We start from the raw sequence: 1,153,433 nt of genomic DNA, 5'->3' as shown, positions 1-1,153,433 counted from the left end.
TGATAAGTGATCCGCAAAAATAGATTTAATATTGCAAGAGATATTAACTTCATTGGAGATAATAAACTCCTGCAACAAGGGACAACAATCATTGATATTATTATCATTAATTTTTCTCTTCCATACTTCTAATTTTTTTCTGAGAGCTGAAATCTTCCCCGCCAATTTTAAAATGTGCGTGTTGCGGCCTTGCAGGGAGAGATTCAACGCATTTAACTTTTCAAAGATATCACATAAGTATGCTAGTTGAATAAAAAAAATCCGTTTCTACAAAGTACTTGGCATACTGGTGTTTTTCTTCTTCAAGAAAAATGTACATTTCTTGCCGTAATTGGAACGTACGAGACAAAACATTACCACGAGAGAGCCATCGTGAGTGGCAGTAGTATAACAGAGACGTGTGTTCTGCACCCATATCATCACACATTTTTTTGAAAAACCTTGCTTTCACCGGCCTAGTTTTTATATAATTTACCACAGTTACCACACGTTCTAAGACCAAATTTAGTGAAGGACTCAGATTCTTTGATGCAAGCGCTTCTCTATGAATGCAATGGGTCCATACTGAATCCGGAGCTTTGTTTCGAACAAGCGCCTGTAATCCTCCATAACGGCCAGACATTGAACGACCACCATCAGTGCAAACACCAACGCACTTTGTCCACTCCAAACACCATCACTGCGACTGATGGTATTGTTAGATAAAGGCACCGCTGAAAGAAGTTTTCCCGCAGATTCTCCGATCATAATGTTTACCAAATCTACAGCAGCCGGTAGAATTAATTGTTCTGCGATTGTGTGGGGCATTTTACACTTTGCAACTTTATACGCAACCTTGTATGATGCCAGCAAAGCATTTTTAGGTATCGACAAATGCTTGGAAAAGTTACCTTTTTGTTGCTTCAAATCATTTAACTTCCTGGTAAAAAAGCTACGAGGTTTGTCAGCAAAGTTTGGATGATTGGCTTCCAAGTGGCGTTTTAACTTACTTGGAAGCATGCATTCTGGAGCCAAAAGTTTCAGGCACAATACACATTGTGGTCTCTCTTCATCATTGACGTTTGTTGATGTAAAGCCAAAATCCAAATAGCTGTCATCATATTTACGGTATTTTCGTTTCTTCACGACTCTACCACTAGTTTGTGGTGCATCCACTTTATTTTTAGAACCACCTTGTTTATTTAAATTCAAAAACTTTTCCATTTTTACAGCAACTTTTGTACATAAGTAGGCGAAACAACCCTGTTTATATTCACACTGATAAATGAAACGATGCGAACAGTATGAAACTACAAATTCAACTAACTAAAATTAAGATATGTAAAAATTCATAGTTTTAAAATGTGCACGTGCAAAGAGACGATTGTATTTGCCGACCGGCAGTGATTTATGGCCTGTCGGTCCGAAGTCAATTTACAGTAGTAAGAGAATTGTTTCGTGGAATTTAAAATATCGAGGATATATTGTCGGCATCAAATAAAAATAACTGAACTCGTTTATCATGGGAAACATTTTTATATAGGAATATTTTAAAAGTTAAAAAGTTGTCATAACAACTTTAGTTTAATGTTTAATACTTGAAGGTAATTATGTGATTATGTCTAATATTGGAAGAAAACTTTCGCGGCGCCCCTGTAGTCGAGCCACGGCGCCCCAGGGCGCCGCGGTGCACAGTTTGGGAAGCACTGATTTATAGCGTGTTATGAACCGAGCCTGAGAGAATGTATACATTGCTCACATTGGCTGGCTTGTTGAGATTTCGCTGAAAGAAGACATGTTTTAGGGGAGGTTTAAAAATGTATTATCTACATACTTAACACAAAAGCTGACAAGCAATTAAAAATATTTGGAAAAATCAATCAAGTATACTTTTTATTATCTTTTATTATTCAAGATTAAACGATGCTATAGAAAAATAAAAGCTTTAAGAAGTATAAGAAAAAATACTCTTACAAACTGAACCAGTTTGGGATGGTATTTATTTTGTTGTTATTCAGATCTTTGGAACATGGTAATGGAATCAATTTATAACGGCAAAAAATATGTTTTATTGTACTTACTTATATGTTACAATTCAAGTAGATTCTCAGTTAGAGTTGACTATTCCTAGTTCGAGTCAACTTAAACTAAAACGAGCAATAAGAGTTGATTTGAAAAATTTAACTCAACTTTTACTAAGTAGTTGAAATAGACTCTTCCTAACTCTTGTTAGTGAAAGTAGATCGCAAGAAAAAGATAATCAACTCTTATTATTGTTCTAAAGCTATTTTCTTGTGGCATTTTTGTAATTAACTATTTTGAATGGGAAATAAGCCACAATCTTACTAAAAAAATGATTTTATTAACGATTCTACGTCCAAATCGGATGCCGTTGTCAAAATACCAAAAATATTAATAAATTAAACAAAAATGTTGTTGCCTATTAAAAGATTCTTCTAATAATTTATTTAATCTGACTCATTTATATCGGAAATTCAGACATATTATACATTTTAAAGTAGAAGACTTTAAAATGATATTGTCAATATTTATGAGTTGCGTTCCTGGGACGACTTTACTCAAAGATAGTTCATTCGATTACATAAAATCAACCCCAACTCAAGAATATCCGCCACAAAAAATATCATAGCATGTGACCTGTCTTTAAAAAGAAAACCACCACATGCACCGGTGACAATGATAGTATCACGAGGTTTTTTCCTGGTTTTCCCTCGTGATTTACTATGGAATCTCTAACGCGAGAATTTTACTGTCAGCGTTGCGTGTGGTTGTCTTTTTAAAGATAGATCACATGCTATGATTTTTATTTGTGACGGATATTCTTAAGTTAGGGTTGATTTCATGTAATCGAATAAACTATCTTTCAGTAAAGTCGTCCCAGGAACGCAACTCATAAATATTGGCAATATTATTCTAAAGTACTTTACTTTAAAATGTATAATATATTTTGTCTAAATTGCCAATATAAATGAGTCAGATTAAATAAATTATTAGAAGAATTTTTTACTAAGCAACAACATTTTTGTTTAATTTATTAATATGTTTTGTATTTTGACAACGGCATCTGATTTGGACGTCGAAATGTTAATAAAATAATTTTTTTTACTAAAATTGTGGCTTATTTCCTATTAAAAATAGTTAATTACAACTCTTATTAGTTTGAGTTGGCTATCCCTGGATCCATTCAGGTTGAATCTCACTTGCTTTTTTGATGAGTGTGCATCTCTTTATTTTGACTGTTTCAACAACTTATCACGATTGGAACATACCCATACTCAGTAACATTTTATTTCTAGAATCGGTTGTTTGTGTTTATGTTGTGAAAGAATCAACTCTTACTATATGGCATTGGGAAGAGTATACTTTTCCAAGTTAAAGTCTACTTTGACCAGGAAATGTTGAATAAAACTCTCCATTTTATAAATCATACAGGACAAGTAAAAAGTTTATTGAAAAACTATTAAAAAGTTATCCAAAAAGATTTGCAAAACGTTTTCAATCTAGATCAGATCATCTTCAGTGACTAGAACGAAGTATTTCCACGTTAGAATGAATGCAAAAGGTTAAAATTACGACTAGTTAAAGAAAAAATGTGGATAATACTTACGTTTTGCTTAGTACACGAAACTAGCAACCTTATATAAACCGGGAGATATTAACAGAAGTTCAACCACGATTTTCTAAGTCCTGCCCTTTGCAATACTGGAAGGTTAGAGAAGGTACTTACGATTTGTAGAAAAATCCACTGGTTTCCTGTGATATTTTCCTGTGAAAATTAGATTTTCCATGAAAAAAAAATTGGGAGTTGCGATGAATTTTTAAGTCCTGCCATATCCATAAAATAACAGGATACTATCTATTTTATGAAGAAAATTTTTTGGGCAGGACGGTTGCAAAAGGACTAAGGGAGTATACAGATATACAAATATATAATGAAAATAATGAAATTTTCATAATTTTCTAAGTCCTGCCAACTTAATAAATTAATCATATTTATTTCAAAATGACCAAAAAAAAAAGTTGGCATGACGTCACCTAATGTTTAACTGCACTTGTTTCTTGGAAAATTCTGTATAAAATTTTCACTCTGGTTGCGTGATTTTCTAAGTCATAAAATAAATTTCGTTATAAAATAAATAATTTCAGTAGAGATTACTCAAAATGGAAGGATGTTTAGTTACACCTTTTTTACTATATATAGTTAAAAAATGTGTAAGAAAATTCGTGGAAAATTACACGATTTTCTAAGTCATGCCATTTCGCACATATCTCAAGAAGGTTAATATAAATCTATTTTCAAAGAGGCAGGATGGTTGTATAGTTATTTCGTATAAAAAAATTAAATTGTGTGTCTGTGAAATTATTTCAGGGTGTTATACAAACATATTCATATCACCACAATTTTCTGAGTCATGCCATGTCGAGTATGCTTAAAAAACACTAATCTAAAACCGTTTAAAACTTGGCATGATAACCGCAAAGATTAATAATACAAAAAATTAATTTGTATATCATTAAAACAATGGAATACTATTAAATATTATTTTCCTGAATAATGTCTCGGAATTTTTACACACTTTTCAAATCTAATAGCAAACTGTAACATCTTTATTTTAAGTGATTAGATCATATTTTTTTCTAAGTAAACGCAATAAAAGTAAATAAACAATTTTTACAATTTATTGGTTATAGTAGGGAATTTACCTACCCATTATATTATACAGGGTGTCCAGAAACTCTCATAACAAACGAAAACCGGAGATTCCTCAGATAATTTTAAGAACATTTAACTCAATTTACCTAGTTCAAAAATGCTTCCGTGGAAAGCTAGAGCTCTTTAAAGATGGCGTCTTGTAATTCATCATCGTCATAATTCAACCCGGATCTATCCACTGCTGGATATAGGTCTCCCTCAGTCTTCTGCATGCATTTCTGTCCTGTGCTGTCTGAATCAAGTTTCTGTCGATCCGTTTGATATCATCAGACCATCTGGTTGGCGGACGACCTCTACTTCGATATGCTTCGTCTAGAAGAAGCATATAAGTCTTGTAATTAGTTTCTTTAAAATAGCTCCAGAACGCTTTTATTTGGAAAAACTAAAACTGGTACACTTATTGTTCTTCCAGAGGTCAATTGTCAAATGTCAATTATCAATTGTCAATTTTTAGTACCGGTCATAGGGGTCCGTTTTGGTTACGGAAAAGGATATTTTATCGAATAACTTTTCTGTCTAACTTTTAAGCATTTCTGACACTGGATTATTAAATTCTGGGATAGTTTTGTACTAAAAGGTACTTTTGCTTTAACTCAGAAGAATACGCAGTTCTCTAGAAAACTCGATTTGAAAAATTTTTCGTTTTTTGGTTTTTTGAGTTTAAAAGGATTTAGAAAAATTCTATTGAGGAAAATGAAAACTGCTACGTTTATTTATCTTCCAGAGATGAATCGATTTTATCAATTGTGAATTTCTAGTACTGGTCATAGGCATCCGTCTTGGGTAGATCAACGGATATTTTTTATCTCATAACTTATTGGCACATCAAAGAAACATGAAACGTAAATCACGTTTCATGGAAATAAAACACTGCTAAACAAATAGACGTCCGGCCATTTATGCGACTCTCCGAAAATAAAAATGTTTTATGAGCATGGATCACACTCGTTTCATTGGTAGGTGGACTTTAAGATTTGTTTTGCCCGTTTTATATTCATGAAACGTTGTTTATTGTTATCAATATATTTTTGTTGCATAGCAATTTTATTCCGCCTTCTTACTTGTTCGAACGCAAAATACACACGCATGTACGAGTAACAGGCGCTAAGTTGCCGCACTCAACTGGTTTTCCTGATATTCTAGGATTGTAGATATTGTCCTGATATTGTTTCCTATATTTGATAGCAAAATGTCCTAACGCTAACAACACCAGAATAAATCGTTTTTTAAATACAGCACCTATCTACTTGCAACTGTTTGCATTGTGTTCAGGATAACATCAGGAAAAGGTGTACAATATAAAAATGGGTGGAAATTGCATTTCAGTGCATAACATGCATCCAAAAATGCATAAACCTGTAAAAATCAGTGTATTAAGGGCAAAATTTTGTTATTTGGGAGGTTTATGGAGTTACGAATACGCAAGCAGAACCGATCTCCGAATCACCTAGTTCCCAGAGTTGCTGCCAAGGCACGTCATCTGGAGTTTCGTGGGATATCGGCAATAAAAAAAAGCAAACAGATTATTCGAGGGTTTTTAGGATGGCGGAACACGAATATGACATTACAATCGACCCTCGGAGCACCTGGTGACAAAGCTAGAACAGCTCATGTACACTTAAAGTTTATTTTTTAACCAGGAGGAGTAAACTACAAAGACAGATTCACACCCAAGAAAGTCACTAGAAAAATAACCAAATACATCTTCTTTTTTGGTTGATCATGTCGGCCCTCAACGGTAATCCATAAATATTATATTATATTAATACGTCGCTGAACAGTTCTAAAAATAACTGCTTTTTATATAAAATCAGACTAAAAATCTAAAAATTAAAGAAATAACACAGAAAACACAAAAAATTGCCGATATAACTGAATTAACCTATGAAATGTCCAGTGGCGTAGCGTGAGTGTCGGCTGCCCGAGGCGGAAGGCAATTTTGCTGCCCTCTTATTTAGGTATTTTAATTTAATGTGTACTATACATTACATACATTAGTAGAGAACTTTTCGGCGAGAACAGTCACCATTATTTTGCACTATACGGGTTAGATTTTAAATAAAAAAGTTTATCTAAGTTTTACAATTACGTTTATTAATACAAAAATTCTTTTACTTTAACCAATTAGATACATTGATATAACTTAGATACCTATCACTTAAAATTAGGTACACCTTGACGATCGACAAGATTAAATAAAATCAATTTTTAATTAGAACTAGAACGATACTATAATGTTATATTTTTATTTTTATTCAAAAGTAATATGAGTATTTGTTAGAATTAAAAACAAAACTTCCGTCTTCAATTAAAAATGTATAAGTCTACTTTTTTTTTAAGAGTAAAGTCTTTTATTGCACCGTCAATGTCTATCTCATCACACACCTCTTTCTCAATAGACAAAATAGCCAAATTAGTTTGTCTTAGAGTACTCATTGTCGATCTTAAATAATTTTTAATCAATTTCAATTTTGAAAAACTTCTCTCACAGCTGGCATTGCTTATAGCAATTGTGAAAAATATTCGGAACATTATTAAAATATTGGGCATATCCAGCTTGGATTTAAAAATAAATTTAAATAATTCAAGTGAGTCTGCAGTAATCACTTTATTTTCACTACCTGTAACGAAAGTCCGCAGTCGAAGTCTTTCCAGCTTGAAATTCTGCTCGTCAATTTCGTCAGATGCGTAGTCTAGATTACATTCAGTGTTGTCTGGATCTAATAATATAGCCGGCATTAGATAAGCAAACGTATCCGTTAAATTCTGTAGCTGTTGAAAACGCTCACGAATTTCTACATTAACTCTATCTAACGAAGAAAACAGCTTTCGTCTCAATTTATTTTTACAAGACAAGTTAGCATCTCTCGTTTCGTCATCAAAAATATACTTTTTTGTTATGCGCCTTCGAGGTTTTATGGAAATTCCAAGTTCTTCACACATATTTTTTGCATATCCTGCAGCGCCATTTGCCAATTCCTCTCTTTTCTCTGTCGATATCAACTGCAAAGCATTTACTTTCTGAGCGCACAATTTTATGTCAAGTCCCGTTGTTTGTAAATATATTTGTGCATCATTCACTTCATGTAGCACCGGTTGCCACATGCCCAAAAAACAGAGAAAGGAAAATGATTGCATCGAAACTAGTAAAGCACTTGCATCTGTCCTAGTGTTTAAGCTTTCACCTGCCTCTGTCAGCTTTTCCAAAGTGACGAGAATGTCTTTGTAATGATGCCATGTCACATTTACGGCATCGCCTCTTGCACTCCACCGCGTGTCTTGAACTCTTTTTTGGACCCTTTTGCCTGTAGCTGCTATCAGAACCTTCTGTGTCGATGAGGAAAACGAAGAATAGCAACGTTCTAAAGTGTCGAAAAAACTTACTGAATCCACCTCAACTGAGGCAGCGTGTAAACAAACTAAGTTTAACGAATGATTTGAGCAAGGTATGAATTCAGCTTTAGGGTTTTTTTCTTGAATTCTTTGCTGGACTCCTGAATACTTTCCAGTCATAACAGACACATTATCATATGCTTGGCCTCTACAGTTGCTTATGTCTAGGCCATCAGCTTGAATCTTGTCCAAAATCATCTTTGAAATTCCTTTAGCAATTTTGTCTTAAGTTTCATGAAATCTATAAAAGATTCCATTACTTTTACTTCCTGATTTTCAATTACTACGTATCTTATTAATACTTGACTTGTTTGATATCTATGAGAAAGATCTGAAGTACTGTCGAATATAATTGAATAATACTTAGCCTTTTTTATTTGTCCGATGATATGTTGGCGAACATTATTTCCAAAAATGGCAATAAATTCGTTTTGTATTTGTGGTGACATATAAGTGATTGAAATTTTGCCACACATTTTAGAACTTACAAGATGTTCACGAAGTACAGGATCGTATTTTGCAATTAAATTAACTAATTCTAAAAAATTCCCTTTATTGATACTGGTGTCCTTTTCTATATGTCCACGTAAAGCCAAATTTTGTTTGGCAAGCAATCTTATAACGTCAAAAAATTGATAAGAATTTCCTGCCATTTCTTTATTTCTTTTGCCACTATGTATTGCTCTTTTTGTCAATAGTCTGTCCTTTTTTAAGCCTGCTCTCCAACTCCTTCTACTTGCAATAATTTTGGATGTATAGTGCACTTGGTTCGTGACTTGAAACCTTAGGATTTAATTTCCACGAAGTATTAAATCCATCGGATGAGCAAAATTTAGATCCATTCGTTGAATTTAAGTTCTCAAATAAACGATAACAAAAACCACTCACTACAAAATATCATTCAAATAAAAGGAATTCCCCGAATTGGTCACAAAATAAGTAATCAAAAATGCAGTGCACCTTTCAATCGGTCAGAATTTGTAGTTGCGATAAAAATATAAAATGATTCAAATATTTACAAAATATTTTTATTATTTATTGTTAAATTTTGCCGCCCCCTAAAAAGTGCCGCCCGGGGCGGGCCGCCCCTACCGCCCCCACTACGCTACGCCACTGGAAATGTCAAAAGTATCAAAACTTGATAAATGTCATTAGTGTCAAAATTTTATAACAGTGGAGTAAACTTGCCTGCGGTTGGACCAATTAGAAACAAGCATTACAGCGCGGTAAATTTAAATCACTCAATGTTGACGTTAAACTCAATGTTATCTGTGTGTGTAACTACACGAGCCGCTGAGAGCAAAGGTGGTGTAAGTCAAAAAATCAAAAGTTCTCAGCAAGCAAGTGCTTTAGTAGAAATTCTGTACACATGAAGATTTTTATGGAATTTGTTTTGTGTTTGGATAAAAGAATATACAGTGATGAGCGCACTAATAACCGGCAAAATACCGCAAAAGATGGAAAACATAATGAAGTTGTGAGATAAAAGAGATGAACCTAGAAGAGGTGTTAAATAGCTGTTAAATTTAGCGATAGTAACTTTAAACTGACATTATATTGATTGTTTCCCACCTTTAGACGTATCGGACGAGTTTGAGAAATGCCACTGTCATAGTGACAGTTTTAGTTGACATACTCCTCTGATACGTCTAAAGTTGGGAAACAATCAATATAATGTCAACTGATATGTTACTATCGCTAAATTTAACACCTCTACTAGTTTTATTTCTTTCTTTCTCACAAGTTAATACGTTTTCCATATTTTGCGCTATTTTGCCGGTTATTAGCACGCTCATCACTGTATTATATTTATTTGTCCAATCAAAAAACAAATTCCGTAAACACCTTCGTGTGTACAGAAAATTGCTTGCTGAGAACTTGATTTTTTGACTTACACCACTTTTGCTCTCAGCGGCTCATTAATGATACACAACAAATATATCATCATCATCATAATCACTGATTCGCCAGCCCTTTTTGGATTATGGACTGTTTCACACTGTTTCGTTAAATTTTTGAATATTATTGGACAATAGTTACTTCCGTAATCGCTTAAATTATTTAGTATTTTAATTAATAGGATTGTTTTTTACTAACTATATATTCAGTGATTACAATAATTTATATACTATGCAATAAAAAACTGATAATCGAGACAAGAGAACAATTGATAAAGTGATTTTATAACATACTGTTACTATCAGATTGAACATCTTTAACAATTAAAATACAATTATAGCATAAAGCATTGTTGCCGATTTTAGCGCTTTCTTCAGTGTCTTAAATATAATCAAAAATTAAACAGTACGTATATAATACAGAAGAATTGCCTACGGTAAAATTTGAGTATCGTTAAAAAATAGGTATTAACAACAACTGATAGAATGATTTGTCGTTTGAATCTTCCTACTCACATTTTCGAATGTAGGTGATTATTAATTTAAAAATAAACACAAATCAGTCATAAAATTTAACACAATGGTCTATCAAGAATTATTTATCTCAGTCATAAAATAATTATGATGTATAGGTACAGAAGAATAGCCTATGATGAAATTTGGGTATCGCCCATTAAAAAAATAGTTATTAACAACGACTGATAGAATGATTTGGCGTTTGAATCTTCCTACTCATATTTTATGGAATGTAGGTGATTATTAATTTAAAAATAATAGGCTAGCGGCACACGCCTAATTTGAGGCTTAGAAATCGAAAAAGCGGCAGATTTTGGTTATTGCTTATATTTTCAAATCCGAATATGAAGTTTATTTTTATCTAGAATCGGTAGAACATGTCCAAAGATCAAATTTTAAACAAAAAGGCGAAAAATCAATTTTCACGATTTTTCAAATTTAACTCACTGTATCTTTGGTCGCCGTGAATATTTCCTTTTGAAAATACTGTGTCATCACTTTACTATATCATCTCAGAAGTACACTTCTCAACAATTGAAGTGAATATTATGAAAATGTGTATTTTATTTTTGTTCATCAGGTCAAATAGAAAAATGAAGTGATATAAATAAATATTTATTTTTACTTCGTATTTTCATACAGATGAACCGAAAAAAAGAAATTCTTTAAGAAAAAAAAAAAAAAAATAGAAAATAAACAACCTAAAATTTCTATTCCTGCTCAATTTCTAATATTCCGTAAAGAAAAATTAATCGTGCGTGGGTCCACCTCTGTGTCGCCTTAGCGCTCTAACTCTATTTGGAAGACCTCATTAAATTATTGACGAACTGCTGCGGTATACGTTCCCAAATCGCGCGTAATGTATTGGCCAACTGATCTAAGGTTTGGGGCGGTTGAAGGAGCCTGTTTTGTTGCCTAAACATTTCGGCCCAAACATGTTCAATGCAATTCATATCAGGTGAACACGGTGGCTACTCCATTCTTGTAATGCCATGAGCTTCTATACACTCGTTTGACAATTCTCGCACGGTGAGGGCGAGCATTATCATCAATCAGAACAAATTGTTCGCCTATTGCACTAAAAAATGGAACACCTATTGGTACTATGACTCTGTCTACTCTGTCTCGATATCGTGTAGCAGTCATTGTCTCATTAATTAAGACGACTAAGTCCGTGCGACCGTCAAAACCTATGCCTCCCCACACGAAAACGGATCCACCTCCAAAAAGAGTGGTTTGGTCTCTCAGATTTTCATTGTAACGCTCTCCTCTTTCCCTCCACACCAATATTCGGCCATCATTCGTATACAAACGAAATCTGGACTCGTCAGTAAAGAGACAATTCCTCCAATTTTCGAAATTTCACTGATAGTGTTCCATCGCCCAGCGATATCTGCATGCACGCTGCTCCCTAGTTAGTCATGGATGGGTAGCGCGCCGTCTAGCCCTTAAATTGGATGCATGTAACCGTCTTCTGACAGTTTGACTGGAAATCGCTCGTCCAGTAACATGCCTGAAGATACTGTTAATTCTGGAAGCCGTGAATGTTGGGTTTCGTCTTGCCGTCAGAACTACAAAACGGTATTGCCGATGAGTTGTAGATTATTCTCTTCCTCCTCCATGCCTGTATGTTGCAGATCCAGTTGCTAGATACCGATTCCATGCACGACTTATCACACTTTGCGACACATTTAGCCTCATAGCAACCTCTTGTTGAGTTATGCCTTGTTGGATCCAACGAACTAATTGCTCGAGCTGCACTAGTTCCAAGCGGCATAATGTTTTTATGATAAATATATTTCTTGACTTATTGACAACTGGTAAAACCAATACAAGCACTTTTATACGAATGATATATCATGTTTGGAACAACATTTCTCTCTTTGTACGAGATAAGGGCCGATAAGAATAGGGAGAAAAACCACATGCAAAAAATATTGGCAATAAAGAAAGCATATAGAGTATAGTAGGAGCAATTATTTTAAAAATAGTTTTTTATGTTAATTTTAGGAATTTTAAAATTATCCACTTCAATTGTTGAGTAGTGTATTTAAATAACGAGATTTGTCCGAAATGTTTAATATAATTATAAGAGGGGTTATTAATAATTTTTAAACATTTTGTCGTCAGATTTCGTTAGTTTCATGTTTACTTAAAAAAGTTGAGCGACGAACTTTTTAGTTTATAATTTTAACCAACACAGCATTAAAGCATAAGTCATGAAGAAGTTTTCTAGAAAATTTCAAGTTAAAATATGCAATAGAAAAAAAGGTAAGAGCGGCATACCCCAAAAAACGCTTATTTCTTGAGATACTCACCACCGTGTGGTGAATGGCTAATTTTAGTCATAATTTATGTTTTTGATGGTGTTGAAAACGAAAATGAGGTTTATTTAAAATTTTTTGTGAGGGATGTTCTTTTTGCAGTTAACTTGCTATAACTCTGTTCCATTTTAAAATTTTTTTCTGAAACTTTTACACAATATATTTCTCACCCTTCAGAACACAATTAGAACACGCTGTTTTAATATGTCAGTCTTATTATAATAAAAGTTATAAATTTTTCGAAGTAAAAGATGAAGATTATTGAATTGCAAAGTTTAATCGTAAAAGTTGAGTGACAAAATTTGAAATTTAGCTTTTTAATCAAGTTTATGTTAAAATATAGAGTACAAAGAACAAAAAGTTTTATATAAAAAAACATGGTGCAACTTTTAATTTTAAGAAAGACGTGATTTAATTTTTTTTACATTTAGGGTAAAATTGAGATTTTGACAATCTTTCCCCACGTAAATATAAATAAACCTTATTTTTGTTTTCAGCACAATAAATCTCGAGAAATAAGCGTTTTTTGGGTGGAGTGCCACTTGTCTATAAAGTCACATAACTTTTTTTCTATTGCATATTTTGCCTTCACATTTTTCAGAAGACTTCTTCATGACTTCCGTTTTAATGTTGAGTTGGTTGAAATTATAAACTAAAAAGTTTGTCATCCAATTTTTTTAGATAAACATGAAATTAACTAAATCTGACTATAAAATCCTCCTAAACTCCTCCTTTCATTTGCTTAAACATCTCGAACAAATTTCATTGTTATCTAAATATTTCAAAGATAATACAGTAAAATTATCGAAAGGAACTACTTACGGCAACAAAAGATACAGTGACTTAAAGTTGAAAAATTATCTAAATTGATTTTTCGCATTTTTGCATAAAATTTGATTTTTGAACATGTTGCGCCAATTTTAGATAAAAATTAACATATTCGGATTCATTTGTCATTCGAAAATTTTTCATTCACCTAAAAGTTGATTTTTGTGATCGGTTAACATAATTTTAGGGCTGCCGCTCGCCTATAAACACAAACCAGTCATAGAATTTAACGCAATGGTATATCAAGAATTATTTATTTCAGTCATAAAATATTTTAATAGATAAGTATTCCCATATATTATAATATTATGTTGACAATACATCCACAAATTTAAAAGTTTTAGAACACCTGTTTGATTTAACAAAATAAATATGAAAATTTTCACGTTTATTAGTTTGTGCTTGTGTCTCTTGATTGTCATTTCCCAAACAGATCCTACATTTGGAATTGGTTGTGTGTGCAGCAAAAATTCATTTCCAGTTTGCGGATCAAATGGAAAAACTTACTACAATCTGTGTCTGTTAAGCTGCGACCGAAGATATTCTCCACATATAAGAATAGACCATTTCGGAAATTGTTAACAGGAAGAGTCTATAAATCTTAACTATAATTTCTGTTATATTGACTAATAAAAAATGCATTTGAGTGTAAATGTTTACATTCCTTACACAGTTTTTTTAACGTTTCTTTCTAACACGTGTGCTAGAGAGTGACAAAAGAATTGAGGCGTTCTTTGCAAAAACCCCAGTTGTCATTATTTACAACATTGGAGATATTTAAAAAAAAGTTATTTAATTGAACCGTATTAAGTTTACGGAAATTCTCAAATTAGTGATTTATTATTTTGATGATTACACACAGTTTACAATATAAATGACATTACTTTTTCCTTTTGTTTATTTATGAAGGACATTTGAGGCGTTGAGAACCAGAGCGTACAATCCCACGAAATTTTAAAAAATGCACCATTACGTGTTTTCAGTAGCACAAAACAGATTTATCAAAGCCAGAATGGACTAAATGAGCTACTACTATTCCAGAATAGATTCCGCTACTGAAAAGTTTGGTCCAGTCGGTTGATTTTAATAATTTGTCGATGGGATACTGGATTATGTGGCTTAGTCCACTCTGTCAGATAGTTCAATTATTGTTCACTGTGGGTTGGTTCGATATAAATTACACTTGTTTTTGTGTAGGTATTAATAGTTTGACTATTTAGTAGCATGACATAGTTGAATTTGAAAAGTTTGGCCCCTCCTAGTTGCTTGTATGTATCAGTAGAGTCCTGCAAAACATAAAGAATTAACTTTGAAACTAGAACTTCACCAGCGCAAAGCCCAACAACTACAATATGCTATGGATCAGGTTGCAAAAATTCCATCGAAAAAGATGCTACAGTTATGGCCTTTGATCTTATGAAAACCCTACCTACACCCGTCATCTCTACCGGTGTAACTTATTATAAGAGGCAATTATGGACATTCTGTCTAGGAGTTCATAACTTGTAGAACAATGAAGACAACATGTTTATATGGGATGCATCGATTGCGTCTTTTGGAGTCCAAGAGATGGGATCATACCTGATATACTATATGAAAAATAATGTAAAAACCAAAAAAGTTATAAAGTATTCTGATGGCTGCAGTGGCCAGAACAGGAGTATTAAAATGACTTTAATTTGCAACTATATTGTCCATTCTCAATAATTTGCGGTAGAAGAAATTCAACATGTCCATTCTCAATAATATGCGGTAGTCCTAATGGAAAAAGAAAACTTTTACTCTACCGTCGGTTTAGAAAAACTTATTACATACAAACAAAAAAATAAGTTTAGAATCCTCAAAAGTTGAATGGCTAAAAATGCGTTGTATTATAATAAAAGAAGAAGACCCATTTGTTGTATATTTTAAATATGGCATCAATGAGGTTTAGGCTGTACAAAAATTTAGTAATCAGAAAAGAAAAATGTGTTAGTGGAAGATTTCCAAAGACCATTACCTCCATTGTACCCAAATGGGAATTGTATAACCGACGCCAAAAAGAAAAATATTTTACAGTTAATTGAATCTATTTCACCTATCTATCATAACTTCTTTTAGTCTTTAAAATGTTCATTAGCAGCGCACGATGAAATTCCCATAGTTAATAAAAATTTTGAATAAAGTTTTCAATATTTAACAAATTATGATTTTTTAAGTTAATCTATGACGTAAAATGTTTATTTTATAATAAAATAATATTGAAATTAAAATATTTGTATTATTTGGTTTTGGTCCACTAGGGAAAAACAAAAACTTTTATTAAAGCCAGAGTGGATCAAGCCTCAAAAACTTCTTCTAGTTATATTTTTAATGTTGTAGCAAAATTTTACCTTTTCTTATGATTTTACCAAAAATTAAGCGTTCTTAAAATAATTTTACCAGCATTAAAAAAATTATGAAAAATCAAACATTTTTTTTTTTCATTTTATTAAGTGCAAATTTACAATCTACTCCAATTACAACACAGAGTATTTAGCAAATAGTAGCAAAGTCTTGAATCCTGGCATGCTTTGGGCACCATCCATCGATGGTTCTCCAATACACCTAATCAGTTAGGTCCTCTGGCCATGTCCTTTTCAGTCTTCTTCCCACAAGTGGCGGCTGGTAGAGTTGTTGAATAGTTTGACTTTCATGGGCGAAATTTCTTTCTTGGGCTTTGGTTGCCTGTAGTCTAATAACATCGTCGATGAATGGTATCCCAAGGTCATTATGGATAGTTATATTGGAGACGTACCATGGTGCATTCGCTATCATGCGCAGCGTCTTTGATTGAAAAGTTTGCAGTATTTTAGTGTTGCTCGGTTTGCTGCAGCCCCATAACTCTATACCATAACTCCATATCGGCTTTAGTATAATTTTGTATAATAATACTTTGTTTTCTAATGATAACTGGGATCTTTTACCTAGCAGCCAATACATTTGTCTGACTTTTAAATTTAGTTGAGCTTTCTTGGTTTTGATATGGTTCTTCCATGTCAGCTTTCGGTCCAAATGGAGTCCCAGGTACTTGACATCTGATTTTAAGGGGATAGGAATGTTGTTAATATGAACCTGTGGACAGTCGATCCTTCTTGTTGTGAACGTAATTTGTGAAGACTTTTCACCGTTTACTTTAATCTTCCATTTTGTTAACCATGTTTGAAGTGAACTTAAATAGTTTTGCAGTTTGTTAGAAGCTCTATCTGGGTTATCGTCTGATGTAAGGATTCCTGTATCGTCGGCAAATGTGGCCATAGTAATGTCATCATCAGCAGGTATATCAGCAGTGTAAAGGAGATAAAGGAAGGGACCGAGGACACTACCTTGAGGTACTCCGGATTGTATAGGATGATATTTGGAAAGTGAGGTATTTACTTTGATTTGGAAAAATCGCTCGTTCAGATATGATTTTAATATCAGGTATATTTATGCCACACCTTATCAAATGCTTTTTCCACATCAAGGAATACTGCCGCACACATTTTCTTTCCCTCTAAAGTTTCTTTTATATAATTTACAATCCTATGGCACTGCTGTATTGTTGAGTAGTTCTGTCGAAAGCCAAATTGATGGTCAGGTATTATGTTATTTATGTTTATTCTTTCGAGAATTCGGACTAAAAGAAGTCTTTCGAAAATTTTTGACATTATTGGTAGAAGGCTTATAGGACGATAGGAGGAGGGTTCTGTAGGCGGTTTTCCCGGTTTCGCAATCATAATTATTTGTGCGTATTTCCATTGAATAGGAAAGTGACACAGTCTTATCATGCTGTTATATACAATAGTTAGCAGGACTATCGATTTTCTAGGCAAATGCTTTAGTACATCACCATTAATTAAGTCATAACCTGGAGTCTTATGAGGGTTTATTTTATTTATCGCCTTCCAGATCTCTGTTGGTGTACATGGTTTCAGTGGTAGTGATAATTGACAAGGAGCGTCGAGAAATGTGTATACTTCTTCATCTTCAGCATTGACTTCTGTATGTAGACTAAATACCTGGGCGAGGTGTTGTGCTAATGTGTTTGATTTTTCTTCATCAGTTTTTGCCCAGCTTAGATCCGATTTTCTAATTGGTGGAATAGATGTTATTGGTCTCTTGAATTTTTTGGTCGCTTGCCATAATGAATGGTCATTAGATGTTAGGTTGGAGATGTAATATTTAAAAGTCTTATTACGGGCCTGGATTAAAGCTGTACGCAGTTGATGTGTTAACCGATTTAATTGTGTTTTATCCCGGGGATTCCTTGACCGCTGCCATTTGGCTCTAGCTCTTCTTTTTTCATTTAAAATTTCAATTTGTAAAGGAATGTTATGATCATGGGTGGTAATTTTTTTATCATCTGGAGTTGACTTCCATGCAGCATCTTGTATTACTTCTGTTAAATCTTGCACTGCTTTTTCCATTTCATGGGGTTCTTTAATTCAATGTTTTAAGTTTATATTTGTGTTAATAATAGCTTGAAATTGTTCCCAGTTGGTTCTTTTATTGCAGAGTTTTGCCACAGATTCCTTCCAAATTACAGTTGTACTTAGTGTTATGATTATTGCGGTGTGATTTGAACTTAAATCAAGACTGGGTTCTATTTTGTAATGTATATTTGAGATACCTTTGATAACGGCAAAGTCTAGCAAGTCAGGAATCCTGTTTTGATCGGTCGGCTAATACGTTGGCTGACCTGTCGAAAGGAAGTTTAAATTATTTCTCTGCGAGCACGCCAATAAATTTCTACCCTTTGGTGTTATAAGCCTCGATCCCCATACGGTGTGTTTGGCGTTCCAGTCTCCAGCTGCTATAAATCGGGGTCCTAGTTCTTGAAAAAAGGTCTCGTATTCTTCAATTGATATGGAGTGTCTAGGAGGACAGTAAATTGCTGCAATGGCAAGTGGCCATGTGAATGTTTCTATTTTTAGTATGGTTCCTTGTATTTTAGGTGTGGCGTAATTTTGTAGGAAATAGTGTTTAATAGAAGATTTAATAATAATTGCTGTTCCTGCGTGAGCAGTTCCATCAGGATGATGAGTAAGGTACGTTGTGTATAAAGGGATTTTTACTACTGTTCTTTCGGTTGAGTGTGATTCTGAGATGAGAAGAACATCTAATTTATTTACTTTTAAAAATGCTGTGATTTACTGCACATGGTTTGGTAGCCCGTTGGCGTTCCAGGCGGCTATCCTAATTGATGGAGCCATTAATTCGTTATTTTACTAATGACTGTTGTTAGCATGTTGAGGATCATGCTATTTTGGTTCAGAAGTTGATTAAATAGATTTTTGAATTCATTTAAGAAGCTTGACATCATGTGTGTCATATCTTCACCATTATTTGGTCTGTCGATGTTTCCTGAGGTTACTTGAGCATAATTCATTCCATTTTGCGCATATTGTTGAGTCATTTGGTGCAGTGCTGGATTGGGATTTATGTATCCTTGTGTGTTTCTAGGTCCAGTTGTGTAGTTATTCCTGTTCTTTGCTTTTAATAAGTCTCGATAAACAGTGCAGCCTTTATAGTTCGCTGGGTGGTTGCCCTTGCAAAGAGTACATGTTGCAGGTGTGTCTTTCGGCTTTGTGCAACTTTTGGTGTCGTGTGATCCTCCACATTTAACACATTTATAAGGTTTATAACAGTATGACTTAGAGTGTCCGTATGCCTGACATCGAGTGCATTGCACAATGGTGTTCTTGTGTTTCGGAGCTTCTACTCTAATTCTGGTCTTGTATATAAATTCCACATTAAAAACTTTATTATTGTTGTTTTTTGGTTCCAAATCGACGAAAAATAATGGTAGGGGCTCTTTTGTTACTCTGTGCCGGATATTTAAAACATTTCTGACTGTGTGGCCTTGCCTTAAGAGGAAACAGTAGCGATCAACAGGTAGAAAAAACGCGTTCAAAGATTACGGCTGTAATTTTGAATATTTTTTCGAGATATTTGGCACACGTATTCGTAATATAATAAAGAATGGCGGTACAGAGCCCAATTTGAAAAATATATTAATATGTGGAAATTACTCTGTAATTAAATACAATATTAAAAAAACGAGCCTGTACCGCCATTAAGAAGAACAAAAAAATACACTTTCTTCAAATAAACTTTTTTATCCGATGCCTAGATTTTGTGTCATTTTGGAACTACTAAATTTTTTTATTTCATTAGTAGTTCCAAAATGACACAAAATCTAGGCATCGGATAAAAAAGTTTATTTGAAGAAAGTGTATTTTTTTTGTTCTTCTTAATGGCGGTACAGGCTCGTTTTTTTAATATTGTATTTAATTACAGAGTAATTTCCACATATTATTATATTTTCCAAATTGGGCTCTGTACCGCCATTCTTTATTAAATTACGGATACCTGTGCCAAATATCTCGAAAAAATATTCAAAATTACAGCCGCAATCTTGGAACGCGTTTTCGCTACCTGTTGATCGCTACTGTTTCACCTTAATAATTCAGATTTTATTTGCTCTAAGGGTATAGAATAGTGTAAACCTCTTAGTACGACTCTATATGCTCTTTCTTGTTTGAGTTGATAGCTATGGTGTACTATTTTTTCTTCTCTCATGTAATTTATTATTTTTCTATAAGAATCAGGTGTTTTAGCATTTATTTTAACAACATTTTCAGGAACAGTGGTAGTATAATATGTTTCATCTTCAGTAACTTGCGCTATAGAGTCAGTCATTGCTTTGTAGTCTATTACTCCGTAAACATAAATAGGGGGCAGCTTGGGATCTTTCGTTTGGGTATTTGGGTTGTCATCGTTTCTTTTACTGGTATGGATTTGGTTTGTATCTGCGTTTTCTTCTGAGAGAGTTTGAAACCTATTAGATGTGCTTACTGAAGCACCTTGCTCAGTAGTTTCTGCTATTTTTCTACGTTTTCTTTTTGATCTCGACTCTTTTAGTTGTTGCCGCGGACAAGCATTTGCATCATTTTCCATGTTTTATCTATTCCTTCTTCGAAAGTTTTTGAGTGTATCTCTGGCTGCGGAGGAACTGAATTTTTGGCTCATTTGATGTAAGGATAAATTTTGGAAATTAGATGGATGAGTGTACATATTTGGAAGAGGTGGGAATTGATTTTGATAATAGTGCATCATGTCTGCTGATACAGAGTTGTGTTGTTGCATATATTGATGATTTGGTTGCATTGGTATCATTGTATTTGAGGGTTGATTCATTTGTGCATTATATATATATTGTTGACTGGAACGGATCCGTTCCCATTTCCAGCCAAAAACATTTTTATAAATAGATGATTAGTATTTCTTGTCTAGTGCAATTGAGTTGCACCCAAGAATAATAAAATAAAAACATTTGAAAATAAATCGCTGATAAAAAGTCTATATAGTCTTTGTGTAATTCTAATTCTAATTAATAGTTTATTTGGACACTTTGAATTTGGCAAACACTTACCCAGCTAGTGGATATTGTAATGTTCTTGCTGGACCAGTTTCACTATTTTTAAACGATGCTAATTCACTATTTTTGAGGTATTAGTACTCAACAAACAATGGCTGATGTTTACCATATAGTGGGTCAACTGCACAAACATTTTTTAAACGCATTTATCTTCAATGAAATTATTATGTGTATGTGGATGGTCCGCTCTGGTTCTCAACGCCTCATTTATTCATTTGACATATGGTGTTTTTGCAGGAATTTTCCATTAATTTATAGGAAAAACGATATTTACAGTAATAAAAAAAATTAAAAAATTAACGAAAAATGGTGTTTACTTATAAAATCACACAACACAACTATTCGAAGGGACTTTAACCTATAAAAACCTACTGACAGCCAAGCGATAAAGTTTCCCGCAAAAACACCAATAGTCATTAACATAACAACTATGGTTTTGAAGAGAATTGCGCTTGACATATGGGGTTTATACGGAATCGCCTATATTTTTGTCGCTTATATTTTGGACTACTGTTGTGATTTTAATGGAAGTTTCTTAGAACGTAGGTAATTAGTATTTCAATCCATAGATGGCATAAGTCCATTTAAAAAAAAAAAAACGACAACTGGGGTTTTTGCAAAGAATGCCTTAATTGCATGTCCGTGAATATTTTTCAAGGATATAAAGATCATGGATTATTATTTGAATTTAAAAGACGTGTCCTAGCGTTTTTTATAATTTTCTAAAATCAGGACACAGTAGTAACTTATTCAACGAGCATGTAATGATCTCTATTACTCCCGGTGATAAAGTTTCATCAGAATGAGTAGATAATAGCCATTATATGCGGGTTGAGTACTATAGTTTTTCTACGACCAATCTACGAATTAGTAGAAAAATATAATTACAACAACTAACATATTTAAAAATCGAAAGATTTTATTTTTCATAAGAAAACTGTGGTAAGACTGTCAGAATTACCCCTCTTAAGCATAATATGAAACAGTTGTCGTTAGTGTCATTTCTTATTCTCTCATGTTATACAGGGTGTCCAGAAACTCTACCGACAAACGAAGACAGGAGATCCCTCAGATAATTTTAAGACAATTTAACCCAATTCACCTAGTCCGAAAATGCTTCTTAAGGAAGCTAGAGCTCTTTGAAGATGGCGTCATGAAATTAGTTTTCCTTAAATACCTCCAGAACGCTTCTATTTAGAAAAACGAAAATTGGTATGCATATTACCTTTTGAGAGATGAATCGATTCCGTCCATTGCAAATTTCTAGTACCGGTCATAGGCGTCGGTTTTGGGTAGAGCAACGGGTATTTTATCGCATAACTTTTTTGTCCTTAACTTTTATGCATTTTTGTCACCGAATTATTAAATTGTGAGGTATTCTAGTACTAAAAGGTACTTTTTAGGCACCGTTTTCTAGGAAAATCGATTTGAAAGTTTTTCGTTCTTGGAATTTGAAAAAAAATTGAAAGAACTTTTCAACAAAAAACGAAGTATTTTACCAACATGAAGTAAGAGTAACTTTTAGTACTCGAATACCTCATAATTTAATAATCTAGTGTCAAAAATGCTCAAAAACTAAGACAAAAAAGTTATGCTATAAAATAACTGTTGACCTACCCAAAACGGACGCCTATGACCAGTACTCAAAATTCGCAATTAATGAAATCGATTTATCTCTGGAATATAAATAAATGAACCAGTTTTCGTCTTTCTAAACAGTTTTTTTTTGAAATTATTTTTTTAATTCAAAAAGCGAAAAGTTTTCAAATCGATTTTTCTAGAAAACGGTGTGTCCTACCGATTTAAAACAAGAGTACCTTTTAGTACTAGAATACTTTAAAATTTCATAATCCAGTGTCAGAAATGCATACAAGTTAAAGCTAACAAAGTTATGCGACAAAATAACTGTTGCCCTACCCAAAACGGACGCCTATGACTGGTACTAGAAATTGACACTAGATGGAATCGATTTATCTCTGGGAGTTAAATACGTGTACCAATTTTAGTTTTTATAACTAGAAGCGTTCTGCAGGTATTTAAGAAAAACTAATTACAAGACGCCATCTTCAAAGAGCTCTAGCTCCCTTAGGAAGCATTTTCGGACTAAGTGAATTAGGTTAAATTATCTTAAAATTATCTGAAGAATCTTTTGTCTTCGTTTGTCGGTAGAGTTTCTGGACACCCTGTATAATTGCGGTGGCTTTTAAAAACGAGACATATTTTAAATGGCAATTACATTGAAAAAAGAAAACGTCTGCCCCCAATAAAAATCTATTGTACAATCATCAGTAAGTGAAACAGAAATCTTTGATATAAATTTCATATCCGTAAACAGTCTACCTTAGTACCATTGTTTATGTCATAGACATAAATACTTAGACTACGCGCTGTCGTGTAAAACTATCGGATGGTTGCTACAGAGAATACTGAGGCTATTAGGTGGGAAGTCTCTTTCCAACTGAAGGAGTTCAACCAATCGACGACAGTGGGAAAGTGACGTGATCGATAAACCCAACGTCATTGGATAAATCCCGTCGATTAGAAAGATACTTTTTACCTAATAGCTTATTTTCTGTCGCAATCTTCACGTAGTTTTAGATGGCAGCGCGCAGTCTGGGTATTAGATTTATGTCTATGGTATATGTTTACCTTTTAATAACCCCAATTTTAAATATTTAAATGACGAAATTTAAACGTAAAAAATGAAGCGTTTTTCGGAAATTGGACTTTATGTATTCTTCTCATAGAATAATAGTTTATTTATCCACCTGACCCATTCAGTTGTGTAAAAATCTCAGATGTCCGGACCAAACTACATAGAACATTTGCATAGTATTAGAAAAACAACAGATGTCTGGGTTTTTCTTGATTTGCCAAAATTTTAATTTTTGGACAAGTGTTGTTTTTCACGCTTCAAATATACCTATTGACCCATTGTTACGTTTACTACCCTTCAGGAATGCTTCTAATAACATTCAACATGTCTTGGTTTGTTTATTAGAGTGCATCTTTATTGTGATTTTAGTGTAATGACTAATGTATTAAAAGTGGCGTGCACCACTTCAACCTAACTTCAACCCGTGAGTAATGAACTATTACTCACGGGTAAAGAAATGGGCGTTATTATCTATTAAAAAATACTAAAAAACATAATATTGTTTTCCAAAATAAGTGGTTTCCATAATGTATAATTTCAAAATTTCACTCTGTATTATTCATAATAAATATATGAAAAGAATGTACACACTTCTATACAGGCTGCGCCAAACCTCTGGTTTTCTTTGATAACGGCTAAACTATGAGATAAACAAAAAAATATTTAGAACAAAACTAATGTGTATCAAAAACGCCTATAATTTAAAATTATTTTCGATTATACAGGGCGAGTCAGAACGACGGTATGAAACAAAGTTTTGTTCTTTTAAATGGAACACCCTATACATTAAATCATTTTTAAATATATTTTTTAAAATTATCAAGAATTTATATAAGGCCTTATAGGCCTAAAGTTTATAAATTTCCAAATATTTAAATTTTTATTAAAAAAAATGGTAACATTTAGAGGCCTGTGGATTATGTTTCCAAGGTAATCAAAATTTAAGTGATACGTCAGATATTTTATAATATAGTGTCATTTTTAAATATATTAATATCTATTATTTATTGCCATAAAATATACAGTATTTTACCATAAAATAATATTTTACCATAATATTGAATGCCTAAATTAGTTACTAAATTAAATAAACAACCAAATTTGAAATAGAATAGAATAGAATAGAAATATGTTTTATTGTCATGAAAAATTTAACAATTTTATAGTTCTATGTGGTTCTAAAATCTACCCTAGTAATTTTTCTACCACAACAACTTTCCTGTACCAAATTAATTGTTAGTTATATTGTATATAGTCTGGGCTGATTATCGGAGAATAGGCCATTTTTGGGAAAAGTTATTTACCAGCAATTTTATTGCTGGAATCGAATTATAAGATCGTATATATTAATAATATAGGTATGCAAAGTCCTCAGATAGTGTGCTACTTTTTTTATAAACAAAATGGCGCACGAAAATCGTGTTTTTTTCAATTATTGCTCTATAACTCCGAAGATTTTAACTTTATAACAAAAACACTCAAATAAAAATTCACCGTGATTAAATTCTGCATAGAGACGTGTTTTTCCCGATCTGCTCCGATGAAAATTTTCCTCGGAAAATGCGGGTTTTCCCAACAAAATCTTTAATTTTCAAATAAAGTTTTAGATAAGTAATTATCTACCAATAATTAAATAATTTGGTGACTTAAAAGCGTTCTTGGTTTAGATTATAGTTCCAGAAGCTGGTGAAAATTAAACGAATATTTTAGCCACAATTTAATTGTTAATTAATAGGTAATTTATGATCGCAATAATAACCAAAATAATTATGATACACTGATTAAACTTTGAAATCTTATAAAGATGAGATGCCTATTTAACATTTTGTCGACAAAATATAATTTTTTAATTTTTTTGCATAATCTTTAAATGTTAAAAAAAATAGTTATAAACAAATTAACGTTTCTCAGAAAGTTTTTATTATATTATAATTTTAAAAAATAGCTAAAATGCGCATTTCAAATATCTTGAAATAAATGCCTTAAAACTTTTTTGCAAAAAAGTTATGAAACAGCAAAGTAAACATACGATTACTACGGTGTTTATAATTTTTTTCAATTCTTTCAAAGCGTAGAAGTGAGTTTAAAGTACAAGGTAATTATTTACAAAAAAATAGCGATTATAAGTTTAATGGTTATATTTTAATTAAATATTATAAATATATATTTTTTTTAATTTACACGCGCGAAACTAGAATAATACAGTACTGTAGCTAAAATTTTCACTCGGAGCGACGACCGGCGGCCGCGCGACGTACACTTTTAATAAATAATGTATGCTGCGTGTCAGTAGCTTCGAGTGAACATTTTAGCTCTGACTCTGTATCAGGCCTACTTTTGCGCTAAAAATTACAAAAAAAAGTGTTTTTAATCGTTGATTGAAATAGAACCATTGCACTAATTTTTGACATTCTTTATGAGTAATTAGATTGTACCATAGACTCACTGTTAAGCTTTGAAACAATTAAAACAAATTATAAACAACGGAGAAATCGTATATTTACTTTGCTCTTTTTGCAAATGGTTGGAAAAATTTTTTAAAGCATTCATTTTCAAAACCTACGAAATACGCATTTTAAGTATTTTTAAAATTAGAATATAATAGACAATTTCTGAGAAATGTTAATTTGTTTATAACAATTTTTTTTAAACATTTAAAGATTATGCAAAAAAAATTAAAAATTTTTATTTTGTCGACAAAATATTAAAAAGGCATCACACCTTTATAATCTTTCTAAGTTTGATCAATGCCTCATGATTATTTTGGTTGTTATTGCGACTGTAAATTGTTAATTAACAATTGAATTGTTGCTAAAGTATTCGTTTCATTTTCACCGGCTTCTGAATTTATAATCTATACCAAGAAAGCTTTTATTTCACCAAGCTATATAATTATTGATAAAAAATTACTCTCCAAAAAAATGATCTGAAAATTCGAGATTTTTTTGGGAAAACCCACATTTTCTGAAGAAAATTTTCGTCGGAGCAAATCGGGAAAAACAAGCCTCTATGTAGAATTAAATTGAGGTGAATTTTTATTTGAGTGTTTTTGGTGTAGAGTTAAAATCTTCGGAGTTATAGAGCAATAATTAAAAAAATACGATTTGTCGGCGCCATTTTGTTTATAAAAAAAGTAGCACACTATCTGCGGACTTTGCATACCTATATTAATAATATATAGGATTTTATAATTCGATTCCAGCAATGAAATTGCTGGTAAATAACCTTTCTTTGTACTTTACTAATTAGACCAGCGTATTATAACTATTTTTTTTTTCAAAATTTAAAGATTATGCAAAAAAAAGAAAAATTTATATTTTGTCGATAAAATATTAAATAAGCATCTCATCTTTATAATCTTTATAAGTTTGATCAATGTATCATGATTATTTTGGTTACTATTGCGATCATAAATTGTTAATTAACAATTGACTTGCTAAAGTATTCGTTTAATTTTCACCGACTTCTGGAATTACAATCTATACGAAGAAAGCTTTGATGTCACTTAGTTATTTAATTATTGATTAATAATTACTTACCTAAAACTTTATTTGAAAATTAGAGTTTTTGTTAGGAAAACCCGCATTTTCCGAGGAAAATGTTCGTCGGTACAAATCGTGAAAAACACATCTCTATGCAGAATTTAATTGCGGTGAATTTTTATTTGGGTGTTTTTTTGTAAAGTTAAAATCTTCGTAGTTATAGAGCAATAATTGAAAAAAATACGATTTGTCGGCGCCATTTTGTTTATAAAAAAACGTAGCACACTATCTGCGGACTTTGCATACCTATATTATTAATATATAGGATCTTATAATTCAAAATTGCTGGTAAATAACTTTTACATGAATTTTGCTAATTAGCCCAGAGTAATTTACGAGTAAGATCAGTTAAACTTTTAGTTTACCATTTATTTACTTACATCTTAAGAACATAATTATAAAGTATGCTTGGAAACAAATGAATGTAAAATGTATCGGCCAAATTATTTATTAATATAAATAGTATTTACTGGTGTCACAAAAGCTGGTAATACTTTTGTAGTTGAAATTTTTGCAACGATTTTTTATATTTGAAATTTTAATTTTTCAACCGAACAATTGTGGGCGACACCATTAGAAATTTTTATCACCTTTTGTGACATGACTACATAGATAGGGGAGGGAAGGGTAAAGTGAAATAGTGGGGTAAAGCGAAATACCTCGTTTTCAAATTCTTCCGCAAACGAAGTCATCACTGTTTACAATCCAATCGATGTTTAGAAGTAGTACGCGCTTATCGACCATTTTGTACCGGTCGTTTGTAGGGATGGGAAAAACCTACCGGTTTAAACCTAAAACCGGTTTTTTTACTAGGCAATAACCGGTTTTACCGGTTGTTTTTTTGTCCCGGTTATAACCGGTTTTTTCTTTTTAAAGTAAAAACCGGTTATTAGGTTTTCACGGTGATTAGGATTAGGTTAGGTATTATTTTGGATCCCAAACATAATTACCTCTTATTCTCAAGTAATTATTCCAAACAAAACCATAATTCAAATTTTAATTTATTTTATAAAAAATACAGAAACAAACTGAAAGTGCAATCTCACATCAGCCAGAAACAAGTTTTATTATAATATTTCCTTGAAAAGGTATTTGTAATCATAATATTTACATAAGAAGTGATCTGGTTGAAGACGCAAACATCATCTATTTTTCACACTTAACTCTTGACATTGAAAGTGGGTGAATTACTTTTTCTGATTACCAAAAATAATGCTCTGACTATGAATATCAAATTACTGATTACGAATACGAATCTCCAAGAATTTTCCTACGTTTTAAAAACGATACACCCATACAGGAAGTATTAAATGAGTTAAAATGTTACCTATTCTACAAATATACAAACGTGTTTTAAGTAATACATGATAAATTTTTTTTGATGGTAGTAAAAATAAAAGATAAATTGCATTATCCAATTTATTTTTAAGTAAAATATTTATGTTGATATTATTTTTTTTTAAATCCCATTTCAAAGAGTCTGGGAAATTTTTTATAAATTGAAATGGTTGGGGATTTTTTTGGGTTGGGAGGAGAGGAAAATTGGTGGGTATTTTAGAGGATTATATTTTTAAATGGTAAATTAAATTTGCATCATTAATTGAATACAATAATTGTATATTATATTCTACTCTCATAATATATTCCCTTATAATAGCAGTAGTATAATAATAATATAATAATAATAATCCATTCAGTAAATGTTGAATCTCACTTGCTTTTTTGATGAATGTGCATCTCTTTGTTTTGACTGTTTCAACGACTTATCACGATTGGCACATACCCATACCCAGTAACATTTTATTTCTAGAATCGGTTGTTTGTGTTTATGTTGTGAAAGAATCAACTCTTACTATATGGCATTGGGAAGAGTATACTTTTCCAAGTTAAAGTCTACTTTGACCAGGAAATGTTGAATAAAACTCTCCATTTTATAAATAATACAGAACAAGTAAAAACTTCGTTTGTATAATGGTATAAAAAGTTTATTGAAAAACTATTAAAAAGTTATCCAAAAAGATTTGCAAAACGTTTTCAATCTAGATCAGATCATCTTCAGTGACTAGAACGAAGTATTTCCACGTTAGAATGAATGCAGTTAAGCTGAATGGATGTTAATAACTGTATTAAAGTGGAATTTAAATTATGATAAATTTAAATTTCACTTTAATACAGTTATCGTTATTATAATACAGTATAATACAGTTATGTGTCCATCGAACTGGCAAGTACCACACGTTATCATCGAGCAATGAATCATGTTGCCCTTTGAGAACTCTTAAATTTATCGTTTAACATCAACTTAGAACCGCTACTAACATCAGTTTTTAAAAATGTAAATCATATTTCTCGATGTCACCTATTCTATAAGGTTGCTAGTTTCATGTACTAAGCAGAACGTAAGTATTATCCACATTTTTTCTTTAACATTCTAACGTGGAAATACTTCGTTCTAGTCACTGAAGATGATGTGATCTAGATTGAAAACGTTTTGCAAATCCTTTTGGATGACTTTTTAATAGTTTTTCAATAAATTTTGTATACCATTATACAAACGAAGTTTTTACTTGTTCTGTATGATTTTTAATTATGGTATACAGCCAGCTACTGGGATTTTACCATTGATTTTTTCTATTTTATATTTAAAATCAGGGTATATACCAAATATTTATATAACAAGGGAGCAAAGTGCTACTTTTCCTCCCGAGACTGAAGGCAGTAATTATTCAAGGGAGGAAAAGGCACTTTACTCCCATGGTATACATATGATTTTTTCACCTCCCTCAAACAACAAGTCATTTTTTCATTTTCAAATAATTTATTTATGTAACTATCAAAATTTACTCGAGAACTAAAACTAACAAGTAGGTACAGAGTGTCAAATATAAGTCAATAAACATTCTTAATCTAAATTAAAATAACAATTTACTATTTTTTACCATTCTACAAAATACAGGGTGTTCTATAAATAAACGTTAAAATGTATAGATACTTACGTAATAAAAAATAAAATATTGTATAGGGCGTCAATAAATTATTTCATCAATGACATACCATGACGTCACTTTAATCCCTAGGGAGGAAAAGTACTTTCCCTCCCTAGGGAGGAAAAGTACTTTCCCTCCCTAGGGTGTAAAAGTACGACTTTGCTCCCTACAATCAGGTCAGGAAATGTATATTTTGGGCAGAGATAGGTGGAAATTGTACAACAAGTGAGAAAAAAGACATATTTATTAAGAGCGCAGAAGTTTGTTAGCACGAGCCGAGACTCGAGGTGAGTGTCGCAAATCAAGCGAGGGAGAAATATACCATTTTCTCATGTGTTGTACACTGTACTTTTTCTATCGATGCGGTTTTGTCAAGAGTTCAAATTTCAAAACTAAATAATTTAGGTGCTTTTAGGTATATTATATGGATAAATTGAAATAAAATACATATACATGTAGGTATTTAATATTCTTAAAATTTATCTACATTTATTAAAATTCTAATCAACTATTTTCAATGGGAAATCAGCCACAATTTTACCAAAAAAATTATTTTATTAACGTTTCGGCGCTTAAGTCGCGTGTCGTTGTCAAAATACAAAATAAAACTAAATTAAACAAAAATGTTGTTGCTTAGTTACTAAGCAGCAACATTTTTACAGCAACCCGACTTAAGCGCCGAAACGTTAATAAAATATTTTTTTTTGGTCAAATTGTGGCTGATTTCCCATTGAAAATAGTTGATTATAAAAATGCCACAAGGAAATAGCTTCAGAACAATAGTAAAATTCTATTTATTTAAAATTCTATTTAACAGTTATTTTGGAACAGTTTTGAAAGATAATTCCTGGTAAGTTTTGCTTCAACACATTTTGTTTGACAACATTAATTGTGTTTGTATTGTGCATGCTACCATGGAAACCGCGATCATATTATGTATGGAAAACCGTAGGAGAACCCGTGAGAAAAACTATTTCTCACTACAATGGCCGTTTTTTCTGACTGCGTGAGAAATTGTTGGTTTTGAATGTATGTAAGTAGTGAGAGAAGTTGCACATTGTATAGCATTCATAGAAAAAATAATGTTCTCATTTGTTATCAATACAATATAATGGTGTAAATAAATAATTATTGATTGGCGTAAGGTTTATGTTATTTATGTCTCTTTACTATTAATAATATTGGCTATGAGCAGGGATGTTTGGTTGTGTAGTAATTTTCAGTCACGTCTAGCAACCTAATTTTCCAAAAAAGACATTACCAATGTCTCTAGACAGTTGTGTCTCGGCAAAGCGAATTAAGTATATAACTATATTTTTTGTGGCTTTTTTCCAAACGTACGGCCCTAGAAAAAATATTGTTCCTAATTCATGCGGAAAGTGTCTTTCCCGTACTCGACTGCTTGTCTGAAATCCGCTTTCGCGTCGTTCGAGTCAACGGCAGTTTCGTGCGGAAAAGTAACACTTTCCGCACTAGTTAGGAAAATAACTATTATCTCTAACGTTATGGATTTTTAAAAGCTTAATAATTATTAATTCATGAAAAAACCACTTCCTACTACGAAAATCAAAAAATGTTGCTTAGACAGTCATTTCTGAGGTATCGAAAAATTACGAAGTTATGATCTTTCTAGAACAGCTCATGTACACTTAAAAAAAGTTTATTTTTTAACCAGGAGGAGTAAACTACAAATACAGATTCACACCCAAGAAAGTCACTAGAAAAATAACCAAATATATCTTCTTTTTTGGTTGATCATATCGGCCCTCAACGGTAATCCATAAATATTATATTATATTAATACGTCGCTGAACAGTTCTAAAAACAACTGCTTTTTATATAAAATCAGACTAAAAATCTAAAAATTAAAGAAATAACACAGAAAACACAAAAAATCGCCGATATAACTGAATTAACTTATGAAATGTCAAAAGTATCAAAATTTGATAAATGTCATTAGTGTCAAAATTTTATAACAGTGGAGTAAACTTGCCTGCGGTTGGACCAATTACAAACAAGCATTACAGCGCGGTAAATTTAAATCACTCCTCTTGGTTAAAAAACAAACATTAGTCTTTCGGATTTGACGTTAAACTCTATGTGATCTGTGTGTGTAACTACACGAGCCGCTGAGAGCAAAGGTGGTGTAAGTCAAAAAATCAAAAGTTCTCAGTAAGCGAGTGCTTTAGTAGAAATTCTGTATACATGAAGGTTTTTATGGAATTTGTTTTTTGTTTGGATAAAAAAATATACAGTGATGAGCGCACTAATAACCGGCAAAATAACGCAAAAGATGGAAAACATATTAAGTTGTGAGATAAAAAGGGATGAACCTAGAAGAGGTGTTAAATAGCTGTTAAAGGGTAGATAGGCAAAATGCCCTCACTTCCAGAATTCAATTTTTTTAATTTTTTTACATTCTATGCAATTAAAAAATGAGATAACACGGATTTTTAGCCCTCCACCCCCCTTACCCCTCCCCCACAGCCAAAAAAGTAGATTTTAAGATTTAATTTTTTTTTAGTTGGGTTGCAATTGATTTAAAAATTTAAAAAAATTCACACATATATCTGAGATTCAATTTTTTTTACTGTTTTAAAGCTTATAACTTTTTGTTGGAGGGGGCTGCAGATCCAATTTTTTTTGCATTTTGTGTATTTTATTAACAGCTATGTACATGATTTTTTTTAGATTTTTCCATCACCTGCGCCATCTTGAAAAATCCGGAAAACTATTTATTTAGGGGGTTTTTATGGATTTTCTCTATTTTATAGACTGCAATATGGATCAACTCAAAATTTTGTTAATAGATAATGCATAATTTGAAATAACTGAGTATTTTAGGACCATCAAAAATGGGGCGAAACACTTTTAAACCCCCCAAAAACCATGTTATTTTAAGTTATATAAGGGTTTTTGCGGGCTTTATTAATGATTTTTTTGAGATCGATAAAACCTTAATATTTTTTTTCATTTTTTACGTTATATATGATTAAAAAATAAGACTTATCGCATTTTTAGCATACCACTTCCTCTCCCTGCTCCCACAAAAACTTCAATTCGTTTATTTTTTATTTAGTTAAAGTTTTGTAAGGGTTTTTGCGGGTGTAATCATACTTTTTGAGGTCGATATTTTTTTTTATTTTTCTACGTTCTATGTGATTAAAAAATTAGGACTCACTGCAATTTTAGCCCACTTCCCCTATTACCCCTCACCCACAGCCAAAAGCGTCAATTTTTCGATTTTATTTTTTTTTTAAGTTGGCTTTGCAATTAAATCGCTAATGTTGTTCTAAAGCTATTTCTTTGTGGCATTTTTATAATAAACTATTCCAAATGGGAAATAAGCTACAATTTAACTAAAAATGATTTTATTTTCCATCTGTAATGCGTTAAAGAGAATTCGATAATCTGTGACGCACTGAAAAAAATGTTTGGGCGATCTATATAAACAAGTCAGATTAAATTAAATTATTAGATATTTTTAAGATAAGATTTTTTTACCAAGCAACATTTTTGTTTAATTTATTAATATTTTGTATTTTGACAAAGACGTCCGTGGTGGACGTCGAAACGTTAATAAAATCATTTTTTAGTTAAATTGTGGCTTATTTCCCATTTAGAATAGTTAATAATTATTAAATTATAAATTACAAAATGTACATATTAATATATCATACTTCTTGTAGTTTTGTGAATTAAAACATTTTTTTCTTTGTTCATTAGTTTGTATTTAGTAGGTACCCTAATATTACCTTACATTATACATATTCTAATTATTCAAACATGTGCGTGTACCATCTACATAACCTATATGTATCTCTGCCTATAATGTCACTTTGCTTTACGTTTACTGCCACATAAAACACCATAAAAATAATGAGGAAGATATTACCAAAGAATATATAGCTCCGTATAGGTATATTCATAGAGTATTCGGAGAGTTATATTCGTTGGTATTACACTTAACAGTTCTAAAGTCTTCATCGCTGTCTTCGTCTATAATTACAGGTATAACATCTGTATTGTCAAAGAGTTTTGCAAGATATTCTGCTGGCTTGATGATTTTTGTAGAATATCTCCCATGCCATAAATATTATATTATGGCAGCTACATGCGAACAACAGAACACCCTATGGTTATGTTGCCGTTTGCGCAACTCGCATCGCATCTACAAGATATATACAAGACATAGATATCTATCGTTTAATGTTTTCCAAACCATCTACATTTGGCTCATAATGCAAATAGTCCACGATGTATGCTTGTCCCCGTTAGGTAAATTATTCCGATTCGTTTTTTTGCACAAACTTACTCAAAAACAGGTCCTTTAAACAAATTTACAAGGTGCCGCTGTACCGCGGTCGGAAAATCGTTTAGACAATTTTTTAAACGAATTCAAAAAATAAATTTTTTCACTTCGGACAAATCTGTTTTAGATTCTCTGGATCAACCTGATCAAAAAAGGTCTCTTGCCATCTTGCTCTAAAATTGACTGTTGTCGAGTTAAGCGCGATTTAAAATTTGAAAAACACGAAAATGGCCATTTTCAAGGCTTAATAACTCAATTAAAAATTATTATTAGGAAAGTCAGAAAGTAACCAAATCAAAGTTTAAAACCCCCTACAAGAGCCTGAAGAAATTTTTGTCATTATTTTATTACTAACTATTAATTTTAATAATTAAAAATGAGCGCTAAGCACGTATTGAGGCGGCCGTCCGCGAGAGAGATGTACAATTTATTGGAAGTTTTAAAAAAATATCGATAAAACAAGTATCGATCGAAGTCAAAAATACGTTTTAAAACAATAAAAAAGGAATTTTAAGGTATTATGTGTACACTTGACCTACGGGTCTATAAAAAATAGATATGTTTTGTAGAAGCCACATAAAATTTTTAAATTAATTGCAACTTAACTAAATAAAAAAAATAGAAGAATTGACGTTTTTGTGGAGGCAGGGGGAGAGGGTGGTGGGCTAAAAATGCGATGAGTCTTATTTTTTAATCACATATAAACTAAAAAAATGAAAAAAAAAAATATATAGGCTGTATTGATCTCAAAAAATATCATTAAGCCGGCTAAAACCCTTACATAACTTAAAAAAAAACATGGTTTTTGTGGGGTTTAATCGTGTTTTGCCCAATTTTTGATAGTCCTAAAATACTCAGTTATTTCAAATTATACATAATCTATTAACAAAGCCTTGAGTTGATCTAAGTTGCAGTCTATAAAATGGAGAAAATCCCCAAAAACCCCTAAAAACCGCTAAAAAAACAGTTTTCCGGATTTTTCAAGATGGCGCAGGTCACGGAAAAATCTAAAAAAAATCATAGAGATAGCTTTTGATAAAATACACGAAATGCAAAAAAATTGAACCTGCAGCCTCCTCCAAAAAAAGTTATAAGCTTTAAAAAAGTTAAATTGAGGCTATGTACACTCGACCTACGGGTCCATAAAAAATGGACATGTTTTGTAAAAGTCTTAGATACATGAATGAATTTTTTGAAATTTTTAAATCAATTGCAACCCAACTAAAAAAAATGAAATCTAAAAATCGACGTTTTTGGCTGTGGGGGGAGGGCTAAGGGGGTGGCGAGCTAAAAATCCGCGTTATCTCATTTTTTAATTGCATAGAACGTAAAAAAATTAAAAAAAATTGAATTCTGGGAGTGAGGGCATTTTGCCTATCTTAACGGGGGGTACCCAATTTAGCGATAGTAACTTTAAACTGCCATTATATTGATTGTTTTCCACCTTTAGACGTATCGGAGGAGTTTGAGAAATGCCACTGTCATAGTGACAGTTTTAGTTGACATACTCCTCTGATACGTCTAAAGTTGGGAAACAATCAATATAATGTCAACTGATATGTTACTATCGCTAGATTTAACACCTCTACTAGTTTTATTTCTTTCTTTCTCACAAGTTAATATGTTTTCCATCTTTTGCGCTATTTTGCCGGTTATCAACACGCTCATCACTGTATTATATTTATTTGTCCAATCAAAAAACAAATTCCGTAAACACCTTCGTGTGTACAGAAAATTGCTTGCTGAGAACTTGATTTTTGGACTTACACCAATTTTGCTCTCAGCTGCTCATTAATGATACACAACAAATATATCATCATCATCATCATCACCACTGATTCGCCAGCCCTGATCGTCACGGATTATGGACTGACCAGACTGTTTCGTTAAGTTGTTGAATATTCTTGGACCATAGTTACTTCCGTAATCGCTTAAATTATTTAGTATTTTAATTAATAGGACAGTTTTTTACTAACTATGTATTCAGTGATTACAATAATTTATATACTATTCAATAAAAAGTTGATAATCGAGACAAGAGAACAATTGATAAAGTGATTTTAATAACATACTGTTACTATCAGATTGAACATCTTTAACAATTAAAATACAATTATAGCATAAAGCATTGTTGCCGATTTTAGCGCTTTCTTCAGTGTCTCAAATAAAATCAAAAATTAAACAGTACGTATACAGAAGAATTGCCTACGGTGAAATTTGAGTATCGTTAAAAAATAGGTATTAACAACTGATAGAATGATTTGTCGTTGGTGATTATTAATTTAAAAATAAACACAAATCAGCCATAAAAGTTAACACAATGGTCTATCAAGAATTATTTTATTTCAGTAATAAAATAGTTATGATGTATAGGTACAGAAGAATAGCCTATGATGAAATTTGGGTATCACCCATTAAAAAAATAGTTATTAACAACAACTGATATAATGATTTGGCGTTTGAATCTTCCTACTCACATTTTCGGATGTAGGTGATTAATAATTATTTAAAAATAATAGGCTAGCGACACACCCTAATTTGAGGCTTAGAAATCGAAAAAGCGACAATGATAGGTGAATGGCAGATTTTGGTTTTTCCTTATGCTTTCGAGGTCGCTAAATCCGAATATGAAGTTTATTTTTATCTAGAATCGGTGGAACATGTCCAAAGATCAAATTTTAAACAACAATGCGAAAAATCAATTTTGAGGATTTTTCAAATTTAACTCATTGTATCTTTGGTCGCCGTGAATATTTCCTTTTGAAAATACTGTGTCATCACTTTATTGTATCATCTCAGAAGTATTTAGATAACAATGAGATTTGTCCGAAATATTTAACATACCTACATAATTATAAGAGGAGTTATTAGTTTTTAAACATTCTGTCGTCAGATTTCGTTAGTTTCATGTTTACTTAAAAAAGTTAAGCGACAAACATTTTAGTTTATAATTTTAACCAACACAGCATAAAAAAATAAGTCATGAAGAAGTTTTCTGGAAAATTTCAAGTTAAAATATGCAATAGGAAAAAAGTATGTGACTTTATAAACGAGCGGCATACCCCAAAAAATGCTTATTTCTCGAGATACTCACCACCGTGTGATGAATGGCTAATTTTAGTCATAATTTATGTTTTCGATGGTGTTGAAAACGAAAATGAGGTTTATTTAAAATTTGATGTGGGGGATGTTTTTTTGCAGTTAACTTGCTACAACTCTGTTCCATTTTAATATTTTTTTCTAAAACTTTTACAGAATATATGTGTCACCCTTCTGAACACAATGAGAATACGCTGTTTTAATCTTTTATTCTTAATATAGAAAAGTTATAAATTTTTCGAAGTAAAAGGTGAATATTCTTGAATTGCAAAGTTTAATCGTAAAAGTTGAGTGACAAAATTTGACATTTAGCTTTTTAATCAAGTTTATGTTAAAATATGAAGTACAAAGAACAAAATGTTTCATAGAAAAAAATTGCGCAAATTTTAATTTTAAGAAAGACGTGATTTTATTTTTTTATATTTATGGCAAAATTGAGATTTTGACAATCTTCCCCCACGTAAAATTCAAAATAAACCTCATTTTTGTTTTCAGCACAATCAATCTCAGGAAATAAGCGTATTTTGGGGGGAGTGCCACTTCTCTATAAAGTCATATAACTTTTTTTCTATTGCATATTTTCAGAAATCTTCAAATTTTTCAGAAGACTTCTACATGACTTACGTTTTAATGTTGAGTTGGTTAAAATTATAAACTAAAAAGTTTGTCATCCAATTTTTTTTATATAAACATGAAATTAACTAAATCTGACTCTAAAATGTTTAAAAATAAACAACTCCCCCTTTCATTTGTTTAAACATCTCGAACAAATCTCATTGTGATTCAGTGAATTTGTACTCTACGAGCCCTCTAGTGGGAAAGTTTTGGGGTAGTTCTGATTTCTTTCATGCTGCTGAATTCGAATATGAGGTTTGCGGACAAAATTTCTTGCCGGAACATTGAAAAAATCGCGAAAAAAGCGAAAAATTTCAGCTTTTTTCCGCTTTTTTGCTCAAATCTCGAAAACTATTAACTTTTAGTAAATGGTCTGTTAACAGAAATTAAAGTACTTAAAATTATCTAAAGATATCACTAATTACTTTTTTTTCAGACGAACCGTTCGGTCTAAAGTGCAAGTTGAAAATTGCCAATTTTTAACGGTCTCGGCAAAACCCACTTTTTACATTACAAAACTTTAGTTTTGATTAAAATATTGTCATTTGATAAATTTCTCCTAGTTTTCTGTACAAATAATAAATGTTAGTTCATAATATGAATATGGTATGTCTCTGCTCACAGCTTCCATGAATCCATTCCATTCTAAAATACCGAGAATATCTCTGCTTTTCCGTTACCTTAGAGCCCAGAAGATCAGGCAGAGATGGAGTCACAGTTTCAGTTGGTGTGGACACTCACTTCGGATCTTGATTTCTGATAGAGCTTGAGGTTTTGTCCTTTCAAAATGTATTAGTTGAACAGCTCTCTAACTTCCATAAATCTCAGGTGCGGGTTTAGTTTTTAGCCGAGGAATGGATTGGTTAGGAGCTATTGCATGTTTTGGTGCAATACAAGAAATGCCACCCATGACGTAAAAAGTGTGGTATCCGTCGATTGTATGTACGTTAACAATTTCTGTCCCAACGCTGCATATATGTTTTTCAAAAAGTGGGTCTGTATTCCCAGCCGCCGTGTATATACGTTCAAGGTGTTATGGTCTCAATTTACCAAAGCCGAAAATATCCGTTGCTTATAAAATTTTAGACTCATTGGTGTTCCAATGCGGTAGAAATATGTCCGAAAATGTTAGATTATTGTTCCCAAAGCCTCAAAATGTTGGTAGCTAAGACAGGTCATGCGGACCCATTGCCGCTTATATTTGTTCACATATTTTAGATATATGCTTTATTGTAGCACTGGTGGCAACGCTTACAGGTAGCTGCTATAAGGTGAAGCGTTTGTAGCCACAGTAAAGACCAAAAAAAAAGAAGTGAATCGAGATACATGTGTGCAAGATGCGGAGTCGGTCTTTGCGTAGTGTCATGTTTTGAGGAGTACCACACAAAAGATAACTTTTAATGTTAATTTACATTACATTATTTTTTTTAAGTTAGTTACATTTTTTCAAGTTGGTTTTGCTCTCTGATGAGTACTTTTGAAAAGAAAACGTTTAAGTTGGTTAAATAAACTCATTAAAAAACATGTTTTGGTCATTTATTTTTTGAAGTTATACTTCTTTACCGGCGATAGAGGGTGATTTTTTTATATGTTAAAACCTATCAGCCCGGCGCATGCGCATTATAACTTTGTTCTGATTGGATGTTCAAATGACATGTCAAAAATTATCCGATATGGCAGCTGTGGTTTGGAGGTAAAGGTAAAGGTAAACAAATGTATAATATATTAGTTTTATTGTTGTGAGGACAGAAACAAAAAAGTTTATAATATTGTAGTGACTTTTAAATAGTTTTTAAAAGCAACAGGTACGTAATAATTGTTAATGTATAATGGGTATAAACCTACCTATTTGATCTGCCAAAATACATAGTATGTAATACTTTTATTTATATAATTTGATTACCATCAAAATTTCTATCAATATTCACCTAATATATTGTTTTTTTACTCCTTGTTTTGTTGTATTTTTTCAATTCTAAATCATTTCAATTCAAAATTAAAATAATTTGATCAATTTTCAAAATATTAAAATATCACAAGTTTAATCCGTTTTGTTAGTCGATCTTCGTAAATAATGACACATAGTGTCCGTGGCTAAGCGGAGAAGGCCAATGAATTCCAATACCAACCGCTCTTATCAGCGCTGGTTCGAGTCCCAATAGAAACTTTCTTTTTTGTTTTTTTTAATACATTTTATGATTGTAAGTATATTTATTATATAATTGTATTTTCAGAAAATACGTATTTAGTTAAAAAAAATTTCGACAATTAATGTTCAGACATCATTTGTGGCTTGTTTAATGTGTTTGTGTGTGTTTTATTCTTTTATTATTTTAATTTTTGGCACTGTTCCAATAAAAATGTTTGAGAAGTAGTAAGTATAAATTAGTTTAATATTTAAACAAAATATAAATAAAAAGTATATTAATTTCGTTTAAATCATATAATAGAAGTATAACTTCTTACGTGCGTACAAAGTACACACATTCTTTTTTTTATTTATATGCGACGTATATATAAGACAATAGGACTCTAAGCATGAAAAAACCTTTGGGATTAAGGGACCAACTTGCAAGTTAAGGCCTGGCATAGAATGGGTCAAAATCAGCGTTTTCGTACACCTGTTGTGTAAAGCACGGCTGGTCAATTTTCTGCGGATCGCCTGCGATTGCTGACACTTCCAGATAAGCAACGCGCTTGCTCAAAGTCTTGTAGCGGCAGTAAGGCCCAGATAGTTGGTCACACCATTCCTTGCAGGGTTGACCGTTTTCTCTACAAAAAGTACGGCTCAAGAAAATAGGTTGATGTAGTTTCCTCTTTGGGGTTTTGTTCATCCTATACAGAAGCTGTTCGCCTGGAAGTGTCAGTATTCGAAGGCGATCCGCAGAAAATTGACCTGTCGTGCTTTACACAGCAGGTGTACGATAACGCTGATTTTAACGTACATACAATTGACGAATACCACACTGTTCACGTCATATGTGGCATTTCTTGTATTGCACCAAAACATGCAGTAGCTCCTAAGCAATCCATTCCTCGGATAAAAAAGAAACCCGCTCCTGAGGTTTATGGAAGTCAGGGAGCTGTTCAACTAATTCATTTTAAAAGGACAAAACCTCAAGGTTTATCAGAAATCAAGATAACAGATCCGAAGAAAATGTTTACACGAACTGAAACTGTGACACCATCTGTGCCTGATCTTCTGCGGTTCTAAGGGAAAAGCAGAGACATTCGCGGCCTCTTAGGACGGAATGGACTCATGGAAGCTTTCACAAGAGACATACCATACCTATAAACCAACATTTATTATTTGTACAGAAAACTAGGAGAAATTTATCAAATGACAGCATTCTAATAAAAAATAAAGTTTTGGAATATAAAAAGTGGGTTTTGCCGAGACCGTTAAAAATTGGCAAATTTCAACTTGTGCTTTAGACCGAACTGTTTACCTGAAAAAAAAAGTAACTAGTGATATTTGTAGATAATTTTAATTACTTTAATTTCTGTTAACATACCATTTACTAAAAGTTAATAGTTTTCGAGATTTGAGCAAAAAAGCGGAAAAAAGCTGAAATTTTTCGCTTTTTTCGCGATTTTTTCAATGTTCCGGCAAGAAATTTTGTCCGCAAACCTCATATTCGGATTCAGCAGCCCAAAATCCATATATAATGAAAGAAATCAGAACTGCCCCAAAACTTTCCCAGTCAAAACACAATTTTATTGAATCAGTGTTATCTAAATACTTTTACAGCAACAAAAGTTGACTTAAAGTGACTTAAAGTGACTTAAAGTTGGTTTTTTTTAATGGCATGGACTTTATGTCATTCATCCAGTCACAACATGAGTATTAGTGTCATATGTAGTGTGTATGTTGAGTAAGTGTCTTGTTACTTTGCAAAGTCGACGTCATTGTCTTTGCAAAGAAACGCTAATTGTATCCGAACGTCTTCGGTCCCTCCGGTGAGTACCGATCCCACAAGGACAGAAACTATATTCATTTATTAATTTATAATAAATGAAAAATTTCTGACCCTGGAGAGATTCGAACCTAGTGACTTAAATTTGAAAAATTATCTAAATTGATTTTTCGCATTTTTGCATAATTAATAATAAATTATCTAAATTGATTTTTCGCATTTTTGCATAAAATTTGATTTTTAAACATGTTCCAGCAATTTTAGATAAAAATAAACTTTATATTCGGATTCATTTGTCATTTGAAAATTTGTCATTCACCTGAAAGTGGACTTTTGTGATCGGTTAACATAATTTTAGGGATTGCTGCCGCTCGCCTATAAACACAAACCAGACATAAAATCTAACGCAATGGTATATCAAGAATTATTTATTTCAGTCATAAAATATTTTAAGAGTTAATTATTCCTATATATACTATGTTGATAATACATCAACAGATTCAAAAGTTTTAGAACACCTGTTAATTGATTTAACAAATTAAATATGAAAATTTTCTCGTTTATTAGTTTGTGCTTGTGTCTCTTGATTGTCATTTCCCAAACAGATCCTACATTTGGAATTGGCTGTGTGTGCAGCAAAAATTTATTTCCAGTTTGCGGAACCAATGGAAAGACTTACTACAATCCGTGTCTGTTAAATTGCGACCGAAGACATTCTCCACGTTTAAAAATACACCATGAAGGAAATTGTTAACAGGAAGAGTCTATAAATCTTAACTATAGTTTCTGTTACATATTATATTGAATAATAAAAAATATATTTGAGTATAAATGTTTCCATGTTTATTACACATATAGAAAAACGTTGATATTCCTTACACAGATTTTTTTAACGTTTTGTGCTAGACAGCGACAAATGAATTAGATGTCCGTGATTATTTTTCAAAGATATAAAAATCATGGATCATTATTTGAATTTAAAAGACGTGTCCTAGCGTTTGCTATAATTTTCTAAAATCAGGACACAACAGTAACTTATTCTACGAGTAATTTTTTATTTTGTTCAACGATTTTGATTTATAGTGGAGTCAATGAAGGTTTTCACCTCAGATTTCGTTGAACCTCCATCGATTTTCATGAAAATTGGTACGTATGTAGAGGATACCTCAATAACCAAAGGTGACATGGGCACCATGTCAACGCAAACTTGCGCTTTTACCCTGGGGGTGGATGCCACCCCTTCTCGGGGGTGGAAATTATTTTATTAAAAATAATACCACTAATCGATAGAGGGATAAATTATAAGTAAAATTTGTTATATAAAGTTATTCCAATAAATCAATAGTTTTTGAGTTATTAAAGATCAAAAGTTTTGATTTTTCCTGGAAAAAATCCATGTTTTAAAGCAGTTTTTCACAAATAACTCAAAAACCATAAGTTTCTTCAAAAAAGTTGTTGTTACCAAAATCGAAGATAATATAAAAATAAATAAGCTCCTTATTCGAAAAATCCTTTATTACATATACAAAGTGAGTTATATGCAATTGAATGTATATTTTTTTTCCGCGAGTACTCAAATCTTAGTATTCAAGCTTAAATAACAGGAAAACGATGCACTTTGTTAAATAGAGATACTAAACATTTTAATAAAGTACTTAAAGGTAACTATCAAAAGGCTATATAAGAAGTCGATAGCATCAAAATTAAGCAAGTTATGATGGAAATAAGAGGACCCTTTCAGATTTTTTAGGGAAGTCATTGGAAAATCAAACCTACGTCATTTCCACAAAAATTAAAATTTATAGTAACCCATTTAAAACTTTATTTATTTTAACATGAGTAATAACTTCAACAATTTTGACCGGTTTAAAATGCATATTTCTGAAAAAAAAAATACGATTAAAAAAATTAGAATTTTTCAAATTTTCGTGAATTTCATTTTCTTTTGATAATAACTCCAAAAATACTCGATATACTTAAAAAATGGCAGAGAACAAAATTTTAGTTTTAACTTTAGTTAAGCTTTTCCTTTTTTTTAATATTTTTTTACGACAAAAAATAACCGAGATAGAAACATTTAAAACATAAATTTTACTGCGAAAACCATGTAACCGTGGCCTTTTCACCTTGTATTTAAGAAAAAATAAAGGATTTACAAAATTATGTTTAATACAGTGTTATAGACCTTTTACTTAGCTTTGTAATGGTTTTTAGATAAAAATCCACTAGGAAGAATTTCCTGTAGCTGGCTGTATACCATTAATTACAAGTAAAATTTAATAAAAAATTTTGGTCTTGGTAAAAGGTATATTATTTTAAAAAGCCCTATAGGGCTACAAACATCGAACAGAACGTTTTCGCTCTAAAAAGAGCATCATGCTCTTTTTAGAGCGAAAACGTTCTGTTCGATGTTTGTAGCCCTATAGGGCTTTTTAAAATAATATACCTTTTACCAAGACCAAAATTTTTTATTAAATTTTACTTGTTTTTAGATAATTCTCATATTTCAAAAATTAACGGAGTTATTTAAAAAAAAACCAATAACATTTTCTTTGATAAAATTTTATAGCGGAGATTTTGTATGTATACAGGTTGTGGGAAGTCCAATTAGTCGTTTGTTGTAGGAGATATGAAAAAAATTTATTTAGGTGAGATTGGGGCATAGGTAATATCAGAATTTAAATACATTTCCTAATATACAGGGCCACCCATATTGACAGGGTGAAACAAAATTATCTTTTGTTTAATGGAACAGCCTGTATATTTTTACATATTTGGATTCTCCTCTATGTTTTATTTCTTAAAATATCAGGTTTTGTGATGCTACACGAAGTAGGTTAAAAGATAATTCCGTTTTTTTTTTAAATTTCATAGCAATATTCACCCCCTGTAAAATTGTATTGATTTGACATCAGAAAATCAATTTATGTTCAAGTGATTTTTAATATAGTCTATTATTGTTAAAAATTATTAATCTAGCAAAACGTTTAATTTTAGGTAATACAGGGTTGGTCGAAACTGAATGAGTGTTTTCTCAAAGTTTGAGAGTATGAGTTTTCTCAAACGGAGCAGCTTGTAATGCCTGTAATGAGCATTGTAATGAAATGCTATTGTATGGCACTTTATTATTTCCCACCCTGCCAGTGAGAACTGAATTTATTTTTGAAATTCCTAACTTCATATCTTTAATTATTTTAAATATTGTAAACGATTAAAAAACAATCAAATTAAATTGAAATGAATAACCAGTGTATATCTTCCACATTTACTTCATATTTAACGTAGCCTGTACCATAACATTGCACAGATTATTATCCCTGTATAGCAACGATATACCATGAATGTGAATTCATACTTGAGAAATATCCTATATCCAGTCTCACAAAAAAAGGGATTCCTCAAACATAATATATATGCAGACAAAATCAGCCAAAGTGATTTGCGATATCTAATGAAAGGTATGTTCCGTTTGTTTGTAGAATTATATTTAATTATATTTGCTTTAATTACTAAAATAAATAAATTTTCAATTATATTTTATGCGTTTGTGGAAAAGGAAACCTAGCATTAGTGGCCACATTTCTATAACGGCCAATTGTTTTCTATTTTTAGTGGCCGTTATTGACAGGTTTTACTGTACCAATAATATTTTATTAAATTATGAAACATTATTTAAATAAAAAATGTATAAACTTGATAAAAGAAAGTTTGCTTAGAATTTACTGCTCTATCTAATTCTGGGGTTATTTTTAATAAAATAGTGTTCACCCATGAGAAGAGGTAACATCCACCCCCAGCATAAAAGCGCAAGTTGGTACCACATCACTTTTGTTTCTTGAGGTATGCTCTAACTACTTACCAATTTTCATGAAAATTGATGGAGGTTCAACGAAATCAGGGGTGAAAAGCTTCAGTGACTGCCTTTTTGGAAATATAAAAGAATAATTTTTTTCGCGACTGTCAATTTGCTAATTTCCTAATTTTTGGTTGCTATAAAGTTTAAAAAATAATAAAAATTATAAATCATGCACATAAACGTAAAAAAATATTTATTTTACTTAATTAAACGAGATTGCTTGAGCCAGAATGCAGAAATCTGCATTTTTATCATAAAAAAAGGTGGATTTCACCCCTAAAATGCAGAAAGCGCAACTTGGGGTCATATCACTTTTGTTTTTTGAGGTATCCTCTAACTATTTAACAATCTTCATGAAAATCGATGAAGGTTCAAAGAAATCGTGGGTGAAAACATTCAGTGACTACACTTTCAGAAATATAGAAGAATAAGGTTTTCGTGATTTTCGACTTGTTAATTTTCGGATTTTTGGTTGCTATAAGGTTTGAAAAATAAAAATAAAATGTAGTTCATGCACATAAGTATAAAAAAATATATTTATTTTTCTTAATTAAACGAGATTACTTGCGCCATAATGCGGAAATCTGCATTTTTTACAATTTAAAAAGTAGGGGTGTATTGCACCCCTAAAAGGCAAAAGCGCAAGTTGATGCTATATAACTTTTATTTGTTGGGGTATCCTCTAACTACTTACCGATTTTCATGAAAATCGATGAAGGTTCAACGAAATAGGAAGTGAAAACTTACAGTGACTGCACTTTCAGAAATCTAAAAAATAATTTTTAAAAAAGGGGTGTATTTCACCCCTAAAATGGAAAAAGCGCAAGTTGGCACTATGTCACCTTTGTTCCTTGAGGCATCCTTTAACCACTCACCAATTTTTATGACAATCGATGTAGGTTCAACGAAATCTGAGGTAATAACTCATATCCACCTTCATTGACTCCACTATTATTGTAATTCATCAGAATGAGTAATAGCCATTATACAGGGTGAGTCATAACTATAGGGACATAGACTAAGGACAGGTTATTTGGACCAAAATATGGCTACTGGGCCAAATATGCCTTAATAAAATGTTGCTGAGAAAAAAGATACAGGGTGTTAAAATTAGTTTTTGTTTTTTGTTTTTTGCTAATAGTTTCCCTGTATATTTATAAATTTCTATCAAAATTGGCACAGAGGCATAATCTTAGACAAGAAATAGTATTTTATTTACAATTTTACGTTTTGTCATAGAGGGCGCCACGTGGATCATTCCTGGTGATCAAATTGAGTCTAAACTTTTTCTGATGAAACTTTTTAGTAATTTTTATTAGAAAATATGACGTAAACATCATTTTTACGTAAAATTGGTTCTCTTGTTTAAACATGATAATTTCAACCGTTTTCGATAAAAACGCAGTCGTACTGCTTAGAGTCATTTTTCATTAGCTGTTAGAAATCATCTTAATGACGTATTTCCTCAACGATGGATTGGCAGAGGCAGAGGCAGTGATTTTCAATGGCCACCAAGAAGTCCTGAGTATAACCCGCTAGATTTTTATTTTTGGGGACATATGAAGTCCTTAGTTTATGCCAATGAAATTAATACACCAGACGAACTTTGGAGATACATTCAAAATGCAGCTAATCTTATAAGGGGACAGAATAATATTTTTTTAACGTCCGAAAATCCTTTATAAAAATAATTAGAAAAGTCACAGAAATCGGAGGAGACCATGTAGAATATTTAGTTTGAGTTTTTGTGAGTTCTTTTAAGTTAAAGTGTGTTTAGTTTTGATTTATCGTCAAAACGGAAACCTTACGTTAGTTGCAACTTTGTTTATTAGTTTGGTATTTGATATCCCCTTCTGAGTTCCTGAAATCTTCAATTGCGTTTTTATCGAAAACGGTTGAAATTATCATGTTTAAGCAAGAGTACCAATTTTACGTAAAAATGATGTTTACGTCATATTTTCTAATAAAAATTACTAAAAAGTTTCATCAGAAAAAGTTTAGACTCAATTTGATCATCAGGAATGATCCACGTGGCGCTCTCTATGACAAAACGTAAAATTGTAAATAAAATACTATTTCTTGTCTAAGATTATGCCTCTGTGCTGATAGAAATTTATAAATATACAGGGAAACTATTAGCAAAAAACAAAAAACAAAAACTAATTTTAACACCCTGTATCTTTTTTCTCAGCAACATTTTATTAAGGCATATTTGGCCCAATAGCCATATTTTGGTCCAAATAACCTGTCCTTAGTCTATGTCCCTATAGTTATGACTCACCCTGTATAAGCGTAGAATACTATACTTTTTCTAAGACCAATCTACGAATTAGTAGAAAAATATAATTACCAACTACTAACATATTTAAAAATCAGAAGATTTTATTTTTCATAAGAAAACATATTTTATATAACTATGTGGTAACACTGCTCGAATTACCCTTCTGAAGCTTATGAAACAGTTGATATTAGTATCATTTCTTGTTGTCTCATGGTATATGATAGCGGTGGCTTTTAACCTTTGTCGGGCGGCATAGATACAATTGTAACTTTTGAGTTATTAAGTTTTGATAACTTTTTTTTGCTGAAGAGATAGAGACTTGAACTTTTATGACATCTCTAAATTTATCGAGTAGATTATGTGAGCCAAATATAACAAAGAAATCTTCGTTCAATTCCCAGCAGGGGACTTAAATTCTGCCTACCCCCTAAACGATGGCATAGGTACATTTGTACCTTGTATTTTTTTTTAATAAATGTTATAAAAAATCAACACATTTTGTATTTAAATGATCGTTTATTTGAACCAAAATTCAAAAATGAAAAATGGATGTTAGTGTGGATTTTCGCAACATACAAGGCCTTTTTGGACAGAGAATGTTCGTCACACACAGGTAGAAAACATACTACACAACTTTTTCTCGTTTTAGGCTGTTTTTTTCCGTTCGTTTTCACAAACATGGTAACTTCGTGTTACTGAAGTAGATCCACGAATGCTGTGAGATACTTGAGGAGAAGTATCTACAGCAAGACAAAGACCTTTTGAAAGATCCTTCAAAAAAACTTCTTGCGTTTGTCCTTTTTTTGTAATGGATTGTGGTCTCGATATAATGTAGGATACTAAGCCAGTGACGTCAATCATATTATAAAAAAAGGGCAAGTACCAACTTAATGTTCGACGCTTGAGCGTACATTCACCCAGAATTTTATCCATAGTATCAACCTCCCTTTAGTTTTACTCTAATACTTAATCATTTCAGGCTACTTGTCCTATCATATGCATGGACGAGAGTAACACTACTGTTTTATTTTTCCTTAGCAAATATGAGTAGCATCATGATTGTGTGCCATATTTGTGGAAAATCAGCTCTTTCCTTGCTTTCTTTCATACTAAATGAGCCCACTAACGTCGTGACACGAATTCTAGACTTTAGCGCGTTCAAAACTGGTAACAGAAACTATAGTTAAGATTTACAGACTCTTCCTGTTAACAATTTCCTTCATGGTGTATTTTTAAACGTGGAGAATATCTTCGGTCGCAATTTAACCGACACGGAGTGTAGTAAGTCTTTCCATTGGTTCCGCAAACTGGAAATGAATTTTTGCTGCACACACAGCCAATTCCAAATGTAGGATCTGTTTGGAAAATGACAATCAAGAGACACAAGCACAAACTAATAAACGGGAAAATTTTCATATTTAATTTGTTAAATCAATTAACAGGTGTTCTAAAACTTTTGAATCTGTTGATGTATTATCAACATAGTATTATATTGTATACGAATACTTATCTCTTAAAATATTTTATGACTGAAATAAATATTTCTTGATATACCATTGCGTTAGATTTTATGTCTGGTTTGTGTTTATAGGCGAGCGGCAGCAATCCCTAAAATTATGTTAATCGATCACAAAATTCAACTTTCAGGTGAATGACAAATTTTCAAATGACAAATGAATCCGAATATAAAGTTTATTTTTATCTAAAATTGCTGGAACATGTTCAAAAATCAAATTTTATGCAAAAATGCGAAAAATCAATTTAGATAATTTATTATTAATTCTGCAAAATTTCGAAAAATCAATTTAGATAATTTTTCAACTTTAAGTCACTGGGTTCGAAACTCTCCAGGGTCAGAAATTTTTCATTTATTATAAATTAATAAATGAATATAGTTTCTGTCCTTGTGGGATCGGTACTCACCGGAGGGACCGAAGACGTTCGGATACAATTAGCGTTTCTTTGCAAAGACAATGACGTCGACTTTGCAACGTAACAAGACACTTACTCAACATACACACTACATATGACACTATATAGGTAAATGAGGTTCAATCAACCTATTTTTGACCTCAGAATCTGTGGTATAATTTATGACCAATCTTTTCGGGACACCCTGTGTATTGCTAGCATAACTGGTAAAAAATTGTGTAATATTGCAATAAATGAATAATAATATTCGCTAATTTGTTCTTGTATGGATTTACAAATAAAAAGGTTGGAAGCCGCTTTTAAGTAATCTCTGTTATCTATCGTACATTATTGAAATTACTGCAACAATAAACTTTTGGAAATAGTGGTCGTAAACAAATTCTAGGAAGAGTAGCATTGTATTGTATTTCAACTGGAAACATAGATCTCATTAACATTTAGTTGTTTGGTGTTTGTCAATATGTGTATACCTGAAAATTATCATTAGTATTAATGATTCTACATCTACTTTACCAAAATGCCGATAAAAGAGGTATAAATAGAATCAACTAAGAAAACTTGTGTGAGATGGGGAATATGGAGTCTCTGCGACTTATACGTGCAGCTATGTTTCGTGATCATCTCAAGACTATGCTAATACTTGTAAGATTTGACATCAAAAATACCCGCCAATAACGCAAAAAAGCCGATAAGGTTGCACTCATACGAGATATGTAGACAATGCTGAATAAAAATGTTCAACAAGACTACAAACCATCCCAATGCATAACCATAGATGAACAGTTGTTTCCGTTTAGAGGCCATAACTACAAAATATACACAATATATATCTTCCAAACACACTAATCAAAGTAATTTGGGTTTGTAATGCATCACACACCTTATCCCAATAAAGCCTATAAACTATGCTAGGCTTGCGTGAATCACCATGTGCATTTAAAATTATGTTTAAAAAGTGCACATTTTTATACAGAGTGAGTCTGTAATTCGGAATAAATTCAATAGTTTAAATAGGTACCTACTAATTGTTTTTTTGAAAGATGATCAGACCTGTCAATTAGTATCTATTTCAATTCGAAACTTTTTAAATACAATAATAATATATACAGAGTGTGCCAATTTAGAGATATAACGTAATCGTTGATTTTCTTAAACCGCAACACTGTCATTTTGATAGCTACTTTGATAGGGTGTGTAAAGTTATGCACAACTGCAAAATATCAAATTTTTAATATTTATTTATTTCTTATTTTTAATATTATTTAACACAATATGATTTAAAAATAAACAAAATATTAGTTAATTCCCATTAACACAAACAAAATGAGCTAATAATATCACTGTCACTGAAATAAAATGTTAAACGTCAAAATTTTTAGTAAACAAAATATACCTAAACGTAAAAAATATACTGACATTGTTACAGCTAAATTTCCTTTAAAAATTTTTCGAAGTTAATTATTGATATAAATTACAATAATAATTATTGTATTAACCTTTAACTCGTGACGCGTCAAAATAGCCCGGTAAAAACTGCCCGGTCAAAAAAGCTCCGTCAAAATAGCCTGGACAAAAAATAGCCTCGACAAAATAGCCCGCAAACAAAATAGCCCCGACAAAATAGATCGCACACAAAATAGCCCCGGTCAAAACTGCCCCGGCTAAAAGAGCCTCTTATTATTTTAAATTACTAGGTATTCTAACTGGGAAATAAGCCACAATTTACTTAAAAAAATTATTTTATTAACGTTTCGACTTCCACTTCGGACGTCGTTGTCAAAATACAAAATATTAATAAATTAAACAAAAATGTTTAATATTTAGTAATATAAACAATTACATAATTATTTATACAAGGTGTCCAAAAACTTTTTTTAATTTAAATTATTTGACAAAAAGGAAGAATGTATTTAATTTATTTAATTTAAAATGCATTTTACTGTTGCCCGAAAACAGAAAAAAATGTTTATGTCATAAATAAACATTGCTTTTCGCTTAAATTAAATGTTCAAACTTCCAAGGCGCAGAGAAGACAGGACTCGGGTTCTCTGAAAAGACCATTTTTATTCATTGTGGTTAAGATAAACGTCTGAATAGAGGATAATTATCATTTCCGAAGAAATGTACTTTTAAGGAATTATTTCATGATGAATTCTGAAGGGAGCTTTTTTGTCGGGGCTATTTTGTCGGCGTGCTATTATTCCGCGGCTATTTTGTCTGCAGGCTATTTTGTCAGGGCTATTTTGTGTGCGGGATATTATGTCGGGGCTATTTTGTCGGAGCTTTTTCGACGGGGCTATTTTGACGGAGTACCCCTTTAACTACACGCGCTGGGGTATTTTGTACGCCAGATATAAGAATTCTAATGCAAATATATTTAAAAATTAAATTTTTGACCTTGTTTATCTCTTTAACCTATCACTGGAATGTGCTTTACAATTTGGTTTTAGTTTCGTTATAATCGGCGTTCTGGGAAGATCCTAATTTACAGTTTATTATTTGTTGTTTCCGGTGGTGGACAATATACGCCACGATTATTTTAATATAAGTAGTAATATAAGTACATATTTCAATTGTTTTTTAGTCATTATGGCACAAAATATATTTTTCTTTATAAACAATACTTTTTCTCCTGTAAAAAATCACATTTCAGAAAATTTTTATTCGTAATTTTATTTATCATGGAATCCAGTTATTCTATGATTCCAGTTATAAATCCCAATTGGCTTACTGAGAAGGAACTCCAAGTATTCACTGATGCCGAATAAGGTTTATAACAAACAACTTAAGCGCGTGATACACACGCAATCTTTAAGTACGCGGGTTTAAAGATCGCGGGTTTAAAGATCGCGGACTTACTCGGCTCGCCGTCGGTGATACACGGCAGACTTAAAGTACGCGGTTTTAAAGATCTCGGTCGCCGTCGGTAGCAAAAAATTTAGAAACTGTCCTCGTGGTTAAATTTTTTATTTTCTGTGTACCTAATTTTGCTGAAATTTTGTGTTTTTTAGTAGAGTTTGATTCATTTTTGATCAGATTTTGTTAAATAGAAGAATAATTTGATTTTTTATAAGTGTGTTAAGCTGTCAAAATCATGATGTGAAGTATAGCACTTGTTTTTGATCTATTTTAATTAATACAAGGTAGGCATAAACAAACAAAATATCATAGATAAGATGGTAATATTTTCATCAGAAGGATAAAACAGCCTATAAATAATTAGGTTTACTTAAAAACAAATAATCAAAATAATTTAGTATAGCTTAAAATAGTGTTTTACGGTTTTCTAAAAACTTATAAAATGTAACTTGTCTCCTTTCAATAATAAACGATTGAATTATTTCTCCTAGGCAATTTGCTTAATTAGTGAAAATATAAGTGTAACTTTAAACGCAATAACATGATGGCTCGAGGCTCGTGGCTCGTGGCAGTGATACACGTACGGGTTACGAGTAAGATTTCAAACTTGTTGGATCGACAGCGTACTTACTCGGCGGACTTAAAGTACGCGTACTTGCGGTGATACACGCGCGAAAAAGGCCGCGAGCTATAAGTTCGCGTACTTACTCGCGTGTGTATCACCCCTTTTAGTATATTTTTTAAAAAATAAAATAAACAAATCCGCTGTTTTAAGTGTATTTTCTTGTGGCGTATAAAGTACGCCACTCATGTAGTTATGTTATAACTTGATGCGCGGGTAGTTAAAGGTTAAATAAACAAGTTCAAGTAATTTTATTTGCAGTTTATATACGATTAATAATAAAAGTGGCATGACCCACTTGAATCTAACTTAAGCCCGTGAGTAATGACCCGTGAGTAACTTCAGCCCGTGAGTAATGAACTATTACTATTTACACGGGTAAAGCAATGGGTGCTATTATCTATTAAAAAATGGCGAATAATAAGCATGTTATTAAACGGTCGTAGAAAAAAGTTATTCTGCCACCTCCATGAATGGTTGGTGTGGATAAATGGGGAGGTTGTCACTGTCATGGAAATGAATCGAATTAATCGAATAAAACACAAATATTTTAGGATAGAATCAGAACAAAAAGAGAGTTGCCTATTCGCCGTGTGCAAGTACTTGTAGGGGATACGAGAAATGATCGTGCTCGAATAGGGCTTTTCATTCACAGTCATTTGCTTCGAGCTTCTGTCATATGTCGTATAATCCGTGTATATTAATATTATACACAGATTATACAACATAATATGTTATATTATGACAGAAGCTCGAAACAAATGACAATCGATGAAAAACCCTAGGGCGGAGAAATCTTGCCACTTTCTTAATAGGGCTTTTCATCGATTGTGATTTGTTTCGAGCTTCTGTCATATGTTGGTTAATCTGTGTATAATCCACAGAGAACGGCAGTTCTCACCAGTGGCGCACAACACCCCTACAAGCGACACTATATATACACGAAATTTTCGATTTTCTAAACCTGACTGAATTGAAAATTGGGCCAAATCCCATCTTAAAGTTTAGGAAAAGACTCGTCCATCTATATGTTACTTCTCCATTTTGGTCCAAGGGTGTGGATTTTACGGCCCTTCCCATTTAAAGCCTGTTTTTCGTTCTCGTCCCCAAAACTCCCAAAAATTTCAAAAATTTAAGCCCGACCTTTGCGGCTTCTGATAGCATAGATCATTACCTTTCCAACGCATGTTTAATTTTGAAAATCGGTTATAAAATTCAAAAGTTATCGAGCTCAGAAATATGACTCAATTTTTATTTAAAAAATGGAAAATGTTTGTGGATATGTATGTATGTATGTATGTATGTATGTGTGTGGAAAAGTTAAACCGATCTGAATTTTTTTTTCTGTGTTTCAAGAGGGTGTGAGGGCCGATTCAGAACCGGTCTAATTTTTGACTTCTGACTACCCGTAAGTTAGCTAAAGGACTAGGTAAATACAAAATAGCATATTTTTTGGGCGTATATATCTTAGGTTCAAGGAAAGACAGGAAAACTAAAAATACACCAAATTAATAGGGTTGAGTTAAGCTTTCAAATGGCGTTTAAACGATCAAGCTGAGACATACGCAGTGCTCACCATAGCCAAAAAACTGAAAAATTAAACTTTTAAAATTTTGGTTTTTCGACAATTACTCAAAATTTCAACCTACGAATTTCGCCAATAACTGAGCGTTTGTAGAAGAACTTAGGACGCGTCTAACGGTGTATACCTTATATCTGGGAAAATTCGAATTTTTAAGTTATAGGCTTCATAAATATGATCAAATCTATTTCTTATGGGAAAAAACGGTTTTTCAAGCTCAATAATTCCTGTAATACGTTCAGTTATCATACTCGATCTTGGATGCATCAGATACTACTTGTCAATACGTTTCAAATTCATGTTTAGTGATCAACATCAGGTAAGTCGTTCAGAAGTTATAGAGCTCCAAAAGTATAATTAGTCCAGGAACTGAAATTTTTCACTTCGCAATTTTTACAGAATGGATCGATTTGCTTAAAAATTTGACAATAAGTAATGGATAGTCCAAGGATCAAAATCTACATGATGCCGAAAGACGCTTTTACCATGGGGTGGTTGCCACCTCATCTCGAGGGTGGAATTTTTTTTTATATTTTGACCGCAAATGCTGGTAAAAATATTAATTATAAGCAAAAAATGTTCATTATACATTTTTTTGATAAAATTAATAGTTTTCGATTTATTAGTTATCGAATTTGTTAGTTTTATATCGGGAAGATTACCAGATAAGGGCAGTTCTCGCCAGTGGCGCAGAAATACACCCTCTACACGCGACACTATTATATATACGAAATTTTCAATTTTCTAAATCTGACTGAATTGAAAATTTTGCCGACTCCCATCTTCAAGTTCAGAAAAAGACTCACCCATTCATATGTCAACCATCCATTTTGGTCCAAGGGTGTCGATTTTACGGCCCTTCCTATTTAGGGTCTGTTTTTCGTTCTGGTCCCCAAAACTCCCAAAAACGTCGAAAATTTGTCCAACCTTTACGGCTTCTAATAGAACTGATCATTACCTTTCCAACGCATGTCTAATTTTGAAAATCGGTTATACCATTCAAAAGTTATAGAGCGTAGAAATGTGACTCAATTTTTATTTAAAAAAGGGAAAATGTTTGTGGACATGTATGTATGTGTGTTTGAAAGTTAAACCGATTTTATATTTTTCTCTGTGTTTAAAGAAGGGGTCAGGACCGATTTAGAACCGGTGTAGTTTGTTACTTTTGATCACCCATAAGCCAGCTATAGGACTTGGTAGGTACAAAACGGCATATTTTTTGGTGGTATATATATTCGGATCACGAAGAGGCAGGAGAACCGCAAATACATCAAATCAATAGTGTTGACTTAGCTTTCAAATAGTGTCTAAGCCGTCAGGATCAGACATATACACGGCTCAGTATAGCCGAAAAACTGAAAATCTAAACTTTGAAAATTTTGGTTTTTCGACAAATACTCAACATTTCAACGTACGACTTGCGCCAATAACTTAGCGTTTGTAGAAGGACTCAAGACGAATCTAACGATGTATACCTCATATCCGGGAAAATTCGAATTTTTAGGTTATAGGCTTCATAAATATGATAAAATCTATTTCCTGTGGGAAAAACGGTTTCGAAAGCTCAATAATTCCTGTAATAGCTTCAGTTATCATACTTGACCTTAGATCCATCAGATACTACTGGTTAATACGTTTCAAACTCATGTTTACTGATCAAAAGCGGTTAAGCCGTTTAGAAGTTATTAAGATACAAAACTATAATCCAATTAACGATTATTCCCCAAATGGTTTATGTAGTTGTAGTGGTTACGACGCTAAATTTGATCTGGCAACGGGCAATCCGACTTCATTTACCGGCCATCTCAATATATTTTTTTTCAATCTATTTCGAATAGAAAAAAATCTAGTGTACATTCGATGGACACTAGATCATTTGGGAGATAATGCAACAAAAGGGCCAATTTATAAAGCTTGACGTGTAATAGAGGAACATTGCATTCAACTTCATACATTTAATTTATAAATACCTTTGAAAAACTCCTGATACAAGAATAAAAAACCGCTAAACGCCGTAAAAATGAGTGGCGCATAAAATATTCCAGCTACAAAAGATCTGATATGAATGTTACGTGGCGCGAAAATGGATTTTCATTTGATGCAAAGCAAAATTTTAGTTTTATTTTAAAATATTTTTCCATAATATTTGCTAAATTTGAAGTAAACGCGCCACAAAAGAGTTTCAAAATTCAAACTGTATCAAAGTTACTCTTTTGTGGCGCGTTTACTTCAAATTTAGCAAATATTATTGAAAAATATTTTAAAATAAAACTAAAATTTTGTTTTGCATCAAATGAAAATCCATTTTCGCGCCACGTAACATTCATATCAGATCTTTTGTAGCTGGAATATTTTATGCGCCACTCATTTTTACGGCGTTTAGCGGTTTTTTATTCTTGTATTAATATACACGGATTATACGACATATGACAGAAGCTCGAAACAAATGACTGTGAATGAAAAGCCCTATTAAATCATATTGGTAATTGAAATTGTCAAATTGACGTATATTTCATAACTACTGTCATTGAAGAAGAAAAATTATATGTTGCTCCACAATATTGATATGATATGCAATTATTATATAAAAGTAAATTTAATTAATTGTATTTTGCTTGCAGTACTGCATTTTAATAATTAATTTTATTTACTACATACAATTACAATTGTTTACCTTTTAATAACATAACTTCAATATTACGTTTTCTTCTTATATTTTTTTGGGCTATGGCCTTGACAATTATCCAGCAACCAGGACTAATATAATTGGTCAATATAATTAAAAGTGCGAAAAATGTTGCTGAGCTATGCAACCAGGTGTCGCTTTTCCGAACTTGCACGGTCCCAATAAGAGGGCCCCAACTAATTTTTAACGGGAAACCAGTAAAACAATAAAAGAAGTTAGGAAATTAAGGGATTATTAAAGGAAATTGAATAAAATAATGATTGGTAAATAAAATAACAAAGATGTGACGTTTATAAAGTTACAAATTTTATTCCATAAGTGCGTTCGACCCTGTATGTATGAGTAATACCTCAATTGAATCCCGTTCTGCAACAATGGTGTAACCCACAATTTGTTTACAAACTTGATTTACATACCAACAAGTTTATTACGAGTGGTTTGACAAAAAACAAAAATGGTGTAAGCCGTATCTGGTACTTAAGCGACATCTATTAACCAAAGTTCTAACCCACATTCGTCAAACTACCGATAATGCATAAATTTACAACAAACAGGTAATCCACAGTGCGGGTTATATTGTTATTGAAAAATTTTCAATAGGTATATGTGTAAACATAAACTACAATAATTCTCTTTCAAAACAACACTGACAGAAAAAGTAAATCAATTCTTTTTTTGGAGAAAATTGGCTATAGATCTCAGTAATCTTTTGTTCTAGGTATATGATGTAGTTTACAATTTACATAAAAAAACTTGGTGGTTGATACTCTGGTGCTATAGAATGTGGTGGGTTACGCTGTTGTTGCTTATTGCTGCATTATACACCGGGGTAAAAACTAAAACAAATTGAGTTAATTGCACTATACATTACATGTCTTTCATGATGGCTACATGGCCATGGTATCGCAACTAATGATATTGTATCAGTTGAGGAGTTAGAGAGGTCGATTACAAATCGCAAGGTCGACCCAAGTAATAAACAGCGTATTAGTTGGATAAAAACCCAAGTTCTAAGAATGAATAAGCATGAACCTACTATTTTGTACTTGAAAAATCACTTTAGAGATCCTCCATTTTCAGCAGAAAACATCTAAAAGACAAGAAAGGGCAGAAAACCTTTACATGGAAACAGAACTACCACCACTGTGGCCAAATGGTAGACAGCTTTCTGCTGAAAAAATAAAAGACTTGAAAGATATCTTGGATTTAATACCAACAGATGCAAAAGGCTTTTATAATTTCTTAGACAAAGTCGGAAGTGAAAATTTCATAGACGATGTAGAAGGAAATGGAAAAATGACAGATTTTGCTATTGATGAGGAGCAATATGACATTGTAGATGAATAATTACAATTACTGTAACTACTTTTTCTCAATAAAAATGGTTTATGATTATCTTTTGTATCAAATTGTAGTATAAACTATTTTGACACAATTAACTAGGATCACTTACTCAGTTTTGCAACAATCATGTAACCCAGTTTTTATTGTTTTTTATACCAAAAATTAAAGGTTATTTTTTAAAAAAAAGACTAAGTTTTCACTCTAATGGCATATAACATATCCCACCAGAATGAAAACAATGGGAACCTTCTCTGGTTACACCTCCGAGGCTTCTACAATTTGCAAGCCATACGGATGCTGAGACTAAGGAAGATGAGGGAATTCTACAATTTACAATTCACGTCACATCTGCTCAGCGCGGTAAAGTTCCAACGAGACTGGTTCCCTTCATACTCCACACAGAGTAAATGTAAATCAAAAATGAATAACCATTTTCAATTTCGTTGCAAAACGAAAATACAGCCGAACCATATTCCAGTCCAATCAGAGAGTGCTGCAAGCACCTCTACCGGTTTCGAAACTTATTAGTCTCTCATCAGGAGGCACATATGCTGCTCTCCCTGATCCAACCAAAACAAACCCCAGCGTGCAGTCCCGAATTGCAACGAACGAAATGGCATAGATGCCCTAGCGGCAACTGCTAGCAAAAGACTAAGTTTTCACTCTAATGGCATATAACATATCCCACCAGAATGAAAACAATGGGAACCTTCTCTGGTTACACCTCCGAGGCTTCTACAATTTGCAAGCCATACGGATGCTGAGACTAAGGAAGATGAGGGAATTCTACAATTTACAATTCACGTCACATCTGCTCAGCGCGGTAAAGTTCCAACGAGACTGGTTCCCTTCATACTCCACACAGAGTAAACGTAAATCAAAAATGAATAACCATTTTCAATTTCGTTGCAAAACGAAAATACAGCCGAACCATATTCCAGTCCAATCAGAGAGTGCTGCAAGCGCCTCTACCGGTTTCGAAACTTATCAGTCTCTCATCAGGAGGCACATGAGAGACTAATAAGTTTCGAAACCGGTAGAGGTGCTTGCAGCACTCTCTGATTGGACTGGAATATGGTTCGGCTGTATTTTCGTTTTGCAACGAAATTGAAAATGGTTATTCATTTTTGATTTACATTTACTCTGTGTGGAGTATGAAGGGAACCAGTCTCGTTGGAACTTTACCGCGCTGAGCAGATGTGACGTGAATTGTAAATTGTAGAATTCCCTCATCTTCCTTAGTCTCAGCATCCGTATGGCTTGCAAATTGTAGAAGCCTCGGAGGTGTAACCAGAGAAGGTTCCCATTGTTTTCATTCTGGTGGGATATGTTATATGCCATTAGAGTGAAAACTTAGTCTTCTGCTAGCAGTTGCCGCTAGGGCATCTATGCCATTTCGTTCGTTGCAATTCGGGACTGCACGCCGGGGTTTGTTTTGGTTGGATCAGGGAGAGCAGCATATGTGCCTCCTGATGAGAGACTAATAAGTTTCGAAACCGGTAGAGGTGCTTGCAGCACTCTCTGATTGGACTGGAATATGGTTCGGCTGTATTTTCGTTTTGCAACGAAATTGAAAATGGTTATTCATTTTTTTTATTTTTTTATTTCGATATTTTCCGTTTATTTGTATTGTTGTAAAACAGTAAAACATATTTAAAGAAAGTGAATCTTCTATGATAACGAAATACAAAAACTAATTATCCCAGAACAGCATGCCGTTGGCTTACACCATTGTTGCAGAACAGGGTCCAATTATTCTTTTGATTTGTCTTTTCAATTTTCCTACAAACATTTTCGAATGTAGGTGTTTATTAATTTAAAAATAAACACAAACCAGTCATAAAAATAACACAATGTCTTCATATAGGTACAATGGTCTATCAGAAATTATTTATTTTAGCCATAAAATTATGATGTGATTAAAATTAAAATTAACTACTAGTACACAAAGGTACATAATACTTTTTAAGAGATAAGTATTCCTATATATAGTACATTATGTTGATAATACATCCACAAATTCAAAAGTTTTAGAACAGCTGTTTAGAAGTGATTTAACGAATTCAATATGAAAATTTTCCCGTTTATTAGTTTGTGCTTGTGTCTCTTGATTGTGATTTCCCAAGCAGATCCTACATTTGGTTGCGATTGCCAGCTCATTTATCATCCAGTTTGCGGAACAGATGGAAAGACTTACGACAATAAGTGCGGTTTAGAATGCGAGCAAAAGGATAATCCAGATTTAAAAATAAAACATGAAGGAGAATGTTAACAGGATAAGGGTATAAGTATATTATATTCACTATAGCTTCTGTTAAATTCACTAATAAAAAATTTTGATTGTAAATGTTTACATGTTTATTATACCTATAGAAATACATTGATACATAATTCATCGCAAAGATTTTTTAACATTTCTAACACGTGTGTTAGAGAGCGACAAACAATTTAATGTCGGAGATTATTTCTCAAAGATACAAATATACTCACGGATTTTGCTGCAAATTTTAAAGAATCGCTTGGAAAGAACTTTTCATTGATTGTCAATTGTTTCGAGATTCTGTCATATGTTGTATAATCTGTGTATAGTATTAATATACACGGATTATACGACATATGACAGAAGCTCGAAACAAACTACTGTGAATGAAAAGCCCCATTGACATGAAATTTGGCATAGGTGCACATAGTGTATTGTTACAAATAGTGTCTACACATTGTTGTTCTGTAGACAAAAATTGGTTAAAATATTGCTGTTCAAATTTGCATATACTCGTGATTAGTGACTGGTTCAAGCCCTTTAAACTACAGCCCAATCAGCAATATGAACCGATGAAATTTACAGATCACATAAAAAATACATACACGAGTAAAGCAAAAAGCGTCGTTTTTTACGCTACGTCTTATTGTATGTTTTGTGTGTCATGCAAAACGTACGACAAAACGTACGTTTTGTCCAGTGTATAACAAGAAATGAAATTAATCGAAATGAAATATAAGGTCAGATCGAAGATATGATGGGAAAAGCATAAGCGCCGGACTCCACTTGCGATTTGTAGTCGCGCGATTGTTTTGTTGCGAAGATTGAACATATTGTTTGAAAAACGTTAATATGTACCTATACACTTGACAAAACGTACGTTTTGTCGTACGTTTTGCATGAAACAAAAAACGTACAATAAGACGTAGCGTGAAAACGACCCTCTCGTAACTACATATTATTTTCATTTAGGATGTTAATTAGGGGGTGAGTATCACGATTTGTTTACCAAAAAAAAAGAACCAACTGTATTTTGAGCGTAACTTGCTTACTTATGATGCTAGAAACTTATTTAAAAAAACAAAAAGTGCTTCAAACGCTTTAAACAAGTTTTAACGAGTTTTCCCCAAGAATTGCAAATACCTTAATTTTTTGGTTATTTCACATTGAAATATTCGATTTGGAATTTGACGAATATAAACCTATTTTTCATTAGCTACAACTCTGCTTCTAGTGGGTCTAAAGAACTCAAACATGCACCGTTTTTGTTACTTTTTATAAGCTATACTTTTGCTAAGAATGTATTTTTCGCATAAAAAAGTACAAAAACGTGTTTTTTTATTGTTGAGAAATGAACAGACTCACTCGCAAATAACTCGAAAAGTATTGACTTAGAGAAGAAACGCAATAGAACAAAACTTGCTTAGAATTCGTCAGTTTATCCATTTTCGGACTTATTTTGAACGTATATTTTTTCACATCCGAGAAGGGATGAAACTCTCACCCAAAACAAAAGCACACATCGGTACAATATCACTTTTTTTCTTTTGACATGTTGGCTATGTGTATGCCAAATTTCATGTTAATCCAAGCGGTTTTTTAAAATAAAGAGGTTTTGCAATATTTTACCATGAGGGAATGGACTAAGACTTGCGTGGATCACCATGTATATTTAAATTTATGTTTATAAAGCGTCCATTTGAATTTAAAAGTAGACGTGTCCTACCGTTATTTATAATTTTCTAAAGTCAGGACACAAACCGTTTTATTCCATAAATGGTTTCTTATATATGATTTCAAAATTCACCCTGTATTATTCATAATAATATGCCCCATATAATATACATAGTTCGTTGAAATCAGGTTGTTAAGCAACTTTTGAACATATAAAAATATACAGGGTATTCTATTAAAAATAAAGCTTATGATTCTTATGAACTATGCTAGGCTTGCGTGAATCACCCTGTTCATTTCAATTTATGTTTATAAAGCGCGCATTTATATGTATATTGTATACAGCGTGTCTATTTAAGTTGGAAACATGGGAAACTTTTTTGTTATTCATTTTACGAAAAAAAGTTATTTTTTATAAAAAGTTCTGCATGCTCTAAAACCTAAGATTCAGTTATCAGATATAAAATTTTGTCAATATTATACGAGGTATGTAAAAAAATATGAACTTCGTTCAAGAGTGAAGTACAGCTGGTTCCAAAAAAAACTGATACGACTCTTAAAGCGTATTTTGTAGAAAATTGAGCAGTGTACTTTCTTCTTCTTCTTTTTGTTTTTGGTCTCGCTGCAAGGCAATTACCAGCACGATTTATAGGCGATCTTGATGTAGTCTGTCTCTAAACCATATCAAAATCGCTGACTATGTTCTTGTAAAAAGCTTTTGATGAGGTATGATATAATGAATATGAGTTTAATTATATTTAATTTATTATATTTTGAAGGATAAATACTTATTATTTACATACTGTCACTGTCACTGCCAAATCTTAAAATTTGTCAGATAACTTCAACCTCAAAAAATGGCTGTTTGTTTGTTTATTTTATTATTTGTCTGTCATAATAAATATAATACAATGTCAGACCAATCATACACTGCTCAAAATGATCAAATCTTAATAAGAGTCGTATCAGTTTTTTTAGGAACCAGCTGTACATTTATTTCTCTCAATATCGAAAATTCTTATTATGAAAAGTTTGGAAATAAAAACTAAGATCAAATATGCAATTACATGCTTCTAATTGGAAGAAAATATTTTCCAAATTTTTCTCAAATTTATTGATACTAACTTCGTTTTTATTTATTACACATACGATAACTCTTTTATTATTACTTTTACGAAAAAAAGGTATTCTTTATAAAAAGCTCTGTATGTCCTAAGACCGAAGATGCAACCATCAGATATTACATTTTATTAATTTTATACGAGGTATGTCAAAAAATTTGAATTTCACTCAAGAGTAAAGTACCTTTATTTTTTACAATATTGGAAACGGTTATTAAAAAAGTTGTTTAGAATTAAAAACTATGTTTCAATATGCAATTACATCCTTCTAATTGAAATATTGTGAAATATAAAGGTACTATAATCTTGAGCGAATTTCATATTTTTTGACACACCTCGTATAAAATTAATAAAAGTTGATATATCATGGTTGTTTCTTAGATTTTAGACCATGGAAAGAAAGCTTTTTATGAAGAATAAGTTTTTTCCGTAAAATGAATAATAAACGAGTTATCATATTTGTAATAATTAAAAACAATGTTGGGTATCCATAAATTTGAAAAATTTTGTTTTTCAATTAGAAGCATGTATTTGCATATTTGATCTTAGTTTTTAATTCCAAACAACTTTTTTTTATAAGAATTTTCGATATTGAGAGAAATAAAGGTACTTTACCCTTGACCGAAATTCATATTTTTTGACATACCTCGTATAATATTGAGAAAATTTAATATCTGATGATTTAATCTTAGGTTTTGAGGCATGCAGAACATTTTATAAAGAATAACTTTTTTTCGTAAAATTAATAATAAAAAAGTTTCCCATATGTTTCCAACTTAAGTAGACACCCTGTATAATCATCGACGTAGTATGATACTCGGGAACTTGCATAAAATTGAATGTAGGGAACTTGCATACAATTTTAAATTAGAAAAAAATGTTTTAAATCACAACAGAACATAATTTAAAACATGTGTCAAAGATAAAAAAAGTTGTTTTTGTGTACGTTTGGCTCATAAAGACAATTCTAAATTCAAATTAAAGCAACGCGTCGTGACGTCATATGGTTGTGTTTATATTCTGCACCAACAAAGTAAACAAAATTATATATGATTTTAAATTAGACATTAGATTTGTTCTAGCAAATAGTCAAACTAGTCAGAAACCGTCAGCAAACAGTTGGTCAATGAGAGAGCATAATACAGTCACCAGTGCTATCCCCTCTACTCGCGCTGGTCCACTATTCGCTGATGGTTTCAAACCGTTTGAAACTGATGCTAGAACAAACCTATTATAAACTTCAGTAGAAAATACAGCTACGTCACAAGTGTTTTTGATCGTTTGGACTATTTTAAATGCATAGAAAACTTGTACTTTTACAAAATACAAAATGGCAGTAAACAACACTTATACTGTGTTCTTTTAATTTTCATAGTAAATATTCTTTCCTTTCCTTCAAAAACTGTATCAAACTCCAACCTCAACAAACTGGTATATATTATTACATTCACATACGATACATATTATTAGAATATAAATATTTTTCCCTTATTCTGCGACGATCAGCTGGCCAAATACCCAAGTAGGTGGAGGCCAATAAACTAAAGAAGAAGAAGAAGAATATACCTAAATATAACCATAAATATAAACATAAATAAAGTTCAAATATGTAACGTCACGGGTTGTTTGAATATTTTAAATCACAGAAGATTTTAAATTTGTACTTCTAAATTATGAGTTTTTGAAGCGTGAAATTTTGGAAATCTCATTTTTAAACAAAGCTCAACATTATTATGTAACAAAAAAAATGTGCAAGTTAGTTCCCTAAAAAAGGCATATCCCAGAAATCCAAAGTGAAAATTTTCCTCAAACACCAAATTGTTCCATATGATCCACATATTATTCAGTCAAAAGTTACACCCTTTTGAGCATCGCATTTGGTGGGAGGGGGTGGGGCGGTGGGGGGAATGGAGGAGAAGCCGATAAATTAGTAGTTTTTTATACGTCTTTGTCAATATTTCTAAAACTCTGCGTTTTAGCGTTGGTTCTGTATAAAAATGTTCTACATTAAATTTTAAACAAAAATATCCCATGCATAATTGTTCTAAAATCAATGGTTCCGGAGATACGAAGGGTGTAAAGTGGAGGTTTTGCATATTTTTTTATATTTTTTGGGCAAATTATAATATTATTACTGAGGAAACTAATTTTTTTTAACAGGATTTGGTTTTCTAACTTTAATTTGCTATTTCAGTGGCTGATGGTATGTTACTGATAAGCCCCTGAAGGAACGTCAACCTCGCCACCTTCAAGAGGCTTCTACAGTCTACAGGCCTAGGCCATATAAATATGTGGTACGGAGAAACCCACTCTGAACTTTTTATGGACAATGTCGCATGAATATCTTTCCAACATTAAATTCCAACAAAATAATTTTAAATACTCAATATCTCTTGCATACAGTGGCGGCTGGTAAGAAGAGTCAAGGCAGGCTTAGCTTCCCAATAAATTTTTTACACACGCTACATTGTTTTGTTTACTTTGCTTCGCGTTAAAGATATCGCAAAAAGTTATTTGAACAAGTTGTTCCAAATAATATTCTAACCTCACATACCAAATTTCAGCACAAAATTCACACTTTTAGTTTTTTCATTATTTGTAGTCGGGATCCTAAAATCGCAGAGGAGGCTGCTGGCCGGAAAATCTCACTTGCTAATGCTCCACGTAGCCCAGCAGCGTTTAAGGATGGTTTAAGGAGACCCGGTCTCCTTAGAGCTGCACATCGTTTAAAGCACACGCTGCCCGGAGATCGGGCAAGTGAGATTTTTCGGCCAGCAGCCTCCTCTGCGGATTTTAGGATCCTGACTACAAATAATGAAAAAACTAAAAGTAAGAATTTTGTGATGAAATTTGGTATGTGGGATTAGAATAACATTTGGAACAACTTGTTTAAATAACTTTTTCCGATATCTGTAATGCAAAGCAAAATATCGGTAATTTACCGTGGTTTTGCATTCGCAGAGTAAGCCGCTTTTAGAATTAAAAAAATTCAGTTGAGTATCTTAAACAATGTAAATCTTCAACCTGTATGTACTGCAAAACTTCAAATCTGTATTTATTTTGATATGCATATCTACTTACAGAGATAGAATTGTTAACAAATAAACGACACAAACTTTGGTAATACACTTTTACAATTATACTAACTATTTTTAAAATGATATGATATTATGACATAATTATGAATTATGATGATATTATAAAATGTAAATAAGAAATGGTCAAAAAATGGGGCCTTAAATTAGATTTTTTTGGCGAAATTTTTTTTGCTAGTACAAATTTTTCTAGGTAATTTATAGTAAGGTATAGCCTCCCCTATTGAAAAAATCACGAGCCGCCACTGCTTGCATAATAATGATGACTATAATGCAATGAGTTTCAAGTAAACTTATTCATTAGTTTCAGTCCAATTAAAATACAACATTCTTGTCTTCTAGTTCTACAGCTTTGTCTATGATGGTTATGTCCCTATTATTAAATCCTAGGGATGTAGTGGAGTCACTGAAGGTTTTCACCTCCGATTTCGTTGAACCTCCATCGATTTTCGTGAAAATTGATGAGTAATTAGAGGATACCTCAAGGAACAAAGGTGACATAATGCCAACTTGCGCTTTTACCCTGGGGGCGGATGCCACCAATTCTCGGGGGTGAAAATTATTTTATTAAAAATATTACCATAAATCGATAGAGGGACAAATTATAAGCAAAATTTGTTGTATCAAGTTATTAAAATAAATCAAAACTTTTTGAGTTATTGAAGATCAAAGATTTTATTTTTTCGTAAAAAAATGCATGATTTAAATCGGTTTTTCAAGTATAACGTTTTTCAATTATAAGCTTTTACAAAATAGTTATTATTACTGAAATTGATGATAATAAAAAACTGAATACATTTCTTACTTAAAGAACTAAACTAATGTTAGTTCAAAGTGAGTTATTGGCAATTGAATGTGTATTTTTTTCGACGAGTACTCAAATCTAAGTATTCAAGCTTAAACAACAGGAAAAGATGCAATGTATAAAATATACCTGCTTATTATTTGTCAACGTACTTCAAAATACCTATTAAATGAGCTTCAGAAAAAGTTAATAGCGTCAAAATTAAGCAAGTTATGATGAAAATAAAAGAACCCTTTCGAATTTTTTAGGAAAAAGTGAAAAATAAAACATACGCCATGTCCACAAAAATTTAAATTTATAATAATCCTTACAATAACTTCCGGTTCAATAAGACCGGTTTAGAATGCATATTTTTGAAAAAAAAAGATATAATTTGAAAAAATCATAATTTTTAAAATTATTGTAATTTTCATATTCTTTTGATAACAACTCCAAAAATACTCAATATACTGTAGCGTGATTAGTGTAATTACTTCTAATTACAATAAAACTAGCGGTTCGTAATTTATATACGACTTTATTTTTTTATTTATACAAGTTTACTTTACAAACTTTAGCTTAAGACTAACTCTATTTACAAATATGTCCTATTTATATATGCGATACAGATATTCCAGAAATATCTATATATCTCCAGCTATGTCCATGTGACTCGACCGCTTGGACGTCATCGGCGCTGCATCGGCGTATCTCGAAACATCGATAGTGTTCTGTCTGTGCGGAGACGGGAGCTGGTATACGAGGGTAGGTCAATAATTATTTTGTTACACTGCTCCCCTCTTAAGATCTGAGCGTCCCGATCAGCAACCCTAGATGGCCCAGGATGGCGGAATCTACAGGATTCTCCAGCTCTGCATACACCCCTAGAAAAGAAGTAACAGTCTACTGTCTTTGAAGGGTATGACATCTTCGGGTTCATGCAACACACAGTAATCCGTACGCCAGTTTCTCTGAAGATCACTTCCAGCATGCTTCTCACAATCTTCCAATCCAGATTTTCTACTGCATGGCCAATTTTTGGTAAAGCCAAATCTTTGATGTCATAATTACAGACCATTTTCTTCAAATTAGTTAGAGCACGCCATATGTTCTCGTAGCTTGGCGTGTCCGTATAAGACTTCCTGGTCACTATATACAGCAAAGATCGAGGACCATCTTCCAATCGCAATACTCTTCCAATTTTAGGTTGTTGATTCCTTAACTCGTCCAGGCGGCCGAACTTTCTATTGAATACGGACGAGATTCCTTTAGTCATCTCGAGGTCTTGTGCAACACAGTGGGCTAGAGAGACGTTTTCTGGAACACCAAACAGATCTTGCTGAACTTCTGTGGTCACGCCGAATCTAGCACTCTTTCTTTCTGCGTAATTTGACATAAATTCCTTAAAACTTGGCTGTGGTGCATCTTTCATCTCCTGTTGGAGGACTCGGGCTTCCTCTGTTTCATTTGAGCCAGCATATGGTGCAAGACGATTTATGTGAATAACTTTTGGTTTACCGTTTGGTAACTTCTTAATTCTGTATATTACGTCATTTATTTTCTTCTTAACTTCATACGGACCTTCCCATTGTCTTTGCAGTTTAGGACACAGGCCTCGACGACGTTGTGGATTATAAAGCCAGACAAGATCACCTACTTCGAAGCTTTCATTCTTGCAGCGAGAATCATATTGATCTTTCATTCTGTCACTGGCTATCTGGATGTGTTGTCGGGCAAGTTCATGAATGTTGTTCATTCGTAACTTCAGGCGGTCTACGTATTCTTCGCCTGCAACATATTCCTCGGAAGGTCTGCAGCCAAACTCTAGGTCGCAGGGCAAACGAACTTCACGACCCAACATCAGGCAGGTTGGTGTTTGACCTGTAGTTTCATTCACGGCCGAGCGGTAGGCCATCAGGAATAAATGAATGTGTTGGTCCCAATCTCGCTGATGTTCAGATACAACTTTGGACAAGTGTTTACCCATCGTTCGGTTCATCCTCTCGACCATTCCATCTGATTGAGGATGCAGGGGTGTTGTTCTGGTCTTATTGGCACCAATCAATTTACAAACGTTTTGGAAAAGAGCTGACTCAAAGTTTCGCCCTTGATCGGAGTGGATCTCCAAGGGAACACCAAATCGGCTGAAGAATTCTTTAACAAGTACCTCTGCAACGGTAGCAGCTTCTTGATTCGGTAATGCATAGGCCTCGGTCCATTTCGTAAAATAGTCCATGGCTACCAGAATGTATTTATTTCCAGCATCGGTTTTTGGAAATGGACCTGCAATGTCGATTGCTACTCTTTCCATAGGACTTCCAACATTGTACTGTCTCATGGGTGCTCTCTTTTTACCAACTGGACCATTACCGGATGCACACAGTTCACATTTCCGGCACCATCTTCTTACATCATCTTTACAGTTCACCCAATAGAACCGTTCTCGAACCTTTTGCAGAGTCTTCGTAATACCAAAGTGTCCACCTGATGTACCGTCATGCAACTGACGCAATACTTCTGACACTTTACTTTTAGGTACAATCAACTGAAGCTTAGATTCTGTACCATCATCGTTCTCAAAGGTTCTGTACAGAAGATCATCTTTTAGTATCAGGCAATTCCATTGGCTCCAGTAGGCCTTGACTTCCGGACTACATGCACTAATGTTTTGCCAACTAGGTCTCTCACCTCGACGCATCCAATCCAATACTCTTTTTATACATGGATCGTCTTCTTGGGCTTCTTGTAACTGTTGTGGCTGCCATTGCTCATTAACGACAGTGGTTCGTCTCACGGGGCAAAATCGTTCCTCTAATTTGGCACAGTGATTACAATTTGCACTGCATGGTCGTCTCGAAAGGGCATCAGCATTTGAATGAACTCTTCCGGCCCTGTGTTCTATCTCATAATCATATTCTTGAAGTCGTTCTAACCATCTTGCCATCTGGCCCTCTGGATTACGGAATTGTATGAGCCATTTTAGAGCAGCGTGATCTGTTCGAAGAAGGAACTTTCTGCCGTACAAGTATTTATGGAAATGTTCGCAAGCCTTCACTACACCCAGCAGTTCTCTTCTGGTAACGCAATAGTTTCTTTCTGGTTTCGACAGGACTTTGCTGAAATAAGCGATGACTTTTTCCTGTCCATCCTGGATTTGTGAGAGAACAGCTCCTATGGCACTGTTGCTAGCATCGGTATCCAAAACAAATTTTCCTGCCTGTCCCGGGTAGCTTAATATCGGTGCACTGATCAGAGCCCTTTGTAGTTGTTCGAAAGCTTTTTGACACTCCTCACTCCATGTATATTCTTTGCCCTCCTCCGTCAACTTTGTTAGGGGCTTGGAGATATTGGCAAATCCTTTGACAAATCGTCGGTAATATGTACATAGGCCAAGGAAACTTCTAATTTCATGTTTATCTTTTGGTACTGGCCAATCTTTAATTGCATCAATCTTTTCAGGATCAGCTGTTACACCATTACTCGATACAATATGTCCTAAGTACTTAACTTCTCGTCGAAACATGTGACATTTCTTCGGACTTAACTTCAAGTTCGCTGCCCTCAATCGTTGAAAGACGTCTATTAGATTCTTGGCATGTTCATCAAAGGACCTTCCAACCACAATTACATCATCCAAGTAAATCAGGCATGTTTTCCATGTTAGACCTCTTAAAACTGCCTCCATTAATCTTTCAAATGTGGCAGGGGCATTACATAAACCAAACGGCATAGCCGTAAACTGCCAAAGCCCTGATCCTATCGAAAATGCGGTTTTCTCCCGATCGGCTGGCTCCATGTCTACTTGCCAATATCCACTTTTTAAATCGAGTGTGGAAAACCAACGAGAACCGGAGAGAGTATCCAATGTATCGTCTATTCTGGGCAAAGGATAACTATCTTTTTTTGTTACCGCATTGAGCTGGCGGTAGTCGATACAAAAACGCGTTGAACCATCTTTCTTCTTTACCAGAACTACTGGTGATGTCCATGGACTGTTCGATGGTTCAATTACCCCTTGTTTGTCCATATCCTTGATAATCTCTTCGGCTTCATCTCTTTTCGCAAATGGAAGTCGTCTAGGCCGTTGTCTGATTGGCTGAGCGTCTCCGGTATTTATTTTATGCGTTACTATGCTTGTTTTTCCCTTATCCTTCGTGTCAATAGCAAAAACATCTTGATACTTTATCAGCATAGATGTCACTTTTTCCGTTCGTTCATGATCAAGATCTTGGCATCTTTCAATGATCATCTCAACAAGCTCCTTTGGATACTTCGCCTTCGATGATTTCTCATTGGTATTCACAGAGCAAATTGAAGCCACGGGAACACACTGCCCGATCAAAGCTCCTCTACTTAACTTGATAGCAGTTTCCCTTAAATTCATAACTCTTACAGGGATCACATCTCGAACTTTTACCAAAGTTTTCGCCGTTAGGAACTCGACATTATCCACATCTTCGACCATCCTTAAACTTCCCTCTCGGCAGTGTCCATCAAGCATGGTCATCAGAATTTTCTCACTATTACCGGGTATGGTTGCGTCGCATGTAGTAAGTAAGCGGATGACATCTTCTTTGTCGTCGTGAAAGGGCAACTCTTCACCATTGATCTTGAGAACTCCATTTTGAACATCCAATATTGCCCCCACTTTCCTTAGTACGTCCATCCCCAATATGAATTCGTCGGAGATCTCGGCAATTAATACTTGATGTTCAACTGTGGTCTGGCCAATGGATACTGACATATTAGCCTCGCCATATGTATTAATTAGCTCACCAGTCGCTGTTCTAAGCTTTACTGTTGCAGGTGATAATTTATTATGGTCTCGTACTACATCTGGACGTGCGATAGTTCTCGTTGCACCTGTATCCACCAAAAATGATCTACATCTATTACTGATACGACCTTCGATGTATAAGTTGTGGATTCCACCGGAGGACGTAAGGTTGACAGTTACTATGGGGGCTCTAGTTCTCGAGGTCGGCAGTTGCCCCTTGGTGTCGACCCGCTCTAGTTTTCCGACGGCTGTACGATCTTCTTACAATTACGACGAATGTGGCCTACGTCTCCACAATTCCAACATCTAGGCTCGCGTCTCTTTGGCATCTGATTACTTAATACTCTCCGTATCATTTCCTCCAGACGTTCATCGTTGTGTTCCTCACTTTCTTCAATGTTTCTTACTCTATGGCCTCGTGAAGTTTGACTAGCCGTTTCGTGTTCCAATGCAATAGCAAGTGCTTCATCTAAAACTTTCGGTCTTGCTAGTCGTAAAGCTTTCTGTAGTTCATTATCTTTCAGCCCATTGACGAAGGTATCTACTTCAATTTCTTCTAAAACGCTGTCTGGCACCTCTGGATAAGCCAACCGCACCACACGAGCCACATCTGCTTCAAATTCTTGCAGATTCTCACTTGCTCGTTGACTTCTACTTCGCAGTTGTGCTTTGTATACTTGTTGTAGATGGGCATCTCCATAGCGTTTTTCTAGACGAGTGAACAAGGTCTGGTAACAATTTTCTTGACCCTTAGGAATTGATCTTAATATATCTGCAGCATCACCTCGCAAAGCAGCAGTCAAGGAAACAGCCTTTTCCTGTTCGGTCCAATGATTGGCGGTCGCAATAGCTTCAAATTGTCTAAGATATATGGACCAAGAGGACTTTCCATCGAATGGTGGTAATTTGAATCTCATATTATGCGACGTTTCGTCTCTCGGTAGTTCATCTTTCACTACCGGATCTAACGCTGCTGCATTAACTGATGGTTGTACTTTTGTATCGGTTATCATGCTCTCTAGTTGTTTGATCTTTTCTTCTACGGTCTCTACACTTTTCTGCATCTTATCGAATGTTCTAGAAACTTCTTCAAATTTCTCGTCATTCTGTCTACAAACGTCTTTAATTACTTGAGAAACACTTTCAAATTTCTCGTCGCTTTTTCTAGAAGTTTCATCGATCTTTTGAGAAACACTTTCAAATTTCTCGTTGTTCTGTCTACTAACTTCTTCAAGTTTCTCGTCGCTTCTTCTAGAAGTTTCATCGATCTTTTGAGAAACACTTTCAAATTTCTCGTTGTTCTGTCTACTAACTTCTTCAAGTTTCTCGTCGCTTCTTCTACTAACTTCTTCAAGTTTCTCGTCGCTTCTTCTAGAAGTTTCATCGATCGTTTCAGAAACAGTTTTTAATTTCGATAAGATTACTTGTTCTGCTGACTGGAAGTGGAACGTCTTTGGGTCTTCTCCGTTCTTCGTGAGGACATCCTCGAGTCGTGCTTGTAGGACTATCTTGAGCCCACTGCTGTCCAGATCCCGTTCCTCGAGCTGTTCACGGAGCTGTTTTACTGTAAGTTCTTGTAGCAACATCTTTGGTCGGCACACACGTACTTTCCAAAATGTCTTTTAACAGTCTTTCCGAATACCGAACAATCAACGCACTTTAACTATTCCCGACGAATAAAGTCCAAAAGTATTTTAAAGTCTTTCCGAATACCGAACAATTAACGCACTCCGGTTATTCCCGACGAATAAAGTTCAAAAGTCTTTTAAAGTCTCTCTGTAATTCACTTATTTATATCGCACTAAGTTAACCGAACACCGACACCAACTGTAGCGTGATTAGTGTAATTACTTCTAATTACAATAAAACTAGCGGTTCGTAATTTATATACGACTTTATTTTTTTATTTATACAAGTTTACTTTACAAACTTTAGCTTAAGACTAACTCTATTTACAAATATGTCCTATTTATATATGCGATACAGATATTCCAGAAATATCTATATATCTCCAGCTATGTCCATGTGACTCGACCGCTTGGACGTCATCGGCGCTGCATCGGCGTATCTCGAAACATCGATAGTGTTCTGTCTGTGCGGAGACGGGAGCTGGTATACGAGGGTAGGTCAATAATTATTTTGTTACAATACGTAAAAAATGATATATACCCAAATTTTAGTTTATTCTCTGTCAAATATTTTACCTGTTTTACTATTTCCATAGGGTAATAAATAACCGAGATAGAAACGTTTAAATCATAAATTTTGCTGTGAAAACCATGCAATCGGGGTCATTTACCCTTTATTTTTTAAAAAAGTGAGGGATCTAAAAGATTAAATTTAACGTGGTTAAATAGCCCTTGGAATTAACTTCCAAACGGTTTTGTGAAAAACCTGATACCTTAAAAAGAGTTTAAAAAAAAACAATAACATTTTTTGGAAAAATTTTAACAAAATAAATTTTGAAAAAGGTTTGGTGCATAAATTTTAATGCTATCAACATGTTAGGGGGATCATTTAATAGATATTTTTAAGTACTTTGACAAATTCTAAAAAAGTGTATGTTATAAAATTCATCATTTTCCCGTTATTTCAGCTTGAATACTTAGATTTTTTTACTCGCCGAAAAAAAAATATATTCAATTACCTAAAACTCACTTTTAGTTAACACTAAAAGGTTTTTCTAGTAAAGGATTTATTTAATTTTTTATTAGCTTCAATTTTGGTAATATTAACTTTTTTGCAAAAACTTATAGTTTTTGAGTTAAGGATGAAAAATCGGTTAAAAACATGCATTTTTCTCAAGAAAAAATAAAATCTTTGATCTTCAATAACTCAAAAAGTTTTGATTTATTTTAATAACTTTATATAACAAATTTTGCTTAGAATTTGTCCCTCTATCGAATTATGGGGTTATTTGCAATAAAATAATTTTCACCCCCGAGAAGGGGTGGCATCCACCCCCAGGGTAAAAGCGCAAGTTGGCACCATGTCACCTTTGTTCCTTGAGATATCCTCTAACCACTCACCAATTTTCATGCAAATCTATGGAGGTTCAACGAAATCGGAGTTAATAGCTCATATCCACCTCCATTGACTGCACTAATGAGAAATTGCTACAAATGCTTGAACAGTTTTATATAAATAGTCCAGAGAAATAAGGTTTTTCTCGTGACACATCCCCCTCCAGGCCGAAACCAAATTTTTTGAGTAGTATGGATATCTATATTATTAACCTATATGTTTCCTGCAGCCGATTTTGATGATACACATAGTTATAAACAAATGAAGATCGAAAAACGGTAAATTATCGCTTTTTTCGTCTATTACCAAAATGTTAAGCACTTTAAACAAATTTGAGAGTAAGAAACTCATAAATCGTATAAAAAACTTCAATATGGCATTCGCTGAATATGTCCAACCTTATTGGTTGCTTAGAAAATTGCAAAATAAATCATAAATATTGAGTTTTTATAAATATTCGTAACTTAGGTAAAAATTAACTTAGAATCTTCTTATTACGCGGAATGCCGAGACTTCTTGTACTTAAATTATATTTTAAATTTCAAAGCAATTGGTCAAATAGTTTAAAAGTTATTTAATTTATTTTTCCCAAATTCATTTTTTTTGCAACACTATAAGTCAGAAAATTATGAGGTTACAATAATACTTCGGACAATTTATGAAAGAAGAACATTTATACTATTACCTTAATTAAAAATAAATGACAAAAAATAATTTTAAACAGTGTAAAATTATTTTGCAAGAACATGTCAATTTTTTGCTTACTTATAAACAATTAGAATAACTTTTTAACCGTTACCCGTAGAAAAATTATTTTTTCATATTTAGAAATACTGAATTTTTATACACATTTAGAAAGAAAAACAACTGTTCTAGGACATTTAGGGACAAAGTTAGCCCCCCCATTTTTTTAATTCACATGTTTTTGCAAAATTATTTTGCAATATCTATAATTATTTTTTGTCATTTTTTTTTAAATTAAATTAATACTGTAAATTTTCTTCTTTCATAAAATATCCAAAATATTACTGTAACTATATCATTTTCTGACTTACAGTGTTGCAAAAAAAAATTAATTTTGGATAAACAAATTAAATAACTTTTAAACTATTTGACCAATTGCTTTGGAATTTAGGGTGTAATTTAAGCACCATAAGTCTCAGCATTCCGTGTAATAAGAAGGTTCTAAGTTAATTTTTACATAAGTTATGAATATTTATATAAACTCAAAATTTATGATTTATTTGGCAATTTTCTAAGTAACCAATAAGGACAGACATATTCAGCGAACGCCATATTGAAGTTTTTTATACGGTTTATGAGTTTATTACTCTCAAATTTGTTTAAAATGCCCAATTTTTTAGTAAGAGACGAAAAAAGCGAAAATTTACCGTTTTTTGATCTTCATTTGTTTATAACTATGTATATCATCAAAATCGGCTGCAGGAAACATATAGGTTATTATTATAGATGACCATATTACTCGATAAATTTGGTTTCAGCCTGGAGGGGGATGTGTCACCAACACGATATTTTTTTTCCTTATTTCTCTGAACTAAAAGCCCATTCTGATGTTAGCGTTAGGCCGCACCTACATTGGATCCGATTTTCTCCGATCAGATCAGATCCGACGTCGGCCGACGTCGGAATAGAAAATAAACCCATAGTATTAAATGGGGGTGCCTACATTGGATCCGTTTTTCTCCGATCCGATCAGATCAGATCAGATCCGACGTCGGCCGACGTCGGAATAAAAAATAAACCCATAGTATTAAATGGGAGTGCCTACATTGGATCCGTTTTTCTCCGATCCGATCAGATCAGATCAGATCCGATATCGGCCGACGTCGGGAGTAGCTTCTCCTATTCTCATCGAGAAGTGTTTGGTTTCATTCCGATTGGTTGCAAGTTGAGTTGCAATTTTAGTTGCAAGTTGGTTGCAAGTTGGTTGCAAGTTGGTTGCAAATTAGTTGCAAATGGGTTGCAAGTTGGTTGCAAAATGGTTGCAAACTGGTTGCAAACTGGTTGCAAACTGGTTGCAAACTGGTTGCAAACTGGTTTCAAACTGGTTGCAAGTTGAGGGTTGCAAGCTAACATGTTTAAATATATTAAATTCATCATCTCCTTAACACATCTTCATCGGAACTCATTGTCGGTGGTCGGTGGTCGGAAGATTACTGAACCAATGTAGGCACCCTCGCCGGAAAAACGGTCTGATCGGATCTGATCTGATCGGAGAAAGACGGATCCAATGTAGGCACCGCCTGTCGGATCGGATCGGATCTGATCTGATCTGATCTGATCGGAGAAAATCGGATCCAATGTAGGTGTGCACTTAGTTAAAAATTTACTTTGGTTTATATTTAACTGGAATGAGTTGTCAACTTTTATTTCAGTGCTAGAACCTTCCCCACATAGGTGTTTTTCATCTTTTGTATTTCCTATTTCCTTGCTGGTATCCATTAAAAAACAACAGTCGCAGTTCCGTAATGACTAATTACATAGTCTCTGTATTGCTCACAAATCTGTTTGAAGGTAACTGTTAGGCCGCACCTACATTGGATCCGATTTTCTCCGATCAGATCAGGTCCGACGTCGGCCGACGTCGGAATAGAAAATAAACCCATAGTATTAAATGGGGGTGCCTACATTGGATCCGTTTTTCTCCGATCCGATCAGATCAGATCAGATCCGACGTCGGCCGACGTCGGAATAAAAAATAAACTCATAGTATTAAATGGGAGTGCCTACATTGGATCCGTTTTTCTCCGATCCGATCAGATCAGATCAGATCCGATATCGGCCGACGTCGGGAGTAGCTTCTCCTATTCTCATCGAGAAGTGTTTGGTTTCATTCCGATTGGTTGCAAGTTGAGTTGCAATTTTAGTTGCAAGTTGGTTGCAAGTTGGTTGCAAATTGGTTGCAAGTTGGTTGCAAAATGGTTGCAAACTGGTTGCAAACTGGTTGCAAACTGGTTGCAAACCGGTTTCAAACTGGTTTCAAACTGGTTGCAAGTTGGGGGTTGCAAGCTAACATGTTTAAATATATTAAATTCATCATCTCCTTAACACATCTTCATCGGAACTCATTGTCGGTGGTCGGTGGTCGGAAGATTACTGAACCAATGTAGGCACCCTCGCCGGAAAACCGGTCTGATCGGATCTGATCTGATCGGAGAAAGACGGATCCAATGTAGGCACCGCCTGTCGGATCGGATCGGATCTGGTCTGATCTGATCTGATCGGAGAAAATCGGATCCAATGTAGGTGTGCACTTATATGCGTCGCCAGACAACACGATGAATGAGGTGACCTCCATCAATGATGTATGACTTTTTCGTGGAATCTAGAGCAGGTACATGATGATTCTTTGGCATGAAGATTTGCTTCCTTTTCTTATCAAGCCAGATTCGTCAAACAAAGTAGAAGGATATACAGGGTGTCCAGAAACTCTACCGACAAACGTAAATAGGAGATTCTTCAGGTAATTTTAAGACAATTTAACCAAATTCATCTAGTCCGAAAATGCTTCCTAAGGGAGCTAGAGCTCTTTGAAAATGGCGTCTTGTAATTAGTTTTTCTTAAATACCTCCAGAACGCTTCTAGTTAGAAAAACAAAAATTGGTACGCATATTTATCTTTTAGAGATAAATCTATTCTACCCATTGCGAATTTATAGTACCGGTCATAGGCATCCGTTTCGGGTAGGGTAACGGTTATTTTATCGCATAACTTATTTGTCTTTAAATTTTAAGCATTTTCACTTTGGATTATTAAATTGGGAGGTACACTTGTACTAAAAGGAACTCTTGATTTAAGTCGGAAGGACACACCGTTTTCTAGAAAAATCGATTTTAAAATTTTTAGTCTTGAAGTTGAAAAAAAGTTGAAACAAGTTTTCAAAAAAAAAAACGGTGTATTTTACTAACTTAAAGCAAGAGTAACTTTTACTACTAGAATACCTCATAATTTAATAATCTAGTGTCAATGCTTAAATGCAAATGCTTAAAAATTAAAGACGAAAAAGTTCTGCGATAAAATAACCGTTGACCTACCCAAAACCGACCCATGTGACCGATACTAGAAATTCGCAATTAATGAAATAGATTCATCTCTGGAATATAATTAAACGAACAAGTTTTCGTTATTCTAAATAGTTTTTTTTTTAATTTTTTTTTTCAAAGGACCAGGCAACACTACTTATGGAAAAGTGGTCCCGGTCAAATTTGATGAAAGTTTGGTCAATGATACTTCTTGATGTGTAGATTAAAAAAGTCCATGGCACCTGGGTCTGAATAACTACTATTCTCGAGTTACAGCCTTCTGAAGTTATTGGATTCGGGTGCTCGGTTTACGTTAAGTGCACTAATTTATGGTCAAGTGAACGAAAAGATTTATTATTAGAAGAAGAGAAACTCATGTTCTTCATACATACTTGCGTGTTGTATATGAATTTGTGGTCAAAAATAGTTGGATTGTATTTTAGTCTTCAGAAAACCTCCGAAAAGTCTTCAGAAAACTAAAGAAGTGCGGTATAAAATGTGCTGCTAGATCGATATAAGCATTATCATGTTTTCATGAATGCTCAGTTATGCAATACCAGCAAAACTGCAGTTCGGCTTTATCTTTAGAAAACTACTGAACAGTGGCGGATCTAGGGGGGGGGGTAGGGGTAATTTCACCGGTAACATGTTCCAGAATGAATGAAATAACTTTATTTAGCGAAAATGAACGAGATGGAGCCATCAAAACACATTTATAACCAAAGAGCGGATAGTGTGACGAAAAGACGTAAGCCCAGAGCACGGGCGCCTATATAAAAATTTTTAGGGGGGTGGCAAACGTGAAGATGTTGCACATTATATTTTGTATACTTTGAATAACCATATATAATTTAAAGCACCCGAAAAGCCAGGGGGTCATGGCCCCCTCTGCCCATGGGTATAGGCGCCCATGGCCCAGAGTACGGTTTAAGGACCTGGGCCTCGATTTTTGACCCTTCGCTTCGCTATGAAACGTATGCGCTTCGTTTCTGTTTAGTATATGAAGCGAATATGTTCGATAACGAAGCGAAGGGTCAAAAATCGAGGCCCAGAGAAGATGAGTTACGGGTGTACGAAATTGGAAAACCAAGGCGGAGGATAGAATGGAATGGAAACTGATTCTCGAACAAACCGAGGTCCACCAGGGGTTCTAGAGCCAATGATGATGAGTTTTTTAATACAAAATATTATGGAGAATAATTTTGTAGGATTATTTTTATAACAACTATAATATTCATACATAGGTATAATCATATAGAAGAAATGGTCAATGGAGAAGGCTTCATAATCATGATTTTGCTAACTTTCCTATTTTCCACTTAGACTACCTAAAAGACCTTACGATTGGGATATATCAAATTAAACTGGCACCATCTTACATACAAGATAAAATAATAAGAAAAAATGACGAAGAGTTTCAAATTGATGAGAATATGGATGAACCGGGATTCATAAGATTTCGAATATTTTCTCGGTTTCGGCAAGCTACAAAACACCAAGTATTCATTTCCTATACGGTTGATGAAGATAATGATGAAGATGAGCCTGTAGAAGAACCGATTAACGGGTACTACTGTACCTGTCAATCTGGTGCGAGAACTGTAGGTACTTGTGCTCATATCACCAGTGTGTTATGGTTTTTAGGCTTTGCATGACATCAACCCAATGTTAAGTATCCTGATAGGTCGTTAGTTAACACGACGTATGATGCATCTAACCGAAATCAGCAAAATGTTAACATACGAATAGTCGAAAATGATTTAAACCCGATTTTTCGGGTTACGAGTGGAATTACCCCCATCCCCCCTAGATCCGCCACTGTTCGGTAGTTTTCTAAAGATAAGGCGGAACTGTAGTTTTGCTGGTATTCCATAACTGAAAAGCATTCATGAAAACATGATAATGCTTATATCCATCCAGCAGCACCTTTTATACCGCACTTCTTTAGTTTTCTGAAGACTTTTCGGAGGTTTTCTGAAGACTAAAATACGATCCAACTATTTTTGACTACGAATTCATATACAACACGCAAGTATGTATGAAGAACATGAGATTCTCCTTTTCTAATAATAAATATTTTCGTTCACTTGACCGTAAATTAGTACACTTAACGTAAACCGAGTACTCGAATCCAATAACTTCAGAAGGCTGCAACTCGAGAATAGTAGTTATTCAGACCCAGGTGCCATGGACTTTTTTAATCTACATATCAAGAAGTATCATTGACCAAACTTTAATCAAATTTGACCGGGACCACTTTTCCATAAGGAGTGTTGCCTGGTCCTTTAAAAACGAAAAAAATTTTCAAATCGATTTTCCTAGAAAACGGTGTATCCGATCGACTTAAAACTAGAGTACCTTTTAGTACAAGAATACTTTACAATTTACTAATCCAAAGTCAAAAATGCTTAAAAGTTAAAGACAAAAAAGTTATGCGATAAAGTAACCGTTGTCTTACCCAAAACGGATGCCTATGACAGGTACACAGAAATTTGCAATTGATGTAATCGATTTATCTCTGGAAGATAGACACGCATACCACTTTTTGTTTTTCTATGTAGAAGCGTTCCGGAGTTACTTAAGAAAAACTAATTACCAGACGCCATCTTCAAATAGCTCTAGCTCCCTCAGGAAGCGTTTTCGGACTAAGTAAATTGGGTTAAATTTTCTTAAAATTATCTCAGGAATCTCCTGTATTCGTTTGTCGGTAGAGTATCTGGATACCCTGTAAATACACATAGTTCATATTAAAATATTTCTTCAAGTCTCTCATCACTCCTTACTATGCACACCATCGGATGTAAAAGAGTGTTTCGGTTTAAACATACCGTGGTGGTTGGTGGTGCCAATTGTGTTCGATTTAGTTGTAGAGGCTAGCTGTGGAGAGCAACCACAGCTTGTCTGACAGCAGCGCTGGTCCCAGTATTTTAAATACGCTGCTAACCATCTGTTGTGCATCTCATCCTATATTGGACAACAATATTATTACACAATATGGATGTTTAATAAAATCCATTAGCTATTTCTGTTGAGCTTTATTTTACTGAAAAATCTAAAGATTACAATAATGTCTACAGGTACACCCTTCGTAACTTTGGAACCGTTCGTTTTAGACGTATTAGTAGGCTATTGATTATACTCAAAATAAGATAGCTATAAGGAACTACAACGTTAACGGGGTCTTATTATTTCATATGGTCAACGAACATCTATATATGAAAAAACCGCGGAGTGCTACCATTTAAAGGGGTGCGTTTTTGAGAAATGGGTGAATTAGTCCCTGGGCACAGGGTACATTAGGGTGAGTTCTATGCACTTTTGGTACAAACATATCTACATAAAAATTGTTCCTGGTTAAATTTCCTATCTAAATATCAATTTTTAAAGTCAATGGTACTTTTTTTTACAAAAATATATTCAAAAGAAAAAGCACAAAGAAACCCAAAAGAAAGAAATTTTGTTTTTTGTCCCATAACTTTTGTCCACGAGGATATAGGTATAGACATTGCTTTACAGAAAAAAAATCTACATACTTCTTCTTTAAAATGTTGTTTAGTAGAGGTAATTAGGATTTATAGTTTTCGAAAAATGATTTTTCAAAGTTCGCCACTCACAGCAATTTTGGTCAATTTTCCTTGTTATTTCGCAAATATTGTTCTGTAACTTTTTTCTACGTAATTTTAGGTATATGCAATGGTACACGTAATAGGAATAGAAATCAATTACCTTTAAAATGGTCTACTGTATAACGTTGCACGACTTTTTCTAAAGAGATTATGGTTTTTTAAGATTTTATACTTTTAACGATTTATTATAATATAATATAAAAATAAAATAATATTATTATATAATATATTATATATTATATTATAGATAGTATATATAATATAATATTACATTTTTTTACATAAGCTACATTACATAAACTTTTTTTCTCTTGTACATGAATATACTATATATTGCTCAATAAAGAGGGCTTACTTTCTGTTCTTTAAAATGGTGTATCATCTATATTTAAATATGTAATGGAAACCGAGTGATTCTTTGATAGGTACTTTTTACATGCATTATTTAAAATAATTTCTTTTACAAAAATTACATAAACATTAAACTTAGAAAACATCACTTTAGTTAAAATTATTTAAATGTTGACATTTAAAAAATTTTCAAAATCAAAGTCCATCTCTTCGTTAGCATTAGCTTCAATATCTTCCTCTGACACCTCAGTTATCTTGGAATTCCCACAATTAGTACCCATGCACATTGCACATGCACTCTTTGCAGAATATTGAACAACTAATTCCTATCTTCCTACAACCGCAATTTTTTGTACGTCCTTTGGTACATTTGCATGCTATTTTTTCAAGCAAAGCTTGTGGTGCAGGAGCTGTGACAATAAATATTGGAATTAATCCATATTTTGAAGTTTGCCCGGCCGAGTCAAGTGGATCCAAAGTATTACCTACAAAAAATAAGATTCAATCATAACACACAATCACATAAAAAAGTTATAATGAGGAATTTAAAAAATAATCCTAAAATCAAAAATCGTTGCAAGTACTTATTACATTTTGAAAAATCATATCTTATTCAAAACTAATCCTAGAATTTTTTATAATACACAATTTTAAAATAAACAGAATAAGCTTTCTTTCTTATTATATATTTATATTAAAAAGTTATAATGGGAAATTTAAAAAATAATTGTAAAAAATACAAAAACTCGTTAAAAGTATAAAGTTTTGAAAAAGATAACCTCTTTAAAAGAAGTCGTACAACATTATACAGTAGAACATTTTAAAGGTAATTCATTTCTATTCCTCGTACATGTACTATTGAATATGCCTAAAGTTACGTAGAAAAAAGTTGCAGAACAATATTTGCGAAATAACAAGGAAAATTGCCCAACATTGCTGTGAGTGGCGAAATTTAAAGAATCATATTTCGAAAACTGTAAATCCTAATGACCTCTGCCATACACCATTTTAAAGGTAAAATATGTATATTTTTTTTTCTATGAAGCAATGTCTATACCTATATCCCCATGGACAAAAGTTATGGGACAAAAAACAAAATTTCTTTCTTTTGGGTTTGTTTGTGATTCTTCTTTTGAATATATTTTTGTAAAAAAATGTATATTTGACTTTAAAAAGTTATATTTAGATAGGAAATTTAACCAGGAAAAATTTTTATGTAGACGTGTTTGTACCAAAAGTGGATAGAACTCACCCTAATGTAACCTGCGCCCAGGGACTAATTCACCCATTTCTCAAAAACGCACCCCTTTAAATGGTAGCACTCCGCGGTTTTTTCATATATAGAGATTCATTGACCATATGAAATAATAAAACCCCGTTAACGTTGTAGTTCCTTTCTATAGTACATAATCAATAGCCTATAGGGAGAGAACCTTTTTGTTTCAAACTGAATATATAACATTTTTGTATTAAACATTGTTCACGCTAAACCACTTGGGTTTAGAAATATTGATGACAAACGCAAAAAACTACTTATTTACCGACTTCTCCCCTAAAGTGCGTTGTATCAATATTTCAATTTCCAATATTTTATATTTTACCTATTAATATGCACGTAGTGATCAAATAATTTAACTAGTAATCATCAGTACTAATTTAATTTTATTCCTTTGCCATTTTCTACCTTTTACGATTACTTGGCAAAGGTACATTTTAGTTTACTTTTTGATGTCAAACTGATACATATTTTGTCTTCTAATTTTTGAGAATAAAACCACTTTTCTCCCTTCGGGAGCCTCAAGCCTTCTACATCACCGGTGATGCCACTTCAAGGAAATAAGAACAGGATGCATCCAACAGACAGCAGCACCCAACATCTCTAGTTGCAGGGACCTGAGGCCATAACATCTGCCCAGGCCTACAAGTCAATAGCTGTACTATTCGACATCAAGGAGTTACCATCGAACCAATACCAAAAGCCATAAATATAATCCAGGAATTGTAAGTTTTTGGCAAGAATCTGAATATGTTTTTAAAGTTATACTTCTTTACGATCGAGAGTGAAATTTTATAATACCGGGCGCATGCGCACACAGACAGTATGTAGTTTGTTGCTAATCTTTCAATATATGTATGTATCAGCGCTGTCAGCGCAAGTAAGTCATTAAAAGGATATATTAGTATTGTTAGTAAATGTATTATTTATTATAATTTTTGTGTCTTTGGATTTGTCTTCCTCGGGAATAAGAAATTTTATATTAATAGTAAGTATATTTAAAGTATTTTTGTATACTTCACTTGGTCTATTAAATTTGTCAGTATGCATGAGAAATCTTGTAACTTGTCAAAGCAAAAGGAATATAGCTCAGTGGTGACCGGAGATCGAGAGGTCCCGGGTTCAAATCCCGGACGATTCATCCTTTTTTTGGTTTACTGTAAAGAGACCGAAATCATTAGACCTAAAGTAGTAGACCGAACTCATTAGAGCGAAAAGCACTTTACCGAAACCTCACTAGACCGAACAGCAGAAGACCGAAAAGCAGTTCTTTTTACTTGTCGCAGTAAAAGAGATAAGACTAATGTAATTACAACTAAATGTTATTTGGATGGTTATTATAAACAGTTAAAATGGTGTTACCGTCACTCTACCCTTAATATATTTTTACCGTCACTAATTTGTTTAACGGATGAAAATTATTTCATATCAGACTGTACTCTGTAGAGTCTATATATAAAATAATACAAAAAAAATACAAAAAACAAAAAGACAGATATACAAAATCTTAGCATACTTTACTGCAAATTTTTAAATTTATTTACCATTTCGGTCTAATGCTGTTCGGTCTAGTGAGGTTTCGGTAAAGTGCTTTTCGGTCTAATGAGTTCGGTCTACTGCTTTCGGTCTAATGATTTCGGTCTAATTGTCGTGTACCCTTTTTTTGGTATCGTTTTAATAACTTATTTTTAAAAGTGGTAGGTAAGAAAGTTAGTTTAATATTTAAATAAAATACAAATAACCTGTTAAGTATATTTATTTCTTTGAAATTATATAATAGAAGTATAACTTCTTATGTGCGTACAAAGTACATACACATTCTTTTGCATTTTATGTCATATTTTAATTATATCTTTATTGAAAAATAAATATGATTAGTTAAAATATAGTTTTGTTAATGGTTTTGTTTGCTTCCAATCCAGATCATTATTGCTCATATTTTTTATTAGGACAAGACGAACACAAACCTTGGAAATCTGAGCTAGGCTAGGGTGGACGATAGCTATCATGGAGTATTGGAGTTTTTGCTATTGCTATCTTTCGATAGTATTTCAGGTATCTGGGGTAGTTTAACGTATCACAAATTGGCTCTCTTTCCACACCCAACGCTAAAAATGGTGTAACATTTTACTGAATAATACGTGGACCATATACCGGGTGGTGAATTGGAAAACGGGCCATAGGAAATTCAAAGTAATATTTTAAACTGTTGAATTCCTGCTTCCCTAATTATTTTACATCAAAAGACATGAGAAACTATTTGTAGAGGATTGAAATCTGTATTGAAAACAACTGTTAAAATTGTTCTACGAATTAAACGTATTCCAAAATTTTGTAAAAATATAATAAATTTTTCACAGAATCACGCTAAAGTTAGGCCACACACAGTGCCATAATATGTATCTGTTGCGTTCTGTCACAATGAAGTTATTATAAATATTAACAATATTTGAACTGTCAAAATTTTTATTTTATCATTTCTTGTTTAAAAAATAATAAAATTGGTAAAATACTCTCAGTTGAGGAGAAATTATTGATAATAAAGACGTTTAATTCAGTCAATAGTGTGCGCACTGTCAATTAAATAATAATGTGGGCCTAACTTTTACACACATACCTACTGTGACAAATGTATCTATTTTCCAAAATTTTGGAATGTGTTTAAATTGTAGAACAATTTTAACAATTTTAATTTTTGTTTTTAATACAGATTTTAATCCTCTACAAATAGCTTCTCATAACTTTTCCTGTAAAATAATTAGGGAAGCAGGAATTTAACAGTTATACTTTTACATTAAGTTTCCTATGGCCCGTTTTACGATTCACCACACTGTAGATCAATTTGGTGTTTTTAGGAGAAAAACTTTAATTTTGGATGACTGGGTTAGGTCTTTTTTTGGACCAATAAAATTATACTGTACTACCTCCGTAACTTTGGAAGCATTTATTTTAGAAAGAATATGCATATAACCTTTTTTGTTTAAAATTTAATGTAGAACATTTTTGTATAAAACATTGTTCACGCTAAAACGCATACTTTAAGGTGATACAGTAGCGATCAACAGGTAGCCAAAACGCGTTCCAAGATTGCGGCTGTAATTTTGAATATTTTTTCGAGATATTTGGCACACGTATTCGTAATATAATAAAGAATGGCGGTACGGAGCCCAATTTAAAAAATATATTAATATGTGGAAATTACTCTGTAATTAAATACAATATTAAAAAAACGAGCCTGTATCGCCATTAAGAAGAACAAAAAAATACACTTTCTTCAAATAAACTTTTTTATGCGATGCGTAGATTTTGTGTCATTTTGCAACTACTAATGAAATAAAAAATTTTAGTATTTATTAGATTTTAAGGAAATAAAGAAACAGGTCGATTTTTATTTAAGGGGACATATTTTTACGGTACATACATCTGTAATTCACCCTTATGTTTAAATAGGGAATAGGTATCCTGTGCTACCTCCTTTGAAAGGCTATTCAATTCTCTATTCAGTAATATTAACATTAATATAATTATTTATGCAGGGTGTCCAAGAAAAATTGTTTCGAATTAAATTAATTGACACAAAAAGAAGAATGTATGCAATTTATTTAACTCAAAATACATTCTATTACTGACAGAATACGGAGAAAAATGTTTATTTGACAAATAAATATTGTTTTTCGCTTAAATTCAATATTCAACCTACCAAGAGGCAGATGGGTGGCAGCTTGAACATTGAAAGTAAGCGAAAATTAAGCGTTTATTTATCAAGAAACATTTTTCTCTGTTGTGTGACAGCAGTAGAATGTATTTTGAATGAAACAAATTACATACCTACATTCTTCTTTTTGTGTCAATTAATTTAATTAAATTTTTTTTCTTGTCCACCCTGTATAAATTATTATGTTAATATTTATATTATTTAATAGAGAATTGAATAACCTTTTAAATGAGCTAGCACAAGACCCCTATTCCCTATTTATAAATAAGGGGTGGGGGAAGTGGAAGGGAGGGGGTTGACAAATGACTAATGTATGTACCGTAAAAATATGTCCCCCTTAAATCAAAAATCGACCTGTGTCATCATTTTCTTAAAATCCAATAAATACTTCCAAATATCGAGGTGGACTCTTTTCTTTGGCCCACTCTGTATAATAGTAATGTTCTTAATACATCCACAAATTCAAAAGTTTTAAAAAAGCTGTTTAGAAGTGATTTAACAAACTAAATATGAAAATTTTCCTATTTATTAGTTTCTGCCTGTGTCTCTTGATTATGATTTCCCAAGCAGATCCTACATTTGTTTGTCTTTGCCACCTCATTTATCTTCCAGTTTGCGGAACTGATGGAAAGATTTACAACAACGAGTGCCACTTAGAATCCGACCGAAAGGATAATCCACATTTAAAAATAAAACATGTAGGAGAATGTTAACAGGATAAGTCTATATATATCTTCACTATAGTTTCTGTTATATTGAATAATAAAAAATATAAAAACAAAATCAATAGGAAAATCCCAGTAGCCATATACCAAAATTAAAAATCATACAGAACAAGTAAAAACTTCGTTTGTACAATGGTATAAAAATTTTATTGAAAAACTGTTAAAAAGTCATCCAAAAGGATTCGCAAAACGTTTTAGATCTAGATTAGATCATCTTCAGTGCGTTCTGCTTAGTAGATCAAAGTAGCTTGTTGAAACTTGATGAAACCATGAAGCTTGATGAAATCATGTGGTTGGTCTGTGTCCATTGAACTGGCAAGAACCACACGTTCTTATCGAGCAGTGAATCATGTTGCCCTTTGAGCACTCTTAACAAATTTATCTTTTAACATCGACTTAGAGTCGTTACTAACATCAGATTATTAACATGTCATCATCATCATCATCAACCCGTACGCGTCCACTGCTGGACATAGGTCTCCGTCAGCTCTTTCCATTCATCTCTATTTTGTGCGGCTTGCATCCAGTTACCGATAACATGTTTCAAATCATCGGCCCATCTGGTTAGTGGGCGTCCTCTGCTCCGTAGTGCTTCTTCTCGCGGCCTCCACTCGACAATACGTTTTGTCCATCGGTTGTCTGGCAATCTGGCGACGTGTCCTGCCCAATTCCACTCAAGCGCCGCGATTTTTTGGACAGCGTCTATTGTTTTTGTTCTACGGCGTATTTCTTCATTTGGGATTCGGTCTCTCAGGGAGACACCCAACATCTGGCGCTCCATAGCCCTCTGAGTTACGCGAATCTTGTTCACTACCTTTTTTGTTAGTGTTAATATTTCGGCTTCATAAGTGAGTACAGGCAACACACATTAATCAAAGATTTTTCTTTTGAGGCATATGGGCAAGTCCGATTTAAATACATAGTTAAGTTTACCAAACGCTGCCCAGGCTAATCCTATGCGACGTGGGAGTTCGCACGTCTGGTTATCTCGTCCCAACCGAATTTCATGTCCCAAGTACTTATAAGATGCAGTCTGCTCAATATCCATTCCATCAACAACAATATTGCGATTTAGCACCAGATTAGTCATTATTTGCGTCTTGTTGATGTTAATCTTTAGTCCGACCTCTAAGGAAGCGTAATATAATTTGTTCAACATTATTATTGCATCATCCATACGATCGGCTATAAGGACGATGTCATCTGCGAATCTCAAATGACTGAGCTTCTCTCCATTTATATTGATACCATATTCGTTTAGATCTGCCTTCTTAAATGTGTGTTCTAAAAGGGTTGTGAACAGCTTTGGTGAGATGGTGTCTCCCTGCCGTACTCCTCGCTGTATACAGAATGTATTTGTTTGTTGTTCAGACAGTCTTACGCTAGCCGTTGGTAGATATATTTGATCATGTTAATGTAGCGATGGTCTATTCGGCATTCTGTCAATGCTTTTAACATTTTCTGCTGGCTTATGGTATCGAATGCTTTCTCGTAGTCCACGAATATCAGTGCCAATGGTTTGTTGTATTCCGCAGACTTCTCTATTAGGTTTTTTATTACCAGTAAGTGGTCGTTAGAGCTATATCCAGATCTAAATCCAGCTTGTTCTCTAGGTTGATAGAAGTCTAACTTAGCCTCCAGTCTTTTTTTGATAATTTTTGTGAAAAGTTTATATATGTGTGATAGCAAACTGATAGGACGGTAGTTTTTCAGATCTGTTATGTCACCCTTTTTGTGTAATAAAACAATGACTGCATTATTCCATTGAGAAGGAGTTTTTCCTTGGTAAATGCATGGGGTGAAAAGTTTGGCCAAAGCCTGGATAATTTTATTTCCACCTTGTTTGATTGCCTCGATTACTATTCCGTCATCGCCAGGGGATTTATTATTTTTCATTTCTGAAAGTGCCTTTTTAACTTCATGTGGTGTTACTTCTGGCATTAATTCTGATCCCTGGTTTGTGATTTTGGGCAGGGGCTGATCTTGCCTTTCGTTGGTGCTCTCATACATTTCGCGATAAAACGATTCGACAACCTTGAGGATTTCGGCTTTATCCGTGGCAATGTTGCCATCTTTGTTTCTGATTTTGTACATATTTTTGTTACCGATGTTATTCGTATTAAGCCTCAAAACTTTTAAACCTTTGTTTTCTTGAATTATGTGAGTTATTTCTCTTGTGTTGTTTTCTCTTATGTCTTTTCGGATTGATCGGTGGATATCTTTATTTAATTTCTTCAGTGTTATGTAGTTGGAGTCGCATTTTTCCGTCAACTGTCTTCTTTTACTTATTAACTCTTTGGTATTTTGGCTTAATTTTTCTTTATAGGTCACGACAGTCGGGCAGCACTCCCTTTCTGTTTCTTTTAGTGCTTTCGTTATGACATTATTTGCTTGTTCAATGTCTTCTATGTCGTTTTCAAGGTCTTGTATACGTCTGGTTAGTACATCTTCATAGAGGTTGTTGTTTCCTGGGGGAATCCATTTCGTCTTTCGTGTTTTGAAGATCATCTTGGTTCTTTCGAAATTGACATTTAATCGTATCTTTGCTCGGATTAATCTGTGGTCGCTTCCTACCGAAAATTTGTTAAGTATTTCAATGTTTTTAATTATTTCTTTTCTGTTTGTTATGATAAAATCTATCTCATTTTTGACACTGCCATCTGGGTTTATCCATGTCCATTTACGCTGAGGCTTTTTATCGAAAAAAAAAGAGTTCATCATGGATAAATTTTCCTGGTGTAAGAAATTAAGCAGTCTTTGCCTCGTTCATTTCTGTCGCCATACCCATACTTGCCCATTGCTATTTCTGCATCATCTTGTTTGAAGCCAATTTTCTCATTAAAGTCGCCCATAATTATTGTATAATATGCTGGTGTAGTATGTAATGCTGTTTCTAGGTCATCATACAATTTTTCAATTTCTTCATCGGAGTGGCCAGTCGTTGGAGCATATGCCTGGATTATCTTAAGGTTATATCTTGCATTTAGTTTGAAGATGAGGTATACAATCCTGGGACTTATGCTGTTAATTTTAGTTATATTTTGAGTGTGTTTTCTATGTATAATGAATCCTACTCCACCGTGTGAAGTGTCTTCTTCTCCTCTAAAATGAAATAAATGTCCCGATTTAAGAGTAATTTGGGCTTCTCCTCTTCGTCTGATTTCGCTGAGGCCGATGATGTCCCATTTTATTGTTTTTAGCTCTTCCTCCAGTTCCATCATCTTCTGGTCCGATATAAGAGTTCTAACATTGAATGAGGTGATATGCATTTGTCGTTCTTTGTGGTACCCTGATCTTTTCCGGAGATTCTTAGCACCCTCTGCTCCAACCCTTTTCCATCCGCTACCTTGGTTGGGGGTATTGGAGCCGCCGGAGACTGAGGGCCGTTCAGTACTGTCGTCTTTCATGAAAATTTGCCTTTGGCGTTTTAAGCCATTAAAACGCCACGCTTGGCTAGTGCGTGTTGGCGAGTTGGACTGGATGTGGAGGGAGAAAAGGGTAGAGATGGGATTGCTTTGGGTTAGGACATGGTTTCCCCAGTGAACGGAAGCTGGGGAAATCCATGAGCTCGCGTGGGCAGGTGTGCTATTCCTGAAGTAGATCTATTCCCTGCCGGGATCGCAGAGAAGTATCTACCCGCTACCACTCTTAACCGCTATTAACATGTAAATCATATTATTTCTCGATGTCACCTATTTTATAAGGTTGCTAGGATCTACTAAGCAGAACGCACTGAAAATGATCTGATCTAGATCGAAAACGTTTTGCGAATCCTTTTGGATGACTTTTTACAGTTTCTGAATAAACTTTTTATACCATTGTACAAACGAAGTTTTTACCTGTTCTGTATGAATAAAAAATATATTTTAGTGTAAATTTTTACAAGTTTATTAGGTGGATTGAAGACCATTGATAAGTGTATGATTCCTTTTTCCCTATTTCTTCATAACACATGTATTAGAGAGCGACAAAAATTGTATGTCCATTATCTTTTCTCAAAGGTACAGATATTGCTCTCAAAGATACATTCGCACATCCAAAAGGGTATGTTATTCTCAACCTCAAATTTACATGCACATTGGAGGTGAGTATTAAAGCTATTAAAGACTGATAAGGTGCTCAAAATCTTATCAGGTGGTGTTGTATGTAGACGACTAGATTCTCGCAACACCACTTGATAAGATTTTGAGCACCTTATCAGTCTTCAAGAGATTTGATACTCACCTCTAATTTACATTTTTAAGCTTTTTAGGCTTTTAATATTTATATTTTAGCTTAGAAACTTTTAATGTATTTTTTATCTAAATAGTTTGTAAAATCTAAAACTATTGTATTGACATTGTTTTATATATCTTTATGTTAACTTCACAATCATTAGAACTGATGAAGTACAGGAATACTGCACGAAACGTATTCTGTTAAAAGATTGAAATAGTTTTTATTTCTACTTGACTGATAATCTCAATTACAGTGAGATTTTCTCTTCACTTACTTTATTTATTTGAATTTTAAACAGTCGTACTCCTTGCTATAAATATATTATTGTGTATCATTTTATCAATCAAAGATAGAATAAAAACTTTATTTTTTTAAAATAACGCGGGCACATAAATTTGATACACCCTGTATATTGATTTGTAACTATTTATTAGAAGTTAGCTTTTACGCAGTGGGTTTATCCTTAATGAGTTTTTCCCTGAAGAATTAAAGACATTTTTGTAAATACAGTGAAGTGAAAAGACAATTTATTTCAGATTATAATTTTAAAAAGATCGTTTTGTTACGGGAAAGGCAAAAGCCGCAGGTAATTAGTTTTTAGAAAAATAAGGCAGAGAAATTTGGAATTTTAAGTCCTTTTGTTTAAGCTCAAGAATATTTGTAGAATTCCCGAAAAGTAATTATGATGAGTAGAAGTATTTGTTGAAAGAATGCATGGGTTTTTTCGAATGAAAAAAGAGGAAGGTGGAGAGAGAAATGTTTCTGATTGGCTTGGCAATTTGGAATGGGGAGAGAGAAGTTTGAATGTTCAGAGAGTTTGGAAAAGGAGATATTATTGTGGGACCGGCATCCGAGAAGGGCAGTCAAAGTTTTCGCGGATAGTTCAGAAGCAAGTACTAGTGGTTGTTTGATAGTGGAGAGTAGCTGAAAAGTGGAACGAGAGACAAATCAAATTGAGAAGAAAAACCTCTTTGATTCTGTAAAGTCCAAGAGAGTAAGTTACAAGAACTATAGTTATTAAAATTATTTGTGACACCAAGTAAAAAGATACTTGGTCCCAGGAGATTATTATTGTGAGAAAGAGAGGAGAGAGTTTTGGAGTTTATTGAACGAGTACTGATCAAAAGAGGCCTGGCTTGTGTTTTGGAGAAATAGTTGCTGGTATGCTGCTGGATTGATGCTGAGAACGGAGAGGGCTTTCTAACATAATCAACAAGGAAGAGCTGTTTGGGTCAAGAGGAGACATCATTGTGTGTGAATCAAAAAGGTCAGTCAATAACTTATGTGATAGATTTTCTTTAAAATCAGAAGTTAATTTTTTGCGTAAAAGCATATGAATTAAGATTCCAACATTTCAAAAATTTAATAGGAAGTATAAGTAGTTTTGCGAATACCTAAATTTGTTTGTTTAGCTTGTTTTATTAACGGTATCAAGAATAGAGCGATAAATATTTGTTTGAATTAGATTAATTTATATGGTTAAAGTTTCATTAGGACAGTTATGCCCACAGGATTTAATTGATAAATTTTCAGAGCATTGCTTTTGATAATAAAGGTATTTGTATGTGCTTATTTATGGTATTTCTATTTATTTCCTTTTCCTATTTTATCCCGATAAGGATAAAACTAAGAGATACTGAAGCCACGAGAAAGGATAAGTATAACCTAAGATAATTTAGTTAATTTTTCTATGACAAAAAGGCACCTTGAGATTTTTTCTTAATTTTTATGTATGATTTGCTATGTAAATACTAATTAATATTAAAGTAAGAAAAACCAGATCATAGCAATATGTATATACACATATTCGTTTTGTCAATTAAAATCTCATGCTTGAATCCATCCCAATTCACTGGACCCTTTCCCGGAGGACGTCCCCGACCCAATCAAATTGCGACACAGTGTGTAAATCCTGAAATTCGACTTAAAACCTCATACGGACCATCAAATTATCCTTTTTTTCTTCGTCCTTAAAAAATAAGCGCTTTGATCGGCACCAGAGGCAAGTCCCGACGGGTCGACACGTTTTGCCACATCAGCATTATTCGCTACACCGAAGACTGCTCCATGTCGAGGCGGGACAAGATCGTGCCAGGGATAGGAGAACGAGAGGGTGAAAAGGATATAAGGTGAATGATTTAAATATTGTACTGTAACGAAATTCATATTTTTTCAGTGGTTGATATATTGGACATCTATTAAAGGGTTATCCGTTGAATACTTTAGTGGATGTAAAGCTACCAATGTATAACATTAAAGCTATCACCTAGATCAGTTGATGTCAATCGTTTATCAATAGAATGACATCTCAGTCGTGAAACTGTAAAGATACACTTAATATTGACATCCAATGATCTGAGCGATAACTTCACTGTTATACATACAATCAAAATGACACCCCAGCAATATACATATAAAAAGACACTAAAATTTCAAATTTTATTGTTAGGGCAGAGACCCACTCATCAAAACAGAATAAAACCGACTCTTGGCGTCCATTAGGCTAGAGGTTAACAGGCTGAAAAAAGGTCAGTAGATGCGTATACCCCTGGAATGGACTACCGGGACGGAAGTAAATTCTGGAATAAGTTGTTCAAAATCCTAACAAAAGAAAAATGTAAACCTCATTCACATCTCGTAGTCAATAACATCATACTTAATAATTGTTTAGAATAGGCTGAGGCTTTCAAACGCTCTCGTCAAGCAGCCTTTACCTCACCAAACAATCCCAACTTCAATGAGCGACACATACGCAACACCGAAATGAGAGTGGAAGAAATACTCCGTACCCCCTCCAGCATATGGAAGCTTACCTTCATCTTATGGTGGCTCCTGTGCAGGAGGAAACTGTCAGGCAGATGTAGAATATTGGAAAAAAACACATCTCCTGGCTCTGATAGCATCCACAGAAAATGCCTAAAAAAACTTCCAGAGAGTATTATCCCGCTGCTTACCAACACAATCAATGCTTGCCTTAAGTTGAGCTACTTTACAACTTCATGGAAGGTAGCCAGCACAGTCATGATTCTTAAGCCTAGGAATCACAAACCACATTCTCCGCAGTTTTAAATTTGGATTCAGAGCTGAACATTCCACAAATAATGCATCCACTGGATGAAAGCAGTCACTTTCATCTCCCAAGCTATCAATGAGCATAAAAATATGCAGTAGACATATTCCTAGACGTTCAAAAGGACTTCGATCAGATCTGATCGAAAAACTTCGCCGATTTGGACTGCATATAACTTTAATCAAACTCGTTCATTCCTAACTCCCAAATCCGACCATGTGCGTCAAAGTCGCAAATCAACTCTCCACACTATATACTCCACAAGCTGGAGTGCCTCAAGGTTCAATATTAGCTCCAGTACTATACATTTATATACTTTACAGTATACAATAGTGACACCCCCCGTCTCATTAATTGAACGCAGTCCATTCTACTTCACGCCGACGATACTGCTCTGCTGACTGCAGACACTGCATACGGTACGCTGAGACATCAGTCTTCGCTGGTGAGGCAAGTTCACGGCAACGATTCTTCTCCTTCAACATCCTAATAAACAGCTTCTGCGCTAAACAACAACACCACCTTCTAATGCCCCCACTTCACTAACAGTTTGCTTCTCCACTTACAATTATTTCAATGTAACACCTGTCTATACCATTGACCTACTCAAATATCATCCCTACACTCCCGAAAGGTAGTCTCCAGTACCCTGAAAAGGCTTAAGCCTAAACGGGGAATAAATAACTTGTTTCGTTCGTTCGACTCACCCTGTATTCGATATAAAGAAAATTAGCAATAGCAACCAGTTTTAAAAATTTTGACAATCAATAAAAAATATAGACAATCAATAAAAAGGTCAGTTGGTCGCCCAAGAAAGAGATGGAAGGACGCCGTAGCCAGTGATCTACATAGTGATCTCGTTGGATACATAGTATGGCGCATTGACTATGGCACGCAGCACCTTGTTTTGGAATCTCTGTAAGATGTTTGTATTGGAGACGCTAGAAGTGCTCCATAGCTGAATCCCATAAGTCCACATGGGCAGAGTACTTGATAAACCAACAAATTTGGACAGCAGGAAAAAGAGTACTGCGATATTTGAAAGAGACACAATTTTTCATTGACTTATAAATAGAAACCGTGGGAACTAGTTTGTTATTCAGATTCAGATTGGGCAGCTAATAAAATTGATAGAAAAACTAGTACAGGTTGTATTGCATTTTATTGTGGCAACCAGTTTCATGGTTGTCACAGAAACAAAACTGTTTTGCTCTTTCAACTGCAGAAGCTGAATACATAGTTGCAGCTACCTCAGCTCAAGAATTGATTTACTTAAAAGGTATTTCATCTGATTTTAATGTACAGGGTAAATCGAAACATTTAATTGATAAATGAAGTAAAAGTTAGACTTACTCTCAATCTTTATTATAACTTCCGACTTATAATAAAGAGTGAGAGTAAGTCTGACTTTTACTTCATTTAAAATGAACTCTCACATGCAACCCATTCAAGATTTAATTGATAATTTGAGTACAATAGAAATGTGTCAGTCTTTTGAAAATTATAAACGTACCAATCACATTGACATTAAAGAGCATTATATACTAGGGATGGGAAAAACCTACCGGTTTAAACCTAAAACCGGTTTTTTTACTTCGCAATAACCGGTTTTACCGGTTATTTTTTTGTCCCGGTTATAACCGGTTTTTTCTTTTTAAAGTAAAAACCGGTTATCAGGTTTTTACGGTGATTAGGATTAGGTTAGGTATTATTTGGGATCCCAATCATAATTATTATTATCAAGTAACTATTCCAAACAAAACCATAATTCAAATTTTATTTTATTTTATAGATACAAAAGCAAACTGAAAGTGCAATCTCACATCAGCCAGCAGAATCAGTTATTAAGTTTTATTTAATATTTCCTTGAAAAGGTTTTTGTAATCATAATATTTACATAAGAAGTGTCTGTTTGAATTAGACGCAAGCCAAACATCATCTATTTTTCACACTAAACTCTTAACTCTTGACATTGAAAGTCGGTGAATGATTTTATCTGATTACCAGAAATAATGCTCTGCCTATGCATATCGTATTACTGATTACGAATACGAACCTCCAAGAATTTCCCTACGTTTTCAAAACGATACACCCATACAGGAAGTATTAAATGAGTTAAAATGTACCTATTCTAGAAATATATATATACAAACGTGTTAAAAGTATGTAATACATGATACATTTTTTTTTTGATGGTAGTAAAAATAAAAGATATATTGCATTATCCAATTTATTTTTAAGTAAAATATTTATGTTGCTATTATTTTTTTAAATCCCATTTCAAAGAGTCTGGGAAATTTTTTATAAGTTGAAATGGTTCGGGAATTTTTTGATTTTGGGAGGAGAAGAAAATTGTAATTGTAAATGTAACTTTGTAACCTATTGGATTAAAAAAACCGAAAACCGGTTTTTCCAAAAACCGGTTTTTTTTGGCCGGTTATAACCGCCAGGTTAAACCGTAAGAAAAAAAACCGGTATAACCGAAAACCGGTTTTTTGTCAAAAACCGCCATCCCTATTATATACTCCGTCCGGCATTATAAGATTTGTGAAATAATGTCGCAAGTAGAAAAAGAAAAGTGGTGGAATATTTATATAGAAAGGGTGTCCGAAACGTTAAAAAATTAGTGCAATTGACTGAACTCGGAAAAAGTGCAGTGTATGAGACAATAAAGAGGATAAAAAATGGCACAGATATGAGACATAGACCAGTTTCAGGTAGACCGCGTAAGATTCGCGGAAACATTTTAAATGCTTTAGTGGCTTTAGGACGACAAAATCCGCACCTAGGGTTTCGAAAATTAGTGAACAGATTTGGAAATCAACAAAGAATAAAAGTGTGCCGAGAAACTGTCCGCATGTTACTGAAAAAGCAAGGCTACATATCAAGGAATCTAAAAAAATTCTTACAATGACACCTCTGCAAAGGCAACGAAGAATAGATTATTGTCAACGTTTTCGAGAAGATAATTTTAATAATGTCTTTATATCTGATGAAAGTTGTTTCCAGCTTGGTGCAAATCATGTAAAAGTCCTATCAAGAGAAAATGTTACCGTTCAAATTTCCAAATTTCCCACTAAAATAATGATTTGGGGAGCAATACCTCAACGTGGTGCTACACCTCTCTGTATAGTTATTGGTACTGCTGTAAGTCGAAATATTGTGACATCCTAAGTGGTTTTCTTCTTGACGGCTCATGTTTTATATCCAAAAAGGTGGCGTTTTCAACAAGATAATGCAAGATGCCATACTTCTGCTTATACTCAAGCTTGGATGCAAGAACACGAATTGGCAACAATTCCGTGGCCAGCAGCATCTCAAGATCTTAGCCCCATTGAAAACTTGATGAATATTGTAGTGGAACGAGCAGCGCCACGAGATAAAGAAGGTTTGATTCGGTCAGTTTTACAGGCCTGGAACACCATTACCGAAAATTATTGCCTTGACCTAGTTTCGGGTGTACCTGAACATTTAGTTAAGTGTTTAGATTTAACTGGAGGTTGCATAAGTAAATGAGATGAATTATTTGTTGAAATTTTATATTTCAAGTGATAGAAATAAATACCGTTTTTATAATTCTGCTTTCTTTTTTCCGGATACTTTCTAGACGGACTATAGAAAAGATTTTTTTCAAAACGATTGATATATATTGATTATATTTGCTCTGAAAATAATCTTGCAGATATATTGACAAAACCTTTTTTGCCATCTAAGGTCTTTGTCAAGCGTTTCAACTGATGTAAAATTATTATAGCAATATTTTTTTATTGTTTAGATTTAAGCGATTTTTCTTCCTATGTAATGTATTAGTTACAGTTCAAATCGAGGAGGAGTGTTAAGTATAGGTTGGTACAATAGTGTAGGTTGGCTACAGTGTACTTATGACTTACGTCAACGTCAAGATTTTGTAAGCAAGACAAGATGGTTGTATTATGTTGATTTAAATAATAAAGACGTAATCGATTAATACTATACTTGTTTTGTCATTTCTAAACTAAATTTTGAAAAATATTGTGTATATAAGATATGAAAAAAAGACCCCATTTAAGTGGTTCATGACCGCGCCTGACCAAACCTTTTCCTCAATCGTCGAGAGATTTACACATGCACCACAAATAATAATCCCTCAGTCGTAAAATTGTGCACTCTTAGGGGTAATTCGGCTCAATTACGTCGAACAGTATGGTGTTCTGTCCTTTTTAAGACGAAATAACATTCACACATTTGTCAAGATTAAAATTCTGAAGGGGTTTTCGAGAAACTTGCAAAATTGCATTGGCGAATCTACAGCTACAAAGCGACTTGTGGTTGTATTTAATCGTGACAGGTTGCGAAACAAAAATTTGATTTAGTTTTCGTTTCGTCTGCAAAAAGAACAAAGTTGGAAATGAAAAATGGTAAAAATATTATATTTTTGAAGTTATACTTCTTTTGGCACGATTGGGAAAAATGTTGAGAGTGAATTTTTACCATGCGCGCACATTGACATAAAAAAGCAACAGTCGAAGTTAGTTGCAACTTACGAATTAGTCCAAATAAACAGTGTGAATAAATAAAAAAATATATATTCGTGTTTTTGTTATCTTAATTATATACAGTCACGGGCAAAATATTGCATAATATGTTGAAATTAAATTATGAAATAAAATTTTTTTGCTGCCCCTAGTGTCATAGATTTCTTATACCTAGAATTTTTTTCCGAATGCAATGTTTTCATGTATCATATAAATATCATAATCGGATTAAAATCTATTATGGGCTATTAGCCCAGTAAATGAACGGGAAACTCGGCGATACTGTGTAATTTTCAGTGGCAACTCCGAATTGCATGAAAATTTGGATTTAGGTTCTACTTACCCTCCACTTCGAAGTTGAAATTGTGCCGTTGATTGCTTTTACTTGGGGGGGGGGGGACAGTCACCCCTTCTAAGGGGTGAAAAAACAACCGTTCAAGATAAGACCGGAAATGTATAAATTGCCTGATTTTAAGCAACTTTTGTTCTATAGAGTTTTTTACGTAAGTCAATACTTTTCGAGTTATTTGCCATTGAAAATTTTGATTTTTCGACAAAAAAACTACGTTTTTGGACGGTTTTTCGCAAATAACTCAAAAAGTAAATATTTTATCGAAAAAAATATTCCTAGCAAAAGTGTAGCTTATAAAAAACCCAAAAAAATGGTGTATTGTTAAAGTCTATCAATCAAATAAAAACAAAGTTGTAGCTCATGAAAGATACGTTCTTATTAGTCTAATTCCAAATCGAATATTTCAAGGTGAAATCGCCGAAAAATCAAGCACTTTTCGGGAAAACCCCAATTAAAATTTTTGAAAGTGTTTATAAAAAGCTTTGTTTTAACTACTAACAAAAGTTTTAGCATTAAAAATAAGCGAGTTACACTTAAAATAAAGTTGGCTCTTTTTTTTTAAATCATGAAAATCTCGCCGTGTTTAGCTCCCCAAATGAAATTAATCGCTACCGCTTTACAGACAATTTATTTACCTATCTATTTTTTATATGATATCTCAGTCTCACCGGTTTAAAGTGTTTATTTTTGAAAGGGCTATAATTGAGAAAGCTTGAATGGGTCACTAATCACGAGTGTTGCAAATTTTGAACAGCCATATCTTAACCAATTTTTGTCTTACGGAGAAACAAAATGATTTATAGCATATTTATAATAGCAAAACCTACATTTTTTACTCCTTAAGATTTTTCTGATCACTAATACTTTTTAAGTTATTTTGAAAAAATGAAATTTTTCAAAAATTTTTACTATAAATTATATATTTTTTTTTACTATAAAACCAAATGTTTTTAAAAATAAGCACTTCAAACCAATTAAACTTACAGATCATAATATAAACAATACACATACAGTTAGAATAGATGGTAAAGCCAAACGATTATTTCATTTAGGGTGCTAAATAGAGGGAGGTTTTCACGATTTTTTTTACCAAAAAAAAGGGCCAACTTTTTTTTTCAGTGTAACTCGTTTATGTTTGATGCTGTAAACTTTTGCAGAAAACAAATAATAAGCTTTTTTTCGATACTTTAAAAATTTTAATAAGGCTTTCCCGAAAAACGCTTCTTTCTTCGGTGATTTCGCGTTGAATTATTCGATTTGGAATTAGACGAATAAGAACGTATTTTTCATGAGCTACAACTTTGCTTTTACTCAATTTGTAGACTTTACTGGTACACCATTTTTTTCGTTTCTTTTTATAGCCTACACTTTTGCTAAAAATATTTTTTTCGATAAAATATTTACTTTTTGAGTTATTTGGGAAAACGGTCTGAAAACGTATTTCTTTTTGTCGAAAAATCAACATTTTAAATCGCGAATAACTCGAAAAGTGTTGGCTTACGTAAAAAACTTTATAGAACAAAAGGTGCTTAAAATAAGTCAATTTATCCATTTCCGGCCTTATTTCAAACACGCGTTTTTCACCCCCGAGAAGGGGTAAATGTCACCCCCAAGTAAAAGCAACCAACGGCACAAATTCAACTTGTGGGTAAGTAGAACCAAACTTGTGGGTAAGTAGAACTTGTGGGTAACACAAATCCAACAAAGTGGAGGGTAAGTAGAACCTAAATCCAAATTTTCATGCAATTCGGAGTTGCCCCTGGAAATTACACTCCAAAACGGTCATTTATTGGGCTATATACAGTATATACAGTATAGTATGTATATATATAGTATGTATGTATATAGTATGTATATATATAGAGAACAAACTTCGATGACTATCGACGAAATATTGGATCAATAAAGGAATAAAGAGTACACTTAGCCTATTCTTTCAGCTGTTTTACCCAAAGAATCTCAAAGTTTGTTCTCTAACTTAATCAGCTGTGATCAACACTATTATATATATATATATATATATATATATATATATATATAAAGCAGTTAGGTATATATATATATATATATATATATATATATATATATATATATATATATATATATATATATATATATATATATATATATTGTTATATTTCTATTTGATATGAAAATTAAAATTTGATAATTATAGACAAAATTCAATTTAATATAAAATATTTTCAATTTTCTCAACCACGGGCATATAAATTTAGAACAACCTGTATACAACAAATTGTTATATTTAATTTTAAGAAGTGATTAAAAGAAACTCGGGACAATGCGCTTAGAATGAACAAAGTGAATGGCGCGTACCATTGTCGTTGTTCGCGGAAGGTTCGATCATTAGCCTATGCTAAATAAGACTCAAGTGAAATCGATAATAGGTCATTATCGTTGTTCGCGGAAGGTTCGATCATTAGCCGATGCTAAATAAGACTTAGTAGAAATAGAGAATAGGTCATTAGATTTTGTAAATAGTAGAAAGTAATTTTAGAATGGGAATTAACTATTTTTTTTGGAAATCCATTAAGCATATTTAGAAAGTTTAAAAAATTGGTTTTGAGGAATACTGCGAATGAGAGTTGGTGGTGGAAGTTTGATTTGTGAATCTGGAAGGGATATTTAGAAAGTAGGGGAATGAATGACAAATAGAGATCAGAATGTTTTGAGCTGTCGAGAAGTGAAGTCCAGTAGTAGACGGTAGTGTACGGAGAGTGAGAAAACCGGTGTAGTTCCGTGAGTGTGGAGTATCTATCGTGGAACGAGAGGTAGGCCAGGTTGAGAGTAAAAGAACCTCCTTGAGCCAAGAGTTCCCGGTAGCTGATTGCAGTTGCGAAAAAGGTAGAACACAGCATCACGACAGAAGCAGGAAACGAGAGATATACGAGCTAGTTTCAGAGGAGAACATTACTGGAAGCCAGGACGAGGTTTTGATTGCAGCCAAGGATAGCAGGAAACGGGTCTTGTGTGAAGACATTCTCAGTTCACCAGAAAAAGGTCAGTCTCATTTGTTTGGACATGAATGTATGGGTTTTTCGTATTAAATACCACATTTAAAATTGAAGAAACATAATCAATAATATCAGAAAAGCTTCATCAAACTTAAATAGAATTGTTGCTAATAAATCATAATAGTTAAATGTTAATAAAAACTTTCAATTGGAAACCAAAAGGAAATAAGATTCCCATGTGTAAATGTTATGTTTAAGAATAATAAGATATAGCAAATATTAAGCAGTGATTGCCATTTAAATAAAATAAACAATATTTTGATTACAATTGTAACCCATATGTGTTATTATTTTACTCTTTTCTTTCCTATCCCGATTAGGAACCATTGAGAAATACTTAGAAGCCACGTAAGTAAGTAATTAATTAAAAAAAAAGCCCTGAGGTTGAAAACATATTGATATGTGATCTGGTAAATTAATTAGATTATTATTAATGCATTGATTAAATTAAATGACATATAAAAATATTATCTCATATCAATAATCAAGATCACATCAATATATATATATATATATATATATATATATATATATATATATATATATATATATATATATATATATATATATATATATATATATATATACATCTTCCAGATATTGATGCGTCCATACATTTATGTTTTTGCATGTAATGCTGCATCCACCGCATTGTTGCGTCAATATACGGACGCAGTATTACAATCGCTTATATTTCGGTAATGGTCGTTGCCAATTTCTCTTAGGTGATATAAGGGGGCACTAGTAATCCAAACAAGTAATGTGGCCAATTTTCATAGAGTTGTGATGCACAGCAAAAAACTTATTGAGGATTTTAAGTGACGCAACAATAATATTAGCATGAAATGTTTGTGTATACATTAGTTCAAGATATCTCTTTCAGGAGGCGCATGAACCAATCGAGTATAATTCATTGGTGAATATTATTTTCATTCTTTCGATTATTCTGCGTCTTCTTAATTTGGCAACATTGCTAACCATCTGAAATACCGTTATACAAGCATTTTAAATGTCGATATTGGATCAACGGAAGAAATGGATAACGAAAATGAAATATTTATTGTCATCACAGAACTCAGGTAGGCCTTTGCGAAAATAAGTTCAATAAGTACAAATTAAAATTGTTTTTATAAGGAAAAATACTTTAAAATATTTGCGTTTTTATAAGAAAAAGATGCGTTTAATTATATTTACTGATAAGTACATTTTTTTATTTTACTTTCCGTTTCAATTAATGACAGTTTTGTAACGAATAATGAAATAATATGCTTAAATGTAGTCAGCTTTACAGTTCAGACAGTATCCCTGATACATCGGATGTAGACTCTGATGAAGGCATGTTGGGAAAACCAATAAGAAAATATTTTACTTTAAATAGATATGTTTCACCCTTAATAAAGATTATATGTAATATAGGTATTATTGTGTCCAGAAAATTTAGAGAAGTCTAATAACACTGGATTAGTTTTCAAGAACAATATTACGTCTCACGCCATATACGCCACGAAAAAGCTAAAAAAAGAGAATGGAAAAAAATTTCTAAATGCTAAGCACATTCTAAGAAGTCATTCAGGACGTTCAGAAAATTATTTCCTTTATTTCATGTAATTCCTTGGATAGAAGAAACCTTTAGAGACTGACCGATTAATCGATTTCGGCCAGCTTCGGTCAGCATAAATCTTCAGCTAAAAACTTATTCTTCTTCTTCAGATGCAAATCCACTAATGGATGTTAGCGATCACATTTTCCAGTAACTCTCTGTTTCTTGCAATGCGTATCAGAGATTGTATGTCGTTAAGGCTATGGGTACATAATTCGCAAATATTTTACGTGTATCATCCCTACTTTTTCTGTCTTTACACGGCAAATTACGTGTAGTAAAATTCACACTGGTGTGGATATGTAAACTTCTTCTCTTCATTTGAATGGCCTTAGCTGCCAGGGCTATCCGGCCAGGATCCGTGAATATAGACTTGAATATTCAAGAGCCGTACCTGAGGTACATCTGGGCTTAAGCTCATAGCTCCTGAATCTGAAATATTAAGAGATAAAAAAAAAAACTTTGTAATTGTTTATAAGTTCCATAACTAAAGTTCTACTATTAATGGTCTAGTTCTAGTACTACCACGCAAAACCGCACTAAGCACAAAGCACATGCATTGCAAGCAAGCATAAAGTCATAAAGTTTTTAAGCAAGCTACACACGACTCATTGTTGATGTTAAAAACTTTTGCACTGCGATTAATGTCTTTGAGTTTAAATTTTTAAACAACACATCAGTTAATGTCGGATCACCTTCTAGTTCCCTTCTAAGCAACTGGGACTCTCTTTGGAACCTAGTACATTCCAATAAAACATGTTGTAAAGTTCCTACACTGCCACATAAACACTGGTTTGAATTCACTACCTTCAATCTAAATAAATGTACAGGAACACTACAATGTCCACTTCTCATACGACACATTTGTGTGATTATACCTCTCCCCAGGTTGGGAAATTTTGTAAACCATGCCTTTTTATATGGAACTGTAACTTGTGAGCAATAAGTAATTCCTTTTGCCTGTCCTATTTGTTGGAATCGATTTTCCCAACCGATCCATAGGTTTTCTTTATATTTAATTTGAAAATCTTTAAAGGAGGCCTTTGGTTCTTCACTAATGGGCAGCTTTATTCCAAGATTCGCAAGATGGTCAGCTCTATCATTCCCAATAATTCCAGTGTGACTTGGAATCCATGCAAATTTAATTTCTCTATGTTGTTCATCAAATTCACATAGTTTTTGTTTTAGTTGGAGAGTTTGTGAGTCTATTGCCGCCTTGTAGCTTGATCTTATTACTAGAATGTCATTCTACTTGAAAATGTCATAATTAATTTAAAGAGATGGCTTTTGAATGTTCTTGGATAACTGTTATTTTTATAATTGCAAATTATTAATTCAGTTAATAAATGTGATAATTTTTTCACTAACTATATTTTCAGTGATTGTAATAATTTATTTGTACAACAAAAACTAATAATCAATCGAGAAAAGAGGAAAAGTGTTAAAGTGATTTTTTAATAATATGTTGTTATTCTGGAACACTTACAAATTTGAACATCTCTAACAACAAAATACTTGGATCACAGGATATATCTGATGTATTCTCTGCTTGGATCTTCTACAAATAATACACAATAAATAACTTTTTATTAAGTTCACGTCTTAAATCAATTATTTATCAAATACACTATATATCAATAATATTTAATCAATTTCTCAAAATATTCCCGATGCAATGTCAAATATTTAAAATTGTCACTGATTGTCAGTGTCTGACTGACAATATATGCTGACAATATTATATTCGGTTGAGTGCGTTGTAAGACAAAGACAGATTTGGAAAATATTACCACGGCATTGTGTTCATTTTTTTCAAATCCTGAAAAAACCAATAAATATTTTTGAAAAATTTAAACGCAGAATGAAAGACTAAATTATTACCGAGGGCCGAAAGTCCCTTAGAATAAATAAAAAGTTTATTTTGAATGAGATATTTGAAATTAAAAATCACACTAAATTTTCTCTTAGTTTTTTCACCCCTGTAACTTATTAAAATAAACATTATAGAAGTTCTCAGGGACTTTCGGCCCTCGCTAATAACGTAATCTTTCATTCTGCGTTTAAATTTTTCAAAAATACTTATTAGTTTTCTCAGGATTCGAAAAAAATGAATCCCCATTTGAATAGCATTGCAGCCGAAAATACGTACCGATTCTCTTAATCCCTGTCCATTGCCTTATGTTTCGGAGCCAGGGCATTTTCTTGCGTCCTATTCCTTTCTTACCTTCAATTTGCCCTGGATTATAAGTTGAAGGAACTGGTATTTTTCGTTTCGCATGATGTGACCCAAATACGTTTTCCTTTCTTGATGTTTTCGAAAAGTTGGCGCTCTTGGTTGATTCTTTTAAGGACATCTACATTTGTGACTTTCTCTGTCCATGGTATCTTTAGGACACGGCGATAAAATCACATTTCGAAGGCTTCTAATCTGTTTATATCCCTCGTTTTTTATAAAATGCTTCGCATTGTATATAATCTAAGATGCAACCATGAGATATCAAATTTTATTGTTTTATACGAGGTATGTAAAAAAATATGAATTTCGCTCAACAGTAAAGCAGCTTTATATTTCACAATATCGAAAATATTTCACATATCACCAAGACTTCACCACAATCATATATAACAGAATCTACAAGAGTGAAGCGAAAATCAACGAGTCACAATTTGGTTTTAGGAACGCTTTGGGCACAAGGTAGGCAGTGTTTGATCTGCAAGTATTAGTACAGAGGTGTAGATATATGGACAAGGACGTCTACATGTGCTTTGTAGATTACTCGAAGGCCTTTGACAATGTAAGACATGACCAACTAATTTAAATTCTACAAAATATAGGAATTGATGATAAGGACATTCGAATTGTTACAAGTCTCTACTGGAATCAGACAGACAGGGTAAATGTCGGCAATGCGTCCACAGAGAGCATTGATATCAGAGAAGGTGTGCGACAGGAATATTTTCTCTCCCCTCTCCTTTTTAATATTTACTCCGAACTATTTTTTAAAAAAGCACTGGATGCAGCAAACGAAGACATAAAAATCAATGGAGAATTGACAAGTAACATCCGATATGCGGACGATACAGTCGTACTTGCCAGTAGTATCGATGAACTACAGTGTCTTATGGACAGGGTACAAAGAGCGAGTAAAGAAAGAGGACTTAACCTCAACATAAATAAAACAAAATGGATACTGGTCAGCAAAACTCAAAAACCTGCCAGACAATTGAAAATAAAAAACCAATCAATTGAACACGTTGACTCGTATATATACCTTGGAATAGTCGTCAACTCGAAATGGGATCAAACAACCGAAATACGATCTAGAATTGAAAAGGCCAGAGCAACATTTAAGAACATGAGAAATATAGACACCAATTCCGACATATGTATCTCTCCCACTAAAAATACGGCTGCTAAAATGCTATGTATTTCCAGTCTTGCTGTATGGCGCAGAGGCATGGATACTAACGGAGACATTAATAAGGAAGTAAGAGGCATTCGAAATGTGGGTGTATTGAGGTCTCCTCAAAATATCCTGGACGACTTACACCACCAACGTAAATGTATTGCGCCGAACAAAAAGAAATCTCTTTCACAATTAAGAAACGGAAACTTGAATACCTCGGTCATATTATGAGACATCATAAATATCATATACTCCAACTGGACCGAGTGGATCAACATGGATCGAGTTATTCAGAAACGCCGAAAACAAGATTAAAATTGCTATGATGATAGCCAACGTCCGCAACGGACAAGGCACATGAAGAAGAAGAAGAATATCGAAAATGGTTATTAAGAAAAGTTGTTTGGAATTAAAAACTATGGTTAAATATTCAATTATGGTGAACTATAAAAGTACTTAACTGTTAAGCGAAATTAATATTTATTTACATTCTTCTTGTTCCGTCTTCTAACGAAGATTGGCGGTCACTTTTTTAAACGCTTCTCTGTCCTTTGCAACGTGATATATCTGTTTAACACTGAGTTTAGTCCAATCTCTGATATTCCTCAGCAAAGATTTCTTCTTTCTCCCCAAGCCTTTTTTCCCCTCTACTCTTCCTTGCATGATGACGTGTAGCAGAGAGTATTTATCGTTACGAAGTATGTGGCCCGAATACGATGTTTTTCTTATTTTAATTCTTAACACTTCTTCGTTTGAGACTTTTGCAGTCCAAGGAATTTTCAGAATACACCTATATAGCCACATTTCGAATGCCTCCAATTTTTTACTTTTAGAGTCCAAACTTCACTACCTCATATAGTAGTTACGACCGAACATAACCTTTGACGAAATTTTTTTTACATATCTCGTATAAAATTGAAAAAGTCTGATATAATAATATTATGGTTTCATCTTAGATTTTAGACTAGATAGAGTAATTTATGAAGAATGACTTTTTTCGTAAAATTGGCAATAAAATAGTTATCTATCATAATTGAAATAAAATAATGTTGGGACTCCGTAATTAGACAAAAGTTTTCAATTTTTTTTTTCAATAAGATGGATGTAATTGCACATTAAAACATAGTTTTAATAACAAACTACTTTTCATAGTAACAATTTTTGATATTCTGAAATATCAAAACCTTTTATTATTTAAATATTTACCCTTTAACGAAATTCATATTTTTGACATACGTTGTATAAAATTAATAAAATTTTATATCTGATGGTTGAGTTTTAGATTTTAGACTATGCAGAGCATTTTATGAAGAATAACTTTTTTTCGTATGATTGGTAATAAAAAAGTTTCCCATATGGTTCCTACTTACGCAGACAGACTTTATAATAGCTAAAATTTTTTGAATTTTCAAAATGTAATGCCATATTCGGATTCAGCGTAATCAAAAACAAAAAAGAAACATATTTTATCAAAGACAACTGATGAATTCAACGATATTGTTTTCATCCATTTTAAAAAATGTGAAATCATATAATTATATACATCCTTCTGTCTGTCTGCGAACACAATTCCTCCGTCAATATACCAGGTAGAATGACAGATGATGTGTCAAATGATAGATTATAAGCGAAGGATCCGTCGAACTCCCAGGGTAATTACAGCTTAAGATAAAACAAATTCGTCTCAATTAATAAATTTTACAATATTGTATGACAATCCAAAATTTTACGTTTAGTTAAAATGTTAACAGAAATGTTAACAGAAAATAAATCACTTATGATGATTACTAAACATAAATTTTTCTTGTTTTTTTATTCATTTCTAGAATAGAAAATCGACTTAAAGATTTTGACCCTTCCTTAATTTTTTTATGGCGGCGGCCCTGGAAGGATGGTACTAAAGGTGAGAAATTTAACCTAGTCTGTCTGTCCGTCTATCCGTCCTACCGCGAATAAGACACCTCTTCACTATACCAGGTAGACTGACAAATGAGGTGTCAAATAAAAGCTTATAATCCAAGGCAAGGATGGTACTAAAGGTGAGAAATTTGACTTAGAACTTCCGGTTTTAAAAATGCGACCGGAAGTACTGTTTTAAAGTCACCGGAATAGTACAAGTGATAGATTATTCGACGCGCCTTCGCAAAACGAGAACAAATATATACTTTCGGTGTCATGACTGTCTGTCCGTTGGTCCGTCCCTCCGCGAATACAACTCCTCCATTATTAATACAGATAGAATGACAAATGAGGTGTCGAATGAAAGCTAATAAGCCAAGGATAATAGTAAAGATGAGAAATTTGACAAAGGACTTCGGTTTTAGAGTTAAGCAATCGTAAGTACTGCTTTAAAGTCACTGAAAATATGATATGAATGTAAATAAAGATGACTCAAAATTAGTAAAATCGTATATTAATCGACGCAAAGTTACATGAAGAGTTCAACTATCGACTTCTAGTTCTACTTTCGATTACTTTGGGTGAAAAGCTAGGACTTACGAAGTCCACTTACTTCTTTCTAAAATTATTTATACACAAAAATTGTTATTATTTAAACAATTAATAAACAATTAGCGGCTAAATCTTTGAAAAGAAGTTTTTACCATAACATGTATATAAAATAACAAAAAAAGTTTTAGAAAACTATAAGTTTGTTTGAGTTTTTCGGAAACAATGCATGCTTTGTATTGTACCTTGCAACCCAAGGTACAAGTTATTGTACCCATTATCTAGCAAACAACCTTGAGAAAATAAAATGATCTTTTCTACACGGACATATTCTAACAGAGCACAAATAGCATTTAGGATCACATTAAAATGAAATGATAAACTGGACCGAGGTATTTGATAGTGGCAACGTTGCGGACGCAGAAATAGCTTTCCTATGAACAAAGATACCCGTTGCGGACACAGAAATGCCGGCTTGCTGTAATATGGTATATTGGGACGTTCCAACGATAGCAAAATATGTGGATGCAAAATTGCTATCGTAGTGAAAGTAAAACTCATCTCCTTTATTCTTAGAGTATATAGAAAACTGAGTTGATGCCGAAGTAGCCATGGTTGCAGGATAGCCAACAATGTTCTAAAATATAGATATACATCAATTTTTCGAGTGGACGCACAAACATACCTATGGTAAAAGGATGCAGCAATGATGGTAGGATTTATATATATATATATATATATATATATATATATATATATATATATATATATATATATATATATATATATATAAGAAATACTGGATATTAGTGACTGTCGATATAAACAAACAACTAGTTTATTAGGGTTGCAGTCAGAAGGTTGGCCAGGATGTTAAAGAAACACTCTTTTGACTTTTTGTCTAGCTTTCGGAATGGTTTTATTCCTTTTTCAAGACTCTGTAATATAGATAAAAAAAAATATGTAAATTTTTATAAAATATCACAATTCGTCAGTTCAACTTACTAGTCGTTGAGATTATTTAAAAGCTTTATGACCCTCAACAATACTAACACAAACATAGAATACAGAAAATAATGGACAAAATACATTCTAAAATTTGGTAAGGATGGTAAATTTTTATATTTATTCTATGACATCTTTTGATGGTGTGTTTTAACTCTGACACATAGAGAACAGAAAGAAAAAACAGTCAGATTAAAATGTAATTAGGTGTTTTTAATATTGTATTTATTTTCAAAAAAACCAATAGGCCCAGACTGGGTAATTTTTATTTTTAAATCTGTCTTAATGGTATGCAACCTGTTATGCACACAGATGTATTGTGTAGTGCATATGTATAAGAAATATTTATTTTATTTTTGATGTTTTTCCAGTAAGTAACAATAAATATTGCTCAGTTTATCTATGTCAGACTTTTTATTTATGCAAGACTTACTGGATTTTATCAAACACATTTCCAAGAAAACACGTTTTGAATGGTTTGTTTCTTTGGCCAAAATACATGAATCTTCGAAATTAAACTCATGTTTCAAAGTTAATGCATGTTCTGTAAGTGCACATGCATTTATTTTATTGGTTTTTATATCACTACGATGTGAGATCACCCTACTGTGGAAATTGCGAGATGTTTCCCCGATGTATACGTTGTTACAATTGGAACACGGTATGGAATAAACAACATTCGAAGACTCTTGTCTTGTGAAGGGATCCTTTGTTTTTGAGTATAACTTAGATACCGTTTTCACGTTCCTAGTTGAAATTTTTAAGCCATTAACATTTCTGAAAATGTTAATTAGCTTAGGTGTCAGAACTGGAATGTAGGGCAAGGAACCAAAAGTTATTTTAGGTGGTATTACTGATGTGTTATATATATATATATATATATATATATATATATATATATATATATATAAACAAATGAAATAGAGAATGCGGAAAAATCCCCTTACGAACAATTCACACATCCACTACTTCCGGCTGGGAAAATTTTTTTGAATATAATTAAAGATTCAAACACCAGTTCTTAGAAATGTGTTTCGCCCTCTTCAACCTCTCTGGGCTCATCAGTGAAGATGAGAGGTTGAATATCTTCAGACACATTCCAATCAAAAAACAACATTCGAGACCTAGACATAGCAGGAACGTAAATCTACGTCCAACCTGACAATGCCATTCTCAAGTTTTAATTCCCTAATTACTACTTAAAGTAAAGTGTATGTTTTAAAAACAAAAGATGTAGATCTTTGAAACACACTCAGTGATCAAAAGATCTAAAGTTACTGGTTTGGACGACCACTCGTACGAAAACAAACAAATGAAATAGAGAATGCGGAAAAATCCCCTTACGAACAATTCACACATCCCCTATTTCGGGCTGGGAAAATTTTTTTGAATAGAATCAAAGATCCATATATGTATGTATATATATATAGTATGTATGTATATAGGCTATATACAGTATATAGTATGGTGCAAATGAAAGTAATACATTCGTTATTTCATAAGCTGGCGACTATAAGGAAAATCCTGAAACAGGTCAATTTTTATTTTTAAATTGTAATGTTTTAGCATATACATCATACTAATGACGTCATCCATCTGGGCGTGATGAAGTCATCGATGATTCTTTTAAATGAGATTATGGGCCGTGTGCTAGCTAATTTGAAAGTTTATTCAATTATCTATTCAGTAGTATAAACATTAATATAATTGTTAGTCCTGTCGCCAGGGGGGTAACAACGGCCTTCTTAATTCAGATGGACTTACGCAAGTTTTTTTTATGTATTTTGGTCCGTAGAACACGAATTTTTTGGGTAACAGTTGATCCGGATGTCGATAAGATTGTTATAAACAAAGAAGTTGAGGAATTACATAACAGCGATTTCTCGCAAAACAAAACATTTTTTTGTATTTTTTGGCTCATTCTAACCAAAAAATGTTACTACAAGTTTTTTCGTAGGATGCATAGTTTTCGAGATAAACGCGGTTGAACTTTCAAAAAATCGAAAAATTGCAATTTTTGAACCCGAATAACCCAAACGTCAAAAAAACTGTCAAAGTGTTTAGACAAATTTAAGAGTTCCTCCGGAAAATTTGTAGATTTAGTTAGTTCTAAAGTCTTTTTTCATTCAACGCAAATCGATTGTGAAGTATTAAAGTGTGTTTCAAGAGATTCTACAGAGTGTTTAGCCGATTTTGTTTGTTTTTCCGTATATTTTAAGTTTTGTTATTTGACAACTGTACTGTAAGTAGAAATTTTTTTATATACTTATATTTGAACGTCGCTCGTGCCCCGGGATGTCCGTGGGCAAAAATGGAAAGGATCCACCAGATCCTGGTGTAGAAAATATTGGGTTCACAGATGAGAGCGATATAATTATGCAGACAAATGATTTAAATCAGAATAATTCTCATAGTGAATGTTTAAATGATACTAGTAAAAGTACTAGTGATACCATAAACTTGACATCTACTTCAAATAAAACAAATACTATTCAAAAAAGTCAGGAATTTAATTCATCTAATCGATTTAGTTTAAATGATACTGGTCCGTTTTTTATATTTGTTCAACACATAAATTTGAGTATCGGTCGTTTGCATCCAATGAAACTTGGAGAAAAACTACTTTCGCTATCTAGTTATGATAAACATATTATTAAAATTGTTAGTGTAGGTAAAAATCGCAATAAAATTCAAGTCAATTCAGGTGCTGTTGCGAATAAATTAGTAGTTGAAGATTTTTTCGGAAAAAATAACCTAATTGCATATATTCCAAATTATTTAACGGAAAAAAAGGGTCTCGTTCGCGGAGTGGACACTACTCTAACTGAGAGTGCACTACTTAATACTATTAAATCTAATATTCCAATAAAAAAAAGTTCATAGAATGACTAGAATAGTTCAAAGTGACGGTGTATCAGAAAGAGTTCCTAGACAAATGGTTATTATTAGCTTTGAAGGTAAATTAATTCCCCAATGTATTTACATCAACAAAGTTAGGTGTCCAGTTGAAATATATGTTAGTCCTGTTATGCAATGTTTCAACTGTCTTCGTTATGGCCATTCAACGACTCAATGCAAGTCAAAAAAAAAGATGTAAGAAGTGCGGTAATGAAGGTAACACTGATTGTCCCGATAAATGTACTACATTTTGCGTTTATTGTAAAAATAGTAGCCACGAGTCAGTTTTTAAAGAATGTCCCGAATATTTAAAACAAAAAAAGACTAAAGAAGCTATGGCTAACTTAAATATTTCATTTAAAGAAGCCGAAAAAGCTCTTGAAAATCCATGTTATTCCAGTTTAGTCCAAAAAAATAAATTTGCACCTTTAATGACCTGTGACACAGACTTTCCTCCATTAAAAAGCTCCTTCCCTAAACCCTCGAATTCCACCACTACTTATAAAAATAATAATCATCTGAATATAGCCCACCCTAACGATAACCCCCCCAAAAAAAGGAAGACTACTGATACAACTCCTAATTTTCCTCCTGTGCGTAGGGAATATTCGACAAGTTTCTGTTCGGGATCTGTATTTCAATTTGGAAACCATGAGCCCCGTAATGAATTTGATATATTTATAGGCCAGCTCAGTGCTTCACTCAAAAATTTAATCAAACAGAGTATCCTTGACTATTGTAATTCTTCATCAAATGTAGAAACTAATTTTAAAAATTACGAAATTGAATTAGAAAATAAAATTAAAGATATTATAGGTAATATTTTTACATAATTTTAATGGCTGACAAAAGTATTAAAATTATTCAATGAAATATTCGTTCGCTAAATGCGAACCGATATTCTTTACAGCAATTACTGTTTGAAGAACGTTTTGACATAGGTCTTTTATCAGAAACTTGGTCAAAACCATCTGATACTGTTTGCTTCAATAATTTCAATGTAGTTAATAAAAGTAGAATTAGAGGATATGGAGGAGTTGCCATAATTTTAGCAAATAACATTATTTATAATCCCATTTCATTTGTTAACAATTTCAATCCTAATTTAGAAGTTTGTGGTGTAGATATTAAAATTGACCAAAAAATCTATACTATCCTGAGTGTGTACCGTCCATCAAATGTTAGAGTAACAGTGCAAGATTACGTTAGTCTTTTTTCTCAAATTAGCAATGATTGTATTATTACCGGAGATTTTAATGCACATCATGGATTATGGGGATCAAATTCATGTTGCGTCGATGGTAATATACTAGTAGAAGCATTAGATTTCTTTCCTAATTTAATTGTTGTTAATGACGGGTCGGCTACTAGAGCTACTCCTCCAGGGAACATGAAATCTGTTGTAGATCTTACTATTATATCCTCTAGTTTATGTCCATCCTTTGACTGGACTGTTCTTCCAGATACCTATGGATCAGATCATTTTCCAATTAGACTTTCTGTGCAGAATATGAAAATTGAAAATAGAACTTTTATATCTTCGGCTAAATGGTCGATGTCTAATGCAAACTGGGATAATTTTAGAAACAACGTAGAAAGTGCCTTCAGACACGAACCAAATAAAAACCAAACAAACGAAATGATTTTCTTTTTATTAGATTCTATTACTGATGCAGCCAACAAATCTTTCAAAATTATCAAACCGTCAGTCAAATCTTTCAAATCGCCGCCATGGTGGGATGATGAATGCCTCACTGCTTCTAACGCTAGAAAAAATTCCTTTAAAATTTATAAATCTAATCTCACCCTTTCAAACTTCATGGAATATAAGAAGAATGAAGCTATATGTAAACGAACTTTCCGCTCAAAAGCTAAATCTAGTTGGGCTCGGTTTTGTTCCTCACTTACTAGGCAAACTTCACCTTCAGAGCTTTGGAAAAGGGTAAACAAAATTCAAGGTAACAAAAAGTACACCGCTAATGATGAATGTATGGTAGAAAGGCTCTTTACAAAAATCTCTCCGGATTATGTCCATTTACCACTATTTATGCCGAGCATCTCTACTAATGACCACTTTTTACTAACCCCCATTTCAGCTGACGAACTTAAAGCAAATATCAAGAGTTCTAAAAATACAGCCCCTGGTATTGACGGCATTAACTATAGTATGCTATTAAACCTACCTGCAATTGCTATATATTATTTGTGCAAAATATACAACAATATTCTACTTAAAGGAGATCATTGTGACGCCCTCAAACAATGCCTGGTTATTCCTATACCCAAACTAAACCAGCGTACCGACTTAAGGCCTCTCTCTCTCATGTCCTGTTTGCTTAAAACATTTGAACGAGTTATGAAAAGCAGATTAGAATGGTGGTGTGAGAACAAAAATATATTTCCAGTGTCTCAGTATGGCTTTCGTAGGAACAAAGGAACTATTGATTGTGTTTCTCAATTAACAACTGATATTCAATTATCATATTCAAATAATAATTATCTATCTGCCATTTTTCTTGATATTTCTGGGGCTTATGACAACGTCAATTTAAATCTATTGTTCGAAAAACTGAAGCACATAGGTATTCCACCTTTGTGTGCTTATGTATTAGTAAACCTATTCCTTAATAGACAGGTATTTATTAGATGTAATGATAGATTGATTGGCCCAAGAGTAGTGCATCAAGGTTTACCACAAGGATCAGTCCTCAGTCCCTTGTTGTTTAATCTATACACTCTAGATCTCCACAGTATAGGAATTAGATGCAGTATATTACAATATGCAGATGATTTCTGCTTTTACAATGTGAATAAGTTGTACCAACAAAGTATTAATTCAACTAAGATGGTACTGGGTGATGCAAGAGAGTATTTTTTTAAACAAGGATTTGACCTTACTGCAAATAAATCAGCGGTGGTGTTTTTTACGCGACATCGCTTACCAGTTATGACCAGCATCATGAATAACAACCTAAGTATACCCGTTCATAAGCACTACACTTATCTTGGTATTACATTGGACACCAAGTTAACATGGGATGAACACATTAATAAGTGCTTAATAAAATGTGAGAAAAGTTTAAATATTCTTAAAGTAGTTAATCGCTATCGATGGGGTGCTGACCCTAAAATTAATTTAATGTTTTATCGTGCATATACCAGATCCATTCTCGACTATGGAAGCATTCTATATGGATCTGCCACAAACAGTCGCCTTAAAAAACTAGATCGCATTCAATATAAGGCTCTGCGGTTAGTTCTAGGTGCGCTCAAGTCTACGCCTATAGAGAATCTTTTAGCTGAATCCATGGAGCCTCCTTTACATTTAAGACGACTATTTTTGGCTGAAAAATTTATTCTTAAATGCCAATCTTACAACCAAACTGAACTACTACAAAAAATATGTGACATCTCTGTTTCTAATCTTGTCGACAAATGGTGGCACAACAGGAATTCTCCTATTTTAGCAGTAGCATACTCGAACGTTTCTCAGCACCTAAACAGTCCAGGTGAATTAACTTTCTTTAAATCGAGTTTTAATATATCTTATGCCAATGTTAATGTTTGGTTCCCAAATTTTGACAGTGATAATCCAGTTGACTTTCAGCAACATATAGCCAAGCTTGATAATCCATGCAGGATTTTCACGGATGGTTCAAAATCAAGATTGGGAGTTGGATGTGCTGTATATATTCCGGATCACCAAGAATCCTTGATGTTCAAGTTAGATAAACAATGTTCCATATACTCTGCAGAAATGTTCGCGATTTATCAAGCTCTAGAATGGGCTGTCAACAAAAAAATTTCTAACAAGCAAGTTGTAATTATGTCAGATTCAAGATCTTCGTTATTAGCTCTAGAAAACACACGTAAACATTGATATAAAAATAGCCTTGTCGTCAAAATTTTAGAAAACCAACTAAAGCTACTGGAAAAACAGACTTCTGTAACTTTCGTCTGGGTAAAAGGACATATTGGTATTTCCGGTAACATAAAAGCAGATTTTTTTGCTAAAGAGGCAATCTTAAAAGGATCGGAAATAACTTGGCTAGATAGAAGCGATCTAACAGCTACTCGCAAGAAAAGTTTGAAACAAAATTGGGATATTGAGTGGCACGCTTTCAGCAATCGAAGCAACAATCTCTACACCAAAATTCATCCTAGTTTACCTACTGAGCCTTTTGCTATCAGAAGTTATCCCAATAGAAATATATATGCCATGTTTATTAGATGTCTCTTTAATCATGCCACTGTCAAGTCATACCTCTATAGATTTAACCTATCCGAATCAGACCTTTGCGATTGCAATGGATATGTTGACGATATTAATCATTGGTTGTTTGGATGCAAACATAATGATGTTGCAATTAAGTTTTTGATGAACAATCTGGTTCAAGAAGAAATACCTTTCCCACAAAATAATGCTTCTCTTTTATATTTGTCTCGTAGAAATTCTAAAATTAAACAAATCATCTGGGAGTTTTTAAAAAGGACTAAGAGGAAAATTTAACTTGAGGCACTGAATGAGTCCGGTTGAATGTGTTTAGCAATAATTATTGTTTTTTATGTTTATCCTTATTATGTAATATTGTCTCCCTGTGAAAGTTCATTAAGTAGATTTTGCAGGGAGGTAATAAGAATAGAATTGTATAAAAGTTTATATTGAAAAAATAAAAAAAAAAAAACAAAAATTATACAAAAAAATATGTATACAAAAAAAATGTATAAAAAAATTAAATATTTAAAAAAAAAAAAATAAATAAATAAAAAAAAGTATAATAAATTATAAAAAAATAAAAAAGAGAAAAAAAATTAAAAACACAAAGAGGGTGTAAACCTCCGCGGGGTTGATCCGGGTTGAAGCCTTATCGCTGTGTAAAAAAAAACATATATTTATAAGCATTTAGTATTAGCATTTAGTATTAGCATGTAGTTTTTTTTGTCGATTTAATTATTTGTAAATTAATTTAAGTTGGTTAGGGCCACGAATGAGGAGTATACCTACTGGTCAATTAAATGTTTCCACTTCTACATATGTATGTATGTATGTGCGTGCATAAGTATTATATGTGCGCACATGTACCTAATGTATTATGTAATGCAATATATTATATTTGGAATATTGTAGCAAACAGTAATTTATTATCTATCGTGGCTGAATGGATCAAGTAATCCAAAGCCAATAAGGAAGAAAAAAAAACCCGAATAACCGTTGAATAAAAAATAAAATAGCAATTCTGCCTACCGCCATTAAAAGTTTGAGTCAAATTATATCTGTTTTGAATATTTACATTGCTAAAAATTTATTTTTTGATTGTTAAAAAAAGCTATAAACACATAGTGTTTCCCGTGCCTAATACATGCGTTTTAATGCATGCTACGTAGAAATAGCCCGGCTTGCACTTTCACCTCTTCTACCTACTCGTTCGATTTTAAATGAGAAATCATTGAAAACATCACTCAAGCACTAGGTGTTTATAGCTTTTTTTAACAATAAAATAATAAATTTTTAGCAATACAAATAATTAAAACCGATATAATTTGACTTGAACTTTCAAATGCGGTAAGCAGAATTGCTATTTTATTTTTTAATCAAAAGTTATTCGGGTTCAAAAATTGCAATTTTTCGATTTTTTGAAAGTTCAACCGTGTTTATCTCGAAAACTATGCATCCTACGAAAAAATTTGTAGGAACATTTTTTGGTTAGAATGGCCCAAAAATACAAAAAAATGTTTTGTTTAGCGAGAAATCGCTGTTATGTGATTCCTCAACCTCTTGGTTTATAACAAACTTATCGACATGCGGATCAACTGTTACCCAAAAAATTCGTGTTCTACAGGTCAAAATACATAAAAAAAACTTGGGTAAGTCCATCTGAATACAGGAGGCCGTTGTACCCCCCCTGGCGACAGGACTATGTGTACAGGGTGACCAAAAACATTTTTTAAATTAAATTAGTTCACAAAAAAGGTATGTAATTTATTTAATTTAAAATACATTTTCCTGTTGCCAGAAAACAGAAAAAAAAATGTTTATTTCGCAAATAAACACTGCTTTTCGCTTAAATTTAATGTTCAAACTTCCAAGAGACAGGTGGCCGGCAGAAGCAGGTTTGAACATTGAATTTAAGCGAAAAGCAATGTTTATTTGTGAAATAAACATTTTTTATGTTTTCTGGCAAAAGTAAAATGTATTTTGAATTAAATAAATTACATACATTCTTCCAATTTTGTGAATTAATTGAATTCAAAAAAATTGTTTTTAGCCACACTGTATAAATAATTATATTAATGTTTATATTACTGAACAGATAATTGAATAGCCTTTAAAATGAGCTAGTACACGACCCCTATTCTAAGAAAATCATATATGACGTCATCACGCCCAGAGAGATGACTTGACTCATATCGTATGTATGCCACAATATCATAATTTAAAAATAAAAATCGACCTATTTCGGGGGAGTCGCCGGTTTACGAAATAACGAAAATTTATTTCTTTCATTTGCATCATACTCTATGGTGGCCAATATAATTTTTAAATTGAATCTCATGAAGTATTCACTATTTTACCGACATGAAGACCTGCGTCATTTTACTTTAACACGAATTTGTTATCCAATATGGCGGGCAAATGGACAAAATTATCTTCTACAAAGTTTTTAATGTACATTCTTCTTCTTAAAGTCCGTCTCCTATCGGAGGTTGGAAATCATCACAGCTATTCTTATTTTACTGGCGGCCGCCCTAAATAGGTCGATGGAACTGCAGCCGAACCATTCCCTCAGATTTCTTAACCAAGATATTCTGCGCCTACTGATACTTCTCTTACCCCTGATTTTACCCTGGATGATCAGTCTCAGCAGCGAGTATTTGTCACCTCTCATAACATGGCCAAAGTATTCAAGCTTTCTTCTTTTAACAGTAAGTACAACTTCACATCCTTTTCCGATCCGACGTAAAATTTCGCCATTCGTCACGTGGTCCACCCAAGATACACGTAGCATTCTACGGTAACACCACATCTCAAAAGCTTCAATGTTTTTAATGCTGCCCATCTTCATGGTCCATGACTTAACTCCATATAATAAAGTGGAGAAGATATAACACCGCAGCATATGCACTCTCAGATCAAGATTGATGTCACGACTACGGAGAAATATTTTCATCTTGTTAAATGCCTATCTAGCTATTTCTATTCTTGCTTTTATTTCTTTTGTTTGATCGCCTTTATGAACCAGGTAAGCTCCAAGGTATTTATAGGAGGATACCCTTTCTATAACGGTGTTATTGACAACCAAATCATTCCTGGCGTGTGGATCTTTTGTTACTACCATCCATTTAGTTTTTCTGAGGTTTAATGTAAGTCCGTAGCTGTTGCAGTAGTGGTTAATGCGTTCCATCAGTCGTTGCAGATCTGCAAGAATGTCTGCTAATATCACTGTGTCGTCAGCGTATCTCACATTACTGATTGTATTTCCGTTGATCATTACACCACAACTAACCTCCGACAGAGCTTCTTTAAATATGACTTCGCTATAAAAAGTAAACAAAAGAGGAGACAGAATACACCCCTGTCTTACTCCTCTACATATTTTGATCTCCTCAGTCGTTTCATCATCTACCTTGACTTGTGCTGTTTGATTCCAATACAAATTAGTTATTATTCTAATATCTTTTTCATCAATGTTCTTTTCGATTAGAAATTGTCTCAGTATGTCGTGTCGGACTTTATCGAAGGCCTTCTCAAAGTCTATAAAGCAGGCGTATATATCCTGATTGATATCCAAACACCGCTGAAATAGTACGCCCACACCAAAGAGCGCTTCCCTCGTACCAAGGCCGTTACTGAAGCCCATTTGTGTTTCACTTATATCTTCTTCAAATTTGCGGAAAATTCTATTATGAATGATTTTTAAAAAACTTTAAGCATATGACTCATTAAGGCAATCATTCTGTAATCCGAGCACTCTTTTACATTTGATTTTTTAGGTATTAAAATGAATGTGGACCTTAACCAGTTTTGTGGTATTATTCCAGTATCATATATGTTGTTAAATAACTCGAGTATCATGTTCGTCACTTCTTCATCGATAAGTTTTAATACTTTAACCGGTATTTCATCAGGTCCTGGTGTCTTACCATCCTTGGTGTTTTTTTAAAGCATATTCTAGTTCTTATTTAAGTATCCTTAAACCCTTCATTTCTTCTCGTTTCACTGTTATTACTTCTCTTTCGTCGTCAAAATGTTCTTTTACGTATTCTTTCCATCTTGTGAGTTTTTGTTTGAAATCTATTATAATCTTGCCTTCTGAATCATTCACCATTCCACTATGAGGCTTCTTCTTTGTACCAGTCATTTCTCTGATCTTCTTTTGCATGCCGAAACTATCGTACCTTCTCTCACATTCCTCAATATCCTTGCATTGTTCTGACAGCCATTTTTCTTTTTCCTCTTTAATTATTCTCTTTATGGTTCGATTTATTGCATCATATTGTTGTTTGTTTTTGTTCTTATAGGCACGTCTCTCATCCATTAAATTAAGAATTTCTTCTGTCATCCATGCCTTTCTTTTAGTTCTCTCAGTTCGTTTAGGAGTCAACGTCTCTTTAACAGCTGTTATTAGTTCTGCCTTAATTTGTTTCCAATTATTTTCAACTTCTCGGACTTCACGCTATTAATTTGTTTCAAGTTTGTATTAATTTTTCTTTTATGTCTTCTCTTGTTCTTGTATCTTTTAGTCTATTGAAATCTATCCGAGTCCGGATTGTGGTCAGAGTAGATGTCCGCACCTGGGTAGATCTTTGTTGATAGTATAGAATTTCTAAATCTGTGGAATGTACATATTATGAGTTAATATTCGCCCAATCACCTTGACAAGTTCGTTATCTCCTTTCCAAAAAATACCACTCCACAGCACTACGCCGCCACCACCAAAATTAACACTTTGTATGAGGTTACATCTAGCATACCGTTCACCATATGGAAGCAAGATTTACAGAACTTCGTCTACAGAAGAGTTGGCGAACAGTATGTCAGTTGTAACCTCATACACAGCGTTAGTTTTGGAGGGGGCAACATAGTGCCACGGAGTGGTATTGCTTTGAAAGGACATACCAAACACGTGAATGTAATCAGGCGAATCCGAATGACATGTACATTGCAATCATTTCAGAAGATCATGTTTTGCCTTTTGAAAGTCATACAGGATATGACATATTAGTGCTAATACACGTCTTCATGCCGCTAGCATAGTAAATACTTACCTTGATGAGAATCAATTTAAAAATTATACTGGTCAGTATAATTTATAGCCCAGATCAGATTTAAATCCGATTATAGCGTTTACGGGATACTCTAAAACATCGCATTCGGAAAAGAAATCCTATCCCTATGATACAGGGGGGCTAACAATAGCAGCACAAACAATTTCATTCCACATGCATTTGCAATATTTTTGTCCGTGAATATATATATGCGACGGTGATAGAAATATGTATTAGTAGTAAAAAAGCCTTAGCTTTAGATCAGTATGTACTTTTTCCGGTTCTGACATATGGAACTCAAGCACCGACTTTTAAGAGTAACATAGTCCTAAACTCCAAGTGACTTAGAGAGCGATGGAACGGAAAATTCTCAATATTAAACTCAGCGATCGCAAATCCAATATAGGAATAAAAATACATAGGATCAAAAGCACCATACGGTACCATATTTATGTAATTCAAAAGGTTGCCATGTTGAAATGGAACTTGGCGAGACACATAGGAAAATATGAGAGTCCGAGAGTAAATAAGAGAAGTAGAGGCAGTCCAGGCGAGGAGGAAGAAATACAGAAACGGATAATGCTTGCTAACAAAGCATACTTCTTTTTGTTGCAGGTGTTTTGTTCCAAAGACATCCAGTCTAAGTTCCAGGCCAATAGCAACATATGGTGTAGAAACGTGGATCATGAAAAAAACGTGGATCATGATATTAATATTTTGAAAGAAAGATATTAAGGATGATACTGGGACCCATTTAGTCCTGTCGCCAGGGGGGGTACAACGGCCTCCTGTATTCAGATGGACTTACCCAAGTTTTTTTTATGTATTTTGACCTGTAGAACACGAATTTTTTGGGTAACAGTTGATCCGGATGTCGATAAGATTGTTATAAACCAAGAAGTTGAGGAATCACATAACAGCGATTTCTCGCAAAACAAAACATTTTTTTGTATTTTTTGGGCCATTTTAACCAAAAAATGTTCCTACAAATTTTTTCGTAGGATGCATAGTTTTTGTGATAAACGAGGTTAAACTTTCAAAAAATCGAAAAATTGGAATTTTTGAACCCGAAAAACTTTTGACTAAAAAATAAAATAGCAATTCTGCTTACCGCATTTGAAAGTTCAAGTCAAATTATATCGGTTTTAATTATTTGTATTGCCAAAAATGTATTATTTTATTGTTAAAACAAAGCTATAAACACCTAGTGCTTGAGTGATGTTTCAATGATTTCTCATTTAAAATCGAACGAGTACGTAGAGGAGGTAAAAGTGCAAGCGGGGCTATTTCTAAGTAGCATGCAATAAAACGCATGTATTAGGCACGGGAAACAGTATGTGTTTATAGCTTTTTTTAACAATCAAAAAATAAATTTGTAGCAATACAAATATTCAAAACAGATATAATTTGACTTAAACTTTTAAAGGCGGTAAGCAGAATTGCTATTTTATTTTTTATTCAAACGTTATTCGGGTTCAAAAATTGCAATTTTTCCATTTTTTGAAAGTTCAACCGCGTTTATCTCGAAAACTATGCATTCGACGAAAAAACTTGTAGGAACATTTTTTGGTTAGAATGACCCAAAAAATACAAAAAAATGTTTTGTTTTGCGAGAAATCGCTGTTATGTAATTCCTCAACTTCTTTGTTTATAACAATCTTATCGACATCCGGATCAACTGTTACCCAAAAAATTCGTGTTCTACGGGTCAAAATACATAAAAAAAACTTGGGTAAGTCCATCTGAATTAAGAAGGCCGTTGTACCCCCCCTGGCGACAGGACTAATTTGTGACAATCGTATATGGTGAATAAGGTCCAACCACCCACATAACAATGATGTTTGCATCATGTTTTAAGCATATGCTACCAACATTCGTCGAAGTATATCGTTTTTAGTATATGCGTAGTACAAGCATAGCATGTACCATAAAAAACATTCTAAATTTCATGTTCTTTGCATGTACTTCAAAGAATATTCTTGCACCGAATATACTGAGCACATTTGTGTACGTAGATCTCGGAATGTTCGTAAAAGTTTATTCTTAGAATATACCTTAATCGAATATTGTTAGTATATGCAAAAGTATATGCTTAACACATACTTGTATATACTTTTAAAATATCTAAAAAGAATATACTGTATGTACCTATAGGAAGAAGAATAATGTTAGCCTATTATAGATTAACAGCTTCGCGTTAAGAATAATTAATAAAATTTAGGTATTTTGGTAGGTACTTTTTTTTTTTTTTTTTTTTGGCTTTAAGGTAAAACCCACATAGCCAGATACAAATTTTGTAAAAGAGAGGGCAAGGATTTGACACAAGGATTACACTCTTCTCGCCCAGGGGCCGATCAGGGCATTTTATAAACGATCAAAGGTAGGCCTCGGATAGATAAGGTATATATACATTAAGGAAAGACATAAGGTAGCAGCAAAAGGTATTATTAAATTTGTATTTTTGTTATTCTGATGAAATATAACAGACAATCGTAAATTTCTTTTCTGTTTAAAGCAAGAAGATGCATTATGTTATATGGGTAGGTACTACTGAACTATCTTATTCATTTTTTTAAACCGTTTTAATTGTGTGGTAAAACAGTTTAAAACTTAATTCTATTGAAGAAAAATGAGAAATTCTAGTTTCGTTTTCAATTGAAATTGAGTTTTTACCATAAGTATTTTTACCTATTATTTTCGGGAATCTGGAAACGGCCATTCATTGTCATTCTGACCCTTGCATTGCATATTTTATACCTGCACAAGGGAAGGGGGTAGGTATAACAAAAGGGCAAAATATGAAAATAGTTTCCTACAGTTTAGGCATTTATGTCTACGCTGTTAGGACGAAGCGAAGACGAAGTATTTCTAGCTACAAGGACTAAAACATTTTTATGAACATAAAAAGCAGCTTGAAAATAATAAACTCATATTGATTACATACATATTATATTGTATATTTGGCTATTATATAATTATATAAGCAGCTCATATAATATTTATTATACATAGGTACCTATATAACTAACTAAAGTTCATGTATTTTATACTTACTTTTTACGTAATATTGTAGAATGTAATAACTACATTCTCATATGCAATTAGAATATGTTAATATAATATATTAGTAGAACCTAGGATGATATTGGGTGATGTTGAAAACATACTTCTAAGAAATACAGCACATCCTTGGAATATTCTTCCCATATACTAAAAATATGTGCGATAGTACATTCTAAGTATGTACTGATGTGATCTTGATTATTGATATGAGATAATATTCTTATATGTCATTTAATTTAATCAATGCATTAATAATAATCTAATTAATTTACCAGATCACATATCAATATGTTTTCAATCTCAGGGCTTTTTATAAAATTAATTACTTACTTACGTGGCTTCTAAGTATTTCTCAATGGTTCCTAATCGGGATAGGAAAGAAAAGAGTAAAATAATACACACATATGGGTTACAATTATAATCAAAATATTGTTTATTTTATTTAAATGGCAATCACTGCTTAATATTTGCTATATCTTATTATTCTTAAACCTAACATTTACACATGGGAATCTTATTTCCTTTTGGTTTCCAATTGAAAGTTTTTATTAACATTTAACTATTATGATTTATTAGCAACAATTCTATTTAAGTTTGATGAAGCTTTTCTGATATTATTGATTATGTTCTTCAATTTTAAATGTGGTATTTAATACGAAAAAACCCATACATTTATGTCCAAACAAATGAGACTGACCTTTTTCTGGTGAACTGAGAATGTCTTCACACAAAACCCGTTTCCTGCTATCCTTGGCTGCGATCAAAACCTCGTCCTGGCTTCCAGTAATGTTCTCCTTTGAAACTAGCTCGTATAGCTCTCTTTCCTGCTTCTGTCGTGATGCTGTGTTCTACCTTTTTCGAAACTGCAATCAGCTACCGGGAACTCTTGGCTCAAGGAGGTTCTTTACTCTCAACCTGGCCTACCTCTCGTTCCACGATAGATACTCCACACTCACGGAACTACACCGGCTTTCTCACTCTCCGTACACTACCGTCTACTACTGGACTTCACTTCTCGACAGCTCAAAACATTCTGATCTATGCTTGTCATTCATTCCCTTACTTTCTAAATATCCCTTCCAGATTCACAAATCAAACCTTCCACCACCAACTCTCATTCGCAGTCTTCCTCAAAACCAATTTTTAATCTTTCTAAATATGCTTAATGGATTTCAAAAAAAAAATAGTTAATTCCCATTCTAAAATTACTTTCTACTATTTACAAAATTTAATGACCTATTATCTACTTCAACTGAGTCTTATTTAGCATAGGCTAATGATCGAACCTTCCGCGAACAACGATAATGACCTATTATTTATTTCAATTGAGTCTTATTTAGCAGAGGCTAATGATCGAACCTTCCGCGAACAACGATAATGGTACGCGCCATTCACTTTGTTTATTCTCGGCGCATTGTCCCGAGTTTCGTAAGCTTCTTCTAATCACTTCTTAAAATTAAATATAACAATTTGTTGTATACAGGTTGTTCTAAATTTATATGCCCGTGGTTGAGAAAATTGAAAATATTTTATATTAAATTGAATTTTGTTTATAATTATCAAAATTTAATTTTCATATCAAATAGAAATATAACAAATCCCCGCCTTGTATTCGATAAAATTTATCTGCATTTTTAAATAAATTTTCTCGAGGCAAAACCAACTCCCTGTATATTTCCTTACTTTAATCTACGTCTTATATCCTAACTTACTATCTACTTCATGTAATTCTGTCTTTTATTCGTGATATTTGTATACATCGTGAATATTATAAATTCCTCGGATCTTTTCCGAGTTCCTGTGCCTCAACTCATAACTATTTATCCCATTTTCATTATTCACGATGTACGGGCCTTCGAAAACAGGCATCAACTTTGCGCAAATCCCCCCAGGAAGATTTGATACTCGTAATGCCCTCACGAGTACTTTTTCACCCTTTTGGAAAGTCACTGGTCTTCTTTTTCTATTTTGTTCCTGTCTTTGGATATATTTTTCGTTGCTTCGCCGTAATCTTCTCTGTACGGTTTCAATCACCTGTTGATATTCTTTTGGCTCTTGGTCTTCCCATGGCCTTATCGGCAGTACACCCTTCATGATGTATTCTGGGGTCTCTTTTGTTACTGTGCTCGGAATTGTATTTAGATACCTTTCTATTTCCGCCATTTTCCTGTCCCAGTGGCGATGTTGACCATCTGTTGCAATGCGAAGAAATTTCGTCACTTCCTGTATGAATCGTTCCGAAGGATTACTCTGTGGATGCCTGATGTTTTAAAACAAAGCTTAGCAATAACTCTGCTTCTACTGGGTCTACAGACCTGACACATATACCATTTTTTCACTTTTCTATAAGCTATATTTGCTATTTGCTATTTTTTTTTTCAATAAAGTAGGTACCTACTTTTTGAGTTATTTGCGAAAAACCGTCTAAAAACGTGTTTTTTTTTTGTTGAAAAATGAACATATTCACTTGCAAATATCTCTAAAAGTATTGACTTAGTGAAAAACTCTATAAAATAGAAGTTGCTTAGAATTAGTCAGTTTATCCAATTCCGGACTTATTTGAACGTATTTGTTTTCATCCCCGATAACGGACGAAACTCACCTCCAGATCAAAAGCACATATCGGCACAATATCACTTTTTTTCTTTAACATATTAGCTATGCGTGTCCCAAATTTTATGTCAAACCAAGCGTTTCTTCAAAATTCTGAACAAAAACCGTAAGTAAATTAAATGAAAATGTAAAAGGTACATTCCATGTCAAATCACTCAGGCAAAAAAATTTGGATCTCCGATTTGTCTGAAAATTGGTATATAGCTTCTGCGGGACGTAAAAAGAAGATATTTAAGGTCAAAAAATCTTTTTCTTCTTTTTTTCTCAAAATGTTATTTTATGCGATTTTACAGTGATTTGGTGTTTATTTAAACAAATTTGCATTTTTTGTCGTAAAGTATCAATGAAAAACATAATATTTTAATAGAAATGACTCAAAAATGTCATTATATGGCATTATAACAAGTTATTTTGAATCAAAACAAGATTTTGATCAAATTTTATAGTGTAAAAAACGCTAAAATACCGTTTTTTACATTTTCCTCCATTCCCAAAATACATCATCATCGATTTGGCTAAAAATTTGCCCGCAGATAGCTAAAAGATAGGACTTTAAGTGGTTAGAAGGATTTGAATTATATTACAATACCGAAAAAGTTACATGCAGTAATATCATACTCAAAAGTATATATTAGTCCAGTCGGGATAGCATTTGACCTTGAATGCCAAGCTGCACAAAAATTTATTTTTCTGATCTTTAGGGGAGTCAATAGTAGCCTAAATTTAAAATCGCGAATGAATTCCTCCGTTACGTTAGCGGCCATCTTGATTTTAAAGGAGAACCTGTTTTGCTCAATATCTCCGCCATTTTTAACTTTTCGACAAAAATGGAAGGAACTGAAATTGTTCCAAATAAATCGTATTTACAATTATTACAATTTCTTTTTAAAAATTTTTGTCGTGAGGTCGATATTTTCGAGTTAATTTTACTTACAGTAGACACCTATATTTTTGACTATAATATTGCATGTAACTTTTTGGGTATTGTAATATAATTCAAATCCTTATGACCACTTAAAGTCCTATGTTTTGTCTATCTGTGGGCAAATTTTCAGCCAAATCGATTATGATGCATTTTGGGAATGGAGAAAAATGTAAAAAAAACGGTATTTTAACGTTTTCTACACTATAAAATTTGATCAAAAGCTTGTTTTGAATCAAAGTAACTTGTTATAATGCCATATAATGACATTTTTGAGTCCCTTCTATTAAAATATTATGTTTTCCATTGATACTTTACGAGAGAAAATGGAAATTTGTATAAATAAACACCAAATCACTGTAAAATCGAATAAAATAACATTTTGAGAAAAAAAGAAGAAGAAGATTTTTTGACCTTAAATATCTTATTTTTACGTCCCGCAGAAGCTATATACTAATTTTCAGACAAATCGGAGGTCAAAATTTTTGTTTGCTCCAAAATTGAGTGATTTGAAATGGAATGACACAAAATTAATTTCTCAAACAAATATTTTAAGTCGTTATGAGAAAATTATAATTTAACAGATGAAATAAAATAAACACAATTCAACTCGTAAAATATTTGGACCCTTACCAGCCGAACAGGTAAAGAACCCACCTTTTATATAGTTTCTAATATACCTTTTCTACCTGGCCTCAAACGCTCGATATTTTTAACTCGTGGCAACATCGATTGACGGCAAATACACCGCAAATACACATTTTTATGTGGTGGAAGTCAAAATGGCTGTGAAGTGTAAAAATTTTTGTATATAATTTAAATTTTTAAAATCAAAATTTTAGAAAACTGAGAACGATACAGGGCATTAAAAAATGCGCTCAACAAACATACACGAATTAAAATTCGAAAATGATAGTATTTCTTAGTGATGCCAAATGACTGCAACATGAAAAGATGACATAATGATAGCGGGATGTATATATATATATATTGATGTGATCTTGATTATTGATATGAGATAATATTTTTATATGTCATTTAATTTAATCAATGCATTAATAATAATCTAATTAATTTACCAGATCACATATCAATATGTTTTCAATCTCAGGGCTTTTTTTTTTTAAATTAATTACTTACTTACGTGGCTTCTAAGTATTTCTCAATGGTTCCTAATCGGAATAGGAAAGAAAAGAGTAAAATAATAACACATATGGGTTACAATTGTAATCAAAATATTGTTCATTTTATTTAAATGGCAATCACTGCTTAATATTTGCTATATCTTATTATTCTTAAACATAACATTTACACATGGGAATCTTATTTCCTTTTGGTTTCCAATTGAAAGTTTTTATTAACATTTAACTATTATGATTTATTAGCAACAATTCTATTTAAGTTTGATGAAGCTTTTCTGATATTATTGATTATGTTTCTTCAATTTTAAATGTGGTATTTAATACGAAAAACCCATACATTCATGTCCAAACAAATGAGACTGACCTTTTTCTGGTGAACTGAGAATGTCTTCACACAAGACCCGTTTCCTGCTATCCTTGGCTGCAATCAAAACCTCGTCCTGGCTTCCAGTAATGTTCTCCTCTGAAACTAGCTCGTATATCTCTCGTTTCCTGCTTCTGTCGTGATGCTGTGTTCTACCTTTTTCGCAACTGCAATCAGCTACCGGGAACTCTTGGCTCAAGGAGGTTCTTTTACTCTCAACCTGGCCTACCTCCCGTTCCACGATAGATACTCCACACTCACGGAACTACACCGGCTTTCTCACTCTCCGTACACTACCGTCTACTACTGGACTTCACTTCTCGACAGCTCAAAACATTCTGATCTCTATTTGTCATTCATTCCCCTACTTTCTAAATATCCCTTCCAGATTCACAAATCAAACTTCCACCACCAACTCTCATTCGCAGTATTCCTCAAAACCAATTTTTTAAACTTTCTAAATATGCTTAATGGATTTCCAAAAAAAATAGTTAATTCCCATTCTAAAATTACTTTCTACTATTTACAAAATCTAATGACCTATTCTCTATTTCTACTAAGTCTTATTTAGCATCGGCTAATGATCGAACCTTCCGCGAACAACGATAATGACCTATTATCGATTTCACTTGAGTCTTATTTAGCATAGGCTAATGATCGAACCTTCCGCGAACAACGACAATGGTACGCACCATTCACTTTGTTCATTCTAAGCGCATTGTCCCGAGTTTCTTTTAATCACTTCTTAAAATTAAATATAACAATTTGTTGTATACAGGTTGTTCTAAATTTATATGCCCGTGGTTGAGAAAATTGAAAATATTTTATATTAAATTGAATTTTGTCTATAATTATCAAATTTTAATTTTCATATCAAATAGAAATATAACAAATCCCCGCCTTGTATTCGATAAAATTTATCTGCATTTTTAAATAAATTTTCTCGAGGCAAAACCAACTCCCTGTATATTTCCTTACTTTAATCTACGTCTTATATCCTAACTTACTATCTACTTCATGGAATTCTGTCTTTTATTCGTGATATTTGTATACATCGTGAATATTATAACTTCCTCGGATCTTTTCCGAGTTCCTGTGCCTCAACTCATAACTATTTATCCCATTTTCATTATTCACGATGTACGGGCCTTCGAAAACAGGCATCAACTTTGCGCAAATGCCCCCAGGAAGATTTGATACTCGTAATGCCCTCACGAGTACTTTTTCACCCTTTTGGAAAGTCACTGGTCTTCTTTTTCTATTTTGTTCCTGTCTTTGGATATATTTTTCGTTGCTTCGCCGTAATCTTCTCTGTACGGTTTCAATCACCTGTTGATATTCTTTTGGCTCTTGGTCTTCCCATGGCCTTATCGGCAGTACACCCTTCATGATGTATTCTGGGGTCTCTTTTGTTACTGTGCTCGGAATTGTATTTAGATACCTTTCTATTTCCGCCATTTTCCTGTCCCAGTGGCGATGTTGACCATCTGTTGCAATGCGAAGAAATTTCGTCACTTCCTGTATGAATCGTTCCGAAGGATTACTCTGTGGATGCCTGATGCTGACAAAATTTGTCTCTATTCCTCGTTCTCGAAGTTGTCCCTTGAAACGATCATTTCGGAAATACGTTGCATTGTCCAGTAGAATCTTTTTTGGTGTTCCTACTATGGCTATAAAATTGTCGATTTTTCTTAATATTTCTTCCCCCTTTGTGGTGCGGCAACTATATAATTTTACGTATTTTGAAAACACATCCACCATTACCAGAATATGTTTGTTCCTTTTAGTGGTCATAATTAGATCGCTTAACATATCTATTGCTACAATGTCTAGTTTGTTTCGGGCTTCAATATTTTTGGCAACATTTTCGTTTTTGAAATTCCGACTCTTATATTTTTGACATACATCGCACTTCTGGGTAATTTCCTTTGCAATGCGGTAATCCTGTCGGCTGATGTAATTTTCCCTAAAAACGAGCCAAACTTTTCTGCTACCGATATGCCCATTGTCCTCATGTAATTTCTTTATTATCTTTTCGGCCAATGTCTGTGTCACTAAATATAGTTCCTTTCCGTCTATTCTCTTAAAATATATGTTATTTTCTACTTCCGCTCTTCTTTTCTCTCTTTCCTCTAGGTCTTCCTGGTTTGTCCTTATCTCATTTAACGAATATATCCCTTCTTCTTGTATTAATCTATTTAGTCCCACCTGTAGAGTAATTGTTTCCTTTTTTCCGGTGTCCTCATCCCGTGTTAGAGCGTCGGCTATTATGTTGTCTTTTCCTTTTATATATCGGAACTCAAAATCATACTCCTGTAATAATAGAATGCCTCTATGTATTCTATTATTTACTAATCTATTCTTCATGATATGTACTAAAGCTGCATGGTCTGTTTCGATTGTGAATTTTGCTCCCAATAAGTAAAACCTCAATTTGTTTACGCAATATAGTACACTGGCAAACTCCAATTCTGTAACACTATATTTTCTCTCATGTGTTTTAGTCACTCGAGATATAAAACATATCGGCACTTCTTGGTCGTTTTGTATTTGAGACAGAACTCCTGCAAATTTTTGTATGGACGCATCAGTTCGGAGTATAAAAGGTAAATTGTAAATGGGGTGGTATATTTTCGTTCCTTTTGAGAATTCTCGTTTTAATGTTTCGAAAGCTTCCTCCTGTTCTTCTTTCCAATTCCATTTTATTCCTTTTTTAAGCAATTTTATCAGAGGGATTTCCTTTTGGCTCAAATCGGGAATCAGCTTTTTAAAATAATTAATCGTGCCAAGAAAACCTCTCAATGTTTTTAAATTCGTTGGTCTTGGGTATTCATCTATGAGCTTGACTCTGTCTTCGGCTAATCTTACTGTTTTGGTGTCCAATTGAAAACCCAAATAAATGACTTCTTTTTGAAAAAATTGACATTTTTCAATGTTTAATTTCAATCCCGGTGTGTCCAATTCTTCCAGAATTATTTCTATGTGTTTCAGATGACTCTGAGTATCTTGTGAAAAAATTAATAAATCATCGATATAATGAACTATGAAATCTTCATGGCGATTCAAAATGGTATGTAGAGCTCGGACGAGTGCAGCACAAGCACTCTGCAATCCAAATGGCACTACCTTAAACCGGTAGACAATACCATCAATAGAAAAAGCGGTGTAGTTTCTACACTTTTCTTCAGCTAACGGTATCAACCAAAAACTGTGTTTTAAGTCAATTTTCGAAAATATGTGTGACCCGGTGATTCTTCCAAAAATGGCCTCGATGTTTAGAGGTGATTCATATTGTGATACAGTGTGCTGATTGATATTCCTGGCATCTAAACATAATCTCAATTCTCCATTGCTTTTCTTTACTATCACAATCGGGTTAACATACGGTGAATCACATCTTTCGATGATTTGATCTTCCAACATTTTATTTATTTCTTCTTTCACCTCTTGTCGATACTTGTATGGAATCGGGTAAGTCTTTGATCGAAAGTTTCCCAAGTTTTTCACCTCAAATGAATGTTCGTACTTTTTAGCCACTCTGTTTTCCTCATTGATCAAATTTTCGTAGTTTCTTAACATCAACCGCAATTCTTTTTCTTTCCCTTCTCCACATATTAATTTTCTGTCTTCTTTCTCAGATTCTTCACACATGTTTACCGTGCATTCTGCATCCTCGTTTGCATATACCTCCTCATCAAATACCACTGTTTCAATCATATTCTTTTCACTTTCATTTTTTGGCTTTATTTCTTCTTCTCCTGAGCTCGTCTCTTCTTTTGAGGAATCCCAGGTTTCCTTTGTTTCTGATACTCTCAAAAATTTTCTTCTTCTGGGCTCAACTCTTCTTTTGAGGAGCCACAGGTTTCATTTTCTTTTATCTTTTTCTGACCTTTTCTCCTTTTTTTCTTTGTCCTTGCTTCGCTGCCAAATTCATTTCCACTGTTTGTTCTTTACCTGATTCGTCCGTATTTTGTTTCTCATGTTCCTTGTCCTGTTCTTTTTCTTTTTCTTCTGTTAGTTTCATCGTATTATTTTTAAAATCTATCACTACATGTTTTTCTGCCAATTCGTCAACTCCTACTATCATGTCATGTGACATATTTGGCATTATTACACATTGTAGTGCATACATATTCTTACCCAGTCGTACCATTACTCGTATGCCTTCATTTATAGTTGCCAATGTCCGTTTGTTTGCGCCCACTAAATTTACCCTAGGTATTTTGTAAATTAAATTTGTTAAGTTAACTTCTTCTATTAGTTTTCTGTTGACCAATGTTATTTCAGATCCAGTGTCTATCATAATTTTAATTGGTTTCTCGTTGATAAATCCATCCACAAATTTTAAATTAACTCCATTTTTCTTTTCGTTGTTTCCTGCCAATTTAATAAACTCCTTGGGTTGACAAAAGATTCCTGTTTGATTTTTGGTTTTTAGTGAGCGCCGTCGTGAAAAGACGCCGGTTGCTCCTCGTTGTTTATATTTTCGTCATAATGTCTCTCTCCGTCATATTCATCTGTCTGGGTATTATTTACTTCTCTTCTATTTTCTCTTGGTCTGTCGGATCTGTTTCGGTTTTCTCGATATCCCTGTTTATTTTGTCTACCATTATTTCTGTTTTCTTGATTTGCGAGTGTGGTGTTTCTATTCTGGTATTCTCGATTTCTGTCCTCATTCCATTGCCTATTTCTTTGTTCATAATTTCCTCTTCCGTTGTCTCTATTTTCGTTTTCCCTTCTGGGATTAAAATCTCGTCTTGTATAGTCCCTCCTATTTTGATTTCTATCTCTGTAATCCTGTGTTTCTCGGGGCCTGTAATCTTCTCGCGACCTTCTTGATTTTCTTTCTCTTAAACGTGATTCTCTTATTTGTAGGAATTGGCATAAACTATCTATGTCTTTGTAGTTTTGCAATGTGATATGGTCTTCCAGCGTTTCTTCGAAATGTCTTGCAATCAGTTCGACTAATTGTTCCGATGAGTAATTATATTGTAAATGTTTTGCGTTATAGTAAATTTGTAATGCATAATATGTCCTTTCTGATATACCCATCCTATCATTGTATTTCCCATTTTGCAATTCCTTGTTAATTTCCAATTGTTGGGCTTTTCCCCAGAAATAATTCAAAAATTTTTGTTCAAATTGTTGCCAACTGTCAAATTCTTCTTCTTTACAATCGAACCATAGGCTTGCTTCATATTTGAGATGGTTTCTGATAGTTTCTTTTGCTGTTTCGAAATTTCCGATGTGCTGTATTTTCTTTTTCAGGCTATTTATGAACGGCACTGGGTGTAATCTTCTTACATCCCCGCCAAACCTTATCTTCACGTCATCTGTGCTATGTATGACCATTTCTCTTCTTTCTCCGACATTTTGTTGAATATTGATTTCCGCAATCTTTCTTTCCACTTCTTCTATGTCTGCTTTAATAGCGTGTTCCAACTTGTTTTCCAAATTTTCTATTTCCTTTTGCTGGCAATTCGTTATCTCCTTTATTTTGATTTTGATTTATTTAATCTCTAACTCCTGTTTCTCGCTCTTTTCTGCAATCTCCTCTATTTTTTTAACCATTTCCTTCTTAATACTCTCTATATTTCTGTTGTTTTCTTCTATGGCTTGTTTTGTTTCCTGTTGATTGTCATCCATTTTTTTCTCCACTTTATCCATTTTCTTTGATGTTTCTTCCTGATTTTTATCCATTGTTTGTTTTGTTTCTCTTTGATTGTCATCCAGTTTTTGTTGTGTTTCATCCATTTTCTGTTCCATTCTTTGTGACTGGAGTTGCATCATTTGTAATAATTTATCTATTCCTGATAATTCTTGCTGTTCTAATGCCATGATTGTCTTGTCTAAAATATCTTCTTGGTCTGAATTATTCTCTTGATTTGAATGTTCTTTTTGTTTTTTGTTGTCTTTGCTTTGGCTTCTTGTCACAGACATTTGTTTTCAAGAAGTACTGTCCCCGCCAAATATGAAATTTTACTAGTATGTTACCAAGACGACTTTTTCTCACCCAAATATTATAAATTGTCAATAACTATATCAAATGTAAATATCGTAAAAATAAAATATTAAATCAGTTATGTAAAATTTGTACCTAAAGAGATCTAAAATTTTATGTTATCAAATGTAAGTATCTCACTTTTTACCACAGGCATATAAATTTTCAAATACCGGCTTTACTCTTTCTATCCTTCAAATTTGCCACTAGAAATACTTTTCAATGCTTTCCACGTTGGACGACAGTTGATGTGATCTTGATTATTGATATGAGATAATATTCTTATATGTCATTTAATTTAATCAATGCATTAATAATAATCTAATTAATTTACCAGATCACATATCAATATGTTTTCAATCTCAGGGCTTTTTATAAAATTAATTACTTACTTACGTGGCTTCTAAGTATTTCTCAATGGTTCCTAATCGGGATAGGAAAGAAAAGAGTAAAATAATACACACATATGGGTTACAATTATAATCAAAATATTGTTTATTTTATTTAAATGGCAATCACTGCTTAATATTTGCTATATCTTATTATTCTTAAACCTAACATTTACACATGGGAATCTTATTTCCTTTTGGTTTCCAATTGAAAGTTTTTATTAACATTTAACTATTATGATTTATTAGCAACAATTCTATTTAAGTTTGATGAAGCTTTTCTGATATTATTGATTATGTTCTTCAATTTTAAATGTGGTATTTACTACGAAAAAACCCATACATTTATGTCCAAACAAATGAGACTGACCTTTTTCTGGTGAACTGAGAATGTCTTCACACAAAACCCGTTTCCTGCTATCCTTGGCTGCGATCAAAACCTCGTCCTGGCTTCCAGTAATGTTCTCCTTTGAAACTAGCTCGTATAGCTCTCTTTCCTGCTTCTGTCGTGATGCTGTGTTCTACCTTTTTCGAAACTGCAATCAGCTACCGGGAACTCTTGGCTCAAGGAGGTTCTTTACTCTCAACCTGGCCTACCTCTCGTTCCACGATAGATACTCCACACTCACGGAACTACACCGGCTTTCTAACTCTCCGTACACTACCGTCTACTACTGGACTTCACTTCTCGACAGCTCAAAACATTCTGATCTATGCTTGTCATTCATTCCCTTACTTTCTAAATATCCCTTCCAGATTCACAAATCAAACCTTCCACCACCAACTCTCATTCGCAGTCTTCCTCAAAACCAATTTTTAATCTTTCTAAATATGCTTAATGGATTTCAAAAAAAAAATAGTTAATTCCCATTCTAAAATTACTTTCTACTATTTACAAAATTTAATGACCTATTATCTACTTCAACTGAGTCTTATTTAGCATAGGCTAATGATCGAACCTTCCGCGAACAACGATAATGACCTATTATTTATTTCAATTGAGTCTTATTTAGCATAGGCTAATGATCGAACCTTCCGCGAACAACGATAATGGTACGCGCCATTCACTTTGTTTATTCTCGGCGCATTGTCCCGAGTTTCGTAAGCTTCTTCTAATCACTTCTTAAAATTAAATATAACAATTTGTTGTATACAGGTTGTTCTAAATTTATATGCCCGTGGTTGAGAAAATTGAAAATATTTTATATTAAATTGAATTTTGTTTATAATTATCAAAATTTAATTTTTATATCAAATAGAAATATAACAGTACATAGAAGGTATATAACACTTCCTTGGAATATTCTTCCCATATATTAAAAATATTTGCGATGGTACATTCTAAGTATATAACTAGAAGGTATATAGCACTTCCTTGGAATATTCTTCACATATACTAAAAATATGCGCGATAGTATATAAATAGAAAAGTATATAAATAGAAAGTTTATAGCACCTCCTTAGAATCTCCTAAAACGTATATTCTTGGTATATACTGAAAAGAAGTGCGGTAGTACATTCTAAATATATACATAGAACGTTTAAGTACTGTAATGTAGTATATACTCAGTATATGCTCTGCACATTCGCAATGGTAATTACGCATATTCTAAGTATATACTTTTTCTAAAAAGTATGTTCTATGAATCTACTAAGAACATGAAATTGTTTTCTGGGCACGAGCTATACCAATATTTTAGAGAACCGTCTATAGCAAATTATGCAAAAATAGTGGGATTGCGCTGGGTAGGTCACCTTATAAGAATGGATAAAGACAGAACACCTAGCAGAACGCTTAGCGGAACTATGGTGGGACGATAATATGGCTGTTGATGATAATTAAAACATTATAGCCGAAAACAAAAATATTAAAGCAGTATTTAAATTTAGGTATTTAGATATAATATAATAATAGGCCAGTGATCACAAGAAAACATTTCAAAAAGTTCAAACATTTGATAAAATAAAAAATTAGCAGACTATACGTAATATAAAAATCGCTTTGGGTACTAAACAATACAAAAAATAATAATAATTATAAACATTAGCTATAAGGCTAATAATCATTAAAGGAAAATATTAATTATTTAATAAAAATACACAATTAAAATTACCAAAACTAGCAACATTTATTGTAAGAACCATAAAAATATTTTATACCAATACCAAAATATTATTCAAAAATCACAACACAGTTTCCGTGAAAATCTCGTTCATATCCGTTTTGGCAGTTGTCAGGAACATTGATATAATTCCTTAATATCTCACAACATCCTGGTGAATCTCTGGGGATATTTAATCCTTCACTATACGCCATATTATTTGTTATAACAACGAAATATATTAACAACAATATAATCGGCTTCATATTTTGTTAGCTATTACCATATGTCTGGTAACATTTACTTAAAAAACACGTTTAATGATGCCATAGAGCGATTACCGCTAAATGAGTCACTTTTTTAAAATAACTTTAGTGATAAAACCTATATTGGCGATATATTAAAATTAGTATTGCAAAAATCTAGTTTGTTATTACAATGTCAAGAATTTCTAATGCTTTTTCCACAATTTTTAAAATCCTCATCCGAAAATGTGAAATGAGAGAAATGTGAAATTTGAAAATCTTCATCATCATCATCATCATCATCATCATCATCATCATCATAATCATCATCATCATCATCATCATCATCATCATCATCATCATCCCTGATGGGTGGGCTTCCCTAATTGTATTGTTCCATAAGTTTCTATCTTGGGTCATATTAATATTAATCCTCTTTACCGACATTTCCTGCCTAAGCGTCTTTCCCCAGATCTTCTTTGGTCTTCCTCGCCTACTCCTTCCTGGAACCTGCAGTTTAGAAATACTTCGTATTGGATGACTGACGTCTGATGGTGAACATGACCAATCCATTTTAACCAATGCTCTCTCATTTTGGCATTAATTGGTGCCACCCCTAGATTTCCCTTAATATACTCATTCCAAATTTTATCCTTCCTTATCACTCCACTCATCCAGATAAGCATTTTCAGTTCCGCCACATGCATTCGTTGTCCATCTTTCTGTTTAACTGCTCAACATTCAGTTCCGTACATTCCGAATTTTTCTGTTACACACAACACACCACTCGCTCCCTTCCATTTCATCCATTTAACCTAATTCTACTGTTTGCATTCCCATCTATTTCCCCATTACTCTGTAATACCGATAGAATAGAATAGAATAGAAATATGCTTTATTGTCATGAAAAATTGTACAATTTTATCGACAAAGCTTATAAAACTCAAGAAAACAAAACAATAATAATCCAGTTTACTAAAATTACATAAATCGTCAAATATTTAAAATAATAATAACAATAATGAAGTTGACTACAAATGAAGGTGAATGAACACAAATAATCAATTGCAAAATTTAAAATAAATTGCAAATGCATAGTCTACCTATTAATAAAAAAAGTTTTAAAAGTTAAGCTGCTGCATATGACACCCAAATATAGATAAAAAAAAATAATAAAAATACTACTTGTGCAAAGCGTACTGTCATTTCTTAGTTATTGGTTAAGAAAATCTTCTACTGAATAATATGGTCTTTCAGATAGGTAGGCTTTTGTCAGTTTACGGAATTTGGGGAAAGATGTTGCAGATTTAAGTTGTAGAGGGAGATGGTTGTAAAATATAGATTTCTTACTAACTCCGAGGACGGGGTTGGCAAATAGACGTTAAACGTAGAATTTCTCGTGAAGTAGTCATGGTTAGATCTTGGTGGAAAAACATGTAGATGTTTACGAATTAAGCAAACAGTTTCTAAAATATACAAAGATGGAAGGGTTAAAATTCCGTGATCTTTGAAGTAATTTCTGCAATGTGTTGTTCTTCTGAGGCCAAACAGATATCTTATTGCTCTTTTTTGTAATTTGAAAATTACATCGAATTGGGCAGCTGTACCAGAACCCCAAAAAGGAAGACCATAACGAAGATGCGACTCGAACAAAGAAAAATATGTTATTTTGGAAGATTCTAGATTGAGTTCATTCGAAACAGATCTTATAGCATAGCTAGCTGAAGATAGTTTCTTTCTTAACAAATCGATATGGAGAGACCATTTAAGGTTGCTGTCTAAAAAAATACCAAGAAATTTTACAGAATCAACGGTACTGATCTGGCTGTTATTAAGAGGTAACGGTTGAAGAGCTCCTTTATAAGTCAATGCTACTGTTTTATCTACGTTAAATGAAAGTAAATTAGAGTCAGACCAGGTTTTTATTGTAAGTAGATCAGAAGTTATAGTAGCATGAAGAGTTGCAATGTTTGAGTTGCTCCAAGTGATACTGGTATCATCAGCAAAAAGAAAGATTTTTCCATCGACTTTTAAACTAGTGATGTCATTAATAAAGATAAGGAAAAGTAGAGGACCCAACACTGAAACTTGAGGTACCCCACATACAATGTTTTTGAGACTAGAGTCTGTATCATTTGCTCTAACCAGTTGTTTCCTATCATCTAAGTAAGATTGGAACCAATCTAAAGGAATACCTCGAATTCCGCAGAAATTTAGTTTTTTTATCAAAATGTTGTAATTTACACAATTAAAAGCTTTGGAGTAGTCACAAAAAACGGTGGCAGTGTGAAGATTATTGTGCAGTGCTTGATAAACCTCATGTAGCACAGAAAACATGGCATCAGTGGTGCATTTATTATTTAAAAAGCCGAACTGATTTTGTGATAAAATGTTGTTTTCAACTAGAAAGGACATATGTCGGGCTTTTATGAGTCTCTCAATAATTTTGGAGAGTACCGGTAGTAGTGCAATAGGTCTACAATTGCAGGTATTAGATATTTCACCGCCCTTATGAAGGGGAATACTGATGGCTGTCTTCAGGCACTCTGGAAATTTACCTTTCTCAAAAGAATCATTAATTAGTGAGATGAGGACTTCTAACACATTTTCTGAAAGATTAGAAAAAATTTTTATCGATAGATCATCAGTACTACAGGAAGATTTGCTTTTGATACTATTGATTGTTTGGATCAGTTCAGATTTATTGACTGGTTTTATAAAGAATGAATTCGAGACCTGTCTTGAATTAGGGAGATAGGAAATAGGAGCTTGTTGTGGCAAAATAGTTGATGTATTATTTTTACTCACATTAACAAAGTATTTATTTAGATTTTCAGGGTCTGGAAGGGAAACTGTTTGAGCAGTGTGGGTTTTATTTCGAAGATCGTTTATTATGGACCAAGTTTCTTTTGCAACACTTTTAGAGCTTCCCAGACGGTTTTGGTAGTAGACTTTTTTAGGTGATTTTATAAGTTTAAGGTAGGTTGCCCTGTACTTGATGATATATTCAGTAAAAATCCGATCCTAGGTAGGTACTTCAAACTATTACTTCTCACAATCATTTTACCATCCAAAGATATAATTTTCTTTGTAGTAATTCCCTCTTTAAATGAAAATTCCAACTACTATGTTTTTGTCCTACTAAGTTTAAACCTTTTTCCTCAAGAGCTGGTCTCCACTGTTCCAGTTTTTGTTCTAAGTCGCTTTCACTATTTCCAACTAACACTACGTCATCAGCATACATTAAGCACCAGGGAATGTTACCTGTAGCTTCGCTGTTATCTGATCCAAAACTAATGAGAATAAATAAGGACTAAGTACCGAGCCTTGTTGAAATTAATGAAATCCAAACACGTTTCCAGAAGACCAAAAATCAGAATTTACAAGACTTAAAGTAACATAATCATGCGAAACATGGGTGCTAAAAAAGTCACAAACAGACCTTTTAGAAAGATGGGAGAAGAAAATGTAAAGAGAAATATATGGAGGTGTTAAAATATAAGGTTAGTGAAGAAGAAGAACCAATAAAGAATTAGAAGAACTGTATAAAGGGCCCATGATACCAACGAAAATCAAAGCACAGATAATACGATATTTCGGGCACATCTAAAAAAATGGGAAATGAAAGAATGCCAAAAATAGTACTCTCACGAAGACCAATACACAAATGAATTTGATTATGTAAATCACGACATTTTAATTGAAAAATAAAATTCTATGGAATTTGAGGTATTTTTTTGAACTGGTTTCAATCTTACTCGGATAATAGGAAACATCTGGTTAGAGCAAATGATACTGACTCTAGTCTCAAAAACATTGTATGTGGAGTACCACAAGGTTCGGTATTGGGTCCTATACTTTTCCTTATCTTTATAAATGACATTACTAATTTATAAATCGATGGAAAAATTGTTCCTTTTGCTAATGATACCAGTATCACTTTCATTTTTCATTCTGTAAAATTTCTTGGTATTTTTTTATTTAGACAGCAACCTCAAATTAATGGTCCCTTCGTATCGATTTGTTAAGTAAGAAACTTGCCTCAGCCTGCTATGCTATAAGATCTGTTTCGAAGGAACTCAATTTAGCATCTTCTAAAACAACATATTTTTCTTTCTTCGAGTCTCATCTTTGATATGGTCTTCCTTTTTGGGGTTCGAGTATAGCAGCCAATTTGATGTTTTTTTTTAATTATAAACTCTTTGGCCCCAGAAGAACAACACATTGCAGAAGTTACTTCAAAGATCACGGAATTTTAACCCTTCCATCTTTATATTATATTTCAGAAACTGTTTGCTTAATTCGTAAACACCTGCATGTCTTTCCAGCAAGGCCTTATCGTGACTACTAGACCAGAAATTCAACTTTTGATGTCTATTTACCGATCCCGTTCTCTGGGTTAGTAAAGAAATCTATATTATTTTCCGCAAAAAAAATATACAACCATCTTCCTTTACAACTTAAATCTGCAACATCGTTCCCCAAGTTACGTAAAATGACAAAAAGCCCATCTATCTATAAGACCATATCGACACCCCCATCGAACAAGGTTGTAACTCAGTTTGAGGGATTTTACAGGAGAGGCAAAAAACGAAAACATGACTTTTCAAAAATTTTTAGCGAAATAATTAGACTCTTTTACACTGATGTGATATGATATTTATATCAGAATAAGGGATTACTGTGAGATGTATGTTTTGTAATTTTAATAACTATTGAAAATCTTGAGTTTGATTGAGATACAACCTTGAGATTAAACATGAGTATTCGTAGAAAAAGGTTGTAAGTCGCCTAACAACCATTTTACACTCTCTGTGTTAAATATTTTTCCCGTTTAACTATTAATAGGTTGTATGTTTTGAATTATTTGCAGTATAGCTAGTAGAAAATGAGTTTTTAAAGGATATTTAAAAAAAATATCAACTAACAGCTTTCACAATTTTAATTGGAAATTATAAATTTTACAATAACAATAATATTCTATCACTATGAAAAAATCATGGTATAAAATATCTCAAATTTTTCGCATTTTTATTGCGTATCTGTAAATATTTAATTCTAGACCATTTTACTTGATTACTTTAGTCTTTTACTATTAATATCTACGTCAAAATTAACATGTGTGTCCTTAAATATGTTAAAATTTAGAATTGGTTCTGATTTAATTCAGTTACGGATTTAGACTTGCCTGATGCTTTGGCATATCCTATCATGGTTATCCATTGGTCTGGAGCATATACGACTTAATGTTTTTTCCGTTTTTCTATAATGGCATGCATTGAATCACCCTCGTTTTGTGAACGTGCTATTTGGAAAAATACATGTGTAATGTTAATATTACACTGTTTCACTATATGTAACAAAAACTATTCTATATTTATTTTGTCCTCCGCAACTATAAAAATGGAAAAAAGTCTTTAAATAATTTTTTTATTTTCATTTCGATAAATTGACTTATGAGATATAGGTCTGGATCCCGCGTATGAAAAAAATTTGATTAATAGCAAGCTGAAAATTTGTTAATAGCTTAAGGGTGTCTAGTCGAACAAACTTTGATATATGGGAACACTGGAACAGAGGCAGTTTTAATTGTGGAACAGGTTAAAAATTTGGAACGGTCACAACACGAAAACGGCACATGTATTTTGTCCGACAGAACAGACTTAAACTCTTCGAACAGAGATTAAACTCTCCTGCAAAAATTAGACTGCTATTTATCACCAAATGGGCGTTTTAATGAGTGGAACATGTAGAATATGTCAAATGACAGTAATTATGACAGGTGATAAACAGCAGTCTGATTTTTGCATGAGAGTTTAATCTCTGTTCGGAGAGTTTAGGTCTGTTCTGTCGGACAAAATAAATGTGCCGTTTTCGTGGTGTGACCGTTCTAAATTTTTAACCTGTTTCACAATTAAAACTGCCCCTGTTCCAGTGTTCCCATATATCAAAGTTTATCCGACTAGACACCCTTAAGCTATTAACAAATTTTCAGCTTGCTATTAATCAACTTTTTTTTCATACGCGGGATCCAGACCTAATACACCATATGTTTAAATACTTAATAAATTAAACATACGTGCAACAAAGTTGTAACTCATTTAACAACCTTGTTAATCGTCAAGTATAAAGAAAGTAAATATTTAACATAGGGAGTATCCAGTGTTACTGCCTTTTTCACGCTAAAATGACACACGTAAGTTAAAATACAACTTTTTTCAATGGAGTATTAGCCAAACTATTGAGAATTAAACTATGTCGTTTATATTGACGTGTGCGCAATTTTTTGCTGAATTCACCTGTGTTGAAATCTGAAAATAGATGTAACTTCAGTTACAACCTTGTTCGATGGGGGTGTCGATATTATTCAGTAGAACAGTTTCTTAATGACCAACTAAGAAATTAAAGTAATGTACAAGTAACTAAAGTATATTATATTTGGGTGTCACATGCAGCAGCTTAAACTTATTAGTTCTATTCATTATAATAATAGTGTGCCTCCTGATGAGAGACTAATAAGTTTCGAAACCGGTAGAGGTGCTTGCTGCACACTCTGATTGGATTAGAATTAGTGGAGTCAATGAAGGTGGATATGAGTTATTACCTCAGATTTCGTTGAACCTCCATAGATTTTCATAAAAATTGGTGAGTCGTTAAAGGATACCTCAAGGAACAAAGGTGACGTAGTGCCAACTTGCGCTTTTTGCATTTTAGGGGTGGAATACACCCCTTTTTTAAAAACCATTTTTTAGATTTCTGAAATTGCAGTCACTGTAAGTTTTCACTTCCTATTTTGTTGAACCTTCATCGATTTCCATGAAAATCGGTAAGTAGTTAGAAGATACCTCAAGTAATAAAAAATATATAGCATCAACTTGCGCTTTTGTATTTTAGGGGTGTAATACACCCCTACTTTTTAAATTGTAAAAAATGCAGATTTCCGCATTATGGCGCAAGTAATATCGTTTAATTAAGAAAAATTAATATTTTTTTTATATTCATGTGCATGAATTACATTTTTTTAAATTTTTCAAACCTTATAGCAACCAAAAATCCGAAAATTAACAAGTCGAACATCACGAAAACCTTATTCTTCTATATTTCTGAAAGTGTAGTCACTGAATGTTTTCACCCACGATTTCTTTGAACCTTCATCGATTTTCATGAAAATTGTTGATTAGTTAGAGGATACTTAAAAAAACAAAAGTAATATGGCACCAAGATGCGCTCTCTGCATTTTAGGGGTGAAATCCACCTTTTTTTTTTTAATGATAAAAATGCAGATTTCAGCATTCTGGCTCAAGCAATCTCGTTTAATTAAGTAAAATAAATATTTTTTTACATTTATGTGCATGATTTATAATTTTTATTAATTTTTTAAACCTTATAGCAACCAAAAATCAGAAAATTAGCAAATCGACAATCACGAAAAAAATTAATCTTTTATATTTCCAAAAAGGCAGTCACTGAAGCTTTTCACCCCTGATTTCGTTGAACCTCCATCAATTTTCATGAAAATTGGTAAGTAGTTAGAGGATACGTCAGGAAACAAAAATGATGTGGTACCAACTTGCGTTTTTATCCTGGGGGTGGATGTTGCCCCTTCTCATGGATGAACACTATTTTATTAAAAATAACCCCATAATTAGATAGAGGAGTAAATTCTAAGCACACTTTCTGGTATCAAGTTTATAAATTTTTTATTTAAATAATATTTCATAATTTAATAAAATATTATTGGTACAGTAAAACCTGACAATAACGGCCACTAAAAATAGAAAACAATTGGCCGTTATAGAAATGTGGCCGCTAATGCTAGGTTTCCTTTTCCACAAATACATAAAATATAATTGAAAATTTATTTATTTTAGTAATTAAAGCAAATTTAATTAAATATAATTCTACAAGCAAACGGAACATACTAAAACTAAATTCAATTTACTACAATATAAAACAATATCTATACGAAAAAACAACTACAAGAAAAACAGAATTTTTGTTTGTTTTACATTTTTTTAGATAAACGAAACACACTAAAACTGATTTAATATAGATAATACATAATATAAAACAACATACTATAACTACTACGAAAAATACGCTTATCACTAAAGTATCGTCGTGCTTCCATTCAACAAAACCAACTTGGTAGGGCCTTTAATTAGATATCGCAAATCACTTTGGCTGATTTTGTCTGCATATATATTATGTTTGAGGAATCCCTTTTTTTGTGAGACTGGATATAGGACATTTCTCAAGTATGAATTCACATTCATGGTATATCGTTGCTATACAGGGATAATAATCTGTGCAATGTTATGGTACAGGCTACGTTAAATATGAATTAAATGTGGAAGATATACACTGGTTATTCATTTCAATTTAATTTGATTGTTTTTTAATCATTTACAATATTTAAAATAATTAAAGACATAAAGTTAGGGATTTCAAAAATAAATTCAGTTCCCACTGGCAGGGTGGGAAATAATAAAGTGCCATACAATAGCATTTCATTACAATGCTCATTACAGGCATTACAGGCTGCTCCGTTTGAGAAAACTCATACTCTCAAACTTTGGGAAAACACTCATTCAGTTTCGACCAACCCTGTATTAGCTAAAATTAAACGTTTTGCTAGATTAATAATTTTTAACAATAATAGATTATATTAAAAATTACTTGAACATAAATTGATTTTCTGATGTCAAATCACTACAATTATACAGGGGGTGAATATTGCTATGAAATTTGAAAATAAAAACGTAATTATCTTTTAAACTACTTCGTATAACATCACAAAACCTGATATTTTAAGAAATAAAACATAGAGCAGAATCCAAAAATGTAAAAATATACAGGGTGTTCCATTAAACAAAAGATAATTTTGTTTCACCCTGTCAATATGGGTGGCCCTGTATATTGGAAATGTATTTAAATTCTGATATTATCTATGCCCCAATCTCACCTAAATAAACTTTTTTCGTATCTTCTACAACAAACGACTAATTGGACTTCCCACAACCTGTATACATACACAATCTCCGCTATAAAATTTTTTCAAAGAAAATGTTATTGGTTTTTTTAAAATAACTCCGTTAAATTTTGAAATATGAGATTTATCAAAAAACCATTACAAAGCTAAGTAAAAGTTCCATAACACTGTATTAACCATAATTTTCTAAATCCTTTATTTTTTTTAAATACAAGGTGAAAGGGCCCCGGTTACATGGTTCTCGCAATAAAATTTAGGTTTTAAATGTTTCTATCTCGGTTATTTCTTGTCGTAAAAAAATATTAAAAAAAAGCTTAAATAAAGTTAAAACTAAAATTTTGTTCTTTACCATTTTTTAAGTATATCGAGTATTTTTGGAGTTATTATCAAAAGAAAATGAAATTCACGAAAATTTGAAAAATTCTAATTTTTTTTAATCGTATTTTTTTTTTAAATATGCATTCTAAACCGGTCAAAATTGTTAAAGTTATTGCTCATGTTAAAATAAATAAAGTTTTAAATGGGTTACTATACATTTTAAGTTTTGTGGAAATGACGTATGTTTCATTTTTCATTCTTCCCTAAAAAATCTGAAAGGGTCCTCTTATTTCCATCATAACTTGCTTAATTTTGATGCTATCGACTTCTTATGTAGCTTTTTGATAGTTACATTTAAGTACTTTATTAAAATGTTTAATATCTATATTTAACAAAGTGCATCGTTTTCCTGTTACTTAAGCTTGAATACTAAGATTTGAGTACTCGCGGAAAAAATATACATTTAATTGCATATAACTCACTTTGTATATGTAATAAAGAATTTTTCGAATAAGGAACTTATTTATTTTTATATTATCTTCGATTTTGGTAATAACAACTTTTTTGAAGAAACTTATGGTTTTTGAGTTACTTATGAAAAACTGCTTTAAAACATGGATTTTTTTCAGGAAAAATCAAAACCTTTGATCTTTAATAACTCAAAAACTGTTGATTTATTGAAATAACTTTATATAACAAATTTTACTTATAATTTGTCCCTTTATCGATTGGTGGTATTATTTTTATTAAAATAATTTCCACCCCCGAGAAGGGGTGGCATCCCCCCCAGGGTAAAAGCGCAAGTTGGCACCATGTCACTTTTGTTTCTTGAGGTATCCTCTACTTACTTACCAATTTTCATGAAAATCGATGGAGGTTCAACGAAATCGGAGGTGAAAACCTTCATTGACTCCACTAAATATGGTGCGGCTGTATTTTCGTTTTGCAACGAAATTGAAAATGGTTATTTATTTTTGATCTATTCATTATGTTGATGTTCAATTTGAAATTTTTATATTAATTTTGCAATATATTGGTATTTTTTGCTCTACTTTATTAAATTGTATTTTTTTATATTGAAGATATATATAATTAAAAAAAAATTGCATTCGTTATTGTTATTTTTTTTGACTCTATGTTAAGCTTTGTCCATAAAATTTTATAATTTTGAGTGACAATAAAGCATATTTCTATTCTATCAACACACAGGGAGGTCAAAGTACTGCATCTACAAAATAATATAATGTTCCTGTCTAATGCTCCTGTCTACCTGTTTCCTAATGAAACAGTTTCTACGAGGGAGAAACTGCAAGACCACTAAACGTCAGGATTAACGAACTTTAAACATACATCAAAAACAGGGATTTTGACAGATTACAGATATGCAAACATGCCTGGGGTCCGTCAGGGATGTATACTATCCCCACTGCTGTTTAACATCTACTCTGAGGAAATCTTTCAAGAAGCATTGGATGATGTTGAAGCCGGAATTAGAATTAACGGATAATGATGTATCAATAACATAAGATACGCAGACGACACTGTGGTATTCGCTGACAGTTCTGAAGCCCTACAGGAGTTAATGAGCAGAATCGCGGAAGTCAGTCAGAGATACGGACTTTCACTAAACACTAAGAAAACCAAATGTATGATGATCTCTAAGAATGAACAGCAATTTGGACGAATCAGTGTGAATGGTCAACAAATAGAAAGAGTAAAAACATACACCTACCTTGGTACGAACGTCAATGAAAATTGGGACCATTCTATAGAAATCAAATGTATGATAGAGAAAGCAAGATCTGCATTTCAAAAAATTGCAAAGTTGTTCAAATGTCATGATTTGTCGATACCCATAAAAGTCAGATTACTACGATGTTATATATTTCCTATACTGTTGTACGGAGTTGAGTCGTGGACTCTCACAGACGCCACCTGCAAGAAAATTGAGGCTTTTGAGATGTGGCTTTATCGTCGAATCCTGAAGATATCTTATACCGACCACATTACTAATGAGGGTGTTTTGCTGAGAATGAAAAAAGAAAAAGAGCTGTTAATCAAAATAAAAACAGCCAAAATCGAATAACTCGGTCACATCATGAGGAACAGTGAGAGATATGGACTGCTGCAACTGGTCTTGCAGGGAAAAGTAGAGGGAAAGCGAGGACCAGGAAGGCGAAGAATTTCCTGGCTGAGAAATCTACGAACGTGGTTCAACACAACCACTACAAATCTTTTCAGAGCAGCAGTGTGCAAAGTGCAGATTGCCATGATGGTCGCCAACATCCGAAACGGATAGGCACTACAAGAAGAAGAAACATGCCTGGGACAATGAACGCAGACCACAGTGGAAAGACGCATCAACAGTCAAGAAGGAGACACGAAAAAGAGAAAAATCAAAGAAGCAGCCCTCATCCTACTAAAAGAAAAATGTGCAGCAAATCTATCAGCAGAGTGCAGGAGACTTTGGACTTAAAGAAGAAGTGAACAAAAAGAACAAACCCATAATAGAGGATAGGAAAATATGAGCACATATATCAGACACTACACATATGCAACAAATAATATACAAAAATATTAACTAACTACATGTTTACCCAAAAAACTCATTATTACGAAAACTCCCAAATATTGAATCACATAACACACAGAATTATTGCACAAATACACAATATAATCAGAGTTTGATATATCACAGAGCATAGAACATCCAGCCTCATATATTTCCAGCCAAGGCTGGCTATTGCCTACAACCATCATAGGCAAAGTAAAATATTGTTGTCTGGGATGTCACATAACCTCAATAATAACAACAATTGGCGGTTGTACATATTTTTCCATTAAATTTCTCTCTTAGTTTTCTTTTGATACCTTTTGTTAAGTATTTTTAGGTAAAATAATAATCTGTAATTGTCATTACAATCTAACTATGTCTAATCCCATATAAACATTTGAGGAAAACTATATTTAAAAAATTGCTTTTATCCATTGATATATTTTGTATATTTATAAACTTACCGGCACGAAAAACGGGCACACTAAAAATGGGTCATTTTTGATGTCTCGGATCTCCTAAACCTAATGTCCGATTTAACTAATTCTTTCCATAATAAGTTATAGCCTTATTCTGTAACAATATCGCTGTAAGAATACTGTTGCTGGACAGCTAAATTTTCATTATATACCGGGTGTACCAATCAAACTGGTTTTTTTCTCAATTTTCACAACATCCTGTGGAATTCTAGCCTTTATAAAATATTATAATTAAATTCCAACTATAATAGCCCCAATTTTTCTTAACATTCTGTTTTTTTATTCATTCGCTTATGTTGGATAATAAAAAAGTTAAGGACTTTAACAACTAGCAAAGTTTTTTTTCAATACAGGGTGTTTTTAAATAAGTGCGACAAACTTTAAGGGGTAATTCTACATGAAAAATAATGAGCGTTTACTTTATAAACCTATGTCCGCAAATGCTTCGTTTCCGAGATACGGGATGTTGAATTTTTTCTTACAAACTGACGATTTATTTATTGCTCTAAAACCGGTTGAGATATGCAAATTAAATTTGGTAGGTTTTAAGAGGTAGTTATTCCGCATTTCTTTTACATACAACTAATAATTTATATTCGCCATTGGCGTGCATACAGGTCATATTACCCGGTCACATTACCCGCATGCACGCCAATGGTGGATATAAAACTTTTAATTGTATGTCAAAAAATGCGCAATAAGCACCTCTTAAAACCTACCAAATTTAATTTGCATATCTCCACCGGTTTTAGAGCAATAAATTAATCGTTAGTTTGTAAGAAAACATTCAACATCCCGTATCTGGGAAACAAAGCATTTGCGGACATAGGTTTCTCAAGCAAACGACCATTATTTTTTCGTGCAGAATTACTCCTTAAAGATTGTCGCTCTTATTTAGAAGCACCCTGTATTGGTAAAGAACATGGCTAGTTGCTAAAGTCACTAACTTTTTTATTATTTAACACAAGCGAATAAATAAAAAACAGAATCTTAATAAAACCTGGGGCTATAGTTGGGTTTTAATTTCAATATTTTATAAAGGTTAAAATATTCCAAAGGGTGTTGTAAAAAGTGAAAAAAAAACCCAGTTTGATTGGTACACCCGGTATAAAATGAAAATTTACCTGTCTATCAACAATATTAATATAGCGGTATTGTTAAAGAATAAGGCTATAAAATATTAAAAATATTACTTAAATTGGGCAACAGGTTTAGGACATTCGGGCTATCAAAAATTACCCATTTTTTGGGGTGCCCGTTTTTCGTGCCGGTGAGTGTATAATATTTATCAAGTATATAGGATATTTCAAGCCAATACAATAATTTCTTACTAATCCCATTTTAGACCTATCCCTATCTCCTCTATCGACTGAAGGATAGCCGTAGGTTTTTGGAGTGTATGTAGGTAATTAGTATTCCAGATATTAGGGTAATAAATATAACTTCTGTGTGGAAATCCTTATCGATAGGTACATACATTAGGATTAAGGATATAGTGGCAAGAAAATCTACCACAAGAAATATAATAGATTTAGTAACTTGATATCGGCAAAGAAGTATCACTAAGGACATTTCGTTTTAATTATGATGAAGAAGTACGTAAAGATAACGAAAGTGCTGTTTCTTTTTGTATGTATCTGAGAAGTCTCAGAATTTTAAATAAAAAATTTAACATTAAGTTAGGATTTAATACTTTGGATTTTTAATATATATATATATATATAGTCTTTTAAGTCCCTTTTACTTTTCAGTGTCGGGACTAATGTCTATTCACGTGTGCACAAACTTTGACCATTGTTTTCTATCCTGCGCCAGTCTGCTTGCTTCTGCTACGGTTTTCCCTTTCTTTTGGATAATCTTCGCAATGGTTGTATCCCAGTTTTCTGATGGTCTTCCTCTGTTTCTTTTTTTCTGAATTCTTGCTTCCCATACTTTCCTTACTGGTATGTTTCTTCTCATTCTTTTCATGTGGCCCCACCAACTCAGCTGTTTTTCTTCGATGTATTCTAGGAGTGGTTTAGTTTTGAGCTCCGCTCGTATATCTATATTTCTTAGTCTGTCTCTTTTTGATACTCCTTTTACTCGTCTTAGGTATTTCATTTCCAGTGCCTGGATCTTACTCTTCATACTTCTTGTTAATACCCAAGACTCGCACCCGTATGTAAGTACTGGTCTGTATATCGTGTTGAAGACAGTTATTTTGGTTTTTGTGGATATTTCTTTTTTGTTTAAAAATTTGTTGTTAATTGCGTGGAATATTTTAGACGTTTTGTTAATCCTTTCTTCTATATCTTTGTGTTGTTTTCCGTTGTTTTCCACTGTTACTCCCAGGTATTGAAAGTAGTTTACCTGTTCTATTGTTTCTCCATTGATTTGTATGTTTAATACGGGTTGTTCTTGTGCTACTACCATAATCTTTGTTTTGCGTGTGTTTATTTTCATCCCATGCCTATTTAATACCTCATTCCATGTTTGTAGATTATTTCTTAGATCTTCCTCTTTATCTGCCATGACAATTACATCATCAGCAAATGCACATTCTGATATTCCTATTCTTTCTAGGTTTCGGTAACCTACATGTAGCTTTTTTAATTGTGGTATACATTCTTTGATTATTTCGTCCATGAAGATGTTAAAGAGTGTAGGGCTCATGACTCCTCCTTGTCTTAAGCCTTCAGATGTTTTAAATTGTTGCGATTTCATATTTTTATGCATTATGTAATTCGTGTTTCTTTTATATAGACTTTTGATGACTTCTATTAGTTTTCTATCAACTCCTCTTCTAATTAGACTGTTCCATATTGTTTCTCTTTTCGCTCTGTCGAATGCTTTTTCTAGGTCGATGAAGGCCATGTACGCTTTGGTTTTAGTCAGTAGTGTTTTTTCTGTTATTTGCTTCACTGTGAATATGTGATCTTGCACCCCTCGGCCTTTCCGGAAACCACTCTGGGCTTCTTCTAGTGTCGTTTCTATTATATTCTTCAGCTTTTGTTCTAATACTGTTTCATATACTTTCAGTGCCGTACATAATAGTGTAATTCCTCTATAATTGTTACATTCTTTGATATCTCCTTTCTTATGTATGGGCAGTATTACTCCCATCTCCCAGTCCGACGGTATTTCTTCTTTCTTCCATGCCTCATTGCATATTTCTCTGAGCAATTTCCTACCTTCCAGTCCCATATACTTCAGCATTTCTGGTGTTATTCTATCATGTCCAGGAGATTTCCCATTTTTAAGTTTCTTTATTGCTGTTTCTATTTCTTCGTTTGTTATTTCATCTGTGTTTTCTTCCTGTTCTGTTCTTTCTTCATTTTCTTCGTTGTTCTCTTCTCTGTTTACTTCATTACTAGTTAGTAGTTCTTGAAAGTGTTGCTTCCATCGTTCCATTATTTCTTGATCGTCTGTTATTATTGTTCCATCTGTGTTTTTTATTCTTGTATCTCTTGTTGGTTTGTCTATTCTTATATTTTTCATTGTTCGATAGAAAAGTTTCTGATTTTCTTTACTGTTGTATTCCATCTGTTGTCCGAATTGTATCCAGGTCTTTTCTTTTTCTATTTTTATCATGTCTCTTACTTTCTTTCTTTCTTCTTTGTATCTATCGTAATTTTCCTCGGTTTTGTTCCCTAAGTACTTTTCCCACATTTTCTTCTTCATTTTTACATGGTTTTTGATTTCATCATTCCACCAGCTCGTTTGTTTAGTTTTGTTGTTTTTCCTGTACACCCCACACGCTTCTTTTGCCGTTTCAATTAATATATCTTTGAGTAGTTGCCATTTTTGTTCCAAATTGCTTACCTGTATTGATCTCATCAAGTTTGTTATTTTTAAGTTTGTCAGTTCTTCGTATTTTTGGGCTATTTGTTTGTCTCTAAGCTTATAGTTTTTAATTGTTTCGAACTCAATCTTTTTTCTATTTTCTGCTGGTGTAGTTTGGGGTTCTATCCTATGTTTTATTTTAGCTTCTAATAAGTAGTGGTCACTGCTTATTTCCGGTCCTCTTCTAACTCTTATGTCTTGGAGTGCCCTTCTATTATTGCGTTCTATCAGTATGTAGTCGATTATTGATTTTTCCGTTTCTCTTGGTCCTTGTCTTGTAAATTTATGAATATTTTTGTGCTCATAATGTGTGTTTGTTACTATTAGGCTATTTAATTCACAAAATTCTATTAATCTTCTTCCATTGTTATTTCTCACCTCCTCACCATATTTTCCAATTACATCAGATGTCGACATATCTTTGGTTCCTACTCTACCATTAAAATCTCCAATAATAAATATATTTCCTTTACTGTTTTCTACGGCTATGTTGAGGTCTTCCCAGAATTTGTCCTTTATTTCCTTTTTCTCATTTTCATCTGGGCCATACACCGTGATTATGGTTAGGTTTTCTTCCCCTTCATCCTTCATCTCTACTGTAAGTATTCTTTCTGTCCAACTTTCCCATGTTTGTATGTGCTTTATTCTGTCTTTATGTATTACACATCCCACTCCCGCTGCTGCTCTTTTTTCGTTTGGCACACCGCTGTATATGAGAATATGTCCACCTTCCAAATACATTTCTCCATTGCCTTTCTTTTTGGTTTCTGTTATTCCTAGTATTTCTATTCTGTTTCTATGAAACTCATAGCTTAATTCTGCCTCTTTTCCATTTAGTCCTCTCACATTCCACGTTGCTAGTCTCCAAATTGTTTGTTTATTACCATTACCATTTTCATTTCCTGTTCTTTGCCTCGTCGTTTCCGTTGATGTCTTGCCATCTCTTTTCCATGTGGTTATTGTAGCCAGTTTTTTGTTTGCGTGTTATTGCTTCTTTGTTCTTGTATCAATTCATTATTTTTTGTACTCCATATCCATTTTTCTCCATTGATTATTAATTTTTGATATCCTATTTTTACTTTCTTGTTTTCTTCTCTCTTTTTTTCTGCAATTATTTTGAGTTTATTTTGGATTGCTCTTTCTTTTACAGTCAGATCATTATTTATATAAACCTGTTTGTGTTCTCCTCTCATTAGTAGTGTTTTATTTTTCATTATTTCCAATTTTTTTGGGAAGTTATCTACTTTGACCAAGTATGTTTTGTTCTTGATTTTTCTTACTTTTGCATTATTTATTGCAACTTTTAATTCCTTATCGACGAAGTTTTTGACATGGTCTTCTATTTCTTTTTCGTTAATATTTGGTATATCCAATCCGTTTATGATTATATTGTTTTTCCTGTTTTCCCTATCATTCGTTTCTATTCTATTTTCTACTTCCTCTATGTAGTTCATTTTAGCTCGTATTTCCTTTATTTCGTTTTTCATCTGCAAATTTTCTTCTATTAGTCTTTTTATTTCATCCTTATACATCTGATTCATTTCTTTCACTTCTCTGATTAGATCTCTTGTTTCTTTCATCATTTCCTCTCCATTTTCGGCGATCAGTTCCTTTATGAATTCTTTAATTTCTATTATTTGTTCTTTTTGAAAACTCATATTTAATTGATAATGTTTTATTCAATAATTTACTATTGCTGAGTTTGTGTTGCATACGCTATCGGCGTACTTCACTCTTGTTTTGTAAGTATTATGTGTTGCCTACTCTATCGGCGTAATATATGTAACTATGTAATAATGTGTTCTGTGGTTACCGTTCAGTTTGTTTGCTTTATGCACACCAGGCGTAAGACATTTGACACACCTCAAAAGTGCGGATGTCAAAATATCTATTCCGTGTGCAAGTTTCAAGGTTATTTCTATTTTTATTATAAACGATTTTGGCTTACTAAATCTTGTTTTTGGCTTCGTATTTCACTCACATTCACTGCTAAGTGTTCCAATTTTCCAATGGTCACAATTTCGCAATTTTCTACTTGTAAGTTTCCGTTATTTCGAAGTTTTCTTACAGAGCGGATTTATCACGTGTTTACTATCACCAGTGGCGTAACTCTCTTGGATTTTTAATTTTATTATTATATTGACAATACTGCCGTACAACGGAAAAACACCGTATGTTAGAATTTTTATTTCTGGAGAAAATGGCGGTTAAAAATTTAATGGACAAAAACCCTGATATTTCTAGTGAAAGTATTTCTTTTCGCGAAATTTGAGCGTGAACCATTAGTGATATATGTTATAACTTAACTAATGCTGGATTTACACATCAATAAAAAGTAATTCTGCAAAAAATTTCCAATTTTTGGTACATACGTTAAATCTTATTAGTGACGATATGTTTTATTCCTAAGCATAAAGACCGTATGTACTAAATTATCACTTACGGTTAAGCCATTGAAAAGCACAGTTCCAAAATATTAGGCATGAACACCGCAAGTCATAAAACTTAAGAACATACGGTATTTTTGTTTAGGATAGCTATATAATTTATAATCGGTTAAAATAAAGAGTACGTTTTCTGCAAGAATTTTTATTATTTCCATTATTATTAATGAATAATGAAAAATTGGACAATAAAGTTACTAAAGGTAGTGGATACATTAACAAATACCTATTCAATAAGCTAGCTGACTGAACAAATAAACAAAATTTAAATTAAATTATACAGTCAATACTGTATAGTTAATATAGTTATTCAATCATCTTCGATGGTACTAATAAGATTTGATGCATTGCTTTCATGTAGGTTTTGCCAAAATAACAAGTTATGTTTTGGAATTATGGAGGACAGGTTAGTGAGAATTTTGTTTTTTCTCTCAGAAGATATACCGCGATCGCTTTTATGACTCTCAGGTTCTTTGAATACCATCTTCTTTTTTGAGAGTAAGTTTAATTCCTGATAGTCTTTCTCCTCGAAAGAAGTCTTATAAAATAAATTATTGTTAAAGCCTATCCTTGCTTCCAAAAGGACAATGTTCTTTAAAAATGGGCGATTTTTATTTAACTTTTGTACTTGAGAGTTTTTGGTAAGGCTGGGCCAATTCTTAAAATCTAAAAAATGCATTTCTTTTGTTATGTTGTTTTTTGTGCAACTATTTTGAACAACATGCGCAAAGTCTTGAAAATCATAAATTTTTGGATTTTCTTTCATACCCTTTTCGACCAAATGATGGAAACAATCAGCCGACATAAAGGTATGTCCCGTTTCGAAATATTTTATTGTATTTTTTTCTGCCGCAACATGATCAGAATTAATTACATAGATTAAGAATCTTAAAAGATACCAATTTTTGTTCTGGCCACTGCAATTATCAGCCCATAAGCATATGTTTTTTTATCCCATAGTAGGTACTAATTATGTCCTCCTTTTTTCGGCCCGATATGGCTTCATGCCATATAATAGCTACAGCCTTATTTTTTTGTGAAAAGGAACCCAAAGGTACAAATGATTGATTAAAAGCTATAATTCTAGGAAAACATTATTTTCATTAAGTATTATTAGAGACGAATCTTTTTCTATGCTGGTGTTCAAAATCCTTCTTGAGTCATTCTGGACGTCATTCAAAACCTGAAGAACCATGCGTTTACCCCTCGACTGCATCGCGATTCAAGAAAAAAACACTAGAAATCCAACTAATAAATGATATTAAACTCAAGAAAACAGAATACATAAAAACAAAGAATCTCACGTATTGTTGTTTCACGTTTCAAACGCCACGGATAACAAATGGAAGATTACTGAGCAAGAACACCTTATTACCTTATGTTGAGACATACGTCAGCGAAAATGCGCGGGATAGATTATTTCACACATTAGTTACTAGGTAGTCCATTGAAATGTTACATTTAGTGTGCATTTCTTAGAGGAGTCAATTTTATTTTTTTAATCGTAAAGTGACCAACAAAAAAGTTATAAACAAAAATAAGAGAAAATTTTGTAAGAAATTTCCTTTTGAAGTTTATAACTTTTTTTACGTTCATTTCACAATAAAATAACATCATAGCGATTTTGTAGAGGATTTTTCAATAAACAATTTTCACTATAAAGTTGTTTAATTCTATTTATTATCTAGGTTTTACAGCGCTCCAAACTTGACCAGATTCTCTAATTCTCGTAGAAAAATAATGCTTTTCTATCTATATATTAGACGAGCGGCATTAACCGTTATGCCAACCACGAAAATCAAATTTAAGGTAAATGATCAATTTTGGTCTATTTTTATGTTTTCGAGGTCGCTGAATCCGAATATGAAGTTTATTTTAATCTAGAGTTGCTGGAACATGTTAAAAAAATAAATTTTATACAAAAATGCCAAAAATCCATTTTGATGATTTTTCAAATTTACCACGCTGTATTTTTGGTCGCTGTGAATATTTCCTTTTAAAAATTTTACTGTGTCATCTTTGAAGTATGTAGATAACAATGAAATTTGTCCAAAATGTTTAAACACATTAAAAAAGGAGTTGTTAATTTATTAACATTTTGTCATCATATTTCGTTAGTTTCATGTTTACTTAAAAAAGTTGAGTGACAAACTTTTTAGTTTATAATTTTAACCAAAACAACAATAAAATATAGTTCATGAAGAAGTTTTTTGGAAAATTTTAAGTCAAAATCTATAATAGGAAAAAAGTTATGTTACTTCATATACAAGAGCCACACCCCAAAAAACGCTTATATATCGAGATCCTGACCACGGTGTGGTGAATGGCTAATTTTTATCATACTTTATGATTTTGATATCAAAAATCGCTTTCTGCTTAAGAATTTTGCACTTTGCGGTTGCGTCACTCTTCTTCTGAAGCGGCGAATTTGTCTTCAAACAACTTCTTGGGCCTTTTCTATATATGCTTAGAGTTATAAGTTTTATAGTGGGAAGAAAAGTCAAAAACAGATTAATAATAGCATAGGAATGTTAAAATCATAATAAATTGTATGAATAAAAAATATATATAGATTGGACAATCGACGTAGATCTCAGGATCGAATTGTTTTGTAATGCCCCTTTGTCCGCTTCTTCTCGATCGACGATGGTAAATAAATGTTTGAGTGTGGAGAAAAAATATGGTTTTATTGACAGCTATGTAATTACACTATAGATGATGTTCAGGTAACTTTCTATGATAGACTGCCTTTAATGACAGCTACTGATAATAATTACACTCGGCGTAACTTCTAATAACGACTTACGCACTTGTTAACGAGGTAACTATTTCAATTAGACTGCAACCCAAAATAATCCCTTTGGTTAATTTATAATCTCGTCAAAATATACAATTCATCAATAAGTTGCTTGACAACCGAACTACGGACTTTGCATGTTGAAAGATTGCAACTACAGTTTAAAGGAAGCTATTGCAAAACTTGTAGTTCAATTGGAAAATACATTATTTGGCAATTTACTAAGTTTGCAGGTTGAATGGACTCTAATTATTAAAATATTACTCGATGTTTCTCAATGTTTCAATTATACATGGTGAAACTATAAAAGTTTAGGAAGTTAAGAAAAAATGTGAGATTACAAATTAAGGGATTACTTTGAGATTGAACATATTGGCCACTTAAAAGAAAGAGACGACCAATAGAAAATGTTTAAACACATTATAATATAAAATAATAAGAATATAACAATAATCCTAACACTTATTCACTCGGTTTTTTAATTATTATCTCACCCGAGCAGTGCTACCTATAAATTAAATATTTAGAATTTATGATTCAGCTAAACTGTCTAATTCAAACCTAAGCTCATTAAGTGAAACTGATCTAGGTGAAGCGGTTTTAAAGTGTTAATTAAATTTGGTTGTGATGCTGTGTTTTTTTCAAACTCTCATCGAGGAACTCATCTCCCCGAATAGTTACATTATGATCGGATATGTTGATCGGCTTTTATGAAATCTGCTGCAAGCAGATTCCTTGGGACCAACAACGAGAAATCAACGCCATCTTTTACCCACAATGGAAGAGCTGTGGCAAATTTGAAAAATTTTCTGACTATATGCATACGTGCTGACTTTTTCCTCCTTTTCACGTCTGCATTTGACCGTTTCAAAATGTTAAAAATATTAAATATATTATACTTATTACGAATAATTTTTTCCCACCTAATACATGCTCTATTGTTTGTATTTTGTGCGTTTGGCTCTCTAACTATTTGTTTTAACTTGTATATCAGGCTTTTACTTATTTTTCCGTTTATATTTCGAAGTGTTTTTATGACTCCGCTAAACGATTCTATTACATTCAAAGTCTTAGAAAATATTCCTTCCTCAGCAAGTTCAACATCCATGGGTTTCATTTTTATAATTTTATTTTTAGATTCCGTAAAATCCTCAGCTGATTGTATATGAAACCTTTCTGATTTATGTAATGTAATGTATGACATAGGTAAAATATCATCGGTTTTCTTTCGAATATTAGCACATTTATTAAAAAATGCATTTGGAATTATTGTATTTATTTGTTGTTCTGCCAATTTAACCTTGTTAGTTTTATGTTTCTCGGTAAATTCCGTATCCTTAACTGTTACAATAGTTATTCTCTGAAAAGTTTCAGTGTGTAAGACATTTTGTTGTGCACTAAAAACTGTATTTAACTTTTCAAAATTTAAATTTTCCTCCATGCCATTACTGGACATGTGGACATTTACTTTTATCTCTTTCACATCACTTTCTTCGGTACTGTTTATATCAATTTTTCCATCTTCTATATTATTATTAACTTGTTCTAACTGTAATACATGATTCTTGGCATCTTTATTTTCAACAGCTCTCGCACACTCTGTATTTTCTATACTTTTATTAAGCTGTTCTATTTCTTTTGAGTCCATTTTAATACTTTCTGTCTCTTGTACAACCATTTTAGTTTTATTTTGGTCTGTACCCTCGATATCAGAAATTTTTTGAACATCTTTATGGGATTGAGTCATTAAATCATCAACCCTTTCATTTATTGTCTTGGGATTTTCTTCCTCAAGTATAAACGATTTAGAATCCTTTTCCTCGGGTGTCTTTCTTCCCGAATCGAAATTAGTTTCTTCTGCAGTTTGGGTTGGCTCTAATTCCATGAAATCAAGCTCGACTACAGAAGTTTCTGTTTTGCTATTAGCTGATTTTATTTCATTGGTATTTGTTTCAACCAATTTTAAATCCTTTTTAATATTTATAGTTTGCTCTATGGCTTTAGTTTTAGGTACTTCCGAATATCTAGGCATCTGTCGCCTACAGAACATACTGAGTACTTGTATCTGCGGGATGTGCTCTTGCTGTGCTACCCCTGACATTATCCAACCCAATTTAGTATTTTGGGCGAGCAAACCATTCTTCGTTCGATCTACTCCATCCAGTAATATCAAACTATATTCTTTGGCTCCTAATAGAATATCTATTGGACCTGTTTTATTAAAATTTGGATCAGCCAGGACTAAGTTCCTAGGGTTCCTTTCTTTTATGTGTATCTCCTTTTCCGGTAGATTCTTTGTTATTTTTTGTAGCACAAGTGCTTCGGTCTTCATCTCAAATTCATTTTTGAAATGTGCCTCTAAGTTTACTGTCACGCTCCATTTCGACCTCCTTTGGTCTTCATTGCCAATTCCAGATATCTGAGCGTGGACAGTCTCTCTTTTTATTCCGAGACTTGTAGCGGCCTGCTCCGTAATGAATGATGACTGCGAGCCTTGGTCAATCAATGCTCTCATCAATTGTGAGCTTCCTTTTGAGTCTCTTACTCGTACTAATGCCGCTGCTAGTAGCACTTCTTCATTCTGATGACTTAAACAGCTCACAGTATTTTCTTGTCTCCTTGACGAACCGTCGTAACTGTTGTCATCTCTGGTCCCACTAGAATTGGGTCTATTTTTTGGCCTTCTGTTTTCAGAATTCCTTCTGTTGTCATAATGACCTTCTGACATGTGTAATAATGAGCTATGCTGTCCATTACATTCTGCACATCTATAAGTGGAATAACATGGTACTTCCTTTTTATGTAGTAGGCATCTACTGCACCATTGTTTTTCCTTTACGATTTTGTTTCTTTCACGTACTTGTAGACTTAGAAACTTTGGACATTTGTACAGTTTATGTTCTTCATGACATACCACACAGGTTATCTTCTTCTTTGCCTGTTGTTTGTGATCTGTTTTTTTCCTTTCTTTTTCCAACATCTCCAATGTCTGGAATCTTCTTTGTAGGAATTCCTGTGTTGACTTATATGTAGGAATCTCCCTACTGTCTTGAATTGACGTTTCATATAATCTCCTGGTTTCTGTGTCCCACTTCAACATGCTTATCCTTGCTATAAGAGGACTCCAAGACTCTGTCATTATACCTAGTCCACTAATCGCTTCTAAGCATTCGTGGATAGTATCATCTAATTTTTTAAGCGCCTTTGCTGACGCTTCTTTTATCTCCGCAGCCTGAAGTATCTTGTCTATTAATATAAATAGATTCATCCTCGGATTATCGTACCGATCTTGCAACATTTTCCACGCAGCACTGTAGTTTGCTTCTGTTGTGTTTAAATGTTGTATTATTCTACTTGCTTCTCCTCGGAGGCTTGTCTTCAGATACTGCATTTTCTCCACATTTGATAGTTGATTATTCTCATGTATCAAATGTTTAAAAATATCAAAGAATGTTCCCCAAGCCTCGTATCTTCCTTCAAAAGAGGGCAACTTCGCCTGAGGTAGTATTATTTTTTCTTTCTTGCATCCTTCCGCCTCCAATCTCTTATTTACTTTGATAATCGACCGCACCCTTCTTTTCATTGTATAAAATCTTTCTATTTCAGCTTCTAGTGCATCCTGTTCATTTTCCACAGTTATTTCCATTATTAAAGCATCTATTTTTTGTACCTCTTCTTTTAAATCCACTTGTATATCTTCATTGTTTTCGTCGTCTTCCAATAAATTATGAAGTTTTCCCATTCTAATTTCTACTTCTCTAATTTTTATCGAAGACTTGTATGAATTTTTAATAAACTCCTCTAAAGCCTTTTTCGTTTCTTCATATTTTTTCTGTACCTGTTCATAATAGTTAGATGTAAAATATTTATCATCTTTTGAACCCTTTTCTACAATTTCATTATGTTGTTCCGCAAAGTCATTCCACAATTCTTCAACTGTCTGCCGCCTTATGTTTAAATATTCTGTAGTACGCTTTTCTTTGTTCAGTTTTTTAATATTAGTCAAGATTTTTGCAATTTCCTGTCCAAGTTTTTCTTGTTCTGCGTATAATGTCTTCATGTTTTAAATATAAACTTGACCTATATTCAAAATAATGTCTCAGCAAAAAAAAACCTTTCTCAATAATAAACCAATGACCTCAAAAAACGCTGATTTGTACAATGAAGTAATTCCACTTTTAAACCAGAGAAATAAAAATCTTTATATAATAAAATGCATAATATGCGACATAAATATGTGGAGTTGAATAAACGCAAGATTGTAGTATAAAAATAACTTGATTTATTAAATGTGTCAGTATGTCAGGATTTTATATATATATATGTTTAGAAAATCAAATGTTTTAAGAATTTCAAATTATAAGAATCAAAATTACCAAATATACTTAATATCCAAATAATCAACTGTTAGATTTGAATTAGACAAAATATTACCAGTAAATATTTTAAGTAAATAGATATACAGAATAAATATTTCAATAAAATTTAGTAAAATTCGATGCTTAAGTTTCTTTAATAAACTTTTTACTTTATATAAAAAAATGCACTGCCCTAAATGATAATAAATATTCAAAAACTTACAGTTTTATTCCGATGTTCACTTGTATGTCACCGGGTGGGCCTGGAATCTGCAGCGCTGCCTCTTTCTTAGAACTGCAACTGGAACTGGTTAGCTGGATCTCTGGATGCCGCTAGATTCTTCACCTCCAAACCGCTGGAACCGTAGACTTAAGGACTGCTACTCAGGTTCTCTGGTGCTCAAAGGTTCTCGAAGGCTTCTACTTCTAATGTCGGTGCCTTTATATTTTCTTTTCTCCACACATCGAATTCGATCGTCGATCTTGTACGGAACTGGGGAACAGCTATTTCAGGTCGCTAAGGGTCGTCTCCTTCGAAGCTCCAATCCAATTAACGCCCTTTTGATGTTGTTTTGTCGAAGGACCAATGGACAATCGACGTAGATCTCAGGATCGAATTGTTTTGTAATGCCCCTTTGTCCGCTTCTTCTCGATCGACGATGGTAAATAAATGTTTGAGTGTGGAGAAAAAATATGGTTTTATTGACAGCTATGTAATTACACTATAGATGATGTTCAGGTAACTTTCTATGATAGACTGCCTTTAATGACAGCTACTGATAATAATTACACTCGGCGTAACTTCTAATAACGACTTACGCACTTGTTAACGAGGTAACTATTTCAATTAGACTGCAACCCAAAATAATCCCTTTGGTTAATTTATAATCTCGTCAAAATATACAATTCATCAATAAGTTGCTTGACAACCGAACTACGGACTTTGCATGTTGAAAGATTGCAACTACAGTTTAAAGGAAGCTATTGCAAAACTTGTAGTTCAATTGGAAAATACATTATTTGGCAATTTACTAAGTTTGCAGGTTGAATGGACTCTAATTATTAAAATATTACTCGATGTTTCCCAATGTTTCAATTATACATGGTGAAACTATAAAAGTTTAGGAAGTTAAGAAAAAATGTGAGATTACAAATTAAGGGATTACTTTGGGATTGAACTTTTGAGAAAAGTAAGCCTAACTTTGCTCTCGGTAATAATGTAGTCTTTCATTCTGAGTTTAAATTTTTCAAAAATATTTATTAGTTTTCTCAGGAATCGAAAAAAATGAATTAGTCCATTAAAATGTTACATTTAGGTTGCATTTCTTAGAGGAGTCAATTTTATTTTTTTTAATGTGTAGGGGGGTTCAGTAAAAGCTTAAGTTCAAGTTTTTGGGGTCGCCACCCTTGTCACCCGGCCGCCATATTGGAAAAAGGGGTGCAAAGTGTTTTCGCGCTGGATCTTCTAAGCTAGCAATCTTACAGAAAATTTGATTAAACATAAAATATAGCAAAATAAATTTTCTACGATTTTATATCTATTACTTTTTATCGTCAAGTGACCAACAAAAAAGTTATGAATAAAAATATGAGAAAATTTTGTAAGAAGTTTCTTTTGAAGGTTATAACTTTTTTTCCGTTCATTTCACAATAAAATAACATCATAGCGATTTTGTAGAGGATTTTTCAATGAACAATTATCGCTATGAAGTTGTTTAATTTTATTTATTATCTAGGTTTTACAGCGCTCCAAGCTTGACCAGATTCTCGAATTCTCATAGGAATACTATAAAAAAAAAAATACTTTTCTATCTATATTAGTCGAGCGGCAGCAATCTTTAAGCCGACCACGAAAATCAAATTTAAGGTGAATGGCCAATTTTGATCTATTTTCATGTTTTTGAGGTCGCTGAATCCGAATATGAAGTTTATTTTTATCTAGATTTGTTGGAACATGTTCAAAAATCAAATTTTATACAAAAATGCCGAAAATCAATTTTGATGATTTTTCAAATTTACCTCGCTGTATCTTTGGTCGCTGTAAATATTTCCTTTTGACAATTTTACTGTTTAATTTCTGAAGTATGTAGATAACAATGGGATTTGTCCTAAATATTTAAACACGTTAGAAAAGGAGTTATTAGTTTTTAAACATTTTGTCATCATATTTCGTTAGTTTCATGTTTACTTAAAAAAGTTGAGTGACAAATTTTTTAGTTTATAATTTTAACCAACACAACAATAAAATATAATTCATGAAGAAGTTTTTTGGAAAATTTTAAGTCAAAATATACAATAGGAAAAAAGTTATGTTACTTCATAAACAAGCGCCACACCCCAAAAAACGCTCATATCTCGAGATCCTGACCACGGTGTGGGAAATGGCTAATTTAAATCATACTTTATGATTTTGATAACAAAAATTCGTTTTTTTGCTCTTCTTAAGAATTTTGCAATATGCGGTTGCGTCATTCTTCTTCTGAACCGGCAAATTTGTCCTCAAACAACTTCTTGGGCCGTTTCTATATGCTCCGGGTTATAAGTTTTATAGTGGGAAGAAAGGTCAAAAACAGATTAATAATAGCATAGGAATGTTAAAATCATAATATATTGTATGAATAAAAAATATATATAGATAGAAAAGTAAGCCTAACTTTTGTTTTTATTATATCCCTATGAGCATTCGAGAATCTGGTCAAGTTTGGAGCGCTCTAACACCTACATAAATAAATAAAATTAAACAACAAATTTATAGTGGAAATTGTTCGCTGAAAAACCCTCTACAAAATTGCTATAATGTTATTTTATTTTAAAATGAAGTGAAAAAAAGTTATAACCTCCAAAAGGAATCTTGTTAATTATTTTTTACATATTTTTGTTTATATCTTTTTTGTTGGTCGCTTGATGATAAAAAGTAATGGAAATAAAATTGTAGAAAATTTAATTTGCTACATTTTATGTTTCAGTAGATTTTCCGTAGGGTTGGTAGTTTACGAGATATAGCGCGAAACCCCTTTGCACACCATTTCCTAGATGGCGGCCGGGGGACAAGGATGGCGACCCCAAAAACTTGAACTTAAGCTTCTACTGATCCCCCCTACACATTAAAGAAATAAAATTGACTCCTCTAACAAATGCAAGGTACGGCTTAAAAAATGTAACATTTTAATGGAGTAAATACAATTAAAACACATTGAGAATTTTGACTTCCGTCAAAATTTTGCATTTTGGTACTTCCTTTTATGTCTTTGATGTATGGAAAATAGTCAAGATAGTTAAGAAACAAAGATGTTTAGTTAATTATAATACCTAATTATGGAAAACTGTTGATATTTATCCATGCAATATTTACGGAAATCCAGGACTTCAATCTCCATTCTACACTGAAAATTTGTCGATGATTTTCCATTAATACTGGATTAACTATTGAATACATACTATCCTTAGAGGTCAGCTAGGATTACGTGAATTAGAATTACTTGTACAATTTATTGTTAGAATTTAAATAATAGGTACCTAATAAATTTGGCCACACTACAGCCTGTACCTGGCATTCTAAAATGTCATCAACATTATTATTATGTTAATATTTAATGAACTTTTAACGTTTTAACCTACCTTATAAATATATATTCTTTTTTAAACTCCTACAATAGGTACGATCTACAACTTTCATGAATAATTCAAAATAAGTTTTTACGGGAAACAACACCAAAATTACAAATACAAAAATATAAAGTAAACTAGGAATAGGTACCGGGTTGTGAATTGGAAAACGGGACATAAGCAACCCAATGTAAAATTCTAAACTGTTGAATTCCAGCTTCCCTAATTATTTTACATCAAAAGACATTAGAAACTATTTGTAGAGGATTGAAATCTGCATTGAAAACAACTGTTAAAATTGGTCTACGAATTAAACATATTCCAAAATTTTGTAAAAATGTAATACATTTCAGTTTTTCAGCCCAAAATTAGGCCGCACACAGTGCAATAATCACATGCAAATGTCACAATGAAGTTATTATTTTCACATTTTTGAACTGTCAATATTTTTATTTTATAATTTATTGTTTAAAAACAATACAATTGATAAGATACCCTCAGTTGCGGAGAAAGTATTAATAATAAAATTTTTTTATTCAGTCAATGATGTGAGCACCAGGGCCCCCGCTACCATATGTGCAAAGTGTGCAATGCACACGGGCGCCATCCTTTAGGGGCGCCAAAACCGAGGGTCAAAAGTTGCAAAAATATTTACAAAAAAAATCAAAAAGCAAAGATTAATTTTAAAATAAAAATTGAGAAATTAAATAGTTCAGTTTTACTTTGTTTGGATGACATTATTAGTCTTTCTATAGATATAAAATAAAAAATCCCGCTATAAAAATATACGTAGACAAAACTGTAGATGAGAAATACCTCTGCCCTGATTTCGTGGAAAAATTCCAAACATGTAGCAATAGTGTGTGGGCGGTAATTCTATCTCATCGATAAGCGAACGATTGTGTGGCGCTCAAATGATGAATCGACAAGGTTTTAAAATCGCATACCTATTAAGTAACTAATTAGACCGGGCTGCATCGTCGCCCCCGTTAGCGAAATTATTCAGATTCGACACACAAACTTACTCAAAAAGAGGTCCTTATAACAAATCCAAAGGGTGCCAGGCGGTGCCGTTTTCGAAAAATTTTAAAACATTTTTTTAAAACAAATTCACAAAAATAATTTTTTCATTTTGAAGAAATTTTTTTTAGATCACTTGGGCCATTCTGAGTAAAAAGGTCTCTTGTCATTTTTCAACAAAATTGATTGTTGTCGAGTTATACGCGATTTAAGATTTAAAAAAATGCGAAAATGGCCATTTTCAAGTCTTCATAACTCGATTAAAAATTATTATTATAAAGTTAAAAAGTGACCAAATCAAAGTTTAAAAACCCTCCTTCAAGATCCTGAAGAAATTTTTGTCATTATTATATTACAAAGCTGTTGTTTTTAATTATTAATAATTAGCGCTATAGTCCAGACTGTATCGTTGCCCACGTTAGCGAAATTATTTCGATTAGATTTTTTTGCAAAAACTTATTCAAAAAGAGATTCTTATAACAAATTCGCAGGGTTCCAGGCGGTAGCTTGGTCGAAGAATTCTTTAAATAATTTTTTTTTAAACAAATTCACAAAAATAATTTTTTCAGTTCGAACAATTTTTTTTTAGATAATTTGGGTCATTCTGAGCAAAAAAATTCTCTAGTGAATTTTCTCTAAAATTTATTGTTGTCGAGTTATAAGTTATATGGTCATTTTCGCATTTTTCAAATCTTAAATCGCGTGTAACTTGACAACAATCAATTTTAGAGAAAAATGCCAAGCAATTTTTTTTACTCAGAATGACCCAAGTTATCTAAAAAAATTGTTCGAAATGAAAATTTTTTTTTGTGAATTTGTTTTAAAAAATTTTTAAACAATTCTTCGACCACGGCACCGCCTGGTACCCTGTGTATTTGTTATAAGGACCTCTTTTTGAGTAAGTTTGTGCAAAAAACAGAATCGGAATAATTTCGCTAACGGGGGCGACGATACAATCCCATCTAAATGGACAACATTTGAAAATCACGTTACTCTGGGTTCGTGATCCTCAAAAAGATGGGATGTTGTGAGAAAAAATGTTCTCGGGTTAAGTTTAAACCCTCTAAGTGTGACAAGATGGTCCAGCAGAATTGATTCATTAAAACCCCTTAAACTTTATTTAATTAAGGTTTGCTATGGTGTTGCAATGGTGTTATTTGTTCCTTTTTGCTTTATTTCAAACACCTACCTACCTTCCTTCAAAAACATAAATAAATAAGCATTATCAAAATGCCTAAAGGGGCGCCAAAATCCTTTTTTGCACACAGGCGCCAGTAGTTCTTACGGGGGCCCTGGTGAGCACTGTCAGTTAAATAGTAACGTGTTGCCTAACTTTTATACACATACCTACTGTGGCAAATGTATCATATTTTTCAAAATTTTGGTATGCATTTAAATCGTAGAACAATTTTAACTTTTGATTTTAATACAGATTTCAATTCTCTACAAGTATTCTCTCATGGCTTTTGATGTAAAATAATTAGGGAAGCAGGAATTCAACAATTTAGAATTTTACATTGAGTTTCCTATGGCCCGTTTTATGATTCACCACCCGGTATAAGATAAAATGTGTATTATTTGTCTTATTATTTAATAATAACACAAATAATACACATATGTACACAATAACACACATTCAATGATCGAAAATCATTTAAAAATATGGGATTGTGTACTCTTGTGACGTAAAGTCAAAAATATAAGTCTCCCCACCACCGTCGGTCAAGACAACCGTAATAAAGTCTAATAACCGTGCCCAACGCCAACTGATGCGTATATATGGGGAATGCTGAAGGAGGCAGACCGATCCATCGTCTGACATTCCGGAATTGCGGACTAGAATTAAAGATTTTTTCATACCAGAGGGCATCTTTACCATCTGTTTTATCGGGAACGTCGTCGTGGATAACGTTTGCAAGACTATATCATGTATAATAAACATATAAATAATCATAAACATTTGAATATTCACTAAAAGGGGGTAGTTCCCTGGGTTGGCTCTATACCATATAGTTGGCTGTATACCATTTCAGTCCTGTTTATTTTGCCGCATGCTGCGTTAAAATTTCAAAGGCTGCACGTCTATATTTAAGTTCTTCTTCTTGCTTTTCTTCTTCTTCTGCTACTTTTTATAAAAACACGACTTCTTCTGTTTTTTAATGCTCCAGTAACCGTCTCTCGCCGTTTTACGCCTATATTTAAGATACTCTACTTATATAGTTGTTCCATCCTACTCTTCTCTTTCTTACCCAATCCTTGAAGTAGTTACTCCACTTTGCATCTCCGTCGTATATTTGTAATTCTAGTTCTTACCATAGTATCTTACAATAAATTTTTCTAAGGGTTTTATCTCTGTTGTTTTTAGCATTATTTCTGTTCTCTCTGTGTCGGGTCGTATTTCGATAGTATATATGAGTCGCTCAGAGCAACAGTGGCCTAACCCCAAAAACGAAGTTTTGAGATAAATACAATCTTTGCACTCATAATTCCAGTATGCTTATGGGATGGCGCTACAAATTATGTAGCGCCATTTACAAATGGCGTACTGAATACAAATTGTACTCAGCTGATAATGATGTTGACTCATTCGCTTAACTGGACTTAATAATTATTAATTAATCATATCGTGTAATTTTTGTATATATCTAAACCGTGTTTATGTTTACTTATAATATTTTCATTATCAATGTCATAGTTTGTAAACACCTAATCAAAATATGCTTTACGCTGACTTTGTCACCTGAAATACCTGACCTAGGTCTCCTTACCTTGATGTGTATAATTAATATGTAATCAAAACAATATCGGTTAATATAAAACTACTAATCTTTTTTATTAAAAAAAATAAATTTATCTAGATATTATAATATACACAATCGAAGCCAAAAGACTCAACTGGTATGGACACCTTTAGAGAATGCCTGAAAGTAGATGGAAAAAAATAGAAAAATGGACTCTACCCACTAGAAGAAAACGAAGTAGAACAAGACGATCCTGGAGAGAAGATGTCGAAGATAAAATGACCGCCAGAGACCTAAAAAGTGAAGATTACTTCGACAGAAAACGCTGAAAATTAGGATGCGAGAAGCAGCAAGATGTCTCGACAGCTGTAGAAGACTCGCTTGTTATACAGGGTGTTTGATTAATAATTGTCCATATAGTAACTGGAGAAACTTTAGCATAAAATACGAAGATTTAACCTAAAACACTTAAATAAAATGTGGTTCTTTACTGAGTTACAGGGTGTTTTATCTAAAAATTTAAAAACTATTTTTGCTCAGCATTTTAAAACTATTTGACGTATCCTTTTCATACTTGGCATAAAGTGCAACTACCAGACACCCTACTAAATTATTATAAACAAACGTTTCCAGCTACTACCAGATCCGTAGGACAGGGGATGGTGAATGGTTGACCCTTCTCAAATTCTACGCCACTGGAGGAATCAGTATTTTAGTGTCATTTTTAGATTCTCCAATACTTTCTATGTAAATAATATACTCCTCATTGGTAACGATTAAGTCATTAGTTTTCGATATATTTGAAGTTAAATAACCGGCACGATTATTTTGATTAATTTATATGATTCATAATATGATTAAAATTTAAAAATTATTTGTACCCAGTACTTTAAAACTATTTGGCGTATCCTTATCATACTTGGCAGAAAGTGTAGGTACTGTACACCCTACTAAATTAAGATAAATAAACGTTGGTAGCTTCTACCAGAGGCGTACGACAGGGGATAGATGCTGGTTTACCCTTCCAAATTCTACGCCACTGACGAAATTGCTATTTTAGTGTAATTTTTTAATTTTGTAATACTTTTTGCGTAAATAATATACTCTTCATCCGTAACGATAAAATGATTAGTTTTCGAGATATTTGATTTTAAAAATGAAGCGACACAATAAATACATTAATCAAAATAACCGTGTCGTTTCATTTTTAACTTCAAAGATCTCGAAAACTAATTATTTTATCGTTACAAATGAAGAGTATATTATTTACATAAAAAGTATTGCAAAATAAAAAAATTACACTAAAATAGTAATTCCTCCAGTGGCGTAGAATTTAAGAACGCCAACCATTCACCATCCCCTGTCGTACGCCTCTGGTAGCAGCTAGAAACGTTTGTTTATCATAATTTAGTAGGATGTCTAGTAGTTGCAGTTTCTGCCGAATAGTTTCTAAATTTTTAGATAAAACACCATGTAACTCAGTAAGGAACCACATTTTATTTAAGTGTTTTAGGTTAAATCTTCGTATTTTGTGCTAAATTTTCTCCAGTTACTATATAGACAATTATTAATGAAACACGCTGTATACATTTATACATCAATATATATCTTTTTTAATTAATCTTTTTAAGTAAATAATTTTTAGAAGTTTCTGAATAATGAGTTAAATCCCATTACACACACCATCAAAGCCTTAAGAGATAAAAAATAAGGTTGGACCATTACAACCACCCGATATAAACTGCGCGTCATAGAAAACGGGCACCCTAAAAAATCGGTAATTTTTTAGGTTGCGTATCTCCTAACCTCTTGTCCGATTTAAGTGATTTTTTGAATATCTTATAGCCTTATTCTTTGTTAATATTTCTGTAATAATATTTTTGCTAAACAGTTAAATTTTCATTGTATACCGGGTATACGAATCAAACTGTGTTTCTTTCTCAAAGTTCGCAACACCCTGTGGAATATCCTAGCATTTATAAAATACTGAAATTAAAACCCAACTATAGCCTCAGGTTTTCTCAACATTTTGTTTTTTGATTCATTCGCTTATGTTGGATAATACAAAAAGTAGGTACTTTAACAAATTATAGCCATGTTCTTTTTCAGTACAGGGTGTTTCTAAACAAGTGCGACAAACTTTAAGGGGTAATTCTGCATTAAAAATAATGACAGTTTGCTTTATAATCGTATGTCCGCAAATGCTTCGTTTGCGAGATACGGGATGTTGAATTTTTTCGTACAAACTAACGATTTATTTATTGCTTTAAAACTGGTTGAGATATGCAAATGGAATTTGGTGGGTTTTAAGACGTAGTTATTGCACATTTTTTGATATACAATTAAGAATTTTGTATTCACCATTGGCGTGCATACGGGTAAAATGGTCGGTCATATTACCCGTATGCACGCCAATAGTGAATATAAAATTCTTGATTGCAAGTCAAAAAATTCACAATAACTATCTCTTAGAACCTACCAAATTTCATTTGCATATCTCAACCGGTTTTAGGGCAATAAAACAATTCGTCAGTTTGTAAAAAAAATTCAACATCCCGTATCTCGTAAACGAAGCATTTGCGGACATAAGTTTATAAAACAAACGGTCATTATTTTTTCATGCAGAATTGCCCCTTAAAGTTTGTCGCACTTATTTACAAACAACCTATATTGATGAAGAACATGACTAGTTGTTAAAGTACATAACTTTTGTATTATCCAACATAAGAGAATGAATCAAAAAACAAAATATTCAGAAAACCTGATGCTATAGTCGGAATTTAATTTCAGTATTTTATAAAGGCTAGAATATTCTACAGGGTGTTGCGAACTTTGAGAAAAAAACACAGTTTGATTCGTACAGCCGGTATACAATGAAAATTTACCTGTTTAGCAGAAATATTATTACAGGGATATTGACAAAGAATAAGGCTATAACATATTCAAAAAATCACTTAAATCGGACAACAGGTTAAGGAGATACGCTACATCAAAAATGACCCATTTTTTAGGGTGCCCGTTTTCTATGACGCGCAGTGTATAAAGTCCAAAGCAAATAATTATTTCCCATTTCGAATTGGACATACTCAGTTTTCTCATGAACATTTGTTTAAAAAAGAAGAACGCCCAACTTGTGATGAGTGCGGTTCACCCCTTACAGTAAAACAGGTGCTAGGGGAAAAGTGCGAAAAGTTCAATAGTCATAGAATTAAATACCATTTACCAAACAATCTTAAAGATATTTTAAACTTAAATAACAATATTGACAACCTACTTTTGTTTTTAAACGACTGTAATTTAGTAAAGTGTAATTTATTACCGTTCCGCTAATAACCTTATTAGGTTGAAGCGGGTTTTTGCAAATAAAAAAAATCTTCTCAATTTAAGGAAAGAGAGGAAAAGTTAAAATACCATCTTATCATTAGATTTGTTATTTATCGAATTTTGTGTACGCTACTGAAAGAAAGTTATGAGGCAGAAAATGATGGATAACTTCCTAAATCTCAGTAAGCCAGACATTAACTAATATTTCTGTAAAATCCAGAAACACGGCGTGTACCTCGCGTATAAATCTTCGCAAAATTACCTCTATACTTGAACATTGCTTCCGTGAAATCTTAAGTCGCACCTCTTTTCCTCGGGAGGCGTCAAGTACTTTAACAAATGGCTTAATTTAACGTGCTCAAGTCGAAATCCGAGAAATATATTATGGTCAGGATCACAAATTAAGCAGCGGTCGGCTAATTAGAGCCGAAAAAACACGCAACGCCATCTTTATTTTGCTCGTAAGCTTGGGAAGAGTCCGGAAGGTGTAATAAATATAGCAGAAACGTGTGATGGATCGGTTTTACAACCGGATTATCTCCCATTATGGATCTAAGTAGAATTTTCAAGCGGTATCAAAATACCAAAGAAAGTTATTAGAATATTGATATATATTATGTAAAAATATACAGTGAGGACGTTTAGGTTTAGGACGAAAGCAGGTCGATTTTTATTTTTAAATAATGATGTTTTGGCATATATACGTATCATACTAGCGACGTCATTTTTCTGGGCGTGATGACGTAATAGATGATTTTTTAAATGAGAGTAGGGGTCGTGTGATAGCTCATTTGAAAGGTTATTTAATTTTCTATTCAGTAATATAAACGTTAACATAACTATTTATACAGGGTGTCCAAAATTTTTTTTTAGTTAAATTAATTGAGACAAAAAAATGTGTGTGATTCATTTAACTCAAAATATATTTTATTGCTGTCAAAAAACAGAAAGAAATGTTTGAAAGAAATGTTTGACAAATTAATATTGTTTTTCGCTTAAATTAAATCTTAAAGCTGCCACCCGCCTGTCTCTTAGCAGTTTGAATGTTGAATTTTAGCGAAAAGCAATGTTTCCTTGTGAAATAAACATTTTTATCCGTTTTCTGACAGCAGTAAATTGTATTTTGAATTAAATAAATTGCTTACATTTTTCTTTTTGTGTCAATTACTTCAATCAAAAAAATTTTTTTTGGATATCCTGTATAAATAATTAGGTTAATGTTTATATTACTGAAATATAGAACTAAATACCCTTTCAAGTAAGCTAGCACACGACTCCTATTCTCATTTAAAAAAATCACCGATTACGTCATCACGCCCAAATTGATGACGTCACTAAGATGATATACATGTCAATAAATCATAATTCAACACTAAAAATCGACCTGTTTCGGAATTTATCTCAAAATTAGCCCATTCTCGAGAAAATGAATTTATTCTAAGCTAAACGTCCTCACTGTATATTTATTATGATTTCTGTGGTTTTCCTGGTTTGACTCTGCGTTGAATAATTTTGGATTTTAGAAAAACCATTACGTTGACGACGTTTCGGCAAGATCACACTTGCCATTGTCAAGTCAAGTAGTTCCGTTCTTTTTCCAAAGTCAGTTTGCCAAGTGTCGGCTTTTGAGATTCTTTGATGCCATTGCCGACCATTGGCGTGGAAATTAAGAAAAAGGATCAGTTCATCAAACGCATATTTCAAGAAAAATCATATAATTTTTATTAATTTTTGCATAATTATATTCAGGAGTATCTCTTAATTTTTGGGCAGAAATTGTTTAAACAATTTTTTAAACAAATTCAAAATATCACCTTTTGTGCTCCAAAAAATATTGTTTTCGAGTTATAGGCGATTTAATATCTGAAAAATGCGAAAATACGCATTTTGGAGGCTTAAAACTCATATATATATATATATATATATATATATATATATATATATATATATATATATATAATTTATAATTTAATTATTATCTTTGAAGTTCTCAAGCGCTTAAATTAAAGTTTAAATATTAATTTTGAATATTCTGAACAGTAATCGGGTTTAACTTCAATTTAGACCGTTGTTTTTTAATTGTTAATTATGCGCATCCATCACATATGTTAATGCCGTATACTATTTCAAAAATCCCTTATTTTGCTTTGTTCTGAAAAACATTTTTTTGTTTATTTTGTGTGTAATTCTAAACAAAAAAGGTTTCTTGTAATTTTCTGAGAAGTTAATAGTTTTCGAGTTCTAAGCGATTTAAAATCTGAAAACAGCAAAAATACGCATTTTCGAAGCTTGAAAACTCATATGTAAGTTATAATTTTTGAGGTTATCGTGTGCTTAAATTGAATTTTAAACATTGATTTTCAAGATTCTGAAGAGAAATAGGGTCTAACTTTAATTTAGACCGTTGTTTTTTAATTGTTAATTATGCGCGTCCATCCGATTTTTATGCCGTATACCATTTCAGAAATCTCTTATGAACTTCTCAGAAAAATAAAAAGAAATATTTTGTGTTTAGAATAGCCTACAAAATCTAAAAAAAAAAATGTTTTTCAGGGCAAAATAAGAGATTTTTGAAATAGTATACGGCATAAAATCGGATGGACGCGCATAATTAACAATTAAAGAACAACGGTATAAATTGAAGTTAGACCCGACTACTATTCAGAATCTTGAAAATGAATGTTTATACTTCAATTTAAGCTCTTGACAACTTCAAAAATAATAATATAAATATCAGTTTTTAAGCCTCTAAAATGCGTATATTCGCATTTTTCAGATCGCCTATAACTTGATTCGCCTATAACTCGAAAACTATCAACTTTTGAGAAAAATGACAGGGTACCTGTCTTGTTTAGAATGACCAAAAAATTTAAAAAAATATAATTTGGAGCAAAAAAGGTGATGTTTTAAATTTGTTTAAAAAATTGTTTTAACAAATTCTGCACAAAAAAAAAGAATGTGTGTGTAGATACTTTGTACGCACGTAAGAAGTTATATTTCTATTATATAATTTCAACGAAATAAATATACTTAACTGTTTATATTTGCATCTTATTTAAATATTAAACTAACTTTCTTACCTACCACTTTCAAAATTTTTTTATTAAAACTACCAAAAATTAAAAAAAAAACGTGAATCGTCCGGGATTTGAACCCGCGACCTCTCGATCTCTAGTCCAATGCTCTACCTTTTATCTGTTTCCTCTCCAGAGTTCGGAGCCGTTTTTTAATTCTGAACAATTCATTGCAACTAAGTACCTACATACTGTCTGTGTGCGCATGCGCGCAGAATTATGAAATTTTACTCTCAATCGCGCCTAAAGAAGTATAACTTCAAAAATAGCTCGGCGCCCTTCAGATTTGTTGGGATTTTTTTGAACAGGAATCTGCAAAGAAATCGAATTATAAATTTTTTCAGATTGGAACGTCCTCACAATATGAACTATCTACCTATTTTCTTTGAAATAAACTAATAAGTTATAAACTGTTTATTGATAAACGTCCTTTGCAGCAGTGTCAACCCTACCCAGTTTTTTATTTCGTCGCTTTCGTTTTAAGGAATGTTTATGTAACAGTTCCTAATTTAACAATTTTATAGATCGTCTTATACCCGATTTTTGTTACATCCTGAATTCTCGAAACAATTGCATTATCAGTCATTCCAGTATATATTTTTTAAACGAGTTCACATTGAACGTGCAAATCGTTATTTTTTAATTCGATTAATTGTTTAGTAGCAAAATATAACCTAACCTTTCAGTTACAACTCCGCCACTGTTGGATGAACAAATTTTGGTTGTAGAGACACAGATGTTCCGCGGTATTGTTGTTATCATGAAAAACGATGCCAAGTTAACGTTGAGCAGAGTAGGGAAGAACTAAGTAATAAACTAATAGTGTTCCTTTGTTGTTGAATTGAAACGAAATATATGAGTAATGGATGTGACCATCACAGTTTGGTTTTTTATTACTTAAAATTTGATACTTTCGATGTTTAAACTTAAAGCCTCGATATAAAGCCTCGGAACTCGACGGAACCTAAGATGACGAACCACGCAAAGAAAAGGAAAACGAGAAGGAAAAAGAAGCCAACAATCAGATTAGCAACATGGAACATAACTTCGTTCAACAACAAAGACCAAGAGATAATCGAAGAACTGATAAACAAAAACATAGACATTTGTGCAATCCAAGAAACCAAGAAGAAAGGTAAAGGTCAAAGAGACTATAACCAATATATTTTAGCATATAGTGGAGTGAAGAAAGAAGAACGAGCACGAGCAGGCGTAGGTATACTTGTCCATAAAAAATTTAAAGACAACATAAGTAACTGCCGTTACGTCTCCGAAAGAATAATACATATGAACATCACAATGGACTACCAAAAATTAAATGTTATATCTATCTATAGCCCCGAGGACTGCAAACCTAAGAAGGAACGAGAGGCATTCTACGAACAGTTGCAAACCATCCTGGACGATATACCTCATGAAGAACACTTAATTCTTATGGGGGATTTTAATGCACGAATCGGAAATGAAATAGTTCCAGGAGTAAAACAAAGATTCAATGAAAACCATGTCAACTCAAATGGAGAACTCATGGCTAATCTCTATGCTTTTAACGAACTGCGAATCGATAATACATTTTTCGACCATAAGCTTCAGTATAAATATACGTTTGAAAACTCCAGGGGGCACAAATCTATGATTGACTTTATAGTCACTAATAGAAAAATCCACCCAGAGCAGATTCTAGATATTCGAACTTTAAACTCGGCAGACGCAGGGAGTGAACACAAATTAGTCCTAGCAAAAATAAGAATGAAACTAACACCAAAACATTTTCCACAGGAAATCACCGAGGAAAAATTCAATGTAGAATCACTGTGGAACGATTCTACCAAAGAAATGTACCAAAGGAGGCTAGCACAGAAGATACAGCTGAAGCAGATAGACGACATCGAAGATATAAACGCGAGCTGGGAGAAAATTAAAAACAATATTGAAGAGGCAGCAACAGAAGCTCTAGGAAAACGCAAAGTCATACTGAACAAAAGAAACAACAACAATACACCATGGTTCAGAAAAGAAATAAAAGACAAATGTAAAGAGAAGAGAGACGCCTACATGAAGTATAAAACATCAAACACTCCAGAATCCAGAGACACCTATAGAAGAATGCGAAATGAAACAAAGCAATTGGTACGAAGAACAAAAAATGAACACTGGGAACAGTTTACAAAAAGGATGGAAAGCGACTTCTACGGAACACAAAAACAAATATGGAGATTCATAAGAAACCAACGGAAAGAAATGGCAGAATTGAAGGAATACAATAACATACCAGCAAACGAATGGGAAAGATACTTGACGGAACTGTTTAAAGGAAAGGAAAATCATAATCAAAATAATAACCTACCTGAATTAAGACACGAAATTGAAATCAGTTTTCAGGAAGTAGGGGTAGCCATAAATTCACTCAAAAATAGGAAGTCACCAGGACCAGACGGAATAACCAACGAGCTTCTAAAATACGGAGGAGAAAGTATAACCCTAGAGATGACAAAACTTATACAAAAACTAATATTGCACTGCAAGATACCAGACGCATGGAGAAACAGCATAATGATACCAATGTTCAAAAAAGGAGACAAAGAAGACCCCAACAATTATAGAGGTATAAATCTACTGAACACCGCACTTAAGCTAACCACAAAAGTCCTAACCAACAAAATCAATAAACTAACAACTTTATCAGATGAACAACAAGGATTCAGATCCGGAAGATCCTGCGTAGACGCCGTATTTGTACTGAGACAAATCACAGAAAAGGCCATTGAGTACAATAAACCAGCATATCTATGTTTTATAGACCTGACAAAGGCTTTCGATCGCATCCAAGTCGAAGACGTCTACATTTACTGTATGGAAGAAACATACCAATCAATATTATACAAACCATCGAAAACATCTACTTTCATAATCGAATACAGGCAAAGATAAATGGAAAACTAACGCAGTTTATACCAGTACAAAGTGGAGTCAGACAAGGTGACTCATTAAGCCCACTGCTCTTTAATATAATAATGGACGAAATAATAGAAGCAGTACGTAAAGGTCGTGGTTACAGAATGGGGAATAAAGAAATCAAAGTATTGTGTTATGCAGACGACGCCGCATTAATCGCCGAGACAGAAGACGATCTCCAAAGATTAACACACATCTTTAATACAACAGCCAAGAAATACAATATGATAATATCAGCAGAAAAAACCAAATGTATGACAACATCTAAATACCCACTACGATGTAAAATCGAAATTGATGGGAAAATAATAAAGCAGGAAGCAAGGTTTAGATATCTGGGAATTGATATAACCAGTTACGGAGATGTTGAAGAGGAAGTACGACAACAAAGCTTAAAAGCAAGTAAAGCGGCGGGATCTCTTAATGACACAATCTGGAAGAACAAACACTTAAGACAAGACACAAAAGCAAGAATCTATAAAGCAGCAATTAGACCTATATTAACATACACGGCGGAGACAAGGCCTGACACATCTAAAACGAGACGACTACTAGAAACAACAGAGATGAAAATACTCCGACGAATATCAGGGAAAAGTCTGTTGGATAGGGAGAGGAGCGAAAACATAAGAAGATCATGCAATATAGAAGACATAAATGGATGGGTGACAAAACGGAAACAGGAGTGGAACGAACACATTAGTAGAATGGCAGAGGATAGGATAGTACGAATAGCACGAGATAAGTCACCAAATGGACGAAGAAGTATTGGCAGACCAAGAAAAAGGTGGTGCGATAACCTAAACAATTTAGGAGGATAATATTGAAGAAGAAACAGGCTTTAAAGCCTACATACAAGAAGGAAGAAGAAGAAGAAGATGTTTAAACTTGTTTTACTAACATTACAGTAATATCTTGTCTCTTATCTAAAATTATCAACATGGCAACGTCAATGTAAAAGGAGCTTCTTAATTTTGTCCAGACTACAGTGTTGCCGATACTCCAAAATTTCTTTAAAGTATAATATATACAAAGTTGCTTCAATTTATTAGTGAAGGCCCATTGAAATTTTAAGTACCTACTTAACTAATTTATATATTTTTTAAGGAATTTTTTCATATTATCTTTCTAAAAGTGTCATTGACTAACAATTGAATACTAAAGTAGGGAAAACATTTTCAGAATATATAAACTTTGGAATTTTAGGAAATATATCTGACAACCTTGATTCGAAAGCCGGTCTCTTTGATATCAATATGACTGCTGATTATGTTGGAAAATTATTAGTGGTTGTACCTCCGAATTCTATCTTAGTGGATAAATTTTAAGGACATTTTGGGAATAGCCTCTACCTATTTATCTCCTAATTCAAAGTCTACCCTATGGCGATATGCACTTTTATCTTGGGGGTGTTTCCCACCCCTTCTCGGGGGTGAATTTTTTTTTCGCAAAATAACCACGGAAGTGGCTAGAGGACTTAATTCTCAGCAAAAACTCTTCAATACTTTTTTTTTTTAAACTCAATACTTTTTGAGTTATACTTGTCCACGAATGTGACAACTCACGTTCCGTGGATAAGATAAAAACGCAAAAAATAAATCTTTTAAAAAATATATATGGATTGTAACTATTTTAAAATAGAGCAAATTTACCAGGACAAAAAAATTGAAAGAAAAAGCAATTTGGTTGTGTGAAGTAGTTGTGACCTACTTTTATTCAATTTGATAAGAACGACCCATTTTTTGATATCAAGTCACTACAATTCTACAGGTTGTGAATGTTGCTACAGAACTATAATTCAGTCAATTTGTACTCTACGAGCACTCTAATGGGAAAGTTTTGGGGTAGTTCTGATTTCTTTCATTATATACTGATTTTGGGCTACTGAATCCGAATATGAGGTTTGCGGACAAAATTTATTGACGGACATTTCTGCCTTTTCCCGCTTTTTTTCTTGAATCTCAAAAACTATTAACTTTTAGTAAATGGTCAGTCAACAGAAATTAAAGTACTTAAAATTCTCTACAAGTATCACTATCTACTTTTTTTTTTCAGACGAACCCTTCGGTCTAAAGTGCAAGTTGAAAATTGCCAATTTTTAACGGTCTCTGCAAAATCCCCTTTTTACATTTCAAAACTTTATTTTTTATTAGAATGCTGTCATTTGATAAATTTCTCCTAGTTTACTGCACAAATAATTAAAGAGAAAAAAAGTTCGAAATTGTACCAATTAAGTATAAAAAAAGGTAGGACCCTAACAAAATAAAACTTAAAATATCGTGATTATTAATACATATTACAAATTAAAATACAATAGTTATTTATGATATAAGTGTTAAAAGTACACGTTTAAGGCACGCATGTGAAAGTTTTGAAAAATGTACTTTTTAACACGCATATCATACAATATTTTTTCTACAAACGTAATTACAGGACAATATCTACAAAAATTTTTACTTGAACTTGACTGACATTCCATTTTTATATTGCCTATACGGCTTACATCAAAATTGCCTATACGGTCAATACGAACTGCAGTGCCTTAAAAATTTTAAAGCACTAGTGCCTTAAAGTAGCATTTTTAACGCTCGCATGGAGTGCTAAAAATTTCTTTTTAAACACGGTTGTAGAAAAAATAAATTAAAATACAAAATGTTGTATAATATAAAATTATATGAGCCGTTTTCTTTTAGAAGGTTGGGCTGTGGTTCTCCGGTGGCGATGGGTCCCGATATATTCTGCTTGTTCTCGAAAATAAAAAATATGATCTTATTTCTAAAGGAAAGATGATGCAGAATAGATTGCGGGATTAAACATACCTTCCGCACTGTGCTGAAGCTCTTCGATGGCATCATCTTCTGGCTCGGGGTCTGATTGCTCCATCGTCAGCGTCAGGGGTCGTTCTTCTGAAAAATAAAAGAGGTATGGAGATACTGACTTGTGATCAACTGATCATATATATCAAGGAGAGATGAAGGATTACGAAATAACTTGTGAGATGCTACATACCTCTGTCTCTTTCTTCAGTCTCTTCTACGTCTATATCAGAGCTCTCTTCCTGAACTCAACGTTGTAACACACTCCTTCGCTTGATGTGTAAATTGATGTTGATGAAAAAGAAATATACCGTAGTAGCGAGTTTTGTGCAGAGTCCAAAGTGGTTGGCACTCGCACGAGACCATTAGTAGTTTTTTTTCCAATCCCACTCACTTGGACCTTTTTGTTGCTCGTCAGGTGTGACTTGATGTAAAGATAACCTGCACCTAATAGTAAATAGATAATTGCTGCACCTAATAGTAAACTCTAAGTGAATGTTTTCGTGCATCAGATTCGGTAGGAGGTAATGATGCAATGTTAGTCCTATTTTTGTATGATGAAGATACTGTTATGACAGTTCCGTAGATTGATCCTACATTGAAAAAGTCCCTTGACGTAAAAGAAGAAGTAGTCACGTACGAGAATGTTCTGGATGTCATGGAATAACCCAGAAATGTCTGGTGACGTCCAGAACGTCAGAAATCTATATAAACATACGTGTTTGACATTTTACAGTTCAGTTGTAATTGAGTATATTTAAAGTTGATAGTTGTCATTGAGTTTGTATTGTAATTGAAGTTAAATAAAGTATTGTAAAGAACTTGTAACATTGGTGACAGCGGTGGGATAAGAAGACATTAAGTAATTTGTATATGGTCAATACAAGATCTACTAAATTCGAGAAAGAAATGGATACATCCGGACCACCAGAATGGTTTTTAAAAATGGAAGAGTTGAAAGAGAAACGTAGGCAAGCAGAGAAAGAAAATGAAGAGAAACGTAGGCAAGCAGAGAAAGAAAATGAAGAGAAACGTAGGCAAGAAGAGAAAGAAAATGAAGAGAAACGTAGGCAAGCAGAGAAAGAAAATGAAGAGAAACGTAGGCAAGAAGAGGAGGAGAGGCGTAGACAAATAGAGGTAGAAATAATAAATAGTTTGTCACAAATTCAAGAAAATTTTACATTAGAGGTAAGTCAAATTAATAGTAGAATTGATACATTAGAAGAAAAACAAAACTATTTAGATAATAAACTAGAACAGCAACAAAATGATTTAAAGCAACAACAAGATAATTTAAAATCTAGTTTAGAAAGACAAATAGTTATGTTAGAACGAAAAATTGATACCCAAGCTTCTTTATCTCGTATTGTTTCAGTAACGAATGTCGAATCTGAAACAGCCCCTTCATCTTCACATCCCCTAAATCTTCTTGAATCAGGCACAATCAGAAATAGCAAAATTTTGAAACCACCCACCTTCGATGGCCAAACAGCATGGGAAACGTATCGTTTCCAATTTGAAGCTGCAGCAAGAGCAAATGGCTGGAATGAGAACGAAATGGCAGCTTCCTTGGTGGTGTCGCTTCGAGGTCAGGCAACGACCGTTTTGCAATTTCTTCCCCAGGATGCACCCAATTATACCTCTCTCGTACAAGCTTTAGAGACAAGGTATGGCCAGCAACATCTGAAGCAGGTTTTTCAAAGTCAGCTGAAAGTTCGATATCAAAAATATAATGAGAGCCTGCAAGAATTTGAAGCCGATATTAAAAGATTATTACATTTGGCATATCCTCAGGCACCAAGAGATTTTCTGGAACAAATCGGTATACAGGCTTTCATAGATGGACTGCATGATATCGAAATGCAACAGGTTCTGCGATTACAATACCACAAAACGCTAGATAAAGCACTAATCTCAGCTCAGGAGTACGAAGCGGCGAAAAATATTTCTAGATCTCTTCCACAATTAAAAGAAATAAGATTTACAGAAAATAAGCAAGTCACTACCACAGATAATGAACAACTAGTTTTATCCCAGATATTAAGCTTACTACAAAATATCCAACAAAAACCTCGAAATGAAAACAGAAGATGTTTTAACTGCGGAAGAATGGGACATCTAAAATCCAATTGCAGAAGCCGATCCCAAGCACGAAAAGAAGAATACAAGAATGAGATCAGAAGGTCGCCTAGTTCGACATCCAGAAGCCTGTCGCAAAGTCTCACTAGAAATGATGGTAGATGGTCACTAAGAAACAGATTTCCTACAACTGACCATAGAAAGGAAGAAAATACACTGGAATTTGAAGTTAGCCATTTAAAGGAACAACTAGCGATTAGTAAAAATAAAATAGAAAGATTAAGAGAACAGGTGACAATATTGCAAGAAGAGTGTAAGGTAATTCAAAATAATGCAAAAACTACACAGTCCAATCTGGAAAATGAATGTCAAAAACTGATGAAAGAGAAGAATGTGTTAAATAAACAATTTCAAGAATACCAAAATGCATTAAATGAATTACAAGTTCAAAGCCAACGTCAGCTAGCACAAAAAGAGAATGTAACCGAAGAAGTTAGTCTGCGGATGACCACAGTTGAACAGCAAGAAGATAATGACCAGATTTCTCTGGAAAACATTAAGAAGAGTCAAAAGAAAGATAACGACTTAAGAGTTATACGAGATTGGCTTAAAAATGGAGTAAGACCTCTTTGGCAGGAAATATCTAAATACAGTCGAACTATAAAGGCGTACTGGGCTCAATGGGAATCCTTGCATCTTTCGAATGGTTTGTTATATCGGAAGTGGGAAAGTTCCGATGGAGTACGTATAGTTCAACAGGTGGTACTGCCAAAATCACACATTAAAAGTGTGTTGGAAGACCTTCATAGCAGCCTGTCTGGAGGACATTTTGGAGTAAAAAGAACACTGGCCAGAGTTCGAGACAGATTTTATTGGATCAATTGTCGCCGAGATGTAGAAGAATGGTGTAAGAAATGCGATTTATGTAACGGAAGAAAAGGCCCTAGAACAAGAAGTCGTGGTAAAATGGCACAATATCTTTCCGGAGAGCCTTTTGAACGACTTGCAGTAGATATTCTCGGTCCACTCCCGCTGACAGAGAGAGGAAACAAGTACTTAATGGTTGCAATGGATTATTTTTCGAAATGGCCTGAAATTGCACCCCTTACTAATCAAGAAGCGACTACAGTAGCAGAAGCATTTATAACACACGTCGTATCAAGACATGGAGTCCCTTTAGAGTTGCATTCTGATCAAGGTCGAAATTTTGAATAAGAATTATGGCAAGAATTAATGAAAATCTTGGGTATTAAGAAAACTCGAACGACGCCTCTTCATCCACAATCAGACGGAATGATCGAAAGACATAATAGAACTATTTGTCAATATCTTTCAATGTTTGTTGCTGATAATCAAAAAGATTGGGATACCCTAATTCCTCTGTTCTTGTTAGCCTACAGAAGTTCCGAACATGAAGCAACTGGTTATTCTCCATCGATGATGATCGCCGGAAGAGAAATGAAGCTTCCTCAAGATCTTATTTTCGGAAGATTGCCTCCCTGCGAAGAAGAACCTTCATCCCTGACCTACGTTGAAAACTTAAAAGAAAGATTGGAAAAAGTCTACGAATTTGCTCGTAAAAGTTTGAAGCTCCAAAGTGATAGAGCCAAGTCCAGGCTCGATATGCATGCTACTGGGACAATTTTCGAAAGAGGCGACCCAGTATGGCTATACAATCCCACACGCAAGAAAGGACTTTGTCCGAAACTTCAACGAAACTGGGAAGGCCCGTACACCATTTTGAAGAAAATAAATGATCTAGTCTACCGCATCCAGTTTTCAGCTAGAAGTAAACCCAAGGTAGTTCATATCGAGAGATTAGCCCAATATCATGGAACTGATCCACCCTGTTGGCTTCAACCAGACCCTGAGAGACCAGTTATTCGAGGCGAATAACTATAAAGGAGGGAGCAGTGTTATGACAGTTCCGTAGATTGATCCTACATTGAAAAAGTCCCTTGACGTAAAAGAAGAAGTAGTCACGTACGAGAATGTTCTGGATGTCATGGAATAACCCAGAAATGTCTGGTGACGTCCAGAACGTCAGAAATCTATATAAACATACGTGTTTGACATTTTACAGTTCAGTTGTAATTGAGTATTTAAAGTTGATAGTTGTCATTGAGTTTGTATTGTAATTGAAGTTAAATAAAGTATTGTAAAGAACTTGTAACAATACGTATTGTCTGTATCTAAAATCGTTCAGACTAGTCTCTTTTTGTTTCTTTCATATACAGCCTTAAAAAATATGTTTTCTGCTGTGGCAACCTCATCCTGATGTGCATTAGTGTCTTTAAAAGCCTCAATGGTTGGTTGCCAGTCTGTGTTCTTCTGCAGGACCTTAAGAAATTTCAGTTTCTTCTTATTAAACAATGCATAAGTAGTATCACAACCACTCATCGCATGTAGGAATAAGATATGGTGCATTAGGATTTTTTCAGCAGCCAGATGAGGGTTGTAGATGCTTTGCAAAACCGTTCTTTTTCCTGGTTTCATAAAAAATATATTTTTTGTGTTAGGACTACACAAGCCAATTAAAATGACCAGAAGGTCAAAATGACCAGACGGTCGATATCTTCTTCCACCACTTTCACATGTTCATTGACGGTGCCATCTCAAGAGCTGTTGTGATAATTAGGATGTATCAGCATTCTAATAAAAAATAAAGTTTTGAAATATAAAAAGTGGGTTTTGCAGAGACCGTTAAATATTGGCAATTTTCAACTTGCACTTTAGACCGAAAGGTTCGTCTGAAAAAAAAAAATAAATAAATAGTGATATTTGTAGAGAATTTTAGGTACTTTAATTTCTATTGACAGACCATTTACTAAAAGTTAATAGTTTTGGAGATTTAAGCAAAAAAGTGGGAAAAAGCAGGCATTTTTCACTTTTTTCGCGATTTACTAAATGTTCCGTCACGAGCTTTTGTCCGCAAACCTCATATTCGGATTCAGCAGCCAAAAATTCATTTATAATAAAAGAAATCAGAACTACCCCAAAACTTTCCTAGTCAAAACAGAATTTGATTGAATTACTAATAGAACATGTAATAAACTGCCTTATAATATAACAAAAAATTAAGTTTTCAAAAGAGAACATAGAGGATAATCCCAAAATGTTAAAAAAGGAACAGGATGATCCATTAAAAAAACACATACGTTTGTATCAACCTGTCAATGAGGGTGGCCCTGTATATTTGAAAATATGTTTAACGTATGGTCGTGTCTATGCCCCAATTTTTATCTCAACAAGTGATTGGACTTCGTAAGTCCTAGGTTTTTACCCAAAGTGATCGAAAGTATAACCGAAACTCGATATTTGAACTCTTTGTGTAATTTTGCGTCGATTGATAGACAGGGTGAGTCACCACTAACGGGACGGAATATTACAGCGAAACGGTAAAAGATTTGAAAAAAATTTAAATTTAATAGTTTGTAAGTTGATAAAAGCTACATTTTAAAATTATTTTGAAATATACAGGGTGTCCCAATAAGTGGCGGCATATCAAAGTTATATTTTTTCTTATGGAACACCCTGTATTTTATTGCATTTTTAATTGTCCGCAAAAAATAAGGTATAGTTTCATAAGGCTTCCCTATACCTATGTACAGAGTGTTCTGAGTTACGTTGACTTTTCTTAAAATGTAAAGTTTTAAAAGAAGGCTTATTCTCAAGTTATTTAAGCAATTATAAAAACATTACTTTTACATCTAAATAGTTGGATATTGGTTGAATGGATTCCATGATTAATTATTACAGATTTGTCTACAGGGTGTTCAAAATTTATAGTTTCATTAGTGGGGTGTTCATTGTGTCATATGATGCGTATTTTAAATGGAACACCATGTATATTAATAAATAATTATACTTAAAAAATTTACCTCTTTCGAATGGTATATGGATATCCTATACCTAGGTCTCATAGTTTTTGCGTAATTTACAATTATTTAAATTCTTACTCTGTAAATCGATTTTAAAACTAAAGATGAAGTTAATTAATCTCATTGTATGACATTGTCATTTTATGACAATACCGTCTGGTAATTATCTTATAATTAATCTGAACTGATCCAAACAATCAATAGTATCAAAAGCAAATCTTCCTGTAGTACCGATGGACTATCCATAAAAATTTTCTCAAATCTCCCAGACAATGTGTTGGGAGTCCTCATCTCTCTAATAAATGATTCTTTTGAGAAAGGTAAATTTCCAGAGTGCCTAAAGACGGCCATCATTATTCCTCTTCATAAGGGTGGAGAAAAATCTATTGCCTGCAATTATAGACCTATTGCATTACTACCGGTACTCTCCAAAATTATTGAAAGACTCCTAAAAGCCCGACTTATGTCCTTTCTCGTTGATAACAAGATTTTATCACAAAATCAGTTTGGATTTTTAAATAATAAATGTACCACCGATGCCATGTTTTCTGTACTACATGAGGTTTATCAAGCATTAAACAATAATCTCCACACTGCCACTGTTTTTTGTGATTATGCCAAAGCTTTTGATTGTGTAAATCACGACATTTTGATAAAAAAACTAGATTTCTATGGAATTCGAGGTATTTCTTTGAACTGGTTTCAATCTTACTTGGAAAATAGGAAACAACTGGTTAGAGCAAATGATACAGACTCTAGTCTCAAAAATGTTGTATGTGGGGTACCGCAAGGTTCAGTATTGGGTCCTCTACTTTTCCTTATCTTTATTAATGACATCACTAGTTTAAAAATCGATGGAAAAGTTTTTCTTTTTGCTGACGATACCAGTATCACTTGGAGCAACTCAAATATCGCAACTCTTCATGCTACTATAACTTCTGATCTACTCACAATAAAATCCTGGTCAGATTCTAATTTACTCTCTTTTAACGTAGATAAAACAGTAGCATTACCCTATAAAGGAACTCTTCAACCCTTACCTCTTCATAACAGCCAGATCAGTATCGTTGATTCTGTAAAGTTTCTTGGAATTTTTTTAGATAGCAACCTTAAATGGTCCCTTCATATCGATGTATTAAGCAAGAAACTATCCTCAGCTTGCTTTGCAATAAGATCTGTCTCTAAGGAAATGGATTTAGCCTCTTCCAAAATAACATACTTTTCATTGTTCGAGTCCCATCTTCGATATGGTCTGCCTTTTTAGGGTTTTGGTACAGCTGCCCAATCCGATGTTATTTTTAAATTGCAAAAAAGAGCAATCAGATATCTGTTTGGCCTCAGAAGAACAACACATTGCAGAAGCTACTTCAAAGATCACAGAATTCTAACATTACCTTCTTTATATATTTTAGAAACTGTTTGCTTAATTCGTAAACATCTACATGTTTTTCCAGAAAGACCTAGACATGACTATTCCACCAGAAATTCTACTTTTGACATCTATTTACCGATCCCGTCCAGTGAGTTAATAAAGAAATCTATATTATATTCTGCAAAAAAACTATACAACCATCTCCCTCTACAACTTAAATCTGCAACATCTTTCCCCAAGTTCCGTAAAATGACTAAAGCCTATTTATCTGAAAGACCATATTATTCAATAGCAGAGTTTCTTAACCAATAACTAAGAAATTACAGTATTGTTATGTATAAGTAGAATCGTAATCTATATTTGAGTGTCATATGCAGCAGCATAACTTATTAAATTTCTTATTAAATTTCTTAAGGTAGATTACGCAATTTGCAATTTTTTTTTAATTTTGCAATAGATTGTTACTGATTTTTATTTGACTTTATTATGTTTTATTTACATTGACGATTTGTATAATTTTAGTAAATTGTATTTGTTATTGTTTTTATTTATGATTCTTGTAAGCTTTGTCTATAAAATTGTTAAATTTTTCATGACAATAAAGCATATTTCTATTCTATTCTAATGCATTCGATGATTGATTATTACACATTTATTTACAGGGTGTTCAAAATTTACAGTTTCATTATTAGATTATTCAATTTATGATGGGTATTTTATTAGAACACCATGTATATTAATAAAAGATTGTACTAAACACAGGTTTCTGGGTTAGGAAGTGCATCATTTACAATATTTTTCATATAACCTTATTTAAAAAAATTCATCTTGGTCAATCCTGGTGGCCTAGATGCCCGCATATGGACCGAATTAATCTATCCATTTATTTCTAAATTTTATGTTGAGGTTGTTCTTAACATCACGTCAAAAATAAGCAGGAGCTCCGTCCACTTGGAGCCACATGTTTGTTCGCACGCTAAGTGGAAGGTTTTAAGAAGGATTCAAAAAACTTGTTTTAAGAAATTTAAAAAAGTTGCTCCATTCAGATTTTCGTCAAAAAAATATGGGTCGATAACGTACTGGCTCAGAATACTGCCCCAAACTTTTCCTACCTATGCAAAATTACCAGCAGCACGGAATCTATCGAGAAATTTCTCAAAAACGTCCTTTTTTGGGTGTCCTCTATCAGGATACTTTTAAGCGTAAACTTTAGAAGCTAAGAGAAAATTTTAAAAATATTCCCCAATGCAAAGTAGCATGTCTACTCTTTCATAGATAGTGTGATTATTCATTTTTAGGAACAATTAAATTTGAATGTAATTGGCTCTTCCAAAGCCATTTTTAAGTAAAAAAAAAATTGAATATCATACACGGATGTTTATAGTTTTGATAATTACCAGACCGTACTGTCATAAATTGACAATGTCATACAATGACATTAATCTTTTGTTTTAAAATCGATTTACAGATTAAGAATTTAAATAATTGTAAATTACACCTAGGTATGACACTATAACTATGACACCTAGGTATAGGACATTCATATACCATTCGAAAGAGGTAAATTTGGTTAGTATAATTATTTATTAATATACATGGTGTTCCATTTAAAATAAGCATCATATGACACATTGAATACTCCAATAATGAAACTGTAAATTTTGAACACCCTGTAGACAAATGTATAATAATTAATCATGGAATACATTTAACCAATATCCAACTATTTAGATATAAAAGTAATGTTTTTATAATTTCTTAAATAACTTGAGAATAAGCCTTCTTTTAAAACTTTACATTTTAAGAAAAGTCAAGATAACTCAGAACACTCTGTACATAAGTATAGGGAAGCCTTACGAAACTATACCTTATTTTTTGCGGAAAATTAAAAAATCCAATAAAATACAGGGTGTTCCATAAGAAAAAATATAACTTTGATACGCCGCCACTTATTGGGGCACCCTGTATATTTCAAAATAATTTTAAAATGTAGCTTTTATCAACTTACAAACTATTCAATTTAAATTTTTTTCAAATCTTTTACCGTTTAGCTGTAATCTTCCGTCCCGTTAGTGGTGACTCACCCTGTATAGTCGAGGAAATGAAGCTGAAAAAATGGCAAAACCTCGCAATTTTTTCGTCCAGTATCGATTTGTACAAAAATTTGGAATTAGCCTCATTTCACCCTCTATTTTATTTTCTATATTGAGCCGTTTTACGCTTGTGGTTTTTTTAGAGGTGAAAACTACCCCTAATTGTAAAAAATTATAAAATAACATTTTAAACTTTAATATTTTCAACATTTGGTTCTCATTAGTTACATAATGATTGTTTTATCCTTTAAGATATACTATCATAATATTTCAACCCTTAAAACCACCCTTGTTGGAGCTATATATAAAAAATTTACTTATCCTAAAAGAATAATTTCGACTTGCATCGATTTACATAAAAAAAATTTGATTATGATCATCTCACCCTGTACTTCATATTCTATATCATGGTTAAGGGCGTTGATTTATTTTTAGGGGTGTAAACTACCCCTTATTTTCAAAAACTATATAAGACATTGTAAACTTTAATATGGGTAAAATTTGGTTTTGATTGGTTAAATAATGATTGTTTTATACTTTAGGATATATCATAATATTTCAACCCTTAAAAACCACCCTTAATAACATTACAGTTTTTACAAATAGATATTTTAATATATTATACAGAAAAAAAAGTAGAACTAAAGAATTACAAAATATGTACAAATACAAATACAAATAGTGTTTAAGTCATCTTCCAGTATAGGAACCTTTTCTGTGGTATTATACATACATTGACAATTATCCATAAGCGGACTATCCGAATTTTTCGAAAAAAAAAATTCGTTTTATAAACACAGCTCCTTCATTTTTGGCGATAAAACTTTTTTTTAAAAACAACTTTGTAGGAGTTTTGAAGAGTTATAAGACTGTGTAAACTAAATTCCGTAAGATCCCTTAGTTTTTAATTAGGGTGGGTTTAAAAGGCTCGAATGAGGGGGTGTTTGCTTGTAAATAGAGGTTTTAAATAGCTATATCTCGCTAAATGTTCACTGCAATGAAAATCTATGCACAAGAAAATTTTAGTTATTATAAAAGCTACAATTTAGTAGTCCATAATTTTTTTCGTATCTCCAGTATTTGCGGAGATATTTTGAAGTAAAAGGTAAAAAATGGGAAATTCCAAAAAATTAATTTTTCTTTAAACTCCAATTTTTCTAAAATTAGCCCTTTTAAATAAGTCAAACTTCTTAAGTGTGTTGATAATAAAAATATAAAATGAATTACAGAAAAGTAAAGACCAATTTTTAATTAGGAGGGTAGTTAGGAGGTTGTTTTCACTAATTTTTTCATAGAGAAAAGCAGGTAAGGACATTTTTTTGATCATAAGTTGCTTAATTTTCAGGCTAAAGACTTTTAATTATTATTTTTTATAAGGTCTAACTGTATACTTGAAAAAATATTATTTAGGTTTTCCTCGAAAAATGCAAAGTTTTTCCGTTATTTTACTTTGAATATTTTAAATTATGCATTTGACGAAAAAACTAACTTTCAACATGCCGTATCTCGGTTTGTATTGGTCTTAAAGATATTCCAGAAAAATAATTTGGTTTGTTTTACTAAAAGATACAATTTTGATATCCACAGTTTTTTTGATTAAATGCATATTTTTCGAGGTATTCTCAAAAATCCTCTAAAAAAGTCGATTTTTTCATCGAAAAACTGTTAGTTTCAAGCGCGAATAACTCGAAAAATATTAGTTTTACGAAGAAAATGTAAAAACATTTTTTTCTTAGAATTACTTTTTACATCGATTTCCATGGTTAAAAAGTAATACAAAATTCCCGCCACCGAGATGGGGTGGCAACCACCCCAAGGTTTTAGCGTACAGCGGCATGATATAGGAAACGATCCTTGGACAATTCCCTACCTTCTTTGAAAATTTCAAGTAAATCCATGCTGGACGAAAAAATTGCGAGCCAAAATGGTTCATTATCTCAATCGACTATTGGGGCCGACCGACCGGCTCTGTCCCGTTATACAGCTGACCGACTATAATAACTTTTATTTATATTTAATTTAGAATGTATGTACTGATTTTCAGCCTTAGTAAATGGATTTAATTACGTTCGTAGGAAAGCAACTTTAATACACTCTCAGTAACTTTTGTTCTACGTTTCGCTTGACCGACCGCAGTATGTTTCTCTACACACTCACAGTAATCAACTGGGAAAAATCTAGCCTTAGTAAATTCAAAGCTCTATTCAAAGCCTCTCCGTCTATTAGTATGTCGAGGCGCATCCACCACAGTTTCTTCTTCTTCAAGTGCCGTCTCCTAATCGGAGGTTGGATATCATCATCTCTATCTTTACTCTATCCACCGCTGCTCTAAAGAGTTCTATAGAACTGCATCTAAACCAGTCCCTTAAATTCTTTAACCATGACACTCTCCTTCTTCCTATACTCCTTCCGCCTCTTATTTTTCCCTGTATTATCAGTCTTAGCATTTCATATCGCGGTCCCCTCATTACGTGTCCCAGATATTGTAACTTTCTTATTTTTATTGTGTTTATCATTTTCTCGACTAATCCTTCACTTTCCTTCACTAATTCGGAATCATTTTTATTAAACTTTCGGTCATAATTGTTTAAACGCAAATGATTTCAAAACCGGAACTAAAGATTCACGCTCGACTTTTCAGTACACTTCGATTGATATGTGACATATACTATTTATGAGAATATAATGTGGCACTTCCGGTTAGAACTTTTTAACCAGAAATTATATTATAAAACCAAAATTATACACTTGTTCTCATCTGGCTAAGACACGTCGAGTAATATATCACTTATACTACTTCGGTGACTTTAAAACGGTACTTCCGGTTTCAATTCTAAAACCAGAAATCCGCGGTTAAATTCCTCATCTTTAATACCATCCATGGGTTATGAGCTTTCATTAGACACCTCATTTGTCATTTTATCTTCTATCTGTATTGATAATAGAGGAATTATATATAAAGGAAAGTTCTTTGATATTAATTTCATTAATGTGCACGCACCTACAGATGACAAAGAAGCAGAAGAAAAAGAAAATTTTTATGCTAGATTAGATCACGAAGTGTCAAATATAAACAATTATAGCGTTAAAATAATTTTAGGAGATTTAAACGCAAAAATAGGAAGAGAGGAATTATATCAGGGAACAATAGGTATACATAGCCTGCACGAAAAAAGTAACGATATCGGGCAAAGAATAATAGATTTTGCAACAGACAAAAAAATGGTAATAAGCAGTACAAAATTTCCACATAAAAATATCCATAAAGAAACATGGGTTTCTCCCGATATGAAAACAAGAAACCAGATCGACCACGTCTTAATAGAAGCAAGACATGCTTCAGACATTTCAGATGTGAGAAGTCATAGAGGGGCAAACAGCAGCTCTGGTCACCACCTTGTGCTAATTAAATATAAACAAAAAATTACCGCCGAGGAAACAGAGAAAGGTGAAAAAAAGATCAAATACGCTTCAGATATATTGGCCTCTAATGAAGAAAAGAGAGTAAGATATGAAATGAAAATAGAGAACATAATTGAACATTTTAATCAAGTAAATGAAAATCAGGTCAGCAATATCGAAGATAAATGGAGGGTTTTAAAAGAAGCAGTGATGACAGCTGCAAAAGAAATAGTGGGGGAAAGCAAAGAACCTAGCCAAAAAAGATGGTATGACAAATACTGTCAGATACTAATGGAACAAAAAAATCGAGCTAGGCTTAAAATGCCGAAAAACAGTACGGAAGAAACCAAAGAGGAATATACTACAAGAAGACGACAATTAAAAAACACTTCTATGATTTAAAAAGAGGAAACACAATAAAGAAAAGATTGAAAGGCTAGAAGAACATGAACAAAAACATGAAATAAAGCTATTCTATAAGCAAATAAATCTTGAAAAAAAATGTTTCCAACCAAGAACCAAATTATGCAAAGACAAAAATGCTGACCTAATAGCAGACGAAAAAGGAGTGCTTAAACGGTGGAGAGAACACTTTAAAGAACTGTTGAATAAACAAAATCAAAGTTACGAAATAGAAGAGCTAAGATTGGTAGGAGAGGCTGAAGTAGACCAATATCCACCAACAAAAGCAGAAATAAAAGACGTAATAAAAAAAATGAAAAATAACAAGGCCCCAGGATGCGATACAATAACTGTAGAAATGTTTAAATATGGAGGACGAAGAATACTGAGTGAAATATCAAAGTCAATACTAGAAATACGGACCACAGAAAGAATGCCGGAACAATGGAAAATTGCAGTGATATGCCTATACATAAGAAAGGAGATAAGTTAGATTGCAATAATCATCGGGGAATATCACTATTATACGTTGGATACAAAATATTTAGCAAAATATTGGAAGGAAGACTAAATAACATAATGGAACAAACAACAGGGGATTATCAAGGAGGATTCAGGAAAGGCAGGTCAACTATAGACCAAATATTTACAGTAAGGCAAACTCTGGAAAAATTCTACGAGCGGAATACCGAACTACATCATCTATTTGTAGATTTCAAACAAGCGTATGACTCAATAATTAGAAAGGAATTATATAGCGCAATGCAAGAATTAAATGTGCCAAAAAAACTAATCAGATTAGTAAAACTATGCCTAACCAACACCAAAGCAAAAGTAAGGATCCAAAATCAACTGTCGGATGAATTTAACATTAATGAAGGTCTAACACAAGGGAATGCACTGTCAACAACACTTTTTAACCTTGCGTTGGAACAAGTAATCAGGAAAACTCCTATAGATAGGGATGGTACAATATTTACAAAGCTCAATCGGGTCGTTGCCTACGCAGATGATATAGACATAATCAGCTGGACATTAAAAGACCTAGAAAAAATGTATACATATTGTAACAAAATAATTATTGACCTACCCTCGTATACCAGCTCCCGTCTCCGGACAGACAGAACACTATCGATGTTTCGAGATACGCCGATGCAGCGCCGATGACGTGCAAGCGGTCACATGGACATAGCTGGAGATATATAGATATTTCTGGAATATCTGTATCGCATATATAAATAGGACATATTTGTAAATAGAGTTAGTCTTAAGCTAAAGTTTGTAAAGTAAACTTGTATAAATAAAAAAATAAAGTCGTATATAAATTACGAACCGCTAGTTTTATTGTAATTAGAAGTAATTACACTAGTCACGCTACAGTGGTGTTAACGGTGTGGAGTGTAAATAAATGAAAAGTGAAAAAAAGACTTTTGAACTTTATTCGTCGGGAATAATCGGAGTGCGTTAATTGTTCTGTATTCGGAAAGACTTTTGAACTTTATTCGTCGGGAATAATTGAAGTGCGTTGATTGTTCGGTATTCGGAAAGACTTAGACATTTTGAAAAGTACGTGTGTGCCGACCAAAGATGTTGCTACAAGAACTGACCATAAAACAGCTCCGTGAACAATTAGAAGAGTACGAATTAGACAGCAGTGGGTGCAAGATAGTCCTACAAGCACGACTCAAGGATGTCCTCACGAAGAACGGAGATGACCCAGAGACGTTCCACTTCCAGTCAGCAGAGCAAGTAATCTTATCGAAATTAAAAACTGTTTCTGAAACGATCGATGAAACTTCTAGAAAAAACAACGAAAAACTTGAAGAAGTTAGTAGAAAAAGCGACGATAAATTCGAAAATGTTGCTAAAAGATTTGACGAGACTTCTCAAGTAATTAAAGAAGTTTGTAGACAGAGCAACGAGAAATTTGAAAGTGTTTCTCAAGTAATTAAAGACGTTTGTAGACAGAACGACGAGAAATTTGAAGAGGTTTCTAGAACATTCGATAAGATACAGAAAAGCGTAGACGACAGTAAAGAAATGTTAGAAGATAAGATCAAACAACTAGAGACTATGGTAACCAATACGAAAGTGCTACCTTCAGTTCATGCAGTAGCTTTAGATCCTGTAGTGAAAGATGAACTACCGAGAGACGAAACGTCGCATAATATGAGATTCAAATTACCACCATTTGATGGAAAGTCCTCTTGGTCCATATATCTTAGACAATTTGAAGCTATTGCGACCGCCAATCATTGGACCGAACAGGAAAAGGCTGTTTCCTTGACTGCTGCTTTGCGAGGTGATGCTGCAGATATATTAAGATCAATTCCTAAGGGTCAAGAAAATTGTTACCAGACCTTGTTCACTCGTCTAGAAAAACGCTATGGAGATGCCCATCTACAACAAGTATACAAAGCACAACTGCGAAGTAGAAGTCAACGAGCAAGTGAGAATCTGCAAGAATTTGAAGCAGATGTGGCTCGTGTGGTGCGGTTGGCTTATCCAGAGATGCCAGACAGCGTTTTAGAAGAAATTGCAGTAGATACCTTCGTCAATGGGCTGAAAGATAATGAACTACAGAAAGCTTTACGACTAGCAAGGCCGAAAGTTTTAGATGAAGCACTTGCTATTGCCTTGGAACACGAAGCAGCTAGCCAAGCTTCACGAAACAATCGAGTAATAACCGTGGAAAAAGGCGATAAGAGAAAAGATGAACGTTTGGTGGAAATGGTACGGAGGGTGATTCGTGACACGATGCCGAAGAGACGCATGAAGAGGGCTGGAAGAGTTGGTTCAAATACAGATGCTTCCTCGATACGGCCATGCAGTGAAAGTTGTAATCACCGGCTTAAAGTAGATGAACAGCTTTGCCCTGTGAGACGAACTACCGTCGTTAATGAGCAATGGCAGCCACAACAGTTACAAGAAGCCCAAGAAGACGATCCATGTATAAAAAGAGTATTGGATTGGATGCGTCGAGGTGAGAGACCTAGTTGGCAAAACATTAGTGTATGTAGTCCGGAAGTCAAGGCCTACTGGAGCCAATGGAATTGCCTGATACTAAAAGATGATCTTCTGTACAGAACCTTTGAGAACGATGATGGTACAGAATCTAAGCTTCAGTTGATTGTACCTAAAAGTAAAGTGTCAGAAGTATTGCGTCAGTTGCATGACGGTACATCAGGTGGACACTTTGGTATTACGAAGACTCTGCAAAAGGTTCGAGAACGGTTCTATTGGGTGAACTGTAAAGATGATGTAAGAAGATGGTGCCAGAAATGTGAACTGTGTGCATCCGGTAATGGTCCAGTTGGTAAAAAGAGAGCACCCATGAGACAGTACAATGTTGGCAGTCCTATGGAAAGAGTAGCAATCGACATTGCAGGTCCATTTCCAGAAACTGATGCTGGAAATAAATACATCCTGGTAGCCATGGATTATTTTACGAAATGGACCGAGGCCTATGCATTACCAAATCAAGAAGCTGCTACCGTTGCAGAGGTACTTGTTAAAGAATTCTTCAGCCGATTTGGTGTTCCCTTGGAGATCCACTCCGACCAAGGGCGAAATTTTGAGTCAGCTCTTTTCCAAAACGTTTGTAAATTGATTGGTGTCAATAAGACCAGAACAACACCCCTGCATCCTCAATCAGATGGGATGGTCGAGAGGATGAACCGAACGATGGGTAAACACTTGTCCAAAGTTGTATCTGAACATCAGCGAGATTGGGACCAACACATTCATTTATTCCTGATGGCCTACCGCTCGGCCGTGAATGAAACTACAGGTCAAACACCAACCTGCCTGATGTTGGGTCGTGAAGTTCGTTTGCCCTGCGACCTAGAGTTTGGCTGCAGACCTTCCGAGGAATATGTTGCAGGCGAAGAATACGTAGACCGCCTGAAGTTACGAATGAACAACATTCATGAACTTGCCCGACAACACATCCAGATAGCCAGTGACAGAATGAAAGATCAATATGATTCTCGCTGCAAGAATGAAAGCTTCGAAGTAGGTGATCTTGTCTGGCTTTATAATCCACAACGTCGTCGAGGCCTGTGTCCTAAACTGCAAAGACAATGGGAAGGTCCGTATGAAGTTAAGAAGAAAATAAATGACGTAATATACAGAATTAAGAAGTTGCCAAACGGTAAACCAAAAGTTATTCACATAAATCGTCTTGCACCATATGCTGGCTCCAATGAAACAGAAGAAGCCCGAGTCCTCCAACAGGAAATGAAAGATGCCGCACAGCCAAGTTTTAAGGAATTTATGTCAAATTACGCAGAAAGAAAGAGTGCTAGATTCGGCGTGACCACAGAAGTTCAGCAAGATCTGTTTGGTGTTCCAGAAAACGTCTCTCTAGCCCACTGTGTTGCCCAAGACCTCGAGATGACTAAAGGAATCTCGTCCGTATTCAATAGAAAGTTCGGCCGCCTGGACGAGGTACGAAATCAGCAGCCTAAAATTGGAAGAGTACTGCGATTGGAAGATGGTCCTCGATCTTTGCTGTATATGGTGACCAGGAAGTCTTATACGGACACGCCAAGCTATGAGAACATATGGCGTGCTCTATGTAATTTGAAGAAAATCGTGTGTAATTATGACATCAAAGATTTGGCTTTACCAAAAATAGGCCATGCAGTAGAAAATCTGGATTGGAAGATTGTGAGAAGCATGCTGGAAGTGATCTTCAGAGAAACTGGCGTACGGATTACTGTGTGTTGCATGAACCCGAAGATGTCATACCCTTCAAAGACAGTAGACTGTTACTTCTTTTCTAGGGGTGTATGCAGAGCTGGAGAATCCTGTAGATTCCGCCATCCTGGGCCATCTAGAGTTGCTGATCGGGACGCTCAGATCTTAAGAGGGGAGCAGTGTAACAAAATAATTATTGACCTACCCTCGTATACCAGCTCCCGTCTCCGGACAGACAGAACACTATCGATGTTTCGAGATACGCCGATGCAGCGCCGATGACGTGCAAGCGGTCACATGGACATAGCTGGAGATATATAGATATTTCTGGAATATCTGTATCGCATATATAAATAGGACATATTTGTAAATAGAGTTAGTCTTAAGCTAAAGTTTGTAAAGTAAACTTGTATAAATAAAAAAATAAAGTCGTATATAAATTACGAACCGCTAGTTTTATTGTAATTAGAAGTAATTACACTAGTCACGCTGCAATATTTTAAGGAAGACTATGGGTCTAGAAGTTAATGTCTCAAAGACGAAGTACATGATAACAACTCGGGAAAAAGTACAAACGAAAGGCAACCTATCTCTGAGCGGGCAAATATTTGAAAGAGTGGACCGTTTCAAATATTTAGGATCAACAATAACAGAAGGAAATAAAAACAGTGATGAGGTAACAGCAAGAATTGCACTTGGAAACAAATGCTTCTACAACCTACAAAATATCATAAAGTCAAAATCAGTATCCATTAATTCAAAAGTAAAAATATATACAACAGTAATGAGACCTGTAGTAATGTATGCATCAGAAACATGGACCTTGACTAGTGAACAAGAGGAACAACTTCTTAGATGGGAAAGGAAAATCTTAAGGAAAATATATGGACCTATACAGGAGAATGGAGAATGGCGTATAAGAATGAACCACGAAATAAATAGAGGGTTCAACAGGCCGAATATCATAAAAGAAATACGAAGTAAACGACTGAGTTGGTTAGGACACGTAGAAAGGATGGATGATAAGAGAAATACAAAAAAAGTTCTTAGAAAAGAATTAGATGGGAAGAGACCGAGAGGTAGGCCTAGAAAGAGATGGATTGATGGTATTAACCAGGATTTGAAAGACCTAGGAATACGGGAATGGGAAAAACAAGCAAAGAAAAGAAAAACATGGGCAACTATAGTCAAACAAGCAAAACACACATAACGCCGAAAAGACCTACTCAAAAAAGAAACAAGAAAGTAATATTCTAGATAAATATCGTTTAGAACTTTTGAGGAGTTATGCGTGTGGCTGGCCTCCACATCATGTAAAACTTTAGAGCCTAGAAACCCCAACTGGCGACCATGGCCCTCCATGGGCTGTCAGCGGTCACCGATGATGATGATGATGATACTACTTCGGTGACTTTAAAACGGTACTTCCGGTTTCAATTCTAAAACCGGAAATCCGCGGTTAAATTCCTCATCTTTAATGCCATCCATGGGTTATGAGCTTTCATTCGACACCTCATTTGTCATTTTATCTTCTATCTGTATTGATAATAGAGCAATTATATTCGCGGACGGACGGACAGACGTACAGACAATCATGAAACCGAAAGTATATATTTGTTCTCGTCTTGCTACGGCACGTCGAATAATATATCGCTTGTACTATTCCAGTGACTTTAAAACAGTACTTCTGGTTCTATTTCTAAAACCGGAAGTCCAAGATCAAATTTCTCATCTTTAATACCATTCTTGGGATATAAGCTTTCATTCGACACCTCATTTGTCATTTTATCTTTATTAATAACGGAGAAGTTATATTCGCGTACGGACGGACAGACAGTCATGAAACCGAAAGTATATACCTACTTGTCTTGTCTTGCTAAGGCTCGTCGAATAATATATCACTTGTACTATTCAATTGACTTTAAAACAGTACTTCTGGTTGTATTTCTTAGTACCATCCTTGGATTATAAGCTTTATTCGACGCCTCGTTTGATATTCTACCTGGTATAATGACGGAGGAGTTGTGTTTACGGACAGACAGACAGACATACAGACGGACGTGGACAATTCAAAGTTTTCACAATTTTTCAAAATTTGGCGAAAACAACATTTTTTTCGTACCTCTTACGACAAACAAGTACTGGAACTTCATCGCACTAATGACGTACCCTATTATGAAGGAAAATCGACATAGTTGACTAAAAATTTACTACCGATAAATTAATTATTCTTCTATTTCCATAACAGTTATCCATCAGTAAAAATATCTTTATCAATATTTTTCAGAAAACACATTTACTGTTCTTTTTTTAGTTTTAAAAAGTCCGTGGATTTTATCTCAATAAAACCACACAGAGAAATTGCTTTATATTTTTCTCGGAATAAATAAATAAAGATACGACAAGAGCTACAAACAGCATAAGGACTACTTCGTTTTATATTTTCTGAGGACTTGACTGATAACAATCACTACTTTTACTGCGGATAAACATTTATACACCACATCTGCTAAATATTCGAATAAAATAATATTCATCCCTTTTCTTTTTCAAATATTTACAGAGCGAAGAAGATCGTAAAGAGAAATAAAGCTTTGCTAGTGAATATTTTATCAAACGGAAATATAGAGGGAGAAACTGATAGACCAGTCAACAAAAATCTTTTGTCATGCGAGAATTGTACATAAAACGTGTGTAAAATATAATTATTGCAGTAAAGCATAATTAATAACCGTATATACTCCATCTAATTTACTTAACGTTGCACGTCATTAGCGTCATAGCCCGAGACGTCACATGATACTAACACGAAGTATTTAAGCGGTAAGTGTGTTCTTTTTTAGAATCACTTTGCCGAGTACACCAGCCACTAGGCATATTTTATTATGTACGCGTAGAAATAATATTTAAAGATTTCTATTAATGTTAACTTAAAGAAATACACAATAATATGTTTCATTTAATTTGTATAAATGGATAATAAAGCGTTTTTATGAAGCACATTTGTTCGGAATACACTGTAACTATAATCGAACGACGGTGATATTTTGGCATACATTGGTAACATTTATTTGACAGTTGCGGTGATGACACTTCATATTTGTTTATATTCTTTACTATAAGTATTTATTTCATTATATTTACTGTTTTTATTATGTACTTTAACGTAAGATTATAACTTAATTCTTGTTTTCTATTTCTAAAGTTTTCATTTATTTACATTGAATATTAATTTGTTTTGCTGTATAATCCACTTCCGCAAAAATTGTGTGATGTATTTGATTTAAAATGAATTCCAGAATTTTTTGTAATTGGGCATCAATGTCAACTTAGATCTTTAACGTAAATAATGACGTGCAACGGTAAGTAAATTAGACGGACTGTATGGTACTTTGCTGCTTTTAGATTAGACAAAAATAACAATATTCATTGACATGAATTTTATTACTTTAAAAATATCAATTTCTTTATATTTTTTTACAAATAAAATGCATATATCGAGAACAGGTATTGATAAATAAATGCCACTGATGATAAGGTAAGGTAACCAAATACCGCCCCTTAAGTAAAATTTTAAAAAATTATGAAATTTAATTTAGAGCTAAAATAATGGAAAAAACTTCTTTAAACGACTCAACTTTATACCTAAGAGTTTTGCTAGTACGATTCTACTAAAGAAATTTCCTTTAATAAAAAATAAATAAATAGGTAATTAAAATTAGGCAAATTTAGATTATTTAGAACTGGTATCCCAATTCCGTCCCCCACCCATTCCCAGAGAATGTCTATGATTTTTTTTGTAAAACATGATTTAAACAGTATTAATATTTATTTTATTAAACTTATTGAGATTAGAACATGTTTATACATTTTATACATAAGTTATATCTGTTTACACATCCAGACATAAATCATAAACAACATTTTTGACTTTGGTTGAAGATGAACAAATCTCATGATACCATTAATAGACAAGGCGGAAACGGCGGGTTCGTTGGGAAAAATATTCCTATGAGATATTTTTGCATAATCACATTCGTGAGACATCCCAGAATAAGGTTCAAGAAGTCGCCCACGTGAAAAGTGGGCCAATTTTTTTTTAACAATTTTTTTTTAATCAAATTGCAAAAATCAATATTTTGGCCCGAACTATTTTTTTTCGGATTTTTTGGACCATTATGGACAAAAAAGTTCTCTTATAATTTTTCTCTAAAGTTGATCTTTTTCGAGTTATAAGCAATTTAAAATTTGAAAAACGCGAAAATGGCCATTTTTAAGAGTTATAAGGTTTGTTCCAACTCGATACAAAACCGTTCTTGAACGGTTCGTGAACCGCGCAGTAACGAAAAATGTGTTACTGCGCATAATTATTCGTTATTGCGCATGCGCGTAACGATTCAAGAACGGTTTTGTATCGAGTTGGAACAAACCTAATAACTCGGTTAAAAATTATTATGAAAGTCAGAAAGTGACTAAATCAAAGTTTAAAGTCTCCGCTACATAATCCTGAAGAAATCTGCGTCATTAATTTACTACTAAGCTGTTATTTTTAATTAATAACAATGGGCGGTTAGATCGTATTGACGGTTGTAAATGTGAGTGCGAGTAAGATGCACAATTGGACTGCTGGAATGGCTTCTCTGTCGCACTCAGCATTTACAGATGCCGCACACGTGCATGGCGCTTATTATTATTACTTAAAAATAACAGCCTAGTAATAAAATAATGACAAAAATTTCTTCAGGATCTTGTAGGGGGGCTTTAAACTTTGATTTAGTCATATATTGACTTTCATAATAATAACTTTTAACCGAGTTATTAAGCCTTGAACATCGCCATTTTTATTTTTTTTCAATTTTAAATTGCTTATAAGTCGAAAACGATCAAATTTAGAGAAAAATGATAAGAGAACTTTTTTGTCCAGAATGGTCCAAAAAATTAAAGAAAAAATTGTTCGGGCCAAAAATATTGATTTTTGCAATTTTATTTAAAAAAAATTGTTAAAAAAATTGGCCCACTTTTCGCGTGGACGACTTCTTGAACCTTATTCTGGGATGTCTCACGAATGTGATTATGCAAAAAAATCTCATGGGAATATTTTTCCCTACGAACCCGCCGTTTTCGCCTTGTCTATTAAAGCATTCTGAACACGTTATCCATTTTTCTCTTCACTTGACTTGTCAAAAACGTTTTCCAAAAATGACACATGGTGCATCTTTAACACCAGAACTATCTTCATCATAGGTTGACACAAGTAGACGTCAAAGGGGATGGATTTAGGAATTTTGTTATATAAAACATGACTGCTGCTCGTGACGAAACAAGTAGAACTACACGGCTGTAACAACTCAAATATAATATTCAAAGGGCATTCTACTATTATCAATAGCTAAATATAAGTCTACAATCGCTAAATAAGCCGTATATTCCAGTCGCCAGGGGGTACAACGGCCTCCTTAATTCAGATGGACTTACCCAAGTTTTTTTTATGTATTTTGACCCGTAGAACACGAATTTTTTGGGTAACAGTTGATCCGCATGTCCATAAGATTGTTATAAACAAAGAACTTAAGGAATCACTTAACAGCGATTTTTCGCAAAACAAAACATGTTTTTATATTTTTTGGGTCATTCTGAGCACAAAATGTTTTTACTAGTTTTTTCGTAGGATGCATATGCATAGTTTTAGACATAAACGCGGTTAAACTTTCAAAAAATAAAAAATTGCAATTTTTGAACCAGAATAACTTTTGATTGAAAAATAAAATAGCAATTCTGCTTACCGCATTTGAAAGTTCAAGTCAAATTCTATCGGTTTTGATTATTTTCATAGCTTAAAATTAATTTTTTTATTGTTAAAAAAAGTTATAAACACATAGTGCTTAAATGATGTTTTCAATGCATTTCTCATTTGAAATCGAACGAGAAGGCGCGCATACAGACAATTTCTACGTAGATTACGTACAGCTGGTTCCAAAAAAAAACTGATACGACTCTTGAAGCGTATTTTGTAGAAAATTGAGCAGTGTATTTTGAAAGATAAAAACCTATTATTTACAACTGTCACTGTCACCGCCAAATCTTAAAATTTGTCAGATAACTTATTCTGTTCAACCTCAAAAAATTGCTCCACATGCTGGCAAAGAACTAAAATCAAGAATTGTAACGAAATTAGAACATGGTTGGTCACTATCTACCGTAGCGAACCATTTTAACGTAAGCAGAACAACCGTTTTTAATATTAATAAAAGATGGAGAGAACAAGAAACTCTCGAAAGAAAGCAAGATTTGGAAAGAGCTCTCTGAAGAAGACAATTTCATAGTTCCTTTCACGCAGACGGACCGAATACTACAAGCTGTTATCACTGCTGATGGAGATATTACAAAATAATAATTTTATTTTTACATACCTAAATTTAGTATAGTTTTAGTCTTCCAAACCCTCGCTTTATTTCGAGAGTTTCTTGTTCCCTCCATTTTTTATTAATGGAAAAACTGTGGTTCTGCGTATGTTAAAATGTTTTGCTGCCTCTGATAGTGTCCAGTTATCTTTTAATTTGGTTGCAATTCTTATATATATATATATATATATATATATATATATATATATATATATATATATATATATATATATATATATATATATATATATATATATATATATATATATATATATATATATATATATATTATTGAGTTAAGTCGTTTGTTTTACTCCTTAATAATAAAAATGATAACAACAACCCTATTTTATGTAAAAACTATCATTTATATACTCTTTATAAAATGCAGAAATTCAAACTAATATAAATATTTAGACCTTAATAATTATTACAATAATTTATGAATTAACATGTAATCAGTTGTTTGTTTATTTTAACTGACTTTGACAGTCTGTCATAATATATATATATATATAATATAATGTCAGACTAATCAAATACACTGCTCAATATAATCAAATCTTACTAAGATTCGTATCAGTTTTTTAGGAACCAGCTGTACATTAAAATGCATGCATTGGGCACGGGAAGCACTATGTGTTTTTAGCTTTGTTTAACAATAAAGAAATTAATTTTTAGCAATGCAAATAATCAAAATCGATAGAATTTGACTTGAAATTTCAAATGCAGTAAGCAGAAATGCCATTTTATTTTTTAATCAAAAGTTATTCGGGTTCAAAAATTGCACTTTTTCGATTTTTTGAAAGTTCAATCGGGTTTATCTCGAAAACTATGCATCCTACGAAAGATCTTATAAGAACATTCTTTGCTTAGAATCACCCAAAAAATAAAAAAAAATGTATTGTTTTGCGAAAAATCACTGTTATGTAATTCCTTAAGTTCTTTGTTTATCTTCTATTCCTTAACAATCTTATCGACATCCGGATCAACTGTTATCCAAAAAATTCGTGTTCTACGGGTCAAAATACATAAAAAAGTGACATTTAATAAAAAATTTTCTTCTTGGTAAAAGGTATATTAGTTTAAAAGGCCCTAAAGGGCTACAAACATATGAACAAAACGTTGTCGCTCTGTAACAAGAGCATCATCAGTGTTACCTAAAATAAGTATAACCACATTAATTACAGCAAATGTTAATCAAGTATATTCAAATGGGAAATAAGCCACAATTTTACCTAAAAATGATTTTATTAACGTTTCGACGCCCAAGTCGGGTGTCGTTGTCAAAATACAAAATAATACTAAATAAACAAAAATGTTGTTGCTTAGTAAAAAATTCTTCTAATAATTTATTTAATCTGACTCATTTATATCGGCAATTCAGACACGTATTATACATTTTAAAGTAGACGACTTTAAAATTATATTGCCAATATTGATGAGTTGCGTTCCTGGGACGACTTTACTAAAAGATATGGTGATGCATGCACCTTGATAAACAATATAGAAATAATTGAATTTTTACCAAGTTGTCAGAATAAACTTCAAATTTAAATATAGTTTTCTTAATGCAATATATCCATACCAGCGCAAATAATTACAGTCCATACCAGATTTAAAACCTAACAATTTGGTCATTAGAGCCGCATTTGTTCCTACATCGTCGAATTAAGGATATATTCACTAAGAAAAGTGCCAACAGCCACGTTTCCAAGTGGGTTTGAAGTTACAATATATTGGTATATTTTCAAGTTATCGTCCACCAAGCGACTTCCAAGACTAGAAGATATAAGTAATTCCAATAGATTCCTTTATTTTCAAGGTACCGTGCACCAAGCGACGTCCAAAACTTGAAGATAAGTCTGTCCTTTTTACTATTATATCATAAACCTATTTTTATTTCTGAATTAAGCAAAACAGTGCATTTTGAAGTTTTGATTTGATTTAATATAGAATAAACTTCAAATTTAAATATAGTTTTCTTAATGCAATATATCCATACCAGCGCAAATAATTACAGTCCATACCATAATTAAAAACTAACATTTTAAGTAAATAATTTATAAATATTTTATAAATACATTGAGTATTTTAGTATTATTTAAAATTTAAAATATCAAGTCAGAATTCGGTATTAGTTTTGAGAGTAAACTAAATGTAAACCCAAATACTTACGATGTCGGGATAGTATCACGAGGTTTTTCCTGGTTTTCCCTCGTGATTTACTATGGAATCTCTAACGCGAGAATTTCAGTGCCACCGTTGCATTTGGTTGTCTTTTTAAAGACAGATCACATGCTATGATTTTTTGTGGCAGATATTCTTGAGTTGGGATTGATTTCATGTAATCGAATGAACTATCTTTTAGTAAAGTCGTCCCAGGAACGCAACTCATCAATATTGGCAATATAATTTTAAAGTCGTCTACTTTAAAATGTATAATACGTGTCTGAATTGCCGATATAAATGAGTCAGATTAAATAAATTATTAGAAGAATTTTTTACTAAGCAACAACATTTTTGTTTATTTAGTATTATTTTGTATTTTGACAACGACACCCGACTTGGGCGTCGAAACGTTAATAAAATCATTTTTAGGTAAAATTGTGGCTTATTTCCCATTTGAATATACTTGATTATAAAAATGCCACAAGAAAATAGCTTCAGAACAACAGCAAATGTTAAAGTTAAAATGATGACCAAGCTAAAAGGAAAGTTTGGTTATACTTACAAGAACATGGTGAGCCAACCAAAAAATACAAAGGTCAAAGCCTTTCAAAAAAAAAGACAAAAGTCTTATATAAATGAAAATATCGAAAAATCTAAAGGATGGATAACATTCCTAAGGATAAGGCCCTAGGGCAACATATGACTCCCACACTTTGTAAGTGGGTCAAAGGTAACTAGGTCATTCTGTTATAAGAGGTGGCAGGCAACTAATAGATGAGACTTCAAAAGCGAATCTGTCAGGACGACAATTGTCAATGATTGAAGTTTTATGAAATTTTGGTTACGCAGCTACTAAATTTAAAGTTATCTATGGTACAAGCAAAACAAGCATTCTTTTATGTGGACATAAAAAAACTTGGGTAAGTCCATCTGAATTAAGGAGGCCGTTGTACCCCCGCTGGCGACAGGACTAGTACAACTTCTTGGCTTAAAAACCTACGCCAATGATTTGGGAAAACTAGCACTGAACTATTTCGTGCGGCTGTAAATAAGACAATGATTGTTAATATGCTGGGCAACATGAGAGCTAACGATCGACAAGCGGTCTCGGCACCTTAAGAAGAAGAAGAAGAAATAAGTCTAAACTTACCTTGAGGAGTCAAAATAATTATTTAAAATTTATTACACACTGTAGCAAGCTACTACAAAAACTATTCATGAAAAATTAAAGAGTAAATGAACAGATCAAAGAATCTACGCCACTGCCACTATAATATAGTTTTAGTAGTAGTAAACTGAATCGTTTTGAAGAGTTTCCTTACTCCCCCGCAAGCTTTCAGTACTGTCAATAGAAGTTATAGTGGGGACGAATTTAGGACAGGGGACTGATTTTGGGCACTTTACCTTATGCTCTGAGAGCGAAAGTACTTGGGCAAGATTTAATAAATAATTTTGCTCGATATTTATCTATAAAGTTTGTAACGATATGCCTTCAGCCTGGCGTTAGGCAGATCAACGTTCCAATAACAGCGCAACCCCACTGCGTGCCAACTCTCCGATGGAACAAAGAAGTGATGGTTACCGAGAGTGTACTTAAGAAGAGAATCGAGGATCATGAAATCAGTTCCACTCGGTGTACTGATCTGGGGAAGAACTCAAACGGCAGTTATACAATGGAGTGAGTAGGAACTCTGCCGTGGCAAAGGTACTTTGGACTGAACAGATGCTCTGCCGGAACTGTAACCGCAGTGAGCGGTAGTTGCCATCTCCGACCCGGAGCTGGCGGAGGGGTAGCTGTGTGTTGATGTTTATTGTGATTACACTGGATTGAAGTGCAATGGCCTACAAGTCTAAGTGTGTAATTCTGTAGATATTTTGAGTCCGTGTAGCGCGATTGCGATTATATACTGTGTTTTGTATTGTATTATTCTAATATTGTTATTACATTGTTGCTGATAGTAATAAATACAATTTTATTTTTCTTTTATTTATTTTGTTATTTATTTTTTATTTTTTTGAAGTTATACTTCTTTAGTCGCGTTTGGAAGTAAATGTATATGTGCGCAAATTCATCAAAATTCTTGGTTATACGTTTACTCTAATTGGGTATTACAATGACCTGGGTATTAGTTTTTATTGTAATGAGGACAGAGACAAAAGTAAGTTTGTAATTGTAGTGATTTTTTAAATAGTTTTTAAAAGCAACAGGTGCTTAATTGTAAATGTTTTAGTATTGTAATAAAAAAATACAAACCTATTTGGAAAATGTAAAATGTACTAGTAGGTAATGCTTAGATTTACATAATTTGATTACCAAAAAAATTTCTACCAATCTTCATCTAATAATCTAATATATTGTTTTCTCACTCTATGTTTTGTTGTATTTTAATTCCACAAAAATTAAACTAATTTGAAATTCAGGTAATAAGCAACTATCAAAAACTTTAGAACGTTCAGTTGGCGTGTTTTCCCACATCACTGGTGTGTCTAAGTGGCTCAATCTTAACGTGTTTGATTCACAACCTAAAGACTCTAATATACACGGGTTCGATCCCAAAGCAAATTTTTATTTTTTTTTATACATTTTATGATTTTAAGTATATTATTATCTATTATATAAACTTTTTTAGAAAATACGTATTTAGTTAAAATTTTTGCCAACAATTGTTAAGAAATCATTTCTTTGTGGCATATGTGTTTGTGTGTGTTTTATTCTTTTATTTTTTTAATTAATTTTTGGTATTGTTTTACTAAAATTTTTTGGAGAGAAGTAGGTATTAGAATTAGTTTAATATTTAAATAACATATAAAAAATAGACTCTTTAAAGTATATTGATTTCATTGAAATCATATTAGCCTTGGATCCAGCGTACCAAAATGTTGATTAATAGCATGCTGAAAATTTATAGCTTAATGGTGTCTAGTCGGACATACTGTGATGTACGAGACCACTAGAAGAGGGGAAGTTTTTTAATTGTGGAACATTTTAATTGTGGAAACTTCAGATTACGAAAACGTCCCATATATTTTGTCGAACAGAACATCCAATTGATTTGTTACCCTTTCATTAAACTATCATGCAAAAATCAGACTCCTATTACTAACCAACCTGATACCTATCATTTGATATGTTCTTCGTGTTCCACTCATTAAAATTCCCGGTTGGTGATAAACACCAGTCTGATTTTTGCATCAGAGTTTAATGAAATGGTAACAAGTCAATTGGAAGTTCTGAAGTTCTGTCTGACAAAATACATGAAACGTTTTCGTAGTCTGACGTTCCAAATTTTTTCGTTTCCGGTACCACAATTAAAACTTACCCTGTTCCAGTGTTCCCATACATCAAAGTTTGTCCGGCTAGACACCATTAAGCTATTAACACATTTTCAGCTTGCTATTAATCAACTTTTTTTGGTACGCGGGATCCAGGTCTATATAATAGAAGTATAATTTCTTACGTGCGTACAAAGCACACACACATTCTTTTTTTATTTTTTTTTACAATATATGGTAGGGGTACATTTACAGGGTACAAGGTTTCTCCCCATGTGATTTTCTGACGCGCTTGAGTAACTGCAAAAATCCCCGCTTGGACTCCCCTGCCATAATTATTTTAACTTCTTTCGCTGCGAGTCTTTGTCATCTGCGTATGGCAGGTTAGTGTTTTTTCTACCACTATAGTGATCACTGGTATACAACATAGAACAAATAGAAAATGATATAAAAACCTTAAAAATAAAAAACTGGAGAAAAAAAGCACGAAACAGATCAGAGTGGAGAAGAATCCTTGAACAGGCCAAGACCCAGAAAGGGCTGTCGAGCCAATGATGATGATGATGATGATGATAGTGATCACTGGTATACAACATAAAACGGTTGAGTTTTGGAAAAAATTTCTATATCATGCAAAAAGCTGTACCGGGAATCAATTTTTTATGTATCGTCACCGTGAAACCACGTCACCGAAAAATACAATATTATAAGTAGAGACTGGAAAATATGCACTAAAAAATGTCTAAAATATGCATGCAATATGCATTTTAAAACAAGCTGAATATGCACAATTAACATGCAAATATGCATTTATATATGCACTTATTTTTATATGAATAATTTTATGGTTTACGTTAAATACATAAATAAATAAAAAATAATAAAAATAAATAAATAGGTTTGAATTTAAACCAAATTGTATTATTATTTCTTAATATATTTTTTTAACTTCAGGTTTTGTGACAAATAAAACGGCAAAATATTTTATTTTGACCACAAGATAAATAAGAGTACAATAAAATAAATGTACATATTTTTATTGTTACAATATTGATTCATATTTTCTAAACTAATATTATAAAAAGAGTACAATAAAACAAATTTACATATTTTTATTGTTACAATAAATAATCATATATTGATTCATATTTTCTAAACTAATATTATGTCTTCTATCTGTTAATATTTGTTTATAGGCAGAAAAAGATCTCTCAACGTCACAAGATGTAATTGGGGCATATTTAAACTTTGCTATTAGAGACGGATCCATATTAATATTTTCATCGAAGTTTCCAAAATTGATTATATTATTTATTGAACGCAATAAAGTGAAACCCTCATTTTTGTTTAAAACGTCATCAAGTTTATCTTTAATTTTTACTCCAATTTCCCCATTCAGATTTGTTATTTTCTGTTTAACCGAATCAACAATAGACATACTATTGTGAAGACATAAATTTTGAGCCTCTAATTTTGTAATTGAACTTTCAATGATATCGAAATTCGATTTTATATACAACAATTGATTTTTAATAGACTTTTCTTTAAAAATATTTTGACAGTTATCAATAGCGGTACAAGTCGGATCAAAACTTGAAATAACGCTTTTGATGTCGTCGTAGTGTTCAGATAAAAATATAGCACTTTTAAGCCAAGTTCCCCATCTGGTTAATACTGGTTCTGGTGGTAAAGGAATATCGGGAAGCATCTCCCTATATACCTGTACACGTAGTGGTGCTTTCAGAAATACTTTTTTTACATTATTTATTAAGGTGTTTACATTGGGAAATTCAATTCTAACTTTCTCTGCAACTCTGTTTAGGCCGTGCGCCAAACATGTACAGTGAATTAAATTAGGGAAAAAGATTTTAAGATTGGATGCAGCTTTCATCATATATGAGGCGGCATCACTAAGCATTAATAATATTTTTTCAAATGGTACTTGATCAGGTAAAAAAAAATTTGTTAGGGATTCGTTAACAAATCTAGCTATTGTAGCATAGTTTGTTTTTTCCAAACATTTTACACTAATTAAGTATGAGTTTTTAAAATCGCCAGAGTCGTTAAGAACTCCAACAATTAGATTCGCAATTTGTCGACCCTTTGTATCCGTTGTTTCGTCGACGGAAATCCAAAGATATTCGGCTTTTAACTGATTTTTAATACTCGTCATCACATCTTTGTAACATGCACTGACATATTTTTTCCGAAGAGTTGAAGAACTTGGTATTTGAGCTGGTTTATCTTTAATCTTGCAATAAGTTTTTAAAAAGTTTTGACACGATTTATGTTCTAACTTGTGCAGAGGGATATTGCAGTTCAAAAAAAAATGGCATAAATCCTTTGCAAAGGTTTCTTGCCCAACTGACGTATTCTGAATCTGCAAACTGTTCTGTAGAATCTGCTGGCGAGGTTTATTATCATTTTTTGATAGCTTAGTTTGGTGAAGTGAAGTTTTTATGTGTTGAACTACTTGGAATTTCTTTTGACATGGAATCTGGAATATAATGATAATGATGTTTTAGATGTTTTCGTAAATAGATACCTACATTAAAATGATCAAACTTTTTAAACCTCCCCCAATTTTTTTTTATTTCTCAAAGTGAAATTGAAATCGTCAAACAATAAAGTACAGTCAGTGTACCGTAGTATACAGGGTGGGCCACTCTCAACACCTCGCTCTGTATAAGCCAAACCGTTGCGAACTTTAAAAAACAGTTTTTGAAGAAATGGGACGGTTTGTCATTTTAGAATAGACAGACACATAGATGTGCAAAGAAGTTTGATAAGTTTAAAAATCTATTGAAGTGGAGAACTTACCTTTTTATCACAAATGGTGCAAAACATACTTTCACTGTCGATAACTTTTAGATGATTGTTACTTCCAATCCAACTTCTGAGAAGACTTGATTTTTCCCTTGCTACTTTAGGCATTTTCACAATAATAATAAAATGATTTTTTTACACAGTATAGTCAATAACTTGCAATCACAAAAGTTGAATAATCGGCGATTGATTTAAGACTAACCATTCATAAAATAAAATAATCTATCCTACCCTTAAAATGCTTAAAATTTCGTTTTGGTTGGTTTTCCCAGAATAATTCATAGTTGGCCGACACCAGCAGAAAGTACAGGTAATATTTGTAATGTTATTCAAAATATAATCGGTATTTACTTAGGTAATTTGTAAATTCTGAGAAGTCTATAAATCTTAAATATCCGGATAATGATACCTGCAGCTATAAATAACGCCCATTATGTTTATGGGTACAACAACAAAGGAGCTTAACAGCAAAATATTTACTTTCACATTTTATTTTAATGGATGTTGATGTTACTAATATATACCTTATTTTTAAATGGGGTAGAGTAAATTCCCATCAAAATATGCATTTATATGCTCTTAAATCTCCAAATATGCAAGGCATATGCATTTATGAAAAACATGAGAAATATGCAGCATATATATGCATATGCATTTTGCATATAATCCAGTCTTTAATTATAAGAAACCTTACACAATAGAAAATTCCAACAGAGGGACCAATAACCTCCTTTGTATTTTTAAGTGACAAATCATTCATATTTTATTAGTATGACTAATGAACTAAAGTCTCCCATAAAATTGCCACATATTCTACAACCGACAAAAAAAAAAGAATAATGAAAAGTCTGAAAAATAAGGTTTTAATCCTTCGTTATAAAATATGAAGCCTGAATATGAGAGGAGAACTGGTATCAGAGACAGTGTAAACAGAAGCAACTTCTGTCAGGAAAGACGGAAAGGAAAGAAGAAAAATCAACTTATTTCATATAAATCGTTAATCGTTATACTTCTGTCTATATTTAGTTTTTACATTTTTGAAATATAAGATAAATATACTAAATTCGTTTTACCAAAAATTAATACGCTTGGTCTTTTATAAGCAGCAACATATTAGTGACTCCTCGGACTATATCTCAGTTTTTCCTTCTATAAAGATTTACCTAGCTGCTTGCATATATAAGCGAGCTTCTCATACTCACATACCTATAAACTTTACATCTCAGAAGTATGAACTTTTGTGAAAATCGTTTGCAGGGACGTAGCCAATACAGCAATACTTAATAGAGGGTACATGTATATATTATTTTGTGGGTCGATAAGCGAAAGAGAAGGTTCTGAGTTTAAAAAATAATGTTAATGAGCTTTAAAAATACACTAATAAAATTGCACAAGGATAATCCTAATATCATATTATGATATTTATGTTGTGCAAACATTTATATTATACAGGGTGTCCAGAAACTCTACCGACAAACGAAGACAGGAGATTCTTCAGATAATTTTAAGACAATTTAGCTCAATTTGCCTAGTCCGAAAATGCTTCCTTAAGGAGCTAGAGCTCTTTGAAGATGGCTTCTTGTAATTAGTTTTTCTTAAATACCTCCAGAACGCTTCAATTTAGAAAAACAAAAATCGGTACGTATATTTATCTTCCAGAGGTAAATCGATTCCATCTATTGCCAATTTCTAGTACCGATCATAGGCGTCCGTTTTGGGTAGGGCAACGGTTATTTTATCACATAACTTTTTTGTCTTTAACTTTTAAGCATTTTTGACACTGGATTATTAAATTGTGAGGTATTCTAGTACTAAAAGGTACTCTTGGTTTAAGTCCATAGGACACACGGTTTTCTAGAAAAATCGAATTGAAAATTTTTCGTTTTTTGAATTTGAATAAAAATTGAAAATTTTTTTCCAAAAGAACGGTGTATTTTATCAACTTAAAGCAACAGTAACTTTTAATACTAGAATACCTCATAACTTAATAATCTAGAGTCAAAAATGCTTTAAAATGAAAGACAAAAATGTTATGCGATAAAATAACCGTTGACCTACCCAAAACGGACGCATATGACCCGTACTAGAAATTTGCAGTTAATGAAATCGATTCATCTCTGAAATATAAATAAACGTACCAGTTTTCAGATTTCTAAATAGTTTTTTTTTTGAAATTTTTTTTGGAAATTCAAAAAAAGAAAAATTTTCAAATCGATTTTTCTAGAAAACGGTGTATCCTACCGACCTAAAACAAGAGTATCTTTTAGTTGTAGAATATCTCACAATTTAATAATCCAGAGTCAAAAATGCTTAAAAATTAAAGATAAAAAAGTTATGCGATAAAATAATTGTTGCCCTACCCAAAACGGACGCCTATGACCGGTACTAGAAATTCGCAATGCATGGAGTCGACTTATCTCTGGAAGATAAATATGTGTACCAATTTTCGTTTTTCTCAATAGAAGCGTTCTGGAGTTATTTAAGAAAAACTACTTACAAGACGCCATCTTCAAAGAGCTCTAGCTCCTTTAGGAAGCATTTTCGGACTAGGTGAATTGGGTTAAAATATCTTAAAATTATCTGAGGAATCTCCTGTCTTCGTTTGTCGGTAGAGTTTCTGGACACCCTGTATATACTAGCCAAACTAAAATTTCCTTCAGGTACATAGTTTGATATACATAGCTATCAGTAATACCTCTTATATATGAAAACAGTGCAAAACAGTAGCCAAACAGTATAATACAAACGCAGGGGAAATGAAAAAAGAGGGACATCTCATTGTTTTTCTCTTGCATTCCGAAGCTATGTGACGATCTTTGCCGCATCGGAAGCACCATGCTCCTGTCTTCTGCCCTTTACAGTGCCATTGCGTTTGTCTAAAGGCTAGGCATATCAGGAATCTCGATATTTCTACCCTTGTCTCTACAACTCGATAGGAGATATAATCTACCTTTATTCTTCTCATTCTCAGGATCTTTTGGGTTGCCTCTTCGTTATTCATCTATCACGGCACTTATAATCCCTCTTAATTCGCCTCGCGTCTCGGTCCAGATTGTGACGATGTCACATGCTTCTCTTTACCTGCTGCTTCTTCTGTGACCTTTTGGACCTCCCCCTCTGTTTTGTTGGGTGGGATTTTGGGGTGAGAGAGGAGTTTCTTCACTTTCTCCGCCTTTTCCATTCCTCCCACAGCTCCAGTGATATTCCTTGGTTTCTTATCTGTCTGATCCTTTTTATGTCGATACCCTGTCTTCCTGTGAGTTTATTTATTACTTCTGTCATAAGGTCCACAATTTATTATCCTTGCTTTTACTGATAATCAATATTCCATTCTGTTCTCTGAGCTTGGTGTTGATGTTTGCCCATCCACTTCTAGATTTTTTGAATAGAAGTGTGATCGTCACACCTCTTTCCCTTGCAGCCCACTCCACGCAGCCCACAATTTATTTTCCTTGCTTTTACTGATAATTAATATTCCATTTTTTTCTCTAGGCTTGGTGTTGGTGTTCGTTCATCCACTTCTTGCTTCTTTGACTAGAAGTGTAATCGTCACACCTTTTTACCTTGCAGCCCCACTCCATGATTTTGCTTCACTTCAGAAACATGCAGTTTCCTGCAACTTTTGAGAAATTTCACCGGTTCGTGTTCTTTCTTCTTGTTTAGAAGAAGTTTGAGTCCATATTTCTTTTTGTCAATCCACGTTCCATATATATGGGCAAACATCGTGATTGTGATAGTTCCCAGGCCAAAATCTACGTCCACCTCCGTTGGAGCGCCTGGTAGTTCAGTAAGTATACCTTTTATCGTTTCGATGGCTTAGCTGTCCTCTTTGTTCTCGGTAACAAAGACTTCCACGTCTGCTGTTATTTCAGAGATGTCCCCATCTTTCACTACAGTTCTTGCGAAGACCTCCTCCGGCAAGTCCTCATTTAGGAACTCTATTACCTCCTTGTACTTGCATATTCTTAACTTTTAATTATGCCTCGCACCTCTCGAGCTCGTGTAAATAGACTTCGTTGGAACCTCTTCTTTCTTTTTGTTTTCACTCACTTCGTCGGTACAATCATACAACCGATTTCTCAGGATGTCGATCTACCTCTTCATGACAAGCCTTGCGTGTATTTGGCACCTCGATCATGAGTTTTCAAGTGCCGCTACACTATCCTGGAGACGTTCCAACTTTGATCTTGCATTGTAGTTGAGTGTCTGTTCCCCTTCCTCTGAACTGCTCATTTCTTTCTGGTCGCTTCTCCTTTTTCTTCCCTTACGTCTCTTTTCCTTAGATCCTCCTTTATTTTATTTCTCCCGTCCTTCTCTCTGTTCTCTTCTCTCTCTCAAATAATAATTTGCATATTATTTTTGAAGCCTCGAAAATGCGTATTTATGCATGTTTCTTATTTAAATAACTTGAAAACTATCAACTTTTGAGAAAAATGACTTAAATTTTTTGTTTCAAATGACCCAGAAATGGGTCATGACATGGTTAAATGGTTAAATGACATGTAGCTAGAAGCGATCTAAACAAATGGCATAGAACAATTCTAACCTGGAGAACATATCAACACAAAAGACACAGATGCAGACCTCCTTATGAGATGAATAGATGGTCTGAAATGAACTGCCGGGAAAAATTGGCTACAAGTAACGTACAATAAAAAACAATGGAAAGGAAGCCTTGAAGAGGCTTATTATTATGTGAACGTGAATGGCTAGACCAAGAAGAAGACCCAGAAATCCTAAAAAAATATTTTCCGGGGAAAGAACTGTAATGTTTTATCAATTTTTACAACAAACGTTTTATCAAACAGTAGATTTTCCTTCATTAAAAGTTTAACCGAGACCAGGACATTTAACAAAAAATAAATCCATTTTTAAATACAGCACCTAGAGACGTTTGCAACTTTTTGAATTGTGTTCAGGATGATATCAGAAGTGAGGTATGTGAGTTCAAGCCCAGCCCAAGCCATCGGAAAAGCAAAAAGGCTAACGCGTCAGTATAAAATTCTAAATATGAATCTGGCGCTTGGACTGGAATATTTGGGCATCTGATCGACCTATGAGGGAGCAGTACGGCAAGGGATAAGGGCTTGCGGCTAGGTGATACTCCCCCATAGATCCCTACCGAAGGGCGTTGACGCCTAAGAACGGTGTATACATACATGATATCAGAAAAGTTTACTATAGAAAAATGGGGTGGGAATGCATAGTTGCATTTTAAAGTGTATAAAATGCATCCAAAATGTATAAGCATGTCAAAATAAGTGTAATAATGGACAGACTTTTTTATTCGGGGTTTTTGGGGTCGCTGAACAAGAATACGTCATTATTAGAACTGGCCCTCGGTGCAGATGGTGCCCAAAAACTCTCCAAGATCCAGAAGCTAAGGCAGTGCAAGCTAAGGGAGTGTCCAGCGACTCCAAAAAGCCCTGACTAACAAAATTTGGCTCTTAATATGCTTATTTTGACATTTTATGCCCTTTTGGATACATTTTATGCACTTTAAAATGCAATTATACGTTTCCAAATTTTAACAATTACATTTTTCTCTAGTATAGCCCAATAAATGATCGCTTTGGAGTGTAATTTTCAGGGGCAACTCCGAATTTCATGAAAATTTGGATTTAAGTGCTACTTACTCTCCACTTCAAAGTTGAATTTGTGACGTTGGTTGTTTTTACTTGGGGGGTGACAGTCACCCCTTCTCGGGGGGTGAAAAACGCGTGTTTAAAATAAGCCCGGAAATGGATAAATTGATAGATTATAAGCAACCTTCGTTCTATAGTAAGTTTTTTACTTAAGTCAATACTGTTCGAGTTATTCGCGATTGAAAATGTTGATTTTTCGACAAAAAAAAACTACGTTTTCAGACCGTTCTTCGCAAATAACTCAAAAATTAAATATTTTATCGAAAACAATATTCTTAGAAAAGGTGTAGACTATAAAAAAATTTAAAAAATGGTCTATTAGTAAAGTCAGTCTATAAATTGAGAAAAACAAAGTTGTAGCTCATGAAAAATACGTTCTTAATCGGTTAATTCCAAATCGAATAATTCAACGCGAAATCACCGAAAAATTAAGCACTTTCCGGGAAAAACTTATTAACTTTTTAAAATATCTAAAAAAGCTTTATATTTGCTTTTTACAAAAGTTTCTAGCATCAAAAATAAACGAGTTACACTGAAAAAAGTTGGTCCTCTTTTTTTGTAAAAAAATCGTGAAAACCTCCCTCCATTTAGCACCCTGAATAAAATTAATCGTTACCGCTTTACAATTTATTTTAATTGTATATGTATTGTTTATATGATCTGTAAGTTTGATGGGTTTGAAGTGCTTATTGAAAAAAAAAATTGGTTTAATAGTAAAAAGAATTTTTCTAAAATTTTTTGAAAAATTAACTTTTTTCAAAATAACTTAAAAAGTATTAGTGATAAGAAAAATCTTAAAGAGTAAAAAATGTAGGTTTGCTATTTTAAATATGCCAGTTTCATTTTGTTTTTCCGTAAGACAAAAATTGGTTAAGATATGGCTGTTCAAAATTTGCAGACACTCGTGATTAGTGACCCGTTCAAGCTTTTTCAACCCTTTCAAAAATAAGCACTTTAAACCGGTGAGACTGACAGATCATATAAAAAATATATAAGTAAGGAAATTGTTTGTAAAGCGGTATCGATTAATTTTATTTGAAAAACTAAACACGGGCAGTATTTCATGTTTTTTTACCAAAAAAAAGAGGGCCAACTTTATTTTGAGCGTAACTCGCTTATTTTTAATGCTAGAAGCTTTTATAAACAATTAAACTAAAGCCTTTTATAAACACTTTAAAAAAGTTTGAATGGGTTTTTCCCGAAAAGTGCTTAATTTTTCGGTGATTTCACCTTGAAATATTCGATTTGGAATTAGACGAATAAAAACGTATTTTTCATGAATTACAACTTTGTTTTTACTCGATTTGTAGACTTTACTGATACACCATTTTTTCGGTTTTTTATAAGCTACACTTTTGCTAAGAATATTTTTTTCGATAAAATTATTACTTTCTGAGTTATTTGCGAAAAACCGCCTGAAAACATAGTTTTTTGTCGTACATTTTCAATCGCAAATAACTCGAAAAGTATTGACTTACATAAAAAACTTTACAGAACAAAAGTTGCTTCAAATCAGTCAATTAATCCATTTCCGGTCTTATCTTGAACGTATGTTTTTTCACCTTCGAGAAGGGGTGACTGTCACCCCCAGGTGAAAGCAACCAACATCACAATTTCAACTGTGAAGGGGATGGTAAATAGAACCTAAATCCAAATTTTCATGCAATTTGGAGTTGCCCCTGAAAATTACACAGTATCGCCGTATTTCCCGTTCATTTACTGGGCTAGTAGGACTTTTTTCCTCAATCCTATCCTGAACAGAATGAAAACAGTTGCAAGTGTCATAGTTGCTGTCTTTAAAAATCGATTTATTTCGGTATTTTCAGTGCTAAATGATCTGGGTTAACCAGCTAAAATTAGATATTCTTAATTTCTTATTTTTAATTTGTAAACGCATTTCAATTTCGATGAAATACCTTCTTTACAAAAACAATTTTCAGCAAATACGTTCTTGCGCTATTTCTGTCTAGTGCTTTATATTCCATTTACGATAAGGTAAGCACAGCGGACACCGACTAAAAAATTAGGACGTTATTTGTATCGTACAAAAACGAAAGGTAAAATCCCCCATTCAACACCATTTATATCTTCTCCCTCGACACATCCTTGAGGTAATTTTTTGTATCGGGGCTACTATCAAACTTATAGCTCCTTAATCAAAAGATAACCATCTTGAGACATGTTTTGCTCTTACAACTTAACTTATGCAAATCGGATTTTTGACAGCTAGACGTAGTGACGTTGGGCAGCCATTTGTATGGGTGTTTATTATGGAATTGCGTGCTACGGGAGAATTCATTTATTTTAGAATATAACCATTGTGGGGAACATACAACGTGTATATCATGACTGCGTACGTTATTCATTGCTACATAAAGAACGTTTAATTGTACCTAATAAAAATCATAAAATCAAATAAAAAATTGTCAACAAATAAATATTTTTTTATACTTTATTTCTTATACTTTATTTGTTTGCAACTGGCAGCACATTACAGATGCAAATTTTCACTAAACAGCAGGTAAAGTGGTCAAATAGAAATCAATGAAAATACTATACATCTCCTGTTGAAATGTATTTTTTTTTCGATATTATTTTTCAAAGAATCCACCCTATTCACGCAGAAATAATAATACAAACCCATGGATTATATAGGTCAAAAATATGAAAATCACAGATCAGTTTTTGAGAATCAAAAAGGGTAGATTTATATGATAGATAAAATTAATGTTAAAGCAGTTACATCGTATTGATATCTAATATTTAAGCAGTATGCATACATTAAGGGCCAGTTGTTCGAACGCTAATCAACAATGATCATTATTAAATATTTAATTACTGTCACCAAAACTGTCAATGTCAACTTTGTTTGGGTTGCTGAAAACATAATTAATTACAATTATGAGATTTATTATTAATTATGTTAATAATTATTGTTATATTAATTGATCATAGTCTCAGAATTGTAATTAATTATGTTTTGACAACCCAAAAAAAGTTGACATTGACAGTAATTAATTATTTGATAATGATCATTGTTGATTAGCGTTCGAACAACCGGCCCTTAATCTTGCTGATTTATTCATAAATTATTGATTCTCATCTCCTCCTCTTCTTCTGTTTCAGATTCGTTGTCCGATCAGATTAAAATGATTAGATATATATTGACAAAGTTCTTTAATGTTGTTACTGTTGTTACCAACAATACATAATCTTTCTTCTTCTTTTTTTACGTGATTTATGGCATTGGTTCAGTTATCCATTGAGTTTTTTTATATATTTTATTAAAAGTTGTTTGACAATCTTCAATTTAAAAGTTGTATTTTGTCTGGCCACTTCCCCCTTTACTTGAGATCATATTAACTCTATTGGATTAGGTAAAAATGATAAGGTGGTAAACGTAATACCTTTATTTCTTTTGCTTTAGCTATTTCGTCACTGACATATTTTTCATAGTAGGTACCTACATAGTACAATTGAAGGGCCAAATGCATAAACCGGACAAGTCCACTTTTTGGGCAAAATGAGTTAAGCGTTTATTCATGTACTTACAGTATAAAATTCTACATCTTCCAGTGCATAATGCAGCTTGGTAGGATTAAAAATATCAATAATAGAGTGTATAATGTGTTGCCTGCATTTTGATACTTTCCATAAACCGGTGAAGTCCTGGCGTGGTATTACTGACCAGAGACATGTTAAGGATAGACCTGGCTAGTCATATGCCACTCAATGCATCGAGGTGTAACGCCGACATAAGATTGAGTGGTCTAGCCATCTTTGTCTGTCACATGCACGGGATCGCTTGGTTAAAAGAGATAGTTAGACCACCGATCGACTGTTTCCATGCTGTTTACACGTTACGCTTTTTTGGTGAGTATGCCTTATCTACGCTTAATATGTCAATGGTTCGTAACATGATACTATAAATAACAAGATAATATATTGCACATCCTGAAGTCGTGACGTAACTTTAGACCTTAAGTTTGTAATGGTTCGTAATCATTCGTAATATCCGATTAGTTTGAATATTTCGCGGTTGTAAGCTAAGTGTTTTTTATATTTTATCTTTGACAGTTATTTTGACAGGAATCTCGACAATAAATTTTTTTCGAATACATTGAAGTTTAATATTATTTTTCTAATTGAATAATTTCATCACAGAATGCATACAAATACCATTTTATTTTAACAAGAATTCAAATTCAACTTCCGGTCTCCAGTTACGTCATCATGCGCGAACTCGGACGTGTTTGAGTTATGGGAAGATACTATCTCGTTATTTCTAGTATTATGGTTCGTACTCCCTATGCTGGATTTGACTGGTTAATGCACAGTGCTCTCAGTTCTCAGACAAATAGGTTATGATTCGTTGTGTTGTTGTTGGTTTCAAGCTGTTGTTTTTTTGAGTAATTCAAGGTGTTTGTTAATAATTTTAAGTTAAAAATAATGTCTTTTTATCCAGAAAGTGTCAGTGATCCTTTTGATTGCACCCATTCATCCAGTGACGAAAATTATGTGCCAATTAAAAACAAACATAACGAAAAAATACAGTCCCTTACAAAATATACTGCTTCCGATGATCCCTTTAGCTCTGATGGAAAAAATTAAGAGCCTGAAGCCGTCCCTAGTATGTCATAAAATGTTCCTGAAATGTCTTTTTGTGTTGTTGCCTAATTTATGTTGCCTTGCAATTCGTAATAATTCCGTTTTATGCATAATCTGATCATACTTAGGATTTTTGACTGCTAGGCGTAGTTATGGTAAATTTTGGTCACTCTTTATATCTCCGAGGTCGCTGAATCCGAATATAAAATTTATTTTTATCTAAAATTGGTGGAACATGTTCAAAAATCAAATTGTATGCAAAAAATGCGAAAAATCAATTTTGATGATTTTTCATATATTTACCTCGCTGTATCTTTGGTCGCGGTAAATATTTCCTTTTGAAAAGTTTACTGTGTCATCTTTCAAGTATTTAGATAGCAAGAAGCTTTATACAAAATGTTGAAACAAATTAAAAGATTAAAAGAGGAGTTGTTAATTTTTAAACATTTTGTCGTCAGATTTCGTTAGTTTCATGTTTACTTAAAAAAGTTGAGTAACAAACTTTTTAGTTTATATTTTTAACCAACACAGCAATATAATATAATTCATGAAGAAGTTTTATGGAAAATTTCAAGTCAAAATATGCAATAAGAAAAAAGTTATGTGACTTTATAGACGTGTGGCACTCCCCTAAAAAAACGCTTATTTCTCGAGATACTGACCACGTTGTGGTGAACAGCTAATTTCAGTCTTATTTTATGTTTCTGATAGTGCTGATAATGAAACCGAGGTTTATTTTGAATTTTAGATGGGGCAACATGGTCAATATCTCAATTTTACCTTAAAAATAAAAAAAATGAAATTACGTTTTTCTTAAAGTTAAAAGTTGCGACATTTCTTTTTCTATAAAAAATTTTATTCTTTGTACCCTATATCTTAACATAAACTTAATTAAAAAGCTAAATTTCAAATTTTGTTACACATGTTTGCGATCAAACTTTGCAATTCAGGAATCTTCACCTTTAACTTTACACAATTCATAACTTTTATCACAATAATACAGAAATATTGAAAGAGAGTTGTAGCGAGTTAAACACAGAAAAATGTGATTTCAGTTTTTTTTATATTTTGGGCAAAATTGCGATTTTGTCAATGTTTTCCCACGTAAAATTCAAAATGAACCTAATTATCGTATTCAGCACCATCAAAAACATACAGTATGACCAAAATTACTCATTGACCACACCGTGGTCATCACACCACACAGTATCTCGAGAAATAAGCATTTTTTGGGGTGTGACGCTCGTCTATAAAGTCACATAACTTTTTTACTATTGCATATTTTGACTTCATTTTTCCAGAAAACTTCTTCATGAATTATGTTTTATTGCTGTGTTGTAAAATTATAAACTAAAAGTTTCTCATTCAACTTTTTTAAGTAGACGTAAAACTAACGAAATCTGACGACACAAAGGGTTTAAAAATTAACAACTCCTCTTTTAATTTGTTTAAATATTTTGGACAAAACTCTTTGTTATTTAAATAGGTACGTTAAAACACATTAATATTTTCAAAAGGAAATATTTACAGTGATATTTACAGCCAGGTAAATTTGAAAAGTCATCAAAATTGATTTTTCGTATTTTTGCATAAAATTTTATTTTTGAACATATTCCACCAACTTTAGATAAAAATAAGCTTCATATTCGGATTCAACCTCGTAAACGTAAAGAATGACCAAAACTGGTCATTCACCTTAAAGGTGATTTTCGTGGTCGGTATATCGTCATTTTAGGGGTTGCTGCCGCTTATCTATTATGGAATTGCGTGTACCTACGGGAGAATTCATTTGTTTAAAATATACCTAACCATTTTAGGGAACATATAACGAGCATATTATTATTATGACTGCGTACGTTATTTATTGCTACAAAATATTTTTTTATATTTTATTTGTATGCAACGGACAACTCATTAAAAATGCAAATCTTCACTAATCTGAAAACAGCAGATATTTTTAGATATAATTTTTCAGATTCCACCCCGTTCAAATAGAAATAACATTACGAACCCATGGATTATATACCTCACAGGTATGAAAAACATGCTTGTATTCAGTATTGGAAAATCAAAAAGGGACACATTTATGTGTTACATAGAATTAATAGCTAATGTTATAGAGGATACGTATTTATATCTATAGTTGAAAGACTGATAAGTTTGTACACACTTGAATGAATAAATGAAATGAAAATATAGTATGTCAAAGTGTGTAAATAATTTATTTCTTTAGCTGAGCACTTTTTTTATTTATATGTAATACATAAGCAATGTGCATAAATTAAAAACTTTCTGATTTATTTATACAGTGCTAGTCAAAAGTCCGTATCCCACCTCGTATCTTTTGAACGGTTATACCTATAATAGTGATGTTTGGAAGGAGGAAATAAACGGACTTAAGCTTCTTAACTAGTAATGACAGGTGACGTAATAGTGACAGATGACGTTACAGAGCCACTGTGAGCGATAATTTTAAATGGGACTTTATGGCAACTGATACCTCGTTTGAATAGTATTTAAAATACCTATTCAATCATACTAATTCTTTTGGGTTTTAGTTGATTTTGATTATGGTGAATCAATTAAATAAATATAATATTGTACATTCGCATTTAATTAATAAAAATTCAAATGTCCGCCTATGGTTTTTTTTTGTCAAAAAAGTTGACGTTTTTCAATTCTCTAGTAGTTTTTAGGTCAACGTCAACCGTTTTGACAAGTAATCATATGAGGATTTTTGAATTTTTATTAATTAAATGCGAAACTACAATTTTATATTTATTTCATTTATTGATCAAAATTAGCTTATACTCAAACAAAATTGGTATGACTAAATAGGTATTTTCAATACCTTTCAAACGAGGTATCACTAGCCATAAGATCCCATTTAAAATTATCTGTCACAGTGGCGCTTGTAGCGATCACGCTACTAATTAAATTACTTTAATTAAAATTGGATTAAAATATACCCCTCTACAAAATCCTTGGGTGACGCCCGCGAAGATCCAACTACGATTTTTCGGTGCACAGGCGCGCCAATAGAAAGAAAATCGATGATTGTCGATTTCTAGTTTAGTTGGTCACGAACTCACAAAGAGGCAACACATCGTCATTACTTAGGTGACGGAGTTTGGGCAAAATTGGGAAAATATATAACTAAAAGACCTCGAACATCAGCCAATAACCCAGACTAATAAAAATCAAGCAGTAGTTATATCTGGAGACTTATTTACAAGAAAGGAAAAAGGTTATAATACCGCCGATGTGTTGCTTTGCTCAAGTGAGTATATTGATATATTTCTCTTTATTTCTTCATTATAAAATCAAATTCACCATCCTAGATATCTCGTTCGTTATCTGTAGATATTAATTTCAGTTAAGAAATAATTTAAATGTCACATTATAAGTTATATTACGGTAAGGATATTCGTTTCCATTTGCAAAGGAACAGTCAAGGCCATATGTTTTAGTGCTAAAGTTAAATTCCAATTTCTCATTAGACTTTTTGCTCTAGGTTTTTTTGAGGTAATAATATAAAAAAGTTTTAACGAATATCAGACATGTCATGCGCATGTCCCTGCCATGTCTGATTTGATGATTTGAGTTAGTTTCAGTTTGACATGACATATGTATACCTAACCTGAGTTTTTTTTGTTTTGGTTTCCAGTGCAGTGACTCTGTGCTGTCTACACATAGTGTTATAAATAATGTAATTAAATTGATAAAATTTATTTTAGATTCCGTCCCGTAGCTACTTGTCACATAGACACTTAGCCTAGTCAATTTATATAGATTGTATCATCATTTAATGTGCCATCATATAAATATGTGCCAGTTACTGTAAGCAGCTAGGGTATGGGTTACCCCTAGAGTTACTTTTGATTGGATTGGATAGTACCTATTGCACAACATCCAGGATTGGATTTATCACCACAGCAGCCCACTAGTTTTTGCCGTGCCAAGAGGAAATTCATTCCTATCTGGACCTTTTTAAATAGGACTTGTGGTTAAGATAAGTTGTTTAATCTTATTATTTACATATTTTGGGTACTCTATAGTTGCTTGCACTGTAAACTTCTTGTATGCATACAATTGAGGTAAACTAGGTACATATTTCTTGATAGATAGGGTTTTAGGTCATTGGTTTTTTTTTTATTTAATATAAGTAGTAGTTTCCAATAAATAAAATTAGGTCTTGTTCAATAATCATTATAAATAATAATTGTAGCTTAAAAATTTGATCGGGAAGGGGTCGTTAAAGGTTTGTCGCGGATTTCAAATAGGGAATATGTCTTGTAGGTTTTTACATTGTATATAAAGAGTAACTGACCAACTCATTTATATAACTCATTTATATCACTCATTTATATAACTCATTTATATAACTCATTTATATAACTCATTATATATTTACTTATTAGTGTTTTTGCTAGGTGAGATCTTTATTATTTTTGGTAACCGTAGCGTTCTTGTTGTGGATCTCACTCTAGCGTAGTTCAATTTAGGAAATAATTACTAACTTTTTAGTTGTAAGGACTTAGTGCTATTCTGACGGACTTTTGATTTGGATTTTGATTTTAATACTTTTGCTTGGCCAGTGATAGTGGATAATTGCTTGTTGAGTGGCCTTTGCGGTCCTATTTTATCTTTTCCCCATCCACTATCACTGTTATTACGTTGCGTTATATGTAAAGTGTTAACATTTAATATTTATTATTAATATATTTGTATGTATTAAGGTTGGTGTTTTATTTCAGTCTGTATTACCAGTATATAACATAGCAAGACAAGATCAGTATTTAGTATTTTGTATTTCAGGTGGTTGTAACCAGTGTCATAGAGTTACCGTTGTTCGTTACTTCAAAATCTCGAACCTGTCCAACTTCTTGGTTCTGAGAGCCGAGTTGTTCGTTCGAGTTGGCGCCCTTTTTTCTTCTTCTTTCTTTGTTGTAACTCGATATTATTTTATCTCTAGCATTCTTATCTATTTTCCTTCCATTTTTGTATTAACAGTCTCATTTCCTTCCTAGTTACTATCATCTCATTACCAAATTTTCTTCTCATATCTCCAAAGCCAATATTCGGTGTATTGAAGCTAGCCCGAATACTCACTTGAGATTTAGTGTCTCTCTGCCCTTTTAATTTTTTCCTGAGCTAAGCCCCTCTTCTTGTCGTCTTAAATCTCTTATCATTTATTTTACCCATCTTTATTCAGTTCTTCTCTTCAAAAATCTCTATACCCAGAGTATAGAGGTTTCAATTGGCGCCCAACGTGGGGCTTCTTTTACATTTTTGGCTGTAAAAATATTTTCTTTAACTTTTGGTTTTATCTTGGTGGTTTCAGTGATTGTGTTTTTAGATTCTCACTTTAACGTTCAGTGTTGTACTTCAATTTGGTTTTTTTTGGAGATTATCTTATATCTATATCTTGTATAAACTTGTTTTGCTATAGTATACTGTGTTGACTGAATAAATCGCTTTGTTTTGATTGGTTAAAGAACTATTTTGGTATTAATAATAAATTAAATTAAAATTAAAAATTTAAATATCTTGAATTTAACAATCTCATCGATGTTTACAAGTCCGGAGTAGCATTAATAGTGAATCACTACCTTGAATTAAAAGTATTATTCAATTTTAGGTTTATCGGGAGTGTAGCAGTACATTTCATCGGATTTCACGACTGGACCAAACAAATAAACATTGCTGGTATAGGTATCGACTCAGAACATTAACTTGAGGACAGAGAGTAAGTTAAACTTTACCTACTTACATTTTATCTCATTCTCGTGTTTACTTCCCAGTGGTGTGTAATGGCATCTTTTAAGGCAGAACATCTGTCAACCCCTGAATTGGATTACGAGTTGAAAATTCGTCAGTTAGCTGATCCATCGCTAACTACTGATAGGGCTAAAGTGATCGTATTGACAGGTGCGTTAAAGCAAGCTTCAGCAAATCGGAGTCATGCTGTTCTGTCAGCTTTCCAACTAAATTTTAGTGATGAGGTCCGTGAAATAGAAGCTACCCTTGCAGATTTGAAGACCCAAATTAGCTCTTTTGTTGGCTCCCATAGTGATGTTTTATATGGTCGCTTGACTTCCCGTTTAGGTCATGTTTCAGGTAGGGTTCATTTGTTAGAGTCAGTAACCGAGGAAGAGGATGCCATCAAGAAGTCTCTTAACTTCAAGATACTTAATCTGGAAGGAGAACTTGAGTTTAAAGTAACTCCACAGGCTCACTCCACTCCTCATAACCCTAGTGTTTCGGTTAATTCATTTCCTTTCTTTAAGTCAGCTCCAATTCATAAATGGGGTGTACATTTTTCTGGTGGTTCGAATGAAAATGTTGTTAGTTTCTTAGAGAAAATAGAATGTCTGCGTCTAGCGCGTGGGAACAGTGAAGATGAGTGCTTTTCATCAGCAGGTGATCTTTTTAAGGATTCAGCCTTTACTTGGTACCTCAATAATCGAGGTAGTTTTACTTCATGGCAAGAGTTAGTTGCCAAACTTAAGTCTGATTTTCTTCCTTACAACTATGAAGACAACTTATTAGACGAAATTAAATCCCGGAAACAAGCTCCCCAGGAGAAAGTCACCATCTTCATCAATGAAGTTGTCAGTTTGTGTAAACGTTTGGAAGTCCCTCTTTCTGAGTCCCATATAGTGAGAATCATTAAGAAAAATTTGTTGCCGTCTTATCATCCTAGTCTGGCACTCACTGACATTCTCTCGATTGCTGACCTTACAGAAAAATGTAAGAGGTTAGAAGAAGTTTTGTCATGGTCTTCTGAACCTATATCTAGTGTCCCTAGTCGGTCAAACATTAGAAATAACGAATCTTCCTATTCTGGTAGGCCAAATTATTCCCGGTCGGGTAATGTCTCCACTTTTAACTCCAGAATTACCTGTTGGAATTGTCGTCAGCCAGGACATGGGTATTTTGACTGTTCTGAACCGAGAGGGTTGTTTTGCTATGGATGTGGACATCAAGGAGTCCGTAAGTTTGAGTGCGAATTCTGTTCGGGAAACGACAGAAGGAGTGGGTCGTCTCCCCTGGCTCCCACTCCTCATCAAAATACAGGGAATACCCTAGAAAATCCTCAAAACCCAGGAAGCAGTTTCTCGAGTCAGGAGGCCCAAGCCTCAACCACCCAAACATCCCAACCTCCACCGAAAGACAAAAGACCACGGAACGGCAGATACCAACCGAAAAGAGGACGTTAGTTGACCACGACCTTTGTGATTCTTCTGTAGTTTCTCCAAGTAATCCCTTATCTTCCCTCATTGATATTGACATTAATTCATTATTAGTTAGAAAAAACAAGGATAATCGTCCATACCTTGAAATATCTATCTTAGGACATTCTTGTTTAGCTTTACTGGACACAGGGTCCAATATCTCTATTTTAGGTTCTTTAGGTGTGGAATTTCTCCAGAATTCTAATGTTAAGATAGGAATGGATGAGAGTTTGCAAGTGACTACAGCTGATGGTCAGGTCCAACCAATTTTAGGTCAGTTCACAACTGAGATTTCTGTTAGTTCATGTAAAAGGATGATTACATTTTTTGTTATACCTTCTGTTAAGAATTCAGTTATCCTAGGGATGGATTTTCTGAAAACTTTTAATAGTGAATTGAATTTTTCTGAATTTTCTTTATCTGTCTCTTCTTTTAATATCTCTTGCGTTGATGCAGGTAAAGATATGAGTAGACTTAATGCTCAGGAGTTAGAGCAGGTGAATAATGTCATCAAATCCTTCTCTTCTATCTCTTCGAAGAATCAGTTAGGCAGAACTCATCTCATCGAACATCACATTGATGTGGGTTCGTCTAAGCCCTTCAGACAATACCAGTATCCATTGCCTCAAGCCTGGCATGAGAGCTTAGTTAAGGAGGTGGATGAAATGCTTAAGCTTGGTATTATCGAGCAGAGCTCGTCTAGCTTTTGTAGTCCCTTATGGATGACAAAGAAGAAGGATGGGACTTTTCGTGTCTGTTTTGACGGACGTAAACTTAACAGCATTACGATGAATAGGGATGCCTATCCTATACCTCGTATAGATATCATCCTCACCAAGCTACAAAATGCTAAATACATTTCATCCATCGACTTAAAGAAGGCATTTCTACAGATCCCATTAAGCGAAGAGAGTAAGAAGCTTACTGCCTTTGCAGTAAGTGGCAAAGGATTGTACCAGTTTACTACAATGCCTTTTGGTCTGGTGTCTGCTCCCCAGACTATGTGTAGATTAATGGATTTGGTAATAGGTCCTGCTTTAGATCCCTATTGTCAATATTATCTTGATGATATTCTAGTCATTACTCCTGATTTCGACACTCATATCTCTGTATTGCAACAGTTGTTTCAGCGTCTCAAAGATGCAAATTTGACTATTAACTTAGATAAAAGCAGCTTTTGTCGTGATTCTATTAAGTTTTTAGGATATGTTGTAGATTCTCATGGCTTACATACTGACCCTGACAAGGTGTCAGCTATTCGTGATTTTCCTGTGCCTAAAAATACCACCCAGGTCCGTCGATTGTTAGGAATGGTGGGCTATTATAAAAAGTTTGTTAAGTCTTATTCTACCTTGTTGTCCCCTATCACTGATTTGCTTCAAAATAGGAAAAAGGGACAAAACATTGTGTGGACTCCTGAAGCTAATGAAGCTTTCATTAAAATCAAGGAGGCTCTCACCAACTCCCCAGTTATGGTAGCCCCAGATTTCACTAAGCCTTTCTATTTAATGACTGATTGTTCAAACACAGCATCTGGTGGTGTACTCTATCAAATTGTAGATGGAGAAGAACACCCTATAGCCTACACCAGCAGGAAATTAAATAAAGCCCAGAAAAATTATACGACAACTGAAAAAGAGTTGTTAGCCATAATTACGGGTATTGAGCATTTCAGATATTTTCTGGAAGGTCGTTCGTTTACGGTCATAACTGACCATAGTAGTTTGGTGTGGTTACAGAGTATGAAGAACCCATCTCCTCGTTTGGCTAGGTGGATTTTAAAATTGGCACAATATGATTATAAAATTGTTCATCGTAAAGCTGCAGGTGTAGTAGTCGCTGATGCACTATCGAGAACTTTTGATATTAACTTGTTAGATTTATCTACTTTACAACCAGATGACTGGTATCAAAAAATGTTGTATGATGTCCAGAATGTTCCAGGTAAATTTCCTGATTTTAAAGTTGAGCATGGTGTGTTGTATAAACATGTGGTAAGTTCTATGGATGCCCTTACTGGAATATCGGAATGGAAGATAGTCGTTCCAACAGCAAATAGAGCAGAGGTTTTGGCCACTTTTCATGACCATCCTACTGCAGCTCATTTTGGCTTCTACAAAACTTACTGTCGTATATCTGAACTGTATTACTGGCCGAAGATGCGTCAGACTATTCGTAGTTATCTCGCCCGATGCAAAATTTGTGCTACGTGTAAGTCGACAAATCTTCCCCAACCAGGTTTAATGGGTAGTTATCGACGGATTGATTTTCCATTCCAACTTATATCTTTAGATCTTATTGGTCCTTATCCTAGGTCGTATAAAGGTGCTCAATATGCCTTAGTAGTTGTTGATTACTTTACAAAATTTCCTTTGGTGCATACTATGTCTAAAGCAACTACTTCAGCCATTATCAAGTATCTTGAGAATGAAGTTTTCCTAATTTATGGTGTTCCACAGATCGTGTCTTGCGATAATGGACCCCAGTTCACAGCCAAGGCTTTTCGTGATCTCATGTCTAAATATAATGTACAAAAGATCTGGTACAATGCGAACTATCATCCTCAAATTAATCATACTGAAAGAGTTAACAAATCAATCGTGACTGCTTTAAGATCATATTCTTTTCCTGATCAGAGAGCTTGGGATACTCATATCCACTCTGTAGTACAAGCTATCAGGACTTCTTCTCACGAAATAACCAAATGTCCTCCATCGTACTTAATGTTTGGTCGTCAGGTTCCTCTTTCTGGTGATTATTTTGGTAAAATCTCAGAAAATGCCACTAATTTTCCTGCAATATCAGATAAGTTACACCGCTTAGAAGATATTCAGCATCTTCCTGACATATATGTGGATGTTCGCAAACGTTTGAAAGCATCTTATGACAGAAATAAGTGCCGTTATGACCTGAGAAAGCGAGCCTTATCGTTCAGAGTCGGAGATTCCGTTTTGAAGAAAAATTTTGTCAAGTCAGATAAAGTGAATTTCCAATCTGCCAAGTTGTGTCAAAAATACATACCTTGCACTGTTATTAAGGTTATCTCCCCTTTGATTTATGAGTTGAAGGAAACTTCCACCGGCAGGAAACTAGGAAGGTTTCATGTCAAAGATTTACTTGAGGATAAGACTGTAGGTCCACATAACTTGTCTGACAATTCAGATGGTTCATCTTCAGATGAAGATTAAATTGTGAGGGCCAGTTTGTTATTTATGATCTATTTATCTATTCTGTTTACCTGGTTAACATCTGTTGTTATGCCTTTTATCTTATTTTATCTTATATTATCTTATCTTAATGTTGGTTAATATCTTAGTTTATGGACTTGTTCATTTTGCTGTTGGTTGTCTCTTAAAGTCCAAACTATATATCATAGGAGTGCAGGATGGATAATGGGAATTTTCCCCATCTTGAATTCTGGGTTAGATAGATATTTATAGGGATAGTTAGGAAACCGTTTCTATAATATTTTCTTTGATTGACGGTTGCGTGAGCTCGTGGACCATGGCCATAAAGCTTATGCATTCACTTACTTACTGTGTCAGGGTTTAGCGTGGGTTCAGGACTGATCACCCTGGACTTGGGCATTTCACTTGGCTCAAAAATATATTAATATCTATAAGTTGTTCCTAGAGTATCTCTTAGGTTGAAATTAGAATGTGTCATGTAGAATTGGATCGTTCTGATATTCAGCAGTAAGTCAGTCTGTTTAACTTGGTTGTCATCTCCTATGCTGTTATCTTTTAAATGATTGGAGTTTTAACATATCTTATTACCGTAAGTTTGGTTACCTGTCTCTACCACTTGCTTGGATTAGTGGCTGTGAGTATGTGAGTTACCTTATTTGTCTCCCTACTGAGCATTATGTTAGTAGATGTTCTTCTGCCTTAAATATGAAAAGGTAGATGTGAGTTTATCTTTACCTTTACCTGAAGTGAGTTTATCTTTACCTTTAGTTTGAGTTTATCTCGTACCTTTACCTTGATGAGTTTATCTCTTATCTATATCTTGATTGAATGTATATCTTATCTTTATCTTGATTATTATAAAGTCCTAAGAATCTGTCCTTCTCTGTGCTTGTCGTGAGTAAAGAATTGGACCACGTCAATAGTACAGTTTAGGTATTACACTTAGGATTTTTATTACCTTTTACCTTTTGTGCATACCCTCTACCACGAGTAGATGCGGGCTTGCCAGTATCTTTACCTTTTAGCATACCCTATACTATGCGTATAGTGCGCTTGCTAGTATCTTTACCTAGATTGTGTCTTCCTATCGCTACGAAAGCAAGTAGACGTTATGGATTATCTTTTACCTTGAGTTTTAGGTGTTGATATCCGGAACCATATCATATATGTTTAGGTTTGTAGTAATGTAGTTTTAACTGGTCCTAATGAATTAGTCCCTCATTGAATTCTGGGGTGATTAATAGAATTTGTTCGCTCTAGTGTCAATGTTGGGTAAAGTTAATAGGATGCGTTTAGGTTAATTGTTGTTTATGGTTCTTAGTTATATTGTGTTAAGGGTTGTTAATACACACCTGTAATTTAGTTTTAATCATGGGTTTACTAACACTTGAGAATGTAGATAGTAAGTAGTGTTAAGAGTTAACTTACTCTATAAGGTTGTATAATTATATTTAGAATGTTAGTGATTAACGCGTAATTATTTGTTTTTCTCTATCTTTGGTTTTACTAAATTAAAGTAAATTATCTTGTTGAATAACTTATGTCAGTCAGTTACGTATGTCGGTTAGTTACACATCCCTTCTATGTTCTATACTTTCTGCAAGTACCATTAAAGATATCTCGCGTGGCCTCTATACTGTCTGTATGACTTCGTCCTGATTTTTGTTCTGTCTCCTCAGCAAATAGTATGGCTGTTGAGCCTACCATAATTATGGTTTTATACCAAACATTAAATATGTAAATAACCACAACGTTTCTCCTTTACCGTGTCCATCCTCAGGTTCGCCTAGCGTCAGTTAGTTCTGGAAAAAAAAAAAAAGGAAACTTGTAGAGTTTTCCTTTTTTTGCTGGAGAAGAGGGAGAATGTAGCGATCACGCTACTAATTAAATTACTTTAATTAAAATTGGATTAAAATATACCCCTCTACAAAATCCTTGGGTGACGCCCGCGAAGATCCAACTACGATTTTTCGGTGCACAGGCGCGCCAATAGAAAGAAAATCGATGATTGTCGATTTCTAGTTTAGTTGGTCACGAACTCACAAAGAGGCAACACATCGTCATTACTTAGGTGACGGAGTTTGGGCAAAATTGGGAAAATATATAACTAAAAGACCTCGAACATCAGCCAATAACCCAGACTAATAAAAATCAAGCAGTAGTTATATCTGGAGACTTATTTACAAGAAAGGAAAAAGGTTATAATACCGCCGATGTGTTGCTTTGCTCAAGTGAGTATATTGATATATTTCTCTTTATTTCTTCATTATAAAATCAAATTCACCATCCTAGATATCTCGTTCGTTATCTGTAGATATTAATTTCAGTTAAGAAATAATTTAAATGTCACATTATAAGTTATATTACGGTAAGGATATTCGTTTCCATTTGCAAAGGAACAGTCAAGGCCATATGTTTTAGTGCTAAAGTTAAATTCCAATTTCTCATTAGACTTTTTGCTCTAGGTTTTTTTGAGGTAATAATATAAAAAAGTTTTAACGAATATCAGACATGTCATGCGCATGTCCCTGCCATGTCTGATTTGATGATTTGAGTTAGTTTCAGTTTGACATGACATATGTATACCTAACCTGAGTTTTTTTTGTTTTGGTTTCCAGTGCAGTGACTCTGTGCTGTCTACACATAGTGTTATAAATAATGTAATTAAATTGATAAAATTTATTTTAGATTCCGTCCCGTAGCTACTTGTCACATAGACACTTAGCCTAGTCAATTTATATAGATTGTATCATCATTTAATGTGCCATCATATAAATATGTGCCAGTTACTGTAAGCAGCTAGGGTATGGGTTACCCCTAGAGTTACTTTTGATTGGATTGGATAGTACCTATTGCACAACATCCAGGATTGGATTTATCACCACAGCAGCCCACTAGTTTTTGCCGTGCCAAGAGGAAATTCATTCCTATCTGGACCTTTTTAAATAGGACTTGTGGTTAAGATAAGTTGTTTAATCTTATTATTTACATATTTTGGGTACTCTATAGTTGCTTGCACTGTAAACTTCTTGTATGCATACAATTGAGGTAAACTAGGTACATATTTCTTGATAGATAGGGTTTTAGGTCATTGGTTTTTTTTTTATTTAATATAAGTAGTAGTTTCCAATAAATAAAATTAGGTCTTGTTCAATAATCATTATAAATAATAATTGTAGCTTAAAAATTTGATCGGGAAGGGGTCGTTAAAGGTTTGTCGCGGATTTCAAATAGGGAATATGTCTTGTAGGTTTTTACATTGTATATAAAGAGTAACTGACCAACTCATTTATATAACTCATTTATATCACTCATTTATATAACTCATTTATATAACTCATTTATATAACTCATTATATATTTACTTATTAGTGTTTTTGCTAGGTGAGATCTTTATTATTTTTGGTAACCGTAGCGTTCTTGTTGTGGATCTCACTCTAGCGTAGTTCAATTTAGGAAATAATTACTAACTTTTTAGTTGTAAGGACTTAGTGCTATTCTGACGGACTTTTGATTTGGATTTTGATTTTAATACTTTTGCTTGGCCAGTGATAGTGGATAATTGCTTGTTGAGTGGCCTTTGCGGTCCTATTTTATCTTTTCCCCATCCACTATCACTGTTATTACGTTGCGTTATATGTAAAGTGTTAACATTTAATATTTATTATTAATATATTTGTATGTATTAAGGTTGGTGTTTTATTTCAGTCTGTATTACCAGTATATAACATAGCAAGACAAGATCAGTATTTAGTATTTTGTATTTCAGGTGGTTGTAACCAGTGTCATAGAGTTACCGTTGTTCGTTACTTCAAAATCTCGAACCTGTCCAACTTCTTGGTTCTGAGAGCCGAGTTGTTCGTTCGAGTTGGCGCCCTTTTTTCTTCTTCTTTCTTTGTTGTAACTCGATATTATTTTATCTCTAGCATTCTTATCTATTTTCCTTCCATTTTTGTATTAACAGTCTCATTTCCTTCCTAGTTACTATCATCTCATTACCAAATTTTCTTCTCATATCTCCAAAGCCAATATTCGGTGTATTGAAGCTAGCCCGAATACTCACTTGAGATTTAGTGTCTCTCTGCCCTTTTAATTTTTTCCTGAGCTAAGCCCCTCTTCTTGTCGTCTTAAATCTCTTATCATTTATTTTACCCATCTTTATTCAGTTCTTCTCTTCAAAAATCTCTATACCCAGAGTATAGAGGTTTCACGCTGTAAAGTCATCTGTCATAATTACGTCACCTGTCATGACTTGTTAAGAAGCCTACGTCCGTTTAATTCCGTCTTCCAAATTTCACTATTATAGGTATAACCGTTCAAAAGATACAAAGGGGGGTACGGACTAGCACTGTATATTATGGATTTTCATGTCTTCCACTTCTCCTGTTTCGGATTCGTTGTCCGGTCTGATTGGAATAGAGAGTTATCAAGTAACTCTATGAGAATACGGTAACGTTATAAATAACATGTAAAGTATAGAGTAACATAGCGTTACCGTATTCTCCTAGGGTTACTTGATAACTCTCTAATGATTAGATATAGATTGACAAAGTTCTTTAATGTTGTTACCAAAAATCCACAATCTTTCTTCCTCTTTTTTTTTACATGGTTTACGGCATTGGTTCAGTTATCTTCCGTTACGTTTTGTATGTATTTTATTAAAAGTTGTTTGACATACTTCAATTTAAAAATTGTATTTTATCTGGTCACTTCCACGGTTATTAGACTTTATTACGGTTGTCTTGTCCGACGGTGGTGGGGAGACTTATATTTTTGACTTTACGTCACAAGAGTTTACATTCCCATATTTTTAAATGATTTTCGATCATTGAATGTATGTTTTTGTGTATTATTTGTGTTATTATGAAATAATTAGACAAATAGTACGGTACATTCCATGTCAAATCACTCAGACAAAAAATTTTGGATCTACGATTTGTCTGGAAATTGGTATATAGCTTCTGCGGGACGTCAAAATAAGATATTTAAGGTCAAAAAATCTTCTTCTTCTTTTTTTCTCAATATGTTATTTTATGCGATTTTACAGTGATTTGGTGTTTATTTAAACAAATTTGCATTTTCTGTCGTAAAGTATCGATAAAAAACATAATATTTTAATAGAAAGGACTCAAAAATGTCATTATATGGCATTATAACAAGTTATTTTGAATCAAAACAAGTTTTTGATCAAATTTTATAGTGTAAAAAACGTTAAAATACCGTTTTTTGCATTTTCCTCCATTCCCAAAATACATTATCATGGATTTGGTTGAAAATTTGCCCACAGATAGCCAAAAGATAGGACTTTAAGTGGTTAGAAGGATTTGAATCATATTACAATACCAAAAAAGTTACATGCAGTAATAGCAGACTCAAAAGTATATATTAGTCCAGTCGGGATAGCATTTGACCTTGAATGCCGAGCTGCCCAAAAATTTTATTTTTCTGATCTTTAGGGGAGTCAATAGTAGCCTAAATTTAAAATCACGAATGAATTCCTCCGTTACGTTAGCAGCCATCTTGATTTTAAAGGAGAACCTGTTTTGCTCAATATCTCCGCCATTTTTAAATTTTCGACAAAAATAGTAGGAACTGAAATTGTTCCAAATAAATCGTATTTACAATTATTACAATTTTTTTTTAACAATTTTTGTCGTGAGGTCGATATTTTCGAGTTAATTGTACTTAGAGTAGACGCCTATATTTTTGACTATAATATTTCATGTAACTTTTTTGGTATTGTAATATAATTAAAATCCTTCTCACCACTTAAAGTCCTATATATTGTCTATCTGTGGGCAAAATTTCAGCCAAATCGATTATGACGTATTTTGGGAATGGAGAAAAATGTAAAAAACGGTATTTTAACATTTTCTACACTATAAAATTTGATCAAAAGCTTGTTTTGAATCAAAGTAACTTGTTATAATGCCATATAATGACATTTTTGAGTCCCTCCTATTAAAATATTATGTTTTCCATTGACACTTTACGATAGAAAATGCAAATTTGTATAAATAAACACCAAATCACTGTAAAATCGCATAAAATAACATTTTGAGAAAAAAAGAAGAAGAACATTTTTTGACCTTAAATATCTTATTTTTACGTCCCGTAGAAGCTATATACCAATTTTCAGACAAATCGGAGGTCCAAAATTTTTTTTGCTCCAAAATTGAGTGATTTGAAATGGAATGGCCCGTACACATTTGATCTTATACCGGGTGGTGGTGGTGAATCGTAAAAAGGGCCATAGGAAACTCAATGTAAAATTCTGGATTGTTGAATTCCTGCTTCCCTAATTATTTTACATCAAAAGTCATGAGAGAATACTTGTAGAGAATTAAAATCTGTATTAAAATCAAAAGTTAAAATTGTTCTACGATTTAAATGCATTCCAAAATTTTGAAAAATATGATACATTTGCCACAATAGGCCGTTCCAAGATGCTGTCAAAATTAAATCAATATGGCTACCGGAAGGCAAACATTGAATATTATTCTATCAGGTTCTTATGGTTTTAGATCATTTTAGTTGTTGTACAAAGATTAATTTAACATTTTCTCTGGAAGTATTAATTTAGAAAGATAATATGCCTCATTGGTGTTGTGTTTTGAAGTGTGAAATGCAAAGTAATCGTGATAAAGTTAGCTTTTACCACTTACCATCAGTGCTACATTCTAAGCACAAAACTGAACCAATTTAACTAAATAAGTTATAGTGATCATCTGAGAGACAACAACAATGGTAAAATGCAATAAAATATTAAGATTTTACTAGCAAAATGGAAATTCCACTGTAATCATCTTATATCTGGTAAGTTACAACATTTGAACATTAACCATTTTTGAAGATGTTAACAGTCTAATCTTGTAGGAAAACCAGCCGACTTAACTGATAATAACAATCCAGATTGGGTTCCTTCAATAAATATGGGGTATATAAACACAATGAAATGAGTTCCCCAAAATCTAAAATGGGAATTAAGGTACCAAAGGAGAATTAAAAGAAAAGGGTACCTACAAGAAAAAATTGCTTTTTTATTCCTCTTGAAATGATTTATAAGACACTGGACTGTCTTATATTCTACAAATACTAGGTAGGTCTATGATTTTACACATTTTTCATTAATGATACATTACTGTTACTTTAGAAGACACTGGACTGTCTTATATTCTACAAATACTAGGTAGGTCTATGATTTTACACATTTTTCATTAATGATACATTACTGTTACTTTAGTAGATTTAGAAACAGTGGATAGTTAGTGGTAGATAGCAGTTATTTGGTATAAAAGCTAGTTTAGTAGAAGACAAGATTTTGCCAAATAGTCAAACATATATTACAATGGAAAAATTAACAAATACATTTTATGTCATTAACATTAACACAGGATTTTAAATATCAGCTTAAGAAATTAGCTTTATCTTGTGAAAGTATAGAAAATGATGATGCCAAAACTAAAAATTATAGGTACTGGTTTAGCAAATTACAATGTTTTTAAAATAGCTTTAAAGTATATTACACCATTTATCAAATACCATCAAAATACGGTTTTGTCACCAAGTGATCAAGTATTGCTTACTTTAGCTAAACTAAGCTTAAACTTAGATTATAAAGATTTGGGATATAGGTTTAGTATTTCACCCTACCCGGTATCAACTTATTTCAAAAATACTTTGTATATAATGTGTCTTAGGTTAAAAAAATTTGTGTTCTGACCTGATAGAGATATTTTAAAGAAAACTATGCAAAATTCACTTAAAGAATCTTTTCATGGAAATACTACAGGTATAATTGACTTTGGACGAATGTTGGTATGAAACGAATTATTTATTGTTCTGAAGCCAGTTATTTGAGGCATTTTTGTAATTAACTATTCTAATTGGGAAATAAGCCACAATTTAACTTAAAAAATAATTTTATTAATCTTTCGACTTCCAAATCAGACGTCATTGTCAAAATACAAAATATTATTATTTATGCATATTATTACCTGTAAATATTTCTTCTGATTGTTAATTGTAAAGGATAGAAAAATTACCATTTATTTTATTTTTTTTAGAATCAGCTGAGAGAAGTGGTCTACAAAAACCCAGGAAGGAAACGGAATATGTGGCTACGAAAGGCAAAAGAAAGGTTTACAAAGCAAATGTGACACATTTTTTTGAAATATTTAGGAATATCAGTAAATTGCATTAAAAAAATGTATGAAAAGATTTTGTTCAATAAAAATGTTTATATTTATCAAGGATGTATTAATTGGTATGGCCACATATTGTCAGTGATGTAATAATACATCCTATCTGTTTTTTCATGAGTTTGAAAACTCATGAAAAAACAGATAGGAGGTATTGTCACATCAGCAAGGATGTACAGTGATGAGTGCCCTAATAACCGGCAAAATAGCACAAAAGACGGGCAACATATTTAGTTGTGAGATAAAAAGAAATGAAACTAGTCGAGCTGGGAAATTTAGCGAAATTAACCTTTAAATTTTATTTTATATTGATTGTTTCCCACCTTTACACATATCAGAGGAGTATGTCAACTAAAACTGTCACTGTGACAGTGGTAGTTTCCAAACTCGTCTGAAGGTGGTACACAATCAATACAATCTAAATGTATAAGTTAATATCGCTAAATTTCCCAGCTCGACTAGTTTCATTTCTTTTTATCTCACTACTTAATACGTTTTCCATCTTTTGTGCTATTTTGCAGGTTATTAGAGCGCTCATCACTGTATTTCTGGTATATCCAGGGAATGTCTACAAAATATATTTTGAATGTCCAAAGAACATTCGTGGACATTCATGGAATGTTCCAATAAGACATTCAGGTAATGTTTAAAATGCTGACACAGGATTTTCCTGGCATGTTCAGGGAACGTGTTTTCGGGGATATTCCAGGAATTTTTCAATGTCTGTGTACCTTCTATGGACATATATGGAATATTTTGGTGTTATTAGCACCGCACTCCACTTGCGATTTGTAATCAGGAAGATTGAACACATTGTTTCAAATACAAGTCAATCCATTTGTAACTAAATAATCATGGATTGACTTCTATTTGAAAGAATGTGTTCAATCTTCACGACTACAAATCGCAAGTGGAGTCCGGCGCTTAGAGCTACTTCCTCTTCGGTATTATGTATTATACTACAGAAATTAGGAACTTTCCTTCTAAATATATGTATGCATCTTGGCCATCAAACATTTTTTTAAGGGGTTACATAGGTCTTATGGGTAAAAAAAGTGACTTTTTAAAAAAATTATATCTCGAAAACTAAAATTTATTTTTATTTATAATTGGAACATGTAAAAGTATAGTACTTAAGGTAGTCTCAAAAAGAGTTTCAGCCAAAAATATTCATTTTTGTAGAGTTTAAGTTTTTTTGCGGTGGGCAGCATAACTAAGTCCAGTCTCATTTGAAATCAAAAAGTTTCTTGTAGTTTATACCTCTGGCTAGTAAATGAACGAAGGAATTAAAAAAAATGAAATTTGAAGATTTTACATAAGTTTAAACACATTTTTGACCCCAATTTTTCTCATTTTTAAAGTAGTTTTTTTTTGATAAAACAAAAATGACCTCATCTAATAAAAAAATCTTTGTTCATTCACTAACCAGAGGTATAAACTACAAGAAATTTCAGATGAGACTGGACTTGTTATGCTGCTCACCGCAGAAAAGGGCTGTTGTCGAAAAATTGCAGTCAACTCTACAAAAATGAATATATTTGGCTGAAATTTTTTTGAGTGTACTATACTTTTACATGTTCCAATTATAAATAAAAATAATTTTTAGTTTCCAAGATATAATTTTTTTAAAAAGTCACTTTTTTTACCCGCAAGACCTATGTAACCCCTTAATAACTGCCTTTCCATGCTGTAGCAAACTTAACAAATTGTTGATTTCAAATTGTAACAGTTAAGTTTTGCAAAGTATGCTGCCCTCTTGTATCTTCTGTGTTATCTTCATCATACAATTACTTCATCTAAAAACTTTCTGCGATATATTCATTTTGTTGCTAAAATTATTTCCTGATCCATGGGTTGAATAAGCGATGTATTTTTTGGCAAAAACATACAACTAAAGTTGCCATGTTTTGATCATAGAATATTTTCAGAGGGATGAGCAGGAGCGTTGTCTAAAATCAAAAAACATTTCACCTCTTCCGGCAGATTCTCAGTTTCTTCTCTTGAAATTTTTTCACTGCAGGTACAGTCGGAGAAATGAAAGAGTACCCATGAACGATCACATATTATTAACATAATTAATCTATCTCTATCGTTTGTTATTTATAGAAAAAAACAGCAAATACAAAATATGTGATTGTACCTGTTTGACGTGACCGTTCATGGGTATTCTTTCATTTTTCCGACTGTACAAATTCTTTAAAAGGTCAATTTTTTAAGATATCTGGGGTGAACCACTATGATGAAATTATTTATTTTTATAGCTCCACAATTATATACAACTCCTACCTCAAAATATTTGTAAGAATTTAAACTCTTGAATGCCTTCATTTGTTGACCTGTGTAAAAACTATTACTAAGCTCCAAATACAAAAAAAACTATGTCCATGTAAGTAACTATATTTGTCCATGTTGTCACCCTTGAAAAACTTTTTCTACTGTAGGTTAACTCATACCCCTTGAGGGAAAATGGATCTATATACCAAAAGCTTTTGAAAATATTTACTTATGTTTATTTATTCACTGCTTACAACTAAATACAGTCGTTAAAGTACTTCTACAGCTAGAAGCTACAGAAGTCAACAGCAAAATGTTCGGAAAATACAACTATAAAAAACTATTATACAACGATTAAACTATTATATAAAAACAATTATATAAACCACTATTTTATAACAACAATAACTATTTTATAAAAAAACTATTAAACGTAAAAAACTTAAGAAACTCAATGCGGTACAAATATAAATAATTTCAATGTTTGCCTTCCAGCTTTCAATTAGTGTCATAAACGTCAAAGTCTTGAAATGGCCTATAGGTATGCGTGTAAAAGTAAGGCCACACGTTACTATTTAACTGACAGTGCTCACACCATTGACTGAATAAAAAAATCTTTATTATTAATCCTTTCTCCGCAACTGAGGGTATCTTATCAACTGTATTGTTTTTAAACAATAGATGATAAAATAAAAATATTGACAGTTCAAAAATGTGAACATTATTGCATTGTGTGTGGCCTAAGTTTGGGCTGAAAACTAAAATGTATTACATTTTTACAAAATTTTGGAATATGTTTAATTACGTAGACCAATTTTGACAGTTATTTCCAATACAGATTTCAATCCTCTACAAATAGTTTCTAATGTCGTTTGATGTACAATAATTATTAGGGAAGCTGGAATTCAACAGTTCAGAATTTTACATTGAGTTAATGCAAAATTTTGACGCATGTCAAAATTCTCAATGTGTTTTAATTGTATTCATTTTTTTCGAATCCTGAGAAAACTAATAGATATTTTTGAAAAATTTAAACTCAGAATGAAAGACTACATTATTACCGAGGGCTGAAAGTCCCTGAAAACTTCTATAATGTTTATTTTAATAAGTTACAGGGCTGAAAATAAAAGAGAAGTGTGATATTTAATTTTAAATATTTCATTCAATAGAATCTGCTTGTTTATTCTAAGGGGCTTTCCGCCCTCGGTAATAATGTATTCTTGCATCCTGCGTTTAAATTTTTCTAAAATACTTGGTTTTCTCAGGATTCGAAAAAAGTCATATTACGATTCAAATGACAGTAAACTCTCGTGACGTAATCTCACCCTTAATGTTCATTGGTTAGTCGATTTAGGCAACCGTAGTAATGTCTAAGAACCGTGGGTCACTTCCCCTTTTACTTGAGCTCAAATTAACTCTACTGGATTAGTTAATAATGATAAGGTGGCAAACGTAATATTGTTATTTCTTTTACTTTAGCCATTTCGTCAATGATATATTTTTCATAGTACGATGTATGCTGCCTTGTAATTCGTAATAATTCCGTTTTAAGCTAGTCTAAACCATACTTTTTGATTGGGATTTTTGACAGCTAGAAGAAGTGACGTTGGGCAGCCATTTGCATGGATGTTTATTATGCAATTTCGTGCTACAGGAGAATCCATTTGTTTTAGAATACAGTGATGATGTATAATAATAGTAGGGGAGCGAAGTATGCTAAATGTGCAGTCACTCGAGCGCTTTGGGGACCTATTGGGTTGTGAAGAGTATGTCCTAAAACTAAAAAAAGTTAAGTAAAGTTTTCCATTTTAGTGGGGACTTTCCATTTTTAATTTAATATTCCATTTCTAACAATGGTTTTTCCGATTATAGCGCGATCTGTCCATAATATGAAAAAATGTTTCGAATAAAAGTTGATTATTTTTACGTAAATAATCCAAATCTAGAATAAAAATTTGGGGCTGTTATTTAAGATTTTAAAGTAACCCCCACCCCACCATCGTGGGTGGTCATTTTTGGTACCACTCGATAGATTTTTCAAAAATAATGATTAAGTGTATTTTGCAGTTTTTCGATGTAATGTCTATTTTGCGAAATATCGCGGGATTTGTATTTAAAATTTTTACAATCCACTCCACTACGTGGGGGTCATGTTTGGTATCATTCGATAGATTTTCGAAAAATATTGAAGACGTATTTTTTAGTTTTTCGATCTAACGTTCATTTTGCGAATTATACGCTTTTTTTAGTGAACATTTTTAAATCGCCCATTTCCTTACGCTAAGCTCAAATCGTCAGAATTTTGAAATATACAGTCGGAAAAATGGAAGAATACCCATGAACGATCACATCAATCACATATTTGGTATTTGCTGTCTTTTTCTATAAATAACAAACGTTTGTTATAAAAAAGACAGCAAATGCAAAATAAGTGATTGATGTGATCGTTCATGGGTAATCTTTCATTTTTCCGACTGTACACTGTTTTGCATGCCCTTAGCTTACCTTATCTTATAATCTGACAATTTCGAGTATTTTTTTCGGGCTATAAGGATATATTTTTTTTCGGGCCCCCCTTAACGAACTCCCCTGTGTTAAGAGCTATTCAAATTTAACGCGCTGTAAGGCTTGGTTGTAATTGGTCCAATCTCAGACAAAGTTTACTCCACTGTTACAAAATTGTGACGCTATTGACATATGAAATTTTGACACTATTGGCATTTCATAGATTACTTAAATTGTATTAGCGATTTTTGTGTTTTCTGCGTTATTCCTTTAATTTTTAGATTTTTAGATTTTAGATTTGTGCTAGTTTCATGTACGTAACGGAATGAAAGCATTTGCCACATATTCTTTTTTTTTTAACTAACACTCACAATTTTAACCTTTTGCTTTCAATCTAACTTGGAAATTCTTCATTCTAGGCACTGTTGGTGATCAGAATCAGATCGAAAACATTATGCTTTAATCCAGTTGGACGACACTTTTAAAAAGTTATATAAATCACTCACATCAATAAATAAATCTCTTTACAGTTCAAGAATGAGTACATTATTTGACTAAGACCAAACGAGAATAATAATAATATAAAAAAACTCACTTCAAAATGTTTTATTTGCAATAGTTCTCATTTTCACAATTTTTACGATGTGTAAATTTAGTATTTATTTATTTACTAGCCTAACAGAAGTAAAACGTAAACTCGTGTCTTATGTTTTTTGTATTAACAATATAGTAAGAAATAAACTAGTACTATCTTGTAGTTATCTGTTAACAAGACTGCACAATAATAAGTTGTAGAATAAAAATGGTTCATTTAAGTGAAAAACATCGTATTAAAATATTAATAATGATCAGTTATAGTGATCGTGTTAGAACAACATTCAAAAAAGTTAAATGTTTGGAAGGCAGAGAACTTGAATAGTGGCTAAATACCTTGGACCCTTTCTGGATCTCTAAAGTAAGAGAAATTCTGATATAAGATTATTGTTGTATCTGGTGGGATAATTGTGAAAATCTACATGTGCATTTTATTGACTAATATTTTGTTTAATGTGCAACAAGCACTGCGTAATATTATATGCACAAGGTAAAGTTAAAATTTTAAAAACTCCAAATGAGTTTCTAAAATCTGCTCTATAACCGAGCCCAGAGGTACTACGAACACATTTTGTTGTCCAAAGACTTTATCAATATGACAAGAGTGGTGATCCCAGTAGAGAATAGCATATGTCACATGAGAATGGAAATTGCTACGATAGGCTGTTAAAATAGTTTCCCTGGAAGTCACTTGCACAAGGTTCCTGAAAAGAAAAATTTGTCGGGAAAACTTTTTTGATAGATTAACTATAAGTTGTTCCCAGGTTAATCCTGCATGCAAATGTACCCCCAGAAACTCCGCCTGATTGCACATTGTGGTAGAGCAATGTTTCTATAACTCAATTTCGGCCATGGATGGAGAAAGCGAGTTTTGATTCTATACCCTTCATATGACTGGATAATAATGCCGTAAATCACGTAAAAAGAAGAAAGATTGTGGATTGTTGATTATATCACTAAAGAAATTTTTCAATCTATAATCATTCCAATCAAGCTGAACAACGAATCTGACAGAAGAAGAACAATCGATGGAAATCCATAATTTGTAAATAAATTATGTTTTTCTATTCTCATACTTTACTATATCAATTATGATTTCACGACCTGATTTCAAAGGAATGCTCATGATGATGGTGATTTCATATTTACAGCAATGTACAAAAATTCGTTCATTTAACATTCAAAAATTAACAATACTCTGCCTGGTAATTTATTTTTATTTTGTATTAAGTACAACAAATGGCTTACTGCAAAATCATTAAAAATAGTCATATTGTTTAATGGAACAATATGCTATTCATATTGGCCTTTTGTTTGAATATTGTACGTACGTGCATAAACAGATTTCGTTTTTACTATCTATACCATCATCAAAAACTTTAGGAATCGATATACTATAAACATATTCAGTAGACCATGTTCGGCTTTTAATGCCCTTTATGTGAGGAGATATACATCAGTTTAATTAAATTCCAAAATCTATCGTGAGTCTTTTTGGTGATTATTATATGGGTAATAAAGTGAATCAGGCTAGAAGGTGCGACCGGCTAAATATTGAAAATTAATAAGGCAAATGGATTAATAGAATAACATTTTGTTTACTACTAATGTAGTGCCATAAGTTAAGCTCTATATTTACACAAAAATGAGTAATCAATAAGCATTAATGAATTAATATTTAACAAACTAACCAGAACTATTTTAGTATCCACCAAAATTTCAAAACGTTATTTAGATAAAATTTTGGCGAATATATATTACATTCAGATTATACAGGGTGTTAGTAAATAAGTATGAAAAACTTTAAGGGATAATTCAATACGAAAAAATAATGGCAGTGTGCTCTATAAACGTATGCCCGCAAATGCTTTATTTCCGAGATCCGGGGTGTTGAAATTTTTATTTCCAACTGCCAATTTTTTTATTGCTCTAACACCGGTTGAGATATGAAAATTACATTTGGTGGGTAAAAATGGTACGCCACTGAAATATTTCAAATTAAAAATTATTTTTCTAGTCCACGTTAAATTTATGAAAAAGAACTTTTCTTGTATTTTTTTCCTACGGTGCACCGTTTTTATGCGAAAAAATAAAACATTTTCAAGCGTATTTTTCATTTCTTAATACATTATCAAGAACTCTCCAATATAATAATACCGAAGTAGAACAATAACAGAAAATATTACTAAAAAGATTTTAACTAGGTGCAAAGCTACAACAAATGTTCAAAATTACCTCCTTTAAAGGCGACAGAATAATTTTATATTCACCATTGTTGCCCGTACAAGTAATGGCCTGAATTTTTTAAAGAAAAAAAAGAGTACACCACTGAGAAACGTCAAATTAAAAATCATTTTTGAATTCCTCGTTCAATTACGACCAAAAATAATTCTTGTCTTTTTTCACATGCGGCGCCGTTTTTATACAAAAAAATAAAACATCTTAACGCTTACAAATTATTCGAGGTAGATTCCATATGCATAGAAACTTATTTCAAATACTTTGTAAACGTTAAGATAATTTAATTTTTTGCATAAAGACGGCGCCTCATATGAAAAAAACACATAAACGATTTTTTGTCGTAAATTGAACGAGGAATTCAAAAATGATTTTTAATTTGACATATCTCAGTGGCGTACTATTTTTTTCTTTAAAAAATTCGGGCCGTTACCCATACGCGCGCCAATGGTGAATATAAAATTACTCTGTCACCTTTAAAGGAGGTAATTTTGAACATTTGTTGTAGCCTTGCACATAGTTAAAATCTTTTTAGAAATATTTTCTGTTATTGTTCTTGTTTGGCATTATTGTATTGGAGAGTTCTTGATAATGTATTACGAAATGAAAAATACGGGCGAAGATGTTTTATTTATTTGCATAAAAACGGTGCACCATATGAAAAAAGACAAGAAAGATTCTTTATCATAAATTAAACGTGGAATATAAAAATAATTTTTAATTTGAAACATCTCAGTGGTGTACAATTTTTTTCTTTAAAAAAATTCAGACCGTTACCCGTAGGCGCGCGAATGATGAATATAAAATTGTCGTTTGTTTTCCAAAAAATGCACAATACCTACCTTTTGAAAACCACCAAATTTAATTTTCATAGCTTAAAAGGTCTTAGAGCAATAAAAAAATTCGCAGTTTGAAAAAAAAAAAAAAAAATTCAACACTCCGTATCTTGGAAACGAAGCATTTGCGGACATACGTTTATAGAGCAAACTGTCATTATTTTTTCATGTAGAATTACCCCTTAAAGTTTTTCATACTTATTTACTAACACCCTGTATATTACATTCAGATACAATCTGTAATTATTATAGCTCAGATTACATATAGGCATTAATTTTAACAATTTAAGAAATATTACTGCTATTAGAAACATTGCTCTACCACAATGTGCAATCAGGCGAAGTTTCTGGGGGTACATTTGCATTCAGGATTAACCTGTGAACAAATTATAGTTAATCTATCGAAAAAGTTTTCCCGACAAATTTTTCTTTTCAGGAACCTTGTGCAAGTGACTTCCAGGGAAATTATTTTAACAGCCTATCATAGCAATTTCCATTCTCATGTGACATGCTATTCTCTACTGGGATCACCACTCTTATCATATTGATAAAGTCTTTGGACAACAAAATGTGTTCGTATTACCTCTGGGCTCGGTTATAGAGCAGATTTTAGAAACTCATTTGGAGTTTTTAAAATTTTAACTTTACCTTGTGCATATAATATTATGCAGTGCTTGTTGCACATTAAACAAAATATTAGTCAATACAATGCACATGTAGATTTTCACTAGTAATACCACTAGAGGTCAAATTATTTCCGGAAATTTTTTTGAGATCATGAATATTTTGAAAATTTCCCGAGTCGCAGACGAGGGAAATTTTCTAAAAATATTCATGATCAAAAAAAAATTTCCGGATATTAATTTGACTTCGCGTGGTATTCGGTAAGAAAATTCCACACCAAATTTGCATTTGAAAATCCAAAACTGCATGAACAGATTAATAGCGCGCCATAGCTTTGTCAGCAATTATTTAGGCTTTCAACTTGTAATTTCTACTCATTGTAGTTGCATGGGAATACCATTTCAAGATAGAAAATACTATATTCTTCAATTTTACATAAGTTTTGAGTAACTACAAGTGATAGAAAATGAATCAAAACTAAATTATGTAAACAAATAAAAACCAGTCTGTCAAAAATGTTCTGTTATTGTAAACGTCAAAAAATGTCCACTATAATTCGCTGTTGGGTACCCCACGAGCAAAAAATTTCCGATAAATTACCTCCGTTGCCATGGTGATCTGTCAAAATAATGTATTTTGATTGATTCAAAATTACAGGTGTGGAATTTTCACAATTATCCCACCAGATACAACAATAATCTTATTGAGAGATCCAGAGATGGTCCAAGGTATTTAGCCACTATTCAAGTTCTCTGCCTTCCAAACATTTAACTTTTTTGAATGTTGTTCTAACACGATCACTATAACTGATCATGATTAATATTTTAATACGATGTTTTTCACTTAAATGAACCATTTTTATTCTACAACTTATTATTGTGCATTGTCTTGTTAACAGATAACTACAAGATAGTACTAGTTTATTTCTTACTATATTGTTAATACAAAAAACATAAGACACGAGTTTACGTTTTACTTCTGTTAGGCTAGTAAATAAATAAATACTAAATTTACACATCGTAAAAATTGTGAAAATGAGAACTTTTGCAAACATTTGGAGTGAGTTTTTTTTTATATTATCATTATTCTCATTTGGTCTTAGTCAAATAATGTACCGATTCTTGAACTGTAAAGTGATTTATTTATTGATGTGAGTGATTTATATAATTTTTTAAAATTGTCGTCCAAATGGATTAAAGCATAACGTTTTCGATCTGATTCTGATCACCAACAGTGCTTAGAATGAAGAATTTCCACGTTAGATTGAAAGAAAAAGGTTAAAATTTTGAGTGTTAGTTAAAAAAAGAGAATATGTGGCAAATAGTTACATTCCGTTACGTACATGGAACTAGCACAAATCTAAAATCTAAAAATCTAAAAATTAAAGGAATAACGCAGAAAACACAAAAATCGCTAATACAATTTAAGTAATCTATGGAATGCCAATAGTGTCAAAATTTCATATATGTCAATAGTGTCAAAAATTCGTAACAGTGGAGTAAACTTTGTCTGAGATTGGACCAATTACAAACAAGCATTACAGATCGTTAAATTTGAATTACTCCTGGTTTAAAAACAGAGCATACTAAGCACTTATTTGTAGTATGCGGTTCAATAAAAGAGGGACACAAAAATGTGTGCTCGTGCAACGTTCTATTAAATGCATTATACATGTAGTTGCCCGTGCGAATAATAATTAATAATAATTAATAATAATAAAACTAAATATTGTCCAGGGAACCATTAAATTGTCATGTATTTTTAGTTTTATACGCGAACGATCTAAAATATATGACCCAATAAACGTTTGAAATACATATTTTATATCTACATTTTTAAATACGTGATGGATTCGACCCTTACTTGATGGAATATTAGGCCTGGATCCCGCGTACCAAAGAAGTTTGTGTCTAGTCGGACAAACTTTGATGTACGGGAACACTGGAACAGGGGAAGTTTTAATTGTGGAACAGGTTAGAAGTTTCGAACGTCAGACTACGAAAACGTCCCATGTATTTTGTCGGACAGAACTTCCAATTGATTTGTTACCCTTTCATTAAACTCTCATGCAAAAATCAGACTGCTATTTACCACCAATATCTATAATTCCTGTCATTTAACATGTTCTACGTGTCGAACTTATTAAAATGCCACAACATATTTGTCGGACAAACATTTTTTCATATATTATAATATTTTCATTATACAGAGTGTCCCGAAAAGATTGGTCATAAATTATACCACAGATTCTGGGGTCAACAATAGATTGCTTGAACCTCACTTACCTATATACAATAGTGCACACAAAAAAAGTTACGGCCCTTTGAAGTTACAAAATGAAAATCGATTTTTTTTTATATATCGAAAACTCTTTGAGATTTTTTTATTGAAAATGGGCATGTGGCATTCTTATGGTAGCAACATCTTAAAAAAAATAAAGTGAAATTTGTGCACCCTATAAAAAATAAAATTTATGGGGGTTTTTTTTCCTGAAACCCCCCCCCCCCAAACTTCTGTGTACGTTCCAATTAATCCAATTAAATTATTATTGTGGCACCATTACTTAAACACAATGTTTCTAAAACTTTTTTGCCTCTTAGTACTTTTTCGATAAGCCAGTGTTTATCGACATATTGTGAATATTTGTCGAATTCACCAGATATTTGTATATACAGAGTGAGTTTTATGTATGGAAACACTCAATTATCTCGGAAACGGCTTGCACAATTTTTATAGATTTTGGTGGGTAAGGGATTTCTGAGGCGGCCGATATTATAGTGGCAATTACATTGTTGTCAGATTTTCCGTTTTTCGTGAAATCTAATGAACTTTCTTATTTCGAATAGAACACCCTGTATATTTTTGCGTTTTGAAGTCCTAAAGAAATACTGACTATTTTCCATGTTATATTCCCTATACCTAAATGCCACAATTTCGGAGTTATTGCTACATTTATTTTAAAAAACAACTTTAAACAAATTATAAAAATCGATTTTTTCGGTTCGGATAAATATTACTTTAGGTTCTTTGGATCATTGGGAACAAAAAAGATCTTTTGTAATTCTTCTATAAAATCAATCGTTTCCGAGTTATAAACACTTTAAAACCGAAAAAAAAAAAATCGAATAAGGACGATTTTCAAGGTTCAAAAACACAAATAAAAATATAATTTTAAAAATTACGAAGTACCTAAATTCTAGCTCTATCATTTTTCTAGGAGCTGGCCATAAGAGTTTTTGGTACGTTTTATTCTAAAACATCGCTTTTTAATTTGTTAATAAAGCGCATATGAGAGGACGGGCGATCGGTCTGCATTAACAACTAAAAAAATATTTTAGTATAAAACAAGTTCAAATTACTTATCGATATCTGGTAAAATAAGGCTTGAACTTGAATTTGGGTACTACGCAGTTTCAAAACTAATAATTTTTATTTGTATTTTTGAACCTTGAAAATCGTCATTATTCAATTTTTTTCAGTTTTAAATTGTTTATAACTCGGAAACGATTAATTTTATAGAAAAATTACAAAATATATTTTTTGTTCACAATGATCCAAAGAATCTAAAATAATATTTACCTGAGCCAAAAAAATTTCATTTTTATATTTGTTTAAAATTTTTTTTTAACAAATGTACCAATAACTTCGAAATTATGGCATCTAGGTATAGGGAATATACCATCAAAAATAGTCAGTATTTCTTTATGACTTCAAAACACAAAAAATATACAGGGTGTTCTATTTGAAATAAGAAAGTTCATTAAATTTCCAGAAAAAGGAAAAATCTGACAACAATGTAATTGCCACTATAATATCGGCCACCTCAGAAAACCCTTACGCACCAAAATCTATAAAAATCGTGCAAGCCGTTTCCGAGCTAATTGAGTATTTCCATACATAAAACTCACTCTGTATGGTTAAGTACGATTATAGACCTGTTAATCATCTGAAAATTTATTTATAATTTACAATTTTAAGTATATTTTGAAAAAGAAGCCGCATCTCGATAAAAGGTGACTTATCAAAAAAAAGACTAAGAGGCAAAAAAGTTTTAAAAACACTGTGTTTAACTAATGGTACCAAAATAATCGTTTAATTGGAACGTATACAAATATTTGGGGGGTATAAAGAACAAAATTCCCATAAAATTTTATGTAAATATATTAAAAAAGAAGCCGGATCTCGATAAAAACTGGCTTATCGAAAAAATACTAAGAGGTAAAAAAAGTTTTAAAAACGTTGTGTTTAACTAATGGTACCACAATAATGAATTAATTGGAATCTACACAAATGTTTGGGGAGTTTAAGTGAACAAAACCCTCATAAAATTTTTATGTGGTGGACAATTTTCACTATAAGTTTTTTTTAAGATGTTCCTGTCATAAGAATGATACATGTCAATTTTCAATAAAAAATCTTTAATAGTTTTCGATATATTGAAAAAAAATCGATTTTCATTTTGTAACTTCAAAGGGCTGTAACTTTTTTATGAGCACATTTGTACTAAGGTAAGTTAGGTTCAATCGAACTATTTTTGACCCCAGAATGTGTGGCCTTGTCAAAATGACACGTTCCACAATTAAAACTTCCTATGTTCCAGTGTTCCCATGCATCAAAGTTTGTTCAATTAGACACCGTTAAGCTATTAACAAATTTTCAGCTTGCTATTAATAAACTTTTTCTTTGGTACGCGGGAACCAGGCCTACACTACATACACATAAACACTTCATCGAACGAGCTAAGCATATCAGTGCATTAGGTTTTGAAAATTGGCAATGACTTTTTATTTATGGCGTTGGGATTTTTATATCATTATATCCTATATACCTTCTTACTATTTAAAATAAAGTTTGCAGCCTAAATTATTATGTTAAAAAGGAATTCAATGTTTTGCGTTCTAATGGTGTTTGTACTCACAGGCTTAACCCGTCCAAACATGTAATCTCTATACGAGATGCGTGAAGGTGCTTGGGATTATCCCTCGATTATAATTTATGTCCTGTTTTTGTTAGTTTGTTATTATTTTTCAGAAGGTATTTCCTTGTGGCATCCTATCTTATTTTGTATACAAATACATCAGTGTAGACCGTGGTACCTATATACTGTGATTTCAGATGATTTAGTTTGTACTGAAAATATTTTTTTCGAATAAAATAATTACTTTTTGAGTTATTTGCGAAAAACCGTCTGAAATCATGGCTTTTTTTGAAAAATAAACACTTTCAGTGACAAATATCTCGAAAAGTATTCCTCCTCCTAAGTGCCTCCTCTATAGGGCTTTTCAGCGATTGTCATTCATTTGTTTCGAGCTTCTGTCATATGTAGTATAATCTGTGTATGATATTAATATACACGGATTATACGAAATATGACAGAAGCTCGAAACAAATGACTGTGAATGAAAAGCCCTATTGAGGTTGGCGATCAATATGGCAAATTTCTCTCTGTTCTGGGCTTGCTGTTGTGTGTCCATTAAAATTTATACATACATAATGGTAGGGGAGCCCAAGCGGGGATTTTTGCAGTTACTCGAGCGCGTAAGATTATCATATGGGGAGAAACGTGGTACCCTGCAGATGTACCTCTACTATACAGGGTGTCCAGAAACTCTACCGACAAACGAAGACAGGAGATTCCTCAAATAATTTTAAGACAATTTAACCCAATTCACCTAGTCCGAAAATGCTTCCTAAGGGAGCTAGAGCTCTTTGAAGATGGCGCCATGTAATTAGTTTTTCTTAAATACCTTCAGAACGCTTCCATTTAGAAAAACGAAAATTTGTATACATATTTACTTTCTAGAAATGAGTCGATTCCATCCATTGCAAATTTCTAGTACCGGTCATAGGCGCCCGTTTTGGGTAGGGCAACGGTTATTTTATCGCATAACTTTTTTGTCTTTAACTTTTAAGCATTTTTGATACTGGATTATTAAATTGTGAGGTATTCTAGTACTAAAAGGTACTCTTACTTTAAGTCGGTAGGACACACCGTTTTCTAGAAAAATCGATTTGAAAGTTTTTGGTTTTGGGAATTTGAAAAAAAAAAGTTGAAAAAAATTAAAAAAAAAACAATGTATTTTACCAACTTAAAGCAAGAGTAACTTTTAGTACTCGAATATCTCATAATTGAATAATCTAGTGTCAAAAATACTTAAAAATTAAAGATATGTAATAGTAATAAAGTTATGCTATAAAATGACTGTTGACCTACCCAAAACGGACGCCTATGACCGGAACTAGAAATTCGCCATTAATGAAATCGATTAATCTCTGGAATATAAATAAATGTACCAGTTTTCATCTTTCTAAATAATTTTTTTTGAATCCTCTTTTTTGAAATTCAAAGAACGAAAAATTTTCAAATCGATTTTTCTAGAAAACGGTGTATTCTATCGACTTAAAGTAAGAGTACCTTTTAGTACTAGAATACCTCACAATTTAATAATTCAGAGTCAAAAATGCTTAAAAATTAAAGACAAAAAAGTTAGGCGATAAAATAACCGTTGCCCTACCCAAAAAGAACGCCTATGACCGGTACTTGAAATTCGTAATGGATGGAATCGATTCATTTCTGGGAAGTAAATATGTACACCAATTTTCATTTTTCTAAATAGAAGCGTTCTGGAGGTATTTAAGAAAAACTAATTACATGACGCCATTTTCAAAGAGCTCTAGCTTCCTTAGGAAGCATTTTCGGACTAGGTGAATTGGGTTAAATTGTCCTAAAATTATCTGAGGAATCTCCTGTCTTTGTTTGTCGGTAGAGTTTCTGGACACCCTGTATATTGGCTCTTAACACAGGGGAGTTCGTTCAGGAGGACCCGAAAAAAAACCATCCTTAAAAATACTCGAAATTGTCAGATGATATGGTAAGTTAAGTACATGTAAAAGAGGGTATATTTAAAAAATCTGACGATTTGAGCGGGGCGTACGGAAATGAGTGAGTCAAAAAGTTTCACAAGAAAAAGACGAATACTTCGCGAAATGAACGTCAGATCAAAAAACTAAAATATACGTCTTCAATATTTTTCAAAAATCTATCGAATGCTACTAAACATCACCCCCACGGAGAGGGGTAGGGGGTAAATTTAAAATTTTAAATGTAAATCCCGCGATATTTCGCAAAATAAATATCAAATCGAAAAACGGCAAAAAACACTTGTTCAATATTTTGAAAAATCTATCGAATGGTATCAAACGCGACCCCCCACGGAGATGGGGTGGGGGGTTGCTTTAAAATATTAAATGGGAGCCCCCATTTTTTTATTGCAGTTTTGGATTCTTTGCGTGAAAATAAGCAACTTTTATTCGAAACATTTTTTCGAATTATGGATAGGTGCCGCTATAATCGGAAAAAACCATTGTTGGAAATGGAAAATTAATTTAAAAAATGGCAAGCGCCCAATAAAATGGAAAATTTTACTTAACTTTTTTTGGTTTTAGGACCTAATAATCACAACCCAATAGGTTCCCAAAGCGCTCGAGTGACTGCACATTTAGAATACTTTGCTCCCCTGCTATAAGATCCAAAATCGCTCTATTAGTGCGGCCGATAAGTGAAACAATTGCACATTTAATTATACAAGCGTATAATTTGGACCACATATTACATATACTACACATAATATAAAGGTTCAAATTTAGAGCCATCTCAGATTTTGCCTTTTACGAAAATGGAGTGCATTCAAAATGGCGGATGTACATATGTGTTTAATAGTACCATAACTTTTGAACATCCAAGTTCAACCAAATTTGGTATATAGGTTCTTTTTTTGATTTACAAGATGGATGTGGTGAACCAGATTATTCGGTTTACCAGAAGTTGTGTTTTTACTGGTTGTTTATGTAAAAATAAGTTTTTTTTCAATTTTTTCCCTCTGTATATATTAATTTTTTAAAAAGGTAACGGTAATGGTAAAGCGTAAAAATATTTTGTAGAAAATATTTTAAACTTTTTAGTTATGTTAATTGCCACTTTTTAAATGCATAACGTACCTATCTTCACATGTACCTATGTGTGGCAGATTCGTGCAAATATTATAAGAATTATTGTGCATTTAATGGTAGAGGCATATAATTTGGACCACATATACTATACACATCAAGGTTCAAATGTATATATAAGGCCAAATCAGATTTTACCTTTTACAAAAATGGAGGGCATTCAAAGTGGCGACTAATGTGACTAATAGCACGACAACTTTTAAAAGAAAGGTCCGATTTTAACCAAATTTGGTATATATGTTCTTTTTTTTATGTTTAAGACCAAGGTCTTGACTGGAAGAATAGATTCACCAGAAGTTGTATTTTTCCTGATTTTTATGTACAACATGTTGTTTTTTTATAAGTTCTTTCACCCTGTTTATGTTAATTTTTCAAAAAGTTAATACCGGCGTTGAAAAGACCGTAAAAATATTTCTTAGGAAATATTTTGAGCTCTTTAGTTATGTTAATTACCAATTAATAAATGCACAGGTCGACTCAGCCTGAATAAAATGAGTACCTTGGTTAAAACCAGGGGTAATAATAGGCGGTTGAAGCGTAGCACTGGCCCTGTTACTTTCCTTGTATACCCTGTATACCTTCCATACGCCCTAGATATAGCAGACTACCCTGCTATACTCCCAAAACCACGTGAGCGGTATAAAACGGGAGACTATTATTATTAATAAACGCATAACGTATTTTCACATGTACCTATGAACCTATGTGCGGCAGATTCATGCAAATAATATAAGAATTATTGTGCATTTAATGGTAAAAGCATATTATTTGGACTACACACAACACATACAAAGATTTAAATTTAGATATGAGGCCATCTCAGATTTTGTCTTTTACAAAAATGGAGGGCATTCAAAATTAATCTGCCGCACACAGATACATGTGAAGATACGTTATGCATTTATTAAATGGTAATTAACCTTACTAAAAAGTTCAAAATCTTTCCTAAAAAATATTTTTACACTCTTTTCAATAACGTATTACCTTTTTGAAAAATTAATATATACAGGGTGAAAGAATTGAAAAAAAAAAAACAACATATTTTAACATAAAAAACAGTAAAAACACAACTTCTGGTAAACCGATTCTTCCGATTCAAGACCTCAATCTTATTGATCGAAAAAAGAACCTTGATTCCAAATTTGGCTGAAATCGGATTTTTCGTTCAAAAGTTATCGTGCTATTAGTCACATAAAATGTATAGCCGTCATTTTGAATGCTCGCCATTTTTGTAAAAGGCAAAATCTAAGATGGTCTCATATTTAAATTTGAACTTTTGTATGTGTAGTATATGTGGTCCAAATTATATGCTTCTAGCATTAAACGCACAATAATTCTTATAATATTTGCACGAATCTGCAACACATAGGTACATGTGAAGATACGTTATGCATTTATTAAATGGTAATTAACATAACTAAAAAGTTCAAAATATTTCTTAAAATGTATTCTTACGCTCTTTTCAATGGTCGTATTACCATTTTGAAAAACTAATATATACAGGGTGAAAAAATTGAAAATAAATTATTTACATAATATAAAATAGTTTTACATAAAAAACCAGGAAAAACACAACTTCTGGTAAACTGATTCTTTCAGTTGACGAAATCGATCTTGTAAATCAGAAAAAGAATCTATGTACCAAATTTGGTTAAAACCGGACTTTTCTTTCAAAAGATATCGTGCTATTAGTCACATATGTATTGTCGCCCATTTTGAATGACCGCCATTTTTGTAAAAAGAAAAAATCTGAGATGGCCTCATATCTTAATTTGAACCTTTGTATATGCAGTGTCTTCTTCTTCTACGGCACTACAGCCCAAATTGAGCCTTGGCCTCCTTTATTTTTGCCTCCACCCTTGCCTGTCTGTGGCTGCTCTTCTCCATACACGGACTCCTAAAAGCGCTTGTGCGTCGCTGTTTACTGTGTCTTCCCAGCGCTTTCGTGGCTTCCCAACCGGTCTCTTTCCTTGCATTCTAGCATTCAGTGCTCGTTTTGGTAGCCTATCCTCTCCCATTCTTATCACATGTCCGGCCCATTGCAATCTTTGTAATCTAATGAAGTTTGACAGGGGCGTTTCCTTATAAAGTTGACAAAGCTCGTTGTTGTATCGACTTCTGAAGATTCCGTTTTCCCTCACAGGTCCTAGTATTCTCCTAAGTACTTTCCTTTCGAATGTGTCGAGTTTGTTTTTGGATGTTTCTTTCAGCACCCAGGCTTCACTGCCATAGCATGTTATTGGTCGAATTAAGGTTTTATAGATTCTCATCTTTGTATTTCGGTGGACACTTTTAGACCGAAATATATGGGAGAGGGCAAAATAAGCTCTGTTTGCCTGCGTTATTCTCTTCCGTATTTCTCCATCTTCTGATCCGTCGGCATATATTTCTACTCCCAGGTATGTAAACTTTTCAACCGTTTCAATGTCATCTTCATGTATAATGTTTTCTGGGACTATATTTCTTCTCGTCTGAGTCATTATTTTTGTTTTTTCTGTGTTAATTTCCAGACCTAGTATTTTTGTTTGTGTTTTTAACTCTGCATATGTTTCCTGTGCTCCTGTTGATGTTCGTTCTACTCATTATATTAATATCATCAGCATAAGCGGCCAGTTGAACCGTTCAGTTGGTCAGTAGATTTCCTCGTCCAGTTTGCATTTGCCTAACCGCATACTCCAGTGCCAGGTTAAACAATGTTGGGGCCAGCCCATCTCCCTGTTTTAGTCCCTGCGAAATGTTAAAAAAGTCTGTCCGGTGGTTTTGTATTCGTACATATGCCTGAGTTTCATCCATTGTGGCTTTAATGAGTCTTATTAACTTGTGTGGTATTGCCAATTCAGCCAATATATAGTATAGTTTGTTCCTTTTGACTGAGTCGTATGCCTGTTTAAAGTCTACAAACACGTTGTGAACATCAACATCGTGTTCCCATGCTTTGCTCAAGATCTGTTTCACTGTGAATATTTGATCCAGTGTCGATCTTCCCCATCGGAAGCCCGTCTGATACTCTCCAATAATATTTTCTGCTAGTGGTTGGAGCCGCTGGTTTATAATATACGTGAGGACTTTATATGCTGTACATAGTAGAGAGATTCCACGGTAGTTTTTGCACTGGAGTCTGTCTCCATTTTTATAGATCGGGCATACTATACTTTTCTTCCAGTCGTCGGGTATTTTGTCTTCTTGCCATACGTCTTTGATGAGCGCGTGGATGTGACTTGCTAGGTGGTCGCCACCGACCTTATATAGTTCTGCTGGTATTTCATCAACTCCCGGAGCTTTATTGTTTTTCTGGGCCTTAATGGCTTCGAAAACTTCCTCTATGGTTGGAGCTTCTACTCCATTCTCTTCTACGTAGATCATACCCATTTAATCTTCCATGTCTACTTGAGTTCCAAGTAGTGTATATGCAGTATATGTGGACCAAATTATATGTTTGTATCATTAAATATGCAATTCTTATAATATTTGAACGAATCTGCCGCACTATACCTATTTGTTAATTGTAAAAATCATCTAAATAGTGAAGGAAACAAATTCTAAAACATTTATTTTACTCCTACAAGCCTTCCATATTTGTCTCATTTATCCCTCAGCCATTTTAAAGCTTAATCACAACAAAACTTGGCCATTTGGGACCGTCTTCAATATGTTACAACTCCTTGGTGTACACGATGGCTGAATATTTCATTTCGAAATGTGTCCCCTTGCTGCGACTTTGTATCAACCTCGAAATTGTTTTAAACAGAAATGCGAATTTTACCGCAAATATTTACTTCGCAAATAAAGTCCTCGATTCTACATTTCTTGTGAAGTTTTAATCCAATAATTAAATATAAAGGTATGTATTTGTTAGTTGAATTAAAAATAATCTAATTGCCGAAATTTGTTCATGTACATTTTTTATTTTACAGTCAACTGGCAAAAACAAAACAAATTTAATGGCTACATATATGAATGAATTTAAAAATTAAATAAAATACAATTATGTACGAGTTATTTATTTATATTTTTAATTTTATTATGCGATTCTGTTTTGGGCCATTCTAGGTCTTGGAATACAAGATAGCTATAATATCCTCTAACATGTTATAGTTATCCAAGTCCAAATGTGGAAAAACTGCTGAGTGAAAATCAAAGAGATTTTGCATCAAGTAGGTAGATCTAATCTACGATGGACTAAATAATAGTCTACGACCTACGTTATAAATTGGAAAAACTTCACGAGTTCGACATTGTTCCTTTTCACCCCTTTTGTAGATTTGTAGATTTTAAATCAGCATATGCCAGCTTTCTATGATACGGTATGCGGCAAATTAAACAGTACTGAAATGGGTATGAGTCAAAGATGAATGTATCATGCGCCGAAACGCACTGAGTGGTTTCCGAACGTCGTTAAAACTTATGTGAATGCCGTGTTAATAGGGCTTTTCATCGATTTTCATTTGTTTCGAGCTTCTGTCATATGTTGTATAATCCGTCTATAATATTAATATGCACGGATTATACGACATATGACAGAAGCTCGAAACAAATGACTGTGAATGAAAAGCCCTATGGGCGCGTTCACCAGATCAAAGAATACATATCTCCCAAGAACCGACACAAACGGATTATCTATGAACTAAATTTTTATGCGCATGTGCCAGATCCGCCATTTCTCAATTTGCCTGAATAGCAAATAATTTTGGTGACATTTGTCTTGTACAGGATCGGCGTTTGTTGTTTGTTTGGCTTGACTTGGCTTGGCGTTAGTATTTTGTTTTTGTATCAGTTTGTAGCTCGTAATATTTTGTATAGACTTATGTTCTAGGTTTTAAGTTTAATTTTTATTTTATTTGTGTATAGTGTATTAGTTTATTAGTGTAGTATTTATTCGTGTGTACATAGTTAAGTTTGGTTAAGTGGTTTATTTACTGTTGGAATGGCTGCGAAACGACGAGGGTTTTCTTGTATATTTCGTGGCTACCAGACAAGAACAGGGGATGGGATGGTCTAAGCCTATTTTCAATCCCAAAAAATCAGGAAAGGTATGTAGCAATTTTGTTATACCTTATTCTTTATCGATAGAGAAGTTTGTTATGTATACATAATGGTAATAATACTGCAGTATAGCGACACGTGTTGTGTTGGAATCATATGAGAGTGAGTACAAAGACACACAAAATAATTTTACCTCGACAAACAAGTAATTGGTCCTAGGTTTTCACCCAAAGTAATCGAAAGTAGAACTGGAAGTCGATATTGGAACTCTTCGTGTAACTTTGCGTCGATTGATATACGATTTTACTAATTTTGAGTCATCTTGATTTACATTCATATCATATTTTGAGTGACTTTAAAACAGTACCTACGGTTGTAACTCTAAAACCGAAGTCCGATGTCAAATTTCTCATCTTTAATACCATCCATGGGTTATAAGCTTTCATTCGACACCTCATTTGTCATTCTATCTGTATTAGTAACTGAGGAGTTGTATTCGCGGTAGGACGGACAGACAGTCATGAAACCAGAAGTATATATTTGTTCTCGTCTTGCGAATGCGCGTCGAATAATATATTACTTGTGCTATTGCGGTGACTTTAAAAGAGTACTTCCGATCGCATTTCTAAAACCGGAATTCCTAGGTCAAATTTCTCACCTTTAGTACCATCCTTGGATTATGAGCTTTCATTCGACACCTCATTTGTGATTCTACCTGGTATAGTGACGGAGGAGTTACATTTGCGGTCGGACGGACAGACAGTCTAGGTCAAATTCCTCACCTTGAGTACCATCCATGGATTATAAGCTTTCATTTGACACCTCATTTGTCATTCTACCTGGTATAGTGACTGAAGGAGTTATATTCGCGGTCGGACAGACAGGAAGCCTATTAGGTCACATTAAGTCGTTCAAATTCTCACCAACTTGTTCACACTTTTTCAAAATTGATGGAAACAACAAATTATATTTTGTATCGTTGTATCAATATAAGCCAAAAAGAATAATTATTAGTGAATGTCACGCCACTTTTATTATTGGTCTTTCAATGCTAAAATCAGGATAAAATAAGGTATTTTCTCCATGGTTTTAATGAATATAATTCTCACCATTACTTTGTGTTGTTTTTTTTTCTGTGATTCTGGTCTTGGTTTAGAACTAGAACCTTTAGCCACGTAATTGTATAACTTATCAATAACTCATGTGTAGTGTGTGTGTTGAGTAAGTGTCTTGTTACTTTGCAAAGTCGACGTCATTGTCTTTACAAAGAGACGCTAATTGTATCCGAACGTGTGCAGTCCCTTCAGTGAGTACCGATCCCACAAGGACAGAAACTATTTTCATTTATTAATTTATAATAAATGAAAAAATTTCTGACCCTGGTGAGATTCGAACTCACTACGATTCGGAACTTTCGATCCAAAGGTTAGGCGCTCTTACCACTGAGCCACAGAGGGGGTACTTTTTGTTTTATTTGCAACCTTTTGTAAATCAAAAATAATTCCACCATATTAAGAATGTCAACAAAAGCCGGCCCTGCATGCAACCTTTTTCTCAGTGCAACTAAAATTTTATTGATGCACGCCAGAAATGTGCGAGACTTTTCTCAGTGTACTCGTGTGTGCTCTTGCCAACTCGATACTAAAATTAAGTACATGCTAACAACAAAAGAATCGCCGTCCGTGTCGGTTCTTGTGGGAGATATGTATTCTTTGACCAGGATGCAAACGTTGGCAATCAGTTTGCGCTTATGCTTCTGAACGACTTGCTAACGTCAAACATGTTTGGAAAGCGGTCGCCATTTTTGCAAGCATAAAATATTTATATTGAACTTTGCAAACGTGTTGACAATTGAAAAATATGGCGGGAATTTTAACTGTATATATTATAGGATATATTTATAATGGTTTTATATATATATATATATATATATATATATATATATATATATATATATATATATATATATATATATATATATATATATATATATATATTTGTACAAATATTTTCGACCGTACTGTGTTAAATAGTGATTTTTTGAATAACGGCAATTCGGTCAGATGAAATAAAACTCTATTTGTTCTAGGTCTCAATATTTCGTCACTATTTGGTGACTTCTTCAGGAGAAAACTGTAAATTTATTAAGATTAGATATGGACAAAAGACAAAACATTTCATTACTTACAACTATAAGAGTGATAATTTAAATTCGTTTAACATATTATATTGAACATTGACTTGAGAAATGACTGATGTTATTTTGACATATATTTCGGAGTTATCGTAACTGCAATATATTTTATGTTAATAGAATATTGTCTAATATTGAAAAAATATATATATATTTATATATATATATATATATATATATATATATATATATATATATATATATATATATATATATATATATAAATCCTACTATCAATTTGGCATCGATACATTATGCATTTACCATCAATTTGGCATCGTCTTGCAAAGTGGCATCTGTATATCGATGCCACTTTACACTACCTTAATCACTTTTTTCCTGTACTTGTTAGCAGAAGTCTAATCAACTCTGTAGTTAGAGATTTGATTCCTTGATGTTACTTTAATATATCAGCTTTCTTTGTTTATTCCTTACTGACTTATATAAGTTTATTCCATAAAATGTTTGAGTTCAAAATGATGGCACAGTGAAAATATTATATACATTTAGTTCAGTGTTTTACCGTTTTGTCGCTGCCGCTATATACATGAAAACGTATATCCCACTTTCATTATCAATCATTTTGGCATCAGAAATTTGGCATCACTGTTGAATACAATATTATCCACAACGAAAAATAGGCAATTTGAGAATGTATATATTATTTTCATCAACAAATCATTCTGGCATCAAGTTGTTTTCACCCAATTTTGAAAAAATGTGAAAGCTTATAATCCAAGGATGGTACTAAAGGTGAGAAATTTGACCTAAACTATCTGTCCGTCGGTCTGTCCGACCGCGAATATAACTCTTACGTCATTATACCAGGTAGAATGACAAATGAGGTGTCAAATGAAAGCGTATAATCCAAGGATGGTACTAAAGGTGAGATATTTGACTTAAACTTTCTGTCCTTCGGTCTGTCCGACCGCAAATATAACTCCTCCGTCATTATACCAGGTAGAATGACAAATGAGGTGTCAAATGAAAGCTTATAATCCAAGGATGGTACTAAAGGTGAGAAATTTGACTTAGGCTGTCTGTCCGTCGGTCCGACCGACCGCGAATATAGCTCCTCCGTCATTATACCAGGTAGAATGACAAATGAGGTGTCAAATAGAAGCTTATAATCCAAGGATGGTACTAAAGGTGAGACATTTGACTTAGGCTGTCGGTCCGTCCGACCGCGAATATAACTCCTCCGTCATTATACCAGGTAGAATGACAAATGAGGTGTCAAATGAAAGCTTATAACCAAAGATGGTACTAAAGGTGAGAAATTTGACTTAGGCTGTCTGTCCGTCGCGTCGGTCAGTCCGACCCCGAATATAGCTCCTCCGTCATTATACCAGGTAGAATGACAAATGAGATGTCAAATGAAAGCTTATAATCGAAGTATGGTACTAAAGGTGAGACGTCGGTCCGTCCGACCGCGAATATAACTCCTCCGTCATTATACCAGGTAGAATGAAAAATGAGGTGTCAAAAGAAAGCTTATAATCCAAGGATGGTACTAAAAGTGAGAAATTTGACTTAGGCTGTCTGTCCGTCTGTCCGTCCGACCGCGAATATAGCTCCTCCGTCATTATACCAGGTAGAATGACAAATGAGATGTCAAATGAAAGCTTATAATCCAAGGATGGTATTAAAGGTGAGAAATTTAACTTGGGCTGTCTGTCCGTCGGTCCGTCCGACCGCGAATATAACTCCTCTACTATACCAGGTAGAATGACAAAAGAGGTGTCAAATGAAAGCTTATAATCCAAGGATGGTACTAAAGGTGAGAAATTTGACTTACGCTGTCTGACCGTCGGTCCGTCCGACCGCGAATATAGCTCCTCCGTCAATATACCAGGTAGAATGACAAATGAGGTGTCAAATGAAAGCTTATAATCCAAAGATGGTACTAAAGGTGAGAAATTTGACTTAGGCTGTCTGTCCGTCGCGTTGGTCAGTCCGACCCCGAATATAGCTCCTCCGTCATTATACCAGGTAGAATGACAAATGAGATGTCAAATGAAAGCTTATAATCGAAGTATGGTACTAAAGGTGAGACGTCGGTCCGTCCGACCGCGAATATAACTCCTCCGTCATTATACCAGGTAGAATGAAAAATGAGGTGTCAAAAGAAAGCTTATAATCCAAGGATGGTACTAAAAGTGAGAAATTTGACTTAGGCTGTCTGTCCGTTTGTCCGTCCGACCGCGAATATAGCTCCTCCGTCATTATACCAGGTAGAATGACAAATGAGATGTCAAATGAAAGCTTATAATCCAAGGATGGTATTAAAGGTGAGAAATTTGACTTGGGCTGTCTGTCCGTCGGTCCGTCCGACCGCGAATATAACTCCTCTACTATACCAGGTAGAATGACAAAAGAGGTGTCAAATGAAAGCTTATAATCCAAGGATGGTACTAAAGGTGAGAAATTTGACTTACGCTGTCTGACCGTCGGTCCGTCCGACCGCGAATATAGCTCCTCCGTCAATATACCAGGTAGAATGACAAATGAGGTGTCAAATGAAAGCTTATAATCCAAGGATGATACTAAAGGTGAAAAATTTGACCTAGGCTGTCTGTCCGTCGATCCCTCCGACCGCGAGTATAAATCCTCCGTCATTATACCAGGTATAATGGCAAATGAGGTGCCAAATGATAGCTTATAGTTCAAGCATGGTATTAAAGATGAAAAATTTTACCTAGGCTGTCTGTCCGTATGTCTGTCCATCCGCGAATACAACTCCTCCGTTATTAATACAGATAGAATGACAAATCGGGTGTCGAATGAAAGCTTTTAACTTAAGGATGGTATTATTAAAGATGAGAAATTTGACGTCGGAGTTCCGGTTTTAGAGTTGCAACCGTAAGTATTTACTATTTTAAAGTTGCCGAAAGAGAATAAGTGATATATTATTCAACGTGGCTTAGCAAGATGAGAACAAATGTAAAATTTTGGTTTTTACGTAATTTCCGCTTAAAAAGTTATAACCGGAAATGCCATTATTCGCGGTGTGCAAGTACTTGGAACGGATACGAGAAACGATCGTGCGCGAATAGCGGAGAAATATTGCAACTTTCTTAAATAATTCATATTGTCCATTGAAATTGTCAAATTGACGTACATTTCATACCTACTGTCATTGAAGAAGAAAAATTATATGTTGCTCTGCAATATTGATATTATATGCAATTATTATATGAAGGCAAATTAAATTAATTGTATTTTGCTTGCAGTACTGCATTTTAATAACTAATTTTATTTACTACATACAATTGTTTACGTTTTAATAACATAACCTGAATCTTATTTTTTCTTCTTATTATTTTTTTGGATTATGGCCTTGACAATTATCCAGTAACCAGGACTAATATAATTGGCCAATATAATTAAAAGTGCGAATAAAGTTGCAGAGCGTAGAAACCAGGTGTCGTTTTGCCGAACTTGCACGGTCCCAATAGACTCAGAAATAGTATACGAACACATAAATCGAAGCGTATTGAAAGGTTTGAATCTTTAGAGTTATTTCTGTGTAAACAGTTTAGTAAAAATGACTCAAAATTAGTAAATTTGTATATCAATCCACGCAAAGTTACACGAAGAATTCAAATATCGACTTCCAATTCTACTTTCGATTACTTTGGGTGAAAACCTAGGACTTACGAAGTCCAATTACTTGTTTTCTTTAAAAATAAGACATGTCATAAATATGCCTTAGGCATCATAGAAGACAATGACACAGAAAAATCAAACAAGCAGCAGGTCAAAAGGGCCTTAGTTATGTATCTTCGGTCCTATTGGTTCAATCGTGACGTACAGCGCCTGAAACGATGGGATTTAACTGGCAGAATACGATGGTGTAGACAAATGAAAATGACGGCATGTAATAACACTTTAAAATTGTAGAAATAAAATGGATTAACGCACATGGTATGACATATTATGTGAGAGTATTTAACAAATAGAATACGATTACATACGTCCAGTTTTTGACAAGCGACTTCTCTACATATGATAAACGCGAAAGGGCCCCAACGTTCACTGTTCGACATAGGCCTCCCGTTCACTGCATATACCCACTGCTTTCTGACGCTGTGACTTAAGAGGATAGGATTTAACGAATAAAACGACAAAGAAGACTAAACAAGGCAGATCACGGGAAAAACACAACTGTCCGTTTTATACTCCACAGGGAAGCATCAAATATTCAACGTAAGGATATATTATAGTATAACGGTATGATAAATCTTTTTCTTTTTTTTTTTTCATTTAGTGCATTCCGTACGTTTTTTAAACATAATCAGGAGAAGTTGTTGAATTTCTGAAGTCTATAAAAGAATTTCTTAACAAACCTTTTTTTAATTGTGTTATGGATTATTTTTAAGAATGTGTTTAAAAGGTAGCTCACAGGCTTATTGTTCAATGGTCTTATCACTTTTAAACGCCTGTCTTTTTTGTAGGACTATTAATTGTGATTTCAAACATTCTAGCGGGACAATGCCTTTTGTGTAACTGAAATAAATATTGTTATCCATTTAATTTTTTTCCTCAATTAATTGAATGCCTCCTACTGGTGTTTGGTCTAAGCTTACCGCTTTTCCCCATTTAAGCTAAACTGCTCGTCAAAAGTTAGGGATATAGAAAATTATGCTCATTTTCATAGCTAATTTTTTCGAGAACAGATTAACGGATTCCACTAATTTTTTTTAATATTTTAGATTTTTCGTTAGTATTTACACAGTTGTGCAAAAGTTTACCCAAACTTTTTTTTGTACTTTTACCGAGTGGTATAAGTACAAAAAAGAAGTTTGAGTAAACCTCTTGTTAGGTATTAGTTACGTATCTTCACTCCCATTGGTCCAAACGTGTCGTACGGCGGCTCAAATGATAGGAATCAGTCAACAGAATACAATGACACAGAAAAATCAATTACAGTAAAATATTGAAAGGGCCTTAGTTACGTATATTCGCTGCTATTTTTCCAATCATGACGTACGGTGGCTAAAATGGTAGGAATTAACCAACAGAATACAATGACACCCAAATCCGGTGTCGGAAAGCTGGTCGAGAACACTTCGTCGACGGAAAATTGGTCGACAACAGTTGGTCGACAAACAGTTGGTCGAATGCACAATTCATCGAATGGACAATTCATCGACGAACATTTGATCGAATGGAATTTTCGTCGACAAACTGTTATTTATCTTTAGGATAAAGGGATTAATGGTGACAAACGACGGGTAACTGGAATATTGTATTATATATTTTTTTTTGGGTTTTGTTAATTTTGTACCTAAATCTTACCGGAGGTATTGCGCCTTTTATAAATGTGTAGTTGTGAATTAAGTTTTTGATAATAAAATCAAGAGGGTAAGAATCGCTTTACTTTTAAACTCTTCACTTTTGGCGCATCATGGACGGCTCGTTTTTAAAAGAATCGTTTTAATTTTTTTTTGTATAAACATGCTCTTTCATTCGTTTAAATGTTGCTTTTCAAATTTTCTAATATTTATAAACAAAGCCCCGGTGAATTTTTGAAAAAAGTGGCTAACTCGGGTTTTAAGGGTTGTAGGGCATTAAATTTTTGTTTCAGTTTCTATAAGAATACCAACATGTCGAATAAAAAAAATTAACTTCCTACGTGTTGTTGTTCTGAAGCTATTTTCTTGTGGCATTTTTGGAATTAACTAGTTTTGATGGGAAATAAGCCACAATTTTACTAAAAAAACTGATTTTATTAACGTTTCGACGCTCAAATCGGGTGTCGTTGTCAAAATAAAACCATTTTTTTTAGTAAAATTGTGGCTTATTTCCCATCAAAATTAGTTAATTCCCACATGTTAATGCGGTTGTTATTTTAATTGTTTATTCGCGAACTCAATCGACTATAGGTGGCAGTGCAGTTGCATGAAAATGGCCGATGTAATTGGGATAATGCATTTTGATATAATTAATATTTTTATTGATGTAATTAATTAATATAAATAAATCATTCATTAAATGAACACACCAGACAAGCATTCAATCGACATTGATATATAGGTTAACGGATGTTTTGTTTAAATCTTCATCCCAATTCCTCTAGTTCAAAATAAGCGGCAGCACCCTCGCTTGAGTTCGCGAATAAGCTTAAAATAACACTACTTTTTCAAAATTATTTTATAATTATTTATAATATTTATTATAAACTTTTTATTCAAGACTTGATCTAATTTGATAAATTGAACCTTTCTCTTTGGTTTGATGTCTTTAGAATTTATGTTGACCTAATAGTTTATGCATAATAACGCTGTAGATAGAAGCTTTTTGGGATAAACAATTTCAATTTTGCAATAACTATTAGGTAAAACTTCTTGAAATTTTAACGGCTGAATACTTCTAATATTGTTCCTTTACTTACGCGAAAATAAAGCTTTTAGTGTATTTTTAGAAAAGTTATTAATTATTTTCAAAAAATCGACTTTTGAAGCTATTTTCCCAATAACTAAGCAACAAATTAACAAAAAGAACTTTCCAAACACTCATTTTAAAGAATTTTCTATGCTCTTCAGTAAAATTGTATCACCTTTCCATACAGCATACCGGTCTCCACCTTTAATATTTACAATCAAATAGCGATCTTTAATTGTTTATATATTGTTTATAAGTTAAAAAGTACGTTTGATTTTTTGCATAATTTTTATATTGGATACTGTTGTAACTAAATTTACCCTAATGCCATAAGCAGTTCTTAGATACCTGTATCAACGGATGTCACGAAAGAGGCCATTTATTTGCTAATTTCTCTGGTCTATCACACCCTTTCTTATCTGTGTTTACAATCCAAATCATTAAGCCACATAAAGAGGTAGGGCAATAAACTCACTATAGCTATAGAAATGCTTTTACTACAAAATTTTAAAAGATAAGAGTTATAACGGAACAAGTATGCATACCTGCATTTTAAGACCCAGGTAGATTTTTGGGGATGACACAATGACACTAAAAGATGGCTTTGCCGATGATTGCATTCAATTGAGATGGTAAGTAGGTATGAATCACCTCTAGTTATATTTTAATGGCTTTGTAATTTAACTTCATGGGATACGAAAGAATTAAGAAACTTTTAAGAATTTGAAAAAACATAGTTTTTGGGGGGTTTAGGTGTTTTACACAATTTTTGAATATCCCTAAAAACTCAGTTATTTCAAATTATATATACGTAACCTATAAAAAACCTTGAGTTAGTCTATTTTGAAGTATATAAAATGGAGAAAATCCCAAAAAACTACCGAAAAAAACAGTTTTCCGGATTTTTGAAGATGGCGCACCTTACGAATAAATCTGAAAAAAGTCAGAAATACAGATTTTGATAAAATTCACAAAACGCAAAAAAATTAGACATGCAGCCATCGCCAAAAAAAGTTATACGTACCTATTAAAAAAACAAAAAACATTGAGGTTATGTACACTCGACCTTCGGGTCCATAAAAATATATGTTTTGTAAAAGCCTCAGCTGTGCGTGTGAATTTTTTGTAATTTATAATTTAATTGCAAACCAACTTAAAAAAAAATAAAATCGAAAAATTGACATTTTTTGATGTGGGGAAAGGGGAAGGGGGTGGTGGGCTAAAATTGCGGTGATTCTTAATTTTTTTAATCACATAGAACGTAAAAAAATAAAAAAAAATATTCAGGCTGTATCGACTTCAAAATAATACAGCATCATGCCAAAAGGGCCTTAGTTATGTATGTTCGGCCCTATTGATCCAATCGTGACGTACGTCGGCTGAAATGATAGGAACTAACCAATAGCATACAATGACATAGAGAAATCAAATACAGCCTCATGTCAAAAAGAATAGAATAAACAAAAATTTCTTTTGAATTAAATATTTGAAATAAAAAATCACACTAAATTTTCTTTTTTTTTTCACCCTTTCACTTATGAATATAAACATAAAAGTTTTTAGAGAGTTTCGCCCTCGGTTATAATGTAATCTTTCATTCTGCGTTTAAATTTTTCCAAAATTCTTATTAGTTTTCTCAGGATTCGAATAAACTGAATGCATTTAAATAGCATTGGTCATAATTTTGCGCCTACTCCCTCAAGGCTTAAAAATGTAACATTTCAAAGGAATGGAGATATTTCAAAGATTCGCTGAGACTATAATTTTTATCTAATATACATATATCTGTAGTCCATCCACTCACGGTAAATATTGCAAAACCTCCGAATTTTAAACAACCGCTTGGATTGACATGAAATTGGGTATGCACATAGCTGACAGGTCAAAGAAAAAGTGATATTGTGCCGACGTGTGCTTTTGCCTTGGGAGTTAGTACAACCACTTTTATAATGTGAAAAGACATACATTCAAAATAAGTCCTAAAGTGGATAAACTGAGTAATTCTAAGCTAGTTTTTGTTCTATAGATTTTTTCTTAACATACTGTTTGAGTTATTTGCAAGTGAATATATTATGTTCGTTTTTCAACAAAAAAGTCACGTTTTTAGACGGTTTTAGAAAAAAACTCAAAAAGTATTTTAACGAAAAATATTCTTAGCAAAAATATAGCGTATAAAAAAGTTAAAACAATGGTGTATGTATGAAGTCTGTAGACCCTGTAAAAGTAGAGTTGTAGTTAAGAGGAAACAGTAGCGATCAACAGGTAGCGAAAACGCGTTCCAAGATTGCGGCTGTAATTTTGAATATTTTTTCGAGATATTTGGCACACGTATTCGTAATATAATAAAGAATGGCGGTACAGAGCCCAATTTGAAAAATATATGAATATGTGGAAATTACTCTGTAATTAAATACAATATTTAAAAAACGAGCCTGTACCGCCATTAAGAAGAACAAAAAAATACACTTTCTTCAAATGAACTTTTTTATCCGATGCCTAGATTTTGTGTCATTTTGGAACTACTAAAATTTTGTATTTCATTAGTAGTTCCAAAATGACACAAAATCTAGGCATCGGATAAAAAGTTTATTTGAAGAAAGTGTATTTTTTTGTTCTTCTTAATGGCGGTACAGGCTCGTTTTTTTAATATTATATTTAATTACAGAGTAATTTCCACATATTAATATATTTTTCAAATTCGGCTCTGTACCGCCATTCTTTATTATATTACGAATACGTGTGCCAAATATCTCGAAAAAATATTCAAAATTACAGCCGCAATCTTGGAACGCGTTTTGGCTACCTGTTGATCGCTACTGTATCACCTTAATGAAAAGCAGGTTCTACTTCGTCAAAATACAAATCGAATATTTTAACATGAAATAACCATAAAACAAAGCACTTTTCGGGAAAAACTCATGACTTACAACTGTTATAAAATGTCTAAAAAGTTTTATTTGTATTTTTATAAACGTTTCTAGCATCAAAAGTTAGTTAGCATCAAAATGAAGTCTCTTTTTTGTTAAAAAAATGTAAAAATCACCGCCTAATTTACTTATGTATTGTTTATGTGATATGTACATTTTTTACTCTTTGAGATATTTAGTATCACTAATGTTTAAGTTATTTTAAACCAAGGCATTTTTTTGAAAATTAAAATTTTTTTATTTTAAAACCAATTTTTTTTAATAAGCATTTCTTGCCAATAAATCTTATAGATCATATAAACAGTATAATATAAGTAAATTAACTAGGGCGGTAACTATTAATTTCATATGGAATGCTAATTAGGTGGTGATTTTCACGATTTCTTTTAGCAAAAAAAGGGACATATTTTATTTAAAGCGTAACTTACTTTTGATGCTGATGGTGATAGAATAGATACTTTTTAAATAACAAAAATAAAACTTTTTTAAACACTTTAAAAAATTTGTGGCGAGTTTTCCCCGAAAAGTGCGTTATTTTTTGGATATTTTACGTTGAACTAGTCGATTTGGAATTCGACGAATAAGAACCAACTGTTGTTCAGCTCCAACTCTGTTTTTATTGTGTGTCCAGACTTCATACATACATAATTTTTTTTACTGTTTTATAAGCTTTATATTTGCTAAGAATAGTTTTTTCGATCAAATACTTACTTTTTGATTTATTTACGAAAAACCATCTAAAAACAAAAAATACAAGGAATTTAATTAGTTTATCCACTTACGGACATATTTTTACCTATATTTTTTCACACTCGAGAAGGGGGTGGTACTCATCCCCAGAAAAAAGCACACACTGGCACAATATCACTTTTTTCTTTGACATGTTAGCTATGCTTATGTCAAATTTCATGCCAATCCAAGCGATTTTGTAAAATCCAAAAATAGTCCTGTCGCCAGGGGGGGTACAACGGCCTCGTTAATTCAGATGGACTTACTCAAGTTTTTTTTATGTATTTTGACCCGTAGAACACGAATTTTTTGGGTAACAGTTGATCCGGATGTCGATAAGATTGTTATAGACCAAGAACTTGAGGAATCAAATAACAGCGATTTTTGGCAAAACAAAACAATATTTTGTATTTTTTGGGCCATTTTAAGTAAAAAATATTTCTACAAGTTTTTTCGTAGGATGCACAGTTTTCGAGATAAACGCGGTTGAACTTTAAAAAAATCGAAAAATTGCAATTTTTGAACCCGAATAACTTTTGATTAAAAAATAAAATAGCAAGTCTGCTTACCGCATTTGAAAGTTTAAGTCAAATTATATCGGTTTTGATTATTTGCATTGGTAAAAATTTATTTTTTTATTGTTTAACAAAGCTATAAACACGTAGGGTTTCCCGTGCTTTTACATGCGTTTTAACGCATGTAACGTAGAAATAGTCTTGATTGCACTAGTACCTATTCTACCTACTCGTTCGATTTTAAATGAGAAATCATAGAAACATCACTCACGCACTAGTTGTTTGTAGCTTTGTTTAGCAATAACACAATAAATTTTTACCAATGCAAATAATCAAAACCGATATAATTTGACTTAAACTTTCAAATGCGGTAAGCAGACTTGCTATTTTATTTTTTAATCAAAAGTTATTCGGGTTCAAAAATTGCAATTTTTCGATTTTTTTAAAGTTCAACCGCGTTTATCTCGAAAACTGTGCATCCTACGAAAAAACTTGTAGAAATATTTTTTACTTAAAATGACCCAAAAAATACAAAATATTGTTTTGTTTTGCCAAAAATCGCTGTTATTTGATTCCTCAAGTTCTTGGTCTATAACAATCTTATCGACATCCGGATCAACTGTTACCCAAAAAATTCGTGTTCTACGGGTCAAAATACATAAAAAAAATTTGGGTAAGTCCATCTGAATTAACGAGGCCGTTGTACCCCCCCTGGCGACAGGACTAAAACAGTGAGTAAATTGTCCAATGATATCTTTAAAAAAGACTAGTGCATTTTACAAAAACTTAGGTCAATAAATAATATGAAAACAGCGGAATATCAACCAATGTTGAATGTTTTTACAAAGTATTGTTTATTTTTCGCTACTCGAAGGGGACAACTATTAAACTGGTTTCTTCCACTTCCAGACAATTTTTTAACCGCATATGACATCAAAACCAGAATTAAAAAAATTCGGTTTCGACCTCTTAATACACGTAAATTGATCAAGTATATTTTTCTGTGACTATGTGTGTCACTTCCGGGTACACCATTTTAACCGGAAGTGGTGTAAAACTAAAAAAAGTATTTCTTTGTTCTCATTTTTCTAATGCGCGTCAAATTTCTAATCGCTAGTACCATCTATGGGTTATAATCTTTCATTCAACCTCTGTGATTATATCTGACAGACGGACGGACAGACAGGCATAAAACCGGACAGGCATAAATATTTGTTCTCGTCTTTCTAAGGCGCGTCGAGTAATACATAGTTTGTACTATTTCTGCGAATTTAGAACAATACTTCGGGTTGCAACTCTTTATCCTGAAGTCGGAGGCCAAATTTCTCACCTTTAGTACCATCTTTGGGTTATAAGCTTTCATTCCACATCTAATTTGTCATGTTTTAACCCGGCATCCGACAGGTGAACTTTTTTGCCACTAACAGACAGGTGGGATGTGACAAACCCCAGCATTGAAAGAGTTAAAGAATCTCAAAAAATATCTCTACGTTTAGATTAGTTAACAGAAACAGTAAAGATGCAGTAGAAATAAACAAACCAAGACACGTTAAATGATACTAGGAGCACTCCCGAATCATAATTTACAATGTGTAAACTTTGGAAATCATGACTTGGAATTTACAATGTATATACTGATGTGATCTTGATTATTGATATGAGATAATATTCTTATATGTCACTTAATTTAATCAATGTATTAATACTAATCTAATTAATTAACCAGATCACATATCAATATGTTTTCAATCTCAGGGCGAATTATAAATTAATTACTTACTTTCGTGGCTTCTGAATATTTCTTAATGGTTCCTAATCGGGATAGAAAAGAAAAGAGTAAAAAAAAATACAAATATGGGTTACAATTATAATCAAAATATTTTTTATTTTATTCAAAAGGCAATCAATGCTTAATATTTGCTATTTCTTATTATTCTTAAACATAACATTTACAACTGGGAATTTTATTTCCTTTTGGTTTTCTATTGAAAGTTTTTATTAACATTTAACTATTAGGAGTTATTAGGGACAACTCTATTTAAGTTTGATGAAGCTTTTCTGATATTATTGATTATGTTATTCAATTTTTTATGTGGAATTTAATACGAAAAACCCATACATTCATGTCCAAACAAATGAGACTGACCTTTTCCTGGTGAACTGAAAATGTCCTCACACAAAACCCTTTCCTGCTATCCTTGGCTGCGATCAAACCTCGTCCTGGCTTCCAGTGATGTTCTCCTTTGAAAAACTAGCTCGAATAGCTCTCGTTCCTGCTTTTGTCGTGATGCTGTGTTCTACCTTTTTCGAAACTGCTATCAGCTACCGGGACACTCTGGGCTCAAGGAGGTTCTTTTACTCTCGACCTGGCCTACTTCTCGTTCCACGATAGATACTCCACACTCACGGAACTACCGGCTTTCTCACTCCTCGAACACTACCGTCTACTACTCGACTTCACTTCTCGACAGCTCAAAACATTCTGATCCCACTTTGTCATTCATTCACCTACTTTCTCAATATCCCTTCCAGATTCACAAATCAACCTTCCACCACCAACTCTCATTCTCAGTATTCCTCAAAAACCAATTTTTAATCTTTCTAAATATGCTTAATGGATTTCAAAAGAAAATATTTAATTCCCATTCTAAAATCACTTTCTACTATTTACAAATTTTAATGACCTATTCTCTCTTTCAAATGAGTCTTATTTAGCATAGGCTAATGATCGAAACCTTCCGCGAAAAACGATAATGAACTATCATCTATTTCACTGAGTTTTATTTAGCATAGGCTAATGATCGACCTTCCGAGAAGAACGATAATGGTACGCGTCATTAACTTTGTTTATTTTAAGCGCACTGTCCCGAGTTCCGTCTAATCACTTCTTAAAATTAAATATAACAATTTGTTGTATACAGGGTGTTCTAAATTTATATGCCCGTGGTTGAGAAAATTGAAAATATTTTATATTAAATTGAATCCTGTTTACAACCATCAAAATTTAATTTTCATATCAAATAGAAATATAACAATACATTGTAAATAATTATGATTCGGGAGTGCTCCTAGTAGCATTTAACGTGTCTTGGTTTGTTTATTTCTACTGAATCTGGATTTTAAATTTAGTATAAATTTCTACGTATTATGACTGTTTCTTGTTGAGAATAAAGAAAAAACTTCACCAATTATGGTTTCATTTCGAAAACAACGCACACATCTTATGGAAAATATAATGTCACTCAAATTCAATAAAATTTATACGAATAGATCCGTTTTAATTTACCGATCAAATCTTATCATTGCGCCAACTCTCTATTTTCAAAAATAAGAGCAGAAATTGATACAAATAAATCTGAAATCAAATGGGTAGGTACATAAGTTAGAGAGAGAAAAAATATTTTAAACTACCCAGATTTTCGGTACTCCATAAATCAGCGGATTAGTTTCACTAATCCGCTTAGGCCCAGCGGGATTTAAGCTCTTATGAATAGCACTCGGAGCAATAATGATTGTAACTTTAACACTTTTAACACTTTATGGACTCCAAAAATGTGATTTCGATAAACTTTAATTGCAATTTGCGCCGTAATTAATCATAATTAAGAGTTGGCGCAATGATAAGATTTGATCGGTAAATTAAAACGGATCTATTCGTATAAATTTTATTGAATTTGAGTGACATTATATTTTCCATAAGATGTGTGCGTTGTCCGTATTATGACTGTTTCTTGTTGAGAATAAAGAAAAAACTTTACCAATTATGGTTTCATTTCGAAAACAACATAAGTCCACAAACTTTAAAACATAATATCAAAAAAATAAGCAACATTTAAACTTTTTTGGTCTTTCAGATATAGGTCTGGATCCCGCGTATGAAAAAAAAGTTGATTAATAGCAAGCTGAAAATTTGTTAATAGCTTAAGGGTGTCTAGTCGGATAAACTTTGATATATGGGAACACTGGAACAGGGGCAGTTTTAATTTTGGAACAGGTTAAAAATTTGAAACGGTCACACCACGAAAACGGCACATGTATTTTGTCCGACAGAACAGACTTAAACTCTTCGAACAGAGATTAAACTCTCATGCAAAAATTAGACTGCTATTTATCACCAAATGGGCCTTTTAATGAGTAGAGCATGTAGAATATGTCAAATGACAGGAATTATGACAGGTGATAAATAGCAGTCTAATTTTTGCATGAGAGTTTAATCTCTATTCGGAGAGTTTAAGTCTGTTATGTCGGACAAAATAAATGTGCCGTTTTCGTGGTGTGACCGTTCCAAATTTTCAACCTGTTTCACAATTAAAACTGCCCCTGTTCCAGTGTTCCCATATATAAAAGTTTATCCGACTAAACACCCTTAAGCTATTAACAAATTTTCAGCTTGCTATTAATCAACTTTTTTTTCATACGCGGGATCCAGACCTAATAGATGCATTTATAACCCATAATACTTATATAAAATATAGTATTACTATCAGAATCTCTAAATACTAATGGAAAGATTTTTACGTTTCCTGAAAAATTTACACATTGTAACATACAGTGCTTCCATAAAGTAACGCATAATTTCATTATTTCGTAAACCGGCGACTTTAAGGAAAATTTTCGAAACAGGTCGATTTTTATTTTTAAATTACAATTTTTTGGCATATTACATATCATACTAGTGATGTCATCCATCTGGGCTTGATAACGTAATCGATGAATTTTTTAAATGAGAATAGGGGTCATGTGATAGCTCATTTGAAAGGGTATTTAATTCTCTATTTACTAATACAAACAATAACATAATTATATATACAGGGTGTCCAAAAAGAATTCTTTAATTAAATTAATTGAGACAAAAAGAAAAATGTATGTAACTTATTTAATTCAAAATTCGTTTTACTTTTGTCAGAAAATTAAATGTTAGAGCTGCCATCCACCTGCCTCTTGGAAGTTTAAGATTACGCTTAAGCGAAAATCAATATTTAGGTTTTAAATAAAACATTTTTATGTTTGCTGGCACCAATAAAATATATTTATAGTTGATTTTTTAACCAAGAGGAGTAACCTAGAAAGACAGATTCACACCCAAGAAAGTTTCTAGAAAAGTCACCAAATGCATCTTCTTTTTTCGTTTATCATATCACCTTTCGATGATAATCCATACATATTATACTGCACTAACACATCGCTAAAGAGTTCTAAAAACAACTGTTTTTATATAAAAGTAGACTACAAATCTAAAAATTAAAGGAATAATGCAGAAAGCACAAAAAATTGCCGATATACTTAATTAACCTATAAAATGACAGAAGTGAAAACATTTGATAAATGTCATTAGTGTCAAAATTTTATAAAACTGGAGTAAACTTGCCTGCGGTTGGACCAATTACAAACAAGCATTACAGCGCGGTAAATTTGAATCACTCCTCTTGGTTAAAAAACAAACAATAGAATTAAACAAATTACATACATTCATCTTTTTATACCAATTAATTTAATTTAAATAACATTTTTTGGACACCCTGTATAAATAATTATATTAACAATTATATTATTGAATAGAGAATTACATACCCTTTCAAATGAGCTATTACATGCCCTTTATTCTTATTTAAAAAAATCAACGATTACGTCATCACGCCCAGATGGATGACGTCACTAGTATGATATGTATGCCAATAAATTGTAATTTAAAAATAAAAATCGACCTGTTTCGGTATTTTTCCTGAAAGTGTCCGGTTTGTGAAATAATGAATTTATGCGTTACTTTATGGACGCACTGTATATTGTTTCGCAATGACCCATTAAATTATTATAAATGCAATTAACCATTGACCATGTCATGAAAATGGCAATATAAAATTAATTTTTCAAATGTCAAACTTTAAAATTTGTTTTTGTTAACAAAAAAATAATTTAAATATCTATTATGAAATTCGTTACAAACAAAATCTGATATATCAGCTAAACGAAACAAAATACACAATAAAAGTGAATTATTAAACTCATTCAGGGACCCGTTCAGACAAAAGAGCCTACAACTGGTTTTTACCTGAGTGCGAGTGGAAGACTTGTAACGTGAAGCGATCGATATTATGTATCTAACTAGGTACTGTCTTTTCCGTAAAAATGTATATCTTGGCAACATCCTGTTGTTGCCAAAGTGATGTTTAAGCAATGTTTTTGACCTACGGGGGTCAAATTGTCGTTATAGTGTAAGGAATAAAATATATAAATAAATCGGATTACTGAAAATCCGACAACGGTGCCAAGCTTAAAGAAGTGTACTAAGCGAACATTCACGGATTATACCTAGAAAATGATAGCATTTCTAGGTGATGCCAAATGACTGCAACGTGAAAAGATGCCAATTTAATAGCGGGATGTATATATATATATATATATTTATAGCAAATACTTTCTCTTGTTTATTTTGACGTATTCACTAAAATTTTTTTTTTCAATATTAGACAATATTCTATTAACATAAAATATATTGCAGTTACCATAACTCCGAAATATATGTCAAAATAACATCAGTCATTTCTCAAGTCAATGTTCAATATAATATGTTAAACGAATTTAAATTATCACTCTTATAGTTGTAAGTAATGAAATGTTTTGTCTTTTGTCCATATCTAATCTTAATAAATTTACAGTTTTCTCCTGAAGAAGTCACCAAATAGTGACGAAATATTGAGACCTAGAACAAATAGAGTTTTATTTCATCTGACCGAATTGCCGTTATTCAAAAAATCACTATATATATATATATATATATATATATATATATATATATATAATAACGGCTACTAAAGACATTCAGCTACGTTATTGTCTATTAAATCCATTTTCTTCTTTCTCTTAATAAAAAGAATAATTTCAAAAACTTATTTATTGATAAAATGATTTTAGATTACGTTCAATCCAAACAAGCAAAATGTCAAATTTTACCCTAAACAATAAACCGTTCAGCTCACTGTCAACAAGTTTAAGAATCAAAACGCAAACTGTTGTGAACGTGTTTGCATCTGGTGAACGCAGTCAATGTCAATTACTTCAGGATCATCTTCAGTGTTACAGAAATAGTTATTTTCCTAACTAGTGTGGAAAGTGATACTTTCACGTACGAGACTGCCGTTGACCCGAACGACGCGATAGCGGAGTTCGGGCAAGCAATCGAGTGCGGGGAAGACACTTTCCGCATGAGTTAGGAACAATATTTTTTCTATGGCTGTACATTTGGAAAAAAGCCACAAAAAGTAGAGTTATATCAACTTTTATTTAGAAGTGAAAATACACAAATTAATTCTTTGACAAGGTTGTCAAAAACAATCTTTCAATATAATGTGTTACCACGACGACGATATTGGTTTCCATGACGACGATTCAAAACCATTGTAATTGTCTACTGATTTGACTTTTAAATATTATGTCAAAATAATTTTATTTCATCGAATTATCAGTAGTAATTGCACAAGAGCTCGGAAATTATTATTTTTCCCGAGTGACACTTTGACAGTTTTAATTTCACGAGCCTGCGGCTCGTGAAATTATGTCAAACTGTCACGAGAGCAAAAATTCTATATTAATTTCAGAGGTCGAGTGCAATTTGTTGCGATTATTTCATGAATAAAACTGTTCAAAACCAAAATTTTCTTGTAATTTATTTATGTAAGTACCATTAAACACACAGTTTTTATAAATATTTGACGATTGAAAGTCATCACTTTTATAATTTTTAAAACATTAATTGTCATTAATGTCACTGAATGTATTTTTTTCGTAGCAACGAAGGGCATCTGACGTAATATACTTGACGACGGGAAATTATCAGTAGTAATTGCACAAGAGCTCTAAAATTATTGAATTTTTCCCGAGTGTCACTTTGGCAGTTTTAATTTCACGAGCTGAAGGCGAGTGAAATTATGTCAAAGTGTCACGAGGGCAAAAATTCTATATTATTTTAGAGTTCGAGGGCAATTTGTTGCGATTATTTCATGAATAAAACTGTTCAAAACCAAAATTTTATTGTAATTTATATATGTAAGTACCAATTAGTGAAATTAAACACACAGTTGTTATAAATATGTATTTGACGGTTGAAAGTCATCACTTTTATAATTTTTAAAACATTTGTCATTAATGTTACTGAATGTATTTTTTCGTAGCAACGAAGGACATCTGACGTAATATGCTTAACGACGGGAGATTATCAAAAATTATCACCTTAATTTGCATGTCTGTAGCTTTCTATTGGTCAGAATCTGCTATGAATGAAATAATCAGTAGTAATTGCACAAGAGCTCTAAAATAATTGAATTTTTCCCGAGTGACACTTTGATAGTTTTAATTTCACGAGCCGAAGGCGAGTGAAATTATGTAAAAAGTATCACGAGGGAAAAATTCTATATTAATTTTAGAGATCGAGTGCAATTTGTTGCGATTATTTCATGAATAAAACTGTTCAAAACCAAAATTTTATTTTAATTTATTTATGTAAGTACAAATTAGTACAATTAAACACACAGTTGTTATAAATATTTTACGGTTGAAAGTTATCACTTTTATAATTTTTAAAACATTAATTGTCATTAATGTCACTGAATGTATTTTTTCGTAGCAACGAAGGGCATCTGACGTAATATACTTGACGACGGGAAATTATCAAAAATTATTAATTTAATTTAGATTTCTGTAGCTTTCTATTGTTCATAATCTCCTATGAATGAAATAATCGCGCTAATTTCATTAAAACCTGAACACAATAAGATAAATATGAGATAAATTAAATTAGTAAATAATATCTAAATATTAGTTTATGGCATGTTTATAATATATTATAATGCCATATTACAAGGTACTTTACTTTCCCGCACATAGTGCGGGAAAATATACTTTCACGCACGCCGTGCGGAAAAGTTCACCTTTCGGAAACGAAATGCGTGCGTGAAAGTGGCTCTTTTAACACGGCCGTAGAAAAAAGTTTTTATCATGTACAGTGGAACCCGGATAAGTCGGCATCCGATAACCTGGAAGTCCGGCTAACCCGGACAGATCTTCATCAGACAAAACAAACATTTTTTTCACTTTGACCAGGTTTTTTAGCAAGAAATAAACAATACTGTATACAACTGTACGTAATTTAGATGTAATGTGCATATGTATTTCATGTTTTTGCAATTAGTATAATGGAGTTAATCTGTAAGTATACCGTGTTTTATGAATTTTTACATATTTTCCGGCTAACCCGGATTTTCGATAACCCGGACCGGCCGCGGTCCCGACTAATCTGACTTATCGAGGTTCCACTGTAGTACTATAGTCGAGTACTGCGCACGTGTGTTGGCTCATATTGGGCCCGCATTTCAATAAAGCAAACGATGAAACACCGTTAACTGTTAATCAGGATCGCTACAGAGAACATATTATCACGCCATTTCTACATGATCTTCAGCGATTTTGTCACGGTTTCAAAAGGACCGGGTATGCTGTCACAAGGCCAGGGAGATTATTCGAAAGCTGCGCAATCATTTTGGGGATCGCCTTATTTGGCATGACAGTTATTTTCCATAACCATCGCACTTACCAGACCTAACAACACCTGATGCGTAAATGTAGGCAATGCTGAAGGAGGCTGTTTTTAGTACCGATCCACCATCTGACATTCCGAAATTGCGTACTAAAATTCAAGATTTTTTTCGTTTCCATTCAACAGTGTTCATTCACAGACACGATAGAGAACCTTCGTGAACACTATTAAAAATGCTTGAATTTGTACGCAAGTCCTCATACCATTATCATATTCTAGTCCAATCAGAGAGTGCCGCAAGCACGTTTACCGGTTTCAAAACTTATTAGTCTCTCATCAGGAGGCACATATGCTGCTCTCTCTGACCCAACTAAGACAAACCCCGGCGTGCAGTCACGAATTGCAACGAACGAAATGGTATGGATGCTCTAGCGGCAACTGCTAGCAAAAGACTAAATTTTCAATCTAGTAGCACATAAAACAACACCAAAAATGTTGCTCCGCATCCTACCAGATTGAAAACAATGGGAACATTCTCCGATTACACCTCCGAGGCTTCTAAAATTTGCAAGCCATAACGGATGCTGAGACTAAGGAAGATGAGGGAAGTCTACAATTAATAATTCACGTCCCATCTGCTCAGCGCGGTAAAGTTTCAACGAGAATGGTTCCCTTTGTATTCCATTCGTTCCCATTTCGTTCGTTGAAATTCGTGACTGCACGCCGGGGTTTGTCCTAGTTGGATCAGAAAGAGCAGCATATGTGCCTCCTGATGAGAGACTAATAAGTTTCTAAACCGGTAGAGGTGCTTGCGGCACTCTCTGATTGGACTAGAATATGATGCGGCTGTAGTTTCGTGTTGCAACGAAATTGAAAATGGTTATTTATTTTTTATTTACATGTTTACTCTGATTGGAGTACGAAGGGAACCATTCTCGTTGGAACTTTACCGCGCTGAGCAGATGGGACGTGAATTATTAATTGTAGACTTCCCTCATCTTCCTTAGTCTCAGCATCCGTTATGGCTTGCAAATTTTAGAAGCCTCGGAGGTGTAATCAGAGAAGGTTCCCATTGTTTTCAATCTGGTTGGATGTGGAGCAACATTTTTGGTGTTGTTTTATGTGCTATTAGATTGAAAACTTAGTCTTTTTTTTATAAAAATATAATAAAAATTATATTAAATGTTTATTATTAAATATAACAAACATTTCAACATTCATTTCAGTACTATTTATTTTGCCGCATACTGTATAAGGTAGACGAAGCCATAAATGAACTTAGTATAGAGCTACAAAAATAATATAAGAAGTGAGATAAGCCATGTAATCATACTATTTTGATAGTAGCTAGTCACAATGGTGAATGACCTAATGACGGGGTTTGACATCGTCAATGTAAAGTTTAGTTAGTCTTGACAAATGTTTTTGTAAAGGATAAGTAAAAATCAGCATTTAAAAGGGAAATTCCTGTAGTTGGCTGCATACCATAGTTAAACACTTACTGAAGAAATAAAAAACTTCCAGCGTAAATGGTATATAAATTTGATTAATTTTTTTTTAAATTATCCAAATTGGATTGTCAGTGTAAACCTATTAAACCTGGTACACCGTTTACTTATTTCAAGGTTTCCACTGATGATGGTTTGATACGACCGAAAACATTCTGTGATGTCCTTACTAATTAAATTTTGATAATTAAAAAAATTTAATATTTATATAGAAACGTTATTAAAATAATTTTTTTAGTTAAATTGTGGCTTATTTCCCATTTAGAATAGTTAAGATTTATATACATACATAATATTATTTATCATAATTGAAGTTATATATGATATTTATATAGCGCCTATTACTTCTACTCGTATAGAAATAACAGCAAAGGCTAATAAAAAAAAATGTGAATAATTTTTTACTAAATAGTGTAACAATTAGAAACAATGGATAAATTATGTTGTCAAAATGAAATGTTTGACAGTAATTTACATACAGTTGGTTTTATTAATTATAACTTGTATGATTGGTTTCGGCCTCTAAAATTTCCGCCCATCTTCAGGTCCACGTTGAAAGGTAAAAAACCACTAAAGAAGATAAAAGATGTTTTCTTCAAATAAAGAGTTTTTTCTTCTCCTTTAGATACTATAATCTCTCCAGCACTACATTGGCATCATTGAGCCGATAGTATACCTATCTATATACCGTAAGCTATTTTCTTTGTGGTGTTATGTAACTATACTTATATTACACTTCTTCTTGTCTTCTTATTAGGTAGATATTTTTGCAAAAATGTACAATTTTCCCTCTGGTACCTACCATTCTCTGAACCGGTACACGAAAATTAGACTGAACTCATTGGACCGAAAAGCACTTTACCAAAACCTGACTAGACCGAACAGCATTGGACCGAAATGGTACATAAATTAAAATAGATTGCAGTAAATTATGGTAAGATTTTGTATATTATATCTGTCTTTTTGTTTATTGTATCATTAAAAACAAAAAAATAAACAAAAAACAAAACAAAAAAAACAACCTCTAAATTCGCCAGTACTTTGTGCTGCCAGTCCTAAGCCAGGATAAAGGGTGTAGGGAGGCTGATGTTACCTTTGCTCAGATTACAATCCTTTTTGATCACCTTGTATTATGTACCTAATGCTTTTCGGTCTCCTACTGTTCGGTCTAGTGAGGTTTCGGTAAACTGCTTTTCGGTCTAATGAGTTCGGTCTACTGCTTTCGGTCTACTGCTTTCGGTCTAATGATTTCGGCCTCTTCACAATAAACACTCTGAACCATGGCGTTTTGTTGTGGAATTTCTTATTCCCATTTCCTATTATATTTCTATTTAGAATATTCGTTTTCATTTTTAACCAGCTCTCGTCTACTTACAATATCCAGTGACTCGATTGGTGCTTATTACTTCTGTCAATTTTCTTTTGTATAAATTCTTTCTTGAGTCGTCTTGTGGGTTTTCAACTACTTTTTGTAATGTTTTTCGGTTGTGAATTCTTGTTGAATATTTACTTGATTATTCGTATTTTCTCTAGTATTAATTTATGATTACTTTCGTTTTCTGCAGAGGTTAATGCAGAAGGAAATATCTAAGATTTTGGAGGAGCATATTTCTCTATTGGTTAGTACATAGTCAATAAGGGATTTATGTGTTTTTCTAGTTTCAAGGCTGTTCTTATATTACTCCTTATTCCACATTTCCAACATCATCATTTAATCGTTGTTTTAAGGTTGATTTATCTTACGACGGAACGTGGACGGCATGGGTCGTAGAACAATAGACGGTGCACGTCCCCGTTGTAGCCCCGTTCCGTTGTACTATAAACTAACCAATGCTTTTCATGCATCACGCGATTCTTCAATTTGCTCCCTAAGACACCCGTGGTGTTCACGTCCTTCCTAATATAAATCAACTTTTATTCTTGGGTAACAGAGTTACTAATTCAAGCATTGAGTTCGCACAAAATAATAATATACTCGTTTTATGAAGTGTCGTTTTTCATCGTCCCTCAGAAACAGTTTCAGAGCCATATTTTTATACAGATACCAGATCAAATAACTCTTGTAAGAATTGCTGAAAAATTATATTGCAAATTGAAGAAACGTAATTTATAACGTTTTTTTTCAACGATACCGAATTTTACACTTTAGAAGTAACAATGATAATTCCAAGACATGCCTTATTGATATACCTTCTTTTAATATTGTCTTACACCTTATTCCTATTGAAGATGTTTATTCGAATACACCGAATATGTATAAGCATAAGCGCTTTCAATTTAAGGCCCATAAATACGAGGCAAAACCATCAGAACCGGCATTTTAAAATTTTGTTTGTTTTCTTTGATCCTTGAAATATTATATGTTTCGTACTCTTTACCAGTTAGTGATGTAGCTCTTGATTTCGAAATACAATATGTGCTTCGGCTGCTAATGGTCATTGACATAGGTAAAATTTACATTTACATTTTTAATACTTTTACATTGGGTACCTACCATAATACTTACAATACACTTTGAGCAATATATTTTTTTTAATTAAATTGTATAAAAGAATAAAAAATAGAATTCGTTTTAAAACGAAATCAAGAGACGTCCTATATTTCAGTTCGTTCAGAGAGGGTCATAAACGTCCTTACTAGTTTCACTCTCATTAGAGTTCTTCAGAGGGTGTATATGTTACAGTTCAAGTTGATTATCCAGTTGGAGTTGACTATTCCTAGTTCGAGTCAACTCAAACGGCTGGTTTCAGTAAAAGTTGATTATAAATACACTCGCAATCATAAAAAGCGGGTCACTCAATGAGTTATTCAAGTTAGATGTCTCGAACTATCTAAACTTGTCCGATTTAAGTGATTTTTTTAATATGTTATAGATTTATTCTTTAACAATATCGCCATAATAATATTGTTGCTAGACAGGTAAATTGTCATTGTATACCGGGTGTAACAATCATACTGTGTTTATTCCTCAAAGTTCGAAACACCCCGAGGGAATGTTTTAGCATAGATAAAATATTGAAATTAAAACTCGATTGTAGCCTTAGGCTTTCTTAACACTTTCTTTATTGATTTATTTGTTTATGTTGGATCATAAAAAAGTTAGGCACCTTAACAACTAACCATGTTCTTCATCAATACAGGTTGTTTCTAAATAAGTGCGACAAACTTTAAGGGGCAATTCTACATGAAAAAATAATGACCGCTTGCTTTATAAAGTATGACAGCAAATTCTTCGCTTTCGAGATACGGGATGTTGAATTTTTTCTTACAAACTGACGATTTATTTATTGCTCTAAAACCGGTTGAGAATGCAAATGAAATTTGGTAGGTGTTAAGAGGTAGTTATGGCGCATTTTTTGACATTTGACAATTAAGAATGTTATATTCACCATTGGAGTGCATACGGGATGTATTTAAAATGTTTGTACCCGTATGCACGCCAATGGTGAATATAGAATTATTAATTGTATGTCAAAAAATCCACAATAACTGCCTCTTAAAACCTACCAAATTTAATTTGCATATCTCTATTGGTATTAGAGCAATAAATAAATCGTCAATTTGTAAGAAAAATTTCAACATCCCGTATCTCGAAAACGAAGCATTTGCGGACATATGTTTATAAAGCAAACTGTCATTATTTTTTAATACAGAATTACCCCTTAAAGTTTGTCGCACTTATTTAGAAACACCCTGTATTGATGAAGAACATGGCTAGTTATTAACGTGCTTAACTTTTTTATTATCCAACATAAACAAATAAATCAAAAAAGGAAATGTTAAGAGAGCCTAAGGCTACAATTGAGTTTTAATTTCAATATTTTATTTATGCTAAAACATTCCACAGGGTGTTCCGAACTTTTAGGAATAAACACATTATGATTGTTACACCCGGTATACAATGACAATTTACCGGTCTAGCAACAATATTATTACAGCGATATTGCTAAAGAATAATGCTATAACATATTAAAAAAATCACTCAAATCGGACAACAGGTTTAGAAAATTCGAGACACCTAACTTGAATAACTCATTGAGTGACCCGCTTTTTATGATCGCGAGTGTATAAAATGAAGATTTTTATTCAACATTTACTAATAAAACTCCAACTAGTTAAAGTATACTCTTTCCAATGCCATTTAGTAAGAGTTGATTCACACGAACAACCGATTCTAGAAATTAAATAATATTACTGGATATTAGGCCAGGAAGTGAAGCATTTTGGCTCGCAATTTTTTCGTCCAGCATGGATTTACTTGACGTCGGTCACGACAGCCCAGTTGGAAGAGGCGCAGTCGATCGACAAGTTTAGTGGATTTGCGATCCACTAGATGCAATAGACGGTTCGAGCCTCAGCCAGGTCATTTGAAGTTAATAAAAGGCCAACGTCGGTAGTCTCAAATTTAATAGAATATACAACTTGGTCTGGAATATACTGATGTCTGATCGGCCTCTGGAGGAGCGGTACGGCAAGGGATAAGGGCTTGCGGCTTGGTGATACTCCTCCATAGATCCCTACCGAAGGGCGTTGACGCCTAATAACGGTGTATATATATGGATTTATTTGAAATTTTCACAGAAGGCAGTGAATAGCATAAGGATTATATATCATGCCGCTGTAGGCTAACACCTTAGGGGTAATTGCCACCCCATCTCGGGGGCGGGAATTTTTCATTACATTTTAACCATAAGAAATCGATAGAAAATGTAATTCTAAGAAAAAAATGCTCTTTACGTTTTCTTCGTAAAACTAATATTTTTCGAGTTATTCGTGGTTGAAAGTATGTAACAGTTTTTCTACGAAAAAACGACTTTTTTAGAGGGTTTTTTTCAGAATAACTCAAAAATATACATTTAATAAAAAAACTGTAGCTTTAAAAATTGTATCTTTTAGAAACACAAACAAAATCATTTCTTTTATAATTTTTCTACAACCAATACAAACTGAGATACGGCATGTTAAAGGTTAGCTTTTTTCGTCAAATGAATAGTTTGAAATATTCAAAGCAAATAACGGAAACACTTTGCATTTTTTTGAGAAAAACTTACAGAATATTTTTTCAAGTATAGGTACAGGTTATTCACTATATTTTGACCCCCCTGTAAACTGCTTTATTTACAGCATTAGAAAAAAATGTAAAATACAAAAGTTATTCGATTTTTAAATTATGATTTTTTGATTTTTTGACATGTATATCGTACTAGTGACGTCATCCATTTGGGCGTGATGACGTAATCGACTATTTTTTTAATAGGAATAGGGGTCGAGTGCTAGCTCATTTGAAAGGTTATTTAATTCCCTATTCAATAATATAAATATTAACATGATTAATCATGCAGGGTGTCCAAAAATTTTTTTAATTAAATTAATTGACACAAAAAGAAGAATGTATGTAATTTATTTAATTCAAAATACATTCTACTGCTGTCAGAAAACAGAAATAAATGTTTATTGAACAAACAAACATTACTTTTCACTTAAATTCAATGTTCAATCTGCCACCCATCTGCCTCTTGGTAGTTTGAACATTGAATTTAAGCAAAAATCAGTGTTTATTTGTGCAATAAACTTTTATTTCTGTTTTCTAACAGCAGTAAAATGTATTTTAAATTAAATAAATTACATACATTCTTCTTTTTGTGTCAATTAATTTAATTAAAAAAACATTTTTGGACACCCTGTATAAATAATTATCTTAGTGTTTATATTACTGAATAGAGAATTGAATTACCTTTCAAATGAACTATCACACGACCCCTAATCTCATTTAAAAAATAGTCGATTACATCATCACGCCCAGATAGATGACGTCACTAGTATGTTATATATGTCAAAAAATCATATATTAAAAATCGAATAACTTTTGTATTTTACATTTTTTTCTAATTCTGTAAATAAAGGAGTTTACAGGGGGTCAAAATATAGTGAATAACCCTGTATAATTAGACCTTAAAAAAAAGTTTCTAGCATAAAAATTGGGCGACTCATGATCAAAATATGGTGGGTACTTACTTTTTTTCTACGAAAAGTGAAAGCAACCGCCTAACTACCCTCCTAATGAAAATTGATCTTCGGCCTTCTGTAATTCTTTTTATATATTATGTGTTATCAATACACACAAGAAGTTTGACCTATTTTAAATTTAGAAAAATTTTTGTTTAAGGATAAAATGATTTTTTTCGAAAGACAGAAAAGATAGAAACATCTGCTCATGTGTTTGCGTATGTGTGTATATTTCGTTGATTTTTGGCCAGTGTATTCTACACGAAGGAAATGACATGTGCTTTGACAATTTTCGTAGAATTTTTCAACTGTGTTTATTATAGTAAATAAATTGATTAGTTTCTTTGGAAATTGGGGTTATACTGCAATCCCACTATTTCTGGGTGCTCGGGGGATGATTGAGCCCACCAGTTATAGAAAAAGAAGAAGATGACATCGATCGAATGTAAATTCGTATTTTTGTGTCATTAAATGTTTTTGTACCTAATTCTACTTTTTTATGTATATATCTATTAAATTACTTATAAAAATTGCAATGTTATTAAGGGTGATTTTTAAGGGTTGAAATATTATGATATTATATCCTAATGCATAAAACACTTATTAATAATTTAACCAATCAAAACCAAATTTTACCCATATTAAGGTATACAATGATTTTATAGAATTTTTGACAATAAGGGGTAGTTTACTATCTAAAAATAATTAACGCCATTGAGCATGATATCGAATCCCAGATCCTAATCACAGATTTTTATGCAAATCGATGCAAGCCGAAATCATTCTTTTAGGATAAATAAATTTTTTAAATATAGTTCCAACAAAGATGGTTTTAAGAGTTGAAATATTATGATATTATATATCCCAACTAAGGCATAAAACAATCATTATTTAACTAATAAAGACAAAATGTTGACCATATTAAAGTTTCAAATGTTAATTTATATTTTTTTACAGTTAGGGGTAGTTTTCCCCCTTAAAATACCAAAAGCGTACAACGGCTCAATTATAGAAAATTAACTAGAGGGTAAAATGAATCTAATCCCAAATTTCTTGTACAAATCGATGCTGGACGAAAAAATTGCGAGGTTTTGCCATTTTTTTAGCTTCATATCCTGGCCTATAATATGTTTAAATCATGATAACTTGAAGTTGTAGTTGAAACGGTCAAAACAAAGAGACGCACAGTCATCAAAAAAGCATGTGAGATTATACTGGTATAATCAAAATTTCTACTGAATCGACCCAGGAATAGTCAACTCAAACTAGTAAAAGTTGAATTAAATTTTTTAAATCAACTTTTACTGCTCGTTTTATAGACCTGGATCCCGCGTAAGAAAAAAAAGTTGATTAATAGCAAGCTGAAAATTTGTTAATAGCTTAAGGGTGTCTAGTCGGACAAACATTGATGCACGGGAACACTGAAACAGGGGAAGTTTTAACGGTGGAGCATGATAAACGTGTCGTCCTGACAAGTTTATGATGGTGAAAAATAGCAAGTTGTTTTTAAGTTTATTCAATACCCAACGTTATATAATATATGAAAAAATGTTTGTCCGACAAAAAGGTTGGGCATTTTAACGAGTCCGACACGTAGAACATGTCACATCACAGGAACTATGTTGGTGATGAATAGCAGTCTGATTTTTGCATGAGAATTTAATGAAAGGTTAAAAAAGCAATTGGAAGTTCTGTCGGACAAAATGAATGGGAAATTTTCCTAGTCGGACATTCTAAACATGTAAGATATAGACAAAACTGTTGGTGATAAATAGCATGCTAATTTTGATTTATTTATGTACAAATTATATTTTGTAACGCAAAAAGTTATATGTCGGACAAAAAGTTTGGGCAAATCGAAGGAAATAAATAAAAAACATTTTTTCAGAATGACTTAGTCACATATTGATAAAGCTATTTTAGTTGTATATTATTATTTATATTCACATATTTGCATGTGCATATATATACATGCACACTCCAAAAACAGTGAGATAAGTATCAATGCATGTATATATTGCAAAACAATTATTTTTTTGGGTGAGTTTGTTCTAGATATTCTCAAAATGACAATAAAAAATGTCAAAGAACATATGAAAGCAATCTCTTAGATTGTGCTAAAATGTGAAGAGTCTAAAACTTCGGTGCTTATAAGAATAGACGTAAATATGAGACATTATGCTTAGAAGTATGTATTAGAAGGCTGCATTTGTCAGTGTGACACTTTGTGCTATACAAAGTAGTATTTGAAAGTACATGATCTCTGAGTTTCTGTTTGCCACGTGTGTTGGAAATTAAAATTTATATTAACTATGGAGTGTTTTTGTGTCTATTTTTGAGTGTCAACAGTTTAAATTTTAAGTCGCCAAATCAAAAGTGAAACCATTCAACGGAATATTTTTGAGTAATTTTCGAACATTTTACAAAGTTAGTAAAATACTTGGTCATCAATTCAATGAGGTTCAGTTGCCAGATAATTGTGAAAGTTCTATTGAATATCATTCTTCGTGCTATAATGCTTTGCTTGATTGAAAAAGGGTACCTAAATAAAATATTACTAAAATTGTATAACGTAATTTTTCTCAACTTTCTACAAATGAAATAATAATGTAATTAATATGTCACATGGCAAGAAATAATTTGCTGCCAAAATAAATCGATTAGTTTAAATTTGAAGTTACGATTGCAATTTATTATGAATTATTGTCAAAAGTGACAGTTTTTCTTAAATGGAAATGTATTCATAGACATAAGGGTAGACAGGGAATACAGTGCAAAAAGTCGATAGGTGGTCTATCTATCTCTTTTAACCAAACGATCCCGCGCATTTGGCAGACAAAGATAGCTAGACCACTCAATCCATAATATAATTTGCCTGATGTACTATAAATGTATTACAGTGAGGTATCTAAATGATGTTGACATAAATCGAAATATATCGATTGTAATTGATTGCAGGTACTTTTGACATAGAATAATCACCCCTTATTGAAATTTCAAAAATTATTTTTTTAAATTGTCCGACTACAAAACCTACCCCTTATTTTTTTCCGACAACAGTCATTCTTGGTAAGGAATAATTTACTTAATTAAATTTCGTCTTTGTCGGAAAGCTATTTATCACCAGCATTTTTGTCTATATCTTACCTGTTTAGAATGTCCGACTACGAAAACTTCCCATTAATTTTGTCGGACAGAACTTCCAATTGCTTTTTTAACCTTTCATTAAACTCTCATGCAAAAATTAGACTGCTATTCATCACCAATATAATTCCTGTGATGTGACATGTTCTACGTGTCGGACTCGTTAAAATGCCAAACATTTTTGTCGGACAAACATTTTCGCATATATTACATAACGTTGGCTATCAAATAAACTTAAAAACAATTTGCTATTTTTCACAATCATAAACTTGTCAGGACGACAGGTTTATCATGCTCCACAGTTATAACTTCCCCTGTTCCAGTGTTCCCGTGCATCAAAGTTTGTCCGACTAGACACCGTTAAGCTATTAACAAATTTTCAGCTTGCTATTAATCAACTTTTCTTTCTTACGCGGGATCCAGGTCTATTAGTTGGAGTTGACTCGAACTAGGAATAGTCAACTCTAACTGGGAATCAACTTGAACTGTAACATATATAATATGACTATCTCTGAACGAACTGAAACAAACCAAGCCTCATAGTACCGAATAACAACAAAATAACTCGATATGGATGCCGTAGCAACATCTGCTTAAAACAATTCGAAGTTTTATTTCGGGAGAAATCAAACCTCTAATGAGACCCAGTTTCTACAATATATTTACATCCCGCACTTTACATCTAAATCATGATACACGAAATTTAAATTTACTACTGAACTCGTTTAACCAAATTGTCTCTATTTATACTTGTTCTATGTTTTTGTTGCTAGAATTTCCTGGGTCAAACCTGGAACAAAAAGAATTATACCGAAGGAATGAAACTAGACGATCTGGCGTCTCGCGCCTATAAAGGGATTGGTACTTGTTTTCCCGTCATTCGTTCGTTTCTCGAAAATTCGGCCAGGTAAATTTTCTTGCTTTTCAGATCTTGCTTTTCTTCAGTAGTAAGACCATGTCTCGCTTTACCGGTACCACCATAGGCCCACATGAACTCCTCAAACGTGAGGTGAGGTACTTCTAGGAATTGGTTCACTTCCTTTTCTTCATCTACGTCGTGGTCTCCCTCGTACGGCGCCAACCGGTTATGGTGGACTATCATCGGCTTTCCGCTATGAATCTTGCCTTATTCGATAGATAACGTATTTAATTTTCTTGACAATGAGGTACGGGCATTTCCAGAACTGCTGCAACTTGGGAGAACAACCTGTTCGCTTCTTTGGATTATAAATCCAGACTTAGTCGTTCTTTTTAAAACATCCCTTTTCGGTTTGGGTGTCGTACCCTTTCTTCATTCGGTCGCTAGCGACCTGAAGATGAAAAAGAACCAACTCGTGTATATCGGTCATTCTTCTTAGCAATTCATTCACATAATCCTAACCAGCTACATCTTCTCCTGGTCGACATCTAAACTCTAGATCACTGGATAGTCGTATCTTGCGTCCAAATACTTTTGCTGGTGTTTGGCCTGTTGATATATTAGCGGAACGTACTGGTGCCAGTCTCGCTGGTGATTAGACACCAGCTTTGTCAAGTACTTGCCGATTGTCTTATTCATATGCTCTACCATTCCATCCGATTGCGGGTGATGAAATGGCTGTGGTTCTTGTCTTCTTCATGTCTAGTCTACCACAGATTCCTTGAAATATATCGCTCTCGAAGTTCCTTCCTTGGTCACTATGGATCTAAAGAGGCACTCTAAATCGGCTGATGTAGTCTTTAAATATTAGTCTCTTTAAATAACACATCTGCAATAGTGGCGGCCTTCTGGTCTGGAATTGCGTAGATCTCAACCCATTTCGTTAAGTAATTCATTACGACCAACATGTACTTCATTCTTTTTCACTTTGTGGAAATGGATCGACAATATCCAAAGCTATTGTTTCAAACGATCTTCCAACATTGTACTGTCTAATAAGAGCCTTTCTTTTCCGGTAAGGTCCGTTACTCGTAGGACAGGTAGTACAATTCTTACATCAATCCTTTACATCGTCGGAACTATTCATCCAATAAAACCGTTCGCGTATTCTCCGAAGATTCTTTACACATGCAGATTGGCATTTCTTTAGAATACTGCATATTGGCATGTGTACCGATATTGGTACCTGGGCTTTCTGCCACGAGCGACACGTACTTTACTTTATTTTCTTTATACCTTATACACTATGAAAAATTCCTGAAAATTAATAATTTTTGACATAAAAAATATCTACTAGTCCACACCTGTATCACAAATATTCACACACTCAGTAACAAGTATCATATATCACGCTTTCCGCCTGGAGTTCAGTCAATTTTGATATTTTCCATTTGTGGTCGTATTTTCTTTCGATATAAGCTGTTTGATGTCAATGTTGGGAACAGAAAACCAATTACGGGATTTTCTTCGAACACCAAGAGAGCGTTTCCCACTAAGTGCGGTCTATTTGGGATCAATCTTTTAAAAGCGCCAAAAGTTTAAATTCACTGATGGGTTTTCTTAACGCTGTTTCTAAATTATTGAGCGTAATTACCGATGTGTTAAACACATAGTGATGTATATAAAATGTTTAAGATCGTTTTTTGTGATTTATGAATTTGTAAATGAAAAAAAGTAAATACAGTAAACTGTGTTAACGGCCACCTGCCAACATCGGCCACCTGTCCTAACGGCCAGTTTAAAAATTTCCCAAACCAATTATATGTAGACTACAAAAACTGGCAATAGCGGCCACCTTTCTATATCGGCCAATAGTTCTTTCACTTTTAGTGGCCGTTACTGACAGGTTTTACTGTAACAACATTTACGGAAAAGTCAAACAAAAACAGTGTACATAATATAAAGAAAACAAACATCATCAGTTAAAATATAGATGATATGAGATGTGTTAATAAAAACGTCTGTGGATTCTTCTTCTAGTAACGCCAACTTTACAAGTTGACTCTCCGGTCAATATTTTAGAATGGAAGATGAAGTTTTCAGATCTTAAGTCAGTCTTCACGTTTTGGAAAATGTACATGATTTAGCAGAATAATCGAAATTTTCTCAAGTTGTAACAAAATACTACTTTGCAGTAGTATTTGTAGAACGAAAATGATAAGATGAAATGAGTGAAGGAAAGTGGAAAGATGTAGAAATGAAGAGAAGGGGATAACTGTATAGAAGAAGTATGGAGAGACAGATGCAAACTAAATAGAATTGGCTAGCAAGAGATGCAAGCAGTGGCGTAGCGTGAGTGTCGGCCGCCCGGGGCGGAAGACAATTTTGCTGCCCTCTTATTTAGGTATTTTAATTTATTGTATACTATACATTACATACATTAATTATAGAGAACTTTTCGGCGAGAACAGTCATCATTATTTTGCATTATACAGGTTGAATATAAATAAAGAAGTTTATCTAGGTTTTACAATCACGTTTATTAATACAAAAATTCTTTTACTTTAACCAATTAGATACATTGATATAACTTGAGTACCTATCACTTAAGATTAGGTACACCTTGACGATCGACAAAATTAAATAAAATCAATTTTTTAATTAGAACTAGAACGACATAGTCTTGTCGCCATGTGCGGTACAACGGCCTCCTTAATTCAGATGGACTAACCCAAGTTTCTTTGTGTATTTTGACCCGTAGAACACAAATTTTTTGGGTAACAGTTGATCCGGATATCGATAAGATTGTTATATGTAAACAAAGAACTTGAGAAATTACATAACAGCGATTTTTCGCAAAACAATACATTTTTTTGTATTTTTTGGGTGATTCTAAGCAAAAAATGTTGTTACAAGTTTTTTCGTAGGATGCGTAGTTTTCGAGATAAACGCGGTTGAACTTTCAAAAAATCGAAAAAGTCAAATTCTATCGGTTTTGATTATTTGCATTGCTAAAAATTAATTTTTTTATTGTTAAACAAAGCTATAAACACATAGTGTTTCCCGTGCCCAATGCATGCGTTTTAATGTAAGTAATCTACGTAGAAATTGTCTGTATGAGCGCCTACTCGTTCGATTTCAAATGAGAAATGCATTGAAAGCATCATTCAAGCACTATGTGTTTATAGCTTTGTTTAAGAATAAAAAAATTTATTTTTAGCAATGAAAATAATCAAAACCGATAGAATTTGACTTGAACTTTCAAATGCGGTAAGAAGAATTGCTATTTTATTTTTCAATCAAAAGTTATTCGGGTTCAAAAATTGCAATTTTTTGCTTTGATCGACCCAAAAAATACAAAAGCATGTTTTGTTTTGCGAAAAATTGCTGTTATGTGATTCCTCGAGTTCTTTGTTTATAACAATCTAATCGACATCCGGATCAACTGTTACCCAAAAAATTCGTGTTCTACGGCTTAAAATACATAAAAATAACTTGGGTAAGTCCATCTGAATTATGGAGGCTGTTGTACCCTCCTGGCGATAGGACTAATATTATAATGTTAGATTTTTATCTTTATTCAAAAGTAATATGAGTATTTGTTAGAATTAAAAACAAAACTTTCGTCTTCAATTAAAAATTTATACGTCTACTTTTTTTAAGAGCAAAGTCTTTTATTGCACCGTCAATGTATATCGCATCACACACCTCTTGCTCAATAGACAGAATAGCCAAATTAGTTAGTCTTAGAGTACTCATTGTCCATCTTAAATAATTTTTAATCAATTTCAATTTTGAAAAACTTCCCTCACAGCTGGCATTGCTTATAGCAACTGTGAAAAATATTCGGAATATTATTAAAATATTGGCAGAGTATCTTCCAGCTTGGATTTAACAATAAATTTAAATAATTCAAGTGAGTCTGCATTAATCAATTTTGTTGCATGTAGCACCAACGAAAGTCCGCAGTCGAAGTTTTTATAGCTTGAAACCCTGCTCGTCAATTTCGTCAGATGCGTAGTCTATATTTCTACATTCAGTATTTTCTGGATCTAATAATATAGCCGGCGTTAGATAAACAAACTTATCCGTTAAATTCTGTAGTTGTTGAAAACGTTCACGAATTTCTACAATAACTATCTAACGAAGAAAACAGTTTTCCTCTTAACTCATTTTCATAAGACAAGTTAGTATCTCTAGTTCCGTCATCAAAAATATGCTTTCTTGTTATACGCCTCCGAGGTTTTATGGAAATTCCAAGTTGTTCACACATATTTTTGCATAACCTACAGTGCCATTTGCCCATTCCTCTATTTTCTCTGACAATATCTTCTGCAAAACATTTACTTTCTGAGCGCACAATCTTATGTCAAGTCCCCTTGTTTGTAAATATTTTTGTGCATCATTCACTTCATGTAGCACCGGTTGCCACAGGCCCAAAAAATAAAGAAAGGAAAATTACTGCATCGAAACTAGTAAAGCACCTGCATCTGTCCTAGTGTTCAAGCTTTCACCTGCCTCTCTCAGTTTTTCTAAAGTGACGAGAATGTCTTTGTAATGATGCCATGTCACATTTTTTACGGCATCGCCTCTTGCACTCCACCGCGTGTCTTGAATCCTTCTTTTGCGTGTAACGGCTATCAGAACTTCCCAACGATGTGTCGATGAGGAAAAAAAATAGCAACGTTCTAAAATGCCGAAAAAGTTGTGCTGATTGTTAGTCATAAACAGAGAATTCCCACAAGTTAGTATAGAGGTTGTTGCCAGTCGCTACAAAATATTATTCAAAGAAAAGGAATTTCCCGAATTCGTCACAAAATAAGTAATGCAAAATTCTGTGCTCCTTTCAATCTGTCCGAATTTGTAGTTGCGATAAAAATATAAAATGGTTCAAATATTTACAAAATATTTTTATTATTTATTGTTAAATTTTGCCGCCCCCTAAAAAGTGCCGCCCGGGGCAGGCCGCCCCTGTCGCCCCCACTACGCTACGCCACTGGATGCAAGAGATCAACTTGACACTCAAGGATGGATACGGCTCGTTTGCATGCCTGTCGAAGAACAGTAGATCAAAGTAGATAGTGATGATAACTAAGAAGAATATATGCTCAGAAAATAGATTAAATAAATATAATAATATAATAAAAATCGAAGGATATAGGAGATAAATACAATAGACTGAATTATGGGCGCCAGAAGTTGGGATAGACCATACTCCCAGGTATCTTACACTGCTGTTAAATATTAAATATATTAAATTATTAAATTCAAAAATGGGAAAAAAATAATTGGTATACAAAAACAAATAAATATTTATTAAATATAATTACTTCGATTTTTGACAACCTCTGAGTTAGAAAAATACAAACTATGTAACTCTAAAATGACAATGGGAAATAATTACGTGTCTAAGTATAAATATAATTACCTATTAAATTAGTATTGGAGTAGCTTTTCTAGGAAGCATACCCCCAACTTACATATACTAGGTTAAATAACAACAGTACCGGCGCTAGGATATAAGGCGCCCGCCTGCAAAAGAAGCATAGGCGCCCTTCGGTTTCTTTTAAATTAGTAGTGAAATTTAATAAAAAATTTTCCTCTTGGTAAAGGGTATATTAGTTTAAAAAGCCCTAAAGGGCTACAAACATATAAACAAAACGTTTTCGCTCTGTAACAAGAACATCATCAGTGTTAACTAAAATAAGTATAACCATATTAATTAAAGCGAACTGTTAAGAAGTTAAAATGATGACCAAGGTAAAAGCAAAGTTTGGTTATATAGTCCTTTTCATGACCATTTTTCAGTTAGTAACAGTTTTTCGATTTCTCTCTAACGCATTAAATTGTATGTGACAGAAAAAAACGCTCGTCTCTGATTACAAACATTTATAACATTTATTCTAGTTATTCTAGCTGTCGATAGATGGCGCCATAATCAAAAAATAATTATTAAATAAAATAATAATATTATCAATATAATCTGTACAATTTATAAGACTATACAAATCAAAGAAAATACCATTTTATAAATGCAATAGACAGAATTAATTTGTTTTTATTCCAAATTGAAAATAAAATGTGACAACTGTCAGATTTAACTAAAATGTCAGTTAGAATAAATGACATAAATGTGTATTATCACGGACTTACCTTTTTTTCTATAATTTGTGACGCACTGAAAAATGGTCATGAAAAGGAGAATACTTACAAGAACATGGTGAGCCAACCAAAAAATACTAAGGTCAAAGCCTTTCAAAAAACAGACAATAGTCTTATATAAATGAACACATCGAAAAATTCAAAGGATGGATAAATTATATAAGACTATTGTCTGTTTTTTGAAAGGCTTTAACCTTAGTATTTTTTGGTTGGCTCACCATGTTCTTGTAAGTATAACCAAACTTTGCTTTTACCTTAGTCATCATTTTAACTTTAACTTTAACATTTTGCTTTAATTAATATGGTTATACTTATTTTAGGTAACACTGATGATGCTCTTGTTACAGAGCGAAAACGTTTTGTTTATATGTTTGTAGCCCTTTAGGGCTTTTTAAACTAATATACCTTTTACCAAGAGGAAATTTTTTTATTAAATTTCACTTGTAATTAATGGTATACAGCCAACTACAGGAAGTTCTTCCTTGTGAATTTTAAATTAGTATTTTGTATGGCACCAGCAGAAAAAAAAGCTCATTTTGGCGCCCCCCAAACATGGGCGCCCGCCTGCAATGCATCCCTTGCAGGCCCGTTATCGCCGGCCCTGAATAACAACCTTCACCAAATAATTGTACGATAAAAATACGTACAGCAACGCTAACATGAATTTAAGTAAAAAGTTAAGCAAATAAGTTAAATTAATTATAATGATTGACTAAAGTACGTTAAAGTTATATGAGTTAATAAATTAGCAAATAAAGAGTAAAAATATATAAATTTAAATTGATAAGTGGAGACTAGCAAGGTTAGTAACAAAAAAATATAAAAAGTTAATTAAGTAAATAAATGGTACAAGTTTTCAGGTAATATAATACAAAGGTAAAGAGAATCTCATATGGGGAAAAGATGATCTCAGCTCAAACCTCTTTGGCCAGAGAGTTTACTGGTTTGGGAAACACTATCAAATATTATAGATATAATAATATGGAAAAAAAATATACAATCTAAATCTTGAAACAAAAATATGTGTGAATAAACTATAAAACTTAATGTTTGAACTAAATGTCCCGATTATTACACAAAAATATTAACGTGTTGTGATGGTAGAAGTAATAATCACTTGCAAATACCAAGTGTTCCCAAAACAAACCCTACATTATGGTTCCCAAAAGTGTCTTTTTTATGGATTCCAAAATCCCTGTAGTAGAATTAGCACAGGGATGGTGCTAGCTTGTACCAATTATTAAAGGTGCCTTTCGGGGCAAAGTGCAGAATTCAACGCTACGTGGGAGGAAATTCTCCAGGCTGCTCTCCAAGTGACCTGGCTTGGCGTAGAACGGTTGCTCCTGGTTGTTAGGGGAGCTGATGGACTGGTTAGGTTATGATTTCACCCAAGTGGCAGATGGCATGACTTCAATTCCTACGGGATCTTCCAAAACTTTGTCTCCTAGCTCTTCCAAACAACAACACTATTAATTTTGCCACTAAATACTTATAGGAGCTTGAAACTTCGTATTAAAATTCCCGTTATTTTCGATCAACCATCTGCCGTACCGTTCTAGCTTACCAAGTGAAGTGTCAAATATTTTCCGTCGTTAGACGAGGAGCCTCACAGAACGAAACTTACATGACAGCGAATGGTGTCTAATACCAACTGAAGAACTCGTGCCAACTAATAGTTAAGTATGACGTCAGTCAAAGATTTATTTTAATTAGATCTTATTGTTTATAAGTATAACTTAATGGCAAACCGTTATTAAAATTTAAATAAAATAACTATAAAGATAATTAGAAATTAACGGAATGTTATAAAGTAGTGCGTCTTCCTGGTTTTGTAGTAAACGAAGTACTATTTCTAATTTGTCTCAACTAGTGACTCTAATTATAGATTATGAGGAGGAATTGTGGCATAAAATTAAATTCCGAAAATAAAAGAGCAATTACAGGTTTTGTATTATTTTAAGCACACATTCTAATGATAGCTAGAAGACTTTGCAACCCTCCTGTAGGTCAGACCCTTATTAAGTATTTTCGTTTAAACATTCTTCCAGACTAAATTTTCAATGATTGCCCTTGTCGATGCTAATATTTTATATGAAATTTCCAAAGTTTTGCGAAAATTAGAAAATAATATTCTGTCCACCATTATCATAAAGGAGGACCTGGTTTCTCGATGCATACGAAGAAAGTGATCTTTACGAATAATAATCCTAATGAATTCCCCACGTCTTATGTTAAAAGCTCCAATGTAGTTTGTTAGCACTGCAAGAAAAGTCACCAAAACTCTTCAACTCAGCTCCGGAACACATAATCAGAAGTGTAATATTCGAAAATCTGACTACTGTATTTCGTCGAGAAGAATTATTTTAGTGTTGGCATTTGCAGACGATATTGATCTCGAAGGAACAGGATAATCTAATAGGAAACACTATTAAAGATGAAGGAAACTATCGTCAGGTTTGAGAGAGAAGTAGAGAAAATGGGGCTTTTATCAATGAAAGTAAAACAAAATAAATAGGGGAGTGCAATTAGAACGAAAAGATACAATGTTTCGGAAAAAATCAAACAAAGTTATATTTTTCTAAAACTCTTTTTGTTAGTTTATAAATATGTTAAAGTAAAAAGTTCTACTCACAAATTTCGCCGCTAATTGTTTATTAATTGTTTAAACAATAACAATTATTTTGTATAAATAATGTTAAGAATATGGGTGAATTCAACATTTTATTTTGATAAAAAATATTTTTATTTTAGTTTTGATTATGCTGAACCCGAATCTGGCATTACAATTTGCAAATTCAAAATGGCGGATTCAAAATCCTAAAAATCCTTAAAAAGTAGTTGTAAAATCAGATTTTTTTTTTATAAAACGTGTTTGTTTACATATATGTGGATATTTTTAAGAGGTTGGTTTTGATATTTTATATTTTGATATTTTGATATTTTACCTGAATCAAATTTTGATAATTTAAATTATAAAATGGCAGATCCAAAATGGCGGATAAATAAACGTTAACAAATTGTTATCTTAATAATTTTTCAATTGATGAACAAAATATGTATTTTTTTGCTCTTAATATGAATCGTTTGAATTAAATTCGGCCTTACTCGTAATGATGTGAAAATTATGCTTCTACCTTTTCAAAAAATTGTTGCAATGGGATCATAAATAAAAAAAGTTATTCTTAGTAAAAAGCTCTGCCTATTCTAAAACTTTAAATGCAATCACAAAATATCAATTTTTATCAATTTTTTAGAAGATATGTCAATAAACAAAAATTTCAGTTAGGAGTAAAATACCTATATTTTTCATAATACTGAAAATTGTTATTATGGAAAGTTGTTCAGAATTAAAAACGATGTGTCAATATGCAATTACACTCTTTTAATCTAAATATTGTGAACTATAAAGGTACATATTTATTGCGCGAAATATAATTTTTTACATTCCTCGTATATTATTGATAAAATATAATATTTTATATTTGCATATTCAGTGTTAGACCATGCACAGCTATTTATGACGAATAACTTTAGTTATAAAATTAATAATAAAACAGTTATCATAAATACCTAATAAGTAAAAATTTATTGATGTTGGGTATAATTAATTTGAAACAATATTTAAAAAAAACAAATTTTCGATTAGAAGGATATGATTACATATTGGAACATAGTTTTTAATTCCAAACAACTTTCCTTTATAAAAATTTTCGATATTGTGAAATATAAAGGTACTTTACTCTTGAGTGAAATTCATTTTTTTTACATACCTCGTACAAAATTAGCAAAATTTGATATTTGATGGTTGAATCTTATGTTATATACGATGCAAAGTGTTTTATAAAGAATAACTTGTTTTCGTAAAACTGATATTAAAAAAGTTATCAATAGGTTCCAAGTTACGCAGACATAATGTATGAGCTAAAAAAATTTTTTTTTGTTGAACATTTGTTATTGTTGAAGCTTATTATTAAATGTGTTTTAGGTAAGTTTTACAGAAAAAGTTTTGATCACTCTGTATATACATTTTTTCAGCTGGTAATTTTCGGTTTTTGTATTACATTTTTGTTATCTTTCTTAGTTTTCTCAAAAAAAATTGATTATTTCATTTTTAAACTAAAATAATTCAGTGTTTTTTAAAGATTATATCTTAAGATTTAAAAAAAATATCAAAAAAATTGTATTAGATTTATTCAAACTTGAGTAGTACTGTCTTAAAGTGGTGGGAATTCTGTAAAACTACGAAGTTTTCAAAAATTACATTTTTTGAGACATCGTATTATTTGAATTAAATTTTTGAGATTTTTTTTGAATGAAACATCGTTTAGCAAGGTGATTGGTAGGTAAGTTGTGCAAATTTGAGAGTTTTATAAGTGAAATTGTATTAGTTGCACATTTTTAAATCATTTTTAAACAAAATTCATGTAAGGCTCACTTTCCGCCCACACCGTACTTATGTCCATAAATTTTTTGTCTTTTTATTACAACAATAAGATAGCTTATTTCATCTTCTTTCATGTCCAATTTGTAAAATTTCTTTTGATCCATTAGTTAAAGAATTACATTTAAAAAACTCAACCGTGCACTTCTTCCAACGCTAGTTTACAGTGCGCCAATGTGTGTGAGAAGGGTGACTTCAGCGTTATAAATAAAAAATTACAGAAGCTAGAGATTTAATTTTAGAAAAATCTTAATATAAGGTTTTTTTTGTAAAATTTTCTGAATTTTTCAATGGTTAAGTCAGTTTTTTTCTAAAAATTATATTTTCGGAGTTATTTAAAAAACATCTAACTTCGCTGTTCATTTGTTTAATAAAAAATGAAGCACCCACTTCTCGAGTAGAACTTTTTGATATGTTGTTTATTAAACATTTCTTAATGAAATTACAAAAAGTTTTATCTTGTTTGATTTTTTCCGAAGTGAAAATCTAAATGCACTCCCCTAAAATGTATATGAGCCGCAATAAACAAAACACAGATATAATCGGACAGAACATCACCGTCGATGACTTTAACTTTGAGCGCGTCAGCGAATATACAGTATGCGGCAAAATAAACAGTACTGAAATGAAAATTGAAATGTTTATAATTATTTATATATCTATAATACATGATATAGCCTTGCAAACATCATTCACGACGACGCACGTTCCCGATAAAACAGATGTTAAAGATGCCCTCTGGCCAGTGGCGGATATACGGGGCGGGAAAATGAGGAAATCCCGACCCTAACAAGGTCCAAATTTAAAGAACAAAAATTGTTTCAACATAAACATATATTAACCCACATGAAACCGAAACCAGAGAAAGACAAATTCAGCCCAATAAACACGCTGGTTAGGAAAATTAGGGGAACTTAATGCGCGTTTTTCGAAAGGTAATACCTATAGGAACAAATTAATAACTATTTCCTGCGTAGGATCTGGCGGCCGGCCCTTTTATTTATAAACAATTAACTGTTAAAAAATATCATTTCCCCTTTTTTTCAAATCAACCGAAAACAGTGAAACATATGATTTTTTTAGTACAAATATCTTCGCACAGATGCGATGGTCAGATGACCTGAAGAAACACACTGGGTCAAAATGGACGCAAATTGCCCAAGATAGAGAGGCATGGAAGAAGGAAAAGGAGGTCTATATCCAAGGATGGATGTTTAGGGCTGATTAGACCGATAGATCTTCAAGATTACGGAAAAAGCTTTAAAGTGACGTATTACAAAGTTTGATATACTCATTTATTAGTATAATTGCGAAAAAAGGTCGGAATTGCAAAAAAAATATTTTCTCTATAGCTGTTTTAAAAATTAGTGTAGAGCTTTGAAATTTTTTTCAAATGAGGGTTCTTTAGTGCTTAATAAGTGATAAAAATTTTAAACCGATTCATTCAATTGTTTAAATTTTATTCAAATTGTTTATCTCAGAGCGCATTTTTCTTTGCAATAACATAAGTCAGAAAAAAATGACCTTAGAAACATTCCACAGGTGTCAAATAAAAGAGCACGAGTTACATTTTCAACATGGTTTAAAAAAGTGAAGAAAAAATGCATTTATTAGTAATAAATAATTATGCAAAAGTATCGTCAATTTTTCTTTATAAACTTTTTGAACCATTTTTCCAAAAAAATTAACTTTTTTACCCAGTTTTAAGTGCACAACTACCAAGTAATGTTATCTATATCATAATTGATAAAAAATTGTAATAAATATGTATAATTTCTTATATAACAAAAAAAAAGTGTATAAGGAAAGATTTACGCTACTTTTGCATAATTATTTATTACTAATAAATGCATTTTTTTCACTTTTTTTAAACCAAGTTGAAAATATAGCTCATGCTCTTTCATTTGACACCTGTGAAATGCTTCTAACGTCATTTTCTTCTGACTTATGTTATTGCAAAAAAAAGCTCTCAATTTAAACAGTTGAATGAATCGCTTTGAAATTTTTATCACATATTAAGCACCAAAGAACCCTTATTTGACAAAAATTTCAAAGCTGTATACTAATTTTTACAACAGTTATTGCGAAAATAATTTTTTTGAAATTATACTTCTTTAGGCGCGATTGAGGGTGAAATTTTATTAATCTGTGCGCATGCGCACACAGACAGTATGGAGTTCGTTACTAAATGTTTTAATTTATGTATGTATCGGTCCACAAAACGCGTGGAAAGGATATATTAGTGTTTTTAAATATATTTTTCTATAAACGTGTTAAAAATGCAATTTATAGGACTCCATAGGAGCGTTAAAAATGCTACTTTAAAGCACCAGTGCTTTAAAAATTTTAAGGCACTGCAGTTAAAAGTGAATTTTCAAATTGTGAAACGTCAAAATATTTATATTTCATTTATTAACATTAATATTAATAATACAACTTGCGCAATTTGAAAAAGGTGATTTAAAAGGTTTTTTTGTAAATTTAATTTAAACTGTATTACTGCATTTTTAACACGTTGGTAGAAAAAAATTATTAAAATTTGTTAGAATATACAAAAATAAAAGTAGATGTTATTCTATAGTTGTTATGATTTACGTATTGGCAGTAGAGGCAGTTTTAGAGTGTAATGTCATGAAAAATATAAAAATGGAATGTCAGTCATGTTCAAGTAAAAGTTTTTGTAGGTATTGTCCTGTAATTGAGAAATAATAAATTATAATTGTGGATTTTAAAAGGAGTTAATATTAATTACAGATCTTATAAAAACGTACAAAAAATTTTTTAACAAACTTTCCAATATAAAAAATAAAAAAGTTAAGGTTAAAAAACCAATAAATTTTTTTGAAAACAAAAAATGGAAAAATCCAATTGAAAGCATAATAATGTAAGTTAGCGGTGTTTTCTTGTATGGTGTACGTTAAAAACTTATTACCAGAGAACGGAAGTTCTCGCCAGTGGCGCATAATATCCCTGCATGCGACACGATTTATAAAGCTTAACGTATATTCGATAAACATTGCCTTCATACATTTAATTTATAAATAACTTTGAAAAACTCCTGATAGAAGAGTAAAAAACCGCTATACGCCGTAAAAATGAGTGGCGCATACAATATTCCAGCAACAAAAGGGCTGATATGAATATTACGTGGTGCGATAATGTATTTTCATTTTGATGGAAAATAAAATTCTAGTTTTATTTTAAAAGATTTTTCAATAAATTTGCTAAATTTGAAATAAAACGAGTCACAAAAAACTTCAAATTCAAATTGTGTCAAAGTTACCCTTTTGTGGCGCGTTTTACTTCAAATTTAGCAAATATTATCGAAAAATCTTTTAAAATAAAACTAGAATTTTATTTTCCATCAAAATGAAAATACATTATCGCGCCACGTAATATTCATATCAGCTCTTTTGTAGCTGGAATATTGTGTGCGCCACTCAATTTACGGCGTATAGCGGTTTTTTACTATTGTAATTTTAAATACTAATAATAAAAAGATAATTGTCTTAAACAATTTTAGTCCTTTAGACAAAATTATCTTTTTACGTGAGTTTCTATAAAGCTACGAAAATCTATGTTTACGGCGTAATAATCTGTAAACAGAAAACATTTAAGCTCTAAGTTCTAAGATACTATTCCTGGACTCATAATTATTTAATTTCTAGCTAATTGATATGACAAGAATTCAAGCTGAACTTCCTCGTCTTGTATAATTTAACAAAGCAGAATCATAATTGCGGTTGTCATCTTACGGCCAAGACTGTAACGTTAGACGAGGCTTCAGAAGACATTTGAAATTATAATAGCGTAATAGACGTCCACCACCAGATGATGGTAAATGTATAAACAAAAGTAGGTACATAGCCGCAAAGAAGCTTTATTTAAAAGGAAAAACGTTTATGCAAAAAACAATTTTTTTATTTCTATTTCAGTAAGAAATAGAGAAAGCACAACATTGTTTTTAATTTACTAAACCATTTTTTTACATTCAAAACAAAGTAATAATGAAATAGTTCAGCCGATATGTGAAACAATTGTGCATTTAATGATAGAAATATATAATTTGGACCACATATACTACACATATAAAGGTTCAAATTTAGATAGATTTTACATTTTACAAAAATGGCGCGCATTCAAAATGGCGATTATACATATGTGACTAATAGCACGATAACTTTTGAACGAGACGTGAGATTTCAACTAAATTTGGTATATAGGTTCATTTTTTGATGTATAAGATCGAGGTCTTGAACCGGAAGAATCGGTTTACCATAAGTTGTGTTTTTCCTGGTTTTTATGTAAAAATATGTTGTTGTTTTTTCAATTCTTTCACCCTGTTTGTATGAATTTTTTAAAAAGTTAATACCGCCATTGAAAAGAGCGTAAAAATGTTTTTTAGGAAATATTTCGAACTATTTATTTATGTTAATTACCATTTAATAAATGCATAACGTATCTTCACATGTACCTATGTGCGGCATATTCGTGCAAATATTATAAAAATTATTGTGCATTTAACGGTAGAAGCATCTAATTTGAACAACACATACTAAACATTTAAAGGTTCAAATTTAGATATGAGGCCATCTCAGTTTTTGTTACTTTTACAAAAATTGCGGGCATTCAAAATGGCGACTATACATATGTGACTGATAGCACAATAAATTTTGAACGAGACGTCATATTTTAACCATATTTGGTATGTAGGTTCTTTCCGTGATGAATAAGATCGAGGTCTTGAACCGGAAGAAACGGATTTCCAGAAGTTGTGTTTTTACTGTTTTTTTTTTATTTAAAAATATGTTGTTTTTTTCAATTCTTTCACCCCCTATATATAAATGTTTCAAAAAGGTAATACCGCCATTGAAAATAATGTAAAAATATTTTTTAGGAAATATTTTGAACTTTTTAGTTATTTTAATTACCATTTAATAAATGCATAACGTATGTTTACATGTACCTATGGGCGGCAGATTCACTTTGAATGCCCGCCATTGTTGTAAAAAACAAAATCTGAGATGGCCTCATATCTAAATTTGAATCTTTGTATGTGTAGCATGTGTGGTCCAAATTATATGCTTCTACCATTAAATGCACAATAATTCTTATATTATTATTTGCACCAATCTGCCGCAGATAGGTATCTACATGTGAAGATACGTTATGCATTTATTAAATGGTAATTAATATAACTAAAGAGTTCAATATATCTCCTAAAAAATAAATTTATGCTGTTTTCATTGCCGGTATTACCTTTTTGAAAAATTAATATATACAGGGTGATAAAATTGAAAAAATAAACAACATATTTTGACAAAAAAATCAGGAAAAGTAGTACATGAGGTCCAAATTATACGCTTCTACGTTAAATGCACAATAATTCTTATCATATTTGCACGAATCTGCCGCACATAGGCACAGGTGAAGATTGGTTATGCATTTATTACATGGTAATTAGCATAACTAAAAAGTTCAAAATATCTCCTAGAAAATATTTTTTCGCTCTTTTTAATGCCGGTATTACCTTTTTGAAAAATTAATATATACAGGGTGAAAGAACTGAAAAAATAAACAACATATTTTTACATAAAAAATCAGGAAAAACACAACTTCTGGTAAATCGATTCTTTCGGTTCAGGAGCTCGATCTTGTACATCAAAAAAAGAGCCCATTTACCAAATTTGGTTGAAATCGGAGTTTTCGTTAAAAAGTTAAAAAGAGTTTTTCGCGCTATTAGTCACATATGAATAGTTCCAATTTGAATGCCCGCCATTTTTGTAAAAGGCAAAATCTGAGATGGCCTCTGAGATTGGTATCTAATTTTGAACCTTTATATGTGTAGTATATGTGGTCCAAATTATATGCTTCTATCATTAAATGCACAATTCTTATATTATTTGTACGAATCTGCCGCACTAAGGGACATAACGTTTTATTAAATAGTTTTATTTTTAGAGATTTGGTTCTGTCATTTTTTTTTCATTTTATTAATTTTTTTTACAACTTTAAACAAAGTCAAAATTATACAAGAGGATTTTTTATTATTTAAATTTATATACAGTATGTACAGTTACGGTCACTGAATAGTTTACACCTTAATTTTTATATTGTAATACTGTAAAATTGCAGTGTCGTACGGATCTGATAAATGCCAAAGCCAAAAAATTTCAAAAGTCAGTACTTGTCAAAAATTTCGCGTTTTGAAAAATAAAATAAAACGATATCAAACTCTTCCAAAAACTTCTTTGTATACACTTCTCAACAATTAAAGTGGATATTATGAAAATGTGTATTTTATTTTTTGTTCATCGAAAGAAAGAAATTCTTTAATAAAAAAAATAGAAAATAAACAAAAATTGTAAAATTAACAAATGTAAAGACTGAAAAAGTTTTGTACACACTTATGACAACAGGTAAAAGGGGGAGAAGTGTACTTTTGAAGTGTGTAAAATTAATAATTCTTAGCTGAGCGCTTTCGGCTTATAAAGCCATCTTCGGAGCTATGCTACAATAAAAGATCTCTAATGAATAATTGATCTTAGAATTCAAAGTTTAACTTACGTCAAAAAGGTCAAAATACCACTATGAAGAGAGATGGGTTCCATTTATGATATGAAATACTTCTGTTTCTTATGTAGATTTTTATTGGTTGGAAAAAACCTTGTCTGTCTGTTTAAAAAATTGTTCAATTTGCCGCTGGTTGTTTTTGTATCCAGAAAGGTTAAACATCAAGAACGAGCACAAAGGACTTTCACACGAAAATTACATTATATATAAAACGAATATTTGATCATGGTAAGGTCAAAAAGACCTTACCATTTGAATACTGCGGTGTCAGATAGCAGAATGGTCGCCTCACATGGAGGATTTTTAATGACAGTCGATGTAGACAGGGTGTGCTCGTTAAGGTGTCTTCTTAAAAATCACATTTCACAAAATTCATTGTTAATTTATTTCCCATCTTCCTAAAAAACTTCACCATCACGTTTCTTTACATCATGTATTAATTTTCAAAACCGATTCAAGTTTGGTTTGTGAAGGATAACTTGTCAATTGGTTTATCCTAGACCTTAAGTCTCTTTTCAATATGTATTTCATTATTTTTTAAAAAACCAGATTTATGTAACTACAGACTTTGTTGAAAAGTTGTTCAATCCAATTGCTAAAAATGTCATATGTCAACTGTCACTTTATATGAGAAAATGTGAAGACACCTTAACGAGCACACCCTGTCTACATCGACTGTCATTAAAAATCCTCCATGTGAGGCGACCATTCTGCTATCTGACACCGCAGTATTCAAATGGTAAGGTCTTTTTGACCTTACCATGATCAAATATTCGTTTTATATATAATGTAATTTTCGTGTGAAAGTCCTTTGTGCTCGTTCTTGATGTTTAACCTTTCTGGATACAAAAACAACCAGCGGCAAATTGAACAATTTTTTAAACAGACAGACAAGGTTTTTTCCAACCAATAAAAAACTACATAAGAAACAGAAGTATTTCATATCATAAATGGAACCCATCTCTCTTCATAGTGGTATTTTGACCTTTTTGACGTAAGTTAAACTTTGAATTCTAAGATCAATTATTCATTAGAGATCTTTTATTGTAGCATAGCTCCGAAGATGGCTTTATAAGCCGAAAGCGCTCAGCTAAGAATTATTAATTTTACACACTTCAAAAGTACACTTCTCCCCCTTTTACCTGTTGTAAAATTAACAACCTAAAATTTATATTTCTGCTCAATTTCTAATATCCCGAAAAGAAAAATTAATAGAGTGTAGGTCCACCTCTGTGTCGCCTTAGCGCTCTAACTCTATTTGGAAGACTTCTTATTAAATTATTGATGAACTGCTGCGATATACGTTCCCAAATCGCGCGTAATGTATTGGCCAACTGATCTATGGTTTGGGGCGGTTGAAGGAGCCTGTTTTGTTGCCTAGACATTTCGGTCCAAACATGTTCAATGCAATTCATATCAGGTGAACACGGTGGCCACTCCATTCTTGTAATGCCATGAGCTTCTATACACTCGTTGACAATTCTCGCACGGTGAGGGCGAGCATTATTATCACTCAGAACAAATTGTTCGCCTATTGCACCAAAAAATGGAACAACTATTGGTACTATGACTCTGTCTAGATATCGTGTAGCAGTCATTGTCCCATTATTTAAGACGACTAAGTCCGTACGACCGTCAAAACATATGCCTCCCCACACGCAAACGGATCCACCTCCAAAAAGAGGGGTTGGGACTCTCAGATTTTCATTGTAACGCTGTCCTCTTTCCCTCCACACCAATATTCTGCCGTCATTTGTATACAAACGAAATCTGGACTCGTCAGTAAAGAGACAATTCCTCCAATTTTCGAAATTCCAATGTTAGTGTTCCATCGCCCAGCGATATCTGCATGCACGCTGCTCCCTAGTTAGTCGTGGATGGGTAGCCCGCCGTCTAGCCCTTAAATTGGATGCATGTAACTGTCTTCTGACAGTTTGACTGGAAATCGCTCGTCCAGTAGCATGCCTGAAGATACTGTTAATTCTGGAAGCCGTGAATGTTGGGTTTATTCTTGCCGTCAGAACTACAAAACGGTCTTGCCGACGAGTTGTAGATCGTTCTCTTCCTCCTCCATGCCTGTATGTTGCAGATCCAGTTGCTACATACCGATTCCATACACTACTTATCACACTTTGCGACACATTTAGCCTCATAGCAACCTCTTGTTGAGTTATGCCTTGTTGGATCCAACGAACTAATTGCTCGAGCTGCACTAGTTCTAAACGTCTTTGCGGCATAATGTTTTTGTGATAAATAGATTTCTTGACTTATTGACAACTGGTAAAGCCAATACAAGCACTTTTATACGAATGATATATTCATGTTTGGAACAACATTTCTCTCTTTGTACGAGATAAGGGCCGATAAGAATAGGGAGAAAAAAACCACATGCAAAAAATATTGGCAACAAAGATAGCATATAGAGTATTATAGTACAGGCAATTATTTTAAAAATAGTTTTATATGTTAATTTTACGAATTTTAAAATTATCCACTTCAATTGTTAAGTAGTGTACTTCCCATTTTGTTATTTTTTTTTATTTAGCTTAATGCCTCGGCAACTAATGGCCAATGGCCCTTGGCATTTTTGTTAAATTTTGTAAAATATATTTATATTGTTTTGATTTTTTAATTTTAATCAACCTATTCTAGGTACACCACTGGTAACCTCACTTTGACGTTTAGGTGCGTTTAAACGAGGTAAAATTTAAAAAAATCGGCTCATAGATACGTAAGCCTGTAAACTATTCAATGATCGTAACTGTACCTCTAAGTTGGAACCATATGGAAATCTTTTATATTATTCATTTTACGAAAAAAAGTTATTCTTCATAAAAAGTTCTGCATTGTCTAAAACCCAAGATTCAGCCATCAGATATCAAATTTTATGAATATTTTCCGAGGTATGTCAAAAAATATGAATTTCGCTCAAGAGTAAATTAGCTTTATTTTTCACAATATTGAAAATTGTTATTATGAAAAGTTGTTTGGTATGAAGTTTGCTGCTGAAAAATAAAAACTATATTCTAATATGCAATTAAATTCTTCTAATTGAAAAAAAAATATTTTTAAAATATGGATAATAACCAACATTACTTTCAGTTGTATCAATTAGAATAACTCTTTTATTATTAATTTTACGAAAAAAGCGATTCTTTATAAAATATTTTGCATGGTCTAGAACCTAAAATACAACCATCTTATATCAAATTTTATCAATTTTATACGAGGTATGTCAAAAAATATGAATTTCGCTCAAGAATAAATACCTTTATTTTTCACAACATCCGAATTATCATTATGAAAATTGTTTAGAATTAAAAACTATGTTCCAATATGTAATTACATACATCCTTCTAATTGAAATTTTGTGAACTATAAAGCTACTTTACTCTTGAGCGAAATTAATCATTTTTGACATCCCTCGTATAATATTCATAAAATTTGATATCTAATGGTTGAATCTCAGGTTTTAGACCATGCAGAACTTTTTATGAAGAATAACACTATTTTTCGTAAAATCTATAATACAAAAGTTTTCCATATGGTTCCAACTTACAGGGACATACTATAAGTTACCTTTTTCTCTTATTTTTTCTTCAAATAGAATCACGTTGTTTCAAGAAGTGAATGAAGATATTCCTGATCATAGATTAGAGTTTTGTGAATTCAAGATGAATTTAAGAGCGTAGGGCAAAATTTCGGAACAATGTTTTAAATGCATTCATTTTTTCGAATCCTGAGAAAACCAATAAGTATCTTCAAAAAAATTAAACGCGGAATGGACGATTACATTATCACCGAGGGCCGAAAGTACATGAAAACTTCTAGAACGTTTATTTTAATAAGTTACAAGGATGAAATAAAAAGAAAATTGAGTAGGTATGATATTATATTTGAAATATATCATTCAAAAGAACCTTTTTATTTATTTCAAAGAGATTTCTGCCCTCGGTAATATGTAATCTTTCATTCTACGTTTAAATTTTCCAAAAATATTTAGTACTTTTTTCAGGATTCGAAAAAAAAAATAATGCATTTAAAAAGCATTGGCAAAATTTTGCGCCTACGCTCTTAAACAATAGCGATGCTATGTTTATAAATATTATAATATTTTTAGATGAAGCTACATATATTATCTTAATGACAATGTACATATTGTACATAGACACAATTGGTATTGGGTACCAAAAAATCGTCACTGGATCATACACCACGCTCAATATCCCCAAGAGGCAAATATCTTCGCAGGAATTGTTAAAGATATAATTTTAGGCTCATATCTTCTATCATAGTATAATATTGCCGATATATTTAGACTTTTTACAAAATGAACTTTGACTCGATCTTGTAATATTAATTTAGTAATATAGACAAATACCGTATTATTTATTATACAAAGTGGATTAACTTAACATTGTTAACAAAAATTGTTAAACTCCTTTATAAAAGGTATATAATTTATTAATAAAAGTTCCTTAGTAGTCCTGTCCAGTTAAGTATAATATGCTAACAAACTAAATAATTTGGAAGAGCTGAAGGGGCAATACAACAGCAGTATGCAGGACCGGATTTACCACTAGGCCGACAAGGCACTGGCCTAGAGCGCCAAATTTGTTAGGGCACGGAACGAGCGGATTTTGTTTGCATTGCCCAGCGCCGAGTACACGCTGCACAGTTTACCACACATTAAAAGTTACCACACATTACTTACTAATTCTGTTACTTTCTTTACGTTGTATCTGTAGACCGTGTCACAGCGCAGGTAAGATAAATCTCGCTGGCTTCGCTACTTTTCGCCTATTACCTGTCTCATTAGTCATCGCCCCCGCCAACCACTCTTCCAAGAATTTTCGTATAAACACTTTTTATGTTATGGTAGATTCACTCAGCACTGAGCTAGGGATTCGAGCAAAAAAGCACAAACACTTGCAAACTTTGTTTGGTTATTTTTTGAAGAACTGAAGCAGCTGACATCGTCCACGATTACCAAGAAGCCTACAAAACTATGGACAGTGTACGTGAACGATCTTGAAGACTAAGTGGTTCAAGAATGTTATATAAAAGACAAAAATAATAACTTACAATATGCATTAAGTTCCCTTAATTTTCTTAGCTTGTTTATTGGGTTGAATTTGTCTGTCTGTGGTTTAAGCTTCATGTCAGCTAATACATTTTTATGTTTCAACAGTTTTTTTCTTTAATTTTGGATCTTGTTAGGGGGGAAATTTGCCCTTTTTCCCTCCCCGTAGATCCGCCACTGTTTTCGGGCCCCCCTTAACGAACTCCCCTGTATTAAGATCCAATATATGGTAGGGATACATTTACAGGGTACAACGTTTATCCCCATGTCATAATCTGACACGCTCGAGTAACTACAAAAATCGCCTCCTGAGATCTGCCCTATCATAACAAGCATTTTAACGTAGCCATATTATTTATGTTTTTTAAGAAAACTGTAAGCACTCTCTGTGTATTATTTTGAGTTATATGATCGCTATTAACATTAATTACGTTAATTTTGTATTTATTATTTTCAATCTTTAGCACACTTCTCTTTTACAGGGTGTTTCATTGGGAAACGGAAATACTTTAATGGTGAATAGAGGTCACCGAGCCGGTTCTAGATATAGTACATTTTTTGCCCTACCGACTTTTATAACTGAGTTACAGGGTGTTTTATCGATTTTGCCCATTTCTTTCTTAATCCATAACTTTAGAACCACCCTGTATATTTTTTGATATTTGGTACACATATGTCTCATTCAAAACCCAAACGACTTACATACTAACCAGAAGAAAAATCCAGGTCCGGATTAACAAAAAATTATAAAGTAATTGTGACCTTAAAACAACACCCTGTATATTGAAATTTTGAAAATCTGTTTGCATATTTGAAAAGAGCACAAAAAAGTAAGTTTAATGGTTCGATTCAATTTTTCGGCCAGACAATTTTATGACTTTCATTTTGAAATTATATTCAATTTTTTAAGAACTTTGACATTAAAAAGCAGATATTATTAACTTTTAGTTATAAATTATTAAAGTTAATGAATAAATACTTATTTTAAAAATAATCAATACCTATTTACCACTTTGGAACGACCCAATTACTAATGACAAGAAAAATCCATTAAGAAAAAAATACAAAGTAATTGTGACCTTGAATCAACACCCTGTATATTGAAATTTTAGAAATTCGTCTGCGCATTTTAGAAGAGCATGAAAAACTGTAATTAAAGGCTTGTTTTAATTTTTTCGCCGTTGATTTAATTACATCAATTTTTAAATTATATTGAAATTTTAAAGAACTCTGAGATTAAAAACCAAGTATTGTTAACTTTTAATAATAATTTAATGTTAATGAATCAATACTTATTTTAAAAATCCTTAATACTTATTTACTACGCTGGCTTCATAGATTCTCTGGATTTGTAGCTATAAGCACACCATTAAAAATTAGAATTGCCAGAATTGGGATATTTTAATGATTTAGTAAAGAATTAAAAAAACTGCTATATCTAATAAAACAAAAATTCGTTACAATTCAACAATTTAACAAAAATTAAAAATATTTGAACCATAACAGTTGCTCAAAATGTCCGTTATTTTGTTCGATGCATCTTCTTGCTCGTTTTAAAATATGTACTTCGAATCGATTTTCTAAGTACATTGGGATTGTTCTTCATTTTTCTGGTAGCTTCTTGTCACCTTGACAGAATTAATCAATATGATTTCAAAATTGCCGTAATTAAATTATTTGCGCAAAAATTTGACATGCACCTTTTAACGCAGTTTTTATGCTCTTTTAAAATACACAAACAAATTTTCAAAATTTCAATATACAGGGTGTTGTTTCAAGGTCACAATTACTTTATATTTTTTTCTTAATCCGGACCTGGATTTTTCTTGTCATTAGTAACTGAGTCATTCCAAGGTGATAAATAAGTATTGATCATTTTTAAAATTAGTATTTATTCATTAACTTTAATAATTTATAACTAAAAGTTAATAATATCTGCTTTTTGATGTCAAAGTTCTTAAAAAAATTATTATATTTTCAAAATGAAAGTCATAAAATTGTCTGGCCGAAAAATTGAAGCGAACCATTAAAGTTACTTTTTTGTGCTCTTTTCAAATATGCAAAGAGATTTTCAAAATTTTGTACAAGAATTCATCTGTACTCAGTAGATATATCTTAAAAACACCCTGTAATTATCTACGATAATTACTTTCAGTTATTTATGTCATCATAACAATATTACAACCTTCATTCGATTATATAAATATTGTTATCCTAGATCACGATTCACTAATAATTGCAGAGTCAATTATAAACACTTTTCATGGTCGATGCTGAATAGGCATTTCTAAATATATAAACAGCAAAACTATAACAATGGAATTCTTATTATTATATTAGACATTCGTCATTCTATTTTGGTGATCAGACGTAATATTTCCACATTAAAGATAGTGTCCCTTTCTACACGAGACGTTCTTTGGGTGCGGTGCTACCAGCTTATGCTCATGCGAGTGTAAATAAAACAACTCAACAAGTAAAAGCGTATCAATTATTCCACCCCTCGGATAAGGGATAACCACCTTCACCGGGAGAAGATAGCCTTAATGCAAGGGCTGTCATATGGCGATCCAAGACCAGGGAAGAACTCAGGACTGGTAAACAGGACAGGTATGGAGAAACACGTCAATGTTCAGGCACCTAGACCACCTTAGACAACAGTGTGGTATGTAAAATGGATGGAGACATCAGGCCGACGCGGAGCTGAAAATGGAATAGTATGGAGATGGAACATCGTGGGACAATGGAAAATGGACAATGCTATGGAACGTGCAGCGAGGACTTGTGATGCGAACAAAGACGTGTAAAAGTGGTAAGTCCATATTAGCTATTTTTATGGTATTTCCTGATTAATATAAAGTATAAAGTATAAACATTATGTGCTACCTTAATTACATTAATATATGTTTCAAGTTTACCTATTTTTACTTAATTATTCTATTCTATTACTAATATTTATCAATATACAAAGATTTTTTTTACCCTCATATTAAGTTATTATAGGACGCAATGATACAATTTTATATGATTTTTTTTACATATTTATCAACGTATACTTTATCCTTGCTGACTTTTATTCATTTATTATTTGACTACTGATTTTTAGTACATTTTTGCAATTTTTTTATGATTTTAATATTTGCCAACGTAAATATACCTATCAAAATAAATATACGATATAACAAATATACGCTATATGCATAATACATTTAAATTATTAAAAAATCAATGGGAAAATCCCAATAGTTGGCTGTATACCATAGTTTAAAAAACCAATACAGAAGTAAAAACTTCGAGATGTATTCTGGTATAAAATCGTTTATTTAAAAACTATAAAATGTCATCGATTGCAGAACGTTTTCGTTCTAAACAGAACATCTTCAGTGCCTAGAATGAAGTATTTCCACGTTAGATTAAAGCAAAAGGTTAAAAATGTGACTGTTAAAATGAAAAAAGTGTGGGAATACTTACATCCTGCCGAGTATTTTGAAACTAGCACACCGTAAATAGTGTTAACATCATCATATATGGTTTACATAATGTAATATGTTAAAATGTTATGACTACAAGTCGATGTTAATGGATAAAGTGGAACACATGCTAAAAGGGTGCCATGGTTCCCTGCTCGAAGATACTAGGTACTTGCCAATTCAATGGGCACAGACCAACTGAGAAATTATGAAGTGGATTTACAATTTGACAAGGGTGACATGACATGACAAGATAAAGCCAATTTTTGGTTAAAGTTTCATTTGATTTTGGATTTTTTAATAAAATGCGGAGGTTTGTCTGCAAAAATAATTTAAATTATTTGAATAATAAAATCTACTGTAAAGTTTAAATTAGCAACTCTCTATTCCAGAATAACTTATAGATTCATTAAATTTAATGCAGATATATTACGTGGTTTAAGTTGTGACGTCATCGGATGTGAAATGACGAGTTGAAAGTTAAGTTTGTGGAAACAAGGAAATACACTACATAGTAAGATAATTAGACTTGCATGGAAAAACAAAGCTAAACAAGCCGAGAAAACCAGAATTTAAGAGTGTTTTTATGTGATGAAATGTTGGTTGCCTAACAAGGCAAGCAGACAACAGGTTGAAGGTAAATGGTAGAATATTGCGAGAAAACAGTATATATACAAAAGGTGGCTATATGTTGTGTTAAATTTATTATTATACTATTGTAATGAATAATTATGTCTGTTAAAAGTTGGAAAATAGTTGTTAACAAAATTAAATAACTAAAGATTACTGTTAGTGAGGTAGATATATGTGTGAAGGATATGATTGTATATAGTATTGTGAAATGAATGAGAGTATGTAATAAAATAATAAAATTAAACTATGTGACATAAAGTCTAATTCATCTTTATGTAGTTTTGAAAGGACTGAATGAATTGGAAGTAATGTATCTTGATAGTCTACCAACGTGGAATAGTGAATAAAATAATTAGAATGAGAGCTACCAATATAGGTCAAATTGTGGGTTGGTGTCAGTATGCAAAGAAGAATCTAAATTGAATGAGTATATGAAATAGAAAAGTATGAGATTGATTTCTATTGGTGATAGTGGAGTAAATAGACTGAACTAAATGATATATATTTAAGTGCACAAACTTTATGAACGTATGTGATTGTAACTGAATAGAAAGTATGTAACTCAGGATAGAAATAACAATAAAAAGTTTTCAGATTTTCAATTCCACCCTAGAATAAAGAACCTTACCGATATCAGCTTTTCAACAGATGAAATTAAATTATTAAACTATGGTCTCAAATACTCCGTCCCTAAAGATTTATCTTTACACGATCTTGAGAGTCTATCTATTGAGACAGATGTAGTAATCCAAAACCTTTCATTATCTCTTTCGCAAAGAACGTCAACTAGAAATTCCTGTTACCGTTACATAAATAAATATAAAAATAAGATTTCTTCATCTTCAAATTCTTCTTCTTCTCAGAACTCTTCTTTTATTGATAATCTATCATTTAAACAAGCTCAATCTCATCTCAAAACTCTTAAATCAATTAAACATAAAATTGCTAATCACAACCTAATTTTTTCTAAAGCTGATAAAGGTAATTGTTTGGTTATTCTAGACCGTGATACTTACAACAATAAAGTTTCATCTTTTCTAGATGACAACCACTTCATTATTTTACCAACTGATCCTTCCAAGAGATTCATAAGTAAATTGAAAGATAACATCAAAAAACACTCTGAATTTTTATCCAATTATGAGGCCCCTTACAACAAACTGCCTGGCAACCCTCTTATTCCGAGGTTGTACGGTTTACCCAAGATACATAAAGTTGGAATTCCTATACGTCCTGTCGTCAGTTTCATTAACACTCCAGTTTCTATTTTATCAAAATTCATACTCAACACCTTAAAAAATTTAATCAACTTCACACCCCGTTTTACTGTATCAAATTCATACCAATTAGTTGATAAACTTCAACTCATCAATCTCAATCCAGACATAACTATGCTTTCTTTTGATGTAAGCAACCTATTTACTTCAGTGCCCAAAATCGAAACTTTAAGTCTGGTAAAATCACTCTTAGTCAACAAGTCTTTTCAGCCCAATGTCATTTCACCGATACTAGATATCCTTGAATTATGTCTATCTCAAGATTTCTTTCAATTCAACAACAAATTCTATAAACAACCAGATGGTTTAGCAATGGGCAGTTGCTTATCCCCATTCCTAGCTGATGTCTTTATGGATCATTTAGAGTCCAATCACATTATGAAAAATCCAGAAATTTTACATTGGTTTCGTTACGTAGATGACTGTTTGGTCTTCATCGCTGGACATCATGACTCAGCTCAACAACTACTTCTTAAAATTAACTCAATTCACCCTAATATCAAATTTACCATGGAACTAGAATCTTCTCAGGCCATTAATTTCCTTGATTTATCTATTACCAGACTTAACAACCAATTCAACTTTGGTATCTTTCGTAAACCCACCCAAACTGACCATGTAATTCATTTTTCTTCTAATCATCCTCTATCACACAAACTAGCAGCTTTCAGAAGCTTCATACACAGACTTTTCTCTATACCTATGTCAACAGATTCTTTCAACAAAGAACTCAACATTATAAAACAAATAGCTGTCAACAATGGTTACGATCCCTCTATAATAGATAAACTCATCCGTAAAAGAGAATCTAAATTGCTTCAAAATTCTGCTTTCCATCAGTCATCTTCCTCTTCTGCTATTTACAGGTCACTACCATATCATAACCCACATCTATCTGAAAAGATTAAACGTATTGTATCTAACTCTTCTGAGAATATACATATTTCTTTCAAAGTTGGAAATACCCTTGGCCACTTTTTGACAAATACTAAGGATACAATACACTATATGAATCGTAGTGGTGTTTATAGACTGACTTGTTCTGATTGTGATGCCTCTTACATCGGCAGGACTTACAGATCACTCTCAACCAGATCTGCTGAACATTCTAAAAGAGACACTACATCAGCCTTTTCCCATCATTTGAAAGTTAATAATCATCATCTCGACATCCCTGATGGTGTTAAATTAATTCATAACATCCAAGACAGAAACAATCTACGCCTGGATTTGTACGAGGACCTTGAGATTTCCAGAGACATGAGGACCAGCCCCAATTGCGTTAATCGTCAAACAACTTTAAATCGTCCTTTCACTCCTATCCATCGACAACTATTCCCTTAATCCAACCCTAGTTTTCTCTCATTTTTCCTCTCACCCCCCTAACCCTATACTCCTATTCTCCATTTCCCCCTCCCCCTCTTTTTCCACTACCCCACTAGTTTATAACAGTCTTCTCTTTCCATACTAATCACCCATTAACACATATCTCAACTTGCATTTCTTTTCAACTTCATTGCTGCCTCCCCCACTATCCCATCCCTCACACAGTTTTGATTCTTCTATTTTCCTATCCTTCATATTTTTCTCCACTCCTAGTCATTTCTGGTTTGACCTTGTGTCTCTGTCTCTTTTTCAGGTCCTCTATATCTCATCTCACCATTTCTTTCATAATTTATTTAAATGCCTCTTATTATTATTAATCCTTAAATCGGTCTGGTTTATTGTCTCTTTGGAATGTTCTTCACACTCACTTATCCTGTTGCCTGTTATGTTACTTACTCATTTTCTCTCATCTCCGCTTACAATAATAAAAAACACCATACATCCAATCACTCTGGTCTGTCATATATATCACTTTCCTTACTTAGTAACATTCTGTCACTGCTTTCTTTTTAGATTCTTAGACTTTACTTAACAATAGGATACTGCACACCTATATCCATTACGACCCATTCAGTCAAACTTCTTTCATAAGTTTTATTGCATTCACTATTCTTCTTTTTTCATCTATCTTTTCATTTCCATTCATATCAGGCAACTTCCAATATCCATTTATCCCAATTTAAAATAAAAATTTTTTCACATTTTGCATTTGTTTGATTTCAGTTACAATCACATACGTTCATAAAGTTTGTGCACTTAAATATATATCATTTAGTTCAGTCTATTTACTCCACTATCACCAATAGAAATCAATCTCATACTTTTCTATTTCATATACTCATTCAATTTAGATTCTTCTTTGCATACTGACACCAACCCACAATTTGACCTATATTGGTAGCTCTCATTCTAATTATTTTATTCACTATTCCACGTTGGTAGACTATCAAGATACATTACTTCCAATTCATTCAGTCCTTTCAAAACTACATAAAGATGAATTAGACTTTATGTCACATAGTTTAATTTTATTATTTTATTACATACTCTCATTCATTTCACAATACTATATACAATCATATCCTTCACACATATATCTACCTCACTAACAGTAATCTTTAGTTATTTAATTTTGTTAACAACTATTTTCCAACTTTTAACAGACATAATTATTCATTACAATAGTATAATAATAAATTTAACACAACATATAGCCACCTTTTGTATATATACTGTTTTCTCGCAATATTCTACCATTTACCTTCAACCTGTTGTCTGCTTGCCTTGTTAGGCAACCAACATTTCATCACATAAAAACACTCTTAAATTCTGGTTTTCTCGGCTTGTTTAGCTTTGTTTTTCCATGCAAGTCTAATTATCTTACTATGTAGTGTATTTCCTTGTTTCCACAAACTTAACTTTCAACTCGTCATTTCACATCCGATGACGTCACAACTTAAACCACGTAATATATCTGCATTAAATTTAATGAATCTATAAGTTATTCTGGAATAGAGAGTTGCTAATTTAAACTTTACAGTAGATTTTATTATTCAAATAATTTAAATTATTTTTGCAGACAAACCTCCGCATTTTATTAAAAAATCCAAAATCAAATGAAACTTTAACCAAAAATTGGCTTTATCTTGTCATGTCATGTCACCCTTGTCAAATTGTAAATCCACTTCATAATTTCTCAGTTGGTCTGTGCCCATTGAATTGGCAAGTACCTAGTATCTTCGAGCAGGGAACCATGGCACCCTTTTAGCATGTGTTCCACTTTATCCATTAACATCGACTTGTAGTCATAACATTTTAACATATTACATTATGTAAACCATATATGATGATGTTAACACTATTTACGGTGTGCTAGTTTCAAAATACTCGGCAGGATGTAAGTATTCCCACACTTTTTTCATTTTAACAGTCACATTTTTAACCTTTTGCTTTAATCTAACGTGGAAATACTTCATTCTAGGCACTGAAGATGTTCTGTTTAGAACGAAAACGTTCTGCAATCGATGACATTTTATAGTTTTTAAATAAACGATTTTATACCAGAATACATCTCGAAGTTTTTACTTCTGTATTGGTTATTTAAATTATTATTCTAACTACTTATTTACAAGGGTTAATATAACGTTATTTATTTTTGAATTTTTTATTACCACTGCAATTTTTACATATTTTTACCATATATTGACGTATTATTTTATCTCCATATTTTTTTACTATATATCTATATACTACATATCTATATACACCGTAAGACTATCGAATTTATATTTTCGCTAAGAAGTGCAGAAGCTGGAAAAAAGGAAAAAAATTATGTATAAATGAGTAGCAACAAAGTTACTTGGGAAGATTTTGTCAAAATAGTTGAGGAAATTGCACAAGAAATAGACAGGCAAAGAAGAAGAGTCTTAAAGAAAAAAGTTCCGAAATCTAAGGACATAAAGGAAGAAGTGACGACACAGCTAATTAAAGCTTATAACAAGTTCACGCAATTGACTAGGAAAAACTGGGAAGCACTTTCGGACAAACAAAGGGAATCGTGCAACAAATATTTTGGAAAAATCAGAGACAAAGTTATACGATCATTTCAAGCAGTAAATGTGAGAACAGTGGTTCCAAGTTCAATACATCAACCAATCGACAAGGAAGTTGAAGAGGAACAAAGCGATGAGGAAATAGAAGAAGGAAAAAGCGACGAGGAAGGAGAAGAAGAAATAATTAACGACGGAATAAAAGAGGAAAAAGGTGACATAAAACAAGATATAACAATATTAAACATGGTTTTGACAATCAATGAATTTTTGAATATCGCAAGCAAGATATTGCCCAACGAGTTCGATGGAAGCGCAGGGAAATTACAACCATTTTTAGACGCATTAGAACTACTTGGAAAATTGGCAGAAGGTCATGAAGACACAGCTGTAACGCTAATAAAAACGCGACTCACCAATAAGGCTAGGAACCTAATAACCACAGAAGATACGATTCCACGGATAGCTGAAGCACTAAAGAAAGAATTAAAAGGTGATAATCCGAAGAATTTAATAGCCAAATTAGCCAAAAAAAGGCAAGGCCATAGAGATGCAGCAGTGTACACATCTGAAGTGGAAGAGTTAGCAGAACAATTAAAAGTAGCATACATAGCGGAAGGAATGCCACTTGACTTAGCAAAGAAATATACGACGGAAGCAGTAGTAACAACAATGAAACGAAACGCTAATGCAGAGAAAGCTAAGCTAATACTGGAAGCAGGTAACTTTACATCACCGCAGGAAGTAGTATCTAAATTTTTGTCGATCGATACGACTGAAGAAAATGCACAAGGAAGAGTCTTAAATTATAGGACAAACTACGAGAATAGGAGAGGACAGCAGCAATACAGAAGAGGATACCATAACAAATATGACAGAGGAAGAAGAAATAACTTCGGACAACGGAACGAAGGAGAAGCAACGGACAATCAACGAAATTATTCGAACAGAGGATACAGACAATTTAACAATCAAACATACAGAGGAAACCAGAGAGGCGGACGTAACAGGAACGTAAGGTTACTAGAAATAGAGGACAGTCAAGAAGAGCAAGAAAACCAGCAGTTGGGGTTTTGAATGAACAAGAAGTTGGAAGCACACAGGCAGAAATAAAATATAACATTTACAACTTCGACCTAAACCTAACGAACTTTGTACGAATGAAAACAGGAATTCTTGAAAACACAAGCACTTTTATCATAGACACAGGAGCTGACATTTCAATACTAAAATGTTCACAAGATTTTATGAAGGAACAGGTGAAACCAAACACAAAGGCGAAAATAAAAGGAGTCACTAAAGGAGAGTTGCAAACAATGGGAGAAGTTGAGACAACACTCGAAGTAAAAGGAACTCGATTCGAACACATCTTTCAATTGGTAGAACCTAACTTTCCAATTCCAACAGACGGAATCATTGGGAGAGACTTTATTTCTAACTTTCAATGTATACTAGATTACGCAAACCTTAAAATGCACATTAAAGAGGACAACGATTGTTACATTAGTACGAAAATTCTGGATAATATAGACAATGACACCATAATAATACCGCCTAGATGTGAAATTTACAGAATCGTAAAAATTTTTCAAACGTTAAAGAAAGACAGGATAGTGGAACAGCAAGAAATACAACCAGGAATATTCATAGCAAGAGCAATTATTTCAAGTAATAATCCATACATCAAAATTTTGAACACAACGTACGAAACAGTAAATGTAGACGCAAGCACAATCAGGACGTTGGATATTAAACTATTCAATATATATAGGCTAGTCAACGACAGCAAGGAGAGAAAAAAAGAATTACGAGAATCACTGAAATTAGACATACCAGAATACATACGAGACAACTTAGTATCGTTATGCGAGGAATATTCGGACATATTCGCCCTAAGGCATGATATGTTAACCTGCAACAATTTCTACGAACAAAAACTAAGAGTTAAAGACCAAACTCCGGTATATATCAAGAATTATAGGACACCTCATGCGCAAACAGAGGAATTAAATCGACAAGTACAAAACCTAAGAGACCAAGGAATCATAGAACCATCTACATCCGAGTACAACAGCCCAGTAGTACTGGTACCGAAAAAAGCTATAGATGGAGGAAAAGCATGGAGATTATGCATAGATTTTAGACAACTGAACAAGAAGATAGTTACAGACAAATTTCCATTACCAAGAATAGATTCGATATTAGATCAACTAGGAAGAGCAAAATGGTTTTCAGTTATAGACTTAATGTCAGGCTTTCACCAGATACCATTAGAAAAATCATCGAGAAAATACACATCGTTCAGCACAGAAAATGGAGCATTTCAATTTACCAGATTACCTTTTGGATTAAATGTAAGCCCAAATAGCTTTTCAAGAATGATGTCAATAGCATTTTCAGGATTAACACCAGACAAAGCATTTCTTTACATGGACGATATCGTAGTAATTGGAATATCCTAGAAACATCACTTAGACAACCTGAAAAAGACATTTGAAAGAAAATTCAATTTGAAACTTAACCCAGGAAAATGTCAATTCTTTAGAAGGGAAGTAACATATTTAGGACATGATCTTTCTCAAGAGGGAGTATCACCAGACAAAGCGAAGTATGCAGCAATTGAACAATATCCGACACCTAAGACAGCGGAAGAAACAAAGAGATTTGTAGCATTTTGCAACTATTACAGACGTTTTATTAAAAATTTTGCGGAAATATGCAGACCACTCAACAAATTAGCGAGGAAAGGAGTAGAATTTTCGTGGACCGAGGAGTGTGAAAAAGCATTCAAAAAGCTTAAAGCATCTCTGACGAAACCACCAATTTTAAAATATCCTGATTTCAACACACAGTTTATCTTAACAACAGACGCATCCAATGAGAGTTGTTCAGCAATCCTAAGTCAAGATTACAACGGAATTGACCTACCTATAGCATATGCATCAAGAAGTTTTAGTAAAGGAGAATGTAATAAACCTATAATCGTTAAGGAATTACTAGCGATTCATTGGGGAATTAATTATTTTAAATGTTATCTATATGGAGCACCAACATTCAAAGTAAAAACAGACCATAAACCTTTGACAAACCTATTTGCAATGAAAGAACCAACCTCAAAACTCACGAGGATCAGATTAGACCTAGAAGAATATGACTTCAAAATAGAGTATATAACAGGGAAAAGTAACTACGCAGACAGCCTTTCAAGAATAACATTGCATCAACTAAAAAACCTATACATAGACAACGCCCATATACTAGCTATAACAAGAGCTCAAGCAAAAGAAAAGGAGAAAGAAGCAAGACAAACAAAGGCTGAAAGTGAACTCGCACTACAGCCAGAAGCCACCAAACAGACAGTAAGGAAGGTACTAAATAATTTAGAGGCGCATAGACTACCAATTTTGTCCTTTGGAGCAGAACTAATCTCACCAAGACTGAGCATTAGGGCCAAAAACAAAATAAAATGCAGCAAAAGCATAGCCACAGGATTGAATCGTTTCGATTTAAACCAAGCGTTGGTACAGCTTGATAAGCTGGCGGTAGAGAATGCAGTACGTAAAGTAAAAATATACGTAAATGATATTATTTTTAAAATGTGCACAATTGATGAATTTATTAAAGAAGGAAATAAAAAATTGAAGAATATAGAAATATACATATGTGAAGTACCAGAAACAATAAAAGATGACAAAGAAAAACACAGATTAATAGGAGAATACCATAATCACCCGATGTTCGGAGGACACGTAGGGAATAACAGACTAATTAAGAAGCTAAAGGCAAGATTCCGATGGAAAAATTTGGAAAAAGACGTAAGAAAATACGTAAAACAATGCCACAAATGTCAAATTAACAAACCGAAAAGAACACATGTCGAAGAGTTCGTGATATCGGACACATCTTCCAAACCATGGGACATAGTATACATAGATACAATAGGTCCATTCAGGAGAAGTAATGAAGGTAATAAATACTGTATCACAATGTTGTGTGAACTGACAAAATACGCGGTCAGCATACCAGTGTGCAATAAAGAAGCAGAGACAATAGCAAGAGGATTCTTTCTGCAAACAATGATTTTTCTCTGATAACAAAATATGACTTTTTGTTGAATGAAGCCTTCTTTGAATTTTCCTTAGTTTTTAATAAAAATCTTAATCTTTACATTATTTGCATCTATAGATCACCTGACTCTTCCGTGGAACTATTTTTTCAGAACCTGCTAAATTTGTTAGATGACTTGCCTCACAAAAGCAGAAAAATTATATGCGGAGACTTCAACATAAATTATGCTGCTGCTTGTGCTACCCAAATGTTCTTGGTCAACATATTTGAATCATATGGTCTCTCCATGCACGTTAATTCTCCTACAAGGATTACAAAAACTACATCTACCATAATTGATTATATTGTCTCCGATTTCTCACCCCTTGATGTTTGCTCTACAGTTATTAATGCGGAACTATCGGATCATGAAGCAGTATATACGAAATTTAACATCTTCAGCAAACCCTCCTCGAAAACCCGACGTTTAGGTAGGATTTTTTCCGCTCGGAATTTTCATAAATTTCAAAATTTATGTTTAACTTCGACTGGCATTTTCCTTCTACGGACGTGGACTATAATTTCAGTGATTTTTTGGGAAGCTTGTCTGTATCTTCAATAAGGCATTTCCTTTAATTACGATTAAGCCAAAACGTCGCAAACCCTAGACTACCAAAGGTATCCGCATATCAGCAAAAAATATGCGTTCACTACTTTATATCAAGAAATTTACTACCAACGTCTCTGTCACTCAATATATCACCAATTACAGAGTCACATACTTAAAACTCATCAAATCAGCTAAAAAAGCCTACTATCAAAATCGTCTGGGAAGCTCCAAAAGTGTTGCAAAAGAAACTTGGTCCATAATAAACGATCTTCGAAACAAAACCCACGCAGCTCAAACATTTGCCCTTCCAAACCCTGAAAATCTAAACGAATACTTCATTAAAGTGAGTAAAAATATAACATCCACTATTCAGTCTCAACAAGATCCCATTTCCTATCTCCCTAATTCAGAAATTGTCTCGAATTCATTCTTTATAAGACCAATCTATAAATCTGAATTGATCCAAACGATCAATAGTATCAAAAGCAAATCATCTTGTAGTACTGATGGACTATCTATAAAAATCTTCTCAAATCTCACAGATAATGTGTTAGAACTCCTCGTGTCACTAATTAATGATTCCTTTGAAAACGGTAAATTTCCAGAGTGCCTAAAGACAGCCATTATTATTCCTCTTCATAAAGGTGGCGAAAAATCTAATGCCTGCAACTATAGACCTATTGCCCTACTACCGGTACTCTCCAAAATTATTGAGAGGCTCATAAAAACCCGACTTATGTCCTTTCTCTTTGATAACAATATTTTATCACAAAATCAGTTCGGCTTCTTAACTAATAAATGTACAACTGATGCCATGTTTTCTGTACTTCACGAGGTTTACCAAGCACTAAACAATAATCTTTATACTGCCACTGTTTTCTGTGACTATTCCAAAGCTTTTGATTGTGTAAATCACAACATTTTGATTAAAAAACTTAATTACTATGGAATTCGAGGTATTTCTTTGAATTGGTTTAAATCTTACTTAGATAATAGGAAACAATTGGTTAGAGCAAATGATACTGACTCTAGTCTCAAAAACATTATATGTGGAGTACCACAAGGTTCAGTATTGGGTCCTCTACTTTTCCTGATCTTTATAAATGACATCACTAATTTAAAAATCGATGGAAAAATTTTTCTTTTTGCTGATGATACCAGTATCACTTGGAGCAACTCAACTATTGCAACTCTTCATGCAACTATAACTTCTGATCTTCTTACGATAAAAACCTGGTCTGACTCTAATTTACTCTCCTTTAACGTGGATAAAACGGTAGCATTATCATATAAAGGTGCTCTTCAACCCCTGCTTGTGAATAGCAGCCAGATCTCTACCGTTGATTCTGTAAAATTTCTTGGTATTCTTTTAGACAGCAACCTCAAATGGTCCCTTCATATCGATTTGTTAAGTAAGAAACTCGCCTCGGCCTGCTATGCCATAAGATCTGTTTCGAAGGAACTCAATTTAGCATCTTCTAAAATAACATATTTTTCTTTATTCGAGTCTCATCTTCGATATGGTCTTCCTTTTTGGGGGTCTAGTACAGCTGCACAATTTGATGTTATTTTCAAATTACAAAAAAGAGCAATAAGATATCTGTTTGGCCTCAGAAGAACAACCCATTGCAGAAGTTACTTTAAAGATCACGAAATTTTAACCCTTCCATCTTTGTATATTTTAGAAACTGTTTGCTTAATTCGTAAACACATGCATGTCTTTCCAGCAAGGCCTCATCATGACTACTCCACCAGAAATTCAACTTTTGATGTCTATTTACCGATCCCGTCTTCTGAGTTAGTAAAGAAATCTATACTATATTCCGCAAAAAAACTATACAACCATCTCCCTTTACAACTTAAATCTGCAACATCCTTTCTCAAGTTCCGTAAAATGACAAAAGCTCATTTATCTAAAAGACCATATTATTCAGTAGAAGAGTTTCTTAATGACTAACTAAGAAATCACAGTAATGTACAAGTAACTAAAGTGTATTTATCTATATTTGGGTGTCACATACAGCAGCTTAAACTTATTAGTTCCTTTGTTTGTGTTTTATTATATTATGTTGTAGGTTCAATTTTGCAATTTATAGTAATTTTGCAATATATTGGTTTTTGTTTTTTTACTTCACTTTTTTTTTAACTTGTTTATATATTTTTTTTATTGACGATTTATCTAATTTTATAAAATTGTATTTGTTATTGTTATTGTTATGTATATCTTTTTCGTGAATCTATGTTAAGCTTTGTCCATAAAATTGTATAATTTTCAGTGACAATAAAGCATATTTCTATTCTATTCTAGGAATCTTTGATCATTTCATACCAACATACGGACTCATGAAGCAAATAAGAACAGACCAAGGCACAGAGTATAAGAACGAAGTAATGCAGGAATTAACAAAGCTATTAAAAATAGAACACAACTTTTCAACGGCATACCACCCACAGTCCATTGGAAGTTGCGAAAAACTACACAGAACGTTGAACGAGTACGTAAGAGCATTCATAGACGAAGACAGAGAAAATTGGGATGTGTGTTGCAGAATGTTCACATACTGCTACAATACAACCCCTAACGCGTATCATGGATACACACCGTTCGAACTGTTATATGGCAGGAAGGTTAACCTACCGGAAGACCTTACACATGAGATTCAACCATGTTACAATATAGATGCCTACTACAATGAGTTACGATACAAACTACAAAGCGCACACGAGAGAGCCAGAACCTTCTTATTAAAACACAAAAAAGAGCGGCAAGAAAAGAATAAGCTCAAAGCAACACCACAACACTTTAAAATAGGAGACCTAGTCCTTGTAAAAAGGGAAGAGAATGGTAAGTTTGATAGTCTTTATGTAGGTCCTTTCACGATAACAGAAGTAAATAACGTTAATTGTAAAATCAGAATAGAAAACAATAAAATCAAGGAAATACATAAGAATAGATTATATGCTTACAATCCGAAAACACAGTGAGTGACAAGTGTTACGAAACAATGTTGTTAAACGAACATTTTATATTATTTATGTATTTGCGTAGGCTTAGGAAGTTTGTATATAAAATAAATTTTTTGTATTGATTACAACACAGTATGGGTTGGTAGCACGACTTGCAAATTTCCCTCCCCGTAGTCGGAAAATTCCTAAAAAGGGAAGGTGTACAAGAATTCATCTGTACTCAGTAGATATATCTTAAAAACACCCTGTAATTATCTACGATAATTACTTTCAGTTATTTATGTCATCATAACAATATTACAACCTTCATTCGATTATATAAATATTGTTATCCTAGATCACGATTCACTAATAATTGCAGAGTCAATTATAAACACTTTTCATGGTCGATGCTGAATAGGCATTTCTAAATATATAAACAGCAAAACTATAACAAGGGAATTCTTATTATTATATTAGACATTCGTCATTCTATTTTGGTGATCAGACGTAATATTTCCACATTAAAGATAGTGTCTCTTTCTACACGAGACGTTCTTTGGGTGCGGTGCTACCAGCTTATGCTCATGCGAGTGTAAATAAAACAACTCAACAAGTAAAAGCGTATCAATTATTCCACCCCTCGGATAAGGGATAACCACCCTCACCGGGAGAAGATAGCCTTAATGCAAGGGCTGTCATAATTTCAATATACAGGGTGTTGTTTTAATGTCACAATTGCTTTATATTTTTTTGTTAATCCGGACCTGGATTTTTCTTATGGTTAGTATGTCGGTCCTTTGGGTTTTGAATGTGATATATGTGTACCAAATATCAAAAAAATATACAGGGTGGCTCTAAAGTTATGGCTTAGGATAAAACACCCTGTAACTCGGTTATAAAAGTCGGTAGGACAAAAAATGTACTATATCTAGAACCGGCTCGGTGACCTCTATTCACCATTAAAGTATTTCCGTTTCCCAATGAAACACCCTGTATAACTATAGCATATTGTTAACAGTGCAAAAGGACACTAGGGTATAAGTGTTTATTAAAATAATCAGCAGCGAAAGCCAAAAGTTGGTTGGTTATGAAGAGGTAGTGGGGGGGGGGAGGGGGGGAGGGGGAGATCAAGGCGTGGGGCGCTAGAAATATTAATGCCTAGACCAGATACAACTAGAAATATGTGACTATAAGGTAATCGTAAGCCAACAAGATAAGTCGCTTGTGCCGGAAAGCGAAGTAATTATTCAAGGCAAACAAACAGGAAAAACTAAGTTAAAAGATGAAAGGAAGGAAAGAAATACAATTTGGAAAACATGGCCAATAACATGGGCGTCTGCAGGATCAAAACTAGGGGAGGGCAGATTTGAGAAATAAAAAAAGTGGTTAGATAAGCAATAATAAATATAGACGTAAATTGACAGTCTTCAGAGAGGGTGAGGGTGAAGGGGTTTCCTACGAAAAGTTTTGAAAATAACGTTTTTGGAGCCAAAATTATAGCTCAATGATTTCATACAAAAGTGAAGCAAACTAAATATATATTAAATATTTAAAAAAAATTTAATGATTTTTACAAAAACGTGATGCAAATTTAACAAGTTTATTTCCTCCTGGATAAGCCTTCGATGTGTGAAGCAAGATAAATTGTCTGTTCCTAAACACTATTATTTAAACAACAATTTACGCGGATCAATTGTAAATTCTTGTAAAACTTTCTCTACAAACTCTTTCTTTTTTGGTAATATTTGTTTTCGATGAATTCTCATTAGAGCTAACCCATTAAGGTGATCTTCGACCATTGTACTCCGCAACCATATTTTTATTCTTTGAAGACTGCTGAACGACCTCTCAACTGTACACGTAGTGCAAGGCAATGTTACGAGAATTTCCAGCAATTTTTTTGTTAACGGATAAAAAGTAGTGGACGCTCGAACCAGTTCAAAAATTTCAAGGGTGTTGAAGATGTCTAACTCATTATTAAGGCGTTTTTTATTCCAATGTTCTACCCATACTTCTAGCTCTGCATCTATTCCATTTATTTCATAGTGTTTTAAGGGTTGTCTCAGTTGTTCTAATTTATGGCCATTTAAATCCATTTTTAAAATGCTTGGAATGCAGAAGACTCAGAGCGAAGGCTGGCGTATTTTCTTCGGAAACCGTGTCTCTAGAGACAATACGAAAGGATCATGGATCGCCTTCGGTATTTACTAGGCGTATCAGCTGGACGATTGCTTCTATGCTGTTGCTTGTCTACAGTTCTAGGGGTAGATAATTCAAAACCACATTCTTCGGCTACCTTATTGGCTTCGTTCAATAAAGTGTTTGTTACATTCTCTGCGTTCTGTCTGTTTTTAAAATATCCATGATTTGACGAATATATTCCGCTACCTTTAAAACATTAGTTTGCGCAGATTGTACACTGTTGACTATAGGCTCTAGGTATTCGGAATATTTTGCAATCACAATGACAGCGACGATAAATCCTGACTTGCATACCACATAATGCAACTGATAATATGTTTTTCTAGTGACCAAATTTCCTTCAACGGATAGCGTTTGCAAGGCCTTACAATTTCAATGAATTTTTTTCGAAAAACCCTAATTACCTTGTATTTCTCGAACCACCGTGTTTCGCAGAGGCTAGGGATATTTGCTATCATATTCCTTCTTAATGCTGATTCACGGAAGAAATTGGTTGTATCTTTAATAGTTGCAATAGTATTTCGCACTTCATTTAAACTATTCAAATCGTTCACAACTAAATTTAATCTGTGTGACGCACAGTGGAAAAAAAAATTCGAATAGAAAGAAAATACGAATTCAGGGGTGGTTGCTGTTGCTTGCAGATTTAAAAAATATTAGGTAAATAAAATAATAGCAGATTTCAAATTTGCGTTAAAGTTTTGTTAAGTTTATGTGGTTTTTTCATCCCAGCTAGAATGTAGATACAGAGTGGTTGCATTGAAAATCAAGATTAAGTTACACCTTTGTATTTTTCTATATTGCTTATTCACCAATTTTACACCCGCCTCGTCCTCTCTAGGGGGGGGCAGCTGCCCCCCTCTGCCCCTCCCTGTGGATGCCCATGGCCAATATTATTAGATATACTGCCATTAAAATACTTGGAATAACCTTATTGCCGGACACAAATCTTCGAAACTATTTCTCTCTCTCTCTCTTGCTCTTTCTCTCTTTCGCTCAAAGGAATTAATCCCTCTCATTGGCTGTATACCATAATAAAAATTACTAAAGAAGTAAAAATCTTTCCTTGTAGATGGTATATAATTCATTTAAAAAATTTGTTTCTAAAACAGATCCAAGTTGGACTCAAAGTAGGTACATCACAAGTACATAAAAAAACGTTTTCGGACTAATCAGTCCATCATCCGGTTAAACTCTAGATCCAAAGCAGTTAAAACTAGTTACTGAGGTACATAGGCGTAACCAGGATGATCCTAAGGGGGGGTTACAACTACCTGAAAGGGGGGTTACCACTACTGGAAGGTCTCTGAGGGCTATGGTGTTAAGCGTATAGAGCTCAAAGTACATCCCAATGGGGGGGTTACAACCCCCAAAACCCCCCCTGGTTACGTCTATGCTGAGGTAGGCCGAATGACCTTACCAATATAAAATATTAGCCATCTAGACTACATCGAAAGCGACAATCTTGTCACAATTGACAAGCGACATCGAAAGCGACAAGATCGTCGCTTTCGATGTAGCCTAGATGACTAATATTTTCATCTTAGACCTACCTCAGTAGCTAGTTTCAACTGCTATGGAACTAAAGTTTATCCTGATGATGGACTGATTAGTCCGAAAACGTTTGTTTGTGATGTACTTGTGATATACGTACTTTAAGTCCAACTTGGATCTGGTTTAGAAACAATTTTTAAATATATTATATACCATCTACAAGGGAAGATTTTTACTTCTTTTGTAAAATTTAATTTGGCATTAATTCCCTTAAAATAATAAAAAATATCAGATGGTTCCATATAAGTAGACTTAGACAAATATGCAAATTGCATATTTTGCATATTATGCATAAAAAATGCAAATATGTCAAATTTTGCATATTTTTATAAAAGTGTGCATAAAGTGCATATTTACAATAGCTTGGAAACCCGAATATTTAATTTTGTTATAATAATCCCTTGGTATTCAAATTTGTGGTATCGGAATGTAGTACTAAACTAATAAAAGATAGCGGTCTATAGTTTTGTCACGTTTTTTACTTGAATATGAGGGTTTCAAAATCTGCTGTTTATACAGAAGGTAAAAATTCAATTCAGTTTTGCTATTGTAAAATGACACGGCCTGAATATGTGTCTTTGTAATTTGTGAATAATTATTGTGCTTTGAAAATGGCGAAAGTAAACTGTGTTTTAACTTGGACAAAACCTTCTTTCAAAGAGCTATCTGTGGGTATGGATAAAGTTTGTTGCTCATTTTGTGGCAATATGTACTCAGATAGAAGCCATAAGTTTTTGTTAAAAAATTTTGAACAGCATTTGATAATTTATTGTTACCACAATTCGAAATAATATTATTTATTTGTTAAAATACTTAAATATTTAATTACATAAACTTAGTTTGTAAAATACATACATCCATGTTAATTAATATAACATGTGAAGATAACATAATATATCAATATTTTTGTAAATAAAAAAATATTGTAAATTCTTTTTATTATATGCATATTTTCTAGATAAACATGCATATTTTTACGTAAAATACTGCATATTTATGCTCATATTTTATGCCTTTTTATTTGCATATTTGCCTAAGTTTACATATAAGTTTGGTTGCATGTACTTAATAGACATGCCACAAGAAAACAATTTCAGAACGAACTACATTACCTTCCTACTATTCCTAATACTAAGATTTGTTGTATCATCTACGTCCAAACCTAATTAAGTTCTAAAACTTTCTAAAACCTATTCCAGTAATTTATTTTCAAACACTTTTTCATTGTACACTGTTAGTCGAAACACTTAATTTCCCCTTTCGTGCATAGTCTCCACGTTATATTTAAATTTATTCAGATGAGCATTTAGCTAGTTACTGCTGCTGACTGGCTGTTTGTTAGCAACTAACGTTAGAAGAAAAAGAAGTTTAAATTGATGGCATGTATCTAGGACACTGGGGAATCTCTAATGACACTGTTTTAATAAGTTGGATATTCATGAAAACGTAATGGACGCAAATGGAAAACAGCAAATGGCTAAAAAGATAAATAAATGTAGAATTTAGTTTCTTTGGCATAAAAAATTCAAAGGAAAAAATCTTTTATTAAAAATGTATGACAGAAAATAATAACTATATTTTCTGCATTTAGATACCTTGGTAGCAGATTAACGAGGATAAATCAAGGACAGGCAAATATGTTTTGTAAATGAATAGTAAACTACAGAAATTTTATTATATTTAATATCTACTAAATTACTTAATTGAAAATCCTTTTAATACTAATTTAAAGGGAGTCATAGGTAATTAAATGTATATTTTTTTGGTGAGTACTCAAATCGAAATATTCAAGGTTAAATAAGGGGGAAAATGGGGAAAATTTTACAATATACATATACTTACTAAAAACTTGTTAAAGTACTCAGAAATATCTATCAAATGTCTCCCGCAGAAGTTGATATCTAGCATTAAAATTTATGCTCAAAATTTTTTTCAAAATTTATGCTCCAGAATGTTTCCAAAAAATTTTATTGTTATTTTTTTAGAATGACTCCGGTAAATTTCCGGCTCCTAAATCCGGTAGCCCCACTGACTTTTCCCAGATTGTTCCCAAATCTGACCATATATTGTCTATTAATCGCATTCGTGGGCGTCCTAAGAGCCTTCTTCCAGTGAGAGCTTCCTCCCAGATAAACTTTGCAAGGTGTTTATTAGGGAGTCTATGGACATGATCCCCCCATTTTAGATGTTGAGGTTTAATTTTTTGGGCTGCTTGAACTTAAACTTTTAAATCCCTTATTTTTTAAAAGATATATGAGCTTAAGGACTCCCCGTTACATGGCTCTCGCAGTAAAATTTAGACTTTGAACGTTTCTATCTCGGTTGTTGTTTATCCTACAAAAATAATAAAAAGTAGAATATTAAAATTTGTAAAAAAAATTCATTCCTCATCATCTTTTGCGTATATCGAGTATTTTTGGAGTTATTATAAAATTACGAAAATTTTAAAAATTCAGATTTTTTTTATAATCGTATTTTTTCAAATACGCGTTCTAAACCGTTCTAAATTGTTATACACAAAGAACTTGAGGAATCACATAACAGCGATTTTTTGAAAAACAAAACATTTTTTTGTATTATTTGGGTCATTCTAAGCAAAAAATGTTTTTACAAGTTTTTTCGTAGGAAGGATAGTTTTCTACATAAACGCGGTTAAACTTTCAAAAAATCGAAAAATTGCAATTTTTGAACCCGAATAACTTTTGATTGAAAAATAAAATTGCAATTCTGCTTACCGCATTTGAAAGTTCAAATCCACTTCTATCGGTTTTGATTACTTTCATTGCCAAAAATTAATTTTTTATTGTTAAACAAAGCTATAAACACATAGTGATTGAATGATGTTTTCAATGCATTTCTCATTTGAAATCGAACGAGTAGGCGAGCATACAGACAATTTCTACGTAGATTACGTACATTAAAACGCATGCATTGGGCACGGGAAATACTGTGTGTTTATGGCTTTGTTTAACAAATAAAAACTTAATTTTTAGCAATGCAAATAATCAAAACCGATAGAATTTGACTTGAACTTTCAAATGCAGTAAGCAGAATTGCTATTTGGTATCTTAATCAAAAGTTATTCGGGTTAAAAAATTGCACTTTTTCGATTTTTTAAAAGTTCAACCGCGTTTATCTCGAAAACTATGCATCCTACGAAAATACTTGTAAGACCATTTTTTGCCGAGAATCACCCAAAATATACAAAAAAATGTTTTGTTTTGCAAAAAATCGCTGTTATGTAATTCCTCAAGTTCTTTGTTTATAACAATCTTATCGACATCCGGATCAACGTTACCCAAAAAATTCGTGTTCTACGGGTCAAAATACATAAAAAGAACTTGGGTAAGTCCATCTGAATTAAGGAGGCCGTTGTACCCCCCCATGTGACAGGACTAGTGGAAATGGTGTATGTTTTATTTTCACTTTACCTAAAAAATTTAAATAACTTGATTTTGGTGCTATTAACTTCTGTAGCTAATTTGATAGGTAGGTATTCCTGAGTACTTTGACAAGTGTTGAGTAATTATATTTTATAAATGCATCGGACTTAAATTTAAGTAATTGCCGAAAAAAATAGACATTCAATAACTTACTTTGAACTAATATTAAATGGTTTTTCAAGTAAGAAATTTATTTGATTTTTTATTATCTTCAATTTGGCAATGTTACCTTTTTTGTAAAAATCCATAGTTTTTAAGTTATTTATGAAAAAGCGCATTAAATAACCAATTTTGCTTAGAATTTGGCCCTCTATCGATTTAAGGTGTTATTTTTAATGCAATAATGTTCACCTTCGAGAAGGGGTGGCATCAACCCCCAGGGTAATTCAACACCAAGCGCAATATAGCACCAAGTTACTTTTGTTTCTTGAGGTATCTTCAAACTACTCGCCAATTTTCATGAAATTCCATGTAGGTTCAACGAAATAGGAGGTGAAAATCTTCAGTGACTGCACTATTAGTCCTTTTAAAAAAGTACTTTTACCTACTCTATGTCATATTTATTATGTATAAGTTTTTAGTTTGTGAAAGCTGTCATTATAGATAGCAGTGCGTGAAGGATTTAAAGTGTGCGTGAAGTAACAATGTATTTTAAATGGGATTTACTTTTTCGCAATGTTTTTGACACATTTTCATATAATCAAATAAACTTTCGCGTTGTCATGGTGATGACATAAAGAGCAATAAATTACGATAAAAGTTTTGACAGTTTTGTGGTTTGAAAGAAATTAAAATTTTAAATGCCAAAGTTCTGAAAATTGTACTCAATTCCAGTGACGAAAAGTTACAGTTTTTTTATTTGTTTATCGTAGATAAAATATTGTATGAAACTGTGCGTGAAGTACTTTTTGCGAACTTACGCGATGTATAGCACTCGCTCCGTTGTCGCTCGTACTCTAAACATCGCGTGCGTTCGCAAAAAGCATAATTCACGAACTGTTTCCTAAAATCTTGCATCCTAAAGAGATACTTCAGAGTCAAGCAAGGAGAGGCCTACTCTGGATTAAAAGAAATTAAAGCGGGTGTATCGCAAGGTAGAGTACTAGTACCTGTACCATTATATGCCAATGATATTTCAGGCCTTGAAGATGTGATGGGCACCTTTTGAAAGAAGCTATCCTTTTCGTTGGTGAAGACCATATAAAATCTTCAAGAAAACTCCTGATGTCAGTGAATAAAATCAATCATTGGACAAAAAAATGGAGAACTGAATGGTACAAAATCAGTGCATGCCAAGTTCATCTGTAAAGGAGAGTAATATAAGCCCATTAGAAACGAAAGCATCCAGGTCCCTGTTGCAGATTCGGCAAAAGATCTAGAGTTATATTTGGATAAGAGGCTACGTTGAAAAGTCCATATTAAAAAAAAGTGAGATAAACTCAACTAAACATTTAGAAAGATATACTGGATGCTTGGAAGAAAGTCACACCTATCCATTGATAAGAAATGATTGATTTATACGCAAATACTAAGACCAGTATGAACATACGACGCACAGCTCTGGGGATGCACTAGTAAAAACAACATCGAAGTAATACAAAGGTTTCAAAATAGGCTACTAAGAAGCATCGTTGATGCTTTATGGTAAGTAATAAATAGCTGAATCCACCGACATCTGAAGATGTAAACAGTAAAACAAATAATAAGCAAATGTGCCAGCAGACATGAACAACGTCTACTTCAACATGTGAATATCAAGGCCATCCAACTTCTCGATACCGCAGATATGGAAATAAGGCTCAAGAGGACAAAACCCTTCGAAATAGTGAAGTGAAAAAAAAAAAGAAAAAAAAAAGTTAATGTAAAAGCAGAGCATTGTGAGAGTCTAATGCATGGTTGCACCAACAAATCTTAAGCTCCAGCTTAGCCCAGCTCAGCTTATAGGTCCATAATTTTTGATTTTTATCCAAGGACCTCTTAACTGAGACGAAGTTTAAGACGCAATCTACGTAAAAATCCATTTTGGCAAGCTCAAAACTGATCTAAGACTCAATGGTGCAACGCGTAAATTTAGTACGCTGAGCTTAAGGCACGTCTTCGGTTACATTCACTACGGAGACCATCGCATGGTATTCTAGCCTAGAGCATAGTATCCTACTCATCCCACTCATCCATCTAAGCATTCTCATTTCCGCCACATGCATTCGTTGATCCTCTTTCTTTTTCACTGCCCAACATTCAGTTCCGTACATCATAGCCGGTCATATGGCTGTTTTATAGAATTTTCCCTTCAGCTCATTGGAATTTTTCTGTCACACAACACACCACTCGCTTCTTTCCACTTCATCAATCCAGCCCTAATTCTACTGCATGCATCTCCATCTATTTCTCCATTACTCTGTAATACCAATCCTAGGTACTTAAAACTATTGCTTTTCACAATCATTTCACCATCCAAAGATACCATTTTATTTGTAGTAAATCCACCTTTAAATGAACATTCCAAATACTCTGTTTTTGTCCTACTAAGTTTTAAACCTTTTTCCTCCAGAGCTTGTCTCCACTGTTCCAGTTTTTGTTCTAAGTCTCTTTTACTATTTCCTACTAACACAACATCATCAGTATACAGTAAGCACCATGGAATGTTACCCTGTAGTTTCGCTGTTATCTGGTCCAAAACTAATGAGAATAAATATGTACTAAGCACAGAGCCTTGGTGCAATCCTACTTTCACATGAAATTTATCAGTCTCTTCCACACCTGTCCTAACACTAGTCGTTACTCCCTCATACATATCCCTCACAATCTTTACATATTTACCAGGGACTCCTTTCTTATTGAGTGCCCACCACAGCATCTCTCGAGGAACTCTATCATATGCTTTCTCAAGATCAATGAATACCATATGAGCGTTTGTTTCTTTACTCCTGCATTTTTCCATCAACTGCCTTATAACGAAAATTGCATCTGTTGTTGATCTACCCTGCATAAAGCCAAATTGATTCTCGGATATTTCGGTCTCTTCACGTATTTGTTGGTTATTATTTGAATTTATTGTCTATTTGCGTTTTTAAATTATTTAAATAACTTTCAGTCTTTATATATGTTATTATTCTTAGAACGACTAACTAGTGTCCTCTCTTAATTTGATTACTTCCGGTAAGTACCCAGATAGCACAAGTACGTTTTATGGACATCCAATGGACGTACATCTGTGTACATTGGAACGTCCAATGGACGTCCCGCTAAGGTACAATGGACATCCGATGGACGTCCAACGAATGTCCAGAGTTCACAAAATTGGACGTCCATAGAACGTCCGCTACAAACGTACATTGTACGTTGTATTGGAGCTTTCAGTGTACACCTTATGTACATTCAATGTACGTCTTATGGACATTTGTAGGGCACTTTTCAGAAAGCAATCTAGTATCCATAATTTTGTGAATACATAGCAAAAAGCCTTTATAGGAAATAGTTCCTTATAATACTAAACTTATACTTAAAAATATTACACAAAAGACCTTTTTTATTTCTCTTTACTATAACTTCATTATAATATATACTTTATTATAGGAACTAGGAACTTCATTAATGCACGACTGCACTTGCACGATAAACAGAAAACACAAATATATCACAGGATGTATTTTCATAAAGACGAGATTCAGATAATGACGCCCTAGGAAGCATGCACATTAAAAGAGGTTTAATCTGTTCTGTTTCTGTTCCAAACTATTTTTAGAGTCAGTACCGTTGTTGTATATTACAAGCGCGTTTGCCATTCTGTGAATTATCATAAATAAACCATCCTTCAGTATTCCACAACAATTAACAGCGATAATCCCCTAAAAGTACCTGCCTAATACTACACCTTTCACGACCGATAGCGCGAAGAGCGACAACGTTGTCAAGAAGATTCTCATTTAGTTTGTATTGGGACTTAATATAATAGTCGCGTTTTGTGTAAAATATCCATGGACCACAAATGGATGTCCAATGTACGTTGAAATCAAACGTCCAATGGACGTCCCGTAATGTACGTACATAGTACGTCCAGTTTTGGTCCATGGACGTTTGGACTTTAAATGTACGTTATATGGACGTACATCGGACGTTGTGTGCTATATGGGTAGGTACCTACCTATTTACTTTTTTATCGCAAACATGACAAGTAATATTTATGAGTGTGGCAATAATAGTTCTGTCGAATGGAAACTTATTTGTTTATTTTCGAGATTACTGTTAAACGTTTGGTTTTTTCTAAATTTATTTATTACCGTTCTATATTTATCTTTATACTAGTACCTAATAGTCGGTATCATGTTCAAGCTGTTTAATGTTGAGTCTATCAATCTTCTCAAGAGTAAAAAAAGATTGACCACTTCAATAAAATAACTCTATAAAATACGTCGACGGAATAATAGCCATTTCCTAATTATTACCATTGACAGTACGTATCAATGATACTACACTACACATCGACGTACGTTTCACTTTATGCTTTGATTTAATTTGTTTGAAAATGAATCATGGGTAAAGATAAAATGGAAAAACCATATAATTAGAAAAAAAATTGAATTATACAATTTTATTAAAGAATTTATATATTGTAAAATGAATACATCATTTCATTATTATGGGTCTTATTTTTAGTCCATTTGGATTTTTTAACAAAATTTTAAATTGATCTCAATTTGCTTACGTTTAACCTTTCTAATAACAATAGAACTACATACAAACTATCTCGTCGTCGTTTTTCTCAAACGTATACCAGCGACCCTTAAAATCTACGGTTATGTCTGGTACTGTGGTTTAATGGGAAGGATTCTCGAAGTAGGAGATGCAGTTTTGAGACGTAATTATAGCTGTTGGTATCTTGCAACAGGGAGAAATTCTCGTTAAGCTGAAATTCAACACAAGAGACCAAATTGCTGTGACGGTCGACCAATGGACACAAATGATAGTTATTATCAAGAAATACACGAGTTGTTAATTAGCAGAATCTGTTAGCAGATTGGTGAAATTACTAGAAAAGATACTTTTATACTAAATGCACTATTTTAAAATGTCTTTTTAAACTACTACTAGTGTATTATTTTAAAAATGTCTTACAGTTAAAGCAATTACAGGAAGACACAGATGTCGTAAATACACACGGGTGGTGAACTGTCACAAAAATATAATACATTTGCGAGTGTTATTAGTCCGTTCGTCATATATTTGACCTCTAAAAATCATACGAATAAGCTAAATTTTGCTGGGATTTTTAATTTTGGCACCCCAAAAAAGATTCAAGAAAGTTTGTCACTCCTACCCCCGGGTTTCGATCGGTGATAAAAAATGAAATCCATTGATTTACCAACAATTTGTATGCCGCAGAAGAATGTTTGAAACAAGAAATGTAGATGAGATGATTTTGACCGTTTTGACCAAAAATGATTATTAGCACTTTTTGTTTAGAATGAATAGGCCTGGATTCTGTCTACCAAAAAAAAGTTTATAAATAGCAAGCTAAAAATTTGTTAATAACTTAACGGTGTCTACACGGACAAACTTTGATGTATGGGAACACTGGAACGGGGGAAGTTTTAATTGTGGAACGCGATATTAATTGTGGAACGTGTCATCCTGACAAGTTTATGATTGTGAAGACTAGCTGGTTGTATTTAAGTTTATTCAATAGCCAACTTTATATGTAGGGTGGGTAGACTAAAGCACGTAAGTCAAAAAGTATAGATTTTCAGAAATTAAATAAAACTCTATAAAAAAATAATTTAATATTTCTTAAAAACAATTGTTGTCTTTTATGAGAGTGTGACTAGTAGTTATTCACTAGTAGCTAAGTATGACTCTATAAAAAAGTATGAAAAATTGTTTTTCCTGACTTATGTTAAAAAGAACATAAGCATATATGACTTATGTCTAACAGCACAACTAGGTATTTTAGTTTGTTACAACACAATATTTCCTTCCATTAATCCAAATTACGTACATTTTCCTTACTAGACAAATTTATATAAAATTTATGGAAATAATTTATTTGGTATTGATGTTAGTAGAGAAACTAAGTCATTTTCTTTTTCTTTTGCTATAGGTAAAGGCAGTAGTGATACAACTGGAATGTTACTAGGTATACCTAAAAGATTGGTGCAGCCCAAAATATCAACTGTCATCAACACGCCTAACTTCACGCTCCCAACTTTGATGTACCCAAAAAGCATAGGCACTAAGTTAGATAAGACCTATCATATTCACAGCAACTCGGATACATAATATTAAGAAAAATAAATATTTAGAATATCAAAGTTGCGCGTGAAGCTAGGCGTGTTGATGACAGTTGAGATTTTGGGGGTTACCCATAAGAGGAGGCCATTAAGATGGCCTCCGTCTTAAATGTATCTTGTGAAATTCTGATTCCATTTGTAAGGTGTCTTTGTAGGACATCATTCCAAATACCGTATCATAGCGGAGCCACCTTTTGTCCAACCATTTAAACTGCTTTCCATCTATATCTTTATTTCTTAATACCAAAGTCAAAATCCAAAAAGCCAGTATTTCCACAACTTAGAATTTATTACTGTTAGCCTAATAGGTTGATTCCATTCATGAGGATAATAATATTTGGATTTCTGTTTTCTTTTTCTTCTTTTCTATTATCCCATGACTGTTCAACTTCTAAATGGCTATGTCGGGAACCATAAATTGATGGTCGATTCTCTCTAACTGTAAGTTAGTACAGCCCACGTAAAGATTGAACCCACGTGAGAATTTCTATTCTGACCTCCACAGGTATCAGAGTAAATTATTACACTTCTTGTGTTATTAGGTAGATTTGTTTGAAGATGCTTAAAGAGACAAGAAGCAATCTGATTCGCTCATCTAGCAGAAGTAGATTCATACTACACTTACCATACAGCTTTTCCGGTCTTATTGTCATGTATGGTCAAATTGAACGTCCACAACTGACGTTTATGAAGTGCTACATAAGAAGTCAATGATGGAGTCGGTAAACACTGTTGTAAATCACATGTATACACTTGTACGGTATTATGATTTTGATACACCTGTGTGTCGTTTTTTTTATATTCGTAAGCTTGATCTGCTTTCATTTTATGATTATCATGTTGCGAAGTTATTTCAGTTTTGGTTTGCTCATCTTGACAAAGTTGAATTTGTATTTTAAACTTATCACAAGTGTAGCATGTATCAACGCGGGGTTTTTGAAACACTATCCTAATTTGTTAAATTCTTGGCTGTAAGCTTTTATTGAAGGGGGTTTGATAGACAAATAGTTGATATATTTTGGTGATTGCTAGGAGGGAAGGTAAATACTTCTTTGATGTACTCTTTTTGATGTAGTGACTTTCTTACGACGGAAGAGACAAAATATGTTTTTTTTATTTCCTTCCTATTGTCATTGGATATTTTATTTTTAGGTACAGTAGGTTGTTCCACGCATATCATTAATGTTTGTACCGCCTACTAAAGACTGTTTCTTCATTGCCGCCCCCTTCAAATAGTTTAACGCAGTCCATCTATTAGAACAAAATATGTATAATATGTCTTCATACGAAATTTCTGTTTTTCAGGGTCTATTTCGTGTTGTCTTTGAGAAACTTTTTCTTCAATCTCTATTAATGATGACATGTAAGCAGCCCTTTTTTGGATGTACTCCTTAGCCAATATTCATTAAATATCGCTTCTCTCTTAGCCTTGTTTAAGAAGGTAGCTAAAGTTAAATATCTCTATATTCTTAAACAAGTAAGACGATATCGTCAAGTACTTGAGGTACCTAACAACGTAAGTCATACTTATAAATCAGCAAAACTGAATATATCAGTTGTACTTTTTCACATAAGTCAACTTATGTTCTTTATAACGTCTATAGATTTATAGGAATTGAAAGGTTGACAAAGTACGCTACTTAAAATCAATGTGAAATAAACGTGTATGACTTATGTGCTTGAGTCAGTCGGTGGAGAAAAAATATATGGACATGTGCATGTATAAACAGAAAAATCGTTTTTTTGACTTATGTGAAAAGGTGCTTTATCGAAAAAATACTAAAAGGGAAAAAATTTTAAAAACACTGTGTTTAACTAATGCTACCGCAATAATTGTTTAATTGGAACGTATACAAACATTTAGGATATTTAAAAGAACGAAACCCCCATAAAATTTTTATGTCAACATATTAAAAAAGAAGCCGCATCTCGATAAAAACTGGCTTAACGAAAAAATACTAGGAGGCTAAAAAGTTATAAAAACAGTGTGTTTAACTAATGGTGCCACACTTATAATTAAATTGGAACGTACACAAAAGTTTGGGGAGTTTAAGGGAACAAAACCCCCATAAAATTTTTATGGGATGTACAAATTTCATTGTTGTTTTTTTAAAGATGTTCCTGCCATAAGAATGCCACATGTCCATATTCAATAAAAAATCTCTAAGAGTTTTCGATATATGGAAAAACATCGATTTTCATTTTATAAATTAACTGTAACTTTTTGTATGTGCACATTTGTACTAAGGTACGTTAGGTTTAGTCAACCTATTTTTGACCCCAGAACCTGTGGTATAATTTATGACCAATCGTTTCGGGACACACTGTTTAATTAATCCCCCTCTACTTTTACTGTGCTTTCACGTCCCATATTCTTCATCCAACAAAAAACTCGTGTGATATTTTATGCGTATTTTAAAGGTGCAATCTCTTTCTCACATAGGTACCCACGCATTTCACGGACAATATCACAAAGATAATCTGTAAATTTCGATTTGTGGGCATTTCCTTGTTTTTGTTTCTTTATTTTTGTGCCTGCTGTACAAAAAGTTAATATTTATTACTGCCTTTTATATATCTGCATATTCAAATTATATTCATGCAAAAAACTACGTTATTTTTATTAAAAAAAAATCTGCTTCAATTGCTCGTTTATATTATTTGTTTTTCATAAAAACACGTTTTATGGCATCAAAAACACATTTAAACGAAAACAAGGGCACAATAACCAACATATTAATTTATGCAAACCGATGGTCCTTATAAAGCTCAATATTGCATTGTATGAAAACAATTAATATAAATTATTGACCGCACAAAATAAAATGACCAATACATGACCCTACTCTAAAATGAAGTGAAATTATTAATCATAGAAATATAGTTTATAACAGTTGTAGCTACAGATGCGTTGAGAGCTGTAAAACTACACAAAACGGCCTTTATACATGATTTTGAGACACTTTTTAATAGATAATCCATCCAAAGAACGAGTAGAAACGTAATAATATTTTTGTATCTCAAAGAAACATTAAATATAGACAAAGAAATCGGAAATAGAAAATTTGCCTAATGAAAGGGCAATGGAAAACCGATCATCGTATTCTTCATAGAATTCTGCACATATTTGATTTCACAAGTTTAAGCCAACCTTTGCAAATAAGAGGTGAGAGTGAGAGTAAGTGAGAGTGAGGTAAGAAATACACCCCAGGGAGATAATATATGTGTGCACTCTATCGTCCGCCAATGTAGGATCCGACCATGGCCTGGTACTAGGGAAAATAAATATAGAAATCAACACACAACGCAAACGAAATACAAAAGTCGAAAAAAAGTTAAACATAGAAAGCTTAGAAGACCAAGGGACACAAAACTTGTATAGAAACAGACTAACAGAAAAGCTAAACAGACATAACCTAGAGACTAAAAAGGATATAGAAGAAACCTGTAAAATTATTAGAAAAAGTATCCTACAAGCAGCAGAAGAAGCTTTAGGTAAAAGAAAAGTCAACAGAAATAAACGTGAATACAAAACTCCATGGTACGACGAAAGGGTGAAAGCACTAGCAAATCAAAAGAAACAAGCTTTCCTAACATACAAAAGAGTGAAGACACCGGAGGCACGAGACGACTACGTGACAATCAGGAATAGAGTAAACCAAGAAATAGATAACATCAAAAAGGAACACTGGGAGAAATTTACCAAAGATATGGAATACGACCTCTATGGATCCCAGAAAAAGGTGTGGAAGATGATAAGGAGACAAAAAACAGAAATGAATGAATTTATACGGATAGATAACATTACGGAGACACAATGGACTGAGCATTTCGCGAAATTATATGGAGAAGGAGAAGAAGAGAACAGAGAAATAAACATTAATGAAACCCACGATAGAGTACTAATATCAGAAGGAGAGCTACAAGAACGAATAAAAAAATTAAAAAATAGAAAAGCACCTGGTCCTGATAAGATAAATTATAATTATGAACTGCTAAAATATGGAGGAAGAACACTACTCAAATGGCTCCTAAAATTATTTGTCGATATAATAAATATCGGAGTAGTACCAGCGGAATGGAAGGAAAGTCTCCTGCTACCGATACTCAAAAAGGGAGACTCGAAAAATCCTGAAAATTATAGAGGCATTAGTCTGATGAACAGCACATTAAAATTGTTGACGGCAGTCATAAAAGATAAAATCGAGGAAAAAGCGAATATGGCAGATGAACAGCAAGGCTTCCGGAAGAACCGCAGCACAATAGATGCAATTTTTATTATCAAGCAAATAGTAGAAAATCTATTGAATATGGAAAATCAGCATACATGTGCTTTGTAGATTTAAAAAGTGCTTTTGACAGGGTGAGGCGAAATGATATCTTAAATTTATTACAAGCTGAACAAATAGACCACCAGATAATAAGGCTAATTAAGGAAATTAACAAGAACAACAAGACCAGAGTTATAATGTCAACAGGAGAAACAGATTGCATAGAACTAAAAGGAGGAATCCGCCAAGGAGACTCGCTCAGCCCATTGTTATTCAATATGATGATGAATCAAATAATTCACGAAGTCAGAAAACGACATGGATACCACATGGGGGCGCATAAAATCACGATACTATGCTATGCCGATGATGCAGTACTAATTGCTGATAACGAGGATGACCTACAAAGGCAGCTCTACACTTTCAATCTCACAGCAAATAAATTTAATATGAGAATATCGGTAGAAAAAACTAAGTGATAAGTTAAGAGCCGCGTAGATGCAAGTTAGAAATAGACGGCAAAATTGTAGAACAAGTAATGAAATTCAATTACCTAGGAGTAGAGATCACTAGTGACAGGAATATAAGAACAGAGACCACAACACAAGCGACAAAAGCGGCAAGAGTAAGTGGTTGCCTCCGAGAAACCATATGGGGAAACAAATATATGACCATGGAAAGCAAAATAAAAGTATACAAGACAACAGTAAGACCTATCCTAACATATGCAGTGGAGACACGGACCGATACAAGAAAGACGAAACAACAAATCAACAATATCGAAATGAAAGTATTAAGATCATTAGCGGGCATATCATTAAGAGACAGACAAAGCAACAGAAGTATACGAGAACGTTGCAAAATTCAAAATATTAACAGGTGGATAAAAACAAGAAAGAAAAACTGGAATGAACATGTAAATCGAATGGAACCAGATAGATTAGCGAACATCTGTAAAAACAACAAGCCGTATAGCAGAACACCCGTTGGAAGGCCGCCGAAAAGGTGGAAAGACAATGTACAGTCAACAACAACTGAAACAGAATAAAAGGCAGACAAACAGGAGTAATCCTAGTCGCGCGAAGAAGAAGAAGAAGTGAGAGTAAGTGGGGATCTTGTTATGAAAAAAATGGCTATAAGTCCGGTTCAGCTAAATTAAATGTTGCAAACTTGGTTTTGTTAAAAGCAACTTTTTTTCGTCAATGTAAGATTTATTATTTAGAAACAGCCTAATAAATAATATGCCAGCTTGCAGGCGTTATTAATTTTTTCAGAAATCTAGTTTTCCTTTTAAAATATTAAATAATAAAAGTGTGCATTTTTAATCCTGTATCACAAAATAAGACCAAATTAGCAACAGAATAGCAACAACCGCATGTCGATACCTTTTTTCTATCTCGAGATATCTTAACCCTGCAACCTCACACTTGGGTGCAGTGGGCTCACACCCATCGCGACACTTAACTGCATGTAGCTTGCGCAGCTGCATTTCAATGGTAATGCTGCTTTATGAAAATTCTCTCTAGTTTGCCAAGGATGGGTGTGTAGTTGCGGTCTCATTTGAATAATATTTCCAATCACGAAAATTTATTGAACCCATGCTAGGGTATGTAGTACCCATGTGTGAGGTTTGCGATCAAGTGTGCGTTCAAGTTAATGACTTAACAACACAACATCCCACAAATTTAGTAAAGCGAGCTAGGTGTTATTTCTGCAAAGGCAAAGATAGAAAAGCAAAGGCAAAGTGCATGCTCGATTTTCTATAAAGCATAATGCATGGAGCATAGAGCCACACTGTCTTATGAATGTAGTCACTAAAATGAGTGAAACTGAAATACCTGGCTAATAATGGATATGGGTTCTATAATCAAAAGGTGTTATATTTTAGTTAGAAAGACCATTTTGTTGGTAAATGAAATTAAAATATTTTGAATTATGTTTCCGTTTTTATAGAAAATGTTTTGTTAATTATTTTTAGGTATTTTTAATATTTTTTTCTTTGGTGTTACTACAATAATTAAGGGAGAGAAAATAAAATGATTTATTTAATTATTCTTATGTATTCAATAGTGATTAGAGAGTCTCTGGAAATCATAAAATATTTACTTTTTTTTATTTCTTCACAAAAAATCATTGGGTATCTGAAGCCCATGTGTGCGGTTTATTTAAAAAAAAGGTGTGATCTTCCAGGGTTAAGAAACGTGTGAATTTTAAACATGTTAGGTAAACTGTTACTGTCACCGTAAAAGAAGTTAAGGAAAAGTAGTGTGCTATTGAAAAAACAAAGAAACATTTTCCAGACATCAACGTATATAATTAAATAAAACAACAATAAGACATAAAACACTATAAAATATAACAAATAAATAAAAAGAACTATTTACTTAGTGACGGCCTAAATTTTCAAATTACTGCCCATAATTTTAGATGCAAGCATTTACTCTTTCGAGAGAAGATTAAACAACAGTCTCACTTTCTTCTTTGGAAATGCTTTGAATGGCGTTTCGAATTCTCTGGATCATGTTTTCTCGATTAGTCGACCTAGCAAAAACAAAGTTTTAATCTATTCAAAGCATTTCGAGGGCAAAAATTGAGATTACTGTTCAATCTACTCTTGAAAGAGTAAATGCTTGGCATAGAAAATGATGGGCAACAATTTGAAGAGTTAAGTCGTCACTAAGTAGTTGTTTTTATTTCTTTGTTATATTTGATAATGTTTTTTGTCTTTTTGTTGTTTTAATTAATTATATACGATGACATCTGGAAAATTTTTCTTTGTTTTTTCCACATAACACTTCTTTTCCTTGACTTCGTTTACCGGTGACAGTAACAGTTATGTTTAAAATTTACACTTTTCTTAAGATATCTCGAGATAGAAAAAATATATCGACATGCGGTTTTCGCTATTCTGTTGCTAATCTGGTCTAATTTTGTAATATAGGATTAAAAATGCATACTTGTATTTAACATTTCCAAAGAAAACTAGATTTCTGAAAAAAAATTAATTAACGAAATTATAACTCTGACATTGACGAAAAGAGCTGTTTTTAACAAGATCAAGTTCGATTTAGCAGGACCGGACTTACAACCTTTCTTTTATAACAACCCCACCTCTTATTTGCAATGGTAGATTTAACCCTGGAGCAGGCGCGTTCACTTCTGTCACGTAAGCAGTCGCGCGTACAGAAAAAAATCTAACAATACGAATTTAAATAAGAATTTAAAACAAATTTCTATTTTATAATATTTTTATTTACTTATGTTAACAACATATATTTCAATTTTAAAGCTAATTTGTTCCCACCAAAGCCATAAATTCCACAAAAAAAAAATAAAAGAAAATAAAAAAAAAATTAAAAAAATAAAAAAAAATTCCCACGCATTACTACAATCTTTTTCAAGGCACTTACGAGTGGAAAGTAATGTTGTAAAATTGTTCACCAAGTTATCACGGAAAAGAGTAAAATGTTAGATTTTTTCTAACGGCCCGACTGCTCCCGGGTTTAAATTGTGAAATTAAATATATGCACATAATTTTCTGAAGAATAGGATGATCGGATTTACAGTGCCCTTTCATTAGGTAAATTTTGTAAAATTTTGATTTTTTAATTTTTGATATTCAATTACGTCCTCTAGCGGTGGACTTACAATAATTATGAAAATAACTTCCACGCTTTTCCCGAGGCAACTTTTGTTGGAATTTTTTTTCTCAAACTGTACCTACTATAAACGGTTCCTGAGATATGACCAAGAGCCATTCTTATTGGGACACCCGGTACAGTAAAGTATTGGCACAGCATAATGCTAAAGAATCAGTAGTATCGGTACTCAAAAAGTCCTTTATTCTCTATGTTCAATTTTGGTGAAAATATTATCAAATTCATCAAAAATTTGAATCCTTCGCGCAGGTGAATGACAGTTAACGGCATCCTACGTTTGCTGTGATTGGTAATTATCGTTGCGCATTTGCCGTGATTGGTCGTTATCGTCACGCAGTCAAAATTTTGTCTTAGCAGTGAATTGCAAAATTGGAACCGTCAACATTCGAGAGTGAGCTAACTAATTTTTTAGCAATAAGCTGTGGGATTGGCAAGAAAAAAAACCAAGGTTTGACAGCTGAAAGTTAGGTGATACTAATTGTGACAATTGGTGATGTCAAATATCGTCGTCCAACAACAAGCAGCTCAAACGTGAAAAAGTATTCGTCCAAAGTAAGTCCGGAAATTGATAAACTGACTAAATTTATGTAACTTTTGTTCTATAGAGTTTTTGCACTAAGTCAATACTTTTTGAGTTATTTGACAGTGAATATGTATGTTAATTTTTTCAGCAGAATAACCACACTTTTAGACTGTTTTTTGCAAATAACTCAAATAGTACGTATTTTGTCCAAAAAACATTCGTAGCAAAAATATAACCTGTAAAAAATTTAAAAAAATGGTGTATATATTACGTTTCTATACCTAGTAGAAGCAGAGTTATAGCTAATTAAAAATAGGTTCATATTCGTCAAATTCCAAATGGAATATTTTAACGTGAAACAACCAAAAATGAAGCACATTTCGGGGAAAACTCATTACAACTTATTTAAAGTGTTTAAAAAAGCTTCATTCTTGTATTTTAAAAAAAATTTCTAGCATCAAAAGTAAACAAGTTACGCTCAAAATAAAGTTAGTCCCTTTTTTGGTAAAAAAATCGGGAAAATCACCCCCTAATTAATATCTCAAATGAACTTAATCGTTACGACTTCAAAAGTTTCTTGACCCGTGTATGTATTGTTTATATGATCTGTAAGTTTCATCGGTTCAAAGTCCTTATTTTTGAAACGGCTGTAGTTAAAAGGGGGTGAACGAGTCACTCATCACGAATGTATGCAAAATTTGAAACACCAAATCTCAATCAATTTTAGTCTAACAGAAAAACAAAAAAATACATGATATTCAAAAAAGCAATGCTGACTTTTTTTGTTATTCGAGATTTTTGGTGTCTCTAACAATTTTTAAGTTATTTTGAAAAAAAGCATATTTTTCAAGATTAAAATTTTTAAAAATTTTACTTTAAAACCAAATTTTTTACAAAATAAGCACTTTGAATCGATGAAACTTACAGATCATATAAACACAACATAAGTAAAATAATTTGTGGAGCGGTAACGATTAATTTCATTTAAGTTTCTAATTAGGGGGGTGGTCTTCCCGAGTTTTTTTGCCAAAACAAAAGCAACCAACTTTATTTTGAGCGTAACTTGCTTAAATTTAACGCTAGAATCTTTTTATAAGAACAGAAATAAAGCTTTTTTTAAACACTTTAAAAAAGTTATAATGGGTTTTCCCCAAAAAGTGCTTAATTCTTTGGATATTTCACTTCGAAATATTCTATTTGAAATTTGGTGAATATGAATCTATTTTTCATTGGCTATAACTCTGGTTTTACGAGGTTCAGAGACCTAACGCTTACACCATTTTTTTTTAATTTTTACAGGCTATATTTTTGCTAAGAACGTTTTTTTCGACAAAATACTTACTTTTTGAGTTATTTGCGAAAAACCGTTTAAAAATGTAGTTATTTTGTTGAAAAATGAACATATTCACTCGCAAATATATCGAAAAGTGTTGACTTGGCGAAAAAGCTCTATAGAACAAAGTTACTTAAAATAAGTCAGTTTATCCATTTCCGGACTTATTTTAGACTTATATTTTTTCACCCCCCAAGAGGGGGTGAAAGTCACCCCCAGGGCAAAAGTACACAGCGGCACAATATCACTTTTTTCTTTGACATGTAAGCTATGCGTATGCCAAATTTCATATCCATCCAAGCGGTTCTTTAAAATTTAGAGCAAAAACAGTGAAAGAATGGACTATAGTGCGTTCGAGTGTTGGTGAACGTCCAGGAACATCAATTAGTGGATAGTAATTGCAAATTTCAAAAAGCTCTCCATAGTATTACTGGAGATCAGTTGATCTGCATCTTCATGTTTACAAAATTCAATTGATACAAGAACTGAAGCCAAATTACCATGTACTGGGAAAGGAGTTCGTTGAATAGATTACTAAACATTAACAATTGGATGCCGATTTAAATAAATCAGTACATAACGGTACAATATACGAAATTTGTTAAGGGTACACTGAAAAAAATATTGTACATAGTACCAATGAACGCCAATCATTGACTTTTATTACATTGATTCAATGAAAATTTTTTTAATACAATAAACACGTAGTCATTAAGTAGTAATGACCATATTAATTATTACAATGTAATTCTATTCATTAAAAAATAATGAATAGAATCATTAATTCAATTAATCGTTTTATCGATCCAATGACTTTTTTCATAATACTAATAATTTGTTCATTGTATATATGAAATTATACATCAGGATTATGCGGTTAAATTAATGAATATAAAACTTTACACTAATGTACAGTGTTCATCAAATTATGACCTATTTTATTGAATCAATGAACGCATTTCTTGATTTAGTGTTTAAGATAAAATATAATTCTGTTAAAGTAAACCGAACTGATGTAAAAGTACATCAATTTAATGAAGCGAGATCATTGTTTTAATGTAATATACCTGAATCAGTGATCAATACATTGTAGCAATAATCTCGTACGTAAACCTGTACATTTCTTGAAATGTTGAAGTGTTTCTATTGGTGCAGAAATGTCACGTCACAACAGTGAATCAACTCTGCAGACTCCTAAGACTGGTTTGGCACTAGTAATTGGTTTTTTCAAGAGCATAAGTTTTTTAGAGCATAACAGTAAGTTGTATCTCTGTTTTGTGGACTTGGAAAAAGCATTTGATCGGGCGCCACGTAACAAGATCTGGGAAATATTAAACCGTAGAAATGTGAAACCGAAGTTAATCCAAGCAATAAAGAGTATATATAAATGTACACGTAATAATGTAAGAACGAACAATTGCTCATCTCTTGAATTCTACACAAGGACAGGTGTAAGACAAGGTGGTGTTCTGAGTCCTTTGTTATTTATCACGCTAATGGACGAAATTGCAAAAGAATGCAAGGGTAAGGTAAAAAGAACTAGGGTTGGGGTGTATAAACTTCAACAAGTTTGCGTGTCAGAGTTGATATATGCCGATGACCTGGTTATTGTGGCAAAATCAGAAAAAGACTTGCAAGTAAATGTGAATGTTTGGAATGAAGCCTTTAAGAAATTTGGGATGAGAATAAATATTGAAAAAACAGAAACTTTAGTAATATCGAAAACACAAGAAAATATAAATGTTTAGTTGAATAATGAGACCATTACACAAGTTGAGGACTTCAAGTATCTAGGATCAACAATGAATGGGCAAGGAAATATAGAACCAGAAATAAACAGCAGGGTAATGAGTGCAACAAAATTAAAATTATACTATGCACTAAATAAAAGTTTTATTAGGAAGAAAGAAGTAAGCCTGAAAACAAAAATGAAAGTATTTCAAACCGTATACGAGCCGGTGCTACTCTACGGTAGTGAAACGTGGACAGTGAACGACAACATCCGTAGTAAAATCCAAGCATGCGAAATGCGATATTTACGTGCGGTATCTTAGACAGACTTGAAACGAAACAGTTATCGTGGTTCGGACATATGGCGAGAATGAGTGAAGGTAGAACTGTAAAGAGGGTATGGAAAGCGGCATCTGACAACAAACGAAGAAGAGGCAGGCCAGCAAGAACGTGGAATGCAAATATTGGAAAGGCTTGCGGAAAAAGAAATATTGGGTGGAGAGAAGCAGAAAGACTAGCTACCAACCGAAAGGCATGGAGACGTCTCATTTCTCCACTTACCTCGACACCGTAAGGTACAAGAGGACGGCTTAAGTAAGTAAAAATGTTACTCAGTGTACCTGTTTATATTTATATTAAAACTTCTAAAACTTATTTTGAACATTATTTTCATCAACTCTATTTCCTACTTTCCGTTTCCTATTTATGGCTTGACAGTAACCACATGTGATCATATCGATGTCTTCACACATTGAATCAATGTAAACGTACATTATTTTAATGTACATATTTTATTATATCTACGTACTCATACGACGAAACAATGTAAAATAGTTTTTAATTCATTAATAGTCCTGTCGCCAGGGGGGTACAACGGCCTCCTTAATTCAGATGGACTTACCCAAGTTTTTTTTTTTATATATTTTGACCCGCAGAATACGAATTTTTTGGATAACAGTTGATCCGGATGTCGATAAGATTGTTATAGACAAAGAACTTGAGGAATTACATAACAGTTATTTCTCGCAAAACAAAACATATTTTTGTATTTTTTGGGTCATTCTAGGCAAAAAACCCTCCGACAAGTTTTTTCGTAGGATGCATAGTTTTCCAGATAACCGCGGTTGACTTTCAAAAAATCGAAAAATTGCAATTTTTGAACCCGAACAACTTTTGATTAGAAAATAAAGGAGCAATTCTTCTTACCGCATTTGAAAGTTTAAGTCAAATTATATCGGTTTTGACTATTTGCATTGCTAAAAATTTATTATTTTATAATATGTGAGTGAGTGATGTTTTCAATGATTTCTCATTTAAAATCGAACGAGTAGGTAGAGTTACTACAAGTGCAAGCGACGCAATTTCTACGTAGCATGCGTTAAAACGCATGTATTATGCACGGGAAACACTATGTGTTTATAGCTTTGTTTAACAAAAAAAAAATTAATTTTTAGCAATGCAAATAATCAAAACCGATATAATTTGACTTAAACTTTCAAATGCGGTAAGCAGAATTGCTACTTTATTTTTTAATCAAAAGTTATTCGGGTTCAAAAATTGCAATTTTTCGATTTTTTGAAAGTTCAACCGCGGTTATCTCGAAAACTGTGCATTATACGAAAAATCTTGTAAGAATATTTTTTGCTTAAAATGACCTAAAAAATACAAAAAGATGTTTTGTTTTGCGAGATATCGCTGTTATGTAATTCCTCAAGTTCTTTGTCTATAACAATCTTATCGACATCCGGATCAACTGTTACCCAAAAAATTCGTATTGTACGGGTCAAAATATATAAAAAAAACTTGGGTAAGTCCATCTGAATTAAGGAGGCCGTTGTACCCCCTCTGGCTACAGGACTAATAATTACATTCATTAATATAATGCATATCTATATTTCACTGTATCAATGTACCGATTCATTGATTTTTAACTAGAAAGTACATTGAATATACGTACTAATTCATCAAATTAAAAACTAATGTTCACAGAATTAATGAACTAATTCGTTAATTTAACGAACATCATTCTTTGTTAATAGAGAGATTTTGCACCTCTTAAAATAACCGCTGATATTGGCTCCGCTATGGTTAACTTTATTAAGAATAACGATTACGGCAACGTTAAAAAGTAGAGTTTTTGCAGCCTGTCAATAGTACGTTCTATGAAGGTAAAATATTGCAAAACCTCTAAATTTTAAAGAACTGCTTGGATTGACATGAAAATTGGCATACACATAGCTAATAAGTCAAAGAAAAAAGTGATATTGTGCCGATGTGTGCTTTTGCCCTAGGGGTGAGTTTCACCCCCTTTTGGGGGTGAAAAGAATTATGTTCGAAATAAGTCCGAAAATGGATAAAATGCCTAATTCTAAGCAACTTTTGTTCTATAAAGTTTTTTCACCAAGTTAATACTTTTCGAGTTATTTGCGAGTGAATATGTTAGGTAATTTTTCTACAAAATAGGGATTTCGCAGGGATTTCAAAGGGATTTCGCAGATAACTCAAAAAGTCAGTATTTGAAGGAAAACAATTCTTATAAAAAATATAGCACGTAAAAAAGTGAAAAACTTGGTGCATATATTAGGTCACTGTATCTAGTAGAAGCAGAGTTGTAGCTAATGAAAAATAGGTTCATATTTAGTCCATTCTTTCACGGTTTTTGCTCTAAATTTTAAAGAACCGCTTGGATTGACATGCAAGTTGGCATAAGTATAGCTTACATGTCAAAGAAAAAAAGTGATATTGGGCCGATGTGTGCTTTTGCCCTGGGGGTGACTTTCACCCCCTGTTGGAGTGAAAAAATGTATGTCCAAAATAAGTCTGGAAATGGGTGAACTGACTAATTTTAAGTAACTTTTGTTTTATAGAGTTTTTTCGCCAAGTCAACACTTTTCGAGTTATTTGCGAGTGAATATGGTCATTTTTCAACAAAATAACCACATTTTTAGACGGTTTTTCGCAAATAACTCAAAAAGTAAGTATTTTGTCGAAAAAAACGTTCTTAGCAAAAATATAGCCTATAATGTATGCGTTAGGTCTCTGACACTCGCAGAACCAGAGTTATAGCCAATGAAAAATAGATTCATATTCACCAAATTTCAAATAGAATAATTCGACGTGAAATAACAAAAAAATTAAGCACTTTTTGGGGAAAACCTATTATAACTTTTTTAAAGTGTTTAAAAAAAGCTTTATTTCTGTTGTTACAAAAAGTTTCTAGCATTAAATTTAAGCAAGTTACGCTAAAAATAAAATTGGTCCCTTTTGTTATTGCAAAAAAAAATCGGGAAGACCACCCCCTAATGAGCAACTTAAATGAAATTAATCATTACCGCTCCACAAAATATTTTACTTATGTTGTGTTTATATGACCTGAAAGTTTCATCGATTCAAATTGCGTATTTTTGAAAAATTTGGTTTCAAGGTTAAATTTTTAAAAATTAAAATTTTGAAAAGTATGGTTTTTTTCAAAATAACTTAAAAATTGTTAGAGATACCAAAAATCTCGAAAAACAAAAAAAAGTTAGATTTGCTTTTCTGAATATCATGTATTTTTTTGTTTTTCTGTTAGACAAAAATTGATTAAGATTTGGTGTTTCTAAATTTGCATACATTCATGATCATTGACTCGTTCAACCCCTTTTAACTACAGGCCTTTCAATAATAAGGACTTTGAACCGATGAAACTTACAGATCATATAAACAATATATATACGAATCAAGAAACTTGTGAAGTCGTAACGATTAAGTTCATTTCAGATACTAATTAGGGGGTGATTTTCTCGATTTTTTTACCAAAACCAAAAGGGACTAACTTTATTTTGAGCGTAACTTGTTTAATTTTGATGCTAGAAATTTTTTTTATAAAACAAAAATGAAGCTTTTTAAAACGCTTTAAATAAGTTGTAATGAGTTTTCCCCGAAATGTGCTTCATTTTTGGTTATTTCACGTTAAAGTGTTCCATTTGGAATTTGACGAATATGAACCTATTTTTCATTAGCTATAACTCTGCTTCTTCTAGGTGTAGACACGTGATATATACACCATTTTTTAAAATCTTTTACAAGCTATATTTTTGCTACGAATACTTTTCGACAAGATACTTACTATTTGAGTTATTTGCGAAAAACCGTCTAAAAGCGTGGTTATTTTGTTGAAAAAATGAACATATTCCCTGCCAAATAACTCGAAAAGTATTGACTTAGTGAAAAAACTCTATAGAATAAAAGTTACTTAAAATTAGCAAATTTATCCATTTCCTGACTTTTTTAGACGAATATTTTTTCACCCCCAGGGCAAAAGCACATATCGGCACAATATCACTTTTTTTGTTTGACTTGTTAGCTATGTGTATGCCAAATTTCATGTGAATCCAAGCGGTTCTTTAAAATTTAGAGGTTTTGCAATATTTTACCGTTAAAGAACGGACTAATTCATCAAATTCCAAATTGTATATTTTAACCTACCATAACCAAAAAACGAAGCACTTTTTTGGGGAAAACTCATTTTAACTTTTTTAAAGTGTTTAAAAATGCTTATTTTTGTTTTTTAAAAAAATTTTTAGCATCAAAGTAAACAAGTTACGCTCAAAATAAAGTTGGTCCCTTTTTTTGGTAAGAAATCGGGAAAATCACCCCCTAATTAGCATTTCAAATGAACTTAATTGTTATCACTTCACAAGTTTTTTACTCTCGTATGTATTGATCATACGGTCTGTAAGTTTCATCGGTTCAAAGTCCTTATTTTTGACAGAGCTGTAGTTAAAAGGGCTTGAACGAGTCACCTATCACGAGTCTATGCACATTTAGAAATACCGAATCTTGACCAATTTTTGTCTTACAGAAAAACAAAAAAATACAAAATATTCAGAAAAGTAAAGCCGGCTTTTTTTATTGTTTAAGACTTTTGTTATCTCTAACAATTTTTAAGTTATTTTGAGAGAAAACATATTTTTCAAAATTTTAATTTTTAAAAATTTTACCTTGAAACCAAATTTTTCAAAAATAAGCACTTTGAATCGATGAAACTTACAGATCATATAAACACAACATAAGTAAAGTAACTTGTGAAGCGGTAACGATTAATTTCATTTAAGTTGCTAATTGTTGGGTGATCTTCCTGATTTTTCTTGCCAAAACAAAAGGGACCAACTTTATTTTGAGCGTAACTTGCTTACATTTGATGCTAGAATTTTTTTTTATAAAAACAAAAATAAAGATTTTTTTAAACACTTTAAAATAGTTGTAATGTGTTTTCCCCAAAAATGCTTCATTATTTGGATATTTCACATTGAATTATTCTATTTGGAATTTTTCGAATATGAACCTATTTTTCATTAGCTATAACTCTGCTTTTACTAGGTATAGGGACCTAATATATTTTTCACTTTTTTATAGGCTATAACTTTGCTAAGAATATTTTTTTCGACAAAATGCGTACGTTTTGAGTTATTTGCGAAAAGCCGTCTAAAAACGTGGTTATTTTGTTGAAAAATGAACATATCCACTTGCAAATAACTCGAAAAGTATTGATTTGGTGAAAAAACTCTATAGAACAAAAGTTGCTTAAAATTAGTCAGTTTATCCATTTCGGAACTTATCTTAAACATATATTTTTTCACCCCCGAGAGTGAAACTCACCCCCAGGGCAAAAGCACACATCGGCACCATATCACTTTTTTTCTTTGACATGTTAGCTATGCGTATGCCAAGTTTCATGTCAATCCAAGCGGTTCTTTAAAATTTACAGCAAAAACCGTGAAATAATGGACTACAAGTAGGTTTTTCGTGTCATCGTTATCGTTATTTAAACATAACCTCACTTCACAACGTTATTGTAATTTTAAGCACATATTTGAACAGTTTTTGATATTTTAATTTATAGGTAATCAAAATTACAATCTATGTAAATGTAACTTTATTGATTTTTTTACATTCTGGCAACAAAGGAATTTAACCATTACTATTTATAAAGATAACGATAAGCACTACTTTAAACCTCCGTAAATTACGGAATCCCTTATGTTTAATAACGATAACGGATCATATATTCGCTACTGCGCAGACGTAGTATAACGATAACCATAACGGAATTGCAAAATAAGAGGTGCAAAATCTCTCTAATGTATCCAATTCCTAATATTAACGAACTTTTTATTGGTTAATGTTTTTGAGCATTAGTTAATGTATCTACTTACATTGGACCAATGATACTGATCTTTGGACGAAAATTAATGCACACAGTTTTTGAATCAATGTTTTTTTCATTATATTTACGTACTTTTTTGGTTCAGTGTATAATAAGCGAAATACGGGGAATTAAAATTTATAGCAGATGTTTAAGTCATTTAAGATTTGCCGATGCCATATTACTCATAATCAACAATACAGAAGAACTAGACTACATGATAATGGAGCTTAAACCAGAAACTGAGAAAATCGGATTAAAAATGAATTTAAATACCTAAACCGAAAGTGATGACAAATCAAATCATCACCATCGCCTTAGATGGAAGTGATATCAGGAATTTTTTTTATTTTATAATGGCTTTGGCTTAGTCAATTAGCCAGGCTATTTGTTTTTTTTGTATGGCATTACAATAATAATTTTTAGTTTAATATCTAACACTACTTATATTCTAAATTTACAGGGTGTTATAATGTATTAATGGTGTTTTAATTATAATTAATTTATTATTTCCATTTTGTGTTATATGTTTACAATTTTTAATTTTATAATATAAGCCTATTTAAATTTAAATTTACAGGACGTTACATATTCGTAAAGACATTTTAACGTCCGCTTATTTTTTGGAAAAATAATTTCGTTTAAATTGACAGGTAAAGGACCATTTAGATCAATTAATTTTTCATACATTACTTTAATATTTTGTAGGACAGGACTTGTATACCAACGAATACACCAATGCTTGGCATTCGCTGATGACATAGTACTGATAGCCAGAAGTAAACAAGAATTAAAAGAAATACTAAAAAGACTCGAGGCGATAGAAAGAAAGAAAGGGATATACATACACGAAGAAAAGACTAAATATATGGAATGGACAGAACGAGAATACACACAAGGACAATATCTGACAATAAACACAGAGGCAAAAATATATACATTCGAAGAAGTAAAGAGATTCCAATATCTAGGAGCGACATTCACTAGGAGACCAAATATAAAAGAAGAAATCCAAGCAAGAATTATGGCTGGTAATCGTTGTCTCTTTGCTCTAAACAACTTATTAAGAAATAAGAACATATCTAGAGGGGCTAAGATAAGAATATACAAGACAGTGATAAGACCTATAGTATTGTATGCCAGTGAAACATGGACGATGAACAAATCCGAGAAAGTCATGCTTAAAGTGTGGGAAAGAAAAGTCCTAAGAAAAATATTTGGCGGACCGATATGGAATGGAAAGTGAATAAGAAGACCATATGTAGAACTGAAGAGGATGTATGGTGAACCAAATATAGTAGGGACCATAAAATCACAAAGACTCAGATGGTTGGGACATATCCAAAAAGGATGCCAAACACGAGACTTCCCAAAAGAATACTAACGGGAGGAATAGGAGGAAACAAGAAGAAAGGTAGATCGAAAACCAGATGGAAGAAAGATGTGGAAAAAGACATAGAAGAACTGAAAATCACAAATTGGAAAAATTAAGCAGCAAATAGGAGAGATTGGAAAGGAATAGTAAACCAAGCCATGATCCTTCTAGGCCTGGAGAGCTAAACTATATTACTTGATATTCTCTCTTGTTTTATGGTGTTTCGACCATACGTTTTGATTCTTTTGAGACAAGAGAAATCCCGTTCATTTAAAGCAGAAGTTGGTGGTAACAAGAGAATTGATGATCAGTTTGTTGTAATGAATTGCAGTACTTACTATATAAAATTACACTTATTTTGTAACTTATCCAACTTTCTGAAAATATTTGGATCAGCGTAATTTTTAATAATTTGTAATAATTATATCTTGACAATTCTTTGGCGAAGGTAACTTTTAAATTTTGAATCGTCAAATCAAAAATTTGCAAATCTTCAAAATTAAAAAAACGAGTATTACTCTGGGCTAATTAGCAAAATACAAGGAAAAGTTATTTACCAGCAATTTTATTGCTGGAATCGAATCTTATTATTGTATGTATTAATAATATAGATATGCAAAGTCCTCAGATAGTGTGCTACTTTTTTTATAAACAAAATGGCGCCCGAAAATCGTGTTTTTTTCAATTTCTGCTCTATAACTCCAAAGATTTTAACTTTAGACCAAAAACACTCAAACAAAAATTCACCGCAATTAAATTCTACATAGAGACGTGTTTTTTCCGATTTACTTCGACAAAAACTTTCCCCGGAAAAAGCGGGTTTTTCCAACAAAATCTTTAATTTTCAACTAAACTTTTAGATAAGTAGTTGTTAATCAATAATTAAATAACTTGGTAACGTAAAAGCCCTTTCCGTATATATTATAATTCCAGAAGTCTATGGAAATTGAATGAACAGTTTAGCAACAATTAAAATGTTAATTAAAAATTTAGGGTCGCTATAATAACGACATTATACCTATCTAATGTACTTTACAGAATTGAAATTGGACTATTTAAGCGGCCTCAGGAATATTTTAAAATTATAAACAATTTTTTGGTTTATAAACAAATAGAATATCTCGGGAAATATTAAACTAAATTAAATTATGAAAACGGTATTCGAAAAAGAGCGGCAGGACGCTTCTTTTAAAAGAAAAAACGTTTAATTATGACGAGTGTTTCCTGAGACACAACCGGTCAAAGTTGACCGGAAATTACGGCAAAGATATAAACAATAGGATCATAAGTTTCAAACCACCACCTTTTTATTTTTGTCTTTTTTCTCCACACCAATTTTCATATCTTTAAAATCCTCATAACATATATTATTATAATAAAAACTATCGATAATACGTGTGAAAATTGCCAAAAATAGCAAAATTCCAATCAAAAATTAGGTTGGAGAAAATGTAACCCTCAAAGTTCAAAATCGGTATACGTTAATAAAATGCATTTTCTCGGCTTCCCATGGAGCAATTTCCTTCACTCTTTTTTTGTTCCCTAATGACTCGAGTAGAGCCATCGAACTAACGCATTATTAAATGTCAAACTTGCTTTTGTTTTGTTATAATAGATTAATTTATTTATAAGAACAGAAAATTACATATTTTTTCCAGTTGTAGGCTTTTTTTTAGATAAACTTACTACAAGTGTATCTTTTAAAGTTAAAAACATAAATATTCTCATTTGAAAGCTGTATAATTATTTAAACAATTTTTATTTAAACAAATTAAAATATTGTGTTATAATAAATAAATAAATTTATTATAACAAAAAAAAGCAAGTTTGACATTTAATAATGCGTTAGTTCGATGGCTCTACTCGAGTTACTTGGGAACAAAAAAATAATGAAGGAAATTGCTCCATAGGAAGCCGAGAAAATGCATTTTTTTAACTTATTTACCGATAATAAGTTAAAATAAGATAATATAAAATAAAATAATATAAAATAAGATAATAAGATAAATATACCGATTTTGAACTTTGAGGGTTACATTTTCTCCAAACTAATTTTTGATTGGAATTTTGCTATTTTTGGCAATTTTCACACGTATTATCGATAGTTTTTATTATAATAATATATGTTATGAGGATTTTAAAGATATGAAAATTGGTACGGAGAAAGAGGACAAAAATAAAAAGGTGATAATTTGAAAATTATGATCCTATTGTTTATATCTTTGCCGTAAATTTCGGTCAACTTTGACCGGTTGTGTCTCAGGAACCACTCGTCATAATTAAACGTTTTTTATTTTAGAGGAAGCATCCTGCCGCTGTCTTTCGAATACCGTTTTCACTATTTAATTTAGTTTAATATTTCCCGATATATTCTATTTGTTTATAAGCCAAAAAATTGTTTATAATTTTAAAATATTCCTGAGGCCGCTTAGATAGTCCAATTTCAATTCTGTAAAGTACATTAGATAGATATAGTGTCTTTTTATGAAAAAATCATAGTTATTCTTATGCGTTATAATTATTGTCGTTATTATAGCGACCGTAAATTTTTAATTAACATTTCAGTTTTTGCTAAACTGTTCATTAAATTTCCATCGGCTTCTGGAATTATAATATATTCGGAAAGTGCTTTTACGTTACCAAGTTATTTAATTATTGATGAACAACTACTTATCTAAAAGTTTAGTTGAAAATTAAAGATTTTGTTGGAAAAACCCGCTTTTTCCGGGGAAAGTTTTCGTCGAAGTAAATCGGAAAAAACACGTCTCTATGCAGAATTTAATTGTGGTGAATTTTTATTGGGTGTTATACCCCTTAAAAGGGGTGAAAAAATATATATTCAAAATAAGTTCGGAAATGGATAAAACGTTTAATTCTAAGCACCTTTTGTTCTATAGCATTTTTTCTCCAAGTTAATACCTTTCGAGTTATTTTCGAGCAAATACCTTCATTTTTCAACAACAAAAAAAAAACACGTTTTTAGGCGGTTTTTGACAAATAACTCTAAAAAAGTATTTTATTGAAAAAAAATATAGCAAATTAAAAATTGAAAAAGAAAAATGGTGTACGCGTGAAATCTCTAGACCCAGTAGAAACAAAGTTCTAGCTAATGAAAAAGAGGTTCAAATCCGGCAAATTTCAAAGTAAATTATTTCAACGTGAAGCAACCAAAAAATCATGCACTTTTTGGAGAAAAATCATTAAAACTTTTTTAAAGTGCTTAAAAAAATATGTATATCTGTTTTTAAAGTTTATAGCATCAAAAACAAGCAAGTTACGCTGAAAATAAAGTTGATCTCTCTTTTTTTTTGTCAAAAAACTCGGGAAAGTCACCCCCTAATTAGCATAAAAAATGGAATTAATCAATTTTACTTCAACGTTATTTTACTCGTGTATGTGTCGTTTACGTCTGTAAGTTTCATCGGTTCAAAGTGCATATTTTTGAAGGGGCAGTAGTTAAAAGACTTGAACTAGTCTATAATCACGAGTGTATGCAAATTTAGAACAGCCATATCTTAACAAATTTTTGGCTTCCAAAAAAAAGCAAAAAATCCAAAATATTCATAACAGCAAAAACTAATTTTTTTTACTCTTTGTGATTTTTGGTCACATTAATAAATTTAAAGTTATTAAAAAAAACATTTTTTTTTAATTAAAAATTAAAACAGATTTATTTTAAAACCATTTTTTTTAATAAGCCCTTTAAACCGATGCTACTTACAGATCATATAAATAAATACATGAGCAAAGTAACTTGTGAAGCGGTAATGCTTAATTTGATTTAAGATGCTAATTGGGGGTTTACTTTCGAGTTTTTTGACCAAAAAAAAAAGAGATCAACTTTATTTTCAGCGTAAATTGCTTACTTTTGATGCTATAAACATTTTTTAAAAACAGATATACGTATTTTTAAATACTTTAAAAAATGATTTTTCTCCAAAAAGTGCATGATTTTTTGATTATTTTACGTTGAAATAATTCACTTTGAAATTTGACGGATATGAACCTATTTTTCATAAGCTAGAACTTTGTTTATACTGGGTCTAGAGATTTCATGCATACATCATTTTTTTCAGTTTTTAATTTGCTATATTTTTGTTACCACCCATTTTTTCAATAAAAAACTCTTATTTTTTGAGTTATTTGTCAAAAACCGCCTATAAACGTGTTTTTTGTTGTTGTTGAAAAATTAAGATATTTACTCGAAAATAACTCGAGAGGTATTAACTTGGTGAAAAAATGCTATAGAACGAAAGGTGCTTAGAATTAGAGGTTTTATCCATTTCCGAACTTATTTTGAACATATATTTTTTCACCCCTCATAAGGGATGAAACTCACCCCCAGGACAAAAGCACACAGAGGCCCAATATCATTTTTATTCGTTAACATGTTATCTATGTGTTTGCCAAATTTAATATCAATCCAAGCGGTGCTTTAAAATTTAAAGCAAAAACCGTGATTCAATGTATTATAAGTTGCTAGCCGTTGCTAAGGCAACCGACACAATAAATCATAGTCGTAACGAAAAATAAATCTCCATTACATTTTAAAAATCATTTTTAATAATTAAATGTAATTCTCGGTTAAAATAATTTTTATTTTAAGATAATATGTCTTTCTTTAGTCAATGACTGTGAAATAATTTCTTAATTGTTACAAATAAAGTCACTACGATTTAAGAAAACAAAAACAATTATCTCGGCTTCAGTTGGTCGTATAAAAATTTTATTAAGTTCTGAATCTTTATTTTGTCTTCAGCAAGAATAACCTATAAGTTAAAAACTCATAGGATGTACAGGGGCGGCTTCAGTTCTAAATGTTTATAACGAAATTTGCCCCCCTATTTTCAAACCAGAAATAATAGGTTGAAAAACATAGGTTATTTACATCAGAATATGAAAACATAAGTCTTTAGAAGGAGAGTGGATCTTGGATTAACTCTGTACGATTTTTTTTTTCAAAAAGTTATAGCCTTGGACATTTGACCTCTTGGGATAAAAAAATTATAATATCTAAACAACAAGTACACCAATCGGGCACTACAAATTTTTTTATATTTAATATTGAAGGATCTTTATTTTAAAGCCTTAAAAATACATAAAAGCTTTTACAATAAATAAGGCAATTGCAAAAAACGGCCATTTTGGACATTTCGCAGGCTGTTCTGCAATAACGTATTAACGAAATTAAACTTGCCATAGCTCAAATTGTAGGTTCTTTAATGTACTACAATTTTCTATTTAAAAGTTTTTCTCTAAAATGAATAGCCTAAGCTGCAAAATTAAAAATCTTTAAAAATTGCAAATTTAACAAATGAAAATCGTCATAAATAAAAAACCGCACAAAATTTTTGGTTACATTTTAGTATAAGTTATTCCTGGCATCGTCCTTTACAACACCTGATAGGTTTCAAAAATTCCTGAATTATATCACGTTTTTTCACCCACAGTCTGGAGTAATTCAGTAAGACATGCATTGTAAAATACATAAACGTTAATTTAATTTAAAAGAAACTAGAGCATTACATGTTGGTACTGTAATTTCAATACCGCCTATGCTATTTTGCAAACAAAGATTCGCGTGACGTGAAGACCTTAAGTCTTTGTCGAACCAAACCTAGGCTTTTAATCTTTTTGCTAAAAATTAAACTAACATTTCCTTAGCTAGATCGATTTACGTAGTCCTCTAAAAATCTTTCTATGGAAATTCCTACGAAATAATAATATGGTTACTTAGTTGACATTTGGATACATGTATTCAATTTTAAAAAATGGTATTATGAAAAAATCTGAATATGAAGGTCATCATTTATTGCATTTTAAGCTTGTTTACACTTATCTTAGATACAATGACATAGAGAGTGTGTTTATTCTCATAAATTAAACAATGGATTAGAGTGCCTCCTGTAGGGCGGTAATTTTCTCAATATTATTATTACATGTGTGACATACATACAATGATTTGTTTGCCACATGCTGTTGATTTAAGCTGTGACAATTACACTGCGCGTCATAGAAAACGGGCACCCTAAAATATGGGTAATTTTTGATGTCGCGTATCTCCTAAGCCTGTTGTCTGATTTAAGTGATTTTTTGAATATGTTATAGCCTTATTCTTTGTCAATATCCCCGTAATAATATCTTTGCTAAGCAGGTAACTTTTCATTGTATACAGGGTGTACGAAAAAAACTGTGGTTTTTTGTCAAAGTTCGCAACACCCTGTGGAATATTCTAGCATTTATAAAATACTGAAATTTAAACCCAACTATAGCCTCAGGTTTTAATAATATTCTGTTTTTTGACTCATTCGCTTATGTTGGATAATACACTGCGGGTCAGAGAAAACGGGCCACACGCAAAATTTAAGAAACTTTTGTATTGTTATTTATGTATGTTTTTATTTTCTTTTAATTTCGTTATGTTCATTAAATTAATTAAATTATCACGTATATTTGGAAGCTGGAGAAAGCCTACAAGGAGAATAAACCAATTTGGGAACCCTATTAAAGCTTCAAATTCTCAGAACTTAATATTTACAAATCAACGAGGTTTTGCGGAATTACGTCAAAGTGAACTATCAATTATTTTTTGACAGTTCTGTGAATTATTAAAAATAAAAGACGTTTTCGTTTTGGTTTTAGTGTGAATTATTGTTGTGATCAAAAGGGATTTTACGATATTTTTGAGTTAGACTGGCCTCTTAATAACGACGGAAATATATAGAAAATCTGTTCAGATTATTACATAGCTAGAAAATGGAACAAACCAAAGTGATGTGTCAAGGCAAGTAAATGCTAGTCGTTCAACTGTGCAGAGATTTTTCCAACGATTTGTTTAGACCGGATCTCTACAACGGCGACCCGGTACTGTCCCAAAAGAAAGACAACAGTCAGAGAAGATCGAGTTCTCACTATTGCTGCATTGCGGAACCAGTCGCAAACTGCTAGAATGCTCCAAAGCCATATTCAACAAGCCCAAGGACCAGTTATCAGCATTTATACAGTTCGACGAAGGTTAAAAGAACAGGGTGTCAAACCCTGCAATCCTGCAAACCCCGCAAAGCCTGCAATCCCGCAACGAGTCGATTACTTACTGCAGCTCATAAAAGACGCAGACTTGCATTTGCCCGTGAGCACGTCAATTTGAGAGTAAACAATTGGAAAAAAGTATTGTTTACGGACGAGTGTATAATGTCATTTATGGTAATGATGGTCGAAATGAAGTCTACAGAAGGGCCGGAGAACGTTATGCTGCATGTACTCGGCTTCGGCGGGTTGCTTTTGGTGGTAGCTCAGTATAATATTTTGGAGAGGGATTTCTTTTGACGCACACATGGATCTCGTCTTGATTAAAAGGGGTGCTTTAACAGCACACAGGTACATAACGGATATCCTACAAGATCATGTGATGCCATATGCTGGGTTTATTGATAATGATTTTTTACTAATGCAAGATAATGCCAGACCACACACGGGTAGGATTGTATCACAGTATTTTGAAGAGGTTGGTATTGCAAAAACGGGCTGACCTGCCCAAATTCCTGACCTGATCCGATTGAGCATATATGGAGCCTTTTGAGAAGGCGTGTAAGATATCGTACACCTTCAAAAACAACACGTGAAGAGCTTCGAATGGCCCTCATTGAGGAATGGGCCAATTTTCCCCAAATGTACATCCAAAATGTAATCAATTCTATGCCACATCGAATGATAAGTATCATCCAGAATCGTGGTGGCAACAAGCACTATTATACTAGTGATACTTGCGTTTTTTTACTATTCAATTATTAATTGTAATAATTGTAACTGTAGTGGTAAATCAAAAATTTTCAATACATTTATTATTTTCTTAAAATTTTCCTTGTTTTCCCTTTATTACTAATGATATTGCTGGATTACGTGCTACACGAGTAAGTGAAACAATACCCACTAGATTTAATTTCATATAAATAGGAAAAAAATAGAAAAATTTCTTAAATTTTCGGGTGGCCCGTTTTTTCTGACCCGTTTTCTCTGACGCGCAGTGTATTATCCAACAGAAGCAAATGAAGCAAAAAACATAATGTTAAGAAAACCTGAGGCTACAGTTGGGTTTTAATTTCAGTATTTTATAAATTCTAGAATATTCCACAGGGTCACGCGAACTGTGTAGTCCGTTCTTTAACGGTAAAATATTGCAAAACCTCTAAATTTTAAAGAACCGCTTGAATTGACATGAAATTTGGCATACACATAGCTAACAAGTCAAAGAAAAAAAGTGATATTGTGCCGATATATGCTTTTACCCCGGGGGTGGTTTTCACCCCCTCTTGGGGGTGAAAAAATATTCGTCCAAAGTAAGTCCGGAAATGGATAAACTGACTAATTCTAAGTAACTTTTGTTCTATAGAGTTTTTTCACTAAGTCTATATTTTTCTAGTTATTTTCCAGTAAATATGTTCATTTTTTCAACAAAATAACCACGCTTTTAGACAGTTTTTTGCAAATAACTCAAATAGTAAGTATTTTGTCGAAAAAACATTCTTAACAAAAATATAGCATGTAAAAAATTAAAAAAAAATGGTGTATATATCACCTCTGTATACCTACCTAGTAGAAGCAGAGTTATAGCTAATTAAAAATAGGTTCATATTCGTAAAATTCCAAATGGAATATTTAACGTGAAATAACCAAAAATGAAGCACATTTCGGGAAGAACTTATTACAACTTATTTAAAGTATTTAATGAAGGCTTCATTTTTGTTTTATAAAAAAATTTCTAGCTTCAAAAGTAAACAAGTTATGCTCAAAATAAAGTTAGTCCCTTTTTTTTGGTAAAAAAATCTGGAAAATCACCCCCTAATTAGTATCTTAAATGAACTTAATCGTTATGACTTCACAAGTTTCTTGACTCGTGTATGTATTGTTTATATGATCTGTAAGTTTCATCGGTTCAAAGTCCTTATTTTTGAAAGGGCTGTAGTTAAAAGGGGCTGAACGAGTCACTGATCACGAATGTATGCAAATTTAGAAACACCAAATCTTAGTCAATTTTTGTCTAACAGAAAAACAAAAAAATACATCATATTTAGAAAAGCAATGCTGACTTTTTTTGTTTTTCGAGATTTTTGGTATCTCTAACAATTTTTAAGTTATTTTGAAAAAAATCATATTTTTCAAAATTAAAATTTTTAAAAATTTCACTTTAAAACCAAATTTTTTTCAAAAATAAGCACTTTGAATCGATAAAACTTACAGATCATATAAACGCTACATAAGTAAAATAATTTGTGGAGCGGTAACGATTTATTTCATTTAAGTTGCTAATTAGGGGGTGGTCTTCCCGATTTTTTTTTGGCCAAAACAAAAAGGACCAACTTTATTTTGAGCGTAACTTGCTTAAATTTAATGATAAAAACTTTTTATAAAAAAAGAAATAAAGATCTTTTTAAACACTTTAAAAAAGTTATAAGGGATTTTCCCCAAAAGGTGCTTATTTTTTTGGATATTTCACTTCGAATTATTCTATTTGAAATTTGGAGAATATAAATCTATTTTCATTGGCTATAACTTTGTTTTACGAGGTCCAGAGGCCTATCGCGTACACCATTTTTTTACTTTTTTACAGGCCATATTTTTGCTAAGAACGTTTTTTTCGACAGAGTACTTACTTTTTGAGTTATTTGCTTAAAACCGTCAAAAAATGTAGTTATTTTGTTAAAAAATGAACATAAGGTTTGTTCGTAGTACGATCCAAACGATCAGCAACCGTTGCCAACCATCAGACGCATGCGCAGTTAACCGTTGGCGCTGCGCAATTAACAGTTAGAGTTCGTAGATTACGAACGCGCATACCTCTGATGGTTGGCAACGGTTGCTGATCGTTCTACGAACAAACCTATATTCACTCGCAAATAACTCGAAAAGTGTTGACTTGGCGAAAAAGCTCTATAGAACAAAACTTACTTAAAATTAGTCAGTTCATCCATTTCGGGTCTTATTTTGGACTTATATTTTTTCACCCCCAAGAGGGGGTGAAAGTCACCCCCAGGGCAGAAGCACACATCGGCACAATATCAGTTTTTTTCTTTGACATATAAGCCATGCGTATGCCAAATTTCATGTCAATCCAAGCGGTTTTTTAAGATTTAGAGCAAAAACCGTGAAAGAATGTACTAGTGAGAAAAAAACACAGTTTGATTCGTACACGCGGTATACAATGAAAATTTACTTGTTTAGCAACAATACTCTTACAGAGATATTGACAAAGAATAAGGCTATATAATATTAAAAAAATCACTTAAATCGGACAACAGCCTTAGGAGATACGCGATATCCGAAATGACCCATTTTGTGGTTGTCCCTAGGGTTCGACAAGAAAAGAAATCTTGTCTTGATAACCACTTCTTGTCTTGTCTTGGGAAAAATTCAAGAAATTTTATAAAATCTTGTCTTGGCGCTTTCTTGACATCTTATATCTTGTCTTTGCTCCAGAAATTTCAAGATCTTGAAGTTTCTTGATTACCCGGCCCGGTGATTCTTCGGCGACCTTTTTATTGTGTTGCATGCTAACACGGCTTTCAGTGCCACTGGCTTCCGACCACGGGAGTCTCTGATCTGCATTAAATTTTGTTTCCTGGCGACCGCAAAATTGATGTGCAGTTGCATGCTTTATCTCGTTTATTAGTTAAGTAAGGTTAATATTACGAAGTGGTAGTATATCGGCTTCGTTATATTTTTGATGCGAGCTTGTGAATACTGGTGATAAATAGTACATTATATTAAAATTAGCTCTTATTTTACCGTAACTGACATCGACTCTTCAGGAAATAGTATGTCTGCTGAGTCATTTGGCTCTGATTCTCGCTCAGAATATTTACCAAAAAGCGATAGAAAGAAACGTAAGGGCTACGGTTTCAGTCAATATGAAAAAATCAATAAGACTAACGCGACTCCTAGTGCGAGTATGAATACTGAGAATGACAAAACTAGTGATCAGTGAGACTGTAGTGTCTGCGATAGTGGCGGCAAAAGGAAAAAGCAGCAGCATTTACCAATGCAGGATAGTAGTAGTAGTAGTAGTAGTAGTAGTACTCGAGGAAAAAAAATCTTTCTTCTGCCCGTTTTCAAGTTTTCAATTAGTCAAGATATTTCAAGATTTCTTGTTTTCTTGACAAGAAATCTTGGTATTGACATGTATTTTCTTGTCTTGTCTTGAAATCTAAAATTACTTCTTGTCTTGATCTTGTCTTGCAATCAAGAAAAAGATCAAGAAAAGATCTTGAAATTTTCAAGAACATGGCGACCCCTAGTTGTCCCGTTTTCTCTGACACGCAGATGACCCGTATGCGCGCCAATGGGGAATATAAAATTCTTAATTGATGTCAAAAAATTCGTAATAACTATCTCTTAAAAGCTACCAAATTTCATTTGCATATCTCAACATTTTTTATGGCAATAAATAAATCATCAGTTTGTAAGAAAAAATTCAACATCCTGTATGTCGGAAACGAAGCATTTGCGGACATATGTTTATAAAGCAAATGGTCATTATTTTTTCATGCAGAATTACTCCTTAAAGTTTGGCGTACTTCTATAGAAACACCCTGTACTGATAAAGAGCACGCCTAGTTGTTAAAGTACATAACTTTTGTATTATTCAAAATGAGCGAAAAAATAAAAAAAAATGTTAAGAAAACCTGTGGCTATAGCTGGATTTTAATTTCAGTATTTTAAAAATGCTAGAATATTCCACAGGGTTTTGCGAACTTTGAGAAAAGAACACAGTTTGATTCGTATACCCAGTATACAATGAAAATTTACCTGTTTAGCAAAATTATTATTACAGGTGTATTGACAAAGAATAAGGCTACACCATATTTAAAAAATAACTTAAATCGGATAACAGGTTTAGGAGATACTCGACATAAAATATAACCCATTTTTTAGGGTGCCCGTTTTCTATGACGCGCAGTATATTTGTTTAATCATGTTTGTAGTAAGACATGAAGCGTGGAGCTTGACCTCTTAATTTATTTATAAAAACATTCGACAGATCAGTGTAGAGAGATAATTTGTAAAAAATAGGCCAGAGGTCCTAACGCTTTAAGTCAATAAAATCCAAGTTCAGTAAAACCCAATAAAATGATCATTATTGGGACAGGTGGTTTTACTAATATTCAAAACTTCAAATTCATAATTTTAGTTCTTAATAACTTCTTCCTGGTCGGTCGTTCGATTCGGATACCATGCCACCTTGAATTTTCAATTATTTCTCTTAAACTGTCACCATATTTCTCTATCCTATGCAACTCTAAAGCAAAGGTTTAGTGGAGCTACGACCACTTTTATAAGGTGGTCTACACACTCTGTTGGTGATCCTCTCTGGGCTCTAGCTCCTTGCACAATCCTCTGCAACGTCAGCTTCTCCAGACCATCTTTAAGGCGCATTTAAATCAAAGCGAACACGAACGAACGAACGAAGGAACGAATTCGTAGGTGTTCGCTTGGTCATTCGTTCGCTACAAAGTAGGGCCATTTACATTGAAGCGAACGTTCGCATTCGCTGATGATCGGGAGTGCATATTGCCCGCAGATGTTTTTAAGATAAGCCAGTGCCAGTCACACATTGTGTTTAAGTTTATTTTCGTGTTTCTTGCTGGGTAAATTTTAATACAATAATAGCTTACAAAAATAGCAGGTAGCAGGTATTATACGCTGTTTGAGGGAGCTTAGAAAATAACATAATAAAGAACCAGCTTTCTTAAAATTCTTCCTCGAAAAAGTTACTTGCTCTTGATATTATGACTATATTATATTCAAATAATAAATTGTAAAATTGGTGTATCAAAATAAATTTGCTTTTAATTAATTTTAGCAATTAATTTGATTTGGTTAATTCATCAGTGTTTCTGGGTTGAAATTTATCCAATAAAAACATTAGGCTTTTAAAAGCAAACCGCTTCGAACCCTCTTTTTGTCTTTCTCGTCTAAATGATGCCAGAAGCTAATTCATTTTTTTAGTTCAGAGACATCACAACCCATTCCTATAGAAATGTTAAACAAGCATCAGTTTTTCTGTCTATTATTTTATATAGCTTCGATTTTGGGTTTCATAGGCATATTTCATATTGCAAAATTATGTTTTCACAACTACACAATAAACAACCCTCTCAAACTAATGTTTGTAAATAAATTAAATCAGTACTTCTAAACAAATTCGTTCGCTACCGTCTATCCACTGTCCACATTGAACAACGATTTCCTTTGATGATTCGCTCACTTACCAACATCGGTTGGAACATGTGCGAATGCGAACGAATTCGTTCGGTCGTGCTCGATTCGCTGTCCAAATACAATAAAGTTAACGAACGAATTCGTTCGTTCGTTCGTGTTCGCTTTGATTTAAATGCGCCTTTACGCACCACATGGCCGAAGTAAGCAGTGATTACAATAATTTTCGGTCACAATTTCTCGAAGCCTACTGGTAACGTGAAGATGTCTAAGAATAGACTCGTTCGTTCTTCTTGTGGTCCAGGGTATTCGCAATACTCCCAGCAAAACATTACAAACGCTATAAATGGTGCTTTTATCAACATACTTCAAAGACCAGCGTTCAGATCCATATTTATAGAAACATGAAAAAAATCATTGACTTTACAAGCCTTATCTTTGTATCCATGGTAATGTTGTGGCTTTTACTTACTTTGGTGAGCTTCTTCATTGCCTCCTTGGCCATGGCTGACCTCTTTTTATTTCTTTGGTGCATCCTCTGGAATTGGTTATGACGTTGGTACACAAATTGATTTACTACCTCCATAGCATTGATTATGATAATGTCTGGCTACATGCTACCAATATTAGGTAAGAGGAAAGGAACAAAATGCAAAATTTTGACGCCTGTCAAAATTTTCAATGTATTTTAAATTTAATAATTTTTTTCTAATTCTGAGAAAACTAATAAGCATTTTTAAAAAATTCAAACGTATAATAAAATATTACTTTATTACCGAGGGCCCAAAATCTCTTAAAATGAATAAAAAGTTTCTTTTGAATGAAATATTTGAGATTAAAAATCACACTACATTTTCTCTTAGATTTTCACCCCTGTAACTTATTTAAATATACATTATAGAAGTTTTCAGGGATTTTAGGCCCTCGGTAATATGGTAGTCTTTCATTCTGCGTTTAAATTTTTGAAAAATTATTGTTTGTCATAAATACTTATTGGTTTATATAATATTTCATAAATACTTATTGGTTTTCTCAGGATTCTAAAAAAATGAATCCTATTTAAATAGCATTGACGCCGAAAGTACGTACCCCTTAGATCCCTTAGTCCCCCTTAGTAGATCCCCTTCTATGAATAGTGATTTTGTCCGTCGCCATGCGACGGTGAATACAATCAATTGCCTTCTACAGTCACTGCACTCAATTTTTACTGACATCCTCCTCTTTTATCGTATCTCCTTCCAATTTTTTCTGACACCCGCCATTTTTCTCATTCCCTCAATTTTTTCTGGCATCCTCCAATTTTATCTGATACCCTCCATTTTTTTCTGACTCTTATTTTTTTTATATTCCTTATTTTATATCTCGATAAGGACTGGATTAATTTGGCTACTTTTGATTTTGAAATATTTGTAGAAGTCTAAGGAAGAAGATCTTTACAACATCCCATCAGATATCAAATTTTATTAGTTTTATAAGAAGCATGTAAAAAATGTGCTTCTTGCTCAAGAATATTTCTATTTTTGACAACATCGAAAATTAATAATACAGAGGGTATGTTCATAATTAATAGTTATTTATGAAACAGTTCGTGAAGTATGCTTTTTGCGAACGCACGCGATATTTAGAGGACTAGCGACAGCGGGGCGAGTGCTATACATCGCGAAAGTTCGCAAAAAGTACTTCAGGCACAGTTTCATACAATATTTTATCTACGATAAACAAATAAAAAAACTGTAAGTCTTCGTCACTGGAATTCATTTCTATTCTGCAATTTTTAGAACTTTGACATTTAAAAATTCTAACTTCTTTCAAACCAAAAAACTGTCAAAACTTTTATTGTAATTTATGGCTCACATGCCATCACCATGACAACGCAAAAGTTAAGGATATTTGATTATATGAAAGTGTGCCAAAAAGAGTGCGAAAAAGTAAATCCCATTTAAAATACATTGTTACTTCACGCACACTTTAAATCCTTCACGCACTACTATCTATAATGACTAGAGAGCGGAATATATGCAACAAAACATTACCAAAATATGCACATATATATGCATTACTTTTACTACAAATATGCAGGTATTTTTTCTAAATTTGTCTAAATATGCAAATGCATATTAAAAATACTCAAAAATAAAACAATATATTAAATATAAACATTTATGTTTAAAAAATTAAACCTACATTTATGTTTAATACATATTTATTTTTCACATAAAAACAAATGAAATGACACACAAAACCTGATATTATAATTAAATTAAGAATCTAAATTATAGTATGAATTTACATCTACTGATGTTATAGGACAATATTTTAATTTAGGCAGTAAACTAATTTGCCAAGTCGTAAGATCTTCAGAACAATTGCCTTCAACAAAAGCGGAATTGTCTACAATTTGATGGATTTTTGTATTTTGATGCTTCTCTCTATGTCCGTCTTTATAGAAGTAAAAGCGAATTTGTCGAATAAAAACACTCTTTCCAGAAAAATTTACGTAAAAATGAATGTAACTTACGATTTTGGAACATGCCTTGCAAAATACTTTGTCTCCAATTAGCTTTAACTCGGGAAAACACTTTATCCAAGCACTTTTTTGAAAGGTAGACATATTTAAATTTAATATATACCAATCACTTCAAAAACACTAAATACGATACAACGTTTACTTTAAACAAATGTTGGCCGGAAACTGACAAAATAAATATTAGACCCTTAAAAGCAGGTAGGTACCTACGACTTGCTACGCTAATAAAATAATATTTTTCTGGTAACACCCATAATTGTTAAATTCAGGTAGTAATGGGAAAGTCCAGATAGATAATAATGAGCGATATATAGATAAATAACGAGCTCGTTCATATCGAAGTTATAAAATTCCAACTAAGAGAGGAAAATTTTAAACTTTTATATAATTTATTTTTAAAATATGCAAAATAAATCGTGTTTAGCTTAAATATGCAATGTTGTGTTTGTTGTATGAAAATATGCAATATATGCATCTATATGCACTTTGCGTATATTCCGCTCTCTAATAATGACAGTTTTAACAAACTAAAAACTTATACATAATATGACATAGAGTAGATAAAAATAATTAAAACATTGTTTAGTTACAATAAAATAACTATTTTTTAACATTTTCTCTGCGATAAAGTTGAAAATTCAAGTTTTGACATTAATGCAATACATTTTAATAATGATAAATTTAATGAAACAATTCTAACTACCTAATTTAGATCACACAAAGTGCCAAAAGCATGGATTCATGGGAAACGTAAAAAAATAAATAGACGCAGAGTTAGCCGCAGTTTTAGTAACGTAAATCTAATAGTTATTCAGGTACCAAGGGTATTATAAGGTTAATAACGCTTGAGGTATAAACGTTGACCGAAAGCGTTATTGACTGCGTTCACCAGATGCAAACACATTCACAAATGCTTGCGCTTTGATTCTAAACTTGTTGACAGCGAACTGAACGGTTGGTTGTTTAGGTTAAAATTTGACATTTTGCTTGCTTGGTTTGAACCACAGTAAAGGTTTAACTTAAAATAAATTTTCTCAATAAATACGTTTTTAAATTTTTTTTTTATTAAAGGAAAAAAGAAAATTTATTTAATAGATAATAACCTAGCAGAATGTCTTCAGTAGCCTTTATTTTATATATAAAACCCTTATCAATATATTTTACAATATATACAATTTAAATTCCCGCCATATTTCAACACGTGTGCAAAGTTCAACTTAAATATCTTATGTTTGCAAAAATGGCGACCGCTTTCCAAACATGTTTGACGTTAGCAAGTCGTTCAGAACCATAAAGCGCAAACTGATTGCCAACGTTTGCATCTGGTGAACGCGCCCATTATCTATAATACCCGTGGTGCCTTCAACGTTTAATGTCCGACTAAATTCTTCTTTATATACAAAAAATTTGAATAAATTTTGAATTAATTCGTTTTCAAATAAGTACATTTAGCAGCAATAGTCGTAACGTAATTGTGGTAACCATAGTTTCACTTAGATTTTTATTTGTCAACTTGACAGCACATAACTAGTTATTTAAATTTAACGCCGAAGGGCGTTATTTTTCAAAAATATTTTTCAAAATAACGCCCTAGGGCATTATACCATATTTAACTGACTTCTAAATCATGTCATTATTTGTCAAATAATACATATACCAGTCGGACATTAAGGAGTATAACATAACAGTTTATATGACAATATATAAACAGTATGACACTATATAAACACAGTGTTTATATGACAATAAAATTGTTGTTTTAGTATTTTTTTTACAATTTCATCACATTTTCTCACTTTTTAAACTTTCCTGGTACTTCTAAAAATGTTTTAAAATTGAAATGAACTAGTTCGGTTCAGTCATTCTGGAGCTGTTATAAAAAGATATATCAAAATATAATAACGTTTATTAAACGTCATTCAATGTTTACATATCTAAACCATACCGGACACACCACGTGACTTGGCACACTAGGATTTTATAAGATTATATTACCAATTTTTGATAATTATTACTTCTTATTTTTAACGGGCTGAATTTTACTAACGCCGATTAATTACGGTATATTCTTCATCAGTCTAGCATTTATTAAAATTATATGCCAGGAATTATGTAAGTTCTTTTGTTCATAAAAATGGCACACCAGCCTCTACAAATATATGTGTCAAAAATATATAACAACCATAGTCGAGCAAACCTAAAGCTTTTATTATAAAAGAAATATTGGAAATTACCAAGCAGGATACACCTCACAAAATGGCAATATTGCTGTAATAAAATTTCAAAAAAAGCAATAAATTACAATTCAAATCCGGAAAGAGCCCCACAATACCGGGTAATGTAATTATTTACTCCAGCTATTAAATAACAATGCCATATGGGCTCGGTTTGTATGTGGAATCATAATTTTTCATTGTTTGAGCAAATCACTGATTTGATTTTGTTTGTTTTAAACGGTTTTCGGACAATGTCAAATGTCAAAACATTAACTGAAATTATTGGTAATTTTGTCAGGTCAATGTATGTAGGCATGCTTTTTATTTATTATTTGTGTTTACTGTATAGATATGTACTTAAGGCTATGGGTACATAATTCGCAAATATTTTACGTGTATCCCTACTTTTTCTGTCTTTACACGGCAAATTACGTGTAGTAAAATTCACACTGGTATGGATATGTAGACATTACTAGAATGTCACTCTACTTGAAAATGTCATCATTAATTTAAAGAGATGGGTTTTGAAGGATCTTGGATAACTGTTATTTTTATAATTGCAAATTATTAATTCAGTTAATAAATGTGATAATTTTTTCACTAACTATGTATTCAGTGATTGTAATAATTTATTTGTACTACAAAGACTAATACTCAATCGATAAAAGAGGAAAAGTGTTAAAGTGATTTTTTAATAATATATTGTTATGGAACGCTTACAATTTTGAACATCTTTAACAACAAAATACTTGGATCACAGAATATATTATCCTGATGTATTCTCTGCTTGGATCTTCCACAAATAATACACAATAAATAACTTTTTATTAAGTTCACGTCTTAAATCAATTATTTATCAAATACACTATATCAATATAATATTTAATCAATAACTCAACATATTCCCGATGCAATGTCGAATATTTAAAATTGTCACTGATTGTCAGTGTCTGACTGACACTGACAATATATGCTGACAATATTATATTAGGCTGAGTGCGTTGTAAGACAAAGATAGATTTGGAAAATATTACCACGGCATTGTGTTCATTTTTTTCGAATCCTGAAAAAACCAATAAATATTTTTGAAAAATTTAAACGCAGAATGAAAGACTAAATTATTACCGAGGGCCGAAAGTCCCTTAGAATAAATAAAAAGTTTATTTTGAGTGATATATTTGACATTAAAAATCACACTAAATTTTCTCTTAGTTTTTCACCCCTGTAACTTATTAAAATAAACATTATAGAAGTTCTAAGGGACTTTCGGCCCTCGCTAATAACGTAATCTTTCATTCTGCGGTTAAAGTTTTGAAAAATACTTATAAGTTTTCTCAGGTTTCGAAAAAAATGAATCCCCATTTGAATAGCATTGCAGCCGAAAATACGTACCGATCCTCTTAACGAGAATTATAAAGGTTAAAAAATTCGAAAAAGCTTGTTATAAATCAGTTTATATACAACGTTACTGTATATTCTACATAAAAGAGAAAATAAATAGATATTTACCTAACAATTAAACACCGAATAACTTTTGTTGTTTTCAATGCTTTCACAAAATTTATTAGATGCTAATAGACGAGCGGCACACCCCTAATTTGAGGCTTAGAAACTAAAAAAGCGACCATCATAGGTGAATGGCAAATTTTTGCCATTCTCTATGTTTTCGCCGTGGCTGAATCCGAATATGAACTTTGAACATGTTCAAAAATCAATTTTTATACAAAAATTCGAAAAATCAATATTTGACTGTGTCATATCTGAAGAATTTAGATAACAATGAGATTTGCTCAAAATGTTTAGACAAATTAAAAGAGAAGTTGTTAATTTTAAAACAATTTGTCGTCAGATGTCGTTAGTTTTATGCTTACTTAAAAAAGTTGGGTAACAAGCTTTATAGTTTATACTTTTAATCAACATAATGTCTACATCCGTAAATTATTGGTGCCCATTGTCGTCAGCTTCAATCCATTCTGTAATTGCACTTTCTTCTTCGTTTTCACATCCTGGAAGTTGTTGTGCAACTTCTAGGTCATTTTGTAATGGAGCTTGGAAAAATGGACCTTCTTTAAATTGTAAATATGGTCACAACTTCTTCCACGATTTTCTAATTAAAGTATCAGGGCAGTTGTCCCAGGCCTCATTCACCCAATAAATGACATCTTTTACAGTGATTTTTTTTCAGTGTTATCATCAATGAAACTTTTCATTACTGACAACATAGTCCGTACCAAATTTTTTGTATAGTACAATTCTATAAACTGCAGAACACCCTGGTCCATGGCTTGCCCTAACGGGGTCACATTTGCTGGTAGGAAAACAGCTTTAATTTCATCACATATAAGCTCCATTACCTCAGAGTGTGAAGTAGCATTGTCTAAGAAAAGTCCCTCTTTTGGGAAGCCCACTTTCTTATTGAATTTCGAAACGGATGGTTCAACTTATTTTTCAAATCATTCCTTAAAAAGTGCACTATTCATCCATACTTTCCTTTGGGCCCTATAATAATCACGCAAAGCATTCATGTTATTCTAGGCTGGTGGTTTTTTAGATTTGCCAGTGACCGTTAACAGTGAAATCAATCTGAGAAGGGTGGGAGAGGGAAAGAGTGAGAGAGGTGCGACTCAAAATCAACAAAAACGAAAGCTTTGAATTATAAGTTAACTTTCAGATAATCCGAACTTTTCGGAATCCGAACAGGCTGTCCCCCCAATTAGTTCGGATTGGCGGGGTTCTATTGCATTATTACTTTAGATTATTATTAGAGATTATTTGATTGTTAGAACATACAAATAGTCCCAAAATATATATTTAAAAAAAAACTAAAAGAAAAGAAAAGATGGTTCAGATTTGATTACAGTACAGAGCCTCTACTATGTGCTTATACGTATTTCGGAATAACCGTTTCCTCATCGGAGCATCTGGGTGAAGGCACTGAACTGAAATCAAAATCCTTTCATTTTTTCCGGGTAATTATCAGTAGTAATAACCCAAGGACATTGATAATTGTTCGAAAAAATTTTATAACAGATTTCGAAAGCTTGTTGCTTGGAAACAGACCGACGCCGTAGACGGAGGTCTGTTGCCTGTAAGCAACAAGCTTGAGAAAGTTGTTAAAAAATTTTTGAGCATTTATCAATGTTCGAGGGTTATTCGGATAGAAAATTTTTTAATGTAAACAGTATTCTTTGGTATATTTGATTCGATAATTTCATTAATATTCTCATCAGTATTACAACCAAATCGTGACATTTTGAAATATTGAATATTTGAAATGTCAAAATCGAAATGAAAAGAAATGTAGGTATTCATAGCTACAGGATTGAGTCAAAACAGCCCATGGGATCTGTTTTCAGTATAATGTTGGTTTTATTGGTTGTATTCAATCAGATGACCACAAATTAATTGATTTCATTGGATTTCTAATTGAGCAAAAAATTTTCAGTAGTAATAACCCAAGGACATTGATAATTGTTCGAAAAAATTTTATAACAGATTTCGAAAGCTTGTTGCTTGGAAACAGACCGACGCCGTAGGCGGAGGTCTGTTGCCTGTAAGCAACAAGCTTGAGAAAGTTGTTAAAAAATTTTTGAGCATTTATCAATGTTCGAGGGTTATTCGGATAGAAAAGTTTTGCTGGTTATGAAAAAAAATACAGAGCAGAAACAATTTTTTAAATGTGCAATTAACAAAGGAACAATTAGAAAAATTTAAATAATTTTTTTTTTAAAGTCAATAATAACTTTCATTTCCTTATAATACTTTTCTTGTAAAAGCTTGCTTGTTAGGTTCCACATGGTTTTGACAGTAGCTTCTTTAAACTCTGTACCATCTTTTCTTCTCATGTTCACAGCCCAATCCTTTAAAATCGACGCCAATTCTTCCACCGTCGGATTTCCATCTAATTCATATTTTCTATCATTGCAAACGTCCATAAACGCTTTCCATACAAATTTTTTACTGTAAACAGTATTCTTTGGTATATTTGATTCGATAATTTCATTAATATTCTCATCAGTATTAAAACCATATCGTGACATTTTGAAATATTGAATATTTGAAATGTCAAAATCGAAATGAAACGAAATGTAGGTATCCATAGCTACATGATTGAGTGAAAAGAGCCCATGGGATCTGTTTTCAGTATAATGTTGGTTTTATTGGTTGTATTCAGTCAGATGACCACAAATTAATTGATTTCATTGGATTTCTAATTGAGCAAAAAATTTTCACTAGTAATACCACTAGAGGTCAAATTATTTCCGGAAATTTTTTTGAGATCATGAATATTTTGTAAATTTCCCGAGTCGCAGACGAGGGAAATTTTCTAAAAATATTCATGATCAAAAAAAAATTTCCGGATATTAATTTGAGTTCGCGTGGTATTCGGTAAGAAAATTCCACACCAAATTTGCATTTGAAAATCCAAAGCTGCATGAACAGATTAATAGCGCGCCATAGCTTTGTCAGCAATTATTTAGGCTTTCAAATTCGTAATTTCTACTCATTGTAGTTGCATGGGAATACCATTTCAAGACAGAAAATAGTATATTCTTCAATTTTACATAAGTTTTGAGTAACTACAAGTGATAGAAAATGAATCAAAACTAAATTATGTAAACAAATAAAAACCAGTCTGTCAAAAATGTTCTGTTATTGTAAACGTCAAAAAATTTCCACTATAATTCGCTGTTGGGTACCCCACGAGCAAAAAATTTCCGATAAAATACCTCCGTTGCCATGGTGATCTGTCAAAATAACGTATTTTGATTGGTTCAAAATTACAGGTGTGGAATTTTCACTAGTAATACCACTAGAGGTCAAATTATTTCCGGAAATTTTTTTGAGATCATGAATATTTTGAAAATTTCCCTAGTCGCAGACGAGGGAAATTTTCTAAAAATATTCATGATCAAAAAAAATTTCCGGATATTAATTTGACTTCGCGTGGTATTCGGTAAGAAAATTCCACACCAAATTTGCATTTGAAAATCCAAAGCTGCATGAACAGATTAATAGCGCGCCATAGCTTTGTCAGCAATTATTTAGGCTTTCAAATTCGTAATTTCTACTCATTGTAGTTGCATGGGAATACCATTTCAAGATAGAAAATAGTATATTCTTCAATTTTAGATAAGTTTTGAGTAACTACAAGTGATAGAAAATGAAACAAAATTAAATTCTGTAAACAAATAAAAACCAGTCTGTCAAAAATGTTCTGTTATTGTAAACGTCAAAAAATTTCCACTATAATTCGCTGTTGGGTACCCCACGAGCAAAAAATTTCCGATAAAATACCTCCGTTGCCATGGTGATCTGTCAAAATAACGTATTTTGATTGGTTCAAAATTACAGGTGTGGAATTTTCACTAGTAATACCACTAGAGGTCAAATTATTTCCGGAAATTTTTTTGAGATCATGAATATTTTGAAAATTTCCCGAGTCGCAGACAAGGGAAATTTTCTAAAAATATTCATGATCAAAAAAAATTTCCGGATATTAATTTGACTTCGCGTGGTATTCGGTAAGAAAATTCCACACCAAATTTGCATTTGAAAATCCAAAGCTGCATGAACAGATTAATAGCGCGCCATAGCTTTGTCAGCAATTATTTAGGCTTTCAAATTCGTAATTTCTACTCATTGTAGTTGCATGGGAATACCATTTCAAGATAGAAAACAGTATATTCTTCAATTTTACATAAGTTTTGAGTAACTACAAGTGATAGAAAATAAATCAAAATTAAATTATATAAACAAATAAAAACCAGTCTGTCAAAAATGTTCTGTTATTGTAAACGTCAAAAAATTTCCACTATAATTCGCTGTTGGGTACCCCACGAGCAAAAAATTTCCGATAAAATACCTCCGTTGCCATGGTGATCTGTCAAAATAACGTATTTTGATTGGTTCAAAATTACAGGTGTGGAATTTTCAAAATAAATACCAAAGATGCTACTAGCATCATCTATGAAACAAAAGTTTAATAAGTCAGGAAATAAAATTCGAAATTACTCATCCTCTGAACTTTTTAAGTTGGAAAAATAAAGACTTATATTTCCTGACTTATCAGACTTTTGTTTCATAGATGGTGCTAGTAGCTTCTTTGGTAATTATTTTGATTATTTCATTCACAGGAGATTCTGACCAATAGAAAGCTACAGAAATAAAAATTAAACTGATTATTTTTTGATGATTTTAACTTCCAATCGTATAGTAAGATATTTGATCACGTGTTTAATTCTGCCCAATCAGATTAAAATTATACTGAGAATTATCTACTATAGAAAATTACCGATAGAATTTTTTTCAGTAGATTGTTCCTGTAACCAGTTTCCTAGTTTTGACAAATGTCTCATTTAGGAAAATATCCATAATATACGTATTAAAAAATAATCTTATGGATATCACACGACAGTAAGAATAAAATAAGAAAATAATGCTTCATTTTTACTCAAATTTGTTGTTACAGACAACATATTTTCGAAAAACTGTCGCATTATTTTCAATTTAATCTAACTCTTTTGTGATATTATACCCGATAATTTTTGATAACATCCCGTCGTCAAGTATATTACGTCAGATGCCCTTCGTTGCTACGAAAAATACATTCAGGGACATTAATGACAATTAATGTTTTAAAAATTATAAAAGTGATGACTTTCAACCGTCAAATATTTATAAAAACTGTGTGTTTAATTGTACTAATTTGTACTTACATAAATAAATTACAAAAAATTTTTGGTTTTGAACAGTTTTATTCATGAAATAATCGCAACAAATTGCACTCGATCTCTAAAATTATTATCGAATTTTTGCCCTCGTGACACTTTGACATAACTTCACTCCCCTTCGGGTCGTGAAATTAAAACTGTCAAAGTGTCACTCGAGAAAAATTCAATAATTTTAAAGCTCTTGTGCAATTACTACTGATAATTACCCGGAAAGGATAAAAGGATTTGATTTCAGTTCAGTGCCTCTACCCAGGTGCTCCGATGAGGAAACAGTTATTCCGAAATACGTATAAGCACATAGTAGAGGCTCTGTTCTGTAATCAAATCTGACCCATCTTTTCTTTTCTTTTAGTTTATACTTTATTCACCTTTGGTGGATATTAAAAGAATAGGTCTGGATCCCGCGTATGAAAAGAAAAGTTGATTAATAGCAAGCTGAAAATTTGTTAATAGCTTAAGAGTGTCTATTCGGACAAACTTTGATATATGGGAACACTGGAACAGGGGAAGTTTTAATTGTGGAACAGGTTAAAAATTTGGAACGGTCAGACCACGAAAACGGCACATGTATTTTATCCGACAGAACAGACTTAAACTCTCCGATCAGAGATTAAACTCTCATGCAAAAATCAGACTTCTATTTATCACCAAATGGGCGTTTTAATGAGTGGAACATGTAGAATATGTCAAATGACAGGAATTAGGACAGGTGATAAATAGCAGTCTGATTTTTGCATGAGAGTTTAATCTCTGTTCGGAGAGTTTAAGTCTGTTCTGTCGGATACAATAAATGTGCCGTTTTCGTGATATGACCGTTCCAAATTTTTAACCTGTTCCACAATTAAAACTGCCCCTGTTCCAGTGTTCCCATATATCAAAGTTTATCCGACTAGACACCCTTAAGCTATTAACAAATTTTTAGCTTGCTAATAATCAACTTTTTTTTCATACGCGGGATCCAGACCTAGAAATAGTTCGCTAAAATTATTATCATGGTGAATGAGAGGACGTGAAATGCAATTTAGATTTCACTTGTCGAGTAGGTGTTTCGCCACTCTGTTATGCTTTATTTTTCCAACTTGAAAAGCACAGAGGATAAATAATTTCGAATTTTATTTCCTGACTTATTAGACTTTTGTTTCATAGATGGTGCTAGTAGCATCTTTGGTAATTATTTTGATTATTTCATTCATAGGAGATTCTGACCAATAGAAAGCTACAGACATGCAAATTAAGGTGGTAATTTTTGATAATCTCCCGTCGTTAAGCATATTACGTCAGAAGCCCTTCGTTGCTACGAAAAAATACATTCAGGGCCGGTTGTTCGAACGCTAATCAACAATGATCATTATCAAATAAGTAATTACTGTCAATGTCAATTGTTAAAACATAATTAATTACAATTCTGAGACTATAATCAATTAATATAACAATGATTATTAACATAATTAATAATAAATCTCATAATTGTAATTAATTATGTTTTCAGCAACCCAAACAAAGTTGACATTGACAGTTTTGGTGACAGTAATTAAATATTTAATAATGATCATTGTTGATTAGCGTTCGAACAATCGGCCCTCAGTGACATTAATGACAAATGTTTTAAAAATTATAAAAGTGATGACTTTCAACCGTCAAATACATATTTATAACAACTGTGTGTTTAGTTTCACTAATTGGTACTTACATATATAAATTACAATAAAATTTTGGTTTTGAACAGTTTTATTCATGAAATAATCGCAACAAATTGCACTCGAACTCTAAAATTAATATAGAATTCTTGCCCTCGTGAGACTTTGACATAATTTCACTCGCCTTCGGCTCGTGACACTCGGGAAAAATTCAATAATTTTAGAGCTCTTGTGCAATTACTAGTGATAATTATACGGAAAGGATGAAAGAATTTGATTTCAATTCAGTGCCTCTACCCAGGTGCTTCGATATATTTTTTTGTTCTAAAAGTAAAATTTCACTTTTACTTGCATTTAATGCATCTGTATATACCTATATTTTTTAGTGTTACTACTTTTCATCCAACACTACTGTTTTTGTACCACGGCTTAGAATTTATAACATTACATAGATTTCATTATTTATCGATCAGATATCATAAACTCCATAAATTATTCAAGTCAGAATTAAGTTATTTCCTTGTTTATGGCTAGTAATATACTGCTAGTTATGAAATTTTGCGGCCATAAAACGACTAATGACAACTTAGAGCTAGCTTTAAAACCCTATGGTAATTTACAGTTTACGTATAGTCTGTTAATGGATGAATATCGTTTATTGTCGCATGAAATGTGTAAACTAAATGGAAAATAGATGGATATTAATAATCTTGTTTTATCTAGATTCGATAGCTATGAGTAAGGTATAATTTTAATTAAATATAATATACCTCTATCTTAGTGTTGCCAGGTCCGATTTGTTTTTAATCGGTACATAAGCAAAAACAAATCGGGATTTAGGGTTGTAGATCGGGACAAATAAACAACAATAGCCCAGTAAATGACCGTTTTGGAGTGTAATTTTCAGTCAACCCCGAATTGCATGAAAATCTGATTTTAGTTTCTACTTACTGTTTACTTCAAAGTTGAACTTGTACCGTTGGTTGCTTTTACTTGGGGGGTGACAGTTACAGTTACCCCTTCTCGGAGGCAAAAAAACGCGCGTTTAAAATAAGTCCCAAAATGGATCAACTGACTAACTCTAAAAAACTTTTGTTTTATATAATTTTTAATTAATAATAAATCAATACTTTTCGAGTAATTTTATCGAAAAAAATATTCTTAGCAAAAATGTAGCTTTCTTAAAAAAACAAAAAAAAATTGTATGTTCAGAAAGTCTATAAAACCAGTAAAAGCAAAGTTGTAGCTCATCAAAAATACGTTCTTCTTTTTCGCCAAATTTTAAATCGAATTTTTCAACTTGAAATAACCAAAAAATTAACCAATTTTCGAGCAAAATTTTTTTAAAACTTTTTAAAGAGTTTAAAAAATCTTTAATTTTGTTTTATATAAAAGTCTCTAGCATTAAAACTAAGTGAGTTACGCTTAAAATAAAGTTGGCTTCTTTTTTTTGTTAAAAAAGTTCATGAAAATATCTCCCTATTTAGCACCGTAAATAAAATTAATCGTTACTGCTTTACCATTTACTATGTGTATTGTTTATAAGATCTGTAAGGTTTGCCGGTTGGAAGTGTTTAGTTCTAAAAAAGTTGGTTTTATAGTAAAAAAAATTTCCTAAAATATTGGAAAATGCTTCTATAAATATGATTTTTTTTTTGGAGGTCGTCTGACATATGTCTCCGATGGCACTGCAGCCTCATGGGCTTATTGTGCCAACCATCCTACCTTTTATGTCACCCAATCCACAAGCTTGGTTCCACGTACCAAATTTTACATCCCTAGCATGGGTTGGGTGGCATATTCTGCTGGACTTAATTTTGGTTGTCCATAAATAGCCTGCCTTTTGTGATCCAAAGCATCACACTCGTACAGTACATGATATTCTGTTTCAGTTCCCCTATTGCACAGTCTGCAGTTAAGGTTCCCTTCGTACAGCCCAATTCTATTCAGGTGTCCTTTCAGGGCACAGTGACCCGTGAGAAGACCTGTAATTATGCGGAGCTCACTTCTATGTAATTTTATTAGTTCCTCAGCTTTCCGTTTTGAGGGTTCCCTTATTAAGGGCCTCCCGTGTCGCTGACCAGGTACGTTCCCCCAGTATTCTTTGTGTTTGTTTTTGACCCATTCCCTGACTTGTCCCCTAATTATTGTTTTAGGTACTCCTAGAGCAGGTTCTGGGCCAAAATATAAAGTTGATGAACCGTTCCTTGCCAGCTCATCTTCTTTCTCATTACCGTCTATCCCGGTGTGTCCTGGCACCCAGAATAGAGTTACACTATTTCTTTCGGCCAGTTCTTCCAGTTCTTGCCGGCATTCCCATACCAGCCTTGACGTCACTTTCGGGCTCATTAGTGCTTTCAGTGATGCTTGGCTGTCTGTGAGTATATTGATCCGTCTATTTTCATAGGCCCTCAAGTTGTTCATTGCGACACACTGCAGAATTGCCTACATTTCCGCTTGAAACACAGTTGTGTATGTTCCTAGTGAGAAACTGAGTCCTACATTCTCTGTTTCACTAAAAATACCGGCTCCAGTGCCTTCATCGGTTTTTGATCCGTCTGTATACCAGATCGTTCCCCTGATTTTGCTACTGATGCTGTTCCATTCCATTCGGTCATTGATTTCTATTCCGAAGTTCCTATTAAATGTGTATTTTGGTACCATGTGGTCAGTGTATGTATCAGATATACTTACCCCACCATGGTTCCAAATCTGATTATGCCCAAGGTTCTCGTATTTATCCCTTGGTTTTCCTTGCAGCCTGTATGCTCCCATCCTCGCTTCCCCTTTGATAAATATATCAAGAGGGGGTAGGTCTAACAGGGTTTCCAGTGCCGCCGTCGGTGTTGTTTTTATTGCTCCCGTTATTTCCAAGCATGCAAGTCTTTGTATCCTGCTTATCTTGTTTATAGCGGTTCTTTGCTGCATCTTTGTCCACCGTACCAAGGATGCATATGTTATCATGGGTCTTACTATCGTTGTATATGTCCAGTACGCCATTTTCGGACAGAGTCCCCATGTTTTTCCATGTGTTCGTCTGGTCAGCATTAATGTCGCCTCCGCTCTTTTAATTACTCTTTCAAGCTGTCGGTTCCAGGTAAGTTCTGGGTCCAGTATAACCCCTAGATACTTTACCTCTTTAGACAGCTCCAATTGTTCACCATTAAGGATCAGAGGCCCTAAGTCCTCCAGCTTCCTTCTTCTGGTGAACGCAATTGTGACTGTTTTGGAAGGACTGACTCTCAGCCCTTCTTCCTCAGTCCATTTGGTGACAATATTAAGGGCCTGCTGCATGCGTTCCCTTACTATGTTTTGGAATTTTCCCTGAACAAGGACTACCAAGTCGTCTGCATAGCCCAGGGTTTCATGGCCGTTCAATTCCAGGGACTCAAGCAAATCGTCCATGACAAGGTTCCATATTAGCGGGGACAGAACACCTCCCTGTGGACACCCTCGTCGGACTGGGCGATAATGCTCTCCCCTAGAATGGACGTATATACGAGTCTCTGTTGTAGCATGTGGTCTATCCACTTACAACAAATTTCATCGATCCCTTTTCTCCTCGATGCTCTTGAGATTGTTTCTAAGGATATGTTACTGAACGCTCCTTCTATGTCCAAAAAGGTCGCTAATGGTACCTCTTTGTGCTTGAGAGCATATTCAGCTTTTTCTACAAGCTGATGTAATGCTGTCTCTGTTGACATTCCTGCTCTATATGCATACTGGTTCTTATGTATCGGTCTGTTTTCCAATACGCCATCCCGTATATGCCTATCTAGCAGTTTTTCTAGCGTCTTAAGCAGAAAAGACATAAGACTTATTGGTCTCAGAGACTTTGCCCCATCCTGTCCAGTTTTTCCAGGTTTTGGTATAAAAGTTACTCTGATCATTCTCCATGCCTTTGGAATATATCCTAGAGCCAAACTGCTCCGAAGCACTGTACATATTCTATTTGCCAGAAGGTCGGATCCCTTCTGCAACAGTACTGGATAAATCCCATCTAATCCTGGCAATTTATAAGGTTCAAATGAGTATAATGCTCATTTTACTTTTTCCCCAGTTACTACTTTCTTTGCTGCCTGCCATTTCTCCTTGGATGCCCACAGAGGGGTATCTAGTTCTGATTTCTGGCAGTTCTCCAAAGTTAAGTCTGTAACTTGGGAACCGGGATATAAATATGATAGATTCATTTTGTTTTTCTGTTAGACAAAAATTATATATAGTCGTTACTTGCTCTAATACGATTGGTACGAGTAACTAAGTAATCAGAGTAATCAAAGTAATCAAAGTAACGATTTGCCTCTTTTTGTAGTAATCGTTACTTTCGGTATTCGTAAGTAACGAGTACTTTGTAACGAATAGTTACTTTATCAACATCACTAGTGCTAAGTAGGGGGAGATTTTCACGATTTTTTTACAAAAAAAAAGGAGTCAACTTGATTTTGAGCATAACCCTCTTAGTTTTGATGCTAGGATTTTCCCGAAAATGCTTCATTTCTTGGTTATTTCAGGTTGAAATATTTGATTTGGAATTTGACGAATAAGAACGTATTTTTCATGAGCTACAACTTTGCATTTGCTGGGTCTATAAACTTTATGAGTTCACAATTTTTTTAATTTTTTATATTATGCTACATTTTTCCTAAGAATATTTTTTTCGATCAAATACTTACTTTTTGAGTTATTTGTGAAAATCGCCTGAACACGTGATTTTTTTTGTGGAAAAATAAATATTTTCAATCGTAAATAACTCGAAAAGTATTAACTAAGTTAAAATTCTATAGAACTAAAATTGCTTAGAATTAGTCAATTTATCCATCCATGGACTTATTTTAAACGCGCGGTTTTCACCCCCAAGTAAAAGCAACCACCGGCACAAGCCGTCCAAATTTTTATGCAATTCGGGTTGATCCTGAAGATTACACAGTACTGCCGTATTTCCAGTTAATTTACTGGACTACAAGGTGTTTCTATAATCTGTATTTAATCCTACATGATAATAATAATTAGGCGAAATTACAAAAAAAAAATTGTAGGTTAAGTAAATTATTTGTTTTTTATTTAATTATATTTTTCATTCTATTTTGCCGCTTTAAGGAGTGCCTTGTTTTTATATCATAGTTATAAAATTCACTGCAAATTCTCCTGAAATTGGTTTTCGTGGGTGAAAATCGGGACATTTAGTGTCCCGATCAGGTAAAAATCGGTACGCGTCCCCAGACCCCTGAAAATCAGGACGTCCCGCCCAAATCGGGACACCTGGTAATGCTACTCTATCTATACAGGATGTCCAGAGACCCTACCGACAAACGAAGACAGGAGATTCCTCAGATAATTTTAAGATATTTTAACCCAATCCACCTAGTCCGAAAATGCTTCCTAAAGGAGCTAGAGCTCTTTGAAGATGGCGTCTTGTAAGTAGTTTTTCTTAAATGACTCCAGAACGCTTCTATTAAGAAAAACGAAAATTTGTACACATATTTATCATCCAGAGATAAATCGACTCCATGCATTGCGAATTTCTAGAACCGGTCATAGGCGTCCGTTTTGGGTAGGGCAACAATTATTTATCGCATAATTGTTTTTATCTTTAACTATTAAGCATTTTTGACTCTGGATTATTAAATTGTGAGATATTCTACAACTAAAAGGTACTCTTGTTTTAGGTCAATAGGATACACCGCTTTCTAGAAAAATCGATTTGAAAATTTTCCTTTTTTTTGAATTTCCAAAAAAAAAATTCAAAAAAAACTATTTAGAAATCTGAAAACTGGTACGTTTATTTATATTTCAGAGATGAATTGATTTTATTAACTGCGAATTTCTAGTACGGGTCATATGCGTCCGTTTTGGGTAGGTCAACGGTTATTTTAACGCATAACATTTATATCTTTCATTTTTAAGCATTTTTATTCAAATTTAAAAAACCAAAAATTTTCAATTCGATGTTTCTAGAAAACCGCGTGTCCTACGGACTTAAACCAAGAGTACCTTTTAGTACTAGAATACCTCACAATTTAATAATCCAGTGTCAAAAATGTTAAAAATTAAACAGAAAAAAGTTATGTGATAAAATAACCGTTGCCCTACCCAAAACGGACGCCTATGATCGGTACTAGAAATTGGCAATGGATGGAATCGATTTATCTCTGAAAGATAAATATACATACCGATTTTCGTTTTTCTAAATTGAAGCGTTCTGGAGGTATTTAAGAAAAACTAATTACAAGAAGCCATCTTCAAAGAGCTCTAGCTCCTTTAGGAAGCATTTTTGGACTAGGCGAATTGAGCTAAATTGTCTTAAAATTATCTGAAGAATCTCCTGTCTTCGTTTGTCGGTAGAGTTTCTGGACACCCTGTATATCGCCGGTCCGGAATAAGAATGACGTAACTGCAAAATGCCAAATTTCTCAGGAAAGCAAAAATCGATTTTTAAGTATTTAAAATAGAGATTAAATGAGATTGTCCAAGAGGATCGTTATGGTGTTTATTCTTACGATTATGGTTTTTTTTATCCGTGTTGGTTCGAATTTCATTATCATAATTTAATTTCCCCATTTTTAACCCTTTTTGCGTCTTTCTTCATCTAAAAATATTGAACTATTTAAAATGGTGATTAAATAAATAGTAACCGTCCGGAGCATCGGTATGACGTTTATCCTTACAATACAAAAAGAATAAACTTTTTGTTTCATCCCTATTGGTTCGAATTTCATTATCTTAATTTAATCCCCCATTTTCACCCTATCTACAGTTGCGTCAGTCTTGATCTTAAAATTTTTCTGTACAAAAAAACTATCTTTAAATATTTAGTATGCCGTTTATTCTTACAGCGATAGCTATTATTTTCATCCCTATTTTATTATCTTAATGTAGTCCCCCCATTTTCAACCCTATTTACAATTGCGTCATTATTCATCTGAAACAAGGTCTAAAATAGTAGCGACGCAACTTCCCTGTAGTGGATCAGCACATAGTTACAGTTCTGTCGCTTTTGTATCATCTTTATACAGTATTTTAAAAGTTAATTACACAATAAACAGGAATTGACAAAATTTGCAGTTACGTCATTCTTATTCCGGGCCGGCGATCCGGGCCGGTAAACTGACTAATTTTAAGTAACTTTTGTTCTATAGAGCTTTTTCACCAAGTCAACACTTTTTGAGTTATTTGCGAGTGAATATGTTCATTTTTCAAAAAAATAACCACATTTTTAGACGGTTTCTCGTAAATAACTCAAAAAGTTAGTATTTTGTCAAAAAAAAAAACGTTCTTAGCAAAAATATAGCCTATAAAAAATTTAAAAAAATGGTGTACGCGTTAGGTCTCTGGATCTCGCAGAACCAGAGTTATAGCCAATGAAAAATAGATTCATATTCACCAAATTTCAAATAGACTATTTCGACGTAAAATATCCAAAAAATTAAGCACTTTTTGGGAAAAATCCATTATAACTTTTTAAAGTTTTTAAAAAAGCTTTATTTCTGGTTTTACAAAAAGCTTCTAGCTTTAAATTTACGCTCAAAATAAAGTTGGTCCCTTTTGTTTTTGCAAAAACAAAATCGAGAAGACCACCCCCTAATTAGCAACTTAATGAAATTAATCGTTACCGCTCCACAAATTGTTTTACTTATGTTGTGTTTATGTGATCTGTAAGTTCCATCGATTTAAAGTGCTTATTTTTGAAAAAATTTGGTTTCAAAGTAAAATTTTTAAAAATTTAAATTTTGAAAAATATGCTTTTTTCAGAATAACTTAAAAATTGTTAGAGATACCAAAAATCTCGAAAAACAAAAAAGTCAGATTTGCTTTTCTGAATATCATGTATTTTTTTGTTTTTCTATTAGACAAAAATTGATTGAGATTTGGTGTTTCGAAATTTGCATACATTCGTGATCAGTGACTCGTTCAACCCCTTTTAACTACAAGCCCTTTCAATAATAAGGACTTTGAACCGATGAAACTTACAGATCATATAAACAATATATACACGAGTCAAGAAACTTGTGAAGTCGTAACGATTAAGTTCATTTAAGATACTAATTAGGGAATGATTTTTTGATTTTTTTACCAAAACCAAAAGGGACTAACTTTATTTTGAGAGTAACTTGTTTAATTTTGATGCTAGAATTTTTTTTAAACAAAAATGAAGCTTTTCTTAAACACTTTAAATAAGTTGTAATAAGTTTTCCCCGAAATGTGCTTCATTTTTGGTTATTTCACGTTAAAGTATTCCATTTGGAATTTGACGAATATGAACCTATTTTTCATTAGCTATAACTCTGCTTCTACTAGGTGGAGAGACGTGATATATGCACCAATTTTTTAAATTTTTCAGAGGATATATTTTTGCTAAGAATGTTTTTTCGACAAAATACTTACTATTTGAGTGATTTGCGATTAACCGTCTAAAAGCGTGGTTATTTTGTTGAAAAAATGAACATATTCACTGTCAAATAACTTGAAAATATTGACTTAGTGAAAAAACTCTATTGAACAAAAGTTACTTAAAATTAGCCAGTTTATCGATTTCCTGACTTTCTTTGGACGAATATTTTTTCACCCCCAACAGGGGGTGAAAACCACCCCAGGGCAAAAGCACATATCGGCACAATATAAATTTTTTTCTTTGACTTGTTAGCTATGTGTATGCCAAACTTCATGTCAATCCAAGCGGTTCTTTAAAATTTAGAGGTTTTGCAATATTTTACCGTTAAAGAACGGACTATTAAGAAACTAGGTCCATTTGATCGTCCATTCTCGTATGAGCGGAAATAATACTCAATAATAAATATTTTTCTTGTGTTGTAAGCACCATATCCAATCTTTTTCACAGTTTGTTAGAATACTCAATGTTTAAAAATACCATGACAACTATTGTCACTTGTTTCATATGACGCGATTATATTTCACAGGCTTCATGATTTCAGTGTCCTTTGTTTTGACGCATACCGTATTTTGAATAATATCTATTTTAGTTTAGATATAAAATATATTTCTGCGTCATATTCATCTTTACGTTTTTATCACCATGGTTTTATTTTTTCAATAATCTCAACCATTTTTTACAAAATATATCGAGGCATCTCTAATACCTACCAAGAGAAAAAAAGAAGCTTAAAAATGGTATAAATATAATACCATTTTTTTGTTAAATAAACATACAAAAGTAAAAACCAATTAATCACAGAGATGAATGAATCCTAAAAATTTTATTTTTATCTGTAGGTGTTTATCCCAAAAGCAAACACTTCATAAAACTTTTTTCGTTACCTAAATCCAATTCCAAATCCATTTATGCGTCTGTCTGACCATTAGAGTTAAAAAAGGCGCTGAAAGGTTAAAAGCGAATCGAAAAACGTATTTCGACGATTCACGTAGCTGACAATTGACCGAATTTTTGTAGAGAGCAAATCAATTCTTGACAGAACAAAAAATATTTTTATGAGAATACGCGATGCTTTATGACCTTTGATGGGGTCTATCTGATAATAAAATCATATTATTTTTAGTATTTCTTAATTCCAACTTCTAAAAATTCTTTCTTTAAAAGAATGTTAGAGAACTCAAGTTTGTTAAAGATGATGAGTGAGGTGTCTATTGTCTATTGAAGGAAGATGTTTAGCCCAAGGGCAGGGAGGAATAAAGGTATAGGAAATAGAGTAGTCCAGAGATGCTCAAACTTTTTTTCTCGTAGACCCATTGTCATGTTTTTCAATTTACTTTGGGGAAATTAGGAAAAAACAAGGGCGAATTATTTACCAGCAATCTTGTTACTGGAATCGAATCTTATGATTGTATGTTAATAATATAGGTATGCAAAGTCCGCAGGTTGTGTTTTGATCAATTATTGCTCTGTTACTCCTAAGATTTTAACTTTACACCAAAAACAACAAAAGTCACCTTAATTAAATTCTGCATAAAGATTTTTTTCCTGATTTGCTTCGATGAAAATGTTCCTCGGAAAATCCGTGTTTTCCCAGCAAAATCTTTGGATTGCAACTAATATTTTAGGTAAGTAATTATTTATGAATAATTAAATAACTTTATGACATAAAAGTTTTTTGGTATAAATTATTTTTCCAGAAATCGGTGGAAATGGAACAAATAGTTTAGCACCAATTAAATTATTAATTAACAATTTACGGTTTCATTAATAACTATAATAAGTATGATACACTCACTAGAATAACTATGATTTTCGTATAAAAAGATACCTATCTAAGGTATTTTAGAGAATTAAAGTACTTGAACTTCCACGGGAATGCTTTACAGTTATAAACAAGTTTTTGGCTTATAAACAATCTCGGCAACTATTAGATTAAACTAAATTAGGAAAACGGGATTGGAAAGGACTTGGCAGGACGCTTCTTTTAAAAGAAAAATGGTTAATAATTGCGATGGGTGGTTCCTGAGATACAACCGATCAAAGTTGACCGGCAGGTGCGACGAAGTTATAAACAACATATTGGTAATTTTCATATTATTACCTTTTTATTTATCATTACCTTTTTATTTCGGTCTTTTTCTACCTACACATTTTTATATCTAAAAGAGACTCATAACATTTATTATAAACCATAAAGACCAAAATTAGGTTGAAGAAGATATAATCTCAAAGTTCAAAATTGGTATACGTTATAAAAATGTAAATCTTTGTTTAAACAAATTAAAAATTTTTTTGTTATACTCAAATGTTTGCTATAATAAAATTTTTGTTATAATAAAATTTGTGTTATAATAAAAGAGAATACTTTTGTTTCTATAGCAAATTGTTAAAAAATTATTATTTTTTTGGAAAAAATTTAAAATACTCTCTTCAGATTTTCGGTTAGGTATCTGACGAACTTATGATTTGATTTAAAAATAGTTTCACTTTACTAATTGATAATAGAAAAAAATATGTTTTACTTACTTTAAAATTAATGTTTTTCATGTTTTATTTGCTTTCCAGCTTCGCCCACATTTAGCCTTGCTTCTGGCAAGAATGTATTACTTTTCCGTCTTAATAATATAAATCACTATTTAGTATATATACAGTATGTAACAAAAAGGTAGGTCATAAATTAAATCACATATTGTGGGGCCAAAAATAGTTGTATGAAACCTAACTTGCCTTAGCACAAATGTGCACAGAAACAATATAGGCAATATTGGCTTCCTTATAACAGGAACATCTTAAAAAAATAGTAAAATTTGTGTTCCACATAAAAATTTTATGGATGTTTTGTTCCCTTAAATCCCCCCAAATGTTTGCGTACGTTCTAATTAAATTATTATTGTGGTATCACTATTTAAACACATTGATTTTAATAGTTATTTATGATATAAGTTTTAAAAGTACAATTTTAAGGCACGCATGTGAAAGTTTTTATGAGTGCCTTAAAAATTTACTTTTTAACACGTCTTATATATCTCTATATCAACAATTATAATTTATTCATTCTCAATTACAGGACAATACCTACAAAAACTTTTACTTGAACTTGACTGACATTCCATTTTTATATTTTTCTTGAAATTACATCAAAACTGCCTATATTCTCAATATGTAAATCATAATAACTATAGAATAGGATCTATTTTTATTGTTGTATATTCTTACAAATTTTAATAGTTTATTTCTACAAACGTGTTAAAAATGCAATAATACAGTTTAAATTAAATTTAAAAAAACCTTTTAAACCACCTTTTTCACATTGCGCAAGTTGTACTATTAATAGTAATGTTAATATTAAATGAAATATAAATATTTTGACATTTCACAATTTGACAATTCACTTTTAATTGCAGTGCCTTAAAAATTTTAAAGTAATAGTGCCTTAAAGTACAGTGGAACCCCGATAAGTCGGCCTCCGATAACCCGGAAGTCCGGCTAACCCGGATCGATTTTCATCAGATAGAATAAAATGTTTTCACTTTGACTGAGTTTTTTTACCAAGAAATAAACAATAATGTATACAACTGGACGTAATTTAGATGTACTGGACATAAGTATTTCATTTTTTTGACAATTATAGTTAAGTTTATCTGTAAGAGTACCCTATTTTATTAATTTTTACCATATTCTCCGGCTAACTCGGATTTTAGATAAACCGAATTGGCTGCGGTCCCGATTAATCCGACTTATTGAGGTTCCACTGTGGCATTTTTAACGCTCCTATGGAGTGCTAAAAATTGCATTTTTAACACGGTTGTAGAAAAAACATTTTTTTAAATTTTTTAAATTTTTTTTGTTAATTTTTATTTCAGCTATTATTGATATATTTTGAACGTTTGTAAAATCTACCACATTTTTGTAAATTGTCAAGTAATAGTATACAATAGACACCTGGTAATAATATGAAAATTTATTTGTAATTTACATTTTGTTAGGTACTTGGAAATTTTGAAACATATTCAAAAATAAGCCGTATCTCTATAAAAACCGCCTTATCAAAAAAGTACTAAGAGGCAAAAAAGTTTTAAAAACATTGTGTTTAACTAATGGTACCACAATAATAATTGAATTGGAACGTACACAAAAATTTGGGGGTGGGGGTTTAACGAAACAAAAACCCCATAAAATTCTTATGGGGTGCAAAAAATTCACTGCATTTTTTAAGATGTTCCTGCCATAAGAAAGCCACATGTTCCATTTAAATATAAATTCTCTAACAGTTTTCGATATATTGGAAAAAATCGATTTTCAATTTTTCATTTTGTTGTATGAAATCGATTTTCAAATGTGTTTTTTAATGTGTAACTTTTTTTATCTGCACATTTGTGTAAGTTAGGTTCCATTGAACTATTTTTGGTTCCAGAATACATTTATGAACTACATTTTTGTTACACCCTGTAGATAATAGAAACAACATTTGTGAGATTTTATAATTTATTTTTCCAAAAAATTTTTAAGTATAAAGAAAAACACATATGTCTTCACAAATTTAGTAAAATCTCTAACTGCACATTAGACTAAATATATACAATGACAAAATATGCATACCGTTCGCGAATTCGCGATTTGTCCAATGAAAGTCAAGTTGTTATCACAGCACGAAAGATCGGTTCACTCCCGAAAGTCTTTGAGCAACACTGTTTATTTCAAGCAGATCTACGTTGCCAGATGAGTAGCAGCTAATGCCAGAAGTAAGGTAGCCATACACGAAACTCGCAGGGTAGCTGAGCTTTTAACTGAAACAAAAAAAGACGATATAGTATATTACAGATTATAAAATTACATAGGGTGTGTCAAAATAAGCAGAATGGTCGATCATTTCGCGAAATGAACTCAAAAAACTGAAAAATACGATATTTTTCAAAAATCTATGGAATGACACCAAACACGCCTCGCCACTTTACCCTCTGGAGGTAGGTTGGGGGAAACTTTAAAATCTTAAATAGGAACCCCCCTTTTTATTACAAATTTGGATTCCTTATTAGACAACGCGAAAACGGCGGGTCCGTTAGGAAAAAAAATCCCATTAGATTTTTTTGCATAATCACATTCGTGAGACATCCCAGAATAAGGTTCAAGAAGTCACCCACGTGAAAAGTAGTTCAATTTTTTTAACAATTATTTTTTAATCAAATTGCAAAAATCAATATTTTTGGCTAAAACAATTTTTTTTAGATTTTTTGGACCATTCTGGACAAAAAAAATCTCTTATAATTTTTCTCTAAAATTGATCTTTTTCGAGTTATAAGCAATTTAAAATTTGAAAAACGCGAAAATGACCCTTTTTAAGACTTAATAATTCAGTTAAAAATTATTATTATGAAAGTTAGAAAGTCACTAAATCAAAATTTAAAGCCTCCGCTACATGATCTTGAAGAAATCTGTGTTATAAACTTATTACTAAGCTGTTATTTTTAATTAATAACAATGCGCGGTTAGATCGTATTGACGCGGCTGTAAATGTGAGTGCAAGTAAGATGCCGGAATGGTATCTCTCTCGCACTCAGCATTTACGGCCGCCTAACACGTGCATGGCGCTCATTATTTTTACTTAAAAAAACAGCTTAGTAATAAAATAATGACAAAAATTTCTTCAGGGCCTTGTAGGGGAGGGGGTCTAGCTTACGTAGATTGGTTTATTTGCCGTTCCATAAAGTGTACATCCATAGTCAATTATTGATCTTATGTAAGCTCTATGGAAAATTAGTGTTGTTTGAGGTTCTGCCAAGTCCGCATGATGGATTTTAGGAGGTTTAGTCCTTTATTATATTTTATCTCTATTTGTTCAATATGTGGTTTTCAGGTCAGTTTTCTGTCTAATATAACTCCTAAGTATTTGGCATTGGTATCCAGTAGAAAATCTATTTTATTTATTTTGATTTTCTGCATTGGTTTCACATTATGACTGGCGAAGATTACGACTTTGGATTTTTCAGCGGAGATTTGTACTCCTAAATCATTTATGGATCTTAAAAAGAGTTCTGTGCTGGAGTTTAGACGATTGATGTATTCATCCAGGTGTTTGCTACGTGTTTAAACAACAAAATCATCGGCATATTGTATCATAGTTGCTGTAGATATGGAGGAGTGTAGATTCGTGGTATATATGTTGAAGAGGTGGTGCAAGAACAGATCCTTGTGGCAAACCTAAATTTGCAGTTTGGTATTTCACTGGACAGCCGTCACATCCTCTGAGTCCTACTTGCCTGTTTATATACAATTTGCATATTATGGTGTTAGCAACTTCTTGAGGATTTGTAGTTGTATCATTTTTTCCCGTAGAATGAACCAGTTCACATTATCATATGCACCTTTAACATCTAGAAACATCGTGCCATTTTAATCATTTTCAGTTAAACATATTTGTATGTCTGTAACTAAGTGTGTCACCGCATCAATGGTGCCAAACACTTTTTTAAAACCGTATTGTGTGGTTGGCAGAGAGCCAGTTGTATTTAACCACCATTCCAGTCGGTTTTTAATTATTCTTTCAAAAATCTTGAGTGTACATGGCATAAGTGCAATAGATCTATATGGGTTTTTGTTTGATTTGTGTATTGGTATTGTAATAGTCTTTTTCCATTCTTCTTTACACTCCCCATTAATCCAGATATCATTTAGGATTTTTTGATGAAAACATTCTTAAGGTGGTGTTTCAGTAGATACCATAAAAATTTGTTTAAACACTTTGGATATATATTTTATGTTTTTCTATGATTACAGTGCCATCTATCACGAATCGAAAAGAAGTTCAGATAAAATTTGTCTCCTTTTTGACGTAGAATCCTAATCTGAAATGAAAACTGTGGTTTCCTATTTCCTAAGATATCAAAGTTGTCCCCCGCCCCATCCTCAGGGGCGTGAATGAAGAGTGGTGTTTTGTGCCATTCGATAGATTTTTAGATAATATAAAACGTGTGTATTTTTGTTTTTCATTTGGAAGTGTATTTCTCGAGCTATTAAACCGTTTCTATAATTTACCTGTTGTATGAAGATAACTCGTTTTTTAGATTATACCGCCAGCTATAAAAACAATGAGAAATAGTATATTGCACCTAAATTATTTAATTTTGAAGTTAGAACTCTTGACAAAACCGCATCCATAGAAATAGTACAGTGTACAACACATGAGAAAATGCCATATTTCTCCCTCGCGTGATTTGCGGCACTCGTCTCGTGCCTCGGCTCGTGCCAACAAACTTCTCTGCGTTCGTGAGAAATATGTCTTTTTTCTTACTTGTTGTACACTGTACTTTTTCTATGGATGCGGTTTTGTCAAGAGTTCAAACTTCAAAATTAAATAATTTAGGTGCTTTTAGGTATATTATATGCATAAATTGAAATAAAATACGTGTACGTGTAGGTATTTAATATTCTTAAAATTTATATATGTACATTATTTATTTAAAATTATAATTAACAGTTATATTTGAACAGTTTTAAAAGGTAATTTCTTGTAAGTTTTGCTTCAACACATTTTGTTTGACAAAAATAATTGTGTTTGTATTGTGCATATTACCATGGAAACGGCGATCATATATGTATGGAGGACCCGTGAGAAAAAATATTTCTCACTGCACTGGCCGACTTTTCTCACTAAGTGATAAATTGTTCGTTTTGACTGTAAGTAAGTAGTGAGAGAAATAGCATATTGTATAGCATCCGTAGAAAAAATATTTCTTATAACCCTTACTTATTTTTTTTATAATGAGTGCAAACCTGCAATAAAAAATGGGAATTTCTCCTTAAGATTTCAAAGTTGCCCCCCTCCCTACTCTAGAGGGTGGGGCTGCTCGGCTGTCATTTGCGGTTTTATTCGGTAGATTTTTAAAAATGTTGAACACGTGTTTTTTAATTTTTCGATCCGATGTTCATTTCGCGAAATAGTCGACCGTCCCGCTTCTCTTGGCACACCCTGTATAATGGATAATAATAATCTGCAAGAAGTAAAAAGTAACTTATAAGCTGATTTTTTTTTAATAATAGATCTTAAACTAAGTAATGTTTCAATGAAAAGAACAAATATTTTCTGGAAATATTTGCATTATTTAAGGGTCAATTAAGTGGTCCAATATAAATTAAGTTGGTTGCTCGACCATTTTTAATATTTTTTATTTTTCTACCTTTTAAACTTCAGTCTATAGAGAGTACAGAATTTCATTCATTTTATTTTTAAAAAAATTATTTTGCCGATGACGGCCATTTTTGTTAAAGCGTATCGATCATTTTCACGGAAAACATGGCTTCACTCTTTAGCCAATATTTTCACTGAGGTTTGTCCTAGAACAATAAGTCAAAAAACAAACTTTTAAGAAAAGTATGTTCTAAAAAACGGCCTAAAGCAATATCTAATTTGAAACTACCCTTAATTCCTTAAATAAACTTCAAAATTTGAAAAGATAAACTGATAAAATTCCATTTTTAGCATTTTTTAACAGCAAAACTTAAGCCGATAATGGTTTGTAATTTTTTTCTCGAAAAGACATACGTACTTACATACTTTAAATAAAAATAGTTTGAGCTTTGTCTCTTTCATATTTTAATTTTTTCATATAAAATCGCAAAAATGTAAATTTTTTCATTAAAAATCGCAAAAATGTAAATTTTTGAAAAATCTCAAAGTTTGACCCCTTATATCCCTGATCGACACGGGTGAAAAAATTTGAAATTTGGTTGAGTGTTAGCACCCAGCAAGTAGAATAAAGAGTAAAAATTTAGAGTTGCAGACTTACGTCATGTAGGAGTTACAGGCCTGAAAATATTGTTCAAAAATTAAAATGGTCAAAATTTGAGCGTTTGCGGGAAGGGTAATTAAAATTCAAATAAACTGTCTAATGAAATAAAAATTAATCTATTTTCACCAGATTTCACAATGAATACAAATTTATACAGGGTGGGCCAAAGAAAAGAGTTCACTTTGATATTTGCCAGTTATTAGATTTTAAGGGAAACTCGAAACAGGTCGATTTTTATAATTAAATTACATTTTTTATATGTATGTCATACTAGTGACGTCATCCATCTGGGCGTGACGACGTAATCGATGATTTTTTAAAATGGGAATAAGGGTCGTATGTTATCTCATTTGAAAGAGTATTTATTCAATTCTCTGTATGAATGTATGTAATTTATTTAACACAAGATATATTTTATTGCTGTCATAATATAAAAAAATTAATATTTTGTCAAATAAACATTGTTTTTCGCTTAAATTAAAAATGTTCAAACTGTCAACAGCTCGGTGAGAGGTTGCTTGTGATTTAATTTAAGCGAAAAGAAATGTTTATTTGTGAAATAAACTTGTATGTATAATCATAAACTGAATAGAGAATTGAACACGCTTTCAAATGACATACCACACGACCCCTATTCGCATTTAAAAAAAAAGTGAAAAATAACGATCAACCTGTTTCGGGATTTTTTCTTAAAGTTGGCGGCTTACGAAGTAACGAATTTATTCCATATATTTGCACCATACTGTATAGCTGCTATATTATAGCAATTGATGCCATTTAAAAATTAAAATTGATATGTTTTAATATTTTTTAAAACTCGTCTGTTTCTGAAATAATGAATTTTATTCCATACATTTGCATCATACTGTATGTGTATATTAAAAAATGTATAATTATAATTACAAAGCCTAAACACGTGTAAATTAATATTCTTATTAATGGGAGGAAACATAGGTAATAAGAAACCCATATTAAAAACGGAGTAATGAGTGTATACTATTATTTTTTACGTATTCTCTATTGTAATACTAAATAAATGCAAAAATTGTACATAAATTTTATAATATTATAATTATATACATCGAAAAAAGCCTAGGGACATTTTTGTAACAAAATAAAATGAACACAACGACAATGTACACAACAACGAATTTATACAGTTGCTCATCGTGTAGATTTTTGTGAGGAAAACAAAACGGCAAAAATGATAATTAATATATTTAACCAAAGTTTTTAACAGTTAAAAGTTTAAAGCTATAGTTTTTATACTGCAGTAAAGATATTCTGGTAGTTTTGATTTTGTTCGTGCTCTAAAGTTCTTGTTTAGTTAGTGCATTGAAAATATTGTTTTTTTATAATCTAACGAGTCATTTAAGTTTTAATGAAATAAATATTGCTATAGGCCTTCTTCAAGGTAGCATGCAACAAACTAATGTAGCTGAGCGCATGGCAGTATCCCATAGTGTCATAAGTCGATTGTGGTGGCATTTGTGTAACACTGTAAGTCAAGCCGAATATCATCGAGGACGTGAACGTGCTGCAACGGCAGTTTAAAACCGATTTTAAGTGTAAGATGCTAAAAGAGAGCCATCAACAATTACAGCACCTGAATTGGTTAGCGACCACACAGGTAGTGGGCACACCAGGTAACCATAGGCCGTGATTCTGTAAGAAATCGTCTCCATAAAGCCAATCTCCACCGTTGAAGGCCATTGAGATGTCCATCTATCTCCAGAGGCAATTGTGCTTCTAGATTATAGTGGTGTCAAGAATATAAAATCTGGGATGCAAATTATTGGGCTACAGTTTTATTCTCCGAGGAATCTAGATTTGAAAATCATCCAGTTTCTCGTCAAGTAAGAGTGTGGAGTAGAGCTGGAAGTATAGAAGACTTAAAACATGTCCAGAAAGTTTACACATACAGGTGGTACAGTAATGGAAGGGGGTGGAATAATAATCGGTAACAGGATGGATGGTGTTTTTCAGAGCGCTTTTTTAGAGCATAGCAGTACCTCGACACTATTCTTGAACTATACTTCATGAGTTTGCTGGTGGTCATGGTCAAAACTTACACCTCATGCATGATAATGCTCATCCACATGTCGCACGTCTAGTGACAGACTGACTTGCCAACGAAGGAACTCATGTGTTGCCTTTTCAACACAATCCCCTGACCTGAATGACATCGAGCACGTATGAGACATATTTCAACTAAATTACTCTACATATTATGGGTAACATATTATGCAGTTTCGTTTCCGAGAGCTTTTGAAGAATGAGCAAACCTACCTCGGACAAGATATAGAGAATCTTATTTTGTCTATAAAGACAGATGTAGAACCGTAATAAACCAGAGTGAACGCCATACTTCGTATTAATTTTATTTTTTTATTACGACCATAATATTTTGTGATGACCTAATTTTTTAAATGTAGTCCAAGTAATGAAGCTTAAATAGGACAAAACTTCGCAATTTTTACAGAATGGATCGATGTGCTTGAAAATTTGAGAATAAGTAGTGGATAGTCCAAGGATCAAAATCTATATGATGCCGAAAGGCGCTTTTAGCATGGGGGTGGTTGCCACCCCATCTGGGGGGTGAAAATTTTTTATTATGTTTTGACCACAAAAGTTGGTAAAAACATTCATTCTAAGCAACAAACGATCTATATATTTTTGTGATGAAATTAATAGTTTTCGATTTATTCGCTATCGAAAGTGTTAGTTTTATATCGAAAAAAGGAATGTTTTTAATTTAAGTTTTCTGCTAGTAACTCCAAAGGTTTTCGTTTTATCAGAACTACTTTACTTAACAAAAATGTACCTTTTGAAAAAATAAACAAAATCGTTTTTTTTTTTAATTTTCTTTAAGACCAATTGTAATCGATCTATACTTTATTATATGTTAGCCCTTCTTCGTCAAATGCTAAATATTGTAGTTTCAAAGTCAAAAGACGGGAAAACTATGCATTCTTCGAGGATAACTTGTTCAAACTAATTTAAAATATTTAAAAATATCTATCTCCAGAAATAGAAAAAAAGAATGTGTGTGTACTTTGTACGCGCGTAAGAAGTTATACTTCTATTATAATATAATTTCAACGAAATAGATATACCTATTTAACAGTTACAATACAAAAATTTAACAATAATTACCAAAATTTAACCAAAACTTGACAATGCCAAATATTAAAAAAAAAACGAAAAAAGTATGAATCGTCCGGGAATTGAACCCGCAACCTCACGAATTCTCAATCTCTGGTCCAATGCTCTACCAATAAGACTATCAAGGCACATACTATTAACGTGTCAGATATACATATTAACACATCACGGTGACAAGTGAAATATAAAAATAGATGTTTTATTATTTTACGCCCAAGGAAGACAAATCCAAAGACACAAAATTATAATAAAAAACCTTTTAAACCACATTTTTCAAATTGCGCAAGTTGTATTATTAATATTAATGTTAATAAATGAAATATAAATATTTTGACGTTTCACAATTTGACAATATCATAACAGAATTTGATCTACTATTTTTAAAACACTTACCAGTGTAAGATCCTTTAGCTTTGAATAAGCGAAATCGTAGATCGTCCCGGTTGATTGTTGTTATCCACAGTTCTCTACGCCTTCAAGCTAATAGGTTTTTTATCAGTAATTTTGCGGCACTCATACTAGTCACAGTTTGATGGGCTTTCACACTGACATGCAACAATCATCTCTTCTATGTTAATATGTCCAAAAATATAATATGAAAACTATTTAAAAAGGCAGTATAACCATTAACTAACTTTTCGTTTGTTGTTTCTCTTCCTACAAATTTTAAAACGCAACAACCATACACCATACATAACCAAACCACAGTCCCACAGCTGTGATACAGCTGCCATATTGGATAATTTTTGTCGTCATTTGAACATCCAATCAGAAAAAAGTTGTAATGCGACTGCGCCGAGATCAAAGGTTTTAATCCTATTAAAATTCACCCTCATATGCGCGTAAAGAAGTATAACTTCAAAAAAGTCTCTAGCTCAAAAATTAAGTGACTTATATTGAAAAGAATGTCAGTCCCTATTTTCTTCTGCGTAAAAGTGATCGGAAGCAACCGCCCTAATCACCACCCTAATTCAAATTAGTCATTGACCTTATTTGGTCTTCTTTATTTATGTATTATGAATAGGTTCTAGCAGTTTGACCGGCCTAGAAGGATTGGTTTTTAAAAAAATGGAGTTAAAAGCGAATAACGAATTTTCGTAGTTTGAGCATAGAAAGATTAGCATCAGAGATACGAAAAACTGTTTAATGATAAAATTGTAGCTTATTTATTTCCAAAGATCCTGGTTTCCAAAAATTTTTTCTAAGGCATAAATTCAGTGAATTATTGACAATTAAACTTGTAATAACATGTACAAACCATCTTTACCAACCCTTTTAAAGTCACCTCTTTTTGCGACTGAGGACTTTTAAAAGATTTAATAATAATACGCTTATAGATCTTGTAAAACCTAAAAAAAATCTTTTATCACATTTTCTAAGATAAAAAATGAAAAAGTTACGGTTACAAAATCAATATATTTTTATGAAAAAGAAGGAAAAATCCAATTGGAAGTATAATAATGCAAGTTAGCGGTGTTTTTAGTCATTGGTCTTATTCATTCTTCTTTATTTATGTATTATTAATAGGTTCTAGAAGTTTGAGTGGCTTAAAGTGATTAGTTTTTAAAAAACTAGAGTTAAAAGCGAATAACGAATTTTTGTAGTTTGGTAAAGTTTTTTGTATCTTCTTCAGAATAGAAAGATTAGCATCAGAGATACGAAAAAATGTTTAAATATAAAATTGTAGGTTATTTAATTTCCAAGAACTTGGTTTGAAAAAAGTTTTTCTACGGCAAAAATTGAGTGAATCGTTAATGAATACAATTGGTAAAACGTTGATTTTTTCGATATAAAACTAACATTTTCGATAGCGAATAAATCCAAAACTATTAATTTTATCAAAATAATGTATTGAACATTTTTTGCTTAGAATGAAAGTTTTTATCAATTGTTGTAGCCAAAATTTAATAAAAAATTTTCCACCCCGAGATGGGGTGGCAACCATCCCCATGGTAAAAGCGCATTTCGGCATCATATAGATTTTGATCCTTGGACTATACACTACTTTTTCTCAAATTTTCAAGCCAATCGATTCATTCTGTAAAAATGGCGAGGTGAAACGCTTCGGTGCCTGGGCTAATATACTAAAACGCATTCTCGTTGTTTTTGAAATTTCAACAAATTTTGTTGTGTCTTCTCTCTCTTTCTCATAATCCTTAATGCCCTTCAGGGCGTCGGATGTCGGGTTCCGCCTTTTATTTATTTCTTCCAATTGCTTCTATTGGTGGCCAGGTTCTTCATATTCCTCATACTGATGTGTCTCCTTTCACTATCCTGGATCTGGTCCATCCATGTCTTCCTTGGCCTTTCCTTTTTTCTTTCGTTTCCCATTTTGGCTTCATGTACCTTCTTTGTAAGTCTTTCTTGCTCCATTCGTTGTATGTGTCCAAACTATCTTAATTGTTTGTTTTCGATCTTCCTCATTTTCGGTTCTTGTTCCAGCTCTCTTCTTATATCTTCCTTTCTGAATCTATCAAACTTCGTAACACCGGCTATTCTTCTCATGTATTTCATATCGGTCGCGTTTATCATTGATCCATGTTTCTTTTGGACAATCCATGTTTCGCCCCATATGCCATTATCGGATTTATTATGCTGTTATTTTTGTATCTTAAAAACTGCTAATTACTACACATCGATTATTATTTATCAAAAACAATTAAGGAATTTTTTATTTATTTATTTAGCTAATGCCTCGACAACTAATGGCCATTGGCATGGTAGGTACAGTAATTTTGAACAGTTAGGTACCTAGGTGTCATAAGGAACCTAGTCTTTTTCTAAAAATATCCCTAGACTTTTCCGATGTGTGTAATTATACAGGGTGTTTCATTGGGAAACGGAAATACTTTAATTGTAAATAGAGGTCACCGAGGAGGTTCTAGATATTTTTTGCCCTACCGACTTTTATAACCGAGTTACAGGGTGTTTTATCGATTTTGCCAATTTCTTTCCTAAGCCATAACTTTAGAACCACCCTGTGTATTTTTTTGATATTTGGTACACATGTGTCCCATCCAAAACCCAAACGACCAACATACTAATCACAAGAAAAATATAGGTCCGGATTAACAAAAAATTATAAAGTAATTGTGACCTTAAAACAACACCCTGTATATTGAAATTCTGAAAATCTGTTTGCATATTTGAAAAGAGCACAAAAAACTAAGTCTAATCGTTCGCTTCAATTTTTCGGCCAGACAATTTTATGACTTTAACTTTAAAATTATATTGAATTTTTTAAGAACTCGACATTAAAAAGAAGGTATTATTAACTTTTAATTATAAATTATTAAAGCTATTGAATAAATACTTATTTTAAAATTAATCAATACTTATTTACCACATTGGAACAACCCAATTATTAATCACAAGAAAAATCCAGGTCCGGATTAACAAAAAAATTAAAGTAATTGTGATCTTGAAACAACACCCTGTATATTGAAATTTTCAAAATTTGTTTGCACATTTGAAAAGACCACAAACATCTGAGTTTATCGGTTTGCTTTAATTTTTCGTGAAGGAAATTTAATGATTTTAATTTTGAAATTAAATATATTGATAATTTTAAGAACACTGAAATTAAAAAGCAGATTTTTAAAGCACTTTTAACAATAAATTATTAAAGTTATTAAATAAATACCCATTTTAAAAATAATCAATACTTATTTACGACATTCGAATGACCCACTTACAAATCACAACAAAAATCCAGGTCCGGATTAACAAAACAATATAAAGTAATTGTAACCTTGAAACAACACCCTGTATATTGAAATTTTCAAAATCCGTTTGCACATAGGTATGAAAAGAGCACAAAAACTAAGGTTAATCGTTAGCTTAAATTTTTTGGCCAGACAATTTAATGAATTTAATTTTGAAATTATGTCGAAATTTTTAAGAACTGTGGGAACTCATAATAAAAATTTCGATATAATTTCCAAAGTAATGTCATTAAATTGTCTGCATAAAAAATTAAAGCGGGATATTAAACTTAGTTTTTCGTGCTCTCTTCAGGTGTGCAAACGTATTTTAAAAATTTCAATATACAGGGTGTTTTTTCAAGGTCAGAATTACTTTGTACTTTGTTGTTAATACGGACCTGGATTTTTATTGTGAGTAGTAAGTAAGTCCTTCTAATGCTGTAAATAATAACTGATTATTTTTAAAATTAGTATTTATTCATTAACTTGAATGATTTATTAATAAAAGTGCTTTGAAAACTTGCTTATTAATTTCAGGATCCTTAAAAATTTGAATATATTTAATTTCAAAATTAAAGTTAATAAATTTTTGCACAAAAAATCAAAGTGAATCTATAAACTCAGATTTTTGTGGTCCTCTCAAATGTGCAAACAATTTTTGAAAATGTCAATATACAGGGTGTTGTTTCAAGGTCACATTTACTTTATGTTTTTTTGGTAATCCGGACCTGAATTTTTCTTGTGATTAATAATTGGGTCTTTCCAATGTGGTAAATTTATTAATTTTTATTTAAAAGTTAATAATACCTGCTTTTTAATGTCGAGTTCTTAAAAAATTCAATATAATTTCAAAATTAAAGTCAAAAAATTGTCTGGCCGAAAAATCGAAGCAAACTATTAGACTTAGTTTTTTGTGCTCTTTTCAAATATGCAAATAGATTTTCAAAATTTCAGTATACAGGGTGTTGTTTTAAGGTCACAATTATTTTATAATTTTTTGTTAATACGGACCTGGATTTTTCTTATGATTAGTATGTCGGTCGTTTGGGTTTTGAATGAGAGATATGTGTACCAAATATTAAAAAAATATACAGGGTGGTTCTAAAGTTATGGCTTAGGAAAGAAATGAGCAAAATCGATAAAACACCCTGTAACTCGGATATAAAAGTCGGTAAGGGCAAAAAATTTGGACATCTTGGATATTAAAGCACCCTAATATATCTGTGTAGATATTGACAATGAATCCGACCCGGTCCGACCGTCACATGTAACACCGTTGCCGTATCCTCTATTTTTTCATACTATCACGTTACAATTTTTTGTGATATTATATTTGTGTGTGAAATGTATCATTTTTGCGTATTTTAGGTATGTTCTAATATGTTATGTATATCTAGGTTTTTACTTGATTATTTTAAATCATTGTGACGTTTAACTTGCTAGAAACCTTGTAATATTTGTACCTAATGTGTTAAAAGTAAGTAGTTTTGAAACACCAATTAAGTAAAGTTTATTATGTTGTTGTTTTCACCAATTTTGAAAAAATGTGAAAACATTGAATTGTCCACGTCCGTCTGTCCGTCCGTCCGTCTTGTCTGTCTGTTTGCAAACTCAACTCCTCCGTCATTATACCATGTAGAATGACAAATGAGGTGTCAAATGAAAGCTTATCCAAGGATGGTACTAAAGGTGAGAAATTTAACCTAGGCTGTCTGTCCGTCTGTCTGACCGACCGCGTATATTATTCCTTCGTACCTGTACCAGGTAGAATGACAAGTGAGGTGTCAAATGAAAGCTTATAATCCAATGATGGTACTAAAGATGAGAAGATTGACACAGGCTGTCTGTCCGCCGGTCCGTCCGACCTGGTATAGTGACGGAGGAGTTATATTCGCGGACAGGCAGACAGACAACCTAGGTCTAATTTCTCACCTTTACTACTATCCTTGGATTATAAACTTTCAGTTGACACCTCATTTGCCATTCTACCTGGTATAGTGACGGAGGAGTTATATTCGCGGTCAGACAGACAGACGGACAGACAACCTAGGTCTAATTTCTTACCTTTAGTAATATCCTTGGATTATAAGCTTTAATTTAAGTAAATAAGTAAATGTTATTATTCTATTATTCTTGTAGGTACATTTAACATTGATTGAAATTATGAAAGAAATATATAGAAAACAGCATGGCAACACTGTGATGCACAAACATAAAAATTCAGCCACATTCAGCTGTGCCGGCTGTGCGTTACATAGGGTGCTTTAAAATCCAAGATGTCCAAAAATTTAGTATACCTAGAACCGCCTTGGTCACCTCTATTCACCATTAAAGTATTTCCGTTTCCCAATGAAACACCCTGTATAAGAAAAAGAATAAAAAATATTTATCAAAATGCATATTTAAATCAGTAACGCAATAAAATAAAAACTCAATCATCTTCTTTTCCCTTTCAAATTGAAATATAACAATGAACATAAGTAATTATTTAGCAATCGTACCGAAGACGCATCCTAAGGACAATCTTCAAATCCCAATGCAGATAAGATGGAGATTTCTTTTATTAGTAAATCCGTTCGTAGAATCTCCTTAATTCTAACAATGATCGGATGAACGTGAGTAGAATTATCACAAAATTTCAGATTGTTTCAATTCAAATCCAATTTTGGCATTAAAATGAGAGAAAGCATAATGGTGGCCTCGCAAACAAAAGGTCCGAAAATTCCGGTGCAGCTGTGATCAATAGATTGTGTTTAAATACGACAACCGTATTTATATGAATTGACTGAAATTTTTATAAGATTACTGGACAATGACATGTATATTTATGAGGTGAAGGATAAGTAAAATATTCCAGAGAAATAAGGATTTTCTCAGGACCCTGAAATATTCAGGTAGCTGATTACTTTTTTAGTTATTGTAAACATATAGGAAAAAACCTACCTGTGTCCTGCCTAGAGTTCGCGTTCGTTTTTAATTATTAACAATTTAGTCCAAAAAACGCGATTTTTTCAATTTTTTGCACCTCATTAAAAACCTAAATAGTTAGCATAAAAATTACAAAATTTGGTTTTTTAGAACATTGAAAAAGCTTCAAAATGCTGGTTTTTAAATGTTAAAAAGTCAATCTGTTGCTTTACAAATTGCAAAATAAATAAAAATCGATATTTATTAATAACTTTTACTACATTTAACTTAGAACTTTAGAGTTTCACCCAAAGTTGGGTATTGGGGTACTTAACAAAAAAACGAAAGTAGTTTGAAAGTTATTCTATTTGTTTATCCCAGAGATCTTTCGTTTGCAATAACATAAGAAAGAAAATAGTAAAGATAGGGCAATTTTGGGTAAGTCAAAAATGAAAGTAGAAGAGTGATGCTGTCGAAATATATTAAAAAAAATATTTAATAGATATATTTAAAGATCCTTATGCCAATTTTTTAAAATTTTGTAGTTTCTAAACATTTAGAATAACTTTAAAAATATTGTACGCAGAAAAAATCTTTTTATAAATTTCAAAAACTAGTATTTTAACACGAATTTCCAAATAAAATAATTTAGCCCAAGTTTATTTGGGCCAAAGTAGGCCATGTGTTTTTTTTAATTCACATTAATTTGTTTATAATAATTAAGGGCTCTCATTGATGCCATTTTAAAGAATGGGCTTTTTATTTTTTGTTAAAAAATTTGCACAACCATTGTACATTCACAGGAGGATATTTCATAAATGTAGTTCAAATGGTTATTGGGGGGAACCTACAAATCCGAAAAAGCAATTTCAAACTAATACAATTTTCTGTATCTCCGGATATACTCAATGAATTTTGATCTTTCTTTTTTTAATTTGTATATAATTTCTACGCACATTACATATATGCAATTTGTTTATACATTTATTAATTATTAATAAACATTCTAATTTGTTTAAACAATTCTTGAAAAAATAATTTTTTTACAAAAATCTTTTTTTTTTAATTATATTATCATTAACGATCATAAAAAAAGTTAAAGTACACTTTGATAAATCAATTGGTTTTATTAAATAATTATTTATTGAAGATAATTTATTTATTAAAGTATACCTTAACTTTTTCTATGATTAATAATGATAGTATTAAATTAGTAAATGAGTAAAATGATAGTATATGATTAAAAAATGGATTTTTAGGAAAAAATTATATTTTAAAAATTGTTTAAACAAATTAGACTGTTTATTGATTAATACATGTCTAAACAAATTGCATATTTGTAATGTACACAAAAAGTCTACAAAAGTATACAAAAATCAAAACAAGAGAGATCAAAATCCATGGAGTAGATCCCGAGATATAGAAAATGATAGTAGTTTTAAGTTGCTTTTTTAGTTTTTGAACTGGTGAATTTTGTCGGCTCCCAGCTCGTCCTTCACTTACCACGACTAGTCACTATTTGAACTATCTACATTTTTTTAAACTACAAAATTTCAAAAATTTGGCATTGGTACTTTTTCTAATACATTTTGATAGTATCACTCTTCTACTTTCATTTGGCATACGCAGAATTGCCTTATCTTCATTATTTTCTGTTTTATGTTATTGCAAAACAAAGGTCTTTGGGATAAAGACTAACTTTTAAACTAATTAATGGATTGGTCTTAAATGAGGGTTTCCAACTTTGGGTGAAACACTAAATTTCTAAGTTAGTTTTAGTAGAAGTTATTAACAAATAACGATTTTCACTTATAACAAATTAACTTTTTAAATTTAAAAAATCCATTTATTTTAAAAAAATCCAGTAATTTTATGTCAACCATTTAGCTTTTTAATAAAGTGCAAAAAATCTAAAAATTGCGTTTTTGCACTAAATTGTTGATAATTAAAAAACGGAACCGAACTTTAGGCAGGAAACAGGTAGGTTTTGTTCATATAGGTCTACAATAACTAAAAAAGTAATCAGCTATCTATACATATATTTCGTCAAAAAGTATACTATATGGACCAAATGCAGTTAAATGACAGCCTCGCAAAATCATAGGCATGACAAGATTCAAACATTAAAAGTTCACGACAGTCTTTTAACAAAAGATTTTTAACCGGCTTAAGAAAACTTTTGGATAAAGAAAGACGTCTCATTATTACGTACATAGGGAGTACTAGTTTTTAAATGTATTTTCAGCTTCTTATTTTATAATGGTTTTTCACTCTTCCCACTTCTCATTTATTATGTTTATTATATAATCATATTTTAGTTCATTTTTTGTTCATATCTTTGATTCTTTCTACATTGTCTCGTCCACGTATAAAACCTTTTTTCTTTTTTGTGTTTGAAATTCTGGCCCTTACCCTACTTTCGAACAGATAGTGATAAAATGCGCATTTGTTCCTCTCCTGGACCTCAATTTTTGACCCTTCGCTTCGTTATCTAACGTATTCGCTTCGTATCTGTTTAGTGTACAGATAGCGAATGATCGATAACGAAGCGAAGGATCAAAAATCGAGGTCCAGGTGCAGACGATTATTATATTCGATTGGTGTCTTGAATACAATAACATGATCTATCCTATTAACTGTACGGCTGGTAATTTCTAGGTTCCTGTGTGTAGATTTTTTCAAGCGAAATATGTGCTGACAATAAATTACCATTTTAAGTGACCTTGTTAGGTTTATTAACCTATTGCCATTGTTAATTATTTGCTCGTGATGAGACTTGTTCTGTTCCAACTTTTGCATTTTGGACTCCATGTAGTGTACTATTTTTTGGGCATCACTGGTATGCGGAGTATAATTTACCATAAAACTCCTCTTTAATTTAACTATACCTTCTTTTCCTCTATTGAAATATGTGCATTAGTGAGATTAAAATTGAAGAAACGTTTTTATAGAGTTATTTTTAATAAAATCATTTTCACCCCCGAGAAGGAATGGAATCCACCCCCAGGGTAAAAGCGCAAGTTGGCACACTCTTACTTTTGTTTCTTGAGGTATCCTCAAACAATTCACCAATTTTCGCTAAAATCGTTTGCTAGTAGTTGATTTTCAGACTGAAATTGAAGAAATGTTTTTAACTCTTAAAAGTTACATTCTGAGGCTATGGGCTCTGAAATCTTCTTTTATATTCCAAAAATTGGAACCAAAATGTATTCATCCCAGCCAAATATTCCTCATTAAAAATTTCATTTAAATTCGTTTAATTCTTTCCTACGATACTTATACAGGGTGTCCCGAAAAGATTAGTCATAAATTATACCACAGATTCTGGGGTCAAAAATAGGTTGATTGAACCTCACTTACCTATATACAATAGTGCACACAAAAAAAGTTACAGCCCTTTGAAGTTACAAAATGAAAATCGATTTTTTTTCATATATCGAAAACTCTTAGAGATTTTTTATTGAAAATGGACATGTGGAATTTTTATAGCAGCAACATCTTAAAAAAAATTAAAGTGAAATTTGTACACCCCATAAAAAAATTTTATAGGGGTTTTGTTCCCTTAAACCCCGCCAAACTTTTGTGTACGTTCCAAATAAATTATTATTGTAGCACCATTAGTTAAACACATTATTTTTAAAACTTTTTTGCCTCTTGGTACTTTTTTGATAAGCCAGTGTTTATCGAGATATTTTGAATATTTGTCGAATCCACCACATATTTGTATATGGTTAAGTATGTTTATAGAAACTTGTTAATAATCTGAAAATTTATTTATAACTTACATTTTTAGGTATATTTTGAAAAAGAAGCCACATCTCGATAAAAGGTGACTTCAGAAAAAGACTAAGACGCAAAAAAGTTTTAAAAACACTGTGTTTAACTAATGGTACCACAATAATAGTTTAATTGGAACGTACACAAACATCTGAGGGGTTTAAAGGAACAAAATCCCCATAAAATTTTTATGTAAATATATTAAAAAAGAAGTCGCATCTCGATAAAAACTGGCTTATCGAAAAAATACTAAGAGGCAAAAAAGTTTTAAAAACGTTGTGTTTAACTAATAGCACCACAATAATGAATTAATTGGAAGGTACACAAAAGTTTGGGGGGGGGGGGTTTAAGGGAACAAAACCCCCATAAAATTTTATGGGGTGGACAAATTTTACTATAATTTTGTTTTAAGATGTTCCTTCCATCAGAATGATACATGTCCATTTTCAATAAAAAATCTCTAATAGTTTTCGATATATTGAAAAAAATCGATTTTCATTTTGTAACTTCAAAGGGCTGTAACTTTTTTTATGAGCACATTTGTACTAAGGTAAGTTAGGTTCAACCGAACTATTTTTGACCCCAGAATGTGTGGTATAATTTATGACCAATCTTTTCGGGACACCCCGTATATCCGCCAGAAAATAGCTCATCATTAAATAAATCATAAACTAATGGTAAAAGATAATTAAAATAAATGATAAACTAAAGGATTGTGAGTAGACGACTTATTTCGCTAACATACATGAATATGTGCTCACACCAGCAACCTTTTTATCTTTTAATTTATTATGCTTGACAAAATAATTAACATTACACCCGAATCTCCCTTGCCTCCTGATTCCTGAATTAAGTAAGGATTTGAGTCATTGCAATACGTCAAAATGTCAGTGAAAGATTTCGGCAGAGGATATGAGAGCTTCAATGCTAAAATATCACCTTTAAATAAAAATACAGAGTTGAGCGTGCTAATAACCGGCAAAATAACGTGTGTATGTATTTGTGTTTTATTGGCACTGGTTTTAGCAACCGACTGGCCAGTCAATGTTAGACCTGGATTCCGCGTACCAAAAAAAGTTGATTAATAGCAAGCTGAAAATTTGTTAATAGCTTAACGGTGTTTAGTCGGACAAACTTTGATGTATGGGAACCCTGGAACAGGGGAAGTTCTAATTGTGGAAGAGGTTAAAAATTTGGTACGTTAGACTACGAAAAATTCCATGTATTTTGTCGGACAGAAATTCCAATTGATTTGTTACCATTTCATTAAACGCTCATGCAAAAATCAGACTGGTGTTTATAACCAACTGGGCATTTTAATGAGTGGAACACGAAGAATATATCAAATGACAGGAATCATGTTGGTTAGTAATAGTAGTCTGATATTTGCATGAGAATTTAATGAAAGTGTAAGAAATCAATTGGATGTTCTGTCCAACAAAATACATGGGACGTTTTCGTAATCTGACGTTCCGAATTTTTAAACTGTTCCACAATTAAAACTTCCCCTGTTCCAGTGTTCTCGTACATCAAAGTTTGTCCGTCTAGACAAGGTTAAGCTTTTAACAAATTTTCAGCTTGCTCTTAATCAACTTTTTTTTGGTACGCGAGATCCAGGCCTATGTGTTTTGAGTTCTCTCTTTTAGAAAATGTGTGCTTAGTATCTACATTTAAAACTATTACTACTACCAAGTTTTTAACTCTGTTTTTTTTATTATTTTTTCTTATTATATTTTTTTACAATTATTTTTTTATCATATTTTTTATTTTTTTTTTAGTTATTTTGTTTTGTTTATTTTTATGTATTTTTTTGTATATTTTTTACTACGCTAAGACCTAAACCCGATTCAACACCTCGTGACAGAAGAGCGCAAAAGATGAAAAACATAATTAAGTTGTGAGATAAAAAAAAATGAAACGTGTAGAGATGCTAAATTTGGACGTAAAAACCTATAAATTTACATTCTATCTATTGTCTCCCACCTTTAGACGTATCGGATGAGTTTGGCAACTGCCACTGCAACAGTGACAGCTTCACCTAGTTGACATACTCCTCTGATACGCAGTGGCGAAGCGTCCATGTAACCACTGTTACCATTGGTAACATTTACAAATCTTGCAAATAAATATTTTATGACTACTACGAAATAATTCCGTTTATATTTTTTACCAACAGAAATACTTGTTATAGTACCTAATTCAGTAAATACACAACTAGACGCACGAAAATATTGGCGAGATATGTGAATAAACGACACGCTATCATATGCCGTTACCGATACTGGCACTGGTAACTGTAACGCAGGAGAAACCTCGCCATCGCTCGGGACTAGCTCTGAAAATTTTGAAGGACCGACGGGTCTAGAGACGGCGCGCGGGCACGCGGTGCATATCAGTATTGTTACCATTTTGAAGATTGGTAAAACGTTGGTTTAGTATGTTTAGTACCTATTACAGATTACAGTGTGCGTGCATTTAAACATGGAAGAGTGTTGCTACGTATTGCGTAATTGATCAACTACTTGAAAAGTCATTCTACTTGTATATTTTTTTATATATTATTTTAAAGAAAAAAAATGATATTATTGAAAATGGAAGAATTAAAATATAAACAATAGTTTTCAACATCTGTTCTTTTCCTACTTGTTCATTTTTTTATGTTAATTTTATGGTAGAATAATATGTTTAGTTTGTTTATTATTTATTGTTATACTTGTTACATACCTATACATAAATACATATAATTTGGGAATAGTGATTTGTTTAATTTTATCCCACAGGATTCAAAACAAAAACTTATACTTGGGAGGTTCAAAATATTTTTTAGATAGGATTTTTTTACATCTGGTTTTAGTAACACTTTAGAAAAAGTCACGCGTCGCCACTGCTGATACGTCTTAGTAGAAAACAACAAATAAAATGTAAGTTTACTGGTTTCTTGTCGCTAAATTTACCACCTATAACACCTTCATTTCTTTTTATCTCACAATTTAATATATTTTCCATCTTTTGCGCTATTTTGCCGGTTATTAGCGCGCTCATCACTGTAGATTTTCAATACATTTTCGTATTTACCATTCTGAAAATTTTATCCCTCTCAAATAATTGTTTGGGTATAATTTTTGTTGGGAAGATGTAAGATAAGGCTTTAATTTATTTTTTCTTAAAATTTTTTTAACATTTCTCTTTGCAATAATTACCTATTTCCTTCTCAATTTGGCGTATTCACTTTAAACCAAAAATAAGCAATTACGTGTTTACTGTGCTTTCAAGTTAGGTAGATACTGATTTTTTTGTTGGTAAATAAAACTCTCAAGAGATTATTATCCTGTTGCTGAGTGTTTTGTTTTTATGTACCTTTAATATATTATGACGTCAAGTATAAAGCTTTTATTGCCTTAAGGTGATACAGTAGCGATCAACAGGTAGCCAAAACGCGTTCCAAGATTGCGGCTGTAATTTTGAATATTTTTTCGAGATATTTGGCACACGTATTCGTACTATAATAAAGAATGGCGGTACAGAGCCGAATTTGAAAAATATATTAATATGTGGAAATTACTCTGTAATTAAATACAATATTAAAAAAACGAGCCTGTACCGCCATTAAGAAGAACAAAAAAATACACTTTCTTCAAATAAACTTTTTTATCCGATGCCTAGATTTTGTGTCATTTTGGAACTACTAATAAAATAAAAAATATTAGTAGTTCCAAAATGACACAAAATCTAGGCATCGGATAAAAAAGTTTATTTGAAGAAAGTGTATTTTTTTGTTCTTCTTAATGGCGATACCGGCTCGTTTTTTTAATATTGTATTTAATTACAGAGTAATTTCCACATATTAATATATTTTTCAAATTGGGCCCTGTACCGCCATTCTTTATTATATTACGAATTTCAGGCACTCCTAGGTGTGACTAGGCAATCCTCATGTCTGACTGACGGTCTTAGTCAAAGCCCGAAATAAATTACAGTTTCGGCCTTTGACTAGTCAAACCTAGGAGAGACTAAGTTGTTCAGGCAAAGGTCGAAATTCAATTTTATGAAATCGGGGTTTGACTAGTCAAACCCCGATCTAGCTTAAAATGTCGTAATTTATTAGATTAGGTTTAATAAAACGTCATTTTTTTATTTTAATGTTTATTATTGTTATAAATGGTCGAAATTAAAATAAAAAATATAGTGTTTATTCCCACATGTTGAGGCATTTAGATTTGCACAATACGTTAGCGTTAGACCTTTTACACTTATATAATTTTAAAGAGCATTTCTTATTGCAGTAGCATTTTATAAAGCCTTGTCCTCCAAATTTAGAATCTTTTGTTTTAATTTCTCTTAGAGACAGCTTAACGTCTAGAACATCTTCGAAATTAAGTAAATTCTCTTTGAATTATATTATTTAATTTCTTGAAAAAAGTGTGTTTATTTTTCCTTATGTCGTACCAACTCTATATAAACCGTCAATTGATTTATCGTCAACTGTGAAAGAAGATATTTCAATCGGAGTAAAAATTAAGTATCACCATAATACTAACGAAGCCCCTGGACCGTCGTCACTAGGAGAGGAAGAAAATTGTCAAACAATGTAAACGGATCGAAACCGTATGAATTTGACTGAGTTAACGCGATAAATAACTTCGATAAGATGCTGGTTAATTGATTAAAACGTGTGAAAAGATATTTACTTTATTATCTTTAAGGCACTAACATTAAACAGTAAAAAATATAAGATAAGTCCGTTATACTTGAACTGTCCAAAATGTTGATAAAACACGACACTTTGAATAGATTTGCACGATAAGATGGGATTGTTTCGCCCAAGCCGTGGTGTTTTGACGCTTATGCCTCTACGAACCTTTTCTTGAGTAAAAGGGCTATTACATCGTCCTAAATTTAGTGTCCGATATTTAGAACGTTCTGAATTCAGGATAGTGTAATCGCATTTAGTCAGTTAGCATCCTAATTAGGATGGTTTTTCGACTTCCTAAATGGCTAAATCGTAGAGATGGAACACAATAGTATTTTTCGGTAATATTTTTTTGTTATTGGCATACACATTAGTGATTCAGCCAGTTACAAGTTAATATTTTAGCCCTATGCATCACATTCAAACGATCAACCTAGTTGGTAGGTACCAATAATTTTGTATTTTTAATCTAGAGCAGAGGTTCTCAACCAGTTGTACGCGTACCACTGGTGGTACGTGGGACGATTTCAGGTGGTACGCGTCGCGTGGGTGAAACAAGCTGTTACGCTGGGCCTCTGTCTGCGGATGTGGCAGAATACAGTATTCCTCGAAATATCTCAAATACCAGATGTAGTGGTTGACATAATTCATAATTCTTCACTTGGAATCTCTTCAAGAAAGTTTTAATAAATATTTCTCTGAAGATTATTCCAAACTTGACTGGATCAGAAATCCTTTTGCAGGAATCTCACCAAATGAGTTGTAACTGCAGGAAACATTCATCGATCTAATAGAAAATAGTTCTGTGAAACACAGCTTTAAAGAGAAATCCTTAGTTGACTTCTGGATTGAGTTAAAATCCGAGTATCCAATGCTCTTCTGACAAACTATGCTGTTTTTGATGCCATTTGTCACTAATTGCTCGTGTAAGACTGGTTTTAAGTACTGGACTATGGTATATATTTTAAAATTAAAATTAGACACCACACTTGTGTCTATAAAACAAGCCAATGGACATGTTTCTGATAGTAAACATGTTTCTAAAAACAATATGATCGGGGGGCATTCTTCCATTCCATGACCCCCTACCCCCAAATGTTTGGTGGTACGCCAAAATCTTCAAAATATTTCAGGTGGTACGCAGTTACTAAAAGGTTGGGAACCCGTGATCTAGAGGATGACATGTATTTAATTTGGTTTTTAAATATATTTATATTTATATTTCTTACCATGTTTTTCCTCCAATTCGCAAATCTATATCACAACTAAACAAATTTTTCTTACATGTAATTATTATGGGTTTTTAAATTACCTAAAGTCGAGACAAATGGAAAATGAAGACACTAAGTTATTATAGAAGATAGGATCGATTAGATAATAGTCATATAAATAAAACAAAATGCGAAAAGGCAAAATTTTAACAGTTTTAAATGACAACTATATCTGCCATAAATTAGAAATCTGTTACAGCCGTATCGACCTGAAATTCCTTTGAACCCATCACATTAAACAGATGTGATCGAAACAGACGCCGCCGATGCGTTTCTCTATGGTACCTATTCCGTACCTATTTCATTTCAAATCTCTTGCCCGGTCGTTCCGAAAAGTGTACGATCGGCGCTGGAATCGAAACCGATGCCGTCAAAGTTTTGTCACGTGTAATACGTGGAATAGTCGATTGAAACATATTCCGACGTACCCGCTCCAGTTCCAGCGTGCCATCCCTAATCGAAACGAACGTCGCCGATGTGTTCCCTACTAACCCTATGGTGGCTCTTTCGATGTGGCTGTGCTAAAACCTATTCCGAGCGAGAATCCAGTTCCGAGTTTATTATAAATTGCGGATTGCGGTCGATGCGGCGCCGTTGAAATCGAAACCGATACCGTCGACTTTTTGGTCACTGGTGCGTGGAATAGACGATTGGGACCTATTCCGAGGTACCTGCTCCAGTTCCATCATGCCATCTCTAGACCGTTTCATTCTTCTTTAGGGCACTCAAAGTTTGGTTGTTGTGGTCTGGGTTACCGATAATGTTTTGGCGCCGTAAGTCATGTTTGGAAGCGCACATTAGTCGCGACGTCTTCTTTTTCAGATAATTTGGCATGTTCCTCTTGAAGATGTCTGATAGAGCTCCGTATGCGACCCATGCTGAGGTGATCCTTCTTTGTAGCTCGGCAGTTTGGTTGTCTGGCAATTTGGAGTTCATGCCCTAAATATTTATATTTATGGACCAAATGCTATTTCATTGAAGTCGGCTTTTGGATTTTCGTTTGGTATTACCAGGTTTGTCATGTTTTGTGTCTTTCCAAAATTTATGTTTAAACAAACTTTCTTACAGGCGGCATCTAACGCAGTAAGCATACATAGTTCTAATCTCTCCAAAGTTGTGTGTTATAAGAGGTACCTGCTCCAGTTCCACCATGCCATCTCTAGTAAATCGGATGGATGTACATGTGTACAATCCTGTACCATTTTCTATGCACCCAAAATAATAAAAATGTCACTGGATGTACCCAAAACGATAAACATGTCACGATGCTGACTGAAAGGTAATCATCTTCGAAGAGCGTACCTGTTTTACCTGCTTTTAAAAGTTTAACCTGCTTAAATTAGGGCAGTCAATGAGGGTATGTGACTCCGAATTCTATCCTACTATATCTATTTATTTGATATTTTCACAATAAGTAGGGAACAGCTCAAGAAACAAAGTCTACCCTATGCCGATGTGTGCTTTTGTCTTGGGGGCGGTTCCCACCCCTTCTCGGGGGTGGAAAATTGGTTAAATAACTACGGAAATTGCTAGAGAACCTAATTCTAAGCAAAAACTGTTCTATATTTTTTTTTCGAAAACTCAATAGTTTTTGAGTTATTCGTGGTTGAAAATTGATTTTCATTGAAACATAACACCTTTTCAAACGGTTTTTTGCGAATACCTTAAAAACTATGCATCTAACTAAAATATATAAAATATTTTTGTAGCTTATAAAATAACAGAGATTATTCCTTTATGAATCTTCTAGTTATAACACAAAAAGATATATAGTAAGTGAAAAGAGTTTGTTTTTTTAGTGCATGCTCAAATCAGTGTATTCAACTTGAAATAACAGAGAAACGGTCGATTTTAGGTGTATAATGCTACCAATAATTTTTGTTGTGCTTGAAAAGACCTTTAAAATAAGCAATATTAAATGTCGATTACATTCAAACTAAGCGAGATAAACTGCAAAAAATTTGATGACTAACGTATTTTAAGAAAAAAAAAGAGGAGAATATTTAACCCCTCATCCACAACAAGTCAAATGCATCGTTTTCCTTTTACAATACATTTTACTATAGTGTTATTTTTATATTCAAATAGTTGGGCGGGTTTAACATGAGTGGTTTTTGAAAAAAATAAGATCAAATTATTGAGCGCATTTTTAAATTTTCTTAAAAATCTTCCTGTTCTTCCACGTAACATGTAACTTAAATTCCATACAAAAATGTAGGTTTCTTTTAGATAAACATTTTAATTTTATTTTTTATAACCGTATCTCTTACACTCAACGAAAAAGGTAGGTAATATCAATAAAAATGTTAATTCAGACAACAAACGCAATAGTTAAAATTTGTCCAATTCTTGGTTTTATTGGGACAACAAAACGATGTTCATCAATTCATTATTTTCGTTCGTTGAGCCAATGTATTACGTTTATTGAATGGGTGAACATTCATTATGTATACCAAAATATCACTTTATTGGTATTACGAACTCTGTTCACTGAGTCAACGAACAATATTTATTGATATTACGAACTCTGTTCACTGAGTCAACGAACACTATTTATTGAAACAACAACGTCGTTAATTGACCGACGAAGACTATTCGTTGTGTCAATAACAGTGTTATTTCTCCTAACGTATTTCGTTTATTTCTACAATTATTTCCGTTTATTGTTACAATTAATTCCGTTCATTGCCACAATAAATACCGTTTTCCTTACAAGAAATTCTATTCATTCTTACAATCAGTTTCGTTCATTCCTACTATGAACGTATTTTATATTAATAATTACTGAATGCAATAGCCCAATGTATGATATTAATTGATTAATAATATTTTTTTAAATCCTCCTTTTTGCCCTTAACCTAAAGGACTTTACACTGTGTGATTTTTCATATGATTTCACTTATACAGTGTACTGGAATAAGTGTTACACTCCCCCACCCCCTTATTAACTTATTTATTTTTAGCACATAAGCAAAACGCTCGGACAGGTCGATTTTTAAAATAATCAAAGTATATTATAACATCAATGTTTCGAACTTTACACGATCCCCCTTCAGGTGACAGGCGCGGCGTAACTTGGTTTTTTTTTAATGGGAAAGTACGTCATGTGACAGATTATTTAAAAGCGTTTGAAATAGTGATTCCAAAAATGTATAACACCTTAATCCTTTTTGAGAGCGTGGGTGCAAAATTTCAATCGAATTCTTTTTAAACGCATTCATTTTTTTTGGAATTCTGAGACAACTAATAAGTATTTTTGAAAAATTTAAACGCAGAATAAAATATTACATTATTGCCGAGGGCAGAAAGTCCCTTAGAATAAACAAAAAGTTTCTGTTGAATGGTATGCCTATTTGAAATTAAAAATCATACTAAATTTTCTCTTTTTCACCCCTGTGACTCATTAAAATAATCATTATAGAAGTGCTCAGGGACTTCAGACCCTCGATAATACTGTAATATTTTATTTTGCATTTAAATTTTCAAAAATAATAATTAGTTTTCTCAGGATTCGAAAAAAATGAATACATCTAAAAAGAATTTGACCGAAATTTCACGATAATAGACACACAAAAACTTCCTTCTACTACGGACTATACTTGAAAACGAAATGCAATTATTATTCGGCACTTTGGTAACACAGAGAATCTAGGGAGGGGTATCACGATAAGGAAAAGCCGTTAACTTTCAAATGGTCAAGCAAAACATTTATTCTCTCAACAACTACGATTATTGTCACAATGAACGCATTGGTTGTGGGTATTAAATTCAGTAGTAGATTGATTAATGCATTCGTTGTCACAACAATCGATTTACATCTATTCAATAATCATATATTACTCTATATTACCAATATTTGTATATTGTTTTAATGAAATCTGTACGTTGTCACGATAAACCAAGGTAATTGTTGGCCATCTACGAAATCAAGAACGTGAGTTGCTGCCAGAATTAACAGTATTTATTAAATATACGAAACTAAGTTATTGGCTGAATAAATTGAGTGTTATTGATTAATGTACTCTAGTTATTCTCACAATTATTATTCAATCATTGTGACAATAACCAACTACATTCGTCAATGTCTAAAAGTTCGTTGAAACAACAAATTAAATTGTTGTGACAACGAAATACTATTCAGTAATCACTGTTAATCAACATTACGAACTAAATTTTTTTGAGTGTATCATTTTCAAGTTACATGGAGAAAAAGGAAGATTTTTAAGGAAATTTAAATATGCGCTCTATAATTTGATTTTATTTTTTTCAAAAACCATTCATTTTAAAGCCGCTCAACTTTTTGAATACATAAATAATACTATAATTAAATGTATTGTAGAAGGAAAACGATGCATTTAAATTCTTGTGGATAAGGGGTTAAATATACTTCTCATTTTTTTCTTAAAATTCGTTAGTCATAAATTTTTTGCAGCATATCTCGCTTAGTTTGAATGTAATCGACATTTAATATTGCTTATTTGAAAGAACGTTCCAGTCACAACAAAAGGTATTGGTAGCACTATACACCTAAAATCGACCGTTTCTTTGTTATTTCAAGTTGAATACACTGATTTGAGATTGCACCAAAAAACAAATTCTCTTACGTATCATATCTCTTTTTGTGTTATAACCAGAAGAATTATGAAGAAACGAATCTCCTTGTTTTTTTATAGGCTACAAAAAAGTTTTATATAGTTTTTTTAGTTAGATGCATTGTTTTTAAGGTATTCGCAAAAAACCGTTCGAAAGGGTGTTATGTTTCAATGAAAATGGCCAATTTTAAACTACGAATAACTCAAAAAGTATCGATTTTTCGAAAAAAAATTACAGAGCAGTTTTTGCTTAGAATTAGGTTCTCTAGCAACTTCCGTAGTTATTTAAGCAAAAAATTTCCCACCCCCGAGAAGGGGTGGGAACCGCCCCCAAGACAAAAGCACACATCGGCATAGGGTAGACTTTGAAAAAGGAGATAAGTTGAGCCTATTCCTAAAATTTAATTAAAATCCATGCAGTAGGATAGAATTCGGAGGTAATAACATAGTCTTGCTCTCAATGACTGCCCTAAATCGAATCCCTGTGGTTTTAACACTTGGTTGTCAAACCCTGTGGTTTATAATTTACGATCCTAAATTTAGGATAGTGTAATAGCGAGCTTCAGTGACTGAATTTAGTGTCCTAAATCGTATCCTGAATATCGGTCCTGAATTTAGGAAAATGTAATAGCCCTTTAACTGCTTTGCCGACTGCCTGTAGGCGACTCTCTCATCGTAAGATGATATTATGTGGATATATTGGTATAAAACTACCACGTTGCCATGTCATAAAAAAGGCAAAAATAAAGGAATTAAGAGGGCATAATCAAACAATTTAGATTACTTCTTCAGATGTGGTTTGTTGTATTTGCCAAAAGGAGAGCTCTGACGCACATACGTGCATAATTTGTAGTCTGGTGGTACATGTTGTATACGCTGACAGCACACTTGGTGCATACTATGAAGGTTTTGAAAGAAAAGTTACATGCATGCTTTGTGTACACACAGAAAAGATTAAACTAAATAAAGAAAACGCGATTGAAGGTCTTTATGCCCAGGCTAATGCTATGGGACAATTAAGTGAAAAAGAAATCCTCCAATTTCGATCGGAAAAGCTGTAACAATACCGAGATGAGCCAAAGAAGAACAATATAGAACAATAATTGACGGTTTATATAGAGTTGGTACAAAATACGGAACAATAAACACACTTTTTTCAAGAAATAAAATAAAAGAATTTTCTTAATTTTGAAGATGTTTCAGACGCTAAGCTGTCTCTAAGAGAAATTAGTACAAAATATTCTAAATTTGGATTACAAAGCTTTATAAAATTCCACTGCAATAAGAAATGCTCTTCAAAATTATGCAAGTGTAAAGACCTAACGTATTGTGCAACTCTAAATGCCATAATGTCTCACATGTGAGAATAAACACTAATTTTTTTTTTAGAAAATGGTCCAAAATGGTCCAAATACCATTCATGGTCCAAAAAGTTTTTCAATGGTCCAAACACCAACACCGTTCACAAAAATTTTGAAAACGGTTCAAAAAGTTTTTCAATTAAATATCTTTTAAAAATATTTTATAAATATTTTTATTAGGTTGAAAAAGTTGGACTTTTATTAATTTTTTTATTTTAACTACGACAATATAAAAATAATATACATTAAAATTAAAAAATGATGTTTTATTAAACCTAATCTAATAAATTACGACATTTTAAGCTAGATCGGGGTTTGACTAGTCAAACCCCGAATTCATAAAATTAAAATTCGACCTTTTCCTGACCAACTTAGTCTCTCCTAGGTTTGACTAGCCAAAGGCCGAAACTGTAATTTATTTCGGGCTTTGACTAAGACCGTCAGTCAGACCTGAGGATTGCCTAGTCAAACCTAGGAGTGCCTGAAATTCGGGCTTTGACTATAACATATATATCAAAAGCTCCACAAGATTTTAAAAATTTTCATAATAAAAATCACCTTGTACATTGCTAATTTAAGGTGCTACTGATGATTTTATTCGGCAGTTGACGAAAAACGCATTTATTTTAACGAAAAATGAAGTTATGACATATTAACTACTTTTTGCTTATCCCCTATATCACACGTTGTTAGTACAAAATCAATACAACAAAGTTTCTTTGGTGTGCGTGATCAGTACGCTTTATTTCGTGACTCAATTGACTAAATACAATATTGAGAAGTTCTCAAGATGTTTAGTTTTTAATAATATCAAATTAATCTTTCGGAACTCCAAACAATGCTTTCATGAAATACTTATAAGTTTGATTAAAAGCCGGTTGTTATAGGACTATTAAAATGTAATATTATTAATAAATCCAATAAAAGCATAAAGTGCTTAAACATCGTTAGACCTATGAGACTTTTAAATAATTATTATGAGAGATTTTAGGAAAATTGGAAATATACCTCTAGTAAATTGTATTTTGCAAAATTACAGCAAAATCATAACAAAGCCTCTTATAGCAAAATTCCAACTTCGCTTATAGTAGGGGAGGAAAGCATGCTTGCAGTTACTTGAGCGTTATGGCGACCTATTAAGTTGTGAAGAGTTGGTCCTAAAACCAAAAAAAGTTAAGTTAAATTTTCCATACCGGGGGGACTTTCCATTTTTTAATTTAATTTTCATTTCCAACAATTGTTTTTTAATTCGAAAAATGTCCCAAATAAAATTTGCTTATTTTTACGTAAAGAATCAAAACCTGCAATAAAAATTGGGGGCTCCTATTTAAGATTTTAAAGCAACCTCCCACCCCATCTCTGTAGGAGTCGTGTTTGGTGCCATTCGATAGATTTTCCAAAAATATTGAACATGTATTTTTTAATTTTTCGATCTGACGTTCATTTCACGAAATATTCGCTTTTTTGTGAAACTTTGTGACTCAATTCCATGACCCATTTCCTTACGCCCTGCTCAAATAGTCAGATTTTTGAAATATACACTCTTTTGCACCTCCATTAACGAACTCTCGTGTAATAAGAGCCAATATATGGTAGAGGTACATTTACAGGGTACAAAGTTTCTCCCCATGTGATAATATGACCCGCTCGAGTCTCCTCTTAGTCTCCCCTTAGTCTCCCCTACCATTAAAAAAGATACAAAAAAGCCACAACAGTGATAAACTAAACATTTAAAAATTAAAATTAGAAAACGTCAAAGAAAAACTGAAATAACAAATTAATGCAAACCTAGAATAAATACCGGAAACAAATGATGGTGGTGTAGGTCTACAGCAAGAGTAGCACTTCTTTAAAAATGCACTATGTTATGTAACCCAGTAGCAGAGAACTCACAGCAACCAGATGCAAGAAAGGACATTGGATCTGGATGACAGAAGATATCTTGGAAGTTATGGAGAACAGAAGAAGGCAAAAGAATAAAAACATAACTCATCAAAAACAGTATCGATAGCCCATAATCAAATAAGAAGGAAAATAAGAGAAGCTAAGAGACTTTCTTTGTTGGAGAATACGAACAAATAGAAGACTTACGAAAAATATACGATAACTTCAATCTCCAAAAGAAAGTTAAATAATTAGCTGACGTAGCAAAACAAAAAACCACCAGCATATTATTGGACAAAAAAGGAAAGATTTTAATGGAGACGGAACAGAAATTAAGAAGATGAAAATAATATATATAAACGAATTGTTCCATGACCAGAGACAGGAAAATATATATGAAGATAACCAGAGTAAATACGAGGGGCCCGAAATAATACAGTCAGTCAGAAGTTATGCATGCAGCAAAGTCCATGAACAATAATAAAGCTGTTGGTCCAGATGAAATACCAAGTGAACTGCTCAATGAAAAAAATATAGGTCTTTTAGTCCAACTATTTCACACAATCTATTCCACAGGCATCATTACACGTGAAACGCTGACATTAAAATTTATTTGCTACCATATATTTGCTATCACTTGCTACCATAAAGTCATGATGTGAACAAGTCAAATACGAGCTCAATGGTACCTAGAGCATGAAACATTGGATATTTTAAACATCCATGTTTAAATTCACATCTTATTTCTATGTTCCTATGAGAGATTAATTGTAAAGGGTTTTTACCCAAATATTTTTTACTTTGGTGGTTAGCATGTTAGATTCAAGCAAACACTGATGATGATTGGTCAACCGATTGCAAACTAGTTCTGTTCTGTGATGTAGCCCTATATAGGGATTTTAACAAATATAAAGTTTAGATGTGAAAAGAAGAATTCAAGCAGGAAACAAAGCATTCTACAGAAATAAAAAAAATTTCAAAGATAAGAAGATAAGCCGAAGTATAAAAATGAAAATCTACAAAACGACCATAAGACCAATAGTACTATATGCTTTGGAGATATTAACATTAACAGCAAGAGAAGAAGAGCAGCTGAAAGTTTTTGAGAGAAAAATTATAAGAAAAATTCTGGGACCAAAGAGGGAAAACGAAGAGGATGCAAGGCAATGGATGAACCACGAAATACAAGAATGGATGGGTCAAGAGGACATAGTTAGAGCAATAAAAGCACAGAGAATTAGATGGTCTGGACACATAATGAGAAGAGAGAAGAACAATCCGTTAAGAGTTATAACCGAATGGATACCACCAGGTACAAGAACCAGAGGCAGGCCTAAACTCAGATGGAGACAACAAGTGAAAGAAGACTTAAGAAGTATGGAAATTATAAATATAGGAAGGAAAATCAGAGAGAGAGAGAGAGAGAGAGAGAAGAATGGAGGAAGGTAGTGGAAACAGCGAGGTCACACCAGAAACTGTAAAACTAAACTCACAATGGAATGATCCCCCACAAAAAGGATCTTCAAGTGAAAACAGCTTCAGCTTCCTCGGGAGCGTATAGCTTGTATTATATAACTTTTATGAAGGATTTTATGGCTTTTTGTAATAAATGGTATACAGCCAACTACAGGAAAATAATTTTTTTCCTCGTGAATTTTTAACATTTATTTGTTTACCAAAGAGAGCAAATGCCAAAGAATGTGGTGATTATCGAACGATCAGTCTAATGTCACATGCCTTAAAACCCTGCTATATAAAAATTATCCATAGTAGAATACACGCTAAGCTGGAGATGGATATTAATGATTCCCAGTTTGGATTTCGGAATCAAGTGGACACAAGAGAGGCACTATTTCCTTTTACCGTGCTGACCCAAAGATGCTTGGATGTTAACCGAGATCTTTATGTTTGCTTTATAGACTACAACAAAGTATTCGGTAAGGTAAAAATATGACCGACTTAAAGAAGTACTCAAAAACAAAAATCTGGATATAAGGGATGTAACATTGTTATCAAATTTATACTCAGCCAACAATCAAATGTGAAAATTGGAAGAGATGTGTCAGAAGAAATGGAGATAAGGAGAGAGGTCAGGCAAGGTTGCATACTGTCGCCGGTATTGTTTAATGCTTATTCTGAAGAAATCATACAAGAAGCTTTGGTAAACGAGACAGTCGGCATAAAAGTGAATGGAAGTTTAATTAATAACATTAGGTATACCGACGATGCAGTCATAATAGCCGACAACTTGGAAGACTTAGAAATAATACTGAACAAAATATTAAGGTATAGTAGAGAATTTTCTCTTAAAATAAAAAATAATCAAAGTACCCCGCGCAAACCTTTTAAAAATTAGGTCCTAGTGGATATATTTCATACTTTGGGAAAATACTCTTTGAAGCATTATGATGAAAAGTTCTCATTGGCACAACTCGATCGTATGGAGGATTTTCAAGATATAGAGGCACAAACTCGGAAAATTATAAGATTTACTGGGTATTCCAATTCCCTTAGTTTTCAGCAATTTTACAGCATGATTGTTTCCGTGTTTGTTATACAGAGTGGGCCAAAGAAAACAGTCCACCTCGATATTTGGCAGTATTTATTAGATTTTAAGGAAATGAAGGAACAGGTCGATTTTTCATCTAAGGGGGACATATTTCTACGGTACATATATTTGTCATTTATCAACCCCCTCCCTTTCACTTTCCCCACCCCTTATTTTTAAATAGGGAATAGTGGTCGCGTGCTAGTTCGTTTAAAAAATTATTCAATTCTCTATTTAGTAATATAAACATTAACATAATTATTTATACAGGGACAAGAACAAATATTTTAATTAAATTAATTGACACAAAAAGAAGATAGTATGTAATTTATTTAATTCAAAATATATTCTACTGCTCTCACAAAACAGAAAAAGATATTTATTGATAAATAAACATTGTTTTTCGCTTAATTTCAATATTCAAGCTGCCACCCATCTGCCTCTTGGTAGGTTGAATATTGAATTTAAGCGAAAAACAATATTTATTTGTCAAATAAACATTTTTCTCTGTTTTCTGTCAGTAGTAGAATGTATTTTGAATTAAAAAATAAATTGCATACATTATCCTTTTGGCTAAATTAATTTAATTCAAAATAATTTTTTCCTGACACCCTGTATAACTAATTATGTCAATGTTAATATTACTGAATAGTGAATTGAATAACTCATCAAATGAGGTAGCATAAGACCCCTATTCTCTATTTAAAAATAAAGGGTTGGGGAAATGGAAGGGAGGGGGTTGACAAATGACAGATGTATGTACCGTAAAAATGTATCACCCTTAGATCAAAAATTGACCTGTTTCTTTATTTTCTTAAAATCTAATAAATACTGCCAAATATCGAGGTGGACTGTTTTCTTTGGCCCACTCTGTATACAAATAATAATCTACGATGATGTGGTGTTTGCTGAACATAATAACAAATATTTCCTGTATAAAGATATATTATTTTCTCCAATGACGACAAAGTTTCCTTATTTCTATATTAGTTTTAGAAATGGAAATTTTAATTAGGTACTAACAGGATTATAGGTCTGGATCCCGCGTATGAAAATAAAGTTGATTAATAGCAAGCTGAACATTTATTAATAGCTTAATAGCTTAAGGGTGTCTAGTCGGATAAACTTTGATATATGGGAACACTTGTAACAGGGGCAGTTTTAATTGTGGAACAGGTTAAAAATTTGGAACGGTCAGACCACGAAAACGGCACATTTATTTTGTCCGACAGAACAGACTTAAACTCTCCGAACAGAGATTAAACTCTCATGCAAAATCGGACTGCTATTTATCACCTGTCATAATTCCTGTCATTTCACATATTCTATATGTTCCACTCATTAAAACGCCCATTTGGTGATAAATAGCAGTGTGATTTTTGCATGAGAGTTTATTCTCTGTTCGGAGAGTTTAAGTCTGTTTTGTCGGACAAAATACATGTGCCGTTTTCGTGGTCTGACCGTTACAAATTTTTAACCTGTTCAACAATTAAAACTTCCCCTGTTCCAGTGTTCCCATATATCAAAGTTTGTCCGACTAGACACCCTTAAGCTATTAACAAATTTTCAGCTTGCTATTAATCAAGTTTTTTTTCATATGCGGGATCCAGACCTATCATCTTATTTTCTATATTATTTAAACTCACTTTACAAAACTCTTCACTACGACCAAAACAATAATCAATGCAATATAAAATATGCATAAAAATTAATCTAAGGAAGAGAAAATAATTAATCAAGGAAAAAACCTTTTATATCAAACAATGCAAAACCAACAAGCATACGATGATTAAAAGACATGAAGAAATAAAATACATGCACTTGCAAGATGAATTAAAAACAACAATTACAAAAGAATTTAAATTTTATGATCAAAAAATAAATATGGTGTTTACTAAGAGGTCAAGGAGGTAAAGGAACTAATAGACCCGAAACGCATAGAAGAGGGTGATGGATTGACTATCTAAAGAAATTAAAAGGAACAACAAATGACGTTGGAATCACAAACACAATCCATTACGATAAAAGAAGAACTTGACATAAACAACCAGGAAATACAAAAAATACTTTTAAAACTAAATATTACAATAAAGAAAAACTTGAGACATAAAATCAAGAATCTCCAAAAGACCAATAATGACGTACTAATTAAAATCAAGATCCAATACAGCCAAAACGCAGAGAATGTGGTAAAAAGAGTAGAAATAGAATAATCAGGAAGGATTACAGAAACCACTGATAGACCGAATGAAAAATTACAAAATCAGAACAAAATGTAATGTACAGGGTATAAACGACTAGACACTAAAGAGAAAACATTGATGGAACAACAACATCAGTAGATTGGCAGACAAAAGAGCTGTTAAAATATCAAAGCATAAATCACTAAGTGATAGAAGAATAAAATTATCGCCTGACCGCGCAAGAGACGGAGCGACAATCTTCCATAGAGGTATCAATCCGCCAAGGAACAAAAAACATTGCTTATACAGAGTGAGTCTGTAATTTGGAATAAATTCAATATCTAAAATACTAATCGTTTTTTTTAATGCTCAGACCCGTCGATTAGTATTTCAAATTGTCCTTTTTGACATACAATAATAATGTATACAGGGTGTCCCAACTTAGAGATATGACGTCATCGTTGATTTTCTTAAAAGGCAACACTGTCATTTTGATAGCTATTTTGATAGGGTGTGTAAAGTTTACATAAATGCAAAATTTCAAATTTTTATTCCCTATCATTTACAAGATAATAAAAAATAACAAAATTATGAAAAACAAAGAATCAAATAATAATTGAATTTAATGATTTTAATTGAGCAAATCCTCATAATGTTGCCCTCAATTATTGTCAAATAGTCAGTGGACAACATTATGAGCATTTGCTTAAGTGAAATAATTAAATTCAATTATTATTCGGTTACTTGTTTTTCATAACTTTTTTATTTTTTATTATCTTGTAAAGGGTAGGGAATAAAAATTTGAAATTTTGCAGTTATGTATAACTTTACACACCCTATTAAAATAGCTATCCAAATGACAGTGTTGCCATTTAAGGAAATAAACGATGACGTCATCTCTCTAAATTGGGACAACTTGTATACATTATTATTGTATGTAAAAAGGACAATTTGAAATACTAATCGACTGGTCTGAGCAATTTTCAAAAAAACAATTAGTATTTGAGATATTGAATTTATGTATTCCAAATTACAGACTCACTCTGTATAAAGGAAGAAGAAAAATAATATATATACATATATAAAAAAAGTCAAAAAAAAATAGACTCCATTATCAAAACTAAACTCTGCTTTTAAACCGGGAGGAGTAATTCAAATTTACCACGCCGTTATGCTTGTTTGTAGTTAGTCTAACCTCAGGCAAGTACTCCACTGTTATAAAATTTTGACGCTATTGACATTTATGAAATTTTGACACTATGTATTGGCATTTCATAGGTTAATTAAGTAATATCCGCGATTTTTGTGTTTTCTGCGTTATTCCTTTAATGTTTAGACTTTTAGTCTGCTTTTATACAAAAAGAAGTTATTCTTAGAACTTCTCTTTAGCGATGTACTCGTATTAGTACAATATAATATACAGTGCGTCCATAAAGTAACGCATACATTCATTATTTTGTAAACCGGCGAATTTAAGGAAAAATCCCGAAAGAGGTAGATTTTAGTTTTATATTAGGATTTTTTGGCATATATCTCATACTAGTGACGTCATCCATCCGGGCGTGATGACGTAATCGATGATTTTTTTAAATAAAAATAGGGGTAATTTGAAAGGATATTTAATTCTCTATTCACAAATATAAATATTAACATAATATAAACATAATATAAGTAATTATTTTTATAAGGTGTTCAATTTTTTTTCAATTAAATTAATTGACACAAAAAAATGAATTTATGTAATTTGTTTAATTCTAAATACGTTTTACTGCTATTAAAAAACATAAAAATATTTTATTGAAAAAATATTCATTGGTTTTCGCTTAAACGAAATGTTCAAATTATCAAGAGTCAAATGTGTGGCAGCTTTAATATTAACATTGAATTTAAGTGAAAAGCAATTTTTATTTGTTAAATAAACTTGTTTTTCCACTTTTTCTGACTACAGTAAAACGTATTTACAATTAAATAAATTACTATATTCTTCTTTTTATCTCAATTAATTTAATTTAAAAACAATTTTGAACACCCTGTAAAAATAATTATGTTAATGTTTATATTAGTAAATAGAAAATTAAATACCCTTTCAAATGAGCTATCACCCTATTCTCATTTACTTATGGACGCACTGTATATGGATTACCGTCGAATGCCGATATGATCAACCAAAAAAGAGGATGTATTTGGTGATTTTTCTAGTGACTTTCTTGGGTGTGAATCTGTCTTTGTAGTTTACTCCTCCTGATTTAAATACCAACCAGAGTACATTATAAACTAAGTAAGTTAAAAGCATGCAAATAACGTTAAACATACTTTACTTAACGTCGATAAAAACACAAAACACTAATAAAGATCAAAAACTGCCTACCATCGTACTTTTCTACGTAGATGGACCACTCACCAAGTAGGAGGGCCTCTCTCAGGGGCACGTTTTCGCTCTGGACCACGCTTTCCCTATCGCTTCTGTATAATATCGGCGCGATGGAGGCCACGCATTTGACTCTCATCGAGCCGCCTCTGAAGTGCTGTTCCGATAGAGTAAAGCTCAGGCCTAATGTGGAAGACATCAGCCCTTTCGGATGGTGCGATGGGGGATAGTAGATGAGAGCCTCTGAATTTTGGATCTGGAAATTTAAAATTATTATGACGTTTTTGATCTCAGAGCAAAAGGTTTGTCAGCGAATTAAATAACAAAATAAACATTTTTATAAGACTTGAATTGATAAAAGTATTACTTGGCTTTTAACAAGGTTCTGAAACTGTTAACTTGTGGCAGGTCTAAGTTAAACGTAATAGACGGAGAGGCAGCGCTGAAAAATCTCTTTGAATTTACTAAAGCTAGATTTTTTACAGTTGATTACTGTGAGTGTGTAGAGAAACATACTGCGGTCGGTCAAGCGAAACGTAGAACAGGGGTTACTGAGAGGGTATCAAAGTTGCTTTCCTACGAAGGTAATTAAATTCATTTACTAAGGCTGAAAAATAGTACACACATTCTAAATTAAATATAAATAAAAGTTATTATAGTCGGTCAGCTGTATGACGGGACAGACCCGGTCGGTCAGCCCCAATAGTCGATTGAGGAAATAAAGCATTTTGGCTCGCAATTTTTTTTGTCCAGCATGGATTTACTTGAAATTTTCAAAGAAGGTAGGGAATAGTCCAAGGATCATTTTCTATATCATGCTGCTATCATACGCTAAAACCTTGGGGGCGGTTGCCACCCCATCTCGGGGGTGGGAATTTTTTATTATATTTTAACCATGTAATTCGATGGAAAAATGATTCTAAGAAAAAAATGTGTTTTACATTTTCGACAAAAAAATCGACTATTTTAGAGGGTATATTCTATATATTTTTGGGGATAAAAAGTTTCTTCAAAAATGATTTTGTAGGATTTTTAAAAAGCTATAAGACTGTGTAAATTAAATTCTTAGTTTTTAACTGGGGCGGGTTTAAAGGGCTCGAATAAGGGGGTTTTTGCTGGTAAATTGAGGTTTTAAACAGCTATATCTGGCTAACTATTCGCTGTAATGAAAATCAATGCACAGGGTAATTTTAGTCATTAAAAAAGCTACAATTCAGTAGTTAATGTAGTTCAGTAGTTTTGTATCTATATTATTTTCGGAGATATTTTGAAGTAAAAGGTAAAAAATACCAAATTGCAAAAAATCAATTTTTTTAAACTCCAATTTATATTGAAATTAGGCATTTAAAATAGGTTAAACTCCTTGAGTGTATTGATAATATAAACATGAAAGGAACTACAGAAAGGTAAAGACCAATTTTGAATAAGGAAGGTAGTTAGGGGGTTGTGTTCACTGATTTTTTCGTAGAGAAAAGCAGCTAGTGACATTTTTTTGATTATAAGTCGCTTAATTTTCATGCTAGAAACGTTTTATTATTTTTTTTTGAAATGTTTAATTGTATACCTGAAAAAATAATATATAAGTTGTCCTCCAAAAATGCAAATTTTTCCCATTATTTGGCTGTGAATATTTCAAAATATGCATTTTACGAAAAAAGCTAACTTAACATGCCGTATCTCGGTTTGTATTGGTCTTAAAGATATTATTGGAAAACAATTTGGTTTGTGTTAGTAAAAGATACAATTTTGACATTTACAGTTTTTTTGATTAAATGCATATTTTTCGAGGTATTTTCAAAAAATCCTCTAAAAATTCGATTTTTTCGTCGAAAAACTAATTTTCAAGCGCGAATAACTCGAAAAATATTAGTTTTACGAAGAAAATGTAAAAAAACATTTTCTTCTTAGAATCACTTTTTCCATCGAAGTGCATGGTTAAAATGTAATAAAAAATTTCCACCCCCGAGATGGGGTTGCAACCACCCCCAAGGTTTTAGCGTATGATAGCGGCATGATATAGAAAATGATCCTTGGACTATTCCCTACCCTCTGTGAAAATTTCAAGTACATCCATGCTGGACGAAAAAATTACGAGCCAAAATGCTTCATTTCCTCAATTGACTATTGGGGCCAACCGACCGGCTCTGTCCCGTGATACAGCTGACCGACTATAATAACTTTTATTTATATTTAATTTATAATGTGTGTACTTATTTTCAGCCTTAGTAAATGGATTTAATTACCTTCTTAGGAAAGCAACTTTGATACCCTCTCAGCAACCCCTGTTCTACGTTTCGCTTGACCGACCGCAGTGTGTTTCTCTACACACTCACAGCAATCAACTGTGAACAATCTAGCTTTAGTAAATTCAAAGAGATTTTTCAGCGCTGCCTCTTGGTCTATAAGTTTATATGGGATTAGCCACAGTTGGGTTATAATGACAATTACATTTTTAACTCAAAAATATTTGAAGTTTCGATTTCCACTCCGGAAGTCGTTTTCAGAACATACCATAAGAAAATGTGTTGGAAAAGGTGTGTATATAATCGCCGGTTGTTGTCGAGGTTATGTAAATCAACATTAACAAATTGAGGTTTTAGTATATATGCTCTATAGGTACCAGCCAAATTTGGCTGAAAATATATGAGAATGGATGTTTTATTCCCTATGATACGTCAAGCTCTGATTATTCTGTGTGTTTATGCAATAATTATACGTGTTATGTGGCTCTCTGTTTATAAGTGTTTGTAAGTTATAGTTTTTCCACTCAACTTTTCCCATGCGTAACGATACATTTTCAAACAAGTTAAATCAAAAAATATAGTGAAACGTACGTCGATGTGTAGTATCGATACGTACTGTCAGAGTGTCAGTGCTCATAATTAGGAAATGGATATTATCCCGTGAACGTATTTTATAAAGTTATTTTATTGAAGTGTTTAATATTTTTTCACTATTGAGGAGATTGATGTGTAATAATTGTATTTATTAAAAGTGGTTATATTAATATGTAAATATTGATGTGATAATAAGTGGTAATCACCAGAAAATTGCTATTAGTGAAGAATGGGGTAATGAGAGCCACCCAGTTTTATTTAAATTACGCGCTTTTAAATACTTGCTGACACTGGCGACACGTTACCGACAATGCAGAGAAGCAGCGACGTCGTTGCAGATGTTTATTCAGGGTTGTTTGATCCTTGTGTGAACATAGTAGACTTTTTGCAGTAATCGTAATACACGTGGTTTACAAAATTCACGGTAAGTTGGTCCCAATATGTTTTTCTTAAAAACTATTTTATTCAAACTAAACTTAACTACCTAAAGAATAACTGCATGTGATTTGTTTTTTCTAATCACCTGATTTTGGTAGTTTTTTTCATAGGTTAAAATTTTCTAAACAAAACGGGTAATGGGAACCATTAGGCGTTTAGTGGCTTCCACTACCCCATTAGTGACTCCGATTACCCGATAACCTTCAAAATATATTTTTTTTATTGCAGATGCCGAGAAATCGAGAAAGGCAGACTGTAAAGGGTTCTTGGAGTTTAGAAGATTTACAAAGATATTCTTAACAAATCTTCACCGTTACCAGAAACACATGTGCCTGCAAAGAAAAGGGCGATAGCGAAACAACATTCTGAAATTCTTACAGTAACACTAGTATTGGAAGAAAAAGAAAAAAAGAAGCAGGATAAAAAAGAAAAACAAGAAAAGACTTAAAAAACAAAATAAAAAACACAAACGAACAAAACAAATGTAAAAATACAAACCAGAAAGCCAAAAAAACCCACAAATAAAACCGATAAACGATCAAGGGTAAAACGTCAAGTTTTTGAAGACTCAACGGATGAAGAAAATGTCAGTGATAACATAGGCGTAACCAGGATGATTCTAAGGGGGGGTTACAACTACTGGAAAGGGCGGGTTACAACTACTGGAAGGTCTCTGAGGGGTATGGTGTTATGCGTATAAAGCTCAAAGTACATCCCAATGGGGGGGTTATAACCCCAAAACCCCCTGGTTACGCCTATGAGTGATAAAGACCTTTGTGATGATAACTCGGATAATGAAGATGAAACAAATTTATGTTTTATCCGCTATGATTCTGGGAAAAGTGGCAGAACTGTGGTATCGCTGTACAACTTGTGGTCGATGGGTACATCGGCAAATTGTTCGGGGGTTGACACAGCTATAGATTATCTCTGTGACTTTTGTTTAAACAAAATGAGTTGAAAATAGTTTATTACTATTTTGTTGTGAAAATTAAAAATTTAATACCGATAAAACTTAAAATAAATTGTGGTTCTTTTTACACGACCTATTGGGGCAATTGGAGCCATTCAGTATTTTTAGTAATTTCATAAAAACTTTAACGTAACTAAATAAATTGACGCAATAATAATAGCGAAGGATATATCTTAACCTGGACCGATTTTTTATATAACCTAAAATTTGTTTTTTATTAAAGATTAAGTGGTTCCCATTCCCCCATTCTCCCCTATCGCCCTATCCTGTAAACTATTTTATGTATAAAGTTATTTTATTGAAGTGTTTAGTCCATTTCCACTATTAGGGAGATTGATGGACTCAACACTAAACATAAATATATGACCTATACTAAATATAGAACGTTATAAATAAATTAAAACCAGTCACCACAGAAAAATTAAGTTTTGTTTGTTTGTTAAAAAGATTTAATATTATGTAAGGTTGAGAAATACAAAACTATTGAGTGAATTGCATAAATGAATTATCAATATTTTTAATATATCGTAACTTTGGGGAAACAGTGACACAAGTGCAAATTTTTCACAAACCGAGTTATCAACCCTACGATATTATTAATTAATACTCATCTTTGCCTGGGGACCCAAAAGTTAGTATTGCAACTCTTCCTTTATCTAACTGAAATATAATATTTATTTTTTATAAATATAAAACCAAATATTCTTTATTGATAAATAATTAAAAGTTTATTTTTCTATAAAACCTTCTTCTTCTTCTTCCTTCTTGTATGTAGGCTTTAAAGCCTGTTTCTTCTTCAATATTATCCTCCTAAATTGTTTAGGTTATCGCACCACCTTTTTCTTGGTCTGCCAATACTTCGTCGTCCATTTGGTGACTTATCTCGTGCTATTCGTACTATCCTATCCTCTGCCATTCTACTAATGTGTTCGTTCCTGTGTAACGAACCTGTTTCCTGCTCCTGTTTCCGTTTTGTCACCCATCCATTTATGTCTTCTATATTGCATGATCTTCTTATGTTTTCGCTCCTCTCCCTATCCAACAGACTTTTCCCTGATATTCGTCGGAGTATTTTCATCTCTGTTGTTTCTAGTAGTCGTCTCGTTTTAGATGTGTCAGGCCTTGTCTCCGCTGTGTATGTTAATATAGGTCTAATTGCTGCTTTATAGATTCTTGCTTTTGTGTCTTGTCTTAAGTGTTTGTTCTTCCAGATTGTGTCATTAAGAGATCCCGCCGCTTTACTTGCTTTTAAGCTTTGTTGTCGTACTTCCTCTTCAACATCTCCGTAACTGGTTATATCAATTCCCAGATATCTAAACCTTGCTTCCTGCTTTATTATTTTCCCATCAATTTCGATTTTACATCGTAGTGGGTATTTAGATGTTGTCATACATTTGGTTTTTTCTGCTGATATTATCATATTGTATTTCTTGGCTGTTGTATTAAAGATGTGTGTTAATCTTTGGAGATCGTCTTCTGTCTCGGCGATTAATGCGGCGTCGTCTGCATAACACAATACTTTGATTTCTTTATTCCCCATTCTGTAACCACGACCTTTACGTACTGCTTCTATTATTTCGTCCATTATTATATTAAAGAGCAGTGGGCTTAATGAGTCACCTTGTCTGACTCCACTTTGTACTGGTATAAACTGCGTTAGTTTTCCATTTATCTTTGCCTGTATTCGATTATGAAAGTAGATGTTTTCGATGGTTTGTATAATATTGATTGGTATGTTTCTTCCATACAGTAAATGTAAGACGTCTTCGACTTGGATGCGATCGAAAGCCTTTGTCAGGTCTATAAAACATAGATATGCTGGTTTATTGTACTCAATGGCCTTTTCTGTGATTTGTCTCAGTACAAATTCGGCGTCTACGCAGGATCTTCCGGATCTGAATCCTTGTTGTTCATCTGATAAAGTTGTTGGTTTATTGATTTTGTTGGTTAGGACTTTTGTGGTTAGCTTAAGTGCGGTGTTTAGTAGATTTATACCTCTATAATTGTTGGGGTCTTCTTTGTCTCCTTTTTTGAACATTGGTATCATTATGCTGTTTCTCCATGCGTCTGGTATCTTGCAGTGCAATATTAGTTTTTGTATAAGTTTTGTCATCTCTAGGGTTATACTTTCTCCTCCGTATTTTAGAAGCTCGTTGGTTATTCCGTCTGGTCCTGGTGACTTCCTATTTTTGAGTGAATTTATGGCTACCCCTACTTCCTGAAAACTGATTTCAATTTCGTGTCTTAATTCAGGTAGGTTATTATTTTGATTATGATTTTCCTTTCCTTTAAACAGTTCCGTCAAGTATCTTTCCCATTCGTTTGCTGGTATGTTATTGTATACCTTCAATTCTGCCATTTCTTTCCGTTGGTTTCTTATGAATCTCCATATTTGTTTTTGTGTTCCGTAGAAGTCGCTTTCCATCCTTTTTGTAAACTGTTCCCAGTGTTCATTTTTTGTTCTTCTTACCAATTGCTTTGTTTCATTTCGTATTCTTCTATAGGTGTCTCTGGATTCTGGAGTGATTGATGTTTTATACTTCATATAGGCGTCTCTCTTCTCTTTACATTTGTCTTTTATTTCTTTTCTGAACCATGGTGTATTGTTGTTGTTTCTTTTGTTCAGTATGACTTTGCGTTTTCCTAGAGCTTCTGTTGCTGCCTCTTCAATATTGTTTTTAATTTTCTCCCAGCTCGCGTTTATATCTTCGATGTCGTCTATCTGCTTCAGCTGTATCTTCTGTGCTAGCCTCCTTTGGTACATTTCTTTGGTAGAATCGTTCCACAGTGATTCTACATTGAATTTTTCCTCGGTGATTTCCTGTGGAAAATGTTTTGGTGTTAGTTTCATTCTTATTTTTGCTAGGACTAATTTGTGTTCACTCCCTGCGTCTGCTGAGTTTAAAGTTCGAATATCTATAAAACCAAATAATTGAATAAAACCGTAAACATTGAAAATTATAGCGTCAAAATTCATAAGCTATCAAAGACATTCCCTATTGTTTATCCTTGTTGAACTTATAGTGATTTCTCTGGACAAGCGGCTTAATTTTGCGATACTATTTTCTGCGAGGTAAAAAGAGACCTAGCTTCTTCTTAAAGTTCCATCTTCTAGCGGAGGTTGGATATCATAAAGGCTATGGCGACTTTGTTGGCTGCTGCTCTGAACAGTTGTAATGAACTACAGTTAAACCATTCTCTAAGGTTCCTCAGCCAGGAGATGCGTCTTCTATGCTTCTTCTTCCTTAGATCCTTCCTTGCATAATAACTCTCAGCAGCTCATATTTCTCTCCTCTGGTAATGTGACCCAAATATTCTAGTTTTCTTGTTTTTATACTGTTCAAAATTTCTAACTCCTTATTTAAACGTCGTAGCACTTCAACATTGGTAATCCTTTGAACCCACTGAATTTTCAACATTCTTCTGTAACACCACATTTCTAACGCTTCTATTTTTCTTATGTGTTGCCTTTTCAATGTCCAAGCTTTCATTCCGTATAGTAATATAGAAAATGTGTAGCATCTTAGAGCCCTCAATCTGAGAGGCAACTGAAGGTCTTTGTTTGTAAGCAGTGTCTTCATTTTTATAAATGCTTGCCTTGCAGTTTCAATTCGGACTTTAATTTCTTTGCTTTGGTCATTTTTGTCATCAACCCAGGTTCCCAGATATTTGTATGTCTTTACTTTTTCTATTTGAGTTTGCTCTAGTATTAACCTTTCATTTCCATGTTGTGTTTTTGAGACAATCATAAATTTAGTTTTTTTCTTGTTTATTTTGAGTCCATCCATATCGAATGTAATAATCGTTAATTCTATTTAACAATTCTTGTAGCGACTCCAGGGTGTCTGCATTATAACGGTGTCATCAGCGAATCTTATGTTATTTACTATTCTTCCGTTTATAGAGATTCCATCACTTAGTTCCGCTATCGCTTCCTGAAATATGGATTCACTGTACACGTTAAACAGTAGTGGCGACAGTACATAACCCTGTCTTACCCCTCTCTTTATATCAATATTCTCGGACTCTTGTTCGTCTATCTTTATATTGGCCTTTTGATTCCAATACAGATTGATGATAATTCGTAAGTCTCGTCTGTCTATATCTCTGTTTTTCAATAATTCTATTAGTTGTTTATGTCGGACTCTGTCGAACGCTTTTTCGAAGTCGATGAAACAGGATTAAATATCCAGGTTCATATCTAAGCATCTTTGAGAGAGGATGCAAACAATGCCTCTCTTGTTCCAAGTCCTTTGCGGAACCCAAATTGGGTATCATCCACATCATTTTCTAGCTTTCTGAATAATCCTCCATGAATCACCTTTAAAAATATTTTGAGATCTAGCATAAAATGTTATTCGTGGGTAATTTCATGCATGGGAAAGGATAGCGTGGAAAAACTATATCAGTTATTCAGGTATAAATTGTAAGAACAATTTTTGTGGAGATCAAGAATGACGCAACTGTAGATAGGGTTGAAAATGGGGGAATTAAATTAAGATAATGAAATTAGAACCAATAGGGATGAAACTAAAAGCCATCATTGATAAAGGCCATACCGATGCTCCTGGACGGTTACTCCGCGTTTAATCCCTATTTTAAATATTTAAAAATCGTTTTTTTGCTCTCCTGAAAAAGTTGGCTTTTTGCAGTTACGTCATTCTTATTCCGGACCGGCAATATTTCCTTCTGAATATATCTCAATTTATTAGTCCGTTTACTTTATTTCATCATCATCAGTAGCTCGACAACCCTTTTTGGGTCCTGGCTTGTTCTAGGATTTTCCGCCATTCTGTTCTGTTCCTTGCTTTTTTCTTCCAGTGGGTAATCTGAAGTGTTTTCAGATCTTGTTCCACTTGTTCCATGTATCTAAGTTTGGGTCTTCCCTTTGACCTTCTCCCTACTGGTGTTTGCTTCATTATGTGTTTTGGTGTTTCGGTCTCCAACATTCGTTCAACATGGCCCATCCAGCGCAGACGTCCGATCTTTATATATGTTATGACGTCGGGTTCGTTGTATGCTGCGTATAGTTCAAAATTATATCTTCTGCGCCATACGCCATTTTCTTTCAGCCCCTTATATATGTGTCTAAGGATTTTTCGTTCAAACCTACCTAATAAGTTCTCATCGCTTTTCGTCAGTGTCCATGTCTCTGATCCATATATAAGGACCGGTTTTATCAGGGTTTTGTATATTTTGCACCTCTTTTTTGTCCTGTGATTATTTTCCATATTTCTATTTATGTTCCGTAGAAATTGTTCCATCTGTTTTGAGAAGTTCTCCCAGTGGTGCCCTAAAAAGTCTTTCTCCACATTTTGTCCTCATTTCCTCTCTAAACCCTGTTTTTTTTATCTGTCTGATTTGTTACTTTTCTCTTTCCAATTGATTCTGTTGCTGTGTTGACAACATTATTTCTTAATTTATCCCAGCTTTCCTCGATGCTGTGGCTTTCTTAGATTTTATTTAATGTCTATCTGCCCTTAAATATTCTGATAGAAAATATTCCTATGCATCCCGTGGTAAATTTTGCATATAAGAAAAGATAGTACCTATGTATTGTTATGATCTGCTTTCTATTACTTTTATATTAATTAGTATTTATTTGATTAATTATTTAATTGTCGCAAATCATACATAAAAGTATTAAGAAAAAATCTCAGGGTGCCTTTTGTCATAAAAAATTTAATTAAATTCTCTTAGGCTATACTTATCCTCTCTCGTGGCTTCAGTATCTCTTAGTTGATCCTTATCGGGCTAAACTAGGAAAAGGAAATAAATAGAAATATCACAAATAAACACATACAAATACCTTTATTATCAAAAGCAATGTTCTGTAAATTTATCAATTAAATCCTGTGGACATAACTGTCCAAAAGAAACTTTTACCATATAAATTAAACTAATTCAAACAAATATTTATCGCTTTGTTCTTGATACCACTAATAAAAAAAGCTAAACAAACAAATTTGGTATTCGCAAAATTACTTATACTTCCTATTAAGTTTTTGAAATGTTGGAATCTTAAATTCATATGCTTTTACATAAAAAAAAATTAACTTCTGATTATAAAGAAAATCTATCACATAGGTTATTGACTGACCTTTTTGATTCACACACAATGATGTCTCCTCTTGACCCAAACAGCTCCTCCTTGTTGATTATGTTAGGCTACCAATCAAAGCCCTCTCCGTTCTCAGCAAACAATCCAGCAGGATACCAGCAACTATTTCTCCAAAACACAAGCCAGGCCTCTTTTTGCCAGTACTCGTTCAATAAACTCCAAAACTCTCTCCTCTCTTTCTCTCAACAATAATCTCCTGAGACCCAAATATCTTTTTTACTTGGTGTCACAAATAATTTTAATAACGATAATTCTTGTAACTTACTCTCTTGGACTTTACAGAATCAAAGAAGTATTTTTTCTCGATTTGATTTATCTCTCGTTCCACTTTTCAGCTACTCTCACTATCAAAACAACCACTAGTACTTGCTTCTGAACTACTCACGAAAACTTTTGACTGCTCTTCTCGGATGCCGATAACACAATAATCTTTCTTTTCCAAACTGTCTCAACATTCCAACCTCTCTTTCCCCCTTCCAAATTGCCAAGCCAATCAGAAACATTTCTCTTTTTCATTCGAAATCCCAGCCATTCTTTCAAATAATCCTTAAAATTAAAATTCCAAATCTCTCTACCTTTTTTTCTAAAAACTAATAATTACAGTTACCTGTGGTTTTACCTTTCTCGTAATAACAAAACAATCTTTTTAAATTATAATCCTAAATAAATGTTCCTTTCACTTTACTTATTTACAAATATCTTTAATTCTTCATGGAAAAACTCATTAAGGAGAAACCTACTACGTGAAAGCTAACTTCTAATAAATATTTACAAATCAATATACAGGGTGTATCAAATTTATGTGCCCGCGTTATATTAAAAAAATTAAATTTTTTTCCATCTTTGATTGCCAAAATAATACACAATAGTATACCACAACTATACTAACAAATATACTCCAAAAACTCCAAAATAAGGGGGAAATATTTCCAAAATAGTTTATAACTGAATTATTTAAATTTCCTTTCCAAGACTTTAATAAAAATCGCAGTATTATCATGATTGATACGGCATTATATATAGTCAATTTTTTCTGCACGTTCCTTACAATAAAAGCAAACAAGTCAAAAGGAGCTAAAATGTAAATAAAACTCAATGTTTACAATGCACTACACTTGTTTTCAGTACATTCGTTACTGACATACGAGTATGTATATTTAAATATGCGTACATTATTTGTTTAGAAACGAAGCAATCTGCTTGCCTGAAGATAGAAACCGGAAACAATGCAGAGTAGCTGTATTATGAGTGTCTCTAACAAAGAAATTACGCAAAAGCAAATAATGAACACAGATAATAATTGTTCTTGGGGTAATTTACAACATGTGCGATATTTTCGAATAACAAATTTTGCAATATGTATGCTCTTATAAAATATGTAAATAAAAATATTCAACTTTTATAAAAATTAAATGAAGTGACAAAAGATATTAAAGAATTAATTATTATAACAACTATGTCTATGCACAAAAAGGGAAATAGAACTGATTATTTCATTCATAGGAGATTCTGACCAATAGAAAGATACAGAAATACAAATTAAAGTGATAATTTTTAATAATATCCCGTCGTCAAATATATTACGTCAGATGCCCTTCGTTGCTACGAAAAATACATTCAGTGACATTAATGACAATTACTGTTTTAAAAGTTATAAAAGTGATGACTTTCAACCGTCAAATGTTTATAACAAATCTGTGTTTAACTGTAGTAACTGTAGTACTTACATAAATAAATTACAATAAAATTTTGGTTTTGAACAGTTTTATTCATGAAATAATCGCAGCAAATTGCACTCGATCTCCAAAATGATTATCGAATTGTTTCCCTCGTGCCACTTTGACATAATTTCACTCCCATTCGGGTCGTGAAATTAAAACTGTCAAAGTGTCACTCGGAAAAAATTCGATAATTTTAGAGCCCTTCTGCAATTACTACTGATAATTCAGTCAATTTGTACTCTACGAGCCCTTTAGTGAGAGAGTTTTGGGGTAGTTCTGGCATTTTGGGCTGCTGAAGCCGAATATGAGGTTTGCCGACAAAATTTTCGCGACGGAACATTGAGTAAATTGCGAAAAAAGCGAAAAATTTCTGCTTTTCACGCTTTTTTACTTAAATCTCGAAAACTATTAACTTTTAGGAAATGGTCTGTTAACAGAAATTAAAGTACAAAATTCTCTACAAATATCATTATCTACTTTTTTTTCAGACCAACCGTTCGGTCTAAAGTGCAAGTTGAAAATTGACAATTTTTAACGGTCTCTGCAAAACCCACTTTTTACATTTCAAAACTTTATTTTTTATTAGAATGCTGTCATTTGATAAATTTCTCCTAGTTTTCTGCACAAATAATTAAAAAGAAAAAAAGGTCTAAATTGTACAAATTCAGTATAACAAAACTTCACAATCACTTCGATGGCATCGTGTCCTGGCTCAGAGTCTGATTGCTCCATCGTCAGCTTCAGGGGTCGTTCTCCTGGAAAATGAAAGAGGTAGTGAGATACTGACTTCTGATCATAATATATCAAGGAAAAATGAATGATTAAGAAATAACTTATGAGATTCTACATACCTCTGTCCCTTTCTTCAGTCTCTTCTACGTCTATATCAAAGCTATTTTCCCGGAGCTCAATGTTGTCACACAGGCCTTCGCATGATGTGAAAATCGGAGAACAATGGAGACCCGCTTTCCTGCATCCACAATTGCGTTGGCAGCCCTTTTTACATTTACAAAAAATATACCGTAGTAGTGAGTTTGGTGTCGGGTTCAAAGTGCTTGGCACTGGATCTTTTTGTTGCTCGTCAAGTGTGGCTTGATATAAAGATAAACATTGCCGCACCTGATAGTAAACTCTACGTGGACGTTCTCCTGCAGCAGATTCGGTAGGGGGTAATGAGGCAATGTTGGCCTTATTTTTGTATGATGAAGATACGTATTGCCTGTATCTCAAATCGTTCAGACTGGTCTCTTTTGTCTTCAATATAGAGCTATGCCATACGAGAAACATGTTTTCTGCTATAGCAACCGCATCCTGATGTGCATTAGGGTCTTTAAAAGCCTCCATGGTTAGGTGCAAGTCTGTGTTCTTCTGCAGGACTTTAAGGAAGTTCAGTTTCCCCTGATGAAACAACGCGGAAATAGAATGACAACCACTCATCGCATGACATGCGATCCTATATTGTAGGAATAAAATACGGTCCATTAGGATTTTTTCAGCAGCCAGATGAGGGTTGTAGAAGCTTTGCGAAACCTTTTCTTTTCTTTGTTTCAGAAAAAATATATTTTTTGTGTTAGGACTACACAGACCAATCAACATGACTAGAAGGTTGATATATATTCCCCCACCAGTGTCACATGTTCACTGGACGGTGCCATCTCAAGAGCTGTCGTAATAATTAGAATATCAGCATCCTCCACAGAATGGAGGATATAAATTTATCAAATGACAGCATTCTAATAAAAAATTAAGTTTTGGAATGTAAAAAGTGGGTTTTGCAGAGACCGTTAAAAATTGGCAATTTTCAACTTGCACTTTAGACCGAACGGTTCGTCTGAAAAAAGTAAATAGTGATATTTTTAGAGAATTTTAAGTACTCCAATTTCTGTAAACAGACCATTTACTAAAAGTTAATAGTTTTCGAGATTTAAGCAAAAAAGCCGGAAAAAGCAGACATTTTTCGCTTTTTTTGCGATTTACTCAATGTTCCGTCACGAAATTTTGTCCACAAACCTCATATTCGGATTCAGCAGCCCAAAATACATACATAACGAAAGAAATCAGAACTACCCCAAAACTTTCCTAGTCAAAACACAATTTGATTGAATTATGAATGCGCAATATAAAAGAATACCCTTGGTAACGGTAATACACAAGGTGCTTGCGATATTAATCAAAAAGAAGAGTCTAGAAAAATACCACTTAAGATTTCGTAAGGGAAGATCAACAACGAATCAAATTTGTATGTTTAAGAAAATCTTGATCAATTGCTATGCATACAACATTCCAGCACATATATACTGTTTATTGATTACAAGGATGCTTAGGATACAATAGACAGAAATAAAGTAATAGAAACGCTAAAAGAGTTCCAAGTACCAAAAAATAATAAGATTAGTAAAAATGACATTTAGAAAAACCATTTGTGCTGTAAAATACAATGGTACAGTCTCAGAAGTATTCGAAATGAAAAAAGGGTTTTGTTAAGGAGATCCATTGTCGACTTTGTTATTCAGTATAGCTCTGGAAAAAATTGTGGTTGATAGTGGGATAAATAAGTCCGAAAGTCTTTTTTACAAGGAACACCAATGCCTGGCGTATGCCGATGATGAGGTTCTCATTGCAAACAGTGGAGAAGAACTGGAAAGTGGCAAGCAAGTACGGCAAAATACTGTTTCGGGATAAAGCTAATGGCTTGATTACACGTAACGAATACAGTGGCGAGACAGTAAACTGTTACTAGGCCGAGACAGTGGTGAAGGTAAGAGATGGTTTATACGTATTTGGCAATTTTTGAATTTGGAGGCGAGTCAGTTCAGTTTCGATTCACAAAGACAAGGGGTAGTGTACTTATGGATCGTAAAGCTAACATTAAAAATATATCAAAGGGCTTATACCACTACTTATACACGAATTGACGGATAAATTATGAGAAGGAGATAAGCGTCTTTGGACTATAGACAATGGATTTTAAGAAGACCAAATCTCCTGCTACCGATTTCTTCGATTCATTAATTTTTTTATTTCTTGTCTATATGTCAAATTTAAATTTTTTATTTTATTTGACCTCTTGAGTTTTAAAACCAACAATATTTATTTCTTCTACCATCGATAAATATGCTGCATCGCGTTTTTGTTTCCAAAGAATTAAAATTTCATAAGCACTGTGTGTGTGTGACTTATCTATAGAATTGAACTAAACTTTATTGTCCTTTCTGAGTTCCATTTGTTAGCTATTTTTGAGAATCACACATCACATTGATTAACACAAGTCGTCTCCACTAATGAAGTGGTATTATGCACAGTTACATAGCGAGTGTTGTTTACACATACCGAGTGGATTGGCAAGTACAGTCGAACCCGCTTATTAGAATCCCTGTTATAGGAATATCCCGGTTTATGGAATATAAATTCAAGTTCCCGAAACATTTCCATTTACTCCTTAATAAATTTATCTGTTTATTGGAACAGGATCTAACTAGATAATACCGCTTATTAGCATATTTTGCAGGTCAAAGAATATTTTTTTTTACAATTTACTAAAAATTTAAATTATGTTTGGTATTATGGTTTGTCGTCAACGGCCGGTAGTGCTGGATTAGATATTATTAGGGTAATAAATATTTATTACTTTGTTAGGAATACCAATTCGATCTTTAGCATAGCCGACAAAAGCATGGGTCATAAAATAATTTTTATTTGTCTACACAAAGGCACTGTTGCCTGTTATAAAATTGTTAGAAGCAGTTTAGTTAGAATTCACTCAGAGAGTACCTACTTGTTTGTAAGATGGAATTATGGCTTTGTTAAATTCGAAAAGAAGAGAAAAGAACAAGAATGTAACAATCCATTTCTTGACGCCAATAAAACTTCTATTCAACCAATGGATTAAGGATGACCACACGGATTAACAACGAAAAAGCTATAATTACCAATAATTTCTCAAGAAAAAAAAGTAATTTTGTTATATAGGTATGCATTTTAATAAGAAAATATTTACATATCTACATGTTGCATACATTTCATATTAATTATATAATGTATTCATTCACATACATGTAATGTAATTTGGTATTTAACACATACATAGATAAGTACTAGTTACACTACTGTATTATTGACGTAAAAAGACCTAAAACCATTTACATACACTGAATATGTAGGTACATATAATATGATATACATATTGGCATAGTATGTAATAAAACTACATATTGGCATAGTATGTAAAACTACACATTGGCACAGTATGTAAATAATATTATTACGTATATTCGGTAACACTTATTTCGACTAGCCACCAATGATCGGTTATTAGAATATCCCGGTTATAAGAATATTTTTGCCTTGCACAAAGGCTATTCCAATAAGCGAATTCGACTGTATACGATTGAAGGGTGGGAGGTCGAAGACCCGGCCTAGCAAATAGAACAAGATCCGAGTGACTGTCTCGCCATATGACTGGGTCGAGTGCTCGGCCAAGTACTCGTTAATATGTTTATACCAAACGAGCACTCGCCCGAGAATACTGTCTCGCCACTGTACTCGTTACGTGTAATCAAGCCATTAGATTGGACTGAGAGTGAATATAAATAAATAAAAGTACATAGAAATTGTCAGCAAAAAATAAAGAAAGAGCATGGGACACTTTAAAGCAGAGGTGGAGGAGGGATTAGAGGTATAATTTGAGAGGGTGGACGAATATATGTATTTAAGTACACTTAAGAAGATGAGTACACTTATGAATAATGAGAAGAATAGGTAGATATACTTTAGAAGGTGTCATATTTCATATTTTTCTAAAAACTAAAATAAGCAGTTCTGATTTTAAAAGCTAGCTGTTAATTAAAAAAAGTATTGGTATTTTTGAGATAATTATTAAACTAAATAAGCACTTAACATTTTTCTTATCTTAGCATATGGCTGAATTAATTTTTTAATAAAAAAACGCCAGTTGAGTTTACATGAATAAGTGCCCCTTAAAATATATTTGGTAGCAACAAAAACGAGATCTGGTGAACATGACATGGTCTTATCAGCAGAATCATAGATTACTTAATCTCAAAATTAATATAAACATCAAATATCAATGTTTGTTGTTATAAATATATTTAAATATTACTCAAGAAAATTATAAATCGCCACAGGAGAACTGTGAACAAGGACAAGAGATTCAGGAATCCAATCGTCTCAGTGAGAACATGTCTGGAGTTGATATAATTAAACCAGATTAAAATCTCCTTTGCAGAAAAGTATAACTTAAGTTTGAAAAAGTTCTGTAAACAAATTTAAAAAATACGACATGGAATATATAGGTCTGGATCCGCGTGTCAAACAAAGTTTACAGCAAGCTGAAAATTTTTTAATATATTAATGGTGTCTAGCCGGACAAACTTTGATGTACGGGAACACTGGAACAGGGGAGTTTTAATTGTGGAACAGGTTACTGGTTTTGAACGTCAGACTACAAAAATGTCCGATGTATTTTGTCGTACAAAACTTCCAATTGATTTGTTACCCTTTCATTAAACTCTCATGCAAAAATCAGATTGCTATTTACCACCAATATAATTTCTGTCATTTGACATATTCTACGTGTCGGACTTACTAAAATGCCCAACATATTTGTCGGACAAACATTTTTTCATATATTGTATAAAATTTGCTATTGAAAAAAACTTAAAAACAACCTGCTAGTTTTCACAATCATAAACTTTTCCAGACGACACCTTCTAAAATTGAAATCACGTTCACAATTAAAACTTCCCCTGTTCCAGTGTTTCCATACATCAAAGTTTGTCCGACTAGACACCGTTAAGCTATTAACAAATTTTCAGCTTGCTTCATCAACTCTTTTTTGGTACGCGGGATCCAGGCCTAATATTTAAAGCATAAAATACAAAATCATATATAGTGCAGAAAGCCACTGCGCATCCCTAGGAAAAATATTCTAATTCTAGGAAAAACTCTACGGGATTTCATCAATCGATGTTTAAAGAATATCCACCTACCTTGGCAACATTCAAATTTTCAGTTTTTTACATAGTTTTTGAGGGTTAAAAATGGCCGATTTCGCAATTTTTCAATTTTTAATCGCTTATATGTCAAAAACTATCAACTTTATAGAAAAGTCACTAAAGACCTTTTCTGTTTGGAATGGTCCAAAAAATCTAAAAAAATTTTGTTCCATGCAAAAAAAATAATTTTAGGAAAAAAACAAAAAAAAAACCTTTAAAAAATTTTTGACCAACCTTTGGTCCTGGCAACATGCAAATTTGTTAAAAGGGGTCCTTTTTGAGTAAGATTGCGCAAAAAATCCGAATTAGAATATTTTTCCTAGCGGATGCGCAGTGGCTTTCTGGACTAATACTGGAGAGTCTAATGCAACACAAAAAAATCAGATAATACATAAGAAGAAATTGACTAGAGCAATGTCTACGACCAGAAAGAATAAAAAAGAATTTATGGAAGAGAGGCGAAATTCGAGTTGTGGTTAAAGAGGGAAGCAACGATAAAGACACTAAAAATTAGAACATAGTTGATAATCAAAGAAAAACATCAAAAACAAAAACAATGGCTAAGAAAGCTGTGAATAAATATAAAGACTGGAGGAAAACGCGACAGGTTCAGTTTTAATACAGGTAAAATTAAAGCTGCAGCTGGTCCTACAGGCCCAAGATGCCTAACAAGAAATCAAGAGTAGCCAATAATAACTAAACAATGAAAATGGAAGCGTGGAGGAGATAGGTAGAAAATCCGTTAAAGATGTTTATCCATGATTTTAATTTATCGTAAATTAACAACCTGATAGTATCCTGTTCTTTGGCAGACCTTTGAAATGTTAGCTTGGTGACTCGCTGGTAAAAACTGTCTTATATTTAATTTAAAAACAACGTGGCCAAAATAATGCTACCTAAAGTTAAGTATAAAACTTATTAATGTTTAAATAAATAAAAGAATATCAGTGCCTTTGAAATTTTGTTTATCCTGTATGTTAGATTTGACATTTGTTCGTTTACAACTTTTCGTATACTTCTGTTCTTGAAAGATTTTACAAAAAAACTGACTTAGTTCTGTGATTTCTTATAAAAAACTGCTAAATTTCATGGTTCAGACATTAACCTTTTGTTTCAGTTTTATCTTTTTAGAGTTGAATATCTTTGTAATATGAACTGATGATGTCTGGATTCATATATGAAACATCTTCTTTAATCTCACAATAAAACACTGAAAACTTTTTGTTTTCTTTAATGAAGGATGCAGTACCCAGTATTCTTTCTTTTACTTGGTATTTGACAAGTTTAGTCAAATTTTCGTCTTAAAGGAATATTTCTACTTTTTTTGTTGTTCTTAGATGTTGTAATAAAATTGTGTTAATGAGTCTCAATACACTATCGGAATGTACTAGAAATTTAAATATTTTATTTACCTGTTGTTCATTTATATACCAGTGAAGAATTGACACGGGGTGACTTTTTCCCGATGTGCAGTTTAAGTTTATAATATCTCCAATTTGGTACTGAATTTCCACTCCTGTGATTATGGGATCCTCTTCAGGCAAGGCTGAAACAAATAATAAGCAATAAATAAATCAATTTAGACAAGGCGAAAACGGCGGGTTCGTTGAAAAAATATTCCCATGAGAATTTTTTATATAATCACATTCGTGAGACATCCCAGAATAAGGTTCAAGAAGTCGCCCATGTGAAAAGTGGTCCATTTAAAAAAAAATTTGTAATCAAATTGCAAAAATCAATTTTTTCGGCCCGACCAAATTTTTTTAGTTTTTTTGGATCATTCTGGACAAAAATATTTCTTATAATTTTTCTATAAAGTTGATCGTTTTCAAGTTATGAGCAATTTAAAATTGAAAAAAACGAAAAATGGTTATTTTCAAGGCTTAATAACTCGGTTAAAATTATTACATATTATGAAAGTCAGAAAGTAACTAAATCAAATACTAAAACCACCCCTATAAGATCCTGAAAAAATTTTTGTCATTATTGTATTACTAAGCTGTTATTTATAAGTAATAAAAATGAGCGCCATGCACGTATTAGGCTGCCGTCAATGGTGAGTGCGAGAGAGATGCCATTCCGGCAGTCAATGGTGCATCTTACTCGCACTCACATTTACAACCGCGTCAATACGATCTTACCGCTCATTGTTAATAAGTAAAAATAACAGCTTAGTAATAAGACTCAAAAATGGCCATATTCGCGTTTTTCAAATTTTAAATTGCTTATAACTCGAAAACTATCAACTTTAGAGGAACATTATTACAAGGGACCTTTTTTCCAGAATGGTCCAAAAAACATAAAAAAAAATTTAAAACAATTTATTTTTGCAATTTGATTAAAAAAATTGTTAAAAAAAATTTGGACCACTTTTCGCGAGGGCAACTTCTTGAACCTTATTCTGGGGTGTCTCACGAATGTGATTATGCAAAAAAATCTCATGGGAATATATTTTCCAACGAACCCGCCGTTTTCGGCTTGTCTAATTATTGTAAATTATTATATTAAAATCGACAAAAATACGACATTTTATACACAAATAATTTTTACAAACTGAAACCTCAGGTTTAGTGCATTCACTGAAGGTTTTCACCACCGATTTCGTTGAACCTCCATAGATTCTCATGAAAATTGGTGAGTAGTTAGAAGTTACCTCAAGAAATAAAAGTGGCATGATGCCAACTGCCGCTTTTACCCTGGGGGTGGATGCCACCCCTTCCTAAACACTTATCAAAGTACTCAGTATATGAGCTCCAAAAATGTTAATAGCATCAAAATTAAACAAGTTATGATGAAAATTAGAGAACATTTTCGAATTTTTTACGAAAAAGAGAAAAATAAAACATACGCTATTTCCACAAAAATTAAAATTTATAGTAATCTCTCTAAAAGTTCCTTTACTTTAGCATAAGTAAGGACCTCAAAAATCTTGACCGGTTTAGGAGGCATATTTTTGAAAAAATTGATTTTAAAAACTCAGAATTTTTCAAATTTTCGTAAATCTCATTTTCTTTTGGTAATAATTCAAAAAATATTCGATATACGTAAACAATGTTATAAAACCAACTTTTTGTTTTCTCAAATATTCTACTTTTTCTATTATTTTTGCAGAATAAAAATAACCGAGATAGAAGCGTTTAAATTCTAAATCTTACTGAGAGAATCATGTAAACGGGGCCTTTTAGCCTTTTATATATATTTAAAAAATAAGGAATTTAAAAAACTAAAATTAAAAATTTAATTTATGATTTTATGAAATTATACTTTAAATACTTTTGGATTAACATGATTTAAAAATTAACGGAGTTAAATATTATAAACAAAAGAGTAACATTTTTTTTTGAAACAATTTCTGGAGCATAAATTTTGAAAAAGTTTTGGAGCATAAATTTTGATTTTATTAACTTTTTCTGGGGTTCATTTGATATGTATTTCTGATTAAAAATCTTTAGTAAATATATTTTATAAAATGCATCGTTTTCCTGTTATTTAAGCTTTAATAATTAGATTTGACTACTCGCTAAAAAAAACTATTTATTAAATTATTACCTACTTATAACTTTTTTCAAAAGTAATATTAAAACGTTTTTTAAGTAAGGAATTTACAGTTTATCTCAAACTCTTTTTTCAGTGCTTCATTAATTTTGACGTCATAATATAAGGTTTTAATCATGTCGCGAATAACTGCATGACATTTTAGTTAAATCTGATAATTGTCAAAATATTTATATTTATGTTGACATAAATATCAATATTTATAAAAATATTTGCTAGAATATTAATATTTAAAATATTTTAAGGAAAACATAAATAAATATAGAATACAATTTCACTATACAATGTCCGAATATACCTACCAATTATATTTACGTCGTTGACAAATTTCAAACTTAGAATTAAAATTGTCATTTTATCCGTTAATATTGTGAGGGCACTGTCACTGATATGATTACTTTGGTTTCAAATTATCTTTATTCGCATCACGGATTGGTTATCTATTTAGAGTATTGTAATTTTTAACCAAGTATAAGTCGCTTTAATATGGAAATACCCTACAACGAATACATAATTTTCAAAGTTCTATGTATAAAAATCACGGACGTACGTTTTTTGTGCCACTTCGACCTTAATGCGTTAGAGTGAATTCGACAAACTATGACGCACTGAAAAAAAGGTTTGGGATAAACTGTATTCGGTTTTTTATTAGATTCAATTTTAGTAATAATAACTTTTTTGTACAACTAAAAACTCAAAAATTAGAGTTTTTGATCTTTAATAGGTAACTCAGAATGTATTGATTTATTTTAACAACTTTGTTTAACAAATTTTGCTTAGAATTTGTACCACTATTGATTTGTGCATTTTAATAAAATAATTTTCATCCTCGAGAAGGGGTGGCATCCACCCTCAGGGTAAAATCGCAAGTTGACACCATGTCACTTTTGTTTCTTGAGTTATCCTCTAATTACTCAGTAATTTTCACGCAAATCGATGTAGGTTCAACGAAATCGAAGGTAATTAGTCCAGGGTAATAAGGTTTTTTCCATGACAATTGAACAACCAGGGTACTGAAGCGTTTTTTCGACAGGTAATACCTATAAGAGCAAATTGTAACTATTTCCTGCGTAGGACCTGGCGGCCATTTTTATTTATAAACAAATAAGTGTCAAAAAATGGCATTCTTCAGTTTTTTTTTGTTTAGTGCAAATATCTTCGAGATTAGGAAAAAAGCTCTAGAATGACGTATTACAAAATTTGATATACTCATTTATTGCTAATATTATTGCGAAAAAAGGTCGGATTTACAAAAAAAATTATTTTCTTCATAACTGTTGTAAAAATTAGTGTACAGTTTTGAAACCACCTTTGTCAAATAAGGGTTATTTGGTGCTTAATATGTGATAAAAATTTCAAAGCGATTCATTCAATTGTTTAAATTTTATTCAAATTGTTTATCGCAGAGAGCACTTTTTTTGCAATAACATAAGTCAGAAGAAAATGACGTTAGAACCATTCCACAGGTGTCAAATGAAAGAGCAGGAGCTATATTTTATAATTGGTTTAAAAAAAGTGAATATAAATGCATTTATTAGTAATAAATAATTATGCAAAAGTATCGTAAATCTTTCCTTATAAACTTTTTATTTTGTTATATAACAAATTATACATATTTATTACAATTTTTTATCAATAATGATATAGATAATATTACTTGGTAGTTGTGCACTTAAAACAGGGTAAAAAAGTTATTTTTTTTGAAAAAAGTTATTCAAGAAGTTTATAAAGAAAGATTGACGATACATTTGCATAATTATTTATTACTAATAAATGCATTTTTTATTCACTTTTTTAAACCACGTTGAAAATATGGCTCATGCTCTTTCATTTGACACATGTGGAATGGTTCTAAGGTCATTTTTTTCTGACTTATGTTATTGCAAAAAAATGCCCTCTGGGATAAACAATTTGAATAAAATTTAAACAATTGAATGAATCGCTTTTAAATTTTTATCACATATTAAGCACCAAAGAATTCTCATTTGACAAAAATTTCAAAGCTGTACAGTAATTTTTACAACAGTTATTAAGAAAATATTTTTTTTTGTAATTCCGAATTTTTTCGCAATTATATTAACAATAAATGAGTATATCAAACTTTGTAATACGTCTTTTTAAACTTTTTCCATAATCTCGAATATATTTGTACTAAAAAAATCGTAAGTTTCACTGTTTTCCATTGATATAAAAAAAATGAAAAATGCCATTTTTGACAGTTAATTGTTAATAAATAAAAATGGCCGCCAGCTCCTACGCAGGAAATAGTTATAATTTGTTCCTATATGTATTGATTGTCGAAAAAACGCTTCAGTACCCTGGCTGCTGAAGTGTCACGAACAGGGTATATTTTTGTCTTATTATCCTGGCCTAAATAGCTCATAACTCATAATCCATCTTCAGTGACTGCACTATAATAGTTGTTATGGAACAGATTCTACGTCTGATCGAATCGTTTTATTTTTTTTAATTTTTTTTGTTGAATTTTGTTTTAACTTGATCGTTTGATCGAATTAAAAAAATAACTTCATAAAAAATAGCAAACATATTTTGACAAGATTAAGCTCTTAAAAATTAAGCTGAAACTTTTTATCAGTAAAATTTTAGCTAATATTAAATATTTTGTCGAGAATAAACCACGATTATAAAGTAAAACTTTTTATTTGCCCTTTCATCTGTAAAAATTTAAAATAATTTTAATATTACACAGACATTTTTGTTTTGATACTTTGGAAATATACAAATTTTAATGTTTCCCTTTTATGTTTTATCTCTTTTGAGGACCATCTTGGAAAACTCATCTCACTTTTTTGGGTTGTACGTATGAGGTTTTTTATTTATATATATTTACATTCTTTTATATTGCTCAGACAATTTGGATATAAACTTGATTTCGCATATAATATTGTTATTTAACTGTCAGCTTTAGTTATGCGTATTTATTTTATCTGTGTTGTTTATTTCATTAATTTTATTTTTATGTAAACCACGTATTTGGATTGGCTTTCTAATGGAGGAATATGAGCAACGATACATACACTGACAGGCCAATTCTTACAGTAGAGCTCCAAGTCTTTACAAAAAAGTATGTAAGTGGCAAGCGCAGGGTAATAGTACTTTTTGGTCACTTTTACTTGACATGCTGCTGATAAAATAGTTATTGAAGCAATAAAAAGTGTCCAATAATAATTTTGGGACAGAATAACAAAAAGATCTCTAATCTAAAATTATACTGAAATGGTGGCATATCCTGATGTAAAATCTTCGAATTTTGGGGCAAGAACTATCTCAGGAAAAATGAATATGTCTATGAGTTAGAAAAATTAGGTTAAGGTTATCTTGGAATTTGTATAGGTAATATGTATATATGGAAGACATAAGGATGATCCAATAGCTGTACTCGAATCAAAAGGTAAAATTAAGGATCTGGGTCTAAGCACAGGGCTGCATCCTCCCCTTCTGCTGTTTACTACTTTCGTATGTAGGAAAGATCTTTCAATTTGCACAGCAGACTGAAAAAAGTAACAAAATGAATGGAATTCTCATAAATAATAATTGCGATATCCCATGGCATGGCATTTGTGATATATCACAGTAGACAACATAGATGAATTACATGAAATACTAAATAATATTAATACAGTGGTGGAGGAATATGGTCTTAGCATTAACATCACAAAAACGAAATTAATGGTAATCAGCAGACAATCCCATATTATGCACGCACAGTTGAAAATAAACAACCAACTTATAGAGAGAGATGAGAAATCTAAATCTCATGGAGTTACCTTAAACAATAACTTGCAATCTAATAAATATTTTAGACCACAAGAAATAATTCTTCAGAAATGCCCTCTGTAGTAACTGTGGTTATAAAGTAAAAACTTTATGATTAATGCCGAAATGCTACTTGCAAAAAGATTTTCTTCCACAAAAGAATTGCGCAGTAACAATTATTCACTATATTTGTGATTTAATCTCAGTGTTTGGCAAGATAAGATGGCGTGCATGGCATTAGTTCATTTTCATAGATGGATTTTGGATTCATAGTTATTTGTTTGTTTTTTTTTTAAATCTAAGGGATAGTTTGAAGGTACGTACATAAGTATATAAAAGTAAATTGATTACCTAATTTAAGATGTAATAATAATATTGTTGCATATCCGAATATGTAGTTCTAAAAGAAACATAATATTATCTTTATATGCATTTTAGATATCTATAATGATGGACAACTCTGAAAGAAAAAATCTTATTCTAACTGGGAAATAAACCACAATAATTTAACTGAAAAAATGGCTTCATTGACGTTTCGACTTCCACCTCGGAGAGAATAATAAAATATCTATAATATAAAGCTTCAGAACAATATTGAAAGGAGCTATTAACCAAATAGTGGCTTCCATAAATGGTAGAAATGTATACAGGTAAGTTCCTTTATAAAAATATGTATACTTATGTATAAACTATAATATGTTTCTTGATGTATCATCTTCTATATACAATCCTACAATTCAAGGTTATATCAAACATGGCGTGTGCTATATTTGTCATAAAGGAATATTAGTTAGTCTAAAGGAAACATCTTAACGGTTAAGAACTCTTATTGCCGAAAACCGTGAATTAGTTAATATGTATTAAATGACTTAAGATGTAACCTAATAATACTTTCCCGTAATAAAATTTCTTAATGATTAGGTTTGCTGTACCTTTTGGATTATATAAATAAATAAAATTACAATATATGTCTGTTTCAATGTTTTACATTGGTTGTATTTATCTTCTTGTTTTAGCTAAACAATGCCTATTGTGTGACTTAATATTATACAGATAAATAATTAATATTTCATATACAAAAAAAAAAATTTAACAAAGATGGTAGGATAAATAAAGCCATGTTTAAACTAAATATGATTGATTATTATTTGTTGAAATGCCAAGAAATGTTTTTGGATTGTAGACTGTTTTACTGATACCTACCGTTCTTATACCAAAAAATTAATAGTTTTTATGTGGACCCGTGTACTTGTTCTTTTATGTATTTCCTTTTGTCAAAATAAGTATGTACTTATATCCTTATAACTTTTTTTAAATAAGTTTACTCTTTCTACATAACGGTTTTGTTTTAGGTAATTGCTGATATACAAAGTTCTATTAACAAAAATAAAGAAAAATTAAGGAAGTTGAATTTGCCTCTCCATCCTTTAATTATTGTATAGAAGCCAGTGGTTTAAGAGTGGAGAAATTATTTGTATGTATTAATATCTAACGTTTTATATCCTGTTTTTATTATCTAATAAAGAATAATTTTACCTTAACATAATGATTTATTTCGCCGTATGTAGTATCACTTTATTTTTAAGAAATGTAACTTAATTCTAAATATATAATTATTTCTGCGAAATATATTTCTTAACATTAAATACATTAATTAATAATGGTAAGATAACAATATCCCTTATTAAGAAATATTATTTCTCAGAAAGAAGAGTTTTGTAATGCCAAGAAAATATATTCTTATGGCAAGTATAATTTCTTTCTGACAAATGGGTTTGCAGTTTGCAAGAAAGTGATAGTTCAATCATGTTTAAGATATATTTCTTTGGGTTAATTAAAATTTATTTGAAATATTTCAGAAAATTATATCTTACGTACAAAGATATATTTCTTAGGCAATATGCCAAGTCGATCTTTCTTGAATATTAATAAAGTTTCTGTATGTCAAAAATTTTTCTCTCGGTGTAGGAGACCAGAAAATAGACTAAAATAAAATAATCTCCTTTTATTCATTACAAACCAGTAGCTTTATTTTGACAATATAATAATGATCAACATTAAGTAATTAAACATAAATATCTGATATTAATGAAAATGTAACTGATGAATAAATTTCTACATTATATTTAACACATTTTAAAAATGACTGAAATCATTACACAATATTTAAAAAAGATTAAGATTTTTAAGAACATAAATATGTGACGATATTATAAAAAATATTAACAATTCAGTAATAAGCAGATATAAAATTGCAATAACCCCCATATAGTAATAACGTTTTATAAGAAGTAGTCACTTCTGCTGGCACTCCCCAAGTGCCAGGCACCGTTATTTATCGTCTTTCGTTTTTGAAATCTATGTATTATTGTGTTTTCAATTTTATCAATCAAAAGCAAAATAAAAATTAAATTAATTTTTTTTTAATAACGCGGGCACATAAATTTGATACACCCTGTATATTGAGCTGTAGATATTTCTTAGAATGTAGTTTGGATGTAAGTAGATTTCTCTTTTAATGAGCTTTCCGATGAACCATTAAAGACTTTTGTGAATAATTAAAGTGAAAGTAACGATGTATTTAGATTTAAAATGGAAAAAGATTGTTTAGGGTATAGGTAATTATAAATTTCTCGAAATTGATAATTGAAAATAAAGTTGGAATTTTAATATCTTTATTTCAACACGAGTATATGTTGGAGAGTTTCTCCGAAAGTAATTAGGATTGTCGGAATAATTTTGAAAATGACTGTTTTGTTTGTCGAATGGAAAAATCGAGGTTTCTGATGCTTGGCAATGTGGAAGGGGAAAAGTAGTTAGAATGATTGAGAGAGTTTGAAAAGGAAGGCATTATGTTTTTGGCATCGCTAAGGAGCGGTTCGACGTTTTCGTGGATAGATAGTTAGCAGATACCAGTGGCTGTTTGATAGTGGAGAATAGTGTTGAAAAGTGGAACGAGAGACAGATCAAATTGAGACGAAATACCTCTTTGATTCTGTATTATTGTGAGAAGGAGAGCAGAGAATTTTTGGAGTTTTGTTGGAATCGAGTACGTGTCAAAAGAGGCCCGGCTTGTTGGAGAATTGGTGCTGGTATGCTGATAGTTTTGAAGCTGGAGAACGGAGAGGGCTTTTATAAGTAGCCTTTAACATAGTCAATGAGGGAGAGCTGTTTTTGGGTCACGAGAAGACATCAGAGTGAGTGAAGCAAAAGGTCAGTCAATTTATGTGAAAGAGATTTTTATGTTCGGAAACTAAATTTTTGAGTAAAAAGCATATGAATTAGAATTCCAATATTTCAAAAAGTAAATAGTAAATATAGGTAATCTTGCGAATACATAAATTTGTTTTGTTTAGTTTGTTTTACCAAAGTCATCGGGAACAAACCGATAAATTGTTTTTTTTAACTATAATAAATTTAAGTGGTAAAAATTTCATTCGGACATCTGTGTCCACAGGTTTTTAGATTCGATAGATTTCAGAGTATTGATTTTGATAAATAAAAGACAATTCTGTATTTTTATTTTAATATTTTGCTTTATTTCTTTTCCCTATTTTATCCCCATTAGGATCAACTCATAGATACTGAACCCACGAGAGAAGATAAGTATAACGTGACATAATTTGGATTTTTTTAATAGTATAAAAAAGACACCCTGAGATTTTTTATTCAATTTTTATGTACGATTTGCGACAAATAAATAATTAATCAAATAAATAATAATTAATATAAAATTAATAAGAAGCAGATCATAACAACATGGCGAGCCAACGTTAGGGTATTAAAGTATCTCTGGTTGTGAATTTGAACGGAATAGGAAACGGAAAAACAGGTGAAGGAAAATTTATTTAACCGTCGGAAAAAGTTGATATATTTTAAATTTTTTGAAATATTTGTTTGACTTAATTTTTTTTATCTAGGTACAATTTTACATATTTATTTTATTTTTGATTTATTTGAATTTTGAAATATTTAAAAATTTGTGGGATAAATTGATTATATTTGGGGAGAGAAAAATTTTCGTCTCGACAGCATACAAGGTATTTTCGAATTTCATATTAGGCGGGGATAAAAATTTAACTACATGTCGATAACAACCAGAAGCAAAAGCAAAGAAAACAAAAAACAAGAAGGACATTTCGAACAAGAAGAACATATAGAACAAGAAGACATTTTCGAAACAACAATCATGGCATCAGAATATCAAGAATTGTCAGGAATAGATAAATTATTACAACTGATGCAACTCCAGTCACAAAAAATGGATGACAATCAAAGAGAAACAAAACAAGCAATTGATGAAGCAAAAAGGACAATGGATAAAAATCAGGAAGAAACATCAAAGAAAATGGATAAAGTGGATCAAAAAATGGATGAAACACAACAAAAAATGGATGAATCACAACAAAAAATGGATCAAAAAATGGATGAAACACAACAAAAAATGGATGACAATCAACAGGAAATGCAACAAGCAATAGAAGAGAACAACAAGAAAATGGAGGAACGCATAGAAAAGTATGAAATGAAAATTAAAGATCACATAGAAGAACAAGAGATGAGAATGAAGGATCACATGAAAGAACAAGAAATTAAAATTCAAAATAGAATGGAGGAGTTAACAAAGTACCAGAAAAAGGAACTAGAAAATTTGGAAAATAAGTGGGCAAACGCATTACAAGAGGACATACGAGAAATAGAGAGACAAATGGAGGAAATCAAGAATCAACAAAATTCCGGAGCAAGAAGGGAAACGATTATCCATAGTACAGAGGAAATGAAAATAAGATTTGGCGGGGATGTAAAAAAATTACACCCAGTAATTTTCATAAACAATTTGAAAAAGAAAATACGACACATCGGTAACTTCGAGACAGCCAAAGAAACGATAAGGAACCATCTTAAAGATGAGGCAAGTTTATGGTTCGATAGCAAAGAAGAAGAATTGGACAATTGGCATAAATTCGAACAAAAGTTCCTGAGTTATTTCTGGGGAAAAATACAACAGCTGGAAATAAACAAGGAATTGCAAAATGGGAGGTACCATGATAGAATGGGTATTTCAGAGAAAACATATGCACTACAATTATATAATAATGCAAAACATCTACAGTACAATTATTCGTCCGAACAGCTAGTAGAACTGATAGCCAGACATTTTGAAGATACCTTAGAAGATCACATAACTTTACAAAACTACAAAGATATCGACAGTTTGTGCCAATTCTTACAAATACGAGAAGCAAAATTGAGAGAAAGAGAAATAAGAAGATCGCAAGATAATTATAGACAACGCGAAAATCGAGACTATAGAGATAGAAGGCAGAACTTTAGGAGAGATTATACAAGAAGAGAAAACGAAAATAGAGACAACGGAAGAGGAAACTATGAACAATGAAATCGGCAATGGAACGAAGACAGATATCGAGAAAACCAGAATAGAAATAACACCCGCACAAATCAAGAGGACAGAAATGATAATAGAAGGAATCAACAGGAAAATCGTGGAAACCGATACGGGTCCGACAGACAAAGAGAAAACAGAAGAGCGGTAAACAACACGCAAATATATGAATATGAGGATGAGAGACAAAGCGACGGAAGAAGAAGCGAAGAAGAACAGCAAGCGTCTTTTCACGAAAGCGCTCACTAAAAACAAAAGAGCAAACAGGAATTTTTTGTCACCCGAAGGAATTTATTAAATTAGCAGGAAATAATGATAAAGGAAGTGGATCTAATTTAAAATTGGTAGATGGTTTTATAAATGAGAAACCGATTAAAATTATGATTGATACTGGTTCAGAAATTACTTTAATTAACAGGAAAGTAATAGAAGAGGTTGATTTGACGAATTTGATTTACAAAATTCCCAGGGTAAATTTAGTGGGCGCAAATAAACGGACTTTGGCAACAATAAATGAAGGAATACGAATAAAGGTTCGATTGGGGAAGAAATTTTATGCACTACAATGTGTTATAATGCCAAACATGATTCATGATATGATCGTAGGAGTGGATGAATTGTCAGAAAAACATGTGGTGATAGATTTCAAAAATAACACGATGAAAATCACAGAAGGAAAAGAAGAAGAACCGAACATTCTGGAAATGGAAAAGGAACAGGAGAAACGAAAAAAGGATAATGCAGACAAAAAACAAACGGTGGAAATGAATTTGGCAATGAAGCAAGGACAGAGAAGAAAGACGAGAAAGCAACAGAAGATAAATAAAAACAATGAAGCCTGGGTTTCCTCGAAAAAGGAGATGAGCCCAGAAGAAGAAAAAGAAGAAAAAAGAGTGACAAAGGAAATTGACGATTGGAATTCCTCGAAAAAAGAGATGAGTCCAGAAGAAGAAAAAGAAGAAAGAAGATGGATAAAAGAAAATGAAGATTGGGATTCCTCGAAAAAAGAGATGAGCCCAGAAAAAGAAAAGGAAGAAAGAAGATTGACACAGGAAAATGAAGCTTGGGATTCCTCAAAAGATGAGATGAGCCCAGAAGAAGAAGAGATCAGAATAGAAAAAGAAAGCGGAAAAGATACAATTGAGACTGCGGTATTTAGAGAAAACATATGCAAAATGGAGAAGACAGAATAGACAATAAACATGTGTAGAGAATCGAAGGAGAAAGAAAGAGAATTGATATGTGGAGAAGAAAAGGAGAAGGAACTGCGTGTAATATTGAGGGAATGTGAAAATTTAATAAATGAAGAAAACAGAGTAGCCAGAAAGTATGAAAATTCATTTGAGACTAAAGACTTAGGAAATTTTCGATCGAAAACTTACCCTATCCCATCTAAGTACAGACTCTGGGAAAGAGAAAGCAATAGTTTTTCAGGTGGGACTCAATATTTTGACACAATAGAAAAGTGTTGTTGTGGAGAGAAAATCATATTTTGGTTGCACTTATTAATACTGAATTTATCTCAAAACAAGGCGGGGATGTTATTGTGTTTTCAATTTTATCAATCAAAAGCAAAATAAAAATTAAATTAATTTTTTTTTAAATAACGCGGGCACATAAATTTGATACACCCTGTATATTGAGCTGTAGATATTTCTTAGAATGTAGTTTGGATGTAAGTAGATTTCTCTTTTAATGAGCTTTCCGATGAACCATTAAAGACTTTTGTGAATAATTAAAGTGAAAGTAACGATGTATTTAGATTTAAATTGGAAAAAGATTGTTTAGGGTATAGGTAATTATAAATTTCTCGAAATTGATAATTGAAAAGAAAGTTGGAATTTTAATATCTTTATTTCAACACGAGTATATGTTGGAGAGTTTCTCCGAAAATAATTAGGATTGTCGGAATAATTATGAAAATGACTGTTTTGTTTGTCGAATGGAAAAGTCGAGGTTTCTGATGCTTGGCAATGTGGAAGGGGAAAAGTAGTTAGAATGATTGAGAGAGTTTGAAAAGGAAGGCATTATGTTTTTGGCATCGCTAAGGAGCGGTTCGACGTTTTCGTGTTGAAAAGTGGAACGAGAGACAGATCAAATTTAGACGAAATACCTCTTTGATTCTGTATTATTGTGAGAAGGAGAGCAGAGAATTTTTGGAGTTTTGTTGGAAGCGAGTACGTGTCAAAAGAGGCCCGGCTTGTTGGAGAATTGGTGTTGGTATGCTGATAGTTTTGAAGCTGGAGAACGGAGAGGGCTTTGATGAGTAGCCTTTAACATAGTCAATGAGGGAGAGCTGTTTTTGGGTCACGAGAAGATATCAGAGTGAGTGAAGCAAAAGGTCAGTCAATTTATGTGAAAGATATTTTTATGTTCGGAAACTAAATTTTTGAGTAAAAAGCATATGAATTAAAATTCCAATATTTCAGAAAGTAAATAGTAAATATAGGTAATCTTGCGAATACATAAATTTGTTTTGTTTAGTTTGTTTTACCAAAGTCATCGGGAACAAACCGATAAATTGTTTTTTTTAAACTATAATAAATTTAAGTGGTAAAAATTTCATTCGGACATCTGTGTCCACAGGTTTTTAGATTCGATAGATTTCAGAGTACTGATTTTGATAAATAAAAGACAATTCTGTATTTTTATTTTAATATTTTGCTTTATTTCTTTTCCCTATTTTATCCCGATTAGGATCAACTCAGAGATACTGAACCCATGAGAGAAGATAAGTATAACGTGAGATAATTTGGATTTTTTTTAATAGTATAAAAAAGGCACCCTGAGATTTTTTATTCAATTTTTATGTATGATTTGCGACAATTAAATAATTAATCAAATAAATAATAATTAATATAAAATTAATAAGAAGCAGATCATAACAGTATATAATAATAAAAATAAATTTGAGTCAGTAAAAATTAGAGGGCGCCAGGAAAAATTGAAGGGTGTCAGAAAAAATTAGGGAGTCACAAAAAATGGAGGGTGTCAGAAAAATAGGAGCAAATCGTAAAACAATTAGTGCAGTGACTGTAAAGGGAATTTTGAATCCGCTTGACGACGGGCAAAATCACAAATGTTATAATAACCACAGTGATTTTTTTAATCTACGAAAATGCAGAGATCTTAATGAAACCCCCCCTCCCCCCTATTAACTAAGTATAACCACATCTGACGTGGTAATCCCTATTTAAACCATTACACTTTTAGTATCCCCATAAAAGTTTTATACTCGAACTCCATAGCGAGACATAAAAGTTTCCTTAATAATATAATCTTATAATTTATCCTCTGAAACAAATTTGTCAAGTCGTTTCTGACATACATAAGAAACATAATAAAATAAGTACTAATATCGCCAAGAACCTGACATGCTTCTTTAAATAACGCAATGAATATATTATTTGAAGGAAATAGATCTCAACTTATTACTTTTCAGCAAACGTAGTAAGCTGAAACTTTTTGATGTATTTACTGCATATTATATTACCTTACATACATCAGAGAAGCGAGATATATGGACTTCAGTATATTCTGAAATTATTGCAGGAAGGAGAATATTTCCTACAGGTTTACATAGAACTCATTATACATATATGAGTTTTAGAATAGATAAGTATAATACTAAAAGCTACTTCTTTATATATTTGAGAATATTTATGCAAATGGCAGATTTGAATCTAACTTACTTCAGGTAAAGGATGGTTATACGTTGAAGGTTCATTTTCATTTACTACTTAAAATTTTTATATCAATTCAAAAATCATTAACTATATTGCTCTACCATATCGGTGGCTATTAGTTCTGTTGTTCTGAAGAAGTAGCAATCAACTATCAACTTTAAAGTACTTCATTCTTAAATCCTTTGGTTCCGTCTGTGTAAGTGGCAGTGGCGGCTCGTGGCTTTAGGGACAGGGTCGGCAAGGTTTTTGTCTCCTTAGATAGGTATACCATCTAATTGAAAGGCTTCAATCATCTTAGAAGATTTTTGATTTTTGGTTTTTGTTTTTTTTATTTATTTTTTTTTGTTTTTTTTTTGTTTTTTCACATTAGGTTTAGATTTAGATCCTAAACATGTTTATAAATTAACTTTAGTCTATGTTGTTTGGACGTAGCAAAATGGGTTATAAAATCATCGTAAAATTTATTAATGTGTTGCGAGATATTTTAATAGTTTTTTTCTATTGACATTTGAGAAAAACTTGACATACTCTTTTGTTTCATGGTGTTTCGACAATACGTTTTGACACTTTTGAGACAAGAGAAATCCCGTTCATTTAAGAGGAAACAGTAGCGATCAACAGGTAGCAACAAACGCGTGCCAAGATTGCGGCTGTAATTTTGAATATTTTGTGTAGATATTTGGCACACTTATTCGTAATATAATAAAGAATGACGATAGAGAGCCCAATTTCAGCAATATGTTAGTATGTGGAAATTACTCTATAACTAAATAAAATATTGCAAAAAGGAGCCTGTACCGCCATTAAGAAAGACAAAAAATACACTTTCTTCAAATAAACTTTTTTATCCCGTGCCTAGACTTTGTGTCACATTGAAACTACCAAAAATCGATTTTTTTTAACAAGAAATCGAACGTCACTGACTTGGCAACATTTCGTCCCTATCTGTATAAAAATTATTGTTTTTGATAGTATAAACGTCACTGTCAGTGTCGAATCACCGACGCACTGTTGCCTCACTTTTGAAAGTTCGTAGAACTTTCGGAATCTTGGGCCGCATTTGTTGCTACCTGTTGATCGCTACTGTCTCACCTTAATGCAAAAGTTGGTAGCGATGAGAGAATTCATGATAATAATTTATTAATTTCGGGAACAGTTTGTTGCAATGACTTTCAGTATATAAAATTATACATATTTTGTAACTTATCCCATCTTCCGAAAATATTTGGATCAGCATATAAAACTTTTAATTCATTTCTTTAGTTGTCTATTTGATTAAAGAATGATGCATAGTTTTAATACACTTGTCTAATAGATATTTTGAAAATTCTTTGGCGTAACTTTTAAATTTTTGCAAAGCTCCAAAAATTTCCAAATCTTCAAAATTTGAAAAAAGGAGTATCTATTTGAACAAATAATAATAGTATCAAAAATTTCAAAATATACTTGTTTTTCGAGATCTGTGTCATACTTTTGTATTTTTTGGGAGTGTTCGGAAATATCAAGCGAATCCAAAACGTCACTGCGTATATTATATTGAAAATTACTATCTCTGAGATTTTTTACCAGCTTTGTTATTCTATTTTTGGAATAAGTAATGTCAGTTGACTGATTTTCAACAACATTGAATATCACATCAGTTTGGGTAAACACTTTCTTAAAAATATGTAAAAAAAATATTAAAAGAATAATCATTTAGTAAAATTTTCAAATTTAGTAAATTTCACGAATCGAGATAATATCATCACTTGCAAAATTGTCGCCTTTTTTAATAAAATAAAATTAAAAACTTCCAAAAGCTGTTTACGAAAATCTGCTACAGTGCAAACTAACCGAGATTTAAAATTCCAAAAGCTACTTTATTTCATAATTAATTTAATCCCGAGCGCACTTTAGCAGGGTACGTGGCTTGCCTGCTGCTGTGTCTACCTATCACAGATCGGCAGATTGTTTATGTGCCGGACCCTGCCATTCAAATACGGGTGAAATTATGGTGAAATGTATAATTGGTTGTCTAATATTCCACAGCGCAGCGCTTCAAATCGTAGATCTAGGGACGGCTTGCCGTCGAAGCGAAGCTGATCTTATAAAAAAGAATTCATACAATCGCAATCGGATGCACGGCTGGGATTATTAATTTGAAAGTTTCTTACGCGTAGGGATCACGTAACGTATCGGATTGATCGAATTCTTTTAAAAACAATGAATTAAATTTAGTGTGTATTATCTCACAGATTTTTTTTATTTTACGGAAACAAATATCATCAACTCTGGATTAAATTAAATATTTAGAAAATCTACAATGTGTCCATAATGTGAGGGTCGGCACTGCCGACCCTGCCGACCCTGACCGGCCGCCACTGGTAAGTGGTTGTTAAGTCATATTAGGGGCCCTTACATATTAACACCAGATTTTAGTTAGAAGATTACATGAACATTACTTAGTTACTTTATCGAAACAACAACTTTTTTCAAGTATCTAATTAGTTCGTAAACTATATTATATCGAAAAAATAAGAAAACTAAAAGTTTCTAAAATAGTTTAAAGTTAAAAAATACCAGGTTTTTGTAAAAGGTATATTTGAAAATACCCTAAATAAGGGTCACAATACAAAACGTTTTCGAATTAATAAATCCATCGTCAGTGTTTAAACGCCAAAAACTGCATGACTGAGCCACCCAAATGTATTGGGTAAAAACCCTTTAAATGTAAACGATTTAGTTGTTTTACATATTTATATAAAATTCATGTGATGTCAAAGATATGTCTGGTGTTACCCAGGGCAACACAGGACTCTTCCCACGTGGTTGGATTTTTTTTGGAGAAAACCTCACATTTTGGATTTCAATGGCCAAGTGGCTCAGGCATGCAATTTTTGGCTTTTAAACACTGATGATGGATTTTTTAATACGAAAACGTTTTGTATTGTGACCCTTATTTAGGGTATTTTAATATTACCAGAGAACGGCAGTTCTCGCTAGTGGCGCACATCCACACTCCCCTACACGCGACACTATATATACACGAAATTTTCGATTTTCTAAATCTATCTGAACTGAAAATTGGGTTAACTCCCATCTTAATGTCCAGGAAAAGACTCACCCATTTATATGTCAACCATCCATTTTGGTCCACGGGTGTGGATTTTACGGCCCTTCCTATTTAGAGTCTGTTTTTCGTTTTCGTCCCCAAAACTCCCAAAAACTTCGAAAATTTAACTTCGACGTTTGCGGCTTTTGATAGTAACTGATCATTACCTTTCTAACCCATGTCTAATTTTTAAAACCGGTTATACCATTCAAAAGTTACCGAGCTCAGAAATATAACTGAATTTTTATTTAAAAAATGGAAAATGTTTGTCGATATGTATGTATGTATGTGGAAAAGTTAAACCGATTTGAAATTTTTTTTTCTGTGTTTGAACAGGGGGTCAGGGCCGATTTAGAACCGATGTAGTTTGTGACTTTTGACCACCCATAAGCCAGCTATAGGACTTGGTAGGTACAAAACGGCATATTTTTGGCGAGTATATATCTTCGGTTCAAGAAGAGACAGGAGAAGAAGATACACCAAATCAATAGTATTGAGTTAAGCTTTTAAATGGTGTCTAAGCCGCCAGGATGAGACATACATACGGCTCAGTATAGCCGAAAAACTGAAAAACTAAACTTTGAAAATTTTGGTTTTTCGACAATTACTCAAAATTTTAACCTACGAATTGCGCCAATAACTGAGCGTTTGTAGAAGGACCCTAGACGAATCTAACGGTGTATACCTCATATCCGGGAAAATTCGAATTATTAAGTTATAGGCTTCATAAATATGATCAAATCTATTTCTTATGGAAAAAACGGTTTTTCAAGCTCAATAATTCCTGTAATAGCTTCAGTAATCATACTTGACCTTAGATTTATCAGGTACTATTTGTCAGTAGGTTTCAAACTCATGTTTAGTGATCAAAATCGGTTAAGCCGTTTAAAAGTTATTAAGCTACAAAAGTATAATCCAATTAACGATTATTCCCTAAATGGTTTATGTAGTTGTAGTGGTTACGACGCTTAATTTGATCTGGCAACCGGCAATTCGAGTTCATTTACCGGCCATTTCAATATTTTTTTTAATCTATTTCGAATAGAAAAAAAACCTAGTGTACATTCGATGAACACTAGATCATTTGGGAGATAATGCGACAAAGGCGACTATTTATAAAGCTTAACGTGTAATCGAGAAACATTGCATTTATCTTCATACATTTAATTTATAAATAACTTTGAAAAACTCCTGATACAAGAATAAAAAAGCGCTAAACGCCGTAAGAATGTGTGGCGTATACAATATTCCAGCTACAAAAGATCTGATATGAATTTTAACTATCTAGAATGGGAAATAAGCCACAATATTATTAAAAAATGATTTTTATTAACGTTTTGACGCCCAAATCGGGTGCCGTTGTCAAAATACAAAATACTATTAATATAAACAAAAATGTTGTTGCTTAGTAAAAAAATTCTTCTAATAATTTATTTAATTTGACTCATTTATATCGGCAATTCAGATACATATGATACATTTTAAAGTAGAAGACTTTAAAATGATATTGCCAATATTTATGAGTTGCGTTCCTCGTGATTTACTATGAGATCTCTAACGCGAGAATTTTAATGTCACCGTTGCATGTGGTTGTCTTTTTAAAGACAGATCACATGCTATGATTTTTTTTTGTGACGGATATTCTTGAGTTGGGGTTGATTTCATGTAATCGAATGAACTATCTTTCAGTAAAGTCGTCCCAGGAACGCAACTCATAAATATTGGCAATATCATTTTAAAGTCTTCTACTTTAAAATGTATCATATGTATCTGAATTGCCGATATAAATGAGTCAAATTAAATAAATTATTAGAAGAATTTTTTTACTAAGCAACAACATTTTTGTTTATATTAATAGTATTTTGTATTTTGACAACGGCACCCGATTTGGGCGTCGAAACGTTAATAAAAATCATTTTTTAATAATATTGTGGCTTATTTCCCATTCTAAATAGTTAAAATTGTAAAAATGCCACAAGAAAATAGCTTCAGAACAACATCTGATATGAATATTACGTGGCGCGGAAATGTAATTTCATTTTGATGCAAAATAAAATTCTAGTTTTATTTTAAAAGATTTTGGTACAGTTTGAATTTTGAAACTGTTTTGTGGCGCGCTTACTTCAAATTTAGCAAATATTATGGAATAATCTTTTAAAATTAATCTAGAATTTTGTTTTGCAACAAAATGAAAATACATTTGGGCGCCACGTAATATTCATATCAGATCTTTTGTAGCTGGAATATTGTATGCGCCACACATGTTTACGCCGTTTAGCGGTTTTTTATTCTTGTATACCTTTTACAAAAACCTGGTATTTTTGTGATTTATGGTATACAGCCAGCTACAGGAAGTTTATTTTCCTCGTGGAGTTTAAAGTTACGCAGTATCCTTAATCTTATGCATAACAGTGTATATTCTCCTTGATTTCTATTCTCCCTAATAATTATTTTTTAGTTTAAAAACAAGTTTTAAATAGCAAATTTTTTGGAAACTGTTTCCTTGTGGAATGTTTAATTTAGTGTTATGTTTATCTGGGATTGAGCCACAATTGTTGGTGCAATGAAAATTACATTTCTTAATTAACTACTGTTTCACGTTTCGATTTTCACTCCGGAAATCGTCCTCAGGAAAATTAACCCGCGAGTAGTCGCGCGGTGAGATAGAATCTCAATTTTTACCCTTTTTCGCGATAACTTGATGAAAAATTTTGCAATTTTGAAAAAACTTCGTAAGTGCCTCGAGGAAGGGTGTAGTAATGCGTAGGAATTTTTTTTTTCTTCTTCTTCTTTTTGTGGAATTTATGGCTTTGGGGAGAGCCAATTAGCTTTAACCCGCGAGTAGTCGCGCCGTTAGATAGAATCTCACATTTCATCCTTTTTCGTAATACACTAAAACCTGTCAGTAACGGCCACTAAAAATGAAAGAACTATTGGCGGATATAGAAAGGTGGCCGCTATTGCCAGTTTTTGTAGTCTACATATAATTGGTTTGGGAAATTTTTAAACTGGCCGTTAGGACATGTGGCCGATGTTGGCAGGTGGCCGTTAACACAGGTTTTTTTAATAAAATTGTTATAAATATATATTTTCAATATAAAAAGTAGATAAAAATAGTACAAAATAAAAATTTGTTTTAAATTGTTATTTTGAGATAGAATCTCACACGCGACTATCGACGTTACAGAAGTGAGCGCGACTACTCCCGGGTTCAAAAGAAAATTAGGAAAAATTAAAAAGAAAATTATTGAGTACTCCCAGAATTTTCAAACCTAATTTTCTTTTTAATTTTTCTGGGTGGAAATCGAAACGCCAAATAGTTAATAAAGAAATGTAATTTTCATTACACCAAAAAATATTATTGTGGCTGATTCCCATAGAGAAATAGAATTTATTTTTATTGATGCCTTTACTGATTTCATATAAAGTACCCACAATATATTCAAACGGTATAATACGAAAATTATTGTTTTCTCTGGAGAATGGCACAACATACAGGCAGAAAACTAGGGTAAACATAATATATCTATTCTCTTTAAAACTCTCTAGTGTTTCCAAAGACAAAAAGAAAATGCAAATAATGTACGGATCATCTGAGTTTTCGTTGTACGTATATTTTTATTTGGATTTCAATTGAAATCTAATCTAACTATCGTACTTTTGCTCAAACTCAGGGGATTATATATATAAAAGAGACCAGGAGGGGAGTCTTTGCTGACAATGTTAGAAAACAAGGTTGTGTAATTGGAAAAGTATATATTATTATATATATAATCGTAATAAAGAGTACACTGAGTCTTCCATTTCAGCTGTTACCCCAATAATTTGCAAATTGATATACAGTTATGAGCGTGCTAATAACCAACAAAATAGCGCAAAAGATGGAAAACGCATTAAGTTGTGAGATAAAAAGAAATGAAACAAGTCGAGCTGGGAAATTTAGCGATATTAACCTAAAAATTTACATTATATTGATTGTTTCCCACCTTTAGACGTATCGGACGAGTTTAGAAACTGCCACTGTCACAGTGACAGTTTTAGTTGATATACTCCTCTGAAACAATCAATGTAAAGGTGGGAAACAATCAATATAATGTGAATTTATATGTTAATATCGCTAAATTTCCCAGATTGACTAGTTTCATTTCTTTCTATCTCACAACTTAATACGTTTTCCATCTTTTGTGCTATTTTGCCATAATACATCGCGAAACAAAAAAGATGAAACTAGTGAAGGTGGAAATGATCGTTATAAAAGTATAAATTAACATTAGATTACATAGTTTTCCACCTTTAGACGTCTGTGACAGGAGCATTTTATAAAATTCTACTGTCACAGTGACACTTGTGATACTCCTTTGATAAGTATAAAGGTGGGAAACTATGTAATGTAATGTTAATTTATACTATACTATGTAATGTCAATTTATTATTTATATTAAGCCGTACTTAGTTCGCTGAATTACTTTTTTCTTCTTGGCTTTTTCCCATTATGAGTTTGCCGTTTTCGTTTTCCATAGCACTCTATTCTCCCAGCGGCATTCTCTGAGGTCTCTATCTATCATAGCATTTCCTATGTGAGTTTTCCATCTCACAGCAGGTCTTTCTCTCCGTCTTACTCCCCGCGGGTACCAGTCCAGTAACCTTTTCGGCCACCTGTGCTCCGGCATTCTTTGTACATGCATGTACCATTTCAGGGCTCTACTTTTACTATCACAATTTTTTTGTAATTGAGCATTCTACTTCTATTCTGTTTCATATATCCTCTGTTCTTATTCTATCCTACCTGGAAATTTGTAGACACCTTCTCATAAACTCCAATTCAACTGTTCGTATTTTATTTCGTAATATTGTTGCCACTGGCCATTCTTCCGCTCTTGTAGGGTAATATTCAGCGCTATGCACTGAAAAATCCTTTTTCGTTTTCTTTAGTTAGAGTGTTCTTTCATATCACTCCATGGAGTGCTTTCGCGGCTTGTTTTCTCCGAACTATTTTCATTTCTATATCTTTCATACAAGTGCCATCTCGGTTTATCATTTACCCTAAATATTTAAAAGTCTTACAACTCTTAATAGTGTCTTCTAACCTTACGTTTAAATCAGCAACCAATCTGTAGTCAATTACTTTCCTTTGGTCAATTACTTTTTTAGTTTGGCCTGAAGTGTGCGTCTTTATATCAGGATAAACTAGTTGGACCTAGGACAAACTAGTTTGGCCTACGCGCGATAGGACAAACTAGTTTGGCCTAGGCCGTACTAGTTTATCCTAACGCGCTTAGGACAAACTAGTTTGGCCTAGGCCAAACTAGTTTGTCCTGAAATCGGGTTTGGCCGGTAACATATACAGGGTGTCCAGAAACTCTACCGACAAACGAAGACAGGAGATTCCTTAGATAATTTTAAGAAAATTTAACCAAATTCACCTATCAATCCGAAAATGCTTCCTAAGGGAGCTAGAGCTCTGTTAAGATGGCGTCTTGTAATCAGTTTTTCTTAAATATCTCCAGAACGCTTCTAATTATAAAAACGAAAATTGGTACGCATATTTATCTTTCAGAGATAAACCGATTTTATGCATTGCGAATTTCTAGTACCGGTCATAGGCGTACGTTTTGTGTAGGGCAACGGTTATTTTAGAGCATAACTTTTTTGTCTTTAAATTATAAGCATTTTTACTCTAGAATATTAAATTCTGAGGTATACTAGTACTAAAAGATACTGTTGCTTTAAGTCAGTAGGACACACCGTTTTCTAGAAAAATCGATTTAAAAATTTTTCGTCGATTGAATTTGAAAAAAAAAAAAATTCAAAAAACCGGTGTATTTTACCAACTTAAAGCAAGAGTTACTTTTTGTACTAGAATACCTCCTAATTAATAATCTAGTGACAAAAATGCTTTAAAATTCAAGACAAAAAGTTATGCGATAAAATAACCGTTGACCTACCCAAAATCAACGCATATGACCGGTACTAGAAATTTGCAATTAATGAAATCGATTCGTCTTTGGAATATAATTAAACGTACAGTTTTCGTTTTCCTAAATAGTTTTTTTTGAAAATTTTTTTTTGAAATTCAAAAAACGAAAAATTTTCGAATCGATTTTTATAGAAAACGGTGTATCCTATCGACTTAAAGGAAGAGCACCATTTAGTACTAGAATACCTCACAATTTAATAATCCAGAATCAAAAGTGCTTAAAAATTAAATACAAAAAAGTTATGCCATAAAGTAACAGTTGCCTGCCCAAAACGGACGCCTATGACCGGTACTAGAAATTCGCAATGGATGGAATCGATTTATCTCTAAAATATAAATAGGCATACCAATTTTAAGAAAAACTAATTACCAGACGCCATCTTCAAATAGCTCTAGCTCCCTTAGGAAGCATTTTCGGACTAGGTGAATTGGGTTAAATTGTCTTAAAATTATCTAAGGAATCTCCTGTCTTCGATTGTCGGTAGAGTTTCTGGACACCCTGTATATAACAAAAAGAGGTTAGTGTGAGCAAAATACTATTGACTGTAATACAGACCATTCTTGACATTGCCCATTAATTTTGAGGAAGCAAAAAAATAGCGCCATCTAGCGGTATGAGTAGGATATCCAAAGCAATCTAACCTTATATTTATTTAAGGTTAGATTACCTTACATTTATAAAATTACTTTATTCTTGTTTTTGTATAAGTGTTTGAACTATTTTTATTTTAATTTAATTTAGCAAAATTAGCTCGGTATTCAAAAATTTATAAAATTAAATTTGAATGTGTACGTCAAATTTTACGTTGTCAAAACGTACTTCAACTCAAGCCGACAGTAGCGCTAGTGGCAACTAGGGATGCGGTTTTTGACAAAACACCGGTTTTCGGTTATACCGGTTTTTTGCTTACGGTTTAACCTGGCAGTTATAACTGGCCAAAAAAAACCGGGTTTTTGGAAAAACCGGTTTTCGGTTTTTTTAATCCAATAGGTTACAAAGTTACATTTACAATACACTTTAGTTTGCGATACTCCATTCGACTCGATACCAATATGATCAAAATTAGTACTATCGAAAGAACATGTATTACTTTTAACACGTTTGTATATTTGTAGAATAGGTACATTTTAACTCATTTAATACTTCCTATATGAGTGTATCGTTTTGAAAACGTAGCGAAATTCTTGGAGATTCGTATTCGTAATCAGTAATTCGATATTCATAGTCAGATCATTATTTTTGGTAATCAGAATAAGTCATTCACCCACTTTCAATGTCAAGAGTTGAGTGTGAAAAATAGATGATGTTTGCGTCTAATTCAACCAGATCACTTCTTATGTAAATATTATGATTACAAATACCTTTTCAAGGAAATATTATAATAAAACTTAATAATTGTTTTTGGCTGATGTGAGAGTGCACTTTCAGTTTGCTTCTGTATTTTATAAAATAAAATAAAATTTGAATTATGGTTTTGTTTGGAATAATTACTTGAGAATAATAACTATGATTGGGATTCAAAATAATACCTAACCTAATCCTAATCACCGTAAAAACCTAATAACCGGTTTTTACTTTAAAAAGAAAAAACCGGTTATAAACGGGACAAAAAAAAACAACCGGTAAAACCGGTTATTGCGAAGTAAAAAAACCGGTTTTACGTTTAAACCGGTAGGTTTTTCCAATCCCTAGTGGCAACGTGCTTCCAGATTTCTGTGGGAGTTGGATGTATCACAGTCAATAGTATTTGGTGCGAGTTAATAGTAGAATTAAGGAAGAAGTACATATCGGCATGTCTCGCAACAAGAATGAAAAAAAAAAAAACAAAATATCCATAAGATGGAATGCAACCATAGACACGTGTTTCTGACTCATTAGTCGTCATCAGTATGGTATAGCCAAGTTATTGTATCTGCAGTTTGAATTATTTGGCTTGAATTAATTTGAGGATTCCCTGCCACACTTAAAGAATATGTATAAATTTATGCCTGACATATATGACGTCACTTCATTTTTCATTTTGCGTTTGGTAAAATTTCGTTAAATTAATATATTGCCAATTTTGTAAATTAGTAGTCTGAATGACTATCCATATATACCTTTGCATAATATTGGGACCGTGCAAGTTCGGCAAAGCGACACCTATTTCTACGCTCAGCAACTTTATTCGCACTTTTAATTATATTGGCTAATTATGTTAGTCCTGGTTACTGGATAATTGTCAAGGCCATAGCCCAAAAAAATATTAAGAAGAAAAAATAAGATGCAGGTTATGCTATGCAAACGTAAACAATTGTATGTAGTAAATAAAATTAGTTATTAAAATGCAGTACTGCAAGCAAAATACAATTAATTAAATTTACCTTTATACATATAATAATTGCATATTATATCAATATTGTGGAGCAACATATAACTTTTCTTCTTCAATGACAGTAGATATTAAATGTACGTCAATTTGACAATATGAATTATTTAAGAAAGTTGCAATATTTCTCTGCTATTCACGCACGATCGTTTCACGTATCCGTTCCAAGTACTTGCACACCGCGAATAGCATTTATTGACTTTCACAAGGCTTTCGATAGTATTGAAACTTGGTCCTTTTTGTCAGCCTTGAAGGATTCTTGAATAGACTCACGGTATACTACACTCATTAAAAATATTTATGAAGGGGCAAAATTCCACATCAAAATCAACGAAGACGAAAAAATTGAAAAAAGGCGCCTTGGTAAAGGTATTAGACAAGGTGATACTATTTCACCAAAATTTTTGACCTTAACATTGGAAAATGTATTCAAACAGCTCGACTGCAATGAAAAAGGTCTAAACATTGAGGGTGTGCGTTTGAGTCAGTTGAGGTTTGCGGACGACATAGTATTATTTAGTACAAGTATCAAGGAACTGGAGCAAATGCTGAAGGAATTAAACTAGCAGTCAAATAAAATAGGTCTCAAAATGAACCTTCAGAAAAAAAAATTATGAGTAATTTACAAACTAATCTTGTTATTGACAGCGTTAGTCTTGAAAATGTAGACCACTATATATATACATACCATAGTGGACATACCACTAAAATCGACAAAGAAAACCTAAAATAGCCGAAACAAAAACACGCATATAATTGTCTTGGGCGGATTTCGGCAAGTTAAGCTTTATCTTGAAGAATAAAGATATACCAATGTGTATAAAACGTAGAGTTTATCACAAATGTATCTTGCTTGTAACTACGTATGGACTGGGGACCATGGCCTTTACAAAGAAAACCTTAGAGCAGTTCAGTACAACCCAAACGGCGATGGAGAGGGTCATGCTAGGGATTGGTTTGAGAGACAGGATTCGAAATATCGACATTTTGTGAAAGGACAAATATTACTGATGTCGCAGAACGTATAGCAACGCTCAAGTGGTAATGGATACGTCTTGCCCAAAATAATCCCGAAAAATGGACACAGAGATTAACAAGAGAGAACAGGCGAGGCGTAGGCAGGTAGAAATCGATGGAAGCAAATGGAAGAGGCCTATTTCCAGCAGTGGAACGAACACAGGCTAAAGAAGAAAAAGAAGAAGAAGAAGAAGAAGAAGAAGAAGAAGAAGAAGAAGAAGAAGAGGAAGAAAAATTACTATCTAGCTATTTGTTCTATATTAATATTACAGACTGGTTATATAGTCATATAATGGTTATTTTTGAGGTTAATTTTTAAGGCTAGGTTGACCCTGAGTTTGCTGTAGTTTACAACTCTTGGACCTTTTGAGCTGAATAATATTAGATATAGAGACGATATCTCCTTGCGGACAGCAAATTTTGGTTGATCGGTTGATCGCACTACGCAGTACTGCGAGAGCTATATCTAAAATCATGATTGTCACTAAGAACAAAATTGAAGACGAAAAAATCTGCCATGGAAAACTGGGAATAGAAATTAGAAGTAGAGTATTGAGATGGTTTCTATTCTACCCTTTTTTGTAAATTTGAAGCCTGGATAGTTACGGACGCAAGTGAAAAAATATTTGCTAGCTTTGAGGTGTAGTGTTATCAAAGAATGTGGAAAACATCATGGACACAGCACGTAACAAACACGAAAACATTAAGAAACATGAAAAAAAAATAGAAAAATAAATATTCAACACTATGAACGAAAGGAAAATAAGCTACTTGGGTAACATAAAAAGAAATAAATACTATGAATTGCTGCGATTAAAGTCCTGGTTGAAAAATTTAAAGCATTGGAGTGAAAGAACAACGAAAGATCTCTTCAGGACTGCTGCATGCAATTAGAGTAAATAGCCTACATAAAAAGGACAAGCCACGAAGAAGAAGAAGACTGATATAATGACTGTTTTTAGGGGTATCTGTGTAGACATAAAAATAATTGTGACATATCTCCGTAATCTCAAGAAATTTTTGGCATAAAATGAATATGCTACTGAAATTATATTATAAGAAGATTGTTAAACCTTTAAGCTTAGATTATATCGGGAGGCTTGAATGACCGACCATATATCAAGGGAATAAATCTGAATCACTAAGAAACAACTACCTAAACGTATATGTAAAGAACAACTTAACGGAGAACAAACAGGAGAAATTGACTATAACAAAAAATATAGGAAAACATTTTTAGTCTGCATTGGGAACTTATCCCACTCGAAGCTGGAAAAGTTAAAGATGTGGAAATGTAAAAACTCTTTTCGTAATGTTTTGTATAGTAAGTAATTTCCATTAAAATTTAAGTTACTATTCCACCCAGCCACTTCATCAAAATAAACTAGAGAAATATGTCTGAAATCCAAAATAATTCATATTTTTTATTATCATAAATTAGCATAACTGCAGAGCCCTCAAAATACGTAAAATTATTATCGCTGCCAGAAATCTAAAAGTGCCATAAAAATAAACATTCTGACACGACAACATTGCCGTCTTGAAGCTGCTTTCGTGTATACTCGTAACTGAGGCATAAAAACGTGATGGCGGAGAGTTTTTTCGTTCTTAAGATGCAAATGAGCTTGCACAATTATTGCTCGAAATCTTTACTTACTTACATTTTGTTTTTATTTTAAACTCTTTTTTGATGTATGCATTTAGTATATGAATGATAACGAAAATGGTGACAATAATAGGGAGTCTAGGAAGGAGGTATTATTCCATTTTATTGTGAATGGTATAAATTTATATAAATTATGATATGTTAAAGATATGTAATATGGTAACATTTAATTAAATTTAACGTAACTTTAACCCGGCATCAGACAGGTGAACTTTTTTGCCACCAACAGACAGGTGGGGTAAGACAAACCCCAGTAATTGAAAGAGTTAAAGAATCTCAAAAAATGTCTTTATGTTTAGTTTTCTGTGATATGTGGAACGTCAACATCTTGAAACTGGTCAGGATAGTCACTATTTACACTAACATTGTTTATTTCTTTACTTACTTCCGAATCACTCTTGTCAATACATTCGTCACTGTCTGCTTCATCCCATAAATCATGAAGACGTGCTTATTCTCGTTCGTAATTCATTTTAGCTTAGACTAATAAAAGAATATGTTAAAATCTGTAATAAGTATTATTCACTTACCTACACTTACTTATTTATAGGAGTAAAACAAAATAAAGACAACTCTGCAGAAAGAACAAACTCCGACTCGTGGGGTGTGTTTGTTTTAGGCGCTTCAGCATTGTTGGGGTGTTCACCTGTTGGATACCGGGTTAAATAAATATAACTTTAAAATAAAAAGGAAAGAATTCCTCTCATTGGCTGTATACCATAATAAAAAATTACTAAGGAAGTAAAAATCTTCTCTTGTAGGTAGACGGTATATAATTTAATAAAATTTTCTAAAAAGATCCAAGTTGGACTTCAACTTGGATATTTCATAATTTAATAAAATTTTATTGGTACAGTAAAACCTGACAATAACGGCCACTAAAAATAGAAAACAATTGGCCGTTATAGAAATGTGGCCGCTAATGCTAGGTTTCGTTTTCCACAAATACATAAAATATAATTGAAAATTTATTTATTTTAGTAATTAAAGCAAATCTAATTAAATATAATTCTACAAACAAACGAAACATACTAAAACTAAATTCAATTTACTACAATATAAAACAATATCTATACGAAAAAACAACTACAAGAAAAACAGAATTTTTGTTTATTTTACATTTTTTTAGATAAAGGAAACATACTAAAACTACAGGTATAGGTAATACATAATATAAAACAACATACTATAGCTACTACGAAAAATACGCTTATCACTAAAGTATCGTCGTGCTTTCATGCTATATTCAACAAAACCAACTTGGTACGGCCTTTAATTAGATATCGCAAATCACTTTGGCTGATTTTGTCTGCATATATATTATGTTTGAGGAATCCCTTTTTTTGTGAGACTGGATATAAGACATTTCTCAAGTATGAAGTCACATTCATGGTATATCGTTGCTATACAGGGATAATAATCTGTGCAATGTTATGGTACAGGCTACGTTAAATATGAAGTAAATGTGGAAGATATACACTGGTTATTCATTTCAATTTAATTTGGTTGTTTTTTAATCGTTTAAATATTTAAAATAATTAAAGACATCAAGTTAGGGATTTCAAAAATAAATTCAGTTCTCACTGGCAGGGTGGGAAATAATAAAGTGCCATACAATAGCATTTCATTACAATGCTCGTTACAGACATTACAGGCTGCTCCGTTTGAGAAAACTCATACTCTCAAACTTTGAGGAAACACTCATTCAGTTTCGACCAACCCTGTATTAGCTAAAATTAAACGTTTTGCTAGATTAATAATTTTTAACAATAATAGACTATATTAAAAATCACTTGAACATAAATTGATTTTCTGATGTCAAATCACTACAATTATACAGGGGGTGAATATTGCTATGAAATTTGAAAAAAAACGTAATTATCTTTTAAACTACTTCGTATAACATCACAAAACCTGATATTTTAGGAAATAAAACATAGAGGAGAATCCAAAAATGTAAAAATATACAGGGTGTTCCATTAAACAAAAGATCATTTTGTTTCACCCTGTCAATATGGGTGGCCCTGTATATTTGTAAATGTATTTAAATTCTGATATTATTTATGCCCCAATCTCACCTAAATAAACTTTTTTCGTATCTCCTACAACAAACGACTAATTGGACTTCCCACAACCTGTATACATACAAAATCTCCGCTATAAAATTTTTTCAAAGAAAATGGTTTTTTTTTAAATAACTCCGTTAATTTTTGAAATATGAGATTTATCCAAAAACCATTACAAAGCTAAGTGAAAGGTCTATAACACTATATTAAACATAATTTTCTAAATCCTTAATTTTTTTTTTAAATACGAGGTGAAAGGGCCCCGCTTACATGGTTCTCGCAGTAAAATTTAGGTTTTAAATGTTTCTATCTCGGTTATTTTTTGTCGTAAAAAAATATTAAAAAAAGAAAAAGCTTAAATAAAGTTAACACTAAAATTTTGTTCTGTACCCTTTTTTAAGTATATCGAGTATTTTTGGAGTTATTATCAAAAGAAAATGAAATTCACGAAAATTTGAAAAGTTCTATTTTTTTTAATCGTATCTTTTTACAAAAATATGCATTCTAAACCGGTCAAAATTGTTATTACTCATGTTAAAATAAATAAAGTTTTTAATGGGTTACTATAAATTTTAATTTTTGTAGAAGTGACGTATGTTTAATTTTTCATTCTTCCCTAAAAAATCTGAAAGGGTCCTCTTATTTCCATCATAACTTGCTTAATTTTGATGCTATCGACTTCTTATATAGCTTTTTGATAGTTACCTTTAAGTACGTTATTATAGTCTATATTTAACAAAGTGCATCGTTTTCCTGTTATTTAAGCTTGAATACTAAGATTTGAGTACTCGCGGAAAAAAATATACATTCAATTGCATATCACTCAATTTGTATATGTAATAAAGGATTTTTCGAATAAGGAGCTCATTTATTTTTATATTATCTTCGATTTTGGTAAAAACAACTTTTTTGAAGAAACTTATGGTTTTTGAGTTATTTATGAAAAACTGCTTTAAAACATGGATTTTTTCAGGAAAAATCAAAACTTTTGGTCTTTAATAACTCAAAAACTATTGATTTATTGGAATAACTTTATATAAAAATTTTAATTATAATTTGTCCCTCTATCGATTAGTGGTATTATTTTTAATAAAATAATTTCCACTCCCGAGAAGGGGTGGCATCCCCCCAGGGTAAAGGCGCAAGTTGGAACCATGTCACCTTTGTTTCTTGAGGTATCCTCTACATACTTGCCAATTTTCATGAAAATCGATGGAGGTTTAACGAAATCGGAGGTGAAAACCTTCATTGACTCCACTAAATACTTTAATGAAAATTTAAACATTTCTTTTTGCTATCAGAGGATGGACACTTGCTCCTCTTGTGATCAATTTTTGCGCAAAAGTTAAATGACAAAATTTGAAATTTATCTTTTTAATCACATTTATGTTCAAATATAGAGTCCAAGAAAGTTTTTTGGGGAGTTTTAGACCAAAGAGTTTTGTAAAAAAAATGGTGATCCTTTAAATAATTTTAAGAAAAACGTGATTTAATTTTTTTTATTTTTATAGTAAAATTACGATCTTGGCAATGTTCTACCACATAAAATTCAAAATAAACTTCATTTTCGTTTTCAGCACTATCCAAGACATAAAGTAAGATCAAAATTAGCCATTCTCCACCCATAGTCAGTATCTTCAAAAATAAGCATTATTTTGGGTTAATAAGCTCGTCTATAATAGAAACATCCAGAACCCCAAATAATTGAAATATTAACATTTTATTAAATATTTAATGAAAACAAATTGGTACAATTCAATTAACTGACAGAATAAAATATCAGTCTAGTTTATAATTTAAACTGTCTTAAAACTACTACATTGTGTTGAAAGACGGTGCGCTTTCCTCTGAAGTTTATCGCCTGAAGTGGACTTTACATACAGTTAGGTTTACAACCATTTATGAGCACTCCATATGTAGTAGTTGAGCAGTAAATACAACTTTTTATTTTATGTGTCCTAACTTTGGCTATTCGTACTCTCTTTTACTCTGTTAAGACACATTTTTATGGTAAACTTTAATTACATACTCGAACATGTGAAGAATTACAATGACCAGTGAAGGCATGAGCCAGTGGCGTTTTAAAGTTTTGTTGATACATAATATCGACTTAAAGGTAAAAAATAAAATGTTAATTTAAATTTACTTAACTGGATTTATCGCAAAATAATCCCTTTTATATTATGTCATATATTCAGTTATTTTACAGTATGAGTATAAGTTTCAAATACTTTATAAAAATACCCCTAATCCACAGTATTCATCAGTATTTTTTCTTTAACCTAGTTTTTCCAAAACTGTTTGTAATCTAGATGTCACCTGGTCAATCCTAGCTTTTTTTGACATGAAATACTCACTTCTTTGTTGTAGCTACACTGCACTGACTCTCCTTTTCACTAACTGCTCACATCCTTGTTGTTGCTAGAATGCATAACACTAACTAAGCCTTTAGTACGAACGCCTCGAATGGTTTAGTACTCTTCAGTCTTCGCATCTAGTGTTGGTTGAAAAGAAGCTGAAGTAATTCATAGATGGAATGTTTATGGAGCCTCTCTTCATGTCTCCTGACGACTTTCTTAATATCATTTGGAATAGATTCGACTTTACGGTCTCTATGTAAATTGTAATTCCGATCATACCAACAAGCACCTACAATATTCCTTAGTATTCGGCTCTTGAGCGTTTCTAAATTTCTGTAATAGCCTTTTTTTGATACAGTCCCATAATAATTTTCGGCCGTAGATCCATACCGGTTTTAATATCTGTTTGTAAATCAGTACTTTGTTCTGGATGGAAAGTTAAGAGTATGCAAATAAAGTAGGTACTTACTTACTTACTTACTTAAGCCGTCCTCTTGTACCTTACGGTGTCGAGGTAAGTGGAGAAAGGAGACGTCTCCATGCCTTTCTGTCGGTAGCTAGTCTTTCTGCTTCTCTCCACCCAATATTCCTTTTTTCGCAAGCCTTTCCAATATTTGCATTCCACGTTCTTGCTGGCCTGCCTCTTCGTCGTTTGTTGTCAGATGCCGCTTTCCATACCCTCTTTACAGTTCTACCTTCACTCATTCTCGCCGTATGTCCGAACCACGATAATTGTTTCGTTTCAAGTCTGTCTAAGGTCCTTCCAACACCGCACCTTTCACGTATGTCTTCATTTCTTATACGATCACGTCTGGTCACCCCGGATACCGCACGTAAATATCGCATTTCGCATGCTTGAATTTTACTACAGATGTTGTCGTTCACTGTCCACGTTTCACTACCGTAGAGTAGCACCGGCTCGTATACGGTTTGAAATACTTTCATTTTTGTTTTCAGGCTTACTTCTTTCTTCCTAATAAAATTTTTATTTAGTGCATAGTATAAATTTGTTGCACTCATTACCCTGCTGTTTATTTCTGGTTCTATATTTCCTTGCCCATTCATTGTTGATCCTAGATACTTGAAGTCCTCAACTTGTGTAATGGTCTCATTATTCAACTTAACATTTATATTTTCTTGTGTTTTCGATATTACTAAAGCTTCTGTTTTTTCAATATTTATTTTCATCCCAAATTTCTTAAAGGCTTCATTCCAAACATTCACATTCAATTGTAAGTATTTTTCTGATTTTGCCACAATTACCAGGTCATCGGCATATATCAACTCTGACACGTAAACTTGTTGAAGTTTATACACTCCAACCCTAGTTCTTTTTACCTTACCCCTGCATTCTTTTGCAATTTCGTCCATTAAAGTGATGAATAACAAAGGACTCAGAACACCACCTTGTCTTACACCTGTCCTTGTGTAGAATTCTAGAGATGAGCAATTGTTCGTTCTCACATTATTACGTGTACATTTATATATACTCTTTATTGCTTGGATTAACTTCGGTTTCACATTTCTACGGTTTAATATTTCCCAGATCTTGTTACGTGGCGCCCGATCAAATGCTTTTTCCAAGTCCACAAAACAGAGAAACAACTTACTGTTATGCTCTAGGGCTTTTTCTGATAACTGTCTCACCGTAAATATGAGATCGGTTGTACCTCGTCCTGGCCTAAAGCCGCATTGGCTGCCATCCAGTGTGGCCTCGATATTTTCTCGCAGCTTTTTCTCTAGTATTATTTCGTAGATTTTACTAGCAACGACCAACAGTCATATTCCTCTATAGTTAGAACACTTATGTTTATCGCCTTTTTTGTGCAATGGTAGAATAGTTGCAAGCGTCCAATCTCTAGGTATGCATCCGGTATGCCAAAAGCTCCTTATGATCTTCCATAGTAATTGTAATCCTTCTCCTTCCATATATTTAATTAGCTCAGCCTTAATATTATCGTGTCCTGCAGCCTTGCCATTTTTTAATTTTAAAATTGCTTCCCTGTATTCTTCGTATGTTATGTTATCATCATCTTGTTGTTCATTTAAATTGTACTCCTCCCTATCATTCTCTATTTCGTTGTTGTCTCCCATTAATATCTCCATAAAATGTTCTCTCTATCTTTCGGTAATTTCTTCATTTTTTAATAATATGTTACCATCTTTGTCCTCTAAACCTGTTACTCCGTTTGATTTCTTTTGTCTTAGATTTTTTAAAGTCCTATAAAGCAACTTCGCATTACCCTTACTATCACTTTCCATTTTATTTCCAAATTCTTCCCATTGATGATTCTTAGCTTCTTTAATTTTATTTTTAACCAGTATTCTCTGTTCCTTATATTCTTGATAATTACTTTCACTTTTATTGCTTATATAATTTTTCCACAATTTTTTCTTCTTCGAAACTTCCAATTTTATGTCATTATTCCACCAAGCTGTACCTTTCAGATATCTTCCTTTCGTTACACCACATACTTTACTCCCGGTTGCATACACCAGCTCCTTAAAAATATTCCATAATATTTCTATATCCTCCTCATTTTTCCAATTTGTTTTTCGTATTTCTTGATTTAATTTACGACAGTATTCTTTCCTAATATTTTTAGACTGCAGTTTGTATACTTTAATACTTGGTTGTTCGTAGCGATTTTCTTCATTTTTAATATTAAATGTCTGTTCTCTCCTTGTCTTTACTTTAGTTTCAACGAGAAAATGATCCGAGCTGATCTCATAGCCTCTTTTAACACGAACGTCCGCTATTTCATTATTATATCTGTTCTGTACTAATACTAGGTCAATAACGGATTTTTCGTTCCGCGAATCCATCACTCGTGTGTATTTATGAATCTCCTTGTGTTGAAAAAATGTGTTACTAACTTGCATATCATTCATGATGCAAAACTCGATGACTCTTTGTCCATTATTATGCCTGACCATTTCTCCATATGGTCCTATAGGGTAGTCATATTCATTGCTTGACCCTACTCGCCTATTAAAATCGCCTACTATTATGACCTTATGATTTATTTGGTCCATTTCGTCCTGCAATTGTTCCCAGAAGCTATCTTTGAGTTCCTTGGCTTCATTTTCCGATGGTCCATACCCAACAATAATTGTTGTCTTCTCGTTTTTACTGATATCTATTCTAAGGAGTCTTTCCGAAATATTTTTCCATCTAATGATATTTTTATTCTCATTTCTGTGAACCATTAGGGCAACTCCTGCCCTCGCACGTTCTGACTCATTAACACCTCCAAAAATCATGTAGTGCTCATTTCTCATTTTAATACATCCGCTACCTTTTCTATTTGTTTCTGTTAATGCTAAAAAATCCATTCTTGTGTTTTTAAAGTAGGTATAACACAAAAAATATTCTCTCGAAATTTCATCGATTTAAGTCTTACTCTTCTGTTTATAAGAGATGTGTTCATACAAAAAAATAGATATATCCCAAAACAACTATTTTTTGTCTATTTTTATGTTATCTTTACGATGACTTTAATGCACCAATATAAAGTATTGGTGCATATAATGGTGAACTCTGACTTATCTCTCTTTTAACGAACAGCGAATCAATAATAAATTTCTTTACCAAAAATTTTGATTTTATTGTCACTATGTCACTAACAGGAAAATTCATCCAATGCAGATTTTGGATATTCAAACTATAAACTTAGCAGACGGAGCTAGTGAAAACAAATGTTTTTTAAAAGTTGTCGCTCATACTCACCCTAGCTCCTGTTATTTCACTCTAGGCTAGTGTGGACTTAAGGTTAGCAAAACCTGACCTTACCACCTAAATACCTCTTTCTTCTACGGCATTACCGGGACTAATTTTATCTAGTGCAACTTCGAGTATGTCTCTTTAGTCTCTGCCCTTTTATTATTTTAGTTTTGCATATTTTTAACATCCTCTTATATTCTACATTGACTGCAAGCAAAGACGCAATGTTCTGCACCATCCCTACCTTGTGTGTTACACACCGATTGTTTTTTCATTTATAAAGTATATGTCCTAAAGTACATACGGTCCGCCAAAAGTCTCTGAATTAAAAATTTGTGTGCTAATATTGATCCACGGTTCTATGTTAGACGTCCGCTACTTTATGAGCTTCCGCGTCCAATTTGCAGTTCTTTCTTCAAACCACTCGGTCAGCTAATATTTTTTCTGCTTTCCTCCTTAATCTTTTGTATATCCCCCTTTCTCTTATTGTACATAGTCACCCTCTCCTTTACCATTAACAGGATTGATACAACTCTTGCTATCACTTATACAGCAATTGTTGAGGTTGTCATATATGCTATTACCATCATTAGTAGCGGTTTCCTTTGCACCCTTATCATCATCTCCATGTATTTGTTTCTTTAATACTTCCTCCCAGACTGGGACCTTATACATAACTGTAGAGTGTCCTATTCCTAAATACATCTTCCTTCTATATGAAATATCCCCTTATATTTGACATTATTTTTGTTAGAGCGGCGGTCTTCTCCAGCATCGATCCCAACACCCAACCCTGAGGGACTCCTGACGTTTTGTCCAACCATTTTTTACTGGTTTGGTAGATAGTCACACGTGAGGTTTATTAAATATGTAGGAATATATGAAGACTGATAAGAAATCAACAGAAAGAGAGGGCAAAAGAAAATAAGAACGTACCAATAAAAGAATGGGAAATGCACAGAACGGCACTGTTTAAAAGAAATACTCAATACAACAACATGTCTGAATTAAAACAATTACAGACGATTAGTTTAAATTTAATACGGTATGAGCCAAAACAAAGGACACTGAAATCAGGAAGCCTGTGAAGTATAATCGCGTCATATGAAACAAGTGACAATAGTTGTCATGGTATTTATAAACATTGTTTATTCTAACAAACTGTCAAAAAGATTCGAAATGGTGCTTACAACGCAAGAAAAAATTTTATTTTTGAGTATTATTTCCGCTCATACGGGAATGGACGATCAAATGGACCTAGTTTGTTAATGGTTGCCAATCAATTTCGGGAATAGTTTCAGAAGCCTTCACACACTAATAAGGACTTGTTAAGAGTCGTTGCAAAATTTCGACTAACAGGAAGCGTTTTAACTTAACGCAAAAGCTGTACTGGTCGTCCAGTTACCGTGACAACAAATTCGAATCAAGGAAGGCTATTTCAACAGGTGTTAGAATTACCAAAAAGAAGTCTCCGCAGAACATCTCTAAAATGAATTTGAGCGAAACGTCTACCCGAAGAATGTTTAAGAAGATTGGTGGTTTTCCCTATAAAATACAGAGTTGTTTATTGTGGTTTAGTCTTGGCAAGGGTTTATGAACAACCCCAATTTTTTTCTAATGTGTGGTTTACAGACGAATGTCACATCCATCTGAATGGATTTATCAATCGACAGACAATTCGTTTTCTTGCTTTTGAATGACCAGACATCATCGTAGAGAAACCTTTTCATAGTGACCGTATAACGACTTGGTGCGCAATGTCAGGTAAAGGATTATTGGGCCCTTACTTCGTGGAAGACGAGCGTAGAAGACCCGTTACACTAAATCAAGTGCGATATAGAAAACAAATTTTGACACCATTTTTTATTGATCTCAGACAATTTTGTCGTGCCAGAAACATACAGTTGAATACCCAATGGTTTTAACAGGATGGGGCTACTTGTCATACCACGAGAGCATTCTTAGATCTGATTCGAGAAAATTTTGAAGACCGCGTAATTTCCCGTAACACCAATTTTCCTTACCCTTCTCATTCACCTGATCTAACAACTCTTGATGCTTACGTATGGGGTATGCTGAAACAAGCCGTTTTTATATAAAACCCACCGGCAACTATTGATGAACCCCGTGAAAAATTTTTGACCTTTTTCAGAAGGATGCAGTAGCCTATTTTTAATAACATGCTAAGCAATCTTGTTAAGCGTTATGAGTACTGCTTGGAACGCAATGGCGAGCACTTTGAACACATTTTGTATAAAAGCAAAATTTAAAATTCGCATTATTTGAAATGTTGTTATTTAATTTTTCATATTTTATAAAGCGTTAGTTTTCAGTGTCGTTTGTTTTGGCGCATGCTGTATTATTAATAATAAAAAATGACAATTTGTCCGTCGGTGGGTATCAAAAACGGATATTTCTGATAGCTTTTTGTCTGTATAAATTAGTGTCTGACAATACATATTGCTGCATAATGCCGTGGTTAAACAACTCTACGAATTTGAATTTTAGCGGAATTCATTGTTTAATGTAGTCGCATTCAGTTTAACAAATGAAGCGAGCAGACCAGGAACGGTAGTTGGATCGCCCCCGGGGAGATGTTAGAACGACAATGACTAGTTTTTGTTTCTGTTCAGTTCGACTACAATGCTGTGCTTTTGGCAAAATCACCATATACAGAACGAGAAACTTGGTAAATTAGAAAAATTAATTATTGGTGGGTAATAAAAGTGACAAACCAATGAAATTTGAGATTTAGTTGATACTTAAAAATGATATGTAGGAAATATTTATATTTATATATAGGGTTCTCTACAGCTAATACCGTTTGCCTTCCGTCAGACATGACTTCAATTTTTCACGATCTTCTCAGTCTTCGTCTTCCAAGCCTTTCTTGGATATGACTTCGTCGACTTCATTTTTCCATGATCTCGGTCGTCCTCTGCTTCTTGTTCCTCTTGAGCTCCATTCTGCAACTTTGTATCTCCACGTATTTTCTGCTGTAAGTACCATAAATTCATCTATATACTGCATGGCATCATTTTTCACGTTCATTATCCTTCTTATCTAGTTTAAAGAGTGATAAATTTTGTACAAACTCGACTAATAAAGGAAATGAAAAAAAAAATGTATATTAAAGTGTGTAAAAGTATTTTATTTCCTTGGCTAAGCGCTTTGGATAAAATTGTCATCATCGGAGCTAATTGTCAATATAAAAAGAAGAAGTACAGCTACTTCGAATCGTATGCGTGAGCATCTTGTTCAACACTAAAATTCTAAGTGTATTACAATATGTAACAACCTGGGAACAAAAACCCAACCATTACGGCTGACGAGGAATAGCTGACTAGCCGTAATGGTTGGGTGAAAAACCCACGCCAGGAACAGTTTTAATGTGTTTGTAACGTTTCAGTGGCTGGTTTTTATGTTTAATTTTTTTCTTGTTCCGGGGTTGCATAAGAGACAACTGAAGCATTTTGCATATTGTAATACACTTCTAATGTTCTAACGTTCAATAAGATGCTTACGCATACGACCCTAATGTCCAGTTTCACCAACAAATAAACGATTGATTTGGATTGCCCGTTTATTTTAAAATATTATTGTCAAAAAACTGTCAAATTAAAAACAGAAATTTAATATTTTTCAGGAGAATCGTTAAAATTTCTATTTTTAATTGACAGTTTTTTTACAATTATTTTATTTTAAAATAAACGGGCAATCCAAATCAAAAAATCAATCAACTATTTGTTGGTGCAACTGGATATAAGTAGTGGTACTTCTTCTTTTTATATTGACCATTACCTCCTATGTTCACAATTTTGTCGAAAGCGTTTAGTTTTTCATTATATTTTAATACTAATAATAATTATTATCATTAGACTTAGACAAATATGCAAATTGCATATTTTGCATATTATGCATAAAAAATGCAAAAATCTCGTATTTTGCATATTTTAATAAAAGTCTGCATAAAGTGCATATAATTTAAATTTTGATCACTTTTGTTGTACAATTGAAACCGTGAACACGTGTTATTTTATTTTGAACATTTACAGGGTGGTACAAATAAAAATTTTAGCAATTGTAATATTTTTAATAGGTGCGAATATTATAAGGCTATTTTGCAATAAATCGATGTATTTTTTCATTTCACAAGTATTTTTTAAATTTTTTGTGATGAAAAATAGGTTCTGAAAAATTCTAATCATCCAATAGTTTACTGAAAGATCGCTTTACATTTTTTCTCAAATAACATCGCCAGTTTGCATTTATTTTAATAAAAATAAAAAAAAATGTATTAGACTTCTTAATTAAGTGTTTTTAATTTATGCTCATAGTATTTTTTCTTTATCGGAAAAGACCAAGGAAGAGCCTTCTCTATGTAAATATTTGGGGCTTCTTCCTTGTATCACACTCATATCTTGATATTTTCAAGATTCCAAAGCATTTCAATCATTGTATTAAAACGTTAAAGGTAATATGGAAAGGAAGCTTTATAAAAATTTAAAACAACCATGGAAAAACAGTGGTTACCAGATTGTTCCTGAAGTAGTTTAAGTACTAGGTGAAACATTTTCCAAATCATTAATTTAGAACAAAAAATTATTATAAATTAGAAAAATGCCTCAGATATATTAATTGATCTCGAAAGAATGCTACTCAGAAGAAGTCATAACTTTTTGTTAGAAAATTTTGAACAGCATCCAACGCCCTGAAGTGCATTAAGAATCATGAGAAAAAAGAAGAAGTTACCACAATTAGAAGTAATATAGGTTATTAATTCAAATACTTAAATATTTAATAACATAAACTTAGTTTGTAAAATAAATAAATGTCAGTTGCTATAAAATATGAAAATATTGTAAATAAAACGGATACTACCCACATAACAATTTCATGTTCTTAGTAGATTCAGAGAACATACTTTTCAGAAAAAGTATATACTGAGAATATGCGTAATAACATAAAATTAGTTTGTAAAATAAATAAATGTCAGTTGCTATAAAATATGAAAATATTGTAAATAAAACGGATACTACCCACATAACAATTTCATGTTCTTAGTAGATTCAGAGAACATACTTTTCAGAAAAAGTATATACTGAGAATATGCGTAATTACCATTGCGAATGTGCAGATCAGATACTGAGTATATACTATATTACAGTACTTAAACGTTCTATGTATATACTTAGAATGTACTACCGCACTTCTTTTCAGTATATACCAAGAACATACTTTTTAGAAAATTCCAAGGACGTACTATAAACCTTCTATTTATATACTTAAAACGTACTACCGCACATCTTTTTAGTTTATACCAACAACGTACTTTTTAGAATATTCCAAGGAAGTGATATAAACCTTCTATTTATATACTTAGAACGTACTACCGCACGTCTTTGTATGGGAAGAATATATATTTTTAAGAAAATTCTAAGAAATTTCCCTTCCAGTCCAAATTGTAAAATATTAAGAAAAAATCAAAATATTTGAAAATAATTGAACATATTATCTTCTCAGATTTTGTAAACATTAGGGAAGTTTTTTTTATAAAAGTGGGAATTTTTAAGGTAAGTTAACGGAAAAAGCTTACTCGACGGTTGGCAACACCAAAGCCTTTGGTTGTGTGGTTTGGCACGTTTTGGTTCTGCGGAATGGCCCATATTGAATTGAATGTACCTAAATTTAAATTCCAACTATGTAAAAATACTCATGATTCATGATAAACTCGAAATGGTAAAGTCGTTTCAATTATGAAAACGAATTTTTAATAGTGTGTAAACGTTAATACAATTAATGTTTAAACTTTTTTACCATACAACAATTTTGAAATGAAATTCGTCCAATACTACCTACATACATAAATTTTATTAGTTATTCTAAAAAATAACGAAGTTGATAATCTATAAAGCTAATATTAAACTACTTCCTACACACACATATTATTTTTAAGATATTTTAACAGTATCTACTTATAAGTATGTGTTAAGAATATTCGAAAAGGTATATTCTAAGAATAAACTTTTACGAACATTCCGAGATTCTACGTACACGAATGTACTCAGTATATTCGGTACGAGAATATACTTTGAGGTATATGCAAAGAACATGAAATTTAGAATGTGTTTTAAGGTATATGCTATGCTTGTACTACGCGTATACTAAAAAGAATATACTCCGACGAATGTTGGTAATATATGCTTTGAACATGATGCGCACATCATTGTTATGTGGGTAATCTCTGAGTTGTTTATAATTTTTTATTACATGCATATTTTCCAGATAAACATGCATATTTTTGCGTAAAAGACTGCATAAGTATTTATGCGCATATTTCATACGTTTTTATTTGCATATTTGCCGAAGTCTATTTATCATATTCACAACAAAGACAAATCCAAAGACACAAAAATTATAATAAAATATATTAACTTCTTAACGTCGATATTCGCGTACCTACTTTATACTGGCATTTTTGTAAAAAATCACTCTTAACATCTTTCCCAATTAAAGAAATATAACTTCAATAAAATATTTATGTTATGACAAGAATGAATGTTTTTCGTTTTTATCTGATGTTGCTAAAGTGTTGAATGGAACACTTTGAGATCAGTTACAAATTGAGCCAGATTTATTATCTGCCCTAAAATATTCTTCAATTACATCCGTTTATGTAGAACGTTCATTTTCAATGTACAAATTAAAAGTAATCGAAGACATAGTTGTAAGAGCGAAAATTAACATTAAAAATATAAATTAAATTAATAATTTAATTTAATTAGAAATTAAAAAATCAGTGAGTAATATTTTTTATTCGAGACATTTTTTAGATTTGTTGATAGATGACGCTAATAATTAATCGTGTTTTTTCAATTACACCGCCATCTATCAACAATTCTAAAAAATGTCTCGAATAATAGAAAAGGAAGGATCTGTTTTTAGGTGGATGTGAGAGGCGGCATTCGGATTTTTGCTGCTAAAGTTAGGTGATAACTTCGTTAATAATAATTGACTTATGCTCCTTCTCAAATATGCGCGAAACATTAATAAAAAAAAAATAAAATATTTAAAAACTAAAAAAAATCGTTATTTTTTCTATTTTCTTTGCTTATAACTTTAAAACGATTCATTTTGGAACAATGTCGTATAGGAATAAAACAAAAGATAGGTAAATTTTTTATCAGATACGATTGGTTAAAAATGTCATTATTTAACACCCTTGCTGCAAAATAGCAATCAATATAAAATAAGGGGGCAAAATAAGCCTGTCTTTATTCAATGTTTTTCTATCACTTAGGTTACGCTTGGAACCTTACTAATTCGCTTAGAAATTTTTTGTAATGTGCTAAAACTGTCCACCAAATTTCATTAAAATTGACTTACTAGATTTTGCATAATAATTTTGCAATCTAAACTTTTTTTGAAAAATTAAAAATTTTTAATATCTTGCACAACAAAAACTAGAACATACAAAGATTTGTCAATTTTTTTTGCATAATATAAAGAAGCACCCCACCTATCTAATGCACTTTGCAGAATTAAACTGGGATTATTTAAGCAGCCTCAGCAATGTTTTAAAATTATAAACAATTTTTTTGGCTTATAAACAAATTCGTGTTGTGTCCAGGAGGGGGTGCTACGGGCTCTGTAACAAAAAGAAGAAAACTTCTGTTGGAGTGAAAGTAAAAAGAAAGATATACTCCAACAGAAGTAAGGAAAAAAAAACTAAGTAACTAAATAGTTGTGGCTGAAAAGAAGAGACTAGGTAGCTAAATGTAAGCTACATAAAATGAATAAAGAAAAGAACTGGTATAAAAATGAAGAGAGAGTGGGGTGTGTAAAGAAAAGGGTGAAGTGACTTCTACGTTGAGAAGCCGCAATAGGAAAAATAAAAAAAAACTACTAAAGTGCAGTAGTACTGAAGAAAGGGGGATTAGAAGGGATAGAAGTAGAAGTGGGAAGAGACAGAGGCAAACTGAATAGAGTTGGCTAGCAAGAGATGCAAGAAAACCACTTGACACTCAAGGATGGATACGGCTCGTTTGCATGCCTGTCGAAGAACAGTAGCTCTATATAGATAGTAATGATGACTAAAAGATGAAATAATAAAATAAGAATAATATACTGAAACTGAATGAAGATGGATAATTGCTAACGACGAACAAGATAAATAAATCTAACAAATCATGGGCGCCATGAAAATGATTTTCGATCATTCTCCCAGGTATCTTATACTGCTGTCAAATATTAAATATATCAAACCTGTAATAACAAACATAAAGGAATAATAAAATTCATGATATACAAAATAAATAAATATTTATTAAAATAACTACTAGATTTTTAACAATCTCTGAGTTAGACAAGCATATATCATGTAACTCTAAAATGACATAAGTTATACAAGAAGCTATATATATTTTAAAGATAACAACAATAATGTTATCTGTTATAAACTTAAATACCTCTTACATATATATAGGGTACAAAATTACATAAGTCTTCTACCAAATGGTTATAGTACGCCTGCTACGTACAACTAAATGAAACTGACAAAGATGAAAATACTACAAATAAATAGGCCCAAGCCTCACTAAGGGAAAATACAATAATGAATAAATAAAGTTAAATATACAATTGACTAAAGTAGAAATGAATTTGAGATAAATACCGACGATGACCTAAATTAACCGAACAAAATGGAATAAAGCGAATAACAGTAAAATATTTGGGAAACAAGCTAGTAATATTAAAAAATAAATTTACCCGAATTACATAAACCAATATCAAAGCAATAGTAAAGTATTAAAAACCTAATTTTCTCTAGGCTTATTCCTGTGCACAAGAAGTTACCGTAGATACAAAGTTTGGGAACCAAATAATCTAATATACAAATATGTCAAAAAAAAAACAGAGGTAACCTAAATCTGGAAAAAAAAACAGTGTATTTAACAGATAGTCTGAAATATAAAAAAAACCAATAGTTACTACAACACCTCACTAAATGTTCCCAAACGAGGTTGCAGTTGCATCCTAGAAAATGATGCACCAGGATGGTGCGACCCCATGACTCCTGTAGGCCCAGGTGCCAAGACGAAAATTGAGCTGGAACGCTCCCATAGCTTGTTCCCAAAAAGACGTATTCCCTGGCGACTTATGGTTGGAGATTGGCCTCACGGTGTTTCGAGGTGTTTTAAGTTCTCACATGGGTGGCTACAAAAAACATAACTCCCGTTTATTTCAATTTCCCAAGTATACAATAAATCAAAGAAAAGGAAGAAAAACTAGGAAAGTGTTTTTTTTGAATAGATAGTAATAAAAAACACACCAAAAAGAGACCTCTTAATTACTGAAGTACTTGACCTTGACAAAGTTTATGTGAGTTCTCATTACAGACATGTGGATTTGGAATAAATATGATTTCTTTAAAGTAATTATTATAGGGTACTTATAAATGATATTAGAAGTTACTTTAGTATAACCAAAAAAAATTAAAACTATTAGAATTTTCTCTGGATGAATATTATCTATAGATATGGGACTAATTAAAAGATATTACTTATAGATAATAGAATAATTAAAAGAACAATTCACTGATTAAATTTACACATCGCACACATCAGAAAGAATATATATTTTGTCACCTGGAACAAGAGTGACAACAGGTGGTTATAAAAACTATTTATAAAAAACAGATATTGCTATTTACCGTGTGATACGATGATGTTGTGCAGAAATCCCATTGGATTAATTACTTATTCCTTCCACAAATAAGTTTTTGGTAATCCAAACTCCAAAATTCACATATTGGAGGTCTAACCTCTAAATTTAACCTACTATTTGCACACGCCACCCATCCATGCTCGTTGAACCTCCAACCACAAGTGCCACGTGCCACGGAACTTCTCCCTCACCTTCCAAGAGGAGCATCTCAAACGACCACAGAACATGAATTAAATGTCACGGAACGATTCTACAATTGTTCCGCAGACGTCGACGTGTGACGTCACATAAGTGGTCCTTTACGAGAAAGTTACAGAAATTAATTGGGAGGTCAAGAGAAAATAATTATAAAAAATAATTAAAGAGCTAAAATTATATTATAACGGGTGGACCGTTACAGCTCCGGGTTACAAGTTTTTTCGTAGGATGCATAGTTTTCGAGATAAACGCGGTAAAACGTTAAAAAAATCGAAAAATTGCAATTTTTGAACAAGAATAACTCTTTTGATTAAAAAATAAAATAGAAATTCTGCTGACAGCATTTGGAAGTTTTAAGTCAAATTATACCGGTTTTAATTATTCGCATTGCTAAAAATTAATTTTTTTATTATTAAACAAAGCTATTTGTTTATAAGCCAAAAAAATGTTTATAATTTTAAAACATTGCTGAGGCCCCTTAAATAATCCGATTTTAATTCTGTAATGTGTATTAGGTAGGTAGAACATCTCTTTATATGTAAAAAAATTAGTCAAGTTCTAAATGGTCTACTTTTTGTTCAGAAAGATTTTAAAAAATTTAGATGGACTTACCCAAGTTTTTTTATGTATTTTGACCCGTAGAATACGAATTTTTTAGGGAACAGTTGATCCGGATGTCGATAAGATTGTTATAAACAAATAACTTGAGGAATTACATAACATCGATTTTTCGCAAAATAAAACATTTTTCTGTATTTCTTGGGTAATTCTAAGCAAAAAATGTTTTTACATGTTTTTTCGTACGATGCATAGTTTTCGAGATAAACACGGTGGAACATTCAAAAAATCGAAAAATCGCAATTTTTGAACGAGAATAACTTTTGACTAAAAAATAATTCTGCCGACAGCATTTGAAAGTTTAAGTCAAATTATACCGGTTTCAGTTATTTGCATTGCTAATAATTAATTTTTTTATTATTAAAAAAAAGCTAGTTATTTATAAGCCAAAAAATTGTTTGTAATTTTAAAACATTGCTGAGGCCCCTTAAATAATCCGATTTTAATTCTGTAATGTGTATTAGATAGGTAGAGCATCTTTTTATATGTAAAAAAATTAGCCAACTTCTTAATGGTCTACTTTTTGTTCAGAAAGATTTTAAAAAATTTGAACTTTTTTAAAAACATTTATATTGCAAATTTATTATGCAATATCTATTAGGTCGATTTTAATTAAATTTGGTAGACCATTTAAGTAAGTTATAAGAATTTTTAAAAGCGAATTACTAAGGTTATAAGTGCCACCAAAATGGTTAAGGAACATTGAATAACAACAGGCGTATTTTGTCCCCTTATTTTGTATTTATTGCTATATTGCAGAAAAGGTAATCCTTTAAGACATTTTTGACCAGTCGTATATAATATAAAATTCAATTATATTTATTTTATTTCTCTACGACTTTGTTCCAAAACGAACCGTTTTAAAGTTATAAGCAAAAACAACAGAAAAGCATCGATGTTTTTCGAAATTTTTAAATATTTTTATATTTTTATTAATGTTCCGGGCATATCTGAGAAGGAGCATAAGTCAATTATTATTACTGAAGGTGTCACCTAACTTTATCTGCAAAAATCCGAATGCCACCTCTCACATCCAAAAACACACGTTTTTTTACAAATTAGTACTGTTCTATAAATATTCCTTATTTTTTGATGGGGAATCCCAATCTGCAATAAAACATGGAGTTCCTATTTAAGATTTTAACCCCCATCCACCTCCATGTGATGGAGTGGGGGGTCGTGTTTAATGTTATTCGGTAGGTTTTTGAAAGATATTAAAGATGTGTTTTTTGGTTTTTTATTTGAAAGTGTGTTTCTTGAGATATTAGACCGATTCTATAACTTACTTAGTGTATCAGGATAATGTCTTTAACCGATTATAGCGCCATCTATCCACAATTCTAAAAAATGTTTCAAATAAAAGTTACTTATTTTTACGTAAGGAATCCAAATCCGCAATAGAAAATGGAAATTCCTATTTCAGATTTTAAAGTTACCCCCACCTCACTTCCAGATGGTTGAGTGGGGGGCCGTGTTTGATATCATTCGGTAGATTTTGGAAAAATATTGAATACATATTTTTCAGTTTTTCGATCGGAGGTTAATTTCGCGAAATATTCAACCGTCCCGCTATTTTTGGGACAGCCTATGTAACTATGTAACTTTGGGACCTATAGTAACACATAACGTTCCCCTCTATTATAGTCCCCAAAAGACAAAAATATTTTATGTCAAATTTTTGTTGGAATTTTAAACACATTTAATTAATATTATTTCCATTAAGTTTTTTCTACGAAGAATAAAAATTTACAACCATGACTTTACTTTTATCATACAGTTGAAGCTCTGAAAATTAATTCTAGTTTCTTAGCTTTTATTTTATTAACAAACTCTAAAATCTAAAGGAAAGTTAGTTTCTTGAGTATCGCTATCTCAAGGTATCTTGATATAATTAAGTAGTGTTGAGAGGGTAGTGTTTATATTTTATGTGAGTTGAGATATAGTTTATTAACGTGGATCCTTAGAGATTTTAAATTAATGTTTAAGTTTTCAAAGAAATATACTTAAAATGCATATATTATATGCGTTATATGCATTTTAAATTTTATATTTGACTAAGGGATATATCTATAGAGGGTGTTTCGTTAGGAAACGGAAATACTTGATTGTTTAACACTAGAATGTCGGAGGGGCCAATTTGGCCCCTGTTGCAATTTGAAGTTATTGTAGTTTTTTAATTTGAGGCAATAATAATTTTATATTTTATGACTTTTAATATTTTGATACAAATACTTATTTAGCACAAAAAAATATTGTTTACTAGATTTATTAAATGGTTTTTCTAACAAATCTACCATAGAAGTCGAAAGGGGCCAAACTGGCCCTGTGTAAATTATTGTCATTTTCTGGGAAATTCGACGAGCCTTTCTTTCAAATTCCTGTCGGCTGGGTAAAATTGTATTTATGTATGTTTATTGTAAACGGTTACCCTTATACTGGTACTGATCATCTACGTAATAAAGATAAAATTGTTGGTGAACACAAGTGAACACAAAGATACAATTGTGGGTGTAGAGGACCAAATGATGCGTCTTTATACTACAAAAGTAACTTGAAGACGATGGCCTATGTACGGGTTTTATAATACTCTTGACTTGGAAGCAATAAATGCATAGATTTTTTATAAAGAAATAACTGGAAGTAGACTCAGTCTTTGTAAGTTTATTCTTCGGCTGTGTGAAGAATTATGGGCCCCATACCTGGCCTCCCGAAATCTGGAACTACGCCTAGCAACACCAGGTCTACCAACAACTATCACTGTTACTGTCCAAAAACGACAAAAATATCAGTTGAAAATATTTTGTAAAGGAAATCATACTTCCAATCATTGCCGCGGCTGTAACAAGGCAATGTGTGGCAAATATCAAAAACTGCAAACTGTATGGTGTTCCGAATGTTTTTGATAGGCAGCGAATGTGTAAACAATGAAAGTAAAGAATAAAATCAGATTATATCGTCTAGAGCAGATTTAATTTCTTTAAACTGAATTTTAATTGATTAAAGAACGTGGGGCCAAAATGATCCCTTCCGGCTTTCTAGGTAGGTAAGCTAAGCTCGACTTTCTAGTGTTAATAGAAGTAACTGAGGCGGTTCTACGAATAATTACATTTAGTGCAGTCACTGAAGGTGAATATGAGCTATTACCTCCGATTTCGTTGAACCTCCATCGATTTGCATGAAAATTGGTAAGTGGTTAGAGGATATCTCAAGGAACAAAGGTGACATGGTATCAACTTGCGCTTTTACTCTGGGGGTGAATGCCACCCCTCCTCTGTGGTGAAAATTATTTTATTAAAAATAACCCCACAATTCGATAGAGGGACAAATTATAAGCAAAATTTGTTATATAAAGTAATTAAAATAAATCAAAACTTTTTGAGTTATTAAAGATCAAAGATTTTAATTTTTCGTGAGAAAAATGTATGTGTTTAACCGATTTTTCATAAATAACTCAAAAACTATAAGTTTTTACAAAAAAGTTATTATTATCAAAATTGAGGCTAATAAAAAATGAAATAAACTCCTTACTAGAAAAACCTTTTTATGTTAACTAAAAGTAAGTTACAGGTAATTGAATGTATATTTCTTTCGTCGAGTACCCAAATCTAAGTATTCAAACTTAAATACCGGCAAAACTATGCATTTTATAACATAAACTTGTTAAACATTTGTCAAAGTTTATAGAAATATCTATCAAATAAGCCCTCGAACAAGTTGATAGCGTTAAAATTTATGCACCAAAAATGTTTCAAAATGCATCTTTTAAAAATTTTCCAAAAAATGTTATTGTTTTTTTTGTAAATAACTCCGTTAATTCTTAATATATCAGGTTCAGCTAAAATCTAGTTAAAAGTTGATTCCAAGAGCTATTAAAAGGGTTGAAATTAGTCTTTTAAACCTCTAAGTTTTTTAATAATAAAAGGTTAAATGGACCCGGTTACATGGTTCTCGAAGCAAAATTGAAATTTTAAACGTTTCTATCTCGGTTATTTTTTACTCCACGGAAATGGTATAATAGGTAAAGTATTTGAAACAGAAAAAACTAAAATTTAGGTGTATATAATTTTCTACGTACATTGAGTATTTTTGCAGTTATTATCAAAAGAAAATGAAAAGTACGATAATTTTAAAAATTTTGATTTTTTAAAATTGTATCCTTTTTTCAAAAATATGCATTCTCAACCGGTAAAAATTGTTGAAATCATTAACTATGTTAACCTAAAGAAATTCTTGTGAGGATTACTACAAATTTTAATTTTTGTGGAAATGGCGTATGTTTAATTTTTCACTGTTTCCTATAAAAATCGAAAAGGTTCTCTTATTTTCATCATAACTTGCTTAATTTTGATGCAATTAACTTCTACTGGAGCTCATTTGATAGGTACTTCCAAGTAATTTGACAACTGTTTAACAAGTATATTCTATAAAATGCATCGTTTTCCCGTTATGTAAGCTTGAATAATTAGATTTGAGTACTCGTCGAAAACAATATACATTCAATTACCCATAACTCACTTTGAAATAACAAAAGTTTAGTTCTTTAAGTGGGGAGTGTATTAAATTGTTTATTATCTTTAATTTTGCTAATAATAGTTTTTTTACAAAAGCTTATAGTTTTTGAGTAATACGCGAAAAACCGGTTTAAAACATGCATTTTTTTAAGAAAAAATAAAAATTTTGATATTTAATAACTTAAAAAGTATTGATTTATGTTAATAACTTTATATAACAAATTTTGCTTAGAAGTTGCCACTCAATCGATTTCTGGTATTTTTTTTTATTAAAAAAAATCACCCACGAGACGGGGTAGCATCCACCCCCAGGTTAAAAGCGCAAGTTAGCATCATGTCACCTTTGTTCCTTGAAGTATCTTCTAACTACTCACCAATTTCCATGAAAATCGATGAAGGTTCAACGAAATCGGAGGTGAAAACCTTCAGTGACTACACTAATTACATGTATTGCCCCACCGATTTTTAACGTATGTCCTAAAAGTTTTGGCACAAAATAATATTAACTTGCGTTTTGAACGAAAGCTTGTTAACATTGTATAGTGTCAGTTAAGATTTATTTATTTTGAAGTTTTCTCTTTAAGATGTAGTATAAATAACAAATAAGAAAAAGTATCTACAAGTTTGTTGGGCGGACACTTAAAGCTGAAATCTGTCAAATATTTCTGATAAAATGTATTCACTCAAAACCATTTATAGAATAATTTTCTTCTTTAAGTGTCATCTCCACTACGGAGGCCGGCAATCATAGATATTCGGACTTTAGAGACGGCTGCTCTAAAAAGTGCATTTGATGTGCATCCTTATAGTCCAGAGAAATAAGATTTTTCTCGTGACACATCCCCTTCCAGGCCGAAACCAAATTTTTTGAGTAGTATGGACATCTATTTATATTAAAAACCTTTATGTTTCCTGCAGCTGATTTTGATGATACACATAGTTATAAACAATGATTCAATAAAATTGTGTTTTGACTAGGAAAGTTTTGGGGTAGTTCTGATTTCGTTCATTATATATGGATTTTGAGCTGCTGAATCCGAATATGAGGTTTTCGGACAAAATTTCTTGCCGGAGCATTGAAAAAATCGCGAAAAAAGCCAAAAATTTCAGCTTTCTTCCGCTTTTTTGCTCAAATCTCGAAAACTATTAACTTTTAGTAAATGGTCTGTTAACAGAAATTAAAGTACTTAAAATTATCTACAAATATAACTATTTACTTTTTTTTTTCAGACAAACCGTTCGGTCTAAATTACAAGTTGAAAATTGCCAATTTTGAACGGTCTCGGCAAAACCCACTTTTTATATTCCAAAACATTATTTTTTAATAGAATACTGTCATTTGATAAATTTCTCCTAGTTTTCTGTACAAATAATAAACGTTAGTTCATAGGTATGGCATGTCTCTTGTGAGAGATTTAATGAGTCCATTCCGTCCTAAGAGGCCGGGAATATCTCTGCTTTTCCCTTAGAACCACAGAAGATCAAGCTCAGATGAAGTCACAGTTTCAGTTGGTGTGGACATTTCCTTCGGATCTGTTATCTCGATTTCTGATAAAACTTGAGGTTTTGTCCCTTTTAAAATTAATTATTTGGACAGCTCCCTGATTTCCATAAACCTCAGGCGCGGTTTTCTTCTTTATCCGAGGAATGGATTGCTTAGGCGCTACTGCATGTTTTGGTGCAATAAAATAAAAGCCACATATGACGTGAAAAGTGTGGTATTCGTCGATTTTATGTACGTTAAAATCAGCGTTATCGTACACCTGCTGTGTAAAGCACGGCAGGTCAATTTTCTGCGGATCACCTGCGAATGCTGACACTTCCAGGCGAACAGCTTCTGTATAGGATTAACAAAACCCCAAAGAGGAAACTACATCAACCTATTTTCTTGAGCGGTACTTTTTGTAGAAAAAACGGCCAACCCTGCAAGGAATGGTGAGACCAACTACCTGGGCCTTACTGCTTCTACAAGACTTTGAGCAAGCGCGTTGCTTATCTGGAAGTGTCAGTAATCGCAGGCGATCCGCAGAAAATTGACCAACCGTGCTTTACACAACAGGTGTACGAAAACGCTGATTTTAACCCTTTCTATGCCAGGCCTTAAGTTGCATGTTTGGCCCTCAATCCCAAAGGTTTTTTCATGCTTAGAGTCCCATTGCCTTATATATACGTCGCATATAAATAAACAAATAAATGACCAAAACATATTTTTAATGAGTTTTTTTTTAACCAACTTAAACGTTTTCTTTTGAAATGTACTCATCAGAGAGCAAAACCAACTTGAAAAATGTAACTATCTTAAAAAAATAATGTAATGTAAATTAACATTAAAAGTTTTCTTTTATGTGGTACTTCCCAAAACATGACACTACGCAAAGGCCGATTCGCTTCTCGAACTACCTCGATTCGCTTCTTTTTTTTCTTGCCTTTTCTGTCGCTGCAAACGCTTCACCTTCTATCAGCTACCTATAAGCGTTTCCACCAGTGCTACAATATAGCATATATCTAAAATATGTGAACAAATATATACGGCAATGGGTCAGCATGACCTGTCTTAAGTGCCAACATTTTGAGTCTTTGGGAACATTAATCTAACATTTTCGAACATATTTCTACGGCATTGTGACACCAATGAGTCTAAAATTTTATAAGCAACGCTTATTTTTGGCTTTGGTAAATTGAGACCATAACACCTTGAACGTATATATACGGCGGCTGGGAATAAAGACCCACTTTTTCAAAAACATATATATGCAGCGTTGGGACTTCTTCTTCTTTAAGTACCGTGCCCAAATTTTTAGGCGTGGGTAGCTTCCATAACAATTTGCCGATATCGTTCTCGATCTTGTGCGGCATGTAACAATTGATCTGCTGATAAGCCAGTCCATTGACGAAGGTTTCGGAGCCATGAATATTTCTTTCGATCAATTCCCCTTTTTCCGTCGATCTTTCCATTGAGTATTAACTGCAGCATCCTGTATCTGCTACCTCTCATTATATGCCCCAGATATTCAAGTTTTCTCTTTTTTATCATCTTCATTAAGTCACCTTCGCCTTGACCTACTCTGTTTAAGACTTCTCTGTTTGAAATGCGTTGAACCCAAGATATTCTGAGCATTCTACGATACGACCACATCTCAAAGGCTTCTAATTTGTTCATCATGTTAACCTTCATGATCCAGGTTTCACATCCATATAGTAATACAGGATACACATAACATTTTAGGAACTTGATTCTTAGTTTTAATTTCAGCTGAGAGTTGCTCAGAATAGATCTAAGTTTCATAAATGCTCCTCTTGCAATTTCTATACGAGTTTTAATTTCTTCATCCGGATTTAGTGTCTCGTTTATCCAACATCCTAGGTATTTAAAATGGTTAACTTTTGTTATTGATTCATCATTGACAATTAGTTGCATAGGGCCGACGTCTTGTTTACTAACCACAAGTAACTTTGTCTTTGTTGCATTTATGTTAAGTCCGTTATTGGAGCATTCTCTAGTGACTCGATCTATAAGGAATTGAAGATCTTCGATATTTTCAGCCATGATCGCGGTGTCGTTGGGACAGAAAGCGTTGGGACAGAAAGGGTTAACGTACATACAATCGACGGATACCACACTTTTTGCGTCATGGGTGGCATTTATTGTATTGCGCCAAAACATGCAATAGCTCCTAACCTATCCATTCCTCGGCTAAAATCTAAACCCGCACCTGAGGTTTATGGAAGTCAGAGAGCTGTTCAACTAATACATTTTGAAAGGACAAAACCTCAAGGTTTATCAGAAATTAAGATCTGAAGGGAATGTTCACACCAACTGAAACTGGGACTCCAAGAGTCATACCATATTCATATTATGAACTAACATTTATTACCTGTACAGAAAACTAGGAGAAAAATAACAGCATTCTAATAAAAACTAAAGTTTTGGAATGTAAAAGTGGGTTTTGCCGAGACCGGTAAAAATTGGCAATTTTCAACTTGCACTTTAGACCGAACGGTTCGTCTGAAAAAAAAAAGTAAATAGTGATAGTGTAGATAGTTTTAAGTACGTTAATTTCTGTTAACAGACCATTTACTTAAAGTTAATAGTTTTCGAGACTTGAGCAAAAAATCGGAAAAAAGCTGAAATTTTTCGATTTTCTCGCGATTTTTTCAGTGTTCCGGCAAGAAATTTTGTCCGCAAACCTCATATTCGGATTCAGCAGCCCAAAATCCATATATAATGAAAGAAATCAGAACTACCCCAAAACTTTTCCACTAGGGAGTTCGTAGAGTACAAATTCACTGAATCACAAATGAAGATCAAAAAACGGTAAAGTTTCGCTTTTTTCGTCTATAACCAAAAAGTTAAGCATTTTAAACAAATTTGAGAATAAGAAACTCATAAATGGTCTAAAAAATTTCAATATGGCGTCCGCTGAATATGTCTCTCCTTATTAGTTGCTTAGATATTGCAAAATATATCATAAATTTTGAGTTTATATCAATATTCATAACTTATGTGAAAATTAACTTAGAACCTTCTTATTACACGAATTGCTGAGACTTCTGGTGCTTAAATTAAATTTTAAATTACAAAGCAATTGGTCAAATAGTTTAAAAGTTATTTAATTTTTTTTATCTCAAATTCAGTTTTTTTGCAAAACTATAAGTCACAAAACTATGAGCTTACAATAAGACTTCTGTCATTTTATGGAAGAAGAACATTTATACTATTGACTTGAATAAAAAAATGACAGTAATTACAAAATCACAATTACAAAAGTAATTTTAAACAGTGTAAAATTATTTTGCAAAAACACGTCGATTTTTTGCTTACTTATAAACAATTAGAATAACTTTTTAACCGTTACCCGTAGAAAAATTATTTTTTCATATTTGGAAAGACTGAATTTTTATACACATTTAGAGAGAAAAACAATTGTCCTAAGTTGGCTCCCCTTTTTTTTAATTCACATGTTTTGCAAAATAATTTTGCAGTACAGTAGAACCTCGATAAGTCGGATTAATCGGGACCGCGGCCGATCCGGGTTATCGAAAATCCGGGTTAGCCGGAGAATATGGTGAAAATTAATAAAATACGGTACTCTTACAGATAAACTTAATTATAATTGCCAAAAAAATGAAATATAATACTTATGTCCCGTACATCTAAATTACGTACAGTTGTCTACATTATTGTTTATTTCTTGGTAAAAAAACTCAGTCAAAGTGAAAACATTTTTATTTTATCTGATGAAAATCGATACGGGTTAGCCGGACTTCCGGGTTATCGGAGGCCGACTTATCGAGGTTCCACTGTATTTAGAATTATTTTTTGTCATTTTTTTTCAATTAAATTAATAGTATAAATCTTCTTCTTTCATAAACAATCCAAAGTATTAGTGTAACTTTATCATTTTCTGACTTGTAGTGTTGCAAAAAAAAATTAATTTGGGATAAACAAATTAAATACCTTTTAAACTATTTGGCCAATTGTTTTGAAATTTAGGGTATGATTTAAGCACCAGAAGTCCCAGCATTACGTGTAATAAGAACGTTTTAAGGCCATCGGTACATAATTCGCAAATATTTTACGGCTATCCCTACTTTTTCTGTCTTTACACGGCAAATTACGTGTAGTAAAATTCACACTGGTATGGATATCGTTGATTGGGAAGAATAGTATGATAAGTCAAAAATGGTTCATTTTTAGTTTATATCAACAAACTACTCAGAATGAATGGATCTATTATGGAGAAAAGTATTGTAAGTGCAGTTTAAACGACAAGCACTAGAGAGCTCTGTGACCAACTATGGCATCTGCCACTTCCACACAACCGCTGTGGAGAAGACTCGGATAACTCAGTTATCTACAGTTCGTGCTAAGTTTAGGTCATTTTTATTTAATCAATACTATTATAAGTCAAAATATTAACACTGCTTGCATCTTATTAGTGAATATTTTTGGAGCAAGAGAATAATATTTCAAAATATCATACTCTTCTTTAACAGGTAAGCATTTATTTTTATTATAATTTTGGTCAGTATGATGATTACAAATAATATGATACTTTTGAATAAAATAAGTACACCTGTGGGCATTTTATCTTTATTTCATTTTGAGTTAACATAGTTTTGAATATAATTTTGCCCTAAGTATAACATGATATTTTTAGTTAACATTGTCTTCAACATAATTTAACTCAAATCCAAGAAATTATTTCGTTTTATCATTCTATTCCTTAAAATATTTTTTTCTTACTAGATACTTAATAACGCATTTTTTTCACATACGCAGGAGAAAAAGTTCGTGCTTGCAAATCCTTATTTATGGCAACTCTTTGCATTAACTCTCAAGTAATTGAGACCATTTTACGCAAACAAAATAATGAAGTAAATGGAATAATACAGGCAGATAATCGAGTTAGACATGAAAAACATAACAGTGTTCCTGAGGAGTTGAAAGAAGAAGTGCGTAGTCATATTCGATCTATTCTTTGAATGGAGAGCCACTACTGCCGTTCTCAATCAAAGAAAGAATACATTGAAGGAGGAAAAACTATTGCCGACCTGCACAGAGATTATGAGCAGCGTTGTACAGACCTCGGGAAACCTAACGTAAACTACTTGATGTACTCCAATATATTCAAAAGAGAGTTTAATTTATCTTTTTTTATTCCAAAAAAAAGATAAGTGCGATTTTTGCCAGGGTTTTACTAATGCCTCCCAGGTAGAAAAACAAGAACTTCAGGAACAGTACAATAACCATATTGAAGACAAAGAACTGGCAAGAAAAGAGAAGGACATGGATAAAAATTCTCCGGATAAAATTGACGCTGTTTATGATATGCAGGCAGAATTTCCATTTCCACAAGGGGACTGGTCTTCTTTTTATTATTTATCAAAACTAAGTGTGTATAATTTAAAATTGTACGAGCTTAAAAGTACGGAAGCAATGTGCTTTATGTGGCACGAAGGTCTTGCGCACAGAGGTGCAAATGAAGTGGGTTCGTGCGTTTGTAACTATTTGCAGTCTGTGAACGCCAAAAATACTGAAATGGTAGATGTTGTATTTTATACTGACAACTATTTCGGACAAAATAAGAACCGCTTCGTATTTGCTTTATACATCCATGCAGTTTCTATTCTGGAAAATATTAGGTCCATCACCCATAAATTTTTAATTAGTGGTGATACTCAGAACGAGGGAGACCACGTTCATTCTATTATAATAGAACGTTAAATTTATAGAACATATTAAAGTGTTATAGAACTTTTACGTACCAGATCAATATGTAACATTGGTTAGACAAGCAAAGAAGAATGGAAATCCATTCAACGTACATGAAATGGGTCATGAGAATTTTTTTGATCTAAAACAACTATCAAGTGATATGGGCATGAAGGATTCTTTCAAGACTGAAGAAGGTGGGTCAGTCCCTCTCTCAGGAATATGCGTTTTAAAAGTTATCAAAGAAAATCCTAGTCACCTGCAATATAAAATGTCGTAAAAAGAACAGGAATTTAAAACCATAAACGTTCTTCAAAGCAAACGACGACTTCCATCAGCACGTGACGTTACTCTAAAATAAGCTTACAAGAAAAAGTGGGAATAAGTGAAAAAAAGAAAGCTGGCCTGCTCTCTCTTTTTGAAAAGAAAAAAAAATGTAGCGGTTATGGCACAATTCTATAGGGATTTTTACGCTAACTTGTAGAAAGCATTTTTTTTTAATGGGAGCCCAAATTTTTTGTTTTTTTATATTGGTATTGTACTATGACTGCGATTTTTTTCATTCATTGTTGTTTAAACTTTAATAAAACATTAAAACTGTTCCGTTTTATTGTCCCTAATAACCTTATAATTGTGAAATAGTACAAAATTTTTATAAAGAAAAGTATTATAACTCAAAATGGGGATGAAAAATATGAGTTGGGGGTGGTATATCGACTGGATGTAAACCCCATATTGTCAGTTAATATTGTAAGTTTTAATTATTCTAATGAAAAGGATATTTAATATTATATTGCTTAAGTAATCCGATCTCGTAACCCATCTCAATCTTTAATTGTCTTTTCTGTAAACTTAATGTTTTTGAAATATCATATTATTCTTCCCAATCAACGATATGTAAACATTACTAGAAATTCATTCTACTTGACAATGTCATCATTTACTTTAAATATATGGCTTTTCAATGTTCTTGGATAACTGTTATTTGTATAATTGGAAATTATTAGTTCAGTTAATAAATGTGATAATTTTTTCACTAACTATGTATTCAGTGATTGTAATAATGTATATGTACAGAAAAAAACTAATACTCAACAGAGAAAAGAGGAAAAGTGTTAAAGTGATTTTTTAATAATATATTGTTATTATATTATGGAACGCTTACAATTTGAACATCTTTAACAACAAAATACTTGGATTTGGATCACAGAATATAATATTATCCTGATGTATTCTCTGCTTGGATCTGCCACAAATAATACACAATTAATAACTTTTTCTCTAATTTTTTTGCATCGGACAAATTTTTTTGAGTTTTTTGGATCATTCCAAATAGAAAAGACCTTAAGTGACTTTTCTGCAAATGTGATAGTTTTCGAGATATAAGCGATTGAAATTTTAAAAATTGCAAAATCGGCCATTTTCGTTACTCAAAATCTATGTGAAACTCCAAAAATTTCAATGATTCCAAGGTACGTAGATATTCTAAGAATACCCCTTTGTTTTTTAATTGCTAATCAAGCAGTAGCGACACTATTTTCAACCGTTACATGTGTAGGTATATTATATAATCGGAGAAAATTTTAAGTTTAGAAAATTATTTAAAATTTCTTTTGACACATTTTTGACCCCGGCAACATGCAAATTTGTTAATAGGGAACCTTTTTAAGCAAGATGGTGAAAAAAAAATTGAATCAGAATATTTTTCCGCACATATATTTACGCATATTACTACAATGTTCCTTGCAATATCCAACAAAGGCAGTTCACTGATCTGGAGCCTGCCTTGGATTTTTACCAATCCGATTTGGTCCACACAAACCGGGACATCTTGAATGCGGAGTGGGAGTTATGGAAAAGTCACTGGAAGATTGCCCAGGTTACGCCTAAAACTGCTACTTCAGTGCTAAAGGCTTTGAAGGACGAAGATGATGCATTTCTTAACACGAAGATTCTGCTTGGTATATTGGCAGTCCTCCCTGTCACAACAGCATCAGTTGAAAGGTAAATTATTATACAATATTTCCTATAAACTTTGATGAGTTTACTTTGAACTATAAATAGTTAATATCGTTCTTTTTAGTTTTTCTAGTAATATGTTCTCTTCATTGTAATTTATTGAAGTTGTAACAATTTTTAATAATACTAGACAGCTTGTCAGTAATATTACTCATTACCTCACTTTAAAGTTCAAAAGATTCCAGCTTTTTTTAATTTTCCAGATCATTTTCAACACTGAAAAGACTGAAGACCTCTTTTAGAAATTCAATAGGTGAAGAAAGGCTCACTTCCTTTGCACTCTTATCCATACATCGAGATTTGCAAGTGAAGACAGAAGAAATCGTCTGCCAATACACAAGAACTCCAAGAAGGTTGCAGTTCCATTAGTAGGACACATCTTCATATGTATTACCAATTCAGGATTGTATTGAAAGTAAACTTGCTAATTTTGTGCACATAATAAATATTATGAACGGATAAAAAATTGTATTGAGTTTTGAAACCTTTCTATGAACATTACTTGTAATATTTATGGGTTTTGAACTGTTAAAATATGAGTATTTTTCAATAAGAAAGTGGTAGAGTATACAGTATGACAGAGCATCAATCAAATTATGACTCAAGGATCATTAACATACAACTTTACATCTTTCCTAAACTTTTAATCAACAAAATAAAATGTCGTTGATTTTTCCTTTTCGAGAGGAATTAAAAACTATAATAAAGTTATTTGTAACCTAAGATTTTGATGCTTAAATGAGTCCCAGACGCCTATTTCAAGGTCTAATTTTCAAAAATTTTCCGGGGGTGGACCCACCTTTTTCCGGGGGTGGACCTACGCCACTGGTTTGAAATGATCCAAAAAACCTAAAAAAGCTTTGGTCGATGAAAAAACATAATTTAAGGAAAAATATTAAAAAAAAAAACGTAAAATTTTACTCACTTTTGGACCTGGCAACATGCAAATTTGTTAAAAGGAGTCCTTTTTGAGTATGATTGTAAAAAAAATCCGAATCGGAATATTTTTCCTAGCGGATACGTAGTGGCTTTCTGTACTAAATTAAGAAATTTATATTGTCCAAAGGGAAGCATACGGGTCATATTACGGTCAAAAAACAGACTGTTAAGAAAACCTGAGGCTATAGTAGTTTAGTTTTAATTTCAGTATTTTAAAAAGGCTAAATTATTCCACAGAGTGTTGAAAACTTTGGGAAAAAATACAGTTTGATTGGTTCACCCGGTATTGAATGAAAATTTTCCTGTTTAGCAACAATATTATTATAGCTGTAATATTAAGGAACAAGGCTATAACTTATAACATATTAAAAGAATCACATAAATCAGTAAACAGGTTTAGGATATTCGAGACATCAAAATGACCAATTCTGAGGGCCGCCGGTTTTCCCTGACTCGCAGTGTATTTAATAAATTACTTTTTATATTTTCCAAAAACTAAAGCCGCCCCATTAAAATAACTATCGAGAAAAAACTCATTTTGGAAAGTAGTTGCGGCAACTGCTTGAAAAAGAACTATCTTTCTATTTTACAAAGGCGACTTTGACTTTGAGCGCAAGAAAAGCCATCAGCGTAAAATTTTCCCTACCGCTTTTTCTTCACGTCCTGTATTTCAATGCAAGGCCTCCTTGATAAATGAGCTATAAGTTTTCTGGGCTGAAGTAGTAGTAGTAGGCTATGAATAATAAATCGCTACATATTCGGAATATGGTTTTTGCACGTGTTTGGAATACAATGGCCACCTGTATTACTACAGTGCAGCAAAAATCAGTTATTGATTTATGAACTCCCAAGTTTTTTATTTCGACCGAAAGGGAAGTCGATATTTTCACACGCACGTGAGACGCATGTGGAGGGTTGCTTAACCTTAACTTCAAGGTGTCTGCTAATTTGACGCTCATAAATATATTATTTATGTTAGTTTTTACGGAACAATTTTTCACCAGGAAGCTATAAGGTGATATAAGTCATATTTTGTGTGGCGACATTTTCGGGTCACATTGATTTTAACCAAATCAAATGACTTGTTTGGTTTTCACTCCGTTTTTATTTGCATTACAACAGCAATTTAGTTAATTGTATTGTTTATTTATTTTAACGCCTATTACGCCAGTCAATGGGAGCAAGAATAGGATATTACCTCCGAATTCTATCCTACTGCATGGATTTTAATGAAATTTTAGGCCTAGCCTCTACTTATCTCCTAATTAAAAGTCTACCCTATGCCGATGAGTGCTTTTATCTTGGGGGTGGTTTCCACCCCTTCTTAGGGGTGGAAAATTTTTTGGTTAAAATTACCACGGAATTCGCTAGAGAACCTAATTCTAAGCAAAAACTGTTCTATAATTTTTTTTTGAAACCTCAATACTTTTTGAGATATTCGTGGTTGAAAATTGGCCATTTTCATTGAAACATAATACCTTTTCGAACGGTTTTTTGCGAATATCTTAAGAGGATGGCTACGTATTTTCGACTGCAATGCTATTCAAATGGGGATTAATTTTTTTCGAATTCTGAGAAAACTAATAAGTATTTTTTTTTAATTTAAACGCAGAATGAAAGACTACGTTATTGACGAGGGCCAAGAGTCCCTGAGAACTTCTATAATGTTTATTTTAAGTTACATGTGTGAAAAACGAAGAGAAAATTTAGTGTGATTTTTAATTTAAAATATCTCATTCAAAGTAAACTTTTTATTTATTCTAAGGGAATTTCGGCCCTCGGTAATAATATAGTCTTTCATTCTGTGTTTAAATTTTTCAAAAGTATTCATTGGTTTTTTCAGGATTCGAAAAAAATGAACGGTACATTCCATGTCTAATCACTCAGGCAAAAAATTTTGGATCTCCGATTTGTCTGAAAATTGGTATATAGCTTCTGCGGGACGTAAAAATAAGATATTTAAAGTCAAAAAATCTTCTTCCTCTTTTTTTCTCAAAATGTTATTTTATGCAATTTTACAGTGATTTGGTGTTTATTTAAACAAATTTGCATTTTCTCTCGTAAAGTATCAATGAAAAACATAATAATTTAATAGAAAGAACTCAAAAATGTCATTATATGGCATAATAATAAGTTATTTTGAATGAAAACAAGTTTTTGATCAAATTTTATAGTGTAAAAATGCCTTGTAGTTGACCTTGAATGCCCAGCTGCCCAAAATTTTATTTTTCTGATCTTTAGGGGAGTCAATAGTAGCCTAAATTTAAAATCACGAATGAATTCCTCCGTTACGTTAGCCGCCATCTTGATTTTAAAGGAGAACTTTTTTGCTCAATATGTCCGCCATTTTTAACTTTTCGACAAAAATTGTAGGAACTGAAATTGTTCCAAATAAATCGTATTTACAATTATTACAATTTCCTTTTAACAATTTTTGTCGTGAGGTCGATATTTTCGAGTTAATTATACTTACAGTAGACGCCTATATTTTTGACTATAATATTGCATGTAACTTTTTTGGTATTGTAATATAATTCAAATCCTTCTCACCACTTAAAGTCCTATGTTTTGCCTATCTGTGGGAAAATTTTCAGCCAAATCGATTATGATATATTTTGGGAATGGAGAAAAATGTTGAAAAAACCGTATTTTAACGTTTTCTACACTATAAAATTTAATCAAAAGCTTGTTTTGAATAAAAGTAACTTGTTATAATGCCATATAATGACATTTTTGAGCCCCTTCTATTAAAATATTATGTTTTCCATTGATACTTTACGATAGAAAATGCAAATTTGTATAAATAAACACCAAATCACTGCAAAATCGCATAAAATAACATTTTGAGAAAAAAAGAAGAAGAAGATTTTTTGACCTTAAATATCTTATTTTTACGTCCCGCAGAAGCTATATACCAATTTTCAGACAAATCGGAGGTCCAAAATTTTTTTTGCTCCAAAATTGAGTGATTTGAAATGGAATGACCCGAACACAATGTCCGTGGTAATATTTCCAAATCTATCTTTGTCATACAACGCACTCAGTTGAATAGGATATTGTCAGCATACTGTCAGTCAGACAGTAACTATCAGTGACAATTTTAAATATTTGACATGACATCGGGAATATTTTGAGTTGTTGATTAAATAATATTGATACATAGTGTATTTGATAAATAATTAATTTAAGACGTGAACTTAATAAAAAGTTATTTATGGTGTATTATTTGTGGAAGATCCAAGCAGAGAATACATCAGGATAATATATTATTCTGTGATCCAAGCATTTTGTTGTTAAAGATGTTCAAAATTGTAAGCGTTCCATAGTAACAATATATTATTAAAAAATCACTTTAATACTTTCCCTTTTTTTCTTGATTGAGTATTAGTTTTTGTTGTACATATAAATTATTACAATCACTGAATACATAGTTAGTGAAAAAATTATCACATTTATTAACTGAATTAATAATAATTTGCAATTATAAAAATAACAGTTATCCAAGAACATTCAAAAGCCGTCTCTTTAAATTAATGATGACATTTTCAAGTAGAATGACATTCTAGTAATGTTTATATATCCATACCAATGTGAATTTTACTACACGTAATTTGCCGCGTAAAGACAGAAAAAGTAGGGATACCCGTAAAATATTTGCGAATTATGTACCGATGGCCTTAAAAACTATGCATCTAACTAAAAAAACTATAACAAATATTTTTGTAGGTTATCAAAAAACAAAGGAACACTTGCCTTTATAAATCTTTTAGTTATAATACAAAAAATCCAGGTAGGTAATCCAGGTAGGTAAAACAATACAGGTAGGTGAAAATAGTTTGTTTTTTGGTACATTCTCAAATTGGTGTATTCAACTTGAAATAACAGAGAAACGGTCGATTTTAGGTGTATAATGCTACTAATACCTTTTGTAGTGCTTGAAATTACCTTTAAAATGAGCTGTATTAAAGGTCTATTACATTAAAACTAAGTGAGATAAAGAGGCGAGATTATACTAAGAAGAATTTTAAGCAAAAATGAGAAGTAATTTTAACCCCCATCCACCAAAATGTAAAAGCATCGTTTTCCTTTTACAATACATTTTATTATAGTATTATTTCTATGTTCAAAAAGTTAGACGGGTTTAAAATGAATGGTTTTAGAAAAAAAAAGATCAAATTATAGAGCGCATTTTTAAAATTTCTTAAAAATCTTCATTTTTCTCTGTCACTTGAAAACGATAAGAGATACAGTAATGAAAAATAAAAAGGAAATTTTTATCTGAAAAAGCCCTAGATTTTTGTGTGGTATCTTTTTTTCGTACCTCTTATCTTTTTCGAGTTACATGGAGGAAAAAGAAGATTTTTAAGAAAAATTAAAAATGCGCTCTATAATTTGATCCTATTTTTTTTAAAACCATTCGTTTTAATCCAGTCTAACTTTTTGAACATAGAAACAACACTATAATAAAAAGTATAGTAAAAGGAAAACGATGTATTTAAGTTCTGATGGATGAGGGATTAAAAACACTTCTCATTTCTTCTTAAAATAAATTAGTCATCAACTTTTTTGCAGAATATGTCGCTTAGTTTGAATGTAATCGACATTTAGTATTGGTCATAGAATAAACAACATATAAACAACATCAACGTATATATTTTCTTGCGATTGTTTTTATCAAAATTTAGTGGTAAAACCTTCAATTTAATTGTTGAAAGTCATACCTACATGGTGAGAAAGGTCTGCAGTTTCTGCCTAAAGTTGTGTTTTTGAAGTTGAAGTGTTCTAATCTAAGAAATCTGTGAAAATTAGTGCAGTTTTGCAGTTCTCTTTTTGGTTTTTTTGGCTCAAAAGCAATTACCATTAAAAATCAATTAAGGATAAGCTCCCTCTGTTTTGGAATAATTACCAGTGGCGTGCCTACTACTTTCCTAATTCTTTAATTTTTAATTTGACGATTATTATGGAGTGTGTTGTTTGTAAAATTATAAATAGCAGACCATATATAACATGTGACAGCTGCCAGAGGGCTACACACAGGGATTGTTCGAATCTTACTGCTAGTGAATTAAAAGTTATTGATCTTAAGGGAACCAGATTATTGAAGTATTACTGTGAAGAATGTGAAGCCGGAGTTAAATTAATTCCTACATTACTACAAAAAATTGGTGATTTACAAAACGAGTTGCAAGAAGTAAAAAAATGTGTTGAAGGTTACAAGAGAAGTGGGGAAATGTCATTGAGTGTTAAGGAAGATTTAATCAGTGAAATTATGGATAGAGAGAGGAGAGCTTCTAATATTGTAGTGTTTAATGTAAATGAGTCCAAAATGAAGACCCAACAGGACAGAAATGATGAAGACTTGACTACGGTAAACAAGATATTGGAAAATTTTGATATAGACAGAAAGAGTATTAAAGTTTTTAGACTTGGTAAGTTTACACCAATGAAAACTAGACCAATTAAAGTTATACTACCATCTAAAGAAAAGGTTATGTCTGTGCTGAAGAATAAACAACTGATTAAGGAAGCAGGTATCAAGATCTTTGCAGATCAAACCAACCAGCAACGTGAGTATTATAAAAAGTACAAAATGAACTAAAGAATCTGATCGATTCGGGTGACCATAGTAAAACTATTAAATACATTAATAATAGACCCACGATTGTCAACAAAAATAATATAAATAATCAAAAAAAAACTAAAAATTGCACCTGATATACAACTTAATACAGATGTTATATATATATATATATAAATGCTCAAAGTGTTATGCAAAATTTAGATCTAATTAGGGAAAGTCTGTTATGTTTTAATCCGAAGGTTATTTTATTAAGCGAGACCAGGACCACCAAGGACATAGAAGGTAATGAAATAAGAATTGAAAACTATATGTGTGTTCGTTGTGATTCATCAAGTAGGTATACTGGTGGAGTGTTAGTATATGTTAAAAGTGACTATAGATGTTCTGTTGTAAGAAAGTATGTCCTTGACAAAAATTATTGGTGTGTAATTTTAAAAGTTAATTTTTTAACATCAACTTGGTACATAGGTTGCATATATCATTCGCCTTCATCATCAGATGCTAGGTTTATGGAAGAACTGGATAATATTTTTGATTTTATTGTTTCAACGAACCACTCTTTCATTTTAGTGGGCGATTTCAATTTGGATCAATTGTCAAGAACTTTTTATGTCAAAAAAATAAATAATCAAATGTTGAGCTACGGTATTTGCCAATTAGTTACAGAACCTACTAGAGTGACAAATGTATCTAAAACACTGGTAGATTATGTCCTGTCAAATACTAATAATATCATAGTAAATCTTCATGAAACTCCAAAATTAACTGACCACTCCATTATTTCTGTTAATCTAAGAAATACTAAAAGTACAGAGCATTATAATGTTAAGAAATTTAGAAATTTAAGTCAGAGTAATATTTTGACAATTCAAACTAATTTAATGTATTATAACTGGAATTTGAATTCTGTTGATGTTGACTCGATTTTTAATGAGTTATTTTTAAATTGTGAGATTGAAATCAATAAAACAGCACCTATTCAAATCTGCCGGTTTAACTTAAAGCTACCTTGGTTTGATAACGAAGTTTACTCTCTTATAAAATTACGTGATAATGCTTATAGAACTTTTAAAACAGCACTTGAACCGTTTAAACAGGAGTTGTGGAGTAATTTTAAAAAATATCGTAATGAAGTTGTTAATTTGTTAAAAACTAAAAAAAATCTTTATTATTTTAATAAAATAGATAGATTTAGACACAACCCCAAAGAAATGTGGAGAACATTAAAAAATTTAGTGAACATTAAATCCAAGGGTTCACCTCAATATGTTCAATTTTAAACAGGTATATATTCAACATGTCAAGATAGCAAAGAAATTGCTAACCAGTTCAACAGTTACTTTGTTTCAAGTATCAACAATATTGTTGGAGCTTTGGATTTGAGGCAAACCTGGTGTAATAAAAATAGTAACTTATACCTACCAATAAATAAATTTAAATTAGTATCTTTAAACGAATTATGTATGTATGTTAATAAATTAGACAGTAAATGCTCAGTTCATGATATATTAAACGCTAAAATTCTCAAAGACATTTTTGAAACAATTGGGCATATTATACTAAATTTAATCAATACTTGTCTGTCTACTGGTAAAATTCCGAATCAACTTAAAGTTAGTACAATTGTACCAATTCAAAAAATCAATAATACAGTGAAAGCTGAAGAATTCAGACCCATCAATACACTACCCCCAATTGAAAAATTGATTGAGCTTGTTGTGTATGATCAAATTATTGAACATGTTAAAACAAATGCTATTTTGATAAGTAATCAATCTGGTTTCAGAAAGCAACACTCTTGTGATTCGGCACTTCAATTGACAATTAGTAAATTTAAAACTGAATTGGATCAAAACAAATATGTAGTATCTGTATTCTTAGACCTTAAGAGGGCGTTTGAGACCATAGACCGTAATGTTTTACTGGCAAAATTGTGGCAGTATGGCATTAGGGGTGGAGTTTTTGACTGGCTGAATAATTATCTATCAAATCGCAAGCAGAAGGTTAAATTCAATAATTGTATGTCAGATGAACTTAACATTGATCTAGGTGTACCTCAGGGCAGTGTCCTGGGGCCATTACTTTTTATTCTCTACTTAAATGATATAGATCTGTTTGTTGATTGTGAGTTTGTCAATCTTTTTGCTGACTATACGTTAATAGCTTGTAGTGATGTGTGCTTGGAAAATGCAGTGGCAAAAATGAATTTAATTCCAGAGGCTGTTTATAATTATTTAACATTAAACAAGTTAAAATTAAATGTATCAAAGACAAAAGCTCTAATTGTAACCAGTAGATATAAGTATAACAAAATCAATATAAATAGCATTAATTTATTCATAAATGGTGAAAAGATTGAAATAACAACAACTATTAAATACTTAGGATTTCAACTTGATAACACTCTTTCATTGGAAGATCATTTTGTTTATATACACAAAAAAATCAGCAAGAAATTATTCTTTTTTACAAGAATAGCAAAAAATTTATCTTTAGAAACTAGACTTACTGTATATAATTCAATAATCCAACCACATTTTGATTATTGTGCATCAGTCTTATATTTGTTCAACCTAAATAAAATGGGGCAACTTTAAAAATTACAAAATCGTGGCATGCGTATAATATTAAGAATGGGTCGATGGACACCAATAAATTTAATGCTGAATACATTGAACTGGTTTTCGGTATATCAAAGGTGTCAATATTTTGCATTGATTTTTGTTTATAAAATTAAAAACAATATAGCTCCCGATTATTTTCAGCAATTTATTAATTTTCCTAATACACACATACACGATACTCGAAATAAAAATAACATATACTTTTCTAAAATGAATTATAGCAGCTCAATGAATTCATTAATATTTAGAGGTTTCAGAGAATTTAATGAATTGCCTAATGAATTAAAAGACTGTAGGACAGTTAAAAGTTTTAAAGATAAATTAAAGGTTTTCCTTAAAAATTTAAAGTAGTATGTATTTGAATTGGCGGTGAACGTGCACAATATTTTTGTTTATTTTTATTGACTTTTATTGGTTGGGGAACTTGTTAATTTGATTATAGTTCGTTATTAATTTTGATTATAATTTGTTATTATTTTTTAATTTATTATTACATTTATTATTTTTTTTATTGAATTTTTTATTGTGAATCATTGTATTGTATTTTAATTCGTTTTATATGTAAAAAAATGTATTTAAGTTAAATTTGTATATTAGGTTACCTATTTTGAAATCAAGATATCTATCTATCTATCTATCTATCTATCTATCATTTTAAAGGCCTTTTCAAGCACTACAAAAGTTATTAGTATCATTATACACCTAAAATCGACAGTTTCTTTGTTATCTCAAGTTGAATATATCGATTTGAGCATGCAACAAAAAAACAAACTCTTCTTACTTACCATATCACTCTTTGTATTTTAACTAGAAGATTTATGAAGAAACGATCTCTTTGTTTTTTATAACCTACAGAAATATTTTATATAGTTTTTTTGTTAGATGCATAGTTTTTAAGTTATTCGCAAAAATCCGTCCGAAAAGGTGTCATTCTTCAATCAATTAAAATGACCAATTTTCAACAACGAATGACTCAAAAAGTATTGAGTTTTCAAAAAATAATTATAGAACAGATTTTGCTTAAAATTAGGTTATCTAGCCTTTTCCGTGGCTATTTTAATCAAAACATTTTTCACCCCCGAGAAGGGGTTGGAACCACCCCCAGGATAAAAGCGCACATCGGCATAGGGTAGACTTTGTTTCTTGAGCTATTCCCTACTTACTGTAAAAATATCAAGTAAATTGATGTAGTAGGATGGAATTCGGAACCAAATACCCTGATTGACTGCACTATATCTAAATACATAAAAATTTTTCTTTTTGGTGTCTGTTTCTTCCATTACTGTTCCTGCATCTTTCTACAGGGTGATTGATTAGTAGGGTAAAGCTCAATAGCTCCGCTATTGTAATAGATAGCAATAAAAGTTAATAACAAAATGTTTAGCCACCTTTGAGCTTCACATTACAAAATTAGTTACAATGTTACAGGGTGTTCGATAACACAGTGGCAGACCTAACTTTTGTTTTTTTAAATGGAACACCCTATATTTTATTTTATATTCGAAATCCTGTTAACTTCTCCATCACAAAAATATAAAGGTTTGTAATGTTATACAGGGTATTTACAAAGTTATAACCAATTTTTTATGAAAATCGTAACAAGTTCAACACCCTGTATAACCAAAAATAAGCGCAACAGCAATGGTTTATTAATGCCATATTTTTTTAATTATTGTCCGAATTTTAGCAATTATTGATATTGCTTATTTTCTTTATATCAAATACAGAGTCAAAACGCAAGTACATTATTTTCTCAGTAATGTTAAATGGAACACCTTGTATTTTATATCATTATTGAAAAGTAACATTAACGTACTTTAATTTTTATATAACATTCCCTATGCCCAAATTTATTAGTTTTCGAGATATTTTCATTTTTCAGAGCAAATTATTTTAGGTGTTTAAATTTACCTAAATTTTAAGTAAGGCATGACTGAATTTACAATTGAAAATTACCGATTATCAATCCGGTAATCAATGTAACACTGTAGCAAATAAAGAAATAAAAATAATTTATTAGTAATACATTTTAAAAACAAAAACACAACCACTACATGCAACATTTTTGAAACAATTAAAAACTATCTTTTTATGTAAATGCAACAAATAAACAAAGAAAATTGGTAATAAATTTTACAAAAAAAAACACACAAACACAAAATACAATATTTTGTGAAGACAATTAAACACTACTTTTGTATGTAAATGTAACAATGTAACAAATAAAGAACGAAACATAATTTATCAGTAATACATTTTGCAACAAAACATGTTTGAAAAAACTAGAAGCTACTTTTAATAAAATATTTTTAATATTTAATTACATAAGGTGTTCAAAATTATCTCCTAACACATTTATGTACGCCTAAAAACGATCATTGAATGGGCTACTTACTCTACGGAGCATTTGTAAATTAACACATAGAAATACACTTTGTATCCTATTTTTCATCTCATCCCTTGTTATTGGAGGTATTTTATAAACTTCATTATTAACGTAACCCCAAAAAAGTCAGCCAAGTTTATTAAATTCTGGTGATTTGGGTGGCCACGCTACTGGTCCATTGAAAAATGAAAATATCTCGAAAACTAATAAATTTAGACATAGGGAATATTATATAAAAATTAAAGTACGGTAATGGTACTTTTCAATAGTGATATAAAATATAGGGTGTTCCATTTAAAATTACTGAGAAAATAATGTACTTGCGTTTTGACTCACCCTGTATTTGATATAAAGAAAATTAACAATATCGACCATTTTTGAAAATTTTGACAATACGTTAAAAAATATGGCATTAATAAACCATTGTTGTTTTGCTTATTTTTATTTATACAGGGTTAGGATTTTCATATAAAATTGGTTATAATTTTGTAAATACCCTGTATAATATAACAAACCTTTATATTTTTGTAATGGAGAGAAGTTAACAGGATTTCGAATTTAAAATAAAATATAGGGTGTTCCATTTAAAAAAACATAAGTTTGGTCTACCACTGTGTTATCGAACATTCTAACAAATTTTGTAATGTGAAGCTCAAAGGTGGCTAAAATTTTTGTTATTAACTTTTATTGCTATCTATTACTATAGCGGAGATATTTAGCTTTACCCTACTAATCAATCACCCTGTATTGTACTTTGTGTTCATTTTCCCAGGTATGTTTGCACGTTTAGAATCTGCGGATATCTCTGTTTTGGATGTATAATTTTCTGTTTTAGTCCATTAAAATGTTACATTTTTTAGGCCGTACCTTGCATTTCTTAGAGGAGTCAATTTTATTCCTTTAATGTGTAGGGGGGATCAGTAGAAGCTTAAGTTTAAGTTTTTGGGGTCGCCAACCTTGTCCCCCGGTCGCCATCTTGGAAACGGGGTGCAAAAAGGGGTGCAACCCTACGAAAAATCTATTAAAACATAAAATGTAGCAAATTAAATTTTCCACCATTTTGTTTCTATTACTTTTTACCAACAAAAAGATATAACCAAAAATATGTAAATTTTTTTTAACAAGGTTCCTTTTGGATGTTATAACTTTTTTTTAGTTCATTTTAAAATAAAATAACATTATAGCAATATTGTAGAGGGTTGTTCAGCGAACAATTTTCACTATAAATTTGTTTAATTCTATTTATTTATATAGGTTTTACAGCGCTCCAAACTTGACCAGATTCTCGAATGCTCATAGGGATACAATAAAAACAAAAGTTAGGCTTACTTTTCTATCTATATATATTTTTTATTCATACAATTTATTATGATTTTAACATTCCTATGCTATTATTAATCTGTTTTTGACCTTTATTCCCACTATAAAACTTATAACTCTAAGCATATATAGAAAAGGCCCAAGAAGTTGTTTGAGGACAATTTCGCCGCTTCAGAAGAAGAATGACGCAACCGCAAAATGCAAAATTCTTAAGCAGAGCAAAAAAACGATTTTTGATATCGAAATCATAAAGTATGATAAAAATTAGCCATTCACCACACCGTGGTCAGGATCTCGAGATATAAGCGTTTTTTGGGGTGTGCCGCTTGTATATGAAGTAACATAACTTTTTTCCTATTATATATTTTGACTTAAAGTTCTCCAAAAAACTTCTTCATGAACTATATTTTATTGTTGTGTTGGTTAAAATTATAAACTAAAAAGTTTGTCACTCAACTTTTTTAATTAAACATGAAACTAACGAAATATGATGACAAAATGTTAATAAATTATATATATATAGTGGCTAAACACCCCTTTAGGGGTTACGCCGCTTACGCTCTCTAGATCTATGTTTTGAGGTAGATCAGTCCTCATGTTCGTTATTTAATTTTCTCTGTTATTTTTCTCCACTCTTTCCTGTCTCTGGTTTTCCCTTTCCAATGTCGTATGCCCGCATTGTTGAGATCACTTACTACTTCTTGTAACCATGTAGATCTTGGTCTTCCACGTCTTCTTTTGCCAGCTGGTGTCCATTCCAATATTGAGTATATCGTCGTAGTTGATCCGGATCTCCATATGTGTCCTAGCCATTTTGCTCTTTGCTGTTTTATTTTACATACTATATCCTCCTCAATTTCTTCCAGTAACTCAAGGTTCGTTCTTTGTCTAAATTCATTGTCATTTATTTTTATTGGTCCTAATATTGCTCTTAGTATTTTTCTTTCTTGTATTCTAAGGTTTTCCTCTTGTTTTTTTGTCATGCTAAGAGTTTCGGCTGCATACATCATCGTCGGTCGAATTATTGTTTTGTATACTTTCATTTTTGATTTCTTACTCAATAACTTATTTTTAAGTAATTTTTTATTTGCATGGAAGCTCTTATTTGCTGTAATAATCCTTTCTTTGATTTCGGTTTCTCTTTCTCCATTGTTTGTTATTAATATTCCTAAATATTTAAATTTTTCGACTTCTTCAAAAGTGTATTCTCCTACTCTAACCTTTCTGTTTTCAAAGTTTTTGTCAAATCTCATTATTTTGGTTTTCTCTTGGTTTATTTTTAATCCCATTACTTTTCCTTCTGTTACCATTTCGTTTAACATTCGTTCCATTGTTTTTCTATTTTTTGTTATTAGCACAATATCATCAGCGTATGCTATTATTTGTCCTTCTCTCGTTCGGAGGGTGCCTTTGTTGATCTTCCTGACGACGTATTCTAGGGCAAGATTAAACAGAGTTGCTGATAATGAATCTCCTTGTCTCACCCCTTTATTGATGACAAATTCTTCTGTGTCGCCTACTTGAGTTTTTATACTAACTACAGTTCTACTCATTGTCATTTGTATTAATCTTCTTAATTTATGTTGTATTCCCATTTCTTTCAGAGCTACCATTAGTTTTGATCTATTTATTGTATCAAATGCTTGTCGAAAATCTATAAAAAGCAGTTCAATTTCTATTTTATATCCATGAGCTTTTTCCATAATTTGTTTAACTGTATGTATGGCATCTGTTGTAGACTTTCCCTTAACAAATCCGCATTGATAGTGTCCTATGATATTCGTGGTAGCTTCGGTCAGTCTTCGTTGTATTAAGGCGGACATGATTTTATATGCTGTGTTTAATAGCGTCAGTCCTCTGTAGTTTTTACACATCTGTTGATCTCCTTTTTTATGAATCGTGATAATTTGTCCTTTGTACCATTCTTCCGGCATTTTTTCTTCGTCCCATATGTCTTTTATTAAATTGTATAATCTATCTTTTAATTCTTCACCACCATATTTTATAAGCTCCATATTGATACAGTCCGATCCTGAGGCTTTACCATTACGGCTGCTATTAATAATTTCCTCAACTTCCTCTTTTGTTGGTATTTGTAGCTGGTTTCCTAACATCATTGTCTCTTCTCCTCTGTTTTCATTTAGGTCTTGATCTTGTTGTTCTGTTAATAATTCTTTAAAATAGTTAGTCCAAATTTCTTTATACTCTTCATCGTTTTCTGATACTTTTCCATTTTTATCTTTTATGCTTTTTATCTTTCCTTTAAACGTTTTGTTCTGCTCACTAATTTTCTTATAGAATTCTTTTGTGTTTCTGTTCTTACTCTCTTTTTCTATTTCTTTTATCTTATCATCCAACCACTCACGTCTAATTTTCCTTATTTTTTTCTTACATGCATGCCTTATTATATTGTATTCTTCCCTATAATCCTGTCTATTTGTTCTTATCCACATTTGTCTCATTTCTACCTTCTTTTTTAACATTTTATGGCATTCTTCATTATACCATTCTTGTCTTTTTTTGTTTCTTTTTATCCCTACGTGTACTTCCGCTGTTTCATTTATACATTTTTTTATATTTCTCCATTCTGTTTCTATATCCTTTGTAGGTTTAGATTGTTCCTTCAGTTTTTTGTTCATATCATCAGCATATTTAATCCTTATGTCTGGAGTATTCAGTTTTTCTACGTGCCATTTATTTTTTGTTGTCGTGTTTTTTAGTGTTCTTTTGACTTTTTGTCTTACTTTTGCAGTCACCATAAAATGGTCTGTGTCTGCATGTGCACCTCTGTAGGACCTCACGTCTGTTACCGATGTTTGCTTCCTTCTTGTAATCAGAATATGGTCTATTTGTGACCATGTTTTTTGGTCTGGGGAAATCCACGTCACTTTATGGTATTTGGGATGTTCGAATTTTGTACTAACGATAATCATATTGGTACTAGATGCTAGATTACATAATCGTTGGCCATTGTCGTTAGTTTTTTCGTGTATTGTGTGCTTACCTGCTACTTGGTTAATGTAGTCTTCCTTACCTATTTGGGCATTAAAATCTCCCATTACCAGTATTGTGTCTTCTCTAGGTAACTTCTCCATTTCTCGTTCGAGTTCCTCATACAATTTGTCTTTTTCCTCCGCAGTAGCACTTTCAGTTGGGGCATATACGTTTATGATTGATATATTAAATGGTTTGGCGTTAATTCTCAGGTAAGCCATACGTTCATTTATTGGTTTAAATTGCATAATGTTATTTTTTATTTTTCCCATAATTATGAAAGCAACTCCATATTGACCTTGTTTTTCATGTCCCGAGTACTGTAGTGTGTAGTTTTTTCTATTTATTTCTCCTTGACCTGCCCATCTGATTTCTTGAATCACTGCAATATCAATTTGGTATCTTTCTAGTTCTGAGACGATATCCTGCATTTTTCCTGGTTCAAGCATTGTTCTGATGTTCCACGTACTTATTTTTAGTTGATCACATTTTTTCGGTTTTTTATTATATTTTTTTGTGTTCGTATGTTTTATTTTATCTAATCTGTTCAGGTCCTTTTCCTTTGCCATTTTCGTGTCCGTTTTTTGTGTTGTATCCAATATTTGTTTTTTTATCAGTTTTTTGGCGTGTCCTGCTTTGCCCTTTCCAGTTCATTCTTCTCTTTGTTCCATTTCCATTCAGTCCCGTCAATAATTAATTTTTGATAACCTACTCTAGTGTTCTTACCGTTTTCTTTTTGAAATTTTGCAATTCTCCGTATTTCTTGTTGTATTTTCATCTCTTCTTGCGTTAGATCGTTATTGATATATATTTCCGGCTTTGAATTCCTTAGTTTGTTTTTGTTCTTCATAATTTTTATTTTTTCATTTTTGTTTTTTAGTTTTACAAGACATGTTTTGTCCCCTATTTTATAAGCTTCTTCTATTTCTACTTTAATACCTAATTCTCTTTCCACGAAATCTGCCATAACCTCATTGACTACATTTGGGTTATTTGTATCCATCGGTAGACCCTGGACAATAACATTGTTAGCTTTTCTCTCTTTCTCGAACTTTTCTACCTTCATTTTCACTATCTTTAGTTCCTGTTTCATTTCATCATTTTCTTTTTGTAGTTGTTGGTTACTTTGTTTGAATTCATTTATTTCTTTTCTTAATTCTCGGAGGTCATTTCTATATTCTCGTTGTTCTTCTTTTATTCCTTTTACCTCCGATGTTAAACTTTGTGTTTGATCTGTTAAATTTTGCATCATTTTTAAAAGCTGATCAATTTTGTTTTCATCTTTCTGTTGTTTGGTTGGTGTTCTGGATAGTTTCTTGCTCTTGTTAAAAATATTGTCTGCATCTATCTCTAGACTTCTCTTTTTACTGTCTTCTGAGGTGTAATCATTATCACTATCCACCATTTTTTATGTATTTGTACTCTATATTAAAGCAAGCGATAAGCTCTAGTTCCCCAGTCGACCCGGCGAAGGCTCTAGAACTTCTCAAGCAATAATTGAGTATGACTTTAAATATAATAAAATTCTTTTTACTTCGAAATCTTGTTTACTTAGTTTATTATTAATTGATTGATTTCCTTTCTTGGATTTTTAAAACTTTTTGGAAAACCGGCAACGTCGCTTTTAATTTGATCAAGACTTGTTCTCTTATCTGTTGTCAAAAGAACTGGAATTTATAAAATGTCGTTTGTTTTGATTAACATAAAATGTTCTATAAGTTACTTATAGGCCGATTTTTGCCACTATTTTTTGCACTTTAGATAGTTTATGACCTTATACAAATGTTCGCATATAGTTAATATTTTATTTCGCACTATTACCTCAAAAATCGGAATAAACTCTGGTGAAAATGTTTAACACTTTTTTTTTTTTTTTTTTTTTTTTCTTAATAAATTAACAACTCTTTTTTAATATGTTTAAACATTTTGGACAAATTTCATTGTTATTTACATACTTCAAAGATGACACCGTAAAATTGTTAAAAGGAAATATTTACAGCGACCGAAGATACAGCGAGGTAAATTTGAAAAATCATCAAAATTGTTTTTTTTTCATTTTTGTATAAAAATTTATTTTTTTAACATGTTCCACCAACTCTAGATAAAAATAAACTTTATATTCGGATTCAGCGACCTTGAAAACATAAAAATAGACCAAAATTGATCATTCACCTTAAATTTGATTTTCGTGGTTGGCATAACGGTTAATGCCGCTCGTCTAATTTATAGATAGAAAAGCATTATTTTTCTACGAGAATTCGAGAATCTGGTCACATTTGGACCGCTGTAAAACCTAGATAATAAATAAAATTGAACAACTTTATAGTGAAAATTGTTTATTGAAAAATCCTCTACAAAATCGCTATGATGTTATTTTATTGTGAAATGAACGTAAAAAAAGTTATAACCTCCAAAAAGAAATTTCTTACACAATTTTCTCTTATTTTTGTTTATAACTTTTTTGTTGGTCACTTTACGATAAAAAGTAATAAATATAAAATTGTAGAAAATTTAATTTGCTTCATTTTATGTGAAATTAAATTTTCTGTAGGGTAGCTAGTTTACGAGATACAGCGCGAGAGCCCTTTGCACCTCTTTTTCCAAGATGGCGGCCGGGGGACAAGGGCCTCAACCCCAAAAACTTGAACTTAAGCTTCTACTGAACCCCCCTACACATTAAAAAAATAAAATTGACTCGTCTAAGAAATGCACACTAAATGTAACATTTCAATGGACTATTTTTAATATTTTAATATTAATAATTTTTCTCTGTTATTGTCCTTTTCATGAGCATTTTTCAGTGCATAACATATGATAGGAAAAAGGGTAAGTCCGTAATAATACACATTTATGACATTTATTCTAACATGACATTTTAGTTAAATCTGACATTTGTCATATTTTATTTTCAATTTGGAATAAAAACAAATCAAATGTGTTTCTTGCATTTATAAAATGCTATTTTCTTTGATTTGTACAGTCTTATAAATTATACAGATTATATTTGTAATATTATTATCTAATAAAAAAAAATTATTTTTTTGATTATGGCGCCATCTCTCGACAACTAGAATAACTAGAATTAATGTTGTAAATGTCTGTAATCACGGACGTGCCTTTTTTTCTGTCACATACAATTTAATGCGTTAGAAAGAAATCGAAAAACTGTTACGCACTGAAAGGTGATCATGAGAAAAAGAATATTACTATTTAAAACTGGTGAATGTCTAGACAAATTTAAAGAAACCGTAGTAATTCCTATACACAAGAAGGGAGATAAACTAAGTTTGTCAAACTACAGACCAATTTCATTAATTACTGCTTTAACAAAAATCTTTGAAAAATCTCTTAAAATCAGATTAACATCTTTTCTCGATAAACACAACATATTATCGTCTTCTCAGTTTGGATTCCGTGAAGGTTTTTCGACAAATGACACAATTATAGAACTCACCAATGAAATATACAGGGTGTCCAGAAACTCCCTACGACAAACGAAGACAGGAGATTCGTCGTATAATTTTAAGACATTTTAACCCAATTCATCTAGTCCGAAAATGCTTCCTAAGGGAGCTAGAGCTCTTTGACGATGGCGTCTTGTAATTAGTTTTTCTTAAATACCTCCAAAACGCGTCTATTTAGAAAAACAAAAATTGGTGCACAGATTTATCTTTCTGAGATAAATCGATTAAATTCATTGTGAATTTCTAGTACCGGTCATAGGCGTCCGTTTTGGGTAGGACAACGGTTATTTTAGCGCATAACTTTTTTGTTTTTAACTTTTAAGCAGTTTTTATACTGGATTATTATATTATGAGATATTATAGTACTAAAAGGTACTCTTAATTTAAGTCAGTAGGACACACCGTTTTCTGAGAAAAATCGATTTGAAAATTCTTCGTTTTTTAAATTTCAAAAAAAAGTTAATTTTTTTCAAAAAAATTGTGTATGTTACCAACCTATAGCAGGAGTAACTTTTAGTACAGTATTTCTCATGATCATCTTTCAGTGCGTCAGTTTTTCGATTTCTTTCTAACGCATTAAATTGTATGTGACAGAAAAAAAACACGTCGGTGATTACATTTCGTCGGTGACATTTTATTAACATTTATTCTAGTTGTCGATAGATGGCGCCATAATAAAAAAATAATTTTTTTAATTAGATAATAATATTACAAATATAATCTGTATAATTTATAAGACTATACAAATCAAAGAAAATACCATTTTATAAATGCAAGAAACACATTTGATTTGTTTTTATTCCAAATTGAAAATAAAATGTGACAACTATCAGATTTAACTAAAATGTCATGTTAGAGTAAATGTCATAAATGTGTATTATCACGGACTTACCCTTTTTCCTATCATTTGTTACGCACTGAAAAATGATCATGAAAAGGACAATACTAGAATACCTCACAATTTAATAATCTAAAGTCGAAAATTCTTAAAAATTAAATACAAAAAAGCCATGCGATAAAATAACCGTTGACCTGCCCAAAACGGACGCATATGACCGGTACTAGAAATTCGCAATTAACGAAATCGATTCGTTTTTGAAATATAAATAAACGTACCAGTTTTCGTTTTTCTAAATGGTTTTTTTTGAAATTTTTTTTGAAAATTCAAGAAATGAAATTTTTCAAATTGATTTTTCTAGAAAACGGTGTGTTTTACCGACTTAAAGCAAGAGTAGCTTTTAGTACTAACATGCCTCATAATTTAATAATTCGGTGTTAAAGATGCTTAAAAGTTAAAGACTTAAAAGTTATGCGATAAAATAACTGTTGCTCTACCCAAAACGGACGCCTATGAAAGGCACGGGCGTAGCCAGGGAGGGTTTTGGGGATCAAACCCTCCCCGAAAAGTTAAGATATTAACATATTTCAAATTTTTATTATGAATAAAAAGGTTATTTTATGTAGTTTTAGTCGTTTTACTTTTTTGAACCCCCTCCGAAACTAAAACCTGGCTACGCCTGTGATGAAAGGTACTAGAAAATTCACAATAAATGTAGTCGATTTATCTCTGGAAGATAAATATGCGTACCAATTTTCATTTTTCTAAATAAAAGCGTTCTGAAGTTATTTAAGAAAAACTAATTACAAGACGCCATCTTCAAATAGTTCTAGCTCCCTTAGGAAGCATTTTCGGACTAGAAGAATTGGGTTAAAATGTCTTAAATTTATCTGAGAAATCTCCTGTCTTCGTTTGTCGGTAGAGTTTTTGGACACCCTGTATAATCGAATTGAAAATAGCCAACTTACTGCTTGTGTCTAGGGATGGGAAAAACCTACCGGTTTAAACCTAAAACCGTTTTTTTTACTTCGCAATACCCGTTTATTATTAGTTTTACAACAAATATGTGGTTGATATTTTCCGAGTTACATGGGAAAATAGTAAAAAGTTGTGGGGGGAGCTTAATAATTGAATTGAATTTTGTTTCCGAGCTGCCCCAAATTTTATAATTATATCCTTTAGGAGAGATCAATAGTAGTGTAAATTAAAAATCTCGACTGAATTCCGCGGTTGCATTAGCCGCCATATTGATTTTAAATGAGAACTGTTGTTGCTTAATATCTCCGCCATTTTCAACTTTTCGACATAAATGGTGGGAAAGAAAGGTTCAGTTTTTTTATACGATCAATATTCTCCGAGTTAAGGGGGAAAATAATGGAAGCGGAGGGGAAGAATAATTATTGAATTGTCTCATTTATTATTAACTTTACGACATAATTGTACATAAACAAAAATAAAGAGAATTATATTTTATACAATGTTTGAAACTTCGTCTGACATATGACGTACTGAAAACATCGTCAGACATATAAAAGCTAATCAGATAAGATGGGCAGGTCATGTAGTAAGATCAGAGGAAGACAGAGTGCTAAAGACAGTGTTCTTCTAGAGACCAGACGGTAGAAGATCAGTGGGCCGTCCCAGAAAAAGATGGAAGGATGATGTTGAAACCGATCTATCTAGGATTGGGGTACAACAATGGCAAATCGAAGCCCAAGATCGCAGATGATGGAGGGCCATAGTGGATGCGGCGAAGACTCACCCCGAGTTGTAAAGCCAGTCAAGAAGAAGAAGAAGTTTGAAACTTCCAGTGAAATATCAACCAAACTAAGCATATAAAAGACATAAAAAGACATTATATGCATTAAGTTCACTTAATTTTATTAACTAGCGGGTTTTATTGGTTGAATTTGTCGGTCGATATTTTAAGTTTTATGTCAGCTAATATATCGTGATGTTTCAACAATTTTTTTTTTAATTTTGGACCCTGTTGGGGGGAATTTTCCCATTTCCCCCTTGTAGACCCGCCACTGGTTCTCTCGAAAAATGGTAGTAAATCGTAATTGCAACAATTTCAGTTCTTACACTTTTAGTCGAAAAGTTGAAAATAACGGAGATATTGAACAAAAACAATTGCTACAAAATCAATCAGATCTTACGCTCGCACCTTTACCACATACGCACTACCTTAAATATTGATTTTATCAAAAAAATGAATTGCATCAAAATTGTGTAGCATTTAATTCTCTTCATTTTTGTATAGGTACATATTTGTTGTAAAACTAATAATAACGAGATAATTCAATAATTCAATAATTATGCTCCAACTGTCACTATTTTCCCCTCATAACTCGGAAAATATCGACCGCACAAAAAAAATTATAATAAATAAAATTATAGTAAATCATATTTTCAACAATTTCAGTTTGTACACTTTTTGTCAAAAAATTGAAAATGGCGGAGATATTGAGCAAAACCGTTCTCGTTTAAAATCAAGATGGCGGCTAACGCAACGGTGGAATTCAGTCGAGATTTTAAATTTATACTAAAATTGACCCTCCCTAAAGATTAGAAAAATTAAATTTGGGGCAGCTCCTAATGCAAGGTCAAATGCTATCCCGACTGGGCTAATATTTGAGGGGTCTAGGACATTTCGGCGTCGCCGTTTCGGCGTGGCCATTTTTTATTATTATTATTATTATTAAAGAAGGAAAAGGAGCCGAGGTCTAGGACCTATATAGCTCCATTTTACTAAAAAGAACTATGCAAAAAGAAACCTAAACTTAAGACTACATACGACTTATAAATTAATTTAATTTAAGAAAAGAAAAATTATTGTTCCCGTGGTACAGAACTAAAAGAGTCATATTTATTTTTGAAGCAATTTACAGATACAGCCCCGACGACGTCGTGTGGAAGTGAGTTCCAGGTATAAAATATTCTATTGGATATAGAGTTCTCACGACATTTACTGTGAAACTGTTGTCTGGCTAATTTGTATGGATGACCCCGCAATCTAAGGTCGTTACTCAAAGGGAAGAGATGTGATAGATCTATCCCAAACCTTCCCTGTAACGCTCTATAAGCAATTATTAAATCCCCACGAAGTCGTCGGTCCATAAATGTAGGATAATTTAAGTAGGTTAACCGTTCTTCGTAGGAAGGACGACGACGGCCATAAGGAATTCTTGTTGCCCATCTTTGCACAGATTCAAGTCGATCAGAATCCCTTTGCCAGTCGACATTCCACACGGGTCCGGCAAACTCTAAAATAGGTCTTACATATACACTAAAGAGAGCAACAAAATTTTTTGGCGATATCTTAGAGAAAGTCTTAGATAATAAGTAAACTGATGTTCTAGCTTTATTGCATACCGACTGGATATGTTCAGACCAAGATAATGTTTCCGTCACAAGTACACCCAAGTCTTTTTGCTGCGAAACAGTTTTTGGAGAAACATTTGAAAGTACATACCGATTCCTTGGATTGTTTTTACCTAAATGTAGAACTGCACACTTGGATGTGTTTAATTGCAAGCACCAATCGTCTACCCACTTAGCAACCTCTTGAAGGTCGGTCTGTAATTGATTGTAACCAGAAAAGGGATTTGCATATAACTTTGTGTCATCAGCGAAAAGCGACATGTTACTTTTAAGGTGAATTGGCAGATCAGCAACGTACACTAGGAACAAAATCGGCCCCAACACTGAACCCTGCGGAACGCCACTGTATACACTAAACATTGAGGAATAACAGTCACCAACGCGTACACAAAATTTACGGTTTATTAAAAATCCTTTAATCCACTCAAGTAAGTTTCCTCTAATACCGTTATGTTCAAGCTTAAATAGTAGTCTCTTATGAGGAACTCGATCAAAAGCCTTAGCAAAGTCTAAATATATAATATCGACAGGTTGATTACTGTCCAAACAAAGAGACCAGTCATTAACACATGTTAACATATTAGTAACTACCGATCTTCCAGGTACAAAACCGTGCTGGGAAATAGGAATTCTATTATTGTTTAAGAGAAAGTTCATAACCGATTCGCGAATAACTGATTCCATCAATTTAGCCGCAATGGATGTTAGACTAATTGGTCTATAATTGTCAGGATCTAACTTGTCACCTTTTTTATAAATTGGAGTAACACTAGAGATTTTCCAACCATCAGGTAAAGTGTGTGACAAAAATGAGGTTTTCATTATAAAACTTAACGGATGGATAATCGAGTTTGCACACTTCTTAAATAAAATTGCGGCGAAACCGTCTAATCCGGGAGCGGAAAAGGATTTTAAACACAAAATTTTTTGTTTAAGAATCTCTGGATCAAAGTCTATGTCACTAATATCGTAGTTACTTCTTGTAGAAACAACACGTAAAGTATTCGGAAGAGCCTCCTCGATTGTAAACACTTCTTGAAATTTTTTGGCAAAAATAGTAGCCACTTCCATTTTCACTGAGGTTGGTTCGCCTGTTTCGGTTTTTAAAATAGGTAACGAAACTTTAGATAAAATAGAATTTCTGACATATTTATAAAGAGGTTTTTTGTTCTTATTTGAGGACAGTTGGTTTTCAAAATTTTGTTTAGATTTAAAAATAGTTGATGTTAAGTTATTAGAAAAAGTTCGATGATTGAGGTAGTCAGCATTTGTTTTACTTCGTAAATACTTTTTCCATAATGACTTTTTAAATTTTATCATTTCAAATATTTCTGCACTTATCCATGGCTTATTAGGATTACATCTACGTTGCACATAATGAGAGTTCGTGCGCATGGATTCATTCAGAAAATTTTCAAAAATTTCCCACTGTTTGTTAACATCCTTACCATTCAACATATCTGCCCAATCTGCAGTAGATACATCTAAGTTTACATGATGATAGTTTATTCTTTTATATGTCATTAGCATATTATTTTGTAATATTTCCGACTTGAGGATCTGTATGGAAGTTGAAATAACTGCGTGGTCCGACTTTCCAATTGGAGATGTAACCGAAATATTAGTTAAAAGATTAACATCAGAGGTTAAAGTAAGATCTGGCTGAGAAGGTTGTTGATTCAGACGAAAACGAGTCGGTTCATTGATTATTTGTTCTAATCCAGAATTTTCTAAGAAATTAATAAAAAGCTGAGATTGAGTATCATGAGGGTGATTGATCAGCGGCCAAGAAATGTTGCTTAGATTGAAATCACCAAAAACAATTAAGGTTTTATGTTTGGCTATGAGCGTTTCCAATTGACTGTATAATTCTTGATCACTTTGAACTGAACTGTAACCAGGTCTATATATATACAAGCTATAGCAAAATTTATTTTTAACTTTTTAGAAGAAAAATTAAGCGTCAACCCTTCATAATGGTGATCAGAGAAGTTTTCACAAACAATGTTAAATTGGCAGAAGTCAGATTCCTTTGCATATATGCAACATCCGCCTCCTATTCTCCCTATGCGGTCTGCTCTAAAAATTTTGTACCCAGGTATATTTACCATAGAGTCCAAAATATTTTTGTGCAACCAAGATTCGGATACTAAGAACAGTGAAGGTTTTTCGCATTGCATAAAAGTAATGGTATCTAAAAATTTCGCTTGCAGAGAACAAAGATTAGTATACATAATACGCCATTGATGAAAGCTCGAACTCAGTTTTTTGGTGAAAGATCAATTATACAGGGAATACCTTTCTGATACTTGATTGTGACGTTTTTTTCTCCATTCTCGATGCGTTGATTTAATTTAAGACGCAGGTCTTTTAAGTATTGTTCTTGCATTGGAGTTTTATCGTCATCAATCTTTATGTTTTTGTATTGCGTGTTCAGTAGTTTCCTTTTGTTTTTTAAAATAATTTTAGCGACGTGTGCATTCGGAAAAATAACTTTTAATGGACGTGGAAATTTACGATTACTGTCTGGTTTGGGCGTGGCCTGGCCGTTTGGGCGTAGAGCCGTTTCGGCGTAGGCCGTTTCGGCGTCGGCCATTTCGGCGTCAGAGATTTTATTTTAGTTGACTAAATACCTACATTGGAGTCTATTAGTAAGACATTATTTTGAAAAAAATCTTTTAATATAGTTATTTAAATAGATACATTGGAGTCCATTGATCACAAAATTTTAATATTAATGGTAGATTTGTATATGTCAATTTTATACTTATGTGTGTGTGCTTGTTATTTAGCTCATAGTTAATGTAATATCTGTAATTGGCTTCTAGCTGTAGATATTATATATAAATAAATGAATAAACAAGATTTTGGAAAAATGAATATTTTATTTTAGTTATTATTTACATGTTATAATTAGATATGTGCTAGTCCAATTAAAAATCCTGAAACATTTATATTTACATACAAAACATTTATATTTAACCTACAAAACTTATTCACGAAATATTAATTAAAATAAAGTATTTACATGTTATAATTAGATATGTGCTAGTCCAATTAAAAATTCTGAAACATTTATACTTACATACAAGACATTTATATTTAACCTACAAAACTTATTCACGAAATATTAATTAAAATAAAGTACCTACTTACATATTATAATTATGTGCTAGTCCTCTTAAAAATTCTAAAACATCCCCGTTTGCATCAAAATTTCCCACAAGCCGTGAAATGCGATCATCTGCGTCTCTGTATTTTCTTAATTTCAATGGTGGGAGATTACCTGCCACAAGTTGCTCGAAATAGACATCTCGACCTTTCTGCACCTGACGCAGGCCATCTATAAATTTCCATATGGTTGGATGATCTGCTCCCAATTCCATCTTGAGTCTTCTATGGGCGGCCTCAGCGTGATTATTTGTCCGGTCTTCTCCATCCAGAGTTCTCTGGTAGAGGTTCCACATCCTTTGGGGAAATAAACTTGGTCTTCTGCCATTTCCTCTTCTGTTCATACGTCCAATATAGTAGTCTTCAAACCAGTCTACAAGTGGTTGGTGTTCAGCAGGTAGAGCTTCCGCTAGAACGGCAAAGGCATCATCTAAATGTTCGATAGGAACAAATGCTAATGCTGTCAACATTCTGCAATTTAAAGCGAATTGTGGATCAGCATTATACTCTCTCGTATATCCCATAGCAGCCACTTGTTTCTTCATATTTTGTGCCAAATGGAAAAAACATCCATTGATGTCGACGCCTGGAAAACAATCTTCCATTGCCTTAAATGCCGCCTGTTCGAAATCGCAATGGATTGCTCTGGGTTGCAAATTTGGTACAATTTGTCTGATCAATTCAAACATACGGGTATATGTGGATCTTGTTTTATTCGGCAGCATGGCATAAAATATTGGATGGACTCCATTATATTTTGTGGCCATAACTGTGTATACTTGTAAAAATAGAGATGGTGCTATAGCAAATGTACCGTCACCATACCACACATCTGAGGTCTGTAGATGTTGCAGCCACGATTCTCTCCCGAAAATCAAAATTCTTTGCAATCCTTCTCCATCATCTGCTAATAAAAAATTTTCTTCTACACCATCTTGTAACGTGTAAACACGATAAGACTCGGGAATTACTAACTCTTCAACAGTTGTCGGATTTGATGGGGCTGCATGAACTTCGTTACGTTTTCGTCTGATGAATTTTCTCATCGCGCCAGTGTTTGGGAGCCGACCATGACAAGCTTGACTTGTATTTCTCAGGCACTCATTGATTACCACTATTGTCCCTTCGTTTGTTTCTGTAGCACGCTTTTTCATTTTTGTAACAACTTGTGCTACTTCCACGTCCATCGCCGAGGAGTCGTGAGTGTGAACATTTACTTTCTTGATGACTTCACCATCTCTTGTATGTATTCTTGCTTTGCACGTTTGTTTCCTCTCACACCTCCAAAATTTTAGGGATTCATCGCTTTTACTAACAGCGTCAAAAACATACATGAAACCATCAGTGGTAAATTTCTCTCTTCCTCTGGTCGATAAAATTTTTCGTTCCATAGCTTAAAAATTCTTCGTCTGTATATCGTATAAATACTACTATGAAATATTATAAGACACTACATAAACTCTTAAACTGATCTCTGTTTATATAGCTGTACCCTCAATAATCCAACCAATCAAATCAATAATAGGTAGGTACCTACTTAAAATTTCCCTTAAGATTAAAAATCAACAAATTACTTGCATCTCTCGTTAATGACATTATAATGTAATTTTTTAAATCAACAACTAATTTAGTTTTCGAATATTTAAAATCAACAAATAACTTGCATCTCTCGTTAATGACATTATAATGTAATTTTTGAAATCAACAACTAATTGATACATGATAATGTCATTTGGAATTAACAGGTAATTTAGTTTTCGAGGAAATGTTAATAACATTATTATGTGATTTATAGAATTTTGTATTTAAATTTTCGAAGAAACTGCAATAAATATAGGGATAACTATTATTATACTAACTAATGGTAAATATTTTAAAAGCAGATTCCTTTCAAGAAAATATTGTATAATTTAATTTTTTTTAAAAATATACATTCTGCAAATATTTTTGCTTAAAAAAGATATTTTAACAATATTAAAATTCTCCGTCTATATACCATATAATGTATGTCTAATTAAAGTTGAAAAATGTCAGTTATCATCTAATTAGCTCTGGGACAATTAAGAGAACAGCAATTATTATTAATATGCATTAATAAAAAATCCAATATAGGTATTTGCAGAATAAAATATAACAAAATGTTTATAAAAGAAATATATTTAGTTTATTTTTCTACTTGACCATTAATGTTAAAATTGTGTGACCAATGAACTCCAATGTATTTAAATAACTATATTAAAAGATTTTTTTCCAAAAAATTGCCTGACCAATAAACCTCAATGTAGGTATTTAGTCAACTAAAATAAAATTTCTGACGCCGAAATGGCCGACGCCGAAACGGCCTACGCCGAAACGGCCTACGCCGAAACGGCTCTACGCCCAAACGGCCACGCCGAAATGGCCACGCCGAAACGGCGACGCCGAAACGTCCCATTCCGATATTTGAGTACTAAAGATGCAGAATTCTGTTGGATTTTTACCTAGATAAGCGGATAAGTGATGAATTCGAATTGTAAATTCTCCCATTTCCACTATCTATCGACCTGCTTGCTTTATAAATTATAAATAGCTCAGGCAATAGACTGTTAGCAAGGATTCTGCATTACGATCTAAAAGAGAAATTTCCCTTTTCTCTTTTCTTTGAATGCTTAGGCAGGCCGCACATCAAAGAAACTTGAAACGTGAAATATGAAACAAATAAATTGTAAAAAAAATACCGTTTCATATGATATGCTAATCGATGAAACAAAAATAAAATTTGTACAGTCGGCAATGGATAGTGATGTGATAGTTACTGTCGGCGCCGACCTTTAATTGCTTTTTTTAGGCAAGCCGCACACCAAAGAAACATGAAACGAAAAACATGAAACATGACACGTGAAACATGTTTCATGAAAATAAAACACTGCTAAACAAATCTCAAAGTCCGCCTACCAATGAAACGAGTGTGATTCATGCTCATGACACATTTTTATTTTCGGACAGTTTCATAAATGGGCGGACGTATATTTGTTTAGCAGTGTTTTATTTCCATGAAACGTAATTTACGTTTCATGTTTCTTTGATGTGCGGCCTAGCCTTAATATTAAAGAAACGTGAAACATAAAACAAAGAAATTGTGAAGAACGAAACCGTTTTATGTTATATAGTGTAGGAAACAGAGTTTGAACTTCGGAAAACTCGGCACAAGTCCGGTTTTATTTTTTTTTGTCTAGTATATCAAGGGGTACTTTTAGTGAGACTAATTTTTCTTAAAAGATTTCGCCCCGGAACACCCATTGTCATCCCTTTAAAAGGGGTAGTTTGTGGTTTTTGCGAAATGTAGCCCTTCCTGTACGTTATTGTTTATTAAAAAATATTGTTTGTTAAAAATTTCTTAATAGAAACATGAAGAGGACTATATTTCCTACAATTTATTTCGCGACAGCATATATCTATCACACACCGTTTAGAGGAGGTGGCGCCCCAAAGTTCTTAAAAAAGATGTTCTAAAAAAATTATTTTTCCCTAACCGTAATGGGAATCAAGAAGCAACCCAGCGGCAATTAATCAGATTGTTTGGTGTAGGTTTCATTTAAGGGCATTGTAATTTTTTAATTACAGGGTGTTAAATTTTAAAAAGTCTCTTTTTATATCATCTGAACCGCTTATCCCCGCAACCACCAAAAAAAAGGAAAATATCAAAAAATTGAATCTGGGCCACCACTGTGGCTTTGGGGTGCAACGAAAGTAAAATATGTATAGGTAATAATATGTAGCAGACAGTGTGTTCTTTTATTTGTCATAAGTATTTTATTAATAAAATGAATAGGCGACGAAAAAAAAAAAACAAAAACTGGAGCCCGCCAAAGTATTTCTGGTGTTTGCGGCGCCACTCTGCCGTAACGGTTGCTTATACGAAAAAAATGCATAGGCCCTTATTTGTAGAGCAAATAGCGTTCTTTAATTCTGTATACCTAAGCGTTGTTTAAAAAAAATATATAAGTAATGAAAAATCGTAAAAATATGCTCGCAAAACTCATTTTCAGGGATAAGGGTAGTTTCCGCAGGGATGTTGCAATAACCATAATATATATTTATAAAAAACCCTACTGATGGAGTAGGATTTTCCCTACCCCATTTAAAGAAATGAAAATGGGTGTTCCGGGGCAAATCTTTTAAGAAAATATTAGTCTCATAATAAGCACCCCTTGATATACCAGAAAAAAAAGTAAAACCAGACTTGTGTCGAGTTTGTGAAGTTTAACCTCTGTTGCCTACACTATTATACTAATCAAAGAAACAAAAATAACATTTGTAAAGTAAATAATAGAAAGTGATGATGACGAGCTCGTTGCTGTTGTGGAAACTCTTTTATTACTGTCCAAAAATCATAACCATAGTACATAATCATTTGGTGGCAAACGAATTAAATAATCATCTTGTCAAATTTCAATAATTTTATAGAATGAGTATTTTCAAAAATTCACATTGTTTTGTCTATTCGAGTACCACTCCAGGTTATAATTGTACAACTCTTCGTTCTTCTCCACCATAGAAACCAGTGCAATATTAATTTCTTGATCGGCATTTATTTTACGCACGTAATTAATTATTTAAAACAATGAAACCGATATCGAAAAATAGAGCACATCCTATTTCATGAAACACGTTTCAAGAAGATAAAAATGTTTCATGGGCATGAATCACACTCGTTTCATAAATATGCGGACGTCTATTTGTTTAGCAGTGTTTTATTTCCATGAAACGTGTTTCACGTTTCATGTTTCTTTGGTGTGCGCCTTCGGAAGATAAAAATGTTTCACACGGATGAATCACACTCGTTTCATTGGTATGCGGACTTCTATTAGTTTAGCATTGTTTTATTTTCATGAAACGTGTTTCACGTTTTATGTTTCATGTTTTACCCACATCTGGAAGAAACGTCTTCAACTCGGCCTAATCCACAGGAAAATGTATTGGTACATGAGTAGGAAATCAAATCTTAGCCTGGATAACAAAATTATGATTTATAAATGTATTTTAAAACCGGTGTGGCTATATGCAGCACAAATATGGGGAACAGCAAGTAATACCAACATTCAAAAACTTCAAAGGTTCCAATCAAAAGTGTTGCGCCAGATCTGCAATGCCCCTTGGTATGTTACGAACCAGAGATTGCACCACGACCTACAGCTACCAACAGTTAGAGAAGCAATATCTGCTATAAATTCTAGATATAAGACCAGACTATCCTGCCATCCAAATCCACTCGCCACGGACCTGCTCAACATTTCTCATGAAAGACGATTAAAAAGACCTGACCCTTTGGACCTCTAGTACATCTGGACATCAGAGCAACAACAGAGTGCAGTGTCATAGTGTAGTGAAATAATCATGTTTTAGTTTTAGTGATTTTTTTAAACTTCTTTCGTATTTTTATTCATGTTCCTTAGACTTTTAATAATCATATTTTTATTGTCTGAACTGTCCACTATACTAAATTTTATCTATGTATTATGTTCCAAGTAATTGTTGTCTTATTTTAAAATTATAATGTTATATGTCTTACTGGGTGCTCGCCACTGGGCGGCTTCCATCTGTTTTATTTTTCAATAATTATATGTGTTATAGTCAAAGCCCGAATTTCAGGCACTCCTAGGTTTGACTAGGCAATCCTCAGGTCTGACTGACGGTCTTAGTCAAAGCCCGAAATAAATTACAGTTTCGGCCTTTGACTAGTCGAACCTAGGAGAGACTACGTTGGTCAGGCAAAGGTCGAAATTTAATTTTATGAAATCGGGGTTTGACTAGTCAAACCCCGATCAGCTATTAAAATATCTTAATTTGTTAGATTAGGTTTAATAGAACGTCATTTTTTAATTGTAATGTTTATCATTTTTATATTCTCGTAATTAAAATAAAGAAATTAGTGTTTATTCTCGCATGTTGAGGCATTATGGCATTTAGAGTTGCACAATACGTTAAACCTTTTACACTTACATGGTTTTGAAGAGCACTTCTTATTGCGGTGGTATTTTATAAATCCTTGTCCTCAAAATTTAGAATATTTTTTACTAATTTCTCTTAGCCAAGCCGCACACCAAAGAAACATGAAGCGAAAAACATGAAACATGAAACGAAAAACATGTTTCATGAAAAGAAAACACTGCTAAACAAATCTCAAAGTCCGCCTACCAATGAAACGAGTGTGATTCATGCTCATGACACATTTTTATTTTCGGAGAGTTTAATAAATGGCCGGACATATATTTGTTTAGCATTGGTTTATTTCCATGAAACGTAATTTACGTTTTATGTTTCTTTGATGTGCGGCTTGCATTAGAGACAGCTTAACGTCTAGAACATCTTCGAAATTAGGAAAATTCTCTTCATTATCTTCATTATCTCTGCATAATCTTATTTGATTTCTTGAAAAAAGTGTGTTTATTGTTCCGTATTTCGTACCAACTCTATATAAACCGTTAATTATTGTTTTATCCTGTATGGTATCCAAAATATTTCGAGCATCTCCTTGGCACGCGTTCGAGCATGCGTTGTTCACAGACAGAAAAGATTAAAATAAATAAAGGAAATGCGATTGAAGGTCTTCACGCCCAGGCTAATGCTATGAAACAATTAAGTGAAAAAATTATCCTCCAATTTCGATCGGAAAAACTGTAACAATACCTATCCCCAGCTTTGATAGAGCCAAAGAGGATGCTCAAAATATTTTGAGTAGCATAAAAGATAAAACAATTGACGGTTTGTATAGAGTTAATACGAAATACGGAACAATAAACACACTTTTTTCAAAAAATCAAATAAGAGGATGCAATGAGAAATTTCCTAATTTCGAAGATGTTCCAGACGTTAAGCTGTCTCTGTCTCTAAGAGAAATTAGTACAAGGGATTCTAAATTCGGAGGACAAGAATTTATAAAATGCTACTGTAATAAGAAATGCTCTTTCAAATTAGTGTAAAAGGTCTAAAGTATTTTGCAATTCTAAATGCCATAATGCCTCAACATGTTAGAATAAACACTAATGTTTTTATTTTAATTACGATAATTTAAAAATAATAAACATTAAAATTAAAAAATGACGTTTTATTAAACCTAATGTAACAAATTACGACAATTTAAATACCTGATCGGGGTTTGACTAGTCAAACCCCGATTTCATAAAATTAAATTTCGACCTTTGCCTGACCAACTTAGTCTCTCCTAGGTTTGACTAGTCAAAGGCCGAAACTCTAATTTATTTCGGGCTTTGACTAAGACCGTCAGTCAGACCTGAGGATTGCCTAGTCAAACCTAGGAGTGCCTGAAATTCGGGCTTTGACTATAACATATGTATTGCTTATTGTTTGTGATTAGACAGATTGCAATAAACGTTGGATGTTAAAAAAAAATGTTTTACGTTTCATGTTTCTTTGATGGCTTTGATTTGAGTATTTATTAAAAGGTATTTCAAGTAAGAAGTTTATCTCGATTCTCTATTTGCTTCAAAAACGTATATTATTTGCGTTATTTAGGAAAAACAACTTTAAAACATATATTATTTTCACGAAAAATTGAAATATTTGACCTTTAATAATTCAAAAATATTGATTTATTTTTTACATCAAATTTTCCTTTGAATTTGTCCCCTATCGATTTATGGTGTTATTTTTAATAATATAATTTTCACCTCCGAGAATATGAGGCATTCCTGCGTAAGCTGGCACCATATCACTTTTGTTTCTGGATGTATCCTCTAACAACTCACCAATTTTCATGATATTCGGGGGTCGTTGAACGAAATCGAAGATAAGAAATTTTAGTTACTGTACTATAAAGAAATAATTCATCTTAACTGGATGCTCCTAACACATAAATTGTATTGTTTCCTTCTACGTTTAATTCAAAACTGGAATCCCCAAAAGCGACTTAAAACGTACAGTCACCAAAGTGAATAAATTTCTCCAATTCCTGCTCGGCCTTAGTTCTCACAAGAAATAAAATAAAACCTCGTGCTTTATGGTGGTCATTTGATAAAAGCGATAACTATGACAGGCACGCGACAATTTAAAATACACATCGTTTTGTCTCTTTCTCTCGCACTGTACTTGGAGTACAAGCACCACAGAGCCGGTGCGGAGTTGTAGGCCTATTATTTATTAGTGCTGTTCATTACAGTAGGTAACTGTTTGAGTTTGCAGTGTAGCAGGAGAGTGTAATTAGTTATTGCGCTGTTGTTTGTTATTGCACCGCAAGTTGCATATAATTTTATAAATACTTAAAACCAAAATTAAAATTTACTGATCTACGCGAATACTAATACAGCACCCTTTCTGTTGTTTTGTTGTTTCCCAAAACACACAACACTTTATCTACCAATTAATTGGATGAATAAATATCAGAACAGAAATGAAACAGGCGAAATGGGAGGAATATATGGAGGAAGAGATTTATGATCATCAAGAACTATGAGAAAACGTACTGGAAATAATAGGACCCGAATGACGCAATAAAAGGATTTAAAAATTATAAATACGGAAATATATGAATTATACAAAGAACTGCTTAAACAACTAAAACACTACTACTGTTAAGACTTTGTCCTAACTTTATTCATTTATTTCTTTTTACATACTGGGTAGGCCACGGAATTCTAAACCCGTCTCTGGACTTTTAACCCTTATCCGGGCAACACATTTTACTTACGTAACCGGGCAACTCGGGTCCGTTGGGCCCACCACTGTTCTTTAATGTACTATTCATATTAACCCATATATTATGTCTAATATTCATTTTTAATTTTTTATTAAAGTTAAATTTAAATTCTCTAGATTAAAAAAAGGTGCTACTGTAGTACTTATGCGGTCTACCTCGAGGGTGCGACCTACCTTAATGAAATGCAAAAAAACTTTTGTAGAAAAAATATTTATTTACAAGTAATAAAGATATGGAGCCAAAGAAGACTTAATTAATAAATAAATAAAATCTTTTTTAAATCTAATAGGCCATTTTATTTGAAAAGAGCGATTGGTATTTACGCATACCATGAAAAAAGATTACGGTGTTGTTGCCTTTCATTATTGTGTGAACACCCTTCTGAGAAAAGTCTATAAAAGAGAAAATATAGTAGAACCATAAAACTTACTCCGAAGTATATCTACATTATGATTGTTGACACTCAGGTGCCCTGCAGTTAGTAGGAGTCCAATAAAGGCATATATCTCTGTAGGGTCGCAACATGTCCAGTTCTCTATCGTCGTTCACAATTTTTTCGTCCACAAACAAACAAAAGGAATCAACAGGATAATCCACACTTTGACCAAGGGCTGACATTACTTTGTGCAATTTGCTTTTTATTATGTCGCTGGATCGCATACGTCCTGTCGGTTGTGGTTGACTTTTCCAGTTAGTTCCATCCTTAGTTTCAAAAATTACACACTCTGAAATCTGGGAACTGGTAGCTACACATTCTTGTTCATTATTACTCAATACTACTTGCTGATGATCCTCTTCACTTGCTTCCGAAAGATGATCTTCAATTTCAGAGTCACTCTCAATGCCAACTACTTCAGGAGATTTTTCATCATCGGAATCCCATAAATTATTAGCAATATCTTGCAGTTCTGCAGCTGATAATGGTTTTCAGGACATTTTATTCGCACTATCTACTTTCACTGTAATTCAATATAATTTTACTGGCTTAGTAGTTGTCGACACTAACATCGGTATCAAACGACTGATAGCAGATGCATTATTTATTTCAAAATATGTATAGCTACCTACCTAAAAATACTATGACATTCCAAAAATCATTATTCTTACAATTCATTTAGAATAGATATAGCACCTATTGTAAGCATCTCTTTGATGTTCAAATCAAAAAAATGTTTAAATTGTTTGCACACGTTTAGTCTTTTACATAATCCACAAAAACATTACCTGACTGTCAGGGTAACTTCTGTAACAAATATTTAGCCTTTAGGTATAAATACAAGTAGGGCCCGACAGGCCCGTATTGTCCCTTTACGTGACAAAATTCTTTCGACGCAATAGTTTCAAAAATGATAATAAATATTTTGAATAGCTGATGACAATGTTGCAAGGAATCACACTTCTAAACAAATTCAGTGATGCATAAAATTCAATAAAATTTTTTTTATCAGTTTATGATAAAAGAATTGGCGTCTTGGGGCCATCGGGCCCACCTTGGCCGGATAAGGGTTAAACGACAGGTGTACAAGATGTTCGCGGGCGAGAGAAGAAGAAATACACGGTAGACAAGCGCGACGCAAGTGGGCAGGTGTGTTGAATATCATCCACCGACGAACACACATCAATGTATTTCAGACAGTAATTTTACACTTTAACAGTGTAAATTTTGTTAGTTTGTGCATTTTTTAGGCATTTTATTGAATAAACACGTTTTACATAATTGTATTTAAAAATACAGGGAAACATCCCCAAACAACTACCCATTTTTAAATTACGAAAATTGATAAAATACAACAAAAAAAAAATGGAAAAATATCGCATTAACAAAACTAAGCGTAAAAACACCAAATAATTCTATTAACCCTTAACCACTCACATGCGGTATGCCATGCCTCGCCAAAGATATATTTTATTGTAAAACTTGTTTTATAAAAGATTCCTTTGAACACCATCCTTGTACCTTCAAGTGGTGTGAAATTGTACTTGATGTACCTCCTCCCAACTGCTGCAGTTTTAGTATGGTTTAGTATTTGAGCTACGTTAACGTAAAGTTTTCTGGCGGTATCACGTACCGCCTGTCGATGTTTACGCTTCTATAGTTAGCTTCATAGAAAGGCAGCAAGCGCATCCAGTTGTTCTCCTTTTAAGTACTTTCAATATTGTTTTACTATTTTTCCGTTAACAATACTCGTTTTTTTGTAGTTTATTTTAAAATTATTTTTTAAGAACCTTCACCATTTTTTTTAATATCATGCACGCGTTCATAATTTCCTTGAAAAAATAAAGTTTATTTTATCTGGAGCAGTATTTTATTTTACAGCAGTATGAAGACTCATTCCGTAGTTAATGTAAAAAACAAATTCAGTGATATAAGACACACTAGAGTGATATTAAAAACAAAGGCGAATAAGCAATGGTAAGACATACCGCATGTCAGTGTCTACATCCTGAAACATCCACTGCACTAGTTAAGGGTTATACTAACTAGTATATAAAGGTTCTTACTATCAAATGATAAATCGGTTGCACATGTGACGATAACATAATTTTTTCGTCTAGAGTACGCCATTGAATTAATTAAAACGTATTTTTGTACCCTCTTGGACGATATAAAAGTCGGATCGAAAAGCCTAGTTGATTAATATTTTTGGAACGTTGATCGAAGAATAATAAACAACAGCGAGGTATAAGAGGTGAGGTGAGTGTAGGTAATATTTCCCGACCATTTCCGCTGTCGTTTTGGCGAGCTGAGCGAATCCGACAGTTTTCCTCTTACCTATCCTTTTATCTATCCTTATACGAGCGGTGATCCTATATCCCTAATATGTCTTTTCATCTGGCGAGCTTGGCGAGATTCCCTTTCTTCCCATTCCTTATACATTCATGTCGTATTAATAAAAGCAATTCCTATTTCACGCGATTGTCAAAATCATTCATTCATGTACAAAATATCCTCACATCGGCCCGAACAGAAAGCTCGATGCGTAGATTATTAATATATTTTATGAACGAAATTAACGAGTAATTAAGGCTAATTATCTTGTGTTTTGTACCGTCTTGGACGATATAAAAGTCGGATCGAAAAGCCTAGTTGATTATTATTCTTGGAGCGTTGATCGAAGAATAATAAACAACAGCTAGGTATAAGAGGTGAGTTTATGTAGGTAGTAGTTCCCGACCATTTTCCGCTGTCGTTTTGGCGAGCTGAGTGAATCCGACAGTTTTCCTCTTACCTATCCTTATACGAGCGGTGATCGTATATTCCTAATATCTCTTTTCATCTGGCCAGCTGAGCAAGATTCCCTTTCTTCCCTTTCCTTATACATTCATGTCGTATTAATAAAAGCATTCCTATTTCAGCGATCGTCAAAATCATTGATTCATGTACAAAATATCGTCACATCGGCCCGAACAGAAAGCTCGATGCGCAGATTATAAATATATTTTATTAACAAAATTAACGAGTAAATAAGGCTAATTATTTTATGTTTTGTATGTTTGGATTCCAAATAAAAATGTCTTAAAAAGCGAACTCTTTTCTTCGACTGATTTAGTTACCTGGAGCAACAACGCTGCAAACAAATGGATAAGAGAGAAAACAAAAGTAAAAAATGTAACTGAACATATAACAGGGTTAAAATGGAGATTTGCGGGCCACAATGCGAGACAGGAAGATAAAAGATGGAATGCTGAAATACAAAACTGGAGACCGTGGACAGGAAGAAGAGAAAGAGGAAGACCTCAGATGCGATGGAAGGACGATATTGTAAAAGCTGCAGGAACTAACTTGAAAAACGCAGCCAAGGACAGATGGAAATGGAAAGATTTGGGGAAGGCCTATGTCCAAAGTTGAATAGAAATGGGCTAAAAGAAGAAGAAAAAGAAGAAGCAACAACGCAACGACCTCGTTACACACATGCGAGTCCACGTGAACTAGGTTAAAGAAATAATTAAAATACTTATTCACAATTAATTTATTGTGCCTTGGATGACCGGTTTCAATTAACTTAAATCACATATTATGTGATATATACAGCATGTTATACTGCCAGTTACGTTACAAAAAGTTTTACAATGTAGCGTTTTTTCCAAACTATTTTGTTATGTTTAGGTGTGTGAGCAGTTTGTTTGTCTTGGCCTGTTTCTTTTTTATCCAGTGATCCAGAGTGTTGGTTACTATCCACCAAAAGGTAAATTTTGGAGGAGCTGCTTATTTTTTCATTCAAAACCACCTTGGACAATAGATATATCCGGAGTAGTTCGACTCAGCCAGCCAGATTACATTACTTCTATTGAACAAAAAATATTTTCCGATAAATAGATAAATAACACATAATTTTAAAAAATTGAAAATTTGATGTTTATTGCTAGAAAAATAACAATAAAACAATTGCAAAGGATGCAGTTTCTCCTTTTAAAATTTTCGACTCCTTTAAGATGGGTCATACTTCAGACATGCTACGAATGGCGTATCGAACCTCGTCGCGAACATCGAAACGATCACCAGAGGTTCGCGACGTTGTTGCACGGGGTCTTGAAATGAGAAATGAAACCGAACCTCGTTCCATACTTGGTAGCGAACATCTTGACGTTCCATCAGTAATTGCCATAAAACTGTATAGCCATATACCCAGCTCTTATGCACTATTCAGTTAATAAAACAAAAACAAATACTCGTGAAAAGAGATGGTGGCAACCACAAATTTATAAGAATAAACGAAAAATATCGTCCATCCATTTCATCTTATTCCACTCAATTTCAAAATAACAATGACTAGAACGCCGAAAAGTTCGCAAACTAGTCCAGATGTGAATTCATGGCGAACCTCGTTCTGAACCTTTCGACAACATTTCCTTTGATGCGGACAGATTTACCGACAACTAGTGGAACGCTTCGATGTTGCACCCTGATCGCGACGAGGTTCAATACGGCATTCGGAGAATGTCTGGACGCACCTTTAAACATAACTTACCTGCACCATTCATATTTCATGTACAAAAACTACATAGTACTTTATAGCATAATATGTTTAAAAACTTTTACATAATAATTTTGTAATCTAGGGTACGCAAAAAAATTGCAAATTATGCTGGACCCAAAATAAGCAAAAGTAAATTTTTGAAGTGAAAACTGCTTTACGGACGTTGTGCGATTTTTGGATAGGGGAAAAAGCATTGAATTCGCGACTGTCATCGCGACCCTCATCGCGACCGTCATTGCGACCGTCATCGCTTATGCTATATATGAATTATGTGTATTGTCCTTTTCATGATCATTTTTCAGTGCGTAACAAATGATAGGAAAAGGGTAAGTCCGTGATAATACACATTTATGACATTTATTCTAACATGACATTTTAGTTAAATCTGACAGTTGTCACATTTTATTTTCAATTTGGAATAAAAACAAATCAAATGTGTTTCTTGCATTTATAAAATGGTATTTTCTTTGATTTGTATAGTCTTATAAATTATATAGATTATATTTGTAATATTATTATCTAATTAAAAAAAAAATATTTTTTTATTATGGCGCCATCTATCGGCAACTAGAATAACTAGAACAAATGTTATAAAAATGTCACCGACGAAATGTAATCACCGACTACTCTGTTTAAGTGTGTATAGGTCTGGATCCCGCGTAGGAAAAACAAGTTGATTAATAGCAAGCTGAAAATTTGTTAATAGCTTAAGGGTGTCTAGTCAGATAAACTTTGATATATGGGAACACTGGAACAGGGGCAGTTTTCATTGTGAAATAGGTTAAAAATCTGGAACGGTCAGACCACGAAAACGGCACATTTATTTTTTCCGACAGAACAGACTTAAACTCTACGAACATAGATTAAACTCTGTTCGCAAAAATCAGACTGCTATTTATCACCAACTGGGCGTTTTAATGATTGGAACATGTAGAATATGTCAAATGACAGGAATTATGACAGGTGATAAATCGCAGTCTGATTTTTGCATGAGAGTTTAATCTCTGTTCGAAGAATTTAAGTCTGTTCTGTCGGACAAAATAAATGTGCCGTTTTCGTGGTCTGACCGTTCCAAATTTTTAACCTGTTCCACAATTAAAACTGCCCCTGTTCCAGTGTTCCCATATATCAAAGTTTATCCGATGGGACACCCTTAAGCTATTAACAAATTTTCAGCTTGCTATTAATCAACTTTTTGAAGTTATTCTTCTTTAGGCGCGATTGAGAGTAAAATTTCTTAAATCTGCGCGCATGCGCATACAGACAGTAATAGTTCGTTGCTAATCTTTCAAGATAGGTGTGTATGTATCTGTATCAGCGCAAATAAGTCATTAAAAGAATATATTAGTGTTTTTAGTAAATGTATTATTTATTATAATTTTTGGATTTGTCTTTTTCTGTAGTAAGATAATAAAATATTATGTATGTAGGTATAGTACATGTGGTGAGACCGCTCCCGTCTGGAAAAATTTCTGATTCGGTTTCTTTGTGGATTCCTATTCAAAAATGTCCCCTTTAAACAAATCTGAAGGGTACCGGGGGCGGAATTTTTGGGCAGAAATTGTTTAAACAATTTTTTTAAACAAATACAAAAGATCACGTGGTTTTTCTCCGGAACATATATTTTTAAGAAAAAGAAAATAATCGCTTTCGTTTTGATTCAATTCGAGTCTCTTGCCATCCTCTGACACAGTGTTTCTGGGTCTCTACCCTTTATCAAAGAGGCTATTGCAAGTAGACTGAATTGAATCAACTCGAGACGAAGAAGAACTGCATCTATTAAAATATCTGCAATTTAGTTTATTTATATATTTTTAAGTTTTGTGGGTAATTCTAAACAAGAAAGGTATCTTGTAAATTTTCTCAAAAATTGATAGTTTTCGAGTTATAGGCGATTCAAAATCTGAAAAATGCGAAAATACGCATTTTCGAAGGCTAAAAACTCATATTTAAATTAGTATTTTTGAGGTTGCCAGATACTTAAATTGAAGTTTAGACATTCAGCTTCAAGATTCTGAAGAGTGATTGGGTCTAACATTAATTTATATCGTCGTTTTTTAATTGTTAAACTTGCGTGTTCATCCGATTTTTTGCCGGTGCGGCGAGCTCTATTTCAAAAATATCCTATTTTCCTCCGAAAAATATTGTTTCTAGATTCTTTGGAATATTCTAAATAAAACAAGTTTCTTGGCATTTTTCTCAAAAGTTATTAGTTTTAAAGTTATAAGCGATTTAAAATCCGAAAAATGCTAAAAAAACGCATTTTTGGATTTTAAATAGCTTATAACTTTAAAACTGTTAACTATTGAGAAAAATCTCAAGAAACTTATTTCATTTAGAATATTCCAAAGAAACTAGAAAAAATATTTTTCGGAAGAAAATAGGAGATTTTTGAAATAGAGCTCGCCCACCGGCAAAAAAATCGGATAAACACGCATATTAACAATTAAAAAACAACGATATAAATTAAGGTTAGACGAAATCACTCTTAACAATCCTGAAGCTGAATGTCTAAACTTCAATTTAAGTATCTGGCAACCTCAAAAATACTAATTTCAATATGAGTTTTTAGGCCTCGAAAATGCGTATTTTCGCATTTTTCAGATTTTGAATCGCCTATAACTCGAAAACTATCAATTTTTGAGAAAATTTACAACATACCTTTCTTGTTAACAATTACCCACAAAACTTTAAAATATATATTGCGGAGCAAAAAAACGTGATCTTTTGTATTTGTTTAAAAAAATTGTTTAAACAATTTCTGCCCAAAAATTCCGCCCGGCACCCTTCAGATTTGTTTAAAGGGGATATTTTTGAATAGGAATCCACAAAGAAACCGAATCAGAAATTTTTCCAGACGGGAGCGGTCTCACCACATGGACTAGTATAACATTTTTATATGTCTATTTGTCACCGTGTTGTGTAATTATATCCGAAACTTACGTGTCACTTAAAGAAGCTCGGTGGCGTAGTTGGTAGAGCGTTGGGCCAATGATTGGAAGGTTGCGGGTTCCAATCCTGGACGATTCATTTTTTTTTAATTTTTGGTTGTTTTAATAAAATTTTTTTGAAAGTGGTAGATAAGAAAGTTTAATATTTAAATAAAATACAAATAACCTGTTAAGTACATTTACTTAAAATTATATAATAGAAGAATAACTTCTTACGTGCGTGCACACACATTCTTTTTTCTTTTCATACGCGGGATCCAGACCTAATCTTTTTTAAACTCTCTAATTATTAACTAAACGGAATATGCAGGTAAATTACGGATTTTAGTGAAATGTGGACCTGACCTAAAACAGTTTAAAAAAAAACCAAAAGTTCACAATCGTGAATTACCTAGTCCGGTCTTGTCCCAGCAATAAATACCATTCATGTCGTGTGTTTTGTTGGGAGCGACAATCATTAATCTTGAGAATGACCGATCATTTTATTTTGTGTCTTACGTTGTTGAACACGCGACCTCGCGAGACTTTCCTATACTTACATATTTTAATGAATTGTACATTAATTGAGGTACTTTTTACTAGTTACTTTATTGATGGCATTTTTAATATTAGATTACCACTTAGCTCAAGTCATTATATGAAAGGTTCACAAAATACTTATAAATAATAAATGACTCTATTTGCCTCAGTTATACAAAGGGGCAAGATTACGCTTCATATGATTTACTATGGAATTACTAACACGAGAATTTTACTGTCACCATTGCATGTGGTTGTATTTTTAAAGACAACCACACTTATGTCTGGTGTCTGGTGTCTGGTGCCTTTGTGACGGATATTCTTAAGTCAAACTATCCTTGAGTAAAGTCGTTCCAGGAGCAAAACTCATAAAAATATTGGCAATATCATTTTAAATTCGTTTACTTTAAAATGTATATTATATGTCTGAATTGCCGATATGAATGAGTCGGATTAAAGTAAATTATTAGAAGATTTTTTTTACTAAGCAGCATAAACAAAATGTATTTAATTTATTAATATTTTGTGTTTAGATAACGACTGCCGAGGTGGAAGTCGAAACGTCAATCAATTTCATTTTTAACTTTTATTGTGGCTTATTTTCCAACAAAACAGTAAATTTAAATGTTTTTATTTCGTTACTATTGGGTCTTCTTGGCTTTTTTGTGAGTTAATCGAAATAATGCACTCAGTGCCTTGTTGTCAGAAGCTATTCCAGCCCCTGGATATGTCTTGGTCGATCTCATAAGTCCCAAAATGTACGAAAAATTTGAATTTTACTCCATTTGTGCAGTAAAGTTAATTACAAGACAATAGCACTTTGACAGCTGACAGTTTAAGAGTTAGTAAAAATAGTCCTTTACACGAAACAACAACGAGTTTTCAATGTTGTACAGTATTTTAATAAAAAAATATGAAAAAAGCGTGGCTCCTCTTCATCGAATAAATGGTTTTCGCACCACGCTTTTCTTTAACGAACGTGTTAGATTTTTTCAATTTTTTTTTTGCTTTTTAGTTGATTTTTTTATATGTTTAATTTTAGTCACCCGTAACTAAAGAAAAGCGTTTCTTAAAAATATTTTTTCATATTTTTTTATTTTTTACTTTTTAGTCTTACACTTTTCAAACATTAAAATATATCGTCATGTTTATTAAAATATGTATAATAAATACATAATATGATGTACAAACATGAAAAGTAGTCGGAATCGGCAAAAAATTTGAAACTTTATTGTTTATTTATGAAGCATAACGGAAACAATTAACGTAAAAAGTGAAATTATGTATAGTTCATATAATTAGCTACAATCTGTAAAAGTTTCAGGTTTCTTCATTGTAAAAAACAAGAGAATTTAAGCGTTTTTAGTTAAAATCCTTTTTTATTTAAACAACTAATAAACAAACAAAAAATTTCATGATTATTCGTGTATTGTTCCCGCGATTGCATATGTCTGCAAATTTTCATTCATTTGCATTGAAGAAAAGTCAGTCAAATTAACGTCTAAAGAGTTGATTAAAACTATTGAATTAAAGGAAAGCGTTTAAAAATAAGGAAAAATTGGCGGTCACATTTCGAAAATATCGCACAAAATATGGTCGTAATATTGATTTAACTTTGTCAAATATGAAGAGAGTGATTGAAAAATTCAGGGAGACTGGATCAATTGGTGGCGCAAAATAGACAAAAACAAGCCGCTGAAATGCCAATAACGAAGCAGTGCGTGAGAGTGTTGGTGAAAGTTCAGGAAAATCAATTTGACGTCATGCACAAGAATTACAAATTTCAAGAAGCTATCTATACAGTACGCTCTTCGAAGATCTGCATCTCCATGGTTAAAAAGTTCAATTGTCACAAGAACTGAAACCTAATGACTATGCTCAGCGAAGGATGTCGTTGAATGGATTATTGAATATCAACAAGTGGATGCTAATTTTTCGAGCAAAATCATTATAAACGATGAATCAAACACATTGTCATGCAAAAAGCATGTATATCGTATTCCTGTTTGGTGCAGATTTTGGGCTGAAGGCATCATTGGGCCATACTTCCTTGAAAATGGTTGGTCAAACTGACTGATATTGGTGCTCGATATCGCAACATGATAAGAGAGGTACTGCTGCCGAAATTTGATGATATAGAGAATGACGGATCATTTTATTTTGTGTCTTACGTTGTTGAACATGCTACCTCGCGAGACTTTCCTTTTTCTTCTTCACGTGCCATATCAGAATTATCCGACGTTGGCGATCACCATTGCGAAGGCTTCTCAGTCTTCTGCAATATGGAATAATTGTCCAGCAATTGGTATCTGAGTCCATTCTCGAATGTTTTTTAACCAAGAAACTTGTTTTCTTCCTACACCTCTACGGCCCTCTATTTTGCCTTTAAGGATCAGCTGTAATATGTTGTATCGACTTCCGCTCACTATATCTCCCAGATAAGACATTTTTCGATGTTTAGTAGTCTTTAGTAGTTCTCTGTCTTTGTTGACCCTTCTTAGTATTTCTTCATTAGTTTTCCTTGCTGTCCAAGGTTTCTTCAGCATTCTTCGTCTATGAATCCACATTTCCAATGCTTCAATTTTGTTCATGATCGATACTTTTAGCGTCCACACTTCTGCAATATACAAAAGTACGGACCAAACATAGCACTTAACCATTCTTTGTCTTAGTTCTAAACTAAGATGATTATTGTAAAGAAATGGCTTCATTTTCATAAATGTAGTTTTAGTCATTGCTATTCAACGTTTTATTTCTATGTCTGGATCTAGTTGGTCCGTTATCACAGTTCCCAAATATGTCATTTTGTGAACTTTCTCAACTTGGACTCCGTTTAATTGAAGCTTTGCATCGGGATGTGAGTCACGACTAAACACTAAAAATTTGGTTTTGTTTGAGTTTATTTTAATGCCCATTTCTTCTCCTACCTCGTGAATAAGATCAAGCAGAATTTGGAGACCTTCAATATTATCTGACAGAATTACTGTATCGTGTCCATATCTAATCACATTAAGTAGTTCCCCGTTGAGTTTTATTCCATATGGCTGTCTCTCAAGTGCCTTTTTAAATAGAGACTTTCCTATACTTATACAGGGTGTCCCGAAAAGATTGGTCATAAATTATACCACAGATTCTGGGGTCAAAAATAGGTTGATTGAACCTCACTTACCTATATACAATAGTGCACTCAAAAAAAGTCACAGCCCTTTGAAGTTACAAAATGAAAATCGATTTTTTTTTCATATATCGAAAACTCTCAGAGATTTTTTATTGAAAATGGACATGCGGCATTTTTATGGAAGCAACATCTTTAAACAAAAATTAAAGTGAAATTTGTGCACCCCATAAAAATGTTATGGGGGTTTTGTTCCTTTAAACCCCCCCCCAAACTTTTGTGTACGTTCCAATTAAATTATTATTGTGGCACCATTACTTAAACACAATGCTTTTAAAACTTTTTTGCCTCTTAGTACTTTTTCGATAAGCCAGTGTTTATCGAGATATTTTGAATATTTGTCGAATCCACCACATATTTGTATATTATGGTTAAGTACGATTATAGAGACCTGTTAATAATCTGAAAATTTATTTTTATAACTTACATTTTTAGGTATATTTTGAAAAAGAAGCTACATCTCGATAAAAGGTGACTTATGGAAAAAATACTAAGTGGCAAAAGTTTTAAAAACACTGTGTTTAACTAATGGTACCACAATAATAGTTTAATTGGAACGTACACAAACATTTGGGGGGTTTAAAGGAACAAAACCCCCATACAATTTTTACGTAAATATACTGAGAAAGAAGCCGCATCTCGATAAAAACTGACTTATCGAAAAAATACTAAGAGGTAAAAAAAGTTTTGAAAACATTGTGTTTGACTAATGGTACCACAATAATAAAGTAATTGGAACGTACACAAAAGTTTGGGGGGGGGGGTTTAAGGGAACAAAATCGCCATAAATTTTTTATGGGGTGGACAAATTTCACTATAATTTTGTTTTAAGATGTTCCAGCCATAATAATGTTACATGTCCATTTTCAATAAATTAATCTCTAACAGTTTTCGATATATTGAAATAAATCGATTTTCATTTTGTAACTTCAAAGGGCTGTAACTTTTTTTATGAGCACATTTGTACTAAGGTAAGTTAGGTTCAATCGACCTATTTTTGACCCCAGAATGTGTGGTATAATTTATGACCAATCTTTTCGGGACACCTTGTATATTTTAATGAAATGTACCGGATGTCCCAATAACAATGGCTCTCGGCCATCTCTCAGGAACCGTTTATACTACAGCTTTGGGAAAAAAAAATTTATAACAAAAGTTGCCCCGGGAAAAGCCTGGAAATTATTTTCATAATTGTAAGTCCACCGCTAGAGGGCGTAACTAAATACCAAAAATTTAAAAATCAAAATTTTACAAAATTTGCCTGATGAAATGGCACTTCAAATTAGATCATCGTATTCTTCATAAAATTCTGCGCATATTTGATTTCACAAGTTTAAGTCTGCCTTTGCAAATAAGAGGTGTGGGTGAGTGGGAACCTTGTTATGAAAAAATGGCTGCAAGTCCGGTTCTGCTAAATCAATTTTTGCAAACTTGGTCTCGTTGAAAACAGTACTTTTTCGTCCATGTAAAAGTTATAATTTTGAAACAGCCTAATAAGTAACATACCAGCTAGGAGGCGCTATTTTATTTTTTTCAGAAATCTAGTTTTCTTTGGAAAATATTAAATACAAGTATGCATTTTTAATCCTGTATTACAAAATTAAACCAAATTAGCAACAGGATACCGAAAACCGCATGTCGATATCTTTTTTCTATCACGAGATATCTTAACAAACTTGTAAATTTTAAGAATAACTGTATATTTTAGGTATTTTAGGTAATTTTAAGTATAAATTCGAAACATAACTGATGCTGTTACCAGTAAACGAAGTTCAGAAAATCAAAATGGAGGCAAGTAGTGTGATATGGAAAAGAAATTAGATCGTAGCACTTGCGGAGTGCCGACAGAAGTGAATATTTACTGTAGATTCGATTATCTTCGGTTCGATTCAATTCCATTCCATTCTATTAGATTTAATTTTATTTAAGAATAGGTATACCAATTATGCCTATAATTTAATTTATAATATATACCCAAATTAATACGCAATATATATGATTTGTCAAATGTAGCAAAGAGTTTGAAAATCTTACAATCACCATGAGGTTTTATGGCGATTGTGAAATTTTTAAACTGTTTGCTACGGTTGACAAACTGTACTAGTGATATTACCCGTACATTTTAGGATTAACAAACTTTTTTTAACAAAAAAATTTTATTTCAAATTTTATAGGAAATTTAATTATTATTATATAAAATAAATAAAATGTTTAAAAATACAATTTGAGGATACCTTAAAAGGAATAATGTATTAACAACCTTAAAAAGGTCACTTTTGTATAAGGGCCTCCCCTTTAACGGGAGTACCTATCTAATAATAAATGAACTCTTCCATGCATTTATACGATTCAAATTTACACGAAGTATTTATTATACTTCATCAGTAATTAAATTTTGAATTTGAAAAATTAAAAAAAATATTGGTTACTTTATTAAGAAAAATAATTTAAAGCTTTATGTAACTTTATATTTATTAATCCTAAAATTAACGGGTAAAATCACTAGTATATATTATGTAGTAAATTGGGTATATATTATGTATATGTATTAAATTATAGGCATAAGATATAAATAAAATTAAATCTAATCGAATGTAATCGAATTTAATCGAACCGAATCTATAAGAAGTGTTCACTTCTGTCGGCACTCCGCAAGTGCTACGCTCTATTTTTTCCACAGCACACTACTTGCTTCCACTTTAATTTCCGGAACTTCGTTTACAGGTGACCGCATCAGTTATTCTTAAAATTTACACGTGTCTTAAAATATCTCTAGATAGAAAAAAGATATCGACGTGCGGTTTTCGCTATTCTGTTGCTAATTTGGTCTAATTTTGTAATACATGATTAAAAATGCATACTTGTATTTAATATTTTCCAAATAAAACTAAATTTCCGAAAAAAATAAAATAGCACCTCCTAGATGGCATATTACTTATTAGGCTGTTTCTAAAAAAGAGCTGTTTTCAACGAGATCAAGTTTGCAAAAATCTATTTAGCAGAACCGGACAGCAATCTTTTCATAACAAGGTTCCCACTCACCCCCACCTCTTATTTGCAAAGGTATTTTAAACTGTCAAATCAAATATGCGCAGAATTTTATGAAGAATACGATGATCTAATTTCCAGTGCCCTTGCATAAGGCAAATTTTGTAAAAATTTTATTTTTAAAATTTTTATATTCGGTTACGCCCTCTAGCGGTGGACTTACAATTATGAAAATAATTTCCAGGCTTTTCCCGAGGCAACTTTTGTTACAACATTTTTTTCCCAAAGCTGTACTATAAACGGTTCCTGAGATATGGCCGAGAGCCATTCTTATTGGGACACCCGGTACATTAATTGAGGTAATTTTTACCAAATGCGTTATTGATGGCATTTTTAATATTAGAGTACCACTAAGCTCAAGTTATTATATGAAAGGTGAAGTTTAGAAAAAAAAACGTAAATAATAAATGACTCTATTTTCCTTATCTAGGCTTTTTGAGAGTTCACCTAAGTGATTAACTACTGATTTGCGATCAAAATGTATGTCAGCGCCTAGATATTTCTTGGCGGAATTTATACAATATCTAAATTTTCTTTTATCAAAATATACTATATTTGCATCTATACATAATTATTTTTACAAGCTTTAATATACCTTTATGTCAAAACAATGTATACAATTTAATACTTTTTGCTTATATAAAGGTTTTTCTAAAATTATATTATGTCATAATAGGGGAGCAGAGTATGCTAAATTTGCAGTTACTAAAGCGTCATGTGGACCTATTGAATTATGAAGATTAGGTCCTAAATCCAAATAAAGTTAAGTTAAGTTATTCATTTTAGTTGGGATTTTCCATTTTTTAATTTAATTTTTCATTTCCACAAATTGCTTTTTCCGATTATGGCGGCTACTATCTAGAATTCGAAAAAATGTCTCGAGTAAAATTACTTATTTTTACGCATAGAATCCAAATCTGCAATAAACGATGGGGATTCCTATTTAAGCTTTTAAAATAACCCCTCACACTACCTTCCTAGGGGATCGTGTTTGGTGTCATTCGATAGATTTTTGAAAAATAATAAATAAATATTTTCGATCTGATGTTCATTTCGCAAAATATCGCGCGATTCATATCTAAACTTTTAAAGTTAAATTTATCCCCCTCTGTGTTAGATCGTGTTTAGGATCATACGCAAAATTTTTGAAAAATATTGAAATCGTTTTTTTTTCAGTTTTTCAATCTGATTTTCATTTTCGCGAAATATCTTTTTTTTATGAAACTTTGTGACTCACCCGTTTCCTTACATCCCGTTCAAATCGTCAGATTTTTGAAATATAATAATACGTCCCCTATACAATGAATTGGTTTTTTCGAACTTGAGTGTACATGTATTAAAAATTAGTATTTTTGAAGTATATCACTAGCAGTCTATAATTCCGGATAGAAATTAATAGTTCTTAACAAAAAATACAAAAAGGCGTTGGTTGGTATACTGGTAGTAATTGTATGTACTTCATTTAATATTATTTATGTACCAAGTCAGTCAAGTGATTCTTTATCGAACGAGTCTGATATGACGAGCAGAGGGAGCGAAGCGAGCGAGGCGAGTAACAGACGAGTTCGATAAGGAGTCTTTACTGACGTGTTGCATACAAAATTTTATCGCCAATCATAAAAATCATTAACACTTAGATACTTATTACTTACCTACTTAATTACATCCTTATAATGAAAAAGAGTGTGTGTACTTTGTACGGACGTAAGAAGTTATACTTCTCTTATTATTATTTCAACGAAATAAATGTATTTCAAAACAGTTTATTTGTATTTGTATTTAAATATTAAAGTAATTTTAATACTTAAAATAATACCCAAATTTCAAAATTAACGTTAATAGTTACGTCATTGTTTATAAACTCTATAGCCTTACGCAGTTGCATTTCTCTTGATGAATCGTGGAAAATCTAAGTTAATATAATTTACTAACAAATTATCAGTAAATATCTATCACCGTCCTATAATATAATCGAAATAACAAAAACACAATTTCACACATTACTTGCATTAATACCTAACTTAAAAGATTAAAGAATTTTTCTAATTTTGGACGTAATAAGAATTTCGTATGACAGTAATGACAGAACGCTTTTGCATGATGGGCGGATGCGATGTTTAATCTATAGTTGTTATCAATATTGAATACCTAGTTACTAAATTTGCAAAGTTTTGATTTATTTTGTATGAATATAATTGCAAATACTACAGCATTTCACCTTTTGACATAAAATTAAAGTTAATAAAAATAAAAATGTATACCATTTTTATTCAGTTGCAATGCGAAGGCAAAACAATCTTTTTTTTTAATTTTTAACTTAGAATACGGAGCGCAGTCCAGCACTTTGAATCGACGATTTTCGACTCTTATTGGAGTCTCATCGGAGAGACGTAGGCCTGCTGCTCCATATTTTAAGTGACCAACATCGAGAGTTTATCCCCCACACCGCAACTGACGTGAATGGATTAGGTGACTAGCGTCATCTGGCAATTGAAAGGCAAATGGCAACTTTGCCTTTTAAAGTAAATAAAGGACCCCGCACAAACCTTATGGAAAATAGGTCTCAGTAGATTTCGTTTATACTTTGGGAAAATACTCTTTTAAGCATCCTGATAAAAAGTTCTTATGGGCCAACTCAATCGTATGAAGGATGTTCAAGATATAGAGGCCCAAACTCGGAAAATTATAATATTTACGGGGTATTCCAATTCCGTCAGTTACTGGTTATGTAGAAGTTTGGATCAAGGAAAAGTACTAGTAGTCTAGGATTTTTTCCTGGCTATCCAATGGCGACCTTTACATTGACCTTGACCTTCAATGGACGTCATCTTCTAGACTTTCGAGGGTTTTCGGCATTAAATTAATATAAACAGATTACTTATGGGTTTTTGGGATCGCAAAACACGAATATGCCATCAAAATTGACCTCCGGATGATGTGATGGACAGGGCCACTGCAATGGACGTCATCTTCTAGAGTTTCGATGGTTTTCGGCATTTAATTGATGCAAATGATTTACTGGAGGATTTTTTGAGGTCGCTAAACACGAATATGCCACCAGAACCGACTCCCGGAGCACCTGGTTTTCAAGGTCAATGAAAGGGGCTCCTGGAGTTTCGAGGGTCTTTGGTACTACATTGATGCAAATGGATTACTCATAGGTTTTTGGAGTTGCTGAACAAGAATACCCCATCAGAACAGACATCGGAGTACCTGGTGCCAAAGGCTCGTCATGCTTTGGAGATTCGAGAGCTTTCGGTACTAAATTAATGTAAACTGATTACTCACAGGTTTTTGGGGCTGCTGAACGTGAATTCGATATCATATCCCATTCATGGAGCACCTGGTGCCTAAGGCAGGTCTTCTGGAGTTTCGACAGGTTTCGGCATTAAATTGATGCAGATGGGTATTACTCATTAGTTTTGGGGCTGCTAAACACAAATACGCCATCAGAACGGACACCGGGGTACCTGCCGCATAAGGCACGTCATCTTCTGCGGTTTCGAGAGTTTTCGGTACTAAATTGATGCAAGCGGATTAGGTACTCTTGTGTTTTTGGGGTTGCTGAACACGAATATGACTTAGATAAGAGACTCTGGAGTATCTAGTGGGAATACCACTGTCAAAATAGAATGTAGTAAATGATATTAAAATAAATCAAGGAAAAACCTTGTCAGATATAAATTGAGTTTATATTTTTTACAAATAACTAAAAAAAATTGAAGAGCACAATAGAGTTATTTTATTAATATTTTTGACCTTGAAAACGGTATAAAGGACCTCGAAAATCCAAAAGATGACGTTCCATAGTGTATGTTCGGTAGTATGCATGTATGTATGTTCGGCAACCCCAAAAACCTAAGAGTAATCCATTTAATTCCTCCGAAACTATAGACGATAACCTGTCTTAGGCACCAGGTGCTCCTGTGTCTGTGCTGATCACGTATTCGTGTTCAGCAATCCCAAAAACCTATAACTAATCCGTTTGCATTAATGTAGTACCAAAGACCCTCTAAACTCCAGGAGCCCCTTTGATTGACCTTGGAAACCAGGTGCTCCGGGAATCGGTTCTGGTGGCATATTCGTGTTTAGCGACCTCAAAAAACCCTCCAGTAATTCATTTGCATCAATTAAATGCTGAAAACCATCGAAACTCTAAAATATGACGTCCCTTGCAGAGGCCCTGACCACCACGTCACCTGGAGGGCAATTCTGATGGCATATTCGTGTTTAGCGATCCCAAAAACCCTTGAGTAATCTGTCTATATCAATTGAATGCCGAAAACCTTCGAATCTCTAGAAGATGACGTCCGTTGAAGGTCAAGGTCAAAGTAAAGGTCGCCATTGGATAGCCAGGAAAAAATTCTAGACTACTAGTACTTTTCCTTGATCCAAACTTCTACATGTTGCCAAATACCCAGTAACTCACGGAATTGGAATATACCGTAAATCTTATAATTTTCCGAGTTTGGGACTCTATATCTTGAAAATCCTTCATACGATTGAGTTGTGCCAATGAGAACTTTTTATCAGGATGCTTCAAAGTGTATTTTCCCAAAGTATGAACGAAATCCACTGGGACCTATTTTCCCTAAGGTTTGTGCGGTGTCATTTTAAATTCACTCAAATAAATAATCGATTACTGTCATCGACCACTTACATTCAATATCGGTTAATTTGATTAATCGCGGTAGGTAAAGTAAAATTCTTCTTTCAGTACAATAAAGTGTTACTTTACTGCCGTAAATGAGGGCAAATGAGTACAATAATGAATGATTTTAGTGACAGCTGGCGATAAAAATATTTATTATATAGAAACACATTTTATTTATTTCATACTTTTCTGTTAGACCACTATGTTGTTACCCTTGAAAAATAATTTCCTGTACTCCTTTAACTTTGTGTGTGCATGGAATTGAGTTCAACAAACAACGGCGCCGTTTGAGGATTTTTGTTTGAATAGTGTTTCTTTGGTTTGTGTCTATAGGACTGGTTTCACCGTTACCAAGCGAGTTCAGTAAATAATCTCTTTTACACGTTTTTATTTCACAGTAGGCAGGATCCTTTTTCAACTTTTAAAATTGCTTTATACAACAACGGAAAGAAAGAGGGCGTTAGAAGGGTTTTAAAACAAGTCAATGAACGAATAGAAGATTTGGACGTTATTTCAACTCGTTTTAGTTTAAAGTTCTTGCTTTCTGCTTTACAAACAAATTGGATCAGTGTACTGAGATTTTTTATTTGCTATATACAGGTTGATTCATTAAGAATGTCCAAACTCTGAGTTGTCAATTCTATACCTTAAAATATTAAGATTTAACCCAAATCACAAATAAAATGTGACTCCTTATTGAATTACAGGGTGTTTTATTTAAATATTTAAGAACGATTTGTACCCAGAACTTAAAAATAATTTGACAGGGTAGGTACTGTAAATTCTACTAAATTATGATCCTGAATGGCCAGTAATGAACCTTCCGTTTCGGGGAACATCTTTTCTGATGTCAACCAATAGTTCGACGCTGTATTGTCGACATAGTCTTGGCTGACTTCATTGTATCTAGATCGAGTTTATTCCATGGATAATTATAGGAGGAAGAGGACTTATGGATATAGGTGAGCCATTAGACAAACAAATTGCTAAATTAAGAACTGATTTTCAGATGGCGGCTGAGACATTTACTCTACATCGCGCTATCTGCGCAGTAGATGACACAACACCGATCAAACTGAGGAAACCAGAAATGCGCATAAACCACCTCACTAAAGATGAAAAAATGCGCACCTGGATAGGTAAACCTCTACACGGGCGACATCCCAATGAGGTCAGCCAAGACCATGTCGACAATGCAGCGTCAAACTATTGGTTGACATCATGAAGGATGTTCCCTGAAACGGAAGGATCATTACTGGGCCTTTCAGGATCAGATTATACCAACCAGAAATTACCTGAAATATATTGTCAAAGACCCTCAAGTTCAAAACGACAGATGCTAATATGGATGTCAAGCCCAAGAAACCAACCAACATATTACCGAGGACTGCCAGGCATTTGCTGCAACTGAATACAAGGAACGGCATGACTCAGTTGGAAAGATCCTTCTTCAAGTGATAGCTATCAAACTGGGACTTCTACAAACGGACCATCTCCCATATTATCAATATTTTTCTGAGGGTTTGCTTGAGGATGGCAACTACAAGTTATACTGGGACTGCACTGTGCTCACAGTCCAAACAGTGGCACATAATAAACCAGCTCTCGTACTAGTTAATAAATTAACAAGACAAACAACACTAATTGATGTGGCGATACCTAACAACAATAATCTACGTAGTAAATTTACTGAAAAGATCGCCAATTACAGATATCTGGAAAGTCAAATACGAAGACAGTGGAGAATGCAAAGTACCCAGAGAATACCGATTATTATGTCTACTACTGGAGTCATTCCGAAGACCCTCCTCGAAAGCATAAAAAAGCTGGGTCTAAATGAACATCTTTATAAGACCATGCAGAAAGCTGTACTACTCGCGACGGCCAGAAGTGTACGAACATTTTTGGGAGATACACCTGCATACCAAGTGACCTAGGGCTCGATAACATGGAAAGAGTCATACCAGAGCTCAATCCTATTGATACCGTATATATCTGAGATGAGTCAATTTTACGCTTAGGGGGAGTGTGAGCCGTATGGCTAAATATGGAGTTTATTTGTAGCAAATAAATTGTGCATAACAAAATAAACTCAGTTTCTCACTGAAATTGTAGGTACAACTTGTGCATGAGAGTTAGATTTTGATTGTATTAAACACTAATTAATTTTAAAATTTACAAAAAGGCATCAAATAAATAAAGTCTTTTTTCTTCATTGGCCTCCAAATTTGGGGTCGTCTCCTTACTAATTTAGTTACTTTTAGATGTTGTTTATCGGACCTACGATAATATCTCATAAAATTCAGGAATGTATGGTAAAACATTTCCTATAGGACTCTTCTGGTGGGATTTCCTTTTCTAAGAGAATTATCATTACTTTTTGAATGTTTTTATTCACTTTTACAATAATTTTTAAAATTTAAATACTTGTATGTGACATTTCAAATAAGTCATTTTTGTGTATTGTGCCGCTTAATTTTTAATTTCGAATATCTTGAAAACTAGTACTTTTATCGTTACGAATAAAGAGTATACTCTTCATTTATAATGTTAAAATCTCACTAGTTTTCGAGATATTGGAAGTTAAAAATTAAGCGGCACAATACATTAATCAAAATAACTGTGCCAGTACATGCTTAACTTCAAATATCTCGAAAACTAATAACTTGACCGTTACGAGTGAAGAGTATAACGTTAACGGAGTTTTATTGTTTCATTTGGTCAATGGACCTCTAAATATAAATAACCGCGGAGTGCTACTATGTAAAGGGGTGCGTTTTTGAGAAAGGGGCGAATAAGTCCCTAGGCACAGGGGGCATTAGGGTGAGTTCTATGCATCTTTGGTACAAACACGTCTACATAAAAATTGTTCCAGATTAAATTTACTATTGAAATATTACCTTTTGAAGTCGAAAATATTTTTTGTTTCAAAGATATATTAAAAAAATAAAAAAAAAACACAAAACAAAGCAATTTTGTTTTTTGACCCATAACTTTTTTCCACGAGGATGCAGGTATAGGCATTACTTCACAGAAAAAAATTCCGTCTTTCCTTTTTAAAACGATGTTTAGTAGAAGTCACTAAGATTTATATTTTCCAAAATATGATTTTTCAAAGTTTGCCATTCACAGTGATTTTGGGCCATTTTCCTTGTTATTTCCCAAACATTGTTCAGTAACTTTTTTCAACGCACCTTTAGGTATATTTAGTGATATATTTATTAGAAATAAAAGTCAATTACCTTTGAAAAATACAGGAGTAAAGAAACAAACGCCCATATGGTATTCATTAATCTTGAGAAAGCATATGATAGAGTTCCTCGGGCGATTCTGTGGTGGGAACTCAATAAGAAAGGAGTCCCTGGTGAATATGTAAATATTGTGAGGGATATGTATGAGGGAGTAACGACTAGTGTTAGGACAGGTGTGGGAGAGACTGATAAATTTCATGTGAAAGTAGGATTGCACTAAGGCTCGGTGCTTAGTCCGTATTTATTCTCATTAATTTTGGACCAGATAACAGCGAAACTACAGGGTAGCATTCCGTGGTGCTTAATGTATGCTGATGATGTCGTGTTAGTAGAAAATAGTGAAAGAGACTTAGAACAAAAACTGGAACAGTGGAGACAAGCTCTGGAGGAAAAAGGTTTAAAACTTAGTAGGACAAAGACAGAGTATTTGCAATGTTCATTTAAAGATGGAGTTACTACAAATAAAATGGTATCTTTGGATGGTGAACTAATTGTAAAAAGCAATAGTTTTAATTACCTGGGATCGGTATTACAAATTAATGGAAAAATAGATGGAGATGCATGCAGTAGAATTAGGGCTGGATGGATGAAGTGGAAGGAAGCGAGTGGTGTGCTGTGTGACAGGAAAATTCCAATGAAGTTTAAGGGAAAATTCTACAAAACGCCCATAAGACCGACTATGATGTACGGAACTGAATGTTGGGCAGTGAAAAAGAAAGAGGAACAACAAATGCATGTGGCGGAAATAAGAATGCTTAGATGGATGATTGGAGTGACAAAAAAGGATAAAATTAAAAATGAGTATATTAGGGGAAGTCTAGGTGTGGCACTAATTGATGCCAAAATGAGAGAGCATAGGTTGAGATGGTTTGGTCATGTTCAACGTCGAGACGCTAATCACCCAATATGAAGAATTGCTAAAGTTCAGATTCCTGGAAGGAGTAGGAGAGGAAGACCAAAGAAGACGTGGGGGAGACGATTAGGCAGGACAAATTGGTAAAGGGGATAAATATTGCTATGACCCAAGATGGAATTGTATGGAGAAATGCAATTAGGGCAGCCGACCCCGCACAGGGATAAGGCAAAGAGAATGATGAAAACTCAATTACCTTTAAAACAGTCTAATGTAGAAGGCTACATGACTATTTTTAAGCAAAATATGGTTTTTTAAAACTTTATAATTTTAATGATTTTTGATATTTTTACATTTCTCATTATAACTTTTTTCTTGTACATTTAGACATATATATTGTGTAATAAAAAAGAAAGCTTATTTTCTTAACTTTAAAATGGTGTATTGGAAAAATATCTAGGACTATTTTAAACGAGATATGCTTTTTCAAAGTGTGACATATACACATGTAATATGTCCCACTAAGTTAGAACCATATGGAAAACTTTTTTATTATTGACTTTATAAAAAAAATTATTCTCTATAAAATGCTCTGCATACGCTAAAGCCAAGATGCAATCATCAGATATAAAATTTTATCAATAGTATACGAGGTATATTAAAAAATATGAATATCGCTCAAGAGTAAAGTACTTTAATATTTCACAATATCGAAAAGTGGTATTAAGAAAAGTCATTTGAAATTATGTTAATAATATGCAATTATATTCTTCTAATTGAAAAATATAAAGTTTCAAAGTTTTTCTCAAACTACGGTTACCCATGGATATACTACGAATAATCTGGTTTAAAAACTGTCCTAGAATTTTTACAATACACCATTTTAAAGTGAAGAAAATAAGCTTTCTTTTTTATTGCACTATGTATATACCTAATGTACAAGAAAAAAGTTATAATGAGAAATTTAAAAAATATTCGTAAAAAAAATAAAAAATCATTAAAAGTATAAAATTTTGAAAAACCATAACTTGCTTAAAAATAGTCGTACAACCTTATACAATAGATCATTTTAAAGTTAACTTATCTTCCTACTAAATGTACCATTACGTATACCTAGAAATGCGTAGAAAAAAATTACAGAAAAATATTTGCGAAATAATGGGGAAAATGGCCCAAAGATGCTGTGAGCGTCGAAGTTTGAAAAATCATATGTTGGAAACTACAGTGGCACCCCGATAAGTCGGGCCCCTATAACCCGGGAGTCCGGCTAACCCGGGCCGATTTTTATCAGACAAACATTTCATCAATAAAAATGTATGTAATATAATATTTGAGAGAAAATGGGTGCCCATTTGTGTAATTTGAACTACATAATATGCGATAGTAAAAATGACTCATGCTACACGAGGTTTATTATCGTGTTATCGGAAACAACACAGGGACCTGTAGTAGTCTAGGCGCCAAATAGTGGTCACCGTGTCATTTTCAATTCTGATGGACAAACTCAACGGTTTCTTATGGATTTTTGGCTGCTGATTGCGAATTTCGAGGGGGGATTTCGATACGAGTGGTTAAAAAATTGTTATAAACAATTTAATTGTTTATAAATTGTTTATAAGGCTCTGGCTCATAAACTAAAAAAGATACAAAAAAATGTTTCAAATAAAATTTGTTCCTTAATAAAAAACGAAGAAAAAACCGTTTACTAAACTTAAATCTAACAATTAGAACTCAAGATATTGTAAAATTAGTGCACAATGCAAATTGCAAATTGCAAAATAAGTATTTTTCGAAGCTTTATCGAACGTAACTCGGCTTCTGCGCATGTAAATGAGCCTTATAAGGCATTATTTTAAATCTTAATTAAGAGGCTTCCAAACAAAGTTTGTTAAATTATTTGATCTTCATTTGTTTTAAAGTTATACCCGTTTGAAGTTATAATTTTCTTAAAAATATTGTACATTCATTTGTTTATAAGGGTTTCAAGCAAATTTGAGCTATAAACATTTATACTTTAATTAACAATAATGATAGAAAAACTCAAAAGGAACAATTTGAGCTTATGAAACTGTTCGTAAGTTTATTTTTGGCTAAGATGTCGATATTTTAATGGCGTGCTATGAGGCGCAAAATTGGCTCACAGCGTAAAGGTTCACGCGCTATGATCTTGATGCAAATTATAATTTCTATGTATATATACGTTATCTTCATTTTTCATTTTTGAAGATCCTAATAAAATTTTAACATATACTCCTTATAATTAACTCATCATACTGTATCTCGTATCACCTTTCATTCTATTTAATTTGTCTTCTATTTTTTGTACTAAATGAGAAAAAAAAAAACACATTAAAAACTAATATTTCAGAAATGTAACTAAAAAGTCAGTTGATAATATTTATTATTACTATTTTTACAAACATTTTCTTTCATACATCTGCATCGAGATATACAGGGAATCTCAGCTTTTTTACATCTGCATAAATTCTTCGAGCAATTTTTACAGACACATGGTGGTACTAAATCTGATTTTGAAGGCATTGAAATTAAAACTTTTTGGGGCTTCAGAGTTTCATTATCTATAAAATATCCATATACAAGTGGATCAAGTTCTTTTGCAGAATCTTCGAGGCACGTTAATTGTGTGTACACCACATAAAATGCTCGTTTTATATGTAAGTGGATTGAGTTTGATGTTGGTGGCATGTCTTTAACAAGAGAAATGCCTCCTTCAACAAGAGAAAACAAGAGAAAAATCTTTACGAATATTTGCTGTTTCAATTACGTGCACAACCGTTCTCAGTAGAAGACAATTTGATGTTGATATTTTTTGACATATAATACGTAATTTATTATTAACTAAATTATTCATTATTGCAACGAATCAATATCACATTACACTATTAAGAGACAATGACTTTGTTGTAACAAATAGACAGAATTGACAGTAGTATATTATATTATTGTAGACATTGATAGACATATTAAGAATAGTCAAGGCTTCCTGAGCAAAATAGTGTAACACGAGAGCAGTCGATCGGTATATTTACCATGATATTTATTACTTGACTGTGAGTTGATCTTGGATCTTGAGCCTCAGAGCGTGCTATTATATTATCAATATCTTGGCCAAAAATAAACCTACGAATACTTTCCTAAACTCAAAATACACCTTCTTAGTTTTTCTATTATAAGTTTTAATTAAAGTATAAATGTTTATTGCTCAAATTTACTAAAAATCCTTATACAAAAATTAATGTACAAATTATTTAAGAAAATTATAACTTCAAACGAGTACAACTTTAGAAGAAATGAAGATAAAGTAATTTGACAACTTTGTTTGGAAGTCTATTAATTAAGATTTAAAAATGAGACCATAAAAAGCTCATTTTACTGCGCAGAAGCCGAGTTACGATCGATAAAGCGTCGAAAAATACTTAATTGACTGTAAGCCGATCTTCCGCCTCATAGCGCTCCATTAAAATATCGACATCTTGGCCAAAAATAAACTTATGAACATTTTCGTAACCTCAAAGTGTTCCTTTGAGTTTTTCTATCATTATTGTTCATTAAAGTATAAATGTTTATAGCTCAAATTTGCTTGAAACCCTTATAAACAAATGAGTGTACAATATTTTTAAGAAAATTGTAACTTCAAACGGGTATAACTTTAAAACAAATGAAGATCAAGTAATTTAACAAACTTTGTTTGGAAGCCTGTTACTTAAGCTTTAAAACTACACCTTCTAAGGCTCATTTGCATGCGTATAAGCCGAGTTACGATCGATAAAGCTTCGAAAAATACTTATTTTGCAATTTGCAATTTGCATTGTGCACTAATTTTACAATATCTTGAGTTCTAATTGTTAGATTTAAGTTTAGTAAACGGTTGTTTCTTCGTTTTTTATTAAGGAACGAATTTTATTTGAAACATTTTTTTATCTCTTTTAGTTTATGAGCCAGAGCCTTATAAACAATTTATAAACAATTAAATTGTTTATAACAATTTTTTGACCACTCGTATCGAAATCCCCCCTCGAAATTCGTAATCAGCAGCCAAAAATCCATAAGAAACCGTTGAGTTTGTCCATCAGAATTGAATATGACACGGTGACCCCTCTGGCGCCTAGACTGGTAGTATCCTTTATTTATTTCAAACTGTCTTAGCATTGTTTAAAAAAGACTAAAAGACTGTTAAAACATTCTTTTTTAAACAATGGTCTTAGTTTTCACTGTTATTAAATAACATAACATCGTTGCGATTGAGACTGTATTGTATGTAGTACAGTCGTATTGTTCGCTTCCGTTCTGTAATCGTTCGTAAATCTATTCAGATTTTGGGTTTGCGTGTTTTTTGTCTACGTAATGGCAACAAAACGTAAAAATTTTGTAGTGACAATGGAAAAGAAACTAGAAGCATTAGGTAAAATTGATAAAGGCGTAATTGATACGTAATTTAGATGTGTACTGTGCATGTATACTTCACGTTATTTCAATTATAACGGAGTTTATCTGTAAGTATACCGTATTTTATTAATTTTTACCATATTCTCCGGCTAACCCGGATTTTCGATAACCCGGATCGGCCGCGGTCCCGATTAATCCGAGTTAACGAGGTTCAACTGTTTAAACTTTAGATACTTTTACCAAACGCAATTTTAAAGAGGAAGGATGGAAGTTTGTTTTCTATGAAGCAATGCCTATACCTATATTCCCGTGGAAAAAAAGTTACGGGGCAAAACACAAAATTGTCTTCTTTCATTATTTTTTTTGGCTTTTTTTTAAATTTATTTTTTAAAAACAAAATTTTTTTTGGCTTTAAAAGGTGATATTTCGATAGCAAATATAACCTGGAACAATTTTTCTGTAAACGTGTTTGTACCAGCAGTGCATAAAACTCACCCTTATTCATCTTGTGCCTAGGGACTAATTCACCCCTTTCTCAAAAACGCACCCCTTTAAATGGTAGTACTCCGCGGTTTTTTTGGTATTTAGAGGTCCATTGATCATATGAAGCAATAAAACCCCGTTAACGTTGTAGTTCCTTTTAGCTCTCTTATTTTAAATATAATCAATAACCTATTGACCCTTAGACCAGTATTTTTTGCCTCTACCTCTAATTTATAGAAAGTCTCCATCACGTTGTTGACTATTTTTTTTTTCACAATAAATGTCAGTAGTTTTTTTGTGCTGCTCTTACTACTTTCTCCAGTAAAAACCATTTCTGCCCAAAAATATTGCGCGATACCCTTCTGATTTGTTTATAGAGGATATTTTTGAACAGGCGTCGTCCGCAAAGAAACCAAAAATTTTTCCCTACGGGAGGGGCCTCACGACATGGACTAATTGCACTTTTCAATTATTAGGGTGTAAGTCATCTATACTTATATTTTTCGTGGCTATCTATTTAAGGACTTCTACAGTATTAAACGTCTTAAGAAAACACATAATATATTTATTATTATTAACGGTAAAATATTGCAAAACCTTTAAATTTTAAAGAACCGCTTGGATTGGCATGAAATTTGGCATACACACAGCTAACAAGTCAAAGAAAAAAAGTGATATTGTGCCGATATGTGCTTTTGCCCTGGGGGTGGTTTTCACCCCCTCTTGGGGGTTAAAAAATATTCGTCCAAACAAAGTCAGGAAATGGGTAAACTGGCTAATTTAAAGTAACTTTTGTTCTATAGAGTTTTTTCGCTAAGTCAATACTTTTCGAGTTATTTGGCAGTGAGTATGTTCATTTTTTCAACAAAATAACCACGCTTTTAGACGGTTTTTCGCAAATAACTCAAATTGTAAGTATTTTGTCGAAAAAGCATTCTTAGCAAAAATATAGCCTACAAAAAATTTAAAAAATAGTGAATATATCACGTTTTTTTATTTAGTAGAAGCAGAGTTATAGCTAATGAAATATAGGTTCATATTCGTCAAATTCCAAGTGGAATATTTTAACGTGAAATAACCAAAAATGAAGCACATTTCGGGGAAAACTCATTTGAACTTATTTTAAGTGTTTAAAAAAAGCTTCATTTTTGTTTTATAAAAAAAATTTCTAGCATCAAAATTAAACAAGTTACGCTCAAAAAAAAGTTAGTCCCTTTGGTTTTGGTAAAAAAATCGAGAAAATCACCCCCTAATTAGTATCTTAAATGAACTTAATCGTAACGACTTCACAAGTTTCTTGACTCGTGTATATATTGTTTATATGATCTGTAAGTTTCATCGGTTCAAAGTCCTTATTATTGAAACGGCTGTAGTTAAAAGGGGTTGAATGAGTCACTGATCACGAATGTATGCAAATTTAGAAACACCAAATCTTGATCAATTTTTGTCTAACAGAAAAACAAAAAAATACATGATATTCAGAAAAGCAAATATGACTTTTTTTGTATTTCGAGACTTTTGGTATCTCTAACAATTTTTAAGGTATTTTGAAAAAAAACATATTTTTCAAAATTTAAATTTTTAAAAATTTTATTTTGAAACCAAATTTTTTCAAAAATAAACACTTTGAATCGATGAAACTTACAGATCATATAATCACAATATAAGTAAAATAATTTATGGAGCGGCAATGATTAATTTCATTTAAGTTGCTAATTAGGGGGTGGTCTTCCCGATTTTTTTTTGCAAAAACAAAAGGGACCAACTTTATTTTGAGCGTAACTTGCTTAAATTTACCGCTAGAAACTTTTCGTAAAAACAGAAATAAAGATTTTTTTAAACACTCTAAAAAAGTTATAATGGGTTTTCCCCAAAAAGTGCTTAATTTTTTGGATATTTCATGTCGAAATATTCTATTTGAAATTTGGTGAATATGAATCTATATTTCATTGGATATAACTCTGGTTCTACGAGATCCAGACACCTAGCGCGTACACCATTTTTTTACTTTTTTATAGGCTATATTTTTGCTAAGCACGGTTTTTTCGACAAAATACTTACTTTTTGAGTTATTTGCGAAAAACCGTCTAAAAATGTGGTTATTTTGTTGAAAAATGAACATATTCACTCGCAAATAACTCGAAAAGTGTTGACTTGGCGAAAAAGCTCTATGGAACAAAAGTTACTTAAAATTAGTCAGTTTACCCATTTCCGGAGTTGTTTTGGACATATATTTTTTCACCCCCAAGAGGGGGTGAAAGTCACCCCCAGGGCAAAAGCACACGTCGGCACAATATCACTTTTTTTCTTTGACATGTAAGCTATGCGTAAGCCAAATTTCATGTCAATCCAAGCGGTTCTTTAAAATTTAGAGCAAAAACCGTGAAAGGATGAACTAATTGTTCGTTGCGGCAACACTAAACAACTTTTAATGGTATTCGTTAACAGCCTTTTAAAAAATTCTCGTTTTTTGTATACGTTACGTCACTGCCTACGCGCTATGCGAGTTGCCTCAAAAGGACCTCAAATAACTCCAAAAGATTAAGTTCAAATAGAGGTTGGTTGGTTTTTATTTCGCTTATTTGACGCAAAGCTTCGCACCATCAGATATTTTAACTGGTTCACGCTAAATAAAAGAACGAAATGTATTTTTAAAAGTGTATTTGCTACCTTTGGCCAGAGAAGTCTACAATAGTTGCTGAGGTTTTATGTTTTGGGATTACTTGTAAGCATATATTTGGAAAACGCTTTGCGGTAAATATAAAAATAGTTACATACAGATAAGTGTACTGTTGAATATAAATAATATTTACCACTGTGGTTTTAATACTATAACAAATAAGAAACTTCTGTTGGAGTGAAAGTAAAGAGAATGATAAACTCCAACAGAAGTAGAAGAAGAAAGATAACTTAATATAGCAAAAATGTGACAAAAATTAAGGGTGGGCTATTAATACTACTATTGCAGTAGTATCTGTATACGGAAATGAAAAGATAAAGAAAGTAAGGATGAAAGTAAGGATGATTGAAAATCTCTGAGTTAAACAAAGTGAATATTTAGTGACTCTAAAATGACAAGGGTGATACTTTACAATAATATATAATATAACAACAGTCATGTTGATTAATTTTTTAATGTGTACGTAATAACTATAAAATTATATTAAGTAGTATAACTCACGCCATTTACTTGGTGTCTGTTTCTGTTTTTGTTTTGTTTGTAGTTTTTTATTATTTTTTGTTTTTTATTGTATTTTTTTATTTTTGTATAAGCTTTGTCCACAAATTGGTAAAATTTTTTGTCAAGAAAGCATACCTTACTTACTTACTAGTAACAGAAGTATGGATGGACAGATGCAAACTGAATGGAATTAGGCTAGCAAGATATATGCAAGAGAACGACAACTTGACACCCAAGGATGGATACGGCCAATTTGCATGCCTGTCAGAGACAGTAGATCAAAATAGATAGTGAGTATGACTAGAAAAGCAAATAATAAAATAGGAGCAATATACTGAAAATAGATAGAATAAATATAATAATATAATATAAGTAGCAGAATATAGCAGATAATAAAAATATAATAAATTACGGGCGCCAGAAGATGGTATCGACCACTCTTCCAGTTGTCTTAGATTGCTGTATATATATATATATATATATATATATATATATATATATATATATATATATATATATATATATATATATATATATATATATATGAGCTTGGCTGATGAGCTGCAGACAGCGAAAACGTTCCCAAGATGGCAGCACAGACGAAGGTAGAATATTTATTTCCCGTATAATATTTTACATATTATTTTCATACTTTTTAAAAAGTAGAAAGTTGCGATTATTTCCTGCTTGTTTGACGCCGTAGGTATTTTTCAATAAATACCAGGTGACATCTCGTGGCCTCAAAGTAGAGGCACAGATCGGTTTCGTACCGAAACGAGCAAGGTAGGTTGCTTCTAACTAACTCAGATTGCGCTAGTCCCATAAGGACTGCATGGCTGTCTTACGGCCTCGGGTATACGGAGGAAATATTCTGCATCTTCGTCTGTTCTGAGAGCTTGGCTGATGAGCTGTAGACAGCGAAAACGTTCCCAATATGGCAGCACAGACGAAGGTAGCATATTTATTTCCCGTATAATATTTTACATATTATTTTCATACTTTTTAAAAAGTAGAAAGTTGCGATTATTTCCTGCTTGTTTGACGCCGTAGGTATTTTTCAATAAATACCAGGTGACATCTCGTGGCCTCAAAATAGAGGCACAGATCGGTTTCGTACCGAAACGAGCAAGGTAGGTTGCTTCTAACTAACTCAGATTGCGCTAGTCCCATAAGGACTGCATGGCTGTCTTACGGCCTCGGGTATACGGAGGAAATATTCTGCATCTTCGTCTGTTCTGAGAGCTTGGCTAATGAGCTGTAGACAGCGAAAACGTTCCCAAGATGGCAGCACAGACGAAGGTAGAATATTTATTTCCCGTATAATATTTTACATATTATTTTCATACTTTTTAAAAAGTAGAAAGTTGCGATTATTTCCTTCTTGTTTGACGCCGTAGGTATTTTTCAATAAATACCAGGTGACATCTCGTGGCCTCAAAGTAGAGGCACAGATCGGTTTCGTACCGAAACGAGCAAGGTAGGTTGCTTCTAACTAACTCAGATTGCGCTAGTCCCATAAGGACTGCATGGCTGTCTTACGGCCTCGGGTATACGGAGGAAATATTCTGCATCTTCGTCTGTTCTGAGAGCTTGGCTGATGAGCTGTAGACAGCGAAAACGTTCCCAAGATGGCAGCACAGACGAAGGTAGAATATTTATTTCCCGTATAATATTTTACATATTATTTTCATACTTTTTAAAAAGTAGAAAGTTGCGATTATTTCCTGCTTGTTTGACGCCGTAGGTATTTTTCAATAAATACCAGGTGACATCTCGTGGCCTCAAAATAGAGGCACAGATCGGTTTCGTACCGAAACGAGCAAGGTAGGTTGCTTCTAACTAACTCAGATTGCGCTAGTCCCATAAGGACTGCATGGCTGTCTTACGGCCTCGGGTATACGGAGGAAATATTCTGCATCTTCGTCTGTTCTGAGAGCTTGGCTGATGAGCTGTAGACAGCGAAAACGTTCCCAAGATGGCAGGACAGACGAAGGTAGAATATTTATTTCCCGTATAATATTTTACATATTATTTTCATACTTTTTAAAAAGTAGAAAGTTGCGATTATTTCCTGCTTGTTTGACGCCGTAGGTATTTTTCAATAAATAATACCAGGTGACATCTCGTGGCCTCAAAGTAGAGGCACAGATCGGTTTCGTACCGAAACGAGCAAGGTAGGTTGCTTCTAACTAACTCAGATTGCGCTAGTCCCATAAGGACTGCATGGCTGTCTTACGGCCTCGGGTATACGGAGGAAATATTCTGCATCTTCGTCTGTTCTGAGAGCTTGGCTGATGAGCTGTAGACAGCGAAAACGTTCCCAAGATGGCAGCACAGACGAAGGTAGAATATTTATTTCCCGTATAATATTTTACATATTATTTTCATACTTTTTAAAAAGTAGGAAGTTGCGATTATTTCCTGCTTGTTTGACGCCGTAGGTATTTTTCAATAAATACCAGGTGACATCTCGTGGCCTCAAAGTAGAGGCACAGATCGGTTTCGTACCGAAACGAGCAAGGTAGGTTGCTTCTAACTAACTCAGACTGCGCTAGTCCCATAAGGACTGCATGGCTGTCTTACGGCCTCGGGTATACGGAGGAAATATTCTGCATCTTCGTCTGTTCTGAGAGCTTGGCTGATGAGCTGTAGACAGCGAAAACGTTCCCAAGATGGCAGCACAGACGAAGGTAGAATATTTATTTCCCGTATAATATTTTACATATTATTTTCATACTTTTTAAAAAGTAGAAATTTGCGATTATTTCCTGCTTGTTTGACGCCGTAGGTATTTTTCAATAAATACCAGGTGACATCTCGTGGCCTCAAAGTAGAGGCACAGATCGGTTTCGTACCGAAACGAGCAAGGTAGGTTGCTTCTAACTAACTCAGATTGCGCTAGTCCCATAAGGACTGCATGGTTGTCTTACGGCCTCGGGTATACGGAGGAAATATTCTGCATCTTCGTCTGTTCTGAGAGCTTGGCTGATGAGCTGTAGACAGCGAAAACGTTCCCAAGATGGCAGCACAGACGAAGGTAGAATATTTATTTCCCGTATAATATTTTACATATTATTTTCATACTTTTTAAAAAGTAGAAAGTTGCGATAATTTTCTGCTTGTTTGACGCCGTAGGTATTTTTCAATAAATACCAGGTGACATCTCGTGGCCTCAAAGTAGAGGCACAGATCGGTTTCGTACCGAAACGAGCAAGGTAGGTTGCTTCTAACTAACTCAGATTGCGCTAGTCCCATAAGGACTGCATGGCTGTCTTACGGCCTCGGGTATACGGAGGAAATATTCTGCATCTTCGTCTGTTCTGAGAGCTTGGCTGATGAGCTGTAGACAGCGAAAACGTTCCCAAGATGGCAGCACAGACGAAGGTAGAACATTTATTTCCCGTATAATATTTTACATATTATTCTCATACTTTTTAAAAAGTAGAAAGTTGCGATTATTTCCTGCTTGTTTGACGCCGTAGGTATTTTTCAATAAATACCAGGTGACATCTCGTGGCCTCAAAGTAGAGGCACAGATCGGTTTCGTACCGAAACGAGCAAGGTAGGTTGCTTCTAACTAACTCAGATTGCGCTGGTCCCATAAGGACTGCATGGCTGTCTTACGGCCTCGGGTATACGGAGGAAATATTCTGCATCTTCGTCTGTTCTGTGAGCTTGGCTGATGAGCTGTAGACAGCGAAAACGTTCCCAAGATGGCAGCACAGACGAAGGTAGAATATTTATTTCCCGTATAATATTTTACATATATATATATATATATATATATACAATCAAAGGTCTTACAATTACACAAGATGGAACGTTGGACAAGAATATCCAAGAAAGGTGCACACAAGGAAGGAAAGCTATCGCATTATTGAACAAAATCCTATGGGACCAAAGTATCTCCAAAGAAAATAAACGTAACATCTATAACAGCATTGTTAAGAGCATTATAACATACAGCAGCGAAGTTTGGCCACTTAAAGAAAAATCCGAAAATATGCTCAGAACAACTGAAATGGACTTCTGGAGAAGATCTGCTGGTATATCAAGAATACAAAAAATCAGAAATACAAGAATATTGGAGATAATGGATGTAAAGCATACAATAATGGACGATATAAAAACAAAGCAACTAAGATGGTTTGGCCACGTACAACGTATGGAAGAAGACAGATTACCCAAGCAAGTGCTACGATGGGCACCAAAAGGACGGCGGAAGAGAGGAAGACCTAGGAAAAGCTGGATAGAAGGAATCCATAGGGAAATCGGAGAAAGAGGCTTGAACGAAGACATGTGCTACGATCGAGAGCAATGGCGATTGGGGATCGGAAGACGTCGTAGAACGTTATAAACCGATTATATATATATATATATATATATATATATATATATATATATATATATATATATATATATATATATATATATATATATATATATATATATATATATATATATATATATATATATATATATATATCGGTTTTAAAACGTTCTCCTACGTCTTCCGATGCCTAGTCGCCATTCACTTCGGTCCATCCAAAGGTCTTCATCCAATTCTCTTTCTCTCATTTCTCGATTTATGCCTTCTCTCCAACTCAGGCGGGGTCTTCCTCTTTTTCGTCTACCATGAGGGGTCCACGTTAGGATTTGTTTCGGGAGTCGTTCTTCGGACATTCTTTGTACGTGTCCATACCATCTAAGCTGTTTGGTACTAATGTCATCTACTATTGTGTGTTTCACATTCATTATTTCCCTAATTCTGTTGTTGGTTACCCTTTCTAATCTTGATTTTCCTGCTGAGCGCCTCCAGAAATCCATTTCTGTTGCTTCAAGTTTTCTCTTGTATCTTTCTTTTATTTGCCATACTTCACTGCTGTAAGTGATTATACTCTTAATAATTGTATTGTATATTCTATGTTTGTTGTTGTTTGATATTGACTGGTCCCACAGGATGCTATTGAGAAGGGTAATTGCTTTTCTTCCCTGGTTGTTTCTTTCTTCTATCGTCCGGTCTACGCTTCCTTCTTGTGTGATGGTCGTACCAAGGTATTTATATGCGTCGCAATGTTTAATAATTTCGCCATTCCCCAGTGTAAGGTCCTGCTGTGTCCCACCGATACACATATATTCGGTCTTCTTTATGTTTATTTCCAAACCACCTTTTTTATACTCCTCTATTAATTTCCTTGTCATATATTCTATATCATCGTAGTCTTGCGCTAGTACAAGTTGGTCGTCTGCAAATGACAAAGTGTATATTGTATTGTTGCTGATCGGTAATCCCATGTTTTTGCATTTGCGTTTCCAAAGTTTTAGAGTTTGTTCGAGGTAGATCTTAAATAATGTCGGTGAAAGGCAGCACCCTTGTTTTAGGCCTTTGCTAATTTGGAATCCTCTCGATAGCCTGCTTCCAACTTTCACCCTTGATGCAGTTTTGGTATACAATTGTTTCGTCGCTGTTATTAAATTTGCGCTTATATTGGTTTTCTCTAATGCTTCCCATAGTTTGTTTTGTGGGATGCTATCATACGCTTTTCTTAAGTCCACATATAACAGATGCACCTCCTGGTTGACGGCCAGTTTCTTCTCAATAATCTGTGTAATACAAAACAGATGGTCAACCGTTGATCTCCCTGCCCTGAATCCTGCCTGTTCTTCAGCTTCTATATCTTTATATTCGTTTTCGATTTTATTTTTAATCAGTTTTCCGTATATTCGGCTGATCGAGTTCGTTACAGCGATGCCTCTGTAGTTGTCACATTGATCCCGTCTGCCTTTTTTATGTATGGTGGATATCCATGATGTCTTCCATTCTTCTGGGATTTCCGCTCCGTTGATGCATCTTTGAAAGAGTTTAGCCAGGTTTTCATATAATTTTGTTGTGCCATATTTTATTGGTTCAGCTGGTATGTTCCCTGGTTCTGGTGCTTTGTTATTTTTTAAAAACTTACATACTTCTTCTACTTCTTTTTTTGTTACCCGTAATGGTGAGGCTAAGATATTTACATTGCTGGTATCACTGTTATTTAAAAATTCCGCTCTGTCCTCATTTAGGAGTTTTTCAAAATATTCGTCCCATTGATCCGGTGTGATGGCTGATATTATATCTCTTTTCTTTTCCTGTCGTAGCGATTTTAATACTTTCCAACTTTCTGTACTTCTCCGTCCTCCTAAACGTGTGTTAATCATGTTACACTTTTGCTCCCAAGCCTCATTCTTCTTTTGCCATATCATTTTTCGCACTTTAGCTTGGACCCTCTTGTATTCTACCTTATGGGCGTCGGTCCTTGTGTTCAGAAATTTTTTATACTTCTCTCTTTTATTTTTAATCTCTTGTTCTATTTCTTCGTCCCACCAATACGGAGTTTTTCTGTGGTTTTTTATTTGGAGTCCGAGGGCCTCTGTTGCTGCTTCCTAAAGACATGTTTTTATATAATGATAATGCTCTTCATTGCTGGTAAATTGCATGATTTCTAACTTTTTATCTAATCTACTCCTGTATAAATCCCTCACGCTTTCTTGTTCTAAGCTGTTTAGGTTGTATTTCTTTTCTGTTAATTTTTCTATTTCCGCTGCAGCTTCTTTTAAATCTCTTGCTCTATCTATTCCTATTGTGAGCTTTGTTTTTAATAGATGGTGGTCACTGCCGCAAGTGGCTCCTCTATATACCCGCACATCCTGTACAATCAATTTAGTCTTTTGTCTTATGATTGTATAGTCTATGATTGATTTCAGCCCTCGGGTAATTTGTGTCCATGTATATTTATGGATATCTCGCTGTTGGATGAATCCGTTTGTGATTTTCATATCATTTTGTTCGCATAAGGCTATTAGCCTAGTACCATTGTCATTTATTGCTGTAAAATATATTAAATCAGTAAATGTAAATAAGAAGGAATAATAATAATAAATAATATACAAAATAAATAAATATTTATTAAATAAAACTACTAGATTTTTGACAATCTCTGAGTTAAACAAAGTGAATATTTAGTGAGTCTAAAATGACAAGGGTGATACTTTACAATAATATATAATATAACAACAGTCATGTTATAATATGTTACAAAACTTAAATATCCCTTATCTATATGTATATAGGGTACAACTCACATGAGAATAAACCTTTAATAAATAATTTATTATAGTACGATTGCTACGTACAACGACGTTAAATATCGAGAGATATGACTAATAATACCAAGATACAATGAACTCTAAATTAGTTAATCAGGCACAGCCTGACTAAGTAAAATATAACCAAAATGAGTTAAGCAAAGTTAATGAACGAAGGTTAAATAAATTGAAGTTAAGATAAATCTGTATCAAAAATGAATATCCATTTTCAGTTTCGTTGCAACACGAAACTACAGCCGCATCATTATTCCAGTTCAGTCAGAGAGTACAGCAAGCACCTCTACTGGTTTCGAAACTTATTAGTCTCTCATCAGGAGGCACATATGCTGCTCTCTCTGACCCAATTAGGACAAACCTTGGCGTGCAGTCACGGATTGCAACGAACGAAATGGCAGGGATGCCCTAGCGGCAACTGTTATCAAAAAACTAAGTTTTCAATCTAATAGCACATAAAACAACATCCAAAAATGTTATTCTACATCCTACCAGACTAAAAACAATGGGAACCTTCTCTGGTAACACCTCCGAGGCTTCTACAATTTGCAAGCCATAACGGATGCTGAGACTAAGAAAGATGAGGGAATTTTACAATTTATAATTCACGTATCATCTGCTCAGCTCGGTAAAGTTCCAACGAGAATGGTTCCCTTCGTACTCCAATCGGAGTAAACATGTAAATCAAAAATGAACATCTATTTTCAATTCAGCCCGGTTTTCGTCAAACCCACGGCACAACTGAACAAGTCCATAGGGTGGTGGAAAATATACAATCAGCCTTCTAGGAAAAGAGCCTTTGCAATGCCATTTTCCTGGATGTTAGTCAAGCATTTGACAAGGTCTAGCATCCAGGATTGCTAATCATACTGAAGAGAGCAATCTCTCAGCCGTTATACACGATACTAAAATCACACCTCGATGAAAGACTATTAAAAGCAGGATACGAAGAAAGTGTGTCTAACATCCACAACATATATACTGGAGTCCCGCAAGGCAGCGTCTTGGGACCAATTTTCTACACAATCTTTACTGCTGCTTTCCCACCGGGAGAAGAAACATTGGCAGATGACACTGCAATTCTGGTAAATAATCCAGATCCCACACAGACAGCTAAAATATTGCAACAAAACATACATTTAAAGCAAAATCAGTTAACGAAACATTTACTAAATGTCAAAAAGAAACACGAATAATGTTAATGCATAACAAGAGCATTCCTAAAAATGATACTGTAAAATATCTTTGATTACACCTTGACAAGCGGCTAACATGGAGAAAACACATCTGGACGAAGAGGAAGTACCTTAACTTTATCTAACAAATTATTAATGTATAAAGCAATCATTCGACAATCTGGATTTACGGGATTGAACTGTGCGAAACTGCAGCAGATAGCAACCTAACAGTACTAAAGCGACTTCAATCTAAGGTTCTTCGTGCCTCACAAATGCTCCGTGGTTCATTTTAACTGCAGCCATTTGCAGGGACTTGAAGATTGAGACATTAAAGCAAATTATCGTCAAATGCAGTGATAAGTATTAATAAACAACTGGAAAAGCACCAAAACGAGTTGTCCACTCATTTTACAGGTTCCCAACTGTAAACAATGCCGATCAGTGGACGCACCCCACGGAATTTCGCTTGGGCCAGTGGGAGCTAATATACGGCTATTTGCATTTTGACGATCGTCTTGTCCGTAATGAAACAAGTAAACTCAGTTTTAACTGTTATTATATATATAGATATATTCAGAAAAAAATATTACAGGCCGTGATAAGTTGATTATGAGGATTAAAATATCATAAATTACTCACTTTTCATGTTTACTAGTCTTTTTCAAGATATCTTGAGTATCTAACTATGAAAATTATTCTCGTTAAAAAGAAACAAACACATTTTTCTATCACAGCAATGAACTTTTTAAAAAATATTAGACTTGCTAATGATGTTTCTGAGAGAAGTGTAAAATTGATGCGAGACATTTTATTATCCCTCACAAAAGATGAAAAAACAACCAAGTACAAACAAGTGTGTTACAAGTAATTGAAAACCAAAAAAAGTATTTAAGAGTACACAGTAGCGATCAACAGGTAGCAACAAACGCGGTCCAAGATTGCGAAATTTCTGCGAACTTTCAAAAATGAGGCAATAGTGCGTAGGTAATTCGACACTGACAGTGACGTTTATACTATCAAAAACAATAATTTTTTTACACAGGCGCGAAATGTCGCCAAGTTAGTGACGTTCGATTTCTTGTTATAAAAAATTTATTTTTAGTAGTTCCAATGTGACCCAAAATCTAGGCACGGGATAAAAAAGTTTATTTGAAGAAAGTGTATTTTTGTCTTTCTTAATGGCGGTACAGGCTCCTTTTTTTAATATTCTATTTAGTTATAGAGTAATTTCCAGTGGCGGCTCGTGATTTTTACAAAAGGAGAGGCTATACCTAACTGTAAAATATCTAGACAAATTTACACTAGCAAAAAAATGCGCCAAAAAATGTAATTTAAGGCCCCATTTTTTGACCATTTTTTATTTACATTTCATAATATCATTCTAATTCATAATTTCATTTTAAAAATAGTTAGTCTAATTGTAAAAGTTTAATACCAAAGTTTGTGTCGTTTATTTGTTAACAATTCCATATATTTGTAAATAGATACCTCGCTTATCAAAATAAATACAGATTTGAAGTTTTGCAGTCCATACATAATGAGCTTCAAATTTTTTAAGATACTCAACTGAATTTTTTAATTCTAAACGCGGCCCACTGCGAATTCAAAAACACCATAAATTACCGATATTTTGCTTTGAGTTAGAGATATATCGGAAAAAGTTATTTGAGCAAGTTGTTCCAAATATTATTATAACCCCACATACCAAATTTTCATAACAAAATTCACACTTTTAGATTTTTCATTATTTTTAGTCAGGACCCTAAAATTCGTTGTCCTGAGACGCACGCAACCACGCAACGGAGCCGAGAAGCTATTCTGCCTCCCTTGGTATATCTCCGGGCAGCGTGTGATGGCACCGTAGATGCCACTGTTAGGAGACCGGGTCTCCTTAAAGGCCTGCTGCGCTGCACGGAGCATTAGCAACGGAGACTGCTGGGCTTCTCGGCTCCGTGCTCCGTTCATGCATCTCGGGATAACTCAGGGTCCTGCCTACAATAATATATGTAATAAAACTGAGACGCGATCATGCATTCTAATGCTAATGCTCCGTACGTATGGATAATTAGTGATAATATGGAATTTACACGTTGTATAATAGTGAGAGTGCTTGTTATTTTCGCGATTCATGATAAACAAAACAGTGTAGAGTAAGTAAAAAATTTATGTGGAGGCTGATCCTCCCTTGCCTCCTCTGACGAGCCGCCACTGGTAATTTCCACATAGGTACTAACATATTTCTGAAATTGGGCTCTGTACCGCCATTCTTTATTATATTACCAATATGTGTGCCAAATATCTCGACAAAATATTCAAAATTAGAGCCGCAATCCTGGAACGCGTTTTGTTGCTACCTGTTGATCGCTACTGTTTGCTCTTAACCGATTTCAGAAAGGCATTTAATTAATCTTTAAAGAAACTTTTACTGATATAGTTACTATTTTCCATTTAAATCAAATTGTAACAGCTTTGTGTATTCCTTTATATTCAAATGTATAATTACTTAGAAAAATGGGTGCTATTATGCGGTCTACCATCGTGTTTCTGCTATAGCTTGCGGTCTACCGAGAGAATTGGTGTGTAAGCTGTAATATTACTATGCCGATAAAAAAATGTTTACAAATAATTTTTGAATCTATTTTTTAAAAACATGTAGAGTTTGTGTAAGGTTTTATAGGTCCAAAGTTAATAATTTTCGAAATATTTAAAATGACATATGAGAGTTTTATCAGCATAGTGTCATTTTTAAATAATTTAATATCTTTGACATAGGTATATGGTATATCAATATAAAATACAATGTGATCACTATTTGCAAATACATTTTTTTTTCATTTTTTTTAGTGGTACACCCTGTATATTGTATATTAGTATTGCATTTTGTAGTAAATATTACAGGCTTTCTTTTAATATCAGGTTATATGTACCTAGCAAGTTTGGTTTTGTAGATATTTTAAAAAGAACTATACATTTTACGTTCTTGTGGATTTTTTATTACTAAACAGATACAATTAAATATCATACTAATAAATGTAGTTAATATGCATAAATTAATTATTAAATTAAATAAACAACCAATTAATAAACAACCAATTTTAAAGTCTACCTTAGTAATTTTTCTACCCTAGCAGGTAGTGGCATCGGCAATCCGATCGCTGCCGATACAGTGGACGCAGTATGAAAAATTAATCCGATGCGTACGATGAGTCCGATGCGTACGATGCGGACCTGTGGACGCTTGCCTTTAATAGCCTCTTGGCGAATGAGGGGGCGAATAGTAACACGTGCGTTTGTTTATAGTTGGGAATTTGCTATTTTAATTTTAGCAGTGAACTTATTGGACAACTCCACACAACTAATTAGACTAAACGTTAGAACTCTTCTTGACTTACCATTTAGAAAATAAGTGTCTATACTTAGTTTATACTTACTTGAGTAGTCCTATTAATTGTAACTTACGGTGGTGAGGACTTAGTATATTTATTAGTAATAAACCCACTATGAGTTGATAGTTATTGGACTAAACTCTTCTTCGATTTGTTCGTTTAACAGAAATGCTTAGTGTTATTTGCTATGATGTAACAGATTGTATTTTAAAACACATAAAAAGGGGGAATGTCAATTCCATTGCAATAAATCTGAATATTTGAAAATCCGTAATAGCGTAATTTGCGGTCAATTCTAAATCTTTCGGCAGCTGAAACATATTTCAACCGGACTTTCTTAACCCGAATCCGAAATCCCCGATCGTTACTAAACCATTCAAGAGACTTACAATTTCCAATATTTTTACAATGAGTTGCTGGCGTTGCACTAAATCTATCCAGTAAGAAAAGGGTAAGAAAGAAATGCTGATAGCGGAAGTTTTATTTGGTTTCTAAAATATTGGTTTAATCCGGGGGTTAAATATAAATATAATAAAACAGATTTCTAAATGTAATAATAGTACAAAAGCTTGGATAGATGGTTCATAAAAGATATTAAAAAATGGATGTTGGGTATCTTCGAATTTTCTTTTAACAAAAATTCATTTCTGGGTAAGATATACGAATAATCGAATTTTATAATACATCCAAGTTTAGAAACTGCATTTATTCTGTGTCAGAATATAAGATTCATTTTCGCACAGAATATTCACAAATTAATGTTATTCTGAAGCTATTTTCTTGTGGCATTTTTGCAACTAACTATTTTTAATGGGAAATAAGCCACAATTTTAAGCTCTGTTCCTTTTTAGAATCGTTTAGCAGAGTACACTTGAATTACAGCCACTAAGACATCTTTTATTATATACGCGTAGAAATAATATTGGAAGATTGGTATTAATGTAAATTTAAAGAAACATACCCTAACTTATTTCATTTAATTTGTATAAGTGGAATACAAAGCGTTTTTATAAAGCACGCTTGTTCGGATTACATTCTAACTGCAATCGAACAAACGTGATATTTTGACATATTGACATAAATCGGTATCATTTAGTTGACAGTTGCGGTGATGACACTTCAGATTGATTTTTATAACTTAATTCTCGTTTTCTATTTCTAATGTTTTTATTTATTTACATTGCATATTGATTTGTTTTGTCGTATAATTCACTTCCGCAATAATTATGTGATATATTTGATTTAAAATGAATTCAAGAATTTTTTGTAATTGGGTAACAATGGTAACTTAGATTAGGTAGGTGTTATTCAACGAGAATTAATTTATTGATGATTATTATGATTAGAGTGTGACGGATACGACAGGAGCCGCGTGACGATAAATATCGTATAGAATACGATCAACATAATGACAATTAAATGCGAGAGAAATACATATTTTTTTATGTTCATTCTCAACAACAAAACTTTATTTAAATTTATTAATTTTGTAACTCAAACAAATTAAGTAGGTAGTTATGTGTAGTAGTTAAATTAATTATTTTGTCGATACATTTACATTTTTGGAGTTTCAATAAAATTATTAAGTAGTGAAGGTGTATCCACTGAAGGTGGATATGAGCTATTACCTCCGATTTCGTTGAACCTCCATCGATTTGCATGAAAATTGGTGAGTAGTTAGAGGATATCTCAAGGAACAAAGGTGACATGGTGCCAACTTGCGCTTTTACCCTGGAGGGGATGCTCCCCTCCTCGGGGGTGAAAATTATTTTATTAAAAATATCTTCAAAATTCGATAGAGTTACAAATTATAAGCAAAATTTGTTATATAAATTTATTAAAATAAATCAAAATTTTTTGAGTTATTAAAGATCAAAAATTTTAACTTTTCGTGAGAAAAATGTATGTTTTTAACCGATTTTTCATAAATAACTCAAAAACTATAAGTTTTTGCAAAAAGTTATTATTATCAAAATTGAGACTAATAAAAAATTAAACAAACTTCTTACTAGAAAAACCTTTCCATTTTATTTGTCAAAGTTCATAAAAAGATCTATCAAATAAGCCCTCGAACAAGTTGATAGCATTAAAATTTATGCAACAAAAATGTTTCAAAATGTATCTTTTAAAAATTTTTCCAAAAAATGTTATTGTTTTTTGTAAATATAACTCCGTTAATTTTTAAGATATAAGGTTCATCTAAAAACTAGTTAAAAGTTGATTTCAAGTGCTATTAAAAACGTCAAAATTAGTCTTTTAAACCTCTTACTTTTTTATAAATAAAAGGTTAAATGGCCCCGGTTACATGGTTCTCGCAGCAAAATTGAAATAATAAACGTTTCTATTTCGGTTATTTTTTACTCTACGGAAATACTAAAATTGGAACAGAAAAAACTAAAACTTAGTTATTTGTCATTTTTTACGTATATTGAGTATTTTTGGAGTTATTATCAAAAAAAAATGAAAAGTACGATAATTTTAAAAATTCTGATTTTTTTTAATTATATCTTTTTTCAAAAATATGCATTCTAAACCGGTCAAAATTGTTGAAATCGTTAAATATGTTAATCTAAAGGAATTCTTGTGAGGATTACTACAAATTTTAATTTTTGTGGAAATGGCGTCTGTTTTATTTTTCACTTTTTCCTAAAAAATTCGAAAGGGTTCTCTTATTTTCATTATAACTTGCTTAATTTTGATGCTATTAACTTCTACTGGAGCTCATTTAATAGGTATTCCGAAGTACTTTGACAAGTGCTTAACAAGTATATTATATAAAATGCATCGTTTTCCCGTTATGTAATCTTGGATACTTAGATTTGAGTACTCGTCGAAAAAAATATACATTCAATTACCCATAACTCACTTTGAAACAACGTTAGTTTAATTCTTTAAGTGTATTAAATTTTTAATTATCTTTAATTTTGGTAATAATAGCTTTTTACAAAAGGTTGTAGTTATAAGTATTACGTAAAAAACAGCTTTTAAGCATGCATTAAAAAAAATAAAATCTTTTGATATTTAATAACTCAAAATATTGATTTATGTTAATAATTTTATATAACAAATTTTGCTTAGAAGTTGCCCCTCTATCGATTTCTGGTATTATTTTTAATAAAAAAAAATCACCCCCTACTATTGGTTAAAAAATCTCTATGAAGCCCATTATGATACAGGTATTGAAATTTTAATTGTTATATTAAAGTATGAGAGCGAAAAAATTATTTTTATAAACATTCTAACATGATGTAACAAAACCATATAAATATTTATAAAAATAATAAAGTTTATCTGATTAAAACTGGGCGACTTTAATAGCATTTTTATTCGCAAACAGGACTTCAATGCATAGGCCATCGGGCGTTATGGGTTATAGATGTAGGATGGTCTCTGGTTCTCGGCATTCGCATAAGCTGGGCAGATCACCGGTGTAATCTAACTAGGTCATCTTACCTAACCAGATTATCTTTGGTATTGCCCATTCCTTTTGAGTCTATTTCAGCTCTTTCATACCTTCAAATGTTGTAATTGGTCTTAGACATAAAATCCTGCGGCCTCATTTAATACTCGTTTAATCTACTTGTTTGGTGTGTGCAAATTTTTCGAGACCAATCAACCATATTCTGCTACAGAGTAACAAAGGGTCAGGGCTGAGAGTAAGATCCAAAGAGACTCCAAAGTATTTGATGAAGAAAGTGCATTGTACTGTATTGAATATAGTGTGTTCCAGTAGAAAGAGTACTACATGGAATCTTTGGTTCTGCAAAAGGGTGTGAACGATGTCTGTAAATATGGGGTTCTTTGTAATCTGATTTTATTATTTGTAAGAGGATATTCTTACTGTTAGATTAACAATTTGTGCGCTACAGTTTTCATTGGGTTTCAAACCTGCTTGTTGTAGGATCAACATCAGTTAGCTATGTTACTTAGGCTGTTGAGTAATAATCTATAATAAACAAAGCTATGGATGAAAGAGGTCTGCAAGTAGATTAATGTGCGAACAGAGAGGAATGACGAACGAGTATCGGAAGACGGAGAACGCTGTAAACTGATAGTGTATAATTATATAAACTAAGCAGTTGAAATTGATTTCAAAGTGCTTTATATGTTGATGCTGCCATTCCATTACATAGGAAAATTACGAGAAATTCTTATATGTTATCAGTTATCATCAGTTTCTTATTTTAAAAGTCTCCAATAAATCAAACTCACTGGTAGGTCACAATTCAATTGGTTTAAAAAAAATATGTTAAATGGTGCTTTTCACCAGAACATTCCAAAAGATAATGTTTCGCTTTCAAAATATTTGTTGAATAAATTTTTCAGGTAGATTGTACCAACATAAAAAATTCACTCCAATATTCCAGTATTAAAATTATAGCAAATTCCCAACTGAAACCCAACAATTTCATTACAGAAAAAGAAAAAACTTTTCCTATTAGACACGTCTCGAAATATTTCCAGTTTGCGGTGGAAATTCAGAAATAAGTTACCTACCTATCTTTCAGTATTTCCCTCTGAAAAAGTTCAATATTGTTTCGATATCGTTTCATGTTCCGCATGAATAATTGAAAGGAGGTTGTATTTCCCTTGAGGTAATCATGAGATGCTGATACGATATGTGAATAACAATTTGCATGGCTCATATTACGAGGTATATATGACACTTTATTATTTACTGAGAGTCCACGTGAGTTTTAAATTACGTAGGAAACCATTTGAATCAGAGCCGAGCAGATTTTCTGAAAATAAAGTTATTCTACTTTATAAATTTATGTATAGTAATAGTAAAAACCGATAATACAGTATGCGGTAAAATAAAGAGTGTTGAATCAATATTGAAATGTTTATGATTTTATTTATATACGATCTAGTATATGTACATAATAATATAGCCTTGCAAACATTATTCACGACGACGTTTCCGGTAAAACAGATGTTAGAGGTGCCCCTGGCATCCAAAAATCTTTAATTCTAGTCCGCAATTCCGGATCGGTCTGCTTCGTTCAGCATTCCGAGGTGACGTTAGGTCTGGTGAGTGCGATAGGTATGGAAAATCACCGCCACACGAAATAAGGTGACCACCAAAAAGATCGCGAAAAAATTCTAAGAGACCTGGCCGTGTAAAGCGGAAAACACATCTAAGCGACCACGATCGCGATCGCGTCCACTTTTAATATGGTATAGCTTTATTGTTCAAGAATATCGATGTAATAATATTGTTGCTAAACAGATAAGTGTCATTGTATACCGGGTGTAACAATGATAGTGTGTTTTTCCTCAAAGTTTGGAACACCCTGTGGAATATTCTGGGGTATATAAAATATTGAAATTAAAACTTAACTGTAGCCTTATGCTTTCTTAACATTATGCATTTTGATTCATTAGCTTATGTTGGATAATAAAAAAGTAAGGTACTTTAACAACTAGCTATGTTCTTCATCAATACAGGGTGTTTCTAAATAAGTGCGACAAACTTTAAGGGGTAATTCTGCATAAAAAAATAATGACCATTTGCTTTATAAACATATGTCCCCAAATGCTTTGATTTCAAAATACGGGATGTTGAATTTTTTCTTATAAACTGACGATTTATTTATTGCTCTAAAACCGGATGAGATATGCAAATGAAATTTGGTAGGTTTTAACAGGTAGTTATTGCGCATTTTTTGGCATACAAGTAAGAATTTTATATTCACCATTGGCGTGCATAGGGGTCATATTACCCGAATACACGCCAATGGTGAATATAAAATTCTTAACCCATTTATGCCCGCAACTATTTTTGTCAAATATATCAATGATTTTCTCAAGAATGTAATAAAATACCCTAAAATGCATTGAAAAATTACTAAAATTTTTTTTCAAAAACTGATTTTTGAAAAACATGCTGGGTCGTTAACGAACCGTTGGGCACATAGGGGTACAAAATAAAAATAATTACTTTTATGCAATAACATATTATTTTACTTTATTTTTAAAACAATGAAGCAGGCATAGATTAATTATATTACTTAAAGCTTATAATAGTTTTTGTGATAATCTTTGAAGAATTTATCGTGGAGTGAAATTTCACATTATCGCATGCTTTTGTAGTTTTATTTAAACATACACGGAATCTACTTCTTTGAGCACCATTAATAATTGAATGCTGTGTTGATGGGGATGGAGCAGGAATCATTGCTAAATGTTGAGGTCCAGTAGAACGGATAGAACGACTTTTTATAGTTAGATAATAATGTACGAACTATATATCTTCTAAATTCTAAGTTGTCATTTTTATATCCAAACTGTCGTGCTAGTGTCCAAGCATTAGTTACACAAACACCCAGCACCCATATCCATATTGGAAAGTACCATTTTTTTCCACGCATTTTTAAACTGTAGTTATAGTCGAAAAATAGTCGATTTTTTGGGCCAGAAGGTATCAAAACATGATTGTTGTGAAATTCTGACTTAAGCCATTTATCCCAAACATCAGAGATTTATCATCCGATCTAGTCTCACTATTTTTAATCTATTTCCTCCAGACTTTTTGCAGTAGATAATGGTTTCTTACTAAAAAAACATTTTCTCATTATGATATGTCATGTGCCGAACGGGTCGTTAGCGACCCCTCAAAATATAATATTGTATTAATGACATTATGTCAAATTATTTTCATACTAGTAATATTATAATGTGTTAATACAACTTATGCTTATCTATATAAAATAAATTTAAATAATAAAATGATTTATTTAAATGCACTTACACACGTTTGAAAGAAGCCATGCTGCGAACCTTATTCAAGTTCTATTTTTATGTACACTCTACAAACACTACGAGCGAAATAAATGGTTTTGCACTAAATAAATTGCTGACTTGCATAGTCAGGAATGAATTTGTAAACCAACAGCGACTGGTAAATTCGACATATTTCCTTGGAACATATTTTTGTCAGTTGGGTCGTTAACGACCTGTTGCGCATAAATGGGTTAATTGTATGCCCAAAAATGAGCAAGAACTACCTCTTAAAACCTACCAAATTTGATTTGCATATCGCAACCGGTTTTAGAGCAATAAATAAATCGTCAGTTTGTAAGAAAAAATTCAACATCCCGTATCTAGGAAACGAAGCATATGCGGACATAATATGTTTATAAAGCAAACGGTCATTATTTTTTCATGCAGAATTACTCCTTAAAGTTTGTCGCACTTATTTAGAAACACCCTGTATAGATGAAGAAAGTTGCTAGTTGTTAAAGTATCTAACTTTTTTTATTATCCAACATAAGCTAATGAATCAAAAATCATAATGTTAAGATAGCATAAGGCTACAGTTGAGATTTAATTTCAATATTTTATATACGCCAAAATATTCAACAGGGTATTCCAAACTTTGAGGAAAAAACACACTATCATTGTCACACCCGGTATACAATGACACTTATCTGTTTAGCAACAATATTATTACATCGATATTCTTGAAGTATAAAGCTATAACATATTAAAAAATCACTAAAATCGGACAACAGGTTTAGGAAATACAAGACATCAAAAATATCCCATTTTTAAGGTGGTGCGTTAATTATAATACAGTTGGAAATATTGTGTATAAAATTTGCGATTTACAAGAAAAAGAAGTACTGCTTGTTGCAGTAATGTTGGAGGAAAAAAGACAATTCAATAATTCAATCTAATTTGAAGGCATGATGTAACCTTCATTATCCGAAATTAATTCGGATAAAGAAAGAAATTAAATAAAAGGTATGCGTGGGCGTTTTATTTGTTCCATTTACAAATGAAGACATTTATTCAGTTTGTGTTCCAGAAAAATAAGAGATGTTTGGGTAGGTATATGACATTAACCTGAGGTACAAGCAATAAGGAGAATTTCATAAATTGTTCCCAGAATTTCGCAGAGAGGTATAGACGGTTTCTATACATATTTTAGATTGAATTTAGAAAGTTTAATGAAACATTTATTTCTAATATGCATGTTTTTATAACCTAGGTGGGAGAGGTCGAAGAATATATCATATTATTTTTTAGATATCCATTTTTATTTGAATCCTCACGACTAGAGATAAATGTAACCTGCTGCGTTCTGAACGCTAAACTAATTATATCACCGCGATTGCAGTCAGAACGCTGCTCAAATTCCTTTGATCGCCAGTAGATCGCAACAGGTATGTGCTGATTCACTTGTTTGCTTCAGACGAGTTGAATCGCAATCGCCATCGTGAACGCCATCGCGTCGAGATCGCGTTGGTATGTTTTCCGCTTAACAAGTTGCCCTGTGCTGCGGAAACCATTGTTGATTTTAAGCTTGGAACATTTTCGCGACCTTTTCCGTATGACCGAAAATAGTACCCCATGATACAATTTTTTTCTGCAAAACTGAGAACCATCCTGAAACACCCAACATTAACACGACATTCACATAATTTATAACTACGTTTCTGAACCGCTCAGTACGTTTCGGTACATGACACATACAATTTTGAGGCATACGCATTTCAGTACTGTTTATTTTGCAGCATACCGCATTTTTGTTATTTTATTTGTGTTTGACTATTTAATATATATTTTTATTTCAACCGCTTTGAAGACCAGTACATCGAATAGTTTAAGGTACGTATCCATACGTGGGTGCTCCGTGTTCGGTGTAGCTGCTCAAATGGATATGGCATGCGCTCCCCTACATATAAACTGCAAACCGATTAAGTCGAAGAGGGTGAGCGCCGAGCAGCGAGCACCAACGTATCCACTATGTGGAGCTGCTACACCGAGCAGGGAGCACCCACGTATGGATACGTACCTTTATCTGCTTCATTACGTTCGAGAACAAGAATTTTTCTAATTGTGTATAAAACACCTCTAACATTTTTTTTTTAAATTGGCGTAATAAATCCAAACTTTAAACACATTAATTGAAGCTTCCATATTATCCTCAATCAGAGGGCACCAAAAAGGTAGGTCATAAATTAAATCCCATATTCTGGACCAAAAATAGTTCGACTGAACCTAACTTACCTTAGTACAAATGTGCACATAAAAAAAGTTACAGCGCTTTGAAGTTACAAAATGAATATAAATTTTTTCCAATATATCGAAAACCTCATAAAAATTTTATGGGGTTATTGAGGTTTATTTTTTAATATTTTTAGTACATAAAATGTAATTCTAAATTTTTCGTCTCTATAATATTGCTTAATAGTCTAAGATACGATATAAGGTCGATCTGTGGTGCCCGATGTAATTTTGTTCTGACTATAATTAAATAATAAATTAAAAAATGACTTTTTTATAAAAAAAATAATAAACTTCGACCCGGACATAATATTATGTACCTAAAGTATGGTGCAAATGAAAGGAATAATAATAATAATAATAATAATTTATTCAACAATAATAGGTACAATCTTTTTAGATATTTACATATAAAGTGAATAAATTAACCCGAAGGTGTCCGAGAGGTGTGGATACACCTGTTTCGGTAAATAGGATATAAAATAATAAATAATAACATACTAACGTAATTAACATAAATAACATAAATAGCAACATAATACAATATAATATAATACAATAAATAAATAGGTACGTTTTTTTGTACACAGTTATGTTTTAGTAAATATGATACATATTAGGAATACATTTGTTATTTCGTAAACCGGCGACTTTAGGAAAAAATCCCGAACCAGGTCGATTTTTATTTATTAATTATGATACTTTGACATATATGTCATACTAGTTACGTCATCCACCTGGGCGTGATGACATAATCGATGATTTTTTTTAAATGAAAATAGGGGTCGTGTACTTGCTGATTTAAAAGGTTATTTAATTCTCTATTCAGTAATATCAACATTTGCATAATTATTTATACAGGGTGTCCAAAAAATATTTTAAATTAAATTATTTGACAAAAAAAGAAGAATGTATGTAATTTATTTAATTCAAAATACATTATCCTGCTGTCAGAAAAAAAATGTATATCACAAATAAACATTGCTTTTCGCTTAAATTAAATGTTCAAACTTTCAAGAGGCAGGTACATGGCGGGAGATGGCTTAAACATTGAATTTAATCGAAAAGCAATGTTTATTTGTGAAGTAAACATTTTTTCTGTTTTCGGGCAACAGTAAAATGCATTTTAAATTAAAAATATTACATACATCCTTCTATCTTTTTTTTTGTCAAATGATTTAATTAAAAAAAATTATTGGAAACGCTGTACAAGTACTTATGTAAATGTTTATATTACTAAATAGAGAATTGAATGACCTTTCAAATGAGCTAGCACACGACCCCTATTCACATTTGAAAAAATCATCGATTACGTCATCACGCCCAGATGGATGACATCACTAGTATCACATAAATGCCAAAATATCATAATTTAAAAATAAAAATCGATGTGTTTCAGAATTTTTTCTTTAAAGTTGCCGGTTTAGGAAATAACGAATTTATTCCTTTTAATGTTGTTCTGAAGCTATTTCCTTGTGGCATTTTTATAATTACGTATTTTTTATGGGAAATAAGCCACAATTTTGCTAAAAAATGCATTTATTAACGTTTCGAAGCCCAAATCGGGTTTCGTTGTCAAAATACAAAATACTATTAAAATAAACAAACATGTTGTTGCTAAGTAAAAAAATTCTTCTAATAATTTATTTAATCTGACTCATTTATATTGGCAATTCAGACGTATATTATACATTTTAAAGTAGAAGACTTTAAAATGATATCGCCAATATTTATGAGTTGCGTTCCTGGGACGACTTTACTAAAAGTCAGATTAAATAAATTATTAGAAGAATTTTTTTACTTAGCAACAACATGTTTGTTTATTTTAATAGTATTTTGTATTTTGACAACAAAACCCGATTTGGGCTTCGAAACGTTAATAAATTCATTTTTTACTAAAATTGTGGCTTATTTCCCATAAAAAATACGTAATTATTCCTTTTATTTGCACCATTCTGTTTATTATCTTACATTTTTTGGATCATTCTAAAAAAAAGATATTTTGTAATTTTTCTCTTAAGTTGATCGCTTTTGAGTTAAAAACAATTTAAAACTGACAAAAATAACAGGAGATGACAATTTTCAGGGCTCAACGTATGTAACTCAATGCAACTTCAAAACTCAAGGCGTAACTTGGAACCATAATATGGAAAAATTTTTCATTATCAATTTTACGAAAAAAGTTATTCTTCATAAAATGCTCTGAAAACTTTAAAATCTAAGATTCAGTTATTAGATATCACATTTTATCAATTCTATACCAAGTACGTCAAAAAATATGCATTTCGCTCAATAGTAAAATATCTTTATATTTCACAATATTGAAAAATGCTCTTATAAAAAAATGTTCGGAATTAAAATTGTTATTTTTCTAACTAGTGCGGAAAGTGATACTTTAACGCACGAGACTGCCGTTGACCCGAACGACGCGATAGCGGAGTTCGGGCAAGCAGTCGAGTGCGGGTAAGACACTTTCCGCATGAGTGAGGAAAAATATTTTTTCTAGGGCCGTACGTTTGGAAAAAGCCATAAAAATTAGAGATATAAATTTTTATTTAGAAGTGAAAATACATTAACTAATTCTTTGACTAGGTTGTCAAAACCAAACTTTCAATAGAATGGGTTACCACGACGACGATATTGGTTTCCATGGCGACAATTCAAAACCATTGTAATTGTCTACTGATCTGACTTCTAAATATTATGTCAAAATAATTTTATTTCATCGAATTATCAGTAGTAATTGCACAAGAGCTCAAAAATTCGATAATAATTTTAGAGATCGAGAGCAATTTGTTGCGATTATTTCATGAATAAAACTGTTCAAAACCAAAATTTTGTTGTAGTTTATTTATGTAAGTACAAATTAGTACAATTAAACACACAGTTGTTATAATTAATCATTTTCCCTTATAAATATTTGACGGTTGAAAGTCATCACTTTTATAATTTTTAAAACATTAATTGTCATTAATGTCACCGAATCTATTTTTTCGTAGCAACGAAGGGCATCTGACGTAATATATTTGACGACGGGATATTATTAAAAATTATCAGTTTAATTTTAATTTCTGTAGTTTTCTATTAGTCAGAATCTCCTATGAATGAAATAATCGCGCTAATTTCATTAAACATCTTCATAATAAGATAAATTTGAAATAAATTAGTAAATAATATTTAAATATTAGTTTATTGCATGTATTATAATATATTGTAATGCCATATTACAAGGTATTTTACTTTCCCGCACGCGGTGCGGGAAAATTTACATTCACGGACGCCATGCGGGAAAGTGCAACTTTCGGAAACGAAATGCGTGCGTGAAAGTGGCTCTTTTAGCACGGAAGTAGAAAAACTATGTTTCAAAATGTAATTACATTCTTCTAATTGAAATATTGTGAAATATAAAGGTACGTTATTCTTGAGGGAAATTTATATTTTTTGACAAAGCTCGTATAAAATTGATAAAATTTGATATATTATGGTTGCATACTAGTTTTAGACCATGTAGAGCTTCTTACAGAGAATAACTTTTTGTCGTAACATTAATAACAAAATAGTTATCATAATTGTAATTAGATGACGTTGGGTATCCTTAATTTGAGAAAAATTTGCAAATTTTTTTTCCATTAGAAAAATGTAATTGCTTATTTAAACATATTTTTAATATTCCAAATAACTTTTCATAGCCATTTTGATATTGTTAAATATAAAGGTACTTTACCCTTGAGCAAAATTCATATTTTTGCACATACCTCGTATAAACTTGATGAAATTTGATATCTAATGGTTGCATCTTAGATTTTTGACTGTGCAGAACATTTTATGAAAATAACTTTTTTTCGTAAAATTGCTAATAAAATAAATTTCCCATATGGTTCCAAGTTAGGCACATACTGTAAAAAAGCTGAATTTTTTTTAGTTTTAAAATTATAATGTCACATTCGGATTCAGCATATCAAAAACAAAATAGAAATATTTTATGATCAAAGTAAAAAGATAATTTCACCGATATTTTTAAAATTATTTATATAAAACAGCATGTATTGCTTAAATATTAGTAACAAACAATTAGCGGCTAAATCTGTGACTAGAACTTTTTTACTTTTACACGTTTATAAAGTAACAAAAAAGTAAAAATGAATAACCATTTTCAATTTCGTTGGAACACGAAACTACAGCCGCATCATATTCTAGTTGAATCAGAGAGTGCAGCAAGCACCTCTACCGGTTTCGAAACTTGTTAGTCTCTCATATCCGTGGGCACATATGCTGCTCCCTCTGATCCAACCAGGACAAACCCCGTCGTGCACTTACGGATTGCAACGAACGAAATGGCAAGGCCGTCCTAGCGGCAACCTAGCAAAAATCTAAGTTTTCAAATGTTGAATGGGTTGCATATGTGAGTTCATTTCAAATAAAGTAAAGAAACACAGACTTACTCACAAACATTTAATTTACTTCGACGACCGGTTTCGATCTCTACAATATACAGATCATCTTCAGGTTGGCGTTTCAAGTGATTAAATTATGCCGTTACAAGGTATGATTTGTAAGTTCATTGATGACATGTTTAAACGTCCAGATTATGCTAATAGGATAGCTAGGTGAGGGACTGGGTAAACGAACATGCTTCGTAGGTCAAAATACAGTGAAATGGAATGGATCCTGAAGACAGATGTGTGATGTGAAACAAAGACAGATATATTAGTAATGAGAAAGAAAACGTTCGGTTGGGAATGTTAATAGATGCAGCTCAGGGGTAAAATGACTTACTGTAAGCACTTTTACGATTGTAAAGGTCTTTGCTCTTAGGTGTTTTTTGAGCTATGGGTAAAGGTCGATGTAAGGAAATAGACAAATAAGAATGAGTTGCAAGTTTGTATATATTGTTCCCAGTGAAAAGACTTAGGGATGTCAGTTAGATTGTATCATAGTAGGTGCCTGACACTAGGAAATCTATGAAACGTAGAGAATTATAAGAAATTGATTAGATAAAGGGAATATCAAATTAAAATATTGGTTAAAAAACTGGAGATTTTTAAAGGTGATCTGAGAAAAGATGGGGTTTGTTTAAGCTATTGTATGATAGTGTATGTTAGAAAAAATAATGAATTACTAGTTACAGGGTGTAGGCACTTACATTGAGAATTTAAATTGATAAATAAATAAATTAACAAAAAAAAACATAGGATTATCATAACTAGACGGACAAGACAGCAAGTGGTTTAAAATTTGATAGGGAGTAGCACTACATTTGTAAATTAACTTAAATAACTGATTTTTATTTTTAAAAATTCTTAAACTAGGTTTTTTGTTTGACCTTTAAGAGGGAATTTGACAGTATTGACAGATCCCTCTTAAAGATCAAACAAAAAACCTAGTTTGAGAATTTTTAAAAATAAAAATCGGTTATTTAAATGAATTTACAAATATAGTGCTACTCCCTATCAAATTTTAAACCACTTGTTGTCTTGTCCGTCTAGTTATGATAATCCTATGTGTTTTGTGTTAATTTATTTATTTATCTATTTAAATTTTCAATGTAAGTGCCTACACCCTGTAATTAGTAATTCATTATTTTTTCTAACATACACTATCATACAATAGCTTAAAAAAACCCATCTTTTCTCAGATCACTTTTAACAATCTCCAGTTTTTTAACCAATATTTTAATTTGATATTCCCTTTATCTAATCAATTTCTTATAATTCTCTACGTTTCATAGATTTCCTAGTGTCAGGCACCTACTATGATACAATCTAACTGACATCCCTAAGTCTTTTCACTGGGAACAATATATACAAAATTGCAACTCATTCTTATTTGCCTATTTCCTTACATCGACTTTTGCCCATAGCTCAAAAAACACCTAAGAGCAAAGACCTTTACAATCGTACAAGTGCTAACAGTAAGTCATTTTACACCTTAGTTGCATCTATTAACATTACCAACCGAACGTTTCTTTCTCATTACTAATACATCTGTCTCTGTTTCACATCACACATCTGCCTTCAGGATCCATTCCATTTCACTGTGTTTTGACCTACGAAGCATGTCCGTTTACCCAGTCCCTCACCTAGCTATCCTGTTAGCATAATCTGGACGTTTAAACATGTCATCGATGAACTTACACAGCATCCCTTGTAACGGTATCATTTAATCACTTGTAACGCCGACCTGAAGATGATCTGTATATTGTAGAGATCGAAACCGGTAGTCGAAGTAAATTAAAATTTTGTGAGTAAGTCTGTGTTTCTTTACTTCATCTACTAAGTTTTCAATGTAACACATAAAATAATACTAAAAATATTACTCTACATCTCACCAGATTGAAAACAATGGGAACTTTCTCTGGTTACTCCTCCCATTGTTTCCATTGTTTTCAGTCTGGTGGGATGTAGAGTAATATTTTTAGTATTATTTTATGTGCTATTAGATTAAAAACTTAGTCATTTGCTACCAGTTGCCGCTAGGGCATCCCTGCCATTTCGTTCGTTGCAATCCGTAACTGCACGTCAGGGTTTGTACTGGTTGAGTCAGAGAGAGCAACATATGTGCCTCCTGATGATAGACTAATAATTTTCTAAACCGGTAGAGGTGCTTGCTGCACTCTCTGATTCAACTAGAATATATTGGATAATAGAAAATGGTTATTCATTTTTGATTTACATGTTTACTCTGATTAAAGTACGAAGGGAACCATTCTCGTTGAAACTTTACCACGCTGAGCAGATGGGACGTGAATTATAAATTGTAAAATTCCCTCATCTTCTTTAGTCTCAGCATCCGTTATGGCTTAAAAATTTTAGAAGCCTCGGAGGTGTAACCCGAGAAGTTTCCCATTGTTTTCAATCTGGTGGGATGTAGAGTAATATTTTTGGATGCACGTATTCTAGCACATAAAATAACATCCAAAAATATTACTCTATATCCCACCAGATTGAAAACAATGGGAAACTTCTCGGGTTACACCTCCGAGGCTTCTAAAATTTTTAGAAGTGCCCTAGTTGCCTAGGGCCTAGGGCATCCCTGCAATTTCGTTCGTTGCCATCCGTAACTGCACGCCGGGGTTTGTCCTGGTTGAGTCAGAGAGAGCAGCATATTGTGCCTTCTGATGAGAGACTAATAAGTTTTGAAACCGGTAGAGGTGCCTGCTGCACTCTCTGATTCAACTAAAATATAGTGCGGCTGTAGTTTCGTGTTGCAACGAAATTGAAAATGGTTATTCATTTTTGATTTACATGTTTACTCCGATTGGAGTACAAAGGAAACCATTCTCTTTGAACTTTACCGTGCTGAGAAGATGGGGCGTGAATTATAAATTGTAAAATTCCCTCATCTTCTTTGGTCTCAGCATCCGTTATGGCTTGCAAATTTTAGAACCCTCGGAGTTGTAACCAGAGAAGGTTCCCATTTTTTAAAATCTGGTGGGATGTAGTTGTAGAGTAATATTTTTAGTATTATTTTATATGCTATTTAAATTGAAAACTTAGTCTTTTAACAAAAATGATTTTAGAAAAATATAAGCTTGTTTGGCAGATATTGGATCTGATCATCAACCACTTGTAGCAGATATTAAACTAAGGTTAAAACGAATTCAGCGACAAAAACCAAAAACCAATGTACTTAACTTTGATGATATAAACATAAAACATAACATTAAGAAAGAATTTAGCAATAGAATAGAAAACATCGGAGAACAACTAGAAGATCCAGAAGATATATGGAGTGAATTTAAAAATCAAGTTAGCGAAATCTCCACAAACAATGATTATAGAAAAAACTTAATCAAGAAAAATAAATGGATGACAGACGACATCTTGAAATTGATGGAACAACGACGACTGATCAAATCTAATGAAACAGAATATAGACACCTGCAGAGGAGAATAAAAAAGGAGATCAAATTAGTCAAAGAAAAATGGATGAGAGAAAGGTGCGACGAAATGGAGGATGTGATATCTAGACACGACTTTTTTAATGTGCACAAAAAACTAAAAGAAATAAGTAACATATTTAAAAAACGAGTTCCCTCTATGCTCGTTGACAATAATAACAAAATTATTGTAAATGAGCACGAAATAAGAAAAGAATGGCAACTGTATATGTCAGAGTTGTTTGAAGATGATAGGAATAATATTACCGAATTCTACCAAAACTGTACTGACGGCCCAGCAATTATGAAATGCGAAGTAGAACACGCTATAAATAGTGCCAAAATTAGAAACGCTTGTGGTCCAGATGATACACCAACTGAGTTGCTGAAACTAATAGAGGATGATAACATAAAAGTAATAGTAAGACTTTTTAATTCAATATATAAAACCGGAGTGATTCCCACAGATTGGCTCAAATCCATCTTTGTCGCAATACCTAAAAAACACAATGCGAGAAAATGCTCAGAATATCGATTAGTTAGCCTAATGAGCCACACTCTTAAGATTTTCCTAAGAATACTTCACAACAGAATTAGACGCAAATGCGAAGAAGATCTCGATGATACCCAATTTGTTTTTAGAAATGCTATGGGTACCAGGGAGGCACTTCTTGCGCTTAACATCCTATTACAAAATGCCGTGATCAAAGAAAAGATGTATTTGCATGTTTCGTGGACTTCGAAAAGGCATTCGATAAAGTACAGCATGTAAAATTAATGCAAATACTGAAAAATATCGGAATATATGACAAAGATATTCGTGTCATTAAAAATTTGTACTGGAATGAAACTGCTACGGTCAAAATTGGAGATAACTACACCGATGAAATCTCCATACAACGAGGCGTCAGAGAAGGTTGCATTTTGTCACCAACATTGTTTAATATTTACTCGGACCGGTTATTTAAAAAGGCACTTAAGAGACAGCCATATGGAATAAAAATCAACGGAGAACTACTTAATGTGATAAGATATGCAGACGATAAAGTAATTCTGTCAGATAATATTGAAGGTCTCAAAATTCTGCTTGATCGTATTCACGAGGTACGAGAGGAAATGGGCAATAAAATAAACTCAAACAAAACCAAATTTTTAGTGTTTAGTCGTGACCCATATCCCGATGCAAAGCTTCAATTAAACGGAGTCCAAGTTGAGAAAGTTCACAAAATGACATATCTGGGAATTGTGATAACGGACCAACTAGATCCAGACATAGAGATAAAACGTAGAATAGCATTGACTAAAACCACTTTTACGAAAATGAAGTCATTTCTTTGAAATAGTCATCTCAGTTTAGAACTAAGACAAAGAATGGTCAAGTGCTATGTTTGGTCCTTACTTTTGTATAGTGCAGAAGTGTGGACGCTGAAAGTATCGATTATGAACAGAATTGAAGCATTGGAAATGTGGACTCATAGACGGATGCTGAAACCCTGGACAGCAAGAAAAATTAATCAAGAAGTACTAGGGAAGGTCAACAAAGATGGAGATCTGCTAAAGACTGTTAAACATCGAAAAATGTCTTATCTGGGACATATAGTGAGGGGAAGTCGACATAAAATATTACAACTGATCCTTAAAGGCAAAATAGAGGGCCGTAGAGGTGTAGGAAGAAAACAAGTTTCTTGGCTAAAAAACATTCGTGAATGGACTCAGATATCAAATGCAGGACAACTATTCCATATTGCAGAAGATCGAGAAGCCTTCGCAATGGTGATCGCCAACGTCGGATAATTCTAATATGGCACGTGAAGAAGAAGAATAAGCTTGTTTAATTTTTTCCGAAACAATGCATGTTTTCGGTCTACATTTACTCCTCTAGTAGGGCAGCTTTAAAATCATTTTTAACATATTTTCAAATCATTTCTTTCTTTATATTTCAGAAAAACCGTGTAGAAATCTAATAAAGAGACAAAAATTTAACGGTATATTTACAAAAACATCTTTTCTTCAAAATAAAACCGGAAAAATATTTTATCTCGGCTCTCTAAAGAGCGGGATCAAATCAAGCATCTCAATAAAATCTAATTCGTATTATTCGGGATAATGTGAACTGAACTGTCAATAAATGTTCTGATGAGCTTTATCTAAATCTGAACTCCAACATATTCACGTTTCATTTATTATCTGGGACGGCAAACCGGAGTATATGGAACTGAGGTTTTGGATTAAACACGAACCAGCAAAACGAGCCGATATTTTCTCGTAAATTAAAAAGATGTTTGATAAATCGCCTCTAGATATACTGAGGCTATTTATTTTATAGGGATGGTAGGAGAAGAGAATTAATAACAATAAAGAAATTAAATAAAACACGTAGTTGATTAATGTTAAAATAAAAAAAGGTTAAAATATTAAGTAATAATAATGTTCTTAAACTCCTAAGTGGAGCATAAAGCTTCAGTGAAATCGTGCCATCGGGTTCTTCTGCGCTAAGGCCTTCACCTAATTTCAAGACTTTCCTTGACTTCTTATCTCGTCCATGACGGATCTTCTCCACGTTTGTGCTGGGCTGTCTCTTTTTCTTTTTTCTTGGGGATTCCACTCTAGGACAGTCTTTGCAATAATGGAACTATCTTTTCGGAGTGTGTGACTCATCCAACCCCACTTTCTGGACTTTATTTCATTTCCTACACTCTTTTGTTCGATCAGGTGTAGCAGATCTGTGTTTGTGATGATGTTTGGCCAGAAAATACGGATAATTCTTCGTAGACATTTGCTAACAAAGACCTGCAATAATTTATCTGTATGGGTTTTTGTCACTTTCCAGATTTCACATCCATAGAGTAGAACAGATATGGCATTTCACTAGAATATTCGGATCTTTGTCCTTATAGTATATTCGCTAGACCTACCAACAGGGTTAAGCATGCTGAATGCTTGTTGATCTTCTCGTATCCTCATACGAATATCGTGTTCTGTATCTCCGTTTTCTGTTATGACACTTCCAAGTATGTAGTGTTGCTTAAATGCAAGACCAAGACGACACTCAGACAGTCTTTGTCTTGGTCTTGCGCCAGTACACCTGGTCTTGCTCTTGGTCTTGGTATTGCGTTCCCGGTCTTGGTCTTTGTCTTGGTCTTGCAGCAAGAGTCTTGCAAGTCTCGCAGTTGCCCATTAGCCTATTGAATATCTTAGAACAACGTATCAGAGAGGTACATTTTAAGCTTGAATATCATAGCCATAGTAAAGACTAGCCAAATTAATAAATATCTAAACAACTGACACCGGGTGAGGTTTGAACCCACGATCTAATTAATACTTGCCTATGTTCTAACTAACTAAAGTTAAAACTACCTCTTAAAACCCACAAAATTTCATTTGCATAGCTCAACCGGTTTGAGAACAATAAATAAATCACTTATAAGCATTTATAAGAAGCATTTATAAAATAAACGTTTATGAAGCAAACTGTCATTACTTTTTCGTGCAGAATTACCGATTAAAGTTTGCCATAGATACTTATTTAAAAACATCATGTATTGATTAAAAACATGGGTAGTTAAAAAGGTACCTAACTTTTTTATTATCCAATATAAGTGAATAAATAAAAAACATAATGCTAAGAAAATATGAGGCTATAGTTGGCTTTTAATTTCAGTATGCTATTGCATGCTTGAATAATAAGATAGCATAATGCTAGAATATTCCACAGAGTAAGAAAAAACACAGTTTGATTGGTATACGCAATATACAATGACAATAGTTGATCTGTCTAGCAAACATATTATTACAGCAATATTTATAAAGAACAAGACAACATATTAGAAAAATCACTTAAATCGGACAACAAATTTAGGAAATTTGAACAATTAAAAATAATCCGTTTTTAAGATGGTCCGTTAATTTCTTGGAGAAGTGTATATCATTAATAATATTTCGGTATTTTGTTTACACGATATCCCGCATTATCTGTACTTTTGTCTCGTATCAATATCTTATTATGATACTTTAAAATAATAGCCGCGCTTGTTTCGGCAAATTTTTGTTTAGCCGAGTGACCGACCTCATAGCACAGTCAGCTTAAACAATACATAATAGTCTTACTATAATAATATGTATACCGATAAGATTTCTGGTGTTTGGATTCCTAGAAAACTAATAATGAAAAAAATTAATTATGTACTTATATACTTATTATGTATATTTATTTTCTATTAGCTAAAGTGACATATTTTTAAAAAGTTTGGATACAATATTCGATATTACTGAAGGCGTCGCAACGCAGGAATGTTATGTTATGATTAGAAGACGACTATTCTCAAAACCTAGACAAATAATTTCAGAGCGAAGAAGTCGGCTGCTGGGTAAGCATGTACAAAATATTTTATTTTTACAATATAATAATGACCTCTGAGTACATGTAAAATGTATCAAGTGTTATTTTTGGATATTTTGCTTCGCTATGTATGCTTATGGTATTGTTCGTAACGCGCATAAATCCAATTTTCAAAATTTTTGTACCATTTTTTATGTTTCTCTTAGAGTATCTAAGAATATAGCCGAACTTATATACTTCCTAAAAGGACCCTCAGTTCTAACTGCAAGACGCAAGAGTCTCGCAGGCTTAGTCTTGTTCTTGGTCAAGTCTTGCACGGTAAGTCTTGGTCTTGGTCTTGCTAAAATTAGGCGGTCTTGGTCTTGGTCTTGGTCTTGCGAAAACGCAAGAACAAGACCGAGACTGCAAGACCAAGACCGATTTTGGGCAACACTACTTTCAAGATGCGTAAAATTTTCCACAGTTTCAATCTGCGTCCTGTTGATAGTAAATAGCGTGCTGTTCCTTTAATTTATTCTCGTGGATTTGGATTTACTAATATTGATTTTCAAACCTATTTTATTGGCTTCAGTGAAAAGTGTTTTCAATTGGTCAGCCATATCTTGGAACCTTTGTCTTAACAGGCAAATATCGTCAGCGTATTCCAGATCGCTTAGGCGTGTGGTTAACGTCCATTGTATCCCTTTTGTGTCGGAGTCTAGTTTGGAGAGAACATAGTCGCTAGTTATGTTAAAAAGAAACGAAGAAAGCCCGCATACCTGCCTGACTCCAGTAAGTTTATTAAATTCGTCACTGTTGATCCCATTGTGTGTCACGCTGCATGTCGCGTAAGTGTACAGTGACTTTATAATGGAAATCATTTTATGCGGATTGTTTCTTAGCTCTAAAATTTTCCATATAGCAGCATGAGATAGGCTGTCAAAGGCACGTTCAAAATCAACAAAAACCATGTATAGTAGGGTGGTTCGAAAATACTTTTTTGTATAGACGTAAAAAAAAACACTAATTATTATTTTCTTATTAATTTGTCTTCCGGTCGCGCAATGTCATCGAAGTTAGCAAAAATTTGTGAAAAACCTTAATTTTTGCTATATTTTTTTAAAATGCTAGATGGTTTTATTTGCGGTCCTATCCCATAAATTAACTAGTACAGGTATGTAAAATCAATATATTATGCACTTATTATACATTTGTTTCATATCTTCCGGTCGCGCAACATAATACAAAATGAGTAAAATTAACTAATAAAATTAATTAATAAAGTTAATTATAGTTAATTAATTAATAAAGTTAATTAATTAATTAATTATTGGGATTTTTCCATTGATTTTAAAATTAACAGTTTTTGTAAAATTTCAAAGTTTGACTGTTTAGTACAATTTAATCATACCACACAAATAGATATACAGGTGGGAAGACCTCTACAATGGAGTATTTGTCTTTTCCATTATAACGAACTGCCATTCCGCCACCTTTTCCAACACTTAGATGGAAATACAACAGGCCCAATAGGATATTCCGGACCGATTGGAAAGGTCCTACCTGATTGTGGAAGACTACCAGTTGTTGATTTTAATTCTTTTGATTGTGAGATTCTAAAAGTTGACAAGCGTATTCTTAGCAAGGACCATTTGTACTTGCTTGAGATATCAGAAGTCATCAATTCAGAACATTGTTCAGAAGACTTTGTAGTACGTGATCCTAGCCCAATGCCACATTCAAGATGGCTTACCACTGCAAACCAAGTTTTGCGTTTCTACATCAGGTGTCAATCCCTTCCGAAAATCTGAGAGAGATTGTCACATCCATTCTCAAATGTTATATGCCTATGGGGTTTGCCATAAAAATAAACCATTAATTTACAGATGGGCTTAGGTATGTTTACAAAATCATTGAATCTACAATGTACTTACCAGAAGAGCTCCTTCAAGTTGTTGATCCCGTTTTACAACGGAATGCTTACTTTGCCCATCCCGAGAATTTACTTTTGGCTATGATAACTGACGAAAGACGACGTATCATGAAGGCAAAGCAAGCAATATCTGAAAGTGACTCTATCAGAATCTTTAAACCACCAAACCTAAACTTTGAAGCTAAATAGTATTACGAAATTATCAAATAGAACACCAGTACACTGACTCCTCCTTCACTGTTAAGAACATTGACTAATGGAGAGAAAACAGCAAGACATTTCAATCCTGTTATGAGTATAGATCAGGATCAGATAGGATCACGTACTACAAAGTCTTCTGAACAATGTCCTGACTTGACGACTACTGATATCTCAAGCAAGTACAATTGGTCCTTGCTAAGAACACGCTTGTCAACTCTTTGAATATTACAATCGATAGGATTAAAATCAACAACTGCTAGTCTTTCGCGATCAGGTAGGACTTTTCCAATCGGTCCGGATATCCTATTGCGCCTGTTGTATTTCCATCTACGTGTTGGAAAAGGTGGCGGAATGGCAGTTTGTTGTAATGGAGAAGACAAATACTCCATGGTAGAAGTCTTCCCACATGTATGTTTATGGCTGAGCGCGCTTCGCTGGCATTCGTCACTTTCGCCTCGCATCTCGGTAGTCTGTTGTTTTTGACGAAGCTGCGCGACCGAATTCCACTTGAATATCAAAATCTGTCTTTTATGCTTGGATTTTAAATGTATTATTGTAATAAAAATAAACTATAGCATCTCTAAAAGTCGTATGATTAAAATGTACTAAACAGTCAAACTTTGAAATTTTGCAAAAGCTAGTAAATAATTTCACTCTTTTTGTATTATGTTGAGCGACCGGAAGATATGAAACAAATGTATAATAAATGCATATATGTATATTGATTTTACATACTTTTAGTAGTTAATTCATGGTATAGGAACGCAATTAAAACCATCTGGCCTGCTTAAGAAAAATATGAAAAATTAAGCTTTTTCAAAATTTTTTGATAATTTCGATGGCATTGTGCGACCGGAAGACAAATTAATAAAAAAATAATAATTAGTGCTTTTTTCACGTCTATACCAATGGCAACTTTTGTGCACTATAGTGACCTGAAATAAAAAAAAGTTTTTTTTGAACCACCCTAATGATAGGGGTGTGTTCCATTCAACCGATTGTTCCATTATTACCCTCACAGTATTAATGTGGTCCATGCCGGAGGATTCTGGTCTAAAACCTGCTTATTTAGCTCAAATTCAACCTTGTTTGTTAATCTTTTATGTATTATTCTGCTTATTCGAGATAATGTGAACTGAAATGTCAATAAATGTTCTGATGAGCTTTATCTAAATTTGAACTCCAACATATTCACGTTTCATAAGTCGCCTCTAGAAATACCGAGGCTATTTATTTTACAGGGATTGTCGAAGAAAAGAATTAAGTACAATGAAAAATGTGTTAATTAAAACACGTAGTTGATAAATAATGTTAAAATAAAAAAAGGGTTAAATATTATAACCCAGAAAAAACGAGTAATTAGACTTCGTTTATCCTAGGTTTTTACCCAAAGTGACCTGAAGTAGAACCGGAAGTTGATATTTGAACTCTTGTCCATTGATAGGTATACAATTTCATTAATTTCGACTCATTTTTGCCAAACTTTCGATCATAACTTTTTAACCGGAAATGTCGTCAAAACCGGAACTAAAGATTCAAGCTCGACATCTCCATACGCGTCTACTGATATATCACATACACTATTTCTGCGAGTTCGAACTTTTTAACCGGAAATCATATAAACACAAAAATTAGTTTTATACATTATCTACATTTATACATATACATTTATTTATTTCCTAAGTCGCGTCGTATAATATATAGCTTGATTTATTTCGGCCACTTTAGAATAGTACTTACCATTGCAACTCTGAAATCAGATGTCCAGGGTCCAATTGCTCACCTCCAATACCATTTTTGGGTTATGTTTTCATTCGACACCTCATTCGACAGACAGACAGACAGACATGAATGAAACCAGAAGTATATATTTTTTGCTAAGGTGCGTCGAATAATTTATCGCTTGTACTATTCGTACTAAATCTTTCGGCGACTTCCTTTCATTCCGAAATATAACTTCCGGCTGCAACTATGAAACCGGAAGTCTGAGGTGAAATTTAATACCATCTTACCTTTAATACCATTCTTGGATTATAAGCTTTCATTTGATACCTCATTTGTCATTATATCTGGTATAATGACGGATAAGTTGTGTTTACCAAGTCACTGGTAAAGATGGACGTGGATAATTTAACGTTTTCACATTTTTTCATAATGGGCGAAAACAATAAATGTTCCATTAAAAGCCTTTTACCAAATAAAAAGTTGGCTTTTAGGTGAGTCAATGGAGTTTTCGCTTACGGAAAAAAAAAAAAACAAAATAAAACTTTTCGTAATTGAGCAGAAAATGAGAATGAAAAGACATGAATTTTGTTTAAAAATGATTTAAAAATGTGTAACTAATACAATTAATTATATAAAACTCCAAAATTTGCACAACTTACTCTTTAAACATCTTACTAAACGATGGTTTATTTAAAAGAAATCTCAAAATTTAGTTAAAATGATACGACGTCGCAAAAAATGTTATTTTTGAAAACTTCGCAGTTTTACAGAATTACTACTGCTTTAAGAGGATAATACTCAATTTTAAACGGATATGTTACAATTTTATAGGTAGTTTTTGAAAGGTTAAGGTGCATTATCTAATAACACGCTAAATTATTTTACTTTAAAAATAAAGAACTTTCTTTTGAGAAAATTAAGGATGATAAAAAGAATGTAATACAAAATCCGAAAAGAATCAGTGTGAAAAACTTTTTTTCTGTACAACTTAAAATATATTTAATAACAAGCTTATACAATAATAAGTGTTAAATAATTTTTTCTTGAGCTCTTATACAGTATGTCTGCGTAACTTGAAACCCATTGAAAACTTCTTATCATCAATTTTAGGAAAAAAAGTTATTCTTCATAAAAAGCTCTGCGTCGTATAGAATCTACGATGCAACTATCAGATATCAAATGTTATGAATTTTATACAAGGTATGTAAAAAATATGAATTTCGCTCAAGAGTCAAGTACCTTTATATTTCACAATATCAAAAATTGTTATAAAGGAGAGTAGTTTGGAATTAAAAACTATGCTTCAATATTCAGTTACATCCTTCTAATCGAAATATTGTGAACTATAAAGGTACTTACTCTTAAACGAAATTCATATTTGTTGACATACCTAGTATAAAATTGAAAAAAATTGATATCTGATGGTTACAACTTTGATCTTAGACCAGGTAGACCATTTTATGAAGAATAGCTTTTTTTCGTAAAATTGATTAAAATCTATAAATTGTAATAAAATTATGTTGGGTATCCGTAATTTAAAAAAAATTTGCATTTTTTTTTCAATTAGAAGGATTTAATTGCATATTAAAGTATAGTTGTTAATTCCAAATAACTTTTCATAACTCCAATTTTTGATATTTTGAAGGATAAAAGTATTTTACTCTTGAACAAAATTCATATTTTTAACATACTTTGTATAAAATTGATAAAATTTGATATATGTCTTAAACACAAATAAGGGGAAGCCAGGTGTTCACTGGTTGTATTCTCAAATAGGAATTAATAAACAATTTTGATCGAGTTTATTTTAAAAATCTCTCTTATACTCACTATTATAATATTATTTATTAGGGTGCCTTAATTATTGAAAATTCCAATTACCTATTAATATTAGAGTAACTATTTGCTGTATTATTAAAACAGTGTCCTCATCGTCCTTTAAAAACCTTTATGAAGAATTTATCCCATGTCGTGATATTAATCTTTCCCAAGAACTGAACTACCTTTTGCAATTTATGTTTCAAAATATATTATAAGCTTAGACCTCAACTTTTAAATTATATTCTCCCTAGGAAGATCATCGTACATCAATATTATCGACAGGCTAAGTTAAATTTACTGTGTTCCATTCCTGGATGGTCCTTAAAGGCAAGTGTCTCCTTGAATTATGTTCTGGATGCACTCGATCTGAGAGATCTATGAGGCTGAGCCCGCAGAGATTGGGTTTGATTCACTTGCGGAATGCGACTATAAAACTAAATGCATTAGGAAATTATTGTACAGTGTGTTGTAATTTTGTAATACGTATTTTATTTTCTAAAAGGGAAGTTCCCTAGGTTGGCTGTATACCATATAGTTAAAAAATTCTAACAAGAAGTAAAACCACTTCTATGTAAATTGGTATATTTATTAAAACTTAAAAAATCCCAATGGATTGAATAAAATATGTCCAATTCAGAACGTTTTCAGACCTATCGGTCCATTATCAGTGAATGTGCATACTTGCTAAATAGCCCCAGAACCAAACAATGGTTGAATTTAAAATTCAATTTACATTATTTAAAAATAATATTAAACAGGCTAAACGCCGATGTTAAAGGATATAGCCTATGGGAACATGGTGAAACCCTACCAAAACCTCAATCAACCATCTTAGGCCAAATTTGACTATCTACCTCCGCTACGCGTCGGGCAGTGAACTTCATTCTCGGGAGGAAAAGTAGCACTTTCCTACCTTGTTATACAAATAGCTATTACTGTGTAATTAAGATCGGAAGGGAGCAGTCCAGTTTGAAAAAAAGTAATTTTGTGTAAAGTGGTGAATTTGGTGGCCGTGTAAGCAGATTCCTGTTGAGACGAAATCGTCATCAAGTCGAGAAATACAATCTCCTAGCCGGTTTGTATCAATTTTGCACAAGATATCGAGTTGAGAGTCATAGTCAAAGTTGGCCTAAGATGGTTGATTGAGGTTTTGGTAGGGTTTCACAATGTTCCCATAGGCTATATCCTTTAACATCGGCGTTTAGCCTGTTTAATATTATTTTTAAATAATGTAAATTGAATTTTAAATTCAACCATTGTTTGGTTCTGGGGCTATTTAGCCAGTATGCACATTCACTGATGATGGACCGATAGGTCTGAAAACGTTCTGAATTGGACATATTTTGTTCAGTCCATTGGGATTTTTTAAGTTTTAATAAATATACCAATTTACATAGAAGTGGTTTTACGTCTTGTTAGAGTTTTTTATTTTATTTTCGTTCAACTAAGCTTGGTTCGCTATTTTCTATTGCGTCACCCTAATTAGCAAAACTCGTAACTCCATTTTTAATCTATTTGTGAATATATGTGCCAACTGTTTGTAATAGTTATTTATACCATACCAAGTCAGTAAAGTTACTCTTTATCGAACGAGTCTGATATTATGAGCATAGCGAGCGAGGCGAATAACAGACGAGTTCGATAAAGAATCTTTACTGACGTGGTCCATACAAAATTTTATCGCATTTGATATTGGTTTTAACACTTATTTACAATTTACAATTTAATAACTTTTTAAATTTTAAACGTAATAATAATAACATGACAGTGGTGACAGATAACTTTTGCAAGATGGCTGCTTTCGATTTTTAATCGATAGTTATCAATATTGAATAATTATTAAATTGGTAAAATTTTAATTTATTTTATATGAATATAATTGCAAAATACTAGAGAATTTCACATTTTGACATAAATTTAATTGATAATATCGCACATTGTGTATAATTTTTTTTAATTAAAATATATACAGTATAATTACAGTATAATATACAGTATAATTGTAAATAAAGTGTAAGTTAACTCAAATAAATAATCGATTACTGCAATCGACCACTTACATTCAATCTCGATTAATCGCGGCAGGTAAAATAAAATTATTCTTTCAGTACAATAAAGTGTTACTTTACTGCCGCAAATGAGGGGAAAAGAATACAATAATGAATTACTTTAGTGACGGTTGGTGATAAATTAATTTATCTGTCTTTTGACCAAGTGCTGTAACTCCATCTGAATGTAGAAATTAAATATAAGCGAAAAAGTAAACCTTGTATCTCCGAATCATCTTTGACTTCAGAAAACCACGTAACTGCAATATATGCTGTATAATGCTTGTTTGCTTTTAACCTCGTAACTCCAAATTAATATTGGTTTAATTGGGAAAAACCTCGTAACTCCACAAAATTTTAGTACATTTTAAAAATGATTCTCCACAATCAGATATATTATTTTCTTTTAAAATGTTCGATTAATTTTGACAGAATCTCAAAATTTATTCCAAATTCAAATTTTTGCGTCTCCTGAACAATTTGTCGTTTTGGGGTTACGAGTTTTGCTTATTAGGGTGACGATTGGCTAAAGTAACTTCATCGGGATCAAGTGATTATAAAGAAATATAGTCTGTTCTTTAACGGTAAAATATTGTAAAACCTCTAAATTTTAAAGAACCGCTTGAATTGACATGAAATTTGGCAAACACATAGCTAACAAGTCATAGAAAAAAGTGATATTGTGCCGATATGTGCTTTTGCCCTGGGGGTGATTTTCACCCCCTCTTCTTGGTGAAAAAATATTCGTCCAAAGAAAGTCAGGAAATGGATAAACTGGCTAATTCTAAGTAACTTTTGTCCTATAGAGTTTTTTCATTAAGTCAATACTTTTCGAGTTATTTGGCAGTGAATATTTTCATTTTTTCAACAAAATAACCACGCTTTTAGACGGTTTTTCGCAAATAACTCAAATAGTAAGTATTTTGCTGAAAAAACATTCGTATCAAAAATATAGCTTGTAAAAATTAAAAAAAAATGGTCACGTCTCTACACCTAGTAGAAGCAGAGTTATAGCTAATTAAAAAATAGGTTCATATTCATCAAATTCCAAATGGAACATTTTAACGTGAAATAACCAAAAATGAAGCACATTTCGGGGAAAACTCATTACAACTTATTTAAAGTGTTTAAAAAAAGCTTAATTTTTGTTTTATAAAAAAAAATTTCTAGCATCAAAATTAAACCAAGTTACGTTTAAAATAAAGTTAGTCCCTGTTGGTTTTGGTAAAAAAATCGGGAATGTCACCCCCTAATTAGTATCTTAAATGAACTTAATCGTTACGACTTCACAAGATTCTTGACTCGTCTATACAGGGTGAGGCAGATAACTGGCCTATTAGAAATATCTCGAGAACTAAAGGCAACAGAATCATGAAAATTGGTATAAAGGGGTTTTGAAGGATGATCTATTAAATGAAAATATTTTCATCTCTTTTCAAATTCCGGTTATACCGGAAGTTGCTTATAACTTCGTTTTTTTAATGGGACACCCTGTATATTTTTACATTTTTGGATTCTCTTCGATGTCTTCTTTCTAAAAATATGAGGTTTTGTAATGTTATACAAGGTATTTTAAAAGATAATTACGTTTTTTTATTAATTTCGTAGCAACATTCATACCCTGTAGAATTGTAGTAGTTTGACATCTAAAACTCTACTTACGTTCAAATGATTTTTAATATAATGTACTATTATTAAAAATCATTAGTATAGCTAAATTTTTAATTTTAGTGTACAGGGTTGGTCGAAACTCGGAATGAGTATTTTCTGAGTTTTCTTAAATGGAACACCCTCTATTTTAGTATTGTAATGAAATGATATTTTATGGTGCTTTTTTATTTCTTAAGCATTCCCTATACCTAACTGCTTTAATTTGTGCTTAATTGTTAATCGCACCAATAATCTTAACTACGTAGGTATTTTGATAGCTAAACCATTATTGGTAATTTTAAGGATCAGTCTGGATTAATATGTATTTATTTCTGGAAAATTATTTGTGATTGAATATTTTCACGGCCAACCTAATAAAATTTTACGTATTTTTTGTTGAAATTAATGTTTAGCTTGAATCACCAATAACTCACAAATTAAAGCGATTAGGTATAGGGAATACTTATAAAATAAAAAAGTACCATGAAATATCATTTCATTACAATACTAAAATACGGGGTGTTCCATTTAAAAAACCTCAGAAAATATTCATTCCGAGTTTCGACCAACCCTGTATACTAAAATTTCAAAATTAGCTATACTAATGATTCTTAACAACAGCAGACTATATTAAAAATCACTTTAACGTAAGCAGAGTTTTTAATGTCAAACTATTACAATTCTACAGGGTGTGAATGTTGCTACGAAATTAATAAAAAAACGTAAATATCTCTTAAAATACCCTGTATAATATTACAAAACAAAAGGGACCAATTTTATTTTGAGCGTAACTTACTTAAATTTAATGCTAGAACTTTTTTGTAAAAACAGAAATAAAGCCTTTTTTAAACACTTTAAAAAAGTTATAAAGAGTTTTTCCCAAAAAGTGCTTAATTTTTTGGATATTTCACGTCGAAATATTCTATTTGAAATTTGGTGAATATGAATCTGTTTTTCATTGGCTATAACTCTGGTTCTACGAGATCCAGAGACCTAACGCGTACACCATTTTTTTTTACTTTTTTATAGGCTATAATTTTGCTAAGAACGTTTTTTTCGACAAAATACTTACTTTTTGAGATATTTGCGAAAAGCCGTCTAAAAATGTGGTTATTTTGTTGAAAAATGAACATATTCACTCGCAAATAATTCGAAGAGTGTTGACTTGGCGAAAAAGCTCTATAGAACAAAAGTTACTTAAAATTAGTCAGTTTACCAATTTCCGGACTTATTTTGGACATATATTTTTTCACCCCCAAGAGGGGGTGAAAGTCACCCCCAGGGCAAAAGCACACATCGGCACAATATCACTTTTTTTCCTTGACAGGTAAGCTATATGCGTGCTAAATTTGATGTCAATCCAAGCGGTTCTTTAAAATTTAGAGCAAAAACCGTGAAAGAATGAACTAATATAGTCTTCACTGGGTGTAAAATTGAGAATAGAGGACAGCATTTGGAACAGAGAGGTAACTAAAGTAAAACCTGTGTTACCGGCGTACCGGTCACCTGTACTAACGGACAGTTTAAAAATTCCCCAAATTAATTATTAATTTAAAAGATTCCCGTATTTATGACCTGGTATTTACGGCCACCTTTATAATACGGACGCGGCCAAATACTATTTATTACCTATGGTATTTACCTAAAAAAGGATTAAATGACCTGCATTATGGGGATCGGTGGTCACAAGGTTTTTAAAGTGCTATAGGAATACAGTCAAACCCGCTTATTAGAATACCGGTTAAAGGAATATCCCGGTTTAAGGAATAGAAAATTGAGGCCCTAAAATAATTACTAGGCTTATATGATCGGTTATTAGAATATCCCTGTTATAGGAATACTTTTTCTTGGCACGACGGCTATTCCAATAAGCGGGTTCGACTGTATGTCATAAAAGAGGAAACGTTTGCCACTGAGAGACAAATTAAATAATATTTAATCGCCGAAACAGTGAAAAGTTCCCAAAAGTTGGCCGAAAAATATGGAGTTGTAAAAAAATCAAATTTTCAAACGATATTATAAAAAAAATAAAAGTAAGTTGAAAAATTCTTTAAAAAACTTAACGTGTTTTTTCCGTATAGTGGAGTCACTGAAGGTTTTCACCTCCGATTTCGTTGAACCTTCATCGATTTTCATGGAAATTGGTGAGTAGTTAGAAGAGACTTCAAGGAACAAAGGTGACATAATGCCAACTTGCGCTTTTACCCTGGGGGTGGATGCCACCCCTTCTCGGGGGTGAAATTTTTTTAATAAAAAAAATACCAGATGTCGATAGAACTTCTAAGCAAAATTTGTTATATAAAGTTATTAACATAAATCAATATTTTTGAGTTATTAAAGATCAAAAATTTTATTTTTTCTTAAAAAAATGCATGTTTTAAAGCTGTTTTTCACGTATTACTCAAAAACTGTAAGCTTTTGTAAAAAACTATTGTTGCCAAAATTAAAAATAATAAAAAATTTAATACACTCCCCACTTAAAGAACTAAACTAATGTTATTTCAAAGTGAGTTATGGGTAATTGAATGTATATTTTTTCGACGAGTACTCAAATCTAAGTATTCAAGCTTATACAGGGTGTCCCGAAAAGATTGGTCATACATTATACCACAGATTCTGGGGTCAAAAATAGGTTGATTGAACCTCACTTACCTATATACAAAAGTGCACACAAAAAAAGTTACAGCCCTTTGAAGTTACAAAATGAGAATCGATTTTTTTTCATATATCGTAAACTCTTCAAGATTTTTTATTGAAAACGGACATGTGGCATTCTTATGGGAGCAACATCTTAAAAAAAAATTACAGTGAAATTTGTGCTCCCCATAAAAATTTTATGGGGGTTTTGTTCCCTTAATCCAGCCCAAACTTTTGTGTACCTTCGAATTAAATTAATATTGTATTACCGTCAGTTAAAAACAATGTTTTTAAAACTTTTTTGCCTCTTAGGACTTTTTCGATAAGCAAGTGTTTATCGAGATATTTGGAATATTTTTCGAATCCATCACATATTTGTATATGGTTAAGTACGATTATAGAGACCTGTTAATAATCTGAAAATTTATTTATAATTTATATTTTTATGTGTATTTTGAAAAAGAAGCCACATCTCGATAAAAGGTGACTTATCAAAAAAGACTAAGAGACAAAAAGTTTTAAAAACACGGTGTTTAACTAATGGTACCACAATATTAGTTTAATTGGAACGTACACAAACATTTGGGGGGTTTAAAGGAGCAAAACCCACAGAAAATATTTATGTAAATATATTAAAAAGGAAGCCGCATCTCGATAAAAACTGGCTTGTGGAAAAAATACTAAGAGACAAAAAATTTTTAAAAACGTTGTGTATAACTAATGGTACCGCAATAATGAATTAATTGGGACGTACACAAAAGTTTGGGGGGGTTTAAGAGAACAAAACCCCCATAAAATTTTTATGGGGTAGACAAATTTCACTATAATTTTGTTTTAAGATGTATCTGATATTAGAATCATACACGTCCGTTTTCAATAAAAAATCTCTAATAGTTTTCGATTTATTGAAAAAAATCGATTTTCATTTTGTAACTTCAAAGGGCTGTAACTTTTTTTATGAGCATATTTGTACTAAGGTAAGTTAGGTTCAATCGAAATATTTTTGACCCCAGAATGTTCGGTATAATTTATGACCAATCTTTTCGGGACACCCTGTATAACGGGAAAACGATGCATTTTATGGAATATACTTGTTAAGCGCTTGTCAAAGTACTTCGGAGTACCTATCAAATGAGCTCCAGTAGAAAATACTGTCAAAATTAAGCAAGTTATGGTGAAAACAAGAGAACCCTTTCGATTTTTTAGGAAAAAGTGAAAAATAAAACGTACGCCATTTCCACAAAAATTAAAATTTGTAGTAATCCTTACAAGAATTTCTTTAGGTTAACATAGTTAATGATTTCAACAATTTTTACCGGTTTAGAATGCAAATCCTTGAAAAAAGATATTCTTATATAACAAATTTTGCTTATAATTTTTCCCTCTATCGAATTGTGGGGTTATTTTTAATAAAATAATTTTCACCACCGAGGAGGGGTGGCATCCACCCCCAGGGTAAAAGCGCAAGTTGGCACCATGTCACCTTTGTTCCTTGAGATATCCTCTAACCATTCACCAATTTTCATGCAAATCGATGGAGGTTCAACGAAATCGGAGGTACCTAACAGCTCATATCCACCTTCAGTTACTGCACTAGTAGTATAGTACATACAAATTTTGTAGTTTTGTTTTATATTAGTATAATAAAGTATGTAGTTTTAGTAGTTTCCGTTTATGTATAGTTGTTTTCGTTAATACAATAAAAAAATTCCAATTATCTATTGTGTATTTGTGGACTACAAAACCTCTCAATACCGGCCACCTTTCTATATAGGCCAATAGTTCTTTTATTTTAGTGGCCGTTATTGACAGGTTTTACTGTATCTGTAGACCGAGAACAACCAAAGAAAACGAGGATGTTCAAGAGCGTGATGGGTAGATGCCTGACAAAATTTGACGAAATACATAGTTGAGATAGTTGAGATATAGGTGAAAAGACCTGGAATGGAGTATATCCAGCAAAAAATAAAGGAGATGTTGATGTTCAAACTTGTAACCTAAAATTACTAAAACTGTTAGGTCTTGGACCCACCATTTAAAACAAAATATCACCCCCTTCATTAGAGTTTTTTGATTCAGTTATTCATGTCGTCGGACAACTTTTTTATATTGGAAAATTTTCAGAAGGGGGATGTTTCCTAAAAATACAGGTTTCTAAACTTTGGTGCGTCCGACTAGTGGTGTATCCTTAAAGATTTGTCCGAGCATAATATTATCAGTTATTTATAAATGTTTTTCTCAAACAATTCTGTAAAATCAGCTGTGAGGGTATAACTTTTATAAATATTTATAATGCGTGCATCCCCTTACTATATTTAAAATTAACTGGTAGTATTGTCCGAAAAACTTTAAGTTCAGTTGGCGGACGCACCAAAGTTTAGAAACCTCTATATTTTATGACACGCCCCTCTCAAAAGTTTCACGAAATAAAAACTTTGTTCGATTCGACATGAATAACTGAATAAAGAAAGTCTCAGGAGGGAGGTAATGCATTTTTTTTTAATGGTAGGCCCAAGGGCTATGTAGTTTGGGTGATTATATAGCATTTCAAAGACGAAATCAACCTAGATAGTTTCATAAGTAGCTGAGAAACCGAAAGTAATGAAGAAAACACCCTTTAAATATATTATAAAAACTTATGTCAGAACTGGTTATTAAACCATTTGAGTTCAAATCAATACATACCGCGAGGACGTTTGAGTTGGAATAAATTCATTTTCTCGAGAATGGGAGACTCTGGAAGTACTCAGACAAACTGAGTACATAGCAGCTGTATTCAACGACAAGCAGTACACTGGACCAGCATTCCTGGACATAAGCAAAGCTTTCGACAGAGTATGGCATAATGGGCTCATATATAAAATGCGAGGTTATGGGTACAGCGAGGCGATGACGAGGCTGATCTCTTCGTACTTGGGCGGCCGGAGCTTCAGGGTCCGGATAGGACAAGTCCTGTCCGAGCTCGGAAGCCCGGAGGCTGGAGTGCCACAGGGAGAAGTCCTGTCACCTCTGCTGTACACAATATACACCGCAGACGTACCTAGAACACCAGGTACCCTTATGAGCCTCTACGCCGACGACACAGCGATAGCGGGCAAAAACAGACAAGTAGACATAGCAGTGACCAACCTGCAAACAGCGTTAGATGACATCGAGGAATGGAGTATAAAGTAGAAGATAGCCATCAACTCCGAAAATACGCAACGGTGCTATACAAGAAAGGTAGACAGCAGCCAGAAGAACAACTGACGGTGCAGAGAACAACCCCATCAAGTGGAAAGATGAAGCTAAATACCTGGGAGTCATCATGGACAAATGATTAACCTTCCAAAAACATGTAGAAGCCACAGTCCAGAAGGCCAACATGACGAGAGCAACATTAAGAGGACTCACAGGCAAGAAAATTAAATTAAGACTAAAAACGAGGTTAAGATTAATAAACAGCATAATATTACTGGTATTAAAATACGCATATCTCGCATGGGAACATGTATGCAAAACACATAAAAAGAAGATTCAAGCGGCTCACAACAGCAGCCTAAGAGAAGCAGCCAAAGTCCCGAGGTGCGTCGCAGAACGATTCCTGTTCAGAGAACTACAACAGATGAGAGTCACTGAAATGATGACAGACAAGGCAAGGGTCAAATTCGCGGAGCTAGAACAACACCCAAGCCCCATACTGCGAGAGATGCTAGGGTATGACGCTTTCCACCGATGGAAGCACAAAAGTCCTAAACAGCCAATAGTGGAATAAAGTAAAGAAAATAAAGAGGAACATAAAGTGAAAGTAAAGTGATAAAGAAGTAAAATAAAAAATAGTAGATAGTTCGTAGCTCGAAACGCCAACTGCCGAAGAAACACGAAATCACAAGCGTAGGTCCAACATCACGATCAGGTAAAGTCAGCCCTTAAGAAAATAGAAGAAAAGGCGCAAGCCACCAAAAAATTATAAAAAAACAAAAAAGGCGCAAGCCACCAAAAAAAAAACACAAAAAACATAGAAACAAAAAATACTTGAGCACCAAGCCATTGGACTGAGCTCAGTTCGGCTTGGTACAATGACTTGGGGCCCAAGCAAGCAATTTTAGTTCCGCGGATAAGTAATTAGAAGATAAAGGCTTAGAGCGCTTCACGCTGGCCTAGTTTTGAATCGATTAGGGCACCACGTTGGAATCTTATTACCCAGGATTCCATTGTGAAGAGCATTTGGCTGATAGTTTTGCCCCCATCGCGCATCAGCGTGCTATGGGAGAAAAGGGATGGCCTGGGGCATTTGAGCAAGGTGGGGTGATCCCTGTTTTTACTCGGGCCAAAACACCTCGCCCCAATGAATTGTTACACCCGAATGTACTTTTTCGTATCGGGTTGAATCAAATTGCTTGCTTGCTTGCTTGGGAGACTCTGGAGGTAAATCCCGAAACAGGTCGGTTTTATTTTTAAATTATAAATTTTTGGCATATATATCATAATAGTGACGTCATCCATCTAGGCCTGATAACGCAGTCGATGATTTTTTTAAATAAGAATAGTGGTCGTGTGATAATTCATTCGAAAGGTTATTCAATTTTCTATTCAATAATCTAAACATTAACATAATTAAAAAAAAACTAGAAGACTCCCACAGAATTGAAAATGGTTATTCATTTTTGATTAACATAATTATTTATACAGGGTGACCAAGAAAACAATTTTTTTAATTAAATTAATTGAGACAAAACGAAGAATGTATGTAATTTATTTAATGCAAAATACATTTTACTGCTCTCGGAAAACATAAAAATAATTTTTTTGCACGATTGATCATTTTTGACTGTCTACCGTGACAGATTTTACGTCAGTAGGTGACATTTACTAGCAACTCGACGGTAAGTAATCCAACTCGACGGTAAGTACTCCAACTCGACGGTAAGTAATTCACTTACCGTCGAGTTAAAAAATCTCTTAATTTTAATTTATTTTTTGAAAGAATAAAGAAAACAAACGAATTATTTATTAATATTGAAGCTTATGGTAAAATTTGTTAAATTATTTAATGAAATCCCACTTGTTTGGGCTGTGGTTTCACTTCTAACAGAAACTCCTGCAGAATCGCATACATTAGTAGTGTTACTAGGATTGCACAATATTTTTTCGGCAAAATCTATTTTATTTTGAAGAGAATCTTCTACATAGCTTTCTGCCACTGTCGATGAACGCCAATTTCCATGACGCTTTAATCCGAGGACATCAACACCTTTATTAGCCAAAAGCGTTGCTGATGTCCTCCTGAACGAATGGCCAGTATAGTTCTCGGGATTAGGCAAATTTAAGAATTTGGCAATTTGAGAAGGCCAGCCCCCGATTGTCCCTTTCCCTATTACTTGAGCACAACATTTTCCTTTGGCGTATCTTAAGAACAAATGATTTGATTTTACTTGTAATGGACGAAGTTTTATATACTTTTGCAGAATTTCTAAATCTGGAATTTTATCGTCTGGTTTATTAACGACTGTAAAAGTACGCTGGATGTTCGTTTTTGTATTGGGTAGTTTTACAATCATTACCATCGGTTTGTTGGATGTCATTCATAGTAATATTATATAATTCTTCTCTTCTACAGGCACCAGATATTCCCAATATCATTGCGACCTACAAATTATAAAAAAATCTTCATTACAGTATTTCTTTTACCTAAACTAGCTTATATTACCTTGTGAACTAGAAATTCTTCATCCGGTGCTTTCATCAGGCATGTTTCAAATTGCACCCGTGTAAAAATGCTCGCTTTCTTAGGCCTATAGCCAACATTTTTTCTCGTCAAATACGCGATCAAAGTTGAAAACTTGGAAATATCAATGCCATCATAAAGAAAAACGGTGGATTTAATCATTGAATATTCTGCCCAGAGGCTTCCAGGAGCTTTCAACTGCATATGTCTTTGAACGAAATATGCCAATAGAGTCTTTTCTTTGATTCTTAAATTCTTGCCTTCGCACCATTTTTAAAACTTTGGTAGGTATTTTGATAACGGATTTTGGATTTTTCGGGAATAATTGCGGAACACCCTTCTTCACAAGCCCGTTCAATTTCTTCAAATTCACTTTTGCTCATATTTTAATTTATAATAATCAAAATTGTACTTAAAATTATTGACAACTAAATAAAAACTCAATTCTCCATTGTTGTTATACACCCTAGTTACTACCTAACAACCAAAGTATCTATCTTGATAAAATGAATGAAACTAGTCAATATGACGAAAATGTTTAATTTTATAATTTATAATGGTATCAATCGTGCAAAAAACGTTATAAGCATGTCGAACGTTAAGGGTAACCGATCTCAGACAATAATTATAGTTGTCGCTCCGCTCCTCCTCCAAACAATTGTCTTCGATCGGTATAAAAACCTTACCGTTCTCCAAACTTAATATACTATAATTTGAAAAATAAAAATTGCTTTTCGCTTAAATGTTCAATGTGCTAAGAGGCAGGTGGGTGGCAGCTTTAATTATAAAAAATCACAAAAAAATATTTTATAACATTTATTTTTAATATAAAATAAATAATAAACATTACAAAAAATATTAACATTTTTTTGTATTTTGACAACGGCGTCCGATTTGGACGTCGAAACGTTAATAAAATCATTTTTTAGTAAAATTGTGGATTATAACCCATTAAAAATAGTTAATTATCTACTTTTTACTTAAAAGATCCATACGAAGATTAAAATTACAAAAAAGAAAGACTAATATTCTTTAATACTTAAATTTTCTGATCAAATTTAAAGTCTTGTTTTTACGTCTTGTTAGTAGGCCCGCAATCGTTTCCGCTTCCCACAGATTTATGTAACTTTATTATCAGTAATCATCCATTCCGAGCAGTTTTGGAGTAGCGTTTCGTCCTTCAATGACTGTTAATACCGGTCGAAGGATAATCGGGATTACGTGGAATCTATTTCCCCGAAGGAAAAAGGAAGACAAGGAATGTAACCGCTTGTACGCGCGCTGCCGGCCCTTTCGAGTTTTAACCAGATGAAGTATTTTACCAGTGGTGGGCTTAACTTGCCACAAAGGGATAACACCAGTATATGAGGGATCGCACAGATAAGAAAAATTAGAAAATACTAGTAAAACTAAAACAAAAAATAAAATACAGATATTTTGACACAGAAATACAAAACTAAATAGTAATAATAGATTACTATTTATTAGAAAGTAGGATAATTTGTGACTCCCTAATCCCTAATTTAAATGCTTTCTATTTATTGTCCATGATTTAGTGATCTAAACAAAAATTGAATATGTCAGTGCAAATTTTTTTTCGTTGTATACTAGACAAGAATAAATAACCGCTAAACGCCGAAAAATGAGTGGAGCATTCAATATTCCAGCTACAAAAGAGCTGATATGAATATTATGTGGCGCAAAAAGTATTTTCATTTTGATGGAAAATAAAATTCTAGTTTTCTTTTGAAAGATTTTTTCCATAATATTTGCTAAATTTGAAATAAAACGCGACACAAAATTTGCATTTTTGCATTTTGAGGCTCATTCGTTTTACTTCAAATTTAGCAAATATTATGGAAAAAATATTTCAAAATAAAACCACAATTTTATTTTCCATCGAAATGAAAATACATTTTCACGCCACGTAATATTCATATCAGCTCTTTTGTAGCTGGAATATTGTATGCGCCACTCATTTAGCGGTTTTTTATTCTTGTATCAGGAGTTTTTAAAAGTTTTTTATAAATTCAATGTATGAAGGTGAATGCAATGTTTCTCGATTACACGCTAAGCGTTAAAAATGGTCGCCTTTGTCGCGTTCTCTCCTAAATGATCTAGTAGTTATGACACCAGACTTGTGAAAGACAATCCGAGTTCATATAATTATGGCCGACAAATGAACTCAGATTGCACGATCAATCTTAGCGTCGTAACCACTAAAACTACATCAACCATTTCGGCGATAATGGTTAAATGGATAATATTTTGGAGCTCGATTACTTCTGAACGGCTTAACCGATTTTGATCATTAAACATAAGTTTGAAACATATTGATAAGTACACAGTATCTGATGCATCAGTCAAGTATGATAGCTGAAGGTATTACAGGAATTATGGAACTTAAAAAACCGTTTTCCCCATAAGAAATAGATTTGATCATAGTTATGATGCCTATAAATTAAAAATTAGAAATTTCCCAGATATGCGGTATACACCGTTAGGCGCGTCTAGAGTCCTCCTACAAAAGCTGTTATTGGCACATTTCGTAGGTTGAAATTTTGAGTAATTGTCAAAAAACCAAAATTTTCCAAGTTTCCAAGAACCAAAAAAAAAAGTTTAGTTTTTCAGTTTTTCGGCTATACTGAGTCATGTGTATGTCTGATCCTAACCTCTTAGGCACCGTTTGAAAGCTTAACTCAACGCTATTCATTTGGTGTATTTTGCGGTGTTCCTGTCTCTCCTTGAACCTATGATATATACATCCAAAAATATGCCATTCTAAATTTACCAAGCGCTATAGCTGGCTTATGGGTGGTCAAAAGTCACAAACTACACCGGTTCTGTATCGGCCCAGACCTCCTCTTGAAATACAGAAAAAAAATTCAGATCGGTGTAACTTTTCCACATACATACATACATATCCACAAACATTTTCCCCTTTTTAAATAAAAATTGAGTCATAGTTCTGAGCTCGATAACTTTTGAATGGTATAACCGATTTTCAAAATTAGACATGAGCTTGAAAGGTAATGATCAGTACTATCAGTAGCCGCAAAGGTTGGACTTACGTTATTAAAATTTTTGGGAGTTTTGGGGACGAGAACGAAAAACAGACCCTAAATGGGAAGGGCCGTAAAATCCACACCCTTGGACCAAAATGGAGAGTTAACATATGGATGGGCGAATCTTTTCCTAAACTTCAGGAGAAGATTTGGTCCGATTTTCAATTCAGTCAGATTTTGAAAATCGAAAACATCGTGTATATATAGTGTCGCATGTTGGGTTATTGTGCGCCACTGACGAGAACTGCCGTTCTGTGGTAACAATTTCATTATCTTGTGATATTCTTCGTCTTTTAATGGCCTCTCGTTAAGGAGGTTCTCGACTACAATTAATGCAAACGTCTCTCTGTCTTCAGCTGTCTTTATGAGGCAATCAAAAGTTAGGCCTGTTCATTTTTTAATTGAGTCACGAAAGTATATTTCTTCCTTGTCCTTGCTTTTCCTCGATTTTTCCGTTTACGATTAGTAGAACAATAACATATTATTTATTATTATATGGCTTAGATATGATGATTCCTCACTTTTACTCTGTTGCAAAGGTCTCGTTCCTTGCCTAGTCTCAGCACTTCTCCGTTTGAGGTATACGATACTCATGAAATCTTAAGGATCCTCTTATAGATCCACATTTCAAAGAACTCCAATTTATTTACGGTTGATATTTTTAGGTCCACATTTCCATTATATAAATGAGAGTGGACCCAAGCCCGGACTGACTGGCCCGCGGGCCGATGCGCCTCTGTATCAAATACGTACACCTGGACTTGAAGCCCAGGTGTTTCCTATAGGCCGGAAGTTCTCTACTGTCTTTTACTCCGTGCAGGCCACGATTGTATTCTGCAGGCACTCGGCCGGTTCTTTCCCTGCCACTTCGAGGAGGAGGTCCACATCCCTAGCCTTCTTAGCGCTTTTGGCGCTAATCCGCTCCTTCCTCATATCTACGCTATCCTTGATTTGCTTGAGCAACTCGGCGTAGGATTTTCCACCTTAAATCACGATCACTTTCTGTGTCCCCACCCTCCTTTTGCCGCATTCATACTCCTCCAGTGCGAGATGGAGGTCCATACCCATAAAGGTGACCTCCAGGAGTTTCCTGAGGTTACTACGTCTGTAGCCCCACTACTCTTAAATACGCCTCTTTGGTTTCCAATGTCTCCATTTTTTTTTCAAAATTTAGTAAGCATTGCCAGTAGTGTCTTGTCTCCGTCCATTTCCGTCACATCCTTCTCTACAGAGACCATGAAAATAGTCTGACGGTTTCGTCGGTTGTCTTCCTACTGATCCTTCCTTGCAATTGTGATAATATTATTAAGTTAGAGTTACTCCACCCTTCCTGGTCTGTATGTACCTCCTGCACATCTTCCCAGTTCCTGTTTTTTCCTGATCAGGTCATGGAACCATTTCCCCTCACCGAAAAGTCACTAAGTTTTTGGGGGAAGAACTCTTCCCTCTGTGTGGATACTCTTGCCGTCTCCTTAGTCGTTTTTGCCTTACCGGTTTCCTCTACTATTCTACTTCGTTTCTGAATGCAGCCGAGGGCGACTTGTCTGAAAGTGCCCTCTATGTCTTCGGTGACTCTCTTAAGAATTTTTACCTCATTCTTGATCTCGACCTTCGTGTTTGTATGGACGGACATTAGTTGCACTAAATTATTTGTAACTTTGGTAAGTATCTTCATTGCTCTTACCATGACCATTATGTCGGAGCTCTCCTCCTTCTCTCTAGGTCTTTTCTCCCCAAGTGACGAGCTCTTTTGCAAGGTTGCCTCTGTCTTGGTCAGGTCCCTTCCTCTCACCGGGAATACTCCAACAGATCCCCTTCTTCCGAAGATGATATCTCCTCCTTCCTGTTTTTCCTCTTCGCTGAGTACTTTTCTTTTATTCCCTGCATTACTGATGAACACCATATCATCTCATTCATAGCTTGTTCCAGCTGCACAACCACTGGTGATTCGTTTCATTGTAGTCCTGTCGCCAGGGGGGGTACAACGGCCTCGTTAATTCAGATGGACTTACTCAAGTTTTTTTTATGTATTTTGACCCGTAGAACACGAATTTTTTGGGTAACAGTTGATCCGGATGTCGATAAGATTGTTATAGACCAAGAACTTGAGGAATCAAATAACAGCGATTTTTGGCAAAACAAAACAATATTTTGTATTTTTTGGGCCATTTTAAGTAAAAAATATTTCTACAAGTTTTTTCGTAGGATGCACAGTTTTCGACATAAACGCGGTTGAACTTTAAAAAAATCGAAAAATTGCAATTTCTGAACCCGAATAACTTTTGATTAAAAAATAAAATAGCAAGTCTGCTTACCGCATTTGAAAGTTTAAGTCAAATTATATCGGTTTTGATTATTTGCATTGGTAAAAATTTATTTTTTTATTGTTTAACAAAGCTATAAACACGTAGGGTTTCCCGTGCTTTTACATGCGTTTTACCGCATGTAACGTAGAAATAGTCTTGATTGCACTAGTACCTATTCTACCTACTCGTTCGATTTTAAATGAGAAATCATAGAAACATCACTCACGCACTAGTTGTTTGTAGCTTTGTTTAACAATAACACAATAAATTTTTAGCAATGCAAATAATCAAAACCGACATAATTTGACTTGAACTTTCAAAGGCGCTAAGCAGAATTGCTATTTTATTTTTTAATCAAAAGTTATTCGGGTTTAAAAATTGCAGTTTTTCGATTTTTTGAAAGTTCAACCGCGTTTATCTCGAAAACTGTGCATCCTACTAAAAAACTTGTAGAAATATTTTTTGCTTAAAATGACCCAAAAAATACAAAATATTGTTTTGTTTTGCCAAAAATCGCTGTTATTTGATTCCTCAAGTTCTTGGTCTATAACAATCTTATCGACATCCGGATCAACTGTTACCCAAAAAATTCGTGTTCTACGGGTCAAAATACATAAAAAAAACTTGGGTAAGTCCATCTGAATTAACGAGGCCGTTGTACCCCCCCTGGCGACAGGACTATTGTCCCTTCGTTTCGTTTTATTTTCCTGTGTGATTAAATACTTATTCACAATATAGTTCCTACGCGTAGGGGCGAGTTATACTGTCCGGAGAGGCAGTGCTTGCTTGCCCATGCAATGGCTTGAATTACAAAGGAGGTTCGTCGGTTCTCCGAGGGCTCCGTTTGTGGCCGTCTGGAATGGACTTTTCAAGCGCTCTAAAAATAAGGAAGAATTTAAAAATGACATACATATATTGAAGATATCTTGATTTTTGTTAAACGTTTTTGAACCAATAAATTCTTTTGTAGAAGCAGTTAAAAATTACTCACACTTTTCAAAAATTTGTTTTAAGTCTTCCAAAGACACTACCAAAGAGTGAAATGGACTAAAAGGGATACTGGGAAACTAAAGCTATGTATATTTTTGTGGAATCTTAATATAAATTTACTATTTCTAATAAAAATGGTAAATTACTTTATGGATCTAAATTAAAATTAAACTTAAAAAATTTACAAGTAATATTGATTTACTTTACATGCATTAGGATTTCAAAAAGTTTGGTGTAAAAGCTTAGGGGGAGGGATCTGGCGCGTTTGTTTAGAAGTTATGTTGGCGATTTTAATAGAATTTGGTTTGGCGCCTTTTTTATAAGCCTGTCCGGACCTAAGTGGACCAAACGTAGTATTTTGATAAACATAGTGCAGTTTCAAGTTTTATTTTTCGAGAGTGATTCGAGAATTATATCTTTTGATTTTTTTGAAAATTCACAAACAATAATCAAGTAGAAAAACCTGAAGATCTAACGGTTGGAACTTGGAAAATATACTTTCGAGGGAGTAAAAGAGTTCATATATGTAGGCTCACAAATCAAGCAAAGTAATACAGTAACTGTAGAAATTAACAGACGGATATACATGAAAATAGGAATAGGAATCTAGAAAATATACTATGGATTAAAAAAACTATTAACATCAAACCTAGTCAAAAAAAGAACGAAAATATACAGAATACTGATCAAGTCCGTCCTCACTTACGTGTCAGAAACGTGGAAGATGACAAAAAGTGATGAAGAACGTTTAGGCTGCTTTGAACGTAAAATCCATAGACATATTTATAAAGGCTTGAAAAAGAACGGATTATGGCGTAGACGCTTTACTGACTCTATAGCGAGCCTAGTATTGGTAGGTCTATCAAAATAAACAGGCTGCGGTGGCTAGGCCACTTAGAGAAAATAAATCAAATGGAGCAGTCGAAACACATTTATAACCAAAGACCGGATGGAGTGTGGTGAAGAGGCGTGTCTAGAGCACGATTTAAGGACCAGGTGGAAGACAAGTTACGAGTATCAAGAGCACCAAGTTGGAAAATTAAGGCGAAGGATAGGAAGGAATGGAAGCTGTTTTTAGAACAAGGCAAAACCTACCAATGTAGAGCTAATGATAATGATCATGATATATTTTTTTGAAAGATTTTATGGACTACTCTATTTGTTAAGAATGTTCACTAAGGAATTAAGCATGGTTACAATCTTTTATGTTACAATTTGTGTTTAACAAACTACTAAGTTTAAATTTGATTAAATTAAAGGTCTTGTACGATAATGGGTGATGAAGCGAAATAATTTTGTTCAGCGCGAGAAGACTGATTTTGCGTCGTCAGATTACGGACTTGCAAATGCGAAGGTATTGCAAAAATATAATGTAGAGCGCGTGGTGAGATTTTAATAGATTTCTGGCGGGAGAGTCTAGATATCGGCAAAGAAAACGGCATGAAATATTACCACAGAGGGTAAAATAATATTTCACGGGTTCTATTTTATCTTTTTGTGGGTTTCCAGTTTGCAGTTTTGAAGCAATAAAATGTTGTATAAATAAACACAATAAATAAAGTGTTGATTTGATCGGCTATGAAAACCTTCTGTTAAAATTATAGAAGTAAAAATATACGAATTTTTTTTGTTCAGGGCAATCAAGGAATTTTAACCTACATTACTTATGCAGAAACTAGCACTTTGGGTCTAACTTTTATATGCAGATGTTTACAGGATCTTTTCAATTATTGTTTGTGTGAAGTTGGGTCGAGGCAGGGATGGCGGTTTTTGACAAAACACCAGTTTTCAGTTATACCGGTTTTTTCTACCTACGGTTTAACCTGGCGGTAACCGGTCAAAAAAACCGATTATTCCATAAACCTGTGTTCGGTTTTTTAATTTATAGCCAATACCCAATAGGATACATTTACATTGAGTTTTAGATGGCGATACTCCATTCGAATCGATATCAGTCTATTTCAGTATAGAAATCAGTTTCAGTCAGCTGAAAATTTCTCATTTACGCGCGGGGAGCGAAAAATTTTCCCATTTTTCTCTAAATTCAGTATTTTTTCCACTTATCTGGTTCTTCACCGGTTATTACTTTAAAAAGAAAAACCGGTTATAACCGGGACAAAAAAGCAAGCGGACAAACCGATTATTGCCCAGGAAAAAACATTTTTTAGGTTATAACCGGTAGGTTATTCCCATCCCTAGGTCGAGGTAATAGATAATATGTAAAAATAATCCATTTCTTATTATATATTGTCACTGTCCCAGGCCGGCCCTGTCAATTCCGGAAGCTTCTGGCGGCGGACTGTCTGAGACCCTTTCTGTGGGCGTGAGAAACTTGTTTACAATTGGCGTATCTAGAAAGCCATCGATAAACCTTTTTTTTATTGCTCTGTAAATAATATTTACCTTCCGATGTTTCTCATCTTTCGATCAGTAGATTAATTGTACATAACTATATACATAGACATTTTTGGAATTACAGTTTAGTTGTAAATTTAAATACGTCGGTGTACTTTGATATGTATTGGGCGCGGTATTTTTGAATTTGTAATTATGTAGATAAAGCATTAGATTTAGTGTAATAAATAAATTAGATATAGTAGTTTGTTAAATAAAAGATATAAATTCAGTGTTTTTTTCATTTATTTAGAAGTAGGTAAGTTATTAAAAATTATTAAAGTCAACTTAAACTAAACATTAGTGCCTCAAAGATCATAAAAAGACAGTTTTGTAACATTGGTAATTAGAAATGGATAATAATACCGAATATAAACTCGCAGTAAATACGTGTGGAAACTTTAAAAATAAATAAATATAAATCGTAGTAAATAAAGTGTGTGACCATATCTTCACAGCATAAGCAGAACATCACTGACCTGCTCGTTAAGGAGCTACAAAACGAATTAGAAGAGAGAGACCTGGACACTACTGGGAAAAAGGCTGATCTAGTCGAACGTCTAAAGAACGCTCTGCAAGAAGAAGAGGGTCAAGATCCAGAAACCTACGTGTTTGAGGACAAGCATGCTGCTTTGATTTCGTCAATTTCGAAAGAGATTTCTGAAGTTTCGACAGACATTACATCGTTAGAGAACAAAGTTTCTGGTGAAATCTCCCAAGTTTCGACGGACATTACATCGTTAGAGAACAAAGTTTCGGCAGACATTAGGTCGTTAGAGAACAAAGTTTCTGGTGAAATCTCCCAAGTTTCTGGCGAGATTTCGAAAGTTTCCTCCGATGTTTCGAAAGTTTCGACAGACATTACATCGTTAGAGAACAAGATTTCGAAAGTTTCGGGTGATAGTATAAAAAGTGATAATCGTAAATCGGGTGATAAAAGATCATAAAAAGACAGTTTTGTAACAATATTACAAGCTTTGTCAATTTATGTGGTAAAAGGTAATTAACGAAAATCTCTAACTTTTGCTACAAAAATGCATTAAAAAAACAAAATATTGCAAAAAGCTAATAGTACTGAAGCGTAATCTGTGTTATTAATAAAGAAATATACTAGGATCGTAATAGGATAGATATATGTTTTGGAGATATGTTATAAGCCTGTAACACTATTGTAGTAATCTACCTCGTAGAGTCTATTGCATAATTATTATATTTGTACTATTTTATCACGTAAAACCTAGTTAATATTGACTATTGGTCTTAAATATCTAGTATTCTTCGCGTCAAGATATAAGAAATTTGGCCTGGCGCTGGTGGGATGTCCCTACCGATTTAGTATCATAATAACAAACAACAAACCCTCCAGGAGCGGATTCGCTAAAATTAAGGGGAAAGGAACAAATGCAAAATTTTGACGCCTGTCAAAATTTTCAATGTGTTTTAAATGTAATAATTTTTTTCGAATCCTGAGAAAACTAATATGTAAGTATTTTTGAAAAATTTAAACGCATAATGAAAAATTACTTTATTGCCGAGGGCCGAAAGTCCCTTGGAATGAATTAAAAGTTTCGTTTGAATGAGATATTTGAAATTAAAAATCACACTAAATTTTCTCTTAGTTTTTCACCCCTGTAACTAATTAAAATAAACATTATAGAAGTTTTCAGGGACTTTCGGCCCTCGGTAATAACGTAACGGCTTAAAGCCGAAAGTTCGTACCCATCCCCTTAACAAAAAAAAATTCAAGTCTTCAAGTAGATATAATATTTTAATGGGGTTGGAATAATAAATATAAATTTAAATATCATATCATTATATTTATTACGTATTTATATCTATGTAGTTATAGGTATATTATTATGTACAATGAAATAAAAGAAATGAACAAATTAAAGAAATTAACGAAATTAATGATAATAACAATAAAAGATTAAAAGAGTGGTAGCAAAAATCAGAATTAAAAAGATAACATAATAAAAAATAACATAGAAAATAACATAGAAAAATAAAATTTGAAGTTTAGACGGAAAAAAATAAATACAAATTACAACTCTATGTCACTATCGCTGTCATCTTTACTAGAATCATTATCTAATGTTATAATTATTGGTTTAATATGTGAGGTTAATGTTCTGTAATTATCTTCCGTTTTTATAACATGTGAAACACAATTTTGCCACAGTGTTGGGGAAATCTTTTTAATTTCTTCTACAACATGTGACACCGATTCGCTACTAAATTTGAGACAGCAGTTGTTTCGCCGTAAACTTTCCTTAAGTTGGCTCCAGATTAATTCAATGGGGTTGAAGACACAGTAGTAAGGAGGTAATCGCAATACATTATGACCATTACGTTTGGCTAATTCGTCTATAACAAATTGTTTCTCAAACACTTTTGTGTGAAGAACTTCCAACATTTCTTTTTTTGTATATGTTTCTTCAAAGTACAAATTATTGTCATACAAAAAATCAGATATCTGTTTTTTTTGTCGAACCTACACCGGGGATTTTTCTAATTTGTTCGCTGTGATACGGTGCGTTATCCATTACAATTACACTTTTTGGAGGCAAATTTGGCAACACCTTCTTTTCAAACCATTCATTAAACAAGCTACTCGTCATATTTTTATGGTAGTCCAGCTTTGAATCTTTAATGTTTTTTGCCGATAGTAAAAAACTTTCCCCTCCAAGCCAGCCATTTTTGGATCCGATGTTCAGAATAATTATTCGCTGACCTCTATTAATTGGATAATTGGGTGCACATTTAGTAGAATCGTCTGTCCAACCTTTTTGAGCAGTATCGTGGGTATCGAACCATGTTTCATCTAGATAAAATATCGGTCTTCCTTCATCTCTAAATTTAGATATAGCATCCAAGTATTCATTTCTCCATTTAATTAGACGAGGAGAATCCATTATTGATGATCGCTTATTAATTTTCTTGTATCGAAAACCAATGTGATTCAAAAATCTTGATAAAGTTGAAGACGAATACGTAATGGAATAGTCTTTAACAAGTTGATCGTAGATCATACTAAGCGTTGGAACTAGGTTCTTTGAATAGAAATTTTAAATTGCTCTTCTAATTACCTCAGCATCTTTTTGATTTACTGCTTTATGTGTAGAAAAGTCACTCCGCTTTTTACGAGGTTGAATTCTATTCGTACCAATTTTCCACACTGTTGTATATGGCATCCTTGTCAGTCGAGATGTTGTCTTGATGAGGAATTTACCGTCTTCTGAATTTGGATTATCTTCTTTCACAGTTTGATAAACATTCCTAATAATTTCTTTGGCATCATCAGATAAATGTACACATGTTTTACACTTAGCACTAGCTTAACCGACTTCAGACATTTTACTTGAATACTCGCGATCTAACCTTCTATCTAAATGCAAGAAAATAACTGCCTGAATGTGCAAATGTCAAACTTAAATATGTTTGCCCCCCTTTCAAAATGTTCCATAATGTATGTTTTCTGGAAAAATAAATGATACTTAATTTTACCTAAATACTTATAAGCACGAGAATTATGTGTAAAGCTATAGAATAATAATTAGAGGTATATCTTATCTTTAACTAATGCTCTTTCTAATGATTCTTTAATTTTTTTATTTAAAGATAGAAAGCTGCATTATCGGAAGTCCATTTTGTTTAAAGTGAAAACGATATAAAACACATTATAATCTAACTCCATAAAATTCACGTAATGAGCGCATTGGACATAAAAATTGTTTGTGATCGTTTGTAATTGATTCCAAGCAAGTTAATTTCAGATGACTAAACGAATTCGTCTACAGTAAACAAATTTTTTAATACATTGTCTAGAAATTTTAATTTCAATAATTTATTTGCATTGATAGGTAACGAGTCAGTTCTTTAAATAATATAAAGTACGGCCCTAGTAGCTGTTCCAAAACTATTGCCACCCGTCGCAAAGACAATTGAGGGATTAGTAACGTCAACTATTTATTATGATACTAAATCGGTAGGGACATCCCACCAGCGTCAGGTCAAATTTCTTATATCTTGACGAAAAGAATACTCATATTCCCATTATCGCATATTACCAAATATCTCGTGTTAATATAATAAATTAGTCGCACACCACTGGCTTGTAGTAATTTGTGGACTAAGCCACAGCATTTAGGATGGATACGTGTTTGTTAAGTCTGCCCTCCGTATCCGGATAAAGAGAATTAACTGAATAGCTCGGTACTTTTCGCGGCTATTACGTCATTATTGATCAAATAAACGATGCAGTTTACGGAACAGCTACAAATTAAAGGACGCATTCAAAGGTCCGGACATGGCGAAGGGCCCGGAAATGCCGCTTTCAAAGAAGATTGGAATTGTTTGTAACAGTCAAGATGTTTTGACAAGTTCAGTTTGTTTCTGCTTTATTTTTACAAAAGATTAACTTCTTTGGAAACAAGTTTAAAAATTTGTTGTGTTTGTGGAGATTCATGCTAACTTTTGTCCAATATCTCGTTCTAAATAAACTATAATAATTCAGTCTACTTCGGAAGTCGTTAGCTAATTGCAAACTATTAATAAAATTTATTAATATTTAAAATTAATATTTCTTAATATTTTGTAGATAACGACTTCCGAAGTGGAACTAAAAACGCCAGTAAAATTATTAATTTCCAACTTAGCTGTGGCTTAATTTCCCAATTAATAAAGTAAATTACATAAGATGCCACAAAAGAAATAACTTCAGATCAATAAATCTTAAACACTTTTACCCTAAGGTGTTGGATGTAATGTCTTTAGTTTTTTGGACAAAAACGTACTTTTAATTGTGTCGTACATGCGTGGACAAACTTAGAGAAGCCATATGTTCAGCAGTGGACGATAACGGCTAGATGATGATATCCCGTTCGAAATAAACTATAATAATTATAAACAACAGCCTACTTCGGAAGTCGTTAGTGAAATACAAATTATTAATAAAGTTTAATAATATTTAAAGTTAAGATTTATTAATATTTTGTAGATAATGACTTCCGAAGTGGAAGTTAAAACGTCAGTAAGATTAATTTCCCACTTAACTGTGGCTGATTTCCCAATTACTATAGTAAATTACGTAATATGCCAAGTAGCACCGAACGGGTTTATTAAGTATTTTAAGGATGCTTTAAAGCTGTGGAATAAAACTAAAGTTAAAACCATTTGGTTTTTAAGTAAACCTTAAGGCTGAAATAAAACCGTTTACAGCATAAAAGGGCCCACTCTAAAAGAGGTCAATAAAACTAAAAATAAAAACCTTCTTAAAACTTTGTTCTCTTAAGCAACTGATTTTAAAGCTGCTTTAAAAGTGCTCTTAAAACCATGTTAAAAGACGCTTTACGTGCAGGCAGTTTTATAGCAAACTTAAAAGGGTTTCTTAAATGGAGACTTTTAAAGATAATTTACCATATTAAATGATTTTTTAAACCCATATAATCCATATAAGCCAACAAATTTTTACATGTTTTATGATAGGTAGATTCGTATTTGTAACTGTAACCATAAAATATTAAAAAGTACTTTGTTATTTTGGGACTGTTAAGTAAAAAAACACTTGCGCATCCAACTTTATTGATAATGTTATCAAAAATAAATCTAAATAATTCACGGGCCCTAAAATTTCTGACTTTTGGCGATTAAAAAAATAGAAATACTTAATAAAAAAATTTGAATCCGAAAAATATTCATTTGAAGAAAAATAATTTTATCTACAATTTTAATGCTTTAATGTTAAAATAAATCGAATTTATCTCTTTAAGTCGCCTATTTATAATATTTATGTAAGTATAATATTTATACTGTAATCTATCATGGCTTTCAGCATCTTCAGAAAGCAATATGGCCGAAATCCAAATAAGACTATTTAGTCTATCGACGGAGAATTGTTAAGATCAAATGGTTTTATTTTATACCTTTACAAGGGCATATATCCTACATAGAAGCAAGGTTGCTTTGGAATTAAAACCGTTTTGTTTTAATGTTGCTGTCAATAATGCCACTCGGTTTTAATGTGAATCTAACCTAAAATCGAGGCGTCGTAGTGCTGTGTGTGTTGTATTTTTCGTTTAAAATGACCCGTTCGCTTGTATTTTAAGTACTTGCGACTTATTTCTTCCATACTAACTGTACTTACACTTTTTACAACACACTACACCACTGTTTCGTTCTAAAACAAATGACCGACCATTTTGGACATGCAAGAAGAGGGGATGAGTTTAGTTTTATTGTTTCTAACAAGAAGCATAGTTTATTCTTTACGATTACCAAACTGATTCAGTTAAGAGTGTTTGGTTTTAATATAGCCTACTAATTGCTTTTAAAAAAGCAACTTTAAAGAAAACTAAAAAAAAAATAGTTTTAAGGCATATGTTTTACTGACATAATAGTCTTGATATCAAGTAGTTTTAATAATAGGTTTTATTAGTCATATTAGGAAAATCTTTAAAACTGCAATAAAACTAAAACGTAACAAACTAGAATCTAATAAAACCAAACAGTCCGGAAGTTCTTTATAAAAATAATTAGTTTTAAATTGAACTGAGAATAAACCATTTTAAAACTACAATAAGACAAATTATTTATTAAGATTAATTAGTCTCATTTAATACTTTTATTAGATACTTTAAAACTAGTGACAAATGCTCAACGGTTTTAAAGTTCTGACAGTATATCTACAAGGTAACTTTAAAACCATTTTTTCTTATTTACCATAATAAAACCTTTATAAACCTTTATAAAAACTAAAATATTTTTATTGTGATATTTGGGATGCCACAGAGAAACAACTTCAGAACCATATATTATAATCTTAAACCTTTTACCCTAAGGTGTCGGGTGTAATGTCTTTAGTTTTTTTGGACAAAAATGTACTTTTAATCGTGTCGTACATCCGTGGAGAAACTTAGAAACTGGGTCATGGATACATTTTAAGGGATATGAATGGGGAGAGCTAATCATTAAAACAGATAGATATTTACAGATGTTCTTGACTTTCAGAAAACCAAAATCCATCCATCCAATGGCACTACAGCCCAAATCGAGCCTTGGCCTCCTTCAATAAGCTTCTCCAATCATTTCGATTTACCGCTGTTCTTTTCCATGAACGCGTTCCCAGGAAGTTCCTGGCATCCTCATCGACTTCGTCTTCCCATCTCTGATACAAACCCGTGAAAACCAAAATACCTCTGATAAATTTTTATATGGACGCCTTTCGGGATCTTCCTGGACTATTGGGCATAACACTTGAAAAAAAATTCCTCTTGCTTCTAGGAGGTTATGACTGATAGGGCTTTTCTTACAAAAACTTCCATGTGGTTAATAACGTTTCCTAATATAACATTTGTAATAAATAAAACAAGCAAAATTTATCTACATCTTCCAGTATAAACGGAACAGTTCACTCTTCAAAACCTCTTAATTCCAATTTTCATGACCCTGTTACATTTAGTTCTCGAGATATTTCTAATTGGCCCTTTATATTCCTCACCCTATATAAAACGTTATATAAAATAAGCTTCAGTCATTTTTACTTATGGTAGGGGAGCCCAAGCGGGGATTTTTGCAGTTACTCGAGCGCGCCAGATTATCATAAGGGGAGAAACCTGGTATCTTACAGATGTACCGCTAATATATTGGCTCTTAACATAGGGAAGTTCGTTAAGCGGGGCGCGTAAAAAATCTATCCTTAGAAATACTCGAAATTGTCAGATTAAAATAAGGTAAGTTAAGTATTTGCAAAAATATGTATATTTCAAAAATCTGACGATTTGAGCTGGGCGTATGGAAATGGGCGAGTCAAAAAGTTTCACAAAAAGAAGCGAATATTTCGCGAAATGAACGTCAGATCGAAAAACTAAAAAATACGTCTTCAATATTTTTCAAAAATCTATCGAATGGTACTAAACATGACCCCCTACGGAAGTAGGGTGGGGGGTTACTTTAAATTCTTTAATGGGACTTCAAATTTTTATTGAAGATTTGGATTCTTTACGTAAAAATAAGTAACTTTTATTCGAAATATTTTGTCGAGTTATGGATAGATGGCGCTATAATCGGAAAAAACGATTGTTGGAAATGGAAAAAAAAATTAAAAAATGGAAAGTCCCCACTAAAATGAAAAATTTTGCTTAAATTTTTTTGGTTTTGGACCTAATAATCACAACCCAATAGGTCCCCATAACGCTCGAGTGACTGCAAATTTAGCATACTTTGCTCCCCTACAGATCATAGGAAGTCTATGCTTGTAGTTATATAAACAGCTATCTTAATACTTACATATTATCTCCATCCTGGCTTCACTTTGTGCAGAAGCAAAAGAAGGGGCTTCTGCTGATACCTCACAACGGAACACGCCACTTGTCCTCCAGCTAACGGGATGCAGTACTACTTTTTTCTTATCGGATTTGGACATCTATAAATATAGAAAAATGATTGGTAATAGCAGGCCAGGATATATAATTTAATTAATCATACATTTTAATTACAATAAATTTAATAAAATTTAATAATAGTCCATGTGGTGAGACCGCTCCCGTCTGAAAAAATGTCTGATTCGGTTTCTTTGTGGATTCCTATTCAAAAATGTCCCCTTTAAATAAATCTGAAGGGTGCCGGGCGGAATTTTTGGGCAGAAATTGCTTAAACAATTTGTAAAACAAATACAAAAGATCACGTTTTATTGCCCTGGAACATATATTTTTAGGTTTCTTGGGTCATTTTAAACAAGAAAGGTATCTTGTAATTTTTCCTAAAAATTTATAGTTTTCGAGTTATAGGCGATTTAAAATATGAAAAATGCGAAAATACGCATTTTCGAGGCTTAAAAACTCATATTTAAATAAGTATTTTTGAGGTTGCAGATACTTAAATTGAAGATTAAACATTCAGCTTCAATATTCTGAAGAGTGATCGCGTCTAACCTTAATTTATACCGTTGTCTTTTAATTGTTAAATATGCGTGTTTACCCGATTTTTTGCCGGTGCGGCGCGCTCTATTTCAAAAATCTCCAATTTTCCTCCGAAAGATATTTTTTATAGATTCTTTGGGATATTCTAAATAAAATAAGTTTCTTGACATTTTTCGCAAAAGTTAACAGTTTTAAAGTTATAAGCGATTTAAAATCTGAAAAATGACAAAAAACGCAGAAAAAACGCAAAGAAAAATTATAAGATAACTTTCTTGTTTAGAATGACCCAAAAAACCTAAAAATATATGTTCCAGGGCAATAAAACGTGATCTTTTGTATTTGTTTAAAAAAATTGTTTAAACAATTTCTGCCCAAAAATTCCGCCCGGCACCCTTCAGTTTTATTTAAAGGGGACATGTTTGAATAGGAATCCACAAAGAAACCGAATCAGATATTTTTTCAGACGGGAGCGGTCTCACCACATGGACTATAAAATACATACAAATTTTACAGGGTGTAACAAAAATACAGGTCATAAATTAAATCACATATTCTGGCACCAAAAATAGTTCAAATGAACCAACTTACGTTAGTATAAATATGCACATAAAAAAAGTTACAGCCCTTTGAAGTTACAAAATGAAAATCGATTTTTTCGAATATATCGAAAACTGTTGGAAATTTTTTATTGAAAATGGACATGTGTCATTCTTATGGCAGGAACATCTTAAAGAAAAATTATAGTAAAATTTGTGCACCCCATAAAAATTTTATGGGGATTTTGTTCCCTTTTTTTTGTATATCTTTTTTGTATAACCCCCCAAACTTTTTTGTATATCTCAATAAAATTACTATTGTGGTACCATTAGTTAAATTCAATATTTTGTAAACTTTTTTCTCACTTAGTATTTTTTCGATAAGACAGTTTTTATCGAGTTTAAGCTTATTTTTCAATATGTTTACATAAATATTTTATGGGGGTTTTGTTCTTTTAAACCACACAAATGTTTGTGTACGTTCCAATTAAAATATTACTGCGGTACCATTAGTTAAACACAGTGATTTTAAAACTTTTTTGCCTCTTTGTATTTTTTCGAAAAGGCACCTTTTATCGAGATGTGACTTCTTTTCAAAATATACCTAAAAATGTAAATCATAAATAAATGTTCATATTATTGCCAAGTCTCCATAATCGTACTTAACCATATACAAAATATGTGGTGGATTTAACAAATACTCGAAATATCTCGATAAAAACTGACTTTTCGAAAAAATACTAGGAGGCAAAAAAGTTTTAAAAACATTGTGTTTAACTAATGGTACTACAAAAATAATTTAATTGGAACGTACACAAAAGTTTGAGGGGTTTAAAAGAACAAAACCCCCATAAAATTTTTATGGGGTGTCCAAATTTCACTATAATTTTTTCTTAAGATGATACTGCCATATGAATGCCACATGTTCATTTTCAATAAAAAATCTCCAATAGTTTTCGATACATTCGAAAAAATCGATTTTCGTTTTGTAACTTAAAAGGCCTGTAACTTTTTTTATGTGCACATTTGTACTAAGGTAAGCTAGGTTCAATCGAATTATTTTTGGTCTCAGAATATGCGATTAAATTTATGACCTGTATTTTTGTTACACCCTGTATATGTGATGGATTTTACAATACATAATTAATGGATATTACTGATGAAAGTTTATTTCATGTAAGAATAATGGCACGTTAACACGTATCCAGTAACTGGCGCCAGTCACACTGAAACGACAGCGCTGGTATGGTAGTGGCATCATGTAAACACTTTTTGCGCCAGTCCATCGTTGTCTGCCAGCGCTGTTTCGAATAGAAGGTTGGTCTATTTTTCATGCCAGTGCCATGCCAGTTACTGGATACGTGTAAACGTGCCATAAAACACTGAAATAATCGGATTGGAAAAGCTTGGATTTTTATATACAAATTAGATTTATGCGACTTTCGAAACTCAAGAGACTAATAACACTAGTTTACACTCAAAATGCGACTGGAATGCCACATGCTGTTTTTGGTTAATTTTTGCTCCCTGAACACGAATATGGTGGAAAAAACTTCCTAACACGTAAAATTTTTGAGTTATGTTTAAAAAAAGATCAGTATTTTGATATTTTTTTTTTTAAAACAGTCATTACCAAATTCACGTTTTTTCTAAAAACTGTGCATAATTTGGCAACACTGGGATGTGTAATGTCTCCGAATAACGTATTAAATAAAAAATAAACCAAAGGCAATCCTTATTCGGCAAACCTACCCATTTAAACCTATTTCCAAATGTCTTTATTCCTCTAAGCCGCATCTATTTTTATATGGGCCCCCATGTACGAGAATTTCGCCGTGGTTTGTTGACCTTTGGGTATTCCAGAAAATGCTAAAAGTATGGAACGGCTATAAAAGCAGCTCGTTGGTAAATCACCCCATCAGTATTGGTTTAGTGCGCATAGTAGTGTTATATCGAAAAGTGAAAGTATCCAAAGTGAAAAATGTATAAAGTCCAGAAACGTGGTTGTGTTAACCCCGCGGATAGTTTTTGTTACATAATATGTACCACATATTATGTGGTCAGTTTATTCATAAATCGCAGAAAAGGATAATTAATAAGAAGACAAAAGTAGCTTACCATAAATATTTGGATGTGTTATTGGCGATCAAGATCGGAACTGGGCTCCTCACCTATGTTGCCAAACCTGTGCTGCAAATCTAAGTAATTGGTTAAATGGCAAACGCTTTTCTATGCCGTTTGCAGTTCCGATGATTTGGTGGGAACCAACAAGTCATTTCAACGACTGTTACTTCTGCATGACAAAAGTGTCTGGATTTTCAAGGAAGAGTAAACATAAAATTGAATATCCAGATATTCCGTCAGCAATAAGACCGGTTGTGCATAGCGAAAATTTACCAGTTCCAGAACCCCCGGCAAATTGGGAGGAAGATTTAGAAATCTATGACGATAGAAGTGAACCCGATGATGCATCAGAAAGGGGCGATTCCTATTTACCCGAAAGCGACGAAAAATAACCTCATTTCTTCCAACAAGCTGAATAAAATGATTTAGTTCGAGATCTTCACTTGTCCAAAGAACGTGGTGAACTCTTAGGTTCTAGATTGAAATAATGGAATTTACTAGCAAGTGGAACCAAAGTTACAACATTTAGGAACCGTAACCAGGAGCTATCCTCGTTTTTCACTATGCAGGATAAAATGTGTGTTTGTGTTAATCCAAATAGGGTTATGGAAAAATTAGGATTTGCACAGAACCCAGAAGAATGGCGTTTGTTTATAGATTCTTCTAAATAAAGTCTAAAAGCAGTTCTGTTCCATAATGGCAACAGAAGACCATCTATTCCTCTTGCACATGCAGTTGATATGAAAGAAACACACGAGAGTATGTCGCTTATCCTAAATGCAATAAGCTATGCTACATACAATTGGCAAATATGTGGTGACCTAAAAGTCATCGGAATATTACTAGGTCTACAGGGAGGATTTACAAAATTTTGCTGTTTTCTTTGTCTTTGGGGCAGTAGAGCAACACAGAGCCATTACCAAGTTACAGAATGGTCTCCAAGAGATCAATATATTCCAGGTCATGGTAACATTAAGAATATACCTTTCGTTGATCCCCAAAACGTTATGTTACCTCCGTTACATATTAAACTGGGATTGATTAAAAATTTCGTTAAAGCATTAGATCAAGAAGGACATGCGTTTAAACACCTTAAACAAATTTTTCCTAACTTAAGTGACGCGAAGCTAAAAGAACGGGTACTTGTTGGACCACAAATCAGAAAACTACTAAGAGATCAACAGTCAACAAAAATTAAGTGATATTGAGTTAGCTGCGTGGAGATCTTTCAAAAGAATTGTTTCCGAGTTTTTGGGAAACAAAAAAGTAGAAGATTACCAAAATGTTGTAGAAGAACTACTTAAAAACTACTGCAAAATGGGCTATCGTATGTCTCTAAAAATACACTTTTTGCACTCCCATTTAAATTTTTTCCCGGAAAATTTGGATGCGGTCAGCGACGAGCAAGGAGAAAGGTTCCACCAGGATATTCTCACAATGGAGCAACGCTACCAAGGAAGATGGGATTCAGCAATGATGGGAGATTACTGTTGGTTCCTCATGAGAGAAACTGATACAGAATATAAAAGGAAATCAGCGTTTGCAAAAAATTTGTATACCAAAGACTTACCATAGTTTTTTATTCTAGTTCAAAAATTGTATATATATTATATAAGTATTTTTATAATAAATATTAATATTTCTATAATTCAAAATATATACGTGATGGTAAATTTTGGTGTTTGAATTCGTAATTAGGATGCTTTAAACTTCCCGATACAGCTATTTTAGCATCAGTCGCAACTTTTTTTTCCTTTTTGTTGACTAGTGTAATTTAAAGGACTATTTTCTCACTTTAACTTTTATCCAGATATTTCTATATAAAGGTTTCTCCCAAATGCTTTCCATTTTCCTCTGTCATCTGCCCAGTGGCGTAACAAACTCCGTCGCCCCTCCCCCACCCCGCAGAATAGAAAATGGGACCCCTTTTAAAAAATTACTAAATTCGACTTGTGTAAAAAAAAGCGTATATGTGTTAGTGTACTTATGCACTGTTTATGAAAACTATATTTTTGATCTTTATTGGTATAGTATAGAAAAGAACAAACATTGAGAGCGTAGGTGCAAAATTTCATGCCAATATTTTTAAACTCATTTTTTCGAATCCTGAGAAAACTAGTAAGTATTTTTAAAAAATTTAAACGCAGAGTGAAAGATTACTTATGAACCCTGAAAACTTTTATAATGTTTAATTCAATAAGTTACAGGGGTGAAAAAAAGAGAATGTTTAGTATGATTTTTAATTTCAAATATCCCATTCAAAACAAACTTTTTGTTTATTCTAAGTAACTTTCAGCCCTCGGTAATAATGTAATCCTTGTTTATGCATTTAATCTTTTCAAAAATTTTATAAGTTTTCTCAGGATTAAAAAAATGAATGCATTTAAAAACATTAGTCCGAAATTTTGCGCCTACACTCTTTAAATTATTAGATATTATTATTCTATGAGATGAACAACTTTCTTTGTGCACTACTATTAGCAAATATAATCTACAATTATTTTATTAATATCTATCTGATTGACAACTTCGTTTTCAATACTTATAAGCGCTAGAGAAGATAACCGTGCTTCTGACATTATACTAGGAAGATATGGTTTTATTAATTTAAGTTTAGAAATTAATCTCTCTGAACTAGCGGTCATAACAAGTAAAGTTGAAAACAAGGTGTACGCATGACACACTTCTGATACGCAAGATGCAAGCACTAGTGCAATGAAAATCTATAAGAAAAATTTTGGATCCTGCAAAAACTTCTGAATCCGATTTGAAAAGATATCCACTTTTAGGATGTAAGACTTTAAAATCGTTGTTCACTTTGTACATACTTATAATTCCAGCTTGAATTTGTTAATGACAACATTCGAGATTTCAGAGAATCACGCCTACTCTATTTATAATATATTACGGGTTTGAGATGCGTTGATTATGCAATAATTTATCAAAATATTTCTTAACTCTTCCAAACCTTTTGATTTTAAAACTACAGGGAAAGTCACAATTAGTAGCAAAATCTTTGGATTCTTGCAAAATGACGTATCGTTTTGACTAAATATTTGACAAAAATTCTTTATAGTTATGTAAAAGTACTACTATTTTGTAAAATAGATGGGAAGACATATTATCCAGACTGTTCCGTTTTACTTTTTTAATTATTAGTTGTCATTCTCTACTCACGATCTGTGGTAGTTAATATTATTTTAGACACTGTTTTTAAAATTTTCATGTAGTTCTGCTTTACACCAAGCAGAGTTTGAAATCTGGATGTCCACCTAGTCACAGATAAAGTTTTTAGAGTAAGCGATTTTGGTTGGACGTTTTCCTGCATTCTTTGGTAAATCGAATCGAGGGAAGTTTTTAAAGATTTCCAGGCACTGTTTAAAAACGTTGCGTATGCATGCGTAAAATAATACATCAATAACACATTTTTACTTATATTAGACGACAAAATGGGGCCCCTGATATATTGCCCCCCCCCCGCAAGCTTCATGCTGCGGGGGCTCTGTTACGCCCGTGCCTCTGCCAATCCTCTAAACTGTTTTCCGCCACTTGTGTCGTCTAACCATTTCTTTTGAAAACATACAGACGTAAGATTGTTCTGCCGCGGAAATTTTTTAGAAATGTTTCAATAATTACTCAGGTGTTTCAGCTGCGAGTTCTGATGCCTGCCTACTGATCTTTTGTCCTGTACTTTACCTTCCAATATGACTCATTCACCTCTAAACCTATGACACAAACATTGTATTTCTCTAGCTAGACCACAATGGAGGAGTATTATTGAAAACACGAGCTTGAATCTTTATTTCCAGTTTTTACGTCATTTCCGCTTAAAAAGTTATGACCGAAAGTTTGGCAAAAATGACTCAAAAAATTGTATATTAATCAACACAAAGTTAGACGAAGAGTTCAAATATCGATTTCCGGTTTTACTTCTGATCCCGTTGGGTAAAAACATAGGACTTACGAAGTCCAATTACTTGTTTTGAAAATATTGTCCATTCTAAAACGTGAATCGTCCAGTAAAATGTTTACTTCGTACTTGTGGTAAATCGACGAAATTACATAAACTGCTCGTCAAAAGTTAGGGATATAGAAAATTATGCTGATTTTCATAGTTGATTTTTTCGCGAACAGACATATTCCGCTATGTTTTTTCCGCTATATATTGTTGTGATCTTGATTATTGATATGAGATAATATTCTTATATGTCATTTAATTTAATCAATGCATTAATAATAATCTAATTAATTTACCAGATCACATATCAATATGTTTTCAATCTCAGGGCTTTTTATAAAATTAATTACTTACTTACGTGGCTTCTCAGTATTTCTCAATGGTTCCTAATCGGGATAGGAAAGAAAAGAGTAAAATAATACACACATATGGGTTACAATTATAATCAAAATATTGTTTATTTTATTTAAATGGCAATCACTGCTTAATATGTGCTAGATCTTATTATTCTTAAACATAACATTTACAAATGGGAATCTTATTTCCTTTTGGTTTCCAATTGAAAGTTTTTATTAACCTTTAACTATTAGGATTTATTAGCAACAATTCTATTTAAGTTTGATGAAGCTTTTCTGATATTATTGATTATGTTCTTCAATTTATAATGTGGTATTTAATACGAAAAACCCATACATTCATGTCCAAACAAATGAGACTGACCTTTTTCTGGTGAACTGAGAATGTCTTCACACAAGACCCGTTTCCTGCTATCCTTGGCTGCGATCAAAACCTCGTCCTGGCTTTCAGTAATGTTCTCCTTTGAAGATTAGCTCGTATAGCTCTCGTTCCTGCTTCTGTCGTGATGCTGTGTTCTACCTTTTTCGAAACTGCAATCAGCTACCGGGACACTCTTGGCTCAAGGAGGTTCTTTACTCTCAACCTGGCCTACCTCTCGTTCCACGATAGATCTCCACACTCACGGAACTACACCGGCTTTCTCACTCTCCGTACACTACCGTCTACTACTGGACTTCACTTCTCGACAGCTCAAAACATTCTGATCTCTATTTGTCATTCATTCCCCTACTTTCTAAATATCCCCTCCAGATTCACAAATCAACCTTCCACCACCAACTCTCATTCGCAGTATTCCTCAAAACCAATTTTTAATCTTTCTAAATATGCTTAATGGATTTAAAAAAAAATAGTTAATTCCCATTCTAAAATTACTTTCTACTATTTACAAAATTTAATGACCTATTATCTACTTCAACTGAGTCTTATTTAGCATAGGCTAATGATCGAACCTTCCGCGAACAACGATAATGACCTATTATCGATTTCCACTGAGTCTTATTTAGCATAGGCTAATGATCGAACCTTCCGCGAAAAACGATAATGGTACGCGCCATTCACTTTGTTTATTCTAAGCGCATTGTCCCGAGTTTCGTAAGCTTCTTCTAATCACTTCTTATAATTAAATATAACAATTTGTTGTATACAGGTTGTTCTAAATTTATATGCCCGTGGTTGAGAAAATTGAAAATATTTTATATTAAATTGAATTCTGCTTATAATTATCAAAATTTAATTTTCATATCAAATAGAAATATAACAATATTTTAGATGTTTCTTTAGTATTTGCACAATTGTTCTATGTTTTAATGTGTGATGTGATGCATGTCGTCAGTTAAAACACAAATTAAAGAATAATACCATCCAGTTTCTTTGTTATTAAAGATATTAGAGAAAATAAAAAATAAAATATTCACAAAATATGAGACTACAACATAATATCGAGGTATACTCACCTTTGTGCCTTTTTCTCCCTACAAGGTGTCTCAAATTTTTGTTTCGGTTATAACATACCTATGTTAAATTACAAAACCGTCTATTTTTTTTTTCTTAAGATATCAGGGACACTCAAAAAACAAAATGTTCACAAAACATAAGACTACAATACGATTTCGATGTATACTCACATGTGTACCTCGTCCTCCCTACAAGGCGTCTCAAACTTGCCATAATAAAAACACTTCTTTTCTTCCACCCGGTATAAGTACAAAAAAAGAGTTTGAGTAAACCTTTGCATAACTGTGTAAATACTAAAGAAAAATCTAAAATAATAAAAAAATAGCGGAATCCGTTAATCCGTTCACGAAAAAATCTACTATGAAAATTCAGCAGAATTTTCTATATCCCTAACTTTTGACGAGCAGTTTATAATATATAACACAAGAAAGTTTTAGAATAATATATTCTATAAGTAAAATAATACCAATTATTTATAAATTACCCTGTACCCTTTGCCTAAAGCATTGAGCGATAATTACCAAAACCAGCGATAACACCAAGGTTAAAAAACGAACATTGTTCTACATACAACATGCTGCAGAAATGTCTTAATGCGCTATATAAAGACTAAATCGCATGTCGCCGGGTAGGTACGTGGAAAATGGCCTACCATTTACCCCCCAATAACTCAATTTTTCACTGATTACTGTCGTTTGCTCAATTGCGTTACGTAAAACAAATCATCTCGATAAACTCTAATATATCGTTGCTATTAATGTGGAAACGAGCTCATATTTTCAACGATCAATAAAAAATGAGATGGTCCGATATTATATATCGTCATTTGATGTTAGTCCAGGCTGTTATACTGTTATGCAGTACATTTATCCGATTCGTCTTTTTCTTGCCCAAACTTACTCAAAAAGAGGTCCTTATAACAAATCCTTAGGATGCTAGGCGGTACCGCGGTCTGAAAATTGTTTAACATTCCGATGATCAACTTTTTTTTGTTACACGGATGACCAACGGGGGTAAAAAATGACCCGAGTTCAAAAATGACCTGGAATAATTGTTTTCAGCATTTAAATCTTCATCTAACAATACATCCTCGTTTTATGATACCATTTCATTTTCTATATCATCATAAAAATCGCTAGCAGTAACAATATCCTGTAACTCAGCTTCAGTAAGATATTTGCGGGCCATATCTTATATGTACACAAAATACTAAGAAAATATAATAATATACGCCAGATAATAATAATAATGACTAACTGTAGAAGACAGGAATGTCATGATTCGTACACAATAGGCACCACAGTCTAAAAATAGATTTTGATAACGCGAAGTGTAAAACCACTTGGAATTCCACATAATAGACGGTATTTTACTAAACATCAAGTTTAGAATATATTTTTTATTCGTAAAATATAGGAATTTTTTTTTATTTCAATACCTATATGAGGATATCTAGAATGATATTAAAGTCGAAAAAAAAATAATTAGTTAAAAATTGAAAATACTTTTGAATTTATTAAGGAAAACACGCTGGGGTCCAAATTTACCCCCTTGGTCATCCGAAGGTTAAACAACTATTTTTTTTAAACAAGTTGAAAAAGTCCATTTTTTCAATTCAGACAAATCTTTTTTAGGTGTTTTGGGTCATTCTGAGTAAAAGAGGTCTCCCGAGATTTTTCCTAAAATTGATTGTTGTCGAGTTATACACGATTTAAAATTTACAAAACGCGAAAATGGCCATCTTCAAGGCTTAATAACTCGGTTAAAAATTATTATTATGAAAGTCAGAAAGTGACCATATCAAACAGTTTAAAGCCCACCCCCCCTACAAGGTCCTGAAGAAATAGTTTATTAAAAAGCTGTTATTTTTAATTCTCAACAATGAGCGCTAAGCGCGTATTGAGGCCGCCGTCCAACGGTGCATCTCTCTCGCACTCACGTGCTGATACTCGTGTGATAAATTACTTTTTGGCACTTGACATTAGTTAATGGCAAGTATATTGTTTATTTATTTATTTTTTATAACGTTATTCATTTTTTTTCATCAACTATCGTCAAGTTAAAAGACTAACATTTTATACAGAATCAATCAGAACAATTATTGTGATTGGTTCAAAAACTTCTACCATTGTAATTTTACATATTGTGTTATAATAAATACACACACCCAAGCTTATATGGAATCACCATGTATATCAAAGTAATATTTATTTCTTTTGAAAAAACTTGTTATTGTTGCGAAGAATAAAGGTTTTTATTGAAAATAAACAAATACATAAGACAATTAGATAGTACAGCTTGGTGCGGTATAGGTTATTTGCTTGAGTTGCAAATTGAATGAAAATAAATAAACTAACATTTGCGTCCAAAAACGAATATGTGGGGTTATAGAACTTACAACGAGGAAAGATTATTGGTCTTGTGGAGAAAGTAATGTTCCCAGAGGGACGTAGCTGTAGAGCTAGGAGTAATACAGGGCGTTCTGTCCAAAACCTATGCTAGGTAAGAGGAACTAGGAAAGCTCAAAAATAAGCAAGGGAAAGTCTCCAAAAGTAATAACGGCTCTCCACGATCGTTTAACTGTCCAATCAGATGGAAGACATCCAACCATTTCTCACCTACAGCTCCAAAGGCAGCTTTTGGAAGCTACAGGTGTAATTGTTTCAGTTGAAACGGTAAGAACAAGAGTTCGTACCAAGAAGTATACAGCAGGAGACAGTTATGGGTTCTCGAGTTATCCAGGCAGCACAAGATTGATCGCCGAAATTGGTGTCTCCACTACCACAACTGGAACATTGGGAATTGGCAAAATGTGCCATTTTCAAAAAAAGTTAGGATTTGTGTAAAATCAGATGACCCACGAAATCGTGTACTTAGAGGTCGAGGAAGACAAGCAAGAAGGAAAACTCTCAGATCTGTCCACAAATGTACAAGGGGAAGTGTAATGTTGTGGAGAGGAATTGTGATCCGTAAAAAAACTCGTTTAATTTTCATCCAATCAATTTAACCTGCCCACAGGGATGTTGATAACCTGTAGTCAGGCTCGGTAGAGGTGTAACAGGAGAAAATTTAATTTTATTGTATAATAATGGACCTCTACATACCATTAGAATGACCGCAAACTGTACAGACATCATTGAAGCAGAAGTTATCCTTTGTTGGAATTGCCTGCTTGATTACCCGAGCTTAACCCTATATAGTATATGTGGGATATGCTTAAAAGAAAAATTAGAGCTCGCCGGGATAATCCACAAAACACCGCACGGCTAGTACAAGCTGCTCTCAAAAGGATGGAGCAACCTACCACAACAAAATGTTGATAATTTGATTAGAAGCGTGCCCACGCACACTGAAACTTGCATAAGGACTAGAGGTGATAACACTGACTACCATAAAATACAAAAAAAAATTAATAAAAACAATTTAAACTTTATTCGTTTTACATTGACATTTTTATGCTATTGACTTTAAAACAACTACTTTCAATTTGTTTGTTAAATACTTTATTGTTTTATTTGTTATGTATTTGCTATTAGTCCATGTGGTGAGACCGCTCCCGTCTGGAAAAATTTCTGATTCGGTTTCTTTGTGGATTCCTATTCAAAAATGTCCACTTTAAACAAATCTGAAGGGCGCCGGGCGGAACTTTTGGGCAGAAATTGTTTAAAAATTTTTTTTAAACAAATACAAAAGATCACGTTTTTTTGCTCCGGAACATATATTTTTAAGACGAAGTAGTAAAATATATTTTTAAGTTTTGTGAGTAATTCTAAACAATAAAGGTATCTTGTAAATTTTCTCAAAAATTTACAGTTTTCGAGTTATAGGCGATTTAAAATCTGAAAATGCAAAAATACGCATTTTCAAGGCCTAAAAACTCATATTTAAATTAGTATTTTTGAGGTTGCCAGATACTTAAATTTAAGTTTAGACATCTAGCTTCAAGATTCTGGAGAGTGATTTCGTCTAACCTTAATTTTTACCGTTGTTTTTTAATTGTTAAATATGCGTGTTTATCCGATTTTTTGCCGGTGCGGCGAGTCCAACTTCAAAAATCTCCTATTTTCCCCCGAAAAATATGTTTTCTAGTTTCTTTGGAATATTCTAAATAAAATAAGTTTCTTGACATTTTTCTCAAAAGTTAACAGTTTTAAAGTTATAAGCGATTTAATATCCAAAAATGCGTTTTTTGGAATTTTTCGGATTTTAAATCGCTTATAACTTTAAAACTATTAATTTTTGAGAAAAATGTCCAGAAACTTATTATATTTAGAATATTTCAAAAAATCTAGAAAAAATATTTTTCGGAGGAAAATAGGAGATTTTTAAAATAGAGCTCGCCGCACCGGCAAAAAAATCGGATAAACACGCATATTTAACAATAAATAACAACGGTATAAATTAAGGTTAGACGCAACCACTCTTCAGAATCTTGAAGCTGAATGTTTAATCTTCAATTTAAGTATCTGGTAACCTCAAAAATACTAATTTAAATATGAGTTTTTAGGCCTCGAAGATGCGTATTTTCGCATTTTTCAGATTTTAAATCGCCTATAACTCGAAAACTATCAATTTTTAAGAAAAATTAAAAGATAGCTTTCTTGTTTAAAATGACCCAAAAAACCTAAAAATAAAGGGGACATTTTTGAATAGGAATCCACAAAGAAACCGAATCAGAATTTTTTTCAGACGGGAGCGGTCTCACCACATGGACTATATTAAATTGTTTTAAAATAAATATAGTTTGACTTCGTGTGTTCATCTTTTTAAATTCGCACAAAATAGTAAGAAATATCAGATGATTCCATATAAGTTTGGGTGTTATATGTAAGTATGTAAATGAATATTTATTTACTATAATTATTATATTAATTAAAAAAATAGAGGGGGGGGGCTTAAGCTTTGAATCGGTCACTTTCTGGCTTTCAGAAAAATAATTTTTAACCGAGTTATTAAGCCTTGAACATATAGCCATTTTTTCGTTTTTCAAAATTTAAATCTCGTATAACTCGACATCAATTAGGTAGTTAGTAGAAAAATCATGAGACTTTTTTTGCTCATAATGCCTCAAAAGATCTAAAAGGATTGTCTGAAGTAAAAAATGGATTTTTTGAATTTGTTTAAAAAAATTGTTCAAACAATTTTCCGACCGCCGCGCCGTACCGCCTGCTACCCTGTGGATTTGTTATAAAGACATCTTTTTGAGTAAGCGTGTGCAAAAAAAACCGAATCGGAATAACTTACCTGACGGGGGCGAGCACACAGACTGGACTATATACATCGTCATTTGATGTCGAATTTTCGGGGTCAGTTCTTGCCTAGCAATTAATATTACACTATCTATCAGACGTGTAATGTTCACATTTATTAAACAAAATCTGGATGATGTATGGTTGAATACATATAATTTCCATCACGTGATGAATAATTACAATTATTATTTAAATTAGTGGCGTTTCTCATATATATTTATTTCAAAATGTCTGCTTCTTTTATTTTGTCAATTTTTTTTTAATACTGAAGTGAAACCTGCGTTGACCAATAAGTTTACTAACTGAGTAAACCTCCAATCAGAAATAAATGAGAAAATTGAGTTCAATGGATTTATTCAATAATAATATTCAAATAGAGTTGCACAAGTTTGATTTGAATGTTTGAACTTGACTTGAGTTTCACTTAATTTCAAGTCAAACTTAAGTCAATCACTCAGGTTTGAAAATTTAAACTTTTTGTCAAACTAGTTTGAAAGAGCTTGAAAAATAATTTATTTAGTAAATATACTTTTTGGTCGAGATTAACATGTAAGTTGCCAATTAAGATAAAAAAATTAATAATGCAATGAGTGCCACATAAAAGTATCTTGATACAGGCAGTGAATATAATCAAAATAGGGTAAATTTCTTGAAAATGATTCCTGTATGCTTAGAATTGCTTGCTAGCACGTTTCTTTTTATCGATATAACTTTTTTATATTTGAGTGTTACTAGATTAAAACGAAGAATTTGTTGAATAGTTTTTCTATCATACCAAGTGTAATTTAATCTACTTTGGAAGCTTTTAAGTATTAGGTAACGATAGTTGATGGTAGCGGGGGGGGGGGGCATGTAAAACGTTAGGGCGCGTTATACGGGGGAGAGGGGGTTCAAACAGCGCGTTATGTAACATTGTTTTTAACTTAAATAAAAAAAAACTACGGAATCACAATCTAACAACTTTTCAACTTTCGTTTATATTTTACATAGAAGCCCGGGATTGTATTATATTGCCCCCTCACGCTCCGCTCATGTATAGGACAATAGTATGCAAGTGAAAAAATCTTAAAATTTGTATTAAGTAGATCAAACACAGTAACACGTGTTTGTAATAAATAGCTGGACCTTTCTTCACCACAAAAGGTGAAAATATACAGATGGGATAAAGAGGTTGTAAGAGTTTAAAAAATTGCGTTACGTACGGCCCCTTTAACAAAAATTTATGAAGGAACAACAAAATAGTATATTTTAATAGAGTAGGTTTAATTAATTTTTTGCGACTTTGCAATGTCGTCTTAAAGAATTAGTTCACTATTTGTCATTTTATAACGCTGTTTTTTATTTTTACATAATACAAGTATGCACTTCATTGTTTTGAAATCACCTGCCGCAATATCAAATAAATCAGTATATTTATTTTTCTTAGTTAATTCTCCTTCGACTACAGATTTTTTCTCTTAATTTTTGCAGTGGAAGGGAAGGGATACCTTCAAAATCAGACACAATTTGATGTATACTTATTCTGAGCCGAAAAATATTCAGGTTCAGATATTATTTCAGAAATCACACACTTCAAAACAAACTTAATAAACAAGCCAAGCATATACTTCTTAATCGGAACTACAAACTAATTTGCGGAGTAGCAGAGTACAGATTCAGACCTATCCAAATAAGTCAAAACAAAAGTCGGTACGCTCTCAATTAGAATTATTGGAAATAAACACATTGCGCAATATGATATTCAAACTTCAAACTGTTTGAAGAAGTTTGATTTCAAGTCAAATCTAAAGATATCGAAATCAAGTCAAGTCAAACTTTTTTACAAAAAAATTTGGGTTTCAAGTCAAGTCAAGTTTGTTAAATAAAATCAAACCAGTTTGACTTGATGCATCTCTATATTCAAACAATAAAACAATTATTGGAACGAGAAACTGAGGTATAAATGATAAACATCCAACAGGCTGCGTGGAACAACACACCTAAAATCCAAAGAAAAACTCTAGGAAATAATTACCCAAAGAAATTCGGGAGTTGATTCAGGAAAAAGAAAGACTCGAAAGGTATGGCAAAGAACTCGAATAACTGAAAATAAAAATAAGCTAAGCAAGCTTACACAACAGCGTAGCGGCAAAGAGATATTAGTCTAGGGCGCATCTGTTTTGAGATGGACGTTGAGAGGTGACTCAAATTTTTTTGCAGAAATTGCTTGAAAATAACTCAAATAATAATATTTGAGTTATCCTCCCACTCAAAATGGTCCGGAACATTGTTTAAATAATCAAAATGTCAAAATATGAAGGAAAAATTCGATTTTTTTATTGGTTTTTTGATTATAACTTTAAAACTGTTCATTTCTGAGAAAAGTTGTACCAACATAAAAGTTTCGTAATTAAATTTACTACAATATAGAATTGGTTAAGAATTTAAAAAATAGTCACCCTTGTTGCAAAATAGCAATAAATGCGAAAAAAACCATACAAAAACAAGTATTTGAATTTTGCGTTTTTCAACCATTTATGTTAAACCTAGGACCTTCATATTTTACCAAGAAAAACTATATGATGTAGTAAAGCAAAAACTTAAATTTAATTATGATCGGATTCATAGATTTTGCAAAATAAATTTGGCAATCCAGCTTTCGCAAAAAAAATTCATTTTTTTTAATTTTGCAGGACTGAAAATAAAGCAGATAGCAAGTTGAATTTTTTTTGCTTATAAAAGAGTACTGTACCTTTCATTTGCAATTTGCAAAATAAAAATCAATTAATTACCACGGCGTCAGGAAATTTTTTAAATAAACATTAATTTTTGGTGCTACGCGCAGGACAGCGGTGTTCGATTCACACCATTTGATTTCCACCAAAATTTTTTCCAAACTTTATCTAATATATTATTTTCTTACTCTATATTTTGTTGTATTTTAATGTTTTCATTCCACAAAAATCAAACTAATTTTATTATTTTTTGTGAAATATTTTTTAAACAATTGCATATGTTTAAAAATAATAAACTTTTATTCTCTAAGTTAAAATGTATGAACAAAGAAAATTTTTGCTAAAAAAAGTGTTATTTCAAAGGATAGAGTATGTGTTTTTATTTTGCAATAAAAAATTTATTTATTTATATCGAAATGTAATAAAAATTAAAATGTATCAATCATTATCAAAGGTCATTGGGATGCCCAATCAGAGCAAACTATCCGCTGTCCTGCGCGTAGCACCAATAATTAATGTTTATTTAAAAAAATTCCTGACGCCGTGGTAGTCAATCGATTTTAGTTTTGCTAATTGGAAATGAAAGGTACAGTACACTTCTATAAGCAAAAAAAAATTCACTGTGCTATCTGCTTTATTTTCAGTCCTGTAGCATTTTGAAAAAATGATTTTTTTTGCGAATGCTGGATTGCAAAATTTATTTTGCAAAATCTGTTTAACCGATCTTAATGAAATTTACACTGTTATTTTACTGTATCATACAGTTTTTCTGGGTGAAACATGAAGGTCCAAAGTGTAGCATAAATGGTCGAAAAACGTAAAATGCGAATACTTGTTTTTGTATGGTTTTTTCGCAATTATTGCTATATTGCAACAAGGGTGACTATTTTTTAAATTTTTAACCAATTGTATATTGTAGGACATTTAATTATGCAACTTTTTTGTTAGTACAACTTTTCTCGAAAATGAATATTTTTAAAGTTATAATTAAAAATCAAAGAAAAAAATCGAATTTTTCCTTCATTTTTTGACACAATGTTCCGGACCTTTTTGAGAGGGAGGATAACTCAAATATTATTATTGGACTTATTTTTAAGCAATTTTTGCAAAAAAATTTGAGTCACCTCTCAACGTCCAAATGTAATAATATTTTTACAGATGCGCCCTGGTCTATATCGTTAAAATTAAAAACGAATCAATGAATACGTACTTGAGAGAACTAACTGATGATTAGACTTGGGCAAGTATGCAAATAAAAACATATGAAATATGCGCATAAATATGCAATAATTTACACAAAAATATGCATGTTTATCTAAAAAGTACGCATATAAAAATAAAAAAAAATAATTATATATAACTAACTCAGAAAATAGTATCGTTTTATATACAAAAATATTTAATATACATAACTTCATAATTTATAGTAATTAACATTTATTTATTTTACAAACTAAGCTTAGGTATTTAACTATTCAAGTATTTTACCAAATAAATGATATTACTTCGAATTGTGCTAACACTAACAGATTAAAAGCTGTTTAAATTTTTATACTATAGCTGTTATATTATAATAATATATTTGTACATGAAAAATCTTCTTTCTACATCAACTGATGTAACTGGGGCATTTTTCAAATATACCGTAATCTTTGCTTTCAAATTAAATGGTTCCTAAAAATGTCCCACCTAGTACTTGAACTAAGTACTTTAGAAAGGACCTGGTAACTATTTGCATAACAATTAAAATCAGGAATCTTGAAAATATCAAGATAATATGACTGGGAAAGCAGGAAGGTCCCCCAAATATTTACAGGAGATTCTTGTTTTTTTTCTCTTTATCTAAGAAAAAATAATATGAGCCTAAATTAGAAGCACGCAACTAAAGGCTATTGTACGAGAAAATACAGTGTTTATTTTCGGCAGTTTCAAATTGCAATTCACAATAATACCGGGTGTCCACTTATATTTTCCCCCATTTTAACTGTGTATAACTTCTAAACGGCTCAAGATAGAAATATGCGGTTTTTGCTGAAATGTCTTATTTTAGTAAAAGTTTTGTTTGAATGTGTTGAATTTTTTATATCGCTTTCAATTTCGAAAAAAATGGCGGATTTTTGGAAAAACGTTGTTGGCTGTTTTTAAATAGAACACCCAATATATTTTTTTGTAAGTTAAAAGAATGATCATTCGCTTATCTAACGATATAAAGTTTTTTAAAATCGGTTGTCAAATGACTGAGTAATTCATTTTTACAATGAGAGATGCAACGTGGAAATTACATAACTAAATAACATAAAATAACTAAGCAAATTATTGATATTCTGTTATGTGATTTCCACATTGCATCTCTCATTTTAAAAATTAATTACTCAGTCATTTGACAACCGATTTTAAAAAACTTTATATCGCTGGATAGGTGAATGACCGTTATTTCAATTTACAAAAAAATATACTGGGTGTTTCACTAAAAAAACTTAGTTTTCAAAAATCCGCCATTTTTTTAAAAGCCATATAAAAAATTCAATTCATTCAAACAAAACTTTTACTAAAATAAAACATTTCAGCGAAAACCGTATATTTCTATCTTGAGCCGTTGAGAAGTTATGGGCAGTTAAAATGGGGGGGGGGGGATATAAGTGGACACCCTGTATTACAAAGACAGGTGTTACCGGTTTTAATTTTACAACATAATAATAATTGATTTCTAAAACAGACTATCCCAATAAAAAATTTTACCTAGAGGTATAAACTAACAGATTTTGGAACCCTTATTCAAGGACAAAACAGCAATAAATATCTAGAGATATTGAAACAAAATATATTCTGATTTCCAAGCTCTTTGTTGATTTATTGCATGAATATTTATACACCTAAAATTTCAAAATATATGCACTTTATGCATACTTTTATAGAAATATGCAAAATTTGCCTAAGTCTACTAATGATGAATGCACCGATTACTCACTCTGGAAGGAGGCCAAAAAAATAAGAAATTTGAACATATACCTCATTTAAGAAAAGAAAACAGAACACGGGCAAGAAATTTCAAATAGAAAGTGGATGCATTCGCTAATTATTTAGAAAATATGTTTCAACTAAATCCTGGGGAAACTCATGTAGACGATGAACGAGTAGCTAGTGATTCTGTTAACATACAATAATTGACTACTACAGAATAACTTCAAAATCAAAAACATCAAAACAAAAAAGCGCCTGGGTTTGACCTGATCAATGGTCAGATACTAAAAAAATTACCTAAAAAACATATAGTAAACCTTACTATATAGGTACTTACTAAAGCTGACTTCCTAATAAATGCATCTTTTAGACTTAGATACATGTTCCCATCCTTTAGAAAACTGCAGCGGTGATAATGACACCCAAAGTAGGACAATATATAACATCGTAGTAACCTGATTTTTATGGGTATCGACAAATCATGACATTTGAATAACTTTGCCATTTTTTGAAATGCAGATCTTGCTTTCTCTATCCTACATTTGATTTCTATGGAATGGTCCCAATTTTCATTGACGTTCGTACCAAGGTAGGTGTATGTTTTTACTCTTTCTATTTGTTGACCGTTCACACTGATTCGTCCAAATGGCTGTTCCTTCTTAGTGATCATCATACATTTTGTTTTCCTAGTGTTTAGCGAAAGACCGTATCTCTGACTCACTGCGATTCTGTTCATTAACTCTTGGAGGGCTTCAGCACTGTCAGCGAATACCACTGTGTCGTCTGCGTATCTTATGTTATTATTACATTCTCCGTTAATTCGAATTCCGGCTTCAACATCGTCCACTGCTTCTTGAAAGATTTCCTCAGAGTAGATGTTAAACAGCAGTGGTGATAGTATACATCCCTGACGGACCCTACGTTTGATTTTAATATCATCGGATTCTCCTGCCTCTGTCCGGATACATGATGTTTGATTCCAGTACAGATTGCTGATAATCCTTAAATCACAGGTGTTTATTACAATATTGTTTAGTATCTCCATCATCAATAAACATCATTCAGGCCAATATTCTTACTATCCATAACCTTAAAGATGTTTGAAAAATGTCTACTACAACGAATGTACCCTATTTAGAATGAATTCAACAAGAAAATATTATTCCGACACACCAATTTTTATTTCGTGATAAAAACTCCACAATTGACCACATCTATCAAATAATATCTGAAATAGAGAAAGCATTGGAAGGGGACAAATGTTTAGCAGTATTCCTGAATATCGCAAATGCATTTGACAGAGTATGGCACTACGGCATGTTAATGAAGATAACGAAACGATTTAATATTCAACTCGTCGAAATATTGCAGTGATACCCGCACCAGCGAATATAGAGTTAAAATGGAAAACGAGTACCCCGAGTTTAATACAATACATGCAGGGGTTCCACAAGGTTCTTGGACCAGTACTGTGCCTTTTGTATACATCTGAAATTACGGAAAGAAAAAAATTTCAACTAGCCACACTTGCTGCTTACAGCAGTCGTGACAATAGGAACAACTATAGAAGAAACTACGGTTAACCTACAAAATGCAATTAATGGTATAGAACGCTGGTCCAAAAATGGAGTATAAAATGGCGTATAATATTTAATGAACAGAAATTAGTTCTGGTTCGATTGTAAATGAAATCATAGGGAACGGTTCGAATGCATTAGTGCAGAGCTATTTAGAGCGGCAGTCAACATAGCCATGATAATTTTCAACCTACGATAGAAGATGGAACTTAAAGAAGAAGAATGGTATATTACACAGTTTTGATATCCAAACAATTTATCATAACAAGAATTTTCGATATTGTGAATTATAAAGGTACACACTTTACTCTTGAGCGAATTTCATATTTTTTGACGTATGTATCTCGTATAAGATTGATAAAATTTTTTATCCGATGATTGCATTATGGAGTTTTGGACCATACCGAGATTTTTATGAAGAATAACGTTTTTTCGTAAAATTAATAATAAAAAAGGTTCCAATATAGTTCCAAATTACGCAGACAGACTGTATATAGGTATATTATAATTTCTATTCTGTTGTTAAAAATTAAGTTACCGTTTTGCCAAACTATAAATTACTCGTCCCGTCCTTTATATGTACTACCAAAATGGCAACAGCTGGCCAACTAAATTGTGTATATTTAAAAATAAGAGACAGTTGGTGTAGTTTTCAAGTTTGTTCTGCTAATATTAATCAAAAAGCGCAAACTGCAGCTCATTTTATTCCCCATTCAGAACTTATTAGCAAAGTAAGAACTTTCTTAAACATGATTTAAAGACATACTCGTCGTAGTTTTCTTTTCAAAATAAATTCCAGACTTCCTAGTCATTAATTTTAACCAAGTACTGATAACAAATCTAATTTAAAAGATTTAATTAGAATTATTTGAGTTTATCAAAAGCTCATGAAAAGTTGGATATATTTTTAAAAGTTTATAGGTCTGGATCCCGCGTACCTAAAAAAAGTTGATTAATAGCACGCTGAAAATTTGTAAATAGCTTAAGGGTGTCTATTCGGACAAACTTTGATACATGAGAACACTGGAACAGGGGAAGTTTTAATTGTGGAACAGGTTAAAAATTTGGATCATCAGACTACGAAAACGTCAGATGTATTTTATCGGACAGAACTTCCAATTGATTTGTTCCCTTTTCATTAAACTCTCATGCAAAAATCAGACCCTATTACCAACCAACATTATTCCTGTCATTTGATATGTTCTTCGTGTTCCACTCATTATATTGCCCAGTTAGTGATAAACACCAGTCTGATTTTTGCATGAGAGTTTAATGAAAGGGCAACAAATCAATTGGAAGTTCTGTCCGACAAAATACAACTGTTCTTTTCGTAGTCTGACATTCCAAATTTTTAAACCTGTTCCACCATTAAAACTTCCCCTGTTCCAGTGTTCCCATACATCAAAGTTAGTCCGACTAGACACCGTTAAGCTATTAACAAATTTTCAGCTTGCTATTAATCAACTTTTTTTTCTTATGCGGGATCCAGACCTAATATTTAAAGTAAGTTTATTCCTAATTCTAATTAATTATAATAATAACAGCAAGTTAAGGCTGAATGGAGATCATAAAATATATATTTCTTTCAATAATTGTTTCATCAGTAACATCAGACAATCATTGAAGAGAAAATAATGAGAGAATTGTGTCAAAACAATTTTTATTGGCAAGATGCTATAAATAATGGTAGGGGAGCCCAAGCGGGGATTTTTGCAGTTACTCGAGCGCGTCAGATTATCATATGGAGAGAAACCTGGTACCCTGAAAATGTACCTCTACCATATTATATTGGCTCTTAATACAGAGAAGTTCGTTAAGGGGGGCCCGAAAAAAAATCTATCTATCTAATCTATCTAATATTGTGAGATTAAGACAAGGTAGGTTAAGTATTTTTTTTCATACATACAAATGAGTGTATATTTCAAAAATCTGACGATTTGAGCGGGGCGTAAAAATCTATCGAATGGTACTAAACATGTCCCCCCACGAAGAGGAGTGGGGGGTAAATTTAAAATTTGAAATTTAATAAATCGGGGGGTGGAGGGGGTTACTGTAAAATCTTAAATGGGACCTACAAATTTTTATTGCAGGTTTGGATTGTTTACGTAAAAATAAGCAACTTTTATACGAGACATTTTTTCGAATTAATGATACATGGCGCTATAATCGGAAAAAACGATTGTTGCAAATGGAGAATTTAATTAAAAAGTGGAAAGTCCCCACTTAAATGGAAAATTTTACTTAACTTCTTTTAGTTTTAGGACCTAATAATCATAACAAAATAGGTCCCCATAACGCTCGAGTGACTGCAAATTTAGCATACTTTGCTCCCCTACCATAAACTACACTAGGAAAAATTAAAGATTACCCATAAATGACCATATAAAATACGCTGTATTTTTCTGTCACCGTGTCACAAAAAAAATTGGCCAACGCAAGTACATGTAATAATATGTATATTAGCTGTTCTTATAGTACTGGCAGTACTTAAATATTTTTTGGAACATAGAAAAGATGTCATGATCGCTCATGGGTAATCTTTCATTTTCCTACTATAAATATAATAAAACACTGCTAGATTAGGATTTCCCAACAGGAAAAATTTAACAGATTAGTGAAAAACGTATGGATGCAAAACAAGATGCCGAAAGAATCATTGCTCGCGACTAAACTATGCCTAATATTAAAAAAGGTATTCCATGAACTACAAATATTACTGCAATTACCATAAAAGACAGATTGAAAGACATGATGGATGTACAACATCTACCAGCTAAAAGTTATCAACAGAGTCAGGCAAATATGCAATAGTGCATATGCATATGCATTTGCATATTTTTGTAGTTTTTTTCGAATTTTGCATATATTGGTATATTTAAAAATAAAGTGCATATAATAGGTTTTCAAAAGCGAATTTATTTGTTTATTCATGGTTCAAATACCGTCGTACCTGATATTTATGTGTTGATCAAGGCATCCAGAATTGGTCATTGATAGGGAAAAATTATTATGTTTGGCATGCAGTGCAGTAAGTAAATACAAAGTAAACCTAAATATTTTAAATTTCATAAAAATAATTAGAAAACTAAAAAATATATATTTTTAATTTAAAATGCTTAAATAACCCCCGATCTAAAAGTTATTTAGTTTACTGTACGAATTTTTTTGCAGATTCCATGCGAAAAAAAATTCCAAATAGTCCAGCTTTGCTAATCTGCTTTACACACCGGTAAAAAAAAAGAGAGTCGGGAGAGAAAATTCAAGATTCGATATCTATGTGCTTAAATTCAACTAATCGGAAATCAACTGAGCAAGAGACATTTAACCATGATTTGTTCGAAGCATTGTTAAGCTAAAATATATCTTTGTCCAAATTATCAAACGAAAATTTACTAATCTTTCTTGAAAAAATACTGCAAATAGAATATTCCAAGTGAAAAAAGCTTAAGAAGAAACGAGGTCGATTCTGTAGGTATATTCTGCGGTACTGAGTAAAATAAAATTAGATATAGGAGACAAGTATTTTTATGTATGTGTGGATGAAACAATTGATTCTTCTGGACGTTACATCGCGCATTTATTAATCGGATCTCTTAAAAATGAGCAAGCTTGTAAATTGCATTTAATTGCTTCCAAGCAGTTGAATAAAACCAACGCGCTAGGCAACAGTTTTAAGGCTTTTGCAAGACAGTTTAGCAATTTTTTCTTCCTGTAGCTGTTCCCAACGAAAAATTTTTCTTTTTCTTTCAGATGCTGCACCTTACATGGTTATAGGAGGAAACAATTTGAAAATTTTTTATCCACGTTCAGTACATACAACTTTACTAGCACATGGTTTAAATAGGGTCGCAGAAGAAATTAGAAATAAATTTCCTCTTGTTAATAATTTTATTTCAAATATGAAGAAAATATTTCTTAAGGCACCTGTAAGATATCAGTTGTATAAAGAACATTTGCCGAAACTTCCTCTTCCTCCAAAACCTATTGTTACTAGATGAGAACTTGATTAGAGGTTGCCATGTTCTATGTAGAGATTTTTGCTAAATTGGAGCCAGTAGATTCTTCCAAACCACTTATGCTTTTCAAAGAATTGGTGAAAAATAAAATAGAACTACAGCAACTTTCATACTTAAAATATTATGTACATACATCATATTTGACACAAATAATACATGCATATAAATGCATATTTGACATAAATAAATGCATATAAATGCATACTTGACACAAATAATATGCATATATATGCGCATATATTTTCCATTTCAGCCTGCATATTTGCCTGATTTTGGTTATCAATATCAAAAAGAGTCCCACGAATTTTTTATTGATTGTAAGCACGTATATGATAAAAAAATGAAATAGACTATATCAGGCATTAAGAGCTAGGAATCAACTACACAATAATTATAAATATGGCGAGATTAACACTAACAGACACATCGGACGTGGTTAAGCAAAATAACAAAATAGATGAAGAAAAAGTTTTGAGAGATGCCAATCCACAAGGAAAAAATTTTCCTGTAGCTGACTGTATGCATACAGGGTGATTGATTAGTGGAGTAAAGCTTCGTAGATCCGTTAAAGTAATGAATAGCGATAAAAGGTAATAACAAACATTGTAGCCAACTTTGAGCTTCACATTACAAAATTAGTTAGAATGTTACAGGGTCTTTTAAATGAAACACCCTGTATTTTATTTTATATTCTAAGTAGTCTTAACTTTTCCATTACAAAAATGTAGAGGTTTAGTATGTTATACAAAGTATTTACAAAGTTATAACCAATTTTATATGAAAATCGTAATAAGTTCAACTCCCTGTATAAACAAAAATAAGCACAACGGCAATGGTTTATTGATGCTAAATTTTTTTATTTGTTGTCAGAATTTTCATTAAGATTAATATTGCTAATTTCTTTATATTGAATACAGGGTGAGTCAAAACGCAAGTACATTATTTTCTCAGTAATTTTAAATGGAACACCCTGTATTTCATATCACTATCGAAAAGTACCATTACCGTACTTTAATTTTTATATAACATCTTCTATGTCTAAATTTATTAGTTTTCGAGATATTTTCATTTTCAATAAAAAATAAAAGATGATTTTTTTACTTCGAAATTTTGATGGGAAAAATGTTCCAAGGAATTCGTGGCTCACGACCTTCGAATCAGAATGTTCGGTGGATTGTGAGATGTATGCTGATAAAGACAAGATTTTGATTCTACGTTTGTTTCCGGATGGAATAGCAAAGGAATGGTTTGAATCAAAAATAATAACATTAGGCTTAAATAACAGTTTTGAGGTATGGAAAATTAATTTTTTAGATAGTTTTTGTGAAACAGGTTGGCATAATCATAGGAAAGCTTATTATTTTAAGTATATGGGTGGTAGTCTTTTTGATTATGCATTCCGCAAAGAAAATTTATTGCTAAATGTCAAGAATGATTTTTCTGTTGATATACTAATCGATTTAATTGTGACAAATCCAATTCATATACAAAATAATATTAATAAAGCTCACGTTACAACAATGGAAAAATTGATTGGTGAAAAAAATGGTGAATTACGAAAATTGGAAAGTTCAGTTATAAGAAAGAAGAGTAAATCACAGACAAACCTAAATTTTGAACAAATATCTACCAAATTAAATACAATTATACCAGAAGAAAAAAATAGTTGTCAATATTGTGATAAAAAAGGATTCCCTGGGAGGTTTCATCCAGAGGCAATGTAACGTTTAAAGCAAAAAGATAGAAAGACAACACAAGAAAACAAATCAAATGATATTCTCTTTTTCTTCATCTTTTTGTGTAGACATGACTGTGTCTGGTTTTCATTGTGCCTCAAGTAAGTTGTCATTCCATCGTTTTCGTGGTCTTCCCACTAATCGTCTTCCTATTGGGGAACCGTCTCTCGCCGTTCTTACTACTCTATTTGTTGTCACTGGGCTTATGAGGTCGTTTCATTCTACTCTTCTGTTTTTCACCCAGTTATTAATGTTGTCCACCTTGCACATTTGTGTCGTATATCTGCACTTCTAGCTCTACCCCATGGTGTCTTACCATAGATTTTTCGAAGTGTTTTCATCTCTGCTGTTTCTAGCATTCTTTTTGCCCTTTCTGTATCAGGTCGTGTTTCTGCTGCGTGCGTCATTATTGGTGTGATGACTGTTTTGTAAAATCTGCCTTTCACTTCTTTTCCGATATTTTTATTTCTCAATATTGTGTCATTCAGGCAGCCTGCGGCTCTGTTTGCTTTATTCACCTGATCTTCCACTTCGGCTTCAGCTTTACGTATCTAGATAGTGTGATGCCTAGTTTAAACTCCATGACTTGTTCTATTATCTGACCCTCCAGCTCTAATTTACACCTTATTAGATCTGCTGTTATAACCATGCATTTAGTCTTTTTTGGGTAAATTAATATGTTACATTTTCTAGCGGTTATATTAAATTGGTGCAGCATACGTTGTAAATCATCTTCACTTTGACAGATTAATATTGCGTCGTCTGCATAGCAGACTATTTTTAGTATATTAAGTATGGAGAACGGTAAGGGTTTTATACCGATCGAAGACAATTGTTTGGAGGAGGAGCGGAGCGACGACTCCAATTATTGTCTGAGATCGGTTACACCTAACGTTCGACATGCTTATAACCTTTTTTGCACGATTGATACCATTATAAATTATAAAATTAAACATTTTCGTCATATTGACTAGTTTCATTCATTTTATCAAGATAGATACTTTGGTTGTTAGGTAGTAACTAGGGTGCATAACAACAATGGGGAATTGAGTTTTTATTTAGTTGTCAATAATTTTAAGAACAATTTTGATTATTATAAATTAAAATATGAGCGAAAGTGAATTTGAAGGAATTGAACGGGCTTGGGAAGAAGGGTGTTCCGCAATTATTCCCGAAAAATCCAAAATCCGTTATCAAAATACCTACTAGTTTTAAAAAATGGTGCGAAGGCAAGAATTTAAGAATCGAAGAAAAGACTCTATTGGCATATTTCGTTCAAAGACATATGCAGTTGAAAGCTCCTGGAAGCCTCTGGGCAGAATATTCAATGATTAAATCCACCGTTTTTCTTTATGATGGCATTGATATTTCCAAGTTTTCAACTTTGATCGCGTATTTGAAGAGAAAAAATGTTGGCTATAGGCCTAAGAAAGCGAGCATTTTTACACGGGAGCAATTTGAAAAATTTCTGATGGAAGCACCGGATGAAGAATTTCTAGATCACAAGGTAATATAAGCTAGTTTAGGTAAAAGAAATACTCTAATGAAGATTTTTTCATAATTTGTAGGTCACAATGATAATGGGAATATCTGGTGCCTGTAGAAGAGAAGAATTATATAATATTACTATGAATGACATCCAACAAACCGATGTTTTAATGATTGTAAAACTACCCAATACAAAAACGAACATCCAGCGTACTTTTACAGTCTTTAATAAACCAGACGATAAAATTCTATATTTAGAAATTCTGCAAAAGTATATAAAACTTAGTCCATTACAAGTAAAATCAAATCATTTGTTCTTAAGATACGCCAAAGGAAAATGTTGTGCTCAAGTAATAGGGAAAGGGACAATCGGGGGCTGGCCTTCTCAAATTGCCAAATTCTTAAATTTGCCTAATCCCGAGAACTATACTGGCCATTCGTTCAGGAGGACATCAGCAACGCTTTTGGCTAATAAAGGTGTTGATGTCCTCGGATTAAAGCGTCATGGAGGTTGGCGTTCATCGACAGTGGCAGAAAGCTATGTAGAAGATCCTCTTCAAAATTAAATAGACTTTTCCGAAAAAATATTGTGCAATACTAGTAATACTACTAGTGTATGCGATTCTGCAGGAGTTTCTGTTAGAAGTGAAACCACAGTCCAAACAAGTGGGATTTCATTAAATAATTTAACAAATTGTACCATAAGTTTCAATATTAATAAATAATTCGTTAGTTTTCTTTATTCTTTCAAAAAATAAATTAAAATTAAGAGATTTTTTAACTCGACGGTAAGTGAGTTACTTACCGTCGAGTTGGAGTACTTACCGTCGAGTTGGATTACTTACCGTCGAGTTGATAGTAAATGTCACCTACTGACGTAAAATCTGTCACGGTAAACAGTCAAAAATGATCAATCGTACAAAAAAGTATTTTAAGTTGTTTTTCTCCCATTTGGTATCCTTTTTTTTTGTTATTTCATCTCACTTTTTTATTATTTCATCCATAATCAAGTTGAACAATAGAGGACTCAGGGAGTCTCCCTGTCTTATCCCATTGCCAGCTTCAATTGGGTCAGTTAGTTTTTTATCTAAATTATATTCAAATAATATTTATATACAAGAGACCTTAAATGAAACGGTAACAGACCAAAAAAATTGAATTTGCTGCCATTGATCAAATTAAAAGTATTCCTAAGTAATAGAGAATTATGTGGAATTTATGATCCAGGTTCAAATATTCTCTTCTGAATTCAAGGGAAGCAGGTAAGTTGGGATTAGTTATTCATGAAGATAGGAATATGTTTAAAACAATAAATGGAAGAACAAATTTTACAGGAAAACTGATTGCCAAAAGAAAATTAATAAAATTGAGAAAAATGTTAATCTTTTTGTAATTAATGATGAATATATAGAGTATAATTCTCCACTTAGATTGGATTCTATTTTGAATTTGTAAATGAAACAAGATTTTGATTTAGAGATTTATCAAATATTAGAACTAAATATTTGTCCAAAGTTGAACGTAGGCTTCCCCCTTATTTTTCCACTTCATGTTTGATTACGTCTTTTACTTTGGTTTTATTTCTGATCCATGTATTTTTATTTTTGTCACTTAGCTTGATACCCATCATCTGCCTTTCCATTACCCTTTGAGTCTTGGCCATATTTCCATATTTTAATTTGTGAAGGTCCATGTCTGTGCTCCATATGTAAGTACTGGTAGGACACATTGATCATATACTTTTGTACGGAGGTACTGGGCATATTTCTGGTTATTCAGGATATAGCTCATTTTTCCGAATGTCACCCAGGCCAGTCTTATTCTCCTTTTTATTTCTGCTGGTTGCTTTTCTTTACTTAGTTTCATTATTTGCCGTAGGTGTACATATCGCACCCTCAGTGCAAGACTGCAGTATGTCAAAATAAGTAAGTTTCGAGATAAAGGCGATTTTGTTTATTTTCGTACTAATGTCGTGAAGTAAGACACAAGTTTTAAGAAAAATTAACATTTGATTATTATTTTGCATGCTTTCAGCCTTATATTATATTAACCAAAAATATAAATTTAAATAAAATAATATTAATGCAAAAAAAATGAGGAATTTCAAAGTTACAACACTTTTGCACGGAAAAAATTGTTCATCACTACAAATTTAGTATTAGAATTTCAAAGTTACAACAGTTTTGCACGGAGAAAATTGTAAAAAGTGTAGACACATTTACTTTTACAGTAAAACCTGTGTTACCGGTCACCTGCCAACATCGGCCACCTGTACTAACGGCCAGTTTAAAAATTCCCCAAACCAATTATGTATATCTAGACTACAAAAACTGGCAATACCGGCCACCTTTCTATATCGGTCAATAGTTCTCTCTTTTTTAGTGATAATAGTAATATTTTTATAAAAACTATGGTCGGCTTCTGGTATCATACCCGAATGGCATAAGTATACCAAATCTTTCTTTTTGGCAATTTGAATTTTTGGCTGTTGTTTGGCAAGTTTTCTGAGAATAGATATTTTTGACCTCTCATTATTGTCAATACACAAGCTTTAAGATAACTGTTTTTCCTTTCATGAGAAAAAATACTTTTGGTCGTAAATAATTAGTCTTAATTTATGTGGTTTTAATCCAATCTAACAAAAAAATGGTCAAACGACATCGCACCCATCTTATGAAAAATAAATATAATATCACACAAAGGACAAAATTTACATGAACAGATTGGTCTCGAAAATCTTTGTTTATTGTCTCAGCCGTTAATGGATTACATAGACGCGCTGTATATTAAAATTAAACACCACAGATATAGATATTAAAATAACAAATATCTTACTTTTTTCATTGCTTGTTATTGCTTGTTATCAAATCCGTTGCAATGTTCCGTGCAAAACTGTTGTAACTCTGTTACATTAGAGTTACAACAGTTTTGCACGGAACTTATGTTCAAAAACGCAAAACAGTTAAACTGTTGTTGTTGTAATATTTAGCCCATTAAGCATTTGAAAGTTACTAAAGTTTTACAGGGGATAGATATGCATGTTTACAATCGAATTCCATGATTACTTCATTTTCATAAAATTTTGAGTTACTGCAGTCTTGCACTGAGGGTGCGATATGTTCTACTTGACTTTGTGTATTGTGCTTGTTCCTATTTGCATGGTTTCGTTGTCTTCTTCTACGTTTGTCATATATTTAGTTTTTGTGTAGTTCATTTTTAGACCTATCTCGTTTGCTTCCTTGTCCAATTGTGTCATCATTTCGTTAAGATTTTTCATATTTTCTGATATCACCGCTATACCATTTGCATATCTCAGGTTATTCAGGTTGTCGATTGATGTCGGCTCCTTTGTTGTGTCATTCAAGTTTTTTGAATATATCTTCTAGTGCTTGTGTAAATAATTTTGGGGATATTGTGTGCTCTCTATTCCTGTTCATTTTTATTGCTTTGGTGTTTTGGCGTGGATGTTTTATTGGAATTGTTGCTTTTTCGTAGATGTTTTTCAACGTTTCGGTGTATCGATAGTCGATCTTCAATTTATTAGCAAGGATTGTACGGCCCCGTGTTTAATACTGGCAGAGGCCTTTTCAAAATCAACAAATATATAGCGGTATTATTTACTCATAAGCGCGTTCAATGGTTATTTTCATTGTTAGCAATAAGTGATCTGTTGTGCTGTATCCCTTTCTGAATCCAGCTTCATCTCGACATTGCTATCCGTCTAGCTTTCCTGTTAATCTATTTGTTATATCAAAAATGAATAACCATTTGCTATTTCACTGCAACACTAAACTACAGCCGCATCATTATTCTAGTTTAATCAGAGAGTGCAGAAAGCACCTCTACCGGTTTCGAAATTTATTAATCTCTCATCAGGAGGCACATAATGCTGCTCTCTCTGACCCAACTGGGACAAACCCCGGCGTACAGTCAGAGAGCAGCATATATGCCTTCTGACGAAAGACTAATAAGTTTCGAAACCGGTAGAGGTACTTGCTGCACTCTCTGATTGAACTAGAATAATTATGCGGCTGTAGTATCGTGTTGCAACGAAATTGAAAATGGCTATTAATTTTTGATTTACATGTTTACTCTGATTGAACTACGAAGGAACCATTCTCGTTGAAACTATACCGCGCTGAGCAGATGGGACGTGAAATATAAATTGTAAAATTCCCTCATCTTCCTTAGTCTTAGCATCCGTTATTGGTTGCAAATTGTAGAAGCCTCGGAGGTGTTACCAGAGAAGATTCCCATTGTTTTCAACCTGGTAGGATTTAGGGCAACATTTTTTTATATTTTGTGTGGTATTAGATTGAAAACTTAGTATTTTGCTAGCAGTTGTCGATAGGGCATCCCTGCCATTTCGTTCGTTGCAATCCGTAACTGCACGCCGAGGTTTGTCCTAGTTGGGTCAGAGAGGGCAGTCTCTCCTGATGAGAGACTAATAAGTTTCGAAACCGGTAGAGGTGTTTCTGCACTCTCTTATTGAACTAGAATAATGATGCGGCTGTAGTTTCGTGTTGCAATGAAATTGAAAATGGTTAATAATCTTTGATTTACATGTTTATTCTGATTGGAGTACGAAGGGAACCGTTCTCGTTGGAACTTTACCACGTTGAGCAGATGAGACGTGAATTATAAATTTGTAAAATTACCTCTTCTTCCTTAGTCTCAGCATCCGTTATGGCTTGCAAATTGTAGAAGCCTCGGAGGTGTTACCAGAGAAGGTTCCCATTGTTTTTTAACCTGGTAGGATGTAGAGCAAAATTTTTTGATGTTGATTTGTGTGCTATTAGATTGAAAACTTAGTTTTCTTCTATTTGTTATAATTTTTATAAGCAACTTATACATGGTTTTCAATAATTTTATTGGTCTATAAATGTTCAGATCATATTTCTCTCTCTTTTTGATATATAATAAAATATAATTTTTCTATTCTGATACTATATATATATCAATTATGATTTTACTACCTGTATCATAATGCATAATGAACTTCATGATGATACAGATTTTCATTACGATTCAGATTTTTAACCAATAGAATCTCGATATGGCATTCGCATAAATTTGAATATATTTTTTGTTGTGAATGATCAGAGAAAAAATCGTGTATACAACTTGCTTTTAATTATCATTATAAAACTCGCCGCTAGGCGGTTCGTTTCGCATCCCTCATACTCGCTTCATAATGACCATCATTAAATTAATGCTCGTTGCATAAAACAGGGTGTTTTAAAAAGGTATGTCATAAATTAAATCACGCATTCCAGGGACAAAAATAAATTGATTGAATCCAACTTACCTTAGTACAAAAGTGTACACAAAAAAGTTACAGCCCATTGACGTTACAAAATGAAAATCGATTTTTTTTCATATATCGAAATCTCTTGGAGATTTTTCATTGAAAATCGACATGTGGCATTCTTATAGCAGCAACATCTTAAAAACAAATTAAAATGAAATTTGTGCACCCCATAAAAATTTTATGGGGGGTTTGCTCCCTTAAACCCCCCAAACTTTTGTGTACGTTCCAATTAAATTATTATTGTGGCACCATTAGTTAAACACAATGTTTTTAAAACTTTTTTGCCTCTTAGTACTTTTTCGATAAGCCAGTTTTTATCGAGATATTTTGAATAATTTTCGAATCCACCACATATTTTTATATGGTTAAGTACCTATGATCTACCTGTTAATAGTCTGAAAATTTATTTATAATTTACATTTTTAGGTATATTTTGAAGTAGAAGCCACATCTCGATAAAAGGTGACTTATCAAAAAAAGACTAACAGGCAAAAAAGTTTTAAAAACACTGTGTTTACCTAATGGTACCACAATAATAGTTTAATTGGAACGTACACGAACACTTGGGGGGTTTAAAGGAACAAAATCCCCATAGAATTTTTATGTAAACATATTAAAAAAGAAGCCGCATCTCGATAAAAATTGACTTATCGAAAAATTACTAAGAGGCAAAAAAGTTTTAAAAACGTTGTGTTTAACTATTGTTACCACAATTATGAATTAATTGAAACGCACACAAAAGTTTGGGAGGGGGTTTAAGGGAGCAAAACCCCCATACATTTTTTATGGGGTGCACAAATTTCAGTTTAATTTTTTTTAAGATGTTGCTGCCATAAGAATGACATATTAAAAAAAATCGATTTTCATTTTGTTATTTCAAAGGGCTATAACTTTTTTTGTGTACACTTTTGTACTAAGGTAAGTTGGATTCAATCAATTTATTTTTGTCCCTGGAATGCGTGATTTAATTTATGACATACCTATTTGAAACACCCTGTATACTATAAAAAACCTAAAAACTAGAAAAAAATCTAAAATCTAGAAAACAACTATACTCGGTATAAATCAAGTTATATTTTAATACACTTATCTTCTTGAACACAATCCAAGATGTCCAAATTCTATCGAAGGATCTAGTGTTTTGAGGCACTCAAGATAACATCTGCTTATATAGACTCTTCCTTTTGTATCGCAAACTGGATCTTCTTCGTAGGTGCATTGACAATCAGAGGGTTCTGGTTTCGCTGTTAAAACTGAGGTTAAGAATGTCATATAAAAGCACAAATTAATAAAAAGCAAGATCTTCATGTTGGATTTTTTAAATGGCCAGTGGGTCAGTGTTTAACATTGACGATAAATAGTAAATGACAAAGTTATTATTTCTTTCGACAGTTATCTCAGATTTTGCATTATATACATAATTTTATGAATTAAAAAATTATTTTAATTAGGTTATTGTATTTTAATTAACTAATTATATGATTGGGTCGTAGGTGTTCATTTTCTTATTGCGTATACAAAATAGCATCATCATCATTCGCTTTGCCTTATCCCTATGCGGGGTCGGTTTCCCTAATTGCATTTATCCACACAATTCTATCTTGGGTCATATCAATTTTATTCCCCTTTACCAACATGTCCTGCCTTATCGTCTCCCCCAGGTCTTCTTTGGTCTTCTGCTCCTACTCCTTCCAGGAATCTGCATTTCAGCTATTCTTCGTATTGGGTGATTAATGTCTTGACGTTGAACATGACCAAACCATCTCAACCTATGGTCTCTCATTTTGGCATCAATTGGTGCCACACCTAGACTTCCCCTAGTATACTCATTTCTAATTTTTATCCTTCTTTGTCACTCCACTCATCCATCTAAGCATTCTCATTATCGTCACATGCACTCGTTGTTCCTCTTTCTTTTTCACTGCCCAATATTCAGTTCCGTACATCATAGCCGGTCTTATGGCTGTTTTATAGAATTTTCCCTTCAGCTTCATCCATCCTGTATTTTCTGTCACACAACACCCCACTCGCTTCATTCCACTTCATCCATCCAGTCCTAATTCCACTGCACGCATCTCCATCTATTTCTCCATTACTCTGTCATACCGATCCTAGGTACTTAAAACTATTGCTTTTCACAATCATTTCACCATCCAGTGAGACCATTTTATTTGTAGTAACTCCATCTTTAAATGAAAATTCCAAATACTCTTTTTTTTTGTCCTACTAAGTTTAAAACCTTTTTCCTCCAGAGCTTGTCTCCACTGTTCCAGTTTTTGTTGTAAGTCTCTTTCATTATTTCCTATTAACACTACATCATCAGCATACATTAGGCACCATGGCATGCTACCTTGTAGTTTCGCTGTTATCTGGTTCAAAACTAATGAGAATAAATAAGGACTAAGCACCGAGCCTTGGTGCAATCCTACTTTCACCTGAAATTTATCAGTCTCTCCCACACCTCTCCTAACACTAGTCGTTACTCCCTCATACATATCTCTCACAATCTTTACATGTTCGCCAGGGACTCTTTCTTATTGAATGCCCACCAGAGAATCTCTCGAGCAACTCTATCATATGCTTTCTCAAGATCAATGAGTACCATCATAGCGTTGGTCTCTTTATTCCTGTATTTTTCCATCAGTTGCCTTACAATGAAAATTGCATATCTTGTTGATCTGCCCTGCATAAAGCCAAATTGATTATCGGATATTTTGGTTTCTTCACGTATCCGTCCATCAATTACTTTCTCCCATATTTCCATGGTGTGGCTAAGTAGTTTTATAGCCCTGTAGTTTGTACATTGTTGTATGTCTCCCTTGTTCTTGTAGACAGGTATTAATATACTGCTTCTCCATTCGTCTGGCATTTGACCGACTTCCATACTTCTATTAAGTAGACCTGCTAGCCAACTTATCCCTGTCTCTCCCAATGCTCTCCGTACTTCCCCAGGAATGTCATCTGGTCCGACTGCTTTTCCTTTCGTTATTTTTTGAAGCGCTTGAGCTACTTCCTTGTTTGTTATTCTGGTAACCATTGCTGTTACTGTCTCCGTTAACTCCGCAGGCTGTCTGTCAAATTCTTCATTTATTAAAAATGGAATCGTTTTAGACATTTTACAAAAATATTATATCAACAGAATAAACAATAAGTCCACATAAAAATTGATTACACACCCTTGGTAAATTACATACAACAACAAATTTTTCTTCTTCTTGATATGTCTATTCGTGACGTATGTTGGCGATAATCCTGAAAATCTTTATCTTATCTGCAGCAGCGCGGAAAAGCTGCACAGATGTTATCTTGAACCAGCTTCTGAGGTTTTTTAACCAGTATGTTCTTCTTATTTCTGGACCTCCTTTTTGAAATATTTTTTCATGCAGGATGGCTTGTAGAAGTTCATATTTTGATTGAGTTTTGGATCAGAAGTATTGTAATTTTCGATATTTGATGGTGATCAGTATCTCTCGATTCTGATTCATTCTTCTGAGGACCTTCTAATTTGTGACCCGGTCACATCTCAAATGCTTTTAATTTTCTGCACACATTTTCGTTTTCACGATTCAAAACCACAAAAAGGACAGAGAAGACGTAGCATTGCATCATTCTTAATTTTATACCAAGAGTCCTTGAGGAAGACCATCCAGTGAAAGGTGGATCTAGCATTTCCAATGCGCGGTCCTATCTCTTGGTTAGCAAGCAAGTAATTTGATTTAACCCGACCTGTGGGAGATGTCCACCATATCGAAAAAGTACATTCGGGTGTAAGAATTCATTGGGGCGAGGTGTTTTAACCCAAGTAAAAACAGGGACGACCCCACCTCGCTCCAATGCTAAAGGCCATCCCGTCCCCCCATATAGCACGCTAATGCGCGATAGGAGCACAACTATCGTAGCCAAATGCTCTTCACAATGGAATCCTGGGTAATAAAATTCCAATGTGGTGACCTAACCGAATTCAAAACTAGGCCAGCGTGAAGCGCTCTATGTCTTTATCTTCTAATTACTTATCCGCTAACTAAAAATTGCTTCCTTGGGCCCCAAGTCATTGTACCAGGCCCCACTGGGCTTGGTCCAATGGCTTGGTGCTCAAGTATTTTTTTGTTTTTTATATTTTTTTTGGTGGCTTGCGTCTTTTTTATATATTTTTTTGTAGGCTGACTTTATTATGATCGTGGTATTGGACATACGCTTGGGATACGTGTTTCTTCGGCACTTGGTGTTTCGAGCTACGAACAATTTACTATTTCATTTTTACTTCTTTATCACTTTACTTTCACTTTCATTTTATTCTTGGTGTCTCTCTTTACTTACTTTATTTTTTTATTTTATTCCACTATTTGCTGTATAGGACGTTTGTGCTTCCATCGGTGGAAAGCGTCATACCCTAGCATCTCTCGCAGTATGGGGCTTGGGTGTTGCTTCAGCTCCGCGAATTTAACCCTAGATTTGTATGTCATCATTTCTGTAACTCTCACCTGTTGTAGCTCTCTGAACAGGAATCTTTCTGCGACGTACTTCGGGACTTTGGCTGCTTCTTTTAGGCTGTTGTTGTGAACCGCTTGTATCTTCTTTTTGTGTGTTTTGCATACTTATCCCCATGCGAGAGATGCGTAAGTTAGTACTGGTAATATGATGCTGTTTATTAACCTTATCCTCGTTTTAAATCTTAATTTAATTTTCCTGCCTGTGAGTCTTCTTAATGCTATTCATGCCATGTTGGCCTTCTGGACTGTGGCTTCTACATGTTTTTGGAAGGTTAATCCTTTGTCCATGATGACTTCCAGGTATTTGGCTTCATCTTTCCACTCGACTGGGTTGTTCTGCACCTCAGTTGTTCTTCTGGCTGTTGTCTTCCTTTCTTATATAGCACCGTTTGCGTCTTTTCGGAGTTGATGGCTATCTTACACTTTATATTCCATTCCTCGATGTCTTCTAACGCTGTTTGCCGGTTGGTCACTGCTACATCTACGTTTCTGTGTTTGGCCACTATCGCTGTGTCGTCGGCATAGAGAGTCATCAGGGTACCTGGTGTTTTTGGTACGTCTGCGGTGTATATTGTTTACAGAAGTGGTGACAGGACTGCTCCCTATGGTACTCTAGCCTCCGGGTCTCCAAGCTCGGAGAGGACTTGTCCTATCCGAACCCTGAAATTCCGGCCGCCTAAGTATGAAGAGATCAGCCTCGTCATCGCCCCACTCTACCCGTAACCTAGCATTCTGTTAATGAGTCCCTTATGCCGTACTCTGTCGAAAGCTTTGCTTACATCCAGGAATGCTGCTTCAGTGTACTGCTTGTCGTTGAATCCAGCTGCTATGTACTCAGTTATTCTGAGTACTTTTAGCTCGCTGGAGTGCTCTACTCTGAATCCGAATTGAGCTTCTCGGATTATCTCTAATCTGTCTGTTTCCGCTTGCAGTCTGCTGAGAATAATTCTTTCAACTATCTTGCTGATCGCTGGGAATAAGCTGATTGGCCTGTAATTCTGCGGGAATATGTGGTTCTTGCCAGGTTTTGGGATCATAATGACATGGGCCTCTTTCTATCTGTTTGGGAATATTTTAAATCTCAGTATCGCGTTCACTATGTTTGTTAAATACACTATAGCTCGTATAGGCAAGTACTTTAGGGCTTTATTTGTTATTTGGTCTAGACCAGGCGCTTTTCTCGGTGAAATGTTTTTTTAAAACGGTGCTTTGCATGTTTACAACAGTTTTTCCCAATAGTATTCCTTAATTTCTTTTAACCGGTTTAACTTAGCACTAAACGCAAATTTCTCTGCCAAAGACCATAACGTCGACTTTTCTAAGTAACACACATTCTTTTCTGAGAGCCGTAAAATGTATTATGAATCAAATAAATTACATACATTATTCTTGCTCTGTAAATTAATTTATTTAAAAACATTTTTTTGACTAGCCTGTATAAGTAATTATATTAATATTTATATTACTGAATAGATAATTGAATAACCTTTCAAATGAGCTAGCACACAACCTCTTTTCTTATTTAAAAAATTCATTGAATATGTCAATATGCCTAGACAGATCCCATCATAAATAAGGAAATCTACACTCTATCGGTTTATAAAACTAGTCATTAGTACAGGCGGCCGTTTTTGACAGATGACCGTTGACACAGGTTTTACTGTACCTACTATAAAGTTATGACTTAAAATTTATTTTAATAAGATATTTTTTTCAAAACATCTTATGATTGGTGTGTATGTATTTATGATGTTAATGTTCGACTGGTATAATGTTTGACAAATAATGACATGATTTCAAAGCCAGTTAAAAATGATATATTTCCATAGGGCGTTATTTTTGGGCTTTGAAAAATTTTGAATCTGGCCGTTAGTACAAGTGGCCGCTTTTGACAGATCGTAATTGACTCAGTTTTTACTGTACTATAATTTTATGACTTAAAATTTATTTTAATATGATATTGTATTCCAAAACATCTTATGATTGGTGTGTAGGTATTTTAGACATATATGATGGTTTTAAGACTACATATACAGTGAGCACGTAAAGGTTGGAATAAATTCATTTTCTCGAGAATGGACGATTTTGGAAAAAAATCCCGAAACAGGTCAAATTTATTTTTAAATTACGACTTTTTGGCATATATATCATACTAGTGGCGTCACCCTTCTGGGCGTGATGACGTCATCGATGATTTTTTTAAATGAGAATATGGGTCGTGTGATAGCTCATTTGAAAGATAATTCAATTCTCTATTCAGTAATATAAACATTAACATAATTATTTATACAGAGTGTCCAAAACAAATTTTTTTGGATTAAATTTATTGACATAAAAAGAAGAATGTATGTAATTTATTTAATTCAAAATACATTTTACTGCTCTCAGAAAACACAAAAAGTAATCATTGCTTTTCGCTTAAATTAAATGTTCAAATTGTCACGAGGCTGGTGGGTGGCTGCTTTAATATTGAATTTAAGCAGAAAACAATACTCATTTGCCAAATAAACATTTTTTTCCTGTTTTCGGATAGCAGTAAAATGTATTTTGAATTAAATAAATTACACACATTCTTCTTTTTATGTCAATAAATTTAATTGAAAAAATTTTTTTTGGGTACCCTGTATAAATAATTATGTTAACGTTTATATTACTGAATAAATAATTGAATTACCTTTCAAATGAACTATCACACGACCCCTATTCTCATTTAAAAAAATCATCGATGACGTCATCACGAACAGATGGGTGACGTCACTAGTATGATATCGATGGCCTAGCGTGCAAATGTGCTAAGTGCTAATTTGTTGGTTTTCCAATAGTTGAAAATTAAGCTTTTATATCTTATTAAAATTATAGTTTTTATCATGTACCTATTAATAATTGCTCACATATTTTGTTACATCTGAAGACCTTTGTAAGTTCTAAAGAGCCTTAAAATGTTAGTGGGTCCCGAAATAATAATAATAATAATAATTGTTGCTGTTACTTAACACCTTTGTAGTACCAAAAAAAAATTTTAAGGAATTTAATACCACATTGAAAAAAATCATTATTTTTATTGACACAAAAACAAAAAATAATACCCTATCAAAGGCAAAGTAAAAAATCCTAAACTAATATTTTTATCGGATATTTATAGAGAATTGTCTAATCTGAAATGTCAGCCTCTTCATTTCGACTTGGAATATTGTTGGTTGACACTGGAATGTCTTTTATAAACTGGGAGTATTCATCGGGAATAACTTTAGAATTTAAAAGATATTCCAAATCTTTTTTCTTTTTATGTGAAACTGGTAGTCTTGTCAAATACTTTTGGTTTAGTTCAAGGTTTGTGCTTGTTCTTTTTCTTCCAGCCTTTCCCTTACAATTTACTTCTATTTCTTCAAAATTTTCTTGAGATAAACAGTATTTATATTGTATTAAGTATAGATGGTTTTTCTTTGTCAAATCTCAACCATTTAATATTTAGCCACTTCGCTTTTTCTTCTTTTGTGTTCATGGTTGTGTTAAAAACATAACTATTTAACAGGTTTTGTAAATCAAATATATCATTAAATTTCATGTTTTCCACAATGTATTGTCTTGGTCTTATTCTACAGGCCGAAACTAGCAGACACCACTCGCGAGTTGAGTAAATTTTTTTATGGCGCTTAGCTCGTTCAATCGTGGCATGCATTGAGTCGGCCTCTAGACAGGAATGTCCCGACTCCATGAACTTCAGTTCAACAATTTTTAGGTGGTTGATGTGACTCTGGAAATCATTATCACTAATTAAACTGCTAACAATCAAGACCACTATTTTTCTTAACGTTTACTGGCAAATTAGACGTAATCTAACGTCAGTTTTAATTGTGTTTGGTGTAGCACAAATGTGTTAAGTAATTAACTCTGAAGGTTTCACGAATTTCGATTAGTAGTACAAATGTTCTAAGTGCACTTGACACATAAGTTGTAGAAACCTGCAGGTGCGTAGTACTTATTCCTTTTGAAAGATGGCGCTAGAAAAAAAATATGGACATATTTTACTTGCCACATGTGTTTGCAAAATAATAATGTCTTATGCGGTTTAGGTGTGCCAAATAACACGTTTTGACCATAATTGGCACTTAGCAACTTTGTACGCTAGACCATCGATATATATGCCAAAAAGTCATAATTTAAAAATAAAAATTGACCTGTTTGGGGATTTTTTTCCAAAATCGTCCGTTCTTGAGAAAATGAATTTATTCCAACCTTTACGTGCTCACTGTATATTAATTACTTTTGTTAATTTTTTTATTGAATTTGGCAATTATTGTTATTAAATTTAATGGCATATTCTAATCAAATTCTGGTTTGTTCGTATTTATGGACGTTATATTATATAGTCCTTATTAATTAATTTAATGAGTTTTTTTTATTTAATTTGGTGATTGTTATTGTATTTAAAGCCATAATTTACTTTTATGATTTTTTATTATTTATGGATGTTTGATAGTCTTTATTGATAAAGTTAATTCATTTTTCGACTGAATTTGGCGATTAAGTTATTGTATTTACAGACATAACCTATTTATATAACTGATTTGTGGGTATTTATTGACATTTTATAGTTTTTATTTATTGATTTAATTAATTCTGCGTTTGGTTTGGCGATTAATTCTGATATTGCACTGTGGCCAATAAAACTTAAAGTTGCTAACCGATTTTAATAACTTTTTATATTGTATAGATATCTCAAAATATAAAAATTTTGAGATACCTAGTTCTTACATTCAGGTGACGATATAACTTCAGTTCAATAAATCAATCAAAAAAGTCGTAAACGCCCGTTTATTTAAGAACTAATATTATCTTTAGTTTCATCCAAAGGCGCAATCATTATCGTCGTATTTCATATCCAAAAAGTAGGACAAAATAATGAGGGATCAACAGGAGAACAAATCATCACCATTTTTTTTGTCTGTGCGTCAGAGACTGTCGAAGTGGAGGTATATTGGGCAGGCCGGTGTACCGATGGGTCCTTCCCATACTTTTTTTTTCCATTCCTCATAGTTTCTCGAATCGGAGTCATCTTCGCAAGTACTGAATTTCCATACATCCATCAACATGCCACTGATATATCTATCGTATTTAAATAGACACAAGTTGTTATATGTCACATTGGCTGTTGAACAGACTGGAGCGTAAGTATCATTGTATTTATGTGGACATTTAGGAACTACCGTTGTAGTTTTGATTTTATTTCTTTTTTTAGTTGTTACTTCAGTTGTGAACACGATCAATGGACACAGCACTGCGGTAATATGAATTAGCTTAAACATTGCTCATAACTTAGATATGAGAACACTTTTGAAATTACTCAAAATGACACTATGTTGTACTGATTTAAGATTATTAAACGCACTACTTACTCTTAAATAAAATTTCAACCGCATTTCTATTTATACAGTCAAAGCCAATCTAATTTTTATTAAGTCGTCAAAATTATTGTAATTTAATAAGAGAATATAATAGAAAGATGCATCTTCAACCCACACGTAGATAGTAATTAAAATAAGTAATTAAATATGTCCCTCTATGATGGAAACATTATTGAATACCTTTTCATCATTTATCTTACGAAAAAAATTATTCTTCCCAAAAAGTTCTGCATATTCTAAAATCCAAAATACAACCATCAGTTATTAAATTTTATCAATAGTATACGAGGTATGTAAAAAAATATCGAAAATTGTTTTTAAGAAAGTTATTTGGAAATAAAAATTATATTATAATATGCTTCTAATCGAAAAAAAATCTATTTTTTTCTGAAATTATGGATACTCATAATTGGATATTTAATGGATACTCTTATGGATACTCACTAACATATTTTTTATTTATGATAACTCTGTTATTAGTAATTTTACAAAAAATATTTATTCTTTATAAAAAGTTATGCATGGTCTCCAAACTAAGATGGATTCATAAGATATCATATTTTATCAATTATATACGAGTTACGTCAAAATATATAAAGTTCGCTCAGGAGCAAAGTTCCTTTATTTTCCACAATATTGAAAATTTTTTTATAAGAACTTGTTCGAAATTACAAACTGTGGTTGAGTATGCAATTACATCTTTCGAATTGGAATATTGTGAAGTATAAATGTACTTTACTCTTGAACGAAATTATGATTGCATCTTAGTTTGTAGACAATGCAGAACTATTTGTATGGAAAACTATTTTTCGTAAAATTAATAATAACCGAGTTATCATCATAAATAAAAATTACGTTAAGTGTCTGTAGTGTGAGAAAAATTTTAAATTTTTTTTAATTAGAAGAATATAATTGCATACTGGTACATAATTTGTAATTACAAATACATTTTCGTAATAACAATTTTCGATATTGTGAGATATAAAGGTACTTTATTCACTAGCGAAATTCATATCCTTTGGCATAAGTACCTCGTATACTATTGATGAAATTTAATATCTTATGATTTTATTTTAGATTTTAGAACATGCAGAACTTTTTATGAAGAATAATTTTTTCCTAAAATTATTAATAACAAAGTTCTCAATATGGTTCTAATTTAGTGGGACATATTGTACTTAAATTTGAGTTCAATAAGAGAATATTAATGACCCACTTATATATAGTTCTGCTGAGCGGGGTGCCATTGTCCGAGTTGTAAAATCATACAAACAAAGATTTAATTTTATAAAATATTTAGATCCATTGTTTATGGAATTTCTCAACTCGGAAAATAGCACCCCGCTCAACTGAATATTAGTGACTATCTTAGATAGTTTGCCAGACTTTAAGCGTGGGTATTTTCTATTAGAAAGTGGTATTGTATACATTTTTTCACGACAAATTTTTGCATTGCAAAATCTCACCACAACTTGTATATTGTATTCAGATAAAATGATTACTATATCTTCGACTTAAAATCCACTAGAGTCGTTTTTAACATGATATAAAATTAAAAATAAATAAAAATAAACCAGGAGTTAAATTTAAAAGTACGCAAAATCAAAACTTTTTATTTTATTGAATTCCTTATAATATTAGGGGATGAGATTCCTTATCATAAAATTTCTGCTGCAATGTTTTTTAAATGCATTGTTTTTTTGGATCCTGAGAAAACTAATAAATATTTTTGAAAAACTCAAACGCAGCATTAAAAATTACATTATTGCCGAGAGCCGAAAATCCCTTAGAATAAACAAAAAATTTTTTAGGCACGGGCAAAATTTTTCAACTTAATAGAAACATTAGTGATATTGAAAAATATTAAAAATATTACTAAATGATTTTTAATTGAAAACTTATTGGTCCATTTCCTAGTTTAGTCCATAAGTTTTCAATTAAAAATCTTTTAGTAATATTTTTAATATTTTTCAATATTATTAATGTTTCTATTAGGTTGAAAACTTTGCCTTTCAGTTGCCAGATGACGCTAGTCACCTACTCCATAAACGTCAGTTGCAATGCGGTTATAAGCTTTCGTGGTTTTTCGTGCACTTCGTGCAGAGAGCAGCAAGCCTACGCCTCTCTGATGATGACTCCAAATAGAGTCGAAAATCGTCGATTTAGAGTGCTGGTTTGCGCTCCCTGTTCTAAGTGAAAAATAAGACGGATTTGCCTTCGCATTGCAACTGGATAAAAATGGAATTTTTATTTTATTTTTAAAAATATTTTTGAATGAGATATTTAAATTAAAAATTACACTACATTTACTCTTTTTTCGTTTTTTTACCCCTAACCTATTTTTTTTATTTTAATTTATGTGTTTCGGCTGCAATGGCAATTTACACAAACAATATTGGTTATACAAAAATTATTAATTACAATGAGGACTTAAAACTAATTATTACAACAGTTCATTTCTAAATCATACTAACATTAGGTAAAAATTGTGACAAAAATATTGGATATACAATCATTAGATACTATACAGACTTACAACCAGTGCTGTTTTTGTGACGGTACGCGCCGGTACGCCGTACCGGTACCCCTTTGGGCAAAAAAACAAAAAAAAAACAACAAAATATTTTGTAATTTTACGTGAGCCATTATGGTGAGATAGGTGAGATGAACTTGGTGTACAACTGTTTTAAATCGGTAGAGTCTTGGACACACGGTGGGTCGCATCAATTTTCGCACAGTTTTGGCCGTTTGGGAAAATTATGAGGTTTTAGCCAACCATTTTGGAACATAGATTAAAATGATTAGTGAAATGTTCAACCATTCCGCGATACTTTTTCTTCGCCAAAAACATAGAAATATTATCAGGCAATTTTGAATAAAATGATATATATCTATGTCACGGATTTGAGAGTGGCTTTAAATAGCCATAAAAAATTTCATTAAAATATATTGATTAGTAACGAAGGACCACTTAAGTTTGACGATCTTTCATCGACTACATCTACTTCTTCTTCAGGTTCCTTCCCCTATCGGAGGTTGGAAATCATCATCGCTATTTTAATTTTATTGGCCGCACTTTTGAATAATTCTAATGAGCTGCAACCGAACCACTCTCTCAAATTTCTTAGCCAGGATATTTTGCGTCGTCCTGGGTTTCTCTTCCCTTGTATCTTCCCTTGCATAATTAACCTAAGTAATACGTACTTCTCGCCCCTCATTATATGACCCAGATATTGAATCTTTTTAATTTTAACAGTTTTTATGACTTCACATTATTTCTTCATTCTTTGTAACACCTCTATATAAGTTACTTTTTCAGTCCACGATATTCTGTGGATTCTCCTGTAGCACCACATCTCAAAGGAGTTTAATTTTTTGATTTAAGACTGTTTTATTATCCACGCTTCCATGCCGTATAGTATAGTAAAAAAAAAACGTAACAACGTAGCATTCTTGTGCGGATCTCTAGATTAAGGTTACGGTTGCAAAGTAAGTTCTTCAATTTTATGAAGTGTGAAGTGTTTTTATCTTTCTTGCCATTTCTATTCTAGATATGATTTCTTTTGATTGATCTCCATCTTCGGTTAGCCACGTTCCTAAATATTTATATGTTGTTTACTCTTTCGATCGTTGTATTATTGATGATAAGGTTATCTACATTTTGTGTTTTTTATGATTATATTTTAATGATTTTAACTTCCAATCGTATAGTAAGATATTTGATCACGTGTTTAATTCTGTCCAATCAGATTAAAATTATACTGAGAATTATCTACTCTAGAAAATTACCGATAGAATTTTTTTAAGTAGATTGTTTCTGTTTAATGGCAACCAGTTTCCTATAGAAAATATTCATAATATACGTATTAAAAAAAATCTTACGAATATCACACGACAGTAAGAATAAATAAGAAAATAATGCTTCATTTTTACTCAAACTTTTTGTCATTGGACAATAGCAACTCGAGCCCTGCGGGCTCTCGTGTCTATTGCCAGGCAAAAAATTTTCAAAAAACTGTCGCATTATTTTCAATTTATTCTCACTCTCTTGTGATATTATACCCGAGAATATCATTGATTTCGTTTTCTTGAGATTCATTTGCAGTCAGTACCTTTCAGATGCATTGTATACAATGTTGTATTACGTACTGTAAATCTTCCATATCACTTGCAAATATGACCGTATCGTCCGCATATATAATATTATTAATGCTATTTCTGTTGACCAAAATACCTTCCACAAAATCCAATAAAGCTTCTTGAAATATCACTTCACTGTAGACGTTGAATAAGAGTGGTGAAAGTATGCACCCTTGTCGAACTCCTCTAAGTATACTTACTTCCTCTGTCAGTTCTCCTTCGACTCTTACTCTTGCTTTCTGATTTTGATACAGATTCGTTATAATTTGTAGATCTCTACTATCTACTGTCTACCACATCTACACTTTAATCTAATTAAATGAAAACAGAAGAGATAGGCATATACCAACTCATCTATTTGTATCATCATCATCAACAGCTATTCCATCCAACGTCGGATGTAAGCCTCCCTTAGGTGTGTCCATTAATTTCTGTTTGTTGCTTTTTTCATCCATTCGTGACCAGCCATTCGCTTGATATCCATAAGTCCTGATCAGATCAGTCCATCTTGTTTGAGGTGTGCCTCTACCTCTTTGCTTGCCTTGGTCGCCATTGGATAATTCGCTTCTTCTAACGGTTGTCTTTGATTCTTTCGCTGTGTCCTGTCCAGTTCCATGTTTAGCATTCTCCGGGAATGGAGAATGCTATTATTTGTATAATTGAAACAAAACTTAGGACACGGTACCCCTACGTACACTGTGACAAGTAGTGGAAAGTCTAAAATCTGTTAATATTACGAGTACCTACACTTGTGAAAGCCATACAACGGTTCTGCACCGATTTTAGATCAAAAATAAAGATCAATAACCATTTCTCCTAGAGTTTTAGGATAAGTAATAGACTAAGGCAAGACTGCAGTCTATCGAAAAAATACTCGTCAAAATCTACCTGAATCAGACACTGAAGAAATAGAGATCATGCTCTGGAATGGATATGTTACCGGCCAAACCCGATTTCAGGACAAACTAGTTTGGTCTAGGCCAAACTAGTTTGTCCTAAGCGCGTTAGAATAAACTAGTATGGCCTAGGCCAAACTAGTTTCTCCTATCGCGCGTAGGCCAAACTAGTTTATCCTGCTATAAAGACGCACACTCCATGCCAAACTAGTTTGGCCTAGGCCAAACTAGTTTATCCTGAAGTGTGTGTTTTTATATCAGGATAAACTAGTTTAGCCTAGTCTAAACCAATTTAATCTAGTCGAAAGTAATTGATAACAGACTGGTTGCTGATTTAAACGTAAGTTTAGAAGACACTATTAAGAGTTGTAAGACTTTTACGTATTTAGGGTAAATGATAAACCGAGATGGCACTTGTATGAAAGATATAGAAATGAAAATAGTACGAAGAAAACAAGCCACAAAAGCACTCCATGGACTGATATGGAAGAACACTCTAACTAAAGAAAACAAAAAAGTATTTTTACGGGCACAGTGCTGAATATGTACTACCCTACAAGAGCGGAAGAATGGCCAGTGACAAAAATAATACAAAATAAAATACAGTTGAATGGGAGTTTATGAGAAGGTGTCTAAAAATCACCAGGTAGGAGAGAATAATAGCAGACGAAATGTGAAACGGAATAAAAGTAGAATGCTCAATTACAAAAAAGTTGTAGTAGTAAAAGTAGAGCCCTGAAATGGTACGGGCATGTACAAAGAATGCCGGAGCACAGGTGGCCGAAAAGATTACTGGAATGGGATCCCCGGGGAGGAAGACGGAGACAAAGACCTGCTGTGGGATGGAAAACTCACATAGGAAATGCTATGATAGATAGAGACCTCAGAGATAGCGACTGGAAGAATAGAGTGCAATGACAGACGGACAAACGGACGGGCAGACGGACAAACGGACGAACAGACGTACGTGGATAATTCAACGTTTTCACATTTTTTCAAAATTGGTGAAAACAATATTATTTCGTACTCAATTTTATTCGTAAATATCTTTTCTTTTAATCTTTGGAGAAAACCTAATCCTTTTATTTATTATTTTTTATATTATTTCATTATACAAGAATATTATAATGATTTATAGCATATGATACAATATCAAATCTTTATTCGATGTATTATAATATATGATACAATATATCGATGTATAATTTTTTTGCCATCCCTGTTGGGACGTGATTTGAGAAATCCCCGCATGTAAAAGTCCTTACGTGTTCGCTAAATTACTTTCGACTCGGCTAAATTGGTTTAGACTAGGCCGTACTAGTTTATCCTGAAGTGTGAGTCTTTATTATATCAGGATAAACTAGTTTGGCCTGAAGTGTGTATTTATATCAGAATAAACTAGTTTGGCTTAGGACAAACGTAGGCCTAGGACGTATTAGAGAGCTATGGTCAAATTTTTAAAAGTGCGGAGCTAGAGTCCGCGTGCGAGTTCTGGAAGGTTAATGCAACGAAATAATAAACAAAGTGGAGGAATTAGGTGTTAGGAATTTTTTACGTCTGTTTTATAGATTACAATAAAGCGTTTGATAAAGTAAAACATGATCGACTTATGGACATTCTGAAAACTAAAAACCTAGATGAAAGAGATTTAAAACTAATAACACAGCTCTATTACAATCAGCGAGCAATAGTAAGAATTGAAAAAGAAACATCTGAAGATATGGAAATAAAGAGAGGAGTCCGGCAAGGCTGAATACTATCACCTCTATTATTTAACGCCTATTCTGAAGAGGTAATGCGAGAAACTCTGGAGGATGAAACAGTCGGCATAAGAGTAAATGGAGTCTTAGTTAACAACATCAGATATGCAGATGATACAGTAATAATAGCCGATAGTTTACAAGACCTGCAAAGACTCATGAGTAAAATAGTAACGTGTACTAGGGAGTACGGACTCTCTCTCAATATCAAAAAGACGAAGTTTACGAAAATTAATAAAAACAACCATAATACTAACGAGATCTTGATAGTAGAGGGCCAGCAGATCGAAAGAGTAAAAAGTACACTCACCTAGGAACACTTATAACAGAAAATAATGCAGAAATCACAGTCAGAAGCGAAAAAGCACGTTCTAGTTTAATGAAAATGAAATAGGTCCTATGTAGCAAAGACTTAACATTAGCTCTTAAAGTACGCCTAACAAAATGGTACGTATACAGTGTACTATACTATGCAATGGAAACATGGACATTGAATGTGTAGACAATGAGGCGTCTTAACTCCTTTGAAATGTGGACCTATGGAAGAATTATGAGTGTTTCCTGGATAGATAGAATTACGAACAACGAAGTACTAAGAAGAATAGGTAAAGAGAAGGAAGTTGAATTTACAATTAAAGAAATAAAACTACAGTACCTCGGATATGTGATGCGGGGCGAGAAGTACGGCATCCTGCGACTCATAATGCAAGGAAAGATAGATGGCAGAAGAAGCATCGGAGGAAGACGAATTTCATGGCTGTAGAACCTGCGAGAATGGTTTGGATGAAGCTCAAAACAACTATTTAGAGCTACTGCCTCAAAAATTAAAATAGCTATGATGATTGCCAACCTCTGTATCGAAGATGGCACCTGAAGAAGAAGGAATTCTTTCATAAATGAAATACAATAATTGTAACCGGGGCAATGTTCGATCTCTTGATTTAAAAAAATAAAAAATATATTTGATATAGTGAGGAATATAGGGTCATACTACCAAGACTAAAACTAAGTTAAACAGGATCTTTTCACAGATTTTCTAAATATTTCTGTGTTTACGCTCCGATTATATATATAATTTATAATTGAAAATTCTACAAAACAGTCTTCAAAGAGTTGCTGGAAGACGAGGGTTTCCTGATGATGAATTATTCACTGAAACTTTTACCATGTATCGCTCGTACAAGATAAATATTTGAGTAGTTCCTTGCTGATAACTTTGGAGTTGAGGCTTGCACTTCATTTAAGCCTTCCGAAACAAATTTCTACGATATGGTTTATGTTGAAGACGGTGATTTTTGGTATGTGTAATTAATATTCAAGTATATATTTAAGGTATCACATAACTTCCGACGAAATTAAAAAAATTGGTAGAACGGTAAATCAGAATATTTAGTTTCTGAGAGTAAGGTTTTGTTCAATATTTAAATCATTCCTGAATAAAAACTCTTTTTAAAGGTTCATACGACGAGTTACCAAAGTAATGTCTTATATTTCTGCAGTACCGATATGGGAAATCGTTTGTTGACATTATAGACTAGGAGTTGGTACAGGTGAAATTTGCTAATCATTATAGACACAATAAAAGTATATTACTTAAATAGTAGAACCTAAAAGAAAACGTATAAACACTTTGCCGTTACCTTTTAGTGGGACATGCGTCGACAGTGGCGCATCAAACTTTCCACTTATGGACGGACTAAATAAATTAGAAGTACCCTCACTCACTCCCAGAATTCAAGTTTTTATTTACTTTTTTAAGTTTTATTTGATTAAAAATAAGACTCAGTGTAATTGAGCCTTTGTAACAATGTGAAGCCTCGGAACAGGATTGATAAATATGTAGACGACCACGGCAAGAAATAAGGACGCGAGAAATACCTCCAAAACCCAGATGAGAATAACCACTTGGAACATAAAATTGCTCACCACTAGAGATCAAGAAATAACCCAAGAGCTAACAGAGAAAAAAATAGATATATTATGCGCTCTACAGGAGACCAAAAAGAAAGGAGAATGCCAGTCAAAATTAGGCGAATATACAGGGTGAGCCATGAGGAACTGTACATACTCCTACCTCGTATAGAGGCCCCTATGGGGAATAAGAAATGACCATTAAAAGGTGTCTGCTCCCATTGTTTAATAATATACAGGGCGAGTTTCGCATTTTGACAGAAATTTGTATTCGTCACAATTTTTGAACGGTCAAATCGATGTGTCTCTTATTTTGGTCAATCGTTACACTATTGCCACCTAATCAACTGATTTATTCAAACTAGAAAAAAATCAGGTCCGGCTTTAAAAAAATTAGTTCGTTTAGGTCTTAGAAAAAATTTCACCCCGTATAAGCTTTTTAAAAACTCTAATATGAATTTTACAAATTAGACAAATAGGCAATTAAAATAACATATTTATTTTTTTCCGCACACGATTGCTTAATTTTTTATAAAAAAATTAAATTTGATTATGAATTAAAAGTTTGGTAAAGTGAACCATAGATTTAAAAAAATTAACTTTTATTACCAAAATTAATTTTTTTTTGAACAAATATTATTTTATGTTACCACCAATCAACTGATTTATTCAAACAAGAAAAAAATCAGGCCCGGATTAAAAAAATAAGTTTGTTTCGGTCTTAAAAAAAATTTCACCCTGTATACGCTTTTTGTAAACTCTAATATGATTTTTACAAATTAGAAAAATAGGCAATTAAAATGGCATATTTATTTTTTTCCCCACACGATTACTTAATTTTTTGTAAAAAAAATCAAATTTGACTATGAATAATTAAAAGTTTGGTAAAGTGAACCATAGATTTAAAAAAAATAACTTTTATTACAAAAATGAATTTTTTTTGAACAAATATTTAATTTATGTTATCACCCAATCAACTGATTTATTCAAACTAGAAAAAAATCAGGCCCGGATTTAAAAAATTAGTTTGTTTGGGTCTTAGAAAAAATTTCACCTTGTATACGTTTTTTGAAAACTCTACTATGAATTTTACAAATAAGACAAATAGGCAATTAAACTGGCATATTTATTTTTTTCCCACACGATTACTAATTTTTTTATTAAAAAATCAAATTTGACTATGCATAAAAAGTTTGGCAAAGTTTTTGCATAGATTTAAAAAATTAACTTTTTTTACAAAAATTAATTTACAAAACAACGTTTTTCTTAAAACTAAAAGTTTTACCATTTTTTTTTCTATAGCACGTCTAGATCTAAAACTTCCCATAACACTTCTTTTGGACTCTATAGTTTAACATAGACGTGATCAAATTGATAAATTTTAAATTTTTCTACCTAATTTTTCTACAACAATTCTCTACAGTCTACAACAATTTTCATAGTCTTCATAATGGTAAGAGGTATGTGCTGTAAAAATTTCAGAAAAAAAAAATATTAAAATGGAACAGAGTTGTAGCGAGTTAAACCGTGAGTTCATTTTTTTTTTCATTTTTAGAAAATTCCGATTTTGACAAATTTGATTATTTAATAAAAAATTAAGTAATCGTGTGGGGAAAAAAATAAATATGCCATTTTAATTGCCTATTTGTCTTATTTGTAAAATTCATATTAGAGTTTTCAAAAAGCGTATACAGGGTGAAATTTTTTCTAAGACCAAAACGAACTAATTTTTTAAATCCGGACCTGATTTTTTTCTAGTTTCAATAAATCAGTTGATTGGATGGTAACATAAATTACTTATTTGTGCAAAAAAAAATTAATTTTTGTAATAAAAGTTATTTTTTTTAAATCTATGGTTCACTATACCAAACTTTTAATTCATAGTGAAATTTGATTTTTTTATAAAAAATTAAGTAATCGTGTGCGGAAAAAAATATGCAATTTTAATTGCCTATTTGTCTAATTTGTAAAATTCATATTAGAGTTTTCAAAAAGCGTATAGAGGGTGAAATTTTTTCTAAGACCCAAACGAACTAATTTTTTTAAAGCCGGACCTGATTTTTTTCTAGTTTGAATAAATCAGTTGATTAGGTGGCAATAGTGTAACGATTGACCAAAATAAGAGAAACATCGATCTGACCGTTCAAAAATTATGACGAATACAAATTCCTGTCAAAATGCTAAACTCGCCCTGTATATTATTAAACAATGGGAGCAGACACTTTTTAATAGTCATTTGTTATTCCCCATAGGAGCCTCTATACGAAGTAGGAGTATGTACAGTTTCTCATGACTCACCCTGTATACTAATCTGCAGTGGAGTAGCACAAGAAAACATAGCCAAAGAGGGTGTAGCCTTACTAATACATCAAAAATACCAAAATAACATCAAAGAGTGTCAATATGTATCAGAAAGGATTGTCACAGCAAAAGTTAGAATGGAAAAAGAACACCTGAACATCATCGGAGTATACGGCCTAGAAAATAGTGAGCCCCAAACAACAAGGGAAATATTCTATGATCAATTGCAACAAGTAGTACATCAACTTAGAAGAAAGTTGATAATACTGGGGGGATTTTAACGCTCGAATAGGCAGCCATGTAATACCTGGAATTAAACAAAAATATAATGAGAATGTCAAAAACAAAAATGTAGAACTGATGATAAACTTCTGTACGAATAACGAACTTCGAATAAACAACACCTTTTTTGGCCACAAAGACCCACACAAATATACATTCAATAATACCCGTGGACAAAGATCTATGATAGATTATGTTATAAGTAACAGAGATATACATCCATCAAAAATAATTGTCGTAAGATGCCTCAACTCAGCAGATGTAGGTAGTGACCACAGCTTAGTATTATGCAAAATTAGAATCACCATGAAATGCTTCACACCTAAATGAGTGGCACCAACACAAACAAAAATCAAAGTCGAAGGAGTGTGAGAAGATGAGCCCAATTTTGGAGACAGATGAGCGAAAAAGACTATATTTGATTCCTTTTTAATAGTCAATTAGTGTTGTTTAATATAATCAAAATCTAACCCTCACGTACAAGTTGTACGTACAACTTATGTGAGAAACTGAGTTTATTTTTATATTATGTACAATGATTTGCTACAAATAAACTCCATTATTATTATTATATGCTATGCCTAATACAGTCTCTGCACTGATAACTCGTTGATGATATTTGTTTGTTTATTATACAAGGTTTTTAGTTTTTTATTTTAGACCAGGCGGATCTGTGAAAAAACGTCTATTTTTGGATGTGCGAGGTGGTATTCGGATTTGTGCAGATAAAGTTAGGTGACAGCTTCAATAATAATAATTGACTTATGCTCCTCAAATATGCCCGGAACATTAATAAAAAAATTAAAATATATAAAAATTTCGAAAAACATCGGTTTTTTTCTACTTTCTTTGCTTATAACTTTAAAACGATTCATTTTGGAAAAAAGTCGTAGGAATTTTTTATCATATTCGTCCGGTTAAAAATATCTTAAATTATTAACCTTTCTGCAAAATAGCAATAAATACAAAATAAAGGGGCAAAATAAGCATATTCTTATTCAATGTTTTTCAGCCACTTTGGTTGCACTTTGAACCTTCGTAATTCGCTTAGAAAATTCTTACAACATACTTAAATCGTTCGCCAGAATTCAGTAAAATCGACTTAATAGATTTTGCATAATAATTTTGCAATCCAAATTTTTTAAAATCTTTCTGAACAAAAACTAGACCATTTAGACGTTTGCTATTTTTTTTACATATAAAGAGGCGCTCCACCAATCTAATGCACCTTACAGAACTAAAATTGGATTATTTAAGCGGCCTCAGCACTGTTTTAAAGTTATAAACAATTTTTTGGTTTATAGACAAATACAGTGAGGACGTTTGATTTGAAATAAATTAATTTTTCAGTTATTTATCAAATAAACATTTTTTCTGTTTTAGGACAACAGTAAAATCTATTTCGAATTAAATAAATTATATACTTTCTTCTTTTTGTCTCAACTAATTAAAAAAAAATTTTGGGCTCTTTGTATAAACTATATTAATGAATAGAGAATTGAAGAACCTTTCGAATAAGCTAGCACACGACCCCTATTCTCATTCACAAAAATCATCGATTACGTCATCACACCCAGATGGATGACGTCACTAGGATAATATATATGCCAGAAAATTATAATTTAAATATAAAAATCGATCTGTTTCGGGATTTATCTCCAGAGTCGCCAGAAAATGAATTTATTCTAACTAAAACGTCCTCACTATATTTGTTTATAAGCCAAAAAATTGTTTATAACTTTAAAACAGTGCTGCGGCCGCTTAAATAATCCGATTTTAATTCTGTAAAGTGTGTTAGATAGATAGAGCGCCTCTTAATATGTCAAAAAATTAGCAAACTTCTAAATGACCTACTTTTTGTTCAGACAGTTTTTAAAAATTTAAACTTTTTAAAAAAAAATTAGATTGCAAAATTATTATGCAAAATTTATCATATCGTTTTTAATGAAATTTCGTGGACGAATTAAGGTGAAACAGTAGCGATCAACAGGTAGCGAAAACGCGTTCCAAGATTGCGGTTGTAATTTTGAATATTTTTTTGAGATATTTGGCACACGTATTCGTAATATAATAAACAATGGCGGTGCAGAACCCAATTTGAAAAATATATTAATATGTGGAAATTACTAAGTGTATTTTTTTGTTCTTCTTAGAATAGAATAGAATAGAAATATGCTTTATTGTCATGAAAAATTTAACAATTTTATAGACAAAGCTTACATTAATCATAAATAAGAACAATAACAAATAACAAATACAATTTACTAAAATGATAGAAATCGTCTATATAAATAAAAATAATGAAGAGAAACAAAAAAAACAGTAACAATCTATTGCAAAATTTAGAAAAAAAATTGCAAATTGCATATTCTACCTTAAGAAATTTAATAAGTTAAGTTAAGCTGCTGCATATGACACTCAAATATAGATTAAGATTATACTTATAAATAAGAATACTGTACTTTCTTAGTTATTGGTTAAGAAACTCTGCTGTCGAATAATATGGTCTTTCAGATAAATAGGCTTTAGTCATTTTACGGAACTTGGGGAAAGATGTTGCAGATTTAAGTTGTAGAGGGAGATGGTTGTAAAGTTTTTTTGCAGAATATAATATAGATTTCTTTACTAACTCACTGGACGGGATCGGTAAATAGATGTCAAAGGTAGAATTTCTGGTGGAATAGTCATGTCTAGGTCTTGCTGGAAATACATGTAGATGTTTACGAATTAAGCAAACAGTTTCTAAAATATATAAAGAAGGTAGTGTTAGAATCCTGTGATCTTTGAAGTAGCTTCTGCAATGTGTTGTTCTTCTGAGGCCAAACAGATATTTTATTGCTCTTTTTTGAAATTTAAAAATAACATCAGTTTGGGCAGCCGTACCAGAACCCCAAAAAGGGAGACCATATCGAAGATGTGACTCGAACAAAGAAAAATATGTTATTTTGGAAGAGGCTAAATTCATTTCCTTCGAAACAGATCTTATTGCAAAGCAAGCTGAGGATAGTTTCTTGCTTAACACATCAATATGAAGGGACCATTTCAGATTGCTATCTAAAAAAATACCAAGAAACTTTACAGAATCAACGATACTGATCTGGCTGTTATGAAGAGGTAAGGGTTGAAGAGCTCCTTTATAGGACAATGCTACTGTTTTATCTACGTTAAAAGAGAGTAAATTTGAATCGGACCAAGATTTTATTGTAAGTAGATCAGAAGTTATAGTAGCATGAAGAGTTGCGATATTTGAGTTGCTCCAAGTGATACTGGTATCATCAGCAAAAAAAAAAACTTTTCCATCGATTTTTAAGCTAGTGATGTCATTAATAAAGATAAGGAAAAGTAGAGGACCCAATACTGAACCTTGTGGTACCCCACATACAACATTTTTGAGACTAGAGACTGTATCATTTGCTCTAACCCGTTGTTTCCTATTATCCAAGTAAGATTGAAACCAGTTCGAAGAAATACCTCGAATTCCGTAGAAATCTAATTTTTTTATCAAAATGTCGTGATTCACACAATGGCGGTACAGGATCGTTTTTTTAATATTGCATTTAATTACAAAGTAATTTCCACATATTAATATATTTTTCAAATTGGGCTCTGTACCGCCATTCTTTATTATATTACGAATACGTGTGCCAAATATCTCGAAAAAATATTAAAAATTACAGCCGCAATCTTGGAACGCGTTTTTGCTACCTGGTGATCGCTACTGTTTCCTCTTAAGTATGTTTTTTGAGTATGTAAGAATTTTCTGAGCGAATTATGAAGGTTCCAAGTACAACCAAAGTGGTTGAAAAACATTGAATAAAATCAGTCTTATTTTGCCCCCTTATTTTGTATTTATTGCTATTTTGTAGAAAGGGTAATAATTTAAGACGTTTTAAACCAGTCGTATTTTGTACAAAATTCAATTATCTTCATTTTATTTCCCTACGATTTTGTTCCAAAATGAATCGTTTTTAAGTTATAAGCAATGAAATTTGAAAAAAATTGATGTTTTTCGAAATTTTTAAATATTTTAATTTTTTTATTAATGTCAATTTTTTTAGTCAATTATAATTACTGAAGTTCTCATTTTATTTTATCTGCAAAAATCCAAAAGGCACCTCTCACATCCACCTCAAAACAGATCCGCCCTAGTCTATTTCTAATTCGACAGTTTACGGTTATCCTACCAACTGTCGAGCTAATATCTTTTTCGTAGTGTTTTGCGTTGAGAACTCCTTTGAGTTGAAGTTTCTCAGCCGTATGTTATGACTCGTCTAATCACTATCAACGTTTAACCTTCAAAAAGTTCAATTAAAATGTATTATAATTGTAAAATAATATTGAATAGTATTATATTGTATTGCAACATAATTATTTTTTGGTAGAAAGTCTTCACGCTACATCGGAATACATCTGTATGATTAAAAAAAAAGTAAATATAATACAGACATTAACGTTACCTACAATAAAATATGAAATATTATCAAAAGGTTTGATTCAAATTACTGATGTCTAAGAATTTAATTTTTAAACCAGTTCCAACTTACTAAACCAGATAATTTCATCTATACCCTGAATAAAAAAATATATAAAAAAATACAAAGAACGTACATCTACATGCACTCCTTCCACTTCATACGAATTAGCCTGCGGTCTTGATTTGGGCACAAATCTATAGAACTCTTCATGTTCCTTGTACCATTTGACAGCATATAGAGTGTCATTTCCCAGGTCAAAGTCACATTGTAACATGGCTGTTTCTCCTGGTATTCGGTATTGTGGGACGTTGACTCTGACCCACTTCAATCCATTATTACTTGCCGACAAAGCTGCAATAGAAAAGAAAAGTAGATTATTTTAAGTATATTTAACAAATTTTAATTAAATATAATGAGATGCCAAAGGTGAGCAAGTTGTCTTCTTTTGATAGAGCTACGATTATCTAGCTTTTATTATATATTTACTAATATTTGTTGTTTGGGTCTCCTATGTTTCCATCTATGGTACACATCATACCTTAATATCTCTTGCAAGATTCGGTTTGGGTGGTCTTCTAGCTCAGCAAATTTTGTTCTGGCTTTTTCTTCCATAATATCCAGTACTCTTATTTGTTTTAGGTCTCTAAATAAGAACCGTTCGGCGACGTATCTGGGCACGTTTGCAGCTTCTCTGAGACAGTTGTTGTGTGCCGCGTGTATCTTCTTTTTGTTACTTTGACTTATGTGACCCCATGCAAGAAATGCGTATGTAATTATTGGCAGTATAATGCTATTTATCAGTCTTAATTTTGTTTTCATAGCTAATTTGCTTCTTCTTCCTGTGAGTCCTCTTATTGCCGATCTGGCCGCTGCTGTTTTCTGGCCTGTTGCGTTGACTTGTGATGTAAATATAAGACCTTGGTCCATTGTGACTCCTAAATATTTAACTTCGTTTTGCCATTCGATGGGTCTGTCTTGCAATGTTAGCTGTTCTTCTGGGTTATCTCTTCTCTTTTTGAAAATAACCGCTTGGGTCTTATCTGGATTTATTGCTATTTTCCATTGGATACTCCATTCTTCTATTGTATCCAATGCCGTCTGTAGATTTCTTACAGCTATATCTAGGTTCATGTGTTTTGCAGCAATTGCAGTGTCGTCTGCATAAAGGCTGATCAATGTTCCGGGTGTCCTTGGAACATCTGCTGTATATATGCTATACAGAAGGGGTGATAAAACTGCCCCCTGTGGTACTCCAGCTTCCGGCATTCCGTGTTCTGATAGAACTGGTCCTATGCGGACCCTGAACTTCCGGTCGCTTAGGTACGAGGAGATGAGTTTCGTCATGGCCCCGCTGTATCCATAATCTCTCATTTTGTATGTCAGTCCTTCATGCCACACTCTATCAAAGGCTTTGCTTACATCCAGAAAGGCTGCTCCCGTATATTGTTGGTCATTGAATCCAGCTACTATATATTCGGTAAGTCTTAATATTTGAAGTTCGCTGGAATGTTGAGCTCTGAATCCAAACTGTGATTCTGGGATTATGCCTAGCCTGTCTGTCTCTGATTGGAGCCTGGTTTGGATGACCCGCTCCACTATCTTACTGACTGCTGGAAGTAAGCTAATCGGCCTGTAATTTTGAGGAAATATGTGGTTCTTTCCTGGCTTGGGTATCATAATTGTCATTGAAAGCAATTTTATTTTATTAAAAATTGTGTTTTGACAACCTTGTCAGAGAACGCATTAAACAATTTAAGGATCAGCTTGCATCAGTGATACATTTGGAAAATTCCACGAATTGCTCGTTTACATTTTTTAATATCACCATGCAATAAGTAAAGACAGACATTCTTGTTTCTTCAAATGATTAAATTTGCATAGATTTTTGTATTACGTATTGTTGTATGTTGTATTTACGTGTAAATAATAATTGATATTGTTCGTCCGCTATATGCGTCACGATTCATTTTTAAACAAATTAAGTTAAAACATAAAGTAAAACGAACGTCGATGTGTAAGTACATTTTGTATACTGTATACTATATACTACACACATCGGTGTACGTTTCACCTTGTGTTTTGACTTAATTTGTTTGAGAATGAATCGTGACGCATGGGAAAAGTTATAGCGGACGAACAATATAGCTTCATTTGTTGTGGTTTTTTTCCAAAAGTACGGCCGTAGAAAAAAATATTCTTCCTAACTCATGCGGAAAGTGTCTTTACCGCATTCGAATGATGCCCGAACTCCGCTATCGTGTCGTTCGAGTCAACGGCAGTCGCGTGCGGGAAAGTATCACCTTCTGCACTAGTTAGGACGATAACTTTTGTCCTAGCTGTTTTTGGTCATCAGTATATTTTATTTATTATATTAAACGAGCATAATATGTACCTATTATAAAGTATGTAACTTAAAATTCATGACAGATGAAGATTGTTGTAAATGACTAAGTTGTCACTCTAATGGCATATAAAATAACATAATGTTACTCTACATCCCACCAGACTGAAAACAATAGGGACCTTCTCTGGTTACACCTCCGAGGCTTCTACAATTTGCAAGCCATGCGGATGCTGAGACTAAGGAAGATGAGGAAATTTTACAATTTATAATTCACGTCCCATCTGATCAGCGCGGTAAAGTTCCAACGAGAATGGTTCCCTTCGTACTCCAATCAGAGTAAACATATAAATCAAAAATGAATAACCATTTTCAATTTCGTTGCAAAACGAAAATACAGCCGCAACATATTCCATTCCAATCAGAGAGTGCAGCAAGCACCTCTACAGGTTTCGAAACTTATTAGTCTCTCATCAGGAGGCACATATGCTGCTTTCTCTGATCCAACCAAAACAAACCCCGGCGTGCAGTCCCGGATTGCAACGAACGAAATGGCATAGATGCCCTAGCGGCAACTGCTAGCAAAAGACTAAGTTTTCACTCTAATGGCATATAAAATAACAATGTTATTCTACATCCCACCAGACTGAAAACAATGGGAACCTTCTCTGGTTACACCTCCGAGGCTTCAACAATTTGCAAGCCGTGCGGATGCTGAGACTAAGGAAGATGAGGGAATTTTACAATTTATAATTCACGTCCCATCTGCTCAGCTCGGTAAAGTTCCAACGAGAATGGTTCCCTTCGTACTCCAATCAGAGTAAACATAAAAATCAAAAATGGATAAGCATTTTCAATTTCGTTGCAAAACGAAAATACAGCCGCAACATTGGAACTTTACCGCGCTGAACAGATGGGACGTGAAATATAAATTGTAAAATTCCCTGATCTTCCTTAGTCTCAGCATCCGCATGGCTTGCAAATTGTAGAAGCCTCGGAAGTGTAACCAGAGAAGGTTCCCATTGTTTTCAGTCTGGTGGGATGTAGAGTAACATTATGTTATTTTATATGCCATTAGAGTGAAAACTTAGTCTTTTGCTAGCTGTTGCCGCTAGGGCATCTATGCCATTTCGTTCGTTGCAATCAGGGACTGCACGCCGGGGTTTATTTTGGTTGGATCAGAGAGAGCAGCATATGTGCCTCCTGATGAGAGACCAATAAGTTTCGAAACCGGTAGAGGTGCTTGCTGCACTCTTTGATTGGACTGGAATATGGTGCTGCTGTATTTTCGTTTTCCAACGAAATTAAAAATGGCTATTCATTTTTGAAGATTGTTGTGTTTAAATGTTGGGTGGATGATCCAATACAGGATCCTCAGCTACATGATGAAGTGCAGTGCTACTTACAAATTCACCAGCTACAATAATTACCACCCACTTTCTTTGTATTAGTTCCTGTTTATTTCGCTGAAAATTGTTCGCAACGATTTTCTTCCTAATGTCAGCCATTACAAGCTGCTTAATTTTAATGTAGCGCCATTAAAGCCCGGCGAATATCATTTTCCCGGCGACTAAGACTGCGAGAAAGTTTCACTTATTTCCGAGGTTAATGAAGCTGAATAAATGTCGTTGTTCTAATTGTGTTATTAACATTTACACGTTGTGGAATGTCTTCTTAGGACAAAAAGATATTCAGGACAAAGCGGACAATGTCTCGAGAGTAAAAACTATCAGAGACGGTCGGTTGGCGCGACAATAATCATTAGTGACGCTTACGAAAACAAAGATAACGCTATAAAGTTACGACGCGTGAAAAAAGAAGTTAACAAGAAATTGTCTACACGTATAAATCGATGTTGATTTCATTACCTACTTAGTCCATGTTGTGAGGCCGCTCTCGTTTAAAATAATTTCTGATAAGGTTTCTTTGAGTTGTTTGTTTTGTAGTTGAATAGAAACAGCTAATTTTATGCTATACAATTTATCAAACCATATCGGCAAAAGAGTTTATTTTTGCATTATACAATTTTCTTCTTAATTTCTAATCCTTAATAAAATATCTACAGTTAATCATATCGCCGCTTCGCAAGAACTTAGGCTTAAGTCAAAATTTGACGAAATGGATTTATTAATGCAGATCTACTAAAAATAAAAGTATCTATCGCGTGAGTAAAGACCTATGACGTTAATAATAATAGTCGCTAAGACATGGCACTAAGTGTCTATATTTGTCTAGCACGAAATTAGTTAAATACTTAACATTTTCGTATGAATACAGACCAAAGTTAGTTATGCCGCAGAATAGCACAGAATGTTAAGCAATTTGTGTGTTTATTTCTCGTCAACGACCACCGATCTTATAGTTACGATTAGTTTTTGTGAAAATTCTCTATAAAATAAGGACTCTTTTTTAGTTAGGTCAACGTTTTAACAAAGTTGAAGTAAATGTTTCTAAGGAAAAAACTTAAATGTAATAGGGGTTAACAAAAACACTTTATAAATTTATCTAGTTATCACAGTTTGTATTGTATTTACGTAGATATATTTCTTACAAAAGTGTATAGGTAATTTCTTTAAAGTAATAACATATTCGGAGTTATCCTCATAATCATATCCATAAAATTTTAAAATGCCTCTTCTCTAAAATCGTCTTTTTTGACTTAAGCCTACGTTCTTGCAAAGCGGCAATATGTATAAATAATTCTTGGTTTTTCCCGAATATTAGGAAAACCTAAACGCAACTTTGATTCTCAATGTCTTATACACTCTTGACAGATTGTTTTTGTCGATGACGTACTTTCACCACAGTAAATTATATATTCTTTATCTATAGAAACAGACGCCCGGGCATTTATTTTCTATTTTTAGAAATTTAAATTTTCTATAAATTTTAAACAGGAGGATCATAATAAATCCCCGCCATTTGCTACATTAGTGGAGTCAATGAAGGTTTTCACCTCCGATTTCGTTGAACCTCCATCGATTTTCATGAAAATTGGTAAGTCTGTAGAGGATACCTCAAGAAACAAAGGCCACATGGTGCCAACTTGGGCTTTTACCCTGGGGGGGATGCCACCCCTTCTCGGTGGTGGAAATTATTTTATTAAAAATAATACCACTAATCGATAGAGGGACAAATTATAAGTAAAATTTGTTATAAACAGGTATTTCAATAAATCAATAGTTTTTGAGTTATTAAAGATCAACAGTTTTGATTTTTCCTGAAAAAAGTCCATGTTTTAAAGCAGTTTTTCATAAATAACTCAAAAACCATAAGTTTTTTCAAAAAAGCTGTTATTACCAAAATCGAAGACAATATAAAAATAAATAAGCTCCTTATTCGAAAAATCCTTTATTACATATACAAAGTGAGTTATATGCAATTGAATGTATATTTTTTTTCCGCGAGTACTCAAATCTTAGTATTCAAACTTAAATAACAGAAAAACGATGCACTTTGTTAAATATAGATATTAAACATTTTAATAAAGTACTTAAAGGTAACTATCAAAAAGCTATATAAGAAGTCGATAGCATCAAAATTAAGCAAGTTTTGATGGAAATAAGAGGACCCTTTCAGAATTTTTAGGGAAGAATGAAAAATGAAACATACGTCATTTCCACAAAAATTAAAATTTATAGTAACCCATTTAAAACCTTATTTATTTTAACATGAGTAATAACGTCAACAATTTTGACCGGTTTAGAATGCATATTTTTGAAAAAAAAATACGATTAAAAAAAATGGAATTTTTCAAATTTTCGTGAATTTCATTTTCTTTTGATAATAACTCGAAAAATACTCGATATACGGTACTTAAAAAATGGTAGAGAACAAAATTTTAGTTTTAACTTTATTTAAGCTGCCTCTTTTTTTAATATTTTTTTACGACAAAAAATAACCGAGATAGAAACATTTAAATCCTAAATTTTACTGCGAGAACCATGTAACCGGGGCCTTTTCACCTTGTATTTAAAAAAAAAATAAAGGATTCAGAAAATTATATTTAATACAGTGTTATAGAACTTTTACTTATCTTTGTAATGGTTTTTGGATAAATCTCATATTTCAAAATTTAACGGAGTTATTTTAAAGAAACCAATAACATTTTCTTTGAAAAAATTTTATAGCGGAGATTTTGTATGTATAGAGGTTGTGGGAAGTCCAATTAGTCGTTTGTTGTAGAAGACACGAAAAAAGTTTATTTAGGTGAGATTGGGGCATAGATAATATCAGAATTTAAATACATTTCCAAATATACAGGGCCACCCATATTGACAGGGTGAAACAAATGTTTTTTGTTTAATAGAATTATTTTATTTTGTTTATTTTAATAGAATAATAGTATATTTTTACATTTTTGGATTCTCCTCTATGTTTTATTTCTTAAAATGTCAGGTTTTGTGATGATATACGAAGTAGTTTAAAAGATAATTACGTTTTTATTTTCAAATTTCATAGCAATATTCACCCCCTGTATAATTGTAGTGATTTGACATCAGAAAATCAATTTATGTTCAAGTGATTTTTAATATAATCTATTATTGTTAAAAATTATTAATCTAGCAAAACGTTTAATTTTAGCTAATACAGGGTTGCTCGAAACTGAATGAGTGTTTTCTCAAAGTTTGAGAGTATGAGTTTTCTCAAACGGAGCAGCCTGTAATGCCTGTAATAAGCATTGTGATGAAATGCTATTGTATGGCACTTTATTATTTCCCACCCTGCCAGTGAGAACTGAATTTATTTTTGAAATGCCTAACTTTATGTCTTTAATTATTTTAAATATTGTAAACGATTAAAAAACAATCAAATTAAATTGAAATGAATAATCAGTGTATATCTTCCACATTTACTTCATATTTAACGTAGCCTGTACCATAACATTGCACAAATTATTTTCCCTGTTTAGCAACGATATACCATGAATGTGAATTCATACTTGAGAAATGTCCTATATCCAGTCTCACAAAAAAAAAGGGATTCCTCAAACATAATAAATATGCAGACAAAATCAGCCAAAGTGATTTGCGATATCTAATTAAAGGCCCTACCAAGTTGGTTTTGTTGAATATAGCATGGAAGCACGACGATACTTTAGTGGTAAGCGTAGTTTTCGTAGTAGCGATAGTATGTTGTTTTATATTATTTATTACCTATATTAAATTAGTTTTAGTATGTTTCGTTTATCTAAAAAAATGTAAAACAAAAAAAAATTCTGTTTTTCTTGTAGTTGTTTTTTCGTATAGATATTGTTTTATATTGTAGTAAATTGAATTTAGTTTTAGTATGTTCCGTTTGTTTGTAGAATTGTATTTAATTAGATTTGCTTTAATTACTAGAATAAATAAATTTTCAATTATATTTTATGTATTTGTGGAAAAGGAAACCTAGCATTAACGGCCACATTTCTATAACGGCCAATTGTTTTCTATTTTTAGTGGCCGTTATTAGCAGGTTTTACTGTACCAATAATATTTTATTAAATTATGAAATATTATAAAAAATTTATAAACTTGATAAAAGAAAGTTTGCTTAGAATTTACTCCTCTATCTAATTATGGGGTTATTTTTAATAAAATAGTGTTCAACAATGAGAAGGGGTAACATCCACCCCCAGGATAAAAGCGCAAGTTGGTACCACATAATTTTTGTTTCTTGAGGTATCCTCTAACTACTTACCAATTTTAATGAAAATTGATGGAGGTTCAACGAAATCAGGGGTGAAAACCTTCAGTGACTGCCTTTTTGGAAATATAAAAGATTAATTTTTTTCGTGATTGTCGATTTGCTAATTTTCTGATTTTTGGTTGCTATTAGGTTTAAAAAATTAATAAAAATTATAAATCATGCATAAAAATTATAAAATAAAAATTATAAATCATGCACATTAATTTCAGAAAGCTGAAATCTGCATTTTAATCATTAAAAAAAAGTGGATTTCACCCCTAAAATGCAGAAAGCGCAACTTGGTGCCATATCACTTTTGTTTTTTGAATTATCCTCTAACTAATCAACAATTTTCATGAAAATTGATGGAGGTTCAAACAAATCGTGGGTGAAAACATTCAGTGACTACACTTTCAGAAATATAGAAGAATAAGGTTTTCGTGATTTTCGACTTGTTAATTTTCGGATTTTTGGTTGCTATAAGGTTTGAAAAATTAAAAAAAATGTAACTCATGCACATAAATATAAAGAAAATATTTATTTTTCTTAATTAAACGAGATTACTTGCGCCATAATGCGGAAATCTGCATTTTTTACAATTTAAAAAATTGGGGTGTATTACACCCCTAAAATGCAAAAGCGCAAGTTGATGCTATATATATTTTTTTGCTTGAGGTATCCTCTAACTACTTACCGATTTTCATGAAAATCGATTAAGGTTCAACAAAATAGGAAGTGAAAACTTACAGTGACTGCACTTTCAGAAATCTAAAAAATTATTTTTAAAAAAGGGGTGTATTTCACCCCTAAAACGCAAAAATCGCAAGTTGGCACTATGTCACCTTTATTCCTTGAGGTATCCTTTAACCACTGACCAATTTCTATGAAAATCGATGGAGGTTCAACGAAATCTGAGGTAATAACTCATATCCACCTTCATTGACTCCACTACATTAAAAATTTTTGTACAGGCAACAAATTTTCTTGAAACAAATAAAACGTGTTATCTATCTATGTCTTTGTTCAAAATAATCTACGTGCAATTATAATATAGTATCGTAGTATTCATCAAAATCTTAATCGGTTTTTCATTTATAAAGACGTTTACAAAATTTAAAATTGATTCTTGTCCCTTTAAATTTTTTTAGCTGGTTTCTTTTGGACGACAAAATACTTCTGCCTGTTTCTTTGCTTCTAGTGTGCGCTTTCATGAAATGGCACCTAATCTACCTCTTGATCTCTTGGTTCCTTGTTATGGCTTTCTGTGTTATTTGCTTCTTTTCTTAATCCTCTCTGTTGTTCGTGGTTAAAACGGTTTTCACGATATGGACTGTTCATTTGGACGCCCGTTATTTCTGTTTTTTTGATATGTAGGTGCAGTATTATTTTTATAATTCTCTCTATGTCTATCGGCGTTCCATTGTCGGGTTCCTGGTTGACAGTTATTTCGTCTTTCATCTCTTCTTCGATATTCTCTTCTTGGTATAAGTTATCTGTTTATCCCCGTTCAATTGTCGGTTTCTATTGTACTTTGTTCCCTGCTGTGTGCTGAGGTATGTAATATGCTTGTGGTCTTTTATTTCTTCTGTCTTGATGACGTTATTCTGGGACTTGTAAAAATTGACGTAAACTATCAATGTTTTTGTGATTTTGTAACCTAATGTGGTCTTCTAAAGTTTCTTCAAAATGTCTCGCAATCAGCTCAAGCTCTTGTTCCGGCGAATAATTGTATTCGAGATGCTTCGCGTTATTGTAAACCTGTATGACATAGAGCATACCGTATCAATTATTTCCGAGGTTAATGAAGCTGAATAAATGTCGTTGTTCTAATTGTGTTATTAACATTTACACGTTGTGGAATGTCTTCTTAGGACAAAAAGATATTCACAAGAAAGCGGGCAATGTCTCGAGAGTAAAAACTATCAAAGACGGTCGGTTGGCGCGAAAATAATCATTAGTGACGCTTACGAAAACCAAGATAACGCTATAAAGTTACGACGCGTGAAAAAAGAAGTTAACAAGAAATTGTCTACATGTATAAATCGATGTTGATTTCATTACCTACTTAGTCCATGTTGTGTGGCCGCTCTCCTTTAAAATAATTTATGATGAGGTTTCTTTGAGTTGTTTGTTTTGTAGTTAAATAGAAACAGCTAATTTTATGCTATACAATTTATTAAACCACATCGGCAAAGTAGTTTATTTTTGTATTATACCATTGTCTTCTTAATTTCTAATCCTTAGTAAAATATCTACAGTTAATTATATGTACAAATAATTCTTGGTTTTTCCCGAATGTTAGGAAAACCTAAACGAAAATTTGATTCTCAATGTCCTATACACTCTTGACAGTTTGTTTTTGTCGATGACGTACTTTCACCACAGTAAATTATATATTCTTTTTCTATAGAAACAGACGCCCGGGCATTCAAATTTAAATTTTTTATAAATTTTAAACTGGAGAATCATAATAAGTCCCCGTTATTTGCTACATTAAAAATTTTTGTACAGGCAACAAATTTTCTTGAAACAAATAAAACGTCAATACATGTTATCTATGTCCTTATATAAAATAATCTACGTGTAATTTTAATATAGTATCGTAGTATCCATAAAAATCGTAATCGGTTTTTTATTTATAAAGACGTTTACAAAATTTAAAATTGATTCTTGTCCTTTTAAATTTTTTTAGCGGGTTTCTTTTGGACGACAAAACACTTCCGCCTGTCTTTTTGTTTCTAGTGTGCGCTTTCATGAAAAGGCGCCTAATCTACCTCTTGATCTCTTGGTTCCTTGTTATGGCTTTCTTTCTCGTATCTTTCTATATTGGGCTTATTGACTTCTCTTCTTGATCCTCTCTGTTGTTCGCGGTTGAAAAGGTTTTAACATTATGGACTGTTTATTTGGACGCCCGTTATTTCTGTTTTGTTGATGTGTAGGTGCAGTATTTTTTTTTACGATTTTCTCTATGTCTATCGTCGTTCCATTGTCGGATTCCTGGTTCACAGTTATTTCGTCTCTTCATCTCTTCTTTCATATTCTTTTCTTGGTATAAATTCTTGTCTATCCCCGTTTCATTGTCGGTTTCTGTTGTGCTGTGTTTCCTGAGGTGTGTAATATTGTGGTCTTTTATTTCTTCTGTCTTGATGAAGTTTATTTAGAAATCAGTCTAAAAAGATAGTCTAGCGTAAGAGGTAGTCTAGAGTAAAGAAGTCTAGCGAGATAAATGTAGTATATCTTTTTTAAGTAAAAATATTAAGGGAATAAAAATTGTGATTCTAAAATTATATAGAGTGGGGGATAAAAAAAATTGAACGTACTAAATGAGCGCTGAAAGACGTATGTGGCGCCCTCTGGGTAATACATCGTTCTTGGCGACGAATTTAGATATCAAGTCCCAAAACACCCCCGCTTACCAAATTTGGTGTTATTAGCTCATGCCTGTCAGGAAATATTCAAGAATAAATAAAATAAAAGTTTAATTTTGACACCCTGTATTTTAGTTATTATCAACTTTCGTACTAAGGTAACTTAGCTTAAATCGACCTATTTTAAGCTCAGGAATCTAAGATTAAGTTATGGCCCATTTTTTACCAACCACCCTGTATAATTGTAATGCGGTTAGATACAGGGTGTAACAAAAATACAGGTCATAAATTAGAGTACATATTCTGGGATCAAAAATAGTTCGAATGAACCTAACTTACCTTAGTACAAATATGCACATAAAAAGTAACAGCCCTTTGAAATTAGAAAATGAAAGTCGATTTTCTCGAATATATCGAAAACTATTAGAGATTTTTTATTGAAAATAGACTTGTGGCATTCTTATGGGAGGAAAATCTTAAAGAAAAATTATAGTGAAATTTGTGCACCCCCTATAAATTTTATGGGGTTATGTTCCCTTAAACCCCCTTAAACACTTGTGTACGTGCAAATTAAATTATTTTTGTGGTACCATTAGTTAAATTCAATATTTTCAAAACTTTTTGCCTCTCAGTATTTTTTCGATAAGGCAGTTTTTATCGAGATGCTCTTTTAATATGTTTACATACACAATTTATGGGGGTTTTGTGCCTTTAAACCCCCCAAATGTTTGTGCATGTTCCAATTAAACTATTACTGCGGTACCATTAGTTAAACACAGTATTTTTAAAACTTTTTTAACTCCTTGTATTTTTTCGATTAGGCACGTTTTATCGAGATGTGGCTTCTTTTTTAATATGGTTCAAAATATACCTAAAAATATAAATCATAAATAAATTTCATACAATATTATTACCAAGTCTCCATAATCGTACTTAACCATATACAAATATGTGGTGGATTTGACAAATATTCAAAATATGTATCTCGATAAAAACTGACTTCGAAAAAGTATAAAGAGTTAAAAAAGTTTTTAAAACATTGTGTTTAACTAATGGCACTACAATAATGATTAAATTGGAACGTACACAAAAGTTTGGGGGGGGGGGGTTAAAGGAACCAAACCTCCATAAAATTTTTAAGGGGTGTCCAAATTTCACTATATTTTTTTCTGAAAATACTACTGCCATAAGAATGCCACATGTCCATTTTCAATTAAAAACCTCTAATAGTTTTCTATATATTGGAAAAAACCGATTTTCATTTTGTACTTTCAACGGGCTGTAACTTTTTTATGTGCACATTTGTACTAAGGTAAGTTAAATTCAATCGAACTATTTTTGGTCCCAGAATATGTGATTAAATTTATGACCTGTATTTTTGTTATATAATGTTAAGATGCTCACGCTGCTACAGTAGTGGTACCTTTTGTGTCTTGACCATTAGCTCCGATGATGACACTCTTGTCGAAAGCGTTTAGCTAAAGAAATAAATACTGTTTACACACTTTGATATACAATTTTTTTCGCTTCCATGATGTACTTAAAAGATTTCAAAAAATAATTATTTGATAAATTTAATTAATGGCTACAATAAAACCACAATTTCACTTGAAAAAAAAATGATATTTTATTGACGTTTCGACTTCTACCTCAGACGTCGCTATCAAAGTATGATAATATTTTGTATTTTGAAAACGACGTCCGGGGTGGAAGTCTAATCGTCAATAAAATCATTTTTTCAAGTTAAATTGTGGCTTATTTCCCAATTAGAATAGTTCATTACATAAATGCCACAAAGAAATAGATTCAGAATAATATGTATTATTTTCATAAATTTTACCTTGTTTTCATTTGTTACTAATGATAATATTGGGTTACGTTCTACAAGAGTAACTGAATCAATATACAATAAATTTTATTTAGTAATAATAAAAAAATAAAGTATAAAATTTCTTTTTAATTGTTGGTCCATTTTCTCTCACACGTATGGTTGGTTAAGTCTTTATTTTTAATTTGTTATATATAATTATTTTGGGATACAAATGATCCATGTTATATTTCAGTATTTTTTTGCTTTTCTTGGGAAAATTAAACATAGCAGCTATTGCCTTGTTTAATGTAAATAATTGTCTAACGATTTTCATCCTAATTATTGTTTACATTGTTAAAAAAGCCCAAACTTCAACATAATAAAAATAAAACTTCAACACCGGGACTATAAACGATGTAACATTCCTGCTTTCTGAAATGGTTTAAGTTAAATTAAGTTTGAAAGTATCTTGTTGGTTCTTCCATTTTACCAGTTAAATAGCGCTACGAATTTTAATTTGCACGTTTTCTGTTATAGTTTCTGAGAAAGTTAAGAAATAAAATATATTTTATGGAAATGTATAAGAAATATAATACAGGATCCTCTATAAGTATATGTCAGTATATTGGTTGTGGTTATTTATATTTTTTATTTGTTTCACAAATAGGTCTTGACGCCCATATATATTCAGTGTCAGTGTTACACCCAGAAGGAATCATTTCTTGAACTTAATTTTTTGGGAGAACAATGACTATATTTAAAGACGCGTCCACACTGAAGCAACATTTTCCAACATAATACAACAAAAACTTGTTACAACATAAAATGTTTATATTTGTTGGAATATGTTGTGTTGCGTTGCATAAAGTTGGTGTTGCGATTCAACACAAGTGTAGTATGTTGTATAAATCCGTTTCTAGCGGTAAAGATCAAAGGATAATATGAAACAAAGTGAAACATTTGTTAACATTGCTTCGATGTGGACGGATTGTTGCGAGTTGAGACCTGTTGCAAATTGAGTGACTAGACAGTAGACAGACCGCTGCGTCTATATTTAGTGATGGCGTTTAAGTGGACTTCGGAGAATTGTTTAAATTTAATTGACAATTATAGACAACATCCATGTATTTGTAATCCTAAAAATGTTAAATATAAATGCAGAGAATCAAAAAATGATGCATGGAATGCAGTTTGTTCAGCTGTAGGGTGCTTATCTCAGGAAGAGGCAAAAAGAAAAATCCGTAATTTGGTGGCTCAGTTTTATAGAGAGAAAAAAAAAATATCGCAGCATGAAAAAATCTGGAGCAGGCGCTCAATTTCATTCCAAGTGGTTTGCCTACGATGCATTAGTATTTCTTCGAGACAAAAACAAAGTCCGCCCATGCAAGGAAAGTGAAGCTGAGAACGTGGTAAGTAAACACACAATGTTTTTAGATATTAACTTTTCTGTTATTAATTATTCAAACAAATAAATAGGCAATTTCAATTTATACATGAATTATAATTCAATAATTATTCTGCCACGGCACCATCCCCAAAGGTGTAACGAAAAAATCTGCAAACTCTTGCATAATATCTTTTGCTTCAGTTGATGCATTTCGTGCAACTTTCTTGTATGAAGTAAATGCATTACTCTGAGTTTCTCTTCTCCACGATCCTTCTAAAACACGTCCTGTATCTTTATCTTCACCGTCATATGTACCTGGGGGATTGTAGGAATTTTTAGATCTTGAACTATTCCTTAAAAAATTATGCAAGTAAATGCAAGCCATAACAACAACTTCTACAGTTTCTGGTTCTAAAGGTAAGGGTTTTCTAAATATTCTAAAAATCGAAGATAACATTCCAAAAACATTTTCTGATATTCTTCTCGCTCTACTGAGACGGTAATTAAATATCCTTTTGGGAGACCCTTTGTCCTGCGCCCCAGGGTAGGGTTTCAGTAAATTTGGTGATAATGGGAAGGCATCATCCCCTAAAAATACGTGAGGGACTAATTTCTCACGTCCTGGTAAAGGTCTATATTCTGGAAGGTTGAGTTTGCAGCGAGTTAATAGTTTTTTGAATAATGTATTTTCGAAAACTCCTCCATCAGATATTCTCCCTTGGGAGCCTACATGAAAATACAAAAATCGGTAATTAGCATCCATTACGCCGAACAGAACAATGCTAAAAAACGTTTTGTAATTGAAGAAATCACTTCCACTGTTTTTTGGTGCTTGTATTGCAATGTGCTTGCCATCCATGACGCCTACACATTTTGGAAAATTCCAAAGAACACTGAAACCATTAGTAATTGTTTCCCATTCTTGAGCAGTTTTAGGCATCTGAAATACAAAGATATCATTACTTATGCTAAAAATGTAGATCACTGTAGTGTTTACATTTTATACAATGTATTTTTCTTTTCAGGATGACCTTAATGACCCTTCCTCCGAAACGGATTTAGATGATTCACAAGTAACAGATTGTGATGAAGGCGGAAATGAGACCCAAGAATTTCAAGATGCAGAAAATGGCAACGAAGGCATGAAAGATTTGTATGACGATGGTTCTCAAAACCCATCAACATCTAACGCTGCTTGTGAGAAGCCTTCGGCATCTAACAAATCCTCTCAAGAGCCTCGTAAAAAAACCGTGGAAAATCCGAACAGCACAAATCTTGATGAATTTAAACACCCTAATAAAACTAGACGTGTCACACAAACACTTACAAGAAAAATCGATGATAACGCTCGAAAAGAAGAGGCATATAAAATAATTCAAGACATACAAAATAAACGACAGCGAGACAAATTCGATGTATTTGGAGAACATATGGCGTGTAAAATTAGGGATTTGGATACCACCTGCGCACAAAATATTGTAGAACATCTTATAGGTAATATTTTGTTCGATGCAAGTATGGGTCAATATGATTATGGAATGCCACAATCAACTAACACATATGAGCCAATTTTATCAATGCAACCTTCCACGAGACCACAATCACATTCATCGTATTGCAGCACACCAGCTATATCACCAGCGGAGACATACATACAAAACTCTTCAGACTCCTCTACTGCTTTTGGTTCCTCAAACATTCTCGCAGAGGTATTTCAATTAAGTAACATGTAAAACTTCTCAAGTTATCAATAAAAAAGTACAATAAAGTTTACTTACCTTAACTTGGTCTTTAATTGCATTTACTAGCGCAGCACATACTTCTGGTACTATCTTTGAGATAGCTTGTTTCGAAATCTTAAATAAATACATCAAGCTGCTGTAGGAATCTCCAGTTGCCAGAAAGCGCAATGTTACAGCTAATCGTTCTTGTGGAGGTATAGCCTTTCTACAGTTAGTATCTGCTTTTCTTATCACTGGTGCAATTTTTTGCAGCAAAAATTCCATATCTGAACTACTCATGCGCAAAAAATTTTTGAAGCACCCATCGGTTCGAAGTTCTAATAAAACGTCATCTTTCTTTAAATCCGATAATATTTCCTTTCCACCATATTTTTCCCTTTTCTTCAAACTTGGACGGACCCAACATCTACGCTTCCGTTTTCGTGAATCACCACACAAAATTAGAAAGCACGCGGTAGCAGTTAATAAGTCTTCCTCCATAATGTCACAAAACTACAGCAGTATGGACAGAATGTTGTACTCAACTGAATTTGTGATTCAACAAGTTCAAACATTCATTAACATTGTTGCACTAGTGAGGACAGTTTGTTTTATGTCAAAAGTTTAATAAATTAAACATTTATCAACTTGTTGCAACATAAAATTGCTACAAGTTGCCAAAGGTTGCTCCAGTGTGGACGCGCCTTAAGGCATGCTATGATAACAATATCAATGTTTTATCTTTTATAGTTTTTGTAAAAATAAAGTTTTATCTTTAAATCTTTTTGTGAAATAGCAATTTATAAAGACCGGTTGGTACAGATATTTTTAGTTATGATTCCTCAGTCTAATTGTATTCGGTGCAAGAATATGCCTCGAGTTCGAAGACACCAAAATTACCGCCAGTTTAGCAATTTTGACAGGGGTAGAATTATTGCCTTAACCTTCCGCCGGTAACGTGAATTCTTGTAACATAGTTGGTAACGTCGGTCTACGACACCGACTTTTTTAATAATGAATATCTTAGGTTGTGATTTTCTGTTAATATTTTGATGTGACTAAATGTTTAATATAACTATATTTAAATAATAATATAGCAAGAAATGATCAATATTTATTTATATTCGGGAAAAAATGCACATTAAAAAAATTGGCTGCTTTTAGATACTAACATAATTGACAAACAATTTACAAAAACATGTCAAGTTTTTGAATACAAAATATCAATAAACATATCGACAAGGGTTGAAATGTCACAAAAAAAAAATAAAATTATTCAACAAATGTCCAACACAAACTGAAATTATTGTCCGTTTATGTCCTCATTTTTTTATACACTCCACTGCACCGCACTGTACGGTTCTGATTCGGAATTAGCAACAATTTCGTAAAAAAGTTGTTGCAACCTGATTTGTTCTCTTTCATAATCAATATTCACATACAACTCCTAAAATTAATATCTATTATTTAAACTGACTATGGACCAAAAATGACAAAAACTTACCGTTAAATATAACATAAATGGTAATCTCCGTCTCTCACACCGTCAGGTCAAATAACATATGAACTATCCACACTTGGCCACAGATTTTTCAAGACTAAATAGTGTGATAAGAATTTGAAAGCTACCTGGCCGCGCGGACAAAAAAATATGCGCATTTGAGTTTTACCGCGAAAAATCCATTACGTCGGTGTCAGGGACCGTACGTTACCACTCGAAGGTTAAATATATGGGTTTGTCGTATCGCGAAATTCGCCGTCGTGTTAATTGTACGGCAATGACAGTTATGCGAGTATATCGTGTGTGGACAAACGAAGGTAGAGGAACACGAAGAAGACAAACTGGTCAACCGAGGCGTACCACACGGCGTCAAGATAGGCGCTTTAGACTCCTGGTGTGAGAGACCGTTTTGCTACTACGAGTCAAATAGCTGACCAATTGTTTGGATTAGAAGGTAGACCTGTTACTAGACGTACCCTATACCGTAGCATTTGAGCGTTTGGACTGGTTGCATTCCGCCCACCACGAGTGCTTCCTTTGACTGCGGACCACTGTCCTCAACGTTTGAATTGGTGCAGAGAACGGCAGCATTGGGTGGCAGCATGGCAAAAAGCAGCATTCAGCGATGAATCGCGATTTTGTTTAGGTATGCATGATGGTCGTAAGATGATAAGACGCAGCCATACGACGCCTTATCGCCAGACGATAAGTCGACGAGATATCGGGTTTGCTGTTGAGAGGCATCTACACAGGACAGTTGGTATAATGGTTTGGGGAGTTAATGCTTATGGTAGCCGATCACCACTTTTGTTTATTCGAGGCAGTATGACAGATGCGCGATATGTTGATGACATCTTACAAACCTGTTCACTGCCTTATCTAGATGGCCGTCGAAACGCCCTTTTTCAGGAAGACAACGCACGTCCCCATATTGCTCGTCAAACTATGGACTTTTTCCAAGAAGCTGGCGTTAATTTTTTGCCGTGGTTACCCCGTTCGCTGTGTTTAAATCCTATCGAACATGTGTAGGATATGATGGGGAGGAGACTGCCCACTTTGCACCATCCTCCACAGACTCTAGCACAGTTAATCCATGAAATTCAAGTTGCTTGGAACGAGGTGCCACAACCAGATATCGATCATCTCATTTTGTCAATGCCTAGACGTGTACAGGAGTGTATTCAGCTGGGGGGGGGGTCGCCAAACACATTATTATTATTTTTTAATTACACGTCAATAAAAAGTCTTGCCAATGTTATCGTTTCATTCTCAATGAAAATGTAATCTGTTGCCAAAAAATTAAGTTCCAGAAATGATTTCTTCTGGGTGTAGCACTTCTAATGTCACTGAGTATATCTACAATCTTTTATAAATTTTTATAAGAATATAAATACGTACCTAATATATTGTCACAAGGTGTAAATCTAACAAGTACTCAATTTCAGGATTTTTTTGTTAATTTCTGTTAATTTTCTTGTATTACACCGGCTTCTTCTTTCTCCTCAGCTCTTTCCTTTTTAGAGTTCGCTGTTTCGTTACTCTTTTTCGTCACTGAACTCGGTACATTGTGTCTTCTTTACGTAAACCGTGCTCTTTTAAGTCCTCTACCACGCAGTCCTTGTATAGTCTCCTTGGTTTTGCCCTACATCTCTTTCCATTAACTTCTAATAGCTCTATCATTCATCCCACATAGTTTTTGTTTGTACGTCTGGTATGTCCCAAAGCCTTGAAACCTGTTCCTGAAACTTTTTCGAGACTATAGTCGCCCCGGCGCTCTTTCCCCAATCAAGTTGTTTTTGATTATTCTAAATTTATTATTTATTTGTAATTGTCCCTTCTAGTCTTATCCAACATAAACCGTAACATTTTCATTTCAGCTATCTCCATCTTCTTTTCCTGAATCTTCTTTAATGGCCACACTTCACCGTCGTATACCAACGTAGTCCTCACCACAATCTGATATATATTTTATATCATTACAGAGCATCCGCCCATTCGCTTCCAGTTAACCTTTTAATGGCGGCTATACGAAATATTTGGAATAAACAGATAATATGTAAAAGGTCTATTGATTTTGACATATTTTAATAGATTTTGAAGTAAAAAAAAATATTGCTGCTGTATTTTGTCTTTATCATGTTGTTCCCATTTTGGGAACGTTGGCATGTAAGGTATTATGTATTTTCTAAAAATAAAATACTTAACTGTTTGAAAAAAGTCTAGTATTTTTATAGTACACAACACAACGCCCTTGGTTAGTGCCTTCGGGAATGTGATTCATCCCGTCAAATTTTATGTCGCTTAGAACAGGGGCAGATGGACCGCCTTTTCTTTTTCTTTGACCTGAACCTGCTTTTACAAGGGCTAGAGCAACGTTTCTGCGAAACTCAAGGTGTGTTATATTTGCATTCTTATGTTGAAAAATGCGAAAAGCTGCCACAACCGCCAAATTCAATCCATGAGCAATCAAGTTCCACCACCATTTTTTTGATCCAAGTCGGGGACGATAAGAAGCAGCTAAACGTTCAAAAAGGTCAACCCCACCCATTCCAATGTTATATTGTCTTATCAAATTTGGTTGAGTTACATCTTTTTATGTTCAGACTTCACTCTTCTGGTGGAATTTTGAACAGGGGTTACTAGAAAGCTTACTTACATCGCTATCTGATTTGTAATCATAGGTCCCTCGATCTTGTTTTTTGATGGTTGAGGATGAAACTAAAGGACATTTGTTGATCCTATTTTCTCGAACTGTACCACAAGCCCGTATACCGTTTTCTGATAAAGATTTCAGAAGGGAGTAGCTGGTAAAAAAATTATCGAAATATACAACATGGCTGTTCTTATTTTGCAGAATTTCTAACATAATTTTAGCTGAGTGATGGCCATGATATGGAACCATTGATTCATCAATGCTTACATGTTTATGAAAAATTTCAAACTGCTGAATATTAATTTTTCGAAAAGTGGTCAAACTTTAGCTACTTTTGAGTGAGCTAAATTAGAGTTATCACAAACGTGAAGATATCTTATTATTCTAAATTTTTCACGGCTCATTGTTTTTGCAAGGTTTGGAGCCTGCATGTCATCCGCCGTTGACCAGTAGTCATTTTCGTCGAGTAGATGATGATATCCGCTAATCAGGAGCAAGCCAATAAACTGACGAATATCTTCATCAGAAACTGTAAAATTTTGAAAATTTTGATCCCTTCGAGCGTAAGTTTCGCTTTGATTACGTATAAAACTAATAATTTCTGGAGTAAAAAACAAAGAGAATATTTCAAACTCCGTTTTACCCATATGCTCGGCTCCTACTTTAGGTGGATCTTGGGCTTCTTGCTGGATTGCCACTTTTTCAGATTTCCTCCTTTTTTGTGATGCTTGACTTCCAACTGATTCTTCTTCGTCATCTGATTCGGCATCACCATAATGAATTTCTACCTCTCCAGGAACCTCTATTGGCATGTCAACCACGTCCAAAATCTGGTCCTCAAGAGTGTCCTCGTCACTATCAATATCTCGGTCTCCTGAAATGGGAGGAAGTATTACAACATCAATGTTAGAGGATAATGAGGTTTCCACATCTTCCAAAGCATCCCGTACACATGTGTTCTTCTTGAACAGCTCTATCGACTGTTTGTTATTCCTAAATTCCTATTATCACTTGAAAGGCGATTGCACTAATCGTTATTGCCCTTGAAAATTTACGAGCTAACAAACGACATTATAATTTATTAGGGTATATTAGGTACTCAATGATGCCAACGTTCCCATTTTGGGACATGGCTAATTCCGACAATTTTTTTCAAAAAGTAATGAAAGAATTCAAGCGCAGTATAAACTATTTACTAAGGTAGTCAATTGGCTACCTTACTTGAAAAAATAATAGCAATAGAATCATTTTTGCTGACTTGATGGCAAAAACCGTAAAACGAATCAAAAAATTTAATTTTTGTGCTTTTTACTTTTTTTTTAAGAAAATGAACCCAAATCTAAGTAAATTTTTTTGATAAACTAGCAAGCCCCTTACCTTTACAAAACATTATGTAGTGCGATTTACAAAAATAATTGCATAAACAATCCAAAAAAAATGTTTTAATAGGTGTTCCCAAAATGGGAACGTTGGCAGTTAAAAGGTAACCAGTTTGTATCAAGTGGGAAATCTCTCGACCTAGTGTTCCACTTTGTGGTATATAGGAATCAAAACATTTAAATTCTTCTACTCGTCCTAGTTTCTATCCAAGTAACTCGATGTCAAAAAACCATTCCTGCTCCTTCCAACCACATAATACTCCGTTTTATACCTTCTTCTTCTTCTTCAAGTGCCATCTTCGTTCCGAAGGTTGGCGATCATCAGGGCTATACGTATTTTCGAAACTGCTGACCGAAACAATTCATTGATGCTACAGCTATACCATTCCCGTAGATTCTTTAGCCAGGAATTTCGTCTTCTTCCTATGGATCTTTTTCCTGCTATCTTCCTCTGCATAGTTATTCGAAGCAGTTCATATTTTTCGCCTCTTGTAATGTGTCCCAAGTATTGCAGTTTTCGTTTTTTGATCGTAAATATGACTTCCTTTTCTTTATTCCTTCTTCTCAAAACCTAGACGTTTGTGACTCTCTCCGTCCATGATATTCTCAAGATTCTGCGATACATCCACAGTTCAAATGCCTCCAATTTTTTGATATCAATCTTTTTCAGCGTCCATGACTCCATTCCGAAGAACAGCACAGAAAGTACGTAACATCTTATCAGGCGAAGTTTCATTTCAAAGCTCAAATCTCTTCCAAAGAACACTCTCTTCATTTTAGTGAATATGGATCTGGCTTTTTCTATTCTTATTTTGATTTCTGCTGAGCTATCGTTGTCTTCATTTACAAAAGTGCCTAAGTATTTGTATTTGCTAACTCGGTCGATAATTTCGTTGTGTAAATATAAATTTTGGACATTTCTTGTTGATTTCGATATTACCATAAATTTAGTTTTCTTTATGTTCAAAGATAGTCCATATTCTTCGCTGCAGTCTGCTATCCTATTCACCAATGTCTGTAGCTCTTCAAGTGTTTCTGCGATCAGAACGGTGTCATCGGCAAATCTCAGATTGTTTAATCTAACACCATTTATTTTAATACCTATGGATTGCTCAGAGAGTGTTCTATTCATTACGTCTTCGGAATAAAGATTAAACAGGTTTGGTGACAGTATACACCCTTGTCTCACACCTCGCTTTATTTCAATTTCTTCAGTGGTATTACTCTCTACTCTCACTACTGCTTTCTGATTGTAGTACATATTTGCCATTAGTCGGATGTCTCGTTTATCTAAATTATTTTCTGCCAGTAGTCTGATTAGATGATCATGCCGCACTTTATCAAAGGCCTTGTTATAATCTATGAAACACATGAATACATCTTGATTTATGTCAAGACATATTTGAGACATAACGTTCAGTGCAAACAACGCCTCTCTTGTTCCGAGTCCATTTCGGAATCCAAACTGGGTATCATTGATGTCCATTTCCAGTTTTCTGTGTACTCTAGTGTGTATAATTTTCAGGAATATTTTCAGTACATGGCTCATCAAACTGATTGTACGGTAATTACTACATTGTTTGGCATTCATCATTTTTGGTATAATAACAAAGGTGGATAAAAGCCATTCTTGTGGTATCTTTCCTGATGTATAAATGCTACTAAAAAGTTCAACTAAAATGTGGATCGAGTCTTCTTTTATCAGTTTAAGGATTTCCGTTTTTATTTCATCTGGACCTGGGGCTTTACCGTTTTTCATTCTTTTTAGTGCGTACATTACTTCCTCTTCCGTTATTTCTGGACCTTCGTCCCCTTGTATGTTACTTAGTTCAGATTGTTGTCTATCATCTGCAAAGAGTTCTTCAACATAATTTTTCCATGTCTTCAACTGTTCTTCTAGTTCTGTTATTATGTTTCCGTTGACATTATACAGGGTATTTAGCTGCTTACGTTTTTGTGTACCTGCAAGTTCTTTCACTTTTTTATGTACATTAAAAATATCATGTTTTGCCTGCCATTGCTCTATTTCTTCACATTTTATTTTATAAAAATCTTCCTTTACTATTCTGATTTCCTTTTTGATTTCTTTCTCTCTATTTGTTTATACCTTTGTTCTTTTTTTCCTTTCATTATTCTCCGATTGTCCATGAGAAGAAGGATTTTATCAGTCATCCATCTTTGCTTTATTTTTGGTTTTTCTTTAGTCAGAATTTTCTTTGCAGGACTTGTTATCGCCATTTTTACGTTTTGCCATTTTTTATCTATGTTGTTCGTTGGCTGAGACGTTTCTTTTTCATGAAGTATTTTCAAATTATTATTAATATATCTTTGCAGTTCCGCCTTTACCTTCCAGGTTTTATACCTGCTAACCTTAATTCGTCCCTCTTCAATAGTTCTTCTCTAACCCTCCAATATTTTTTTGATCTCCCCTACTAACACGATATCATCAGTAAAGAGCATTGAGCAAATAACCTCTGCATCCCCTTCCCTGTCAGTACTTTAATAACGAGATTTAACAGATAGGGACCCATGATGTAGGAACATGAGCCTTGATGCAGATCAAGCGTCACTGGAAAACTTTCGGTCAATCTAGCATGGACATGGAATCCACTAACATGGATATGAGTATTCCATTCTTCTCTGTGTGACCCTCAGTTTGGTATCCGAGGCTTTTGTTAAGGTATGTGTTACTGCTCCGTATGTCAGCAACGGGAGAACGCATTGGTCACATACTTTCCCCTTCAGGCATGTGAACAGAGAAAATCAACCCACCACAAAGACACCGTACCACAAGTGATCAACAATCACCCCAGTGCGATTATAAAAAAACAAACCACGTCCTGAAGAGGTAACTGACACCTAAAATAGGACGGAACATTTAACTACAACCAAAATCTAACATGTTCAAAACAAACCGACATTGGACCGGATAACACATCAATTTAGAATGGCACTCTACCGAAACAGCTGTAGTGACAATAATGTGTACTAAATTTTGTGGAAGAACGAAAAACAAAAGTTTTCATTGTTGACAATAATTTGTACTAAGTTTTGTGGAAGTATGGAAAACAAAAGTTTACATTGTTTTATTGTTAGATTAAGCGAACTTCCATCAAATAACGGTCTAATCCATCACTTACCCCACAAAATATTTGGAGCTCTAAACGACCAAGACAAAAGACGGAATAGAAACTACTTTTCCCATAGACTACTTTTTTTTCCAACTTTTTCCGGAATACCAACTCTTTAATAAACCACATGTCGTAACGTTTATTAAAGCACAGATACTTGAATAAGCTGAATATACAGTGATGAGCGAGCTAATAACCGGCAAAATAGCACAAAAGATGGAAAATGAAACTGATCGAGCTGGGAAAATTAGCGACATTAACCTATAAATTTACATTATATTGATTGTTTCCCACCTTTAGACATACCGCACGAGTTTGGCAACTACCACTGTCACAGTGACAGTTTTAGTTGACATACTGCTCTCATACGTGTAAAGGTGGGAAACAATCAATATAATTTAAATTTATTGGTTAATATCGCTAAATTTCCCAACTAGACTCTAGTTTCATTTCTGTTTATCTCACAACTTAATACACGTTTTCCATCTTTTGTGCTATTCTGCCGGTTATTAGCGCGCTCATCACTGAATGCCAGAGAGCACGTTTGCTTTAGGCTGATGCAGTAGGTTGCGTACAGAGTCACGCCGTAGGTCGCATCTGTATGCTTAATACAATAAACAATTGTTGCGGTCGGTTATCGTACTGAGAACGTAGCATCAAACTGCTTTACACGTCTTCATAGGCGGTGGTCACCAATAAACGCCTTACGCTACCTACACTGTCACGCCGTAGGTGGCGTCTGTACACTTAATATATTAAATAATAGTTGCGATCTGTTTTTGTACTCCGAACGTAACATCAAACTACTGTAGAAGACTTCACAGACGGTGGTCATCAATAAACTCCGTACACTGCCTACACTGTAACGCAGTAGGTTGCGCATGTACAATAAATAATAGATACGGTCTCTATTGAATATCAAACGCAGTGTCTATCTGCTATGGGCGACTTTAAATGTTGGAAGCAGCGTCTTTAGTTATTTTCGAGCTTTGCAACGTACTGCTAGTACAAGTTTTAATCTTAGACCTGTAGATTATTTTGCTACAGTAACCGAAGAGAAGCTGTCAAATCATTTTGAGAATTCTCGATCTAATAGTAGCACATCTTCTGCTATTCTTAAAAACAGTTTTTTCTTTAGACCTGTTGTTGGTAATGAGGTAATGAATGTGATCGATAATTTAAAAAATAAAAAAGCACTGGACTTGATTCTATCCCGATAACGGTATTAAAGGCTATGTCATCTTATATAATAAACCACATTGCATATTTGATAAATTTATCAATAGGTAAAGGAGTCTTTCCAAGTATTCTAAAAAAACAATCGTTATTCCTATTTACAAAAAGACGATCCGGAAGACATTTCAAATTATAGACTAATTTCCTTATTGTGTGTACTTTCCAAAGTATTTGAGAGAATTGTGTATAACCGTATGTCTGAGTTCTTGGGTAGATTCAAAATTGTAAGCGATTGTCAACATGGCTTCCGTACAGGTAGATCCACTCAGTCTGCTGCCTGTAGATTTTGTGAAAGGGTCTACAGATCTTTGGATGCAGGTAAATATGTGGCAGGTCTCTTTTTTGATCTAACCCGTGCCTTTGATTGTCTTGATAGCCGTTTTGTTAGAAATAAACTGTATAATATTGGTTTTAGAGGCAAATTTTTAGATTGGCTAATCAATTACCTATCAGATAGGATCATTTGTGTTAAAATCAATGAAGCTATGTCGAAGGGACGTGTTATTAATCTGGGAGTTCCACAGGGCTCTGTATTAGGACCCCTGATTTTTTTGTTTTTTATTAACGATGCATCTAACCAGTTTGATGTTTTGGACCTGACGTTATTTGCAGATGATACTTTTATTGTGGTCTCAGCACAGACTTATGAGAAATTGGCATCTACTTGCAATAGTTTTTTAGCTCGATTTAATGACTGGTGTCGATCTAATAAACTAATTTTAAATGTAGACAAAACAAAAGTAATATATTTTAATAACTTAAATTCTGTAAATCCTTTACTACTCCTAAGTTTTAACAATGTACTACTGGATTCCTCAAATCATATCATACAAAATTTTTAGGTATCCATCTCGACTCAAAATTAAAATGGTCAGTTCACGTAGACATGCTCAGTAAGTCCCTTAATAAGTCGTACTATGCATTATCCCGTATTAAAAATATTATGCCCATCTCTGCGCTGTTAAATGTATACTATAGCCTTGTTTATAGTAGACTTTGTTACAACATAGTTTTATGGGGGAATTCAGTCAACAGCGACAGAATATTTATAACACAAAAACGTATAATACGAAAAATGTTTGGAATTAGACCTCTTGAGAGCTGTAAGCCCATATTTATTAAAAATAATATTTTAAGTTTTCCATGTATTTATATTTTCAGAATGTTACTATATGCTGTTGATAATATTCATATGTGTGACAAAAATTCCAGTTTCCACAATTATTCGACGCGAGGTGGCGACTTGCTGAGTGTACTTGGTCATAGATCGAGTAAATTTGAAATGTCAGTAAAGTATATGAGCATTAGATTGTTTAACGTTTTACCAAAAAAATATAGAACAATGAATAAATATCTCTTTAAGAAATCCATTAAAAGCTTATTGCTTACCAAATGTTATTATACTGTGGAAGAGTTTGTTTCGGACAGAAATATTACCTAAATGTTATCAATTCTGTCTACCTTAAAATGTTTATAAAATTTATAAATGTATTAATTTTATTGTTTGTTTGTTTGTAAAACTAATGACATGTCCTATACATTGTATGTTTTAAAGGATGAATAAATATTATCCAGATTTAGCCATACGGCACTCCCTCTAATATAAGGGGAAAATTCATTCATCCCAGATACCAAGGGTACCAAAGGATTGAGCTCTGGTGGGACTCTTTCCGTGTTATCGAGCCTTAGGTGACTTGGTACGCCAAAGTATCTCCCAAAAATTTTCGCACGCATCCAGAGGTCGAGAGTAGCACAGCTTTCTGCATAGTCTTGTAAAGATGTTCATTTAGACCCAGCTTTTTGATGTTTTCTATGAGGTTCTTTGGAATGACTCCAGTAGTAGAAATAATAATAGGTATTGTCTGGGTACTTTCCATTCTCCATTGTCTCCTTATTTGTATTTCGAGATCTCTATACTTGGCGATTTTTGCATTGTTCTTAACACGCAGATTATTGTTGTTGGGTATCGCCACCTCTATTAATGTTGTTTGCCTAGAAAGTTTATTAACTAGTATGAGATCCGGTCTATTGTGTGCCACTGTTTGGTCTGTGAGCACAGTGCGATTCCAGTATAGCTTGTAGTTGTCGTTTTCAAGCATTCTATCAGGGACGTATAGGAAGATGGTCGGTTTGGAGAAGTGCAAGTTTGTTAGCTAGTTCTTGGTGGAGAGTCTTTCCTACTGAGTCGTGGCGTTCTTTATAATCAGTTCCGACAAACGTCTGGCAGCCCCCGGTAAGATGTTGGATGGATTCTTGGGCTTGACATCCATATCGGCATTTGTCGTTTTGGACCTGAGGATCTTTTACCATATACTTCAGGTAATTTCTAGTTAGAATAACCTGATCCTGAATGGCAAGTAGGAAACCTTCTACCTCGGGAAACATCTTTCCTGATACCAACCAATAGTTCGACGCTCTACTGTCGACATATTCTTGGTTGACCTCATTGAGATGCCGTCCATGCAGTGGTTTACCCATCCAGGTGCGCATTTTTTCGTCCTTGGATAGGTGGTTTATGCGCATTTCTTGTTACCTCAGTTTAAGCGGCGTTGAGTCATCTACTGCGCAGATTGCACGATGTAAAATAGATGATTCAGCCTGTGCCTGAAAATAAGTTCTTAAGTTAGCCACTTGTTTATCCAATTGCTCACCTATGTCCATGAGTCCTCTTCCTCCTAGATACCGCGGTAATGTTGTTCTCTCTACTGCACTGCAAGGATGATGGTTGTGTGCCTTTGTGAGAAGTGTTCTTACTTTCCGCTGAAGACTTTCTATATCGGTTTTTGACCATTTGATAATACCAAATGAGTAGCTAAGCGCGGAAAAGGCGTACGTATTTAATACCTTAAATAAATTTTGACTATTGAAATATGACCGATTAAGTTGTCTTACCCTTCGTAGAAATTCAGAAGTTAGTTCGGTTTTCATTTGTTTATGGTCAATTTTCCGCGCCTGCTTTACACCGAGATATTTATAAATATCATTTTCACCCATGGCCTCGATGTTCTGGCCATTTCGCATATCGAAATCAACGGGCTGAACCTGTCCTCTGACTATATTTAAGATACGGCACTTGTCTAGACCGAAGTGCATACTAATATCATTAGAGAAGGTTTCTATAGTTTTTAGCATCTGATCTAATTGTTTTCGAGTTGAAGCCCTTAATTTTGAATCATCCATATACAACAAATGATTAAGCTTCGCTACAACAGTTTTGTTATTTTTGATGCTAAAGCCTGAGTCAGTGGAATTCAGTGGGTTCATTGCTAGACAGAACCAAAGTGGACTCAAGGAGTCCCCCTGGAAAAGCTCCCGGTTAATTGGGATATCTTCAGTTTCGATATTGTTTTCAGGTACTTGAAGGTGAATTTTTGTCTTCCATTCAGTCATTATATGCTTTAAAAAGATATTATCATCGACTTTATATATTTTCAATATATCGATAAGCCATGCATGCGGCACTGAATCAAACGCTTTCTTGTAGTCAATGAAAGCAGTAAAGAGATTTCGTTTTTTGATATATGCCTAGTTAGAAATGAATGAGTCGATAATAAGCTGTTCTTTACAGCCCACGGAACCCTTAGCGCATCCTTTCTGTTGAGGCTCTATGATATTGTTTAGAGCACACTGTTGGTAGATACGCCGAGCTAGACAGGATGTGACCAATTTGTACAATGTTGGTAGACAAGTAATCGGGCGGTGCTTGGCTGGATCTTGGGATTATTTTGACACTTCGGTATTAAATAAGTGGTCCCCTTAGTAAGGAATGATGGTATTTCCTGCGAATTATAAATAACATAATTAATTAAAATTGACAATCGCTCATGAACACTCAAACACTTCTTTAGTCAGAAGTTTTGGACTCCGTCCGGGCCAGGAGATTTCCAGTTGTGAAGCTCTTTGACAGTATTCGAGACTTCTTCAGTGGTGAAAGGTTCGTAAGGAATAAGGAATATTATTGTAATTGACAGTTGTTCGTCGTGTCTTCAATCCACCTAGCATTGTTGTTATGAGTAGCTGGCGTTGTAAGTTAAATATTATTATTATTATCACCTTCGCGCAGCACCTTCAGCGAGTGGAGCTCTTGCTGTTGTTTGGCTCGATTGCGATTGTTGTTCTTGTTCTTGGGCTGTAGCTGTTTGTGTGACAGGGGCCCTCCTCCTCAACACCCTGCCACCGACGTCCCGCATGCTGTCACGTCCAGCGTCGGCTCCAGACGTACCCTAGCGATCCCCAGGCAGCGGCCCTAAACATAAACTATTAGGGCCGGTATTTCAATAGCTACTTAAGCTTTTGCTTAGCTAAGCCTGTGTCAAAAGTTAAGGAGAAGCTTAAGCCGGGTGTCGTATTTCCATCATTTCCTTAACTAAACTGATGCTCAACTGTAAAGTTAATTGGTTTGGTACCTCTGAATACGTCAAAATGCCAGAACTAACTGTTCTGAGGTAAAAACCACTACTGTTGACGTTTAATTTTATATTGTCATCTGTATCAATGTCAGTTACTTAATTTTGTGTACATGGTACATGTGTTGTTAGTTTTTGTCTATATTTTCTCTGATTATATTTTTATTGTTATTTTGCATAAGCAATAGATCCGTCTTTGTAATTTTGTTTATTGGATAATATTGGATATATTCCTTAAAATGTCAAATTCAAATGTAAGTTTATTTTTGTAAAATAAATATACCTACCAAGCATTGTATAAATAAATAATTTTCATGTGCCTACACCTTCCAAAAGTTGTAAGAATTTTAATGATCGTTATTACGATTAATAAATTAATAGATTTATAGATTATTATTTAATAATCTAATAATAACGTTATTACTCAAAAGTTGGCTTTCAAAATAACTCTCTAATTAATAATTTATAGAAATAACCTCAAAAAACAGAAAACAAATTTTAAGCAAAGGCTTAAACCAACTCCCGCGCGAGCTTAAAATTATTTGGTTTAAGCCTAGGCTTAAGCCTCAAATTGAAGTGGAAATACAGGCATCTTAGCTTAAGCAAAGGCTTAAAGTAAGCTTTGGCTTAAGTGAGGTTGGAAATACCGGCCCTTAGTCTCCATTCTCATGTGTGTGCATTTTATACCTACTGCCAGGTGTCAGTTTTTGTTCCACGGCAAGTATTCCTGCTACTCTCTGGGTATTAGCGCTACGAATACCCAGAAAGCATCCCCCATTCGCAGGGGGCCGCGCCTGGTAGAAGAACTGACATAAAACTCCCACAGGTTATTATTATTATTATTATTATTATTATCCAGATTTAGCCATACGGCTCACACTCCGTCTAAGGGGAAAATTGACTCATCCCAGATACCTAGGGTATCAAAAGGATTGAGCTCTGGTGGGACTCTTTCCGTGTTTTCGAGCCCTAGGTGACTTGGTATGCTGGAGTTTCTCCCAGAAATTTTCGTACGCATCTGGCCGTCGCAAGTAGTACAGCTTTCTGCATGGTCTTATAAAGGTGTTCATTTAGACCCAGCTTTTTTATGCTTTCGAGGAGGGCCTTCGGAATGACTCCAGTAGTAGAGATAATAATTGGTATCGTCTGGGTACTTTGCATTCTCCATTGCCTTCATATTTGAATTTCCAGATCTCTGTACTTGGCAATTTTTTCAGTAAATTTACTACGTAGATTATTGTTGTTAGGTATCGCCACATCAATTAGTGTTGTCTGTCTTGTTAATTTATTAACTAGTACGAGATCTGGTCTTTTATGTGCCACTGTTTGGTCTGTGAGCACAGTGCGGTCCCAGTATAGCTTGTAGTGCCATCCTCAAGCATACTCTCAGGGACGTATTGATAATACGGGAGATGATCCGTTTGAAGAAGTCCCAGCTTGATAGCTATCTCTTGATGAAGGATTTTTCCCACTGCGTCATGCCGTTCCTTGTATTCAGTTGCAGCAAATGCCTGACAGCCCCCTGTAAGATGATGGATGGTTTCTTGGGCTTGACATCCATATCGGCATCTGTCGTTTTGAACCTGAGGGTCTTTGATGATATATTTCAGGTAATTTCTGCTTGGTATAACCTGATCCTGAATGGCCAGTAATGAACCCTCCGTTTCAGGGAACATCTTTCCTGATGTCAACCAATAGTTCGACGCTGTATTGTCGACATAGTCTTGGCTGACCTCATTGGGATGTCGCCCGTGCAGAGGTTTACCCATCCAGGTGCGCAGTTTTTCGTCTTTAGTGAGGTGGTTTATGCGCATTTCTGGTTCCCTCAGTTTGATCGGTGTTGTGTCATCTACTGCGCAAATAACTTGATGTAGAGTAGATGTCTCAGCTTGCATCTGAAAATAAGTTCTTAAATTAGCAATTTGTTTATCTAATTGCTCACCTATATCCATAAGTCCTCTTCTTCCCAGATTCCTTGGTAATGTTGTTCTTTCTACTTCACTTTTAGGATGGTGTTTTTGTGCCTTTGTGAGGTGTGTTCGTACTTTTCGCTGAAGATTTTCTATATTTGTTTTTGTCCACTTAACAATACCAAATAAATAGCTAAGTGCGGAACAAGCGTAGGTGTTTAGTGCCTTAAACAAATTTTTACTGTTAAGCTGTGAACGAAGCAGCTGTTTTATCCTTCGTATAAACTCAGTAGTTATTTCAGTTTTCATTTGCTTATAGTCAATTTTCCGCGCCTGCTTTACTCCAAGATATATATCGTATATATCGTTTTCACCCATGGCCTCGATGTTCTGTCCATTTTGCATATCGAATCCACCGGGCTTTACCTTTCCTCTGACTATATTCAAAACACGGCACTTGTCTAGGCCGAACTGCATATTAATATCATTAGAGAATGTTTCTACTGTTTTTAGCATCTGCTCTAGATTGTCTCGAGTAGAAGCCATTAATTTCAAATCATCCATATACAACAGATGATTAAGCTTCGCTAGCACAATATTGTTGTTTTTAATGCCAAAACCTGAGTCAGTGGAATTTAATAGCTGTGATAGAGGGTTCATAGCAAAACAGAACCACAATGGACTCAGCGAGTCTCCTTGAAACAGGCTTCGGTTGATTGCGATATTTTCCGTTTCGATATTGTTTTCACCAGGTATTTGGAGGTGAATTTTAGTCTTCCAACTTGTCATTATATGCCTTAAACAAGTCGCTATGTTATCATCGACTTTGTATATTCTTAATATATCTATAAGCCATTCATGCGGCACTGAATCAAAGGCCTTTTTGTAGTCAATAAAGGCAGTAAAGAAGTTCCTTTTTTTGGTGAATGCCTGGTTAGAAATGACTGAGTCGATGATAAGTTGTTCTTTACAACCCATAGAACCCTTAGCGCATCCTTTCTGTTGATGCTCTATGATATTGTTTAGAGCACAGTGTTGGTAGATACGCCGGGTTATACAGGATGTGACCAATTTATACAAAGTTGGAAGACAAGTAATTGGGCGGTACTTGGCTGGATCTTGGGTGTTATTTTGATCCTTCGGTATTAAATAAGTGGTTCCCTGAGTTAGAAATGATGGTATTTCCTGCGGGTTAGAAATATCATGATTAATTAATGTTGATAAGCACTCATGAATGCTCCATAACTTCTTAAGCCAGAAGTTCTGGACTCCGTCTTGTCCAGGAGATTTCCAGTTATGAAGCTCTTTGATGATATTTGAGACCTCTTCAGTAGTGAATGGTTCGTAGTTAGCTGTGACGTAGTGGTGACAGTTGTGCGTCGTATCTTCTATCCAGCCAACATTGTTGTTGAGAGCAGCTGGTGTGGAAAGTTGATTTCCCCAAAACTCATGAACCTCTTCCTGGCTTGGGTAAGACTTGTCTACATTTTCTACGGTGGAGTTCAGTTTTCGGTAGAACGCCTTCTCAGAGTTCTCAAAAAGTGCATTGTCACATTTTCGGTTGTTACTAACTTTATACCTTCTTAATCGTCCTGAATAGATGGAGAGTTTTTGTTTTAATGTATCCAGACACTGTTGGGCTGTGTTATTTTCTGGATCGTATCTCGAGTGTCTTGCAGTGCTCCGCATTATTTCTTCAGCTCTCTTAATGACTTTTCTACTTGAGACACCTCTTATACATTCTGTGACTTGACCAATATCCCTACGCAGTAATTCAATTTTTCCGAGAAGTCTTTTTTCCCAGGGTGCAATTCTGTTACCAGTCCTTCCGTTATTAGTACTCCGTCGTGTTCTGATCTTAACGCCCATTACATTAGCAATTGCTGTTGCTGCACAGTAGATTAGCATATGCAGATATTCCAATGTGTGGGCTTCTACGACATAATTGGGTAGGACTTCAGTGTTCACAATTTGTAACAGCGCACCTAGTTTCTTACAAGAGTTTATTCGTGGTAGCGGTGGTCTGCTAAGTGGATTTGTTTCATTAAACTCTTGTACGGCACGAGCCATTTCGTTTGCTAGACTATCGCGCATCCAGATTTCTATCTGGATGCGCGATATCTATCGCGCATTATTATTATTATTAATATTATTAGACCACGACATTTACCACTAAAAACATAGAAATAAATCGATTTTTAAACACAGCAGCTAGGACTTGAAACTTTTTTCATTGTGTTCATGTTCAGAATAACGTCAAGAAAAAAGTATAGTATATAAAAATGGATGGAAATGCATAATTACATTTTAAAGTGCATAGAATTCATTCAAAAGTTCATAAACATGTCAAAATAAGCATATTAAGGGCCAGATTTTCTTACTCTGGAGTTTTTGGGGTCGCTGAATACGACTACGCCATCAGAACCGAGCACCTGGTGACCAGTGTCACTGTTAAGGTACGTCGTCTTCTGGAGTTTTGAGGGTTTTCGTCATTAAATTAATGCAAACAGATTTCTTGGTGTCTTTTTGTGGTTGCTGAAAACAGATATGCCATCACTACGACACCCGGAGCACTTAGGATCACGTAATCTTCTGAAGTTTCAAGTAATTTTGGCACAAAATTTATGCAAACCGATTAGACGGGGGCTTTTGGGGTTGCTGAATACGAATATACTATCAGACCCGACTCTCGGAGTACCTGGTGCCCGCGGTCACTGCTAAGGAACATCATATTCTGGAGTTTCGAAGGTTGTGGCCACTGAATACATGCAAATAGATTACTAGGCGGTTTTTGGGGTCGCTGAATACGAATACGCCATATAAACTGATGCACGGACCACCTAGTATCCCAGGTCACCGCTAAGGAATGTTATCTTCGTGAGTTTGGAGGTTTTTGGTACCAGGTGCACTGAGAGTCGGTTCGGATGGCGTATTCTTGTTCAACAACTCCAAAAACCGATGAGTAAGTTGTTTGCATTAATTTATTGTCGAAAACCCTCGAAACTCCAGATGACTTACCTTAACAGTGAACCTGGGCACCAGGTGCTCCGGTGGTTTTGACATATTTATGCACTTTTGGATGCAAGCACTTTAAAATGCTATTATGCATTTCCACCCATTTTTCTATAGTAGGCTTTTTTCCTAACACCATCCTAAACACAATGCAAATAGTTGTAAGTCTCTATACTAAAATCACAATAAAGATACACTAGAAATAAACAAACCAAGGTACGTTGAAGGTTACGAGCAGCACTCCCGAATAATGATTTGGAATGTATAAATGTATAAACTCTGTAAATCATGATTTAAGATTTACAATGTATATGTTACCGTTCAAGTTGATTATACCGTTGGAGTTGACTATTCCTAGTTCGAGTCAATTCAAACGGCTGGTTTCAGTAAACGTTAATTATAAATATAAAATGAAGATTTTTATTTAACATTTACTAGTAAAAGTAGACTCCAACATGTTAAAGTATACTCTTTCCAATGCTATTTAGTAAAAGTTAATTCACACAAACAACCGATTCTAGAAAATAATGTTATTGGATATTAGGCCAGAAAATGAAGCATTTTATCTCGCAATTTTTTCGTTTATCAGGATTAACTTGGAATTTTCACAGAACGTAGGGAATAGCCTAAGGATCATGTTCTACAGTGCTAGTCAAAAGTCCGTACACCCTCGTATCTTTTGAACGGTTATACCTATAATAGTGAAATTTGAAGGGAGGAAATAAGCGGACGTAAGCTTCTTAACTAGTCATGACAGGTGACGTAATTATGACAGATGACGTTACAGAGCCACTGTGACCGATAATTTTAGATGAGACCTTATGGAAAGTGATACCTCGTTTGAAAGGTATTCAAAATACCTATTTAGTCATACTAATTTTTTGGGTTTTAGTTGATTTTGATTTTGGTGAATAAATTAAATAAATATAATATTGTAGTTTCGCATTGAATTAATAAAAATTCAAATGTCCTCCTATGCTTTATTTGTCAAAAAAGTTGACGTTTTTCAATTCTCTAGTAGTTTTTACGTTAACATCAACCTTTTTGACAAGTAATCGTATGCGGAATTTTGAATTTTTATTAATTAAATGCGTAACTACAATTTTATGCTTATTTCATTTATTCGTCAAAATTAGCTTAAACTCAAACAAAATTAGTATGACTGAATAGGTATTTTCAATACCTTTCAAACAAGGTATCACTTGCCATGAGGTCCTTTTTAAAATTATCTGTCACAGCGCCGCTGTAAAGTCATCTGTCATAATTACGTCACCTGTCATGACTAGTTAAGAAACTTACGTCCGTTTGTTTCCTCCCTCCAAATTTCACTATTATAGGTCTAACCGTTCAAAAGATACGAGGGGGGTACGGACTTTTGACTAGCACTGTATATCATGCCGCTGTACGCTAAAACCTTAGAGGTGGTTGCCACCTTATCTCGAAGGCTGGAATTTTTCATTACATTTTAACCAGGGAAATCGATGGAAAATGTAATTCTAAGAAAAAAATGTTCTTTGCGTTTTCTTCGTAAAACTAATATTTTTCGAGTTATTCGCGGTTGAAAGTAACAGGTTTTCGACAAAAAAATCGACTGTTTTAGAGGGATTTTTGAGAATAACTCAAAAAATAAACAGTTAATAAAAAACTGTAGCTTTAAAAATTGTATCTTTTGAAACGAAAACAAATCCTTACTTTATAATTTCTCTACAACCAATACAAACTGAGATACGACATGTTAAAAGTTAGCTTTTTTCGTCAAATGCAGAATTTGAAATATTCAAAGCCAAATAACAGAAAAACTTTGCATCTTTCGACTTACAGAATATTTTTTTTAAGTATACAATTAGACCTTTCAAAAAAAAAGTTTCTAGCATAAAAATTGAGCGACTTATAATCAAAATAAGGTCGGTACTTACTTTTTTCTAGGAAAAAATCAGTGAAAACAACCCCCTAACTACCCTCCCAATTAAAATTGATCTTCGGCCTGTAATTATTTTTATACAGGGTGGGGGTTGACAAATGACAGATACCGTAAAAATGTGTCCCCCTTAGATCAAAAATCGACCTGTTTCGTCATTTCATTAAAATCTAATAAATACTTCCACATATCGAGTTGGACTGTTTTCTTTGGCCCACTCTGTATAATATGTTTTATCAATGGACCCAAGAAGTTTAACCTATTTAAAATTTAGAAAAATTGGAGGTTAAAGATAAAATAATTGTTTCAATTTCGTAATTTTCACCATTTTCTTCAAAATATCTCAGAAAATATTAGAGATACGGAAAAAATAATCTAGTATTAAATTGTATCTTTTTATAACTAAAATTAACCTGTGTAAAGCATATCTTTACAGTGAATATATAGCGAGGTATAGCTGCTTAAAACCTCTATTTACAAGCAAACCTCCTTATTCGAGCCCTTTAAACTCATCCCACTTAAAAACTAAGGGATCTTACGGAATTTAATTTATATAGTCTTATAGCTCTTATAGCTATAAGATGTCCACCAGTTATAGAAAAAGACGAAGATGACATTGATCTCAATGAAGATGGCTAAAAAACTATTTGTATTTGTAAATTCGTATTTTTGTGTAAATAAATGTTTTTGTACGTAATTCTACTCTTTTTTCTGTATAGATCTATTAAATTATTTATAAACATTACAATGTTATTAAGGGTGATTTTTAAGGGTTGTAATATTATGATATTATATCTTAAAGCATAAAACAATTATTATTTAACCAATCAAAACAAAATTTTACCCATATTAAGGTTTACAATGATTTTATATAATTTTTGACAATGAGGGGTAGTTTACACCCCTAAAAATAATCAACGCCCTTGAGAATGATATAGAATATGAAGTAGAGGGTGAGATGATCCTAATCCCAAATTTTTATGCAAATCGATGCAAGCCGAAATCATTATTTTAGGATAAATAATTTTTTTATATATAGCTGCAACAAGGGTGGTTTTAAGAGTTGAAATATTATAATATTATATCCTAAAGCATAAAACAATCATTATTTAACTAATAAAAACCAAATGTTGACCATATTAAATTTTAAAATGTTGCTTTATAATTTTTTACAATTAGGGGTATTTATCACTCTTAAAAACCCAAAAGCGTTCAACGGCTCAATATAGAAAATGAACTAAAGGGTACAATGAGCCTAATCCCAAATTTTTTTACGATGCTGGACGAAAAAATTGCGAGGTTTTGCTGTTTTTTAGCTTCATTTTTTGGCCTATATGTTCAAATCATGATAAGTGATGAGTAGTTGAAACGGTCAAAACAAAGAGACGCAGAGTCATCAAAGAAGCACGTAAGATTATACTCGTATAATCAACATTTACTGAATCGATCCAGGAATAGTCAACTCAAACTAGTAAAAGTTGAATTAAATTTTTCAAATCAACTTTTACTGCTCGTTTTAGTTATAGTTGACTTGAACTAGGAATAGTGAACTCTAACTGAGAATCAAATTGAACTGTAACATATACTTACATTGTAAATAATGAATCATGATTTGTGAGTGCTTCTTGTAACATTCAGCGTGTCTTGGTTTGTTTATATCTAGTTCGTTTATTGTGATTTTGGTATACCTAGGTGCTGTATTTATTAATCGATTTATTTTTTGCTAAATGCCCTGGTCTGAAATGAGTAAAACAAGTAGTAGATAAGAACAAGACGAGTTGCTTATCAAAAAGTTGAAATATCGTACTTGACTGATAACGAAAACCATCGAAATGAATGTTGTTGCCGGCGATCGACAAAGGCTGTACCCAACCTATGGCATTTATTAGTGACCACAGCTGACTCTAGGTGCGATCTACGGTGTTTGTGTCATAATCATGGCCTATCTTTTGTATTGATTACGCGAAGTTGCCGGTGATCGACAAAGGCTGTATGCAATGTCTGGCTTGAAGCTGTACGTAACCTACGGTATTTACTGGAGACCACAGCCTTAGGGTTGACAACAGGAAAACCTGTAGGAAGAAGAAGCAGAGACAGATGGCGGATTAGGTGGTAAGATAGATTTGAGACCGATTTAGGGATACTCGAAATCAGAAGATGACAACAGATTGCAATAAATCAAACAGTATGGCGAGGAATCCTGGAGCAGGCCGTATCCACAAAGGATGTCAAAGATGATGATGATGATGATGATGATGAAAAAATTAATTTTAGTTACCTGTACTATGAAACTATTATATGGAGTATCTGGATTAAAGTACATACAAAGCATACATTCTTGTTTTTCACCTATTTTCTGTTCTATTTTAGTTTTAGCTGTCAGTAGTGTAAAATGGAGTATACGTTAATTATAAAAAGGTAAAAATAAAGTGTTAATTAAAAAACGCAATTTCCTGAAAAGTTTGAACAATTATTCTAGAATATTTAATTACTCACATACTGAGAAACCATGGAAATTCACAAAGTTTTATTAAAAAGTTACATTCAAAAAATGACAAATACAAAATATCATATTTTTGTTTCAAACAAACTATATTATGTTTTAATAATGTCCTGACAATTCAAGAAGTTAAAAAAGTGTTATGATACACTGATTAAAACGAAAAAGGAACCACTAACTTAATTAAATGTAAATTGTTTATAGCATTAGGTAGGAACTTAAATATTTACGCCGACCCAGTAGACCCATATAAATTTTATAAATGAAAGAAAAAAAAAACGAACACTTTACGAACATGGGTAGAATGCAAGAAGACCAGCTAGAGTACCTCCTTTGACCCTGCCCTGCACATCGTAGAGCCGGAAGTTTGTTTGAAGAAGAACACACGAATTATTATTGAACCATGGCGCAATGGAGTAACGTGATGTTTACTGACGAGTCCAGATTTCTTGTAAACAATGTTGATGAATGTGTTAGAGTTTGAAGGAGACCAGGCGAGTGCTTTTTCTATTGCATAATTTATTATTCGAGAAACCCATGATTTTGGCGAAGGATAAATTACTGTTCCGCCGCCATAATTTCGCCGTATTTTCGCCATATTTTCGCCGCCAAAAAAATGCTCTTTTTTTCAAAATTACTTAAAAATTGTTAGAGATACCAAAAATCTTAGACAATAAAAAAAGTTAGCTTTACTTTTCTGAATATTTTGTATGTTTTTGTTTTTCTGTAAGACAAAAATTGGTTAAGATTCGGTGTTTCTAAATTTGCATACACTCGTGATAACTGACTCGTTTAAGCTCTTCTAACTACAGCTCTTTCAAAAATAAGGACTTTACACGGATGAAACTTACAGATCATAATATGATTAATACGTACGCGAGTAAAAACTTGTGAAGTGGTAACAATTAAGTTAATTTCAAATGCTAATTAGGGGGTAATTTTCCCGATTTCTTACCAAAAAAAGGGGCCAACTTTATTTTGAACGTAACTTGTTTACTTTTGATGCTGAAATTTTTTTTTTAACAAAAATAAGCATTTTTTTATATACTTTACAAAAGTTAAAATGAGTTTTCCCCAAAAAAATGTGCTTCGTTTTTTGGTTATGGCACGTTAAAATATTCGATTTGGAATTTGAAGAATATGAACCTAATTTTCATTAGCTATGAGTCTCCTTCTACTAGGTATAGTGACCTAATATATACACCATGTTTTTTACTTCTTTACGTGCTATATTTTTGATAAGAATTTTTTTCTCGGCCAAATACTTCTTGAGTTATTTGCGAAAAATCGTCAAAACGTGGTTATTTTGTAAAAAAATTAACATATTCACTCGCAAATAACTCGAAAAGTATTATTTTTGTGAAAAAATTTTATAGAACAAAAGTTGCTTAGAATTAGTCATTTTATATATTTCCAGACTTATTTCGAACATATATTTTTCACCCCAAAAGGGGGTGAAATTCACCCCTAGAGCAAAAGCACACATTGGCACAATATCACTTTTTTTCTATGACTTGTTAGCTATGTGTATGCCAAATTTCATGTCAATCCAAGTGGTTTTTAATATTTAAAGGTTTTGCAATATTTTACCTTCAAAGAACGTACTATGTCAATCTAGGTTAAATATACTCAAAATTCTGTCTAATAAAGTTTGAGGCTCAGATATTAAAATATTAATAAACTTATATAAATCACTTATAAAAAGTAAACTAGATTACGGCTGCATATTATGTTATAACACCGCAAGCAAAACTACCTTATAAAAAGTCAACAGCATCCAATCTACAGCTTTGAGACTGGTACTTGGTGCATTTGGAACTAGTTTCACTAGTAGCTTACAAGTTCTAGCTAAAAAACCTCCTCTAGCCATAAGATAACAACAATTATAACTAAACTACATTGCCAAAATTTCAATCCAAAAGCAACATCCTCTTTTCTCTCACATTTTCCAACCTGGCATCCGCTTAAAAAATCAACAAACTGTACACCTCTAATAGAAAGAATAAAAGCCACAAATTTTAACATGGATCAACTTATTTTATTGCTATATACAAATGCAGTCTCTCCTCCGTGGACAACCCACCCTCTGACCATTGACCTAACACTAAGGAAGTACCCCAAATCAAATACAAACTGCTCAATAATTAAACATCTTTTTGCAGAAATCATATCCTATTACCCCAACTACTAACAAATCTTTACCGACGCCTCTAAAACCCCTAATGGACATGCTGCTGCTTACTATTCTGATGAAAACTCGTACAGCATACACTTACGTACAACTTGCAGTATACTCGCAGGCGAGACCACAGTTATATTGAAAGCCTTAACTTTTTTCAAATCGAGTAACACGATGAAGTGCGTCATCATTACAGATTCACTTAAGGTATTGTTGAAATTAAAGCAAATTTATACGACAAATCCCATTATAGAAGCAATAAAAAATGAATTAGAAACACTACATTCGATGGGAAAGGGCATAGCCTTCATTTGGGTACCATCGCACACTGGAATCTGGGGAAATGAAAAAGCAGATCAACTAGCAACTACAAGCCAAATCAACTCAGAAGATACTACAAAAATTATAGAGTACCCTTAGGCAAGCCGCACACCAACGAAACATGACAAGAAAAACATGAAACATGAAACGTAAAACACGTTTCATGAAAATTAAACACGGCTAAACAAATCTTGAAGTCCGCTACCAGTGAAACGAGTGTGATTCATGCTCATAACACATTTTTATTTTCGGAAAGTTTAATAAATGGCCGGACGTCTATTTGCTTAGCAGTGTTTTATTTTCATGAAACGTGATTTGTATTACAAATAACATTTGGCAAAATTACTGTAGTTGGGTCAATGAAGGTTTTCACCTCCGATTTCGTTGAACCTCCATCGATTTTCATGAAAATTGGTAAGTATGTAGAGGATACCTGAAGAATCAAAGGTGACATGGTGGTAACTTGCGCTTTTACCCTGGGGGGGGGGGGTTGCCACCCCTTCTCGGGGGTGGAAATTATTTTATTAAAAATAATACCACTAATCGATAGAGGGACAAATTATATGTAAAATTTGTTATATAAAGTTATTCCAATAAATCAATAGTTTTTGAGTTATTAAAGATCAAAGGTTTTGATTTTTCCTGAAAAAAATCCATGTTTTAAAGCAGTTTTTCATAAATAATTCAAAAACCATAAGTTTCTTTAAAAAAGTTTTTATTACCAAAATCGAAGATAATATAAAAGTAAATAAGCTCCTCATTCGAAAAATCCTTTATTACATATTATACAAAGTGAGTTATATGCAATTGAATATATATTTTTTTTCCGCGAGTACTCAAATCTTAGTATTCAAGCTTAAATAACAGGAAAACGATGCACTTTGTTAAATATAGATACTAAACCTTTTAATAAAGTACTTAAATGTAACTATCAAAAAGCTATATAAGAAGTCGATAGCATCAAAATTAAGCAAGTTATGATGGAAATAAAAGGACCCTTTCAGATTTTTTAGGGAAGAATGAAAAATGAAATATACGTCATTTCCACAAAAACTAAAATTTATAGTAACCCATTTAAAACTTTATTTATTTTAACATGAGTAATAACTTCAACAATTTTGACCGGTTTAGAATGCATATTTTTGAAAAAAAATACGATTAAAAAAATTAGAATTTTTCAAATTTTCGTGAATTTCATTTTCTTTTGATAATAACTCCAAAAATACTCCATATACTTAAAAAATGGTGGAGAACAAAATTTTAGTTGCTTTAAAACTTTATTTAAGCTTTTTCTTTTTTTAAAATTTTTTTACGACAAAAAATAACCGAGATAGAAACATTTAAATCCTAAATTTTACTGCGAGAACCATGTAACCGGGGCCATTTCACCTTGTATTTAAAAAAAATAAAGGATTTAGAAAATTAATTTTGATACAGTGTTATAGACCCTTTACTTAGCTCTGTAATGGTTTTTGGATAAATCTCATGTTTCAAAAATTAACTGAGTTATTTTAAAAAAACCAATAACATTTTCTTTGAAAAAATTTTGTAGCGGAGATTTTGTATGTATACAGGTTGTGGGAAATCCAATTAGTCGTTTGTTGTAGGAGATACGAAAAAAGTTTATTTAGGTGAGATTGGGGCATAGATAATATCGGAATTTAAATACATTTCCAAATATACAGGGCCACCCATATTGACAGGGTGAAACAAAATTATCTTTTGTTTAATGGAACACCCTGTATATTTTTACATTTTTGGATTCTCCCCTATGTTTTATTTCTTAAAATATCAGGTTTTGTGATGTTATACGAAGTAGTTTCAAAGATAATTAAGTTTTTTTTTTCAAAATTCATAGCAATATTCACCCCATGTATAATTGTAGTGATTTGACATCAAAAAATCAATTTATGTTCAAGTGATTTTTAATGTAGTCTATTATTGTTAAAAATTATTAATCTAGCAAAACGTTTAATTTTAGCTAATACAGGGTTGGTCGAAACTGAATAAGTGTTTTCTCAAAGTTTGAGAGTATGAGTTTTCTCAAACGGAGCAGCCTGTAATGCCTGTAATGAGCATTATAATGAAATGCTATTGTATGGCACTTTATTATTTCTCACCCTGCCAGTGAGAACTGAATTTATTTTTGAAATCTTTAACTTTATGTCTTTAATTATTTTAAATATTGTAAACGATTAAAAAACAATCAAATTAAATTGAAATGAATAACCAGTGTATATCTTCCACATTTACTTCATATTTAACGTAGCCTGTACCATAACATTGCACAGATTATTATCCCTGTAAAGCAACAATATACCATGAATGTGAATTCATACTTGAGAAATGTCCTATATCCAGTCTCACAAAAAAAAGGGATTCTTCAAACATAATGTATACAGTAGGAAAAATGAAAGAATACCCATGAACGAACATATAAAACACGCTGTATTTTCCTGTCACCGTGTCACACAAAAAATTGGCCAGCGCAAGTACATGTAATAATTATTGTTACATGTACTTGCACTGGATAATTTTCTTTGTGACACGGTGACAGGAAAATACAGCGTGTTTTATATGTTCGTTCATGGGTATTCTTTCATTTTTCCGATTGTATGCAGACAAAATCAGCTAAAGTGATTTGCGATATCTAATTAAAGGCCCTACCAAGTTGGTTTTGTTGAATATGGCATGAAAGCACGACGATACTTTAGTGCTAAGCGTATTTTTCGTAGTAGCTAGAGTATGTTGTTTTATATTATGTATTACCTATATTAAATTAGTTTTAGTATATTTCGTTTATCTAAAAAAATGTAAAACAAACAAAAATTATATTTTTCTTGTAGTTGTTTTTTCGTATAGATATTGTTTTATATTGTAGTAAATTGAATTTAGTTTTAGTATGTTCCGTTTGTTTGTAGAATTATATTTAATTAGATTTGCTTTAATTACTAAAATAAATAAATTTTCAATTATATTTTATGTATTTGTGGAAAAAGAAACCTAGCATTAGCGGCCACATTTCTATAACGGCCAATTATTTTCTATTTTTAGTGGCTGTTATTGGCAGGTTTTACTGTACCAATAATATTTTATTAAATTATGAAATATTATTTAAATAAAAAATTTATAAACTTGATAAAAGAAAGTTTGCTTCGAATTTACTCCTCTATCTAATTATGGGGTTATTTTTAATAAAATAGTGTTCACCCATGAGAACGGGTAACATCCACCCCCAGGAAAAAAGCGCAAGTTGGTACCACATCATTTTTGTTTCTTGAGGTATTCTCTAACTACTTACCAATTTTCATGAAAATTGATTGAGGTTCAACGAAATCATTGGTGAAAACCTTCAGTGACTGCCTTTTTGGAAATATAAAAGAATAATTTTTTTCGTGATTGTTGATTTGCTAATTTTCTGATTTTTGGTTGCTATAAGGTTTGAAAAATTAATAAAAATTATAAATCATGCACATAAATGTAAAAAAATATTTATTTTACTTAATTAAACGAGATTGCTTGAGCCAGAATGCTGAAATCTGGATTTTTATCATTAAAAAAAAGGTGGATTTCACCCCTAAAATGCAGAAAGCGCAACTTGGTGCCATATCACTTTTGTTTTTTGAGGTATCCTCTAACTAATCAACAATTTTCATGAAAGTCGATGAAGGTTCAAAGAAATCGTGGGTGAAAACATTCACTGACTACACTTTCAGAAATATAGAAGAATAAGGTTTTCGTGATTTTCGACTTGTTAATTTTCGGATTTTTGTTTACTATAAGGTTTGAGGAATTAAAAAAAATGTAATTCATGCACATAATTATAAAACAAATATTTATTTTTCTTAATTAAAGATTACTTGCGCCATAATGCGGAAATATGCATTTTTTACAATTTAAAAAGTAGGGGTGTATTGCACCCCTAAAATGCAAAAGGGCAAGTTGATGCTATATAACTTTTATTACTTGAGGTATCCTCTAACTATTTACCGATCTTCATGAAAATCGATGAAGGTTCAACGAAATAGAAAGTGAAAACTTACAGTGACTGCATTTTCAGAAATCTAAAAAATAATTTTTAAAAAAGGGGTGTATTTCACCCCTAAAATGCAAAAAGCGCAAGTTGACACTATGTCGCCTTTGTTCCTTGAGGTATGCTTTAACCACTCACCAATTTTTATGAAAATCGATGGAGGTTCAACGAAATCTGAGGTAATAAATCTTATCCACCTTCATTGACTCCACTACTGGGAAACTCTGTAAACAAATTAAACCCAATATGCGCACAGGTGAACAACTGTATGAATAACCCCACCAGTAGACAAGGCCAAGTAATTATCAACCGTTTAAGAATTGGTCATACAGCTGTAATACACAAATTTTTAATCAGTTGAGATCCACTGCCAATTTGCAACAACTGCTCCACTTCATTGACAGTGAAACATTTCCTGCTTGACTGCCCTTGTTTCCAAAATGAAAGAAGACTACATGGAATTCCAGAAAACCTCAAATCCAACCTGACGGATGAAAATTTAAATGTATTAAATTATTTAAAAGATATAATATTGTACATATTATATAATGTAATCATATTAAAAATATTGTGTTTGTCATCCCACTAATTACCCTGCGTGGTTGATGATTAAATAAATAAAAAAAATAATACAAAAATAAAAGAATTTGTGCAAAATTACGAACATCTTTATAAGTGGTTCATTTTTCGTTTTGATCAGTGTATTTTATAATTAAAAATTCTATAACTGGAGAGTTTTCATGTTTGATGTTAATATAAAATGTATACTCACTCCAAACTAATCCAGCCAGAAAGTGATAACATACAAGCTGCAACGACTTTGGGCCCATTGTTGCCCACCAACTGAAAAATATGCTGAAACGTAATCGCATATACCGTTTTCTTCTATCCAGTTTCCGCGCTTAATTCAGGACTCGTCCTGTCGCCATGCAACACATTCTGCCGTACTTCTGATTTATATTTTCTCTTTTTTGTTTCTTTTGTGTGTGCTCCGAAAGAATAATTATTATGCTGTGTGTCTCCCGACCGTTGTATTACGTCGTCAACATCAAAGGACGTTTTTTTCTGGATTAAAATCAATCCTTTTTCGTTATTCCCTCCTGGAGCTTCCAGCGAAACAATATATGCATATTCTGAAAGAGAAAACATATAATGTTATTAAAACCTTATCTGGATATTTTCATTATTTAAGGGGGCGTTTTAAGTGGATTAGATTTTGCTTATTACAAAACTCTTGTGTTCGGTACAAAGAAAATATATTTTATTTGAAAATCTACAATTCGTTGTGAATAATATAGCTGTGTAGAGATAGAATGTATGGCGAGGGAGCATTATCATAGATGACAGATGTGTCATGTATATGTTATGGACAAAGTGATTATGTTAGCCATTATGTATAATGCCCGGTCATTATTAATAATGACTAACTTCAGCGGGCAATTTGATAACTTTTTACAATTTATCATATTGTCTGGTCAATATGAAAAATGCTATACTATGGCCGGGCAATGTGATAAATCGGCGTTCTTAGTAAATCATGCGATCTTCAGCAGCCAATCAACGCGCTGTATCCAAGGTTACAGTCACCGAAGCACGTCGGCCATTATTTATAAATCATATTGCAGTTGAATGTTAGTAATGGTATATACGACAAGTGGTTTGTTTGTGACATTTCTTTGTTAATTCTTTATTTATAAAGTATTGCATAGTGAACTATGGAAAAAGAAGAACCATTAAGTGATATGAAAAATCGATTTAACAATCGGTTAACTGAATTAGTTTCAGTAAAAAGTCAAAATTCACAAATTTTCACAAAAACAGCCTACATGGAAATGATACAGAAGGTAAAAAACTCTAAAAGTAAACAGACAAATAAAACGCCGAGTGATTATCAGCGCTTACGAAGATTCGACGTTATGACGATTAGAGAAGTAGAAAAATTGATTGTTCCTGTGAAAGAAGATAACGTAATTAAATACTACGTCCATACAGAAGAAATATTTGATACATTGTGCGATCTTCATATTACTATCGGGCATGGTGGTAGAAACCGAATGGAGAAGGAAGTACATTCTAAATTTAAAAATATTACAAGGGAGATGATTGTTATCTATTTAAATTTATTCATGACCTGTCAGAAAAAACATAATGTTCCAAAGAAAGGCTTGGTGGTGAAACCAATATTGAGCAAGGAAATGAATTCAAGATGCCAAGTCGATTTAATCGATATGCAGTCACAAGCCGATGGCTGTTATAAATTTGTGCTTGTTTATCAAGACCATCTTACCAAATTTGTCCAACTTCGACCTCTTACAAGTAAAAGAGCAGAAGAAGTATCGCATGTACTTTTGGATATTTTCACAATATTTGGGGCGCCGAGTGTGCTTCATAGTGATAATGGCAGAGAATTCGCTAACCATATTATCAAAGAGCTGTGTAGCATGTGGCCCGAGTTAAAAATGGTACATGGCAAACCCAGGCATTCTCAGAGTCAAGGATCTGTAGAAAGGGCCAATCAAGACGTAGAGAATATGCTTAGTTCGTGGTTAGAAGACAACAATACAAACAAATGGTCTGAAGGCTTACGTTTTGTTCAACTAATGAAAAATAGAGCTCATCACACTGGTATAGGTTGTAGTCCATATGAAGCCATGTTCGGCACAAAGTTGAAAGTTGGTTTAAAAAGCTCTCTACCCCAAGAAGTTCTGACTGATGTTAATTCGGAGGAAGACTTAGAGGTCCTGTTCAAAAATCAAGAGGCTGGGCTATCTACAGAACCGGATATAATACAAAATAATAATATAAATGCGGACTCTTCAATAATGTTGCCCGAATCAAGTTCATCTTATGTTCAAAATTCATCTCGTGAATCTAGTCAAGTTCCAGAATTTTTAACAAATGCGGTAGAAACGGCTATTGTAGTTAATTTAGAAAATAATGAAAATCTGGATTCCAATATAGATATTAGAATAAACGATGTAAGGAAGAAAAGAAAATTGGCTTTGACGAATCTAGAAAAACAAGCCGAGAAGATGTTAAAATTTTCCAATTCCAAATATCCATCGGCTAAACTAGGTAACACAGTTAGGATACGAGTGCCAGATGTGGACCGAGCTCGTAGTGATCAAAGAAATCTACTAGCTATCGTGACAGAGATAACTGAAAAAAAGCTTTACAAACTAGGCACAAAATATGGCATACTAAATCAGTTATATTCAAGAAACCAGTTTACCGTTTGTAAAGAAAAGTTTATCTTCATAGAAGAGATTCCAGACACTGAGATATCTCTTAGAGAATGCGCAAGAAAATCTTCTAACTGTGGGGGACAAGGATACAGTAGGTGCGGTTGTAAAGGTGGGTGTAAATCTGATAAGTGTAAGTGTCGTAAAGAAAAAAAAATATGTAACTCCAAGTGTCACCATAGTGGAACATGTTTCAACAAATAGTTATGTATTGTAAATCATTCATACAAAATAAATTTCGATGATGAAGCATGCAAAGGTGGTAAGTGTATTTTTATTTAAAATTGAGTTTGATTTAGAAGAAAAACGATTTAATTTCTCACTGGCCGCTTTGTGTGTTACCATCGATTTCGGTCATTAGAAAAAAATGCAAATAAAAACACAGAATCCTTTTTTTGGTTTCCTCAATTACCGTTAATACGTATTATATTTTTTATGTATACTTATTCATTAAATGTACTTATGTGCCATTTCACAGAAGACTGCAAGACTGTTTTCATTAGTATATAAGAAATATTTTAGTTTTTACTACATACTTGATGGTATCAAAATAAATATATTTCATATTTAATAAAAATAAAAGTAGTTTTAATCATCCTGTCTAGTAGATGCCAAGCATTATACATAATGCCCGGGCAATGTGATGAATTTAATAGTATTTATTATATTGACCGACAGTATTGGGCATTTTTTATATAGCCCGGGCATTATAAAAAATGACCAATTAATCATATGGTCCATAACATATACATTTTTTCAAAAATGAGTCATCTTCACACAGTTTGCACTTGCAGCCTAATCTTTTTTATGCGCAAAGATGGTAACCGCAACGCATACCGTTTAAGATTTGTTAATAGCCAAAATGTGGTAACTTCACTAAATATGAAAAGTGAATAGTGCACAATTATTGGGGTATGTACCTTTACCTCATTAGGTTTCTTGAACCTAATTGTACGAATCTGATATGCGACTTCATTTTGCCATCAAATTCTTAGCTCCTAACGTTCGAACGTCTTCTAAATTATCATTGAGATTGGGATTTATATATACATATAAGAAATGCTTTAAATATGCGAATAAATATGTTTAATTGTTAAATTATTATTCGCTTGAATATATCAAATATAAACCATTGTTCTTACCAGTTATTATATTTTTATGTACTTCATTTTCGATGAATTTTTGCTTATTGAAATCAATGTAAGGGTAATGGTAGGGGAGCAAAGTATGCTAAATGTGCAGTCACTCGAGCGCTTTGGGGACCTATTAGGTTGTGAAGAGTAGGTCTTAAAATCAAAAAAAGTTAAGTAAAGTTTTCCATTTTAGTGGGCGCTTGCCATTGTTTTATTTAATTTTCCATTTCCAACAATCGTTTTTTCCGATTATAACGCCATCTATCCATAATTCGAAAAAATGTTTCGAATACAAGTTACTTATTTTTACGTAAGGAATCCAAATCTGCAATAAAAAATGAGGGCTCCTATTTAAGATTTTAAAGTAACCCCCCACCCCACCGCCGTGGGGGGTCGTGTTTGGTGCCATTCGATAGATTTTTCAAAAATATTGAATAAATGTGTTTTACAGTTTTTCGATCTGATGTTCATTTCACGAAATATCGCGGGATTCGTATTAAAAATATTTAATTTTCCCCCCACCCCTCTCCTTGGGAAGTCGTGTTTGGTATCATTCGATAGATTTTTAAAAAATATTGAGCACATATTTTTTAGTTTTTCGATATGTCATTCATTTCGCGAAATATTCGCTTTTTTCTCGTGAAACTTTGGGACTCACCCATTTCCTTACGCCCAGTTCAAATTGTCAGATTTTTGAAATATACACTCTTTTGCATGCACTTAACTTACCTTATCTTAATCTGACAATTTCGAGTTTTTTTAAGGATAGATTTTTTTTTTCGGGCCCCCCTTAACGAACTCCCCTGTGTTAAGAGCCAATATATGGTAGAGGTACATCTGCAGGGTACCAGGTTTCTCCCCATATACTAATCTGACGCGCTCGAGTAACTGCAAAAATCCCCGCTTGGGCTCCCCTACCATAATAAAATAGCAAAAGGTAATTATTTATATTATGTTGATATTGTACAGAATGGGCCAAATGAAAGAGTCCACCTCGATATTTGGCAGTATTTATCGGATTTTAAGGAAACAAAAAACAGGTCAATTTTTTATGTAAGTGGAACACATTTTTATGGTACAAATATCTGTCATTTGTCAACCCCCTCCCTTCCACATCCCCCACCCCTTATTTTTAAATGGGGAATAGTGGTCGTGTGCTAGCTCATTTGAAAGGTTATTCATTTCTCTATTCAGTAATAATAATATTGACATAATCATTTACACAGGGTGTCCAAGAAAAATTATTTTGAATTAAATTAATTAACAAAAAAAAGAGAATGTATGTAATTTATTTAACTCAGAATCAAGGGCGGATCCAGGACCGATTTTCGGGAGGGGCCATGAACTTTTTTTGGGGAGGCGGACCGTAGGTAGGGGGGTGGAAATTTTTCAAAATTGGGGTTACAATAGTGAGTTTTAAGGCACTTCTCATACACTTTTACCGTGTGTGAAAAGTGCCTTAAAATTCACCATTCCTGCCGTAGTACCTGTTCCTACACATTTCTTCGGATCCAAGTGCAGTTCTTTCAACAAGTTTAATAATACCGTTTTTCCCAATGCTTCTCCTGTCAGGCCTTGTTCTTCCCTCTTTCTTGATTTTCAGTAATTATTTTTAGGTTCTCATAAGCGTCAATGAACTTGACACAGTCTTCACGAATGTTGTTATTGTATCAAATGTCTGTTGTTGTATATCAAATTTAGGAAAAACTTTTCCACGTGGGATACGTCTGTCATTTCGTCAAATATGACACAGTAATAATTTGCACTTTGAACCTCATCCATTATTTGTTCAATTATTTCTTCACCTTAACATTAATTGATTTTGACTGGTGCTACTAATGTATGTTGCTTAGAAAGATGCTGTGGATAAGTGTTATTTAAAAGTCTTATCTCCTGATGCGATTTTTAGGGCCGGTTGTTCGAACGCTAATCAACAATGATCATTATCAAATATTTAATTACTGTCACCAACTGTCAATGTCAACTTGGTTTGGGTTGCTTAAAACATAATTGATTACAATTATGAAATTACTTAATCAATTATGTTAATAATTGTTATGTTAATTGATTAACTAATCTCATAATTTTAATCAATTATGTTTTCAGCAACCCAATAAAAGTTGACATTGACAGTTTTGGTGACAGTAATTAAATATTTGATAGTGATCATTGTTGATTAGCGTTCGAACAACCGGCCCTTAACCTTAACAATTCCCCACATTGCTAGGTCCAGCATCTTCGTCCAGAAGCAGAAGGCCATCATCACGATGGTCTCTTATGTTGTAGTAATGCTTCATTTCTTTTTTATTCTTTGTGTGTACAGAATATGGAAATTGATACGATTTTGATGGCTGTAAAGGTCGTTCTAACAATTGGCCGTTTGTAAAATTATCAACATTTTGATTTATAAAACATCCTATGTCATTCTTGAAGCTTCCATTACTGCCTTTGTTTAATTCTAGTCCAGAAAACATATGTATCCCGTTTTGTACATATATATGTGTTTGAACTGCAAATATTTAAATTTATATTTTTTTAAATTCTTGGAGGGGGCCATGGCCCCGATGGCACCCTCCCTGGATCCGCCCTTGCTCAGAATACATTCTACTGCTGACGGAAAACAGAAAAAATGTTTATTTGATAAATAAACATTGTTTGTTGCTTAAATTCAATATTTAACCTACCAAAACGCAGATGGGTTGCAGCTTGAACATTGAAATTAATCGAAAAGCAATGTCTATTTAACAAAAAACATTTTTTTTTGTTTTGTGACAGTTGTAGAATGTATTTTGAATTAAATAAATTACATAAATTCTTCTTTTTGTGTCAATTATTTTAATTAAAATATTTTTTCTTGGACACCCTATATAAATAATTATGTTAATGTTGACATTACTGAATAGAGAATTGAAAACTTTTCAAATGAGCTAGCACACGACCCCTATTCCCTATTTAAAAATAAGGGGTGTGGGAAGTGGAAGGGAAGGGGTTGACAAATGACAGATATATTTACCGTAAAAATGTGTCCCACTTACATCAAAAATTGACCTATTTTTTATTTCCTTAAAATCTAATAAACACTGCCAAATATCGAGGTGGACTCTTTTGTTTGGCCCACTCTGTATATGTATAGAAAATAATAATTATTTAAGACATACAGTGCGTCCATAAAGTGAGGCATAAATTCACTACTTCGTAAACCGGCGACTTTAAGAAAAAATCCCGAAACAGATCGATTTTTATTTTTAAATTACAATTTTTTGGCATATATATCATACTAGTGACGTCATCCATCCAGGCTTGATGACGTAATCGATGATTTTTTAAATGAAAATAGGGGTCATGGGGTCATGTGATAGCTCATTTCAAAGGGTATTCAATTATCTATTCAGTAATATAAACATAATTATTTATAAAATGTGCTAAAAAAAATTAATTAATTGAGAGAAAAAGAAGAATGTTTGTAATTTATTTAATTTAAAATACGTTTTACTGTCGTCAGAAAACAGGAAAAACATGTTTATTTGACAACTAAATATTGCTTATCGCTTAAATTCAATGTTAAAGCTGCCACCCACCTGCCTCTTGGTAATTTGAATATTCCGTTTAAGCGAAAATCATTGTTTATTTTTTAAACAAAACATTTTTATGTTTTCTGACAGCAGTAAAATGTATTTAGAATTAAACAAATCACATACATTCGTCTTTGTGTCAATTAAATTAATTTAAAAAAAATTTTGGATACTCTGTATAAATAATTATGTTAATGTTTATATTAGTGAATAGAAAATTAAAGACCCTCCCAAATGAGCTATCACATGACCCCTATTGTCATTTAAAAAAAATCATTGATTACGTCGTTACTCCCAGATGGATGACGTCAGTGGTATGATATATATGCCAAAATATCTTAATTTAAAAATAAAAATCAACCTGTTTCAGAATTGTTCCTTAAATTCCTTAAAAGGTTCCTTAAAGTTCCTTAAAAGTCGCCGGTTTACCAAATAGTGAATTTATGCGTTACTTTATGGGCGCACTGTATAACAAATATTAGTACATTGTTTACCGGGTAGGAAAAGCTTAACATTCCTGGACGACTGTGAAGATTGCTAAGTCGAGGCGCAAGCCGAGACTTAGTAACACAGAGTCCAGGAATGTGGCTTTTCCTACGAGGTAAACATACTATTTTTCCGCAAATCGTTTAAAATTCGACAGCTATTGATTGATTTAAAAAAAACGCGATAATTTTATTCCCAAATAAATGGTGCTTTGAAATTCCTAATAAAATTACTTGGGTTACTATGGAAACGTATTGAGGTTGAATTGTCAAACTTGACGCTTATAAATTTAATTGCTAATAACTGTACGGAAATATCATTTCCGTATTTCCGATTTGCGGAAAAATATATTTATATAACAATATAAAAATTTTTGCTTGACGTCTTATTTTTATCAGTTTTTCCAAATAACTTGTAAAATAATAAATTGCACTAATTAATAGTTGTACATTCGAATTGTTTAGAGTTTTAGAGTAAACTTTTGTCTCCTCTTGTTCAAAATAGGTGTAAATGGCGAAAATGTCTTTTGACGCCAACAAAAGGTATGAGTAAAAAAACAAAAATTTTGGTAGTTCTTTTATCATTTGAAAACCTTCATCCTTAATATGGCAAAGCCAAATGGAACAAATTCATTATTTCTTAAACCGCTGACTTTAAGGAAAAATCCCGAAGTACGTCGATTTATATTTTTAAAGTATGATTTTTTGCACGTGTATCATACTAGTGATGTCATCCATCTAGGTGTGATGACGTAATCAATGATTCTTTTAGATAAGAATAGGGGTCGTGTGCTAGCTAGTTTAAAAGGATATTTAATTCTCTATTTAGTAATATAAATATTAACATAATTATTTTTACAGGATGTCCAAAAAAATTTTTCTTTTTACTAAACTAAATTATTTTACACTAAAAAAAGAATGCGTGGAATTTATTTAATTCAAAATACATTTTACTGGTGTCAGAAAACAGAAAAAAAATGGATATTTGAGAAATAAACATTGCTTTTCGCTTAAATGAAATGTTCAAACTGCCAAGAGGCATCTAAGGAGGAAGCTAGAGGTACCTCAGAAAATGAATGGCAAAAGTTTAGAACGTTTCAAATAATCAAACAAGAAGGAAAGGTTAATGCGAGTTAACAGTAAAATACAAGGTAGGAAGTACATATCGCCATGTCTCGCAACAAGGAAGAAAAAAAATCAAAATATTGTAACAAAGAGGTTAATTTCGACCGACCTCACGCGACAGATGCAACTCTACCATCTGATTCACGCAAGTCTAGATTTTTCTCTGCACTGCTACTAGAACCCGCTAGATGAAAGGTTATGCGATAAATAGAGTTGGGCTAACCTTCTGAAAAATAACCTGTTTATATACAGAGCGCGCTAATATCTAAAATAACGCATAACATGGGAAACACAATACATTGTTATTTAAAACGAGGCGAAACTAGTATAGATGTATGAATTTACATTATATTAGATAGTTTCCCACCGTCCGATGTCCCACCGTTAGACGTTTGTGACAGGAGCATTTTATAAATTTCTTCTGTCACAATGACAATGCCATACTCCTCTAATACGTCTAAGGGTGGAAAACTATGTAATGTAATGTTAATCTATACGTTTATATCGATAATTTTGACCTCTACTAGTTTCATCTATTTTTACTTCACAATGTATTATGTTTTCCAATTTTTGCGTTATTTTTCTGGTTATTAGCGTTCTCATCACTGTATAAGAACGCTAATACTTAAGAGAAGTTTAGTTATCATAATAAATGCGATCTCTTAATTTGTTATAATAAATATTAGACCTGGATCCCACGTACCAAAAAAAGTTGATTAGTAGCAAGCTGAAAATTTGTTAATAGCTTAGCGGTGTCTAGTCGGAAAAACACAAATGGGAACACTGGAACAAATTTTAATTGTGGAACAGGTTAAAAATTTGGAACGTCAGACTACGAAAATATTCCATGTATTTTGTCGGACAGAACAGAACTTCCAATTGATTTGTTATTATTTCATTAAACTCTCATGCAAAAATCAGACTGGTGCTTATAACCAACTAGGCATTTTAATGAGTGGAACACGAAGAATATATCAAATGACAGAAATCATGTTGGTTAGTAATAGCAGTCTGATTTTTGCATGATAGTTTAATGAAGGGGTAATAAATAAATTGGATGTTATGTCCGACAAAATACATGGGACGTTTTCTTAATCTGACGTTCCAAACTTTTAAAAAGTTCCACAATTAAAACTTCCCCTGTTCCAGTGCTCCCGTAAATCAAAGTTTGTCCGACTAGACACCGTTAAATTACAGTTGAACCCGCTTATTGGAATAGCCTTCGTGCCAATCAGAAGTATTCCTATAACCAGGATATTCTAATAACTAATCATTAGTCGATAGTAGAAACGTTTCGGGACCTCAAATTTCTATTCCTTAAACCGGGGTATTCCTTTAATAGGTATTCTAATAAGCGGGTTTGACTGTATTAACAAATGTTCAGCTTGCTATTAATCAACTTTTTTTGGTACGCGCTATTCATGTCTATATTGGTATAAACGAACCGACGGTTTTATTGCTAGAGTGGTATATGGTGTGAGATTAAATATAAATTAAAAGTGACTATAATAAAAGATTTTGAACTTTGTTTGTCGAGAATACTCGAAGTGGCTTATGTGTTCATTATCCGGAATGACTTTGTATTTTTTACTGACCATTTAAAAATACTTTAAAAACATTTAAAAAGTACGTGTGTGCATGAACATGCTGCTAGTAGAACATTCAGTAAAACAGTTGCTTGAACAACTAGAAGAACGCGATGAAGATATCAGCGGGTCCAAGAAAATCCTTCAAGGATGACTGAGGGATGTTCTCAAGAAGAAAAAAGATGACTTTGAGACATTCCACTTTCAGTCAGCAGAAAAAGCAGTATTCACGAAAATTGAAGAAACTTCTAAAAATAATGACGAAAATTTTAAAACTGTTTCCCAGGTGATTGAAGAACTTCTTTTTGAAAGAAATTTGAAAATGTTGCTAAAAGATTTGACGAGACTTATCAAGTAATTAAAGAAGTTTGTATACAGAAAAACGAAAAATTTGAAAACATTTTTAGAATACTCGATAAGATGCAGAGAAATGTAAACGACGTAGAAGAGAAGATCAAACAATTGGAAAGCATGATAACCAATACGAAAGTTCTCCCACCAGTTAATGCAGTAGTTTTAGAAAAGAGAAGATCAGAAAATTAGATAGCACGATAACCAATACTAAAGTACCTAATACTACCAGTGGATGCAGTAGTTTTAGATCCTGTAATGAAAGGAGAATCACCGAGAGACGAAACGTCGCATCATATAAGATTCACTAACACTGTGACACACTGTGACAAATTTAGTTGTCATATTCCTCCGATATGTTTGAAGGTGGGAAACTATCAATATAATTTAAATTTATAGGTTTCTATATATCATTTTTATTTCTATCGGTGGGAGATTATCAATAGGAACCTATAAATTTACATTATATTGATCGCTTTCCACCTTTAGAACTATCCGAGGAGTTTGGTAACTGCCACTGGGACAGGAGAATTTTCGTAAAATTCACTGACAGTTTGACTGTGATACGTCTAAAGGTGGAAAACTAACAATATGATGTAAATTTATAGGTTTTTATTGATAATTTTCCACATCTACTAGGTTCATCTCTTTTTATTCCACAACGTATTATGTTTTCCATCTTTTCCGTTATTTTGCCGGTTATTAGTGCACTCATCAGTGTACATGTACATATTGTAACATAGTATTCCAGACACAACCCTTGAAATTTCATTATTTGTCACAGGATCATTAGTTTCAGGGCATGAGTTTTAGTTGGTCTTAACGTTTTTTGTACCCATTTTAAGTATTGGTCCATAAACAATAAATTTTGGTGTATAAGCAGGACTGTACGGTAGTGACTGTTACTGGACGATTTGTCGTTTTAATGTTTAGTGAACATGTTCTTCATAGAAAATGAACATTCTTCACCTATTTCAATTCTTTTTTTGCTTTATATTATATTCTCATAATTTAGTGTAACCTTGTCGTTATAATCTCCCTATGCATTGTAGAGCTTAAACAGAGTAGGTATGTCTTTAAATTTATATCTAATGAAGAAGACAGTTATTTTATATTGTTTATGAAACAACTTTCTAGGTATCTAACATTGATATCATAAAAACTAATCGTTGTGCCATAAAAGATAATTTCTAAATCTTACGTTTTTATATTTCGTATAACCCAATTTTTCCTGACGTCTTAAACCAAAGGCGTCCCAGTAATGAACTTCCATATTTAAAAGTGTTTCCAGAAGTTTTTCGTTTCAAATGAGTTTCAAGGAAAAAACAGATAAAACCTGGAATGAGATTACGTACTGTCGGCCGATATGCCACTCCTTTTAAACCCACAAGTGTTTTTATCGTCGTTTTTTATCGGTACGCTTCGCTATTGGAAGCGACCTGGAGGGAAAATATGGCGGTTACTAGAGTTAAGAGATGGGTTACAGTGTAATTTGTTTTTTCTGCTCTTATGGCGGTCTTTTTAGCCAGTTCGCATGTTGTATTTTGGTCAGTAGTCTGGCAAAAATGTGCTATGATTAATCACATAAATTATATACGTATTTAATAGAGACGGGAAGCATATTGTCACTGACCATTGACAAGGAAATGTTAAGGTTCTTCAAGAGTTTTTTAATTTGGAGCGAACTAGATGAAAGTAACAACATAATTCAATTTATTAAATTTACTATTTAAGGTAAAAGTTGGGGCATAGATAGGACCGTACTATAAAAATATTTTGAAATATACAGGGAAACCATATTGACAGGTTGGAACAAACTTTCCTTTTAGGCTATTGATTATATTCAAAATAAGGTAGCTAAAAGGAACTACAACGTTAACGGGGTTTTATTATTTCATATGGTCAATGGACATCTATATATGATTAAACCGCGGAGTGCTACCATTTAAAGGGGTGCGTTTTTGAGAAATGGGTGAATTAGTCCCTGGGCACAGGTTACATTAGGGTGAGTTCTATGCACTTTTGGTACAAACATACCTACATAAAAATTATTCCTGGTTAAATTTCCTATCTACATATCACTTTTTAAAGTCAATGATACTTTTTTTACAAAAATATATTCAAAAGAAAAAGCACAAAGAAACCCAAAAGAAAGAAATTTTGTTCTTTGTCCCATAACTTTTGTCCACGAGGATATAAGTAAAGACATTGCTTTACAGAAAAAAAACCTACATATTTCTTCTTTAAAATGTTGTTCAGTAGAGGTAATTAGGATTTATAGTTTTCGAAATATGATTTTTCAAAATTAGCCACTCACAGCAATTTTGGGCAATTTTCCTTGTTACTTCGCAAATATTGTTCTGTAACTTTTTTCTACGTAACTTTAGGTATATGCAATGGTACACGTAATAGGAATAGAAATCAATTACCTTTAAAATACTGTATAACGTTGTACGGCTTTTTCTTTTCGAAAGAGATTATGGTTTTTCAAGGTTTTATACTTTTAATGATTTTTTATAATATGTATAAAAATAAAATAATATTATATAATATATTATATATTATATAATATTATATTATATATAGTATATATAATATAATATTATATTATATATTATATAATACCTAATATAAAAAAATATTATTTTTTACATTTTTTACGATTATTTTTGAAATTTCTCATTATAACTTTTTTCTTCTATATTTAGGTATATATTATATTATATAATAAAAAAAGCTTATTTTGTTTGCTTTAGAATCGTGTACTACACAAAATTCTATGATTATTTTTTAGTAAGATATTATTTTTCAAAATGTAATAAGCACTTGCAACGATTTTTGATTTTAGGGTTATTTTTTAAATATCTCATTATAAATTTTTTTTCTTGTACATGAATATACTATATATTGCTCAATAAAGAGGGCTTATTTTCTGTTCTTTAAAATGATGATATTTAAATAATGGAAACCGAGTGATTCTTTGATATTTTTTTACCTGTCACTTTAGTTAAAATTATTTAAAAGTTGACATTTAAAAATTTTTAAAAATCAAAGTCCATCTGTTCGTTAGCATTAGCTTCAATATCTTCCTCTGGCACCTCAGTTATCTTAGAGTTCCCACAATTAGTACCCATGCACATGCACCCTTTGCAGAATATTGAACAACTAATTCCTATCTTCCTACAACCGCAGTTTTTTTGTAAATCCTTTGGTATATTTACATGCTATTTTTTCAAGCAAAGCTTGTGGTGCAGGAGCATTGACAGTAAATATTACGTATAAAAAATAAGATTCAATCATAACACACAATCACATAAAAAAGTTGTAATGAGAAATTTAAAAAATAATCATAAAATCAAAAATTGAAGCAAGTACTTATTACATTTTGAAAAACCATATCTTATTCAAAAATAATCCTAGAATTTTTATAATAAACCATTTTAAAGTAAACAGAATAAGCTTTCTTTTTTATTATATAATATATACCTAAATGTAGAAAAAAAAGTTATAATTTGAAATTTAAAAAATAATCGTAAAAAATATAAAAACTCGTTAAAACATAAAATCTTGAAAAAGATAACCTCTTTAAAAGAAGTCGTACAACATTATACAGTAGAACATTTTAAAGGTAATTGATTTATATTCCTCTTACATGTACCATTGCATATGCCTAAAGTTGCGTAGAAAAAAGTTACAGAACAATATTTGCGAAATAACAAGGAGAATTGCCCAAAATTGCTGTGAGTGGCAAACTTTGAAAAATCATATCTTGAAAACTGTAAATCCTAATGACCTCTACCAACATCATTTTAAAGAGAAAATATGTAAGTTTTTTTTCTGTGAAGCAATGTCTATACTTATATCCTTGTGGACAAAAGTTATGGGACAAAAAACAAAATTTCTTTCTTTTGGGTTTCTTTGTGCTTTTTCTTTTGAATATATTTTTGTAAAAAAAAGTATCTTTGACTTTAAAAAGTTATATTTAGATAGGAAATTTAACGAGGAACAATTTTTATGTAGACTTGTTTGTACCAAAAGTTCATAGAACTCACCCTAATGTAACCTGTGCCCAGGGACTAATTCACCCATTTCTCAAAAACGCACCCCTTTAAATGGTAGCACTCCGCGGTTTTTGAAGTTATACTTCTTTACCGGCGATAGAGGGTGATTTTTTTATATGTTAAAACCTATCAGCCCGGCGCATGCGCATTATAACTTTGTTCTGATTGGATGTTCAAATGACATGTCAAAAATTATCCGATATGGCAGCTGTGGTTTGGAGGTAAAGGTAAAGGTAAACAAATGTATAATATATTAGTTTTATTGTTGTGAGGACAGAAACAAAAAGTTTATAATATTGTAGTGACTTTTAAATAGTTTTTAAAAGCAACAGGTACGTAATAATTGTTAATGTATGATGGGTATAAACCTACCTATTTGATCTGCCAAAAACATAGTATGTAATACTTTTATTTATATAATTTGATTAACATCAAAATTTCTATCAATATTCACCTAATATATTGTTTTTTACTCTATGTTTTGTTGTATTTTTTAAATTCTAAATCATTTCAATTCAAAATTAAAATCATTTGATCATTTTCAAAATATCAAAATATCACAAGTTTAATCCGTTTAGTTAGTCGATCTTCGTAAATAATGACACATAGTGTATGTGGCTAAGCGGAGAAGGCGAATGAATTCCAATACCAACCGCTCTTATCAGCGCTGGTTCGAGTCCCGATAGAAACTTTCTTTTTTGTTTTTTTTTAATACATTTTATGATTGTAAGTATATTTATTATATAATTGTATTTTCAGAAAATACGTATTTAGTTAAAAAAATTTTCGACAGTTAATGTTCAGACATCATTTGTGGCTTGTTTAATGTGTTTGTGTGTGTTTTATTCTTTTATTATTTTAATTTTTGGCACTGTTCTAATAAAAATGTTTGAGAAGTAGTTAGTATAAATCAGTTTAATATTTAAACAAAATATAAATAAAAAGTATATTAATTTCGTTTAAATCATATAATAGAAGTATAACTTCTTACGTGCGTACAAAGTACACACACATTCTTTTTTTCATATATAGAGATTTATTGGCCATATGAAATAATAAAACCCCGTTAACGTTGTAGTTCCTTTCTATAGTACATAATCAATAGCCTATTTTTTTAATTGAACACGTTCTCTCTTTTTTTTACTCGATAGTAGTCGCAATATGAGATTTTCTCTCTCGGTTTCAGAAAATTGCGCACAACTATTTTTCTGAACAATTATAAGCGCTGTGGTTCCTTCCAGCCTCCTAAATATCCTTCTAACTAACTAACTGTGTATAAAAATTAATTCTATTTTGGCATTTAAAACCTGAAATAATATCCTTTACTCTCCCATAGATCTCTACCGGATGGGCGTTAACGCCTAAAATACCGGTGTATACATACAAATAGTAACGGCATCAACAGTCACATTGTAGAACGTGTTTAAAAAAACTTTATTTTTTATAAAAGTTTCTAGCATCAAAACTAAGCGAGCTGTGCTCAAAATACAGTTCAAACCTTTTTTGGTTGAAAAAAATTGTGAAAATCTCTCTCTATTTAGCCCCCAAATGAAACTTATCATTACCTCTTTACAAATTACTTAACTTTTTTTTATATGACTAGTAAGTTTCACCGGTCCGAAGCTATTTGTGAAAGGGCTTGAACGAGTCAGTAATCACGATTGTATGCAAATTTTGAACAGCCACATCTTAACCAATTTTTGTCTTACAGAAAAACAAAATAAAACACAAAATATTTACAAAAGCAACTGTTTGAGTTTTTTCGTATTACTAATACTTTATTTACTTTGTTTCGTACATTTTTATATACGAATAAGATCAATTTTTCATGAGCTACAACTTTGCTTTTATTGTGTCGATATACTTTATGAATACACCATTTTTTTTTCGTTCTTTTATAAGCAACATTTTTGCAAAAAACGTATTTTGAATACCTGTTTTATTTGTTGAAACATAAACATTTTCATTCCCAAATAACTTGAAAAGTATTGACTTATATAAACTCTATAGAACAAAAATTGATTAGAATTAGTCAACTTATCCATTTTCGGACTTACTTTAAACGTATGTTTTTCACCCCCGAGAGTGATCCCTTTCGCCCTACCAAGTACAAGCAACCAATGACACAAGTCCAACTTTGAAGTTGAAGTTGAAGTTGAAGTTTAAGTAGAACCTAAATCCAAACTGTTAAACAAATCCGTCGTGGCGCTGATAATTACACTACAAAACGGTTATTTACTGGGCTACTATTGCTACTAGTGTATTTATGCACTGTTTATGGCAACTTACATTTTTCGTCTATGCGTAAAATTATATAATAATAACACATTTTTACATATATTAGACGACAAGATGGGGCCCCTGACATATTGGGGTCCCGCAAGCTTCATGCTGCGGGGGCCTCTGTTTCGCCCCTGATTGTTGATGAAACTTCATCTTATAAATCGTTCGACAATTACAAGCTTAACTTTAATTCTTCGGAATTCTATTGCAAAAATTGCCAAAATGACATTACCGAACTCGTCACAACCCAAACCTCGGATATTCAGTTTTGTTCATTTTTCCGTTGCCTGAAAAACAGAAAAGAAAAAATTGTAACTCTTGTCATCAACCAATTTGTGCAGAGCATTCTTGTTATACTTGTGTAAAGTGCGATTCCGTTAATTATGAAGATACGGAGATTGATTAATATTGGTTTAATTCCGATCATTTTTTTTGTATCTTATCATATATTTATTATGTTCTTATTATCAGTTAATAAGAAAAAAGTTTAAATTCTGTTTTAAAAATTTTATTTTGTTAAAAAGCAAAAGTTGGTATGTGAGAGAAAATCTCACGCCCGACCACTCGCGTACTAACCTACCTAGCGACCAATGCCGGGTTTTTGTCTTTTTCTTTTATGGCCTTTGGGAACTGCGCCCATTTATATTTTTTAGGCCTAACCAAACCTAATATACACCAAAACCATTACGAATCCAATCGAAGAGTCAAGGGCAGGGAAAGGAAAAAAACTTTTCGTACCCAGATCGTTCAGGGTGACTAACCACAGACCAAGCAGGGATGCGGGATATTATTACCAGGGAGATAAAGCAAAGGTTGCAAAGCTAGACCTAATCTAAAGTTTCAATTTACACGACTTAACCTAAACCAGGAGAATCCTAAATATTGACGGTTTGTTCAAAGCTAGTAAGTTCATCAGATTATATGGGGGATAAACCTTTTCTTGTAATAGCTGCATATTGAATAAATTTCTTTTTGTCACATATTTGTCACATGCAAGAAATATATGATCCAACTTATTTTATTGTAATTTTCGCACAAATACGACAGTACTACATTGATTTTATATTATATATGTGCGGGATAACAGCCATGGCAAAAATTTAATTGAGAGATAGTAGCAAGTACTAGTACTAGTGTACCGTTTATGTAACGGTATAATATTTTCGCTAAGAATTTTTAGACATTCCTCTCGAGTGTAGACAACCAGTGCTACCGGAAGTGCTATAAACCTTCTATGTGCATACTTAGAACGTACTACCGCACATCCTTTTAGTTTATACCAAGAAGGCACTTTTTGGAATATTCCAAGGAAGTGCTATAAGCCTTCTTTTTATATACTTAGAACGTACTACCGCAAATCTTTGTATGGGAAGAATATATATTTTTAAGAATATTCTAAGAAAGTGCTATTAAGTGCTATATTGCTTAGAAGTATGCTTTCAGCATCACCTAATCTCATCTTAGGTTCTACTGGTTCTACCAAATACCTATTATATTTACATGTTTTAATTGCAAATGAGAATGTAGTCAGTAGGTACCTACATTCTACAATATTACTTAAAAAGTAAGTACATATTTATAAATTTTAGTTATTTATATAAGTTATTGTATAATATTTAGCTAAACTTAACTTTTAACTAAAATTTATACAGTGATGAGCTTGCTAATAACCGGCAAAATAGCACAAAATATGGAAAACGTATTTAAGTTGTGAGGTAAAAAGAAATGAAACTAGTCGAGCTGGGAAATTGAGCGATATTAACCTATGAATTTACATTATGTTGATTGTTTCCCACCTTTAAACGTATCGGATGAGTTTGGCAACTGCCACTCTCACAGTGACAGTTTTAGTTGACATACTCATCTGATACGTGCAAAGGTGGGAAACAATCAATATAATGTAAATTCATACGTTAATATCGCTAAATTTCCCAGCTCGACTAGTTTCATGTCTTTTTATCTCACAACTTACGTTTTCATACGTTTTCCATCTTTTGTGCTATTTTGCCGGTTATTAGCGCGCTCATCACTGTATACTTATATGTACTTACCTAGATAACTACTATTTAAGTAATATTGAGTTACCAAAATAGAATAATTTATTTTGAAGCACCGCAAACAAAATAAAGAGATTATCTATGTTATTTAGTTCTAGTACTTTATCATTCGTCTTCATACTTAACACTGCATAGATACAAATAATGCCTGTTTTCGTTTTCATATTTTACCGTTGTTTCCTATCCCTGATCCATTCAGGTAAGAAATGGTCAGAGTAAGACGGGAGATATGTATTGTGGAATAACAACATCGGTGGTTAGTGTTGCTAAACGGAGGGACATTTTCTTTTTTGCGGGAATTTTCAACATAAAAGGTGATAAAGGAAAAAAATTAACTCAAAAGGGAATTTTTGTTCCAGTCCAAATTGTAAAATATTGAAAAAAATCAAAATATTTGAAAATAATTAAACATATCTTCTCAGATTTTGTAAACCGGAGGGAAGTTTTTTTATAAAAGTCGGAATTTTTAAGGTAAGTTGACGGAAAAAGTTTACTCGACGGTTGGCAACACCAAAGCCTTTGGTTGTGGGGTTTGGCACGTTTTGGTTTTACGGAATGGCCCATATTGAATTGAATGTACCTAAATTCAAATTTCAACGATGTAAAAATACTCGTGATAAACTCGAAATGGTAAAGTCAGTTCAATTTAAAAACGAATTTTTAATAGTATGTAAACGTTAATACAATTAATGTTTAAACTTTTTTACCATACAACAATTTTGAAATAAAATTCGTCCAATACTACCTACATACAAAAATTTAATTAATTATTCTAAAAAATAACGAAGTTGATAATCTGTAAGGCTAATATTATACTTCCTATACATACATATTATTTTTAAGATATTTTAAAAGTATCTACTTATAAGTATGTGTTAAGAATATTCGATAAAGGTATATTCTAAGAATAAACTTTTACGAGTATTCTGAGATCCTACGTACACGAATGTACTCAGTTTATTCGGCACGAGCATATACTTTGAAGTATATGCAAATAACATGAAATTTAGAATGTTTTTTAAGGTACATGCTATGCCTGTACAACGCATATACTAAAAATAATATACTCCGACGAATGTTGGTAGTATATGCTTTGAACATGATGCGAACATCATTGATATGTGGGAGAGGTTTTATGGTTTCAGTAATTAACAAAAATATTGTATTTTATAAATTTATAACGTTTGTAGAAAAAATATTGTATGGTATGCTTGCTAAAAAGTACATTTTTAAGGCACTCATGTGAATTGCAGAATTCGCTTAGCTCATTCTGCAAACTTTCACTTGCGTGCCTTAAAATTGTACTTTTAACACTTATATCATAAATAACTATTTTTTTTTCTGCCATTCTATTTTTTGTCATGTTTCCCGGCTTTTATTTTTCTTTGCACCAATTCTCGAATTTCTTTGGAATACATTTTGACATTTGGTTATTCTTATAATTTGTTTGGTGTTGTTCTATGCTACTTGTTCTATATTTACGGCTACACAGCTTCTCTGCTTATTCATCAAGTTGTTTATTAGTTTTGATTGGTACATTTAGCTCAATCCTGTCACTTAAACCCTGATAAGGAGCTCAGTGGGTTCGATAATTGGCAGAGTTATTTTCTCTTAGTATTACATGCTCACTGATTTTTAGTACATAATATTAGAGATTGGCCGCAACTGAGATCATCAGCTTCATCTATTTTCATAAAATGTTTCATATCAAAATGAATAAAAATAGCGGTAATTTAGATTTAAAAATACACACAAATATAACTGGTTATATATTGAAGAAATTGTCATATTATTAAAAAACAAACAAATGTGAGAGTTTCTGAGATCTGAGCTTCTGAATATTATAGAACATGCTTTTAGCAAGCTCCCTTTCTAAGTATAAATATAAAATCTTTACTTTGTTCCTGAATGCAGTCAAATTCACACTGGTTGGTGTAGGTCTCCCCGTTTGATGCACATACTACGTCATAAGTATCGGGACAAACACAAAATGTTTCACTTGTATGGAGTTTATCCTGCGCATTCGTTGTGAACGAGATGAATAAAGACAAAACGGCAGTAGCATGAATTAACTTAAACATTGCTTACTATTTAGGTATCAGTACACTTTTGAAATTAATAACCAGAATAGGGTTGTGCTAAGCTATTTAAATGAAAATTAGCTATGTGTTAACGGTATTGGTATTTATATAGTCAAATCAGAACTAAGTTCAAATTAATCAGAAAAATTTATACACCTAATCGGAGTATATCACTTAATTAAAATACTGTAAATAAAAACTAACACCATGGAAGGATTTATTATATCTTAATTTATTAAATCAATTAAAATAATCGTAAATAGCCGTTTATTTAAAAAATAATATCACCTTGGTTTCTTAGAGAGGGGCTATCAGTATGGTAGGGGAGCCCAAGCGGGGATTTTTGCAGTCACTCGAGCGCGTCAGATTATTACATGGGGAGAAAACTTGTACCCTGAAAAAGTACCTCTACCATATGTTGGTAATGCAGGGGAGTTCATTAGGGGGGGGGGGGGATGGCGAAAAAAAAATCTATCCTTAAAAAAACTCGAAATCGTCAGATTAAGATAAGGTAAGTTAAGTACATGCAAAGCAGTGTATATTTCAAAAATCTGACGATTTGAGAGGGGCTTAAGGAAATGGGTGAGTGCCAAAGTTTCACAAGAAAAAGCGAATATTTCGCTAAATGAATTACAGACCGAAACACAAAAAAATACGTACTCAATATTTTTCAAAAATCTATCGAATGATACCAAACACGACTTCCCACGGAGAGGGTTGGGGGGAGTAAATTTAATATTTTAAATACGAATCCCGCGATATTTCGCGAAATGAACGTCAGATCGAATAACTCCAAAAGTTTTCGTTGAATGCAGTCAACTGCATTTTGTTAAGTAGCTTTACTTAACAAAAATGTAGATTTAAGAAAATAGGTCTGGATCCCGCGTATGAAAAAAAAGTTGATTTATAGCAAGCTGAAAATTTGTTAATAGCTTAAGGGTGTCTAGTCTTTTGATATACGGGACACTGTAACAGGGGCAGTTTTAATTGTGGAACAGGTTAAAAATTTGGAACGGTCAGACCACGAAAACGGCACTTTTATTTTGTCCGACAGAACAGACTTAAACTCTCCGAACAGAGATTAAAGTCTCATGCAAAAATCACACTACTATTTATCGCCTGTCATAATTCCTGTCATTTGACATATTCTACATGTTCCACACATTAAACCCATTTAGTGATAAATAGCAGTCTGATTTTTTGCATGAGAGGTTAATCTCTGTTCGGAGAGTTTAAGTCTGTTCTGTTGGACAAAATACATGTGCCGTTTTCGTAGTCTGACCGTTCCAAATTTTTAATCTGTTCTACAATTAAAACTTCCCCTGTTCCAGTGTTCACATATATCAAAGTTTCTCCGACTAGATACCCTTAAGCTATTAACAAATTTTCAGCTTGCTATTAATCAACTTTTTTTTCATACGCGGGATCCAGACCTAAACAAAACCGTTTTTTTTATTTTCTTGAAAACCAATAGTAGTCGAGCTATACTTTATTATATGTTAGCTCTTGTTCAAGCTTGTTCAAACTAATTTAAAGTATTTAATAGTTATTTATGATATAAGTGTTAAAAGTACACGTTTAAGGCACGCACGTGAAAGTTTGCAGAATGATCAAAGCGAATTCTGCAATTCACATGAGTGTCTTAAAAATGTACTTTTTAACACGTATATCATACATAATTTTTTCTACAAACGTCTTATATATCAACAATTACAATTTATTAATTCTCAATTACAGGACAATACCTACAAAAACTTTTACTTAAACTTGACTGACATTCCATTTTTATATTTTTCTTGACATTACATCAAAACTGCCTATATAGACGGAGAGCTAGAGCCGAAAAATCATCGTCATAAGTAATATGGAGTTTTTCCTGTGAAATGTGTCCATTTTATATTGACAATTATGACCCCTTTCAGGCTGATACCTCAGTGGATACAGGAAGTAGAAATAAGGGATGAAAGGGGAAAGTTAGTGCAATCATTAAAGTTTTCACCTCCTATTTTTTAAACCTCCATCGATTTGAATAAAAATTGGTGACTAGTTAGAGCATACCTCAAGAAATTAAACTGATTTGATGCCAACTTACACTTTTACCCTGGTGGTGAATACTACCCCTTCCCGCGGGTGAAAACAATTTTATTAAAAATAACCCCACAAATCGATAGAGGGAATAATTTTAAATAAAATTTGTTATATCATGTTATTAAAATAAATCAATACTTTTTGAGTTATTAAAGATCAAAGATTTGTCTATTTAAGAGCATATGCGTGAAGTTAAAAATGATAAAAAGAACATATTAATTAATTGTATGTTAGTAAAATATTATTTTTATATTATTTCGATATTTAATTGAATTTTTTCTATCAATATAAACTGAATATGTCCAGAAACTGGGGGTGTCCAATAATGGGTATATTTGACATATCGCACCTTTAGTATTAAAAGGGCACATCTCGAAAATTAGCGTTTCTGAGTTTTTGGCATAAATGGGCACAAAACTACTAGTACTACAACTTGGCCTTGACAGAAATTGAAAACGGAGAATATAAAGCAAGTCCCGATATAATGTGACCCTTTCGTACTCCCCTCTCCGCCAACACATCTTCCCGCGAGATAGACCCATTCAGTAAGGTGCCGATGTCTGTCGAAGCAGGTGTGTTAGTGAGCGCTCTCATTACGAGTTGAGCCCTTCTATTACAAAACTTGAGGTACGTGTTGTTTTATATTTTTTGTTTTATAAAGGCACATTAAGATTAAATGCTGTATATTTCTAAAACTTCCGAAAATTTATGGGTTTTATTTAAAAAGAGTTCTTTATATTACTAAAACTATTGTATGATTTTTGGAACTATATCTAAAGGATTCTTGTTATTACAAAAATATCTGTTTCATTTACAATATCATTGAAAGTTAAATCCTTGTAATACTAAAATAATTCAACGAGTTTCTTAGTTGTGTCCATAAACTACAAAGTTTTTTGGTACTAAGGCCTTAATTATTGTTATTATTTTATGTACTAACAAGTATTAAATAAGAGGGTAACCATATCTTAACCTCTTACAGATACATTGCAAAAAAATTGAAGAAATATGTCATCACGATCGCGAAGAATTATGAACCTTCTTAATGTTTCACATCTACCTGATGAATGGGAAAACAGTTGCGATAAGGACCCAAACGTAAGTTTATAATTTACTAACATGTATAAACTACTTACATATTATTTTGCATTTTTAGGTCAGCAATGAAGAAAAAGAGAACATCCCTTTAAGTTCAACATCAAAACGTTCGTCGAGATCGTCATCTAGTAGTTCCAGTTCGTCTTCTAGCGTCAACAGTAGCAGTTCGTCATCTTCTAGCAGCAGCTCTTCCTCTCGATGTTGTTCACTGGAACAAGGACGATTTGTTTCCCATATCTTAAAAGGTAAAGAAATTGAAGCCCAGCCTCAGTCTTTATCATCTAGAACTACTTCACCTTCAATACTAGAATCCGTAATTTTAACACCACGAACTCCAGCTGTACATTACCGTATATCGCCAATGAATTCAGAAGAGAGTGATGCTGATATTAGTGACAATGATCCCACTTATAATGAACATCAAGGTAGAAAACGTTCGCCAAGCTCATCTTCAAGTTCCTCTGATGATGGTACTTCTGAAGTAGTTGCAACATCGCCCAGGAGATCGAAGAAACGTAAAGCTGATCCTACTAAATGGAAGCAAAATAACCAAAAGATAAAACGAAATGCAGGAGAACAATACATTTCTACTAAGACTAGAAACGTTGTTCCTGCGCGGCAAATGAAGAGTCCATGCAATCAGAAATGCAGATTGAAATGCAGCGAAAATTTTGATGAGGCTAAAAGACTTCAACATTTCAAATGTTTTTGGGCACTAGGAGATTTGCAATTACAGCGTATGTTTATAAAAGCAAGAATGGCTTTAGTTGAACCTAAATATAAGTATTCAAACGCTCAACATCCCAGAGCACCAAATGCTGCTTTCTACTTGTACGATGATAACGCCAAAATCAGAGTCTGCAAAACATTTTTTATCAATACGTTGGGAATAACAAGTAAAATGATTCGCACAGTAAGATATAAGACTAACAATTGCAATTCTGTTGAAGAAGATAGAAGAGGCAAACATAATAGTCATAGACGCGTGGATGACAATCTGAAAGAAGATATCATTAGATTTATCAATCTAATACCACGAATTGAATCGCATTATTTAAGAGCGTCGACCTCGAGAGTGTTCATAAGTGGATCGAAAAGTATTACTGACTTGTTTAGAGACTTTCAAGAAAAACAGAAGAATAATTCCCGAGATTCTGGAAAGTTTCATTTGTTTTATGAGATTTTTACTACCCATTTTAATTTGGGTTTTTTTCAACCCAAGAAAGATCAATGCGATCTTTGTTTACAGTATAACAACTCTTCTGCTGATCAGAGGCTTGCTCTCAAAGTCAAATATGATACTCACCTAGAAGAAAAGGAATTAAGCCGAGCAGAAAAAAAGAATGATAGAATGACTCTTGACAAATATAATTTATGCGTTTGCTACGATGTTCAAGCGATAATGCAAAGTCCCAATGGAGAAACATCATCGTTTTATTATAAATCCAAATTGAATAGCTACAACTTTACTTTGACTGTGTTAAATAAATTACCAGAGAATGAAGACGATTTTAAAGGCTATGGTGACGTGCATTGCTATTTCTGGGATGAGACCCAAGGAAAAAGAGGTGCAGTGGAGATTGGAAGTTGCGTTTTAGATTTTTTAAAGAAGGTTTGTGAGGATGCAGGTGAACATGAAGTTAACGTAACATTTGTAACAGATAATTGTTGTGGCCAAAACAAAAATAAATACATAGCTTCTTTATACATGTTTGCAGTCACTACTATAAAAAACTTAAAGGGCATAACTCACAAATTCCTTATAAAAGGTCATACGCAAAATGAAGCCGACAATGTACACATGCTGATACAGAAACAAATATCAAGAGATTTAAAAGCTGGTCCAATCTTAACACCACTTCAATACACCACCGCAATTCAGAGAGCTAGGAAAACGGGGAAACCTTTTATCGTTCATACTTTGAATCATAATTTCTTTTACGACTTGAAAGATTTACAAGTCAAGTGGGGATATAATTTCAACGTTGACGAAGAGAAGAATACCATCGTATGGAATCACATCAAAGTTATGAAATTTACGAAAGGGAACCCATTCTTTTTTCAATATAAGACATCATACAAAGACGCATTTAAACAAATAAATGTTAGAAACAAAAGAAAGAAAATGTTGGATAATAAAGAAATATCTATCAAAACAGTTTATAGCGCGCCATTTGAGTTAAGTTTAAATAAGAAACAGGATCTCAAAGAATTAATTTCTAAGAGACTTATTGACCCTTATCATGCCTGTTACTATAATAATATGTTAATGTAACTGTTTTCTAATTGTAATTTTTAATACTTTGTTTTATTTTTGAAATGATTTATGACTATTACTTAAAACTTAAACCTGCTGGCTATTTTATATTTCATAGTTCTTTAGCTACTATTCCAGTCGTTAGCTATTATATTCTATTCAAACACGACTGATTGTAAAAAATGAATATGATAGATCTTAAGCGCTCGCACAAAAGAAGAATGATTTTATGTTGAGAAAATTTGTTAATTTTTTTGTCTAGTAAATTCAGTAATTTTTTGTGAGAACTATTTTAGTTTTGTGTTACATTATAAACGTTAAGAAAATTCTGGTTTTTTTTTATATGACTGTCCCAAAAAGAGTGTTATAGTTTTTGTTATTGGATTTGTATGCTACATGCCTATTACTTTTTGGTTTTTGAGAATAAAGTTATTTTTACGATTTAATGTTTTATTAATTCCTTTACAAGAGGCACTTTTATCATTGAAAGTAGTTAAACATTATTATTACACAGCCATATTTAGATTTGTAACTTAAAAAATAGTGTATATTTAATCATTAAAAGGCTTAATTCGTAAGATGCCTTCAAAATTTAAAGAAATTTAGTGGGAGAGGGGCCTATCTTGGGAGAGATTTTTTGAAACGTTTTTTTTTTAATTAAATAATTTTTTTTTGTAATATTTCGATTATCCATTATAGAGTACAAATACTGTAAATTGTATACCTAGATTTTTATTTATCTATCTTTTCAAATAAAAATGTTATAGGTGAGTAAATGAAAACGATGAAGTTGCTTAATCTTTAATCTCGTTTTCCCAAAAGTAACGATTTTCGAGATGTGCCCTTTTAATACTAAGGAAGAGATATTCGAATACACTTTTGCTAAATTTATAATATCGAAATAATACAAAAATAATATTTTAGTAACGTACAATTAATTAATATGTTCTTTTTATCATCCGTAATTTCACGCATGTGCTCTTAAACAGACAAATCTTTGATATTTAATAACAATAACTCAAAAAGTATTGATTTATTTTAATAACATGATATAAATTTTACTTATAATTTGTCCCTCTATCGATTTTTGGGGTTACTTTTAATAAAATAGTTTTCACCCCCGAGAAGGGGTGGTATCCATCCCCAGGGTAAAAGTGCAAGTTGGCACCAAATCATTTTTATTTCTTGGGGTATGCTCTAACTAGTCACCAATTTTCATGCAAATCGATGGAGGTTTAACAAGATAGGAGGTGAAAACCTTTAAAGACTACACTAACTTTCCCCTTTCATGCCTTATTGCTACTTCCTGTATCCACTGAGGTGTCAGCCTGAAAGGGGTCATAATTATCAATATACAATAGACAAATTTCACACAGACTAATACTGTCAATACGTAAATCATAACAACTATAATAACATCTATTTTTATTGTTGTATATTCTATCAAATTTTAATATTTTTTTTCTACAAACGTGTTAAAAATGCAATAATACAGTTTAAATTAAATTTTAAAAAACCTTTTAAACCCCTTTTTTAAATTGCGCAAGTTGTACTACCAATATTAATGTTAATAAATAAAATATAAATATTTTGACGTTTCACAATTTGACAATTCACTTTTAACTGCAGTGCCTTAAAATTTTTAAAGCACTAGTGCTTTAAAGTAGCATTTTTAACGCTACTATGTAGTGCTAAAAATTGCATTTTAAACACGGTTGTAGAAAAAAAATATTTATATCCTGAAATAAAAAGTTTTTGAGTTGTGTAAAAATATTGATTTTTTCGATATATTCGATAGCGAATAAATCGAAAACTACTAATTTTTTCAAAAAAATGTATAGAACATTTTTTGCTTTATTTTCATAATAAACTTTAATTATTAAAATTAACTTTATTTATTTTAATAACTTTTGCGCTCAAAATGTAATAAAAAATTTCCATCCTCGAGATGGGGTGGCAACCACCCCCATGGTAAAAGCGCCTTTTGGCATCATATAGATTTTGATCCTTGGACTATCCACTACTTATTCTCAAGTTTTCAAGCAAGTCGATCCATTCTGTAAAAATTGCGAGGTGAAAAGCTTCGGTTCCTGGACTATTATAAAATAATAAAAAATGAAAAATAAACAAACATAAAAGTAAATTTAAATATTAAAAATACACAAAACATAACTTTTTATTTTATTGATTACCTTGCCACATTATTAAAATAAAACAAAATCATCATCTTATGTGCTACGGTTTGGGGGAGGTGGGGCAAGGTCCTATAAGTATAGGATTAAAATTGCCACTGTTATCATTTTCTGTAGCGCATCGAAGTTTACATTTGTTGTCATAGACCTTACCGTGTAGATCACAAACTGGAGAGTAAATATCGTCGTCGCAATGTGAACATGGTTTTTTCGTCGCAGTATCGGATAATACTTCAGTTGCAAACAAGATGAAAACTGCAGTAATATGAATTAGCTTAGCCATTGGTCACTACTTAGTAATGTATTAGTAAACTTTTGAGATCGAAACTCAACGGTATTGATGGGTATTGTGTTGTGCTGATTTAACGATGTTAAACGAACTACTTACTTATTCTTAAATAAAATTTCAACCGCATTTCTATTTATATAGTCAAATCAAATCTAATTTTTAATTAATCATAAAAATTATTGTAATTTCATAAGAGACTATATAATAGAACGATGCATGTTTAATTGCTTAACCCACAAGTAGATCACTTAATTAAAATAAAAAAATTTGAAAAAAAAATTTAAGGAACGCTTTTCTTTAGTTGTGATTGACTAAAATTTAAAATATTATAAAAAAATCAACCAAAAAGCAAAAAATAAAAAAATCGAATTCGAAGGATTATTCGAAAAAAACGTTCGTTAAAAAAAATGAAAATATCTAACACGTTCGTTAAAGAAAAGCGTGGAGTGCTATCCTCAAACCGTTTATTCGATGAAAACGATCCCCACCCTTTTCTTGTGTTAGATGAAAGAAACGTGTAGTTAGATGTTAGATGTAGAAGCGAATGTGTTAGATTTTTTCATTTTTTTTAACGAACGTTTTTTTCGAATAATCCTTCGAGTTTAATTTTTTTTATTTTTTGCTTTTTGGTTGATTTTTTTATAATATTTTAAATTTTAGTCACTTACAACTAAAGAAAAGCGTTTCTTAAAATTTTTTTTATTTTTTTAGTTTTTAGTCTTACACTTTTCAAACATTCAAATATATCGTCGTGTTTAAAAAAAAGGATGTACCTAAGTATATAACAGATATATTTTTTGCATTTATTTCAACTTTTGATACATACATTGTACATTTGCTGTAATTTCTTCATACATTTCATTATTTTTTACATATTACAGTTTTCGCAGTCTTTTCATCTCTTCTAATACTTTACTATTGCACAGTGTAGACCCTGTTAATTTCTCGCAATGCAGTTCTTCGATGCTCAAGCCGTCTAAAGGTACGTATCCATACAAGGGTAAATCTCGCTCGGTGTAGTAGCTCCACACTCCACATAGTGGATAAGTCGATGATCGCCGCTTGGCGCTTACCCCCTTAGATTTAACCGGTTTGCGGTTTATATGTAGGGGAGCGCATGCCGTATCCATTTGAGCAGCTACACCGAGCGAGGTTCACCCTTGTATGGATACGTACCTTAATGATCGCACTCGGCTCAATGCAACGTAAGCTTTGCAGTCTCAATGCAGGCTTTTAAGCATGTCCTTACGCAAACAATCTCGGACCCAAGTTCACAACAGCGTAGTCAACAGTCGAACCTTGCGCTTTATGGACAGTCGACGCCCACAACAATACTAAGGGCAGCATTCGTCTCTCTGCATAACTTTTTTTCGCTGAAAACTGGATAGAAATCGAAAAGAAATTGGATAAATTTGAAAGTTTATTGTTTATGTATGAAGCATAACGCAAACAATTGCGCAAAAAGTGAAATTATGTATAGTTCACATAATTAGTTACAATCTGTAAAAGTTTCAAGTTTCTACATTGTAAAAAACAAGAGAATTTAAGCATTTCTCATTAAAATCGTTTTTTTTTATTTAAACAATTCATAAACAAAAAAAATTTTTTGGTCTACTATTCGTGTATTGTTCGGGCGAATGCATATGTCTGCAAAATTTCATTCATTTGTATTGAATAAAAGGCAGTCAAATTAACGTCTAAAGATTTGACGCAAACGATTGAACTAAATAAAAGCGCTTCATAAAAAACGTATTTAACAAATTAAACTTAACAAACAACGTAATTAACAAGCATCTATAACCTAATAGTACGGATATGGGAAGCAGAAGACATGCCCGAAGATGGAAAAGAAGGCAGAATTATACCAATATTTAACCTTTAACTACCCGCGCATCAAGTTATAACATAACTACACGCGTGGCGTACTTTATACGCCACAAGAAAATACACTTAAAAACAGCGGATTTGTTTTTTTTTGAAAAATACACTTAGTTGTTGGTTATAAACCTTATTCGACATCAGCGAATACTTGGAGTTCCTTCTCAGTAAGCCAATTGGGATTTATAACTGGAATCTGATTCCATAATAAATAAAATTACTAATAAAAAATTTTTTGAAATTTGATTTTTTTACATGAGAAAACGTATTGTTTATAAAGAAAAATATATTTTGTGCCATAATGACTTAAAACAATTGAAAGATGTACTTATATTACTACTTATATTAATATTATCGTGGCGTATATGGCCCCCTCACCGGAAACAACAAATACTAAAATGTAAATTACGATCTTCCCAAAACGCCGATTGTATAAAGATAAGGATATAAACACCGAATAGCGATAAAGGTATTTATTGATAGAACCGACACTAGGGTAATTCTACCCCGGGAGTACTTCCAAACACTGACTAATTACTGATACGCGATTAGCTAAAGACTGATATAGACTGATGAATACTCTTTTTCTAGGCCAGATATCTTGGTTTTATAGAAGCTTAAATTGGGTCATTGGTGACACGATGCCCGCGTGATTTGTATATTTAATTAAGGTAAATAATTCTACTTTTGTCAGCACTTTCGTGTCATTTCCAAATTATATTGTTGATAATTGACCAATTTGGAGCTAAACTAATAATCTACGTGTGTGCACTAATATAAAAACAAATAAATTCGTGCAATCTACTGGGTGGTATAATTATTCTGTTCAATATCGGATATGAATTCTGAATATTTGTTATTGGACATACTGCCCGCCGGAAAAGCGGTCCCAAGTGTCAGTGTTCGAAGTTTACAAGTATAACATAATACATTAGGTTACATTATCAGACAAACCAGCACGTAAAGAAACTCAAAATAAATAGACCTGGCTTCATACCCTCGTGCCTGGCACAGAGATTCTAATGTTAAGGTATACTAATAGTCCAATATAGCTCTTTCTCCGTCACTTACATATAATGCTCGTAAAATCTTTCTCTCTTTACTCGTGCCAGTACTGACTTCGGCGCGAAGGAGATTCTCCTGTCGAATACTTTCCGCTGTCGGCAGGGATCGTATTGCGCCCATAGTTGCCATATTTTATATAATTTATGAAGATCAAAAGAAATACACACAAAAAATTAATAGGAATTAAAAAGTTTTGAAGATAAAAAATATGTTTATGGATAGTTAGCAAGGTAGTGCCATGGCTCTATGGCACTACCTCACGGGCCGCCACTGCATTTAGTTCTTCATCTACTTTCACTTTTATTGTGTTGTTCTGGTAGATATTTTCGATCGTTTTAATTATTCCTAGAGGTACCTCTCTTGCCTACAATAAATGGATAACTTCCTTTAATTGTACCCTGTCAAATGCCTTCTTAAGGTCCACGAAACATAAGTATGCCGGTTTGTTGTATTCTAACGATTTTTCTTTAATCTGCCTCATTATAAATATAGCGTCGGTGCATGATCTTCCCGACCTAAAACCTTGTTGTTCTTCTGCTAATGTTATAACTTTATTCAGTTTGTTTGTTATTACTTTGGTCGTTAATTTTAGTGTTGTGTTTAATAAATTAATTCCTCTGTAATTATCCGGGTCCGATTTTTCTCCCTTTTTGAAGAGAGGTATTAGGATGCTTGATCTCCATTCTTGTGGTATTCTGTTTTCTTCTATTATTTTTTGGATTAGTTTTAATAATTGTTTGGTCAGGTGTTGTCCTCCAAACTTTAGGGGTTCATTCGAAATTCGGTCCTCTCCTGGTGATTTTCTATTTTTTAATTTACTTAATGCTTCCGTTACCTCTGCTTCTTCAATATTTATTTCTTCGTTTGTTGTCACTTCAGGTGTTGGTGGTTCGTTATCGTTATCTTTAGCAAACAGAGATCGAAAATAGTCTGCCCAAGTTTCCATCTGGATGTGTTTCGTTTTTATTAGTTCGTCATCTCTTTTCTTTGTCCTCTGATCATTCTCCATATTTCCTTTTGTGTTCCGTAGAAGTCGTGTTCCATCTGTTTTGAGAAACTCTCCCAGTGTTCTCTTTTTATTTGCCTGACTAAAGTGTTTGCTTCGTTTCTAATTCTTTTATAGTGCTTGTATGCCTAGTGTGTTTGTTTTGTTCTGTATTGTAAAAAGACTTTCTTCTTTTCTTCACATTTTATCTTCACTTCCTCTCGAAACCATGGGGTTTTCTTTTTGATATATTGGTATTCGTTACTTTCCTCTCTCCAAGTGATTCTGTTGCTGCGGTAATTATGTCACTTTTGAGTTTTTCGGGTGATTTGAGACTTGTGACGGTAAAATAAGTTCTTTTAATGCAAGGATTTGAAGGCAAGGACACTGACATTAGAGAGTGTTCGTTCGGATTTGTTAAGTCGGTATTAGTTGGATTGATTTCTTCTTTTGAGGAGGAGGAAGGATGAGATACAGTAGAAGGAGGTTCAAATGGGTTTAGGCTAGAAGTTGTATTTTGAGAAGGATTGCTAGCTATTTCTTAAGGGGTTAGGACAGGAGTCTGCAGTGTGTCCAGATTGTTTACATAAAAAATATTCAAGTTTATCTGAAGTGATAAAGATTATCTTATTGGTATTTACATGCGATATTACAATTGAAGTATTTGATTCAAAGTTTTCTTGATCCGGTATAATATAGATAGAGCGTCGAAAACTGAAAATGTGAGCGTATTCGTCGTCAGGTGTACCGCATCGGATAAAAGAGATAGGAGAAGCAAATTGTAATCGAAGTTCGTCTTTAAGTGCTTGCTCTATGAGTGAATTTGGGATCGAAGGGCTCATGTTGGACAGTAGTAGCCTCTTTGCAGGTGTAATAAGTCTGCGAATAGATATTGTTTGATTTCTAACAGTAATGGTCGTATAATTTTGCAGAAGATTATCCACTACGGATAAGGAAAAAAGATATATGCATATACACTGGTTAGAAATTCGTGAAGCAAAGGTTATTTCTTTAGGGGTAACACCAATAGGGCTTTTCATCGATTGTCATTTGTTTCGAGCTTCTGTCATGTGTCACATAATATTAATATATCTACGTCATACGTTATTGGTATATACCAATGATACAAATCAAAGACGTATGACGTAGATATATTAATATTATGTGACACATGACAGAAGCTCGAAACAAATGACTGTGAATGAAAAGCCCTATTTCGCCAATTGCCTTGATGTAATCAAATAGTACGACGTCTGGAAGAGCGTTCATAACGATGACGAAAGTTCTACTGGGACATGATATTGCTGTTGTAGATTTTTTCGGTGTGATTTTTGTTACTGCAGCGAAGCTAGGTTGTACTGTTTGTGATGATGTTTGTGATGATGTTGATGCCATAATTTGATTTTAATATTCTGGATGCCAAAATATTAAATATGTATGGCCAGTAAGAACTGGCCTAATTTTTCGGTTGTCGATATTTGCTGTTAATTAAAATCGACTTACCAGTGTTTTTAGTTGGTAAACACAACACATTAACTAACTAGTTTTTATATAAAATACTATTAGTAGAGGCGATAAGCGAGGAGTACTTTACTCGTTGATCTCTGAAATGGGAATGTAATAAATTTTGGTCATCTAGACGTTCGCTAATTAGCATTCATTTCTATCAGCTCTTGTTTTTTTGAAAAATATATATTTAAGTATTTTACGAAGTTATATTGACTACTTTTTTTATTTTTATTATCGAACTATGGAATATGTCATGTGTCTCACTGTGTACTAGTAACATGTCTCAATGTGTACCAGGGGTGATACAAACTGAGACATGTGCAAAGTTGTTTTTAAAGTTACATAACTTTTTTGAATTAAAACTACAGGCCTTTATATTGATGAAAGTGATACATAAAATACCAAAAATCATTATGACTGAAGCTGTCAGTTCTTATCGGTGGTTAAAAAAATTAATTCGCCAATAATTCATTTATTGTCTCACTGTATACCACCTTCCCCTACATTATTTTTTTATACAGGGTGTTTCATTGGGAAACGGAAATACTTTAGTGGTGAATAGAGGTCACCGAGTCCGTTCTAGGTATACTAAATCTTTTGCCCTACCGACTTTTATATCCGAGTTACAGGGTGTTTTATCGATTCTGCTCATTTATTTCCAAAGCCATAACTTTGGAACCACCCTGTATATTTTTTAATATTCGTTACACATATGTCTCATTCAAAACCCAAACGACCGACATACTAATCACAAGAAAAATCCAGGGCCGGATTAACAAAAAATTATAAAGTAATTGTGACCTTAAAAAAACACCCTGTATATTAAAATTTTGAAAATCTGTTTGAATATTTGAAAAGAGCATAAAAACTAAGTCTAATGGTTCGCTTTGATTTTTCGGCCAGACAATTTTTTGACTTTAATTTTGAAATTATATTGAATTTTTTAAAAACTCAACATTAAAAAGCAGGTTTTATTAACTTATAATTATAAATTTTTAAAATTATTGAACAAATTCCTTATTTTAAAATAAATCAATACTTATTTACAACATTGGAAAGACCCAATTATAAATCACAAGAAATATCCAGGTCCGGATTTACAAAAAAACATAAAGTAAATGTGACCTTGAAAAAACACCCTGTATATTGATATTTTCAAAATTTGTTTGCACATTTGAAAAGACCACAAAAATCCGAGTTTATCTGTTCACTTTGATTTTTTGTGCAAAATTCATTAAGTTTAATTTTGAAATTATACATATTTAAATTTTTAAGAACCCTGAAATTAGTAAGCAGGTTTCTAATGCCCGGTTGCACCAAAAGATCTTAAGCGTAAGACGAGAATAACATAAGAAATAATATAATATAATTATAATATATTATGATAAAAATATCATAATATAGTAATAGATATGATTGATAATAAGGTTAGGATCGAAAATTATAGTGCAACGTAAGTGATACTCAAGGAGGCCCTATCTATAAGTAGAGCTTACCTAAGCTGGAGCTTAAGATCTGTTGGTGCAACCAGGCATAAAGCACTTTTAATAATAAATGATTCAAGTTAATGAATAAATACTAATTTTAAAAATAATTATTTATTTTTTACTGCGTTAGAAGGGCTACTAATCACAAGAAAAATCCAGGTCCGTATTAACAACAAAATACAAAGTAATTGTGACCTTGAAAAAGCACCCTGTATATTGAAATTTTTAAAATACGTTGCACACCAGAAGAGAGCACAAAAAACTAAGTTTAATGTCCCGCTTTAATTTTATGTGCAGACAATTTAATGACATTACTTTTGAAATTATATCGAAATTTTTATTATAAGTTCCCAGAGTTTTTAAAAATTTCGACATAATTTCAAAATTAAATTCATTAAATTGTCTGGTCAAAAATTGAAGCGAACGATTAAACTTAGTTATTTGTGCTCTTTTCATACGTATGTGCAAACGGATTTTGAAAATTTCAATATACCTACTGGGTGTTGTTTCAAGGTTACAATTACTTTATATTGTTTTGTTAATCCGGACCTGGATTTTTATTGTGATTTGTAAGTGGGTCGTTCGAATGTCGTAAATAAGTAGATATTAATTATATTTAAAATGGGTATTTCTTTAATAACTTTAATAATTTATTGTTAATATATATATCGGTTTTAAAACGTTCTCCTACGTCTTCCGATGCCTAGTCGCCATTCACTTCGGTCCATCCAAAGGTCTTCATCCAATTCTCTTTCTCTCATTTCTCGATTTATGCCTTCTCTCCAACTCAGGCGGGGTCTTCCTCTTTTTCGTCTACCATGAGGGGTCCACGTTAGGATTTGTTTCGGGAGTCGTTCTTCGGACATTCTTTGTACGTGTCCATACCATCTAAGCTGTTTGGTACTAATGTCATCTACTATTGTGTGTTTCACATTCATTATTTCCCTAATTCTGTTGTTGGTTACCCTTTCTAATCTTGATTTTCCTGCTGAGCGCCTCCAGAAATCCATTTCTGTTGCTTCAAGTTTTCTCTTGTATCTTTCTTTTATTTGCCATACTTCACTGCTGTAAGTGATTATACTCTTAACAATTGTATTGTATATTCTATGTTTGTTGTTGTTTGATATTGACTGGTCCCAGAGGATGCTATTGAGAAGGGTAATTGCTTTTCTTCCCTGGTTGTTTCTTTCTTCTATCGTCCGGTCTACGCTTCCTTCTTGTGTGATGGTCATACCAAGGTATTTATGTGCGTCGCAATGTTTAATAATTTCGCCATTCCCCAGTGTAAGGTCCTGCTGTTAAAATTTATTGTTAAAAGTTCTTTAAAAATCTGCTTTTTATTTTCAGTGTTCTTAAAAGTGCAACCCGTGGGAATGAGAAGACGGGGTAGACCAAAGCTGAGGTGGATGGACGGGGTAACACAGGATGCCGAGAACATCGGAGTCGGCAACTGGAAAATGCAAGCAAGGGACAGAACAGAATGGCGTAGAAGGCTTGAGAAGGTCCAGGCCCTCTAAGGGCTGTAGCACCAAGATGATGATGATGATGATGTTCTTAAAAGTATCAATATATTTAATTTCAAAATTAAAGTCATTAAATTTCCTTCACAAAAAAAGAAAGCACACCGATAAACTCAGATTTTTGTGGTCTTTTTAAATGTGCAAACAACTTTTGAAAATTTCAATATACAGGGTGTTGTTTCAAGATCACAATTACTTTATGTTTTTTTGTTAATCCGGACCTGGATTGTTCTTGTGATTAATAATTGGGTCGTAACAATGCAATCTGGTAAATAAGTATTGATTAATTTTAAAAGGAGTATTTATTCAATAGCTTTAATAATGTATAATTAAAAGTTAACAATACCTGCTTTTTAATGTCAGAGTTCTAAAAAAATTCAATATAATTTCAAAAGTAAAGTCCATCGTACGGTTATCCATCGTACCTCGATTGGGTCTAAATCCCTATTGTGCCATATCTGTCAGATTGTGTTCTTCAAGAAACCAGAGCAAACGTTTATTTATCATATTTTCTAGTATTTTGCACATTGTGCATGTTAGTGAGATTGGTCTGTAGGCATTGGGAACATTAGAGGATGAGTAATTTTGGCTGACTGGTATGGTAAGCGACTTCCGCCAGAGACTCGTAAAATTTTGACTGAACAGTAACTTGTTAAAAAGCGCGAGCAGCTTCGAGAGGGTTGCTGTATGTAGATATTTGAGTAAAATAGACGGGATCTCATTTTTGACCTGCAGATTAGTTTTTCATTGATGAGATTGCTCTTCTTCTGTGAAAGCAAGGTTTATTAGGTTGGTTTGGATAGGGATAAATGGCGAGTGATTTGTGGGGTACAGAACGGAGAGTTCAGACTTAGTTTTGTTTTGAAAGTATTTGGCTTGCGTTTCGGTTATTTGGTTATCATTTCTGTAATAATATTATCTCCATCTGTTATTGCGGGTGTATTTTTTAATCCTCTCATTTGTTGAATTTTGGTCCACATTTGGGCGGGATGGGTATCTGAAGTTTTGCTGTTTACAAATTTTTCCAGGATATTTTTTTGCTTTCCTTTAGAGTCGTATTTAAAATAATAAAAAATGAAGTATAAACCAAAATAAAAGTAAATTTAAATAATAAAAATACACAAAACAAAACTTTTTATTTTATTGATTACCTTGCCATAATATTAAAATGAAACAAAATCATCAACTTGTGTGCTATGATGTGGTGGTGGTGGTGGGGCAAGGTGCTATTTGAATAAAATCGCCGCTGTTATCATTTGTTATAGCGCAATGAAGTTTACATTTGTTGTCATAGACCTTACCGTTTAGATCACAAACTGGAGATTTAGTATTGTCGCAATTACATTCCTTTGTCGTCGTAGTGTCGGACAATACTTCAGTTGCGAACAAGATGAATAAACACAAAACTGCAATAATATGAATTAACTTAGCCATTGGTCACTACTTAGTAATGTATTAGTAAACTTTTGAAAAGAACGCTGAATAGTATTGTGTTGTACTGATTTAACAATATTAAACGAACCTTACTTTTTCTTAAATAAAATTTCAACAGCATTTTTATTTATATAGGCAAATTAAATCAAATTTTTAATTAATCATAAAAAATATTGTAATTTCATAAGAGAATATAATAGAAAGATGCATGCTTAATTATTTAACCCACATCTGAACCAAGTAAATAAAAAAACGTAATTAACAAACTAAACTTAACAAATAACGTAATTAACAAGCATTTATAACCTAATGGTAAGGATATCGGAAGCAGAAGACATGCCCGAGGATGGGAAAGAAGGCAGAAATATACCAATATTTAAGAAAGGAGAAGTAACACACTGTAACAACTATGGAGGAATATCTCTACTGAGTACAACATATAAAATTCTAAAAACTCACTCAATTGACAAAGAAAAAAATTGGAGACTACCAGCAGGGATCCAGAGAAGGCAGATCCACTACAGATGCGATCCACATGACTACACAAACAATCGGAAAATGCCACGAACACAACATAGAACTGGGGTTCTATGTTCCTCTACGCAGAGTTCAGACAAGCTTTGACTGTATAGGAAGAAATAAATTATTTACCCATCGAAATGAAAAATCGAGATATACCAACAAAGTTAATCATATTAACAAAAATGACTATGGATGGATCTTGAGCTAAAGTAAAAATAAAGGAAGGAAGCACAAAATTAATAGCGATAATAGCCCAGTTGGGATACCATTTGACCTTGCATTAGGAGCTGCCCCAAACCTTATTTTTCTAATCTTTAGGGGGTCAATGGTAGTCTAATTTAAAATCTCGACTGAATTTGACCATTGCGTTAGCCGCCATCTTGATTTTAAATGAGAACCGTTTATGCTCAATATCTCCGCCATTTTCAACTTTTCGACAAAAAATATACAAACTGAAATTGTTGCAAATGCGGTTTTCTATAATTTTATTTAGTATAATTTTTTTCGTGCGGTTAATATTTTCCGAGTTATGGGGAAAAACAGTGGCAGTTAAAGCATTATTATTGATTTATTTAATTATCTCGTTTATTCTTACCTTTACAACAAATTTTAACCTATACAAACATGAAGAGAATTAAATTTTGTACAATTTTGATTTCTTTCATTTTTTTGATGAAATCAATATTTAAGGTAGTACGTATGCGGTAAAGGCGCGAGCGTAAGGTCCGATTGATTTTAAAGCAATTGTTTTTGTTCAATATCTTCCCCATTTTCAACTTTTCGACAAAAAGTGTAAGAACTGAAATTGTTGCAATTACGATTTATTACAATTTTTTGAGAGAACCAGTGGCGGGTCTAAGAGGGGGATGGGAAAATTCCCCCAAAAGGGTCCAAAATTAAAAAAAATTGTTGAAATATTAAAATATGTTAGCTGACATGAAACTTAATTATCGACAGACAAATTCAACCAATAAAACCCGCTAGTTAATAAAATTACCGTGGCAACCGTGATAAAAAGCCTAGAGGAGTAAACCTCAATAAAATAATCCCCACTATCACGGTGGAAGGCATCGTGACAAAGATATGAGAGATGCGAGGGTTAGAGCATCACAAACGATCCCTTCGGGATACCTGACGACCTCCCGAAGTAACCTAGCCTTAACGCGGTAAGGGCGCACTGCCACGTCGGACGTGTAGCACGTCCCGACTCATGGGAACTACATGGATAGATCAACACAAAAAATACCGATGGGGGACAAAGATGACGAACACAGGCAAAACATACAGGAAAATGAGAAGGAAAACGATTCGAAACCGAATGGGGGAGAACAGTCGCTAGACCACTTTAGAAAGGATGGAGAAGAAGAAATGACCAGTTTCGAAAAAGAACTCTTAAGCACACACAACGAACGAAGGAGAATGAATAGGTCGACTATCCAAAAGCAGTCAACATTAGTCGGGGAGACAATCGATTTAGAAGACAGCGAGAACGACAAGGAAGATATAGGAGAGGAAAAATCGCAGGCGGATGCAGAAGAAATGGAGGAAGGATGGCGAAATGCCCTTCAACAGAGTGTGCTAGCCACCATCTTGCTTGAAGAAGAAAGAGATGTAGGGAGTATAAACACAAAAAAAGGAAAGGGGAACAGCATAGAGAGGATAAATGACCTCAAGAGGGAAAGACTAGAGGAAAGTATAAAATTCCCGAACGAAACAAGAAAAGAAAAAATAAATAGAAAATTGCAGGAACTATTCGAGAAAGTAAGCGATAAACTAGGGGAGAAATGGATACTGAAATAAGATGGCTGTTTGGGATTATAAAATCTACCAACAATAAAATAGACGACAGCATAGACGAAATCAACAAAACCCATGAAAACACAAAATGTGAACAATGTAAACTAAAAGTTAAAAGAAAAAAACAGAAAGAAGAACAAGAAAGAATTACAAAAGCACTACATATGGGGGGAGGGAAAAGAATTTTCCTAAGCATATGCGATAGCAAATGGGAGGAAAAGGTATTTACGAAAACAAAATGGGAACAAGGGGGGCTACTGGAGTCAGTTGAAAAGGAAACAAGGGAGACAGGGGAGGACCTAGCAGATATGTTAGAAAAAGGTGAAGAAGGAGAAATAGAGCACTTAGAGACCTCCAAGTAAAGAGATAACAAAAAGACAACCTGGTACCCCTTTGTGGCCAGGATAGGGAAAGAGAGGGGAGGAAGCCTATACGACATGGCAGAGAAGGCAATAAAAGCAATGAAACGTCTAAGCGAAATCCCAACGGTCGTACGAGTGGTAATTGGAAACGATCTGAACAAAGAAACAGTAAGAAAAGCACTCGAGTACGCAGGACAAAGCGAGGATATTTCCTGGGAAATAATTATAAGAGGTAAGGAAATAGGCAGCGGCGGATCCAGCATCGTTAAGAGGGGGGCCGATCATAGATATATAATAACCAGTAGATTAGGCCAGGTCCGAAAAATAGCGTAACGCGGAGCAGTTCGGGTCGGTGGTCTATCTATCTCTCTCTACCGGCGTGTACAGGATTATCATCATCCAAAATAAGAGCAAGACATATTCGTTTAATTTTTAAATGTCCTACAAAACAAACGTCACGTTTCTTTTTAAATAATTGAGGTGACACCGATTACTTAACACAAGTGCACCAGTTTTCAGTAACGCTTCGTCAGCGGTTCAATATTATTCTTAATTCACGGTCAAGGTGAAGTCAGCATTAAAAACGTCAACACTTTCCGAGTTTATTTATTTTATACAGCAAAGCATTGTGGATCATTCTATTTCATTAGTTTATCAATTATCATTCGTGATTCAGATACATTATTAGACAGCTAGACTTCAAACGCACCAATTAGTTACTGTGGTATTTGGAGTTGGTAAATAAATAAGTATTCAGTAAAAGTGTTTACTTCATTAACCCCTATAATAGGGGTAAGGGAGCGTTCAAATATTACGTAACGCGATTTTTGAAGATTTTTGACCCCCCCTACGTAACGCACTCTAATGGGCTTTTAACTATTGCGTAACGCAATTTTTGAAGATTTTTGACCCCCCCCCCACCTGCGTTACGTAATACTTGAACGGTCCCTAACTACCCCGACTAACCTAGGATGTTCCTGAGGATGGAGTACCATCATAGGCGCTTAGCTTTCTCTCTCTAGCATATGATGGCCGCCGCCTCTGTGTTTGTGTCGTTCCATTACTCCCACCTCTTGGTAGATACGCTCACATCCGCACGGCAGACAAAGATAGCTAGACCACCGTACTTGATATTGCCGTTACACCCCGATGCATTGAGTGGCATATAACTAGTCTGGTCTATGGTTAACATGTCTCTGGGGCCGATAGGCTATAAAGGGATAAGATGGTAAAATCTGCACTCGGCTGAATTTGTATTTGGATATGGTAACTAGAAAGTGCATATTTCAAAACCTCCTTAGCCAAATTTTTAGCTCTCTATGTGACCCCAAGTGTCCCCTCCCGTAAAAATGTGTTTTTTAAAAAACAATTGTTTCTGAGCGATCCTTGGGTTTAAACAATCTGAATAACTTAAAAATATACATTGTTATGTCCAAAATTTCAATTTTGTCTCATACGCAATATACATTGCTATGTCCAAAACCACTAATTTTTTCAGATTTTTTGATCAAGATTGAGTTCAGCAAAATTTTTTGAAATTTTCAAAAAAGTTTTAAGTTATGTAAAATTCGAAAGAACTTATTTTTATGCCCCCCTTTATATCCTTAGCGTTTCCTGAACGATCCTTTGCTTTAACAATCGGAAAAAACAGTTCTGTGTCCGCCCAAAATTTCCTCCATAACCTAAATTTTTTAGAAAATGTCTAAAATTTTTCCTGAGCTCAATTTTGATCTAAAAATTCTGAAACAAAAATCAGTGTTTTTGGATATAACAGTGTATGTTCCTAAATTTTTTCAGATTATTTAAATCGAAGGATCGTTCAGAAATTTTTTTGTTCAAAAAATCACATTTTTTGCGATAGGGGACACCTAGGGTCACATAGGGAGCTAAAAATTTGGCTAACGGGGGTCTTGAAATATGTACTTTCTAGTGCCCAACCCAAAATACGAATCCAGCTGAGTGCAGATTTACCTATCCCGCTATACCTACCTAGTCTTTCTATAAAAATAAATGAATGCTTTTGTAATCTTTATATATAATTTTATAATTTAAAAAAAATAAACACTTGGTTTGAGAGGGGGGCCAATCGCCCTCCATCGCCCCCCTTGGATCCGCCACTGGAAATAGGTGTAGAGAGGAAAGGAGAGCAAGAGGAAGCCCTCCTAATAAAGATGGGAGGGAGGAAGTACACTGAAATCTTAACGGAGATGAGAGAAAAAATTGATCTAGTGAAAATGGGCCTACAGGTAGAGAAATTAAAAAAAAACAAACGGAAGAGATTTACTAGTAAAACTAAAGGGGAGGGGGGCAGCACAAAAATTAAGAACGGAGTTGGATCAAAAAATGACTGGTATGGACACCGCAATACGTAGAAAAGAAACGTATTTCACGATAACGCGTTTAGATCCGGGGGTTAGTGAAAAAAGCCTAAAAAAAATCCATAAGAAGCTACACGGGCATCCCAGAGGAGGAAGTTGATGTAAGAGTCCTTAGAACAAATAAATATGGGGAGCAAGTATCCACAATAACCGTACGACCCTTCAAAGCAGAGGAGTTGAGGAAGTACGGCTCGATAAAGGTAGGTTGGGTGATATGCCCAGTCATGGAGAGGCACAACCCGATACGGTGCTACAAGTGTCTTAAGTTCGGTCATAATACATATCACTGCAAAGAAGAAAGAAGAGCAGCTTGTTGTTACAACTGCCTGAAAAATGGACACACGGCAGTAAACTGCACAAACAAAGCCTTTTGTTTAGTGTGCAAGGAGGAGGGGCACAGGATGGACAGGATGGCCTGTCCAGCCTACAGAGCCCTAGTTTACGGAAGGAGAGGAGAGGGAGAACCCCCCTTAGAAAACGAATAATAAAGAAACAACAGATTTTTTGGAAAACAAAGGTGGGCCCATATACAGCCCACCTAGGGTATATATTTTATTTATTTATTTATATTATTAACTATTTTATCTATATTTTTATTTATTTACATTTATTTATTAGTCAATTTTATTTATACTTTTTTATCTCTTTACTCATTTTATTTATATCAAATTTTAATAATTTTAAATTTATTAAAAATGGAGAATCCGATGTAGGGGCGACTCTCGGGAACTGAACCAAACGGACCTCAAGGATCAACCTGGTATACGGATATTGCAGGTGAATGTGGGCAAGGCTCGAAGAGCACATGACCTTGTCAACGCAAAAGCCTGCATGCTAGAATCTGACCTGCTCATCGTCCCCGAACCGAACAAAAAGATAACCTCGGAAGGTGGATGGGTACAAGACAACGGAAAAAATGTGGCGGTGCTCATTAGAAATAGGGATCTAGGAGTGCGGGGTATTGTCAGGGGCGGAAATCATATCCTCATTAAACTAAGGGACTTCAGCCTTCTGGCATGCTACGTATCTCCGAACATCCCTATGCAGAGATACCAAAGCATCGTAGACGAAATAATGAGTGCCGCTACAAACGAAAAAGACGTGATCGTTGCCGGGGACATCAACGCAAAGTCAAGGTTGTGGGGTTCCCCCATAAATGATAAAAAGGGGGAACTCTGGAATTAATGGATAGCCCAGGCTGGCCTCCAAGTTCTGAACAACAACAAACCAACTTTTCTGAGAGGGGCCAGCCAGACACACATCGATGTAACATTAGCAAGTGAAGGGCTATCCCGCAGAATACACGACTGGGATGTCCTCGACGACCAGCTGTTTACCCACCACCGATACATTAGGTACGAAATTAAGGTGAAGGGGGGAATAAGACGGTCGATAGGACACACTGACATCTATTTTAACAAAACCACGTACCTATCGGAGGTCAGAAAGATCAACGAGGAAGAGACTTCTGACCTTGGCCAACTAAAAAGAGCACTAAAAGATGCAGCAAAGTTGGCCACCGTGAAGAAAAAGAATGATAAAAAATCCCCCTATTGGTGGACGGGTGAGATTGAAGGTCTACGGGAGAGATGCCTCAGAGCTCGCAGGAATTATATGAGAAGCCAGGGCAGCCTCGAGCTCAAAGAAATATACAAGGAATTAAAGAAAGAATTAAATAAAAAAATAAAACAGGAAAAAAAGGAAAAGTGGCAGGCCCTTATAAAAGCGTTGGACGAAGATGTATGGGGCGATGCCTACAAAATAACCATGAAGGCCCTGAAAATAATCGCCCCATATAAATTGGATGAGCACCAGCGGATGGAATCGGCTGAATTCCTCTTCCCAACCAAAGACATCCAGAATTTTATAAAAATATTTCCAAATATGATGGAGGAGTTTACAGAAGAGGAAATAAAAACCGCTGGTCAAGAGATGAAGACAGGGAAAGCTCCCGGCCCTAACGGGCTGCCACCAGAGGCAATCAAGATAGTAGCAACGGAGAAACCAGGTTTGATCAGAAGAATATGCAGCGACCTACTGCAGAAATAAGAGTTTCCCAAAGACCTAAAGGAAGCGAACCTAGTTCTGCTCCTAAAACCTGGGAAACCCCCCGATTCGGCATCCTCTTATCGGCCAATATGCCTCCTAGACTGCCTTGGTAGGTTCTATGAAGCGCTCGACGCGTAGCGGAGAGCGGTAATTACTCTAAAGCAATAATGTCACTTTGCGCTTGTAATACATATAACATTTTTTCTACAATGACGTAACAAAATGAAATTATTTTTAAATCATTAACCTCATTGTTTCTATTTTATGTCATAACATTAACTTTTATATCTTTCAGTTTGAATGTTCAATGTATTTGTATTGTATGCTTGTACGGTTGCTACCGACGCGCAACGAACATCGTAAAATCAAACTTTACGCACTAGAGCGATAAAGTGACGTTACTCAGTAAACGTCAACTTTTCGTTGCCATTGACAAGCGAAAAAGTCTTCTTTATCAAGTGACTGTAGAAAAATAATATTATTACAATATTATAGTATTATAATGTTATAATACATATAGTATGAGAATAGAAAAACATTATTTCGACATCGGGATATCTGTAGGTGGTAGACTAATTAATTTTTAATTATTAAATGAAATTATTATAGTTTTATCAATCAATAAATTAGAACAAAGCACCCTTTTCTATGTTTATTAGAAATTAACCATAAATTTAATGTTTTTATTAATGCATTTTCGTAATATGTGGGTACGTGGTAGACTACTTAATTTTTAATTATTGAGTGAAATCATTATAGTTTTATCAATCATTAAATTAGAACAATGCACACCTTTCTATGTTTATTAGGAATTAACCATAAACTTAATGTTTTTAACAATGCATGTTCATAATTATGTGGGTAGGAGTGATAACAAATAGCTTGATAGCTTAATTAAAAATAAAGTACTGATCAAACTAACACCTTCGGGAGAAATAAATTTTAATCTACACTCTGGGCCAAAATTAACCGCCCACCTTAATAATTGGTCATTTTTTATGTCTCGTATTTCTTAAACCTGTTGTCCGATTTAAATGATTGTTTTAATATGTTATAGCATTATTCTTTAACAATATCGATGTAATAATACTGTTGTTATAAACAGGAAAATTTTCATTGTATGTCGGTGTACGAATCAAACTGTGTTTTTTTCTCAAAGTTCGCATCACCCTGTGGAATATTCTAGCATTTATAAAATACTGAAATTAAAGCCCAACTTTAGCTTTATGTTTTCTCAACATATCTTATGATACAGGGTGTTTTTAAATAAGTAGCTCAAATTTTAAGGGGTAATTCTGCATGAAAAAATAATGACAGTTTGCTTAATATACGTTATGTCATGTCTGCAAATACCGGGTTTCCGAGATAGGGGATGTTGACATTTTTCTTACAAACTGCCGATTTATTTATTGCTTTAAAAGCGGTTGAGATGTGCAAATGAAATTTGGTGGGTTTTAAAACCTAGTTATTGCACATTTTTTTGGCATACAATTCAGAAATTAATATTCACCATTATTTATATTTACATATTCACATATTTACTCATTCGCTCATACGGGTAAAATGACGGCTCATATTACCCGTATGCGAGCCAATGGTGAATATTAAATTCTTAATTGTATGCCAAAAAATGTGCAATAACTAGGTCTGAAAACTCACCAAATTTCATTTGCATATCTCTACCGATTTTAAAGGAATAAATAACTCGTCAGTTTGTAAGTAAAATTTTCAACGTCCACTATCTCAGAAACGAAGCATTTGTGGACATACGTTTATAAAGCAAACTGTCATTATTTTTTCACGCAGAATTACCCCTTAAAGTTTGCCATACTTATATAAAAACACTCTGATTGATGAAAAACATGGCTAGTTGTTAAAGTACCTATCTTTTTTATGGTCCAACATAAGTGAATGTATCAAAAAATCAAAAAACAGAATATTAAGAAAATATGGGGCTATAGTGGGGTTTTAATTTCAGTATCTTATAAATGACAGAATAGTCCACATTGTGACACGAACTTTGAGAATAAAATACAGTTTGATTCATACACTCGGTATACACTGAAAACTTGTTTTGCAACAATATTATTACAGCAATATTGCTAATAATGCTAAAAAATCACTTAAATCGGACAACACGTTTAGAAAATACAAGACATCAAAAATGACCCATTTTTAAGGTGGGCGATTAATTCTGGCCCAGAGTCTAATATTAGAGTTTAGGGAATTATTATTTATGTAGGGTAGGTAATAAGTCTACTACTCACAGTCTTGTAGTCCGTTCTTTAACGGTAAAATATCGCAAAACCTCTAAATTTTAAAGAGCCGCTTAGATTGACATGAAATTTGGCACACACATAGCTAACATGTCAAAGAAAAAAAGTGATATTGTGCCGATATTGTGCTTTTGCCCTGGGGGTGGTTTTCACCCCCTCTTGTGATGAAAAAATATTCGTCCAAAGTAAGTCAGGAAATGGATTAACTGGCTAATTGTAAGTAACTTTTGTTCTATAGAGTTTTTTCACTAAGTCAATACTTTTCGAGTTATTTGGCAGTGAACATGTTCATTTTTTTAACAAAATTACCACGGTTTTAGACGGTTTTTCGCAAATAACTGAAATAGTAAGTATTTTGTCGAAAAAACACTCTTAGCAAAAATATAGCCTATAAAAATTAAAAAAAAATGGTGTATATATTACGTCTCTATACCTGGTAGAAGCAAAGTTATAGCTAATGAAAAATAGGTTCATATTCGTCAAATTCCAAATGGAATACTTTAACGTGAAATAACCAAAAATGAAGCACGTCTCGGGGAAAACTCATTACAACTTATTTAAAGTGTTTAAGCAAAGCTTCATTTTTGTTTTATACAAAAAATTTCTAGCATCAAAAGTAAACAAGTTACGCTCAAAATAAAGATAGTCCCTTTTTGTTTTGGTAAAAAATCGAGAAAATCATCCCCTAATTAGTATCTTAAATGAACTTAATCGTTACGACTTCACAAGTTTCTTGACTCGTGTATATATTATTGTTTATATGATCTGTAAGTTTCATCGGTTCAAAGTCCTTATTATTGAAAAGGTTGTAGTTAAAAGGGGTTGAACGAGTCACTGATCACGAATGTATGCAAATTTAGAAACACCAAATCTTAATCAATTTTTGTCGAACAGAAAAACAAAAAAATACATGATATTCAGAAAAGCAATGCTGACTTTTTTTTTGTTTTTCGAGATTTTTGGTATATCTAACAATTTTTAAGTTATTTTGAAAAAAAGCATATTTTTCAAAATTTATTAAAAATTTTATTTGAAACAATTTTTTTTCAAAAATAAGCACTTTGAATCAATGAAACTGACAGATCCTATAAACACAATATAAGTAAAATAATTTGTGAAGCGGTAACGATTAATTTCATTTAAGTTGCTAATTAGGGGGTGGCCTTCCCGATTTTTCTTTGCCAAAACAAAAGGGACCAACTTTATTTTGATCGTAACTTGCTTAAATTTAATGCTAGAAACTTTTTGTAAACACAAAAATAAAGCTTTTTTTAACACTTTAAAAAGTTATAAGTTGTTTTCCCCAAAAAGTGCTTAATTTTTTGGATATTTCAAGTCGAAATATTCTATTTGAAATTTGGTGAATATGGATCTATATTTCATTGGCTATAACTCTGGTTCTGCGAGATCCAGAGACTATAGATATAGGCTATATTTTGGCTAAGAACGTTTTTTTTAGACAAAATACTTACTTTTTGAGTTATTTGCAAAAAAACGTCTAAAAATGTGGTTATTTTGTTGAAAAATGAACATATTTACTCGCAAATAACTGGGAAAAGTGTTGACTTGGCGAAAATGCTCTATAGAACAAAAGTTACTTAAAATTAGTCAGTTTACCCATTTCCGGACTTATTTTGGACCTATATTTTTTAGCCTCAAGAGGGGGTGAAAGTCACCCCCAGGGCAAAAGCACACATCGGCACTATATCACTTTTTTTCTTTGACATGTAAGCTATATATATGCCAAATTTCATGTCAATCCAAGCGGTTCTTTAAAATTTAGAGCAAAAACCGTGAAAGAATGTACTATTGTTAGATTTTATTTATTTAAAATGTAGATGTAAAATTTGGGCGACCGGTTTCGGTGCTTAACATTTATACCATCATCAGGCCCCTAAGAATATATCAGTATAGCATTAGCGAATTAGCCCTTTCCCTTCAGACATTATATTTTATTAAAGAATTTTTGTGACATTAACGAGATAACTAAAAATTGTACACACAAAAATAAGTATATAGTTTATTATGTCACAAAAATTCTTTAATTAAAAATAATGTCTGAAGGGAGAGGGCAAATTCGCTAATGCTATACTAATATCTTCTTAGGGGCCTGATGCTGGTGTAAATGTTAAACACCGAAACCGGTCGCCGAAATTTTACATCTACATTTTAAATAAATAAAATCTAACAAGACTGTGAGTAGTGGACTTATTACCTACTCTACATAAATAATACTATGTGCTCACATCAGCAACCGTTTCAAAATTTTAGGAAATTAGTTAACTATCAGTCTAAACAACACAATCAATTTTTTTACTAATTAAAAACCATTTGCATTTAGCACAGCCACCTGTTTTTAAACCAACCGTTTTAGTAATCATAAAATTTATTAATTTAACCCTTAGCTACTGACGTCGATGTTTAAGCCGTAGACTCTGACATGCGGTACGCCATACCATTGTCTATTCTTCTTTGTTTTCAATACGAATTTGTTTTATATAGTCCAGAGGAATAAGGATTTTCTCAGGACACTCAAAGATCCAGGTAGCTGACTACTTTTTTAGTTATTGTAGACTTATAGAGAGAGAAAACCTACCTGTGTCCTGCCTAGAGTTCGCGTCCGTTTTTTAATTATTAGCAATTTAGTGCAAAAATCGCGATTTTTTCGAACTTTTTCACCCCATTGAAAAGCTAAATAGTTGAAATAAAATTACAAACTTTGAATTCTTTAGAACATTGAAAAAGCTTCAAAATACCAATTTTTGAATGTTAAAAGTCAATTTGACTTATGACTGGGACGAACCCAGTCCAAAAATAGAAATCAGGAGAGGAGCTGGCAGGGATGTATTATGCTCCATTAATCTTTAATGTGAAGCCATTATTTTTGAAAAAGCATTACTATGTCAAATGAAGGAATAATAATTAACGGAATATCTATTAGATATTCAGATGATACCGTGATTATGGTAAGCTCTACTGGACAACTCCAATTACATTACTACTAAACAAAACAAAGAGTTCCTGTGAACAGTATGGACTAAAAGTAGTTAATATAAAAAGACCAAATACATGATAATAACTTTGAATACAATAACTTTATTATTGTATTGAATCCCTGCATTAACCCCCCAGTTTTTTAATAGCAAGAAGTGTAGTCGAGTGGCACCTCATTGGAAAGGTATTTTTGAAGTTATACTTCTTTAGGTGCGATTGGGAGTGAATTTTCATTATTCTGCGCGCATGCGCACAAACGACACAAAGACAGTATGGCGTTATAGTTGCTAAATCTTTCAAGTTATATAAATATGTCAGACTGTCAGAGCAAAAAAGTGTGAATTTCTGTGTCTTTGGATTTGTCTTCCTCAGTGGTAAGATAAGTATTATTTATTAGTATTTAAACTAAAATATTATTACATCCTGAAGTTTTTCCTCATTTGGATACCTTCCACTACTATATACATCCAAATACTTATTATTGTTAATTATCTGTAATTTCTCTTATAGCCAAAAGTAATTTTCGTTAATGTAAATCTAAACTGAATTCTACAATAATATTGCACAAAATTGTATTAGATCCAGCCGATATCCATTAAAAATAATATTTTTCACAATCTATTTTATTGTAAAATGACAAAGCACGCAACTGTTACTACATCCTAACAGAAGCAGATTTTGACATTGACTATTGACTTAACCTCAATCTTAGTGACATTGGAGCCTCTATAAAAACTTAATTAGAGGAATTTTTCCTATTCTTAAAATCGTAAATAAATAAGATGTAGTGCTCAGTTTGCTTTTCTCATCAAAATTCCCAAACTCCTGTTATGTCCATCTCCTATGTGTTCGTTCTAGAATCTGCTATGTGTTATTTATCGACTTTAAAACAAACAAAAATTATCATCACAAAGACATTCAGTTCAACTCAACCAGGTGATGTTTTCAAAAATTTAAATTAATTTTAAACTTACTCAACTATTTATTTAATTCAATAGATACCAACATAAACGAAAAAGGATTTTTTCATTTTCATTTATTATTTTTTTCATATATTACTTTTTCAAACTTTTTTAGTTGTATTTCATAAAGTTTTATTGCACTACAGGTATTTATAACTTTATATTACAATAAATTTAATTTCACCTACTGCATTACCTATACACTTGATTTTAATAATTCTGAATTAGTTTTTTTTTCTCTGATTTTGTCCTTAGTTTAGAACTAGAACCTTTAGCCACGTGTAATGTGTAGTGTGTGTGTTGAATAAGTGTCTTGTTACTTTGCAAAGTCGACGTCATTGTCTTTGCAAAGAGACGCTAATTGTATCCGAACGTCTGCAGTCCCTCCGGTGAGTACCGATCTCACAAGGACAGAAACTATTTCTGAATTAGTTATTAAGTAATGATTTTATTGTTTGACATTTTTAATATTTTTAATATAAAATTTTTTTTAAAAAATTACTGTTGTTTAGTTTCAATTTTTAAACAAATCAAACAAATTTCACAATCAGATCACAACTATTGCATAACCGACCAATCTTGTCAAAAAATCGCACACCCAATTTTTACATCTATAAGTTCTTGAACATCCTGAACAACATCTAACAATCCTACACTATTAATTAAAAATAACATCACTTTATATATAACTAACCATTTTTAGTTCCTCGGTTTAATGTCGTGAATCTTACTAATGCCCTCAAGCTCCTGCCAATGTTTTGTTAATATATTACAATTAAATCTATCCCTTTACCAACCATCCCTTTAGCAAAGTGCATGAGAAAAAGTATGATATTGAATACTACTATATTCTTCCCTTAAACCGGAAAGTAAGTATATATCTTATACTTGACATACTTTTGGTTGCCACTGCATATGAATGCGTGCATGTATGTGAGTACGCGGATTGCGTACGTACATGTGGGTATTCATATGCATGCATAAAAATATGTACTTTGATATTGGCTTGATCATTAACTTTTGATTTAAACCAGACCACTTAACTAACTCTGGTTTTTTGTTGTTTGCAGCATTTAATTTTACTTTAACCGGGACCTGAAGATACTGTGAATATTGTAGACAGCGAAACCGGTCGTCAGTTGTAAAATAAATTGTTTGTGAGAATGTCTCTCTTTTCTTTACTACAACAGTATGGACTCACACATGCAACCCATTCCTTATTTTTATTATTAAAACATTTATATTTTTATTATACTTCACTTCGTCTGTTTGTTACCGAGAATTGTCATTAAATTCGAGACGACATACACAGAGACCTTGTAGCGTGATTGGTATAGCATTCGGCTAGAGATCGAGAGGTCTTCGGTTTAAATCCAGACCATCCCTATTCTTTTTTTTATTTTTGGAAAGTGGTAAGCATTAAAATTAATTTAGTATTTAAATAAAATTTTACTTTAACCGGGACCTGAAGATACTGTGAATATTGTAGACAGCGAAACCGGTCGTCAGTTGTAAAATAAATTGTTTGTGAGAATGTCTCTCTTTTTTTACTACAATAGTATGGACTCACACATGCAACCCATTCATTGTTTTTATTATTAAAATATTTATATTTTTATTATACTTCACTTCGTCTGTTTGTTACCGAGAATTGTCATTATGTTCGAGACGACATACACAGAGACCGGGTAGCGTGATTGGTATAGCATTCGGCTAGAGATCGAGAGGTCTTCGGTTCAAATCCAGACCATCCCTATTCTTTTTTTTATTTTTGGAAAGTGGTAAGCATTAAAATTAATTTATTAGAGAGATATCGCAAATGCATTTTTATCGCACGCTAATAGCGGAATACGCTATTTTGACATGTACGCAAGCGCAGAGTGAATGTTACGCTAATACCGGATAACGTGTCCCGCTATTTAGGTTGAAATAAGGGACGGTAATAACGTTAACGCTAATTTGACATTTGGGATGAAACATAAAAATAATTTATAGAATACAAATTTTATAAACTAAAAACTGTGAATCATCTTGTTTCTTGTGTTGAGAAATACGTTGCGTTCTTATTTTGTCTACAATAGACTACTTTTTGTGGTTAGGATATTAGTTATTCAGATATTTTATATTATTTTGATACTGATTATTTATATTTATTGTTTGTCAAATCATTAAAATTAAAATACATGTCAACCTGCTCAATATCCAAATTCATTTTTCAATAAAAAACTATTACAGTATTATTCAACATTAATTTCTAGGTTACATTTTAATCCCAAAAGTCGGTTGTCATAATAACGTTAAGGCCCGCCCCCAGAACATTTGCGATAACTCTCTTGATGCCTGTGTTGGAATACACCGTTATCCCTTATTTACGTCTTGACACACTAATAACGTTTACCTTTGCGATATCTCTCTAGTATTTAAATAAAATTTTACTTTAACCGGGACCTGAAGATACTGTGAATATTGTAGACAGCGAAACCGGTCGTCAGTTGTAAAATAAATTGTTTGTGAGAATGTCTCTCTTTTCTTTACTACAATAGTATGGACTCACACATGCAACCCATTCATTATTTTATTATTAAAACATTTATATTTTTATTATACTTCACTTCGCCTGTTTGTTACCGAGAATGTCATTATGTTCGAGACGACATACACAGAGACCTGATAGCGTGATTGGTATAGCATTCGGCTAGAGATCGAGAGGTCTTCGGTTCCAATCCAGACCATCCCTATTCTTTTTTTTTTTTATTCTTGGAAAGTGGTAAGCATCAAAATTAATTTAGTATTTAAATAAAATTAAAATAAATTGTTTAAAGTATATTTATTTCGTTGAAATCATATAATAGAAGTATAACTTCTTACGTGCGTACAAAGTACACACACATTCTTTTTTTTTTCTCTACAAGACCCTCTAATTTTTTTTATTTGGGAAATAACTTTAAAGATAATTTTGGTTTTAACTAATTTATAATACATTTGTTCAGTCCAAAATTATCTTCAAACTTATTACGTAAATAAAAAAAATAGGGCATCATTAAGAGAAAAAAATTACCTTGCAAATGATGTGCCACTTGGCCACACTTGCTATTTAAAAAAACTGGGGGTTGGTGAGGAGCAGTAGGGGGGTTACATTTGAGGGCATGAATTTTGAAAAAAAATTCGTCCTCCGCTCATTAAAAATTAACGTTTTTTTTTAATTTTGAAGAAGCTCTTGATTTCTGAGTGTCTGGGGGGGGGGGGGGGCGTGAAATTTCCGTTGGAACAGACTATATGTTACACTAGATGAAGCAACTCGACATACAAGAATAATAATTGACGACCTAGAATTGGAAGGTGTCGACATTTTCATCTACTCATATACACAGAATGACCAGGAGCTGCTCAAACGTTTTGAGCGAAAAATCCTAAGAAGAATATATTATGGAGGGATGAAAGAACAAGCTTTGTGGCGCAGGCGTTGCAACTTTGAGTTTTATAGAAGTTTTGGAGAATCTGACGTTGTAAAATTCATTTAGGTAGTACGCCTTAGAAGGATATGTCATGTAATCAGGAGAGAGGAAGCTGCCATAGTCAGAAAAGTTTTTGACGGGAGATGGCCGATAGGACAACGAGAAAGAGGAAGACCGAGACTTAGGTACCAAGACAACTTAGAAAATGATTTAAAATCTTTTGGAATTAGAGCATGAAGAAGAGTTGTCAGAGTCAGGGGGTTGACGGTTGTCAACGCTTTGGCTCATAAAGAGCTGTAACGCCACTGATGATGATGATGATGCTATTCCAAATATACTAAATACAGTGCCGGATTTAGGCTACTTGCGGCCCTAGGCCAAATTACCCCGAGCGGCCCCCGATAACTTCACGATTATGTAATTAAAGCACAAAGACTTAATCATAATAGTAATAATTAAAACTTTTATTTTAAATTTACTTTTTAAATTTCGTAATACAAAGTATAACACAAATGAATAGAAATGCCTCTAATGCTCTATTTGAATACGGACATAAATAGGTTGAAATGTATTCACTAATTAAATAATCTTGGTTTGCAAATTTGGCTAAAACCCCAAAGCAGCTCTAACAGCAATTTCTATATTTATAGAAATTTCGAAAAAGAAAATTTATAGAAAGAATTCTATATTTATAGAAGCCTTTGAGATGTTGGTTTTTCGAAGGATGCTGAAGATCTTTTGGACAGATCACGTGGCCAACAACGAGGTGCTGAGAAGAATGGAGAATGAGAAAGAACTCCTAAATATTGTAAAAAACCAAAAAACGAGTTATCTAGACATAATTCACAGAGGAGAAAGATACAACTTTTTACGACTCATAATGGAAGGGAAAGTGGAAGGAAGAAGAGGTTCAGGAAGAAGAAAATACTCCTGTCTAAAGAACGTGAGAGACTGTACAGGTATGGACATACATTCGATAATAAGAACCTCTCAAGATAGAGAGCAATTTGCTGTAGTTACAGCCAACCTTCAGTAATGGAGAAGACACCTTAAGAAGAAAATAAAAAATATATAATTCTAAATGTTAGCAAACAGCAGTTATTTGTAAAATTAATAATATTGCTAAAATTATTATATTATTAATTAGTATTGTAGTTAATTGTTAAAATTAAATACCATTTGTTTTATTTCGAGGGAAAAGTACAGATGACAACAAAAGAGTAAAAAAGCCGAGTTGAAAAGACATTCTAAGTAAAAGAACAAGCAAAATAATATAAACTGTACCAGTAGTAGGCTACGGTACTGAAAAATAAAAATATTAATGCCTGGTAGCACCAACAAATGTTAAGATCCAGCTTAAACCAGCTCAGCTTATAGATAGGGCCGATTTAAGTGTCACATGCGTTGCACCATAATTTTTAATTCTTATCAATGCAATCCATATGATAATCCATTGTAGCAAGCTGAAAATTGATCTAAGACTTAATGGTGCAACGCATATATTTATTTAATGCATGCCTTAAGCTTAAGATCTGTTGGTGCAATCAGGCATAAGAATACAACCAATAAACTTCTAGATCGTTCAATTCATTATTCATTATTCTCTTATACTGAAAAACGTCAATGTCATGTTCTTAAATTCTTAATTTGTATAAAGTTAAATTAGTGACTAACATTGACACTCACTCCACTCCATACCTACTCATAATAAATATAGTTCAGAAAGCCACTGCGGATCCGCTAGGAAAATATTCTAATTCGGATTTTTTGCACAATCTTACTCAAAAAGGACTCCTTTTAACAAATTTGCATGTTGCCAGGACCAAAAAAAGGTGGTCAAAAATTTTTTAAACAATTGTTTTTTGTTTTTTCCTAAAATTATTTTTTTTTGCATGGAAAAAAGTTTATTTAGGTTTTTTGGATCATTCCAAACAGAAAAGGTCTTTAGTGACTTTTCTCTAAAGTTGATAGTTTTTGACATATAAGCGATTAAAAATTGAAAAATTGCGAAATTGGCCATTTTTAACCCTCAAAAACTATATGAAAAACTGAAAATTTGAATGTGCGACACTATTTTCCACCGACAGTATGGTGCAAATGAAAGGAATAAATTCGTTATTTCCTAAACCGGCGACTTTAGGGAAAAATCCCGAAACAGGTCGATTTTTATTTTTAAGTTATGATATTGTGGCATATATGGTATACTAGTGACGTCATCCATCTGGACGTGATGACGTAATCGATGATTTTTTAAATAAGAATAGGGGTCACGTGCTAGCTCATTTGAAAGGTTCTTTAATTCTATATTCAGTAATCTAAACATTTACATAATTACATAATACAGGGTGTCCAAAAATTTTTTATTAAATTAAATTATTTGACAAAAAAAGAAGTAGAAAGACACGCTGTATAAATAATTGTGTAAATGTTTACATTACTGAATAGAGAATTGAAGAACCTTTCAAATGAGCTACCACACGACCCCTATTCTCATTTAAAAAAATCATCGATTACGTCATCACGCCCAGACGGATGACGTCACTAGTATACCATATATGCCACAATATCATAACTTAAAAATAAAAATCGACCTGTTTCGGGATTTTTCCCTAAAGTCGCCGGTTTATGAAATAACGAATTTATTCCTTTCATTTGCACCATACTGTCGGTGAAAAATAGTGTCGCGCACGCTTGATTAGCAATTAAAAAACAAAGGAGTTTGGAACATTGTATTGCAAAAAACTCTTCGGGGTTTCATCAATCGATGTTTAAAGAATGTCTATCTACCTTGGCAACATTCAAATTTTCAGTTTTTCATATAGTTTTTGAGGGTTAAAAATGGCCGATTTCGCAATTTTTCAATTTTTAATCGCTTATATGTCAAAAACTATCAACTTTAAAGAAAAGTAACTAAAGACCTTTTCTGTTTGGAATGATCCAAAAAACCTAAAAAAACTTTGTTCCATGCAAAAAAAAATAATTTTAGGAAAAAAACAAAAAAAAAACGTTTAAAAAATTTTTGACCACCTTTTGGTCCTGGCAACATGCAAATTTGTTAAAAGGAGTCCTTTTTGAGTAAGATTGTGCAAAAAATCCGAATTAGAATATTTTTCCTAGCGGATGCGCAGTGGCTTTCTGGACTAATATCATATCTAAACTCTAAACACTCACTTGTCTAGCGTTTTTGGCTACAAAATCTTTAATAAAAAAGTCTAAGGCTTGGAAAAGCTCAGCATTTGAAACAAAACTAGACAATCTAGATTCTTTGTCAGAAGTCGAGTTCCTCAAGTAGTTTTTGATTCTTTTCAACACGTCGTTCTCCAGATGCATTAGATGTCATCACGTATAGTTACGGTGACCATATGTACTTATTAAAGTAGGACAGTACTTATTTTTAAATATTGTCCTAATGTACTTTAAAACCTTTCTAAGTACACGCGAATGTACTTATTTTTTCTAAAAAATGAATATTTTTATCTTTTACTACTTTTAAACAAATTTATTTGTATACTGTTCCAGGTATTGCAGTTTTTATGTCTTGATGGTTTCCAATATTTCCATTCTTTTGTTGACTCTTCTCGTGACTTCGTTGTTTGTTAAAGGGCTCGGTCCATGCTATCTTCAGGTACCTTCACCCACAGTTCAAATGCTTCCAACTTTTTAGTAGTCGACGCCTTAATTGACCATGCTTCTATCCCGTAAAGCAGAGTCGAGAACATATAACACCTTGCCAGCCTAACTCTCAAGTCTTAATTATTTCAGTTCTCTTGCACAAACTACCTTTCTCATTTTATTGAAGTTGGTTCTTATCTTCTCTATTCGAACTTTGATTTCTTTGGAGTAATCGTTTGTGTGATTAATTATTGTGCCAAGATAGTTTTAGTTTTCAACTTGTTCTAAAGTTTTACCTTTAATTGTCAGGCTTATATCATTATTTTGGGTTTTTGATATCTTCATAAATTTAGTTTTCTTGATAATCCATATTGTTCTCCATACTCAACTATTTTGTTTATTAGCTTTTGGAGGTCTTGGAGGTTGTCCGCTATTATGATAGTGTCGTCCGCATATCTAATGTTGTTAATTGGCGTTCCATTTAGGTACCTTTATTCCTGCTGTTTCTCCCTCAACAACTTTTTTCATAATTTCTTCAGAGTATGCATTTAATAGTAGTAGTGACAATACACACCCCTGTCGCACTCCTTTTAATTTCGAACTCTTCTGATGTGTGTTCGTTAATGCGTATGTGTGCCTGCTGTTTATAATATAGATTTGTTATTTTTCAAAGGTCATTGTATTGTAATTGTTTTGCTTTGAGGACGTCCATTAGCTCTTTGTGGCGGACTTTATTAAAAGCCTTGTTGTAATCTATGAAACAGACGTACATATCCTGGTTCACATCCAAGCATCTCTGGATTAGTAGTGTAGATCCAAAGTGGGTTTTTTCAATATCCATATCAAGTGTCTGGTAAATGCGTTTATGAATGATCTTTAAAAACATTTTAAGTGTGTGAGACATCAGGCTTATGGTGCGGTGGTCGTACACAAAACTTCACTGCACAAGTGAAACATTTTTACACAAAATGTATAACCTACCTAGAAAACTGGAGTACAAATTTTCATGAATTTAAACTATTCTAAAGCGGGCTCCACACTCTCGGCGAAGTTACTTCGCCAAAGTTGACCGAAGTCCGAAGTACCATCTCTACACACTCGTTCTACTTCGCGAGGAAGTGCGATACTGACAAAGAGCGGTGCTTAGAGCGGAAAAACTTACAAATATTATGCGAATTTATTTTTTGTCTTCCGGGTACTAGTGGGGCTATCGAGCGTTTATTTTCTGTAATAAATAATTATTATTGGACGTCGGAAAAGTCACAAATGTCCATATCCACTCTCAAGGCAGCGATGCTGGTGTACGCAAATTTTGATGATACTTAAATGAAATGTTTCATTTACTTCAGTCGAAGCCGGACCTTCTTAAATTAATTAAGTTCAGAAAAATATGAATGATGCAAAAAACCGGAAGAAGGTGAGGTATTCCAGGCCCCATATCTAAAAACTCTTAATTACGGGCTTGTAACTTTTTCAAAGTTAATGTAATGTGTTATGTTTAGTTTAATTGATATAATTTTTTATGTTTAGCTACATAGTTTATTTATTTTTAATGCCAAAAAGTTATATTTGTCCAATAACAAGATACATTTTGCGTTTTTAATACATTTTTGTTTTTTGTACTTTTTTTTTCTTTAAAAAGATATGGTCACCGTACGTATAGTGGAATGCGCAAGGCCGTGTCCATATTCGGAAATAATGTTGTTAACTGTTTTTCATGAATGAGTTTCAGATACTCCATAAGTGTAGGTATTCCTCGGAGGCTTGGTAATCTTGTTGTCATGAGGTTCTCTTTCTTCATCAAATATACCTTCAACAAAGCCTTTGAACTGTACACACTCTTCTTCAAAGTCATCATCTATGTCGATTCGATACTTTTTATTCAAAATAGAAACTTTTACCCTGATTTCTTCATTGGAAATTGACGATAAGTTGTTTAAAATTCCAAGTTACAAGTCACATTCAAGTCTGTAGTAGTTTTTGCAATGTTTTGCTACTCTTTCAAAACATTGTAAAATATCGTACCACGTGTTTAGTGGAAGTAGAATAGTTATTCTCTTATTTGAAAAATTGTTAACTGATTTCAATTGAATTAGTAAACATTTTTTTACCAAAGAATTTTTTTTACAAAACGCTGCGGCCCCTTTTTGCTGGCGGCCCTAGGCCGCGGCCTAGTCGGCCTAGTGGTAAATCCGGCACGGACTAAATAGACATTTGAGTATCTACAAGACATTAGTTTTGGTATCTAAAAAATTAATTTGTTGTCTATGATAGATAATAAATAAATCTACAAAAATCAGACGTGATATTTATTTAAAACTTTAAAATGTTAGTACAACAGTGTCATCTTTTTTGATGATCCTGATGATCTTCGCAAGTCATCGTAGAAGACAATAGTATTAAATCTTCCCCTAATAATTTTCGGACGCAATTAAATTCACATTCGTTACTATACGTCTGCCAGTTTGATGCACAGACTGGATGATATTCATCATAGCATATACAACCACCGGTCTCTTCAGCCAGAGTTACCGAAAACAAGACTAGCAAATACATCAAAAGTTTGGTAGAAATAAATATAATTTGCTTAAACATTGCTTGCTTCAAAAAGGATAAAATACACTTTTGAAACGAAACACGCAGTATCGTAGTTTCTTTAAAAAAAAATGCATTTATTTGCAACCTCTCTTTGTGAGCCGTCTTTCTAAAGATTCAAAACAATTATATCTAACACTCCAATAATTAACAAAATGTTTGTATATATTTTTTTATTAATAACTCCCACCTAATTTTTAATTATTAAGTGAAAATAATTATAGTTTTAATTGAACGTTAAATTAGAACAATGCATGTTTACCAAATATGTGGGTAGCTTAATTAAAAATAAAGTAATTACCAAACTAACACCTTCGGGAAAAACAGATTTCAATATGCCGTAAAAATATAATATAAAAAATATTAAGAGTTATCTAAAAATAGATTTAATTTTCTATGAAGAAATCACCAATCCTTACCTACCTGATAAATTTTCTGGGGTGTTTCTATGGGTTGTTGGGGTGTTTTTTTTACGTAGGGTGTTCACATAAACAGTTTATTGTATTTAGTAGTAATTGCATTTGTTCAAAAGAGGATGTCATAATCACGGTGTTATCTATTTCCTCAAACTAAATTTTTCCTTAAAGTAAAAATAAATGGCGAAACAACTAGTAAAAACTTTTCACGAATATTGTTAAGAAGATGTAAGAACTGTACTTCTGCGCGAAATACTTTTAATATTAGGTTAGATACTAGACTAATATTGAACATGTGTTATTATTCAGATTTAGCCATATATATCTAGCTCACACTCCCTCCAAGGGAAAAATTTATTCATCCCAGGTACCTATGGTATCAAAAGGATTGAGCTCTGGTGGGACTCTTTCCGGGTTATCGAGCCCTAGCTGACTTGGTATGCTGGAGTATCTCCGAAAAATGTTTGTACACATCTGGCCGTCGAGAGTAGTTATGCTTTTTGCATGGTCTTATAAAGTTGTGCGTTTAGAGCCTAGACCAGGGCGCATCTGTAAAATATTAGTACATTTGGACGTTGAGAGGTTACTCACATTTTTTTGCAGAAATTGCTTGAAAATAACTCAAATAATAATATTTAAGTTATCCTCCCTCTCAAAAAGGTCCGGAACATTGTTTATTTAATCAAAATGTCAAAAAATGAAGGAAAAATTCGATTTTTTTCTTCGTTTTTTGATTATAACTTTAAAAGTATTCATTTCCGAGAAAAGTGGTACTGACATAAAAGTTGCGTAATTAAATTCCCTACAATATAGAATTGGTTAATAATTTAAAAAATAGTCACATTTGTTGCAAAATAGCAATAATTACGAAAAAACCATACAAAAACAAGCATTCGCATTTTACATTTTTCAGTCATTTATGCTACACTTAGGACCTTCATATTTCACCCAGAAAAAGCTTATGATACAGTAAAACAATACTGTAAATTTAATTAAGATCGATTCAACATATTTTGCAAAATAAATTTTGAAATCCAACTTGCGCAAAAAAATCATTTTTTTTTTAAATCTTGCAGGACTGAAAATAAAGCAAAACTAAAATCGATTAACCACCACGGCGTCAGGAATTTTTTTAAATAAACATTAATTATTGGTGCTACGCGCAGGACAGCGAATAGTTTGCTCTGATTAGGCATTCCAATGACCTTTGATAATGATTAATACATTTTAATTTTTACTACAGTTCGATATAAATAAATAAATTTGTTTATTGCAAAATAGAAACACATACTCTAATCCTTTGAAATAACACTTTTTTTAGCAAAAACTTTCGTTGTTCATATATTTTAACTTAGAGTATATAAGTTTATTATTTTTAAACATATGCAATTGTTTAAACAATATTTCACAAACAATAATAAAATTAGTTTGATTTTTGTGGAATTAAAATATTAAAATACAACAAAATATAGAGTAAAAAAATAATATATTAGATAAAGATTGGAAGAAATTTTGGTGGAAATCAACTTGTGTGAATCGAACACCGCTGTCCTGCGCGTAGCACCAAAAATTAATGTTTATTTAAAAAATTTCCTGACGCTGTGGTAACTAATCGATTTTAATTTTGCAAATTGCAAATGAAAGGTACAGTACACTTCTATAAGCAAAAAAATTCAACTTGCTATCTGCTTTATTTTCAGTCCTGCAACATTTAAAAAAAATGATTTTTTTTTGCGAAAGCTGGATTTCAAAATATATTTTGCAAAATCTATTAAACCGATCTTAATGAAATTTCCAGTGTTGTTTTACTATATTATAAAGTTATTCTGGTTCCAATATGAAGGTCCTAAGTGTAGCAAATGGTTGAAAAACGTAGAATGCGAATACTTGTTTTTGTATTGTTTTTTTTTGCAATTATTGCTATTTTCCAACAAGGGTGACTATTTTATAAATTTCTGTCTAATTCAATATTGTAGGAAATTTAATTATACAACTTTTATGTTAGTACAACTTTTCCCAGAAATGAATAGTTTTAAAGTTATAATCAAAAAACCAATAAAAAAATCGAATGTTTCCTTCATATTTTGACGTTTTGATTATTTAAACAATGTTCCGGACCATTTTGAGTGGGAGGATTACTCAAATATTGTTATTTGAGTTATTTCCAAGCAATTTCTGCAAAAAAATTTGAGTCACCTTCCAACGTCCATTTCAAAACAGATGCGCCTTTGACTAGCCAGCTTTTGTATGTTTTCGAGAATTTTCTTTGGAATGACTCCAGTAGTAGACATAATAATATGTATCGTGAGGGTACTTTGCATTCTCCATTGTCTTCGTATTTGAATTTACAAGTCTCTGTAGTTGGCGATCTTTTCAGTAAACTTAGTAACAACGTAAAAACAGCAATAAGGATAAAGCAGTAGATCCAGACCAAATCCCAGTAGAAAGCGTAAAATTCGTAATTTAAAACCCTTTGACATTATCGTAGACGTGGTCAACACAGTATACAAAACAGGATACATTCCAAAAAAGTGGTTACTCTCCACGTTTTGTGCTATCCCTAAAAATACAAACGCTTAAGATTGCAATGAATAAGAACAATATTAATAAGTCACATTCTGAAATTATTCTGGAAAATATTACATGGTCATATAAAAAAAACTGGAAGAGGGAATAGATTATAGTCAGTTTGGGTTCAGAAACGGACTAGGAACCAGAGAGGCGTTATTTGCTTTTAATGTGTTAGCTAAAAGATGCATGGATATAAATGTCGATGTGCATGTCTGTTACGTTGATTTTGAAAAAGCATTTGACAAAGTTAATACATAAAAAATAAGTCCAAATTCTAATTCTTAAGACAAAAAACGTAAATACAAAGGACTTACGAAAAAAAAAAGAATGTGTTTGTACTTTGTAGGCACGTAAGAAGTTATACTTCTATTATATGATTCCAACGAAATTAATAAATGTACATTAAACAGTAATTTATATTTTACTTAAATGTTAAACTAATTTTAATACTTACTACTTTCCAAACATTTTTATTAAACAATAGATACCAAAAATTAAAAAAATAAAAGAATAAAACACACACAAACACATTGAAAAATGCACAAAAGAAATCATTTCTGAACAATAATGGCAAAAATATAACGAAATACGCATTTTCTGAAAAAAAAAATTATATAACAAATATATTCACAATCATAAAATGTATAAAAAAAGAATGTGTGTGTTCTTTGGAGGCACGTAATAAGTTATACTTCTACACTCACCGGCAGAGAAAACGGGCACCCCAAAAAATGGGTCATTTTTAATGTCTTGTATTTCCTAAACCTGATGTCCGATTTAAGTAATTTTTTTAATATGTTATAGCCTTATTCTTTATCAATACCGCTGTAATAATATTGTTGCTAGACAGGTACATTGTCATTGTATACAGGGTGTACTAATCAAACTGTGTTTTTTTCTCAAATTTTGGAACACCCTGTGGAATGTTCTAGCTTTTATAAAATACTAAAATTAAAACCCAACTATAGCCACAGATTTTTTTAACATTCTGTTTTTTTATTCATTCGCTGATGTTGGATAATAAAAAAGTTAGGCACTTTAACAGCTACCCCTGTTTTTCGTCAATACAGGGTGTTTTTCAATAAGTACTTCAAGCTTTAAGGGGTAATTCTGCATGATAAAATAATGACAGTTTGCTTTATAAACTTATGCCCGCAAATACTTCGTTTCTGAGATAGGGGTGTTGAAATTGTTCTTACAAACTGACGATTTATTTATTGCTCTAAAACGGTTTGTGATATGCAAATGAAATTTGGTAGATTTTAAGAGCTACTTATTGCGCATTTTTGGCATACAATTGAGAATTTTATATTCACCATTGGCGTGCATACGGGATATATCTAAATATTTATACCCGTATGCACGCCAATGGTGAATATACAATTCTTAATTGTATGCCAAAAAATGCGCAATAACTACCTCTTAAAATCTATCAAATTTCATTTGCATATCACAAACCGTTTTAGAGAAATAAATAAATCGTCAGTTTGTAAGAACAATTTCAACACCCCCTATCTCGGAAACGAAGCATTTGCGGGCATACGTTTATAAAGCAAACTGTCATTATTTTATCATGCAGAATTACCCCTTAAAGTTTGCCGTACTTATTTAAAACACCCTGTTTTAACGAAAATCAGGGATAGTTGTTAAAGTGCTTAACTTTTTTATTATCCAACATAAGCGATGAATCAAAAAACAGAATGTTAAGAAAACCTGAGGCTATAGTTTGGTTATAATTTCAGTATTTTATAAAAGCTAGAACATTCCACAGGGTGTTCCAAAGTTTGAGAAAAAAAAACACAGTTTGATTCGTACACCCTGTATACAATGACAATGTACCTGTCTAGCAACAATATTATTACAGCGATATTGATAAAGAATAAGGCTATAACATATTAAAAAAATTACTTAAATCGGACATCAGGTTTAGGAAATACAAGACATTAAATATGACCCATTTTTTGGGGTGCCCGTTTTCTCTGCTGGTGAGTGTATTATATGATTTCAACGAAATAAATATACTTTCAACAGGTTATTTGTATTTTATTTAAAAATTAAAATAATTTTTACTTACTACTTTCCAAAAATTTTTATTCAAGCAATGCCAAAAATAAAAAAAAAAATAGAAAACACACGGATTCGAACCGCGGACCTCTTGATCTCCGGTCACACGCTCTACCACTGAGCTTTATCCCTTTGCTTTGACAGGTTACAAGATTTTGCATACATACTGACAAATTTAATAGACCAAGTGAAGTATACAAAAATACTTTAAATATACTTACTATTATTATAAAATATCTTATTCCCGAGGAATACAAATCCAGACACAAAATTTATAATAAATATATTTAGTAAAAACACTAATAATATATTCTTTTTACGCACACCTTATTTGCGCTACATAAAGATGTAGCGACTAATACCATACTGTCGGTGTGCGCATGCGCCAAGGAATGTAAAAAATTCACCGTCGTGCCTAAAGAAGTATAACTTCAAAAAATAAAAAAATTAAAACTTGTATTGGGATTCGAACCCGCGTGCTTGGACATGAAATCCACTTACACACACCCGACACCCGTCTTGACCACTTACACGTACTTGTCATGTGGGAAGGTAGGCTAACTGAACGTTTTACTGTTTGACAGTTCTGAATTTAATCAAATTTTGCCCTATACCTCTCTCAGCTAATCTATTAGCATAAGTTGGACGTATTAACATGTTAACAACTAAGTGGCAACGCATCCCTTGTAACGGCATGTAAGTAGATCAGAGCAATATTACTATCTATTATTATTATTATTTTTTGAATTTTGGAAGCATATCTAATTCTGATTAATATTTTCATTAGTTTTTATTTAAAAAAATTTTTCAACAAATATTCATAAACTGCAAGCACCTATTTGCTTATGCATGCTTATGAGTATCTGTTATTCATAAGTGTGCATTTGTATGTATCGAATTTCTGAAATGTCAACAGTTGCAAACCTTTATTTCAAAAAAATATTTTCGGGTTTAGCTTTCTATTAACATTTGTGTAACCAGACAATGTTCTAACTCTGGTTTTCTTTAATTGTAGCATTTAACTACTTGTAACGCCGACCTGAAGATGATCTGAATAATGTAGAGATCGAAACCGGTCGTCAAAGTATAATTAAATGATTGTGAGTAAGACATTACTACATTTAATCAAATTAGTTTGATTTTTGCAACAAAACATAGAGTAAGAAAACAATAAATATATTATATGAAGAGTGGTAGAAATTTTGTTGGTAATAAAATTATGTAAATCAAAGCATTTCCTACTATAAATAGATAGGTACATACATTTTCCAAATAGGTAAGTACCTACCTATGTAATTTTTTATTACAATACTAAAACATTTACAACTAAGTACGTACCTGTTGCTTTTAAAAACTATTTAAAATGTTACTACAATTATAAACTTGCTTTTGTCTGTGTCCTCACAACAATAAAAACTAATATACAATATTTGTTTATCCATAACCTCCATATTGAACAATTATTGTCATGTCATTTGAACACCCAATCAGAGCAAAGGTATAATGCGTCTGCGCCGGGGTTTTTTGATGAATTCGCGCATATTAAATTTCACTCCCATCGCGCCTAAAGAAGTGTAACTTCAATAGTAACAAAAAACCTTTACTGGAATCAAAGAGCATAAATTGTAATAGATAACGAACACAGCCCAAAATTTGAAATCAGGAGAGGAGCTGGCAGGGATGTATTATGCTCCATTAATCTTTAATGTGAAGCCATTATTTTTGATAAAGCATTACTATGTCAAATGTATGGATACATGTAGGAATCAAATGTAGGAATAATAATTAACGGAAGATCTATTAGATATTCAGATGACACCGTGATTATGGTAAGCTCTACTGGAAAACTTCAATTTCTACTAAACAAAACAAACAGTTCCTGTGAAGAATATGGACTAAAAGTTAATATAAAAAAGACCAAATACATGATAAAAACTAAGAAAGCAAACGTACACACATTTGGGAAATGTACGGATAGAAAGGAAATCTACAAATAGCTAGGAACCTGGAAGTCAGGGAAAAGTGATCAAGCAACAGAAATAAGGATCAGAATAGAAATAGAAAGAAATGCGTTTGTTAAAATGAAAACAATTCTCTACAACAAAGACCTTAGAGTACAACTGAGAGTAAGAGCTTTGAGATGCTGTGTGTTCTCGATACTGCAATATGGACTTAAAAATTGAAGCGAAAACACATGAATAGGCTACAGTCATTTGAAATGTGGTATTACACAAGGATGTTTACAATAGCATGGACACAGAAGAAATCGAACACGTAGGTATTGCGAGAAATGTGCAAATAATGAAAAATAACAAAAATACAAAAACATTTAGTAATCTAAATCGAACATGATTCAGCAGCTGGTTTATGAGATTAGGAATATTACCACCAATACGTTTTTTTTTTTGCAAATTAAGTTGGTGCCGAAATATGTACTTTGCTGGCAACTATAGGTCGACTTTTAATTATTTGTTTACCGCAAGAAACATTTTTTATTAAACATAGACTGACAAATATCACTTGCATGGGTTTCCTATAGAAATATGATCATATCTATCCTTAAAGTGGCGAGCATAGGGTTTAAAATCAACATTTAAAGCACATTCTTGTCAATTTTTTTGGAAAGTATGGCCGAATTGTTTTATTTTTAAATGAAATACGGTCGCAATAACGATTTTTGACTTTTTGGTATCACTCAGTAGTCAAAACAACGAAATTTTTTGCAAAAAAAAATGGTAAAAATCAACATATCTATTGTTAAAAAAAATATGCATAAAACAAAAAATATCTTGATAGCGTTACCTCAAAAAATGTCTAAAGAAAATATATGCAAAATTTTAGGTGAAACGGGCCAGTAGTTTTTGGAGTTACAATGTCCACCGCCTTTGAAAAAAGCAGTTTTGAGAAAAACTCGTTTAAATTATTGTCAACTTTTATTTTCAATTCCTTTTTTTTCTGTCAAATCGTCAAGTGATGCCGGACTATGTTGTTGAATCGTGGAGTAATATACAAAACAGAATGGCAAAAACTGTTGAACTTTTATCACTACGCGTGCGCTGACGCGAACCTGCTGCAAGGTGAGTCAAAAGTTGGGATATTCAACATGCTGTATTCCGGTAATAGGCCTGGATCTCGCGTACCAAAAAAAGTTGATTAATTAATAGCGCGCTGAAATTTTTTTAATAGCTTAACGATGACTAGTTGGACAAACTTTGATGTACGGGAACACTGAAACAGGGGAAGTTTTAATTGTGGAACAATTTAAAAGTTTGGAACGTCAGACTACGAAAACGTCCAATGTATTTTGTCGGACAGAACTTCCAATTGATTGGTTACCCTTTCATTAAACTATCATGCAAAAATCAGACTGCTATTACTAACCAACATGATTTCTGTCATTTGACATGTTATTCGTGTTTGACTCATTAAAATGTCCAGTTGGTGATAAAGACCAGTCTGATTTTTGCATAAGAGTTTATTGAAATGGCAACAAATCAATTGGAAAGTCTGTCTGATAAAATACATGGAACGGGTTCGTAGTTTGACGTTCCAAATTTTTAAGCTGTTCCACAATTAAAACATCCCCTGTTCCAGTGTTCCTATACATCAAATACAGACATCCTATACAGACTATTTCTGACATAAACTTAGGCAGGCCGCATATCAAAGAAACATGAAACGTAAATCACGTTTCATGGAAATAAAACACTGCTAAATAAATAAACGTCCGGCCATTTATGAAACTCTCCGAAAATAAAAATGTTCTATGAGCATGAATCACACTCGTTTCATTGGTAGTCGGACTTCAAGATTTGTTTAGCCGTGTTTTATTTTCATGAAACGTGTTTTACGTTTCATGTTTTACGTTTCATGTTTCGTTGGTGTGCGGCTTGCCTAATACATATTAATTTAGTACCTATTGTTCAATTAACTCGAACGGAACTTTTCGTTTTAACCTACGAACAGTACGCGGTTTATTCACTAAACTTTTTGCTAACACGTTTGGATGCTCTTTAAGTTTCTCTGTGTGTTTTTTTCCATAGATATAACAGAATAGATTAGGACAGTTCGAAAAATAGCGTAACGCGGAACAGTTCGGGTCGGTGGTCTATCTATCTCTCTCTACCGGCGCTTAGCTTTCTCTCTCTAGCATATGATGGCCGCCGCCTGTGTGTCACTGTCGTTCCGTTATTCCCACCTCTTGGTAGATACGCTCACACTCGCACGACAGACAAAGATAGCTAGATCACCGTACTTGATATCGGCGTTACACCCCGATGCATTGAGTGGCATATGACTAGCCTGATCTATTTTCTTTACATATCTCTGGTTTTTTCGCGCACTTTTTGATGTCATCTTAGACGTATGATAGTTCTGCGTCCCGATGAAAGGCTTCATTGGTTATGAACCATGGAACTCCTAGTATTTATCTCAATATTTTGGACTGAAATCTTTGTATGATTTCAATGTTGGAATGAGCGGCGATTCCCCATAATTCTATCCCATAAGTCCACACTGGTTTTAGGATAGATTTGTAGATTAATATTTTATTTTCAGTTGATGGTTATGATTTTTTGCCCAACAGCCAATATATGGGTCTTAACTTATGACCCAGTTGTTCGCTTAGTAAATATATGCTTTCTCCAGTTTAATCTTCTGTCCAAATTATAAGTACATACCTAGATATTTGACTTCATCTTCTTTTGGGATTCCTTTACCGTTTAATAGTCCATTGAAATGTTACATCTTTTAGGCCATACCTTGCATTTGTTACAGGAGTCAATTTTATTCTTTTAATATGTAGGGAATGTCAGTAAAAGCTTAAGTTCAAGATTTTGGGGTCACCACCCTTGTCCCCCGGCCGTCATCTTGGAAAAGGGGTGCAAAGGGGTTTCGCGTTGTATATCGTAAACTACCAACCTTACAGAAAATTGAATAACACATAAAATGTAGAAAATTAAATTTCCTATAATTTTGTTTCTATCACTTTTTATCGTCAAGTGACCAACAAAAAAGATATAAACAAAAATACGTGAAAATTTTTTAATAAGTTTCCTTTTGGAGGTTATAACTTTTTTTCAGTTCATTTTACAATAAAATAACATTTTACCAATTTTGTAGAGAGTTTTTCGGCGAACAATTAATTGATTGGTTGACTTACCTGTTAAGGAGGGACAATCATAATTGTCCTATCTTACATTTCGAACATTTGTACTTATGGTAGTGGTCTTTTCGGGCCGCTGATCACAGTTTAAAGAAGCAGAAGAAGAAAAAGAAGATTATTAAGCTTCTTGACAAGTGACGTCCGCGCATCACTGTTTTTTTTTATTTTTATCGCACAAGACATGGGTGGGTTCAAAAGAATCAAAAGGGGGGGAGCGTACAAATGTTCGAAATGTAAGATAGGACAATTATGATTGTCCCTCCTTAACAGGTAAGTCAACCAATCAATTAATTGTCCTTCACATAACATTTCGAACATTTGTACTTATGGTAGGCTGTTGAAAGATTAAACAATATTGTGCGATAAATAAACAAAAGTACATTGCAATCCAAAAATGAATAGTACTTAGCAATTTTTTTTTTTTAGAAATTTTACACAAAATATATACATATGTATTCCTAACTAACATATTAGAGCAATTATTAATTAAGATTCATGTTTATATTTTAATTATATGAGATGTGTACCTTCAACCAGGTACAAATAAACATAATAAGAAAATTAATGTTCTTACTAATATCAGTAACCTACACATGTAATATAATTAAAATTACATACAATTACATGGACTCACCAGACAATACGGTTTTGCAAAGAGTCCGTAATCTTTTGCTAGAGGTTTATTATAAAAAATATTGAATACTTGAGAATTTTCTGTCCATCTCGCCGTCTCTCTAATATCTTCTATAATCCAGTTCTAACTCCCGCTGAGGTAGATGCATGTCTGGCACTATACACTTTAAAAATATTAGTGTCTATATTTTTAATTTAAAAAAAAAAATGTTATATCCATCTACTCAACGCCTGGGTAGATGTTGCTTTATACGTCTCTTTTTTTTTTTTTTTAGTTATAAACAAATTGTCTTTCGATTGAGGACAAATATTTTAGAAATCTCTAAACACTCTCAACTGTGTTTTTTGTTTTGAGTAGGTTGATATTTGTTTATTTATTATTATTATTATTTTTTGGGGAAGTTTTTATCCCATGTTATATCAAAATGCCAATTTTATCTTGATCCATGAAAATATTCTGAATTTTTATTAGGTACAGGGTTTGCGACCTCTGAACTGAAGTGAGTGCAATCAACATTACAAGTTTGTAAGTAAGATCTTTCAGGGAAAGGCTTGTGAGACGAAATAATGTTTCTAAATAAAGTAATACTGGTAGAGGGTCCCAAGTTAATTAATATTTGGGCAATTAAGGTTTGAGGTTATATATACATTTGTAAAAAAAATTTAAAAATGTTTTTATAATTTTCTAGGATATCTTTTATCAACGCCAATGCAGCACTGTGAATGTTTATACGAGCTATCATTATAATCCTGTTCTACGATAGATTTAATAAAATTAAAATTTGATAATTCATAAGCAAAATGGTTATTATTTTATACTAAACCGTCACCATCTCTTGAAAACTGTATCATACAGATTTAGTGATTTATTGTAATAGATGGGATGGAGGCCTCAGGAATGCCTTTTCTTAAAAAGCTTGCCTGACAAGAATATGGAAACCCAAAGGATGTCCTGGATATAAAAGCCCAAAAAAAATTCTAGATTAAATTTTTATCGGGTCCATAATTATCTTTTTGGTTGTGTAAGGTGTGGTGGTCAAAGGTTGTATACCAAGGCTGAAAAACATAAAATTTAAATCCATGCCAATCTAGAGTTAAGGCATTGGCTTTCTCTGATCCGGGGTCAGGGTTCAAAATTACATACCTTGCACATTTTTTTTTTAGGATATGTGGCAAACATATCGATTTCTGGAATAAGAAGCTGCTCAAAAATTATAGTAACACAATTATCACTTAAAGAATACCTACTCTGTTTCTATTTTTAAAGATCTTGATTCCGAGTCAGGAAAAAGCATTTTTTTTACTGTTATAGATACAAAAATAATTTTTAAATTCCTATTTTCACAGAATTATTAAACTTATCTGCAAATGTTGAGTACTGTACACTACCCATCTTGTTAATGCAAGACACAGCTGTTGCGTTATTTATTCCTAGCAAAATGTTACAATTCCTATATTCGTTGAAAAAGGATTTCAAGCCACTATATGCTGCTAGTAACTGAAATACATTTATATGTAGTTGTTGTTCATGACTCCAAAAACCATGAGGTTTGTTATCAATGCAGCATACCCGCCATGCTAAAAGATATATGCATCGCAAAATATTTCAAGTACATAATTGGATTATTTTATATTTTGCTCACTAATTGGTATGTTATTTAACCACCAATTCTAATCGTTTTTAAGTATTTAGGTATGGTCATTTTAGTGTTATAACTATTAGTTTAAGAAAGAGGCTACTTTTCTTTTTTATTTATTTATATATATATTTTTTTTTAGTATAATTTTCCATATTTAACTTCCATAAATGGACGAACTGTTACAAACTGACCGATTAAGGCTGCAAATGATCTTATTTTACATGTACTTTTATTTTTGATGTTCTGAATACTATTAGATATTTTTTTTTCAGCAGGTGCAAAATATATCAGGTTCGAATCAAACGTAAAACCAAGAAAAGTTATATTTTGTGTGGGTGAAAGTATACTTTTCCTTTTTTTTATTTATAGTAAATCCCAAGCAGAAAAAACATAGAAAATGTTTAAACAATATTTTCTTTACATTTTAAATATGATTTTGAAATTGGTAAAAGGTCCTCTAAAAAATTGACAAAAGTAAAGCCTCCTGTTATTAGATTATTTAGGGCTGGTTTTAAAGTTTTTGTAAACATAAAAGCCGAGATATTAATCAAACCGAACGGTAAACAGTTTAATTAATATAAAAAAGTTCTGTACCTAAATTTTAAATATTTTTTAGAATTTTAATGAACAGGAATAGCAAAATAGACAACTTTTAAATCTATTTTTGCAAAATGAGCTTGAGGACTGACCTATTATAGTTTTCCAGCTTAAAATATTTGGCTTCTATAAAGCATTTCAATTGTTTTAAATTCAAAACAAAATCTCTGATTTCCGTCCTTTTTGGGCACAAAAAACTACGAAAAATAAATTGTCCTTTTGTATGTGAAGAAGGAGAAATAGTAATTTTTAATTACTTCAAGTAATTTTTTTTTTGTCATACGACCAGTTTGGGTCTATGAGAACTTTTGGTACTCTCTCTTCAGAGGGCGTTGTTTTAAATAAAATATTAAAACCTAAGACCCAACTTAAAACTTTCTTATCTGAAGTAATCCCTTTCCATATTTTCATACAGTTAGCCATATTACCCTATTAATTTTTATTGACCTTTAGTATGACATCCTGGTGGTTCTCATTTGATTTTGGTACTGCTGTCTGTTCGATTGTTTGTATCTCGATGCTAGTAGAGGGTGATTTGAGTACTGACTTTGTCCAAATCTTGGTCTGCTCAAGTTGGATTGAAGTTTAAACGCTGCTGATTAAAGTTGCTAGATTCTGAAAGAACTCTTGATGGATGCTGAGTGGAAACAGCAGCTTGGCTTTGTGGTACAGTCTTTGGATAACCAGTGGTCTTTTGTGGCTTCGTAATGACTTCGAGATGACTTAATAAAGCTGATTTTGTATCTTTGTTTAATATTTTTGACAAAACCAAACAAAAATTTATTGTAAGTACACTTACTAACTTTGTAATATCAAGGTAGACGATAAAAATCAATGCAGAATGTGCAAAAAGTAGTTAAATATATTTTATTCTATTCTAAACTTCTGGGCTACTATAAGTAACTCTGCGAAATAGAAGTAGCTCAAAATAAAGATTTTCTGGGCTACTAAAAAAAAGTACCCTTTTCTAGTTTTATTGTTTGAGGACAAACCAAACAAACATTTAATGTAAGCAGTAAACTTACTACCCTCGTAATATGAAATCTAGGCAAAATGTGCACAAAGTAGTTGAATAAATACATTTTATTGTATTCTAAACTTCTGGGCTACATTAAAGTACCTCGGAGAAATAGAAGCAGATAAAATAATCATAAAGGTTGTCTGGGCTGCTAAAAAGTACCCTCTGCTGTAATTTTATTGTTTGAAGACAAACCAAACAAAAAAACTTGGTGTAATTAAACTTGCTTGTAATCTTAAATCGAAGTAGAATTTACAAATGTAGTGAAATAAATATAATTCTATTGTATTCCAAACTGCTGGCCTACTGTAAAATACCTCTGAGAAATAGAAGCAGATAAAATGATCATAAAGATTGTCTAGGCTACTAAAAAATACCTCTGCTCTAGTTTTATTGTTTGAACACAAAACCAAACAAATAATTTAGTGCAAGTAAACTTGCTTGTAACGTGAAATCGAAGTAAAATTTACAAAAGCAGTTAAACTAATATATTTTGTTCTATTCTAAACTTCTGGACTACTGTAGAGTACCTCTGAAAAATAGAGGCAGGTCAAATAATCATCAAGATTTTTTGGGCTGCTTAAAAGCACCCCTGCTCTAATTTTATTGGTAAACCCTTTATTTTGTTCTATTTTAAACCTATGGGCTATAATTTTATTGTTAAACCCCTAATAATTTAGTCTGTATTACTTTGGGCTACCTTAAGGTATCCTTATTGACACAAACAATATAAATTTTTGCATAATATCATGTCTGTCGGACATTTTGCTACAAAAAAAAACATTAATAGGAAAACCAGTGCAGTGTGGCAACATAGCGCCTGTTACATATCTGTGTGTTTTGACAAATACTATTGACGTTTTGAGTATTTCGAATAGGGAAGAAGGCGAGATATAGTAACTATGACAACAGAGAAAACAACAAAAAAGGACCCCAAGTTTGAATTTGATTAAAATTGTCATTTCGTAAATATTAAATATTTATAGTTCGATCTATTCACACATAATTTAATTTATCTAACATAAAATAATTCAAAAATATCTTATAAATAACTTGGTCTTTTGGGATAAAACCCAAAAATATCATATAAATACCTTAACTCTACCAGTTTCTGTTGCAAATTTTCATATTTCCGCGTCTTTCGGGATACATAATTATTATTCTCTGATGACTTTTGTGGTATTTTAAACACTTTCTAATAATTTTTATAAAACTATTTGGAAAACATTTGTGATCAGTACACGCACAGAAAAAAAACAGTGATGCGCGGACGTCACTTGTCAAGAAGCTTAATAATCTTCTTTTTCTTCTTCTGCTTCTTTAAACTGTGATCAGCGGCCCGAAAAGACCACTACCATAAGTACAAATGTTCGAAATGTTATGTGAAGGACAATTTTCACTATAAAGTTGTTTATTTTTATTTATTTATCTAGTTTTTACAGCGCACCAACTTGACCAGATTCTCGAATGCTCATAGGGATGCAATAAAAACAAAACGTTAGGCTTAATTTTTTATTCATACAATTTATTATTATCTTAATATTCCTATGCTATGATTAAACTATTTTTGACCCTTTTACCCACTACCCATGAGGTAGAGTCCGGAGGCGCATTTTTTTGTATGGTATCCCCAGTGGGCCTAATCCACGGATAACTTCTAGACAAAATAATATTACTTATTATTATAAATATATTGGAAAATGTCTATCATAGTTAAAGACTAAGTTTTCACTCTAATGGCATATAAAACAACATAATGTTTTTCTACATCCCACCAGACTGAAAACAATGGAAACCTTCTCTGGTTACACCTCCGAGGCTTCTACAATTTGCAAGCCATACGGATGCTGAGAATTTTATAATTTATAATTCACGTCCCATCTGCCCAGCGCGGTAAAGTTCCAACGAGAATGGTTCCCTTCGTACTCCAATCAGAGTAAACATGTAAATCAAAAATGAATAACTATTTTCAATTTCGTTGCAAAACGAAAATACATCCGCAACATATTCTAGTCCAATCAGAGAGTGCAGAAAGCACCTCTACCGGTTTCGAAACTTATTATTCTCTCATCAGGAGGCACATTTATCATAGTTATTATTATTTCATTTTTTTCGATGGTCCAGGCTGAGAATTAAAATCTGAATCAGTATCCGAGGTCAATTTTTGTGGTATATTGGTAGTAAGCGTTGGCGTCATTGTCGGTAATTCGTCTTCCAATTCATTTTCTTCAATTAATGTTGAAATGTCCACGATGTTGCTTCAGCTTTCACCACCACAATGGGGCACGCTGCTGAAAATTTGAGGGCTGCTTTTCGGCAACCGCATTCACTTCTACAGTTTTGTTTGCATCTGCAAAAGATTAATGATTTCATAAGCTCGGGGGTGCTGGAGGCTTGGACGTTTGGATCGGTATCCAATATATTTTCCATGCCTTTTCAAGCCCCAATCTTTCGGATCGCAATGTTTACCGAGCCATGACTGAATCTGGTGATACACTCGGAGGCTGTTAAAACGGGCTGCATCTGATGTTGGAGGAAATGAGTACAGAATCGTCTTTATTTCCGCCATATAAAGAGACGAAATAACGTTTGCCAACAACACTGAGTAAAGATGGCTCGACTTTTTCACTGACAAATAATGTTGTTTCACTAGCTAGCTCAAGATGCTTCTGCAAATTTTTTATGAATTTTACTTTGCCCATGTTATACAGTGCTGACGCATCCTGAGAAAGCATGGATAAACACAAAATTCTCTGCAATTACGTCGTCATATTTATATAAAACTTGAAGGACAGTACAATTGTTCGGACGTACGCCCTTTTGAAGGCTTTAAAAAATACATTAGATTGGTTTCTTCCTAATGCCTAGAGCAAGATAAGAATGTCGATGTGTTCTCATATGATTGTCACCGAATCATATAACTTTGATGCAGCAAACGCACAACGGACGATGACAGCATCTGCATCAGAGTCGGCCTGGCCGACACTAAAACCCACCTCAGATAGAATAATCTTCAGAAGGCATATAAAGTTAGCTTTGTTCGTTTCATTACCAAGAAATTTTTATTGCGATAATATTGGTATGGTGCTCTTATCAAACTGTACCTCTATCAATTGGTGCGTTTTAGGGCGACGCAAGCACTCCCATGACTTTGACTGCGATATCAGGATTTTCGGAATAGCCATCAAATATTATACTTGTACTTGTACACAATCTATAATGTTGTTGCACATACCGAATATACTTATCGAGAATGTTGTTAAAAGAGGAATTTCTATTTCAACCCACTTTATGTATCGGAAAACCACTATCGATAACAAAGTGGCTTCTGGGACAATTATTACAGAGTCGTTCTATTGGTGTAAAGGCATTAAACAAAGATGATTTGGTACCTTTTCTCATTTCATCGTCTGTAAATAATGCCAATGGAAAAGGTGGAAAGATAGTTTAATAATAGCGTAGGAATATTAAGATCATAATAAATTGTATGTATAAATAGTTATTTATGATGATATAAATTTTAAAAGTACACGTTTAAGGCACGCATGTGAAAGTTTGCAGAATGAGCGATGCGAGTTCTGCAATTCACATGAGTGCCTTAAAAATGTACTTTTTAACACGCATATCATACAATATTTTTTCTACAAACGTAATTACAGGATAATATCTACAAAAACTTTTACTTGAACTTGACTGACATTCCATTTTTATATTTTTTTGGCATTACATCAAAATTGCCTATACGGTCAATACGAACTGCAGTGCCATAAAAATTTTAAAGCGCTAGTGCCTTAAAGTAGCATTTTTAACTCTCGTGTGAAGTGCTAAAAATTGCATTTTTAACACGGTTATACAAAAAAAATATATATATAGAAAAATTAACCTAACGTTTTGGTTTTTATTGTATCAATATGAGCATTCGAGAATCTAGTTAAGTTTGGAGAGCTGTGAAACCTAGATAAATAATATTAAACAACTTTATACTGGAAATTGTTAGTTGAAGAGACCTCTATAAAATTGCTATGATGTCATTTTATTGTAAAATGAACGGAAAAAATGGTTATAACCTCCAAAAGGAAACTTGTTACAAAATTTTCCCGTATTTTTGTTTATAAATTTTTTGAGGGTCACTTGACGAAAAAAGTAATAGATATAAAATTATCGAAATTTGATTTGCTACATTTTATGTGTAATTAAATTTTCTCTAGGGTTGCTAGTTTACGAGATACAGCGCGAAAGCCCTTTGCACCCCTTTTCCAAGATGGCGGCCGGGGGACAAGGGCGACGACCCCAGAAACTTGAACTTAAGCTTCTGCTAACCCCCCTACATATTCAAAAAATAAAATTGACTCCTCTAAGAAATGCAACCCTAAATGTATCATTTCAATGTACTATAAGTATACAGCCTAACAGGTTTTTCTACGCGTGGGTCTAGGATTGTTAGGTGTAGCGATTTGTTTTCATTTATTTTCACTCTCCATTTTGTCATCCATTGTTGAATTTTATTTAGGTTAGTTTGTAAGATTTCTGAAGCTATTTTGGGATTTTTGTTTGATGATAGTATTACCGTATCACCCGCAAATGTGGCTGTAGTGATATGTGATGTATATCTGTCTGTAGGATAGCAGTGAATATAAGAAAATAGGTCCTAGTACACTTCCTTGGGGCACCCCAGCGAGAATTTGTTTTATGTTTGTGTATTCATTCTCATACTTTACCTGGAAGTTTCTGTTGGTGATATAGGACTCTAAGAGGATACAGTAATTTGTAGGTAAATTATGTTTTAATTTACATAATAGGCCTTTTTGACAGACTTTGTCAAATGCCTGACTTACGTTCAGAAATACTGCCGAGCAGTAACTATTATTTCCAAAGTTCTCGTTGATTCTCTCTAGTTGAGATGTTTGAGTAAAATAGACGGGATCTCATCAGGACTTGCAGATGAGTTTTTCGTTGATGAGATTGCCAAATTTAGCTCTTCTTCAAGCCAAGTATTTGACTAGCGTTTCGGTTATTTGGTTATCATTTGTAATGATGTTATATCCATCTGTTATTGCGAGTATTTTTCGATATGCATTTAGTCCTCTTATTTGTCAGATTTTGGTCCACATTTGGGCGGGAGGGTATCTGAAGTTTTACTGTTAGTTTACAAATTTGTTCCAGGATTCTTTTTTGATTTCTTTCAGAGTCGTTTTTAAAATAATGAAAAATAAACAAAAATAAAAGTACATAAATGTAAATACATATTAAAAATACACAAAACATAACTTTTTATTTTATTGAGTACCTTTCAATATTATTAAAATGAAACAAAATCATTAACTATGTGGTGTGGTGACAAGCCCATACTTTATTAAAATCATTTGCTATAGCGCATTCAAGTTTACATTTGTTGTCATATATCTTCCCGTGTAGATCAAAAACTGGAGAGTAAATATCGTTGCAATGTGAACATGTTTTTATCGTCGTAGTATCGGACAATACTTCAGTGGTGAACAAGATTAATAAACACAAAACTGCAGTAATGTGAATTAACTTAGCCATTGGTCACTACTTAGTCATGTATTAGTAAAATTTTGAAATCAATACTTAATGGTATTTGTGGGTATTTTGTTGTGCTGATTTAACAATACTAAACGAACTATTCTTAAACCAAATTTCGACCGCATTTACATTTTTATATAGTCAAATCAAATCTAATATTTTTAACTAGGCATAAAAGTTGTTGTAATTTCATATGAGAATATAATAGAACGATTGCATGTTTAACCCACACGTGGATCACTTAATTACAATAAAGTAATTAACAAACTAACACCATTACTGGTGGAACGAATAATTTTCAACGAAAATTTTGTTTTCGTATATAAATTGGCAAAGTCTGTTCGTTCGTCCGTACGTTGCCGCTCCTGCAATACCTGGAGCCTGTCTACCAATGAAGTATTATGTAGTTTTCTTAGTTTTCTTCCCTGAATCCAAATCTGAAAACGGCATTTCCATATCTCAAACAATCTTCGAGATAACCGACCTCAAAGTCAACTTATATCTCGGCATAGCAATTTAGGATATTCTAACCATTTTATATAGCAAGATAATTATTGTAGAATGGAAACACTACTACAAATGCATTTTAAACCTAATGTACGTAAAAATGTAAATAAAAATTTCATATTATTTCAAACCAGCGCGTGACTTCGACTGACATCGGCTATATAAACGCTTGTGACCAGGTGCGGGAGCACGCCAAATAGAATTCTATTTTAGTGACGTCACGTTGCCTAGCAACCGTCGATTCTCCCGTTATGAAATTATATTTTGTGACGTCAGCAAAATAGAATTCTATTTGGTGTGCTCTGGGCCCTGGTGCGGGAGCACGCCAAATAGAATTCTATTTTGCTGACGTCACAAAATAGAATTTCATAATGGGAGAATCGACGGTTGCTAGGCAACGTGACGTCACTAAAATAGAATTATATTTGGCGTGCTCCCGCACCTGGACCCTAAATTTGTTTAATTTGATACATAAACGTCAAATGAATTAAAATGTCAAATAAATAAATTTAAAAAACATAATACCAGAACCATTTACAACGAGTAAGGGACTAAGACCAGGATGGGGGATTGAGTCCGTTAATATTTAACATATACTTAGACAAAAGGATAAAATGGACTTTTGAAACGAAACAAGCAGTATCGTATTCTCTTTTTTTCTGAGCCGCCTTTTAACGATTTTAAACGAATTATTTCAAACATCCCAAAATAACAAAAATTATATATATCTACATATTTTTTATTAACAAGACCCACACATTTTTAATTATTAGGTAAAAATCCTTATAGTATTATTAAACGTTAGATTAGAACAATGCATGTTTACCAAAGTACCCACATATTATGTGGGTAGCTTAATTAAAAATAAAGCAATTACCAAACGGACACCTTCGGGAAAAGCAAATTTTAGTATACCGTAAAAATGTCATTATTAAAAAATATTAATAGTTAACTAATAATAGATTTAATTTTCTATGAAGAAATCACCAATTTTTATCAACCTGATAAATTTTCTGGTGTGTTTCTTTGGGTTGTTTTTAGGCTTTTGACAAATTTTTTTAGCAATTGGAGGTTGAATATTTAGACCACTATCTATAGTCTATCTACTTTTGCTCTGAAAAGTTCTATAGAACTGCATTTAAACCAGTCCCTTAAATTAACCATGACACTTTCCTTTTTCCTATACTCCTTCCTCCCCTTATCTTTCCCTGCCTTATCAGTCTTAGCATTTTATATCGCTGTACCCTCTATAAGTCCCAGATATTGTAGCTTTCTTCTTTTTACTGTATTTAATATTTTGTATTTTTTGCCCATTCGACCATTTCTAGCAATAATTCCGTGTTCGTTTTCGTCTGTGTCCATCCTATTCTAAGCATCGTTCTGTAACACCATAGTTCAAATTACTGTAGCTCATTTATATTTTCTATTCTTGCTTAAATTTCCACCCGTGTTGAGCTGCCCCCCCTCCACTTGCAAAAACTAAAAAACAAATAGCTCTGATTTATGCGCTATTTATGAGCTCTCATATTCCGCAAATTAAAAATTTTGAGCTCGTTCCACTGAGCAGGAATTTAATTACTTAGTGGAATTTAGTGAAATAGGAATATTTAATCGATTTTTGCGGAGAATTACGAGCTATTTATAAGCTCTTAAAATGATATAGTTTAGATTTTTGAACTCATCCCCTTCACCCCCAACAACCCTTTAATTGATTTAATTTAAGAGAAAAGTGCTGAGAAAACTTAAAATATATCGTATTGCGGATATAATGCCTAAAGCTTATAATATATTCTAAGAATAAACTATTAAATCACGTGCATTTCGATTATTGAGCTACAACCTCTTCGCAAGAAAACTACCCCCATCTTCCCGGCTTAAGAGAGAGTTGTACTTAAAATGCATTTAATTAATTATTTGGCGACTACATATCATTTAATAATTTATGAGATTACAAAGTACGCGCATTTAGATCAGTAAATTGCAATTTATTTTGTATAGTGCAGTCACTGAAGGTAAAAATCAACGATTACCTTCAATTTCGGTGAATCTTCATCGATTTTCACGAAAATTGGTCAGTGGTTAGAGGATACCTCACGAAACAAAGGTGACATGGTGCCACCTTGCGCATTTACCCTGATGGTGGATACCGCCCCTTCTCGTGGGTGAAAATTATTTAAAAAAAAAATAACTGTACAAATCAATAAAAGGACAAATTATAAGCAACGTTTGTTAAATAAAGTTATTAAAATAAGTCAATGCTTTTTAAGTTATTATAGATCAAAGATTTTAATTATTCTTGAAAAAATGCATGTTTTGTAGCGGTTTTTCGTAAATCACTGAAAAACTGTAAGTTTTTCCAAAAAAGTTAATAGTAGTTTAATTCGTATAGCTTATATTCTAAGAATAAACTCTTAAATCACGCGCATTTCGACTATTGAGCTACAATCTTTTCGCAAGAAAACCATCCCATATTCCCGACTTAAGAGAGAGTTGTACTTAAAATAATTTAAATTAATTATTTCGCGACTATAGATCGTTTAATAATTTATGAGCTCGCAAAATATACGCATCTCAATTATTAAATTGCAATTTTTTTCTACAGTCCAGTCACTGACGGTAAAAATCAACTATGACCTTCGATTTCGGTAAATCTCCATTAATTTTCACGAAAATTAGTGAGCGGATAGAGGATACCTCAAGAAACAAAATTATCAATAACAACTTGCGGTTTTAGCCTGGGGTATATGTCACCCCTTCTCTGGGATTAAAATTAATTTATTAAAAATAACCCCACAAATCGAGAGAGGGACAAATTCTAAGCAAAATTTTTTATATAATGTTATTAAAATAAGTCAATTCTTTTTGAGTTATTAAAGATCAAATATATTTTAATTTTTGTGAAAGAAAATGCATGCTTTAAAGCAATTTTTCATAAATAACTCAAAAACTCTAAGATTTACAAAAAAGTTTTCATCACTAAAATTGAAGCTATTAAAAAATATAATAAATTGCTTACTTAAAAATAATGTTAATTTCAAGTAAGTTATAGGTAACTAAATGTATATTTTTTCTGCGAATATTCAAATCTAAGGATTCAAGCTTAAGTAACGGGAAAGAGATGCATTTTATGTAACACTTACTAAATACTTGTCAAAATCCTTAGAAATACCTATCAAATGAGCTCCAGAAAAAGTTGATAGCATCAAAATTTATACTAATTTATACTAAATTTTTCCAAAAAAATTAATTTTTTTTTGAATAACTGTTAATTTTTATGATATCAGGCACATCCACTATTTGAAGGGTAATTTCAAGAGCTATAAAACTGTATTACATTTAGTCCTTGAAATACATTATTTTTGTACGATAATAATAAAGGGCTCCTGTTACATTGTTCTCGTAGTAAAATTTAAGCTCAAACGTTTCTCTCTTCGTTATTTTGATTCATATAGAAATCAAAAACAAGCAAAATCTTTGCTAATAAAAAAAACTAAAATTTCGTTATCTATTATTTTTTACGTGTATCGAGTATTGTTGGAGTTATTATCAAATACAAATAATTTACGAAAATTTGAAAAAATTTTGATTTTTTTAAATCATATTTAAAATAATAACTCCAACAATACTCGATACACGTAAAAAATGATAGATAACGAAATTTGAGTTTTTTTTATTAACAAAGATTTTACTTGTCTTTTGATTTCTGTATGAATCAAAATAACGAAGATAGAAACGTTTAAGCCTTAATTTTACTACAAGAACAATGTAATAGGAGCCCTTTACTATTATCCTAAAAAAATAAAGTATTTGAAAGATTAACTGTAATACAGTTTTATAGCTCTCGAAATTACCTGTTGGTAATTGTTGGATGTGCCTGATAACCTAAATATTAACAGTTATTAAAAAAATTAATTTTTTTGGAAAAATTTTTGGATTATAAATTTTGACGCTATCAACTTTTTCTGGAGCTCATTCGATAGGTATTTCTAAGTACTTTGGCAAGCATTTAGTAAGTGTTACATAAAATGCATCTCTTTCCCGTTATTTAAGCTTGAATCCTTAGATTTGAATAGTCGCAGAAAAAATATACATTTAATTACCTATAACTTACTTTAAATTAACATTATTTTTAAGTAAGCAATTAATGATATTTTTTATTAGCTTCAATTTTAGCGATGAAAACTCTTTTGTAAAAACTTACAGTTTTTGAGTTATTTATGAAAAATCGCTTTAAAGCATGCACTTTCTTTCATAAAAATTAAAATATTTGATCTTTAATAACTCAAAAAGTATTGATTTATTTTAATAACACTACATATTATAACAAATTCTGCTTAGAATTTGTCCCTCGCTCGATTTGTGGGGTTATTTTCGTGAAAATGAATGGAGATTTACCGAAATAGAAGGTCATAGTTGATTTTTACCTTCAGTGACTGCACTATAGAAAGAAAATTGCAATTCAATAATTGATATGCGTATATTTTGCGAGCTCATAAATTATTAAACGATATGTAATCGCCAAATAATTAATTTAAATTATTTTAAGTACAACTCTCTCTTAAGCCGGGAATATGGGATGGTTTTCTTGCGAAGGGGTTGTAACTCAATAGTCGAAATGCGCATGATTCAAGAGTTTATTCTTAGAATATAAGCTATATGAATTAAAATACTATTAACTTTTTTGTAAAAACTTAGGCTTTTTAAGGGATTTACGAAAAACCGCTCCAAAACATGCATTTTTTTCACGAATAATTAAAATCTTTGATCTTTAATAACTTAAAAAGTATTGCCCTATTTTAATAACTTTATATAACAAATGTTGCTTATACACACTCAGGGTAAAGGCGCAAGGTGACACCATGTCACCTTTGTTTCTTGAGGTATCCTCTAACCACTGACCAATTTTCGTGAAAATCGATGAAGGTTCACTGAAATTAAAGGTAATCGTTGATTTTTACCTTCAGTGACTGCACTATCAAAATAAATTGCAATTTACTGATCTAAATGCGCGTAATTTGTGATCTCATGAATTATTAAATGATATGTAGTCGACAAATAATTAATTTAATGCATTTTAAATACAACTCTCTCTTAAGCCGGAAAGATGGGGTAGTTTTCTGGCGAAGGGGTTGTAGCCCAATAATCTAAATGCACGTGATTTAATAGTGTATTTTTAGAATATATAAGCTATAGGAATTATATCCGCAATACGATATATTTTAAGTTTTCTCAGCATTTTTCTTTTAAGTTAAATCAATTAAAGGGTTGTTTGGGGGTGAAAGGGATGAGCTCAAAAATCGAAACTATATCATTTCAAGAGCTCATAAATAGCTCGTAACTCTGCCGTAAAAACCGATTCAATATTCCTACTTTTAAGTAGTGGGGGGGCTGACTCAGTCCCCCCCCCACTAAAATCTTAAATTCCTGCTCAGTGGAACGAGCTCAAAATTTTTAATTTGCGGAATATGAGAGCTCATAAATAGCTCATAAATCAGGGCTATTTGTTTTTTAATTTTTGCAAGTGGGGGGGGGGGGGCAGCTCAACACGGGTTAAATTTCCAGCTTTTAATTCCATAACACGTAGCATCTCAGAGCTCTTAATCTTAGTTCTAATCTAAGGTCTTTGTTGCAGAGAATTGTTGTTTTCATTTTTACACACGCAATTTTTGATATTTTTCTCCTGGCCCTTACTTCTGTTGTCTGATCATTATTGTCTGAAATCCAGGTTCTCAGCTGTTTGTATTTATAAACCCATTATATCGATATAGTCCAGGGCTCATCTGTTTTGAGATGGACGTTGAGAGGTGACTCAAATTTCTTTGCAGATATTGCTTAAAAATAACTCAAATAATAATATTTGAGTTATCCTCCCACTCAAAATGGTCCGGAACATTGTTTAAATAATCAAAATGTCAAAATATGAAGGAAAAATTCGATTTTTTTATTGGTTTTTTGAATATAACTTAAAAACTGTTCATTTCTGAGAAAAGTTGTACTAACATAAAAGTTGCGTAATTAAATTTACTATGATATAGGATTGGCTAAAAATTTAAAAAATAGTCACCCTTGTTGCAAAATAGCAATATTTGCGAAAAAAACCATACAAAAACAAGTATTTGCATTTTACGTTTTTCAACCATTTATGCTAGACTTAGGACCTTCATATTTTACCCAGAAAAACTTTATGATATAGTAAAACAACACTGTAAATTTCTTTAAGATCGGTTTAATAGATTTTGCAAAATAAATTTTGAAATCCAGCATTCGCAAAAAAAATTCATTTTTTAAAAATGTTGCAGGACTGAAAATAAAGCAGATAGTAAGCTGAATTTTTTTTTGCTTATAGAAGTGTACTGTACCTTTCATTCGCAATTTGCAAAATTAAAATCGAATAATTACCACGGCGTCAGGAAATTTTTTAAATAAACATTAATTTTTGGTGCTGCGTGCAGGACAGCGGTGTTCGATTCACACAAGTTGATTTCCATCAAAATTTCTTCTAATCTTTATTTAATATATTATTTTCTTACTCTACATTTTGTTGTATTTTAATATTTTAATTCCACAAAAATCAAACTAATTTTATTATTGTTTGTGAAATATTGTTTAAACAATTGCATATGTTTAAAAATAATAAACTTTTATTCTCTAAATTAAAATATATGAACAAAGAAAGTTTTTGCTAAAAAAAGTGTTATTTCAAAGGATAGAGTATGTGTTTTTATTTTGCAATAAACAAATTTATTTATTTATATCGAAATGTAATAAAAATTAAAATGTATCAATCATTATCAAAGGTCATTGAAATGCCCAATCAGAGCAAACTATCCGCTGTCCTGCGCGTAGCACCAATAATTAATATTTATTTAAAAAAATTCCTGACGCCGTGGCAGTTAATCGATCATAATTTTGCAAATTGCAAATAAAAGCTATAGTACACTTCTATATGCAAAAAAATTTCAACTTGCTCTCTGCTTTATTTTCAGTCCTGTAACAATTTAAAAAAACGAATTTTTTTTGCGAATGCTGGATTGCAAAATTTATTTTGGAAAATCTATTGAACCGATCTTAATGAAATTTACAGTATTGTTTTACTGTATCATAACTTTTTTCTGGGTGAAATATGAAGGTCCTAAGTGTAGCATAAATGGTTGAAAAAACGTAAAATGAGAATACTTATTTTTGTATAGTTTTTTCGCAATTATTGCTATTTTGCAACAAGGGTGACTATTTTTTAAATTTTTAATCAGTTCTATATTGTAGAAAATTTAATTATGCAACTTTTATGTCAGTACAACTTTTCTCGGAAATGAATACTTTTAAATTTATAATCAAAAAACGAAGAAAAAAATCGAATTTTTCGTTCATTTTTTGACATTTTGATTATTTAAACAATGTTCCGGACCTTTTTGAGAGGGAGGATAACTCAAATATTATTATTTCAGTTATTTTCAAGCAATTTCTGCAAAAAAATTTGAGTCACCTCTCAACGTCCAAATGTACTAATATTTTTACAGATCCGCCCTGGTCTAATACATTCCCCAAAAATGTATGTTTGTGTATTTGTTTTCTTAGCTATTATCATGTACTTGCTCTTTTTTCTATTCATTTTTAGTTCACACTTTTTACAGAAACTGTTTATTGTATTTAATAGTAATTGGAGTTGTTCAAAAAAGCATGTCATAATGCTTATTTTTGGTTTAGCAATAACAAATATGTTGAGTTTCACTCTGTTTTGCAAAAATTTTCGTTGTTTTGAGTTCTGAGTGATGCCGAAAATTAAAAATCGAGAAACGTAGAAACTAATAAAACCTTTTTTAGTTTTTTGTTTCACACGATCCAATGATGAGTTACATGGATCCAATGAGTTACGAATGAAGAAATGTTAAGAAGGCTAAGAAAGGATTGCGAGGTGATAAAGAACGTCAAAACAAGAAATCTGGAATATTTGGGCCACATTACAAGAGGTGCGAAATATAAAATATTAAGGCTAATAACGCAGGGCAAAATTAAGGGGAAATTATCCATAGGTAGAATAAAAATTTCCTGGCTAAGAAACTTAAGAGAGTGGTACAGTTGCAGCTCAGTAGATCTATTCAGAGCAGCCGCCTATGAGGTACGGATAGCTGTGATGATAGCCAACCTCCGATAGGACAAGGAACTACAAGAAGAAGAAGAAGAAGAATGATGAGTTATAATGTCTACCGCAAAATCCATTTTTTTAGGTGTCTTTAAAAATTTGTCAACGTTAGCTTATTTTTTAATACTTTTTCTTGAATTTTTTTTAAATATTTTTTGAATTGTACCGAATATGCTTATTTAATTTAAAAATAAAATGATTTTAACATAATTAAAAAATTAACAGAAATATGCTTGGATTGTTCATTTCGAACCCTAGACCAGGGGTGGGCAAATACTTTTAAGCGCGGGCCAAAATGAAATTTCCAAAATGTCTCCCGGGCCGGAGGACTATAACGCGTAAGTACACTGCACCCGCGAATGTTTTTGGTGGAATTTTTTCCCTGTTCAAGAAATTTTTTTGACAGAAATACTATCATTACTAGTATGATTTTAAAGCATTTGGACAAAGAAATTTGACTTTTAATAATAGGTAATAGTAATAATAAATTATTGTCTTTCTTGGGTGTACATGCAAACAATAATTTATGCCCGCTAAAATATATTACATAATTTTTAAAGAAATATGGTCCACTATATTATATTATATCAAGGTATAACAAATCCAGATAAAAAAGAAGATATTTAACAAGTGAGCAAAATGAAAAATCTTTTCTAGTCTGGATTACGAAAGATTTAAATCCGAAATCAGAAATTTGATCAAGTAGAGAGCAATCAAGGTTAGCCTTTTTGAAGATGTAACCAAAGAGTAACCCTGTGTAACCAAAGACTCGATCTGCAAATCCGTTATCGGATGGTAAAATCTTATATCCACTCTATTCTTCTTTATAGTGCCGAAGCTTGGACTGTTAATGTGGACTTAATGAGAAAGCTGGAAGCTTTTGCGACGTGGTTTTTTAGGAAAATTTTGAAAATACATACCACGGACCGATCATACTATGAACTATATGGTGTTGTACAGAATAGGAAGAGGTAGAGAACTCTTGACCACTATTAAAAGGAGAAAGGCAGCACATTGGGGACATATACTTAAAAATGATTATTACGAGTTGTTGCAGCTGATTATGAGGGGTAGAATAGAAGGAAAAACCGGTCCTGGTAGTTGATAAATAATATCCTGTTGGAAAAACATTCGCAACTGGACCGGGTTAAACACACAGACGCTTTTAAGAACAGCAGAAGATAGAGATGAATTCGCAATGGTTATAGCCAACCTTCATTAGTGGAGTCGGCACTAAAAGAAGAAGAATATTAAAATAATGGTCATTAAATTAGTCAGTTAATGAAAGATTTTATTTTGCTCTTTCTTTATAGCTTAACGATTTCTACAAATTAATTTAAAATGATGTTATACGCACACTAATACTAAGAAAATATCAAAAATTGCCTGTTGGATTTTTCAATGGGCCGGATAAAATAAACAATGGGGCCGGATCCGGCCAGCGGCCGGCTTTTGCCCACCCCTGCCCTAGACCGATTATATTCTCCATTGGCGCATATACGGGTCATATTACCCGTATGCCAATGGCTAATATTAAATTTTTGATTGTATGCCAAGAAATCTGCAAAAATTACCTCTTAAAACCCACCAAATCTAATTTACATGTCTCAACCGGTTTCAGGGCAATAAGCAAATCGTCAGTTCGTAAGAAAAATTTCAACACCCGTCATCTCGGAAACAAAGCATTTGCGGAGATACGTTTATAGAGCAAACAGTAATTTGTTTTTCATGTATAAATACACTTTAAAGTTCGTCTCAAACCCTGCATTGATCAAAAACATGGCTAGTTCTTAAAGTACCTAACTTTTTTATTATCCAACATAAGCGACTGAATCCAAAAACATATAGTCCAGGGTAATAAGGTTTTTTCCATGACACTTCAACAGCCAGGGTACTTAAGCGTTTTTTCGACAGGTAATACATATAAGAACAAATTGTAACTATTTCCTACGTATGACCTGGCAACCATTTTTATTTATAAACAATTTAGTGTCAAAAAACGGTCTTTTTTCCTTTTTTTTGCAAATTAATGGAAAACAGCACGACTTATGGTTTTCTTAGTACAAGCATCTTGAAGAGGATGGAGAAAGCTTTGAAATGGCGTATTACAGAGTTTAATACACTCATTTATTGTTAATATAATTGCGAAAAAAGGTCGAAATTAAAAAAAAAAATTCGCAACAACTATTGTAAAAATAAGTATAGAGCTTTGAAATTTATGTCAAATGAAGGTTCTTTGGTGCTTAATAAGTGACAAAAATTTCAAAGCGATTCATTCAAATGTTTAAATTTTATTCACATTGTTTATTCCAGAGAGCTTTCCTTTGCAATAACATAAGTCAGAAAAACATAATTTAGAACCATTCTGCGGGTGGCAAATGCAAGAGCATGAGCTAAACATTCAAATTGGTTTAAAAAATTGAATAAAATTTACATTTATTTGTAATAAATAATTATGCAAAGGTATGTTCAATTTTTCCTTATAAACTTTTTATTTTTTTATACAAGGTGTCCCAAAAGTAGCGGAACGATCGAATATTTCGCGAAATGAACATCGGATCGAAAAACTGAAAAATAGGGGTTTAATATTTTTTAAAAATCTATCGAATGATATAAACACGACCCCCCACTTTACCCCTTGGAGGTGGAGTGGGGAGTAACTTTAAATACAATCTTAAATAGAAACCTCCATTTTTTATGGCAGATTTAGATTCCTTACGTAAAAGTAAGCAACTTTTATTCAAGACATTTTTTCGAATTATGGATAGATGGCACTATAATCGGTAAAAACAATTTATCGTCATACCATAGGTAAATTACAGAAACGGTCTAATATCTCAAGAAATGCGCATCCAAATGAAAAACCAAAAACATGTTTTTAATATTTTTCAAAAACCTATTGAACGACTTTGAACACGACCCCCCCCCCACTCCACACCCTGGAGGTGAGGGTGGGGGTAACCTAAAAACTTAAATGTGAACCCCCTTTTTATTGCAGATTTTGATTTCTCATAAAAAATAAGTAACATTTATTCTATAATCGGAAAAATGCGATTTATTAGCGCCATCTATCAACAATTTTAAAAAATGTTTCGAATAAATGTTACTTATTCTTTTATGAGAAATCCAAATCTGCAATAAATAATGGGGGTTCCTATTTAAGATTTTAAAGTTACCCCACCCCCACCTCCAGGATATGGAGTGGGGGGCCGTGTTTAGTGTCTTTCGATAGGTTTTTGAAAAATATTACAAACGTGTTCTTTGGTTTTTCATTTGAAAGTGTACTTCTCGAGATATTAGACTGATTCTATAATTTACCTCTGGTATCACGATAAATCGTTTTCATCGATTATAACGCCATCTATCCACAGTTCGAAAAAATGTCTCGAATAAAATTTGCTTACTTTTACATAAGGAATCTGAGTCTGCAATAAAAAATAAGGATTTCTATTCAAGATTTCAAAGTTACCCCCACCCCTTCTCCAGGGGGTGGAGTGGGGGGTCGTGTTTAGTGTCGTTCGATAGATTTTTGAAAAATATTTAATACGTATTTCTCAGTTTTTCGATCCGATTTTCATTTCGCGAAATATTTGACCGTTCCGCTACTTTTGGGACACCTTATATAATAAATTATATACATTTATTACAATTTTTCATCAATTATATCATATAAGTTATAGGTCTGGATCCGGCGTATGAAAAAAAGTTGATTAATAGTAAGCTGAAAATTTGTTAATGGCTTAAGAGTGTTTAGTCGGATAAACTTTGATATATGGGAACACTGGAACAGGGGCAGTTTTAATTGTGGAACAGGTTAAAAATTTGGAAAGGTCAGATCACGAAAACAGCACATTTATTTTGTCCGACAGAACAGACTTAAACTCTCCGAACAGAGATTAAACTTTCATGCAAAAATCAGACTGCTATTTATCACCTGTCATAATTCGTGTCATTTGACATATTCTACATATTCCACTCATTAAAACGCCCATTTGGTGATATAATAGCAGTTTGAGTTTTGCATGAGAGTTTAAGCTCTGTTCAGAGAGTTTAAGTCTGTTCTGTCGGACAAAATAAATGTGCCGTTTTCGTGGTCTGACCGTTCCAAATTTTTAACCTGTTCCACAATTAAAACTGCCCCTGTTCCAGTGTTCCCATATATCAAAGTTTGTCCGACGAGACACCCAGACCTATAATATTACTTGGTAGTTATGCGCTTAAAAAACGGTAAAAAATAGATTTTTTTGAAAAAAGTGATTTAAAAAGTTTAATGGATTCACAAAAAGAAAAATTGACGATACTTTTTCATAATTATTTATTACTAATAAACGCATATTTTATTCACTTTTTTAAACCAATTTAAAAGTTTAGTTCATGCTCTTTCATTTGACACCTGTTGAATGGTTCTAACATTATCTTTTTCTGACTTATGTTATTGCAAAAAAAGCTCTCTGGGAAAAACAATTTTAATCAAATTTAAACAATTAAATGAATCGCTTTGAAATTTTTTTCACATATTAAGCACCAAGGAACCCTCATTTGACAAAAATTTCAAAGCTCTATACTTATTTCTACAATAGTTTTTGCTAAATTAATTTTTTTTAAATCTAGACCCTTTTTCGCAATTATATTAACAACAAATGAGTGTATTAAACTTTGTAATATGCCATTTTAAAGCTTTTACCATTGTCTTGAAGATGTCTCTAAAAACAACCGCAAGTCTTACTGTTTTTCCATTAGTTTGAAAAAAAAGGGAAAAAGGCCGTTTTTTGACACTAAATTGTTTATAAATAAAAATGGCCGCCAGATCCTATGCAGGAAATAGTTACAAGTTGTTCTTATAGGTATTACCTGTCGAAAAAACGCTTTAGTACCCTGGCTGTTGAAGTGTCACGAACAGTGTATATTTTTGGCTTTATAGGATATATTACACTGGCCTAAGAATGTTAAGAAAATCTAACGCTATAGTTTTCAGAGTTTAATTTCAGTATTTTATAAATGCTAAAATATTCCACAGGATATAGTGAATTTTAAGAAAAAAACACAGTTTGATTGATACACCCGGTATATAGGGTGAGGCAGATAACTGGCCTATTAGAAATATTTAGAGAACTAAAGGCAACAGAATCATGAAAATTGGAATGAAGGGGTTTTGAAGAGTGATCTATTTAATGAAAATATTTTCATAAATTTGCCACTTCCGGTTATACCGGAAGTTGCTTAAAATTTCGTTTTTTTAAATGGGACACCCTGTATATTTTTACATTTTTAGATTCTACTCGATGTCTGATTTCTTAAAATATGTGGTTTTGTAATGTTATACAGGGTAGTTTAAAAGCTAATTACGTTTTTTTATTAATTTCGTAGCAACTTTCACACCCAGTAGAATTGTAGTGGTTGGATATCAAAAACTCTATTTATGTTAAAATGATTTTTAATATAGTCTACTATTATTAAAAATTATTAGTATAGCTAAATGATAAATTTTAGTTTACAGGGTTGGTCGAAACTCGGAATGAGGATTTTCTGAATTTTCTTAAATGGAACACCCTGTATTTTAGTATTGCAATGTAAAGACATTTTATGGCACTTTTTTATTTCTTAAGCATTCCCTATACCTAAATGCTTTAATTTGTGCTTAATTGTTATTCGCGCCAAGAATGTTAACTACGTAGGTATTTTGATAGCTCAACCATTATTGGCAATTTTAAAGATCAATCTAGATTAATATGTATTTATTTCCGAAAAATTATTTGTGATTGAATATTTTCACGGCCAACCTAATAAAATTTCACGTATTTTTTGTTGAAATTAATGTTTGGTTTGAATCACCAATAACTCACAAATTAAAGCAGTTAGGTATAGGGAATGCTTAAGAAATAAAAAAGTAGCATAAAATATCATTTCATTACAATAATAAAATATAGGGTGTTCCATTTAAGAAAACTCAGAAAATACTCTTTCCGAGTTTCGACCAACCCTGTATAGTACAATTCAACATTTAGCTATACTAACAATTTTTAACAATAGTAGACTATACTAAAAATTATTTGAACATAAATAGAGTTTTTGATGTCAAACTACTACAATTCTACAGGGTGTGAATATTGCTAGGAAATTAAGAAAAAAATCGTAATTATCTTTTAAACTACCCTGTATAACATTACAAAACGTCATATTTTAAGAAAGAAGACATCCAGGAGAATCCAAAAATGTAAAAATATACAGGATGTTCCATTTAAAAAAACGAAGTTATAAGCCACTTTCGGTATAACCGGAAGTAGCAAATCGATGAAAATATTTTCATTAAAGAGATCACTCTTCAGAACCCCTTCATTTCAATTTTCATGATTCTGTTTCCTATAGTTCTCGAGATATTTCTAATAGGACTCTTATCTGCCTCACCCTGTATAATGACAATTTTTCTGTTTTGCAACAATATTATAACAGCGATATTGTTAAAAAATAAGGCTACCTTATATTTAAAAAATTCACTTAAATCGGACGACGGGCTTAAAAATTCGAGACATAAAAATGACCCATTTTTAAGATTAAAGTACATTAATTTCTTGGAATAGTGCATTTTGATAGGCAACCCATGCAAATCGTATTTGTCTATGTATGAAATTTAATAATAAAAGAATATGAAAAAAAAAAAAAATTTAAGAAACGCTTTTCTTTAAAAAGCGACTAAAATTAAGAGGAAACAGTAGCGATCAACAGGTAGTCAAAACGCGTTCCAAGATTCCGGCTGTAATTTTGAATATTTTTTCGAGATATTTGGCACACTTATTTGCAATATAATAAAGAATGGCGGTACAGAGCCAAATTTAAAAAATATATTAATATGTGGAAATTACTCTGTAATTAAATACAATATTAAAAAACGAGCCTGTACCGCCATTAAGAAGAACAAAAAAATACACTTTCTTCAAATAAACTTTTTTATCCGATGCCTAGACTTTGTGTCATTTTGGAACTACTAATTTTTTTTATTTAATTAGTAGTTCCAAAATGACACACAATCTAGACATCGGATAAAAAAGTTTATTTGAAGAAAGTGTATTTTTTTGTTCTTCTTAATGGCGGTACAGGCTCGTTTTTTTAATATTTTATTTAATTACAGAGTAATTTGCACATATTAATATATTTTTCAAATTGGGGTCTGTACCGCCATTCTTTATTATATTACGAATACGTGTGCCAAATATCTCGAAAAAATATTCAAAATTACAGCCGCAATCTTGGAACGCGTTTTGGCTACCTGTTGATCGCTACTGTATCACCTTAAAAATAATATAATAAAATCAATTAAAAGCAAAAAATGAAAGTTCAAACTCGAAGAATTATTCGAAAAAAACTGTTAGACAGGTTAAATATATTGTTCTGAAGCTATTTTCTTGTGGCATTTTTATAATCAAGTATATTCAAATGGGAAATAAATATTTCCCATTTGAATATACTTGATTAGATTAAATATACAAAATCTCACATATTCTTTAAATAAAAGCGTCGGGAGAAAACTGTTTATTCGATGAAGACACGCCCCACGCTTTTCTTTTTCAATTTTTTAATAAATACCTGAGATTTTTGTATATTTAATATGTTTAACAAATTTTTTTTTGAATAATCATCCTTCGACTTTGATTTTTTTTTTGTTTGCTTTTTAGTTGATTTTATTATACTATTTTTAATTTTATTCGCTCGTCAGTAATTTATTTAAAAAACGCTTTTCTTTAAAAGAAAAGCGTTTTTTAATTTTTTTTTTCATGTTTTTTTATTCTTTACTTTTTAGTCTTACACTTTTCAAACATTAAAATATATCGTCATGTTTATTAAAATATGTGTATAAGACATATTATGATGTACAAACATGAAAAGTAGTCGGAATCGGCAAAAATTTGAAACTTTATTGTTTATTTATGAAGCATACCTTATACAATTAACGTAAAAAGTAAAATTGTGTATAGTTCATATAATTAGCTACAATCTGTAAAAGTTTCAATTTTTTTTATTGTAAAAAACAAGAGACTTTAAGTATTTTCCATTAAAATGGGGTTTTTTATTTAAACAATTAATAAACAAAAAAAAAATTCTTATTGACTATTCGTGTATTGTTCCCGCGAATGCATGTGTCTGCAAATTTTCATTTATTTGCATTGAAGAAAAGGAAGTCAAATTAACGTCTAAAAATTTGACACAAACGATTGAACTAAAGGAAAGCGTTAAAAAATGTATCATTCGGTAAACAGATGGGTACGGTCCACCTAGATTCTACAACTGTACCTATATTATGAAAAACGACGAGAATTATTAAATATTATTGATACTGATTTTCAACTGAACGGGTTTTTACCCTTATTTTAAGGGCGCAGTGTTTACCCCTATTTTAAACTTGAGAAAACTAATAAGTATTTTTGAATAATTTAAACGCAGGAGAAAAGATTACATTAATAACGAGAGCCGAAAGTGCCCTAGAATAACCAAAAAGTTTCTTTTGAATGAGATATTTGAAATTAAAATCACACAAAATTTTCTACTTTTTATTTAAAAAGAATTACCAGAAGAATAAGGTTGGCATGGGCAGGATTTGAAAAACTGAGTTGGATCTTGAAAAACACTAAAACATAGTAACAATATTTGAAAACCAGAGTTTACGATCAGTATATCCTCCTCATACTTTCGTATGGCTTACAAATATGGACACTCACCAATGCCAATATGAATAAGATAGTAAAGGCACAGAGAGCGATGTAAAGATCACTGCTCCGGGTGAGGCTTACAGACAAGAAAATAAATAAATGGATTGGAAATGGAGAACATGCTGCAAGTCTAAATAGAGCTTCGCAGGACACAATGCCCCACTGAAGGATAAAACATGGAACCACGAACTACAACAATGGAGACCATGGTTAGGAAGGAGAAGCAGAGGAAGGCCACAAATGAGATGGGCTGATGACATTAAGAATATTGGAGGACACAACCTCAAACAAGTGGCGCACTGAATAGAAAACACTGGATTGAATTGGGGGAGAAACATGTCCAAAGTTGGATTACTAAGGGCCGATAAAGAAGACCAATAATGTTATCTTTCATTCTGCGTTTAAATTTTTCAAAAATACTTATTAGTTTTCTCAGAATTCAGAAACAATGAATATATACACAGGGTAATTGATTAGTAGGGTAAAGCTTAATAGCTCCGCTATAGTAATAAAAGCTAATAACAAAAATTTTAGCCACCTTTGAACTTCACATTACAAAATTAGTTAGAATGTTACAGGGTGTTCGATAACACAGTGGCAGACCAAACTTTTGTTTTTTTAAATGTAACACCCTATATTTTATTTTAAATTCGAAATTCTGTTAACTTCTCCATCACAAAAATATAAAGGTTTGCTATGTTATACAGGGTATTTACAAAGTTATAACCAATTTTATATGAAAATCGTAACAAGTTTAACTCCCTGTATAAATAAAAATAAACAAAACAACAATGGTTTATTAATGCCATATTTTTTAGCTTATTGTCAAAATTTTCAAGAATGGTCGATATTGCTAATTTTCTTTATATCAAATACAGGGTGAGTCAAAACTCAAATACATTATTTTCTCAGTAATTTTAAATGGAACACCCTGTATTTTATATCACTATTGAAAAGTACCATTACCGTACTTTAATTTTTAGATAATATTCCCTATGTCTAAATTTATTAGTTTCCGAGATATTTTCATTCTGCAATGGACCAGTAGCGCGTGGCCACCCAAATCACCAGAATTTAATAAACTGGACTGATTTTTTTTGGGGTTGCGTTAATAATGAAGTTTATAAAATACCTCCAACAACAAAGTATGAGATGAAAAATAGAATACAAAGTGTATTTCGATGTGTTAATTTAAAAATGCTCCGTAGAGTAAGTAGCTCATTCAATGATCGTTTTTAGGCGTACATAAATGTGTTAGGAGATAATTTTGAACACCTTATGTAATTAAATATTAAAAATATTTTATTAAAAGTAGCTTCTAATTTTTCCAAACATGTTTTTTTGCAAAATGTATTACTGATAAATTATATCTTATTCTTTCTTTGTTACATTGTTACATTTACGTACAAAAGTATTGTTTAAATGTCTTCACAAAATATTGTATTTTGTGTTTGTTTGTTTTTTTTTGTAAAATTTATTACTAATTTTCTTTGTTTATTTATTGCATTTACATAAAAAGGTAGTTTTTAATTGTTTCAAAAATGTTGCATGTAGTTGTTTTGATTTTGTTTGTAAAATGTATTATTAATAAATTATTGTTATTTCTTTATTTGCTACAGTGTTAAATTGATTACCGGATTGATAATCGGTAATCTTCAATTGTCAATTCAGTCATGGATTACTTAAAATTTAGATTTTAACCCTTAACTACAGAGATCCGGTATTTTTTACCGGCGGGCATTCCCAAAATGTGGATTTCGTGGTAACCTCACCAGTTACAAGTTCATGTGTCTCTGTACCTCTCGGGCAGTTTGTATAACAATGCTAGTCAAAGCGTATATTGCGTATTGTCAATATTTTCTTTTCTGGCACACATCAAAAATCTTAACCGGTAAAAATTACCGGATGTCTGTGTTAAGTAAGTATTTTTATATGAGTACTATATTTGTAAATCGGAAATGTTTATATTATTTTTTTGTTTTTGGGGAAAAAGTAAAGAAATGGACTGTGGACGACATCCTGGACCTTCAATGAAGATTAAATTTGAAGATAAAAATTTTGAGGCCACTTTGCAAAAATGGAATTGCTATTTAATTCTGTGATAATTTTACCCCTTGCAGATTTTTTTTCATGGATGTAAAAATTTTCGTGGATGCCATTTTATATTTCCTTTGTGATTCTATGTTACGTTTATTTGTTAAAAAAAAGTCTAAATTTTTGTCCATAGCATTTATGGCCGTTTGTTTCAATAGACCAAAAATGTTACCAAAATTCTAGTTTAATAGATTATTCTTCAAAAATCTTGTATTATATTATTAAAATCACTCATTTTACCATTTTTCCCATATCTAGAGACTCCATAAAAACACATAATGCAAAATGTTTTTGTTTTTTATTATTAACTTTATATTTTGACTCTATTTTATAATGACCGGTAAAAAATACCGGGGATCTGTAGTTACGTGATAATATTGGGATGTCTGTAGTTAAGGGTTAAACACCTAAAATAATTTTTGTTCTGAAAAATGAAAATATCTCGAAAACTAATAAATTTGGGCATAGGGAATGTTATATAAAAATTAAAGTACGTTAATGTTACTTTTCAATAATGATATAAAATACAGGGTGTTTAATTTAACATTACTGAGAAAATAATGTACTTGCGTTTTGACTCACCCTGTTGTATTTGGTATAAAGAAAATTAGCAATATCAATCATTCTTAAAAATTTTGACAATACGTAAAAAAATATGGCGTTAATAAACCATTGCTATTGTGCTTATTTTTATTTATACAGGGAGTTAAACTTGTTACGATTTTCATACAAAATTGGTTATAACTTTGTAAATACCCTGTATAACATTACAAACCTTTATATTTTTGTGATGGAAAAGTTAACAGGATTTCGAGTGTAAAATAAAATATAGGGTGTTCCATTTAAAAAAACATAAGTTAGGTCTGCCACTGTGTTATCGAACACCTTGTAACATTCTAACTAATTTTGTAATATGAAGCCCAAAGGTGACTAAAATTTTTGTTATTAACTTTTATTGCTATCTATTACTATAGCGGAGCTATTGAGCTTTACCCTACTAATCAATCACCCTGTATATACAGCGTGTCCCAAAAGTAGGGGAACAGTCGAATATTTAGCGAACTAAACATCGGAGCAAAAAACTGAAAAACACTTTTTCAATAATTTTTAAAAATCTATCCAATGACATCAAACTCAATCCCCCACTCCACCCCTGGATGTGAGGTGAGGGGTAACTTTAAAATCTTAAATAGAAACCGCCAGTTTTTATTACAGATTTTAACTCCTTATATAAAATTAAGCAACTTTTATTTGAGACATTTTTTCTAATTGTGCATAGATGGCGCTATAATCGGAAAAAAGATTTATTGTAATACCATAGGTAAAATATAAAAACGCTCTAATATCTCGAGAAATACACTTTCAAATGAAAAATCAAAAAATATGTTTTTAATATTTTTCAAAAACGTATCGAATAACACTAAACATGACCCTCTACCCCACCCCCTACAGGTGGGGTGGGGGTTAACTTTAAAATGTTAAATGGCAACCTATATTTTTTATTGCAGATTTGGATTAATAATGAAAAATTAAGCAACATTTATTTAAAACATTTTTTAGAATTGTTGATAGATGGCGCTAAAATTGAAAAAGACTATTTATTAGCGCCGTCTATCAACAATAATTTTTAAAATTGGTTCGAACAAATGTTGCTTAATTTTTCATGACGAATCCAAATCTGCAATAAAAATGGGGGTTGCTATTTACGATTTTAGATTTACCACCCACCCCACCTCCAGGTTGTGGAGTGAGGGGTGGTGTTTGATGTCATTCGATAGGTTTTTGAAAAATATTAAATACGTATTTTTTTGTTCTTGCTTTGGAAGTGTATTTCTGGAGATATTAGACCGTTTCTCTTGGAATGTCTTGAATAAAAGTTACTTACTTTTACGTAAGGAATCAAAATCTGAAATAAAAACTTGGGGTCTCCATTTAAGATTTCAAAATTACCCCCACCCCACTTTTGAGGGGTGGAGTGGGGGTCGTGTTTTTTGTCATTCGATAGATTTTAGAAAACTATTGAACACGTATTTTTCAGTTTTTCAATACCATGTTTATTTCGAGAAATATTCGACCGTTCCGCTACTTTTGGGACACCCTATATATAAACCACATTGAAAATTTTGATAGGCGATATTTTGCGTCTATAAGACAAATTCGTCAGCTTAGAAGGTATTTTGATAAACATTTTTTTTACTGCATACTCGTTTGGCCCATTTTTTGATTGATATTTTTGTTTCAAATCTGCCTACATTTCGTTTATCACAACATTTTTTTTAATAATATAAAATTAAAAAGTAGTAAAAATAAAATATGTAAAAATTTAAAAATATTACTTTTTATTTTATTGAATACTTTATCATGTTAAAATAATACCAAATCGTCAGCTTTGGAGGTATTTTAACAACGACTTACCATCTACAACACTCGATTGATTATTTAGCCCAGAGGTTCTCAATCTGTGGTACATGTACCACTGGTGGTACATATCATTATTGGCGGTGGTACACAAAACACAGAAAAAATTAAAATAGTAGTACTTAGTAAGTATTGATAATACAATTTAAAAATATAGGTGGTACCAAAAATAATAAAAATAACTGTAGGTGATACATCACTCAAAAAAATTGAGAACCGCGGATTTAGCCTATTGCAAATTCAAGGAATTTTGGCCTCGATAATATGCAATCCAGAGGCGGCTCTAGCCCATGTAGCGCCCGTGTGCAGTCGATGCCTTGGTGCCCTTTGGTAGACGCGCGTCAAAATAGAATAGTCAAATAGGTACCTACCTAGTACTAGTACATAGGTATTAGGTACGCTTATAATGTAAACAAACATCCAGATGCAAATAGTGTAATCCTAAATGATTTCGGGAGCCAAAGGTATTCACAGCGTCAGAACAACCTACCCAAATCTGTTAAAAATATTTAATTAAAAATGAACTTTTTTATCTATGAGGTAAGCAGGTAAGTTTGAAAATTGGTTGAGAAAATTTGACATGTTTCGAACAGACAAAATTTGACAAAAAAACACGAGGGAGGGCAGGTGTGAAAAATTCTGCTATTGCCTCGACTCCTTCTGCTACAGTTTTTGCAGTATTAATAAACTTCACAAAAGCATACTCATTGCGTAATTCAGACAAACTTATTTTTTGCAGGATCCATCATTTTTACGGCCTCTGACAATACGACATCTGACTTGAAGAGCAGTGCTATCGATATCTGAACTATATTTATGTTGCTTAAAATTTCAAACCAAATAAGCAAATAGGAGATAAATTTAAATAAATTAATTTTTGCCAATATTGAATTTGCCATATTTCTTGACTTTGCATCTTTGGTGTTATCAGAATATATGCTAAACAAGGCATCATACACTTTTCCCAGATTAAAACGGAGAGCTTTTACTGCTTCAACCCTGCTCTCCCATCGAGTATTTGAGAATAGTTTTAGACTAAAAGTTGGCACTTCTTTAGCAAGTATTTGTCAGCGTGCTGTTGACGCAGAAAAAAACATACATTTCTTGTACAATTGAAAAGAAATTGACGATTTCTAATAATTTATCTGTGCGTTTTAGGCGGGCGGCAATCCATAAATCGCGCTTAAGTGCCAATGTAATTTTTCACAAATCGTTTTAAAGCATATTTTATGTTGAAACATATTTTATACATATTTTATGTAAAGGACCCGCTCTTTGGCGTTCGGCGCCCCCAACATTCCAGCCGCCGTGTGCACCGCACACCCTGCACAATAAGTAAAGCCGCCTTTGAATTGCAATCTTTCAATCTGCGTTTAAATTTTTCAAAAATACTTATGAATTTTCTCAGCATTCGAAAAAAAAAGTGGCGCGAAATTGGCGCGAAATTTTGCGCCTACGCCCTTAATTGATTTATTAAACGCAAATATATCGAAAATTATATCGCTCGATGGTGGTAGTTTGTTAATTACGTTAATTTAATTAAATTGATCTGCGCGTGGGTTAAGCGTGCATTGTTCTACTCGTATTATATTCTCTTATGAAATTACAATAACTTTTATGACTAGTGAAAAATATTAGATTTGATTTGACTATATAAATAGAAATCCGGTTGAAGTTTTAGTTAAAAATAAGTAGTGCGTTTAATATTGTTAAATCAGCACAACAAAATACCATTAACTATTGATTTCTAAAGTTTACTAATACATTGCTGAGTAGTGAAAATGGTTAAGGTAATTCATATTACAGCAGTTTTGTGTTTATTAATATTGTTGACAACTGGGGCTTATGCATGTAAATGTGGCGACACTAAAGTATGTGGGCTTAGACCATATGAAGAGGCAAATAAAGGGAATGATCATGACATCTTCGAATGTCCAAAAGATGTTTGCGATAGGCTAGAAAATAAACCGCTTACTTCTTATTTATTGTATAAGGTCAAGCGTTGTTAAAATACCTCCAAAGCTCACGATATTGTATTATTTTATTAATATGATAAGGAAATCAATAAAATGAAAAGTAATATTTTGTGTATTTTTAATAAATTTTACATATTTTACTTTTATTTATTTTTAATTTTATATTATATTAAAAAATAACTGTAGTGATAAACTTAATGTAGGTAGATATGAAACAAAGATATCAGAGATAAAAACAAAAAAATGGGTCAAACGAATATGCAGTAAAAATAATGCTTATCACAATGCCTCCAAAGTTGAGGAATTTGTCTTATTTCAGTAAGGGGGTAGGCGAAAAATATCGGCTCTATTGGTTTTTAAATGCAATAATTTTTTTTCGAATTCTGAGAAAACTAATAGTCATTTTTGAAAAATTGGAACGAAGAATGAAATATTACATTATTACCAAGGGCCGAAAGTTGCTGAAAACATCTATAATGTTTATTTTAATTAGTAAAGTATAAAGTTACAGAGGTAAAAAAAAGAGAAAATTTAGAGTTATTTTTTATTTCAAATATCTTATTCAAAAAAATATTTTGTTTTTTCTAAGGGACTTTCGGCCCTCGGTTATATAGTCCGCTGGCGGTGAAATATTGCAAAACCTATAAATTTTAATTAACCGCATAGAATGCAATGAAATTTGGCACACAAAGGTAACATGTCAAAGAAGAAAAGTGATATTGTGCCGATGTGTGCTTTTGCAAAGAGGGTGAATTCCCTGAAAAGTTCTATAATGTTTATTTTAATAAGTTACAGAAGTAAAATGGAAAATCTAGTGTAATGTTTATATTCAAATATTTCACTAAAAAAAATTTTTAGTTTATTCTAAGGGACTTTCGGCCTTCGGTAATATAGTCCTTTCGCTGACGGTAAAATATTGCAAAACCTATACGTTTTAAAGAACCACTCAGATTGACATGGAATTTGGCATACACATAGCAAACATATCAAAGAAGGAAAGCGATATTGTGCCGATGTGTGCTTTTGCCAAGGGGTGAGTTTCATCTCTTCTCAGGGGTGAAAACATATACGTTCAAAATAAGTCCGAAAATGGATAAACTGACTAATTCTACGCAACTTTTAATTTATAGCATATTTTAGTTAAGACTTTTCGAGTTACTTGCAATTAAATAAATATTTTTTTTTTCAACAAAAAAAGCACGTTTTTAGACGGTTATAATATCATACCTTAAAAAATATGTATTTTATCGAAAAAAAAACACTCAAAAGACACACAAAAAAAAACAAAATATAGCTTGCAAAAAGTAAATCAAAATGACGTATGGATGGGATTTCTAGACCCAGTAAAAGAAGAGTTTTAACTAATGAAAAATATATTCATACTCATCAAATTCCAAGTGGAATATTTCAACGTGAAATCACTAAAATATAAAGTATTTTTTGGAAAAACTCATTAAAGATTTTTTAAAGTGAGAGCTTTGTTTTATTTAGAAAGTTTCTAGCATAAAAAGTAAGGACGTTGCGCTCGAAATAAAGTTGGTCCCTTTGTTGGAAAAAAAATATAGTGAAAATCATCCCCTAAGCAGCATCCCAAATGAAAAACGTAATTAGCATCCTCGTTACCACTAAACAAGTTGCTTTACTTATGTATATATTGTTTAGATGATCTGTAAAGGTCATCGGTTCAAAGTCCTTATTTTTGAAAGGGGCTCTAGTTGCAAAAGCTTGAACTAAAATAATCACAATTTAAGTCAATAATCATGAGTGTATACAAATTTTGAACAGCCATATCATAACCAACTTGTGTCTTACAGAAAAACAAAGAATTCAATATATTAAGAAAAGTAAAAGATACATTTTTTTACTCTGTGATTTTTGGTATCACTTGTAAATTTTAGTTATTTTGAAAAATATAAATTTTTTTAAAATTAAAAACAAAAAATTTATTTTAAAACCAAATTAAAAAAAAAATAAGCTACGTAAAGTAACTTGTGAAGCGGTAATACTCTAAGATCCGAATAGGAGGTGAAAATGTACCCATCTAGACCAGTAAGGATCTGTTTTTAGGTGGATATGAGAGGTGGCATTCAGATTTTAGCGGATAAAGTTAGGTGATAACTTCGTTAATAATAATTGATTTATGCTTCTTCTCAAATATGCCCGGAACATTAATAAAAAAAAAATATTTAAAAATTTCAAAAAATTTCGATTTTTTTTTCTTTTTTTGCTTATAACTTTAAAACGATTCATTTTGGAACAAAGTTGTATAAGAATAAAACAAAGATAATTAAATTTTCTATCAGATGCGACTAGCTAAAAATGTCTTAATTTATCACCCTTGCTGCAAAATAGCAATAAATATAAAATAAGGGGGCAAAACAAGCCTGTCATATTCAATGATTTTCCATCACTGAGGTTACACTTGGAACCTTCCTAATTCGCTTAGAAAATTTTTGTAATGTGCTAAAACCGTACACGAAATTTAATTAAAATTGACTTACTAGATTTTGAATAATAATTTTGCAATCTAAACTTTTTTTAAAAAATTAAAATTTTTAAAATCTTGCACAACAAAAACTAGAACATACAAAGATTTGTCAATTTTTTTAAATATAAAGAAGCACTCTACCTATCTAATGCACTTTACAGAATTGAAATCGGATTATTTAGGCAGCCTCAGCAATGTTTTAAATTTATAAACAATTTTTTGGCTTATAAACAAATTAGGCCTGTGGCCAGGAGGGGGTGCTAAGGGCTCCTTTATTTAGATGGACTTACCCAAGATTTTTATGTATTTTTTGACCCGTAGAACACGATTTTTTTTTAGTAACAGTTGATCCGGATGTCGATAAGATTGTTATAAACAAAGAACTTGAAGAATTACATAACATCGATTTTTCCCAAAATAAGACATTTTTTGTATTTCTTGGGTAACTCTAAGCAAAAAATGTTTTTACAAGTTTTTTCGTAGGATGCATAGTTTTCGAGATAATCGCAGTGGAATTTTCAAAAATTCGAAAAATTGCAATATTTGAACGCGAATAACTTTTCTTTAAAAAATAAAATAGCAATTCTGCTGACAGCATATGAAAGTCTAAGTCAAATTATACCGGTTTTAATTATTTGCATCGCTAAACATAAATTTTTTTATTATTAAACAAAGCTATTTATTTATAAGCCAAAAAATTGTTTATAAGTTTAAAACATTGCTGAGGCCCCTTAAATAATCCGATTTTAATCTATTAGGCTGATTTTAATGAAATTTGGTATACATATTACAAAGAATTTCCTTAGAGAATTACTAAGGATCTAGGTGCCACCAAAGTGGTTAAAAACATTGAGTACCAACAGGCGTATTTTGCCCCCTTATTTTGTATTTATTGCTATATTGCAGAAAATGTAATACGTTCAGACATTTTTGACCAGTCGTATATCATACAAAATTCAATTATCTTTATTTTATTTCTGTACGACTTTGTTCCAAAACGAATCGTTTTAAAGTTATAAGCAAAGAAAGCAGAAAAAAATCGACGTTTTTCGAAATTTTTAAATATTTTAATTTTTTTATTAATGTTCCGGGCATATTTGAGAAGGAGCATAAGTCAATTATTATTACTGAAGGTGTCACCTAACTTTATCTGCAAAAATCCAATTGCCACCTTTCACATCCAAAAATAGACGTTTTTTCACAGATCCTTACTGGTCTAATCTGCTTGCCAGATGAAACATTTTTTTTACTGTTGTTCTGAAGCTATTTTCTTGTGGCATTTTTATAATAAGTATATTCAAATGGGAAATAAGCCACAATTTTACCTAAAAATAATTTTATTAACGTTTGACGCCCAATTTTTTTTACTAATTTCAAAAATCGTGTCATAGCTATCCTTAAGAAGGGGCGTCGGTGTTAAATCAACATTTCAAAAAGACAAAACCAGAGAGCATACAGTTAATTTCAAGTGGGAAGCTATTCATTTATATTAGGATTGTAACGACAAGGGTTTAATTTTTACATTTCAAAAAGAAAAAAGCAGAGAGCGATTTTATTTTCGTCATAAGTCAGTTAGTTCTAGTGCAAAAAAACTTTTATTGGGACTTATTTGAAAGGTTTTTTAATGAGATTTAAAAGAAGCTCCTTGACTTTTCCCAAAAAATGCAGCGCATTCGAGTTATTTAAGATTAAATGTTCTCCGTTTTGATGTTCTTCGAAAATAACCATACTTTAAAGAGGTATAACTCAGTCGTTATTGGGTATACATAGGTTTTTCAGGCTCGAATATGTTTGTTTTTGTATTATCTACAATTTTGTTTGCAATGATTTTTTCTATAAAATTAAAATTTTATAGAAAAATTATGCATGAAAAACTGTTATATAACTTGAGTTTTTTCAATGAAAAATGGATAGTTTCAGTCGCCGATAATTTGGAAAGTACCAACTTCGCCAAAAAAATTTATAGAATAAAATTTACTCAGAATTGGCCAATCTATGGTTTTGTATAATTATTTTGATTGAAGAAATTTTTGATCCCCTAGATGGGGTTGTTTTCACCACCAGTGCAAAAGCGGAATTCGGCGTAAGGTAGATTTTGACAAAGGTTATAATTATTACTAAATAAATCCAAATTTTCAAGGAAATCGACATTGATTCTCAAAATTCCACGAGAAAATGGCTGTTGATTGGACTAATTGTGTCGTTTAGGTATCCGACCGTTCTACTGGCTTTAATTATTTGATCGTTTACCTCTTCTTAGATATTCTTGTCGGCTGATAGATTAATTCCAAAGTATTTGAAAAGCATTACTTGTTATATAATTTGATTGTCTAACTCCAATTTGCATCTTATTGGTTGTTTGGCAATTACTAAGCTTTTTGTTTTTTTTTTTGGCTGATCTAGGCATATGAAACAGAAAAAGGCTGGTTTGTTATTATAATGATTTCTCTGCAATTTGCCTTATCACAAAAACTGCATCGGTACATGATCTTCCACATTATTTGTGTTCAAAAAATTAGTTAAGGGCGTAGGCGCAAAATTTCTCTTTAATGTGTTTTAAATGCATTCATTTGTTTAATCCTAAGAAAACTAATAAGTATTTTTGAAATTTTTTTTTCAAAACTCAGAATGACAGATTGCATTATTAGCGAGGGCCGAAAGGCCTTGAAAGTTTTATTTTAATAAGCTACAGGGGTGAAAAAAAGGGAAAATTTATTGTGATTTAATTTTAAACATCTCATTAGAAACTTTTTGGTTATTCTAGGGGACATTCAGCCCTCGGTAATAATGTAATCTTTCATTCTGCGTTTAAATTTTTCAAAAACACTTATTGGTTTTCTCAGGATTCGAAAAAAAAATGCATTTAACACTAGAAGCACCAGAGCGGTCATTTTGACTGCTTTCTATTTTTGACCCTCTGTATTACTTATACATAGTTGCTTTAGAAAGTTGATAGTTTAGGACTTTTCCTAGATATATTTGAGGATTATAATTCCTCCTAACTACTTTTTGAGATGTGTTACTCTATCCCTAGAAGCACCAGGGCAGTCATTTTGACTGCTTACTATTTTTGACCTTCTGTATTACCTATTCATAGTGATTTTGGAAACTTGATAATTTAGGACTTTAGTACATCTATTTAAGGATTATAATTTCTCTTTTACAGGTAGGTACTTAGTGTAATTACTTTTTGAATATATTGATGTCTACCTATAAAAATGTGCCGTCCTTATTATGGAGAAAAAGTACCAGATGTGAGCGATTATCAACAGATAAATTTGGACTTACCTATATTTGGCTAAAATATATCTATTGACGAATAGCTTTTTCCCACGAAGTCAAAATGTCACTTCACCCAGTATATGGCGTATAAACCTGATAAGTTTGAAATTAAATTCTGGCTTACAGCTAATGTCTAGTCCAAATATTAATTGAACGGATTTCCTTACCTAGGGATAGATGAACAACGACCAGACAATCAACTTCTAGGGGAACATGTAGTTCGGTAGAGCCATCTAATGGGATCATTTATGAATAAAGGAAGTACTGTCATGATGCATAAAAGTATTACGAAAGAAGGCTACCATCAGTGTTGCAGCTGATAACAATAACCCGAGCAATAGAGGATATTTATCCGTCAATAAAAAAAAACGAAGAGATGGAATTATACATATCAAAAATTTTCAAACACGAAGACTTGAGCTAACCATGGAAACCAGTTGTACCGGAGAAAAATGATCAAACATGTTCTAGGCAGTACAAATCAGAGATACAACACCTGAATTAAATAATAAACGTAGGCAGTGGCAAACAGGGAAGTGCAACAAAAATAAAACATGTGAAATTTGGCATATACCTATGTAAAATTTTTGTGTGTATATCTTGTACAAGCAAAATTCAACAAATTTGCTACTGCATAAATTGTGGTTAAATAATTTATTTAAATTAACTAAATATGTCTTTTATTAGTAGGTATTAACACAATATAGGTTTTTTTAAAGTAAAAAGGGATACAAACACGACTGGCGATATAAAATTCTAATACCCGTCATCTTGACCGATCCGGTGCTTCTAGGAATGCAAAAATGCTGGTGCTTCTAGTGTTAAAACACATCGGCGCGATATTTTGCGCATATACCCTTAGAAAAGTGGTAAACACCTGTTTAATTGAAAACCAATATCAATAATAATTAATAGTTCTCGTTGTTTTCTTAATATGGGTAGAGTAATAAGATATCCGAATCTAGGTCGGCCATCTCCCATCTGTTTACCGATTTTTTTTTTAATTTCATACATAGACAAAAATATGATTTGAATGGGTTCCCTACCAGAATAATGTTCATATCCATGGGGTTGCCTATTCCTTATGGGATGGGGAGGGGGGCTAGGGTTTGAAATCAACATTTTAAGCACATGTCATTTTTTTAAATATGGTAGAATTATTTTATTTTTAAATTAAATGAGCATATTCAGAATAATTCAAAGAATATTCAAAAAAGTTGAAGGAAAATTATTGAAAAATAAGCCAACGGTGGAAAAAAATGGATTTTGCGGTGGACATCAGAAATTATCGTTAGATCATGGACCACATTTGATTCATTCGTGAACTTTATAGACTTAGAGAAAGCGTTTGATAGTGTAGATCGCAAAGCCTTATTTAAATTACTAGAGATATACGGAATGACTCCCAAGTATATCAGAACTATATAACTGTTATACAAAGGGTAAACAGCACTCATAGTCTACGAAGGGAAGTTAACAGTACAAATAGATATTTGTACAGGAGTTAGGCAACATTGTTACATTTCAAAAAAAAAGCAGAGAGCGAATTTATTTTCGTCAGAAGTCATTCAGTTCTTATGCAAAAAACTTTTTTCGGAGCTTATTTAAAATATTTTGTTAATGAGCTTTAAAAGATGTCTCGTAAGTTTTCCCAAAAAATTGCACCACATTCGAGTTATTTGAGATTGAAAGTCCTCCATTTCGAGATTCTTTGAAAATATCCATCTTTTAAAGAGCAATAACTCAGTCGGTATTGGGTTTACATAGGTTTTTCCAACTCGAATATATTTGTCTTTTTATTAGCCACAATTTTGTTCTTGGTGATTTTTCTACGAAATTAAATTTTTTTAAGTTACTCTTGAAAAACGGTTATAAAACGTGAGTTTTTTCCAATGAAAAATACATAGTTTCAATCTCTATTGTTTGTTTTTTAACCAAGAGGAGTGATTCAAATTTACCGCGCCGTAATGCTTGTTTCTAATTGGTCCAACCGAAGGTAAGTTTACTAAATTTATTAAATTTTATTTAATTTTTATTAAATTTTGACACTAATGACATTTATGAAATTTTGACACTTCTGTCATTTTATAATTTAATTAAGTATATCAATGATTTTTTGTGTTTTCTGCATTATTCCTTTAATTTTTAGATTTTTAGTCCACTTTTATATAAAAACAGTTGTTTTTAGAACTCTTTAGCGATGTGTTAGAATAATATAATATGCATGGATTATCATCGAAAGGATATTATGATCAGCGAAAAAGAAGATTAATTTGATGACTTTTGTAGTAACTTTCTTGGGTGTTAATCTGTCTTTTCAGTTTACTCCTCTTGGTTAAAAAATCAACATAATAATTTGGAAAGGGTTAATTTCACAAAAAAAATTATGGAACGAAATTTACTCAGAATTGGTCACTCTCTCGATTTACATAGTTATTTTGATAAAAAATTTTCATCCCTTAGATGGAGTTGTTTTCACCCCCAGGGCAAAAGCGCAGTTCGGCATAGGGTAGATTTTGAAGAAGATGGTCAACAGGGTTTAAACCCAAATTTTCATTAAAATCGGTATTGATTCTCAAAATTCCACAATTTTAGAGTTTTTTTACCGCTGATGAGTTTTTTTTATTGGCTTTAGGATAAGACCATGCGGCCAGAAACAAAGTAAGTAGTACATAATATAAACATAATACAAACAAAACAATTATACATAATATAAACAAAACATAAATAAACATAAAGATGAGTGGTCTAAATTTGGAAAAACAAATACCTAAGAGTGAAAACCAAGGCTCGGATATATAAGTCAGTTATCAGGCCAGTTATGACATACACGGTCGAAAAAAGACTAGATAAAAACAAAACGCAAAGACATCTGGGCACCAACTAAATGAAGATCTTAATAAGAATAATTGCTGGAAAGGGACTACAGGAGAGAATAAGAAATTAGGAAATCAAGCGCATATCAAATCTGGGGTAGATAATATAAATACCTGGGTAAAGAACAGAAAAGAAGAGTGGAATCAACACATAATCAGGATGTCTGAATCAAGGATAGTGAGAATAGCCAGGAAGAAGTCACGGTTAGGCAGAAGAAGTACGTATAGGACGCCTAAGGAAAAGATGGATTGAAAACTTAGGGACAGAGTGAAAGGCACCGTTGTAGAAAAACAGGTAGTACTGCCTATATAAAAGAAAAAGAAGAAGAAATATATCAAAAATTATATCGCTCGATGGTGGTAGTTTGTTAATTAAGATATTTTAATTAAGTGATCGGCGCGTGGGTTAAGCGTGCATTGTTCTACTCGTATTATATTCTCTTATGAAATTACAATAACTTTTATGACTAGTGAAACATATTAGATTTGATTTTACTATATAAATAGAAATTCGTTTGAAGTTTTAGTTAAAAATAATTAGTACGTTTTATCTTGTTAAATCAGCACAACAAAAAACGATTGAATATTGAATTTTACTAATACATTAAAGTTTCAAAGTTTACTAATACATTTCTAAGTAGTGAAAAATGGTTAAGGCAATTCACATTACTGCAGTTTTGTGTTTATTAATGTTGTTGACAACTGGGGCTTATACATGTAAATGTGGCGATACTAAAGTATGTGGGCTTAGACCATATGAAGAGGCACATAAAGGGAATGATCATGAAATCTTCGAGTGCCCAAAAGATGTTTGCGATAGGCTAGAAAATAAACCGGTTATTTCTTATTTGTTGTATAAGGTCAAGCGTTGTTAAAATAGCTCCAAAGCTGATGATATTGTATTATTTTAATAATGTGAAAAGTTATTCAATAAATAATGAAATGTAATATTTTTGTGTATTTTTAAATTTAATTTTACCTATTTTATTTCTATTTATTTTTAATTTTATATTATTTGAAAAAAGAACTGTAGTGATAAATCTAATGTAAGTAGATATGAAACAAAAATATATACAGGGTGAGTGGGAAGGAATGTGCCAAACTTTAAGACTGTATAATATACGTAAAAATAATCAAAAATAACTCATATGTTGTTATTCGATTTTCATTTGTTTCCGAGATATGGGGTGTTAAAATTTTTCTTGCAAACTGACGATTTATTTATTGCTCTTAAACCGGTAGAGGTGTGCAAATGAAATTTGGTGGTTTTTAAGACATAGTTGTTGCGCATGCTTTGACATACAATTAAGAATTTTATATTCACCATTGGCGCGCTTACGAGTAATAGTCTGAAATATTTTAAAGAAAAAAAAATAGTACGCCACTGAGATATTTCAAATTAAAAATTGTTTTTGAATTCCCTGTTCAATTTCTGACAAACAATCTATCTTCATGTCTGTTCATACGATGCTTCGTTTTCATACAAAAAATAAAACATCTTAACGCTTACAACGTATTATTCGGAATAAGTTTCTACACATGTCATTCATACAGAAACTTTGTTGAAAACTTTGTAAGCGTTAAGATATTTTATTTTTTGCACGAAAACGAAGCGTTGTATGAAAAAAGGAAAGATAGATTTTTTGTCAAAAATTGAACGAGGAATTCAAGAAAGATTTTTAATTTGAAATATTTCAGTGGCGTACGATTTTAATCTTTAAAAATTACAGACTATTATCCGTATGCGCGCCAATGGTAAATATAAAATTCTTAATTATATGTCAAAACATGTGCAACAACTATGTCTTAAAACTCTCCAAATTTCATTTGCACATCTCAACCGGTTTTAGAGCAATAAATAAATCGGCAGTTTGTAAGAAAAATTTTAACACCCCATATCTCGAAAACAAATGAAAATCGAATAACAATTTATGAGTTATTTTTGATTATTTTTACGTATATTATACAGTCTTAAAGTTTGGCAGATTCCTCCCCACTCACCCTGTATACAGGGTGTAACAAAAATACAGGTCATAAATTAAATCACATATTCTGGAACTAAAAATAGTTCGAATGAACCTAACTTACCTTAGTACAAATATGCACACAAAAAAAGTTATAGCCCTTTGAAGTTACAAAATGAAAATCGATTTTTTCGAATATATCGAAAACTATTAGAGATTTTTTATTGAAAATGGATATGTGGCATTCTTATGGCAGGAGCATCTTAAAGAAAAATTATAGTGAAATTTGTGCTCCCCATAAAAATTTTATGGGGGTTTTGTTCCCTTAAACCCCCCCAAACTTTTCTGTACGTTCCAATTAAATTATTATTGTGGTCTTCTTCTTCTTGTGCCACTCCTATCGGAGATTGGAAATCATCAAGGCTACCCTGACTTTGTTTACAGCTGACCTAAAAAGTTCATTAGTGGTGCAGCCAAACCACTCTCTCAAATTCCGCATCCACGACATTCTTCTACGGCCTGGATTATTGTGGTACCATTAGTTAAATTCAATATTTCTAAAACTTTTTTGGCTCCTAGTATTTTTTCGATAAGGCAGTTTTTATCGAGTTGCGGCTTCTTTTTTAATATGTTTACATAAAAATTTTATGGGGGTTTTGTTCCTTTAAACCCGCCAAATGTTTGTGTACGCTCCAATTAAACTACTACTGCGATACCATTAGTTAAACAAAATGTTTTTAAAACTTTTTTGCCTCTTTGTATTTTTTCGAGAAGGCAACTTTTATCGAGATATGACTTCTTTTTTAATACGGTTCAAAATATACCTAAAAATGTAAATCATACATATATTTTCATATTATTACCAAGTCTCCATAATCGTACTTAATTAACCATATACAAATATGTGGTGGATTTGACAAATATTCAAAATATCTCGATAAAAACTGACTTTTCGAAAAAGTACTAAGAGCCAAAAAAGTTTTAAAAATATTCGTTTAAGTAATGGTACTACAATAATAACTTATTTGGAACGTACACAAAAGTTTGGGGGGGCTTAAAGAAACTAAACCCCCATACAATTTTTATAGGGTGTCCAAATTTCACTATAATTTTTTCTTAAGATGCTACTGTCATAAGAATGCTATATGTCCATTTTCAATAAAAAATCTTTAATAGTTTTCGATATATTGGAAAAAATCGATTTTCATTTTGTAACTTCAAAGGGTTGTAACTTTTTTTATATACACATTTGTACTAAGGTAAGTTAGGTTCAATCAAACTATTTTTGGTCCCAGAATATGTGATTAAATTTATGACCTGTATTTTCGTTACACCCTGTATACAAGGTGTTTGGTTAATAATTGTCCATATAGTAACTGGAGAAACCTTAGCACAAAATACGAAGATTTAACCTAAAACACTTAAATAAAATGTGGTCCCTTACTGAGTTACAGGGTGTTTTATCTAAAAATTTAAAAATTATTTTTGCTCAGCATTTTAAAACTATTCGACGTATCCTTGTCATATTTGGCAGAAAGTGCGGCTACTATACACCCTACTAAATTAAGATAAGCAAACGTTTCTAGCTACTACCAGAGGCGTACGACAGGGGATAGTGAATGGTTGACCCTTCTGAAATTCTACGCCACTGGAGGAATTACTATTTTAGTGCCATTTTTAGATTCTACAATACTTTCTACGTAAATAATATACTCTTTATTGGTAACGAATAAAAATCGGTTAAAAATTATTTTTGTACCCAGTACTTTAAAACTATTTAGCGTATCCTTATCATACTTGGCAGAAAGTGTAGGTACTGTGCACCCTACTAAATTAAGATAAATAAACGTTTCTAGCTACTACCAGAGGCGTACGACAGGGGATAGTGTCTGGTTGACTCTTCCCAAATCCTACGCCACTGATGAAATTGCTATTTTAGTGTAATTTTTTGATTTTCCAGTACTTTTTATGTAAATAATATACTCTTCATTCGGAACAATAAAATGATTAGTTTTCGAGATATTTGAAATTAAAAATGAAGCGACACAATACATTAATCAAAATAACCGTGTCGTTTCACTTGTAACTTCAAAGATCTCGAAAACTAACGACTTTATCGTTATGAATGAAGAGTATATTATTTTCACAGGAAGTATTGGAGAATACAGTAATTGAACCCAAATAGCAATTCCGCCAATGGCGTAGAATTTGGAAAGGGTCAACCATTCACTTTTCCCCGTCGTACGCTTCTGGTAATAGCCAGAAACGTTGGTTTAACATAATTTAGTAGTTTGTACAGTACCTATACTTTCTGTTAAGTATGAAAAGGATACGTCAAATAGTTTTAAAATGCTGAGCAAAAATAATTTTTAAATTTTTAGATAAAACACCCTGTTAATCAATAACGAACCACATTTTATTTAAGAGTTTTAGGTTAAATCTTCGTATTTTGTGCTAAAGTTTCTCCAGTTACTATATGGACAATTATTAATGAAACATCCTGTATATTATATCAAAATATATTAATCAAAAAATGGGCCAAACGGACTAGCAATAAAAAATAATATTCGTTGAAATGCCTCCAAAGCTGACGAATTTGTCTTATTTCAGAATGGGTGTAGGAGAAAAATGTCGGCTCTAATGTTTTTTAAATGCCTTAATTTGTTTCGAATGCTGAGAAAACTGGTACATATTTTTTAAAAATTTGAACGCAAAACGAAAGATTACGTTATTACCGAGGGCCGAAAGTCCCTGAAAACATCTATGTTTATTCTAATAAGAAACAGAGGTAGAAAAAAGAAAATCTAGTGTAATTTTTAATTTCAGATATCTCATTCAAAAAAATTTTTTGTTTATTCTAAGGGACTTTCGGCCCTCGGTAATATAGTCCGCTCGCTGACGATAAAATATTGCACAACCTATAAATTTTAATTAACCGCTTAGATTGACATGAAATTTGGCACACAAAGGTAATATCATGTCAAAGAAGAAAAGTGATATTGTCCAGATGTGTCCTTTTGCAAATTGGGTGAGTTTCACCCCTTGTCGGATGTGAACAAATATACGGTCAAAATAAGCGAAACCCTTATCGGGTGTGAAAAATATACGGTCAAAATAAGTTCGGAAATGGATAAAATGACTAACCCTTTGCAACCTTTGTTTTATAGCATTTTTTTGGCAAAGTTAATACTTTTCGAGTTCTTTGCAATTAAATAAATAATATTATTCATTTTTCAACAAAAAAAAACAAGATTTAAACGGGTTTTACAAATAAAACTTACTTTAAAAAAATAAGTAGTTTATCGAGAAAAACATTCCTAGCAAAAATATTCCTTTTACAAAGTTAAAAAAATGATGTATGCATGAGATCCCTATAGACTCAGTAAAAGAAGAGACGTACCAAATGAAAAATATGGTCATACTCATTAAATTTTAAGTGGAATATTTCAACGTGAAATTACCAAAAAAGTAAAGTGTTCTTGGGGAAAATCATTACAAATATTAAAGTGTTTAAGAAAGCTTTATTTTTGTTTTTTTTTTAAGTTTCTAGCATTAAAAGTAAAGAAGCCGCGCTCAAAAATAAAATTTGACCCTTTTTTTGGTAAAAAATCGTGAAAAATATCCTCTAATTAGCATCCTAAATTTACCTTAGTCGTCTATGTAGTGTTTATATAATATATCTTTAAGTTTTACTGGTTCAATGCGCTTATTTTTGAAGGGGCTATAGTTGAAAGGACTTGAACTAGTCAATAATAACGAGTATATGCAAATTTGAAACAGCCATATAATAACCCATTTTGTCTTAGAGGAAAACAAAAAATCGAAAATAAACAAAAGTAAAACCCATATTTTTTTACTGTGCGAGTTTTGGTATCACTAGTACATTTTAAATTATTTTGAAAAGTATATTTTTTTTAAAAGTAAGAAATTTAAAAAAATTAAATTACTCTAAAACCAAATTTAAAAAAAATAAGCTCTTTGAAACGATGAAACTTAGAGATCATATAAATAATACATAGATAAAGTAACTTGTGTGCGGTAATTATTAATTCGATTTAAGATGCTAATAGCAAATAATAAATATATTGCAATCACTTTAAAAAATTTGACTGGGTTTTTTCCCAAAACGTGTATTATTTTTTGGTTATTTCACGTTGAAATTTTGGCCTTGGAGTTAGAGGGATAGTAACCTTATTTTTGATTGCCTGCAACTTTGCTTCTACTGGATCCAGAGAGTTAAGACGTAGGTACTCTGAATTCTCTTTTTTATTCACCCCTGTAACTTATTAAAATAAACTTTATAGAAGTTTTCAAGGACTTTCAGCCCTTGGTAATATTGCAAACTTGCATTCTGCGTTTAAATTTTTCAAAAATACTTATTAGTTTTCTCAGGATTCGAAAAAAAAATTCTTGCATTTAAAATACATGGGCGCGAAAATTTGCGTCTACGCCCTTAATTGATTTATTGAACACAAATATATGTAGAAGATCATGACGCGGGTCCGGAAAAAGAATGACGTAACTGCAAAAATCCAAATTTCTCAGGAGAGCAAGAAAACGATTTTTAAATATCTTAAATACGAATTAAAGGTGTAATCCTCCAGGAGCATCGGTATGGCATTTACTGTTACAATGATGGCTTTTATTTTTATCCTTGATGGTCCGAATTTCATTATCTTAATTTAATCCTTCATTTAAAATATTTTGCAGTTGAGTCATTCTTCATCTAAAAATTTTTAAACATTTAAAATAGTGATTAAATAAAGAGTAACCGTCCGTAGCATCGGTATGGCGTTTATTCTTAAAATGATGCCTTTTAGTTTCATCCCCATTGTTTCGAATTTCATTATCTTAATCTGATCCCCTCATTTTCAACCCCATCTACAGTTGTCTTATTATTGATTTGAAAATTTTTCTGTACAAAAAAAAACTATTTTTAAATATTTTTTATGCTGTATATTCTTACAGCTATGGCTCTTATTTTCATCCCTATTGGTCCAAATTTCATTATCTTATTTTAGTCCCTCCATTTTTAACCCTATTTACAGTAGCGTCATTCCTCATCTGAAACAAGGTATAAAATTATGCGTATTTAAATAACGACGCAACTACCCTGTGGTGGCTCAGCATATAGTTATAGTTCTGTCGCTTTTGTATCATCTGTATACAGTATTTTAGAAGTTAATTACTAGGGTGGTGCGAAAAAAGTCAAGTTAATACTTCCGTGTCGGTATAGTGCGGAAAAGTTTCGATTAGTAATCACAAGAAAAACAAAAAGAATTATTCAAATCGGACTTTATCTTCCGATCCCGCAAGAGGCCTAAAAATTATGAAAATAATGAAATTTTACCTTTTTTCCAAAAATTTTTATTTATTCTTCGTGTACGTTTTATTTATCGCCATAGTAAAATTTATTTACAGTTTGCATGGTAGAGTAGTAGAAAAAATTGATTTACGCATTTAACGAATATTTTACGATCCCGCAAGGTCAATCAAAATCTATAAAATTTGAGATTTTTCATGATTTTGATAAATTAAAAACATTTAGTTATCTCATTTTTCTGTTACATTGTGAAGCTCTTCGCTTGTTTAGATATTGTATGACAATATTTAAACAACCCAGGACTCAAAACGAGGGGTTGGTTGCAGTTCTAGCTCCACACGCACCCCTCTATCCAACCAACTAATGAGTGTGTGTTTTTTTTTACAATATTTACATGTACATTTCTTTTTTATCTGTTTGTGTCCAGTTCTTAAACATCAACTTTGTATTGTGATTTCTTGGTAAAATCTGGCAGCATGGACCTTGATTTAAATGTTTTCCTGATGAATCCATCTGTTGATTGGGGCCCACATATACAGAGAGAGTCTGTAATGTGGAATAAATTCAATATCTCAAATACTAATTGTTTTTTTGGAAAATGCTCAGACCCGTCGATTAGTATTTCAAATTGTCCTTTTTGACATTCAATAAAAATGTATACAGGGTGTCCCAATTTAGAGATATGACGTCATCGTCGATTTTCTTAAATGGCTACACTGTCATTTTGATAACTAATTTGATAGGGTTTGTAAAGTTATACATAACTGCAAAATATCAAATTTTTATTCTCTACCATTTACAAGATAATAGAAAATAACAAAGTTATATCTGTAATTTGGAATATATTCAATAATTAAAATACTAACTGTTTTTTTGAAAAATGCTCAGACCCGTCGATTAGTATATCAAATTGTCATTTTTGACATATAATAATAATGTATACAGGGTGTCCCAATTTAGAGATATGACGTCATCGTTTATTTTCTTAAATGGCAACACTATCATTTTGATAGCTATTTTGATAGCGTGTGTAAAGTTATACACATCTGAAAAATTTCAAAATTTTATTCCCTACCATTTACAAGATAATAAAAAATAACAAAGTTATGAAGAACAAGAAGTAATCAAATAATAATTGAATTTATTTATTTCAATTAAGCAAATGCTCATAACGTTGCCCATTGACAATTTGACAATAATTAAGGGCAACATTATGAGTTTTTGCTTAATTTATTGAAATAATTAAATTCAATTATTAGTTGATTACTTCTTTTTCATAACTTTGTTATTTTTTATTATCATCTAAATGGTAGAGAATACAAATTTGAAATTTTGCAGTTATGTATAACTTTACACACCCTATCAAAATAGCTATCAAAATGACAGTGTTGCCATTTAAGAAAATCAACGATGACGTCATTCTCTAAATTGGGACACCCTGTATACATTATTATTATATGTCAAAAAGGACAATTTGATATACTAATCGACGGGTCTGAGCATTTTTCAAAAAAACAGTTAGTATTTTAATTATTGAATATATTCCAAATTACAGATATAACTTTGTTATTTTCTATTATCTTGTAAATGGTACAGAATAAAAATTTGATATTTTGCAGTTATGTATAACTTTACAAACCCTATCAAATTAGCTATCAAAATGACAGTGTTGCCATTTGAGAAAATCGACGATGACGTCATATCTCTAAATTGGGACACCCTGTATACATTATTATTGAATGTCAAAAAGGACAATTTGAAATACTAATCGACGGGTCTGAGCATTTTCCAAAAAAACAATTAGTATTTGAGATATTGAATTTATTCCACTTTACAGACTCTCTCTGTATTAGCATTAGACGATGCTTCCGTGGGCAACTTTAGACAGCGCTCGTCAGCTTTCATGTGGCAGGGATAGTTTTGTACATTCCAGTCTGGCATGTCTCCCGATGTAATGCAAGAAGGTATATCTTCATTTAAAACTCTTCGAAGAACTGGTGGAGAAGACAGGTTTGTAACATTCCAGTCTATTATTTCAGTGTAGTCCTGTGCTTGAAAATTTAAAGTAGGATGAATGACGACATATCTAATACTTTTGCCCTTGGTCTGTCCAGCTTTTAACACTCTTCTTGGCCCTAGCTCTCTATAATGTGTTTCCTTTCTCCCTACTACTTGAAATTTTAAAGCACAGGACTAAACTAAAATAATAGACTGGAATGATGCAAAACTATCTCCTCCACCACTTCCTCGAAGAGTTTCAACTGAAGATATAACTCACTCTATTACATCGGGCGACATGTCAGACTGTAATGTATGTACAAAATTATCCCTGCCACAAGTCAGCTGATGAGCGGTGTCTAAAGTTGGTCACGGAAGCATCGTCTAATGCTAATGTATGTGGGCCTCAATCAAGAGATGGATGCATCAGGACAACACTTAAATCAAGGTCCATGCTGCCAGATTTTATCAAGAAATCACAATGCAAATTTGGTGTTTGAGAGCTGGACACAAACAGATGAAAAAGATTTGTACATATGTAAATAATGTAAAAAACACACACTCATTGGTTGGTTGGAGACAAGGGTGCGTATGGAGCTAGAAGTGCAACCACCCCCTCGTTTTGAGATCTGAGTTGTTTAAATATTTTCATACAATATCTAAACCAAGTGAAGAGCTTCACAATGTAACAAAAAATGAGATAACTAAATGTTTTTAAATTTTTCAAAATCATCAAAAATTTCAATTTTTTATAGATTTTGATTGACCTTGCGGTATCGGAAAATATTCGTTAAATGCGTAAATCAATTTTTTTTAGTACTCAACCATGCAAAGTGTAAATAAATTTTACTATAGCGATAAATAAAACGTACTAGAAGGATAAATAAACATTTTTGAAAAAAAGGTAAAATTTCATTTTTTTCATAACCTTTAGGTCCGTTGCGGGATCGGAAGATAAAGTCCGATTTGAATAATTATTTTTTTGTTTTTTTTTTGTAATTACCATACGCAACTTTTCCGCACTATAGCGATACGGAATTATCAACTTGACTTTTTTCGCACCACCCTAATAATTACGCAATAAACAGGAATTGACAACATTTGCAGTTACGCCATTCTCATTCCGGACCGGCGACGTAATGATGCAGTTTTGTAGAAGTCATTAGAATATAACAAGCCAGCCTTTTTCTGTTTCGTAGACCTAGAGAAAGTATTTGATAGAATACTATTATTAAAATATATGATACACCTACTATATGACAAAAATTTAAAAATTTATCACTGGATAGCATAAAACTGATATAAACTATATATGTAAGAAATAAAATACAAATGAAAGTTAATGGAAAAAGAACAGAATCCATAGAAGCAAACACTGAAGCAGAAATGAGGGTACAAATACAGGATAGAAAGAGAGACAAAAATATTCCGTTACGCTGATGACACCGTGTTAGCAGTAGAGTGTGAAGACGACCTACAAAGATTAATGCACGCATTCAACCTTAACATAAAAGGAATGAATATGAAAATATCAGCTCCAAAAACAAAAAGCTTAGTGATAGCAAGAGCTCGGGAAATATGAAAAATGTATATTAAGTGCATATTTGCATATTTTGGATACATTTTATAAGTGCATATGCATTTATTAAAATTGCATATTTTCAGACTTTTTTGTCTCAAACGATACCAACAGAGCAATCTTTAAAGAGAAATGATAAGTCTCAGATCTAAACAATAAGTCTGAAAACTCTCGTGGAACCACTTTCTGGTAACATCCTTAATATCTGCCTTTTTGGTCTAATAAAGTAAAAAAAACGTCAAAATATAAATTCGTACAGGTTAAAACAAATTTTATATCAAAGATTAGGTTTGTACAAAAGATATTTTCAAGAAAGTATCCAAATCCTACAAGGGGATCATTGTTTAAAGAATAATTAAAATGGGGTCATTTTTGCAAAAAAAATACTTTTTTAACTGCTGAGGTAGTTCACTTATTAATGAAGGTATATGGGATATTCTCTGCAAAGTTGAAGGTAAATATTTCACATAAGACTTACTAAATTAAATTTGACCCCATATTTATTTAAATAATTGTGTATAAAACTTTAAAAACAAATTTGCAAAAAATTATTTTTAGGGTTTTAAATAACCACTCTAAAATATCTTATTTTACAGACTAAGTTGCGCTATGTTACCAGTATTAAACAAAAAAAAAATTTGTCGAAAATTATTTAATATTTTTTGAGATATGGAATTTGTTTATTAAATATTACTATATTTTCAATTGCAAAAACGCGGTTGTTTCCAAAGAAAAATTCACCTGGTTAAGATCTCATTATGTTTATTTTTATGTATATTTTCGATAAATGTATTGATAAATTTAAATTACAATTAAACTCCCCCCGTTTTTTAATAACGTCGCGGGGATTAAATATTTTGAAATGCCGTTTCGATAATTAGGTTCCTGGGAGTTTCTTACTAATTAACAAAATTTTTTTGTCGTTTTTTCTTCTTTTTTTTTCTTGGAGTTATATTACTACGGGCCCTTTAAGGGTTAAATTTTATTAAGAATATCGAATCTCCGAGATGTGTATTCTAGACCAAAAATATTAAGATTTAAGTAAAATCTCTTAAATAAAAGGTGGCTACTTACTGAGTTACAGGGTGTTTTATTTAAAAATTTAAAAATTATTGTTACCAAGTACTTTAAAACTATTTGACGTATCCTTATCATACTTGGCAGAAAGTGTGGCTATTATACACCCTACTAGACTGTGATTAATAAACGTTTCTAGCTAGTGCCAAAGGCGTACGACAGGGTATAGTGAATGATTGACAATACCCAAATTCTACGCCACTGAGTGAATTACTATTTTAGCGAAATTTTTCGATTCTCCAATACTTTGTATGTAAATAACTTAAATAGTATCGATATAGTCATCAGTTTGAGAGATATTGGAAGTTTAAAATGAATGAATGAATGAATCAAAATAACTATGCCGTTTCATTTTTAACGTCCAATATCTCGAAAACTAATGACTTAATCGTTACCAGTAAAGAGTATATTATTTACATAGAAAGTATTGGAGAATCGAAAAATTTCGCTAAAATAGTAATTCTCTCAGTGGCGTTTGGGAAGGGTCAAATATTAATTATCCCCTGTCGTACGCCTCTGGTAGTAGGTAGCTAGAAACTTTTATTTATCACAATTTAGTAGACTGTAAAGTACCCACACTATCTGCCAAGTATGATAAGGATACGTCAAATAGTTTGAAAGTACTTGGTAAAAATACTATTTAAATTTTTAAATAAAACACCCTGTAACTCAGTAAGTGGCCACATTTTATTTAAGTGATGTTAGATCAATCTGAATATTTTTAGGTCTAGAACCTACAACTTAGAGATTCGACATTCTTAATGAAACTTAACCCTAAAACGGCCCGTAGTAATATAATTCCAAGAGAAAAAAAAAGAAGAGGAAAAAAAGACAAAAAAATTTCCTAATTAGTGAAAAATTTCCAGGAACCCAATTATCGAAACGGCATTTCAAAATATTTAATTCCCGCGACGTTATTAAAAAAAAAGTTATAAACAAATTTGAATAATCAAATGCCATTTTAGGGGGAAGTTTAATTAAAATTTGAATTTATCAACGCATTTATCGAAAATATACATAAAAATAAAAATAATATGATTTAATACAGGTGAATATTTCTTTGGCAACAACCGCGTTTTTACAATTAAAAATAGAGTAACATTTAAAAAACAAATTCAATATCTCAAAAAATATTAAATATTTTTGGACCAATTTTTTTTTATTAGTACTATAACATAGCGCAACTTCTTCTGTAAAATAAGATATTTTATAGTGCTTATTTAAACCGCTAAAAGATTTTTTTGCAAATTTGTTTTTAAAGTTTCATATATTATTATTTAAATAAATAGGGGGTCACATTTAATTTAGTAAGTCTTATGTGAAAAATTTACCCTTCAACTTTGCAGAAAATAATCCTATAGACCTTCATTGGTGATTTAATGACCTCAGCAGTTAAAAAAGTACTGTTTTGCAAAAATGACCCCTTTTTAATTATTTAAACAATGATCCCCTTGTATGATTTGGATACTTTCTTGAAAATATCTTTTGTACCCACCTAAACTTTGATATAAAATTTGTTTTAACCTGTACGAATTTACATTTTGATTTACATGTAGTGTAATTTTATTTTACTAGAATATTTACAATTTATAAGGCAAGGAGACGACGAATAAATGAGACGAAGGGAACTCTACATTTAAAAATATTTTTGTTTAAATTTGTTACTTGTTTAGCAGACGCTTTAAATAAAGTAACAGAAATTGGAAGGACAGAATTTCCAATGGTCAATACCCTTGTATCAAATATAAAAAATATTTTTAAAAGCCCTTCTGCGATAAATATAGTTTACCTAATGTGCCTTTAACACCTGAACCTGTGATAACTAGATGGGGAACATGGCTAAATTCTGTAAATTTAATAACCGAGAATTTTGAGGGAACTAGAGACGCCATCTTCATCTGCAGTTTCGACGTAGATATAGTCCAGGGCGCATCTGTTTTGAGATGGACGTTGAGAGGTGACTCAAATTTTTTTGCAGAAATTGCTTGAAAATAGATCAAATAATAATATTTGAGTTATTCTCCCTCTCAAAAATGTCCGGAACATTGTTTAAATAATCAAAATGTCAAAAAATGAAGGAAAAATTCGATTTTTTTCTTCGTTTTTTGATTATAACTTTAAAAGTATTCATTTTCGAGAAAAGTTGTACTAACATAAAAGTTGCGTAATTAAATTTCCTACAACATAGAATGGGCTACAAATTTAAAAAATAGTCACCCTAGTTGAAAAATAGCATTAATTGCGAAAAGACCGTACAAAAACAAGTATTTGCATTTTACGTTTTTCAACCATTTATACCATACTTAGAAACTTCATATTTCACCCAGAAAAACTTTATGATACAGTAAAACAATACTGTAAATGTTATTATGATCGGTGGAATAGATTATGCAAAATAAATTTTGCAATCCAGCTTCCTCAAAAAAAATTAATTTTTTAAAATGTTACAGGACTGAAAATAAAGCAGGTAGCAGGTTGAATTTTTTTTTGCTTATAGAAGTGTACTGTACCTTTCATTCGAAATTTGAAAAATTAACATCGATTAATTACCACGGTGTCAGGAAATTTTTTAAATAAACATTAATTTTTGGTGCTTCGCGCAGGACAGCGGTGTTCGATTCACACAACTTGATTTCCACCAAAATTTCTTCCAATCTTTATCTAATATATTATTTTATTACTCTATATTTTGTTGTATTTTAATATTTTAATTCCACAAAAATCAAACTAACTTTATTATTGTTTGTGAAATATTGTTTAACCCGCCATTACACGCGCTATGAGGGAATATCTCACCATATTTGTTTATAACCAATAAAATCGTCTTAACTAATACGATACCCTTGAGCACCCAGGAATGGCTTTAGCATCGTTCATGAGAGGGTATGAAAAAGTTATAGAATATTTCAGGCGGTCAGTGTGCTCTGTGATACTTAAAAGAAGTGACATCCCTCTTCAAGTGAGAGAATTCCTCACTGCGCGTGCAATCACGGTGAAATCTCGTTTCTATTATCTCAAAGAAACTTTTAAATTTTTGTTTAATATTTGGGTAGGTTTAATTAAAATATTATTGTTTAGGTTAGGTTAGGAACAGTGCCGCACCGAGGGGGTGGGTTTGGGGGTTAAAATCCCTCCCAAAGCATATAGAAATATATTTAAAAGAAAGTAGGAAAATGTAACTGGTCTTTCACAAATAATACAAAAAACTTTCGGTACCCAAGCCAACCCCCCACCCCCCCCCAGAGGAAAATTCTAGGGGCGCCACTGGATAAGAACCCATTTTTAAATTAACCTATTCTAATTGAGAAATAAACCGCAATTTAACTTTAAAAATTGATTTTATTGACGTTTCGAAATCCACCTCGGGCGTCGTTATCAAAATACAAAATATTAATAGTTAATTACATAAATGCCACAAAAAAACAGCTTCAGAACAGTTGTTAATTTTAATTTGTATATTTAGTAAAATGAATTCGCGTAAAGAACGCCAATTACTTCAGTGGCTTCCTGAAATTGAAAATAAGGAAAACTTGCTTTTGATCTATATTATTTTTACTTTTGTTTTGTTAAATTAATAAAAAAAAATTGGTTTACGAGACCTTCTATAATATGTGAGTACAGTTATACATGTTGACATTCATTCTTCCTCGAAATAAGTCGAATTGATGAAGGTGAGGGCGACGCTCATACGCGTGCAACCACGTCACAATAAAAGACGCGTGTAACGGCGGGTTAAACAACTGCATATGTTTAAAAATAATAAACTTTTATTCTCTAAGTTAAAATATATGAACAAAGAAATTTTTTGCTAAAAAATATGTTATTTCAAAGGATAGAGTATGGGTTTTTATTTTGCAATAAACAAATTTATTTATTTATTTCGAAATTTAATAAAAATTCAAATGTATCAATTATTATCAAAGGTCATTGGAATGCCCAATCAGAGCAAACTATCCGCTGTCCTGCGCGTAACACCAATAATTAATGGTTATTTAAAAAAATTCCTGACGCAGTTGTGTTAATCGATTTTATTTTGCAAAATTTCAAATGAAAGGGACAGTACATTTCTATACGCAAAAAGAAAATTCAACTTGCTATCTGCTTTATTTTCAGTCCTGTAACATTTTGAAGAAATGAATTTTTTTTGCGAAAGCTGGATTGCAAAATTTATTTTGCAAAATCTGTTGAACCGATCTTAATGAAATTATCAGTGTTGTCTTACTGTATCATAATGTTTTTCTGGGTGAAATATGAAGATCCTGAGTGTAGCACAAATGGTTAAAAAACGTAAAATGCGAATACTTGTTTTTGTATGGTTTTTCGCAATTATTGCTATTTTGCAACAAGGGTGACTATTTTTTAAATTTTTAATCAATTCTGTATTATAGGAAATTTAATTACTCAACTTTTATATTAGTACAACTTTTCTCGGAAATAAATACTTTTAAAGTTATAATCAAAAAACGAAGAAAAAATCGAATTTTTCCTTAATTTTTTGACATTTTGATTATTTAAGCAATGTTCCGGACCTTTTTGAGAGGGAGAATAACTCAAATATTATTATTTGATTTATTTTTAAACAATTTCTGCAAAAAAATTTGAGTCACTTCTCAACGTCCAAATGTACTAATATTTTTACAAATGCGCCCTGGTCTAATAACTCAAGGTGCTTTATGTGTGGATGTTTTAAAGAAATCGTTAATAAAAAGTAATTTGACATATATCCAAATCAATTTTGTAAATATTGCTGAATCAATTACTAAATTAGAAAATCGAAATAATATTTCATTAGACCAAAGTATTGAAATTATCAATTCATTAAATGAAAAAATTAAACACCTTGGGAAACCACCAAAATGTATCAAAATTCTGCACGGTGTTGAAGAAAAATGAGAGATATCAAAAAATAATTCAAATAAATAATATTATTAAGATAGGTACTTAGATGTGAAGATAATTATTGATGTTATAGGTAGAACGTAGAACCCTCAATTATACAATATTTTAAGTTTGCTTCTTTAACTTCATGTGAAGTAGAAAAAAGTTTTTCCGTATAAAAAAAAATAATTCTTTTCAGATAGACGGCTAAGTTTTACTGTAGAAAATTTAGAAAAACGTATAATAATATATAATTTTAATTGAAATAATAATATAATAAAGAATGATGGTGATAAATTAATATAAAGAATAAATAAATATAATGATGTGATGGGAACATGATAAGGTCGTAGAAATCTCAGTAAATATTTTTGTTACTTTGGCAAAAAATAAATATTTTTTTATTTAGCTTAATGTCCTCGACAGCTAAGGACATTGGCATAAAATTAATAATTAAATACCTTCAAAACAAGGATCATTGCGTTTTTATTTATACAGGGTGAGTCATGAGGAACTGTACATACTCCTACCTCATATAGAGGCTCCTATGAGGAATAACAAATGGCCATTAAAAAGTGTCTGTCCCCATTGTTTAATAATGTACAGGGCGAGTTTCGCATTTTGACAGAAAATTATATTCGTCATAATTTTTGAACGGTCAGATCGATGTGTCTATTATTTCGATCAATCGTTACACTATTACCACCTAATCAACTGATTTATTCAAACTAGAAAAAAATCAGGTCCGGCTTTAAAAAATTAGTTCGTTTGTGTCTTAGAAAAAATTTCACACTGTATACGCTTTCTGAAAACTCTAATATGAATTTTACAAATTAGACAAATAGGCAATTAAAATGGCGTATTTATTTTTTCCCCACACGATTACTTAACTTTTTATAAAAAAATCAAATTTGACTATGAATTAAAAGTTTGCTAAAGTAAACCAAAGATTTAAATAAATAACCTTTTATTACAAAAATTAATTTTTTTTAACAAACATTTGATTTATGTTACCACCCAATCAACTGATTTATTCAAACTAGAAAAAAATCAGGTCCGTCTTTAAAAAAATATATTCGCTTGGGTCTTAGAAAAAATTTCACCCTGTATACGCTTTTTGAAAACTCTATACTGAATTTTACAAATTAGACAAATAGGCAATTAAAATGGCGTATTTATTTTTCTCCCCACACGATTACTTAATTTTTTATAAAAAAATCAAATTTGACTATGAATTAAAAGTTTGGTAAAGTAAACCAAAGATTTAAAAAAATTAACTTTTATTACAAAAATTAATTTTTTTTAAGAAACATTTGATTTATGTTACCACTCAATCAACTGATTTATTCAAACTAGAAAAAAATCAAGTCCGTCTTTAAAAAAATTGTTCGCTTGGGTCATAGAAAAAATTTCACCCTGTATACGCTTTCTGAAAACTCTATAATGAATTTTACAAATTAGACAAATAGGCAATTAAAATGGCATATTTATTTTCTTCCTTACGTGATTACTTAAGTTTTTATAAAAAAATCAAATTTGACTATGAATAATAATTAAAAGTTTGGTAGAGTGAACCATAGATTAAAAAAAAATTACTTTTATTACAAAAATTAATTTTTTTTTGAACAAATATTTAATTTATGTTACCACCCAATCAACTGATTTATTCAAACTAGAAAAAAATCAGGCCCGGATTTAAAAAATTATTTCGTTTGGGTCTTAGAAAAAATTTCACCCTGTATAGGCTTTTTGAAAACTCTAATATGAATTTCACAAATTAGACAAATAGGCAATTAAAATGGCATACTTATTTTTTCCCCACACGATTACTTAATTTTTTATTAAAAAATCAAATTTGTCAAAATCGGAATTTTAACCTAAAAATGAAAAAAAAAAGATGAAATCACGGTTTAACTCTCTACAACGCGCAACGTTCCATTTAAATTTTTTTCTGAAATTTTTACAGTACGGGGAGGTACTGTGGTTCTCAGGATACAGTCAGTTTCATAATTATTGAGTACCAATTCAAATGGTGAACAGCTCATATATCTTACCATTGTGAAGACTATGACAATTGTTGTAGAATTTCAGTCTTCTTCTCGTAAAAGTTATGAATTTTTAAAAATAAAAGGTGCAACTTCGTGAGTTGCAAAGTTAAATCGCAAAAATTAAGTAAAAAATTTTAAAATTTATCTATTTGATCACGTCTATGTTAAACTATAGAGTCCAAAAAAGTGTTATGGGGAGTTTTAGATCTAGACGTGTTACAGAAAAAAAAATGGTGAACATTTAATTTTAAGAAAAACGTTGATTATTTTTTTTTTATTTTTATGGTAAAATTGCGATTTTGACAAATTGATTTTTTAATAAAAAATTAAGTAATCGTGTGGGGGAAAAATAAATATGCCATTTTGATTCCCTATCTGTCTAATATGTAAAATTCATATTAGAGTTTTCAAAAAGCGTATACAGGGTGAAATTTTTTCTAAGACCCAAACGAACTAATTTTTTAAAGCCGGACGTGATTTTTTTCTAGTGTGAATAAATCAGTTGATTGGGTGGTAACATAAATCAAATATTTGTTTAAAAAAATTAATTTTTGTAATAAAAGTTAATTTTTTTTTAAATCTATGGTTCACTTTACCAAATTTTTAATTCATAGTCAAATTTGATTTTTTTATAAAAAATTAAGTAATCGTGTGGGGAAAAATAAATATGTCATTGTAATTGCCTATTTGTCTAATTTGTAAAATTAATGTTGGAGTTTTCAAAAAGCGTATACAGGGTGAATTTTTTTCTAAGACCCAAACGAACTAATTTTTTAAAGCCGGACGTGATTTTTTTCTAGTTTGAAAAAATCAGTTGATTGGGTGGTAACATAAATCAAATATTTGTTTAAAAAAATTAATTTTTGTAATAAAAGTTAATTTTTTTTAAATCTATGTTTCACTTTACCAAATTTTTAATTCATAGTCAAATTTAATTTTTTTATAAAAAATTAAGTAATCGTGTGGGGAAAAATAAATATGTCATTGTAATTGCCTATTTGTCTAATTTGTAAAATTAATATTGGAGTTTTCAAAAAGCGTATACAGGGTGAATTTTTTTAGACACAAACGTACTAATTTTTTAAAGCCGGACCTGATTTTTTTGTAGTTTGAATAAATCAGTTGATTAGGTGGTAATAGTGTAACGATTGACCAAAATAAGAGACACATCGATCTGACCGTTTAAAAATTATGACGAATATAAATTCCTGTCAAAATGCGAAACTCGCCCTGTATATTATTAAACAATGGGAGCAGACACTTTTTAATGGTCATTTGCTATTCCCCATAGGGGCCTCTATACGAGGTAGGAGTATGTACAGTTCCTCATGACTCACCCTCTATGAATTAAATGTATAATAGCATATTTTAGTGCATATTTTAACTGTTTTTTGTGCATATTTACATGCATATTTTTGGGTTTTTTCAGTGCATATTTCCCGAGCTCTATCAGATAGCCAAAGAACCAATAGATGCAAATTGTAGTTACACAATCAAATTATACAAAAAGTAATGACTTTCATAATACCTGGAAATTAATCTATCAGCCGACAACAATATCGAAGAAGAGGTAAAAGACCAAATAATTAAAGCCAGTAGAACGACCGGATGCCTAAACAACACAATTTGTCAGAACACAGAAATTTATTCACAGAGTCAGTTATTAGGCCAGTTATGACTTACATGGCCGAAACAAGACCAGATACAAACAAAACACGAAGACATCTGGAAACCAACGAAATGAAGATCTTAAGAAGGATTGCTGGAAAAGGACTACAGGATAGGGTAAGAAGTGAGGAAATCAGACGCATATGTGGGGTAGACAATATAAATACCTGGGCAAAGAAGAGAAAAGAAAAGCGGAATCAACACATAAACATGATGTCTCAATCAAGGATAGTAAGATAGCCCGATCAAAGAACGATCTGACCCAAAAAAAAAATAAAGGAAGGATGAAAATTTAGGAATAGGTAGTTGAAATGGTCTATTATTATATAAGAAAATGTTTACAATTCTGCATCCCCTCCATTTTACAAAAATGGAGGGGAATACCCCCCTCTCGAAGATGAAATAAAATACATTCAAAATAAGACCGGAATTGTATAAAATGATTAATTCTAAACAACTTTTCTTCTAAGTTTTTTCACTAAATAAATACTTTTCGAGTTATTTGCGAGCGATTATGTTCATGTTTAACAAAATAAAACATGTTTTAGGACGGGTTTTCGGAGATAACTCAAAAAGTAAGTATTTTATCGAAACAAATATTCTTAGCAAAAATAGAGCCCATAAAAAATTGTAAAAAATGGTGTATACATGAGGTCTGTAGACCCAGTAGAAGCAGAGTTGCAGCTGATGAAAAGTAGGTTCTTCGTCAAATTCCAAATGGAATATTTCAATGTGAAATAACCCAAAACCGGAGCACTTTTAGAGGAAAATTCATTTTAAATTTTTTAAAGCGTTTAAAAAAGGTTTATTTTTGTTTTTAAAAAAACCTTGTAATATTAAAAGTAAGTGAATTACGCTCAAAATATTGTTGGTCCCTTTTATTTTTTGGAAAAAAAATCGCAAAAATCATCCCCCAATTAGCATCATATATAAATTATAACATTACCACTTCCCAAGTTACTTTGTCTATGTATTATTTATATTATCTGTAAGTTGCATCGGTTCAAAGTGCTTCGTTTTGAAAAAGCTGTAGTTAAAATTACTTAAACGAGTAAATAATCACGGGTTTAGGCAAATTTTGAACAGCCATAGCATAACTAATTGTTGCCTAACAAGAAAACAAAAAATCAAAAATATTCAGAAAAGCAAATACGTACATTTTATTACTCTTTGAGATGTTTGGTATTCCTAATTGTTTTTAAGTTAATTCCATAAACAATTACGTTTTTTTTTTCAAAATTAAAAAAACTGTTTTATTTTAACCCCATTTTTTTCAAAACTCAGCACTTTGAACCAATGAAACTTATATATAATATAAACAATACATCACTAAAGTAACTTGTAAAGCGGTAACGATTAATTTTATTTGAGAAGCTAATTAAGGGGGGATTTTCGCCATTTTTTTTACCAAAAAATAATAGGGACCAACAATATTTTGCGTGTAACTCACTTACTTTTAATGTTAGAAGTTTTTTAAAAAACAAAAATAAACCTTTTTTAACACTTTAAAAAAGTTGTAATTAATTTTTCCCGAAATGTGCTTCTTTTTTTGGTTATTTCACATTGAAATATTCGATTTGGAATTTGACGAAGAAGAACCTACATTTCATTAGCTACAACTCTGCTTCTACCGGGTCTGCAGACCTCACGCATACACCATTTTTTATATTTTTTATAAGCTATATTTTTACTAAGAATATTTTTTTCGCTAAAATACTTATTTTTTGAGTTATCTCCAAAACACTGTCCGAAAACATATTTTTTTTGGTTGAAGATGATCACATTTACTCGCAAATAACTCGAAAAGTATTGACTTAGTAAAAAAACTCTATAGAACAAGTTACTTAGAATTAGTCATTTTATCCAATTCCGGACTTATTTTGAACGTATATTTTTTCACCCTTGAGAAAAAATTTTTCACTCCGTATTTCCAATTTTTGTAAAATGGAGGGGATGTAGAATTGTAAACTTTATCTTATATAATAATAGACACTTTCAACTACCTATTTCCAAATTTTCATCCTTCCTTTATTTTTTTGGAGGTTTTCAAAAAAATTTTTTTCGGGCTAGGAGTAGCCACCGACAAGTCACCGTTAGGTAGAAGAAATACAAACAGGACGCCCAAGGAAAAGATGGAATGAGAATTTAGGGACAGAATGAAAGGCGCCGTTGAAGAAAAATAGGCAGTGCTACCTACATAAAAGAAACAGAAGAAGAAGCAGCAATATATTTAAAAATATATCGTTCGATAATGGTAGTTTGTTAATTACGTTATTTTAATTAAACGATCCACGCGTGGGTTAAGCGTGCATTGTTCTATTATACTCTCAATTGAAATTGCAATAACTTTTATGTCTAATAAAAATATTAGATTTGATTTGACAATATAAATAGAAACACAGTTGAAATTTCATTTAAGAATAAGTAGTGCATTTAATATTGTTAAATCAGCACAACACAATACCATTCTGAATATTAATCTCAAAGGTGTCCTCATATCTAAGTAGTGAAATATGGTCAAGGTAATTCATATTACTGCAGTTTTGTGTCTATTAATATTTTTGACAACTGGGGCTTACACATGTAAATGTGGCGATACTAAAATCTGTGGGGTTAGACCATATGAAGAGGCAGTTATAGGAAATGATGATCATAGCATCGAATGTCCAACAGAGGTTTGCGATAAGATAAATAATCGGCCGATTTCTTCTTTTGTGATGTGGAGGTTCAGGCGTTGTTAAAATACCTTCAAAGCTGATTTTGTATTATTTTAATACTTAATATGAAAAGGTATTCAATAAATAATAAAATGTAATATTTTTGTGTATTTTTAAATTTATTTTACATATTTTATTGGTATTTATTTTTAATTTTATATTATTTTACAAAAGCGCTGTAGTGATAACCGTAATGTATTTGGCGATTTGGTACAGTGTTCGAATATTTTTGGATACGACTAAAATAGTCCAAGTACAATAATGAAGCTTAAAATAAGACAAAACTTCTCAATTTTTACAGAATTGAGCGATTTGCTTGAAAATTTGAGAATAATTAATGAATAGTCTTCTTCTTCTTCTTCAAGTGCCGTCTCCTAATCGGAGGTTGGATATCATCATCACTATCTTTACTCTATCCACCGCTGCTCTAAAGAGTTCTATAGAACTGCATCTAAACCAGTCCCTTAAATTCTTTAACCATGACACTCTCCTTCTTCCTATACTCCTTCCGCCTCTTATCTTTCCCTGTATTATCAGTCTTAGCATTTCATATCGCGGTCCCCTCATTACGTGTCCCAGATATTGTAACTTTCTTATTTTTATTGTGTTTATTATTTCGCATTCTTTACCCATTTCTCGCAGTACTTCCGTGTTCGTTTTCCTCTGTGTCCATGCTATTCTAAGCATTCTTCTGTAACACCACATTTCAAATGACTGTAGCTTATTTATGTGTTCTTGCTTTAATGTCCAACTTTCAAGTCCATATTGTAGTATCGAGAACACGTAGCATCTCAAAGTTCTTGCTCTCAGTTCTAAGCTAAGGTCTTTGTTGCAGAGAACTGTTTTCATTTTTACAAACGCATATCTTGCTATGAATAGTCTAGGAAACAAAATCTATATGAAGCCGAGAGGCGCTTTTACCATGGGGGTGTTTGCCACCCGATCTCGAGGGTGGAAATTTTTTATTATATTTTGACCACAAAAGTTGCAAAAAGCGTTCTATACGTTTTTCTGATTAAATTAATATTTTTCGATTTATTCGCTATCGAACCTGTTAGTTTTATATAAAAAAAATCAATGTTTTTAATCAGTTTTCTGCTAATAAGTCAAAAAGTTTTCGTTTTATCAAAACAACTTTACCTAACAAAAAAGTACCTTTTGAAAAAGTAAATAAAACCGTTTTTTTTTATTTTTCTTCAAGAGAAATAGTAATGTTATAGCGAGCTATATTTTATTATATATTAGCTCTTCTTCGTCAAACGCTAAATATTGTAGTTTTAAAGTCAAAAGACGGGAAAACTATGCATTTTTCGAGGATAACTAAGTTATCCTCGAACAAGTCTTGTTCAAACAAAGGACATCGCACACATCTTATGGAAAATATAATGTCACTCAAATTCAATAAAATTTATACCAATAGATTCGTTTTAAATTAACGATCAAATCTTATCATTGCGCCAACTCTCTATTTTCAAAAATAAGAGCAGAAATTGATATAAATAAATCTGAAATCAAATGGGTAGGTACATAAGTTAGAGAGAGAAAAAATATTTTAAAATACCCAGATTTTCGGTACTCCATAAATCAGCGGATTAGTTTCACTAATCCGCTTAGGCCCAGCGGGATTTAAGCTGTTATGAATAGCGCTCAGAGCAATAATGATTGTAAACTAACATTTTATGGACTCCAAAAATGTGATTTCGATAAACTTTAATTGCAATTGGCGCCGTAATTAATCATAATTAAGAGTTGGCGCAATGATAAGAATTGATCGTTATATTAAAACGAATCTAATCGTATAAATTTTATTGAATTTGTGTGACATTATATTTTTCATAAGATGTGTGCGATGTCCTTTAAAGTATTTAAATATCCATCTCCAGAAATGAAAAAAGTCTCTAGCTCTAAAATTAAGTGACTTACAATGAAAAGAATGTCAGTCCCTATGTTTTCATCTAAAAAGTGATCGTAAATAACCCCCTAATCACCACCCTAATTAAAATAATTAATTGACCTTTTTTGGTCTTCTTTATTTATGTATTATTAATAGGTTCTAGAAGTTTGACCTGCTTAGATTTATTAGTTTTTAAAAAAAGGACTTAAAAGCGAATAACGAATTTTTGTAATTTGGTAAAAAATGCCCTTTTCTTCATAATAGAAAGATTAGCATCAGAGATACGAAAAAATGTTTAAATATGAAATTGTAGCTTATTTAATTCACAAGGACATGATATTTTGGGTCTGGATCCCGCGTATGAAAAAAGAGTTGATTAATAGCAAGCTGAAAATTTGTTAATAGCTTAAGGGTGTCTAGTCGGATAAACTTTGATATATGGGAACACTGGAACAGGGGAAGTTTTAATTGTGGAACAGGTTAAAAATTTGGAACGGTCAGACCACGAAAACGGCACATGTATTTTGTCCGACAGTACAGACTTAAACTCTCCGAACAGAGATTAAACTCTCATGCAAAAATCAGACTGCTATTTATCACCAAATGGGCGTTTTAATGAGTGGAACATGTAGAATATGTCAAATGACAGGAATTATGACAGGCGATAAATAGCAGTCTGATTTTTGCATGAGAGTTTAATCTCTGTTCGGTGAGTTTAAGTCTATTCTGTCGGACAAAATAAATGTGCCGTTTTCGTGGTCTGACCGTTCCAAATTTTTAACCTGTTCCACAATTAAAACTGCCCCTGTTCCAGTGTTCCCATATACCAAAGTTTATCCGACTAGACACCCTTAAGCTATTAACAAATTTTCAGCTTGCTATTAATCAACTTTTTTTCATACGCGGGATCCAGACCTATTTAAACAACTAGATCTTGTAAGAACCTATAAAATTGCTTTTTAAACAAAACTTTTTAAGATAATAAATAAAAAAAGTAATGGTTAAAATATCAACATATTTTTTTGAAAAAAAAAAGAAGAAATCCAATTGGAAGCATAATCAATTACTTTTAATGGGAAATAAGCCACAATTTTACCAAAAAAATGATTTTATTAACGTTTCGAAGCCCAAATCGGGTTTCGTTGTCAAAATACAAAATACTACTGAATATAATGGAAGCGTAATGTAAGTAAGCGGTGGTTTTAGTCATTGGCCTTAATATTATTATAGATTCTAGAAGTTTGACTAGCTTAGAATAATTAGTTTTTAAAAAACTTGAGTTAAAAGCGAATAACGAATTTTTGTACTTTCGTACAAAATGCCATTTTCTTCAGAATAGAAAGATTAGCATCAAAAATACAAAAAAATATTTAAATATGAAATTGTAGGTTATTTAATTCTCTAGAACTTGGTTTGAAACATTTTTTTCTACGGCAAAAATTGATTGAATCGTAAATGAGTACATATATCGGAAAACAATAATTTTTTAGACAGAAATCTATGACTTTCGATAGCGAATAAATCATAAACTGTTAATTTAATCAAAAAAATATATGGAACATTTTCTGCTAAGAACCAACGCTTTTATCAAATGTTGCGGTCAAGATAAAATAAAAAATGTCCACCCCCCGAGATGGGGTGGAATGCCGAAAAGCGCTTTTCGGCATCATATAGATTTTGATCCTTGAACTATCCACTACTTTTCAAGCAAATCGATCCATTCTGTAAAAATTGCGAAGTGAAAAGCTTCGGTTCCTGGACTAAAATCGGTGTTTACACGTCTAATTGAAATTTAGTACGGATATAAAACAAAAATATCAATCAATAAACGGATTAAACGAATATGCAGTAAAAAATAATGCTTATCAAAATGCCTGCAAAGCTGAGGAATTTGTCTGATTTCTTTAAGGGAGTATGCGCAAATTGTCGTCTCTAATGCTCTTTAAATAATGTATGTATTAAATTTTTCGAATGCTAAGAAAACTTATTATGGAACTACTAAAAACTCAGTATTATTGAAAAATTTAAACGCAGAATGAAAGATTGCGTTATTACCGATGGCCGAATTTCCTAAAAACTTCTATAATGTTTATTTTAATAAGTTAATGGTAAAAAACAAGTAGATCTAGTGTAATTTTTAATTTCAAATATCTCATTAAAAAAAATTTTTGTTTATTCTAAGGGACTTTCGGCCCTCCGCAATAATGTAATTTTTCATTCTGCGTTTGGGCTTTTTAAAAAATATTTTTAAGTTTTCTCAGGATTCGAAAAAATAATGCATTAAAAAAACATTGTAGCAGAAATTTTGCGCCTATCCCTTAATATGATAAAAAATTCATTAAAACAAAAAGTTTTGTTTTTGCGTATTTTTAAATTTAACTCCTCGTTTATTTTTATTTATTTTTAATTTTATATCATGTTAAAAACGACTCTAGTGGACTTTAGGTGGAAGACACAGTAATCATTTTATCTGAATACAATATGCAAGCTGTGGTGAGATTTTGCAATGCAAAAATTTGTCGTGAAAAAATGTATACAATACCACTTTTTAATAGAAAACACCCACGCTTAAAGTCTGGAAAACTATCTAAGAGACTCGCTAATATTCAACTGAGCGAGGTGCTATTTTCGAATTTTGTGGGGGTTTGTAATTTCGAACAACATAATAAAAATTTTCACAATATTGTGAAAAATAAAGGAACATTGCTCCTGAGCAAACTTCATACATTTTGACGTACCTCGTATATAATTGATATAATATGATCTCTTATGAATCCATCTTAGTTTTAAGACCATGCATAACTTTTTATAAAGAATAAATATTTATTGTAAAATTACTAATAACAGAGTTATCACACATTAAAAAGATATAGAGTATCAATTTCAGAAAAAAATTGATTTTTTTTTATTAGAAGCATATTATAATACATACATAATATTATGTATAAATTTTAATTCCAAATAACTTTCTTAAAAACAATTTTTGATATTTTTTTGACATACCTAGTACACTATTGATAAAATTTAATTACTGATGCTTTTATTATAGATTTTAGAATATGCAGAACATTTTAGGAAGAATAATTTTTTTTCGTAAGATAAATAATGAAAAGGTATGCCATTATGTTTCCATTATAGAGGGACATATTTGTTAATTAAAAAAAAAATAGTAAATCCTTTATAAAACGTATATATTTCAAATTCCTAAAAAGGGCTACATCACAATCACATAACTAGTTTTCGACTGGTTTACCAGTCATCATCAGTGCTTACCTAAAATGAATATAACCTGATAAAATAATGCAAAGATTGAAATTTTGAATATGGTTAAAAAAGCTGTCGGTTATACTTACGTGAAGTTTACATGCTAACCACAAAGATATAGTTTAACAAAAATATGTGGGTCAAAGCCCTGTATAAGTGGTCCATTAAGGAAACATCAGTTAAATATGCCAATTAAAGCATGGATGTTTAAACTATTTAAATATTGTGCCCCAGGTAACATCTGAGCTGAGACTTGATTACATGGTGAAAGTCTGGTAGCAAATGACAATGAAATAGGCGGAGACCTCAGAACAATGACAAGACAGAAATGACAGTTCCACAGGATGTTGAAAAATTAGCCTGTCATATTTAAAGACTATGGTTTACAACTTGTTGAAATTAGAAATTATGTAACAACACCCTCCATTGTGAATATTATCAAAAATCACGAAGTGTAAAAAGCTGTAGGTTTCACTTTTCTAAATATTTCACATTTTTGGTTTTTCTGCAAGGAAAAAATTGGTGAAGATATGGCTGTTTAAAATTTGCATACACTCGTGACTATTGACTAGTTCAAGTCTTTCAACTACAGCCCCTTCAAAACTAAGCATATTGAACCGATACTTACAGATCATATAAACAATACATACACGAGTAAAGCAACCTGTGAAGTGTTAACGAATAATTTCATTTGGGATTATAATTAGGCGGTAATTTTCACGATTTTTTTTTGTTAAAAAAAAGGTACCAACTTTATTTTGAGCGTAACTGCCTTACTTTTAATGCTAGAAACTTTTTAAAAAACAAAAATTAAGCTTTTCTAAAATATTTAAAAAAGTTGTATGAGTTTTCCCCAAAAAGTGCTTCATTTTTTTGGTAATTTCACGTTGAAATATTCGATTTGGAATTTGTTAAGTATGAATCTGTTTTTATTACTTCGAACTCTTCTCTTACTGGACTTAGGAATCTCATACATACACCATTTTTTCACTTTCATATGGGCTATATTTTTGCTAAGAATGTGTTTTTCGATAAAATACTTACTTTTTTAGTTATTTGGAAAAAACGACTTAAAAACTTATTTTGTTTTTGTTGAAAAATGAACGTACTTACTCGCAAATAACTCGAAAAGTATAAACTTAGTGAAGAAGTGCTATAGAACAAAAGTTCCTAACAAATAGTCATTTTATCCGTTTCCGGATTTATTTTGATCGTATTATGGGTGAAACTCACCCTCATGGCATAAGCACACATTGGCCCAATATCACTTTTCTTCTTTGATATGTTATCTATCTGTATGCTAAATTTCATGTCAATCCAGGGGGTTCTTTAAAATTTGGAGCAAAGACCGTAATTCAATGTAGGTACTGTAAGTTGTAAGTAGCTAAGGGCAACCGACACAATAAATCACAATCATAAATAAAAATAAATCTCAACTCCATTTTAAATCATTTTTAATAATAAAATGTTTCTTTTAAAATAAGATAAGCCTTTCTCTAGTAAATGACTGAGAAATAATTTCTTAACTGTTATAAATAAAGTCACTACGATTTACGAAAACAAAAACAATTATCTCGTCTTCAGTTAGTCGTAGAAAATTTTTATGTTACGTTAAATCTTCGTTTTGTCTTCAGCAACAATAACCTACGAGATAGAAACTCATAGGATGCATACGGGCCGCTTCAGTTTTAAATGTTTATTTACTATCAGAATATGAAAATATGGGTCTTTAGAAGGAGAGTGGACAAAACAAAACAACTGGTATGGTGCGGCCATGTACAGAGAATGCCAAATAACAGGATCCCTAAACAGATTTTGGCATGGACACCACAAGGGAGAAGAAAAAGAGGAAGGCCGAGAAGAAGCTGGAGGGAGGGAATTGAAAAAGGACTAGAGGAAAGAGAAATCCCTCCAGGTCTATGGTTAAACAGAGAAGAATGGCGGTTAGGAGTCGGAAGGCGCCGGAGAACGCTGTAAACCGATAGTAGTAGTAGTAGTAGTAGTAGTAGAAGGAGAGTGGATATACAGGGTGTAACGAAAATACAGGTCATAAATTTAATCACATATTTTGGGACCAAAAATAGTTTGATTTAACCTAACTTACCTCAGTACAAATGTGCATATAAAAAAAGTTACAACCCTTTGAAGTTACAAAATGAAAATCGGTTTTTTCCAATATATCGAAAACTATTAGAGATTTTTTATTGAAAATGATCATGTGGCATTCTTATGACAGTAGCATTTTAAGAAAAAATTATAGTGTAATTTGGACACCCTATAAAAATTTTATGGGGGTTTAGTTCTTTTAAACCCCCCCAAACTTTTGTGTACGTTCCAATTAAATTATTATTGTAGTACCATTACTTAAACACAATATTTTTAAAACTTTTTTGGCTCTTAGTAGTTTTTCGAGAAGTCAGTTTTTATCGAGATATTTTGAATATTTGTCAAATCCACCACATATTTGTATATGGTTAAGTACGATTATGGAGACTTGGTAATAATATGAAAATTTATGTATGATGTATTTTAGGTATATTTTGAACCGTATGAAAAAAGAAGCCATATCTAGATAAAAGGTGCCTTGTCCAAAAAATACAAAGAGGCAAAAAGTTTTAAAAACATTGTGTTTAACTAATGGTATCGCAGTAATAGTTTAATTGGAGCGTACACAAACATTTGGGGGGTTTAAAGGAACAAAACCCCCATAAAATTTGTATGTAAACATATTAAAAAAGAAGCCGTAACTCGATAAAAACTGCCTTATCGAAAAAATACTAAGAGCCAAAAAAGTTTTAAAAATATTGAATTTAACTAATGGTACCACAATAATAATTTAATTTTAACGTACAAAAAAGTTTGGGGGGTTTAAGGAAACAAAACTCCCATAAAATTTTTATGGATTGCACGAATTTCACTATAATTTTTCTTTAAGATGCTCCTGCCATAAGAATGCCACATATTCATTTTCAATAAAAAATCTCTAATATTTTTCGATATATTCGAAAAAATCGATTTTCATTTTGTAACTTCAAAGGGCTATAACTTTTTTATGTGCATATTTCTACTAAGGTAAGTTAGGTTCATTCGAACTATTTTTGGTCCCAGAATATGTGATTTAATTTATGACCTGTATTTTTGTTACACCCTGTAGGATTAACTCCCTACAATTTTCTGTTAAAAAGTTATAGCCTTTGACATTTGACCTCTCGGGATAAATAATTTATAATATCTAAGCAAAATGTTCATCAATCGGCCTTTAAAAGTTTTATTTATATTTAGAATTGAAAGATATTTATTTTAAAGCCTTAAAGAATAAGCAAAAATTTATTTTTACAATAAATAATGCAATTGGAAAAAATAGCCATATTGGACCTTTTGCAGGCTATTTCTGCAATAACAAATCAACGAAATTAAACTTTCCATAGCTCAAATTTTAGGTTTTTTAATTTACTGCAACTTTCTTTTTAAAAGTATTTCTCTAAAATGAATATCCTAAGCTGCAAAATTAAAAATCTTTAAAATCTGCAAATTGAACAAATGAAAAACGTCATAAATAAAAAAGCGCACACAATTTTTGGTTACATTTTAGTAGAAGCTGTTGCTAGCATCGTCCCTTACAACACCTGATAGGTTTTAAAAATTCCTGAATTATATCCTGAAATCGACCTGTTTTTCATCCACAGCTTGGACTAATTATTATATTGTCTTATGAAATTACGTATGTATGTCACGTAAATAGTCGCGCGTAGAGGAAAAATCTCACAATACGAATTTAAAACAAATTTCTATTTTATAATATTTTTATTTACTTATGTTAAAAATATCTATTTCTCACAATTTTACAGCTAATTCGTTCTTACCAAAGCCATAAATTCAAAAAAAACTAAAAAAATAAAATTAAAATTAAAAAAAAATCCCACGCATTACTTCAATCTTCCTTGAGGCACTTACGAGTGGAAAGTTATGTTGCAAAATATTCATCAAGTTATCACGGAAAAGGATAAAATATTAGATTTTTTTCCCGGATTAATAAGATTTACGAGTTATACGGTGATGGATGTATTGGAAAACCATTTATGCGAAGATACCTCCAATGATGACTATTTTGATTTATTTTAATGTTACAAGGTACAGCTGTTTCCTAAAAAACTAATACGACTCTTAGTAAGATTTGATCATTTTGAGCAGTGTATTTGATTGGTTTGAAATTATATTATATTTATTATGACAGACAAATAATAAAATAAACAAACAACTGATTACATATTATGTCAATAATTAAATGAATTATTCATAAATTATAATAATTATTAAGAATATTATTTTGAACTCCTGCATTTTATAAAGAGGTTTAGTTCTTGCAGTTTTCGCATCTTCGATAAGATTCTCTTCTGATATCTCCAAAAGCGTACGATTTCTATCATACATTAATTCACTTCATAGTAATATTGAGTTTAAAATAGAAACAGAACAGAACAATTCCATAAACTTTCTAGATGTAACGGTTACCAGACTACACAACAAACATGAGTTCTCCGTATATCATAAACCTACCCATACTGACACAACTATACACAATTCATCATCCCATCCTACACAGCACAAATTAGAAGCCTACCATAGCATGATACATAGACTGACAGAAATTTCCATGACAAAAAATAACTTCGAGATAGAACTAAACATCATTAAACAAATAGCAGTAAACAATGGCTATAATGAACAAACAGTTAACAAAATTGTAAACCAAAAACTCCGTAAGAAGGCCCTGAAATTAGGGGTCTAGGACGTTTCATCGCCGCCGGTTCATCGCCGCCGTTTCGATGCCGCCAGTTCATCGCCGGCCGATTCATCGCTGGCCGATTCACAGTTACATTTAATATTGAAGTTATACTTCTTTACCGGCGATAGAGGGTGAATTTTTATATGGTAAAACCTAGCGACCGGGCGCATGCGCATTATAACTTTGTTCTGATTGGATGTTCAAATGACATGTCAAAAATTATTCAATATGGCGGCTGTGGCACAGCTGTAGTCAGATTATTTATGGTTGTTGCGTTTTAAAATTTGTGTGAAAAGAAACAACAAACAAAAGTTAGTTAATAGTTATACTGCCTTTTTAAATAGTTTTCATATACCTATATTTTTGGACTTTTGGACCATTTTGGACAAGGAAAACTCATTCTAATTTGGTAAGTAGTTTTTATTATAATCATATTGTAATTATACATTTGGATTAGGTTGAAATACATACATTTATTTTCTCAAGAATGCGGATTTTAGAGAGAAATCCCAAATTAGGTTCGACTTTTATTTTTAAATTATGATTTTTTGGCGTAGATTTATTTATCTAGTAGGTATGTAATGCTTTGATTTACATACTTAATTTGATTACCAACAAAAGTTCTACCAATCTTCATCTAATATATTGTTTTCTTACTGTTTTGTTATATTTTTATATTTTCTTCCACAAAATTTAAACTACATAATTTAATTTTCAAAACAACTGTCAAACAGTAAAACGTTCGGTTACCGTATTTTTCCACATGATAAATAATGTGGGATTGGACGAGTGAGTCTACGCTTCGATTACGAATCAAAGCGCCACGAAATTCACGGGTTCAATTCCCGATGCAAGTTTTATTTTTTTAATTTTTTTATGCATGTTAAGATAGTAAGTATATTTGTTATATAATTTTGTTTTTCAGAAAATGCGTATTTATAATTTTTGCCAACAATTATTATCGTTCAGAAATCATTTTTTCTTTGTAGCATTGTTCAATGTGTTTGTGTGCGTTTTATTCTTTTATTTTTTAAAATTTTTGGGATTGTCTTAAAAATCAGATAATATGTAGTAGAAGTATAACTTCTTACGTGCGTACAAAGTACACACACATTCTTGTTTATTTTTAGTATTAATTAGAAATTCTAGGAAATGCGAGATATGACCATTCCCGTTGCCATACTTAATCTTTTAATAGACTTTTAAAATTTTATAATATAAAATATAATTTTACACTACAAATTTAATATTATTTAGTATCAAATTTAGGGGAAGTAGAAATAGAACAGTAAATTAATATACAGTAGGAAAAACGAAAGAATACCCATGAACGAACATATAAAACACGCTGTATTTTCCTGTCACCGTGTCACACAAAAAATTGGCCAGCGCAAGTACATGTAATAATTATTGTTACATGTACTTGCACTGGACAATTTTCTTTGTGACACGGTGACAGGAAAATACAGCGTGTTTTATATGTTCGTTCATGGGTATTCTTTTATTTTTCCGACTGTAATAATATTTTTTATCTTTTTATTTGTTATAAGTTTTGAACTGAATTTAACGCCTTGTCGTGTCATCTCCCATAATACAAAATCAACTGACTAACTGGCGATGAAACGGCCGGCGATGAAACGGACGGCAATGAAATGGACTGGCGATGAACCGGCGGCATCGAAACGGCGGCGATGAACCGGCGGCGATGAAACGTCCCATTTCGTGAAATTAGTGTATCCACCACCACAGAAAGGACCCAGTACCTTCTGATCTCTCACATACACTGGCAAGATAACAACGAAAATAGCCAGATACATAAAAAAGAAAGGAATAACACCAGCCTTCAGAACTAACAACAACTTAAGCAAATATATTAAGAACAATAAAAGCCAGAAGAGAAAGCAACTACAGAGTGGTGTGTACAAACTAACGTGTGGTGACTGTCCGAAAACTTAATCGGCCAAACTGGTAGAACCTTTGACAAACGGATAGCAGACCACAAAAGGGCTTTCAACAATAGAAAAACAGACACGTCTACATACGCACTTCACCTTCTAGATCATAATCATTCTTTCAATGAAGAGTTTCAAATTCTGCATATTCAAAATAAAGGCCTTAAGCTATCTTTTTAGAATCTATGGAAATTAATAAATGTTAAATTGAAAAATACGGATATAATTCTGAATGACCAACTCGGGACAAACAGCTCCCCACTCCTCAACCTCTTCAGTTAAAGACTTAAAAAGGCAAACACATTGTAAACTATATCTCTCGTCCCGGTCGTCGAAGAGTAAGGTCACTGCTAGCACACCCCACTCTTACCGACGAACAGCGAGAAGCCTGAGAGCACCAAGTGCTGAAGAAGCGGCGCACGGTTAGCCCTAAGCGATTAGTTTGGACTCAGTGTGAAAAACCAACGACGCTTGGCCGTGTAAACCAAAAAGGTAGACGGATTGCGGGGTTTCAGAGGAATACTCTGGCCCTGGGCTCGAGCGAGTTCGCTCGCCCCGAACTCTAACTAGTGTTCACACACGGCTCCAAGAACAAGTGCGAGTAAGGGGGCCAAACTAACCGCGAAAAAGGCTTACAACGAGGGACCCACCAGCAGCAGGGTAAACTGCACCCATCAGGTAGTTATAGTCACTGTCTAACGCCGGAAAAGCACGGAGGGGTGGACAAGCCACCTTTATCCCTGGGGTTTACCCCCCAGAACACCTTGAGGCTGAGGTGCCCTCCGATCGCTAGACTTGCATCCTCCCATTTGTCATGCCTTCATCTGTAAGGTCCGTCAGTTCCACCCGGTCGCTTCGTCCTCGGACGACGACCTCGACAAGCGTTACCACCACTACCACCACCACTACAGCCACCACTACAGCCAACCAGTTTGCTTCCTTGCAACAGGAAGGCACTGTACCCCCATCCAGAGGCTACAACCGTGTCACGGCGGAGCTGGACCTCGAGACGCTTAGCGCGGAGATGCAAATCGTCCGCGATAAGTATCGCGAGGCCTACCTCCGCATCGAGCGGGAGGACGCCTCCAACCCCCTTCTGCAGCGATATGCAAACGATTTTCCGCCTTTAACACCAGCACAGGCTGGTCCTCAGCGTCAGAGCGTTCGGAATAGGCATGGTGCTATACAAAAAATTCCAACCCAACCGTCTAAACAAGCACCCCAACTATCTCAACAACAACCCACACAACAGCAACCCTCTCAACAACAAGCATCCATCAGCGCTTCCAACAATCCTGAACCCAACGATTTCGTCTTCCAAAGAAGACAACTAAGACAAATGTCTTATGCCAATGCCGCAGCCAATCCACGCCCCAAAACTCAAGCCAGAAACCAAAACGTCATTAACGCCATAAACGATCCTACACTGTCCGAATATCTCATCAAAGATCTCCCAAAAGATCTGTGTAACAAACGCACCTTCTTTCGGCAAATAAATGCCACCACTCTCTTAGCCAACAAAATCCATTCTTGTAAAGTACTCTCACATGGAATCGCACACCTTCGACTTTTCAATCCGATAAATGCAGGGGATATAGAAAAAGCTATCCACACAGCAACTGGCCAAACCATGGTTACGGTTCACAGCCGTAGCAGAAATGCTAACACTTCCACTAAAGAGCCCACCTACCTCCTCTGCATTACTGGTATCGACGTGGATTACTCCGAGCAGGAGGTCACCGACTTGCTCACAGAACAACAATTCCCAGTCGAAAGACTGTGGAGAGTCAAAGCCTATAAAACAGGCAAGGACTCTAAAGTGATCAAGGTGGTGACCAAATCCTTGGAGAAATTCACGTCAGCATTGAGCCGAGGCATAACTCTAGATGGTGAAATCTACAATGCCGAACTTCCTCATGGCTCCGACCCTACAATCCCCACCCCAAAATATAGCAGCAAATGCTGCAATAACGGACACTCCATCGACGAATGCCCTCAAAAAGCATTCGTCTGCCCCCACTGCGGCGGCAACCACAAATCCAGCGCCTGCACCAAACAGCAGGAACCCAAATGCCCGAATTGCGGCGGTGACCACCCCGCATACTCCAACAAGTGTCCACAAAGACACACCAATTGACGTGCATATCCCCAATAACGAAACCCTCACGATAGTCTCTTACTACAAACACCCGGGTCAGCCACTCAGCAGGCACTTGCTTGAGTATTTTTCAACGCTTAGCAAGGCCGTGCTGATGGGTGACCTAAATTGTAGACACACTCAGTTTGGTGATCACCGTTTAAACCCAGAAGGCATCCGCCTCACGGATTATCTACTAGACCTTCCCATTTCAAGAATCACCAACACTGAATTCACGTTTTTGAACGCCAATGGGGCCTCTATTGTCGACCACATCCTAGTTACTAGTAACATTCTGGATCGGTTCGGGGATAGATGCCACATAGGCGATTCAATAACGTCAGATTACTTATCTCTTCTTGTCGACACCGACATACTAATTCCAAAACAACCAAACCCCCCAAGATCTATAAGAGACTATCGTCACGCTAACTGGACTGAATTCCAAAACTTCATCACACAAAATCTCCCTATGTTAGGCGAACTCGATACTAACGACAGTATCGACACCAGTGCAACCGAAATCGAGAACCTCATCACTGAGGCGATCACGCACGCAATTCCACTCAAACAAATAACCTATACATCACCGGCACTTCCACAATACATCATTGCCAAAATCCAACAAAAAAGACGTCTTCTACGTCAATACAAGGCCAACAGAAACCCACTAATCAAAACAGAGTACAACCGGATCTGTGCCAGGATAAAGAGGGAGATATCTGTCCTAACGGCTCGCCGGTGGGAAGATGCTACCTCAAAACTGGACTACAGAGACGGAGGTAAATTCTGGCAAAAATTCAAAGTCCTAACAAAACAAAAAATATCTCAACCATCCCATCTGTTGGTCAACAATCACATAATCAATTCCCCAGAAGGGAAAGCCGAAGCATTCAGAAATTCGCTTCAAAACAATTTTCAAACTCCAGATAACCCGAACTTTGATCGCATATTTAAATTAAACACAGAATACATTGTAAATGTTACTCTCAACCACTACATTCCAGTCTATGATCCTATCATGGACCCCCTCACAGACAGGGAAACGGAGAGCTTTTGCCAAATCGCCAAAAACAGCGCTCCCGGACCTGATGGCATCAACCGAAGGTGCCTCAAAAAACTTCCAGAGAGTATCATTCCTCTTCTAACTAAAATATTCAATGCATGTCTCAAAAACAGCCACTTTCCTACTCCTTGGAAGGTGGCCAACACCATCATGCTTTTGAAAAAAGGCAAACCCCCAACCGACGTGGAATCCTATAGACCAATTTCATTAATCAATACTCAGGGTAAAGTTCTTGAGCTAATCCTAAAAGAGAGGCTCAATGACTTTCTCGAAAACCACAATAACATACCAAAATTCCAATACGGATTCCAGTCAGGTAAATCTACTAAACATGCATTAATAGATTTCACTACCAAAGTTACTCAAACCATCAACGATGGTTCATTCGCCATAGCCACATTTCTGGATGTGCAGAAGGCTTTCGACCAGGTCTGGCACGACAGGCTTGTTCGGAAACTTCTGGACATCGGGCTACCATTGCAATTTACCAAAATTGTACACTCCTACCTCCACAACCGTACTGTCAGAGTTAAAATAGGCGATCAAAAGTCCACCCCCTTCACTCCACAAGCTGGAGTTCCCCAGGGTTCAGTCCTAGCACCGCTGTTGTACATCATCTACAACAGCGACATCACTAACCAAAATATCCCAGGTACTCGGCTGTTTCTCTATGCAGACGACACGACTCTGCTCTCAACAACCTCTCGATACAATCCAAGACTCCTCTTCAGAAGAGCCCAGGCTCTGTTGGACGGCGTCGGCGAATGGTGTTGTAAGTGGAGAGTCACGCTGAACGCGAACAAAACAACAACAATTGTGTTTCGCGCCCCTTCTGTGTCAAATAGAATCATACGCAATGAAGACGACCAATATCCACTGAGACTGTTGGGAGAAAGGCTTGTTGTTAGCCCGACTGCGAACTATTTGGGAGTACTGTTCACCAGGACTCTCAACTGGGACGTAGATCTAAAGGCAACTTTAGATAGGGTAAGGAACAGGGCCAGACTTCTCAACGCTCTCTCGGGAAAAATTGGCAAGACACACAAGAAGACTCTCATTCACACTTACAAGACCTTTATTCGACCCGTCATGGAGTACAAATCATGTATCTACTCTCTTTGCTCAAGACAAAAACAAGAGAGGTTGTTGAGAACAGAACGTAGAATCTTGCGTAGATGCAACTATGAGCACTGGCGATATCCCTCAAACGAAATCCATAACATCTCGAACACCCCCAAAATCACCGAGAGAATAAACTCTCTGAACAGGAACTTCACAATCAAAGTAATCAACGGCCCCCCTTCCGACACACAAGAATCTCTCAAATGTTCCTGTTCATCTTCCGGCCACGTACTCCACCGAAAGCCCAAACCAAAAAGATTCATGTACCGTCCGCTCTAATGCAAACATGCATTGACGAACTCCCGGTGGAGTACGAAAACATCCTTGAGGCTACCCCTTAGCCTACCGTACCCACCTCTAACATTTCCTCTTCCCTACCCCGAACAGGGAGAAGTTGGTTTTTTGCGGTTTCCCAACTTCATTGCACAATTATACCTGTTCGTCCCAAGAAAATAGCCGCAACTATTTTCTCCACTCGAACGCACACTGTCCACGCTGCACTCAAAGCCACCTCCTGACCGCCGACGAGGGAGGACGCAGGTTCGCCTGTCGTTGTACAATGGTTTCTAGGGAGACTGGTCGAGAGCAAAGCACGGACAGTACACGTAAATGTCTATGGAACCAACAACAATCCATCAAACTTTCTTCTCTGTTGACTTGTTAGCCTTCTGGACACCACCGTCCGGCATAACCCAGGATCCAAGAACACCAGGACACAGCGCTTGCCCCAGTGTGTTTTTCGGACTGTTTGCTTTTGCTGCCAACACAATACATTCACCTCAAACCCTGAAGAGGACAAAATCCTAAACGGGGAAGCACATTGAACGCATTTCTTCTAAACATTAATTAGACAAGCAAATCAAACAATGTAGTAGTAGTAGTAAACTATATCACTTGAGAAAGGCACTCTGCCGAAACAGCTGTAGTCACTTAGTTGTAATACATTTTGTGGAAGTATAGAAAACTAACGTTTTCAGTGTTTTATTGTTAGAATAAGATATCTGACAAATATTAAGATTTGGCAGTGATAGTGACGGTATGTAAATAATAAGTATATATCCGCCAAAATACACTGCTCAATTTTCTACAAAATACGCTTTAAGAGTCGTATCAGTTTTTTTAGGAACCAGCTGTACCTATTCAATAAAATAAAAATTTATGTTTGTGTGTGTTTTTATTTTTTTACTTTTATTTCTATTAACGGCTGTGGTGAAGTCGACGATATTTTAAACAATTTACCGAAATACGATACTACAGGCAAACTGAGGTGAGATTTTGCAATTCAAAAATTGGTCGAAAAACAATTACGATTTTACTATACATGGGCTATTGATTACATGTATTTTGGAAAAGAACTACAACGTTAATGGACTTTTATCGCCAACCGTCACTAAAGTCATTCATTATTGTACTCATTTGACTTCATTTGCGGCAGTAAAGTAACACTTTATTGTACTGAAAGAAGAATTTTACATTACCTGCCGCGATTAATCAAATTAACCGAGATTCAATGTAAGTGGTCGATAGCAGTAATCGAATATTTATTTGAGTGAACTTAAAATTTATTTACTTTAATTATTAAAAATATTGTACATAATTTACGTTATTATTAATTAAATTTATGCCAAAAAGTGAAATTCTGTAGTATTTTGCAATTATCTATCTATCAATCGGTTTTAAAACGTCTTGCGACGTTGTCCGATGCCTAATTTCCATGACACTCTATCATCCCATTGGCCCTCTCTAAGATCTCTTGCGCTCATCGCCTTCGTTACTCCCTCTCTCCAAGATTTCTTGGGTCTTCCTCTCTTTCTGCGGTTTGGTGGTACCCATTGCATAATTATTTTAGGGAGTCTTGAGTTATCCATCCTCTGGACGTGTCCGTACCATATCAGCTGTTTTCTTTCTATGTCTGTTGTTAGAGAGCCGTCAACCCCCATTCGCTGTCTTATCTCATCATTACGTATTCTCTCTCTGCGTGACACTCCTACTGATCTTCTAAAAGCGTCCATTTCTACTGCCTCCAGTTTTCTTCTGTTGTTTTCGGTTATCCGCCAAGTTTCTGCTCCGTACAATAGACTGCTTTTGCAATTATATTCATATAAAATTAATCAAAACTTTACCGATTTTGTAATTATTATTCAATATTAATATTTATCTATCGATTAAAAATCGAAAGCGGCATGCAGACAGAAGTCATCTGTCATCACTGTCATATTTAAAAAAATTAAATTGAAAATTCCACACCTGTAATTTTGAACCAATCAAAATACGTTATTTTGACAGATACCATGGCAACGGAGGTATTTTATCGGAAATTTTTTGCTCGTGGGGTACCCAACAGCGAATTATAGTGGAAATTTTTTGACGTTTACAATAACAGAACATTTTTGACAGACTGGTTTTTATTTGTTTACATAATTTAGTTTTGATTCATTTTCTATCACTTGTAGTTACTCAAAACTTATGTAAAATTGAAGAATATACTATTTTCTATCTTGAAATGGTATTCCCATGCAACTACAATGAGTAGAAGTTACGAATTTGAAAGCCTAAATAATTGCTGACAAAGCTATGGCGCGCTATTAATCTGTTCATGCAGCTTTGGATTTTCAAATGCAAATTTGGTGTGGAATTTTCATACCGAATACCACGCGAAGTCAAATTAATGTCCGGAAATTTTTTTTTGATCATGAATATTTTTAGAAAATTTTCAAAATATTCATGATCTCAAAAAAATTTCCGGAAATAATTTGACCTCTAGTGGTATTACTAGTGAAAATTAAATTTAGTGTAATAGAAGTGTTAAAACAATTATCAGATTATAGTATACAGTAGTGCTGCTTTGGAAATGGAAGAAATTACATGTACGCCACCTAAAATACGCAAGAAATCATTAGAGGCAGTTTCAGAGCTTCTCTCAGCAAAATCCATCGAAAAATACAATAGGCAATATGACATATTTGAAGCATGGCCTGAAAAAAATAGTATTACTAATTATAGTGAAAGTGTTTTACTAGCATATTTCTTTGAATTGTCTAAAGAATATTCTCCATCGACTATATGGTCCTATTATTCAATGTTGAAGTCAACTTTGACCACAAATAAAGACATAGATATAAGCAAGTTTACGAATGTCTTGTATAATTATTGTACCTATGTAGCAAATGTTTCTGCTAAAATTTAGGAATATATTAATTTATAAGTATGTAAGTAGTAATTTTCTTTACAATTTTTACTCACCTATTTCTTTTTTTATATATAAAGGCGGGTATACGCCGCTCGCGCGCAGCATATTTGTTAAGGCGGAAATACATATCCGCGCCGCGAACTCCGCGCCGTGTGTGCGCCGCGCGTTCGTGGCGCGGTTATTGTTCGTTAAAATTTTTCATTTTGACGATCCAGAGGAAACTTACGAACGTTTAGTAATTGTAGATAATCATGTCTCTGTCCTGTACTTCTACTACATCTTATTTTGGTATTGTTCTGAAACTATTTTCTTGTGTCATCTTATGCAATTTACTATTTTATGTGGAATAAGCCACAGTTTGGGAACATTTCGGGAACTACCTTTTTCGCTTCCTGGCAACACAAATATAATGGTAGGGGAGCCCAAGCGGGGATTTTTGCAGTTACTCGAGCGCGTCAGATTATCATATGGGGAGAAACGTGGTACCCTGCAGATGTACCTCCACCATATATTGGCTCTTAACACAGGGGAGTTCGTTCAGGGGGGCCCGAAAAAAAATCTATCCTTAAAATATTCGAAATTGTCAGATTAAGATAAGGTAAGTTAAGTACATGCAAAAGAGTCTATATTTCAAAAATATGACGATTTGAGCGGGGCGTACGGAAATGGGTGAGTCAAAAAGTTTCACAAAAAAAAGCGAATATTTCGCGAAATGAACGTCAGATTGAAAAACTAAAAACTACGTGTTCAATATTTTTCAAAAATCTATCGAAAAATACCAAACTTTACCCCCACGGAGAGGGGTGGGGGGTAAATTAAAAATTTTAAATACAAATCCCGCGATCTTTCGCAAAATAACCATCATATCGAAAAACTGCAAATACACTTTATCAATGTTTTTGAAAAATCTATCGAATGGTTCCAAGCACGACCCCCCACGAAGGTGTGGTGGGGGGTTACTTTAAAATCTTAAATGGTAGACCCCGTTTCTTATTGCAGATTTGGATTGTTTGTATAAAAATAAACAACTTTTATTCGAAACATTTTTTTGAATTATGGATAGATGGCGCTATAATCGGAAAAAAGATTGTTGGAAATGGAAAATTAAATTAAAAAATGGGAAGTCCCCACTAAAATGGAAAATTTTACTTAACTTTTTTGGTTTTAGGACCTAATAATCACAACCCAATAGGTCCCCAAAGCGCTCGAGTGACTGCACATTTAGCATACTTTGCTCCCCTATCATAATATATCTGCTTGTTTAGGTACTTCCAAGTCATGCGATACCTTTTTCGTTTTCCGGTGACACAATTGTAATGTATCTGCTTGTTTCAACTGCGTAGCTTAACTAGAAACGAAATTAGAGAACTATAGGTTCTTCCAAGCCCTGTGTTAACTTTTTCGCTTTCCGGTGACCCAATTATAATATATCTGCTTGTTCCAACCCCGTTGCTTCACCAGAAGCGAAGTTAGAAAACTATTGGGTCTTCCAAGTTGTGCGTTACCTTTTTGGCTTTCCGGTGACCCAATTATAATATATCTGCTTGTTCCAACTCCGTTGCTTCACCAGAAGCGAAGTTAGGAAACTATATGCTCTTCCAAGATGTGCGTTACCTTTTTCGCTTTCCGACGACACAATTATAACATATCTACTTGTTCCAACTCCGTTGCTTCACCAGAAGCGAAGTTAGGAAACTATATTCTCTTCCAAGTTGTGTGTTACCTTTTTCGTTTTCCGGTGACCCAATTATAATATATTATATGCTTGTTCCAACTCAGTTGCTTCACCAGAAGCGAAGTTAGAAAACTACTGGGTCTTCCAAGTTGTGCGTTACCTTTTTGGCTTTCCGGTGACCCAATTATAATATATCTGCTTGTTCCAACTCCGTTGCTTCACCAGAAGCGAAGTTAGAAAACTATTGGGTCTTCCAAGTTGTGCGTTAGCTTTTTGGCTTTCCGGTGACCCAATTATAATATATCTGCTTGTTCCAACTCCGTTGCTTCACCAGAAGCGAAGTTAGGAAACTATATGCTCTTCCAAGATGTGCGTTACCTTTTTCGCTTTCCGACGACACAATTATAACATATCTACTTGTTCCAACTCCGTTGCTTCACCAGAAGCGAAGTTAGGAAACTATAGGCTCTTCCAAGTTGTGCGTTACCTTTTTCGTTTTCCGGTGACCCAATTATAATATATATGCTTGTTCCAACTCAGTTGCTTCGCCAGAAGCGAAGTTAGAAAACTACTGGGTCTTCCAAGTTGTGCGTTACCTTTTTGGCTTTCCGGTGACCCAATTATAATATATATGCTTGTTCCAACTCCGTTGCTTCACCAGAAGCGAAGTTAGAAAACTATTGGGTCTTCCAAGTTGTGCGTTAGCTTTTTGGCTTTCCGGTGACCCAATTATAATATATCTGCTTGTTCCAACTCCGTTGCTTCACCAGAAGCGAAGTTAGAAAACTACTGGGTCTTCCAAGTTTTGCGTTACCTTTTTGGCTTTCCGGTGACCCAATTATAATATATCTGCTTGTTCCAACTCCGTTGCTTCACCAGAAGCGAAGTTAGAAAACTATTGGGTCTTCCAAGTTGTGCGTTACCTTTTTGGCTTTCCGGTGAGCCAATTATAATATATCTGCTTGTTCCAACTCTGTTGCTTCACCAGAAGCGAAGTTAGAAAACTATTGGGTCTTCCAAGTTGTGCCTTACATTTTTCGCTTTCCGGTGACACAATTATAATATATCCGCTTGTTTCAACTGCGTTGCTTCACCAGACACGAAGTTAGAAAACTATAGGTTCTCCAAGTCGTGCGTTACCTATTTCGCTTTCCGGTGACACATAATATATATCTGCTTGTGAATGTTTTTTGATATTGATAACTATTTCCGAAGTGAAAGTCGAAAGGTCAAGTAAACTTGATTTCAAACTCGAATTGTGGCTTATGCCCAAATAAAATAATAAATCTTATTTTTAATACATGTCATTTTTAGTACAACAATGAACTAACATTTTTTAAAAAGGTCCGCATGTACATTTTTTTATTTCAGCTTCTATTTCCGTTCAGATCGGATTTAAGTTGTTTCTTTAAATTAAATGATTCTTTATTGAGGTTCCCACAATAATGATTTTCCACGGTAAACATCAATTTCCTTCCGACAGTTCCGACCATTCCATTACTAACAAATATTCAACTCATGCGCGCCAAAACCAACAAACCACTCGCAAACCCGTCCAAATACGTATTGCGAACCATCAAAGCGTTTGTTGAAAAACCGACAGAATTTAGATCGTGGTGCGCCGTGTGCGTGCCGTTTGTGCGTCACTTGAAAACACGTACTAATCTGACGAATACGCTGCGCGCGAGCGGCTCGCACACCGAGCAGAGCGCATATGTATCTCCGCCTTTAGATTAGTACGTGTTTTCAAGTGGCACACAAACGGCTCGCACACGGTGCACCACGATCTAACTTCTGTCGGCTTTTCAACAAATGCTTTGTTGGTTCGCAATACGTATTTGGACGGGTTTGCGAGTGGTTTGTTGCTTTTAGAGCGCCTGAATTGAATATTTGTGTAGTAATGGAGTGTTAGGAAGGAAATATCAAATTTATTGATGTTTACCGTGGAAAGTGAAAATGAGATGATGACATTGAATATATTTAAACATGTTAAGGATCGTTTAAACACAGCGATAAATCAAACAACTTATCAAGGTCAATCGAGTTGTTGCAACTTATCATTGTGTGTAAACGGTGCATCGCACAACTTATCAAAGTTGGAGTTGGGTTGAAGGTGGTATCGCATTGAATCGCAGCGTCTAAACAGCGTTTCAACTTGTCATCACAACTAGTTGCTGTGACTTGTCGTTGTGTTTAAACGACGCTTTAGCTTGCAACCCCCAACTTGTAACCAACTTGCAACCATCTTGCAACCAATTTGCAACCAACTTGCAACCAATTTGCAACCAACTTGCAACCAATTTGCAACCAACTTGCAACCAATTTGCAACCAACTTGCAACCAATTTGCAACCAACTTGCAACCAATTTGCAACCAACTTGCAACCAACTTGCAATCAACTTGCAACCAACTTGCAACTCAACTTGCAACCAATCGGAATGAAACCAAACACTTCTCGATGAGAATAGGAGAAGCTACTCCCGACGCGTCGGCCGATATCGGATCTGATCTGATCGGAGAAAAACGGATCCAATGTAGGCACCCACATTTAATACTAATTATTTACAATTACTAAATGTTCGTAAGTTTCCTCTGGATCGCGGAAGGTTCGTCAAAATAAAAAATTTTAACAAACATTAACCGCGCCACGAACGCGCGGCGCTCACACGGCGCGGAGTTCGCGGCGCGGATATGTATTTCCGCCTTAATAGGTTTGTTCTAGCAAACAGTCAAACTAGTCAGAAACCGTCAGCGAACAGTTGGTCAGTGAGAGAACATAATAATACAGTCACCAGTGCTATCCCCTCTACTCGCGCTGGTCCACTATTCGCTGATGGTTTCAAACCGTCTGAAACTGATGCTAGAACAAACCTAATATCGGTCGTGTATAGCAAGTCTCCCGTGAAAAGGAAAAACCTAGTAACTGAGTTTTGATAACTTTTCAGGAAACGAAAAGAAAGAAAAGTATATCGCCGTTTAATAGAATTATATTATTTTTTGTTTTTTTTTTCGTTCAGTGGATTTCAAGTGTATGTCCCTGTAACTGTAACTTAGTTTTTTCCAAATATTTGCAGTTTTTTTAATTCTATGTCACTTACTATTTTTGAAATGCAAAGAAATATTGATTTTGCTGCGGAAAAAGCTAGTATGCTTACTTAGTTCCTAATTCATACTATTTTTGCCAAGGAAAAAACTAGTAGGTACTATATTACACTTGCTAATATGATACTTTATGATTGCTTTAAAACTATGTAAAATCAAGTAGTTAGGTACATTTTGGTTTTTAAAAATAAAAAGTAGGTAAAGTTATAATTTTTACATATATTTTATTAGAAAAATTACAAAAAGTTTTTGAATTCAACATTTAATTACATAAAACAAACAAAAATAATAAAAACTAAACTCGATTATTTAGTAAATCATTTGATGTTTCAGAAACAGGTAGTTTCTCCCAAAAGAATCTTTTTTGGCTTAGCATTGCAGGAAGAAGCTCTGTAATTATTTTTTGTTTTTTTTGAACATTTACACCCCTATCTTCAGTTTTGCTCTCAGGCATTTCCAGATTAAATTTAGGTTTTAAAAAGTCAAAATTAATAAATTCGTTTTCAGTATGACTTTTCTTATAAAACATTTGTCTTGACCCTTTTCTAAATTGTACTACTTTAATCACGTTAAGTTTTGGGAAATTTTCATCTTTTTTTGTTCTTTGTTTTACACCGTCTTTAAAGCGATAAAAATCATCATGTTTCATTAGTAAGGTTTTATTTTTTCTAGAGGCTTTTAATATTAGCTCATTTAAGTCGTTCATTTCATAAATGTTGGATCTCTTTTTCCATAGCTTGCCAATGTTTCCGTGGACACTGTCGGCTCTCATAAAAGAGTGCCCAGCTTCAAAGTATTTTAAAGTAATACTGTTTGGACCCCAGTTAGAATTGACAATTACCACAAATGACGTAAATAATTTCCAGTTTTTATTTTGGGCACTGCAGTTGTCACACCAAAATTCGTAGTGCTCTACGTTAACTGAGGATCTTTGAATAAGCCCGCAATATGCTGATGCCACACATCTTCCGCCGAGCGACCACTTATAGCTTCATGCCACAAAACGCAAATATTTTCTTCATCTTTTGTTAACGAAGCAAAAGTTTCATTGAACACAACTAATTTACTAACAAAGACAGATTTTTTTAAAGATAACTTTGGAAGTAGTAACACTTTTTGCATATCCGCGCAATAAACTTTAAATGAGTCTGGATAGTCGTGCTGTCTGTCATTATCATACGCTTTTCTGGCAGCAATATATGCCATATGGTGATCATTAAACGTATTACATTGATCACAAGTCTCTGGAATTGTACATATTTTTTTGTGCTCTTTTTGATGTACGCAAATGTCACACTCATCTTGATTTGGTTGATCAAATCCAATGTTAAGTGAATTAAATTCAGTTCTATATCTGTCATAAGATATTTTTTCATGAGTTTCACAAAAATGTTTCCACATATCAGTAATAGATAGCTCTTGAGATAAATATCTTCTATTGGGAGCATGTTGCAATTTATAGTGTGATATTTGCGGATTATAAGATTCAATATGGTTTCTTATTAGAATGGGATCCTTCTTGTTAGATGGAACAGACGAGCCTCGTTTATCCTTAACCAGTTCTAACCCCATAGATTGTTTATATCTGTTTTTGAAGTCCGTTATCATACCATCAGTTTTCATTCCATGTGTATGTAAATACATTTGCTTACACACATTCATTTCAATACCATCATCCTTGAGCAACGAGTATGTAAGGACGTGTTGACGTTTATTTTCACTATCTACTTTTCTTCTCTTAATACCCCCAATCTTTATACTGGCATTAAAATATTGACTTCTCTCGCCAAAACTCATTTTCCAAAATGACTGGCAAATATTTTGTCTTCTTTCTTCTGATAAAAATTCTCTACATTTTTTTTTACAATTACATGGTTCTAATAACTGATATTTTTCTAGATGCCTCTCAATTTGCTCTTTCGCTGTTCTTGCTCTTTTTTTTCTGTTTTTCTCGTATCCTTCATCGGTTTTATCACTGATTTGTGCTTCTATAAAAAACGTAGATATTAGTTAATTCATGTGAAACACAAAATACAAAGCATTTTTACCTGGCAGAGTTTCCTGGTTTATATCTTTCAATTGTTTATCTACTAAACCTTCATTTTCCATAACAGTGCCAACTACACTTTTTTCATTTTCAGTTTGAAAAAATTTTGCTATTCTCCTTTTTTTCTTTGTCTCATAACTTATTTCTTCAGATTCTTGTGGGTCATAACTAGGGTCTAAATCTGAGTCATCGTCAACTGTGTCATCTAAAAAGTATAAGTTTGGTCTAATTGTTTATAATAATTAATATTTTATTTAGTAACCTTTATTATGCTGACAAACGTCTATAACATCAACCGATTTTTCTTTGTGACATTCATTATTAACATCCGTATCATTTTGACTACCATCCTTTGTTCCATCAATTAATGGTAGCGGTTTTAATTCGGTATAAACTTTTGTGTTTTCTTCCTTCCTAATATCTCTTACTAAACATATTGGTTGAATATCATAAAAATGGTTTTCATTAGTAGAGGGGTTATCATTATCACTAAAAATAAAAAAATAAAAATCAAAAATGCTAGCGACAAACGTCCATATTATTATTATCATTGTAATAATACTCCAAACCAAAAGCTTTTGAGTTCGAAGGCTCTTCTGAATAAACTGTTATGCTTAGTTTATTTGATTTTTGTTTATAAATTACTCTAAAAATAATGATAATACACATATTTTAACTTCTGAAGTTTAGAATTAAAAATTGCTACATTTGCTATAAATACACAATGTGTTTAAGAAATACTTTTTAGTATACGAATATGAGCAAGATAATTAAAATAATTTCCACGAAACATAGTCAATAGAAAAATGTTTTGGTAATTGAATATCCACTGCACACAAATATAACGATTTTTGTTACATAAGTAATGGTAACCTAAATATTTATTAACAATCAGCTGACATGCGAATTTTCTAAATATCAACTAAATTAATTTGTTGTAACCTATCACCTTTTACAGTAATAAATAAGTCGGTTCATATTATTTTTTGTTTCAAGAAATGTTGATTTATTCAGAATATGTTAATTTTATAATCAGAAGTCCGTATAAATAAATCTAGAAACCTACTTTTGATTTTGTAAGCCGTCCATCATCAGGTTATCAACCAAATAATCGTCTTTCACAGTATCTTGTATCGATTTCAAACAATCTTGACCAAAGGACGCAAGTTCACTATACCTATAACAAAAAGAATGCATTCGTTACAGCATTTCTTTTGAATTATCTACCATTTTACTGATTGTTTGTTTTTTGAAAATCAAACAAACAAAATTGTACTTTGTTTGTAATGTAAAAACTAATACTCACCGCTTTTCAAGATCACCCACTTCCTGAACACAAACTACTTTATTTTCCTTAGCCAAAGCCATTATAATGTTTTTTCTTTTAGACATAGTTTTCAAAACTTTATATAATTAGATTAAAACAAATTCACCACCAGACGAGTATGTAGGTATACACAGTTGAGACTGGCTCGACAGACTGAATAATTTAACGAAGTGCATTGGAAGAACATAGTAAAAGATCCTTCGTTTTCGCGCCAAAGCGGAATTAAATTGGAAATACCTAGCATACACACTTTAAAATAATTCGCCGAGTTTAAATGACCGGAAAAAATATGGATATATCTAGTAAATGACTTTGCTAGTTTTTTGTTTAGAAATATGACGTTTTTGTCTTTCGGCTTAAAAATGGTAAGGTATGTTATTAGGAACTTCCAATTTAAAAAAAATATTTATATATACACTTTTCAAAGGAAATATTTAGTAAAAGCCTTTGTTATATTTTTCCTTCTGAAATAAGTAGAAATGTATCGTTCACTGTATAAGTTGCTATGTTTATTCTAAAAAAATAACAAGATGCTAGGTTTTTCCAACCAAATTTATTGAAATTACCATTTTGCTAGGATTTTCCATCTGAAATAACTTTCTTAAAAATGCAAGTATTTACAAGTTTTAAGTACCAGTCGATAAAGAGCTTCATGGGGTTTCACACAATTGATACTAAGCATAAACCTAGTAAGTCACTTTACTAGGTTTTTCCTTTTCACGGGAGAAGTGCAATAAATCACAATTACATTAAATCAGAACTTACAATTAAATCAGAATAAACCCAAATTAAACATAATACAAGTTTATGCTCCGACTGCGGACAAACCAGAGAGCGATATTGAAACTTTCTACGAAGACCTAGACAATATTTTAAAATCCATTAAAACGCAGGATGTTACAATTATAATAGGAGATTTTAACGCAAAGATTGGAGACGAAAAAGTAGAAGAATGTACAGGAGGATATGGTCTGGGCAACAGAAACGAAAGAGGTGACAGGCTTATCGAATTTTGCCAAAACAATAATTTTGTCATAACTAATACATTGTTTAAAATGCCAAAGAGAAGACTATATACCTGGAAGTCACCAGCAGATCAAGAAGGGAGAATTGTAAGAAACCAAATAGATTATGTATTGATTAGACAAAGATACAAGAACGCAATTATATCTTCAAAAACCTATCCAGGTGCCGACATAGGATCAGATCACAATCCAGTAGTGACCAAAATTAGGCTCAAAATGAAAATAATAAAACGCAGAACAACAGATGTAAAAATCGATACAAGTAAACTAAGAAACCCACTCATAAAACAACGCCTGACAGATGAAATTAATAACCGTTTAATGAATGTTAAAGAACAAATCCATCAAAATACTGAAACAGAGACAAAATGGTTATTAATAAAGACAGAAATAGATAAATGTCAAAAAGAAATTCTTACACCAACCAGATACAAAAAGAAACAATGGATGACGGAGGAAATCTTAGATTTAATGGAAGAAAGACGTCAGCATAAAAACAAAGATAATCAGATGTACAAAAATGTGGATAAACAAATAAAATCCAAAATTAAACAGGCTAAAGAACAGTGGTTAAAAGAACAATGCGCAGAAATAGAAGAACACCAGAAAAGACATGATAATTTTAACACACATAAAAAAATTAAGGAATTAACGCAGATCAACAGAAAGAGAAAACCGGGAATACTAAAAGATACAGATGGGAAACTTGTGTTGAGTACTAACGAAAAATTAAAGAGATGGACAGAATACATAAATGAATTGTTCAAAGACAATAGAACAGAGCAGATGGAAGTCGAAGTAGAAGATGATACGGTTTTGAAGATATTAAAAGAAGAAATTAAATCGGCATTAAAAAACAGCAAAAATGGTAAAGCAGTAGGTCCAGACCAAATCCCAGTAGAAAGCTTAAAATTTATAAATGATGAAACCTTAGACATTATCATAGACTTGTTTAACACAGTGTACAAAAGAGGAAACATACCAAAACAATGGTTACTCTCAACCTTTTGTGCTATCCCTAAAAATACAAACGCTAAAGATTGCAGTGAATACAGGACAATATCATTAATAAGTCACATTCTCAAATTATTCTTGAAAATAATACATGGTCGTATAAACAAAAAACTAGAAGAAGGAATAGATGATAGTCAGTTTGGGTTCAGAAACGGACTAGGAACCAGAGAGGCGTTATTTGCTTTTAATGTGTTAGCTCAAAGATGCATGGACATGAATGTGGATGTGCATGTTTGTTACGTTGATTTTGAGAAGGCTTTTGACAAAGTAAGACATGAAAAATTAGTCCAAATTCTAAAGACAAAAAACATAGACAAAAGGGACTTACGAATAATAACAAACCTTTACTGGAATCAAAGAGCACAAATTGTAATAGATAACGAACCCCGTCCAGAAATTGAAATCAGGAGAGGAGTTCGGCAGGGATGTATTATGTCTCCATTACTCTTTAATGCATATAGTGAAGCCATTTTTGAAGAAGCATTGCTATCTCAAAGTGAAGGAATAATAATTAACGGAAGATCTATTAACAACATAAGATATGCAGATGACACCGTGATTAAAGCAAGCTCTGCTGAACAACTCCAACTACTACTGAACAAAACAAACAATTTCTGTAAAGAATATGGACTAAAAATGAATATAAAAAAGACCAAATACATGATAATAACTAAGAAAACAAACATACAAACAAGCATACATTTGGGAAATGTACCGATAGAGAGGGTTGATAAATACAAATACCTAGGAACCTGGATTTCAGAGAAAAATGATCAAACAACAGAAATAAGGACCAGGATAGAAATAGCAAGAAATGCGTTTGTAAAAATGAAAACAGTTCTCTGCAACAAAGACCTTAGCTAAGAACTGAGAGCAAGAGCTTTGAGATGCTACGTGTTCTTGATACTACAATATGGACTTGAAAGCTGGACATTAAAGCAAGAACACATAAATAAGCTAAAGTCATTTGAAATGTGGTGTTACAGAAGAATGCTTAGAATAGCATGGACACAGAGGAAAACGGACACGGAAGTACTGCGAGAAATGGGTAAAAATGCGAAATAATAAACACAATAAAAATAAGAAAGTTACAATATCTGGGACACGTAATGAGGGGGCCGCGATATGAAATGCTAAGACTGATAATACAGGGAAAGATAAGAGGCGGAAGGAGTATAGGAAGAAGGAGAGTGTCATGGTTAAAGAATTTAAGGGACTGGTTTAGATGCAGTTCTATAGAACTCTTTAGAGCAGCGGTGGATAGAGTGAAGATAGTGATGATGATATCCAACCTCCGATTAGGAGACGGCACTTGAAGAAGAAGAAGATAGCAAGTGCGTGGGGTAGTGGTATGTGTATCTAGTTATGGACGTGTTAGTACTTGGTTCGAGTCCCCCGTAAGGAAAAATTTTTTGTTTAATATTAATGGTTATTGACATATTTAGACTATTATAAGGACTTAAAAAATGATTAAAAATAATTAACCGGGCTGTTGCCCAATGACGTCACCCGACAAGTTACCCCAATGACTTAACCCCGACAAGTCGGATTGTACATTGTATAATAAAAAGAATAAACAAAATATTACTATTTATTTAGATTTTCTACGATTAAACAAGGAAAAAGCAACTTCGAAAGGCTGTTATTTTTAGTTCTTACATGCATACAAAGTACACACACTCTTTTTTCATTAGAAGGATGTAATTAAGTAAGTGTTAATGTTTTGTATGATTGGCGATAAAATCTTGTATGCACCACGTACCACGTCAGTAAAGACTCTTTATCGAACTCGTCTGTTATTCGATTCGCTCGCTAGGCTCGCTCGGCTCATAATATCAGAATCGTTCGATAAAGAGTCACTTTACTGACTTGGTACATAAATAACTATTATTGTTTCATATATTGGTCAATAGACCTCTAATAAATATGAAATAACTGCGGAGTGCTACCATTAAATGGGTGCGTTTTTGAGAAAGGGGTGAATTAGTCCCTAGGCACAGGGTGCATTAGGGTAAGTTGTTTGCACTTTTGATACAAACACGTCTACAGAAAAATTTTTCCAGATTAAATTTACTATTGAAATATCATCTTTTAAAGTAAAAAATGTTTTATTTTGAACCTGAAAGAAAGCAATTTTGTTTTTTGCCTTATAACTTTTTTCCAAGTGGGTATAGGTATAATAGGCATTGCTTCACAGAAAAAAAAAACACTTCCGTTCTTCCTTTTTAATATGACGTTTCGTAGAAGTCTCTAAATATTATAGTTTCCGAAATATGATTTTTCAAATTTTGCCACTCACAGCGATTTTGGGCAATTTTCCTGGTTATTTCGCAAACATTGTTCTGTAACTTTTTCTACGCATATCTAGATAAATGCAATGGTACATTAATTTAATAGGAATAAATTACCTTTAAAATATTCTATTGTAGAAGGCTGTGTGACTATTTTTAAACAAGATGTGGTTTTTCAACGTTTTATACTTTTAATGATTTTTGATAATACATCATAAATATACAAGGTGTAACAAAAATACAGGTCATATATTTAATTATATATTTTGAGACCAAAAATAGTTCAGTTAAACCTAACTTACCTTAGTACAAATGTGCACACAAAAAAAGTTACAGATCCTTGAAATTACAAAATGAAAATCGATTTTTGTCAGTATATCGAAAACTATTAAAGATTTCTTATTGAAAATGGACATGTGATATTATCATGGCAGGGATATTTTAAAAACAAATTATAGTGAAATTTGACTCCCCATAAAAATTGTATGGGGGTTTTGTTCCTTTAAACCACCCCAAACTTTTGCGTATGTTCCAATTAAATTATTATTGTGGTACCGTTAGGTAAACACAATGTTTCTAAAACTTTTTTAGCGCTCAGTACTTTTTCGTAAAGTAAGTTTTTATCGAGATGTTTTGAATATTTTTCAAATCCACCACATATTTGTATATGTTTAAGTACGATTATGGAGATTTTGTAGTAATATGAAAATGTATTTATAAGTTACATTTTTAGGTATATTTTGAGCCATATTAAAAAGAAGCCACATCTCGATAAGAGGTGCTTTATCAAAAAAATACTAAGTCACAAAAAAGTTTTAAAAATACTGTGTTTAACCAATGGTACCGCAGTAGTAGTTTAATTGGAACGTACACAAACATTTGAGGGGTTTAAAGGAACAAAATACTAAGTCACAAAAAAGTTTTAAAAGACTGTGTTTAACCAATCGTACCGCAGTAGTAGTTTAACCCTCCGTTACTCGCACACGGTGTGGGAGACCGGGTCTGTAAATAAATTCCTGTAACTCTGCTTGTAGCGGGGATTTTGAATGGCTACTTCGTATACGTCTTCAGTGGTCAATCAACTGTGGGTAAAGTCAGTTCGCAGTGTAAAAAATAGTACTGTCCTTTTGTTATTACGCAACACGGTCCCGTACACCGTGTGCGAGTATTTGTGCACCAATTTTTGTGTTTGGATCACACATCGATATTTTTAATTAGTAAGGTAATTTAAGATCTTTTCCTTATTTTCAATGTTTATAGATTAGTTTATTTATATTTATATATATAAATATAAATATATAACTTACCCAGAACCATCAGAATGAGGTTTAGGGAGATATGTGGTTTACCAACAGAACAAGTACCAGTCGTAACACCAGGAACTTCAGATCGCTGTGCTGTTTGTGATTGGAAGAAAAATAGAAAAACAAAGTTTTACTGCCAAATATGCTCAAAATATCTGTGTTTGGAACACCATTGTTCCAATGAATGTGACATCATTGTGTATTTCATGTTTTAAAAACGTTAATTAATTTTTATAACTTTTTTTGTTACTACAATTACTCTTTATTTTTAATTTTTTTGTGTATTGAATTAAGATCTAAAGTTCTTAGTAAACAAATTTAACCATATTCAATTTTTTTTTCACTTCCAAAGTTTTTGTATATACATATAAATGGATAACAATGAAAATTATTAAATTTTTGATTAAAGTAATATAATGTGAACACAAACGCATATCTACAAAATTATATGATCATATATTCATTAAATAATTTAATCGTACACAATTTTGCAAAAAAAAATAATTTTAAAACGCTGCTGACCCATATTTTTGGACCCGGTCTCCTGCACCGTGCGCGAGTATCCGATCACAAAAAGTTGGCGCGAGTAACGAAAGGTTAATTGGAACGTACACAAACATATTTGAGGGGTTTAAAGGAACAAAACCCCCATAAAATTTGGATGTAAACATATAAGAAAAGAAGCCGCAGCTCGATAAAAACTGCCTTATCGAAAAAATACTAAGAAGCAAAAAAGTTTTAAAAACATTGAGTATACATAATGGTACCACAATAATAATTTAATTGGAACGTCCACAGAAGTTTGGGGGGATTTAAAGAAACAAAACCCCCATAAATTTTTCATGGGGTGCACAAATTTCACTTCAATTTTCCTTTAAGGTGTTCCCGTCATAAGAATGTCACATATCCATTTTTAATAAAAAATCTTAAATAGTTTTTGTAACTTTTTTTATGTCACATTAATACTAAGGTAAGTTAGGTTCATTCAACTATTTTTGGTCCCAGAATATGTGATATAATTTATGACCTGTATTTTTGTTACACCCTGTATTTTACGATTAGTTTTAAATTTCTCATTATAACTTTTTTTCTTGTACATTTTTAAGTTTGTATATTGTGCAATAAAACAGAAATATTATTTTTTTACTTTAAAATTATGTATTGTAAAAAATTCTAACTTCTCTTTGGTACACGGGATCCAGGACTATTATATATTTTTTCAACTGTTGCAAAAAAACCTATTTTATCAGAATTTGCGTTTGCACCGTCATTTATTGTTAAATTTAATGTATGCACAGTAAATAACAAAAAAATCTTGAGAATTTTGAGTTAAAATTAAATTTTGTAGTCCATTTTTCCTCCTCATATTCGCTGCAATTTCATATCTTTGACCAAACATATCGTCAATGGAGATATTCCGTTTCTCCAATATTTCTGATATTTTTACATATAAACCGCGGCCATTGAATCATCAATTTCAATAAATCCTTGATCTTCACAATAAAACGAATTGAAAAACTTGATAAACTTGAAAACTTGAAAAAGTTGATATTCACGATAAAACAAATCGTTGATATTCACAATGACATTGCCATCAGTGTTATGTAGGAAACAAACCGTATTATATCATTATTGTCATTATTATATTATGTCTATTAAGCTAGAATGACCATTTCATAAGGGAGCCAAGAGACTTACCGCATACTTTTTTGCTATTTTATTGCTAATTTATTACGCAAATTAAAAATTTATTGCTTCATCCCCTTCAGAAAAACAGGTGGCTATTCCAGCTTAATATTAAGCTAGAATAGCCAACATTCATATATCCGGAACGAAAGTAGATAGAGAGTTGCTTCCGGTGGCCTATTTTTTTGCTCATTAATTGCTAATTTATAACGCAAAATAAAAATTTATTGCTTCAACCCCTTCAGAGAAACAGGTGGCTATTCCAGCTTAATATTAAGCTAGAATAGCCAACATTCATATATCCGGAACGAAAGTAGATAGAGAGTTGCTTCTGGTGGCCTATTTTATTGCTAATTAATTAATACTTTATTACGTAAAATAAAAATTTATTGATAATAATAAATATAAAAATAATAAATGATGGTTTTGCTTGTTTTCGATTCAGAGGGTTGCACACCAGCTAGACAGGCACTGTTTCTACCCTTTCAGACGTCCTCAGTAGCTTTCGAAAGTGTGCCCACCTCTGAACAGAAAAACAGCTCCACCATCATTTTAAAGGGAATCTGAAAAATAATTCAAATTTCCCATCAGACGCGATACAGCGACATCTACTAAAAAATTGAAGAATCTCAGATGCAGAATCCACCAATTTAATAAATTAAAATGGTAGATAGTATTTTAAAACTGAGATTTTTCGTGTTTGAAAGTTATTACTGGTACATCCTTAATCTGCGACTTTTTCAATTAATAAGACAGCAGACGACGAATATAGAAAACGAAAGGGAAACGATCACATTTCGCTTTCATTCGTCTAGGAAAAACGGACAGCAGAGGAACTTTCAGTACTCAAATCCGAGTAAAGGAAATAAAAATAAGAAAAAAAATTTCCTTTACTCGGATTTGAGTACTGAAAGTTCCTCTGCTGTCCGTTTTTCCTAGACGAATGAAAGCGAAATGTGATCGTTTCCCTTTCGTTTTCTATATTCGTCGTCTGCTGTCTTAATAATTGAAAAAGTCGCAGATTAAGGATGTACCAGTTAGAACTTTCAAACACGAAAAATCTCAGTTTTAAAATACTATCTACCATTTTAATTTATTAAATTGGTGGATTCTGCATCTGAGATTCTTCAATTTTTTAGTAGATGTCGCTGTATCGCGTCTGATGGGAAATTTGAATTATTTTTCAGATTCCCTTTACAATGATGGTGGAGCTGTTTTTCGGTTCAGAGGTGGGCACACTTTCGAAAGCTACTGATGACGCCTGAAAGGGTAGAAACGGTGCCTGTCTAGCTGGTGTGCAACCCTCTGAATCGAAAACAAGCAAAACCATCATATATTATTTTTATTTCCTGTACTCGGATTTGAGTACTGAAAGTTCCTCTGCTGTCCGTTCTTCCTAGACGAATGAAAGCGAAATGTGATCGTTTCCCTTTCGTTTTCTATATTCGTCGTCTGCTGTCTTATTAATTGAAAAAGTCGCAGATTAAGGATGTACCAGTAAGAACTTTCAAACACGAAAAATCTCAGTTTTAAAATACTATCTACCATTTTAATTTATTAAATTGGTGGATTCTGCATCTGAGATTCTTCAATTTATTCAATTTTTTAAAAATTTATTGCTTCAACCCCTTGTGAGAAACAGGTGGCTATTCCAGCTTAATATTAAGCTAGAATAGCCAACATTCATATTTCCGGAACGAAAGTAGATAGAGGGTAGCTTCCGGTGGCATATTTTATTGCTATTTAATTGCTGAAAGATTGAGTATACAAGAATTTACAAACTCACCCCCTTCAACCCCTACCGTTATCATCATTTCCCGGAATCCTCAAAAAGTGAAAATAACCAGTTTAAAGACCTAAAACCAAGTGGGTATTTTTTGCTTATTAATTGCTACAGGTGCAAGCCAAAAATGAATGTTTTGCTTCATCCCCTAACGAGCCACAAAGGCTACTGCGGTTTAATACTTAAGGCTACAATACCCAACACTCCTATTTCATAAAATAAAGCAGATAGAGGTTCGCTTCTGACGGCATATTTTATTTTTAATTAATTGCTGAAAGATGGGGTATACCAGAATTTACAACCTCGCCCTTTCCAACCCCTACCATTATCATCATTTCCCGGATTCACAAAGAGTGAGAATAACCAGTTTAAAGACTTAAAACCAAGTTGGTATTTTTTTCTAATTAACTGCTGCAGGTCTACGCCAAAAACGAAATTTTTGGCTTCATCCCCTAACGAGAAACAATGGCTACTGCGGTTTAATTCTTAAGCTACAATACCCAACACTCCTATTTCAGGAACGAAAGCAGATAGAGGGTCGCTTCCAGCGGCATATTTTATTGCTAGTTAATTTGTGAAAGATATGGTATACAACAATTTACAAACTCACCCCCTCCAACCCCACCTTTATCATCATTCCACGGATTTCACAGAAAGTGAAAATTACCAGTTTAAAAACCTAAGACCAAGTGGGTATTTTTTCCTAAGCGACTGCTGCAGGTCTAGGCCAAAAACGATTTTATTGCTTCATCCCCTAACGAGCAACAATGGCTACTGCGGTTGAAACGAAAGCAGATAGAGGGTCGCTTCCGACGGCCTATTTTATTGCTAATTAGTTGCTAATTTATAACGCAAATTACAAGTTTATAGCTTGAACCCCTTCAGAGAAACAGGTAGCTATTCCAGCTTAATATTAAGCTAGATTAGCCAAAATTCATATTTCCGGAACGAAAGTAGATAAAGGGTAGATTCCAGCGGTATATTTAATTGCTAATTAATTGCTGAAAGATTGGGTACACAAGAATTTACAAACTCACCCCCTTCAACCCCTACCGTTATCATCATTCCCCGGAATCTACAAAAAGTGAAAATAACCAATTTAAGACCTAAAACTAAGTGGGTATTTTTTGCCTATTAATTGCTACAGGTCTAAGCCAAAAACAAATGTTTTGCTTCATCCCCTAACGAGCCACAATGGCTACTACGGTTTAATACTTAAGGTTACAATACCCAACAGTCCTATTTCAGAAAAGAAAACAGATAGAGGGTCGCTTCCGGCGGCATATTTTATTTCTAATTATTTGCTGAAAGAAGGGGTATACCAGAATTTACAAATTCACCCCCTCCAACCCCTACCATTATCATCGTTCCCCGCATTTCACAAAGAGTGAAAATAACTAGTTTAAAGGCTTAAAACCAAGTGGGTAGTTTTTTCTAATTAACTGCTGCAGGTCTACGCCAAAAACGAATTTTTTGCTTTATCCCCTAACGAGCAACAATGGCTAATATGTTTTAATACCTAAGCTACAATACTCAACATTTCTATTTCAGGAAGAAAAGCAGATAGAGGGTCGCTTCCGGCGCCATATTTTATTGCTTATTAATTTCTGAAAGATACAATACAATACAATAAGTACAAAAAGTTTATTTTGCCAAAAAAACAGAATATTACAATATACAACAGAGAATATACAAAACGTTTTTAGACAAAAAAGGATCTTCTCACGATTATAAAACCGATTACAAAAAGTCCACCACAAAGGTAGACCTTTGCGAAAAGACCCCAATGAGAAGTAATATTTAATATAAGACAAAAGAAAAAATTAATAAACTAAACCAAAACTGAACTGTGTTGAAGGAGAAGGGCAATAACAAATCAAATACGATAATATTTATAATATAACTTCTAGACCCAACGAAAAAGTGCCAAGGACGAGAAGCCGGACAGTGTGCAGATTCTCGACAGCTGGATAGATGGTAGAAAAATAGTTGTTAATAATTTACTTTAGTTAAGTTGTTCTTGTAATAACATGTTTCTTATATACTTTCTAAATTTAACCAGAGACAAGTTTTTTGTTCTATTTTGACAGCTACATAAGAAAATGATTTTTGGAAAGCCGCAGTTCTGTGACGCGGAAGAAGAAATGTTCCAGTGTTCCGTGTAGTATGTATTCTAGACAAATCTGAAAATTTTTCATTTAAATATTGAGGTTTCCCAGTCTTAACAATTTTGTATATAAAATTATACATATGTTGCCTCCTTCGATAAACCATTTTGAGGATGTTATGTTGATTAAGGTAAGGTGTTATATGGCGATTATACGGAATTCTATATGAAAATCTTACACAACTATTTTGGATTTTTTGGATTGACTTTTTAAGTAACCAAGATATAGAGTCGCCATAAATAACGTCACCATAATCAAACAGGGACAAGACAAGAGTATTGCAAAGATAATATTTTTGTTTAGATGTTAAGTAATTTTTTATTTATATAAATTTTTTAATCTGAGATATCCTGCAGTTAACTTTTTCTTTACATGTTTTTGGAAAGAAAGTTCATTATCAAAGATAATACCCAAATTTTTTGCATGTTTTACAATAGGGATTGGATTGTTATTAATTTTAATTTGTAATGTATTTTTGATAAGCTCTCTGGCATTTTTATTTTTATTTATAATTACTATTTGCGATTTGGATGCATTTAATTGTAAATTGTGATTTTCTGCATAGGAAGATATACATTTAAGGTCCGCATTTAATTTATTTTGAGTGTCTATTATAGTGTGTCTATTTATAGGTATTTTTAACTGGGAGTCATCAGCAAACTGCTTAAATTTGCAGAATTTAATGCAGTTTTTCATGTCAGCAACATAAATGGAAAATAACAGAGGTGAAATTACCGAACCTTGTGGGACGCCATTTTTAACTAATTTAAATTCTGACTTATCAACACTCGAGTCTTTTTTAACAAGAACACAACTAAATCTATTCGTCAGTAGGTTTTGCATGAGATTGACTGCACTGTTGGAAAAGCCAAAGTAATGAAGTTTGGCCAACAGCATCTCGTGACCAATAGTATCAAATGCTTTACTAAAATCCAAAAGGGTCTTGCAAGTACTATTTTGTTTTTCTTCATTTTCTCTGATGTCATTCAAAATGCTGACAAGTGTTGTAGTGGTACTAAAATTTTTCCGGAAACCGGACTGGCAATCAGGTATTATTTTGTTAATTTTAACAAATGACTCAATTTGATTATATAAGTGCTTTTCAAAAATTTTAGATAAGACAGGAAGTATACTTATTGGTCTCAGATCTTTCAGCTCCTTTGGTTCAGCTATTTTAGGTAATGGTTTAATTATAGTTTTTTTCCAGCCAGATGGATAGAATGAATTCAAAATACATGAATTAATTATATTCAATAATGCATCTGCACAAAAAGGGTAGCATAATTTTATATCTTTTATTGTTAACCCATCATCACCAGCTGCATTAGACGATATTTTGGAGACGATTTTATTTAAATTTTCCCTGTCCAATAGTGTAACATTAAACTCGTCAGTGTTGTCTGTAAGCCTGTTGCTTTTATAAAATTCTATCAAATCTGTAGAAACTGTGTTGTGTTTGTTATCGATTTCTGAAAAAAAGTTGTGTATATTTGTCGCATTGTTAAGATTATCTGGTATATATAATTGATTTTCGTTATAAGTAAGATTGAGTTTTTTTGCTGTTTTCCAAAATTCCTTCCCTTTACTCTGTCCAAATGTATTAAAAAATGTGATTTTTTCCCGTATTATAGCATGTTTGGTAAAATTCCTCAATAGGGAACTTGCACATTTTTTTTGTTACATAATAATGTTCAGTTTTGTTTAAAAATGAGATTTCCAAAATTTCACGCTTCAAAAACTCATAATAACTTAGAAATACATATTTAAAGTCTTCTGCGGTATAAAATAGTTCATACGACCCGTGACGTCACATAGTTTTACATTAGTTATTATTATGGTTATATTTCGCTGTGTCTAGGTACACTCTAACGTGTACGCAAATAAAAAAGTTAGGTACACTTCGCGTCAAAAAAAAACTGGTACAACTCTTATAACCGAAAATCGTGTTTTTTAAGTTGTGTAAGTTGATCTTGTCACAAGTGTCATTCCAATTTCTAAGGCAACGTTGCCAGTTCAACGAAAATATTATATCAAACTAGGTAAAAATGGGACTGTGCGAGAGACCGCATTTTTTAATATACTAAAAACTAAAACAATTATAATTTTCCGTCATCTCAATTAAGTATCCACACATTGATTCGTGTTTTATTATAATTTATGAAAATATTTCAATTCAAAAATAATGATAGATAATAAATCTTGACATGACTTTAAATTATTATGTTTAATGTCAAATCGAGAGGTGTGATTGGTTTCTCGTAAATTGTAGGACAAAACTGCATTAAGTTGTGTACAATAAATAAAACACACTGGAAAAATTAAAAATTTAATTTGAAATTAATACAAAATGAATAACTTTTACAGTGAATAAGTGTGTAATTTAAATATATGTATTACAATTCGAAATATACATTTTAAACGTTATTTTTTTGTATTTAGATTTAGTGCAATTCCGTTATCTGTGATGGCAACAACGAAGTGATTCACGAACAATAATTGTCAGTCTGAACACAGGTTTACATTGGGAAAAAAAAGTGTACCAGTTTTATTTGACGCGAAGTGTACACGCGAATTAAACTTGATCAAGCCAGTGACTTCATTATTTAACGTGCGCAGTGACTGTATATTTTGGTACATGCTATTTTGATATGTTTAGTGTTTGTTTGATAGAAAAATACTTGTTAAGGGAAGGGAAGCAGAACTATTTAGATGTTTCAAAGTTAATTGTAATAAATCAATGTATATATAAAAGTATTAGGTTAGCAAAATAAATATATGTATTTAGTTGATATGACACGTACAAAATATTGCTAAAATAATTTTTATACGTAAGTTAATTATTATAATCAACTATTCTAAATGGGAAATAAGCCACAATTTAACTAAAAAAATGATTTTTTAACGTTTCGACGTCCAAATCGAATGTCATTGTCAAAATACAAAAATTAGTCAGATTAAATAAATTATTAGAAAAATTTTTTACTAAGCAACACCATTTTTGTTTAATTTAATAATATTTTGTATTTTGACAACGAAGTCCGATTTAGACGTCGAAACGTTAATAAAATCATTTTTTGGTTAAATTGTGGCTTAGTTCCCATTTAGAATAGTTGATTACAAAAATGCCACAAGGATAATAGCTTCAGAACAGGTTAATTATTATTGTGAAAGCTTTAGGTCTTCTTTTTATTTTAATCTTTTACGGTAATACACACTATTTCATTTATAACTAAAAAAATGTATATATATTAATTTATAGTCTCTTATCTTTTTCGTACTGTTTTAAAATGTTCCTTAACTTATTAAAAGAACTAAATAATTGTCCACACTCCGTACTTAATTTAAAAACAAACACTAAACAAATAAAAAATAAGAAATCACTCTAACTTTTTTATTTGCGTACACGGTAACGTATACCTAGACACAACCTTATATTTAGGTATATTCTTCTTCTCCTTCTTTAGTTTATTGGCCTCCACCTACTTGGGTATTTGGCAAGCTCATCGTCGTGGAATAAGTCAAAAATATTTATATTCCAATGACATTTATCGTATCTCATTGTAATAATATATACCAGTTTGTTAAAATTGTAGTTTTATACTGTTTTTGAAGGAAAGGAACGAAGGTTTACTATTGAAAATAAAACCATTTTGTAAAAGTACGAATTTTTCTATGAATAGTTCAAATGATCAAAAACACTTGTAACGTCACATAAATGGATTTTCTACTGACGTTTATAACGTCTAATTTAAAATTCTGTTTACTTTATTGAAAAAATGTAAATGTAAAACCAAGTGACGTCACGAAGCGTTTTGGACCACCTGTTTTAATTGTAATTTTTAATCGTCTTTAGGGGCCAAACGAAAGACAAACAAAACTTTTTTATCTTTGATACATGTTTTAAATTATGTTGTGTTGTGATTTATAACATTTTTTTCGAATTTAAAAATTTATGTAAGTTCCCTATTGTCTGTAGTACTGTAGAGACCCTTCCGTTTTTGTTCTCATATATTTTTTATGTGCTTTATCTCTAAGCTTATTCAACTGCTTTATGTTGGTAGTTATCCATGGCAAATAAGGTTTTTCGGAAATTTTCCTGGTTTTCACTGGAGCATGCTTATTTAAAATTTTATTTATATGAGACGTGAAAATCTCCACTTTTTCTTCAATACTATCAGTCACGAAAAGCTGCTGCCAATCGAGCATTCTTCCTTCTTCCATTAATAAATCATAAATGATGTTACTGTGGTCTCTGTACGTTACAGTTTTTTTGTGGCAGGTTATTTTAGGTAGATTTAGTATTGTATAGACCAGGTTATGATCCGTCACACATTGAGATATTGCCAATGATCCTGATTTTATGCATTGTATGTTTTGACTAGTAATAATTATTATATCGATTAAACTAGATGTGTTATTTGTAAAATTAAACCTCGTGGGCTCTTTAATATGTTGATCAAATTGTAAAGTTTTTAACAAGTTTTTAGTCTGTTTGGATATGTTGTACTACTTAAAAAGTTGATATTTAAATCGCCGACAATAATAATGTTCTTATGTGCAACGGTTACATAACCCAGTAAATCCTCAAACTGGTCTAGAAAAACAGATTCGCTTACAGAAGGTGGCCTGTAAATATTAATAAGTATATAGTTTATATTTTTTACAGTGAATTATATGGCAATGTGTTCAAAAAAGGGAAAGTTTAAATTAATCAAAGAAAATTTTATATTATTTTTAATATAAAGTGCAACGCCACCCCCTCTTGCTAATCTGTCCTTTCTTACAAACCTATATCCCGGAAGTCTGTAGGTGAAACTTGGCATGTCGGAGTTTAGCCAAGTCTCAATCAACCCCAACATGTCAATATCCAATTACATCATATAGTTTGTAAACTCGTCAAAACCAGTATTTAAAGATCGTACATTTAAATGGCCTACTGAAAAATTACTCAAATTGCTTATTAAAAAATCGTCGTTACTATTTTCCAACTGTCGAGTGCCCAAATAATTAGCCATATCCCATAATAGCTCCTCTCCCCGCACCAATGTAGGTCAAATTACCTCTTCCCAGATTACACAGTTCAGTTTTGCCCAAAAGATTATTTAAAAAAGTTTTAATAACTAAAAAAATTGCCCCAACTAAATAATTCATATTTTTCAATTTTATCTCACAACCCGCCTATTTAACTTTATCTAAGTAGTTACTAATGTCCCGGAAAAAAAGAAAGAAAAAAAAATATATACAAAAAAGAAAATCTACTAATAGATAATAACATTTTTAAAGAGTTTCTGTTTGTTTTGTTATTGTTTACAATTTTACAAAGTAAGTATGCGTATACATATACATAAGTTTTTCGACTTTTTGAATAAGATGGAACGATAAGCGATGAAAGATGAGGTATAGCAGAATTTACAAACTCACCTCCTCCAACCCCCATCGTTATTTTTGTCCCCTGCTTTTCAGAAAAAGTGAAAATAACCAGTTTAAAGACCTAATACCACGTGGGTATTGTTTGCTAATTAATTGCTGCAGGTCTACGCCAAACATGAATTTTTTGCTTCATCCCCTAACGAGCAACAATGGCTACTACGTTTTAATGCTTAAGCTACAATACCCAAGACTCATATTTCAGGAAGGAAAATGGATAAAGGGTCGCTTCTGGAGGTATATTTATTGGTAATTAATTGCAGAAATATGGGGTATACAAGAATTTACAAACTCACCCTCTGCAACACCTACCATTATCATCATTCCCTACATTTCCTGAAAAGTGAAAATAACCAGTTTAAATACATAAAAAGGGTATTCTTTTGGTAATAGATTGCTGCAGGTTTACGCCAAAAATTAAATTTCTTGCTTCATCCCCTAACGAGCAGCAATGGCCACTGCGGTTTAATACTTAAGCTACAGTATCCAACAGTTTAACATCCATGTTTCAGGATCTATAATCAAGTGGATATTTTTTGCCAATTTATTGCCACTGTATACAAATTATGCAATGTTGCTGAATGTATACAAGAATTTCCTTATTCACCTTCATAGTTATTTTAATAATCATTCAATAAAAGGATAGTTGGTGTCTTTCGATTTAAGCTATTATTCAAGTACAGTATCCGCCAAAATAGACGATACCGAATTTAAAAAAATATAATTATGTATTAATTTTTCTAATACATGGTGCATCATGGCGTTCAAAATGTGTATTTAATTATGGCGTTGCAAATAAGCTTTATAACGTTCCTGAAGATCATCAAACATATTTGAGGAAAGTGGTTCCTGCAAATGTTGAAAATAAGTTATTATTCTTTGCCGTAGTTCTCCAAAAGTTTCTGGCGGATTTTCTGAGCGAAATATGGAATTCTTCATCATACCCCAAGTATAGGCATCAGGTGGTGTTAAGTCTGATGAATGAGGTGTATACTCGAAATCTGTGCGACAAAAAATATTATTCTGTTACCAAAAATGTTCACGAAGCAAATTTATGGAGCGTTCAGCTGTATGGCTTGTTGCGCTATCTTGTTGAAACCATGCCTTACAGATTCTTAAATTACGCGCACGACAAAAAGTCTTTAAATATCTAACAAGAAGTATCACAATTGTATGTCTGTACCTCCTTGTTAAAATGTTGTTGATATCTTACCGACACTTGTTTGAAATATATGCCATTATTCCGACCAATCCCGTATGAGCGGAAATAATGTTCTACTAAAAAAAAATTCGAAAGAATTTTAATGACAACATTTTTAACAGTAACGTAAGGTCAAGTTGACAACTAATGACAAGCATAGCAAATATGATAAATGCACCTTGCGTGAGTAATTTCACAGCCTTCTTGATTTCGGTACTGTTTATTTTGGCGGATACCGTATGTATTTTGGTCGATTTGGTCTCAAGTAATTAGTATACTAAATGAGTGTTAAAAAGCGAATTAAACTTCTTTCACGGATTACAGCTTTGTAGACTGGTAATTGTATGCATAGACGCAAGCCCTTCTTCTCCACTAGGCACACTGGGCACTTGCCTAGGTCCCCGCGATCGATTGAGGCCCCCTAGTTTCTACTCAATTACTAAATGATAGCCGAATCGGCTATCTAAGCACGGAAAAAAGTATAGGTCAAATATAAAAAAAATATATATTTTAGACATAAACAAAAAATAAACAAACTAAAAGGGAAGTTCCCTAGGTTGGCTGTATACCATACAGTTAAAAAACTCTAACAAGAAGTAAAACCACTTCTATGTAAATTGGTATATTTATTAAAACTTAAAAAATCCCAATGGATTGAATAAAATATGTCCAATTCAGAACGTTTTCAGACCTATCGGTCCATCATCAGTGAATCTACAATAAAATAAGTAATCCCACTATTAGAATTGAAAGATGGTTGAAATTTTTAAAAGCTAAAAAAGTGTGGTTAGATTACTTACGTGCATACTTGCTAAATAGCCCCAGAACCAAGCAATGGTTGAATGTAAAATTTAATTTACATTATTTAAAAATAATATTAAACAGGCTAAACGCCGATGTTAAAGGATATAGCCTATGGGAACATGGTGAAACCCTACCAAAACCTCAATCAACCATCATAGGCCAACTTTGACTATAAAGTGTCAAGAGTGTGTAAGGAACTGTTTGAAGTGACATTGGCAGTAGAGAAAAAGGTAGTCGATTTTCAAAGTTAATTAACCAAAAGGTCATGACCCACAACAAATGATAAAGATTTTAATATCTGAAAATGTCTAACATTTTAAATCTATTGGTTTTTGAAAAGAAATTGTGATATACAAAATTAATTTAGAATATAAGATTATTTATGTTGACTGTATACTATAACATTAGATTGATCAAATTGATAGAAAGAAAGTTAAGCTGCTGTCAATAATGATAAAAAGATAAAAATAGATGAAGGTGAGAGAAGAGAAAGAATAAGTATTAGTTGGAATGTTATTGTACAAAATGAATAAATTGGTAGGCAAATTGGTTAATAGGGTTCAGTAGTTAATAACCCATATAGCCCACAACCTCCGATGTACGTCCATATAACGTACATTTAAAGTCCAAACGTCCATGGCCAAAACTGGACGTACTATGTACGTACATTACGGGACGTCCATTGGACGTTTGATTTCAACGTACATTGGACATCCATTTGTGGTCCATGGATATTTTACACAAAACGCGACTATTATATTAAGTCCCAATACAAACTAAATGAGAATCTTCTTGACAACGTTGTCGCTCTTCGCGCTATCGGTCGTGAAAGGTAGTCAGGTACTTTTAGGGGATTATCGCTGTTAATTGTTGTGGAATACTGAAGGATGGTTTATTTATGATAATTCACAGAATGGCAAACGCGCTTGTAATATACAACAACGGTACTGACTCTAAAAATAGTTTGGAACAGAAACAGAACAGAGATTAAACCTCTTTTAATGTGCATGCTTCCTAGGGCGTCATTATCTGAATCTCGTCTTTATGAAAATACATCCTGTGATATATTTGTGTTTTCTGTTTATCGTGCAAGTGCAGTCGTGCATTAATGAAGTTCCTAGTTCCTATAATAAAGTATAGGTATATTATAATGAAGTTATAGTAAAGAGAAATAAAAAGGTCTTTTGTGTAATATTTTTAAGTATAAGTTTAGTATTATAAGGAACTATTTCCTATAAAGGCTTTTTGCTATGTATTCACAAAATTATGGATACTAGATTTCTTTCTGAAAAGTGCCCTACAAATGTCCATAAGACGTACATTGAATGTACATAAGGTGTACACTGAAAGCTTCAATACAACGTACAATGTACGTTTGTAGCGGACGTTCTATGGACGTCCAATTTTGTGAACTCTGGACATTCGTTGGACGTCCATCGGATGTCCATTGTACCTTAGCGGGACGTCCATTGGACGTTCCAATGTACACAGATGTACGTCCATTGGATGTCCATAAAACGTGCTTGTGCTATCTGGGAATGTTAGTTGGGTAAAGGAGTTTGGAAGCAGTGAAGGAAAGAGGAAATTTTGAAAAAAGAAGGGAGAGTAAGTTAAAAGAGAAAGAATAGGATAAAAAGAGGAAGTTGAAAAAATAGGAATTATGAGAATAATTGGCGGTGAATGGGGACAAAATTGCGGTTAAGGGATGTTTGTCTATTGACACAGTTGGGACTCTTCTTCAGGTCCTTGACAATCTCCAAATCTTCGTATAAGTCTAAACGGAGTGTATTGTTTTGTTGAATATTGTGTATCAACTGGACACCTTCAGGAATCTTAAGTTCATGTTTATTGACTTTTAAATGGTGTGAAAAGGCAGAAGTGGTATCTCTCTTGCTGTGTTCTGCAGATCGGGTAGAAAGGGATCTGTAAGTTCTGCCGATGTAGGTGGCATCACAATCTAAACAAGAGAGTCTGTATACCCCACTCCGGTTCATATAATGGATAGGATCTTTGGTATTAGTTAAACTTTTGCTGAGAGTGTTATTAACTTTGAAAGATATTTTTATGTTGTCACAAGAATTGGAAATGATATGTTTGACTCTTTCAGATAATTTGGAGTTATTGAATGGTAAGGAGGCATAGATGGGAGTAGTTGTGGATGATGTAGAGAAATCGTATTGTTGTAGTAACTTGAGTTCTCTTTTTTGTTGAAGTTTACTGATGATGTCTGGGTCATAACCATTGTTGACTGCAATCTGTTTGATAATATTCAACTCTTTGTTGAATTCAGTTACGGATAAAGGAATAGAGTTTAATCTATGTATAAAACTGCGAAAAGCAGAGAGTTTATATGATAAAGGGTGATTAGAAGTAGAATGGATAACATGATCTGTCTGTGTTGGTTTACGGTAGATACCAAAGTTGAAGTGGTCATGTAGTCTGGTAATAGATAAATCCAGAAAGTTAATGGAGTTAGAAGATTCTAGTTCCATGGTAAAGGTGATATTAGGATGGATTTGATTAATTTTGTGAAGTAAGTTGTGAGCTGAATCAGGGTTACCAGAAATGAGGACTAAAATGTCATCAACATAACGGAACCAGTTTAAGATCTCTGGATTTTTTATGATATAGTTGGATTCTAAGTGATCCATAAAAACATCAGCTAAGAAAGGGGATAAGCAACTACCCATTGCTAAACCGTCAGGTTGTTGATAAAAGTTGTTATTAAAAACAAAGTAATCTTGAGATAGACAAATTTTGAGAATGTTTATAATAGACGAAGTGGTGGTGAAAGTGACAGAATTACTTAAAAGGAGTGAATTAACCAGACTAATCGATTCATTTTTTGGTACTGAAGTAAATGAATTGCTAACATCAAAAGAAAGCATAACAATATTTGGATTAAGATTGACAAGTTGAAATTTTTCAACTAATTGGCGAGAATTCAAAACAGTAAACTGTGAGGTAAAGTTGATAAAGTTTTTAATGGTGTTAAGAATGAATTTAGATAAAATAGAAACTGGAGTGTTAATGAAGCTGACAACGGGACGAATAGGAATGTCAACTTTGTGTATCTTTGGTAAACCGTATAACCGGGGGTGAGTGGATTTGATGGAATTTTAGTATATGGTGCTTCAAATTCAGAAAAGAAATCAGTAAATTGTTTTAAGTTGGTTTTCATCTTCGAAACAAAAGATTTAGAGGGATCAACGGGAAGAAGAGTAAAGTTATTGTTGTCTAGGAAAGAAGTGACTTTGTCAATGTATAATCACAGATTAACCCAACACAGATGCGAAAGCTATGCTATGGTGCCGGTACAAAAATTGGTAACCTTGAAACTAAGGAGCACAGTTGTTGTGCCGGTGTTTGCACCAATACAATTGATAACTTACAAAATAGTTCATTTGGTCTATTGAAATAAAATACAATTTCAATTCATTCATTCATTTGAATGAATAAAATTCATTTGTAATAAAAATACAATAGGTAATTTGAGAATTCTAGGTATGTCCTTAACAAAACAAGAGAAAGTTAACTAACTGTTAGAAAAGTGACAATCGTTAAAGATTTATCTATAAATGGTCATTTATTAAATTTCTGTGTATATTGAAAAATAATAAATAGTTGCTTGGAAGTGAACACGATATAAATATAATAGGGTAATTTGGGAATTCTAGAGAAAGTACAAAACAAGAGAAAGTAAACTAGCTACAAAACAAAACAAAACAAAGTTTTGTCCTTAACAAAACAAGAGAAAGTAAACTAAGTATTAGAAAAGTGACAGTCGTTTGGTGACAGTAATTTGGGAATTCCAGGTATGGCCTTCCAGAACAAAACCAGATAAAATGTTAATATAATAATTTTCAAGTTCCGGGTTATTTAATGTTTCGTAGCTTGAGTCGTTTCAGAAAGTTCCGTCCTGTATTCCGAGGCAAATGTTCAGGTTTCGTAACAGTATGTTTTTTTTTTCGGGAGTGGGTTGTCAGCCCAGTGCCCAACCTTCCTCCTTCATCCGGGCTTAGGACCGGCAATGGTGACTCCTGAGCTACTCGATCCACCCATTTGTCACCACAGGCGGAGTTCACTTTAGCTTTTCAGCGGAGTTTTCACATCAGCTTTATCAACTTTATAAGAAAACGCCCCTGTCAGACTTCATTAGAATACAAAGATTGCAGTGGGCCGGACATGTGATAAGAATGGGAGAGGATAGGCTACCAAAACGAGCACTGAATGCTAGAATGCAAGGAAAGAGACCGGTTGGGAAGCCACGAAGACGCTGGGAAGACACAGTAAACAGCGACGCACAAGCCTTTTTAGGAGTCCGTGTATGGAGAAGAGTAGCCACAGACAGGCAAGGGTGGAGGCAAAAAATAAAGGAGGCCAAGACTTAATTTGGGCTGCAGTGCCGTAGAAGAAGAAGAAGAAGGTTATTTAATGATATAATCAAATTTAATTATGTAAACAACGTTTAGTTGGTAAATAAAGAATTTTTTTCAAAAAGTGATAAGTTTTGGGTCCAAAAAAGTATAATGTGAGAGCGAATTGTTTGTATTCCTGAGAATATCTTCTGGCCTTTGGGACTTTTTCTGCAACAGTGCCTGAGTTTTTACAATTTCGGGCAATGATTTATTAAGAAATTTTTCACATAATTCTTTAAACTGATCTAACTCTTGTTTTGTACCGTTTTGTTTTTTACATATTTTTCTATTCAAAAGTTTTCTTTTTAAAAACCTGATTTTACATTTTAGTTTATATTCACGTGGCAAGTTATACATAAAAGATGCTGGTGTTTGTAATGATACTTAAGGTGATAACTGGAAAACATCTTTTGTAATTCTTGTAGAAATGTGTCCATCTTTTTCCTTACTGGAGCTGATAGAAACTTGTTTGGAGGATATTACCTGTAAATTTTCTGCCGCAGGCGTTATTCTATTATCTGAAAAATCTTTTTATCCATTCATATCTTTTTATTATTGAAATTATTGATATTTACCTAATTTTTTACCTGACAATATTTGAACTTTTTTCGGCGGCTCCTCAGACGTATTCGCGCAGATATCTTTAGATTCGGTAAAAATTGACGGCAAAGCATTGTCATACAAGAGTTTTCGTCGTGAAGATGTGCCTAAAATTTTTTTTTCAAAATGCTTTTCGCAAATTCTGTATCTAGTTAAATCTTCCTCTAACAAATCTTGTTGGCGAATGGATTTGTGTCCGCGGTCGTATAAATCCAAATAAACAACAAATCTTGTCTTTTAGTAGCTTTTAACCACAGCTTACTCCTATAACATGAGATGTTTTTTAATAAAAATTTAATGTCTTGTTAATACCTTTTTTATTTTTTAAGATTATTTTGACTATCTTCAATAACAGGGCTTCTTCTTCCTTCTTGTATGTAGGCTTTAAAGCCTGTTTCTTCTTCAATATTATCCTCCTAAATTGTTTAGGTTATCGCACCACCTTTTTCTTGGTCTGCCAATACTTCTTCGTCCATTTGGTGACTTATCTCGTGCTATTCGTACTATCCTATCCTCTGCCAGGGCGTTATTCATTATTACTAGTAACTAAAGTTTACTGTTTTCAAGACAGGGTTTTTTCACACTTATCAAAATAATTCTTGAAAAAATACTATTGGAACTATTTTTAACACACATAGCTTGAGTAATCATTTTATGTAAGTTTCGAGATTAATATAATTAATATGATGTCGCTTAATCAGTATTTAGAAAGTAAATCAATTTATTAATGACACTATTATACCTTACTTCATCCTTTGTCAATCTAAAAAATGATATTCCTTGACCCGTCTTAGATGAACACCCTTCACAAATACACGTATATCCAACCATTTTTAAAAATATAACAAAACTATTTAAACACACTTGATAAATAGAAAAAATTCCCAATAATCTGCCCGGCAATTTAACACTACAATAAGCGCATGTACTGTCGAGGTTATTCAGGAACTGAAAATAAGCTTAAGCCTACATACTAAGTGAGCTACTAAGCGACTACCCTTTTGGTAACTCAAAGTGGGAGGAGTTTACCAAAACTCGGTACCAGACTTATCGCCAGGGTTTCGCATCTGTGTTGGGTTAATCTGTGGTATAATTGTTGGTCTAAAATAACAAGGCAGTTACCCTTATCTGCTTTGCTGAAGATGAGGTGGTGGTTTTGGATCTTAACTTAATTGGATCTTAATTTTGGAAAAAATAAACAAACAAAGACACGTTGAATTTTGCGAGGAGCACAAAGTTTATACGTTGTAAATCATGATTTGGGAGTGCTCCTCGTAAGATTCAACGTGTCTTGGTTTATTTATTTCTAGTGCATCTTTATTGTGATTTTAGTATAGTAAGCAGTTATACAGAGCTGAAGAAGAATACATTTGATTACTTCAAATTGTCCGCCAAAGAAAAATGCCCGAAATCTCACTATAAAGACGTATCTCAAAGAACCAGACGTAGAAGCTCATGCCAGACTTTTTTTGATGACATTGCACCATCAGTTCAACTGAATGTAAAAGAAGGATTCAGAGTAGGGATGGGAAAAACCTACCGGTTTAAACCTAAAACCGGTTTTTTTACTTCGCAGTACCCGGTTTTACCGGTTGTTTTTTTGTCCCGGTTATAACCGGTTTTTTCTTTTTAAAGTAAAAACCGGTTATTAGGTTTTTACGGTGATTAGGATTAGGTTAGGTATCGTTTCGGATCCCAATCATAATTATTATTCTCAAGTAATTATTCCAAACAAAACCATAATTCAAATTTTATTTTATTTTATAAAATACAGAGCAAACTGAAAGTGCAAACTCACATCAGCCAGAACAATTAAGTATTATTATAATATTTTGTTGAAAAGGTATTTGTAATCATAATATTTACATAAGAAGTGATCTGGTTGAAGTAGACGCAAACATCATCTATTTTTCACACTTGACTCTTGACATTAAAAGTGGGTGAACGACTTTTTCTGATTACCAAAAATAATGCTCCGACTATGAATATCGAATTACTGATTACGAATACGAATCTCCAAGAATTTCGCTACGTTTTCAAAACGGTACACTCATACAGGAAGTATTAAATGAGTTAAAATGTACCTATTCTACCAATATACAAACGTGTTAAAAGTAATACATATTCTTTCGATAGTATGTACAAATTTTAATCATTATTGATATCGAGTCGAATGGAGTATCGCAAACTAAAGTGTATTGTAAATGTAACTTTGTAACCAATTGGATTAAAAAAACCGAAAACCGGTTTTTCCAAAAACCGGTTTTTTGGCCGGTTATAACCACCAGGTTAAACCGTAAGCAAAAGAAACCGGTATAACCGAAAACCGGTGTTTTGTCAAAAACCGCCATCCCTAATTCAGAGTCCAAGGATACAGATATGTGATAATGGATATCGACAATTTAACATGGACTCTTGAGTATAAAAAACTCTGTAAATCAACATTGAACTGTACCGATATTCTTAATGAACATTTAAAAAAATTATCAACGAAATATGAGTGTTGGGTACTGTGGCTTTAGTACAAAACTGCAGTAGCCATTCTTGCTCGTTAGGAGATGAAGCAAAAAATTCATTTTTGCAGCAATTAATTAGCAAAAAATGCACACTTGGTTTAAATCCCTAAACTGGTTATTTTCAGATTTTGTGAAATTAAGGGGATGAAAATAACAGTCGGGGTTGGAGAGGAAGAGTTTGTAAATGCTTGTATACCCCACCTTTGAGTATATAATTGGCAATAGAATATAGCGCCACCAACGACCCTTTATCTACTTTCTTCCTGAAATATTAGTGTTGGGTATTGTAGCTTAAGTATTAAACCGCCGTAGCCATTGTTTCTCGATAGGGGATGAAGCAAACAATTCATTTTTGGCGTAGACCTGGAGCAATTAATTAGCAAAAATACCCACTTGGTTTTAGGTTTTTAAACTGGTTATTTTCACTTTTTGTGAAATCCGGGGAATGATGATAACGGTAGGGATTGGAGGGGGTGAATTTCTGGTATACCCCATCTTTCAGCAATTAATTAGAAATAAAATATGCCGCCAGAAACCACCCTCTATCTGCTTTTTTTTCTGAAATAGGTGTGTTGGGTATTGTAGCCTTAAGTATTAAACCGCAGTAGCCTTTGTGGCTCGTTAGGGGATGAAGCAAAACATTCATTTTTGGCTTGGACCTGTAGCAATTAATAAGCAAAAAATACCCACTTGGTTTTAGGTCTTTAAACTGGTTATTTTCACTTTTTAAGGATTTCGGGAAATTATGATAACGGTAGGGGTTGAAGGGGGTGAGTTTGTAAATTCTTGTATACTCAATCTTTCAGCAATTAAATAGCAATAAAATATGCCGCCGGAAGCTACCCTCTATCTACTTTCGTTCCGGAAATATGAATGTTGGCTATTCTAGCTTAATATTAAGCTGGAATAGCCACCTGTTTCTCACAAGGGGTTGAAGCAATAAATTTTTATTTTGCGTAATAAATTAGCAAATAATTAGCAATAAAATATGCCACCGGAAGTTACCCTCTATCTACTTTCGTTCCGGAAATATGAATGTTGGCTATTCTAGCTTAATATTAAGCTGGAATAGCCACCTGTTTCTCTGAAGGGGTTGAAGCAATAAATTTTTATTTTGCGTAATAAATTACCAATCAATTAGCAATAAAATGGGGCACCGGAGGCAAGTCTCTATCTACTTTCGTTCCGGATATATGAATGTTGGCTCTTCTAGCTTAATATTAAGCTGGAATAACCACCTGTTTCTCTGAATGGGATGAAGCAATAAATTTTTAATTTGCGTAATAAATTAGCAATAAAATAGCAAAAAAACATGGGGTAAGTCTTATGGCTACCTTATCGAATGGTCATTATAGCTTAATACACATCATTATTATTCTCTTTTACTGGCATCTCATGTACAGTCTAATATGGTTGAATAATATTTCTTTCTCGGATAGATAATATTTGATTTCTTATTGTCCATTCAATATGTGTATCTTTACTTAAGTAGTGAGTCGTGTGTTTTTTTGTAAGTATCTACATAATTAGTAATTAGTATCGTAATCGTGTTTATTTTACTAAAAATCATTAATTTACGGTCCTAACTGCTGACACAAAACTTAATAAAACAACTTAAAAGAAAGAAGAAAATAAACAAAGCATTCTCAATAATAAGTGCAGTGGTTTGATTTTTGAAATATAATATCTTGACTAACAAATTATAATTATTACCACACGTGTTGGAAATGGATGCGTTGCATATTTTTGTATATTTTAGGCGTCTGAGATGTAAAAATAACAAATACAGATTAGCGAATTATGACTGAAATTTTCTATGATTTTGACAGAGACTCAGAAAAAGACACTCATTTTGGCGCCCCCCCCCCAAATAGGGGCGCCCGCCTGCAGTGCATCCCGTTAATTACCTTATTTCAATTAAGTAATCTACGTGTGGGGTGAACATGCATCGTTCTATTATATTTTCTTGTGAAATTACAATAATTTTTATGAGTCAATAAAAATTAGATTGGATTTGACTGTATAAATAGGAATACGGTTGAAATTTTATTTAAGAATAAGTAGTGCGTTTAGTATTGTTAAATCAGCACAACAGAATATCTTTCTGAGTAATTTCAAAAGTGTACTCATATGTAAGTAGTGAATAATGTTTAAGCTAATTCATATTACCTCAGTTTTGTGTCTTTTCATCTTGTTCACAACTGAAGTAACAACTAAAAAAAGAAATAAAGTAAAAACCACAACGGTAGTTCCTGAATGTCCATATAAATGCAATAATACTTACGTTCCAGTCTGTTCAACAGCCAATGTGACATATAACAACATTTGTCTATTTAAATGCGATAGATATATCAGTGGCATGTTGATGGATGTATGGAAATTCAGTGCTTGTGAAGATGTCTCCGATTCGACAAACTATGGGGAATGGAAAAAAAAGCATGCGAAGGATGCATTGAAACACCGTCCTGCGGAATATACAGTAGCTCCTAAATGTCCAATTAAATGCAATAATACTTACGCTCCAGTCTGTGCAACAACCAACGTGACATATGGCAACATATGTCTATTTTCCTGCGCTGTATTTACGGGTAAATTTGGAATGACTATATCGAAATACAAAGCTTGCGAAAATACCTCCAATTCGACAAACCCTGACGCACTGATGTATTTGGGTGCGATGATCTGTGTGACGAATCGTTGTTTTGATAATTTTACGGAAAATTTTATAGACAAAGTTGGGCATTATCTAGAAAACGCCGAAAATGCTTTTTCTTTAGAAAGTATTCGGCATTTTTTTGAACTCTCCAAAAAGAAAAACTCTGACGCACTTGAAAATGAGTTTGGTAAGGATGTATTGAAAATCCGTCCTTCCTCCAATTGGACATTCTCTGACACACTGCTAACTGTGGTTCGGGTTATGTGTATGATACTTCCTTGCGAACTTTTGAATATGACCATAACAGCGATGGACGACACATCGTCTTTTGAAGAACCTGATGATGGGGATTACGTTTTTCTGGAGGACGACATCTCGGCTTTAGGAAACACTGATGATGAGGTTTACATTCTTGATGATAGTGAAGATATTTAAGATTTTTCTCGTGATACATCCCCCTCCCGGCCGAAACCAGGTTTTTTGAGTAGTATGGACATCTATATTAATAACCTATGGTTCCTGCAGCTGATTTTGATGATATACATACTTATAAACAAATGAAAATCAGAAAACGGTAAATTTTCGCTTTTTTCGTCTATTACTAAAAAATGAAAACTTCTAAACCAATTTGAGTATAAGAAACTCATAAATCATATAAAAACTTTCAATATGGCGTTCGCTGAATATGTCTATCCTTATTTGGTGCTTAGAAAATTGCAAAGTAAGTCATAAATACTGAGATTTTATAAATGTTTATAACCTATGCAAAAAATTAAGTTATAGCCTTCTTATTAAACGGAATGCTGAGACTTCTTATGCTTCAATTATATTTTAGGTTTCAAAGCAATTGGTCAAATAGTTTAAAAGTTATTTAATTTGTTTTTCGCAAATTCATTTTTTTGCAACACTATAAGTCAGAAAATTATGAGGTTACAGTAAAACTTCGGAGAGTTTATGAAAGAAGGTCATTTATACTATTAACTTAATTAAATAAAAATGACAAACAGCAATTTCAAACAGTGTAAAATTATTTTGCAAAAAATGTCGATTTTTTGCTTACTTATAAGCAATTATAATAACTTTTTAACCGTTACTCGTAGAAAAATGATTTTTTTATATTTAAAAATACTGAATTTTTATACACATTTAAAAAGAAAAATAATTGTCCTAGGATAATTAGGGACGAAGTTAGCCTTCGCTTTTTCCACTTGTTAGCCCTCTTCCCTTTTATCCACATGTTCTTGCAAAATAATTTTGCAATATTTACAATTATTTGTTGTCATTTTTTTAAATTAAATTAATAATATAAATCTTCTTCTTTCATGAACTATCCAAAGTATTACTGTAACTTCATCATTTTCTGACAAAAAAAATTAATTAAATGTTGCAAAATAAATTAATTTGGGAAAAACAAATTAACTAACTTTTAAACTATTTGACCAATTGCTTTGAAAGTTAGGGTAATATTTAAGCTATTTAAGCACCAAAAGTCTCAGAATTTCGTATAATAACAATGTTCTAAGTTAATTTTTACATAAGTTATGAATATTTATAAAAACTCAAAATTTATGATTTATTTTGCAATTTTCTACGCAACTAATAAGGACAGACATATTTCGCGAACGCCATATTGAAGTTTTTTATACGATTTATGAGATTCTTACTCTCAAATTTGTTTAAAGTGCTTAACCGAAAATTTACCGTTTTTTGATCTTCATTTGTTTATAACTATGTATATCATCAAAATCGGCTGCAGGAAACATATAAGTTATTATTATAGATGCCTATACTACTCAAAAAATTGGTTTCGGCCTGGAGGGGGTTGTGTCACCAACAGGATATTTTTTTCCTCATTTCTCTGAACTAGTAGCTTGATTGATGTAGCTGATACATTTGACGCACTGTCCGTCAACGTGTTAATAATACTACAATCTCCCACTAAGTTGGATCCATAGGGAAAGCTTTTTTATTAATAATTTTAGGAAAAATCTTTTTCTCCAGAAAAAGTTCTGCATGTTCTAAAATCTAAAATACAATCATATAGTCTAAGAGCTAGGAGCGGATTTTGTGCGTGATAAGTAATATGGAAAACCTATACGGGGATATGTTGAATTAGTTGTGTACATGACTTTCACCAACGTCGGGAAACCAGAGTTGGGGCCGAGGGTAGTTATAAGGGGTCAAAGTCGCGGATTTTATTATTTTTTTTATGACGCTCATGATCGAGATAGTGCACCAAAATTTGGAAATAAGTAGGTCATGACGTACCTAAGTAAAATCTCTAGGGGCTCAAAGCTGCGTGGCCGACAAAGGGGTGGGGGTAGGGGTGAATATAAAAAATATAAGGGGTTTTTTGCGACGTTCGTGATTGAGATAGTGCACCAAAATTTGGGTATAAGTAGACCATGACATAAATAATTAAAATCCCCAGAGCCGGAAACCAGAGTGGGGAAGGAAGGTAGTTATAAGAGGTCAAAGTTCCGTTTTTTATTATTTTTTTGTGACGCTCATGATCTAGATAGCGCGCCAAAATTTGGGAATAAGTAGGTCATGACGTAACTAAGTAAAATCTCCAGGAGTGGAAAGCTGCGTGGCCGACATAGGGGTGGGGCAGGGGTGAATATAAAAAAATTTAAGGGATTTTTTGCGACGTTCGTGATAGAGATAGTGCACCAAAATTTGGGAATGAGTAGACCATGACATAACTGAGTAATATCCTCAGAGGTGGAAACCAGAATGGCGGACGAGGGTAGTTATAAGGGGTAAAATTCGCGGTTTTTATTATTTTTTTTGTGGCACTCATGATGGAGATAGTTCACCAAAATTGGGGAGTAAGTAGGTTATGACGTAACTAAGTAAAATCTTCAGGTGCGGAACGATGCTTGGGGTACAAAGGGGTGGTAGGCAGGGGTGAATATAAAAATATATGGGGGTTTTTTTGCCGTTCGTGATTGAGAGAGTGCACCAAAATTTAGGAATAAGTAGATCATGACATTACTAATTAAAATATCCAGGGGCGGAACGCTGCGGTGGGGGGACAAATGTTGTGCCGGGTCACAAAAAATAATACACACTGCGACTTTGACCCCTTAAAACTACCCTCATCCCCAACTCTGGTTTCCGGCTCTGGGGATTTAACTTAACTAAGTCATGGTATACTTATTCCCAAATTTTGCTGCACTATCTCAATCTAACACGTCGCAAAAAAGCCCTTATATTTTTTATATTCACACCTACCCCCACCCCTTTATCGGCCACGCAGCATTCTAACCCTGGAGATTGTACTTAGTTACCTCATGACCTACTTATTCCCAAATTTTGGTGCACTATCTAGATCAATAGCGTCACAAAAAAAAAATAATAAAAACGGCGATGTTGACCCCTTATAACTACCCTCATGTTCAACTCTGGTTTCCGGCTCTGAGGATTTTACTTAGTTATGTCATGGTCTACTTATTCCCAAATTTTGGTGCACTCTCTAAATCACGAACGTCACAAAAAACCCCTTATATTTTTTGTATTCACCCCTGCCCCACCCCTTTGTCGGCAACGCAGCGTGCCACCCCTGGAGATTTTACTTAGTAAAGTCATGACCTACTTATTCCCCAAAATTTTGGTGCACTCTCTCGATCATGAACGTCACAAAAAAAATAATAAAAACGGCGACTTTGACCCCTTATAACTACCCTCATCCCCAACTCTGGTTTCCGGCTCTGGGGATTTTACTTAGTAATGTCATGATCTACTTTTTCCCAAATTTTGGTCCACTATCTCAATCACGAACGGCGCAAAAAACCCTTTATATTTTTTATATTCACCCCTACCCCCACCCCTTTGGCGGCCACGCAACGTTCCGCCCCTAGAGATTTTACTTACTTGCGTCATGACCTACTTATTCCCAAATTTTGGTACACTATCTCGACCATGAGTGTCATAAAAAAAATAATAAAATCCGCTAATTTGACCCCTTATAACTACCCTTGGCCCCAACTCTGGTTTCCGGCCGTTGGTGAAAGTCATGTACACAACTAATTCAACGTATCCCCGTATAGTTTTTCCATATTACTTATCACGCACAAAATCCGCTTCTATCTCTCCGACTAATAAGATATTAAATTTTATCAATAGTATACGAGGTATATCACAGAATATGAATTTCACCCAAGAATAAAGTGCCTTTATATTTCACAATATCGAAAATAGTTTTTAATTAAAGTTTATTTTGAATGAAAAATTATGTTACAATATGCAAATTATGTTACAACATGCCTTTAATTGAGAAAAAAAATCAAATTTTGTCTCAAATTACGGATACCCAACATAATTTCTATTTATGATAACTCCGTTATTAATAATTTTGAGAAAAATAGTTGTTCTTTATAAAAAGTTCTGCATTATCTAGAAACTAAGATGCAATCACAAGATATCAAATTTTATCAATTTTATATGAGGTATGTCAAAAGTTATGAATTAGATTCAAGAGTAAAGTACCTTTATACTTCACAATATTTCAATTAGAAAGATGTAGTTGCATATTGAAACACAGTTTTTAATTATAAACAAGTTCTTATAATAACAATTTTCGATATTTTTAAAAATAAAGGAACTTTGCTCTTGAGCGAAATTCATATTTTTGACCTCGTATACACATGATAGAATATGATATTTTATGATTCCACCTTAGTTTTGAGACCGTGCATAACTTTTTATAAATAATAACTATTTTTCGTAAAATTACTAATAACAGAGTTATCAAAAATAAAATTTATGTTAGTGTATCCGTAATTTTAGAAAATTTTTAAATTTTAGAAGAATATAATTGCATCATATAATTAATTTTTTAATTGCCTGTAACTTTTCTTAGTAACAATTTTCGATATCGTGAAAAGTAAATGTAGCGGAATTCATATTTTTGAACATAATAAAATATGTACATCGTATACTATTGATAAAATTTAATATCTGATGATTGTATATTAGAGTTTAGAACATGTAGAACTTTTTATGAAGAATAATTATTTTTCTTGAGATGAATAATAAAAAAGTTTTCTACAATAATAAATATGGTTCCAACTTAGAGGGACATAATATATTTTTATGTTAAAATTTAAATATTTCCATGTTGTTAGTTTGTTAATTAACTTATTTTAATTAAGTGATCCACGCGTGGGTAGAGCATGCATCGTTCTATTATATCCTCTCATAAAATTACAATAATTTTTATGACTTAATAAGATTTCCGAGTGACACGGGACGGATGCATTGAAAAACCACTCTTGCGAAGATACCTCCGACGATGACTATTTTGATTTATTTTAATAATATTACAAGGTATTCAATAAAATAAAAATTTATGTTTTTGTGTGTTTTTAAATTTTTTGCTTTTATTTTTATTAACGACTTTGGTGAAGTCGAAGATATTTTCAACAGTTTACCGAAATACGATACTACAGGCAAATTGAGGTGATATTTTGCAATCCAAATTGGTCGAAAAACAATTACGCTTTTACTATACATAGGCTATTAATTATGTACTTTAAGAAGGAACTGCATCGTTAATGAAGTTTTATGGTTAATGGAATTTTAAATACGAAAAAACTGAGGAGTGCTACTAGACTAAGAGCCGCTATAGGTGAAATTTCTTAATCATTTTAGGCACGACGGGACCGTATAACTTAAATAGTAGAACCTAAAAGAAAACGTTTGAGCACTGTGCCGTCACTTTTCAGTGGCACATGCGTCTACAGTGGCGCATCAAACTTTCCACTTTAGGACGGGATATATAAATTAAAAAATACCGTCCCTCATTACCAGAATTTATTTTTTTTCATTCTTTAAGTTCTATGTGATTAAGACATAAGATTCATCGTAATTTTAACCCACCACCCCCTTCTCCCTGCCCCCACCTTCAAAAACTTTATTTTTCGATTTTATTTTTTTTGGTGGGATGCAATCAATTTTAAAATTTCAAAAAATTCACACGCATATTTAAGGCTTTTATAAAACACGTCTATTTTTTATAGACCTGTAGGTTGACTGTACATAACCTCAAAAAAATTTTAAAATTTTCTTTTTGGAAAAAAGTATATAACTTTTTTTTGGGGATAGTTGCAGATCTAGTTTTTTCTTAGTCTTGTGTATTTTATCAAACACTATAATTCTAATTTTTTTTCAGATTTTTCTGTAACGCTGGTCACCTTCAAAAATCCAAAAAACGGTTTTTAAGGGGGTTTTGGGGGGTTTGAGCGTGTTTTTCTGATTTTTAAATATTCTAAAGGACTCAGTAACTTCAAGTTACATATAACCTATAAAAAAATTATTTGATATATTATGAAGTCTATAAAATAGTGAAAATCCCCCAAAACCCCCCAAAAAACAGTTTTTCGGATTTTTGAAGGTGGGGAGCCTTACGGAAAAATCTGAAAAAAATTAAGAATATTGTGTTTGATAAAACACACAAGATTAAGAAAAAACTAGACCTGCACCTATTCCTCAAAAAAAGTTATATGCTTTTTTGAAAAAAAAAATTTCTTTTAATTTTTTGAGGTTATGTACACTCTACCTATGGGTCTATAAAAAATAGACATAGCTTATAAAAGCCTCAGCTATGCGTGTGAATTTTTTGAAATTTTAAAATTGATTGCATCCCACCAAAAAAAATTAAAAACGAAAAATGAATTTTTTGATGATGGGAGCAGGGGGAAGGGGTGGTGGGTTAAAATTACGCTGAATCCTATGCGTTAATCACATAGAACTTAAAAAAATAAAAAAATTTAATTCTGTTAGTAAGGGAGGGTAACTTTTAATTTATTTATCCCGTCCATAAGTAGAAAGTTTGATGCGCCACTGTCGACGCATGTGCCACTGAAAAGTGACGGCACAGTGTTTAAACGTTTTCTTTTAGGTTCTACTATTTAAGTGATAGGGTCCCATCGTGCCTAAAATGATTAAGAAATTTCACCTATAGCGGCTCTTAGTCTATACCATTTAAAGGTGTGCATTTTTGAGAAAGGGGGGGATTTTTAATAGCTGAGCAAAGGTTTAAAACGGCAGTTTTTAAATTTTGGTCCGAATATTTGTTGCTGCGAAAATTGCAAAATAAGTCTGAAATTTGGAAAATAAAAAATTTGCTATATCTTTGCAAAAATGAACTTAAGACTTTGATATTGCATGGATTGGGTCAAAAAGTCCATACGTATAATGCAAAAAAAATTTCAAGATAATTCGTTAATTAGTTTAAATTTTATTCAATTTGTTGATCCCAAAGCGCTTTTTTGCAATGTTATTGTTCAGAAAATAATAATGATAAAGCAATTCTGTGGAAGCCACATGAAGGAAAAATACTTATATTTTCAACGTAAAAGTTTGAAGCAAACTTTAAACTTAAACTGAGTGGTTAATAAAGCTTTAAAAATGACGTCTTAGCAGTGGCGGCTCGTGACCTCAGTATATGGTTAGGCGACGCATATACTGTATAATATGTAATATGTAGGTACCGGGTGTCCCAATAAGAATGGCTCTCGGCCATATCTCAGGAACCGTTTATACTATAGCTTTGGGAAAAATTTTTTTATAACAAAAGTTGCCTCGAGAAAAACCTGGAAATTATTTTCATAATTGTAAGTCCAAAGCTAGAGGGCGTAATTGAATAAACATTAAAAAATCGAAATATTACAAAATTTGCCTAATGAAAGGGCAATGGAACTCCAATCATCGTATTCTTCATACAATTCTGTGCATATTTTGTTTCACAAGTTAGGGTCTACCTGTGCAAATAAGAGGTGGGGGTGAGTGGGAACCTTGTTATGAAAAAATCGCTGTAAGTCCTGTTCTGCTTAATCGATTTTTACAAACTTGTTCTTGTCAAAAACAGTTCTTTTTCGTCAATGTAATAGTTATAATTTTTTTTAGAAATCCAGTTTTCTTTGGAAAATATTAAATACAAATATGTATTTTTTTCCTGTATTACAAAATTAGACCAAATTAGCAACAGAATACCGAAAACAGCATGTCGATACCTTTTTTATATCTCGAGATATCTTAATAAACGTGTAAATTTTAAACAAAACTGTTGCTGTCATGTATGTGGAAATATATAGAAGCAAGTAGTGTGCTATAAAAAAACAAAGGAACATTGTCCAGATGTTACCGTATATAATGAATCAAAACAACAAAAGACAAATAACATTATAAAATATAATAAAAAAAGAGTGTGTATACTTTGTACGCGCGTAAGAAGTTATACTTCTATTATTATGATTTTAACGAAATAAATAATTTTAAACAGTTTAATTTTATTTTCATTTCAATATTACACTAATTTTAATACTTAAAATAATACCAAAAAATTAGCGTTAATATGTAAATTTTTATGAATTGTTGCCTCCGCGCATTTGCTTTTCTCTCGATGAATCGTAGAAAATGTAAAAACGTCAGATTTTCTACACAAATTTTTAATTTTTATTTCATTATATTTTAATGTCAATTATTATCCTATTTCCAACTAAGATAAATACATAACTGTTATTGCCACCGGTAAACTAAGATAATGAAGTCAAAGTGGAAACAAGTAGTGTGCTTTGGAAAAAATAGAACTATTAGAAGTATTAACTTCAAAAAGTCATCATGTGTCAAATTATGTGTCAAATCAGTAAAACATAAAAATTTGTTCATTGATGGTTTGTTAGTAACAAATAGACTTCCGAACGGTAAGGTTGTATCCGAGACGTTCTTATCAACGAGTAGTTAAATTAGTATATTATTAAGGATATTATTTATCGTGAGTGATGTCCGACGATCCAATTAAATGGTCGTTATGTTATCACGAAACCAGAAACCAAAAGTCGATTAATAAGTAAGTTTTTACTTTTATTTTTATTAAAAATAAAGGAACAATTTTTATTTTAAAATGTTTCCTAATCAGACGCCAACTGAGGCAATATTAGTCCAGGAAAAGAACGTTTTATTTTCAGAAAATGCACAACGTTCGCAAAATGAACAAGCATTATATAATACATGGGTTCAATCAGAAAATAATGTTCAAAAACTTAATATAGATAATCAGCGCCTAAATCAAATAATTATCACAATGGAGCAAAGATTAGCAAAGCTTGAGAATACCCAACAAGATATAGGGTCAACAGCAAGCGCCGATAAAACAAAAACCAAAACAGACAAATCTGAATATTTTACCGATGAAGAAGATTTAGCCAACGAAACGGAGTGGATAAGACAAGAGAACAGGAGGACCAAAAAACGCAAAATGGATACTTCATTATCTCCTCCCTCTCCAGAGAAAGCAACAGCTGTAAAGCAAATTCAAAAGCCAAAACTGCCACCTCCGGTGGTAGTAGAAGGTTTCGAAGATGCTGCCAACTTAAGTAAGGCTCTAGTCGATGCTAGTATTAAATTCACCATGAAAATAATAAACAGTAAAGTCATAAAAATCAATACACCCGACAGTAATGAGTATAGAAAACTAATAAACAGTTTAAACACGAGTAAACTTTCCTATCACACATATGAAAATAAACAAGAAAGACCAATCAGAGTAATGGTTAAGAAACTACATCATTCCTATCAGCCTAATGACATAGTAAAGGAGCTACAAAGAAGAGGATATAAAGCTATACAAGCTGATAAGAAATTGAAGTGGAGAACTAAAAAACCTCTTGATATGTTCATCCTGACGTTCAGACAAGATGAAGATATAAACAAAATCTTTGGAATAACTGACATTTTGAGCATGAGAGTAGAAATTGAACCACTAAGGAGCTTGAAGCTGGTACCACAGTGCCAAAGATGCCAGGCCTATGGTCATACCTGGAAATACTGTAATAAGGAACCAAGATGTGTTAAATTCATCGGTAAGCACCTTACCAAAGATTGTCAGAAACCACTAAAAGAGGAATCAAAGTGTATCCATTGTGGTAAAAATCATCCTGCAAGCTACCGAGGATGTTATGTAGCCAAAAAAATACAAAAGCTGAGAAATCAGAGAACAAATAAGGCCATTCTACCAAAACCACCACAAAGGGTCAATGAGAAGGAAAAGCCAAAAGCACAAAACGTCACTGCAAATAGAAAATACAGTGATGTAGTTAATAATGTAAAACAAACGGACCAAGAATTGGAAACCGAAAATACATTGAAAATAATATTAGAAAAACTCATCAAGATAGATGACAAAATAACACAAATAGATATACGCGTTACTAGATTGGAACATAGCGCTAAAGGAGCTATACCGAAAATTCGAAATGGCTAAGCAACTACGAATTATGGAATGGAATTCCAATGGGCTTCTACAACTTAAAAATGAACTGCAAACTATCCTAGATACAGAAGAGGTTGATTTATGTCTCATAGCTGAAACACATTTCACGAAACAATCTTTTATAAAGCTTAGAGGATACAGGGTATACCACACTATACATCCTGACAATGCAGCCAAAGGAGGCAGCGCACTAATAATAAAAGATAACATTGAACATTATGAGGAGCTAAAATATGAAACAGAACACATACAAGCATACGGTATGTGTCAAACTCAAAACTAATTGCGAAGTTAATGTAAGCTCAATTTGTAGCCCCCCTAGGCATTCCATTAAAAAAGAACAGTATGTAGAATACTTGAAAAGTTTGCGAAAAAGATATATCATTGGAGGTGAGTTTAATGCAAGGCACACCCAATGGGGATTAAGATTAACAACAACTAAAGGAAAAGAGTTACTGGCAGCCATAAAAGAACAGAAATGTGAAGTAATATCAACAGGTAGACCGACTTATTGGCCAACAGATACAAACAAAATACCGGACTTAATTGATTTCTTTGTTATTAAAAATATTTCATCCAACTATGTAGATATTAATGAAGGTTGGGATATGAATTCAGATCATTCACGCATAATACTCACTGTGAGTGACACGATTATCAGAAAGGATTGTAACCCAATACTTACAAATAAACTAACAGACTGGGAAAGTTTTAGATCAATCCTTGAAGATAGAATTGAACTAGCAGTACCATTAAAAAAACCTGAACAACTAGATGAGGAAGCTGAGTTGCTTGTACAAAATATACAAAAATCAGCATGGGAAAGTACTCCTACTATAAGATCAAACGTCAAAGGAAACAACTATCCGAAAGAAATTAAAAAGTTAATTAAAGAGAAAAGAAAACTTAGAAGGAAGTGGCAACAAACCAGAGCACCCCAAGATAAAACAAATTTAAACAATGCTAGTCAAAAACTTAAAAGAGAGATTCAAAATATAAAAAATGAGTCAATCAGTTATTACCTGAGAGAGTTGACGGATAATAGTAGCACAGAGTACTCTCTATGGAAAGCTACAAAAAGGCTAAAAAGACCAGTAACCCATTCTCCACCCATTAAACTAGAAGATGGTAGCTGGGCTAGAAGTAATGAGCAAAAGGCAGAGAGATTTGCCACATATTTAGAAAATACATTTAAACCGCATTATGACCAAAATAATGATCAAATATCGATAGAGCCTAATCAGACAGAGGAGAGAATCAGACCAACATCCCCGACGGAAGTAGCTGATGAAATAAAAGACGATATAAATCCTAAGAAGGCATCAGGATATGATCTAATTACTGGAGAATTACTAAAAAACCTGCCTCGTAAAGCCATAGTCAAATTGACCAACATCATCAATGCTGCATTTAGATTGAGATATGTTCCAAATTTATGGAAAATAGCTGAGGTTATAATGATACCAAAACCAGGAAAATCACCAAATGAAGTGTCTTCATATAGACCATTATCACTTTTACCAGTGATGTCGAAGCTTTTTGGGAAACTTCTGCTAAAAAGAATAAAACCAATAATAGAAGAGAAAAAAATGATTCCAAACCACCAATTTGGCTTCAGAAATAAACATTCTACGATTGATCAGGTACACAGAATGACTAACATAATTGAGAAATCATTAGAAGAAAAGAAAGTCTGTTCTATAATCATTTTAGACGTAGATAAGGCCTTCGACAAAGTTTGGCATGAAGGTTTAGTCTAAAAACTCAAAATTCTTATGCCTAAGCAATACTCAGAAATTTTACAATCATATATATCTGACAGATATTTCAGAATTAAGCAAGAAGACGTGTACACTGATCTAAAAGAAATCAGAGCAGGAGTCCCTCAAGGAAGCGTATTAGGTCCTGTTCTCTACCTGTTATACACATACGATATACCTGAAATGGAAAATGATACTATAGCCACATTTGCAGATGACACCGCTATCTTAGCAGTAGGTGATACCAGCGAAGAAGCAGCAGAAAAATTACAGTTGGCAATCAATAAAATACACAACTGAACTAAAAAATGGAAAATCAAATTAAATGAATCTAAATCTATTCATGTCAATTTTACAAATAAAAAAATCGAAAACATTCCAATTAGAATAAATGATGCCCAAATACCATATGCATCTTCTGCAAAATATTTAGGTATCACACTTGATGCAAGGCTTCGCTGGAAAGTCCACATTCAAAAGAAAAGGGAAGAATTAGGTATCCGTTACAAAAAAATGTATTGGCTGATGGGAAGAAACTCTGCATTGTCCACATATAACAAAATACTTTTATACAAACAAATACTTAGACCAGTATGGATGTATGGTTGCCAACTCTGGGGCTGTGCCAATTCAAGTAATATTCAGATTATCCAGAGATTCCAGAATAAAGTATTACGGAGCATCGTTGATGCTCCTTGGTATATCCGAAATGTCGACCTCCACAAGGATCTTGAGATGGAAGATGTAAACAAAGTTATCAAGAAGATGGCAGGTAGTCACGAACAACGGCTCCATAGTCATGTAAACATCGAGGCCATCCAGCTCCTCGATAATACTGGGCTAGAAAGAAGACTCAAACGAAGAAAACCATTTGAGTTAGTGTAAAGTGTTAGTGTAAAAGCAGAGCATAGTGTTGTATTGTGTGTTAGTTTTAGTTTTAAAATTTCATACTTGTTAAAAAAAAATAAGAGGACACCATAGGGTTAAGATCTTAGATTATGTATCATTTAGTAATATAAGTTAAAGAAGAACTGATAATTGGTCAACTGATGACCAGATTTCAGTAGTCTAAACACAGATTGTGTTTAATAAAAAAAAAAAAAAATTGATGGTTTGTTGCTATTAAATTTTATATAAAATTTATACAGGGTGAAATTCAAGATGATTCTTACAAACGAAGAAGCATTTGACATGATAGCCACATTCTTTGAATGCACGAGAAATGCAACTGTTGCGGCTAGAATATATGCAATGAAATATCCCCAAAAACGTCACCCAAGTAGTAGAGTTTTTCATATTTTGTTTTGATTTATCATGTACGGTGACATCTGGAAAATTTTTCTTTGTTTTTTTTTTCATAGCACACTACTTGCTTCTATAATATTTCCACTTAGGTATATGACAGCAACAGTCATGTTTAAAATTTACACGTTTATTAAGATATCTCGAGATAGAAAAAAGTTATCGACATGCAGTTTTCGGTACTCTGTTGCTAATTTGGTCTAATTTTGTAATACAGGGAAAAAATACATACTTGTAATTAATATTTTCCAAAGAAAACTATATTTCTAAAAAAATAGCGCGTTCTACCCGGCATATTACGTAATAGGCTGTCTCCAAATTATAACTATTACATTGACGAAAAAGATCTGTTTTCAACAAGACCAAATTTGCAAAAATCGATTAAGCAGAACCGGACTTACAGCGATTTTTTCATAACAAGGTTCGCACTCACCCCCCCCCCTCTTATTTGCACAGGTAGACTTAAACTTGTAAAATAAAATATGCGCAGTGAAGAATACGATAATCGGATTTCCAGTGCCCTTTCATTAGGCAAATTCTGTAAAATTTCGATTTTTAAATTTTTGATATTCAATTACGCCCTCTAGCGGTGGACTTACAATTATAAGAATAATTTCCAGGCTTTTCTCGATGTAACTTTTGTTATAAAATTTTTTTTCCCAAAGCTGTACTATAAACTGTTCCTGAGATATGGCCGAGAGCCATTCTTATTGGGACACCCGGTACATACCTATACAGGATGTCCCGAAAAGATTGGTCATAAATTATACCGTAAATTCTGCGGTCAAAAATATGTTGATTGAACCTAACTTACCTTAGTACAAATGTGCACATAAAAAGAGTTATAGCCCTTTAAAATTACAAAATAAAAATCAATTTTTTCCAATATTTCGAAAACTATTAGAGATTTTTTATTGCAAATAGGCGTGTGGCATTCTTATAGCAGGAAAATCTTAACAAAAAATTATAGTGAAATTTGTGCACCCCATAAAAATTTTATGGGTTTTGCTCCCATAAACCCCTCCCAAACTTTTGTGTAAGTTTCAATTAAATTATTATTGTGGTACCAATAGTTATACACAATGTTTTTAAAACTTTTTTGCCCCCTATTCTTTTTTCGATATACCAGTTTTTATCGAGATGCAGCTTCTTTTTTATTATGTTTACATAAAAATTGTATGGGGGTTTCGTTCCTTTAAACCCCCCAAATGTTTGTGTACGTTCCAATTAAACTTTTATTGGGGTACCTTTAGTTAAACACAGTCTTTTTAAAACTTTTTGCCTCTAAGGACCGGTTTTTCAGTGCTGGGTTAACCCAGATTTTTCGGTCACCGAAATTTTTATGGTTAATCAGTTTTTCAGTACTAGGTTATCGCTTAAACCCGTTTAAGTTGACCAAGATTTTAACCGATACTCGCTATCATAGGTGGTTTAACTCCGAATTTTCCGACAGACGTTTATATTGGCTGACAAAAGAGGTTAGTTAAATTATGACATTTTGTGTTTATCGCGGGAAATATTGTATTATGTATTATTATATTCTATAATTACTTTCATCGCGACAATAATCCATTTTACCTCGTTATTTTTTATTATTAAATTTAGAAATTCTTATCATTATCTAGGAAGGAATTATAACTAACAGGTATGTTTACATTATTATATTTTAGATTATGTCTATTGAATATAAAGAAGTGAATAATAAAAATCTTCTATTTTGAAACCGAGGTACCCTACGTGGTCGCCCTAAGTGCACAATAAAATTACCTAATTATATCTTCATCATCAGATGAAGAATCGGAACTTGATAATGCATTAATCATTTTTGTAATGTTATGTTATTTGTTATTTATAAAATAGGTTATGAGATTCTACTTTGTTTATTTTTCTGTCAAAAATCTATAGAATTGCACATCTTGGTTTAAAGCACTGAAAAACGATATAAGGGTTGAAATATTGGTTAAAATTTAAACCAGGTTAGCTAACCAAAATTTTAACCCGTCACTGAAAAACCGGGCCTAAGTATATTTTTATATCATAAAAATGTAAATTATACATTTTTCATATTATTACCAGGCCTCTATAATCGTACTTAACCATATAAAAATAGGTGGTGGATTTGACAAATATTCAAAATATCTTGATAAAAACTGACTTTTCGAGAAAGTACTAAGAGACAAAAAAGTTTTAAAAACACTGCGTTTAACTAATAGTACTTTAAGAATAATTTAATACGAACATACACAAAAATTTAGGGGATGTAAGGGAACAAACCCCCATAAAATGTTTATGGTGTGCACAAATTTCATTATAATTTTTTGTTAAGATGTTCCCGCCATAAGAATGCCACACGTCTATTTTCAATAAAAAACTTCTATTGGTTTTCGAAATATTGAAAAAAATTAATTTCCATTTTGTAACTTCAAATGGCTATAACTTTTTTGATGTGCATATTTGTACTAAGGTAAGTTAGGTTCAATCAACATATTTTTGACTGCAGAATCTGTGGTATAATTTATGACCAATCTTTTCGGGACACCCTGTATAATAAGTACAGGGTGTTTGGTAAACAATGGACCATAGTTTAACCCTACATTCCTGAGCTTAAAATTGGTCGATTTAAGCTAACTTACCTTAGTACCAAAGTTGATAATAACCGAAATACAGGGTGTCAAACTTAAACTTTTATTTTATTTATTCTTGAATATTTGCTGACAAACATGGGATAACAACACGAAATTTGGTAAGCGGGGTTTTTTGGGATGGGAAATCTAAATTTGCCACCAAAAATGATGTATTACTCAGAGGGCGCTACATACGTCTTTCAGCGCTCATTTAATACGTTCAATTTTTTTATTTCCCACTCCACGTACTTTTTGAATCAACATTTTTTTTTCTCTTAATATTTTACTTAAAAAAGACATATAACATTCATCTCGCTCAGCTCAACTGTTTTCGAGATAAACGCATTTTAAGCCTGCGATACAACATAATTTTTGCATATCATTGTAGTTAGACCCGAAAAATAAACTTGAAACCATAATAATTGTGCCAGTTCTCATATTTATGTCATGTCATTGCATGGCAAATTCCATTTGAAGAAATTTGAGATACATTTTTGTAAATATTCGAGTATCGGCTGTCGATCGATGCGGATGTATTATTCCGTTATCGAGCGGTAGAAAAGTATTCAACATTGAAGCAAAGTAATTAAAAGCAAATTAAAATAATCTTTCATTAATATTTATATCGACAAAAGATTAAATTTTGTGTTATCAGTATACCTTAAATAAAAAACCTAATTGCTATAAAAATAAAATAAAGTGAAATGACAACATTTAGTACATAATGCAGAGTACCAGTGGCGGCGGAGAAAATCTACAAGAATCTACAGGTCGAGCAAGTCTCGTAAATTTCACGATTGCGAGCCACGCTTCACGCAACCGTGTTTGCGTACTTGTGTTTCGAGTTGCGTGGTCGTGCAGAGTTATATTTACCAATTCGCGCAATCGTACTTGAGACGCTGTGTCAGGTGAGGTGTTTGAAAATTTGTGTAACTTGATTGCTTGATTCTGTGGTGTGAAGGTGGTTAAACTTTTGTTTTATTTTTTTTTTGTTTTGTTTGTTTTTGTTGTTGCGAATATATCGCAGAAAGTTTTTAGATGAAGTAATTGTATGATGAAGATAACACAGAAAATACAAGAGGGCAGCATACTTTGCAAAACAACTGTTACAATTTGAAATCAACAATTTGTTAAGTTGTTGTCTTGCAGAGGAATATTTATAATCAATGCTTGCAGGTAAAAAAAGTGACTTTTTAAAAAATTATATCTTGGAAACTAAAAATTATTTTTATTTATAATTGAAACATGTAAAAGTATAGTACTCTCAAAAAAATTTCAGCCAAAAATATTCATTTTTGTAGAGTTGACTGCAATTTTTCGACAACAGCCCTTTTTTGCCGTGAGCAGCATAACAAGTCCAGTCTCATCTGAAATCAAAGTTTCTTGTAGTTTATACCTCTGGCTAGTGAATCAACAAAGGATTTTTTATTAGATGAGGTCATTTTTGTTTTATAAAAAAAACTACTTTAAAAATGAGAAAAATTGGGGTCAAAAATGTGTTTAAACTTATGTAAAATCTTCAAATTTCATTTTTTTTTAATTCCTTCGTTCATATTCTAGCCAGAGGTATAAACTACAAGAAACTTTTTGATTTCAGATGAGACTGGACTTAGTTATGCTGCCAACGCAAAAAAACTTAAACTCTACAAAAATGAATATTTTTGGCTGAAACTTTTTTTGAGACTACCTTAAGTACTATACTTTTACATGTTCCAATTATAAATAAAAATAAATTTTAGTTTTCGAGATATAATTTTTTTAAAAAGTCACTTTTTTTACCCACAAGACCCCTTAAAAAAATGTTTGGAAGAATATGTTTGATGGCCAAGATGCATACATATATTTAGAAGGAAAGTTCCTGATTTCTGTAGTATAATACATAATACCGAAGAGGAAGTAGCCCTAAGCGCCGGACTCCACTTGCGATTTGTAGTTGTGAAGATTGAACACATTCTTTCAAATAGAAGTCAATCCGTGATTATTTAGTCACAAATGGATTGACTTGTATTTGAAACAATGTGTTCAATCTTCCTGATTACAAATCGCAAGTGGAGTGCGGCGGTAATAACACCAAAATATTCCATATAGGTCCATAGAAGGTACACAGACATTGAAAAATTCCTGGAATATCCCCGAAAACATGTTCCCTGAGAACATCCCAGGAAAATCCTGTGTCAGCATTTTAAACATTACCTGAATGTCTTATTGGAACATTCCATGAATGTCCACGAATGTTCTCTGGACATTCAAAATATATTTTGTAGACATTCCCTGGATATACCAGAAATACAGTGATGAGCGCTCTAATAACCGGCAAAATAGCACAAAAGATGTATTAAGTAGTGAGATAAAAAGACATGAAACTAGTCGAGCTGGGAAATTTAGCGATATTAACTTATACATTTAGATTGTATTGATTGTGTACCACCTTCAGACGTATCAGACGAGTTTGGAAACTACCACTGTCACAGTGACAGTTTTAGTTGACATACTCCTCCGATATGTGTAAAGGTGGGATCAATATAACGTAAATTTAAAGGTTAATTTCGCTAAATTTCCCAGCTCGACTAGTTTCATTTCTTTTTATCTCACAACTAAATATTTTGCCGGTTATTAGGGCACTCATCACTGTACATCCTTGCTGATGTGACAATACCTCCTATCTGTTTTTTCATGAGTTTTGTATGAGAGATGGAAAAACATGTTTTAAGGTCACCTCCTGTTTTCATATGTAAGTTTTGACTTGTTTTGTAGTTCATAGATAGTTTAATTTACTACAAAACAAGTCAAAAAATATCATATGAAAACAGGAGGTGACCCTAAGACAAGTTTTTAGTCTCTCTTACAAAACTCATGAAAAAACAGATAGGATGTATTATTACATCACTGACGATATATGGCCATACCAAATAATACATCCTTGATAAATATAAACATTTTTATTGAACAAAATCTTTTCATACATTTTTTTAATGCAATTTACTGATATTCCTAAATATTTCAAAAAAATGTGTCACATTTGCTTTGTAAACCTTTCTTTTGCCTTTCGTAGCCACATATTCCGTTTCCTTCCTGGTTTTTTTGTAGACCACTTCTCTCAGCTGATTCTAAAAAAAATAAAATAAATGGTAATTTTTCTATCCTTTACAATTAACAATCAGAAGAAATATTATTTACAGATAATGATATGTATAATAATAATAGGTTTGTTCTAGCATCAGTTTGAAACCATCAGCGAATAGTGGACCAGCGCGAGTAGAGGGGATCGCACTGGTGACTGTATTATGTTCTTTTACTGACCAACTGTTTGCTGATGGTTTTTGACTAGTTTGACCGTTTGCTAGAACAAACCTAATAATAATGAATATTTTGTATTTTGACAATGACATCTGATGTGGAAGTCAAAACATTAATAAAAATAATTTTCTCAAGTTAACTTTCACATGCGCGTCTTAAAATTTAATACTTATATCATAAATAACTATTAAAACTATCTTAAGAGGAAACAGTATAGATCAACAGGTAGCGAAAATGTGTTCCAAGATTGCGGCTGTAATTTTGAATATTTTTTCAAGATAGTTGGCACACATATTCGTAATATAATAAAGAATGGCGGTACAGAGCCCAATTTGAAAAATATATTAATATGTGGAAATTACTCTGTAATTAAATACAATATAAAAAAAAACGAGCTTGTACCGCCATTAAGAAGAACAAAAAAATACACTTTTTTCAAATACAACTTTTTTATCCGATTTTGTGTTATTTTGGAACTACTAAAATTTTTTATTTCATTAGTAGTTCCAAAATTACACAAAATCTAGGCATCGGATAAAAAAGTTTATTTGAAGAAAGAGTATTTTTTTGTTCTTCTTAATGGCGGTACAGGCTCATTTTTAAATATTGTATAATTACAGAGTAATTTCCACATATTAATATATTTTTCAAATTGGGCTCTGTACCGCCATTCTTTATTATTTTACGAATACGTGTGCCAAATGCCTCGAAAAAATATTCAAAATTACAGTGACAATCTTGGAACACGTTTTGGCTACCTGTTTATCGCTACTGTATTACCTTAAAATATTGCAATTTGCTAAACCAGTATATTTTACTCTACTACTACTCTACTAGCTACCTCATTTTCCACTGTTTCTAAAGACTTGTTTACATGGGTAGAGTTTTGAGGAGAGTAGAGTAGTGGTAGTACTCTACCAAAAATGGCTTGATACCATTCACGTGAGGAGAGTACAAGTATAGTACTGATGCTAGTATAGTGAAACCGATTTTTGTATTTTTAAACACTCTTGATTATAAGTGCACCTTAAATTCTTAATTTTTTGCTTAAGATTGTTTACTCCAAAGCCCCCTTTGCCATTCTTTCGACGATTTCATCCTCCGCAGCTTGCTGCAAACTTTTATTTCTGTAGTATACACTACCTAAATTCCATAAACACTGGTATTCGCCGTATTATAGCTCTACAAGTTTTAAAGTTTCATCTTCGGTGAACTTCATTTTCACTATTTACACAAAACACAATTCCAGCCAGAATGACAGCGCCCCCATGTACTCTCCTACCTACTCTATTCTGCCATAATTGAGCGTGTTCCATGGGTAGAGTGTGCAGCCGAGTAGACATTTTGGCAGTAGTGGTGGTCATAGAGTAGTTACTTTGCCATAGGTTGCTAGTCACTCTACTTTAACTCCAACTATACACTCTACCAGCTATTCTACTGTGCTGAGCATTTTTACAGGTAGAGTTACTCTACTCTATCAAGTACTTGCATCATTACTCTACCCGTGTAAACAAGTCTTAAATCTACTGAATGAAAATCTACTTAATCTTAATCTACTCTTAATGAAAAATGTCTAAAATCATTTACCCACCTAGTATTATTGTAGAATTTAAGACAGTCCAGTGCCTTATAAATAATTTCAATATGAATATTTTTCCCTTTAATTCTCCTTTGATACCACTCCATTTTAGATTTTGGGGAACTTATTTCATTGTGTTTATAGACCATATTTATTGAAGGAACCCAATCTGGAGATTGTTATTATCTATTAAGTCGGCTGGTTTTCCTATAAGATTAAAATGTTAACATCTTCAAAAATCGTTACTGTTGTAATTGTAACTTACCAGATATAAAATGATTACAGCAGACAGGACAGGAAAATTTTCATTTCGCTAGTAAAACCTGTACATTGTATTGCATTTAACCATTGTTGTCTCTCAGATACCTTATTTAGTTCAGTTTAAAAGTGAACTTTATCTTGACTTTATCACATTTCACACTTCAAAACACAACACCAATGAAGCATATTATCTTTCTAAATTAATACTTCCAGAGAAAATGTTAAATTAATCTTTGTACAACACAAAATTACAAAGAAATACAACTAAAATTATCTAAAACTCATTAAGAACAGATAGAATAAGATTTATCTTTTACACCCAGTAGCCATATTGACATATTGATTTAATTTTGAAAATGATATTTAAATTTGGTAAATATAACTCGGTACGACCACGCAACTTGAAACACAAGTACGCAAACACGGTTGCGTGAAGCGTGGCTCGCAATCGTGAAATTTACGAGACTTGCTCGACCTGTAGATTCTTGTAGAAAATCTTAATCCACAAAATGTGTACTCAAATGTTCCAAATAATTTAGCCACACCAACACATTTTGCAAATAATTATCCTATTATACCTGATCAGACAAATATAGAAGTAGAGCCAATATGGAATCAAACCCAACACGTGCAGTACCAGATTATGCCGTACCAGCCTATGCAGTACCAGCCTATGCAGTTCCAGCCCATGCATCACCAGCCAATGCAGCATCAATCAATACAAAACCAGCAGATACAATGCACTCAAAGTAAGTACCCTCAACTAATTCAAACAAATCTTACGCAAACCAAGATAAATTCATACCTGAAACCATCACAATTACATCAGACTAGTTCAACCCTCAGCAAAAATAAAGAGACAACTGGGACAGAAAACACAGAGAACCAAGAAGTCACCGAACATGAAACAACCGATGATGATAGTATCTACGAGCCGAATGACTTTCAGAAAATTGAATCGCGTAGACATAAACGTAAAAGACAAAAATATAGCCCAGAGAATTTGAAAAAATCTGCACGTCCCCGAACAGAAAATCACAATATTGAAATTAAAATTAGATTTCAGCCCCTTACGCAGATTCAACAAAGTAACTCTACAGGCAGTGCTAACAAAGCTCAACAAAAAATAGATAAAAGTCCACCATTTATTCTATATGGTGTAACCAAAAATGTTCAGGAACTGCTAAAACTCATTCGAGAAGGAACCACAAAATTTACCTATCAGCTTTTAACGGAAAACAAAATGAAAATTCAAGGAGAAACGGTGGAAGATTACAAAACGGTAAAAGAAATTCTCGACAAAAATAATATAGTTCGGCATACGTACAGACTACCGGAGGAAAAAACTTTCCGAGTAGTCTTAATAAACTTACACCACAGCACAGATCAAAATGAAATCATATCCTCACTAAAAGAAAAAGGTCATAATGTAAAGCAAATCCTGAACGTTTTAAATAGGCAAACAAAAGCACCAAGGGACATATTTTTTATAGACCTAGAAAGAAAAGAAAATAACGGGGAAATATATCAAATGAATAGACTATTAAATGCAGTAGTTCGATTTGAACAACCTCACAGAAAACAATCTGTCATTCAATGTAAACGTTGTCAAAACTACGGACATTCGAGAAATCAGTGTACGCTACAATATAGGTGCGTAAAATGTGCGCAAAATCATGATTATCGCACTTGTAAAAAAAACAAAGGCTGATGGAAACCCAGCAAAATGTGCACTATGTGGTGGACCCCACCCAGCAAATTTTAAAGGATGTCAAGTCTACCAGGCCATCTTAAGTAAAAGATACCCCACAAGAAATGAAAATACCCCACAAACGCAAAAAATCCCGCAACGGAGACCAAAAACAAATGAAGAATCAAATGAGGCATACAGTATAGAAAACTTGCCCCAAACATCAGGTACTTATGCAAACGCCACCAAAAAAATGAGACCTATGGCAAGACCGGTTGCTGAACAGCAAAATGCACCAGACACAAACCAAAATAGTAGTTTTACACAATACCTACAACATGTAATAGAACAGCAACAAACTACAATAAACCAACTAATCCTGGAAATCAAAGAACTTAGAGAAGAGCTAAAACAGGCCATCACAAATAAGTGTAATGGCTAAGCTACTTACTATTGCACTATGGAACGCAAATGGCATAAAGCAACACAAACACGAAATAGAAGTATTCCTAGTAACTAACAAAATTGACATATTTTTAGTCTCTGAAACACACCTTACCTCAAAAACTAGTTTCAAAATCCCAAATTTTGAAGTTTACAATGAAGCCCATCCCGATGTAGATCGATTAGCCAGAGCTGGGGCAGCAGTGTTAATTCGAAATGGACTTAAACACTATCTCCTTAACAAAGTAGAAAAAAATGACATACAGGCAACCAGCGTAGTAATAGAGGATTGGAATGGACCAATTACAATAACAGCGGTGTATTGCCCACCAAACTATCGAGCAAATAAAGAAATGTTTACAGAATTATTTAGAAATATCGGCAAAAGATTCCTAGCAGGAGGCGACTATAACGCTAAGCACACTAGCTGGGGATCTCGTCTAACAGCTCCAGGAAGAGGAAGAATACTGCATCAAGTCATTCAAGAACTACACCTAAATCATCTGTCCACCTATACACCAACCTACTGGCCTACAGACCCTCAGAAATACCCAGATTGCCTTGACTTCTTTGTGACCAAAGGATTCTCCAACAATTATCTAACCATCGAACCTAATTATGATATTGCCTCAGATCATACACCAATAATAGCTACGATTCATACAAATATCCAAGAAAAACCAAAACCACTGATTTTCCATAATCAAGCTACCAACTGGAATCTATTTAGAGAAATATTAGAAAATGAAGTAAACCTCAATATATCTTTAAAAACACACCAAGAATTGGAAAACCAAGTACAACAATTTACAGAATTAATACAGTATGCCTCGTGGGAATCAACTCCACCATTGCTCAGAACCCAAAACAGAAGTCACTGTCCTCCTAGTATAAGGGAGAAGATTAAAGAAAAGCGCCACTTAAGAAAGATCTGGCAAAACACAAGACATCCTGCAGATAAAACCAATTATAACAGAGCAGCGAAACATTTAAAAGACTACCTATCGAACATTAAAAATGAGAGCTTCCAAAACTATGTCGAAAACCTAACGACAACAAAGGATACAAATTACAGCTTATGGAAAGCAACTAAAAAATTAAAGCATCCCAAAGAACATATTCCACCGATAAGGAAACCTGATGGAAGTTGGGCAAAAACAAATAAAGAGAAAGCAGAAATTTTCGCTACACATCTTGAAACAGTTTTCAAACCTCTCTCAACAAGAGAAGACACAGATGACGAAATTATAGCATTTCTTGATGCACAAATACCATCAGATAAGCAAATACAACATATTACACCAAATGAGGTACGGTGCATTATAAAAACAGAGCTAGACCCTAAAAAAGCTCCAGGACACGACCTAATCACTGGAAGAATTATGAAAGAACTACCGCGAAAAGGAATACTTATGTTAACCTACCTTACTAACGCTGTCATAAGACTCAAATATTTTCCTGCGCAATGGAAGGTAGCGCAAATAATACTAATCCCTAAACCTGGTAAACCTCAACACGAAACAACTTCATACCGACCAATAAGTCTGCTGCCTGTCATGTCGAAAATTATGGAAAAATTACTAGCTAAGAGACTAATGAAAATTATTGCAGAAAAAGAACTTCTACCGATACACCAATTTGGATTTAGAATCAAACATTCAACAATTAAACAAATCTATGGACTGGTAGAATTAATCCAAAACTATTTTGAAAGTAAGCAATATTGCTCAACTGCATTCATCGATGTGAGTCAAGCTTTTGACAAGGTATGGCATCAGGGACTACTCTATAAACTAAAAAGGGACTTACACCAGAACATTTATGACATACTATACTCATACTTAAAAGAAAGATATTTCCAGGTAAAATATGAAGACGAGATAACCGGTCTACATCTCATAAAGGCAGGCGTTCCTCAAGGTAGCGTTCTTGGGCCGATCCTGTATCTACTATTTACCTCTGATTTGCCTACGGACAATAAAGTATATACAGCCACATTTGCAGACGATACTGCAATAATGGCGGTACATTCAGATCCCGTTGTTGCAGCAGACCAACTCCAAGAAAACCTAAATAAAGTCCAGAAATGGACTAAGAAATGGAAGATAAAACTTAACGAATCCAAATCAAGCCACATAGTATTCACTAAATGTTATAGCGATTCTCCTCAAATATCACTCAACAATGCTCCCCTTCCAACGGTAGATACTGTAAAGTACTTAGGCCTACATATGGACAAGAGACTCACTTGGAAAACTCATATATGGAAAAAAAGAAAGCATCTTAATACCATATATAGAAAATACTATTGGTTGCTCGGAAGAAAATCCCAGTTGTCGTTGAGAAATAAATTACTAGCATACAATGCCATACTCAAGCCAATTTGGACGTACGGAATACAGTTGTGGGGCACTGCTTCAAAATCCAATCTAGCAATCATGGACCGGTTTTAAAACAAGGTGTTACGAGCAATAACTGATGCGCCGTGGTTTGTAAGCAACAAAGACATCCTACAAGACCTTCAAGTGCCAACTGTGAGTGAAGTGATAGTGTCACACAGTGATAAATGTTTACAGCGACTAGAAAACCACCCAAATGTGTTAGCGCTAAATTTATTAGACAATAGTCAACAAATAAGACGCCTTAAGCAAACATTTCCATTAGATTTACCATTCTTAACTTAAGAAACACTAATTGTAAACGTAATTGTAATACTCATGTAGAGTAAATATTTATTGAAATATTTCTCTTCAGGCCATTGTAAATTTCAACAAATGTGTTTATGGTCTGTTTTTTTTATAGACTGATTGCACAGTAAACAAACAATAAAAAAAAATTTTGTAAATTTTTATGATTTTAAGTTATTTTTCGGGTGTAACTACAATATTATGCAAAAAATTATGTTGCCTCATAAAAATAAATAATGTTGCCTCATACGCAGAAAAAAATAAATAAAAATAAATAAAACATGCGTTTATCTCGAAAACGGTTGAGTTTAGCGAGATGAATGTGGTATATCTTTTTTAATTAAAAATACTAACAGAATAAAATTTTTTATTGAAAAAGTATGTAATGGGTAATAAAAAAATTGAACCTATTAAATGAGCGCTGAAAGGCGTATGTGGCGCCCTCTGGATAATATATCATTTTTTTGGTGACGAATTTAGATTTCTCGTCCCAAAAAATCCCCGCTTACCAAATTTTGTGTTATTATCCCATGTCCGTTAGGAAATATTTAAGAATAAATAAAATAAAAGTTTAACTTTGACACCCTGTATTTCGGTTATTATCAACTTTCAAACTAAGGTAAGTTAGCCTAAATCGACATATTTTAACCTCAGCAATCTAGGGTTAAGCTATGGCCCATTCTTTACCAAACACCCTGTATACAGTGTGTCCCATTTAAGATGAAGACATCCTTATATTTCGGCTATCAAAATAATTACAGATTTGATATTTTGCAGTCATTCATTTTGATGGTTTACATTTTTTAAGATAGTCAACTGAAATTTAAATTTTAAACGCGGCTTACTGCGAATTCACAAACAGGACGACTTTTCAATACTTGTTTCGCGTTAGAGATATCGCAAAAAGCTATTCGGAAAATTGGTAGAAATATTATTCTAACCCCACATACCAAATTTCATGACAATATTCGAACTTTTCGTTTTTTTTTTCAGAATTGGTAGTCAGGATCCTAAAATATGCAATTGGAAGTCCCGAGATGCAGCTCGGCACAACCAATGTCAAAGGCGCAAGAAATCTAGCCTACCTATAGCCCGAAAATATTGGAAATGCTGGCTACCACGGCAAGGCAAGCGACAATATTACAGCGCTGTGCTTAGCGTAAAGAGTGAGACAAAATGCGAATTCTGTTGGGCTACTTTTAAAGTCGCCTGCACTAGGCTAGTGCAGGCTAAGCATAGGGTAGAGTCGTCGGTAGTAGCGCTACGCTACGGGGAGCGTACAATAATTATAACAACTTCGGAGATAAACTAAAAAGTGGCTTTGTTTTATTTTAGATTTTTAGATACTTAGGTATTGCATCAAAATTTATAAATTACAGTTTTGGAATAACTAATTTATATTAATAAATAATTTATTATTGTACATTTGAAGAGGTTAGGCGGCGCCTACCTTGCCTACCCTGACGGGCCGCCCCTGCGTCTTAGCGAATTCGGCTTGTGGTTGTTAGAGGGGAATTATTAAAATCCGTGCACTCAAGAAATATAATTTATTCTTTCTGATTTTGATCATTATTTTTTTAATTTGTATGTACTTGTAGGCTTGTAGAGTATGTTATGTACACAAATATCCATCTAACATTACAAAATGTTAGGGGAACCTCCTTACCACTTAGGGATATTAAAATCGTTTACGATCGATTCTAAGACCTACTGAATATACATAGGTATATAATTTCATAAAAATTGGTCAAGCGATCTCGGAGGAGTATGGCAACTAACACTGTGACAGGAGAATTTTATGGATGTAAATATATAGATGGCTATTAAAAAATGGGGTTTGATGATAGGAGGGTGAAAATTAAGGATTGTGTATGTATTTTTTAATATGTAATTTATCATATAAAATTAAGATAGAGAATTTTGTCAAAAAAATGTAAGGTGCAACCCCTCTTACAACTTATGAGTATGAAAAATTTATTACAACCTATTCTCAGTCCTGCAGGATATACGTGTAAAATTTCATAAAATCGGTCAAGCCGTTTCGGAGGAGTATGGTAACTAACGCTGTGATATGATAATTTTATGTATATAGTAGTAACTGCAAATTAAATATTAAAAGTGATTAACTTTGACAGTAATTAACCTAGGCGAAAATGTTTTTTGAAAATTCGGGTAAAAATACCAGCTTTTAAAATCCCAAAGTAGATTTAGTCTGCAGTAAATATTAACAAAGTAATTCAAATTGTTTATAAGCCAGAAATGACTCTACTTTAGTAGAATGTTTTCGGAATGGTAAAAATGACTTTTTATTGATTTTTTAAATACTTTGAAAACACAAGTATTTTTCTTTCATGTGGTATCCACAGAACTGCTGCATCATTATTATTTTCTGATCAATAACATTGCAAGAAAAGCTCTTTGGGATAAACAAATTGAAAAAAAATTAAAATAACCTTATTATTGACGAAGAGTGTAGACATATTAACCAACAAAAAAATGAAGCATAAAAGAGACTCCAGCAGCGCAGAACGAGATCAACTCTCGAAGATTATGAAAATCTTAGAAGGGAAGAAAAGAGAATGTTCAGAATAAAATAGAAAGAACAATACGAACACGCTCTAAACGAAATTGTTAACTACCACAATGGAAAAACATACGAAAATTCTACCAACAGAAATAGCTGCAGAAAACACTTCAAACCCAGAATAATAGCCTGTAAAGATAGGGACGGCTCTATAATTAGTAACAACAACAGATACTAAACAGATGGGCGCAACATTTTGAAGAACTGTTTAGTGGCAATTATGAAGATGGCGAGGTGGAGGATCCCATGCTTCAAATTAATGAAGATGATCGGAAGCCACTCCCCACCGAAGAAGAAATTAGAAAAGCCATCTTAACACATCAAAATAACAAAGCCCCGGTTAGGATAACCTCCCTGCTAAACTCTTCAAAAACGGCGGCGACACCCTCTTGAAACACATGCATAAACTGATAACTGCGATTTGGCAACAGAAAGAAACACCCACAGACTGGAAGTTGGATGTACTGTGTCCTCTACACAAAAATGGAGACATGACGGTATGTGATAATTATTATAGAGGCATCACTCTACACAATATGGCATATAAAGTGTTGTCCAACGGATTGTACAAAAGACTTCTCCCCTACGCTGAAGAAATAGTAGGAGGATATCAGTGCGGTCTCCGTCCTAATAAATTAACAACGGACCAGATATTTACAGTGAGGCAGATGCTTGAAAAAACCCTAGAGTTCGGCGTCGACACCCACCACATATTCGTGGACTTCAAAGCCGCATACGTCTCAGTTAATAGAGGTAAACTTCTACTTACTATGGCAGAATTTAAAATACCGCTTCATCTTGTCCAGTTAACTGAACTTACGCTCATATGAGCAGAGAGCATGGTAAAGATCCAGAACGATTTCTCAAGACACTTCCATTGCAAAAATGGATTAAGACAGGGTGATGGACTATCGTGTCTAACCTGGCATTAAAAAAAATAATTCGAGAGTCCCAAATGAATACGAATGGTACTATCTTTAACAAATCAGTACAAATTGTTGGATACGCAGATGACATAGACATTATAGGTAGATCTAAAGAATCTCTGACTGAAGTATTTCGTTCATTAAGAGCATCTGCACAGAGAATGGGGCTAAATATAAATGTTCAAAAGACCCAATATACAGGGTGATTGATTAGTGTGAGGAAGCTTAGTAGATCTGTTATGGTAAAAATTACAAAAAAAAGTTATTAACAAAAATTGTAGGCAGCTTTAAACTCCACATTTTAAAATTAGTTACAATCTTACAGGGTGTTCCATAAGATGGTGGCAGACCAAACTTATGTTTTTTAAATGGAACATCCTGTATTTTATTTTAAATTTGAAATCTGCTTCACTTCCACATCACAAAAATGTAAAGTTTTATTATGTTATACCGGGTATTTAAAAAGTTATAACCAATATTACCTGAAAATCGTATCAAGTTTAACTCCCTGTATAATTAAAAAGGAGTATAGGAACATTGATCTATTGCAACCAGAGTTTTTTAATAATTGTCAAAAATTAGAAAACATATTCGTTTTCATAATATTCGTTAAATCAAATACAGGGTAAGTCAAAATGCAAGTACATTATTTTCTTGGTAATTTTAAATAGAACACCCTGTATTTTATATCTCTGTCGAAAAGTACTACTATCGTACTTCAAATTTTATGAAGTACTCCCTACACCTAAAGTTATCAGTTTTCTAGATATTTTTATTTTTCTATCAAAGTATTAATTTGGTAGATATTTTAACGTTTACCAATAATTATTGTGAGTTGACCATTATTAATTTGTCAGAAACTGACAGTTTGACATTATTGTTTATTAATTCAGTAACGAAATAACGACACAGACAAGAAAACAATTTATTTCAAATAAAATTTGTAAAAAATAACCGACGGAAAATTAAAAAAATAATAACACATAGAAAAATAAAAAACAACAGTAATTTAAACTTATCTTACTTAAGTAAGGTGTTCAAAATGACCTCCCAAAACATCTATACATACTTGAAAGCGGTCATTGAAAGAGTTTGCTTACATTATTACGCATTTTTAAAGAAATTTTTTGAAATGCAATTCGGATTCTATTTTTCATATCATCCCGTGTTGTTGGAGGTATTTTATATACTTCGTTCTTAACGTAACCCCCAAAAAATGAGTCCATTTTATGGAAATCTGGTGACCTTGGGGGCCACCTTACCGGTCCATCCCTTCCGATCCATCTTTCACCAAACTGATCATTAAGTTCACCACGTACTAATTTATTGTGGTGCGCAGGTGCACCGTCATGTAGAAACCACATTTGTTCACCTCTTCTAGTAATATCTGTAACTGATTTACGATAAAATCTAAGTAAATGTCACCATTTAAGTTATCTTCAAAAAAATATTGTCCTACTACATGGTTACCGACGATACTTCCCCACACATTTAGAGACCATCTTGTTTGACTATGTGTTACTATGTGGTATGGATTACTTGCTGAATAGTAGTGAAAGTTATGTCTATTAACAGAACCGTTTCGATGGCATGTAGCTTCATCACCAAATAGGACATAATCAAAAAAATATCTGCTCATTAATTTTTTCTAAGTCCCATTCATAAAGTATTATTCGTTTGTGCTATTCGTTGCTATGTTCTTGATCAATTCTAGCTGATAGTAATGAATTTTTATTGCATTGCAAAATCCAGATCATATTTACCATTTCATCAGTAGTAAAATTCATTATTGCTAATTTAAATTGAATTAATTACTGAATTACTAAATAATAATTGTTGCTAATTTACGGTGTACCCCAACACTGAGTTAATAAACAATAATGTCAAACTGTCATTTTTTGACAAATCAATCATGGCCAACTCACAATAATTATTGGTAAACGTTACACCGAGAGAACAATTTCTTTTCTCCTAAAACACCGATTTCTTTGAGCAATATTTCTTAAAAGTTAACATATCCTATTAACTTAAACATACCGGTTCACATATAAAGAAACGAGTTTTTTAAACACAACTCAATAATTTCTTACAGATAATTTCTTCAATACTAAGAAATGCATTAATGGTTAGGTACATTTAATTTTCTTATCCTAAAGTTTTTATTTCTTAAATTGAAAACTACAAATATTTTGCAGTATAAGAAATATAATGTTAAGTTAATGCATATTTATATTTGTGAACAAGAAATTTTCTTGCAATTAAATAAATATTTTAAACCACAAGAAATAATTCTTCAGAAATACCCTCTGTAGTAACTGTGGTTATAAAATAAAAATTTTGTCATTAATGCCGAGATGTTACTTACAAAGAGATTTTCTTCCACAAAAGAATTGCGCAGATTAACTATTTATGATTTAGTCGTCAGTGTTTGTCAAGATGGCGTGATATGTTCATGTTCATATAGATGGATGTTGGATTTATTGGTGTACTTTAAAAATTAATGGATATTTTGAAGGTACGTACATATATAGGTATTAAATAAAAGTAAATTGAGTAATTTAAGATGTAATAATAATATTGTTGCGTATCCGAATGGTTAAAAAAGAAATATAATAGTATTTTTATATGCTTTTTAGGTATAATGATGGACGACTCTGAAATAAAGGAGCTTATTATTCTAGCTGGGAAATATGCCACAATTTAAAGCTGGGACAGAATGATATAATATTATATAGCTTCAGAACAATATTAAGAAAGGAGTTATTAACCAACTGCGGAACCTTCCAGAACTTAATACATGTAAGTACCTTTTTAAAAATGTGTATACTTATGTATCAACTATAATAGGTTTCTTGAATGTATCGTCTTCTATAAAAATTTACAATATAACGCTATATCAAACATGGCGGGTGCAACGCTGAGGATTTTTTCTGTTAATTTATTTGAGATAAAGTAATCAGTTAGTCTAAAAGAAATATATGTTTATGGTTAAGAAATGTTATTGCCGAAAACCGTGAATTAGTTAATATGTATTAAATGACTTAGATGTAAACTAATAATACTTTCCCGTAATAAAATTTCTTAATGATTAGGTATGCTTTCTCTTTTAGATTTTAAAAATTAAGAAAATTACATATTATTATGTCTGCTTCAATGTTTTACATTGGTTGTATTTCCCTCTTGTTTTAGCTAAACAATGTTTATTGTGTGACTTAATATTACATATACAGATAAATAATTAATATTTCATTAACAAAAAGAAAAAAATAAACAACGATGTATAGGTTAAATAATGCCATGTTTGAACTAAATATGATTGATTATTATTAGTATTAATAGTTCTTACGTGGGGCCGTGTATTTGTTTTCTTTTGTATTTCGTAAATTTGTCAAAATAAATATCTATATCATGATATAAAAAAAATTGTATTAAAGTAAGTTTACTCTTTCTACATAACGATTTTGTTTTAGTGAATTGCTGATATACAAAGTGCTATTAACAAAAGAAGGAAAATTTGAGGAAGTTGGATTTGCCTCTCCATCCTTTTATTGTTGTGTAGAAGCCAGTGGTTTAAGAGTGGAGAGAATATGTGTATGTAATAATAACGTTTTATATCTTGTTTTATTAATAAATAATGATTTTACCTTAACACAATGATTTATTTCGTGGTATGTAATATCACTTTATTTTAAAGAAATATTTACTTAACTCTAAATATACGTTTATCTCTGCGAAATATATTTCTTAACATTAAATAAATTAATTATTAATAGTAAAATAATAATATTCCTTACTAAGAAATATTATTGCTCAGAAAGAATAGTTTTCTAATGTGTAGAAAATATATTTTTATGACTAATAAAATTAATTAACATCAAGTGTAATTTCTTTCTGATAAATGGGTTTGAAGTTTGCCAGAAAGTGATAGTTCAATCATGTTTAAGATATATTTCTTTGGCTATAGTAGAATTTATTTGAAATATTTTAGAAAATTATATCTTACATACAAAGATATATTTCTTAGGCAATATGCCAAGTCGATCTTTCTTAAATATTAATAAAGTTTCTTTATGTCAAGAATTTTTTTCTCTCGGTGTAAAATATCTACCAAATTAATACTTTGATGGAAAAATAAAAATATCTAGAAAACTGATAACTTTAGGTATAGGGAGTACTTCATAAAATTTGAAGTACGATAGTAGTACTTTTCGATAGAGATAAAAAATACAGGGTGTTATATTTAAAATTACCAATAAAATAATGTACTTGCATTTTGACTTACCCTGTATTTGATTTAACGAATATTATGAAAAGGAATATGATTTATAATTTTTAACAATTATTAAAAAACTATGGTTGCAATAGACCAATGTTCCTTTACTCCTTTTTAATTATACAGGCAGTTAAACTTGATACGATTTTCAGGTAATATTGGTTATAACTTTTTAAATACCCAGTATAACATAATAAAACTTAAATTTTTGTGATGTGGAAGTGAATCATATTTCAAATTTAAAATAAAATACAGGATATTCCATTTAAAAAAACATAAATTTGGTCTGCCACCATCTTATGGAACACCCTGTAAGATTGTAACTAGTTTTAAAATGTGGAGTTTAAAGCTGCTTACAATTTTTGTTAATAACTTTTTTTGTAATTTTTACTATAACAGATCTACTGAGCTCCTTCACACTAATCAATCACCCTGTATATGTGTTGCACTAGGTCAAGCAACCCGACACCTACAAGAATAATAATTGACGACCTAGAACTGGAAGGTGTCGATACCTTCCTATACTTAGGCTCGCTGCTAACTAAAGATAACAATGTCAGTGAAGAAATTAAAAGAAGAATAGTGCTCGCCAATAAGTGCTACTATGGCTTAAGAAAACAGATGACCTCAAAAATACCTAGAAAAATTAAACTGACTGTCTACAAAACACTAATAAGACCAGTGCTAACATATGGCTCAGAAACTTGGTCATTTACTCAGAATGACCAAGAACTGCTCAAACGATTTAAGACGAATATATGGTGGCATAAAAGAACAAGGTTTGTGGCGCAGGCGTTACAGCTTTGAGTTGTATAGAAATTTTGGAGAACCTGACGTTGTATATTTTATTAAGGTAGCACGCCTTAGATGAATAGGTCCTGTAATCAGGCGAGAGGAAGATGCCATATTCAGAAAAGTTTTTGACCGAAGAGGGCCGATAGGACAACGAGCAAGAGGAAAACCGGTACTTAGGTACCAAGACAACATAGAAACTGATTTAAAAAATTATTGGAATTAGAGCATGGAGAAGAGTTGCCAGAAATAGGGGCGAATAGAGGATTGTTCTAAAGAAGGCTTCGGTTCATAAAGAGCTGTAATGCCACTGATGATGATGATGATGATGAGAGCGGAACCTCCTTATCACTTAGGGATATAAAAATATATTACGACCGATTTTAAGACCTACTGAATATACATATATATAATTTCATAATAATTGGTCAAGCGATCTCGGAAGAGTATAGCAACTAACACTGTGACAGGAGAATTTTATAGATGTAAATATATAGATGGCTATTAAAAAATAGGGTTTCGTGATGAAAGGGTGAAAATTAAGGATTGTATATGTATTTTTTAATATGTACTCCATCATATAAAATTAAGATAGAGAATTTTGTAAAAAAAAATGTCGGGGCAAACCTCTCTTATAACTTATGGGTATGAAAAATAGATTACAACCTATTCTCAGTCCTACAGGATATACGTGAAAAATTTCATAAAAATCGGTCAAGCCGTTTCGGAGGAGTATGGTAACTAACGCTATGATATGAGAATTTTATGTATAAAGAAGTAACTGCGAATGAAATATTAAAAGTGATTAACTTTGACAGGAGCGCCTAACCTTTGGATCGAAAGTTCCGAACGGTAGTGAGTTCGAATCTCATCAGAGTCAGGAATTTTTTCATTTATTATAAATTAATAAATGAAAATATTTTCTGTCCTTGTGGGATCGGTACCCACCGGAGCGTCCGCAGACGTTCGGATACAATTAGCGTCTCTTTGCAAAGACAATGACGTCGACTTTGCAAAGTAACAAGACACTTACTCAACACACACACACACACACCACACATTACACCTGAGTTAGTGATAAGTTATACAATTACGTGGCTAAAGGTTCTAGTTCTAAACCAAGGCCAGAATCAAAGAGAAAAAAAAACTTTGACAGTAAAAAACCTAGTAGAAAATGGTTTTTTGAAAATTCGGGTAAAAATACCAGCTTTTCAAATCCCGAAGTAGATTTAGTCTGCAGTAAATATTAACAAAGTAATTCAAATTGATTATAAGCCAGAAATGACTCTACTTTAGTAGAATGTTTTCGGAATGGTAAAAATGACTTTTTATTGATTTTTTAAATACTTTGAAAACACAAGTATTTTTCTTTCATGTGGTATCCACAGAACTGCTGCATCATTATTATTTTCTGATCAATAACATTGCAAGAAAAGCTCTTTGGGATAAACAAATTAAACAAAATTTAAACTAAATTTTGACTAAACTTTTCATGCAATATCAAAGTCGTAAGTTCATTTTTAAAATGTTCATTTTAAATTTTTAAAGTTCATTTTTTAAACGCTACATTAAAGCAAACAGAATACGATGGGCGGGTCACGTATTTCCGTTTACGTGTCCATTTCAAGACATTGCGGTTTTGAAACGGACACCGAAACGGTGATACATATCTAGTTCCAAAAAGGTGTTGATTTGAAAGCGCCAACCCCCGAAATGTGCACGGGTTTGTACCGAAACATTTGGCGTTGGAATTCTACAAATAAGTGCATAGAACTAATAGGTCTATTATCATTTGCCGTCTAATTTGTCGCAACTAAAATCTCCATCGAATATTATATCATTTATTTGTGAAAATAATATTATAAGATCTCGAAAAATCCGTGTATGTATGATACAGCCTACATCGATCGCTCGACGCAAAGATAGAGGCTTACCTTGTAGTGGAAGTATTCAATCAGGCAGACCTACAAAAGCAGAATCCCAAAAAAGGAAACATAATATTTCATTAAACATTAAAAACAATGAATCTGTTGCAAGAAACATTAATACTATTGTTATAATGTACGTTTGTAAAAAAAATTACTTTCAAATAAATGCACCTATTTGTGTTTCATACTACATACATACTTCAAACATTTTTACACCATTATATAGGTATAACAAACCGACTCCTTACTACCAATACCTCCTATATACCAATTTTATGCAAAATGATATATTTACATAAAAAAAATATGAATTTTCCCTCGATATCTAGCCTTCCTATTGTATGTTGCGTAGAATTAATCATGAACTTGGTTTTCTTAACGTTCATTCGTAGTTCATATTTTATACTGACTTGATGTAATATATTTAGGTACTAATCGTTGCAGTGCTTTTAAACTGTCTGCAAAAATAGCGGTGTCGTCTGCGAATCTTATGTTTTTCAAGATTTCTCCGTTTATTAATATACCCTGTTCTTTCTCTGATATTCCTTCATTAAAAATAGCTTTAAAAATAGCTAAATATAAATATGTTTGCTGAACAATAATTGTTTAGCTGAAACTAAAATATGTTTTTAATATAACACTTTTAGTACCTACCTATATTGTTGTGCATTACTTGAAAATGTATACGTATCGTAATAGTTTATTTTGACAGGATATTTTGGCACTACTTTGAGTTTTTTGAACAATTATTAAGAAAAAAAGAAGGTAACTTTGGTAACAAAAAATAAAATTGTTTTATTTCCACAGATCCAATGAATGATAATTTGTTATTCTGCAGATAGGCGCTATTTGTGATAAACAGTTCAAATAAAATACAATAATATTACAACTTAACACGTATTTGTAATAATTTTACACGCGATGTTCTTTTACAAACCAGTGCGCATTTCAAAATTAAACGTCTTGAAATGGACACGTATTTGAAAGCAGATATGCTCCGCCGTTTACGTGCCGATTTCAAAACTACCCGGTCTTGAAATGAACACGGAAACGTAAATACGCGGGCGGGTCACGTGTTAAGATCAAGTGACGAAAGACTTCTGAACGCCACATTCTGGGGAAGGACCGATGGAAAAAGGTCAGTTGGTTGCCCAAGAAAGGATGCAGAAGCCAGTGATCTACGCAAAATAGTAGTACAACAATGGGAAATAGCTGCACAGGATCGACAACAATGGAGGGAAATAGTAAACGAGGCCAAGACTCACATAGAGTTGTAGAGCCAAATGATGATGATGAAGTTCATTTTTGCAAAAGTTATAGCAAATTTTTATTTTTGAAATTTTAGTTTTATTTTGAAATTTCTGAAGCAACAAATGATTGGATCTAAATTAAAAAACTGCCATCTTAAACCTTTGCTCATCTACTAAAAGATGAATACTCTAAATAAGATATTAATGCCTGGTTGCACGAACAAATCTTAAGCTTCAGCTTAGCCAAGTTCAGCTTATAGATAGGACCACTTTAGGTCTAACTTACTCTGCACCATATTTTTCGATTTTTGTCGATCCAATTCACGTGGCAAGTTTGAGATTGTGACAATTGTGACAAGTTTGAGATTAATCTAAGTCTCAATGGTGTAACGCGTCTGTTTCGTAAGCTGAGCTTAAGGCACGTCTTAAGCTTAAGATGTGTTGGTGCAACCAGGCATTGATTACCCTATTTTTATCTGTAGCCATTTAAACGAAAAACCTGCAATGTTTGACCTTTATTTGTTAATAAATAAAATTCTTGTCCGAACTGTAACTGGCACTTTTGTATTTATAATGTATTAGGTATATAGTACCCAAAAAACCCATTTGCATCCTGGCTGGTCAAGTGTTCCGACAAAAACCTTATTTCTCTGGAAGTTTCTATTTTCTATGAACTATTTTCTATGAAGTTGGACACACTTTTATGGCAGCCGATAGTTTTCATTATCAGGTAGAAAAGGCTCAACAAAATTGGGTAAATAGGGGAGTGCATTTAGATTTTCACTTCGGAAAAAATCAAACAAGATAAAACTTTTTGTAATTTCATTTAGAAGTGTTTAATAAACAACATATCAAAAAGTTCTACTCGAGAAGTGGGTGCTTCATTTTTTATTAAACAAATGAACAGTGAAGTTAGATGTTTTTTCAAATAACTCCGAAAATATACCTTTTAGAAAAAAACTGACTTGACCATTGAAAAATTCAGAAAATTTTACAAAAAAAACCTTATATAAAGATTTTTGTAAAATTAAATCTCTAGCTTCTGTAATTTTTTATTTATAACGCTAAAGTCACCCTTCTCACACACATTGGCGCACTGTAAACTAGCGTTGGAAGAAGTGCACGGTTGAGTTTTTTTAATGTAATTCTTTAACTAATGGATCAAAAGAACTTTTACAAATTGGACATGAAAGAAGATGAAATAAGCTATCTTATGGTTGTAATAAAAAGAAATGAAATGTATGGACATAAGTACGGTGTGGGCGGAAAGTGAGCCTTACATGAATTTTGTTTAAAAATGATTTAAAAATGTGTAACTAATACAATTTTACTTATAAAACTCTCAAATTTGCACAACTTACCACTTAATCATCTTACTAAACGATGTTTTATTCAAAAAAAATCTCAAAAATTTAATTCAAATAATACGATGTCTCAAAAAATGTAACTTTTGAAAACTTAGTAGTTTTACAGAATTCCCACTAATTTAAGACGGTATTACTCAAGTTTGAATAAATCTAATACAATTTTTTTTACATTTTTTAAAGCTTAGGATGTAATCTTTAAAAAACACTAAATTATTTTAGTTTAAAAATAAAATAAATAATTTCTTTTTGAGAAAACTAAGAAAGATAACAAAAATGTAATACAAAAACCGAAAATTACCAGTTGAAAAAATGTATATACAGAGTGATCAAAACTTTGTTCTGTAAAACTTACCTAAAATACATTTAATAATAAGCTTCAACAATAATAAATGTTCAACAAAAAAATTTTTTTTAGCTCTTATACAGTATGTCTGCGTAACTTGGAACCTATTGATAACTTTTGTAATATCAGTTTTACGAAAAAAAGTTATTCTTTATAAAATACTGTCCATCATATATAACATAAGAAGCAACCATCAAATATCAAATTTTGTTAATTTTGTACGAGGTATGTCAAAAAATATGAATTTCACTCAAGAGTAAAGTACCTTTATATTTCACAATATCGAAAATTTTTATAAAGAAAAGTTGTTTGGAATTAAAAACTATCCTCCAATATGTAATTATATCCTTCTAATCGAATTTTTTTTTAAATATTGTTTCAAATTAATTATACCCAACATCATTAAATTTTCACTTATTATTTATGATAACTGTTTTATTATTAATTTTATGAAGAAAGTTATTCGTCATAAATAGCTGTGCATGGTCTAACAGTTAATATGCAAATAAAAAATATTATATTTTATCAATATTATACGAGGTAAGTAAAAAAATTATATTTCGCGCAATAAATATGTACCTTTATAGTTCACAATATTTCGATTAGAAGAGTGTAATTGCATATTGACACATCGTTTTTAATTCTGAACAACTTTCCATAATAACAATTTTTAGTATTATGAAAAATATAGGTATTTTACTCCTAACTGAAATTTTTATTTATTGACATATCTTGTACAAAGTTGATAAAAATTGATAATTTATGATTGGATTTAAAGTTTTGAGAATATGCAGAGCTTTTTACTGAGAATAACTTTTTTATTTATGTAAACAAACACGTTTTATAAAAAGAAATTCTGATTTTACAACTACATTTTAAGGATTTTTAGGAAAAAATCCGCCATTTTGAATCCGCCATTTTGAATTTGCCAATTGTAATGTCAGATTCGGGTTCAGCATAATCAAAACTAAAACAAAAACATTTTTTATCAAAATAACATGTTGAATTCACCCATATTCTTAACATTATTTATACAAAACAATTTTTATTGTTTAAACAATTAATCAACAATTAGCGGCGAAATTTGTGAGTAGAACTTTTTACTTTAACATATTTATAAACTAACAAAAAAAGTTTTAGAAAAATATAACCTTGTTTGATTTTTTCCGAAATATTGTATCTTTTCGTTCTAATTGCACTCCCCTAAAAATATTAGACTTTGATGACTTCATGTCTTGTGTCCAGAATTCAAATTCTGGAAAAGTGTTGATACTGCCTACGCAAACAGAACATTTTTATACATGGAAAGATCATAACTCAAAGCATAACATTAATCACTTGTCATTAAGGACATATTTACTAGATGTAGTTCTTATTTCTTGTGCAAGGGGAAATAAAAATCTTAAATACAAAATAAGTGTTAATAAGTCTTAATTTTGGATCTTTTATGGTGTAAACCCATTAAAAAATCGTTGCGAGTAAAATCGGCAAATTAAGCTTTTCGAGGCAAATCACAAGTGTAAAAAAGGTGCAGAATATACAGTGAAATAGTTTCCAAGCTTTAAGGAAAAGAAAACACCGAATTTAAGGTAGGATCCAACCTTTATCTTGAATATTTGAATATATTATTTCATATTGACAACTGACAGATAACATTCCCATATCAATTTTCGAACTTGGGTGTGGACAAACTGCACACAATTTTGAAAGAGTTTTAAGATACGAGAGGAGAAAAATTTTTTGAAGAGCCAAAATAACAATAATCGGCATTTTTGAGGTAGGGGTGAATTTCTTCGCCGGGTTGACTGGGAAACCACCCTTGGCGCCACAAATTTACGAATTTTACGAACGGTGACTACAAAGAACAGGAAAATGGACGAGGTGCTGGAAGAAATTAAAGAAATGACAAACGGATTCCGTGAATACCTCAAGGAAATTAAAGAAATGAAAATTGAACTCCGTGAATACCTCAAAGAAATGAGTGAACTAAGAGCAGAAAATAAGCAATTGATAAAAACGTAATAGTCAGGGGAATTAAAATAGGAGAAGAAAATGTAAAAGAAGATCTAGAAAAATTACTAAAAATAAAACTGAACGTTGAAGCTAAAATAGAACAAACAGAGATAATTAGACCAAGAAATTCACAGCCATTCATAATAGCAAAATTGAAAAATATACAAGATAAAAAGAAAATAATGGAACAAAAGTAAATCCTCAAAGGTACAAAAATATTTATCGACAAACAAAGAACGTATGAAGAACGAAGGATACACAAGCAAATAAAGAAAAGAGCAGAGGTGGAAAAGGAAGCAGGGAAGAAAGTGAAGATGGGCTTCAAAAAACTATGGATAGACGATCAACTTTGGGAATGGAATAACATAATAAAAGACTTAAAGCTAAAGTGTAATGGATACAACAGAGAAAATCCAAAAAACTGAAAGAACCAAACCGAAGGATAGTGGAAACAGACCCGGCTAAGGAAATGGATAATGATAATAGTAAAACAATGTACAAGAAAAAGAGGAGTAGAATTAACATGAATAAAAGAACTAAACCCATTAGAATTGGATCATGGAATATCCAGACAATGTTAAAAGTAGGGAAAATGCAGGAAATTGCTTTAGAAATGAAAAAATATGAACTAGAATTACTAGCACTACAGGAGATACGATGAAAAAATTAAGGAACAGTTAAGAAGAAAAACTTTACTATGTATTACTCAGGAGAAGACAAACAGGCGAAAGATGGAACGGCTTTTACGGTGAGTAAAAGAATAAGAGAAAAAGTCATACAATTCAAAGCTATTAATGGAAGAATCTCCTACATCAGAATCGGAAATAAACAAGCCAATATATCTTTAGTTAACTGCTACGCACCCACCGAGGAAGCAGACCAACAAGATAAAATGGAATTCTATGAACTTCTAGAAGAAACCTGCGAAAATATTCCTAGGAACGATATCTTAATAATACTGGGAGATTTTAACGCGCAAGTGGGAAAAGAGAGCTACAATCAAAATGTAGCAGGAAAAGAAACGATCCACAATGTCACAAACGATAACGGGGCAAAAGTTTGCAATCTGGCAGCTGCAAAATATACCTATATAGTCAGTACGAAATTTATACATAAAAAGAAACACAAGATAACCTGGATATTACCAGGAAGATCAGATGGCAATCAAATAGATCATGTATTGATTTCAACAAAATGGTCAAAGATAATACAAGATGTTAGATCCTTTAGAGGAGCAAACGCTGATACTGACCACATACCCTTAGTAGCCAAAATAAAAGTAGCACTTTCCTCCCTTGTTATACAAATAGCTATTTCCACCTACCTCTACCGAAAGTATACTTTTCCGGACCTGAGTGTAGGAAGCAAAGTTGTACTTTTCCTCCCTAGGGAGGAAAAGTAAAAGTGACGTCATGGTATTTCATTCATGGAATATAACTTATTGACGCCCTGTACAATATCTATTTTTTATTACGTAAGTATCTAAACATTTTAACGTTTATTTATAAAACACCCTGTATTTTGCAGAATGGTAAAAAACAGTAAATTGTTATTTTGATTTAACAATGTTTACATTAATAATTTGACTTATATTTGACAGTTGACAGTTATATTGTACCTACTTGTTAGTTTTAGTTTTAATAAATTTTGTTGGTTAGTTACATAAATAAATTAAGTAAAAATGAAAAAATGACTTGTTACTTGAGGAAGGTGGAAAAATCATATGTATAACATGGGAGTAAAGTGCCTTTTTCTCCCTTAAATAATTACTGCCCTCCGCTACGCGTCGGGCAGTAAACTTCATTCTCGGGAGGAAAAGTAGCACTTTCCTCCCTTGTTATCCAAATAGCTATTTCCACCTACCTCTACCGAAAGTATACTTTTCCGGACCTGATTGTAGGAAGCAAAGTTGTACTTTTCCTCCCTAGGGAGGAAAAGTAAAAGTGACGTCATGGTATTTCATTCATGAAATATAACTTATTGACGCTCTGTACAATATCTATTTTCTATTACGTAAGTATCTATACATTTTAACGTTTATTTATAAAACATCCTGTATTTTGCAGAATGGTAAAAAACAATAAATTGTTATTTTTATTTAACAATGTTTACATTAATAATTTGACTTATATTTGACAGTTGACAGCTATATTGTACCTACTTGTTAGTTTTAGTACTAATAAATTTTGTTGGTTAGTTACATAAATAAATTAAGTAAAAATGAATAAATGACTTGTTATTTGAGGAAGGTGGAAAAACCATATGTATAACATAGGAGTAAAGTGCCTTTTCCTCCCTTGAATGATTACTGCCCTCAGCTACGCGTCGGGCAGTAAACTTCATTCTCGGGAGGAAATTTATTCCCTATAATTCCCTTGTTATACAAATAGCTATTCCTGGTGGATTTTTGTATAGTTTTTGTTTCTTTCCGCACCAATAAAATTGACCGTAAGCACCTTTATTTGGTATTTATAATTATGTTAGTTTTAAATACTAATGCATTTGCTTAATTCAGTACATTTTCCAGAATTCTCTGATTTTTGGATGCAACCCAAAATTCAATATACTGCCGAGTCGGTAACTTTAGTGTAATGAAACACATTTTGTGTTTCTCGCCGTGTAGCAAAATTATACAAATTATCCTGGAATTTGTGGAACCGGACATTAATTTGCTTAATTCAGTACATTTTCCAGAATTCTCTGATTTTTGGATGCAACCCAAAATTCAATATACTGCCGAGTCGGTAACTTTAGTGTAATGAAACACATTTTGTGTTTCTCGCCGTGTAGCAAAATTATACAAATTATCCTGGAATTTGTGGAACCGGACATTAATTTTACAGCTTGTTTGTTTGCTATCCTTTTTGGAATGTGTACTGGTGACAAAGGGGCGGTAAAACGTTTCAAAGAAAATCTTTCTGTTTTTGTATTAAAGTTTCGTTAAATAAATTTACTAAATATGTTTATTAAATTAAACAAAAATGTTGTTACTTAGTAAACAATTCTTCTAGTAGATAATTTAATTTAATCTTTAATTTAATCCAATTTATATCGGATGGTCTAAAACCTATAATACAACCATCTTATATCAAATTTGATCAATTTTATACGAGGTATGTCAAAAAATATGAATTTCGCTCAAGAGTAAAATACGTTTATTTTTCACAATATCGAAAATTGTTATTATATACTACATATACTTGTTATACAGTGAGCACGTAAAGGTTGGAATAAATTCATTTTCTCGAGAATGAACAATTTTGGAAAAAAATCCCGAAACAGGTCAATTTTTATTTTAAAATTACAACTTTTTGGCACACATATCATACTAGTGACATCATCCATCTGAGCGTGATGACGTCATCGATGATTTTTTTTAATAGGAATAGGGGTCGTGTGATAGCTCATTTGAAAGGTAATTTAATTCTCTATTCAGTAATATAAAAATTTACATAATTATTTATACAGGGTGTCCAAGAAAACATTTTTTTAATTTAATTTATTGACATAAAAAGAAGAAAGCATGTAATTTATTTAATCCAAAATACATTTTACTGCTCTCAGAAAACAGAAAAAAATGTTTATTTGAAAAATTTTCATTGCATTTCGCTTAAACTAAATATTCAAACTGTCCAAAGGAAGGTGGGTGGCGGCTTTGATATTGAATTTAAGCAAAATACAATATTTATTTGTCAAATAAACATTATTTCCTGTTTTCTGATAGCAGTAAAATGTATTGTGAGTTAAATAAATTACACACATTCTTCTTTTTATGTCAATAAATTTAATTAAAAAATTTTTTTTTGAACACTCTGTATAAATAAATATGTTAGTGTTTATATTACTGAATAGATAATTAAATTAACTTTTAAATGAGCTATCACACGACCCCTATTCTCATTTAAAAATTTTTAAGATGACGTCATCACGCCCAGATGGGTGACGTCACTAGTATGATACACATGCCAAAAAGTCGCAATTTAAAAATAAAAATTGATCTGTTTTGGGATTTTTTTCCAAAATCCTCCATTCTCGAGAAAATGAATTTATTCCAACCTTTACGTGCTCACTGTATACGAACCATCACCGATTATACACGCAATTGAATTGAATGTCAAAGGTACACAGTCTCAAATCTTAAGCCCGCAGGTTGTCTTTAAAACTCTGCATACTCTCAAAGATTTGAAGTCCTCTCCATTGATTTGTTTGGGCGTTTGCCCCCCACTCCTCAGGGTTATACCTGGATTTTTGTCATAGAAGACAGCCACTTCTTGGGTAGAGCTGTTTCCCTTAAGCCTTGGTTTCCTCGAAAGCATCACCGACAAACTGCGACCGCAACACTGCGATGAATGACGTCATAAAAAACTGTATCATGCAAAATAATAGAGGTGGTTTCCAAGGATGCTTTGGAAGCCACAGCTTGCTGAGTTTACACATTTCATTGCCGTAGTGAAGAACCTTGAATTTTTCACCGTAATCTAACGTCATTCATCGCAGTGTACGGTCGCAGTTTGTCGGTGCCGCTTTCGAGGAAACCAAGGCTTTAGAGTCTGCCACTGCTCTTGCCGGCACAAAGCATTTAATTGATGAAGTAATTTTACGCTATGGAGTTTCCTGACGAGTTGTTAGCGATAACGGAACCCAATTCGTAAGACGAGGCGTTAATAACCGTTATGAATTCCACGATTTTATTGGTTAGAACTCCCCACGTGATATCTGTGTTCGTATTGGTCAGAGGAATAAAGACAAATGACAATCAGCTGTTAGACATTATTATGGGATGGAGCTTTTATTTTGATGTAAATAAATATAATTACTGATAATTTGTATAAGCAAAATTATTGTACTGCACCTACAGTGACTCACAGCCTCAATTCTGAAATGATACAGTCGCTACTCAATAAAACTAGCTTGTGTCAGTGACTCAATATTAGAAAAAAATTACATACTAAAAGTAAGTTACTAACTATAAGTCCTCTAAAATAGCATATAAGCTATGTTTTGGGTTTCAAATATACCATACTTAAATAACAATAATCCTTTAATTATTTTGTGTATGATTTTGATATCAGCTAAAATGATGTAAACTTTTAAAGGAGAATATTAATAAAGAAAACAAAACTCTTTGTTGCTTATTTCTTTGGCTGATAGAAGATTTATTTCTTGCTGTTCAGAGTTCAGCTATGTAGATTATTCTTTTGTAATATCCGTCTAATTGTTTCAGGGTTACATCTTTTTCCAAACTCTCTTTCCACCTCATCTCTCAATTTTGGTGCACTTTTTTGGGATTATTTGCTATTTCTCTGACAATACATATTAGCTACTAGGACTTTGAATACGGCTGCTCTGAAAAGTTCGTTTGATGTATATCCGTACCGTTCTCTCAGGTTGCGCAGCCACGATATTCTGTGTCTCCCTATGTTTCTTTTTCCTTGAATCTTTCCCTGCATAATGAGTTGGAGCAAGTTGTTTTGGCCCATACATGGCACCATTTTTCATACGAATTTCTATTTACATACAACCTATCTTTTCATGTCATAAGGCCAAACCCAGTTGTACCAGGAAATTGGCTCAGGCCATAGCATTATTCTCTACAGATAAAAACTTAAGAAAGTGTGTCCTTTTAATTAGGTGACACAATAGATCGAACACAACGAGCCATATGTATCTTTTTCGGTACACAGCGTTGAAGAGAGTGTGTATCTAAAAGGATACACTGGCGCTGAGGGTGTTAATTATTGCATATTTGAAACCCAAAACATAGTTTATGCTATTTTAGAAGACTCATACTAACTTACCTACTTTCAGTATGTAAGTGTTTCTAATGAATATTGAGCCACTGACACAAGCTAGCTTTATTGAGTAGTGATTGCATCATTTAAGCTGTGAGCCTCTGTATATGTTTATCAGTCGTGGCCTAGCTACACATTAAAATTGTTTCGTTGATCATTCCCTGCTTTGCTTTCTTCAGTGTGCACACTGATTTTTGTACAGCAGCTTTTGTAGCCAATAGTTACCTACTCTTGTTTGTTTTCTAGATTTTTCCTAATCAGGATTTGATTTCTTTTTGGTTTGTTACTGTCTCCCTTCTACAATAGAGAGTTTGGGGCTTATTATTCGTTAAAGTGATTGCTTGTGGGTTTTGATATATGTACCTACTATACCCTATTGCACGAACATATGCCTGTTTTATATTACTTCGACAACGAATATTTTACTGTGCAAAATAAGAAGAACGAAAGTAAATTGCAAATTACATTGTTGTTTATTGGAATAATTATTAGCGCCATTTACTTTCGTACTTCTTATGTTGCACAGTAAAATATTCGTTGTCGAAGTAATCCAAAACAGGCGTTTCTTCATGGAATGGCCCATACCACAACTCTCAATACAAAATTTGATCAAACTAAACTGATAGTGTGACCACTAGATTTTTGTAATTTGAACAAGCTGCAGTTGTGACGTCACTCCCTAAGTTTGCTCAAACTGATCAATTTAATTTGCAATAAAAAAGATCATGAAGATTTGACGATGCCTGTAAATACATACACCCGATTTAGATAATTTAAGTGACATGACAGCAATGCTTAGATTGTTTTGTCAAATATACCTAATAGGTCTGGATCCCGCGTATGAAAAAAAAGTTGATTAATAGCAAGCTGAATATTTGTTAATAGCTTAAGGGTGACTAGTCGGATAAACTTTGATATATGGGAACACTGGAACAGGGGCAGTTTTAATAATTGTACATTTTCTTTAATTTCCACAATTTCAATTTCCACAATTATTGTTGACTAGACATCCTTAAGCTATTAACAAATTTTCAGCTTGCTATTAATCAACTTTTTTTTATACGCGGGATCCAAACCTATACATTCATGCAACAAAAAATTTAATCAAAATTTGCATAAAAAATTGAAGTGTTTTAAAAGTTTCAATATGTAAAAACATTGAACCACAGAATCGGTTTTTCTCCACAAAGAAACAAAAATCGTAGCAACATAATTAAGTGATACGTTTAAAAATCCAAATGTAAATGAAATTTCAGACTTTTTAAAAGGACACAAAACACAACATGCCCGAAGAAATCATAATTAGGTATATATCACAAAATGCTGAAGAAAATCATAATTATATAACATAACATAATTTCCCCTAAATTACTTTTCCCCATATCCAGTATATTTACTTTTATGTAAATTATTTGTTTTTAATTTTCATGCATTTATAATTTAATTTATAAGATCTATTCTAGTGCTGCTGTGTTTGTATTGAACAACTGAAATAAATTAAAAGAATATTATTACTGTACAATAATTGTTTATATTTTTATGAGATAAAAAGAAATATTTTATGAGACTAGGTACAGTCTAGCAAGAAGACTAGTAGAAACGAATAAATAGTGTTTTTTTAATCAATACTGTTTTTCAATATTGATTTTCTACCACACTTTTATTTCTATCATAAAAATTTTGTAAGATAAACAAGAAATATTTATCCATCATCCTCGGTCAGCAGACTTGTTTTCTTGAAAGGACACTTTGCATACAATATCGGTATTTAAATATCCCGCTCTGTCATTCTTAATCATTTGACCAATACGAACACAGATATCACGTGGGTAGTTCTAACCAATAAAATCTTGGAATTCATAGCGGTTTTTAACGCTTCGTATTCGTAAGTGCGGTTATGCAACAGGTAGCACATTGCCTGGGTTTTCAACAAAACTTGATCCCTGTGTATCATCCGAAATCCAACCTGGTCGAAAAGAAAAACAGAGACATTAAGACTCAGTTAGCTATTTTCACGAAGTCTGATCATACGTCGTGGGCGGACAAATTACCTAGTGTGCGTTTTGCGATGAACACCGCGATGTGCGATTCGACTAGTTTTACCCTCGCATATCTTACGTTCGGACGAGAACTGCGAACCACAGACGATGTTGACAGAGACTTTCGAGCAATAATAACAAACGAAAATTTCGTAACTCAAATCACGCCTTACGTACACACTATAAAAGACGTTTAAAAAAAACAGTAAAATGCTGTATAAAATGTATATTTGAAAACTCCAGGTAACATCTCAGATTAGCTAAATATTTTAAACATCCATACTTTATGTAGCTTTTTTTACCAATGTTTTCTAGACGGACTTCTTTTACTGGGCTTTGACCCTAATATTTTTGTTAAATACTATCTTGGTGGTTAGCATGTACATTGCACGTAAGCACTGATGATGACTGGTAAACCAGTCGAAAACTAGTTATGTGATTATGATATGGCCCTTTTGAGAGTTTTTAAATATACCTTTTATACAGAATTTTACTGTTTGTTTTTGTATTACATGGTATACAGCCAACCACAGGAAAACTTTTTCCTTGTGAATTTTTGACGTTTTAAGTGCCGCGCGCGAAAGACATGAACTATGCCAGGATAGGCGAAATATCTATAAAGACTCTCATCGCTGCTGTGCAACTTTCGTCGTCGGAGATAAAGTGCTAATAGACAGTCACACCCTTAGTGATTCGGCCAAGTCGGTTATTTCAAAGTTCGCGCCCCGACGCCATGGGCCTTATGTGATTACGAAGGTTATCTCTCCTACTACTTACCAAGTTTCACCTACTGTATAATTCCTAGGGCTCAGTGGAGGCTGTTCTTCAGATAAGGGAAACACCAAATAGCAATTCGAGAATTTATTTATCAGACCGACACTAAGGGTTGTAACCCCGGGAGAACTTTGAGTACTGACTTGTTACTTGTACACGCTTTAGTTGAGGACTTTAATGATACTACATATTGATTGAAGTTAAAGGCACCTCTGGCCAGGTTGAAGTGATTCTTGAGAATGATTCTAAAATGTGTTATTTCTTGTTGGCAACATGAATTAGGTCATGGGCCACAAGACAACGAAGTTAATAAGTCAGCTAATTTAATGTTCATTGCCAAAATATAGTTTATAAATTACGACAAATAAACAAATGAAATATCCCGCACATGTATAAATATGATAACAAATTGGCTCGTGTGATGTACGGGGTGATAAAAATATACTGTTCAATATCGGATATGAATAATGAATGTCTGATATTGGACATACTGCCGGGGAAAATTACTGTCCGGCCGAAATAAGGTATAACGAATGCAGTCAGTGCTCAAAATTTACAATGATAACATATTATTATTGTATTCTCTTATTACTATAATCCTATTGTAGGATTGTAGTATTAGAAATTTTATTATTAATATTATCGAATTATACTAAGAGCTCTATGTCTATAATTATTAGATATGTAAGTATATTAAATTGTATTTCATGTCATCCAAACAACTAGGATTTATTGTTCTTGCTGAATCTCGATAATTGTGTTTTGTAACATACTCCGTGTTGTATTACCTTAAGTAAACATATTATGTAGGTCAATAATGAAGGTCGTGTTTTTATAACTTGAAATAAAATATTTGATTTTAATAGTAGAGGGTTGTTTTATTATTTAATTTTCTGTTTCTATTATTATAGCGTTGTGTGTATGTGTTTATGAAATAATTATATTGGTCTCCCTTTTGTATTATTCTTTTGTTCTGACCATAATTGAAGTATTAATTTATTAACTCTGTAGTGTGTATACAAGAGTTGTATAAGTTTGTAGAAAAGTGTAATAAATAATCTAATACTTATTAGATTCCTTGGGCGAGGAAAAACTCCCTCCATTCGCAGCGTTATAGCTGATTTCCAAAAAAAAAATTTATTCGATAATTCCAAGTTCCTTTTGCTTATTTCCATCATGTAGACAATATATTTTCGTGTTAAACATGCAGGTCCTCAAACCGAGTGGGATTCGAATTACCACCCTAGGCATACCTCTTAGCATCATCACAGACGACTTAGTTTTCAACCTTTAAAGTCAATCCCTATCTAGTTTGCATACATTTCCAAAAATTTTGCATCAGGCACCAAATTCTTTTGTTGCTCACGGTGGTTGTAAGTCACCTGAGTCCATTGTTTATTTCTTCTGCTTCGCTCACGGTGGTTTTAAATCACCTGAGTCCATTGTTTATTCCTACTTCCTTGTTGAGCTTGCTGTGCTCCTCTGTTTCTTTGTTTTCTATTCTTATTATGATAAGTCCTTCTTTCATATGTTTTATGTTTATTCTTATTTGTATGGTTTTCATAATGATTCCTCCTCGTATAATTGTCTCTGTCATATTTTCTATTTTTATTCTTGTAAGTTTTCTTCTTATTTTCGCTTGTTTTACTATAAGGTTGATCTAGATACGTCCTTGTATCACGTCTTTCTTCTTTTGTTTTCTGTAACTTGTATCAATGTACATCTTCGCCTCCTGTGATTCGTATTGTTTTTTGTTTCTGTAATCCCGATAGGTCCTTGTGTTACGTCTTCTATTTTCTTTTGCGTTAGCTCTGTCACGTTTTTCCTTGGCGTTTGTTTTGTCACGTTTTTCCTTGGCGTTATTACTGTTGCACTTTTTGTTTCTGTATGTTTCTCTTCATTTTTCAGAGTTATTTTTATAATCTCTCTGTGTTACATTTTTACGTTCGTTCTGTCGATCGACGTTTTGTATTGAACTGTATTGTTTTGTGTGTGCATTTAGGTATTTTTGTCCATTTGGTACACTTTTTCTTCTCCCTCTATACCTACTGTTTCTTCGGTTTTTGGAGTTTTCTGTTTGGTTGGGACGAGTGTTTCGTCACTCTTTGCCCGTTTCGTGTTTTGAGTGGGTAGACCGCTACTTTCTCGGTCGATAACGCTCCTCGATTCGTGTTTTGAGTGGGTCGGCCGCTACTTTCTCGGTCGATACCGCTCCTCGTTTTGTGTTTTGAGTGGGTAGGCCGCTACTTACTCGGTCGATAACCTCCTCGTATATGTAACTGTATATGTATGTTCTTTGGTAGTACTAACGCCTCTTTTTCCTTATAATACTTCCATGCTCTAGTTGGCTGTCTTTTCTCCAGACGAGCCTATTCCTGATATGGTTGCCTGTATTGGCTGTTTTCCGTATACAATTTCCATGTCCTTAAAAATTTTTAAATTTACCTACTTTATTCAGGAGTAAATGTTTTTATCATGTTTTTATACGCTATTAAATAAAATGTTGCTTATATTTTTAAGTACTATGATTCACCTTACCTGTAATAATGTAATGGGGAAATTTGATTCTGTTTGACCTTGCTGACGAGCGTTCAGTGTTAACAAAGGTCAGTTAAAATAAGTATGTGAATGTTATATAAATTGAAAACTCTTCGCTACGATGCTTTAGTAAAATTATGCAATATGAATGAACTACAAAATGAAATATGTAAAATTATCAAAGTATACGTCTTTCTTGAACAAATTTTTAATTAATATATATATGTAATAAATATTTTTAGAAATAAATACCGCTTATTATTATTACGTAGGAAAAAATCTATATATAAGTCAAATAGTTTAGGGTTAAATGAAAAATATTATATAGAGTGTACTAAAAAATATATCTATGTATAAGTTAAATAGTTTGGGGTTAAATGAAAAATATTTCGGTACTTGGACCTTTATATTTCGGTATACGATACGTAAAAATTGGAAAAATATTAACTATATCAAAAACTTACGGTTTTTTTCTTTTCTTGAGCGTTGAGTCGCTCCTCTGGTTGTAGTTTTTGCTCTGGATGCTTTGCGGCTCTCCTAGTTGTAGTTTCTGTTCTGGATGCTCTGCGGCTCTTCTGTTTGTAGTTTCTGTTCTGGATGCTCTGCGGCTCTCCTGTTTGTAGTTTCTGTTCTGGATGCTCTGCAGCTCTCCTGTTTCTGTTCTCCCGGGCCTAGCGTCGTCTATCTGCTACTGGGTTTGTTTGGTGTGGACTGTAGTCGTAGGTTTATCGAGTCTCGTTTCTACCTCGATGTTTCCTTTTTCTCGATGAGGACCATGTGTAGTTCCTAGGACTCAGTTCTTCAGATAAGGGAAACACCAAATAGCAATTCGAGAGTTCATTTATAAGACCGACATTAAGGGTTATTACCCCGGGAGAACTTTGAGTACTGACTTGTTACTTGTACACGCTTTAGTTGAAGACTCTAATGATACTACATATTGATTGAAGTTAAAGGCACCTCTGGCCTGGTTGAAGTGATTCTTGAGAATGATTCTCAAATGTTTATTTCTTGTTGGAAACATGAATTAGGTCATGGGCCACACGACAACAAAGTTAATTAGTCAGCTAATTTAATGTTCATTGCCAAAATATAGCTTATAAATTACGACAAATAAACAAATGAAATATCCCGCACATGTTTAAATATGATAACAAATTGGCTCGTGTGATGTACGGGGTGATAAAAATATACTGTTCAATATCGGATATGAATAATGAATGTTTGATATTGGACACCTACTGACAACTTAGAGACTTCTGTTGGAAAATATCACGCGTCAGCCCTTACCGTTCGGAGGTCAGTGACCCCACACCACAACCAGTGCATGCGATCCGTAAGAGAGGTCGTCGACCGAAGATGGCTCCTGTAGATCTTACTCCCGCTCCTGTGGAAATCACCGTCCATGAGTGACCCGAAGAAGAACCTCCATCTGTTAGCTTAGCTGCTGACCTACCGCCTTCAGATGTTGCTAGCAGACGTCAACGAATACGAACCAAGAAGTCGTGTTCTTGTTGTACAGATTCCATCACCACTATTGCCCCTCGCGCGAGACGCCAGTGCGGTGCAAAGGGGGAGGATGTAACACCCACCTAAAATCACCATATTGGGCTGCATAGCTCTGACTACCAGACGCCAGCCTGAGAGAAGAGTCAGGAGTGACAGTTGACTTTTGAACAGTTGAAATATAGGATTATTAACCTTCTTTTTTCTACACGTTGTAAAGCTTTTACGTTTTCTCGAATAAATAGTTTAAATGTTGTCTGATTTTCACAGTTTTGGTAAATTCGAACCCAGGTAAACAAATCTCCCTTACAAGTTTTTAAATTAAACCCGAAAATATCTTAGGACAAACTTTAAACGTCGTTTTTCTCGAAACTTTGCTTTTTTGACTTATGACATTTTTGAGTGGATGTACGATATATTAAGAACCTTTTATTCATCATTTGCGCGCATACGGGTAATAGCCACATTTATTGAAAGAAAAAAAATAGTACCCCAGTGAGATAGACCAGGGCGCATCTGTAAAAATATTAGTACATTTGGACGTTGATAGGTGACTCAAATTTTTCTGCAGAAATTGCTTGAAAATAACTAAAATAATAATATTTGAGTTATCCTCCCTCTCAAAAAGTTCCGGAACATTGTGTAAGTAATCAAAATGTCAAAAAATGAAGGAAAAAATTTTTTCTTGGTTTTTTGATTAGAAATTTAAAAGTATTCATTTCCGAGAAAACTTGTACTGACATAAAAGATGCGTAATTAAATTTCCTACAATATAAAAGTAGTTTAAAAAAATAGTCACCCTTGTTGCAAAATAGCAATAATTGCGAAAAAACCATACAAAAACAAGTATTTGAATTTTACGTTTTTCAACCAGTTATGCTACACTAAGGAGATATTTCAACCAGAAAAACTTTATGTTACAGTAAAACAATACTCTAAATTTCATTAAGATCGGTTCAATAGATTTTGCAAAATAAATTTTGAAATCCAGCTTTAGAAAAAAAAAATCATTTTTTCAAAATGTTACAGGACTGAAAATAAAGGAGATAGCAAGTTGAAATTCTTTTTGCACATAGAAGTATACTGTACCTTTCATTTGCAATTTGCAAAATTAAAATCGATTAACTACCACGGCGTCAGGAATTTTTTTAAAAGAAACATTAATTATTGGTGTTACGCGCAGGACAGCGGATAGTTTGCTCTGATTGGGCATTCTAATGACCTTTGATAATGATTGATGCATTTTAATTTTTATTATATTTCGATATAAATAAATAAATTTGTTTATTGCAAAATAAAAACACATACTCTATCCTTTGAAATAACACTTTTTTTAGCAAAAATTTTTGTTCATGTATTCTAACTTGGAGAATAAAAGTTTATTATTTTTAACCATATGCAATTATTTAAACAATATTTCCGAAACAATAATAAAATTAGTTTGATTTGTGTGGAATTAAAATATTAAAATACAACAAAATATAGAGTAAGAAAATAATATATTAGATAAAGATTGGAAGAAATTTTGGTGGAAATCAACTTGTGTGAATCGAACACCGCTGTCCTGCGCGTAGCACCAAAAATCAATGTTTATTTAAAAAAATTCCTGACGCCGTGGTAATGAATCGATTTTAATTTTGCAAATTGCAAATGAAAGGCACAGTACACTTCTATAAGCAAAAAATTCAACTGGCTATCTGCTTTAGTTTTAGTCCTATAACATTTAAAAAAATGAATTTTTTTTGCGACAGCTGGATTGCAAAGTTTATTTTGCAAAATCTATTATACCTATCTTAATGAAGTTTACAGTGTTATTTTAATATATCATCAACTTTTTCAGGGTAAAATATGAAGGTCCTAAGTTTAGCATAAATGGTAAAAAACGTAAAATGCAAATACTTGTTTTTGTATGTTTTTTTTTCGCAATTATTGCTATTTTGCAACAAATATTTTATTAATTTTTAGCCAACTCTATATTATAGCAAATTTAATTACACACCTTTTATGTTAATACAACTTTTCTCAGAAATGGACAGTTCTAAAGTTATAATCAAAAAACCAATAAAAAAATCGAATTTTTCCTTCATATTTTGACATTTTGATTATTTAAACAATGTTCCGGACCATTTTGAGTGGGAGGATAACTCAAATATTATTATTTGAGCTATTTTCAAGCAATTTCTGCAAAAAAATTTGAGTCACCTCTCAACGTCCATCTCAAAACAGATGCGCCCTGGACTAAGATACTTCAAATTAAAAATAACTTGTGAATTCGTCGTTCTATTTGTGACAAAAAATCTAGCTTCCCCTTTTTTTCCTACAACGCCGACGCGCGACGCTCCTATTTTATGACAAAAATAAAACAACTGAACTCTTACAAAATTATTAGAAATAAGTTTCTCTATATCGCCCTGTATCTTGAAAACGGATGGCGTTACAAAAAGTTTTTTTTGCCTATCTTAACCTTTAACTACACGCGCTGGCGTACTTTGTACGCCAGATATAAGAATTCTACTGGAAATATATTTAAAAATTTAATTTTTGACCTTCCTTATTTTTCTAACCTATCACTGGAATGTGCTTTACAATTTGGTTTTAGTTTCGTTATAATCGGCGTTCTGGAAAGATCGTAATTTACATTTTATTATTTGTTGTTTCCGGTGGTGGACAATATACCCCAGGATTATATTACTATAAGTCGTAATATAAGTACATATTTTAATTGTTTTTTAGTCATTATGGCAAAAAATATATTTTTCTTTGTAAACAATACTTTTTCTCCTGTAAAAAATCACATTTAAAAAATTTTTTTATTAGTAATATTATTTATCATGGAATCCAGTTATTCCATGATTCCAGTAATAAATCCCAATTGGCTTATTGAAAAGGAACTCCAAGTATTCATTGATGCCGAATAAGGTTTATAACAAACAACTAAATGTATTTTTTCAAAAAAAAATTAAACAAATCCACTGTTTTTAAGTGTATTTTCTTGTAGCGTACAAAGTACGCCACGCGTGTAGTTATGTTATAACTTGATGCGCGGGTAGTTAAAAGTTAAAGACGGCGTTACCTTCTTCTGAAACACCCTGTATGTATTGGCACATTTTATCGGAAAAGTTACGAAAATCCGGAAGCCACTGTTTGTTTAAAATCGCGCTACGTTGTAAATAGTGGCAATAAAAGATAAGATATAAGACTGCATCGTAATAAATTCTAAAACATATAAATGTGTTACACAACTAGGGGAAATAAAAGCTAAACTTTTAGAAAACGTTGAAGTAGATAAAAAGGAAAATCTTCTAAGTAGAACGTAAGAGCTATTGATTTTATTAAAAGTATACGTGTATATATTAAAAATATATAGCACACAAGATACCGTAATAAATTTTACCTATCAGAATATTTTTGTGTATATATAATTTGAAAGGACATGCCATTATACAGTGTGTCTGCGTAACTTTAGCACATTTGCAAATACATCAATTTGTAGATACCTATATAAACCCGTTCAACATCTTAACTCATGTTCTCCCATTTTTCTTCACATCTTGGTCAACAACTTGGAAACTTGGGAAAAACAACGTGGACTTTAGGACTAATAATACATATACATTGTACAAGAAACCTAATATAGTAATTGTAATTTTAATTACCAGAGAACGGCAGTTCTCGCCAGTGACTCACAATTCCCCTAATGCGATACTATATACAGGGTGTTTCATTAATAATTGTCCATATAGTAACTGGAGTAACCTTAGCACAAAATACGAAGATTTAACATAAAACGCTTAAATAAAATGTGGGTCCTTACTGAGTTACAGGGTGTTTTATCTAAAAATTTAAAAACTACTTTTGCTCAGCATTTTAAAACTATTCAACGTATCCTTTTCATACTTAGCAAAAAGTGCTACTACTATACACCTACTAAATTATGATAAACAAAAGTTTATAGCTACTACCAGAGGCGTACGACAGGGGATAGTGAATGGTTGACCCTTCTCAAATTCTACGCCACTGGAAAAATTACTATTTTAGTGCCATTTTTAGATTCTCCAATACTTTCTACGTAAATCATATACTCTTCACTGGTAACGATAAAGTCATTAGTTTTCGAGATATTTGAAGTTAAATATGAAACGGCACAGTTATTTTGATTAACTTACGATATGATTCATATGATTAAAATTTAAAAATTATTTGTACCCAGTACTTTAAAACTATTTGGCATATCCTTATCATACTTGGCATAAAGTGTAGATACTGTACACCCTACTAAATTAAGATAAACAAAAGTTTCTAGCTACTACCAGAGGCGTACGACAGGGGATAATGGTTGGTTGACCCTTCCCAAATTCTACGCCACTGACGAAATTGCTATTTTAGTGTAATTATTTGATTTTCCAATACTTTTTATGTAAATAATATACTCTTAATTCGTAACGATAAATGATTAGTTTTCGAGATATTTGAAATAATTAAAAATAAAGCGACACAATACAATAATCAAAATAACCGTGTCGTTTCATTTTTAACTTCAAATATCTCGAAAATTAATGACTTTATCGTTACGAATGAAGACTATATGTATTATTTTCATAGAAAGCATTGGAGAATACAAAAATTGAACTAAAATAGCAATTCCATCAGTGGCGTAGAATTTGGAAAGGGTCAACCATTCATTTTCCCCGTCGTACGCCTCTGGTAATAGCCAGAAACGTTTGTTTAACATAATTTAGTAGTTTGTATAGTACCTATACTTACTGTATGAAGTATGAAAAAGATACGTCGAATAGTTTTAAATTTCTCAGCAAAAATTGTTTTTAAATTTTTAGATAAAACACCCTGTAACTCAGTAAATCTTCGTATTTTGTCCTAAGGTTTCTCCAGTTACTATATGAACAATTATTAATGAAACACCCTGTATACACGAAATTTTTGATTTTCTAAATTTGACTTAATTGAAATTCGGACCAAATCACATCTTAAAGTTTATTAAAAGACTCGCCCATTCATATGTTAACTCTCCATTTTGGTCCAAGTGTGTGGATTTTACGGCTCTTCCCATTTAGGGTTCATTTTTCGTTCTCGTCCCCAAAACTCGCAAAAATTTCAATAATTTAAGTTCGACTTTGCGGCTTCTGATTGTACTGATCATTACCTTTCCAACGCATGTCTACTTTTGAAAATCTTTTAATACCATTCAAAAGTTACCGAGCTCACAATTATGACTCAATTTTTATTTAAAAAGGGGAATATATTTGTGGATATGACATATTATGTATGTATGTGGAAAAGTTACACCGGTCTGAATTTTTTTCTGTGTTTCAAGAGGGTACCATGGCCGATTCAAAACCGGTGTAGTTTTTGACTTTTGACCACCCATAAGCCAGCTATAGGGCTTGGTAGATACAAAATGGCATATTTTTTGGGCGTATATATCTCAGGTTCAAGGAGAGAAAGGAAAACTGCAAATGTATCAAATTAGTAGCGTTGAGTTAGGCTTTCAAATGGTGCCTAAGCGGTTAGGATTAGAGAGCATTCATCCAATCAAACAGACATTCATCCTATAACAGCTGGTGTGACCCAAGGAAGTATACTTGGTCCCATACTTTATACTTTCTTTACAGCTGACTTTTCAACCGATGACCATCACCTAACAGCTACATTTGCAGATGACACTGCAATTAGGGTAAAAGACAAAAATCTCGAAATTGCAACCTGTACATTACAAACAAGGTTAAGCAAAACACATAAATGGGCTTGTAGATGGAGAATAAAAATAAACGCGGAAAAATCAGCCAATGTAACTTTTATAAAATGACAAGGTCACACACCATTCATAATATATTATAACAACAACCTAACACCAAGTACTTGGGATTGCATCAAGACAGAAGGCTAACTTGGAAAATCCATATCTGAAATAAACGTAAACAAGTGGGAATTGTACTTTAAAAACACTACTGGCTAATTTAAAATAACTCAACATTATCATTAAAAAATAAACTCTTGGTCTACAGTTCCATCATAAAGCCTATTTGGACATACGGCGTACAACTCTGGGGTACAGCACCTGACAGCAACATAGCGATCCTAGAACAATTCCAGTCAAAGACATTAAGGACTATAACGACTGCCCCTTGGTTTATCTCAAACCAGGTCATTTAGAGTGATTGAAAATACCTACAGTGAAACAAGTGTTCGCGCAGTGTAGTGATAAATATCTAAAGCGCCTTGAAATGCACAATCTTGTAATCGGTCTAGTTGACAACAGTGTACAAAATAACAGACTTAATATTCGTAGTCCACTGGATTTACCCTATTACCAGAGAACGGCAGTTCTCGACAGTGGCGCACACCAACACTCCCCTACACGCGACACTATAATATACACGAAATTTTCGATTTTCTAAATCTGACTGATCTGAAAGATGGGCCAAGTCCTATCTTAAAGTTCAGGAAAAGACTCACCCATTCACGGATTTTAGGCCCATTCTATTAAGGATCTGTTTTTCGTTCTCGTCCCCAAAACTCCCAAAAACTTCAAAAATTAAGTCGGACCTTTACGGCTTCTAATAGTACTGACCATTACCTTTCCAACGCATGTATAATTTTGAAAATCGGTTATACCATTCAAAAGTTACCGAGCTCAGAAATATGACTCAATTTTTATTTAAAAAAGGGAAAATGTTTGTGGATATGTCTGTATGTGTGTTTAAAAGTTAAACCGATTTGAATTTTTTTTCTGTGTTTGAAGACTGGGTCTGGGCCGATTGAAAACCGGTGTAGTTTGTGACTTTTGACCACCCATAAGCCAGATAGAGGACTTGGTAGGTACAAAACGGCATATTTTTGGAGGTATATATCATTGGATCAAGAAGAGACAGGAGAACCGCAAATACAACAAATTAATAGTGTTGAGTTAAGATTTTAAATGGTGTCCAAGTCGTCAGGATCGGACATACACACGGCTCAGTATAGCTAAAAAACTGAAAAACTATACTGTGAAAATTTTGGTTTTTCGACAATTACTCAAAATTTTAACCTACGAATTCCTCCAATAACTGAGCGTTTGTAGAAGGACTCTAGACAAATCTAACGGTGTATACGTCATTTTATTTATTTTAACATGCTCTACAGGCCTTGGAGGCGCCTAGGGCTTTACAACTTAACAATAACAATTTTACAAAATACCAATGAAAATATATACTAATGTCTTATATATATTATATAATTTGATTTAATATCTATGTAAAAATTGCTGCACTATGTTTCTCCACTGTATCCTGTTTTCTGCTTTCTCTTTTCAGTCTGTAATTTCCATCGATCCTATATCTTCTTGAAACTTTTCGTGCCATCTTTTTCTTGGTCTACCTCGTCTCCTTGTCCCAACTGGTTTTCTTAATAGTATCTTCTTTGGCATTCTTGATCAATCCATCCTCTCGACATGACCTGCCCACCTGATTCTTTGTGCCTTTGTGTATCTTGTTACAGTTGGTTCCTTGTAAAGCATCCTTAATTCTTGATTAGTTCTTCTTTGCCAACCATCTGCCGTATTTTTTCCCCCGAAAATAGTCCTCAGTACCTTGCGTTCCCATCTCTCTATCATTTCTTCTTCTGTTTTGTTTAGTACCCATGTTTCACATCCGTAGGTGACTGTGGCTCTTATTACAGTTTGGTATATTCTAATTTTCGTCTTTCTTGATGGTAATTTGACTTTAATAATTTTTTTTTAAACTGCCGACCTTTCGGTTACCTTTAGCTATCCTGTGCTTTAGTTGGTTTTGCTCGTGTGCTTTTTCATATATAATGGCACCTAGATATGTAAAGTGATTTACTTGTTTAAATTTATATTCTTTTCCATCGAACGCTGTTAACTTTAGCATATCTACAGGTTCTCTTTCTGTGTTGCCTAGCACCATATACTTCGTCTTTTCTTCATTTATTTCTAGGCCGAATTTTTTTGCCTCTCTGACTAATCTTCTCATGATTTTCTTTAATTCGGTATTAGTTTTTGTTAGCAGTGTAAGGTCGTCGGCGTAGGCCATGCATTGATGTTCGTTACGGTAGATCGTTTCTTGTGTTTCTATTCTGCTGTTCCTTACAATTGTTTCCAAAACTAGGTTAAATAACACAGTTGATTGAGGGTCACTTTGTCTTAGTCCTTTTTTGACTATAAACTCTTCCGATTTGTGACTGTTCCACACTATTTCGTTAGATGTCATATTTAATGTAATTCTTATTAACTTGATTAGTTTTTCTGGTATTTCCATTTGCCGTAGGACTTCATACGTATACGTCATATCCCGGAAAATTCGAATTATTAAGCTATAGGCTTCATAAGTATGATCAAATCTATTTCCTACGGGAAAAACGGTTTCTCAAGCTCAATAATTCCTGTAATAGCTTCAGTTATCATACTTGACCTTAGATCCATTAGATACTACTGGTAAATACGTTTCAAACTCATGCTTACTGATCAAAGTCGGTTACGCCTTTTAGAAGTTATTAAGCTATAAAAGTATAATCCAATTAACGATTATTCCCGAAATGGTTTATGTAGGTAGTTGAAGTGATTACGACGCTAAATTTGATCTGGAAACGGGCAATCCGACTTCATTTACCCGTCATATCAATATTTTTTTTTTAATCTATTTCGAATAGAAAAAAATCTAGTGTACATTCGATGGACACTGGATCATTTGGGAGATAATGCAACAAAGGTGACCATTTATAAAGCTTAATGAGTAATAGAGATTTCATAGAAATAGAGAGAGTAATAGGTTCAACTTCATACATTTAATTTATAAATAACTTTGAAAAACTCCTGATCCAAGGATAAAAAACCGCTAAACGCCTTAAAAATGAGTGGCGCATACAATATTCCAGCTACAAAAGATCTGATATGGATATTACGTGACGCGAAAATGTATTTTCATTTTGATGTAAAACAAAATTCTAGTTTTATTTTAAAAGATTTTTCCATAATATTTGCTAAATTTGAAGTAAACGCGCCACAAAAGAGTTTCAAAATTCAAACTATATCAAAGTTACTCTTTTGGGCCGCGTTTACTTAAAATTTAGCAAATATTATGGAAAATCTTTTAAAATAAAACTATAATTTTGTTTTACATCAAAATGAAAATACATTTTTGCGCCACGTAATATTCATATTAGATCTTTTGCAGCTGGATTATTGTATGCGCCACTCATTTTTAAAATGTTTGGCGGTTTTTTATTCTTGTAGACAATAGACAACAAGTAAAAGTTTAGAATAAGTTTGGATTAAGTAGTGAAGTAAATACATATAGGTCGTACCAATGTATACCCAGTTAGAAAAATAATCAACCAATAGAGTTATAGCCGCTGGACGATCACTCTTAATGTTAAAATTCTGTTCAACAAAAATGCTTAGTGTTTATGGTTTGAAATAAAGAGATGGCGTTTGTAACAATAAAAAAATCAAATAATAAAGTGAAACGTACGTCGATGTATATTTCATTGATACGTACTGTCAGAGTGTCAGTAGTTATATCAGGAAATGGCTATTATCCCGTGAACGTATTCTATAAAGTTAATTTATTAAAGTGTTTAATCTTTTTTCACTATTGAGGAGATTGATGGACTCAATATTACACAGCTTGAACACCACACAGACTATCACGAATATAAAGATAAATATAGAACGGCAATAAATAAATTAAAAAAAAGATTAAGTTTTCACTCTAATGGCATATAAAACAACATAATGCTATTCTACACCCCACCAGAATGAAAACAATGGGAACCTTCTCTGGTTACACCTCCGAGGCTTCTACAATTTGCAAGCCATACGGATGCTGAGACTAAGGAAGATGAGGGAATTCTACAATTTACAATTCACGTCCCATCTGCCCAGCGCGGTAAATTGAAAATGGTTATTCATTTTTAAATAAATTAAAAAAAAAGTCACAACAACAAAATTACTATTGCTAAGAAGATTTAATAATATCTAAAGTTGAGAAATAAAAAACTATCGAGTGAATTACATAAAAAAAAACAATTAATATTGTTAATATACCGCACCTTTGGAGAAACAGTGATACAAATGCAAGTTTTTCACAGATTTAGTTATCAACACTACGATATTAATAATACTCGTCTTTGTCTGGGGACACAAAAATCAAAATTGCGACTCCTTTATTTAACTGAAATATTATATTTATTTTTGATAAATATAAAACCAAATAAACTTTATTGAAAAATAAATAAATCTGTATTGATTTGTAAAAACAACTAAACAATAAATGCAAATAAACCAAACACGACAAATATGTGCTATTGTCACTGTCACTTAAAATCATAAAAGTCTTTTTTGCCAATTTTACCAAATTGGCAAAATTACTTACTAAAATCACTAGCCAGCAAGTTGTATCTGAGTTAAGCGAACCGACTATATCAGAGACATCCCATATTGTTTATCCACATTTAGCGCCACGCTGTAATTGGTTATTCACTCCCTGGGACCAAACATATGAATGCCTTTTTTTCTATAAATCTATTTTGTAAATGATAATTATTATATTTTAAACCATACTTTATTTTTTCAACTTTGTTTTTTGTGATTTTTTTTTAATGCCCACCTGTGGTCACGTTGTCCCAGGATGTAATTTTACAGTGTGGGACCAAATGTCCACCAGTGGTCATGCATTTTATTGTTTCTTTTGTTGCAGATTTTAAATAATAATGGCAAGAAGAGGTCTTACAGAAGAAGAATTGCTTCGGGAGTTGGAAAATTTTTCTGATGTTGAAGCAGAAGACTATTCCGACGACGACTCCACTGCAGATCGGAATTACTCATACGAAGGAAGCTCCTGTTCAAGTGAGGATGAATTAGCTGTATCTGATGTCGAGGACGAAGCGCTGAAGTTGTTCCTCTGGCCGATATTATACCCGAGACCAAGTGGGAGCGTGTGGCAGGAGACAGATTGAAATTAAATTTCTTGCTGCCCACACCGGTGTACACGAAAATATAATCCAGAAACTTCGTGGTGCATCTCCTATAACTTATTTTGTACACTACATAGACGATCATTGTTTATTTTAAGAAACCAATAGATTTGCTGCTCAAAGAAATACTGCGAATGATGCTGCCCCAGCAGGAAGCCGAACTCCAAGACTTAATAAATGGGTTGACACTGATCCTATACAGATGCGCAAGTTTTTGGGTATCGTTGTATGGATGGGACTTATGCATTTGCCAAAATTGAGGAATTACTGGAGCACAAAAAGAATTTATGAAAATGGAATTCCAAAAATAATGAGCTGCAATATATTTGAGATGTTACTTTCGATGATTCATCTCTCAAATAATGAGCAGCCAATTAATCCAAAAGACCGGCTGTACAAAATCTCAAATTTTTTTAACTTACTAGAAAAGAAATTCAAAGAATCGTATATAATACCGAAGAAGAAGTTTGTATTGACAAAAGCAACGTACCATTTCGAGGACGTATTTATTTCCGACAGTACATTCCTAATAAAAGGCATAAGTAGGGGATAAAGGTTTTCAAACTCTGTGTTTCTGGAGGCTATACATGGTCGTTTAAAGTCTACACAGGCAAAGAAAGAGCAGACGATGTATCAGTTGCCGAAAAAATTGTCACGACACTGATGGAGGAACTTTTCGATACAGGTAGAACTTTATATACCGATAACTGGTACACTAGTATTTCGCTGTCTAATAGTCTCATTCAACGGCAAACATATTTAGTAGGAACCCTAAGGACAAACAGAAAATATAATCCCCCATATGTCGTAAAAACTAAACTGAGAAAGGGTGAAGTCGTGACCCAACAAAACGAAAATAAAACAGTTGTCTGCAAATGGAAAGATAAAAGAGATGTTCTTATGCTCAGTACCAAACATGACGACTCTATGGTAACAGTAACTCGCAGAGGAGGACAAGAAGTTAATAAACAAGCGATAGTTGTAGATTATAACAAAAGAAAAGCTTTTGCCGACCAGTCTGACCAGATGGCATCTTATGCGCCATACGTGAGAAGAACCGTCAAGTGGTATAAGCGACTCGTTTTTCATTTTGTTACTTCAACAGCTATGGTAAATGCTCTGCATCTATATAAAAAAATTAATAGTAACAAAATGGGCATAATAGAATTCAAAGAAAATATCATCGAGGCTCTGGTTTATCAAAATTTAAATCCAATTCTATCAAGGCCTTCCACTTTCAAGATAAAACACTTCCTGAAAGAATACGAGGGACAAAAGAGGGTTACCAGAAAAAGGTGCAGTGCATGCTACAAGACTATGTCTCAGCGACAAAATCCAGCTTATGCTCGTAAAAATGCGAACAAAAATAAATACATATTGCGATACATGTAACCTGCCCATGTGCCTCGAATGTTTTCAAAAACATCTGGCAACTATCTCATTTCCAGAAGTTAAATTTTTATTATTTTTGTCTTATTACGTTAACATTCCTGGTTTTTTAATATTTTGCTCACTTTGTTCGTTTATTTGTATTAATATTTGGATAAAATTCCATTTATTTTTGTAATATACTATCTAAAAATACAAAATTGTATCAGATTTTTGCACTGCTCAAAATCACAACTGATACATTCATTCTGCTCGGTCCATGTAAAATTCTGTTGTTTCCTGGGACCACTGCATACGTCAACATACGTCAAACTAATATAAATCGTGTCCACGGGTGGCCACGGTGACTTGAAGCAACCGACATCAAATGCTCACCGGTGGGCACTCGGTCTTAATGGAAATAATGAAAATGCCCACCGGTGGGCACATGGCGCTAAATATGTTAACTTATTTTGGTTTCTATGGACAATCGGCTTAATTTTGCGATACTAGTTTCTGTGAGTAAAAAAAACCTAGTATAAAAAGTAATTCGTGAATAATTTCATGCATGGGAAAAGTTAGAGTGAAGATTTAATACATTGATTTTACCATTTGTTTATTTTTATGCACTTTATTTTTGCCGAATTTTTGCTTATTAGAATCAAGCTAAGAGTAGTAGAATCGCAAACGTAAATTTATATTATGTTTGCACATGTAAAGAGAAATCCCGACATACAATATCTGCTGTCGAGATTCTCTGTAAGTTAAATTTGAAGCAAGTAGCTGAGACACCAGCCAAGTAGCAAGATAAAGTGAAGTGACAATGACAAAATGTCATGAATAACCTTTCTTAAAACTACAATATCATAAATAATTAAGAATTTATTAACGTAGAATAATTAGCTTAAATTTTTGTTTCTTTGTATTTTCAGAGCAACATCAATTTAGTTAAAAAAATCAAATCCCAAATCCCAGTCTATAGTGGTGTAAAAAGTGACATTAAAAAACAACAATTTTGCAAAATGGAAAAATTAAGGTAATACACTCAAAAATGAAAAAAATTAAGGTTTGACTTTAAAATGGTAGGAGCACATGATGGAAAAACAAATATAATGTGCATAACTTCAATTGCCACACCAGATGGAAAAACTTTTTTATTACCAGATAAATTTCAGCCAGTAAATTTGCAAAAAGAAGTGTGCAAAACACAGGTATGTACATGTACAAGAATAAAAACTCGATAAAGAAAAGAAATCAATCTTCTAGAAAAGTGTGGATAACTTTAACAGAAGAATTATCACAAATATACCTAGATGAAGATGAAAATTTATATTTTGAGAATCAGTATTTAGAAATACTGACAGAGAGTGCTAGTGAACCCACATCAGATGTTCAAGTTGACACAGTACAAAAACTATTGGAAAAACTGATGGAAAATAAAGAACAAGACTCTGAAATTCAGAATTTAAGCAAGATAACAAAAGATTTTATGATTGAAAAATTTGATGGAAAGAATATAAACGCAACCCAATGGCTATCTAAATTTGAAAAAGAATGCGAACGTTGTGTAATACTAGAAGAAAAGAAAAAGATTGAAATTTTAAAATTTTTCCTTGAAAAAGCAGGTATGGACTGGTACAGCTGTATGATATTGAAATTTACAGTGGAATCAGATTGGGAAGACTGGAAAAATAATTTTTGTGAAACTTTTGGAAGTAAAGGGTGGTCTCAAATCCGATATGCTCACACATTTAAATACCAAACTGGTTCCTTATTAGAACATGCAATAAAAAAGGAAAAGCTACTACTGCAGGTGAGTAAATTCATTGACACAAGCACATTAATAGATTTAATAGCTATTGGCCCACCAAATAATGTTTCAGATAAAACTGATAGAGGAACATTACAAAGTACTCAAGATTTGTACAATAAAATTGGTAAACTTAACCACGTTGCAACTAGAAGTCTAATGAAAAAGAAAAACTATGCAGAAAGTAAATTCAAACAAACAGAGGAAAAAACTCTATATTTTATTATTTTAATAGATATAATATACAAAATAATAAAATAAATATGTGCTTGATGTTGTAGTTTTATCACTTAATAATTAAATATTTATTTACTTTCACAATCAGGTCTATACTACGTCTAATATACTTACCGTTGCACGTCATCCGCGTCATAGCCCCTGACGTCACATGATACCAACACGAAATATTTAGGCGGTAGGTGTGTTCTTTTAGAATCATTTTGTCGAGTACACTGGAATTACAGCCACTAGACATATTTTATTATACACTCACCGGCAGAGAAAACGGGCACACCAAAAAATGGGTCATTTTTAATGTCTTGTATTTCCTAAACCTGATGTCCGATTTAAGTAATTTTTTTAATATGTTACAGCTTATTCTTTATCAATATCGCTGTAATAATATTGTTGCTAAACAGGTACATTGTCATTGTATACAGGGTGTACGAATCAAACTGTGTTTTTTTTCTCAAACTTTGGAACACCCTGTGGAATGTTCTAGCTTTTATAAAATACACTGTTTTTTTATTCATTCGCTTATGTTGGATAATAAAAAAGTTAAGCACTTTAACAACTACCCCTGTTTTTCGTTAATACAGGATGTTTTTAAATAAGTACGGCAAACTTTAAATTTTGCATGATAAAATAATGAGAGTTTGCTTTATAAACGTATGCCCGCAAATGCTTCGTTTCCGAGATAGGGGGTGTTGAAATTTTTCTTACAAACTTACGATTTATTTATTTCTCTAAAACGGTTTAAGATATGCAAATAACATTTGGTAGATTTTAAGAGGTAGTTATTACGCATTTTTGGCATACAATTAAGAATTTTATATTCACCATTGGCGTGCATACGGGTATAAATATTTTAGATATATCCCGTATGCACGCCAATGGTGAATATAAAATTCTCAGTTGTATGCCAAAAAATGCGCAATAACTAGCTCTTAAAATCTACCAAATTTCATTTGCATATCACAAACCGTTTTAGAGCAATAAATAAATCGTCAGTTTGTAAGAACAATTTCAACACCCCCTATCTCAGAAACGAAGTATTTGCGGGCATAAGTTTATAAAGCAAACTGTCATTATTTTATCATGAATTACCCCTTAAAGCTTGCCGTACTTATTGAAAAACACACTGTATTGACGAAAAACAGGGGCAGTTGTTAAAGTGCCTAACTTTTTTATTATCCAACATAAGCGAATGAAAAAAAAAACAAAATGTTAAGAAAATCTGTGGTTATAGTTGGGTTTTGATTTTAGTATTTTATAAAAGCTAGAACATTCCACAGGGTGTTCCAAATTTGAGAAAAAAACACAGTTTGATTCGTACACCCTGTATACAATGACAATGTACCTGTCTAGCAACAATATTATTACAGAGATATTGATAAAGAATAAGGCTATAACATATTAAAAAAATTACTTAAATGGGACATCAGGTTTAGGAAATACAAGATATTAAATATGACCCATTTTTTGGGGTGCCCGTTTTCTCTGCCGGTGAGTGTATATACGCGTAGAATATTTCTATTAATGTACATTTAAAGATATTTCTATTAATGTATGTTACATTTAAAGACATTTACCCTAACTTGTTTTATTTAATTTTTATAAGTGAATTGTAAAGGGTTTTTATAAAGCACACTTGTTCGGATTACACTGTAACTGCGAGCGAGCAAAGGTGACATTTTGGCATAAATTGGTAATATTTATTTGACAGTTGCAGTGATGACACTTCATATTTGTTTTTATTTTTTACTATTGGGACCGTGCAAGTTCGGCAAAACGACACCTATTTCTACGCTCTGCAACTTTATTCGCACTTTTAATTATATTGGCCAATTATATTAGTCCTGGTTACTGGATAATTGTCAAGGCCATAGCCCAAAAAAATAATAAAAAAAAATAAGATTCAGGTTATATTATTAAAACGTAAACAATTGTATGTAGTAAATAAAATTAGTTATTAAAATGCAGTACTGCAAGCAAAATACAATTAATTAAATTTACCTTTATATGGATAGCGCTTATCAAAAAGGTACCAACAGCCATTTTGCAGTTTTGAGTAAATTAAGATTAAAGATTTATCAGTTTTAAAAATCGGCATTTTATCATTTTTTAGGTTTCTCAATTTTTTTAGGGGAAAGATTGAGTTTAGATATTTGTCTTCTATAAAAAAATATAATAAAATAGTTTTTCCCTTTTTTGTAGTATGAAATGGCGCTTGGTTCTTTTTTGATAAAATCTAAATAATGTATATGAATCTGTTTAAATACTTATTTTAGGATTTGGATCTTTTTATATAAAACTACTGTTTACTTGGATCCTTTTATTTAATAACAGAACATTAATAAGTTGTTCGTACCATTCAATTATAACCTTTTTGTAATAACCTGTCAACATTCATTAAGCGTTCATTACATTTTAATGTACATTTACACTGAAAGTCGATATGTGTTTTTGTTCCTTCAATATTCCTTTCAGTGTGTAGTGTTTTTTGTTACCGTCTTTTAATTTTTTTTCTGGATTTAAAAGACTGTCCGGGATATTTTGCAAATCCCCCTTTCTTTAGTCGACCTGTTAGACGAGTGTGGTGTTGTGCACTAATCTATGGTGTTGTGGTTCGTCTTCTTGTTCATCATCTTGTTCTTGGTCTGTAGAGTCAAATCAGACTCATCAGCTTCTTTCATCATTTTATATATTTCAGCACTTCTTAAAGATGATGATTATCAGAAGGACTTTACGAAAACACGTTAATCAAAAGAAAACCAAATGATTGAAATGAAGAATGTCAAAAGGAATCCTAGCGACATGCGACATGATAAAACTTTCGTCGCTTGGATCCGTTTAGAGATAAACAGAGTCCTATAATTCATAACACGCAACTTGGTAACCTTTGCCAAAAGAGGTCTCTGACGTTTAGTTGGTGCTTGGGACTTTTTAGATAAACAAAGTTTAATATTATCGGCCAGTTAATGTAATTAAGTCAGAAATGGCAATTTGGCGCTTGGTACCTTTTAGATAAGCGCTATCCATATAATAATTGCATATCATATCAATATTGTGGAGCAACATATAATTGTTCTTCTCCAATGACAATTGACAATATGAATTATTTAAGAAAGTTGCAATATTTCTCCGCTATTCGCGCACGATCGTTTCACGTATCCCTTCCAAATACTTGCACACCGCGAATAGGTATTTGTTATACTATATTTACTGTTTGTATTATTTACTTTAACTAGGATTATAACTTAATTATTGTTTCTATTTCTAAAGTTTTTGTATATTTACGTTCAATATTAATTTGTTTTGTTGTATAATCCACGTTTGCAAAAATTATGTGATCTATTTGATTTAAAATGGATTGAGAATTTTGTTATACTTTGGCAACTATGTCAACTTAGATCTCTGACGTAGATAATGACGTGTATTGGACGAACTGTACCTAACTTGGAATTGTACTACTTAATTAATAATTATATGTTCTAGTTTTTTAAAGTAAAATTATATCTTTCGTTTTTCAAAATAGGGTTGAAGGAAATATCCTTTCGACGCCTACGAAAGTGATATGGGTATATGCGTGATATTTCTATTTAACCGATTCCAAATCTTTGGTACAACTCTCCATACATTTTTAAATTCATCGGAATTCCCCATTATTGCTTTCTAAGTAAATACCAATATTGTTACAAAACCACACAATAGAACGTTTAAAAACGTAATAAATAAATAATAAATGTTTCCTTTGGTTTGAAATTCTCATCTCATATTAAACAGTTAGAGGGCTTTCAAATTCCCGTCTGGGTGTTAAGAGAAGTAGTCTAGGCGCCAAATAGAGGTAACCGTGTCCTTTTCAATTCTGATGGACAACCTCAAAGGTTTCTGATGGATTTTTGGCTGCTGATTACGAATTTTGAGAGTGGAATTCGATCCGACTGATCAAAAAATTGTTATAAAAAATTTAATTGTTTATAAATAGTTTATAAGGCTCTGGCTCATAAACTAAAAGGGATAAAAAAATGTCTCAAATAAAATTTGCTCGTTGATGAAAAACGAAGAATAAAAACGTTTACTAAACTTAAATCGAACAATTAAAACTCAAGATACTGTAAAATTAGTGCAAAATGCAAGTTGCAAATTGCAAAATATAGTTATTTTCCTAACAAGTGCAGAAAGTCATTCTTTTCCGCACGCGACTGCAGTCGAGTGCGGAAAAGAGACTTTGTGCAAGAGTTAGGAACAATATTTTTTTTAAGAGTCTTTAAAAAATTACCAAATCTTAATCAATTAATTTAATTAATATGAAAATACATACACAAATTAATTCTTTGACAAGGTTGTCAAAACCAAACTTTCAATATAATTAGTTAGCATGACAACCATCTTGGTTTCCATGACGATGATTCAAAACGACTGTTATTGTCCGCCGATTTGACTTTCGAATATTATGTCAAAATAATTTTATTTCATGGAATTGTCGCGTTAATTTCATTAAAACATGAACACAATAAGATATTTGAAATAAATTAGTAAATTATATCTAAATATTAGTTTATTGCATGTATTGTAATTACTTAATTACTTTAAGGCCATATTAACATATCTAAATTAACACGCGTGCGGAAAAGTAAAAACCGCGTGCGGAAAAGTAACACGCGTGCGGAAAAGTAACACGCGTGCGGAAAAGTGAAACTTTATAAACTAAAATGCGTGCGCGAAAGTAGACATTTTTGCACGCTCGTAGAAAAAGTTTTTTTCGAAGCATTATCGATCGTAACTCGGCTTTTACGCATGAAAATGAGCCTTAGGAGATCTCATTTTCAATTTTAATTAATATGCTTCCAAACAAGGTTTGTTAAATTACCTTGTCTTCATTTATTTTAAAATTATATCCGTTTGAAGTTAAAATTTTCTAAAAAAATTGTACATTAATTTGTTTATAAGGGTTTCAAGCAAATTTGAGCAATAAACATTTAAACAATAATGATAGAAGAACTCAAAAGGAATATTTTGAGCTTAAGAAAATGTTCGTATGTTTATTTTTGGCCAAGATATCGATATTTAAATAGCGCGCTCTGAGGCGCGAGATTGGCTCACCGCGTAAAGGTTCACGCGCTAACTCCTTGATGAAAATTATAATTTCTATGTATATGTGTATATATATTTTATCTTAATTTTTCATTTTTGAAGATCCTAATGAAATAATATCATATAATTCTTATAATTAAATCATCATACTCTACCTCGTATCACCTTTCATTCTATTTACTTTGTCTTCTATTTTTTGTACTAAATGAGAAAAAAAACATTAAAAACTAATATTTTAGAAATACAACTAAAAAGTTAGTTGATATTAGGTTTGTTCTTGCATTAGTTTCAAACGGTTTGAAACCATCAGCGAATAGCGGACCAGCACGAGTAGAGGGGATAGCACTGGCCTCTATTATGTTCTCCCACAGACCAACTGTTTGCTGACGGTTTCTGACGATTTTGACTGTTTGCTAGAACAAACCTAATATTTATTAATACTATTCTTACAAGCATTATCTTTCGTGTATCTGCATCGAGATATACAGAGAATCTCAGCTTTTTTACATCTGCCTATGTTCTTAGAGCAATTTTAACATTTACATGGTGGTAATAAGTCTGTTCTTGTAGGCAGTAAAACTAAAACTTTCTGGGGCTTCAGAGTCTAATTATCTGTATGATATCCATATAAAGTGGATCTAGTTCTTTTGCAACATCATCAAGGCACGTCAAGTGTGTGTATGCCGCCACAACCTAAATGCTCGTTTTATATGCAATGATGATGCTGTAAAAGAACCCGATGCATTTTTATATGGATATCACATATTGGCTCATTTGCATGCGTAGAAGCCGAGTTACGATTGATAGTGTCGAAAAATACTTACATACTTGACTGTGAGACGATTTTGCGCCTCACAGCGCGCCATTAAAATACCGATATATTGACCAAAAATAAACTTACAAACATCTTGAAAAGCTCAAAATGTTCCGTTTGAGTTCTTCTATCATTATTGTTAATTAAAGTATAAATGTTTACAGCTCAAGTTTACTTGAAACTGTTATGAACAAATTAATGTACAATTTTTTTAAGAAAATTATAATTTAAAAAGAGTATAACATAAAAAAAATGAAGGTAAAATAATTTAACAATTTTTGTTTGGAAGCCTATTAATAAAGTTTTAAAACGAGACCTTCCAAGGCTAATTTTCATGCGTGGAAGCTGAGTTGCGATCGATAAAGCTTCGAAAAATACTTATTTTGCAATTTGCAATTTGCATTGTGCACTAATTTTACAATATCTTGAGTTCTAGCTATTGATTTTAAGTGTAGTAAACGTTTTTTTCTTCGTTTTTTATTATTGAACAAATTTTATTTAAAAGATTCTTTTTTATCTCTTTTAGTTTATGAGCCAGAGACTTATAAACAATTTATAAACAATCTAATTGTTTATAACAAATTTTTTACCACTCAGATCGAAATCCACCCTCGAAGTTTGTAATCAGTAGCCAGAAATCCATAATTAACCGTTGAGTTTGTCCATCAGAATTGAAAAGGATACGGTGACCCTTTGGCGCCTAGACTAAAGTAGATTCCGTAGTTGAACAATATTTTTTCAAAAATGTATAAACATTCTCAATTACTTTGTTAATATTTTTTCAGTTTTGAAAATTAAATATTTTTACATTTATCATTTGGTTTAGTTTTTATCTACTTTTTTTTAAATAGTTAACATTATATGTATGTGGTATGTGCAATACAGTAGTGAACAGAAATGGTAAGTACATAACTGTAGTTTGACAGATTGGGTAACAATTACTGATTAAAAAAAGCTTTATGTTTATTTAACAAATAAGAAGACACATCTTATTAATATATTATTAAATTCTACAGACAAATTATAATACATGTTTAATTTAAGTTTATAATTTTCTGTAAAATGTACGTTAGGTAACAGTTGAAAATATAATCTTCTTGAAAGTTCTTGTGACTATGTAAAGACAGCATAATAAAAGTTCTTAATTTACTAGCTTTAAAAATGTCTTTGACGTAAAGGAAAATATTGTTCTTTCTAAAGCGACCTTTGAGAAACAAAGTTTTTCCAATTATAGCATTATAAGGATTCATTTAAGATTTATTTAAAGTTTACAAAAACCAACAAAAATTAAACTGTAAAGGTATAACTCTGAGAAATATAGGTAAAATAGAGAAACGGTCTTTCTAATTTTTGTTTTAGTCTTTGTCTTTGCTATTTTTTGAAACTTTCTGAGTGGTATGAATAATAACGGAGCATAAACTCCGAGTATGTTCTCATGAGTATTAGCATAAAGTATAGGTTTATACTCCAATTCATATGAATAAAAATATGGTGATGTGTTGAGTTTCTTTTCACAATGTATGTACATAAGAAATACTCTCTATTTAATTTTAAAACTTTTAGAATATTGTAGTCCAACATTCGGAGTATAAACTACATGCACATTTTTATTTATACGAGCCTTAATAGTCAAGGAAATGAAGCTGGAAATATGGCAAAACCTCGCAATTTTTTCGTCCAGCATCGATTTGTACAAAAATTTGGGATTAGGCTCATTTCACCCTCTAGTTCATTTTCTATATTGAGCCGTTGTACGCTTTCGGATTTTTAAGGGTGAATACCACCCCTAATTGTAAAAAATTATAAAATAACATTTTAAACTTTAATATTGTCAACATTTGCTTCTTATTAGTTACATAATGATTGTTTTGTGCTGTAAGATATAATATCACAATATTTCAACCCTTAAACCCACCCTTGTTGGAGCTATATATGAAAAGTATACTTATCCTAAAAGAATAATTTCGGCTTGCATCAATTTACATAAAAATTTGGGGTTGGGATCATCTTACCCTGTACTTCATATTCTATATCATGCTCAAGGGCGTTGATTATTTTTAGAAGTGTAAACTACCCTTATTTTCAAAAATTATTTAAAAATATTGTAAACTTTAATATAGGTAAAATTTGGTTTTGACTGGTTAAATAATGATTGTTTTATGCTTTAGGATATAATATCATAATATTTCAACCCTTAAAAACCACCCTTAATAAGGTTGCAATTTTTAAAAGTAGACAATTTAATAGATCTATACAGAAAAAAAGTAGAATTAAGGAATTACAAAAACATTTATTTACACAAAAACACGAATTTACAAATATATAAAAATACACATACAAATAGTTTTTTAGTCATCCAGTATACGAATCGGCTCTGTGGTATTATATAGGTACATTGAAAATGCTCTATAAAGGGACTATTCGAATTTTTCGAAAAAAAAAATAGTTTTATAAACATAGCTCCTTAATTTTTAGCGATGAAAATTTTTTTAATAACAGTTTTGTAGAATTTTTGAAGAAAAATAAGACTGTGTAAATTAAATTCCGTGAGATCCCTTAATTTTTAATTGAGGTGGGTTTAAAGGGCTCGAAAAAGGGGATGTTTGCTGGTAAAGAGACGTTTTAAACAGCTATATCTCGCTAACTGTTCACTATAATGAAAATTTATGTATAAATAAATTTTAGCTATTAAAAACGCTACAATTTAGTAGTCTATTATTTTTTTCCTATCTCCAGTATTTTCGGAGAAATTTTGAAGAAAATTATAAAAAATGCAAAATTGCAAAAAATCAGTTTTTCTTTAAACTCCAATTTATCTAAAATTAGGCCTTTTAAATAAGTAAAACTTCTTGGGTGCATTGATAATATAAATATAAAAGAAATTACAGAAAGGTGAAGACCAATTTTTAGTTACAAGGGTAGTTAGGGGGTTGTTTTCACTGTTTTTTTCGTAGAGAAAAACAGGTACCGACTTATTTTTTGATCATAAGTTGCTCAATTTTTATGCTAGAAACTTTTTATTATTTTTTTTTGAAAGATCTTATTGTATGTTTGAAAAAACATTAGGTAAGTTTTCCTGGAAAAATGCAAAGTTTTCCCTTTATTTGGCTTTGATTATTTCAAATTATGCATTTGGCGAAAAAAAGCTAACTTTTAACATGCCGTACCTCGGTTTGTATTGGTCGTAAAAATATTATAGAACAACAGTTCCGTTTGTGTTACTAATAGATACAATTTTGATATCTACGGGTTTTTTTATTAAATGCATATTTTTCGAGTTATTCTCAAAAAAACCTCTAAAAAAAGTCGATTTTACTGTTACTTTCAACCACGAATAACTCGAAAAATATTAGTTTTACGAAGAAAATGTAAAAAACATTTTTTTCTTAAATTTACTTTTTACATCAACTTACATGGTTAAAATGTAATACAAAATTCCCACCCCTGAGATGGGGTGGCAACTACCCCCAAGGTTTTAGCGTAGAGCAGCATGATATAGAAAATGATCCTTGGACTATTTCCTACTTTCTGTGAAAATTTCAAGTAAATCCATGCTGGACGAAAAAATTGCGAGCCAAAATGCTCCATTTCCTCGACTATAAAGTTTTGTGGGGATTATTTCGACCTGTCTAGTTTTATTTTTGGTTACTTTATATTTTTTTATTTTTATGCGGATCTAGTATTTAATTTACCTGCAACGGTTTTTTTTTTCATTTTTTAAAGTGTTTCTACATCTGAAGTATAAATATTCTCCACTTTGTACCCATATAACAACGAATGTATAACAGTGATGTTACTAGCTATATCATTAGGTACAAACTGTTCGACAATAAAATGACACCTTTGTCATGTAACTATAAAAGATCACTTAAGATGACAATTTTAATGTTAAGGGTTCGACTGTCTCGTGTGTACACATATGTCTTATTTTAAATGCATATTTGAAAAATGAGTTTGTCAGGGGCAAATAAGAAATTATGTACATTTTTATTATAGTTATTATATTTATTCAAAAATATGTTACAGGCTGTACAAGAATTTAAAAATATATTTATGGCAAAATATATTTACGTCACTGCGGAGGTAAGGTGAAGTTCTAGTTTTCAGGTACTGGTTAGCCTAATTTAGTTTTCAGATAATATTTAAAAGTAGCTAGTTTTTAGGTACTTCTACCCCGCATACTCCAACAAGTGTCCACAAAGACACACCATCCCCTCCGCCCAACACGAAATACAGCCACTTACGATCGAAAGATCATTCCCCCCTTTCGAACTCCCTACAGAAACAAAGAACATCTTGTCTATTCAGACTGCTCTGTTGCTTAACTTGTTGCCCGAACTTCGTGAACATATCGCTGCAACCACGGCTAATCTGATTAGCCAAGTCTACGACCACTCGACAGTGGTCCACGGGTACGGGAGCAATGTCACGGTGACATTCCGCTCCAACCACTAAACACCCTCCCTTTATGGATTTGACCCTAGGCACAGTCAACTGTCAGGGTCTCTCCAAAAAGAGACCCCTCATCAAGAATATCCTGTCGAAGCATAACATCCAGATCCTCGCACTCACAGATACTCTGTCGAAAAACGATCCACACTTCGCAGGATATTCGATCATCCATCGAAGCCGCTGTCAGGTTTCTCATGGGAATGGTATTCTCGTGAAACACGGAATACCGCACAACACACACACATTCCCACAAAATTTTCGTCCACCTGATGTGGACTTCCTGGCAATTGACGTGCATATCCCCAATAACGAAACCCTCACGATAGTCTCTTACTACAAACACCCGGATCAACCACTCAACAGGCATTTGCTAGAGTACTTTTCGAGGCTCGGCAAGGCTGTGTTGATGGGCGATCTAAATTGTAGACACACACAGTTTGGTGATCACCGTCAAAACCCAGAAGGCATCCGCCTCACGGATTATCTACTAGACCTTCCCATTTCAAGAATCACCAACACTGAATTCACGTTTTTGAACGCCAATGGGGCCTCTATTGTCGACCACATCCTAGTTACTAGTAACATTCTGGATCGGTTCGGGGATAGATGCCACATAGGCGATTCAGTAACGTCAGACCACGTACCTCTTCTTGTCGACACCGACATACTCATTACAAAACAACCAAACCCTCCAAGATCTATAAGAGACTATCGTCACGCTAACTGGACTGAATTCCAAAACTTCATCACACAAAATCTCCCTATGTTAGGCGAACTCGATACTAACGATAGTATCGACACCAGTGCAACCGATATCGAGAACCTCATCACTGAGGCGATCACGCACGCAATTCCACTCAAACAAATAACCTATACATCACCGGCACTTCCACAATACATCATTGCCAAAATCCAACAAAAAAGACGTCTTCTACGTCAATACAAGGCCAACAGAAACCCACTAATCAAAACAGAGTACAACCGGATCTGTGCCAGGATAAAGAGGGAGATATCTGTCCTAACGGCTCGCCGGTGGGAAGATGCTACCTCAAAACTGGACTACAGAGACGGAGGTAAATTCTGGCAAAAATTCAAAGTCCTAACAAAACAAAAACTATCTCAACCATCCCATCTGTTGGTCAACAAACACATAGTCAATTCCCCAAAAGGGAAAGCCGAAGCATTCAGAAATTCGCTTCAAAACAATTTTCAAACGCCAGATAACCCGAACTTTGATCGCATATTTAAATTCAACACAGAATACATAGTAAATGTTACTCTCAACCACTACATTCCAGTCTATGATCCTATCATGGACCCCCTCACCGACAGGGAAACGGAGAGCTTTTGCCAAATCGGCAAAAACAGCGCTCCCGGACCTGATGGCATCAACCGAAGGTGCCTCAAAAAACTTCCAGAGAGTATCATTCCTCTTCTAACTAAAATATTCAATGCATGTCTCAAAAACAGCCACTTTCCTACTCCTTGGAAAGTGGCCAACACCATCATGCTTTTGAAAAAAGGCAAACCCCCAACCGACGTGGAATCCTATAGGCCAATTTCATTAATCAATACTCTGGGTAAAGTTCTTGAGCTAATCCTAAAAGAGAGGCTCAATAACTTTCTCGAAAACCACAATATCATACCAAAATTCCAATATGGATTCCAGTCAGGTAAATCTACTAAACATGCATTAATAGATTTCACTACCAAAGTTACTCAAACCATCAACGATGGTTCATTCGCCATAGCCACATTTCTGGATGTGCAGAAAGCTTTCGACCAGGTTTGGCACGACGGGCTTGTTCGGAAACTTCTGGACATCGGGCTACCATTACAATTTACCAAAATTGTACACTCCTACCTCCACAACCGTACTGTCAGAGTTAAAATAGGCGATCAAAAGTCCACCCCCTTCACTCCACAAGCTGGAGTTCCCCAGGGTTCAGTCCTAGCGCCGCTGCTGTACATCATCTACAACAGCGACATCACTAACCAAAATATCCCAGGTACTCGGCTGTTTCTCTATGCAGACGACACGACTCTGCTCTCAACTACCTCTCGATACAACCCAAGACTCCTCTTCAGAAGAGCCCAGGCTCTGTTGGACGGCGTCGGCGAATGGTGTTGTAAGTGGAGAGTCACGCTGAACGCGAACAAAACAACAACAATTGTGTTTCGCGCCCCTTCTGTGTCAAATAGAATCATTTGCAATGATGACGACCAACATCCTCTGAGTCTGTTGGGAGAAAGGCTTGTTGTTAGCCAGACTGTGAACTATTTAGGAGTACTGTTTACCAGGACTCTCAATTGGGACGCAGATCTAAAGGCAACTTTAGATAGGGTAAGGAACAGGGCCAGACTTCTCAACGCTCTCTCTGGAAGAATTGGCAAGACACACAAGAAGACTCTCATTCACACTTACAAGACCTTTATTCGACCCGTCATGGAGTACAAATCATGTATCTACTCTCTTTGCTCAAGACAAAAACAAGAGAGGTTGCTGAGGACAGAGCGTAGAGTCTTGCGTAGATGTAACTATGAGCACTGGCGATATCCCTCAAACGAAATCCATAACATCTCGAACACCCCCAAAATCACCGAGAGAATAAACTCTCTGAACAGGAACTTCACAATCAAAGTAATCAACGGCCCCCCTTCCGACACACAAGAATCTCTCAAATGTTCCTGTTCATCTTCCGGCCACGTACTCCACCGAAAGCCCAAACGCAAAAAGATTCATGTACCGTCCGCTCTAATGCAAACATGCATTGACGAACTCCCGGTGGAGTATGAAAACATCCTTGAGGCTACCCCGTTAGCCTACCGTACCCACCTCTAACATTTCCTCTTGCCTACCCCGAACAGGGAGAAGTTGGTTTTTTGCGGTTTCCCAACTTCATTGCACAATTATACCTGTTCGTCCCAAGAAAATAGCCGCAACTATTTTCTCCATTCGAACGCACACTGTCCACGCTGCGCTCAAAGCCACCTTCTGACCGCCGACGAGGGACGCAGGTTCGCCTGTCGTTGTACAATGGTTTCTAGGGAGACTGGTCGAGAGCAAAGCACGGACAGTACACGTAAATGTCTATGGAACCAACAACAATCCATCAAACTTTCTTCTCTGTTGACTTCTTAGCCTTCTGGACACCACAGTCCGGCATAACCCAGGAGCCAAGAACACCAGGACACGGCGCTTGCCCCAGTGTGTTTTTCGGACTGTTTGCTTTTGCTGCCAACACTAAACATTCACCTCAAACCCTGAAGAGGACAAAATCCTAAACGGGGAAGCACATTGAACTCATTTCTTCTAAGCATTAACTAGACAAGCAAATCAAACAATGAGATGATTAGGTACTTCTTAATGTAAGCTTTATCATGGTCGTAGCCAGGTTACTTTAAAGTTCTACATTATGGTGTACCATGTGGTTTGGGTGTCCCACCCCAACAGGGGACAAGAAAAATTACAATTAAGAGAAAAAACTAAAACAAGAGTCTTTCTTTTAGCGACAGCATAAAGTTTAAATATTGCTTTGCCATGACAGCTTAAAAAAGCATACAAAGATCTTTAAATATACCGTTAATTAATAACAAATAACAAATAAACTGAGTGTTGGTAACTTTATTGAGTAGGTACTCAGCCCAAGATTCTATTCAAGAATACAAATAGGTTTTGGAACAAAAATCCCACTTTAAATAGACTAAAAGTAAAAAATATTGCAGCCTCGATTAATCTGAAACAGACATTAAGTGGAACAGACATACAGAAATCGGAACTCAGGAGTTGCCAATATAAAGAATTTTATATATGACTAGATTGATGTAAGTAGCAGAAATGTAATATACGGGGGTAGACAAAGAGTATATGATATACATAAAAACTTGTACAGTCAATTGACTACAAAATCAAGAAGGTAAATTATTTAACTGCTAATTCAACTAGCCAATTGTTTTGATTTGTATCTAGTCAGAAATAGGCTCAGGGCAGTAGTAATAAAGATGACAAATAAAACGAACTGATGTTTATTAAATGAAGGGTACACTAAAAAAACCAGCAAAGTCACAGATTAATGATTTTGAGATATTGGATATTTTAACTTTTACTCCGTTTGTATCTTTGAAGATGTACACTGGAATTTACTACAATATGGCGTAAAAAATGCAATTTCTACAAAAATGGATTTAGCCGGTTTTCCCGCGTATCCCTCAAATTAAGTAAATAAAAGTTCAAATACTGACAGCATACAATTTGAAATAAAAACAAACACACAAAGTGTGGAGATACAAATTTAGTTAGAATTTAAATTGGAGTGACATAATACTAGTGTAAAAAAACTTTTTGCTGAAAGTAGCAAAATCGCAATTGGCTAGTATGACCGAATAAATAAAACAGACAAAAACAATTTGGTCAAACCGGTATATTTAAATATGAAGTTTAGTTTTTTACAATTACTCCATCCATTTTAAAGATACCATATCCATTCAAAAACCATTTTATAGAAATTTCATGACTATAAAACCACTTAATCGCATTAATTCAAAGTCTTTAGTATTTAAAAGAAATAGAGTTAAAGGGCGCAAGAAAGGTGATACTCGCACTATCAACCTAATTTAAAGTAGTGACATCTCTTCTCTTCTATCGCGTTTATGCTACAGTAAAATCCAAATTTTTGTCAAATAACGCTACATTTTTGTACTGAATAATTTTTTTCGTGTCAGTAAAGTTGCAGTTTGGAGAAAAATGCAGATTTTTAAGAAAATTTTAAAATGTCTATAATTGAATCCTTTTTTTTTTCAAAAACCATGCATTTTAAACCAGGTCAATTGTTTGAGCATAGAAATACCACTAAAATAAAAGGTATTATAGAAGGAAATTGATGTATTTAAAATCTGGTGGACGCGCTGTTAAATAATATACTGCCATTTTTCTTAAAATATATGAGCGTCAATATTTTTGGCATTTGACGGTGCTCATTTTAAAGGTGTTTTTAAGCACTACAGCAAGTATTCGTAAGTATTATACCCCTAAAATCGATAATTTGTCTATTAATATGTTGAATGCACCGATCCAAGCATTCACAAAAAAATTTTTTACCACCTACCATATCCTGCTTTATGTTGCAACTAGAAGATTTCTTTTTTTATGCGCTACATAAATGTTTCCTACATTTTTTTTTCGATAGATCCATATAGATTTTAAGTTATTTGAAAAAACCGTTCCAACATGTGTATTTTTCCAATGAAAATGGATAATTTCAATCACAAATAAATCAAAAAGTAGGTGAGCTTTGAAAATTTGTTTAAACTTTTTTGCTTTTTAATTAGTTCCTCTGACGACTCCCGGAGTTATTTTAACCATAAACAATTCTACCACCCAGAATGCGTGGGAACCAACCCCAAGGTAAAAGCGTATTTTGGCATAGGGTAGACTTTGTTTCGTGAGCTATTCCCTACCTACTGTGAAAATATCAAGTAAATGGATGCATTATACTTAGTTCGGACCCAAATACCCTAATTGACTGCACTATTATAATAAGTTTAAAATTATTTCTAACTCGAAGATGATCATAGACGTAATAGTCTAGTAAAATAAAATTATACTACATGTAAATCAAAATGTAAATTCGTACAGGTTGAAACAAATTTTATATCAAAGTTTAGGTGGGTACAAAAGATATTTTCAAGAAAGTATCCAAATCATACAAGGGGATCATTGTTTAAATAATTAAAAAGCGGTCATTTTTGCAAAAAAATTACTTTTTTAATGCTGAGGTCATTTAATTACTAATGGAGGTCTATAGGATTCTTTTCTGCAAAGTTGAAGGGTAAGTATTCCACATAAGGCTTACTAAATTAAATTTGACCCCCCATTTATTTAAATAATTATACATAAAACTTTAAAAACAAATTTGCAAAAAATTATTTTTAGCGTTTTAAATAAGCACTATAAAATATCTTATTTTACAGGAAAAGTTGGGCTATGTTATCAGTATTAATAAAAAAAATTGGTCCAAAAATTTTTAATATTTTTTGAGATATTGAATTTGTTTATTAAATGTTACTCTATTTTCAATTGCAAAACCGCGGTTGTTGCCAAGGAAATATTCACCTGTATTAAATCTTATTATTTTTATTTTTATGTATATTTTCGACAAATGTATTGATCAATTCAAATTTCAATTAAACTTTCCCCTAAAATGGCATTTGAAAATTATTCAAATTTGTTTATAATTTGTTTTTTTAATAACGTCGCAGGGATTAAATATTTTGAAATGCCGTTTCAATAATTGGGTTCCTGGGAATTTTTCACTAATTAACAAAAAATTTTTGTCTTTTTTTCCTCTCCTTTTTTTTTCTTGAAGGTATATTACTGCGGGCTCTTTTTGGGTTAAGTTTGATTAAGAATGTTGAATCTCTAAGTTGTAGATTCTAGACCTAAAAATATTAAGATTAGTCTAAAATCACTTAAATACAATGTGGCTACTAACTGAGTTACAGGGTGTTTTATTTAAAAATTTAAAAATTATTTTTACCAAGTACTTTCAAACTATTTGACGTATCCTTATCATAGTTGGCAGAAAGTGTGGGTACTATACAGTCTACTGAATTGTGATAAATAAAAGTTTCTAGCTACTACCAGAGGCGTACGACAGGGGATAGTTAATGGTTGACCCTTCCCAAATTCTACGCCACTGAAGGAATTACTATTTTAGCGAAATTTTTAGATTCTCCAATACTTTCTATGTAAATAATGTACTCTTTACTGATAACGATTAAGTCATTAGTTTTCGAGAATATTGGACGTTAAAAATGAAACGGCATAGTTATTTTGATTCATCCATTCATTCATTTTAAACTTCCAATATATCTCAAACTGATGATTTTATCGATATCTATAAAGTTATTTACATACAAAGTATTGGAGAATCGAAAAATTTCGCTAAAATAGTAATTCACCCAGTGGCGTAGAATTTGGGAATGGTCAATCATTCACTATCCCCTGTCGTACGCCTCTGGCACTAGCTGGAAACGTTTAATAATCATAATTTAATAGGGTGTATAATAGCCACACTTTCTGTCAAGTAAGATAAGGAAACGTCAAATGGTTTTAAAGTACTTGGTAAAAATAATTTTTAAATTTTTAAATAAAACACCCCGTAACTCAGTAAGTAGCCATATTTTATTAAAGAGATTTTAGTTAAATCTTAATATTTTTAGGTCTAGAATCTACAACTCAGAGATTCGATATTCTTAATAAAATTTAACCCTAAAAGGGCCCGTAGTAATATAACTCCAAGAAAAAAAAAAGAAGAAGAAAAAACGACAAAAAAATTTTGTTAATTAGTAAAAAATTCCCAGGAACCCAATTATCGAAACGGCATTTCAAAATACTTAATCCCCGCGACGGTATTAAAAAAACAAAATATAAACAAATTTGAATAATTTTCAAATGCCCTTTTATGGGGGAGTTTAATTGAAATTTAAATTTATCAATACGTTTATTGAAAACATACATAAGAATAAAAATAATGAGATCTTAAGCAGGTGAATATTTCTTTGGCAACAACCGCGTTTTTGCAATTGAAAATATAGTAACATTTAATAAACAAATTCAATATCTCAAAAAATATTAAATATTTTTCGACCAATTTTTTTTGAGTAATACCGATAACATAGCGCAAATTATTCTGTAGAATAAGATATTTTAAAGTGCTTATTTAAAACGCTAAAAATAATTTTTTGCAAATTTGTTTTTAAAGTTTTATATACAATTATTTAAATAAATAGGGGGTCAAATTTAATTTAGTAAGTCTTATGTGAGAGATTTACCATTCAACTTTGCAGAAAAAGCTCCCATATACCTTCACTAATAAGTGAATTACCTCAGCAGTTAAAAAAGTATTTTTTTGCAAAAATTACCCCTTTTAATTATTTAAACAATGATCCCCTTATATGATTTGGATACTTTCTTGAAAATATCTTTTGTACCCATCTAAACTGTGATATAAAATTTGTTTAACCTGTACGAATTTACATTTTGACTTTTTTTATTTTATTAGGCTAGAACCCGAGGTAGCATGCATATTGGAAAATTTCAGCAAGAAGCGGGATAATTTAGTACCAAATTAGAAAACTATTTTAGAAAAGAAAGCAGTAGGTATAAACGCAGCTCAAAAGCAGATATAATAGACGTTAGAAAGTAAATTGTAATAAAAATCGAATTAAAATTACATAACTAAAACAATATTTGACTTACGGTATATAAAACTGAACAATGTTTCATCATTAAACCGTATTATCTTTTAGTGTAGGAAACAAAGGTTGAAATTTGCAAAATGGCACAAGTCAGGTTTTATTTTTTTTCTGGTATATCAAGGGGTGCTTATTATAAGACTAACTTTTTCTGAAAAAATTTCGCCGCGGAACCCCCTTTTCACCCTTTTAAAAGGGCTAATTTGTGGTTTTTGCGGAACGTAGCCCTTCCTGTACATTTTACAAAAAATGTCTTTTATAGAAATATAAAGAGGACTATATTTTCTACGATTTATTTCCCGACAGCATCTGTTTATCATGCACCGTTTAGCGGGGGTGACGCCCCAAATTTTACAATTTTTTAAAAAAGATATTTTCAAAAAAATATATATTTTCCCTAACTGTAACGGAAATTAAGAAGAAATCCTACGGCAATTATTCACAAATAATTGATTGATTTTTGGTATAGGCTTCACTTAAGGGTAATTGCCCTTTTTTTAATTACAGGGTTTTACATTTTAAAAAACCCCTTTTTATACCATCTGAACCGTTTATGCTAGAGTAAAAAGACTTTCAGCGATTACCCATGTACTGGTGCTATTTACAAATTTGTATAATGCACCCCCATTTTTTCCCCGGAACCACAAAAAAAAAGAAGAATTAATAAATAAAGTGATTTTCTTGGAATCCTTCACACACAATGCCCTTAATTAATATGCTTCATATATAATTTTGTGCACGTTATTATTACCCATACACGGACATCAAAAGAGATTTCCTAGTGCAACCCCTGTAGCCAAAAAAAAATAAATAAAATGGGGGGTTGAAAATTTTTTTTTGTTTTTGGCTTATTGATCCATATGGGCATATGCTTCATCAATAGTGCTTTTCAAAAATATATATGGTTATTGCAGCATCCCTGCGGAAACCACCCCTATCCTTGAAAATATACTGCAGAATCTACCCCTATCCCTTGGCGAGCATGTTTTTACGATGTTCTCATTACCTATGCATTCTTTTTAAACGAAACTTATACAAGGTTAAATACCACTATTTACTCTAAAACTTAGGTCCTATTCATTCTTTTCGTATAAGCAACCGTTACGGCACAGTGGCGCCGTAAACCTCATATATGCTTTGGCAGGCTCCAGTTTTTGTTTTTTTTTTCGTCACCTGTTCGTTTTATTGATAAAGTACTTATGTAAAATAAAACAACACAGTGTAACCTACAAATTATAACTTATACACATTTTACAATGTTTGCACTTCAAAGCCACAGTGGTGGCCCAAAATTAATTTTTGCATATTTTCGGCACCTACACGCATTTGATTGCATTAATGCTATCTTAATAGCACAATATTTACCCTTAGGTGGTCGCTAAGCAGTGGCGGATCCAGGGAGGGATGATGGGGGTGATTACCTCCCCCCTCTCAAACCAAGTGATATTATATTCAAAGATTATAAAAATATTCATTTATTTTTATAGAAATTTAGCCAATTGGCACCCCCCTCTTAACGATGATGGATCCTCCACTGTCGCTAAAGCATAAAAAGTATTATTTAAAAGTCTTATTTAAAACGTCATAACTGTATATCCAGATGTTAAACAGGCAGCGTCGCTCATGTATCCTCCTACCACACATTCTTATACACAGAGTCTAGTTTTAGTTTTTCTCACTACTTTAAGACTATTAGACGTCATTGTTGCTGCGTATTACTAATGGCCGGTTTCACAAAGTAAAGTTAACTTGTTTGTGGTTAAGAGATAACCTCAAAATTACCCCAAAATATGCGTTTCAGTTTCATAATTGTTACCCTTCTGGGTATACCCTTAAAGGTAACCCACTCCAACCTCTGGTTAAAAATTCTGTGAGTTAACCATACTTCGCCGTTGACCTGAAACTAAAACGCATATTTTGGGCTAACCTCTGGTTATCTCTTAACCACAAGTTAACTTTACTTTGTGAAACCGGCCGTAAGTGGTGCATAAAGTGGTATGTTTTAGCGACAGTGGAGGATCCAGCATCGTTAAGAGGGGGTGCCAATGGGCTAAATTTCTATAAAAATAAATGAATATTTTTATAATCTTTGAATATAATATCACTTGGTTTGAGAGGGGGGGAGGTGATCACCCCATCACCCCTATCTGGATCCGCCACTGCTTAGCGACCACCTAAGGGTAAAAATTCTGCTATTAAGTTAGCATTAATGCAATAAAATGCGTGTAGGTGCCGAAAATATGCAAAAATTGATTTTGGGGCACCACTGTGGCTTTGGGGCTCAAAGATGGTAAAATGTGCATAAGTTATAATTTGTAGGTTACACTGTGTTGTTTTATTTTACATAAGTACTTTATCAATAAAACGAACAGATGACGAAAAAAAATGGGGCCCGCCAAAGCATATATGAGGTTTACGGCGCCACTGTGCCGTAACGGTTGCTTGTACGAAAAAAATGAATAGAAAATAATTTTTAGAGTAAATAGTGGTCTTTAACCTTGTATAAGTTTTGTTTAAAAAGAATGCATAGGTAATGAGAAAATCGTAAAAACATGCTCGCCAAGGGATAGGGGTAGTTTCTGCAGTATATTTTGGTGGTTTCCGCAGGGATGTTGCAATAACCATATATATTTTTGAAAAGCACTATTGATGAAGCATATGCCCATATGGATCAAAAAGCAAAAAACATAAAAAATTTCAACCCCCCATTTTATTTATTTTTTTTTTGCTACAGGGGTTGCACCAGGAAATCGCTTTGGTGTCCATGCATGGGTAATAATAACGGTCATAAAATGATATATGAAGCACATTAATAAAAGGCATTTTGTGTGAATGATTCCAAGAAAATCACTTTATCTATTAATTCTTCTTTTTTTTGGGTGGCTCCGGGGAAAAAATGGGCGTGCGTTATACAAATTTGTAAATAGCACCAGTACATGGGTAATCACTGAAAGTCTTTTTACTCTAGTATAAACTGTTACGATGGTATAAAAAGGGTTTTTTTTTTAAATGTAACACCCTGTAATTAAAAATAGGGCAATTAACCTTAAGTAAGACATATACCAAAAAATCAGACACTTATTTATAAATAATTGCTGCAGGATTTATTCTTAATTACCGTTACAGTTAGGGAAAAATATATTGTTTTTAAAAACATCTTTTTTAAAAACTTGTTAACTTTAGCGCGCCACCCCCGCTAAGCGGTGGATGATAGACAAATGCTGTCGAAAATAAATCGTAGGAAATGTAGTGCTCTTCATATTTCTGTAAAAAAATTTTTTTGTAAAAGGTACAGGAAGGGCTACGTTCCTCAAAACCACAAATTACCCCCTTTAAAGGGGTGAAAAGGGGGTTCCGGGGCGAAGTTTTTTCAGAAAAAGTTAGTCTTATAATAAGCACCCCTTGATATACGAGAAAAAAAATAAAACCGGACTTGTGTCCATTTTGCAAGGTTCAACCTCTGTTTCCTACACTATTTGGAATTCTGTTCGTTCTCCATGTTGTAAAGTATAAGTAACAGCCTGGTATAAATCGCCAATTGAAAGAAGATGCACAGCTCGTCCTCTGTATCTTTTTCCAAAGACGAAATGATAATATTTCACTATAGTTTGTTTTTAAACCAAGAGGAGTAAACTAAAAAAACAGATTAACCCAAGAAAGTAACCAGAAAAGTCACCAAATACATATTCGTTTTTGGTTGATCATATCGGCCTTCGACGGTAATCCATATTATATCGCCGGTCCGGAATAAGAATGACGAAATTGCAAATTTTGTCAATTCCTGTTTATTGAGTAATTAACTTCTAAAATACTGTGTAAAGATGATACCAAAGCGACAGAACTGTAACTATGTGCTGAGCCACTACAGGGTAGACCTTGTTTCAGATGAATAACGACGCAACTGTAAATACGGCTGAAAATGGGGAAACTAAATTAAGATAATGAAATTCGGACCAATAAGGATGAAAATAAAAGCCAGAGCTGTAAGAATAAACGGCATACTAAATATTTAAATATAGTTTTTTACGTAACTGTAGATAGGGTTGAAAATGGGGCGATTAAATTAAGACAATAAATTTCAAACCAATAGGGATAAAAATAAAAGCCATCATTGTAAGAATAAAAGCTATATCGATGCTTCTTGTCTATTACTCCTCATTTAATCCCTATTTTAACCTTTAACTACCCGCGCATCAAGTTATAACATAACTACACGCGTGGCGTACTTTGTACGCCACAAGAAAATACACTTAAAAACAGCGGATTTGTTAAATTTTTTTTTTGAAAAAATACACTTAGTTGTTTGTTATAAACCTTATTCGGCATCAGTGAATACTTTGGAGTTCCTTTTCAGTAAGCCAATAATAGGGATTTATAACTGGAATCATGGAATAACTGGATTCCATGATAAATAAAATTACTAATAAAAATTTTTTTTAAATGTGATTGTTTACAGGAGAAAAAGTATTGTTTACAAAGAAAAATATATTTTTTGCCATAATGACTAAAAAACAATTAAAATATGTACTTATATTACGACTTATAGTAATATAATCCTGGGGTATATTGTCCACCACCGGAAACAACAAACAATAAAATGTAAATTACGATCTTTCCAGAACGCCGATTATAACGAAACTAAAACCAAATTGTAAAGCACATTCCAGTGATAGGTTAGAAAAAATAAGCAAGGTCAAAAATTAAATTTTTAAATATATTTCCAGTAGAATTCTTATATCTGGCGTACAAAGTACGCCAGCGCGTGTAGTTAAAGGTTAAATATTTAAAAATCGTTTTTTTGCTCTGAGAAATTTGGGTTTTTGCAGTTACGCCATTCTTACTCGGGGTATTGTACTAATACGTCGCTAAAGAGTTCTAAATTAGACTAAAAATCTAAAATTAAAGGAATAACTCAGAAAACACAAAAAATCGCCGATATAACTTAATTAACCTATGAAATGTCATTAGTGGCAAATAGGGATTGCAATCCAGCAGTATTTTCAATCCAGCTGGATTTTTGCAAGATTGGCCTGAATCCAGCTGGATCCAGCGCGGATCCAGCAAAATGTGGAATTAAAATATAAACACGATTTTAATGTTTTTTTGTCTGTATGCTAAATTCCTAAACAACAGAAACATGAATTATTTAGTTTTATGAAAGTGATACCTTAAAAACATAGGCCTTACCTGCTTCACACAGAACTGCACATATAGCCGGTTGCGGAGAAAGCCCTTCCGGCCTTTGTTATGGTCGGTTTTAAGGTCATCAAATAGTCATAAACCACTGACAAACGATCGCCTTTCACTCCTTCGGTCTCATAAACCGTCATTTCCTTTTCCAAAATCTGTTCGTAATATTTTTGAGAATCAGTTTTTTGGCTACAAATGTTTTCTCTTTCTCGTTTCAATTCAATCTCAAGTTCTTGTTCCAAAGTAAAATTCACGGCGGGCTCCGGATTAGTTCTTATCTTCTTAGGGTCCATCTTCTTTAATTATCTCTTGCACTGGTTCCACAGTTACTTGTTTATTTATACAAATCAACAAATTTTTCATCTCTTGTCGCATTGCATTCTTTTTCGGCATGCGGAAGTAACCAGGATTGTTTAGCCCTTCGTCATACTTTTTTTGATTTTGTAAATACACTAATGTGCCTTTAATCTCATAGAGACGTCGTTTCGTGATTATGTTGCGTAGTGCTTCGGATAGATCAGCATTAAGGCTAAAGTCCTAGCTATTTAGTTTATCTAAGACAAATTTCATGGTTGTGTCGGCCGTTATCAAAGTAGACTCTATTCTGTAAAGAGCTTCTACAGCCGGTTAAAAGTGGTGATTAACTCATTGATTATTGACCACTCACCAGCAGATAATTTTATCGCAGAATCAATGTATATCAACGCTTTATCGATGCAAAATTTTAAGCTATAGAAACTTTCCAGCATACTGAGCTACTGCCAGCGCGATAGAATGGCAAGTTGCCGACTCACGGCTTTGAATAAAGAGGCTAATGAAGACATTAAGTAACTTATTTCGAATTTGACACGTTTGCGGATCCGCGCTGCTGGATCCAGCATGATTTGCTGGATCCAACATGTGAAAAAAAGCTCTGGATCCAGCTGGATTGCTGGATGCTGGATCCAGCTATTGCAATCTCTAGTGGCAAAATTTATATAGGTCATTAATGTCAAAATTTATTAACAGTGGAGTAAACTTGCCCGAGGTTGGACCAATTACAAACAAGCATTACGGCGCGGTAAATTTGAATTACTCCTCTTGGTTTAAAAACATACCACAGGGTATAAACAGACGTTAAAGATCAACAGTCAATTTTCCTTTAAAAAATAGAAGAGGAAAATAACAAGCCAATATCTCTAAAAAGTTTTTTATATTTATAACTAATTTTTAAATTATTTAGTCAAATATTACTTCCACTGTTGTTGCATGTTGGAAATGAGCAGTGCCACTCGCTATATACTTTTTTTCTATGGATGCTATACAATGTGCAACTTCTCTCACTACTTACATACATTCAAAACGAACAATTTCTCAGGCAGTGAGAAAAGTCGGCCATTGCAGTGAGAAATATTTTTTCTCACGGGTTCACCGCCGGTTTACATACATAGGATCGCCATTTCCATGGTAACATACACAATACAAACACAATTATTCTTGTCAAATAAAATGTGTTCAAACTTGTCAAAACTTATCAAAAATTACCTTTTAAGACTATTCAACTGTGAATTATAATTTTAAATAAATAAAGTATATAAATATTAAGAAGATTAAATACCTATGTGTATATAAGCATTTTATTTCAATTTAGGCATATAATATACCTAAAAGCACCTAAATTATTTAATTTTTAAGTTTGAACTCTTGACAAAAACGCATCCATAGAAAAAGTACAGTGTACAACACTAGAGAAAGTGACATATTTCTCTCTCGCTTGATTTGCGGCACTCGCCTCGTGCCTCGGCTCGTGCCAACAAAGTTGTGCGCTCGTGAGAAATATGTCTATTTTCTCTCTTGTTGTACAATATACTATTATATTTTACCTATATGAAAGTAATACTTTTTATTTTTTGCGGTTTAAATAATGCCATTTCCATTTAATTTTCTTTAAAAAATTAGTTTAAATACTCGTTCATAACTAAACTTTACACTAAGAATATCATGGTATCCTATATTAAAACCTTAATTCGAGCCAGTTATTTGTTTCAAATTAATGAACCAGAAGTGTTACGAAATATTTTATTGAGTAAAAAATAGAAACAGCTATGCAGTGGCATTTTTTAATATTAAATAATTTGAGAAGAGTATCTTATATGTAGTTGAAACTACAAAACATTATGTTAGTTATTTAAAAAATAATAAATCAAATTTGCTTTTATTATGAAGTAGTGAAGTACTAGTGATGAATTCAAGCGTTACTTGATAGAGGTTAATTCTATCTAACAATAAAACACTCAAAACTTTTATTCTCTACACTTCCACAAAATTTATTATAATTTATATTTACAGCAGCTGTTTCGACAGAGCTCCTTTTTCAAGTAATGTATTTTTACTATGAGTCTACAATTTGTAGTCTATATCTGAGTAAGCTAGGGATATTTGAATATCTAGAATTCTAAATTGATTATTAAAAGAACGATTCTTATCTCGAAGATGAAGTGCGTACGCAGAATCGTTTTTTTTAGTATTTAGTGCCTTTTAAATTCTGTAAAACGTTTGTTTTTGTGTTAGCTGCACCACATATAAATTTGTCTATACCTCTATGTGAGTGTTCTTTTTCCTTTGACCTTTGTTTTGCTCTTAATATGTTTGCTTTAGTTATTGTTTGTTTTGAAAGCTGGTGTTATTATTTCCGCGTGGGTTGGATATTACACATTAGCAGAAATTCCCATGTCAAAAAATTACTTTTAGCTAGAATTAAACATTATTCAGCAACTGACAGTAAATAATGGGTATAAAAAACAAAAAATAAACAAAAGTTTAAACAAAAAACTGCATAAAACCCCTAATACTAGTTTCTCCACCATCACAGAAAAACCTAATACATTTTACTCTATTAGATATACTCGCAAAATATAAAAAAAAAATAACGAAACACATAAAAATAACAACAACTTTCAGAACAAACAATGTTTTAAGCAAATATATTATGTACCAATAACAACAGCTAAAAAAGCACTTAGAGAGTGGTGTAACAAAATTTACATGTGATGACCATCCAAAACGTACATCGGCCAAACCGGTAGAACCTTTATAATAAGCTACATGTAGCAGAACACAAAGAACTTTCAATAATAAATAAACTGATTCTACGTACGCACTTAACTTATCCTCACCATTCTTTTAATGGCCAATTTCTAATTCTCTACATTAAACATAAATGCCTTAACCAATATATTTTTATTAGAAACTATGGAAAGGTACAACTCTGACCATAGTAGCTAAAACGTGTTTAAAATCGAACTCTGAAAATTAATTCAAAAAACCATTGTAATACTAACAAAGACTTTATTAAGTAGTGATTAAATAGTGTAATATCAAACAATAAACACAACAGAGACAGTAAGTAACTTTAATGTTATACTACATTCGCTCTCGCGAGATTTTTTTTGAGATATTCGGAATAGGAAACGTACAACACAAAAATTCCTACCTCACACTATTAACTGCTAAAATCAACTCAAATCAACTTAATCTTTCATTAAAAAAAGAAGAATTATTAGAAATAGTGGGAGTGTCTACTAATCTCATAAAATTTTGTGAAGTTTATTTCTACAAAATATTTTTATTTTGTACAATAAATAATTTTCTCATTTGCTATCAATACATTATAATGGTTTAAATAAATAAATATTGATTGGCGTAAGGTTTATGTTATTTTTATGTCTGTTAACTATTAATAATATTGGATATGAGTAGGTGCGTTGGTTTTGTAGTAATTTCCAGTCACTTCTGACAACTGAATTTTTCAAAAAAGAAATTACTAACGTCAGTGTCAAAAAAAATCTCGCGAGAGCGAATGTAGTATAACAGTTTTTATAATTACTATCGAATATATTCATATCGGAATATACCTAAGCAGATAACCTACAAAAGCTAAAACAAGTAGTAAAATTTTTTACGGTGGACTACAGAAGTTGTTTGCCAGGACCGTATTCTTATTAAACAAAAATGATGACTAAAATAAATAGTTTTATTTAATCTGAAATTTTCACTACTAACAATACTCCAAATAGCTCCTCTACAAATCAGTTAAATGGATCACCTACATATTCTTCCGTAACCAACCGAACACCACACACCAACATATTTCCATCAAGAAAACAAGGAATTATATTTGATGCAGTTGAAAATACCAAACTACAAGATTACCTATCTGCACTGAGTCTTTTGCTACAACCAACCGACATTATTTTCTGTTCAAGGTTATCAAATAGCAGAGTATGTATATATTTAGCAAATGAAAAACTACTTGAGGATTTTATAAACAAAAATGAAAAAATTTAAATTAACCAACAACTCCTACAGGCTCGCAGACTTGTTAGCCCAAGTCAGCGATTAGTATTGTCCAGTGTCTGTCACTCAATCCCACACTAGGTCCTAATATCTGCATTAAAATCATATGGATTAAATCTTCAGTCACCTTTAACATTCCTAGGAATAGGTACATTTACACCGCAATTTCAGCACATTTTGAGTTTCAGACGTCAAACCTACATATCTCCACTAAATAACCAGACACTACCAAATTCATTCCTTATCACACACGAGGAAACATCATAAGGATTTACCGATCATTAGATAACCAAGCTTGCCAAACATGTAAGCAAACCAACCACTTCACAAAAAACTGCCAATGTTTACTTCCATTACATCAGATAATTCAACATCAAATAACATTTTTCCAAACCATTTACCAATCCTAAAAATCCCAAAAAACAATTACCATTAACAATCAAAAGAAGAAAGTACTATACAACAAACAATCTAACCACTAACTACACAACAAGAACCACACATACACCCAACGAAAGAAGAGTCACAAGAAACAAACGACCTAAAAATTGATCTAGAAAATGAGGCAATGCATATAAACACAGGCAGAAAACAAACCAAACGCACAATATTCCAAACCTCTCCAACGGCTACTACACCTACAGAGGAACATACTTTCAGAACACCAAAAAAATAAAGAGAAGAAAGTCAAATCAAATCAAAATATCAAAACAAAAAAAAAACAATAGAAGAAATGCTAAGTTACAATAAAAGATTATATGATAACCCAAATTCTAACTAACCTCTAACTTACGAACAGGTAATAGATTTTATTGAAAACTGTGATGACTCACCAGATCCATTGAGTACCGCCAAAACGTATGCAGGAGAAACAGGAGAGATCATAGATCTGTTAAATAAAATATATTAGGTCTGGATCCCGCGTATGAAAAAAAAGTTGATTAATAGCAAGCTGAAAATTTGTTAATAGCTTAAGGGTATCTAGTTGGATAAACTTTGATATATGGGAACACTGGAACAGGGGCAGTTTTAATTGTGGAACAGGTTAAAAATTTGGAACGGTCAGACCACAAAAACGGCACATTTATTTTGTCCGACAGAATAGACTTAAACTCTCCGAACAGAGATTAAACTCTCATGCAAAAATCAGACTGCTATGTATCACCTGTCATAATTCCTGTCATTTGACATATTCTACATGTTCCACTCATTAAAACGCCTATTTGGTGATAAATAGCAGTCTGATTTTTGCATGAGAGTTTAATCTCTGTTCGGAGAGTTTAAGTCTGTTCTGTCGGACAAAATACATGTGCCGTTTTCGTGGTCTGACCGTTCCAAATTTTTAACCTGTTGCACAATTAAAACTTCCCCTGTTCCAGTGTTCCCATATATCAAAGTTTGTCCGACTAGACACCCTTAAGCTATTAACAAATTTTCAGCTTGCTATTAATCAACTTTTTTTTCATACGCGGGATCCAGACCTATATCCTTACTTGAAGGATCGAAAAATTAAAGTCAAATGCGCTCGAATAAAAAATAAAATATTAAAACAGAGCAACCTAGAAACAGACTTAGATAGCGACGCATCTACCGAAAATTATTAATATATCAACAAATACCTACAACATATACACCGATACGTCAAAAATGAAGGCTGAGAAATAAAAGACAGAAGAAAGCAACGCAAAACAGACTAGTTTGTGAAGTGTGCAACAGTGTTCTAATGGTAAAACAGTGAACAGTAAACACTGAACAGTAAACAGTGAACAGCGAACAGTGAACGACGGAAATATAATATAACCAACTACCTAAAAATGATGCCCTAGAAGAAAATATACATACTTACTCAAAATAGTTTCTTAACTTAAAAACTACCAACTACTTCAATTGATCAAACACACATTGTAATACACATTATATTGTAAATTTATGTACATTATTTATATCAATTGTAACAGTAATCTAAATACGTTAATGACCCTGCGTGGGAGATGCGTTAACAAAATGAAAGTAAAACTATGAAAACTAATAAATTAAAAATACAGATATAATTCTGAATAACTAACTTGAGGCAAACAGCTCTCCCCTCCTTGACTTATTCAGTTAGCGGCTATAAAGTGTAGATGCATAGTAAAACTACTTCACTTGATAAAAGCACACTGTCGAAACAGCTGTACTGAAAATAAAGTGTAATAAATATTGTGGAAGTGTACAGAACAAAAGTTTCCAGTGTTTTAATCTTGGACTACTATTATTCACTAATGTTTTTATTTTTTCACAATAATTACTCCTAGTTTTCCTGGTTGTGCTTTTCAAAAACTGGGACTTAAAATAGGATTCAAGTACCATGCTGGAACCTCCCTTTTAATTATTTAAAATCTTGATACTTCAAACTCAACCGATTAAGATAATTTTTCAGAAAGATTTTAAAAAATATAAAAAGTGCGGAAACATTGTGTCATTATTTTTTTTAATTATTGGTTTCCAAAAGACGTGTATACATAACGAAACTGTTACTTAAAACTATCGGGATGAACATAACTCCAACTTACCCGTATTATCCAATTATGAACACAAAAATACACAATTTTCCATAAAATTACTGTCCGAGCGACAAAAGTTTGAAAGTGTTCGACAAAAGCGCGCGCGATGAGCTTTTCCCGACGCCAATTTGGAGTTGCCAGGAAGAAAACGAGCGGTAAACTGCAGAAGTTGCCGCTGTGAGCTTCGGGCAAAAATGCAGGTAGGCACATGCGCTCAACATGTACAGGTTTGTGTGGTAGAACACAGTGATTTTAACATTAGATCATGATTTATAAAACAATTAGTAGCACGGTGCACTACAGGCTTTTGGGAAAGTTTTGATTTCCCTAAAAGCCTTAAAAACTTCAGTTTATTTTAATACATATTTGAAGTAATTAATCTCTTAAAGTTAAGATGATTTTCGACGTACACTGCACCAATTTAATAGGACGAAAATTTAACATGTAAATTTCCCCAAAAAACAACATCCATGGTTATAACAGCAAATCCAATAAGATGTAAATAAGAGCTGGAGGGCCAGATAATAGAATAAGTGATGGAGCTTAAATATCTAGAAATCACACTAGGTTACTACGGAAAGCACGAAACAAAAAAGGAAGATCAATGAATAGAGTAGACGGAGCCGCAGGTTGTCTGAATGAAACAATATGGAGAAATAAAAATATCGAAAAAGAAATGAAACGCAGAATTTGCAAAACCAGAACAGAACCAAAAGCAGAGACAGGACCTGACACAGAGAGGACAAAAAGATTGCTAGAGTGGTAAGAAACAGTGATTTTAACATTAGATCATGATATATAGAACAATTAGTGGCACGGTACACTACAGGCTTTAGGAAAATTGTGTTTTCCCTAAAAGTCTCAAAAACCTTAGTTTATTTCAATACATATTTGAAATATGATATTTAAATTTATGGAAAACGAAAAATATACTTCGCATCGGTACTTGGAATGTGAAGTCTCTAAACAAAAGAGAGCAGGAAATTACAAAAGAGCTTGTAGAAAAAAATATACACATATGTGCACTAAAACAGACGATATCGAGATCCCGAATGATAAATATATAATTATTATGGGCGAATTTAATGCCCGTGTTGGCAATGACACAATTCCGGGAATAAAACAGCGATATAATGAAAATATCAGAAATGAAAACGGAGACTTCCTGACGGACCTCTGCAGCATAAATGAAACACGAATTAACAATACATTTTTCCCTCACAAAGAACAATACAAATACACTTTTGAAAACACTAGAGGACAAAGATCTATGAAAGACTATATTCTGTCGAATAGAGAGTTACACCTGTCACTAATCTTGGATGTAAGAGCACTAACATTAGCAGAAATAGGAAGCGATATTAAATTGTTATTGTGCAAAATCAGAAAGAAAACACATATATGTGATAACAAAACAGCAGAATACACCACCAAGATTAAAGTCGAAAGCTTACAGGACGACTTCACAAGACACCTATTTAAAAAAAGACTAACGACTTCACAAGATACCTATTTCAAAAAAGACTAACGGAAAAAAGCAGCAACAAGTATATCACAGAAAGTGACGGAGTCGAAGAAGGCTAGGCAAAAATTAAGTCTAATATATTAGCCTCAGCCAAGGAAGTTCTTGGCGAAAGAAACATTAATAAAAATAAATCGCTTCCAAGACGAAGAACTCCATGGTTTTATACAGAAGTGAAGAAAAGAAAAAATCTTACCTAAAATACATGTCAAGTAAAACACAAGAGACATACGATAACTATAAGACTATAAGAATCGAAACACATTCAGTAGTAAGAAGAATAAAAACTGATCACTGGGAACGTTTTTCGAAAGAAATGGAACATGATTTTTATGGTCTCCAAAAGAAAATATGGCGCTTTATAAGAGGTCAAAGAACGGAGGTAAAGGAACTAATAGAACCAAAACACATAGAAAAGGATACATGGATTGGCTGTCTAAAAAAGCTCTATGCAGAAGAAGAACAAATGATGCTAGAACCGCAAACACTAGAAATTTCCACAAATAAAGATGTTAATGTAAGTGCACATGAAGTGCGAAAAACACTCGAAAAGCTGAAGAACAGAAAAGCTGCAGGTAAGGATGGAATACCAAACAAATTACTGAAATATTGTGGAGCAGAAATGACAGAACAATTAACAAGATTAATTAACAAAATCATAAAACACAACAAAATACCGGAAGAATGGAGATCGAGCGAACTAATTGTGCACAGGAAGTGCGAAAAACACTCGAAAAGCTGAAGAACAGAAAAGCTGCAGGTAAGGATGGAATACCAAACAAATTACTGAAATATTGTGGAGCAGAAATGACAGAACCATTAACAAGATTAATTAACAAAATCATAAAACACAACAAAATACCAGAAGAATGGAGAACGAGCGAACTAATTCTACTATTCAAAAAAGGAGATAAAAATCAGCCAGAAAACTACAGAGGTATCAACTGGTTAAATACTACCCTAAACCTTACAACTAAAATCTTGCAAGACGTAATGAATCAGAAGATAAATTTAGCAGCTGATCAACAGGGTTTTCGTATTGGAAGATCGTGTACAGATGCAATATTCGTCATAAAGCAAATTACTGAGAAATCACTAGAGTGTAATAGACCAGCATTTCTATGTCTGATTGACTTAAAGAAAGCATTTGACAGAGTAAGAATCAAATATGTAATCCATCTTCTGTATATTAGAGAAGTCCCTCTAGATATCATAAAAACTATTGAGACCATCTACCAAAACAACAAAATGGAAGTCAGAATAGATGGACAACTTACAGAACCTATAGATATAGGCAGCGGAATAAGACAGGGAGACTCATTGAGTCCTATGCTTTTCAATTTAATCATGGATGAAATCATCAAAAACGTCAACAACGGAAGAGGATATAGAATGGGAAAAAAAGAAGTAAAAATACTCTGCTACGCAGACGATGCAATATTGATAGCCCATGATGATAGTCTGTAAAGATTAGTCCACAGATTTAACATAGGAGCAAAAGAATTCAATATGACAATTTCATCTCAGAAAACCAAAGCAATAGTAATCAGTAAAGAACGAATCAAATGCAAAATAGAAATTGATGATATCAGTATTGAACAAGTAATGGAAGTAAAATATCTTGGAATTACGTTGTCAAGTTACGGAGACCTAGACAAAGAAGTGAGAAATCAAGTACAAAAAGCAAATAGATTGGCAGGATGCCTTAATAACACTATATGGCGAAACCGAGATATTAACACTGAGATGAAGTCAAGAATTTATAAAGCCAGTTTAAGACCAATAATGACATATGCATCAGAAACAAGACCCGATACAGCCACAACACAAAGACTACTGGAAACGGCAGAGATGAGAGTACTGAGAAGAATTACAGGAAATACACTACAGGAGAGATCGAAAGAGGAGCGAAGATATTAGAGGACAATTTAACGTACAGTGTATAAACGAATGGACACTAAATAGAAAAAAAGAAAGGAACAACCACATAACCAGGATGGGGGAGACACGTGTGGTCAAAATAGCACGAGATAAATCACCAATCGGTAGAAGAAGTATCGGCCGACCGCGCAAAAGATGGAGTGACAACCTTCCATACAGTTATCAATCCGCCAATGAACAAGCAGAATTGCTTATAAAGAGGAAGAAGATGAAGAAGATATTGGAAATAATTAATCCTTCAAAGTGAAGATGAGTTTCAACGTCCGCTGCATCATTTTAATAGAACCGACAGACAATTGAACATGTTAATTTACCAAAAAAAAAACAACATGCCTGGTTATAACAGCAAATCCAATAAGATGTAAATAAGAGCTGGAGGGGCAGATAATAGAATAAGTGATGGAGTTTAAACATCGAGGAATCACACTAGCTAACTACGGATAGCACGAAACAGAAGTGGAATATCAAGTGAATAGAGTAGACAGAGCCGCAGGTTATCTAAATGAAACAATATGGAGAAATAAAAATATCGGGAAAGAAATGAAACGCAGAATTTACAAAACCGTCATCAGACCAATATTTACATACGCAGCAGAGCCAGGACCTGACACAGACAGGACAAAAAGATTGCTATAGTGGTAAGAAAAAGTGAGTTAACATTAGATCACGATTTATAAAACAATTAGTGGCACGGTGCACTATAGGCTTTAGGAAAATTGTGTTTTCCCTAAATGCCTCAAAAACCTCAGTTTATTTCAAGACATATTTGAAATAATTAATCTCTCAAAGTGAAGACGAATTTCAACGTCCGCTGCATCAATTTAATAGAACCGACAGACAATTGAACATGTTAATTAAAAAAACAACAACATGCATGGTTATAACAGCAAATCCAATAAGATTTAAATAAGAGCTGGAGGGGCAGATGATAGAATAAGTGATGGAGTTTAAATATCTAACAATCACACTAGCTAACTACGGAAAGCACGAAACTGAAGTAGAATATCAAGTCAATAGAGTTGACAGAGCCGCAGGTTGTCTGAATGAAAAAATATGGAGAAATAAGAATATCGGAAAAGAAACGAAACGCAGAATTTACAAAACAGTCATCAGATCCATAATGCCATACGCAGCAGATACACTACCTGACATAGAGAGTACAAAAAGATTGCTAGAAACTTTCTAAAAATTTCTCTTTTTTACCTAGATACATATTAATATTCTTCGTCTTGAAAAAATATAAACAGGATAAGTGGGAAGATTATGAAAACGATGGCCGACAAATTAATGGAGGTATATTGAAAAAACAGACCCTAGTTATATCTACACAGAAAAAGAAGAAGAGTATTTGGAAATAACGACAATAATTTATTATTTGACGAAGAAATTATATTTGACGAAGAACTTACATAGCTATCGGCAATCGGCAAAACTTACAAGTTCATTTAAAACAAATTATGTACACAATAAGAAAATCAGTTGTACTTTAAACCAATTAAACTAATCAGGGCCGGTCTTAATTTTCATTGAGGAGGTTTTCTGAACTGAATAAAGGCTTTTCATCACTTCCTGGAAAACACACTTAGATGGTGGAGGCTCTCCATCATCTCCACCATCAATAGCTGGTAGGAAACTTTCTTGCAGATATGTAGGGAAAGTTAGAATAAGACTTTGCCAAATAATTACCCACGGAGCAACTGAGAGCATGGCATAGGGCAGCAGCTATACTATTTCAGGATCAGAGCATTGGAGAAAAAATGATCTCCGTTTCGGTCTGATACTGGATAGTCAAATGCAGCAATTAACCTATAGTTTAATGGACTGTGATACTGCCGTCAGCAAAGCAACGGAATATTGCTTGACTATACTTTTCCAGGAAAATATCATTATGGCTGAAGAACTCAACGATGGTCCTGATTACGGGCACTTTTTAAATAGGGTATTGGTGTAAAGAATCTCCCATTTAGTCGCTATTGATATAAAATCTGGACTAATAATAGTCCATTCTTTCACGGTTTTTGCTCTAAATTTTAAAGAGCCGCTTGGATTGACATGAAATGTGGCATACGTATAGCTTACATGTCAAAGAAAAAAAGTGATATGGTGCCGATGTGTGCTTTTGCCCTGGGGGTGACTTTCACCCCCTCTTGCGGGTGAAAAATATATGTCCAAAATAAGTCCGGAAATGGATAAACTGACTAATTTTAAGTAACTTTTGTTCTATAGAGTTTTTTCGCCAAGTCAACACTTTTCGAGTTATTTGGGAGTGAATATGTTCATTTTTCAACAAAATAACCACATTTTTAGACGGTTTTTCGCAAATAACTCAAAAAGTAAGCATTTGGTCGAGAAAAATGTTCCTAGCAAAAATATAGCCTATAAAAAAGTAAAAAAGATAGTGTACGCGTTAGGTCTCTGGATCCCGCAGAACCAGAGTTATAGCCAATGAAAAATAGATTCATATTCACCAAATTTCACTCGACGTGAAATGTCCAAAAAATTAAGCACTTTTTGGGGAAAACCCATGATAACTTTTTTAAAGTGTTTATGTGCTTCATTTCGGTTTTTACAGAAAGTTTTTAGCATTAAATTTAAGCAAGTTACGCTCAAAATAAAGTTTTGTTTTGTTTTTGTTTTGTTTTGTTTTTGCAAAAAAAAAATCGGGAGGATCACCTCCTAATTAGCAACTTAAATGAAATTAGTCATTACCGCTCCACAAATTATTTTACTTATGTTGTGTTTATATGATCTGTAAGTTTCATCGATTCAAAGTGCTTATTTTTGAAAAAATTTGGTTTTAACCCTGCTGTCCCGTTCGAGTCAACTACACAAATGTACTGTTCGGGTCAATATGACCCAACTATGGTTTACGCTCCTTAATCGAAATAAAATAAGCTAATGGTGATAAATAAAACTTAAAAACAAGAAATTATAGTTAATTAAACAAAAGTTATGTTGTTAATGCAAATTAAACCTTATTAACAAAAATAAAAGGCATTTTTTCTTTCAAAAAAGCCTGGTAACAAATATCTACAAAAATTTTATTCAGTTTACAACTGGGACAGTAATAAAAAGAATGGATTTTACAAATATGTTAGTGATATATAATATACAGCATAATAATTAGTCTTGTTATCGTTTTTAGGGCAAGTTTACAACGTGTTCCTTTAGCAGGCGGAGTTAGATTGTCCATAGACGGTTCACTAGCATTTCCATCTTGTTTACTGGTTCCTGCTCGTGTCCTTTTTACCAGTTCGTGAGAGCCTTTACTTATTGGTATATCTTTTCTGGAAATGATGACTGGTTTCATTAGTTTTTCCAAATTCTCCAAGAAAAATTTGCCGTTTTCCCAATTTATTGGTATTCCATTGGAAAATTCTTGATGCCCATAACACGAACGCGTTGTCGGCAGAAATGTCCAGCAGATTAGAAAAAACAATCATTGGCCAGCGATTTATCTCTTCTCACATGTATACATGCCAACAAGCTAATTTACAGTAGCCACTGTTGGAATTGTAATCTAAAATAATTTGGGGCTTTTTCATTTGATGAAAGTGATGCATGATGCATTGATTCATGATGCAAAGTACTCATAAGAACAACATTTCTATTATTTTTAGGAATATTGTCAACAACATTGGTATCTTGCATGAAGCAAAAAAGACGAGATATGAACTTCTTTGTTCGCGATTTTTGCTGAAAGCTCCGGTTTATTTTACTTATAATCCCCGACATTTTATCTACTTTGTTTTAGAAGGAATTGTCCTAAATTTTACGATATAAAAAAGTTATTACACGTAATATTGTGGCCTTCCAAATCACTACTCAAGTCACACATCACACGCATTCTTGTATAGATCTGCAATTTTTGAGGCATAAGAAGTTTTACTGTTCATAATTACAGAAAACCCAAACGTTTGTGCCATATTTCGCTGGCTTGCTTCGAATGTACTATTTGAAGGAAGAGCGGCCTCTAAAGGCAACTAATTGCTTATCGACGGTAACATTTTCATCAGGGTTAAAAAATTTTGGTACATTTTCTACCTATGTTTCATAAATTTTACGTATTGCAGCAAGTTTATCAAAACGCCTCCTATCCTGTCTAGTAGTTTTGTTATCAAAACGTATTACTTACAAACTTTTTGTAAATATATCAAGCGACATTGTTGATTGAAATATACTACGACCCGTTTCTTCATTTTACAAACTTTTAGTTGATTCAGCATAGGACTTATAAACACGAGCTAAAAATAAAAGACCAATGTATACTTGGACTTGGAAATCAACTTTATTCATGTCTTTCCAGTTGGTTCCAAAGACATGCTGTCCGTCCATGTTGGTCATATTTATAATTTGGTTTGCAACATCGTCCAGCTATACTACAGTTTATTTTACAAGTTTTAGCTTGCAGAAACCTGTTTTTATTTACAAACGTATCCGGCTGACAAACACACAGTTACTGCAAATATAGAATACTGCCAACTAAACACACATACACATACAACGGTAACTTTTAATGGTTGAAATACGCGGGTCACATTGACCCGAACGTACCCTAGGCAACAATTTCATTTTTATAAAAAAAATCAGGAAGTTGATTGTTTATCTCATATGCAATTTAAAGACCTCATATTAGGTAATAAAGTCACGAATCACCAAATAGTTACGCCGCGTAATAATTTGTAAAATAAGAAATAAATTATTTTTTGGGTCAAATAGACCCGAACAGGACAGCAGGGTTAAAGTAAAATTTTTAAAAATTTAAATTTTTAAAAATATGCTTTTTTTCAAAATAACTTAAAAATTGTTAGAGATACCAAAAATCCCGAAAAGCAAAAAAAGTCATAATATTTGCTTTTCTGAATATCATGTATTTTTTTGTTTTTCTGTTAGAAAAAAATTGATTAAGATTTGGTGTTTCTAAATTTGCATACATTCGTGATCAGTGACTCGTTCAACCCCTTTTAAATACAGCCTTTTCAATAATAAGGAGTTTGAACCGATGAAACTTACAGATCATATAAATAATATACATCGTGTCTACTTGAGTTGGAAACATATGGGAAACTTTTTTATTATTAATTTTGCGAAAAAAAGTTATTCTTTATAAAAAGTTCTGCATGCCCCAAAACCTAAGATTCAATCATCAGATATTAAATTTTCTGAATATTATACGAGGTATGTCAAAAAATATGAATTTCGGTCAAGGGTAAAATACCTTTATTTCTCTCAATATCGAAAATTCTTATGATAAAAAGTTGTTTGGAATTAAAAACTAAGATCAAATATGCAATTACATGCTTCTTATTGAAAAAAAAAATTTTTTCTCAAATTTAAGGATACCCAGCATTGTTTTTAATTATTACAAATATGATAACTCGTTTATTATTCATTTTACGAAAAAAAGTTATTCTTCGTAAAAAGCTTTGTATGGTCTAAAATCTAAGACACAACCATGATATATCAACTTTTATTAATTTTATACGAGGTGTGTCAAAAAATATGAAATTCGCTCAATATTATAGCACCTTTATATTTCACAGTATTTCAATTAGAAGGATGTAATTGCATATTGACACATAGTTTTTAGTTCTAAACAACTTTTTTAATAACTGTTTTCAATATTGTGAAAAATAAAGGTACTTTACTCTTGAGTGAAATTCATATTTTTTGACATAACTCGTATAAAATTAATAAAATGTGATATCTGTTGGTTGCATCTTCGGCCTTATGACCTACAGAGCTTTTTATAAAGAATACCTTTTTTTCGTAAAAGTAATAATAAAAGAGTTATCGTATGTGTAATGAATCAAAACGAAGTTAGTATCAATAAATTTGAGAAAAATTTGGAAAATATTTTTTTCCAATTAGAAGCATGTAATTGCATATTTGAGCTTAGTTTTTATTTCCAAACAACTTTTCAGAATAAGCATTTTCGATATTGAGAGAATTAAATGTATTTTACTCTTGAACGAAGTTCATATTTTTTGACATACCTCGTATAATATTCAGAAAATTTGATATCTGATGATTGAATTTTAGGTTTTTGGGCATGCAGAACTTTTTATAAAGAATAACTTTTTTTCGTAAAATTAATAATAAAAAAGTTTCCCATATGTTTCCAACTCAAGTAGACACGCTGTATATACGAGTCAAGAAACTTGTGAAGTCGTAACGATTAAGTTCATTTAAGATAATAATTAGGGGGTGCTTTTCTCGATTTTTTTACCAAAACCCAAAGGGACTAACTTTATTTTGAGCGTAACTTGTTTAATTTTGATGCTAGAAATTTTTTTTTATAAAACAAAAACGCAGCTTTTTTTAAACACTTTAAATAAGTTGTAATGAGTTTTCCTAGAAATGTGCTTCATTTTTGGTTATTTCACGTTAAACTATTCCATTTGGAATTTGACGAATATGAACCTATTTTTCATTAGCTATAACACTGCTTCTACTAGGTGTAGAGACGTGATTTATACACCATTTTTTTAAATTTTTTACAGGCTATATTTTTGCTAGGAATATTTTTTCGACTACTTAAAATACTTACTATTTGAGTTATTTCCGAAAAGCTGTCTAAAAGCGGGTTATTTTGTTGAAAAAATGAACATATTCACTGCCAAATATCTTGAAAAGTATTGACTTAGTGAAAAATCTCTATGGAACAAAAGTTACTTAAAATTAGCCAGTTTATCCATTTCCTGACATTCTTTGGACGAACATTTTTTCACGCCTAATAGGGGGTGAAAACCATCCCCAGAGCAAAAGCACATATCGGCACAATATCACTTTTTTTGTTTGACTTGTTAGCTATGTGTATGCCAAATTTCATGTCAATCCAAGCGGTTCTTTAAAATTTAGAGGTTTTGCAATATTTTACCGTTAAAGAACGGACTATAATAGATAAGTGACATTGACGAAGCTATTGTTAGGCTAGAAAAACACATAAACATAATACTATAAAAGAAATGAAAAGACTGAATATTTTAATATTGGTTATTAGCGAAATGCATAAGCCGGGTCGTGGAAAGTGCAACATAAATGAGCATTTAATATACTCAGGTGAAAGCACTAATCATCATCGAAATGGATTAGCTGTCATAGCCTCGAAACAGGTTGAGAGTTGTATTATATCAGTGTGCTACCTATTCGACAGAGTTATCGTAACGTAATTGAGGTCCAATACTTTTGATATATAAATGTGATTATTCCATTCATAGGAGATTCTGACCAATAGAAAGCTACAGAAATCTGAATTAAATAGATAATTTTTGATAATCTCCCGTCGTTAAGTATATTACGTCAGATGCCCTTCGTTGCTACGAAAAAATACATTCAGTGACATTAATGACAATTAATGTATTAAAAATTATAAAAGTGATGACTTTCAATCGTCAAATATTTATAAAAACTGTGTGTTTAATGGTACTTACATAAATAAATTACAATAAAATTTTGGTTTTGAACAGTTTTATTCATGAAATAATCGCAACAAATTGCACTCGACCTCTGAAATTAATATAGAATTTTTGCTCTCGTGACACTTTGATATAATTTCACTCGCCTTCGGCTCGTGAAATTAAAACTGTCAAAGTGTCACTCGGAAAAAATTCAATAATTTCAGAGCTCTTGTGCAATTACGACTGAAAACTCATTCAAATTTATACACTGGCAGCAGAAAGCAGTGGCATCGAGTTTTACACAGACATTAAAAGTGTGACTTATACAATAAATACTCGATATATTAAAATACATCGGAGATCTAAATGCTAGGATTGGTGAAGGGAAAGAAGAAATATTATAAAAGAGTAGGGAAAAGTATTGGAAAACGCAACGATAGAAGGGACCGATTTGTAGAATTCTGTAAACAAGTAAATATTATGAATACATTTTTTGAAATGCCGAAAATAAAACTTTACACTTGGAGAGTTCAAGCAGGGGTAGGGATGGCGGTTGTTGACAAAACACCAGTTTTCGGTTATACCGTTTCTTTTACTTTCGGTTTAACCTAACGGTTATAACCGGTCAAAAAACCGGTTATTCCAAAAACCGGTTTTCGTTTTTTTTTAATTAATATCCAATACCCAATATGTACATATAGGATACAACGTTACATTAAATTGCATTTTAGTTTGCGATACCGAATTCGAATCGATATCAATATTATCCATATCGATACTATCGATATCGATACCAATATAATCAGTCGATATATAAACGGCGTCGGCGTTTATTGGCTATTGCGCAGTGGGATAAGGAAAGTGGAACTGGAAGTTCGAACTAGCCAATTGGGATCGAAAATAGAAATCAGTCATCAGAAGTTCGCAGGACATACCCTAAGGCAGAAGGATAAAAGATGGATTAAGATGATTATACATTGGAGACCGTGGAAGCACAAACGAAAATGGGAAAGACCACAAATGCGATGGTCAGTTGCCCTGAAGAAACACGACGGGTCAAAATGGATTCAAAATATCCAAGATAGAGAGGCACGCGGGAAGGAAGAGGAGGCCTATATCCAAGGATGGATGTTTAGGGCTGATGAGAGAGATAAGAAGCTAAGGTACTCGGTTTCGGTACTCGGATATCAGCAGCTATAAGCGGATACCAGTTTACAATATAATTGGAGAAATTGGTTTTGAAAACAAATATTTTTAGAGGTCAAATAATATAATAAACTAACGCAATGAATATTTTGGGTCCAAATTAACCAAATAATTGAAATGTACAAAATGTAGTGAAGTTATATAAAATTATGAAAGTAATATGAAGTGTATTAGACCAAAACGTATAATATGCATGTATATGAATTATCAAAAAATGCAACAATAAAAATAGTCAAACTTATTAAAACAAATAAAGAATCATTGTAATTCTGAACTGGACGTATTGTCCTAATTTTTTGTCAAATTTCGGTAAAAAAAATTCCTTTTTACACAAGATACGCAAAACTATTTTATCTTTTTATCATGTTTCCTAAGAAATTACATACACATGAATGATATTTTCTCACTATAATATATTTAATGATAAAAATGAGTTTATTCTCGTTTATGTACACCACTGTATAGTGTATAGCACTATAATTAACTTGACTGCTCACTGCACAACTGATTGATACTTTTTATTTCTTTTTAATAGGAGTCTCCAATTCAATAAACTTTCATAGCTTTTTCTCAAGATCATCAAGATGGCCAGTTCAGCCTATCACGTTTCTTAAACATATTTCCGTGAGTGTAAAGAGTCAATAAATTATATATAAACACTAATCAAATCAAGAATGTTGATTAATTTAAAACAAACCATATTTTTTCTCCGAATTCATTATTTTTTCAGAGGTACAATAACTACTCCGGATTTTCACAAAGAAAGAACCGCTTATAACCGGAAAAAAAAACAATCGGTAAAACCGGTTATTGCGAAGTAAAAAACCCGGTTTTAGGTTATAACCGGTAGGTTTTTCCCTTCACTAAACAGGGATTCTGAAAATATCATAAGAAATCAGATAGATTTCATCATTGTCAATGAGCGTTTTCGAAACGCTGTAAGAGTAGTCAAAACAAATCCTGCTGCTGATGTCCATTGTTTATCAGCCACTCGCAACTAGCCTGGAGCCTAAATTTTAAGAAAACCCAGAGTTTCACAATATTGAAGATTACTGTCATCATTTAAATACTGTAACATATTAAAGCTACTTTCGCCACCCTATTCGTATATATAGAAAATCAACAAAAACATGTGAGTCAAACGGGTCTACCCCAAAATTCCGACAGCCAAAATCACGACACGCCAGACTTCCGACAGATTTGATAAGTTCCTTTTTAACATATTATAATTACATTTATTTCTGGTTTTTTGTTTATGGCCATCTGTTTTTTATTTTTTGTTACCAAACAAAAGTATTTACCATTTAATTTGAACTAATTTTCTAAATAAAATTAGGTATATAAATTAAATTATTTATTTTGTCAATAATATATTATAGTCTAATAATAATCCTGAATTCAGTTTACTTTCATACAATAGATATTATCATGTCACTTACAACCTTCCATTTCAGTAAGTATAGCTTTTATATTATAAAATGGAGTGTGTAATAATTTTTTCTTTTAAAATACATAATAATTAGTAGCCGTACTTATTAGTAAGTACTTAATTTTTCAATTTCAATACTCTATACTCTATAATATGATTTGGTATTGCATTTGAAAAGAAAACAATAAATATTCAAAATGTGGTGGTCGGGATTTTTGCTTAGGCGAGGATTTTTCCATGTCGGGATTTTGGCCTGTCGGTATTTTGGCCTGTCAGGATTCTGGCGTGTCGGTGTTTTGACCGTCGGGATTTTGGCTGTCGGGATTTTGGCTCTCGGGAGTTTGGGCGCCACCGGAGTCAAACATACGTCGGTTATAAGAATTAGTAGAAGTAAGTAGGTATACATTTATGAACGTGATTTTGCAATAGTAACAAAAAATGCGATATGAGAAGACTAAAATGTAAGGAAACAAACGAGCTGCGCGGATTCTTTCAGAGAAGCTAAGTAACATGGAGCAAATTTTAACGCAAAAGAATCACTCCAGAATATATGTGAAAACTTAAACAAGATCAGAGAAGAACATCTTATAGAAAAAAAAAAGAGAAGAGAGAAAAGAAAAAGAAGGAACTCTAAATATAAAAACCGTTAAAAATATTTCATATTACTCCGTTGACGTCGTTTTAGATATACAGTGATTAGCGCACAAAAAAGCGCAAAAGATGGAAAATATAATCCATTGCGAAACAAAAATAGATGAAACTGGTGGAGAAGGAAATGATCGTTATAAACGTATAAATTAACATTACTTTACATAGATTCCCATCTTTAGAAATATCAGAGGAGTATCACAACTGGCACTGTGACAGTAGATATTTATAAAATACTCCTGTCACAGACGTCTAAAGGTGGGAAACTATGTAATGTAATGTTAATTTATAGGTTTTTAACGATCATTTCCACCTCCACTAGCTTCATCTCTTTTTGTTTCGCAATGTATTATGCTTTCCATCTTTTGCGCTATTTTGCCGGTTATTAGCCATAGATATAATAACACATAGATTAGGTTAGGTCCGAAAAATAGCGTTACGCGAAGCAGTTCGGGTCGGTGGTCCATCTATCTCTCTCTACCGGCGCGTAGATTTCTCTCTCTAGCAAATATGATGGCCGCCGCCTCTGTGTCTGTGTCGTTCCATTACTCCCACCTCTTGGTAGACACGCTCACACTCGAACGACAGACAAAGACAGCTAGACCACTGTACTTGATATTGGCGTTACACCCCGATGCATTGAGTGGCATATTCCTAGCCTGGTCTATTGTTAACACAAACTGTGTTTTTTTTTTCTAAAAGTTCTGAAGACCCTGTGGAATATTCTAGTATTTATAAAACACGGAAATTAGAACCCAACTGTAGCCTCAGGTTTTCTTAACATTCTGTTTTTTGATTCATTCGCTTATGTAGGATAATAAAAAAGTTACGTACTTTAAGAACTAGCCATGTTCTTCATTAGTACAGGGTGGTTCTCAATAAGTGCGACAAACTTTAAGGGGTAATTTGGCATCAAAAAATAATCACCGTTTGCTTTATAAACATATCGCACCTTCACTCAAATCAAAGAGTATCATAAGCCAAAAACGCAAAATATCGAGAAAACGACGTTTGAAATTTGTGCTAGAACTTTTCCGGGATTACTTCAAAAACTATTAAAGTTAGAACAATAACTATTTTAGTGAGTTACAAATATTTTTGAAGCTCTACAGAATAGCGTATTAGTTCTGCTAAGAATATTAAAAACAAATATTTTTTTGAGTTATGACACTATACAGATAAAATAAGGAAAAATTTACGAAATATTATTTATTAAAAGTGGCTCTTGCCGTACAGAATATAAAATAATTATTATTGACTGGCTAACAGACTTATAATTATTAATAATTTAACTTTAAATGTAAGTAACAACATTAAGTAAAACAAAATTTTCGTCGAAAAATACTGCAAAAAGAAATATAAATGTATTACTTTTCTTGGGCATATTCGCAGATTGTATACAGGGTGTCCAGAAACTCTACAGACAAACGAAGACAGGAGATTCCTCAGATAATTTTAAGACAGTTTAACCCAATTCACCTAGTCCGAAAATGCGTCTTATGGGAGCTAGAGCTCTTTGAAGATGGCATCATGAAATTAGTTTTTCTTAAATACCTCCAGAACGCTTCCATTTAGAAAAACGAAAATTGGTATTGGTATTAACTTTTCAGAGATGAATCGATTTCATCCATTGCAAATGTCTAGTACCGGTCATAGGCGTCCGTTTTGGGTGGAGCAACGGGTATTTTATCGCATAACTTTTTTGTCCTTAACTTTTAAGCATTTTTGACACCGGATTATTAAATTGTAAGGTATTATAGTACTAAAAGGTACTCTTGCTTTAAGTCGATAGGACACACCATTTTCTAGAAAAATCGATTTGAAAGTTTTTCGTTTTTGGAATTTGAAAAAAAATTGAAAGAACTTTTCAACAAAAAACGAAGTTTTTCAGTGACCTTCAGGAACCGAAGAAAACAAACGTTTTTCAGTGTTTTATTGTGAGAAAAAACGAAGTATTTTACCAACTTAAAATAAGAGTAACTTTTAGTACTCGAATACCTCATAATTTAATAATCTATTGTCAAAAATGCTCAAAAATTCAAGACAAAAAAGTTATGCTATAAAATAACTGTTTACTTACCCAAAACGGACGCCTATGACCAGTACTAGAAATTCGCAATTAATGAAATCGATTTATCTATGGAATATAAATAAATGTACCAGTTTTCGTCTTTCTAAACAATTTTTATTTTATTTAAAAAGCGAAAAATTTTCAAACTGATTTTTCTAGAAAACGGTGTGTCCTACCTATTTAAAACAAGAGTACCTTTTAGTACTAGAATACTTCACAATTTCATAAACCAGTGTCAGAAATGCATAAAAGTTAAAGATAAAAAAGTTATGCGATAAAATAACCGTTGCCCTACCCAAAGGGGACGCCTATGATCGGTACTAGAAATTTGCAATGGATGGATTAGATTTATATCTTGTAGGCAAATACGCGTACCAATTTTTGTTTTTCTAAATAGAAGCGTTCTGGAGGTATTTAAGAAAAACTAATTACAAGACGCCATCTTCAAAGAGCTCTAGCTCCCTTGGGAAGCATTTTCGGACTATGTGAATTGGGTTAAATTATCTTAAAATCATCTGAAGAATCTCCTGTCTTCGTTTGTCGGTAGAGTTTCTGGAGTATAGAGAGTATATACTCTCTTAACTTTAACAAACGATGCTTGATATAGATCTTAGATCTACAAATACCTTATACAAGTTGATATGTGACACTGTATGATTTGTTCGGGGTACCGTTGATTTTGGTTAACGATATAATGGCACTACTATCATCGATTTCAACGATAAATACTTGAGCCAAAGACATAACACTTTTTGAAATAGGAATGTGTAGTTTTATTAAACTGTTGGTGCAATAAAACCGTTGTGACATTCTTTAAGCGGAGGTGCGATATGTACGCAAATGCTTCGTTTTCAAGATACGAAGTGTTAAATTTTTTATTACAAACTGACGATTTATTTATTGATCTAAAACCGGTTGAGATATACAGATGCAATTTGGTAGGTTTTAAGAGAGTTATTACGCATTTTTTGACATGCAACTAAGAATTTTCTATTCACCATTGGCCATACTCACATACGGGTAATATGACCCGTGTGCACGTCAATGGTGTATATAAAATTCTTCATTCTACGTCAAAAAATTAGCAATAACGACCTCTTAAAACCTACCAAATTTCATTTCCATATCTCAACCGGTTTTAGAGCAACAAATAAATCCTAAGTTTATAAGAAAAATTTCAACATCCCATATCTCGGAAATGAAGTATTTGCGGACATATATTTACAAAGCAAACGGCCATTATTTTTCATGCAGAATAACCTTTTAAAGTTTGTTGCGCTTATTTAGAAACACTCTATATTGATGAAGAACATGACTAGTTGTTAAAGTACATAACTTTTTTATTTTCCTACATAAGCGAATGGATCAAGAAACAGAATGTTAAAAAACCATAAGGCTATTGTTGGGTTTTAATTTCAGTATGTTATAGATGCTAGAATATTCCACAGGGTGTTGCGAACTTTGACAAAAAAACAGAGTTTGATTGGTCCACCTGGTATATCATGAAAATTTACCTGTTTAGCAACAACATTATTACAGCGATATTGTTAAAGAATAAGGCTATAACATACTAAAAAAATTACTTAAATTGGACAACAGGTTTAGGAAATTCGAGACATCAAAAAAGACCCATTTTGTGGGGTGCCCGTTTTCTCTGACGCGCAGTGTATATATTGAAATGTCAATAAGCTTATTTAACTATAGTTTTGCCTTCCTTCTTTGCTCTCTCTCTATCTCTCGTAAATCATAATTCCCTGTAAGCGCATAAATACCATTTATCAGCTAAAACCAATTCTTTTTCATATTTTTCGAATCAATATTACATTTTTCAGCTTTCGTTAACGCAAAAATCAGTTCCCCATTTGGTCACTTTTTATGAAACATTTATATGTCAATCATTTGTAATTGCAATACAAACTGTTAAGCGTATAACGCTATCGTAATCACAAGGGATATATCCAACATGTCCCTATAAATTCCTAGCAAACAATAACATTGCCAATTCAGCACCGGATAGGTTACCGAAGTGCATAACTTATCCAAAGGGTAACGCAGCGTCAAATTGTTGGAAGAGGTATAAGATTGTATGTAAAATAATGAGTTGCGTCATATGTACATATTCAATTAGTAACGATCGAAGTGAAAGCACAAAAGGCAGTTTCTTTTAATACACTAGGTTGTTCAATAAGTTTTGCGGTTCGATAAGAGAGCGCGTTGCTACTAGCCTCATTTTTTTTGTTATGTTGATACACTCTTCATATGAACGTACGTGAAGTTTTATTTTAATAATATCGTCGGTCTAATAAGTAAATTGCCTAACTCACAAAGTGAAAATTTTACAGGAGAGACAAAAAACTTTGGAACAAAAGTAAAAAAGAGAAAATTGCCTATCTCCATGCAATATACAGGGTGTCCCGAAAAGAATGGTCATAAATTATACCACACATTCTGGGGTCAAAAATAGTTCGGTTGAACCTACCTTACCTTAGTACAAATGTGCTCATAAAAAAAGTTAATGCCCTTTGAAGTTACAAAATGAAAATCGATTTTTTTCAATATATCGAAAACTCTTAAAGATTTTTTATTGAAAACGGGCATGTATCATTATTATGACAGGCCCACCTTAAAACCAAATTATAGTGAAATTTGTCCACCCCATAAAAAATTTATGGGGATTTTGTTACCTTGAACCCCCCCAAACTTTTGTGTACGTTCCAATTAATTCATTATTGTGGTACCATTAGTTGAACAGAACGTTTTTAAAACTTTTTGCCTCTTAGTATTTTTTCGATAAGCCAGTTTTTATCGAGATGCGGCTACTTTTTTACTATATTTACATAAAAAATTTATGGGGGTTTTGTTCCTTTAAACCCCCCAAATGTATGTGTACGTTCCAATTAAACTATCATTGTGGTACCATTAGTTAAACACAGTGTTTTTAAAACTTTTTTGTCTCTTAGTCTTTTTTTTGGTAAGTCAACTTTTATCGAGATGTGGCTTCTTTTTCAAAATATACCAAAAAATTTAAGTTATAAATAAATTTTCAGATTATTAACAGGTGTCTATAATCATACTTAACCATATACAAATAGGTGGTGGATTCGACAAATATTCAAAATATCTCGATAAACACTGGCTTATCAAAAAAGTACTAAGAGGCAAAAAAGTTTTAGAAATATTGTGTTTAACTAATGGTGCCACAATAATAATTTAATTGGAACGTACATAAAAGTTTGGGTGGGTTTAAGGGAACAAAACCCCCATAAAATTTTTATGGGGTACACAAGTTTCACTATAATTTTTTTTTAAGATGTTGCTACGATAAGGATTCCTCATGTCCATTTTCAATAAAAAAGCCCTAGGAGTTTTCGATATATTAAAAAAAATCGATTTTCATTTTGTAACTTCAAAGGGCTGTAACTTTTTTTGTGTGCACTATTGTATATAGGTAAGTGAGGTTTAGTCAACCTATTTTTGACCCCAGAATCAGTGGTATAATTTATGACCAATCTTTTCGGGACACCCTGTATAATTGACCAAAATTAATTAAACAAAATATTTACACAAACCTTTTACTTTATACTATATCCATATTAATAATAATAATCAAAATATATTTATTTACTTACATTTTCTAACGTTTTCAATAGAAGCAACTTTAGAAACACTGACATAGGCAATATTCGTATGAATGGGAAAGAACGTTTGGACTTCAGCAAAATTGACGCGAAATAAAATAATAATGGCGCTTGTGGGATTTGTCAGTCGGTAGCTTTTACCATCTACTACTAGATGACACCAAAAAACAATTTTCACAAAAAATGGACTTAGGCAATTGGCTTGATAGACCGACGATATTTCAATTCATTATTTTTTTAGAAACCATTGAGTATCGATGTCTCACAGTATTTTTTACAATGGAGATAATCAAGTATCCTGCAGTGAACGAATTTTAATTTTTGGAAGGTTTAAAATTAACGGAAATTTATGAACGAATGTTGAAAGTGTATAAGGACTCTTGATCTTCAATTATTACTTGTGACTTGATTAATTTAAACGTGGTCGTTCAAGCCTTGAAGACGATCCGAGTCAAGAACGTCCAAAAACAGCAACAACACCAGAAATCGTAGAAAAAACACGATATTGCATTGGAAACTCGTCGAATAACTAAAAATGAGTTATTAGAATTCCTAGGCATTACATTGGGCAGTATCAGCAATATTTTGGCCGAAGTATTGGGTTTCAAAAAGCTGTATGCATTTGGTGACAACGGAACACAAGTACATTCGAATGCGACTTTCTCAGCAATCTTTAGAACGCTTTCGAAAGGATAAAGTAGATTTTGCTTATCGACTCATCACAATGGATGAGACTTGGTCTATCACCATGATCCTGATTCAAAACTAGAGTTTAAAGAGTGTAAAACGAGTTTGTGTCCAGAAATCGACTAAAAAGATTTTAGCATCAGTTTTTGGGATGTTAGAGGAATTTTTTTTGTTAGTTACCTGCAAACTGACAAAAAAATAAATTATGGATATTATTTTGACCTTTTAGACTGACCGAAGGAAAGAAATCTTGAAAAAAAAAACTCAGTTTGCAAAAGAAAAAAATCCTTTTTCATTAGAACAATATACCGTGTCATATGATCATTTTACCAATGGCTAAAATCCATGAAGTAAAGTTCGAATTGTTGGAGCATCTACAATATTAATCAGATTTGGTTCCTTGCGACTTCCATTTGTTTCAATACTTAAAAAAATTTATCAGATAATCATATCGAGAATCGCATTTCTCAGTATTTCGTATAACTATAAGATCTGATATAACGACCTTCACCGATCTATTTAATGGATAGAAATTAAATGATATGTAATTGTTCTGTCATTGCTGCTCCACAATATCAGTAATCTCGAGTAATCTGTTTGCATCAATTAAGTACCAAAAACAAACCATCGAACCACTAAATGACGTAACTTAGCAGTAACCCTGGGCACCCAGGTGCTTCGGAGGTAGGTTCTGATTGCAAATTCGTGTTCAGTAACCCGAATACCCCGAAATAAGAGAATCTGGCCCATAATATACTGATTTTAACATGTTTATGCATTTTTCGATGCGTTTTATACATTTTAAAATGTAATAATGCATTTCCACCTATTTTCTTTTATTGTAGAATTTTTTCCAGATGTCATCCTAATCCTAAATAAAATGCAAAAAGTTGCAAGTTTGTAGGTACACCGAGAGAACAATTTCTTTTCTCCTAAAACACCGATTTCTTTGTTCAATATTTCTTAAAAGTTAACATATCCTATTAACTTAAAGACACCGGTTCACATATATAGAAACGAGTTTTTTAAACACAACTCAATAATTTCTTACAGATAATTTCTTCAATACTAAGAAATGCATTAATGGTTATATTTAATTTTCTTATCCTAAAGTTTTTATTTCTTAAATTGAAAACTACAAATATTTTGCAATATAAGAAATATAATGTTAAGTTAATCCATATTTATATTTGTGAACAAGAAATTTTCTTGCAAACAAATAAATATTTTAAACCACAAGAAATAATTCTTCCGAAATAACCTCTGTAGTAACTGTGGTTATAAAATAAAAACTTTGTCATTAATGCCGAAATGTTACTTGCAAAGAGATTTTCTTCCACAAAAGAATTGCGCAGATTAACTATTTATGATTTAGTCGTCAGTGTTTGTCAAGATGGCGTGATATGTTCATGTTCATATAGATGGATGTTGGATTTATTGGTGTTCTTTAAAAATTAACTGATATTTTGAAGGTACGTACATATTATATAGGTATTAAATAAAAGTAAATTGAGTAATTTAAGATGTAATAATAATATTGTTGCGTATCCGAATGGTTAAAAAAGAAACATATTAGAATATTTATATGCTTTTTAGGTATAATGATGGACGACTCTGAAATAAAGGAGCTTATTATTCTAACTGGGAAATATGCCACAATTTAAAGCTGGGACAGAATGATATAATATATAGCTTCAGAACAATATTAAGAAAGGAGTTATTAACCAACTGCGGGGCCTTCCAGAAATGGTAGAACTTCATACATGTAAGTACCTTTTTAAAAATGTGTATACTTATGTATAAACTATAATAGGTTTCTTGAATGTATCGTCTTCTATAAAAATATACAATACAACGCTATATCAAACATGGCGGTTGCAACGCTGAGGATGTTTTCTGTTAATTTATTTGAGATAAAGAAATCAGTTAGTCTAAAAGAAATATATGTTTATGGTTAAGAAATGTTATTGCCGAAAACCGTGAATTAGTTAATATGTATTAAATGACTTAGATGTAAACTAATAATATTTTCCCGTAATAAAATTTCTTAATGATTAGGTATGCTGTCTCTTTCAGATTATAAGAAAATTACATATTATTATGTCTGCTTCAATGTTTTACATTGGTTGTTTTTTCCCTCTTGTTTTAGCTAAACAATGTTTATTGTGTGACTTAATATTATACAGATAAATAATTAATATTTCATTAACAAAAATAAAAAAATAAACAAAGATGTGTAGGTTAAATAATGCCATGTTTGAACTAAATATGATTGATTATTATTAGTACCTATTAATAGTTCTTATATGGGGCCGTGTATTTGTTTTTTTTTTGTATTTCCTAAATTTGTCAAAATAAATATCTATAGAAATCTTTATAAAAAAAATTTAATTAAAGTAAGTTTACTCTTTCTACATAACGATTTTGTTTTAGTGAATTGCTGATATACAAAGTGCTATTAACAAAAGAAGGAAAATTTGAGGAAGTTGGATTTGCCTCTCCATCCTTTTATTGTTGTGTAGAAGCCAGTGGTTTTAAGAGTGGAGAAAATATTTGTATGTAATAATAACGTTTTATATCTTGTTTTATTAATAAATAATGATTTTACCTTAACACAATGATTTATTTCGCCGTATGTAATATCACTTTATTTTCAAGAAATATTAACTTAACTCTAAATATACGTTTATCTCTGCGAAATATATTTCTTAACATTAAATAAATTAATTATTAATAGTAAAATAATAATATTCCTTACTAAGAAATATTATTGCTCAGAAAGAATAGTTTTGTAATTTGTAGAAAATATATTTGTATGACTAATAAAATTAATTAACATCAAGTGTAATTTCTTTCTGATAAATGGGTTTGAAGTTTGCCAGAAAGTGATAGTTAAATCATGTTTAAGATATATTTCTTTGGCTATAGTGGAATTTATTTGAAATATTTTAGAAAATTATATCTTACATACAAAGATATATTTCTTAGGCAATATGCCAAGTCGATCTTTCTTAAATATTAATAAAGTTTCATTATGTCAAGAATTTTTGCCAAGATATTATTGCCTAAGAAATATATCTTTGTATGTAAGATATAATTTTCTAAAATATTTCAAATAAATTCTACTATAGCCAAAGAAATATATCTTAAACATGATTGAACTATCACTTTCTGGCAAACTTCAAACCCATTTATCAGAAAGGAATTACACTTGATGTTAATTAATTTTACTAGTCATAAAAATATATTTTCTACACATTACAAAACTATTCTTTCTGAGCAATAATATTTCTTAGTAAGGAATATTATTATTTTTCTATTAATAATTAATGTATTTAATGTTAAGAAATATATTTCGCAGAGATAAACGTATATTTAGAGTTAAGTTAATATTTCTTGAAAACAAAGTGTTATTACATACGGCGAAATAAATCATTGTGTTAAGGTAAAATCATTATTTATTAATAAAACAATATATAAAACGTTATTATTACAGACAAATATTTTCTCCACTCTTAAACCACTGGCTTCTACACAACAATAAAAGATGTCCAGCAAATCCAACTTCCTCAAATTTTCCTTATTTTGGGAATAGCACTTTGTATATCAGCAATTCACTAAAACAAAATCGTTATGTAGAAAGAGTAAACTTACTTTAATAATTTTTTTTTATAAAGATATATAGATATTAATTTTCACAAATTTAAGAAATACAAAAAAAAACAAATACACGGCCCCACATAAGAACTATTAATACTAATAATAATCAATCATATTTAATTCAAACATGGCATTATTTAACCTACATATCTTTGTTTATTTTTTTCTGTTTGTTGATGAAATATTAATTATTTATCTGTATAATATTAAGTCACACAATAAACATTGTTTAGCTAAAACAAGAGGGAAAATACAACCAATGTAAAACATTGAAGCAGACATAATAATATGTAATTTTCTTAATTGTTATAATCTAAAAGAGACAGCATACCTAATCATTTAGAAATTTTATTACGGGAAAGTATTATTAGTTTACATCTAAGTCATTTAATACATATTAACTAATTCACGGGTTTCGGCAATAACATTTCTTAACCATAAACCTATATTTCTTTTAGACTAACTGATTTTTTTATCTCAAATAAATTAACAGAAAACATCCGCAGAGTTGCACCCGCCATGTTTGATATAGCGTTGTATTGTATATTTTTATAGAAGACTATACATTCAAGAAACCTATTATAGTTGATACATAAGTATACACACTTTTAAAAAGGTACTTACATGTATGAAGTTCTACCATTTCTGGAAGGCCCCGCAGTTGGTTAATAACTCCTTTCTTAATATTGTTCTGAAGCTATATATTATATCATTCTGTCCCAGCTTTAAATTGTGGCATATTTTCCAGTTAGAAGAATAAGCTCCTTTATTTCAGAGTCGTCCATCATTATAACTAAAAAGCATATAAAGTACTATTATGTTTCTTTCTTAACCATTCGGATACGCAACAATATTATTATTACATCTTAAATTAGTCAATTTACTTTTATTTAACACCTATATAATATGTACGTACCTTCAAAATATCCGTTAATTTTTAAAGAACATCAATAAATCCAAAATCCATCTATATGAACATGAACACATCACGCCATCTTGACAAACACTGTCGACTAAATCATAAATAGTTAATCTGCGCAATTCTTTTGTGGAAGAAAATCTCTTTGCAAGTAACATTTCGGCATTAATGACAAAGTTTTTATTTTATAACCACAGTTATAAGAGACTTGTACTACAGAGGGTATTTCTGAAGAATTATTTCTTGTGGTTTAAAATATTTATGTGATTGCAAGAAAATTTCTTGTTCACAAATATAAATATGGATTAACTTAACATCATATTTCTTATACTGCAAAATATTTGTAGTTTTCAATTTAAGAAATAAAAACTTTAGAATAAGAAAATTTAATGTAACCATTAATGCATTTCTTGGTATTGAAGAAATTATCTGTAAGAAATTATTAAGTTGTGTTTAAAAATCTCGTTTCTTTATACGTGAACCGGTATGTTTAAGTTAATAGGATATGTTAACTTTTAAGAAGTATTGCTCAAAGAAATCGGTGTTTTAGGAGAAAAGAAATTGTTCTCTCGGTGTACTATATTTAAAAATAGATTTATTCCTGTGTTTTAAGTGTTAAATGCCATGGTCAAATAAAAACAATGCCATACTACATGTAAAATTAATGTGGATGATCATAGTCTAGAAATATATTATCATTTCTACATATTTTCCGGTCAATCTAAGCTCTGTTTTTCTGGGCCTGATAAGAATAGTGTGTATTTATTATTAAAATCTCATGTGTTACATTTTTATTTTAAAAAGAACTAACATCTGTGAAATTCTGTGAATTAACTACCTCGACAAGTCGTATAGACATCGGTTTCTGGGTAAATGTCTTGTTAAATGATATACCTTCCTCTGTTTCAGCTACTTCTCAGCGCCCTGTAATCCTGTAAAACTCTTCATAGGCTTCGAGCTTCATAGATAAAATTTTAGTTAACTGTACTGATACCGAACACTCGTGGAATACCGGTCCGACTCCGATATCAACCGAGTAGATACAATACTCAAAATCAAAATAGGTACTCGCTCTAATACGATTGGTACGAAGTAACGAAGTAATCAAAATAATCAAAGTAATCAAAGTAATCAAAGTAATGATTTACCTCTCTGTATAGTAATCGTTGCTTTCGGCATTCGTAAGTAACGATTACGAAGTAACGAATAGTTACTTTTTCAACATCACTACCAACCAGAGTACTGATCACGAAAGAGCTCCAACCAGGAGTCTTTGAGTATTAATCAAACCGTGTTTAGCCTGTCTGCAATCTAGTCTTGACCGATCGCGTCCGCTTCCTTGTTCGTATCGAGTAGTAAACGATCGGCTCCCTCTTATCTAGACTAAGTATTGATTGGTCTTTCCAGGTTTTTTGGTATTCACCAATTATCGTCCTTTGCTTCACCCGTTCAAGTAGGTATTTCCAATATTTACCTTTCGCAAGTATCAGTAGCGGACAGTAGCTTGCAAATACCTGCGTCAGATCTTTGCAGATTTCAAACAGGCCTATGATTTAAATACCTAATCGTCCAACACTGTGAAAGACAATGATCAAGCTGGTCGTACTCAATAAACTAGCTGCGGTAACGCAGATGTGCGTAAGTAACTTTTTCTTTGCACAAGATAGAATAGGGAGAAAAACATCAAATGCTTTCTGCGTAAATTCTGGATAGAGACAGGGAGTTCCGATTCGGCCTAAAATGATGACAAAACAAAATACATAGTCTTCTTAAATTAAGAACGATGGTGGATAAGGCAAAATGTTACTATAAACGATTATAACTTCGAAGTGGTTAAAGAATTTAAAGATCTAGGAGCAACAATCACGAATGACAACAAAATAGATCGAGAAGTTGAAACAAGAATAATTTCAAGAAAGATATCTTTCATTTCAATGCAATATCTAATAAAGTCAAACTTTATCTCACCAGGTGCAAAAATCCAGATGTCTTAATCCATAATACGACCAGCAGTCGCGTATGGAAGCGAAACATGGACGCTAACAAAAAGAGAAGTAAATAACTTGCTGGTATGGGAACTTAAAATTCTTCAAATAATATTATGGCCCTTGCCGAGAGAGCGTGATGAATGAATGGAGGCGCAGATACAATAACGAGTTAAAGTCTCCCTTCAGAAAGGAAAATATAGTCAGATATATAAAGGCTAATAGACTCAAATCGCAGGGCATGTGATACGCAGAAACGACAATCGCCTTGAAGAATTGACATAAACAATGTGTTTTGGGATAGACCATATTATGGAAAAAGGTCTGTAGGATGGCCTAGAAAATGGAGGAAAGACGAAGTCACAGATCTGGAGAAAATAGAAGTGAGATAATGGGAAATAGTGGCACAAGACCGATAAACATGGAAGGCAATAGTAAACACAACAAAGACTCACGAAGAGTTGGAATGTCACTGATGATTATTTTTATTATTTATTAAATTAACAATGCACATGATTCTAAGACTAACCAGACATTTAACTTAATCTATTACTATACCTATACCATCCTAGTTATTTCCAACGGTTCACTTTAGAATTTAATAATTATTGTTGCACACATCACTGTTCTTACTAGACTCACTGCCCGAATTTAAGCTGACACTGACATTTTTATAGAATTGTCACTATTACACAAGTTACAAAATTTGGTGCGTTTGAGTCTGCGGCATAGGTCTTGATGATCTAAAATTTCTAAAACTTCCCTGTTTGTATTTTTGTGAAGTCGGTTTTCGTGACCCTTGGCAATTTTATTTATTTCTTCTTCAAGTGTTGCTATACGAAATTCCCGATGTAGGTCTTTGTTGCGGATACACCATGGAGCGTTGACTATGTTTCTTAGTATTCGGTTTTGAACTCCTTGAACGCAAGCATAGTTAGTCGCACTAGTACAGCCCCATAACTCTAAACCATAGGACCATACTGGTTGGAGCGTTTGTTTATAAACTAATACTTTGTTTTTGATTGTAAGTTGTGAGCTTCTACTTAATAACCGATATAACTTCTTGTATTTCAGTTTTAGTTCTTCAATTTTCTTTCTGATCACTTTAGTTTGCTATCCAAATGTAGCCCTAACTGATGTATTTAACTATTTTGTTGTACGGAACGATTTTATTGTTTATTCTAACTGGGTGACTATTTATTTTTTGCAAGTGAAATTGATATGGGCAGATTTCCCTCCATTGATTTTTATGCGCCATTTATTATTTCAAGTGTTTATTTTGTTCACTGTATTTTAAAGGTCTCTAGTTGTTTCTTTGAATGTTTCAACGGCTACTAATATTGTAGTGTCGTCTTCAAATGTGGCCAGCTTAATATTTTCTGTTACTGGGATGTCACAAGTATATAATAAATATAGTATGGGTCCCAAAACACTGCCCTATGGGATTCCTGCTTAATTGGTCGCAATTCTGAATATTCGCCTTATTGTTTAGCTCTAAAAGTTCTGTATTCCAAACATGATTGTATTAGATATACATACATATTGGATGGGACGATATCTTTTTAATTTTAGTAACAAGCCTTTGTGCCACACTTTGTCAAACGTTTTTGCTATGTCTAGGAAAATAGCTGAGCATATTTCATTCTCTTCTAGAGATCTTTCTATAATATCTATTGTGCCATTTATTTGGTCTATTATTGTTGAGTGTTTATTGCGGAATCCAAAATGGTGGAAAGGATTAATTTCTTTGTGGTCGAGTATAGGTTATATTGTTACTAGCAATATCTTCTCAAATAATTTGGATCCATTGATGATGATGACTGAATGGTTGTGTTTAATGGACTTGCATCTTTTTCGAAATGATGGATTCAACTGACATAAACTTACGTGCATAGAAATCGGCCCACTTAAAAATTTGGTCATTTTTGATGTCTCATATTTCCTAAACCCGCAAGCTGATTTAAGTGATTTTTTAAACATGTTATAGCCTGATTCTTTAAAAATACCAATGTAGTAATATTTTTGCTAAACAGGTAAATTTTCATTGTATACCGGGTGGACCAATCAAACTGTGTTTTTTTCTTAAAGTTCGCATCACCCTGTGAAATATTCTAGCATTTTTAAAATACTTAAATTAAAACCTAACTATAGCCTCAGGTTTTCTTAACATTCTGTTTTTTTATTCATTCGTTTATGTTGGACAGTAAAATAGTTAGGTACTTTAACAACTAGACATGTTCTTCATCAATACACGGTATCTCTAAATAAGTGCAAAATTTAAGGGATAATTCTGCATGAAAAAATAATGACAGTTGGTTTTATAAACATATGTCCGCAAATGTTTCGTTTCCGAGATACGGGATGCTGAATTTTTTCTTACAAACTGACGATTTATTTTATTGCTTTAAAACCGATTGAGATATGCCAATGAAATTTGATGGGTTTTAAGACGTAGTTACTGCACATATTTGACATACAATGAAGAATTTAATATTCACCATGAGCGCGCATACGTATAATATGACCGATCATATTACCCGTATGCACGCTAATGGTGAATATAAAATTCTAAATTTTATGTCAAAAGATCCAAAATAACTATCTCTTAAAATGTACCATTTTCATTTGCATATCTCAACTGGTTTTAAAGCAATAAATAAATCGCCAGTTTGTAAGAAAAAACTCAACATCGCGTATCTCGGCAACGAAACATTTGCGGACACGTTTATAAAGCCAACTGTCGTTATTTTTTCATGCAGAATTATCCCTTAAAGTTTGTCGAAGTTATTTAGAAACAGAAGACTTATTGATGAAGAACATGTCTAGTTTCTAAAGTACCTAACTTTTTTATTATCCAACATAAACGAATGAATCAATAAACAAAATATTAAGAAAATCTGAGGCTATAGTTGGGTTTTAATTTCAGTATTTTATATATGCTAGAATATTCCACAGGGTGATGCGAACTTTGAGGATTAAACGCACTTTGATTGGTACACCCGGTATACAATGAAAATTTATTACAGTGATATTTTTAAAGAATTAGGCTATAAAATGTTCAAAAAATCACTTAAATCGGCCAACGGGCTTAGAAAATAGGAGACATCAAAAATGACCAAATTTTTAAGTGGGCCGATTTCTATGTACGTAAGTTTACATTGAGCCTTTTTAGCACGTATCACCAATATTTATGATAGCGCTGTCATTACAACCTAAGAGATAATTTATAAATTAGTATTTATGAAGAAACCCTTCGAGTATTTTCCAAAATTAGGGCCGCAAACAGCGACAGTTCCAAACATTCGCTATGCCGCTGCAATTGTAAAATTAAGCGTTCGTGTTCGGTACCGAAATTTGTGTTATTATCGCTGTTACGTAGCTGTAATTGACTTTTAAACTGTGTATCGTAAAGGTTATAGACCCGTTGGATTTATAGTCCCCAATTTGGTTTAACAAATTATTTATTAATGTATGTTTAGGCTCTAGGTTTAGATTTTATCGAAAGCAGCTTTAGTTTAAATGGTTTTAGACATTTTGACAAATTTTAGCTGTCATGTTAATTAATTTTATAATATGTTTGGTTGATGTAATATAGAATTAAACGTAATGGATTTATCTCTAACAAAATTTTGCCTTTTTGTCCGACACTAGTAATGTCTGATATTAATAACATATAGGTACTTTTAAATGTTTTAATGTCAGACTGATATAATATTTGACAAATAATGACATGGTTTCGAAGTCAGTTAAGTATGATATAATGCCATAGGGCGTTATTTTAAAAAATAACGCCCTAGGGCATTAAATTTAAATAACTAGTTAAATACTGTCAAGTTGACAAATAACAACCTAAGTAAAACTATGGTTACCACAATAATTACGTTACGACTATTGCTGGTAAATGTACTTATTTGAAAACTAATTAATTCAAAATTCATTTTTGCATATATAGAATAATTTAGTCGGACATTAAACGTTGAAGGCAACACGGGTATTATAATAATAACGCTTTCGGTCAACGTATATCCCTCGGGCCAAAAGCCCTCGGTATATACACCATTGACCTCAAGCGTTATTATCCTTATAATACCCTTGATACCTTAATAACTGTTATAATACGTTTGGTTGATATAATATAGAATTAAACGTAATGGATGTATCTCTAATAAAATTTTACATTTTTGTGCTATACTAATATCATATACTATATTATACTATTAAAGGTTTTCATGCAGTAATTTTTATGATTGCTTCATTCCTAGATAGACAAGGCTAAAACGGCGGGTTCTTTGGAAAAAATACTCCCATGAGATTTTTTTGCATAATCACATTCGTGAGACATTCCAGAATAAGATTCAAGATGTTCAAGATTCAACAATTTTTTTTAATCAAATTGCAAAAATCAGTATTTTTTAGGTTTTTTTGGACTATTCTGGTTAAAAAAGGTTTCTTATAATTTTTCTCTAAAGTTGATAGTTTTTGAGGTAAAAGCATTTTAAAATTGAAAAAAACCGAAAAGTGGCGATTTTCAAGGATTAATAACTCGGTTAAGAGTTATTACTATGAAAGTCAGAAAGTGACTAAATCAAAGTTTAAAGCCCCTGTTATTTTTAAGTAAAAATAATGGACGCCATGCACGTATTAGGCGGCCGTCCATGATGAGTGCGAAAGAGATGCCATTCAGGCAATCCAATGGCGAATCTCACTCGCACTCACATTTACAGCCACGTCAATACGATCTTACCGCTCATTATTAATAAATATAAATAACAGCTTAGTAATAAATTAATCACACAAATTTCTTCAGGATCATGAAGGGGGGCTTTATATTTGATTTAGTCACTTTCTGACTTTCATAATAATATTCTTTAACCGAGTTAATAAGTCTTAAAAATGGCCATTTTCGCGTTTTTCAAATTTTAAATTTCTTATAACTCGAACACGATCAACTCTAGAGAAAAATTACAAGAGACCTTTTCTGTCCAGAATGGTCCGAAAAATCTAAAAAAAAGTTGACCGGGCAGCAAATATTGATTTTTTCAATTTGAAAAAAAAAATTAAAAAAAATTGGACCACTTTTCACGTGGGCGACTGAAGCTTATTCTGAAGTTTCTCACGAATGTGACTATGCAAAAAAATCTCATGGGAATATTTCTTCCAACGAACCCGCCGTTTTCGCCTTCTCTAGTAGATTTTCACCAACAGAAACCTGCAAAAATGAAAATATCAGCGATTATTTTTAGTGATTTTAATTTTCAATCATGTAGTAAGATTTTTTATCACTGTTTAATTCTGTCCAATCAGATTATTATTATAGTTACTGGAAATAATACAGTGATGAGCGCACTAATAACCGGCAAAATAACGCAAAAGATGGAAAACATATTAAGTTGTGAGATAAAAAGAGATGATTTTAGTGGAGGTGTTAAATTTAGCGATAATAACTTATAGATTGACATTATATTAATTATTTCCCACCTTTAGATGTATCGGACGAATTTGAGAAATGCCACTGTCATAGTGACAGTTTTAGTTGACATAATCCTCTGATACGTCTAAAGGTGGGAAGCAATCAATATAATGTCAATGTATATCACACACCTAGTTCAATTGTGCCACAACTGCAAAAAATTCAAATTTTGGGTTAAGGCTGTAAAATATTGCCTATATACAGGGTGTTTCATTAATAATTGTCCATATAGTGACTGGAGAAATCTTAGCACAAAATACGAAGATTTAACCTAAAACACTTAAATAAAATGTGATTCCTTACTGAGTTACAGGGTGTTATATCTAAAAATTTAAAAATTATTTTTGCTCAGCATTTGAAAACTATTCGAAGTATACTTTTTATACTTGGCAGGAAGTATAGGTATTGTACAAACTACTAAATTATGTTAAACAAACGTTTCTGTCTATTACCAGAGGCGTACGACGCGGGAAAGTGAATGGTTGACCCTTTCCAAATTCTACGCCACTGGCGGAATTGCTATTTTAGTTCAATTTTTGGATTCTCCATTACTTTCTATGAAAACAATATACTTTTTATTCGTAACGATAAAGTCATTAGTTTTCGAGATCTTTGAAGTTAAAAATGAAACGACACGGTTATTTTAATTAATGTATTGTGTCGCTTCATTTTTAATTTCAAATATCTCGAAAACTAATCATTTTATCGTTACGAATGAAGAGTATATTATTTACATAAAAAGTGTTGGAAAATCAAAAAATTGCACTAAAATAGCAATTTCGTCAGTGGCGTAGAATTTGGGAAGGATCAACCAGTCACTATCCCCTGTCGTACGCCTCTGGTAGTAGCTAGAAACGTTTATTTATCTTAATTTAGTAGGGTGTACAGTACCTACACTTTCTGCCAAGTATGATAAGGATACGCCAAATAGTTTTTAAGTACTGGGTACAAATAATTTTTTAAATTTTAATCATATGAATCATATCATAAATTGATCAAAATAACTGTGCCGTTTCATATTTAACTTCAAATATCTCGAAAACTAATGACTTTATCGTTACCAATGAGGAGTATATTATTTACGTAGAAAGTATTGGAGAAACTAAAAATGGCCCTAAATTAGTAATTCCACCAGTGGCGTAGATTTTGAGAAGGGTCAACCATGCACTATCCCCTGTCGTACGCCTTTGGTAGCAGCTAGAAACGTTTGTTTATCATAATTTAGTAGGATGTATAGTAGTCTCACTTTCTGCCAAGTATGGAAAGGATACGTCAAATAGTTTTAAAATGCTGTGCAAAAATAATTTTTAAATTTTTAGATAAAACACCCTGTAACTCGGTAAGGAACCACATTTTATTTAAGTGTTTTAGGTTAAATCTTAGTATTTTGTGCTAAGGTTTCTCCAGTTACTTTATGGACAATTATTAATGAAAGACCCTGTATAGTGGCTCATCTAATGCAATACAGCCTGAACTAAAATATTGTTTTGGATACGTATAAAGTAAGTTACTTCGGTAATTCACTGTAGGGTTTTTGGAGGTTTTGAAAATGCAATATGTCCATAACTCGGAGATGTGGCGATAATATACACTGCCACAATACAACCGATATAATTCAATACGGCCACAACTGCAAAAAGCAAAAATCAATTGATTTTTTCATTATATTGCAGCCGTATCTCCTAGGTATCGATTTATAAATGACTTTCTTCACATTGCAATATCGCCATAACTATCAAAATAATAATTACGTTTTATTTTTAATAAATTGTAATAAGATCCAGCCAATAAGTGTAAAATTTTCTACCTAAATTTTAATTTTGAAGCCAGTCATTCTCAAATTAAATTATTTACAGGGCATAACGCGTTTACTACATAACGTTCTGCTCATTTCTCGAGAATATTGTGTTTTACACTTGTGGCACTATTGAACTAGGTGTGCGATATGTTACTATCGCTAAATTTAACAAAAAAGAAAGAAAAAATATAAAAAAGATATATATAAAAAAAATAGAAAAAAAATATATAATAATTAAGAATATATAAAAAAAATATGTAGATAAAAATGAATGACGAACTTGGACAGTCCATAGTAAAATAGCTTTCGAATTAAGTAGAGGGCTAAAGAAGAATGTTGCAGTTTTTGCTGTGAACTCTGAGATCATCATTTAGAAAAAAATAAATAAAAAAAATATATCAAAAATTATTAAAAAAAATAAAAAATAATTATTTATTAGTAGAATTGTTTATTATATTAGTAATAGTTTTAGGATAAGATACGAAAAAATTACTAATAAAATAAAAAATAGTAAAATTGGCGAATGGATTTAGTGTCCGCAGTCATATAAACTCAAACAAACAACGACAACAACAACTCTACTAGTTTTATTTCTTTTTATCTCGCAATTTAATATGTTTTCCATCTTTTGCGCTATTTTGCCGGTTATTAGCACGCTCATCACGGTATACTTACATTATTATACTGATAAGAAATTTAAGTATTTTGTTTTTGTTTGATGACAACGAGTTTTCTAGTTTTGACAAGTCATTTAAGAAAATGAACCGAACAAAGTGATTTTAGACGAGAAATGATTTTTTATAATGTTTTTATAATTGACTTTTTTTGACAAAAGACACTCACCTAAAACAATTGGGCTGTAAACAAAAAAAAAACATTATCTCCGGTGCTATTAGTCGACTTTTTTTAAAGTTGTGCTTTTTCATAACCTTGCAGATGGTGTATTTTGTTTTTATGTAAATGTTAAAACCGCGCATATAATTTAATTGTTTATAAGGCAAAAAAACTGGTACTTCATTCTGCATCAATAATTATGTGTAAGTAAACAATTAAACATGAAATAACTTTTTTAGAAATACGAAAACTTAACATTACGAAGAGAATTAGAAAAAAAAATCTTAAACAAATAGAACTATTGAAAAACTACTCGACCGATAGGGTCCATCATTTGCACATATCTTCTTCTTCAAGTGCCATCTCCGCGACGAAGTTTGGCAATCAGGATAGCTATACGGACTTTACAGACGGCTGCTCTGAAAATTTTATTTGATGTAAATCCGTACCATTCTTTCAGGTTGCGCAGCCACGATATTTTGCGTCCCCCTATGCTATTTTTCCTTGAATCTCTCCCTGCATAATGAGTTGAAGTAAGTTGTATCTCTCTCTACGTGTAATATGTCCGATATATTCCAATTTTCTGTGTTTGATTGTATTTAAAACTTTATTCACCTTTCTCAGAATCTCTTTGTTTGTGCGTGTCCATGAAAGTTTCAGAATTCTTTCATACGATATAACACATATATCACCAGAGAACAGCAGTTCTCGCCAGTGGCGCACACCCACACCCCCTACATGTGACACTATATATACACGATATTTTCGATTTTCTAAATCTGACCGAATTGAAAATTTGGCCAAATCCCATCTTAAAGTTCAGGAAAAGACTCACCCATTCCTATGTCAACCATCCATTTTGGTCCAAGGGTGTGGAATTTACAGCCCTTCCTATTTAGAAACGTTTGTAGAAAAAAAAAAAAGAATGTGTGTGTACTTTGTACGCACGTAAGAAGTTATACTTCTATTATATGATTATATGATTATAATCGAAATTAATATACTTTTTATTTATATTTTATTTAAATATTAAACTAATTTATACTTACTACTTCTCAAACATTTTTATTAAAACAGTGCCAAAAATTAAAATAATGAAAGAATAAAAGACAAACAAACACATTAAAAATGCCACAAATGATTTCTGAACATTAATTGTCGGAAAATTGTTTAACTAAATACGTATTTTCTGAAAATAAAATTATGTAATAAATATACTTACAATCATAAAATGTATAAAAAAATAAAAAAATAAAAGTTTCTATTGGGATTTGAACCAACTTATCAGCGCGGTTGGTATTGGCGTTGTATTGGGGTTCATTCGCATTAAACGCTTCGCCACGGAGACAATGTGTCATTATGTGCGAAGATCGACTAACTAGACGGATTAAACTTTTGACATTTTTGAATTATGTAAATCAAATTATTTTCATTTTGAATTGAAATGATTTACAATTGAAAAAATACAACAAAACATAGAGTAAGAAAACAATACATTAGGTGAATATTGATAGAAATTTTGATGGTAATCAAATTATGTAAATAAAAGTATTACATACTATGTATTTTGGTAGGTTCAAATAGGTAGGTACCTATGATACATTTACAATTATTACGTTCCTATTGCTTTAAAAACTATTTAAAAGTCACTACAATTATAAACTTTTTGTTTCTGTCCTCACAGCAACAAAACTAATATATTATACATTTGTTTACCTTCATATTGAACAATTATTTATTATTGACAGATAATTTCAACACCCAATCAGAGCCCGTATAACGACTAATACCATACTGTCGGTGTGCGCATGCGCGCAGATCAATATAAATTCACCCTTAATCTCAATCGCGCCTAAAGAAGTATAACTTCAACAAGTTTATGTAACGGTATAATATTTTCGCTAAGAGTTTTTAGACATTCCCCTCGAGTGTAGACAACCAGTTCTACCTTTTACGGGTCATAGGTTTTATGGTTTCAGCAGTTAACAGAAATATTGTAAAAATAGTGGATATGTGAATTATTCGTAAGGGGATTTTTCCATATTCTCTATTTCATTTGTTTGATTTCGTACGAGTGGTCGTTAAACCAGTAACTTTGGATCTTTTGATCACTGAGTGTGTTTCAAAGATCTACATCTTTTGTTTTTTGTTTTTAAACATATATTTTACTTTAAGTAATTAGGGAATTAAAACTTGATTGTCAAATTGTCATTGTCAGATTGGGCGTAGATTTACGCTCCTGCTATGTCTGGGTCTCGAATGTTGTTTTTTGATTGGAATGTATCTGAAGATATTCAACCTCTCATCTTCACTGATGAGCCCAGAGTGGTTGACGAGGGCGAAACACATTTCTAAGAACTGGTGTTTGGATTTTTGCTTCTATTCAAAAAAATTTTCCCAGCCCGAAATAGTGGATGTGTGAATTATTCGTAAGGGGATTTTTCCACATTCTCTATTTCGTTTGTTAGAAATATTATATTTTATAAATTTACAACGTTTATAGAAGAAAGATTGTATGATATACGTGTTAAAATGTGCATTTTTAAGGCACTCATGTGAATTGCAGAATTCGCTTCGCTCATTCTGCAAACTTTCACATGCGTTCCATAAAATTGTACTTTTAACACTTAGGTATATCATAAATAACTATTAATTTAGAAAATCTTATTTTAAAGAGCAAGTATTAGTAGAGACTGGAAAATATGCACTAAAAAATGTCTAAAATATGCATGCAATATGCATTTTAAAACAAGCTGAATATGCACAATTAACATGCAAATATGCATTTATATATGCACTTATTTTTATATGAATAATTTTATGGTTTACGTTAAATACATAAATAAATAAAAAATAATAAAAATAAATAAATAGGTTTGAATTTAAACCAAATTGTATTATTATTTCTTAATATATTTTTTTAACTTCAGGTTTTGTGACAAATAAAACGGCAAAATATTTTATTTTGACCACAAGATAAATAAGAGTACAATAAAATAAATGTACATATTTTTATTGTTACAATATTGATTCATATTTTCTAAACTAATATTATAAAAAGAGTACAATAAAACAAATTTACATATTTTTATTGTTACAATAAATAATCATATATTGATTCATATTTTCTAAACTAATATTATGTCTTCTATCTGTTAATATTTGTTTATAGGCAGAAAAAGATCTCTCAACGTCACAAGATGTAATTGGGGCATATTTAAACTTTGCTATTAGAGACGGATCCATATTAATATTTTCATCGAAGTTTCCAAAATTGATTATATTATTTATTGAACGCAATAAAGTGAAACCCTCATTTTTGTTTAAAACGTCATCAAGTTTATCTTTAATTTTTACTCCAATTTCCCCATTCAGATTTGTTATTTTCTGTTTAACCGAATCAACAATAGACATACTATTGTGAAGACATAAATTTTGAGCCTCTAATTTTGTAATTGAACTTTCAATGATATCGAAATTCGATTTTATATACAACAATTGATTTTTAATAGACTTTTCTTTAAAAATATTTTGACAGTTATCAATAGCGGTACAAGTCGGATCAAAACTTGAAATAACGCTTTTGATGTCGTCGTAGTGTTCAGATAAAAATATAGCACTTTTAAGCCAAGTTCCCCATCTGGTTAATACTGGTTCTGGTGGTAAAGGAATATCGGGAAGCATCTCCCTATATACCTGTACACGTAGTGGTGCTTTCAGAAATACTTTTTTTACATTATTTATTAAGGTGTTTACATTGGGAAATTCAATTCTAACTTTCTCTGCAACTCTGTTTAGGCCGTGCGCCAAACATGTACAGTGAATTAAATTAGGGAAAAAGATTTTAAGATTGGATGCAGCTTTCATCATATATGAGGCGGCATCACTAAGCATTAATAATATTTTTTCAAATGGTACTTGATCAGGTAAAAAAAAATTTGTTAGGGATTCGTTAACAAATCTAGCTATTGTAGCATAGTTTGTTTTTTCCAAACATTTTACACTAATTAAGTATGAGTTTTTAAAATCGCCAGAGTCGTTAAGAACTCCAACAATTAGATTCGCAATTTGTCGACCCTTTGTATCCGTTGTTTCGTCGACGGAAATCCAAAGATATTCGGCTTTTAACTGATTTTTAATACTCGTCATCACATCTTTGTAACATGCACTGACATATTTTTTCCGAAGAGTTGAAGAACTTGGTATTTGAGCTGGTTTATCTTTAATCTTGCAATAAGTTTTTAAAAAGTTTTGACACGATTTATGTTCTAACTTGTGCAGAGGGATATTGCAGTTCAAAAAAAAATGGCATAAATCCTTTGCAAAGGTTTCTTGCCCAACTGACGTATTCTGAATCTGCAAACTGTTCTGTAGAATCTGCTGGCGAGGTTTATTATCATTTTTTGATAGCTTAGTTTGGTGAAGTGAAGTTTTTATGTGTTGAACTACTTGGAATTTCTTTTGACATGGAATCTGGAATATAATGATAATGATGTTTTAGATGTTTTCGTAAATAGATACCTACATTAAAATGATCAAACTTTTTAAACCTCCCCCAATTTTTTTTTATTTCTCAAAGTGAAATTGAAATCGTCAAACAATAAAGTACAGTCAGTGTACCGTAGTATACAGGGTGGGCCACTCTCAACACCTCGCTCTGTATAAGCCAAACCGTTGCGAACTTTAAAAAACAGTTTTTGAAGAAATGGGACGGTTTGTCATTTTAGAATAGACAGACACATAGATGTGCAAAGAAGTTTGATAAGTTTAAAAATCTATTGAAGTGGAGAACTTACCTTTTTATCACAAATGGTGCAAAACATACTTTCACTGTCGATAACTTTTAGATGATTGTTACTTCCAATCCAACTTCTGAGAAGACTTGATTTTTCCCTTGCTACTTTAGGCATTTTCACAATAATAATAAAATGATTTTTTTACACAGTATAGTCAATAACTTGCAATCACAAAAGTTGAATAATCGGCGATTGATTTAAGACTAACCATTCATAAAATAAAATAATCTATCCTACCCTTAAAATGCTTAAAATTTCGTTTTGGTTGGTTTTTCCAGAATAATTCATAGTTGGCCGACACCAGCAGAAAGTACAGGTAATATTTGTAATGTTATTCAAAATATAATCGGTATTTACTTAGGTAATTTGTAAATTCTGAGAAGTCTATAAATCTTAAATATCCGGATAATGATACCTGCAGCTATAAATAACGCCCATTATGTTTATGGGTACAACAACAAAGGAGCTTAACAGCAAAATATTTACTTTCACATTTTATTTTAATGGATGTTGATGTTACTAATATATACCTTATTTTTAAATGGGGTAGAGTAAATTCCCATCAAAATATGCATTTATATGCTCTTAAATCTCCAAATATGCAAGGCATATGCATTTATGAAAAACATGAGAAATATGCAGCATATATATGCATATGCATTTTGCATATAATCCAGTCTTTAAGTATTAGGTATTAGGTAGTATTAGGTTTTTTTATACTTAGTTTTTGTACAATATTGAAATGAATAAAAAAAGTCGTTTTTTTGCTTAATTGTTAACTAAAAACCATGACGCAATAAAAGTTTTGGATACCAAAAAAACTTTCGTATTGACTTCGGCCAATAAGTTTTCTGTTTTTAAATGTTTCTTTCCTGGAGTAATGGGACGTAATGAAATTGAAAGACATATTTATGTATATTTATTTCCAGTGTTGCAATAAAATATAAGCAATATAACAGTTTTTAATGAAAATGTACCGTTTTATATAAATTGTTAGTTTAATTAAATACCTTCCACAATATCTTTATCCTTGTAGTGACATCTCCCCTGGGATACTATCTCATTGCTTTTGTCTATAATTTTTCCATAACAATTAAATATGCATTCATTAATATATGTTTTTCCATCTGATGCACAAACAAATTTTCTGGTTAGTTTACATTTACATGGTTCATGCATCTTTACCCCGTCTGCCGCTAAAGTGGCAGATATCAACAGTATAATGCACAATAATACACTGGTGAGAAGAAATTTCGACATCGTTTACAAACAATAATGGATATGAATCAATGCTTATAGATCAAGTACTGCCTAAAAAATATTAAAAGCGCTCTTTTTAACTGAAAAAAGAGTGTAAAAGAAAGATTTATTAGACATTGTAGACTTTTACGAGCAGTGTTATTTATTTTATCAATAATACATTGGTTTGTAAAAATTCACAATACAGTGTGATTAACTTTTGTGGCAAAATAAAGTACACCTGTCGTTATAGGAGATAAAAATAATTATTTAAAAAATAGTCTAATACCCTGTATAGTTGAAAAGGTGTAGAAATGTATAGAAAGGTGTAGAAAAGGTGTATATTACTTATTTACAAACACGTAGTTTCTCTTCGTTTGCCTTTTTTATGGTCCACGTTTCGCTTTCATACATCACAAAAGGTCGTACGATTGTTTTATAGATTTGTATCTTTGTAAGTCTTGTTAGTTGTTTCGATTTTATAAGGTTTTGGAGGGCAAAAAAACGTAATGTTGCCGGCCTGTATCTTATTGTTTATTTATTGTGATCCATTATTGTCTTTAGTTATGCTATTCCAAGATACTTGAATTCCTGACGCGCTCAAAGAGAAAGTCGTCGATGGTAATGTTCTGACGGATTCTGTCTCATATACATATTATTTCTTCTTGTTTTCGTTGATTTGGCACCCCATCTTCTTTGCTTCCTTTTCGAACCTCACGAAAGTCTCCTTCATCCTTAATCGTGTGTTTTCTATTAGATCGATATCGTCTGCAAATGCCAGTAGTAAATTTGTTCAATTGTTGCACTTCTGATTATGTGTTCCAGAGCTAAGTTAAAGAGTTGTGGTGAAAGTGCATCTCCCTGTTTTAGTCCATTGTTTGTTTTAAATGTCTCCGAGTATTGTTGTCCAACTCTCAGCCTACATCGTTACTGTTTCATGCACATCCGTATCAACTTGACTAGTTTTTTTGGAAAGCCAAATTCCTGCATCGCTGTTTACAGTCTAGCCCTGCATACTCTATCAAATACTTGTTTAAAATCTATGAACATCTGATAAAGGTCACGATCAAACTCCCAGCATTTTTCCATTATCTGCTTGATTGTGAATATCTGGTCAATAGTAGAACGGCCCGGTCTAAATCCGCATTGATGATCCCCAACGATTTCTTTTGTGTATGTTTTGGTCCTTTCTAGCAGGGTGTTTGCAAGGATTTTATAGGTGGTGTTAAGGAGTGTTATTTCCCGTTAGTTAGTACATTGCTTTTTGTGTTTACTTTTTTGTGCATTGGTACAATAACCCCTTTTTCGATTCATTTGGTATTGTTTCTTCTCGCCAAATGTCTTGAATTAGCTTGTTTATTGAAGTGTACAACACTTCTCCTCCATGTTTAAAGCACTCTGCGGGTATACCATCGCTACCTGGTGCCTTATTATTTTTAAGTTTTTTATTTGTCTCTATTACTTCTTCGTATATCGGGTATTGGTCTTCTATTTCAGCTGTATGTACTTCTATGTTTGATGTATTTCTGCTAGATTGGTCATTTAATAGTTTACAGAAGTATTCCTTCCAGGTTTTTAGGATTTCATTGTCAACAGTGATAAGCTGACATCTGTCGTTTTAAAGGAAAAGAAAAGTATATTAGTATATTTTAAATAGTGTTAGAGTTATTTGAAATTTTAGCGGAGAAGAGGGTATTTCGTAAACTAAATTTATTCTTTAATTTACAGGTTATCCCAAACCCTTTTTTCAGTGTGTAATAGTGTGTCTAATTCGCTCTAACATAATAAGCCCGAAATGGCAGAAAAAAACGTACATCCGTGATTATTATACATATTATATGTATACATAGTACTTCAAAAATTATGCATTCGTTGAAGGGTTTTCCATATTAAAGCGACTTATACTTATTATAGATGTATAATTGGTCGGAAATTATTCTTCTTTACGTGCCATCTCCGCGGCGGAGGTTGGCAATCATCTTAGATGCTGCTGCTCTGAATAGTTCGGTTGATGTTCATCCGTACCATTCTGAGATTCTTCTCTTTCCTACACTTCTCTTGTCTTGGATTTTCTCTTGTATACTTAATTGAAGTATGTTGTATCTCTTCATTATGCATAATATGCCCCAGTTATTGCAGCTTTCGTATCTTGATGGTTTCCAATATATCCACTCTTTTGTTGACTCTTCTCATGACGTCGTTGTTTGTTACATGCTAGGTCCACGATATATTCAGGATTATTGTATACACCCACAAATGCTTCCAACATTTTAGTAGTCGACGCGTTGTGTCCTTGCTACTATGCCTCAAAGAAGAGTCGAAAAATTACACCTTGCCAGCCTAACTCTCAAGTCTAATTATTATTTTAGTTCTCTTGCACAAAGTACCTTTCTCATTTTATTGAAGTTTGTTCTTGCTTTCTCTATTCAATCTTGGATTTCTTTGGAGTAATCGTTTGTGTGATTAATAATAATTATTGTGCCAAGATAGTTATAGTTTTCAACTTGTTCTAAAGTTTTACCTTTATCATTATTTTGCGTTTAGGATATCCTCATAAATTTAGTTTTCTTGATGTTTATTGATGTACCATATTCAACTATCTTGTTCATTAGCTTTTGGAGGTCTTGGAGGTTGTCCGCTATTATGACAGTATCGTCCGCATTTCTAATGTTTTTAATTGGCGTTCCATTTGACAATTACAATACTCTTAATAGATAACTAATCCATGAAGCGAATAAAGATAATTTGAAACAAAAGTAATCTATGGTGAGAGTATTTAAACAATGTTAACGAATAAAATGACAATTGAAATTCTAGGTTGGACTTTAGGCAACCACATAAATATAAATATTTTATGTCATTGATATATTCGGACATTGTATAGTGAAATTGTATTCTGTATTTATTTCTTCCTTAAAATATTTTAAATATTAATGTTCTGGCAAATATTTATATAAATATCGATATTTCTATAAACATAAATATAAATTCTGACACCAGTCAGATTTAACTAAAATGTCATACAGTGATTCGCGACATTCCCAAAATCTTATATATGACGTCAAAACTAATGATTCGCCAAGAAAAGGGTTTGGGTTTAAACTGTATGTACTTTACTATGTACTTACAAATATGTTAAAGCAAGATATAAAAAAAATAAAAAAATTGTTATTTTCATAATACAAGCTGCTGGAGATAGGCTAGCTTTAATAACATCAAAAAAGAATTAAAAAATGCTTTTTAGAAGATTTTCTTACGTTTGTAAGAAATTTGAAGTTAATAGATGTACATCTAGGCTTTGATTTTTTTACGAGGAGCTCCATCTTGTATATTCCATAATTGTTGACTAATACTGCGTGTTGATGCACTATGATGCACTACAAATTAAAGGATTAACCTCTCCGTTTATTTTTTTTATTGTTTTCTCAAAGAAGAATGGTCTTATTACATAATAGTGAACTTAGTTGTTACATATATAAAACAGAACATAATAATTTAAAATTTATATCAAAGAAAAACAGTTGTTTTTGTCTTTTATTTGTCCCCTAAGACGATTAACATCGAGAGATAATTAATTCTAGTTATAGCAGCCACTCCAAAACGGCCCTTCATTGGTCGTGACGTCATATCATTATAATGTTTGATTAAGTTTGATATTCGTTTACTTGCTGTAATCATCTTATGGTGCAACTCAGTTTTATAAATCTTTAGATAGTTGCTGTGAACTCTATATTTCATAATATTCGACTATTTTTGTTAAAATGACCGAAGAGGGTTTGGCTAAAGGTCAATATCATTATGAACATAAATTGTATTATCATGATTGGTTTATTTTAATTTTATAGTAACAATAATTCAAAAAAAATATTGTATAGGTAAATACCATTCAATATGTAATGTACTTCTACCAAAATATACCAAAGGTTATATTTTCTTTTTATTCGAGATATACTTGAGTTATTAAAAAAATTATTAAGCAGAAAACAGACATTAAATACTTACATTAACCTTCAGCAACTAACATAGGTTTTCTGGACATTAAAGCTAACATCGGTGTCAGAGACCGACATAAAATAATGTTTCCTTGACGCACTTTCAAGCATAAGATTTTTGTTTACGCCTTGAAGGAGTAAAATTAAACAAGAATAATACCTATTTTTAATTTGTTAAGCCTCTTCAACAATAACACAACGCCAAAGAAAGTAAAAGCAATTACTTTGTGAAAAATAAGCTCAGTATATAAAACAAAAACTAAACCCAATATAATAATATGCTTGCGAGGCATGGATATTCAATAAAAAGGAATACTCTGGAATGGCAGAGGAAAACATTGAGATGCATATTCGGAAAAGACAGAAGACGGTTGGGAGAAAAGAATCAATAACGAATTAATGGCTTTGTACAAAGAACCTACTATCATCGGGTTCTTTAAGTAACAAAGTGTCAATTGGTTGAAACATGTAGAAAGAATGACAACGAACAGAATGCCTAAACTAGTTACGACCAGAAAACTAATCGGTCTCAAACGAAGTGGTACATCCAGAACGAGGTGGATTAATAAAGTGGAGAACTTTAAACACCAGAGAAGACCATTTTAAATATGAATTCCTCATTTGGCATTACCCTCGGATTTTTAAAATCTCAAGCAATTTCAGCAACTTCGAGAACTATTACCACGCTTATGGCGAGAAACTTTTCAGGAATCTCTTGACAATTTAATAGATTTTATACCAGATACCAATAGATACAGAGATAAAAGCCAGAATAGGACAAGCAAGACATGCTTCCAACAAACTGAAAAACGTATTCTGTAGTAGGAATATTACAATTTCTTATTAGAAAACTTACAGCTTCGGGTAGATTACAAGCCTTCGAGTTATGGGCCTAGAAAAAGATATTAAGAATAAGTTGGATGGATAGAGACAAGAATGTTGAGGTGTTGAGAAGAATGGGAAAAGGTAGAGAGATTTTAAATGAAATTCTTCTTCTTCTTATGCAATCCGCTAATGGATGTTCGCGATCACGTTTGACCATTTTTCTCTATCCCTTGCAGTATGTATTAGGTCTCCTATGTTTTTTAGTCCTGTCCATTGTTTGACATTACGGAGCCATGACGTTTTCTTCCTGCCCACTCCTCTTCTTCCTTCGATCTTTCCTTCAATTAAGGTTTGCAGAAACTGGTATCTTTCATTTCTAATTAGGTGCCCCAGGTATGCCGTTTTTCTCTGTTTAATTGTGCACATCAGTTGTCGTTCTGTACCAATTCTTCTCAGGATTTCTTCATTTGTTATTCTTGCAGTCCTGGGAACTTTAAGGATTCGTCGAAATGAAATTAAAGTCAGAAAACTGCAATGTCTTGGATATGTCATGAGAGGCGAGCGTCATACCTTGTTTCAAGTAATAATACAAGGAAGAATACAGGGTAGAAGGAATCATGGAGGAAGACGCCTCTTCTGGTTAAACAATTTAAAAGCTTGGTTTAACTCCACTTCTGTTGATCTCTTTAGAGCAGCGATATCGAAAGTGCGAATTGCCATGATGATTGTCAACCTTCTTAGAGGATATGGCACATGAAGAAGAAGACACCAGATACAAGTCAAGCATAAATGATGCCAACAATCTCTATGTAGATATATGAATATTTATTCTTTTTTATTTATTTTTTTTAATGGGAATTTATTTTTTTAAGGAACTATAAAATAGGTTTAGTTTAAAAAAGAAAAATAATTTTTATCAGTTTTTTATAGACATGGATGTTTTCCGAATCATTTAGATAAAATCGGAGTTCTCCTAACAGGCAGATGTGACTGTGGAACTAGCATAGCTGATCTACATCACATATTTTTTAACTGTCCCTTACATCTCAATACAAGTATGTGGCTGCTACAAGAATTGCTGAAAGCAGGTTTAAATACTTCCCTAAACTTAAATGTACTACTAAGTGAAGATATCATAAAATTTTTTAAGCTAATTATGATATTTCTGCAAAAAATTAAATTAAAGGTGTAAATGTAAAACTAATCGTTTGAATGGATAGATATTCCCTTTTTATTATGTATGAATGAGATATTTCCTGTTATTAATTATATTATTTTGTAACCTATGTTCAAAAAAAGTTATATAAAAAAAGATTTAAAAAAAATAATAAAAAAAATTAAAAAATAATAATAATAAAAAAATTAAAATAATTAAAAAAAATATTCAAAAAAAAGATTTAAAAAAAATCACTAAGAGGTTCTAAATCTCCGAGAGGTTCAATCGGGTTTAGTTCCTATCGTAGTGAAAAAAAAAGAAAAAAAATAATTAGCATAGTTGTATTTATTAACATAGTAAGTAGATATTGTTATTTGTAAGCTTTATTTTTTATTAATCTTTATTTTTAAGTTTATACTGGACAATTTTGTATGAACGAATAATAATTTTATATGTAATTACGTGGCTAAAGGTTCTAAACCTAGGCCAGAATCAAAACAAAAAAAAAGTTTTCTATAGTTTATTGAAAATATTAAAAAAAATTATGCCGAGCAGTTAACAAAAACATTAGCAGCAAGCAAAACAAAAATTTTGTGAAAAGGAAATTTTGATTTGCTGTTAAAGTTTTAACAGTTTTTATATTATTATTTATTTAACTGTAAAAAGTTGATGGCTTTTAGATAATTCGTTTCTTACTATCTTATGCAAGCATAATTGCTTTTTTTAATTAATCACACTTATGTGTGATTAATTAATTATTCTTTAATTACGCTTTTTTAATTAATTAAGCCTACGCTTGTCTGCACACGACTTCATTTTTAGTATGTATATAATAATCATAAACAACCAAAAACACTCATAAACGAATATAAAACATTATTTAACAGTATATTTATTATATGGTGAATTAAATAGATGATGAAATTAACGCCCCCTAAGCAAAGCAAAATAAAACTTCGTAATTTTTATTAGGTGTATAATTATTATCCTTTTTCTTCTTAGTCCTAATCCTTTCTACCTGTAGGTGTAAGGCTGGTGGATTTGCATTGATATCTCCATGCTTTCCAAACTTGTGTTAGGTTTCTTGCACTTTCCAATCCTTTGACAATCCTTTCTTCTCGAAATGTTACGAGGAGCACCCTCGAATCATGATACACAATATATAAATTTGCAAATTATGATTTGGGATTTACAGTGTATATACATTGTAAATAATGATTTGAGACTGCCTCTTGTAACATTTAACGTGTCTTGGTTGGTTTATGCCTGGTGCATCTTTAACCTTTCCGGGACCGTGCTATAAAAACTTACGCTGCAGGCCGTGCGGGGCCACTATGGTACCCCACTAAAATACTTTAATAATTCATTTAAATTTTACATTATTGTTTGGAAAGTTATACAGGGTGTCCCGAAAAGATTGGTCATAAATTATAATATAGATTCTGGGGTCAAAAATATGATGATTAAACCTAATTTACCTTAGTACAAATATGCACATAAAAAAAGTTATAGCCCTTTAAAGTTACAAAATGAAAATCAATTTTTTCCAATATTTCGAAAAGTATTAGAGATTTTTTATTGAAAATAGGCATGTGGCATTCTTATAGCAGGAACATCTTAACAAAAAATTATAATGAAATTTGTGCACCCCATAAAAGTTGTATGGGGTTTTGTTCCCCTCTTTGATATTTTATTTTTAAATCACATCTTTGATATTTTATTTTTAAATAATTATTTTATTCTATTTTCTTTAATATTTTATTAATAATTATCTTCTATTCGTTTTAACTTGCTTTTTCGTTAAAAACTTGTTTGGCCCCCTCTTTTATTATCCTCTATTTCCCATCTCTACTTTCATCTAACATCTAAATCATTAACTGAACATACTGAACGTACCCTGTATATCCTTACACTCTAGATCTATCTTTAAATACGGAACATGCCTGCCACCTCCTACGTACTATTGTCATTATAGTGACACTTCGTCTCAATTCTCTATGTGTTGGTGGTAAACTCATAAAAGGCAAAATAGCTTGAAAATAAATCAATTTTATTTAAATCATCTCTCTTGGGGTAAGAATTCTAATTATTACAATCATTAAATTCCTACATACATACCTAATTTCTTATAACAGTTTTTCTAATATTTTTTATATCTAACTTAACCCCCAATGTCAAAGCATGTGTTCTGATATTTTAGTTTTAAATGTATCTTTTTAATTTACATACATGCACGTTTAGTAATCAAATTTTAACTAGTGATTTTCAATCGTAATTTCATTTAATTATTCCTTGGCCAATAAATACTTTTTTCGATTGTTTGGCAAAGGCTCGTTTTTGGTTTTTCTTCTTGATGATTGATATGTGTCTTTATCTTATAGTCTAAGACCGTAGCTACAGGGACTTAGGGCCACAACATCTGCCCAGGTCTACAAGTCAACAGCAGTACCATTCGGCATCAAGAAGTTACCATCGAACCAGATACCAAAGCCTTAAGGGGAAACAGTAGCGATCAACAGGTAGCGAAAACGCGTTCCAAGATTGCGGCTGTAATTTTTAATATTTTTCCGAGATATTTGGCACACGTATTCGTAATATAATAAAGAATGGCGGTACAGAGCCCAATTTGAAAAATATATTAATATGTGGAAATTACTCTGTAATTAAATACAATATTAAAAAAACGAGCCTGTACCGCCATTAAGAAGAACAAAAAAATACGCTTTCTTCAAATAAAATTTTTTATTCGACGCCTAGATTTTGTGTCATTTTGGAACTACTAATGAAATAAAAAATTTTAGTAGTTCCAAAATGACACAAAATCTAGGCATCCGATTAAAAAGTTTATTTGAAGAAAGTGTATTTTTTGTTCTTCTTAATGGCGATACAGGCTCGTTTTTTTTAATATTGTATTTAATTACAGAGTAATTTCCACATATTAATATATTTTTCAAATTGGGCTCTGTACCGCCATTCTTTATTATATTATGTATACGTGTCCCAAATACCTCGAAAAAATATTCAAAATTACAGCCGCAATCTTGGAACGCGTTTTTGCTACCTGTTGATCGCTACTGTTTCCTCTTAAGTATAATCTACAAATTGTTAGTTTTTGGCAAGGATTTGAATATATTTGTTAATGCAATTAATAAGTCACATTTTTATTATATCCTTTTTGAACAATAAACATGATTGGTTAAAAATACTGTTTTGTTTGCTTTCCTTCCGAATTTTCATAGTTCATTTCTTAGATTAAGACAAGACGAATACACCCTGAGAGATTGAGCTAGTCTGGGGTGAACGATGGCTATCTTGGATGATTGAAATAATATTTTCGAATATTGCTTAAATTAGGTGGGTTAGTCCATCGCTTATTTAATTTCAGCCTTTCTACCTTTAGGTGCAAGGATGGTGGAGTTGAGTTTTGCATTGTTATCTCCATGCTTTCCGACCCTGTGTTAGGTTTTTTGAACTGTCTAATCTCAATGCTTTCTTCTCGACTTTCTTTTTTGATTTCAACTACACACGTAACTCTTGTTCTTCCTCTTTTGTTTATCTCCTGCACTTTCGTTTCAAACACTCGTTTTGTTAATCTCTCGTTAACCTTCTACACACGTGCCCAAACCATCTAAGTTGTCCTACCATTTCTTCATTGATTGGTTCTAATTTTAGGTTTTGTTTGGTTGTTTCCTTTCGTATTTTGTCTGTCCTCTTTCTGTTTCCTATTGTGCTCAGGAACCTCATTTCCATAGCATTAACCCTGAATGTTTGTCTCCCCGTCAAAGTCCATGTCTCGCTGCTATAAATGATTTTTGGTCTAACTACTGATCTAACGACTGCCGTTTTTATCTTCCACGGTATCTATTTTTCCCCAAAAATGTTGTTTTCGTAGTGTTAAATAAGCTTTCTGGTCGTCCCATTATTTAATTTATTTTCATGTCTTATTTACCATTTGATTCAATTAATAAACCTATATTAAATTTACAATAAAGATACACTAGAAATAAATAAACAAAGACACGTTAAATGTAACCAGGAGCACTCTCGTATCATGATACACAATGTATAAACTTGGAAAATCATGATTTGGGATTTACAATGTATATACATTGTATATACACATTGTATATATACCCTATTCCACGAACATACGCCTGTTTTGGATTACTTCGACACCGAATATTTTACTGTGCAAAATAAGGAGAACGAAAGAAAATTGCAAATTACATTGTTGTTTATTGAAATAATTATTAGCGCCATTTACTTTCGTACTTCTTATGTTGCACAGTAAAATATTCGTTGTCGAATAATCCAAAACAGGCGTATGTTCGTGGAATGGCCTCTATATTGTAAATACATTGTAAATAATTATTTGAGTGTGAATCACTTAACGTGTCTTGGTTTGTTTATTTCTATTGCATCTTTATTGTGGTGTCAGTATAGATATATAAAATATTTAACTGGCTCTAGTTGTTTCCCATATAATTCTATTTCGTGTGTCTTCCTCGTATTTGAAACTATTATTGTTTTTGTCTTCTCTGTACGTATTTTCATGTTCATGTTTGATATTTATTCTTCTAGGATTTCAAGATTGATCTGTAAATCTTCTCTGTTTTCTGCTAAAATTAACATGTCGTCTGCAAATAGTAGCTCCGATAGTTGAGTCCGTTTCATTTTCCAGTATTCTAATATTAGTTTTCTCATTTTTTCCTTGCTTTTTTTATTGCTTTATCCAGAATCACTGAGAATAGTAGTGGGCTCACCACACATCCCTGTTTGTCGCCTCGACTAGTAGTAAATTCTCTGGATTCCTCATTATTGGTTCTTACTGTATTTAACTGTAAACAGTTGATGGCTTTTAGTCAATTCGTTTATTAATACATTATGCAATCATAATTGCTTTTTTTAATTATTTAAGCCTACGCTTGTCTACACATGACTTAATTTTAAGTATTTATGTAATAATCATAAACACCCCAAAACATTCATAAACGGATATAAAACATAATTTAATAGCATAATATTTATTATAATATGTTGAATTAAATAGGTGATGTAATTTACGCTCCCTAAACAAAGCGAAATAAAATTCAGTATTTTTTATTAGGTGTATAATTATTATTACGACATATCAACACTACCTCTATGTTAAATAAGATAATTAAAAATAATTTAAAAATAAATTGAAAATATGATAAAAAATCCTTATTGCTCTGTTTGTCTAAATTACTTTATCATTTGCGTGGCTGAAAGAATATTTATGTCTATCATGGTGGATTAGATTTTTTAGTTTAAGAGTTATGTAGGACAAGGACATACATAATAAAAAATCCAGTCAACTGTCTGAAAGCCCGTCAAAACGGCCCGGTCAAAACAGCCGCGTCAAAAAAGCCCCGTCAAAATAGCCCGGATACAAAATAGCCTCGACAAAATAGCCCATAAACAAAATAGCCCCGAAAAAATAGATCGCATACAAAATAGCCCCGGTCAAGACAGCCCCGGCTAAAACAGCCCCGGCGAAAACACCCCCAATAAAAAGTTTTACCTTTTAAACGAGTACCTTTTATTTTAAATCACTATTCTAATTGGGAAATAAGCCATAATTTAACTTAAAAAAATTATTTCACTAACTTCCACTTCGGACGTCGTTGTCAAAATACAAAATATTAATAAATTAAACAAAAATGTTGCTTAGTAAAAGCTTCTTCCAATAATTTAATTTAATCTGACTCAGTCCTATCGGCAATTCAAACATACACTAAGCAACAAAATTAACGCACCCCTTGTATGGGACATTTTTGATGTCTTGTATTTCCTAAACTTGTTGTCCGATTTTAGTGATTTTTTTTTAATATTGTATGGCTTTATTTTTCAAGAATATCGAAATAATAATATTGTTGCTATAAAGATAAGTGTCATTGTATACCGGGTGTAACAATGATAGTGTGTTTTTTCCTCAAAGTTTGGAATACCCTGTGGAATATTCTGGCGTATATAAAATATTGAAATTAAAACTCAGATATAGCCCTAGGCTTTCTTAACATTATGCTTTTTGATTCAGTAGCTTATGTTGGATAATAAAAAAGTTAGGTATTTTAACATCTAGCCATGTTCTTCATCAATACAGGGTGTTTCTAAATAAGTGCGACAAACTTTAAGGGGCAATTCTGCATAAAAAATAATGACCATTTGCTTTATAAACATATGTCCGCAAAAGCTTCGTTTCCGAGATACGGGATGTTGAATTTTTTCTTACAAACTGACGATTTATTGATTGCTCTAAAATAGAATGAGATATGCAAATGAAATTTGGTAGGTTTTAAGAGATAGTAATTGCGCATTTTTTGGCATACAACTAAGAATTTTATATTCACCATTGGCGTGCGTACGGGTCATATTACCCGTATGCACGCCAATGGTAAATATAAAATTCTTAATTGTATGTCAAAAAATGTACAATAACTACCTCTTAAAACCTACCAAATTTCATTTGCATATCGCAACTGGTTTTAGAGCAATAAACAAATCGTCAGTTTGTAAGAAAAATTCAACATCCCGTATCTAGTAAATGAAGCATTTGCGGACATATTATGTTTATAAAGCAAACGGTCATTACTTTTTCATGCAAAATTACCTCTTAAAGTTTGTCGCCCTTATTTAGAAACACCCTGTATTGATGAAGAACATTGCTAGTTGTTAAAGTACCTAAATTTTTTATTATCCAACATAAGCGAATGAATTAAAAAGCAAAATGTAAGAAACCCTAAGGCTACAGTTGAGTTTTAATTTCAATATTTTATATACGCTACAATATTCCACAGGGTGTTCCAAACTTTAAGAAAAAAACACACTATCAATGTTACACCAGGTATACAATGACACTTATCTGTTTAGCAACAATATTATTATTTTGGATATTCTTGAAGAATAAAGCTATAACATATTAAAAAAATCAATAAAATCGAACAACAGGTTTAGGAAATACAAGACATTAAGGATGTCCCATTTTTAAGGCGGTGTGTTAATTTTGGTACTTAGTGTATATTATACATTGTAAAGTAGAAAACTTTAAAAGAATATTGCCAATATTTATGAGTTGCATTCCTGCGACGACTTTATTGAAAGCTAGTTCATTCGATTACATGAAATCAACTTTAACTTAAGAATATCCGTCACAAAAAAATCATAGTATGTGATCCGTCTTTAAAGAGACAACCACACGCAATGGTAACAGTACAATTCTGGTGTAAGGATTGTAAGGATTGTAAATCGCGAGAAAAAACCAGGAATTTTTTTTTCCTGATATTTCCTAATAGAAGACACAGGGTTCGAGTTCTCTTAAAAGACCATTTTTATGTAATGTAGTTAAGATAAACATCTGAATAGAGGATCATTTTCGAAAAAATGTATTTTTAAGGGATTATTTCATGATGAATTCTGAACGGGGGTTTTTTGACGGAACTATTTTGTCGGGTCAATTTTGTGGGCGAGCTATTGTTTCGCGGCTATTTTGTCGGAGCTGTTTTGTGTGCGGGATATTATGTCGGGACTATTTTGTCGGAGCTTTTTCGACGGGGCCATTTTGACGTCTGAAAGAGCATATTTTGTGCTTTTCCGAATATTTCCAAAATAGCGATATTATGTTAATTAATTTTCCAATAACCTTCTCTGTAACTCAGTAGTAAGAGCTCCTACCTTTGAACCTAAAGGTCGTGAGTTCTAATCTCACCTGGGTAGTGAATTTTTCATTTATTAAAAATTTAGTTAATGAAAATAGTTTTTATCCTTGTAAGATCGGTACCCACCGGAGAGACCGCAGACCTTTACGTGGTCGTCGACTACGTGGTTACGAATGACGTCGACTTTGCTAACTAACAAGACATTTACTCAACATACACACTACACATCACACTAGGTACCTGATTGGAAAATCCATTGTACCATGCCAATGGTCATTAGTTGTCGAGGCATTAAGCTAAATAAAAAAACAATTGTAATTTTTAATTTTGTTATTCGTTGCTATCTTTCAACATTTTTGGATAGTTGAACGGATCTTGGAGACTGAAACACCAAAACATATAATGCGGCAGACACCAGTAGGGAGAAGGTCAAAAGGAGAACCCAAGCTTAGATACATGGACCAAGGAGAACAAGATCTGAAAACACTTGAGATTACCAATTGCAACAACAAATCAAGGAGCAGAACAGAATTGCGGAAAATCCTAGAACAAGCCACGAACCAAAAAGGGTTGTCGAGCTACTGATGACGATGATGAATTCGTTGTTATTATTAAACATCATAGTTAATTGTTAACATAACTGATTTGGTGGCATTTGACCAATGCTCAGTTTTATTCTTTGAGGCTGTACTCAAATAAGGCGCGCGCACTTGAAAATTTTGATGATTTAACTTTTGTCTCGTCCTAAAACTATTATTTAAACCAATTTCTTAGAAATAGGTACCTAATCATTTCTATTTTTGATTTATTTCTATTTTTATATCTTAAATTATTTTGCATTACTACCGGTTCTCTCAAAAATTATTGTGAGAATCATAGAAGTCCGACTTATGTCCTTTCTCGTTGAAAACAACATTTTATCACAAAATCAGTTCGGCTTTTTAAATAATGAATGTACTACTGATGCCATGTTTTCTAAACTGCAGGAGCTTCACGAATCACTGAATAATAATCTTTACACTGCCACTGTTTTTTGTGACTATGCCAAACTGTTTGATTGTGTAAATCACGAAACTTTGAAGTAGTTCCAATCTTGCTTGGATAATAGGAAACCACTGGTTATCCAGGGGTGGGCAAAGTGCGGCCCTCGGGCCGCATGCGACCCTTTATACATTTTTTTGCGGCCCGCGGAAAAAAAGTGAATTATTTTCATTTAAAGATTTTTTTTTAATTAGTGCTAATATTAATAAATAAATATAGATAATACAGTTATTAATTAACAATTTCGCAGCGGGTGATTTTTCCGCAAATTTTAAACATACCGCGGGCAATTATTTGGGTTCCCGACACAGAGTTTTGTCGACTCCTTGAATGAAATCCACGAAATTTCAACAAATGGAAACGATATTTTTGAAGTAGTGTGGAACTGTTTGGAAAACTTTAAATTAACGCTGTAACCTAGTAACTGTAACAACTGACGGAGCGCCAAATTTAAGAGGAACAAATATTGTAATGTTGAGAAACCTTAAAGATTACATCCATGAACAATTTTCAGAACATTAGTTATTATTTTTCAATGCTTAATCCATGAGCAGGTATTGTGCAAAAATGTTTTGCAAGTAGTCAACGCCAACGTCATTTCAATTATAACTAATATTGTTAATTATTCGTTCAATAGGATTAAATCATCGTGCATATTTTTATATTATTTAATTCTTTTAAAGAAAACAAAAACAATGAAGGGAATATAAGATTTTTCGAATTTATACCTTTGTTTATTTTGATTTAAATGACGCGTGTTGCATATTACGTATGATGCGTGTTTGCATCTATTTAAGCACAGAATTTCCCTTCAAATATTTAAGTAATTAATAGCAATGAGAAAATAGAATTCACTATTTTATTTGGGAATAAGCCACAATTTAGTTTGAAATTAAATTTATTTGACGTTTCCATTTCCACTTCGGAAATCGTTATCACAATACAAAACATTAATGAATTAAACTAATTAAATAAATGCTGAATTTATTAATGTTTTGTATTTTGATACCGATTTCCGAAATGGAAATCGAAACGTCAAATAAATTTAATTTCAAATTTAAATTGTGGCTTATTCCCAAATAAAATAGTAAATTGCATAAGATGCCATACGGAAATAGCTTCATAACAATATTAGGGAAAAAAGAAATAGGTTCAGAGATAAAATAAAAATAAATAAATATATAGACACACATATATATTTGAGGGAAATACCATGCTTAATTAAGTGCGAATGCTGTTTAAGGGGGAGGGGTACGGTTTGAAAAATTTTTTGTTTGAAATGTTTGATTTTTTTTATTATTTTAAATTAAAGTACATAAATAAATAAACAAATAAACAAGCTTCAAGGATACTCTCTAAAATTTTCAGCTTGACCGGAGTAAAATTACCGGAAGTAAAGCATGTTAAAGGTACGATTCCGAAAGAGGCTGCAGACTGCAGACCGCAAACCGCAGACTGCAGCGACAGTGTCGTCTGCGGTCAGACCAATTCCGAGCAGAACTGCACTTCATCTACATAATATCGACAACAGCATTGCACGATGGGAATTTATAATAGTATAATATTAAAAGTCGTGTAAATAGGATGTCAGACGCAATGAACAACGATGAATTAATGTTATATCTTTGGATGGAAGAAGAAGATGACGACTATCTTTTACTTTTGCATTATAAAAAAAAAGGAAATCAACTAGGTCCCTATTTAAAAGTAAACAATTTGAAGGAAGCTTGCCTCGTAAATACCTTAATATTTTGCTAAACAATTAATTAATTGCCCTTCTCATTCATTTAAAATACTCATTTTCAAAAGAAATTTAATCCTTTTCAATTTAAGTCAATTTGGAAACAGCAAAAATACGTGTCGTCGATCTGCGGTCGGCGACACTACTGGTTCTGGTGCAGTCCTGCGGTCTGCGGTGGCGACGTTCTGCGTGCGGTGGCGACAGTGCCGCTCTAATCGACATCAACCTCGTAAGAAACCATATTATGAACCAGTAGGTCTGTCGCTGCGGTCTGCGGTCTGCGGTTTGCAGTTTGCCGTTTGCGGTCTTGTTCGGAATCGTACCTTTAATATCCCTACCTTCGATTCGCTTTGCAGTAGCTTGAGCGTAGTGAGAAACGTTCAACAGCTGTTCCCGTCTCTTTGTAAATTACTCTACGATTCAAAAACATATTCCAGCGTGCATCACTTTACGATTTGACAGACAAAAAACAAATTAAAATAAAAGTTGTCAAACCAAACGCTTGTTTCTCAAAACTGCTTTTTTCAAAGGCGGTGTACATTGTAACTCAAAAACTACCTACTTGACAGATCCACCTGAAATTTTTCATAGATTTTCTTTGGACATTTCGTGAGGTAACTCTGCCGAGATATGTTTTGGTTAACAATAATAAATATGTTGATTTTCACCCTTTTTACAAAAATGTCCCTATTTTGACAGGTATTTTGAGTGATATTAAAAACTCAAAAATCGTTAAAACTAAAAAACTCAACAGCGTTACCTCGAGAAACTCATAAGCTAATAAAATATTTTTGAATTGTTTGTTTCATATGATCCATTGACGAGTTCTACTGCAAAATCCATTTTTTCTTGGAGCTGCCTGTAAAAATTTGCCACAGTTGGCTTATTTTTCAATATTTGGTCTTGAATTTTTTTTTGAATAATCTTTGAATTCTACTGAATATGTTTATTTAAAAGAAAGAAAGATGGCCTATTTTGGACACGTAGTAAGGGGAGACCGGTATAATATTCTTCAACTTATTATGATGGGTAAAATCGAAGGACGCAGAGGAATTGGTAGAAAGCAGGCCTCTTGGTTGAAGAATATCCAGGAGTGGACAGGAATAAAGAAAGCAGAACACCTCTTTAGAATAGCTCGAGACAGAGACAGTTTCGCCATGTTAATCGCCAACGTCAAGGGGACTTGATAGGGCACGTTAAGAAGAAGAAGATGTTTATTTAATTTAACCATGCTCCCCCCACCACCAGTAAACAAAATTAATAAAAAGTTAAAAATTTGAACATGTTAAGATAACAAATATTGCGGCCCTCGGTAATAGACCAAAAATATTTTGTGGCCCTTACTAATAAAATTTGCCCACCCCTGGGTTATACCAAATGATAGCAAGTCGTTACTTGGCAGATGGTTGTCTAGTAGATGGTACCAAGATGGTTGTCTAATGTCGGCACCACACTTCACTGTTATTTTAGGTGAGCGGCACACCCCTAATTTGAGGCTTAGAAATCGAATATGCGACCAAGATAGGTCAATGGCAAATCTTGATCATTCTTTATGTTTTCGAGGTCTCTGAATCCGAATATGACGTTTATTTTTATCTAAAATTGGTGGAACATGTTCAAAAATTAAATTTTATGAAAAAATGCGAAATTTCAATTTAGATGATATTACAAATTTAACTCGATGTGTCTTTGGTTGCTGTAAATATTTCCTTTCAGAAATTTTACTGTATCATTTTTGAAGTATTTAGGTAAGAATAAGATTTGTCGGAGATGTTTAAACAAAATAAAGAGGAGATGTTAGTTTTTAAACTTTTTGTCGTCAGATTTCGTTAGTTTCATGTTTACTTAAAAAAGTTGAGTAACAAACTTTTTAGTTTATAATTTTAACCAACACAGCATTAAAACACGAGTCATATAGAAATTTTCTGGAAAATTTCAAGTTACAACATGCAATAAGGAAAAAGTTAACTATGTGACTTTATAGACGAGTGGCACTTCCTCCAAAAAATACTTATTTCTCGAGATACTGACCACGATGTGGCCAATGGCTAATTTCGGTCTTAGTTTATGTTTTTGATAGTAATGAAAACGAAAATGAGGTTTATTTTGAAATTTATGAGGGGAACATTGTCAAAATCGCAAAAAAATTAAATCAAGATTTTTTGGCGTTTAACTCACTACAACTCTGTTCGATTTTAATCTCTTTTCTGAAATTTTTAAAGTATATATTTCTAACCTTTCTGGAGACAAAGGTACCTGTTGCAATATTTCATTCTTATTACAATAAAAGGTATGAATATTTTAAAGAAAAGTTGGAGATTCATGAATTGTAAAGTTTAATTGCAAAAGTTCAGTAATAAAATTTGAAATTTAGCTTTTTAATCAATTTTATGTTAAAATATATACAGTACAAAGAACAAAATGTTTTATCAAAAAAAATGGTGCTACTTTTAATTTTAAGAAAAACATGATTTAATTTTTTTTAATTTTAGTATAGAATTAAGATTTTGATCATGTTCCCCCCATTAAAATTCAAAATATACTTCAGTTTCGTTTTCACCACCATCAAAAACATAAATTATGACCAAAATTAGCCATTCACCCCACCGTGGTCAGTATATCGATAAATAAGCATTTTTTGGCGAGTGCCACTCGTATATAAAGTCAAATGACTTTTTTCCTATTGTATATTTTGACTTGAAATTTTCCACAAAACTTCTTCCTGACTCCTGTTTTAATCCTGTATGGATTAAAATTATAATCTAAAAATTATTCCACTCAACTGTTTTAAGTAAACATGAAACTAACGAAATCTGACGACAAAACGTTTAAAAATTAACAACTCCCCTTTTAATTTCTTTACATACCTCAGACTTATTGTTATCTAAATACATCAAAGATAATTCAGTACAATTTTTGAAAGGAAATATTTACAGCAACCAAAGATACAGCGCGTTAAAGTTGAAAAATCATCTAAATTAACTTTTCGTATTTTTGCATAAAATTTGATTTTTGAACATGTTTCACCAATTTTAGATAAAAATAAAATTTATATTCGGATTCAGCGACCTCGAAAACCTAAAGAATGAACAAAATTGGTCCTTCACCTGAAAGTTGATGTCCGTGGTCGGTATAACGTGATTTTAGGGGTTGCTGCTGTTTGCATATTTGTCACGTATCTTATTTGGCCACATAAGACAAAGTGTCGAGGGTACATTCGTCTTTCGTCTTTTGTCTAAGCACGATTAGCAAATACGCTATCCGTCCAGTTGTCGGTTTTTGATACACTTCCAAAGACAAATAATTGGGCGCATATAGTGGAGCCGCATAATAAATAGCACAGAGCGAAGTGTGGTGCCGGCATAAGATTTCAGGTAGGGTTTTGTAATAGACCAGTAAGGATCTGTTTTTAGTGAATGTGAGAGGTGGCATTCAGATTTTTACGGATAAAGTTAGGTGATAACTTCGTTAATAATAATTGAATTATGCTCCTTCTCGAATTTGCCCGGAACATTAATAAAAAAAAATAAAATATTTAAAAATTTCAAAAAATTTCGTTTTTTTTTCTATTTTCTTTGCGCATAACTTTAAAACGAATGATTTTGGAACAAAGTCTTATAGGAGTAAAACAAAGACAATTAAATTTTATATGAGATACGATTGGTTAAAAATGTCTTAATTTAACACCCTTGCTGAAAAATAGCAATAAATATATAAAATAAGGGGGCAAAACAAGCCTGTCTGTATTCAATGTTTTTTCCATCACTTAGGTTACTCTTGGAACCTTCCTAATTCGCTAAGAAATTTTTTGTAATGCGCTAAAACCGTCCACCAAATTTCATTAAAATTGACTTACTAGATTTTGCATAATAATTTTGCAATCTAAACTTTTTTTAAAAAATTTAAATTTTTAAAATCTTGCACAACAAAAACTAGAACATACAAAGATTTGTCATTTTTCTACATCTAAAGAAGCACTCCACCTATCTAATGCACTTTGCAGAATTGAAATCGGATTATTTAAGCAGCCTCAGCAATGTTTTAAAGTTATAAACAATTTTTTGGCTTATAAACAAATTAGTGCTGTTTCCAGGAGGGGGTGCTACGGGCTCCTTTATTTAGATTGACTTACTTAAGTTTTTTTTATGTATTTTGACCCGTAGAACACGAATTTTTTGGGTAACAGTTGATCCGGATGTCGATAAGATTGTTATAAACAAAGAACTTGACGAATTACATAACATCGATTTTTCGCAAAATAAAACATTTTTTTGTATTTCTTGGCTAATTCTAAGCAAAACATTTTCTTACAAGTTTTTTCGTAGGATGCATAGTTTTCGAGATAAACGCGGTGGAACATTCAAAAAATCGAAAAATTGTAATTTTTGAACAAGAATAACTTTTGATTAAAAAATAAAATAGCATTTCTGCTGGCAGAATTTGAAAAGTTCAAGTCAAGATATACCGGTTTTAATTATTTGCATTAAATAATCCGATTTTATTTCTGTAAAGAGTATTAGATAGGTGGAGCACCTCCTTATATGTAAAAAGATTAGCCAACTTCTAAATGGTCTACTTTTGTTCAGAAAGATTTAAAAAATTTGAACTTTTTTAAAATCATTTATATTGCAAATTTATTATGCAAAATCTATTAACTCGATTTTAATGATTGGTAGACCATTTAAGTAAGTTATAAGAATTTTCTAAGCAAATTACTAAGGTTCTAAGTGCCACCAAAGTGGTTAAGAAACATTGAATAACAACAGGCGTATTTTGCCCCCTTATTTTGAATTTATTGCTATATTGCAGAAAAGGTAATACCTTAAGACATTTTTAACCAGTCAGATATCATACAAAATTCAATTATCTTTATTTTATTTTGCTACGACTTTGTTCCAAAACGAACCGTTTTAAAGTTATAAACAAAGAAACAGAAAAAAATCGATGTTTTGCGAAATTTTTAAATATTTTAATTTTTTTATTAATGTTCCGGGCATATTTGAGAAGGAGCATAAGTTAATTATTATTACTGAAGGTGTCACCTAACTTTATCTGCAAAAATCCGAATGCCACCTCTCACATCCAAAAATACACGTTTTTTTTACAGATTAGTCCTGGTCTATAATGTTCCCGGAAGGTATCCGCTAATGTAGGCTTTAAGCCTTTACAATTTTACTATTTAAGAATGTAAATTGAATGCTACCTATAACCACTGCTTGGTCCTGGGGCTATTTTGCAAATATATGAGTTCACTGATGATGGACTGATAAGTCCGAAAACGTTCGTTCTGAGCACATTTGTGTTAACCATTTAGATTTTTAAGATTTTTAATTAAATTATATCTACTATTAAGGAGTTTTTTTACTTCGATGTAAGAGCTTTTAAATAATATATTTCTGATTACTAAATGGCTCAAAATCTCTAGTTTAACCCGGGAGTAGTCGCGCTCACTTTTGTAACGTGAATAGTAGCGTGTTAGATTTCATTTCACAATACGAATTTAAATACGAATTTACAACAAATTTTTATTTTATAGTATTTTTATTTACTTGCTATGTTAGACATATTATTTCTAACAATTATTATTAAAGCTAATTGGCATTCCCCAAAGCCATAAATTCCACAAAAAGAGGAAGAAGAAAAAAAAATCCTACGCATTACCGTACCCCGTCAAAATAGCCCCGTCACAAAAGCTCCGACAAAATAGCCCCGACATAATATCCCGCACACAAAATAGCTCCGACAAAATAGCCTGCAGACAAAATAGCCGCGGAATAATAGCCCGCCGACAAAATAGCCCCGACAAAATAGCCCCGACAAAAAAGCTCCCTTCAGAATTCATCATAAAATAATTCCTTAAAAATACATTTTTTCGGAAATGGTAATTATCCTCTATTCAGATGTTTATCTTAAACACATTAAATAAAAATGGTCTTTTCAGAGAGAACTCGAGTCATGTTTTCCCTGCCTCTTGGAAGTTTGAACATTTAAGTTAAGCGAAAATCAATGTTTATTTATGATATAAACATTTTTTTCTGTTTTCGGGCAACAGTAAAATGCATTTTAAATTAAATAAATTAAATACATTCTTCCTTTTTGTCAAATAATTTAAATTAAAAAAAAGTTTTTGGACACCTTGTATAAATAATTATATAATTGTTTATAAGAGGCTGTTTTAGCCGGGGCTATTTTAGCCGGGGCCGTTTTGACCGGGGCTATTTTGTGTGCGAACTATTTTGTCGGGGCTATTTTGTTTGCGGGCTATTTTGTCGAGGCTATTTTGTGTTCGGGCTATTTTGACGGGGCTTTTTTGACGGGGCTGTTTTGACCGGGCTATTTTGACGGCTCACGACGCATTACTACACCCTTCCTCGAGGAACTTACGAAATTTTTTCAAAATTGCAAAATTGTTCATCAAGTTATCGCGAAAAAGGATACAATGTGAGATTATATCTAACGACGCGACTACTCGCGGGTTAAAACTCTTGGCGCATACGCCAAATCTTTAAATAATTTGCCAAGTACTAAACTCAAGCGGATAGAGCCGAAATCCTTAAGATTGTCGAATCGTTTTATCGCGAAATGTATGAAAGCACCAACGCAAGGCAAGATAAGCCCCTGTCCAAAATCACAAACCAGGGATCAGAATTAATGCCAGAAGTAACACCATACGAAGTTAAAAACACACTTTCAGAAATGAAAAATAATAAATTACCTGGCGATGACGGAGAAGTGATCGAGGAAATCAAACAAGGTGAAAATAAAATTATCCAGGTTTTGGCCAAACTTTTCACCGAATGCATTTACCAGGAAAAACCCCTTCCCAATGGAACAATGCAGTCATTGTTTTATTGCACAAGAAAGGTGACATACAATATCTAAAAAACTACCGTCCTATCAGTCTGCTATGACACATATAAAAACTTTTCACAAAAATTATCAAAAAAAGACTGTAGGCTAGATTTCTACCAGCCTAGAGAACAAGCTGGGTTTAGATACGGATATAGCACTAACGACAACTTACTGGTAATAAAAAACTTGATAGAGAAGTCGGCAGTGGCGTAGCTAGCCCCACAGGGGCCCCCTATCAAAGTTTGTCGCGGGGCCCTTTTCCACGACTGATATTGGATTGTAATAAAAAATGTTCAACAAAAGCACCAAAAATGCTTGTATAGAATAGAATAAAAATATACTTTATTTTCACTGAAAATTTTACAATTTTATGGACAAAGCTTACAAAGAGTAGGAAAAAAACGACAACAAATACAGTTTACTGAAATAACATACATAAATCGTCAATACTACAAAATAAACAAAAACAGTCTATTGCAAAATTAAAATAAATTGCAAATTGCATAATACAACCTTAGAAACTAATAAGTTCTCTATATCACATCCAAATATAGATAAAAATACTTGATTAATTAAGGGTAACTGTACTTTCTTAGTTATTCATTAATAAACTCTTCTACCGATTAGTATGGTCTTTCAGATAGATAGGATTTTGTCGTTTTGCGGAACTTGGGGAAAGATGTTGCGTTGCAGATTTAAGTTGTAAAGGGAGATGGTTGTATGGTTTTTTTTGTAGAATATAAAATAGATTTCTTTACTAACTCAGTGGACGACATCGGTAAATATAAACCAAAGGTTGAATTTCTGGTGGAATCATGATTATCTCTTGCTGGAAAGACATATAAGTGTTTACAAATTAAGCAAACAGTTTCTAGAATATAGAAGGAAGTGTTAAAATTCCGTGATCTTTAAAGTATCATCTGCAATGTGTTGTTTTTTTAAGGCCAAACAGATACCTTATTGACCTTTTTTGTAATAAAATATTATATCCGATTGGCAGCTCTACTAGAATCCCAAAAAGGAAGACCATATCAAGGATCAGACTCGAACAAAGAAAAATATGTTATTTTGGAAGATGCAAAATTGATTTCCTTCAAAACAGATCTTATTGCATAGTAAGCTGAGGCTAGTTTCTTACTTAACAAACCGATAAGAAGGGACTATTAAAGTTTTCTATCTAAAAAATACCAAGAAATTTTACAGACTCAAAGGTACTAATCTGGCTGTTATTAAGAAGCAAGGGTTGAATAATCTTATCCACCTCAAAAGAGAGTAAATTATAGTCGGACCAGGTTTTTATTGTAATAAAGTAGATCAGAAACTATAGTTGCATGAAGAGTTGGAATATTTGAGTTGTTCCGTATAGTAAGTGATACTCGTATCATCAACAAACAGAAAAATGTTTCCATCGATTTTTAAATAAGTGATGTCATTTATAAAGGTAAGAAAAAGTAGAGGACCCAATACTGAACCCTGTGGTATGGTTATAGATAAAGAATAGATTACAGAAAAATATAATAAAAATACACACTGTTTTAAATATTCAAAGGTATAGTGATTACAAAAATTGTAATATGACATTATACGTTATACAGTGTCTCACACACAGCCAACGGTGAATGGACAATGAAAAGTAGCTTGAAAACAAAAAAGCTCTGTTATTTTGGAATAACGGCGAGCGGCGGCAAATAGATATACATAGGTACCTGTACCTCCATACAACTTACATATAATAAGATAGATAAAGAATCCATTACACGAAAATATCGATATCCAAACAATGTAACACTTTGAAACACTGTTTCAAAGCATTTTAATAGTAAAATTGTAGTATATTTTGTTCAATTTTTTTAAATGGAACTTTTGTTTCGACGTGCCGCGCCGGGGCCCCTGAATGTCGGGGGCCCCGTATAATTGATACAGCTGATACAGCGGTAGCTACGCCTCTGGAAGTCGGCGGAATATAACAAACCATTTGCACTGATATTCGTGGACTACTAGAAAGCGTTTGATACCATAAACCAACAGAAAATGTTAAAAGCATTGACAGAATGCCGAATAAACCATCGCTACACTAACATGATAAAACATATCTACTACAATGCAACGGCTAGCGTAAGACTCTCTGATCAACAAACTAATAAATTCTGTATGCAGCGAGGAGTACGGCAAGGAGACACCATCTCACCAAAGCTATTTACAACCCTTTTAGAACACACTTTTAAGAAGGCAGATCTGAACGCATATGGGATCAATATAAATGGAGAGAAGCTCAGTCATTTGAGATTCGCAGATGACATCGTCCTTATAGCCGATCGTATGGATGATGCAATAATAATGTTGAACAAGTTATATCAGGCTTTTTTGGGGGTCGGACTAAAGATTAATATCAACAAGATGCAAATAACGACTAATCTGATGCTAAATCGTAATATTTGATTGTTGGTGGAATTGTTGATGGAATTGTTGATGGAATGGATATTGAGCAGACTGTATCTTATAAGTACTTTGAACATAAAATTCGGTTGGGAAGAGATAACCAGACGTGCGAGCTCCCACGTCGCATAGGATTAGCCTGGGTAGCGTTTGGTAAACTAAGCTATGTATTTAAATCAGACTTACCCATATTCCTGAAAAGGAAAATCTTTGACCAGTGTGTATTGCATGTACTCACTTATGGAGCGGAAACATTAACACTCACAAAAAAGGTAGTGAACAAGATTGGCGTAACTCAGAGGGCTATGGAGCGCCAGATGTTGGGTGTCTCCCTGAGGGATCGAATCCCAAACGAAGAAATTCGTCGTAGAACAAAAGCAACGGACGCCTTCGAAAGAATCGCGTCACTCAAGTGGAATTGGGCAGAACACGTCGCCAGATTGTCAGACAACCGATGGACAAAACGTATTGTCGAGTGAAGACCACGAGAAGAAGCACTACGGAGCAAAGGACGACTACCAACAAGATGGGCTGACGATCTGAAGCGTATTGTCGGCAACTGGATACAAGCCGTACAAAACAAAGAAAGATGGAAAGAGCTTGCTGAGGGAGACCTATGTCCAGCAGTGGACGAGTACGGGTTGATGATGATGACTAAATTCAAAATTTGGTAAATAAAAATGTTATTTTTTAAATTTTTTAATTTAAACCTTTTTTGGATCACATTTTTAGACGTTTTTTATAAGCAATCATTAACCTAAGGAAGTTAATGGTTAACATTAGTAAACTTCCTGTTCAAACGGCATTTATTTGGTATTTAAGAAAAACATTTGCACGACAATATGGATACTAAAATCTGTATTTATTTTCTCCAAACTATTTCAATTTCCTGTGAAAATAAATTACAATATAAACATCAAACCTGTCCATTAAACAAAAATAATAATTACAGTAGTTGCATTGATCGTTGTTTTTATTTTGGGAATACTTTTCAGATATAAGGTATAAAATAATAGAATAAAAAATTAACGAAGCAGTGTGAAAATACAGTGTCCAAGGCAATAATTCTATCTTTTGTAGATTAAGTTTACCAAAATAATATAACAGAATAATACAGACAAATGAAACGAATAGTTGAGAAAAGTTATTTGGCATATACATAGTTAAGATGTCAAAGAAAAAAAGTGATATTTTACGGTCGATGTGTGCTTTTACTCTGGAGGTGAGATTCACTCCTTCTCGTGAGTGAAAAAACAAACTTTCAAAATAAGTCCGGAATTGCATAAACTGACTGATTCTAAGCAACTTTTTTATTTTTTAGACGGTTTTTCGGAAGTAACTCAAAAAGTAAGTATCTTATCGAAAAAAATACTCTTATCAAAAATATATCTTATAAAAAAATAAAAAATCTGTGTAGGTATAATATGTGAAGTAGGTATAATCAGCAGAAGCAAAGTTGTAGCTAATTCCAAATCGAATATTTCAACCTGAAATAACAAAAAAATCAAGCAATTTTTCAGAAAAACCCCCGATAAATTTAGTCCTTTGTTTTTGTTAAAAAATATCGTAAAGATCACCAAGAACCGATGAAACTGAATTCAAGAACTTTGAACCGATGAAACTTACAGATCATAATATAAACAATATGTACATAAGTAAAGTTACTTGTGAAGCGGTAACGATTAATTTTATTTGGGATGCTAATTAGGGGGTGGTTTTTGGGGGTTTCATGATATTTTTTAACAAGAAAAAGAAACCAACATTATTTTGAGCTTAAATTTTTATAACTTACTTTCTTTTGGTGTCAGATTTTTTTTAAAACAAAAATGCAGCTTTTTTATACACTTTAAAAAAAGTTGTAACGAGTTTTCTCCGAAAAGTGCTTCATTTTTTGGTATATCACGTTGAAATATTTAGATGGGAAATAAGCTACAATAAAATTGAAAAAATAATTTTATTAACGTTTCGACGCCAAAATCGAGTGTCGTTTTCAAAATACAAAATACTTTTAAATTAAACAAAAATGTTGTTGTTTAGTAAAAAATTCTTCTAATAATTTATTTAATCCGACTCATTTATATCGGCAATTTAGACATATATTATACATTTTAAAGTAGAAGACTTTAAAATGGTATTGCCAATATTTATGAGTTGCGTTTCTTGGACAACTTTACTAAAAGATAGTTCATTCGATTAAATGAAATCAACCCTAACTCAAGAATATCCGTCACAAAAAATCATAGCATGTGTTCTGTCTTTTAACAGACAACCAAATGCAACGGTGACAGAAAAATTCTCGCGTTAGAGATTCTTTAGTAAATCACAAGGGAAACACAGGAAAAAACCCTGTAATACTATCCCGACATCGTAAGTATTTGGTCTTACATTTAGTTTACTCCCAAAACTAATACCAAATTCTGACGCTAATATGTATGTATGCGTATTATATGTTGTTTAAATTATAAATAATATTAATAATACATAGATATATAAGTAATACTAAAATATAAAATATGTTCTAACTCGATATGTTATTGACTTACTAATCGTGGTATTTTCCTTATATTGACTTCCTCTTGCAGTATGGGTAACCACATCCTATTGCATTCTACCGAGGAATTTGCGACACAATTGGTTTCATTTAGCATAATTAGAGCCGCTTCTTTAATTTTTCTCTATTTACTATCTGTTTCTTTCAGGACTATACTTGAATCTCTCCACTGAACTCTATGTTTATTATCCCATGCGTGTTGATATATTTGACATCTATCAAATTGTCTATTTTTAATATAAGACTGATATTCACTTATTCTAAGGTTTAATGGTCTTGATGTTTCACCTAAATAAAATTGTTCGCATTTACAAGGTATTTTATAAATACAATTCTTTGATCTTTCTTGTTTGTTGTTAGGTTTAGTTTTAGATAGAGTAGATCTCAATGTATTTATTGTTTTGAATGTTGTTGAAATGTTGAATTTATTTCCTATTGTTTTAAGTTTCTCAGAAAGTCCTTTTATATATGGTATTGATATTTTCTTCATCTTATTTCTTTTGAATGTTGCAGGATCCCTTTCTTAGTTGTTCTGTTCCATTCTTGGCAATTCCTTATGTATAAACGATAAAGGATAATCATTTTTTACTAAAACAGATGTTAACAATTGTTTTTAATCTAAAAATTAATTTTCGTTTGAACAAGTAATTTTGACTCTATCATAATAAGGATTTAATGATTCCCTTTTTAACATTGATGTCGTGATTTGATTTGTAATTGAGATATCTGTTGGTGTGTGTGTGGATTTTCTATACACTTGAATCTCATATCCACTATCCTTCTTTGAGACTTAAACATCGAGGAAAGGCAGGGCGTTGTTATATTCCTTTTCCATTGTAAATTTTATTGTCTCTTCTTGATCGTTTATAATATTTAGGAATGTATCTAACAATTATTATGATCTATGAGGCCATATTGAAAACACATCATTTACATATCTCCACCATGCTGTGAGTATTAAATTTTGTTTAGAAATGATATTAGTTTCGAAATCCTCCAAAAATATATTAGCCAATAATGGAGAAAAAGATTTAACTGTGGCTTATTTTCCATCTAAATAGTCAATTATAAAAATGCGACAAGGAAATAGCTTCAGAAAAACATTGAAATATTAGATTTGGAATTTGACGAATAATAACGTCCTTCTAATTAGTTACAACTCTGCTTTTACTGGCTCTACAGACTTTATAATAAAATACTTACTTTTTGAGTTACTTGCGAAAAACTGTAAAAAAAACGTATTTTTTGTTGTTGAGAAACGAACATATTCACTCTCCGATAGTTACAAGTAGTTGCAAAAGTTGCTTAGAATTAATAATTTTTTCTAAATCCGAACTTATTTTGAAAGTTTGTTTTTTCTTTCCCGGGAAGGGGTGAAATCCGCCACCAGCACAAAAGCACACATCGGCACAATATCACTTTTTTTGACATTTTAGCTATGTGTATTGTGTATACGCTGTGAGCTCGTACGTAGAGGGGATATTTACAAATTCGCGAGGCGCCAGTAGTGGCAAATCTGTAAACGTTTACCGGAAATTTTACATAAATGTCAAAGTGATTAATTTAAAATTAAAATTAAAAACATTAATTATAAAAAATATTAGTTGGTCAAAGCTGTGGTATATATTTTTACCTTAAATATACTTACGTTTTAAATACTTAATTTAAGTTTTTTTAATGTTCCGTAATATGTAATTATAATTTAATCTAAAAATCTTTGCGCCATCTACACGATAATTGTGAAAGTATCCGAAATAAGAAATTCATATTTTATTAACAGAACGTCAAAATGATTAGCAAAATCTTAAAAAAATCGATTACAATTTAATTACTTTGTTGTGTTGTAAATGTTAAGCGATAACAATTAAATAATAAATTTAAAAATTACCGGTGAAAGTTGAATTAGTAATCCGCTAGGAGCGCCACCAAGGAAGCTCAGTGCGTATATCAAATTTCATGTCAATCCAAACGGTTTTTTGAAATTTGGAGGTTTTGCAATATTTTACTGTCAGTAAATGGACTATAATATGGGTAACCAAGTGAACACGTTAGAAGATAAGTAAAATAAGTTTTACCATCTTTTTTATTATGAGTTGTTAATCTAGTAGGTGAGCTGTTAAAATACCAGGTTGCTTATTTAAAAAATTCCGTTCATGATCATTTTGAAATACCTAGTTTATATAGCGCAATATACACAATATATAATACAACACTGCATAAACTGAGGGCATAATAAATCGTCTTTAAAACAAACGAGTATCTAGATGTGTTAACTTCTGCATAACAGTCATACCTATGCAGTTATAAAACACTATGTCGACAATATAGCATCCAAGTTTTGGTTGACATAAGAAACCATCCAACATCTTCCATTTACTTGATGCGATAAACTACCCCAACTACTATAGTTATCGTTTCCCCTAGACTAGCTTAATCTCCCAAGTTGTTAGTCCACCTTGTCTTAATCAAAAATATGAACACTGAAAATTTAGAATGGAAGCAAACAAAACAATATTTTAACTAATCATGTTTATTGTTTAAATAAAGGTGTAATAAAATATGACTTATTAATAGGGAGCGGATTTATATGCGATCAATTTTGATGAAATATGCGTATATAATATATGCAGTAAAAAAATTCTAAAAATGCTCATATCGAAAAACCACAAATTTTCTGTTCTATTCTATTCTAGGGGGTTCTTTTAAAGGGGATGGGGCAGCAATCTTATTTATTTTCTTTCAAATAAAATCATTATTTTTTATATATGCAATTTTTTCACATTTTTTACAAAAACTGATATCAGTAGTTAACTATTTAAAATCAAAGAACAATATCACTATTATATCTTTGACTATAATTCACTACAATGTGTTTTTCCAAATTTTTTACGAGGACAGATTTTATTTGATCAGATAAAATATTTTTATAACTGGAAAAACTCCTTTCAACATTAACAGAAGAAATTGGGGCGTATTAAAAATAACTTGTTAAAGCCGAAAATTCTGCACCAAAATCAATTTCAAATTTCCATTAAAAATTTCGCATATTATGTCCTCCAAAGTTTTAAAGCCGTTTAAAGACGGGATCTGATCTAAAGCATGAATATTTAAATTTCCGTTAGAAAATTGTAAAACTATGGTTAAAGGTGTAAATTCTCTTAACAATAGGGGATTTAAAAGAATAATCAGCATTTTAGCTATTAAATTGGGATACAAATTGTATAAATATAATTAAAGTAAATAAAATTCGGATTCCCCGGTAAACCATCCTTCATCATTTTAACATCCTACAATTATTTTATAACGGGGTACTATAAGCACTATAAGTACTTTTTGCAAAGATCGGGTATTTTCTAAGAAAAAATAAAAAGGCAGTGAATGAGCCGTCTCTCTAATAGATATAATAGCCTGTGTGGGCAAATATTGTGTGTCGAATTAAAAGAATTAATTTTTTTTGGAATTAAATGTTTTTAAATAGGCACAAAATATGCATGTTTCTTTAAAAATATGCAAAATATAATAAAGTTTTCAAATATGCGAAATATGCATGCAATATGCATTTAGCATAAAATCCACTCCCTACTTATTAAATTCAATAACCTATTTTCAGATTCTTGCCAAAAACTAACAATTTTTGGATTATACTTATGTACGGCTTGTGGTATTTGACGAAAGATCTTCTTGATGTCGAATCGTACAGCTGTCGACTTGTTGTAGACCTCGTCAGATGTTGTGGCCTCAGATCCTGATAAGGTTTTATGGTGTTGGTTTTTGCAGATGTTGTTGGTCGTTTAGATGCACCCTGTTCTTGTTAGCCTTGTAGTGGCATCGCCGGCGATGGGGGCTTCATGCTTCCAAAAGAAGAAAAGTAGAGTTTTATTCCAAAAACTAGAAAACAAAATGTATATCAGTTTGATATCAAGAAGAAAATGTACCTTGCCAAAAAGTACCTATTCAAAAACTAGCCGATGTCAGGGTTAAAATGGAATTATTAATGGATTATTACTAGCTTAAATTACTTGATTACTGTATAAATTTCCCATAAATTTTTACAGTTAACGAATATATTCAATACCTCAACATATTACAACCTTGTACCTGTCCATTTAAAACTAGTTTTTTATCCATATACCCGCCAACCACGTAGCATCAAAACTATAAGTTGCCCAACTACGAGTCTGTTTTTGTCTATTTTTCACCTCAAATCTAACAAGAACATTAGTGCATGTGGCCATATCAACTAGGCAAGTCAGTAAATGATAGTGCCAAATGGTAAAATAATATCAGCTGTATCAACTGTAAATACAATAATAATCCTATGTACATCTTATTCATTCACATCTCGTCAAGTTCGTGGTGTTGCCATTACGTGGAAACGGTTTGCTGTTCTATCAAAAACGCTACGCAAGATAAAATGTCTCACAAACTTATAATTTAAACTTATATAATATCAATCTGCTTTCTCTCATTTATTCTTCGATTAATTTAACTCTCCAATATACCTATTTTTTGTTACTTTATAAACATTGTGTTTTAATTACCTATCATCCTCTCCTTATCCCTCGCAAAGATTTCTCCTTGAAAGTACTGAATTCAGCTGGTCCTTCGACAAATAAAAAGAAGAAGAAGTTTTCAAAATCTGTGTGCGAGAATCGACCAGAGAATCAGCAGAGCGATGCTCCTTAATGGCACAATTACCACGTGCATATATGTAAGTTAGAAAGAAATATGTGTTTAAAAAAGGCCATATGCATGGAATGTTAGGTATAAAAAAATTAATATAAAAATTAATATAGGCTTAGAAAACTTGGCACAGTGATATTTAAAAACTTACCCCAAGAGATATGATAGTCTGATGAATAAACGGGGCATTATTTAAAATCCATTGGCTTTATAAGATTATTCTACCACCTCTATAAATACTTTCTGTTGCTGGGAGATTGTCACTGTCATCGAAATTTGAAATGACAACGAAACTTGAACCGAAATTTGAAAAAAAGAACAGGGAACACAAGATCAGATCAAAGGCTAGAATGTAAAGGCACTTGCCTAAAACAGAGAAGAAATAACGAAAGAGGGCACCAAACAAGTTTTTAACGGGAAAACAAGTTAAAACGAGTAGAGAAGATACTTATTAATGAAATATTATAAAGAAAACAAAATAATTTAAAAAAATAAAATAACAAAGATGTGACTTTTATGACGTTACATACTTCAATTGAGTTATTATTCTAAAGAAGTACCAAAGAGAATAACTTCTTCAAATCATTCATCTTTCGTATGCTTGAGAATGATGACAACTGCAAGTTCTATGGCAAGGATATATTTTAAATACAACAAGAAAATAGAAAAATATAGAGACGTTGTGACAAAAATAAAGAGACAATGAAGAACGGAAAGCACCCACTTGCTACCAGTTATCCCCTCTGTTACGAAATACCATGCAAGAGCGGTACTTTTCACGACGTCGGTCCTAATGCTTCGGAAATGGAGTGAGAGCCTAAAGGCTTAAAATGAAAATTAAACGAAAAGTTATAAAGTAATATAAAAATAAATAAAATGAAGAAGGAGAATATTGAAAAACAAAAAAAGCTTAAGTATCAAAAACTGATATACATATACATAATAATATTTTATAACAGAAATATACTATTTAAAATGCAGCTCTATACAAAATGAAAACTAAAGTTCGAAATAAATGTTGCTAAGAAACCTACAAAAAATTTTTTAATAAATAAATATTGAAAAATAATAAATTTTATTTAGTCCAATGGATCCAGTAATCCGCAGTAATAAAATTATTCCCACACATAAACCCACACTCACAACTTTTCATCATACGTGTAATTACGCTTTTAAAATGTTATAAAATATAAAATAAAGCACAGTATATGCAGAGTGGCCGGATGAAAACAAAACAGACATTATCAGAAACTGCGACAACATTTTTGAAAACCCAAGCGACACATCGATTTTTTATTTAAGGGGGCACAGTTTGTGGTAATTTTCAATTATTTTGCTTTGACTTTCTAATCTAGGGCACGAATCGCTTAAGATGTCGCTATAGATCTCTTAAAACCCTCTATAGACCTTAAATTTTTAACTATTTAGAATGGGAAATAAGCCACAATATTATTAAAAAATGATTTTTATTAACGTTTCGACGCCCAAATCGGGTGCCGTTGTCAAAATACAAAATACTATTAATATAAACAAAAATGTTGTTGCTTAGTAAAAAAATTCTTCTAATAATTTATTTTAAGAGTAGATAAGCAGAGGTAGAAATTATGAATAGTTTGTCCCAAATTCACGAGCATTTTCAGTTAGAGGTAAGTCGAATTACTAATAAAATAAATATATTAGAAGAAAAACAAAACTGTTTAGATAATAAAATAGAACAACAACAAAATTATTTAGAAAACAAAATAGACCAACAACAAAATCATTTAGAAAATAAAATAGAACAGCAACAAAACGATTTAAAGCAGCAACAAAACGATTTGAAATATACTTTAGAAAAACAAATAGTAGAGTTAGCAAACAAAATTAATACCCAAGCTTCTTTATCTCATATTGTTTCAGTTACTAATGTCGAATCCGAACAAACAGCCCTTTTCTCAAAAATAAATTATTTTCTAAAAAACAAAATAAATTATTAGAAGAATTTTTTTACTAAGCAACAACATTTTTGTTTATATTAATAGTATTTTGTATTTTGACAACGGCACCCGATTTGGGCGTCGAAACGTTAATAAAAATCATTTTTTAATAATATTGTGGCTTATTTCCCATTCTAAATAGTTAAAATTGTAAAAATGCCACAAGAAAATAGCTTCAGAACAACCTTAAATTTTTAAATACGGTCCATAGTGATCCAGCGGTCTAGCATTTTATTGCTCAGGAATTCGGTAATCAGTACGACTTGCAAATACTAAACTCCCTTCTCTTTATTAGGACAGTTGAAAGAATCTAAAGGTGTCTTTCTCCCTCATGCTCCCCGGCACCTTTAGAATCCTGTAACTATATTTAGCATACATAGATATATGTAGTTGGAAATAGCTCTCAACCATATTTTTGATCTTAATCGACTGGGTTATAAAGAAACCAACGAAGAATAAAACAGGAATTATATAGAATGCTTTCGGTCAGCTTAAACAACTAGACTTTGCAGATGATATAATATGTCTGGTGTCCGAAAAAAGGCAACATATGCAGAAAAAACAGAGAAAGGGACAAAAGAAGCAAGAAAAATAGGATTAGAGATTAACACAAGAAAAACCAAACTTATGAAGATAAATACGAAAAGATAAATGGGGATATTCATTGAAGGAGAAAAAGTAGAAAATGTACAGAAGTTTTGCAATCTGGGAAGCATAATTGACGCTAGAGGTAGGATAGAAGAGGAAATTAATGGAAGTATAACTAAAGCCCAGAATGTGTTTTATACGCTGAAGAAAACATAATCAATAAAAACCAATAAATCAACAGTCAAAACCAAAATCAGGATATGTAATACAAATAATGTAAAGAGCATTTTGCTATATGCAACAGAAACTTGGAAAATAGAGAAAAAGATTATATAAAAGGTTCAAACATTTGTAAATAGATGCCTTAGACGAATATTGCAAATATATTGGCCAAATCGGATAAGTAACAAGGATATTTGGAGGAAAACTAATCAAGATACTAATCAAGAACTAAAGCCAAAACCATAAATAGACACAAATGGAAGTTTATTGGACACACATTAATGATAAATGAAGATAATATAACCAAACAAGCCCTGGATTACCAACCAACTGGAAAAAGAAAAGAAGGCAGACCAATGACATCCGGGAAAAAAATATTACCACAGAGCTAGAATATAATGGGTTAACATGGAAAGAGGTGAAATCCCTGGCCAGAAACAGAGATAAATGGAGGGGGACTTTAGAGGCCCTATTTTCCAAATGGAATCAAGAGGAGTAAAGTAAGTAAGTAAGCATGGCTCACTTTACATTAACAATCAATTATCAATTGCATAATCTGAACACATAAATCAGAAGCTATCAAGCTATACCACAAAAGCATAGAGAAAATGGAAAGTTTTAAATGTCTATCTTATCACCGCTTTGTAGCATTTTTTTAATTTGTATATCCGAAATATTTGCTTAAAAGGTTTTGATTTGCGCTTTACAAATTTTAGAAAGAAAAACACTGTAAAAATTGCATCTTGAAATATTTGAGGAGAATAAACCTAATCTAATTGTTTATTTATATTGAAAAATTGTTTGAGTACACCTGACGATATAAATGTGTATTTGTAAATTTTTTCTTTTATTTTTCAGAAATATATTTTGGTTTGCTGAATTTCTAGTTTATCTCTAGTTCACACGATATGTGTAGCTGCCTGCTTATGGAGGCGAAGCTAAAGCAGTGTCCTTAAATTCCTTAAGTTGATCTCTGGGAAGTAGTTTTCTCAGTTCATTTTATATTTGATATTTCTCTTTCTTCTTAGGAATTAGGAGTAGGGGAGACCAAGACTGGGATGGAGTGATGGTGTGTCTGGTGAGGAACATATTATATTAAATGCAACAAAGGAGAAACGGTTGGCGATGAACGGAATGCCGAGGCTCGATAAAGACTGTAGTACCATTGATGATATTAATAATGGTGAGCTTTCTTATAAATTAAACTATATAATTATTTAAAAGAACCCACGTGTGCTAGCCACACAATTATATTTAAAATTAAATAAAATACCAAATCAGCATCGTATTCTATTGATTGATGCTATGTTCTCTAAATCATGTCAGTCACGTCGTAAAAATAACTCGGTTAAAAAGAACGACCAGTAATTCGGGTCATCTTTGACCCTCACTTTACAGTTCAACTAACAACATCTGTTGTGACTCTAACATATCTCTGGTAGGTATATGTCATAGTCCAGTTTGTGGGTATAAATAAAACATTATTCATTATCCTAAATTAGTCTTTTAATATTTACTTTATAGAAAATAATAGTTATTTATGATATAAGTGTTAAAAGTACACGTTTAAGGCACGCATGTGAAAGTTTCTCGCTATTGCTCATTCTGCAATTCACATGAGTGCCTTAAAAATGTACTTTTTAACACGCATATCATACAATATGTTTTCTATAAACGTAATTACAGGACAATATCTACAAAAACTTTTACTTGAACTTGACTGACATTCCATTTTTATATTTTTGAAGATATTCTTCTTTAGCGGCGAATCGATTGAGGGTAAAATTGTACATGATCCGCGCGCCTGCGCACACTGACAGTATGTAGTTCTGACAGTATGTAGTTCATTGCTAATCTTTCAAGATAGGTATGTATGTATCTGTAACCGTGCAAATAAAACACATAAATGACGTGCCGTCATTAAAAGAATATATTAGTGGTTTTAGGAAATGTAATATTTATTATAATTCTTGTGTTTTTGGATTTGTGTTTCCCTGTAGTAAAATAATAAAATATTATGTAAGCATAACATTTTTACACTATATGTCGCCGTGTTGTGTAATTATATATGAAACTTACATGTCTATTTCTAGGGCCTCGCTGGAGTAGTGGGAAGTGCGTTAGCACTGAGATTGGAAGGTTGCGGGTTCAATTCCTGGGCGATTCATATTTTTTTTTTAGTTTTGGTTGTTTTAATAAAAATTTTTTGAAAGTGGTAGATAAGAAAGTTAGTTTGATTTTTAAATAAAATACAAATAAACTTCTAAGTATATTTACTTCGTTTAAATTACCTATTATATAATAGAAGAATATCTTCTTACGTGCGTACAAAGTACACACACATTCTTTTTTGACATTACGTCAAAATTGCCTATACGGTCAATACGAACTGCAGTGCCTTAAAAATATTTTAAAGCACTAGTACCTTAACCCTCCGTTAGTCGCTATCGGTGTCACACACCGACGACAGAATTATTCATTCGGGATTTACAAAATAACTGGTTTTTTCTATCGCCACTTTCTGTACCTCTTCCTATCAACTAACCTAGTGTTAGTATACATTCTTACCCACTTGGGTACAGTTGTGCGAGTTTTATAGCTATTTTCGGTGCAAGACTCCGTAGCGACTAACGGTATGGTTATTACTTTATTGGCATAACTTGCAGTTCAGGTAAAGATTTAGCATCTTATTATTGCATTTTATCGGTAAGTTTTGGTCAAATCTTATTTATAGATATCCTTTGAAGCCGAACAAAAACGTTTGTTGGAATTATGGGAAATGGTTCCTAGCGAATATTTTTATATTACAAATAACAATATGTATATTGTTATACTACGGTTTTTCATTTTGTATCTGTTGTTTTTCAATAAAATATTTTCAAAAATATTTTTTAGTCATTCCTATATACAATATAAAATATTTGTATGAATTTTATAGCAATAACTATTTTTTTTTTAAATTGTCGGTCTCTGACCTAAAGTAGCATTTTTAACGCTCGTTTGGAGTGCTGGAAATTGCACTTTTAACACGGTTGTAGAAAAAAAAAACATTTTAGCAAATAAAATATTCGTTTAAAGTAAATATTTTATATAATATATAAAAGGCTATCTAGTATAATTATGTCACAAATCAATAGAAAAAAGTAGAAAAATTAAGAAAACTGTTTAACCTTCCACAACTAACATAGGTTTTCTGAACATTAACGCTAACATCGGGTCTCTAAGACTGACATAAAAAAATGTATCCATTGACACACTTTCAAGCGTAGGATTGTGTTTACTCCCTGAAGCAGTAAAATTGAATATAAGTGGCACCTATTTGTAAATTATTAAACCTCTTTAACATTAGCAAAGTACCAAAGAAAATAGAACAATCACATAACATCTGATTTGCCAAAAACAACCTCAATATTTCCATTGCTGTTTTGTTGTACCTAGGTTTATTTTTACTCCTGGCAATTGGGTTAATAAATAATTATCAGCATTTGTTTGCACGGTCTTCCGTTAATCTAAATATTTTTTTCATCGAGTAGATCATGGGTCCAATATGAATCTCAGAGAAAAGATTTGCCGATAATTTCATAGTTGACACTGAAGACTCAAACTTAAACACTAAAAACAGGCACCTAAATCAGGCAGCTACTGATGACGGCGATGATTCGTAACGAACCAATGTTAGTCACGGAAGGTTAAGTTTTAATAAAAAAACAGAACAAAAATTTTAATCAATTTATGAATTTATGTCACATAACTCATTTAATCGTAGTATACTAACTACAGTTAACTGCTACACGGGCTAATACATGCTAATACCAACTGAAAATAATGTTTACGTCGAGCATACACTGTATAATAAGCTTCCAAAGTACTAACTACTAAAAGTACTAAAAAAGAAAATGTATAATTTTTTAGTAGTATTAGTATTATACCCTGATATTAATATCATACATTCAGGGCCTATTTTACCACTAGGCCCTTATAAATTTTCAAAATTCTTCCATTTTACGAACAGAAAATGATAAATGATGACTCCACTGTTGATTTTCAGTAGTAATTGCACGAGAGCTCTAAAATTATCGAATTTTTCCCGAGTGACACTTTGACAGTTTCAATTTATGTCAAATTATGTCAAAGTGGCACGAGGGAAACAATTCGATAATAATTTTAGAGCCATCGTGCACTGCAGTTGGATATATGTCCATTCACTTTATGAAAGATTTTGCGGAACGATCTTGGTTTTTCTGCTTACAAAATTCAATTCGTGCAGGAATTGAAGTCACGCGATCACCTAGCAAGCCGCAAATTTGGTGAATGGGCCCAAAACGAGATTACCGTTGATCTCGATTTTAACAAGCACATTTTATTTAGGGACGAAGCTCACTTTACTTTTGGTTGAATAGCTACGCCAATAAACAAAACTCCCGTAATTGGAATGAAGATAATCCTCGAGTTTATGTTGAGACACCATTACATCCAGAAAATTTAATTGTTTGGTGTGCTTTATAAGCTGGTGGAATCATTGGTTCGTAGTTCAAAAACGATGCTCGCCAGAACTTTACAGTCAATGGTGACCGCTAAAAGCCATGATTACTTACCTTGACACAATTAAACAACCATTATGTACAGGAGCTCCAGTTTTAACAAGATGGCGCAACAAGTTACACAGCTGGTGCCACACATTTATTGAAGGAAACGTTTGGTAGCCGCATAATTTCAGGTTTGAGAGTCGTGTATTGGCCTCCATCGTGCGATTTAAAACCGCTAGACTATTTCTTATGGGAATTTGTGAAAGTCAATGAAGTCGCTAGATTATGCCGATAAACTAAAACGATTGATCACTTGGAGGACAGCATTCTCCACATTATCGCTCCTAATGCGGCCACAAATGTTGAAAAAAGTCGTCGAAAATTGAACCTCCAGGTTACACTACGTCATAGCCAGCTGTAGCTGTTATAATATGCCAGAAATCTTATTTAAATTATGTCAGAAGATTGTCTTTCTAATAAAGTAAATTTCATGTTAATTGAAAAAATCATCTTTGTTTTATTTCATTTAAAACTTCTACCCTTCTAAGAAAACACACATTACTAAGTGCCGTATTTTCCACCAGTGGCAGCTCGTGGCTTTAGGGACAGGGTCGGCAAGGTTTTGTCTCCTCAGATAGGTATGCCATCTAATTAAAAAGCTTCAATTTCATAGGAGATTTTTGGTTTTTGTTTTTTTTTTATTTTTTTTTTGTTTTTTTTTTATTTTTTCTTATAAATTTAGAACCTAAACCTGTTTATAAATTAAGTCTATTTAGTCTATGTTGTTTCGAAGTAGCAAAATGGGTTATAACGTCGTTGTAAAATTTATTATTGCTTGGAGAGTTTTTAAAAGTTTTTTCTATTGACCTTCAAAATTTGAGACAACTTTGACATTCTCTCTTGTTTCATGGTGTTTCGACAATACGTTTTCACTCTTTTGAGACAAGAGAAATCCCGTTCATTTGAGGCAGAATTTGCCCACATTTGAGCACAATAATTTATTAATTTCGGGAACAGTTGTTGACCTAATGAATTGCAGTATATAAAATTATACATATTTTGTAACTTATCCCACCTTCCGAAAATATTTGGATTAGCATATAAACCTGTTAATCCATTTTCTTATTTTATTTGATTAAGAATGGTGGATAATTTTTAATGAACTAGTCTAATAGATATTTTGAAAATTCTTTGGCGTAACTTTTAAATTTTAATTCGTCAAAGAGATCAATGACTTATGACAGTAAGTAAATAATAGTTTTGCCTGGTGCAATAGTTTTAACTTTTGCCTGGAGACCATACAATTTACCGGACATCAAGGCAGCGCCGTCAAAAATTTGCCTTACCAATTTATTTTTGATATCAAAAAATTTTAATATGTCCTTTAAAACGCCAAAAATATAT

The 1,153,433-nt window shown here is 32.5% G+C and overlaps 6 protein-coding genes and 3 long non-coding RNA genes across 10 annotated transcripts; 7 read left to right on the top strand and 2 right to left on the bottom strand.

Annotated features, from left to right (window-relative positions):
• The first annotated feature begins 13,983 nt into the window (after window positions 1–13,983).
• LOC126891131 (serine protease inhibitor dipetalogastin-like) lies at window positions 13,984–43,074 on the top strand. Its single transcript, XM_050660314.1, has 3 exons — window positions 13,984–14,250; window positions 21,074–21,185; window positions 42,771–43,074. Exons 1-3 carry the CDS (start codon window positions 14,046–14,048, stop codon window positions 42,994–42,996), a joined length of 543 nt encoding a protein of 180 aa, XP_050516271.1. The 5' UTR covers window positions 13,984–14,045; the 3' UTR covers window positions 42,997–43,074.
• Window positions 43,075–61,409: 18,335 nt separating this feature from the next.
• On the top strand, window positions 61,410–61,751 carry LOC126879111 (serine protease inhibitor dipetalogastin-like). The gene has a single exon (XM_050642057.1). It carries the CDS (start codon window positions 61,473–61,475, stop codon window positions 61,674–61,676), a length of 204 nt encoding a protein of 67 aa, XP_050498014.1. The 5' UTR covers window positions 61,410–61,472; the 3' UTR covers window positions 61,677–61,751.
• A 185,787-nt stretch (window positions 61,752–247,538) lies between these two features.
• LOC126879105 (uncharacterized) lies at window positions 247,539–249,359 on the top strand. The gene is made up of 2 exons (XR_007695976.1): window positions 247,539–248,214; window positions 248,305–249,359. It is a non-coding gene; the product is annotated as an uncharacterized LOC126879105 (long non-coding RNA).
• A 166,797-nt stretch (window positions 249,360–416,156) lies between these two features.
• Window positions 416,157–1,070,663, bottom strand: LOC114337066 (uncharacterized). 2 transcript variants are annotated; one of them, XM_050642021.1, is made up of 7 exons: window positions 1,070,528–1,070,663; window positions 777,553–777,913; window positions 730,438–730,655; window positions 670,528–670,663; window positions 474,384–474,517; window positions 454,868–455,123; window positions 416,157–416,418 (listed from the first exon to the last, which is right to left on the bottom strand). In XM_050642021.1, the coding sequence occupies exons 2-7, from the start codon at window positions 777,650–777,652 to the stop codon at window positions 416,339–416,341; spliced, it is 924 nt and encodes a 307-aa protein (XP_050497978.1). In that variant the 5' UTR covers window positions 777,653–777,913; window positions 1,070,528–1,070,663; the 3' UTR covers window positions 416,157–416,338. The 2 variants fall into 2 exon arrangements, with proteins under 2 accessions (XP_050497978.1, XP_050497981.1); XM_050642024.1 differs by having other exon boundaries at window positions 454,901–455,123.
• On the bottom strand, window positions 519,969–521,447 carry LOC126879100 (uncharacterized). Its single transcript, XR_007695975.1, has 2 exons — window positions 521,376–521,447; window positions 519,969–520,879 (listed from the first exon to the last, which is right to left on the bottom strand). It is a non-coding gene; the product is annotated as an uncharacterized LOC126879100 (long non-coding RNA).
• Window positions 713,611–714,542, top strand: LOC126879098 (uncharacterized). The gene is made up of 2 exons (XR_007695974.1): window positions 713,611–714,302; window positions 714,374–714,542. It is a non-coding gene; the product is annotated as an uncharacterized LOC126879098 (long non-coding RNA).
• LOC126891121 (uncharacterized) lies at window positions 801,699–811,561 on the top strand. The gene is made up of 3 exons (XM_050660304.1): window positions 801,699–801,942; window positions 802,001–803,950; window positions 811,541–811,561. Exons 1-3 carry the CDS (start codon window positions 801,853–801,855, stop codon window positions 811,559–811,561), a joined length of 2,061 nt encoding a protein of 686 aa, XP_050516261.1. The 5' UTR covers window positions 801,699–801,852.
• LOC126879090 (uncharacterized) lies at window positions 970,819–976,757 on the top strand. Its single transcript, XM_050642011.1, has one exon. The coding sequence runs from the start codon at window positions 970,888–970,890 to the stop codon at window positions 971,830–971,832; it is 945 nt and encodes a 314-aa protein (XP_050497968.1). The 5' UTR covers window positions 970,819–970,887; the 3' UTR covers window positions 971,833–976,757.
• Window positions 992,993–999,701, top strand: LOC126879094 (uncharacterized). Its single transcript, XM_050642026.1, has 2 exons — window positions 992,993–993,245; window positions 998,311–999,701. The coding sequence occupies exons 1-2, from the start codon at window positions 993,106–993,108 to the stop codon at window positions 998,627–998,629; spliced, it is 459 nt and encodes a 152-aa protein (XP_050497983.1). The 5' UTR covers window positions 992,993–993,105; the 3' UTR covers window positions 998,630–999,701.
• Window positions 1,070,664–1,153,433: the final 82,770 nt, after the last annotated feature.

The sequence above is a fragment of the Diabrotica virgifera genome, chromosome 1 (genome assembly GCF_917563875.1).
Source record: "Diabrotica virgifera virgifera chromosome 1, PGI_DIABVI_V3a".
Lineage (NCBI taxonomy): Eukaryota > Metazoa > Arthropoda > Insecta > Coleoptera > Chrysomelidae > Diabrotica > Diabrotica virgifera.
The sequence above is the reverse complement of the archived record's forward strand: the minus strand, read 5'-3'. Positions and strand labels throughout refer to the sequence as shown.

Excerpts from the sequence above, each read along its gene's own strand:
- LOC126891131 (XM_050660314.1), top strand. The coding sequence starts at position 14,046 with ATGAAAATTTTCACGTTTATTAGTTTGTGCTTGTGTCTCTTGATTGTC. Across the intron at positions 14,251-21,073 it reads AATAGACCATTTCGGAAATT|TTTATTTGGACACTTTGAAT; the intron begins GTTAACAGGAAG and ends TCTAATTAATAG. Across the intron at positions 21,186-42,770 it reads GCTAATTCACTATTTTTGAG|ATTTAACAAATTAAATATGA; the intron begins GTATTAGTACTC and ends ACCTGTTAATTG.
- LOC126879111 (XM_050642057.1), top strand. The coding sequence starts at position 61,473 with ATGAAAATTTTCCCGTTTATTAGTTTGTGCTTGTGTCTCTTGATTGTG.
- LOC114337066 (XM_050642021.1), bottom strand. The coding sequence starts at position 777,652 with ATGCGATTACGTTTCAGCATATTTTTCAGTTGGTGGGCAACAATGGGC. Across the intron at positions 730,656-777,552 it reads TCTGGCTGGATTAGTTTGGA|CTTTGTCGGCAAGTAATAAT; the intron begins GTGAGTATACAT and ends TTTCTATTGCAG. Across the intron at positions 474,518-670,527 it reads AGCCAGGATGGAGATAATAT|CCTTGCCTGAAGAGGATCCC; the intron begins GTAAGTATTAAG and ends TATTTGTTTCAG.
- LOC126891121 (XM_050660304.1), top strand. The coding sequence starts at position 801,853 with ATGTCATCACGATCGCGAAGAATTATGAACCTTCTTAATGTTTCACAT. Across the intron at positions 801,943-802,000 it reads GTTGCGATAAGGACCCAAAC|GTCAGCAATGAAGAAAAAGA; the intron begins GTAAGTTTATAA and ends TTGCATTTTTAG. Across the intron at positions 803,951-811,540 it reads ACGAAGAGAAGAATACCATC|AAGATTATCCACTACGGATA; the intron begins GTATGGAATCAC and ends ATAATTTTGCAG.
- LOC126879090 (XM_050642011.1), top strand. The coding sequence starts at position 970,888 with ATGTTTAAGCTAATTCATATTACCTCAGTTTTGTGTCTTTTCATCTTG.
- LOC126879094 (XM_050642026.1), top strand. The coding sequence starts at position 993,106 with ATGGAATCAAACCCAACACGTGCAGTACCAGATTATGCCGTACCAGCC. Across the intron at positions 993,246-998,310 it reads GCAGATACAATGCACTCAAA|AATTGGTAGTCAGGATCCTA; the intron begins GTAAGTACCCTC and ends TTTTTTTTTCAG.